General features: G+C 39.5%; 2 protein-coding genes across 4 annotated transcripts; one reads left to right on the top strand and one right to left on the bottom strand.

Moving 5' to 3' along the window:
- Positions 1-127401: 127401 nt before the first annotated feature.
- LRR (Leucine-rich repeat) lies at positions 127402-935521 on the top strand. Of its 3 annotated transcripts, none has more exons than XM_067142208.2 (30): positions 127402-127663; positions 143686-143783; positions 173285-173335; positions 249870-249929; positions 267346-267476; positions 291824-291998; positions 326736-326809; positions 374049-374213; positions 421240-421334; positions 442548-442735; positions 472971-473048; positions 550152-550333; positions 550416-550567; positions 600933-601075; positions 623588-623703; positions 623973-624110; positions 624185-624350; positions 624441-624593; positions 667887-668179; positions 668264-668351; positions 677187-677333; positions 828448-828586; positions 860009-860240; positions 860318-860634; positions 860710-860873; positions 860965-861127; positions 909444-909548; positions 909629-909724; positions 909838-909939; positions 934593-935521. In XM_067142208.2, exons 1-30 carry the CDS (start codon positions 127627-127629, stop codon positions 934613-934615), a joined length of 4071 nt encoding a protein of 1356 aa, XP_066998309.2. In that variant the 5' UTR covers positions 127402-127626; the 3' UTR covers positions 934616-935521. The 3 variants fall into 3 exon arrangements, with proteins under 3 accessions (XP_066998309.2, XP_066998308.2, XP_066998307.2); XM_067142207.2 differs by having other exon boundaries at positions 909629-909733; XM_067142206.2 differs by having other exon boundaries at positions 909629-909754.
- Positions 833139-833756, bottom strand: LOC137498634 (craniofacial development protein 2-like; the record flags this gene model as incomplete). Its single annotated transcript, XM_068226507.1, has 1 exon — positions 833139-833756. A coding segment is annotated over exon 1 (618 nt), but the record flags the coding sequence as incomplete, so codon positions are not given.
- Positions 935522-1067188: the final 131667 nt, after the last annotated feature.

Genomic DNA, 1067188 nt, shown 5'->3' with positions numbered 1-1067188 from the left:
GAAAGACTGCCATGCCTTACGTTTCTTGGTGTTAAAAACTAGCTTTGTTTTTTCTATATGATTACGTAATTGGAAGTAATGATGTTGTGTCATAGATTGACGATATTGTTTAAATAATTGTTTTCTCTTATTAATGAGGTCATGGCATTCTTTATCCCACCATTTTATTTCGTACTCCGGGGGAGGGCTCATTACCTTAAGAGGTCTGCACGGATGGAACATATTTAAATAATGAGTTAAATAGGGAATCAAGGTTGAAAAGGTGATAGATGTACCGCGTTCGTGTTGTAGAATATGTTTGATATATGCTTGAAAAGTTCGAATATTGAAATTTTTATAGGAACGTACATTACTTACGACTGAAGTGGCATTATAGCTGGAGGTTGTTGGGTTATTACCATAGGTTATGATGATTGGAAAGTGGTCATTGGTGTAAGTGTCTGATAATGTGTGCCAAGTGGTAATAGGAGCCATGTTTGTACGGCATAACGTAAGGTCCACAGCACTTGGTGGGGATCCAGGTGGTGTAAAACGTGTTGGTAAGCCATCATTTAAAATAAAAAGGTCATGATGATTTGACATAACAAGTAAATTTGATCCCTTTATCGTGTCCGTTGTACACCCCCACTCGGTGTGGTGACAATTGAAGTCGCCGACAATGAAAAGGTGCTGGAATTGTGCAAATTGATCGAAAAATGGTGACCATTGACTTTGAGTAACATAAATTTGCGGGGGACAGTATATATTCATAAAATAAATATTACGGTGTACTATCCCTACCGCATACGTGTGTGGAATAATATATTGCAAAGTTAGCGGTATATAACTTAATGTCGTTTGTACACATGTGGCTACACCATCGAAACCATTACCATCATGGCGGAGAACCTGATAACCTTTGAATCGGAAGGAAAAAGGTAGTTGAAACCACGCTTCCTGCAAAAATAAAATGTTAGCCTGCGATTCATTTATTAAAAATTGTAATTCATGTTTCTTAGAAGTGACACTTCGACAGTTCCATTGTTATAATCTAATCAAAAAGAATGTTCATTATATGATCCCTTAGTTGGTATAGTATATGATGGAGCTGTGGCTCATGGCTCATATTTTGGAGTAACATTATTATAAGTCGCTGGATTTCCTGATGAAGGCGTTCCTTCGTAGGGGTATAATTTATGGCTTGGGGGGCCACGGAAATTTGCTGCCCACTTTGTTGTGACAAACTTGGTGGATGTGAGACTTGCTCAGATGGTATCATCGTACTCGATGATGGGATAGGGTTTACTGGGGCAGGATGCTCATTTCGAAGTATGGCCATGTATCCTTGCTTATCATAGCCGGGTTCAGGTGTGGGAAGGGGTGATTGTATAATAACTTGGGTAAACTTTCGTTTACGGGGGTTTGTTGTCGGTGGAGGTTGAGGATTCGTTGGTAAAGGGGGGAATTGATTTTCCTGTTGTTCAGAATAATAAACTGGAAGTGCTGTTCTAGCTTTAGCTTCCGGAAAGGACAGGTATTCTGTGCTCATTAGCCGTTTAATTTTAACCTGATATTTGTGTTCAGGACAGTTCGGAGATCCCGTAATGTGATTCTTCTTACAATAGACACATTGCATGAATTGCTCGGTACAAGCATTGGTTTCGTGCTGCTGGGAACATTTGCCACAACGTGCATTTTTTGCCTGACATTGCCGTATCGTGTGCCCATAACTCTGGCATTTGCGACAGCGGATAGGTGAAAAAATAAAGGGTTCTACTTCCATATAAACCTTATATAATGCAACATGAGGTGGGGGCGTTTGAGCGCGGGAGACGATTTTAAGAGAACCTGTAGGGAGATATTGCGTTTCACCAACTTGGACCACTCGACGATTGAGTCTTTGCACACTTTTGACTGGTACTTCAGATTCTAAATACTGGAGTATATCCTCATTAGATAGACCTTTCTCGACTCCGCGGATTATTCCGACACGCAAAACTTGCGATGAAGGGATATATGCTTTGATTTACAAAGTTTCTAGAATGGAGCTGTTTAAAAACCCATTGGCTTGAGCAGCAGTATGGAAAGTAACTTGAATTCTGTTGCGACCTTTACGTTGGATAGATTTAACATTTAACTTTGTTTCATAGAAACGGCGACCAAGAGCCATTGGGTGTAAACTACCTATGTTCTGATCGGTCGTTGATTCCATAAATACAAAATACGGTCCATGGTGAAACCTGTTGTAATATTCCGGAGGAGATACTACTTGTGACACCTCTGGTTGTTCGTTACGTTGTTCATTATTAGAACGTGATGACACGTCCGTATTGAGACGTTTCGGATCATTCCCAGGTGACTGAGATCCTTGCTGGTGCCTCGTATCGATAGACGATTCAGTCATCCATGGGTATTTCAATTTCACGATCCACTAGTAAATTAGTCCCGGACATTGACAATGCCCCCCCACTATCGGCAGCCATAGCTTACCACTCCTTCACCACACATATACTATGCACAAATGATCACCAATGCCGCGCTCAACTGACTCGCACAAACAAAGTAGTGTACCGCACGACAAATAACTACCAACTGATGAAATAGACACACTCGACTGTATTCCACTATATCACTCTCACTGAATACTCCACAAATATGAAGAATCACCCCAATGGAACCAGAAGCATATGAACACGTTCCGCAATACACTACATAGAAATGTATAACACAATATTTGCTCCATCCAAAAACGTATTTATAACTCTGACGATCTCTACAGAAGGATTACATAGCAAACAAGAAACACTGGTTGGAAAAACCTGCTTGAGTCGCATGAGACTACTAATAAATTTCCTACGCGGATTGACATATAGAGGACACTGAAAATGTAGATGATTCGTATCTCCATTACTTGTACCGCACGAGCAGTTTGAATCCTGCGTAAATGGAACCGAAATTTATATTGGGGCGTAAAGGCATGATTAAAATGCAACCTAATGATGTTAGTAATATGTCTTCTGGAATATAATCCTCTCATAAACCATGGTTTTACCGGTATAGATGTTTGTAGATGATAATAAAAGGTTCCTATGACTTGTGCAGTCTGTCTCCATTCATCTTGCCATTCATTACGCGCTGATTGTCTAATTACAACTGCATAATCGGACGAAGGTTTTTTTGCTTTTTTTTGCTAGGGGCTTTACGTCGCACCGACACAGATAGGTCTTATGGCGACGATGGGATGGGAAAGGCCTAGGAGTTGGAAGGAAGCGGCCGTGGCCTTAATTAAGGTACAGCCCCAGCATTTGCCTGGTGTGAAAATGGGAAACCACGGAAAACCATCTTCAGGGCTGCCGATAGTGGGATTCGAACCTACTGTCTCCCGGATGCAAGCTCATAGCCGAGCGCCTCTACGCGCACGGCCAACTCGCCCGGTATCGGACGAAGGAACGATATTATTAGAATTCGGAACAGGGAGGCGAGAAGCTTGTTTTGCAAGGAAATCCGCTTGTTCATTACCCAAAATACACACATGTCCGGGTAACCAGACTAATGTTATATAAATACCGAAATTATCAATCATATAGAGAAGACTTTTAACATTATATGCATACCAGTTATAAGATAGCGCATAGGAGATCAGGGACTGCAACGCGCTCAGCGCATCCGTATATATCGTAACTCGCTTATAGTCATGCCGCTGAACAAAGAGTAAAGCTTGTTGGATAGCGAATAATTCCGCAGTAAAAATCGAACTATCACTAGGTAAACCATATTGTTTCTTGGCATTTATTGAAGGTATACAGAAAGCGGCTCCAACTCCAGTGGTATTCTTGGCCCCATCTGTATATATGTCTACGCTTGGAGAGATACAGGAAAGTATCAACCTTTTAGCGGGCAAATGATCTGACTCCTGTGCACGAATGACGTCAGTATAGCTACTGCGGGTAGGCCAGATTATCTGGGGCCTGTAATGGGGAACAGAATACGGTAAAGTATAGGGCATTAAAGTTACACTTTGCAGTACTGTACCTTGGATTGATTTTAACGTATCAAAGGCATGATATAGAGCAGGCAGTCTTCGCAAACCTTGACGCCGTATGGAATAATACACATGGAGTAGCTGTAATTTCGGAATTAAAGGATGCCTCGTCAGAGAATTTTAAAAAAAATAAATATTGCATAGCGAGCATTTTTCTACGCACATGTAAGGGAGATTCGTAAGATTCCACCAAAAGTGCATTTGTAGGCGTTGATTTCAGAGCTCCTATACATGTGCGTAGTGCTTGATATTGACATGTGTTAAGAGTATTCAAATTCGTACTCGCTGCTAAGTCAAAGATATGTGCTCCATAGTCCAGGATCGATCTTATAATGGACTTGTACAATGATGTTGCCACACACGGGTCCGCTCCCCAGTGTCTACGGGTGACAGCTTTTATTATCTGTATATACTGTTCACTTTTCGAACGTAAGTAGAGAAAATGCTTCTTCCATGTAAGCTTATGATCTATAAATAATGCTAGATATTTATGTTGACTAACTATGGGGATTTCTTAATGATCAAAAGAAATCGGTGATCGATCATAGGTACGATGATGTGTGAAGATCATCGCTCGACATTTAGCGATAGAAAGATGTAATCCATGAGCATCCAACCATGTTATGGCTTCTCTAAGCGTATATATATATATGATATGCTGTCTACAGACCTGTAAATTCTCACGCGTATAATAAATCAAAAAATCATCTGCGTACGCCTGTATACGAGCATATCTGAGAATGACTGTTTCGAAATCCTTCATAAATATAGCAAAAAGAATGCCGCTCAGTATATCTCCCTGAGGCAAACCTGTGCTCACCTGACGTGGTTGTATTGCATATTGTGCTGTTTTAAAGTACAATGTTCGATATGTAAGCAGTTGTCTAAGAATGATAATAACCCCCTCAGGTATTTTAAGAGATGGAAGTTTGTCCCATAGGATATTCAGTGGTACAGAATCATAGGCTCGCTGGACATCTAGAAAAACCGCAATCGTGCTGTGTTTCCTGTGACGAGCTAATAACAAGTCAATAACGAACATATTAAACGCATCATATGAACTACGTCCCATGAAAAAGGCATATTGATATTGCGGCGTTAGACTATAATATTCCAATGCCCATATAATCCTCCGAAGTAAAATCTTTAGAAAGACTTTGCGGATACACGAACCTAACACTATACCGCGGTAATTGTTCGGTTCAGTGGGCAGTCGTCTATTTTTAAGAATAGGAATAAGAAAAATTAATTCCAGGTAGGTAGCGTAATAAAATTCCGAAATATGTCATTATACATCTCTAATAATACTTTCTTAGCTCTAAGTGGTAAAGCATCTGATACGATACATTATCAGGACCGGGAGATGAAGTCGAACAAGATTGGAAAACTGCTTCTAATTCCTGGTGGTCGCACGGCTGTAATAACACGGAAAAACGTGTATCGTGCGTGTCTTGTGGGTGGACATACTGAGATACTACATAATCTGGAGTCTCACGGACAAGAAAATCTGATAACACCTGGCGTGGTATTGTCATGGAAGGGGAATGTTGCGTAACTCTTGTGATCGCCCGGATAGCATTCCACAAAGTTGTGCAAGAAACTTGACGAGTAAGGGAAGATATAAACTCTCGGCAAGCTAAACGACGTTTTGTGTGCAAAATCTTTCGAGTGTGTGCTATATGATGCTTGAGCCGGAAATAATTTTCAGGTGTGGAGTGTTGCCTATGTTGGTGGAACAAACGCTTACGAGTTTGTATCAGTAAATGGCATTCCTCGTCCCATCATTTAACTTTCGGAGGGCGACTATAATTTGGAGTGGGGGTTGCTATTATGGGGTGATGAGGATTAATATAATCTTTTAGAATCTGAAGTAACGATTGATAAGAGAAAAAGTTGTCAGGTATTCGTCGTAAATTATCCTCAATGTATGCGGTATATAATTGTGGTTTAAATCTCCGTAACGAACGAACAGCGTTATTGTCTAATAGATGCGCAGGTGCGGAAATAGGTCGGCCTACATCATATGAAATAGCAATGGGAAAATGATCACTTAAGTAAGTGTCACCTAAAGTGTGCCATGTGGTGATAGACAACATACTTCGCTTACATAAAGTTAGATCCACTGCGCTGGGAGGAGCGGAAGGCGCAGTAAGACGCGTAGGGGAACCGTCATTCAAAATTGCAAGAGAATGCTTGTTTACTGCATTGAGGAAATATTCACCTTGAGGTGTGTCCATACTTCCTCCCCACACCGTATGGTGAATATTATAGTCCCCAAAAATAAAAAAATATGGCTCTGTGGCAAATTGCTGAAAAAATTGAATCCATTTCCTTTCGGTAATGGAAACGTCTGGTGGACAATAAATATTCACAAGCAGGATATGCTTATAATATATTCCTATAACATACTTGGAGGGTATTGCCTGAAGATTCGAATTAAGTCTATATGTCAGGGAAGAGTGAACCAAAAAGGCAACTCCTCCATATCCTGGTCCGTCGTTACGAATAACATTATGATTAGGATACGCGATGCGATACGCAGGGTCAAACCAAGTTTCTCGTATTGCTAAAAAATGCGGTACGATTTCGTGAATCAATTTAAAGAGCTCATGACTTTTATTCATGAGACTCCTAGAGTTCCATTGCGTGATTCTGATCATGGAGCTGTATAAAATTGTAAACCTTGTCCCTTAACTGATATATATATTATGAGCTATTGCTGGGTTATCACCCAATAATTGCACCAATTGTTTGATAGATTGGTAAATGCCACTTTGTATGTGGTCTCGTTGTCTTTGAAACGAAGAAATCGGTTGCGTCATAGAGGCGCTACTAGTGGAGGCAGGCACGTCTGTGGAAGTCGCGATATTCTGGCTAGGGCTATTAGAAAAAGTTGCCACTCGTGAAGTATCCATCTCCATACTAGGGGTAGCTCTAATCAAATTATAATAACCATCCCGATCATATCCCGGGGCGGGCACAGGTTCAGGTGACTGCAAAATTACTTGCGTAAACTTTCTCTTTCGTGGATTCTCCGGTGTAGGAGTCGGTGCCTCCCTGGTTAATGGGGGAAAATTTTGTGAATTGTCATCAGTATTGTATTCAACAGGCTGGACTTTCTTCACAGCGTCCTTGAACGATACGTTATTAGTGCTCATCATCTTTTTAATACTTGCTGCTGATGTGCTGGGCATTCAGGTGCCCCGGTTAAATGGGTTCCCTGACAATGAACGCATTGAAGAAATGTTTCTGTACAATTCGCCCACGCCTTGGACTTGTCGTCCTACGTGTCCATATCTTTGGCATTTTTTACAAATGATAGGGGCAAAAAATATGGTTCAACTTTTAAATGTACCTGATACAGTGACACATACTGAGGAAGTTTCTGTGCCCTGAAGACAACTTTAATAGATCCCGTTGGGACATACTGGTTTCCCTGTTGGCTAACAATCCTACGATTCAAACGTTGAACTGATTTTATAGTTGCCGTAGACTTTAAATGTTGTAATATAGTAGCATCAGTTAGGGTTTTTTCTACTCCCATTATAATACCTACGCGTAATACATTGGAGCTGGGTATGTACGCCCTGAGTTTAAGCTCAGCTAATAAGGGATGCTTCAGTAATGAATTCGCTTGGACGGCATATACAAATTCAAGTTGTACTCTGTTTCTACCCTTTCGTGCCACAGATTTGATTCCCGGGATATTATGCACACAAAAAGTTCTACCCAAGGTCATGGGATGCATATAACCAACATTTTTGATGCGCTTGACTCCACGAAAATAATAAATGGGCCATAATGTGTACTAGGGTAAAATTCCTGTGGCTCAGCCTTCGGAACCTGCTCACCAAGTTCTTTATCCGCACACTTATCTTGCCTATCAGCATTATTCACTTTACCGCTACTTTCACTTATCTTCTGTATCTTGTTCCATTTGAACTGTTTCTTCACGCTCGACTATTAACTTTGAGGGGTCAGGAGCCTCCTCACCCTAACTGCTCGCCGCCATAGCCTACGACTTACACTCACTATCACACTTCAAGGACGTCCACGGTACCTAGTCACAGCGATTACCCACTCGACCACACTCTATCACTGCTAAGAGGGAACTGCACCCGTCCGTTATTGTTGTTCTTGTTCTTGAAGTGGATTTGGGCTCGTCATGTCACCCAGACACAATACTTGATTATATTAGTACTAGTTCTACACTCGCACACAATTCCAATAAAGTAGGACACCAATGCTGTTCGCAATTTTCTCTGATTGATAAGTACTTGAAGATTCTTTTTCTTTTCTTTCTTGATGCTTATGGACTCTTTTACTGTCGTCCAGCCACTATGCGAATAGTAAAACAAATCACACGCAAGGTAGAGTCTCGAAAGCATAGGATAAGTGAAGTTTGCACATATAAATGGAGGGATATAAAACTGATGTCCATGAAATCAGTCTAGGTATTCACAGTTCACACACGAAAAAATCTTGCACTGAGTTCATAATGGAAACCGGAAACATAGCAACCGAAGGTAGATAAGAGAAGTAAGAAGAGGACAAAAACATCAATCACCTGTAAATATGATCGAGCTGTGGACATATCACACAAATTCCCGTTTGAAACGAAAAGTTTTTGAAGGTAGGGTGACAGGTGTAGAGGGTATCTCGCATGAGACTGTTGAATGAGTACAACTATGTGGTAAGGAGGGTGGCCTTGTGGAGTAAGCAAATAAGTAAAAAGGGGAGGGAGACATAGGAAAAAGCACAGGGACACAAAGGTGCTAATCATCACGCCGAAGTGACCCGTCTTGGCGTCTTTTTACTACTCAAACATGACCGGGTCTACAATTGGGATAGACAAACATGTAGGACAGATTTATGAGGGGATAAAAAATAAATAAAGAAATAAATAAATAAAACTAATAGGAGGGTAAACATTGAAGGATTGAAGAAGAAAATGAGATAAATACCGGAGAGTGTAGTGTATAAATAAAAATACTAACCTAAAACAATAACACGTGATGTTTGATCTAGTTGACAAAAGAACAACGCACCGGAAATACGTAAGATAGTGTTTGAAGCACGAGTATTGGGAGTGACAGAAGACGGTAGCTATGTTCAGAAGCGAGCAGGGCAGTAGCAGCAGGAGAAAAGTCTGACGGAAAGCAGAAGAAAAATAAGACCAAAACAAAATGAGTGAATGAACTTACACGCCAGTGAAATAGGTTAGTAAAATAGTCTTGAACGAGGAAGGGTTATAGAACCAATTGAGTATGATCAAGAAATTGATTAGTAACTGCAATGATGTCAGGTGATAGATCAGATAATAGACAAGAAAGACTAGTAGGGAAGGGAATTTTCATTCGTGTCAGACTAGTGAGTAACTTACGACGGGAGGTACCGTAGACAGGACATTGAAAGAAGAGATGGTTACTATCCCTTTGTAAATCACCACACACACAGTTAGGCTGGTTAACTAAATGAAAACGAAACTTGTATTGCGGGGTAAGGGTATGGTTGAAACGTAAGCGAATTATGTTAGTAATATGTCGGCGTGTATATGTGCCCTTGGAAAACCAAGGTTTTGTTGGAATGTATGGTTGCAGTTGATAATAATTAGTGCGTTTATAACGCGCAGATTGATTCTATTCATCTTGCCAGGACCGGTAGGCATTGTCTGTAAGACTAGGATAGAAGTCAAGAGGGGGTATAGCTACTGTGAAGGGGGAGTGGGAAGACGGCTAGCTTCTTTGGCGGCAAAGTCAGCTTGAACATTACCAAGAATGTTGGAATGTCCAGGCATCCATAAAAGTGTGATATATACGCCATTTCTTTCAAGGTGATATAGTAGAGATTTGACAGTATATATATAAGTTAAAGGAGGGGGTAAAAGATGATAAGGCCTGTAAAACACTTTTAGCATCTGTTTGTTTAGATGGTAGTTTTTGGAAAGGAATGTTGTTGTATGTAAATTAAAGCCTGTTGTATGGCGAATAGCTCGGCAGAAAATGTGGAGAAAGTATTCGGGAGGTGAAATCGCTCTACCGTGCTGGAGTCGCTAATAACGAAAGCAGCACCAACTCCTTGAGAATGTTTTGCTCCGTCGGTGTAGATGTCGACACCTCTAACAGAGGGGGTTATGCATAGATTTTTCGACATGGGAAAGGGAACATCAGAAGTAGATGACGATCCTGAGAGTAAAGAATTATGAGAGAAATTAATATTGGGTGTGTAGTGTAAATGGAATGGAATGGAATGGAATGGAGTACATGGGTAGTGTGGGAGTCTTGAGAATCGAGGTGCAGGATCTGTTTAAAGTAATATAAGCACTTTATATAGCTGGAAATCTTCCTGAACGAGGCGGGCATTGTTGATAGTATTCCAGTAATAGCTGTACTTTGGAATTAAAGGAGAAGACGAAAAGGCAAGCCTTTTAAGGAGGCATTTTTGTGCAAGTAGTAGACGTCTAATCACAAGTGGGCATTCACTTGTTTCTACTAGTAATGCGTTAGTAGAAGTAGTTGTAAAAGCTCCAATACAAAGACGTAAGGCATGAAATTGAAGGGTATTAAGCGGTGTAAGAGAGGTGACTGATGCAATGTCTATGATATGAGCGGAGTAATCCAGGAAGAAGCGTATAGTTGCTTTATATAATAAAAGAGCAGTATTGTGGTCTGCGCCCCAACTACGACGGACTACAGTTTTAAGAATTTTAAGAAATCCGTCAGCTTTTTGACATATCGATCTAATATGTCGCTGCCACGTGAGTTTCTGATCGTAGATTATTCCGAGATATTTGTGATGAGTAGTAAGGGAAATACTGTATCCGTCAAAGTAAGTGGAGAGCGATCACAAGAACGTTTGTGAGTAAAAATCATGACTGCACATTTATCAAAGGAAAGCTGAAGTCCATTATCCTGAAACCATGTATGTACTTCGCTCATAACATCGCTCATCAGTTGCCGTGCAATATCAATGTTGTCATGCGATATGTAGAGTACTATATGGCCCGCGTAAATAAGCACCCGGGCATACTGTGAAATGAGATTTTCTAAATCGCTGATATAAATAGCAAATAGGATTCCGCTTAATATATCACCTTGAGGCAAGCCAACAAGCAAAGCGGCTAGATACATGATGATATGAAGATTTAATGATTAATGAGCGATATATGTATAAGTTTTGTAGGATGACAATAACGGCGGGAGGTATGCCTTTCGCAGTCAGTTTTTCCCAGAGAAGGTGGAGTAGGACTGAGTCGTATGCACTTTTGATATGCAGGAATACGGAAAGAGTACTCTGTTTTCGATGTTTGGAGAGGAGCAGGTCTATAGTAAAAATATTGATAGGATCTTGGGTACTTTTTCCTTTAAGGAAGGCATATTCATACTTAGGAATTAACTGATAATACTCTATAATCCATAACAGCTTTTGCAGTAAGATTTTTAACGTCTTACGGATACAGGATCCGAGAACAATACCGCGATAACTTTTCGGATCCGTAGGGGACTTTTTGAGTTTTAGTATGGGTATCAGAAAAAATCATTCCAGTGAGGGGGAATATGTGTACTAAGTAAGACATCGTTGTAAAGAGTAAGAAGCACATTCTCTGCACTCAGAGGTAATAGCCGGAGCATATTATATGTGATATAGACCGGACCTGGGGTGGATTTAGATGCTGAATGAAGGACAGCTGTCAATTCGCTTAATTGAATGGGTTGTGAAAGGCTGGAGTAATGAGGGTGAGAATTATATTGGGGGTAGTTCAAAATGTGGTACAGAATAATCAGGGGTCACAGAATGCAGAAAAGTAAGAATAATATCACGTGGTATGTCTCGTTGTGCTTGATGTTGAGAGGCACGCGACAGCATGCGAATGGCGTTCCATAAATGAAGAGCGGACATGTGTGAATTAAGTGAGGAAATAAACGACCTCCAAGCAGCACGCCGTTTCTGATTGAAGATACGTTTAGTTTTAGCAATGTGATGCTTCAGTCGGAGATAATTATGTTGTGTTAAGGATTGGCGATACGTGCGAAATAAAGTCTTGCGAGTCAGAATCAGTTGGTCACACTCATTATCCCACAAATGGATATATTGGAAAGGTCGGGGGTGGAAGTAACAAATGGTTTAAGGGGATGATAATTATCTAGATACTGATTGAGAAGTGTAAATAGGGACGAGTACTTGATGGCGTGTTCCGAGCTGTGACGTAGATGATATTGAAGATAGGATGTATATGTCTGATCATCGAATGATCGCATGGATCGGACATTGCTGGCGGGTAAAGAAGTGTGATGGGGGTGCACAGGTCTACCAACCCCATACATAAGCCAAATAGGATAATGGTCACTGTTATATGTATCAGGGAGTGTGGACCACGTAATTATGGGAGTCAAAGCTGAGCGACAAAAGGTTAAATCAACCGCACTGGGTGGAGATCCGGGTAAAGTGAGGCGCGTGGGTGAACCATCATTGAGAAGGGTTAGGTCATGCTGTTGTGAAGCTGAGAGGAGATATGAGCCGCGTGGGGTATCGCTGGCGCCACCCCATGCTGTATGATGCAGATTGAAATCTCCGAAGATGAGAATATTTGATAGATGATTGAATTGTTGGAAAAATTGAGACCAATTCGAGCCCGAAATATGAAAGTCAGGAGGACAAAAAAGGTTAATAAGGTGGAGTTGTCGAAAAGAAATGCCGACAATAAAGATATGAGGAATGTAATAATGGATGGGTAATAATTGGTATGACATAGAAAAATGTATTAAAAAGGCAGCCCCTCCATACCCTGGGCCATCATGTCGTACCTGATTATATCCCAAAACTGTAAAAGTTGTTTGCTCGGAAAACCATGTTTCCTGTAACGCAAGAATATGCGCACGGGTTTCGTTAATAATTAATTGAATGTCACTCCTTTTATTATGGACACTACTAGCGTTCCATTGAACTATATTGATCATACAAGGTAAAAATATCGCATAGTCGGTCTCTCAGTTGATAAATAGCATGCTGGATAGAGGGGTGACCACCTACAGCTTGGAGTAGAAGGAAAATAATGTTATGGATATCTTTCTGAAGGTCGGCCTTTTGGCGATAAACGGGATGTTGTGTATGTTCAGAAGGTAGAATGGGGGAATGACATTTGCTGTAGAAGTCGAGGGTTGTGACTGTGGGAGGGATGTGGGGGGAGCAGTGACACTCACAGGTGCATTAAGCGAATTAGGTGGATCTCGATGTATAGCCATATGTGCAGCTCAATCGTACCCCGGTTGGGGTTGAGGTCTTGGTGATTTCGTAATAATCTGAGTAAACTTATGTTTTCTCGGATTTTCAACGGGGGGTGGGAAATGTTCACTAGCGAGTGGTGGGAGATGTTGCGGATGTTGATCAGGGCAATATGTCGGGGGGTGAAACTTTTGATTTTGCTTCAAGGAAAGATATATGCTCAGTGCTCATTATTTTCTTAACAAGTTGTTGATGTTTGTGCTCAGGGCAATGCATCATGTCCTGTTGGATGGTTTCCGTTACAATGTGTACATTTGGTAATCTGTTCGGTACACTTATCTGTGGCATGCTGCAAAGAGCATTTTCCGCAGCGGAACGCCTGTGTCCGACACTGTCGGACAGTGTGGCCATAGCATTGACATTTCTTGCAAATAATGGGATTGAAAATAAAAGGTTCAACATCAAGAAATATACTGTAAAGTGATACATAACGTGGAAGATGTTGCGAGCGGAAGACTACTTTGACCGATCCAGTGGGGATGTATTCAATAACTTCATTGACAACAGCTTTGCGTTGTAAACGCTGGACAGATTTGACTGTATAATCAGATTTTAAATGTTGGAGGATAGACTCCTCAGTCAAGTTCTTATCTACCCCTCGTATAATACCAACACGCAAAATGCTGGAGCTGGGTATATATGCTCGAGCACGAATAGTTTCCAGTAACGCATGACACAGAAATTCATTCGCTTGAACGGCATAATTGAATTCGTCTTGAAGACGATTTCTGCCCTTACGTGTTATGGAATTTACGGGTAAATTCCTGTCATAAAAAGGCGTCCTAAGGTCATAGGGTGAAGTTGTCCGACATTTTTGTCTGCTACGGATTCAACCAAAACAATATATGGTCCAGAATGTTCCCGGGTATACACGTCCGGACTAACCGGAGGTGGTGGCTTTTGACTACTCTGTGTTGCTTGTTTGACAGGTATTGGATCTTGAGTACGCTGATCGTTAGATTGATTATTTACAGAATCATCGTCCATTTCCACTTCAACTTCATTATCAACCGTTAACTGAGAATCGTCTAACAGGTCCTCCCCTCCATTGGAGGCAGCCATCACACGGAACCTTCACAAGAAACGAAGCACGAATTAACACCACACTACCACCAAGTAAACAGCTCACACACTGTACAACCTAATCGGTTCGTAGCACAGCGAAGACTGTACTTGAAGATTGAGTGAAGTAGTTCGTGCAGTTGACTCACAAAATGGTTTCAAAGCACTTGAAATAGTTAAGGAGACGTAGTACCTAGACAAGTGAGAGTGATTAAATTATGTACACAATCCTAGGAGATATAGGAAAATCACAGGGACCCAAGGTATACTAATCTTCACGCTAGAGTAGCCCATCTCAGCGACTTCTACAAAACAAACGAACAAAACCGGGTCAACATATAAGGGATAAGTGGGTGAGGGCGGTGGAACTACTGAAGAGTGAATACATGTGAGGGTGTGGGACGTTGGATAGAGGGAAATGAATATCTGGTCAACGTATATGGGGGACTTAGGGAGCAGAAAGCGTTATTGATATCGTAAACAAAAAACCATGGGGCGTGACAGTGTGATGATATGACGGAAATTAGAGTGTACACGCGATCGGGGTAGGGGGGACAGATGACAATATACGGTAGTGATGACTGGTAAATAAAGTAACGAGTATTTTTAACAAGTACGCGCTTGTAACGGTTACAGCATGTAAAGGTTACAGGAGATATCCAGTTACTGAAATAACTCTAACTCGTTAATACTCGGGTGAACTTGGTTAACACCGACAGTGCGTGGCCGTACTCGCTAGCAGTAACCGCCACTATTAACTAGTATTTTACTCTTAACGCAGAATTTACTGACCAGTATTGAGTTGTAACCATGCATTTATAACGTCAACGTTATGAAGAGGGCAAAGACGAGCTTCATGTGGTCATATTTTTCCGTAATAGATAGCGAGTTCGCGAAATGTTCTATGCGCGGGAAGAAATGCTCTTACAAGTTTTCCATATCAAACTTTAAAAAAAAGCACGTGGAAAGGATTCATCCAACAATTAATTAAAAAACAGCAGTGCCAGCAGTCGAGATAAGTATTTTTTAAGTAAACCAATTTTGTGTTCATACCCTTTAATGTAAGCAGGCAAGGTAAAAGTGGGGCAAGTGCATAAGTGTTCTATAGGTTTTGTATCTCTCTGCCTCTCTGCTCAGTATTGCGGAATCTAATTTAAGATACTCATGCCAGTAAATTAAAGAAAAGAAACTCTTTTCAGGATGAAATACCGCAACCCGTGTCTCTCAAAAACCTATAACAGTTGAAGAAAGATTAGACCATCGAATTATATTATTATTGTTAATTAGTAGTTATTATTATTATTAGTGGACGTGTTTTACGTCGCACCGACACAGGCAGGGGTTATGGCGACAATGGAATAGGGCAGGGCTAGGACAGGGAAGGATGTGACCGTGGCGTTAATTTGTTTGGTGTGAAAATGGGAAAACACGAAAAACCATTTTCAGAAATGCCGACAGTGGGGTTCGAACTCTCAATCTGCCGACTACGTGCCCTAAACCAAGTAGCGATCTCGCTCGGTATATTATTATTATTATTATTATTATTATTATTATTATTATTATTATTATTATTATTATTATTATTATTATTATTATCATTATCTGCTGATATTACCTGCAAATATCGAAACTCTCATTAAGTCCTCTGATGAGTTTGACGCCAGGCAGGGCATACGATCGTTAAACATTGCTATGAATTTTCTCTCACTGCATACCCGACTCTACCGGGCGAGTTAGCCGTAATTGGTTAATTCCACTGGCACGGGGACAGGGTCTATGTGTCGTCTTCATCATCATTTCATCCTCATCACGACGCGCAGGTCGCCTATGGAGTCAATTCAAAAGACGTGATCCTGGCACCCCGGCACTAACAGCCATACGCCATATCATTTAATTAAGTCCTCTGATGATTTTGACGTCGGGAAGGTCATCCGGTCGTAAAATTTGTTACGAAGTTTCATCTCACTTCATACCCGATCAACCGGGCGAGCTGGCCGTATGGTCAGGGGCGCGCAGCTGTGAGCTTGCATCATCCGGAAGATAGTGGGTTCGAACCCCACTGTCGGCAGCCTTGAAAATGATTTTCCGTAGTTTCCCACTTTCACACCAAACAAATGCTGGGGCTGTACCTTAATTAAGGCCACGGACGCTTACCTCCCACTCCTAGCTCTTCCCTATCCCATCGTCGCCGTAAGACCTATCTGTGTCGGTGCGACCTAAAGCCAAATTGTATTGTTTCTCTGAATATTTACTTAAGCTTGTATTTTGCATTCATTTGCGTCTTATATTATTTAGGGTAACATTCTATTGTTTTCTCTTCTTCTTCTTAATCGGTTTACCCTCCAGGGTTGGCTTTTCCCTCGGACTCAGTGAGGGATCCCACCTCTACCGCCTCAAGGACAGTGTCCTGGAGCGTGAGACATTGGGTCGGGTGATACAAATGGGGAGGGTGACCAGTACCTCGCCCAGGCGGCCTCACCTGCTATGCTGAACAGGGGGCTTGCGGGGGGATGGGAAGAGTGGAAGGGATAGACAAGGAAGAGGGAAGGAAGCAGCCGTGGCCTTAAGTTAGGTACCATCCCGGCATTTGCCTGGAGGAGAAGTGGGAACCAAGGAAAACCACTTCCAGGATGGCTGAGGTGGGAATCGAACCTACCTCTATTCAGTTGACCTCCCGAGGCTGAGTAGACCCCGTTCCAGCCCTCGTAGCACTTTTCAAATTTCGTGGCAGAGCCAGGAATCGAACCCGGGCCTCCGGGGGTGGCAGCTAATCACACTAATCACTACACCACAGAGGCGAACTCTATTGTATTTTTTAATTATTGTAATTACCGTATTGTTAAAACATAAAGTTCCTATTCAGCACTTGCCTCAGCTTTTCTCTAAATAGTTGTTTATTGGTTTTATATGCTTTACGTTATATACATACCAATTCAGCGTAAACTTGTTAGATTTTAGTGTTTGGAGCACGGAGAGAGAGTCAGTAAATATACTAGCAGATTGTATGGATGAATTTTTTATGTACAGTAACGTTTGTCGTATGGCAAGGAGTTCTGCAGAAAAAATATAAAAATGTGACGATAAATGAAACAATTCAGCATACTGAGTTTGTTCAAAGTAAAAAGCAGCTCCTACACCACAAAAAATGTTTGGATCCATCAGTATAAAAGTTGGTACATGCATTAGTGGATAAAATACGAACTTTTTAGTATATAGAGGAAAATACGAAAGCCGGTAAGGGAGCATAGCAAAGGATGAATCTTTAGAATAAATAATAGTAGGAGTATATTGAATCCCGTCATATGACACTGAATAGTATGGTAACACATGCCTACGAATAATATTAGTTTTAAGTGGGGAGACAGACTTTAATGCCCAAAGTAAGGCAGGGGCTCAGCAATTTTTGGGAGAGGTGATGGAAATGATTGAACGAGTAGTTGTATTTTGGGTATAAGGTTATTGAAGATCACTAGAAGTCGTTTGAGAAGATACTTAGATGCTAGAAATCTGCGTCGAAGCAGAAGAGGAGGGTCACCAGTTTCTACTAGTAAGGTATTAGTAGGAGTGGTATATAATGCACCAAAAGAAACTCGTAGCGCTTGATTTTGTGTCGTATTGAGGGATTGAAGGGTGGATGGTGATGCAAGATCAATGATCTGTGCACAGTAGTCGAAACGAGCACGGATGGTGGAGCAGTATACTAATTTTGCTGTAACAGGATCAGCTCCCCAGGAACGACGTGTAATAACTTTTAGTAGGTTAATATATGTGGCAGTGCTGTTTCGTAGGTGTTGTATGTGTTGGGAAAAGTGTTTACGATCAAGTATTATGCCAGGATATTTATGATGCGAACGTATGGGAATTTCATATGTATCGAACAGTAAAGGCTCTGAATTATAAACACGCTTCTTAGTAAAAATTAGCGCAGAGCATTTATCAGGAGATAAGGAAACCCCATGAGTGTGTAACCAAGACTGGACTTTAATCAGGAGCTGTGTTATGCATTTCCGAGCAACATCTACATCTTTATGGGAAAAATAGATAACTATGTCGTCAGCATACATAAGATTGGAGGGCAAGTTGCTCAAGGTCGGATAAATATAAAGCAAAGAGTATTCACTGAATATATCACCTTGAGGAATGCCGACAGTAGCTTGACGAGGGGATTGTGTAGTGAGGGGAGGTTTGAAGATGAGAGTGCGATATATTAACAGATGACGTAGAAGAGTTATGAAAGTGGTCGGGATTCCTTTCTGTAATAACACATCCCATAACATATTCAGGGGGACTGAATCAAAGGAACCTCGTATATCTAGGAAGACAGCAATAGTGTGCTGTTTCCTAGATTTAGCTAATAATATGTCAATCATAAGCATATTGATCGCATCTTGAGCATTTCTAAATTTACAGTAAGCATACTGATACTTTGGAAGAAGGGAATAATATTCTAAGTTCCACAGAAACCTTTGGAGCATGATTTTAAGAAATAGTTTGCGCAGACAAGATGGCAAGATTATTCCTCTAATATTGTGAGGGGTGATCATTGGACAACGAGGCTTTGGAACCGGGACTAGGAAAAAAGTGTTCCATTCCGGAGGAGGAGTCGTAGTGGTTAACACAAAATTAAAGTACTGAACAAGCAATTGTAGGGCTTTTATCGGCAATTGTTGTAACATATCATAAGAAATATAATCAGGACCTGGAGTGGATGATTTGCAGGAGTTAAGAATGGACGTGAGCTCTGGGAGAATGATGGGACGAGAAAGGACTGAAGACCGACTAGTGGAAGCAGACATAGCTTGGGTATAAGGTGGAAGTACATAATCCGGAGTGAGGGATGTTAGAAATTCAGTCAGAATATTCGACGTGATTTGAGGGCGTGGGACATGAGTGGAATCCCGAGTGAGAGCACGGATAGCATTCCATAACTGAGATGCAAAAATATGGGTATGGAAGGAGAATATAAAAGTTTTCCAGGCTTGCCGTCTTTTTTGATTGAACATACGTCTGATATGAGCAATATGATGTTTGAGGTGAAAGTAGTGTGAAGGGGTTAAAGTTTTACGATATATTTTGAAAAGTCTCTTGCGTTTGAGGATTAATTGGTGGCATTCAGCGTCTCACCACTTTAATTTAGAGGTACCAGTTGTTATGGAGTTTGATGGTGTTTTAAAAGGATGGTATAGGACCAGATACTGTGTTATGATTTTGAGAATGGATTGATAGGATAATTCTGTTACAGATGATTTCTCTAATTGAGCTACCATGAAGGACTTAAAATACGAAGCATCGAAATGTTTCATGGAACGAATTTGACCGGTGTAATGGTGGTTAAGAGGGTGTTTAGCAATATACCCATGTCCATAAGTAATGATGATAGGAAAGTGATCCCTTGTATGAGTGTCACTTAGTACACTCCACGTGGTTATAGAGGCAAGAGTGTTGCGGCAAAGTGATAAATCGACTGCGCTAGGCAACGAACCAGGAGGAGTGAGCCTGGTAGGGGAACCATCATTAAGAATCAGGAGATTATGTTGATTTACAGCATGTAAGAACTGTGTGCCTTTAGAGGTGTCGAGCGGGGCTCCCCACTGATTATGATTTATATTGACATCTCCCAAAAAAGTAGTTGGGTATCAGATGGAAATTGATTAAAAATTTGAACCATTGTGCGAATGAGATGTAATTATCGGGAGGATTATATAAGTTTATAACATATGTGTTATGATATATAAGGCCCAGGGAATAGGTGTATGTATTGCAGATGTAATGGAGTGTACGGTAACGAATTATGTATCATAAGTGCGACACCATCAAATCCCGGTCCATCGTGGCGTTCAAGAGAATAACCTGGAAAATAAAAGTTAGTGTTATGAGAAAACCAAGTTTCTTGCAGAGCGACTATATGAGGAGATGTTTCGTGCATTAGAATTTTTAATTCGTATTGTTTATTTTGTAGGCTCCTAGCATTCCAATGAAGGATGCGTACTACCATTATTAAAGATAAGGTATAAACTTTCTCGAAGTTGACAAATAACTGGTAAAATATTGGGGTGATCTCCAATTAGTTGTGTTAGCTGCATTAGAAGGTCGAGAACACACTATTAGAACATGTTCTCGCTGTGTTAGTGTGGTACCTGATTGTTGTTGACGCTGTGCGGGTTGCATAGGTATTGTTTGGCTCGATGTTGATGGAGTGGGCTGACTGGGTTGAATGGGGTATTGATGACACAGAGATTGAGGGGGGTGGGAGGATGTATTGGGTTGCACTATCTGGAGATATCCAGCTCTATCATAGCCGGGAGAAGGCTTAGATGGCAAATCGTTGATATTCTCTTGCGTAATTTGCTTTTGCGCGGCATTTCTGGTATTGGAGAAGAATTTTCAGAGGGTTGGGGAGGAAATTGTTGAATGTTACTATAATCAGAATAAGTAAGTGGAAATAGTCGAGCAGAAGCTTCTGAAAAGGAAATGTTATCAGTGCACATTAGTTTTTTAATCTCCATTTGCCTCTGATGAACAGCACAATCAGATGAGCCCGTTTCATGCTCACGATTGCAATGTAGACACAATTTGACATTAGCAAGGCAGTCTGAGGTAGCATGATTCAAATCACAGTTGCGACAACGAAAGTTAGTGGACTGGCAATTGCGTATGGTGAAACCATAACGCTGGCGTTTGGAACAAATAATGGGGTAGAATATAAAGGGATTGACTTCCAACACTACGTGATAGATTGAAACATATTTGGGCAATGTTTAGGAGCAAGAAATAATTTCTACGAAGCCTGTAGGTAGATATACTGCCTGACCATTTTGGAGGTTTTGCGACGTAGGCGATGAACATAATGAACTTTGACGTCACTCTTGAGTAAGGCAAGAATATCTGATTCAGTTAAATCTTTCTCAACACCACGTATAATGCCAACTCGGAAGATATTAGAGTGGGGAATAAAGGCATGTAACTTGTGTATATCAAGGAACTTATTCTGCAAAAATTCATTAGCATGATTAGGAGAGTGAAAGTTTACCTGAATCCGATTACAGCCTTTGTACTGAATGGATTTAACAGGAAAGTTTCTTTCATGGAGTAAACGCCCAATAGCCATAGGGTGCAGGTTGCCAATGTTATTACCATTTTTGGATGAACGAAAAACAATATACGGGCCTGGGTGGTTTAATGGTTATAAATTACATGCAATATTGTTTGGAGGTTTGGCAGGAGGGGGAGGGTTATTATTGCATCGGGTCGAAGTTTGCAACGAAGGGGTATAAGGAGAACTATCAGTCACGTTTGTATCCATTTTCACCTCCTCTTCCCGTACAACATTGCTGTTTGATGCGGGATGAACGTCCCCAGTACCTCCACTATCAGAACTCATGTCACCACTTCACAAATCACACGCAAGCTAGCACTCGAATTCAGGAGTAAGTTTTAGAAACTTCAAGACACGGAACACGAAACCTCGAACACTACCAACCGTACAGTACGATGTCGCAGACTAGACTGCACCCGTCCGTTAGAATAACAATAGACATAGACAGTAGAGATGTGCATCACAATCACGGATTGTTATTTACTCACAGATACCAAGGAGTAGCAATCACAATATGTGATTGATGGAGCAAAATATCTGTGATTTACAATTTTTCCGTCCTGTTCGACGTATAACTGTAGTCCCTGTAGAACATGCATCAAACTGATTTAAAACATATATGTAAGAAAAATATGCCTAATTAGGCAACTGAAATGAACTGGTTTGGAGTAATAGACATTCTTCTTCGTCTTCTTCTTATTATTATTCTTCGTGCTGATGGGGGTTTAGGTTTTTTTGACTATTACCCAGTCACCATATTTAGGGATTATCGTCCCTTTTTTGTTGATAAAAACAGATAGTCCACACGTATCACTTATTATGGAATTGTATTCACTCGCGTACTTGTAATGTTAATGTCAGTACAAATCATTATCTAGAGGTATGTTCAAAGTCGAGACACAGTGGTTAGAGGATGGGGGTTCAAAGAATGTAGGAGTGTAAGACCTGTGATGAATACTAAACAAAAGAAAGTCAGTTGTTTACAACGTTAATTATAATTTAGTATGATCAAGAAACTGGTTTAAGGGTGAAATTATATTGAGTGATGGTTCATATAATAAACAATGAATACTTGCTGGTAAAGGTATGTTCAATTTTATTAACTGCTTAAATAAAATACGTTGAGAGGATGAATATTGAGGGCATTGAAAGAGCAGGAGATTACTATAGCCGTTTGGATGTCCACAAATACAGTATGGGAGGTTAGAAATGTTAAAGCGGTATTTGTATGCAGGCGTTAATGCGTGGTTAAAACGCAATCGTATAATTTTAACGATGTGTCGTCGGGTATAGGAACCGTTTAGATACCACGGTTTCGTTGGAATGTAGCGTTGCAACTGATAAGAGAATTTCCCTTTGGTACTTGCAGTATGTTGCCATAAATTCTGCCAAGATTGCCGAGCATCATGTTTGATAGTTGGAAAATAATCTGTAAGAGGTATTTTTATCTGAAGAGGAACAGATAAGGAATTACTCGCTGCTTTCGCGGCTAAATCAGCTTGATCATTTCCTGGGTTTGCTGAATGTCCTTTTATCCATATTAAATTAATGTAGACGCCGGAATGTTCGAGTTGATATAGTATGGATTTAACCTCATATAAATATCCATTATAGGACTGTGTGGGCTTACTAAGAGCGTGCAGAACACTTTGGGAATCCGTAAAAATGTTTACCTTAGGAAAAGCATGTTGTTGAACATAGAATAATGCTTGTCTAATTGCAAAGAGTTCAGCCTTAAAGATAGTTATATGATTCGGTAAATGATAATGAAAGCTTGTAAGTGTATTGGAATCAAAAAAGGCTGCTCCTACGCCGTGTTGAGACTTCGATCCATCTGTATATATATTTACGTCATTTTCGATTGATGAGATTTTAAGTTTCTTTGCTATTGGCGTAATTAATGCGATACTTTGTGAGGATTGAGACGTTATGGAAGAGGATTGAATAATAATATTAGGTATAAAGTTGAGGGTTTCGTATGGAAAGGAATGTATTGGTAATTGGGATGTTCGTAGTAAAGTGGAGCGAAGCATCTCGGCATATAGAGTAATAGAAATTCTCGTAGCAACGAACTCGAGTGGCAACATTAAAATCTATTATTGTGTGACCACAGCCGACTGGATCCATCTCTGCGCTCCTTATACCTGCTACCCAGATGGTCGCCTGTCACCTAATCGAATCACCACCAATATCCGATAGAGAGCACTCACAAAAAAATACCTACACTTTCGTTCCTTTGTTTTGACCAATGAGGATAGAATAGAATAGAGATGTAACTCAATGATAAAGTTTGGTACCAAGCCACTAGGCGCTAGTAGTTTCAGTCTCTCATAAGAGGTAGCGCCACAGTGCGTATTTTGTGCAATACCTTACTGCTATTATCAACAGACAGCGCGGAGAAGTAGCATCCGGCGCAGTGACGCACATTCGGTATTGCTTACAGCTCCACTCCCCCCCTTCCCAACCCACCCGCCGACGATAATAATGCAGTTCTACTACTTCCATGTCCAATACATTGTAATTCATATATTTTTTCCAAGTACTTACTATGTTGTAAATAATGATCAGATACCCCTAGTTCGTATGCCATACCATCGCCCTCTAGTATACCACTCAGCCTTCCCACTCCGCTCGGCTTGCGTGCTTCTTTGCGAACATCACGTAGGGACTACTTTGGCCGCTGTGGCGCTAGAAGCGTGGACGAGGCCCGCGCTGAAGGCACGTTAGGAACAACAAGAAAGAGGGAGTAAATAATGTGCCGAGTGTCGTTTCTTTATGTAGTTTACTGAGATTGTGTTGAGTTATGATTTTAGTGGAAGTACAGACTATTTATTTCATCATAAGAAGGTATCTATACTGAAATTCATGTCAAGAGCTTAGGAAAAGTATCCTTCCGCATGTGAGCACGTCCCCTGTTCCCCCTTCCCGTCTCCTTTCTCCATCTCCGTCACAACCAGCTTATCATTAATGCCGCGCGTCTATCTGACAAGTACTTCATTCTGAAATAATAAAGCATCAAACGAAATCACTTCCTTTCACATAGCTGTACCTATTTATTCCTTTATTGACCATGTAAAACCTACAGTTTACTGACGAATACCGAGGCAAGAGAAGCAAGGTTTATTTTTATTCCATAATGCAATTTGTGTGAGGCACATGCTCTCGTGCAACGACTCTCAGTGACAGTGGCTGAAAAACTCACCCGTGAGTGGGATTGCAAAATACAATGTTTCCAGGAATGTTGTAAATATTGTAGTCTCGTCATTCGGAAGGTAAAAAAACGAACTCATGATCCCCCCATGACAACATTTCTGCAGGTAGAGGGCGGTTACGAATATAAAGTAAAGTACAAATTATTATTATTATTATTATTTTTATTATTATTATTATTATTATTATTATTATTATGGCGTCTCCGAAAACCGTAAAAGAGTAGTTCGTGGGACGTAAAGCAAATATTATTATTATTATTATTATTATTATTATTATTATTATTATTATTATTATTATTATTATTATTATTATTATTATTATTATTATTATTATTATTATTATTATTATTAACATCGAATACGCCAAGGATCCTATAACCATACCGTGTTAAGGCCCTTCCTGTTTTATTTACGGCGAGTGCATAGTTTGAACTGAGCTGACACATCGAACTTTCGATGGAGACTTGAATTTTCCGTGGAGTTTAAATTCCAAGCGAGCGGCGTAAACACTGTACACAGAAACGCCGGTCAGCTGCGCGGTCTTTTTCACGTCTTCCACAGTCCACAGCGGATTCTAATCTCGTAGGCTACTGTAAACGTTTAAAACAATTTGGTTTAGATTTCCTACTTCATTTTTCTCCACTTTTGTTAGCTTTAATGTATTTCACAGGGGACTCAAGCATCACAGCATCACACACGTCTTGCTCACAGCTGGCAGCCATTATGAATGCTGAATATGCTGTTGCAGCCAGTATTGCCAACAGTTTTCTTGGATCCATCTTCAACGTCTCACATATTATGCGAACACATCAGCAATGGAATGAACTCGAACAAAGCTTACTAAGTACACAGTGCAATAAGATATCAATATCATATTAAATAATTTTTATTTTGCTACATACACCACTGAGAACAATAACTATTCATAGCCATCTACATATGAAATATAAGAGTTGGTAACGAACCCGAATAACATACAACCTGTGATATATTTTTCATATTTATACAAGGTAAAAAATTTTGATTCATCAAGTCAGTTCACCACAATATCTAACGAAACTGAAAAAAGCACCTGACTTCAGAAACAAGTAACAAACCTAGGGAACTATTTGGCGCTGCGGAGGCCTTTTCACCGACCAGAAGTCTGTCTAACATCAAAGGGACCGCTAAGGTCTTAAGTTGACTCTCAGTATAATGGTAGTAATTTATTAAAAGAAGTACCGAAATTACAAAGCATGCTTAAATCTCGCGCACCGTTCGAGTTTCTCTTACCCTTTTAATCTAATTTCTTACTTCACTGAAGGCCATCTTAACATATGTGCTTCTATTAGTTATAGCGTACGATCTTGCCATAGGCTACATTAACTTGGCATATTAATGTCCTATTGCAGGTTTCTATCTGTCAATAGCAATGGTGTATTGCTGCGTGCCTTACTGCACAAGCCGGAGTAGTAAAGTGAAAGGAGTATCATTTCACGAATTTCCCAACCGAACTGACCTCAGAGAACAATGGCTTAAAGCTATATAAAGAGCAGAATTCAGGCCCAATTTAAATTCTAGATCTTCTGTGGTACGTAGCCTTCATTTTCGTGAGTCTGATTATCGACCTGGATTGAAAATTAAGAAACTGCAGGATGCTGCTGTTCCCTCTGTTTTCCCTTCTTATCCATCTTATAAACTCCAACAGATCAAAGCAGAACGTAGACCTATTATAAAACATTCAGTCATTGCCAAAGGTAAGAAACGGAAATATGAATCAACTGAGCCAAGCTGTGACGACAGTAATACTTCAGGTGTTTCCCTGCACGAGTGTCCCGCAAATCATGACTTTCATCGTTCCGTTGATGTCCAGTGCGACATTTTAGACGAGAAACTACTCAAAATAGAAACAAATAAATTGCGACTAAAACTGTGGAGTGCGCGGGCTAAACTTTCACGTCTTGAAAACGAACTGAATAAAACTAATCAGGAGTTGGAGATTTATAACAATAATTATCTTAAAGCCTTGTCACGAATAATTAAAGCAGCCGAGCATGATCCCTCAAATGCCAAGTATTCATTCCTTCTTGAGCAAATAGCGAATTTTGAGAAATGCTCTCCGAGATGGACAAAATCCACGGTAAAACACAGTATAGTTTGGGAATGCATATCGCCCAAAGGTTATAGGTATGCTAGGAAATATATACTAAAGTTGACTTCTAAGAGCACATTGTCCAGGTATTTGGGTGATACTTCATGCGACACAGGAGTTACGAACCTTGTGAACGAGAGAGTAACCTTAGAATCCGACCGTTTGAATGAGGCTGAAAGAGTATATTCTTTGATAGTGGATGAAATGGCAATAAAACAACAATTGCAATATGACAAAAAGCTAGATACTTTCTTTGGTCACAAAAAACCACATCTGTTCCGGATAATACTATATCCGAAATTAAGAACGTCAAGAATGTGTGGGAATCTGAAATTCTCGCCAATAATTTGCTTTGTTTTATGATAGCGGGGTTACGCACTAAGTACAGACTTCCAGCCACGTACTTCATTACCAAACGAATCTCAGGCAAGGAACTATATAATTTGACACTGTCTCTTATCAGAGAGATTGAGGCTTGTGGATCTTGTAATACGTCTAGTTTCCGATAATCATAAGACCAACGTTAATATGATAAGACAACTTTCCAATAGCAAGATTTTGAAGCTACAAATTACTTACCCAAATGACCGAACCGACCTTTATTTCTTGAATTTGACCAATGTTACATTTTAAAGAACGTATGAAACGCATTTTTAGAGAAGGCACAATAAGTGGCTCTCACGTGGAGAATTTCTATGAATTGCAAGCAAGTCAAGTGGTAAAACCTGTTCGCTTTCTGACTCGAAAACATGTAAGCCCAAACAACATAGAAAAAATGAATGTGAAACGAGCGAAGGACATCTTTTCTACACCAACAATAACAGCTCTGGAATAACTCAAAAAACATGCTGGACATCCTAAAGCCCACTTGTTCCAAGACTGCACAGCGACCATATACTTCAGGAAAATGATTCAGAAATAGTTCAATATCAGATGTTAGCAGTCACAACAACGCTACGTTTTGCCCTGACAAGGTCCATTTTTTCAACACAGATGATGACAGGCTTCACTGGCTGGAGAGTGGGTTTCTGGTATATCTTGAGGATGTGAAGGAAGCATACCATGAGCAACGAGCGAGTTTTCTCAGCAATGAAACTTACGAGGCTATTCGGCTAACTACGTGTTCTACAGTTCTCTGTATCCGATACTTATTGTCGTCTGGCTTTCATTTTGTGCTAACTAGAGTACTTAAGAGCGATTTAGCATTTTGAGGAGAACTTCAGGCAACAGTGACATGCTGGATTCAAAGGCTGTAATAGTAATTGCCCTCAACAAAATTTTGAAGATAGGAATTCCTTTGAAACGGCGAAATCAACATACTCGTGAGATGCATGTTATTAGCTGTGTCAAGTCACCTCAATCAGCCCCATCGGAAGTGATCCCTAACTTCCAGGAACAGTGACAGAAATCCTGCAAAATCTTCACAAGCCGCATTGTACGTATACTCACTTTTACAAAATGTATATACTGTTGGTTATTAGATAACAGTATTCTAAATGCTAACCATACTGTTATTATGCAGTAAACTTAATACCCTTATTTCTTTTACAGGTCTGGAGGTAGTGTCTATTAAACTTGCATCGCTTGCTTTCCTCAGTGGTTTCGTTGTGAAGGAAATAAGAGAAGAAATAACTTTTGAATCATGCCGTAGCCTAATTTAACAAGAAAAATGCAGTTCTCCACTAATGGACATAATGTTTAAGCATGATCGATGTAATGTCTTCTTCTATCCATCAGAACGTTTGGTATGGATTATAAACATTGTTAATGATTTCGTGTGTGAAGCTGCAAAATTTGTTAATACAGGAGCTTGTACGACTTTAACTACCGCAGTTCTGCCTGTTTTGAAGTGTTCGGAGGTTTTAAAGTGCGACTCAAATGACAGTTCTAATCCTGCTGGGAAATTAGGTCAGGTAATCTGCAAAACTCTTATCCCGAGTATCATATAAAACATTGGAGATGAAGTGACTGAACGTTTTGAGAGGGTGAAATATTTAAACAGTAAGCCGATCAACAGGAAAATCATAATGTAGGCCTAACAGCTGTGGGGAACTGCGTGCCGCTCGTTCTGACGGGCCACGCTTTCAGCGCTCCGGTGGAGAAAGTGAGTACTTCTTGATGTTCGCATGTATTCTTAAAGTGGAGAGGCTGATGTATAGTAGAAGGCGATGGCCATACTATGTTACTAAGAACATAACCTCACGGCTCAAAGCAGATTTTAACTTCAAATGAATGATTGACACATTAACACAAAGCTGATATTATAACAAATAAGAAATCCCTTTAAAAGCAAGACAGCAGAGCTCACCATATGCAACAATATGCAAGAGAATGGGGTATCACATCAATATCCAAGTATCACATGAAAATAAAAATAAAAGAATTAAATGCACTGAGACAGGAAACATATAGAACTACATTAATAGAACCATTCAGCTTTCAGTCCCTGAGGTGTACTCAAACAGGAAATACAGGATTTCAGGAGGACTGGCGAAGATATATTTCTAATAAACAAGCACAAGGAACAAAGTTTTACAGCACAAGCACATGGGCACTTGGAATTCAAACAACACAAATACTGTAGCATCATGGGAACTATCGCTTAAAATCGATATAAGTTCGAACAAGATTAATCGATTTGGTAAAGTCGGATTCAATGCAATCCAGAGGGTGCTATTCCGTACATGCCAACCGACGACGTTCGGGTCGGCAAGTCACGGAGTATTATAGGTTGCAGGGCCGATAGTTCAGACACCGAGCTATTCTGTACTCTGTCGAACCGGTGCAAGCGAGAGCTGTGTGAAGTCACTCAACTCGGTCGGTAAAGATAGTTTCTTTGGAACACCCCGGTCGAAGGCTAGAATTTTTGACCAATACGAAGTGATGATCTCTTACAGGAGAATGAGTAGAGTTGTTAATGAAACGCATTAAGCGCGGTGGTCTTCAAAACCAGACCGACTCCAATGCTCAGACCGTAATATTAAAAAACATGGTTGCCGAAGTAGCCGGACTGCTGGTATTGGCTAACACGAAATTATCACGTACATATTATACAATCGGCTGTAATTTGACAAGATAAACTTAACATCATAGGGAAAATACCTTTTCACGTATGAAAAGGTTTCGCCAACAAGTACGCACCACATATAATCAACTAGAATCACATATGTTCTACTAGTAAAGAGAATAACAAGCTGATTGTTCAGAAATTTCAATTAGTCAAATAACGTTTTCTCTTAGATTTCACTTCGCTGCATGTGTGAAAAAACTGTTAAAATGGCATTTATAACATGTTTCAAAATAAATTAAGGTGCGAAATTCCTCCATTTATTCGCTCTCATGAGAAATATGAAACAATTTGTTGCCTTAGTTTTGAAGTGGTGGACATTTTCTTATATTAAGCACGCAATGAAATGGAAGTACACCCGAAACAACAATGTTATTAGCTGTACATCCCACTAACTACCTTTTCACTGTTTTCGGAGACGCCGAAGTGACGGAATATAGTCCTGCAGTAGTTTCCTTACGTGCCAGTAAATCTTCCGACTCGTATTTGAGCACCTAAAAATACCAACGGACTGAGCCAGAATCGAAACAGTCAACTTGGGTCAGAAGGCCAGTGCCTTAACCACCTGAACCACTCAGCCTAAATACACCCGAAATGATTATGTTAACTCATTGAACAGCCCTGGTAATGCTAACATAATATTGACATATGGCATAAAAACACTTCACACAATGATAGAAACCTTAGTAATGAAACGTTCAGACACTAAAGATATAATAGGTTTTTACCCATTAAAGAACATGAGTGCAAAAACTCTATTGACTCTAAACATTGATATTTAACCACATGGACGAGGTTCAGTTCCGTGTAGTCTGCTTGATAACAGATAACCACATCATGAATCGGAAGGTGTTGGTAGTGTAAAACCTTGCGTTACAAACCCACCTAATCCCTCCAAGTCACTATTTCTTCTGTGTAACAGTATACAAATTGCTCATTCTCTCACACTTATAAGTTTTGACATACTCCAATATCCACCCAACATTTCCGCAGGCAAGCATGGATCATTGTAAAATACACTTGCATCAAAATCACTCGACACTTTGAAGCACATAGACACTGACAGAATATTACAAATATTGTACCTAAATTAATTTTCAAGGAACACGAATAGGTTCACCGTTACGAATTAGAGAAAAGTCCACCCTAACCTCAGACTAATTCTCAAACACTACAGTTTTGTCATCGACTTCAAAATAATCCCGATATATATTCCTAATCCATTTCCCTCTTAATGTTTTATTCCGTAGAAAACTTAAGAATAGCTGTATGAGACGCATTGCCATAGTTAGACTTAAAATCTGGTTCACAACACGATCAAAACAAACACATTGTCACATTACTGCGTATAATTACAGATCCTAAATGCCCATGGACTCATATAAATGCACTCGAACACTTATATTCTACAAAGAAAGTAACATTTATCGTCAACTTACATGAAATTACACCGACTACATACGATAACAACAAACCAAAACAAAACCACATTTCCAACATGTCCGGCTACTCGAATCGCCATTTTTGAACGATCGAGAGTAGCATTAAGGTCTGAGGATTGGAGTCGGTCTTGTTCAAAACCTCTTTGTTCAAAACCAATTCAGCGCCCACTTGAACGTACCGTACTAGAGCCGTAGGCTTATACATTGTTCTTTAAAGGTTTTTGCTATTGAAATTGATACGTCTTCAAGAAACTATTCGAGGTAAGTATTAATACAATTTTATGAACAGCATAATATTATAGGAATTACTAGAATGTTAGGATTAACAAGAATATTGAATTCTCATTTTAGGCCTATAGGACCACGTGGCGTACAATATTCTTTTTTCTTTAAAATTGTAGTGCTGGATGTGGTATTCTAGTGCTTGATTTTGGTATTTACATGTGTTATATGAGGCAGAATAGAAGAATACCCGTCTTTTATTGGTTTAAAACAGAGCGAAATTTTAACTTACCGATTTGCACATTCAAATGAAACACACTCGCTCAAACACCACGTGCCTTACAATATTTTAGTTTTAATTGTAAGATGTTAGATGTGGTAATCTAGTGCTTGATTTTGGTATTTATTTGTGTTATATGAAGCAGAATAGAAGAATATCCGTACTTTATAGGTTTAAAACAGCGAAACCGATATGCACATTCAAATGAAACAGTCGCTCAAACATACAGCCGTGAATAATTCTGTATTTACTATCACACAACAAAGCGTCGCTCTTAGTTTATACAGACGCATAAGGTTCAGCACTCAAAATCATGTTTTAAATAAATGCATGTACGATGCTCTCGACCGGTACCGAATTTATTGTTGCTGTGTCATAAATTCATATACTGGTTCGATGCTGCTCTCCATGCCTCCCTACCAGTTTCATTTCCTTTCTATATAACTACTACATCCTGGCGAATGAATTAGTGCTATTTGTGAGTGGTACCTTAAATATTCTTCCATTCATTTTTATGTGATTATACCGATACACTATCTTTACTCCACTGTGGGATGGTAACAGTACCGGTATGTAGATATTATAAATTGTAATTGTAATAGGTTTTGGGTACCGGTATCTATAGCTGCTGAGATGGGATTTTGAAAGTCTGTTTTGATGTATATGTGTCGTTTATTGCTGTTGAATTTATTCAAATTTCTGGTACCAGTAATATATTTGTGTTCCTTCTGAGATCATGTAATTATTATTTTATTCTTCAGGTAAACGAACAAGGATAGCTTGCCTAGAAAAATAATAGACTCGGTTATTTAAGAGTAGTGGGAGACTGAATCGATAATGGTTAGGTTCGGTTTTTATAGGAACGAAACGACGCTATAGAGTTAGTTGCAAACTAAGGAGTATGGAGGTGCTTGGTTAATTCAAAGATGTTTGCAAATTGAACACTTAGTCATGACAGTCGACAGTATATTGAAAATATGTGTAATTTTCAGGCCACAATGGTAAGTTTACTGGAAAGAAGTGTAGAATTTCTCTACAATATCTCTTTGTTCACAAGAATGAGATATTAATAAATATTGCAGTATAAACTATGATGAATAAACAATGTAGGATATTACTTTCAGCTTTAAACCTCCAAGAGCTGGAAGAGCTACGGAAATCCAGCTAGAAGAACTGGTGACTTACATGGAGAACCACAATCTTTTCGCTCGTGGAAAATTTCTAGGGAAAGATGGGAAACGAGGCCTAAGTGAAAGGTAGAAGGCTTTAACAGACATACTCAACAGTGTTCCCAGAGGAAGTCAAAGACAGTAAACAGTGGCAAGTTGTACGTTTAATTATATTTATAAGTAATATTTGTGTATTTGTGTTTAATTATTATCTAATAATGTTTTCATGTACAGGTTTGGAGGGATCTTAACTTCTACGAAAGCAGTCAATATCAGGCTCCAGAGAAATACAATAGGAAATAAGCCCATCCCTGCCACACCTCTTACAGCTATTGAGCTAAGGGCGTTGGAAATGATTGGCTTTGTGTATGTGGAGAGATCTGCAAGCCCTGATAGCTTGCCGAAGAAGAGGTAACTATTTACAGTAGACGTAATAACCATTTGTGTATGGTCTTCTTAAAAGAATTTAAATATAGATTGTATTTCAGAGCCTACAGATTCAACTCGAGGCAGGGGATGTGTCAGTCCTACAGGCTCTTCCTCAAACGCATATCTTGAAAGATTTGACGACTCCTACAGTGATATCACTGCAAGTGGTAGATACTGAGATTGGCAAGTATTTCACAAACTGCAATATTGTCCTTATTCTGGTCATTATTTGAAACTTGCAATAATAATAATAATAACAATAAGTGATTTATTTATAGGCAATCATGAAAAGAAGATAGAGGTGCCTCCTGAATTGGAAAATTCAATTGAAGGAGGGGTATGTTTATAAATACCTTCACCACGAACTCCTACTCAAAGCTCAGGGTCACGGCAATATTATAAGTACCAGTATGCTTTAGTTTGATAATAATGAGCACTCAAATGAGAATGAAATTTTATTGAAAATTCACTATGCTATATTCAGTCAGTGACTTCTGTCCGCTTTTACACTTTCGGAGGTGATAGCGCTTGCACAAGTTAGTACACAGGGTAGACCTACAAACACAGTCATCGGCTGGACTGCGGTATGCTTCTGTTCAGAATACTTGTTAGAAACATTATCTTTTGTTTACTTGGATTTAATTAGTCTTATGTTTCAGCAGTGAAGAAACGCAAGACTCCTAGTAGGGAGAGAATTGAAGTTCAGTTGATGGAGGCACGTGAGAAATTTACATTCTTACAGGAAGACAGTAATATAACTCAGATGGTTAAGTTCCATTTACAAGAGTTTTTTTTAAAGAATGAAACAATGCTTTTCAATGTTGACTCAGTTAATGTAACTTAAAAGTTTTCACTTTGTTATACACAAATTACAACACCTAATATACATGTAAAACCATTGGGAGCTTTTTAAAAAATTTCAGGTATGTTATAGTGTTGTAGGTGTTGCAGTTAGTGTTCAGTAGCCTGGAAAAGCCTTTAAGTTATATTTACAAGAGTGCCAAAATAAGCAACAATTCTGAATGTTGGACCGTGCTAAATGAAGGGACGATGATAAATGTGTTAAAGAGGATTATAACTAATGATGTGAAACCGATAATAATAATAATAATAATAATAATAATAATAATAATAATAATAATAATAATAATAATAATAATAATAATAATAATAATAATAATAATAACTGTACCGTTTGGTACACCTCTACGCCGTACTTTTGAGTTTTCCGCCTTAAAGTACTCCCCTACAGCAGAAACTCGGTACTTTAAAAAGTGAATTATCTCAACAGTTTCTCAGAAGATGTCACTGTCTTAATTTCGAACTGCTCATGTTTACTAATTATCAAGAAGTGGGAACATTCTCTGATAGATGTCTCTACCAAAAACTATGATCATGCACCCTGGTGCGAAGGGGTAGAACTTTATTTGAAGAAATTTTGAATTCAGAAGTTTGTTCCTTACTAAATTTCGTTCTTTAATTTGTGGGTTGGCAATATAAATCTTTTCTTTCCGCCAGTTTTGAAGTTATCCAACAATAATTTCTGTTATTTTCAGCCAATTGCGTCTTTCTTCTCCAATTTTGATGTGTAACTATAAGCTACCCAATAAACGACTGTGGGTGTGTCTTAATTATTCATGAAAGGTCTCGAATCTTCCCCGAGAGTATAAAAACTGCTGATTTTCCTCGCTCGTCGCCACTTCAACAACATCTAGCTTAGTGTATGAAAGTATAGCAGGGAGCGGGTAGCGCCTCTTTCTTCGGGCAGCAGCTCTTCAACAAAGGTAATGGCCTTTTAACATTTTTATTTCTTGCTAGCTCAGCAGTTTAACCCTCGGGGAAGGCCCGAAATATTTTCAATGTAACCTACCTGTCTAAAAATGTAACTTAGTGCCGGCTTGTGTAAAATTTTCTTATTACTTTAACGGTAAATCGGGGATAGAGAGTGCTTTACCCTCTCGAGCTCCCCTTCATTTTTGATTTGAGGTGACTACGTTTTCATAACCGATTTTCTACTCTTAATGTATTAAAATTTTCTTATACGAGTCACCTCCCTAGTATGGGAATAGCCCCTGTGTCATCGGCCTAGTGCCTCTTCGGTTTTAAAAAGTGTATTTAGGAGTGCTAATCCACGCCTCCTTTCCTTTTTTCATTTAGGGCCATTTACATTAAACTATTATATTTCTTTTAAGGCCCTGTAGGCTGGGTACGAGATACCCCTGTTTAATTCTTGTAAGTTGTGCCTCGATGGCAAGTGATTGTAAAGCATAGTATTGTCTTTAATAGGCTTGAAAGTTTGAGAGCGGTTCAGCTCTTTCCGGTGTTTTGAAAGGTGCCTCTAGGAGGCTTGACTTTACTAGGTGGGAGCAAGTGCTCCATGTAATTATGGGTGTGGATTTACCAGTTACCTCCATCGGGCGCATCCCATTGGAATTGGGGAAGCTCGCTATCTCTGCCACCAGCAGAGTCAGAGGATAGTAGGGAAATAAAATACCACCGTGGAAAAAACTGGTCCCTTGCCAGGGTTACGGCGAAGACTGGTAAATGACCAGAAGCCAGAAAACATCTTGAGGCTACCTCTAGGGCTAACAACCCTAGTTGAAAAAGGATGGATACCCGTCCAAAACAAAGTCAAGTCAAGAGGCATGATGGCACAACGTTTCAAGAAACATACCCCAGGGGATAAATCTTCGGAAAAATTATTTGCCGTGAACGCCACGTTCGGATTCTGGGGGAGAATCGATATCATGAAAGAGACGAGTCGGTGCGTCTCGGTGTACCCCGAAGAGTCAAAAACTCAGGCCAAAATCCAAAACCTTTCTAGCAACTTTCAACATAAATTCACTTACACAAACTGGCAAGCTGAAAACCCTCACCAAAGTTCTTCACGATAATCAGACATCCATAATGGCCCTACAAGAAACAAGGTACCCAGATGAAGAGATTTTTTAATCCGAAGGCTACCGATTTTTCAAAAGCAATGCGCAAAGGGGAATCCTCAATGGATCTGTGATGCTTGGAACCGCGTTGGCTGTGAGAACCAAGATCCTTAAATCGGTTGCAAATTTCGAACCTGTAAATGACAGATTGTCTGTACTAACAATTAAATACGCGAACAAAACCTACGCCCTAGTTAACGCACATGCTCCTACAAACGATAAGAACAAGTCTGATCCAGACGAAGTTGATAATTTCTGGGACCTACTGGATGAAAAATTAAACAAAATCCCCACACACCATGTCAAGCTTATTTTGGGTGACTTCAATGTCCAACTAGGTCGTGAACAGAAGTACAAGAACTTTATAGGAAATTACCCTGCTCACAAAAGATCCAATCCCAACGGCAAAAGACTAGTGTCCATTTGCGAAAATCACAACCTGCAGGTCATGTCGACCCACTTTCGCCATCTACCCAGAAAGCAAATGACTTGGCGGTCACCCATCCAAACTCTCGGAGAGTTCCAAATATATCACGTTGCAATCTCCAGGAGAAACAGCCCTGAGATTATGAATGTCAAGCTATAAATAAATGCATCAATGTGGCCTCAGATCACTAAATGTCTCCGATCAAATTCAAACCACTTCCTGAAAACACAAGGAAAACAACCAAACAGATCACGCACTTCGACAATGATAAACTTCGGCAAAGGGTCGAGGAGTTCCAGGAGAAGGCTCGACTAAACGACTGTGACTTTAACAACACCAAAAGTCTCCTTGTTGAGGCCGCCAAAGACGTTGCAGGAATCAAGAGAAGCAAAAGACATACCTGGTGGAATGGTACCTGTCAATCTGTCCTCAAAGAAAGACTCATTGCGTGGAAACAGTACTACTCTACGAAATCAGAAAATGATTGGGAAACCTACAAAACCCAACGTGCCCAAGCAGCTAGGGTGTTCAGAACTGAGAAACGTAAATACGAAAAATATCTCATTGAAAAGGTAGAACAAAGCTTTAGGATGAATGAAAGCAGAGAGTACTACAGTGCCTTCAAACGCAAACTCACTTGCTATAAACCACCATCTCTATGCTTTGAGCGAAAAGACGGCACATTGGCGACGTCAAATGAAGATAATTGCAGCATTCTGGCAGAATACTTCGAGAATTTACTTAATTGCTCTAAACCGCAAAGCCCCATTGAGACCAAGGAGCTCTTACTCAGGTACCAAGATTCCAGACCACCCGACAGAGATGAAATCAAGCACCACAATGCCCGTCTCAAAAATAACAAAGCGCCGGGGGAAGACTCAGTAGTAGCAGAACTATGGAAATATGCCCCAGAGGAATCACTTGATATCTTGCAAAAACAAATAGAAGAAATTTGGAACAAGGAGACCATACCTCAAGATTGGAAAATAATGAATAATGTTATTTGCTTTACGTCCCACTAACTACTTTTTAAGGTCTTCTGAGACGCCGAGGTGCCGGAATTTAGTCCCGCAGGAGTTGTTTTACGTGCCAATAAATCTACCGACACGGGGCTGTCGTATTTGAGCACCTTCAAATACCACCGTACTGAGCCAGGATCGAACCTGCCAAGTTGGGGTTAGAAGGCCAGCGCCTTAACCGTCTGAGCCACTCAGCCCGGCTGATTGGAAAATAGCTTTGATTCATCCATTACACAAAAATGCAGCATGAAGAAAATCAACAACTACAGAGGAATATTTTGCTACCCGTTACTTACAAAATTCTATCACTTGCCATCCTGGAGCGTTTGGAAGCACAAGTCAAACATCAAATAGGGTAATACCAAGAAGGGTTCAGAAAAGGTCGCTCAACAGCTGAACAAATCCAAAAGCTCAAAACGATCATCAGCTATTGTACACTAAGGTCCAAGCAGTATAAGTCTGTCTTTGTGGACTTCAAGAAAGCGTACGACTCCATTGACCGTGAAGTCCTGCTAAACATCTTAAATGATTTTGGAGTAGATTTGAAACTGCTGGCATTAATTAGAGCCACCCTGACCGATACAAAATCCAAGGTGAAGTTAAACGGATGTGTCTCGCATTCCTTTGACATCAAAACAGGAGTCCGACAAGGTGATGGGCTATCCCTGATACTCTTCAATTGCGTTCTTGAAAAGATCATTAGAACCTGGCGGGTGAGATTACAGGAAACCAACTACAGTCCATTAAGAATAGGAACCAAATCCAAGGGGATCACAAAAGTCTGCTTAGCATTTGGCGATGATATTGCTGTTCTCCCAAACGACATAGAAACCGCTAGAGCTCAAGTTGAAATTTTACAGGAAATTGCCGAACAAACTGGTCTGCAGAAATGGTTTGAGAAAACAGAAATAATGACTAACATCAAAGAGGCTCCACCAAAACTCCATACAAAATACGGGGACATCACCCAAGGACAAATTCAAATACCTGGGTGAGATCATGATGAAAAATGGACTGGACAAAGAAGCACTTCAGGAGCGAGTACGCAAACTGGACATACCCTACCAAACAAACCGCACAATCTACAACAAAAAATGCCTTTCCCAAAACACCAAGATACGTCAGTATGAAACAGTTCCGAAGCCAGTAGTTCTATATGCAGCCGAAACCCTGTCTCTAAATGCCAACAAAGGACTCCTTGAAGAACTAGAGAAAAAAGCGCAAAATTGTGGGAGGAATCTTGGGATCAAAGTACAGAAATGAAATCCATCAAAAGAGATCCAACGAGGAAGTCTACAGCAAAATAGAGAAAATTACCGACACAATCAGAAAAAGACGGGCACGATTTTATGGTCATCTGAAAAGAATGGACGGATGAAAGTTAACTAAAGAAATCTTTCACTTTTTTGATTCAAACCAAAAAATCACAATTCCCTGGTTTGGAAATACCAAAGAAGACCTGCAAATGCTACATTTCTCAGCTGAAGACGCCCTCAACAGAGATCGCTTCCGCAAGAAAATATTGACGAACGGGCTAATCCGAGACGAGCAACCGAAGAGAAGACACGGTGCCCCTTGGACAGAGGAGCGTAAGCAGGCCCGCTCACAAAGAATGAGGGAAATTTGGGCTCTAAAAAGGCCAAGTTCAGTGTCAAATGCAACAAGACTTAACGTGGTCCTTGATGGCCCCAGGGAATTATATAATAATAATAATAATAATAATAATAATAATAATAATAATAATAATAATAATAATAATAATAATCTAAATTATTGACACCGTAAAAATTTAAACGGAGATGATAATTATATGGTGTCCCGTAACTACCGAAAGACCCGGTTTGTTTATTTTGCTTGAAGGGTGAGAGGAGAACATCGCCCGGTATTCCCACTACATCTCGTGTTATATCATCATGACATTGACCTATTGAGACCAGGTGGTCGAGCTCGGCAGTAATTAGATCATGCGTAAATATTTGTAGAGGCGTGTTCCATTTGGCATGGCATCCGCTGGGTAAATGATAGAATCCGTCCGTGAAATATACTTTCCTTGGATCATCGTAACTTTACTCAACCCGATTGCCGACATCGGGAATTGTAGATATTGTCGGAGGTACTCAATCTAATTTGAATCGGGAAGCCGGCCATAAATTTTATTATCCTCGGGCCTCTCGACATAAAGAAGGCTCGTCCTTGTGGACCATCAGATTATACGGACACTGGTTCGATCCCAATGTGATCATTTAGTGAATCATACCCCGAATTTGTGTTTCTTTTCCAGGATGGATATTATAAGTGTATTGTCACCACTTGCGGTGAAGCAAGTGACCGTATTATTTAATGTGTTGTAAACTCATTGTTTTTCTAAAGTGTATCTAAATTCAGCGCGCCGGATGGCGCAATAAAATGCTCCTTCTGGCATGTATTTTCAAAGGAAACCATTTTCATAATCTTTTTGTTGTAGTTAGATATTATGCCCTTGATAAAATTTAAATGTCACTTCCTAATCCTATCATGAATTCCCTAAATTCATGTTTATGATTGAGCGTACCCCACTTTATATTTCTTTCATGCCCCGTTCATCCCTGTGTTCACTGATGCCTCTACATTTATGATTTTGATGACCTAAAATATGAAACTTCACCCCTGAGATTAACGCTAGTCTGGGACTCAGAGGGTGGACGGGTGCACTACATGCCTACATATGTAGGCCTATTCACACTGTAAATGCATGAAGTTGGCTCACAGTGATATCTTTTTTACAGGTATGTCACAGACATTTCAAACCCAGTGATGTTTTGTGGGAAGTAACTGCTACTGATTCAAAGACAGGGAAAACTTTAACTGCTCCTCTTCCAAGACCACAACTGTCAGAGAATGCAGTCCCCTGTATCTTTCCCAACTGTCCATCATATCTATCTTCAAATTCTGCCAGTTCAAGAGAAGAACCAGACATAAAGAGAAGTAGAATAGAGAGAGAATCAATAAACAGAGCAACTGAAGATAGTATCAAGAGTCATGCCTCATGCACAGACAGAATTTCAGTCCACAATCTAACACAGCTGAAAAGTAGAATAAACATGTTGATCTTATCTGATGGTTGGTGTACTGTGGTGAAGGAAATGCAAGTAATATTTCTGTACATGGATACATTAAAGCAACCACATTGCATAGCATATATAAAAATTGAAGAGGACATGACCTCAAAAGTGTATTCTAAAGGGGTTTTATAGCAATGTACATTTTCTAATGTATACAAAATTACCAACACAAATGAAGTACATTACTTAGTTACAAAATTACATAGCTACATCACAGGGAATGAGTGTAACAGTGTGCAGAAAGATACAACGAATAAGTTAATTTTAGGCCTAGTGGGTGAATTGAACACTGAGGAAGATGACCCCACCATTAATTTAATGAAATCACAGTTAAAACTTTCCTTAGTTCCTAAACACAAAAGAGAGTATGATAATGATTTTCTTGTTATTTGTTCAATCTTCCAACAGATTTCTCCTCATGCCTATAAATTTATGAGACATAGAAGTAATTTAATTTTGCCACATGTTAATACTTGGAAAAGAGTATGTTCGAGTCTGAATGGTAGCCCAATATTAGAACAGAACCCTACATATTTTCTGGAATACATAAAACAGAACGTTCAAGGTTTTCAACAGAATGACATATTTGTAACATTGATGGTAGATGAAATTCACATTAAACGATACATGGACTTCATGGGAGGGAACATTGTAGGTTCATGTGCTAACACTACCAATGTTGCTACATCAGCACATGCATGTATGATCCAGAGCATTTTATCATTAAAGAAGGAAGTAGTTCTTATTCTCCCTATGTCCAAGTTAACAGGTGATGATTTACACAGTATCATATCAAAGGTTATTCTTGGTTTGGAATCTATGGGATTTAATGTTCTGGCTGTTGTAACTGATCATAATGCTCTCAACACCAAAGCAATGTCAAAATTTTCAAATCCACCTCAACTTAAAACTGAGTCTTGTAATCCTAGAAATCCTAGCAATTCTCTTTTTTATCTCATTGACACTGTGCATTTATTTAAATGTATCAGAAATAATTGGCTCAACCAGAAAACTAATGGTTTTGAATTTGTGTATCCTGACTTTGATGATTTTTCTGAAGTTAAAGTTGCATCTTTCAAAGCTATAAAGGACTTGTTTGAGGTTGAAGGAAATGACCGTGTAAAGCACGGGTGTGGTTGGACTGTCAAAGCTCTATGGCCTTCAAGTTTTGAAAGACAAAATATGAAATATGTGTGTCAGTTGTTTAATTATCATGTAGTATATGCTTTACTAGTTGCAGGAGAAAAGAATAATTTAACATCCTATGAGGGCACAGCTGAATTTGTAAAAGTAATCACTACCTGGTGGCATGTTGTTAATGTAAAGACCCCTTTCAAAGGTGTAAGACTTAATGATAAATTTCAACAGCCTCTCACCCTAAAACCTGGTGTTGAACAGAAGGGTTTTTAATGAAGTTTCTACAGTGGTTAGATCACTGCGATAATCTAGGTCTGAAATGTGGCGAATTGTCTAGTCAAACGCACAGGGCTCTTACTTAAACAACTCGCTGCGTTGGAATTCAAGAGGAAAAAATGGGGCAAATATTCATTTATAGGAAGGGGAGTTAGGGATTGGAATAACTTACCAAGGGGGATGTTCAATAAATTTCCAATTTCTTTGCAATCATTTAAGAAAAAGCTAGAAAAACAACAGATAGGGAATCTGCCACCTGGGCGACTGCCATAAATGCAGATCAGTATTGATTGACTGAGTCTGTGCGACATAAAATCAGTAGCAAGAAGGATTTTTAACATTAAAATATTAATCTTACACTGTTCTCTTTCTTCGCAGATGATTAGTGAAGCAGCAGGCTGATGTAGCAATGCTTATGGCCAAGGTTGCACTACAGCAGGCTGAAAATGTACGTCTGCAAAACGAAACAACGGAGAGGCTTATTGGAGTAATTGAAAATCAGTCTATAGTTCTGGAGCGATTCCTGACTGTAATTGAAAAAAATAATAAATATCATGACTAAAGTGATTATTACTATTTCTCCATTATTAGGATCGAGGTTGCACGCAAATGATGTAGACACCTCTGTTTATAATTAGGATCGAGGTTTCATCTTCCAAGCTTGAAATCGAGCAGAGAGAGATCTTACATAACTTCTTGTCATCAGAGGTTACCAAATGACTAAGCATGTAAAAATGTGGTGATAGGTATCTATTAATTTTTTTAATGTTTTACATCTGACTGAGCAGGTCAGGTGGTAGAGCACTGGCCTTTGGAACTCAAGTTGGCAGGATTGATCCTTAATCAGTCCAGTGGTATTTGAAGATTTTTGAATATGCCAGTGTCACATTGTTACGTATTGGCACATAAAAGAATATCTATCGGACAAAATTCCAGCAACTCCGAAACCCTCGAAAGTAGTTGGGTGGACACACAACAAAAAGCATTATTATGAAATTGTGTATAATATACCTTATTATAGTTGGACAATAGAAGTTTATTATAGTTTATCTCTAACCCTAATTGCAGAAGAAATATATAAACTGAAGGTAGTGAGTAATTACCTATCCCTTTGCAATATCTCTCCTGTAAGTAGTTCCAAGGACAGTTTCATCCTGTGTATTTATCCTAACCTAGCTTGTGTCCTTTCATGAATACCCTACTCTTTAAGAAACTGAGTAAAAGTTATGAAGATTCGTTTATTGAGTTACGCTTTATTTGATTGCATAGTAATCACAAAGAATGGATAAAAATACAAAACTACACTAGGTCAACATCTGATAGCATCAGAAGTGAGACTGAACAGATTGTTAGGGCTTCCAAAGTAAGAACGCCGATGAGAGCACTGAACGAGTTGTCCGATACTCTGCATCTCTACACCAGCCTCACACTGCTGAGCTGATTTTGTGCTGGAAGTAGTTGGGGCGGCCGTCTCTAGCCCTAAACATGTTGAGGGAGCACCAAAGATTTGTTTTTAAAATTACAATTCTTTTACGTCGCGCGCGCGCACACGCACACATATGTCTTATGGCAACGAGGGGATAAGAGTGGGAATGAAGCAACCGTGGCCTAAAGCCCCAACATTTGTCTGGTGTGAAAATGGGAAACCACGGAAAACAATTTTCAGGGCTGTCTACAACATAGTTTAAACTCACTATCTCCGGAATGCAAGCTGACAGCTATCTGGCCCAAATTGCGCAGCCACGCGCTCGGTACCAATTCTTTCTTTGGAGACCAAAACCCTTTGGTTTCTTTGCACATCCAATGTACCGGGCGAGTTGGCCGTGCGGTTAGGGGCGCGCAACTGTGAGCTTGCATGCGGGAGATAGTGGGTTCGAATCCCACTGTCGGTAGCCTTGAGGATGGTTTTCCGTGGTTTCCCATTTTCACACCAGGCAAATGCTGGGGCTGCACCTTAATTAAGGCCACGGCCATTTCCTTCCCACTCGTAGGCCCTTTCCTATCCCACTGTTGCCGCAAGACCTATCTGTGTCGGTGGGACGTAAATCAAATTATAAAATATATATATCTTATGTTTTCGTAGATGACTCATCCTTCCAGCTTTGCTTTAATCGATCCCATCCCCATATCTGTTGAATAGAACAGTCCCATCTCTTGGTTTAATCTTTTGATCCAATCTTGAGCTAGACGCTGTCAGAGGTGCATCATTCATGAACTTCCCAAAGATATACCTTCTAGATTATCTACAGCCTCGTTCGTTATTACTTAAATATCTCAATATCAGTTTGGCCCCCCTATGTCGCTACTGAGGAAACGTCAAACTAGTCCAAAATCTTTGGAGTTTTGCAGTTACCGTATAAGAAGTAGGATATGTTTCCTAAGTAATTTAATATTTTAAGCTGTTTTTTTACTGTTTGAAAAATAATTTGAAGCTGATTACTTCATTAGTATATAGTGTACCAGGAAAAGTTCGTGGGTTTAGGGCATGAGAAGGATCTCAGTTAGTGGAAGTTGATTTTGGAGCCGATACAGAGCAGGATAGAACCGCAGGGCGAATAATAGATGGTTATACCTTTTTCAAACAATTTATTAATAATGTTAAATAATTCATCACCCTGCAATATCAATATAGGACTCAAATATTTTGTTGAAATCAAAAATGTTAACGTAAATCTTCTTGAATTCAGTTTGTGAAAATAAATAAATCTCACTGATCCTATAGTTTTTTGTGAAAACACGAAGTGTAAGTTCTTCACCTAAAGTCTTTCCAAGTATTAATTCATGAAATGAACACACACTTATAATTGAAAACTGAAATAAGAATTTAAATTTCTGTTGAAAGTTTCTCAGTTTGTTAGCCTTGTAACATAGAACACTTGAAAATCCTAAGAGTTCTTCTATGTAAAATAAATGTATCATTAAAATAAGAATTTTGAGAAATGATGAAAAACTACGAAATATTGTCACACGCAGCACTGAGTAAACCACTGTTCAAGATTGATAAGAAAGAGTGAGTCAGTTTCTGACTAGTCAATTAATAAAGAAAATTTGGCTTACAAATGTTGATGAGAATCTGGAATATTCCGCGGGGTGCGGACCAAGACTCGAACTCGATGTTCCACGAAGAAACCACGTTGACGTCCCTCGATGGGTACCATAGATGAGATGATGTTGAAGGTGGCTGGATCTTGTAGAATTTCATTAAGATTTCAGCTGCTCGTGGAGGTGATTTTAGCACACGGAACGTTTATTTGGCGCAAGTAGTATTTACAGATGCTATCATTCACTGTTGAACACAGTACAGTTCGTGTGTTAATTTTATGACGTTAAATGAATAATCACAGTCCTTGCTGCATAAAACACTATTTTAAATCGTCACTTGAGAACGTCCATAAATACACAGTTCAAACACTTGAAAAGTTACGTGTAATATTTCTCATTACCGTCTCTGACCACACTCTTTGAATCGTTATCCTAGCAGATAACACTGACTTTCTGGTGGTGATAAAATTATATTACTTTAGAAAAAGTTCTTAGTTTTCACCAAGTTGATCACTATAGTAAGTCATATCCTAATATGACATGTAAATAAAGAAACAGTTCAAGGATGTACTGTATTAGAAAAATGAGTCTTAGAGTAGTTAGAGTTATTGTACACGACAGTTTCTGTTTATTGTGGTAATTTAATATTATGTGAAATTAAATAAGTCCACACGTCATGTTATAGTTTGTGAATGTTCAGTATTTAACTTCGTACTTCAATGATTTCACACGTTTTATACTTCGAAATGTCTGTGAATTATATCGTAGTCGCGGCACGATAAACTAGGTACGGTGCGACGCCTTTTACAAGTACGACGGCGATTGATTATCCCATAATTTCGTCTCCGCGAAACGCGACGGAAAGTACTGTCTTCGAGACTGCACGGACATACTGTACGAGGGTCAGTCTCCCCTCTGTCTCACTCACACACACATACTGCACTGCTCTGCACTGCCAGACTGTACTGCTGAACTGAACTGCCTGTTAGCCTTGACCTAGTGGCATATACATCTGCGCCAGGAGGGGTGGTATTCTAAGTCATGTGACCGAGAGTGCTCGATCTCTTAAACTTTATATTGTTATAACCCAGAAACTACTGGACAGATTGCTATGAAATTTACAGTATTTTACTTTTACGATGTCTGCGACAATTTGGCGTTGGTCCTGTTCAAATCGGTAGAGGCGTTAAAAAGTTCACGAGAGAAAAATTCTTTCGAGAAATATCTCTAGGGGAGGCAAGTTTCAAGCGGTAGGTGACGTCACTTGGCCTCACCTGGTCGGTCGTGGAGTCTGGTACGTACTGGAATGTTCCTTCACTCAGCTGATCGCATGTCGGACGGAAATTGTATGCTGAAATACAGTTTTTTCAATTGATATGTGCTAGGACCTAGGCCTTCCTGGTACAATAGATAACGCAAGTTCTGTACTAAAGATACACTAGGCTTGCAATATTACCACACAATATGGAAATTACAGAAAAATGGGAGCAAGATGTCCAAGACTTCGATCTTTAACTTGAATGCCCTAAGCCTATCAGTAATTCTTGGAAAATGAGATTACAACACATTCATTGAAAAGATATTAGGTTATAGCAGAGTTGTCAAGAGAAGGATAATGCCAAGGAAGTAAGTGAAAATAAAATACCTTATTATCATATGTGTTATAGTATTTTTTATTTAATTTGAAAACCAGGTAATATGAGGGTTGGGTCATGAAATCATGGCAACTGTTCTTCCTCACATTTCCACAGGGCTACTATACAATGATCATGCCTGGGAAAGTATGACACTCATAATACAGGGTCTCTCATATAAACTCAGACCAAACACATGGTGGCCGTGCTCTGCGCTACAGCAGCTGCTACAGCCGAACTTGTGTCACGCGTGGCCGCCCTGCTTTAAGTGTGTATACAATCTTATATGAAATCTTACCTTACAGAAGAGGCTGGAATTGTTGTCCTTCCTGTGTTATACAGGCACTGTATCTGATAACCACATTCTGGCTTACACTAGTGAGTTCTGGCACTGTAATGTTTTTTTTTCATTTCCTCCAATGTGTGAGGATTTGTTCAATACACTTTTTCTTTCAGTTTACCCCATAAATAAACATCACACACAGTTAGATCTGGAGAACGAGGGGAAATAGACCAGCACTGATCCCACTGTCTGAAAACACTTCCGAGATTGTATGAGTAGGAGCTGAATCTTGTGTAAACCACCCATATAAATTTTCTTCTTCCATTAACTGATGGAAGAATGGCTTATAAAAGTCATCTTGGTACCTCTCTGCATTTACCGTTGTCTAAAAGACTAAGGTAAATTATTCATCTTTCACTAACTGCACACCAAACACCAATCTTCCTATCACAATAAGGGACTTCATAAACACCATTAGGATTTTCTGCACACCAATAGCGAGAGAGTTATGATTGTTCACACGACCATTAAGATGAAACCGAAACTTTTACATACGAAAATGCGGCGTTGCAATAATAACCGCCTCACCGTGTTAACAGCTGAGATTCAGACTGGCAACTTGCGCTTGCCAGGTCGAACAAGTGCAGGCTGCTTGCTAGGTCAAGGATTATGCACGCTCCTCCCATGCTGCAGCTGCCGTAGCGCAGAGTACATACGCCGTGAATTTGGCGTGGATTTAAATGAGAGACCCTGTACATGAACAAAGCACGAGATTGCAGTGCATTGGACATTACCACGCACAGGGTGATGGGGCTGCAGTAGAGTCAGGCTCTGTGCATAATGGATGTAACGAGGCAAGAACAATGTTCAAACACTAAACTAGCCATTCATCAGGGCCACAATGCCAAAGAACCCAAGAGCGCTTGTGTAAGCTGTGGGGAATTTTGCCCTTCCATAACAAACCATTGCAAGATGGGTAGCGACATTTCAGCATGGACCTGAAACAAGTAGCAACGTACAATTGTCTAGAAGACCTGTTAGTGTCTGGATTGATGTGTTACATGCAGTTATTACCCAGTGCATGGATGTGGACAGAAAATGGATACTACTTCACTTAGAAGCCAAACCAGGCATTGAAAAATGAACCATCCATAAGAATTTAATGGGAGATATTCATCTGCATAAAACTGCAACACAGTGGGTGCCACGTGCACTCACCGACATGCAAAAGTGAACATGGTATGCCATATACTGTGAACACTTTGTAAGCTACCAGCAGGAAGGCGAGCAAGTGTTGGAGGGAATGGTGATCGTGGATGAATCTAAGCTTAAATGCCAGTCTGCATAATGCCGACATGTAGGATCACCACGAAAGCAAATGTTCTGGCAAAATCTTTCCAACAGTACAGCAACGTACTACTGAAAGTATATAAAATCTAAGATTTGGGATTAGCAACATCTGCCAAAATGATAATATACAGCTCTCTCTGACACATTCTTCCGCAATTTGAATATCGCTCTTTTTGTTTATCAGGATATGAAACACATAATATGAATCTTTCCCCTGTGATCTGTGGCTCACAATGTCAGAGGCGTGATTGTGTGTCACTTTGTTTCACCTGCCACATGGGTGACAGCAACGTGCTACTGAACCCTCCTTCAGAGATGGTTAAGTCGTGGCATTAGGAACAAACGCCTGGATCTTCTCAACAGTGTCATCTGTCTCCATGACAACGCCGGACTACATGCAGTATGAATGAATGAATGAATTTATTGAACTGAACATAACAGGCTTTCGCCCAGTTACAATGTTCCAATAAAATAAACACTCACAGACTATTTATAGCTAGACACTAACTACTTACTACTTAACTACTTCTAAATCTACTTTGTAGCATCCTGCACATGGGCGGATCGCCAGCTCCACATGCAGCACACCACCTAACTAAACTAACTACTTTACTACATGAATATACTACTTAACTACTTCTAAATCTATTTGACTACATGCAGTAGATGCTGAACGGAGACAACTTCAGCGTTGCGGGTGGAAAATGTTGGAACACACACCATACTCACCGGGCCTGTCTCTGTGTGATTCTGACCTCATGCCCAAAGTTAAAAAAACCACTGCATACTTGGCATTAATCACACATTCCATTTGTGTGGAAGATCCTGCATTAATGCAGAGAAAAAAATAGTTGCCATGACTTATGAGCCAACATTGTATAATGAACACAGTTGACATCTTCAGAAAACACTCCACACTTTACAACATCTCAGATAGTGTTTATATTTTTGTTCACAGTCTACTTTATTCCTAGAGATACCCGTTTCCTAATTAATAGATAAAATGTTAATCATTGCAAAAAGATGTCTCGATCAAATACATTTCAATAAGTAAAGCATTTCACAGATAAATAAAGTACCAGCTACTACTGTACACTATTGGAATATTGGTCAATTACATTGTCACTGATATTCCAACATTCTTTTAAAACAGAAATGTCTATATTTATATCATAAGTTTGTCATTACAACAAATTGTAATTTTCATGACTAGTTGTATGAGCAAGAATTATAGATTGTTATAAATTGTCCACTTTGCATTGATTAAGGCTTCAATTAGAAGTCGAAGATTATTTCCTAATTATGAAAGAAAAATGCAAATTCAAAATCATCATCATTCTGGGTGAAGTCTTCAACACCAAAAATGACTGATTTGAGACACTGCTATACAGTGGATAGGGCAATTAATTTGGCATATAAAACTAGTTTGGTGAAGAAATTCATTTATGTGCCATAAATTGAATTTATTACTAGGGCAGAACTTGTTAAGAATAGTGATTTCTGCCTACTTACAAAGTGTAGCTTGTTGTTACAAACATTGTCAGAAAATTAAAACCAATGTATATAAAATCTAAGATTTGGGATTAGCAACATCTGCCAAAATGATAATATACAGCTCTCTCTCTCTTACACATTCTTCCGCAATTTGAATATCGCTCTTTTTGTTTATCCGGATATGAAACACATAATATGAATGTAAGAAGAAAGTATGGGCTAGGTCATTACTTTGATTTCTGACAGCCAATACAGGCAGGCCATTATGTCAAGCGTTTCAGGGCATGAAAAGACAACTGAAGTAAAATTTTACTTCACCGCAGAAAGCTTATGATCAAACCCAACTCGTCCAACTAGGACTAGGAAATGGACAGAACGTTAAAACATAGGCTGTCTGTCAACAGCATAATTTGTCTTGTCATTTTATCATTTACATACATCATTTCAAGGGTACATACCAAATATATATAAAATAATCAGCAGGGCTCTTTACATATAGTAGTACTTCAGGAACTAAAATGTGTCAGATATGACAGCTGAGTGGCAAAGTCATTCGTTTAACACCAAAGTAGCAGCCGCAGTTCGACTTGCGGCCAATGCAAATGGAATTTTTGAAATGAAAAGTCACGATTAGGAGAAAGATAGATTTTATGGTTAAATACTTCATTCCTTTCATCACAACTTGCAATAATTTATACCTCTCAACTACAAGAGTATACCAGGGTGGTATCTGTCATACTACTCCTGGCCTCCTCCCAATCCTAGCCCCAGTTACACAAAAACACATGTACATGGGTACAAACTAACAAAAAATATGGGCTGCTGATGTCTCAATACACTAAAAACAACAATAAAATACAGTTTAACTTCTCACTGATAGTTAGGCAATCAATTGTGTACTTTACTTAATGTCTTCCATAGTGTCTAGTAATAAGGCTTTTCTGTATCCTCTGAGCTACAGCACGCCTTTGATTTGCATTTTCTTCTGCACCAAGCAGAGGCTCTTCGTTTACTCTATGAAAACGACCCTTTTCTTCCACAGCATCAATTTCGTCATTGTCCAAACGATGAGCAATGCTCGTGTCATGGAGTACAGCACATGCATTAGCTATCATCCCAGACATGACAGGGTTATATATTAGCTGTCGATGCTGAGAAGGGCACCGGAACTCTCCCTTCAATACTCCAAAGAGCGGTTCAACAACAGATCTTGCAGCACACAATTCTTCGTTGTACTGGAATCTTGTGTTCCATGTATTTCATTTTTAAAGGGGTCATAAGCCATGGCTCCAGTGCATAACCATCATCACATGCAATATAATAATGCATTTTATTACTTGTGATTTGTAAGAGTCAAAATGGAAAGATTATCAGCCCCATACATTATTATTTTCATTACATGTCCTCTAAGCTCTCCTGTACCTATTGAACACAGAAGTGCACAGTTACCTCTAAGCCACGTGTTGCGTTCACCATAGGTGAAGTTCCTTTCCATCGCTCTTCCTGCAGCCGAATTAGACCAAACGTAAGCATTAATATTCAAAATGTTCAAATCTGGATCGCATATATAGAAGCAAACCTACAATAACATTACTATATATGAATAACAGATTGATGATGATAATAGTGTGAAATGGAATTACAATCGTACTTACGGCTTGCACATCAGTGTATGGCCACCCCTATGATTTACATAGGCTTCTTCATGCTCTTTAGGTGCTATGATTTTCAAATATGTGCTCTCTATAGCACCAACAGTCCCTGGAAATGGCTGCCGAGCATCTCGGTACTTCTGAACCGCAGAATAGCGTTCTTCTGCAGTCATTGGAAAATATACCCACTGTCTCAGAAGCAATTCTTTTATGCTTCTTGTAACAGCATGGACACATCGGCTCACAGATGGCTGACTAACTCCAAGTTCCCATTCTTCACCAACAGCATCCTGATATGAGCCTGTGGCATAAAACCTCAAGGCCGTAAGGACCTGAAAAGATAATCAATCATTCATCACTGAGGTCCAAAAGTCTCTGAATGAAAGGGCAGTACTGGTAAGCTAAAGAAAATTATTTTCATTCATTCATAGAGGTAACAAAAATTAAATAAATAAGAAGACAGCAAAAGATATAGTAGACCTACCTGGGTTTCAGCAGACAGTCCATGGCGTTCCAGAGATAATGTAAGTGAATCTACAAGATCTCTGGCAGCATCTGGACTTAATCTAAAAAGATCAATGAATTCATCATCGTGCAATGAAAATGGGTCAAGGCTATTTCGCCACTCTCTTCTTTCTACTTGCCGTTGAAGTCTTTGTACTCGATGCTCGAGAAGCACGAGATCCAAAGCAAGGTAAGCATTGGCCATATGCTTGAGTTAGAGGACAATATTTATTTACAAGGCCCTCAGTAATTAACCTAACCTCAGAATATACCTACATTTACAAGTTCTAACCCAAAGTATAATTTCCTTACTTAAAAGTTCTAACGTTCGTACAATTACCTAACCTAATTCGTTTAACCCAACTATAAAGTGTAAAATAGCACTACACAATCCTTAATTTTAGCATAAAATACAACTCGTTTTTAAACGACGAAATATCTTTGTAAACGATAATTTCGTTCATCTACCACTCACAAACGCTAATATGGCAAATTGAGTGAGAAGACAAACCACATAGTAAGGTCATTTGTTTAAAATTCATTATGTGTAAAATTATAAAATACAGTGATCACATTCTTCCAATACATCTTTTACAAGATCTTTCTGAAATGCAGAGCACAGGGACTTTATCTGATATGACTTTAGGCGTAATTATATCTACACAGCCGTCGTTAACACACAAACGATGGGTCAACAAGCCGACGGTCACCAATCGATGATATTCGGTCCAAGCAAAAGCTTTCAGGTACTATTATCTGTAAAGAAAGAGTACAGAATAGTGCTCGCCGAACATAGTCGGAAGGTCGAGTAACCAATAGCGAACAATGTCGGTTGGCATGTACGAAATAGCACCCCAGCAATATTATCTCCATAATGATCGACGTTATATGGCTAATTCTTTGTTAGAAGGGCCCACTGATTGAGGTTAGACTTGAAATAGTTCAGTTCGAGACAAACTGCCTTTAATTATTAATATCGCTCATTTCATGCCTACTTGCGTGCCATCTATAGAACCTGTGAACAACTATCTACACGTTATGTATGACCTCCAGAGCCATCTAAGATCAGAGACGGATTCACAGGGTTTTTTGAAAGTTACTTTTTAATTTGCCAGGGTTACTGTTGTGGGTAATATTGTGGCATTAAAATGGAGCTTTCAAAGAAAAGAAGGAAAACATGTGATATATGGACGTTCTATAATATCATTGACGATAACTTCACTCAGAAATATCTCAACGAAGTGGACAGGTTTTATGTTTATTACCTATAAGTAAACACCATCAGCAATGTTTGATTTATGACGATATTATCATATATTATTATTATTATTATTATTATTATTATTATTATTGGATTCCTAAAATGTTCTCGTGTAGCAACACATGAATTTCCATAGCATTGCTATAATTTTTATTCGATTCATGTGAGTAAATACAATAGAATATAACCTCTGAAAATGATGTTATGGCAGTAAATACATTGCCAAAATTATGTTGAAGATAACCACATTACTATTTTCCTAATGTAAATTATGCTTTATTGCACGTTTCTCCTCTTTTTAAGAACATATCCCACTGCTAGTATAAGAACTAGGACTGCCGCTTGCCTTTTCACCGTTGTAAAAACCAAATGCTATCAAACCTTGCCAAATCTTGTCAAACTTTCAGCAATGTTGAACAATCTTTAACAAGATTTGAAAGTTTTCTGTGAAGTATTGAACTGATAGAAAAAGGTGATGGTGTACAAGCATTGTATGTTGTGTAATACGTATAACTAATTTAAATCATGGCCATTATTTTGATTAGCCTATTCAGTATAGCTTAAAAATTACAGTATGAAAATATATATATATCACCTAGAAAAGTAAAAGAAATAAGGCACCCAATTTTACCCACTGTGCTGTTAGTAACTGTTATCAAATCACAGGAAAAAATAACAGATGCTGAAAAGTAGCAATCACAGTTATAACTGTGATTTTAAATGTCTGTTATTCCCATCTCTACCCCATACACGCGAGGACTTTTGGAATACTTACCTGCGCAGACTCTCCTCCGGGAGGTAAATCGGAAGTATGCAATTACCCACACACGCTCAGAATAACTGATTATTTACCGAGGAGGTTGAATACGACGCGCTCAGCTGTTTCCTGTTTAAGATTATGGGCTTCGTATGGTTGAAAAATATATACGGATTGAAATTAATTATATAGTCGGTAGACGATGAGTTGTTATTTGGACGTAATATAGCGCTCTGCACGAAGAAGACGCGCTAAAAAATTTCAGTTTTCATATTTGTAGGTTACCACGTTTACATTTATTGCCGCAACTCTGAGTTAGCGCTTTCGTCGCAAAGTCTCCGGTTGAATTCAAGCAGCGCCAGAATGTCAGAGACTTGCCTGCAGACTTTTTGTCGGCAGACTTATCGGCCATACACACAGAGTCATGTCTGTTTACGCAGAATTACCTCCGACTATGTCTGCGCGTGTATGGGGCCCTTAAGAGGCAGGAGATTTTTCTTTCTTTCTTTCTTTCTTTCTTTCTTTCTTTATTTATTTATTTATTTATTTATTTATTTATTATAGAATGTCCCAGTGAGCTAGTGCCTCAAGGAGGGACTGCCCTTTACAATCACAGCTTGGCAGCTTTAAGTTTCAGTTAACAGATAAGGCATAGGCCTACATATATAACAAAGAATATATTACAATTATTGATTTACATCATAATATCATTATTTTACATGGAAAAAAGAAGGTATTAGAGATAAACTGATCTTAGGTGGAAAAATTGGTACACAGTGGTTATCGATTTATTCTCCAACATATTGTTCAACGAAGTACCTACGTACTTCTTTCTTAAATCCGTACAACTTATTGATTTGTTTTAATTTGGGAGGTAAATTGTTAAAGGCTGCGCTTGCTGAATAAGAAATGCTTTTAACACCATATCTGGTAGTGTTAGTGGAATCTTTGTAAAACTGGTTTGCTGATCTTGTGTTATGGGTGTGAATGCCCTTGCTGTATCGTAGTTCTGTATTAACAGAAATCATATTATTTTTATACCTGAACATAAATAAAGCTTGAGGGTATTTAATCTGGCATTGTACTGGTAATATGTCTGTTTCCTGAAAAACTTCCAGAGATGGTTTTAGTAAATCAAATCCATACATAATTTTTACTCTTGTGGAGTACTTCTAGTCCCTTTATAGCTTCCTGTGTACAATATCCCCATATTATATTCATGTACATAAGGTGTGCATGTATGAGGGAGGTATATATGTTTTTTAAGTGTTGGTTGTTTATTCCATAGTCTTTCAGTCTTTTTAGTACTCCAATTACACTAATAATTTTTTCTTTACATTTAAGATATGATCATTCCAACTTAAGTTATTGTCCAAAGCCAGGCCTAAATATGAAAAGTGCTTTACTCTTTCAATTGGCTCATTGCCAATTTTTACTACATTTCAGGTATTGATAATTTGTGTTGGTTCATGAAATATCATGTATTTTGTTTTTGAGGTGCTTATAACTAGGTTATTTTTGTTCAGCCATGATATTAGTTTGTCCCGATCTTTTTGCATATACTCCATAATCGTTTGTTCCCAACTGCTGTTATAAAATATAAATATATCATCTGCAAACAGAAATATCTTACCAATAAACTCAAGATAACCTATATCATTAATAAATATTAAAACCAGTAATGGTCCCAGCACTGACCCTTGTGGGACACCATCTTTAACATCGTAGATGGGCCCTTTAGTTTCATTGATATTAACATATTGCTTCCTATCAGTTAAGTAATTTTTAAACCACTCAAAGGCTATTCCTCTAATTCCTGCATTTGCTAGTTTATTAAGTAGTAGGGTATGGTTAACTGTGTTAAATGCCTTTCCAAGATCTATGAAAATTCCAGCTGCTATTTTATTACTGTCTAATGCATTCTGTATAAGAGACACTATGTCAAAAGCTACTGAAAGTGTACTATGTTTGGGTAGGAAGCCATACTGAAATTTGAAGAAGAAATTTGTTTTTATTAAGAAATTCAATACTTGTTTTTTTATTACTACTTCAAGTACTTTTGTTAGTGAAGATACTATACATAGTGGTCTGTAATATTACTGGGGTCATATTGTGTTCCTTTCTTAAGAACTGGTACCACTTTTCCAATTTTATATTTATCTGGTATTACTCCTGTTTGCAATGACAAATTAATTATCTCGGTGAGCAAGGGAGCCAGATGATTTATACACCTCTTGAGGAGTATGTTATTTATTCCGTTATCTGTGTAGTTATTCTTGTTGGCTAGAGCTTCTATGATTTGTGTAACTTCCTTAACATCTGTTGGCCTAATGTACACAGAGTTGCAGATCGTATGATTGGATAGCAAAGGTGGGTTACATGGACCAAGATCTTTAACCAAGTTTTCAACTACATTAACGAAAATGTGTTAAAAGCTTTACAAATATCTTGACTAGAAGTACCTATATTGAACATTTTCATACACAAGTTCTATAGCTTTTGGTTTACTATTAGTTCTACCAAGTATCTGGTTCACTGCCTTCCACATTTCTTTATTAGTATCCCCTTTTCTAATTACATGATTATAATATGACCTTTTTAGCAATCTCTTCATTTTAATTATGTCCTTGCAACAACTTGTGTACTCTTCGATTGTTTCAGTTGAAGGGGTTTTAGCTTTAGTTTTTGCCACTGGCGTAGCCAAGGGGGGGCCCACTTGGGCCGGGCCCCCCCAAAATGTTTCCTGAAACTAGAGCGAGGATCAGCCGTTGTTTTACGTACGATACGAACAACTTAAAACTTACGCCGAAATGACGAATTAACGTAGCGACAAAGAATCTACTAGCAGGGCTCAATACGGTCATTCATTATTCTCCATATTTGTACTGCTTGCATGAAAGGATGTCACTTAGGATTGTGATGCGCGGGGATATTTCACTGTAGAGGCCTCAGTATTGGGAATGTGTTGACAAATGCCAAAAGATGAGGAAAGGAGCAATTAGCCAGGGATTACTCAGTAGGGGGCCGGAACGTGACCACCGAGATAACGGGGTCCACAGCCAGAAACAGTTGAACAACATCGTGTCAGCTTTTGCAGATCAGTTCCAGGAAACTGGGGTTGTACCGTGGTTGAAAGATGTGCTGTGTTTAAGTTGCAGCGTTCGGAAGACTGTGACAGGATTGTGATCTGCACGTTAGTTTCTCATTTTGTGCCATATAATAACTTTATTTGTCACTAAGGGCAAAATAATGTGCATCCTCGGTAAGTTATGATTTTTTAAAAATTCTAATAGCAAGACAGATCGCAGATGCGTACCTTAGTTCTATAGGTAGGTCCATATATTTTGTCAAATGCCCGGGGACTGATTGGAACTTCAAATGGCACCATCAAAAGTGCATGTAACTATCTTGTAATTAGCGGACGTGATAACTCAGTTCCAATGGTTCTATCTTCTCATCAAGACGGCCGAGGCTTGAGTCGCAGTCGATGCATGAAACATTTTTAAAATGGGAAGTCACGTTCTATTGATACAGATTCTGCTTAAAACACTAGGTCGCGTGCCTTACCTTTCTTTAGTACTTTTGAGTAATAACCGCATCATTTATGATGGTGTATTTTGAGTATCAACCATTCTTCGTGCTTACCTTGTACCTTAAATGGTGAGTGGATGCAGTGGCGTACCCACGAAATAATATCAGTGGCCAAGTCTAAGCCAGTAGCGTGGACACAACTTTTCCATGGAAGGGGCTGTGAAAAGATGTTTTATTTTGTATTTAGAATTTGCTTTACGTCGCACCGTAGGTATTATAGCAACGATGGGAAAGTAAAGGGTTAGGAGTGGGAAGGAAGCGGCCGTAGCCTTAATTGTATGTTGTATGTTCAGTCTTCAGCCTTAAGGCTGGTTGGATCCTCAACAGCTCCGCCATCAGCTGTCATTAAGGTGTGAAAATGGGAAACCACCGAAAACCATCTTTAGGGCTGCCGACAGTGGGGTTCGAAGCGGATGCAAGCACACAGCTGTACGCCCTTAACCGCACGGCCAACTCGCCCGGTGGATATGAAAAGAAAGCCGGTCCTACCGAGTGCGGTGACGGATCTTCTGTAGATATTGATGGTTTCGATTGTTACCATGTAATTATATCCAACAATCGAAATCATAGCTTCTGTACTCTAAACCGGCTGCATTATTGAAACTGTTCGTAAAATTGATAATATCGTTCTTCGTTTGTGAGGAAGTAGAATCTTTTTATTTTTTCTAAAAAAAAAGAACCACTTTGGAACTACGCCCCGTGAAGGTGACTACCTGCCAGGTCGTAGATATTTCGATCACGGGAGACTCATGGCCAACTCTATTGCACCCACAAACAAGGCTGTATCTTCCCTTTCTTAACTCTGTCAGTGGCGGGCATCGAATGCAGGATGCCTTAAGTCTAATTCTAAAAAAAGGTGACCTAAAAGTAACAAGCCGAACCCGCGGTGTAGGGGTAGTTTGCCTGCCTCTTACCGGAGGCCCCGGGTTCGATTCCCGGCCAGGTCAGGGTTTTTACCTGGATCTGAGGACTGGTTCGAGGTACACTCAGCTCACGAGCTTATAATTGAGGAGCTATGTGACGGTGAGATAACGGCCCTGGTCTAGAAAGCCTAGAATAATGGCGGAGAGGATTCGTCGTGCTGACCACAGGGCACCTCGTAATTTGCAGGACTTCGGGCTGAACAGCGGTCGCTTGGTAGGCGATGGCCCTTCGGGGCTGTTTCGCCATGGAGTTTGGTTTGGAAAAGTGTACAGAGAAGAAAGCGACACCCCTGCAAGGCTCTTTAGCTTCCAGCTAGTTCTTCCGTCGTGCATTTAGGACAGTTGGAAAACGTACGCCTTAATAAATGCTCTTCATAAAACCTGTGTAAACATACTAACGGAATCTATTTATAACAATAATCACAAACGCCTCCTTTTCATATGGTTCAGTTGGTTGAGTCGCTGTCCTTCTGAGTCCGAGTTCGCAGGTTCAAATCCCGACTTTGGTCGGTGGACCTCATAACGGTGTTGAAATGGCAACAGCTTCATGTCGTTGGTTTCTGGCACGTTAATAAAAAATATACATACAAATATTAGCGTCATAAAACTGTAACTTAATGCTACTATATTCTGCACCCCAGGCTTCCGAGGGAAACGAATTAACAATTTGCTATACGTCGCAACGACACTGATAGGCCTTATGGTGACGGTGGGATAGGAAAGGCGTAGGAGTGGGAATGAAGCGGTCGTGGCCTTAATTAACGTACAGCCCCAGCATTTTCCTGGTGTGAAAATGGGAAACCACGGGAAACCATTTTCAGGGCTGCCGACAGAAGGGTTTGAATCCACTGAGTCCCGGATGCAAGCTCACAACTGCGCTGCCCTAACCACTAGGGAAACTAATAGGACAAGGTAAACACTCCCTAGCATATGTTGTGACATATATTTTTCTTTACCAACTAACAAAATATCTATACCCATACCCCTTAAATTCTATATTTACTTATTTTTTTTGCTACCTGCTTTACGTCGCACCGACACAGATAGGTCTTATGGCGACGACGGGACAGGAAAGGGCTAGGAGTGGGAAGGAAGCGGTCGTGGCCTTAATTAAGGTACAGCCCCAGCATTTGCCTGGTGTGAAAATGGGAAACCTCGGAAAACCATTTTCAGGGCTGCCGACAGTGGGGTTCGAACCTACTATCTCCCGAATACTGGATACTGGCCGCGCTTAAGCGACTGCAACTATCGAGCTCGGTACTTATTTATTTATTAGTGCCTTTTTTACAGTGGCGAAGTTAGGGCTCGAGGCCCTCTCGTATACTTAACCACATACTAATCAAAATCTTGAATAAAATACTGAGATACATAAAACAGTTAAACCTACATAAATTAATAGTTTTAAAAATAAATTTAAATACATTACTAACTAAATTAATATTAAAATTAATTAATTTTGAAAAGTGCGGCTGCATGGCTAAATGGTTAGCGAGTTGGCCTTTGGTCACAGGGGTCCTGGATTCGATTCCCAGCAGGGTCGGGAATTTTAACCATCATTGGTTAATTTCGCTGGCACGGGGGCTGGGTGTATGTGTCGTCTTCATCATCATTACATTCTCATCCCGACGCGCAGGTCGCCTACAGGTGTCAAATAAAAATACCTGCACCTGGAGAGCCTAACATGTCCTCGGACACTCCTGGCACTAAAAGTCATACGCCATTTCATTTCAATATTAAAAACTCTTAAAAATGACATCCTCAGGCACGCACACATTCACATGTCAACCATTCAGTCAGCTGTCCTCAGCAGGTAGTCTCGGCAGGTTTAATTTAATTTCGTGTGGCTATTTCTAGCCGAGTGCAGCCCTTGTAAGGCAGATCCTCCGATGAGGGTGGGCGGCATCTGCCATGTGTAGGTAACTGCGTGTTATTGTGGTGGATGATAGTGTTATGTGGTGTGTGTGAGTTGCAGGGATGTTGGGGACAGCACAAATACCCAGCCCCGGGCCACTGGAATTAACCAATGAAGGTTAAAATCCCCGACCCGGCCGGGAATCGAACTCGGGACCCTCTGAACCGAAGGCCAGTACGCTGACCATTCAGCCAACGAGTCAGTCGTCTTGGCAGGTGTCCTTAAATCTTAATAAAGAGCTAGTTTCTCTGACCTGAGCTGACAGGGTATTCCATAATGTGACGCCGATCACCACAAATAATCTATTAATTGTATTTGTGCGGTGCAGTGGAATAGAATGATAGGATCTAGAACGTGTATTTAAGTTGTGAAATGATGATAAAAAGGTGAATTTAGAAGAAATATACAGTGACTGACTTTCAGCTAACCCTCCTAAACACCATCGTTAAAGTGTGTAGCTGCCGACGTTTATCAGGCTTCAGCCATGAGACAGCCTGATAGTATGGGGTGGTATGAACATCGTACCCGATGTTGTAAATAAATCTCAGGCAGGAATTCAGTGCTCGTTGAAGTTTAAGTGTTTCTTCTCTCGTCATATCAACTAATACAACATAACAGTAATCAAGAATAGGGAGAATGAGTGTCTTTATTAGTTTTGCCTTTAGCTCAAATGGAAATATATCCCTCTGCCGTTTAAGAGGGTGAAGCACTCCAAAAGTCTTTTTTACGTATCTCTTTCGTGTGACAAGAACAATCAAGTGTTTCATTCATAATTAAACCAAGATTTTTAACCGGTTTACTGTGGGGAATAATGTTCCCATTCAGTAGGATAGGCGGGATTGCGACATTGTTTGAGCAGCTCAGTAATTTTCGTGGTCCAATTATGATTGCCTGAAATTTTGTGGAGTTTAGTATAAGAGAATTTCGTTGTGCATATATACTGAGTCATCAGAGGTCATTGTTAATATCTTGTCTTGCAGTGTCGATATGTTATTTCCTGTCACGGATGGTATGTCATTGATATAAATACAGAAAAGTAAGGGCCCTGGAATACTGCCCTGCGGGGCACCACTAAGTTTCATTTTCCATTTAGAGGCCTTGTCGTTTACTGTTACACGCTGTTGATGGTTACTCAAATAATAACTAAGAAACTTAAGCGCAGCCAGGTCGAAATTTAGCAGTTCCATTTACTTTATCATAGTCGGAATTTCTATAGTGTCAAAGGTGCTACTGAAGTCAAGAATGATAAGTTTAGTGAGCAGTCGTTTGTCTATAGCGTTTCTTCTTACCTTCAAAAGTGCTGTCGCGGTACTGTGACCCTTCTTAAATCCAAATTGCAAAGGGTCCAAAGGAGCATTTTTATTTAGGTATTCCAGAACTTGCTCATATACTAAACGTTCAAAGGCTTTAGAAAGCGCAGGGAGTATTAACACATGACGAATGTCAGAGAGATTGTGGGTCTAAACTCTTAGGTACCAGTATAATATTCAATATTGTCTGTTTTCCAGACAGTAGGGAAAATTCCGTTTAGTAAACAGTAGTTCAGTATGTGCGTCAGTATAGGCAGGACAGCACCAATAATTTTGTGTATAAAAGTAATAGGATTATCATCTACATGCGTGGCCTTTGATTTAATCGAGTACAAAGCCTTTTTAACCTGGTTTTCTGTGACACTGTGAAATGTGAATGGTGGATTGGCTGGAGGGGACGGCGGTGATTCGGTGCAGTTAATTGGGGTAGGTTGAATATTTATTCTACTAGAGCAATCGTTCAGTTCGTCAAGTAGAATAGAATGTCAGGAGGTGTCTGGCTCTGTTGATGTTTTCCTATTCCCAGAGCTCTAAATTGGTCCCATGCGCGACTGGAATTAAATTTGTTAGCTAAATTCCGGAAATATGCACATTTTTTATTTCTGATTAACTGCTTTGTGCGATTTCTTAAGATGCGGTAAGATTCGAAGTCTGTATCAGCTAAGGTTTGTTTATAATGTCGAAATAACGAGTCACGGTGGGCCATCATTCTCTTGGTTTCAACATCTAGCCATGGAGAAGGGCGAGAAACCTTTATTCGACGTGTATGTGTGTGTTTCTTTGCCGCATTAATCGTATAAAATGTCACATCTTTATAGCTTATCACATGACCATTATTATAATAAAATTACCGTATTTATATCCTGGCTTGGGGACTTGGGTTTGTCCCAACATTTTCCTCTTCATATTCAGACAACATACTACACTACCAAGCACCAAAGAAACACACAACAGTGATTACATCGCTCCATATAGGGTTGGCGTCGGGAAGAGCATCCGGCCGTAAAACAGGGCCAAATTCACATGTGCGACACAGTTCGCACCCGTGACCCCACAGATGTAGGAAAACGGAAGAAGAAGAAGAAGAAGAAGAAGATGATGATGATGATGATGATGATTATTATTATTATTATTACTATTAGCTTCCGGAATCCGCACGAATACACCACTCTTACTTGGATCCAAGGACATTCATTTCCTTTTTAGGTATTCTATACCACCTAAACTCTGGAACTTCGGTCACCTATCAAAATAAATGCCCCCCCCCCCAAACTGAAATCCTGGCTACGCTACTGGTTTTTGCATATAGGATATTTTACCTTTTTACCACTTCTAGGAATTTTTGTGTTACCCATGGCTTATGTGTATCTTTTCGTGGTGGTTTTTGCCCAATATTTGAACTATTTACTCTAAGCACCTCACTAATAAAAGTACAGAGCTGGTCATAGGCTTCATTCACGTCATTATATAGATTTGTACAAGTATTTTTTGTGAAAAAATAATTTAGCTTAGGGTAATTTATTTTCATGTTTGTTTGTACATTTGCGTCACTAATGAATGAAGGGGAGCTCTCTTTAATTTGAGTTCTTACTTCTATAATTAGAATATTATGATCACTAAGGTCACTTATTACATTATATACACAGTAATCCGCAGTGGCAAAGCTTGAGTGCATACGATCAATTAAAGTTGAGGATGTGGGTGTTATTCTTGTTGGTAGCCTTGTATTGCAGGGGTAAAAAGTGTAACAATTCAATATGGATATATAGTTCCTATAAATATTGCTATTTTTTAGAAAATGTACGTTATCGTCTCCTATAAGCAATGAGTTTGATTTTCGGGTATTGCAGAAAACAAGTTCAAGGTCTATCATAACGTTACTAATATTACTCTCCTTTGGGTTGTAATATCAAATTACGTTATATCTCCGGTTTTTGCTAAATACTTCTATTTGGAGAATACTGTGATAACTGTTAATGATCTTAGTGACTTTAGTTGTCCATTTTCTTGATACATACACTGACAGTCCTCCTCCAGTACCCTCTCTAGCTAGATTGTAAGATTCAAAGCTAGGTATGTTTCTTCATCTGATAGCCAATTTTCTGTTATAACTATAATGTCAAGTTCTGTAACCTCATCAATAATAAGCATAATATCCTCAAACTTGTTCCTAACACTTCGTGCATTGATACAGATACATTTAAATTTAGAATTTAGAGCTTGATTCTTAGTTTGTAATTTATAGTTTTCTATAGTACCACACTGGATCTCAACAGAACGTATTATTTCCTTACTGCTATAAATGTCCTGTACCATTTAAAATCAGTATAAATTCGTGTGAATATAGTACCTGCAGCGTTTACTGTCCGAGTTTATTCTCGAGGTGTGCGATCTTTTCTTCGTTGCTGATGAGCATGCTTGGTCCGCCCTTAGCTTCACGGACGTAGACCTTGCAGTCCCTTGTCCATGCGGCAAATAGTTTGCCATTCTGCTTCAGTAGCCTGCACCTTCTTGCAATGTTCTCATTCCTGGGCGAAAGATGATCTTTAATGAATACTTTGCGTGATGGGCAGTTCGGTCCAATATCCTGGATATTCAACACTCTTTTATGTATTCTTGCACTCACTATTTCGTCTTTCTTCCACCTGTTAGTGAATTTCACCACAATTCTTCCAACGTCCCCACCTCTTGATGGCAGACGATGAGCGACGTCAATCTCCTGAATACCCAAGTCAACACCCAATGCCCTGGCTGTTTGTATTACCAAGTCATACATATTTTCTTTGGCCATTTCTCTCATTCCACTGATTAACAAATTGTTCCTGCGGGTGTACTGTTTAAGGTCGTCTGACCCATCTAACGCCTGTTTGGTATAATTGCTTAAACTCGCCAGAGATTTTTCTAATTCAGATGTTCTTTTATTCAACTCACCAGTGAGAGTTTTGAACTTCTCAAACTGGCCATTTATAAATTCTGTCGCTTCCTTAAAAGCACTGAGTTCAACCATGAATAAAGTTTTCATTTCTGTAACAGATAATTGTATCTTCTCGGTAAGCTCCTTAACTACGTCACATTCGCTTAGCTTAGGTGGCGGGTGACAATCGTCACGTTTACATTTCCACACCTTTTCTGGATCACTTCTTACCGCCTCGTAAGCCTTCTTTGACATTCGCGTGCAATCTTTGTGAAAATTACGTCCACAATACCCTTCACAATTAACGAATTCCACACAATGTCTCACTTTTTTACCGCATGGAGCACAAACATTACTAGCCGCTCCCGCCATTTTGTTTACCAAATACTTCTTTTCCTCTGCTTCGTTGTTTTTACTTGGACTCTGCGCAGCGCACTACGTCCAGTCACTGGGTTGCTTTAAACTTCACCAGTCAAAGGAACTGTTACAAAAACGATAGATTAGAGGGTAGTGAGAGACGGAAGTACACACTAGTGTATTAGGAGACGTTGTATAGGAAAGATACATTAGGAATATTCTAGGTGTCTAAACTACAGTTATGAACAAGAGAACAAGTATGCATGTGTTAGTTTACAGGTATTAAGCACAGACACACAGGGTTCTACATCACTACTATAAACAAACATGACCAGATCACAAATAAAGGAGGCAGGATCGTCCAGATTAATTCGGGATATTACACGCATGAGAAAAGTTAGTCAGTAACTCAGCTAAGTGAACTGTCGGATGGTATACTAAACAAGAAATATTGAGAGGAAGTTGAAATCCGAGTGATATTAAGGTGGAAATGAAACGTTGTTGCTGTCCGGGATATTTATCACATTGAAAGAAGATATGATTTATCGTGCCAACATAGTTACCACAATTACACAAGTTGTTATCCTTAATCTTTAAACCATACCGATATTCCGATGTACAGGCATGATTCAAGCGATGTCTGATTAGAGTAGTGATACGACGTCGATTGTACTGTCCTTTTGCGAACCATGGTTTAATAGCAATTGTATTTTGAATATTGTAGAAATGTTTACCTTTAAATTGTACAGATTGGCGCCATTGTTCGTTCCACCTTTCGCGGATAACTTTCTGAGTGTCCATACGTCATTTTGTGGGATTGCAATAGGGATGCGTAAGCCTTGTCCATCAGCAGCCGCGTTAGCCATGACATTGCCTGCTATGCCAGCATGTCCGGGAACCCACTTAAATAAGACGGGAGGATTTTGGATAGTTAGATCATACAATAGTTGTCTTAGGTTTTCCATATACCAATTATCCGCCTTTGTTGGATTTTCTAAGGCTTTAAGAACACTGAGAGAATCGGTACATATGACAGCCTTTTGGATAGTGGATAGTGACGGAATACAAATATTTCCGCTGTGTATGTGGATGACAATTGGAGTAACATGAATTGTTTGGATAATTACAGCAGAGGGGAGTAAAAAGCGGCTCCAACTTCGGATGTGTCTTGATGTGTGGATCCATCAGTATAAAATGGAATATATTGATTATATTGATCTAAAATAATTTTGAATGGCTTAATCGTTATCAGTCTGTTTAAATTCTCGGAAATACTGGTATCGTCGAATATTGTACGTATAATATTCATCATCATCATCACTGGCGCGACAGCCCTTTGTGGGCCTTGGCCTTCTGAACAAGTATTCCCCATTCTTTCCTGTTAAGTGCAGAGTTCCTCCAATCCATGATTCCAATTATCTTTACATTCACTCTCACCCATTCTTCCCACCTTAGCTTTGGTCTGCCAACTTTCCTGATTCCTTCTGGCACTGCATTAAATATCTTCTTTATCATTCTGTCATTAGCACGCAGCACATGTCCTACCCACTCAAACCTTCTGATCTTTATACAGTTAACGATGTTTGGTTTGTTATATAAATTATACAATTCATTATTATATCTTCTTCTGCAGACACCATTTTCTTCCACTGGCCCAAAAAATTGCCTAAAAAGACTTCTTTCAAATATACCGAGCTGTCTTTCATCAGATTTTGAGGGTCTCCAGGTCTCAGCACCATATGTTAATACAGGCTTTACTAAAACTTTATACATCAGGACTTTGGTTTTCCTAAACAGCAGCTTAGAATTCAGATGTTTTCGGAGGCTATGATAACACTTGTTAGCAGACAGTATACGTTTCTGAATTTCAGAACTATCATTGTTCTTGGAATTAACTTCTGATCCAAGTTAGGTAAAGCTACGCACAACATCAAACTTATACGAGCCAATTTCTGTGAATGTAGACCCACTAGGGTAGTCTTTCTTGGTTACGGGCATGCACTTAATTTTTCCTTCATTAATCTGTAAATTCACCTTTCTTGCTGCTTTTTCGAGGCTTTTGGAAGCTTCTTTCTATGCTCTTGGTGTCCTTGCGATTAAATCAATATCATCTGCATATGCCAAAATTTGAACTGATTTATATAAGATGGTTCCACTTGTGTTGATACTCGCATTTTTAACAACTTTCTCCAGAGCTATATTGAACAAAAGGCATGGTAATGAATCTCCTTGCCTAACTCCATTCTTGGTCGTTACAGCATTTGATAACATATTCTGGACCTTAATTTGATTCGGAGTATTTTTCCATGGTAGCTTTCACAATGGCGATCAATTTCTTAGGGATCTCAAACTCTTCCATTGCTACATAGAGATTACTTCTATCAATGCTGTCATAGGCTGATCTGAAGTCAATGAAGAGATGGTGGGTATCAATTCCAAATTCTTTACATTTTTCAAGTATCTGGCGAATTGTGAAGATCTGATCAATAGTAGATCTTCCTTGGCGAAATCCGCATTGATAGTCACCAACCGCATTTTCCACGCAAGGCACCAATCTGCTAAAGAGAATATTGGAAAATATTTTATAAGCAATGGATACTAAGCAGATACCTCTATAGTTAGAACAAATCATGATATCACCTTTCTTATGTATCGGGCAGATGATGCCTACGTTCCATTCATCAGGGATTGTTTCAGCTACCCATATCTTGGCCACTAGTTTGTGAAAGTGTTTAACAAATTCTTTTCCAGCATTTTTCACAAGCTCTGATTGTATTAAATCAATTCCTGGGGTTTTGTTATTCTTTAACTTCTTAATGCCAAACTCAACATCCTCAATAGTAGGTATTGGTACTTCTATGTCTGATTTTCTTGTATTTACAGGAGGTAAGGTTACTTGGTTATCACCTGTACTTTCATTCGACAGTTCATAAAAATATTATGCCCACCTTTCTAGTATTGCTTCCTCACTGCCCAGTATTATGCCATCTTCATCTCTCCACAAACTTTTTCTAGGTTGGAAATACTTACGACTTTTATTTAACTTCTGATAGAAAGCTCACACATCATTCATCCCTTTCAACCGTTCCATTTCTTCTAATTCTTTACTCTCATACTGTCTCTTTTTTCTTGTGCAATCTCTTTTCTTCTCTTCTGGAAGTTCTATACTCTTCCACTGCTTTTCGGACGTGGTTCCTTCGTTGCAGTCTCTTGTATGCTTCATTTTTAAAGTTGTTGCTTGTGCACAATCTTCATCAAACCAATTGTTGTGCCAAACTTTCTCTTCCCTTCCTAAAACTTCATTTGCAGTCCTTAATAGTGCGTCTTTAAGATTCTTCGAAATTTCGTCAATACTCTTACTATTACGCAAATCGGTCAGGGCCTCATTAAGCAAGCTAGCATATCTGAGAGCAGTTTCCGGCTCCATCAGCCGAGCACTGTTCAACCTTCTTGCATTGGATCCATGTACCTTTCTTGCATTAGATATTCGGTTTCTAATAGTTGCTACCACAAGGTAGTGGTCAGAGTCAATATTGGCCCCGTATAACTTCTAACATCCATGATGTTAGAGAAGTGTCTTGCATCTATTAGGAGGTGGTCAATTTGGTTAAGAGTACATCCATCTGGAGACTTCCATGTCATTTTATGTATGTCTTTGTCGTTAAAAGTAGTACTTCCCACTACCAAATGTCTCGAGGATGCAAAATGTATAAGCCTGATTCCATTATCATTAGAAATATCATGTATGCTACATTTTCCAATACAAGGTTTGTATTCGTCTTCTATTCCTATCTTCGCATTCAAATCCCCGAAGATTATTTTATAGTCTGCTCTTGGGAACTCATTATAAATTTCATCCAGTTCATCGTAAAATGAATTTTTATCTTCGTCGCTCTTTTCTTCAGTTGGAGCATGTGCACAGATAATACTCTAATTGAAGAACTTCACTCTAATTCTAAGTCTGCGCAATCTATGCGATTTTGTCCGAAAATCCATGATAAGGTCTTTAGTCCACTTATTGACAATAAAACCAGTACCAAACGTGTGATCCTTCATGTGGCAGCTACAGAATACCACATTATTTTTTCCTCTGTGTCACTCCTTCACCAATCCATCTCACTTCTTGTATAGCAGTAATATCTAGTCGATACTCCTCCAGCTGATCGAACAACTTTCTTAGGTTTCAAGCTTGGTAAATAGTTAAAACATTCCACGAACACATTATCAAATCCTTTACACGTTTGCGAGGTCGTCGTAAAAAGTTTAGGCCGGATATATCTTCTTCAGATTTTGTAATGAGAGTTTTTTTTACAGATAGGGCTGTCAGCCCAACGCCAACCCCCAACAATCCTGGAGGGCCGATGTTTTATTTCGGGGTTGTCTCCCTTAGCTGGTGGGTCTCCATTTTGAAGCGCCGGGAACTCGATTTTCGCCCTTACATGACAGCCGTGTATACGCAGGGTACCCGTTGCCCAGGGGCTTTGTTAGTACACTTCCACCAGCAAGGAGTAAACCCACAGGACCACATACTACTCCTTCGGCCCCCACGTATAATATTTGGTAATTGTATATTCGCCGGAAACATGATATAATACTTAGGGTGAGTTCTTGTTTTAACAACGTTAGGTCGTAAATATGTAAATTGAACATATGCCCACAGGAGTGACGGATATTTCTCTTGTAATACAGTTCCATTTCCATAAAATTCAGATAACTGAAGCTTGGGAAGAATCGGATGATGATATCTGGTCATTTTCTTGAGAAGATATTTAGCAGCTACATATTTGCGTCGCAAATGTAACGGTGGTTCGGAAACTTCAGCTAGTGAAGCATTTGTAGGAGTCGAATTCATGGAACCTGTAATCAGTCTAACAGCTTTATACTGTACTTTGTCTATACTGATAGTCAACTCAAGACTTAAGCGGTCCCTTTGATATTAGCCAGACTTCTAGTCAGAGAAGAGGCTTCCGCAGCGGTAAATAGTTCCTATGTTTGTTGCTGCAGTCAGGAGTTTCCCTCAGTTTGGTTAGATATTCTGGTGAACTGACTTGACCAATTAAAACGTTTTGCGTTGTAAAAATACGGAAAATATTTCACAAGTTGCATGTTATTCGCGTTCGTTACCAATTGTTACATTTCGTACGTAGATGGCTGTGAATAGTTATTGTTCTCGGTGGTGTATGTAGCAAAATAAATAGTTATTTAACATGAGTTATATCTTATTGCATTGTGCATCTTTAAGCCTTGTTCGGGTTCATTCCATTGCTGTTTAGTTCGCATAATTTTTACGGCGTTGAAGATGGATCCAAGAAAACTTTTGGAAGTATTGGCTGCAATAGCATGCTCAATATTCATAATGGCTGCCAGCCGTGAGCAACACATAGGTGAGGCTGTGATGCTTGGGTCACAAGTGAAATACTTTAAAGCTAATAAAAGTGGGGGGAGTGATTAAGTAGGATATCTAAACAAATTGTTATGAATGTTTACAGTAGCCTACGACATGAGAATCCGCTGTCGACAGTGGAAGAAGTGGTAAAAAAACCGCACAGCTGACCAGCGTTTCTACGTACAGTGTTTACACGACTCGCGCGGAATTTAATGGAATTCGTAGTTTTCTTGTGGTACCATATCTTATATGCTGGCCTGTTGTTGTTCATATATGTCGTGAGTGTTTCGGATGGGTCTCCATAAAGTCGCTGAAAATTTAGTTTTAAGAAAGTGTCTAAATTATGTAAACAAGCAATCAAGGCGATAAGGAAAGTGAAACAAAACGTAACTCAGCTAAGCTAAATGCCAGATTTATGTGACAGAAAAGGTTTGTTCATTTGACTGTTCGTCAGTAGGCCTATGTGTCAGCACATTTAGAACTATCCACTCGCCTTTAAGTAAAACAGGAAGGATTTTAACATGGTATGGGCATAGGATCCTTAGCGTATTCGAAATAATAATAATAATAATAATAATAATAATAATAATAATAATAATAATAATAATAATAATAATAATAATTTGTACTTCATATTGTCATGAGGGGATCATGAGTTCGTTTTTGCCTTCCGAATGAAGAGACCACAATATTTACCACATTCCCGGAAACACTGTATTTTGCATCCCAGTCGTAGGTGGGTTTTCAGCTTGTTGAACTGTGAGAAACTGCCACTGACAGTCGTTGCACGAAAGCGGAATCGTATACTGATGTTGTAAGTCCCCATGTGCCTCACAGAAATAGTCAATAAAGGAATGAATAGGTATGGTACGTAATCAAAATACAACTAGGTGAAATGACGTGATTTCTTTTGATGCTTCACTATTTGAGAATGAAGTACTTGTCAGATAGACGCACGACATTAATAATAAGCTGGTTGTGGCGGAGATGGAGAACTGGACGGGAGAGGGGAACAGGGGACGTGTTTATATGGGGAAGGATACTTTTCCTTAGCTCTTGAGTTGACTTTCGGTATAGTCGCTGTTTTTGATCCTCCGAGGCCATACCTATAAACTGACTACCATAGTCAAAAACAGACCTGATAATGTTTTTATATACAGTTAAAATGGTAGCTGGGTCAGCTCCCTAGGTTCTGTTCGTTAAGGATCTTAATACATGTAGTTTTTTTCCGTTTTTCGATATATCTCTGCAATATGATGTTTCCAGGTTAGTTTATTATCGATCGCTCCCCCATGATACTTAACGGTTTGTTTTACGGAGATTTCCTGTTCACCGCATCTAATGGGTGACTTATCATATATACGTTTTAAGGTAAATATGAGAATTGAACTTTAGCAGGTGCTATCTCTAAACCATTTTGTATCGTCCATGTCTGAAGTATTTCTAAAGTCTTCTCTAGAGTAACCCGACATTTTTCTATGGTATTGTGAGTGCAGTAGACTACTATATCATCGGCATATTGCAGTATCCGAGCCGTTTGTACAATTTCTCTTTCAAGATCCGCCGTATACATCATATACATAATTGGACTTAAAATGTCACCTTGTGGAAGCCCAACGGATACAGTACGGCAATTGCTTTCATGGGCGATTTGAGGGAGACATACTCGTCGATGGGTATAGAATTTCCCTATGATATTAATCAACATGGAAGTAAAATCCATATTCCTTAGTTTCTTGAGTAAGATGGGAGCATTAACATTGTCATAAGCACCTTTAATATCTAAAAAGGCAGCCATAACGTGTTGTTTTCTGGATTTTGCTAACAATATATCGACTAATAAAATATTAAAATCATCTGTCGTGCTGCGGTTTTTGAGGAATGCAAATTGGTACTTCGGTAGAAGGTCATAATATTCTAGAGCCCACATTATTCTGTTTAGTAAGATTTTTGAAACAGTTTCCCAATACAAGAACTTAAACAAATTCTTCTGTAACTAGCTGGATTGTAACGTGCTCCCGTATCTCTACAATTCTACGTGTTCGACTGGTCTACTGCCTTTACTAACCTCGGCGTGTGTTCCGTCCGCTCGCCCAGCCGGCTTCTCTGCTTACTACTGCACCCCCTCCGTTTCCTCCCCTCTCCACGCTCTGTGTGCCGTCATCATGCGCTCTGGGCTTTTCTGGACTTTTCCTTTGTAGTATAAATTGGCCTGCTCTCGCCTCGATCGGCGAGAGTACTAGTCAGGCAGCTGTACTTGTTAGTACATCTTCGAAAGAGCATTGTCTGAGCTGAGCACTTCTCAGTGCTCGCTCTTTCTCTTTCAGAGTTTGTTACAGGAGGACCAGGATGGACAACCAGGCGGATACGATGACGACCCAGGAACGGGCGGTGGCGATCGGGCACTTGCTCCGAGATCTCTTCACCGGCATGACACCGACACCGGAGAGCAACACGGAGCCGCAGACGCTGGAACCTGTGCCGGAGACCACGGCACCCGAGCCGGAGCTGCCACAGGAGGACCCGGAGATCGAGGTGGAGACGGAGCCTTACAGGGACGGGTGTGACCCCCCTAACGGCTTCTTCTTCTCCGAAGGCTACACCGACCCGGCGCACGAAGCGCTGCTCGTGTACTACAGGCCGGGGCGCCCTGTAACTTCTGAACGGGGCCTCGTCCTGGACAGAATGCGGCGCCCTCGCCGAGGAGGCAGGATCATCTCGACAACCATGGCCGTCGAGAGCTTCCTACCAGGAGGCCTCATCATGAGGCATCACGACCAGGAGCGGATGCGCGACGCAGAGAGGGAGCTTTCTTCTCTGTTCCAGGTCATCCGTCTACCAGGGAGGGACGGAGTGCCAGGGATGAACACCGGCGCAGTCAGGGCCGCGACGGAGACCAGGGAGACGCCGAGGAGGCTAAGGAATAGGGCGGTTAATACCGACCTAGTCCTGGCCACCCAGCCGGCGACCAGCGACGCCACCACGGAGGTGGGGCATGACGCCCCCTGGCGTCGCGACTGTGCGACTTCTGTGGAGGAGGACGCCCCCTGGCGTTCTGAGGTTGCTGTCCAGGCCCAGCCTGACAGCACGTCTGTCGAGCTGCAGACCTCGATGTGCGCCCCACAGGACAGGGAACGCAGTCAAGCGTTAGCAGCGACCGACGCCGCCGCCGCCAGCCAGGAGAAGGAAGAAGACGGCGACGCAGCGGAACCACCAGCTACCCTGGGGTCACCCCGGCCGGGAGGAGGGCCACCAGGACGAGGCCTCTTCCCCCGCCGAGAAGCAACCCTCGGGAAGGAGAAGAAGAAGAAGACGACGCCGCACCAGGAAGCAGAAGGCGTCGCTGGCTCACCAGGAGAGGACCGCCAAGCCGCAACCCAGGACTGCTCCCAGGACAGCAGTCAACCGAGGAGCCAATCAGGAGAGGACCTCAGCGGGTAGCGGCAGTCAGGTGAGAGTCAAACGTCCCCCTCAGCAGCTCTTGCAGTGTTTCCGCTGTCTGAGGTGGGGCCACCGTCAAGTTAGCTGTGGACTCCAAGTGAAGTGCAACCGCTGTGGTGGTGATCACCACTACACGGCCTGCGCAACACTTAAGGAGGCGCCGGTGTGCGCCAATTGCGCGGGGGGCCACCCGGCTTCCCACCGCAGTTGCCCAGTCTACAGGGCCATGGCGCGGGCAGAGAGGAGGGAGGCCCGGCGCCATGACCCACCCCATTCCAGGAGGCCCCCGCCTCGGCGGGCTTGGCCTCATTCTCCGGGATCGGAGACTGGGTACGAGGTACCCCAAGGAGGTGGAGTCGTGCGGCAGGCCCTAGTGGTACTTGACGCATGGCTCCGCAGCCGGCAAGGACCGCGCTAGTCCCAGCAGTGCCCAGACGGACTGATCCCCAGGCGATGGAATGGCGAGGAATTGGTTTATGTTTTGTGCATGTTACCTGTTCCTAACTAACACAACCTCTGGTCTTTTTCCAGCCCACATCCTTGCATGTGCTATCACAAGATGTCAGGTTTTACATGTAGGCTCTTTCTTCTTTCTGCCTATGTGGTTTTTCCCTGACCCTTCAATACCATACCTTAACACTATCCAACCAACACAAACTTTGCCGTGGTAGCGAGTCTGACTCGGAAACCGGCAGATACTCCTTGTATCACTTCCCACTCTTCCCTGCTATCTCTTTCTTCTTCTTAGAAATAATAGCATGTCGGAGGCCATGTAGATTGAGTCGTTGGTCACGCGGGGGGAGCGGGCTTCGGGGGCCCCCCGAAAAAAAAAAAATCGATCGGCGACAAGGACGAGTTGACTGCAGTAGTGGAAGCACGTACGTGCCTCTCGCTGCGCTTTCTCTCTCCTTTCACCGAGAACTTCGACAGACTACACTACCTGTCCCAACGGGTTACCGCCTCTCGGTACCTAGGGTTAGATAAGGATTCTGTGGCCCAGGGACCCCTGTAACAAGGGATAATCCCGCGTCCACTAGTTCGCTTTCGTATGTCCCAACAGTTACACACACGGGGCCAGGCTTGTTTTTCCAGAAAGAGCAATGTTACGCTTCGTAAAGAGCAATTTGTCGGCAAGCCTGGAACCAATCAGACAAATATCTACGAACTTCAAGAACTTTAAGAAATGACGGAGAGTGAGGAGCTGTCGTAATCACGGCACTCTGACCACTCTACGGCCATCAATACATCAGTGGAGGGCAAAGCGCAGTTATCACAGCGCCGCCCCCCGCCAAATACTCCCACCGGCAATATATTGTTTAGTAATAATATATTGAATATGTCTGCAGGGCGGAATGCTACGAGCGCGCATAGCTTGTCGCTACAGGCCCTCGCTCGGGTCAATGACCCGGCCGAGCGGGAGCTGGAGGTGACACAGCGCCTAGCGTGCTCCGAGAGCAGGAAGCGAAATGTGCAGGAGCTGGGAGCAGGCTTTACCCCTGACTCACAGCAAATAAACCTGACGGGAAACGTTTACCTGACGGGGCGAGCTATGCGCAACTGTGCGTGCACCACCACCACAACCACTACTACTACCACCACCACCACATCTCCGATTACCACCCCGTCAGTACAAGCCAGCTCGCACATACCAGTGCAGCCGCTCCCCAATCGGCCGGCCAGCCACAGGGCTGACCCCCGAAATAAGAGCAGGCGAAGCCTGGAAGCGGAGCTGGAGTGCGTGACGTTGTGCTCGGGCGACCGGGAACCGGGGCTAGCCCCCGATGTGCCGGAACCCGAACACGGGAAAGAACAGTCGTATGGCTCCACTGAGCTAGCGACTGCGTAGCAACACGAACATAAAATGGAGGCTAATCCTCCCCCTAACATGAACCGAACCCTCAAACCCAACCCAGTGTTCAGCCCGTCGGACGCCGGGAAAGCAGGACCCAGTTCCGCCAACCCGAGCGTGAAGACAACAGCGCACAAGGGAAGGAATAAGAGGGAGAAACGGACTCGGCAGATGGCGCCAACTAAAGTCTAACCCCACCCGGGTGAGCGGGAAACTCGGACTCGGAGTCGGACGAGGCCCCACTGGTGATCGACCTTTCAGGCGCATCCCGGGAGGCCGAATCTGAGAGCTCCGAGGGAGAGAGATCCAGCCAGCACGGGGTGACCGAACCCGAGGTCCAGCCACCCAGCCGGGAAACCACGGTGACGGCTTCAGGGAGGCAAAAGGGAGGAAGAGGGGGAAGGGAAAGGGGAAAGGGAAAGTAACTCAGCCCCTGAGCCGCAAGGCCCTGGCAGGCGGGAGAAATAAGCCAAGTACCCGAGTCGATAGTAGCACCGAAACATCTATCGGCTCAACCCAACCCCAGCACTCCACACACAAGAGGCAGACTCGTCAGAGCCCACCTCCACCACCACAACAGAAGAAACAGATCACCCGTAAGGGGTCAACCCCCCACCCCTTACGGTCTACACTACAAACACAAAGACACTCGAAACGGAGCTCCTCAAAAAGCTGCCGCATGAAGAGAGAAAATATTATTTCTCTAGGCCGAGAGTAGACGCACATGAAGCGATCCGGCTACACATGACGAGCTTTGAGAGCTATGAAACCGCTATCGAAGTGCTAAGACGGCTAAATATTAACTTTGTAAGAGTATTGCCCAACAGCACTATGAAGCGGTTCGTAGTGAGGACCCCCGTTAACGGAAGTAATGCGGACGAAATCCAGCTTGCATTGAAAGCACAGGATATCCCCGCATTCTTCGTTGTGCGGATGCGAGCAGGGAACAGGCCAGCCAAGGGTAACCTATTCCTAGTTGCCGTGGCGGACACCCCAGACGCGGACAATCTGCGGAAAATGCAGATGCTCGCGAACATGCTGGTGTCGGTCGAGCCATACCGCCCCCCAGCCACTGGCCCCCAATGTGGAGTGTGTCAGAGGCATGGCCATCCAGGGGCGGCGTGCCGACTGGAGCCCAGATGCCGCAGATGCGCCGCCTCCCACTTGTCCCGCGACTGCCCCCATGGCAACGACCCCACGTACTGTAAGTGCGCTAACTGCGGGGGAAAACACGCGGCCAATTTTAAAGACTGTCCTAGCCGCAAGGACTACGAAGCCGCTCATCAAGGCAAAGGGCCAAAGGGTAATAAGCGTGGCAACCCTAAGGCCCAAGCAGGCCCCTCAGGCACAGGCGCTTCACGCAAAAAGATCCCAGGCCCATCAGGTAAAAAGGACCCTTCAGGTCTCGCAGGCCCGTCAGGCACAAAGGGACAAAAGCAAGGTCCTTCAGACAACCAGCGCCCACCAGGCGGAGGCATTTTAAATTTCAAGCCCGTACGGACGGTAGGTAAACACAACCACGGGCCCTCAGCCCAACCAGCCCCCACCACCGTCCGAGCTAAGACCTCAAACAAGAACAACAAGAAGGCTCAGTCCCAAGTAAACAAACAAAGGCAGGTTAAGTCCACGCTAGCACTTCCCGAGCTGCTAGAAGGCCCACCCCAGGCCAGCTCCACCCCCCCGCAGAGAACCTGCCGATAATCAGACGGCATCCGCACCAACACCTCCCTCGCCCCCCCCTCTCACCACAACAAGTACACAGGAACAGACACAAAAGCCAGCGGGGAACATGGCAGTAAAGGCGTTCAGGGAAAGGATAGAAGAAATCCTGAAAACCTTCTTTCCGAACCTGAACCTCTCGGTAGCCATAACCACTGGGGTTATGATGGCCAACATGCTCCCCTACCCCTGGCTAAGGGACCTGGCTAATGCAATCTCTGAACTCCTAACCCCGGATGGCTGAACAACCCAACGAAGATAATAATAATAATAATAATTGTTCCGAGGTATCTGTGGAACAGCAGAGATGAAAGAAGGTGCGGGGGTGAACAGGTCTCAGGCTACGAAATTAAAGTTAATTTAAAATTTAACCAGGTTATATTTTCTTTGCAAAATCAAGAAATAACAAGCATGGCAGGTACAGAGTAGCAAGACAACAAAGGTACAATCACAGTATTTACAGGATTTGGGCTTCGAGCCCCGAACTCACAATTCTTGAGCAATTAGCCCAGTTTTACCCCAACACAAGTTTCAACAGAGGGGCAGAAAACCCCATTCATACCCAGGAGCACTTGCTCCAAATTACACAGTAAAGCCTCCTTGAGGCGCGCAGAAAACAAAATTTTCAAGAAAGAGCAACTCGCTCTCAAAATTTAAGCCTGTCAAAGGCCACACCAAATTCCACCTTCAAGCTGTCCTCTAAGGACATAAACACAGGGGTAAAATACCCAACCTACTGAGGCCTATTAAGTGAGAAAAGGTTAATTACAAGGCCTCTAAAATACCAATTTGAGAGGAGGCGATCTGCACTCCTAATACATTTGTTTAAAACCTATTTGGCACTAGGCCGTTAATGCAAGGGCTAATCCCATACTAAAGAGGTGACTTTAGAGTGAAACAATTTACATTACGTTAAGGAAGAAACGGTTGAGAAAAAAATAAGTTCACCTCAATGCAATATGAGTGGGAGCTCGAGAGGGTTAAGCACTCTCTATCCCAAATTTTTAGTTTAAAAAGATAGAATTGAAACTAAGTGTCTTTACATTGTAGAGGAAAGTTACATGGTGAAAGGCTTCGGAACTGCCCCGAGAGTTAAACTGCTGAGCTAGCAAGAAAAGAAGTTATTAAACTGCCATTACCTTGTTGTTGTACTGCTGCCCGAAGAAAGAGGCGCTTCCCGCCCCCTGCTATGTACTTTACACACCAAAAGCTGTTACTGAAGTGGCCCAGAGATCCGACAATCAGCAGTTTATATACTCTCGTGGAAAGTTCGAGGCGTTTCAGGAATGAAAACACCCGCCCACAATCATTTTATTGGATAACCAAGAAAACCCCTACACAATATGAAGAAGAAACACATAATTGGTGGAAAATTAATTCAAGAAATTCGGGATTGGCTAAATTCAAAACAAGGGGAAAGAAAGGGTTAATATTGCCAACTTAAACAATGACTGAAAGAAATTTAACAAAGAACAAACTTATGAATTCAAAATTTCTCCAAAAACAGAGTTCTTTCACTTCGCACTAGGGTGCACCATTGTAGTTCTTCAGTAGTGTTCTCTAGAAGAGAATGTTCACACTTCTTACTACAGGAAAAACAAAAATACGTCGAAAACGACCCAGTTCAGAAACTTCAAAATTTCCAAGTAGTGACATCTTCTGAGAAACTTGAAAATTAATACAGTAGATAAAGTTCAGACTTCCTCCAGCAGAGGAGTTTCAACTGGCGCAAAGTTTGAATTAGCGGCGTGGAGGTGTACCGCCCGGTACAATAATAATAATAATAATAATAATAATAATAATAATAATAATAATAATAATAATAATAATAAGAAGAAGAAGAAGAAGAAGAAGAACAATAACACGCAGGAGCTTCGAGTTCTAATATGGAACTGCCAGGGCGTCAGGTCTAGGAAATATGAACTCGAAGCCTTCCTAGCCGCGAACACAATACACGTAGCTCTCCTAACAGAGACCTTCCTCCCTCCGGGGAAGAAGTTCACTATAAGAGGCTACAAAATGCACAGAAGCGATAAGGCTAACAAAGTTGGAGGAGTGGCAGTCCTGGTAAGGAAGGACATCAAGCACATGGAGGTAGACATACCAGAGCTGGTCACGCTGGAGGCATGCGGAATAGCCCTACCAGTGCAAGGAACACTTACAAATGTCATGCGTGTTGCAGATAGATTCTTAGTTTACAATTAAACATTCAGATCTCTGTCACTGGAAGAATATATATGCAAACACAATATTACTTACGTTTTCTTGTCACGAGGGAACCTGAAGAACGAGCGCGCATTCTTCTCTACTTCATAGTTACTGCAGCCAAACACAGCACATACCTTTCCCATAATGTTGAGAGGAGATATCAAGGAATGACACACGCTGCTATTTAACTATGCCAACTCACTGAAAACGCATAAATAACACCAAAAACTTCACACAAAAATACACGTGCTCTTATGACAGAATCAGTAGTTTTCAGGTCTACTCGCTAGAGAGAGCTCCAATGGCTGTCCCTCGATATCTCGCTCTGTGTCGCGTATTGTCTCTACTGTATTTGGTTTAGGTCACGTAGCTATAAGTATGCATTCGAGGATAGCGCGTTCGAACCCCACTGTCGGCAGCCCAGAAGATAGTTTTCCGTGGTTCCTCATTTTTACACCAGACAAATGCTGGGGGCAGTACCTTATGTAAAACCGCAGAAAGCCATTGTATGTGTGTTGCAGAGTTTACAATTAAGCATTGAGTGTTCTAAAAACTGTACGTGTGATAATGCGATCGCTAGCTGCGAGGTTTGGGTCACGTAGCTATCAGCGTACATTCGGGGAGAGCAGGGTCGAACCCCACTGTCGGCAGCCCAGAAAATAGGTTTCCGTGGTTTCTCATTTTCACAACAGGCAAATGTAAGTGGCTGTACCTTATGTAAAACCGCAGAAAGCCATTGTATGTATTTTGCAGATAAATTATTCGTTTACAATTAAACATTCAGTGTTCTAAACATCTGTGCATGTGATAATGCAGTCGCTAGCTGCGCGGTTTGGGTCACGTAGCAATCAGCATGCATTCGGGGATAGCGGCGTCGAACCCCACTGTCGGCAGCCCAGAAGATAGGTTTCCGTGGTTTCCCATTATCACACCATGAAAATGTTTGGGGCTGTACCTTATGTAAACCTGCAGAAATCCATTTTATGCGTGTTGCAGATAGATTCTTAGTTTACAATTAAACATTCAGTGTTCTAAACATCTGTGCGTGTGATAATGCGGGTTTTTACCAGGTAATATCAACATTACAGTAGACAATTAAATGTCTCCAATGTTCAATTCTGTAAGATTGAAATGTTACAATGAAAAATTCAGTGTTCTAAACACAAAACACCTATTGTAAGTGTTGACTGAAAAGGGTGTCGCCTGAGTAGCGTCCGAGCTATTCAGCGTAAAAGATTATTTTTATGTTCGATTTATAGCTAGATTAGATTGTGGTATACACTTTTCTGACGTAAGTAATGACTAAAATCATTTTATAAACAAAGTAAGTTAATATATGAATACATTTCCGATCCCTCTCACAGCTGACGTAAAATCATTTTATCTGTATGGTGGTGGTGATTACTGATTTAAGGGGCAATCACACTTCTATTCCTCTCCCTTTTTATTTTAATTATATAAAACTAGAATCCCGCGAATCCATCTCCTTAACACAATACGGTGTAGAATTAAAGAAGTGCGTCTGTTATCATGTAAACCCTATTTCAAGGGAAGAAAGTTCGAATCCTATGATTCTTTTATTCTGTTACGGTAACTATTGTGTTTGCGATAAGAGAATAGGGTTTGAATCCATGACTTTTAATTATGTTACGGTAACTAAATCAGAGTTCAAAATCTATATCAGTAATACAGATCTTTCTCTGTTGCATAAGTCAGTGTTTCTAATGGAAAGGGATCAAATTTCGAATCCCATGATTTTCTTTATTCTGTTACGGTAACTACCCTGTTTGCGTTAAGAGAACGGGGTTTGAATCCATGTTTTTTTATTCTGTTACGGTAACTAAATCAGAGTTCGAAATCTATAACTGTAATACAGATTTTTCTGTTGCATGTGTCAGAGTTCGAATCCCCCGCATATCCATCTCCTTAACACAATATAGGTAGGAAAAAGATCTTTCATGGTATACCCTGCTAAGTAGACTAAAAGTGTAAAATCATTTTATCCGCATAGTGGTAGTGATTATTGATTTAAGAGGAAGTACAACTGTGCACTTTAAAATCCCATCAATCAAGAAGATACCGCGCGTCCTCCTCCTATCATCCAATCAAGGTAAGTTTTCCTGCTTAGAACGCGATAGGAAATGTTTGCTTTCTTTAAAATCTTTACTGTAAGATAACAACTGTCCTCTGTAACAGTATTGAAGTTGTTAACATGTTTTATCTTGTCGGATGAAGACATACAGCATTTACTTGTCCTACAATCAAATCTATATTTTTGCGTGTGTGCTAATTGCTATCTGTAACAGTTTTGAATATGTCTACATGTTTTGTGTTGTCGGATGGGGACATGCAGCATTTGGTTGTCCTTCATTCAATTCTATATTTTTGCGTGCGTGCTGATTGCAGATATAACTTAAAGAAGTTCGTTTGTTATCATGTATAGCCTGTTTTTTAAAAAAAGAGATTAATGTTCGAAATCCGTATGCATGTATTAAGAGATTTTTCTAATAGAAAGGAACAGAGATCGAATTATGTTCTTTACTGTAAAATAACAACAGTTCTCTGTAAACAAAATTAAAACTGTCATCATGTTTTATCTTGTCGGATGAAGACAATTGCTTATCCTACAATCAATTCTACATTTTTGAGTGTGTACTGATTGCAATCGAAAAGGAAAAATTGAAAAGGGTAAAAAGTATTACCTTCTCCTTGCCGCGTCTTCCTCCTACCGCTCCCTCCTCAATCGAAAATAGTAAAAACTTATGCGACGAGGTGAAAAGAACAAGTGGAAAACGCAACATCATGGTATCCAGTTTCATAACTTACTGTAAGTATATCTGGTAAAAGGTAATATTTCATTAATCCTCTCTTTGCAAACTAGACTAGTAGATCTTCATGAGTTAGCTCTCAATGTCGAAAAGGGCAGCTTGCATTAAAACTAAAATCTTCTCTACAAAAAATAGTGTCTGGAAGGGATCATGTCGAGAAAGGCAGCATGCTATAAATCTATAATTCTCTCTCTAAATGATGTCGGGAGGTAACCATGTCGAGAAAGGCAGATTGCTTTAAAACTATAATCCTCCCTACAAAATGGTGTCAGGAAGGTAACCTGTCGAGACAAGCAGCTTGCTTAATCCTCTCTCCAAAATAGTGTCGGGAAGGAACTATGTCGAGAAGGGCAGCTTGCTTTAAAACTATAAGCCTCTTTCCAAAATGTTGTCGAGAAAGGACCATGTCCAGAAGGGCAGCTTGATTAAAAACTGTGTCAGGAAGGGACCATGTCGAAAAGGGCAGATTGCTTTAAAACTATGTCGGGAAGGGTCATGTCCAGAAGGGCAGCTTGCATGAAAACTATGTCAGGAAGTGTCGTGTCGAGAAGGGCAGCTTTCATTAAAACTATAACGGGAATGGTCTTGTCGGGAAGGGCAGCTTGCATGTAATCTATCTCGTTAAGGGTCTTGTCGTGAAGGGCAGCTTACAAGGAAACTCTGTCGGGAAGGGTCTGTTAAGAAGGGGAGCTTGCCTTAAACTTCTGAGCTTAGACCCCTTCAAGATGGTAACGGGAAAGGGCATGTCGAGAAAGGCATCGTGCCTTAAACTATAGTACTTAGGCCCTTCCAAGATGGTAATGGGAAGGGGCATGCCTTAATCCACTGTAGTTAGGCCCCCTGGCTATGTCCTCATTCAAAAATTTTCGCGGCGTTGCTAAGCCCCGTCAAGATAAACTTAAATTCCGCGCTCCCAGGTAGCAGCAATGATGATAGGTCCTATCAAGATGGTAGCAGTGAGGTTAGCCACGTTCAAAACAAGTGCAAGTGGTTAGAACCTGTCATCTTGTGAGCTGTCAGAAACACGTGGATATTAAAATTCCGCGCACTCTACGTTGTTAGGATGTCAGCAATGAGGTTAGACCCTGTTAAGATAGTAGCAGTGAGGTGAGCCACGTTCACTTCTTCAAAATCCACGCCCACGTGGTAAGGACCTGTCAAGATGGCAACTGTCAAGAGCACGTGGATTTTAAGTTCCACGCTCTACGTGCATATGGTTGCAACAATGAAGTTAGGCCATGTTAAAATGGCAGTACTGAGGTTAACGTTGCTCACTTGTCCGAAAAGTGAGGTTGGGTCCGTCAAGATGACAGCTGTCAAGTTGACAGATTTCGAAAAGCACGTGTCTTTGTTTACATACAATGTAACGTCACAGTCACGTGCTCATGACGTCATGGAGTCAATGACCTTGGCCATTTGCTTATCCTGCTTTCAATTCTATTTTATGTGTGCTAAATGCAATCGAAAAGGAAAAATTGAAGAGGGTAAAAACGCATTACCTTCTTCTCGCCACATCCTCCTCCTCCTACCACTCCCTCCTCAATCGAAAGGAGTAAAATCTTATGCGACGTGGTAAAAAGAAAAAGAGGACAACGCTACACCATGCTTTCCTTTTTAATAACGTAAGTATATCTGGTAAAATTGCCTTTGCTGGCAGGATCTAATGTTTACAGTGCACTATGTCTTCTGGTATGGGCTTGAGTAATTTTGTTACTTTCATTGATCTGTCTCTGCATAATACTTGGCTTTGACAATCTGAAAATGACTGAGGTATGAGGGATGCTAGTAATGCAATTTCTTGTGCAGCCAGTCCCTGCTGTGAATGGTGTAAAAATGTTGCTCATAGGGTCGGTTGGTGCATGCATTTCAGTGGGCTTGGCAGACTGATATGTAATAGCAACTTCTGGCACGGTGAGGAAAGCAACGGGAAACTACCTCACTCCTCATTTCCCTAGTACGCCTCTTCAGTGATGCCTACGCCATCTGTGGCAGCTGATGGCGGAGCTGTTGAGGATCCAACCAGCCTTAGGGCTGAAGACTGAACATACATACACATCTGGTAAAAGGTAATATTTCACTAATCCTCACTTTTCAAGCTGGACTAGGAAATCGTCATGAGTTAGCTCTTTTAATGTCGAGAAGTGCAGCTTGCCTTAAAAGGTTTTGATTAACACATTCATAATTACAGATGAAATTAAAATTATACCAAGTAAATGAAGAAATAGCGTGACTCAATATCTTGTCAATTAAATTAATGTAGTAGAACCAAATAAAATAATTAGTTTGAATTATTTTTAGATCAAGGTAAAAATTCTAGGTTGAGGTACCTCAAAACAACCTGAACTATAACCGTACCAACTTATTACTATTACTATTATCATTGGTGTGTGTACTGTATCTGGAACCTCAGAATTAGAAAAGGCCTTGGTTAACTAGGCAAGGAATGTAGTTAAATATAAATGAATTTTGCTTCTAGAACATGCACAATTAACAGGCAATAAAAACTGACTAGCACAAATAAATCAATAAATAGGATCCACATCAAACTGAATAGCTAGCAGAATAAAGAACATAGTCATCAAGCAACATTCCATTCATTATTAACATTCAAATGGAGTCATCTATTTTTAACAACAAAGAGGGCAGAAAACCAATCTTCATCAAACAAAACCCGTAACCAGGCAACAAGTCGTATTAATAGGCAAGGCAATAAGTACAGAGAGAAAACTAGTCTCACGGCCACTAATAATTTTGAGGTTTCGTTTGCATTGGAGAAGAATGCCTCGAAATTTTGAATTTTTAGGCCTACACTCGCCATGCGATGTCCACATAACACCTTGTATAAATTTTATCCACGAATTAGAAATATAATATAGCCTGATAAGTTTACTATAAGGTATGTTTTAGCGAATTAGGGTTATCATTTTAGCACATTTTAAGGATTCCAAACAGAATAATTTGAATTACAGGTGTAGTTCATCTGCCGTTCGGACGAGCACCGGAACCAGTTCCACACATGATTTTGATTTACAGCATACTAAGCTTTTTTTTTTGCTAGAGGCTTTACGTCGCACCGACACAGATAGGTCTTATGGCGACGATGGGATAGGAAAGGCCTAGGAGTTGGAAGGAAGCGGCCGTGGCCTTAATTAAGGTACAGCCCCAGCATTTGCCTGGTATGAAAATGGGAAACCACGGAAAACCATCTTCAGGGCTGCTGATAGTGGGATTCGAACCTACTATCTCCCGGATGCAAGCTCACAGCCGCGCGCCTCTACGCGCACGGCCAACTCGCCCGGTTTACAGCATACTAAAAGATTACATATATATATATATATATTGAGGTTCAGGCTATCACACTGCTTAATTAGAAATGATAATTAAATAAACTAGGCTACCACACGGTCACGTGAAAATGATTTGCCCAAAAAAGAAATATCCCTAGTAAATCAAAGCGGCTAGTGCCGACTTAAGGCAAACATCCTGAAAAGACGAAACCCACAAGCGTTCCTATCCAGGATCAAACTCCTCCCTTCAAGACATCATTTTCTGACACAAACCAATTTGCTTCCGATTCAGGAACCATCTTGACTTCGACTACAACTATTTGTCTCATTGTCGCAGTTACAACTGACAAATGCGTGGAGTGCCACCAACTGGATTAGTCTTTATTAACGAGGAACGAAAACAGGCTGCGCTGTGATGCACACTACTTTCAATTCATAATGTGACACGAATTTCAAATTACTTGCCAAAGGAGTACAAGTTCCTTAGTAATCTCACATTCTCTCCAAAATGGTGTCGGGAAGGAACTATATAGAGAAGGGCATCTTGATTTAAAACTATAATCCTCTCTTCAAATTGGTATCGGGAAGAGACCATGTCGAGAAGGGCAGCTTGCTTTAAAACTATGTCGGGAATGGTCACGTCGAGAAGGGCAGCTTGCATTGAAACTATGTCGAGAAGGGTCATATCGAGAAAGGCAGCTTGCCTTAAAACTCTGATATTAGAACACTCCAAGGTTGTAACCGGGTGGGGGCATGTCGAGAAGGGCAGCTTGCCTTAATCCACTGTGGTTAGGACCCATGGCTTTAGGATCGCTCAAAAAATTCCGCGGCTGTGCTAAGTCCTGTCAGGATAATTCAAATTCCGCGCTCCCTACATACGTAAGATGGTAGCAGTGGTGTTTGGCGCTGTCAAGATGGCAGCAGTGATCTTTCCATGTTCAAATTAAGTGCAGTGGTTAGGACTTGTCAGCTGTCAAAAAGCACGTCGATTTACATTCCGCGCCCTCCACGTGGTTAAGATGGCAACAGTGAGGTTAGGCACGTTTACTTGTTTAAAATCCATGCCGACGTGGTTAGGACCTGACAAGGTGGCAACTCTCAAAAGCATGTGGATTTTAATTTCCACGCCCCCACATGCATAAGGGGGCATCAATGAGGTTTCGCACTGTTAAGATGGTAGCACTGAGGTTAGCCACGTTCATTTGTTAAAAACCCGCTCCCATGTTGTTTGGAACTGTCATCTTGACAGCTGTCAAAATCACGTGGATTTTAAATTGCGCGCCACCACGTGCATAAAGTGGCAACAATGAGGTTAGGGTCTGTAAAAATGGCAGCACTGAGGTTAGCGATGCTCACTTGTCCGGAGGTTATGGTCTGACAAGATGACAGCTGTCAAAAGGCATGTGGCCACGCACGTGGCTTTGTTTACAAACTATGTGACGACACAATCACGTGGTCATGACTTCATGTGGTCAATTACCTTGGCCTTGGTCAATGATCTCGGGTGCTGACTCAGCAGAAAAATGCTGACGCCAGAGATTTAGAACTCTCCTATCTCTACTACTTATGTAAATATATTTTCATTAAGTACCACTGGTCTTAATGCTTAATGCCAAATTGCAGACAGACAGCTTAGAGGGAATATTTAGTGCCTAGAGGCGATTGAAATTCTTGAGCCTGAAAGAAAGCTCGAAGTGTTAGGTGTATTGAAGATGAGGTCTGCGAAACTTAGTGAATTTTATTTGAAAGACTTTGCCCGTAGTGTCTATAACAATAGCCATGATGGAATTATTGATAATTTATATTCGTTAGAGTCTGCATTAGATGTAGTAGTTCACATCACAGTTCCCCTTGAAACACTGAAAATTTTGGTCTGCATTGCTAGCTACACCAGTTTGCAAGTGATTTGTGTTAAAATGTTACGGGCTTAAAAATGAATTGCCTGCGAATTGTGACAGGGAAAGGGCGATGTATTTCAATCTAATTAACAGAGATGGTTTGAAGTGTCCATCATTGATGGTCACGTCCTAGTGTTGTAACATGTTCAGACTTTTCCACGTGTTAATTAGTGACAGTTGGAAACCAATTCCGTAAGTTACTGATTCAAAGAGAGGCACTGGTAGTTTTAGGATTTCAGTAAGTTGACAGTAGTGTATGTAACCTTGGTGATGAGTGTCAGTGCTGTGTGAAGCTGGAAACAATGATTAAAATGTGCAATAAGGTGTTTCAAATGTTGTTATCGGTGATTATAGTAACGTTGTTGAGGAAAGATGTGTCTCAAAAGAACTTGCGAAGAAACTTCATCTAAAAACTCCAAGAGAAGTGCCTATGGTTCTTTAAATAGAGAAAGAAGGCAAATAGCAAAGTGCACAATGTGTTGAAACTTAGCAGTAAATGATCCACTTCATAAGGTAACGTGTAAGTTTAGTTATACTTCTGTCTCTAATCTTGATGAGTGTCATTGAAAATAACCTGATTTTCTTATAAATACACATTTAATTGTATATTTCAATTAGGACTATGCTGGTGACCGTGCAAGTGGTGAGAATGTTGTTCGACTGTCCTGTGTAATTTGTGTTTTTCTTGTAACATGGTGTGCATTGATGTGGTGTACCAACGAATGTTGGTTTAATGTTGGCATTTTTAAAGTGCACGAGTTGTAGGCTTATGATAGTGGGCCATGTGCTTATTTAAAGTAGTCCTGGTTACTGAATCCCTTATTTACTGAGTATAGTTTGTCATTTCACTGTAAAGGAGGTTTTGTGTGTTTCTTTTAATCTGTTGTGCGTTGTTGTTTTACCAACGAATATCAATACTTACTTTTTGTCATTGTCAAATGTACTGGTGTAGAGTTATATAAGTTGGTCGAATACTTGTTTCGATTTAAGCCGTTTCGTGTTTTCTAACTATAGGAACATGATTTATAGTTCATATACTAATTCTTCTTTATGAAGATTATGAACGTTATGAGCGTTAATTATATTATTAGTATTAATGTGCATCTGCGTTTCACAGGAGACAGTGGCTTAACGTTTCCGCCATGTTGGATTCTGTATTAAGGTCTGACAGTTTGCAGTTGGTCTTGGCTCTACCAAAGAGGGAACGAGACTAGTTCTTGAAGCTGCTTAGCGGATGAAGCAGAAGCATTTGAAACTCCTTCAAGAAAAGAAGAGCAATTTATCCCATCTCAATCAAGGAACATGTAAGAGAAATGGACGACGCACCAAAGAGAATGAGTGCCACGCACTTCTGCATCTTCTTCTCCTTCTTGTTCGTTTGATGATTTCGCTCGCGCCCACTATCCAGCTAAAGTCTTAATGAAAAGGAGGTTTAATGAAAGAAAGAAATGATAATTGTGTTGGATAGACCTCAGAGATAATTAGGAAAATATGCAGGAAATACTTTAAAGATTAAGGAATACAGAGGGCGCTACATTCTTCACGCCAGTGTGAATCACCACGGCGGCTTTCTAAAACAAAACAAACAAGACCGGATCAACATTTAAGGGATACCATATTCAAGATTAATGTTAACCTCCGATGGTAATTGAAGGAGTATCTAGGCTGTCTGTAGCTTGGGATGTAATAAAAGATACGAAGTTTTTCAGGGGAGTGGGAAAACTGAACCTAACATAGGATATAAAATTCGTCTACGGATTGATTCTTGAATAGTACATTGGAATATTATGTGATTTATCATACCAATTTCAAGTCCACAAGGATATATGTTCGTATAGACTAAAGATATGAGCATGGGTACAGGAATCGTCCAGTCTCATACGATTGATACTTGACATTTGTCGATGTGTGATTCTGAAGAAACCAAGGATTTAAAGGGATGGTGCGTAGTAACGTAAATAAATACCGTCATTTATTAGAAGCTATTCTTCTCCAATCACTCTGGCACATATTTCAAATTAAAGATCAACACAATTCCCAGATGTCCGAATACGCAATAGGTAGGGGTAATGAAAGACCGTGTCGATTTGCCCCTAGGTTTGCCAAATAGTCAGCACGGAGATTACCTGGAAAGTTTGAATGTCCTGGTACCGAAATCAATATAGTATTAGCACCAGCCGAATGAATGTCGAAACGAATTCTTCGCAAATTTTGGACATACCTCTTATGTCAGTAGTTAGAATATTCTAGTACTCGCTGTGCACTAAGCGAATCCGTGGCGACAAATGCATGCGTCATATGAGAGTATTCTGTATATAAAAGAGTTTGTCTAATAGCAAAAATTTCCGCAGTGAAGGAGGGAGCTGATGCAGGAAGTGTATGATTATCAAATTGCTTCGATCCATCCGTATAAAGGATAGGGGAAATGTGCTGTACTTTATTATATATCAACTTCTTTTTTCTCATAAGGGGGGACGAAAAGGGGAGTGAAAGATGGTCAGCTGTTTTAGAAAGGAGTAATAAGGAGGGAGTGAAATAATTGGCTCTAAAATAATGAAGAAATTTAGGATGTGTAAAAGGTTGAATGATCGAGGATTTGAGATGCTCAAAAATTTAAATGTGCAAATGACCACAAGAGAGCAGGATATTTGGTAGAAGAGGTATGGAGGTCAAAATAATAACGTTGGAGGATTTGTAACATAGGTACTGTACTCGCTAAAAGCCTGAGTCCCAACCAGCATTTATCTCAGGGGGTGTCACGGTCCGAATCTATAGCAACTAATAAACAATAAAAAATATGAAGATATAAGATCTCCAATTAAATCTATGGGCGCCATCCAATCAGTACTACAGGTTTGAACGTGACACTCGAATCATTAACTGTAAGGCTCATCGTAAAAATACACAAAAATATATTAAATCAGATGAAAGAGAAAAATTGGAAGGCTCCGTCCTAGGAATGGGGAAGGATATTTCAACGGTCACCAAGGGTTTAGTATGCTACAAGAACAAGAACCTGGAACCGTTTTCCTTGCAAATGCTAAAGGAGCATTTGATTTAAGATAAAAAATGTAATACACAACAAAATCCGTTGACACTTATTTTGCCGGTAATTTGGAAAAATCATTCCTGAAAATTTCACATAATAATTTACACTTTTGACCGCCCATCCATTTGGGCGGTGGAACCGTTGATTTCTGAGTGTTTCAAATCGACCCTCATGAACACAATGACCATTGATGGCCATGGACCAATTATCTTTTGGCCAAGTTGCGATATATTCACATGAATTATGTCATCGCCTCCACTCTTATTGAGATGAGACCAACCCTGGGCTGATGACCTTCGATGTTAGGCCCCTTAAAATAACAAGCATCATCATCATCAGCAAACTCTTCCCGGGTTTCTAACCAAGATATGTTAATCGTTAACCGAAGGAAACTACAAAAGGACTCTGACCTAATGGTCCAGATGTAGGGATTTGCCATCACATTACAAATACCAACTTAACATATTATTTACAACAACTTGACATTAATAGGTTATTTCGTCAGCTTACTTCCCTAGTTTCATTCAACATCATCATCCGAAATAATTTTTTATTTTATTATTATTATTATTATTATTATTATTATTATTATTATTATTATTATTATTATTATTAGTGGAAATCATGATTACCGTAATACGTAATCATCATTGATTTAATCTTTCAATTTCTTTTTTTCACCATTATTAATATCATCATCCGGAAAAACTTCTCCTTATTCTTCTTGAAAATATTATTATTATTAGTTTGAAAATTTTATATTTTAATTTCAATGCCCACCATTATTATTCTCAGTAATAATATAATAAATTCTTCTTCTTATTCTTCTTCAAATTATTTTATTATTAGCAATTAATTTCACTTGTTACACGGCAGTTAACTATTATTATGTTTAATGCATAACCCTTTACAATTCCGATTTAGTTTGGCACTTAATCAATCAATTAAGACATGATTTACTTGGATTATTATTATTATTATTTCGAAATTTTATATGTTAATTTCCAGTCTTTAGAATACAGTCACATATGTTAAATCCCAATATGAACCATCAAGCTCCGAATTCACATCGGTCGGGACATAATAAAGGTATTCGAACACGCAAACTTATTTTCGTACTGTCGTTAATTTCTGGGAACCCATGTCCTCGCAAGACAAATCTCAAATCCCATGGCACCTCGCAGTTGGGCAAATACATCCAATCTCTGCAAGTGCTAAATTATTCCTTCCTTTTCATTTTTAAGTCCATTTATTCCACTGGAACCCTTCAAAATATTTAATTCACTAATTAATCTTCGGTGCGTGGACTCCCATGCCACTCATGACACCAGAATCAGCATATTATATCGGCGTAGGTCCCAAGATCCATCTATTTCTTCATCAACATCAGTATAATTAAATTTCATCTCATGCCGGATTTTTGTCCCGCACGACTTCCAACATCAAAATCGGGCTCAAACCACTCTGAGCTTTCAACATAGCGTGACCATCATATACAAGTGCCTCTATCGCTTCTAAATAAATATTTATGATTATTTAAGGGTCCAAAACATTAAATCAACAGTTAATGTAAAATTCAAATTTACTGCCCGAATTAAAGTCTTCCGCGCCACATGTTATCTCCACATTTAAATTACTTTAACTTGCAATCATTCTATCATACTAGGTCCGTGCCCTTATTCACAAAGCATTATTATTAAACACGCATTTACACATTACCCATGTTCATTTATCACTCCGATACTTCTACTGATTATTATATTTCGCTCTACTGGCGAAATTTCGCGGCACAAATAACCATTGATATTTACAGACAATTCAATGGACTTCATTCCGTCCCACAACAATTAAATTTCCTTGGCAACCCTCTACCTCTGGATAATCCTACACCATGCCTTAATATCTATAAAGTTTCCGATAACTGAAAGAAACACATTTGAGCATTTCTAAAATGAATATTAATCTTATCTTTACGTAAAACGTGCTCCTATATAATTACGAACAATTCAAGCACTTGAACAAACAAATCAACCCTAATATACTCTATTAAATAATCAAATTTATTATGAGAGCTTAATCTAATTATGTACATATTAACATTAATTTGTCCCTTTGTCTATCTATCTCTGAATTTATACAATCAAGTTACCATATTGAAAGAATATGATTTCCACCCGCTAACGTTAGCAATCTACAAATTTATATTAATGGATGCTCATCTCAGCCTTGTAGTTTGCTAAACCGGACGAGGAACATCGCCCCATCCGGTTTTAGCACTGCATCCTACTGGTATTCATGCCAGCTTGAAGAGGTAAACCTTGACGCTTTTTAAAATTACACATTTTAAATCTTATAAAAACAAATAACCTTTTGCACTTGGAATATTTTCCACTCTAAATTAAACACATACATTTTTCACTCTTCTCTTTTTATATAGCCCACTTAATGTAAATATACATTGTTCGTTCCTTCCCCGGACACTAGGAACATGGGATACCTCGGTATCACCTTCAACGGCCCGGCGCGCACTCGATTCTCCCGTCTCACGTTCGCGTGGCTGACCAGGTATCAGTAATTGACTGTTCACTTGGTAAACTTACGACGAACGCCCGCGACCGTTCTCACGTAACATACTTCCTACTCTTGATATAGAACCCCACACTCCTATCCGTAGGTTTTGATTTAATGACTTCTGTAAAGAAACGAACTCCTGCTAGTAGAATGTTCAAGACTGTAATACGAACTAATTCACCTCATTTATCACTGTGCTCCGTAACATACTAACACCTCAAACAATATTCCACGAGTGAGTACACACACGTACTGGCGTAGTAACGGCTCCGACAATTCTTCACGAGTTCATCCGCACCCTGGCGTAGTAACGGCTCGAACAATTCTTCACAAGTAACTTATTTCCGTCTCCACGACCATGTATTTATATTCATCTTACACCTCCTCCGAGTTCACGAGAGGTCATCTCAAGGCGCACAGTTCCAGTATCCTCATGCGGCTATTTGCGGCCCTGCCAGTGGCTTAAACTAGGGATCTACCGATGTAATTATGTTATTATGGCCTCTATGTCAGTTCCCAAATAATATCGTTCGCTGGTAATTAATATAATCGTGAATTTAGCTCCTGTATCCAGGGCGAGGGATTTCGCGCCGTTTGTAGCGTCTCTTGCCTGCAGGCAATCAACGAATAGCGTCCATGAATTCTCAGAATTACGTCAGTCAATCTCCCTCAATTAATAACTTTTAGCAATTCTTATTATATGGTTAGGCTTCTAAGTTTCACCTTATCTCGAATTTGTAATCCATTTCCTTCTATAAATTTAATCCGTGGAGTTAACGTTGATAGTGCTTCTTACAATACGAAGTTGTCGGGCCTGCTTCTGCCCGGCTAATTTTACGATTGGTCCAAGCTTACGCGGGACTGAGAAGTTTCATATTTTTTCTTTAAGTGCCAACCATGCGCCCAGCCCCTGTTTGGCTCACTGGAGTTCCTCTGACGCAATTTCTAGGAATCCTTCCCTCGGCCCATACGTTGTTCCAACTATAACTTCGCCCGCGGCTATGACACACGGAAATAACTCTCCCTTTCTCCTTTTCCCCTCGTCACAATTTCTGAGAAAACTAATTCTACTGGCCATTGTATTTCTTAATCTTAGAGGAGACAACAGTCTGTGGCAGGTTTCACAATACCACTCGAACTGGCCCTTACTTACAATATATAAAGTAAGATATTCTTGCTTCCGAATATGAAATATATATTCTTCAATTATTAATTACAATTGAATGACGCCTTATCACACCCCCACCAGGACGCAGTACCTAATAAGGAACGGGACGCTTGTGAAAAAATTGAGTAGGTACTTAGAAAAAATCAGTTTTCTTCTAAAGAAAAGAGGAGGTTCTGAGTATTCCACCAGATTGAGCTATCAGGGGAGGAAGCCAGATGTCCCAATAAAACACTGCCTGCCAAAAAATGTTAAGCACGTAGAAAAAGTGGTCCAATAATATCCCATTTCGGTATACATGCATACCGTTAATGTTTGCGTAAATGAATGCATTCGTGATGGCACCGTCCTGTTGTTATTAAGTTGTTACCAGTCACCTGCTGTGAATCCGACAGTTAAGCAAGACATGCAGAGAGGACTACATACTGTACGAAGCCCCCGCGATACCTCGCAGATGCGTTAGGCAGCGTATCCACCAACTGAAAACTTTTGACCAAGGCCGCATTGTTGGACTGCATGAGGCTCGTTGGTAGTATCGTGCAATTGCCAGGCATGTGGGCCATTCAGGTGTCACAGTGGCCCGATGTTGGACTCAATGTGTACATCACGTTGTGCAGGTTCGAGTCGAGCAAGAAACACAACCTCGAGGGAGGACCGTCGTATAGTGCGCCAAGCATTGCGGGAACCCATAATTTCGGCACCAGGCATCCTCGAGCATGTACTGGAGACTCTACAACACCCCATTAGTTCACGTACAGTGACTCGACGACTCGCATCCACTGAATTGCGAACCTACTGCCCCATGCGTTGGTTACCAGTGACACCAGAGCTGCAACGCCTGCGTTTGCAGTGGTGCCTTGCCCGGGAGGCATGGACGGAGGACGACTGGCATCACATCATGTTCAGTGATGAGTCCTGCTTCTCCATAACATGCGATGCCCATCGTGTGCGTGTTTGACGGCGTCGAGGGCAGAGGGCAGTTCCTGCCCATATTGTGGAAAGACACACAGGCGTAATCCCTGGCATCATGGTGTGGGGATCCTTAGGATATACGTTCAGGTCACCATTAATAATGCTTCGGCTGACTTTGACAGCACAGCGATACGTCGCAGACATTCTGTGTCCGCACGTCCAACACCTTACGGCACAGCACCGTGGGACAGTGTTCCAACAAGATAATGCGCGTCCACACACAGCACGTGTGTCTGTGAACTACCTAAACAAGTTGAGGTCCTCCCGAGGCCAGAAAGATCCCGGACCTCTCCATCATTGAACACGTATGGGATGTCATTGGAAGGGGACTTCGTCCCAGTACGAACTTGCGGGATCTAGTGGGACAGCTGCAACAACTGTGGACAGCATTCCGAACCACATAAGGGCATGCATTGTGGCAAGGGTGAGGTACGATACACTACTCACCTGGCGCCAGCATTCCACCTGTAACTGCCAATGGCCTTGTCTCTTTCATCCCATATTGTAATCAATTCAATAAAGGCGAATGTTCTTTCAGAATACGTAGTTTTCTTTCACTTTCAACCACTACTTCTGGGTGCTTAATTTTTGTCAGACAGTGTAGTCTGATGACTTGAGTTTGAATAGAATCCAGTTTAGCTTCAGTGGAAGTAGATGCCATACCGAGGAATATACAGCCGTAATCCAGAACCCATCTGACAATGTTTTATAGAGCGTAAGCAGGATGGCTGGAACAGTTCCCCAATTTGTTTTGACTTAAGACATAAATACACCCGTTTTAGCGTAGATTTTAGTGGTTACGTGATTAGTGTGAACCTCCCGTAAAAGTTTTCTGTCCATTATAATACCCAAGCATTTAGTCGAATTTTAATCAGCAATATATATATATATATAATATGGGCGGGAGGTTCTCCTTTCTAGAACGAAAAAACAAACTGTTTGGCATTTAGCGGGAGCGACCTTGATATTTTCATTTAGGCAGATGTGTAAGGCTGATAGTGCTAGTCCCATGATCGGGTACATGTTCTTCACAGAAGCATGGGAGGAGTATAAGATAAGGTCATCAGAGAATTGAGAAATCTAGCGTGTAGGGCAATGGCTCGTTCCTGGTACAAATAATAAAAGGATTAGGACTTACAACATCACCTTGTGGAAGTCCTTGCGAAGTTATTTGAAGCTGAATATCTGGATATCTTAAGGTGCAGATAACGATGTATAAGAACATTGTACAAAATAGTGATGAATGAAACTGGAAAGCGATAAAAGATAAGTTTTTGTAGTAGGGTGTGAATGTCGACATTGTCATATGCTCCTTGTATGTCTATAAAAAGGCTAAAACTGACTTCTTAAGACATCGAGCGAGAAGTGAATCTGTTAAAAGAGTATTAATTGTATCAATTGCTGACCGTCCTTTTAGGTTGCTGTCACACTGAACCGATCAAATGACTGCGATCAACCGACTGAAAATTAAACCTACAGAGGACAGTCGTACCAGTCACTCATCATTGATGGTCAGCAATCAACCACGAGAGATGAAGGTCGATTGGCTAGTGAAAACAAGCGTGTCCGTTTTCAGTGGCAGTCGGTTGATAAAGGCGGACGTAGCATTGTGGTCTGTGGATGAAATCGAAACATGAAGTTGCTAGTGTATGAAAATAAAGCGTTGTAAAATCCTAAACTCAATGGATATAGTAGTAGGGAGACTGTGGATTTTGTACGGCATTCTATAGAGTCGGTAATTGGGAATTTATCATCAGCTTTATTATCGTTATGGTTATATTATGAGTAGTGTTATTTCAGATTAATTAGTGCTAAAATGTATTATACGGAATAGACTGGTAAAGAAAGTTACACTAGGAGAAGTATGCCTAGTAATTATTCTTCTCATGACTTAATTGAAGAGAATTTTGTAAAACATAAGCAGTGCTTACCTAATCTCCATTTCGTACCTAATGAAATGAACACCATTGTTGGCTTCAATGACAAATAAGTGTATGCCATGAGTACTACGTGTATATTTTCTTTGTTACAATATTGTAATTCATTGTTTCAGGAAAATATTGTGCCAAAAAAACTGTCAAATTCTCGGGGCAGGGTATCGAACTCGGAGAGATAACATACCCACCTCCCTCCAGGTTCTGCTGTATAGAAAACAAAAAATGGATCTTCCTTGATGCCCTCAACTTTCCAGAACCCTCCATTGCTGGAAGAAGGTACAATTCTCTAATATTTATTTTTAATAGTAGGCCTACAGTGCAGACTAGTGTTCTAGTTGTGAGAGAGTGAGGATAAAATGCAGTGTGTAGGCCATAAGTTCTACTCATCTGGTCATTGATGTATCAGATATAACTGAAACTAATATAATATAATCTAACCTAACAATCATCTTACTGAAATAATTATTGAAACTAATAATGTCTTAAGCAGAAGGTTTGTGTGCAGACTAAAATTTATCTCCAGTTTAGAAGAATTGTGTTAATATGGTGTTAATTTTTTTAGTTCTATAACAAGCACACCTATGGAAGTAGCACTTGGTGTAGGAGAGCCTTCTCACCAATCTGAAATGGAGGAGGCAGCAGTAGCGTAGCCAGGATTTCAGTTTGGGGGGGGGGGCATTCATCCAGAATTTTATTTTGATAGGTGTCCAAACTTCCATAATTTAGGTGGTGTAGAATACCGAAAAAGGAACTGGGTGTCCTTGGATCCAAGTAAGAGTGGTGGATTCGTGTGGATTCCGGAAGCTAATAGTATTTTTCTTCTTCTTCTTCCTCCCTCCCCGCTTTTCCCACATCTGTGGGGTCGCGGGTGCTAACTGTGTCGCACATGTGGATTTGGCCCTGTTTTACGGCCGGATGTCCTTCCCGACGCCAACCCTATATAGAGGGATATAATCAGTGTTGTGTGTTTCTTTGGTGGTTGGTAGGGTAGTATGTTGTCTGAATATTAATATGTTGGGACAAACACCTAGTCCCCAGCCAGAAGAATTAATCAGACGCGATTAAAATCCCCGACCCAGCCGAGAATCGAACCCGGGACCGTCTTAACCGAAGGCCTCAACACTGATCATTCAGCCAATGAGTCGGACTTAGTAAGCTAATATTAATGTATATTATATATAAAATGCTCAATAAAAGTGCATTCGTTAAAACTCCTGGGATGCTTGACTTCTTGGGCGGCAACCCCCGTCCCCCCAACCCGTCCCCCAGCTACCTATGTTACTCCCATCACAACATAACTGCAGCATTTCATATATTCCGAGTACAAGTGAAATGAATGCAAGAATAAACAGTTTGAGTAAGGATGCAATATTCTGGTTTAGAATAAATACGGCAATGTTATTATAATAAAGGCCATGTGATAAGCAACAAAGAAGTGACATTTTATACAAATAATGCGGCAAGGATATACACACACACGCGTCGAATACAGGTTTCTCGTCCTTCTTGTCCATGGCTAGATGATGAAGGCAAGAGAATGATGGCCCGCCGTGACTCGTTATTTCGACATTATAAACAAACCCTAGGTGACACAGACTTCAAATCTTACCGCATCTTAAGAAATCGCACAAAGCAGTTAATTAGAAATTTTAAAAAATGTATATATTTGCGGAATTTAGCTAACAACTTAAATTCTAATCGCGCACGGGACCAGCTTAGAGCTCTGGGAATAGGAAAACATCAACAGAGACAACTCCTGACATTCCACTTGACAAACTGAACGATTACTATAGTAGAATAAATATTCAACCTACCCAAATTAACTGCACCGACTCACCGCCCTCCCCTCCAGCCAGTCCACCATTCACATTTCACAGTGTCACAGAAAATCAGGTTAAAATGCTTTGTACTCGATTAAATCAAAGACTACAGGTGTAGATGATATTCCTATTACTTTTGTACATAACATTATGGGTGCTATCTCGCCTATACTGACGCGCATACTGAACTATTGTTTACTAAACGGAACTTTCCCTACTGTCTGGAAAACAGCCAATATTATATCGGTACCTAAGAGTTCAGACCCACAATCACGCTCTGACTATCGTCCTATGTCCGTACTCTCTGCGCTTTCTAAAGACTTTGAACGTTTAATATACGAGGAAGTTCTGGCAGAGGGATGTATTTCCATTTGAGCTACAGGCCAAACGAATACAGACACTCATTCTCCCTATTCTTGATTATTGTGACGTTGTTTTACTTGACATGACGAGAGAAGAAACACTTAAACTTCAACGAGCACTGAATTCCTGCCTGCGATTTATTTACAATATCGGGTACGATGTTCATATCACCCCATACTATCAGGCTGTCTCATGGTTGATGTCTGATAAACGTCGGCAGCTACACACTTTAACGATGGTGATCAGAGTGGTAGCTGAAAGTCAGCCAATGTATATTTCTTCTAAATTCATCTTTTTATCATCATTTCACAACTTAAATACGCGTTCTAGATTCATTCTTTCTACTTCACTGCACCGCACAAATAAAATTAATAGACAATTTGTGGTGACTGTCGCCAGATTATGTAATTCCCTGCCAGTTCAGGTCAGAGAAACTAGACTTTTTAAATCACGATTTAAGGTCACCTGCCGAGACTACCTGCTGAGGACAGCTGACTGAATGGTTGAAGTATGAATGTGTGCGTTCCTGAAGATTAACCATTTTTAAGAGTTTTTAATATTAAATAGTTCTAATATTAATATAGTAAATGATTTATTTAAATGTATTTTCAATTCTATTAATTTATTTAGTTTTAACTATTTTAAATATCTCAGTATTTTATTTAAGATTCTGATTAGTATGTGGTTAAGTGTACGAGAGGGCCTGTAGCCCTAACTTCGCCACTGTACTGAAGGCACTAATAAATAAATAAATAAATAAATAAATAAATAAATAAATAAATAAATAAATAAATAAATAAATAAATAAATAAATAATGTAAAGCGTATGGGTATAGATATTTTGTTAGTTGGTAAAGAAAAACACGCGTTACAACATATGCTATGAAGGGTTTACCTTGTCCTATTAGTTTCCAGCGCGGTTAGGGCCACGCAGCTGTGAGCTTGCATCCGGGAGATAGTGGATTCGAACCCCACTGTCGGCAGCCCTGAAAATGTTTTCCCGTGGTTTCCAATTTTCATACCAGGCAAATGCTGGAGCTGTACCTTAATTAAGGCCACGGCCACTTCCTTCCCACTCCTAAGCCTTTCCTATCCCACCGTCGCCATAAGACCTATCTGTGTCGGTGCGACGTAAAGTAAATTGTTAATTACTTTCCTCGCAAGCCTGGGATACCGAATATAGTAGTATATAGTAGTATAGTAGTAGTTTTGTGACGCTAATATTCGTATGTATAATTTGTATTAACGTGTCAGAAATCAACGACACTGAGCTGCTGCCATTTCAACACCGTTTTAAGGGTTACCGATCCAAGCCGGGATATGAACCTGTGAACTAGGACTCAGAAGGACAGAGACACAACCAACTGAGCCACATGAAAAGAAGGCGTTTGTGATTATTGCTATAAATAGATGCAGTTAGTATTTTTACAAAGGTTTTATGAGGAGCATTTATTAAGACGTACGTTTTACAACTGTCCTAAATGCACGAGGCCGGACAGAAGAACTAGCTGGAAGCTAAGGAACCTTGCAGGGGTGTCGCTTCCTTCTCTGTTCACTTTTCCAAACCGAACTCCATGACGTAACAGGCCCGAAGCGCCATCGCCTACCAAACGACGGCTGTTCAGCCCGGAGGCCTGCAGATTACGAGGTGTCGTGTGGTCAGCACGACGAATCCTCTCCACCGTTATTCTTGGCTTTCTAGACCGGGGCCACCATCTCACCGTCAGCTAGCTCCTCAATTATAAACACGTGGGCTGAGTGTACCTCGAACCAGCCCTCAGATCCAGGTAAAAGTCCTTGACCTGGCCGGGAATCGAACCCGGGGCCTCCGGTAAGAGGCAGGCACGCTACCCCTACACCGTGGGGCCGGCTGGTTACTTTTAGATCTCCTTATTTTCGAATTTGTCTTCAGGCATTGTGCATTCGATTCCCGGCACTGACAGAGTTAAGAAAGGCATGGGATCGGGAGGATACAACCTTGTTTTTGAGTGCAGTAGAGTTTTCCTTGCGTCTTCCGTAATCAAAATATCTACGGCCTGGAAGGTAGTCGCCTTCACGGAGTGTAGTACTAACGTGGTTCCTTTTTTAATAAGACAAATTAAATAAAGATTCTACTTCCTCACAAACGAAGAACGATATTATCAGTTTTACGAACAGTTTCAATAATGCAGCCGGTGCATGTTAAGAGTACAGAAGCTATGATTGTACATGGTAACAATCAAAACCAACAATATCTACTAAAGATCTGTCACCACACTCGGTAGGACCAGCTTTCTTTTTATATCCACCGGGCGAGTTGACCGTGCGGTTAGGGGCGCACAGCTGTGAGCTTGCATCCGGAAGATAGTGGGTTCAAACACCACTATCGGCAGCCCTAAAGATGGTTTTCTGTGGTTTCCCACTTTCACACCAGGAAAATGCTGGGCTGTACCTTAATTAAGGCCACGGCCGCTTCTTCCCACTCTCAGCCCTTTCCTTTCCCATCGTCGCGATAAGACCTACGGTGCGACGTAAAGTAAATTCTAAAAAAATGAAAAAAAATTCACACCCCCTTCCAAGGAAACGTTGTATCCACACTACTGGCCTGGACTTACACCCCACCCACTGAAATTATTTTCTGGGTACGCCACTGCATCCACTCACCATTTAAGGTACAAGGTAAGTCCGAAGAATGGTTGGATACTCAAAATGCGTCACCATAAATGATGCGGTTCTGGCTCAAAAGTGTAAGGAAACGTAAGGGACGGGATCTGTGTTTTAAGTAGAATCCGTATCAATAGAACGTGACTTCCCATTTTAAAAATGTTTCATGTATCGACTGCGAATTCAAGCCTGGGCCGTCCTGATGAGAAGATAGAACCATTGGAACTGAGTTATCACGCCCGCCAATTACAAAATAGTTACCCGCACTTTTGATGGTGCCATTTGAGGTTCCAATCAGTCCCCGCGCATTTGACAAAATATATAGGCCTACCCATCGAACTTAGGCACGACTCCGCGATTGTCTTGCTATTTTAAAAGTAAAAAAATCTTTTTCATAACTTACCGAGGATGCACATGGTGTTGGCTTCTCAGTGATAGAACGGTCCCTCTTCAAAAAAACTTACTTATATGGCACAAAATGAGGAACTAACGTGCAACTCACAATCCTGTCACAGTCTTCCCAGCGCTGCAATTTAAACACAGCACATCTCTCAACCACGGTACAACCCGAGGATCCCTAGGATATTGTTGTTTCCTGGAACCGATATGCAAAAGCTGACACGATGTTGTAAGCTTGCAACTGTTTCTGGACGTGGCCCCCCGTTATGTCGATGGTCACGTTCCGGCCCCCTACTGAGTAATCCATTGCTAATTGCCCCTTTCTTCATGTCTTGACATTTGTCAACACACGGTTACATTCTCAATACTGAGGCCTCTACAGGGAAATATCCCCGCGCATCACAGTCCTAAGTGTCTTTCTTTCATTCAAGCAGTACAAATATGGAGAATTGTGTATGGTCCTATTGAGCCCTGCTAGTAGATTCTTGTCGCTACGTTAACTTAACATTTCGGCGTACGTTTTTAAGTTGTTCGTACCGTACGTAAAACAACTGCTGCTCCTCGCTCTAGTTTCAGGAAATATTTTGGGGGGGGGGCCCGGCCCCACTGGCCCCCCCCCTTGGCTACGCCAGTGGGAGGCAGTAATAGAGTTTGTGCTGGAGGGGTGTAACTCCTGCAGTTCAGATATTACTGATGGGACTTATACTTCCAGTCCAGTGACCTCTCCTTCTACAAAAAGCTCTGCCAGCAGTTACAAAAACCAAATGTGAAAGTGATAGTGATGTGTTAAATAAATACTTAGAAAAGAAACTGAACCCTGAAAGAAAACATCATCGATATAATTTTTTTAGATTATCTCTATGATGACATTGAAAGGCTGAGTGACTTAGGTCAAAGGGTTTTAAGAGTTAAATTTCAGGAAATGTTGTACAAGATATTAGATCAAGAAAGATACCAATAAAATGTATGTCCTTGAGAAATGTTCTACCGAGCTCGATAGCTGCAGTCGCTTAAGTGCGGCCAGTATCCAGTAATCGGGAGACAGTGGGTTCGAACCCCACTGTCGGCAGCCCTGAAGATGGTTTTCCGTGTTTCCCATTTTCACACCAGGCAAATGCTGGGGCTGCACCTTAATTAAGGCCACGGCCGCTTCCTTCCCATTCCTAGGCCTTTCCCATCCCATCGTCGCCATAAGACATATCTGTGTCGGTGCGACGTAAAGCAAAAAAAGAGAAATGTTCTACTTTTTAAATTAAATCTGTTATCCTTGTACTTACGTATCAACATTTATTGGAATCCTCAGTATGCATATTAACACTTGATGTTAAAGTAGCCTTAACTCAATTTTTATTAATTATGAGGCAATGGCATTATTACAATATATTAATGTGCATATTTTATGTGGTAGAACATGTATATTAACAAAAAAGGAGTATTTTGAAATACTGTTAGTGGGTCCTTTCTGTGTGTATGTAGTAAGCAGTTGCACAGTACAGGTGGTCTGAAACCAGACTGGTGTATTGATAGTTTTTTTCCAGGAGCTGACTTCTTCATTACACAATACTGTTGATCACAGCTGTAAGCTCATTTCATTAAGTTTGTACAGCACAGGTGTTCTGAAACCAGACTGGTGTATTGATATTTTTGCCAGGAGCTGACTGCATTCTTACAGAATACTGTTGATCACAACTGCAAGCTCATTGCATTAGGTTTACTGCAAGTATATATTCAATGTTGCTTGCTATACTACCATCCTGGAAGAATACACATCCTACATACCTACTTGAAATTATCTACCTTATCTAGTTTTGTATTCCCAAACTGGCATTCAAATCTTTTTAGGTGTCTTCCCTGCTGCCATCACTTTAGTCTTGAAAAGACTAATTTTTTTGTCATGCTCATTGTTCCCTTTTTCAAGTTGCAAGATATTAGATTGCATGGTTTCAGTAGACCAAGTTGTCTGCATAGGACAAACTGCTTACTACAATTCTATCCACAGTAACTGAATCTCTCCCTGCCACTTTATACTTTTGTAACTTAGCCTCTATTTCCTTATTCTAAGTACCATACTCTCCTGCCATTCATCACATCTGTTTGCACTAGCAATCATTCTCACTACTGTCATATTCATTACTTATAACTTAGGCCTACTGAGGGCATCAAGGTAGACCCATTATTTTCTTTTTTGTGCTGTAGATCCATGTAAACAATGAAAAACAAAGGTGAAATATTCTGTTGTTATTATTTTGACAGATGTTTCACCAGACTTTTGTAGATTTTGATCTACAAAATAAAAGACTGCATTTTATGTGATGTGATATTAAGGGGATATGTTGGCAGAAAACGTATTTATTAAAAGTATATTTCTGACAATTACATGCTTGTAATAAACGATTGACTGGATTAATTACCCTACATGTTAATCCGAGACCTTAAAGAGCCATGCACCCTACTCTGTCAAACATTATGTTATATAATCAGTATTTACAAACATATTTGACAGGCATTGTAAAACATAGCAAACTGAAATGATTTACCATCTGAGCAACAGCCCTAAATAACATTTTGCTGTAGATGGCCATAGTATTTAGTTGTTGGAAAGGCATACTCTTCACTTTTGAAGTAAAGGCAAGGAGCTTGTTATTAGTGCCTATTATTGTTTTGCGGTATTTGGTACTCATTTTAGGTGAAATTGAAGGCAAAAATTTTCATTTTCCTTCAACTGATTCATAACAAAATTATTTCAGGATGGATATGCTTGGTAGTATTTACATCAGTAAAAAAGATGCATATGAACGATACAAAAAGGCAAAATCAATATTGAGGTAAGAAAGAGAGTCCTACCAGTGCTTTGTGGAAAAACTTGTCACTGTACCAAGGACTTTATCACTAACTTAGATGGAAGTGCAGGATTTAGATTAATAGGTTCATTATTGCCAAGCAATGGCGTATGTTGTGATCAAGACGTGGGCTACCACTAGAATTAGGTTACCCCTTTTCGATGGTTGGTTTAGTGAACATCAAGCCTTAAGCGTTTTCAGCTGCAGCCAATAACCAACGGAGAAGCCTGCTGTGTTGTGAAGGTTGCTCCACAAGTTACTGCCCTGGCCTCTCCTACTTCCAATGCTCAACCCCTGATCAGTGGATATGGTAGCCTAAGGTTCAGCAAATTGATTTGTTGATTGATGCTTGTTGTTTAAAGGGGTCTAACATCTAGGTCATTGGCCCCCAATGGTACGAAATGAGATGAAATGAAATGAAAAATTAAAAATCCCAAATCCTCCACTGACCACAATTCAAAACGTGAGGACGAAGAATGGATGGATGGATGGATGGATGGATGGATGGATGGATGGATGGATGGATGGATGGATGGATGTGAATTTAAAACGATCAGTGGAACCGACCCACAGTGCCTCACATGCACAGAAGCTGGCGTAAAACAATAGTATTACTGACCAAGGGACTGCTTCTATAGCACGATACTGAATCGATGATGCTCGTAGTCGAAAGGAGTCCAAAATCCAAGTCAGCGGTCCCTCACAATGGTACTTATCGCTAGAAGAGTAGAATCATGGTATTTGTCATGTTGCGGTACTAATCAAGAGTAGCGTAGACTCGCGGTGTTCCATACATTTTGGTACTACTCACAGGTAATGAAATTCGCACATTGCGGCGCCATTGACAGGCAACGCAAACCTATGGTGTTTATCACCTAAGTGTACTAACCACAGGGACTCGTACTATCCCGTGGTGTTACTCATATAGTGGGTACTAATCATAGGCAAGCCAAAACCATGGGTTCCGTCATCCCATGGTGTCGCTCATGTAGTGCTACTAATCACAAACCTATTTGGTACCTAACATAGTGGTACTAAGCGCAAGGAAAAGCGACCCATTGTGTTCCCCGCGTGGTGGTACTAATCACAAGGAGTTTCATGGTTCCCTTGGTCGATCCTTTTTGGCGCCTCTCACGACAGGCAGGTGATACCGTGGGTGTATTCTTCGTCTGCGTCCCCCGCCCACAGAGGGTTGTGTATTTGGTCCGCGAGAGGTATTTTATTTCCCTGAAGTCCACGGGCAAGCCGGTTTGAACCCCCGTATCCGCCACCTGGGACGGACCACGTGGGAGTATCACCTCTCCCCCTGCTACGTCAGCGTAGTGTGTTCGTGTGGTTTAGCAAATTAAAATCCGGCTTTGTGGCTAAATGGATAGAATGCTTGCCTTTGGTCCGATGGAGCCGGAGCAATTTGCAGAATCAACCGCCTCATGCTGTTAATTCCCCTGGTTTGGGTACTGGTTGTTTATGACGTCTTCGCCATTCATTTTTTCGTCATTAGGTCACCACCAAGCCTATATTGATGCCATGCACCATTATTATTATTATTATTATTATTATTATTATTATTATTATTATTATTATTATTATTATTATTATTATTATTATTATTATTATTATTATTAAATACAATTGCTCAATTTTACAGCGATTGTACCCATCGTTCACTGGTTAATTAGCTTCCTCAGGAGATCAGTGGTGGTGTCTGACCCATGATCACGGGTTCGATTCCAACCAACAAAAGGGAACCTGAAATATTGCATTCCATTTCTGCAAATCTACCTCTATAAAGATAACTACATTGCTCCTATAACAGCAGCCCTGCAGTGTCATCCTACAAGGATGTGGAAGTAAACGGAAGTGAAACACAGTACCCTGTTATCTATGAGGTGAGGAAATATATACGATGAGTAACGCATAATTGATAGTTAGCAGTGGCGATCTGACGGACCGAAGCCTAGCACACCTATCTCCCCCGGACTACGCTCCTATCCGATATACAGCAGCAACCAGCATGCTGTGAGTAGAGGGGAGAGGGACGAGAGCCTGGGCTGCGATATCAGTCTCCGATGCCTATTTACAGGATTGTAATGAAACTTGACACACTATTTCTCAATTAGGAAATGTAAATTTTGACTGGAAGCATTTCTTGATCTCTCTATTATTTTGGTAGTTAGGGTCTCACCAAGTGGTATGAAGACGAAGAAGAAAAGAAAATTTAAAAGCTGTCAAACTCTATCCAATATACACCTACCATGAGCCACTGTTGTGAGGCTTTTGTGCAATTTGTCACCCCCCCCCCCCCGCTTTGGGCCGGTAACATTAATTTAAAGCACATATAAATCAAAGTAATAAATTTGAAGGTACATATGTCAACAGATAAGACAACAATTATAACATCGCAAGTTTCGAAAACACACACATGGCAAGAAGAAAAAATAAGCAGGATTACCAACATGACAACTAGAGAAAGGATGTGGGAAAGCGGACTGAGGTCCCTAAGAGGATGTAATCTTACATGACGTTGTAGGGAAAAAGACGTGCGAGCGGTTAGCCTTCAGTCTGCATTTACTAACAATTAAGGAAGGTCTAACATAGGTGAATAACAGGAATTTAAAATAAAGTAACATGATCAATAAAGAAAAACAAAGGGGAAACGAACCACGAGGTTTCTACCTATGGTTCTTCAAAAAAACAGAATTTTATATTACTAGATCATCTCGACAAGAATCTGTCCAGCGACAGATAACATTTAAGAAAATGAGATCAACATCTGCAATTAAAATTTACAAGGAAAATTTAACAGGGGATATAAAATCAGATCCAACAATTTTACAAGGAAAATAGAAAAGGAGATGTACAGAATATTATATTTTATTTACAAGAAAAATTGATATAGAAATTTAAAATTTAAAATTCTTAACCATGACCTGATCTCCGAACTTTAAATTGGTGGGCCTCCGTCCAAGATCATATCTTTCTCTAACATTTTCATGAGAAGCCTTAAGGTTCCTTTCAGCCATCTTCCACAGGTTTCTGATATTATCAGGCTCTATTGTCTCCGGCAATATATCATTAAGCGACCAAAGATTAGACAACGGCGTGTTGGGAACAAATTAGAACATGAGAGAGGCGGGAGTAGCCTTGTGGGACTCATGAACAGCCGAATTTAGAGCAAAGAATAACCAATGCAGAAGTATCCCATCTGGAATGATCTTCATGATGAAAAGCTATCAAAGCAGGCAGAGATGGTTGGGAGTAATAAGCGGAAGCAGTTACATGGAATATAGGCAGGTCAAAACAAAATTTTCGGAATAAATTAGAGGTGAAAGCTTTTGAATTATCAGAAACTATATATTGACAAGGACCAAAAGAAGCAAAGATCGTATTGAGACAAGAAATGGTAAGTAGTATAATTGGATGGTTCTGCCGCCACCGCCACCGCGGGCTCCCAGAGGCCACCTCCACCGCCACCGCACTGGGGGGCCTCCCAGGGGCCTCCTCCACAGCCACCGCAGCCAGAGGCCTCCCAGAGGTCTCCTCCACCACCCGCGGGAAATTTGAATTTGTAAACAAAGCCACGTGCTTTTTGACAGCTATCATCGACAACAACGCATCGCTAACCTCAGTACTGCCATCTTGACGGGCCTAAACCTCAGTAGTACCAACTTAACCTAACTAGCGCGAGGTAAACAAATCCACGTGTTTTTTGACAGCCACGTGCTTTTTGTTGAAATGTGGTGGCGGCAAATTCCACGTGCTCTTGTTTGGAAACAAAGCTATGTGCTTTTTTGACAGCTGACATCCGCCATCTTTAATCTATAGAGCACAGTGCTGCCCTCTTTAGCTACTTACCTTTGAAATGTGGTATGTCACAGCTGTCATCCGCAGTGCTGCCATCTTAACGGGTCAAAACCTTAGTGCTACCAACTTAACCTTACTAGCGCGAGATTTGAATCGGTAAACAAATCCACGTGTTTTTTTGACAGCTGTCATCCACCATCTTTAATCCATAGAGCACAGTGGTGCCCTCTTTAGCTACTTACCTTTGAAATGTGGTGGCGGATAATTTGAAAAATGCTTTATGATAGCAGCCATCTTTAATCCAGAGAGCACCGTGCTGCCCTCTTTAGCTAGATACCTGTGGTGGCAGGCAATTCCACGTGACAGCAGCCATCTTTAATCAAGAGGGCACCGTGATGCCCTCTTTGTGGCGGTGGCAAATTCCACGTGCTTTACAAACTCACGTGCTTTTTTCTGACAGCTGTCACCCGCCATCTTGCATCACAAACCTCAGTGCTGCGCTCTTTAGCTAGTTACCTTTGAAATGTGGTGGCGGCAATTTGAAAAATTCTATGTGCTCTTGTTTGGAAACAAAGCCACGTTCTTTTTGACAGCTGTCATCCACCATCTTTAATCAATAGAGCACTGTGCTGCTATCATGCGGGCAATTTCGTCAGCTGTCATCCGCCATCTTTAATCCACAGAGCACCGTGCTGACCTCTATGCAGTAGCGGGCAATTTGAAAAGTTCTGTTAGCTGTCATCCGCCATCTTTAATCAAGAGAGCACCGTGCTGCTATCTTTAGCTAGATACCTTTGAAATGTGGTGGCGGCAAATTCTATGTGCTCTTGTTTAGTAAACAAAGCCACGTGCTTTTTTGACAGCTGTCATCCACCATCTTTAATCAATAGAGCACTGTGCTGCTATCATGCGGACAATTTCGTCAGCTGTCATCCGCCATCTTTAATCTACAGAGCACCGTGCTGCTCTCTGTAGTAGCGGGCAATTTGAAAAGTTCTTTTAGCTGTTATCCGCCATCATTAATCAAGAGAGAACCGTGCTGCCATCTTTAGCTAGATACCTTTGAAATGTGGTGGCGGAAAATTCCACGTGCTCTTGTTTAGTAAACAAACTCACGCGCTTTTTGTCAGCTGTCATCCGCCATCTTACATCGCAAACCTCAGTGCTACACTCTTTAGTTGAAAAATGGTGGCGGATAATTTAAAAAGAAAAATTCTACAGCAGCCATCTCTCGACGCTAATTGCACAAGATGGTGGCTATACATGACTCCTTCAAGGTGCTTATGTAAGATGATCGCTATACATAGTTTCTTATGAGACTCCCTTGGGATGCTTGCGCAAGATGGCGGTTATACAAGGCTCCTTATGAGACACCCTAGGGATGCTTGCGCAAGATGGTGGTTGCTCTTATGAGGCGGCTTAAGGATCCTTGCACAAGATGGCTAGAGACGCCCCCCCTAAGGATGCTTGCGCAAGATGGCGGACGGAAGATGGCGGCTATACATAGCTCCTTATGAGACAGCCTAGGGGGTGCTCGCACAAGATGGCGGCTACTCTTATGAAGAAAGCTAGCTTAGAGGCTACTGCGCAAGATAACGGTTGCTGTTATGCATGCGGTGGAGAGCAAATTGAAATTCTATGTGCTTAATCAACAGAGCACCCTGCTACCCTCTTTAGCTGAAATGTGGTGGTGGATAATTTGAAAAATTATTTTGACAGGTGTCATCTTTAAACAATGACGACTATACATAGGCTGTTAAGACCTTATCACTCCCCTCATCCTCCTTCTCTACCTCCGCCTCTTATGTCAAGGCATAGCTTTATATCGAACAAGTTTAAACCTTCATCGCGAAGGCAAGCGTGTGCAGCGATAACATTATTGTACATGTTTAGACTTGCGAAACATAAGAAGAGTAGAATCAAACGCTGTACTCGATACAACATGTGATCAGAACATTGATTGATGTGTTCAGAACACAAAATAAGTGATCAAGACTAGAATCGAATACTGTACTCGATGTCGTTAAATTCAACATGTGATTAAAACATTGTTTGGTGTGTTCAGAACACTACATAAGTAGAATCGAACGCTGTACTTAATACAACATGTTGGGGGATACCTTTGTTCTAAGAAGATCAGATTGAAACATAACAAGACTAGAATTGAACACTGCACTCGATGTCGCTAACCTTAACATGTGATCAGAACATTGATTGATGTGTTCAGATCACTAAACAAGTAGAACCGAACACTGTACAACATGTTAGGGGATACCTTTGTTCTAAGAAAATTAGATTGAAACATAACAAGACTAGAATCGAACACTACACTCGATGTCGTTAACCTTAACATGTGATCCGATCCAACATGTTAGGGGATACCTTTGTTCTAAGAAAATAAGATTGAAACATAGCAAGACTAGAATCGAACACTGTAAGAACATTGTTTGATGTGTTCAGAGCAAAAGTACAACTTCAATGATTTACCTAGTGTAAAAATCAAAAACACACACTCTGCACATATTGCATAGCTATCTCGCCTATCACTTGCCTAGTACGAAAATCAAAAACACACTGTGCACATATCGCATAGCTAACTCGGCAACACTTCAAATGATTTGCTTAGTGCGAAAATAAAAAAATCTATACCGCGTAGCTAACTCGTTCAGCGCACTGCTAAGACGCTTAGTAATTGCAAATACACTGATATATGTCATGCGAAAATCAAGAAAGCACATTGCGTAGCCAACTCGCTCGGTCACTCGCTTAGTAATTGCAACACGACTAGAACACTGATACACGTTACTCTTTTTTTCCGAAACATACACACACGCACACGGGTAAGAATGTTGTGAGATACTACATATTTACATTTTTTTAAAAAAATAGGGGGGATGAAAGATCATAAATTATATGTACACATGTTGTCTCCTCCAAGTCGTAAGACGAAATAGACGCAGTACTGCGAGTTTCCGCTATAGCTGGCGAACGGAAGTAGCATGATATCTCAGCAAAAAAAAATTACGCGTGAGCTTGCATACATGCAAGTCAGACACAATGATGGATACCGCGATTCAAATCCAGGCAACTTATGCCGTCAGGAAGGGCGTCCGGCGAGCATCTAGCTGTAAATCTCCGATTCTCATGTTAGAAAGGGCAAATTGTTGTAAAACATTCTTAATCCCAGTTCTTTGACGTCAGGAAGGGCAACCGGTCGAAAACAATAGTGTAAGATGTAAGAGGCTAGATACTGCCAGTTTTGCGTCAGGAAGGGCAACTAGTCTTGTAACAAATTCTTGCGATTTAAAATCTTAGTTTTGCGTCAGGAAGGGCATCCGGCTGTAAAACCATAGTTCGTGATACATCGATTTAAAACCTAAGAAGTGCATCTAGCTGTAAAACCCCGATTCTCGTGTTAAAAAGAGCATCTAGTTGTAAAACAGATTCTTAATCCCAGTTCTTTGACGTCAGGAAGGGCAACCGGTCGAAAACAATAGTGTATGATGTAAGAGGCTAGATACTGCCAGTTTTGCGTCAGGAAGGGCAACTAGTCTTAAAACAAATTCTTGCGATTTAAAATCTTAGTTCTGGGTCAGGAAGGGCATCCGGCTGTAAAACAATAGTTCGTGATACAGCGATTTAAAATCTTAGTTCCTGCACTAAGAAGAGCATCTAGCTGTAAATCCCCGATTCTCGTGTTAGAAAGAGTAACTAGTTGTAAAACAGATCCTTAATCCTAGTTCTCTGAAGTCAGGAAGGGCAACCGGTCGAAAACAATAGTGTATGATGTAAGAGGCTAGATACTGCCAGTTTTGCGTCAGGAAGGCAACTAGTCTTAAAACAAATTCTGGCGATTTAAAATCTTACTTTTGTGTCAGGAAGGGCATCCGGCTGTAAAACAATAGTTCGTGATACAGCGATTTAAAATCTTAGTTCCTGCACTAAGAAGAGCATCTAGCTGTAAAACCCCGATTCTCGTGTTAGAAAGTGCAACTAGTTGTAAAACAGATTCTTAATCCCAGTTCTTTGACGTTAGGAAGGGCAACCGGTCGAAAACAATAGTGTATGATGTAAGAGGCTAGATACTGCTAGTTTTGTGTCAGGAAGGGCAACCAGTCGTAAAACAGATTATTGTGATTTAAAATCTCGCGCCTGGAAGAGCAACCGGCCGTACCGTGAAAGTATAGTGTATGATGTACGAGGCTAGATACTGCTTTTTAAAATATAAGAAGAACATCTAGCTGTAAAACCCCGATTCTCGTGTTAGAAAGGGCAACTAGTTGTAAAACAGATTCTTAATCCCTTTGACGTTAGGAAGGGCAACCGGTCGAAAACAATAGTGTATGATCTAAGAGGCTAGATACTGCCAGTTTTGCGTCAGGAAGGGTAACCAGTCGTAAAACAGATACTTGTGATTTAAAATCTCGCGTCAGGAAGGGCAACCGGCCATACCGTGAAACAGTAGTGTATGATGTATGAGGCTAGATACTGCTTTGAGCATCTAGCTGTAAAACCCCGATTCTCTTGTTAAAAAGAGCAACTAGTTGTAAAACAGATTCTTAATCCCAGTTCTTTGACGTCAGAAAGGGCAACCGGTCGTAAACAATAGTGTATGATGTAAGAGGCTAGATACTGCTATTTAAAATCCTAGAAGGGCATTCAGTTGTAAAACAGATTATTGTGATTTAAAATCTCACGTCAGGAAGGGCAACCGACCGTAAAACAATAGTGTATGATGTAAGAGGCTAGATACTGCTATTTAAAATCCTAGAAGGGCATCCTGTTGTAAAACAGATTCTTGTGATTTAAAATCTCGCGTCAGGAAGGGCAACCGGCCGTAAAACAGATACTTGCTTTTTAAAATCTCATGTTATGGAAGGGGTACTCGGCTGTAAAACATATTTTTTATCCCGGTCCTGTTACGTTAGGAACTACATCTAGCTGTAAAACAGGAGCTCCAAACATTTACAGTGTTAAGCTTTAGTAGCATGCTATGGGTTACATTTTTTGTTCTACCGCATAGAACACTATCTTTGAAGTTGTATCGGCGCCGTCATTCAGAGCGAGGTACGGAATGCATGTGTTGACTGAAATTGTACACGCATCTTCCGGCTGCACTAACCTTGAACGGGGACACTGCATGCTGATAAGCCACTTGAAACTCACGGAACGTCTTCTTAGCTGTGTGTAGAATTTAGCTCGTGTAAGTTCCTAACATAAAATATTATGATTGTACGGAGAGGTTAAAACACTGTACCAGCATATAGCCTACCCCTATCGAAAGAGCCTACACGGCGCCGGCATGTAGGCTTCTCCTGTTGAAGGAGCCTGTACAAGGTTTAACACCCGCCATCAACAGCCCTTACTTAATACTGGCTTTTTTGCACACCCTCGAAACTGCCTAAGAATGTAATATACTACCGTATGTCGAGGGTGAAACTCGGTGCCAGCACATAGCCTACTCCTACCGAAGAAGCCTGCACAAGGCTTAACGCCTCCATCCGACAGATGAATCACCCTCAACATCTTGTACTCACAATCAGTTTCGGGGAAGCCTGCACAAGGTTTAACTCCCCCATCAACAGCCCTTACTTAATGCTGGCTTTTTGCACACCCCGCCTCTTAGATCATACACCATAGTTTTACGACCGGTTACCCTTCCTGACTAGGATTTTAAATCGCAGTATACGCGACAAATCAGTTGTAGCGGGTTTTATAACTAGATATCCCGGTACCGGCACATTGCCTACTCCTACCGAAGAAGCCTGCACAAGGCTTATCACCTCCATCCGACAAATGAATCACCCTCAACACTCTTGTACCCGCAATCATTTTCGAAGGAGTCTGCGCAAGGTTTAACGTCCACTTCTTGCGCTAGATTGTGCTGCTATCTTAGCATAACCTGTACGCATGAACTTAAAGTACTCGGAATAGCCTTGTTTCAAAGCGTGTACACATTACCTAATGATTTTGCATGAAACAACTATCATACTAAACTTTTTCCACTAGATTGTGCATCGACTATCGTACTAGACTTCTTCCGCTAGAGCATGTAGCAATCGCTTTTGTGTATCCCTAACCCATGTGCACGAACTTAAAGCACAAAGAAGAGCTATGTTCCAAAGCGTGTACGCATCACCTATCGATAATGTATGTATCGAATATCGTACTAAACTTCTCCTGCCAGAGCGTACGACTATCGCTTGTGTGTGCATGAACTTAAAGCATAAAGAATAGTTATGTGTAAAAAAATCTTGTGAACATAGCAGAATGTTTACTACGTAGGTGTAGACATTGAACTTTGCATGCTGAGGCAGCATACTACGTGACCGTGACGTCACGACCACGTGCTCTTGTTTGGTAAACATAGCCACGTGCTTTTTTGACAGCTGTCTTCTTGACGAACCCTAACCTCACTTTGAAGGACAATAGAGCGTCGCTAACCTCACTGCTGCTATCTTTACGGCGGTAAACCTCAAGGCTGCCACCTTATGCATGTTATAGCGCGGAATTTAAAATCCAACAACGGAACATTGTTAACCTCACTCTTGTCATCTTTACGGCAGTAAACCTCAAGGCTGCCACCTTATGCATGTTGTAGCGCGGAATTTATAATCCAACAACAGAACATTGCTAAACTCTCTGCTATCATCTTGAAAAGTTCAGTGTTCCAAACACTAGTTCGAAAAACGTAATTCATTGCACCTCGGGGATTTTATTAGGTAAGACGTAACCCCTAGGTTCCATTCCTTGTTCTGATCATGAAACCATTTACAAATAAAGATTTATTTTCTACACTTAACAAAGTACAAGCATTCCTGCTGATAGCGATCGATGAGGTTGTTGCTCCTTTAGACCTTTAGCCCTTTAGCCCTTTTGCCCATTAGCCCTTTTGCCCATTAGCCCCTTAGCCTATTAACGCTACAAGGAATGTGCGGTAAACTATTCTTCTTAGAACAAAGGTATCCCCTAACATGTTCTAAACACATGTTGTATCGAGTACAGTGTTCGGTTCTACTTATTTAGTGTTCTAAACACTTCCATCAATGTTCCGATCACATGATAAAGTTAACGGCATAGAGTGCAGTTTTCGATTCCAGCCTTGTTACGTTTCTTCTGTGATTTGCAAGTCTAAACATGCTTAATGACGTCATCACTGCAGCACGTGCTTACTCTAGCTATTCCGATGCAGGTTTAAACTTGTTCGATAGAGCTATGCCTTGACATAAGAGGAGGCCTTAACAGCTTAAGAAAAAGCACGTCGAATTTTTCAAATTGCCCGCCACCACATTTCAAAGTTATGAGGTTTAGTGCTGTAAAAATACCTGCACGATGCAAAGCTAGCTTTCTTCATCAGAGCAGCCACCATCTTGTGTGAGCACCTCTAGGCCGTATCATAAGCAGCTGTGTATAGTCATCGTCTTGTCGCTGCTACCTCCCGCAAGCACCCCTAGGGAGTCTCATAAGAGCAGCAAGCGCTCTTAAGCTGTCTCATAAGAAGCTATGTATAGCCACCATTTTGTAGAAATAGATAGCTGCCAATGCCAAAGGGCCTAATTGGGAATAGAACCGTCGATCTCATCATTAGACTATGTTTTTCTCGTTCCTGATACTGCAAACCACGTATCAGGTAGAAAATTTTGTCCGTTTTCGAGATATTTAACATTTTGCATTTAAGCCCCAAAAGTAATGAATCGAACCTGCACGGTACGTTATACTCTCTACTATAGCTAGATTTGATCATGTTACGAAGACTTTTCAGTACAAGCTAAAACAGAGCTAATGCCAAAGTGCCTAAGTAGGAACCGAACCGTTGATAGACTATGTTTTTCTTGTTCCTCATTCTGCGAACCGAGGTATTCGGCAGAAAAATTTTGTCCGTTTTGCTCTACGGTGCACCGTTTTCGAGATATTTAACATTTTGCATTTAAGCCCCAAATTCAATGAATCGAACTAGCACGACACGTTAGCCTCTAAGCTAGCTTTCTTCATAAGAGCAGCAGCCATCTTGCGCAATCACCCTTAAGGCGTCTCATAAGTAGTCGTGTATAGCCGCCATCTTGCGTCCGCCATCTTGCGCAAGAATCCTTAGGGTTGGCGTCTCTAGCCATCTTGTGCAAGGATCCTTAAGCCGCCTCATAAGAGCAACCACCATCTTGCGCAAGCATCCCTAGGGTGTCTCATAAGGAGCCTTGTATAACCGCCATCTTGCGCAAGCATCCCAAGGGAGTCTCATAAGAAACTATGTATAGCGATCATCTTACATAAGCACCTTTAAGGAGTCATGTATACCCACCATCTTGTGAAATTAGCGTCGAGAGATGGCTGCTGTAGAATTTTTCTTTTTAAATTATCCGCCACCATTTTTCAACTAAAGAGTGTAGCACTGAGGTTTGCGATGTAAGATGGCGGATGACAGCTGACAAAAAGCGCGTGAGTTTGTTTACTAAACAAGAGCACGTGGAATTTGCCGCCACCACATTTCAAAGGTATCTAGCTAAAGATGGCAGCACAGTGCTCTCTTGATTAAAGATGGCGGATGACAGCTAACAGAACTTTTCAAATTGCCCGCTACTACAGAGGGCAGCACGGTGCTCTGTAGATTAAATATGGCGGATGACAGCTGACGAAATTGTCCGCATGATAGCAGCACAGTGCTCTATTGATTAAAGATGGTGGATGACAGCTGTCAAGAAAGCACGTGGCTTTGTTTACTAAATAAGAGCACATAGAATTTTTCAAATTGCCGCCAGCACATTTCAAACGTAACTAGCTAAAGAGCGCAGCACTGAGGTTTGTGATGCAAGATGCCGGATGACAGCTGTCAGAAAAAAGCACGTGAGTTTGTAAGGCACGTGGAATTTGCCACCGCCACAAAGAGGGCAGCACGGTGCCTTCTTGATTAAAGATGGCTGCTGTCACGTGGAATTGCCTGCCACCACAGGTATCTAGCTAAAGAGGGCAGCACGGTGCTCTCTGGATTAAAGATGGCTGCTATCAAAAAGCATTTTTCAAATTATCCACCACCACATTTCAAAGGTAAGTAGCTAAAGAGGGCACCACTGTGCTCAATGGATTAAAGATGGTGGATGACAGCTGTCAAAAAAGCACGTGGATTTGTTTACCAATTCAAATCTCGCGCTAGTAAGGTTAAGTTGGTAGCACTAAGGTTTAGGCCCGTTAAGATGGCAGCACTGCGGATGACAGCTGTGACATACCACATTTCAAAGGTAAGTAGCTAAAGAGGGCAGCACTGTGCTCTATAGATTAAAGATGGCGGATGTCAGCTGTCAAAAAAGCACATAGCTTTGTTTCCAAACAAGAGCACGTGGAATTTGCCGCCAACACATTTCAAACTAAAGAGGGCAGCACTGTGCTCTGTTGATTAAAGATGGCGGATGACGGCTGTCAAAAAGCGCGTGAGTTTGTTTCCAAACAAGAGCACGTAGAATTTTTCAAATTGCCGCCACCACATAGAGGGCAGCATGGTGCTCTCTTGATTAAAGATGGCTGCTGTCATGTGGAATTGCCTGCCACCACATTTCAAAGGTATCTAGCTAAAGAGGGCAGCACGGTGCTCAAAGATGGCTGCTGTCAAAAAGCATTTTTCAAATTATCCGCCACCACATTTCAAAGGTAAGTAGCTAAAGAGGGCAGCACTGTGCTCTATAGATTAAAGATGGCGGATGACAGCTGTCAAAAAAGCACGTGGATTTGTTTATCTCACGCTAGTGAGGTTAAGTTGGTAGCACTAAGGTTTAGGCCTGCCAAGATGGTAGCACTGCGGATGACAGGTGACGAATTTACAGCTACTGCGATAAGGAGGGCAGCACAGTGCTCTGTAGTTTAAAGATGGCGGATGATAGCTGTCAAAAAGCACGTGGCTTTGTTTATCTCGCGCGTGTGATGTTAAGTTGGTACTACTGAGGTTTAGGCCCGTCAAGATGGCAGTACTGAGGTTAGCGATGCGTTGTTGTCTGTCAAAAAGCACGTGGCTTCAAAAAACACGTGGCTTTGTTTACCTCGCGCTAGTTAGGTTAAGTTGGTACCACTGAGGTTTAGGCCCGTCAAGATGGCAGCAGTGAGGTTAGCGATGTGTTGTTGTCGATGACAGCTGTCAAAAAGCACGTGGCTTTGTTTACAAATTCAAATTTCCCGCGGGTGGTGGAGGAGACCTCTGGGAGGCCTCTGGCTGTGGTGGTGGTGGAGGAGGCCTCTGGGAGGCCTCTGGCTGTGTTGGTGGTGGAGGAGGCCTCTGGGAGCCGGTGGGGGTGGTGGCCGCAGAACTGTCCAATTATACTACTATGGTAGACTGAGCGGTAGCCAGCTTAGTCGGAAATAACCATTAAAATCTAGTAAAGCCATCTACACATACAAGAAGAGATTTATTCCCGTTCCCCCTTGATTGAAAAAGTATCCGACGTAGTCTATGAACAAACGCTCCATGGGGCGAGATGCCTGATGTGATGACAATAGTCCCAGTTTAGTCGAAAATGTGGACTTAGTTAGCATGCAAGATTTTCATGCTTTAACCATTTCTCTGATTTCGCCGTCCATGCTCTTCCATATAAACATCCCTGTGATTTTTTCTCTTGTTTTGAAGATGAATAAATGCCCCCCTAATGGTGTCTCATGATAGTATTTGAAGATCATAGGTACAAGCATAGCTGGAACAACTACTTTTATCTTCTGATCTTACCTCGAAGGGCAACACAAAACACCGTTCCTCAACACATAAGGGACAACATGTTCCCCAGAAGCACCGGATCTTCTCGTTGTTATTACTCGATAGCACGAAATAACATAGGGACATCAGTCAAAACAGCCTTAATACTAGAAGGTATGGGCGAGGGAAGAGAAGAACTATCTTCCGGTTCACTGGTTTCAACATCATCGTCATTAGAAAACATGCGACTTAGGCCATCTGCGACTACATTTCCTGATCCTCTAATGTGTCGTACGTCAAATTGAAAGGCAGAAATTCTAATAGCCCAATGGGCGATTCGTCCAATACGACGAGGCTTAGCTAAGACCCAACTTAAAGCTTGATTTTCTGTCTCTAATTAAAATTTGACATGCTCCTGATAGAGGCTGAATTTTTTCAGGACAGACAGGAATGCCAAAATGCCAAACATTCTAATTCATAGATGGAGTTCTTGGCTTCTTAAGCCGATAAAGTCCTAGACGCATAGGCGATAGGCCGCCCTCCGAATTTCGTTTCCTGAAGAAGGACAATAGCAACCGCAGATGAAGAGGCATCAGTTTGGACTATGAATTTCTTAGAGAAATCAGGCATGGCTAATACTGGGTAGTTACAAGGAGCTAATATAACATCTTCAAACGGAGCTTGCTGCGATGGTCCCCATTCGAATTTGACGCCCTATTTGCGAAGTTAGGAATAAATTTCCTGAAGAAATTCACCTTGCCTATGAACCTAGCGATTACCTTAATGTCCTCGGGAGGCTTGAAGTCGCGAACAGCCTACGTTCTGGAATGGTCTGTAGAAATGTCTTTATTGGCGTAGTTAAGGCTACCTTAGATAATTTGACAGTCAACCCAGCCTTACGAAGTCAATTGAGGACTTCCTTCAGGTGATATAAGTGCTCTTAGAAGGTCTGTGAAAACGAAACGGCATCATCGAGATAATGATAAAGGTATTCAAGCTTGATGTCGGAGAAGACCCTATCCAGCAGTCTAGTAAGGACAGCCACGCCCGTGGTGAGCACGAAAGGCACGCGGTTGTATTCATACAAATTCTAATCAGTGGCGAAAGCCATCAGGTGTTTTAATTCTTCTGCCAGAGGTACCTGATGACATGCCTGGTTGAGATCTAAGATGGTAAAGAACTTAGCCTTGCAAAACCAAGAAAAACGAGAGTGAAGATCAGGAAGGGGCACAGATTGTAACATAAACTTACGGTTCAAAGCACTGTAATAAATCACAAGCCTAAAACAATCTTGGGGTTTCGGTATTAGAAAAATGGGCGGTGAATACGCCGACTTGGAAGGTCGAATAATACCATCCTTCAACATCTGATCGACGATTTCTTTATGAGCCTTCATTTTAGGAGGAGATAACCTATAAGGAGGAAACCTAACTGTGATAGAATCGGACAGTTCAATCTTGTACTCAATAAGGTCAGTGACGCCAAGGGTATCTGAAAATAGGTCAGGAAAAGACTGACAAAACTATTGAATACTCTCAGCCCGGTCCCAAGGTAGATGCCTAAGATCTAACGACATCTCACTCTGGGTAGGCGAAATCGATGCAAATGACACAGAATTACACTTCAAAAGAGGAATATTGCATTTAATAGCAAACTCGAATGGCACGACTTGCTCTGAAGGTCGAGCACCAGACTCGAATGAGACATAAAATCGGCCCACAATATTACGCTGCAAGACAATTGTTTAGCTACAAATAACTTAATTTTCGAAGTGAATTATGAAATACGAACTTTCGCAAGGATGAAGCCTAAAATTTATAACGGTGACGAGTTTGCCGAAACACATTTAATAGAAAACAAGCAATGGTCCGAAAATTTACAGCAAGCGTTTAATTTAAGATGCCACTTCTCGGAAATAATAGCGCGAATGTTTCGTTATTGCCTTCCTTTTTTAAGATACAGCACAAATCCAGGAGTTCCGGGAGCAATTTTAAGGCGTTCCCTAGGGCCTTCAAATCATAAATTAGAGGAAGTCACTTCCTTGAAAGATTCGTTGCCTAATCTAACAGGGACTGAGCCTCTGGAATGAGAACATTGTGACTCAACCGATGATACTTGTCACTTCCTATCGCCTGGGATAGTGGAGGGATCACCAGAAGTTGAACAAGACGGTGTGCTGTTAAGTGAAGTACAACGCTTGGCTAGATGGGAAAATGACTCCCACTTGAAACAACTTTGGGACGAACCTGCTCAATTCTTAGATCTACTAGATTTTATCAAGGGGCATTTATTTCTAAGGTGTTCCGTTGATCCACACGTAAAACACTTGCGTATGGGAAAGGTTCGGCGATGTTGTGCCCGAGAACTGTTAGATGACGGAGGGGGCTCCCTGGCGACTCTTAAAGTGTCAGCGTACCTCACCCTTTCGGCTGACACTGCCATTGCCTCGAGTTCCAAGAAAGTTTGGAGTCGAGCGGTGAAACATAGGTATGACCTATAGGGTGGAGAGTTTCCCTCTACCATGGTTTCTACTATTTGATCTTCTGGAAAATGAAGAGCGAGTACCCTAGTATAAAACTTTATATCTTGGATAAAGTCGGCAAGGTTCTCGTCCAACCTCTGTACTCTGAAGTAGTACTTCTGGATTAAGGATGACAATGCTCTAGCTGGAATAAAATTAGCCAGTAGATGGGCATGGAAATCCTCTATCGAATATCTATCGGCTATTGCTTTCACTATTTTGTCCGAGAGGACACCTACCGAATAGGGGTAAGTTATTTGCAGTATTTGAGAGTGAGAGAGAGCAAATACTAAGGCATGGTCTTCATATTCGACTAAAATTTGGAAATGCCCTAAGCAATATGGCTAAGGTGTGGGGCAAGCTGCTTAAAAGGGGCAACATAATGGGAGGCGGCACTGGATGTTGAGAAGGTTCAAACACTGCATTACTCATAAAGAACGGTTGAAGTTGTCTGAGATGATCCGACACTTGTTCCGGTGGGGCAGATGTTTGTTGAGTAGCCACCGATTTCCTACTTTCTGTAGCCCTGCCAGAGTCTCTTCATATGTTCTTTCGATTTTCTCATCAACCGCTGAGCTAGTAGGCATATAGACTTGCACTATTGTGGTGGGCATTGGTTTAGTGTCTATCTTGACGACAATAATTCTTTCAATATGCTGGTCGCAGTACCTTACCCGTTGCCATATTTTCTTAATCATTATTAAACCAACTCCTGCATTTCCTCTGTTTGATTCTGTGTTGATAATTCGGTAGTCGCCTGACAAAGAATCCTGTTCTTCCTGCCAACGTACTTCACTTATACCAACTATATTTGAATTTAGTCTATCCATCTCCCTTTTCAGGTTCTCTAATCTACCACAGCGATTCAACTTATGACATTTATCGCTCCGACTCGCAGAATGTCAGTATTCATCTTCCTGATGATCGCCCCCTCTCATGTAGTCTCCGCTCGGTGTTCCGAATGGGGGACTGGTTTACCTCCGGAATATTTTACCCGGTAGTTGCAAGGGCGGCGGTCTGGATGATTGACTGATATGGCCTTGTAATAATACTCAACATGGCTTAGCTGTGTTGATACTGCTACACGGCTGAAAGCAACGGGAGACTACAGCCGTAACTAACTCCCGAGGACATGCAGCTCTCTCTGTATGAATGATGGCTTCCTTGCGGGTAAAATATTCCGGAGGTAAACTAGTCCCCCATTCGGATCTCCGGGTGGGCACTACACGAGAGGGGGCGATCATCAGGAAGATGGATACTGACATTCTGCGAGTCGGAGCGTGGAATGTTAGAAGTTTGAATCGTTGTGGTAGATTAGAGAATCTGAAAATGGAGATGGATAGACTAAAGTTAGATGTAGTTGATATAAGTGAAGTACGTTGGCAGGAAGAACAGGATTTTTCGTCAGGCGACTACCGAATTATCAACACGAAATCAAACAGGGAAAATACAGGAGTTGGTTTAATAATGAATAAGAAAATAGGGCAGCGGGTAAGCTACTACGACCAGCATAGTGATAGAATTATTGTCGTCAAGATAGACACCAAACCAATGCCCACAACAATAGTGCAGGTCTATATGCCTACTATTTCAGCGGATGATGAGGAAATCGAAAGAATACGTGAAGAGATAGAAGATTTAATACAATATGTAAAAGGTGACGAGAATCTAATTTTACTGGGAGACTGGAAGGCAGTGGTAGGCCAAGGAAGAGAAGGTAATACATTAGGAGAATTTGGATTGGGCCAAAGGAACGAAAGAGGAACTCGGCTGGTCGAATTCTGCACTGATCATAATTTAGTCCTTGCCAATACTTGGTTCAAACACCACAAACGACGGCTTTATACGTGGACGAGACCTGGGGACACTGGAAGGTATCAAATAAACTTCATTATGATTAGGCAGAGATTCAGAAACCAGGTGTTGGTTTGCAAAACTTTCCCAGGAGCAGACGTGGACTCTGACCACAACTTGTTGGTCATGAAATGCCATCTGAAGTTGAAGAAATTGAAGAAAGGAAAGAATGCAAAAAGATGGGATCTAGACAAGTTGAAAGAAAAGAGTGTGAGGGATTGTTTCAAGGAACGTGTTGCACAAGGGCTAAACGAAAAGGCTGAAGGAAACACAATACAGGAAGAGGGAATAGTCATGAAAAGTGAAGGCAGTAGGGCTGCTGAAGAGATGTTAGGAAGGAAGGAAAGATCAGCTAAGAATCAGTGGATAATTCAGGAGATACTAGACCTGATTGATGAACGACGAAAATACAAGAATGCTAGAAATGAAGAGGGGAGAAAGGAATACAGGCGATTAAAGAATCAAGTGAATAGAAAGTGCAAGGTAGCCAAGGAAGAATGGCTGAAGGAGAAGTGCAAGGATGTCGAATGTTGTATGGTCCTGGGAAAGGTATTTGCTGCATACAGGGAAATCAAGGAAACCTTTGGAGAAAGGAAATCTAGGTGTATGAATATTAAGAGCTCAGATGGGAAGCCACTTCTAGGGAAAGAAGAAAAAGCAGAAAGAGGGCAAGAACATATCCAACAGTTGTATGAAGGTAAAGATGTAGATAATTTGGTTCTGGAACAAGAAAAGTCCGTTGATGCTGATGAAATGGGAGACCCAATTATGAGGTCAGAGTTTGACAGAGCTGTGAGAGATCTAAATGGGAACAAGGCACCTAGAATTGATGATATTCCCTCTGAATTACTGACTGCCTTAGGATAAAACAGCATGGCAAGGCTAGTTTATTTAGTGTGCAAGATGTATGAGACAGGAGAAGTCCCATCCGATTTTTGGCAGAATGTTGTTATACGTATTCCAAAGAAAGCCGGTGCTGACAGGTGTGAAAACTACCGCACCATTAGTTTAGTATCTCACGCCTGACTTTACGGCTGATCTTAGAGGATCGAATCAAGAACGACAGCCCACGTACATGGCATTCATAGATTTAGAAAAGGAATTCGATAATGTTGATTGGGCCAAGGTATTTACGATTCCGAAGCTGATTGGGATCACATACCGAGAACGAAGAATTATCTACAATCTGTATAAAAATCAGTCTCCAGTGATAAGAATCGAGGGCTATGAAAAAGAAGCAGCAATCCAGAAAGGCGTGAGGCAAGGTTGTAGTTTGTCCCTCGTCCTTTTCAATGTATACATAGAACAGGCAGTAAAGAAAATCAAAGGGGAATTTGGAAAAGGAATCACAATTCAAGGAGAGGAAATCAAAACCTTGAGATTTGTCGATTATATTGTTATTTTATCTGAGACTGCAGAAGATGTCGAGTAGCTGCTGAATGGTATGGACGAAGTCTTGGGTAAGGAGTACAAGATGAAAATAAATAAGTCCAAAACAAAAGTAATGGAGTGCAGTCGAACGAAGGCAGGTGATGCAGGAAATATTAGATTAGGAAATGAAGTCTTAAAGGAAGTAGATGAATATTGTTACTTGGGGATTAAAATAACTAACGATGGCAGAAGTAAGGAGGACATAAAATGCAGACTAGCACAAGCAAGGCAGAGCTTTCTTAAGAAAAGAAATTTGCTCACTTCAAACATTGATATAGGAATTAGAAAGATGTTTTTGAACATTTTCGAGTGGAGAGTGGCATTGTAAGGAGGAGGAACATGCACGATAACTAGCTCAGAAAGAAAAAGAATAGAAGCTTTTGAAATGTGGTGTTACAGAAGAATGCTGAAGGTGAGTTGGATAGATCGAATCGCGAATGAAGAGATACTGAATCGAATTGGTGAGAGGAGATCGATTTGGCTAAATTTGACAAGAAGAAGGGATAGAATTCTAGGACACATCTTAAGACACCCATGACTTGTGCAGTTGGTTTTTGAAGGAAGTGTAGGTGGTAAAAACGGTAGGGGTAGACCAAGGTATGAATACGACAAGCAGATTAGAGCAGATGTAGGATGCAGTAGTTACGTAGAAATGAATAGGTTAGCACAGGAGGGGTGGCATGGCGACCTGCACCAAACCAGTCTATGAACTGATGACTCAAACAACAACAAATCAGTCAGTCATCCAGACTGCCGCCCCTGCAACTTCCGAACGGCTGCTACTTCCCATTCGATGAACCATTCCTTAGTCTGATCTCTCAACAGATACTCAGCCGATATGGTTGCACCTGCGACTCGGCTATCTGCTTCATTGGGACACTCAAGCCTCCCCACCCACATGGTTCGCACGGGAGGCATAATATCTCATACGGTGAAAGTGAATGAGAATTACAGTAAATGATCGGGAGAGAACTTTCATGTAGGTAACTTTTGTTTCAGATAAAACAGATGTTTTCGGGGACATTTGAAAATTTGTGAAAAATAATATACGGTAATCGTGAAAATGTATGTTATTTTTCCTTACACGGTAAAATGCACGAAACGTAAAAGATAGGGAATTATATGCTAAACAACTTTCGTTATGTAGGCCCTACAGGTTTTCGATACGGCGAATATTTACTGCCTTTGCCTCAATAAAATTACTAACCCATTTTGTTATTATTGTTACCATTATAATGCAATGAGACAACTCCACTCGTTGCTGGGAACGTCTTTTAACGTGCTAAATTCTGAGCTGAAAACAATCAATTATTGACCAATTTCAGTTTAAAACCCTTTCTCGATCTGTTTCTGCAACCATAAGCATAACAGCATGGCGTAATCGCATGGCTCTTGATGTTGTAAATCGTTGGCCACACTGTACATATATAGTCACTGTCACTGTAATCAGGAACGGCTGTCAGTGGTTATGTTGGGTTTTGAGCCCATCACTTTTCCGAAAACAACAACAACAAAAAATGTTGGGTTGGTGTAGAGGGGTGAAATGAGATGAAATAGGGTTTTGTGTGTAATATTTGTTATGTACCTTGTAGTTATACGTAGGAGAGAAGAAATGTTGAATTTTAGCGTGTGACGAACGTAGACGTAATCTTTATGTCGTTCTTTTACTTGTTGGTACGATGTCCACGAGATCACAACTTACGAAAGATTTGAATGGTATGTAGAATCATTGTACGGTTTCTGTTTTTGTGTTGTTCAGCTGATGCCTTTTGTGCTACACCCATCTCCTTGAGCTTGATTATATTCCTGTAACTTTTGTAATTCATTTTGATTACTGGATATTATGTTTTTCTTTCTCCGTTTCATTACGCATTTATAACTTCTGCCTGGAAATTCTGGCTAATATCCCGAGAGCTTGTGGGTTATTGCTAATTACTTGTCCAGTTCTTGATTATAGGTTATGTTAACCGTGGACTGTGCTTGATAGGCGTGTGTGAGGAGGAATGTTCTTGCTATTATTATTGGATGATATCGTATCTTACTTCCTTTACTAGGCCAGTTGAGTTCATGATTTGTATGTCTTCGGCTAGGCTTATGTTGGAAAGAATTGTGTTATCTGAAACATCATGATTCCCTTGAGATACACCGTGCTGAGTAACTGAAATGGATTGAGTGCTGGCCTTCTGAGTTCAAGCCGTTGGGTTCGATCCCGGCTCAGCCCGGTGGTATGTAAAGGTGCTTAAATACGCCATCCTTGTGCTAGATTTACTGGTACGTTAAATAATTCCTTCCGGACAAAATTCCGTCTTGTTGGCGTCTCTGAAAACTGTAAAACTAGATAGTGGGTCTTAAAACCAATAATGTTATTTTCATGTTAGATTTGCGTTTGTAATGTTATGTTGTTTATAGAGATATGTTCCTGGAGTTGTGCAGATTTCACACACACAAAAAAGCTAGATATTAGAATTGCTTCATTTACTTTTGTCAAATGAATGGTGGTTTGAATTAACAAGCTGACCTTTATTGGTTAGTAGTATGTCTTTCATAGTCTGCTTTGTTCTGCTCTCACCCATTTATAATGTTTCATGCAAACTGACTCATAAGATTTTGGGAATAACTCTGTTTTACACTCTTTTGGATTTCATTGGAAATACTCTCCTACAACAATTTTTAGATGAATAAACTTACTATCTAACCCTCTGCTGACCTTAGCAATCAAGTTGGTTGCATGATACGGGCCGCATAATTGTGGATTTGAACCCCTCTGTTGACGACCTGAAGACGGATTTCTGTTTTCACTTCAAGCAAATGCTAGGTTGTAGTTTAATCAAGGCCACAGCCACGCTATTCCCAGTCGTAGCTTTTCCTGTTCTGTTGCTGAAAACATATTTGAATTGGTGTAATGTTGAACCACTATCAATAAATACAGGGTGAAGCCGAACTCCTCCGACTAACTTTTGGAGGTTGTTGAGGGATACCTTCTGAGTATATTGGTATAATGGATCCGTGGTCTCTGGTGGCTTATTACATAGTAATTGCATTTTGTTTGATTTGTTGCCCCAGTTAGCTTTGTACCTTCATTGCTCTGAAAATAATAAATTTGTCCCACCTGAGTTCTTTAACGTGCCAGAAGCCAACGATGCTGTGATCATACCTTTAGGGGAACAGTTCTCCAATTGTACCATACCTTACTGTATAGCACACTTTCATAACAGATTGTGTACATGGTTAATCTGAGGGTTGCATTACTCTGTTTTGTTGTTGTTGTTGTTGTACGTTTTGGTTACTGCACGTTGCAGGCTTTTTTGCTGTTCTGAAGGTGTTTCCACAGAAACAAGGATGACTGGGGTAACAAAATGAATAAATCATAATTACATTTTTACTCTTAACAAACCACCGGAGACCACGGGTCCCTTATATCAATATACTCGGAAGGTATCCCCGAACAACTTCCAAACGATAATCGGTGGTGTTCGGGTTCACCCTGAATATATATTTTGATAGTGATTTAACATTGCACTAATACCTACATCAAAGGTTTTCGTGATGCAAAGATGGGAAAGGGCTAGGATTGGGAAGGTAGCGGCCGTGGCCTTAATTAAAGTGCAGTTCCGGTATTTGCCTGGTGTGAAAGTGGGGAACTATGGAAAACCATCTTCTGCGCTGCCGATGGTGGCAGTCAAACCCTTCAGAAGGGAAGAAAATAAATGAAAAGGTCAGCCGTTATGTCAAACCAAACCCCATGGCGCAACAGCCTTTGCAGGGTCTTGGCCTACCAAGCAATCGCTGCACAGCCCGAAGGCCTGCAGATTACGAGATGACGTGTAGTCAGCACGACGAACCCTCTCGACCGTTAATCTTGGCATTCAAGACTGGGGCCGCTAGCTCACCGTCAGATAGCTCCTCAATTGTAATCACACAGGCTGAGTGGACCCTCGAACCAGCCCTCAGATCCAGGTAAAAATCCATGGCCTGGCGGGGAATCGAACCCGGGGCTTCCGGGTGAGAGGCAGGCACGCTACCTCTACACCACGGGACCGGCTATTATTATGTCAAGATTTACAGAAATAATACAGTAATTCAATAGTATATTTAACGTCCCTTCAGCTGCAGGTAGTCACACGAGGCACCAAAGAACCATAGATTCTTTAACACAAGATCTACTGCCATAGTAGTGCTCTTACATGAGTTTGAATGTACCAGGGTCACTGCTAGAGGCGAGTATACACAAATTACCTCAGGGAAAACATGTCAAGTGCACTCCTGGCCTCACCAAGTCCTCTGGTTTGGGGACTGGATGTTTGAATTACAAGTCTCTGCACTACCAATATGTAGGAAACGGTTAATAGTGAATACATCCCTCCACAGGAAGGGCACGCGGATATGAAATGGTTCATATGTACATCAAGTTACAACCACAGTAAATTGGGAAAAATGTCACGAATAATAAATTCATATGATCAGATTGGCAGTTCGGAGATTTTGGGCGACGGCTTCATGAGGCGATGAAGTGTTCATGAGCATTTTTCAATATATTACAGTTGTAAGTAGGTAGGCAATTCAGTGGCCTTAAGGTAGAAAGTTTGAATTAACGAGCCATGTGGAATAAGTTGCTGAATAATAATGATAAGAATTGGGTGATGTCTTTTTTAAAACAACGGGATTACCAGCTCCTGTGTATCTGTAGCCCTGCCCCTGGGAATGTTGATAGGGGAATGTAGATCATAGGAGGCTATACAGGATATTCTTCTCTTGTAGGCCTATGCTACATTAATGCTTGACATATAAAGGTCTTTGAGATTGAATCTAGAAACATGTTCTTACATTTGCAGAACTGCACTTACTCTTAAAACAATAACCCACCACTACAACTCACACCAGCTACTTTGACACAAATAAACCTTTCGCAATATAAGGTAGATGCACGTATGTCTGACCATGCACCTGTAGCTGACAGCCTAATTTAAGATATAAAAAAATAAGGACATCTCTACTCATACTTAATTTTGCATCAGTTTGTAGTTTAAATATTTCTCTTTTGAAGAAAAAAAATGAGTTGGCAGTATTTAGATTATGCTCTAAATCAGTGTGTCCTTTGTATGGAAGGGAGCATCAGCAAACAAAGTTTATTTATTTATTTATTTATTTATTTATTTATTCACAAAGCACAAGATACAGCTACACTGAGCAAATTTCACTTGCACTGTCAACAGACTGTTTAACAAATGTAAACTTTCATAATAAAATATAACAAACATAACAAAATATAACAAGATCAGGTACACAGCCTACTAATAACAGTTGTCCAAATCGAAAACGATGAGAATGTCCATGTTCATAGCCAATTCATCGTGGGTCAAGATGGCGGTATAATTCCTTCACATCAACTTATCTTTAAGAGACTATTTACACACATCTCGAATACACTTTTATTTGATGCTATATTAAGCTCTTGTCTCCTATTAATATTGTTAAAGAGTGTTGGGAGGCGGATTAGGAAAGATCGTTGAAGTATTGTGTGCTGAGTGTGGGGAATGTGGAGAAGGTCTTTGGTTCTGGTGGAGTGGGAAGGAACATGGAGAGAGAAGAGTGAGACAAGATGTTCCGAGCTGTAATGCTCCTTTAAGATCCCGTGAAGGAAACTCAGGTCAGCTACCTGTCGCCTGATCTGCTGCGTAGACAGATTTCTGAGCTTGGGGTTGCTGTTCCTTACAATTGCAGCAAAGATGGACACTGCTCTGTCTAACTGCTTAGTATTGGATGGGGAGGCTGTTGTCCAAATAGGAGAGCAGTAGTTTAAGAGAGGTTGAATGATCATGAGGAAGAAGCGACGATGAGTAATGGGGTCAGAAATTTCTGTGAAGCGGTAGAGAATGCGTAGTAATTTCATAGCCTTGGTTGTATATGTTTCTATATGGGTCTTAAATTGTAATTTGTATTGAATATTACACCTAGGTCACGCTGTTGCGTAACCATGGTGATGGGCTTGTCGAGTAGGTAATATGATGTCGGTAGAGGAGATTTACGTAGTGTTATGGTCATGTGGCTGCATTTTTGTGGATTGGGGATAAGTTTCCAAGTATGGCACCAGTTCGAGAGGGCATTAAGTGAGGACTGTAGCAGAGCTGCATGTGCTGGATTCCTGATCTCCTTAAATATCTTGCAGTCGTCAGCAAAGAGTAGGGTATTCGCTGTTTCGTTGAGTTCGGATGGCAGATCGTGCATAAACAAAGAAAACAGCAAGGGGCCAAGAGTACTGCCTTGTGGGGCACCGGAGGTGACTGGTAACCATGAGGATGAAGTGCCTGATATTACCACTCTCTGCCAACAGTTATGTAGGAAGCCAGCAAGAAGGTTCAGAAGACTGCCATGTATATTAAATAATTCGGAGAGTTTATGGAGCAACAGAGTATGGTCTACAGAATCAAAAGCTTTCAAAATGTCTACGTAGCAGATATCCAGCTGTGATTTAGCTGCAATGGCGTGTGATGCAAAGCTATGCAGAGTGGGCAGGTTTGTTAGACAAGAGCCACCTGGTAGAAAACCATGCTGCTTGGTTGAGATATACGGCAAAGTGAATGAGAGGAGACGCTGGTGTATAATTTTTTCAAAGATAAAGGACAGTGTGGGGAGAATAGAAATTGGTCGGTAAGATGAAACATTAAATTTGTTGCCTGATTTGAGAAGTGGAACAATATTTGCCTGTTTCCAGGTAACAGGAAAATAGCTTGCGGCAAAACATCTGTTAAATAATTTAGAGAGAGGGACGCAAAGAGTGCTGGCAGTATTTTTTAGGAAAAGAGGACCTATAGTGTCGGCACCGGTAGCTTTGTTGGTACGAAGTGTTTGAGGTTTTCACTTGGTGTGGTAGTTATGCTTGATAGGGTTCTGTTTGAAGCTGTACCAACGGGAGGGAGCGGTTGGTTTTGTAAGGGAGGGGAGAAGTTGGAGAAGAAATACCTGTTGAACAGTTCATTGCGATCGGTGCCGTCTGCTGTTGCATCGTTGTGGTTCACGCTGACAGGAATCCGCTCCGTCCTTCTCCGTGTGTTGATGAGACTCCAGTAGCGCTTGGGATTGCTGTGGACGTTTTCAGTGACAATGTCTACGCGTGTTTTGTAGTCTCTTCTGACCATAAACCTCGCGTGGCAGCGGATCTTAACGAAGGTATTGTGAGTGTGTGGATTAGGGAAGTCTTTCCACAGACGCCAAGCTATCTTCTTATTAAAAAGTATCAGTCTGGTCTCTTGTGATATCCAGTGTTGATATTTGCTGGTAGTAGCCCGTTGTGCAGGTACGAAGTCTTTAATTGCAGCTTGCAGCCAGTCGTACAGCAGGTCAAGAGCCAATTCGATATCAGCTATTTCGAGCAGACTCCAGGGAAGGCATTCCAGGGCACGACACATTGCAGGCCAGTCGGCACGGCGCCAGATGTAGGTAGGGCGGTAAGATGTCCTGCTGTGAGGCTTTGAGGAGGGGTGGGGAAGGAGGAATGTAGCATCGAGAGACTGGTGGTCGCACAGGAAAAGGTTTCTGCCTGGGGTTTTTGTTTTGAGTTCTAATGAGGAAAGTATGAAGTCCAGGGTGTTGGGTCCACAGGTTGGGTACGTATTAAACTGTTTCAGTCCGAGGCTATTAATTAAACTGTCTATAAAGTATATGTCACAGTTGTTAGCTGACTGTCCGGTAGTTGGAGAAGACCACTTTATAGACAGGCTAAAGTCGCCCATTAAAATTACTTCACCATGAGGGAGAGCTGCAATGACTGAGTCCAGGCACTGTTCAGGGTCACAGAATGGGCTATTTGGTGGTCTGTAGTAACATCCCACAAGTACAGGGTGTCGAGGAAAGAGTAGCTCCACCCACACTAACTCACAGTTCCGTTCGAGATCTGTCCTTCGTTTACATGGTAACGCACTGTTCACTGCTAGCATCACTCCACCCCCTAGAGTAGCGCGATCACAACGGAATATGCTGTAATTAGCATTGAGTGGTAGTTCACTGTCACTAGCCCAAGAGAGCCATGTTTCAGTAAGTCCGATCGCGTCAACTTCTCTTAAGTCTGGCAGGGATAGTTCACAATCATAGAGCTTATTGTTTAGGCTTTGCACATTCTGACAATAGATGTTTATGTCTGTTTTCATTTCACAAGTGGTGGGACCGAGGTTTAAGTGGACATCTCCAGCCAGTAGTCGGAGGCAAAGCAAGCCCCTAATCGCTGAGCGACCAGGTCTAGGCTTGTTCAGCTCAGAGCTAGTAGGGAGGCGCCTATAAGTCTGGAAAATGGCGCATCCAGTCAGAGAGAACGCCGGAATGTAGTAGTTTCTCTCTGCTAGTAGCCATGCAAAAGGAGGACTCACTTTTTCACTTGCATACACCGATTCCTTAACTCGAATAGACCCATGCAGAGAACCGTAAAAGCGCAACAACTCTGATTATTACCACACAAACAACACAAACTGCAGCAGCACTAAGCTTGCATGTGTCTACTTTAGCCGCCATCTTGACTCAACCTTAGCACCTTAGAACATTAGCATTTTTCATAAGGAGGTTAGTGCAAGTAAATGAGGTACTATATTTTGTCTGTTGGGTTCTGAAAGTTAAATCAATGTTTGATAGTATGTCTAATCAATTTGTATGAATTCTGTATGGTGGCTGTGGTGAAAATTATAAATTATCACAAATTTTCCCATATCCATATGGTCCAATTACTGTTTCCTTTCCTTGTCTTTCATTTCCCACCTGTGCATTTAAGTCTCCCGTTATAATCACTTCCGCATCAGTTATCTCCTTTTCTAGTTTCTCCAGGATTTCTTTGTTATTCTCTGTAATAAAACCAGTCTTTAAAAAGGGGGAAGGAAAAAGTTTGTTAAAACTATAGATGAATAACACTGTTGTCACATGTGGCAAAAATACTAGAAAGTATATTAGAGAGGAAAGTGAGAAGAAAGGTAGAGGCAGAGTTGCAAGGGGAAGAGCATGGCTTTAGAAGTGGAAGATCTACAGTAGTCACAATATTCAGCATGTGCAATTAATGGAAGAAATTGGGAATATTGGAAGGATCTGGTCATGATATTCATAGATCTAACCAAGGCATATGATAGTGTTCCCAGGCAGAAGGTTTGGGAAACCATGGTCAAAAGGAGACTGATTACACAAAATTTAGAAATGGAACAAGCAGTGTACAACGAATGCATCAGCAGCATACAGACTCCAGGTGGAAAGACTGAATGGTTTAGAAGTGAAACTGGACTCAGACAGGGGAGTGTGCTGTCACCTATTGTGTTTCTATTGGTTACAGACAAAATTGTAAAGGAGACAAAGGAAGCATATGGGAATAGGGAGATGAAGTTACTTACTATTTGCAGATGATATTGTAGTTTGGGGAATGAACAGCAAAGAAGTACAAGAACCAACTTGATGCACTGAACGAGAAAATTAAAAAGTATGTATGAAAATCAGCGCAGATAAAAGCAAGATGGTGGTCACATCAACAGGTAAAAAAACCTTGTCAAAATTGCTGGTCAAAGCCTTCACATTGTTCATCTTTTCAAATTCCTTGGGAGTGAATTAATGCAGAATGCAAGGCTGGACATAGAGATCATCAAGACGGTAAGAAACCTTTTACTGGACCAATGAAGTGTAATGTATTATGATCCCATATTGATTTTCACGGCTGAGAGCTGAACAATGGCAAGTGGAGATGAGAGTAGAATTCAAGGCAGCAAAATGAAATACCAAAGGAGTACGGTAGGAAAGACAGGTTGAGAAATGAATATGTTAGAAATGAAGTCTGAATAGATAACCTACTTAGAGAATTGGTAGGAATAAACTAAGATGGTTTGGACATGTAAAGAAGAGGGATGAGAAAATGAAAACCTACAACCTGTTTTCCAGTCTTTGACCGGGTCAGGGATGTAATGAGTGTAACATATATAGGCTATTATTACAATGGGTTCGCCACACCCAAGGTGATTTATTAATGAATGATAAATGCTATGAAATGATAATGGAGAGTGTTGCTGGAATGAAATATGACAGGGAAAACCAGAGTACCCTGAGAAAAACCTGTCCCGCCTCCGCTTTGTCCAGCACAAATCTCACATGGAGTGACCGGGATTTGAACCACGGCATCCAGCGGTGAGAGGCCGACGCACTGCCGCCTGAGCCACGGAGGTTTTTAGAGGGATGAGAAAAATACCAAAACAGATGATGGAAATGATGTTCGAGGGAAAGAGAGGGAGACCTGCTTCTTCTCTTCATGGGGCCTCTAAATATTAGTTCCTGATTAGCGTCGACTTCTAAGATCTTTTGCTACCATGTTTTTCCTTCATTCCCACCCAGATATACCTGCTCCCTTCACAAAGCTGCAGGTTGTTCTTATTGGATCTTCTTGAATTTTTTCTCTCTCTTTACCTGGTAGTCCTAGAGTGGAGAGTCTGATTCTACCCAGCGCCTCACATTCAAAAGTCTGTTTTCAGCTAATTCCTCTGCTTCATTGCATTTCCTACATATTTTGTCTCTTATTACTCCAATTCTATGTAGGTGTTTTTTCAGATGGCAGTGTCCTGTCAACAGTCCTACTACCCATCTTATATTTTCTCTGCTGAGTTTCAACAGTTCTTTAGTATGCTTCTTGTTTGGTCCTTTTATCAGTTCCTTTGCAGGCCTGCATCCTGGAGTATTTTTCCAGTTCTCCATTTGTTTCATTTGTACCCATTTTCCTATGTAGTGTAGGGCTTGTCCATAGAAAATCCTGCATACAGGTTCTGGGCCTACAGAATGTGTTTCTGCCCCTTTCCTGGCCAGTTTATCTGCCTTTTCGTTTCCTTCTATACCTGCATGTCCTGGTACCCATATTATTTTGACAATGTTGTACTTTGAGAGCTTCAGGAGAAGTGAATGGCAATACCGGGCAATTCTGGATATTATCTGGACTGCTTCTAGTGCCTTATAGGTCGCTTGGCTGTCCGTAAAAATGAAAATGTTATTCCTATATTCCTATAGTTCATTTTCAAATTTTCTTCAAGTCATGTTGTGATAGCTATCACTTCTGCTTAAAAGACTGTAGTGTGTTTGCCCAGGCTCATCTGGATTGATCTCTCAGGTATTCCCCCGTTCATCCCTCCTCCTGTGCCATCTCCAGTCTTTGAGCCATCAGTCCACCACACTGTATTTTCTTTTTCAGTATTCCATTGGTTGATATCCCAGTCGTCTTTTTTTATTATCTGGGTCTCAAACGGTTTTTCAGAGTTGTACTTTGGTATCATATGATCAGAAGGCATGTGTAGAACTTCCTCTGTTATTACTCTGTTAATTTTACAGTGTCTTAGATTGGGTCTTTGTGCATTCCAGCACTCTGTTTGTGCCAATCTATATGAATTCATTCTAGCCTGTCCTTTTATGAAATTGCATAGTGATGGGAGGTCTAGTAAAGATTTCAAGGCTTCTGTTGGCGTAGTTCTCGTAGCCCCAGTTATGGCTATGCATGCCATTCTCTGTAGGCTATCCAGTGTACTACTGACTTTTCCTTGGTTTACTTTCTGTCACCAGATGATTGCCGCATAGGCCATCAATGGCCTAATGATCATTGTATATATCCACATTACCATTGATGGTCCTAGGCCCCATGTCTTCCCTACAGCTCTTTTACATTGAAAGTTAGAAACCTCATTTTGTTCCATATTGAACTGGGTTTACAGTAAAATGAAAATATTAAAGGTCCACCTTTTAACATTTTCTTTTTACTGGGCTCTTTTACATGCATAGAGCAAGTTCTTGGCCTGGGTTATGTTCCTTTCTATATGTGGATTCCAGGTTAGATTTTTATCTAACACTACACCTAGGTGCAGTGCCTGTTCTTCCATATATGTATCTTGCCCAAAGGAATCTCTTTCCCTGTAATTTCCTCCTCCTTGTAAAAGGGACCAGAGTTATCTTGTTTGGGTTGACTGATAGTTGTTCTTTCCGACACCAGTTCTCCACAAGCTTAAGTGATCTTTGCATGAGGTCCTGGATAACACTCATCACCTTACCTCGTACCACAATCACTAGTTCATCTGCATATCCTTGTGTATAAAAACCTAGTTCGTTGAGCATAACTATGATTTTGTTCACCACAAAGTTCCACAGCAGAGGAGAGACGAGAAAGAACTCCTCCCTGAGCACAGCCTTGGGTGGCCCTAACCGTCTGCGTTTCTTCAAACAGGGTTGCTTTTTTCTTCCTTCCGTCTAACGTGGATTTAATCCATTTGATGACGGTTTTACTAACCTTGCTCTTGTGACGTAAATTTGTGGTTTGTAGTTATTGTTGATTGTGATTGATTGGACATGATATAAAAATAATAAGTCTTATGGTCGATTACACTTACTCACAATTATGTACTCAGATAAGTAAAAATTGAAATAACAGTTTAGAATAGAAATATACTCCAAAATTGAGACACCAGTCTGACTAGTGTAGTTGGCACAGGCGATATGGGTAAAGAACTGCAGTTTGGCGATGTAAACAGTAAAGACCATGGACACTTTTACAATGTGAGTGCCCAGCATTTAACAAGATGATTCATTAATAGGAGACTGATCAAGTTATGTTTCAAAATCCAAATTGCAGCTAGTGGGCAGAGTTTTGCGCGAAACGTTTTGCTGACACCTTTCCAGATGTCTTACGTGGTAAGTACAAATTGGCAAGAAAAAGGGAATGGTGAAAGGACTATCAGGAACACACAGCCACTCAGATTAGCACAACATTTTTATATTACAAATAACAATAAATAAATATGGTTACATAGGCAAGCTTTAGTGTACAAGTTGATTTTTACAAAGTAGACGATGAGATTTAATTGAAACCAAGAAACTAGAAATTTTAACACCATTAAAAGGAGCAAATTTGTAATAGCATAGATTCAATCAGGAAGAGAAGTGAACATTTTTACAAAATTTAATACGCAGGACTAATGAATAAGGTTAGATCCTGCAAATCACGACTAGATTATAATATGACTAACGCCTTATTAAAAAAACAGCACTATGTGTAGAAATATATATAAAACCACGAAGGCCACTGTACAATAAGAAAGCCACCAGGGTCACCTAGAAAGAGAAAAAAGGAGCAATAGGGGAGAAAAAAGAAATCAAAGGGCTGGCAAGGGGATGGGTAAATAAGATTTTCAGCCTGCATAAAAGTTTCCAGAAAGTAGTTAAGCCATGCACACAATTAGACATACACACTGTTCCAAAACAACAAGAATCACACGATTATCTCTTGAAGCGTCTGTACACGAAGTAAGCCTAGTGGCAATAATGGGTTGAAAATTACAAATCAAGTTCAGATGAACATAGACGTAGATAATTTTAGTTGTAATACTGCGAATTCAGCCTGGAAGGCATAATGGAAGAGAATAATAGTTCCTTATTTAGGAGTTGAAAGCACAATACGATTAATTTTTGCTCACCCAGCCAGCCGTCGAAAGTGCAGATGTGATGTTGCAGTTAAAATAAGATATCGCATACGGGCCAGCCGTAATGCGACTGCGAACGCCTCCCTCCACACAGTTTGTCACTGGATGTCTGACTGCCTGTTCGAGGCCAGGGCAGGCATTTATAGTGGAAGATAGCAGAGTCCAGAATGTACGAGAAATAGACGTGATGTACACATGCAGCGGAAGAGGGGAGGGGACGAAGGGAGAGCATTAGTAGATTGCTTAGCGGGCTGGATAAGCAGTCGAAGCACACGCTGTAGTGAGAGCAAGCCAGAGAAGTTGACAGATGGTAAAAGTAGAAATCTTGAAGTAATAAATACGTAGGGGAGCACGTTACACTCTTTTCCAATACTTTGATCATAGAGTTATAGGTTGTATTGCTGAAGGGTCCTTCTATATCTAGAAATGCTGCCAGTGCAGTTTCTTTATATTCTAGGCTTTCCTCTAGTTTACAAACAAAACTGGTGGAGTGCTACTTCAGTGGATCTGCCAGGTCTATATGCAAACTGATTTTCATGTAATGTTGAGTTCATTTGCACCGTTCTTCTGATATATTTATCCAGAATTTTCTCCATTGCTTTCAGCATGGAGGAGGTTAAACATAATGGTCTGTATGCTTTGGCTTTGCCCTTCCAGGCTTAGGTATGAATACTGCTTTAGCTTCAGACCATGATTTTGGCACGTACCCTAAAGCTAGACTAGCTCTGAAAAGGTCTGTCAGGGCATTGACGAGTATCTCCTGTTCTTCCTGTAGGAGTATCGGAAGTATCTCATCTCTCCCTGGAGCCTTTATAGGATGCAACATGTTGATTGCCCATTTTACATGGTTATGTTTTATTATTCTGTTGGTACAGTTCCAGTCTGTTCTTCGAGCACCGGTCTCTGTTCCAACCGTTTCCTCTGTCATCTTCTTAGCCTCAGGAAAGTGACACGCAATTAGTATCTCCAGCATGTCCCTCCCCGCCTGAGTAAATGACCCATCTGGTTTCTCCGATGTCCCCACTTGATTTATATGGGTTGCTTTCAGAACCTTCTGGAGCCTTGCTGTTTCAGTGTGTGATTCCCTTTTCTCACAGAACAGTCTCCTAGATTCTTTTTGCTTTCCGTATCTCTAGGTTATACTCAGTGAGTTTCCTATGATATACGTCCCACATACCATTTCTGGATGATATTTTATACAACATCCTAACCTCTTTTTTAATTTTGGCTAGTTTGTTGTTCCACCACCTTTTTTTATTTTTTGGTGTTTTTTCTTTTCTTTGAAAGGAGAGTTTTCATGGAATGATTTTATAATGGCCTCTTCAAATAGTTCCACTGCCTCATCCAATTCATTCTGTCCTCTCACGTTAGTTGGAATTTTTTGTAAAGCCTCCCTAGAACTTCTCTGTATATCTCCCAGTGTGTTCTTTTTTGGGTTTTTTGGGTCTCTATACATCTCAATCCCACATAGTCTCGCATCTATTGCAAATTGGATGTGCTGGTGGTCTGCCAATGATGGTTCCTCCAGCACCTTCCAATCTTTAATAAAGTTTGCAATATGCGTAGTGCTTAGTGTAATTTCTATTACCTTCCTACAACTTTTTTTAATAAATGTAGGCTTGTTTCCTAGGTAGTATCATCAACTCAGTTCCAATAATAAACTCTAGTAAGGACTCGTCTCTTGCATTGCAGTTCGTGCTGCCCCATGCTGTGTGGTGTGAATTTGATTCTGCTCCAAGGACTAGGTGTTCGCCTTTCCTCTTTGCATTGCAAATTAGGTTCTGAACTTCTTCTGATGGGGGCAGGTTAGTTGACTCATATGGGAGGTATGCAGAGTCTATGGTTATTTCTCTGGGTCCCCCCAATTTCAAAGTTTAATCTTGGCCATGGTTAAGTCCTGTGGACAGTGTTCCTGCAACATAAGACATTTTAATTTCCTGTTCACAAGAAGACATGTTCTGTGTATTTCTGATGTTGTATCGTACATCAGCTTACCTCCAGATTCCGCCAGTCCTACTACTCTGCCCTTGACCACCCATGGCTCTTAAATAAGGGCCACGTCAATAGCCTCGGATTTGAACTTCCTGGCGAAATCGGCCACATCTGCCTTTTTATGCTGAAGATTGGCCTGAAGGACCTTCAGCTCCATCTTTTTCAACATTGGGTTTCTTTCTTCCTCTGATGACTTGAAACTTGATCTGCTCAAGTCTGAGCTTAGCCTTAAGACTTCTCTTTTTGAGCTCTTCAAAGTCTCTTTCACCAAGGCCTAAAACGACTGTCCTTCCTGTCTTGTCGATTGAGGTGGCATTCAGCACACTCCACTCTTGTGTTGGAAGTTTGGTATCGTGCTGATTGATTCTGACAGCAGTCTGCTCTACTGGAGCTTCTGTTGCCATTTCTTGTTTTGAGTCGGCGACAGCCTGTCCAGTTGGGACTTCTGTCTCCATTTTTTAAATCTTGGGCTTGCTCCCGGATCTGCTCTACTGGAGCTTCCTTGGCTTCCGTTGATGTCGAAATTTTTGTAATTGGTTTTTTATAAGCATCCATATTTCAGTCAATCAGGGTTTTTGCCCCTTCTAGAGTCCTGAGCGTCGTTCTCACCGTCTGTGGTGAGGCAGACAGCCAGACATTGTCCCCCCGCAACTCAGGCTCTCCGTAGCAGAGACCGCGTCCCTTAGTCGTCCATCCAGCGGTCCGCCCCTAGCCCGAACCTAGCCAGTTTTGTTCCACCTTCAGTATGCCTACGCACGTGGTCTCCACTTGGCATTATCATGACTGTCTTCACAGCCATGACTTTCCCCCTAGGTTGGGATCGCCCCTTTCCCAACCCGCGGCTCGTCCAGGCGACGTAGAGCGAAGTGATGTGTTAGTTCCAGCACCCCGCCTCACTTCACCTGAACCACCGTATCACCCATGTGGAGGAACCATGGATGCCTCTCTAGCAATTGTGGGCTAGTAACAAGAGGGAGACCTAGAAGAAGGTGGATCGAGTCAATAAAGCGGGTTGTAAGAAGAAATCTGGAAGAGGAATAATGGAATGAGAGAGAAAGGTGGAGAAGTGCCAAAAATGCCCCGATCCGACAGGAGCTGGAGGAGGAGGATGATGGAGAGACCTTGTCTATGCGAAGGTGTGTCCATTATCTTCATCCTTTTGTATCCCTCTTTATCCTTTATCTCTCTTCTTTGTATTGTTCCCTTTTTGATCCTAATTGTTTCTTTGTTTCCTCGTCTTTTCCCATTTATCTGCAGTTGGCGTTTGTTGTTGATTTGGCCTAGTATCTTACTGCCAACCCTATGTGGAGGAAGGTATTCACTAATGCATGATTCTGTGTGTAGAGGAAGATATGTATTAAGACACACCCAAACATATTTATCCAAAATGTGTTCCTGTAATGTACAGTATACATGTTTCTCTACCCATAAGTAGATGATTACTATTGTTATATGTCTTTTCAGGAGAGTTTAATCCTGATGTAAACATGGTATGTCCACGCCTCCGCCAAAGGAAGAGTTGTGATTCGCTGAGCGTGTAGTACCGACCTCCACCCCGTCAACATCTCGTGTTCGGACGTACAGGGCTGCGCATCGCATACGATAATAGTGCGAAGATCCGAACTTCTGGATAAATGACTAAACCTGGATTCAGTTCACTTAGTTTATTGAACATATTCACAATGCACTGCCTTTGGTCACTTTTGAGCGGTTTTCCTCTTTTGTGCTTCACTACACACGATGGTCCTACCTCTTGCTTCATTTCGCTCACTATGAATACCGACACTGACTGCTGCTGCAAGATGCAACACCTTCTCTCCATGCTGTACAGCTTGGTACTTTCCCCCACTACGTGAAGACTTCCTGTATTACACCACGCCTTGTGCCTTCATTTCTCGTTATTTAATCAGTATTTTATATATTAAAAAACATACATATACTGGTATATATGACAACCATTTGATTACGAACTCTTCCAAACACTCAAAATGTAATAAACTAAAATAAAATAAATGCCACGTACTACTTTCCTTCGAGCTCGCATACAGTCGAGTGAGTGCGACGGTTGCTTCTCCAATCAACTACGTGTATGTCCACGTGCAAAGGCAACATGCTCCACCTATTTGTTTACATCAGGATTAAATTCTCGTGAAAGGACATATAGTTGATGTTATTCTAGATAATCACCAATATCTATTGTTATCTTCTTTGTGTTAAATTACCACTTGTAATAAGAATTTATGAAGGTATGCTTTTCAGTCATCAACTTTATTTTCTTTATTGCAGAAAGTGTGAAATCATTATTAGGAAAGCATGTCAAGATATTGCTCAAGAATGTCGTCAGGTTGGAAACAAAGGGTGACAAGACGGAGAATCGTGTACTGGTGAGTTTGTAACTACATGAGAGAAAATATTCTTTGACATATAGATTGTTTAGGTTATATAATGAGAATTGAATGGATCGTGTGCAGTGAATTTCATACTGAAAAGGCAAGTGCTGAAATGGTTCCACCTATTCAATACATTTATTATGTAAGAATTAATGTAATTCTTACATAACTAGATGGATAGCGTATTTGAGACTCTTAATACAACCTGTCCATTTCACTTGTGAGTTTTTTATTTATTTTATTGACCTCCATTAGCTTAATAGAATGTACTTAATTTCTATTTTCCTCTCTCTGATGCTATTCCAGAAAGTCCAGAGTGTAGATGGCTCCAGGTATGACTGACTTTCTGATCCAGTTTATAAAGTAGAAGATCAGATAACTTTAGAAATTAATTCACTCAAAAAATTTCTGTAATAAATATATTGATTGACTGAGCAGGAGGTGGAGAGCATTCCACTACACTTTCATAGCTTGTGCTGAGCAATCAAGACTAATTGTCCACTCAGTATGACCTGTAATGACTGTTGTAATGTCTAGTGCTCCATGCTATGAAATTGCATGTTTATTTTCTTCTTTTATCATGGTGTTATTCATTGAAATTGTGTCCTTTACTATAAGGTAATACATGATATTGATTCTACTGTAACCCTTTGTGTTCGTATGTTGTGTTGATCTGTTCAGTGCAATATCAAGTCTAAAAAGTAGCAGATAGAATTTTCCTGTCAGTATGAGCAGCTACTCTTCTCAAGATTACATCAGATATGATATAGGGGTGACGAGCAAGCCTGCCTTTTATCTCGTGACCGTGGGTTTGATCCCTGGTCAGGACAATGATCTGAGGTCTGGTCCTAGATGTCCACTTGGCTTGTGAGAGAACAATAGTGGAGTTACCCATCAGAGCCAAGAAGAATGGCTGAGAGGATTCATTGTAATCTACATGCCTTCATTCTGAGCAGCAGTCCCTCGTTTACTCAAAGACCATTGGGGCTCTAGCATCATGAGGTTTGGGATTTTTTTTTTTAGTAGCCTAACGAATGTAGTAATAGACAGAGCAGAGTAGGACAAAACCTTGTCATTGAGGTGCTGTACATAGAGAAGCATAAAACAACATTATATAAAGTATTCTATTTCGGTGTCAGAGATTTTTAGCCTGAATAGTTGGTGTAATGTGGTGGCGGGTAGAAAATACACAAAAATTAAATTTTATGACTGAGATTTATTTACTGCTAATTCTTCCACACTAAACATACACACAAGTACACCAGTTTGCGCTCTGTCTACTGTATCTGTCACACTGGTTGTTTACTTTTACCACTTACAGACTAACACAATCACTCTACCTATACAGTACACATTACATACCATTCCACTACTGGCTCTTATATTCTAGGCCAGTTCTGCAATTATACTCGTTGACACTAACTTTCAAATGTGACAGAAAACTGTGAACTCCACTGTGACCTGGCACAAGAAATTTGTGTTTGATTTACTCAAACAATCCGCAATCAATCATATATAGTCATAGCCCCATTAGTGCAAAATTCTTGTTCCGACTAACACATGAGTCACTATACAATGCACAGTAAGGTTCCTTTTACCGACCCTTTCCTCAATCAATGACGTAGCTTTCAACAAACGTTAATAACTTGTGATTTCATCTGCACCTCTGGAAGCAACAGTCTCAGGGCAAACACATGACTGCAGTATCATTGTTGTACATGTGAATGTCAAAGTTGTAAGTCCACAGTTGTCGTTGATAAAACACACCAAGCTCGATAGCTGAAGTGTAGCCAGTATCCATTATTTGGGAGATAGTGGGTTCGAACCCCACTGTTGGCAGCTCTGAAGATGGTTTTCCGTGGTTTCCAATTTTCACACCAGGCAAATGCTGGGGCTGTACCTTAATTAAGGCCACAGCCTATTCCTTCCCACTCTTAGCCCTTTCCTGTCCCATCATTGCCATAAGACCTATCTGTGTTGGTGCGACGTGAAGCAACTTGCAAAAAAAAAGATTGAACACACATTTGATTGACAAGTGAGGAGTTGGAAGTGCTTGCTGTAAGTCCATTGTAATAACTAACGTATCACTGTCTGTAGCTTTACTTGCTAGTTTGTCTCTTTTCAGAGACTCATAAGCTGCTTCATCTTTCCGCAAATGCACTTTATGTTCTGGAGGTTTTGGGTGTCCTTGCTGTGCCTCATCACACAGTTTACAGGTATCTGTTGAGGGGAGATTATATCCAATGTTAAATTTAGCACTGAAGATATCACAAAAATATGCTCCTTCACTGACTCTTCATTATCGGTTTCATACTTCTCCAGATACAGTTTGTAGAGCTGTGATATGGAGTATACAGCAGATGTTATGATTTATTGTGAAGTGTACCTGGGGAAACTCTATATTTTCTTTCTCACGACGCCCTTTCTTTCTTCAGATATAGCATGAGGTCTGTTTTTATAGTGGCCACGCTTGTCCGTAGGGGGGCGTGTTCAAACCCTTTCCTGAAGAATCATCTGCATTTAGGTTACCTTTAATCATAAAAAGGAAGCAAATAACAATATATATTAACATTAGGCCGAAACATAAATATTTTGCGCGTTATAAAACTAAAGTATTATTTACATACCTCTTACAACACTCAGAATTTTGCTGGATATGCTGTCCTGCATAACTGAAATTTACAACCAGTTTTTGGATCCTTGACATAGTACTTGTAAGTTGCATTCAATTGTTAAAAAATCAGGGTGTAACCTATCTTTCTTGTATGCTTTTCTGCAGTTATGTTTTTCTATAAGGCCAAATAGATATTTGCATTTTGCATATTATAGGTAGGTAACTTGTAAGTTGAAAAATATACTTTCTTTACTTTCTTGCAAAAGTGTGCTGTATACACAGTATGTTGTTTGGCAGCACTGTTCAATATTTACCAGGCATTTACCAGGAGTAACTTTCCCAGATACCAAAACATACTCTTCTCCACGGTTTTGTAGAATTTTCTTCTTTGTTTTACTCTACTTGTGCACATTTCTTTTCCACTCCTTAGACTTTGAAACATTACCATAAGAATGAGAAGAGGGAGGCATTTTGCTGCCTTCTGTAGATGAGAGAGAGAGATGCTTCGCATTGCTGCAGCAACATACGGTCTCGTGGCAGGAGTTGGGATGGGCCTTTACTCCATTCGCGCGAGGGAAAGTTCAAAACATAATGTTGCAAAGAATATGTCAAACACCACCTAATGAGTAAAGATTGGAGTTCGAGCTTGTGAACATTGACTGCAGCTGGCTCACGGATACCAATGCTGTACAGAACTGACATTCGGCTGTTGGTTCGGATGGGCCCTTATTCCACTGAGCCCCTCAATTGTAACTTGACAATCAACCCTATTAACATTTGCCCACCCTCTGTGGGTGGGGGGGCGCAGATGAAGAATACACCCACGGTATCTCCTGCCTGTCGTAAGAGGCAACTAAAAGGGGCGACCAAGAGATGATTGAATTAGAACCATGAAATTACTTGTGATTAGTATCATGCGGGGAAAGCCATGGGTCGCCTTTACTTACGAGTAGTACCACTATGTTAGGTACACAATAGGTTTGTAATTAGTAGCAGCAGAGAATGGTTCACTGAGTTTCCAGTAACTGTGATTTCTACCACTATATGCGGAACATCACAGGCTTACGTTGCCTGCGATTTGTACCATTAGGTGAAAAACACCACAGGTCTGGGCGTTGCCCGGGATTTCTACCCACTATGTGAGGAACACCATGGGATAGTAATGGAGTCCCTGGGATTAGTACAGCTATGTGAGGTGCACCATGGGTTTTTGTTGCCTACGAGTGGTGCCATTATGTGAGAAACACCATAGGTCTGTGTTACCTGTATGATGTACAACACTGTTTGGAACACCGTGAGTTTACGCTACCTTTGTATAGTAAGATAGGAAAATTAAAAGGGTCCACCTTTTCAATACAAATAAATGTTATAAGTTTATTTACAACATATATTTACACTTGGAACTAGTTTCGACGCTGTTTGGCGTCATCTTCAGCCAAAATGTGGGAAATAGGCATAGGCGTAAGCATGGAGACATTTACATTATACAAGATGTTAAATCAGTGTGATTAAATACGAGACATGAAATAGTGAATTACAATGTCAGTTTACAAAGTGGTCATAAAGGGCGAGTCAAAATTGTATAAACAAGAGTTAGGGCTCAAAAACATAATCACTTAAAAAACATATAAACCGCAACAAAACACGCGGAAGTTCGTGATGAAATTGGCATTGGAGATTCAAATTATTTCAGACACTCTTCCATTGAATGTTGCCTGCCGCGAGTGTAGTACAAAACATAGGTTAGATTTCAACAAACACAATCGTCTCAAAAATGCACATAACATTTTAAAAATATTTTAGGGTTGAGATGAAATTTGGCATTTGGGGATTGAAATCACTTATTCACTAAGCATCAGTTCAAAACCAGCTGTGAAGGGTGAGACAAAATTGCACAAGCGTGAGTTTAGACTCGATAAATGCAAAACCTAAAACACATGCAACACACTCGAAACTGTAGGTTCGCGATGAATTTGGCACGTAAAGGTCTGCGTTCACTCATTCATTGAATGTCACTGGTGCGAGTGTAGTTCAAATACGAGTTCGGATTTAACAGAATCAAGCCTCTTAAAATTGCACATGACATCTGAATCTCTGGTGCGAGATAAACTTGGCAGTAAAGGTTCGAATTTGTAGATATTCAGTAATGCCACTTCAAAACAGTCCATGAAGGGTGAAACACAAGCTATAATTCACACGAGTTGGGACTCATTATACTAATTTCAAATACATATAACATATTCAAATTTTTCGTATGTACAAGGTGAAGTTGGCAGTTAAAGAATTAAAATTTGTAGACACTTCTTCGTCAGATGCCATATAGGTCAAGCACAGCATAAGTATGAGACAGGGCTCAACATATCCAAACTTGTACAAATGCATATAACATAACTAAATCCAAGTGTGAGATGAACATGGTAGTTAAAGAATCACATTTGTTGAGGGTGTAGTAAACATATTCAGCTCGACAAGAATACAAATTCAAATTATGTAAGATGTTCCTCCGAGAGCTTAGAGGTTGACTGTGCTAATATTTGTGGTCTATTGTTGCAACGTTACGTGTAGGATGGGGGCAGTTTCTATGATGTTCACGGTTCATTGCCCTAAGGCGGTAAAGCTATGGCGCGAGATGAAGAGGAACAGAGTACGGTGGATAGTTTAGGTTGGGGGAACGGCCATTGTTGGATTAGGAGGGGTAGGGGAGGAGGAGTGGAAGGAGGGGGACTATGGAGGGTGATGCGATGAAAGTGTGTGGCGTGAAAAAGTATTGTGCATAATGTGAAAGACAGATCTGTTTTTCGGAATATTAATATTTTTGAAAAATTCAATGAGAAAGTCGAACAGGATCTTTGGTTTCTCTGCGATATGATTTAAGTTTAGGTTTGGATTGAAATATTGATCTAAATGAATATAGCAGTTTTCAGTGACGTCTAGTAAAGAACCTTTGTTTAGAATTCCTAATACCTCAAGATCTTGATCTATTTCAGTAAAGTTGTGCTTAAATTATTTTATATGTAGGCCGACCGTGGAAAAACGAATGTGCTTCATGGCATTGACATGTTCTGCATATCTGATTTTAAAACTGCGTCCTGTTAGACCTAGGTAAGAGCTATTGCAGTCTTGGCAAGAAAACCTATATACACCTGATTTTGAAAAAGGACTACTTTTATTTATTGATGAAGAGTTATGTAGGATATCTGTGCTTCTGTTGTTAGTACGAAAGGCTATTTTAACGTTGTGTTTTTCAAAAACGTTAGTGACGTAAATTTCTTTATTAAAGGTAAATGTAGAAAATGTGGCAGTGCTATTATTGTCTTTTATTAGGGTGGTTTTTGGGCGGTGTCTGAATTTATTGATTATTCTTTCAATAAAGGTTTCACTATATCCATTAAATTTTGCTAGAGAGCGAATGGTGTTCAGTTCTTTATTTAAGTTTTTTCTGGACATCGTAATCTTGAATGCTTGATCTACTAAGCTATTATATGTAGCCGCTTTATGTGTTTGAGGATGTAGTGAGTCATTTCTTATAGTAATGGCCGTTTGAGTGGGCTTTTTATAAATACTATATGTCAATGAAGAGGGGTGCCTAATGATTGTTAGGTCTAGAAAGTTGGAGTTGTTTATCTCTGATTCTAAGGTAAATTTAATGTTATGATCAATGTTGTTACGGAGTTATCCGTGGAAGGCAGAGGTGAAAGAAGGTGCGGGCTGGAATGGGTCTAACTACAAGTCCTAAAGATGAATTTTAAAATTTAAATAAAGGTTATATTTTCAACAGATAACAACATTTAACAATTTTCACTAAGTGAAATAACAAAGAACAATCAGGTACAATGCAACTTTACAAATTCTGGGCTACGAGCCCCAAAGTCTGAGCTCTCAGCTCACAACCACAAATTACCAAAGGGCAGAAAACCCCTCATTACATGGAGCACTTGCTCCCAACTTCACATCTCAAGCCTCTCTAAGGCATTTTTACCACAACACCATAAAGAGCTGACCCTCTCTCGATCTTTCGAGCCTATAAGGCAATAACAGACTATTAGACAACCTGCCATCAAGGCATAACTTATAAAGAAACAGGGGTATCTCATACCCAATCTACTGGGCCTTAGTGGGCAAATACTAGGTTAATTTAAATGGCCCAAAATGCAAAAGGGATGGAGGCGTGAATTTGCACTCCTAAATACGTTTTAAAACCTAAGTGGCGCTCGGCCGATTACATAGGGGCTAATCCCAAGCTAGGGAGGTGACTCGTATAAGAAAACTTTAATACATTAAGGAAGAGAAGAAACGGTTATGAAAACGTAGTCACCTCAACTTCAAAATGAAGGGGAGCTTGAGAGGGTAAGGCACTCTCTATCCCCGCTTTACAGTTAAAGAGATTAGTAGTTTTTACATAGACAAAAATGGGATTTACATTTTAAAAAGGTTGGTTACATATTAAAGGTTTCGAACCTTCCCCGCGAGTTAAACTGCTGAGGTAGCAAAGAGGAAAGAAAGATGTTAATCGGCCATTACCTTGTTGAAGAGCTGCTGCCCGAAGAAAGAGGCGCTACCCGCTCCCTGCTATGCTTCTATACACTAAGCAAGATGTTGTTGAAGTGGCCTGGAGACAAGAAAATCAGCAGTGTTTATACCCTCGCGGAAAGTTCGAGACCTTTCATGAATGTTTAAGACCCGCCCACAAAGTTTTATTGGCTAACAGCAAAAAGTAATACACAAAGCAACACCTCATCGGTGGGAAATTAATTACAGAAATTTAGGATTGGTTAAATTCAAAACAGGCTGAAAGGAAGCTTAATATTGCCAACCCTCAAATAAAAGAACAAAATTTAGTAAAGACAAAACTTATGAATACAAAATTTCTCCAAGAAAGTTCATTCCTTCGCACCAGAGTGCATAATCATAGTTTTTAGTAGAGACATATGTTAGAGAATGTCCACACTTCTTGATCAACAAAAGCAAATCAAAAACACCTAGAGATATCTTCTGATAAACAGGAGAGTTGATTCAGTTGTTACAGTTCAGGGTTTCTCCTGTAGAGGAGTTTCAATTGGCGCAAGATTTGAACTTGCATCGTAGAGGTGTACCACCCGGTACAGACCCCCCCCCCCCCAAAAGTCTATCCAAGGGGTGACACAAAATAATGTTAAAAAAAATTCCAAAACAAAAGTCCAAGTTTGTTGCTGATTAGTTGAAGAAGGATTCAGAAGAGATACAACTTTTCAGTAGTCGGAGGCCTCTTAAGTTGTTTGATATAGATGGGTGGGACTCGTCTAAGTCCAGCTTTAAAGTTTCTTTGTTGTAGTAGAATTGCGAGACCAAAAACATTAATTCATGGGGGTAATATTTTTCTAAGTCCACCAAAGGTTGATTTGATGCAAAAATGTATTAATTGCAGATATAGAGTGTCCATGTAACTGTTGAAGTATATTAGCTGCCGATTAGTTTTGACGGCCAGACCATTCGCCGCTGCCTGTATCCAGTGGAGGCTGCTCGGACCCCTCAAGTACCCTGAGATACCTCTCTCCCGCACTATGAGAGGAGTAGTCATGAAGCACGCCGCAAATGCAAGGTTTGTTTACAGTCCAGAGATAAGCTGGCGAATGGTGCTCCGCACATCAGCCTGTGTCGGGAGCAAGACTCCGGCACGGCGTACTCAAGAAGACATCACGGTAGTGGGGTGGGCCCTTACCCCACCACAGTGGGGGTAAGGCGCCGCACGGCTGCAGGGCGCTGAAACAGTAAAATCTTGGCGGCAGAATTGTTGTTGGAATAAATGCTTTAGGGTACACTCTTGGTGGTGAGGCTGAGGGGCCAGCAGCGTGGAGACTTTTATTTATTTATTATTTTTTCTTTTTTAAATGCCACTGGTATGATTTAGCAGGAGACGGGAGCTTGGTAATGGCCTTACAGGAAAGGGCAGCAGAATAACTCACGGGTAAGGCTTTACATCAAATATTGATTACCATAACAATTAAACAATATTGGGGCAGAAGGCCTCTAAAAAAAAAACAAAAAAAAACCAGAATATAACCTTTACGCCACTGCAACACATAGATGACAAAGTTAACAATGACCCTACAGGGGTTTAATTTGAGATATATGTACCCTAAAGATCCTCTCAGTGACTAGATTGCTCACTAACAATGTGACCGGCGTAAGAAAATCTAAAATAATGCACGGCCCATGAAATCTAGGGGCAAGCTTGCCCGTGGGAAGAAAGTTCTTGACCATAACTTGGTCTCCTACTTTTAAATTGGTGGGCCTCCGTCCACGATCATATCTTTCCCTAACCTTTTCATGAGAAATTTTTAAGTTGGCCTTAGCCTTCTTCCAAAGGTCTCTAATATTATCTGGATCTATTGTCTCTGGTAGAATATCACCAAGAGACCAAAGGTTAGAGAGCGGCGTGTTGGGAACAAACTTAAACATCAAAGAAGCAGGAGTAAACTTATGGGATTCATGAACCGCCGAATTCAAAGTGAAAGCTAACCAATGCAGGGACGTGTCCCACCTGGAGTGATCGTCATGATGGTAGGCAATGAGAGCCGATCTCAGATTACGATTGACCCGTTCAGCCAAAGATGGTTGAGGATAGTCCGCAGAGGTTGTTACATGAGAGATGGATAAATCAAAACAGAATTTACGGAAGAGATTGGAGGTGAAAGCTTTAGTATTGTCAGAAACGATATATTGACATGGGTCAAAGGAAGCAAAGATGGAATTTAAACAAGAAATAGTAGACTGAGCGGTAGCCAGCTTAGTCGGAAATAACCAGGAAAATCTTGTGAAACCATCTACACACACAAAGATGAATTTATTGGCATTCCCCTTTGATTGGGGGAAGGGCCCTACGTAGTCGATGTAAAGACGTTCCATGGGGCACGGCGCTTGATGGGAGGACAGAAGACCTAGCTTGGTGGACATGGTAGGTTTACTTAGCCAACAAGCTTTACAAGCTTTTACTAATTCACGAAATTCGCCGTCCATACCTTTCCAAATGAACATTTCTCTGATCTTTTCTCGAGTTTTAAAGATGCCTAAATGCCCCCCTAATGGGGTCTCGTGATAGTACTTGAAGATCATGGGCACGAGAACAGCTGGAACCACAACTTTCAACTTCTTATCATGCCCCGACGGGCAACATAAAACACCATTCCTCAATACATAAGGGACGACATGTTCCCCAGAAGAAAGGGTTTCCATAATAGGAGCCAGCACTGGATCTTCACATTGATATTTTTCAGTATCCCTAAATAACATGGGAGCATCCGTTAGAATGGTGTTTACACCAGGCGATATGGACTCGGGAAGTGAAGAACTGTCTTCCTGTTCAGAGGTCTCTACATCATTGGCAAACATGCGGCTTAGTCCATCTGCCACAACATTTTCAGTTCCTCTCATGTGCCTAACATCAAACTGGAAGGCAGAAATTCTGATTGCCCACCTGGCTATATGACCAGTACGGCGCGGCCTAGCTAAGACCCAGCTTAATGCTTGGTTATCCGTTTCCAAGTCGAACTTGATGTGTTCCAGATAGAGACGGAACTTCTCTAATGCAAATAAGACAGCCAAACCCTCAAGTTCATAGATGGAATACTTGGCTTCTTGAGCCGATAATGTCCTAGATGCATAGGCGATGGGTCGCCTCCCTAGTGCAGTCTCTTGAAGAAGGACTGCAGCCGACGACGACGTGTCGATTTGGACGATGAATTTCTTCGAAAAATCAGGCATGGCAAGAACAGGGGCATTACACAGAGCTAATTTAAGATCTTCGAAAGCGGCTTGTTGAGAAGGCCCTCCCACTCAAATTTGACGCCTTTCCTATGAAGTAAGTTCAAGGGTGCTGCTCTATTCGCGAAGTTAGGAATAAATTTCCTGAAGAAATTCACCATACCAATGAATCTGGCAATTCCTTTGATGTCCTTAGGAGGTTTGAAATCACAGATGGCCTGTTTTCTAGAATGATCTACAGTGACACCATCGGGCGACACAATGTGCCCTAGAAATGACATGGAAGGTTTAGCGAAAGCCACTTTGAACAGCTTAACTGTTAACCCTGCCTTACGAAGGCGATTAAGGACCTCTTTCAGATGATCAAGGTGTTCTTCAAAGGTCTCAGAAAATACGACATCATCAAGATAATGGTATAGATAAAAATTATAGCTTCAGAACTTTCTCGAAGATTACCATACACAGCTAAAATCAACATAACATAAAAGCAAAGGAACTACACAGAAGATAGAAGAATGGAACCTATTTAACGTGAACTAAAATTTTTTAACAAGTGTCTACCTATACTTACCAAATTTCAATGTGTTAAAACTTTTTAAGTGTTTTATATTATGACCCATATGTTTTAATATGTCCTACATACTCATGTTCTAACTTATTGTAACTTTTTACCTTGACTACTGATATTTTAATTACATGCTACTGTATACATTTCCATCCCCCATTAGACATCCGGATGTCTAATACAATAACAACTTGTGAATTGTCTAATGGCTGGAAACAAATCATGTACTAGCTGATGATGGCCGTTAAAGAGCCGAAACCGGTACTAGTTTAATCTATTTAAAATAAATTGTGTATTGATTGGTGGAAAAACACTTTTCTTATCTATACTTTGAATCTGTCAATACGGAAATGAAATTTATAAATAATAAATAATAAAAATGGTATAGATACTCAAATTTGATGTTGGAGAAGACCCTGTCTAGCAGTCTCGTAAGCACGGCTGCTCTCGTGGGGAGCCCGAAAGGTACACGGTTGTACTCATACAAGTTCCAATCCGTGGCAAATGCTGTAAGATGTTTAGATTCTTCCGCCAGAGGTATCTGGTTATAAGCCTGATTGAGGTCTAAGATGGTGAAGAATTTAGCCTTTCAAAACCATGAAAAACAAGAGTGAAGGTCTGGAAGGGGCACAGATTGTAACACCACCTTCTGATTGAGAGCCCTATAATCAATCACAGGCCTGAAGCCACCTTGGGGTTTCGGAACAAGGAAAATAGGCGATGAATACACCGACTTAGAGGGCCGAATAATACCATCTTTCAACATCTGATCTATGATCTCTTTCAGAGCCTTCATTTTAGGTGGAGATAATCTATAAGGAGGAAACCGAACAGGGATCGAATCCATAACCTCAATCTTGTATTCGATAAGGTCAGTAACACCAAGAGTATGAGAGAAAACATCTGGAAACGACTGACACAACTTAAGAATACTCTCTGCCTGCTCCTCAGGTAGATGTCTAAGGTCTAGCAACATCTCATCCTGGGTAGGCAAAACGGATGAACATGATACAGAACTACATTTAAGTAAGGGGATTTTGAAATTACTAGCAAATTTGAAAGTGCACGACTTGCTCTGAAGGTCGAGCAGTAGACCAGTGTGCGACATGAAATCCGCTCCCAATATAATGGGGCAAGACAAGTGTTTAGACACAAACAGTTTAACTTTCCAAGTAAATTTAGCAATTCTAATTTTGGCATACAGAAAACCTAAAACTTCTAACGGGGAATTATTAGCCGAAATGCATTGAACCGAAGACGAACAAAAATCAGGAAGTTTACAAACAGATTTTAATTTAGAGTACCACTCGGCCGAAATAATGGAACAAACACTGCCTGAGTCTAAAAGAGCAGTTACAGGCTCATTATTTACTTCAATTTTGAGAAATGGGACGGGTGCGGGAGTATCCGCCGCAATCTTAAGACTTTCTTTGGGACCTTCAAAAGATAAATTGGAAGACAGAGTTTTTCCTGAGATTTCGGCAGGTTTACTTGGGGCTGAGCCTCGGAAAGATGAGTTAGTCGACTCAGCCGGAGCCACAAGTCACTTTTGATTGTTGGTGGAAGTTGCACCCGAAGTTGAGCAGGAGGGAGTGCTATTCGAATTCGGGCAATTTTTGGCAATATGGGAGGAAGCGCCGCATTTAAATCAGCCTTGGGATGACCCTGCTCCATTCCTTGTCCCACTAGATTTGATCAACGGACACTTGTTCCGAAGATGTTCAGGCGACCCGCAAGCATAACATTTACGGGGTGTGGCGGTTCGGCGAGGAGGAGGCCAAGGATTACTTAAAGAAGGAGGGGGCTCCCTCGCCACACATAGTGTGTCGGCATATCTAACCCCTTCGGCTGAGACAGCCATAGCTTCCAACTCGGCAAAAGTTTGCGGATGTGATGCAAAACACAAGTAAGACCTATAAGATGGGGAAATTCCTTCCACAATAGCCTGTACGATTTGATCTTCTGGAAAATGGAGGGCAAATACTCTGGTGTAGAATTTGATGTCTTGGATGAAGTCTGCAAGATTTTCATCCAGCCGCTGTACTCGGTAATAGTACTTCTGAATTAGTGATGACCTAGCTCGAGCCGGAATAAAATTAGCTAACAGTTGGGCGTGGAAGTCTTCTATGGATGATTGTTCAGCAATTGCCCTAACTATCTTGTCTGAGAGGACACGAATGGAATAAGGGTAAATAATTTGAAGGATTTGACATGGAGAAAGAGAAAAAACAAGAGCATGATCCTGTAACTCAACGAAAAATCTTAGAAAGGCAATAACATCACTGGTGGAATTGATGGAGAACTTAGAAATACCTCTGAGCAACATTGCTAAAGGATGGGGCAAACTGCTGAAGCCAGGTGACATAGTAGGTAGAGGCCTAAGTGGCGGAGAAGCAGATTCAGAAGGTGGATTATTCAACGAGGTACGACGTTCAGATTCATTGTCTAAAGGGGCAGAGGTTTGTTGAGCTCCTACAGATTTCCTATTTTCTTCTCCTTTAGAAGACTCTTAATCGCTAACTACGTTTACCAGAGTGGGTTGGTCGGTTTTGGGGGTTACTGCTCCAGTTAACAATAGGCTAACCTTACTGGACAGTTTAGAAAGGTTATCGAGAAGAGCACTAGCCTCCTTCCCTTGAATGTCATTCAACTTTAGAGACAATAGATCGTTAACTCTATTAGAAAAATGGTACAATCTGGCCTGTACTCTTTTGAGTTGATTTGGGGATGGATCCCCTCCTTCAAAAAAACTAACTAAGGATGCTAGCTCAGTAGTATTGTCAGTGATCGTGGAGAGAGAGTCGTCAATCTCTTTCTCTCCCAAAGTTGGGGTGGTAATCGGCAAATCAAGAGAATCTTTAAGCTTAGAGGTATCGGCTGCAACCGTGCCTCCAGATTGAACATTTCTAATAGCTAATTCATAGATTAATTCCTCCTTGAGCAAATAGCCGGGATGGAGGACATCGCGAGGGCCGGACATGATGACAGACACTTTACAAATTTAGAAAAATCAAAAAATTCCAGCGACGGAGAAAATTGTTAGAGTTCGAATCAAAAGCAATGTTTAGTCGTCAAAAGGGGCTAAATTGAGACCCGTTCAACCACGCTCTGCTACCACTTGTTATGGAGTTATCCGTGGAAGGCAGAGGTGAAAGAAGGTGCAGGCTGGAATGGGTCTAACTACAAGTCCTAAAGATGAATTTTAAAATTTAAATAAAGGTTATATTTTCAACAGATAACAACATTTAACAATTTTCACTATGTGAAATAACAAAGAACAATCAGGTACAATGCAACTTTACAAATTCTGGGCTACGAGCCCCAAAGTCTGAGCTCTCAGCTCACAACCACAAATTACCAAAGGGCAGAAAACCCCTCATTACATGGAGCACTTGCTCCCAACTTCACATCTCAAGCCTCTCTAAGGCACTTTTACCACACCATAAAGAGCTGACCCGCTCTCGATCTTTCGAGCCTATAAGGCATTAACAGACTATTACACAACCTGCCATCAAGGCATAACTTATAAAGAAACAGGGGTATCTCGTACCCAATCTACTGGGCCTTAGTGGGCAAATACTAGGTTAATTTAAATGGCCCAAAACGCAAAAGAGATGGAGGCGTGAATTTGCACTCCTAAATACATGTTTTAAAAACTAAGTGGCGCTCGGCCGATTACACAGGGGCTAATCCCAAGCTAGGGAGGTGACTCGTATAAGAAAACTTTAATACATTAAGGAAGAGAAGAAACGGTTATGAAAACGTAGTCACCTCAACTTCAAAATGAAGGGGAGCTTGAGAGAGTAAGGCACTCTCTATCCCCGCTTTACAGTTAAAGAGATTAGTAGTTTTTACATAGACAAAAATGGGATTTACATTTTAAAAAGGTTGGTTACATATTAAAGGTTTCGAACCTTCCCCGCGAGTTAAACTGCTGAGGTAGCAAAGAGGAAAGAAAGATGTTAATCGGCCATTACCTTGTTGAAGAGATGCTGCCCGAAGAAAGAGGCACTACCCGCCCCCTGCTATGCTTCTATACACTAAGCAAGATGTTGTTGAAGTGGCCCGGAGGCAAGAAAATCAGCAGTTTGTATACCCTCACGGAAAATTCGAGACCTTTCATGAATGATTAAGACCTGCCCACAAAGTTTTATTGGCTAACAGCAAAAAGTAATACATAAAGCGATGAAGAAACACCTTATTGGTAGGAAATTAATTACAGAAATTTAGGATTGGTTAAATTCAAAACAGGCGGAAAGGAAGCTTAATATTGCCAACCCTCAAATAAAAGAACAAAATTTAGTAAAGACAAAACTTATGAATACAAAATTTCTCCAAGAAAGTTCATTCCTTCGCACCAGAGTGCATAATCATAGTTTTTAGTAGAGACATATGTTAGAGAATGTCCACACTTCTTGATCAACAAAAGCAAATCAAAAACACCTAGAGACATCTTCTGATAAACAGGAGAGTTGATTCAGTTGTTACAGTTCAGGGTTTCTCCTGTAGAGGAGTTTCAATTGGCGCAAGATTTGAACTTGCGTCATAGAGGTGTACCGCCCGGTACAAATGTTATTAAGGTTTTTGAAGGTGTATGGAGCGTTCATCTGGTATTATAAATGTGTCATCCACGTACCTAGCCCAGAATTGGATATTGGCAAATTTGATGTTATTGTCGCTGACGGTGTGCTCTAGGAAATCAAGGTAGATCTCTGCTAAAATTCCTGAGGCTGGTGAACCCATTGCCAAACCATCTTGTTTGTAAATAATCTGGACCGTCGTCAAATGTACGGATTGCGCTGGAAACGGGTCCTGGACGGGTAATGACTAAGAATGCAGTCCGACCGCGGGTTCAGTACCGCCAAGGCACCCAAGAAGACACCACGCCGGATCTCCTGAAGGATTTGATCCCTATTAAAAATGCTTATAGGAAAAGATGGCAAAGATTTAGGGACCCAACTGACCGGGTGGAATACCTGGACCTAGTCCGGGAAGTACAAAATCTATTGCTGGAAATAAGGATTGAAAAATGGGAGGAAACGTGCCGTAATCTATTAGAAAACGAGTCAGATTGCGAATTTTGGCGGTTTCTCACAGAAAACGAGCCAGATCGCGAATTTCGGCTGATTATATATCTAAAACAATAAGCATTCAATTATAAATTTCAGTATAATACCGTAGCGAAGCAATGGGTATCTTGCTAGTATTTTAATATGTTAACACTGACACATGGATATTTAATTTTACCATATAATACCACTAAGGTATCTGAGACCCAATTTTATTTGTGTACACTAATTAATCTTCGTCCTCTACCGCACAAGGGACTGGACACAAACGACGGAGTGTCGATTAAATCGCCCGGCGCGCTTGACGATCCCCGACACGGCACGTCCGAATTTGCCTCAATCCGCACTTTTGATGTGTTCATATTGACAGCGGTGTAGCTCAGCTTCCTACTGTACAGGCTCAATTATTCACTATGACTTCCATTTACTGTCCGTCACACAGTTTAGTACACCTGCTTTCACTGTTACTTTAACCCTTTTGCTCTCAGGCTATTTTCACCAGTCAAGCCCAAAACACTCGGACCAGTTTTCATGATTATGCATGTTAAAATGTAAAAAATATACGAAATATATGAAAATTGTTCATGGCATATTTTACTACCAAAACAAATTTGAAATTTGGAAAATATATTACAAAAAATAAAAATCGGTTTTTAAATACGAAAAAGTAATCTGTTCTTTAGTGATATTGTTGATCACTCTTTATGAAAGTAAGAACATTTAATTCTGTATAACATGATGTAATTTTATTTTTGTATTCTTATTTAGTCATGAGTTATAGAATCTGACGTAAAAAACTGTACACATACTCCTGGAGTCTGCATTTATGTTTTGGAGAATATTCTCCTATCATCACTATCTGTAAAATCAAATCACCCTTCTTTTTTATACCGTTGTTCCCACACCTGTGGGGTTGCGGCTGTGAACTGTGTCGTACATGTGGATTTGGCTCCATTTTGTGGCCGGATGCCCTTCGTGACGCCAAATCTATATGAAGGGATTTAATCACTATCGCGTGTTTCTGTGGTGGTTGGTAGTGTAGTGTGTTGGGACAAACACAAACACCCAGTACATGGGTCAGAAGAATTAATCAAAGGCGATTAAAATCCCCGACCCGGCTGGAAATTGAACCCGGGACCCTCTGAACTGAAGGCCTCAACGCTGACCATTCAGCCAATGAGTCGGACTGTAATCTGAATCAGTATCGGCTATAAAGGCACTGTCATCGTCTAAAGCATCTAAATAATCCAAGACTTCGGAATGTAGTCTAGAACTTGGCCCAGCCATCTAAAAAATTAGGCCTAGTGGTGGCACGATAATCTAATAACACGGAATGTTAAACCAAACTTCACTTGAGAACACCGATAACAAACAATAAACTACTATTAAAATGGAAACGATATAACGAAGGAAAATACGTATTTTGAAGCCTAAAGGAGACTATACTCGCAAGCAGAAGACTTATACTCGCCATGCGGTAAACATACGCGGTTTGATAACTTCATTTGTTTCGAACAGATGAACTTAGTGTCTCTATCTCTCGAGGAAAGTGTAAACTAAATTCAAAAGGTACTATTGCTGCCTTTTCCCTGACATCTGGTAGTCCATTAAGGTACTAATACAGCCATCCGAACACAGAGTCGATGGATCGGCACGCTGAGTGTTTTAAGCAATACCACTCGAGCCGATAGATCGCTGAGCGTATAAGAGCAGAGATGCCAACTATTACGATTCAATCGTAATAATTAAGAATTACGCATCATAATTACGCCTTTATGAATCACACACCACAAATTACGATGTTTTTTTAATTTTTAAATTTAAGTTTAAGAAGTGTTCAAAAGGATGCACAAGGAATGCCATTACGCTTGAATTCTCAGAATATTATTTTCCGATTTCTCAGTAATCATTTATACCCCTTTCCTGTCCCTTGTTTAAGAAAATTTCGAGTTTTCACGCTCCGAACGCAGTTGTGTGCTTCCAGTACCGGTAAAATAGGCACCTGTGAAGTGGTATATCGTGCGGAGTTGTTGTCTTAGTTCGTCACATGATCAGACTTCCATGCAAGTATGCAAGCTCTTTTGTCTTCGTTTTGGCGGCAAAGTGGTGACAAACTCCGTTTGCTTTGTTTCATTGTGAATACTTTGTACGCGATTGTTGAAGAAGTATTTATTACTATTTTGGTTGCCAAATTTACATATATTGCTCTACTAGGATATATGCTAATCGTGTGTTACGAAATGCGAAAGGTTTGAAATAATGAAGCGATTTATTGTGCAGAAAATACATGTGATGACGTTTCAGTGACTAGTGACGCCAGTAATAAACCAAAAATAGTTCAAAAATTTAGGGAGGAATACTCAAAAGTAGTGATGGGCAGTCTGAGATGAGGTCTCAAGATTTCTCGAGACTAGCGCAGGCATTATTTCTCGCGAGAAATTTCGAGAAACCTCGAGAGCGTTGTCCCCACAATGTGCGGCGAGCAGCTCGTCGTAGGCCTGCAGGTAGTCGGAGCTGAATGTTGTTTGTTCCGAATATGCAAATAGCCAACCACGGGCCTTCTCATTTTCGTAAATACGTGTCAACAAGCGACTACGGCGTTCATTTATACCGAGGTATATTTTGACGCAGTATAACATAATTATAAAGGATACGCATTCGGGCATTGTATGCACTGGTGGGTACACGAATGAGTGGTTTAAGTACAGAACCTGACGGCTACTGTAGGTACACGTAACTGGATACTAGAGGAGTGCATTATTCGAACTCGAGACGAGGCAATATGCGCCTTGCTGCACATGCAACCACCATTACGCATGAGTGGAATGTGCAATCTAAATTGCTATAGAGTATTCGCGTCATAATTAGGTAGGTACTTCGATATATGACGGTGCAATGTGAACTGTCTTGAATTGTATGCGACAACTTGAAGACCATGTCCGGAACGCAACGTAAGTCGTGGATGTCGGTTATTTTTAAGAGAAGTCACATAGCACAGCCCACTGTGTTGCTTATTCAAAAGAAGTAAAATACATCGGCAGAAATACTTCTGGGATGATCCGGCACTTACAAACGCATATCAATGAAGAGGAATAGTCACAGAACACCTCCGGCCCGGTCTGAATCACAAGAAACTACCCTGCCGACAACGATTGTGAGGCATTCAGGTAGGATTACATCCTAATAACAATTATTAAGAAAGTATACGGGTTATTCAGCTAAAAGTCCACCTGACATAACTCGTGAACAGTTTAAGATACTGGCATTCTGTATTCACTTTCGTTAATGGTAAGGAGCTCAGTTCAACATACAGTGCTTTCGTAGGATTTTGACGAAATTTATCGTCACACACGTTTTCATGTGAGAACTGCTGATGATAACTATCAAGCTTACACTCGTAGTTACTGGGACGTTGCACAGCTCGCAGCACACGAGAATCGGTCTCAAGAGCGTTGCCCATCACCCCTGTTACACGTTCCACTCATGTGTAATGGAGGTTGCGTATGTAGCAAAGCATATCTTCCCCGTCTCAGGTTCGAATAATACACGCCTCTAGTATCCATGTAGGTGTACATCATATCTACAGTTATTCATAAATTATGCATTGTTATTCACCTAAGATGTTCACCCCAAAGAAGTCGTGAACAGTTTAAGATACTGACCTTCTGTTTCCACTTTAGTTAATGGTATTAAGGGGTTCATCGTTGAACATGCAGTACTTTTCCAGGCTTTAGCCAAAATGTATTGGCTCACAAGTTTTCATAAGAGAACGTTATTTCACGCAATAACTGCCAATGATATACTATCAGGTTTACAGTCGTAGTTACTGGTATGTCGCACAGCTTGCGCTACAGGAGAATCGGTCTCGGGATTCTCGCGAGAGGGCAAAGCTATAGAGAAGAGCACTCGCGGTTTAGTAACATGAGCGACTGCTAGGTGGCGCACACCAGTTCACTGTCGCACTAGCAGCGCTGAGAGGGAGCACCGAGAGGAACGACAATGCTGCCAACTGTTGGTTGGGGCGCCCCTAGGTAGGAGGATTTGAGGAAAAGTGAGATTATTGTGAAGTATTTCTTGCATTTTAGAACCTCTGAATGACTTTTTTTTCTTGCCGTGCGCACAGTATGCGCCGCGGCCATAGTTAAGAGCCTCTCGAAGGGAGCCACTGTTCTCATGACAGAGATTGGCCTCGAGATGCAAAAATACCTTAAAGCTAATAAAATAATGCTAGTTGCTTTACATCGCACCGACACAGATAGGTCTTATGGCGACGATGGGACAAGGAAGGGCTAGGAGTAGGAAGGAAGCGGCCGTGGCCTTAATTAAGGTACAGCCCCAGCATTTGCCTGGTGTGAAAATGGGAAACCACGGAAAACCATTTTCAGGGCTGCCGACAGTGGGATTCGAACCTACTATCCCCCAAATACTGGATACTGGCCGCACTTAAGCAACTGCAGCTATCGAGCTCGGTATTAATAAAATAATCTTTATATTTCGCGTCGAGGCCATTTCAAACTTCCCTGGCCGCTTCATAATTATTTTTTTTCTGCAATGGTTGGTAACCCAATTCTCGGCCTCATCCTAGGTGTCGGTGACATCATCCTCTTACTTACATGAACCAATCACCGTTATAAGCAATGGAGTATGGCGTTTAAAACAGTATTTCTTATTACAAAAGTAAAAGTACTTCTAGGGGCGGGCGGGGTTGACTCTGGCGAGCATATTGAACAGATCTCTCTTCCTCGATCATTATAAGGTAAAATTGGAAGCATTTCAAGTAACATTCTATGTAATAATCGTTGAGTTCCCCTCTCTATATTTTTACCCGCAAGAGTCTCGAGCGAGAGCTTTGCCCATCACTACTCGAAAGGATGGCCCTGTTTACTGCGTTCCTCAAAATCTCTTTCACGCGTGTTTTGTAGTGCTAATGGGCGATTTCAATGCGAGAGTTGAGAATAGAACTGAAGGATACGAAAGGGTGATTGGTAAATGTAGGGAAGATGTGGAAGCTAATAGGAGTGGGAAGCGTTTCCTGGACTTCTGTGCTAGTTTTGGTTTAGCAGTTACGAATACATTCTTCAAGCATAAGGCTATTCCCCGCTACACATGGGAGGCTAGGGGTAGCAGATCCATAATAGACTATATCTTAACAGACTTTGAATTCAGGAAATCTGTTAGGAATGTACGAGTTTTTCGTGGATTTTTTGATGATACAGACCGCTATCTGATCTGTAGTGAACTAAGTATCTCTAGGCCTAGGGTAGAGAAAGTGAAATCTGTCTGCAAACAAATAGGGGTAGAAAATCTCCAGGACGAGGAAATTAGACAGAAGTACATGGATATGATTAGTGAGAAGTTTCGAACAGTAGACAGTATATCAAAAACATACCAGATGTAAGGCTTTTCAGGCGTTTGCTCTATTAACCAGCGTTTCGTCTTAGGTCTGACAGTAAGCAGTTTCAGGATATAGAAAGAGAATGGGTGGCATACAGGGATGCTGTAATAGAAACAGCAAGGGAATGCCTAGGAACAACTGTGTGTAAAGATGGGAAAAGGCAAATGTCTTGGTGAAATGATGAAGTGAGAGCAGCTTGTAAACGTAGAAAGGAGGCTTATCAGAAATGGCTCCAAACACGGGCCAAGGCAGACAGGGATTTGTACGTAGATGAAAGAAACAGAGCGAAACAAATAGTTGTTGAATCCAAAAAGAAGTTGGGAAGATTTTGGTAATAACCTGGAAAGGCTAGGTCAAGCAGCAGGGAAACCTTTTTGGACAGTAATAAAAAATCTTAGGAAAGGAGGGAAAAAGGAAATGAACAGTGTTTTGAGTAATTCAGGTGAACTCATAATAGATCCCAAGGAATCACTGGAGAGGTGGAGGGAATATTTTGAACATCTTCTCAATGTAAAAGGAAATCATCCTGATGGTGTTGTGAACAGCCAAGCTCATGGGGAGAAGGAAAATATTGGTGAAATTACATTTGAGGAAGTGGAAAGGATGGTAAATAAACTCCGTTATCGTAAAGCAGCAGGAATAGATAAATTATACCTAAAATGGTGAAGTATAGTGGGAAGGCAGGGATGAAATGGCTTCATAGAGTAGTAAAATTAGCGTGGAGTGTTGGTAAGGTACCTTCAGATTGGACAAAAACAGTAATTGCACCTATCTATAAGAAAGGGAACAGGAAGGATTGCAACAACTATCGAGGTATCTCATTGATTAGTATACCAGGCAAAGTATTCACTGGCATCTTGTAAGGGAGGGTGCAATCAGTCGTTCAGAAGAAGTTGGATGAAAACCAGTGTGGTTTCAGACCACAGAGAGGCTGTGAGGCTCAGATTTTCAGTATGCGCCTGGTAATTGAAAAATGCTACGAGAGGAATAGGCAGTTGTGTTTATATTTCGTAGATCTAGAGAAAGCATATGACAGCGTACTGAGGGAAAAGTTGTTCGCTACACTAGGGGGCTATGGAATTAAAGGTAGATTATTAAAATCAATCAAATGTATTTATGTTGACAATTGGGCTTCAGTGAGAATTGATGGTAGAATGAGTTCTTGGTTCAGGGTACTTACAGGTGTTAGACAAGGCTGTAATCTTTCACCTTTGCTGTTCGTAGTTTACATGGATCATCTGCTGAAAGGTATAAAATGGCAGGGAGGGATTCAGTTAGGTGGAAATGTAGTAAGCAGTTTGGCCTATGCTGACGACTTGGTCCTAATGGCAGATTGTGCCGAAAGCATGCAGTCTAATATCTAGGAACTTGAAAATAGGTGCAATGAGTATGGTATGAAAATTAGCATCTCGAAAACTAAATTGATATCAGTAGGTAAGAAATTCAATATAATTGAATGTCGGATTGGTGATACAAAGGTAGAACAGGTCGATAATTTCAAGTATTTAGGTTGTGTGTTCCACCAGGATGGTAATATAGTAAGTGAGATTGAATCAAGGTGTCGTAAGGCTAATGCAGTGAGCTTGCAGTTGCGATCTGCAGTATTCTGTAAGAAGGAAGTCAGCACTCAGACGAAACTATCTTTACATCGGTCTGTTTTCAGACCAACTTTGCTTTACGGGAACGAAAGTTGGGTGGACTCAGGATATCTTATTCATAAGTTAGAAGTAACATACATGATAGTAGCAAGAATGATTGTTGGTACAAACAGGTGGGAACAATGGCAGGAGGGTACTCAGAATGAGATAAAGGCTAATTTAGGAATGAACTCGATGGATGAAGCTGTACGCATAAACCGGCTTCTGTGGTGGGGTCATGTGAGCCAAATGGAGAAGGATAGGTTACCTAGGAGAATAATGGACTCTGTTATGGAGGGTAAGAAAAGTAGAGGTAGACCAAGACGACGATGGTTAGACTCAGTTTCTAACGATTTAAAGATAAGAGGTATAGAACTAAGTGAGGCTACAACACTAGTTACAAATCGAGGATTGTGGCGATGTTTAGTAAATTCACAAATGAAATGAAATGGCGTATGGCTTTTAGTGCCAAGAGTGTCCGAGGACAGGTTCGGTTTGCCAGATGCAGATCTTTTGATTTGACTCCCTTAGGCGACCTGCGCGTCATGATGGGGATGAAATGATGATGAAGACGACACATACACCCAGCCCTGGTGCCAGCGAAATTAACCAATTAAGGTTAAAATTCCCGACCCTGCCGGGAATCGAACCCGGGACCCCTTTGACCAAAGGCAGCACGCTAACCATTTAGCCATGGAGCCGGACAGTAAATTCACAGAGGCTTGCAGACTGAACGCTGAAAGGCATAACAGCCTATAATGATAATGTATGTATGTATGTATGTATGTATGCTTATTAGCTGTTTAGGATATGTATTGTATTAATTATGATCTGGTAATTTAAATATTAGAACTGTAGTATTAAGGATTGTATATATCGTGCTTTTATCTTTCCATATCTGTTCATGTCTATTTTGCTGTTTATGTATTGAATTTTATCAGAGAAATTGTATATTTTGTTTGCCCTGAAGATGTTAAACGGGCCTAGCCTCTCAGTTCAATACCAATCCCTGCAATGATGAAAGCCCGATATTAGCGTAAAGAAATTGACTGTAATATAATCTAATTGAACTTAATTTTTAGGCAGACTCACCCTAATGGCCGTGTACTTGGCGCAGTGACTGCACAATGAGTGTGTCTGCTCGTGTCATTTGTTGCGCGTCAAAATGCTAAGGAGGGGGAAGTAGGAAAGGCAAGGGAATGTTTCTGGAACGTTGGTGTTGTAGGAGGTGGTCCGGGGGACGTTTTGGATGAAAAGTGTGATACGAAAAACTGTTACGTAAAGTTTGAAAAACAGTAGAATTTTCTGGAATTCTTAGGTTATCAAGTAACATGATCAAGCAGTCGAACAAGACTGGGTTTTTCCAAAATATCATTTAAGTTAAGATTAGCGTTGTAATAATGGTCTAAATGTATGAGACACACTTTTGTAATGTCAAGCCTCGGTCCCTTACCTAGCGTCCCCATGATCTCGAGATCTTGATCTATGTCCGTGAACTTATGTTTATGCTCATGGATATGCTGGCCTACGGCTGAGAATCTGTTATATTTCACAGCGTTGAGGTGTTCAATATACCTGACATTAAAGCTGCGTCCAGTTTGTCCTAGATATCCGCTCCCACAATCTTTGCATTCGAACCTATATACACCAGATTTAGAGTATGGATTGATTTTATTAACGGCTGATGCATTGTGTAAAACTTCTGTACTTTTGTTATCTGTTTTGAAAGCGATCCTAACGTTGCGTTTCTTAAAAATATTTGTAATTCTATAAAGCTCTTTATTGAACGTGAAAGCCGCGATTTCTTTTACTTCTGGTTTATCTTTAGTCAAAGTGGTATGCGGGCGATTTTTAAAACTGCCTATTATGCGCTCTATAAAAGTCCTTTTAAAGCCGTTAGCCTTGGCCATTGACCGAATAATATTCAGTTCCTTATCCAAGTCCCGCTTGGACATTGGTACGCTGAATGCACGATTCACCAAGCTGTTACAGGTCGCGTATTTGTGAGCTTGGGGGTGTATCGAATCATGTCGTATTGTGACTGGAGTCTGTGTAGGCTTTCTGTAAATGCCAAAAGAAAATTAGGAGTGCCTGTTGATCTGTAGGTCCAAATAATTGATGGATTTTTCTATTTCGGATTCCAAAGTGAACTTTATGTGGGTATCTGTAGTGTTGAGATTATTAAGAGTGGTAGAAGCGTCGGTCCTACTTTCATCCAGTATAACAAAGAAATCATCTACGTACCTGGACCAAAATGAATATTCTTGAATTTGTCATTATTGATTATTAGCGTATCTTCTAAAAAGTCTACATAAATTTCTGCCAGAATCCCAGAGGCCGGTGACCCCATTGCAAGGCCATCCTGTTTATATATAATCTGATCAAATGCTAAGTAGTCTAGTTGTTATTAACCAGTAGTTTTAAAATTGCCATAAAATCTTTGATTTCTAATTTGCTTAGATAACTACATTTCTTCAAATTCTTGGCGATGATAGGAAGCAATTTATTAGTTTTGATGTTTGGAAACATGTTTACTATATCAAAGGAATGTGTTCATTGTAACGGATAATGCGACAATAATGCGACAATTGTGAGGCTAGCTATATCGGATGTACTAGAAGAAACTTCTTTATCCGTTACAATGAACACATTAACGCCTTAAAGCATAATCGCTTTTCGTCTATAGCTCAACATAATGAGGTTTATAAGCATAATTTTACAAATATTGAAGACGACATGCAGATTCTAAGTACAAGGGCCATCCGGAAAGTAGTACACGTTAGCGCCGCATGAAGCGCTGACGACTCGGGTAGCCGCTGGGCAAGGTCAGACCGCTTCAGTGGCTTGTCAGCCTGCACTGTGCGAGGTTCCGTGACGCTAGCATTGCCTGTGTTGTGTCTGTGGTCGTTTAAAATGTTTAAACAAATTGAGAACCCCGCCAGTTGTGAAGTGAGGGCCGTGATTAAATTTCTTAATGCACAAAACGTTCGACCTTGTGATATTCATCGCCAATTAACGGAGGTGTATGGAGACAGTGTGATGGACGAGTCGTCTGTTCGGCGCTGGTGTCGCAACTTCAACCTGGGGAGGGGGAATACACACAACGAGGAGCGTTCAGGGAGACCATCTGTCATTACAGACCAACTGCTGAGCGCAGTAGACGAATGCGTGAGGATCGATGGGCGCGTCACAATTGATGAACTCTGTGAACATTTTCGTAATGTGTCTCGAACAATTGTTCATGAAATTGTCAAAGACCATCTGCATTCTTAAAAAATCTGTGTGAGGTGGGTCCCTCGCATGCTTACAGAGGAGCACAAAACCAAGCGTATGGCTGCAGCACTGACGTTTCTGGGATGTTATTCCGGTGAAGGAGACTCTTTCCTGACTCGCATCATTACTGGGGACGAAACATGGGTTTCTTATGTATCACCTGAGAGTAAACGACAGTCAATGGAGTAGCATCATGCTCATTCACCAACCAAACCAAAAAATTCAAGACAGTTCTGTCCACCAGGAAACTCATGGCAACCATTTTCTGGGATCACCCAGGTGTACTGCTGATTGATTTTATGGCCCGTGGAGACACAATTAATGCTAATGCATATTGTGAAACATTAAAGAAATTACGGCGGGCAATACAAAATCTACAGCAAGGTCTATTGTCTACAGGCATCATTCTTCTTCATGACAATGCCAGGCCTCATGCAGCTGCGATTACACAACAACTTTTGCAGCAATTCAAGTAGGAAACCTTCGACCATCCCCCGTATAGCCCGGACTGGAAACCTTCGGATTTTCATCTCTTTACGAAGCTTAAAGATTTTCTGGTGGGAAAAGGATTTGACAGCGATGAAGAATTTAAACGAGCCGTGACTATGTATCTAATACGCTGGCGGCGGAGGACTATGATGCTGGCATACAAAAACTCATCCCACGTTATGACAAATGCCTAAATTTGCTTGGAGATTATGTGGAGAAGTAGTGTAAAGTATGCTCTTTCCAATAAAAATGTGTATATTTGTTAATATTTACTCCTGTCTTTATTGTGCAAACGGGTACCACTTTCCGGATGGCCTTCGTATGATCCCCAAGGGCCCTCTGCTCAATATAATGGAAGAATTTTATATTACTATAGATCAATACGCGAACACAAATTATAACTTAAATGAAATTACAGATAAATCCTCTTTAATTTTAAAAAACACCTACATAAAAATAGTTAAATAACAGAATCCAATACATATCAAGGAACCTCCCGAAGACACGCCCAGCCATAACTTACCTCCCCCAATCACTGCCCTTATTGCACCTCCACTTCCCCTCTCTACCACCTCTGCCTTAACTTCCCCAATCAATACCCCTCATCACCTTCCCCTTCCACTTCTCCTCTCACCGGGCGAGTTGGCCGTGCGCGTAGAGGCGCGCGGCTGTGAGCTTGCATCCGGGAGATAGTAGGTTCGAATCCCACTATCGGCAGCCCTGAAGATGGTTTTCCGTGGTTTCCCATTTTCACACCAGGCAAATGCTGGGGCTGTACCTTAATTAAGGCCACGGCCGCTTCCTTCCAACTCCTAGGCCTTTCCTATCCCATTGTCGCCATAAGACCTATCTGTGTCGGTGCGACGTAAAGCCCCTAGCAAAAAAAAAAAAACTTCTCTCCGTTACCGCAAGTACCAGCCCTAGACGCACACGGAGCAGTGCACGACATGCTCCCTAACTGTACACATTCGACCAGTCAACAGTACTATGTAAGTAAAAACGTATTCCACATGTTCAATAGACATTCCATTGACAAAATACTTATACTTCATTTTCTTCTCTGTTCTCGCAGATTACTGCATGTCTAACAACAAAACTACAAAGAGGGAGCATCTGCACCTACTCAGTATCTTTTAATGAGATTAGTACCAAGGAAACTGTGTGGAAATTGAAGCTCGTGAAATTTTAGTGTGGTTCGCGCTGACCTGAATGCCTTTACAAACTTGACTGTGATTGGTTATTTTATAACCGACATGGGCACCACCTTTGACAGACCAATTCAAAGTACGAGATTTAGCGAAGTAAAATCGCCCTGATCGTAGTTCCGTATGAGATTCGTGCAAGGCATATGTATAGCAGTGTGTTTGTGATTCCAGCCAACAGTTCCAGTATATGCTCTTATTATTATTATTGTCATCATTAATAACCATTTTGTTAAGTTTTTTCTTTTTCTTTTCTTTTTTTTTTTTTAACTTCTAATCTAACCTCATCATGCAAGTCGTGTGGCAATTTACCGACTGCGATTTCTGCGTAATCTATTATCTTCATTTCCGTATTGACGAATTACACAATTAGAAATGGGAAACGATTTCCACCTATCAATACTTATTTATTGCACTTATTATGCTACAGGACCGGTTTCGACCCCTTACATAGGGTCATCTTCAGCTGAACCATACATTCACATCTATGTCACCGAGCTCGATAGCTGCAGTTGCTTAAGTGCGGCCAGTATCCAGTATGATATAGATGTTGATTCCCATAGGGAATCTGAAATATTTGTCCTGAATGAGTAAATTTATAATACCAATATAAATGGTCCGTTATTGGACATTATAAATTTTCCAGCTAACTCATTCTTGGTTGCCAGCGTTTCGCCCTCGTGTGCTAGGGTGGGCTCATCAGTTGGTACCTAGCACACCTACCATACGCTGGCTAGTGCATACCGTGGAGGCCACTGCGTAGGCTAACTGGAGCCACCGGCAGTGCCAATGCACTAAGAGACTTTGTGTCATTATCAAAAATTGATGCCTGCCTGGCCATCAGATGATATAGATGTTGATATCCATAGGGAATCTGAAATATTTGAAATATTTGATGGCCAGGCTTATAATTGTGTACCATTGAAGAGATCTTTATCTACAAATTCATTAGTGGTATACAGTACATTAGCATTGTCTTTGTTATATGCTTGTTCAATTTCATTACACTCAAGCTTATTTCTGAATAACTGGTCTATGGAAATATTGAAGGAAAGTTATTACCATACTTACTCCTCAGAATTGTCACTAAATTATTATATCATCATGATTTCATAAGTTGAACTGATCTGATTTCTCATTTCAGTACTGACAAAATCCTCGGATGAAAAATGATATAGCGAGTCATATTTTTATTCTATAAATTCCTCTTTTGACAATACATGCCAGCACTGTTTCTGTAAAGCCTTCTCTTTAGGAAACTTGTGGTATGAATAGGATTGACCTTGAATTTGGCTCATTGGAAGGTATCAGTAGTTCGATATTGCCTTTTTCTTTGGTAGTTATTTTGTAAATGAAATAATTAAATACTGCTCAAGCGACTCTCAACTGAAGCACAACAAAACAAGTGACCAATGAGTAGCACATTTCATGGATCAGTAGTGTTTCAATACATCCCTACTACATCACATATATTATTATAGTATCTGATTGATTTTTCTTTTGTGTTTCAGGTGTTCTCACCGTGTCGTCTTTTCTTGCTCATGGCTAAGGTTCCGACGCGGGTAAGTTTTGTTGCATTGTTATGTTTACCTACCTGCTGTTGGAATATGGAAATCCTTATCATTTTCCAGATGTTGCCAAATCTTATCATACTAATATTACAGCAGAACAATGAAATTTTCCTTTCTCCCATAAAGAGAGAGTGCTTTTTGATGTGTTAATTTCATATATACTACACTGACTGAGCAAATGTCATGGGATAGCGGAGCACTGATGGGCAGGTGTGTTGTCTGCGCACCATACGCCCCCTGTGCCAGCGGCAGTTGTATAGGAGACCTTGTGAGCAGTGGCTGTGCATGTGACAGGTGTAACATGGAACGTCGTCGTGAGCTGACACCGTTCGAACGGGGTATGGTGGTCGGTGCCCAACAGATGGGAAGTGCGATTTCGGAAGTGGTGCGGGAATTCGGCTTCACACGATCAACCATGTCCAGCGTGTATCGTGAATGGTTGAATGCCGGTGTCACCGTCCACAACAGACAAACGACCGGCCGTCCAGCCACCCTCGATGACCGTGACCGGCGACATCTGAGATGGATTGTCAATAGTGTCAGATGGGCAACTGTGCAGGAAATTACGGCTCAATTCAACACAGGCCAAGCTAGACACGTCTCCCAGTGGACAATCCGTAGGAACATGGGTTCTATGGGGAATAGGAGCCGGCACCGCACACGGGTGCCACTGTTAACCCAACGTCATCGGGCACAATGACGCGCATTTGTCGCCAGTCACCAGGGATGGACACTGGAACAATGGCGGAACGTGATATGGTCGAACGAATCACGATTTCAACTGCACCATGGCGATGTGAGGCACCGTGTATGGCGCACACCACATGAAGCGATGGATCCCGCCTGCCTCGAAGGTGTGGTCCAGGGCGCTGATATCTCTGTTATGGTCTGGGGTGCATTTTCCTGGTATGGAATGAGCCCCCTAGTTGTTCTGGAAGAGACTTTGAATGGTACGTGGTATGTTGAGCTGCTCGGAGACCATGTCCACCCATTTTTGGCCTTCCAGCACCCAGACGGTTCTGTGGTGTTTCAGGATGATAACGTGCCGCCACATCGCTCCCACATCACCCGGGAATGGTTCCAGGAACATGCAGCGGAGGTCCAATGACCGCCATGGCCACCCAGGAGCCCCGATATGAACCCTATCGAGCATATCTGGGATGTCCTGGAATGCAGGCTCCGTGCCATGGATCCTGCACCCACGAACAGACCAGCATTGGCGGCTGCTCTGCAAACGATTTGGTGTCAGCTGTGTCCAGAGGACTACCAGGGACTTGTCGACTCACTTCCACGGCGTTTCACTGAAGTTCGCAGGGCCAGAGGAGACCCCACATGCTATTAGGTGACTATCCCATGACATTTGCTAAGTCAGTGTATTTTCACCTTAACTTTCATAGGAATACTCGCATTTGTTAGTTCAAAGTTGTTCTATTCATAGCAAACAACTGGTGGTAGCTAAGTAAACAGACTCTTATTTTTATTCCTAGATTATCTCCCTTAAACCCCCAAAACCCAAAGCGGAGTTGTTGGGTTCTTGTCTCTTGGGTTCATATTGAGACATGTCGGAAAGTGGCCCATCAATATGCCATATCATGACAGCTATGAAGCACAATGAATTGGGAGAATTATGTAGAAGGCAACTACAACTGTAAAGCACTTTTAGATTTATTTACATTTAATTTAATTAATAAACATTCCTGTTGTATCATGGAAATACAGTAGAAGTCCATTATAGTAGGAATTCAAAACAGTGAAAAATTTACTCGCTCCAGTGGATTGTTGTTATACCTGATTTTTGTTAATGTCGTGTGTGTGTGTGCGCGCGCGCGCGCACAGCGATTGATTTGTTCAAACCATGCATTTTCTCGGGTGATTTCCATACTATGGCTTACTCATTAGTTAATCTTCTAATTCCGGTACCATGTGAACACGTATGCTCAGTTTTAACACGCTATCAGTCACATGGATTTTTCACACCATAGCTCCCATTTTAGATTTTATTTAATTTTTGTTTATGTGAGATGATCAAATGTATTGCACGTTCTTAGGTGTATTATAGGCCGTCTGAATCCAAATTCCCATCATCAACTGAATAATTGCCCGCGGCATCTGCTTCCGACCACATCAGTGTAAATTCTTCCTACATAACTCTGATTCACAAAAGAGAAACATCACTGTATTACTGCTTATTGTCGCCATCTGGGGTGTACCAAGAGGGGGATTCGGAGCCTGCCCCCTTAGGTGGTCCAAGAACAAAGTCTATGCTTCCATCCCCCCAAAATTATTTTCTTGATACGCCCCTGGTCACCATCATTATCATTTTGTAAGGTCAGAAACAGCTAAAATTATGTGCATTTACCTATCACACACAACATGGATCGGAAGCTACAGTCAACGCAACAGTACCATATTGATAAACACTTCGTATTACATTCATAAGGAAAACTAACTAGAAATACATAGCACGTCACAGCACAGGCTAACTTCAACTGACATCAGACTGTGATGCCACCACTCCTGCAATAAATTTTATCTAAGATGCCATGCAAGTGTTTGAAAATTTACTTGTTGACAGCCTAATGACTTCTTGCTACATCTTGGACCAATAACATCGCTGACATAGAGGTCGATGGAAGCATATCTAATACATCAAGGAGGTGTTGGCATAAATACACCAGTTGCTACCAGAAATATACTATTGTTAGATATTGTTATAACAGCGCAAGCGATTGCGGGCTAAACATTGCAGTAGTATCACTCAAGGAGCTTCTATGACAAATGTTTCAATTTCCTTATTCAAACAGTGTCACCTAACTTAACTGTGTACGTACCATGAAAACTTACTTCAAGCCCCGCCTGAGTAATGATAACCTTTTCACTATAAATTAACGTGGAAATAGCCTTTCCAAAATTTAACCAGCTGCAAGAAAATATAAACTAACCTCTGAAACCAGTGATGGCTCTGCAGTATCTTGAGTTGTATCACATTCTTACTGTACTTAATTTCAGTACCTAGTATTAAAATTAAGTGATGGTTTACTTCAGCCTTTATTTCCAACAAGTTAACAACTGCTATCAACCATGTTATTTATGCATTTATTTCAAAAACTTGTTCTTTTGTTTTGTTGCAAATTTTATTTCCAGTAGGCCTTCACCAGTCTACGCGTATTACTAATAAACTCCGATATCACCTTCGAATGATATAGATGTTGATTCCCATAGGGAACCTGAAACATTTGTTCCGAATGAGTAAATTTATAATACCAATATAAATGGTCCCTTATTGGACATTAAAAATTTTCTAGCTAACTCATTCCTGGTTGCCAGCATTTCACCCCCATGTGCTAGGCTGAGCTCATCAGTTGGTACCTAGCACACCTACCAAGACGCATGGCTAGTGCATACCGTGGAGGCCACTGCGTAGGCTAATTGTAGCCACCGGCAGTGCCAATGCACTATGACAGACTTTCTCATTACCAAAGATTGATGCCTGCACTGCTGGTGGCTACAATTAGCCTACGCAGTGGCCTCCATGGTATGCACTAGCCATGCGTCTTGGTAAGTGTGCTAGGTACCAACTGACGAGCCCAGCCTAGACATGGGGGCGAAACGCTGGCAACCAGGAATGAGTTAGCTGGAAAATTTATAATGTCCAATAACGGACCATTTATATTGGTATTATAAATTTACTCATTTGGAACAAATGTTTCAGGTTCCCTATGGGAATCAACATCTATATCATCTGATGGCCAAGCAGGCATCAATCTTTGGTAATGAGACAAAGTCTGTCATAGTGCATTGGCACTGCCGGTGGCTACAATTAGCCTACACAGTGGCCTCCACGGTATGCACTAGCCATGCGTCTTGGTAGGTGTGCTAGGTACCAACTGATGATCCCAGCCTAGCACATGGGGGTGAAACGCTGGCAACCAGGAATGAGTTAGCTGGAAAATTTATAATGTCCAATAACGGACCATTTATATTGGTATTATAAATTTACTCATTTGGAACAAATGTTTCAGGCTCCCTAAGGGAATCAACATCTATATCATCTGATGGCCAAGCAGGCATCAATCTTTGGTAATGAGACAAAGTCTGTCATAGTGCATTGGCACTGCCGGTGGCTACAATTAGCCTACGCAGTGGCCTCCACGGTATGCACTAGCCATGCGCCTTGGTAGGTGTGCTAGGTACCAAGTGATGAGCCCAGCTTAGCACATGGGGGCGAAACGCTGGCAACCAGGAATGAGTTAGCTGGAAAATTTATAATGTCCAATAACGGACCATTTATATTGGTATTATCACCTTCGAATGTCGGTGAGGGAGCGCTCTAGTGCATGTAGCAAGGAAACAGTTCCTAAGATGATTGATCACATTCAATATAATCAAATATCGATAAAGGAAAAAAATAGCGCACGCTTAATCACTCGTAATAACAGATGCATCAGTGATAGGGTTCTCGCTATAACCGAAGGATAATACACAGTTTAATATAGGAATTTCCAAGGGACAAAAGTAGTTTTGCTATACGCTGTAATCGCTTCAGTAGACTTCTGCTGTAACTTAATACCCATCAAGAACCCTAGCAACCACTTGCAGATGCAAAAATGATTGGGTTACTGGTATTACAATATTCTCTTACTTTGTGTGTGTCAGAGAAACACTATAATATTAAATGAACATAATTCCAAGATTCATCCTCTAGTGTAGTTTTATACCGTAATGTGGTGGGTGTGGTAAACAAACACACAACTGGTAGCATTAAAATTCTGTGCCTAAGATTTGTTTCCTGCTAATATTTAGGTTTTGTGTATAGGGACGTTCAGCTTTATTTACACGATATTCAGCGTATAAGAGCAACGACGCCTAACGCGCCTAAAATCGAACTCCCTTAGAACTGAAATGGATTTAAAATGGTGCTAAATGTACTGACATCCCCTGGTGTGAGATCAAGATAAACTGATTGCGATATCTAAATGCCAGTATTCACTACCCATACTTCGACTCCAGGCAAAATTTACAGTGGTAATTATTGCTGAATATCCCGTAAGTGATACAAGTATTAGTGGCTATTCTGCGAATGTGGACTGTTGTTCGGCGCTGGCAGTTACGATACGGTTAGCACCTACAGGCATGGTGTCCGAGAAAAACTGCAAAGAAGTCAGATAATCCCAAAATAAACAAAAAGGACTTTCATAAGTCAGAGAAAACACGTTGCTGCGGTAGAGGTGAAGTCAAGTCAAAAGTAAGACAGCGAAGGGTGACCAATTGCGGACCACACACTTAGACTAAAACACCATATCCGTGAAAACTTGTTACTAACAAGAACTGAGGATCTCGCCAAGGAATAGGAAAGCTATCACGCCTAAAAGGATAACTTTGAACATATACCAAAGCCCCACGAGAAGACAACAAGGATAACAAGATCATCTCACAAAATACCCAAAACACAAACAAGACAACATGCCGTCCAAAACACAGCCTGCAACTAAAAACACAAAACACAAAGGGAGTATCAATAAAATACCACTCTTGGAAAGCTCTGGAGAAGAGGATCCCATAGTCAACATACAAGACCAAGGAAATGATTTTAAGGGTATGTTTGCTGAAATATTATTAGAATTAAGAAATCTGAGAAAACAAAGTGAAGACTTCCAACAAGAAACAAGAGAAGAAATTTTACGCATAAAGAATGAAATCTGAAAAAGGGATGAATACTATGTAAAAGTAAACGATGCCTTAGAACAGAAAATCACCAATGCAAACAACAAAACACAAGAAAAGATAAACACACTAACCAAAAGAATAAATATTGTAGAAGAACGAGAACAACAGAGGGTAAAAAGAGAAAAGAGAAAGAATATAGTGATCAAAAGCAAAGAACTATCTTATGAAGAAGACAGAAAAGATGAATTGAAGGACAAAATCAATAAAATAATAGGCAGAGTAGAAGCAGGAGTGACAGCAAGTAATACATCCTATGTAGGTAAGAGCAAAAACAGTAGAGGGATAGTGAAAGTCAGTTTTGAACATTTTTCTGACAAATTAAAAATTGTCCGAAACAAACGCAGACTAAGGGGTCAAGATATCTACATAGATGATGACCTCACCAGAAATGAGAGAGCAATCCAAGCATCACTCAGACAGAAAGCTAAGGAAGAAAGGGAGAAGGGTAACAATGATGTGAGTGTGGGTTACCAGAAAATAATGCTGAACGGCCAATGGATACACTGGAATGACATGAATAAAAAAAAACGGGGGAAAGTAAAATTGCAAACCTTGGAGCACAAACAGTCAACACGCAACCAGGACGAATTAATACTAGCTACATTGAACATTAGAACCCTAAAAACTGACTACAAGGAACCGGAACTCCAAAATGCACTCAAGAACATAAAATTCGATATACTAGGCCTCAGCGAAGTCAGACAATACGGAGAAGATACAAAGAGAAAGAAAATGGCAATATTTTTAGCTACATAGGGGAAACAAGAGGACAAAAAGACATAGGTTTCATAATTAAAAGCCATTTAAAACAGAATATACAGGAAATAAGAGGAATCTCAGAGAGGATCATGGTATTATCCCTAAAAATAACAAACATCAAAATCACAATAATCCAGGTACACGTACCCACAGAGGCAAGCACAGAAGAAGAGATCGAAGAATTCTACACGCTCCTAGAAGACACACTAACCTGACTACAAAGCACACAGAACATTCGTAATTGGTGACTTCAACAGCAAAGTAGGGAAAAAGGCATATGAAGACGAAGAACGCATGGGACTATATAGATATGGAACGAGAAATGAAAGGGGAGACAGACTCATACAGTTTGCACTAGGACAAAGATTAAAAATTGTAAACATCTTATTCAAGAAACACCAGGAAATTAAATGGACGTGGATCACTCGGAATGGAAAAACCAAAAATGAAATAGACTACATCCTAGCTGATAGCCTAGAAGTTGTAAAAGACATCCAAGTAATCAGTGGTCTAAAATTCAATACAGACCACAAAATGGTCCGACTGAAAATGAGAATAAAGAAGGAAAAGAGGCACTACTTCAGTAAGATGACCCCAAACCCCGAAAGTACCGATCGAACAGAATACACAAAAGCACTACAACACAACCTCCAAGAGCTCAGTCAACAAACAGACCTGAAGGCACAACAATATTATACAGAGCTCGTAAACTGCATATCTCTCTCAGTCAAGCAATCCTCGACACCAGGAAACAGAAGAAGAAATATAATAAAACTAAAGGATAGTACTAAAAGACTGATCGAAGAAAGAGAACGTCTGAAACCACAAGCCAAAGAAAATGAATGTACAAAGCTGGAATATACAAAAATCAATAAACAAACGAAAAGGGAAATCCGAAAAGACATCAGCGACTACAACACGGAAGTAGTCAAAGAAATTGTGGAAAATACAAAATCAATGAAGAAGATTCGGAAGGAATTAACTCCGGACAAACATTGGATACTGGGAGTGAAAGGCAGTAATGGTAAAAGACAAGCCACGAGAGAACAGATAGTGATGCAAGCGTCAGAATTCTACAGGAAATTATATACAAGTAATTCCCAAAATGGCACACATTGTCACAAGATGCCAAAGAGGACATTGAGGAAGAAATACCACACATTCTACCCAGTGAAGTAAGAGCAGCCATAAGGGAAGCAAAGAATGCAAAATCCCCAGGGGAAGATGGAATCTACAATGAATTCCTGAAATGGGGTGAAGAAGACATAACCCCGTTCATGACTACGCTATTTAACAAGATACTCGAATCAGAAGACATACCAAGGGAGTGGAAACAAAGCATCATCATAATTCTGCACAAAAAAAGGAGCCAAAGACGATATAAATAACTACAGATCTATCAACCTAATTGTAAATCTTTACAAACTCTTCATGAAGATCCTAACTAAGAGAGTGGCGAAGACACTAGATGAACAACAACCAGTGACACAAGCAGGATTTAGAACAAATTACAGTACATCAGACCACCTTCAAGCAGTGAATCAACTGATCGAGAAAAAACAAGAATTCAATCTGGATATCTATATAGCATTTGTGGACTACAATAAAGCATTCGACTCCGTGGAACGGGAATACGTTTTAGAAGCACTGAGGAAACAAGGTATCCAGAACAAATACATCAGACTCCTGGATAAACTCTACGAAAGCAGCAAGGCCAGAATAAAAACAGAAAGAGAGAATAGCAACACGAATGTCAGACAGATGTTTGCATGAAGTAGTGATATGATAACTCATCACGGAACACATAGTGGAAGGAGGATATGCACTTGTAATGTATGTCGAGAATTTTAACGGAGGATAAGGTCAAGAAATTGCAAGAAACGTCTACAACATTCGAAGAAGAAGCTATGCAGGAACAAAGAGTGCAAGTTTACGCGTTCACCTAGAAGGAAACTAAACCCTCCCTGGGAAAAAGGTGTACACGTGTCATTAATAATAACAGTGCGTTTTCGCGAATTGTTGATTCAGAAAAACACCATTACCATTGCATTCACTTGGGGGTAAGACTACACAAGTGTACAATATGCGGTTATACTTTATCATAAAACAAACTATAGATTAACCAATATAATAATGCTCTTCAGGACCTGCTCACCTGATGAGCTAAACTGAGCACTATCCCTGCATTGCAGGAGGCCATAGCCCTTAGGGAATTCACATGGTTAATTTATTTATTTATATTTATTTAATATTTGCACGCTACATAGACACACGGGTACACCAGTTAGCACCCTCTCTACTCTAACTAATTCAGTCACACTGGTTGTTCACTGTACCGCTTACAGATTAACACAACCATGCTAGCTACATAGTACACATTATGTACTGTTTCATAACTGTCGCTTATACTCTAGGGCAGTTCCACAATATTATACTTGCTGTACACTATCATAGCCACTTAATTCACAGCTTGGTTACAACACAGTCTCACAATTCTGTACATCGTACACTGTCACAATTCCTTTACTTTTTTGTGACAGAGAAACACCATAGCATTAAAAGAACATAATTCCACAAGACCCACAACAGACTCATTCTCTATCCTTTGCCGATCCCTTGTCCACACTCCTACGCTGCACTGGAGACACAACATTCACTTCTTAGCAGCTGGACATGAGAGACTCAACTCTTTGACATCAGACAGAACAGAACAATAGGCACTCGCTGCACTGCCCTGCTCAACTGACTTTAAACAGGGAGGCCAGCCCCTTGAGATACTTCCCAAAGAAGTCTCCTAGAGTCCTCTCGATTTGAAATGATTATAGAGTTCACTTTCCAGGTCTTTCTCTCACAGTCGGAAGGCCTCCAGTGAGAGGATAGAGTGATGATAGAGAAGGGCTGGCCTTGTGCTCCTGACTCGTTCCTGATTGGTTGCCTGCAGTGTGGGGTCAACATCAAGCAGTAACATTGGTGGTCCTGGGTGGAGCCGTCCCATATCGTTCCTTCCTGAGGTCTTTCAAGAAAATGGAGGGCACCATCACAATACTAATACTTCTTCGTTCACCACTTTTCCCATTATCTTGTGGCTTCGTGGGTGCAAACTCTGCCGCAAATATACTATACATGCTTGTTGTTTAAAGGGGCTTAAGATCTAGGTCATTGGCCCACAAATGGAGACTTGGCGACAACCTTCCTGACACCATCCTTTTATGAAGAGAGGTCCATGATATGATGAGGTGTGTATTGAGGCAACAGCAAACACCCTGTTCCCAAGGCAGACAGTGCTGAAGTCCCTGACGCAGCCTGGAATTCATCTGGTGATCCTCTGAACTGAAGGCCTTGGTGCTCACCATTCAGCAAAGTATCTGGACATTCAGTATTATACTAATCTAAATCCTTAAGTATGGTAGGTAGTTAGCAGGATTCTTGTATTAACAAATTTCTGAGTATCTCTGATGGTAGAGTGCTGGCCTTCTGAGCCCAACTTGCTAGGTTCGATCCTGGCTCAGTCCAGTGGTATTTTAAGGTGTTCTGTAGGTGTCTTTAGATTGACGGGCTTGTTAAAGAACTCCTGTGGGACAAAATTCCTGTACCTTGGCGTCACCAAAAACCGTAAAAGTACTCTAGTGTCCAAAAGTTAAGCATAATCACTAAACGAGGCTGTACCGCCTGGTAGGAATGTCAGGCGGATTGATGAACAAATGGAAACTGAATCACACACCATGTCACACAACTTGTCCAAAAAAACAGTGTCAGAAAGGTTCTGATAGCTAAGGTACACTTTTGACAACAACTAATAAAACTTAGCAATGTCTTCCACAACAAAATATGCTGTTAATAGGGTGTATGGTTACTCCTAATGGCCACACATGCTTCGCAGCGCCGTGGCATGCTCTCTATCAGATGGTCCAAGAGCTCTTGTGGCAGTCGATCCCATTCCTCCGAAAGGGCAATGCGAAGGTCTTGGCGGGTCCTTGGTGGAGGCTGATGGGATGCAATTCGCCTCCCCAATGCATCCCAGGCATGTTCTATAGGATTCAGATCTGCAGACCTCGCTGGCCAGTCCATGCGTTGAATATCTTCCCCAGCCAGGAATTCACCACCAGAGCAGCGCGGTGCGGTTGGGCATTATCATCCATTAAGAGGAAGTCTGGACCAACCGCACCTCTGAAGAGTCGAACATGTGGTCTCAGTACCTCATCCCTGTATCTCCGAGCGTTAACAGTGTTCCTCGGACCACCCGTGATGATGTGCAGGTCCGTACAGAAAGATGATATAATGAATGATATAATAAATGTAATACATTTATTTCACTTCCTATTCAATACAATTCAAAATGTTGACGTTTGAGTTAAAACATTATTAAAATGAGAGTTGGGGCATGTTTCGCCCTTTCCTATGGGGCATCATCAGCCATATCAATACCTCAAATCCTACCAGGTATCTGGTTGAAAATTGTTCTAAAATCTGCTGCAAAATTAAATACATTAAAAAAACTTACAAAACGTATCTTAGCTACTGTCGCCTAAGTGCGGCCAGTATCCAGTATTCGGGAGATATTAGGTTCGAACCCCACTGTCGGCAGCGCTGAAAATGGTTTTCCGTGGTTTCCCATTTTCACACCTTAATATTGGCCACGGCCGCTTCCTTCCCACTCCTAGCCCTTCCCTGTCCCATCGTCGCCATAAGACCTATCTGTGTCGGTGCGACGTAAAGCAACTAGAAAAAAACAAAAACATATCGTTACCTATGTATAAATTTGATCATTCATTAATATTTAGCATCGACCACAGCTCCAGGCCATCAATAATGTTAATTTTACTTATATGATGGCTTTTCTAAGTGATGTTTGTTCAATGTATTATTAGTGTGGTAGATCTTTGTTCAATTTTATACATAGGTAATGGTATGGTTTGTATGTTTCTTAATGTACACAATTTCGCAGCAGATTTTAGAACAATTTTCAACCAGGTACCTGATACGATTTGAGGTATTGATACGGCTGATGATGCCCCATAGGAAAGGGCAAAACATGTCCCAACTCTCATTTTAATAATGTTTTAACTCAAACGTTAACATTTTGAATTGTATTGAATAGGTGGAAGTGAAATAAATATCTTACATTTATTATAAGATACTGTACTTTCAATACGGATTTGTAATGATTTTCATTACTTGTAACATTCAACATGATGCCGCCCCACAACATGATGCCACCATCACCATACTGGTCCCGTTTCACGATGTTCCTGTGGTTCTCTCGGCTACCCAGTTCTCTCCAGATTAATGTGTGATGGGAATCGTTCTGCAAACTGAAGCGGGATTCATCTGGGAAGAGCACATGCCTCCATTCATCCATGGTCCAGTTTCGATGTTGATGGCTCCACAGTAAACGGCCTGTCTCTGTGTTGGAGTAAGCGGGACGCGCACTGCTGGATGTCGGGCAAACAGTCCTGCTGTCCTGAGCCTCCGGTACACAGTTTGCCGGGAAACGGCAACCCCTGAGACGGCTGCAAGCTCCGCCGACAATTGTCTTGCAGATGCACTCTGATTTCGTCAGGTGGTTAAGGCCAGATATTGGTCCTGCTGTGGGGTGGTTACCCTTGGTCGACCTGGTACTGGCCTGCGACTAACATCTCCTGTGTCTCGAAATAGTCTCTAAAGCCTGGAAATGACACTTTGTGGTACGTTCAAGAATACGGCAACTTCGGTCTGTGTCTGGCCTGCTTCAGGTGCTGAGTATTCTACCCTGCAAAATGGGGTCTAAATGGCATCGTTGTGCCATTATGTTGTCACGTTCACCACGAGGCTACACTCAGCACATTATAACAGGGCAAACACGATTGAGGGAGTATGGGGTGCAGGCACTGGCTGTGTTTACCTTGCGGTTCCGCCGCTAGTCATAACAGGGAACACTCCTTTCCTATACAGAGCGAACACGTAAGGTTGGTAGGTGCATATGTTGTGTGCTTTGTGGTCTATTTCCTGTTGCCCTGCTTACTCGTAACTTATGCTTAACTTTTGGACACTAGTGTAAGCTTACCATCATTGTGAGATGTTGCTATCAAATAAAAAATTAGATGTTGGCTTTTCAGGCGTTTGCTCTATTAACCAGCATTTCGTCTTAGGTCTGACACTAGACTCGTCAGAGTGGGATGTGTCAGACCCTACCCACTGATGCTGGGGTGTGTGCAGGTGAAGTTATCAGAAGCCTCTTATGTGGCACAGTCTGATAACTGCATACGGGAGATAAAACTCCACAATGGAATTAATGCCCGCCTAGCAATTCCAATTGGTAATTCTAAATTCCCATGGAGGGAAATAGATATTTTTCCACCAATAGAGCTTATCAAATCAGATAAAAAATTAGATGTTGGCTTTTCAGGCGTTTGCTCTATTAACCAGCATTTCGTCTTAGGTCTGACACTAGACTCGTCAGAGTGGGATGTGTTCACCTGCATACACCCCAGCATCAGTGGGTAGGGTCTGACACATCCCACTCTGACGAGTCTAGTGTCAGACCTAAGACGAAATGCTGGTTAATAGAGCAAACACCTGAAAAGCCAACATCTAATTTTTGATCTGATTTGATAAGCTCTATTGGTGGAAAAATATCTAATTCCCTCCATGGGAATTTAGAATCACCAACTGGAATTGCTAGGCGGGCATTAATTCCATTGTGGAGTTTTATCTCCCGTATGCAGTTATCAGACTGTGCCACATAAGAGGCTTCTGATAAGTTCACCTGCATACACCCCAGCATCAGTGGGTAGGGTCTGACACATCCCACTCTGACGAGTCTAGTGTCAGACCTAAGACGAAATGCTGGTTAATAGAGCAAACGCATGAAAAGCCAACATCTAATTTTTGATCTGATTTGATAAGCTCTATTGGTGGAAAAATATATAATTCCCTCCATGGGAATTTAGAATTACCAGATGTTGCTATGTCAAGATATGTTAGCATCACCTGGGCCGTTGATTGGGTTAGCATCATTTCAGGTGTACTTTACTTTCGTTGGGTGCTGAACATTACAAATTGTACACTACTTCTAAACTAAGGCAACAAGTTATATTTCATAGTTCTCATGAGAGTGAATAAATTGAATTCAAAACATTATAAATATCATTTTAACAGTATTATTATGTTTTCCATCAATCCAGCCAAGTAAAATCTGAGAGAAAATATTTCACTAAGAAAAATCGGCTTGTTGTTCTCCTTTACTGTGACTCTGTACAGCTATTTTAGAAGAATGTATATGATTCTAGTTGATTATCTGCGATGGGTAGTTGTTTGCGTGTGGTGGTGGTGGTGATTGTTGCTGTAAGAGGAAGTACTACTAGGTGACCGTCCTTTCTGAACAAATTACGTGGAAATACAACTGAAAATACATTTAAAACTACTTATTAAATGATGAATTTTTAAAAATAATAATAAAGACTATTGTATTAAGCTGGAAAAGACAATGAAAACGTGAAATTTAGAGCCCCTTGATTAACCCACTCTCACACACAAAGAAAATCACAAAATCAGCAGTATTCACGTTATCGGCTGATGTGAGTTTGAGTGCTTCCTGCACACTGAGGTTCCATCTTAAGCCAGAGAGATTGGCACAGACTGTGAGGAGGTGGGCCATGGTTCAATTCGGCACCACAAGCACACACTGGGAGATCTTCCCTCTTCAGCAGGTAAGAGCGTGTAGTTCTACTACGACCTATTCTCAGCCTACATAAAACTACGACCTCTCTCTCTGAAGGCCGGAAAGAGGATCACACAGCAGATGTCTTCTTAATTGTTCTCAGGTTGTTGGCAGTTCTGATAGTGATTCCCAGGGCGCTAAGAGGGTTCAACATAGCCGAGAACAAGGTATGTTCATGGGTGAAGGTGGTAGAAGTGCCGCTTAATTTTCAGTTTCTTCCCCAAGTTCATTTTCCGCAATCCCAACCTGGCTTGGGAGCCACGCGAAAGTGATTCTGGTGCCAGTATCACACAACCTGGCTGGGTGATGAATCCCCTACACCAGTGAGTGTTGTGGCAAACAGATGTCAATAAAGTGCACAGATCTTATCAAGTATGTACATACCAGAAAGTGGTCTTTTTCATCACCCAGTGCAAACTGCAGACAGAGTTCCTAAGGTGGCAAAAAGCTCCGCAGTATACACGCAACACACATTGGGAAGAGAGATCTTCGTGCTGATATCATCAGAGACGAGAGCATCCTACATTTACCCGAATCTTAGAACCATCCGTAAAGGCATGCTGCGCGGCCGGACCCTGGTGAATTAAGTTCTGGAAATACCTCCGATGAACAGAGGCGTTTACTTTGGGTACATGGAGTAGTTCTGGTTGCAAAATTAGCCATGGAGGTACATTGCTATGGATCCACTCAGGACAACCCCCGATAGCCACATCTAACTCATGACGCAAGGTATCAATTCGAAACCCAATCGGCCTTGCTCCAGAAAAATTATCTAGGAGACTACTCTCCAAATATTACACTATTCCAGCTTTCCAAAGGCACCAGTCAACATTTACATTTAACACCTTTACCTTAATAGAAAGAGCATCAATGCTCTATAAAATTTACACTTAGGAACCTATTTCCAGAAACGTCCAGGCCTATCAAAGGCACAACCTACATTTTACAAATTCAAGCAATATGCTCAAGAGTCTTAACATATTTACATAAAAGGAATGAAATAGAGTTTAACAGGGGTATCGAATACCCATTCTACCAGGCCTTTGTGATAAACAACAGGTTAAAGTTACTGGCCCAAAAATCAAAATGGTGAGGAGGCGGACACTTGCGCTCCTTGAAAATTGAAACGAAAGTTTAAAACCCTATTTGGGCTTATGGCCCGAAGTTACAGAGACTAAGCCTCTGAGGTGACTAGATGGAGAAAATATAATATTTAAGTTACAAAGGTTACAAACAGAAAAAGGTTACAGAATCATATTCCCCTCAAAATCAAGTTGATAGGGAACACGAGAGGGTAGCTCACACTCTATTCCCTGATTTCGTTAAGTTCCTTCTGTTTGTTTGAAATTTACATTTGAAGTTTGGAATTTACATTTTTGGAAATTAAAGTTACATTGTTAAAGATTGGAAACCTTCCCCCGAGCTACCTTTTAAAGACTATCACTTAGTTAAGTCAGAACTGCCATTACCTTGAGCTGATGGACTTCTCGACGATGGACGAGGTACCTCCGCCTCCTTTATAGACACACATTGTGTAGACTGGAATGTTCAATAAGACAACCTGGTTCGAAAATATGCCAGCTTTTATACCTGAGGGGAAAGTTCCAGAAAACTCTGGGCTAAGGCTCGACACACCCCCAGTTTTTATTAGGTAATTAAATAAATACCAGACACTGTTGATTGGCTGGAAAATAAATATATAGAATCTCCTATTAGCCAACATCCTAAGTTGACGGGAAGAGATAGAAGTGTTGTAAACTTCAACACACCAAAACCAAAGAATAACCAACTCAGTTTAGTAAACCTTAAAATACAATATTACTTCACAATTTAAATAGTCAGTCTTCACACCAGAGGGCATAACATAAATTTATAGTGGAGACATCTGTAAGGAAGTGTTTAGACTTGTTCTATTAGTTGTTGCAGTTTTTAGATTTTAGTTGGCATTCTCCAAGGCGCTTCACTTAAATGAACGGGGCGGGTGTACCTTCCGGTACAATTATTATTATTATTATTATTATTATTATTATTATTATTATTATTATTATTATTATTATCATTATTATCATCATCATCATCATCATCATCATCATCTTATGAGGCTTTTAAGAGGTGGACTTGAAATTGAGTGTGACCTGAAAGTGAAATTGGGGTGTTGGAATATGTGAGTTTTATTGTTACTAGCTTCTCAACAAGATGGATGCAGTTCAGATCCGAAAAAATGCATGTAGGATATTAAAGATGCTAAATTACATCCCTGTGGTTCAGAATCACACATGATTGGACATCACATGGTTATGGCCACGAGTTTAACAGTTGCTTTCCTTATTTGGAATTGAAATGATCCGAATTCCTGAATTAGTAAAAATAAGTTTTTCAGTCTCTTGAACACTAGATGCAGATATTTTGGTTTCTAAGAACATCGTTATAGGCTTTCGAATTTCTTTCTTGCATACATATATATGTACAAAATTGTTTGTTCTGCAAACTTGTCGCTTTTTATGAAAAAATTGTCTGAGTGTTAAAATTTGTGCTTAAACAAGATGTAGAATTAATACAGGAAGGAATTTTTCAGATGTGTTTGGTTGTTGAGGTTGTTATGGTTAGCTTTTTTGTAATGTGTATATCTATTGCTTCCTTAATATTTAACGAATTGCTTTTATTTTTGATGTGTAATATTTTAAGACCTATATTCAGTCTGTTAGTCTTGGGAGTTCTCGAAGGCTGAATGAATATTGTCTCTTCCTGCCTTATGCTTTGTCTTAAAAACCATTAAATACTATTCATTTCCCAGTCAAGATATTTTTCAGTTACATGTGAGGAATAAAATCATAATCATCATCGTTGACCAACTCCAGTTTCCCTGGTGTGGTATACGAGCACCTTTAAATTTGTTCGGTCCATGAACCATTCTTCGTTCATAATCCTCTCCCAATCCTGACCTCTGTCCTCTACATCCTTCTTCACTAAATCTGTCCATTTTTCTCTTGGGCTGCCCACTGCTCTCTTTCCCCTTATTTCTCATTCATACTCCTTTCTTACAGACCTGTTGGCACTCATTTTTTTTCACATGACCAAACAACTTCAGTGTTGCCTTTTGGATCTTCTGGAGTAAGGAGTCTTCTAGTCCTATATCTACCGGGCGAGTTGGCCGTGCGCGTAGAGGCGCGCGGCTGTGAGCTTGCATAGATATCAAGGATAATTTAAAACCACCTATTCAATACTTTCCACGTTTAATGTGGTTATTATCTACATGATTTTATGTAGACTTATTTGGTCAGGTACATGTTTCACCCATTATTTTGGGCATCTTCAGCCTGTAAACAACCTTTAGGTCAAGGTTTGGGACCTTTTTAACCAATCTAAACATACCAATATATACACTATATACAACATATACATTATATACAATATATACAAACATAAGTTAATACAGTTAAGTTTTTGGTCCTAATCTATCTAATATGAAAAATGTCCAAAACTAAAATAGATCTTCTTTTCGGTGAAGAGGATTGCATATCGGGGTTTATGTGACCCCTATATCATATTGAGTTCTTGACGTACTGTGTCTGGTGACAGGATGTGTCGTCAACAATAAGCGGAGATTTGAACTGATTGTTGCTTGTAGGTTGGTCAAGATTGAAAATATAAATTTAAATTAAATGTGTTTTAACTTGGCAGTTCTATTCTGGTTAACTTAAAATGTTCAAAAAATAAAAATAAAATGAAACGGATCTTCTTTTTTAAATCATAAGTCTTGAGAAGGGGTGATATTAAAACTGGAGCTTGTTTCACCCACGATTTTCATTTTCATGTTCTTGACGTAACTAATATTTAAATGTGTTGTCATGCACAAATGAGAGTTGTTACTTGTAATGTGAGCTTGCATCCGGGAGATAGTAGGTTCGAATCCCACTATCGGCAGCCCTGAAGATGGTTTTCCGTGGTTTCCCATTTTCACACCAGGCAAATGCTGGGGCTGTACCTTAATTAAGGCCATGGCCACTTCCTTCCAACTCCTAGGCCTTTCCTATCCCATCGTCGCCATAAGACCCATCTGTGTCGGTGAGACGTATAGCCCCTAGCAAAAAAAAAAAAAAAAAAGAAAGTCCTATGTCTTCTCTGACCTTTTCATTCCTGATTTTATCCCTCTGGTCTTCTGGATCATTGTGCGTAAGAACTTCATTTCTGCTGCTTGAAGTTTCGAGTTGACCTTTCTTGTTAATGTAGCAGTTTCCAGGCTGTATGTGAGGAAGGGGTGTAGTATGATTTATACAGCGTCATCTTGGTTTTGAGTGGTATTTGTTTATCCCATAGTAGCTGTCTTACTTGGAGGTAAAAATGTATTGCTTTGCAGATTTGACTGTTTACCTCATATTTAACTAAGTTTGAGGAATAAAATGATGAATAAAATTGTGAATGGACAAGGATGAAATGACTGCATAACATAGTAGATGTAGCCTTGAATTTTGGTAAACCGCGCGAGTTGGCCGTGCGCGTAGAGGCGCGCGGCTGTGAGCTTGCATCCGGGAGATAGTAGGTTCGAATCCCACTATCGGCAGCCCTGAAAATGGTTTTCCGTGGTGTTTTTTTCCATTTTCACACCAGGCAAATGCTGGGGCTGTACCTTAATTAAGGCCACGGCCGCTTCCTTCCAACTCCTAGGCCTTTCCTGTCCCATCATCGCCATAAGACCTATCTGTGTCGGCGCGACGTAAAGCCCTTAGCAAAAAAAAAAAAGAATTTTGATAACGTACCGTTTGACTGGATAAAAGCAAGGTATCCAGGAAATATTTTAAAGAGAGTTTAATCAAAATTATCTGTTTGAAACTAAGATTTCAAATGTTTTAAAGGTGGGCTGAGGGATAGGTAGCAATTTTCAATTATCAGTGTTTGATGGCAGATAGCTGTATTGCGGGCCATGCAGAAATGGTAAGAATGTTTGTGTAACATAGTTTTGATGAGTGATGGCCTGCAAAAAATAAAAAATAAGGATAAGAAATAAAGAAACTGGTCTTGGAATATGGTACATTATGGTCATATGGATACGCAGTAGTATCCAAGACCAAATACACCCTGTATTGATAATTTGACTTGTGTTGAGAACATATGATCCTGATGATTTTGTTCTCAAGATCATTGACAAGTACCATATGCACACATCAAGTTCACCAAGTTCTCGTACGGAACGCATTTAGAACTAACTTACGATCTTTGATATTTGAAACTAGGTTTTATACATCTTCAAACTTTCGTGAACCATACGTCTGTTGTAGCCTGTGGAAATGTATAGTTTTTCTGGATTATTTATCTCGTATATTTGTTTTGTAACGGTATCCTCTGCACATTCCAGTTCCTGGACCCATTATCACTTGGTTCCTATGTGTGCATGTATCTATTCCCTATGGTTTGGATTACACATAAAAGTTAGTTCCCGTTGCTATGATCACAATATTAACAATCATGTGAAACTACAAGCTTGCTTGCAAAATGTGTATCACTCTATATATAATGCTGGCAAACAGGAATCTCCTCTTAATGCTCAGGGTAGGCTATGATCACAATATTAACAATCATGTGAAACTACAAGCTTGCTTGCAAAATGTGTATCACTCTATATATAATGCTGGCAAACAGGAATCTCCTCTTAATGCTCAGGGTATCCTCTAAGTAGATAGATATGATGGCTTCTGCACCAGGCCCTGCTTCTGAGACCCTACCATTGGGTGTTTATACAAAAAAATGCAATATCTACTTGTCAACAATTCCATTAAAAGGAAAAGTTTGAACTGGAATCTTAGAAGGAGTGGGTCTTATGATTGAAACTAGGGACATGACGACAGCCATATTGAAACAATTCTGTAAGCTGTTCAGTTTGGTTAATAGATTTATGAATATGGTGGTGATTGTTGACGACAGTGATTTTTGTTTTAAGTGGTGTAACATATAGGTCATTGGCCCAGACATGGTAGCCTTGGTGGCTGTAAAAAATTTGGTTTTTGTTTCTAACTGCATTACTCTCTATCTTCATTTTAAAGACATGGAAGTATGAAGTGATTTCACTGCACAGTCTTTAGTTAGAAGAAACTGAGTGCCATTTGCTGCTTAATTAAAGTAAAATTTTAATGTTTTCACATGGTAGTTCTAATTAATTTCTGTCACTTCCTTGAAATCTCTAGTCTTTCATTGCTTTATAGAGATTAACTCTGTCTGCTGTGTACTGTCATGTGTAACATATACACCAACATGCCATAAGTCATGGGATAGGCCCTCAGTGACTCGTCATGGTAGCGATTCCACAAGTGGAAAAACTATCCATGGACAGATTAGGACCCGTACCGTGCTTCCTGCTATTTGTAGGTGCAAGGTCTGGGTTGTGAATACTCAGCAGGGTTCATGTGGCTACAGCAGTCGCCAAAACTTTCCAGAACACTCCTTGAACCAGTTTTGGACAACTTGGGTCCATTGCTTGGGTACTTGAAGTGGTCACCAATCAATTTAAAGTAATTGCCACCCTACCATGAGCTCGAAACATTTGAACTAAGTTACATGTTGCTAGTTCTCCATATGCACTCTGGGAGATCTGTTTTCATATCCCACTTATGTTAATGCTGCACTGAGTTGCATTGAATGTGGACGTGGTAACCACCAACAATTCTAGCTAGATTGTAATCTATCAGTTTCATGTCCGTATTGATACTTGGTATTCACAATCACAAAGTATGGGTACCATCCACCTAATCAATACTTCATTATGTCTTGTTACTATGCAGTACCGGTTTAGACCTTCACAGAGGTCATCCCCAGCTGGTCATGAGATCTAAAGCTAACTTAATATATAATCTAAAAACATTACTAAATCTAATGAATGTCACATGATATGAGTGATAATATTAAAATATACAATATATAAAATATACAATAATATGATGTGTCTTCTGGTTTAAAAAACAAGCGTCGATATTCTATGACATGTATATGTTACATAAAATTCTGGTGTACTGTTCATGAGTAATAGATAATTTGGTGAAATACAATTTCAACACTTAAAATGTTTATAGCATTCTTGAGGTACCACTTTGAAGTTTAGTTCATATTGGTGAATTGCTGCATACGTTCATTGGTATGTTTGTGCTAAGCATTCTAGAACATTCTTGGATATGGATGTGATAAAAACTAATAACATACCATCATCATCATCATCATTTCTTCGCTCTAGCTAGCCGGGTGCGGTTGTGTACGAGTCTCCTCCAGTTTTTTCTATCCATCTACAGATGCTGCTCATATATGCGACACCAGTTCACATCTATAATTTCAAGGTCCTTCACTATCTGTTTTTCCCAAACATCACGAGGTCTTCCTCTTGGTCTCTTACCAGGAACATTGTGGTCAAAGTATGTTCGAGGAGTCATGTGAGGGTTCATTCTTTTCATGTGACCATACCATTGCAATCTCTTCACTTCTAGAGTCTTCAGCAAGCTTCTTTCCAATCCAAGCTATTGTCGGATATCCACATTCCTTATTTTATCCATTTTTGTTTTTTGTAGACGAGAACGGAGAAACTTCATTTCTGTTGCCTGAAGACGACTCTTTGTTCGTCCAGTAAGTGTTGCTGCTTCCTGGCCATACGTCAATATAGGTACTAGATATATTTTGTACAAGCTGATCTTGGAAACTAATGGAAATATTTCATCCCAAAGTATTTGACGTACAGCATGATAGAATTTGGAAGCTTTCTGTATTCTGTTACTAATCTCTTGATGTATGGTATTGTCTGATGACAGAACACTACCTAAATACTGGAAGATGTCTACAATATCCATCTCATCATCTCCAATTCTTAGATGAACGGTTGGAGAGTTTCTACTCATCACCAAGCCAACTGTCTTCGTTTTGCTGATTTTGAGACCTAAGGTTGTAAAAGCTTCATGCCACAGATCTAGTCTAGTTTGTACTTCTACTTCTGTCTCACCCCATACCATTACATCATCAGCAAAAACCAGGGCATTAGTTGTTGGATCCTTTCTCTTAACCGCTTTTAAAACTTCATCCATTATGATTATGAAGAGAAGTGGTGAAAGACAATTTCCTTGCTGGACTCCACTCTTCATTTCAAACCTACCTGACCTTCCATCCTGGACCTGGACACAACACTTGGTTTCATCATATAATCGTTGTACTCATGCTATGATGTCATCGGGCACTTTCTTATGTCTCAAACATTCCCATATATGCCTGCGTGGTACATGGTCATATGCTTTCTCGATGTCCAGAAAAATGGTTATAAGTTACCTTTCTCATAGAGCATTCTGGTGGCAAAAATGAGGGCTATAGTTGATCTATGATGTCTAAATCCATGTTGTTCCTCCTGAAGTGTAGGTTCAACATATTTTCTAATCCTATTCTCAAAGATGGATTTGTAGATTTTGAGGCCATGTGACAGCAGAGTTATACCTCTGTAGTCGGTACATTTCTTTCTATCATCTTTTGTTCAACAATGGGATGTTGACTCCTTGCTTCCAGTCATTGGGTATTACATTCTCTTTCCAGATTCTATTTAGTACCCTGTACATCCACCGTTGTCCTACCTCTCCTAGTGCTTTGATCATCTCAACACTTAATTCATCTGATCCAGTTGATGTGTTGTTTTTCAGCTTAGATATTGCTGTCTCTACTTCCAACCATGTCAGATTAGTGGTATTTGTGCTGCCAAAATCATAAGGTTCGTCGTGTAATGGGGTGACATTTTCATAACAGTTCTGCAAAGTTTCAAAGTGCCTTTGGAACTCCTGTAATATTTTGGTCTTATCCTTATTCATCTCACCATTAGGAAGTTCTACAGATTGGATAGATTCATTTTGAGTTCTTCTATACTTAACAATACTGTATAACAGTTTTTTATTTCTATCATGCGTTGTTTTGGTAGCCAGATCTTCCTTGCATTTCAGCTTTTCAGCTACAACCAACTGTTTGACCTGTAATTTTTTCTTTCTGTAAAGTGTCAGCTTCTCCGCTGTTTCATGTTGATCTCTCCGTGTTCTTACTTGCTTGATATAAGGATGTTCTTGCACGGTTTCTGTCATCGATAGCCTTTTTAATATCATTCCACCAGGCAGTTTCTTTAGGTTTTCTTATTTGACTGTGTCGTCCACATACTTTTTCTGCTGTACCAACCACAACCTTCTTTAGACTATCCCATTCTTCATCTACCAGTTTCAGTTCTTCTCTTGGCAACAACCTGCGGTCACCTTCCCTGAATTCTTCCTTTACACTTGGCTCGGTTAGTCGCCAAGTTTTTATTTTTGGGACTCTTTTGTTACAGACTTTGGGAGGTCTTTCCTCTACAATAACTGCAATCAACAATCTATGGTCTCCACCAAGGTCATCGCTTGGAATGACCTTTAACATTATTGACATTTTTGATCTATCAGAATATAATCTATTCTGTACCTATTTTATCATCCCAGGTATATCTTGTGATTTTATGGGAGTCCCTTTTCTTGAACCAAGTGTTAATCAGGTTGTTTCTCATGCATATAATACATTAAAATATGATAAAATGTTCACAGCATTCTTGCGGATACGCTTTGGAGTTATATTAATGTTGGTAAAGCATTATGTATGTTCACAGGCATGTTTCTACCAAGCATTCTAGAATGTTCAACAATGTGTATTGTTTATCTTGTAAGTTCATGTAGTTAAGAATGTTGGATGATTCATATCAAAATATTGTTGTGTGTCATTAGTTTCCTTGGTACTAATCTCGTTAAAAGATATTGAGTAGGTGCAGATGCTCCCTCTTTGTAGTTTTGTTGTTGGACATGCAGTAATCTGCGAGAACAGAGAAGAAAATGAAGTATAAGAATTTTGTCAATGAAATGTCTAATGAACGTGTGGCATAAGTGTTTACTTACATAGTACTGTTGACTGGTCGAATGTGTACAGTTAGGGAGCACGTCGTGCACTGCTCCGTGTGCGTCTAGGGCTGGTACTTGCAGTAACGGAGAGGGGAAGTGGAGGGGGATGAGGGGTATTGATTGGGGAAGGTAAGGTAAAGATGGTAGAGAGGGGAAGTGGAGGTGCAATAGGGGCAGTGATTGGCGGAGGTGAGGTATGGCTGGGCGTGTCTTCGGGAGTTCCCTTGATATGTATTGGATTCTGTTTTTTAACTATTTTTATGTAGGTGTTTTTTTTTTATTAAAGAGGATATTAACTTTATTTGTAATTTCATTTAAGTTATAATTTGGGTTTGCGTATTGATCTATAGTGATGTAAAATTCTTCCGTTATATTGAGCAGAGGGCCTTTGGGGATCATACTTAGAATCTGCATGTCGTTTTCAATATTTGTAGAATTATGCTTATAATCCTCGTTATGTTGACTTATAGATGAAAAGTGATTATGCTTTAAGGCGTTAATGTGTTGGAGTTGGAATTTTAAATTACCCAACACAACAAGGTTTTGGGAATTGGGAATGGAAGTACTGGATTTTATTACTGATTACGTGGCCAAAGACAGAATGTAGGCAAAAAATTATTGCTGTTTATGTTTTTTGCTGCATGGCAATCCCGCCCCGTCTGCACCTGCATGCATACATACTTGAGTAAGCTCATGTGACTAGAAGTGCTGAATTTATGTGAAGCGGAAATTGTAGCTGTGTTTATAGAACTTGTCGGAGTGTGATGTTAGGTTTCTATTAGCTAGTATCCAGGTTGAAACCGTGGTGTTAGGTTCTACATCTTTCATACAGTGTGAAATTTTAAACTTAGCTGTGTTGTTGTTGTGCTTAAACAATGAAGAAGCAGAGACATGTACATATCAATTCCCCGGATTGTTTTTGTTACATCAGCGGAGAATCCACAACTAGTAAACAAAGGAAACCAATTACAAGATTATTGAAAACTGCATATCACCTCTATTTCGGCTCTTCGCATGGTGACTTTTCGCACCACATATAAATTGCATCCGATGCTATGTAAAACTAACTCAGTGGCTTAAAGGGGAGAAACAGCCCATGCCGTTTGGAGTTCTAATGATATGGTACGAACAAGAAAATCATACCAATGACTGTTATTTCTGCATAACCAAAATAACAGGGTTTTCATTAAAAAATAAACAGAAAACTTCATATCCCAATTTGCGTTCAATTATCAGACCAAAATCTTATGGGAATGACTTACCAATGCCAGTAGCTCCTTCAAATTGGCAAGAACGTTCAGAAACAGAGGACAACAAATCAGATAACGGTGTAATAGCATCAACATCTAGCGAGTCATCTTAGTGCTATGGAAGAAAGATATCCACATTTTCCTTCACAAAATGAACTTAATGACTTAGTGCGCAACTTACATCTGTCAAAGCAAGATGCTGAAATCCTGGCTTCAAGACTTCAGGAGTGAAATTTACTGGGAAAGAACATGAAAGTTACCTTTTATCAAAATAGGAATCAAAACCAATTACCATATTTTAGGTGTGATGGTTCACTCTGTGTTTGTTGTGATGTGACTGGCTTGATGTCAAAGCTAAACATTGTGTACAATATTGAAGATTGGGGTTTATTTATAGATTCTTCCAAAATGAGTTTGAAAGCTGTACTACTTCACAATGGCAATGAACTGCCATCTGTTCCTGTGGCCCATGCAGTTGGTATGAAAGAAACACATGAGGGTACGTCACTGATTCTAGAAGCTATTAAATACAAGGAATATAACTGGCGTATTTGTGGTGATTTAAAAGTTATTGGACTTCTCCTAGGATTACAGAGTGGATTCACAAAATTCTGTTGTTTCCTGTACCTGTAGGATAGTCGAGCTATTGAACAACACTGCATAGTCAAAGAGTGGCCCAAGAGAGAAGAATTCGAACCAGGGAAGCAGAATATAAAACTCAGCCTTTGGTGAACCCTTTACATATAAAACTGGGGCTTGTGAAAAACTTCATGAAGGGAATGGACAAAACAGGGGAAGGTTTCAAATACCTGGCAGAACTGTTTCCCAGTATAAGTGCAGCCAAAATAAAAGAAGGAATTTTCATTGGTCCTCAGATAAGACAATTGCTTAAGAATTCACAGTTTGATGCTAAGCTGAATCCTGCTGAACTTGCTGCATGGTTTTCATTAAAAAAAGTGGTGAATGGGTTTCTTGGTAACAAAAATGTACAAAATAGTGATACACTTATCAATGATCTTTTAAATAACTACAGAAACTTAGGATATAGGATGTCATTGAAAATGCATTTTCTACATTCACACTTAGATTTCTTCCCTGAGAATTTGGGTGCAGTTAGCGATGAACAAGGGAAATGTTTTCACAAAGATATGCTACAAAGAGAAAACAGATATCAAGGTAGATGGGACCCTCCATGATGAGCTACTATTGTTGATTTCTTCAGCAGGAAGATCCATCTTTGCATAAAAGAAAATCCCATAGTAAAAGCTTCCCAACTGCTTCAGGGTCCAGTGTCTAAAGGTATGTAGGCCTACTAGTAAATTCTGTGTGCAATGTTTATTTTTTGTATGATAGATGGTTCATGTTTGTGGGTTACAGTAGTCACGTCCTAGTTCGTGAACCATGGGCAACGGCTGAGTGGCCTAGTAAGTGGTCCTGAGAGTCGGGATACCAGTTGCTATGGAATGGGAGTGGGCATCTCGGACATATTCTGAGTCGTGGCCCTCCTTGTGCTCAGGTGTGGCTAGGACTATACAATTCACCGGTGGTCCATAACCCGTTAGAGGAGAGATCCTCACTTGGACTATGTACAAGTAGGGCAGCATCCTGCTTCATGAATTTACCAAGCTCAGAACACTTTAAGCAAGCCTCGGACCTATGGGAGCAATGGAGTCCCACCCCCATTTGACAGGCGAGGGACTCCTTGGAAATAAATTGGCGAACGAAATGGAATTCGATGGGGGAGCTATCAATATTAATGGGGCTTATGGAAGAAAGAAGGTAGAACTGGCTGAGTCAGCAAAGAGGATGCATCTGGATGTGCTAGGAGTAAGTGATATTCGGGTAAGGGGAGATAATGAGGAAGAGATAGGAGATTATAAAGTGTACTTGACGGGTGTTAGAAAGGGAAGGGCAGAGTCTGGGGTAGGGCTCTTTATCAGGAATACCATTAAAAGCAACATAGTTTCTGTTAGGCACGTAAATGAGCGAATGATGTGGGTAGATTTGTCAGTGGGAGGAATTAGGACAAGAATTGTGTCCGTGTATTCACCATGTGAGGGTGCAGATGAGGATGAAATTGACAAGTTTTATGAAGCATTGAGTGACATCGTGGTCAGAGTCAACAGCAAGGATAGAATAGTGCTATTGGGCGATTTCAGTGCAAGAGTTGGGAATAGAACTGAAGGATACGAAAGGGTGATTGGTAAATGTGGGGAAGATATGGAAGCTAATGGGAATGGGAAGTATTTGCTGGACTTCTGTGCTAGTATGGGTTTAGCTGTTACGAATACATTCTTCAAGCATAAGGCTATTCACCGCTACAGATGGGAGGCTAGGGGTACCAGATCCATAATACACTATATCTTAACAGACTTTGAATTCAGGAAATCTGTTAGGAATGTACGAGTTTTTCACGGATTTTTTGATGATACAGACCACTATCTGATCTGTAGTGAACTAAGTATCTCTAGGCCTAGGGTAGAGAAAGTGAAATCTGTCTGCAAACGAATAAGGGTAGAAAATCTCCAGGACAAGGAAATTAGACAGAAGTACATGGATATGATTAGTGAGAAGTTTCGAACAGCTGACAGTAAGCAGGTTCAAGATATAGAAAGTGAATGGGTGGCATACAGGGATGCTGTAGTAGAAACAGCAAGGGAATGCCTAGGAACAACTGTGTGTAAAGATGGGAAAAGGCGAACATCTTGGTGGAATGATGAAGTGAGAGCAGCCTGTAAATGTGAAAAGAAGGCTTATCAGAAATGGCTCCAAACAAGGGCCGAGGCAGACAGGGATTGGTACGTAGATGAAAGAAACAAAGCGAAACAAATAGTTGTTGAATCCAAAAAGAAGTCATGGGAAGATTTTGGTAATAACCTGGAAAGGCTAGGTCAAGCAGCAGGGAAACCTTTCTGGACAGTAATAAAGAATCTTAGGAAGGGAGGGAAAAAGGAAATGAACAGTGTTTTGAGTAATTCAGGTGAACTCATAATACATCCCAGGGAATCACTGGGCGCGCGGCTGTGAGCTTGCATCCGGGAGATAGTAGGTTCGAATCCCACTATCGGCAGCCCTGAAGATGGTTTTCCGTGGTTTCCCATTTTCACACCAGGCAAATGCTGGGGCTGTACCTTAATTAAGGCCATGGCCGCTTCCTTCCAACTCCTAGGCCTTTCCCATCCCATTGTCTCCATAAGACCTATCTGTGTCGGTGCGACGTAAAACCCCTAGCAAAAAAAAAAAAAAAGAAAGGGAATCACTGGAGAGGTGGAGGGAATATTTTGAACATCTTCTCAATGTAAAAGGAATTCATCATGGTGGTGTTGCAAACAGCCAAGCTCATTGGGAGGAGGTAAATGATGTTGGCAAAATTATGCTTGAGGAAGTGGAAAGGACAGTAAGGCTTGCAGACTGAACGCTGAAAGGCATAACAGTCTATAATGATAATGTATGTATGTATGTATGTATGTATGTATGATAGATGAATAAGAACTTTAAATTTCTAAATTTTGTTCGAATCCTGTGAGGTACATCCAACCATATCTGTGATGTAATAAAATTAGGGTATTAGTCAAGACCTACCTCACTAATGAACCATTATTTCTGAGTGTGACACTTTGTTTTGATAAAACAAATTTAATAAAATTAAAAAATTGTAATGAACCTCTAAAATAAAAAAAAAATGACGTTTATAGTAATAACAAAAGGTGATGGGGAAAAAAAATACAAAATCAAAATCAGCATGGCCAAATTACTATAAATCAGGCACTTTCAAGTCATTTCCATAATGCACAAGATGTACTGTACCCCTACATTAAGGTATGGTTTCTTAGCTCATTATTTAGAACTAAAGAGTAAATGTCAGGCACAGATAAGAGAGATCAAGAATACTTTGTGCAAACAGAAGGCTCACGAACTTCAGAGACTATCTGATGCTTGGGAACTGAGGGACTTTTATGCAGGAATCAAAGAGCTGTATGGTCCATTTCGATCTTCATCAGGTACACAGAATTGTGCTGACAACTCCACCTCTCTCAGTGACAGTAATGAAATCTTGGAGCGCTGGATGGAGCACTTCTGCATTCTTTTAAATCCCCCTTCCACTACTGCTGAAGACTTCCTTTGGGTTATGCCTTAACAACCTGAACAACCATGGATTGCAGTACCACCCACTTTCCAAGAATTCAGTGTAGCTCTCAATCAACTGAAACCCAGAAAGGCTCCTGGCCCAGATAACATCCCACTGGAATTAATTCAAGCTGGAGGTCAGTCCTCAAATCGTGAATTTTCACTCTTATCCTCAAAATTTGGGAAACAAGAAGTACCTGGTGACCTAAAGAATGCCACTATAATCACAATCTTCAAGAAAGGAAATTGCAGTGTTTGTGGCAACTACCGTGGTATATCACTTCTATCTATTGTCGGCAAACTTCTTGCAAGAATTGTACTTAACTGCCTCCAGGGTATTTCTGAGAAGTTCCTCCCAGCGTCTCAGTGTGGATTTCAATCCTCCAGAAGCACTATTGATTTGATATTCTGTGTAAGGCAACTCCAGGAAAATGTACAAACAAAATCCACTCTTTTATGACCTGGAAAAGGCCTTTGACTCAGTTCTAAGACCTGCTATGTGGGTGGTGCTGAAACACTTTGGCTGTCCTCAGCATTTTGTTGATCTAATCCAGGCTCTCCATGATGGAATGACTAGTCAGGTTTGCCATCAGAATAAGATCTCTGATGAATTTCCAATCACTCATGGACTAAAACAGGGTTGTGTACTTGCTCCAACACTATTTGCACTGTATGAGGCTGCAATGCTCAATGAATCACCTACAAACAATCCAGGCATTGTTTTGATGGAGGTCTTTTTAACATAGCTCGACTTTGCTCCCGGAGCCTAATTCAGGTTGCAAAGATTACCAAAATGCTGTATGCAGATGATGCTGCGTCACCTGCACTCACACCAGAGAAGTTACAACAGTCGGTTAACTGCTACAAGAATGTATGTGATCAATTTTGTCTCACAATTAACGTTCAAAAGTCTAAGGTCCTAGCACACCCTTCACCGGGCACAACTCTTCCACAATTTAACATCTCCATCTCAGACGCATCATTGGAGCAGGTAGACCACTTCTCATACCTGGGTAGTACCCTATCTGTGCACTGTAACTGTGAAGAGGATGTGGAGAAGAGAATTGGTGCTGCCCGTGCAGCATTTGGGCGACTATTGCACCAGGTCTTCATGAACAAAGATCTGACCGTGAACACGAAGCTTATGGTGTACCAGGCTGTTGTCATCTCAACATTACTGTATGACTGTGAAACTTGGATCCTATACAGACGTGACCTTAAAAAGCTTGAGCGCTTTCACCAACAAAAGCTTTGGTCCATCCTTAGGATCAAGTGGGAAGACCACATCACCAACTTAGCTGTTCTTGGGAAAGCGCATGCTAATAGTATAGAGTTATCCATCATTTGTCATCAGCTTAGATGAATGGTACATATCTGCTGGATGGATAATACAAGACTACCACATCAGATTCTGTTTGGTGAACTTTCTTCTTGCTGAAGATCTTCAACCTGGCGACAGATCACCTCGGGCGCTGTCGAGAAGTTTGAAGGGAAACCGCGCAGTTACGAAGAGGCCACACGACAAGCATGAAAAATCGGGGCAGCTCAACAACGCCCTCCTCCAACAATTCTGTGTAATATGTGTGGTCATTTGTTCCACGCTAAGATTGGACTGTTTAGTCACCGTAAACACATCCCCCGACAGCCTTGAGTTCGGAGTAAAGTGACACGAAGGAAGATTATACTCGAGAACAAGTTAAAGCAGATGATTAAGGTACCTTTGTATGCATCAGAGACTTGGACTTTGACAGTAAGAAATGAGAGTAAAATTCATGGCAGTGAGATGAAGTACCTAAGGAGTATGGTAGGGAGGACAAGGAGAGACAGAGTTAGAAATGTTGAAGTCAGAAAAGAGATAGGGGTAGAAAAACTGGGTGATAGGATGGAGAAGAATAAATTGAGATGGTTTGGACATGTTATGAGGATGGTGGAGGGAGGGATTCCAAGTGATGGAGGCCAGGATATAAGGAAAGAGGGTAAGAAGGAGGCCCAGAGCAAGAGGGATGGACTCTATCAAGAACCGTATAAGAAAAAGAAGACTGGACTGGAATACAGTCACTGAAGAGGAGTGGTGAAAGGAGAGGGAACACCTGGCAGGAGCTGTACAAGGGGAAATGAAAATGAAGAAATGATGAATATCTACCCAATTGAACACAATTTGTATTACACTTTTCAATTTTAATTAGGATTACACGTTTCGCCCTGACATGAGGGACATATTATGGTGTGAGACAGGTATCTCAACATGACTGTCTGGGTACTACAGGGGTCGTTGCCGCTGCCACTGGAACGCCTGTTCCTAGACACACAGTGTACAGACGAATTAACAGGGACGGAAACCTACAATTTGCGTTCCACTGGGCATTGCCCACAGAGGAGCCTGTAATGCTTAGAGTACACAGTATATGGACAACAGAACAGTGGACCCAGGTTCTCTTCACTGACTACTCCAAGTATATTTTCAGGAGTGATTCTTGTCATGTAATCATCTGGTGTGAAACAGGAACCAGATATCTATCTGCTAACATCCTTGAAATGGACCAGTATGGAGGTGGTGTTATGGTGTTACGACATCACAGGTTCACGTACGCCCCTACATGTCTTCAACAGAGGAACTGCAACACGTCTGTTTTACCAGGATGTCAGTCTGCAAAATTACGTCTGCCTTTTTAGGGGTGCAATGGGTTCCATGTTCCTACTGATGGATGACAATGCACAACTGCACTAGGCTGTGATCGTGGAGTACCATGAAACTGAAGACACCAGGCAAATGACCTGGTCTACCTATTCACATGATGTAAACCCCATCAAGCGTGTCTGAAATGCTGTCTGTGGATGTGTCTGAGGTGCATGTGTTCCACCTCCCACCAATCTTCTGAGACAGCAACTGGTGCAAGCATAAGAGGCCATCTCCCAACATCTGCTCGACAACCTGATCCGCAGTACATCAACCCATTGTACTGAATGTATCTATGTGTACGATCATCACATACCACACTGAAACCTGTGTATAGTGAGGCATCACATGTGTGCATTGGTTCTTTCCACATGTTTTATGCAATAAGCAGGGTATGTGGATGTGTTGCTTGCATGTTTTACATCTATCTACGCTACCAATATAAAATAATACCAATATAAAAGGTCCGTCATTGGACATTATATTTCAGGTTCCCTATGGGAATCAACATCTATATCATGTATCTATGCTGTCGGCACTAGTTTATAAAGTCATGCCCCGGGCACCAAAAGCTCCTCTTTATCCTTAATTTTTGAGCTATAATAAAGCTACCTGAAAATGTCAACAATTCTGGAACAGTGAAGCCAGTTTCCTTACTGACAGCTTATTGCTTGGTTGATGAATATCTAGAAAAGTAGAACTTTTATTCCACCCAGTCATGCATGCATTTGCATTTTTATCCAAGTTGTTTCTTGTATTACAGATCTTTTTTTATTATGTCACATAGAAACACAAACTATCATCAAGCTTCATCGGGAAATATTTAATGTATACACTGTATACTGAAAATAGAAATATTTGATGTTCTTTTCCATGAAAATATTATGTTACTGAAAAATAGAGCTTCATTCTTTCCAAATGTGTAGAATGTCATTATGGAAAACAAGCACAAAAATATTTAAGAAATCCATGCAGTAAGGCAATACTTGCTAAGTTACACGATTATTATAGGCCTAAAGTTCTAAAAATTTCTATTCAACATAGCCCAACCTTTAAAATAAACTTAAATTTAAAATATGGACTTTTCTACATATTTTTGATTTCTCAAACTATATGATATTAAAAAAAGACTTGTCTAGGCTAGTTGCTAGATGTTCCACTTGCAGCGCGGGCATCTCTCCGCATCATAACTGTCTTTCGTTGCTAGTTCTGAGATGCTCCACATGCAGCACTCACATTGGTTTGCTTGTGATAAACCCCAGAAGTTGTGTAGGGGAGAAACAGTTGAGGGTATATGGGGCATATCTTTCAACAAATGGGGCTACAGCTTCCCTTTTTTGGTTTGTGGCCAGTGGCAAAAATAAATTTTAGTCACACTGATTTTGTGTCAGCCATTGGCCCACATCATTTAGGATTTGTTATTATTAGTCTGTGTATATACTGGATAGTGACCAAAAATACATTGATTTAACATGTCAGGAGTGTTCAGGAAACAGCCCTTGAAGGGAGCGATTGGCTGTAGTTTATGTCAGAATTCGGCCCACCTTGTAAAGGACCTTTAACTGTACAGTAGTTGGACACATAATATCTCTTTTTGTTTCAGGGAAGATTTCCATTATTTACTTTTTGCTATAATGTCATTTACACTGCAGAGGGTCTTATTAACCATTTGCTCCTCATCTTTTTGTAGTCATGAGCATCTAGGCTAATGTAGATACATGTATTTTACAACCTAAATTATGCAAAGTTTATTTATACTTGCCACATGATTGGAAGTATCCTCATAACTTCCTGAGACTGGCCATTGCTATCACAAGGATTGCTTAAAGCCTGGACGCAAGTCTCTCCCCATCTGCATCCATCCTCTTTTTGAATTCCCCCCCTCCCAATTTGTTTTGTAGAGTTCATCCTGGAAAGATGAAAAATGATTAGAGAATTAGATGAAGTAGTATTTCAGTTTCTCATGTTTTCCAAAGTCCTCTGTATAGTATATCATTTTTTTAAAAATCTGATGTAGTTTATTCTTCATTAAATATAAATCTCTCCTGCCGGGCTGAGTGGCTCAGACAGTTGAGGCGCTGGCCTTCTGACCCTAATTTGGCAAGTTCGATCCTGGCTCAGTCCGGTGGTATTTGAAAGTGCTCAAATACATTAGTCTAGTGTCTGTAGATTTACTGGCACGTAAAAGAACTCCTGCGGGACAAAATACCGGCACCTCTGTGTCTCCGTAAACCGAAAAAGTAGTTAGTGTGACATAAAGCAAATAACATTCTTATTAAATGTAAATCTAATTCAACATTCCAATGATGGCAAAGTGCACAATACATTCAAGCTCATGTACAAGGTGCAGTTATCTTAAAAAGAGTTACGTAATGTTCTGTTATCCGTAGTCATTAATATAAAATAACTTCTACCTTCTTGGACTCAGAGCAAGTTAGTTTTTAACAAATTATCCCAAATAAAAACCTTTTAAATAAATACCGGTACTTATCTCTGGCTTATTTATATTAGTATACAGCTAAAATTTAAATTACTTAACCAACAACATGGTAAAAGTTAAATCTACCTTATCATCTGCAGCCTGTTTCTTTGCTCTTCTTTTGAAATTTTCATAGGCAATTTTCAGCTGCTGTGGAATCCTAGAACATTCGCAGTTGGCTTCATTGAAGTCGGAACCAATTTTCTTCCGAACTGCCTCTTTCTGCGTTGCCCACACAGCATCTGTTTTTTTTCTCTCAATTATATGCACGTATCCCTCAACTGTATTAAGTAAGAGGGCTCTATCATTCAATGAAAAATTTGGCCCTCTTACTTTCTTAGTGGGGATATCACTCATTTTGTTGAAAATTAATTAAATCAAAAGGAACCCTCAAAAACTACCCTTCTTTTTTTAGCTTTCAAAAACATAATCAGGATCAGTTGTTTCCTGATTCACTGCCACTTTGATGTCTCCGCTAGACACCATCCTTAACGAATCACATGGCAGTGGACACAAATTGCGCTGTTGCCAGATTTATTTCTTTGTCAGATTTTCAATCAGTAAATTGGAGAAAGTTAATTGGTAAGGGTAAGGTTATATGCCATCAAGGACTGATTTGATAGACCTTTCTGCAACTGGTTGTAAGTCATTTCCAAAAGTTGGAAATCTGTTGAACACCTCCCTTGATAAATTACTTCAATCCCTCCAATTCCTTTTCTAATAAACAATACTTGCCCCAATTGTCATCTTGAATTCCATCTTTATCTCCATATTATGGACTTTTCTCCTTTTAAAACTCAATTCAACCTTATTCGTCTACTGATGTCATTCATGGCCATCCTCCACTGACAACTCAGAACATGTTGATTATGTTTGAGGGTCCATCTCTTCAATACACAAAATAATCCATTGATTCTTATTTCATTATCCTTTTATTTGCAGATAATGTTTCATCCGATATGTGGACATCATCAGCGGCTATCTACTGACTAAGATTAAAATTTAAACTAAATTAATACAAAGGGTTTTAAGGAGTACTCCTGATGCTTAAGCTATTCTGTCTAGAATACAATGATTAAAACATCTAAGTCAGTAAAACCTAACACTACAACTTCTTGCTTATAACAGTACTTACAAGAGTACACTTATTTAAAGAAACACTTGTAAAAAGGAATCTTGACTTGAATTTGATTTGAAGAGATTAAATATCTTCTGGAGTTCTTTGGATGTCTTGTGGCAGCCCTGAATATGGTTTTCTGTGGTTTCCCACTTTCATACCAGGCAAATGCCGGGGCTGTACCTTAATTAAGGCCACGGTCGCTTCCTTCCAATTCCTAGGCCATTCCTATCCCATCGTCGCCATAAGACCTATCTGTGTCAGTGCGACGTAAAGCAAAAAAAAAAAATGGATGTCTGGTTGTCAATTATTCTTAAAATGGGGCTTAAGGACGATTGTGTCGAATAGGGGACTTTTCAAGTTGTTAAGGCGACACTCCTGAGATAAACAGATATTTTTACCTAATACATGGAATTTCATGAAACTTTGTGGAAATGTCACCTATATAAAAGTAGAGATATCACGAACATTTCTTTCATATATAATTAATCGTTTTTTCCAAAATCATATTTTTATTTTTTTAAAAATTTTTAATTCCATTTTTTCATAAAATTTAAATAACATGTTAATGAAAATGTGTAATTTCGTAGCTAATACTGCTTTAAAAAGCACTACATATTGATTTTTCTGTACATAATTTATATAAGGAGAGAACAGAACTCGCAAGAAAGATTAAACGTACAGTACAAGAATAACAAAACTTACAGTTGTCGGCACTATTGTAGTACCATCAGAAATACCAATACAGTGGAACATTGGATTGCTAGCATAATTCGTTCCGGCAATATGCTTGTAATCCAAAGCGCTCATATATCAAAGCAAATTTTCCCATAAGAAACAATTGAAACGCGGATGATTTGTCCACAATACAAAAATATTTATTCGCATACCATTTCTGAAACAAAATATAACTTAAAACAAATTAAAGTGCACTTTGCCTTACAATAGAATCATTTTTGGTGTGAGGGAGATGAGAGATTACATGAGAAGAGTTACTGTGTAGCACGAATTTCACTAACGGAATCACTGCTATCTGTTGGCTCACTGGAATTGTTTTCTTTTCGTGCAACTTTAACGAGGAACCTGTTCAATGACTTGCTTTTGCCTCTTTTTGAGGATTTCACGAAAATATGACATTGCATTGTCATTGAACTGATTCATTGCTCATACTCCTACAGCCTCATTCGGGTGGTGTTTTTCTACAAAATTTTGCACCATTTCGCACATTTTGTACTTCTCACGAATCTCAGTTGACGCCAGAGATTCTATTGATATTTCCTCCTTCTCTTCCCCGGGCGAGACCTCCTCAATAACCTCCTCCTGTTGTTCGCGATGCAGGTCCATCAGTTCGTTGGTGGTCAGTTCCTGGCTATGTTCTTCCACCAGCTCTTGAATGTCCACGTCATTCACCTGCAGCCCCATAGTCTTCCCTAACGACACAATTTCATCGACCATCGCCGGCTCGTCACCAACAATCCCCTCAAGATCATGTCCAAGAACACATTCACAGCACAGCTTCCCCCAGGAGGAAGTGAGAGTTCTCTTGGTGACTCCATCCCGGGCTTTATCGATGATCTTCAGGCATTTTACGATGGGGAAATGATTTCTCCCAAACTCTTGGTGTGTAAGGTCACTTCGAAGTATCGCTGAAATAGTGCTTTGGTGTATAGCTTCTTGACGTTTGAAATGACTTGCTGATCCATAGGCTGGAGTAGTGGAGTAGTGTTGGGAGGAACAAACTTAACCTTAACGAACTTGAATTCCTCCAGTAAGTCGTCGTCCTCAAGACCTAAAGGCCTGGAGGATAAGCAGAGGCATTGTCCATAAGCAGCAAAACTTTGAGCGGCAGATTATTTTCTGAAAGGTATTTCTTCACTACAGGACCATTCAACAGAGGCCTAGGGGAGGGGAAAACGTAGGCATACGTGACGCTCGTATTGCAAAACCTCACTTGCTTATCAAGTTACAATTTATTTAAAATGATTGCTCGTCTTGCAATACACTCGTACACCAAGTTACTCGCATTCCAAGGTTTCACTGTACAAGCATACAATGTTGCCCAATGACAGACAAGCACCGAAATATTAGTCCGTAACAGGCTTTTGAATTTCATCAAATAAAATATATATATCAGAAATATGTTAGAACTTGCAGCTGGATTCTGCATAAATATATTGGGAGAGGCGGGGGTTGGGGGGGAGGCTGTTAGCCCATATCATGGATGCGTAATTGCAAAGAACAGGCATATTTGATTGAATGGAAACATGACAATGACATCATTACCTAACAAAGCAGTTCACCAGATGCCACACCAATTTCTGCTGTGCGCAGACTGACAAACAAAGCATTATTAAAGTGATAAATTGTTTGAATTCAACAGAATAACTTTGTGACAAGTAAGAGGAAATTCAATCCTTTCAATTCCAGTCATTAAAAATTTTTTGCAAAAATGACCAAAATATCATTTTTTTCCTCCGGAGTGTTGCGTTAATAAGGCCATGTATATTCGTATGAGCGTGGGGGGGGGGGGGGGTACTTGTAGTTCTTTTAAGTCTGTAAAAAAAAAAAAAAACAGTTAATGTAAAAGAAGAAGGATTTTGTGAGTGGAAGAACATTTGATGTTGAAGTGAATTGCACTTGCCCCGTATATTGTTTCCTCCCCGCAGCCGACTCCAGTACTGTCACCTGCCGCCTTACATCTGGTGTAGTATCTATGTGTTGCCGTGGGTTGTGTTTGCTTGTGAGAGGAGAGGGAGCTGAAAGGGGAAGGATGAGAAGTGATTCGTGTGCAAGGAATGGGTTTAGCCTTTCCCGGAATGTTGTCTTTGTTAACTCCAAGCAGATCTGATAAATCGGGAATATTTTCATACAGAGGATTTCTGCTTTCCAAGAGGTTGTTCAAATTATTATTATTATTATTATTATTATTATTATTATTATTATTATTATTATTATTATTATTATTATTATTATTAAAACTTGATCAATAAATATGAACATATTTTCAGATACGTTCATAGTACTACCCTTATATTATGATTCGTACATCCAACAATGACAGGCTGTCTAACATAACACTTTAATAATGAATGTATGTTTAACCATGGAGAATTTTCTGGAGTTAATCCTTCTCATATGCTGTATTGTAGAAGTGATTTCTAACAATTTGGACGGAGCCTTTAATGGCCAAGATGGCTGTCACAGTACAGATTCTTGGGAATGCCCACACTTTTGAAAAACTCAACGAAGAATTTTGATGTGGTTCCTCTTGCTCCAATGAAAAGTCTTACAGCCCTTATACAGCTGATGCTGTATGATTCTTTGAAGTAGCTGATGGCTGGTTCATAGATGGCTCACTTCTTCGTGTCTACCTCTGCTGGCTGACTAGAGTCAACCTCACATCTAGTGGTGGGATCCAGAATATATGCAAAGTCCTTTTCTTAGTCAATTGTGATTATATCTACTCTCTGGTTGCTTCCACTGTCAGCACACATGGCACCTCTTCATGTACCTTGTAAACATTCTGCGCGAACACTGCTGCAATTCTAGGTTTTATTTTGTGGCGAACATTCTTAAGCAAGTCCACCTCCCCCTCTCCCCCCCTTCCCGTGGACATGAATGAAGAACATCAGCTAGGGTTTCATGCTCACTACAGTGGCTGCAGTGGACTCCATCCCTGCTACATTCAGCAAGGGCTCGTACAGGAACCACGCTGTATTGCATTTTCAGCGTGTCTTTCCACTCCGAACCGGAGAGTCCATTTAGGGTGTCAATCCATCCATTAGCCGGTGTGTATTCCTGATAGAGGATGGCTCCTGTACTGTGAGTTCACCGGGCGAATTGGCTGTGCGGTTAGGGTCGCGCACCTGTGAGCTTATATCCGGGAGATAGTGGGTTCGAACCCCACTGTTGGCAGCCCCGAAGATGGTTTTCTGTCGTTTCCCATTTTCGCATCAGGCAAATGCTGGGGCTGTACCTTAATTAAGGCCACGGTCTCTTCCTTCCCAATCCTAGGCCTTTCCTATCCCATCGTCGCCGTAAGACCTATCTGTGTTGGTTCGCCGTTATGCAACGTGTAAAAAAATTTTAAAAAAAGAAAAAATGCTGAGAGTTCTTAATGCACACCATTTGCTATATTATTCACCTTAGCATTTCTTTTTAACTTCCTTGCGCTAAGTTCTTCAAGTTATTGTTTTAAGGATGTCCAAATCTTGCTCAATTGTAGTATATGAGTATATTGCTCATATGTATGCTTATTGCAGAAAATTTTTCGATATTTCTGGCATTCACATGCTCTATATATCTGGTTGTGAAAATTCGTCCTGTCTGTCCAATGTATGTTGCTGTGCACTGATAACACTTAAGTTTGCAAATACCTGAACCAGTAAACTGACCATTTATGGAGTTAACTTTATTGTGGTTAAAGAAGAGATTATGGTTAGTGTTATGAGTCGAAAATGCAACTTAAAAATTCTTTCTCGTGAATAAATTGATTTGCATTATTATATCTAAAGACGAAAATTTTGATTTCTTATGCATTTCAGATATTAGAAAGTTTCTTTCTGCTTATTTTGCCTATGATTTTGTTGACCATGTCAGTACTGAACTTCGCCACCTTTCGTATGTATTGCAGCTCCTTATCTAGCTTTTCATGTGAAGGGAAGTTTAAAGGCCCTGTATATTAGACTGAAGTAGGCCACTCTTCTTTGGCTACCTGGATACAATGAATTATTTCTAATTCTGATTGGTGAAAACGTTAGTTTCCTGTAAATTTTGTAGGCAAACTTATCTTATTCTGGAGTGATTGTGATGTTCAAATAATTGAGGAAGTTGTCCTCCTCATCTTCAACTGTAAATTTAATGACATTATCTAATGAATTGAGATACTGTAAAATATTAGCACTATTATTAGATCTTTGGTCTATTAGGATGAACGTCTCGTTCTCATAGCTTATCCATGTCTCTAGGCCTTCTATTTGATCTATGATTTTTGTGTGTTCTAAATAATCGAGGTAAATATTTGCCAAAATACCTGAGCCACCACAGAACCTTTCTGATGATATATTTTATTATTGAATTGAAAATAATTGTTATTGAGCACGAATTCCAAACTTTTGTAAAATTTCTATTTCCAATTTACTGATATGCCTTTGATTTAACAGATTATCCCTGATAATTTTGATTGTATCCTGTATAGTGATGTTCAAGTACATAAATTTGATATACAAACACACAATGTAAAGGGGAAAAACTGAAATTTCTTAGTTTATTGCAAAAATCTACAGAATTTTTTATGGGTGACTTCTTGTAAAAAATATAGTTTTTATTAAAAAAATTATGTATGAATTGTGACATCCTATGAGCGTAACTGCTTCTAAAATTTATTATTGGTCTAATGGGGACTCCAGTCTTGTGTAATTTTGGCAAAGCAAAAGTTTCTCCATCGCCTCATAAACATGACATCAGCAGCTGATATGCATTTCACTAGATGACACGTCACAGCTCATTGCAAAGCAGAATACAAAACTAGCCAAAACAACGGTCGAGTGTCCACTGCGTGAGTCATGTAAGAGTACAGATCGATTCAACAACCACTGTACTGTTATTTGCACAATACATAAATCTGGGTATACAGTACTGTATAATGTAATTTAAACCTAGGAATTTCATTTTTGTCCGTATTGAGCTGAGAAAGGATGATAGGAAAACGGTCCACTCTTCTCAGAAGAACTCTTAAGGTTTCACTTTACTTTTTCCTGCCTGCTGGCTCTTCAGAAATGTGTGCGCGTGTGTTTTGTATTCAGGAATCATTCAAGACGAATATTTTCGCACTACAAGATGTGTGGTTAAGGTTATTTTTAATATGTATAACTTTCCCCGTTTTCATCTCCTTGTAAGATGTGTATTGTTTAATTTCCTGTTGTGTATGTTTATCAGGAACTCAAAGGAGACTTCATTAGTTAGTCAGATCATAGAAAGAATGATGAACTCTTCTCAGAAGAACTCTTAAGGTTTCACCTTACTTTTCCCTGCCTGCTGGCTCTTTAGAAGTGTGTGCGCGTGCGTTTTGTATTCAGGAATCATTCAAGGCAAATATTTTCGCACTGCAAGTTGTGTGGTTAAGCTTATTTTTAATATGTATAACTTTGCTTTCTCAACGATGCATGTGTTTCTACATTCGTCCCTGTTTTTATCTCCTCGTAAGATGTGTATTATTTAATGTAACACCTTGTGTAAAAAACTGGGTTATATGAAGGAGTTATATCATGTTCAAAATCATGCTTTCACGTCTCTGCACAATATTTAAAATGAAATTTTACCGTTGGTCTTTATAGCTATTGTTGAGAGTGAAGGAGAATTTCCTGTTTTGTATGTTTATCAGGAACTCAAGGGAGACTTCATTAGTTAGTCAGAACATAGAAAAATGAGAACTCTTAAGGTTTCACTTTAGTTTGTCCTGCCTGCTGGCTCTTCAGAAATGTGTGCACATGTGTTTTATATTCAGGAATCATTCAAGAAGAACACTTTCACACTGCAAGATGTGTGGTTAAGGTTATTTTTAATATGTATAACTTTTGTTTTCTCAACGATTCATTTGTCTCTATACTCGTCCCTGTTTTTATCTCCTTGTAAGATGTGTATTGTTTAATGTAACGCCTTGTGTAATATAAATGCCTGCATGCTTGCCTATTCCCACATTTTGGCTGATGATGACGCAAATCAGCGTTGAAACTAGTTCCAAGTACAAATACATGTTATAAATAAACTATAACATTTTTGTATTGAAAAGGTGGACTGTATAATGTAATGTTTACTGTACTGGAATTAATTTATGATTTTCTGCCCTATCTAGGCTTGTGAAGATTCAGCAGTGAATTAACTGTGCTAATTCAAATTTTCACTAATCTGAACCGGTCAAAGTTTGGACTCGTGGGGTTCAACTGTACTTTCTTCCGTTTTGTGCCTGTTTCATACTTGCCATGCTTTATTCTTATTTTTCGCTGCTGCTTTTACCCTCTTATTCCACCATGGGGTCTCTTTTATTTTAAACTCTATTCTGACACAAGCGATCTCTGCACAGCTTACAAATGCCTTCTTGAACATGGCCCGACCCACTTCCACTCTCTCCACTTCAGTTCTGCATGTGTGTTGTTACAATGTATGTTGGAATTTTCCTTTTACTTCCATGTCTTTTAATTTCCATACTGGCATCTCTGAAGACCTTAAAAAGTAGTTAGTGCGACATAAAAGAAATAACATTATTATTATTATTATTATTATTATTATTATTATTATTAATTTCCATACTTTTATTTTCTTCTCTCTTATTTCTTTCATTTTCACTATTTTTTCTACTTCATTTTTGCTACCACTACTCAATGGCCTCCATTAAAGGCTACTTCTGGCAAGCATATTACCTCTAACAACTGTGTACGATTTGCTCTTTCCGCCAAGAAGTAATCAATTACTGTCTTTGTCCTTCCGTTTCTCCATCGTATCCTGTAATGTTTCATCAGTTCTTCCTGAACCACGTACTGCCCATTTTTCATTCCACTTTCTGTCTCCAAAAAATCCAATTACATTCCTTTTCTGTTGCATCCCACCATTGCATTCACTTCCACATCCAGTGTCTCCAGGAATTAGTCTATTTTATCTTCTTTGCATCCAGTTTGTGATGCATACAATTGGATGAAATCCTGTATTCTATTCTCTGTCCTTAACCACCTCGGGATCCATGATGAAATGAAAATGAGTGAAATGTTGAAATATGTCTTTTTGTTTATGAATGACGACAAAAACATATCATGTAAAAAAATAGATCTGTGTCTTACAAAATACCTAACTGGAAGTATCATATGGTCTCATGACTGCATTGCAATTCACAAATGACAGTCCATGTAGCAGCTCCTACCGTTATTAAAACAAAGAAACACTTTTCATGTGGAACACTGTGTGAGGGTAAGTGACTTGCAGCCTGGCAATCTATGTTTAGACTCCAAAAACCATAAAAATAGTTCGTGGGACGTAAAGCAAATAACATTATTATTAATCTACATTTAGGGCAGGTTTTTTTGTTTCTGAGATATATTAAGAGAGAGGTGCATTCCTTTTGATCACTTTGCTGCTTGTTGTGAGATTGGAACTGGATTCTATCGTTCGGTGGCGGGGATGTCAGCAGGTTCTTCTTTTCCTCCTCCTCCATGTTCCTCATCATTATTATCCGATGAACTATCTTGCAAAGTAACCCCTTTAGAATTAATAGGATTTTCTGCCCCGTCAACCCAGAAATGGAATTGTAATCATCTCACCTGCCTCACCGGTGACTTAAACCTTCGGAATCTACTGAGAAAACTGAACTATGGTGTTCACTTCAGTATGTGCTTCATTACAAACTGTATTGTTGTTATTCTTGCCCACAACTACGCCTTAGAACTTTTCGAAACTTGCTTTTCACCTATGGAAAATTCTAGATCTATCTTGAGCTTGTGCTGAGCACTCATCACCCGACGCATTTTTCTCAATGTTTCCAATGACGCACCTACTCCTGATTCGCTCTCCATGTGTCCTGCCTTTGGCTGATGCAGCCTTCTCTATCCTTTATGTTGACCACGAACCTGCTGTGCTGGCGTAGCAGGGGGTGATGTGATACTCCCATGTGGCGCATCCCAGGTGGTGGATAGTGGGTCCTAACCGGCTTGCCGGCGGACTTGAGGGAAATAAAATACCTCTCGCAGACCAAACACAAACCCTCTGTGGGTGGGGGAGGCAGATAAAGAATTCACCCACGGAATCCCCTGCCTGTCGTAAGAGGCGACTAAAAGGGGCGACCAAGGGATGATCCAATTAGAACCATGAAACTACTTGTAATTAGTACCATCATGCAGGAAACACCATGGGTTGCATTTACTTGTGCATAGTACCACTACGTTAGGTACGCAATAGGTTTGTGATTAGTAGCGACAGTGTGTGAATCAGGAGGTGGGTCCTACAGTACCTGTGATTCGTACCCCTATATGAGCGACACCATGGTTCTGCCTTACTTATGCTCACTTCCACTATGTGAGGAATTCCACGGGATAGTAAGAGTCCCTGTGGTTAGCCCACTTATGTGAGGAACGCCATAGGTTTGCGTTGCCTTTATAGGATTGCGTTGCCTGTAAATAGCGCTGCAATGTGCAAAACACCAGAGGTCTGTGTTACGTGTGCACATTACACTACCTATGAATAGTACCATAATGTGTGGAATACCGCGAGTCTCCGCTGCTTTTGATTAGTACCGCAACATTACACAGAGCATGGTTTTACTTTCCTAGCGTTAAATACCATTATAAGGGGCTGATGACCTGGATTTTGGACCCATTTCGACAGTAAGCATAATCTATTCATCATCGTGCTATAGAAGCAGTCCCTTGGTCAGTAATACTATTGTTTTGTGCCAGCTTCTGTGCATGTGAGGCACTGTGGGTCGGATCAATCCGTCCATTCATTCATTCTTCATCCTCATGCTTTGAATTCTGGTCAGTGGAGGATTTTGGACTTTTAAGTTGTCATTTCATTTGATCTCATTTCGTACCATTAGGGGCGGATGACCTTGATGTTAGGCCCCTTTAAGCAATAAACATCAATCAGTCATCCTTTAATTGAGCTTCGAATATGGCTCATCATTCGTTATGTGCATGTGCCATGGAGATAAACTATGCATAATCTGGCTGTTGATTAAGATAAGACACTGTCCAACTGCTTATTACAATTTTCCTTTGGGACTTTTTCTGTACGAGGTCATTATGGATTCGTAGGCTTTTTCTACTTCGATCAGCTCAGCTGATTTTGTTGTTTCTGATCGTGTAGCACCTTCTTCCACTTTCCCAAAATCTCTTAATGTGGACGGGAGGTTCCTTAGCCAGTAACTTGCTCGTACAGTAATCGCACTATTTGATGATTCGGCCTGTTTATTTTGAACTGCTTATTCAGATCTGTTCCTGCATCCTTCATTCATTTATTTAGTGAAGGTATGAATCTTTTGTGAGCTGGGAAAGTGTAAATTGCTTTTGAATTAACGTGGAAGTCTATGCGTAAAATAATGTAATTGCTTTTGAACTTGTGTAGAAATCTGCGCGTAAAATTCATTCGTACATTTTACCGTCGCTGTCTTTACTATGACGTACTGTTTAAAGGACTCTCATTTTTTCTTCACGATATATGATTGTAAAACATAAGTGTTTTACAATGTTAACCTAATTTGTTAATGTATAGTCAAGCTAGACCTTCTGTCTGACACTTTTTGAAAATATGTAACTTCGGAATGTACCTGAACATAACCTAGTCTGAGGTTTTTAATAGTGTTAGGCAAATCTTTCCCTTAGTAGAGAAATTTTATATTTTCATTTGGAACTCCTTACTATTTATGTAATTTCACAATTTTTATTGTTTGTATATTTCACTCTTGCTTCCTAACCTTTTTCTAAGGTTTCATGATTCTAGGTCTTGTATCTGCCCTTTTTTATACTTACATGATAGTTGTTAGGATATTGTAAAAATTCCCCTCCCCTTCTCCTCTTTTTTCACCTTTTACTTTAAATATTACTGCTTATTCGTGTGTACACTATCTAAATTTGTAACCTTACTGTAAAAATGATAGTCGTGAAACCTTCTCTTCTTTGGCACCTGTGCAATTTTATTTGAGACGGCCTGTCTGGAAATTTCTCATCTTCCTTCACTCTTGGGATCTTTATTCTAATTTACTGTTCCTGTTGAACGCTACTTTTCATTTTTATTTGAGATGGGAAATGAAAGTAAATATATTATTTGAATAAACATGAACTTTCGATGCTTTTGCTTCTAGTTGTTTGACCTAGTCAAGACTTAATACAATCATCCACGCCTTGCTTCCTGGGCCAGGTACTTCCCTGCTTGGTTTGCACTGCACTCTGTTTCAGATTGAAAATTGGAAAACTTAGTATACTTGGCAGTAATGTGTTTGTTTATTGCATGATAACTGAGCTGCAGTCGCTTATAGCTTCTCACCTTCTTTATAATCTATTATCACGTTACCACCACAATATCCCATATACACATCACATCGTTACTATTTTGTTAGTGCTATGTACAGTGAGATTGTAACATACCGTATTTACTTGTGTATTTCTTCCACTTTAACAGCCAAAAAAAAGTAGGGGGGGGGTGTCCAATATGCGATAACTTAAAATTTTGTGCCTTGAACAGATGGCTTCTAGGCTATAAGGAGCTATAAATTATACAAGTAAACATTCTACACTATTCCTTAACAAACTTATGAATTTATTTGAGTTACACTGGCTATTTTCATTGGTAGGCTGTATTTCTGAATGTTAAAATGGTGAACACGTCTTTTTAGGCCTACATATTATACCCTTTAGTCATGAACAGTATGGTTCAATATAAAGTAAATACAGTCAGTTTTGTAGACATGACACTGTATAGGCTTTTAGGCTTATGCCGTGTCAAGAAAATAAGGTGAAATTCTTTACCTTTTGCAGAGAATTGTGTTCTGCGTCATCAGAAGAAAATCTTGACTGTCCACAAGAAAGGCTTCTTAAACAATGACTTTTGAAATCAGACATTATAATAGAAGTGGAAATGGTACATTCATTCATCATCAGATGGCTCCTTAGACGTGGCACAGCGCTGACGTTCGAAGCGGAAGCTGAACAAACCATCAGAATCAGCCTAAGGGGTCACATAACATGTGTACGTAACATATGACATTGACAGTTGCATGACATTAACACAAGCCTGGAAAGAAACATCTGGCTATAAGGAACATACGAATTTGGAAAACACTGAGACGAAATAACAATAGTGAAGGGGCCCAACTACCTACGTAAATCCTTAATGGTTGGCAACCAGGTATTACATAATTGATAGCCAGTGTCCCTGTTGAAATTGTTACGATTTCTACGTATTTCCACAGGTTCCCATATAATCCTGGACCTGTAGTGTCTAGTGTGGGTAAGAGCTCGAGCATCTTTGAACATGACATCATGACCCAACGATAGAGCGTGCCCAGCTATTGCCGATTTGTCTGGCTGGTTGAGACGAATATTACGTTCATGTTCCTTGACACGGGTACCAATGGACCGGCATGTTCGGCCGATGTATACCTTACTGCAAGTACAGGGAATTTTGTGTACCCCAGGATGTAAAAGTGGGGACAATTTGTCCTTGGTTTTACTCAGACTGCGAGCAATTTTAGTGGCGGTGCTAAACACGTTTTTTACATTGTGTTAGCGGAGGGCCTTGGCAATTCGATCTGTGGTGTTGTGAATGTAAGGCAAGTGGACAATTCCCTTCAGTTCTTCTGTGAGCTTTGCTTGGTCGTTTCTCTGTGATGCAGTGCTCTATGAATCTGCAAATCACTGTAACCATTGCCCTTGAGTGTGACTTTGAGCGTGTCCATCTCCACCCGGATATTTGATGGCTCACAAATTCGTCTTGCCCTCTTGGCGAGTGTCGTGAGAATGCCTTGTTTTTGTGCTGGATGGTGGTGAGAATCTGCATGAAGATAGCGGTTGACGGTATATTCTAGGAACTGTCCGGTTTCTTTCTTACTAGAACATCCAAGAAAGGAAGGCATCCGTCCGACTCCATCTGCATAGTGAATTTAATTGAATGATGTTGCTGATTTAGGTGGTTTAGAAATAGATGAAGTTTCTCACGACCTTCTGTCCAGACCACAAATGCATCATCAACATATTTCCACCATATCATAGGTTTGACAGGCACCTGTCTGAGTCTGAGTAAAACCAAGGTCTAATTGTCCCCACTTTTACATCCTGGGGTATACGAAATGAATTCAATGGCAAATTCAATTGAATTCGCCATCGACAATAATTATTTCAAATTCCATAACACTGTTTACCAACAACAAGGTCTTCCTATGGGATCTTCTGTTTTAGGTATACTAGCAGAAATCTACATTGATCATTTAGAGCACCAAGAGATAAGGATAATTGAAAACATCTATTTCTGGTGCAGATTTGCAGATGACATTTTTGTTATTGTAGACAATAGATTCACCAATGAGACAAATATATTAGAACTAAATAAAATAGACCCACATATAAAATTGCCAACGGCCGTAGCCTTGTTGAAACACCAGATCCCGTGAGATCTCCGAAGTTAAGCAACATTGGGCGTGGTCAGGAGTTGGATGGGTTGCTACGCGCTGTTGGTGGGGGGTAAGGGAATGGAGGAGCGGAAAGGAACTGGCCACCCTACCGCACGTAAACTCCGGCTCAGGAACACCTCTGCGGAGGTTCGGACCTGCCTTCGGGCAGAATAACCCTTACCTACATATAAAATTCACAATAGAAAAAGAAAATGACTGCACTTTGAATTATTTAGATATATCTGTCACTAGACGCCACGATCACCTGACATATCAAGTATATAGGAAACCCACACAAACCTCCAATACAATTAGAATAGATTCTATCCACCCTAACGCCCACAAAAAAGCAGCCTATTACAGTATGGTACACAGAGCATTCAATATACTGTACCTCTTTCCCAGGAAGAGCTGAAAAAAGAATTAAACATGATTTATGAAATAGCCCATCAAAACGGATTTAATAGAGAAATGGTCAATAAAATCATTCAAAAGATGAAATGTCAAACCAAATCAAGACTAACCAGAGCTAACGACTCCAAGAAGGGTTACGTAGTTTCCACATACAATAATACCCACGTTCATTCTATAACTAATATTTTTTTAAACACAGTCTAAAAATAGCATGTAAAACCATGCATAATAGTGCCAACATTTTGTACAATGCCAAATCCCTTAATGATAATAGTAGATACTGTTGTTCAGGAGTGTATTGAATGAAATACAACAATTGTGAGGCTTGCTATATCAGACGTACTGGAAGAATTTTCTTTATCCGTTACAATAAACACATTAACACCTTAAAACATAATCACTTTTCGTCTATAGCTCAACATAACGAGGATTATAAGCATAATTTTACAAATATTGAAAACGACATGCAGATTCTAAGTATGATCCCCAAGGGCCCTCTACTCAATATAATGGAAGAATTTTACATTAGTGTAGATCAATATGCAAACCCAAATGTTAACTTAAAAATGAAATTACAGATAGAGTTAATATCCTCTTTAAATATCCTGATTTTAAAAAACACCGACATTAAAATAGTTAAGAAAGGGAATCCAATACATGTCAAGGAACCTCCCGAAGACACACCCAGCGCTACTTCACCTTGCCCAATCATTACCCCTATTGCCCCTCCACTCCCCGTCTGTCACCTCTACCTTACCTTCCCCAATCAATACCCCTCATGCCCCTCCACTTCCCCTCTTCGTAACCACAAGTATCAGCCCTAGACGTACATAGAGCAGTGCACGACGTGCTCCCTAACTGTACACATTGACCAGTCAACAGTACTATGTAAGTAAGCACTTATTCCACATGTTCAAAAGACATTCTATTGACAAAACTCTGATACTTCATTTTCTTCTCTGTTTTTGCAGATTACTAGCATGTCCAACAACACAACTACAAGGAGGGAGCATTTGCACCTATTCAATACCTTATAACGAGATTGGTACCAAGGAAATTAATGACACACCACAATATTTCGATGTAAATCATCCAACATTCTCAACTGTATGAATGCACAAGATAAACAATTCACATCATTGAACATTCGAGAATGCTTGGTATAAACATATCTGTGAACGTACCCAATGCTTTACCAACATTAATATAACTCCACAGTGTATCACAAGAATACTGTGAACATTTTATGTTATAGAACATCATATTTTAATTTACTATGTGTTACTAGTTTTTATCACATCCATATCTTGGAATATTCTAGAATGCTTGGTACAAATGCAATGTATGCAACGATTTACTGACATGAATTAAACTCCAAAGTGTACCTCAAGAATGCTATAAACATTTTAAGTGTAAAAATTGTATTTTAACAAATTATCTGTTACTCACTAACAGTACACCAGAAGTTCAAGTAACATATGTATGTCATAAAATATCGATGCTTGTTTTTTAAACCAGAGGACACATAATATTCTTGTATATTTTAACACTTTGAAGACGATGTCACCCCGTGCGGGGTGACGGACCCTCATACACGGTAGTGTGTCCAGGCCTTTCAACTTTAGGCTTTCGCACGAAAATAGCGCTACCATTCGCTGTTGTATTGCATTGCTTCTTCACGTAAGGTGTTCATAGAGTGCAGCGCAGTGCCGTGCCCATTCCTTTCTCAGCACGCTGTGCATTGCGCAACAGACAGTGGAATTTCTCTGACCCCGTATGGGGTGACATACGCAACCATCAGAATTCACGTAAATGCTGTTCGAAATTTCACAGCAATAAAAACTCGCTGCCTATCTGAACTTCAACTCAATGAAGAGACATCAACGAAATCTGTTAGACAACTGCGCGATATACTTGCTGCTAATTCTTGGTTTACCAGAAGGGATGGTTTAACTTGTTCGGAATGGAGGGAGATGTTGAAGATGACCGCGATGGTTGCACCAGTACGTACTCTGCCGGGACGTTCTACCAGCACAGGCCACTGCAGACACTGCAGTGAGTATGAAACCTTACCACATGTGCTGGGGAGTTGCCCTCAAGAAGAACTGCTTAGGATCAAACGCCATAACATCATCAGAAACCTGATTGCTAATGCTCTTCGTCTCAAAAATCTAGAAGTGTACGAAGAAGTCCACTGCATCGCCGAAGGAGGCAGCACTCGCAGGATTGATATTATAGCGATTGACAGACGGAGGAACGAAACAGAAATTATTGATCCTACGGTACGCTTTGAATCTTCAGCCTCTCAGCCGACTGACGTAGACAATGAGAAAAAGGATATCTATAATCCAACCATCCCTTTCTTTCTTGAGTTGTATAACCTTAAAAAAATTACGGTGACTGGACTTTTCTTTGGCGCGAGGGGAACAGTTCCCAAATCTTTCGTCACATGGCGACAAAAATATAAACTAGCGAGAAGTCTACAAGATGAGATAGTCGTCTCACTCATCAAATACTCCGTTTCGATTCTTCGTCACCATTTATATGGAGTTCATGCCATTCAACATGGTTAATTGTAACCTATCATTTTTTAAACATTAATCTTTTTTATCTTCCTTCAAAATTGTTATTGTGTATTATTCTGTGTCTTATGGCAAATCTAGGGTGTCCTGGATCAGACTAAATAAATAAATAAAATTCAATTATTAATGGCAAGGAAAATAATGTGGATTGGAGTTTATTATTGCTTTATTTTTACATACTGGTTGAGATTTAGCACTCAGATGAAATTGTAAACAGGGGCTACGTGTGAATAAAAAATGTTTCTGCAAACCTGAGAATGTTCCCCAGTAATTGTCACTGGCTGGTGATTTGGTTGAATCACCGCCCAATGCAGCACCAGAATCTTTGCTAGTGTCCTCACTACACAAACTACTGTCAAATTCCGACTCGGAAAAGGTGGCATCATGTTGCAAATCCTAAATGGCAAGATCTCTTGATTCAATATTCGAACCCTTTTCAAGTTGCTCTTCTATCTTTATATCGGTAATCATGGTTTACTTAAAACAGAAACACATAACATGAATTAAATTCTTGTCACAAAACTGTAAATTACAAGGAACTCATTGAAAGGCGCGTAAATCAACAGCTCACAACACATAGCTCAGTGTTCCACAACAACAAAGGTAAAAAGGCCGTCGCCCCTAGGGGTGACATGCGCTTTCTGTGTTGCATAGTCAACCTAATAACCATATGTCACCCCAATGGGGGGACACAAAAATAGTAACTTTTAACATAAATTATGTGTTTGATTATCATCTACGAATGAAATTACGAACATCTGTAGCCCATAACAACCTGAAAAATGTATATAGAATGTCAGCAGTTTACCACGAAGAAAGCAACTGTACACGTTGACGCTAAAGTGTTAATATTATCACTCGTATCATGTGACTTTCTTCATTAGATTTAGTAATGTTTTTAAATGATATGTTAACTTTGGGTCTCATGACCAGCTGAAGATGACCTTTGTGAAGGTCAAAACTGGTACTGCATTGTAATAAGACATAATAAAGTATTGATTAGGTGAATGGTACCCATTCTTTGTAATTGTGAATACAAGTATCAATATGGACATGAAACTGATAGCTTATAGGACAGTACTTAGCTGACTGAGCTCGATAGCTGTAGTCGCTTAAGTGCGGCCAGTATCCAGTATTCGGGAGATAGTGGATTCGAACCCCACTCTCGGCAGCCCTGAAGAAGGTTTTCCGTGGTTTCCCATTTTGACACGAGGCAAATGCTGGGTTGTACCTTAATTAAGGCCACGGCTGCTTCCTTCCCACTCCTAGCCCTTTCCTGTCCCTTCATCGCCATAAGACCTATCTGTGTCAGTGTGACGTAAAGCCAATAGCAAAGAAAAAAAATATCCTTAGCCGAGAAAGATCCAGAAGTTAATGACATAGACAGTGAAGGACAGCTGTCACATGTCGCCACGGCAAGAGCAGTTATATGATAAGTATCTGGAAGGATGTTGAATATATGGCAGGAAACGACAAGAGGTTACCATTCTTTCAGTGTACCATACACTGGAACCATACTCTTAACTCTGGTCCACCTCGAGAGACACCAAGACCTTGACGTCAGTGTGAGGGCTTTTGTGCTCGATGATCTTGAGATCTAAGCCAGTTCAGGATTACCCATGCTGGATTGGCCTCAGTGTAGGGCCTGACCTACAAGGTGTCCCCCGAGTTGCCTGAGAGGTGTCTGTGCCCTTTTCCCTTCATTTCTGTGTATTTCTGTTGTACTCTAACCACCATATTTTTAATTTCTTCGACTGTCTAGGCAGCCTCTCTGCTTTGGGTAGAATATATTTCTGAATGAGTGCGCATGTGAGGAGGTTTATCCTCCCCCAATCACAAGTTTTGGATCATGACGGGGTGATGCGTGGTTACTGGGAGAGTAGTCACTAGTGGGCCACCGGGCGACTTCTGGAGTATGCAGCCTTACCTCAGTATGCAGACTCTGCTGGAGGTTGAGTTTTTATTTCCCAAGCTACTCGTGGGTTCTTCTTTTCCTCATGGTGGCACTCTTAAAACAGTATACTCTGATGCTAAGAAGCACCAGAGATACACTCTACTACTTGTGGATTATGAAAGTAACAAACGATTACCTCATTTCCTGGGTGCTTCCAGGGTATGCAAAGAGTTTTCTTGATGAAAATCCTTTCTTAATCAATAATTCAGTTGAAAAAATTGTTTGTGGTGATGTCGACAAGATGCTTAAGCTTCACGATGGATCCGTACTGATCAAGAAATCGACGGCTGAGCATTCTACGTGGCTACTAAAAGCCAAATATTTCGGGAAGGTTGAAGCCCATTGAGAAGCACAAATCCCTTTACTCCTGCAAAGGAGCTATCTTCCACAGGGATTTGACTAAGGCTTCCGATTATGACATGATCAGAAACCTTGCTCGTTGGGGAATGACAGACATGCAGAGTTTAAAAGGGCATGTCGGTGTTAAGCTGTTCAATACGAGCACTTTCATCCTGACCTTCAAAGCCCAGACTCTTCCCGAATGGATGAAGGTTTCAATGTACACCCGTACATTCTGGCCACAATAAAAAAATGGTGTACGGTTTTTAGTGCCGGGAGTGTCGAGGACATGTCTGACTTGCCAGGTGCAGGTCTTTTGATCTGATGGCCGTAGGGGATCTGCATGCCGTGATGAGGATGAAATGATGTAGATGATATATACATGCAGCCCCCATGCCAGTGGAATTAATGAATTATGGTTAAAATTCCAGAACCTGCTGGGAATCGAACCCGGCACCCCTGTGGCCAAAGGCCAGCACGCTAACCATTTAGCCATGCAGGCAGACCCAGACCCAGCCCCAATGAGGTGTTACAATTGCCAGAAATTTGGCCACACCTCATTGCGATGTCAAGGTTCAACAACCTGTGTAATGTGTGTGGGGAAAGGTGAGCATGCTGGTGTCAACTGCACACCACCACCTGTGTGTGTCAACTGTACATTCAGGGAGGGCAGGAAGATACGGAAGATCAAAACTCTGGATAAGCTGTTTTATCCAGATGCCCAGAGAAAGTTAAAGTCCATGGCTGCTCCAGAGTTCTCCATCTCCTTCTCACAAAAGTGTAGATCACACCAGAGTATTTTGTACCTAACATAACACAGCAAGCATCAAAAAGTCTTGGCAACAAACAAGATCAAGTAATCAATGAAACTGGAGTACCCAGGAAGGTCAGCAAGTGCGCCATTGCCGACGTTGCCTGGGAAGGGCAAGAAGGGGAAGCTGCAGCACTCCCCTAAAAAGGTGGAGAAGCACCATCTCATTGCATCCTTGAAGATAACTGGCAAACCATCTGCTGGCTCTCCTCCAAACATTACAGAAACACCAGGCAAGAGCAAGAGGCCCTGACGCCCTGTTGATCGATCCCTTTCTGGCTAACCTAGTTCTCCAAGGAAGACCGCAGCTCATTGTTCCTGATCAGATGGGTCACCATCAGCGGAGTGCTCAGTCAACCTGTCACCCTCTATTGAGGAGACAATGGAGGCTGAACCACTCATCATCACGGATGTTGATGATGTTAAGGACAGCGGTAATTGACTGACAGTTGAATGAATGAAGGACACAGAATTGTCCTAATTTTTTTGCTCTACTCATCCACACAATGAAGCTGTTGCGATGGAATAGCAGTAGTTATACATGTCGCCTAGCTGAGTTACGTCAATTTATACCTGTCAGTGTGGCCACCATAGTCTGTCTTCAGGAATCTCGTTTGAGAACTGACATAACATGATGGTTGTTGTTGTGGTTGTTGTTGTTGTTTGAGCCATCAGTCCGTAGACTGGTTTAATGCAAATCTCCATGCCACCCTATCCTGTGCTAACATTTTCATTTCTACATAATTATTGCATCCTACTTCTGCCCTAATCTGCTTGTCATATTCATACCTTGGTGTACTCCTCCCGTTCTTACCGCCTACACTTCCTTCAAAAACCAACTGAACAAGTCCTAGGTGTCTTAAGATGTGTCCAATCATTCTGTCTCTCTTCTAGTCAAATTTAGCCAAATTGACCTCTCACGAATTTGATTCAGCACTTCTTCATTCATGATTCGATCTACCCATCTCACATTCAGCATTCTTCTGTAACACCACATTTCAAAAGCTTCCATTTTCTCTCTTTTTGAGCTAGTTATCATCCATGTTTCACTTCCATAAAATGCCACGCTCCAGATGAAAGTCTTCAGAAACATCTTTCTAATTCATACATCAATGTTTTGAAGTGAGCAAATTTCTTTTCTTAACTCTCTTGGTGCCAGGCGGTAGTGCAAACATCCGCCCTTTAAATTGCCAGAGCCGATCTGGTCGGCCGTTAATAATCGAGTCGGAAGTTGCCAGAGCCGATTACATCGGCCGGCTTAAAATTCTGTGATGTACGTAATTTTGAGGCAACCTATAGTGAAGTGCATACTTTTGTTACAACCTGTAGTAAAGGGGCTACACGTTATTGTGTGCCTGGCCTTGCTTTGGCAGTTCTAAGAGGGTGTTATACATATCACAAGAGTCGTTTTCTGTGTTTACAAATACCGCTAACAGGTCGGTAAGAGATTGCTCCTTGCAGTGAGTGGATTTGTGACAGGAAAATGGCATGTTATTCACGTGATAATTTTTCAGCAGGTTTTGATGATAATAAATTAATGCAGTATTTAGAGCAGTGCGAAGTTAACGCTGATGATTTATCGGATAGCGATAGGGAATTTAGTTCAGAGAGTAGCGACAAAATTATACCGGACACGTCTGCGGAATCACCGCACCTAAAGAAGAGACATTTAATTGTGTCTAACAGCACTAAAGCTACTCTGAATATGGTGGTAGATGAAACTAGTGATAACGAATATGATGATGATGATGATGTCTCTGGAGAACATTTGCCCCAATGAACCCGACAACATTCCTCAACCTCCTGTCTCCTTCAAGGAAGTTCATGGACCTAAACATGCCCTATCGTCTGATTCTCCGCCCATATCACACTTCAATTTACTTTTCACTTACTCTCTGCTAAACCTTATAGTCACATATTGTCCTCTATCATTACCTAAATGCCGGTCTCTGCGGGCCAAGTGTAGCGTGCCTGCCTCTCACCCGGAGGTCATGGGTTCGATTCCCGCCCAGGTCAAGAATTTTCGCCTGGTCCTGAGGGTTGGTTCGAGGTTCACTCAATCTAAGTGACCCTAAGTGATTCCAGTTGAGGAGATATCTGAGGGTGAGAGGACCCCGGTCTGGAAAACCAAGAATAATTACTGAGAGGATCTGTCTCACTGACCATGATTCACCTAGTAAAGTGCAGGTACTGAACTGAGCAGCGGTCGCTTAGTAGGTCAAAGCAAATCACGGCTTTAGTGCCATACATTTCTTAATTTCGTAAATTCTGTTGTATTGTAAAATTATTTTTCTAATATATACTACAACCGAAAACGAGAAACTACTTTTTCTGAAAACAAAAACTATAATATCAACTACAATTTTTTACTTATTTAATAATTCAGAATTATTTTAATACTGTGTTGTCCGCACGTAGAAAATTTGTTGTCAGTATTTGCCAAACATCGATACATACACGCGAATTTTATCGGTGAGGAAAATTGTCTTGTTTTTATTAGTGACATATGAATTAATTTTTATTTTTTACGTTTTTATTTTTCTCGTTCAAATTAGTTATTCTATAGAATTGTATTTAGAAATACATTATACATAGTTACGTATATTCTTTTGTATCGTAAATTATTTTTTCAAAGTAGATATTGAGAGAGAAGGTGCGAAAATATTTTTCTCTTCCTAAAGTAAACGTTATCGACAACTATAAATCAACAATAAAACGTTTTTGACTCTCTATATCACTCCAAACCAGTTTCTTATTCTACGTAGTCGATATGTAGAAAATTTCATGCCGGTATTTGCTATACACCGGTAGATAAACGCGAATTTTAAAATACATGTATTTCCACTGAAAACGGCCTGGCACTTTACAGTAGTAGAGTGGAGGCGGAGCTCTGGCCTCTTCCAGCTGATGGGGAGCGGCAGACTAGATCGGCTCTTCGCTCCAAGAGGGTTAAGAAAGCTCTTCCTTGCTTGTGATAGTCTGTATTTTATGTCATCCTTGCTTCTGCCATCATCAGTTAATTTACTATCCAAGTAACAATATTCAACTACTTCCTTTAAGACTTCATTTCCTCATATAATATTTCCTGCATCACCTGCCTTCATTTGACTGCACTCCATTACTTTTGTTTTGGACTTATTTTTATCTTGTACTCCTTACCCAAGACTTTGTCCATACCATTCAGCAACTTCTCGATCTTCTGCAGTTGATATAAATGTTGATTCCCATAGGGATTCTGAAATATTTGTACCAAATGAGTAAATTTATAATACCAATATAAATGGTCCCTTATTGGACATTATAAATTGTCCAGCTAACTCATTCCTGATTGCCGAGGTTTTGTCCCCATGTGCTAGGTTGGGCTCATCAGTTGGTACCTAGCACACCTACCAAGACGCATGGCTAGTGCATACCGTGGAGGCCACGTTGTAGGCTACTTGAAGCCGCCGGCAATGCCAATGCACTATGCACTTTGTCTCATTACCAAAAATTGATGCCTGCTTGGCCATCAGATGATATAAATGTTGATTCCCATAGGGAATCTGAAATATTTGTCCCGAACGAGTAAATTTATAATACCAATATAAGTGGTCCGTTATTGGACATTATAAATTGTCCAGCTAACTCATTCCTGATTGCTGGGGTTTTGTCCCCATGTGCTAGGTTGGGCTCATCAGTTAGTACCTAGCACACCTACTTATAGTGCATAGCTAGTGCATACCGTGGAGGCCACTGCAGTCTCACATAAAATAACAATATCGGCAAATCTCAAGGTTTTGATTTCCTCTCCTTGGATTGTGATTCCCTTTCCAAATTCCTCTTTCATTTCCTTTACTCCCTGTTCTATGTAAACATTGAAAAGGAGGGTGGACAGACTGCAGCCTTGCCTGAGTCATTTCTGGATAGCTGCTGCTTTTTCAAAGCCATTGATTCTTATCACTACAGACTGATCTTTATACATATCGTAGATAATTCTTCGTTCTCGGTATCTGATCCCAGTCACCTTCAGAATCTTCAATAGCTTTGTCCAATCAACATTATCGAATGCCTTTTCTAGATCTACGATGCCATGTATGTGGGCTTGTCATTCTTAATTTGATCTTCTGAGATCAGACGTAAAGTCAGGATAGCTTCACGTGTTCCTACATTTCTTCTGACCGAGCTCGATAGCTGCAGTCGCTTAAGTGCGACCAGTATCCAGTATTCGGGAGTTAGTAGGTTCAAACCCCACTGTCGGCAGCCCTGAAAATGGTTTTCCGTGGTTTCCCATTTTCACACCAGGCAAATGCTGGGGCTGTACCTTAATTAAGGCCACGGCCGCTTCCTTCCAACTCCTAGCCCTTCCCTGTCCCATCGTCACCATAAGACCTATCTGTGTCGGTGCGGCGTAAAGCAGCAAAAAAAAAAAAAAAAATTCTTCTGGAGCCAAATTGATCTTCTCCCAACTCAGCTTCAACTTGTCTTTCCATTCTTCTGTAAATAATACGTGTTAAAATTTTGCAGGCGTGAGATACTAAACTAATGGTGCGGTAGTTTTCACACTTGTCAGCATCAACTTTCTTAGGAATAGGTATAACAACATTCTGCTGAAAATCGGATGGCACCACTTCTGTCTCATACATCTTGCACACTAAATGAAATAACCTTGCCATGCTGGTTTCTCCTAAGACAGTCAGTAATTCAGAGGGAATGTCATCAATTCCAGGTGCCTTGTTCCTATTGAGGTCACTCACCGCTCTGTCAAACTCTGACCTCAAAATTGGTTCTCCCATTTCATCAGCATTAACAGCCTCTTCATGTTCCAGAACCAAATTATCTACATCTTTACCTTCATACAACTGTTGGATATGCTCCTGCCATCTTTCTGCTTTGTCTTCTTTCCCTAGAAGTGGCTTTCCATCTGAGCTCTTAATATTCAAGCAGCTAGATTTCCTTTCTCCAAAGGTTTCCTTGATTTTCCTGTATGCAGCATCTACCTTTCCCAGGACCATACAGCCTTCGACATCCTTGCACTTCTCCTTCACCCATTATTCCTTAGCTACCTTGCACTTTCTATCCACTTCATTCTTTAATCGCCTGTATTCTTTTCTGCCCTCTTCATTTCTAGAATTCTTGTATTTTCGTCGTTCATCAATCAGGTCTAGTATCTCCTGAGTTATCCACTGATTCTTAGTTGATCTTTTCTTCCTTCCTAACATTTCTTCAGCAGCCCTACTGACTTCATTTTTCATTACTCTCCACTCTTCCTCTATAGTGTTTCCTTTAGCCTTTTCATTTAGTCCTTGTGCAACACGTTCCTTGAAACAATCCCTCACACTCTTTTCTTTCAATTTGTCTAGATCCCATCTTTTTGCATTCTTTCCTTTCTTCAATTTCTTCAACTTCAGATGGCATTTTATGATCAACAAGTTGTGGTCAGAGTCCACGTCTTCTCCAGGGAAAATTTTGTAATCCAACACCTGGTTTCTGAATCTCTGCCTAATCATATTTGATACCTTCCATTGTCTTCAGATCTCGTCCATGTATACAGCCATCGTTTGTGGTGTTTGAACCAAGTATTGGCAAGGACTAAATTATGACCAATGCAGAATTCAACCAGCCGACTTCCTCTTTCGTTCCTTTGTCCCAATCCAAATTCTACTACTGTATTACCTTCTCTTCCTTGGCGTACCACTGCATTCCAGTCTCCCATCACAATTAGATTCTCATCACCTTTTACATGTTGTATTAAATCTTCTATCTCTTCATATATTCTTTCGATTTTCTCATCTGCTGAGCTAGTTGGCATATAGACCTGTACTATTGTGGTGGGCATTGATTTGGTGTCTATCTGGACGACAATAATTCTTTCAATATACTGTTGCAGTAGCTTATCCATTGCCCTGTTTTCTTATTCATTATTAAACCAACTCCTGCATTTCCCCTGTTTGATTTTTTGTTGATAATTCGGTAGTCGCCTGACAAAAAATCTTGTTCTCCCTGCCAACGTACTTTACTTATACCAACTACATCTAACTTTAGCCTATCCATCTCCCCTTTCAGATTCTCTAACCTACCACAATGATTCAAACTTCTAACATTCCACGTTCTGACTCGCAGAATGTCAGTTTCCATCTTCCTGATGATTGCCCCCTCTCGTGTAGTCTCCACCTGGAGATCCGAATGGGGAACTAGTTAATCTCCAGAATATTTTACCCGGGAGGAAGCCATCATCAGTACATCATTCATACAGAGAGCTGCATGTCCTCGGGAGTTAGTTACGGCTGTCATTTCCTGTTGCTTTCAGCCGTGTAGCAGTATCAACACAGCTAAGCCATGTTGAGTATTATTACAAGGCCGTGTCAGTCATACATCTAGACTGCTTGCCTTGCAACTTCCGAAAGGCTGCTACATCCCTTTCGGTGAACCATTCGTTAGTGTGGTCTCTCAACAGTACCCATCCGATATGTTTGCATCTGCGGCTCAGGTATCTGCTTCATTGGGACGCGCAAGCCTCCCCACCGTGGCAAGGTCACGTGCTTTGCAGGGGAGTATAACATGATTATGAGATGATTTTGTCTCTATTCCAAGGGCCAAGGAGCTGTGAATGACCCAGTGAGTGGGGGTGTCTATACCCTGGTCTGTTCCGACATCTTCAGTGAAGATGTGCCGCTACTAACTGAGTTGGATGCAGTTGCAGTTCATGCTCTGTTGCCTGTAATGACAATACAATCGTAACATGCATAAACTCCAAGACTTGAACACTCAAATGCCTCATCTCTTCCTCTTGTTTAGAGACGTAAATGCCCGTAACACCTCTGGGGTCCTCCGTCATCCTGCACCAGGGGGAGTCTTGTTGAGTGATTGATAACCAGTTTGTTCTTTGTGTGTTCAACAGAGGGGAGTCTACTCACTTCAGTAGGGCACATGGAACATTCTCCCACCTGGATATCACCTAGTGCAGCCATGCGGTAGTTCCCCTGTTACGGTGGCAAGTACATGATGACCTCTGTGATAGTGACCATTTTCCGATATTTCTAACACTCTTGAATCAAATACAGCCTGAATTCCTGGTTACTACGACTGGCAAATTGGCCCGAGTTTACAGAACACGCAGTGATGGCCGAAGAAGTGCTGGGATCTGTTAACGATCAGGTTTCTTTCATTACAATTGGGGTTCTGGCTGCTGCACAGGAGACAGTACTTTCCTCGTCCGGCATCCCTTGCCAGAAGCAAGTTCCATTGTAGACTTGCGAAGTTGCAGCAGGCATACGTGATCGCCGATGGATTTGTAAACATTATCGTTGGAATCCTATAGTGGCTGACTATATTGTGTTCAAGCACCTCCGTGCTAAAGCCTGTTTTTTTATTCGAGAGAGTAAGAAAGTTACTTGGGTAAAGTATGGATCGTCCATGATGGTTCATATAAGTGTGGATCGAATTCTGCCATGTTGTAGGGAGTCCAGAATGTAGGTGAATTAACTATCGGACTATGCGAGGAGTAACGTAACCACGATACCACATGTTAGTTAAAAGAATGGTTTATTCTACATCCCTGTACACGTTCACTCATCTGTTACACAACTTACTACGTCGTAACTCATGTACAAGTATCAGCCAGCTTTTCACATATCCAACAACTGTACATCTATTAAACAACTATTATTCATTGTTAAACCAACTCCTGCATTTCCCCTGTTTGATTTTTTGTTGATAATTTTGTAGTCGCCTACCAGAAATCCTGTGCTTCCTGCCAACGTACTTCACTTATACCAACTACATCTAACTTTTAGTCTATCCACAACGATTCAAACTTCTAACATTCCACGCTCCGACTCGCAGAATGTCAGTATCCATCTTCCTGATGATCGCCTCCTCTACTACTACTACTACTGGAAACTGGTGCCTCCTACTACTGACATATATTAATATAGGTACACAGCCGATCCAAGGAGTCTATACATTCTCACTGATGAAATGCCTCAACCATAGAGTATACGAACATTGACCCTCAACACAGAACACTCCCTCATTGTCCAGAATTTCCAATAATGGAGATATAGTTAAGATTCCTTCAGTTAGTGCAGATCAAATTGCATCGCATTTCGCTGATACATTCAGCTCTGGGAAATATGACCCTGCATTTCTGCCTATCGAGCAGGAAGCATCCCATTTCGTTTACCTCTAGTGCATTGCATGCTTATAACGTGCCTTTTATGGAGTCAGCATTGTGGATGCACTCGCGCTGTCCAGGGACACAGCTTCTGGATCGGACAATATCTGCAGTCAAATGATTAAACATTTGAGTGACAAATGTCTGAAGGATATCCTCACCCTGTTCAACAAAATATGGAGTAAGGGAGTGTTTCCATCTCAGTGGCCTGACGGAATTGTAATACCAGTTCCCAAGCCTGGTAAAGATCCAAAGCTTCTGGATAGTTACAGGCCAACATGCCTTAAGAATGGCCTCTGTAAGCTATTTGAGAGGATGGTGTGGGCCGTGGAAGGGAAGGGTCTCTTAACTAACTACCAGTGTGGATTTGCTCTGATCAGTCTGCCACCGATCATTTATTTATTATGGCTTCTTTCATGTGGCTCTTACACTTAAACACAATACAACAAATAATATTAAGGCTGCCTATTACTAATTATACTACTTATACTATTTCCTAGTTAAGCTTAAGTTACACACCCACACAATATGCAGCTTATTAGCTCATTAATTCAGTCCTCTTTTCTATCTCACACAGACACTTGCACACACACAACTTATCAACTACCCTTATGTTTACATTATATAAAACTAACAGAAACAGTTTTTAATTTTACAATTACCAATCACACGTACACAATACACACCAATACACACTTCAATTGGTAACTCTCAACAGGAAGTCTCCGCAAGATATTTTAAATTTGAGGAAGGAGTCAATGCCCCTGACACTTACTGGCAGGGAATTCCAAAGCCTGGAACTGGTTACAATAAAAGATTTATTATACACAGAAGAGTGGTGAAGAGGAATAGCTAGAGCAGAGCCCGAGCGAGTGTTACGGTTATAGAAGGAAGAGAGGAAGTGAAGTTTAGATGAAATATACTGGGGGGAGTTTCTATGCAGGAGTTTGTGTATTAAGACAAGTATATGATATTCACGTCTCATAACAGGTTTTAACCAGTGCAGTGCTCGATAATAAGGAGTAACATGCACATCATACCTTAGTTTAAAAATGAATCTAAGGCAACAATTCATAATACACTGTAGTTTCCTAGTTTGTTCTTTAGTAGCGTCTACCAAGATTACATCACAGTAGTCAAAGATAGGAAGAATTAGGGTCTGTGTTAATCTTTGCGACATATTTAGTGGTATAATATCTTTATTTAATTTCAGTGGGTGTAGAGTGGCAAACACCTTCTGACTTAATGTTTTTGATATGTTCAGCCCAATTTAGAGTTTGTCATAGTCACCCCAAGATTTCTCACTGTTTTACTGTATGAGATTGTGCTATTATTTATTTGTAGAGGAGGAATGATTGAAGCGTTGATCTTGTGTAGGATCTTCTGGGAACCGACAATGATAGCTTGCGATTTTGATGGATTTATGAGAAGTCTGTTTGCGAGAGAATATTCACCGAGTTTTTTCCTGTCCTCATTTATGCATTTTACTGCGTTTGGTAATTCGTTTAAGCTGCAATGGTAATAAATTTGGAGATCATCAGCATATAGGTGATAATTTCACTTTTTTAGAGAAGATGAAATGTCATTGATATACAATGTAAAAAGGAACGGTCCTAAAATACTACCTTGTGGTGTGAACTTCAGTACTAATGGGTCAAACAAGTAAGATTCCATTTCCTTAATTAGTAGCTGTAAGTCTATTGTATCAAATGCACCACTGAAATCCAGTAATGTTAGTACTGTAACTTGTTGTTCCATAGCTAGTCTGATGTCTTCTGTCACTTTAAGGATAGCCGTGGCAGTGCTGTACCATTTCTTAAAGCCCGATTGTAATGGGTCAAGGAGAGAATAGTTATTTAAATATTTCAATACTTGCTTGTACACCAGTCTTTTCAAAGCCTTAGAAAGTGCTGGAAGAATAGAAACTGGGCGATAGTCAGAGATCAGTTTAGGATCGTTTATCTTGGGCACTGGGATGACATTAGCTTGTTTCTAGAGTGCAGGGAAAGTTCCATTTCTAAGACAGTAATTGTATATATGTGTGATAATCGGGAGGATACCACCTATTATATTATGTATGAAATGCATAGGGATGTAATCTACTCCTACTGCTTTAGATTTAATAGAGTATAGTACTTTTTTAATTTGGTTGCTAGTGACCTCTTGGAATGAAAAGTGAGGACGGTTAAGTGGAGGGATGGCTGGTTGATTCTTATTTAATTCCGCCTGATTGATTGGTTTAAATGCGATTCGTTCTTCAGAGAAATATATAATAAGCTCATCTAGGGAAACAGTTGGTTCTCGTTGCTGTTGTTGGCCTTTTACAATACCAAGTGAGCGTAGTTCTTTCCAGGAATTCCTTGCATTCAGTTTACCTAAAAGACAGTTAAAGTACTTAAATTTCTGATTTCTGATTTGCTTAATTCTGTTCCTAAGTACCTGATAGTTTTCAAAATCGAATTCGTTCCGGGTACATTTGTACCATCGGAACCATGAATCACGGCGAGCCATCAAATTCTTAATTTCGTCATTTAACCATGGGCGGGGGGGCGACTCACTTTCGCTTGTCTTTTGGGAGCGTGTTTGTCGTACAGACTAATAATGAGGGAATTTAGTTTGTCTATTTTTGCGTCAATATCGTCTAATAGTAGAATATCATTCCAGGGTAGGTTGTATTCGTCATACTTCAGGTGATCTAAATTAATATCTCTTATATTCCTACAAGTGGTGAACTTAGGTTTGTATTTGGGTATGCGAAGAGAATAGGATAAATAAACTATTTCGTGTGTTGAGATCGATGGAACAGGAATTTGGCCATGATTTAAGACTTTCTGGGGATTGTTTGTTATGATTCGATCGATTAGTGAGTGTGAAGTGTGATTATTGCTATATATATGGTTGGTAGGATTTAATGGGAGAATCGCAAGGTTACAGGAAAATAGTATATCAAGTAGTTTGTCCTTCTGAACTGATTCTTTCAGTAAGTTTATATTTAAGTCTCTAATAGTACGATATGTTCATAAGTTGGTACTTGTCAGACTGGGGAGTGCCATTCAGGAGGCCTTGCTCTAGAAGGAACACCTAGTCGCCATGTTTTCTGACCTGAAAAAATGACACTGGCTGGTGGTATTCACACTGCATCAGTGGAGATTTCGGGGAAATTTACCGATGATAATTGAGAACTGCATGCCCATCCAGATCTTTCTAGTCTGGGTAGGGAATGCATTTTCCCAATAGTACGCTCAAGAAAATGATGTACTGCAGGGATCTGTACTGAGTGTCATACGGTTCGCAATCTCTATCAACAGCATATGTGCCACTGCTGGGCCCTCAGTCATTCCATCACTGCATGTAGATGATTTAGTTGTATGTTTCAGCTCCAGAAGGATGGCAGTTAATGAGAGACAGCTACAGCAAGCTATTAACAGAGTCAACAGGTGAGCCCTACAACAGGGTTTCGATCCTCAGCGGCTAAAACCTCAGTTGTACACTTCTGACGTCGGATTTTGCATCCTGAACCAGAGATGATAATAATAATGTTGTTTTTACGTCCCACTAACTACCTTTATGTTTTTCGGAGACGCTGAGGTGCCAGGATTTAGTCCCACAGGAGTTCTTGAATGTGTCAGTAAATCTACCGACATGAGGCGGACGTATTTGAGCACCTTCAAATACCACCGGACTGACCCAGGATTGGACCTGCCAAGTTGTGGTCAGAAGGCCAGTGCCTCAACCGTCTGAGTCACTCAGCCTGGCTGAACCAGAGATCAACTTGTGAAACCCTGTCATACCAGCAGTAGACACCTGCAGGTTCCTCATTTTGATAAACGACTAACGTTGCAGACCCACATCCGTCAGTTGAAGATAGCTTTCACAAAGATATTTAACATGCTTAATTTTGCAACGCCACTTCGTGGGTGGCTGACCGTGCGGTGCTGCTACAGTTTTACACTGCTATGATCTTTTCCCGAATCGACTATGGTAATGGGGCTTATGGTTCAGTATCAAGATCCACGCTGAGCCTTTTAGACTGTTCACCATAGCGGATTTAGGCTGCCAGCCGAATCTTTCCGTACTAGCTCCATTCCAAGCCTGCTCGCTGAATTGGGAGTTTCACCTTCATGAATAAAATGGTAGCAGATACTCCATTCATATGCTGACAAAATTCATGAAATGTCCCAACATCCAGGCTGTCAGTGCATCTTTAGTACCCTATACCACCAGAGGTACAAAATTCAGCTGAATGCCACAAGACCAGTAGGGATTCAAACTTATAGCTTGTATTTGTTGTGAATTAGATGTGGCTATCGGCGGTTGTCTTGACCGGACCCGTAGTGAAGTACGTCCATGGCTAGTTCCATGGTCGGATGTATGGCTAGATCTACTCTGTGGATCCAAGATGAACAGTGATGCCTCTGTCCATCGGAGGTATTTCCAGGACTTGGTCCACCAGTATCTGGTGACCCGACATGTCTTCATGGATGGTTGTATGTTCAGGGAAAAAATGGGATGCTCTTTTGTCTCTAATAATATTGGCATGAAGATCTGTAGCGTGTATATTGCAGAGCTCTTCGCCATCTTAGAAACTCTGCCATTTGCACTGGACGATGAAAGAGACAAATTTCTTTTGTGTACCAACTCGTTAAGTTCTCTGCAGTCTATTTGATATCTCTTTTCCACAACATCCACCAGCAGATTCATGACCTTTTAGCCAGGTTGTGTGATGCTGGCACCAGAATCACTTTTGCATGGCTCTCAAGCCATGTTGGGATTGTGGGAAATGTACTTAAGGATCAAGCTGCAAAAGAAAGCAGCACTTTTACCACCTACCTTCTGGGAATTGGAGTTTCTAGATATCCAAACTGCAAAGAAGCTGAGAGCAATTAAGAAGACAACTGCCATGTGGCGGTCCCCTTTCCGACCTTCAGGGTGAGAGGCCCTACTTCTGTGTAGGCTAAGGATAGGTCACATCCTCACAGAGATGGAACGTCGGCCTTCAGAAGACACTCAAACTCGTACTAGCTGATGACAGGAATACTGCTGATCTCGTTATTCGCGTTGCACGTCAGAGTAGTTTAATAAAGAACTTCTAAATTTTAAGTTTTAATTGTCCTTTTTTCATTGTAATCATATGAAAGGAGATGTAACCCTGTTAATATGATTACACTAAGGAAGATCTTTCCTTACATTAACACCTAAATCCTATCTGAAATTACTTGGTAGTCAACAATAACAACTGTGGCCATGTGCGTGTTGCAGTACTATTCACTGAAAACATCAGTTAAGAAACCATGAAACAAATAGGTAGTTCGAATAACTCTTAATCAACATGTAATAAAAATAATACAATTTTTAAACAATTACCGGATTGAATTTAGAAGGTATTCAGTATAATTCTGAAGATCAATATACTCACCAATTTAGTAGCTGGAAGAAAGATCTCCATAGTTTCGTAATCACTGTCAGAATCGTTCGCATTTATTACGATCCATTCAGTGGCATCCTCGACTAACTGGTGTACGCCCCACATTCCTTTTGTCTTGCTGACGTGTTTCACACACATTTTCCGACATTGGGAAGGCCCTAGATTGATCCCTTCAGCAACAGTTTTCTTAATTCCGCAACGGTGAAAGTTTTGTTGTTATACGCCACATGGCCCTTTACTTGGCTCCACAGACTTTCAGCAGGATTCAAAGAACATTGGTATGTGGATAATCCTAACACTTGCCCCCCCCCCCCGGATTGCAATGCAATGTCGTCCTTGCAATATGTACTGTGCCAGTCCTTGATGCACTGTAGGATGGCATTATAGAAGTTCCAACTTTCTTCTGCTTGGCTTGTAAGGGATCCTTTCCCGTCCAAATAATTTTAGTCCCCTTTCTCCATGATTGGTTTGACTGTTTCTCAATTTTAGCCAAATGGTAAGGCATATTGGGCTCGAGTTGAGAAAGAAATTCACATCCGTGAAGTTAGATTCAAAATATTCTCCTTCCACAAAACCTTTCTTATTGCCGATATAAGTCACTGTTTTGTCAAACATTCCCTTCCCCGAAAGATTGTTAAATATTCATTAATATTTTGTGTGGTAATGTGATGGAATGAACGTAGATGAAAATTGAAGTTATGTTAAGTACAAGCAGTGGTTAAGTTTGAAGCGACAACACTAGTTCTATGCCTAATTTGCAAGCCGTCATCCTACTCGGGTAAAAATATTTTGTGTGATAATAAGGTTGGACGAATGGTGAATGAAAATTGAGGTGGTGGTGTTGTACAAGCAGTGATGAAAGTAAACTTAACTTGTGTTCTCATCCTGAGGTGGTGCAGTTCTTTTCAGTCCCCCCCAATCGAGGTGAGCTGCATGTACCATTTCACCCGCATTCCAGCCCTTGTGCCTTTACAAAATTTTTGGCAGTACCAGGAATTGAACCCAAGTCCCCGAGGACGGCAGCTGATAACACTAACTGTTACACTACAGAGGCAGACACAAGCAGTGATGACAGCATGGGATATAAAGCAGCGCCAATAATTGTGGGCCTAGTTATTTATATTTCATTGTCTAAAATGTATGAAAAAGTTTTGTATGATAAGATTTAGTGAACTGTGAATGAAAGCTGAGGTTGTGTATTTAATCCTCCCAGGGGGCAAGTGTAGCAAATACTGAGTCAATTTTGCAGTGGTTGACGACTATATAATATTAACTTGAAATTTTAAAGTTTTTAAAAGCCTCTGAAGACCCTTACAATAGTTAACTAAATCCTGAACACCAAAACAAAGACTGACTACCAACTTCATCAAAAATTCTCTATTACAAAATATTAACAAGAAAGAAACTTGCAGTAAAAAGAGACTCCACTAGTGCGGCAAAAACACGGTCGCATCGTAATACACATGGGTTGCATGTTATTGAAGAGAGCTTGCACTGAAAGTCAAAATTGCTATTTTGTGGTTGGCACTCATGAGATTTTTGAAGTGAAAAGTGAAGCCATTGCTCAGCAAATCTTCTGTTGAAATGGTATGACTTCAACGAAAAATTAGCAGTTGCACTTTCATGTTGAAGCTGCTAGTAGTGTTGAATATCAAAAGGAGCTAAAGGAGCACAGTTACAGGTTACCATTGAGGTGTAATGGAATCAAATTATCCCCAACACCACCTCCCACTTGTTGACTACACGTTTGTTAGGTGAGAGCATATGGCGGATTTCATCTGCCCGTGGCCTGTTATTTGTGTAAAGTTACTGTTCCATCTTAGTTAAATGGTGCTTGATCAGTGGACTGTCAAAAAGAATGATTCTATAGTGCATCCCTGCTGGTACCATTGACAAAACTCAACTCATTGAGGATAATTGTTTGGTTGGGGAGCTTGCGTCCCATGCAGATGAAATAGATGCAGCTGTTTTTTGTGCCACACCTGCCAAACCTGATGGCAAGTTCGAAAGCATCCTCCTCAAACTCAGGTGTGTGGGCACTGTGCACCTGTACTGTGACCTTGCATATCCCCACCTTGCTCAGACACCTGATGTTGAGTCTACTTCTTGTAATTTCTAGAATTAACCCAAATTCGTATAAATACTTGCCACCGGGCCTAACCCGGCAGGTTGAACGAGAGCCTGTTCCCTGGTGGATGTACGAGCAATCTTGGAGAGAGCTGGTTCTCTGCTCCATGGACTGTAATAATTTTCCAGGTGAGACATAGAGAGCAAATAATGTGAGATGTCTTCTTTTATTATCATATTCGTCGTTCCTGACGGAGTTGGGAAGTCGTCGAAGTACAGGCTGGTATCTTTCTTTCTGTGTCAACGAGCTACAGACTTTTGAACGACTCTAGGGGTCACATTCTCATTCAGTGTACTCAAACTGTTCTAACCTTTAATTGATCCTCGTGTGTTTTGGATTCATTGCTTCATATAACAACAAAATTTTCTGGTCGTGTCTCTCGGTTTCTTTCACCTCCTCCATTCCTTAGCCTATCCAATATTTTGTTAAAATTGTTAGTATCAAGCACAGTGTATAGATCCTTAAGATATTTTGTATAAGAATTTAATAACCTTACCTTCTATTTCATAATTTGTATTGCAATTTTTGGTGAATTTCATTGTTGATCATGTTAAATAGGCTTATTTTGCTTACCTTAATAATTTATAAGTACTTATTTATCCTCCAAATATATTCCCCTGGCACATTAGTCCTTGTAAAAATTTCCGGCTATCGTGGCATTTCCGACACTGATGTATGTACATGTAGGGGCCTAGCTCAACTGCTTTGACTAAAGTTGTTTTCCTCACCCGTTTTTGTAATGTAATCACCTAAGTATCTTGCCCTAACATTTTTTGTGAAACATATCTTAAACTCGCATTGGAAATTATTCTTGCAATTGTTTGTTATTCTCGCTGGTTGGAAATGTACACACTGCATTTATTGAAGTAAAAGTAATTGTTGTTACTGAAACTATCACTTCCTTTAACTACATTCTATTGCTATCACTCTCTACATCCCCGGATCCCTCTGGCCTTATTTTACACTGCGTAGCTTGCTACAATAACTGTTTCATTATTATTATTATTATTATTATATATATATATATAATTCGCTGGGGCCATCAGGGACCACGTTAAGTCTTGTTGCATTTGACACTGAACTTGGCCTTCTTTAGAGCCCAAATTTCCCTCATTCTTTGTGAGTGGGCCTGCTTACGCTCCTCTGTCCAAGGGGCACCGTGTCTTCTCTTCGGTTGCTCGTCTTGGTTTAGCCCGTTCGTCAATATTTTCTTGCGGAAGAGATCTCTGTTAAGGGCGTCTTCAGCTGAGATGTAGCATTTGCAGGTCTCCTTTGGTATTTCTAAACCAGGGAATTGTGGTTTTGGGGTTTGAATCAAAAAAGTGAAAGATATCTTTAGTTAACTTTCTTCCGTTCATTCTTTTCAGATGACCGTAAAATCGTGCCCGTCTTTTTCTGATTGTGTCGGTAATTTTCTCTATTTTGCTGTAGACTTCCTTGTTGGATCTCTTTTGATGGATTCCATTTCTGTACTTTGATCCCAAGATTCCTCTCACAATTTTGCATTCTCTTTTCTCCAGTTCTTCAAGGAGTCCTTTGTTGGCATTTAGAGACAGGGTTTCGGCTTCATATAGAACTACTGGCTTCAGAATTGTTTCATAGTGACGTATCTTGGTGTTTTGGGAAAGGCATTTTTTGTTGTAGATTGTGCGGGATGTTTGGTAGGCTATTTCCAGTTTGCGTACTCGCTCCTGAAGTGCTTCTTTGTCCAGTCCATTTTTCATGATGATCTCACCCAGGTATTTGAATTTGTCCTTGGGTGATGTCCCCGTATTTTGTATGGAGTTTTGGTGGAACCTCTTTGATGTTAGTCATTACTTCTGTTTTCTCAAACGATGTCTGCAAACCAGTTTGTTCGGCAATTTCCTTTAAAATTTCAACTTGAGCTCTAGCGGTTTCTATGTCGTTTGAGAGAACAGCAATATCATCGGCAAATGCTGAGCAGTCTGTTGCGATCCTGTTGGATTTGGTTCCTATTCTCAATGGACTGTAGTTGGTTTCCTGTAATATCACCCGCCAGGTTCTGATGATCTTTTCAAGAACACAGTTGAAGAGTATCAGGGATAGCCCATCACCTTGTCGGACTCCTGTTTTGATGTCAAAGGAATGAGAGAGACATCCGTGGAACTTCACCTTGGATTTTGTATCGGTCAGGGTGGCTCTAATTAATGCCAGCAGTTTCAAATCAACTCCAAATTCATTTAAGATGTTTAGCAGGACTTCCCGGTCAATGGAGTTGTACACTTTCTTAAAGTCCACAAAGACAGACACATACTGGTTGGACCTTAGTGTACAATATCTGATGATTGTTTTGAGATTTTGGATCTGTTCAGCTGTTGAGCGACCTTTTCTGAACCCTCTTTGGTATTCACCTATTTGATGTTCGACTTGTGCTTCCAAACGCTCCAGGATGGCAAGTGATAGAATTTTGTAAGTCACGGGTAGCAAAGATATTCCTCTGTAGTTGTTTATTTTCCTCATGCTGCCTTTTTTGTGTAATGGATGGATCAAAGCTATTTTCCAATCTTCGGGTAGGGTCTCCTTGTTCCAAATTTCTTCTATTTGCTTTTGCAAGATATGAAGTGATTCCTCTGGGGCATATTTCCATAGTTCTGCTACTACTGACTCTTCCCCCGGCGCTTTGTTATTTTGGAGACGGGCAATGTGGCGCTTGATTTCATCTCTGTTGGGTGGTCTGGAATCTGGGTACCTGGTCTCAGTGACGCTTTGCGGTTTAGAGCAATTAAGTAAATTCTTGAAGTAATCTGCCAGAATGCTGCAATTTTCTTCATTTGACGTCGCCAGTGTGCCGTGCTTTCGCTCAAAGCGTAGAGATGGTGGTTTATAGCCAGTGAGTTTGTGTTTGAAGGCTCTGTAGTACTCTCCGCTTTCATTCTTCCTAAAGTTTTGTTCTATCTTTTCAATGAGAGATTTTTCGTATTTACGTTTCTCAGTTCTGAACACCCTAGCTGCTTGGGCACGTTGGGTTTTGTAGGTTTCCCAATCATTTTCTGATTTCGTAGAATAGTACTGTTTCCATGCATTGAGTCTTTCTTGGAGGACTGATTCGCAGGTACTATTCCACCAGGCATGCTTTTTGCTTCTCTTGATTTCTGCAACGTCTTTGGCGGCCTCAACAAGGAGACTTTTGGCGTTGTTAAAGTCACAGTCATTTGGTCTAGCCTTCTCCTGGAACTCCTCGACCCTTTGCCGAAGTTTATCATTGTCGAAGCATGTGATCTGTTTGGTTGTCTTCCTTGTGTTTGCGGGAATTGGTTTGAATTTGATAAGAGACATATAATGATCTGAGGCCACATTGATGCCTTTCTTTACCTTGACATTCATAATCTCAGGGCTGTTTCTCCTGGAGATTGCAACATGATCAATTTGGAACTCTCCGAGAGCTTGGACGGGAGAATGCCAAGTCATTTGCTTTCTGGGTAGATGGCGAAAGTGGGTCGAAATGACCTGCAGGTTGTGATTTTCGTAAATGGACAGCAGTCTTTTGCCGTTGGGATCGGTTCTTTCCTATAACTTTCTTATACTTCTGTTCACGACCTAGTTGGGCATTGAAGTCACCCAAAAGAAGTTTGACATGGTGTTTAGGGATTTTGTTTAATTTATCATCCAGTAGGTCCCAGAAATTATCAACTTCGTCTGGATCAGACTTGTTCTTATCGTTTGTAGGAGCATGTGCGTTAACTAGGGCGTAGGTTTTGTTCACGCATTTAATTGTGAGTATAGACAATCCGTCATTCACAGGTTCGAAATTTGCAACCGATTTAAGGATCTTGGTTCTAACAGCAAACGCAGTTCCAAGCATCACAGCTCCATTTAGGATTCCTCTTTGCGCTTTGCTCTTGAAAAATCGGTAGCCTTCGGATTCAAAAATCTCTTCATCTGGGTACCTTGTTTCCTGTAGGGCCATTATGGATATCTGATTTTTGTGAAGAGCTTTGGTGAGGGTTTTCAGCTTGCCAGTTTGTGTAAGTGAATTTATGTTGAAAGTTGCTAGAAAGGTTTTAGATTTTGGCCTGAGTTTTTGACTCTTCGGGGTACACCGAGACGCTCCGACTCGTCTTTTGCATGATGTCGAGTCTCCCCCAGAATCCGAACGAGATTCTTTCACCGTGGCGTTCACGACGAGGGATTTATCCGAAGATTTACCCCCTGGGGTATGTTTCTTGAAATGTTGTGCCATCATGCTTTTTGACTTTGCTCTCGACGGGTACCCATACTTTTACAACTAGGGTTGTTAGCCCTGGAGGTTGCCTCAAGATGTTTTCTGGCTTCTGGTCATTCATTTATCAGTCTTTGCCGTAACCCTGGCAAGGGACCAGTTTTTTTTTTTTTCCACGGTGGTATTTTATTTCCCTACTACCCTCTGACTCTGCTGGCGGCAGAGCCAGTGAGCTTCCCCATTTCCAATGGGACGCGCCCAATGGAGGTAACCGGTAAATCCCCACACGGGTTATTATTATTATTATTATTATTATTATTATTATTGTTGTTGTTGTTGTTGTTATTCTTCTTCTTCTTCTTGATCTCTTAACCTGTTCTCAATTATCGAACTCGGACTTGGTCAACAACACGTAACACACCGATGGCCAGTGTCAGGTCTGTGGACCTAGAAATGAAAATAACCAAAGAGATACTGTGGAGTAAACACACAACACAAGCATCATTTTTTACAAACTTACTTGCAGTGAACCTGTTTTATTCAAGCGGTGATCGGTCGCAGCAAATGCACAACCGAAATTCAGCCTCTGTATACTCTTCCATTTCTTTGCTCTCAGACAACTAACTGAATGCATGATACAGTACAGACCTGGACTGTAGTAGTACGTTTATTTTGGTCTCTTCTATTAACCCTTTAAGTTTGAATATTGTTACACCCCTATAACAAAGATATATTTCAAGTAGACTGTGATCATTGATTTAATTGACACAAATTGCATCTTACCAAGAATGTACCAACACCCTCCCACCCCCTCCCCCCAAAAAAAAACCACCCAACAACATGGTGCAACAGCCCCAAAGTGCCGTGGTCTACCAAGCGACCGCTGCTCAGCCCGAAGGCCTGCAGATTACTAGGTGTCATGTGGTCAGCATGACGGATCCTCTCGGCCGTTATTCTTGGCTTTTCTGACCGGGGCCGCCATTTCACCGTCAGATAGCTCCTCAATTGTATTCACATAGGCTTAGTGGACCTCGGACAATGTACAAATGTTGGTATATTTTGTATACAGTGCATAACATACCAATTTCTCTGTATTTAGAGCTGCAGCTTATGTAATCTCAACTCTACTTCATAGATTTGAAGCTTGGATCCTGTGCTACTGAAACATCAAGAAACTTACTCGCCAACAGTAACATCAAGTAGCAGGACAATGTCTCCTGCCCCATAGTTATTGTGGAAAGCATCATCATTGATCATTGACAATGGTAGGCTTTCTTGGTAAATCCTTTATGATGAACTGTAATCTTGTGCCAGATTACAGTTCACCACTGTGAAGGTGACAGATGTAAATCTCAAACCTGGGGTATATTTTCTTAGGATCACTGGTGTTGAATTCTTTGAACAAGAACATCGTAGAGATCGAAAGACAAGAATCTTAGAGATCGAAAGACAAGAATGCAAGCTTCACCAAACCAAACCATTAGAATAAAACTGGTGATCTGTTTTCAATTGCATTTATACTTTAGTTCAGATATGTTCCTATGTCCTTTTTGTGATTCATGATACTGTGATGCCAAGAATTTAGATATTTTTCATTAATTTAATTTACTAATACAGTTTTCTCTTATGAATCTTTTCAGATTGATTCCCACTTCCATTACTTGGAAATTCAGGCGATTGAAAGCAAAAAACCAAACCAGGTAAGTCTATGCAATCTGCTACAGAAATAATTCAAATACAAATTAACCTGTGATTGAACGTAATCAGTTTATGGGCTAATAAAATAATTCCTGCTGGACTAAATTCTGGCACCGGGAGAGTTGGCCGTGCGGTTAGGGGCGCGCGGCTGTGAGTTTGCATCCGGGAGGTAGTGGGTTCGAGTCCCACTGTTGGTAGCCCTGAAGATGGTTTTCTGTGGTTTCCCGTTTTTGCACCAAGCAAATGCTGGGGCTGTACCTTAATTAAGCCCACGGCCGCTTCCTTCCGACACCTACGCCTTTCCTATCCCATCGTCGCCATAAGTTCTATCTGTGTCAGTGCGATGTAAAGCCACTAGCAAAAAAAAATCTGGCACCTCGGCGTCTCCGAAAACTGTAAAAGTTGAAGTAGATTAGTTAAAGTGGGACTTAATGCAAATAACATTATTATTATTATTATTATTATTATTATTATTATTATTATTATTATTATTATTATCATTATTATTATTATTATTATTATTATTATTATTATTATTATTATTATTATTATTATTATTATTATTATTATTATTATTATTATTATTATTGTACCGCGAGGTGCACCTGCCCCATTCGTTCAAATGAAGTGCCTTGAAGAATGCCATCTTCAGTATAATGATTGCAACAACTAGTGCAAAAAGTTTGGACTTTACAGATGTCTCTACCAAGAAAATCTTGTTATGCCCTCTAGTGTGAAGACGAACTATTAAAATCCTAGAGTAATTTTTTATTTTGAGGTTTACTACACTGAGTTGTTTGTTTTTTGTTTTTTGTGTCTTAAAGTTGTCAACACTTTGATCTCTTTCCGCCAACTTCAAAATTGAACAATAGGAAATTTTGTGTGTGTATTTTCCACCAGTAATTTTCATCTTCTACCTATTTGATTAGCCAATAAGTATTGGGGGTGTGTCGGACCTTAGCCCAGAGCTCTCTAGAACATTTCTCTTGGGTATAAAAGCTGGTACCTTTTCGAGCCACCTTGTCTCATTGATCGTCCAGTTTACTGAGTGTGTGCTAATAGAGGAGGTAATAATATTAACTTTTAAAACTATATTTTTAAATATCTGTAGGTTCGTTGGTATTATACTTACAAAGGCAGATTATCATAAGGAGATTTTAAGAGAAGTTAAAGAGAATTCACAGTAATTTCACTGGATAATTACGGTACTTAACAGTTTTTTGGATTGTTGACGATTGTTGCTACATGCACATGATAGTAGTGTAAATAAATACAGTCAGCTGATGCATTATTCCGATAATTTGTAGTCTTAGTTCCCTGCATACTTTGTACTTTCCACCTTTGTTTATTCATAGAGTTAAAGTTAATAATCAAATTCCTATATCCCAATAATATTGCACTTCCAGCCCCGGCGTTGTTTTGACAGAAATTATAGTAGACAGCCCCTTATTCTCAGCATTTAAGGACACTTTTATTCTCCGTCCCACGTGGTAGGGAAAATAATACTAATCCACCAGTGTGAAAAGTTCATATAACCACACTTCAGCTGAAAATTTTAGTGTAGATACATTGTAGTATAGATACAGTACATTTAGATAGTGCCGTTTCTTGCCTGCTATATTCGTGTGTTATCTTACGTGTGTATCTATTAGAGCGTAGTACTAATAATAATTTGTCTAAGCATTTAGCTTTGTTGGTAATCTTTGAGTATAGTAGTTCTTGCAAATTTCATTTCTGTTTGTGCTTAGTAGTGACATACGGTACCGGTATCGTAATTAGGATACGTCTGAAAGTACTTTAAAAATTACTGTAGTGTACTGTACAGTAGTATACGAGTAATATCCTATTAGAATTTAGTGTGCTTATTTTATTATTATAAAATATTTGACCGGGCAAGTTGGCCGTGCGCGTAGAGGCGCGCGGCTGTGAGCTTGCATCCGGGAGATAGTAGGTTCGAATCCCACTATCGGCAGCCCTGAAAATGGTTGTTCCGTGGTTTCCCATTTTCACACCAGGCAAATGCTGGGGCTGTACCTTAATTAAGGCCACGGCCGCTTCCTTCCAACTCCTAAGCCTTTCCTATCCCATCATCGCCATAAGACCTATCTGTGTCGGTGCAACGTAAAGCCCCTAGCAAAAAAAAATAAAAAATAAAATATTTGTGTAGTACTGGTGTAGTAGAGGTATCCGTAGAAACTCTTACTAAAATTCTGTTGTTGTAATTGGGATAGGCTTAATTGCAGTTCGGAATTGTGTAGTTCTTGTGTATTACTTTCGATATTCAGTAATTAACAGCAGTTTTTATCCTATTAGGGGTTGTAGGATAAAAAATAGAGTACGACTAAGTAGTATTGTAGTGTAGTCGTATATTAATTACCTTATTGTTGTGTGATCTTTGAGTACTATCCCAGACAATATATCCCTCCGTTCATTTATTTTTTGCAAATAAGTTATTTTATTTTTATTTTAATTTTTTTCCGTAAAGAATGGCTAAGGAGCACGAGTGTACAAACTGTGGGTGTGGCGAGGCATTGAGGGGTATGAGGGAGGAGTTGGAGAGTTTGAGGGAGATAATTAGGATTCTCACAGAAGACAGGAAGGAAGATAGGACTCCCTCAAACAATGTACAGGTTACAGTAGGTGTACAAGAGGGGGGGGGGGGAGAAGGAAAGGGGGGAGTTGTAGAAGACAGGTGGTCTGATGTTCTAAGGGGAAGGAGATTGCTGGCTAAGAGCTCTAATCAGGATCAGAATTCAGGACAAGTGTCTGTGCGAAATCGGTACGAGTCACTCCAGTTAGAACAACAGTGGGAAGATGAGGGACAGGGAACTGTTGTTGAGATGTGCGGAAGTAGGAGGAAGGGAAAAGGTAGGAAAGGGAAATGTAGAGTAGAGGATAGGAAAAGACAGGTGGAACAGGGTCATGGGAAGGAGAAAAGGAAGGAGGAAGTAGCTTCTGCAGCTATCAGGAAAGATAGGGCTGACCAGGAGGGGAGGGGATCAAATGAGGTGGGTAGGGTTGAGGCTCTGGTCATGGGGGATTCCATCGTTAGACACATGGGGAAAGTGTGTGGAGGAAAGGGAACCAGGGTAGAATGTTATCCAGGAATCAGGTTGAGGCAGATGTTGAGGAAAGTAGAAGAGAGGGAGGAGGGGAAGCAGAAGCTGGTAGTGTTTCACGTTGGTACCAACTACGTAAGGCAAGCTGATATAAGTACCAACATAGTTGGAGATGTGTGGGATCTGGTAAATGTAGCACGGATGAAGTTTAAGAAAGTGGAGATTATTATTAGTGGAATACTGTGTGGGAGGGATACTGACTGGAGGGTGATTGGGGATTTAAATGAGACTATGGAGTGGGTATGTCGGAAACTGGGAGTGAAATTTCTAGATCCTAATGGGTGGGTAGGAGATAGGGATCTGCGCTCAGATGGCCTTCACTTAAACCGCAGTGGTACGTATAAGTTCGGAAATTTGTTTGGAAGGGTGATAGGGAGGTACATTCAGGAAAACGGAGTGGCCTAGGGAGCGGTGGTAAGGTAACAGGGAACTGGAAATCAAGTAGGGATGACATAAAATTGTTAGTGTTGAACTGTAGAAGTATTGTAAAGAAAGGAATAGAATTAAGTAATTTAATAGATATACAGTGGAACCTGACTTATACGTATATCAAAGGGAAGAGAAACATCTACTTGTAACTGAGAATTACTTAGAAATCAGACTTATACAATACACCACATATTTACTGAAAAACCAATGGAATAGAACTACATGTGTAAATCCTTGCAAATAATAAATACATTTACTAAAAAAAACCAATGGAATAGACCTGCATGGGTAAATCCTTGCAAATAATAAATACATTAAGACAGAAAATATTATTTTGAACTTGGTCCAGCCTTAAAGAAATCAGATAGTTTGGCTTGTTTCACTTTTCTTGCATTTAGAGTGTAAACCTCCTTTTGCAAACTTAGTAAGGAATTCAAAGCATTTTCACTACAACTTTTCGAACTGATGTAACGCCTACACACATCGATTGCATTTAACACTTCACTCAGTTGAGGTGTTTCAAGATTCAAGTCGTTATCTCCATCTCCATCACTGTCACTATCGCTTGTAGCTGGTCGATCACCACCGCGTTGTTGACATACATCAGCAATAATGTCTTCATCCAGTAGTTCTCCACATACAGCCAGATTATCATCGAAATGCACAAAAGTATCGAATTCTACACCCTCCGGTAGCGTTAGCTCATTACCAGACAAAACGACGTCCCTATAATCATCATTAGAGGCAGCCTCTTCTAGTAAGACACCAGCTTTGCGGAAACAGTTGCTGATTGTGGAGGATGACACCTGCTTCCAGGCAGTCGAAATAAAGTCCATAGCTAGTAGCAAATTAATGGAGAGAGGTTCATTTCCTGCATCACTCAGTGTTATCAAATGTTGAACCAGCATTTCTCTATAATGCACTTTGAAATTTGCAATGATGGCCAAATCAAGCAGTTGTAGAACACTGATACAGTTAGGAGGGAAAAATTCCACTCGGACATTCTCCAGAACGATTTGAGGCGGATGTGCTGCACATCAATCCATAAGAAGAAGGATCTTCTTCTGTTTCTTTTTCATTTTAATGTCCAGTTTTTTCAACCACTGTTCCATTAGAAGCATAGTCATCCGAGAATTTCTGTTGGATTCATATTCCGTAGGTTTTGTTTTTGCACCCTTAAAACACCTCGGATTCTTCGATTTTCCTATCACAAGTGGAGGAAGTTTATCAGATCCATCTGCATTGGTGGCGAGAAGTACTGTTACACGAATTTTACTTTTCTTCTCTCCATGGCATGAGTCACCTCTTTCCGCTAATGTTTTACTGGGAAGGAGATTGTAGAATAGGCCGGTCTCATCACAATTGTAGATGTTTGGAGGCTGATCATCGCTTTCGATACCCGGCAGAATCTCTTCTTTCCAGTGTTGCACCACGATGCCGTCCACAGCTTTTGAGTCACCGCAAATTGTTCTCCCTGTGATTCCATGACGATCTTTAAATCCTTGCAACCATCCTGATGAAGCCTTGAAATCAGCAGTGATACTCATCTTTTTAGCTAAATCTGTCGCCTTTGCCTTCAGCATGTCGCCACTAATTGGTAGAGCTGCAGCCCGGTTTTGCTGGAACCATGTGAAAAGTGCTTTCTCCAAATCTACGTACCTTCCTTCTTGCTGACGGCTGCGCTTTGTTGATTTTGAACCCAGTTTTAAGAACTCATCCAAAATTGCGTTTCTTTTACTGATGACTGTACATAGCATTGTATAAGCAATCCCTAAGTCTGAAGCAATTTCACTTTTTGTTTTGTGTGGATTAGCGCCCACTTCTCGCATAAATTTTACTTTTTCATCTAGGGTGTAACTTTTCCTTTTTCTGTTCTCCATGGCTAATCAAAAACAACTGAGTGACAGAACTACTGTTCAACAGTAAACACCACGTACCGGCACCGTGGACATTTTACTTCTATGTTGCTCCCATGAAATAAATTCTCATATTCAAACAAATTGACTGTATTTTCTTTTGTTTCCGCACCGAAATCGCTCACATTCCTTGTAATGTAACTTAATCTTTGGCGGCATTGTGATTATCAAAAAACGACGAAGGTAGAGGAGGAGCGAGATAGAGGGCGAAGAGGACTCGATCGGTTGGCCTTTGTTAAGCCGCCAATAAGTAAGTGTCAATCATGTCACTCGGCGAAACTCTTTGTGTTCTGTTTCAACACCGAAACGAGACCGCTCTACTTCCGCCTTCGCCGACAAAGTGGAAACTTCGTAAATACAGTAGTTTCTGTTAAAAAAGCACATGCTCATTACAATTACGCAAAACTGAGATGTATTTCATTGACAATTACGTATAACAGCGAATTACGTATAAACGGATTACGTATAAATAAGGTTTAAATAACACGCCTTTAAATTAAATTTTGCCGGGACCTAAAGGAAATTACGTACAAGTACGAATTACGCAGAATAGAGTTACGTATAAAGCAGGTTTAACTGTATATTTACCAGATATTGTAATAGGAGTTGAATCATGGCTGAGAAATGATATAATGGATGCAGAAATTTTCTCACGGCACTGGAGTGTGTATCGTAGAGATAGGATAGGTATGGTGGGAGGGGGAGTATTCATTCTGGTGAAAGAAGAATTTGTAAGCTACGAAAAAGTTAAAGATGAGACACATGAAATTCTAGGTGTAAGGCTCATTTCTAAAGATAATAGGCAACTTGATATATTTGGAGTGTACAGACCGGGAAAAAGTAGCACAGACGCGGATTCAGAATTATTTGATAGGATAGTCGGCTATGTGGGAAACGACATGGAAAGAAAGGTGATTGTAGCGGGAGATCTGAACTTGCCAGATGTCAATTGGGAAGGAAATGCGAACGACAGGAAGCATGACCAACAAATGGCAAATAAGTTAATATGGGAAGGACAGCTGATTCAGAAAGTGATGGAACCAACCAGAGGGAAAAATATCCTGGATGTGGTGCTGATAAAACCAGATGAGTTCTATAGGGAAACTGAAATAATAGATGGTATTAGTGATCATGAAGCTGTTTTTGTCGTAGTTAAAATTAAATGTGGTAGAAAGGAAGGTCTTAAAAGTAGGACTGTTAGGCAGTACCATATGGCTGATAAAGCAGGCATGAGGCAGTTTCTAAAAAGTAACTATGATCGGTGGAAAACGGTAAATAAAAATGTAAACAGACTCTGGGATGGGTTTAAAGAAATTGTTGAGGAATGCGAAAACAGGTTTGTACCTTTAAGGGTGGTAAGGAATGGTAAAGACCCACCTTATTATAATAGAGAAATAAAGAGACTAAGAAGGAGGTGCAGACTGGAAAGAAATAAGAGTTAGAAACGGCTATGGAAGTAAGGAGAAATTGGAGAAACTTACTAGAAAATTGAATCTAGCAAAGAAGGCAGCTGAGGATAACATGATGGCAAGCATAATTGGCAGTCATACAAATTTTAGTGAAAAATGGAAGGGTGTGTATAGGTACTTTAAGGCAGAAACAGGTTCCAAGAAGGACATTCCAGGAATAATTAATGAACAAGGGGAGTGTGTATGTGAGGATCTTCAAAAGGCAGAAGTATTCAGTCAGCAGTATGTAAAGATTGTTGGTTAGAAGGATAATGTTGAGATAGAGGAGGAGACTAAGGCCAAAGAAGTATTACAATTTACATATGATAACAATGATATTTACAATAAGATACAAAAGTTGAAAACTAGAAAAGCGGCTGGAATTGATCAGATTTCTGGGGATATACTAAAGACAATGGGTTGGGATATAGTACCATATCTGAAGTACTTATTTGATTATTGTTTGGTCAGGGGAGCTATACCAGATGAATGGAGAGTTGCTATAGTAAGCCCTGTGTATAAAGGGAAGGATGATAGACATAAAGCTGAAAATTACAGGCCAGTAAATTTTGACGTGTATTGTATGTAAGCTTTGGGAAAGCATTCTTTCTGATTATATTAGACATGTTTGTGTGAAATTAATAACTGGTTCGATGGAAGGCAGTTCAGTTTTTGGAAAGGTTATTCCACTGAAGGAGCCTCCGTGGCTCAGACGGCAGCGCGTCGGCCTCTCACCGCTGGATACTGTGGTTCAAATCCCGGTCACTCCATGTGAGATTTTTGCTGGACAAAGCGGAGGCGGGACAGGTTTTTCTCTGGGTACTCTGGTTTTCCCTGTCATCTTTCATTCCAGCAACACTCTCCATTCTCATTTCATAGCATCTATCATTCATTAATAAATCACTTTGGGAGTGGCGACCCCATCGTACTAATAGCCTATATCTGCTTCATTCATTCCATCCCTGACCCGGTCAATGACTGGAAAACAGGTTGTAGGTTTTCATTTTCATTCCACTGAAGCTCAACTTGTAGGATTCCAGCAAGATATAGCAGATATCTTGGATTCTGGAGCTCAAATGGACTATATCGCGATTGACCTGTCTAAAGCATTTGATAGGGTGGATCATGGGAGACTACTGGCAAAAATGAGTGCAGTTGGACTAGACAAAAGAGTGACTGAATGGGTTGCTATATTTCTAGAAAATAGATCTCAGAGAATTAGAGTAGGTGAAGCTTTATCTGACCCTGTTATAATTAAGATGGGAATTCCTCAAGGCAGTATTATCGGACCTTTATGTTTTCTTATATATATAAATGATATGAGTAAAGGAGTGGAATCGGAGGTAAGGCTTTTTGCGGATGATGTTATTCTCAATAGAGTGATAAATAAGTTACAAGATTGTGAGCAACTGCAGCGTGACCTCGAAACTGTTGTAAGATGGACAGCAGACAATGGTATGTTGATAAACAGGGTTAAAAGTCAGGTTGTGAGCTTCACAAATAGGAAAAGTCCTCTCAGTTTTAATTACTACGTTGATGGGGGTGAAGTTCCTTTTGGGGATCATTGTAAGTATCTAGGTGTAAATATAAGGAAAGATCTTCATTGGGGTAATCACATAAATGGGATTGTAAATAAAGGGTACAGATCTCTGCACATGGTTATGAGGGTGTTTAGGGGTTGTAGTAATGATGTAAAGGAGAGGGCATATAAGTCTCTGGTAAGACCCCAACTAGAGTATGGTTCCAGTGTATGGGACCCTCACCAGGATTACCTGATTCAAGGACTGGAAAAAAATCCAAAGAAAAGCAGCTCGATTTGTTCTGGGTGATTTCTGACAGAAAAGTAGCGTTACAAAAATGTTGCAAAGTTTGGGTTGGGAAGAATTGAGAGAAAGAAGAGGAGCTGCTCGACTAAGTGGTATGTTATGTCATAGAAAGAAAGAGATCCACCTTATCAATACTAAATTTAATAATGTTTTTCAAAACAGGACCGGTTTCGACTTATCACAAGTCATCCTCAGCTGTCATTTACATACACATTAGAATACATGTTTTAACAGCTGTATCTTACAAATAAACATGTCATGTTTGATAGACATTAGGTAGTATGTCTAGAAGTGAAATTCTGCTTCTTACATCTAAGTTTAGAGGATCAAGAATATTAAAAAGATATCTATCTTTAACACATTTAAAGAATTATAACACATGATAAAATTTGTTGTTTACACCTGACCTTGAATATAGCATTAACGTTCAAGTTTTACTAGTAATAGTTCTATAAAAGGACTTTCATATTGCGTTCTTTTTAGTCGACTAAATATGCTTAAATGTTGCCGCATGTGCTTATACAGTATATTTTTTATTAGGCTTAGACTTTGTCAAAATGAGTAATGTGAATTCGAAGTTGAAATTACAATAACAAAGTGAAATGCGTTTGAAATAATAGTAAGCTAGGTAATTGTAACCTCTGTTGAATGACTCCTGCAATTATATGCTATTTAAAATACATTTCATACAAAGAAGACATTAGGACACTTCAATATATAAAAGTTGAAATGTATAAGACTATCATATACGTTTTGTGAAATTCATATGAAGTATTGTTCTTTCTTCATGCGTATGTGTCAATTTCAAATGGGGTAGTATACTTTATATAAACTTTGTCAAATTAAATAATGTGAATCTGAATTTGAGATTGCGTTGAGAAATGAAATGCCAGGTAATTAAAACCTGTATTGAATGACCTCTTCAAATATATACTGTGTAAAATACATTAAATGCAACATAAGACAATGGTACATTTCAATATGCAAGTTAAAAGGTAAGAGGCAGTCCTGCAAATTTGTAAGTCTTCATATGAAGTACTGTTCTTCACGTGTACATGCCAAGTTCAAATGGGGCACTATTGGCCACTATTTGCTAAAGTCCAATCACTATAAACTTATATTGTCTTGTTAAATATATAGATTGAAGATGAATGTTCTGCTGGGGTTATGAAAGCTGTTGTTGTAGGGGGTTCTTTTTCGGTCTATGATACTTGCTAACTATTGTCGTGAGATGATTGGGAAGTGTATCGCTTGGCAGCTTGGCGTGTACTATAGTAATTGTACCGGGCGGTACACCTCCACGCCGCTAATTTAAAATTTGCGCCTGTTGAAACTCCTCTGCTGGAGGAAGTCTGAACTTTATATACGCTATTAATTCGCTACCTTCTCAAAAGATGTCACCACGTGGAAAATTTTGAGTTTTTGAACTGTGTCATTTTTTATGTGTTTTTGTTTTGCTTGAAGTAAGAAGTGTGAACTTTCTCTTCTAGAGGACACTACTGAAGATCAACAATAGTGCACCCTAGTGCGAAGCCAAAGAACTATTTTGTTGGAGAAATTTTTATTTCAAATGTTTGTCTTTGCTAAAAAATTTTTCAGTTATTGTTTAAGTTGGCTGTATACCCCTCTCTTTCCCCTTGTTTTGCATTTAACCAATCCCGAATTTCTGTTATTAATTTCTGACCAATCATGGGTATCTTCCCCCAACTTGAATATGTTGCTGTATCCTACCCAATAAAAAGTTTGTGGGAGGGTGTTCTTATTCCCCTAACGCCTAGAACCTTCCGCGAGAGGATATAAACTGCTGATTTTAGGGTCTCCGAGCCACTTCTGTTCCATCTTTCAGTGTATAAAGTACATAGCAGGAGGCGGGAAGCGCCTCTTTCCTCGGCAGCGGTCAGCAACAAGGTAATGGCCGATTAATAACTTTCTTTGCTAGCTCAGCAGTTTAACTCTCGGGGCGGGTTCTAAGCGTTCCACCATGTAACCTTTTCCTAAATGTAACTACTCCTTTCATATATTCTCTTTTAAAGCTACATACGGGGATAGAGAGTGCTAACCCTCTCGAGCTCCCACTCATATTGTTTTGAGGTGAACTTATTTTTCTCAACCTATTCTTCGTTAACATAAAACAAATTGTTCTCTTCTTAAGTCACCTCTTTAGTATGGGATTAGCCCTTGTATTAACGGCCTAGTGCCAAGTAGGTCTTAATCAAAGTGTATTAGGAGTGCAAGTTCGCCTCCTCTCAAATTGTTATTTTAGAGGTCATTTAATTAACCTCCTTTGCATTTAATAGACCTCAGTAGATTGGGTATTTTACCCCTGTGTTTATGTCCGTTGAGGACAACTTGAAGGTGGAGTTTGGTGTGGCCTGGGAGAGGCTTAAATTTGAGAGCGAGTGGCTCTTTTGATAATTGAGTGTTGTATGCCTCGTGGAGGCTTTTCAGTGTAATTTGGAGCTAGGGCTCCTAGGCATGAATGGGGTTTTCTGCCCCTCTGTTGAAACTTGTGTTTGGAGGTAAAACTGCGCTGATTGCCCAAGCATTGTGTTTTCAGGGCTCGAAGCCCAAATCCTGTAAATATTGTAACTACCCTTTGACTTGCTACTTTGTACCTGCCATGCTTGTTATTTCTTTGTTTTTGAAAAGAAAATATAACCTGGTTAAATTTTAATTAATTTTACTTTAGTAGCTTGAGACCCGTTCACCACCCCGCACCTTCTTTCACGCATAACTACCACAAAAATACGGTAACAGTAATAATAATAATAATAATAATAATAATAATAATAATAATAATAATAATAATAATAATAATAATATAGTACACACCAAGCTGCCAAGTGATACCCTTCCCAATCATCTCACGACAATAGTTAGCAAGTATCATAGACCGAAAAAGAACCACCTACAACAACAGCTTTCATAACCCCAGCAGCACATTCATCTTCAATCTGTATATTTAACAAGACAATATGAGTTTATAGTGATTGGACTTTTAGCAAATAGTGGCCAATAGTGCCCCATTTGAACTTGGCATGTACACGTGAAGAACAGTACTTCATATGAAGACTTACAAATTTGCAGGACTGCCTCCTACCTTTTAACTTGCATATTGAAATGTACCATTGTCTTATGTTGCATTTAATGTATTTTACACAGTATATATTTGAAGAGGTCATTCAATACAGGTTTTAATTACCTGGCATTTCATTTCTCAACGCAATCTCAAATTCAGATTCACATTATTTAATTTGACAAAGTTTATATAAAGTATACTACCCCATTTGAAATTGACACATACGCATGAAGAAAGATCAATACTTCATATGAATTTCAGAAAACGTATATGATAGTCTTATACATTTCAACTTTTATATATTGAAGTGTGCTAATGTCTTCTTTGCATGAAATGTATTTTAAATAGCATATAATTGCAGGAGTCATTCGACAGAGGTTACAATTACCTAGCTTACTTTTATTTCAAACGCATTTCACTTTGTTATTGTAATTTCAACTTCGAATTCACATTACTCATTTTGACAAAGTCTAAGCCTAATAAAAAATATACTGTATAAGCACATGCGGCAACATTTAAGCATATTTAGTCGACTAAAAAGAACGCAATATGAAAGTCCTTTTATAGAACTATTACTAGTAAGACTTGAACGTTAATGCTATATTCAAGGTCAGGTGTAAACAACAAATTTTATCATGTGTTATAATTCTTTAAATGTGTTAAAGATAGATATCTTTTTAATATTCTTGATCCTCTAAACTTAGATGTAAGAAGCAGAATTTCACTTCTAGACATACTACCTAATGTCTATCAAACATGACATGTTTATTTGTAAGATACAGCTGTTAAAACATGTATTCTAATGTGTATGTAAATGACAGCTGAGGATGACTTGTGATAAGTCGAAACCGGTCCTGTTTTGAAAAACATTATTAAATTTAGTATTGATAAGGTGGATCTCTTTCTTTCTATGACATACTATAGATATCAATACGGAACATCATGAAATTTATTAATCAAGATAAGTGGTATGTTCTGAGCTGTCAGCAGAGAGATGGCGTGCATTGACATTGGTAGACGAATAAGTTTGAATGGCGTTTATAAAAGTAGGAAAGATCACAATATGAATATAAAGTTGGAATTCAAGAGGACAAACTGGGGCAAATATTCATTTATAGGAAGGGGAGTTAGGGATTGGAATAACTTACCAAGGGAGACGTTCAATAAATTTCCAATTTCTTTGAAATCATTTAGGAAAAGGCTAGGAAAACAACAGATAGGGAATCTGCCACCTGGGCGACCGCCCTAAATGCAGATCAGTATTGATTGATTCATTCTTTCACCTCTGTGATCCACAAAAACATGGTAACCAGTGGTAGCAGTGTGTGGTTGAATGGGTCTAGATAAAGCCCTTTTTGACAGCTACTAATAGAAATCAACATTGAACTCTAAAAATTTTCTTGGTTGCTGGTAATTTTCAGGATTCATTAGATTTTCTATCAACATGTCTGGTCCTCGTGAAATCCTTGGCACAGAGAGTTACAATAATTGAAAATCTTCCACCTTTTTGATACTTTTTATTTGCTTTTTAGCAAATTTTTATTTGTACACAGTACATGTTTCGTTCACACTTGGGAACATCTTCAGCTGTTGTTAAGCTTAGGTGAATCGCTAAGCTTTTGAACACGTTATTTGCAAGTACATTGATTCTCTTAAAGACTACTAGAATACAAATTAAATTAAAATGATGTTAAAACAATTGGGGGTTAATGGGTCAATGAAATGAGACTGGATGATTACATAGTTGGTCAGCTTAAAAACTATTTCTATTCATTGGAATAGTTGTTAAAAGTTTCACTTTGTTACATTAAAAATGTCTGTTTGTCTTCCGGTTAAAAGGTTTTAAAAATGATTGGCTTCATGACACTGTTCAAATTGTTGTTGAATGTTTTTTCTTTCACTTCTTCCAGGTAAGCTGTTATTTATTATGAGCTTGCTTAAAGTGCCCTAAATTGAGTCTAATGCGGAACTTTGAAGCTGATAGCTGGTCAATTTTTGGGAAGGGAGCTTCGTCTCAAGTTCTTGCTGTTGTTAGACTCCATTTCTACTGTGACCCTGGAGAGGGAACGTTTGATGTAGAATTGGAGTCTAACAACCGCAAGTCTAACAGCAGCAACTTCTTCCTGTCCATATACAACTTGTCCTGAACAACATCATCGAGTGTCCATCCTCTGGTAACTAGATCAACCTTGATCATGTCCATCCATCGGGTTTTAGGTCTTTCTGCAGGTCTTAACCCCTCCACCTGTCTTTCCAAACTTATTCTGGCTCTTCTTGTAGGCTCCATCCTCATCACAAGTCTGTACCACGGTAGTCTGGATGTGCCGATTCGGTCTAACAGGGATGTCTTTATTCCGGCTTCTTTCCTCACCTCCTCATTTCTTAACTTGTCTATCTTGGTCTTCTGGATGGTGGATCTAAGAAATTTCATCTCTGATGCTTGCACTCTTGAGGAATCTCTTATTGTGAATGTGCACGCTTCAATACTGGTATGAAATAGCTGTTAAACATCATCAGTTTAGCTGGTTTTGTAATCGTGTCATCCCATAAAAGTGTTCTTACTTGTTGGTAGAATTCTGATCCCTTTTGCACTCTGTTTGTAATTTCCTTTTTGACCAAATTATCACTGGAGATTACACTTCCAAGGTAATGAAAACAAATCCACATACTCTAGCTGGTGGTCTCCTAGTTTTACACTTGCTGTATGCCCTTCTCTGTTGACTGCTGTCACCACTGTCTTGGTCTCCCTGATGTTGAGATTATATTCCTGGAATTGGGATTTCCATACGTTGAGTCTGGTCTGTACTTCCTTTTCTGTTTCACCCCAAATCATGATATCATCAGCAATGGCCACTGCATTCAGTTCACCTAACTCTTCCTTGACGTTCTTCATTATATTGCCCATAACAGTGACGAACAGTAGTGAGGACAGTGCACTTCGTTGATGAACTCCACTCTTGGTCTCACACCATGATGATTGACCTTCCCCAATTTGTATACATCTAGTACAGTCTTTGTACAACATTTGAATTTTTCTTACCAGTCCTTCAGGCACATTTCTTTTCCTCAGGCACTCCCAGATCTTATTACTACACTATCATAGGCCTTTTCTATATCCAGGAATACAATGACCAGGTTCGTACCTTTTTCCCAATACTTTTCCATCAGCATGTGGGTGCTAAAAAATAGATCCATTGTTGATCTGTTACTTCTGAATCCATATTGCTCCTTTGACTGTGGTTCAGTGATGGTTCTCAAATCTCCTTTCCATGATCTTCTCTAGAAATTTTAGCCTGTGAGACAGCAGTGTTATTCCTCTGTAGTTGGTGGATTTCTGCCTGCTGCCTTTCTTAAACAGGGGAATTATAATGCCCTTGTTGCAATCTGCAGATATTTTTTTCTCTGTCCATATGGCATTTGGTACTCTGTGCAGCCAATGTATACCCTGGATGCCTGCTGCCTTTATCATGTCCACATTCACTTCATCTGCACCTGAAGATTTTCCTTTAGGCATAGATTTTAAGGCTGTCTCAGTTTCTGTCCAGGTGACGGGAGGTTCCTCATTGTAGGCTTGGATTTCCAGTTCTGTATTTTGTTCTTGAACTGGTCTCTTCAGTAAGTGATCGAAGTGGTTCTTCAGGACTTCTCTCATGTCACTTTCTGTCCTAATCAGATTTCCATTTTCATCTTCAAGTGCCTTCATGGTATTTATTGGTTTCCTTTTACCTCTGATAACATTATACAGTAGTTTCTTATTGCCTCTGCTGTCTTCCTCCAGTTTCTGAGTGAATATATTCCATGCCTTCATCTTTTCTTCTGTAACTGTTCTTTTAACATCCAGTTTCTTGTTTCAGTATAATTGTTTGAAGTTTCTGATATTTGCCTTGTTTCTAGTAAGATCCAGTTTATTTTTCTCCTGATCCCTTTCTTTCCGCAAGAGATTTCTTTCCTTGATTGCTGCTCTCACTCCTTCATTCCACCACGGTGTTTCCTTCTCCCTTGTTTTCATACTTGTCTTTCCACAAACTTCAGTTGCTTCCTTAACCAATGTGTCCCTTAGTCTGGTCCATTTTGCCTGTCCATTTTTCCTTTCATCTCTTGGTAACAGGGTTTTTATCCGGTTCTGATACTCGTTCTCTTATCTGTTTTCTGGAGTTCCCATACTTTTATTTTTGGCATTTTCCTGTTCTGTACTTTTGGCACATAGAAGTTTCTCAGGTCCGCTACTAATAAACGGTGGTCACTGTCAAGGCTCTCTCTGGGTATTACTCTGACATCTGTTACCATTCTGCTCCTTTCTTCATCTGAGATGACATAATCAATTACAGTCATTTGTAGTCCATCCCAACTGTATCGTGTTTTCTTATGGCTCTGTCTCGAGCCAACTATTTTTCACCACCAACCCATTCCTCATACAGAAGTCAAGGAGAAGTTCACCTTCTCTGTTTCTTCTACCATATCCATGAGGTCCCATTACGTTCTCATATCCTGTTTTATCTGTCCCAATTTGTGCATTCAGATATCCTATAATGATTACTCTCTCTTTACTAATAACTTTTCCCAAATCATCAAGAAACTGGTTCTTATCCTCTTGACAACATTCTGTTTGAGGTGCATTCACCTGTACCAAAGTTAGTTTTTCTTTCCCTAAATGCACAGTCACCTTTATTATTCTCTCACTAACATACTGAATGTCAGCAACTTCCTCTAGATCTTTACTCATGATGAAACCAACACCATTCCTCATGTCTTTGTCATTTCCATGCCTATACAGTGTATACTGTTCTCTTAATTTCTTCATTCCTTACCCTCTCCATTTGGTTTCAATCAGCCCCAGTATCGTTAATTTCCTCCTTTCCATGAGGTCCACTAGTTCTTTCACATTTTCCTGTGAGACTGAGTAAGTTGATGGTCCCAATCTGTGTTAGTCTCCCCTGGGATTTTTGCATTTTTGCAAGACTCTATCATCAGGCCATAAACCATCATCCCTGACATGAGTCTGCTCATGCTGGCGTCTTAATTTAGTTGATAAATGCATTCCGAGGTTCTTATGTGTTTTGAAAGCAACTACAAATAAGCTTTTTTACTGGCTTGCTAGGCCTAGCATAATTGAGGATTTTCTTTCAGGGTTTACTCCCTTAGCCTTTGAGGATCCCTCCTCATCCCACAAGGCAGTGTGTTCCATCTGTACTACCCCTAGAGGAATGGGTTGCCTCCTCCGCCAGCTCCACCATACTAAATCATATTCTCCGCTTTTGCTGCTGTTGAGGTCTTCAATCGTTACCCTGAGTTGGGACCCTTTAGCAGATGTTACACACCGGGTCAGTGTGCTCTGGGACTCACATAGGCAGGGGTGCCACTTCCTGGGCAGGGCTGACTCTAAGAGGGTCCCTACCTGTTACCTGTCAAAATGAAACATGTTTGGGTAGAATAAAATTTCATCTCAGCACATGAAAACTGTATTGAATAGGGGGATATAATAAATGTGTATGTTGATGTATTTAAAAAAAAAAAAAAAAAAAAAAAAAAGAGGGCTTAAGCATGTAAAATTTTTGTTATTGTTTCAAATGTGTTCTGAAGTAGATATGCTTTTGTTTGCAGCTCAGCCTGACTGTTGGAGAGAAGGTTTATTCGTTCCTTACCAACGATGACTCTGGAAGTCATGAGGTGGATGCAATGATTATTGCCCTAGCCACAGCGATTCACAACATTTTTCCTACAGTGTCATTGCAGTAAGTGATGTACTATTCTTTTCATTCTACAGGGTGGTGCACGAATAGTTGACACATTTGAAAGGCAAATATAAAATTCAACTTATGTTCTATGTTGTTCAAATTTAGTGCACACTTTCCCAGTTTCATGGAAATAACTGTAGAGGTGACACTGCTGCTTTGTCTCTGAATGCCTAAATTCCAGTGAGCTTTCTGCCATGGCCAACCACGGCCGACTCTCCATTCAGCAGCGCGCCAAAACAGTTATCTTTTATTGCGAATCGAAAAGAATTACGGTGACACAAATAAAATTTTGAGCTGTATTTCAGACTAGGTGGGCACCAGCAAGTAACACCATCCTTCTCTCATACAGAAACTTTGAAGAACTAGGCAGTGTGAAGGAAGAAAAGCGACAACGTGCACCAGCATTTCGGTTTCCTGAAAACTACGCTGCGCTGAGGGTTGCCATGCAGCGCAGCCCTCACAAGTCAACACGAGGAGCTTCAAGAGAAGGTGGAATATCGCGCCGTTCAGTTCAAAGAATGTTGCACGGTGACCTTCAATTGTACCCATACAAATGACTGTACTACACAAACTAAAAGATCTTCACAGGCAGAAGAGATTGCAGTACGCATTATGGGCTCAATATAAAGATGAAGTACTGTTTAACACTTGGCTCTCTGGTGAAACCTATTTTCATCTCAATGGGGCAGTTAATAAACAAAATGTGCGATTTTGGGCTACAGAAAAACCAGACAAGACCTCAAAGCCGCATGAAAATGCGTGCTCACATTGTGCAGCTCTGCAGTGAAATTCATGAAGACCTGTGCTGCAAAGCCATCAGAAACATGCGTACTCATATCAAAGAGGTTGTTGGCAGCAGTGGAGGCCACATTGAACATGTGATATAGTGAAATGGATTTCCAGGGTCCAAGCTACCTGTGTCTAAAATTTCATTAGTCTTCTGTGAAAAAAAAAAAAGTTGTTATTCTAAAAGTAAATGTGTCAACTATTCGTGCGCCACCCTGAAGATGAGCTTAAACAATATTTTCAAGCAACTGTGAATTGTAATTATAAAAATACTTGTGTAGTAACACTTATTTGTGGGGGGGAATTAATATGGCTGGGCTCAGTAGCCCAGTCCGGTAGTGCACAAATATGTCAGCCTCGTGTTGGTAGATTTACGGGCACATAAAAGAACTCCTGCGTGGCAAAATTCTGACACCTCAGTGTATCCGAAAACTATAAAAATTTAGTTAGTGGGACATAAAAGTCAATAGTATTATTAGCATCGATACGGAAGGCAGCGGTTAATTTTCGATAAGTAAAATGTATTTTGTCAGATTGTTCTCATGGTATTAACAGTGGTGAAAGTGATGGTTCCTATGAGATGGTGGTTGTTATTTGGGTCATCAGTCCATAGACTGGTTTGATGCAGCGCTCTATGCCACCCTATCTCGTGCTAACCTTTTAATTTCTACGTTAACTACTACATCCTACATCTAGTCTAATATGTTTGTCATATTGATATCCTGGTGCACCACTGCCATTTTTACCACCTACCTTCCCTCAAAACTAACTGAACAAGACCTGGGCGTCTTAAGATATGCCCTATCGTCTTGTCTCTTGTTCTCCTCAAATTTTGCCAATGTAAAAAGTTTCAAACAAATTTATTAAAAATCACCATTCCAATACTCTACAATCTTTAAATTTAAGATACAATTGTTTTTACATAATGTTAAAATGGGACATATTTCACTTAAACATAGTAAGCATCTTCAGCCATTTAATCCAGAGTTAAGTCAGGGCCCTGAACCAGGTTCCTCATTAAGATCTATTACTTGTAATATTATAAGGTAGAAAGACGTAAAAATCTAATCTATGGAGATTAAGCAGTGCTGAAATTCAAATAATTAACGTTGTCATAGTATCGTATAAACATGAAATAAAATATTAGTATATGTCTAGGATGGTACAAGTTGACTATATGTAGAATGAACAAGGTCATGAAATTCTAACATTACAATTGGATTGTACAAGTTTATCAATATTAATGAAGCGTGGATTGATTAAAATATTGAAAATTAAATCTTTGAACCTTGATGAAATGAGTCAGGTATGTAGAATTACAGTGGAGTTGTTGGTTAACATCAAGCAGTTATGTAATAAAGTTAAAAGGCACACTGAAAAGCATCAGTGTGTGGAAGTATTGTATCACTTTCTGTGAAATATTCTTTGTAGTGGATTGTAGTCGAAAGATATCTTGCGTAGATTTAACAGTTAGGGTGTTCAACTAAGCCTTAGATGTGGGAAAATTCGCAGTATGACGCGTGTTGAAGACTGAAATGTAAAAGAAACATAAGTGTAAGTTTTAGAAACGCGGAGAAAATATTCTACTTATGAGCGGGAGTTGAACAACGCTTACCCCTTATGTTGACAGAGAGGTGACTAGCCTCGTTGGCTGCTTGAGAAGATCTGGCAGTCGTTATTCTGCTACTTCGTGTGTTGTAGGGATGTGTTTGTAAATCGAAGAATGATTCGAGAGGGGGGGGGGGTTGTCATAGAAAGAAAGAGATCCACCTTATCAATACTAAATTTAATATTGTTATTTAAAACAGGACCGGTTTTGACTTATTACAAGTCATCTTCAGCTGTCATTTACATACACATTAGAATACATGTTCAAACAGTTGTATCTTACAAATAAACATGTCGTGTTTGATAGACATTAGGTAATATGTCTAGAAGTGAAATTCTGCTTCTTACATCTAAGTTTAAAGGATCAAGAATATTAAAAAGATATCTATCTTTAACACATTAAAAAATTACAACACATGATAAAATTTGTTGTTTATACTTGACCTTGAATATAGCATTATCGTTCAAGTTTTACTAATAATAGTTCTTTAAAAGGACTTTTATATTGCATTGTTTTTAGTCGACTAAATATGCTTAAATGTAGCCGCATGTGCTTATACAGATACTTCTTATTAGGCTTAGACTTTGTCAAAATGAGTAATGTGAATTCAAAGTTGAAATTACAATAACAAAGTGAAGTGCATTTGAATTAATAGTGATCTAGGTAATTGTAACCTCTGTTGAATAACTCCTGCAATTATATGCTATTTAAAATACATTTCATGCAAAGAAGACATTAGCACACTTCAATATATAAAAGTTGAAAGGTATAAAACAATCATATACGTTTTTGTGAAATTCATATGAAGTAATGTTCTTTCCTCATGCGTATGTGTCAATTTCAAATGGGGGTAGTATACTTTATATAAACTTTGTCAAATTAAGTAATGTGAAAATGAATTTTGAGACTGCGTTGAGAAATGAAATGCCAGGTAATTAAAACCTGTATTGAATGACCTCTTCAAATATATACTGTGTAAAATACATTAAATTCAACATAAAACAATGGTACATTTCAATATAAGTTAAAAGGTAAGAGGCAGTCCTGCAAATTTGTAAAACTTCATATGAAGTACTGTTCTTCACGTGTACATGCCAAGTTCAAATGGGGCACTATTGGCCACTATTTGCTTAAAGTCCAATCACTATAAATTTATATTGTCTTGTTGAATATACAGATTGAAGATGAATGTGTACATAGTACACGCCAAGCCGCCAAGCGATACACTTCCCAATCATCTCACGACAATAGTTAGCAAGTGTCATAGACCGAAAAAGAACCACCTACAACAACAGCTTTCATAACCCCAGCAGCACATTCATCTTCAATCTGTATATTCAACAAGACAATATAAATTTATAGTGATTGGACTTTAAGCAAATAGTGGCCAATAGTGCCCCATTTAAACTTGGCATGTACACGTGAAGAACAGTACTTCATATGAAGTTTTACAAATTTGCAGGACTGCCTCTTACCTTTTAACTTATATTGAAATGTACCATTGTTTTATGTTGAATTTAATGTATTTTACACAGTATATATTTGAAGAGGTCATTCAATACAGGTTTTAATTACCTGGCATTTCATTTCTCAACGCAGTCTCAAAATTCATTTTCACATTACTTAATTTGACAAAGTTTATATAAAGTATACTACCCCCATTTGAAATTGACACATACGCATGAGGAAAGAACATTACTTCATATGAATTTCACAAAAACGTATATGATTGTTTTATACCTTTCAACTTTTATATATTGAAGTGTGCTAATGTCTTCTTTGCATGAAATGTATTTTAAATAGCATATAATTGCAGGAGTTATTCAACAGAGGTTACAATTACCTAGATCACTATTAATTCAAATGCACTTCACTTTGTTATTGTAATTTCAACTTTGAATTCACATTACTCATTTTGACAAAGTCTAAGCCTAATAAGAAGTATCTGTATAAGCACATGCGGCTACATTTAAGCATATTTAGTCGACTAAAAACAATGCAATGTAAAAGTCCTTTTAAAGAACTATTATTAGTAAAACTTGAACGATAATGCTATATTCAAGGTCAAATATAAACAACAAATTTTATCATGTGTTGTAATTTTTTAATGTGTTAAAGATAGATATCTTTTTAATATTCTTGATCCTTTAAACTTAGATGTAAGAAGCAGAATTTCACTTCTAGACATATTACCTAATGTCTATCAAACACGACATGTTTATTTGTAAGATACAACTGTTTGAACATGTATTCTAATGTGTATGTAAATGACAGCTGAAGATGACTTGTAATAAGTCGAAACCGGTCCTGTTTTAAATAACAATATTAAATTTAGTATTGATAAGGTGGATCTCTTTCTTTCTATGACATACTATAGATATCAATACGGAACATCATGAAATTTATTAATCAGGGGGGGGGGGGTTGTAGGCGGACCCTTGAGAACATTAGGGGCAGATGACCTTTGATGTTAGGCCCGTTAAAACAACAACAACAGAGAACATTAGGGGTAGGCGGAGGGGATGTAACGTGGATAGGTGACATGGGAGCAGCTACTGTTGCGGTAGGGAAATTGTCGACGTGTTTGTATTTAAATATTTTCAAGAAATTATTGGTGTTTATATTAAAGGCAGTGAGTAAAATAGGAATTTGTTCAGTTAATAGACTATTTGTTTCCAGAACATCATTTAGATTACTATTAGTATTATAATGCTGATCCAAAAATTTCGGTGTTTTCTAACTCATTCATCAAGCTACTTTTGTTGACCCACTTTAAAATTTGAAGATCTTGTTCAATCGTAGTGAAAATGTGCCCATTTGAGGCATTGTAGTGTTCCAAGTATCTAGTTTGGAAACTACGCCTGGGGTGCTCTATGTACGAGAAAGTACATTGGGCACATCTGAGTCTATAGATTCTGGAATTTGAAAATTTATTTTGAATTGAGTGTACGGTATTGGAATAAAAAAATATGCTGCGATTCGTGTTACAGGTTCTGTACGCAATTTTGAAGTCGTACTTCTTCAACGGGTTGGGTTAGTAAAGGTAAAGGCAGTGAAACCTTTTTTGGGGGGGGGGGGGGGGTTTCAGGGGTTAATTTTTTGGCAGTTCTTAGTTTGATGTTACCTATAACCTATAATTTTATTAGTCATATCAGATTTGTAGCCGTTAAGTTTAACCAATTTTTTAATATATCTGAATTTTTTTTTCTATTAGCATTTGAAAGTGGAATTTTTAAGGCTCTATGAATTAAACTATAGAAGTTTGCTTGCTTATGAGAATGTGGGTGCAGAGAATCATTCTTTATAGTCAGCGGAGCGGACAAAGGTTTCCTATAAATATGGAATTATTGGATTCGTCCTCCTCAGTGAACTTAATATTATTAATACCAATATAAATGGTCCATTATTGGACATCATAAATTTTCCAGCTAACTCATTCCTGGTTACCAGCGTTTCACCCTCGTGTGCTAGTTTGGGCTTGTCAGTTGGTACCTAGCAACTGGAAAAATTTATAATGTCCAATAACGGACCATTTATATTGGTATTATAAATTTACTCATTCGGGACAAATATTTCAGATTCCCTATGGGAATCAACGTCTATATCATTTGATATATTGTCGAGGTCATTGAGGAACGTTAATATATTATCACTTTTATTTTGATGTTTGTCGATGATGGCGAACGTATCATCCACATATCTCAGCCACAATTGAAGACCATTGATTCTGTTAATTATCTTGTTAGTTTTTAGACATACATACATACATACATACATACATACATACATACATACATACATACATTATCATTATAGACTGTTATGCCTTTCAGCATTCAGTCTGCAAGCCTCTGTGAATTTACTAAACGTCACCACAGTCCTCGATTTGCAACTAGTGTTGTGGCCTCATTTAGTAATTTTTAGATTGTCCATGAAAATATTAGCAAAAATGCCCGAAATCAGGTCACCCATTGCAAGGCCCATTTGATGGTAAAATTTGTTATCAAATCAAATCAAATCAAATCAAATCAAATCAAATCAAATCAAATCAAATCAAATCAAATCAAATCAAATCAAATCAAAATCTCTCTATTTGCAAATGAGGTGTCTACCTCGGTGGCAAATGGTACACTAAAATACATTATTGTCAGGCACTAAATTTTAAATTAACAAGATAAGAAGAAAATGTTTCTAGAATACAATAATATACAATTTACACTAACAATTTTTTCCAATTAATTGAAAGTGGATAGTATGTAAAACAATTTTTTCTTTTAAACAAACAGATCATCCTTGATTAATTTATATTGTTTACAAAATTCTACTTATATCTCCTATACTTACAATCATAGTCAACTCATATACAGTATGTGGAATACTTAAAATAATACTATGCAACTGGTATAAGATTAAAATTTACATTGCATTTATTTACTTTTTTTAAAACCCATTTTGTAACCTAAGTAGCATAATGACCTGCTGCGTCTTAACCAGAGCCCCTTTTGCCACCACTTTTCAGAGTTCCTGAAGGGCCTTCACAGCTACCGTAGTGGTCCCAGGGCCCCCGAAGTCCCCACTGTACTTCACCCCTACAGGCAGTCCCCTACTTTGGCTGTCCAAACTCCATGGACCAGGGGCTGGAATTAATTTTTCCGCACACATTTTTTATTTACAATAACCTGCTCTGGTGGAATGCCCTCTAACATTTCATTTATTTTCCCTGTTGCTGTTTATTCTCTTCTTGAATATCTGTACAGATTTTGGAAAAGGATCAAACACTACCCCTGGTAAACTCTTCCACTCCTTCACGCGCTTCCCAATGAATGAAAATTTACCCCAATCGCTTCTGCTAAATTTCCTTCTAATTTTATACTTGTGGTCAGTTCTGCCGATATAATTATTTTCCAACTGAAGCCTCTCACGGATTTCTCCCCATGCTGCTTCTCTTGTATAGGCTCTATATAATCCTATAAGTCTAGTTTTCTCCCTTCTCTTAAAGTTTCCCACCCATGTTCCTCTAAAATTTCTGATACACTACTCTTTATCCTGAAATCCCCTGTTACAAATCTTGCTGCTTTCCTCTGCACACTATCTATTTCTTTTATTAGGTTTTCTTGGTGAGGTTCCCAAACACTGTTTGCATATTCCAATAATGGACGAACCATACTTAAGTAACTTTTTTCTTTTAATTCTTTGTTGCATCCTTTAAGTAGCCTCATTATGACCTGTAACAATCTGTATGCTTTCCCAACAGTGTCATCAACATGACCCTTCCAGTGTAAATTATTTTCAAATCTCACACCTGAGTATTTGCACTTGCCATCTTTTGGGATAACTACCTCATCCAAAGTATATTCAAATTCAGTTTTAAAGTTCCTGTTTGTAAATGTTGTAACATTTGATTTGCCTCCATTATCCTTCATATTATTTTCTTCAATCCATTGATGGATACTCTCAAGGTCCCTTTGTAATTCTGAACAATCCTCAATGTTATTTATGTCATCTGCATACAATCTTATTTTTGATGTTATATTGTTCCCTAAATCATTTGTGTATATTAAGAAAAGTAATGGCCCGATTATACTACCCTGTGCAATTCCCTTCCAAACTTTCTCTTCCTGTGATATATTATTTCCTACTTTGACTCTCTGAACCTTTGAATTTAGAAATGTTCTTATCCAACGTATAACCCTTACGTCCAGTCCTATTCCCTCCAATTTCTTTAATAATATTCCATGTTCCACTCTATCAAAGGCTTTGGCAAGATCTATGGCTATGCAGTCTAACTGACCTCCTGAATCCAACTGATCTGATATGTCCTGCTGAAATCCCACCAGTTGTGCCTCACAAGAAAATTTCTTTTTAAATCCATACTGGCTCCTCATGAACCAATTTTTATCATCACATATCCCTCTGATGTACTTTGCTATTAAACTCTCCAGTATTTTACAAACTATACTGGTCACGCTGATTGGTCTGTAGTTCTCTGGTTTCCTTTTATCACCCTTTCCTTTATAAATTGGTATTATTATAGATTCCTTCCATTCTTTTGGTATTACATTATTATTTTATGACATAGTCAAAGAGAAATTTTAAATAAAGCACTATGTACCACCCCATTGTCTTTAATACCTCCCCAGTAATTTGATCACTTCCTGCTGCTTTTCCTTGCTGAAGCAGTTGGATTCCTCTGAAAATATCAGTTGGATTCCTCTGAAAATATCTTCATTTGTGAATGAGAAGCTTCTTGTTTCCCTATGTGTCTCTCCCTCTCTATCTTCTGTTACTGTTTCCAACTCCTGATAATCTTCTACTGAATCTCTGAATTCCGTACTAAATAGATTTGCTTTCTCAGTATCTGTTAAATAGTGTTCACCCCCTTCTCCCACCATTGTAGGAATTTGGATTCCTTTTCCTTTTTGATTCATAATATATGAATACAGCTTTTCCCATTTCCCTTTGTGGTCATTACCCTCTTGAAGTATGCCATTCATATATTTCTCTTTTGCTGCCTTTTTCACTCTATTCAGTTCCCTTCAGTTCAGTTTCAATAAATTTCCAATTCCTTTGAAATTGTTTAGGAAAAGGCTAGGAGAGCAACAGATAGGGAATCTGCCACCTGGGCGACTGCCCTAAATGCAGATCAGTATTAATTTATATATTTTTTAATATATATATGAAATGCAAATATAGTTATAAAATGGTAGTTAAAATAAGGAATTTCCTCATTAGCTGTTTTCTAGTTTCTCTATTCTCCCTACCGTCTTTGATTTTCATGTTTACTATTCTGCGTTTTCTTTTTAATTTTCTTATTTCCCTTGTATAATAAACAGGGTCTGAGGTCATTTTACCCTTCTTAACAGGTACAAATCTCTTCTCTCCTTCCCAAATGATTCCTTTAAATTTAGCCCAAAGTGTATCCATATTACTTCACTTATCCAGCAACTGAATTGTGATAAGTCCCAAATTCATCAACTTTAGTTTTTCTGTATAATTTGTTGTCTTGTGTGACCCTCTTACTAAGCATTTTTGGTATGAGTCCTACGTCCATTATTACATTATTACATTATTACATTATTCATTAATGTAAGTTTGTGATATTCATGTTACCTGGCGAGTTGGCCGTGCGCGTAGAGGCGCGCGGCTGTGAGCTTGCATCCGGGAGATAGTAGGTTCGAATCCCACTATCGGCAGCCCTGAAAATGGTTTTCCGTGGTTTCCCATTTTCACACCAGGCAAATGCTGGGGCTGTACCTTAATTAAGGCCACGGCCGCTTCCTTCCAACTCCTAGGCCCTTCCTATCCCATCGTCGCCATAAGACCTATCTGTGTCGGCGCGACGTAAAGCCCTTAGCACACACACGATATTCATGTTCTTGTAAAAGTAAGGACAAATTTTCAATAAATTCTTTAAACCTCGTTGGATTTTAGGGATTGGGTCTTTATTTACTATGGTATGTGTGTTAACAGAAAAGAAGTCTTCAGTTTTTTTGATATAATCATCTTTGTTTCCGCACGTATCCTTCCGAAAGCCACGATCAGATACATGCCGAACATGTGACCGATTTGTTCTAGAAGCTAAGCCAAATCACCAGAATGCTTACAAAGCTAAGCAAGAACTTGAGGTGCACCATCACAAAGCCGAAAAAGCCGCATCGCTGTTAAGAAGTAATGCAATTTTTGCAACTTTACGAGATAGTGATACGTGCACTGTATCCATAGATCTCCAACAGGTAATGTTTGTACCATTCCTTACACATTCAGATATGTTCTATCTAAGGCAACTCTCATGTTACAATTTTGGAGTACATATGCATGACTCTGGTGACACAACGATGTGTATGTGGAATGAGAGTGAAAGTGGCAGGGGAGCCAGTGAAATCGTGTCCTGTTTATTTACATTTTTCAATCAACTACATATCATTACATTGAAGACAAAGATGTGTGTATGGAGTGACAACTGCTCCGCATAAAATATAAACAAAATAATGCTATTCATGTATATGTTCCTTGTTTCTTGTGGTGTGTTTGAATGTATTGACCATAAATATCTCATATCTGGACATAGCTTTCTGGCATGCTATCGAGATTTTGCAACGATCGAAAAGAGAAAGAAGACAGTGAAGTGTTTTATTCCCGATGATCTGATGAAGTTAGTGAGATCATCACGTCATGTAAAGCAATTCAGAATTTTGGAAATGAATGACTCTCACTTTCTGGACTTTTACACAGCAGAAGATAACTTGCTCACCACCAACAAACTGAATATATCAACTGCATCTTGGATCAGAGTAAATGCGCTTGAAGAGTGGACGACATTTAATGTCCTGAAGAAGGGAAAATCTGTTTCAGATTTCCAACATATTGAAGTAAAGCAAGTTGAGAACCGCCAGTGTATTTCAAAGGAGAAGAAAGACCTTTTAAGCATGATTCAGTATTTACCTGAAGAACATAGGAAGTTTTGCTAGGACATTTGTAGTTAAAAGTGTGTAAAATGTCACAAGAAGATATTTGTTACTCTCCTTCCACATTCTCTTGCCATTGTAATATTTTTTTTACATCAGAAGAAAAATGGACTTACCCCTTTCATCATCAAAAGATGAATGGACTTCGCCCTTTTCTAAATTATCATTTTCGTTTTGACACAATGTGCTTACTAGTTGTTCAGTTAAGTCTGTCAACACTTTCATTTTGGTACTTAGCCCCTTTGGAATTTCCAGTCTAATCTGATGTCATTGCATTTATCGAAGGGAAGTTTTGAAATATTGGACTTAATTTCGGCAGTTGTGGTGATATAGTCAACTTGTACCATGCTGGATATATACTAATATTTTATTTCGTGTTTATATGATCCTAACACTTGAGGAAGTGGAAAGGATGGTAAATAAACTCCATTGTCATAAAGCAACAGGAATAGATGGAATTATACCTGAAATGGTGAAGTATAGTGGGAAGGCAGGGATGAAATGGCTTCCTAGAATAATAAGATTAGCATGGAGTGTTAGTAAGGTACCTTTAGATTGGACAAAAGCAGTAATTGCACCTATCTATAAGCAAGGGAACAGGAAGGATTGCAACATCTATCGAGGTATCTCATTGATTAGTTTTCCAGGCAAAGAATTCACAGGCATCGTGGAAGGGAGGATGCGATCAGTCGTTGAGAGGAAGTTAAATGAAAACCAGTGTGGTTTCAGACCACATAGGGGCTGTCAGGATCAGATTTTCAGTATGCGGCAGGTAATTGAAAAATGCTACGAGAGGAATAGGCAGTTGTGTTTATGTTTCGTAGATCTAGAGAAAGCATACGACAGGGTAGTGAGGGAAAAGATGTTCGCCATACTGGGGGACTATGGAATTAAAGGTAGATTATTAAAATCAATCAAAGGCATTTATGTTGACAATTGGGCTTCAGTGAGAATTGATGGTAGAATGAGTTCTTGGTTCAGGGTACTTACAGGGGTTAGACAAGGCTGTAATCTTTTCACCTTTGCTGTTCGTAGTTTACATGGATCATCTGCTGAAAGGTATAAAATGGAAAGGAGGGATTCAGTTAGGTGGAAATGTAGTAAGCAGTTTGGCCTGTGCTGACAACTTGGTCTTAATGGCAGATTGTGCCGAAAGCCTGCAGTCAAATATCTTGGAACTTGAAAATAGGTGCAATGAGTATGGTATGAAAATTAGCCTTTCGAAGACTAAATTGATATCAGTAGGTAAGAAATTCAACAGAATTGAATGTCAGATTGGTGATGCAAAGCTAGAACAGATTGATAATTTCAAGTATTTAGGTTGTGTTTTCTCCCAGGATGGTAATATAGTGAGTGAGATTGAATCACGGTGTAGTAAAGCTAATGCAGTGAGCTCGCAGTTGCGATCAGCAGTATTCTGTAAGAAGGAATTCAGCTCCCAGACGAAACTATCTTTACATCGGTCTGTTTTCAGACCAACTTTGCTTTACGGGAGCGAAGGCTGGGTGGACTCAGGGTATCTTATGAATAAGTTAGAAGTGACAGACCTGAAAGTACCGATAATGATTGCTGGTACAAACAGGTGGGAACAATGACAGGAGAGTACTTTGAATGAGGAGATAAAGGCTAATTTAGGAATGAACTCGATGGATGAAGCTGTATGTATAAACCGGCTTTGATGGTTGGTCATGTGAGGCGAATGGAGGAGGATAGGTTACCTAGTAGAATAATGGACTCTGTTACGGAGGATAAGAGAAGTAGAGGGAGACCAAGACGACAATGGTTAGATTCAGTTTCTAACGATTTAAAGATAAGAGGTATAGAACTAAATGAGACCACAGCATTGGGGTACTTTTATGCTGCAGCTTCGCTGCTGGCACATTGCCAAGCCTCGCTGCTCGATGTTAGGCGATGATGAAACAAACCAATGGATCTCAATCGGTGCTTTTACCCTGGAGCCCGGCTTATAGCTGCGCTGCTGGCTGCTATTCTCGCCACATCCATGGTCTCAAACATGTTTGATTTTCAAGCCTGCCACATTGCCGGCTATCCTGTAACTTGGACTGTGATTGCTTCTTTCAAGGTCACCTGATTTCCCACTCTTCCTGTTTTTGCACTCTACACACATGTTCAGTGATCACTTGCTATCTGAACCTGTTTTTGAACGCAATGCGTCATGCGGATCATCATGAATAGAATAGATTTATTTATCATCAACAGGTTATTTGTCCACTGATTCACCCACCTCATTCAGTGATGTTAGTGCCCTCACAAGCCATGAGTTAGCCCGAGCCACAGTTCTCACTTTAGGCAGATGAAAAATATACCTTTGCCTAGTATTGCGACGAGGAACATGTAATGGAACCAGCTCCAGTAATGTTGAGCAATCCACTCTTTTAGTCAGACACTTATAAAGAAAGAGGGCATTGGCACATCTGCGACTTGAGTGCAATGTCCTCATGCTCATAGTTTCACAAAACGACTCGTAATCGGAAGAAGAGAGAGAAATGCCCAAACCCTTGTAGCTGATCCATTTCATGAATCTTATTTGGACTCTTTCCAAGTTTTGTATTAAATACTGCTGAGAAGGCAGCCACACCTCGCAACAGTATTCTAACGATGGCCTGATTAGAGTGCAAAACAAAGATATTAGAGTTCTAGGAGAAACAAATTCGGCACAATTTCTTTTCAGAAAGCCAAGTAATTTAAACCGTTTCCTAGAAATCTTGTCTAAATGTTTCTCGAAGGAAAGACCGTAGCAGTTTGAAAGTGTCACACCAAGATCATTTATTTCATTCACACGAGCTATTTGTAAATTGCATAAATGGTAAGGGTAATTTACTGGTTCTAACTTGCGAGAAAATGTAATTGCGTTGCATTTTGAATTATTCAAACCAAGCAGCCACTTTTTACACCAGTTACTTAGTACGTTTAAGTCAGACTGTAACAACTTACAGTCCAACTCACTTTTGATTACCTTAAAGATCTTTCGATCGTCAGCATAGAGAAGGCAATTACTGTGTTTTTTAACTGATGTTATATCATTTATGAATATGACAAAAGAGGGCCCAGTAAAGAGCCTTGGGGGACACCGGAAGTAGGGTGGTATATTTTTAGACGTTATAGTACAATATTTATGAAATAATTGTCCAACATTTTACTCTATAGTTTATAAGATTGGAAAGATTCCATATCCATTAATTTTTAAGATTGATATAGGCTGATGATGCCCGTAAGAAAAAGGGTGAAACTTGTACCATTGACTTTTATGTATTATGTATAAACAGACGTGCCAAGTCTCCCGATTTGAGCGGGAGACTCCCGATCTCTGGGTCCGATCTCCCGATTTTCAGAGCAATATCCGTAATTTTCGTATTATTTTAAACTCCCGCGGATTTCCTCGTTCTATCGATATATGGCTGAGTATGGCTGGTTGATAGTTCTAATAATGATACCAGATGGCAGTACGGAGCACAGTGGCCAGTCATGTGCTGCTCTTTTGTCTATAATAGTCATTCTCTTTGCAAGCGAGTCAAGCGAGTAACATTTTCTTTGGAGTAACCTAACCTCAGAAGTAGCTCACCATAGTCGTTCTACCCAGGGCAAGACCTGCAGAAGTGCTCGTGTTGTACCTTAATATTTGTTTTGGCCAAAATGTCAAAAGAGAAATATGATGCAGTGTTTAAAATTGCTTATAGGGAAGAGTTTCCGTGTTTGAGTGAATCCAGAAAGGGACCAACGTTCACATTCTGTACTATATGTAGGTGTGATTTTTCAGTTGTGCATGGTGGGAAATGCGATATACTCAAGCATATGCAAATGAAAAAACATAAGGAGAGTGTCCAGTGTGTAGAAAGAAACCAGAAACTGAACTTTTCATGTAAAAACCAAGATGTAAATCCTGTGACGAATGCCGAGGCGTTATTTACGTCATTTATGGTAGAACATAACCTGCCTGTAAATTGTGCCGATCACGCAGGACCTTTATTTCGCAAAATGTTTCCTGATTCGGAAATCGCTAAACGATATGGGTGTGCTAGAACGAAACAGCGGGTATCATTGCAGAAATGTGCATGGAAGAAAGGGCGAAAATTGTATCACTTTTGCAGGTGAATGCATTTTCTGTTGCTACTGATGGTAGCAATAAAAGCGACTTGAAGATATATCCCATTGTTCTAACATTTTTTAGGCCTGAACTCAATGAAATTCAGAGTTGTCTACTCTCTGTGCCGAATTTAGAGGGGGATGCTACTGGCGCTAACATTGCCAATCTTTTGCTCTCAACTTTTCAGGAATTCTGCATTCCATTAAAAAACTGCCTAGCTCTTGGTGCTGATAATGCTTCAGTAATGGTAGGATTAAAGAATGGTGTGGCAGGATGTTTGAAGCGGGAAAATAGTAACATAATCATCGTAGGCTGCTCTTGTCACCTAATTAATCTTGCTGCCGAGAAGGGTGCGGCGTGCTTGCCCGTAAATGTAGATGAAAGTATAATTGATATATTTTATTATCTGGAAAGAAGTGCAAAGAGGAAAGAAAAGTTTAGAGAATTTCAGACTTTACACAACACAGAGATCAGGAAAATTCTGAAGCATGTGCCTACTCGATGGTTATCACTAAGAAGGTGTTTAGATAGGATTTTGCTTCAGTGGGACCCTTTGATTACATTATTCAGGAGCGAAATTGTGAGTAAGGATTCTCAGATGGGAACTTTGAAGACTTACAAAATTCCTAAGCACAGTTTAAGTGCAGATGTGTCTTGTTTGTCTGAAAAGGTTAAGGATTGTCATAACATTTCACCTCACTCCTCAGTTGAAAGGAAAACCCAGTCATCAGTTTCACTAAAAAAAATGAAACTACTTATGGCACTAAGAGCCATGCATTGTCACGTGAAGAACAACTTTTCATGTTCCTTTCATCAAATTTACATAAATCTGTTCCCCTCAAGTTTTATGGATATCTTTGAGAACCCAAACATAGCTCTTCAGTCAAGTATGCCGTACATCCACGTATTGAGGTCAGTTTTGGAGGAACTATTGAAGAATGTGATGACAAGGTTTGTGAAACCAGACGTTATTAAAAGATCCTTCTCTCTTCTTGATGTATATTATCATACTCCAGCAAATCAAAAGGATGATTGTGATCTGATGATAGGGAACTCTGCGTTTGTTTTAGTGAACACCTTGAAGTCTGAGGAAAAGTGCATATTCTTTAAGTCTGTTAGAAAGTGTTTCTCTTCATCGTGTGGCTACATGGTACACAAATTTCCATTCAAAGATGAAATTTTAATTAATTAATGCAGAATTTGCAAATATTTCTGCTATAAGTAAGGCATCATTTTCTAGCCTTAGTTTTTTCATTAACAAGTGTCCAAACATTTTGACTAGTGAAATGGAATATTTGGATAAAGAAACTGTTATTCTGCACTCCCAGTTCTGTAACATCCAGCTCGAAGAAACAGACCTGGCAAAAGGAAGAATTGATGTTCAATGGGCATTGGTAGGTCAGATGAAATCAGCTGATGGTGTACTTAAATATGACAGACTTTCTAAGGTGATGCTTGCTATTTTATCAATTCCACATAGCAGTGCAGAATGTGAAAGGATTTTTAGCAGAGTCACAAAGACAAAAGCACAGTTCAGATCCTTGCTGTCTGAACAAACTTTGGAGAAACTTTTAACCTTGAAATCAGTTCAGCAAGGCAAGTGCTTTGAGCAAAAATTTAGTTCCAAGTTTCTGAAGAGGGCTAAGTCAGCTACTGGTGTGTTGAACAACAATTAGTCTTAATGGGATCACCATGTTGAAGGATGAGAAGTCACATGTTCTTACAGTTCAGGTATGTCCAGTATTTAGTATTCACATGTAAATGATGAAAAATATATATGGGCAAATAGAATTGTTAATGTATTGAATTATAATGAATTTGTACATGTTCTGCCATCAGTGATGTGTCGGAATACGTCGCGATTCGCTGCGAAATTTCTCCTGATTTTTCTCTTGAAATCTTTCTTGAACACTGGTATGACGTAACCTTTCTTCCACTCACACGGAAAATACCCTGACGAGAATGACATATTTATTATGTCAACTTTGTTCCTTTATTCTTGCTATTTAGGGGACCTCTATCATTACAAGCAGGTGATTTATATGAAGTACCCCGTTTTTCATGGAAAATTCAACAGTTATTCTTTTCAAACTTTAAATTCATTTACCGGGTGAGTTGGCCATGCGGTTAGGGCCACGTAGTTGTGAGCTTGCATCTGGGAGATAATTGGTTTGTACCCCATTGTCGGCAGCCCTGAAGATGGTTTTCCGTGGTTTCCCATTTTCATACCAGGCAAATCCTGGGGCTGTACCTTAATTAAGGGCACGGCCGCTTCCTTCTGACTCCTAGCCTTTTCCAGTCCCATCGTCGCCATAAGACCTATCTGTGACGGTGCGACGTAAAGGAAGTTTTAAAAAAATATGTAAATAATTTTTGTTTAAGAGACCTAACTAAAGTCAAAATGAGATACTCCATAACCCCTTATTTTACATTATTCAAAAGTACACTATTAAATTACGAAATGAAACATTTGTAACTTCATTCTTCAGTGTACAGACAAGAAAGGTGTTCTACCGATCAGTACTTATTTATTGTGAATGGACCGGTTTCATGGCCATCATCAGCTACTACATAACATTTATAGTCATTAGACAAAATTACAAAGATGTTACGTTAGATCATCCGGATGTCCAATGAAGAATGGAAGTAAAATATATTGCAGTATTGTTATGTTAAAATACCTGTGATTAAAGGTGGCGGTGATGGTTACAATAAACTAAAACTTATTGAGTGTACTTGGATATGAGTACATTAAAAATATGAAGACATATAGGCCACAGTATAAAACACTTGAAAAATTTTAACACATTAAAACATAGTATATATTTAAAAAAAGTCTATTAAAATTTGATTTCATGTTGTGTAGCATTCAATCTTCTTGTGGTTCTTGTGCTGGTTTAGTTGTATTAGGGGGTCATCGAGAATGTTCTATGGCTGATATACTTATATTGATGTGTTGTAAGAACTCTTGTCATTAAATTTTTTTTTTTTTGAAAATTGAGTACTGTGCAACAACTATTGATGTACTCCAGTAAGTTTTATATATACTGCGAGACAGGGTTTGGTTTTGGAGTAGTTGGTGGCAACACTTCTCTCGTCTATGCACGTTATGTGGTTGTTATCTGTAAAGATAAGTTAATGCACCGGTAAGTATAGTGTGTGTATGAAGGAATGCCTGGTGTATGTATGAAAATGAAAAGAGTATTTACTATTGTTGTTGTGGAGGATGTGTACCGATATGTTTGGAGACTTGCTGTGTTCTGCTACGAGTACGTCTGGGCTCATGTTAGCTGTGGGGAGGGATGTAGGTAGAGGGGAAGGAGGAGTGGCTATTGTGGAGTTAGGGGCGGGGTTAGGCTTGTGATTCGTCGGTTTGTTAGGACGTGTGTTTATTATTTTGAGATAGTCATTCTTTATTGCAGGAATGGCTTTATCAAAGATGATGCTGGTTTTCTCTGTAATGTCGTTAATGTTTTGAATGGGGTTAGCGTATTGGTCCAGAGAAATATAGAAATCTTCGGTTATGTTGAGCAGGGGGGCCTTAGAGTTTATGTTTAATATCGTCATGTCATTATTGATGTCTGTGAAACTATGCTTAGATTCTTCTACATGTTGGCCTATTGATGAAAAATGGTTGTGTTTTACTGCATTTATGTGTTCATTGTAGCGGATGGTGAAGTTTCTGCCTGTACGTCCAATATAACTTGTGTCACAGTTGTTACATTTGATACGGTAGACACCTGATTGGTTGTATTTGTTATTATTATTATTATTATTATTATTATTATTATTATTATTATTATTATTATTATTATTGACTGTTTTGGTGTTGTGTATAGTGTTGGTGCTGTTGTGTGTGGTTTTGAATGCTATTTTCAGGTTGTGCTTCTTAAAAATATTAGTTATAGTATATATATATATTGGTGTTGTTGAAGGTAAATAGGACATAATCTTTTTTGGGTTTGGCTGTTTTAATTAATTTAGTTTTAGGTTGGGATTTTATTTTGCAAATGATTTTGTTGACCATTTCCTTGCTGTATCCGTTATGTTTGGCTGTATCGTGGATTAATTTTAATTCATTATTTTGATCTTCTATTGTCATTGGGATATTGAAAGCTCTATATATCATGCTATAATAGGCTGCTCTTTTGTGTGTGTTAGGATGAATGGAGTCATTTTTTATGGTATTTAAAGTGTGTGTGGGTTTCCTGTAGATCTTGTAAGATAAGTGGTTGTCGGGTCTGGTTATTGTCAAGTCCAAGTAATTTAAGGTACGGTTATTTTCGGTTTCTTTAGTAAATTTAATTTGGGGGTCTAAAGTGTTAAGTTTGTCTAGTATAGTATCTGCATTAGTGGATCTCTTATCTATAATTACGAAGATATCGTCGACAAATCTGCACCAAAAATATGTTATCTATTTTATTGATTGATGTGTGTTCTAGGTGGTCTATATATGTTTCTGCTAATATTCCAGAAGCAGGAGATCCCTTAGGTAGGCCTTGTTGCTGATATATGGTATCATGAAATCTGAAGTAGTTATTGTTTATGGCGAATTTGAGTAGATTCATGAATTCTTCTATTTCTGAGGTGCTCAAGTTGCTATGGTTTTTTAGGTTAGATTCTATTATTTTGATTGTTTGTTTGATAGGAATGTTAGGGTACATGTTTGTTATATCAAATGAAGCAAGGTATGATGTTGTTCAATCTTTAGTTCTTTGGTTCTGTTGCAAAAATCTATTGAGTTTTGTATTGTTTTATTTGCTAAAAAGGAATAAGCATAGTTTCACAGACATCAATAATGACATGACGATATTAAACATAAACTCTAAGGGCCCCCTCTTCAACATAACCGAAGAGTTCTATATTTCTCTGGACCAATACGCTAACCCCAATCATAACATTAACGACATTACAGAGAAAACCAGCATCATCTTCGATAAAGCCATTCCTGCAATAAAGAATGACTATCTCAAAATAATAAACACACGTCCTAACAAACCGACGAATCACAAGCCTAACCCCGCCCCTACCTCCACAATAGCCACTCCTCCTTCCCCTCTACCTACATCCCTCCCCACAGCTAACATGAGCCCCAGACGTACTTGTAGCAGAACACAGCAAGTCTCCAAACATATCGGTACACATCCTCCACAACAACAATAGTAAATACTCTTTTCATTTTCATACATACACCAGGCATTCCTTCATACACACACTATACTTACCCGTACATTAACTTATCTTTACAGATAACAACCACATAACGTGCATAGACGAGAGAAGTGTTGCCACCAACTACTCCAAAACCAAACCCTGTCTCGCAGTATATATAAAACTTACTGAAGTACATCAATAGTTGAATTGCACAGTACTCAATTAAAAAAAAAAAAAAAAATTAATGACAAGAGTTCTTACAACACATCAATATAAGTATATCAGCCATAGAACATTCTCGATGACCACCTAATACAACTAAACCAGCACAAGAACCTCAAGAAGATTGAATGCTACACAACATGAACTCAAATTTTAATAGACTTTTTTTAAATATATACTATGTTTTAATGTGTTAAAATTTTTCAAGTGTTTTATACTGTGGCCTATATGTCTTAATATGTTTATTGTAACCATCACCACCACCTTTAATCACAGATATTTTAACATAACAATACTGCAATATATTTTACTTCCATTCTTCATTAGACATCCGGATGATCTAACGTAACATCTTTGTAATTTTGTCTAATGACTATTAATGTTATGTAGTAGCTGATGATGGCCATGAAACCGGTCCATTCACATTAAATAAGTATTGATCGGTGGAACACCTTTCTTGTCTGTGCATTGAATCCAATCAATACGGAAAATGAAACTTATAATAACTTTGTTCTTCAATCAAGTCCCGCAGTAGAAATGCACTGAAAAATCCAGGCGAGGCATTTTACACTTTTTATTACACATTCAGTACACCAAATTATTGTATCACAAACAGAACTGTGACTCACTTGTTAAAAAAATCTGAATTTATTCCGCACTTCAAAAGCTTCAGCTGGAGCTGCGTTGTTTCTCCTCGACGGGGTAGCTCTTGAAAGTATGTCTTTGTAGTATAAGTGTTCAGCCCCTCTATATCTATAACCAGTTTTGCAAAATACAAACAGCCTTAACTATCAGTTCTGCTGTTTTGAATTTTCGACTACACCTGAGAGCGGCCAGCAGCGTGCGCGCGGGACTGCTGCAGGGGCTAGAGCGAGCATTCATATGCCAGCAGCAAAGCTGCAGCATAAACGTACCCTTCGTTACAAATAGAGGATTGTGGCGATGTTTAGTAAATTTACAGAGACTTGCAGACTGAACGCTGAAAGACATAACAGTCTATAATGATAATGTATGTATGTATGTATGTATGTATGTATATGATACTACGACAATGTTCATTATCTGAATTTCAGCATACACAAATATAAAGACGGGAATCTTATAAGGTGTCTAAAACATTTCTGTATCACAGTAAAATCACAGTACCGGTTTCGACGTTTTACTCAGGTCATCTTCAGCTGCTTTGTTAAATATATTTAAGTGGCTTTAATCCAGTTTGCATATTTATTTTTTTATTTGAATACAATGAGCCATGAAAACCTACGTTGATTAATTAACCCTCCGTTAGGCGCGCGGGCTACAGGTGTAGACCAGCCATTTTGTTTTCGCCCCCACTCCTAGGCTTGCTGGCCGTAGAGGGTGAGATTATCAGTACCTTCCTTCATCACTCTGCTCTCGGGATTTAGTGTGCTCTGGCACTGCATACTGAAGTTCCCTTTTCACAATCTCGCTTCAAAATCGGTTGGGCTACAACTGTAGCCTGCACGCCTATCCGTGTTATGGCATGATCGCGTTCAAGTGACATCTACTGGTTTTAGTGATGAGTTTCGTATTGTAGAATGGTTGGATGAAGACTGTGAACTAGAATCAGAGGTGGGTGGTGATAGCGATGAAGGGGAGGAGGATCTCGTGACAGAGGAGATCCATAACTCTGACACGGAGAGAATTATAGATGAGGATGCAAATGTGATGGAGGATTCTGACGATATGACTTCTGAAGGAGAGGAACACATGCGAGGCAACATGTTTTACTATAGCAAAGATAATTTTCGATGGAGAAAGGATATTGCTGCTCCCAATCTTCGTACTCGAACACACAATATTGTTATGCACTTTCCAGGGCCGAAGGGGAGTGCTAGAAATGCCCACTAGAGCTTCAATGTTTTGAACTCGTTTTTGATGCTAATATTGTGAAAATCATTACTACCTATACAAACATTTATATTGAGGAGGTGAAAAAGGAATTTGTGCGTGAGATAGCCGCAAGACTTACCGACGAGACTGAAATTCGTGCCTTCATTGGAATTTTATTGCTCACTGGTTGTTGGGGAGTAAACCGAAGAAATGGCTATCAAGTATGGGACAATTCCTGTGGATGTGGAGTGGAATCATGTTATCTTGCTATGTGCGAAAAAAGATTCCATTTTCTCTTGCGTTGCCTTAGGTTTGACAATATATGTCATCACGCACTGCACCAATAATTGGACCGATTTGCACCGATCTGAGAAATATTTGATATGTTCATACAAAATTTTCAACATTAATTTTCACACAGTGAGTACATTATGAGACAACTCCGAGGTTAATCCAGGCCGTAAATCAGAATAAAGTTCCCAGTATGTTTAATAATAATAATGCTATTTGCTTTACGTCCCACTAACTACTTTTACGGTCTTCGGAGACGCCAAGGTGCCGGAATTTGGTCCCGCAGGAGTTCTTTTATGTGCCAGTAAATCTACCGACACGAGGCTGTCGTATTTGAACACCTTCAAATACCACCGGACTGAGCCAGGATCGAACCTGCCAAGTTGGGGTTAGAAGGCCAGCGCCTTAACCATCTGAGCCACTCAGCCCGGCCCAGTATGTTTAAATCACAGAACGCATGCGCTCCAATAGCCACGCCTAATGCCAGGCCCGCCCAATCCAACACCTGTCAAGCAACAACACGGACGCACGATTTGAAACTCACTCCCCCTTCCCCTCCACGCTCCACCCCTCCGTTACAGCATCAATACTACACTAGGAGTAGCAAGCTTAGTCGTTCAGACACAACCGGAACAATTGATCCCAGCTAACGTCGACAAGACAAGCAAGTTCATGTGATAAACACTCACTCTGCAATTATCATATTGGGTTCCACATTCATCATTCTAATTCCCCGTTCATTTCTCTTATCCAGTTAGGGACAACTCATATTCCTCCCAAGATTGAACAATGCACCAAAGGGAAGTTAATCAACAAGAATGACAGAATATTCAAAATATTTTTATCCGATCAACAATAGTTTCCAACATACATGCTTCAACCTTAAAACATAACCATGCTTCTTCCTAAAGGAATATTCAACTGATTCACACCCTAACATGAACGACTTTAACCAAGGTTCCTGTTTTGTAACAATTCTTACGACTCAGGCGACCATAACAGTTGAAGAAACCCCAACTCACGCTGCGATAAATCTCTAGTCAAGAAGAAACCCCAACTCACGCTGTGATTAACCCAATCTACAATTTGGATGTTTAGTCATTAAATAAATTATTTCATTGTTCGTAAATTCTGGCAAAGTTAATGTACATATTGTACATACTGTTCATACTGGACATATTGTAATCTATGTAAAAAGCATAAGACCATTCATTGTATTTAGTATTAAGTTAAGTTTACTATTAAGTTCCAATGTTTATAGTTTTAATTCTTGACCTTATGATTTAGTATTAGGCTGAAGATGCCCATAACTAGGGCAAAACATGTCCCTAACTGGTGTTTTTAATTCATGTAGAATTTAATCACTAAAAAATATATTTGTATTGAAAAAGTGGACACAATAATTTAAATCTTGAAAGTGTTTTACTTACAGTATCCAGTATTTGGGAGATAGTGTGTTCGAACCCCACTGTCGGCAGCCCTGAAGATGGTTTTCCGTGTTTTCCCATTTTCACACCAGGCAAATGCTGGGGCTGTACCTTAATTAAGGCCACGGCGACTTCCTTCCCACTTCCAGCCATCTCCCGCCCCATCGTCGCCATAAGACCTATCTGTGTTGGTGCGCCGTGAAGCAAATTGTAAAAAAAAAAAAAAAAATTATCTCTTGTCATTTGTTGAAGGAACAGCAATGAAAAAAAAAAAAAAAAAAAAAAAAGGGTGAAATGACAGTTTGTTCTCTCTGATCTCAAAAGTGCCAATCTAGTTTGCTCCAGGAAACTTTTGTTAAATTAGCTCTTAAGAACTTTACCAGAAAATATATATATCTCATTAACCATTTAAACTATTTTCCTCGTTTTAGACACATCATTCGGAAAGTTGATGTTCAGCCACCTCGACAAATTCAAGAGCTTCATCGAGAAGAAGCTGGGCGCAGTGGAGATGGGCGAGGACTAGGTCCATGTGGAGGCTTCTCCACGCAGTATGCGTGTATGTGCGATTACCATGGCATGCCATATCGTGAAGAAGTTTCCTGGGTAAGTTCATCTAGGTCTTACTGATATAGCAAAGGAAGTGAAGTACCATATTGGCCTGAATATAGCTTGGCCTTTCATATAAGGTGTATAGGAGAAAAATTAAGTGACTACAACATATTTGAGCACTCCTTTACCTAAAATATTTAAATAAGCCCTGAATTATTTATCGGCATAATCTCCATTAGCCGTGGTGCAGTCATCATTTGTTTATACCTCCTGTTACTTGCATTCTACCTCCAGTACCTTCATTCTAATAACTTTGCCACTTATTGGATAAGCCTGGTTTTGTTTCATATTCAGTAAAAGCCTGTAGTTTTCATTAAATTTTCCTGCCTTTGATCCTTTGAATACTTCTCTTTATATGCCTCCATTCTTATGCCTGTTGCACACTGTCAAATTTTACCTTCAATTCAGTACTTCACAAGAAAAGTGCCAACATTCTTATGCCTATTGTACACCATCAAAATTTTCTTTCACTTCAATACTTCACAAGAAAAGTTGTCAAATCTTGACAAAGGTTTGATAAGATTGGGAAAGATTTGGCAAGGTTTTATAGCAGTTGTGGTTCTTGGACTAGCAGTGAGATATATTCTTTAAAAAGAACAGAAGTGAGCAATATACGATAATTTGTATGGGGAAAATATTAATGTGGTTATCAACATAATTTTTTGCAATTTATTTGCAGAGGTTATATTGTACTCCATTTACTCACATTAATTGAATACAAATTACAGCATTGCAGTGGAAATTCATATCTTAGTACATGAAAACATATTAGGAATGCCATAATAATAATAATAATAATAATAATAATAATAAAACTCATGTCTACGCATTTTGCGAGACCACCACATAAGAAGAAAATGTGGAAATCACCAAACCCATTATTGGGCGAATTCCAGATCGATCACGTCGCAATCTCCAGAAAGAATATGTGTGAGATCCAAAATGTTAGAGTACGGAAGGGAGTTGTCGACTCGGACCACTACCTAACACAAATCAAAGTGAGATTCCAACCCAACAGATGCAGACCTAAACACAAAAGATCTCTAAGATTGATCCAGAATGTCTTCGACAGAACGCCACGACCTTTCTACAAGACATACGAGAGCAGGACCCCAAGGACTGGCCAGGCCTTCGTAAAACACTTCAGACATCAGCCATGAAATTAGGACAGCCTCCAAGGAAACGCAAACATAGGTGGTGGAACACGACCTGTGATAAAGCCGTTGATGAACGGACGAAAGCATGGAATCAGTGGAATGGACATCAAACAACTAAGAGATGGGAGACCTTCCTGAAAGTTCAGAAAATCTCCTCAAAAATTATCTGCAGGGAGAAACGAGCCTATGACAAAAATAGACTCATAGAAATCGAACGAGATTTCCTTAGAAACAACTCCAGGAATTTCTACAAAACCTTCCGTGAGAATTTATCCAGTTATCAACCACCATCTTTATGTTTCCATCGAGCAAATGGAACATTAGAAACGAACATCAAAGAGAACCGCACCATTCTAGCTGACTACTTCCGAGACCTCCTCAGTTGTGATCCTCCAAAGGAAAGACTGAACTTTGAAAAGCCCATGCCCAACCCCGATTCACAACCACCGACAATACAGGAAACAGCAGAAATCATACGATCGCTTAAAAATAATAAAGCTCCTGGAGAGGACGGCATCACTGCGGAGATGTGCAAACTTGGAGATGATCTTGTAAGCAAAATTCATGCAATCCTGTTAGAAATATGGGAAACGGAAATGATTCCACAGGATTGGAAGCGTGCATTAATACACCCATTGCACAAGTAAGGTGACAAGGCAGATCCAAACAACTATAGAGGCATATTTCTACTGCCAATCACATACAAAATTCTTTCCAAAGCTCTCTTGAACCGGTCAGATAAACAGACAGATCACCTGATTGGTGAGTACCAAGCGGGTTTCAGGAAAGGTCGATCATGTGCAGAACAAATATGGAACTTGAAGACGATATTAAGGATTTGCCAAAGTGCCTTTGTGGATTTTAAGAAGGCGTATGACTCTGTGGACAGACAGACAGTATTTGATACTCTAGAAGAACTCAGAGTGGACAAGAAGAACAGAGCACTTATCCAGCAGACCCTCACAAGTATGACCTCTAAAAGTGAAATTCCTTGGAGAAATCTCTGAGCCTTTTGAAATATGTACGGGCGTTCGTCAAGGTGACGGCATCTCCCCTATTCTGTTTAACTTAGTTCTAGACAAAGTTATTAGAGAGTGGGAAAAGGATATCAAGGGTGTGAACATCGGAAATTTGAGAAGCAAGGTCAATGTGAAATGTTTAGCATTTGCTGATGATCTCGCAAACATTACTAAGACCAAGGATGATGAAACAAGGTATGCCATACAGAGACTACACAATATAGCATCAAAGGCAGGCCTCCAGATATCCTACGAGAAAACCAAGTACATGGAAAATCTGCGTCAAAATAGCAAAAGAACTCCGCTAGAGATGGAAAACGGCACAATTTCACAGGTGCCCTCCTTCAAATACCTTGGAGAAATTATACTACCATCAGAATTAGACAGTAGTGCCAATGTAGAAAGAAACACCAAACTACATAAGGCCTACAGACTGACGTGGAATTACTACAACAAAAGAGTCATATCGCGTAATGCAAAATTATGACCCTACAAGACAGTTGTATTGCCGGAAGCTTTATATGCCTCAGAAACCATATGCTTAGGTGGTCACTCTAAAATTACAAAAATTGAAAAGCAGGAGCGGAAAATTCTCAGGAAAATTTATGGTCCTACGACAGAAAATGGAATGTGGATTAAGAGGAGAACAGCGGACCTCTACTCCTTCACCGACAGGTTTACTGATGCCGTATGGAAAAGGCGCCTTAATTTCTATGGCCATATCTACGGAATGAACAGCGACAGACTAACTAAAAGAATATTCAAAGTAATCAACTCAAAAAAGGTCAAAATAAAATGGCTAGAAGAAACTAAGGCAGACCTCCAAGAAATAAATATCACAGACGACATCATGGAAAATCGTGGAGCTTTTAGAACAAAAGTAGCCAATCATAAATTTAGAGAGAAACCCAAAAAGACCACTGGTAGGAAGTGGTCGACAGAACGCAAGATGCAACACAGTGCATTCATGAAGAGATTTTGGGAGGATAAGAAGGCACAAACCATCAAACCAACTAACAAGTTCAAACGTACTCTATGAATGGGCATAACGAATAAATAAAGAAAGAAAGAAAGAAGAATAATAATATTAAGGTAGCAGGTAGGGACCCTCTTCGGAGGCAGCCTGCCCATTGAGTGGCGCCCCTGCCTGTGTGAGTCCCAGAGCACATTGACCCACTGTGTATCATCTGGTAAGGGTCCCAGCTCAGGGTTACGAGTGAAGACCTCAACAGCAGTGAAGGCGGCGAGGAAGATCATTGGTACGACGGAACTGGCGGAAGAGTTATCCTTGCTTTTTGGGATAGTAATAAAAAGCCTGTTTAAAATCCAGGTGCGTCTTAAGTAGTATAAACTTAGCGAATCACCTAAGCAATGTAAACAGTTGAATATGTTCTAAAAAAAGAACGAAACATGTACTATGTATGATTAATTGATTTGCCAAAATGCAAATATAAGTATCAAAAAGGTGGAAGATTTTTTTATTGTTATTAAGTCTTTGTGAGTAGTATCCATCGGCTTCCTGGTCTGTGTCTGACACCTTGTGGGTGCGGTGGCAATACCAAGCTCCAGGAACTAACAATCCATGGTTCTAAGCACCCAGCACTGCTGGATCTCCTTTTACAAGCCAAACATGATTCGTGAGCATAGCAAGAACATTACCCCAGGTAGTATCCAATCCATCCGTCACATTGAGGCGACAACCAGGCTTTCGGATTCTGGGGAGCCTGGACGACCACGAAAACATGGGAGAGAGTCGGGGCTCTCTGGTAAATTGTCCCTCAAAACCCCCGCATACATTGGTACATTCAATATCAACACTTTGTTTGAACCAGAAAAATTACTAAATTTAGTCACAGAACTTGATCGGCAAAAAATTCTTATCCTTGCCCTGTAGGAAACTCGATTTACTGATGATGCCACCTTGGATTATGGAAATTATCGTATATTCAAGAGTAAAACAGACAAAAAGATTCTAAACAGGACCCCTTTATTTGGTATGAACTTCGTAGTAAAAAAAAATATACTGAACTCGATCCAAGAAGTTAACCCCATCAACAATCGCCTAATGACAATGAGGATTCAGTGTGCTAATAAAAAATATACATTAATAGATGCACACACCCCTACAGATATAAACAAGAAGAACCCCCAAAACGTGGATAAATTTTGGAACAAACTTGAAAAGGTAATGTCAAAAATTACCAAGGATGATTTCAAAATTCTCTTAGGCGATATCAGTGCACAAATCGTCCAAGAAAAGGACATAGGAAAACTGTCGGACTCTACCCGGTGCACAAATTTACCAACAAAAATGGTTCAAGACTCATTGAACTATGTCAACAGTGCAACCTTAATATCATGTACACATCCCTCAGGAAGCATCCCAAGAAACAAAAAACCTGGAGGTCCCTCATTGAATCTATTGGCAGATTTCAGATTGATCATGTAGCTATCTCATATCCGCTACAGAAAGAGGTACACGATGTACAAGTGAAAAGAGGAGCAAACATCGAGTCTGATCACTATCTGACAAGAGTTAAAGTAAAATTTACTCCAAGAAAATACCACCCCAAGAAAATCCAGCAACAGAAATTTGACATAAAAAGGATTCCTTTTACCGATCTAAAAGAAGCATGGGAAAATCAGCGAGCGAAAACATGGGAAGAATTGCACACCAAAATCATACAAAAGGCACGAGAAATGGTACCCTTAAATATTAATACAAAACACCCCTGGTGGAACTCAACATGTGACCAAGCCCCAGAGATAAGAAAAACTGCAGAAATACTACAGTAGAACAAAAACCAGAAAACTCAAAAGAATTTTATGAGACCAGAAAACAAGTATCCAAAACCATCAGGCAAGAAAAAAAGAAAGCACCTGAAAGAACAACTGGACTCAGTTGAAGAAAACTTTAGAAGCCACAACACAAGGGATTTCTACAGAATGTTCACAGAAAAAAATTTGAGGATACATTCCGCAGAACTTATGTTTCAAGAAACAAAACAGAAAATTGCCGCTTACTAATAAAGGAAACTACCAAGAACTTGCACGAAACTTCTCAGAACTTCTTAACTGCCCCAAACCCACTGAAAGATTTCTTGAAGAAGCATCCAGTTTCACTCACCCAGAATCACCTCCACCAAACCAGGAAGAAATTCAGAGCCACATTAAACAACTAAAGAACAACTTAACCTCAGGAAGAGACGGGATTGTTGCAGATTTCCTTAAGAATATTGGTCCAAATTCACTCAAAGAACTTGAAGAAATCATACAGAAAATCTGGAAAAACAAAAAACTCTCCGAAGACTCGAAATGTGCCTTGGGAATCCCTCCTTGAAGTCGGCTACAAAATTTTCTCAGCATGCCTGTTGAAAAAAATACAAGAACAACTTGAGCATAAGATTGATGAATATCAGGTTGGGTTCCTCCCTCACAGATCGTGCACTGAACAGATCTGCAACCTCAAAACCGCTCTAAAATTCAGGGCCCTCAGAAACCTCCCAATCATCTGCACCTTTGTAGATTTCAAGAAGGCTTACGATTAAATTGATCACCAATCTCTGTTGAGCATCCTGAAAGAACAGGGACTAGACTCTAAAATGTTAAACTTGACCAAACAGACCCTCACTGACATGAAGTCAAGAGTGAAATTCATGGGAGAAATCTCAAACAAATTCCTGATAAAAACTGGTGTCCGGCAGGGAGATGGATCATCACCCCTCCTCTTCAACCTTGTCCTAGATAAGGTGATGAGGGAATGGGAAAAAGAACTGAAAGCGCAAAATAGCTGGAACCCAGTAAACATTGGGACACAAGAAAACAAGCTTGAAATTTCATGCTTAGCCTTCACAGATGACCTGGCCTTTTTGTCCAGCGATGAAGCCGCAGCAATAATGCAAGTTGAAATTCTCCAAGAATATGCCAGAAAGGTCAGACTTCATATCTCCTTCCAGAAAACTGAATTTTTCTGTTCAAAACTAGACATCCATAGTCTCGATACGAAATACGGACAAATCAACAGAGTTCCTTACTTCAAATACCGGGGCGAAGTCCTCGAACCAACTGGACAAGAAAAAATAGCCCAAAACAACCGTGTCCAAAAACTCAGAAGAGCATATGGGAGAACAAGGGAAATCTACAACAAAAATGTATGCCTCTCCACGTTAAGATTAAACATTACAATACTGTAATCAAACCTGAGGCTTTATATACAAGGGGAACTCTAACACTTCATAAAAAAGGCGAGCTTGAAAATAACCTAAAAGACGAGCGAAAAATTATGAGGAAAATTTTAGGACCAAGACACACGGAAGAAGGGTACCGCCTCCAATCCCGGAAATCCACAGAAAAATGATCTAATATTGCGGCAAACCTCAGGGAAAGAAAACTAAAATTTTATACACATGTTAAGAGGCTTCCAGAAACCAGACTAACCCACCAAATTCTTGAGAGAGTTGATAAACTAAAGAATTTCCCTTGGACCCAACAAACAAAAGCGGACATGAAAAATGCACAAATTCATCCTGAAGAAATTTTAAATCCAAATATATATAGAAATGAATATTGAATTTTCACGACCTCATTGATATCGAAACAGACTTTCAACGTATTAGGTCGTGTTACGTACATGTAGTACGTGTTGAAGAGATGTTAAGTACAGAACAAAAATGGCCAGCCGGACACCAGTGGGATCCGAACCCACAACCTCCCGATTTTGCGTATACTTACGTGATACAGATATGTTTTAGAAGCCATATATCAATAAAGTATTGATTAGGGAGAGGATTTCCATCTTTATAATTGTGTATACTAAGCCATCAATATGGACATGAAACTAATAGATTGTAATACTCTAGCCAACCAGGTAAAGCGAACTGCTTATAAATATCAGAACCTGAAGATCAGGATAACGAGTGTAATTAAAACCATCACTTTTCTAAAGGAATGCCTATCGAATGATTTAACACCGACATTTCTCATAAAATACAATAACAAACACAGGAACACTATCCAAACATGCAACACACAGAAGAGGACTTGTAAAATATGGTTAAGAGAAGAAATCAAATTCCTCTACAGACAAAAACAATATCTCAACACCAAACTTTATGAAACACATCTAGAAGCATCCCATGATTTATCCCAAAGCTACTGGGACAATTTTCAACAAATAACTTAAGAAAAATTCAAAATTAGCAACTCACAAACAGATCACATTAGAAAGAAAGTTAAACGCACTTAGACAGTCACAAAATCAAAGTACACAAAATAAAGCTCCCAACAGAAACATCCCCATTAAACCAAATGAAGACAATACACACATATTTCATCCGCTTATAAAAAACCTAACAGACACTAACTTTGATGAAGAAGAATCCAATATATTGAGCAATGGGCTCAAACACAATTGGGGAAATGCTTCAACCTTTCAAAATACTACTACTGTTATCACAGAAACGGAAAATGATCTATATAAAGTTTCCCACGACCTACGTGACGAAATTAGATATGAAATAAAGAAAAGACCACCACAGTACATTAATAGAATTAGCAACAAAAGTAACCACAGAAATACCATTAACAACACACAATTAAAAAGACTTAAAGACAAAATTAAGCGCAATAACCTACTAACAACAAAAGCAGATAAAGGCAACACTACTGTCATTATTGACAAAAATTAATACATAACAAAAACTAAACAATGTTTCCTAGACAATACTTTTCAAATCAAACACAAAGATCCCACCTCCAGCATCCAAAAAATCTTAAAACATTATTAAAAAACACTCATTTTCTCTTAAATGAGAAAAAATACTTTGTATTTGCGAAAGCTTACCCGAAAATCCATACGGAAAATGTACCCATGAGACTTGTCATAAATTAGAGATCAAGTCCAACTTACAAATGATCACATTTCTTAAAAAACATTACGTATTTTTAGCCAAGAAAACAATACGGAACTCAATAGAATTTTGCAGTATTACAAAAGAACTGAAAATTGAACACCACCACAACCTAGCATCATATGATATAACAAACATTTACCCTAATATACCTACACAGAAAACAATAAAATTAATAGAAACTAATTTTAAAAACCACATCAACCTTAGCATTCTTGAAATATAAGAACATAAATCTACTTGAATTTGCTATTAACAACTATTTCAGATTTCATTACCTCATTTATAAACAACAAGGCCTCCCCATAGGATCCCCAGCATCAGGTATATTAGCAGAGATTTACATAGATTACTTATATTATCAAGAAATTAATAAAATCGACATTTTCTTTTGGTGCAGAGTTGTAGACGACATTTTTGTTATTCTAGACAGTAGATTCACCAATGAAAATAACTTATCTGAACAACTAAGCAGTATAGACCCACTCATAAAATTTACAATGGAAACAGAAAATAACCGCACTGTAAATTACTTAGACATACCTGTTACTAAGCATGAAAATCAATTAACATACAAAATATACAGGAAACCTACACAGACATCCAATACAATAAAAATAGATTCCATTCACCCCAGCGCCCACAAAAGAGCAGCCTACCATAGCATGATATACAGAGCATTCAACAAAAGTTTAAAAAAAAAAAAATTAAACTTGATCCACGAAGTAGCAAAGCAAAACTGATACACCCAAAATATGATCAATAAAATCACCCAAAAAATAAAACACCAACCTAAATCGAAATTAACCAGAGACAACGTATCCAAGAAAGACTATGCACTTTTCACTTTCAATAACACCTATATCCATCTCAAAGATGCAACTTAAAAATAGCCTACAAAACCACACACAATAGTGCCAACATTTTACACAACACTAAATCTGACGATGAGAACAATAAATATAATCATTCAGGAGTAGATCGAATAAAACGTGATAATTGTGAAACCAGTTATGTCAGACGTACCGTAAGGGATTTTCTTATCCATCACAATGAGCACATTAATGCCATAAAACATAACCATTTTTCATCCATAGGGCAACATGTTGAGGACTATAAACATAAATTTACGCATATTGGAAATGATATGCAAATCTTAAGTATGAATCCCAAGGGCCCGTTGCTCAATATATTGAAAGAATTTTACATCAGCATGGACCATTACGCCAATCCAAACTTCAACCTGAATGAAATTACAACCTTTTCAATACAGTTATCCCTTAAAAAAACACTTACCTAAAAAGAGTTAATAAACAAAACCCAATACACATTAAGGAACATCCAGAAGACACGCCTCACTCTGCTCCGTCTCCCCCATAAACCACTTCTCTTGTCCCTACACCCCTTCCCTACTCTGCCTCAAGAACCAGCCCCAGACGTACACGGAGCAGTGCGACATGCTCTCGAACAACACATACCGACAAGCTAAGAACGACACGTAAGTACACACACACTCATTCAACACGTTCAATAGACATTCTTAACTAGCAAAGTGAAACATTTTTTATACTCCGCTTCTCTTTCTGTTTACACAGATCAATTGACATGTCCAGTGGAACACAAATATGAAGAGGGGAGCACTTGCACTTATTAAGCCAGACAGTGAGGCTGACACCACAAAATGAAATAAGATAACATTATGATGTTTTAATGTAAATTAAGTGGCATAATAACAAATACTGTGCATGTGTACTTGTCAAGATCAACAGCTCATACCAGTGAACATACTAGAATATTCTGCAAACTACAATTTACCTGCGTATTTAATGAAATGTTTTATCAACATGGATCAAAATGTTTCTGATGTGCGCTATAAGAATGCTATAGAACAATATTAAGTTATAAGAATATCACAACCACGCCCGGGTGACTGGAGTAGGACGATGATGATGATGATGATGATGATGATGATGGGGATGGGGATGATGAGGATGCTCATAATGATGAACATCACATATCATTATTTTAACGAATCATGTGGTTTTTAGGAATAGATTAAGTGGATTTTTAGACACACCCATTGCAAGTCATGTGAACATCGATGAACATTTTGGACTAAGAGAAAAACACCAAAACACATATTAACACTACAATATTATTATTTGTGTTAAGTTATATTATATTAGTGAATCCAGTGATACTTCGAATTGTACATTATGTTAATATTAGGTTCTATGATCATTTGAAGATGACCTGAATAGGGGTCGAAACCGGTCCTGTATACTAATGTGATACAGATATGTTTTAGAAGCCATATATCAACAGAGTATTGATTAAGTGGAGGATTCCCATCTTTATAATTGTGTATACGATGGGTTCGCTGCCCCCAAAGGCAATTCATAGCTGCTGTCAGCATGTGATGAGGCCGCTGCTAACATGGAATACAGATGCTTTCTGCAGGCACCCCTAACCTGGTAGGTTCCAGTGTCATTTTATACGCAAAGCTCATCACCGCACCTAAGAGAACTCATCGGCCTGAAGCCATTGGTCCTCTTTGGATCACTAATAATGCAAATTTTAGTAGAGGAAGAGATAGAAGTATGGAACCGTTCAATGCTGGTAATATGGAACCGGGTTCCATATTATTTATTTATTTATTTATTTATTTATTAATGTTTTTCTGTACATGGCGGGGCTCAGGCTATGAAGCCTGCTATTATGCCAAACCATATAATTATGCACCTGCATAAACATAATATACTGAACATTATAACTACTTAAAAAATAAGTTAATTATAATTTAAAGTTAATGTGAAATGTAATTTGTATGAAATGTAAAGCATCATAAAAATCATTTTAACATTTTAAAATTAATTTATAATATTTACTATTATTAAAGCTATATCTCGAAAAATATAAACTATAATGTTTCTAACCTTACATTGAAATTTTATTCATTTAACTTAATAATCTAAAATTTAAGGGTACTTCTAAGAGTAAATCAGTCTGAGTGTAGGTAAAATTTCCAGCACATTCTTCTGAATAGCTTTAGGTTGCTTATGTCTCTAATTTCAGCTGGGAGAGAATTCCAGGAACGTATGGTCCCCGGTACAAATGACTTGTTATACGTACTACTGGGATGAGTGGGGATGGATAGCAGGGTTTGTACTGATGACCTTGAGGGTGTTCTGCCTGCGGGAGAGAGGTAGTTGAAATCTATTCTCAGATAATGTGGTTTACCTGTTCGCAGTATTTTGTGAAGAAGAGAAACAGCATGGTATTTACGTCTATCACATAATCTTAACCAGGACAGCTGATGGAGGAATGGGCTGATGTGGGAATGGAGCGGAACATTTAGAATGAATCGATTGCAGGCATTATGCGCCCGTTGAAGTTTAGAACCAAGTGAACAACTTATGTTGTTATAGACTACATCACCATAATCAAATATTGGTAGTATTAGTCCTTGAATGAGCAGTTCCCTGGTTTTGACAGGTAGAAAATCTCTCAGTTTGTATAGTGAGTGTAATGAACCGAATACACGTTGACAAATTTTTGTTACGTGCTCTGACCAACTTAAATACTTATCAAAAATTATTCCAAGGTTCTTAACAGAGTCTTTCAGTGCTATAGGTGTTTCATTGATCTTGACAACCGGTATGTTGATGCTTTCTAACTTGGCATGCGCTTTTCTAGATCCTATTATGATGGCTTGCGATTTTAATGGGTTTACTTTCAGGCAGTGGCTACTAGTCCATTCGTTAATGTTAAATAAGTCTTCGTTTAATTTCATGGTTGCTTCTTGTATGTCATTCGGCTTGGTATGAATAAACAATTAGATATCGTCAGCGTATAAGTGATATTTACAGTTCGTCAGTTGTTCTGATAGGTCATTCATGTATAGGGAGAACAGAAGTGGTGATAACACCCCACCCTGTGCTACCCCCATCTCAGTATTTCGGCATACTCCAGTACATTTTTTTGTAAGTCCATCTGAATGGTGTTCTTTACATTATTATAGATGCCATGAACGTCGCTTCAGACAAAATCGTGTAAAAAAAGGAAGTTATGGGATAAGGAAGAGATGAAAGAGGGTGTTACGGCTGTACGGGAGAAGAAAATGGGACTGAAGAGAGCGACGAAGCAGTTTCCCGTTCCAAAAACAACATTAAGGAGACTGGCCCTCGATACTGTGCTTTCACCTGAGAATGTGGTAGTGAAAAAACTAGGAAGGAAGCCTATCCTTCCAGAGTGTATAGAAAATGAACTTGCAGATTACCTCCTTCTAATGGAAGCCAAATATTATGGATTCACGCGCATGGACGTTCGTAAAATGGCATTCCAGCTAGCAGTCAGAAATGGTGTGAAGAATCTTTTTGGAGGCGAATGTGCAGGCAGAGCCTGGTTTGACCATTTCATGCGTCGTCATTGTGACCAGTTGGCCATCAGGAAACCAACTGGGACGTTGTATGCACGAGCTAAGGGGTTTAGCCGCGAGAGTGTTGCAGTATTTTATGATCTACTAGAGCCGCTGTATAATCATTTTGGATTTTCCCCTGACAGAGTATGGAACGTGGATGAGACTGGGTTGAGCATAGTCCAGATTAAAAGTATATTCCACCAATGATTATCTTTCCCAGAAAGAACATGACTGAAACTCTTAAGAGAGGAGCTCCCCCTGGATCAATTGGGAGGACTCATCTCTCAGTATGGGTACAGGACCAGCTGTTCACAGTTTGGTTTGAACACTTTATTGAGAAGACTGTGCCAACAGAGACGTCTTTGATTTTGCTGATGTTCGGTGGATATTATTCTCATACGAGAATCATTGACATAATCAACATGGCTAGAAGACATCACATCCATCTACTTTCCCAGCTGTATCATACGACCCATAAACTCCAACCTTTGGAGCCTACATTCATGGGTCCCCATAAAACTCACTACAGTGAACACATTCGGCAGCGGATGGTACATCAAGGAAACCTCTTGGACCCTATGACATTGCAGGACTTTTTGGGAAAGCATACCTGCAGTATACAACTGGTGCCATTGCAGTAAATGGCTTTAAGGTAACAGGAATCTGGCCCTTCAATCAAACGATCTTCACTGACTCTGACTTTCTTGCCGCCGAGCAAGAAGCCGAAAGATGAGAACCTCCTCCACCAGACCACGAACCCACCACAGCTGCTCTATCTATGGAACTCGTGCATTCGGATCCTGTTATTTCTGGATGATCACACCACTCCTTACTCAACGAAATACCAGTATCCTCTCTTGCTACAAAATACTGATCCCAGTTTCTCACAGTTTCACCTAGAGATGTCCGTCATGTGCCCATTTCAAGAAAGAAGAAATCAACAAGGGGTAGAAAAGCATGCTCCGCAACCCTTGTAACTGGATCACCGTACAAAACTCATTTAGAGGCCTCAGTTAAGAAAATAAGTGAAAAACAAAATCCAGTAACAACCCGAGTACGTGGACGTTGAGGTAAAGGACAGGGACATGGAGATAAAGGATCTGGACGAGGAAGAAGAGCAGAACAGACTCGACAGGATAAATCCGCAAGTGAGGATTCAGGTGATGAATCTGTAAACTTTCCTTCAGATCACTTTGATTGTTCTTTGGAACTGCCCATCGCCGAGCCTCAACCTGATGAAGTTTGTTTGTTCTGCAATGGTAGATATTCTGATGACAGAAAAGGGGAATTGTGGGTCCAATGTATGATTTGTAAGATGTGGGCTCACAATGATTGTGCTGGAGCTGAAAGAAATACATATGTGTGTGACTTGCCGTTAAAAGGACAACGGTCTTGAGCTCACTATAAATCATTTTTGGCAGTCATCAGTTTATAATTTCTACTGTACTTGTCATCAGAACTCACAATTCTAACAATATTTTATGAATAAATGCCATTTACAAATATTTATGTGTGTTTAATTTGAAGTGTTCCAGATGACACCTTTGGGGTCCATATTACCCACACCGTATGTCTGAAGACGAGTTTGCTGTGTGTTCACAAAAACTTAAATATAAAATTTCTTGTTTGGTATACCAAAGAATTAATTAAGCGATTGGACGTCAATAGATTATGGATACAAAATTCCATACATTTGTATGAATCGATTTGATCGTCTAATATATATGGCTTAAAAACAAAGTGGGGTTCTATATTCCCACCTCTTCCTGTAATATTTGCTTTAGGGTAACATACGAGGATGACGTGTTCGTCATAATAGACAAGAGCATTAATAATGCGACCACTACCTTTTCAAATTTAAATGCACTCAGCCCACATATCAGAGTTACTGTTCGGTCTGTATCCCATCAAACTCTTAACTATTTCGACCTTATTATCACCAGACACCCAGAATCCCTCAGTTGTGGTATTTATAGAAAATCTACCCAAATGATCAGTGCTATTTAGCATAACTGTACATACGCTCAATCTCACAAAAGAGCAGAACATTATACTATGGTCTATCGGGCTTTCAATATTCCTTTTTCTGATAGAGATTTTAAAAAATGTACTAAATACTATTCACATCACTATGGTTAATGGCTATGGCAGACAATTTATGGAAAAAATAATTGATAAAATTAAATACCGCCCCTCAACTGCTTTACCCAGGGAAGAAGTATGTAATACCTCAGTTTTTATTTTCACTTTCAATGATGAAAATATATATCAAAGCTTTAGTATTTTCAAAAAGCATGGCCAAGCAATTCCGTACAGAAGTAATAATAGTACCGCTCTTAATTTTTAAATCAGTATGGTAGGTTCTCAAAATCATGTGTGTACAAATTTCAATGCTATAGTTGTAAAGCCACATATGCAGAACAAAGAGGCAGGAGTTTTAAGACATTATCTGGAGCATGTTAATGGATATAAATATAATAGATTCTCTGCCATGGGCCAACTCTTGGAAGCTAACCTTCTACATATTGACAAGGGTGCCCTATTGAATATTGCTGAAAACTTTTTCATACATTTGGAGCAATATTTTAATCCCAATATACGATGAACATAGACCACATAAAAATTATAACCCTCATCCTCGCAATACTTTCTATTTACCGTTCCAGAAACCTCTCACCCTTTTACATTAGGCTCAAAATACCTATAAAAACTGATTGACTGCATGCCTCGAGTATGTGCGGCAGTCATTAAATTCAAGGGAGGATACTTTGATGAAAGTAAAATATAATTATTCTATTTGTATTATATATGTTTAAGTTTATATAATTATATTTTTGGAGAAATAAATTTTGTTTTGTGTTCATATCTGAAATCCCAGATAACACTCGTGGTGTATTGAAATTAATGAGTGGTAGGGTAGTCTGTTATGGACGTGGTGCCCCTATTCTCCCATGTGTAGTGATGAATAGCTTTATCCTTGAAGAATGTATTTGTAACTGCTCATCTCATTCTAGCACAGAAGTCCAGCAAATGGTTCCCATACCTATTAGCTTCCATATCTTTCCCACATTTACTTATCACCCTTTCGTATCCTTCAGTTCGATTTTGAAATCTCGCATTGAAATCACCCATTAGCATTACCCTATCCTTACTTTTGACCCGGACTATGATGTCACTCAGTGCTTCATAAAACTTGTCAACTTCATCCTCACCTGCACCCTCACATGGTGAGTACACCGAGACAATTCTCGTCCTAATTCCTCCGACTACCAAATCTACCCACATCATTAGCTTATTTACGTGCCTAACAGAAGCTGTGTTGCTTATTCCTGATGAACAGTCCTACCCCACATCTTGCCCTTCCCTTTCTAATACCCATCAAGTACACTTTATTATCTATCTCTTCCTTGTTATCTGACCAGAATATCATTAACTTGTAATACATCCAGACGCATCCTCTTTGCTGGCTCAGCCAGTTCTACATTCTTTCTTTTGTAACCCCCATTAATATTGATAGCTCCCCATTGAATTCCATTTCATTTGCCTTCTTGTTTCCAAGGAGTCCCTCGCCTATCAAATGGGAGTGGGACTCCATTACTCCCATAGGTCCGAAGCTTGCTTAAAAACGTTCTGAGCGTGCTCACTGAAAATTCTGTAAAGTAGAATGCTACCCTTATTTACACATAAGCCAAGTGAGGATCCCTCCCCCGGTGGATTGTATAGTCGTAGCCGTCTGAGTACAAAGAGGACCATGACTCAGAATATGTCCAAGATCCCCACTCCCATTCTATAGCTACTGCTATCCTGACATTCATGACCACTTACTAGGCCACTCAGCCATTGCCCATGGTTCACAAACTAGGACATAACTACAGTAAACTACACCATGAAGCATGGCAACAAGAATCAAGAAGGGAGATGTTAATGGACTTTTGCCAGAGTAACCAACTAATTTTTCCCAACATTCAAGACAGTGTTTCTTCATAAGAGTTTTATGTGAAAAACCAAGGGTGTTCTTGCATTTGCAACTGGCAGCTACCATGTTAACCATGCTGCTTCCCTTCAGCCCCTGTGTGCGCGCGAACCTCGTTGACTTCAGTGTGAGAGTCTTTATTATACACCATTAGGTGCAGCCGGCCGAAGCCAGAATGAGACGTGTGTCTATCGGTAGCTAGTTTTATCTGACACTTAGCAGAAGTAGCATTTTTACAGATGGCAGGAATATTTTTTAGATGGATTATCGAATTATAGAGACCTGTGGAACAATTATTACCAGCAATTTCTCAGCGGTTTCTTGTTGATATTTTGATGCCAATTTTAAGTTAATTTTTATTAAAAACACTGAAATGAGGAATAATTTTGCAGCCTCAAGATAATAGAGCATAACTGCAACCTCATCAAGATGTACATGGAGAAAACAATGCAAATGCACGAACAACAAAATGAAAACAAAACACATTTACTTACCGTTGAGTGCAGGAGCACAAAATGCGAAGCGTGGAGGGCAAAACATGAAGGAGAAAGGGCAGGGCCTTAACATTAACATTTGACAGGTTGCCAGGTCAATATTACTAGCTACTAAATGAGAGACAAGATTAAATTTAAAATAAAGAATTTTGACTTAATAAATTAAATATGAAAATTTAAAAGAAAAATGTATATGCACAGTTAAATATATATTTTCCCTTTACAAACAAAAACGCAATTAAAACTAAAGGGAGAAACACTATTTAATAATGAATTTTAAATTAAGATATAATGAAGCTGATATCAACATAGGCTTCCTCAAATAATCAAATATTGAAAAACTCAAAACAGATATCATTAAATAAAATTGTCAATAACGTTTACTTAAGGTATAGCAAGATTGAAATATAAAATTTTTTTAAAAAAAGGAAAAATTTGGTTGCAACCATAATATTCAAAAGATAAACACTAGATAATTACTACACAGAAATTCATTGAAAAACTTAGTTGGATGATCATCAGTATGCGGGTCCGCCACTACAAATACTGCTTAAAATTGAAATTTGCTACACTACCAAAACAAGTCATTTCAAGTCACATGCAAAGTCACACACAAGGACACACGTACAAAGAAAATAGTGGCTCCAACCGCAAATAAAAATTACACAAATTAACCAAACAAGATTAAATTATAATAAAATAATAGTGGAAAGCAATCCCAATTAAATGAAGTATATCAAGGGAAAAATACTATAAACGTTCCCACTTAATAACAGAACGCAGAAGCACACAACAGAAGCACACAACAGAAGCAACCATTTACCGACGCCAAGCCATCATCCCAGAATAGTCACCAAAGCCCCAAAATTAATACGTGTCCATCAGATAAGATAAGATGAGAAGACACATTACGTAATAATAATTGAAGGCAAGGAACCCCAAACAATGAGTGGTATGTGACAAGAAAACGTTAAGAGAATGGCATATTTTAAGTAAATATCGACCAGCAAATTTCAATTTTTCACAGACTTGACATTTAAAAAAATAATAATAATTTATCCGAGGGGTGATAGTACGAAATTACATTAGCTTTTGTTAAAAAGTTCGCCTACAGCTTAGATAATTTAGAATGAAGGGGGCTTTGGATTACGCTAGGATACGTACATGAGGTGTCATTAATTAAAGTCCCGAACAATGCAAATAACGATCACATCCAAATAATAAGCCATGAAGGCAATAGCAACACAGAAGACAAATACGAACAACGAAGAAAAATTAGGGAGGAAAACCAACACCAAAATAAAATAACAGAATAATAATATAATAATAAACATCATGCTCACTGATACTCAAGAGAATGATATAGGATATTCGAACAGTTCAAAAACACAACCATGGATGACAGAAGATATTCTACAGCTTATGGACCAAAGACGGAAAGTGAAACATGTAAGTAAAGTCCAATACCAAGAACTAAACAGGACAGTGAGGAGGAAGTGTAGGGAAGCAAACGAACTATGGTTCGTGGAGAGATTCAGAGAAATAGAACTTCTCCACGATAAGATCAGTCACTTTTAATGCATGGTCGTACGAGATCTCCGGGATTATTCATAATTTACAGTACTTACTTGAGTGGGGGTATCCAACATAAGAACATAGGTTACACTACAAACTTGCCATGTCGGTAAATGGTTAACACTCACACAAAGTTTTCTTCTTACACTAATGAAATATTTAAGGTTGGAGCACACTGAGAATAATTCAAAAGATCAAGGGCATAGCCCTGACATCCTCGCACTTATCCTGGCGAGTAACTCTCCATTACTAGCACTCTCCGACTACACCAAGATGTCTTTTTACGAGCGCGGCTAAACACAGCCATGTTGAATGCTGGAACACAACAGACTGACTCCTCTCTCACTCAGACAAGGCGGAAGTCAGCAGCTCCCGGCATTCAAAGTTTGCACCGTGCAAACGCACAACACTCGATCAATAATCGAGCGAATCAGATTAATCCAGCAAATATGTAATAATAGGAGATATAGTTTTTGAATTAAATGTGTATGGTAAATTCCACAGTTAGACAACAGTTCCAAACAATGGGCGATAATGTTAGATAACGTCTCGATACACAAGTAGACATGCCATATAAATAAATACTCGTAGATGTTTTCATGTTACAATTCCATTATGCCAAATAAATATTTGTTTACATTTTCACGTTACTATAACTACAGCCATTGTTTGGTGTTAGCGTGAAAAGGATCGCTTAAAAGATCCGGAGTCTACTAGAAAGGTATGCAGTGGCCTGCAGCAAGGACCCTTGAAAGAAGTCAAAGATGAAATTGTGTGTTATGTGGGTGAAACACGCAAGGACAGAATAGCCATTACACGAGTTACGGTACGAATGTGGGCTTGCAAAGTGGCACAACAGAGAGGAAATTATTGGAACTCTCAAAGGCAGTATCAGATGCCTCTGTCGCTCCAGAGACATAACAATCCAGACATCGGAAAGTCTGCAGAGTGTCGTGTGACGTTTGAGCCTTGTCAGGTTGGATCTATAACCTTTCACCTGTCAGGTTATATCCTCTAACAAATTTAATTTGCGAAAAAAAAAGAAAGAAAATAAACACAAACAAGTATCATGTACATTCTATGCACTTGTCTAATCATTTTCATTAAAGTCAAAAATATGGTTATTATTACTGTTACGGGGATACCGTAGTGGACAGAGGTGAAAGAAGGTGCAGGCATGAATGAGTCTATCTACGACAATCAAAAGATTTATTAAAAACTTCAAAATTGGAGTTATATTTATTTTCTCGGTTATCTTTTGGTTTCTTTTCAAAATAACTTTACAGTTCAGGTACAGAAGTTCGTAAGATGGGGTAACAACGGTTAACAATTAATTAAACAATTGCTTAACAACCTTGAGCTTGAAGTTTCATAATTATACATCCTCCAAGAGTGCTGTGGCTCCTTTCAAAAAACAAACATGCAGACGAACCTTTCAATTTCTTTTACTTCACAAAAAGACAGAGTATTCAAAATATATAATATTTCAAGAGCACCTTTTGCTCCAGAAAATTATCCAGGAGTTTACTCTCCCAACATTACAATGTTATGGCCTTCCAAAGGCATCATTCAATATTTACACTAAAAGCTCTACATGAACAGAAAGAGCATCAATGCTCTATAAAATTTACACTTGGGAATCTATTTCCGGAAATTTCCAGGCCTGTCAAAGACTCAACCTACATTTACACATTCCAATAGCATTCACTGTATTAGATACTCAACAGTCTAACCTCTTAACCTAAAAGAATGAAGTTGAATTTTACAGGGATATCAAATGCCCATTCTACCAGGCCTTTGTGGAAAACAAATGGTTAAAGTTACTGGCCCAAATTCAACATGATATGGAGGCAGATACTTGCACTCCTTGAAATTTGCAATTAAAAGATTAAAACCCTATTTGTTCTTCCGGCCTGAAGTTACAGAGGCTAAGCCTATACTACTGAGGTGACTAGATGGAGAATATTTAAGTTACAAAGTTACAGACAGAAAACTGTTACAAAGTCATAGTCACCTCAAAGTCAAGTTGATAGGAAACTCAAGAGGGTATCACAACTCTATTCCTGAATTTCGGCTAAGTTCTTTTGACTTGTTTGAAAGTTACATGTTAGAAAATTAAAGTTACATTAGTAAAGTTTGGAAACCTTCCCCTCGAGCTACCTTTCAAAGACCTATCATTTATATAGGACTGCCATTACCTTGAGCTGCTGGTCTTCTCGATGATGGACGAGGCTCCCTGCCTCCTTTATAACCACACACACTAAACCGGAGTGATGAATAAGACAGCCTGGTCGAAGAATGTGCCAGCTTTTATACCGGAGAGGAATGATCCAGAAAACTCTGGGCTAAGGCCTGACACACCCCCAATTCCCAATACATACAGGATATAAGTAACTGGTGGGAAAATATACAAAATATCCTATTGGTCAGTATTTGAAGTTGGCGGACAGAGATAGAAGGGTTGTAAACTTGAACATACCTAATACAAGGAATAAACAATTCAGTTGAGTAAACTTTAAAATAACAAATTACTTTGCAATCTTAATAGTCTGTCTTCACACCTGGGGGCATTACATAAGTTTTTTGGTAGAGACATCTGTAGAGGAAACTCCAAACTTCTTGTATTTGTAGTTGTAACTTTAGGATGGCAGATAGCGTTCTTTCAGGTGCTTGATTTAAATGAACGGGGTGGGTGTATCTCCCTGTACAGACCTCCCCCCCCCAAAGTCCTTTCTTGTGGTGACCATGTGACTTTTAGGTTGTTTAAAAAAAAAAATTTAAGTTGGATTTTAGTGATAGGAAATATCTTGATCAAAGTTCATGTGTGATCAATCGCGTCGAAAACTAGTCTTGAAGTCTTCTTGCAGCCGTACAAGTGCCAGATGTACAGTTCAGGTTTGACGGCAAGAGCAGCTACTGCAGCTGATACCTGGGTAGGGTCCCTCGGACCCTCCCCCCAGTACCCTCAGATACAGCTCTCCCGCTACCTTGAGAGGGGTAGCCATGGTGATGGTTGCCACAGACCAGATACAGAGATACTGCTCCAAGATGGGTAGGCGGTTCATTTACCGCACCTCAGCCCTCACCGGAAAGGATGGTGCTCCAGAACGCCGTTATGGAGTCTGGGCCAGAGCAGAGTGGGCCCTTACCCCACACCAGCATCACTCGCCAAATGTTGTAACTCGGCTGCAGGTGACAGAGAGGGCACTGACGAGTAAATTTACTTGGCAACAGAGATTGATGGAGAGCGAGAATTTGTTTATTTTTCTGCAGCGTCAGATGAGGTGGTTGGCATTGAGGAAGAGAATGTGAATAGCAGGCTTGGTTTTGGAGGTGGGGAATAAGGTAATGACACCCTGGCCATGGAATAAACGTAAACCTTATTAGAGGGGAAGGTTTGTGCTCAAGTGGAACAATAACAGGTAATACAGGGTGTGACAGAAATACCTGATGAATTTCAGACTTCAATAACTCGGCAACGCAACAAGACATTCACAATTTTGTTGCGCAGTTTAAAAGAGCAGTGTTTGCCATTTATGTCACATACAGTAGATTGGAGTGAAGTAAAGGTCGTATTGGCCACAGTTTACAAACAAGTGTTATTGTCGTGGTGCTCGCAGTCTTGGGCTTGGCCTTGGAGAACATGTGCGTCGTCTCGTCCGGGCTAGTCAGTCAGCCAGCCAGCCAGTCGCTAGCATGGCATGGAGTGGTGAACACCGCGGTTTCGTTATTGGGACTTACTTCAAAATGCCGACTCTCTTACCACAACACAACGTTTTTTTCGCAGACACTTCGGCTTAGGTCGACATATGAAAGTTCCAAGCAGGAACACCATTCTGTTATGGGTGAACAGTTTGAGAAAAACTTGTTTGAGTATGAAAATGAAGCTGCCTGGTAGGCCTCGTAGGGTCCGAACACGAGAGACCGTCCGTGCAGTGAGACGCCGTTACGCAGTCTCCTCAACGTTCGGTGCGTAGGCATTCACGTGCTCTGGGACTCTCGGATCGCACTGTAAGGAGGATTTTACACGCAGACATGAAGTTCAATCCATACAAAATGGTGGGTTTTCAGAAACTCAGTGAATGTGATGGGGCCAATTGCAGACCTTGTTGTGAGACTATCCTGGAAGCTGTAGCAGCTGACACCAATGTCCTGGTAAGTGATGGAACGCACTTTCATTTGGTAGGCTACGTTAATAAACAAAATTTTCAGTACTGGTCCGCAACCAGTCCTCAACAGATCCATGAGCGACCTCTCCACAGCGAGCGTGTTACTGTTTGGTGCGGTGTCGCTGATTTCGAAATTGTAGGCCCTTACTTTTTTGAAGAGGAGGGCAGAACTGTAATAGAAACATCAGATCGTTACGTACAGCTGTTACGTAACTTCCTGGATCCGACACTCACCGACTTAGGGAATCCTAATGTATTATTATGACCTTATGACCTTTCTATGACCTTGTGTGTCTTTACATTGTTTGATTTCTTTGGTATTTACGTTTTAATTTTGCTTTAGGCTGGTGATATTAGGTCAAAACTAGTCCCAAATCATTTATGTAATTTAAACTCTGTATATTTTTTATTGAAAAGGTGGACCGTAATAATACATTAGTTTAACTCTATTATAATTACCTAAACTAAAACAGTCATATACACTATTTACAGCTAAAGTAACAAAGTATAGCCTAATGTGTACATATTTCTGATTTATACAACCTTTCACTTCCTCGTTCATTCTTCCATGCTGCACCCTTCCGTGTCTAGGTGAACCATAGTTATTACTCCAGCTAGTCAGATTTCATCTCAGGGTATCCTCGAATAAGACAAATGTTTGATTTTTCTGTAAATGCAATTTTACGTGGATTCCGAGAAAGATATCCGCACCTTTCGCGACTTTAATCACAGAACGTTTTCATCTAATCGCAAAATTCACAACTTCAACTTCGACCATCATCTTATAACGCAATTCACTTAAGAACTACCTTACATGCTAAGCCTGACTACTATCTATCACTACAAATGATGACTCATTGAATAATTTAAAAAAAAAAAAGTAACATATTTATTAAATTGACAAAATCTCGAAAGAAATGAGAATTGGCCTATATATCATCGTGAACTCATAATTATTACCTCAAAAACAAATATTCTTCTGTAGGAATTAAAATTTAAGTCAGCGCTGGCTTATTCTTAATTATTATAATATCATGAACTCAATATTTCTGAAGTGAAGCCAAGTCTTTCTTAATCATCCTTGAAAAACTAAGTTATTCACTCATGTGCACAAATATAGCACAATTATATCAACATTGATGAAATTCAGGATTCCTCCACATAATTAATACATTTTATAACGTTTAAAAAAATTAATCATAATAATCTGAATTCATTGCTGTCGAATATGATAAAGAAAACAAGGAATCGACTGACGTGCTAAGATACTCGATTCTACTGCCATTTAAATTACAGCTCCTAGTCTATTATTTACTCTTATAGTGTTTCAGTTTAAAAATATAAACGATACTCAACATATAAAATATTCTATTTCCCTACTCTACCTATATAATTCCTCAATCGACATATTATGGTTCAATATGCGCTCAACCGATAAGCTTCTTTTACATATACTATGTGTGCAAGAAATTCAACAAGTATTTGTAATATGATATCTTGGTATTGTGCTATTATGTCGGCTACGTATATAATCTTGCCTCCACGCAATCTATGTTCACTGAGAATATGACACAAAATACATACAGTGAAACTCTGTTAAGAAGTTTTTCAAGGGACTGCAAAAAAAAAAACTTCTTAAGCAGGAAACTTCTTAAAAGGGGTAATGCCCAAAAACTTATTCTGTACTTTGAAATACATGTGAAACACACAGCCAACAGATTTCCTTATTTGTGAACAATACCGAAATAGGCCGATATATAAGAGCTGCTTACAGAAAGCCACAATATAAAAATTCGATTATCATGACAATATTTTTAGAGATAAAGTAAAATAATTGAACATACCATATTATAAATATATTTGATAAGAGAAGGGAACATATTAAGTTATATAAAAACGTTGCAAGGTTTGATTATTTTAGCAGGCAGAACCATGTTCTTCCACACTTCCCTTCCCTGCGAACTTACACTCTCTGCTTCGCAACAAATTGTTTTGTAAGCGAAAACCAAAAACCCCATGGCACTACAGCCCTTGAAAGGCCTTGGCCTACCAAGCGACCGCTGCTCAGCCCGAAGGCCTGCAGATTACGAGGTGCCGTGTGGTCAGCACGACGAATCCTCTCGGCCGTTATTCTTGGCTTTCTAGACCGGGGCCGATATCTCACCGTCAGATAGTTTCTCAATTCTAATCACGTAGGCTGAGTGGACCTCGAACCAGGTCCAGGTTAAAATCCCAGTCCTGGCCGGGAATCGAACCCGGGGCCTCCGTGTAAGAGGCAGGCACGCTACCCCTACACCACGGGGCCGGCTTTGTAAACGATGCCGGCTCGATTTTTAAAGCGTTCCAGCCACCCGCTCGACGCGGTAAAAGGTACCCTTAATTTGCATGAGGCTTTCTCCTGCACAATAGTCCCACTGAAAGGTATGTTTAAACTTCGCTGCTGTTTAAACCATATTAGCAGAACTTGTTCTATTTCATCGTACTTTTCAGATTTAACTTCCTTGCAATTTGCTGAAGTATTCCCTGCAGAAGCAGAGATCTCTTCTTTCTTCGCTATAATATCGTTCAAAGTAGACGGCGGCATCCCCAGCTCCTTTGCCAAAGCAACACGAGAAAGTGTAGATGACGCCACTTTCCTTATAATCTCCACTTTGTCTTTTATTGTTAGTGCCTTTCGCTTGATCTCTTTCCTCTGAGTTGCGCTCATTTTCACTTTTTAAAAAAAGCTTGTACGTTGATATTACAAGTACAAGTAACTTCACCTACTCCTACTCATACTAATTACGACGCTACACTATGCTTGGCAATCCGTAGCTTAGACTTACAAGAAGCAAAGACAAGACGTGTACTAGTTTGTTAGCATGTGCTTTCTATCTTCCTCACACCCCTGACACCTGCTTCAAGGATAACGGTAGCAAATGGGAAATCTAGCAACTTACTCTTAAGAGATTCTTAGAACCTAGGCCTAAATCGCCCCTGCATTCCTACTGGTTGTCACGGCAACGGGCGTAGTTTCTGGCTGTTTCACAAGTACCGCATGGCCAAGCCAGTATTGAGTTTATTTTCCCGCTTCAATCCTCTTCATGCTATAGGTAATGAAGAAAAGAAACACAGGTTCGAAGTTGGTAGAAATTAGTGCATGGAAATGTATCCGGGGTATTACGTGGGAGAGATAAAGGTGCAGTAGCAACGCTAGCACATCTAAACGTAAACAGTTTCTTTCCCCGCGAGAATTTTATTTGATGTCTCCTCATCCTTGTGCTACGTTCTAATAATGCGATGTAATAATTACGAGTGACACGATAATACAATGTTTAGCTCGTATAAAGGTAAAATTAAAAATAACTTTCAATTTTATGCCAACACGTGGTATTGCAATGCCTATGTGTGCCTCCCTCAACACCCAGTTGGCTATCAACATTCGTTCAACTTCGTAAACGATCGGGATCTTTCGGTCGGCTGTTTGGCGGCATGTGTATCAGCTGGCTGCTGGCAAATCGGCTGTTTCCTGCATAGAGTCGCGAAGTTGTTTTTATTCACCTCACTAATAATAGACACGGAAAATCTTATCAGTTTAGTTCAAAAACGTAATTTCCTCTACGGCAAGGCCCACAAGTATTATTGCAACAACGTAAGACAGAATGCCTGGAAGGAAATAAGCAAGGGAATGAAAAATCAGACAGGTTAGATATTCAGTTTTGTGGTAGGTTAACAGTAATGTTGTGGGCAAATGCACTTTACGGTTTTTAATTAATGTTCAGGCCACCTCGATTAATGACTTCACCCTGTCGCGGCCCGCAAATTACTGCATTAAAGTTTTATCAAATCATTCATTGCGTACTTTGTTTCTTACGTAGAATCCCGTTCGATTTTATTCCGCTAGATCAAAGAGAATAAGTAGCGCTAGATGGAACGGTGGAGTGGAAATTTTGACTGATGGGTTCGATTCGATTCCACAAGTCGAGAGTTATCATCTGCTGTCCGTGTTGTCATAGCGTGACGTCATATGGCTGTGGCAGGCCCGCACATGTTCCGTGACACCAGACACACACCGCGAGCGCGCGCACGGTCTAATACAGGGTGCAACTTGCGCGGCGACTGGAGGGTTCTAACCACGGGCTGCTTTGAGCGGACGTTTTCTATCTCAAGGGGCTCTAAAATCTGAACTGTTTAAGCGGGAAATATATTTACAACAGAACACTTTAAACGGGAAAAATATACATATGTCTTAATGCAACTGATCAAGGGACCAAGAATATCATACTTCTTAGGCGGGAAAACTTCTTATGCGGGAACTTCTTAACCGAGTTTCACTGTAAATCTATAATCATCAGTTATAACTACTGCCAAATCACTTTCAACTCTCAACTAAATACATATTTTAGCCATCCATACCTTGCTATAAGTCATCCCTGGGGCACATTCCCTTTCAGTAATTGCATCATTTAACTGCACCAATTCCATCCATATATGTCGTCTATTCATTATACACATGTCTCATTACTTACCATGACGCGCAATATTATATTTAAATCGTATCATTTATAACCTTCACTTAACACATTCTTGACTTTCTCAACATCCATATATAACACGTATAATCTCCTCTATATTATTTAATACTATTGGGACATGACGTTTATTTCGTGCAGTATTCCTTTCTCAATACTCAACTCATTATAAATACGACATATAACCCTACGTTCAGTATCTGTTCTTTAAGTAATATCATAGAGCAAGGAATTACATGACTCTAACACTCCTGAATACGCAGTCCACATATGACGTAATCTAAGTTTGGATGGCTCTATGACACTCATAGATCTATTTATTATTTGGCATTCTTTGAAATCGGCTGTCATATGTCACTTCTTAACTGTATTCTCATTCACCTGGTTGAAATTACTTAATAATACGTACCCATATATCACAAGATATCGTCTTAGTTCTACACTGACTTAACATATTAATAGCATCTTAAATATATCGCACTTCACTTCATTACTTCACTTGCACACTTAATTATCTCATGCTTAGGCTATTCTGTTCTACCGCACATACCATAAATACGTAAATTAGGAATTATATTACTTAATATAAGCACTTAGCTCGTCATTCGACATCTCAGGCCACAGTTGCTCCCTTTCCGTCCGTCATATGGCTGGATCTCTGGCCATGGTTCGACGACTGGTTGGATTCCTCATCTCAATTTGCTCTGGCTAGGCGACCTCCTTCTCTCATCTTGGATAGTCATAACTGCCCGGATCACATCTCCCTCCAGGTTGGTCCATCTCGGTTTTTAGCAGGCCATCATCTTCTTAGAAAAACTGCTGACAATACCAAATATCTCTGAGTAGTACATATTCATTTTGGATTTCTGTTAACTTAATATTCCTCCTGATATATAAATTTTCTAGTTTTCTTTCGTGAGGTCTGCGTAAGATAATTCACGCCTCGTCTTGCTCAAGTATTTGAAATTAAATAATTTTATTTCCTCTTCTAAATACGGAAATTCTGCTATTGTTTTCTCTTCCTGCAGTTCTGGTTTCTGCTCTCGTAGAACAACAGATCTTGTCCTTCAAGACAATCACTATATTTATCTGGACAAAATTTTTGTATTTCTAAGGATTTCTTATATTCTTCACCGTATTTTTTTAACGTTAATACGCTGTCCTCTTCAATATTATTGGTGTTTTAACTCGGTATTTGTGTTAGAATATGAATAATCTTCTTGTTTCTGCAGAGCGATATCAGCTACTTCTTATTCTCTTGAGTTGAAATTTTTAAGTATCGTTTTTCTAATAATCCCTTCGATTCTTCTCGTTTTTTTTTTTTTAAACAATCCAGTTGATTCTACTCTGTCCCATCGCCTTCGTAACATCGTAGTTCCGAATAATTCATGGCCTTCTAATATGCTTAAATGTCAAGACCTTGCTATGTATTCCTATATCTCGGATGGTCTCTACCTTCCGTAGGCGCCATTTTGGAACACGTCCCAGAATTGCAATGGGCACAATGCATTCACATGCATTTTCTCACCGAATATGCTTCCTAACATAACATTTAACTATATTTACATTTCTAAATTTATGTTGGTGGGCGGATCGTTCCAAAGCGAAGAAACCTAGTTTGTAGGACTCAGTTCGCGCAAAGGTGGGTATAAGACACACCCCTTTGCCTCTGCGAATGGAGCTGTAGGATAAGGAGAGTCGAGGGAGTGGTGAAAGGTGAATGGCCCCTCTGAGGAACTTGCGTAAGAAGGTGACGTCGCTTTGTTTACACAAGGAGGCGATTGACGGGAGGGAAGGCAGGCAGCTGTTCTTGTTAATACTAAAGCATGGTCTTGAAATTTGGCTAAATATCGTAGAAATGAAATTACTTCATTAGTTGAGTTAATGGAAAACTTGGATATGCCTTTAAGCAATATGGATTACCTGCTTCCTTAGCATGAAAGCATTAATGGTAACATCATCCTTCAATTTTAGAGGCAATAGGTCCCTAGCCTTATTATAGCAATGAAACAGCTAGCTTGAACTCTTTTGAAGTTGGTTAGCAGAAGGATCACTTACTTCAAAATAACTAACTACAGAAGCTACCTCGGTGGTATTATCAGTGATCGTGGATACCTTCTCCCCAATTACAGCGATACAAATGGGAAGTTCCAAAGATTCCTTAAATTTGGCAATATCTGTCACAACTGTGCTGCCAGATTGGACCTTCCTAATTAGTAGTTCGTAAATCAATTCCTCCTTGTGCAAGTACCCGAACGCAAGGACTTCACGAGGACCAGACATATTGATGGAATTTTGAAAATCTCCAGCAACCAAGAAAATTTTTTGTGTTCGGAGTTGGTTTCTATCATTAACCGTCAAAGGGGGCTTGATCCAGATCCATTCAACAATGTTCTGCTACCACTTGTTATGGGGATACCGTAGTGAACAGAGTTGAAAGAAGGTGCAGGCATGAATGAGTCTATCTACGACAATCAAAAGATTAATTAAAAACTTTAAAATTAGAGTTATATTTATTTTCTCGGTTATCTTTTAGTTTCTTTTCAAAATAACATTACAGTTCAGGTACAGAGGTTCATAAGGTGGGGCAACAACGAATAACAATTAATTAAACAACCTTGAGCTTGAAGCTCCCTAATTATACATCCTCCGAGAGCGCTGCGGCTCCTTTCAGAAAACAGACAAGGAGACAAACCTCCCAAATTATTTTACTTCACAAGGAGACCGAGTATACAAAATAAGTAATATTTAAGAGTTCCTTTTGCTTCACAAAATTATCTAAGAGTTTACTCTCCAAACATTACAATGTTATGGGCTTCCAAAGGCACCATTCAATATTTACACTAAGACCTCTACATGAACAGAAAGAGCATCAATGCTCTATAAAATTTACACTAAGGCCGCGTGCACACCGAACGTGCTTTGCATAGTGTGTCGCGTGTAGCGTGAAATGCTATGCATAGCGCAAGGCGTGCTTGCTGTTCACACCGAAAACTCTACGCTGTGCTCTCAGCTTAGTTTGGTGCGAGGCGTTTTAGGGTGGTCACAAACTAATGCCGTTATCCAAGTACACTAGAAACAGTTTACTGATGGATAACAGTTACCTAAAATTTAAAATAAAAAGAATCGAAAGTGGGTTCATGAATTTAATGAAGAACGAATTAGGTACTTTCAGAGAATTCCATCGTTTGCACAGAGATGCAAGACTTTATCGCGATAAATTTTATGATTACTTAACAATGACAAAAAATACCTTTGACCTTCCAAACCCTGCAGCTGAAATGTGGCGTCAAGTAGCAGAGAAGTATTGGGAGAAATTCAATTTTCCGAATTATCTAGGAGCACCATGCAGCAAACACGTGGAAATTAAATTTCCGGCTAAATCACGCTCTTTATATAATAATTATAAATAGTATTTTGCAATATTGTTACAATTAGCATACACAATTAATCATAGTAACAAAAGTAGAGTAAATGTGTGACAGATATAATTAATAAACATAAATATTTACTTCCAAGCCCACTACTAGCCTGCAGAGTGATATTCTTCATGTTATCACCCTCCATTGGCAAAATTATAAACCGATATGACAGAGTCTGGGAGATTCTATGCACTTTTTCACAAAGTGTCTGGCTACATGGCTAAGCCTTTGGTCACAGAGTCCCGGGCTTGATTCTCGGCAGAGTCGGGAATTGTAATCATAATTAGTAAATTGCATTGGCACGGGGGCTGGGTGTATGTGTGTATTTATAATCATTTCATCCTCATCATGATGCAGGTCATCTACGGGCGTCAATTCAAAAGACCTGCACCTGGCAAGCCGAACTTCTCCTCGGACACTTCCGACACTAAAATCCATACCCAATTTCATCCTGTCACAATGTTAAGCCCAGTTAAGTGTGACAGTAGAAGTAATATTACTGTATATGTTTACTGTAGGAATGCGATACAACTGTTGTAGATACTTAAGTCCACTTATTTTGCAAAACAGTTACATTTTTATAGTTTTTGTGTCATGGGTTCTTCTCTTTGAAACACTGCATGAATAATATCTTCTTCCATGGATTCAGAACCAGCTAGGTAACGCTAAGCAATTAACCAACACTGCGCGTTGTCTGGCGCTTCGCTTAGCTGTAAGATAGGCTTTCAGCGCAGCAGAGCGCGGGCGGTGTGAACACCTGGATTAAGAACAAAGCACTGGTTATGCTTAGCGTGACGCTTAACATTGAGCAACACGCGACACACTATGCGAAGTGCGCTTGGTGTGCACGCGACCTTAGGAATCTATTTCCGGAAACTTCCAGGCCTGTCAAAGACGCAACCTACATTTACAAATTCCAACAGCATTCACTGTATTAGATACTCAACAGTCTAACCTCTTAACCTAAAAGAATGAAGTTGAATTTTACAGGGATATCAAATACCCATTCTACCAGGCCTTTGTGGAAAACAATAGGTTAAAGTTACTGGCCCAAAATCAACATGATATGGAGGCAGATACTTGCACTCCTTGAAATTTGCAATTAAGAGATTAAAACCATATTTGGGCTTCCGGCCCGAAGTTACGAAGGCTAAGCCTATACTACTGAGGTGACTAGATGGAGAATATTTCAGTTACGAAGTTACAGACAGAACACTGTTACAAAGTCATAATCGCCTCAAAATCAAGTTGATAGGGAATTCGAGAGTGTTTCACACTCTCTACTCCCGAATTTCGGCCAAGTTCTTTTGACTTGTTTGAAAGTTACATGTTAGAAAATTAAAGTTACATTAGTAAAGTTTGGAAACCTTCCCCTCGAGCTAGCTTTCAAAGACATATCATTTCTATAGGACTGCCATTACCTTGAGCTGCTGGTCTTCTCGATGATGGACGAGGCTCCCTGCCTCCTTTATAACCACACACACTAAACTGGAGCGATGAATAAGACAATCTGGTCTAAAAATGTGCCAGCTTGTATACCGGAGAGGAAAGATCCAGAAAACTCTGGGCTAAGGCCCGACACACCCCCAATTCCCATCGGGTAATGAAATACATACAAGATTATATTTAATTGGTGGGAAAATGTACAAAATATCCTATTGGTCTATATTTGAAGTTGGCAGTCAGAGATAGAAGTGTTGTAAACTTTAACATACCAAACACAAGGAATAAACATTTCAGTTTAGTAAACCTAAAAATAACAAATTACTTTCAAATCTCAACAGTCCCTCTTCACACCAGAGGGCATAACATAAGTTTTTTGGTAAAGACATCTGTAGAGAAAAGTCCAAACTTCTTGTATTATTAGTTGTAACTTTAGGATGGCAGATAGCGTTCTTTCAGGCGCTTGATTTAAATGAACGGGGCGGGTGTACCTCCCAGTACAGTTACCACTGAGGCAAAGAAGTGTGAGGGGTGAATGGCTGGACAATGTTTTGATAACTGTATCTATTGAAATGAATTTTCTTTCTTTTCTTACCGAGTGATCTTATCAAAACAGCGATAACGAAAGATTTAACAAGAGGGAAATATCAACAAGAAATAACAGTGAAGCTTAGAAGCTCTGTTAATTTACAAACAGGGGAGAAAGGACTCCCATTTCTTACAAGTCTTTTAGTGGGAATCAGACCAATAAAAAAGCAATCCCCATGGCGCAACAGCTCCAAAGGGCCATGGCCTACCAAGCGACCGCTGCTCAGTCCAGAGGCCTACAAATTATGAGGTGTCATGTGGTCAGCACAACAAATCCTCTCTGCTGTTGTTCTTGGTTTCCTTGACTGGGGTTGCCACTCACCGTCAGATAGCTCTCAATTGCAATCACATAGGCCGAGTGGACCTTGAACCAGCCCTCAGATCCAGGTAAAAATCCCTGATCTGGCCAAGAATCAAAACCAGGGCCTCCGGGTGAGAGGCAGGCTCTCTACCCCTACGTTGCGGGGCTGGCAAGTGAGACTAGGTCTTATAAATTAACAAAATTTCTGGTACAGGATAGCCGTTACAAATAAAGCCCCATAGCAAAGGAAAATACAATTTTTACACAGTCCAAAGAAGAATCCATAGCCCCTTGAAGGAAGTTATTAAGAGGGGAATTGAGCCCTCAATATTAAGGTTAATTTTACATCAAAGGTTCTTGAACCCTGTCAACAATTTTACTTATTACACCTACAATTGCCCCTTGTGGGCCAGGAAATTACATTAATGTTCTTGTGTGAAAACATCACTAATTACCTTAAACAGAATACACTTTCTGCTGTTGGAAGGTTAACAAGCTTTTTACACTTCCTACCCTTACACAATAGGGGATCTATATTCGAAAAGAAAAATTGAAGTCCGAAAAGAGGGTAGAAAATATAAGAGGGTTCGAAGCCCATACTGCATGGCCGAGGAAAGAAAACAAGGTTAAATAGAAAGAGGCTGAGAACAAAATATGAAAACGGAAACTGAATTTACTCAAGCAATCCTAGTTCAATGCAAAAGATAATACCTAACAGATCATAGGGCCTGGTGACGCAGTGGATAAGCCATACTACTAAGGAAGAAAAATTGAAGTCTGAAAAGAGGGTAGAAAAATTTAGAAATCAAAAGTTGGTCATCAGAAAGCAAAGTGAATAAGGGAAACGAGGGTACACACTCGTGCGTCCTTACATTTTACAAAATCCCCACAAGGGCTATTAACACTAAGTCCAAGTTTTAACCAAAAGAAAACTCCAAATGAAATTTAAAGTAAATGCATGTCGACCTAACTTTTACATGCTAAAGGAGAATACGTAGATATAGTTAGATTACAGTTCTGCTTTACCTCATGCCAGCCCCCAGCCTTTAATGTAGCACTCACAGTATTTATAGGGAGGCTGGCTGACAGTTCTAGAACAATGATGTAATCCACCCGTCTGATAGGTGGATGATTATATCGTCAAGCAGAATTTTCATTAGTAAATCAGAGTATAAGACAGTGGTGACCACTTCAACAAAAAAGAAAGAAAAAGCACAACCCAAGCCTATCAGGTTATGAACACTTTCAACATGAATATTCTGCATACATTTAATTACAGTACAGAATACAAGGTAGCACCAGAAAATCATCAGTCTAATCAAGATACATTGAACTTCTTTAATATGGTCTTCGACAGATAGCACAACAGTCGGAGGATGTGGCAGAAATTCAAACTCAGGGAGAGGCTTAACTAAAATCTCCTATCTGTGTTGATGCGACGTTAAGCAGATTGAAAAAAAAAAAAAAAAAAATGGCTCAGGTTTTGTGGTGGTTTCTTGTTTTTCCTGCATGTTCTCACCTGGCACTTCATTTCAGAGAATCTGTGTTGACTCATGCTGAGCTATTAGTCTTGTGCTGACTGTATATCATCTCAGTATGTGGTTTTCAAGTTGTATGATGTATCAGTTATGATAGTAAGTTTGTGAAATTTTTTTTTTTTTTTTTTTTTTATCATTTAATAAGCAAAGAAATTTGCTAGAGTTGTTGAATAATTGGATTAAAATGTTTCTGAAACTGTATTTGTTTCCAGGACGTGGATACCATTTACCTATCCCATGACACCCGAGAGTTGTGTCTACGTGACTTTGACCACTTAGACCCCAAGTAAGTGACCTTCTTGTTTATTCTTCCTTCATTCTAACTCCTCATAGTTGCCGTTAGTTTTGTTCCTACCTTTAGATTTTGCTGTCGTACTATCTTATTTTTCACATCTACACTACAAATTCCTAAAAGTATTGTGAAGTGAAAATGTTTGGTGTTAAATGCTTGGATGATTTTAATTGACAGTCTGAGATCCATATTTCTGATCATTTGGTGTATCAGTAGACTGATACTAGGACTGGAGATTTAAGAATTGCATGATAGGCAACTCAGATGAATTGTTTCGTATTTAGATTTAATCGTAATTATCTTAAATATGTCTCTTCCGAGTTATGACATCACCTAGTAACCTGAAGGTCAAGGATCCTGATATAAAAACTGTCCTAAATAAGGAGAATAACCACCCTTGGGATGCTGTAGTTGCTTGAATCTGTTAGGATCACGTGAAGGGGCACCATCTTAAAAACCAAATGGAATCACATATCACATTTTCACTAATTCCTAGTGTCTTAATAAAATGAGAAGTGGTTTGTGGTCACGTAGCAGTCAGAAGGCACAGAGTAGTAAAGGAGGACGACATGTGGGAGATGTTGCATGTTAGAACTCATTTTATACAACTTCGCATAGTTGGGAAACACACAGGAGCAGAACGTACCAGCGTACCCACGAGATACTTTCTAACGTGAAATGTTCAAAATGCCCTCCGTTAACATTGATATGTGCAGTCTAGTCTGTTATATACAGGGTCATCTACAATGGGAAAAAAAAAGAGAGAGAGAGAGAGAGAGAGAGAGAGAGAGAGAGAGAGAGAGAGAGAGAGATATCTCAATCATGAGGCCAGCATAACAATTTAGTGTCTAGCCTCATTTAGCATTTAAATTCAGTATTGAACATTTTAGTACTTCTTGAGACTACATGGTGTTCTTCTAACCTTTTCAAGATTCACCATTTTAAATAACATTTTACTCAGTGATCAATTTTCTGAACTTAATTTTCAACAGGACATTTTCAAGATTACAAATATGAACTTTGTATTATCATTCACGTTTTTAATGTCTTATTCATTTCATAATGCCATTTAACACTTATAGCTCAAGGAGGTCCAATACAGGGTCAAAACGTGTACTATTAGACGAATGTGTAAAGTACTAAAAGGTGGATTTTACCAATATTATTTCTTATTTAAGGACATTTTATTATATTTTAATTGCAAGACAATACAGAACACAATATAAAATGTTCTATGTGTAAGACCAGAACAGTGACAAAAAGATAGAATAAAATCCAAGTAAGTGAAATTGCATTTTTAAGGGGAGTACATACTGCATATGCTGACTATGGTAATTTTTCCATTTTTAGGTATGCTCAGGTTAAAAGTAGTTTGTCCTACAGATTTGAAACTTTGTAGTGTTGTTGTATGAGCTTTGTCCTTTACATTGCTGCCTTTAGTTTTAAGATAAGATGCATAGTTATTTTTTGGGAATCTTTTTCCAAACTTCAAAAATTTGCAGGAAAAATTTGAGGAATAATAATTTTTTCTGGTCTCATATATTAACATATCTAAGATAAGGTGGCAGCTTTATAGAGATAATGTATGGAAGTATCACTGATAATTATTTCAGATTTCTACCTTTTATAGTTTTTTAACTGAGCATATCTACATAAAGAAAAAACAAAAGCAGAGAAAATAAACTTCAAAGCTTAGCTTATATAAATCTTACTTGAGATGTAGTCTAGAACCCTCGTGCTGCATATTCCTCATCCTTATGTTGGCGTTCACTATAATCACCTTTTTATCCTCCATTTTGATCCAATGCACATCTAAAGCTTGAAATGTACTGAGCGCATTCCACCCTGGTTGGATCCCCATCTGTTCTAGTACCTTAATTCTGCCTGCATTTCCCATATTAAATGATAAAACAGCATCATGTACTCCTGATTTTAAGGTTTATTTATCCAACAGAAATAATTTTAGGTACACGGCTCCAAATAACAATGTTAAAGGAGTTGTGTATATTTCGGGTTTTCCCATACAAACATTTCTTAAATATTGCCATTAATGCTTTCACGGCCCGTACTTATAGACATGATATTGTATAGGCTTTTGGGCTTGTGCCGTGTCAAGAAAATAAGGTGAAATTCTTAACGTTTCACAGAAAACTGCTCTGCGTCCTCAGGAGAATTCTCGACTGTCCACAAGAAAGGCTTCTTAAACAATGACACTTTTGAATTTTGAACGTTATAATAGAAGTAGAAGTGGAAATGGTACGTTCATTCACCACCAGATGGCCCCCCAGACGTGGCACAATGCTAGCGTTCGAAGCGGAAGCTGACCGAATCATCACAGACTAAGTGGTTCACATAATGTGTTGGCGTAACATATGACAGGCGCAAGACATAGACATAAGCCTGGAATGAAACATCTGGCGACGAGGAACGTACGAATTTGGAAAACACCGAGATGAAATAACAATAGTGAAGGGGCAAAGAAGGGAACTACCTACATAAATTCTCAATGGCTGGCAACCAGGTATTACTTCATTGATAGCCGGTGTCCCTGTTGAAATTATTAGGATTTCTACGTATTTCCACAGCTTCCCATATAATCCTGGACCTGTAGGGTCTAGTGTGGGTAAGAGCTCGAGCATCTTGGAACATGACATCATGACCCGACGATAGAGCGTGCTCAGCTATTGCCGATTTGTCAGGTTGGTTGAGGCGAATATTACGTTCATGTTCTTTGATACGGGTACCAATGGACCGGCATGTTTGGCCGATGTATACCTTACCTCACATACAGGGAATTTCGTATACCCCAGGATGTAAAAGTGGGGACAATTTGTCCTTGGTTTTACTCAGACTGTGAGTAGTTTTAGTGGCGGTGCCAAATATGGTTTTTATATTGTGTTTCCGGGGGACCTTGGCAATTCGATCTGTGGTGTTGTGAATATAAGGCAAGTAGGCAGTTCCCTTCACTTCTTCCTTCTGTTTGATTTGCTTGGTCGTTTCTCTGGAATGTAGGGCTCCATGAATCTCCAAATCTCCGTAACCATTACCCGTAAATGCAACTTTGAGCGTGTCCATCTCCATCTGGATATGTGATGGCTCACAAATTCGTCTCGCCCTCTTGGCGAGTGTCGTGAGGATGCCTTGCTTTGTGCTGGATGGTGGTGAGAATCTGCTGAAGATAGCGATTTGTGTGGGTAGGCTTACGATAGATGGTATGTCGTAAGGAGCCGTCCGGTTTCTTTCTTACTAGAACACCAAGAAAGTAAGGCATCAGTCCGATTCCATCTCCATAGTGAATTTTATTGACAGATGTTGCTGATTTAGGTGGTCTAGAAATAGATGAAGTTTCTCAGGACCTTCTGTCCAGATCACAAATACATCATCAACATACCTCCACCATATCATAGGCTTGACAGGCGCCGAAGAAGTAGCCTTCTCCTCAAAATGCTTCATAAAGAAATTAGCCTCTACGGGTGAAAGTGGACTTCCCATAGCCACTCCGTCCGTCTGTTCGTAAAAACTCCCACCCCACAAGAAATAGCTGGATGTCATGCAGTGGTAAAATAGCTTAGTAATGTTCCCAGGGAACAGGTGTTCAATGAGAGACATGACTGAGTCAATCGGCACTTTAGTGAACAAGGACTCCACATTGAAACTCACCAAAAGTGCATTAGGTTGACGGGTTATGGTTGATGGCTTGTTGACGAAATACCGAGAATACTTGACGTATCATTCAGTATGTTCTGTGTGTGGCTGAAGCAATTTGCTTAGGTATTTAGCCAGACCATATGTAGGAGAACCTATTGCACTAACAATAGGTCTGAGGGGAACATCTTTTTTTATGGATCTTAGGCAGTCCATATAATCTAGGTGGCACTGCTTCCCCCGGGGACAGATGTTTAGTCTCCTCTTTTGGAATTGAAGATTGCCGTAAGAGTTTCGCAGTGGCATTGGACACACAAGTGGTGGGGTCACGTGAGCTCAGTCTGTAGACGGGCTCTGACAATATAGCCGATATCTTATTTTTATACTCGTCAGTGTCCATAAGCACTGTCGCATTACCCTTATCAGCTGAGAGAATGGTCAGTTCAGAATCATCTCTAAGTTCCTTCAGAGCTCCCCTTTCGCCTCTTGTTAAATTGGGCGCGGGTACAGCAGCGGACCTTATGAGTCTCGCACATTTCTGTCTTAACTCCTCAGCCTCATCCGTAGGTAGTTTGTGGATGGCTGCCTCAACGGAAGTAATTAACTCCTGAGTGGGAATTTTAGAGGGAGCGACAGCAAAATTAAGACCCCTAGCTAGAACTGCCATTTGGTTCTCCTCCAAGGATTTCTTGGAAAGATTGACGACAGTTTTACTAGCATCCGGGTTCGTGTGAGAGACCACCTGTTTCCGAGCTAGACGGAGGAACTTCGATTTCTGTCTGAATGACACCTGGTTGAATTTTTGTTCAGCCTGCATAGCAGTAATGCGATCGAAAGTCAACCACAATTCCCGCAAGAGTGTGTTGCTTAACTCTCGGGAGCCTAATTCCAGTTCCCTACGAGTGTTATGCACTCTCTCAATCACAAAAGCCTTGCTAACGCGTTCATATATTCTCCTGGCTTTCGGTGTATTAACGTGTGCTGCATCATCACACAGTTGGGAATGATGTTATGGTCCCTGCATCTCAGTAGAAAGCACAAAGAATAAAGGAGAATAGACTTCTTTCTCCTTAATTTGCTGAATTTTGAAGCCTCCTTGAAAGTATCCTCCCCATAGAGGTTTTTAATGTTGTCATTAATGCTTTCACGGCCCGTACTTATAGACATGACATTGTATAGGCTTTTGGGCTTGTGCCGTGTCAGTGAACAGGCGAACGGAGTGGTTATGGGAAGTCCACTTGAGGAGGAGGTTATTGCTTTGGTGCCCGTCAAGCCTATGATAATGGTGGACGTATGTTGATGATGTATTTGTGATCTGGACAGAAGGTCCTGAGAAACTTCATCTATTTCTAGACCAGCAACATCCGTCAATAAAATTCACTATGGAGATGGAGTCAGACGGATGCCTTACTTTCTTGGATGTTCTAGTAAGAAAGAAACCGGACGGCTCCTTAGGACATACCATCTATCGTATGCCTACCCACACAAATCGCTATCTTCATGCAGATTCTCACCACCATCCAGCACAAAGCAAGGCATCCTCACGACACTCGCCAAGAGGGCGAGACGAATTTGTGGGCAATCTCATGTCCAGTTGGAGATGGACATGCTCAAAGTCGCGTTTAAGGGTAATGGTTACGGAGATTTGGAGATTCATAGAGCCCTACATCCCAGAGAAATGACCAAGCAAATATCACAGAAGGAAGAAGTGAAGGGAACTGCCTACTTGCCTTACATTCACAACATCACAGATCGAATTGCCAAGGTCCTCCGCAAACACAATATAAAAACCATGTTTGGCACCGCCACTATAATTTCTCACAGTCTGAGTAAAACAAAGGACAAATTGTCCCCATTTTTACATCCTGGGGTATACGAAATTCCCTGTACGTGCGGTAAAGTATACATCGGCCAAACATGCCAGTCCACTGATACCCGTATCAAAGAACATGAATGTAATATTCGTCTCAACCAACCTGACAAATCTGCAATAGCTGAGCACGCTCTGTTGTCAGGTCATGATGTCATGTTCCAAGATGCTTGAGCTCTTACCCACACTAGACACTACAGGTCCAAGATTATACTGGAAGCTGTGGAAATACATAGTAATCCTAACAATTTCAACAGGGACACCGGCTATCAATTAAGTAATACCTGGTTGCCAGCCATTAAGAATTTCAGTAGGTAGTTCCCTTCCCTGCCCCTTCACTATTGCTATTTCGTCTCTGTGTTTTCCAAATTTGTAGGTTCCTAGTCGCCAGATGTTTCTTCCAGGCTTATGTCTATGTCTTACACCTGTCATATGTTACGCAAACACGTTATGTGAACCGCTTAGTGTGATTGTGATAGTTCGGTCAGTTTTCGCTTTGAACACTAGCATTGTGCCATGTCCTAGGGGCCATCTGGTGGTGAATGAACGTACCATTTCCACCTCTACTTCTATTATAATGTTCCAAATTCAAAAGTGTCATTGTTTAAGAAGCCTTTCTCGTGGACAGTCTAGAATTCTTCTGAGGACGCACAGCACAGTTTTCTGCGTAACATTAAGAATTTCACATTATTTTCCTGACACAGCACAAGCCCAAAAGCCTATACAATATCATTTCTTAAATAAATCTGGATGGGTGAAATCCTTATAAATGGGCTTTATCATAAGCATCACTTCTTCAGGAAGTTCATGGCATTTGTAGGTTTCCTTGTCTTTATTATACTTGCACCACCGGGTGAGTTGGCCGTGCGGTTGGAGGCGCTCGGCTGTGAGCTTTCATCTGGGAGTTAGTGGGTTCTAATCCCACTGTCGGCAGCCCTGAAGATGGTTTTCCGTGGTTTCCCATTTTCACACCAGGCAAATGCTGGGGCTGTACCTTTATTAAGGCCACGGCCGCTTCCTTCCAACTCGTAGGCCTTTCCTATCCCACCGTCGCCATAAGACCTATCTGTGTCTTTACTACTTAAAGGCACTAGTAAAAAATACTTGCACCAAGAACTGCATAGACTATGTTGGGACTTTTCATCAGTAGAAATCTTATGAAGAAAAGTTGCCCACACAGCCTCCCTCATTTTCTTCAGGTCACTAACATTCTCTCTTATAGCTTTGCCGTAGTAATTTTGTAGCTGTTCTATTTCAGAAGAAGTGAGTCTGTTTCTTCCCCCAAGTGCTCCACCATCCTGTAATTTCTTCCCTTTCATGTCATGGATTAACCTTTGCATCCTTGAACCTATCCTCTTGTGAACAAGACCTACACATTCTAATTTGATAATTGCTACACTTTCACCAGATGGTTTTTCAGACAGTACTCTGTTGAAGGCTTTACTGTCTCCATTACCCAAAAACTGCACATACCTCACACCCCTTGTAGCAACCGACCTCTTAAAAATCATTGATGAACCCTCACCTTCTATGCGCCCACTAGACCCAGCATAATTTGTCCTACACACATGCTCAGTTTGCGATTTGCATGCATGGTAGTGTTTACTGAGGCACTCAACATCAAATACTTTACCGGTATCCATACTTGTAACAGTAAGCACACCATTCTGACTGGTGTGGCCTCGCTTTTGCCAGCTACCATCAAGAGCAACAGCTATGTCACTAACACCCTCATTTTCTATTACTGCCTCCTGAGTGGCTTCCTTCATGCTATATCCACTGACTTCCTCTGCCTTATTAATAACGTTCATGAACCTGTGGAATCTAGTGGGATCCATAACAGCACACAGCATGTCACCCACTGCTTTGCTCTTACCAATTGAGCTGAGGCCATACACAAATCGAAGGTTCACCTCATGCGCACCATTCACATATTTTGAGGTGGAAAACTCAGTTTCTTCTCCACAGCTTTCACATGAAAGAATCTTCGTGCAAGCAAGGCCCTTATGCAATGAAGCCTTTTCAGACACTGTCACACACTCAACATTTTTACAATATTTACACTGCACAAAAGATTTCTCAGCCGCACACAGGAGCTGAACATCTATAGCCTGGTATCCTACTGAAGTATTCTCAATATTTATACCAGTAAACGCACTACCTGAGTCATATTCTTTATATACACTTTCGGAAGTGGCCAGCTTTCTATGACAGGAACTTGGCGGATTACTACTAGGACTTGTCTAACTGTTGTTTGAGGCTATGGGAGTGGCACTACTCGTAATAGCAACACCTTCAACCTTCAAGCATGTCTTCGTGTTCTTATATTGATTCCCACGGCACTTAGTTCTGCCAATTTTTTTAATCCTCTGCATTTAAAAGTGAACACTCAACGTAACGATATCTCACAATACGCGCCAAACTATTAGAATATAAACAATCACAGCAACATGACACATTGCTGACAGTAGCACCAATAGCTAAGGAACAAATTACCTTCAAAACAAAGCCACATTCACTAATGCACTTGCATTTTCTAGAAAGTTGTCAAAGAGTAAAGTCCAGCATGCAGTCAGAGGAGGGCGTGGCATTTATAAATGGGAGGAGACATGGAATATCCAAATTATGGGCACTTGTAATGCAATTTTGCTGAAATAAAAAACAAAAACGGTGCTTTGTTGTACACATACGAAAGAATACTAAAAGAACATTAAAACTAAATTCGCAAATTTTTGCAGAAAGTGAGGTACGTACTCCCCGAACAAATACAAGAAGGGACAGAGTAGAAAAGGAGGACGTCATGTGGGAAATCGGAGTGGGAAAGCTTTTTGACAGAATGGTTTGGATATGTTAACAGGATGAAAGAGGGAAGGATGCCGAAGCAAATGATGGAAACCCAGATAGGAGGGAGACTCGGACTAAGCTGGTTGAAAGGTATCAAGAATAGTATAATCAGAAGAAACCTGGTTTGGAACACAGTTATAGAGGAACAATGGTGTTCGGATAGAGGAACATGGAAAAGTGTCATAAATATCTCAACCCGGTGGAGGTTGGATGAGGGAAATGGAGGATGACGGTGATGATGATGATGATGACATAATACAATATTATTAAGCGAAAGAGCTACAAGATGAAGTGATAAATTATTCCTAAATGAAGCAGTGCAGAAGCATTATGGTAACATTATTTATTGCAAGAGTTCATTAAAGTAATTGACTTGTTAATGTGAGGGGTGGGCCTGCCTGCCTAGCCAAGTAAAACTTCCTTATGTCTGTTTTAATGTTTCTTTCTTTTAGCTGAAAGTATGCATCATTTATTTGTTGTTTATGTATACAAGTGAAGAAAACACATTCTTACTGAGACAAGTTGTGCTAAACACAAGCAGAAGTTTTTACAGATTTCTCACAAATCAGTGTATATTCCTTTTTCCTGACCAACCAAAACTCTGTTAAATTCATCCTCGTGAAAATGTTCTCAGGAATTCCGTCACACGACAGCTGAATAAGTTCATGCCTCTGTTGTCAGAGATGTCTTCAGAGGTTTCTTCAATGGAGAAGGGATCTCTGATCCAGTATTCTTATTAAAGGTTTTTCTAACCGGCCAAGTTGGCCGTGCGGTTAGGAGCACGCAGCTGTGAGCTCGCATCCGGGCGATAATGGGTTCAAACCCCATTGTCGGCAGCCCTGAAGATGGTTTTCCGTGGTTTCCCATTTTCACACCAGGCATTTTCACCAGGCTGTACCTTAATTAAGGCCATGGCCACTTCCTTCCCATTCCTAGGCCTTTCCTATCCCATCGTCGCCATAGGACCTATCTGTGTCGGTGCAACGTAAAGCAAATAGAAAAAAAAATCTTGAAAATAATTCTTGAAATCTGATATTTGGCTCCCACATTGTTCATTTATATCATTCACTAGTTCAGGATGTACTTGTACTGTGCAATAATTGGAAATGATGGCAGTGTTTCACTTTTTTATTCCTTCCTAATGAAAGGAATGTTTTTTCAGAAGGCCTTTGTTTTTACATGAATTGAGAGAGATGTGGTATGGAGGACTTTTGAAGGCTCTTATTTAATCCATTCAGAATGCAAAATATATCTGCCAAATACGCCAGGTGGCAAAGGCCTAGTTCATCAAGGGAACGGTCCTTTAATTCTGAAGAACTGTCGGAAAGAAAACATTTGCACTTATGAATGAAATTCAAAGAGACAACTTAGAACATGTCCCCTTGAAAGTCATTGCATCTTGTATGAAACGGCACTCTGTCATACTTGTTACTCATCTCTCTACATAAAATAGTGTTGAAATAGTTGCTCTCGGCTATATTAAGAAGTGTAACTTTTTCATTTTGTACAGTCTTCAAATTGACGTCCATTTTCTTTGAGGCTAGATCCTCACAATGAATGCTACAGTGAACAAATCGCTTCAGGGACAACTTCTTTAATTTTTCCAAGGACTCTGCTATATTTGCCCGCAATTGCACGTGCACCATCGGAGAAGTCATCACTACATTTCTATCAGTCTATTGCATTTATCCCTATAAACTGAACCAAACCCCCCCTCCCCAAAAAAACCCACGGCACTTAACGCCCTTGAAAGGGCTCTAGCCTGCCCAGCGACCGCTGCTCAGCCCGAAGGACTGCAGATTACGAGTTACGAGGTGCCGCGTGGTCAGCACGACACAACCTCTCGGCCGTTATTCTGGGCTTTCGAGACCGGGGCCACCATCTCACCGTCAGATAGCTCCTCAATTCTAATCATGTAGGCTGAGTGGACCTCGAACCAGCCCTCAGGTCGAGAGAAGAAAATCCCTGACCTGGCCGGGAATCGAACCCGGGGCCTCCGGGCGAGAGGCAGGCACGCTACCTCTACACCACCGGGCCGGCACAAACTGAACCAGCTTTTTTCAAAAACATCGTTAGATGTAGTTCGATCTGGTAACGGTTCATAAAACAACTCTTCCCTCGCTGAGCTCCCCCCCATCATATCTTACAAATGCGAGAAGCTGTGCCATGTTTGTAATATCAGTGCTCTCATCTAGCTGAATGGAGTAATAATTAACAGTTCCTTATTGTCGGAAGCCACGACTGCAATCCGTCATGATATTATGTTATTAGACTGAGCTACTGATTCGTGTTGTTTGGCTGCTTTTTTCTCCCCCCCAAAAAAGAAGTAACCATGTCTTTAGCTGTTGGCAACAATACAGATTCTCCAATTGTATGAGGTCTACCTGCTTTGGCTATTTTTAAACTTACCTTATACAGGATGCTTGTAAGAACTTGACATTACATCCTGAGAATGAAGCAAATAGCCCCCTGCTTGCAGACAACTCTTGATAATTTCCGTTGAAAAAACTCAGTTGGCTTAAATCCCCATACTTAGTTTGGAAAAGTCTTATAAGGGGATCAGTTTCATGGAATGTTTAAATAGAGGTAGAATTTGACACACTGGGGGATAGGTGCACTTTCTTCTCCTATATACATGAAACCTTATAAATAAGAGATATTATTTTCTTACATATATTTTTTTAACTTTCGGTATTCTGCCCTCCTCCTGTTTGGTGATGAAAGAACCCAGCATTGAAGCACTCCCTCCTAGCATTGAAGTACTGGTAACCAATGCTGAAGAGTTGTCTTGGACAGGAAAAGAATTGTTTTTGGTAGTCGTGGGGTGGTTTTGAAGATGTATTTATTAACAATCTGTCCATTCTACTATGTACGTACTTAAACCTTTTGCTTTCAAGCTCTCAGCTGATAGATGTGTGAAAACTGTCATCCATATTTACCATACTATGCACACACTTCTTATAAAATTACATAGAAGGCACACAAATACAGATATCAACATGTTTGTAAACTTATTATCACTATATTATTTTATATATATATGCATATATAATTCGCTGGGGCCAAGGACCACGTTAAGTCTTGTTGCATTTGACACTGAACTTGGCCTTCTTTAGAGCCCAAATTTCCCTCATTCTTTGTGAGTGGGCCTGCTTCTCTTCGGTTGCTCATTTCGGTTTAGCCCGTTCGTCAATATTTTCTTGCGGAAGAGATCTCTGTTAAGGGCGTCTTCAGCTGAGATATGTAGCATTTGCAGGTCTCCTTTGGTAGTTATAAACCAGGGAATTGTGGTTTTGGGGTTTGAATCAAAAAAGTGAAAGATTTCTTTAGTTAACTTTCTTCCGTCCATTCTTTTCAGATGACCGTAAAATCGTGCCAGTCTTTTTCTGATTGTGTCGGTAATTTTCTCTGTTTTGCTGTAGACTTCCTTGTTGGATCTCTTGATGGATTCCATTTCTGTACTTTGATCCCAAGATTCCTCTCACAATTTTGCATTCTCCAGTTCTTCAAGGAGTCCTTTGTTGGCATTTAGAGACAGGGTTTCAGCTGCATATAGAACTACTGGCTTTAGAACTGTTTCATAGTAACGTATCTTGGTGTTTTGGTTTAGGCATTTTTTGTTGTAGATTGTGCGGGATGTTTGGTAGGCTATTTCCAGTTTGCGTACTCGATCCTGAAGTGCTTCTTTGTCCAGTCCATTTTTCATGATGATCTCACCCAGGTATTTGAATTTGTCCCCGTACTTTGTATGGAGTTTTGGTGGAGCCTCTTTGATGTTAGTCATTACTTCTGTTTTCTCAAACGATATCTGCAAACCAGTTTGTTCGGCAATTTCCTTTAAAATTTCAACTTGAGCTCTAGCGGTTTCTGTGTCGTTTGAGAGAACAGCAATATCGGCAAATGCTAAGCAGTCTGTTGCGATCCCCGTGGATTTGGTTCCTATTCTCAATGAACTGTAGTTGGTTTCCTGTAATCTCACCCGCCAGGTTCTGATGATCTTTTCAAGAACACAGTTGAAGAGTATCGGGGATAGCCCATCACCTTGTTGGACTCCTGTTTTGATGTCAAAGGAATGCGAGAGACATCCGTGGAACTTCACCTTGGATTTTTTATATTATTATTATTATTATTATTATTATTATTATTATTATTATTATTATTATTATTATTATTATTATTATTATTAAGTCACATCTTTAAACCAAAAGGGTTCAATGTTAAGAAAACAAATGTGGAAACAAAGTTATATTTGAAAGTTTTGAAGTCATTTTGGAAAATTGTGTTCACTGCCCAAGTTTATGATTGATGTTACTAACATGGTAAATATCAAGATTTAGTGTGCATTTGCAACACCCCCTAACAATTATGATAAATGACGTTAGGCTAGTTAACGTCATGGGGAAGTGCGCACACAAGAAAAAGGAAAAATAGAGCAAACAGACCAGAACATCTGGTAACAATTCATTGAGCACACAAGGAAACTAGGAAGAGTACTGGAACCCATCCAAATAGAAAAAAAAAAAAAAAAAAAAGAGGTAAGGACCCCAACGAAATGCTAAGGCATAAAACTATAATTGGGTAAATAATATTTACATTAAAGTTAAATTTGAAAAAATCAATAATCTTTGGTAAAATAATAATAATAATAATAATAATAATGGAGAGAAACTTGCAAAGAACAAAAAATAAGTAGCATAATTAATATTTAGTAAATAAATAATTTAAATGTAAATAAACATAGTTCTATAGTAAATGGTATTACCCACCAGCGAATTGTTGCTGGTGGCGCAAATCGGAACTAATGCGCTCCGCCCAGCCACACACCTGCGATAGAAGTGCAGTTGTCGCCAGCAAAACTTCATCGCATGTCGTGTGAGTGAATGATTCATGCTAGGTCGTGCATTGTGCGTTGTAGATTAGTGAACCCATGTACGTAAGTAAGTATATACGTAAGTGAAAACAGTTTATAGACTATATTGTTCGTTGAACAGTGGAGTAGATGTACTTTAACATAATAATAGTACATAGTAGGAATAATAATAATAATAATAATAGTAATAATAATAATAATAATAATAATAATGATAATAATAATGGAAACATCGAAACAGGAAAAGGGGGGAAATGGACTCATTCCGCGGAGAAGAAAACGATATACAATGTCATGCAGTTTTGTAAGCAAGAGAAAAAAGTAATTATACCTCTTCAAAAAGCAATTTTAAGTCCAAAAAAAAACCGTAAGAAATATTTTGAAAGACATTGAAAAGGCGGAGCAAACCGGCGAAAAGGTTACAACACCACGAGGAAAAAAAAAAAAAAAAAAAAAAAAAAAACGGTCTGAAAGAAAAATGATTTCTATTGATGACTTTGATAAATGTCGTATTCGTAGAAAATTCCTAGAGTATTATGAACAAAAGAAATAAATTCCTACACTGCGGAAACTGCTTGTATTTGTGAAACATGAAATACAGTTTAAGGGAGGAAAGGAAACTTTCCGGAAAACTGTAAAGGAAATGGGGTTTTATTTCCGGAAGTGTAAAAATAAATGAAATATCCTCGAGGAAAGGTCAGACATTGTTGCTACTTACGAGCTATAAGAAATAACGCGAAGGGTCCAAATAAACCAGTAGTGTACACGGATGAAACGTGGGTTCATACACACTACATTGTAAAAATATGTTGGCAACATGAAGAAATCGCAGGGGTTACGACGAATCACAGTCCAGGACAATGAGCTATTGTCGTCCATGCGAGAGGGAGCAGATTTAATTTATGACCCAAAATCCAAATCACAAGATTACCATAATGAAATGAATAGCTGCAATAATTATCAGAAATGGGTAGAAGAATTCCAAATATTCCACCTGAGAGCATAGTTGTTATCGATAACGCGCCCTATCATACTGCGCAAGTCAATAAAGCCCCCCCTAATGCATCTCGTAGACTGGCTTACTCAGCATAACATATATTGTGATCCCACTTTGAGACGAGATGAACTTTTGAAACTTACAACACGTAATAAGCCAAAACCGGCATATAGAGTGGATACAATGTTAGAACAAAAGGGGTTTACTGTTTTAAGGCTCCCTCCATACCTTTGTGACCTTAATCCGATTGAACTTGCTTGGAATTTGTTAAAACAAAAGATTGCTGCTAAAAATGTCTCTGCTATTAGCTTAAAGACCCTAAAGGAACTGACCAACACTTCATTACGTGAAATCACTTAACAGGACTGGGCAAAAGCTTGCAAAAAAGTTAGAACAGTTGAGGAAAGTTATTGGTACAGGGATGGGTTAATGGAGGAAACCATAAAAAATATCATCATAAATGTTGGCCTTGACAGTGACTATAGTGATGATGAAAATACAAATGAAAATGAGTGTTGTGACAACACTGAACAAAGTGATATGGATACTGATACTGCAAGTGAACCTGGTATAGACAATAGTGAGACCGACATAGCTGATGAAGAACCTCGTATCTATCCTTTGTGTGCAGGACCATCATTGTCTAGTACAATGTAACTTCAAGCAGGTTAGTGTTACTGTTCACATTGTATGACTGTACATGTGTTCCCCCTCTTGCCTCTCTCCCGTCTGCGGCAGCCATACCGTGGCGAGCTGACGTAATGTATACACAACAGCACCGCTCCATGTCTAGCGGTAACAATTCCCTGGTGGAGTAGTACCATTTTATCAGATAAAAAAGTCCTGGTGCACCAGCCTACCCCAAACATCACAAATTATTAGAATATATATATATATTAAATAGAATTTAAAATTTAATTAAAAGAGGAAAACTGAGTTGGATAGCTAAATAGAGGGCTTTTGATAGAACCCAGTGGAGGATCTTTCCCCGCAATACCCACATAAACGATGGTCCCACAACACATCACATTAAATTTAAAACAGTACACATATACAGACCATAATGTCCACACAAGCTCGCACAGAATCAAAAATATTAACCCGAATAATTCCTACTTTAAATCACAAAAGCCGCAGTAGACTTGGGTAATCAATAAAATGCCTTGTATTAATTAAAAAAATAGAACGAGCCAGTTCAATAAACATAACTGAGTCAAACACACAAACTTCACACAAGATGAAACAATCCATTCTTATATTCACGACGCCACACACAAGTTGATGCTACCGCAGACAAGACAGTAATCAATAATAAACAATTACGTAACTGCCAAGCCACGATGAGATAAGCCACAACAATAGGAAGACTTGAAAAGACCCGAACTTCAGATCGCTCACACTAGGGCTGTCCAAAAACCCCCAATTAAAACCCGTAACGTTACTTAGTTACACTGTTAATTTACTGCCATATTAAAATTAATGCAGGTATACCAATATAATTAGGACAATAATCTTATAAAACACCCACAGTAAAGATGAAAACAAACCATCCAAATCCTAAATATATGCCCCAAAGAAATATTAAAATTTACAAACTCTGACGATAATGATGAAAATAAAATTTTAAAAAACTATGGTAACTAGTGCAAGCATAGTATTAGGTCAAAACACGGCCACGAGAAGACCAAAACACACGAAAGGATGCACGAATCAATAGATGAGAATCACAACAAAAATAAACATGAATACGTGCACAAAACACAGCAACGATGGCAATAATTTTAAAATTAAAAAATAGTAACCGCACACACACACGTCCAGAAAATAGCACAGAGAAACACTCGCAAATATGCAGGGAAACAAATAAATCCAAAAGCAAAACAAATTTTAATCAAGGCAAAGGAGAATTTCAAAAGTTACCTAAGCAACCGTTGCCTTCACCGTTACACATGGCACACACTCGAAGCTTGAACGCCATACCACAAAACTGAGATATAATTTTATGTCACAATAAACACACTAACTAGAATATAACTAACACACAGCAGGAAAATATTAGCAGAAGTAAATCATTAAAGGCATACTAACATTAATGCCATATATGCCTAGGTAACTCGCCCGTCTTTGGCCTAACACTACTACACTCACAAGTAAGAAATAAAATAAAATACTACACATTTACACTCAAATAACTATTATAATAAGAAGGTTAAAAAAAACACAATTCCCTTGCTGGGGTATATACAGTATATCCCCTTTCAGCCTATACCCGAAGTTAGGTCCGTTGTGTTAGGATCCGCTAAGCACTCCATCGCTGCAGCTAGCGTCCGCATTCAAACAGGTCTACCGGTCGACATACACACTCCAAAATAGGCCATTAGTGGCGACATGTCTAGCATAGGTACGCGCTCTGGCGGGCAAGGTCAGTACACAAATTGGAGTTCCAATCGTTGCACACAGATGGCGTAAGCGTACATTGCATGACACAAAACACACGTACTATAAACGAGTAGTTTAATAGCACAAGGCATAAATCACGGAAGATGGGCTGTGCACAGAAGGCACGCAATTTAAAGTCTCATAGACTGTTCGTAGTCCAAATTATATTTTAGTATATTCAGCATTATTATTGCCTCACATTATATCCAAGGATACATTAAAATATGTAAAATGATGTATCACTGAAAAGTCAGCCTCCCCCCCCCCCCCCCCCCGATATCTACATTAACACCACTGTCTGGAGGTGCTGGATTATTATTGTCGTCATCTACACTTTTTGATTCAGGCAAAGAAACATCATCACTTGAATAATTGTCCAGATATTCCGTGATATCTGTGCCTGTCCAAACTTGCCTTCGTTGCTCTGGTTTGCTGTCAGCCAATGAGTCATGATACTTACCTCTCCCGGGCGTGGTAATGATTAGGAAGGATGGGAATGTCGGACTCAGGATTTACTCCTTTTTAGGTTTTATATTTCCCTCCCCTGCGAATCATGTGACCTTGGCGCAGTGGGGAGCCTTGCGTGTCCCAATGAACCAGATAGCCGAGCCGCAGGTGCAGGCATATCGGATGGGTATCCGTTGAGAGACCAGACTAAGGAATGGTTCATCGAAAGGCGGGTAGCAGCCTTTCGGTAGTTGCAAGGGCGGCAGTCTAGATGATTGACTGATACGGCCTTGTAATAATACTCAACATGGCTAATCTCTGTTGATACTGCTACACGGCTGAAAGCAACGGAAAACTAAAGCCGTAACTACTTCCCTAGGGCATGCAGCTCTCTCTGTATGAATGATGTACTGATGATGGCTTCCTCCCGGGTAAAATATTCTGGAGGTAAACTAGTCCCCCATTCGGATCTCCGGGTGGGGATTACACGAGAGGGGGTGATCATCAGGGAGATGGATACTGACATTCTGCGAGTCGGAGCGTGGAATGTTAGAAGTTTGAATCGTTGTGGTAGGTTAGAGAATCTGAAAAGGGAGATGGATAGGCTAAAGTTAGATGTAGTTGATATAAGTGAAGTATGTAGGCAGGAAGAACAGGATTTTTAGTCAGGCGACTACCAAATTATCAACACAAAATCAAACAGGGGAAATGCAGGAGTTGGTTTAATAATGAATAAGAAAACAGGGCAGCGGGTAAGCTACTATGACCAGCGTAGTGAAAGAATTATTGTCATCAAGATAGACACCAAACAAATGCCCACCACAATAGTGCAGGTCTATATGCCTACTAGTTCAGCGGATGATGAGGAAATTGAAAGAATGTATGAAGAGATAGAAGATTTAATACAATATGTAAAGGGTGACGAGAATCTAATTGTGATGGGAGACTGGAAGGCAGTGGTAGACCAAGGAAGAGAAGGTAATACAGTAGGAGAATTTGGATTGGGACAAAGGAACGAAAGAGGAAGTCGGCTGGTTGAGTCCTGCACTGATCATAATTTAGTCCTTGCCAATACTTGGTTCAAACACCACAAACGACGGCTTTATACGTGGACGAGACCTTGAGACACTGGAAGGTATCAAATAGACTTCATTATGATTAGGCAGAGATTCAATAACCAGGTGTTGGATTGCAAAACTTTCCCAGGAGCAGACGTGGATTCTGACCACAATTTGTTGATCATGAAATGCCATCTGAAGTTGAAGAAATTGAAGAAAGGAAAGAATGCACAAAAAGATGGGATCTAGACAAGTTGAAAGAAAAGAGTGTGAGGGATTCTTTTTCAAGGAACATGTTGCACAAGGGGCAAATGAAAAGGCTGAATAAAACACAATAGAGGAAGAGTGGATAGTCATGAAAAATGAAGTCAGTAGGGCTGCTGAAGAAATGTTAGGAAGGAAGAAAAGATCAACTAAGAATCAGTGGATAACCCAGGAGATACTAGACCTGATTGATGAACGACGAAAATACAAGAGAGCTAGAAATGAAGAGGGCATAAAAGAATACGGGCGATTAAAGAATGAAGTGGATAGAAACTGCAAGGTAGCTAAGGAAGAAGGGTTGAAGGAGAAGTGCAAGGATGTCAAAGGTTGTATGTTTTTTTTTTTTTTTCCCTAGTTGCTTTGCGTCGCACCGACACAGATAGGTCTTATGGCGACGATGGGACAGGGAAGGGCTGGGAGTGGGAAGGAAGCGGCCGTGGCCTTAATTAAGGTACAGCCCCAGCATTTGCCTGGTGTGAAAATGGGAAACCACGGAAAACCATCTTCAGGGCTGCCGACAGTGGGGTTCGAACCTACTATCTCCCGAATACTTGATACTGGCTGCACTTAAGCGACTGCAGCTATTGAGCTCGGTGGTTGTATGGTACTGGGAAAGGTAGATGCTGCGTACAGGAATATCAAGGAAACCTTTGGAGAAAGGAAATCTAGCTGCTTGAATATTAGGAGCTCAGATAGAAAGCCACTTCCAGGGAAAGGAGACAAAGCAGAAAGATGGCAGGAGCGTATCCAACAGTTGTATCAAGGTAAAGATGTAGATAATTTGGTTCTGGAACAAGAAGAGGCTGTTGATGCTTATGAAATGGGAGACCCAATTATGTGGTCAGAATTTGACTGAGCTGTGAGTGACCTAAATAGGAACAAGGCACCTGGAATTGATGACATTCCCTCTGATTTACTGAATGCCTTAGAAGAAACCAGCATGGCATTGTTATTTCATTTAGTGTGTAAGATGTATGAGACAGGAGATGTCAAATCCGATAATCGTCAGAATGTTGTTATACCTATTCCCAAGAAAGCCGGTGCTGACAGGTGTGAAAACTACCGCACCATTAGTTTAGTATCTCATGCCTGCAAAATTTTAACACGTATTATTTACAGAAGAATGGAAAAACAGGTTGAAGTTGAGTTGGGAGAAGATCAGTTTGGCTTCAGAAGAAATGTAGGAACACGTGAAGCAATCCTTACTTTACGTCTGATCTTAGAGGATCGAATCAAGAAGGACAAGCCCACGTACATGGCATTTGTAGATCCAGAAAAGGCATTCGATAATGTTGATTGGACCAAGCTATTTAAGATTCTGAAGATGTTAGGGATCAGATACTGAGAACGAAGAATTATCTACAATCTGTATAAAAATCGGTCTGCAGTGATAAGAATCGAGGGCTTTGAAAAAGATGCAGCAATCCAGAAAGGAGTGAGGCAAGGCTGCAGTTTGTCCCCCCTCCTTTTCAATACATAAATGAAACTTATCGATTATGAAGTAAGTGAGGTTTGCAGGGTTCTTCTACTAGCTGATGTACCCGTGCTTCGCTACAGAATTCTACATTGTATACAGAATTCTAGGTTAGGTAGTGTACATGCTGTGATCAAGATTGTATTAAATTGCATAGCCTAGAAACGCGACGGGGAAGTCACCGAACTTTTTTTTCATATGAAAACTGGGTTAGTGAATTTTCATTGTAATGGTAGGCCCGCTTGCCTACCATCAGTCACAATCAGGTTTGGGAATTTTTATTATAATGGCAGACATTCACTCTCCACGTGCCTTTTTATATCCTCAGAAAGACTGTCATAGTGGTTTTTCCCAACTGAAATGAATACACGTCATTACAATGACATCAGTAGGAATGGCGCAACTAAAAGCAATGCTTTCATATGGAATACTCGATCAAGTGAAAAACCACACATTTTCTCACTTTTAACAAACAGTACTGCGCTGTCGATCTTACAGCCGTGATCCATGAAAAGACTTCGTCTTTTATCGGCAGGGGGGCATGTGGTCGAATAGTGCAGAGTCCCAGGGCAAAAACTATGCCGTATTACTAATCTGTTTCCTAGGAGTACCCGATGAGTCGAAAAATCTCAATTCACTACACTGGCGACGGAAAAATCTGACTTGGAGGCAAATTCGTCCTCCAAGCCAGAGGAGAAAACCCCTGTTCACTGCTAATTTGGAATAAAATAAATGTAAAATTTAATAAAAGTGAAGAGGAAGAAGCTTTTGTGAAGAAACGGCTCTTTTCAGGGTTGAATTTTGTGTTATTTAGTGAATTGTGGTGCTATAGTTTGGAATAGGACTAAATTGTAATTCTAGACCAGGTCATCTACTACTACTACTACTACTACTACTACTACTACTACTAAGTGAACCTCTGTCTTAAGTGTGCACACTGCTCATTCAAAACAGCATGTCAGAGTAGGGATCGAATAGCTGGAATACTATGATGAACCAGTGTGTTACTTACCAGCTGTATCAGAAAATGTATGAACCAGAGGAATGACATGGTAAAGAAGAAAGTTTTCTAACTCCCGAGCTATTTCTCGCAAATATTCAGTCAGACTGTTATACTCGTTACGCAGGAGTAATCCCATCTATCGGAGTTGGGTGGCAGCATAAGAGACTAAGAACATCACACACAAACAGCGGCCAATGTAATGTTATTGTTGATCAATGTTCTGCGTTTTTGATATTGTAGGGCTTGACATTTAGTTTTTTTCTGACTCTGAAATCATAGTCGGTACATTAAAACTGAATAAAGCATAAATGATTGGAAATTGTATTCCCTATAACTTTTGCTATGTAGTACTTTTCGATAGGACCAATAACATAGGTATTTAAAAATTAATTTTAGGTGCCTTCCCCTAAACTACAATTTAATCCAGGGTGAATAAAACTGTTTATAGCTTAGACTGTAGTTTCTTATTCCCCGACTCTATATACCAATTTTTATTAAATTCATTTAACCCAGTTTCTCGTGGCTCGGCCTTGATATGGACTTACCAACAAAAATACTAATTCATGAATATCTGTTTTATAACCGGTACAGTAAAAATGTATAAGACATAAATGATCAGACATTTAATTATATATAACTTTAGTTATGTAGTATTTATCGATAGGACCACTAATAATATAATATAAACATTTGTGAATTAAACTTTAGGCCTTCCCGTAAACTACCATTTCACTCAGCGTGAATAAAATGAATTATAGAATAGATTGTAGTAGCTCATCCCCCAACTTTCCATACTGATTTTCATTAAATTCTCTTCTGCCGTTTTCTCACGATGCGTGTACATACATACAGACAGACAGAAATTACGGAAAAGTAACAAGTGCATTTCCTTGTTACTGTGGACAAGACCGATACAGAAATACCATTCTTTTTAAATTCTGAGCAATGTACAGACAAAACTCTTATTTTATATGTATGAATGAAGTTCGTAATGTATCGACCGCACGAATCGGTTTTTTCATCTACCGATATTCAGACACATTTCCCTCCTATGTCACATTGTATTGAATCATTGACAGAAGCATGCTGTGAAAGTAAATAGGTTCTTCTTAAGGGTAGATTCACCTGGTATTCGTTGATTAGCACAATACTTTTCAAGAAACGAGCGTAGATATGCATTACGGTAATCAGTTTATTGCAGCTAAATCGCAGCTGGATATCTGCTACGTAGACATTTCGAAAGCTTTCGATTCTGTAGACCATACTCTGTTGCTCCATAAACTCTCCGAACGATTTAATATACATGGCAGTCTTCTGACCCTTCTTTCTGGCTTCCTACATAACCGTTGGCAGAGAGTGGTAATATCAGGCACTTCATCCTCATGGTTACCAGTCACGTCCAGTGTCCCGCAAGGCAGTACTCTTGGCCCCTTGCTGTTTTCTTTGTTTATGGACGATCTGCCATCCGAACTCAACGAAACAGCCAATACCCTACTCTTTGCTGACGACTGCAAGATATTTAGGGAGATCAGGAATCCAGGAGATGCAGCTCTGCTACAGTCCTCACTTAATGCCCTCTCGAACTGGTGCCGTTCTTGGAAACTTATCCCTAATCCACAAAAATGCAGCCACATGACCATAACACTACGTAAATCTCCTCTACCGACATCATATTACCTACTCGACAAGCCCATCACCGTAGTTACGCAACAGCGTGACCTAGGTGTAATATTTGATACAAAATTACAATTTAAGACCCACATAGAAACATATACAACCAAGGCTATGAAATTACTAGGCATTCTCTATCGCTTCACAGAAATTTCTGACCCCATTGCTCTTCGTCACTTCTTCCTCGCGATCATTCAACCTCTCTTAAACTACTGCTCTCCTATTTGGACAACAGCCTCCCCCTCCAATACTAAGCAGTTAGACAGAGCAGTGTCCTTCTTTGCTGCAGTTGTAAGGAACAGAAACCCCAAGCTCAGAAATCTGTCTATGCAGCAGGTTAATGGCAATTAATATGTCACCGCTGCACATCAGGCGACAGGTAGCTGACCTGAGTTTTCTCCACGGGATCTTAAATGGGCATTACCGCTCGGAACATCTTGTCTCACTCTTCTCTCTCCGTGTTCCTTCCCGCTCCACCAGAACCAAAGACCTTCTCCACATTCCCCACACTCAGCACTCAATACTTCAACGATCTTTCCTAATCCGCCTCCCGACACTCTTTAACAATATTAACAGGAGACAAGAACTCGATATAGCTTCAAATAAAAGTGTATTCGAGAGGTGTGTAAATAGCCTCTTAAAGATAAGTTGATGTGAAGGGATTATACCGCCATCTTGACCCACGACGACTTGACTATGAATATGGACATTCTTACGGTTTTCGATTTGGACAGTTATTAGTAGGCTGTGTACCTGATCTTGTTATATTTTGTTATGTTTGTTATATTTTATTATGAAAGTTTACGTTTGTTAAATAGTCCGTTGGCAGTGCAAGTGAAATTTGCTCAGTGTAGCTGTATCTTGTGCTTCGTGAATAAATAAATAAATAAATAAATAAATAAATAAATAAATAAATAAATAAATAAATAAATCCTGCTGCATACAAAAAGCCTTACAAATATCAGCAGAAAATCTATTAACTTCACGCAGTGTTTTCACGTCTGTTGAAAGTAGCTGTTGCGTATTCTTAGGGTGCTGTCGCACTGGATCGATCGAACGACTGCAGTCAACCGACTAAGGAAACAAGCCTGCAAAGGGCAGTGGCACCGGTCACACAGCAACGATCGTCAGCGATCAACTACGAGCGATGAAGATCGACTGGTTTGTGGAAACAAGCGCGTCTGTTTTTCAGTCACAGTCGTTCGATAATGGTGGACGTAACATTGTTGGTCTGTGGATGAAATCGAAACATTAATTTGCCTAGTGTATGAAAACAGAGTGTTGTATAATCCTAGACTCCCTGGATATGGTAATAGGGAGACCGTGAATTTTGTATGGCATTCTATAGCGTCGAGAATTGGGACGAAAAGTGGTAAGTAATTATTAGATTTATTATGATTATGTTATGAGTGGAGTTATCTTAGATTAATTATTGATAAAATATATTATACGGAATAGATTGGTAAAGAAAGTTACACTAGGAGAAGTAGTAATTATCATTCTTATGACTTATTCTTCTTCTTTTCTTCATGGGACCTCTAAATATTAGTTCCCATGTTTTTCCTTCATTCCCACCTAGATATACCTGCTCCCTTGACCAAGCTGCAGGTTGGTCTTGGATTTTTTCTCTCTATTCACCTGGTAGTCGTAGAGTGGAGAGTCTGATTCTACCCAGCGCCTCACATTTGAATAGTGTGTTCAGCTGATTCCTCTGCTTCATTGCATTTCCTACATATATTGTCTCTTATTACTCCAATTCTGTGTAGGTGTATTTTTTTAGGTGGCAGTGTTCTGTCAACAGTCCTACTACCCATCTTATATTTTCTCTGCTGAGTTTCAACAGTTCTTTAGTATGCTTCTTGTTTGGTCATCAGTTCCTTTGCAAGCCTGTATCCTGGAATAATTTTCCAGTTCTCCATTTGTTTCTTTTGTACCCATTTTCCTGTGTAGTGTCGGGCTTGTCCATAGGAAATCCCGCATACAGGTTCTGGGCCTACAAAATATGTTTCTGCCCCTTTCCTGGCCAGTTAATCTGCCTTTTCATTTCCTTCTATACCTGCATACCCTGGTACCCATATTTATTTGACAATTTTGTACTTTGAGAGCTTCAGGAGAAGTGAATTGCAATACCAGGCAATTCTGGATATTATCTGGACTGCTTCTAGTGCTTTAATGGCCACTTGGCTGTCCGTAAAAATGAAAATGTTCTTATTCCTATAGTTCATTTTCAGATTTTCTTCAAGACATGCTGTGATAGCTATCACTTCTGCTTGAAAGACTGTAGTGTGGTTGCCCAGGCTCATCTGGATTGATCTCCTCAGGTCTTCCCCCGTTGATCCCTCCTCCTGTGCCATCCCTAGTCTTTGAGCCATCAGTCCACCACACTATATCTTCTTTTTTCAATATTCCATTTGTTGATATCCCAGTCTTCTTTATTTATTATCTGGGTCTCAAGTGTTTTTTCAAAGTTGTACTTTATCATTAGACCAGAAGGCATGTGTAGAACTTCCTCTGTTATTATTCTGTTAATTTTAGTGTCCTAGATTGGATCTTTGTGCATTCCAGCACTCTGATTGTGCCAGTCAATATGAACTCATTCTAGCCTGTCCTTTTATGAAATTGCATAGTGATGGGAGGTCTAGTAAAGTATTCAAGGGCCGGGCTGAGTGGCTCAGACGGTTGAGGCGCTGGCCTTCTGACCCCAGCTTGGCAGATTCGATCCTGGCTCAGTCCGGTGGTATTTGAAGGTGCTCAAATACAACAGCCTCCTGTCGGTAGAATTACTGGCACGTAAAAGAACTCCTGCGGGACTAAATTCCGGCACATCGGCGTCCCTGAAAACCGTAAAAGTAGTTAGTGGGACTTAAAGCCAATAAAATTATTATAAAGTGTTTAAGGCTTCTGTCGGCGTAGTTCTCATAGCCCCAGTTATGGCTATGCATGCCATTCCCTGTAGTCTATCGAATCTACTATTGACTTTTCCTTGGCTTACTTTCTTCCACTAGATGATTGCGGCATAGGCCATCAACGGTCTGATGATCATTGTATATATCCATGTTACCTTTGATAGTGTTAGGTTCCATGTCTTCCCGATGGCTCTTTTACATCCATACAGCAAGTTCTTGGCCCGGGTAATGTTCCTTTCTATATGTGGATTCCAGTTTAGATTTTTATGTAAAACTATTCCTAGGTGCAGTGCCTGTTCTTCCCTCTATATATATATATATCTTTCCCAAAGAGCTTCAGTGATCTCTTTCCCTCTAATTTCCTCCTCCTTGTAAAAGGGACCCGAGTTATCTTGTTCGGGTTGACTGATAGTTGTTCTTCTCGACACCAGTTCTCCACAAGGTTAAGTGATCTTTGCATGAGGTCCTGGATAACACTCATCACCTTACCTCGTACCACAATCACTAGGTCATCTGCGTATCCTTGTGTATAAAAACCTTGTTTGTTGAGCATTGCTATGATTTTGTTCACCACGAGGTTCCACAGCAGAGGAGAAAGAACTCCTCCCTGAGCACAGCCTATGGTGGCCCTAACCATCAGCGTTTCTTCAAACAGGGTGTCTTTTATCTTCATTCCGTCTAACATGGATTTAATCCATTTGACGACGGTTTTGCTCACCTTGCTCTTTTCCAATAGAGTTATAGGTTGTATTACTGAAGGCTCCTTCTATATCTAGAAATAATGCCAGTGCAATTTCTTTATATTCTAAGCTTTCCTCTAGTTTACAAACCAACTAGTGGAGTGCTACTTCAGTGGATTTGCCAGGTCTATATGCAAACTGATTTTCGTGTAATGTTGAGTTCATTTGCACCGTTCTTCTGATATATTTATCCAGAATTTTCTCCATTGCTTTCAGCATGAAGGAGGTTAAACATAATGGTCTGTGTTATTTGGCTTGGGCATAACTTGCCCTTCCAGGCTTAGGTATGAATACTGCTTTAGCTTCAGACCATGATTTCAGCACGTACCCTAAAGCTAGACTAGCTCTGAGGGCCGATGACCTTCGATGTTAGGCCCCTTAAAACAACAATCATCATCATCATCACTATTTTACGGACCAGGAACAACCATACAAATTAAGAAAAGGCATAAATAACAGAAAGTATTCCGACATGATTGTTCTTTGATTTCATTAGAGGACCGAAATAAACAATGAATAATTTTTCACCAGGGTATGAAGCAACATCGGCAGAATGGAGGCTGATTTGTGAACTTTGAACAGGCTTACACCGCTGGCAGATATCGCAGCTCTCTAAAATCAAATAAAATAAAATCAAAATCTCTTTATTTGCAAATGAGGTGTCTACCTCGGTGGCAAATGGTACACTAAAATACATTATTGTCAAGCACTAAATATTAAATTAACAAGAGAAGAAAATTTTCCCATAATACCAATTTTATACAATTTATGCTAACAATTTTTTTCTATTAAACACACAGCTCATCCTTAATAAATTTATATTGTTTACAAAATTCTACTTATAATATCTCCTGTACTACTTACAAATATAGTCAACTGATATACAGTATGTGGAATTACTTCAAATGATACTATGCAACTGGTATAAGATTAAAATTTACATTGCATTTATTTACTTTTTTGTTTTTTAACCCATTCTGAAACCTAAGTAGCATAACGACCTGCTGCGTCTTAAGCAGAGCCCCTTTTGCCACAACTTTTCAGAGTTCCTGAAGGGCCGTCACAGCTACCGTAGCGGTCCCAGGGCCCTCGAAGTCCCCACTGTACTTCACCCCTACAGGCAGTCCCCTACTTTGGCTGTCCAAACTCCTTAGACCAGGGGATGGAATTAATTTATTCACACACATTTTTTTATTTACAATAACCTGCACTGGTCGAATGCCCTCTAACACTTCAATTTTTTTCTCTATTGCTGCTTATTCTCTTCTTGAATATCTGTACAGATTTTGGAAAAGGATCAAACACTACCCCTGGTAAACTGTTGCACTCCTTCACACCCTTCCCAATGAATGAAAATTTACCCCAATCGCTTCTGCTAAAATTCCTTCTAATTTGCTGTTTGTGGTCAGTCCTGCCGATATAATTATTTTCCAACTGAAGCCTCTCACGGATATCTCCCCATGCTTCTTCTCTTGTATAGGCTCTATATAATCTTATAAATCTAGTTTTCTCCCTTCTCTTACTTAAAGTTTCCCACCCAAGTTCCTTTAACATTTCTGATACACTAGTCTTTCTCCTGAAATCCCCTGTTACAAATCTTGCTGCTTTCCTCTGCACACTATCTATTTCTTTTATTAGGTATTCTTGGTGAGGATCCCAAACACTGTTTGCATATTCCAATAATGGACGAACCACACTCAAGTAACTTTTTTCTTTTAATTCTTTGTTGCATCCTTTAAGTAGCCTCATTATGACACGTAACGATCTGTATGCTTTCCCACCAATGTCATCAACATGACCCTTCCAGTGCAAATTACTTTCAAATCTCACACCTAAGTATTTGCACTTGCCATCTTTTGGGATAACTACCTCATCCAAAGTATATTCAAATTCATTTTTAAAGCTCCTGTTTGTAAAAGTTGTAACAGTTGATTTGCCTCCATTAACCTTCATATTATTTTCTTCAACCCATTGTTGGATACTTTCAAGGTCCCTTTGTAATTCTGAACAATCCTCAATGTTGTTTATTTCCCTATAAACAATTGTCATCTGCATACAATCTTATTTTTGATGTTATATTATTCCCTAAATCATTTGCGTATATTAAGAAAAGTAACGGACCAATTATTATGTGCAATTCCCTTCCAAACTTTCTCTTCCTGCGATACATTATTTCTTACTTTGACTTTCTGAACCCTTGAATTTAGAAATGTTTCTATCCAACATGTAACCCTTACGTCCAATCCTATTCCCTCGAGTTTCTTTAATATTCCATGTTCCACTCTATTAAAGGCTTTGGAAAGATCTATGGCTATGCAATCTAACTGACCTCCTGAATCCAATTGATCTGATATGTCCTGCTGAAATCCCACCATTTGTGCCTCACAAGAAAATTTCTTTCTAAATCCATACTGGCTCATCATGAACCAATTTTTATCATCATATATCCCTCTGATGTACTTTGATATTAAACTCTCCAGCATTTTACAAACTATACTGGTCAGGCTGATTGGTCTGTAGTTCTCTGGTTTCCTTTTATCACCCTTCCTTTATAAATTGGTATTATTATAAATTCCTTCCATTCCTATGGTATTACACTATTATTTATGACATAGTCAAAGAGATATGTTAAATAAGGCACTATGTACCACCCCATTGTCTTTAATACCTCCCCAGTAATTTGATCACTTCCTGCTGCTTTTCCTTGCTGAAACAGTTGGATTTCTCTGAAAATATCTTCATTTGTGAATGAGAAGCTTCTTGTTTCCTTCTGTGTCTCTCCCTCTCTATCTTCTGTTTCGGTTTCCAATTCCTGACAATCATCTGAATCTCTGAATTCCTTACTAAATAGGTTTGCTCTTTCAGTATCTGTTAAATAGTGTTCATCCCCTTCTCCCACCATTGTAAGAATTTGGATTCCTTTTCGTTTTTGATTCCTGATATATGAATACAGCTTTTTCCATTTCCTTTTGTGGTTATTACCCTCTTGAAGTATGCCATTCATATAATTCCCTTTGGTTCCTTTTTTACTCTATTCAGTTTCCTCATTAGCTGTTTTCTAGTTTCTCTACTCTCCCTACCCTCTTTGATTTTTCCTGTTCACTATTCTACATTTTCTTTTTAATATTCTTATTTCCCTTGTATAATAAACAGGGTCTGAGGTCATTTTACCCTTCTTAACAGGTACAAATCTCTTCCCTCCTTCCCAAATGATTCCTTTACACTTAGCCCAAAGTGTATCCACATTACTCCCTTCACTTATCCAACAACTGAATTGTGATTTAAGGTAAGTCCCAAATTCATCAACTTTAGTTTTTCTGTACAATTTCTTGTCTTGTGTAACCCTCTTATTAAGCCTTTTTGGTACGAGTCCTACATCCATTATTACAGCCTTATGGTCTCTTATTCCTTCAATTACCTCAGTTTTATCAACAATTTCCCATGGTTTAACCAAGAATACATCTAGTAAGTTATTGAGAAGAGTCGGTTCTTGTACTACTTGTGTAAATCCTCTCTCCCAAATTAACTTAATTGCCAGTTTCTGTTCATGGGCTTCACTTGCGGCTCCATTCTATTCAACTTCAGGCAAATTTAGATCTCCCCCAATTATTACCATATCATTATTATTGTTTTTATGAGTATAATCTATTATTTTCTCAAATATTTCCATGTCTCTTTCCTCTCTTCCAGGCCTGTATGTTCCTATAATTCCCACCTCCTTCATATTATCACAAACTAATTTTATCCCTAAAATTTCACCCCTTTCATCGGTAAACCATTCATGTGAACAATAAGTTTCCTTCACCAGAATAAACACCCCCCTCCCTTTTTATCTCTTCAGTCTCTACGATACTGTGTACCCTTCTGGAAATACTTCTCTATTACCCACCCCTTTACGTACTCTAAGAAATCATTTTTGAGGTTAGCCAGAAGTAATCCGGCAAAACTCGTTGCAAGGTTTTATATTGATCTAGATGGGCGCCTAGGTAGGAATCGTGAAAGTAATGCAGCATCATGGATCTTAATTTAAGAGGAACAAAAAATTTTGTCCCTCCTATTCTTGCACTTGCGACGAACCAACAATCCACGTTTGATTAAAAAACGCTTTCACGAATGGACCCATCGGCGATCCCTGTGATCAGTTCAGAACACTCTTTGTCTTCCTTGTGGTGCACAGAAGTATCAGTGAAAGACCAAGGATAATTTTGAAGAATATGGATTCCATCACGGAGGTCGCAGTTTACATTGGACTCCCCATCAGGCGGTTTAAATCCGTTGAACATCCACGACGAATAGTCTGCCATGACATTCTCTTTCCCACGAACGTGCACAACGGTGAATTTATAAGCTTTACAAATGGCTTTCTTAAGCAGATCAAAAGCATGGGTTTGGGCTTCTCCCCAGACAAAACGGCAGTTCTTCTTTCTTTTTAGAAGTATAAGAGAGGCTGAAATCTGAGAATTGTTTTTGATGAAACGACTGTAAAAACCGACCATACCCAGGAATCTCTTCACACCGTGCACATTTTTGTGCTGTGGAAAATCATGAACACATTTAACACTGTCGGGATTAACGGCATTGCCAGAATCAGATATGACATGTCCAAGGAAATACGAACGCTTAGAACAAAGAGACACCTTTTTTGGGTTTATAGTAAACCTGTGCTTGCGTAAACGAGATAGGACCTCTCGGAGATGGTCTAGGTGCGCCTCAGAGGTTGGAGAAAATATAAGATGATCGTCAAGAAAGTTGAACACGTAGGAAAATTTCAGGTCCCGAAGTACCAAATCAAGGATGTGGCTGAGCGCTTCACCACCTATAGGTATGCCCATTGGCTTTTTATTGAATTCAAAAAGTCCAAACGGGGTAGCAAAAGCAGTATAAGGGCGACTTTTAGGGTGTAAGTGGATTTGATAGTATGCTGAATTAAAGTCAAAAACGGTGAAAAATTTAGCTCCATGGAAATGTTGGAAGGTACTTTCAATGGTGGGCTAGGGGGAACTGTCCAAAACAATGTTTTTATCGACCTTCCTATAATCAACAATAAATCTGAATTTACCATCCTTTTTAGGGACAAGGAAGGCAGGACTACTGAAGGGAGTCTGGGACAGACTGACTACCTTCTTATCCAAAAGGTCATTGACGCAATCTTGCATAGTAGACAGTTTAGAAAGGGAACAACCGAAAGGAGGGGATCTGGCAGGGGTATCATCCTTTAATTATTCAATGGAATATGAAAAAAAAAAATCGTGCACCCTAAATCGGCAGTCAGGACATCAGCAAATTCCTCCAATAAACTCTTTTTTTTTTTGCTAGGGGCTTTACGTCGCACCGACACAGATAGGTCTTACGGCGACGATGGGATAGGAAAGGCCTAGGAGTTGGAAGGAAGCGGCCGTGGCCTTAATTAAGGTACAGCCCCAGCATTTGCCTGGTGTAAAAATGGGAAACCACGGAAAACCATCTTCAGGGCTGCCGATAGTGGGGATTTGAACCTACTATCTCCCGGATCCAAGCTCACAGCTGCGCACCTCTACGCGCACGGCCAACTCGCCCGGTAATAAACTCTTTAACATCAAATTCGGATTATTTGTCAAATCACAAGATGCATTGGGTAGTTTGGAATTGGAAACGGAGCAAATGGCAGCCTTCCGAAGGGGCGCTTCAAAAGGGGTAATTTTTGCCAGATTTGAATCGAAAAGCAAAGGTCTGGATGATAAAGTCAACGGATAAACCAGTAGATAACATAAAATCGGTGCCTAAAATGACAGGGACAGATAGATCAGGAACAACATTGAACATCCAGTTCCACGAGAGGTTGGGGAATTTGATATGACATTTAACCCGACCCATAGGACATACTTGACGACCGTCAGCCAACATAAATTGCCCTGAGCCCTCACTATCTTGGAGGTATTTAAAATTCATGCCACTCACAATAGATTGCTTCATGAAAGAATTTCAAGATCTAGTATCTAACAACGCATATTGTATGCGCGATCGACAAAAAATTTTGGCACAGGGCGTGGACGAGGGAAGACTCCAAATCTTTTTACACACATCCTTATCAGGTGCCAATGGTGGACCATCATGCCAGATTTAGTTTCCCTGTTGAGAATTTGCACCTAGAACATACTGAACCCTTTGGTCCATATTGAGGGATACCTGTCGTATCGGGTTCTTCGTCACTTGCTGAGGTAAAGGTAGGGTTCAGTAATTCTAATCTATCTACTGGAATGAAAGGTCTATTTAAAAGATTCCTATTTATTCAGGAAAATTCTGAAACATTCTATGTCAATGGTATCATAGAAGTCAATTGTGTCCACTGGACACCACAATCATTTTTACATAAACGTCAAAACACTGGTGTGAGACTTTAACGTAACTGCCTGACGGGCATTCTTACTAGAAACCATTGTCTCAATTATTAATCATTTAAGAAAGGAAAGTCTGGAAATCCTTAAATTCGGCTTCCACGTGAGACCACATGTACCATCATAGTGATTTGTTATGGTCCAGCCCTCGTAACACGAACTCTGGACTCCGGTTATAATTAAGGCCGTCCAATCGGTGTGTGCCACACAGTGGTTCTACGGCATGGACCCTTAATTGAATCGATGTGACCTGCGTCTATGTCATGGACCGACATCTACTCTTCTAAGTTACTTTAAAGTCATTGTGGATGATGACCGCAAGGAAATGATGCTACAATGGCATATCCCCCTAATCTAAGTCACTGAGGTTGATAACCCCCTGACCATCCAAGTTTCTAGGCTGAAGGCTAAACACAATTAAGTTACATCGGTTGATGACCAAAGTTTCCACTTTACTATCCCCAGCACATTCACTGCTCAATCAATCAAAGTTCAATAATTACAACAATAGCAATGCTCACAAACTTAGTGGCAGTAAAATCCATTTCCTTCGGATATGTCCCCTTAATTGTTACTTTATTTTTTAATATTCCCCAGAAACAAACTAAAATTTCCAGAATGCATCTCCAAGTTATTCGCTTGATTAAAGTTATTTCAAAATGCGGTTTCACTGAATTTAATAATTAAATAAATTTAAATGATTTAACGAAATGTTAACGAACAACAAATTTTATCTCCGCGGACTCTGGTTTCTTCACAAATTTCTACGCAGCTGTGATGTGAATTCAATATTGCGATGTTTATCTGGCTGGAAAAGAATTTGTTACATAATTCATGTCCAGCTATATATCTTGTCTTGTGATCTCACACCTTTTAAAATCTAATCTAGTCCTAACCGTTATTAACACTTGGATATCCTAATAATCTACGTACAAACCAAACAACTCGCCATATAATTACGATGCCATCTCTCGTCATTACCATTTATGAAATTTTGCACACCCCTCACAGACAAACCAATCATCACGACCATCGCTCTATATTTTGGACAACCCTGAATTTGGTTACTCTGTTCCTATACTCAAAGTTCATGGTTTCAAATGTTCATTACGTCCCCAATTACAGTATTTCACAATACTCAGATCATTACCGGCTATGAATTTCAACTAAATCCAGCATTTTAATGTTTCCCTGGCCGAGAATACAGTACAATCTCAACTCCACGCCTGTCCAGTTATTATAGCTGAGGTCTCTCATCCCCCGAGTTCGCTTGGCAGTTACACGAAACACCTGGTTTAATCACAGTTGACTGGCTTCTCAAAAATGCTCCCTTTAAACTCTGCCGACATAATTGAACAAATACGATATTCTAACCAACAAAATGCACAGGTTATGCTTCAAGATGCCCACACTAATTATACGCGTCGCCAATTGATACCGCTATGGATTTCTATGAATTTCTTTCCATTCTCAACATTATAAAATATTCCTCGGGCTATCATGTCCCGGCTTCAATGACAGGACTCTAACCTGATTCGCACATCTCATCTCAACTCATATAAAACATTCCTCGGGCTTCCGTGTCCCGGCTTCAATGTCAGGTCCAACCTGATTCACAAATCTCATATCAACAAAACTAACCTCTGTTTCCCAGCTCCACAATTATCATCGACAAAGAACTGGAATAAAATCCTTACTAGAAATCTCGACGTCTAATATCGCACAATGCATTAATCATGAATAACTTCGCATAAATGATATCGTATTTAATAACTTGATTTTTTATGAACAAAGTGACTGAAACATTCTACTAGATCTTTTTATTGTCAGTCAGACACAGTTTAAAATGAGCTTAGAAAAACGTTTCTCTCCGTGACCAAATTCATCACCCTAGGTTCTCACCCGACAGCGCGCTTCCACTCGATTGAAAATGAGTAACCATGGATTATTATTATTAACGTCAAATTGCAGACAGAAAAAATTTACGTCGAATGAACATCTTAATTTGACATCACAAAATATAGGCAGTACACTCACACGGATGACGATCTACATTGGACGTGATATCACTTCGGAACCCTATTCAATAACTTTTTACAACATTATACGTCACTCGCAAGACTTCAAAATTCTATCTAAGTGGAAAATAAAACAAATGACTCTTTTAGTCGTACTCTCACATTTACAAAACTTAGTAGGGGTGACCACTGCGTCGTATATCCCCATTTAAATACACCTTTAGAAATCACGAGACAAGATATAAGAGGTAGTAAGATGGAAAGTCACCTACCTCATGTCGTCACGCCAGTGTTCGTCATAGGGCTCACCTACGACCCTGGCACTTTATTTAGCCATTTTTACATTCATGGCTTCACAGTTTATTATTATTTTCTTCAGGTTGCCTGGAATAAAGCATAAAAAAAAAAAAGAAAATACCCTTCAATTGTTTGTTGAGCGCACACGATGGACTATAATTGTTTCCGCACACGAATTAATTAATCACATTAGAATTTATTCAATACTTTGACCGTCCTATCTGGTACAATTATTTCACTCAAGAAAACTATCCCCTCATGGACTCAAGACCTAGCCACACTGGCTGAAATCTGCAGTTGAACTCAGTCTACTTTCGTTGTTTGATTTCGCAGAGCAGCTCAACAATTTTTCGTCCGCTTTGTATCACAAATGCCGGAGAAGGAAGGTTCGTCATGGCGTCCCTTCATATTTATAGCGGTTACCCCCTCTCTTCGGATATCTCCCTTTGCCGCCAAGAAAATTTCTATAAATTTTCTGACTTACCTAAACTGTAATTTCAAGAGTTTTGAAAGTGACTACATGCTTGCTACATTTCTGGCGGTAGTGTTCATGGACATTTAAAAATTTTACGGGTTCGATTTGTGAGATGATTGACCCCCTTTGATAGGCTCTATATTTTTTTGACTTGGCTTGGGTCGCCATGTACACGCGCTTTGAAATAGTTCACAAAAATGACTTGAGATTCTTCCGCCGTTGACACATGTGGCTGACGTCACGTACCCCAGAGCGTGGGACCGTAGGTAATCACCCCCTCGTCATGTGTCAAATCCATGCCATCAAGAATCCAACTTTTAAATGATTGTCGATTTTTGCATAATGTTCTTAGGGCACAAAGGTCATGGGTTCAATACATTGTGTGGAACACCATTAAGACCACATTTATAACATTTTAAGGGAGACTTAGACCAACAATACTTACAGACGTGCCCTAATTTCCCGCAATTCCAACATTTTGCTGCACCAGTTTTACTGTCAATAGTTAGAATTTTGGACGGCATTAATACTGCGATGAGTAGGAGAGACGAAGTTCAACCTATGATCGGAACTTCCAGGAGAACGGGTTGAAGAAGGAATCGCACCAAGGGAGATAGCTGTTGACGGTGCATGATAAGTGACGTCGGGGAACGAACAATCAGAAGACGCGGGAGGCGGGCAGTACAATTTATTCTGATAAACGGTTGTCTCATACTCGCGACCCAAACTAATGATTTCTTCCACGCTCTCAAACGGTGATTGTTTTATGTAAAGTTTGTAATTGGGGGCCAGATTCCCATAAAACTGATCAAATACTTCCGATTCGGGGGCCTTGATACACAAACGGTTGAATAGCGTTGTCAATGGGTTCTCCCACTGCTTGAGTTCTTTTGAAAATTTCCTGTTTCAAGCAGTAGTTCATATCGAACAAACCAAATCTCAGTTTTATTTGCCTAGCAAAATCGTTCCAGGATTGGATATTCGCTTTAGCTAATCTGAACCATTTTAATGCTGACCCTTCCAGCATTCCAGGGATCAGGAGATAAGGAGCTACATTCTAAGAACTCATTAATTGTAGAACTATTCCCTTCCCCCCGAAAAATTCAGCTTCCATTCATGGACAATGTCAAAAACCGGGTTAACATTAGGAATACGGTCACTAATTGGTCTAGTAATTTGTGAAGAGTTCACGCGTTTTTCAACAAGGGCATTTTCACCACTGGCAATTGTATCCCTCGATTCAAGACGTCTAGCACTCTCACTACCAGATACGGGAGACATGTTAATTTCATCTAATTCATGAGCCTTCTCTTTCTCTTTGTTGGAGATAACCCCAGCAACAATTTCACTCTCGCTGTTCATATTCAAGACATTATCTCTTTCCATAATTAGAACGAAATTTCAGCAGCAATAGACACGCAAAGGATAGCAGAACTACATAACTCAGTAAGCATATCCAGAATTAAAACCAGGACATGACAGCAACACACGTGGAGATTGGGGGTTAATCAGGAGTGATTTTACATACCCAGAACACATTTTCATTCCCAGCTCTACCTCATCCGAATTTCTTTCGAAGGAGAGAGTTGTTACTTGGAGATATCCCAGTCGAACCGTGCGACTGCTACCATTTGAGCCACACCCCGCATGCACAGAATCCTATTCACCGTGCATAATATAACATAAGCTAAAAACTGAGGCCCGCATTGGGACTGGGAAAGGCCACAAGGTACAAACCTTGAGGTGGAGATGAGCCTCTCGGCAGAAAAATACCAAGAGACTAATTTTCAAAACAAAACGACAATGAAATTCAACAAAATACAAGGAAACTTTTATTGAATTAATAAAATGAAAATTAGGAGAAAGTAAATGGATTTGAAAACAGGGAAAGATAATCGATATGAAAATATACATACATATTCGCTCTTTTACAGAGCTGTAGCAACAGTGTCACTGCGATGGCATACCATAATTCAGAATCGCATTATATTACAGTCAGTTGAACTACATATCAGCGTGCGATTGCATTTGGATTATCCCCACCACAAACACGATACAATTCACACCGTTCATTAAAAGGGGGTATAACTTTCCAACAGCCATTAATTTCACCAACTCAACTTATCCATATATCACACCTCTCTTTTTATTATGCTCACAACAATCTGTCCCCAAAAAAACTCTACTCCCACGCATCAAATAGCAGACTAAAGGAAATCATTATTCCTAGAACTCCCAGAGTAGATTAAAAAGGAGCACGAACACAAACTACCAAAAAACTGTCTAATGATAAGGGCCTAAAGCATGCGCAGTGCATACATGAAAGAAAGATACAACACGTCATAATGCAATATTTTTGTATGAGCTGGTCATAAATCACATACAAAATTTCACATCTTGACGCCATTTCTGATTAGACTGCACCAGGACTGTAATATTGAGGTCCCAAAAAAAAGTTTTTTCTTTTTTGGAAATGAATACAAATTTGGAATGCTTTTCCGTATTATTTTACAATGTAAAATACACGTACAGTAAATTGTAATTATACGTATTCTGCATTCATTTCTAATATTTTGTATATAAATTTTAAACTGTCTTCGAACTTAGGATCAAATAAGAATTTAACTACCATTATTGTCAATACTGTACATATGACGGCCTTGGTTTGAGTGAAAATTCACCAACGTGTTCACTAGTGTAAAATTTTTTAATCAATTTGATATTTTGTTAATGATAAGATCTTGTACATGCTTTTTTAATGTATTCACTCATGCTACATATTTTTATAATTTCCAACCAGACGTCTGGTGGTAGAATTTTGAGGTATTTGATATGACTGATGCCCCACAGAAGGGATGAAACATGTCTCAACTATTTTTAACGATGTTTAACTAATATGTTAACAGCTTGTACTGTATTGGGTTGAGTTATAATAAATTTCTTATATTACTATAATTAACCATGAAGATTGCGATTCGTACAGAGCGAGTGAAGCCTCGCGATGACACAAATAGCAATACAGAGTAGATGAGAGGTAGACGCAAAAGAATAACATGCACGTAGTAATTTGAGGACCATTACATTGAGAATAAACATAACCACACCAAGCACAGAGAATCACGTTTCAAGAGATATCAACAACCATGATAACATAAAGGAAAAGGTTTTTAAACAATATCGTTACCTGAAGTAATATAAACATGCAATGAAAGGAGGCGAATATTAGTAGAAAATCCATTTGAAACGTTTAAAAATATTTCGGTACATTAAAAATTCTGCACCTAGATGCATGGAGTCCATCTTATACCTAATTAAAATCCAACACATATTCCTCAAGTCAAAGAGTTAAGAAGAATACTGTAACAGGAACGCCCGTACTTCAGTATATCGGAGAGCATGAGGAACGACAAGGCGTGTACGGCCCATGCTAAGAGAGTAAGAGAGAAGGGTAGTGAAAGAAAAATTCATGATTAAGTGGATCCTTCAGTTTATTCAATAAATAGGCAAATAATTATGTCACCTTTTATAGCTGAATTGTAGATTTGTCCCTGAGGGCGTGAAGAGGACGTTGTCCCGCGGCGGCTGCGTCGTCTTGCGGTCGGCGTCGGCGTTGTCTTCCGTCGTTGGTGTTTGTATTAGTGTTGATGACTCGAACCAGAGGCAGGAACGGGGAAATGTGGAGCTTCCACATTTGACGTCATGGGGTACTGGTGTGACACTTCCCTATGGCGAAGCACGCCGAAATAGTTCCCACAGCAGCAAGGATAAAGTTAGAGTCACAGTTCGTATTTGGAATAATACGCAAATGAAACAATCTAGGACCTTCCGAGGTGCGGTGATCAAGCACTTCATAAAGAAAATCGAGTACAGTCTCTGCACTGTACTCCACCAGCATAATACATTTGTTGAAATAAATGACAGTCCAAGTTCCAGTACGTCGTGATTTTCAGATTATCACTGGCACTTAAGATCATAATGCAACACAGTTCAACGGATAGACACAATTAATGCAAGAACACAGTTTTAAACGAATTCAAAGCTGGCACAGTTTATGTGAGAACACAGTCTTTAAATGAATTCAAGCTGGCGAGAACACAGTCTTTAAACGAATTCAAAGCTGACACAATTAATGCAAGAACACAGTTTTAAACGAATTCAAAGCTGGCACAGTTTATGTGAGAACACAGTCTTTAAATGAATTCAAGCTGGCGAGAACACAGTCTTTAAACGAATTCAAAGCTGACACAATTAATGCAAGAACACAGTTTTTAAACGAATTCAAAGCTGGCACAGTTTATGTGAGAACACAGTCTTTAAATGAATTCAAGCTGGCGAGAACACAGTCTTTAAACGAATTCAAGGCTGACACAATTAATGCAAGAACACAGTTTTAAACGAATTCAAAGCTGGCACAGTTTATGTGAGAACACAGTCTTTAAATGAATTCAAGCTGGCGAGAACACAGTCTTTAAACGAATTCAGATATACAGCCGGACCGAGAGACGAATTATGTCGCGACGTGCTTACTTGCACACACTCGCTGACTCACGGCTTACTGCCGACTCACTCCACTCTCTGCCTTCAGCACACTGCCGTCGCATACCGCACGCTCTCTTTCTGCTTTACTGCAGGCTCTCTGCTTACATTCTGCCTTACCCCAGGCTGGCGACTCGCTTATATTTCGTTCATGCAGCAATGGAACACGAAGGAACCTTCTGCGTGACGTCGCTTGTCCTTGGCCGGTGTTCTGGAACGTCGCGAACTTGCTCGCAGTTCCCATTATGCCTGTGCGCTCGGCGCAAGTTTTAAATGTTTACGGCCGGGTGTTAGCGAGCTTCTCTTAATAAAAGAATGAAACGTGAATGCTCGTAGGGTGTTACCGTTTCATCTCCCCCCCTGCTCGGGAAAAAGAAAATTGCTGGGCGATTTTCTTTTCGCTCATCTCCTAGTAAAGTATTTCTAAAACTTGAACAGTCTTCTCACTATAGCCAGAGGATTAATGTAAGGTGTGACGCATTTTGATATGATTCCATCATTCTCCATCTGTTTAATGATGACCCGTGCTTCTTCCAAGTACTTCATGGGTATCGGATAAGGCCGTTTCTTATAAGGTGATGTGTCAGTAACATCTAAGTGGTGCTTGAAACCCTTAATGACTCCAGGTTTCTCAGAAAATACATCTGGAAACTTCTTAAAAAGCTCTTGGATTGCCTTTATTACTTTATCATCATCGTAATCTGGGCTTTCAGCTACATTGGCGTAAAGCGTGAAGTTGTAGTGGTCCTCGTTAAACTCATCATCGATAATGGACGCCATCTGGTCCTCTACGGGTCCCACTTCCTCGGGTCGCCCCTCTTCGTGGACGCTTTCTTCGACAGGCGGAGCCTCGCTCATCTTGCCTTCTACTATGCCCACCGGGGTCTCACATTCCGGGTTCTTCACGTCATTATAAGTAACCAACTGTAGCCCTACAGATTCGACGTGGAAAAATGTAATCACATTAGCGGGATAATCAATGATTCCCCCATGTTGAATGAGAAAGTCTGATCCAAGAATTAAGTCAAATTTCATTTGCGTCAAGATCAAAAATAGATGTTGGAACTTAACACCACCAATTTCTAACTCAAGAAACGCCTGGAATTTGCATTTAATAGCTTTGTCAAGAACTATGCCTTTAACCTTAACTTGAGCAACCGGCAAGATGGAGATGTAGGTCGTCTCCTGCGCCACATCTATTAATTTCTGCGAAATTAGTGAGGCTTGCGATCCCGAGTCTACTAGAGAGTGGACAATCATATTGCCTAACTTAATGATAATGATCGGTAAGCCGCGTTGTATCTGAGGCTGTCGTGGTGTTGAATCCTCATATAGTAAATCTGCATCCTCTAAATACCAATGGTTAATGAGTGCGCTACATACTACTTCTCCTCCCTCCGGGTTTTCAGGCAGTCTCTTTATTGCTTCGACAAAGTTTTTTTTTTTGTACCCGTAGCTCTTGGATCCATTTCCGTTCTCTCATTTCTTCTCTGTATCTCTGCCTGGTATTCCAAAGAAGCTGCTCCAGGTAAACCCTCTTCCCTGTTCTTATTCCTTACATATTCCGTAGTCTCTCTCCAACGTTTCTCTAATTCTTCCCGCTGGGAGTTCCTATTATCATTGGGTTGATTAGCTGCCTGCCTCCATGAAGGTCCAGGTTGAAACTTAGCCCTCCCTTCGTAGGGGCGATTCCTAGATCTTCTATACCGAAACGGAATATCTCGGCGAGTTTCTCTTTCTTCTCGCGGTTCTGGATTTACTTGAACTGGAGTTTTCATTTCCGTAAAGTTGGTTGTAGTTTCTTTGGTTCGACCTGCTTTTGCTGCGCTCTGAGTGTGCGCAGTATCGAGTTTCCTCAGGACATCATCGAGCTGCTCCAAGTCCTGGACGTTTGCTGCCACCAATATTTCCTGAACATTTGGTGGAAATTGCAGCGTTATGACCTGAATAAGTTCTTGCTCCGGTAAAGGAGGGTCGAAAAACTGCATCTTTTTAAGCTGAGATATGAGATAATCTGAATATCGCGAGGAATTGACGGACGTGTTATACTTTCTAGAGTATAATTGAAGTTTTATCAGGTGCTGAGCCTCAGCACTCCAAAATCGTCTAAGTAAGGCTTCCTTAAATTCTTCGTAAGTGTTAATACTGAATTTAAAAGCGGTAAACCACATTAACGCCTTGCCTTCTAACAATCGAGATGCTATTCGTAAACGACGGTCGGTCTTAACGTGATTTTCTTGAAAGAATTCTTCGAGGTTGAGGAGAAACTCCTTAGCAGTATACTCCTCTTTCCCCGAAAATTTGGCTGGTTTTTCCTCAGTTATTTTAAAAATTGTGGAAACATTCATGGATTCTCCACTAGTGTTGTGAAGGCTAGATGATGAAACATCCTGTTCGATTTGCGATACTTTGCTGTTGAGAGCTTCTATACCTCCTTGGAGTTCAAGTTTTAGGGTTTTAATTTTCCCCTGTACGGAATTCTCAATTTCCTTGACCTCCTTCTCTATGTCGGTCTTGACTTCTGCTACATCGCGACAGATACGAGTAATCTGCGCGTGAGCATTATCTAACTGAGTCTTGACACGTTTATCGGCCTCCTCTTGCTGACTTTTCAGAAGAGTAATTTCGTTTCCCAACTTCATGAAATTATTTTTAACAGATTCATGAAGTTTGTCTTGAATAGACGCGATTTTAGTTTGTGCAAGAGATAATTGAGCATGGGACTCTTGAAATTCTTCCTTTAAGCTTTCTACTTCTTTAAGGACTTCCTGAGAAGAAGACGGGAAAGCAAGTTTTAAGTCCTCCGCCACTTGTGATTTTATGTCTTGCTTAATGGTTTCTAAGTCACGTGTTAATCTTTCATTTATTTCCGTAAACTTAGAATCCATTCTTTTGTTAGATTCTTTAAATCTTTTTTCAATTTCGGCACCTGCACTATTGAGCCTACGTTCCAAATTATTATTAACTTCTGCAAATTTTTGATCAACAGATTCTGTCAATTTTACAATGTTGGCATCATTAGCTTCCCTTAGTTGAGTGATATTACGATTAGTTGCTTCATTAGCCTCCCTAAGTTGACCTATACTAGCCTTAGTGGCTTCCAGGGTCGCGTTAGATTCTTTAAGTTGAGCTCCTAAAGTATTGTTAGATTCTGCAATCCTACGCCCGAGATTAGTGTTACTTTCCGTAATCCTGTCATTTAGACTGATTTTTAAAGCCTCAATGGCAGCTAGTATATTTTCCATATTAATGTCGTTATTTTCACAAAATGCAGAAAATACAATCATTCACCTCATACGTAAAATCACCATTATTGTCCAATGGTAAAGTTCAAAATTTCACCAACACAAAATATCAAACACTTGCGCATAAAATTAAATATCACCATTATTGTCCAATGGTAAAGTTCAAAATTTCACCAACATAAATATCAAAATTTATATAAGCCTGTGCATGAATATTATGCCTGAAATGTTTTACATAGCAAGAGAAAGAGAAAAATAATCACTTGTGCCATAAACTTGATCAGAGTTCTGTGCCAAAAGTTTAAAATTTCGTCAAAGTCATTGAATTGAACTTCGTAAAATTTTAACATATTCACTGAACTGGAATTAACGTACGTACTATGCACTTTTATTTGAATTGGTAAGTTAAGATATCACTGATTTCAAAGTTAATTTTTATCACTTTACTCTCTTTAATCTGGCCCCAACGTCACGGGTGCCACTATTCACTACCCTCTCTCTGTAACAGGAACGCCCGTACTTCAGTATATCGGAGAGCATGAGGAACGACAAGGCGTGTACGGCCCATGCTAAGAGAGTAAGAGAGAAGGGTAGTGAAAGAAAAATTCATGATTAAGTGGATCCTTCAGTTTATTCAATAAATAGGCAAATAATTATGTCACCTTTTATAGCTGAATTGTAGATTTGTCCCTGAGGGCGTGAAGAGGACGTTGTCCCGCGGCGGCTGCGTCGTCTTGCGGTCGGCGTCGGCGTTGTCTTCCGTCGTTGGTGTTTGTATTAGTGTTGATGACTCGAACCAGAGGCAGGAACGGGGAAATGTGGAGCTTCCACATTTGACGTCATGGGGTACTGGTGTGACACTTCCCTATGGCGAAGCACGCCGAAATAGTTCCCACAGCAGCAAGGATAAAGTTAGAGTCACAGTTCGTATTTGGAATAATACGCAAATGAAACAATCTAGGACCTTCCGAGGTGCGGTGATCAAGCACTTCATAAAGAAAATCGAGTACAGTCTCTGCACTGTACTCCACCAGCATAATACATTTGTTGAAATAAATGACAGTCCAAGTTCCAGTACGTCGTGATTTTCAGATTATCACTGGCACTTAAGATCATAATGCAACACAGTTCAACGGATAGACACAATTAATGCAAGAACACAGTTTTAAACGAATTCAAAGCTGGCACAGTTTATGTGAGAACACAGTCTTTAAATGAATTCAAGCTGGCGAGAACACAGTCTTTAAACGAATTCAAAGCTGACACAATTAATGCAAGAACACAGTTTTAAACGAATTCAAAGCTGGCACAGTTTATGTGAGAACACAGTCTTTAAATGAATTCAAGCTGGCGAGAACACAGTCTTTAAACGAATTCAAAGCTGACACAATTAATGCAAGAACACAGTTTTTAAACGAATTCAAAGCTGGCACAGTTTATGTGAGAACACAGTCTTTAAATGAATTCAAGCTGGCGAGAACACAGTCTTTAAACGAATTCAAGGCTGACACAATTAATGCAAGAACACAGTTTTAAACGAATTCAAAGCTGGCACAGTTTATGTGAGAACACAGTCTTTAAATGAATTCAAGCTGGCGAGAACACAGTCTTTAAACGAATTCAGATATACAGCCGGACCGAGAGACGAATTATGTCGCGACGTGCTTACTTGCACACACTCGCTGACTCACGGCTTACTGCCGACTCACTCCACTCTCTGCCTTCAGCACACTGCCGTCGCATACCGCACACTCTCTTTCTGCTTTACTGCAGGCTCTCTGCTTACATTCTGCCTTACCCCAGGCTGACGACTCGCTTATATTTCGTTCATGCAGCAATGGAACACGAAGGAACCTTCTGCGTGACGTCGCTTGTCCTTGGCCGGTGTTCTGGAACGTCGCGAACTTGCTCGCAGTTCCCATTATGCCTGTGCGCTCGGCGCAAGTTTTAAATGTTTACGGCCGGGTGTTAGCGAGCTTCTCTTAATAAAAGAATGAAACGTGAATGCTCGTAGGGTGTTACCGTTTCAATACATTCTGGTGAAAAGTTACACCATCCGTGACAGAAGACACAAAGACTGCCATCTTTCGTACAATCACGGAAGTTACGGGATCGTCCCTCGTGAAGCAGTAACGAGCCATTTTGGCAAATACACCCATCTCGGGACGAAACCGAACTGACACAAAAATCTAAAATGGTTCAGAGTCCTACCAGACCTTTGTGGAAAAAGTTGTCACTCTGTACCAAGGAGTTACCAATAACTTGGATGGAAGTGCAGGATTTAGATTAATAGGTTTATTATTGCCAAGTGAGCAATTAGATCAGCTTGCCAGTGCAATGTTTGGGGAGATAGTACTTTATGCTTAGTGATCAGGGTAATAAACAAGACCTTGTGTGTAATTTACTTGTAGTTGTGACAAGTATCAGTCTGTTACACTACCAATTTATTCACTAGAACAATATTCCAGAAGCTTTTCCTATAGTTATTAAGCTAGTGTACAGAGCACTAGCGTCACCTGAACTCTAGAAATGTACACATACATGAATACACAGAACCCTAATGAGAATGGAAGAGATGACTATAGACAACCTTTCTGCACAGCCATTTGGTAAAATTAGCTGCTTTTGAAGCTGCAGTAGTTTTCAGTGATATAAATTAAGACAGGATTGTCATTCTTGCAAAGTTTCGATTTGGACCTGGATTCTTTGTACAAAAGACAGTACAGAAATTCAGCAACACATCTTGTCATGAAAGCAAAATGCTACTATTCTGAACATGGCACAATAACAAAGAAGAGGAGAGGCAATAAGAGGTTTGCAGACTATTATGAGGGAAGGAACCCAATATCTCTCGATTACTAGATACTGGCCGCACTTAAGCGACTGGAGCTATTGAGCTTGTGTTTTTTTTTTCTTTTCAGTTTAATCTGGTAAAACACTGAAACAGACAACCAGCAATTAACAGATGAACGCACTTGTTTAAACAAACCTTGGAATGCTACTGTAAGGAGAAAGGAATGTGAGAAGGAAATAGCTGTCATGAAATGGGTCATAATCCGTCTACCTGTTTGTATTGCAACTCTGAAAGCCCTTTCCTTGATCAGGGGAAGGCTTCCTGTGTTGCCAAGGGATGTAAAACATATAGAGTTCATTAGATTTTTCATTTCATTCAGAAATCTTACATAATTGATCACACATAAGTGAAAAATATACCTGTATATGCACTAAGGTTCAAAATATGCATTTGCATATGCGCATATGCATTTTTAAAATATCTGTGGCCTATTCATAAGGCATGACATTTTCAATACTCTTTGTAAAGATCATGTACACTGTAGTCTCTGTCAAACTGAACGACTTGGCCATGTAGTAAGGGTCGTGTAGCTATGAACTTGCATTTTGTCGATGGTGGGTTTGAATACCACTGTTGGCAGTTCTGAAGATTGTTTACTGTGGTTTCCCATTTTGACACCAAGCAAATGCTGGGGCAGTCCATTAATTAAGGCCATGGCTGCTACCTTCAATGCGTTAGTGTGACATTAAACCACTAGCAGAAATTCTGTCAGACAAGAAGCTGTTTCCGTTGAGGTTGTTTTTATGAAGTACTGCTGGTGATTTTAAACTCCGTGAAAGTTTCCATGAAGCACAACACATTGAGTGGGTAGGATGATGTAACAACTTAGTGGCCGTTGGTTTGACAATTCTGAGTGACCTTTCGAGGCCAAAATGATTCCTATTTGATACATATTCTGATTAGTCAGCTCAGAAATTTGCTTTTTTGTTAGTCCATGATCCTCTTGTTTGCATAATAAATATTTCTTCTCTAGTATAACATGAAGTTTTAAGTTTTTTATCCATGTACAAAACTTGTTTGTCATAAGAGTCATGGCTCACGAGTTTTTCTCAGATATTTGTTAATTGTATTGTGTTTGCAGTGCCATTATTAACTTTCATCACCATTCCTAACACTGCTTGTTTAGGTAAATGAGTGAATTGGTCCTAATTTTGTCTTTCTGTTAGTTGGAATTCTCTTTGATCATGCCTTTTCTTATTATTCCAGAGATTTAGTACCTATCATCAGTGCATTGGAGTATAATACATGGTTTACGAAGTTACGAGCATCAAATATAAAACTCACTCATGAGGCACTAGATCGCATCCTCCATGTAGCTCGGAAAACTTTAAGTTTAGAAGAGCTGTATTTGGACAATCTTGGTGTGAAATGGTGAGTGATCTCAGGGTGTAACTTATTGATGTACATAGTAAATGTAAATAGTAATAATATGTAACATACTGCATAATACCAACTTGTGTAATATAACCACTTTTAAGTTAACAAAAACATGTGTAACCTTTCATAATTAAGGCATTTTACATACCTTAGTAGTACTTTCCATTTGAAAAAATGCACCACTTCCCTTTATGTTTAACTGATAGATTAAAAAAAAAATCTAGGTGAAGTCATGCTGCGTCCTTTCGTGAGTTTGCTGACGTGTCAGATTTATAAGAAATAAATTGACAAGACCTTGACCTTTTCAATACAATATATATAGATCAGTTTGTTCAATACGTGTAGGTTGGAATTTTAAAAGTATTGATGTATTGTGTCAATAAATTTTGGAGAGAATAACAGAAAGGAGGATGAGAGGAAAGATGGAAAAAATTTAGAATAGACCAGGATGGATTTCGACAGGGCAGGTGAGCAATAGACCCTATATTTTCCATGAGATTGCTGATGGAAAAACAGTGGAAATATGGAAAAGATCTGATGATGGTATTCCTTGAACTAGAGAAGGCATACAATAGTGTTAATAGAGAAAAGGTGTGGCAAACCCTGGAAAGAAACGGATGTGGAAGGCAATCAAGGGAACTAGTGAAGGCAATGTATAAGAATTGTTCCAGTTTTGTCCAGAATCCAGTGGGGAGAACGGATTGGTTTAGAAACCAAAGTGAACTGAGACAGGGAAGTATAATTTTTCCACGTATGTTTATAATGGTTATGGATGAAATTCCAAAGGAAACAAAGGAAAGGTATGGAGGGGAATTGAAAATATTGCTTGCAGTTGACATAATGATCTGGGGAGTCAACAATACAGAAGTGCAAATCCAACTAGTGGCTTTAAATGAAGATATTGTGAAATATGATACGATAATCAGTGTGGAGAAGAGCAGAACAGTGGTGATGACAAGAGGAGAAAGAGAATTAAAAGGAATTGTTAGTTTCAGGGGACCGGGCGAGTTGGCCGTGCGCGTAGAGGCGCGCGGCTGTAAGCTTGCATCCGGGAGATAGTAGGTTCAAATCCCACTGTCGGCAGCCCTGAAAAAGGTTTTCCGTGGTTTCCCATTTTCACACCAGGCAAATGTTGGGGCTGTACCTTAATTAAGGCCATGGCCGCTTCCTTCCAACTCCTAGGCCTTTCCTATCCCATCGTCGCCATAAGACGACGTAAAGCCCCTAGGAAAAAAAAAAAAAAAAAAAAAAAAAAGTATCAGGGGACAAAACCTTGAGGATGTTGAATACTTCAAATATTTGGGAAGTGAAATAATGAAATTTGCAAGTTTGGATAAGGAGATCAGCAGAAGGGTACCAGTGGGAAATACGTTATATCAGAATGTAAGGAAGCCGGTGTGAAACAGAGAAGTTTCTATGAAATGTAAAGAGGTCATTTACAAGATGAACTATACACCTACATTAACATATGTATCAGAGACTTGGACTTGGACAGGAAGAAATGAGAGTAAAATTCAGGCCAATGAGATGCAAGTTTCTGAGGAGTATGGTAGGGAAGACAAGGAGAGACAGAGTAAGAAATGTTGATTGGAAAAGAGATAGGGGTAGAAAAACAGTGTGATAGGATAGAGAAGAATAAATTGAGATGGTTTGAACATGGTATGAGGATGGAGGAAGGAAGGATACCAAAACAAGTGTTGGAGGCTAAGGTAGAAGGAAAGTGGGCAAGAGGGAGGCCCAGAGCAAGATAGATTGACTCTGTTTTTTGCAGTTTGCTTTATGTCACACCGACACAAATATGTCTTATGGCGACGACGGGATAGGAAATGATGATCATCATATACATACATGTATACATACTGTTACGAATAAAACTCCGTCTGTTTCATTACTTCATTTGTAAGATAGCGGATAGCTCAGTCATAGTGTAAAGTGTGTGTCAAGGCAAACTCGTAAATCTGTAAGATAAACAGCAGCTGGGTGCCATTCGTGATCTTATCTCCATAGTTTTAATAATCACCGTCCAAGACTGACAACAATCATGACGTTACAGGATGTAGTTCAAAAGGTAGAAGATGCAATGCAGCATTTCCGCGCCCAACTCAAGGAGGCGATGAGCAGCGCCAGCCGGGAGAAGAAACTACAGCGGCTGGAGGAGGAGTTCTGTGTGTTTCAAGAGAAAGTGTCTGGTGAACTGAAAGACATAAAAACAGTATTTTTAACATAGAGGAAAAGCTGGATGAGCAAAGTGAATGGATGGATGGATGGATGAAGCGGAACAATATAGCCGCCGAAACGGTCTAATTTTGCATGGCGTCCCATAAGCACCAGGTGAAAACCTGTAAGCTAAAATATTATCAACTATTAAAGAAAAACTAGATGGATATCAAGATTAATATTCAGATATTGAGCGTTGCCATCGCCTAGGTGTTCCGAAGTGAACAACAGCGATGTGGTTGCTACGGGTAAACGCCCTTTGATTATTAAGTTCCTGCGGTACCAGGATCATGACCACATCTGGAGGGCTAAACGTCAGCTAAAAGGCACGCACCTTCTCTTGGCGGAATTTCTCATGGGTACTAGGAAAAACATCTCAAATCGTGCACGTGATCACTTTGGTTTAAATCGTGTCTGGAGCCAGGACGGTCGCGTTGTTGTGCTACGTGACAATGGACGAAAAGTGTTTATTACTACAATGATACAACTTGTTATTTTAATGTAAAACACTAGTGAGCATTGATACGGGCTCATTACTGAGATGACGTTATCGCGTAATGTTGTAGTTTTAAGTAAATGTGCATGTATGTGTGTGAGTGAATGTGATTGTGCCCCTGGAAGTACTTGTGGAGAAAACAAGGTGAGTAGGCATTATTTTTTTCTAGACAATGGCTAGTCACAATACAAGTGTTACTTCTACAGATTGTAGTGACCTTGATGTCAGTGACCCACTCCCACCCCCTCCCCAGTCATTCCTCTCACCCTACCCTTCAACAGCGTCAGCGGGAAACATTCTCAGCGAAAGTCTTGCAAGCTATCGGCGAGCCCTACAGTGTTGTCATATTAACGCGCAATCGCTAATGGCTCACATTGACGAAATACAATCCCTCTTTCATGATAGTAATACCTTGCACTGCATATGCGTAACTGAGACTTGGTTACAACCCTCACTAAACTCAGGCTTTGTTGAATTAAATAACATGACTTTACATCGTCTAGACCGAAGAAAACGTATAGGGGGAGGGTGTGCTATTTACTGTCAGAATGATCTCAAAAGTAAAATAGTGGCTACTTCAGACCAGACAATTCCCAATCGACCAGAGTTTATGTTTGTAGAAGTTTCGGCTAACAATCAAAAAGTACTGATCGGAGTAGATTATAGGGAGTGTGTATGATACTAGTTACAGAGCGCTCTGGCGGAGTTGCGAGAATCAATACAGTGAGAGTACGTTCCGCTGAAGTGAAGACCTGCGTCATAGTTACGGCAAAAATTATCGTAGCATCTTGTCATCACGGTATGAAGTAGTGCTATGGAAGTTGTATTACAATATGGGTTTGAGTACATACACTTCCAAAATAGTCGCAAGTCAACAGTGAATAAAGCGTAACTAGTGGACAGTGGCCAAGTGTTACAGTTCTACGTTCTTTATTATTGGTGGCAAGAAATTTGTTAGCACAAAAGCTACGTAAACAATGCCGCTGATATACAGAAACAGATCTTTAGGAACATTTTTCAAGGTTTTGAAAATGTTCACTCTCTGCATCTTTCAAATGAATTCACACACTTGCTACACTCTGAGTTTGTAACACTGCATCTTCTGTAAATCTCACATTGTGAAGAAAAGGCAGCATACCAAGTAAAGATAGAGGTGACTGTTTTAATACCTGGGAATCCTTTGTCGGCTAACATAACGTCCCCTTCACGCAAAAGATTTAGGAGGGCCTGAATTGTTAACAATAAAAGTATCACTAGTTCTTCCACCATAACAAGGAGAATCAAAACCAATAGTTCCATTTGGGGCCACAGCTAATAAAAATTTAAATATATAACATGATTGCATGTAACATCTCTCATCTATTCTTGCTGGCATTTTTGTGCAATCTATTATAACTCGTGCATCAGGATAAAATGTTTTAAAAATGCGAGGCAAAGTGTTTTGCATGCATAGTTTGCTAGGCCAGAAAATAAGATTAGAAGTGCGTTTCTTGACTACTTCGAGAGCAGTAAAATATATTCGCGCAGCAGTAGTCCGATGTACACCAAATATGACTGCCAAGGTAGCAAAGGTTATACCCAATTTCGTTTTCATTAAAAAGAGTAAACAAACTTCATTATTATTTATATTTATAGACACTTTAGAAACAAAGAATTAAAGTAAAAAATTGAATGTTTTAAATGAAACACTTGTTAAATCCTTCAACTGTGCCTCACTTTTTATGCTCTGGTATCCATGAAATCCTCTGCATATGTTCAGTGGGGTGTTGGGACCACAACTTTTATCCACCTTCTCCGAAATACTTGGAGGTACTGTGCTTGAGTTGCACCGTGTGCCTACATCATTCCCACTAAAAACACAAGTGAATTCGAAAGTCGTTGCTTCATTTTCAAACGTTGTTTGCACCGACTTATGTAGTTCTTCACACTCATTTTCCACAATAAATTCATGAATTTCCTGATTAGAAGACGTATGTATATTTGAGCATTTCATTCGTTTACTCACTCTTTCAAACCGGGATACATCATATTCTCTTTTCGGTTTCTTCCTATAGCTCTCATGAAACTCAGATGGTATATATGATGATGGATGATTTTCAATATTACTTGGCTTTCCTCCAAAAAAATGTTCACTGCAAATGACAGAGCATTTGGTGGGTTCCCATGAAGTTCCATCTGCACTGAAATGCAGGAAAATTATTATTATTATTATTATTATTATTATTATTATTATTATTATTATTATTATTATTATTATTATTATTACAAATATTCGGTGTAGTCAAGACACGTGCACATAGGACATGAATGTAAACATACGAACCTGTTGCAATGCATACTTGAAATGAAATGTACTATTTCAAAGTGTACTTAAATGATCGTGTTCTTGACTTGGCACACCTGGTATGTTTGAAATGTGTGATATGAATTGTGTGATTTACGTCACAAATGAAATTAGGTACTGTACTTACTTTGTTCTTCCCACAGCCGAAATTTACCTTGTGATTATCAAACTTGGCGATGAATGATGAAATAATTCCTGTGGCCTTCATCGGGTTCATATTGTTCCCTTGAAGCCTTATTTTGACTTCATTCATTTTTTTAAAAAATATCTGTAAGGTACGCAAGTTGCTTCAAATTCTCACTTAAAGCAGGATCAGACGTGTCGAGAAACTTAGTAACCGTGTCAAATAATTCGAAGAAACGGCGAAAACAGTTTCCTTTGGAAAGCCACCTCACGGCCGTATGTAGAACCAAGCGTTCGAATTCCTCATCCTTTTCACGGCAAAGTTGTCGGAACAGACGGTCATTGAGGGAATTATCTTTGATATTGGTGACACCTGTAATAACCAGTTGTAGGGTTTCATGCAGGACACAACTTGATTTTTTCGCAGCTAAGTGTTGACGATGAATGACACAGTGAACAGTGATGACCTCTGGCACTTCTCTCTTAACACATTCACGCCCATCATCTGAGCGGCTAGTTAAAGGGCTGGCCCAGCTATTCCAGCTGTTAGTGGCAGAGCAAACAACGAATTCTTTTCACAATAAGTTCTAAACTGAACAAGATATGGAAACAAAATTTTCCACATACCATAATGAAGTCCTCTAGTATCTCTGTAGGGTGTGGTAGGTAATGTCACACTTTCCTGGGTGAATGGGAACACTACACATTTAAAAAAAATAGCGTGTTTCACTAATAATTTTTATTTTTGAAGTACACTTTGCACCTTCTTCAGGGGAACTTGTCTATATTTGAAGGTGGAAACTTTAAGAGAATATGCTCTTTTCTCTTCCCATCTAACCTAAATGATGGATCCTTGGCCGGTGCACTTTTTGGTGGCAAAATTGCAGGACGTTGATTTGGAGCTGATGACGTAGATGGAGCTGAGATTTCGGAGAGAGGTGACTGTAGTTGTATGTAGAGTTCACTTTTTACCTCGTTTGAGAATTGCTTGGTGTTCGTTTAGATCTTTTGGTACACCCCTATTTGACCGTATTGTTCCACATACGGCAGTGTACTGTTCCCGTAATTGTTTCGAGAGTCCAACGCTATTTGTAATAATTGTCCATATAGACAGTATACCCCTGGCCAAGATAATTTTCAAGCAGCTGAAAAATTGTTCTTTGTAAATTCGCATCATTTGCATAATTTATATTGTCCCTACATGCCATGGTTATACTTCAGAACGTGATTATACACACGCTTGTGCAATCATAAACCAACTACGCAGCTAGTTGTGCGAGCGCTAGGCTACCTTCAGAAACAAAACAAAGAAAGTGCATTGGGAGGGAAAATCGTCATGGCCATGTGGTTTATGGTAAGTAGAAGCATTCATAAGGGTATTACTTTCATCTCTCTCGCACATATTTGTGACCAAAATAGATCCCAGCTGCGTAGGAACAGCTCCAGTTCAAGGTTGCGCTTATCCGGGCTAACTCGGATACGGTCCACAGCATGGTCACGCACTATAGGCAATAACTCGGATACGGGCGTGAATGTGTTAAGGTGGGCTAGAAACCTAGCATGAGGACCTGGCATGGCAAGAGCACCGTCTGTTGTGCAAGCGCTCACGTTTGTTAGGGGAATCTCTTTTTCCTTAAAATAATATTGCACCACTTTAAATATAGACGACCCCTTCGTATCAGTGATCAAAGTTCTAGCAAACAACATTTCCTCGGTAATTTCCTTTTGTTCATTGATAAACCTCACATAAGCTAATAAAATTGATTTGTTACCAATCACAGTTGTTTCATCAGTCTGCAAAGCAAATTTATTTTTTCAACAAATTGGTGAGTTTGGATTCAACGTCCGTGGTCATTTCGCCTATTCACCTGAAAACAGTATTGTTGCTTAAAGGAACCAATTGATCTTATTACTAGGGCCCTCACCTAGCATGATTTCAACAATTTTTTGGTAGCCGGTAAAACAAAGAGTTTCGCCAATTGTGTGAGGTTTACCACATTTAGCGATCAATAAAGATACCTCGTAAGAAGCAACAAGACCTTTGTCAAGATCGGTTGATTGTTTTCGAAATAATTCACTCACATTAGACCGTTTATCAGCTTTAGCTTTGAGGTGTTGAAAATAACAAAGTTCTTTACTTACTTTATCATTGAGTACCTTTGATAAATGATATTTAATTCGCGAAGGCTTCATGGCTTCATTACTAGTAAATGTTTCATCGCACAATAGACAATGTGGAAACTGCACATTTTGCTGTGACGGGATAAAATCAAATTTTAAATACTCAGCTGAGTATTGACGACACTTCGTCTTTTTCGAATCCATTGTGCATGAACTTCTACACTTCAAAACAAACGAACAAAACAGAAGAGGCATGCACAAAAACTTATGGCGAGGCACACAGAGGCTGGTTAAGACTGAAGACTTATTTAGGTCAATGGCAAGTGTGTTGTGATGGCAAGTGTTGTTGTGATGGCATGAGTGGGAGGGGTTGAGTCACCAGTCGGCTGTGCTGAGCAACAACAGTTGGGAACTGTGGAGAGGGGTGAGTCCAGTGAAATCCTTGGCTGAGAATAGCCAGTAACTCGTGCTACCCGGTAACTTCTACTGTACAGTACTATGTTACTTTTCCCCCTTTGAATATTCATCGCCCCCCACTTATTTATTGGCCCCCATGATAATCCAAATCGCCCACTTGGAGGCGATCGCCCCCAGGTTGGGAACTATTGGCTTAGACCTAAACATCCTACTACTAAATGCTACTTATCATCAACATACTGTCCGACTCGTTGGCTGAACGGTCAGCGTACTGGCCTTCGGTTCAGAGGGTCCCGGGTTTGATTCCCGGCCGGGTCGGGGATTTCCTTAATTGGTTAATTCCAATGGCACGGGGGCTGGGTGTATGTGTTGTCTTCATCATCATTTCATCCTCATCACGACACGCAGGTCGCCTACGGGAGTCAAATAGAAAGACCTGCACCTGGTGAGCCGAACCCGTCCTGGGATATCCCGGCACTAAAAGCCATATGACATTTCATTTCATCAACATACAGTAAACCGGATGACTCACACTTTGATTGACTTGATCATAACTAACAATCCTCAGAAAATTTAAAATCACGGACAGCTTGCAGTGCCAGGTATTTCTACCCATGATCTAATATATGTCTGCTATTCATTAAAGATGCCAAAATATGAAACTAAATATATAACATGTAGGGATATAAAAAAATCTGGACAAGGAAAGAATACGACACGAAGCATATTATCTGCCATGGTACGATATTTTACACATGGATGATATTGACATAAAAATAAATAAATAATCTGATCTGGTGTTTGCTCACAAGAAAGAGATCCGGGTAACTCGACCACCTTCTCCGTGGTTGACTAGTGAGATTAAATCAGAAATGGCAAAGCGTGACTCATGGTACAGAAGGCTTAAACGAATGGGTAATGCTAATGACTTTGAAAATTACTGCGTTCTCTGCAACAGGGTTAAACAGTTAATCAGAAACAGTAAATATAAACACATTAGTCAAGTATCGAAATGCAAGAACTCGACAGAAATATGGAAACAATTACGAACGATGGGTATAGGTTGAAAGTTATTAAAGCAGGTGCCGAATGTATCCCTTGATGACATAAATTTGCACTTCACGTCGGCCGAATCCACTGTAACAGCAAATAATAATAACAATAATAATAACAATAATAATAATAAAAAATAATTTTCATAACTGTACAAGTAATAATAATAATAATAATAATAATAATAATAATAATAATAATAATAATGTTTCTTCTATGCTAATTCAAGATACATTTGTGTTTAAGGAGGTTGGTATAAATGACGTAAAATGAATTATGTATTTTCTCAGATCAAATGTTGCTGGGCACGATGGCATATCTCTGCCTTTCTACAAATATATCATTGGCGCCATTCTGCCGATCGTAACACATATTTTTAACAAAAGGATGGACCCAGTATTCCTTCAGATTACCGACCAGTTTCTATCCTACCACCCCTCTCCAAAGTGCTGGAACGCCTGGTTCGTGAGCAAATCCTTACGTACTTACATAAGTATGATTTACTCGACTCTTACCAATCAGGCTTTAAGAAAAAACATAGTACCATGACAGGTCTGCTGAAAGTGACAGATGACATTCGATATGCAATGGACAATAAACGAGTGACAATACTTACCCTTTTAGATTTCAGTAGCGCACTTAATACTTTTTTTTTCTTTCTTTATTTCGCACCGACACAGATAGGTCTTATGGGGATGATGGGACAGGAAGGGGCTAGGAGTGGGAAGGAAGCGGCCGTGTCCTTAATTAAGTTACAGCCCCAGCCTTTGCTTGGTGTGAAAATGGGAAACCACAGAAAACCATCTTCAGGGCTGCCGACAGTTGGGTTCGAACCTATTTCCCGAATACTGGATACTGGCCGTACTTAAGTGACTGCAGCTATCAAGCTCGGTGCATTTGATACTGTCGATCCTAGGTTGCTTTTTCCCAAATTACAGTCCTTAAACTGTAGCCGGAAAGTGCTGTAATTTTTCTATTCTTACCTCACAAACTGCCGGCAGTGTGTGGTTGCAAATAATAATAAATCAACATGGCAAACAAAAAATATTGGTGTCCCACAAGGGTCAGTCCTGGGCCCTGTCCTATTCACTTTATATATAAATGATATCACCAGATCAATTAAGCACTGTAAGTACCATCTTTATGCTGATGTTCTACAAATTTATTACCACACTAGAACTGATAATATACAACAAGCAATATGTAATGGAAATGCTGACCTTGAGCAAATTAATGGCTATGCAATTAAAAACAACCTTAAATTAAACCCCCGTAAAATGCAAGCCATTATCATCGATACATCAAAGAATCTTCACATTTTAAAACAAAATTGCATTCCTCCCATAACTTTAAATAATACTGTTATACCTTATTGTGAATCAGTTTCTAACCTTCGATTTATTATAGCTGAATCTCTAAAGTGGTCAACGCAAGTTAAGAATATTTGTAAAAAGGTTTATTGTGGCTTCCACCCCTTAAAATGGTTCAGAAATGTATTCCCTTGATCACTAAATATTCAACTTGTTCAGTCATTATTATTTCCCATTTTTGACTACTGTGATGTAATTTTTACAGATATAACAAATGAATTATGCTTGAACCTACAACGCACTCAAAATGCTTGTCTTAGATATGCTATGGATTTACGGTATGACGCTCAAGTTTCTCCCTACTATACACACTTATCTTGGTTACGACTACACGACAGGCGTAAACTACATTCAAATACTCTTGTGTACCAGGTACTTTCGGAAGACATCCCTGCTTATCTCTCCAGCAATTTTCGTCACCGTGGTTCTTTACATCTCTATGATACTTGCTCAGTGTCCCTCCTAGAAATACCTGTCCACCGAACAAACCACATACCATCGATCATTTACTATCACTGCTTCGGGATGTTGGAATGCTCTTCCCAAAGACATCAAGGATGCTGCATCAAAAAGTATATTTAAATCTCTTACCTGCAGTTCCTCGTTAAGTGCTTCCAGCAAGGTACCTGTATGATTGGAACGAGTGATTTTGTCTGAAAATGATATGAGATTATTGTACAATGAAATAAAATATTGGTTAATATAATAATTTAAATTAAATTAAAAACATCCATACTGTATTTACGAAGTAGAAGTAGCCTAAATATAGCTAGTAGTAACTACAGTATTTAACTTAGACCTAGCATTGCAAGGATACAATTAGTTAAATTTCATTTAATATTTTTATTAAGCTTACTAGTATTTTTACGTTCGTATTTCTTTCATTGTGTATTGAAATGAGTATTTTTTCAAATCTGTATTTCTTTCTTCTTTGCGTGTATATATTCATATTTTTGTCTTAAAAATCAGTGTTATTTGTACTTCATAGTATTTTAAGTTAATCACTGTCATTGTATTAACAAATAATAATATGTGTGTGGTTAAGTGTAAGAAAGGGCCAAGAGCCCTAACTTTGCCACAGAAAATAAATGTGCACACATACACTACCCCCCCCCCCCCGCTCTCTCTCTCTCTCTCTCTCTCCCTCTCTTACTTTCACCTCCCCTAGTCCAGTCACCTCAAACAGCAGTCGTGTGCAGACTGCTGGATCTGAACACAGGGCTGTGGACCACTCAACACATGATGACTGTATATTAAAATTCTACAGTTCATTTATTGATATCCACCTTTTCAATCCATGTGACTAGCATATAATTATTCTACTTACGTTGTTGTACATGTTTCGCTTGTCCTAGCAAGCATCATCAGCCACTCAGTTCTCTAAATTAGTCAAAAAAGCTCTGAACCAGATGTTACATAAGAACTAATTGTTTACAATAATTTATGTATGATTATTTGATACATTTTGTTGGATCACAGTTTATTAACAGTGGATCGTTGAATAGGTTGATTATAACCTAAGATTTTAGAGGGTTGTATATTATTATCTTCCCATCTAATGGGGATAAAATGTAAGTATAACATCAAAACACACCAGTATTGATGCTAAGTTAACAATCAAGATAAATAGGAGCCTTAAGTCTTTGCAATATATACAAGTGTTTCTGTACATTCAACAGATTAAAAGGAGTGTGGATTAACTAAAATCTTTGTATATATGAAAACTTTTCAATAATAACGAGTCTGTTCGATAGTATAAAAGGTAAAAATGTTGGTTGAACAGCAAGTAAGTTCGATTAATGTTGAATGTTTGAGTAAAATCTTGAACATGTGAAGAATTGTTTCATTCTCTCCATATTTGTGGAATCGGGTATACTTATAGTCGTAAAGCTGTGCAGTTTTATCTTCAGTGAGAGTCTAAAGAGGGGAGTTCAACATGAGTCTTGGATGTAAAAGAAACCCTATGTAGCGCCTGTTGAAGTCTGAAAAATAAGACGAAAATATGTGTGAATTGCTGTAGTTTAAAGTTGCTCTGTTTAAATGAATTTGAACTTCTTAACGCTTACCCTTTAGACCGTTGAAGAGATGACCAGCGGCGTTGGCTGTGCGAGAAGGTCTGACAATTGCTTCATTTCTACTCGTGTTGTAGGGGTGTGCCTGTATTGGTAGGGAGTGTGTCATGTAAGGAGGGGTGGGCGGGGCATTGAGGTCGCTGGTGGTATGCAGAGGGGAGGTAGTGTGGCTAGGTAACGGGGATTTAGCTGATGTTGTTGCAGGGGTATTTTTGATGAATCTATAGATAAAAATTTAAAAAAATATTATTGTTAATATTAAGAGATGCCAGTAGTACACGTACCACAACAACGTAAGTAGAAGTAAGTCACAAGGAGTGAAAAGTATTGAAAAGGTGGATATCAATAAATCAATTGTAAAATTTTAATATACTGAAATTGAATACGGCTGATGTAATGAGATTTATCACTAGTAACACGAAGACCATTCGTTGGTTCGATTACACAGACAGTCCAGTAATTCAGTCACATGGAGCGAACAACTAAACAGCTCAACAGTATTCAAAAGCAGGACGAAACTCACAACAGCGAACATTAACACAGATCCATTTATCCTCGCTGACTCACAGTCCACAGAAATACACAAGCACACAGTACTGTCCGGTTGTACAAATCCTGTTCCGTCATCTCCAACCCATCTACTCACTGGTCTCTCCGGCACCACGACGACAGCTCACTCACAGGGACCTTGTATACCTCGATGTTGGGCCACTAGAACATTCAGGATTCGGCTGGAGATCAAATTTTCCTGTTATATCTTCCAGAAATTGCATGGAGAAACTAGGTCAAGGGAGCAACTGAGGAACGGCCGTGGCATGTCCTCGGGTGGGCTGGGAATTTCCCCGACCTGGCTTAGTCATCCCCTTTCAGGTTATACCAAAGGGGCTGCAACAAGGCTGACGGTCGTTTGAGCATGATGCTTGTTGTTTTAAGGCGCATAACATCGAAAGTCATCAGCCCACTTGAGCACGTAACATCACCCCTCTTCGAGAGCTGATTTTCCTGATCAGTTACCTTCTTCATTTGCTCCCCAATCAGTCTAGATTCACCACCTTCATCTTGCTTCTCGGGCTCCATTGTGTGCAATAGATGATGTCATTTATTCTCTTGACAACACGGTAAGGGCCTTCCCATGCCAACTGGAGTTTGGGGGACAAACCTCTCTTCCTTATGGGATTATACAGCCGTACCAGGTCCCCATCCTGATATCCTGTAGCGTCCATTTGTTAGTTGTATCTTGCCTTCATTCTGTCGCTCTCTATTCACAATCTCTTCCAGTCAGTGGCGTGTACATCCTCTAGTTTTCTTGCTAGATTGAGGTAGTACTGACCGGTAGGGGAGGGATGATCGTCAGGTTGACCGAATGCTAAATCCACCGGGACAGTTCTCTCCCTAACAATGTCCTTGCTGGTGTGCATCCAGTGGCCCCGTGAACTGCAGACTGGTACGCTGAGAGGAACGGGAAGACGACAATCCCAGTCTCTCTGATGTTCACTGATGTCTATACGCAGGTGATTCTCAAGGGTCCTATTGAAACATTCCACCATTCCGTCCGATGTAGAGGTGTGGTCGTGAACTCCCGTATACCGAGCATACGCCACATATTTTGGAAGACCGCTGACTCGAAGTTCCGTCCCTCATTGGAATTCAGCTCCAATGGTACGCCCTATCTGCTGACGAACTCGTTCATGAGGGTTTCTGCCAATGTAGTTGCCTTCTGGTTCTAAAGCGCTTGCGCTTCCAGCCACTTCGTGAAATAGTCAGTGACGACTAGTATATAACAATTTCCCATGTCACTGGTAGGCCATATCAATTGCCACTGTCTCGAGGGGTGCGCCCACATGGTACGTCTTCATTCGGCCTTTACATCTCTGCCTTGGTCCCTTGCAGGCAGCAAACTCGTTGCATACAGTGCAGAAGTATTCCATGTCCGTCGGCACCCTACCCAGTAGAAGCTCTCTCGAAACTTTTACAAGGTTTTCTTGATTTCGAAGTGCCCTCTTGAAGCTCCACCATGAACTTCTTTCAGGACTTCTGCTACCATACTGTGTGGGACAACCACATGCTGCCGGAGAGTCTTCCCATCGCTGATTTCCCAGATGCGCTTTAGCAGTCTATCCCTGGTCACCAGCGAGTCGCATTGCAAGCACTAGGACTTAGTTTTGGAGCTGAGGTCACTGATGTTTATTCATCCAGGCCTCGGTACGCGGGCGTTCTGCCACTTGGCATGCAGTCCGATGTCCTTGTCATCCCTCTGCGCATTGATCCAGGCTTCGCAACTCCATCTTCCCTCAAATTCCTTCAGCAGGGAATGTCGTGTTGACCTTCCCTCTTGGAGCACGACTTGCAGTCTTCGGGAAAAGTCCTTTGAGGCAGAGCGTTGACATTAGAATGTAGGTGACCCTTGCGGTGTTCAATCACATAGTTGTACTGCTGCAGTCTCTCCAGCCATCGTGTAGCTGTTCTTCTGCGTTCTTGAAATTTAGAAGCCATCTGAGTGAAGCATGTTCAGTTCTGATAAGGAATTCTTGGCCATACAGGTACTTACGGAAATGCTTGATTGCCTTCTCAGTGGCCAGCAACTCTTTCTGGGTAACGCATTAATTTCTATCCAGTTTGGTGAAGGCCTTATTGAAGTATGCCCCTTCCTGCACTTCGTCGTGCGTGACTTGAGACAGGACGCGCCAATACCACATTCGCTGGCATCCGTGTTGAGCACAAATTTCACCTCAGCTCTGGAATATACCAATAGCGATGCTGTACATAGTGCGTGCTTCAGGTGGTCAAAAGCTTTTTGGCACTCCTCTGTCCTGGTGAACTGTTGGTCATTCTGCGTAAGACGATGCAACGGCTTGGCATTGTTGGCAAATCCCCTTATCCCCTTATCCCCAAATCCGGCTTATAATGGCCCTTGGTACCATATTTCCAACAGCTGACAGGTCTTCATGGTACCCGATGGCTTGAGCGTTGTTCCGTTGCCTCGTTCGCTGGGTTCCATTTGGCTTCATCAAACCTTCCCACTGCTTCGAGGAAATCGGTCAGGGACTTATTGTACTGAGACCTTATTGTACTGAGACCACGGAGTTTCATCCACTTCCAGGGGGCACACCCTAGTTTGAAGTTTCAATGCCTGCTTTGCGGCCTTGAATTACAACGCTTGGCCAAGAGAGTCTCCTAGGGTCTTGTAGTAGCCAAGGCGAAGGGCCTGTTGAGTATCTGGGTCGCGTAAACCATCTGTGAAGGTCTGCCTACCCAGCTGTTTGAGGAACTCTTCTGGTGCTGAAGGGTAGGCCAGGCGAACGAGACGGGCGACATCTGTATTGAATTCCTGGAGTGTCTCCGTACTCTTCTGAGTTCTGGTTCAATGCTGAGTCTTGTATGGCTGTTGTAGGTGGCGATCTCCGTAACGGGCGTCCATATGGGCTACTAACATGGTGTAGTTGTTCTGAGTGCCTTCTGGTAATGCTTGTAGTACTTTGAGGGCTTCACCTCTCAGAGCCATGACGAGGGCTGTAGCTTTGTCCCCTTCACTCCGGTGGTTAGCAGAACAACCCGCCTCGAACTGCTGCAGGTACATACTCCGTGGTACCTTCCCGTGAAACGTTGGTGGTGTCACCTTGGTTAAACTTGGTACTGCAGACGATGGCCCATTCACAAAGGTCCCGTCTCATACGTTATCGCGTAGCTGAGCGACATCTCGCTTCAGGTCCTGGCAAATAGCCTTGAATTTTTTATTTACCGTAGCTATTTTCTTGTCAACTGTCCCTATCTATTCATCAATTTTCTCGTCAATTTCCCGCTGGACCATGTTCATCTTTTCTTCAAGTTCTTTTTTCACTTTAGTTACTTCTGCCTGCAGAATATCCTTTATCTTGTGGTGACCCTGCTCGACCTGTCTCTGTACATTTTGTACCTTCCTCTGGTCTTCTTCCATCTTCTCCATCTTTTTCTGGCCTTCTTCCGTCTCCTTTTGCCCGTCTTTCATCTCTTATTGATAGTCTTGCATCTTCTTTTGATTTTCCTTCATTTTCTCCATCTTCTCCACCATCATATCGAAGAGCACATTTAAATGAACCTCCATTTTCGTTAGGCCTCCAGTTTCGACTGGCATGCAGTAATTAACACATGATGAAGAAAATATTTATGAGTGTGCATTCACTATACACCGACGTTTTGGAATGATACCGATAGCGGTCGAAATCTGCAGTATCTGGACCACTGATTCACGCTGGTCACAATGATGTATCACACACAGTGTTGCCAACGTAGCAGATTTTCCGCTAAATTTGGCAGAATTGGAAGACTGTCGGCGGAGAAATATATCATATAGCAGACAGTGGATATTTGGCGGAATTCTAGATTTATTATAGCGGAAATTAGTGTTTTATCCATTTTACATTTTTTTAAAATTTGTACTCCAGTCTGTCTCCGAGCTATTCCATATTTCTTGTCAGGAGCTAGCAGTCACATGAGGAAAACTATTTGGATTTGATGTTATGAGATCATGGTATCATAAATTTGTAATGAGTGGGGAAAGGTTACTTATCTCTTAGTTGACGAATGAAGATAGATAATGAAACTGTGAGAGAGTAGCATTTATATTAATGCTATGAAGGAAGACCGTTTAATGAACTGGCCGGTTCTGTGTGTGCCCCTCGAGGTAGGATTCGCCTAGTTTGCACCTGGCAATAAAACGCCAGCTCGCAGGCAGGGGGGTTAATCCCAGCGAAACTGACAGATCAGGCGAGTGAAGACATTTAATTTTATTATTATTTATTATTATTGCTAATTTTGATTGCTCATTATTTGAGATCAGATTTCTTGGCGGAATTTTAGCGGATTTTCAGTAATATTTAGCAGATCTTGAAAATATAAGTCTATTCTAACTTCTGATACCACTTTGTTACGAATAAAACTCTGTCTGTTTCATGACTCCAATTTATTTCAGGATGACCAATAAATGCATGCGCACACGCACACAGATAGAGAGTGAGTGAGTTCCTAATAAACTATGAATGGCCACACTTACTAATTACCGTATATTTACAAATTGTTCTTCCTTATGGCGCAGCAGGCAGTCCAGCCCGTTGTTATACCTGCGGATGCTTAATCCTTATTTTCACTTCCCCAAGTCTAGTCACCTCATACAGCAGCTGTGTGCAGACCGCTGGATCTGAACGCAGGGCTAGGGAGGACTTGACACACGATGTCTGTTTGTTGGTTCGACTCCACAGACAGACCAGTAATTCACAGTCACATGCAGCGAAGAACTAAACAGCTTATCAGTATTCAACAGCAGGACGATGCTCACAACAGCGAATACTAACACAGGTCCATTTATCCTCGCACTCACGATAACGGGTTTCCTCACCGACTCACGGCGATCCTCAGTCCACAGAAATACACAAGTACACAGTACTCTTAGGTAGTACACGTCTTCCTTTCTGTCGTCTCCAGCGCACCTACTCACTGGTCTCTCCGACACCACAACTACAGCTCACTCGCAGGGGACTTGTATTTATACCTCGCTGCGGGGCCACTAGAACATTCAGGGTTTGGCTGGAGATCGAACTTTCCTGTCGTATCTTCAAGAAATCGCATGGAGAAACTAGATGAAGCTGGGAAGTTTCCCGAGCTGGCTTAGTCAATACTGAAGGGGCTGCGACAAGGCTGACTGTCTCTTGAACACAAAACAATACATACATCTTCATTGTAGACTCTTATGCCTTTTATTGTTCAGTCTGCAAGCCTATGTGAATTTACTAACCACGGCAGCAATCATCTGTAACTAATTCTGCGGCCTCGTTTAGTTTTAAATCTGAAAAAGAAAACCCACAACCTGTTTTCCAGTCATTGACCGGGTCAGGGGTGTAATGAATGAAGCAGATATAGGTTGTTGGAACGATGGGGTCGCCACTCCCAAAGTGATTTATTAATGAATGATAGATGCAATGAAATGAGAATGGTGAGTGTTGTGGAATGAAAGGTGACAGGGAAAATTGGAGTACCCGGAGAAAAACCTGTCCCGCCTCTGCTTTGTCCAGCACAAATCTCGCATGGTGAGACCGGGATTTGAACCACTGTATCCAGCGCTGAAAGGCTGACGCGCTGCCATTTGAGCCACGGAGGCTCTCTAGTTTTAAATCTATTACCTTTAAATCATTAGAAACTGAGTATAACTCTTATCTTCTTGGTTTCCCTCTACTTCTCTTACCCTTGATAACAGAGTCAATTATTCTCCTAGGTGGCATATCCTGCTCCATTCTCCTCACATGACCCCACTACCAAAGCTAATGCTTATTAAATTTTCACCTAGTTGAATCCCCACCTGCAACTTAATGATCCATGTGAACTATGAACGCAAAATGTGAATAATCATTCTACTATCAATTCTCACTGCAGCCCAATTGTCCATATAGATGCCTTTGATTGATTTTAATAATCAGTGCTCAATCCCGTTGTCCTCAGTACGGCAAAAATCTTTTCCCTCGGTACTCTGTCGTATGCCTTCTCTAGATCCACGAAACAATAACATGACTCTCTATTACTCTTGTTTTTCATTTACCTGGCGCATACTGAAAATCCGATCCTGACAGCCCCTTTGTGGTCTGAATCCACACTGGTTTTCATCCAACTTACTCTTAACCATTGATCTTACCTTCCCTTCCAAAATCCTAGTGAACACCTTGCCTGGTATACTGATCAGTGAGATACCTCGATGGTTGTCGCCAATCCTTCTCATTCCCTTGTTTATATATAGGTGCAAGTTCTGCCTTTGTCCAATCAGAAGGTACCTTACTAACATTCCATGCTAAAAAAGGGGCGACCAACGGATGATCCAATTAGAACCATGAGACTACTTGTAATTAGTACCATTATACAGGGAACACCATGGGTCGCATTTATTGCGCGTACTACCTCTATGTTAGGTATGCAATAGGTTTGTGATTAGTAGCGACAGCGTGTGAATCTGGAGGTGGGTCCTACAGTACCTGTGATTCGTACCCCTGTATGAGCGGCACCATGGGATTAGCGACACTATGGTTCTGCCTTACCTATGCTCAGTTCCCAGACATGCCAACTATTACGATTCAATAGTAATAATTCCGAATTACCCATCACAATTACGCCTTTACGAATCACACACCACAAATTACGATTTTTTGTTGATTTTAAAAAGTAAGTGTATGGAGTGTTCAAAAGAATACACAAGGAATGCCATTACAGCTTGAATTCTCAGAATATTATTTTCAGATTTTTCAGTATAATTTTTTAGCCCTTTTCTGCCCTCATTTAAGAATATTTCAAGTTTTCACGCGCCGAACGCAGTGTGTGCTTCCAGTACAGGAAATATAGGCACCTGTGAAGTGGTATATCTTGCGGAGTTGTTATCTTTGTTCGTCACATGACTTCAATGCAAGTATGAGAGTTCTTTTGTCTTTGTTTTGGCGGCAAAGTGGTGACAAACTCAGTTTCATTGTGGATACTGTGTGTGTGATTGTTGAATAAATATTTATTGCCATTTTGGTTGCCAAAGTTACATATATTGCTCTTCTAGGATGTATGCTAATCATGTGTTACATAATGCGAAATGTTTGAAATAATGAAGCGATTTCTTGTACAGGAAAATAAGTGTGGTGACGGTACCGTGATTAGTGACGCAAGTAATAAACCAAAAATTGTTCAAATTTTTGGGAGGAATACTCGAAAGAACGGCGCTGTTTACTGCGTTCCTCAAAATCTCATTCACACGTGCTTTGTAGTGTATGTAGGCGCGATTTTTCAGGTGCAGATGATGAGGAAAAACAAGACTGAGTTCCGTGCTAATATGAACACCGAACTGTTAAGTGCTCAGTTAGTGCAGAGGATGCACATGATATCAAAAGGAAAAGCATGTCACCAGTGTTCGTTTACCAAACAGCAACTACAAGCTGCTAAAGGAGCAACTACAGTACTCAACAAAAGAAATGATCCTTCAACCTCCAGTCAGATATGTACTGCAGATCACCTGTTCCTTTAGCAGGTAAGAATCATACACTCCCTATATCTACGCCCCCCCCCCCCCCGTGACCGAACGACTGCGTTACGAATTGCCTTTCTTGAAAGTTGGCATCTCTAAGTTCCCACTATGTGAGGAATTCCATGGGATAGTTCGAGTCCCTGTGGTTAGTCCACTTATGTGAGGAATGCCATAGGTTTGCGTTGCCTGTAAATAGCGCTACAGTGTGCGAAACACCATAGGTCTGTGTTACATGTGCGCATTACACTACCTGTGAATAGTACCATAACGTGTGGAATACCGCAAGTCTCTACAACTTTTGATTAGTTACAGCAACATTACACATAGCATGGTTCTACTTTCCTAGCGATAAATACTATTATGAGGGACCCGATTCGACTATAAGCATAATCAATTCAGCATTGTGCTATAGAAGCAGTCCCTTGGTCAGTATTACTATTGTTTTGTGCCAGCTTCTGTGCACGTGAGGCACTGTGGGTCAGATCCACTGATCGTTTTAAATTCATATCCGTCCATCCATTCATTCTTCGTCCTTATGCTTTGAATTCTGGTCAGAGGAGGATTTTGGACTTTTAAGTTGTCACGTAATTTTGTACCATTAGGAGCCAATGACCTCTATGTTAGGCCCCTTTAAACAACAAACATCAATCAACATCATTCCATGCTAATAATGTTACTCAGTGAAGCCATTTCTTCTCCAGCTTCCAAACTATATTTCACCATTTCAGATCTAATTTCACCTATTGCTGCTGGTTTATGACAGTGAAGTTTATTTACCATCCTTTCCACTTCATCAACTGTAATTTCTCCAACATGAATTGTTTCCTCTCCTTGAGCTCAGTTTGTGACGTCACCTTTTACGTTGAGAAGATTTTCAAAATATACCTTTCACCTGTCCAGTGATATCCTGTGATCTATTATGAGTTCACCTGATTTTCCCAAAACACTCATCATTTCCTTTTTGCCATCTCTTCCTAATTAGTGTCCAGAAAGGTTACCCTGCTGCATGACCTAGCCTTGTCAGGTTATTACCAAAATCTTCCCAAGACTTCTCCTTGGATTCAATAACTGTTTGTTTTGCTCTGTTGCTTTCATCTATGTGCATTTCCTTTGCCTGCATCAGCCCTTGTTTTATGGAGAAATCAAAGGAATGGACTACCTCAAGGCAGTGTACTGGCTCATATTCTTTTCAACATCTACACTAATGACCAGCCATTACCAGAAAATACTAAAAGCTTTATCTATGCCGATGACCTTGAACTTACTACTCAAACTGATACCTTTGATGAAGCAGAGATCTCTTTAACTGCTGCATTAGAAGAGCTAGGTACCTATTTTGAGAAAAACCAACTCAAACCAAATCCAGCTAAGACTCAAATCTGTGCGTTCCATCTGTGGCATGCACAGGCCTCTCAGAAACTCAAAGTACTCTGGAAAGGGAACTTACTGGAACACTGCTTTACACCAAAGTACCTGGGAGTTATGGTGGATCGCACATTAACATATAAAAAACATTGCCAAAACTTAAAACAAAAGATAGCTGCTAGAAACAACATTCTATGAAAATTATCAGGAACAAGTTGGGGAACACAACCACAAACAATTAGAACATCAGCTCTAGCTCCATGCTACTCTGCTGGAGAATATGCCTCCCCGGTTTGGTACAGGTAAGCTCATACGAAGCAGGTTGACATCGCTCTAAACGAAAGTTGCAGGATCATTACTGGATGTTTGAAACCTACACCCATTGAGAAGGTCCAACGTTTAGCTGGTATTGTTCCCGGTGAGATTCGTAGGGAGGTAGCAGCTAACAAAGAAAGGCTCCAATCATCTTCTTGAGAAGCACACCCTCTCTATGGATACCACCCAGCCACACAGAGGCTAAACTCTAGAAAAAGTTTTCTCCGCACATCAGTTAACCTTGAGGGGAAAGCAGAGAATGCTAGGGTCAAAATGTGGAAAGAAAGAATCAACCACTTTTCCAACAGGATAGAGCCAAAGGAAAGTCTTCCTTGTGGACACCAGGAGTAGTGAACAGTATGGAAAGCCCTTAACAGACTCCGCACAGAAGTCAGCAGAACAAAAGTAAATTTGCGGAAGTGGGGTTTCTCAAGTGATTCATCACTTTGTGATTGCGGAGAGCAGCAGACGATCCAACATCTATGTCACTGTGTTTTATGTCCTTCAATGTGCACTATGGAAGACTTGACTGCACCCTCCCCCAAGTTATTGACGTCGCCCAATACTGGGCAAGAATTATCTAGCTCTTGAACTGTTGCTTTATCTGTGACTGTATAATAGACCTATATATTTGTATAGTAGGAATATAGATATCATTATTTTTTAATACTGTGACTGTATAATAGACCTGTATATTTGAATAGTAGGAATGTAAATACCATGTTTTTTTTTTTTAAATATCTGTAAGTAAGGTTGATACTTCTGACACGATTTTTTCAACAACAAAATGTCTAGCATTTATAACCCTTCATGGGAACTGTCCATTGATGAAGCTATGGTACTTTGAAGGGGTAGCTTGATTTTCAAGCAGTATATAAAGGGGAAACGTCATAAGCATGGCATAAAATGTTATCCTCTAAATAAATGTGAGGGCCTCACTTTCAAATTTATTGTGTATGCCGGAGCCAACGATCAGTTGTCTGGGAAAGGACACTCTACAGATGTGGTCGTGCATCTTTTGGAGCAACTTCTAATAATGGCCATGCCGTGTTCATGGCGCAGCGTCTGAGCTGCTGTATGGAAACACATACTGTACAGGAACACTCCGAGCTGACCGGAAGCACAACCCTCCAATTGTGAAAACGGCAATACTGCCTAAAGGTGAAACCATCGCTCAGTACGCTGAGGGAATTATGGTGGGGAAATAGAGGGACAAACGAGTGGTACAATACATTTCCTCGCAATTTGAGAACACACTGGTCACTGTCAAAAATAAATGGGGCCAAGAAAAAGAAAAACCTTTGCCAGTAGTGCAATATAATGTACACATGAAAGGGACTGATTGGTGTGACCAACTCAAAAAAAAAAAAAAGGAAAAACCTTTGCTGGTACAAACATTTTATTGTCCTCATCATTCAATTGATGCCTTACATGCCAATGGGGCATCCTTCTTTTTTATCTGCCTCTACCTTCATGTAGGTCGTGGGATATATTATGGTTCGTATAATTTTACACACACTTGGTCCACAGGTGTTGTAATCTTATTCCTAGTAATAGAAACAGGTTTTATATGATATGTTCTACCTTGAGGACAAATATCCCAAAATGGTTTTATACAACTTTTGCCTACAAATAGTGGAATCACTTCTGCCACCCCGTCAAGCAGAACTAGTCAGCACTCCTCTAAGAAAGAACAACTTACATCGGTTGGTGAAAAATGATGAGCAGGGCTCCAAAGGAGGAACCAAACAGAAAAAGTGCAGGGTCTGCTATAAAACAAACTATCAACATTTGTCTGTTCTGGCTGTCCAGATTTGCCGGGTTGGTTGCTTCAAAAAGTACCACAAAGACATGTAAATGGATGAAACAGTGGATGGTGGATGGAGCTGTAAATTATTGTACATAGTAAAAAAACAACATTAATAAAGCTAAATGTGGTTTTTACAGTTTTCCGATTTATAACATGCCTATTCGGTTCATTATGACCCCTGAGGATCACAAGTGACTTGTTCGGCACGTCTTCTTTCTTCCCAATACCTCTTCATTCTCTCACTCCTTCTCTTTCTCTCTGCTTCCGTGATCTGAATCTGGATCCTGGTGTCCGTCCATCTGTGACCTTCCACGAGTTTTCTGTATTTGGACCTATCCGTCCATCTGTGACCTTCCACGAGTTTTCTGTATTTGGACCTATCCTATACTGTCATCAGTGGATATTTTTCCTTTTTTTAGGAAAGGTCTAGGTAAGAGTGGAGAAGCCTTTCAATACTTACGGACTCTCGTTTCCTGCAGTCAGTGATGCTAAATTAAAAGAATGCATATTTGCCAGTCCAGATTAGAAAAGTTATGAACAACAGCATTTTTTGAGGGAAAAAATTAACCCTAAGGAATTACCAGCATGGAAATCATTTATATCTGTCATCAATGCGTTTTTAGGGATTCCTAAGGCAGGAAATTATCACCAGTTAGTAGTGGCGTTACGAAGAAACTACTAAACAGTGGGCTGCCATATGTCAGTAAATATCCACTTCCTACATTCACCTTCTGCTAGTGGCGTTGAGTCGTTTCAGGCTTAGATCAACATCTGCTATTAGTTTCATGTCTGGCTGGAGAGCAAGAAGGCATTTACTGCCCCGTTACATTATTCCACATAATGGTATTTAGCATCAGGTTTCAAATGTGTTAGTCTAATAGGATTTCCTTATATTGGAATGATAAGAACATGGCGGGATTGTTTGACCCACTGTGTTTACATTTGTACAAGAACCTACATATGATAAGTTTGTTCAATAATGCTATCAGCGACGAACAATTTTTATGTCACTTTACCCAGCGGACAGAGGTGATTCAGATGTGAGCACTAAGAAAATGCGGTGATCTCTTTAAAAATTCACCCCCTGTGGGTGGGGGACGCAGACGAAGAATACACCCACGGTATCCCCTGCCTGTCTTAAGGGGCAACCAAGGGATGCTTGTATTAGAACCATGAAACTACTTGTGATTAATACCATCACATGGGGAATCCCCATGGGTAGCCTTTACTTCTGAGTAGTCCCACTATGTTAGGTACACAATTGGTTTGTGATTAGTAGCAGCAAAGAGTGGTTCACTATGGGTTTCCAGTACCCATGATTAGTACCTTTGTGAGAAACACCCTGGGTCTGGGTGTTGCCTGTGATTAGTACCCGCTATATGAGGAACACCACAGGAATACCAACACCCGTGATTAGTACACCTAGGTGAGGGTTTGTGTTGCCTATGAGTGGCACCATTATGTGGAAACACCATAGGTCTGTGTTACCTGTACGACGTATAATACTTGTGAGTAGTACCATAATGTGTGGAACACCGTGAGTCTACACTACTTTTGATTAGTACCGCAACATGACGAATACCATGGTTCTGCTTTACTAGTGATATGTACCATTATGAGGGGCCATTGACCTGGATTTTGGACCCCTTCAGACAAGTATCTTCGATTCAGCAGGATTGTGCTTTAAAAGCAGTCCCTTGGTCAGTAAAACTATTGTTTATGATAGTTTCTGGGTCACATCCACTGATTGTTTTAAATTCATATCCATCCATTCATTCATCAAATTTTTTATTCTGATCAGTGGATGATTTTGAACTTTTAAATTGGCGTTACATTTCATACCATTTGGGGCAGATGACCTAGGTGTTAGGCCCCTTTAAACAAGCTTCACCATCATCATCATCATTTAAAAATTCACTGTTACAAGATTTTAGCTCAGATTATTTTCAAATGTTTACAACAGAGACTCAAAAGAATGTAGTTTACGTTCATTAACTTTATATTTACCTTATAGCGCAGTAATGGAGAAGAGACCTTTCACATTTTATATTGAAAGTGACGTTCTTGTATTTGCCTGGGTTGTTCACAATGCAATGGAAACTAGGGTAATCGTTGCCTAGGGAATTTTGAGCGGAAGAACCGGGAACAATAGTTTGAATTTTCATTTGGCACATAACCCAGGTTAATGTAATGAGACGATTAGTTCATGAGAAAGAGGGCATATACTTTGGCATGTTTTGTCGTTCATTATTTGGTCATGCGCACTATGCCTCCCATTCCCTATATTACGCATCCACTCTCGCTTTTCTCAGTTCAACTGGTGTGGTGCTGTCATAGTCTGATTTATTAAAACTTAGTTATTTCTCTTTCATTCACACTGCACCGTGCCATGCGTCCATGCCACACATTATCATATTTGACAGCAAGTCAAGTAGTCATGAGTCATAAGAGGTTTCAAGGCGTCGAAAGAATTACAGGAATTCTCACAATCTGATGTCAACATTCGTACCAGTGAAGAGATGGCGATGTATACTACAGAAGGTCGTACGCGATCTTTGGGGACGATGTTTGAAGGGTAATTAGTTTATGAAAAGCCATGTCTCCACCAACGATTGTGCTCAATTGGAAAACCAGCATTTCTAGCTATAGCCTGACAACGCAGTTTCCGTTACAGACTATAAATCTCACATTTGATCTGTATTGACGGTTGAACTTTTTAGAAATTGTGTTTAATCATCCTCCTAATCAATACATAATATACATCTAGACAAGTTTCATCCCAAACATAGTGTCATCCTCAGTAAAATATGTAATAATAATAATAATAATGATGATAATAATCTAAAACATTAGACGCATGTTAAAAAAAAAATTTTAATTAAAAATCATGATGATATGAAAATATGGGGTGATGACAGTTATAAAAGTTTTTGTGCTGGAGGTCTTTTTGTTGTAACTTCCTCATTGCCCCTTGATGCAGTTCAAATTTATCTGTACACTGTCAACTCTCAATTATTGTGTTAAGTCAGATACTAACATTATGTGAGTTGCTAGTGAAGTTGAACCGTCTGATTCATAATGTTACGTGGCCCGCTTGACCTTCCCGTGTTTACTGACTGCATGTTATTCTTCATTTAATATGTGTGTGTTTTACAGGCATGTTATATTGTTATACGCTAACTGACAAAAGAATTGAGGCACCCAGGAGGCCACGAACCTCCTACGCTGGCGTAGCAGGAGGAGAGATGATACTCCCACGTGGCGCGTCCCTGGTGGCAGATAGGGGGGTCCAAACCAGCTTGCTGGCGGATTGAGGGAAATAAAATACCTTTCGCGGACCAAACACACAACCCCCTGTGGGTGGGGGTCGCAGACGAAGAATACACTCACGGTATCCTCTGTCTGTCGTAAGAGGCGATTAAAAGGGGCGACCAAGGGATGATTTGATTAGAACCATGAAACTACTTGTTATTAGTACCACCATGCGGGGAACACCATGGGTCACTTTTATTTGTGCGTAGTACCACTATGTTAGGTACCAAATAGGATTTTGATTAGTAGCAATAGAGTACGTTGGCGGCTTCTACAGTACCTGTGATTCGTGCCCCTATATGTGCAACACCATGGGATTAGCGACACCATGGTTCTGCCCTGCCTATGCTTAGTACTCACTATGTGAGGAACACCACAGGATAGTGCGGGTCCACTGTGGTTAGTCCACTTACGTGAGGAACGCCATAAGTTTGCATTGCCAGGATAGGTTTGCGTTGCCTGTAAATAGCGCCGCAGTGTGCGAAACACCATAGGTCTGTGTTATATGTGTGAATTTCATTACCTGTGAGTAGTACCATAATGTGTGTGGAATATCACGAGTCTATGCTTCTTTTGATTAGCACCGCAACATGACAAATAGTTAGGTTCTATTTTCCTAGTGATAAGTACCATTGTGAGGGGCTGATGGCCTGGATTTTGGACCCGTTTCAACTACAAGCATCATCGATTCAGTATTGTGCCTTAGACGCAATCCCTTGGTCAGTAATACTATTATTTAACACTAGTTTCTGGGAGTGTGGGGCATTGTGAGTTGGATCCACTGATTGTTTTAACTTCATATCCATCCATTCGTTCTTTGCCCTCACGTTTTCGAATCTGGTCAGTGGAGGATTCTAGATTTTGAAATTGTCATCACATTTTGTCTCATTTCGTACCATTAGGGGCCAATGTCCTCGATGTTAGGTCCCTTTGAACCACAAGCATCATCATCAGCAGCAGCAGCATCCAGGAGGTGTTATTTCAGTGATTACAAAATAGTCAGATTTGCAAAGAACTTGGCAGTAGAAGCCTAGTTATCAGTATGATGTTGCATCTCCTTTGGCCTGCATGCATTTACTGATTCAGTTGGGAAGAGTGTCATAAAGCCATTATATCCTCCCCTGAGGCAAGCTGGCCCCCAACTGTTGAACTGGTCCTTGATATCCTGGATAATACTGGCACTGGGACGGAGTTGACGTCCGAGCTGGTCCCACATGTTCTATCGGGGACAGATCTGGGGATCTTCCTGGCCACGGGAGTATGTCCACATCACACAGACCATTCATAGACATATGTGCCATGTATGGACGAGCATTGTCCTTTGAAAAATGTCACCACAATACTGTCGCATGACAGGTAACACATGAGGACACAGGATGTCCATGGCATACCGCTGTGCCGTCAATAGTTCCCTCAATCACTACCAGCCATGACCTGAAGTCATACTCGATCATTCACCACACCATAATGCCAGGAGTAACACTGCTGTGCCTCTTCAAAACATTGGAAGAATGTGATCTATCCCTAGGTCGCCTTCATACTCGCAGGCGGTGGCTGTCCAGGGTGGTAATAATCATTTTGTGTGGCTATTTCTAGCCGAGTGCAGCCCTTGTAAGGCAGACCCTCCGTGAGGGTGGGCGGCATCTGCCATGTATAGGTAACTGTGTGTTATTGTGGTGGAGGATAGTGTTGTGTGTGGTGTGTGAGTTGCAGGGATGTTGGGGACAGCACAAACACCCAACCCCCGGGCCATTGTAATTAACCAATGAAGGTTAAAATCCCTGACCCAGCCGGGAATTGAATTGAATTGAACCCGGGACCCTCTGAACGTAAGGGCACTACACTGACCACTCAGCCAACGAGAACTGTGATTCATCGCTGAACACAATGCAATGCCATTCGTCAGCAGTCCATGCTTGCTGGTCACGACACCCCTCCAAATGCACCTGTATTTGTTGTGGTGTTAATGGCAGCCTATGCATGGGAGGCAATTCCCTAGTCCGGCTGCTGCTAGTCTCCGACCAATGGTGCGCGATGACACAGAATATTGCAGGGAGTCTATTTCTTCTTCTCGGATGGCTGGCGCAGATGTGAAGGGTTTACGATGTGCTTGGTGCACGGTATGGTGATCCTTCGTTATAGTGGTCAGACATGCTTGACTGGAACCTTGATAATGAGTATGCCTGCCCTCACATTCCCATGCAGTCCAACATTGGGCCACTGTCACATCCGAATACCCCACAAATCTAGATATTGCATGCTTCGACCAGCTGGCCAAATGGAGGCCCACAATTAGGCCACTTTCAAACTATCTCAGTTACTGATAAGACTGTCTCACATGAGTACGTGGAATCTCCGTGTCCTTCACAGTGATCACACAACATCTGATGCTGTACACACCCCTTATATACCCTACTATGCTAGGTAACAACACTAAACACAAACAACACTAAAGCACTCTGGTGGCCATTCTACCTGTCACGGAGAAGTGCAACTCTGATCATTTACACACCTGCCGGTAATGTGTACATGTAGTGAAATTACATTGACATTCAACCATTTCTTCTGGGAGCTTGAATTTTTTTTGTGTAAGGCAGTGTATATTATATTTTGAACTTGTGTGTTTGACAGACTAAGAAGCTTTGTAAAGTGCTGTCGAAATGTGCATGCATGCTGTCTCCCGGCATGACTTGGGCATTAGTCGACAGGAGTTGGAGTTGTGACACCATTGTGTATGGTTCGGTGTGGGCAGTTATAATATTTTAGATAATTGAGTGTCCCGCCGAGTGTGAAATAAGATCTATGATTCGATTTTTTACAGCAAGCAATGTGTCCCCTGCGGACATTCATCGCCAGATATGTGCGTTGTATGACCCGAATGCAATGAGTGACAGCAAGTTGGAAATTGGGTGAGATTGTTCAAGAATGGGTGGGACGATGTCCATGATGAACTACGATCGGGCCGACCTTCTGCAATCTCAGTTGATTTGGTGCCCACAGTAGACGCAAAAATCCGTGAATACTGGGGGTTTCATGATTTCCAGTTTGTCACTGGAATTTCCACAATTTTTAAGGCCAGTGGTATAAAAATGGTTTCTGATACCTTGCTGTTCAGAAAACTGTGCGCTCAATGGGTTCCGAACTGCGTACTGAGGAGAATACGAACAGGAGAATGCCTTTTGTGCTTTGACCTTTTTTGTTCTAATACAGTGATTATGAAGATCAAAGCTTGGACCACGTTGTTACAGGAGACGAAACATGGTTTTCACATTTGACTCCCAAATCAAAGCAGCAATCAATGGAATGGCGGCACATGTCATCATCTCCAGCCAATGTTAAACCCAAACAGACAATGTCAACATGCAAGATTATGGCCACTGTGTTAATGGACAGACATGGTGTCGTGTAAGTCGACTTCATGCCACAAGGGACAACAATAAACTCAGCTGCGTATTGCATGTGATTGTCATCTGGAGATTTGTTGCTGTATGACATTGCATTACCTCATTCTGTTGCTCAAACTCAAGACTAAACTGATCTTAAGGATTGGTGCAAATGGACCACCCACCATTCATCTGTTCTGTTACCTAAAGCAGTTTCTCTCTGGTCAGCAGTATGACACAGACGAAGAAGTTGGCTTCAGTCATAGGCGGCAGAGTTCTATGATGAGGGTATACAAAAATTGGTGGAAGGCTATGATAAATGTTTAAACAAACATGGCAACTATGTAGAAAATTAGCTTAATGTGTAAGAAGGACATACAGAAAAGTTTTTGCAATATCATTGTTGCTTTTGTTTCTGTTGACAAGCAGACTTTACTTAAAAAATAGCCTTCATATAAAATAACATCAAGTAACACTGGCGGTTTCAAGATTCTACATTCGTATTGCCCTATTTATTCATAATCGGTTCAACTAAGTTTACACCCTTTTACTGTAAAATAGATCCATTTAGATGGCTCATTGTAGAGTTATACATAAGTCATAATTCAATAACTTAATGAAAAGAACAAAAGAAGGCAGAAAAACATTACATATTGTTCAGTTGCGTGAGGAAGGAAGACAATAATAGTGACATGTAGCATGTGACTTAGCATTACATTATGCTTGTTTCCCTTGGTTTCACATTTTCACGCCAGGCAAATACTAGGGCTGTGACATAATTAAAGTTATAATGTCTGTCCTCCCAGTCCTCGATCTTTTATAACCTATCGTCTCCGAAAATCTATATTTGTTAGTTTTGAACATGGCAGAAAATAAAAACATGCAATCCAATATGTTGGAACTTGAATATAAGTGCAGTCGCCAGAGGTTTCAGTCGAATGAATGACAAGTAAGAAATTTTGCATTTAGCAAGATGGATCATTTCTAGTAATTAGGATGTGTATTCTCCTAGCATGGCTGTAAAGTGAGAGAAATTGAATCAGCAATGAGAGGAAAGTTAAAGGACGTGAATTCAGGTACTGTATTATCCTTACATCACTTTATTTTCAGGCCTACTTTGCTGTTTGGGAGCAAAAACCTGGCGGACTCGTGATATCTGGTGGTAACAGACATCAAAGACACGAGAATTATTGCTGGTACAAACAGATGGAAACATTGGCTACAGGGTTTTCATATTTAAGAGGTTAGATATGTAAATGTTAAATTAAACAGTGCATTTGAACAACTTTGGTGGTGGGGTCATGTGAGAAACACAGGGAAAAACTTGAAGATGATGATTGGACTCTTTATTTATTGGTAAGGGTGTGAAAGTAGAAAATTTGCTTTAACAAGTTGATCTTGTGTTTTTACTAACAAAACAATAGTGTTTGGCTCACTTTCTTGATACTGTTCTTTTTTATCTGGTGGCATCAATACTGCTTATGGGCAATTCAGTTTGGACTTGCTTTGCATATTTCCTTGATAGCAAAGTGTTTTATTTTATTCGTGAAATTCAGAAGAAAATCACATTGGAACTTAAGAAATGTGGAATACAGCATTACATTGTGCTTTAAACCAGTACCCATAAAGCATTCACATCCATATTCTGCCTACCTTATCTTCACAATAATGCACCATTGTCCTTATCAAGTCTCTTTACATTGTTTTTCAGAAGCTCAAATGGATGAGAGATAACGAAAGTATACATATTGTAGGAAAATGTTTCTTCAAAGTGAATGAGAGGGGAGGAGGAATACTGAGTGACTTGGCTCTTAGGGTGGGATTGAACCTCATGAAGTTGGTTGACACACCAGGCACCTTAAGTAAGGTAATGGCCCCTTCTTTCTCATTTATAACCCTTTCCCATCGTCACCGAAGGGTCCACCTGAAGTAGTGTGACGTTAATTCACCAGAGAAGAAAAAGTAGTTGCTTTAAATATAAATTAATATCTCCTTGAAATTTAGTGGAAGATATTGATGACTGGAACAGTAGTATGGTTTTTGAGTAACAAGATCAGCTGATAAGCATCATGTATAGCGATGAATCAGGAATGAGGTCACACCAATTATGGAAACACTAATCATAAAATACCTATGTCATTGACCTAGCAAGGGTAAGGGCAAGGGCGTGGTGTTGTGGAAGGTCAATGGACTGGCAAGCCAGTTGGACTTGCACCAATGACACAGCAATGGTTTTTCAACACCTCACATTCTATGCTAGAGTGGAGAGAAAAAAGGACTTCATTGAGATTAGTTCCAGATTTCAAGTTCCTAAGTATTTAAACAAAAATAAACGTAAATGTTTATACATTTCTAAATATTTGAGTGTGAATCTGATTATGTTCTTTCAAGAATTAAACATGTTATTCTATCTTAATTAAGCTCTGTTATACTTTCAGGTAGTTTATACATTTAGTTTTGGCATACTGAAGAGCCTAACAGTTATAAAATATTTTGTATTAGGAATTGGCATTGAATTGTTACAACTTGTAAAGTATATTGTCAGTTTCACTTTCACATTATCTTAAAGTGGAGTGGTTGCTTCCAACAACTGTAAACAGAAACAAAATTAAATGGTGGTTTAAGTTTCATCCTAATTGCCTTTTCGTCCACCCTTCTGAAAATTCATTCCCTATCGTATTGTACTCTGTGCCTTTCCTTGAACAGTCAAATTTCCATGCTCTTGATGGTTTAGTTACTTGTAGGGATGCTGCAAATAATCACTAGTGTTGAGAATTATATGCACTAAAAATTCCAAAATATATGTGCAGCTGCACAGTATAAAATGTCCAGCTTATTCCTCCTGTCTGAAAAAATATTCTTATGTATAGAAAATGTCCTTTCAACAACAAATCAAATCGGGCAATAAGCTAAAGTTGATGTCCAAATCACCATAAAAAAATTAAGGGACTTAGATAGTTTCCCTTACCTTCCTAAGTCCATTTTTCTTTGCAAGGGTGACTCCAATTTTCTTGACGTCATTGCTGTTTTTTCCACTGGCTGCATCTACTCATTTGCTGGCAGCATCAAGCCTAAAGTATTTCAGAAAGCTACATAGTCACGTCCAGAAATATTGGAAACTGTATTCACCACAAGAAAATATGCCATCACACTGTTCCTGTACACCCGTAGAAAGTCCTGAATGGGTAATCAGCTTAAAAACCAGATAGAAAAACAAAACTTATCTCATTGCAGTAAGCCTTGAATATGCTCTTCCTCAGCCAGTAGAGTGTGATGACTCTTAACATCAAAATGTGCACAAATGCACAAATTCTTAATTTACCATGAAACATGTAATTCTTCAGTTAAGATATTAAAAACTTGCATTTGCATGCATTTCTGAACACTGGTGATGAAACACTGAATGCTGTGGGTGATTCAGATAGTTAGCAAACAAATAGTCCTCTCCGATAATTAATTGAATTGTATCAGTGGGAGTGTCTTCAGTCTTTAGAAGCTATTGTTTATTATTAAATACTACTTGACAAACAAATACATGTTAGCAAAATACAGAATATTAGTTCGGATGAAGAGAACCGGACTGAGAGGGTCTCGTACCGCTGTATTCTTAGACATTGCAAAAAGAAAAATGACATTGTTTACAGAAAATAAAAGATGGTTTAAGACGACACAGTAGTAATTGGGAAATGTACGCTATTTTGTCAAGCAGATTAATCATTGCAACTGTTGTAACAATGCACTCTGTTTCTGTTCTTTGTATATTTTGCTAAATATTGAGGTTTGGTAAGTTGTAAATAATATTAGTGGTAATCTGACTGTAGGGGATGTCTGTGAAAAACATGCGAGGAACAGTCTTGTTGTAGATTGTGTTTATTGTGGTAATTTCAGCTGCCCATTGTGGTAATTACCCATATTACAGTACTTAATTCTACAACCTCCATCAGCAGTATTACCTGAACTGACTTCCAAACTTTTATATTACGTGTTCCAAATCTGGCTTAAGTGGGCAATATAATTGTCTCTCTCCCATTGCTGAAACGCTGTACTACCTGCCTCTTGTTTCGTTTTTCACACCATCAACAAAATATGTATCCAATTCCGAGTAAATGCATAGCACAAACAATCATTCCACCTGGTGCAAGTTTGCTACTTCAAACATTGGTGAGACGACAATAATAATAATAATAATAATAATAATAATAATAATAATAATAATAATAATAATATAATAACAATAACCACCACCACCACCAAATTACTACCTATCAGTTCAGAGGGTCCAGTTTCGATTCCCAGCCGGATTGGGGATTTTAATCGCTTCTGTTTAATTATTCTGGTTTGGGGACTGGGTGTTTGTGTCTGTCCCAACACACTGCTCTTCATATTCAAGCAGCACACCACAGTACCAACCAGCCCAGAAACATGCAATAATGATTATATCCCTCCATTTGGGGTAGCATCAGGAAGGGCGTCCGGCCCATAAAACAGGGCCAAATCCACGTGTGATGCAGTTTGCACCCGTGACTTATGGAAAAAGTGGTAGAATAATAATAATAATAATAATAATAATAATAATAATAATGCAGCCATTTTGATTTGATGCTCTTTAGGCTCCCTTGACTGAGTTTATAATTAATTTTGTCTTGTAAGCACCAGGTGTCTTTTTCTTGCCAACATTGTACAAAGCTGAATACCAAGTGGACTTCATTCTGCCCTTCTAAAATCCAACTACCTCCATCGGTTTTGAACTCACAATCTTGGGCACCAGATGCCAGCACTGCCTCTAATCCACTGATTCCTAAGGGGAGCTTAAAACATAAAAGACAAACTCCACGGTACTGCATCTCCAATGGCCTTCCAAGCAACTGCTACTCATTGCGAATGCCTCCGGATTATCAGGTGATGTGGTCGGTACGACGAATCCTCTCAGGCATTATTCTTGGTTTCTAGACCGGGGCCGCTATCTCACTGTCTGATAGCTCCTCCATTGTTCTCACTTATGCTGAGTGGACCTCAATCCAGCCATCAGATTCAGGTAAAAATCCTTGACCTGGCTGGGAAGTGAACCCGGGGCCTCCTGGTAAAAGGCAGGCTTGCTACCCCTAGACCAGAGGGAGCTGTTGGTGAGCTTTGATTCTATCATAGATGCTGATGTGCTTATCCATAATCAGTTTATAGTTCTGATATTCAGTCTGACGATCCTTGATGTTTTCCTCGATATTACGCCATGTTGACATTTTAAGTACATACTGTTTGGTCACCCTTGTTTAGATGAACTGTCACGGGCTTGTGGGCGCCCATTCTTGAAATATCAACTCAACATAGAACTTCAAAGCTTGTCCGTTCACGTCGGTCACGAATGTCTGCACTAATAGACTTCAACAGTCTGTCAAACTATGATTAGGACTGTGTCTTTGTTTTATGAATGGTATTGTATACACAGTTTGCTGCCATTTTAATATTACAGTATTCTTTATCAAGTTGAGAATGGTACCTTCCTAAAGAATACTGTAATAAGGAAGATGAAGAGTGTTTGTCTCTTATTGCGATATCTGTCCAGCATTTTGTGAACATTCCTTTTTTTATTTTTTTTAAAATTTTGCAAGTTGCTTTACGTCACACCGATACAGATAGGTGTTATGGCGACAATGGACAGGAAAGGGCTAGGAGTGGGAAGGAAGCGTCCATGGCCTTAATTAAGGTACAGCCCCAGCATTTGCTGGTGTGAAAATGGGAAACCACGGAAAACCCTGTTCAGGGCTGCCGACAGTGGGGTTAGAACCCACTATCTCCCAAATACTGGCTACTGGCCGCACTTAAGCGACTGCAGCTATCGAGCTCTGTACATTCCTTATTAGTGTAACTTTACTGAATTAGAAAAGAAATATATACGGTAGTGTATATTATGAAAATTAGCCCAACAAGAATAAAAATTTGAAGAAAAAAAATTGAACAGGTTAATAATACAAAATAAAAGCTAAATTAGAGCATAAGGTGCAGTGTGTAGTTCCCAGTCCAATTCTACTCCCATACAGATGTGCCAACTCTCCCAATTTAAGCAGGAGACTCCCGATTTTTCATCGTTCTTCCCGATCTCCCGATCGCCGGGACCAAATGCCTGATATTCAGAGCAGTTTCACGCGTTTCCTCATTCTGTCGATATATGGCTGAGTATGGCCGGTCGATAGTAGTAGTAATAAAAAATGAAATGGCGTATGGCTTTTAGTGCCGGGAGTGTCCTAGGACAAGTTAGGCTCGCCAGATGCAGGTGTTTTTGTTTTGACTCCCGTAGGCGACCTGCGTGTCGTCATGAGGATGAAATGATGATGAAGTTAGAGAAGTATTTCCAAATGGGTATACAGTCTATCGTAGAGACCGAGAAGATAAAATGGAAAGGGGGAGGTGTGTTTATTCTGGTGAAGGAAACTTATTGTTCGCATGAATGGTTTACCGATGAAAGGGATGAAATATTAGGGATAAAATTAGTTTGTGATAATATGAAAGAGGTGGGAATTATAGGAACATATAGGCCTGGAAGAGAGGAAAGAGACATCAAAATATTTGAGAAAATAATAGATTATACTCATAAAAACAATAATAATGATATGTAATAATCGGGGGAGATCTAAACTTGCCTGAAGTTGAATGAAATGGAGCTGCAAGTGAAGCCCATGAACAGAAACTGGCAAATAAGTTAATTTGGGAGGGAGGATATACGCAAGTAGTACAAGAACCGACTCTTCTCAATAACTTACTAAATGTATTCTTGGTTAAACCCTGGGGGGAAATTGTAGATAAAACTGAGGTAATTGAAGGAATAGGTGACCATAAGGCTGTAATAATGGATGTAAGATTGGTACCAAAATGGCTTAATAAGAGGGTCACACTAGACAAGAAATTGTACGGAAAAACTAAAGTGGATAAATTTGGGACTTACCTGAAATCACAGTTCAGTTGCTGGTTAAGTGAAGGGAGTAATGTGGATACACTTTGTGTTAAATTTAAAGGAAACATTTGGGAAGGAGAGAAGAGATTTGTACCTGTTAAGAAGGGTAAAATGACCTCAGACCCTGTTTATTATATAAGGGAAATAAGAAAATTAAAAAGAAAATGTAGAATAGTAAACAGGAAAATCAAAGAGGGTTGGGAGAGTAGGGAAACTAGAAAACAGCTAATGAGGGAACTGAATAGAGTGAAAAAGGAAGCAAAAGAGAATTATATGAATGGCATACTTCAAGAGGGTAATGACCACAAAGGGAAATGGAAAAAGCTGTATTTGAATATCAGGAATCAAAAAGGGAAAGGAATCCAAATTCCTACAATGGTGGGAGAAAGGGGTGAATACTATTTAACAGATACTGAGAAAGCAAATCTATTTAGTAGGGAATTCAGAGATTCAGTAGAAGATTGTTAGGAGTTGGAAACCAAAACAGAAGATAGAGAGGGAGAGACACATTGGGAAAAAAGAAGCTTCTCATTCACAAATGAAGATATTTTCAGAGAAATCCAACTGCTTCAGCAAGGAAAAGTAGCAGGAAATGATAATATTACCGGGGAGGTATTAAAGACAATGGGGTGGTACATAGTGCCTTATTTAAAATTTCTCTTTGACTATGTCATAAATAATAGTGTAATACCAAAGGAATGGAAAGAATCTATAATAATACCAATTTATAAAGGAAAGGGTGATAAAAGGAAACTGGAGAACTACAGACCAATCAGCCTGACCAGTATAGTTTGTAAAATACTGGAGAGTTTAATAGCGAAGTACATCAGAGGCATATGTGATGATAAAAATTGGTTCATGACAAGCCAGTATGGATTTAGAAAGAAATTTTCTTGTGAGGCACAACTGGTGGGATTTCAGCAGGACATATCAAATCAGTTGGATTCAGGAGGCCAGTTAGATTGCATAGCCATAGATCTTTCCAAAGCCTTTGATAGAGTGGAACATGGAATATTATTAAAGAAATTGGAGGGAATAGGATTGGACTTAAGGGTTACACATTGGATAAGAACATTTCTAAATTCAAGGGTTCAGAAAGTCAAAGTAGGAAATAATGTATTGCAGGAAGAGAAAGTTTGGAAGGGAATTGCACAGGGTAGTATAATCGGTCCATTACTTTTCTTAATATACGCAAATGATTTAGGGAATAATATAACATCAAAAATAAGATTGTATGCAGATGACATAATTGTTTATAGGGAAATAAATAACATTGAGGATTGTTCAGAATTACAAAGAGACGTTGAGAGTATCCAACAATGGGTTGAAGAAAATAATATGAAGGTTAATGGAGGCAAATTAACTGTTACAACTTTTACAGACAGGAGTTTTAAAACTGAATTTGAATATACTTTGGATGAGGTAGTTATCCCAAAAGATGGCAAGTGCAAATACTTAGGTGTGAGATTTGAAAGTAATTTGCACTGGAAGGGTCGTGTGGATGACATTGTTGGGAAATCATACAGATTGTTCGTTTACATGTCATAATAAGGCTACTTAAAGAATGCAACAAAGAATTAAAAGAGAAAAGTTACGTAAGTATGGATCTTCCTTTATTGGAATATGCAAACAGTGTTTGGGATCCTCACCAAGAATACCTAATAAAAGAAATAGATAATGTGCAGAGGAAAGCAGCAAGATTTGTAACAGGGGATTTCAGGAGAAAGAGTAGTGTATCAGAAATGTTAAAGGAACTTGGGTGGGAAACTTTAAGTAGGAGAAGGGAGAAAACTAGACTTATATGATTATATAGAGCCTATATGCCTTTGCTGGCGAGATGTAGTGTTTACAGTGCACTATGTCTTCTGGTATGGGCTATATCAAATTTGTTACTTTCATTGACCTGTCTCAGTCTCATCCTTGGCTTCAACAATATGAAAGTGACTGAGGTATGAGTGATGCTAGTAATACCATTCCTTATGCAGCCAGTCCCTGTTATGAATGGTGTGAAACTATCGCTCATAGGGTTGGTTGGTGCATGCATTTCAGTGGGCTTGGCACACTGATATGTAACAGCAACGGCTGGCTCTGTGAGGAAAGCAACGGGAAACTAACTCACTCCTCATTTCCCTAGTATGCCTCTTCAATGACGCCTAGGCTATTTATGACAGCTGTTGGCAGAGCTGCAGAGGATCAAACCAGCCTTTGGGCTGAATACCCAACATACATACATAGAGCCTATACAGGAGAAGAAGCATGGGGAGAAATCCATGAGAGGCTTCAGTTGGAAAATAATTATATCGGCAGGACTGACCACAAGTATAAAATTGGAAGGAATTTTAGCAGAAGCGATTGGGGTAAATTTTCATTGGAAAGGGCGTGAAGGAGTGGAACAGTTTACCAGGGGTAATGTTTGATCCTTTTCCAAAATCTGTACAGATAATCAAAAAGAGAATAAACAGCATGGCATTTGACCAGTGCAAGTTATTGTAAAAAAAAAAAAGTGTGTGTGAATAAATTAATTCCATCCCCTGGTCTAAGGAGTTTGGACAGCCAAAGTAGGGGACTGCCTGTAGGGGTGAAGTACAGTGGGAACTTCAAGGGCCCTGGGACCGCTATGGTAGCTGTGAAGGCCCTTCAGGAACTCTAAAAAGTGGTGGCAAAAGGGGCTCTTGGTTAAGATGCAGCTGGTCGTTATGCTACTTAGGTTCCAAAATGGGTAAAAAATAAGTAAATAAATGCAATGTAAATTTTGATCTTATACCAGTTGTAATTCCACATACTGTATATGAGTTGACTGTGTTTGTAAGTACAGGATATATTACAAGTAGAATTTTGTAAACAGTATAAATTTATTAAGGGTGAGCTGTGTGTTTAATAGAAAAAATTGTTAGCGTAAATTGTATAATATTGTATTGTTGGAAAATTTTCTTCTCTTGTTAATTTAAAATTTAGTGCTTGACAAATGTATTTTAGTATACGATTTGCCACCGAGGTAGACACCTCATTTGCAAAGATTTTGATTTGATTTGATTTGATTTGATTTGATTTGATTTGTTTTGATTTGATTTGATATTCACCCAGCCCCCATGCCAGCGAAATTAACCAATTATGGTTAAAATTCCCGACCCTGCCAGGAATCGATCCCGGGACCCCTGTGACCAAAGGCCAGCACACTAACAATTCAGCCATAGACCTGGACAGTAGTTCTAATAATAACAACCGGATGGCAGTACGGGGCACGGTGGCCATCCGTGTGCTTCTCTTTGGTCTATAATACAGTCAAATACTCAAATAGTTTCATAATAGGAAGTCGAAGTCGTAAGCGAGTAACTTAACCTTAGAAGTAGCATGCTATAAACGTCTATCTGGGGCAATACCTGCATAAGTGCTCGTGTTACGTCACGTAGTAGAGCTTCTTGGTTGTATGTCTTAATATTTGTTTTGGCCAAAATTTCAAAAGAGAAATATGATGCAGTATTTAAAAGTGCTTATAGGGAATAGTTTCCACGTTTCAGTGAATCCAGGAAGGGATCAATGTTCACATTCTGTACTGTATGTAGGTGTGATTTTTCAGTTGCACGCAGCAGGAAGTGCGATATACTCAGACATGTGCAAACAAAAAATAATGAGTGTCCACTGTGTAGAAAGAAACCAGAAACTGAACTTTTCAAGGCAAACACCAGATGTAAATTCTGTGATGAATGCCGAGGCTTTATTTACGTCATTTACCGTAGAATTGTGCCGACCACGTGGGGCCTTCGTTTCGCAAAATGTTTCCTGATTCAGAAATTGCTAAATGATATGGGTGTACCTGAACGAAAACAGCGGCTATCATTACAGAAATATGCATGGAAGAAAGGGCGAAAATTGTATCACATTTGCAGGTGAATGCATTTTCTGTTGCTACTGATGGTGGCAATAAAAGCAACTTGAAACATTTTTTAGTTCTGAACTCAATGAAATTCAGAGTTGTCTACTCTGTGCCTAATTTAGAAGGGGATCCTACTGGAGCTAACATTGCCAATCTTTTGCTCTCAACTTTTCAGGAATTCTGCATTCCATAAAAGAACTGCCTAGCTCTTGGTGCTGAAAATGCTCCAGTAATGGTAGGATTAAAAGAATAGTGTCGCAGGATGTTTGAAGCGAGAAAATAGTAACAATCATCGTAGGTTGCTCTTGTCACCTAATTAATCTTGCTGCAGAGAAGATGGCAGCGTGCCTGCCTGTAAATGTAGATGAAAGTATAATTGAAATATTTTATTATCTGCAAAGGAGTGCAAAGAGGAAAGAAAAGTTCAGAGAATTTCAGACTTTACACAGCACAGAGATCAGGAAAATTCTGAAGCATGTGCCTCCTTGATGGTTATCACTAAGAAGGTGTTTATATGGGATTTTGCTGCAGTGGACCCTTTGGTTACTTTATTCAGGAGCGAAATTGTGAGTAAGGATTCTCAGATGGGAACTTCGAAGACTTACAAAATTCCTAAGCACACTCAAAGTGCAGGCATGTCTTGTTAGTCTGAAAAGGTTAAGTATTGTCATAACATTTCACCACACTCCTCAGTTAAAAGGAAAACCCAGTCATCAGTTTCATGCCCCCCCCAAATGAAACTACTGATGACACTACGAGCCATGCTTTGTTACGTGAAGAAAGACTATTCATGTTCCTTTCATCAAATTTAAATCTTTTTGCATTTTTCTCTCAAGTTTTATGGATATCCTTGAGAATCCAAACGTAGCTCTTCAGTCAATTATGCCGCCCATCCACTTACTGAAGTCAATTTTGGAAGAACTATTGAAGAATGTGATTGCAAGGTTTGTGAACCACACATTATTATGAGCTCCTCCTCTCTCCGTGATGTAGATTATCATACTCGAGCTAATCAAAAGGATGTTTGGATATGCTGTTGAACACTTTGAAATCTGAGGAAAAGTGGATATTCTTTAAGTCTGCTAGAAAGTGTTTCTCTTCATTGTGTGATTACATGTTACACAAATTTCCATTCAAAGATGAAGTTTTAATTAATGCAGAAGTTGCAAATATTTCTGCTATAAGTAAGACATCATTTTCTAGCGTTATCATTAACAAGTTTCTGAACATTCCGACTAGTGAAATGGAACCTTTAGATAAAGAAACTGATATTCTGCACTCCCATTTCTGTAACTTTCAGCTCGAAGAAACAGACCTGGCAAAAGGAAGAATTGATGTTCAGTGGACATTGGTAGGTCAGATGAAATCAGCTAATGGTGGACACTCTAAGGTAATGCTTGCTATTTTATAAATTTCACATTTGAAAGGATTCTTAGCAGTCACAAAGACAAAAACATAGTTCAGATCCTTGCTGTCTAGACAAACTTTGGAGAAGCTTTTAACCTTAACACGTTCCCTACTTTGCGAGTCACATGTGACTTGTACAGCACAAAAATGTGGTGCTGGACAAAAATACACATTTTATTCCTATGTCGCTACGGTGATAACATTGGGTAACAGTACGAAAGCGAGTCACATGTGGTATCTATGTTGTTCTATGGCATATTTGTACGTTTAACAACTGTCTTGCACCATGAGTCACCAATGCCTCGCATTTTTACTGGACGTCCCGCTCAACTGCGGTGGACAGTAGGGGCTATACATTGTTGATCGAGTATTATCGTGCTGTAGGCCTGCTGAAATCTATTGTGATAGCTTGTGAATACCCTTGTCATCGTGTGAGGCAACTACACGATATACAATTGGGCATTTTTTCTGTGCAGCATCACGGTAAGAATGTTATTTAATATACAGATTTCATCATCTTATTCTCAACTATAAGCATGGAAAGCTAAGGAATGTGCGTGAATTGTTTCAGATGAAACGTAGATTAGCAGACTTCCCGCTACCCAAAGAGTGTACCTGTTCGGACTCTTCATAACGAGCCAGGAGATTTCGATTAGAGAAACCATTAGAGGAGTCGGATATTGAGGATCTTTTAGGAGATGAAGATATCCAATTTAGTAATATTGAGGATCCCAATTTTTCATTGTCAGTTTCATTATCTTCACCAGTGTCCTCTGGAACCAACACAGATGTACATGATAGCCTCAGTGAAAATGACAGTGAACACATTAAAACACAATCAGTTAAATCAGACTGCAGTTGGTGTGATATAACCAGGAATGATTTAGGCTTCACTGTTTTTCCTGGGAAAGCAAAAGTTCAGTTACTGTTAGAAGAGGGACAGCCCATTGATATATACTCTCACTTCATGGATGACAGCCTATTAGAAATGATGGTTCAGGAAACCAGCAGGTATGCCAATCAATTTAAACAGTCATAATGAGAAAAGCAAGTCCAGAAGTTTGAAATAAAAGGAAACTAATGTTGAGGGAATGAAACAGTTTCTAGGAATTATCATGTGTATGGGTCTTGTTCCTCATCAACTATTAACTCATACTGGTCTGACTTATATGATGTGCGACTTATTAGATGGGCAATGCCACCGTATCGTTTCCTTCTTCTCTTGAGTTTCTGGCACTTCGCAGACAACGAAGCTAATCAACAACCAGGTGATCGTCTTTATCGAATCCAACCCCTCCTTGATAAATTAAATCAAAATTTTGAGAATGCCTTGACAGTGGGGAACGAAATGTTTATAGATGAAACTATGGTTCCTTGGAGGGGCTGTTTAGTTTTCAGAATGTATTTTCCTAACAAAACTCACAAATATGGAGTTAAGGTGTATGAACTCTGTACGAAAGAAGGCTACACTGTTAGAACGGAGATCTGTGCAGGAAAATCCAGTGAGAGTGAAAGTGGAGTAGGTCATGCTCATTCTGTTCTAACGGAGCTTCTAAGAGGATTCTTAAGTGAAGGACATATCCTCTATGCTGATAATTTCTACACCAGTGTGCCTCTGGCAGAACAACTTCTGAGGAATGAAACATTTGTGTGTGGGACCCTTCGTAGCAATAGACGTGGACTACCAATGATAGTGAAACGGAAAATGAAGAAGGGAGAGGTGGTGGCTAAGATGTGTCAGCACGGCACTCGAGTTATCAAGTGGTTTGACAAGCGACCTGTTCTAATGCTTTCAATACTGCGGAGCCATAGTGACTGTCTGGTAGACTCTGGAAGGAAATGAGACAGTGAACCTGTCAGGAAGCCTCTCTCTGTTCTTGATTACAATGGAGCTAAAAAGGGAGTCGATTTCAGTGATCAAATGTCTTCCTATTATTCAGGTCTACGGAAAGGTTTAAAATGGTACAGGAATGTAGCCCTAGAACTTATCATTGGAATGGTCTTGGTTAATGCTTGGATACTTCACACCATGACGTCTGCGAAAAAAATGCCACTACTGCAATTTAGAGAGAAGGTCGCAGTTGGACCACAGACAGAACCTGTCATCAGTCCTGGGAGGAGACGTGCACACGCTCTCAAAGATGGAAGGACCAGCCAGAAAAGTATGAAGACGATGCGTGGTTTGCTATAAAGCTCAGTGAGAATGTGGCACTTCGAAAGATGTTGACAAGAAAACAAAGCAAGTGACATTGTACTCTGAGGAATGCCCAAACAAACCATTCATGTGCATTGGATGTTTTAATAAGGTTCATAAATGCTGAGCTGGATTGAGAAGTAAACTAATGAAGCAGTGCTTAGAGAAATAAACACCCAGAGACATTTAATAACAATGATAAAAAGGAGAAAAGCGTCAGTTTTTGGTCACATTCTCCGGCATAATGACTTCATAAAGAACTTGTTCGAAGGCAAGGTGATGGGAAAGAAAGGCAGAGGAGAAACCACGGAAGAAGATCATTGAAGAGGTAGTTGACGTGATGGGATGCCAAGGTTATGGAGAGATGAAAAGGATCACAGAGAGAAGAAATCAATGGTTGCAGCGACAAGGCAAAGCCTTTAGATAATGATGATAAATGCTGAAATTGAACTTACTGTGCTCAAAATAAAAACTGCCGTTGTACAATAACAAAATTAGTGAGTTCATGAGTGTAAATAATTTAGGGAATTTCGAGATCAGTGACAAGAAATAGACAATTGAGTTCAAATAGAGAACAGTGTTATTTAAAAAAATATTATTTTAAATTTTATATGCAGTGCCTTTATTATAAAGCAAATATGTTCATTTATTGTTTGTGTAAAAGTACATTATTCTGATGTAAATCAACCTTTATCAACATGCAGAAAGGGATGTTAACGCTCTGTTCCATAGAACTCACGAGAACAACCTGGACATTGTAATCAGAATGCAATGAAATGTCTATGCTTTTACCGTTACGCAGTACTCTATGTAATATCCTAATATTATCGTAAAATTGACGTAAAATGACATTTGAATTTACAGATTCATAGACAATATTTTGTACTTTAAATGTAGACATTTTCATTGAATCATTGGCATCACGATCTATTTTAATCTCATTCATGTATTCAATCACATTTTATAATGAATGATATCACAATGTACATATAGGTTACTCTATTAGTTTTTATTACTTCATAAGAGGGTAATGTTCCAAGACATTCGATAGAAAAGTTTTTAATTATTTTAGGCTGATGACCTAAATTGAGGTTGAAACTAATACCTAGCAACGCGTTATGATATAAGCATAAGCATTGCAAATAATGTATAGTATTGAATAGGTAGAATAAAATATTTAATAACTAATTATATTTATGATCTCAGTTCAATACGGAACCGACAATGAAATTTATAACCTATGACGAGGCTTTGACTGAGAAGAACATGCGATTTGAATTCCTTCAAAGAATCCTAAAAAGCTAGACAATAGTTAGGTAAGTGTGGTGGGTGGGCTTAAAACTTATGACAATAATGTTATTGATAGGGTAGAATGTTTTGAAGTGTACAGTGTGACTGATACTGTTTTACATTCAGCCAAAAGATGGCACTGAACCAGCCCAGCATTCTGCCTTTTACCTGGGGATGCTGTATTTGATTCTTGACCAGTTCAGGTCCACTCAGCCCACATGGGAAGAATTGAGAAGCTATCTGAGGGTGAGATTGAGGCTCCAGTCTAGAACACCAAGTTGTTGTGCTGACCGTGCATCACTTCATAATCTGCAGGTCTTTGGGCTGAGTAGCACTTGCCATAAGAGCTGCAGTGCTATGGGGGCTTTCTGTTTCTTTTTAAGGCGAGATTGACAGCCCTGAAAAATTTTCCTGTAGAAACAGCTGCAAGTTAATGACATTGAGTGTTGCTGTACAACTTCCTTGTCATATCATGCAATTTTAATTAACCATTTCACTTCAGTGATTGGATGTAGGGGCACTGGCAGTTTGTTGTTGCCCATCTGTTCCCAATCTCGACTATTGTGCGTGACAGTTAAAGGTGTTTAAATATGACAACTGTGCTTTATGCTTCCAGCACATTGAAGAACTTATCATCATCATCATCATCATCATCATCATCATTACTAATTTTAATATTATTGGCAGCTTTGATGTAAAGTAATTGTTTTAAAGATCTAACTGGTATACTTAATTAAATTTAGAGAACTGTTTACCCTTTTGAACTCACCCTATTCTGAATAGTCCTTGTACATGTCTAGGAATGAGTGCAAATGTTTTGAATGTCTTCAGTGGTATGAATATGGGTGTCACTCATATTTCTAAATAATATACACAATGCTTCTTTTACAGGGATTTTGCCCATAAGCTTTCCCTTGCTTTGATGGCTAACCAGAACACACCTCTGCACACCTTAGATTTATCCAGCAACATGATTGAGGACAAAGGTGAGATGCCTGTATGGCTCAGTCAGCTCATTCTTGGATGATAAACTGCTTCTGTGGTTTGAGTAATAATGCATGTGTGTTTTTTGTCATCCAATGGAACAAGTTTGGTTGCTCTTTATTAAGGTAGCAAGATTTATTTTTCTCTAGCATAGAACACAAAGGAACTTCAAAAGCCTGGCATTGCGATAAGAAGGAAACATAGTAAGATGAGAGGAGACAAGGATAACCTTCACCATCAGATAAATGGTTCTTGTACATTCATATTTTCAATCCAGCCTCCATCCTCCACTTAGTGTTCAACGATGGGCATCTACGACTTATAAACTTCTCCATAGTGTCAAATACTACAGTATCATTAATCTAGGATGTCTTGAGTCCCATATGCAATTTTGACAAAATTCTGAAAATATTTGGAGAAGTTGGTATGTTCAGAGCCGGCTAACATTACTGCTTTTTTTTCCCTGGGTTTGATTCCTGGCCAGGTTAGGGATTTTTTACTTGCATTTGAAGGCTGGTTCGAGATCCACTCAGCCCACGTGATTAAATTGATGAACTATCTGATGGTGAGACAGCAGCCTTGGTCTAGAAAGCCAAGAATAATGACCGAGAGGATTCATTGTGCCAACCACACAACACCCCGTAATCTGCAGGCCTTTGGGTTGACCAGCAATCTTTTGGTAGGCCATGGCCGTTTGGAACTCTTGCACCATGGGGTTTAGTGTGGTATGTTTGTATGTGCCACATCAGTGCTGACTCAGCTGGTACTGTGCTCTCTTTTGGTACCATCTGTAGGAACAATTAAAAAAAAAAATTGTGTAATCAAGTTCATTTGATATTAAGGCTACAAATTAAGGTCACGGCTGCTTGCGTTGCCGAAAAACTTTGATGTGTTAGTGTGATGTTAAATCACTAGCCAAAAAGCTGCAAATTCTTTTAGAGTTTTATACTTTGCCTTTGTTATTGTTAGCTTTATAAAGGGTTGCTTTAAATCTGTGGGCTTATGACCTACTCTGTGAGCTATTCTTGTTTATTTCATTGGTCAGTCAGTGTAACAATTAATCTGCCATTTGCTAAAAATAGGCTTATTTGTGTGAAGTCTGAAGGGAAATAACGCCTCAGCAGTCTCTTTCCTTCATTTGTGTTCATGAATGGAGCATTTGTTGGACAGAGTTGCACAGAACATCTCCATTGGTATTGTACCAGGAAATGCCCCTTATTATTTGTGAATTTCTTATCACTGAGTCTGTTCAGTAGAGCATGTTATTATTAAAGGGCATGAACGGTAATGGCCTGGTGCGAAGTACAGAGGGAGAGAGGTTCTATCTAAAATGACTAAAGTGTTTCTTGAAAAAATGAATTCATTAATGAAAAGTCAAAATATATTACCTTACAAATGTGTTTGTATCTGCAGCAGCATCTTCCTTGACGATCCTCCAGGCGGCGTCCTCACCATAGCACATTTACATTGACAGCTATACACCATGGCATCACGTTCCAATGGCAGCAGCCTTTTAAGTTCTGGAAGGTCTCACTGCAGGGTTATCATTCACTATTTGCTTTGCGCGAGTGTCCACTTTCATAAGTCCCCCGAATACACCAGGATTAGCACGTGCATAATTATAGAAACATGGCTTGCACTTGTGTGAAATGAAGTAACTTATTGTCACTGGGTTGGTTCAGTTGTCAACCGGAATGTGTGTTTATGAGAAAGAAATGTTTGGACTCGCATTGGAAATAAACTGGTGGCTGCTTTCCACTTAAACAAAATTGTAATATGTTCGAACAGTTGGTGACTTTCCACATAAACTAAAGTTGAATAATGTTAAGAGTTAAATGGAAATTAACACTTTCTGTTTGTATTCAAGTGAAAACGTTCTAATACACACGTCGGCACTGGGAACTGAGTGTTCGATGGAATAATAATTTAACACTGAAATGTTAGTTCAATTTCCTATTAAAATTTTCTACGACCCACATCGGCATTTAAGTTGAATTTTTGAAGTAATATTATCCTACTACTGCACTAGTTTATTATTACAAGTGTCTGTTTGGAAAAGGGAAGTATGATTACTAAATGTCATTCATTTCATGAAGGAATTCAAAGTTATTTCATGTGAAATATTCAAGATTATCACTCATGGAATGATCGAAGTCAAACAGTTTAGAATAAATTCAACTTCGAGAAAAGTTGTAGCACTTCAAACACATGATGATATAAATACAAGTTTGACTCACCACTGAATTTTATAAGGCTGACATAGAGTTCCACTTGAGAAATTTATAAGTCCCGATGTCGCTTGCAAGATTCTAAGTCTTCTTCGCACTCAAAGATAAAGTCTTTACTGTCACTTCTAGAGTTAAAGTCGTACTCGGGCAGAGTTTTGTTCTATGAGGATATTTAACCACGACGTTCCACACAGCGAGTTAGTACAGCCGAACTCCTGGCAATCACTAAGATGTCCAGTGTTTGAGGAGCTGGCTTTTATACAGCCAGAGCGCTGCCGTCGTCCTATGACTGTAATTCATATTATGTGGAATAACTCCAATTTCCCTGGAGGGATATGAATGAAATTGATACATGGAGACGTTCCTGAAACGGACTACATGATGACATTACTGACTTGTGGTTGTCTTCATTATTATAGAAGTTAGTAAGCATCTAGAATGTCTGTGACGAGGTTTGTCCTTGACTGGTCGCTGTGAATCTACACGTCATTGACCAAGGCAGGTTGCCTATCTGCTCCCTGTAATATTTTATAATTATACAAGATTTAACATCCTGAAAAATACTTCATTTATAGACATTCCCGATACAGTATAGGTCATAATTCTCCATAACGTGGAGGTACCATATTCATATGCATAGCTTTCCCACTTTTTTGGGCATTTTTTAAAACCACAAAGTGTGAGGGAGGAGATATTTATGCTTGTTTAAATATCGATCTAAAATACTGATGGAATTCCACCACTTTTACGGTATGGTCCTTCTGCAATCGCTGGCATTGAAATGGCCTCCTTCAAAGAGAAAGATTGTTCCTCTTCACGAATATACAAAGCCATCATCTGCTTGCTTTAAACTGTGAGTTCATCGCCTTAAGACTTATCTGTATCAATGCAAGGTAAAGCAGATTGTGTGGAGAAAAAGAAAAAAAGTGTAAGTTTCCTATAAATGATCACTCTTTTCAGCCCAAAGCCGGACCAGTTCCATCACCGGCTAACCCCGTCATGATATAGATGTTGATTCCCAATAACGGACCTTTCGTATTGGTTTTAACACTGTCATGCCGTTCCGAGCGCGACTAGTTCTCTTTCCGTACTGTTAGTGCAAATGACGTTCAACGTTTGCTGTACTCTTATCATTTCTGATGTGATAGGTAATGATGGTATATCTATAAAATTAATTAAACACATCGTTGGGGCTGTACTGCCAATAACTACTCACATATACTACTACTGCCTGATTAATAGAGTATTCCCTAATGTTTGGAAATTCACACCAGGCAAATTCTGGGGCTGTACCTTAATTAAGGCCACGGCCACTTCCTTCCAACTCCTAGGCCTTTCCTATCCCATTGTCACCATAAGACCTATCTGTGTCGGTGCGACGTAAAGCCCCTAGCAAAAAAATATATATATTTGGAAAGGCGCACTAATAAGGCCAATCCTGAAAAACATTACCTTAGATTCTCCATCAGATTACTGCCCCGTGTCCACCCTCTCACCCCACTCAACAGCACTTGAGCATCAGATTTATGCACAAATCACTGAATACCTTACCCAGATTTCCTTCCTTGCCTTTTTCAATCCGGCTTTAAGAAAGGACATAGTACCATGACAACATTACTGCGAGTTACGGACAGTATCAGACATGCAATAGACCAATGATGTTTGACTGTAGGAACACTACTAGACCTAAACAGTGCCTTTGATACAATTAGCCCTTAGTTACTATTGCTGAGACTTCGTAGCCGCAACTTGAATGGGACTTCTCTTAAATTTTTTACCTCCTAACTTGCTGACTGCCAGCAACAAGTATCAATAGGAACAATACACTCAGGATGGCATGACAAGTCAACAGGTGTCCCGCAGGGGTCCATTTGGACCACATTTATTTGTTGTTAGTGTGAACGACATAGGGGACGCATTGAAATATAGCAAGTACTGCATCTATGCACATGATGTTCAGATTTATTATCACTCATATCCACAAGACATACATGTAGCCATTGATAGAGTAAATTTTGACTTATGATAACTCAGCGACTCTGCCAAAAAATGAACAGCTTTTTAATAAATCCTAACAAAACTCCAATATTTGGTACCAAAAGAAACTTGTTAAAAAGTAGACATGTACCCCCAATTATTTTAAATAATACTGTCGTGTCCTATTGTATGTCTGTATGAAACTTATTACTAGAATCATTCCGTATTGACAGTTTTCACTTTACAAAGGTGAAAGAATGAGTGTATCCTCCTAATTCAATACATCATTTATTCCATCATTAGACGGAGTAATCAAATTCAAACATGTTCCGGCTCGTTTGAGCCATCTTCAGTGGAGAGAGAGAGAGAGAGAGAGAGAGAGAGAGAGAGAGAGAGAGAGAGAGAGAGAGAGAGAGTGTGTGTGTGTGATACAAGCTAGAGAGTGCCAAAAAACATTATGAAGGAACAAATGACAAAACAAAAGAGAGCCTACATCATCATGTGGAGCAGAAAACAACTCATTGTGACAAAATTCAGTGAAACTAGCAAGGTTTGCGGAGGAAGGTGATGCATTTTTGAGTCGGATCGTCACCTGCGACGAAAAATAGGTCCACCACTACACTCCTGAATCCAAACAAGCCAGTAAGGAGTGGTGGAGGAAAGGGGAGGCAGCACCAGTAAAAGTTAAGACTCGATTGTCAGCTGGCAAGGTTTGTTTTTGTTTTTTTTTTTTTTTTTTTTTTTTTTTGATTGGCGAGGCATTTTGCTAATTGATATTTATGCATGAGCAACACACAATCAATGCTGCTTACTACTGCAAGCTGTTGAACAAGGCGAGGGTTGCATATCACCCCAAACGACGAGACCAACTGATACGACAGGTCACCCTCCTCCACAACAATGCGCAGCCCCATACTGCAGCTCTGTCTCCAAGCTACAGGAAATGCACTGGACTAGACTTGATCATCCTCCTTACAGCCCGCACTTGTTGCCCTGCGAATTCCATTTGTTCGGACTGCTTAAAGAAGCTCTAGGAAGGCAACGGTTTGAAGATTACGAGAGTGTGGAAGACTTCGTGCGCAACTGGCTGGTGACATGTCCCTGTTCCTTTTATGATGAGGGCATCAAAAAAGCTGCCCATACGCTGGAACAAATGTATTTCAAAAGCAGGAAACTATATGGAAAACAAATAGTAATTGCCTTGTGTTTTTCAATAAATGAATTTAAATAAAAAGTAAAATCCCGTTTTTTGATCCCCCCTCGTAAAGTAAAATATATGAACATGAATTAAAACAGAACTCAAATAATGGAAAGAAAATTCTCAACCGGCTAGTAAGCATACGTTTCTCCCCACTCAAACATCATTGTCACAAAACCATGAGAGCCGCCCGTATGAGAGAGACAATCTCCAATTATGGAAGATTCGTGAATGGGATTTTTCGCACATGTACCAGTGGATGATGCGTGACAGTCTAGACACTCTTAACAGTCACCACCAACAGGAACCATAACCTCATACAGGGTGTCTACTGATAATGGAAATACTGGAAGTACTGGAATTATACTGGAATATAGTAAGGTACTGGAAATATACTAGAATTTTGAACCATATACTGAAAAAATTATAAAATTTACCAGAACAAATATTACCATTCTTTATAATCTACCCTGGATATTTGCACTCCAAAAGTCCAGGTAATAAGTATAATTGTTTAGGTTGGCAGTGATTTTATTGAAAAGTAATACTTATGTAGTACAGTAGTAACAGTACAGTTACTAGAATAATACCTTGTGATTTTCTCTAATAACCTGGCATCGGGACGTGACACACTCATTGCCCAGCATCTCTCTTGGTGTTGTAGACAATCACTAACTTCCCCTTTTCTACTAATACTGTTTTCAGTTTCCTTTCCCTTTTCCTTCATTCTTCTTTTTTGCAGTACTTCAAGTATAATAACAATGGATGCATTATATTCTATGGTATACTTCAAGTAGCTTATATTATGCATATAATATAATTAATCCATTGTTAATTAATTATATTGGTGTTGCACTATTTTTTCTGAGACAATGAGTAAAATAAGAGGAAAGACTTCTTTCAAGTATGACTGGTCAGACAGAACAAACATTTCAGATTGTAATTGGCTTCAGAGTGTGGAAAGGCAAAAGCCACATCGAAAGAATAAATGCTTCAAGTTCCAGAAAAAAACTGTTTCACATGATACCTGCCAAGAAAGCAACTACAGATTCCGTTCCTGTGAATGCCGCTCCATCAACTACAAACTCTTCTCCAGTGAAAGCTGAACTTTGTGGAAGTGCTAACTTCAGTTGTTAATGATAAGCATACTTGTGCAGTGCCTAGAAGCACTCATAGCAATTTTATTATCAAGGATGAAGTTATTACTGCAGAAATATTGTGGACTATTACTCAAGTTGTGACCCATTCTTCTGCTAGAAGTTTTGGCATTTGTAGTGATCTTCTTAAAATCATGTTTCCTGACAGCAAAATTGCAAAGAAGTTAAAGTTGCACAAGCATAAACTTGGATACCTATTTAGATATGGACTGGGCCCATACTTCCAAAAATAATTTGTGAATTAGGTTAAAGAGTGTCCTTGCTTTTATATTTCTTTTGATAAAAGTTTAAATTCTGTTGCTCAGAAGGGTCAAATGGATATGGCTGTTAGATATTAGAATGGAAACTTGTTCAAACAAGATATCATACCTCTGCATTTTTAGGTCATGCTACTGCTGAGGACCTTCTGATGACATTTTTGCAAAACTTGAAAGACACTGGTTTGGATATGGTTTGGATGTGAAAAAGATGCTGCAAGTATCAATGGACAGGCCTGAAGTTTTTGAAAGATCTAAAGAAGTACTTAGGTGATTCACCTTCAGATCCGGAGCTGTTGGATTTTGGTACCTGCTCCTTGCATATTATTCATGGTGCATATAAAACAGCACACAACTACTCTGATTGGAACATTCACAGATGTTTGCGCTCTCCATATTACTTCTTCAAGGACTTTACAAGTAGATGTGCAGATTACAAATGCATAACAGGATCACATTTCTTTTCTCTTAGTTCTGCTCTGTCAGATGGGTTGGAAACTCAAAAGTTATTTAAGAGCTGTGGAAATGCTGCCACATATTAGGAAGTATGTTGATGCTTTTGAGGAAAAACCTTCTGCATCAGAAAACGTTGGAATTATAAAAAGTTTTGTAAGAAATGATCTGCTCCCAGCACAGTTGGGATTCATGCATTCTGTTTCCTTTGAACTAGAACAGTATCTCTCCAAGTATCAGAGTAATGATCCTCTTTTGCGTTTTATGTTCTCTGATCTGAGTACTATGCTTGAACATCTGTTTGGAAGAATTGTAAAGAATCAGGTTTTTGAGTCAGCAAATACTAGTAAGAAATTTCTCTCGATTGATTTGAAGAAAACAGAACTCCTTAAGCTCTTCCATGCTGTTGACATTGAATTTTCAGCCTCAGCAGTTTTAAAAGGTAAGGGAATAAAAGATGTGAAAGTTCTTCAGTTCTATGGAGACTGCAGAAAATTTCTTGTTGATATTTGTACCAAGATTTTTGTCAAAGTGAAGTATCTCAAGAAGTTTGATCCCAAAACTGATCGATTGGACAATTTTCTTAGCACGGCCTATTTTCAACACAATGGTTCAAAAGAACCGATCCACTTCACACAGAAAGTACTTGTTTTGTTTCATGGCAACGCTACTGTAGAAAGAGGTTTTTCAATAAACAAAGAATGCCTAAGTAGAGAATCTTCATGAAAATAGCTTGATTGCACAGCGTCTGGTGTATGATGCAGCATCTGTAACTGGTGGAGTATTAGCTGTCAGTGTTTCGAAAAAAATGATCCATGCAGCCAAAAGAAAGTTAGCAGCAGAAGAAATAAAACTTATAGAATTGAAGAGACAATGTATTATGCAGAGTGCTAAGGAAGAGACAGAAGAACTGGAGAAAGAGGTGAAATGACTGAAAAAAATACTGTCGTAAGTGTGTAGTGTGCATGCCTTTTGAGTATAAGCAACAGTCATTGTGAATTAATAATTAAATACATATGATAATAATTCACAAATTTGTTATAAAATGTATAAACTGTATAGCGTAGCACACAACTTTCTGTACATTAGATATATTATAAAGCATAAAAACTACTCAATATAGACTAACAAATACAAAGCTCCGCTTTACCCTTACACAAAACAAACCAACAACACGCACATTTTCAACTGAGGAAAGGGCACGAAGATCGGAGCGCCTGAAGAAGTACTGGGAGGACCGCAAAGCCCGAACAATCCCTTCAAAGAGACCTGAACGACGGACTATATAAACGTGATTGATTTCATATACAGTGGATGCCGCTTATTATGATCACTCTGGGACACAGATAATTTGATAACATTAACCGGCTGATAACAGTAGCCGAAAAATAAAAATTGGTAGGTAGCCTATTGTATTTATTCATAACCTACATGCACTGCAATGAAACAGATACCGGCACACAGCACTGCAATACCGTTAACTGTTTTCAGCTATATAAAATAGTCTCTAATCGTTGTTTGCTTCTGGTTGTCTCTCAGAAGTCCATTAATATCTAGCGCCTGTCGCATTTCAGCATTCGTTGGTGTTCGGGAAGTTTCGGTAATATCTTCATCATCAGCATCGCTATCTTCTGCTCCATGTTCTTCACCTCTCATATCTAATTCTGCTGAGGTAACTGCCTCACATATGTCGTCTTTGTCTGTTTTGCATCAGTAATGATTCCCTCATCAATGTTCATCCATTCCTGAAATTCATCTTCCACTAAGTCTTTTGGACAAAGTTCAATATCCTCATCTACTTCTGCCAGCTCTCTTAAAAAATCCCCCATACCAGAAACAGGTCCTTATTGTATGTGCTGAGATATTATCCCATGACATGGCTAGAAGATGCAGGGCATCGAGAAGGCTGGTTGATTTGACAAGGGCATTGGCACTAGGTTTATGTGAGTCTTCTATGTTTTCTAAGATTCTTGTGCGCATTTCATGGCGATAATACGCTTTCATGCTGCGCATGATTCCTTGATCGCATGGTTGAATTAATGAAGTCGTATTTGCTGGTAAGGAAACCACATTGATGTTCTTGAGCTCACAATTCACAATGTGTGCTGCCCAGTTGTCAACCAGCAAAACTATTTTACTGCCCAGCCTATTATTCCACTTCAGTAACCATTCTTTGAACATCAGGGCAGTCATCCATGCATTAGAGTTGGAATGATAGTCCACTGGAAACTTACTGGTGCCTTTAAAGCACCGCGGTTTCTTACTTTTCCCAATCACTAACAGTCTTTTCCTTTCAGCAGCCATACTCGCACAACATAAAACTCTTACTCGTTCCTTGGGGGTTTTACAGCCTTTAGCACTTTCATAATTGAAGAAGTAAGTGTGTTCAGGGAAGGCGCGATAATACTCACATACTTGAGAACGAAATCCTTGAAAACAAATATGATAACATAAACCGAATTCTGAATCACAATAAACGGAAGATTTTCAATGTTTTAGTATTTGTCCGCACCGTACTTCATAAAAGTGATTATACAATACGGTTGATAACATTATCCGTGATTACATTAAATGGTGTCCACTGTATATGTCTTTCTTGTGACATATTATCTAGAACAAGTTTTTACTTAGAACAAGCCTGGTACAGAGTCTATTCAAGAACGGTTTACTTCCACAGTGTGCGTTATGTGATAGTCTTTCTTTGGCTGTGTTTGTTGGATGTGTTAACAAAGTGATCCAAATAGCCAAAAGTGCATTGTCACTTAGAAGCAGTGATGTTAGATAGGACCTTTCAAGTATATTTGGGCCGATGACCTTCGATGTTAGGCCCCTTTAAACAAGTAAGCAAGCATCAAGTATATTTTGTATGAAGCTATATATATACAGTGACTTTTTTTCATTTATATAAAACTGGCAGTTTGTCAACTTTTTGTCTTGTAATTGCTTTAAGAGTCTTAAAAACAATTTTGTATTCATTGGGATTGTACTTTTTTGCCCAAAGCAAGAGTTGTATAAATTTTCTAATTAAAGAGATTTAAAAACAATGGGTGCAGTGGAGGGCTGTGAGGGGAGTTGGGAGCCTTTTAAAAAATGTTAAGAAATTGTTTGTATTTAAAAAAATCAAGGCCATCTGAATATGCAATTGTTGGCAAAAATTACAAACCTGAAATCATGAAGGGTGTAATTCTTCCTTTAAATAAAAAAAATAAAAAAATCATAGCATTAGGTACTGGAAGGTTGCTGATAATTATACTGGAAATATACTGGAATTTTGAAAATGGAACTCGGTAGACACCCTAATAAGAATAATAATATTTGCTACCATTGTGCAACCACATAGTTACACACCAACACAAATTAACGCAGAGAGACATGAAATTAATACCATAAGCACTTTAGGCACAGAAAACTATAACAAACAGGTTAACCAACATGACGGCTAAAGCAGGATAGTTGGGAAGCGGCTGGGAACCATATCCAGGCGGTGAAAGGTATTGGCAATGCTGAAGAAGCGAAATCAAAGGAGATTCTAATTCCATAAGTTTACTTAACAATTTATATTCAAATTAGAGCACAAATAATCAAACAAAATACCTTTAAAAATCGAAAATGGTTATTAAAAATAATTACAATTTACCCCGAGGGTAAAATTTTACTTATTTAGCTTTAGGTCTGAACATCTCACACAACGTTCCACTGTTCATGGCGAAACATTTAAATCACACAATACTGATGAAAGAAAAGGAAAGTAATATTATACAGTCATAGGTATGTACATGTAAGAAAGGGAAAAAACATATAAAATATATACCCTAGTGCTGGGCACCTTTAGGAGGCAACCCCCTCAAAAACACTTCTGAGAAAGGGTGCCCGTCCTAAATGGGAATTCACTAAGATGAAACGGGATAAATGAGACAGTCCCGAGGGGAAATTTACATTTTACGATAAATCGAAAGGCGTTGAATATCTAATTTACAAAATCAAGAAAAGAAATGGGAACTGTCTCTTAACACAACTCTGATATGACTTGCCGGCAGGCTAAGTCATTTTACTGAAATTTTGGCGATTGAAGGAAAAAACGGGAGAGCTCCAGCAAAAGAAATAAAACGGAACACTACATTTGAAGATAACCTCAAAGATGAAAAACAGCTAAGTGCTTACCTGTTGGAGGGGCCAAGAAGACCCGTCCCCTGAAGAAGGCAACCTTTCCCTTCACTGGTCAAACAGCGAAATTGATGCAATATGATGAAACCGGAAACATTCCATCCCAATCTATCGCGTGTGGTATAGGGTGTTTCCTAATTATTACATGTACTTCAATTTTTCACAACCAAAGCATCTTAAAGCCCTGTCAAAATGAAATAATTCCAAAATTCATGCAGAAACAATACAATCACTAAATAAATGCATGATATAAAATTCCCCAGTCTATCACAGAACTCGTTGACAATAAACGACCGCCTCTTTACTATGCATCGCTAGAAGCGACAACCGGTTGTACAGTGCCTGTGTGTTTCTCAAATCTGCAGAATGGCATGGAAACATGTGACACTTCGAATTCTTAGAAAAACCATGGCTACTCAGTGGCAGAGTTTAAACGCGTCTATTGTACTTGACGCTTAGTAAAATTAAGTTTTATAGACAGCAGGAATATTTTCGTGATGGTTAGTCGTATTGTAAAGATAACTTACGTGGAAAAGGTATTGCCAGCAAATTATCAACGGGTTCTAGTCGATATTATGATGCCAGTTTAAGTTAATGGTTATTAAACACTCGGAAATGTAGAATAATATTGTGCAGCCGCAAGAAAATACGGCATAGGCCTAACTAAAGCCAATATTTGGCGTTAGAGTGAAGACAAAGAGCTAAAAAAATGTGTACTCTAAAAAAAAATGCATTCAGTGGTCCGCAACAAGGACGCTTTAAAGAAGTCGAAGATGAAATTGTGAGGTATGTGCACGAAAAAGGCAAGGGCGGAATGGAGCAATAAACTCGTTCCTTGACATTCAACGTCCGCGATTATGCCTATACATCGCTAGCTGCTGAATTTGGCCGAACCCGGCAAGCGAGACGTGCGTGTAGCGGTAGCCGTTTATATCTGACGCTGCGTAAAAGTAACAGTTTTATAGACAGCAAGAATAATTTCCTGATGGATCGTTGTATTGTAGAGACGCATGGAATAGGTATTGCCGGAAAATTTTCAATGGGTTCTCTTCGGTAGTATGATGCCAATGTTAAGTTAATGGTCCTTAAACCTGCGGAAATAAAGAATAATTGTGCAGCTGAAAAAAGAAGAAAAGAAATACGACATGACGAAAGTCAATGTTCGGCGTCTAGAAATAGTCTAAAAATGCATAGGCCTACTGTACAACAAGGCATTCATATAATTTTACAAAGATCCTTTTGAGCCTGATTTAAATTTTTTGAAGGAAAAAGTGTGGTTCATCTTGGATTCGGAGAAATACGGTACTATATTTTTTCAGAATGAAATTAAACATACACTTTCATGTAGTATCGGATTATGAAAAATAACAAACAAGTAAGCTATAGCGTGGATATCATCTGCGAAAATGCAAGTTTTGAACAAACTGATTGCTGTTTCATACCGATTTTAATGTGCATGGGGGGTTTTCCGACTTTTGTACAAAAATCGGATATAACAACAATCCGTTATAGCGAGTAAATTTTTCGCTGTTATGAATTCTCGCTATAACGGACTTCTACTGTAATTAAAAATCACCCACAGAGAAAGTGGCTAACGGTATAGGGAAATCATCAGACCATAAAAAATTGCTGAAAGGGGGAAATATCACCATGCTAGTGCAGGTGGCTCCAAATAGTATACCACTAAAACAGAGGTCACTAAACAACAAATTTGAGGCTAGAGTTACCGTAGCTATGGGTGTAACGAAATAAAATTCAGGAAATCTCAGTGAAGCAACGATCGGAGAAGACAATATCTTGCAGCCAGTGTACATGTGAAGGACGTTGAAGTGATTTGTTTGAATTTTGTTATATTCTATACAGTGAGCTGAAGACAGGGAAGTACCAAACACATCTGCTGTTCTTAGCAAGAATCCAAGAGTAGACCTGGGCATCATATTGGTGTCCTGCAGTGAGAGTTGCTTGTCTCAGACCGAGAGGTATCTCCTACTTAAGAGATTGAGATGAAACCAAGTGAATGGAAATTATAGTTATCTCTACTTAGCAGTTTTTATATTTATTCAGTTTAAACAGAACAACACACACAGACAAAACTTTCAGAAATGATGAATATCATCTCTGCATCATGTACAGTATATTGTCACCCTTCTCAAAATTGCAAAAAAAAGGAATGGACAGACACTACACTCTCGTTATATTAGTAACATAAATGATAAGATCGCATACTTACAGTCTTAATACAGAGAACATTTGATACACATTCAAAATTTATAACTTGTCTGCTGAAACTCATTTTGAGTAATAAATTTGTAAACCATCTGAAAAAGAAAACATCTGTAACAGTATTATATGTGAATAAAATACAACTAGAATGACATGTTTCGTTCCTGAAAGATCATCATCAGATTCTATCAGATCACACTCAAATATTTAGAAAAGTATAAACATTTATGTTTATTTCTGTTCAAATGCTTAGGAACTTGAAATTCGGAATTTATTGTAATGAAGTTCACTTGTATTTCCATCCAAGCATAGAATGTGCTGTGTTTGAAAACAATTGCTGTGTAGTTTAGGCAGACTGAAAAACCTAACAGTTATAAATTAATTGAATCGGTATTGAAAGGAGATGGCTTCAGATATTAAAAAGAATCAAAACCCATACTTTCACACTATTTCATGGCTGAAACCTGATAAATGACAAATGTATCAGATACTGATACAGATATACAGAGTGCTCTCTGAAGACAGATCAGTATACATTTCATCCCAGCTTAAGTATTTGTCCTTTCACAGCAGTAATACCCGCACTGGGTCCTCCCTTTCTATTCCTGTTCACCGATCCTCTGTGTACAACAATTCTTTGTTGTGACGGGTTCTAGACTTTGGAATTCCCTACCTATCAGTGTCAGAAATACCACCTCATTACTTAAATTTAAAGACTGCTTTCCGAGACTACCTAGTGAATGCAGCTGACTAACTTGTATGACTGGATGATTGAATGAATGTGAGTTAGAAAAATGTAATGTATTTTTGTGTAGGTTATTATTTACTATATAATATTATGTACTCAAACTCTGCTCCCAATGATGTATCACTACAGTGGTTAAGTGTAAGAGAGGGCCAAGAGCCCTAACTTTGCCACCAGGAAAGACATAATAAATAAATAAATAAATAAATAAATAAATAAATAAATAAATAAATAAATAAATAAATAAATAAATAAATAATTTCTCTGATTATTGAGATAATAGTAGAGAACAAAGTAGTGTAGGAAAAGTTGAGGTGGAACAATTACTTTGTTTGAAGTGGTTGCTGGAACTAGGCCAATCTGTACATGTTCATTTTCAATATTTTATTTTGGATCACTTATCATAGGCTCCAATATCTGACAGGGTGGTGGAAATCATGACAAAAATATTGCTCATACCAACATTCTGATTATGCTTGTAGTTTAAAGGGGCCTTTTTGTTATGCTTTGGAAGTGTCATTGAAACCAGGGGCTACCATTGCTGCCACTGTCGATTTCTACATAGAGGAATGTTATTTTCAGTATGGTTTCTCTTTAAAGCATCTACATCATAATTGTCAAACACCTGACCACTCCAAGCATATGAGCAAGAGAAAATTGCACATGGGCAATATTCTCTTATCAGTCACTACTGATCTGCATTTAGGGCAGTCGCCCAGGTGGCAGATTCCTTATCTGTTGTTTTCCTAGCCTTTTCTTAAATGATCGCAAAGAAATTGGAAAAATATTGAACATTTCCCTTGGTAAGTTATTCCAATCCCTAACTCCCCGTCCTATAAATGAATATTTGCCCCAGTTTGTCTTCTTGAATTCCAACTTTATCTTCATATTGTGATCTTTCCTACTTTTAAAGACACCACTCAGACTTATTCGTCTACTGATGTCCTCCCATGTAATCTCTCCACTGACAGCTCAGAACATACCACTTAGTCGAGCAGCTCGTCTCCTTTCTCCCAAGTCTTCCCAGCCCAAACTTGTCAACATTTTTGTAACGCTACTCTTTTGTCAGAAATCACCCGGAACAAATTGAGCTGCTTTTCTTTGGATTTTTTCCAGTTCTTGAATCAAGTAATCCTGGTGAGGGTCCCATATACTGGAATCATACTCTAGTTGGGGTCTTACCAGAGACTTATATGCCCTCTCCTTTGCATCCTTACTACAACCCCTAAATACCCTCATAACCATGTGCAGAGATTTATACCCTTTATTAACAATCATATTTATGTGATTACCCCAATGAAGATCTTTCCTTATATTAACACCCAGGTACTTACAATGATCCCCAAAAGGAACTTTCACCCCATCAACACAGTAATTAAAACTGAGAGGACTTTTCCTATTTGTGAAACTCACAACCTGACGTTTAACCCCATTTATCATCATACCATTGCCCACCGTCCATCTCATAACACTATCGAGGTCACAGTGCAGCCGATCACAATCTTGTAACTTATTTATTACTCTGTACAAAATAACATTATCTCCAAACAGCCTTATCTCTGAATCCACTTCTTTACACATATCATTGATATATATAAGAAAACACAAAGGTCCAATAATACTGCCTTGAGGAATTCCTCTCTTAATTATTCAGGGTCAGATAAAGCTTTGCCTACTCTAATTCCCTGAGTTCTATTTTCTAGAAATATAGCCACCCATTCAGTCACTCTTTGTTCTAGTCCAATAGTACTCATTTATGCCAGTAGTCTTCCATGATCTACCCTATCAAATGCCTTAGACAGGTCAATCGCAATACAGTCCATTTGGCCTCCTGAATCCAGGATATCTGCTATATCTTGCTGAAATCCTACAAGCTGAGCTTCAGTGGAATAAACTTTCCTAAACCCAAACTGCCTTCTGTCAAACCAGTTATTAATTTCACAAACATGTCTAATATAATCAGAAAGAATGCTTTCCCAAAGCTTACATGCAATGCATGTCAAACTGACTGGCCTGTAATTTTCAGCTTTATGTCTATCACCCTTTCCTTTATACACAGGGGCTACTATAGCAACTCTCCATTCATTTGGTATAGCTCCTTCAACCAAACAATAACCAAATAAGTATTTCAGATATGGTACTATATCCCAACCTATTGCCTTTAGTATATCCCCAGAAATCTTATCAATTCCAGCTGCTTTTCTAGTTTTCAACTTTTGTATCTTACTGTAAATGTCATTGTTATCATAGGTAAATTTTAATACTTCTTTAGTATTACTCGCATCCCTTATCTGGACCTTATCCGTGTAACCAACAATCTTGACATACTGCTGACTGAATACTTCTGCCTTTTGAAGATCCTCGCATACACACTCCCCTTGTTCATTAATGATTCCAAGAATATCCTTCTTTGAACCTGTTTCTGCCTTTAAGTACCTATACATACCCTTCCATTTTTCACTAAAATTTGTATGACCACCAATTATGCTTGCCATCATGTTATCCTTGGCTGACTTCTTTGCTGGATTCAATTTCCTTGTAAGTTCCTTCAATTTCTCCTTACTTCCATAACAATTTCTAACTCTCTTTCATTCCAACCTGCACTTCCTTCTTAGTCTCTTTATTTCTGTGTTATAATATATAGTGGATCTTTACCATTCCTTACCACCTTTACAGGTACAAACCTATTTTCACTTTCCTCAACAATTGCTTTAAACCCATCCCAGAGTCTTTTTACATTTTTATTTACCATTTTCCAGCAATCATAGTTACTTTTTTAAAACTCCCTTATGTTTGCTTTACCAGCCATATGGTACTGCCTAATAGTCCTAATTTTAATACCTTCCTTTCTTTAACTACGACAAAAACAGCTTTGTGACCACTAATACCATCTATTACTTTGGTTTCTCTATAGAGCTCGTGTGGTTTTATCAGCACCACATCCAAAATATTCTTCCCTCTAGTTGGTTCCATCACTTTCTGAAGCAGGTGCCCTTCCCATATTAACTTATTTGCCATTTGTTTTTCATGCTTCCTGTGCTTCGCATTTCCTTCCCAATTGACATATGGTAAATTGAGATCACCCACTACAATCACGTTCCTTTCCTTATCGTTTCCCACATACCTGATTATCTTACCAAATAATTCTGAATCAGCGTCAGCGCTACTCTTTCCCGGTCTGTACACTCCAAAGACATCAAGTTGCCTACTATCTTTAGAGATGAGCCTTTCACCCAGAATTTCATGTTTTTCATCCTTAACTTTTTCGTAGCTTACAAATTCTTCTTTCACCAGAATGAATACTCCCCCTCCTTCCATTCCTATTCTATCTCTACGATACACACGCAAGTTCTGTGAGAATATTTCTGCATCCGTTATATCATTTCTCAGCCATGATTCAACTCCTATTACAATATCTGGAAGTATATATCTATTAAATTACTTAATTCGATTCCTTTGTTTACAATGCTTCTACAATTGAGCACTAACATTTTTATGTCATCCCTACTTGATTTCCAGTTTCCTGTTAGCTTAACACCGCTCCCTAGGCCACCCTGTTTCCCTGAATGTACCTGCCTATAACCCTTTTAAACAAGTTTCCTAACTTATATGTACCACTGCGGTTTAAGTGAAGGCCATCTGAGTGCAGATCCCTGTCTCCTACCCACCCATTAGGATCTAGAAATCTCACTCCCAGTTTCCCACATACCCACTCCATAGTCTCATTTAAATCCCCAATCACCTTCCAGTCAGTATCCCTCCTACACAGTATTCCACTGATAACGATCTCCGCTTCTTTAAACTTCATCCGTGCTGCATTTACCAGATCCCACACATCTCCAACTATGTTGGTACTTATACCTGCTTGCCTTACGTTGTTAGTACCAACGTGAAACACTACCACCTTCTCCTTCCCCTCCTCCCTCTCTTCGACTTTCCTCAACATCTGCCTCAACCTGATTCCTGGATAACACTCTACCCTGGTTCCCTTTCCTCCACACACTTTCCCCACATGTCTAACGATGGAATCCCCCATGACCAGAGCCTCAACCCTACCCACCTCATTTGAACCCCTCCCCTCCTGGTCAGCCCTATCTTCTCTCACTGCTGCAGAAGCTACTTCCTCCTCCCTTTTCTCCCTCCCATGACCCTGTTCCACCTGTCTTTCTTTCCACTACACTACATTTCCCTTTCCTACCTTTTCCCTTCCTCCTACTTTCACACATATCAGCAACAGTTCCCTGTTCCTCATCTTCCCTCTGCTGTTCTACCTGCAGTGACTCGTACCGATTTCTCACAGACACCTGTCCTGAATTCTGATGCTGAACAATCTGCAATCTCCTTCCCCTTAAAACATTAGACCACTTGTCTTCTACAATTCCCCCATTTCCTTCCCATCCCTCCTTTACACCTACTGTATCCTGTACATTATTTGAGGGAGGCCTACTTTCCTTCCTGTCTTCTGAGAGAATCCTAATTATCTCCCTCAAACTCTCAAACTCCTCCCTCCCTCATACTCTTTAATGCCTGGCCACACCCACAGTTCCTACACTTGCACTGCGTAGCTATTATTTATGGAATAATGAGTAGAAAAGGAAAAATTAAATAACTTATTCTGTGCAAATAAAAATGAAAGAAAAGAAATATTGCCAATAAAAACGAAAGGAAAGAAATATTGTCTAGAATAGTTCACAAGATCACACAACAACAAGGTAATTAACATAAGCTACAGGTACTACTACACTACAATACTACTTAGTGGTACAATTTTTTTTTTTTTTCCAACAACACACTAACAGAATGAAAATTGCTGTTAATTACCGAAAACCGAAAGTAATACACTAGAATTAGGTCTACACAATTCTAAACTGCAGTTAAGTCTACCCTAATTACTGCAACAGAATTCTAATAAGAGAGTTAATACAGATACAACAGATACGATAGATACTACAGATACTATGCTGCACAAATATTTCACAGTAATAGAATAAACACACTAATTTATAATAAGATACCTACTATAATACACTACAATGATTTTAAACTATGTTCAGACGTATCCTAATTATAATACAACAGGTTATTACTAAGCACAAACTGAAATTGAAATTACAATTAAAGTTTGAAATTTGCAAGACTACTCAAAATAATAAGAATAAGCACTCTAATTTCTAATAAGTCACTACAATACACTACAACAGTTTAAAAACTACGTTCAGACGTATCCTAATTACAATAGGTTATTATTAAGCACAAATAGAAATGAAAATGGCAATTAGGCCTAAAGTTTGAAATTCGCAAGAACTACTGTACTCGGGGATTACCAACAAAGTTAAACGCGTAGACAGAAGATTATTTCTTTAGTATTACTTTGTCCTACTATGCTCTAATAGAAATGAAACGTTGCGTTTGATTAAATGCTTAAGTATCGAAGGGATTGCTGTACACAAAGAAAAACATGAATATAACAGGCAAGATATACCTTACCTTCATTACAATTCTCAACTGAAATGTGGTTATGTGATTATTACAGCTGGTGGATTACTATTATTTTCCCTACTCCACGGGACAGAGAATAAGTGTCCTTAATTAGGGCTACTGAAAAATACGAGGTTGTCTACAATAATTTCTCAAAAATATTTCTGTCAAAACTACTACTACTACTACTACTACTACTACTACTACTACTACTACTACTACTACTACTACTACTACTACTACTACTACTACTACTTCTCCAGGGACTTTACTGCGATATATGAACTTTATTATTATTAGCTAACCGCTCATAAATACTGAAAGATCGAGGGAGCGAAATATAAATTACGGATACTTTAACTACCTACTCAGAACTGCAAATGATTGGAATACAAGATCAGCTGATTTTTATTTATATTTACTTGACTACACTATTTTATACACCCTTTGTTCACGACTTAGCCAACAATGCAATATTTTAATATGAAGAGCAACAATAATCAATAACAATACGACTGTTAACTATTACCATGTAATCTCTTTAACTTCTTTTTAAATGGAAGTTTACAGGTGTATTTTGTTTTTTAATGTAGTAAATTATTACCTCCGCGATAGTTTGAACGGATATCTATACAAAATACCGGAGAAGTTTCGACGTAAATTACAATACTATTCCTTATGATAATCTGCCTTTGTAAGTATTATACCAACGAACCTACAGATATTTACAAATATTTTTAAAGTTAATATTATTATCTAAAGTATTTCCTAAACCAAAATTCGAAACAAGGTACACCTAACCTAGAAAACGTAATTTACTGAAGACCAACTGAATTACTTGTTATAAAATTTAAATAAATATCACTACTCCCAATTTCTACCAACAAGCACTAAACACCACTATATGAATAGCACTAAATGAGTCACAAATACACACAATTAAGCTATTTCAGTAGGTTTTAACTACTTTATCATTACAGTAATGCAAGAGCTCTCTCAACAGCCAACCGTTCTCAAGCACATCCAACAATGTGAGTTCACATTGCGGCTAACATCTAGGTCATCAGCCCACACCTACATTCTGGCTTGAACTGAAGTGCAGGGAATATGGCTCAACCGTCAAGTTTATAAAGTAAAAAGAAATGCACTTTTTCCATGTTCATTAAATTTAATAGAGGAAACATCACTTCAGTTCATAGTAGCCCATGTCAGTTTCTTATCTTGACAATATTATTTAAGGTTTTCCGTAGATCTGTCACGAAATACCTTTTGCATATGCTATTCACAATGGCTTGTTGATCTCACAAAAATTAAGTGTTATCTATCTTTTTGCAGGTGCCAACCACCTGAGCAGCCCGTTGGCAAGAGTGCCAAAGGGTCTAAAACACCTGAACCTAGCACATTGTGGCTTGTCTTCCAAGGGTGTGAACCAGTTGGCGCATGCACTCTCGTTGAACAAATGTATGCCCAATACCTTGACATATCTCAATATAAGTGGCAATAACCTTAAAGAGGAAATAAACGTAAGTAAATGAGTAAAAGTAATACACTTATTATATTTTGTTATAAGATAATAATGTTGTGAACTCACCTGGAGCTATGGGATGAGAACGTTCCTAGTTGAGTGCAAAGATGTACGAATGCTATAATTGAGGTGCATTTTTGAAAGCCAATAACTACATCAAATTAGTTTGGAGATATTTAAGGTTTGTTTGTACACCAGAAAGATGGGAGTTACTTTCAATTCATTTCCATATTTCACATGTGAGATTGAACATTTAAAATGCAGAAACGCATTGAAGCAAACTTGTACCTTTCTGTTGTAGACAAATAAGTAAATATCTCAAAATCACTTTTCATGCAATCGTTGGCTTTAGAAGGAATGCTCTAACAAAACTATCATTTAAACTTCCAGATTCATACAGCTGGAGAAAAAGCTCTCCTTTCTCTTTTCAGTTTTGTAACCGCTACTACAGTGGTTACACAAAACAAAGCACTAAACACAGTAAAGGGGGGAAGGTAAGAGCAACTACACAATATCAGAAACCACTACACACTCAGAGAAACATTAGCTGAAATTACACGGATCTCTGCCGACCAAAACATATGTAAATATCAGTAGGGCCAACTAGTGGACAATAAACCAGGAAAATAGAAGCAGGCAGGACCTACCGAGGGCATGGACATGGCTTAGATTGCAGATTCCGAAATAAATCAACCGTGATCCTTAAATTTGAAAAATGTTATTTACAAAAGGATTTTACAAATACATTCCGAACAAAATCCGCCAACTTGCAACTTACGAACTATATTCTCTGTGATACACATAACTTAGAGTTTCTTTGATAATATCTTTGTACAAGTTCAAAATTTCAAACCAACTATACATCTAGTTACAAATTCAGTTGTACAAGGCAATTTTCAGTGAAGTAAATGTACTCTCCAAAACACTAGCATACATCAAGTGACACAGAACTACCAGAGGCAAACCGCAAGATAAATATATTAAATTACAATCTACATATTTAGTGAAACAAGAAATGGGAATGCCTCAAAAACAAACCGGCAAGCCCAGCTGAAAAGCTAAGGCATCATAAATAATTAATTTGACGAATCTAGGTTAGGCTAGGGCAGACTCCTATACGAAATAGCAACCGAACATTATGGAAATTTTAGCCAGAACGGAATTCAAAAGTGCTTACCCGAAGGTGGCCCATCCCGGAAGCGAGGCGTCGCACACGACGCAAAACTTCAGACAGACCAAGACAGACTAAGGCAGACCAGGCCAAGACAAGACAAGACAGACCGAATTATCACGAACACTGCCTCACTCTCTATATTTAGGTAAACCCTGGCCTTGGAGTAGCCAATCAGAATGCACAAGTCCGCCTATCCTCTCCTAGGTTCACCAATCACAATTCCTACTCCCGTCACGAATTTTAAATAACATTCTCGAATACACACGCTCGCAAACCTTCCATTTCCAGAACAGTCAGAAAATATATTCTAGAAGACATAACCAACAAAATACAACACACCCTGCTCAAAAATTCATGTAACATTTCTGGATACTTCCAGTAAGTACAGAACTGCAATCTACTATTTACAAATACCATATGTTACAAATATTACACAGTACAGGTTTGGTCATTACAAGTAAAACATACTACCACACTTTACAAATGAAGTCTTCAATAAACATTTTCCACTTCCACTACATTGTTCACCTGTGACAAGTTTCAACTCAATTAATTTATAACTGTTATAGAAACATTGGTAGTGACGTTTGTAGATCCTAATGGATGGGCAGGAGATAGGGATCTACGCTCAGATGGCTTTCACTTGAACCGCAATGGCACATATCAGTTCAGAGGTTTGTTTGGAAGACTTAGGTACATTCAGGGAAATGGGGTGGTCTAGGGAGCAGTGATAAGGGTACAGGGATCTGGAAGTCAAGTAGAGATGAAGTAGGGATGACTGACTGGGTCAGGGATGTAATGAATGAATCATATATAGGCTATTAGTACGATGGGGTCGCCACTCCCAAAGTGATTTATGAATGACTGAAAGATGCTATGAAATGGGAATGGAGAGTGTTGCTGGAATGAAAGATGACAGGGAAAAGCCGGAGCACCCAGAGAAAAACCTGTTCCGCCTCCACTTTATCCAGCACAAATCTCACAAGGAGTGACCGGAATTTGAACCATGGTATTCAGTGGTGAGAGGCCAACACGCTGCCGTATGAGCCACGGAGGCTATAATTCGTACATAACTACATAATTTATATGTTAACATGCTCAGCTTAATCGTGAATGTTACTAATAACTTCCTCTGGAGATGCTTAGTTCTCTTTCTCGAGATGAATTCCTGATGATTGTCAGCCTTAACTTTGTATTATCACCAGCACTAGATCATACAGAGCTAAAGCCCCTTGCAAATGGGGAGAGTAGTGGCACCCAGTACTGGCGACTAGAAGTGGCAGCCAGTGAAATGGCTAGACAGTAGGCTTACACACGAGGACAATAATGGCTTCCATTTTTATGTTCTAGTGGCAGCCACTAGCCAGTTTTAATGTGGACGTGGTTAATAGTGGAAGTGTTTTTATAGGACGTCATTGTATACTCAGTTGTCAGAGGATGTGTGAGAACATGGAGGGGGTTGATGAAGAGTACGAGGAAGCTGTTGATGAGGCTGTAAGTGATATTGTTCATTGTTTAAGTGAAGAGCTTCAAGAAATATTAACCAAAAGTAGGGCGTGCTGGGTTAAAGAATGGGTGTGTCGTAGAGATCAGCTAGGAGCTTCATCTACAATACTTTGGGAACTTGCCGAAGAAGATCCTCTGGAATACAAGAGAATTATGAGAATGAGTGTGGGGCAATTTAACGAACTGTTTAATTTAATTGAACATAAAATATCAAAAATAGATACGCTAATGAGAAACACAGTTCCTGCCCGTCCAAAACTAAAAGTTGCCTTACGATTTTCAGCTAGTGGTGACAGTTACCAAACTCTAGCAATCTATTTCGAATACCAGCCAACACCATTTCTAGTTTTATGCCAGAAGTACTTACAGCAATAACTTCAGCATTACAAGAATATATGAAGGTAAGATCTCACAAGTTATTGCGTACTAACTTGTTCATTTATAGTATAAGGTAGTAGAAAAATCAAGACTGGGCTGTCTTGTATCATTTCATAATCATTTGCAAAAAAAGTAGCAATTTCTTAGTTTGTTATACTGGTGAGTTCAAAGTAAACATGTGCGGAAATGTGAATATCTTTTAGGAGTTGTCGCTCCAAACAAATTATGCTAACCATAAAAGAGGTGATTAAACCAAAAATATCAATTTTCTGTAGAGCAATTTATTATTAAATTTAACGTTAGTTATAATGCGTTGTAAAGTGCACAAAACAAAATTTGTTTGTCAGGTAATGTTATTTCATTGTAAATTTCTATAAACAAAATCTCCTTTAGCTATAAATTCGTTTGGAATGCTAGAGTCGTCATCAGAATCTTCCACGTAGGACGAGGCTCCATGGTATGCACTAGCCTTGCGTCTTGGGTGGTGTGCTAAGTCCCAACTGACGAGCCTAACTTAGCACACGAGGGCGAAATGCAGGCAACCAAGAATGAGTTAGCTGGAAAATTTATAATGTCCAATAACGGACCATTATATTGGTATTATAAATTTACTCATTCAGGACAAATATTTTAGGTTCCCTATGGGAATCAACATCTACATCATTTGATGGCCAGGCAGGCATCTATTTTTGGAAGTGAGACATAGCTCTCATAGTGCATTGGCACTGCTGGTGGCTTCAGGTAGCCTATGCAGTGGCCTCCATGGTATACACTAGCCTTGCGTCTTGGGTGGTGTGCTAAGTCCCAACTGACGAGCCTAACTTATCACACGAGGGCGAAACGCAGGCAACCAAGAATGAGTTAGCTGGAAAATTTATAATGTCCAATAACGGACCATTATATTGGTACTACAGTGTAATGAATGTGTGATAGGAATCACGCTGAAACTGCAGAGCCATGTGAATATCACTCTGTAGTGGTATGGTTAACACTATTGGGTGCCATATTTGCAGGGTTTGATTCCCGGCACTTCCAAAAATGCAAGATTGGTAGGAGGAATTGTGTGGTGTGACTGAAAAGAGCTGCAGAATTCAAGCAGTTTATTTCAATGCAATATGGTATTTTGTTGTTTCTGCCGTAATGAACTAGAATGGTTGGTTGCCAAGTAAGGGGCAAATGTTTCAATATGTTTAATTATGTGATTATGTATGTAAATTATGATTGTTCGTATTTTGCAGGTTTTTTAATTTTCTTCATCGGTCTTTTGTTGCCGTACACCATCATCATTCTCCTCCTCCTCCTCTCCCCTTATCCAGCTGCTGCTGGCACTTCTCCATCTTCCTTTCTCCTTCCAGCACTTTGTCCCAGTCCAGGTTCTTTCTTCTTGCACTCCTCTGTACGGAATTGAGCCCCCTCACTTTCTTTCCCTCAAACTTCATCTCCATCATCTGTTTTGGTATCCTTTCCTCCTCCATCCTCTTTACATGTCCATACCATCTTAGTTTACTCCTATCATTTCTCTCATTTAGGTTTTCCATTCCAACCTCCTTTCCCACATCTTCGTTTCTCACTCTGTCTTTCCTTGTCTTTTCTATCATAATTCTTAGGCATTTCATTTTACTGGCTTGAATTCTACTTTCCTGTCTACTTGTCATTGTCCAGGTCTCAGCTGCATGAGTTAGTATGGGTGAATAATACATTGTGTACATTATCTCTTTACACTCTGGTGGTGTGCACTGCCTGTTGCACCTCTTGCTAATCTCTATGTCCAGCCTTGTATTCTGCATTCATTCACTCCCAAGATATTTGAAACTGTCAACAATTTGAAGGCTTTAACTAACAATTTTCACAAGGCTTTTTACCTGTTGATATCACCACGGTTTTGCTTTTATCTGCGCTGATGTTCATATCATACTTTTCAATTTTCTCATTCATTGCATCAAGTTGTTCTGGTACTTCTTTGCTGTTCATTCCCCAGACCACAATATCATCTACAAATAGTAAGTGACTTCATCTCCCTATTCCCATATGCTTCCTTTGTCTCCCTTACAATTTCGTCTGTAACCATTAGAAACAGAAGAGATGATAGCACACTCCCCTGTCTTATCCAGTTTCACTTCTAAAGCATTCCGTCTTTTCAACTGGAGTCTGTACGCTGCTGACACAGTTGTTGTATATTGCTTACATCATTATTTACACGGTTTATGTATCCAGTCTCTTTCTGACCATGGTTGCACAAACCTACTCCCTGGGTACACTTTTGTATGCCTTTTGTTATACACTGCTCAAAAAAATTAGAAGGAAAACATTTTAAACACCTGCACTATTTCTTCAGGAATGGTTGAAGTGAAACAGACATTTTATCTGGAAAATGAAACTTTTTTAAAGCTGAAATGTACATATCCTGTTCACTTCTTATCACACATATTGGTGCTATGACCAGAAATTCAACACAGTGTCATAAACCGAATATCCGGTAGGCCCTCCATGTGCCCGTATTCCTGCCTCACATTTTCGAGGCTTGCTCCTGAATAAGGACTTTACAGATAAAAAAGTCATATATTATCCTCCTTTTCAATATTTGTAAAGTGAAAACCATCAAGACTGAATGAGATTTATAACATGCAGTCCTCAACAAGGACCTCTGCAAGTTGTTCAAGAGTCTGAGGTGATAAAGGACAGGCCTGAAGTTGTCTGTTCAGTATATCCCTTAAATGCTCAGTGGGATTGAAGTCAGGACTCAGAGCAGGCCAGTCTAATGTTTGAATCGCGAAGTCCTGCAGAGTTTCCATGGTGGCTGCTTCTGAATGTGCTCCTACATTGTCGTGTTGCAGGATAAACTAGGGACCCATTACAACTGCAATGGGCATAACATGATCCAATACAATCTCGTTGATGTAACTCTGAGTATTAAGTCGACCCCACCATGACTGAGCCGCAGCCAAATCTGTCCATTTCCTGGACTGCTGCTTATTTATAATTTTTACCTCGATGATGATATACATGTGCACATGTTAGGCGAAAGCCGACTCATATGTAAACAATACATTGTGCCAGTGAGACGGCTTCCAGTTCCTATGGTCCTCAGTAAATCGAAGTCTATCTCTCTTGTGCTGAACAGTTAATCGAGGGACCTAATGAGGTTTTCTTGGTCTTAAACCTGCCTCTTGGAGTCTGTTGCGTATTGTTTGGTCACTGACACTACAATCATTTGCTTCTCTTAGATCATTTTGTAGGTCCTGGGCACCTGCAGAACGCCGGTGGAGAGAAAAATTGACCAGTCTTCTCTGGCCGATGTTTTCCATTTTCTTCCTTGCCCTGGTTTTTGTGTGTATGTACCATTTTCACAAAATCATTTCCAAACCCCCCCAACAACAGATGAAGCCACATTAAGCTCTGTAGACACTGCACAAATAGTCAAACCTTCCTACAGTAATATCACTGCCCGAACATGTTCTGCCTCATTCATATACCTCATTTCGACTTATGAAACATACACAAAGAGTATAGAAGACATACTCTTTACTTTCACTAACTAGATGACAGAGTGAGACATTGCTGCTCCATTTCACTCTGAGGCATAGCACGATACATTTAACCAGTTTACAATGGCGAAAAATGAAAGTATCCTCCTATTCAATACATCATATATTCCGTCATTAGACGGAGTAAACAAGTTCAGACATGTTTTGGCTCGTTTGAGCCATCTTCAGTGAAAAAATTAGGGGGGTTGGAATAATTTACATAATATGAGTTGAAAAAATGCTAAAAAACATAATGAAAGCGCAAATGAAAAAACAAACAAAAGAGAGCCTAGACGGAAACAAAATAGCACAAATATACAATATTTACATCAATATGCAGAGCAAAAAACAACTTATTGCAACAAAATTCAGTGAAACAGGAGTTAATTTGAAATAATAATTGATACTAAAAAACTGCGTTAACCTAAGAAACAAGGGAATGAGAAAACAAATGATGCAGATGGAAATGAATAATAGTAGCACATGGTGAGGTTGTGGACCTCATAGTTTACAAATTATTAGTTTATAAAAATGACAAAACAGTTTTGAAATCACTGTCAAAATCCTAGTGGAAACCCATCACATCAAAATGGTTAGGAGGAGAGCGGGAGCAAACATTTTGAGAGAAACCAAGCCTGAATTAACCTGCAGGCGAAAAGCCTGTGATAAGGTCCTCACAACCTCACCATGTGCTACTATTATTCATTTCCATCTGCATCATTTGTTTTCTCATTCCCTTGTTTCTTAGGTTAACGCAGTTTTTTAGTATCAATTATTATTTCAAATTAACTCCTGTTTCACTGAATTTTGTTGCAATAAGTTGTTTTTTGCTCTGCATATTGATGTAAATATTGTATATTTGTGCTATTTTGTTTCCGTCTAGGCTCTCTTTTGTTTGTTTTTTCATTTGCGCTTTCATTATGTTTTTTAGCATTTTTTCAACTCATATTATGTAAATTATTCCAACCCCCCTAATTTTTTCACTGAAGATGGCTCAAACGAGCCGAAACATGTCTGAACTTGTTTACTCCGTCTAATGACGGAATATATGATGTATTGAATAGGAGGATACTTTCATTTTTCGCCATTGTAAAGTGAAAACCGTCAATACGGAATTATTCTAATATCTTGTAATAATAATAAAACATTTAACCAGTGCTTTCCAACGAAATGTGGAAGATTCCTCTCATTCTTAAAACATGTTGGAAGAATAATAGCGACTGTATATATCTTAATCGCGGACTGCTTACATGGTACTTGTGATTAAAGTCTTGTCCCTCTAATTTTCTTGAGCAGTGTATCTATGACTGCCATGACCAGATCCTTTCCATATTGGCTCATGGTGAATATTGGGTCCACTGTAGATATTCCACGTCTAAAGCCACACTGTTCCTCTTGCAACTCTCAGTCTACCTTTCTTCTCATTCTCCTCTCTAATATCCTTTCCAGTATTGAGTGTTTATTCCTCTATATTTATCACGCTTTTTTCTCTCCCCGTTCTTAAGGACTGGTATTATTATTATTATTATTATTATTATTATTATTATTATTATTATTATTATTATTATTATTATTATTATTTATATAATTCGCTGGAGCCATCAAGGACCATGTTAAGTCTTGTTGCATTTGACACTGAACTTGGCCTTTTTTAGAGCCCAAATTTCCCTCATTCTTTGTGAGTGGGCCTGCTTACGCTCCTCTGTCCAAGGAGCACCGTGTCTTCTCTTCGGTTGCTCGTCTCGGTTTAGCCCGTTCGTCAATATGTTCTTGCGGAAGAGATCTCTGTTAAGGGCGTCTTCAGCTGAGATATGTAGCATTTGCAGGTCTTTGGTATTTCTAAACCAGGGAATTGTGTGGTTTTGGGGTTTGAATCAAAAAAGTGAAAGATTTCTTTAGTTAACTTTCTTCCGTCCATTCTTTTCAGATGACCATAAAATCGTGCCCGTCTTTTTCTAAATGTGTCGGTAATTTTCTCTATTTTGCTGTAGACTTCCTTGTTGGATCTCTTTTGATGGATTCCATTTCTGTACTTTGATCCCAAGATTCCTCTCACAATTTTGTGTTCTCTTTTCTCCAGTTCTTCAAGGAGTCCTTTGTTGGCATTTAGAGACAGGGTTTCGGCTGCATATAGAACTACTGGCCTCAGAAGTGTTTCATAGTGACGTATCTTGGTGTTTTGGGAAAGGCATTTTTTGTTGTAGATTGTGCGGGATGTTTGGTAGGCTATTTCCAGTTTGCGTACTCGGTCCTGAAATGCTTCTTTGTCCAGTCCATTTTTCTTGATGATCTCACCCAGGTATTTGAATTTGTCTACTTGGGTGATGTCCCCGTATTTTGTATGGAGTTTTGGTGGAGCCTCTTTGATGTTAGTCATTACTTCTGTTTTCTCAAACGATATCTGCAGACCAGTTTGTTCGGCAATTTCCTTTAAAATTTCAGCGTGAGCTCTAGCGGTTTCTATGTCGTTTGAGAGAACAGCAATATCATCGGCAAATGCTAAGCAGTCTGTTGCGATCTCCTTGGATTTGGTTCCTATTCTCAATGGGCTGTAGTTGGTTTCCTGTAATCTCATAAGTCATCAATCAAGATTCCTGTAATCTCACCTGCCAGGTTCTGATGATCTTTTCAAGAACACAGTTGAAGAGTATCGGGGATAGCCCATCACCTTGTTGGACTCCTGTTTTGATGTCAAAGGAATGCGAGACACATCCGTGGAACTTCACCTTGGATTTTGTATCGGTCAGGGTGGCTCTAATTAATGCCAGCAGTTTCAAATCAACTCCAAATTCATTTAAGATGTTTAGCAGGACTTCCCGGTCAGTGGAGTCGTACGCTTTCTTAAAGTCCACAAAGACAGACACATACTGCTGGACCTTAGTGTACAATACCTGATGATCGTTTTGAGTTTTTGGATTCGTTCAGCTGTTGAGCGACCTTTTCTGAACCCTCTAAAGTTTTGTTCTATCTTTTCAATGAGAGATTTTTCGTATTTACATTTCTCAGTTCTGAACACCCTAGCTGCTTGGACACGTTGGGTTTTGTAGGTTTCCCAATCATTTTCTGATTTCGTAGAGTAGTACTGTTTCCACGCATTGAGTCTTTCTTGGAGGATTGATTCGCAGGTACTATTCCACCAGGCATGCTTTTTGCTTCTCTTGATTTCTGCAACGTCTTTGGCGGCCTCAACAACGAGACTTTCGGCGTTGTTAAAGTCACAGTCATTTGGTCTAGCCGTCTCCTGGAACTCCTTGACCCTTTGCCGAAGTTTATCATTGTCGAAGCGTGTGATCTGTTTGGTTGTCTTCCTTGTGTTTGCAGGAATTGGTTTGAATTTGATAAGAGACATATAATGATCTGAGGCCACATTGATGCCTTTCTTTACCTTGACATTCATAATCTCAGGGCTATTTCTCCTGGAGATTGCAACATGATCAATTTGGAACTCTCCGAGAGCTTGGACGGGAGAATGCCAAGTCATTTGCTTTCTGGGTAGATGGCGAAAGTGGGTCGACATGACCTGCAGGTTGTGATTTTCGCAAATGGACACCAGTCTTTTGCCGTTGGGATTGGTTCTTTTGTGAGCAGGGTAATTTCCTATAATTTTCTTGTACTTCTGTTCACGACCTAGTTGGGCATTGAAGTCACCCAAAAGAAGCTTGACATGGTGTTTGGGGATTTTGTCTAATTTTTCATCCAGTAGGTTCCAGAAATTATCAACTTCGTCTGGATCTGACTTGTTTTTATCGTTTGTAGGAGCATGTGCGTTAACTAGGGCATAGGTTTAATTGCGAGTATAGACAATTTGTCATTCACAGGTTCGAAATTTGCAACCGATTTAAGGATCTTGGTTCTAACAACAAACGCGGTTCCAAGCATCACAGCTCCATTGAGGATTCCTCTTTGCGCTTTGCTCTTAAAAAATCGGTAGCCTTCGGATTAAAAAATCTCTTTATCTGGGTACCTTGTTTCCTGTAGGGCCATTATGGATATCTGATTTTGTGAAGAGCTTTGGTGAGGGTTTTCAGCTTGCCAGTTTGTGTAAGTGAATTTATGTTGAAAGTTGCTGAGTTTTTGACTCTTCGGGGTACACCGAGATGCTCTGACTCGTCTCTTGCATGATGTCGAGTCTCCCCCAGAATCCAAACGAGACTCGTGCACCGTGGTGTTCACGACGAGGGATTTATCCGAAGATTTACCCCCTGGGGTATGTTTCTTGAAATGTTGTGCCATCATGCTTTTTGACTTGACTTCTTCTTCTTCTTCTTCTTCTTCTTCTTCTTCTTCTTCTTCTTCTTCTTCTTCTTCTTCTTCTTCTTCTTCTTCTTCTTCTTCTTCTTCTTCTTCTTCTTCTTCTTATTATTATTATTATTCCCTCTCTGTAGTCTTCTGGCATACGTTTCTGTTCGAACAATCTGTACACCCATTGTAGTCCAACAGGTCCAGCAGCCTTTATCATTTTCACACTAATTTCATCCATCCCTGGTGCCTTCCCCATTTTCATTTTATGGTCTGCTAATTCCACCTCTGCTTTCCAGGTTGTCTGTTGGAACCATGGGGTTCCAATGGTCGTACAGCATACCTCTACTGTTGAGTCATCAAATCATTTTACTACAGTCTCCTCTGCACCATTTCTCACATTCTGCAGTTTATCAAAATACTCCTTCCATCTTCTCTCTATTTCTTTTGGTTGTATTATCAACTCTCCACCTTCCTCTTCATCAGGTTTGTATAAACTTTTCCTTTTCTATTACTTCGTATAATTCCATACAACATTCTTTTACTGCCAGCTCCATCTTTTCCATCTTTTGTGTACATTCTTCCCAAATTTTAGTCTTCCCTTCTCTTACCAATTACTTACATTTCCTTTTTATTATCCAGATAATTTTTGCTTTCGTCCTTTTTTAATGTCCAATTCTTGCTATGTTTTCTTTTCTTTCACTCTCGTCGATGTTCTACCACAAGTACTCTCTGATCCACTTACAAATGATCTTTTGAAGTTGGACCGTACATCTTCCACATTTCCTACTTCAGTAACTGGAATTTGTTGTTTCAGTCTCACTAGAAATCTTCCTGTACATTCTTATCTTTTAATTTCCACATTATTATTTTACTATCTAGTAGCCTCCGTGACTCAGGTGACAGCGCATCGGCTTCTCACCGCTGGGTTCCATGGTTCAAATGCCGGTCACTCCATGTGAGATTTGTGCAGGACAAAGTGGAGGCGGGACAGTTTTTTTTTTTTGGGGTACTCCAGTTTTCACCGTCATCTTTCATTCCAACAACACTCTCCAGTATCATTTCATTTCATCTGTCAGTCATTAATCATTACTCCATAGGAGTGCGACAGGCCTCGTCAGCCGGCACAATTCCCTATCCTCACTGCAAGATGGGGGCTTCATTCATTCCATTCCTGATGCGGTCAGATGACTGGAAAACAGGCTGTAGATTTTCATTTATTTTACTATCTCTTCTCCTTTAATTTTTTCATTTTTCCCACTCATTTTTGCTATGATCTCCATCAAATGCTTCCCGTGGTAAAACTGTCTGCGATTTGTCCTTTCCACCAGAAAGTAATCAATTACTGATTTTATTCTTCTGTCACCGCAGCCATAGTTTGTAATTTTCTGAAACCATGTGTTGCCCACAATCATTCCATTCCTGTAACCAAAGTCTTTCCTTCATTCCTTCTCCCAAATCCATATGGTCCGATTACTTCTTCCTTTCCTTGTCTTTCATTTCCCACCCATGCATTTAAGTCTCCCAATATAATTACTTTTTCCAGTTTCTCTAGGAATTCCTCATTATTATTATTATTATTATTATTATTATTATTATTATTAAATACATTGCAATTGGGAAATATCCCAGTGGCAATGATCACTTACAGTAGTGTGATGATAAAGTTAAAGTATAATTATCCATCAACAACAACAACAACAGTACAGCAAGCAATTCCATGGAAATAAAGTATAACAGAAATACTACTAGTTTAACATTCTAAATTCAGCATCATCATATACAAATTCACACACCATAAGTACACAGTTCAAAAAAATTAGGGGAACATGTTTCATAACATCTGGTATGTGAACGTTAATTTGGTAGATAGGATTCCAATGGTTGTACAGCATTCCTTGAGACCTTACCTACTCAGGGTATGTCAAAAACGAAGTTATACTCCATCTGTAGGCGTAGCCATGCATTAAATTGTCAGGTGACTCCTCAAAATGAAGTGAATAGCGGTGCGTCCGTGTGTCGTCGTGAGGTACACAGACTACATCTTAACGGGGTTCAAGTCGCAATGGCTGTCACTTTGATCCAGGAAGGATGGACTTTCCGTCTTGTTGCTGTGGATCTCAATGTCTCTCTGTTAGTTATCCAAAGCTTGTGGAATTGCTACAGTGAGACAGGTCAGTTCACAAAGAGGGTTATACAAGGTCGTGGATGCATGACAACCCCGCAGGATGACCGATGTCTGACCATTAGTGCATTGCAGCGTTGTTCAGCAACTGTCAGAGAACTGCAACAAGACGTCAGGAGGGTCACTGGAGTCACGGTGTCTGACCAGACAGTAAGGAACAGGTTAAGAGAAGTGTCCTTATGACCCAGACGTCCTGTTCGAGTGCCCCGTTTAACGCAGCAACATCGCGCACTGTACCTTAATTAAGGCCACGACCGCTTCCTTCTACTTCCTAGGCCTTTCCTATCCCATCCTCACCATAAGACGTATCTGTGTCGGTGCGACATCAGTAGCAAAAAAATATATAAAAATAGTATTAATTTACAGTGGGTTGGCTATTGCATTAAAATATGACACCATCACATATAAATTTACACACAATTTACAGAATGCTGGAGCCTATTCTTGAAGCATCTTATATTTTTGGCAAAAAGGCTCTAAGGCAGCTGCAGGTAATGAATTCCAATCATCAATTCCCCAATTTACAAACAAATATTTACCATAGTTAGTTTTCTGCGATCTACCTTTTAGTTACATGGATGATCTGACCTGCCTATGTAACAGGGCTTTTCCAGTAGACTGTTCAACTCTCCCCAAGCTGGCTTATATGTTATACATGGCACATAAACCATGTTAGTTTCCTTCTAGTCCCCAGTGTCTCCCACCCAAGTTTTTTATCATACTTGTCACACTACTTCTAGGATTGTAATAGTTAAACATGAATCTTGCAGCGTTTTGCTGTACCATCTAAAGTTCCTTAACATGTCCTGTTTGGTATGGATCCCATACAGCTGATCCATATTCCAGAACTGGCCTGATGTGATATCATTTACTGATTTTATCCTCCTCTTTGTTCCCTGTCTGTGGTGCAGACAATGTATGAAATCTGCAACCTTATCAAAATGTACACATAACAATGCAAATGCTCAAACAAGAAAATGAAAACACACTCTATTACCTACCATAAGGGCAGTAGCACAAAATACGAAGCGTGGAGGGCAAAAACATGAAGGAAAAAGGGCAGGATCTGTACATTAACGGTTGACAGGTTGCCAGGTCAATACTACTAGCTATTAAATAAGAAGCAAGATTAAATTTAATAAATTTTACTTAATAAATTAAATATGAAAATTAAAAAAAGTGTAAGTACAGTTAAATATATATTTTCTTTTTAAAAACCAAAACGCAATTAAAACTAAAAGGAGAAACTCTATTTTATAATGAATTTTAAATTAAGCTAAAATGAAGTTGATATCAACATAGGCTTCCTCAAATAATCAAATATTGAAAAACTCAAAACAGATATCATTAAATAAAATTGTCAATAACGTTTACTTAAAGTATAGAAAGATTGAAATGTTTAAAAAAAAAAGGAAAACTTTGGTTGCAACCATAATATTTAAACGATAAACACTAGGTAATTACTACACGGAAATTCATTAAAGGAAATTAGTTTGACGATCATCAGTATGCGGGCCCGCGACTATTGAAAATTGAAATTTGCCACACTACCAAAACAATAAGTCACACGCAAAATCACACACAAGGACACATGTACAAAGAAAGTAGTGGCTCCAACCGCAAATAAAATTGCACAAATTAACCAACCAAGATTAAATTATAATAAAATAATAGTGGAAAGCAATCCCAACTAAATGAAGAATATCAAGGGGAAAATACTATAAACTTTCCCACATAATAACAGAACACTAAAGCACACAACAGGAGTAACCATTTACCGACGCCAAGCCATTATCCCATAATAGTCATCAAAGACCCAACAATTTAAAACGTATCCATCAGATAAGATAAAAGGGGATGACACATTACGTAAAAATAACAAAGGCAAGGAACCCCAAACAATGAGTAGTATGTGACAAGAAATCATGAAGAGAATGGCATATATTAAGTTAAATATCGACCAGCAAATTTCAATTTTTCACAGACTTGACATTATTAACACGTTCAGTGCCTGACCGAATTTCATAGGATTGCTGTCTAGTGCCGTGAGCTAATAAGATCGAGTTACTCCCTGGTGCCAAAGCGTTCACAGGCTTAACCAAGCAAATGATCACTGAAATGAGGATGTATTTATGATATATTAGGTTAACTTATTATGTATAACCCCATATGGGGTCGTATTGATCATTAAGAATTGTGCACGTACACGCGCCCCCATATGGGGTCGCACTTATACAGTAGTTCCTGTCCCGACGCTCGGTCATACTTACTTTTTCTTTGCAGGGATGCGTTATATGCTGTTGATTATGAGAGATGTGTTATTAGCTTGTTCATACTGGAGCCGTAAAAAAAGTACGATCCCCGATTTTTGGTCAGGAAATGTTTGTAAATGACTATCTTCAGATTTTAGGTTAGGAAATCTTCATATAAAATGTAGTTATATAAACTGGTTAAAATCACGTGAATTTGGTAAAATAGGATATAAGAGAATAATATTATAAGAATTAGCAATAACTGAATATTGAATGAGTATATAATTTTCTTTGTGTAACTTTAAATTTGAGTAAGAGAACCTAGCAGCGATAATTGTGCAACATGCGAAACCAGTGACTATATCATTGAAGATGGTTATAATTGTTGAACAGCTGGCTTGGAAACCCTGAGTACAGTGGGGAAGTGTATGCTGAAGACTGTAATTCATCGTTGTGAATGAACGTGCGAGATCGCTATTTGCTCTGTAGGCCCTACTGGGTTCAAAATCATTGTAATATGTACTTCGTCTACATCATCGTCCGACTTGTTCGATATATTGTCCATACTAACTGCACTAAGTCTTTTACTGCTTGATTTACTCGTAACGACTTCAAAAAAGAAAGGAAACTCGCAGCACTGCACACATACTTAAACAATCCGTGGGCGAGGTAGACAATGACTTTGTCACCCTACAAAGCACTCTTGACGTACCCATATGAGGTCGCACCAAAACAGGAATTGAGGAATGGAAGGTGGACTATGCACGTACTTAAATAGACGACTAGCAGATGGCAAGAAGAGGCTTTATAGAGCTTCGAAGCACATATGTACTATGCATCCAAATGGGTTTGCACAGTTCACGATTTGGAACGAACGTACGACCCCATATGGGGACGTGTAGTTCAAAACCTTGACTACTCTCATGTACCCAAATGGTGTCGCTTGGCACTCAACATGTTAAAAATAATAATAATAATTTATCCAATAGGTGATATTATGAAATTACATTAGCTTTTGTTAAACGGTTCGCCTACAGCTTAGATAATTTATAATTAAGGGGACTTTGGATTACGCTAGGATACGTACATGAGGTGTTATTAATTAAAGTCCCAAACAATGCAAATAACGATCACATCCAAATAATTAGCCGTGAATGCAATAGCAACACAGTTAGGAGGCAAATTCAAACAACGAAGAAAAATTAGGGAGGAAAATCCACACCAAAATAAATAACAGAAAAATAATAATAGTAAACATCACGGCGATGATAATAATAATAATAATAATAATAATAATAATAATCTCAACGAATGATTAGGCAAATGAAGCACGAACAACAACACAGTAAGTTACAACTCACACAAAATACAACCTCATAGATGCATAACTAGCGATTCCAAATTCCCACACATTTCAGTTACATGCTTATTGTTTTTGTTTCTTTTTTTACTACGGATTCACTCCAAAGCCGATACAAGATCTTGCTTACGAAGGTTTATATGGTGCCATAAGGGTGCGTTTATGATGTTGGTCGAATCCACGTATGGTCGTATAAGATCGCCGGAATTATTTGTAATTTACAGTACTTACTTGAGTTGAGGTATTCAATATAAGAACTCACATTACTATTACAAGAGGCATGTCGGTAAACGGCTAAAACACACACACACACGCACACGCGCGCACGCACGCACACACACACACACAGTTTTCTTCTTACACTAATGAAATATTTATGGTTGGAGCACACTGAGAATAATTCAAAAGATCAACGGCATAGCCCTGACATCCTCGCACTTATCCTGGCGAGTAACACTCCATTACTAGCACTCTCCGACTACACCAAGATGTCTTTTTACAAGCGCGGGTAAACACAGCCATGTTAAATGCTCGAACACAACAGACAGACTCCTCCTCACTCACACAGACAAGGCGGAAGTCACCAGCTCCCAACATTCAAAGTTCGCACCGCGCAAACGCACGGCACTCGATTGATAATCCGACGAATCAGATTAATCCAGCAAATTCGTAATAATAGGGGATATAGTTTTTGAATTAAATGTGCATGGTAAATTCCACAATTAGACAACAGTCCCAAACAATGGGCGATAATGTTAGATAACGTCTCGATACACAAGCAGACATGCCAAATAAATAAATAAATAAATAAATAAATAAATAAATAAATAAATAAATACTCGTAGATGTTTTCATGTTACAATTCCATTATGCCAAATAAATATTTATTGCCATTTTCACGTTACAAAATCCTTCACTTCGTTCCTCATTCTCACAAGGGAAGGGCGCGTACCGGATTTTCACAGATCTTACATAAATTATGCACAAATGTTAAATGAGCTATGAAAAACACCATGGCCAAAACATTTCTTTTGCAAATTAATTTACGCGACTTAGAGAAAGCATTTAAGTTTGCATGTTTGAATTGGCGTGGTTGGCTGTGTAGGACTGCAGTGCGTGTGGGTTAACTCACTGAGGAACTGTGCCACTGATCTTTTTTATACCGCTAATATTTGCATAGCACTTCGCGAAAATAAAGAAGTGGCATTAGGGGAAATAATTTAATTCTTGCATTGATTGTGGGCCAATAAAGGCGATAGAATAAGATTATGGTGAAAATAAAGGTTAATCAGTATAACAAGGTACGTTACGCACGAAAGCAAGTTACTCCTGCTACATTGATGCTCGTGGTAGAAATGTTGAAGAGAGGATAAGGGCATGTGCAACAGAAGTCACCACTGTCAAAACATTATTGCACAGAATGCTCCAAGGCACCCAGATTTTTTACACATACTGGCTTCGGTACCAGGCGTATTGCCACATTGGACGAAAACGAGGAGATGATAGTTGGTGGTATGTCAGAAATTGAATTTTCAAGATGGTGTTTCTCTGCGCCAAAATGATGCCCAAAATCAATAATCAGAGTTAGACATTCTATGTACAGATCCATTCCATACTCTAAACCCGTATACAATCTAGTTGTTGACAGTAAAATGTGGCACCAGGAGGGATCATCATCAGCTGCGCAGTATCTTCATTTGGCATAGGTTTATGTCCAGGAAAGAAATCTAGAATGAGCGAAACTTCACTGGACGCTGTATTTGGCTTAAATACACCATTAAACCATTCATTCACTTGTATAGATCCTATTTTTCCGGATTTAGTGCAACACAACTTTCGACTCTCTTGAAGTGATGCATAAAGGCCCCAATAACTTTGCCTCTGGAGGCAACTGCCAGCATTGTAGAGGGAGTGAGTGAGGGAGTGTGAGAGAGAGAGAGTGTGTGTGCGCGCGCATGTGTGCATGTGTGTGTGCACAACACACTCTGATCGCTGTTACACACGTTTTCGGGGCCATAGGACTCTATAACAGATTTAACTTCTAACGAGTATTTCTGCTGCTGCTGTGGTTTCTACTTCTTTGTTGGCCTTCTTTTTCGTCGTTACAGATGTTATTTTATTCAACACAGTACCATTGCGCTTGGCATACTTTAAATCCCGCTCAGTTTTCTTCATGAGCAGCTTGCATTACCCACTGCTGAATGGTCACATTGTGAATTAATTCATTATTGTGATGGGCAAAATTGATTTTTACTTTTTTCTCTGGCAGTACATGCTATTGCCCTCAATTTGATACATTGTGCGCCACTGTTCTGAACGTGCTTTTTCCACAAATATAATTTTTTTCTTTTTTGCTTTTGACACGATGGAACTTTTGTTTCATTGATGGAAACAAAAGCGGGCCCACTTACCAATTCTCCAGTATTGAACAGCCTTCCTTTTATAGTCAGCTAGCTGATGTACCCGTGCTTCACGACGGAATTCTCAGAAATATAGTCTTTGTGGTTTTCTCAGCTGACATGACATCAGTATGAATGTAGCAATTAAAAGCAATACTATCATATAAAATACTTTCTCAAATGAAAAACTGCACATTTTCTCACCTTTAACGAACAGTACTACAGTGCCGATCTAACAGTCCTAAGGAATGACCATGCCGCAGGCAGCAGCTAACACTCCTCTTACATTATTCCGTCAAATGTGCTCACTGCTCATTCCAATCTGTGCCTCAGATTAGGGATTGAATAGCTGGAATGCTATACAAGTAGTATAAGAAAATTTATGTACCAGAGGAATGGCATGCTAAACAAGAGAGAGATCTAACTGCCCAGCTACTTTCCGCCAATATTCAAACAGGCTGTTATACTTGGTACGCGGCAGTAATCCCATCTGTCAGAGATGAGTGGCAGCAGATGTCACACAGCACATCACAACGAACAATGGTCAATGTAATGTTATTGTTGATCAATTTTATGAGCTTTCTACATTGTAGGCCATTATATTTAGTTTTCTTCCAACTCTGTGATATTAGGACATCTTATAAAATTATTTATAGCGTAGACTGTAGTTCTTTATTCCCTGACTTTACACACCAGTTTTCATTAAATTCTGTGTACCCATTTTCTCGTGACTCAGCACTTACATGGACTTAAAGGGTCAGATAAAGCTTCGCCTACTCTAATTCTCTGAGATCTGTTTTCTAGAAATATAGCAACCCATTCAGTCACTCTTTTGTTTAGTCCAATTGCACTCATTTTTGCCAGTAGTCTCCCATGATCCACCCTATCAAATTCTTCAGACAGGTCATTTGTGATACAGTCCATTTGACCTCCTGAATCAAAGATATCTGCTGTATCTGGCTGGAATCCTACAAGTTTAGAGCTTCAGTGGAATAGCCTTTCCTAAAACTGAACTGCCTTCTATCAAACCAGTTATTAATTTCGCAAACATGTCTAATACAATCAGAAAGAATGCCTTCCCAAAGCTTACATGCAATGCATGTAAAACTTACTGGTCTGTAATTTTTAGCTTTATGTCTATCACCCTTTCCTTTATACCCAGGGGCTACTATAGCAACTCTCCATTCATTTCTTATAGCTCCTTCAACCAAACAATAATCAAATAAGTACTTCAGATATGGTACTATATCCCAACACATTGTCTTTAGTATATCTCCAGAAATCTTATCAATTCCAGCCGCTTTTTGTGTTTTCGACTTTTGTATCTTACAGTAAATGTCATTGTTATATGTAAATTTTAATACTTCTTTAGCATTAGTTTCCTCCTCTATCTGGACATTATCCTTGTAACAAACAATCTTTACATACTGCTGACTGAATACTTCTGCCTTTTGACGATCCTCATGTACACACTCCATTTGTTAATTAATTATTTCTGGAATGTCCTTCTTGGAACCTGTTTCTGCCATTAAATACCTATGCAAACCCTTCCATTTTTCACTAATATTTGTTTGACTGCAAATTATGCTTGCCATCATGTTATCCTTAGCTGCCTTCTTTGCTATGTTTAAATTTCTTAGTAAGTTCCTTCAATTTCTCCTTACTTCCTCAACAATTGCTTTAACCCTCAAATGGTTAAACGACGATGCATCGCCCTTTTTTTACACGTTGTTGTGGTCAACGACGATACATCGACTGTTTTGCAGCTGTTCATTAGACACGCTCTCGTTATGCGTAGTAACACACAAATGTGCTCTAAGTAGTATCATTTTAAACAGCAGATTACAGTCTCTCTTTTTACTCTAGTTGCTAGGTTGTAGACTGCCGTTTAAATGTACTGCACAGCCTTAAAATTCAGTCGTTAGGCTCGCTACCTTAACTGCGCAGTACAATATGGCACCTTGCCGTGTCACGGTGTCGTTCTGTTTTACGTGCTGTTTTTATCAGTGTTTTGCGGAAATGGCGAGTAATTTAGTTTTAAGTCCCAAGAAATTTGGGTTCAAGTCCCATTCGGAAGATGATGTATGAAAATAATGAGTGACGCGAGTGATATGAATGATAATGACAGTGACATTGACAGACATCCTGGAAAGCTGGAACGTTTATGCGTAATCTGTGGACCAACAAAAAAGAGGAAGGACCCGGCATTTGTGCCCTGGTTGTAACTGTGCAGTTCACAGGGGGTGTTACCACAATTTACAGCACTTTTGGAGGCCTGAAAAGAGAGGAAGAAAAAGGAGAGAGCAGTCTAGTTCTGGTAGCTCCTCTGAGTGACTTTGCGGGGGCGTTCTAGTGCTTCTGTATATATGTATATATATCTTTATTTGTGTATATAACATCTAAAGTGTTTATATTTTTTTGAAGTGCATAAAATTGTGTACAATATTGTGATTTGACTTCCTCGGGTAAGTCGAGTATTTTAGTGTCTGGTATGGGCGCAAACATTTTGATATTATCATTTTGGAACACTTTTTTGGAAATTCAGGATGGCTGTAAAGATATAATGAAAGGCACAAAACAAAAATATATTTATTTCAATAGCCTATGATATTATGATTTAATAAAATGTATTACATTGTATGATTTCCTTTTAAAACCTATTTTTAAGAATTTTTAGTGAAAGTATACAAAAATCCTGAAAATCGTGTGACCGTAACAGTCGTTTACATAGACCATTTGAGGGTTAAACCCATCCCAGAGTCTGTTTACATTTTTATTTACCGTTTTCCACCGATCATAGTTACTTTTTAGAAACTGCCTCATGCCTGCTTAATCAGCCATATGGTACTGCCTAATATTCCTACTTTTAAGACCTTCCTTTCTATCATATTTATTTTTAACTATAACAAAAACAGCTTCGTTATCACTAATGCCATCTATTACTTCGGTTTCTCTATAGAGTTCATCTGGTTTTACCAGCACCACATCCAGGATATTTTTCTAGTTGGTGCAATCACTTTCGAATCAGCTGTCCTTCCCATATTAGCTTATTTGCCATTTGTTGGTCATGCTTCCTGTCGTTCGCATTTCATTCCCAATTGACATTTGGTAAATTAAGATCTCCCGCTACAATCACATTCCTTTCCATGTCGTTTCCCATATAGCTGATTATCTTATCAAATAATTCTGAATCTGTGTCAACGCTACTCTTTCCCAGTCTGTACACTCCAAAGACATCAAATTGCCTATTATCTTTAGAAATGAGCCTTACACCTAGAATTTCAGGTTTCTCATCTTTAACTTTTTCGTAGCTTACAAATTCTTCTTTCACCAGAATGAATACTTCCCCTCCCACCATTCCTATCCTATCTCTATGATACACTCTCCAGTTCTGTGAGAAAATTTCTGCATCCATTATATCATTTCTCAGCCATGATTCAACTCCTATTACAATATCTGGTAAATATGTTGTTGTTTGAGTCATGCAGCCCTCCTTGCCACCCTATCTTGTGCTAACCTTTTCATTTCTACGTAACTATTGCATCCTACATTTGCTCTAATCTGCTTGTCATATTCATACCTTGGTCTACCCCTACCGTTCTTACCACCTACACTTCCCTCAGAAACCAACTGAACAAGTCCTGGGTGTCTTAAGATGTGTCGTCTCATTCTATCTCTTTATCTCGTCAAATTTAGCCAAATCGATCTCCTCTCACCAATTCGATTCAGTATCTCTTCATTCGTGATTCGATCTATCCATCTCACCTTCAGCATTCTTCTGTAACACCACATTTCAAAAGCTTCTATTCTCTTTCTTTCTGAGCTAGTTATCGTCCATGTTTCACATCCATACAATGCCACACTCCACACAAAAGTCTTCATAAACATCTTTCTAATTCCTATATCAATGTTTGAAGTGAGCAAATTTCTTTTCTTAAGAAGGCTCTTCCTTGCTTGTGCTAGTCTGCATTTTATATCCTCCTTACTTCTGGCATCGTTAGTTATTTTACTACCCAAGTAACAATATTCATCTACTTCCTTTAAGACTTCATTTAATCTGATATTTCCTGCATCACCTGCCTTCGTTCGACTGCACTCCATTACTTTTGTTTTGGAATTATTTATTTTCATCCTGTACTCCTTACCCAAGACTTCGTCCATACCGTTCAGCATCTTCTCGAGATCTCATGCAGTCTCAGATGAAATAACAATATCATCGGCAAATCTCAATGTTTTGATTTCCTCTCCTTGGATTGTGATTCCCTTTCCAAATTCCTCTTTGATTTCCTTTACTGCCTGTTCTATGTAAACATTGAAAAGGAGGGGGGACAAACTGCACCCTTGCCTCACTCCTTTCTGGATTGTTTCTTGTTTTTCAAAGCCCCAATTCTTATCACTGCAGTCTGATTTTTATGCAGATTGTAGATAATTCTTTGTTCTCGGTATCTGATCGCAATCACTTTCAGAATCTCTAATAGCTTGGTCCAATCAACATTATCGAATGCCTTTTCTAGATCTATGAATGCCATATACGTGGGCTTGTCGTCTTGGTTCGATCCTCTAAGATCAGCCGTAAAGTCAGGATTGCTTCACGTGTTCCTTCATTTCTTCTGAAGCCAAATTGATTTTCTCCCAACTCAGCTTTAACTTGTTTTTTTCATTTTTCTGTAACTAATACGTGTTAAAATTTTGCAGGCATGAGATACTAAACTAATGGTGCGGTAGTTTTCACACCTGTCAGCACCGGCTTTCGTGGGAATAGGTATAACAACATTCTGCCAATTATCGGATTTGACATCTCCTGTCTCATACATCTTACGCACTAAATGGAATAACATTGCCATGCTGGTTTCTCCTAAGGCAGTCAGTATTTCAGAGGGAATGTCATCAATACCAGGTGCCTTGTTCCTATTTAGGTCACTCACAGCTCTGTCAAATTCTGACCTCAAAATTGGGTCTCCCATTTCATAAGCATCAACAGCCTTTTCTTGTTCCAGAACCAAATTATCTACATCTTTACCTTGATACAACTGTTGGATATGTTCCTGCCATCTTTCTGCTTTGTCTTCTTTCTCTAGAAGTGGCTTTCCATCTGAGCTCTTTAATATTCATACACCTAGATTTCCTTTCTCCAAAGGTTTCCTTGATTTTCCTGTATGCAGCATCTACTTTTCCCAGGACCATACAACCTTCGACATCCTTGCACTTCTCCTTCAGCCATTCTTCTTTAACTACCTTGCACATTCTATCCACTTGTTTCTTTAATCACCTGTATTCTGTTCTGCCCTCTTCATTTCTAGCATTCTTGTATTTTTGTCGTTCATCAATCAGGTCTAATATCTCCTGAGTTATGCAGTGATTCTTAGTTGATCTTTTCTTCCTTCCTAACATTTCTTCAGCAGCCCTACTGACTTCATTTTTCATGACTATCCACTCTTCCTCTATTGTGTTTCCTTCAGCCTTTTCATTTAGCCCTTGTGCAACATATTCTTTGAAACAATCCCTCACATTCTTTTCTTTCAACTTGTCTAGATCCCATCTTTTTGCATTCTTTCCTTTATTCAATTTCTTCAACTTCAGATGGCATTTCATGACCAACAAGTTGTGGTCCGAGTCCACGTCTGCTCCTGGGAAAGTTTTGCAATCCAACACCTGGTTTCTGAATCTCTGCCTAATCATAATGGAAGTCTATTTGATACCTTCCAGTGTCTCCAGGTCTCGTCCACATATTCAGCTGTCGTTTGTGGTATTTGAACCAAGTATTGGGAAGGACTAAATTATGATCAGTGCAGAATTCAACCAGCCGACTTCCTCTTTCGTTCCTTTGTCCCAATCCGAATTCTCCTACTGTATTACCTTCTCTTCCTTGATCTACCACTGCCTTCCAGTCTCCCATCACAATTAGATTCTCGTCACCTTTTACGTATTGTATTATATCTCTACCTCTTCATATATTCTTAAGATTTCCTCATCACCCGCTGAACTAGGAGGCATATATACTTGCACTATTGTGGTGGGCATTGGTTTGGTGTCTATCTTGACGACAATAAGTCTTTCACCATGCTGGTCGTTGTAGCTTACCCGCTGATCTATTTTCTTATTCAACTCCTGCATTTCCCCTGTTTGATTTTGTGTTGATAATTCGGTAGTCGCCTGATCAAAAATCCTGTTCTTCCTGCCAACATACTTCACTTATGCCAACTACATCTAACTTTAGTCTATCCATCTCCCTTTTCAGATTCTCTAACCTATCACAACGATTCAAACTTCTAACATTCCACGCTCCGACTTGCAGAATGTCAGTATCCAACTTCCTGATGATCGCCCCCCTCATGTAGTGCCCACCCGGGGATATTTTACCTGGGAGGAAGCCATCATCAGTACATCATTCATACAGAGAGAGCTGCATGTCCTCGGGAGTTAGTTACGGCTGTAGTTTCCTGTTGCTTTCAGCCGTGTAGCAGTATCAACACAGCTAAGCCATGTTGAATATTATTACAAGGCCATTATATCTATTAAATTACTTAATTTCTTTACAATACTTCTCCAGTTCAACACTAACATTTTTATGTCATCCCTACTTGATTTCCAGATCTCTGTACCCTTATCACCGTTCCTTAGACCACCTTGTTTCCCTGAATGTACCTCCCTATTACCCTTCCAAACAAATTTCCTAACTTATACGTACCACTGCGGTTTAAGTGAAGGCCACCTGAGCGCAGATCCCTATCTCCTACCCACCCATTAGGATCTCGAAATTTCATTCCCAGTTTCCCCACATACCCCCTCCATAGTCTCATTTAAATCCCCAATCACCCTCCAGTCAGTATCCCTCCTACACAGTATTTCACTGATAACAATCTCCGCTTCCTTAATCTTCATCCGTGCTGCATTTACCAGATTCCACACATGCCCAACTATGTTGGTACTTATATCAGCTTTCCTTATGTTGTTGGTACCAACGTGAAACACTACCACCTTCTCCTTCCCCTCCTCCATCTCTTCTACGTTCCTCAAGATCTGCCTCAACTTAATTCCAGGACTTTACAAGTATTCCGTTTTCGAGAATATCGCAGTTAAGAAAACGTGCTAAATTTACACAGACGAAGCTTCACGATTACTTCATGAAGCTGTAATGTTTGTAAATGATGTGAAATCACTTATAATAACTCTCTATGAAATACTAACACAGAAATGACTTAGAATAATAAAAATAAAGATATGTATGCTTACTGTATATTTAAGGTGGATGTTCTTTGCCGTTAAAATGTTTGATTATTTTTACAAAGTTGTTTTAATGGACACCTCTCGTAACGGACATTTTTCTTCGGAACCGACGGTGTCCGCAGAAGGAAGGTTCGACTGTATATAACTTTAGTTATGTAGGTTTTTTTTTTTTTTTTGCTAGGGGCTTTACGTCGCACCGACACAGATAGGTCTTATAGCGACGATGGGATAGGAAAGGCCTAGACGTTGGAAGGAAGCGGCCGTGGCCTTAATTAAGGTACAGCCCCAGCATTTGCCTGGTGTGAAAATGGGAAACCACGGAAAACCATCTTCAGGGCTGCCGACAGTGGGATTCGAACCTACTGTCTCCCGGATGCAAGCTCACAGCCGCGCGCCTCTACGCAGTTATGTAGTATTTATCGATAGGACCACTAATAACATAAATATTTGAGAATTAAATTTTCGGCTTTCCCCTAAACTACTATTTCACTGAGCGTGAATGCAGTTATTTATTTCCTAGATTGTAGCAACTTATTCCCCGACTTTACATACCAATTTTAATTAAATTCTCTTGAGGCATTTCCTCGTGATGTGCGTACATACGTATAGACAGACGTACAGAAATAATGGAAAATTAAAAAGTACATTTTCTTGTTACTGTGGACATGACCGATACAGAAATAGCATTATTTTAAAATTCTGAGCAATGTACAGACAAAACTCTTAATTTTATTTACTGTATATGTTTATAAGTCCATCTTAGCATAACCTGGTTGGCTGTCACCTTTTACTGAATATTCATCATCAGAATCATTTGCTTCAAGGTCACATGACGTGATTTGAAGCAAAAATGAGAAATGACATGCTGTCTATTTAAACCTCATCATTTTCGAGGCAGCTTGTAATGACACCTGTAGATATCAGTGAGTAAAAAATTTAAAGACAAGCTTTGAAACAGATGGAAACCAACAAATAACTATCCTCAGTAGCATCCAGCACATCATGTAGAAAGGGCTTAATATCACTTGTTCCATATCTTTCTTCCATCGCAAAAATAACTTTGCCTATATTGATTACCATTATACAAACAATGACTATAAGAATATGGCAGCGTGGCCTCAAGTCAGCCGACGACTATAAGCATATGTTAGCATGGCCTCAAATCAGATGTTGGACAGTGTGTGTTTGCAGGTAGGGTATGGAACAGCGGCCTCTCGCCAAGTGAACCCAGCACGCAGTACAGTACTGTGTAGTTGAGCGCACTAATGCAAACATATGATCCTTAACGCTTTCTGTCGGTCACACGAATTAATTTCCAGAAGAAGTATTTTGGCCTTTGTATTATTTTTGGCCCATTTAATGTGTGTGCAAAATTTATGTAAGATTGGGGATTCCCCGGTGTGCGCCCTTCCCTCGTCAGTGTAATTATTGTTGTCCTGTCACTGATGTACTGTACCGTATCCACATACTCCTCCAGCTGTTTTGAAATTATCAGGTCCACTCCATTTTTAACCTCTTACCAATCACTCCAGTATAGTGTATATCCTTTATTAATTCTTCTTTCTTTTCCCCTTACTTTTAACTTCGCTTAACCCTATAATTTCTATATCCTCTTTCTCCATAAAATTCTCCACTTCTTAATGCTTTTCCTGTCAGGGTCATAAGGCTGATTATTCCCACCTTCATGATGTTGGCTACTGGTCCCCTGTTTTTCACAGTTCCCTCAACACACAAGGAACTGTGTGCCTCTTACCCTAACCTTTTCCTGGGTAACTTCTCAAGGTCCCATATTCATATTTAAGCTCTTATTATGGTGGGGTTGATACTTCCAGAGGCATTTTATACCTACTGCCAGATGTAACTTTAGGCTCCTCCTCAACAGTACACATGCCTTTTGCATCTGCTTCACTGAAGTACAGACATTGCTAATAGAAGAAATTTCCTCCATTTTATATGCTGTTGGGACAGGGGTCCTTTTTCATCTAAACCATTGACTATGTTCTCATTTCTGGTGAATTTATGCATCATTTTCTACTCAAGGGTCTCACCTGGTCGCCAAAGGAAGGACTCTTCCGTTCGTAGCTGTTGGTCCCACCTTTGGGAGCCACGTTTGGTAATACTGTTACATATGATAGCAGGATGATACTGACTTTACAAAGACTGTTGATGTGTCAGAGTTAGGGAAGATGGTAGAAGTGAGACTGTCTTCAGAGAAATGATTTTAATATGTTTGGTTGTATTTTGTAACAAAAAATGCTTCCGAGGTTTAGACACCAATGACGAAAGTGCATGCAATAATTCAGTTAAACAAGCTGTTCAATAGAACAGGAAGTGATTGTTATCCATAGAAGCCAGGGCTTCCCTGGTCAGTTCATTCACAACAGAATCAAGAACGTGTGGCTGAGAAATGAATTCTTTCTCTTCACCAGTCGAAGGCTCAACTTTGCCTATCAATCATGCCAGTGCCACTGTTCAGAACATCATGAGACTAGCTCGAGTTGAGAGGATGGCATTAGAGAGCAAAGCAATGAAGTGGGGAGTTAGAATTTTGTGTTTTCATGAGAAATTTGCTATTTAAGATCAGAAAGATTTAACAGTCCTTATTTGTAATAAGCCTAACTGACCACAGTAGAGTACAGTACTGTATTCTATGTTGTGAAATTCTTTTTTGTAATATTTTAAAAATTGTGCTCTACTGAGTAATGTATGATAAAATGTAAATATGATGAATATTCACAGCTGTGCTACCTAGTGTTTACAGTACAATATGTCTCCAAGTATGTTACTTTCATTGATCTGTCTGACTCAGTCTTATCCTTGGCTTTTACAGTATCAGAGGTGACTGTGGTATGAGTGCTGTTAGTAATGCCATTCTTATACAGTTGATCCCTGCTATATTGCTCATGTGGTCGGTTGGTGCATGCCATTAGCAACTTCTGGCTCACTGACGAAAGCATTGGGAAACTACCTCACTCCTCATTTCCCTACACCTCTTCGGTGATGCCTAGGCCATGGTGGAGCTGTTGAGGACTGAACATTGTCTTTGGTAAAACGTATTATGACACATGTTATGAAAGGAAAATTTGTAGTTCATTCATGATTTTCGACCACAAATTATCAGGAGTGTAGTGTAATACAATTCTTAGTTTTAATAACATTCCTTTCGCCTGCTGCCATTTCTTGATGGATACAGTACTTTTGTATCCATCTCTTGGCACAGGCCAGAGTAAAGTGTAGCTTTCACCTAAGTCCCAGTCTCATCCATGGCTGTGACAATATGGAAGCTGCTTGGGTATGGAAGGTGCTGCGTAATGACATTCAGAGCACGACTAGTGCATCTGAGTGTTATGAAAGGTGTTGCTCATAGGGTCAGTCGTGCTGCAATAGCACTTTCTGACCCAGTGAGGAAAGCAATGGCAAACTACCTCACTCCTCGTCTTGCCTAGCACGCCTCATTTTGGTGCTGCCATTGGTTTTTGCGGTTTCCTTCTAACCACATAACTTTTGGTGGTGCTATTTGAGGATCCAACCAGCCTCTGGGCTGATGACCTAACAGACAGACAATAACATTCCTTATCAAATTTCATGGCACCCTGCAAATGAAAGACCTAGGAATAATATTATTTTAATAAATTAATCACATTTAAGATATCATGATATTTGTAATGTCTTTAGTACTGAGATATCTACATTTTGAAAATACAGGATTGTGCAGAATTTGTATATGATATGCAAAAATTATTTATGTTTTTCTTATTACGGCATTTCATTTGACCTATATCACACAAAATTTTCTGTACCATTAAACATTTGCATACTTGCTGTACATTACTTTTTGTGTAAAGTTCCAGGATGAGGAATCTTCTGAAATCTTTAATATGTTGAATTGTGAGAAAACAAGAACATTTTCTAAAATTGTTTTTCATATTGTGGAGGATGCCAGGTCTGAAATGGCTAGGTAAGTAATAATGTGTGCTGTCTGATTTCAGAATCTCTGCAATTTTCTTGCCCAGCCCAATACAATAACTTATCTGGACATTTCGGGTACCGACACTACTCTGGAATCGGTAAGTCATTCACAGTTTATACTGTTTCTTTACCTGTCCACTTTCCTTTTATTAAAAAAAGATATATAAAAAATAATTAATTGAAGAAACAGTTCGCCAGTCCTGTGGTTGTTTTGTTCAACACATATGCCACTGCCTCTCGCCCAGTATTCTCAGGTTTGACTCCCGGCCAGGTCAGGGAAGGTTCGAGATCCACTCAGCATACGTAAAAGTAGTTGAGGGTCTTCTGACCATAAAGTAGCGGACCCAGTCTTCACACTAACCACTTGTCACCACCTTGGCCTGTGGTACCTATAAAGCAAGTTGGGCAAGTGCTACTCTTGTGGAACTGCTGGGAAACTGTGCTCGTGGGCAGTCTTAGTTCACTTCTGAGTATAGTTTCCTTGCAGTTTGTATCATGTCTGTTATTCTGGGATGTGAATGCATTACTTCAGTTATTGTACTGTATTTACTCTGAACGTCATTCAAAAGAAACTAGTGATTTTGAATTCCACCTTTACTGTACTGTAATTTTTTTAAATTTTTAAATTCCATTTGGAATAACAAAAGGTAATGGGACATGTTTAGTCTCTTTTAGAGACAGTCTCAGCCACATAAAGCAATACAAGGTATCCAGTATTCGGGAGATAGTAGGTTCGACCCCCACTGTCGGCAGCCCTGAAGATGGTTTTACGTGGTTTCCCATTTTCACACCAGGCAAATGCTGGGGCTGTACCTTAATTAAGGCCACGGTCGCTTCCTTCCCACTCCTAGCCCTTTCCTGTCCCATCGTCACCATAAGACCTACCTGTGTCAGTGCTACGTAAAGCAAAAAAAAAAAAAAAAAAGAAGCTAGTCTTGAAAACTATAGTTTGCCAGGCTGAGTGTCTCAGACAGTTGAGATGCTGGCCTTATGACCTCCAACTTGGCAGGTTTGATCCTGGCTCAGTCCAGTGATATATGAAGGTGCTCAGATACGTCAGCCTCATATCGGTAGATTTAGTGGTATGAAAAAGAACTCCTCCAAGACTACACCTTGCAGTCTCCGAAAACTGTAAAAGTATTTTTTATAATTTGCTTTATATCGCACTGACACAGATTTTATGGCAACAATAGGACAGGAAAGGGCTAGGATTTGGAAGAAAGCAGCCACGGCCTTAATTAAGGTACAGCCCCAGCATTTGCCTGCTGTGAAAATGGGGAAACCACGGAAAACAGTCTTTAGGGCTGCCGACAGTGGTGTTGACCCCGGTCTCTCCCAAATGCAGGCTCACACTGTAAAAGCAATTAGTGGTATGTAAAGCCTATAACATTATTATTATTGTTTTTATTATTATTATTATTATTATTATTATTATTATTATTATTATTATTATTATTATTATTATTATTATTATCAAATGTGGTACTGTGGAGACATATGAAATTTAAAGTAACATGTATTCAACATGGTTCATGGTGTGGGTTACTGTAGTCACGTTCTAGTTCGTGAACCATGGGCAACGGCTGTGTGGCCTAGTAAGTGGTCCTGAGAGTCGGGATACCAGTTGCTATGGAATGGGCGTGGGCATCTCGGACATATTCTGAGTCATGGCCCTCCTTGTGCTCAGGCGGCTAGGACTATACAATCCACCGGTGGTACATAACCCGTTAGAGGAGAGATCCCCACTTGGACTAAGTTATGTGTAAGTAGAGTAGCATCCTGCTTCATGAATTTACTGAGCTCAGAACATTTTAAACAAGCCTCAGACCTATGGGAATAACGGAGTCCCACTCCCATTTGACAGGCGAGGGACTCCTTGGAAACAACTTGGCGAATGAAATGGAATTCGTTGGGAGCTATAAATATTAATGGGGCTTAGGGAAGAAAGAAAGTAGAACTGGCTGAGTCAGCAAAGAGGATGCGTATGGATGTGCTTGGAGTAAGTTTTTTTTTTTTTTACTCTTGTCAGAAGCATACTTAATCATACAGTTAAAAAAATACTATTTACTATTTACAAAAATTAACAGACAAAGGAAAATAGACCAAATACACTGGACATCTAGATGGTGTTTTGCCAAAACTGAGCCACACCTAGGGCGTTGTCATCAGCAAGCATTAAATCTTGCTCTGAGCATGAAAATGGGCAGAGAGGACATTGATACATATGGCTCACTGTTTGTTCTTCACCACAGTCGCACTTGCTGTCCTCTGATGTGAAGCCCCATAACTTAAGTGAGGACTTAGCCCTGCCGACACCAGTTCTTAATCGGTTAAGGGACCTCCAAACACTCCAGTCTTCATTGTAGCCAGCCGGAAGTTGTTCACGCGGCTCCATCCATTCTTGTTGCTTAGATTTCCACAAGGAAAGTAATTGGAGTAAGTGATATTTGGGTAAGGGGAGATAACAAGGAAGAGATAGGAGATTATAAAGTGTACTTGATGGGTGTTAGAAAGGGAAGGGCAGAGTATGTCTCCACAGTAGCACATTTGATGATGATGATGATGATGATGATGATGATAATAATAATAATGTTATAGGCTTTACATCCCATTAACTGCTTTTACAGTGCTAATGGGCAATTTCAATGAGAGAGTTGGAAATAGAACTGAAGGATACGAAAGGGTGATTGGTAAATGTGGGGAAGATATGGAAGCTAATGGAAATGGGAAGCGTTTGTTGGACTTCTGCGCTAGTATGGGTCTAGCAGTTACGAATACATTCTTCAAGCATAAGGCTATTCACCGCTACACATGAGAGGCTGGGGTACCAGGTCCATAATAGACTATATCTTAACCGACTTTGAATTCAGGAAATCTGTTAGGAATGTACGAGTTTTCCGGGGAATTTTTTGATGATACTGTACCGGTAAAAAAATCCCGACTCTCAGATTATATTTTAAAGTAAGTAAGAATATAGTTCTCAGGGCTAAAACTGGGTGACTAGTAGCTAGGGCTCGGTACAGGAGGTAGGGTCCTATCTACAAGAAAACTTTGACTCTGACTGAATATGAGTTTATTGATATAAGACATGAAATTACATATCACCTCCAGGTAGATATAAGCTGTCTTCCACATAGTCCTATAATATGGCTCGGATTCTCCAGTTCACCAAGCCGAGCAAGTTGGAACACGTTCCAGAAGATTCCAGGGACTCCGTACAGAAGCAGCTGGACTGTCTGGGTTGGTAGAAGGTAGAGATGCCTCGAACTTTCGAGGCCCAGGTTGAACCCCGATGATCCTGGTGATGTTGCCGATAATCATTTGCTACCTCAGTCCAATGTGACTGAGAGGGTCGATGTCTCCAAGGTCACTCATAGTACTGATAAATCTGAGTTCATAAGAACCTTGGGTGATTAACCTGTTAGCGAAGTCACTGGTTATTATTCGTTAAGACTTTCAAAATTTAACACTCATAAAATGATATGTCTCTGTATATGAGGATTATGAATACTTTCAAAGTTCACCACTAGCAAAGCCCTCATCTCTGAATAAATATTGGCCAAAAAAAAAAACACAAGTCCCTTCTCATGAAACTATGACCAAATTTTAAGTTCACCACTGGCGAAGGTACAAGTCTTTGAATGAACACGGACGAAAAACATAAGTCCATCCACATGAAAATCTGAATAGATTTAAAGTTCATCACTGACAAAATTTATAAAGTTTTGAATCAACACTGACGAATGTACAAGTCTTTGAGAGAACATGTACGAAAAACACAAGTCCATCCACATGAATAAATTTACAGTCTATCACTGGCAAGGTATCCAAGTCTTTGAATAAACACAGGTGAAATCCTAAATTCATGTTTTAAAGACGTTGAATGAAGTTAGAGTTCATCACCAGGAAAGTTTATAAATCTTTGAACCAGTACCGGCAAAATCACAAATTTATGCTTACGGGAACTTTGAGCACATTCAGTGATCATCACTAGCAAAGTTTGTAAATCACTGTTTATTAGAGGAATGAGTCTCTTAACACTCGCAAGTATTGCAGGTTCAATTTATGAAGAATTCGTTCTTTAACATACGTAAGTAATACAAGTCCAATTATGAGTTTAACACACGTAAATAATACAAGTCCATTTCATGAATAATTGGATAAATTCCAGTCTCGAACACCCGTAAATATTGTAAGTTCAATTATGAAGACTTAGAAAATGTTCTTTAACACTCAAAATATTGCAAGTCCACTTGAGAATACTTGGAAGAATTCGTTCTCCCACACTCAAAGAAAATACAAGTTCACTTTATGAATACTTAGAAAATTACAGAGTTCCTCGTCGGGACTGTCACAACACGACGATAGTAGCAGCGAGTGTGTCCACGCTGACTACTCAGCTGTAACTGAGTGAACAGGCTACAGTGGGCCCTCCTTTTATTCGATCTGGGGCGTCTACGTCACAATACGGCTTGACTGCATATCTCCTAAATCCCTTGATGGATTTACTTGAAACTCGAGCATTGCGACGTTCAGGTGATCCCAAACAAGATGACATATCGCTCAAGCCGCTAGCATAATTATTATGGGAGTTACAAAATTTTCTCCGTCGAACAATCTGGAAGATGTGACCTGGAATCTAGAATATACGAGTCCAGGCTGGGAACACGTGGTGTGACAGGCGGGCGGTCTAGCTAGCCCCTGTGGCTACGTCACAGCTCACAGCTGTCCTTCACTCGCTTGCTTGCCCCGCTGACGGTAAACAAACCAGGCGTGCTCAGAACATTACGCGTGATAATTAAATGTCATTTATACTCAAAAAAATACTCATGTACAGGTCATAACCGGTACAATACAGACCACTATCTGATCTGTAGTAAACTAAGTACTGTATCTCTAGGCCTAGGGTAGAGAAAGAGAAATCTGTCTGCAAACGAAAAAGGGTAGAAAACCTCCAGGACAAGGAAATTAGACGGAAGTACACGGATATGATTAGAGAGAAGTTCCGAACAGTAGAGAGTAAGCAGGTTCAGGATATAGAAAGAGAATGGGTGGCATACAGGGATGCTCTAGTAGAAACAGCAAGGGAATGCCTAGGAACAGCTGTTTGTAAAGATGGGAAATGGCAAACGTCTTGGTGGAATGATGAAGTGAGAGCAGCATGTAAACGTGAAAAAGAAGGCTTATCAGAAATGGCTCCAAACAAGGGCTGAGGCAGACAGGGATTTGTACGTAGATGAAAGAAACAGAGCGAAACAAATAGTTGTTGAATCCAAAAAGAGGTCATGGGAAGATTTTGGTAATTACCAGGAAAGGCTAGGTCAAGCAACAGGGAAACCTTTCTGGATAGTATTAAAGAATCTTAGGAAGGGAGGGAAAAAGTAAATGAACAGTGTTTTGAGTAATTCATGTGAACTAATAATAGATCCCAGGGAATCACAGGAGAGGTGGAGGGAATATTTTGAACGTCCTCTCAATGTAAAAGGAAATCATCCTGGTGGTTTTGCAAACAGCCAAGCTCATGGGGAGGAGGAAAATTATGTTGGTGAAATTATGATTGAGGAAGTGGAAGGGATGGCAAATAAACTCCATTGCCATAAGGCAGCAGGAATAGATGAAATGAGACCTGAAATGGTGAAATATAGTGGAAAGGCAGGGATGAAATGGCTTGATAGAGTAGTAAGATTAGCATGGAGTATTAGTAAGGTACCTTCGGAATGGACAAAAGCAGTAATTGTACCTATCTATAAGCAAGGGAACAGAAAGGATTGCAACAACTATCGAGGTATCTCATTGATTAGTATACCAGGCAAAGTATTCACTGCCATCTTGGAAGGGAGGGTGCGATGAGTGGTTGAGAGGAAGTTGGATGAAAACCAGCATGGTTTCAGACCACAGAGGGGTTGTCAGGATCAGATTTTCAGTATGCGCCAGGTAATTGAAAAATGCTACGAGAGGAATAGACAGTTGTGTTTATGTTTCGTAGATGTAGGGAAAACATATGACAGGGTACCGAGGGAAAAGGTGTTCACCATACTGGAGGACTATGGAATTAAAGGTAGATTATTAAAATCAATTAAAGGCATTTATATTGACAATTGGGCTTCAGTGAGAATTAATGGTTGAATGGGTTCTTGGTTCAGGGTACTTACAGGGGTTAGACAAGGCTATAATCTTTCACCTTTGCTGTTCGTAGTTTACATGGATCATCTGCTGAAAGGTATAAAATTAGTAAACAAAACATCCAATTGAAAAGTACAAACATCAAGAAGAAAACAAGCACAATACTTACCGAAGGGCAGTAGCATAAAAAAATATGAAGCGTGGAGGGCAAAGACGAGAATAAAAAGGCCAGGGTCTTACATAACTTTGACAGGTTGCCAGGTAAATATTGCTAGCTACTAAATGACACACCAGATAAATTTAAAATGAAGAAAATTTACTAAGTAAATGTAATTTGAAAATGGTATAAAATAAGAACAATAAAAATATATATTTCTTTTTCCAAAAATTTAAAATGCAATTAAACTAAATGAGAGAAACAGTATTTTAAAATAAGGTTGAAATTAAGATGAAATGAAGCTCACATTAACATAGGCTTCCACCAAAATTAAGGTTTGAAAATTCATTAATAACTCATTACCTTATATACAGAAACATTATAATTATTTAAAAATTGGTTGCAACCGATATGGGGGCCCGCGATATAAAATCTCTTTAAAATTGAAATTTGCTACACTACTAAAATGCTGAATTATAAGACGCACACAAGGACACACGAAAAAGGGAAAAAAAATTAGTGGCTCCAACCGCGAATAAACATTACACCAAAGAAACGAGCTAGATGAAAACAATAAAAGAATAGCGCACAGCAACACCAACAAAATGAAGTATATTAAAGGAAATTTACAATTAACGGTGCGCTCATAAAAATAATTAAAGAACACTGAAGCACCCAACAGGAGCTACCCGTTACCGACGCGAAGCCAAGATCCCATAATAATCCTCAAAGCCACCCAAAACATAGCGTATCTTCAGATTAGATAAGAAGGGATGACATGACGTAATAAAGACCAAAGCAAGGAACCCAAACAAAGGGAGACACGTTATAAGACAACCAAAGAAAACTCCCATATTAAACTTAATTTCGACCAGCAAATTTCAATTTTAAGATTTTAAGTTATTAAAATAATAATAATAATTATTATTATTTATCCAAGAGGTGATAGTACCAGTTTACATTAGCTTTAGTTAATCAATTTACCTGCGGTTTACATACTTTAGAACAGAGGGGGCCCTGGATTCCGCTACGATGCGAATATGAGGTGTCATTAATAAACGCCCGTAACAATGCAATAATAATCACGTACAAATAATCAGCCACTAAGGCAATAGGACAAAATCAGACAGCAAATACAACCAACAGGGAAAAATTAAGGGAGAAAATACGCACCGAAATGAATTACAAAAGAATGAAGGTAATAATAATAATAATAATAATAATAATAATAATAATAATAATAATATTCATCATCATTATGAACATCAAGAAAAACAGTAGGCAAGAATGCACACCGACAAAACCATAAGATAAAATCACTTACACAAAATACCACCTCATAGATGCATAACTAGCGATCTCGAGCTCCCTACATTACATTAATTTTCTTTTTCCAACGGATTCAGTTCAAATATATATCAAATTTTGCTTACAAGGTTACACTATACCAAATGTTACGTTTATGATGTCGGTCATGTCCACAATGAAATTACTCACACTAGTGTCTGAACGAACGGGATCCCTTCAATAAATTATAATTTTCAGTACTTACTTGGAGTTAAGATATCCAACTTACAAGACACTTAAAACTTTTCATACCGATAACGGTTAACTCATAGCACCAAGTTTGCATGTTACATTAAGAAAATATTAAGGTTGGAGCACACTGGATAACTTTCAAAAAATAACAGGGCCTAGCCCTAACATCATCACTTAACCGCCGGAGTCCGGCTCCATTGTAATCGCTTTCCGTTCTTGCCAAGCCGTCCGCTTGGGAGCTTCACACAACACAGCCATCTTGGAGTGTAGCGGCGAGCAGACTACTCCAGACTACTGAGCTCGCACAGAGCTGGAATGTCGCCAGTCCCATAATTCAACGCGTGCACCGCGAAGGTGCGCAGAAGTTACAAATGATAATTTAGCGCATCACATAGTCCAGTCAAATGCCTGACAATAATGGATGAGAAACTTCGAATTAAATTGGTCTGGTAACCTCCACAGTTAGGTAACAGTTCCAACAATGGCCAATAATATAGATAACGGCAGGATACACAAGTCGACATGACAGATGAATAAATAAATACTCTTAGATGCTTTGATGTTATAATACAGTTATGTCTAGTAAATATTAGCTCCCATTTTCACATTACGGTGTTTATGTTTTGTAGATGTAGGGAAAACATATGACAGGGTACCGAGGGAAAAAATGTTCACCATACTGGAGGACTATGGAATTAAAGGTAGATTATTAAAATCAATCAAAGGCATTTATATTGACAATTGGGCTTCAGTGAGAATTAATGGTTGAATGGGTTCTTGGTTCAGGGTACTTACAGCGGTTAGACAAGGCTGTAATCTTTCACCTTTGCTGTTCGTAGTTTACATGGATCATCTGCTGAAAGGTATAAAATGGCAGGGAGGGATTCAGTTAGGTAGAAATTTAGTAAGCAGTCTGGCCTATGCCGACGACTTGGTCCTAATGGCAGATTGTGCCGGACGCCTGCAGTCAAACATCTTGGAACTTGGAAATAGGTGCAATTAGTATAGTATGAAAATTAGCCTTTTGAAGACTAAATTGATGTCAGTAGGTAAGAAATTCAACAGAATTGAATGTCAGATTGGTGATACAAAGCTAGAACATGTCGATAATTTCAAATATTTAGGCTGAGTGTTCTCCCAGGATGATAATATAGTAAGTGAGATTGAATCAACGTGTAGTAAAGCTAAAGCAGTGAGCTCGCAGTTGCGATCAACAGTATTCTGTAAGAAGGAAGTCAGCTCACAGATGAAACTATCATTGCATCGGTCTGTTTTTAGACCAACTTTGCTTTACGGGAGCAAACGCAGGGTGGACTCAGGATATCTTATTTATAAGTTAGAAGTAACAGACATGAAAGTAGCGAGAATGATTGCTAGTACAAACAGGCGGGAACAATGGCAGGAGGGCACTCTGAATGAGGCGATAAAGGCTAATTTAGGAGTGAACTTGATGGATGAAGCTGTACGCATAAACCGGGTTCGGTGGTTGGGTCATGTGAGGCAAATGGAGGAGGATAGGTTACCTAGGAGAATAATGGACTCTGTTATGGAGGGTAAGAGAAGTAGAGGGAGACCAAGACGATGATGGTTAGACTCAGTTTCTAACGATTTAAAGATAAGAGGTATAGAACTAAATGAGGCCACAGCACTAGTTGCAAATAGAAGATTGTGGCAAGGTTTAATAAATTTGCAGGGGATTGCAGACTGAACGCTGAAAGGCATAACAGTCTATGATGATTTTTTTTTTTTTTTTTTTCCTTCAGTTAAAAAGGATTCACACTGTTGAGGTGGTTTTTAACAAGTTGTGTCTTCAATGTTTATAAAATCTGGGGCATCTAGTCTTCAAAAAAGGTTTTTATGGAACAGTGATATGTATGAGACAGACTAGATAAAAATGTTACTCTGTCCTTAAAATAAAAATGCTATGGATTTGTTCCAAAATAATATTAGGGTGCTTTTTTATAATATTGCTGAGTTAAAATATTTACACAACAATTCTAACACATGGTTAGCAAGCTGTGATTTAACATTCTTGTTGTTGAATAAAGTAGTACTTGAATCTGGAGGGGACTTCTCTAAAAAATTGTTGTTACTTAAAGTTGAATTCTTGGATTTGTTTGATTTGGTAATTTCATGCGTTGAAATGAAGAAGTTAACGATTCCATTGATGTTAAAAGGGGGATCTGGAAGGAAAAGAAATAGTAAAGAATTTAAAGAGATCTGAAAGATAATTCAAAATTTGTTTATGCGATTGGAAATAATGCTTGCATCCTAGTACTTACTTCCTAGTAGGTCTTTCTTTGGCGTGGCCAGCTTGCATGTGGCCTTGTTTCGGACTGAGAACAGCTGACCGTCTGCTGGGAGTAGTGAGCATTTGGGTGGAGGTATGACGAGTTTAAGAGGAAAGTGATTGAGTAGAATTTTGAAACTGTTTGTACTTGTTACGGTAGTTCTTATTTTGCTCATTGTGAAAAATGTGTTAATATTCTCCTCAAAAAGGTTATCGAGATGATCTGTTATTTTGTTCAGATTGCTATTTACGTTATTTCTTTGGTCAGTGTGAATAAAAATATTCTTGTAAATGTTTAACAGAATGCCTTTATTAATTATGTGAAGAATGGATAAATCCTGTTCAGTTGTTGGCAGTGATGGTTAAGACCTCACATATATATGGGTGCTCATAGCTGAAAACGTGTTTCATATATATATTATTTTTTTTTCATTGCTGTGTTCCTGACAGCGAGTGAGAAAACTGCATCTGGTCTGACCTATTTAACAGCTTAATACTGTGTGCAACTCAATTTATAAACCCCAAAATTCATAAATTTTATACTGTTGTTATTAATACTATGTGGGTTATCAAATAAGGTAGAATTGTTATTAATTGTTTTAAATACTATATTGAAGTTAAGTTTCTTGAATATATTCATAACTTCATAGATATTTTTATTATTGAAAATAAACATGATATAGTTTTCTTTCTTTTTAGATTCTCTGACAAGGTTAGAAAATTGTTTATTTTAAATTTTATTGATAATTTTGTCAGTGAAATTTCTTTTAAATCCCTTTTTATAGACTATTGTGTAAATCATATTAATTTTTTTTTAAAGGTTCTTGTCGGACAAAGGATATTGACAGTTCTATACATTAAACTGAATTCGGAAGCTAGTGGGTTCAAACCCCACTGTTGGTAGCCCTGAAAATTTTTTTCTGTGGTTTCCCATTTTCACACCAGGGAAATGCTGGGGCTGTACCTTAATTAAGGCCACAGCCGCTTCCTTCCAACTCCTAGGCCTTTCCTGTCCCATCGTCACCATAAGACCTATCTGTGTCAGTGTGACGTAAAGCCAGGAGCAAAAAAAAAAAAAATAATGGTGGTGGGTTTCTAAAGATGTAACAAAGTTAGTTATTTCTGGTTATAGTTATGTCTAGAAATTTCAATGAATTATTGGCTCCAGATTCCATTGTAAATTTACTGAAGGAGTCTATTTTGTTCAATTGATTTAAAAAAGGAGTCACTATTTGTAGTTTGCTGGTCAACTGTTCCAAAAATATCAACATATCTGGCCTGAAAAAAAATCCTTTAATATTATTGAAAATTTTAGTCTATGGTTCACGTTTGTGGGTTACTGTAGTCATGTCCTAGTTCGTGAACCATGGGCAACGGCTGAGTGGCCTAGTAAGTGGTCCTGAGAGTCAGGATACCAGTTGCTATGGAATGGGAGTGGGCATCTTGGACATATTCTGAGTCATGGCCCTCCTTGTGCTCAGGCGGCTAGGACTATACAATTCACCGGTGGTCCATAACCCGTTAGAGGAGAGATCCTCACTTGGACTATGTGCAAGTAGGGTAGCATCCTGTTTCATGAATTTACTGAGCTCAGAACATTTTAAGCAAGCCTCGGACCTATGGGAGTAATGGAGTCCCGCTCCGATTTGACAGGCGAAGGACTCCTTGGAAACAACTTGGCGAACGAAATGGAATTTGATGGGGAGCTATCAATATTAATGGGGCTTATGGAAGAAAGAAGGTAGAACTGGCTGAGTCAGCAAAGAGGATGCATCTGGATGTGCTAGGAGTAAGTGATATTCGGGTAAGGGGAGATATCGAGGAAGAGATAGGAGATTATAAAGTGTACTTGACAGGTGTTAGAAAGGGAAGGGCAGAGTCTGGGGTAGGGCTCTTTTTCAGGAATACCTTTGCACGCAACATAGTTTCTGTTAGGCACGTAAATGAGTGAATGATGTGGGTAGATTTGTCAGTTGGAGGAATTAGGACAAGAATTGTGTCCGTGTATTCACCATGTGAGGGTGCAGATGAGGATGAAGTTGACAAGTTTTATGAAGCATTGAGTGACATTGTGGTCAGGGTCAACAGCAAGGACAGAATAGTGCTAATGGGCGATTTCAATGCGAGAGTTGGGAATAGAACTGAAGGATACAAAATGGTGATTGGTAAATGTGGGGAAGATATGGAAGCTAATGGAAATGGGAAGCGTTTGCTGGACTTCTATGCTAGTATGTGTTTAGCAGTTACGGATACATTCTTCAAGCATAAGGCTATTCACCGCTACACATGGGAGGCTAGGGGTACCAGATCCATAATAGACTATATCTTAACAAACTTTGAATTCAGGAAATCTGTTAGGAATGTACGAGTTTTTTGCGGATTTTTTGATGATGCAGACCACTATCTGATCTGTAGTGAACTAAGTATCTCTATGCCTAGGGTAGAGAAAGTGAAATCTGTCTGCAAACGAATAAGGGTAGAAAATATCAATCAATACTGATCTGCATTTAGGGCAGTCGCCCAGGTGGCAGATTCCCTATCTGTTGCTTTCCTACCCTTTTCCGAAATGATTTCAAAGAAATTGGAAATTTATTGAACATCTCCCTTGTCCAAGATGAGGAAATTAGACAGAAGTACATGGATATGAATACTGAGAAGTTTCGAACAGTAGACAGGGTAGGCCCAAAAATCTTGAATACTTTTTTACAAGTCGTAATACCACGGAAAATTTGCGAATTGGGGAGAAGAAAACGGGGTAAAAAAAGAAACAAAATAGGTTCATTTCTTCCAGTCGTGCATGTGCTCTAAAGTTTGCCGAAATTCGTAAAAATGTATGTTTTTACGATAATTTTCTACCTTGCTTAACTTGTCAATATTTAATTGTAATAGCTCTAGTCGACTCTTACTCGAACCAATAATGATTTAGAAAAAAGAATAGTTCAAATCGGTTAAGGTCTCCCGCTCGCGCAACAGCTGTCAAACATCTAAAAAATTCTCGTGCTCGTCGTAAACCCTGACGCTCCGCCCATCTACCACTCTCGTTCCATGCCGTGCCATTGTTGTGTCAGTCTACACTTATCCCACGTGTTTGATGTGTGTTTCATTCACTCTTCCAATTACTATTGTGGCATTGGCATGTACAGTACTGTATTTCGATGTTTGTTTTGTGTTATGACATTTTTGTGTAACTTCGTGACTTAACGGTGGTATATTATGGCTGTACCTCAGAAACTCATCACAAGACAGGTATTCGATTGCCCTATATTTGCTGCACATAAAGACTTTTCATCAATCCAGCTTCCGACTGGTGAGCACGTGTTTCGGTGTTGTTCACAGGAGAGATACCACTTGGCGCTTAAAGTTAATAATAAGACCATGAGTTTTTCACACGTTGCCAGTACAATAGCTAACAAAATAAGTGATTTGTATCAGAAAGTATCCATACCAACGGTTACAGATAAGAGAATTGTGCAACTTATAAGAGCGTTGCATGATAAATATTACAGCATTCGAAAATCATATACTCGGGATAAGAATAAAGATTCGTTTAAGTAGAAAATGGACAAGTTTAAGCAAAAATGCTCATTGCATTTTGATGCAGCGGCTTGCAAATGCCCCACTGTTGTTAATTGCATTTGTAACAGAACCCTTGATTTATGTAAATGCGATATAACTGTCAACTGTGTGCATAATCAAACAAAATACCTGCTATTGAGCTAAGATTTGTTTACATATTACGAGCACAATGAATAGGAAGAATTGAAGGGTTGATTGTGTCTGAAACAAAGATACGTGTTAAATCATTGAAAAGGAGATCGCGTGACAGCCATTTAACTCTGGATGATGAATCTGAATCTCATCTGAAACCCTCGTGCTCATATTCAAATATAATTATTGTTGAAACTGATGATGTAGACCAATATTGTGGTCGCTATCGCTACCTTTACTAGAAGGAAAACAATTTTAACTTTAGCTTGTTTGATGAAAAGTCTTTAGCTGCAGCAAATATAGGACAATCAAATACCTGTCTTGTGATGAGTTCCTGAGGTACAGCCATGATATACCACAGTTAAGTCACGAAGTTACACAAAAAAATCATAACAAAAAACAAACATCGAAATACAATAGATGCAAAAGCCACAATAGTAACTGGAAGAGCGAATGAAACACACATCAAACACGAGGGATAAGTGCAGAATGACACACAAATGGCATGGCATGGTGGCGAGAGTGGTAGGTGGGCTGAGTGTCAGAGTCTTTGACCCGAGCGAGTTACGACAAGCGCGAGAAATTGTTAGCTTTTTGACGGCTGTTGCGCGAGCGGGAGACCTTAACCAATTTGAACCATTCTTTTTTCCAAATCATTATTGATTGGAGTAAGAGTTGACTAAAGCTATTACCTTTAAATATTGACAAGTTAAGCAAGGTAGAAAATTATCCTAAAAATATACATTTTTCCGAATTTCAGCAAATTTTAGAGCACATGCGCAACCGGAAGAAATGAACCTATTTTGTTTCTTTTCTTACCCCGTTTTATTCTCCCCAATTCGCAACTTTTCTGCGGTATTACGACTTAGAAATAAGAATTCAAGTTTTTTTGACCCACCCTAGTAGACAGTAAGCAGGTTCAGGATATAGAAACTGAATGGGTGGCATACAGGGATGCCGTAGTAGAAACAGCAAGGGAATGCCTAGGAACAACTGTGTGTAAAGATGGGAAAAGGCGAACATCTTGGTGGAATGATGAAGTGAGAGCATCCTGTAAACGTAAAAAGAAGGCTTATCAGAAATGGCTCCAAACAAGGGCCGAGGCAGGCAGGGATTTGTACGTAGATAAAAGAAACAGAGCGAAACAAATAATTGTTGAATCCAAAAAGAAGTCATGGGAAGACTTTGGTAATAACCTGGAAAGGCTAGGTCAAGCAGCAGGGAAACCTTTCTGGACAGTAATAAAGAATCTTAGGAAGGGAGGCGAAAAGGAAATGAACAATGTTTTGAGTAATTCAGGTGAACTCATAATAGATCCCAGGGAATCACTGGAAAGGTGGAGGGAATATTTTGAACATCTTCTCAATGTAAAAGGAAATCATCCTGGTGGTTTTGCAAACAGCGAAGCTCATGGGGAGGAGGAAAATGATGTTAGTGAAATTATGCTTGAGGAAGTGGAAAGGATGGTAAATTAACTCCATTGTCATAAGGCAGCAGGAATAGATGAAATTAGACCTGAAATGGTGAAGTATAGTGGGAAGGCAAGGATGAAATGGCTTCATAGAATAGTACAATTAGCGGGGAATTTTGGTAAGGTACCTTCAGATTGTACAAAAGCAGTAATTGCACTTATCTATAAGCAAGGGAACAGGAAGGATTGCAACAACTATCGAGGTATCTCATTGATTAGTATACTAGGCAAAGTATTCACTGGCATCTTGGAAGGAAGGGTGCGATCAGTGGTGGAGAGGAAGTTGGATGAAAGCCAGCATGGTTTTAGACCACAGGGAGGCTGTCAGGATCAGATTTTCAGTATGCGCCAGGTAATTGAAAAATGCTACGAGAGGAATAAGCAGTTGTGTTTATGTTTCGTAGATGTAGGGAAAGCATATGACAGGGTAACGACGGAAAAGATGTTCACTATACTGGGGGACTATGGAATTAAAGGTAGACTATTAAAATCAATCAAAGGCATTTATGTTGACAATTGGGCTTCAGTGAGAATTGATGGTAGAATTAGTTCTTGGTTCAGGGTACTTACAGGGGTTAGACAAAGCTGTAATCTTTCACCTTTGCTGTTCGTAGTTTACATGGATCATCTGCTGAAAGGTATAAAATGGCAGGAAGGGATTGAGTTAGGTGGAAATGTAGTAAGCAGTTTGGCCTATGCTGACAACTTGGTCTTAATGGCAGACTGTGCCGAAAGCCTGTAGTCTAATATCTTGGAACTTGAAAATAGGTGCATGGAATGAGTATGGTATGAAAATTAGCCTTTCGAAGACTAAATTGATATCAGTAGGTAAAAATTCAACAGAATTGAATGTCAGATTGGTGATACAAAGCTAGAACAGGTCGATAATTTCAAATATTTAGGTTGTGTTTTTTCCCCGGATGGTAATACAGTAAGTGAGATTGAATCAAGGTGTAGTAAAGCTAAAGCAGTGAGCTCGCAGTTGCGATCAACAGTATTCTGTAAAAAGGAAGTCAGCTCCCAGACAAAACTATCTTTACATCCGTCTGTTTTCATACCAACTTTGCTGTACGGGAGCGAAAGCTGTGTGGACTCGGGATATCTTATTCATAAGTTAGAAGTAACAGACATGAAAGTAACAAGAATGATTGCTGGTACAATCAGGTGGGAACAATGGCAGGAGGTTACTCGGAATGAGGAGATGAAGGCGAATTTGGGAATGAACTCGATGGATGAAGCTGTTCGCATAAACCGGCTTCGGTGGTGGGTTCATGTGAGGCGAATGGAGGCGGATAGTTTACCTAGGAGAATAATGGATTCTGCTATGGAGGGTAAGAGAAGTAGAGGGAGACCAAGATGATGATGGTTAGACTCGGTTTCTAACGATTTAAAGATAAGAGGTATAGAACTAAACGAGCCCACAACACTAGTTGCAAATTGAGGATTGTGGCGACGTTTAGTAAGTTCTCAGAGGCTTGCAGACTGAACGCTGAAAGGCATAACAGTCTATAGTGATAATGTATGTATGTATGTATGTATGTATGTATGTATGTATGTATGTATGTATGTATGTATGTATGTATGTTAGTCTTTTCTAAGTTGTTAATATACATTTTAGATAGAATATCCTTTGTGATGTATCTTTGCTGAGGATGTCTCTTAACTTTGTTATTCAGAATGGAATAAATAATTGTAGTATTGTAAGAATGGAATTTCCTCAAGGAACCAAAATACTTCTATTAGTTTGACAAGAAAATAAGTTGTAGGAGAGTGCAAAAAAGAAAAAGTAACAGATTTTTTTAAAGCAGCTTAAAAGGCACCAGGTAAATTAATTATGTATGGTCTGCTGGTAATTTATGTGAATATTTAGTATGTATTGTTGTAGCTTTGACTACATTTTGGCCTTGGTATTATTTTTGGCCCTTTTAATGTGTGTGCAAAATTTATTTGAGTTGGGGATTTCCTGGTGTGCACCCTTCCCTTGTCAGTCTAATTTTTGTTGTGCTGTCACTGATGTATTCTACCATTTCCACATACTCCTCCAGCTGTTTTGAAATTATCAGGCTCACCCCATTTTTAACCTCTTAGTAACCACTCCAGTATAGTGTATATCCTTTCCCCCTCCTTTTAACTTCGCTCAACCCTATGATTTCTGTATCCTCTAAAGTACATGAAATACATACCATACAACCTTAAAATGCAGTGCATCAAACCCTTTTTACAACCAAACTTTAAAGTTCATTAAAATTAGTAGTATGGATTATCTGTTTTCTTAATTAACCGTTCACCCCTTCCCGGCCATTAGAACTGATAATCGAGGTTTTACTGTACTGTTATTTTTAATCTGGTGTTTTTGCAATCTTGAATTGTGAATAAATTTGAATGAAATGACTAGGTGAAACAATTACATTAGTTTTTCAACTTATATAACATAGTCATCAGGACTGGACCATAATGAAATTAATTTCAGTGGACAGAGGAGAAAGTAAAATCTGGGGAATACGAGTAAAATTTAACATTTATATGATATACTTTAAGATAAAATAGATGTGTGGTAAAACATCATTAGATGAGATAGTTGCTCAATGTGATATGATGAAGTCATACTTTGTAGCTATAGCTCAGTAGAAGGTGAGGCATGACATCAAGTTCAAGAAAGCTCACGGAGAAAAAATGTGTGCCAGTTTGACTGGAGCTGAACAGCATAGATCAAATGGAAGTTTGAAATTGCTCGAGAGCTACAGGCTGGATGACATTTTCTACTCAGACAAGACCGGATTGTTTTACCGAGCCACTCCAGTTGGATCGTTAGCCTACAAACGTGAACGGTTTCCTGGTTTAGAGAAAGCCATGGATCCTGTCACAGTACTATAGTGCTGCCATGGAACAGAAGGTGACAAGCAAGAGCTTTTGGTTATTTGTAAGGCTGCAAAGCCACACAGCTTTAAACATCTTCATGTAAGCAATTTGCCGGTTATATATCACACCAACAAGAATGAATGGATGACTGTGGCAGTTTTTTCCAAGTGGTTAGAGGACTGGGATTCTGAACTACAGAGAGATTCCAGAAAAATCTTGCTTCTTATTGACTATGCAACTTTGCACCCCCTTGCTGTTAGATTGAACAACCTTCAAGTTGAGTTCCTACCTCTCATCACAACTGCCCATCGTACAGAATTTGAAAGTCCAGTACCAAAATTTACTGGTGCTGCATATCTTACTTGTTGTCAAAGACAAACTCACAACAGCTATGGCAATGGCAAAGTAGGTCAGTTCTACAGTGACAGTAGTACATGCGATACAATTTGTCACTGATAACTGGCAAGAAGTCACATGCAGAAGGACTCAAAACTGTTTTCTTCATTGATGTGTAAGAACCTCAGCTATGAGTTTCTAATGCAGAAGCCAGTGAAATCCCAGAGGATTTGCAACGCGTAATGACCTGTGAAGGGTTTTCATGCAAATGTTACTTTTAAGAATGCCCGTCTAGCCATAGCCTAAGAATGCCAGCACATAATGAGAAGCATTCGGAGAATCAGAAACAGGAAAATTTGATTAAATTGATGGGCTTGTTACTGGATTAGTGCAGCAGAAATGAAACCGGAGTTAGCAAGTAAGTCACAAGGGTATTAGAATGAAGGCACTGGAGTTGATAGCTCCGGTAACTGAATGTAAGGGAAATCTGAAGTGGTGTGGTTGCACGACTACTGTGTATGCTGATAAATTTGGTTGCTTATCAACGTTGCATAATAAACCTGAGCGAAATGTGCAATATATTAAAATAAAACTTGTGTTCTTAGATTTACTTTAGAGCTTCGTAAATTACCCTCATTATAGAGGAGCTTGAATATGTTGTACATTCGTTATTTAATTTTTCTTGTACATACCTTCAAAAAATTCAGGGTCATTCTTATATGCGAGGCTGTCTTAAGTTTGGGCCAGTACAATATTTTGTAATATGAAATAAACATAGACTGAACTGACAATACAGATCTTAATGGAAAGAGACTCTTTGTTCTTCACTGAACATATTTTTCTGTTATATAGTTATGAGGTCATTAAGATTTATTTTTCATTTAGGCTGCAACATCCATTCTTGATGTTAGTAGAATAGTGCCGTTGCATGTGAATTTCATGTTAAATTGCTAAGCCCCTCTTATGCTGTATATAGTGTAATAAAATAATACTATCCTTATTTTTTCATAGGGTGAAACAATATTTTGTACCTGAAATGAAGTGGCATATGGCTTTTAGTGCCGGGAGTGTCCGATGACAAGTTTGGCTCGCCAGGTGCAGGTATTTTGATTTGACTCCCGTAGGCAACCTGCACGATGTGATGTGGATGAAATGATGATGAAGACGACACATACACCTAATCGATAGTTTCAGTTAATCATATTTATTTAGGGCATTGTAGCCATTTTTATTTTTGGAGTATTAGCCCTTTCGTCCGGCTGCTTGGCTGAATGATCTGCGTCGATTCCTTCGTGGGGTTGGGGATTTTAGTTGCATATGGATAATTCCTCTGTGTTCATACACTCACAACACATTACTCTATGATGCACTCTATGGGGCTGGCATTAGGAAGGGCGTGTCCACATCTGTGATGCAGTTAGGACTCGTGTACCCACCAAAGTGTTAGAAAAGCAGTTGAAGGAGGAGAAAAGGGAGGAGTATTAGCCCATTCACTTCAGATGATGAGACAAGCTTGCCTTCATTTCAGATGACATGGCAGGCCCACCTAGAATGGGGTGTATCATTTCTGCTTGTAGTTTTCCTACCCTGCAAGCACCTTCAATATTGAACATTCTATGAACAGCTAAGGAAAGAGGCTGTTTTATGCTCGTGTATATTATTGCCCTTACCATCATCATGGCTAACTACATCAGTCTTGTTTAACCCTTGACTGGGCGCGCTAATTTCTGTCACACTACCGGGCGTGCGGTTGACTTTGTCAACCCGTTATGTTTTCAGTCGTTTACAGGCTTCCAATTACTTAAACATTTCATTTAACGGCATTTTATCTTTTGTTTCAATGTTTTTCTCCAAGTAAAATTAAAAACTTGTATTAGTGATTAATATGAATGTACTTAAAATGGGTAATTATGAACACTTGGACTAATTCTACATCATTTTTGATAAAACAAATATAAAACATAAAACAAACATTAAAACAAAAAAAAAAACAAAAAATACCGAGCTCGATAGCTGCAGTCGCTTAAGTGCGGCCAGTATCCAGTATTCGGGAGATAGTAGGTTCGAACCTCACTGTCGGCAGCCCTGAAAATGGTTTTCCGTGGTTTCCCATTTTCACACCAGGCAAATGCTGGGGCTGTACCTTAATTAAGGCCACGGCTGCTTCCTTCCCACTCCTAGGCCTTTCCTGTACCATCGTCGCCGTAAGACCTATCTGTTACAAGTAACTATTCTCATTTTGGTTCCGTATTGAAGTTGACGTATGTCTCAAGTATTATTACAATATTATAAGTCCACCTGTTCAATCATATTGTATTGTATTGAACAGGTGGACTTATAATATTGTAATAATACTTGAGACAGACCTATCTGTGTTGGTGCGACGTAAAACAACTAGCAAAAAAAAAAAAAAAAAAATCGATTAATGGCTAAATCACCATGTATATTTTTTCCTCACTATAAAAATTACTAAAGATGAAATAAATATTACAAATGCCATAAACAATAAAGACATTCAATCAAATAAAAAAGTCATAACAAACAACAAACAGTATTGAATAGGTGGAAAAGTTTAGCTTTTGTTTTGCACTATAAGCGCCTCCGTATCAATGGAGATTGTGCAGTGTTATTGAAAGTGTGAATTACATAGCCATTTATTGCAGCGATGTTCAGCAGCATATAAAACACACACAAAAGAAAGGAAATTTTAAAGAAATAAATTTTACTTACATGACCAGGTGCGCGGTTGACATTGTCAATCAGCTTCGTGTTCCAAGAGTTTGCTCGAAATAATTACACACGTATCGCTTCCACTGTTGTCGAAACTTGACCGAACTGAAGGTCAAGAGTGAGAGCGAGGTGGTGAAAGGCTGACAGTTTTAGGTATTACGGCTTCAACTAGCAAGCTGGTTGTCGAAAACAACCAGCGTGCCTGGTCTGGGGTTAAGATTCGGCTAGCCAGTGTGTTTGTAAACATGTTTTGAATTTAAATGTAAGAGTATTACAGGTATGTGAAGATTAAATTTGCTTTGTTCCTTTGTATAAATTAACATTTAATAAATGTGCTACATTTCACATATATTATTTTTATCATTATTGCATTTAAACAATTAATCATGGAGCACCATTCTTATTCAATGATTATTTAAGCACGTTGATGTGTCAGTGAATTAAACACTCGTGTAATGTTCTGCTTATGAGTGGAGAGTAATGAACATGCTACTTTCAGTAATTCTTTTGTTAGAGTGAATGAAGGAATTTAATTTGAATCTACTAAGTCAGTACTCAATATACTGTAAAAAAATAAATGTAACTTTTATTTCACATCATACATGTTCCGAGAATCATAATTCTCTTCTTCATCGAAATAATATCTTTGAAAATCCAATTACTCTATTAGAATGCAAACTTCCTTCATGCAAATGTATTAGCTTTGGATGTTAATCAGATTAAGCAACAAATAACAGGAAGAAAATAATGGAATGAACTTCTTAACAGAGCTATCAAATACAAAAACGAAATTAGCACAGAACAGCAATGAAAGCAATCGGTCAAAAAGAAAACTAAGGCATATTATGAATATTAAGGAGTCAAGAAAACTATCCTTGAAAGGCTCGCTGACACCTAGGAAATTAGTTGAAGGGACCATTAACATCTGGATAATAAGAGGTGAGAAAGAAGCTTGAATTCCTGGAAGTTGTTTTGCCAGATTTGTAGAAGCTTTAAAAGGGGTTCTAAAAAAGAAAAAAGTTTTTTTCAAAGCGTGTTTTGGTAAAGTAATAAGAAAATACAAGAATGAAACAGAAGTGCAAAGTCTCCTCTCTGTGAATAAGAAAAAGAGCTAAAATGACATAATTTGGAATGGAGCATCCTCAAAGAAAAAGCAATTTTAGCATTTTTTTTAGTATGACAGTGTTGTTAAGAACTTTTTTTGAAGATGAAAGGATTTCTATACTCAGCCCAGGAAAGAAAGAAGGAAACTTCAGGAGTATATTCTAGGGCATGTTCGCCACAGATTCTACAAAGAATCCATGCAAAAAATAATAATTTTAAAGTGAAACTAATGGTGTAAATTTGTTGTATAGCAGCTTTCTAAGAATGAAATCTGAATTGTTAAAAACTAGACGCCTGAAAAACAGAAGTACTTCTCGATGCATCTGTCATGCTAATTTTGAGCTTCTTTTAAAAGAAGTGAACTTTCTAGGTTTAATAGATTCTGCCAAAATATCAACATTAATTGAAAATGCATCGTGTGATGTTACAAATCAGTTTTCCCTATATCAGACAAGTCCCAGATGCTGGAAGAAATTTGAAATTAGTCTTCCAGAGGAATCCGATGGTATTAAAACCCTGATGAATGTGGAAGAAGAAGAGTAGAGGTGTTCACAAGTCTGAAAGGACAGACAATGAAAGGAACAGTGACAGGAAAGGACAGTTTTCTGTACTATAAAGCAGCTTATAGAGAAATTGTTTCAAATGATCCCAGCTCTTTTTTGCACAACACTATCAGGCTCTACACCAGGCTAAACAAGGAAAATCAATCGAAGAGAACCTAAATATTAACACAGTTTCTCTGCAGAGTTAAAAAGTTAAAAATAGGATTTAATCCACCTTGTTCAATATGCAATGTTAACAAACTTTAGAATGAATACATAATTATCTAAAACGTAGACATGTTTTGATCCCTTGGCCATCATCAGTACATACAGATTTTTTGGAGCTTTAAAATATAAAAATATAAACGCACTTGTGTGAGAAAGTAAGTCTCTAAAAACATTTTCTCAAGAAAGTTCTTGTGTATCTCTTATTATGATATGTAAACATCGCTAAAATTATCTTTGGTTTATGTTCTTGAGGAATTTAAACACAAAAGTGAGTAGCGGAGGTCTTTTGGACCTTATACGACTCTTAGTCTTAGTATTTTTGTCAATTGCAAACCAAGGTTGATTAGTAGTTGTCAATCTTCTAAGAGTTATAAGTTACTGTTCCATGAGATGGAACCTATAACAAGGGAAAATTCTGTTAAAATTGTGGAGAAACTTGAGATTTGGGTATAAAATTATGAAATAGAGGTCCAATAGAGTGGCATGTGTGATGTGACTGGTGGTGATCCCACCACTGAACGAAAGTTGGAGGGGACGGCATGCTCATAGTGTAGAGGTGGGGAGAGAGGAGGGGAAACAGGGTGGTGGATAAGAGGGAGGAGTTTGGGTTGTAGGAAGCGTGGGATGGCGGGAGGGTGGGGTAACGGATACGGGGTTTGAATTTATGTTTTAAAACTTCTTCTGATACAGTATTAATTTTTTGTGATGTCTTAATTAAAATTATATGTAGTTTTTTTAAAAAGAACTGTGTCACTATACAGTATAGGTTCTCGAGATAGTTTATTAGTTTACTCTTATTAGATTGATGCAAGGTACTCGTGTCTTTCTCTATAGATTGGAAAGTGTGTCCAAATTTGGCCATATGTTGACTCATTGCCGAGAATTCATGGTATTTTATGGCATTAAAATGTTCTTGGTACTTGATCAGAAAGCTTGTTCTAGTCTGTTCAGCGTAACTTGCATCACATTTGGCGCATGGAGATTGTAAACACCTGAATTTAGGAATGTATTGGAAGTGGATTTAAGTGAAGCAGTTATTGCAGTGGAAGTTCCAAATACGGAAGAAAGAACACTAGAAGTAGTGGGAGAAACAATGCAAGCTGAGGTAGTTGAACCTGTTGATAATGGAGTTGAAAATAACCAGAATCAGACTGTAGGAAACGGTACGTCAAGAAAAAGGAAGAGACGTCTTGAAATTTGGAAAAGGAATGCAGCAAAGACTGAAAGGTAAGGGCATAAAAATATTTAAATGAAAACATAACCTCAGCTTTGTGCTATTGTCGGTATCATCTCTGCTTTATGTACTGGTATATTAACTAAACTTTGGACTGTTTCAGATACCAACCCAAAGGATTTCCAAAATTGCCTGCCAGTAAGGTGTAAAGAATTTTCTATGCAAGACATACGGAAAATGCACCACATATTTTACCAAGAAAGAACTCTACAATGGCAGAACAACTACATAGCTCAGCATGTGTCTACCACGTCCCACAAAATAACAACAGATGACTCAAAGTGAAATTTCACATACCAGTTTTATTTACCAGAGAAGAGAGGTGATACTGTCGAAAATGTTACTGTTTGCAAGGTGGCTTTCCTCTCAATTTTACAAATCAAAAAAGACAGAGTTCTTAATTTGTGCCAGAAGGTAAGTTAATGGAATATTGTTAGTAAAGAGAATTTCCTGGCAATTTACAGACGAGATAATGATTATTAATTTGTGCCAACAGATAATGGAAGAAGATGCACAAACGCCAGAGAGGAGAGGAGGCAACAAACGAATGAAATGGTATGAGGGAACAAAGGAGTGTGTCAGAGAACACATTAAGAATTTCGTCCCATTTGAGCGTCACCACTCGCAAGGAAACAAAGGAGATAGGGTGTATTTAAGCAGCGAATTGTCTATAAAGAAGATGTGGACCATGTGTTGCGAAGAGAATCCTGAAAACATTGTCAAGTACGACTATAATCGAAAAATCTTACAACACTGGTTTCGGTGCGTCCTCTGTTGATACATGTTCGACATGCTAATCGTTGGAAAGCCGCATTGAAACAGAAAAACAAAGTGCCGAGAAGGAGTACCTGAAAACCCAGCTCAGAGTCCTCAAAATGAGATGTGAAGTGTTCTACGGAAAGTTAAAAGAAGATAATGGTGAAATAACTCTGAGCTCAGATTGTCAAAAGAACTTAGTGCTGCCTAAGTTGCCAGATCAAGTGGCGTATTATTCCAGACAGATTTACTTGTAAAATTTTACCATCTGCCAGGGCTCCTCGGCATCTCCCCAAAACATCAAGACAGTGACTTCGTATGTCTGGTTAGGAAATCAATATGCCAAAGGATCAAACCAAATAGCGCCGGCAGTTCACCACAAACTGGCCAGCATAAATCTTGATGGTACAAAGAAACTTTGGTTATTCTCTGAAGGATGCGGGGGCCAAAACTAAAACAAGACTATCATCAGCATGCTATCTCACTGATTACTGCTAGAAGCCCCTGCCTGCGTAGAAGAAATACAGTTGTGGTTCACAATAGTGGGCCACTCATTTATTCCACCTGACCGAGTTTTTGGGAATATTGAACGGCAACTTCGTTAGAGAGTGTTATTGAAAATCCTTCAGGATACATCAAGCACATAGTGAAATTTGCGACTGTGGTTCACTTAGGACAAGAAGAATGTCGTGTTGGAGATTGGAAAGCATACGCGGATGGAGTGGTGAAAAATCCCAGTAGTTGGCATTTCCAATTCCAAAAAGCAAAGAAAATCCTGCTCACGTTACACAAAACCAACAAAACTTGTCTGGTCCGAGGGGAGCCGTTCTACAGTTTTGAGGTTGGTGAGGGGAGGAGCATCCTGAAAAAAGGAAAGGATTTTAAAACATATCCTGGTCCCACATCAATTGAAGTAGGTGTTGCACTCAAAGAAGCAAAACTAAAAGACCTTTGACGGCTTTTATAGCTGCACTTTGGCAAAAACTGGCCTGCGAACGACAACCTGAAATTTTTTAGTGATATCTTCCAGGAGCAGGAGGTCATTCACAACAATATCGTCAGTCTTCAAGAAGAAGAAGAAGAAGAAGAAGAAGAAGAGGAAGTACCAACAGATTTTGAGCTGATGGACGATGTCGAGGATGTTCTGACGTAAGTGCCATTTTTCCTTGTTTTGTGCATAACTTTTGTTTTGTACAATTTTTATGTTGTTTATTACTTTGGTTGGTCATTTAATTTTAATTAGACTTTTGTACGTCTTCTATTAAAAATATATAGTTTCCTATTATAACACCTTGAAGCTAAAATATTTCTTTATTCAAAATCTCTCATTTCTATCCAAATTCCATTTGTAATTGCAACAAAATAGCGGGGTTTGCAACCGATGTTTCATTAACGGCTCTTGCCGTGCAAAATTTGCCAACTGCACAATACAAGTGCAAAAACCGCTACGTCATTATTTTACTTTGTTTTGGAACAGAAGACCCAAATGTAGATTTCGAGATTTTAAGCAAATAATAAATTGTTTTGTTGATTTTTACTAGTGAAAATTCAGATATTAGCTAAAATAGTTTTGTCGTAGCAAGTTTTTCATAGTTTCCTTGGTTTCATTTATGATGCACATAGCGGCCTTTGCAAACGGACTACTCATTTATTACATATCGTGACTAGTTTAGGCCTTTGTATTGTGTCATCTTCAACCTTAAAATATAAATGGAAAAGAACGTTACACTATAATCTATTAGCTTCATTATCCATTTTGATGATTCTAGTAATCGCAAATATAAAGGTAGGAACTTTCAATCTAATCAATACATTTATTCCTTATAAGGTACTTTCTTAATTATGAATGACTAATGTTAAATAACAGTGGTGTGTTGTGGTAATAAAATATGTTTGAAAGAGTAGTTTTGAAAGTCTAAAATGTTCACCAGTTCGTTGTGACACTAATCTTGATGTTCACTCATATACTAATTTATTCAAACTAGTGTTGCAATGTTGACACACTTGTTTTAATTTAAAAATGTCTTAATGTTGAGTTAATAAAACATTACGTATGCTAATTGCAAATGACTAATGCTAAAATACAATGATGTGTTGTGATAATAAAATGTGCTTGAAAGAGTAGCTTTGAGAGCTTTTGTTGTTTTAGACCGTAGATTTACAGATGAAAATAACATACTAGAACAGATAAACAGACAGGACCCATACATAAAATTTACAATGGAAACCAAAAGAGATCACTTTTTAAATTACCCAGATATATCTGTCACCATAATCTATAAGTTTCATGTCCGTATTGATTTTTGATATTCACAGATATGATGTTTTGAAGCTTCCAACTAATCAGTACTTTATGTATTGTTATTTTACAGTACCGGTTTCGACCTTTTGAAGGTCATCTTCAGCTGACTAACATAACATGTAATTAAAACATCACTGCTACAATAAGAATGTCACATAGTATAGGTAAGAACATTGTCAATTTGCAAATATTCTTTGTCCGAGCTTAAGCAATCGTCTACGTTAAGTGATATGAGAATTAAAACTTGACATTACTATTATGTACATGGATGATATGTGTTTAAAATACAATGTTCTTAAATTATAAACGTTCACTATTTCACATTAAAACTTATAGCTAGGTTGAATAAAACATTTTGAGGCACAAATAAGTTCATAGGGCATATTGTACTTATGTAACTATATTATATCAAGTGATCAGCCATGTTTGTCTACTGATGGTATAATGGTGTAAGTTGCTTGAAGTAATGTTAACACTTATATTGAAGTCAAGGTTGTTGTATGGTATTTGATGATGTGGAACTTCGTTGATCTATATTTGAATGCTTGCAGTCCATGTTATACTATGTGACATTCTTATTGTATCAGTGATGTTTTAATTACTTGTTATGTTAGTCAGCTGAAGATGACCTTCACAAGGTCGAAACCGGAACTGTAAAATAACAATACATAAATAAAGTATTGATTAGGTGGAAGCTTCAAAACTTTATATCTCTGAATATCAAAAGTCACTACGGACATGAAACTTATAGATTATGACATCGTAGCCAACCAGGCAAAACAAACTGCCTACAAATATCAAAATCTGAAAGTCAAAATAAGAAACGTAATGAAAAGCATCACCTTTCTATAAAAATGTCTATTGAACAACCTAACACCCAAATTCCTCAAAAAATACAGTAATAAACACAGAAACACCAACCAGACTCGTAATACACAGAAAAAGACTAATAAAATTTGGTTGAGAGAAGAAATAAAATTCCTATATAGGAAAAAACACCACCTTAACAATCAACTTTATGGAACACATAAAAAATCTTCATTGGTGATCTGTTGAAAGTTATCCCAGTAACTGTGTATTAAAAAACAGGCTGCGGATGGTGTTTGTCGTCTTAAATGCAATGTTAATGTTTAGAGGGTTTGTTGCTTGGTAGATGCCTGGATTATTGTAAGTAAAAGTGGCAAATTTAGATTTTTTGGGTTTATCAGGGACAAGGTACGTTGCTAGTTTATATTTGATTTTATTAATTATTCGGTTTTTTAATCACAATACATTCAACATAAACAATAGTATTTACTCAAACTCAGGCATATACAGGTTCAAATGCACGCAATGTGAAAAATCATACATTGGGCAAACAGGCCGGAGCTTCCTTACTAGATATCAGGAGCACTATAATGCCAATAGACATAACAAGTTTTCAGCCATGAGTTCTCATATGAAAAATACAGGTCATCATTTCACAACTATCGAACAGGACCTTACAATCATCAAAATAGTAGGCAAAGGAAAATTAATGAATGAATTAGAAAACATTTACATATATCTGGATCAACATTACAACAAAGACCTAAATCTCAATGATCCCGTCGAAATACAAAATCCCTTATACGAGAGTTTACCCAATTTATTACAATCTTTAAATACAAATTTAAATAAAATCCTTAAAAATCTTAAACTAACTTCCAATAAAGATCCCAACTTCCCCTTAAAGGTAACTCCCTCCGTCCCCGCCCCTGCTAATCTTCCACAGCCAACAGCGCGTAAGCTCAACCCTCCGTCCACCTCCTCTTCTCCATTACACCCCTCTCCCTCAATTCCACATCTTCAACAGCCAATAGCGCGCAAGCTCAACGCTCTGCGCATTTCCTTTCCTCCATCACACTCCTCTCCCTCAGTTCCACACAGATACAACACACGACATTCAAATCTTACTCGTTCCGAGACCATACAGACAACCAGTTCATACCACAAAAATCGAGAACGTAAGTAATTGAATACGTATCATTTCGCCTAATTTAACCATTTTTTCCTCTAAACTTCAAATCTTTTTATTCTCTTTTCATTACAGATTCTTCACCATATATCCTTCAATAGTTAATCTATATTCAAAACTACAGCCAACAACAAGTAAGAATGTTCCCATTTAACTATCAGTATACGAGTTAGCAAAGATCTATACGGTAACATTCAATTATGAACTCTTTATCACTCCTTCAACAAAATTACGGAGACCGCGAACTCACTTCGTAAATAACGAGATTAATGGATTAGTGTATCCAACTTTATAATCTACATAGCGCCATACTACAGTTTAATATTACAAGTTTTCAACAAGAAAGTTTCAGTGTCATCTTAAGTGGCTACTAAGGTCCTTTAACCTTCTCTTCAACATGTAAATCAAGTTGCTTCCAGCCGAATTTCACTCGAACTTTGATATGGCAACTTTAGCCATAGACCTTCTTGTTATTATGTGTTTAAGGCCTAGTTTGTCTATTTTATAAAATTATTTTAAAATTACTAGTGTAATATCATACCAACTTCAACCTTTTCTTCGCAAACATTGAAAATGAATTTTCAATTGTAAATTATTATTTAAGAACTCGTAACAATTTCTCACATTGTATAATACTCATTCCAATCTTATATTCTCATTTTTATTTTTTTACCATGACAATCAGGATCCTGATTTTTATCTTTGAGTATGAATGTAAAAAGGCTGATGATGCCCTTTTAAAGGGTGAAACATGTCCCAATTTTAGTTTAATAGAATGTAAGCCCTAACTTTGGAAATTCAGTTGTATTGAATAGGTTGATCCTAATAAATTTTGGTAATATCTTAAACTGATGTACATTTCAGTACAGACCAAATATGAAATTTGTAACATGTAACATAATTAACCATAGATTATTTGATCACTTAGCCAAAGGATTTGCTTTTTTTCTCATAACGATGTGCCTATCATCGATGAGTCCCTATAAACCTCACACAGATGTTTTAGGAGAACCCTACAGTTTAACCTAATCTACAATACTGTACATCCTGAGTGAATCGTTATCTTATCAACTACACACACAACATCAAATAAAAATGGATTTTAACCCTCGTGTGGATTTCATTTACCACACACAATTATTCACAAAGCAATGAATTACAGCACAAATTAAAACAAATCAATACACACAGACCCTTAAGAATATAATGCCATTCCGTTATCGCAAATACACTCTCATGTACACCCTCATTCAACATTAAGCAGATCTCCATTCATGCCGATGAAAATGAAAACCTACAGCCTGTTTTCCAGTCATTGACCGGGTCAGGGATGGAATGAATGAAGCAGAAATAGGCTATTAGTACGATGGAGTCACCACTCCCAAAGTGATTTTATTAATGACTGATAGATGCTATGAAATGAGAATGGAGAGTGTTGCTGGAATGAAAGATGACAGGGAAAACTGGAGTACCCGGAGAAAAACCTGTCCCGCCTCCGCTTTGTCCAGCACAAATTTCACATCCATTCATGCCGATAAAAACTGATAATCATGGCAGAAACTAAACAAACCTACTTCAACCCAACGTTCTTGCAGTTATTTCCTGGTCTAAAATATTTGGTTTTGGAAATCTATAATGTATACTCGTGAGTAGTGCAGTGCTAATATTATCATCACATTGGCCTCTGCAAATCTGACACTCCTTGGGAACCATATAAATACATTTGCGGCCCAGCTGGCATATAACATCAGCTGACAGCGATTACCAATATCACACATCTTCCGCCTTACACACACGGGAATTCAAATACATTCAGTTCGCAGGGCACTCGCCTACACATACACCTGGAGAAGGACGTTCCGTAATAACACATGTGGTCCCAAGGCTTGTCGATGTTCTCATACCATCTTACCTCAATGGCCTCTCTGAAAATCCCTATCTTATTATTTTAATTATCAAATGTGCACTCTCAATAACATTGCCTAATTGCAGATGATGTTGATTTAACTAACAACAACAAAAAAAAAAAAAAAAAAAAAAAACTCTATGCATTTTTCAGTCATCATGCTAACTTCAACCACGCTCAACACTCACAATGATTCTAATTTCCATCTCATATCAACTGCGTACGATAATTCTTGAAATAACCTGCCTTGATCAACTGCACAATCATTACATTTCCTATCCGAGATTAATAAACTAAATAGATTATTATAGCCATAACAATGCATTATTAATCAATTTCTCTAAGCAACGTTGACTCTGAAATACTAATCACATAATAATCACTTCTATATATGAATCGACTCTTTCATCATCATCTGTTTACCCTCCAGGTTCGGTTTTTCCCTCGGACTTAGCAAGGGATCCCACCTCTACCGCCTCAAGGGCAGTGTCCTGGAGCTTCAGACTCTTGGTCGGGGGATACAACTGGGGAGTATGACCAGTACCTCGCCCAGGCGGCCTCACCTGCTATGCTGAACAGGGGCCTTGTGGAGGGATGGGAAGATTGGAAGGGATAGGCAAGGAAGAGGGAAGGAAGCGGCCGTGGCCTTAAGTTAGGTACCATCCCGGCATTCGCCAGGAGGAGAAGTGGGAAACCACGGAAAACCACTTCCAGGATGGCTGAGGTGGGAATCGAACCCACCTCTACTCAGTTGACCTCCCGAGGCTGAGTGGACCCCGTTCCAGCCCTCGTACCACTTTTCAAATTTCGTGGCAGAGCCGGGAATCGAACCCGGGCCTCCGGGGGTGGCACCTAATCACGCTAACCACTACACCACAAAGGCGGCCGACTCTTTCATACTAACATAAATTCAATCATGCGTACTACCCTGTATGCATGCATTACAATCAACATTTTCTACGGCTTGACATTATATTCCATCCCATGTATGTATTTGATTTTATCCCTTGACTCCCATAACATTTAAATATTTATTTCCCTGTATTTACATGTATAATTTATCTCAAGTGGTCCCCATGAATTTAAACTAAACCACCCATGATAACACAAGATGAAATTAAATGAAATGAAACAAAACCACTCACTTTACCTTTCTTTACAAATTCCTATAATTTACTGTACCGTAAATCTTTATAATAATAAAATCCTACTGTCTAATATTTACAAAATAAACGTTCCCTCTAAAACATCTACGTGAGTTTTTACATGCTAAAAGTTTGTTCTACTTGTCCTTCGGCCGTCATCACTCCTCCAGCATAGGGTATCATTCCCTACTGCTTCTACTCCATCATGGTGCCATCGCTGGTTCCCATTGAATCAACTGCTCCATGGATGCTGGGCTGGATCATGATGTCTCCTGTTCTGGATACGACACTGCTACTGTTGCTGTCCCTTGCTTATTTGACCGGACTCTTACTGGTTGCACAAATAACCTGGTAACCTCGTGACAGTCCATAACGTCACTCAGACCTCAATTATTATTTAACCTTTGACTTAAGAATGGCTATCGTGATCTATTTTATCTTAGTGGATTATGTTTCTACCGCTATTTCCTACTGCCACATGCTTCACATGCGAATACCGTTCTCGGATGCCCATCAGAAACTGCCGCACTTCAGTTTAGTTTCTGTAAAGTGACGGTCTTCGATACTTGGACGCACACATCATATGCCCTGCTCATGTCAATCATACCGATATATCCTCTACACCTGTTTACTGCTTCTAATACCTCACGATTACACCGTGTCCCTTCTGAATTCTTTACACGTGCTGTGCGTATACTTTAATGTTGTTTTCATATTTAACTGATTCCCGAATGACACTCTCCGTACAGCATAAAATAAATCTAAGTCTGCTTCTGAAACTCAGTTCGAGAATGAGTTCAAAACTTGATTAAGGCTGAGTCAGTAATTGTCTTCGGCAGGCTCTACGCATGCATAAATTAACACTGCAACTCTTAAGAAATGAGATTGACAATCAGAATTTCAATGTGACTACATTCAGAATGTCTCAGAATACTAACAGAACGTTTCCACTGATACGAACTGAATCTCTCTGTCAATACGAACTGAAAGAATTACTGTCCCCTAAACTCAGGTTCTGTCTTTTTTTTAAATCTCTCAGCCGTTGTTTTCCTAACTTCCCCTCTATCTGGCTTCTATGTGTCCTCCAATCTCGTCCACACTCGTTCTTTTGATCCCATCTTATTTTTTTATTACTCTGGCGATGGTATCCCCATCCTTCTCGAGCTGAAGTCTCCACATTCATTCCGCTTGTACCATATATTTTACAATCCCGTTGTTGACTTACCGCCTCCATCCCACCATGGGGTGTGTGTGTTGAATGGCTTAATTTTTCGCATAGTGCAGTTTTACAATCTTTATCCGGCCCATCTTAAATTTCTTAAAGAAACCCTTCCTGACACAACACTCACTTCAAGAACTCCTTTTTTCTTTTTCTTTTTTCTTTTTTTTCTTTTTTTCTTTTTTCTTTTTTTTTAAATTTCTAAAACATTATCTTCTCGGCTCGAGTGAACCCTGTATTTCTATTGTCTCGACGTTTTGTAAAGAAGTCTTGCCCAAGCCCTAAAGTTTTATAGCCACATTGTCATCTAAGTCCTTGGGTCTCATTACTATCAATTACAGCACATGTCTTTTACAATGATTCTACTCCCATTCCTCAGTATCTATAAATCTGTCTTTTCATGAGTGCACCAGCATGGGCTCATCTACTGCGTAATTTGTTTTTAAAATACCGTGACATGAAATAGAAATGAAAACCTACAACCTGTTTTCCAGTCATTGACCGGGTCAGGGATGTAATGAATGAAACATATATAGGCTGTTAGTACAATGGGGTCGCCACTCCCAAGGTGATTTATTAATGAGTGATAAATGCTATGAAATGATGATGGAGAGTGTTGCTGGAATGAAAGATGAAAGGGAAAACCGGAGTACCTGGAGAAAAACCTGTCCTGCCTCCGCTTTGTCCAGCACAAATCTCACATGGAGTGACCGGGATTTGAACCACGGTATCCAGTGGCGAGAGGCCGACGCGCTGCCATCTGAGCCATGGAGGCTACATGAAATAGAATGGTATTTTAAACAATATCATTCTCCTCTTCTGCATGTCTCTCCAGTGATTCTTTCTGCTTTCTTAAGAATTTCTTTGCCAATAACAGATCTCGACGTTCTTACCTTATTACAAACCATCACTCTCATTTTTGTTCTGTATTGAAAACGGCGATCGCACTTAGTTCATAATAGGAGTACAGTGAAACCTCGGAATGCGAGTAACTTTGTCTATGAGAGTTTTGCAAAACGAGCAAAATTTTTAAATAAATTGCAACTTGATAAGCAAGTGAGGTTCCGCATTACGAGCGTCACGTGTGCCACGCTAGCTCGAAGAGCTACCGTGATGTGTGCCTATGTTTTTCCCTCCCTTCTTGGTTTGTTGAATGGATGAACGAGGTCTTTGGTCCCGTAGTGAAGAAATACCTTTGAGAACATAATCTGCCGCTCAAAGTCTTGATGGTTATGGACAATGCTCCTGCTTATCCTCCAGGCCTTGAGACCTTGAGGACGACTTACTGGAGGAATTCAAGTTCATTAAGGTTAAGTTCTTTCCTCCCAACACTTCTCCAGCCTATGGATCAGGAAGTCATTTCGAACTTCAGTAAGCTATACACCAAAGCACTGTTTCAGCGATGCTTCGAAGTGACCGAAGGAACAAACCTTACCCTCCGAGAGTTTGGGAGAAATCATCTCCCCATCGTGAACTGCCTGAAGATCATCGATAAGGCCTGGGATGGAGTGACCAAGAGAACTTTCACTTCCGCTTGGGGAAAGCTGTGGCCTGACTGTGTTCTTCGACGTAACTTTGAGGGAATTGTTGGTGACAATGAGCTGCCGATTGTCGATGAAATTGTGCCCTTAGGGAGACTGGGGCTGTAGGTGAAGAGCTAGTGGAAGAACATAGCCAGGAACTGACCACGAATGAACTGATGGACCTGCATTCCGAACAACAGGAGGAGGTTATGTAGATATCGTCCAGGGAAGAGGAGGAGAAAAAATCAATGGAATCTCTTACTTCAACTGACATTCGGGAGAAGTGCAAAATGTGGGAAACGGTGAAAAATTTTGTAGGAAAACACCACCCGAATAAGGCTGTAGCAGTTCGAGCGATGAATCAGTTCAATGACAATGCAATGTCACATTTTCGTGAAATCCTCAATAAGAGGCAAAAGCAACAGTCATTGGACAGGTTCCTCGTTAAAGTTGCACCAAATGAAAACCATTCCAGTGAGCCAACAGATAGCTGTAATTCCGTTAGTGAAATTCGTGCTATACAGTAACTCTTCTCATGTCATCTCTCATCTCTCTTACACCAACAATGATTCTATTGTAAGGAAAAGTGCACTTTAATTTGTTTTATGTTAATATTTTGTTTTGGAAATGGTATGCGAATAAATATTTTTGTGTTGTGGGCGAATCATCCGTGTTTCAATTGTTTCTTATGGGAAAACTTGCTTTGATATACGAGCGCTTTGGATTACAAGCATGTTGCCGGAACGAATTATGCTCGCAATCCAAGGTTCCACTGTATATTTATTACCCCACCTGTTCAATACAATTAGTATCACGTTATGTGGTTAATTAAACATAGAAAATCTAAATATTGTGGGGACGTGTTTCACCCTTCCTTTATTGGGCATCTTCAGCCATATTAATTTAATCTTAAAACAAACATTGTTTAGAGGATAATGACATTTATAATTTGTGAAAATTGAACTGTGATTTCGTATGAGATTAATGTTACGGAATAGTAGTTATAAAATATGATGTTGGGACATGACATATTCAATACATGTTAAAATCATCACAAACAAATTTAAAAACTTGTCCAAAAGAAAATGTGTGTCATATAAAATTCTAAACATATAAATAATGCACAGTAGAGTATTCCACCTATTCAGTACTAAGTTGTATTTACAATATTTACGTTACATGGGACTAGTTTCAACCGTACTTGGGGTCATCATCAGCCATATTAAAACATACACAAAATATATGGTGAAATCCTAAAACATGTTTTCTAGCAGTAAGAGTCTTATGAAAAATATAATTTTACAGTATGAAGTGTGGTTGAAATGTTGCAAATGAAAATGAAATATTAGAGTGATGTTGGTGAGTAATAATTAATACAAGTACATTATACATGCTAAGAATTCTGGAACAAAAGTACAAATAAGGTGCTCTGTGTTGTTAAAATTTATAAACTCGTGGAATTCAGTAGGTCCTGGTGATACATAGCGGTTGTAGGCCGGGTGCTATGGCAATAAGAATGAACACAAAGTAAACTGACACATATATAAAAATATACAGTTATGTAGAATGTCTGAGTAACAAAATGTGTAGTTGATGCTCTCTGGAAGAAGAGTCGACTAAACAGTGTATCAGCTTAAGCGGAGAATTTGGCAGTTGGTGTATTGAGGAACCAAATGGAAATTCTAAGTTCCCATGGAGGGAATTAGACATTTTTCCACCAATAGAGCATATAAAAAATCAGATGTATGGCTTTTCAGGCGTTTGCTCTATTACCCAGCGTTTCGTCTTAGGTGTGACACTAGACTCATCAGAGTGGGATGTGTCAAACCCTACCCACTGACGCTGGGGTGTATGCAGGTGATCTTATAAGAAGCCCATTATAAGAGGCACAGTCTGATAACTGCATGGGAACTTAGAATTCCATTCGGAATTGCTAGGCAGGCATGAATTCCATTGTGGAGTTTTATCACCCATATGCAGTTATCAGACTGTGCTTCTTATAATGGGCTTTTGATAAGTTCACCTGCATACACCCTAGCGTCAGTGGGTAGGGTCTGACACATCCCACTCTGATGAGTCTAGTGTCAGACCTAAGACGAAACGCTGGTTAATAGAGCAAATGCCTGAAAAGCCATACATCTAATTTTTGATCTAATTTTTGAGGAACCAAGCCATGTTGATGGGCTGCATGGTTGATTGTTATGCAGAATGTGAAGTTTTTGAATTCTTGTTGGTGGAATTCTCAGTTCATAGCGGGAAACAAATTGGACCTATTAAAATTGAGAAAAACTAGTAAAGAACCTAGTGCATGGGAAAGGAGAAGATTACCACAAAGTGAATGGACACTTACCTCGCGTGTGGTGTGCGTAGCTTAGCTGATAGTGTGCGACTGATGGCGAGAGGGGAAATATGGGCAGGGAGGAGGGCAGGCGCATGCAGGTTGAATAGAGTGGAGGTTGCTTGGGAGGGGATGTTGTCGAGGGGTGTTTGGAAGGGGGGATTTAAGGCGGAGCTGAAGGGTGCGGGAGAAAGGGTAATTGTTTTGGAAAAGTACCTTTAATTAAACTTAGGATTGAGTTCTGGTTGGCTGAATTATTGTTTCTGAGAAAAGTGATAAATAAATCGTAAAGTATGTTGGGTTTCTCTGAGATTTCCTTAAGATTGTAATTGGCGTTAAAATATTGGTCTAGGTGTAGGTAGTAATTTTCCATTATGTTGAGTAAAGGACCCTTATATGCTAATTCAAGGGTGTCCATGTCCTGTTCGATATGGGTAAAGTTATGGTTATAATCTTGCCTGTGTTGGCCGATAGCTGGAAACTTATTGTATTTTATTGTGTTAATGTGCTCATGGTGTCTTATACTGAAGTTTCTTCTGGTTTGCCCCGGTTAGGAATTTTCACAGGTATTGCCTTTGATCCGATAAACTCCTGATTTTAAAAAACTGCTGGTCTTGTTGATATATTTGAAGTATTGTGTAAAACGTTCATGTTTTTATTGTTGGTTTTGAAAGCTATTTTAATGCCTTGTTTCTTGAAGATATTGTTGAACGTGAAGGTGGAAAATGTTACGAGGTTTAGTTAGTTCTTTTTTGAGGGTAGTTTAAGGGCGATGTTTGTGTTTATTGATTATCCTTTCTATAAAATGATTGCTGAAGCCGTTGAATTTTGCAATACCGCGGATAGTATTAAGTTCATTCTTTAGATCTTTCTTGGACATTTTTATGCTATAAGCTCGATGCACTAGGTTATTTGCATGTAGCTCATTTGTGGCATTCGGGGTGTACTGAATCTTGATGAATGTTGGGGGCTGTTTGAGTAGGTTTTCTGAATATTTTATAACAGAAGGAATCTGAGTTTCTAGTGATAGTTAAATCTGTAAAGTTAATTTTTTGATTTGATTCGGATTCTAGTGTGAATTTGATATGAGGATCAATATTGTGAGTCTTAGGAGGGTGGTGGAAGCATTAATTGATTTTTCTTCCATGTTTACGAAAACATCATCAACATATCTGGCCCAGAAGTGAATGTTTTCAAATTCATTGTCAATTTTGGTGTATTCGAGAAAATCTATTTATATTTCTGCCAAGGTGCATGAGGTGGTGATCGCATAGCCAAACCATCCTGTTGGTATATGACATTGTCGAAAGTGAAAAGTTATTGTTGACAATTAGTTTTAATACTGTGATAAAATCTTGTATCTCTAGTTTGCTTAAGTGGCTGTTTTTGTTTAAATTGTTTTTAATTATTGGAATTAATTTTGATACTTGTATGCTGGGGTACATATTGTACCTTTCCAAGGCATCAGTACATGAACCAGTTACCATTGTTCATAAATATGATGTTAGAATGGAGCACCATCGGTGAGCCTCGAACTCGGCCCGGTCGTCGAAGCCTCACCCTCCCCTACTAGACTGATTCGCTAGCCAAGTCGGTATCGCATTTTCGGGTCTGTAGACTGTCCGATGGGGCGGTAAGTTCTTTAGTAATAGTCTCTATAGTAGGGGGAAAAGTTAATTATGAGAGGAATACCATTTCATACTAATGAGAAGAGAGACAATATCTTGTATAACAAATTTTTACTTTACTAGTGAAACACACTTTATTTACATGGGTATGCCATACAACTCTATACATGTAATATTGGAGGTTATCTTGACGTTAAAATGTTCGGTAGTCTCTTTTCTACACTTCATTATACGTTTAAATATTCAAACTCAAGAAGCGTTCCCTCTCGAACTATTTACACCATCTCAGACTTAGAGAGGCGTTTGCTCTCTAATTATTTCACTTTACATTTTACACTGATCACTTTACACACAAATCTATTCAATCAGTATGGACACACCCCGCTGTAAATCTGTTTACCTGCCGAGAATTAATGTATTCAATTTGCATCAAATTATGATATAAGTCTGCTAGAATCGGATGAACTAAAATAGGCAATTTACACTCCCAATCCTTTGAAAGTCGCGTTACAACACTTCCTTAAGTTAAACGTTGCCAAATATGCAGTATAATAAACACGCTCATTTCATTAGGATTTTTATCAACACATATATGAGGACGTTATTTACACAACGTTGCTACCTATGGACAAGCACTTAGCGACTTCAATACCAGACATCATAAACAAAGTATCATAGCACTGCCTGCAACAACTGGGCAAGAATATATACATTTCACACACACACGATGAATCACAGATGGTACAAGCCACCCGCTGTTGGTAACAGTGAACATAAACTTTCACTGTCTCCTGGAACGAACTCAAGATCTTCTGAGACGGGGTATATCTGACCTGGAATTCCCTGCACGCTATAAGTAATTAAGAAAAGAAATCGGGGGGATCCTTCCTTTAATGCTCATTTGGGATCTCTGCGACGTTGGCTCTATTTAAATTAACACACGTAATCTCTGTGCCGAAAGGAAAGAAACTCGCCACTTGTATCTGTTCCATTTCACTGAAGAAAACGCCTTCACTCCCCCGTTTAAAGGGGCTCATAAAACTCCAGCTGTTAGCTGCCTGTGACACACTTTCACAGAGCGGTTCACTAAGCCTTCTCGGACAATGGTTTCACGGCAAATAATCTATTCACTTCTTTCAATAATGGCCACCATGGCATCACAACAAATCTCGGCCCTATATCCGGCCGTACTCAACATATTCACATCGCGATATGCACCTCGCGTATCTTAATGACAGATTCCAAGGGAACTTCACATTTTCATTTCACAATATATATATTATGGCTACAGCCTGTCCAGCCATCTCGTTTCTCCTTTCGGTACTTCGACCACGATGCATATATAATGATGAACTCCTACCACACAGGTCCAAATTACCTTACGCATTCGCGAACTAATTAATTAACGATGTAAGATACCCACTGTCTCGATGTCTTGTTCCAGGTGCCTTAGTTACTAATTAGGAGGGATCTCTACCAGGTGAAGCGCACCAAAAAAAAGTGAATTACTGAAAATCTTGATGACTCGTACATGCTATGGAAAGATAACTGGAGTTATTTTTACAGAATATTTAAGTCCCCTCTACTTGACAGCGCTTCACACTTAATTAAGCCAAGGTCCTTATAATTACGTCATGCATTATCGAACCCTTATACAAGGATGTAAGTAAAATATGGTCGTCCCAAAACCATGATGAAAGTATTCTATAAAAGACCCAAATAAAAATGAAATTATTATTATTATTATCCCTCTGAAACGGCGTGCTTGCAGTCTACGTTACATCTATGTGAAAAATCTACATATTTACAATGGGACACGACCTTCAAAGATATAAATACTTGGAAATGTACTCAGCCTTCTGGATACCACGTTCACAGCTTTACAGGGAGGCAACCATGGTTTACTCGGCTTCCATCACGTCATCAGCGATGCGAAGACCTATGATGACTTCCTGGCAGGTCACACTCATGACAGCGACGTTCCAGACGTCCTCTGCTACCAGGCGAAATTTCGGCAAACAGCTAGATGACTTGTTCACTCCGGTACACAGGCAAAACTCTGGCATTCAGCTGGATGTCGACGTTCTCATAGACATGTAAATGAGGGGAAGTTATCTCATGTGAATGCGTTAGTTTATTACACATCACAATTTGAATATATGGTTGGGTATACTCATTAGCACGAGCATTCCAACACGATGTCGGTAATGTCCCTGAAACCCGACATTAATCCCTTCTCGTTTATCTATTCTTCTTGTAGGCAGCTATTATAGGCCCAGAAATTTCACTAGTTTCCCTAGAAACTACAGTGGTTAGGCCACTAATGTATTAGCATTCTCGTATTTCATGATACTAGTTCAGGCCTGTTCTATTGCACTTAGCCATAAGTCGAGCTCTCAACTGCACTACGGATTACTTTAACGTGGCACTGTCCTCAATTTGGTCGACAATGAGCCGTTCACTGACTTTCTTGGTAATTCACATTTATATCGAGCGCTCGCTCCACACACTTCGCTAAGTACGTCCCTATATATGTTAACAGAGCCGTATTAGCTTAGATACATAGGAGGCTCGATATACGACCTCTTCTACACATGGACATCGGTTATTGCGGTTTCGCACCGTTCCTATTTTATTAATTAGCGGCACACTGTACACGCTAACATCTCGCTCAGATGGTGATTATTTCCACATATATTCACAGACTTTAATAAATCACTGCATTACACTGCTCAAATTACAAGATTATTTCTTCACAAACGACTCACACACAAACCACGACGAAATACTACCGTACTGGCGTTGCACTGAAAATGCACTGGGGTGTCTGCCTCTCAGCTCTTGAATATATAGGCAAGCTACGCGAGAGGCTCGAATGCTGAGGGTGGGGGAAAAATGCAATTTCTTCTCAGAATTCGGTCCGGTAATATGCAACCTAGAGTAACGAACAGGGTATCAAAATGTAGCTCCTGTATTCCCATCTCCACTGAGTGACTGTTTTTGAAATAGCTTCCTAGATTCTCAAGCAATCTCAAAAGCGTCCTTTTGTCTCTGGCGGTGAATGATGACGAGCACAGGGGATTCCTTGTGTTCGCTGGCACGGTTGGGGTCCAACATCTGTTAGTCATTAAGACTGTAAACAAGGGCGCAGTTACCGCTCTGTCAGTTAAGTAGAGAACTTCTCGGTCTCATAATTATGCGTAAAATTCCCTGATTCAAATGAATGTTTGCGCTTAATTATCCATTGGGTATTTAGCGATTTACAAAAATTAACAGAAATAAAACAGCTGAATGCGATAAGTTGGCAGTGGTGAATGAGCGAGGAAAACAGGGTATAATGTTAGTTTTCACGTTGGATATACTCTCTGGGCTCAGCTAGTGACCTAGATTCTCTGTCACGTCATAACGCGTCTCTTTTCATCTCGCTCGCGGTTGGAGTGAGAAAACTTTGAGTACAAGCGCTTTTGCACCGCCTTGCTGCTAATTACCAGCAACTAGAGCTGGGTCGCGCGACTCTGGATACTGCAAATCGAGTCCTGGAGCGGGCAGAAACATTCTAACTTGGGCAGTTTTTATCCCAGAATGACGCGGAAAACAGCATATTTCATCTATTGGATATCATGACATACCATAGGTGACGTTGTGAACGGTCACAATATTTACAATATCAAAAGAGTGGTTCGAGTAATCAGGTTGCATACTGAACATGTTTAGTTTTTCTACTAGCTCTGATGTGTTTTTAATAGACTTTTTGGATAAAAATTGATAGTTTTTCCCTTAAGAAACTTTGGCTGAATTGTGATATTTTGTATAAGTGTTTGGTCTATAGTTGATAATTATTTGAATGGGAACGCCGGCTTTGTGTATATTGGGAAGAGCTTTAGCTGTGCGGAGACCTGGTTTCATATGTATGAGTTTGGATTTTTCCTGTTCAGTGAATAATAATGAAGTGTTTTTAAGAGTTTGTTTAAGTGGTCATTGAATTTTTTGGGTGGGGCTTTTTTTATTATAGAATAGGAGCTATCTGTGAAAAAGTTTTTAGTTTTATTAAAGTATTCATTTTTGTCCATAATTACTGTAGCATTTCATTGCCTTTGTCAGCTTTGGTTCCGATGAGTTCGTTGTCTTTGATTTTCTTTTTCAGGGCGTATATGCACTTTTGTTCAGCTATTTTTTCCCTATTATTGAGGTCATTCGTGGGGTTGGTTAAATTGGAGAGGATGTTGCTCAGTTTCCTTTTTTGATAGGTTTATGACAGGTGGATGAAACTGCTTACAATCAAACATGTTTCCGTTGGAGTTTCTAGTTTGATTGTTATGTAGTTGGGAGTTTTTTAGCCTGTTGAGATTTTTCTCCAAAATTGATTGTTTCTTGGCTAGTTCGTGGAATAATTTATTTTTTACTTGGTGACAGAAAAGTGTCCATTGTGCGTTTGAAAGTAGTTTAGTCGCTGCAAGGTGAGCATCATATAATTTCTGATTCAAAAAATATTTCTTCCTATACAAGAATTTAATTTCGTCTCTTAACCAAATTTTGTTGGGTTTGTTTTGGGTTTTGATGGTTTGGGGTGAAATCCGATGATTCCTTGTATTGCTTTTTAGAAAATTAAGTGTCAAGTTAAGTGATATACATTGTTTTAGGAAATCAACGTCTTTGCATAATTTGGCTATCTTTAATTTTAGGCCTAGATATTGAAAGGCTAACTGTTTTGCCTGGTAAGCTACATCATTAACAGTTATGAACTTCATATTGTTGGCCCTATTGAACTGAGATAACATATAGATAATGCACAGTAGAGCTTTCCACCTATTCAATACTAAGTTGTATTTACAATATTTACATTACATGGGACTACTTTCAACCCTACTAGGGATCATCATCAGCCATATTAAAACATACACAAAATTTATGGCAAAATCCTAAAACATGTTTTCTAGCAGTAAGAGCCTTATGGAAAATACAATTTTACAGTATGAAGTGTGGTTGAAATGTTGCAAATGAAAATGAAATATTATGTGTGATGTAGGTGAGTAATAATTAATACAAGTACATTATACATGCTAAGAATTCTGGAACAGCAGTACAAATAAGGTGCTCTGTGTTGTTAAAATTTATAGACTCATGGAATTCAGTAGGTCCTGGTGATACATAGCGGTAGTGGACCGAGTGCTATGGCAATAAGAATGAAGACATAATAAACTGGCATATATAAAAATCTATAATAAAAAAAAGACCCCACCCAAAAAATTCAAATACTACTTAAACTCTTAAAAACACTTCATTTTTATTCACTGAACAGGAAAAATCCAAACTCATACATATGAACCCAGGTCTCCACACTGCTAAACCTCTTCCCAAAATGCACAAAGCCGGCATTCCCAAGAAAAAACTTTCAATTTTTATCCAAAAAGTCTATTAAAAACACATCAGAGCTAGTAGAAAAACTAAACAAGTTCAGAATGCAACCTGATTACTCGATCCACTCTTTGGATATTGTAAATATGTACCCTAGCATACAAGTATCAAAATTAATTCTGATAATTAAAAACAATTTAAACAAAAACAGCCACTTAAGCAAACTAGAGATAAAGGATTTTATCACAGTTTTAAACTAATTGTCAACAATAACTTTTCACTTTCGACAATGTCATATACCAACAGGATGGTTTGGATATGGGATCACTGGCCTCAGGCATCTTGCCAGAAATATACCTAGATTTCATCGAATACACCAAAATTGACAATAAACTTGAAAACATTCACTTCTGGGCCAGATATGTTGATGATGTTTTCCTAATCATGGACGAAACATCAGTTAACGCTTCCACCACTCTCCTAAGACTCAACAATATTGATCCTCAAATCAAATTCACACTCGAATCCAAATCAAATCAAAAAATTAATTTTCTAGATTTAACTATCACTAGAAACTCAGATTCTTTCAGTTATAAAATATTCAGAAAACCTGCTCAAACAGCCTCCGCTATTTGTTAAGATTCAGTACACCCCCAATGCCACAAACGAGCTACATACAATAACCTAGTTCATCGAGCTTTTAGCATACCTATGTCCAAGAAAGATGTAAAGGATGAACTTAGCACTATCCGCGGTATTGCAAAATTCAACGGCTTCAGCAATCATTTTATGGAAAGGATAATCAATAAACACAAACATCGCCCTAAAACTACCCTCAAAAAAGGAATAACTAAACCTCTAACATTTTCCACCTTCATGTTCAACAATGATATTTACAAGTTAACCAATATCTTCAAGAAACAAGGCATTAAAATAGCTTTCAAAACCAATAATAAAAACATGAACGTTTTACACAATACTTCACAGATCAACAAGACCAGCAGTTTTTTAAAACCAGGAGTTTATCGGATCAAATGAAATACCTGTGAAAAATCCTACATTGGGCAAACTGGAAAAAACTTCAATATATGATACCATGAGCACACTAATGCAATAAAATACAATAAGTTTTCAGCTATCAGCCAACACATCCAAGATTATAATCATAATTTGACCCATATCGAACAGGACATGGACATCCTTGAATTAGCAAATAAAGGTCCTTTACTCAACATAATGGGAAATTACTACATACACCTAGACCAATATCTTAACGCCAATGAAATGTCAGAGAAACCCAACATACTTTACGATTTATTTATCACTTTTCTCAGAAACAGTAATTCAGCCAACCAGAACTCAATACTAAGTTTAATTAAAGGTACTTTTCCAAGACAATTACCCTTTCTCCCGCACCCTTCAGCTACGCCTTAAATCCCCCCTTCCAAACCCCCCACTCAATCCCCTCCCAAGCCACCTCCACTCTACCCAATCTGCTTGCGCCTGCCCTCCTCCCCACCCATATCTCCCCTCCCGTCATCAGCGCACACTATCAGCTAAGCTACGCACACCACAGCGCGAGGTAAGTGTCCATTCACTTTGTGGTAATCTTTTCCTTTTCCGTGACTTGGCTTTTTACTTGTTTTTCTCAATTTTAATAGGTTCAATTTGTTTTCCGCTATGAACTGAGAAGAGGTGAATTCCTCAAGGCAGTATTATTGGACCTTTATGTTTTCTTATATATATCAATGATATGTGTAAAGAAGGGGAATCCACGGCTGTTTGCAGATGATGTTATTCTGTACAGAGTAATAAATAAGTTACAAGATTGTGAGCAGCTGCAGGGTGACCTCGATAGTGTTGTGAGATGGATGGTGGGCAATGATATGTTGAAAAACGGGGTTAAAAGTCAGGTTGTGAGTTTCACAAATAGGAAAAGTCCCCTCAGTTTTAATTACTGCGTTGATAGGGTGAAAGTTCATTTTGGGGATCATTGTAAGTACCTAGGTGTTAATATAAGAAAAGACCTTCAATGGGGTAATCACATAAATATGATTGTTAATAAAAGGTAGAGATCTCTGCACATGGTTATGAGGGTATTTATGGTTTGTGTCTGGTATGGGCTATATCAAATTTGTTACTTTCATTGACCTGTCTCAGTCTCATCCTTGGCTTTGACATTTTGAAAGTGACTGAGGTATGAGTGATGCTAGTAATACCATTCCTTATGCAGCCAGTCCCTGTTATGCGTGGTGTGAAAATATCGCTCATAGGGTCGGTTGCTGCATGCATTTCAGTCGGCTTGGCAGACTGATATGTAATAGCAACGGCTGGCTCGGTGAGGTAAGCAACGGGAAACTACCTCACTCCTCGTTTCCCTAGTACGCCTCTTCAGTGACGCCTAGGCTATTTATGACAGCTGTTGGCGGAGCTGCAGAAGATCAAACCAGACCCCAACTAGAGTATGCTTTCTGTGTATGGGACCCTCACCAGGAATACTTGATTCAAGAACTGGAAAAAATCTAAAGAAAAGCAGCTCGATTTGTTCTGGGTGATTTCCGACAAAAGAGTAACGTTACAAAAATGTTGCAAAGTTTGGGCTGGGAAGATTTGAGAGAAAGGAGACGAGCTGCTCAATTAAATGGTATGTGTCGAGCTGTCAGAGGAGAGATGGCGTGGGAGGACATCAGTAGACGAATAAGTTGGAGTGGTGTCTTTAAAAGTAGGAAAGATCACAATATGAAGATAAAGTTGGAATTCAAGAGGACAAATTGGGGCAAATATTCGTTTATAGGAAGGGGAGTTAGGGATTGGAAGAACTTACCAAGGGAAAGGTTCAATAATTTTCCAATTTCTTTGAAATCACTTAAGAAAAGGCTAGGAAAACAGCAGATAGGGAATCTGTCACCTGGGCGACTGCCCTAAATGCAGATCAGTAGTGATTGATTGATTTTTCCACCAATTAATATCGCCACATGCAGTGTCTACTTTCTTCTCAACAAAAATTTAAAAAACCTCACATTCTGCAAAACAATCAACCATGCAGCCCATCAACACGGCTTCGTTACTCAATACACCAACTGCCAAATTCTCCACTTCAGCTGATACAGTGTTTGGTCGACTTATCTTCCAGAGAGTATCACCTACACATTTTGTTACTCAGACATTGTACATACCTGTATATTTTTGTGTGTGTGTCAGTTTACTTTGTGTTCATTCTTATTCCATAGCACTCTGTCCACAACTGCTATGTATCACCAGGACCTACTGAATTCCGTGAGTCTATAAATTGGCCAAGAGAAAAGGCAAATGTTATAAAATTATCTTCATTAAGTTGATTGATCTAAAATATTGTCTTGATATAACCAATGCAAACAGACGTTGATGTGCTGTTTGAAGCTGCTATTGAGATGAGTATTTCCGAGTATTTGACAAGTAATATTTGATTATCACGTGGAAATGTAGTCGTTGTAGAAGATGTGGAACACCGATGAAAAGAATGTGGTTATACTGCAAAGGAACAAAAAGATGAGTTTGACGTGTGTGTTTAAATCGTACGTTAATGTCCAAGAATTATGTATTATGTAAAGTGGGTACTTACTCTTTTGCTGTATTTATGTCTATCATACAATATTAGCAGTGTTGGTCTGCCTGGAGTTCCTACTTCTCGTGTTGTAACGATGTGATAGAGGAAGAGGGGCATGGTGAGGGGAAGCTGAGGTGGGCAGAGCATTACATGTTGATGTTAATGTGGGAGGGGGATTGTTTGGAGGGGCAAGTGCAGGCTTAGTATTCGGTGAGAAAAGGGGAGTTTTTGATTCAAAGAAGTTAAATATTTGTGGGACTCTGTTCTGCTTTGGATTGACTCTTTTTTAATAGCTTAGGCGTTAACATATATAAGGGACTCTTGACTTCCGTATCATTGTTAAGGTTTTGATCTTTATTAAATGTTTTGTCCAGAGAAATAGATATATTCTCTAATTCATTTAGAAGTTTACCTTTGTTTGTATTCCTGATTATTGTGAGATCCTTTTCTATTGAGGTAAAACGGTGACCAGTTTCCTTCATGTGCGTGCTCATTGCCGAATATTTATTGTGCTTTTCCGCATTGAAGCGTTCCATGTATCTTATAAAGAATCTTCGTCCAGTCTGTCCAACATATGAAATTCCACACTGGGAACGTGTTAACCTGTAGACTCCCGAGCCTGAATATTTATTGTTATTATTGTTGATTTTATTATAATTGAAAAATATATTTTGTGTTGTGTTGGTTTTTCTAAAGGCTATGTTCATATTATAGTTGTTGAAAGTGTTAGCAATTTGCTGGACAACTGGGTTCTATATGTAAAAGTGGTGTATTCAGTTCTTTTAGGTTTGTCTGGTATAAGGTTTGTGGATAACTTGTTTTTAACCTTATGAAGTAAGCGGTTTACCATTTCGATCTTATGAGCATAAATTTTGGCAAGATTCCTTATGTAATTTAATTCTTTTTTTAAGCTTGTAGGGGAGAATGGGATTCATGAAGCTCCATATATTGAACCATAAAAAGATGCCTGTTTCTGAGAACCGGGGTATAGTGAGGAATTATTTATGGTTACGGACGAATGTGTAGGCTTTCTGTGAATCTGAAACTCAAAGGTGTTATTAGTTTGGGTGACCTTTATGTCTAGAAAATTTAAGGAGCCTCTTTTCTTCATCTTCCGTAGTGAAATTTACGTTAGGGTTGATATTATTTAAGCTTTCTAAGACTTCACTGCTATTGGTGACATTCTTATCAATTATTACGATCGTGACATCCACGTACCTCAACCATAAACAAACCCCTTTAATATTAGTTCTGATTTTTGTGTGTTCAATCGTGTCCAGGTAAATATCAGCTAGGATGCCCGAAATTGGGTCACCCATCGTTAGGCCCTTCTGTTTATAAATTTTCTTATTGAAAGTGAAATAGTTGTTGTCCAAAACAAAATTTAATAGTGTCATGAATTCATTGATCTCCATTTTACTGAGGCCACTATGTTTACAGATATTATTACAGATGATGTTGATAGTGTTTCTGGTCGGGATGTTTGAGTACATGTTAATCACGTCAAAGGAGCATATTTTATGATAATCAATAATAATAACAGTAAATATTCAAGCTCAGGAGTCTACAGGTTAACATGTTCCCAGTGTGGAATTTCATACATTGGACAGACTGGACGAAGCTTCTTTATAAGATACATGGAACGCTTCAATGCAGAAAAGCACATTAAATATTTGGCAATGAGCACGCACATGAAGGAAACTGGTCACCGTTTTACTTCACTTTACTTTACAGGTAGCAGGTAGGGACCCTCTTCGGAGGCAGCCCTACCCAGGGAGTGGCGCCCCTGCCTATGTGAGTCCCAGAGCACACTGACCCGGTGTGTAACATCTGGTATGGGTCCCAGCTCAGGGTTACGAGTGAAGACCTCAACGGCATCTACGGCGGAGAAGGTGGACTTCGGTACGGCGGAGATGGCGGAAGGGGCATACCCGTAGCGTCTGTACTCCAGAGGAGCGGCTACGAAAGGCGTCTGTCTCCATGTTAGGGGCGGCCTAATTTTGAACCTGGCAGTAGGTATAAAATGCCTTTGGGTGTGGCGAGCCCATCGTAACAATAGCCTATATGGACAAAGCAAATATGGTGCCTCGGAAAAGGTTAGGGCGTCCCCTGCTAAAAGCGACGCGCAGCTCCTCAGGTGCTGGGGGAACTGTGAAAAATGGGCAACCAGCACCAAACTACATCAAAATTGCAACAGTTAACGTACTGACACTGACGGGAAAGACAGAAGAACTGGTGGACTTCATGATAGAAAAAGATATAGCCATACTTGGACTGTGCGAGACCAAGAAGAGAGGTACAGGGGAGATCCCTCTGAGAGAAGGATACAGGCTGTATTACAGCGGAGGACCTGAAGCAAAAAATGGAGTGGCCATCATACTTAGAAGAGAAATCCAAGAATATCTGGAATATACAAAGTACGTCAGCGATAGGATGATGATGATGAGACTCCAGTTTGAAAATGGCGTGAAAGATCTATTTCAGTTGTATGCCCCACAAACGGGTTGCATAGATGAACATCTAGAGGACTTCTTAGAGGAAGTGGAGAGACAGATAGAAGATAAGGAAGTACTATTGATGGGAGATCTAAATGCACAAGTTGGAATGGAAAGACAAGGAAAGGAAGATGTTGTAGGGCCCTTTGGATATGGAAATGTAAATCCAGAAGGCGAGTTGTTGGTGGATTTTTGCATGAGGAATCAAATGATTGTTGGAAACACCTGGTTTAGGAAGAAGAACAGTCAGAAGATTACAAGGTATGGCTGGGGAGACAGACGAACAAAGACCATGATTGATTATATAATCGTAGAGAAAGAACACCGGAAGAACCTTGTAGATGTAACAGCCATGCCTGAAGAAGCCTTTGGTGGAGATCATAGAGTTGTGATAGGAAAATTGAAAGTTGGAAAGATTGAAAAACCCCAGTTAAGAAGAGAGAAAAGAATTAAAGTATGGAAGTTGAAGGAGGAAAGCGTACAAGAAGAATTTCAAAGGGAAATAATACCCTTGGTACCCAGGACAGAGGTGGGGAATGTTGAAGAGGAATGGAAAAGATTTAAGGAAGCACTAGTTGGATGTGCAGAAAAGGTGTGTGGTAGAACATCAGGAAATGTGAAAGACAAAGAAACACACTGGTGGAATGATAGGGTAAAGATTAAAGTGAAGGAAAAGAAAATGGCATGGAAGGCATGGAAAACATCTAAGACTGAAGAAAGTAGAAGAAAATATGTGGAGGCAAAGAATTTGGCCAAGAAAGTAGTGAAGGAAGAAAAGAGGAAAAGCTGGGCCTTATTCACACAGAAATTGAGAGATGATACGCAGGGCAGCAAGAAATTACTGTATGGTATCTTAAGAAACAAAAAGAGAGATCAAGTAAACACCAGATTTGTGAAGGATGAAGGTGGCATAATTTTAACAAAGCCAGAAGAAATAAGAAATAGATGGAGAGAGTATTTTCAGAAGCTGCTGAACATAAGAACGGATGACAGTCATTCAATGGACGACCAGGAAAGACAATTAGTTGACGAAGAAATGGATAAAGAAATTACAATGAATGAAATTGAAATGGCAGTAAGAAAGATGAAGAATGGAAAAACTGCTGGAATAGATGAAATTTCAGTGGAGATGATAAAGGCAGCTGGAGCTGTAGGCCTGCAGTGGACATATCGGGTTCTCAGGAATGTCTGGGAGAATAAGGAGGTCCCTGAGGATTGGCAAAAAGGAATAATCATCCCAATTTTCAAGAAAGGTGATAAGAAAGTTTTGAAGAACTACGGGGGAATTACTCTAATATCCCATGTTGCTAAGATAATGGAAAGAATACTGGAAAGTAGAATAAGGTTGAGGCTTGAGAAGCAGATACAGGAAAATCAGTTTGGTTTCAGAAGTGGAAGATCAACAATAGAGCCCATTTTCATTATGAGACAAGTAATGGAAAAGCATTGGGAGTACGGGAAGGATATGGTGATGACATTCATTGATATTGAAAAGGCATATGACAGTGTCCCTAGGACGAAAGTTTGGGACAGTCTGGTGCAAAAAGGAATTGGACAGGGATTAATAAAAATGATCATGGCATTGTATAAGGAATGTTGTAGTTGCGTGCAAACACAAGTTGGCAGGACAAGTTGGTTCAAAATAACTAGTGGGCTGAGACAGGGAAGTGTTCTATCACCAATCCTGTTTACAATAGTAATGGATGACATCATGAGAACAGCAAAAGCAGCATATGGAGGAAGAGAAATGAACATGATGTTATTTGCAGATGATATTGTGATTTGGGGAGAAGACGACAGGAAGGTTCAAGAACAGTTGAATGTGGTGAATGGGAAGATTGAAGAATGTGGATTGAAAATAAGTGTAGAAAAGAGTAAAACTCTTGTTATGACGAGAGGGGAGAAAGAAGGGAAAGGTCAGATTAGACTTGCAGACAAGCCCCTGGAAGTAGTGGAAACGTTTAAATACCTGGGGAGTGAATTAATGGAGAATGCTCGACTGGATGCTGAGATTAGTAAAAGGATTCAAGCTGGAAGTTGTTTCTATCATAGTGTAAGAAATATGTTATGGGACAAAGATATGCCAATGGAAGCAAAGGATACTATGTACAAGATGTATTACGTACCCATAACAACTTACGGAGCAGAAACTTGGACAATGACAAAGAAGGATGAGAGTCGAATACAGGCAGCCGAAATGAAATTCTTGAGGAGTATGATACAGAAGAGTAGACGAGACAAAATAAGGAATGAGAAAATCCGGGAAGAAATTGGAGTGGAAAAAATGAATGATAGAATAGAGAAGAGCCGACTAAGATGGTTTGGGCACATAAAGCGAATGAGCGACGAAAGAATGCCAAAAAAGGTGATGGAAATGCAAATCCAAGGAAGGAGAGGCCGTGGACGACCTCGATTGAGATGGAAGGATACCATCCAACGCAGCATTATAGAAAGAAACCTGGACTGGGACACAATGTTGGAGGAGGAGTGGTGGAAAGACCGAAGAAAGTGGAGAGGAACCATATTTGCCCCTACCCGGCTACAGCTGGATAAAGGGAAATGATGATGATGATGATGATGATGATGATGAGAAAAGGATCTCTCAATAATCAGGAATACAAACAAAGGTAAACTTCTAAATGAATTAGAGAATATATATATTTTTCTGCAGAAAACATTTAATAAAGATCGAAACCTTAACGATGATACGGAAGTCAAGAGTCCCTTATATACGTTAACGCCTAAGCTATTAAAAAAAGTCAATCCAGAGCAGATCAGAATCCCATGAATATTTAAATTCTTTGAATCAAAAACTCCCCTTACCTCACCGGATACTAAGCCTGCACTTGCCTCTCCAGAGAATCCCCCACCCACATTAACATCGACATCTAATGCTCCGCTAACCTCCGCTTCCCCTCAGCATGCCCCTCTTCCTCTATCACATCGTTACAACACGAGAAGTAGGAACTCCAGACAGACCAACGCTGCTAATTCAGTAAGATAGACATAAATACGGCAAAAGGGTAAGTACCCACTTTACATAATGTGTAATTCTTGGACATTAACGTATGACTTAAACACACACGTCAACCTCGTCTTATTGTTCCTTTGCAGGATAACCACATTCTTTTCCTCGGTGTTCCAAATCTTCAGAAGGACTACATTTCCACGTGATAATTAAACCTTACTTGTCAAATACTCGGAAATACTCGTCTCAATAGCAGCTTCAAACAGCACATCAACGTCTGTTTGCATTGGTAATTACATTACATTACATTATCATTGTAGAATGTTATACCTTTCAGCGTTCAGTCTGCAAGCCTCTGAGAATTTACTAAACGTTGCAACAATCCTCGATTTGCAACTAGCGTTGTGGCTCATTTAGTTCTATACCTCTTATCTGTAAATCGTTAGAAACCGCGTCTAACAATCATAGTCTTGGTCCCCCTCTACTTCTCTTACCCTCCATAACAGAGTCCATTATTCTCCTAGGTAACCTATTCTCCTCCATTCGCCTCACATGACCCCACCACCGAAGCCGGTTTATGCATACACCTTCATCCATCGAGTTCATTCTGAAATTAGCCTTTATCTCCTCATTCAGAGTACCCTCCTGCCAGTGCTCCCACCTGTTTGTACCAGCAATCATTCTTGCTACTTTCATGTCTGTTACTTCTAACTTACGAATATGATATCCTGAGTTCGCCCAACTTTCGCTCCCATAAAGCAAAGTTGGTCTGAAAACATACCGATGTAAAGATAGTTTCATTTGGGAGCTAACTTCCTTCTTACAGAATACTGCTGATCGCAACTGCGATATCACTGCATTAGCTTTACTACACCTTGATTCAATACCACTTACTATATTATCATCCTGTGAGAACACACAACCTAAATACTTAAATACCTATTCTAGCTTCGTATCACCAATCTGACATGCAATTCTGTTGAATTTCTTACCTACTGACATCATTTTAGTCTTCGACAGGCTAATTTTCATACCATACTCATTGTACCTATTTTCACGTTCTAAGATATTGGACTGCAGGCTTTCAGCACAATCTGCCATTAAGACCAAGTCGTTAGCATAGGCCAAACTGCTTACTACATTTCCACCTAACTGAATCCCTCCCTGCCATTTTATACCTTTCAGCAGATGATCCATGTAAACTACGAACAGCAAAGGTGAAAGATTACAGCCTTGTGTAACCCCTGTAAGTACCCTGAACCAAGAACTCATTCCACCATTCTCACTGAAGCCCAATTGTCAACATAAATGCCTTTGATTGATTTTAATAATCTACCTTTAATTCCATAGTCCCCCAGTATAGTGAACATTTTTTCCCTCGGTACCCTGTCAAATGCTTTCTCTAGATCTACGAAACATGAACACAACTGCCTATTCCTCTCGTAACATTTTTCAGTTACCTGGCGCATACTGAAAATCTGATCCTGACACCCTCTCTGTGGTCTGAAACCTCACTGGTTTTCATCAAACTTCCTCTCAACGTCTGATCGCACCCTCCCTTACAAGATGCCAGTGAATACTTTTCCTGGTATACTAATCAATGAGATACCTCGATAGTTGTTGCAGTCCTTCCTGTTCCCTTGCTTATAGATAGGTGCAATTACTGCTTTTGTCCAATCTGAATGTACCTTACCAACACTCCACGCTAATTTTACTAGTCTATGAAGCCATTTCATCCCTGCCTTCAGACTATACTTCACAATTTCAGGTCAAATTTTATCTATTCCTGCTGGCTTACAAAAATGGAGTTTTTTTTACCATCCTTTCCACTTCCTCAAGCATAATTTCACCAACATCATTTTCCTCCTCCCCATGAGCTTGGCTGTTTGCAACACCACCATGATGATTTCCTTTTACATTGAGAAGATGTTCAAAATATTCCCTCCACCTCTCCAGTGATTCGCTGGGATCTATTATGAGTCCACCTGAATTCCTCAAAACACTGTTCATTACCTTTTTCTGTCCCTTCCTAAGATTCTTTATTACTGTCCAGAAAGGTTTCCCTGCTGCTTGACCTAGCCTTTCCAGGTTATTACCAAAATCTTCCCATGACTTCTTTTTGGATTCAACAACTATTTGTTTCGCTCTGTTTCTTTCATCTACGTACAAATCCCTGTCTGCCTCGGCCCTTGTTTGGAGCCATTTCTGATAAGCCTTCTTTTTACGTTTACAGGCTGCTCTCACTTCATCATTCCACCAAGATGTTCGCCTTTTCCCATCTTTACACACAGTTGTTCCTAGGCATTCCCTTGCTGTTTCTACTACAGCATCCCTGTATGCCACCCATTCACTTTCTATATCCTGGACCTGCTTATTGTCTACTGTTCGAAACTTCTCACTAATCATATCCATGTACTTCTAATTTCCTCATCCTGGAGATTTTCTACCCTTATTCGTTTGCGGACAGATTCCACTTTCTCTACCCTAGGCCTAGAGATACTTAGTTCACTACAGATCAGCTAGTGGTCTGTATCATCAAAAAATCCGCTAAAAACTCGTACAGTCCTAACAGATTTCCTGAATTCAAAGTCTGTTAAGATATAGTCTATTATGGATCTGGTACCCCTAGCCTCCCATGTGTAGCGGTGAATAGCCTTATGCTTGAAGAATGTATTCGTAACAACAGCTAAACCCATACTAGCACAGAAGTCCAGCAAACGCTTCCCATTCCCATCATCTTCCATATCTTCCTCGCATTTACCAATCACCCTTTCGTATCCTTCAGTTCTATTCCCAACTCTCGCATTGAAATCGCCCATTAGCACTATTCTATCCTTGCTCTTGACCCTGACCACGATGTCACTCAATGCTTCATAAAACTTGTCAACTTCATCCTCATCTGCACCCTCACATGGTGAATACACGGACACATTTCTCGTCCTAATTCCTCCAATTGACAAATCTACCCACATCATTCGCTCATTAACGTTTCTAACAGAAACGATGTTGCGTGCAATGGTATTCTTGATAAAGAGCCCTACCCCAGACTCTGCCCTTCCCTTTCTAACACCTGTCAAGTACACTTTATAATCTCCTATCTCTCTCATTATCTTCCCTTACCCGAATATCACTTATTCCTAGCACATCCATATGCATCCTCTTTGCTGACTCAGCCAGTTCTACCTTCTTTCTTCCATAAGCCCTATTAATATTGATAGCTCCCCATCGAATTCCATTTCGTTCGCCAAGTTGTTTCCAAGGAGTCCCTCTCCTGTCAAATGGGTGTGGGACTCTATTACTCTCATAGGTCTGAGGCTTGCTTAAAATGTTCTGAGCTCTGTAAATTCATGAAGCAGGATGCTACCCTACTTGCATTGGTTATATCAGGATAATATCTTAGATCAATCAACTTAATGAAGATAATTTTATAACATTCGCCTTATCTCTTGGCCAATTTTTAGGGCTGGAACTCTAAATATGAACAAAATTTACCTCAAGTTTTCAACCATTCTAGTCTATTGAAATCTTATATTTACAACTGCGCCAGCAAGTATATGCTGAATATTCTTACGAAGAGGATCCACTTCAGTACCAGACATGTGCTGTTTTTAGAATTTTATATGACACAAATTTTCTTTTGGAAAAAATTTTAAATTTGTTTACAATGATGTTAACATGTATTGTATATGTCATGTCCCAACATCATATTTTATAACTACTATTCTGTAACATTAATCTCATAAGAAATCACAGTTCAATTTTCACAAATTACAAATGCTATTGTCCTCTAAACAGTGTATGTTTTAAGATTAAATTAATATGGCTGATGATGCCTAATAACCCTTTCAGACCTGAAAGAAAACTGGCGGTGTGAAGTTTTCTTTGTATGTCAAAAACTGACTAAAATGCTCTTAAATACACATATGTTTAGTTTATTCTACAAAATAAAAATTAACATCTGAAAAAAAAAAAGCACCCGCACAATTGTGCGTGTCAGGACTTACTTCATTACTTACAAAAAAGAAAAATTACCTCAAAGCATGTGAATATACATATGCATGATCAAATGTTCTATTTTCCAGTGTGGAATAATTTAAAACAATTAAATCTTCGTTCAAACGCAAGTAAACGTTATATTTTCTACATTGAGGATGAGTTTTGCTATTACTGCCCTTTTGGCTGCAGCAGCTTGTCGTCAAACCTGAAAGAAATCTGGAGGTGTCAAAACGTCAAAAACTTACTAAAATGCTCTCAAATACATGTTTTTACAGTTTATTTTACAAAATAAGAACTATCGGCTGAAAAACAGAGCCCACACAATTGTGCGTGTCAGGACTTCATTCACTACTGGCAAAAAATAAAAAATAAAAAAAATTCATCTCAATACATGTGAATATGCACATGTTCATGATCAAATGTCCTATTTTACAGTGTTGAACGATTTTAAACAGTTAAAATCTTATACATTACATTTCTCATGTAGAGTACGAGATTTCTTTCTCAGTCCTTTTTGCGACAGCACCCAGCACTCCTGCATGCGTTGGCTGTAAGGAAACCTAGTCCGCACATATGTGCGTATCAACATTCAAAACCTCATGGTATTACGTACGATGTTGAAAGTACACAATTTACGTTTGCTACACAATCTACACATTTCATAGATTATATTCTGATATTCAGTAAAGCTTCTGGATTAATATGAATGCAATAAATAAATACCTACTTTAGGCATTACTGCTTCCCGCCATATTGCTAATGAACTGTATTTTTAAACTCTTCTTCCTGCCCCCTGGTGGTCAAGTACTAAATAAAAACAGCTGAAGTACATGCTATGTGTCCCGCACAAGCACTGCAGTCCGGTCTAGCGCCAAGAAAACGTCAAATAAGCTCAGACATAAATAAAATACGAACCCGCACAATTGTGCGTACACGGTCTGAAAGGGATAAACGAAGGGCAGAACATGTCCCCATAATATTTAGATTTTCTATGTTTAATTAACCACATAACGTGGTACTAATTGTATTGAATAGGTGGGGTAATAAGTATACCCCATTTGTAAACTAAGTGAGTTCTTGCCTCAGCCGTGCATTCTCCCTCAGCTCTAACACTCTTAATTCCTTCCTCCTTTTCAGCAACAATTTCCGTTCTTCGTAATCTCCTTGTGTGTTGGGTAGCTCTTCTTTATCTTCGGTGATATTTTGTAGGGCTCTTTGGTTCATATCTCTCGTAGCGATGTTCTTCCCTTCATGAATACTATCCACCAGCCTGTTGATCACGCAGATTTCACCATCTTCCGCCATTTCGTCTGTCTCTTCAGGTCTTTCTTCTACGGGTCCTCCTTCTTCTTTGTAATACAGCTTCAGGTTTGCGGCATTGTATATCGCCTCTGTGGTCCCGTCCATACTTCCATACTTTGAACCTTGTAAGCGTTGTTATTTAAATTCTCGATTATCTCATAGGGTCCCGCATATAAGTGACAAAACTTCGAGTATATCTTGGCTGCAACGTCAGATGTACTTGGCCTTCTTACCAACACTGTTTCGGAAAGAATACACTAAATAAGAAGTTAGAAGCACTTAAACAACCATCCAAACCAAACCCAAAAACCGAAACTCCGAACACGAACTCTCCTACCTTTCCCAATGAAATCACTGAACACAAATTCCACCCACCCGTAAAAAATCTCACAAATACGTCTTTTAACGAAATGGAAACTGTTATCTTGAGCAAGGGACCCAAGCACAATTGGGTTAACACATCAACTTTCCAGAACATTACAACTACTATCACCGAAATAGAAAACGCCATACAGAAAATCCCACATGAGCTACGAGACAAAGTCAGATATGATATTAAAAAAAAAGGCTCCCACAATATATTGACAAAATTCACAGTAACTCCCAAAATAATAAATCAACCAATAAAGTACACATAAACAAACTCAAAGATAAGATAAAACAGAATAATCTAATAATAACAAAAGCCGATAAGGGCAATACCACAGTTATTATCGACAAAGACCAATACATATTGAAAACCAAAGAATGTTTTCAAGATAACACTTTCCTCATCAAACGTAAAGACCCGACCAATAACATACAAAGGAACCTCAAAACCTTATTAAAAAATACACACTTTCTTTTAACAGAAGTAGAATCCTCTAAACTTAAAGCAATGAATCCTCAAATACCTACTGCTAAAGCTTATCCCAAAATACACAAAGAACATATTCCAATGAGACCTATTATTAACTACAGAGCAAGCCCAACCTATAAACTTTCGCAATTTATTCAACGATTTCTCAAAAAGCACTACGTATTCTTAGCTAATAAAACAGTACGAAACTCAATAGAATTTTGTAATAGGACAAAAGGATTAAAGATTGAACCATATCACAAACTCGCATCATTTGACATAATAAACATGTACCCAAACATTTCCACAAAACGAACAATAGAAATCATTGAATCTAGCCTAAAAAGTCATAGCAATCTAAGCACTTTGGAAATAGAAGAGTTCATTAAATTACTTAATTTTGCCATTAGTAACAACTACTTTAAATTCCATGGTACTATCTATCAGCAACAGGGTTTACCAATGGGATCTCCCGCTTCTGGTATAATTGCCGAAATTTACATAGACTATTTAGAGCACACATTCATCAACAAAATAGACCATATATTTTTTTGGTGTATATTTGTTGATGATATCTTTATCATCCTCGACAATAGGTCCACAAATGAAACTGATATATTAGATAAACTCAATACAATAGATTCCCATATAAAATTTACCATGGAATCCGAAAACAATCACAAACTGAACTACCTGGACATAACGACAACTAGACATGATGACCACCTTTCTTACAGAATATACAGAAAACCCACGCATACCTCAAATACAATTAAAATGGATTCCGTTCACCCCAACATACACAAAAGAGCAGCCTACTATAGCATGATACACAGAGCATTCAATATACCGTTAACAAAAGAAGATCTAAACAAAGAATTACAATTAATTCATGACATAGGTAAAAACAATGGATTCAAGAAAGAAATGGTTAACAAAATCATTCACAAAATAAAATCCCAACCCAAAACCAAACTAACAAAAGTAAAAAAACCCAAGAAAGACTATGCACTATTCACTTTCAATAATGTACACATATACCCCATAACTAACATTTTTAAAAAACATAACCTAAGAATAGCATTCAGAACTACACACAATAGTACCAGCATCATACACAATGTCAGGACAATCAACAGCAACAACAAATACAACCACTCAGGGGTATACCGTATCAAATGTAATAACTGCGAGACCAGCTATATCGGACGTACCGGTAGAAACTTCCTAACCCGATATAACGAACACATAAACGCAGTGAAACACAATCATTTTTCCTCAATAGGACAACATGTCGCAGACATAAACACAGTTTTACAAACATCGATAACGATATGCAAATCCTAAACATAAACCCCAAAGGCCCCCTGCTCAACATAACAGAAGACTTTTACATCACTCTAGATCAGTACACCAATCCAAATTACAACATAAATGAAATCACAGAAAAAACTAACATCATCTTCAATACAGTTATCCCCACCCTAAAAAACCCTTACCTTAAGTTAATCGATAAACAGAACGCAACAAACAACAGAAAAACACCAAACAACACACCCAGCTCCATCCCTACCCCCACAACAACAACTCTCCCTACCCCTCCTTCCCTTCCCCTCACAGCAGCTAGTATAAGCCCAAGAAGAACACGAAGTAGTACATTACAAGCTCGCATGTCAAACACAACTCAGCTACACCAACAACAGTAAGTACATATTCCAATTCACACACATAACCCTTAGACATTCCTCCACACAATATCACTTATAACTCAATCTTATCTTCCACAGATAAACCTAACATCATTGCACAGCTACAAATGGGAAAGGAGCCACTACTTTGAAACCAATGTCATCCAAATTTACGGACGCCAAAAAGACAACATGAATTGGTTCTAATAAAAGGGCAACACACACAGCAGAACTGAACTTATTTTACTTGAATTTCATCCATACATTTGGCACCTTTTTAAAATTGAAAGTGTTTTATCTCACATACGCACAGGAAGACAAAACTTTTATCCATGCAATTTTACAAACTCCAAGAATAGCAGCTGAAGTGTACAACTGTGAATAAGACTTAAATACAGAAGTTAGTCGATGTATTAACCACCAAGCAAGAACGAATGTTCATATGCATGAAGTGTTTTTATATATTGTTTTTAATCTTGTACATATATATAAGTTAGTTTAGGAAAAGACGTGTTTTATACACTAGTTTTAAGACCTTCAACATTTTAGACATACAGGTGCAATATTGTACAGAATGACATATACGCCAGTTCACGCTAAGACGTGCCCCATTTGTATGTAACTAAATGTACATCATCATCATATGGCATTCCTTCAACACCACAATCTTAATCAAAGCTTCATTATATAAATATGTATGTATGGTTCAGCTGAAGATGACCTTGAATATGAGGTCGAAACCGGTCCTGTAGTTTAATATATACAATAAATAAGTATTGATTGGTGGAAATCCTCTCCTATTTTTAATTGTGCAGTGATAAGAATCGAGGGCTTTGAAAAAGAAGCAGCAATCCAGAAAGAAGTGAGGCAAGGCTGCAGTTTATCCCCTCTCCTTTTCAATGTTTACATAGAACAGGCAGTAAAGGAAATCAAAGAGAAATTTGGAAAGGGAATCACAGTCCAAGGAGAGGAAATCAAAACCTTGAGATTTGCCGATGATATTATTTTATCTGAGTCTGCAGAAGATCTCGAGAAGTTGCTGAAGGGTATGGATGAAGTCTTGGGTAAGGAGTACAAGATGAAAATAAATAAGTCCAAAACAAAAGTAATGGAGTGCAGTCGAACGAAGGCAGGTGATGTAGGAAATATTAGATTAGGAAATGAAGTCTTAAAGGAAGTAGATGAATATTGTTACTTGGGTAGTAAAATAACTAACGATGGCAGAAGTAAGGAGGTCATAAAATGCAGACTAGCACAAGCAAGGAAGAGCTTTCTTAAGAAAAGAAATTTGCTCACTTCAAACATTGATATCGGAATTAGAAAGTTGTTTTTGAAGACTTTCGTGTGGAGCGTGGCATTGTATGGAAGTGAAACATGGACGATAACTAGCTCAGAAGGAAAGAGAATAGAAGCTTTTGAAATGTGGTGTTACAGAAGAATGCTGAAGGTGAGATGGATAGATCGAATAACGAATGAAGAGATACTGAATCGAATTGGTGAGAGGAGATCGATTTGGCTAAATTTGACGAAAAGAAGAGATAGAATGATAGGACACATCTTAAGACACCCAGGACTTGTTCAGTTGGTTTTTGAAGGGAGTGTAGGTGGTAAGAACGGTAGGGGTAGACCAAGGTATGAATATGACAAGCAGATTAGAGCAGATGTAGGATGCAATAGTTACGTAGAAATGAAAAGGTTAGCACAGGATAGAGTGGCATGGAGAGCTGCATCCAACCAGTCTATGGACTGATGACTCAAACAACAACATGACTGAATGTAGCCTCAGGTATGTATATTTTCAGGAATGCCTGCTCCTTACATGTCACAGTATGCACTCTTAACTGATGCCAGGCATAATTATAAATGTATGACTGAAAGTAGCCCCACCTGTGTATATTTCCAGGAATGCCTGCTCCTTACATGTCACAACCTTATCAGGCATTACTCCTTTGACTTTTACTCTGGAGGTAGGCATGTTTGGAACTTTGCATTGTGTCTTTAATTTGCTTATTAATCCCTGCGATACCACGCTGATAGATGAGCCAGTATCAGTTAAACAGTACACATCATTTTCGTTCATTTGGGCACAAATTAGAGGCAATTCCCGACTTATTATCTTTCTTTCATTTGTACAATAATTTACTAATGCCTCCGGTGGCACTATCCATGACTCTATCTGCGCAACAATGCAGCTGTCTTCTCCACCTGACATTTGCCGTTCACAGCCTATGTCCATCTGTTTCTCAAGTGATTTTTTTTTTTAGTGGCTGAGGTTTGAATCTCCTCGCATTCGGATTTAGCTCCCTTTCTCGAGTTTGTCGTCTCTTCCTCTGTCTTTCTAGACTCTCAGCCCCTTCTTTGTTTCGGTCATTATTCGACCCGCAAATGGTGCCTATCCACTTCTCACTTACCCGCTGTTTCTTTCCAATTCATCGAAATATCTCTCCGACTCTTGGTATCTTTCCTCCATGTTCTCGCGGTAATTGTGCGGCTCATAATCTTCTCGTCTCTCTTGGTGCTGCATTCTATTTGTCGGGTACCTCTGGGTTTGATACGGATATCTTCTATCTGTTTGCCTTCTTTCATTTCTCCCACGGTCTTGAGCTTTTCCATGCGCTTGACCCTGGTGTCCTTCCCATGTTCTCTGCGGTCTTGCGTATATCGTTCGGCATATTGGCTGATATCGGGGCCTCCAGTTTCTCCTTTCGTCTCGATACTATTAGTACCTTGTTAGCGCGCCTCAGGCTTCTTATCCTGTTCCGTCGCCTTGATCGTGTTTACTTGGTATTTGGGTGTCTCACTACTCTCTGTGGCAGATGGCTCGTAGTCATGTCCAATTGCCTTAGAATATTTTCTGCCTCGACTAACGATCGGATATTCGCGGCCACCATTATCTGCTGGAATTCCACGGGTAACTGCTTTTCTATAGCACTTATTAGCTCCTCCTCTGGCGGTGCGTGGTCTAATTCCTTTAGTCTCTGTAGCTGAGCCACGAAAAAATCTGCGTATCGGCTTGGCGAGTTTGTGGAGTACTTGCACGAGTATAATTCCAAGCGAAGAGACTGTTGCGTCGCTGTACTCCAATAACGCTTCAAAAAAGTTGTTTTAAACTCCTCGTAATTGTAGCAACTATAACGAAAGGTGTTAATCATTGGCTCACTCGTCCGTCTAGCAGTTTCTCTATTGTTTTGAGTCTCCGTTCTACGGGAATTCAATTTTCAAGCATGTAATCCTCATCTTCATGGATGAAAGATTTTGGCGTCCATGAGTCATTTCCTGTGAACTTCCGTGGCTTATCATCGCTTGTCCGGATAATATTTACTATTGGCGTCAACATTTGCGCGCTCCATCCTGGATTTATACCTTCTCATTATTGTCTATACTGCTATGGTTGGGTAGCGTCTCGTCAGTAATTATTCCTGTCTTGCACCTGTCATTTCTAGGCTCGGGTGCTCTTCTCCGGACCACCTTTTGAGCAGACTAAAGTGGAAGTGACGTCATTGTCTCGTCACACTCGCCGTGGTTGCCAAATGAGCCGGCGCGCGATTCAAAGTTGTATTTCACCACTGTAATACAGCACAGCTCACGGATTGAACCTCGAATGAATTTAAAATAATTAATACATTAACGTATGCGTGTTAGAATCCCATACAGTTTTTTAACAGCTTACATTTCTAAACAATTAATTTACTGAATTACATTTTAAATGTGCAAATCTACAATCTGTTTTCCAGTCAATGACCGGGTCAGGGATGGAATAAATGAAGCCCCATCTTGCGGCGAGGACAGGAATTGAGCCGGCTGCCGAAGTCTCTTTCACTCGTCTGGGGCAATGATTAATGACTGACAGATTAAATTAAATGATACTGGAGAGTGATGCTGGAATGAAGGATGACAGGGAAAACCGGAGTACCCGGAGAAAAACCTGTCCCGCCTCTGTTTTGTCCAGCACAAGTCTCACATGGAGTGACCGGGATTTGAACCACGTAACCCAGCGTTGAGAGGCCGACGCGCTGTCACGTGAGCCACGGAGGCTTTCACAGTTTTAATGTACTAACTACAATTGCACAGTACCATCCCGCCATTTGCCTGGAGTGGAAGTGTTAAACCATGGAAAACCACTTCGAGGATGGCTGAGGTGGGAATCGAACCCACCTCTACTCAGTTGACCTCCCGAGGCTGAGTGGACCCCGTTCCAGCCCTCGTACCATTTTTCAAGTTTCGTGGCAGAGCCGGGAATCGAACCCGGATCTCTGGGGGTGGCACTACACCACAGATGCGGACTATAAAAATATTATTACATATTATTATTATTATTATTATTATTATTATTATTATTAATATACAATATATATATAATATTTTATTATTTATTATTCACTATTATTATCATCTAAATATATGGCCTGATTTCTGATTGAAATGAGTTGCTACTCACAAGCGATTTATGATAAAGGGAGAGAAGTGAGGATTATATATGGGCCTACTCATACTGGAATTAACTTTGAACTGACAGATGAAGTTGGGGATCCAGGCAAAAACCTGTCCCACCCCCGCTTTGTCCAGTACAATTTCAATAAATTAGTTATTACAAATATATTTTTATAAAAATATTATTATTATTATTATTATTATTATTATTATTATTATTATTATTATTATTATTATTATTATTATTATTATTATTATTTTCATGCAGGAGGTTTCTGTGTCAGCTTACCTTGTGCCACAGTAATTAATCTGTGTCACTATCGAGTGGCTGCATACCCAAGTTGGAATCAGAACCGGGGTCAGCACACGAGGTAAACTAATCCCGCCATCAATACTATTCGCTCGGAAATGCTTATAAACAGACAGAATCATTTTCTCACGCCGGAAGTAAAAATCTTGCGTTTCTTCTTCATCTGATAACAGTCTGGTGAATTTTTGTTCGGATCCATTGCACAATAATATCCAATAACGAGTTAGAGGAAACCTACAAACGTACAAGAGACTACAAGAATTATGAATTAGCACACAATACGCACATACACTGTTTTTGTAAAAGCGAAGCACACTGATAAAATTCTCTCACTGATTTTTTAAACAGACTGTGATTGAAACTGCACCCACGTGCTCAGGACATCCACTGAGTGAGTAAGTATGGCAGCTCCGCATTGACTGCACCATTGCCAAAACTCGCTCTGAGTAGCGCTGCCCCTGTCGCCCGCTCCATCCCCTGGTCTATACACTCACTTCCGCTTTAGTCTGCTCAAAAGGTGGTCCGGAGAATAGGAAACAGATCTGATGTGTTTGTGGTTTGGTGTACATAATCGAACTTTCGTCCCCTACTCTTGACTGATTTCCCTTTGCAGGTTTGGTTTCATGTTAGCTTGTGTCCCTAAATCTCTCTTCACTTCTTGAACGTGTGTCCCCTGGACTTAGACTCGGTTTTCCATTTTCTGGTACCGGTCTAGCCAATTTGATACCCCCTCTGCCAACTTGCGACCGTTCTTATTTATCTCTTCATTTCCAGAGTATATTTTATCTATTAACTCCTTATGAAGGATGCCCATTTCGCTTCATACTTTGGTCTTTCCTACCTTTACCTCTTCCATGATGATTTTGCAGATTTCTATTCTATTCTTTTTTTTTTTTTTTTTGTCTGACCTTGTCCTGTTTTATCAGTTCGGCGTGTATATCAGCCTTTATTTCCCCCCTCTATTCGGTGTTTTCACTCTGAGCTCTCTCCAAGTTCTCTGTAAATTCCGTCTTTACGTGACTAATACGCTTCGTCATCTCATTCATTATTGCCGTGCGTGAATCTTGTACCTCTTTCTTAAGATTGTTAACCTCATCCTTTACCGAATTTAACTCGTCATGCAAGGTTCCTATACTATCGCTCATTTTGTTAACCTCAGCTCGTGTTTCACTTCCTTCTATGCGCATTTCATCGTGACATTTATTGAACTGTTCCTTTATCTGTTCCTTTAATTCCGCGACCTGCTCACTCACTTCTTTTCTACCTTCATCGCATATACTCGTTATGTTGTCTATTTGCAACTTCATCTGGTTCTGAAATTGTCCAGTCAACTCCCTGATCTCTTTCAATGTTGCCATTTTATTTAATATAAATACCGCTATTTACTTTACGCTTTCGGTTCTATGACCTCATCGATTATATTATTAAAGTGATAAATACGACTCATGTTCGTGCACCTTCCTGTTCAGCTTATTTAAATTTTGCAATTGAACTTTATATTATTAACATCAATATTCTAACGCCAAACAACCTTTTGAAGCTAGGTCCTGCAAAGCTGACAGCTATTCCACTAATTTACATAAGTTCCTCCTGTTGCCATTTTACCCTATCATCTGAATTATTCTCGCAAACACTGTCCGTCATACCTATCCCGAGTGCCAACCAATTAGTTGCCATACCCCAAATTTCCGTATTATGCCGCTTGTGGGAATCGAACACGTGTTCTTACCTAATGAGGTATCTGCCACACATACCAGCCTTCCGATCAGGGATATTAAATATTATTCTAACTTCTTGGCGACTGCTACTATATCCTGATATCCATGATACGTAGGTGCTTTGAAAAGTTCTCGGAATGTACTAGAATTAAGTATCTTACCTCGGTGGAGCTGCTTTTATTTTTCAACATAGTCTTCCTGTAGACTAATGCACTTGGTCCAGCGATTTTCCATGCCTTTTTCCCATGTCGAAAATGACATTCCTCCAGGTCTGCAAAATACCTCTCCAATTCGGCTGTCAGTTCTTCCTTTGTAGAAAATCTCCGTCCACCGAGGACAATTTTCAGCTTGGGGAATAGATGAAAGTCTGATGGTGCCAAATCAGGTGAATAAGGTGGATGTGGCAACAATTCGTACCCCAGTTCATGAAGTTTTGCCATGGTAATAACACTTGTGTACGGCGGAGCGTTGTCCTGATGAAAGATGACTTTTTCCTTGCCAAACTAGGCCTTGTTTCGCGTACCTTTTCCTGTAGTTGGTCTAGGATGTTTGCATAGTATTGCCCTGTAATTGGTTGGCCAGTAGGAAGATAATCTATCAGCAGAATGCCTTTTGCATCCCAGAAAACTGAGGCCATGACCTTTCCGGCCCAACGCTCTGCCTTTGCTTTCTTTGGTGGTGGTGAATCAGCATGTTTCCACTGCTTTGACTGCTGTTTTGTCTCTGGGGTATAGTAGTGGACCCAAGTTTCACCTGTAGTCACAAACCGGCACAAAAAATCTTGTTGGTTGCACTGAAAACGGGCCAGACTTTGTTCGGACATTTCCAATCTGGTGCGTTTATTGTCCAATGTCAAGAGCTGCGGCACCCATCTTGTGGATAATTTTTTCATACCCAATTCTTCGGTTAAAATATTATATACCCGTTCAGAAGACATCCCTACAGCTTCAGCAATCTCCCGCACTTTCAGTCGACGATCCTCCATGACCATTTTATGCACTTTTGCGATAAATTCTGGGTCGTAACACTTTTTGGCCGTCCACTACGCAGATTATCATCCAAGCTCTTCCGACCAAATTTAAACTCGCTGGTCCTTTTGGCAAAAGTTGAAAATGAAGGAGCAGGGTCCCCCAGTGTGTTCTGAAAGTCTGCATGAATTTCCTTTGCTTTCATACCTTTCTTTACAAAGTATTTAATCACTGCTCGAATCTCAGTTTTTTTCAATTCTCACAAATCACTACGCGGGAACAACAACAAAGAGTCGTCACTACCACACTCCTGCAGCTAGAGCACTGACGCACCACGTGTTCACTCACAAAGGATGTGTGATTATTGTGCGGGAACCTCGTTGCTCTAGCACTGACATCTAGCGGTGATTCCGAGAACTTTTCAAACCGTCCTCGTACATTAAATTGTTCTAACTTCCTCTAACTATCCATAAAATTTAACATCTCCTTTCTGAGTCACTCCACGTAATCTCAAGAATAGACCTTTTTGACATCATCTCCTATCAGCCTAACTCGTGTCTGCTCGTATTTTTATCTGCTTAACTTCGAAGTGCCATGTTGCTATTTATCATGGATATTCTAATATTTACACATCAGGGGCATCCCTAAATTAACACCACCAAATAATATGGCTCTCCTTAATTTTGACATGCCACTCACTGATCATATCCCACATACAGTCACCATGTGTCTCCCACATACAGTCACCATGTGTCTTATTTCCCTGACCCCTTTTAACCTTATGTAGATTTTAAGTGGCTCTTTCTAGTGTCCAAATCGGACTTATTTACACTAATACCAATATAAATGGTCCGTTATTGGACATTGTAAATTTTTCAGCTAACTCATTCCTGGTTGCCACCGTTTTGTGCCCCCGTGTTCTAGGTTGGGCTCATCAGTTGGTACCTAGCACACGTACCAAGACGCATGGCTAGTGCATACCGTGGAGGCCACTGCATAAGCTAAAGCTAAATAGAGCCACCGGGGATGCCAATGCACTATGAGAGACTGTCTCACTACCAGAAATTGAAGCCTGCTTGGCCATCAGATGATATAGATGTTGAGTCGCATAGGGAATCTGAAATATTTGTCCCAAATGAGTAAATTTATAATACCAATATAAATGGTCCGATAGTGGACATTATACATTTTCCAGCTAACTCATTCCTGGTTGCCAGTGTTTTTCCCCCGTGTTCTAGGTTGGGCTCATCAGTTGGTACCTAGCACACCTACCAAGACGCATCGCGAGTGCATACCGTAGAGGCCACTGCATCAGCTAATTAGAGCCACCGGCAGTGCCAGTGCACTATGAGAGACTGTCTCACTACCAAAAATTGATGCCTACTTGGCCATCAGATGATATAGATGTTGAGTCCCATAGGGAATCTGAAATATTTGTCCCGAATCAGTAAATTTATAATACCAATATAAATGGTCTGATATTGGACATTATACATTTTCCAGCTAACTCATTCCTGGTTGCCACCGTTTTGCCCCCGTGTTCTAGGTTGGGCTCATCAGTTGGTACCTAGCACACCTACCAAGACACATGGCTAGTGCATACCGTGGAGTCCACTGCATAAGCTAAATAGAGCCACCGGCAGTGCCAGTGCACTATGAGAGACTGTCTCACTACCAAAAATTGATGCCTGCTTCGCCATCACCTAGAACCCATTAGCTTATATTTAGCTTACCTTTTTGTTAGGATTATTGATATATCTAGGTGTATGAAGCACGAAAGTTTTTGATACTTTAGGAAATAGTTTAAATCTATTCGATATAATGAAGGTAAATAATTACATGATTTACTCTATCACAGTAATCCTTTTTATCAGGCACTTCATTGTAAAAAAAACCTTTATGTACGAATGATAAGGATTGGTGCAGGGTAGTAGCTAGTGTTATAATGGTTAATAAAAAGGAGGACAATCCCTGCGGGGTAATTTTTTTTTGAAAAAGTGTGCATTTTCTGCATTTTTGGTCGTCATCAAATTTTGAGGTTCAGGGAAAAAAATATTAAAATAGATGTAGTTGATATAAATTAGCAACAATTTAAAATTTAAGACCAATTTTACATTAGTTGATCATTTTTAGTAAGACATTTTGGTCAGTTACAATAGTTATATGTATATATACATATATATAGGCCTATACATTTATTCATTACATATAGAAAAGGTACATTAATTAATAATAACTTATTGATACAAAAAATCCTGATAATGTTAATAACAAATATACACGAGAGAGAAAAAGAGGATCTTTTACATATTTCTGGCATTGTAGGGGGTATATATCTACTTATATATTAAATATAGATTTATATATTAATAAATGTTTATATAATATATATCTGAGATATAGGGATAAATATAAAATAACCTATATTCATTATCTATTTAGTTTCTAACAATACATTAAAGTATTTATTATTATATATACCTTTATAGTAAATCTACCTATTTAAGTATATATTTCAAGAATTATACATTAAAAAAAGTATACTATGATTATTATTCTAATTAAATATTTATTACGTGGCCTGCAGAGTTTTTTGAGGGAGTGAATAAAATTGTTCTCAGGTAACTGTAATTGAGCTCAATTACATTTATTTTGACTTTTCCCACTACTGTTTCTCTGTATGTAGATTTTAGTGAAAATTATGCATTAAAGTATTCATATGAAGTATCACATTTTGGAGCATCACAAAAACAACTAGGAGTTCATATCAGTACCTTCTACAGAACAAATTGTCTTGTAGAACCAGTTCACCACCACACCTTCTGAACTCTCTCTGAATGTACTAGACATAAACAGCTACAATCTAACCCTGCAATAGAGGAATGGGAAAAATGTTTTTAATTTTTTCACTAAGATACCAGCCGAATATGGATTCAATAGGGTAATTTGGAATTAGTTTAAGGCAGGACACAGTAAAAGTGTGTGGAATGCTGTGGGCAGTCTCATGAAAGCCAAAGCAGACAAATATGCAATTCATGGAAAAGATGTATATATATGAAAATTATCAAGGAATCTTTTCATTATATGAACTGCACGAAACCTTTCTATGCACAAATTAAAGCATCAATTATTTTTGTCCAATATAATTGATTCTGTGAGAATCTCTGTACCAGATGTGGGCAGAGGTGAGAATCACAAAAAATAAATATATTTTTTAAGAATAAAAATGTATTTGATGTGTGGCTTTCTGAACTTTTCTGCAGATCACAAGATACCTAAAGACATAATATAGGCTTTTGGGGGGGTAGTTTATGCCGTGTCAAGAAAATAAGGTGAAATTCTTTAAGTTTCACAGGTGACATTGCTCTGCTTCTTCAGAAGACAATCTCTGCTGTTCAAGAGGAAGACTTTTCCAAGTGGTATATTCATTCATCACCAGATGGCTCACTGTACGTGGTACAGCGCTAGCATTCGACGCGGAAGCTGGCGGCACCTTCAGAATCAGTCTGGGAGGGGGGCATGACAGGTGTACATTATGAAACATTATGATACAAGCCTGGGATGAAACATCTCGTGATGAGGAACGTACAAATTTGTTAAACACCACAACAAAATAACAGTAGTGAAAGGACAGGGAAAAGAACTAACTACGTAAATCCTTAATGGCTGGCAACCACGTATTTCTTAATTGATAGCCAGTGTCCATGTTGGAATTGTTAGGATTTCTATGTATTTCCACAACTTTCCATATAATCATAGACCTGTGGTGCCTAGTCTGTACATCACTGTAACCATTACCCTTGAACGTGACTTTGAGTGTGTCCATCTCCTCCTGGATATTTGATGGCTCACAAATTTTTCTTGCCCTCTTAGCGAGTGTCGTAAGAATGCCTCGTTTTTGTGCTGGATGGTGGCGAGAATCTTCATGAAGGTAGCGATTTGTGTGAGTAGGCTTATGATAGATGGTATGTCCTAATGAGCCGCCCAGTTTCTGTCTTACTAGAACATCCAATAAAGGAAGGCATCTGTTCGACTCTATCTCCACAGTGAATTTAATTTAAGGATGTTTCTGATTTAAGTGGTTTAGAAACAGATGAAGTTTCTCAAGACCTTCTGTCCAGACCACAAATATATCAACATACCTCCACCAAATCATAGGTTTGACAGGCGTTGAAGCTGCTCCTCGAAATGCTCCATGAAGGAATTAGCCATTAGCGGCGAGAGCGGATTTCCCATAGCAACCCTGTCCGTCTGTTGATAAAAATTCCCACCCCACAAGAAATAGCTCGAAGTCATGCAATGGTGAAATAGCTTAGGAATGTCCGCAGGGAACACATGTACAATGAGAGACATGACCGAGTCAATCGGCACTTTAGTGAACAAGAACTCTACTTCTAAAGTCACCAAAAGTGCATTAAGTTGAAGGGTTATGGTTGACAACTTGTTGACGAAATACAGTGTGTCCCTAACGTATGATTCAGTACGTCCTATATGTGGCTGAAGAAACTTGCTTAGGTTTAGCCAAAGCTTACATAGGAGAACCTAGCCCTAATAGTTGGTCTGAGGGGAACATCATCTTTATGGATCTTCGGAAGTCTGTATAATCTAGGTGGCACTGCATCCCCCAGGGACAGATGTTTAGCCTCCTGTTTTGAAATTGAGGAATGCCTTAAGAGCTTCATGGTGGTGCTGGACACAGCAGTGGTAGGGTCACATGAGCTCAGTCTACAGACAGGCTGTGACAACATAGCAGAGACCTTGTCCTTACACTCGTCAGTGCTCAATACCACCGTCACATTACCCTTATCAGCTGAGAAAATGGTCAGTTCAGAATCATCTTTAAGTTTCTTCAGAGCTCTCCTTTCGCCTCTTCTCATATTGGGGGTGGGTACAACAGCAGACCTTGAGAGTCTCGCACATTTCTGTTGTACTTCCTCGGCCTCATCCATTGATAGTTTGTGAATGGCTGCCTCAACAGAAGTAATGAACTCCTTGGTGGGAATTTTAGAGGGAGCGACAGAGAAATTTAAGGTTCCTATTTTTATTCCTTTTAAATAAGATTGAAATGTGCAATCTATCTGAAATCATCTCCGTTACCTGAGTGCAGATAATATAGCTGTAGGCCCACCTTCGGCTCCCCGAAGATGATTTTCCATGGTTTCTCATACTCGTGCCTTGGCTACTACCTTCTTGTTCCAAGCATCGTCGTTAAACTGTTGACAAATTCCTTAATTATATACTTTAAATATGCCAGAATACCTGACAGTTACATACTCAATCTCTGAAGAAAAAAAAAAAATCATCACCCAATCAAACAGTGCCTTACATTGGAACACATCTGTTTCACTATGTTTGCTCTTCTGAAAATGTGACCCTTTGTGCGGAAAAGACCCAAAATCAGCAATGGAACTTGTACAGAAGAGCTGAACACAAGTGGCTGGGGTGTAAAAATTGCATTTTGTATGTTTTGACTTGTTGCACTACTTGTGGGTCTTGCTAGCAAGCTAAGTTACACAGCAGTTACAATCTTCACCACTCAGTGTCATGTAAACTTTGTACAATTTGTAAGAAAATTAGTGAAAGCTGTAATTGTGTTTTTCAAGATACAGTATTCTTAATACCAGCAGTCACAGTAATTAATATCTTCTGAAGTATTGCACCTAGAATCATAAACTTTTCTTTTCCTTTTAATGCTCAGTATCTTATGCCAATTTTACAACCACAAAAATCTCAAAAATGAAAAATCCTACTTCAAATCCCTTTCCACGCAACATGTATCAAATGAGCACTGCCTGATGCTGTGCTATGTGTATATATACTATCTGTTTCTTGTGGCAATAGTTATTACAAGCAAATATAAGTATCGTCGCCATAAGACCTATCTGTGTCGGTGCGACGTAAAGCCCCTAGCAAAAAAAAAAAAAAAAAAAAAAAAAAAAAAATAAAAAAAAAAAAAAAAAAAAATATATAAGTGAATGACCTAAAATGGACTGCCAGGGTTGTTGTTAATTCAGTAGCAGCACATGGACTTCAAAATAATTATTACTGAGTGAGTTGGCTGTGCAGATAGGGGCATGGAGCTGTGATCTTGCATTCGGGAGATAGTGGATTTTCCATGGTTTCCCATTTTCACACCAGGCAAAGGCTGGTGCTGTACCTTAATTAAGGCCACGGCCACTTCCTTCCAACTCCTAGGCATTTCCTATCCCATCATCACCATAAAACCTATCTGTGTTGGTGCGACGTAAAGCAAATTCTAAAAAATAAAAAAATAAAATAGAAACATGTCTAATACAATGCAGAGTTAAGGTGGATAAGTTGTGGCTTGTGGTTGCTTGGATTTAAATTATGTGATAAACTCCAACAATCCAGTCATGCTAACATCCATGATAACATCAGTTATCAGATTATTTATTTGAAGGCATTCTGTACATTTTATTTGGTAGATACATTTACATTGTAATTATACTTTAATCTTCTCGCCATTTAGAGGCTAGCTTGTGATGAAACTCCCTCACCGTTTAGAGACTAGCTGTTATCATAGGATGCCGGATAAGATTTAGATACTAGTTTCAGAAATTCAGTAATTTAATTACATAATGCAACAACAATGATTTTGCACAGTGTTGTATTGTTGTGTGACTTTCCCTTTTCACTGAATTTCTGAAAATAGTATAGTAAAATTTAACAGGGAAAGTCCCACAAGACTGCAAAATTAAGCAATAAATGTCTTGAATTATGTAAATATATTACGTTTTGCTGAATGAATAACAGGAATGATACTTGTTTTAAAATGGAAATATTGTCATTTACATACAAGGAATTGTAAATCATAGCTTGTACGCTTAAAACCTGTATCTTTGTAAGTTGTGACACAAAAGTTATAATGTGCCCGTTTTCTAGGAATGCATAGATATAAGAAAAATAAAACTGACTCTTTATATCGAGTGCAGTATAAATCAAACCGGAATATCGTGAAAATGTTGGTTTTCTGGCCTTACATGAAAACCTACAACCTGTCCTCCAGTCACTGACTGGGTCAGGGATGTAATGAATGAACCATTTATAGGCTATTACTACAATGGGGTCGCCACTCCCAAGTGATCTATGAATGACTGATACATGCTATGAAATGATAGTGGAGGGTGTTGCTGGAGTGAAAAATGACAGGGAAAACTGGAATACCCGGAGAAAAACCTGTCCCGTCTCCGCTTTGTCCAGCACAGATCTCACGTGGAGTGTCTGGGATTTGAACAACGGTATCCAGCGGTGAGAGGCCAATGCTCTGCCGTCTGAGCCACAGAGGCTTTCTTTCTGGACTTATAATGTTTTTATAAGTACTATACGGTACCGAAATCGACATTTCACTGAGTAGTGGAGGAGTGCTTCGTAGTCACTGCTCCGCATCCCTCTCAAGGGTGTTTCGCTCTCTTGCTATGTAAGCTGCCCACATTTACATAATGCCAGCCCGGCCAAACTGGTCTAATGGGTCAACAAATCTACACAGTTCATTAGGCTACCATGTGCATGCTATACCTTGCTTGCTTGGCACATCTCAAGCATACTGATGTCATGCTTGGCTTATACTTCCAAATTAGCGTCACCTTCACCAGAGGCCAACCACTTCAGCAGTGGCTGTAACTAAATATATAGTGCTCCATGTGCAAAAACCAGTGGGTATGGCCAGTCATTGCATTTCCCTTCTCCCATCCAGCTCTTCCTTCTGTTCACTGCACTTGGCACATTTCTCCCTCAGCATTCATGCCAGCTTGTTGTTGAGTCGTCGTGTATCCAATGTATCTTTCTACAATACGCTGCTTTTTTATTTCATTACTGGTATTATAATGGAATCTACATCTTGATTGAAATCCTTTCGAGGTAAGCCGTTACGAGGATAGACTCGTGAAATAGTATATAATGCCACAACTTATTAAAAAAGAATGGTAAAAATTAAAATATACTGATGTAAAATCAAGCAGTGAAGCAAGTGATTTTGCAGATATTACATGTAAATGGGTAGCTGTCCCACAAGTTGCTTTGCTGTGCAGACATATGATTGGGGTTCTACAATTCACTATCCAGTCCTTTGCCAAAATGTCAGGAGCAGCTGACAGCCAGCATTCAACAAATAATGGTGCAGGATGCAACAATCACTGGTGCTCATAGAGGGATTGCACTTGTCCATGTCTCCTGTACAAACCACATTCTTTCCTCTAGATTAATATCTTGGTTCATTTTGTTCTCAGCGCTGAAATTACTGCTGGGCTGGCTGCTTGTACTCATAATTGATATCTATTGAAGGGATATTTAATTGCTTAGTGCCTCTTTTCTCCAGTTCCCAATTTGAAATATTTCTCATTATTTTTATAACTCATTTTGTCTTTAGAAATTTTAACTTTGCTTCCCTTCCAGATCTTTGGAGCATTGTTACGAGGTTGTGCCACAAATTTGGTGCATTTAAATGTATCTCGCAATGCATTCAGCACTAAAAAAACGAAGGAAGTTCCACCATCATTCAAACAATTTTTTACGAGTACTTTAAGTTTAAAACACCTCAACATGTCAGTGTGCAAACTTCCATTGGAAGCTCTCAAGTAAGTTCAAAGTCTTAACTTTTTAATATATTAAATGGATTACCTGGATGTAATTTTCAATGTATTGTTTTCTGTTGAATAGAAACTTGCTTCTTGGTCTGGCATGTAATGAGTCGACAGCTGATCTGGAGCTGGATATGAGCTGTAATAACTTGGGTGCTCAAGGTGCACATGTTTTAGAATCGTGTATCCATGGTGTTCGTTGTCTTGGGAGCCTGGACATCAGTGAGAACAGTATGTGTTTAACATTATCATCATAGAAAACTTCCTATTATTGTGTAATATTTATTAACCCTAGAATTGCTGCAAGTTTATCAAGTGCTGCCCTTCTTCATATTATGGCTGAAAGACTCTTCTCTATAATTAAGGTAAAAGTAACAAAAATATTCTAATCATATGAAAAGTTCATAAAATTAATTTTTATGTAGCCTGACACTTCTGAGATTTTGTTAACAAATTTAACAAATTCAGGACAATTTAGGAAAATTTATAATGTCCAGTAATGGAGCAACAGTATTGGTATCTTGGACATTGTCTACATCATGCATGTCCAAGGACCCGTTAGCCACAGAACATAATACTGCATTCAGTAAACAAAAGCAGAATTCTGTAATGATACCATGTTTGATTTTATTCGTATATTATGTAGGACTAATACACTTAACCGTGATAGCAAAAACACTACAAATGCACGAGTGTTAGGAGTTACATTAATACAGAATTACAAAGCGTCGGGATAATATTGCAGAGTCGTAATAGTAGCAGGGGTGGTGCGACCTTGAAGTTATTTGTAGCTGGTGCGTTTCTTGGCAAAAAAGCAGAAAACCATGACTGATTATTTTCAGAAACAGTAAAGTTAGCTAGCCTGAATATTTTGCTTTGCCTTATTAGTTTCACCGAAACTAATTGTGCTAAGTGCTTCTTTTACTGCAATGTATTGTGTGAGTTAATAAAAAACAATACAGTAGTATCATTTATTATCATTTTTACTGTACTTTCAGTAGTGCGCCTGTTCTATTTTTAAACTTTTGCAGGTTAACCGCGATCAAATCAATCAAAATCTCTTTATTTGCAAATGAGGTGTCTACCTCGGTGGCAAATGGTACACTAAAATACATTATTGTCAAGCACTAAATATTAAATTAACAAGAGAAGAAAATCTTCCTATAATACAATATTATACAATTTACGTTAACAATTTTTTCTATTAAACACACAGCTCATCCTTAATAAATTTATATTGTTTACAAAATTCTTCTTATAATATCTCCTGTACTACTTACAAATTTAGTCAACTGATATACTGTATGTGGAATTACTTCAAATGATTCTATACAACTGGTATAAGATTAAACTTTACATTGCATTTATTTACTTTTTTTTTACCCACTCTGGAACCTAAGTAACATAACGACCTTCTGCGTCTTAACCAGAGCCCCTTTTGCCACCACTTTTCAGAGTTCCTGAAAGGCCTTCACAGCTACTGTAGCGGTCTCAGGGCCCTCAAAGTCCCCACTGTACTTCACCCCTACAGACAGTCCCCTACTTTGGCTATCCAAACTCCTTAGACCAGGGGAAGGAATTAATTTATTCACACACATTTTTTTATTTACAATAACCTGCGCTGGTCGAATGCCCTCTAACACTTCATTTACTTTCTCTGTTGCTGTTTATTCTCTTCTTGAATATCTGTACAGATTTTGGAAAAGGATCAAACACTACCCCTGCTAAACTGTTCCACTCCTTCACACCCTTCCCAATGAATGAAAATTTACCCCAATCGCTTCTGCTAAAATTCCTTCTAATTTTATATTTGTGGTCTGTCCTGCCGATATAATTATTTTCCAACTGAAGCCTCTGACGGATATCTCCCCATGCTGCTTCTCTTGTATAGGCTCTATATAATCCTATAAGTCTAGTTTTCTCCCTTCTCTTACTTAAAGTTTCCCACCCAAGTTCTTTCAACATTTCTGATACACTAATCTTTCTCCTGAAATCCCCTGTTACAAATCTTGCTGCTCTCCTCTGCACACTATCTATTTCTTTTATTAGGTATTCCCAAACACTGTTTGCATATTCCAATAATGGACGAACCATACTTAAGTTACTTTTTTCTTTTAATTCTTTATTGCATCCTTTAAGTAGCCTCAATATGACATGTTTGGTTTCCCAACAATGTCGTCAACATGACCCTTCCAGTGCAAATTACTTTCAAATCTCACACCTAAGTATTTGCACTTGCCATCTTTTGGGATAACTACCTCATCCAAAGTATATTCAAATTCAGTTTTAAAGCTCCTGTTTGTAAAAGTTGTAACAGTTGATTTGCCTCCATTAACCTTCACATTATTTTCTTCAACCCATTGTTGGATACTTTCAAGGTCCCTTTGTAATTCTGAACAATCCTCAATGTTATTTATTTCCCTATAAACAATTATGTCATCTGCATACAATCTTATTTTTTATGTTATATTGTTCCCTAAATCATTTGTGTATATTAAAAAAAGTAATGGACCGTTTATACTACCCTGTGCAATTCCCTTCCAAACTTTCTCTTCCTGACTACATTATTTTTTACTTTGACTTTCTGAACCCTTGAATTTAGAAATGTTTTTATCCAACGTGTAACCCTTACGTCCAATCCTATTCCCTCCAATTTCTTTAATAATATTCCATGTTCCACTCTATCAAAGGCTTTGGAAAGATCTATGGCTATGCAATCTAACTGACCTCCTGAATCCAATTGATCTTATATGTCCTGCTGAAATCCCACCAGTTGTGCCTCACAAGAAAATTTCTTTCTAAATCCATACTGGCTCCTCATGAACCAATTTTTATCATCACATATCCCTCTGATGTACTTTGATATTAAACTCTCCAGTATTTTACAAACTATACTGGTCAGGCTGATTGGTCTGTAGTTCTCTGGTTTCTTTTTATCACCCTTTCCTTTATAAATTGGTATTATTATAGATTCCTTCCATTTCTTTGGTATTACACTATTATTTATGACATAGTCAAAGACAAATTTTAAATAAGGCACTATCTACCACCCCATTGTCTTTAATACCTCCCCAGTACTTTGATCACTTCCTGCTGCTTTTCCTTGCTGAAGCAGTTGGATTTCTCTGAAAATATCGTCATTTGTGAATGAAAAGCTTCTTGTTTCCCTCTGTGTCTCTCCCTCTCTATCTTCTGTTTCGGTTTCCGACTCTTGACAATCATCTACTGAATCTCTGAACTCTCTACTAAATAGGTTTGCTTTTTCAGTATCTGTTAAATAGTGTTGACCCCCTTCTCCCACCATTGTAGGAATTTGGATTCCTTTTCCTTTTTGATTCCTGATATATGAATACAGCTCTTTTCCATTTCCCTTTGTGGTCATTACCCTCTTGAAGTATGCCATTCATATAATTCTCTTTTGCTTCCTTTTTCACTCTATTCAGTTTCCTCATTAGCTGTTTGCTAGTTTCTCTACTCTCCCTACCCTCTTTGATTTTCCTGTTTACTATTCTACATTTTCTTTTTAATTTTCTTATTTCCCTTGTATAATAAACAGGGTCTGAGGTCATTTTACCCTTCTTAACAGGTACAAATCTCTTCTCTCCTTCCCAAATGATTCCTTTAAATTTAGGCCAAAGTGTATCCACATTACTCCCTTCACTTATCCAACAACTGAATTGTGATTTAAGGTAAGTCCCAAATTCATCAACTTTAGTTTTTCTGTACAATTTCTTGTCTTGTGTAACCCTCTTATTAAGCCTTTTTGGTACAAGTCCTACATCCATTATTACAGCCTTATGGTCTCCTATTCCTTCAATTACCTCAGTTTTATCAACAATTTCCCATGGTTTAACCAAGAATACATCTAGTAAGTTATTGAGACGAGTCGGTTCTTGTACTTATCCGGGAAGCCTTAACCCTACATTATCCCGGTTAATCGAGAATTAAGTGTATTTACTTTCTTTGAAATTTTCAATTCATTTACATAAAGATACTTTATAAATGCTCAGAAATTATAAAACAATGTGACACTTGGCTAATAATTGCAACGGTCTGGATCTTATTGCTGTTGTTGGATGAATGGGTTGGACTTCCAAAGACCAAGCGTTTTACAAGCATATTCGCTCGAACCAGAGATCCTCCTCTACATCAACTCTGTTTCTGTTCTTCGTTTTCATTTGTGTGGGAGCAGAAAAGTTATGCTCACACAGGTATGTTATCATGAGAGGCTTTTAACTCGGTATTTACTTTCTAGAAATTGTAGGGTATAGGGGATGTCATGGACCCAAAAGTCGATCAGAGACGTGTAGTTGTGATACATTCATGGAACTTCCTGGATATAAACACGCCACTCTATCTGGTTCTCCACACATATCATACTTCAATTTATTTATTTGTTTTTTTGCTAGTGGCTTTTCGTCGCACCGACACAGATAGGTTTGATATACTAACAATTTGTTGGTTGTTTTGATCCACCTTTTCAATACAGATTACAGTTTGTGTTGCTAAGTTGTAATGTTACAACACTAATTTACTGGGATATGTTTCGCTTTTATTCACAAGCATCATCAGCCTATGCAATTGCCTCAAGGTTTGTCATATTTGGATTGTTGTTGCAAATTTCATTACATTGAATATAAATCTAATTTCAGTGATAACAATATTTAAAACACAAGAATAATATACCTACACATTAAAAATTATGACAATATGATTTGCTATGTTAAAATGGAGTAACTCTTAATTCTAAAACACATTGACGTCCAAAACACAGTTTTTACAATTTGAAAATAGCAAACGCCCCGCCCAACATCTCTTCCCCTCAACCCCCTACCCGCCCTTCACAACAGCTCTTTCATACGTACAACACAAGGAGTAGAGCCACAACAGACAATAGTCACAGTAACGCAATAAGGTCCACTATAGCAGACAAAGGGGTAAGTGATAATGCAACATCAACAATCACATTACAAGCACAACACACACACAATATTACTTAAGTTCATTTCCATTTGTTCCAGATGCTTCTTCCATTCTATAAATCGAAAGAAACATAATCAGATACTCAAAATTTGGATTGAAGCCCCTTTTAACCATAACTTACATCAAAACAATCAACTTCCAACGGAGAGTCTGGTCGCTACAAACAAGAATTAAATATGTCAATACTTCCTCTGATCAAATTGCCAAACTGCAGCAGCAAGTCTCATCAAATCTAGAAGCCATTTTCCAGCGAACCCAAGACTTCAATTCTAGATTATCATCATGACTAATCACGCATAATGCAAAATTACAGTCTTTTTAAATAACATTATTTAGAGAGCACAATTCTTAACTAAAATTCTCAATACTGAAATGTTATCTAGAAACCAACGTACTTCAGAAACTATGGCTCATATATATTAACATCCAATATTTATATTTATGACTCAATTTTTAATGCCAAATTATAGTTGAATCAATTTTATTTTAACATTGTAAACAATTTTTAGCCAAATTTTCAAATTGTAAAAACTGTGTTTTGGACGTCAATGTGTTTTAGAATTAAGAGTTACTCCATTTTAACATTGTAAATCATATTGTCATAATTTTTAATGTGTATATTATTCTTGTGTTTTAAATATTGTTATCACTGAAATTAGATTTATATTCAATGTAATGAAATGTGTAACAACAATCCAAATATGACAAACCTTGAGGCAATTGTATAGGCTGATGATGCTTGTGAATAAAAGCGAAACATTTCCCGGTAAATTAGTGTTATAACATTACAACTTAGCAACACAAACTGTAATTTGTATTGAAAAGGTGGATCAAAACAACCAACAAATTGTTAGTATATCATAGCATAGTTCAATACGGGTCTAATAATGAGATTAGTTACATGTAACAGATAGGTCTTACGATGACGATGGCATAGGAAAGGGCTAGGAGTTGGAAGTGGTCGTGGCCTTAATTAAGGTAGAGAACCAGCATTTGCCTGGTGTGGAAATGGGAAACCATGGAAAGCCATCTTCAGGGCTGCTGACAGTGGGATCTCCCAGATGCAAGCTCACAGCTGTGGACCCCTAACCGCACGGCCAACTCGGCTGGTCAATTTATTTTTCACTTTGTCTCTACCAACATACTTTGGCTAGTTGATCTTCCTCGAGGGAGGGCATTTCATGTTCAATTTCAAAGAAGGGTTTTTTGATGCACAAGATTTTTTCAACCAGACGCGGAAAATATGGTCTGAGTGTGGATACTAGCAATTCTCAATTATATCACTTAACTGCCTAATAGCATTCCTGCTTTTTCCACTGCTAACTTGTACCATCTATTGGGCAAGTATGTATGTATGTATGTATGTATGTATGTATGTATGTATGTATGTATGTATGTATGTATGTATGTATGTTATACAGCAGTGAATACATAGTTCCTAAATGCAATATAATGGTCTATCCTATCCCATTGTCGCCATAAGACCTATCTGTGTCGGTGCGACATAAAGCCACTATTTAAAGTTAAAAACTTCATGATTGTTCCGTATTGAATAGAGAAATAAGAAGATGTACAATATTATAGGGAAGGATCCACCTTTCAATACTCCGTAGTAAGTTGAACTAAAAAGTAGTTACAACCTGTTTATTGGGACCGGTTTCAACACATTTCAAGTGTCATCATCAGCCAGTTAGCGAAGATCTTAAAACAACTAGTACATTGAATACAGGCAAAAAATTAACATTGTATCATATCGTAGCAATTCAGTTAAAGTTCAAAACACAATAATCACAGTCAAGAGTGCTGACCGCAGTTAGGGAATGGTTGGTCTACATCATACTTCCTTAACTTTATCTTTTTTTCCTGTATTGTGCTTGAGGTCATTATGACAATCAGCACAAACTGCATTTTCATCTGTTTCAAAACGAAAGAAAAAAGTACTCTACAGCCACCGCAATTGGTAATTGGTGCCATTTGACGACTGACTATGTAACATTCTTTACAAATTTAGACACTCTCTCTCTGAAACAAATTTTTGTGTAGAGGAAAGTGTGTTATTTCTAAATATTCCAAAAGTTATTACAATTATTGCTTTCCCTAGCATTGAAAAGAATGTCAAAAACCATTTCAAATCCCGAGATTTCTGGAGGGTAGCACATTCAGATATAGCCATCTCCAATGTGTTGTTTATTGAAATTTACAAAATATTCTATATGTTTACATAATGTACAGAAAATTCAGAATGATACTTGAATTTATACTGAAATGAAAGAAGAGAAGTGAAAAATGTTGTTAACAAGTGGAGTTAAAATGACAAAAAAGAGGTATTAACTGTATTCAGAGGGAAATATCACACCTCTCAGGCTGAAACCCGCTTTGAAATTCCAATGATAGAAGGGATCCTACATCTGCTCTAATCTGCTTGTCATATTCATAACTTAGTCTACCTGTACCATTCTTACCACCTACTTTTCCTTCAAAAACCAACTGAACAAGTCCTGGGGTCTTAAGATATGTCCTATCATTCTATCTCTTCTTCTCGTCATATTTAGCCAAATCGATCTCCTCTCACCAATCTCATTCAGTATTTCTTCATTCATGATTCGATCTATCCATCTCACTTTCAGCATTATAAGGCCACATCCAAAAGAAGAAAAATAGCTGTCAATTTAAACTGTAGGGTACCAATGGCAGCTCTGTATGCTTTTCAGATGCACATTCCTGCTTCAAATGGCGTAGATCATGAAGTTTGATTATGCTGCACAAGATAATGTGAAGTGACCAATATTGAATGGTAAAACACAAATTCGCTTTGCAGCCTGTGTAATGTACACTCAGTGGCCAAAAGTCATGGGAAGACACCAAATGTGATGTTAATAACGTGTTGCTCTTCTGCGAGCCCTCAAAACAACAAAAATATGGCAAGGCATCGACTGTACAAGTTGTAATACCAATATAAATGGTCCGTTATTGGACATTATATATTTTCCAACTAACTCATTCCTGGTTGCCTGCGTTTTGCCCTAGTGTGCCAAGTTCGGCTCATCAGTTGGTAAATACCACACCCACCAAGATGCATGGTTAGTGCATACCGTGGAGGCTACTGTGTAAGCTACTTGGAGCCACCGGCAGTGCCAATGCACTATGCCTGGCCATCAGATGATATAGAATGTTGATTTTCAGAGGGAAACTGAAATATTTGTCCCGAATGAGTAAATTTATAATACCAATATAAATGGTCCGTTATTGGACATTATCAATTTTCCAGCTAACTCATTCCTGGTTGCCAGCATTTTGCCCCAGTGTGCTAAGTTGGGCTCATCAGTTGGTAAATAGTACACCCACTACGCCCTTCCTGCGTCCATGTCGGTCAACGTTAAAGATTCCCAGCCAGCATCTCAGGGTGTCTTGAATTTTGATTAGATTTTACGTGGGATCCAAAAGAGGTATGATGCACTGATTACCACATTTATCTATTTCGGTCTTCCTGATGGACGCCTCCATCCGACACATCAAGGCAGTGATAAACCAACTCGAAAATACAATACCTTACTTCTAACATTCCTACTTCTACTGTCACTTCATAAATAATACATCAAATTATCCATTTTACTTTTTACTATTTAGTGAAAGGATAAAAAGAATTGGAAGAGATGAATAATATTTACAACTTGAGTTCCAAAATGATTAGTTACTGCTGAACAGCTGATTTGTCATATTCATGCGGTACGATCCTGCTTTACTGTTCACTTGCTCCACATCATTGATTGAAATGGGTTAGATTTTCTCTTTACACCCTCTTATGAATGAAAATTCTTGACTTACAATCTACACTTGACAATATATTATTCTAAGTTGATTTCTGTACTCTTGGTCTATACCATTAACTGAAGATTGAAGTCCAATATATCATATCTTGCAAACAATTTCATCATTCAACATCACAAGTTTGTCATCTAATTGAGTTATTGCATTCTTAAACTGATCAATCTGAAATTATTTGAATTAATCTGAATTTTTATCTGTACTTTAACGTGATATAATTTGAATTTTAACTGAATTTTATTATGATTTCTGTTATTTATTGAGGTTTCGGAATATTCAGTAAGTTTCTTGAATATGCAGCCAACATTCGCTGTTACTAACCTACCGTTCATGTTGTTGTTTGAGTCATCAGTCCATAGACTGGTTTGATGCATCTTTCCATGCCACCCTATCCTCTGCTAACCTTTTCATTTCTACGTAACTATTGCATCCTACATCTGCTCTAATCTGCTTGTCATATTCATAACTTAGTCTACCCGTACCGTTCTTACCACCTACACTTCCTTCAAAAACCAACTGAACAAGTCCTGGGGTCTTAAGATGTGTCCTATCATTCTATCTCTTCTTCTCGTCATATTTAGCCAAATCGATCTCCTCTCACCAATTTGATTCAGTATTTCTTCCTTTTATGATTCGATCTAGCCATCTCACTTTCAGCATTCTTCTGTAACACCACACTTCAAAAGCTTCTATTCTCATACTTTCTGAGCTAGTTTTCGTCCATGTTTCACTTCCATACAATGCCACGCTCCACACAAAAGTTTTCAAAAACATCTTTCTAATTCCTATATCAATGTTTGAAGTGAGCAAATTTCTTTTCTTAAGAATGTTTTTCCTTGCTTGTGCTAGTCTGCATTTTATGTCCTCCTTACTCCTGCCATTGTTAGTTATTTTACTACCCAAGTAACAATATTCATCTACTTCCTTTAAGACTTCAATTCCCAATCTAATATTTCCTGCATCCCCTGCCTTCATTCGACTGCATTCCATTACTTTTGTTTTGGACTTATTTATTTTCATCTTTTACTCCTTACCCAAGACTTCGTCCATACCATTCACCAGCTTCTCGAGATCTTCTGCAGTCTCAGATAAAACAACAATATCATCGGCAAATCTCAAGGTTTTGATTTCCTCTCCTTGGATTGTGATTCCCTTTCCAAATTCCTCTTTGAATTCCTTTACTGCCTATTCTATTGAAAAGGAGAGGGGATAAACTGCAGCCTTGCCTCACTCCTTTCTGGATTGCTGCTTCTTTTTCAAAGGCCTCGATTCTTATCACTGCAGACTGATTTTTATACAGATTGTAGATAATTCTTCGTTCTCAGAATCTGATCCCAATCACCTTCAGAATCTTAAATAGCTTGGTCAATCAACATTATCAAATGCCTTTTGTAGATCTATGGATGCCAAGTGCGTGGGCTTGTCCTTCTTGATTCAATCCTCTAAGATCAGACGTAAAGTCAAGATTGCTTCACGTAGCACTGCAGAATCTGCATGTTCCTGCATTTCTTCTGAAGCCAAATTGATCTTCTCCCAACTCGAATTCAACTTGTTTTTCCACTGTGCTGTAAATAATACATGGTAACATTTTCAGGCATGGGATACTAAATTAATGGTGCGGTAGTTTTCACACCTGTCAGCACTGGCTTTCTTGGGATTAGGTATAACAACATACTGCCAAAAATAGGATGGGACATCACCTGTCTTGTACATTTTACACACTAAATGGAATAGCCTTGCCATGCTGGTTTCTTCTAAGGCAGTCAGTAATTTAGAGGGAATATCACCAATTCCAGGTGCCTTCTTCTTATTTAGGTCACTCACAGCTCTGTCAAAATCTGACCTCAAAATTGCGTCTCCCATTTCATCAACATCAACAGCCTCTGTTTGTTCCAGAACCAAATTATCTACATCTTTACCTTGATCCAACTGCTGGATATGTTCCTGCCATCTTTCTGCTTTGTCTTCTTTTCCTAGAAGTGGCTTTCCATCTGAGCTCTTAATATTCATACACCTAGATTTCCTTTCCCAAAAGGTTTCCTTGATTATCCTGTATGGAGCATCTACCTTTCCTAAGACCATACAACCTTCGACATCCTTGCAGTTCTCCTTCAGCCATTCTTCGTTAGCTACCTTGCACTTTCTATCCACTTCATTCTTTAATCGCTTGTATTCTTTTCTTCCCTCCTCATTTCTAGCATTCTTGTATTTTCATCTCTCATTGATCAGGTCTAGTACCTCCTGAGTTATCCACTGTTTCTTAGTTGATCTTTTCTTCCTTCCTAACATTTCTTCAGCAGCCCTACTGACTTGATTTTTCATGACTATCCACACTTCCTCTATTGTGTTTCCTTCAGCCTTTTCATTTAGTCCTTGTGCAACATGTTCCTTGAAACAATCCCCCAGATTCTTTTCTTTCAACTTGTTTAGATCCCACCTTTTTGCATTCTTTCCTTTCTTCAAATTCTTCAACTTCAGATGGCATTTCATGACCTAGTTTTGGTCAGAGTCCACGTCTGCTCCTGGGAAAGTTTTGCAATCCAACACCTGGTTTCTGTATCTCTGCCTAATCATAATGTAGTCTATTTGATACCTTCCAGTGTCTCCAGGTCTCGTCCACGTTACAGCCATTGTTTGTAGTGTTTGAACCATGTGTTGGCAAGGACTAAATTATGATCAGTGCAGAATTCAACCAGCCGAATTCCTCTTTCGTTCCTTTATCCCAATCCGAATTCTCCTACTGTATTACCTTCTCTTCCTTGGCCTACCACTGCCTTCTATTCTCCCATCATAATTAGATTCTTGTCACCTTTTACATATTGTATTGTAACTATTTGATGACTACCAATAAATAAAATCATGAATAAAAATATATAAATAAATAAAATTACTCAAAAACGTAATAAAATTAATAAACATAATTAATCGAAATGTCCGTAGTATGGGCGCCAGAGTTCACCAGAATGGATCCCTCGAATTTAGATAGAGCATGATAATTCTTTATATCCCAGGGTGTGTATATAATGCTGCATACTGGTACATCTGTTTCAGGCCTTACCTAACCTACTGAAAATGACTAAATAGGTAGGAACTGCACCTAGGTTCATCAATCATTCCACTGGTTATAAAATATCTAACTATATTCTCAATAAAATCCGTGCATGAGCACCTCATCAACACACTAAAATACATTTATAATTAGGGCTGGGATTTTTATGTAGTATCAAGTGGTATAATATGAACATAAATATGTAACAAAAAGCACCAAAATATGTAGCAGAACATGTAGAATGAGCAAAATATGTAATATCATATAATTCATATAAACTTACCATTTTGTCAGTTACAACACACTAAACACGCTTTATATTACATTTTGCAGCACTGAACAATTAAGTATTTTTCAATGTTCTTTGGAGTCATATTATATGAATATATCACACACATATTCAATATAAACTTATTATTTTCAACACTCAAAGCACGTTCATTCCTTAAATTTTGTAGCACAGTGAACTATTAAGTATTTTTCGATGATCTCTGGGGTCATGGAAAGGCCTGTGTCACTTAGGATGTTCTTATATGCAGACAAAGATCTTTTAACATGACAGGATATAACTGGGGAAAATTTTAGGAGAGGAATTTTCACTGGAGAAATGTCCTCGGGAGGATCAACGTCATCTCCATTTAGAATTCGGCACACACTGTGAAATGTTGAATAACCAGGATTTCTCTTCAACACTTTTTGCAATTTACTCAATACACTTGCACCAGTTTCCCCATGCACAGCACTTAGTTTTTCAATAGCATTCTCTATGATGGCAATAGAATCTTGCAGTGGCAGTCCTGATGTTTCTAGACGTTTGATGGTTTCTGGAAGCCAGCAGAAGTTGCCCCTGATGTAGGTGATTGAGGAGACCACTTTGGAGTCGCTAAAGGCAGTTTGTGATTCACTAATAGATACAGCATTTTCAGGATCAAAAGAATCTACCACAGTCTTTATAGCATCTAGATGCTCACTATAGAATTTAACTGCTTCTATCCATCTCCCCCACCTCGTTAACACTGATTCCGGCCGCAGTAGTATCTCTGGCAATTGCTGTTTGTAAGATAGCACTCATTGTGGAGCTTTTAGAAAAACCTTTTTTTGTTGCTGAAATTAATCTATTCACTTCTGGAAACTTAGCTCTAATATCTTTGGCAACACGTTGCAGTCCATGAGCCAAGCATGTAAAATGGAGCATATTGGGATAAAACACCTTCAAAGCAGTTGCAGCCTTAAGCGTATATGCTGCAGCATCAGAATACATCACTAATACCTTTTCCTCTTTCATCTCAGTCAGCCACAGAGCTCTTAATCCATCATTCACAAATCTTGCAATAGTTGAGTGATTTGTATAGTCTAGCTCTTTACAGTAGATCGAACATGGTTTTGAGACGCTGTCAGGTTGTAGCTTCCCCACCACAAGATTTGCAATAAGTCTACCCTTAGCATCTGTTGTTTCATCAACAGCAACGCATATGAAAGAATTTCCTATATGCTGTCGTATGGTGTGCATTACCTCATCGTAGCAGACTTGAAGATAATTCTTGCATAGTGTTGATTGGTTAGGAACATGTTGCTTGCAGTATTTTTCCAGAAAAAGATATGAATTCAGGCAGTTCAAGTTTTTTTTTTTGCTAGTCTTTACGTCGCACCGACACAGATAGGTCTTATGGCGACGATGTGACAGGAAAGAGCTAGGAGTGGGAAGGAAGCGGCCGTGGCCTTAATTAAGGTACAGCCCCAGCATTTGCCTGGTGTGAAAATGGGAAACCACGGAAAACCATTTTTCAGGGCTGCTGACAGTGGGGTTCGAACCTACTATCTCCCGAATACTGGATACTGGCCGCACTTAAGCGACTGCAGCTATCGAGCTCGGTAACTTCAAGTTTATACCATGGAATATTGGCTGCAATCATTGCACTGCATAAGTCTTTATAAAAAGGGTTACTTGAAGGTGAAGGCTGCATCGTTGTTAAAAGGATTTGTTTCTTTTGTAGACCTAACTGTTGGTTTTTTCTATGCAGAGCACTTCGTGCATGTTGCTCAAGCTGGGATTTCATGGAACATGCAATATGTTTGTTGCATGCTTGGCAAATCACTACTTTGGCATCAGTTGCAAAAGACTCGTCAACTGCAATCCAGGATTTTAACTTTGAAGCCGGCCAGGACGCTACTGTTGCCATATTGACTCTAGAGGAAACTGATGTTCATGTTTTTCAGCTGTTCAAAAGAAACTAAAACCTAATTGAGACATTTCAAAGGAAGACAGCTCTAACAACAGATTTGGAAATTCCTAAGTACATAACAAAGAGATCACAGAAATGCGCTTAGAAAAATATTCCTGGAAACTCCAACATGAAAGTGGCTAGTTGGAAAGCAATTAACTCTAAAAGGGATGAAAGATTTAAGACTGGCACATGTAAAGTAACCGTTATCCTGCAGCTAATTGGAACCTTTAGAATAACCTCTTTTGCAAGGGTCTCTACCTGCACCTATCATCCTATCAAATACCTGTCTGACTTGAATAAAATATAGCTGTATGTGTGCCGATTAATCCTATCATAATCCAGAATCATGACATTTATTTCCACTATAGAGGTTATCAGATGATTATAGTTCATTATCATAGGTCTATTTAAGGTTGAATATGCTGCAATCATAGCGGTATACATCTTCTCGACGACAAAAATATTACTATGCCATCTCTGAGAAGAGTGATCGTATCTGGTATCAGCTAGCATCTAAAATATTCCATTTCTTCTTATAACCAACGATATATACATATACTTCCATATATTTCACATTTCCTTATATTCTTTATACAGCTTTATCACTTAATACATCATATACTACACCGCATATGGTCCCTCGATCTGCACGCATAACATTTCGTACCTTGAACCTCAATAGAAGTATGTGAGGAATAATACATGGAATTACTAGGAGGTAGGGGAGGTGGATAGTTAACATGGCATGATTCGTCACCATACTTAACGTCTTCGGCGAAGGAACATGCCTCCTCCAACTCGGCAAAATTAGTGGGAGTTCTAGATAACGACAAGAAGGATCTGTACTGTGGAGCAATTCCCTTAAGAATTCTGACCACCATTTCATCTTCAGAGAAAACAGTTTTGAAAACTTCACAATAAAACTTGAGGTCAAGAACATACGCTAACAAACTCTCATGAATAAATTGAGTCATAAAAATGCTTAGGACTTAAACTCTGTAATGCAAGAGACAGAATAAATTTAGATAACGTTGGTTCATGAAATTCAGTTATACTTTGATTGCTACTGACAGCGTTAGAAATTTCTTTCTTTAATATTCGCTTTCCGTAAGGAAATAGAACCCTAATGATACCTACGGCATCCATAGAGAATACATTGGCAGATTCTGTCAGTTCCACTAAAAAGCGCATAAATCTAATAGCTTCATCAATAGTTTACCGAAAATATTTTTACATTTTTGAACAACTCTTTAATAGAATTAGGAGTAGCATTAGGTTTAGCTAACAAGCCTTCCAAAACAGGAGCAAGAGCGCAGCAATGAGATGTCTCATTACGCGACAACTCGGGGGAAACAGTAGCGTTATTCAATTCATGACTGTCATTTTCATCTTTTCTAGATCCATCACTTAAAGAAAGTTCATTGACATTTTTAATACTCTTGATTATAACAAGATCAACAGGAAGATTAATTTCCAATGTTAACAAAGAGGTACACTGTGCAAGCATTTCAGGTTGGGGTGACAGTGATATTAAATCCTGAATCCTGTTAATGTAGTGGCTAGTTCTGGAATTTTATCTTTTTTACTTGATACGCCGAAGGTTCCATATCTCTTAATTCATTGACAACAGTAGAAATTTCTGATAAAGCATTTCCAATACGTTGTGCTGACTCACACAACTTGCAGGTTATATTACCTGGATTAACTGGGCATTCAAGGGCAGCTAAATGAAGGGCAACATCACCCGCAATAGACCCAGATGTCCCCACTTCCCGCACTTTCAACTCGTACAGCAATTCATTATTTCGTAGCATACGTGTGTGCAAGACATTCCGGGTAGACATTTTGATATGAAACAGAAATGAAAAAACTCAATAGAATACAAGATAATTGTGCCTTTCACCTTACACTTCAATTACAGCACTTTATTGTTGATCAGTATATTGATCTAGACCAACCGACCCATTAATTAATTCCAAGGAGCAGAAACAATAATAATGAGCATGAAAATAGGAGGATAGGTTACCGAGGAGAATGGCCGCTAGCTGCTAGTCGCACGCAAACATTCTCTCGCAAAAATTGTAAATTGCAGGTGACATAGTGCTTGAAGTGAGAAATACGTTGTTAGATTCGTGCTGAAGTTAAACGTGATTGAAGTGATAAAGACGTTATTACATTCATGCTGAAATTCAACGTGTGCAATTAAGTAAACTATCAGTGTTCTACTACTAAGTTGTCATAATGGCTCCTAAGAAGCTTCCCCAAACCAGCCCGCCGCATGGCCCCAGCATACAAGAACTCGTTAAGCAGGCTGTAGCCGAACAGTTACAGCCCCTAATGTTGCAGCTCTAGGAACTATGAGCGGAATACAAGGAAACTGTCAGACTATTACAAGATCAGCTTCAGGCTAAGGACAGGGAACTTGTGGAAATCAAAAGTGACTAAAAACAAGCAGGATGAACTGGAGCAATACCAGCGGTGGCAAAGTATCCGTATTTTCGGTATTCAGGAAAAGGAAGGGGAAGATCCCGATGTCATCGCAATAAGTATCGCAAGAGATCTTGGTGTCGACCTTGACCTTCGGGACATTGACAGGAGCCATCGCATTGGAAGACGACTGGGCGCGAAGCCATGACCTCTGATAGTGAAATTCGTTTCCTACCGTAAGTGAAGTGAAATCTTCCACAAGAAAAGAGGACTTAAGGGAACGGCAGTCACAGTAAGAGAGGATCTGACTGCATCAAGTCTCGCAGTCCTTAAGGAGGCAATTTCGAGGTTTGGTGTACGCCAGGTATGGAGCATTGATGGACTAATTAATATAAAAATAGGATCAAATAAGTGTAAAGTGTGCACTATGGAACAGTTAAAACAGTGATATGCAGGAGAAATGGTCACAACGTTTTGTAACTTTCTATCGTAGTTTAATTTTACTGTTATCCTTGTAGTATATTTTAATTTTAATTTTAATTTTTAACTTTAACTCTCTATTAGAACGTAATTAGTAATATAGCTTACTTTTGCTTGCCGTAGTGGTAGATCGGTATTAGTAGCAGTAGACTTGGTTCAGTGCCTTATTTTTGTCATGTTTATTTCCACATACATTATTCACACATTGCCATTATCGTATTGATCGCTGTAAATTGTTATTTCCATTCCCATTATTGTCATAATCATCTCCAACATTACTGAGAACAACGTAAGTTACAGTCCCCCTGATAACGAACTTCAGACAAATGAACAGGCTCCCCTCTCCCTTGCAAACATTCCTCAAAACCTTTCACTTACTCCACCCTCCCCCAGTGTCGCTGGAACCAGCTGTGCAGGCAAAACACACCTATTGTCATCTGAGCTTTCTTGCCATTCCCAGTCGACAAGGGACATCGTTAACCACCAGCTTGCTCCGTACAGTAATGCTTTAAAGATTTGCCATATAAATGCAAATGGACGAAATAAAACCCCTATTTATGCCTCCCAGTTTCCGCGCAATATTAATCTCTGAATCTTGGATAAAACCACACCATGCAATAGAAAGACTGCAGCTGGCGGGTTATACATTTCTTAGATCCGACAGATTAAGTAAGCCCTCCGGGGGTACTGCCGCATATGTTATGACCAGCTTACGCCCTAAAATAATCTGTAGGTCTCGAGGTCCGTACGAGCGAAAACCTGAGTTCATGTTCCTGAAAATAACAGTGAGTGAAGTAAAATGTCTTCTGGGTGTAGTATGTAAGCCACCGAAAGCGGGTTTTTTATGCGATCTAGAGACTCAAATACAAGATTTAGTCACTGATTACTCAAATATAATTATAATGGGCGACTTCACCATAAACCTTCTTGAACCTAACTCTCCTCAGACAACCCAACTTTTAACTTCCTTTAAAGCTTGCAATTTAACGTTTCTCCCTCTCAACGCTACACATCACACACTTTAATTGATCTCATTGCCGCTAACCAACCTGAATTAGTTCTTCATCACAGTCAAATTAGTGTCCCAGGCATATCGCGACATGATGCTATATTTATGGCCTATTCTATTAAAAGTCCCAAGTTCAAACCGAAAATAATTTCATATAGAGATCTATGAAGAATTGATAAGAATAAACTTTTACAAGACGCAGTTGCAGTACCATGGCATGACATATTTAAACTTAGACATAAATGACAAAGTGACTCTCTTCAATCAACATATGATTGAACTGTACGATAGGCATGCCCCTGAAAAGACGGCTCGAGTTACGCGGAAGCCAGCTCCCTGGCTCTCAGATGAGATTAGAGCACTAGAGGGTGAACGGGATGCTGCTTATAGACGAGTTAAGAAACATTGCACTCCTGACAATCTACTGAACTATAAGAGACTGAGAAATGCTACGACCCAACAGATTAGAAATGCGAAACTACGACACGCTCACAGTTTAATTCAACCAAATGTTTCAACAGCTGTATTGTGGAAATCCATAAAGATCTTTGGAATTACCAAAGGACGAGACGACAACGAAAAAAAATACCCTTGGAAAAACTGAACGATTATTTTTCATCTAACTGCACATTAAATGCAGCCCTGAAACAGGAAGTTATAGACGGAAATTATGCAAAGACGCGAACAGATAGAGAAAACTATTTCTGTCCAACAGCCCACTCACAAGTCAGGTTTGCTATACATCGGATAACATCAACGGCAAAAGGAAATGGCAGTATAGGAATAGAGATGATAAAAATTATTCTGGATGTGATATTACCTGCACTAATTAACATATTTAACTCTTCCCTTGTAGACAGCACATTTCCCAAAATATGGAAAGTGGGCATTATACGTCCTCTAAAAAAAGTAGCTTCCCCTTCTGAACCATCTGACTACAGAGCCATCTGCATACTTTCTGCTTTATCCAAAGCGCTAGAGTTCATCGCTCATAGACAAATAACAGACTACATCACGACTTATAACTTACTTGACCCACTATAATCTGGTTTTCGTCAAGCACACAGTACTACAACGGCACTACTGAAGGTCACAGAAGACATCCGAGAGAGGCTATGGACAACAAAGAAGTGACGGTTTTAAAACTCCTAGACTTGAGCAAACCTTTTGACTCTGTTGACATTGACATTTTGCTCTCGAAATTGTATTCCCTCTATTTCTCGGACAGTGCCTTCCTTTGGTTTCATTCCTACCTGTATGGCCGTCAGCAGTGTGTTACAGATAGAATAAACAAATGATCTTAGCGGTCTGTGTAGTGTGGTGTGCCCCAAGGATCGGTGATAGGACCCCTTCTTTTTTCTATTTACATTAATGATATCTCCCAAACCCTAACGCACTGCAAATACCATATTAATGCTGATGTACAAATGTACCTCTATACATCTCCAAATCTAATATTTTCGGCCATAGACAAAATCAATCAGGATCTAACATCGTATTCTTCTTGGTCTTTGAGATGTGGTCTGAGGTTAAACCCAGCAAAAACGCAAGTCATCATCCTTGGATACCTCAAACTACTCACGAATTTCAATCGACCAGAGATTCCATCTATAAGGTTGTGTAATTCTGACATACCATTCATGTCATCAGTAATAGTCCTAGGCATTACTTTCGATGATGACATGTCATGGAAAACGCATATTACGAACATCACTCAGAAAACATTCTCTGCATTGCACATGCTACGTGCGTATAAATACTTATATCCTGAAAAACTAAAAAAAATTATCGTAGAAGCTCTGGTTTTCCCTCATTTCGACTATTGTCACGCGATTGATAGAGACTTTCGGGGCAAGTTTTTGAGCAGATTACAACGTGGTCAAAATGCAGTTTGTGAGATATGTCTGTAACCTACGGTACTATGACCACGTAACTCCTTCATATAACCACCTATCTTGACCCAGACTAGAAATCAGTCGCTCTGTGCATACTCTATGCAATCTCCATAAAATCCTTCATATTTCACAGCCATTTTACCTTACTTCATATTTCAAATACGTATCTTATCACAGTCTTAACACCAGATCTGCTAATAATTCCATCCTTGCTTTATCTACCCATAGAACTGCCATCTAGGATAAATCATTCACAGTAATTGTCTGCCGTGAGTGGAACCTCCTTACCGAAAGTATCAGGGGGTTAAGCTCTATTCGCACTTTCAAGGAAGCACTTTGGAGACATTTTATGCACCAGTAAGGATCATGTGTAAACTTGAAGCTGCTACTTACAACCATTCTATTGTTATGGATATCTTGTAGAGAGTCTAAAATTACCTGATTTGGTTTTAAAATCAAATTTTAGGCACTGCTCTTTTTATTTTACATGTAGGATATTAGTTTTAAGAATTTATCATTTTATTATATCTGATTTATTTCATCCTAATATAATCTCACCATCCTTGTATTATTATTAATTTACTTTGTATTAGATCTAGTTATTGTAAGTAATACAATGTAATATATGTATATTTAAGTTCCTGGTTAGATGGAAGAGAAGGCCTGAAGGCCTTAATCTTGCCAGGTAAAATAAAATATTACTAAACTAAACTAAACTAATGGACTCTGTTGTGGAGGGTAAGAGAAGTAGAGGGATACCAAGACGACGATGGTGACCCGTTACGTAGTCAAAACACAACTACTATGATAACGGCAGTAAAAAGGAAAACTAGCAGTGCGAGAAATGAGTTAGTGCATAAAGAGAAAAAGGAAGCGTAATCAGACACCCTCAAACATCCCCAAAATAAACAAGAAGGGAAACTTACCTGAAATGATGGAAAGGTGTCTCAGTAAACCCGTGGATGAATAATAACAGTACCTGGTATCAAAATACTAACCTTTTAAAAGAATAACAACATATCTTTTCTTGAAAGAAAAATAAATAGGATTTATTTTATAAATAATATAAATTGAAATGGTAACAGGGAAAAACGTCCACCCAGGAAAAGTTTAAAAAGAAACAAATAGAAAATTAAGTTAAATTAAAACTCTAAAACTTAAGTTAATATTACAAATCATGGTCGGCCTACGAAAAGGGAAAAAAAAATGAACTAAGCATAACTTAAAACTAATCTTGGAGGCCTCAACATACCAGAGGAATAGGTTAAATAAAATAATTATTTGTTTTTTATTATTCTTTAAATATTGCTTCCGTAACCACGGAGTTCTTACCAACAGGAATGGCTACCGGCAGTCCAGATTAATCATCACAACGACTGCCACTCAAACAGGGAGAATAAGAAGCCAAATAAAAACAATAATGGCTCATTTACGAACTCAGAATTTCATAAGAACAAGGGAAATCATCAAATAAAATAGAATCATCACACAAGATAGCTAGACTCCGAGAAGGAAGCATCATCAATCTCCCCATCAATAATAATCATTTCAAAATCAACAACCCAACAACTATCAATTACCATGGCAATGCACACACGCCATGAACCAAGCCATTACCAAAATTACAACAGTAACAATGACACCAACAACTAAAGGTTAAGGCACAAATTTACACGAAAAATCAAAGAATGAACCAAGAAAATAAAATTAAGACAGAGAAAAATTAAATAAAATTACCGTCCTCTTGGTTAGAACTCAAATGGTTCAAAACTTTACCTAATGGGGTGATTTGGTAGCAAACATAATTAAAAAGTTTGATATCTATTCAATGTTTTCTTATATAATTTAGATCATAGTTCAGCTTCGCCCCAGGTCAATATCACAATAAGCGAGCTCGATAGCTGCAGTCGCATAAGTGCGGCCAGTATCCAGTCTTCGGGAGATAGTGTGTTCGAATCCCACTGTCGGCTGCCCTGAAGATGGTATTCCGTGGTTTTCCCACTTTCACACCAGGCAAATGCTGGGGCTGTACCTTAATTAAGGCCACGGCTGCTTCCTTCCCAGTCCTAGCCCTTTCCTGTTCTATTGTCACCGTACGACTTATCTGTGTCGATGCGATGTAAAGCCAAAGGCAAAAAAAAATCACAATACTTTCAGTACACGATCAATACCATGAACACTTCTATTACAACGAACCCGAATAATATTTAGAATACATTTTTTTAAGCGGAGAGGAGGAGACCGAAAGCAATATAGAGTCCCACACACCAAAATAGATCCATACCAAAAGGAGTTCCATTTCACGAAGGGACGGAAGAAATTCCGGTGCTTGAGATGATGCCACAGCGCCATTTTAATACTCGCATAGATGATGAGATCTTAAAGAAAATTAGAAATCCATACTGTCTGGGGACGTTCCCATGATGAAGCAGAACACCAAAACAATACTGAGGGCGAGAGAGAGAGCCCTCTCTCCAATACTACTTAGCCGTAATCCATCTCACAGGCTAGAAACTGCTCCTGCACAAGACACGAGGTACCGTGACGATGCATCTTCTTCTATTCACAATACCTTAATGGCCGCTCTCGCGCTTGGCAATGATGAGCGAGAAAGAGCTTCCACCACCGAGAGCTCTAATTGGTTAGGGGGCAGAGCATTGCAGCACGAATTCTCAGTAGAGAGAGCAGCACAAACAAGGTACTTTACTTTCCGTGAGTTCAAACCAAGACTGTGAGCGCAATACTCAGATAGTAGTGTATTAAATAAAGCTTGAAGTAGAAAGGAAAAGAAAGGAAGATAGTTTCAGGAAAATCAAGGTTATAAGACACAAATTTCAATGGCGATTTGCCCAGAACTAAAACGTTAGGGGGGGAAGACGAATAATTATGACACCTCGGTGTCAGTCTCCCTCCCCGAAGCTCAGCTTATCCATATATATATATCCATGGTACAGTGGTCTGAAATAAACTAAATTTTTATCATTGTCCAAATCAAAATGTCCACAAGTACTAAGTCCAAACTCCGAAGTATCGAGCATGTAAAGCTGTTTGGTATCAGTGGTAGTTTAAGTTCTAGTACCATATTTAGATCATGTCCAACATCATTACTTATAGTAAACACAGAGTTCGCCAATTTTCACCACATTTTCAGTTCCCATAACATCCATTTATGGATTACACACCACAGTACTTTATAGCAAATGGAGCTTCACAAAACACTCTAGGTTCGAAGAAGTTAGTAGTACATAGTCTAATTCAAATCATATCTTCAAACTTAGTTGATACCCAATTTAGTTTTTGTATTTTGTTTGCAATAGTATACACGGTGATGATTACTCACCGAAGATTATCTCTACCGTAGAGTTCACGAAAGATTATACACAATGCATTCGCAGTAGTTCTTTCTTCCAATTAATTCTAGGTAGCAATTTCTCTCGGCTGTACATTCAACATTAAACATTGAAATTGGCATTTCATTAGAAGTACTAGTTTTCGGGTTTCTAGTTTAAGAAATGCAGCCTCTTGTTTCATCTCCAAATTAAATAAATATAACCACAAAATGAAGACCGCAAAAGAGCAAAGAAGAGAAACATAGAAATATAGTCTAAATTGGTGAGCACCTTCCATTGGATAACTAAGATCCTAAAATCGGTTTAAATTTAAAATTTAAGTTACCATCGATTGAGCCAGGGCCAGAGCATACCATATAAGAACATAGGTTTGCCTACTGTGCAGTTACAAGAGCAAACTGCAAACGCATAAATAACGCATAAGTATACCACCAACACAGAATGGAGAACAATTAAAATAAGTGCACACGTCCAAAGTATTTAAGAAAATAGTAATTTTGACACCAGTTTCAATCAGCAATGCAATAATCAGGTTCAGATTCACCACACAACGGAAGTCCATAACCAGTTAGCATCAACCACAGTGCCAAAGAATCACGAACCCCAAGATAACACAGTGCTCCGCAGAAAGCTTAACTAGGTAACACGTAAACTCAAGGCATACATCACACGTACATTCAATACCAGGTCAAGACCAACTACAACACGATGAAGATAGCATAACCCAACCTTGATCAAGAGATACTATTTCCTGACCAGAACATATTACATTAGCAGACATTCAGAAAGTAGACTTAATTTCAAATTTTTAGAACAAAGGCGTTGCAAAACTATAGCTCGGTGAACAATTAATCTCTACAAATTACCCAAAATCTTATCGGAGGTATCAATTAAAATGACACCTCGGTGTCAGTCTCCCTCCCCAAAGCTCAGCTTATCCATATACATATCCATGGTACAGTGGTCTGAAATAAACTAAATTTTTATCATTGTCCAAATCAAAATGTCCACAAGTACCGAATCCAAAAGCATAAATAACGCATAAATATACCCAACAACACAGAATGGAGAACAATTAAAATAAGTGCACACGTCCAAAGGATTTTAAAAAAATAGTAATTTTGACGCCAGTTTCAATCATGCAACATGCAAGTCCATGCAACATTTACTGGCTCCATATTCCAGATCACAATACATCACCTAATTGAACAAGAAAAATGAGAAGAAATAGTACTTCAGTTAAACAATCTCACACACCTACTACAAGTTTTAGGAAAATTAAAATATCCTAGGGTTAGAGGTAAAGATATTCAAGACAAGGATAACGTTGGCAGTTACAGTAGGATACCTCAAATTCAATGAAATGGTGTGGTGCGCTTAAGGTTTGTCATCAACAACCGAACTAGCAACAACAATACCAAGCCAAGAATAATACTAGGATGGAGAAGAATAAATACATAATGACTCCTTCATTAACACCGTAGGAATAACGGAATAGAAAATGGATTAAAGAAATTCAGGAGGGAAAACCAATCCGAAGTCACATAACCTCCAACTTCATTGAATTAACAACAGCATGCCTTCACACAGGACACCCGATTTAATAAGAAAAGGGGATATAATCCACCTCAAACCAGATGACCATGAGGAAATTCAGAGGAATGACCTACTCAACATAATCTACCGGTTGCCTATTCGAGGCCTCGGTGATTAACCGGTTAAGCAATGTGTGACATCCGCAGATTCACAATGTCGCTATACCGCTAAACAGGTACCTTCTCCATTCTTCCAGGGGACTAGGTAAATAAAATATAAATGGCAGGACGTTAGAAAATGCTCAGAGACCATGCAGCATAAAGGAACACAACAAGTGGATCCCATAATCCATCAGTTGGGCGACTTTGGTACCGCCTAGGGATTACTAGTTAGTCCCATACCTAATCCATAACCCCATAGAACGGTAAGATGACAAACAACCCTGTCGACAGACGGTAAGTTTCCACTGAAGAACAGAAAACGTCATAGAATGACAGGTAAACATTAACTGAGCTTCACAAGGGTTACAGATCGAACACAAGGAAAAATTGGATCAATAGGTAATACAGGGTGACAAGAAGTGAAGTAATCAGGACACACCAAACTAACAAGTTACATTAAACCAGTTAAAATTATTCCATCCGAGCGACAGACCCATGCGAAAATTTATTCCCAAATCTACAAAGGCACAAGGTACAATCAAAGGCAACACACACTGCCCACCTGACATGCCATAACAATCCAATTACACAACACCTTAATAACCATACAACCATGACAAACTTCAACAGACATGCACCAGCCCCAACAGGGATAAAGGACATTACAACCCTCAATGTCATGCTGCAAAATCATCATGCACACCCCAAAATATAACCCCAACAATAAATACATGGTACCAATATCATCATCCAACACCGACCTATAACCAAATCCTATTGGGTCAAAAGGAAATCTTCCTCAGGTTAAGGTCCACACTAGCACAACACCAAAGCACAAGAATGGTAGATTCGGTAGGGGGACTGATGGACTCCACAACTCAAAATGGTATAAAATAAGACAAGAATAGGTTAACAAACTTTTACAACATAAGAATTCCATGGACATGATCACTACACCAGAGCACAACCCTAACTATACAGGAACCTAAAAGTCACCAAAAATATCCACACATGAACCAGAACTAACACAAGAAGGTTACCAGAATAAACTTTTCAGAAATGGCAAGTTAAGTTAATAAAAGCAAGACAGAAAATTCGTTAGGCAGAAACTTGAGGGAGGCCACACACTTGGCGACTCCACAACAACCTGGTGACAAGTTAAATTAATTAGAGGGTACGGGATCCATTAGAAATTGAGACCTACCAGCAACCAATAGACAGGGCAGATAACTAGTAAAGACCTGAATAGGTCCAGACACAAGGCCAACAAGTCACCCACACAGTTACCGGCTGACAAAATTCAACAATAACCAATACCTTCCCAACAACCCCACGTGACATGAATGACCTGGGTGAAATGACTCGAGTGACTGCCCTGCAACTCACGAACCCACACCAACTGTGAGACAAGGTAAAAATAGAATACTATTCATGCCATAGGTAACCACCAGCTTCACAATCGGCACAGGCTAGCCACAGTGAAGCACAAACACGAGCGCATCACCAACGACAGGTCCTAGATCACCAGAATAATTCGCCTACAGGAGATATAATTTTCAATACTGTGTCAAGATATCACACCAATCAATAATATGATCGACCCACAAGTTACCGCAGAATGATTAATAAATTAAAATAATTCAGAAATAGTTACAAGCCAAAGGTTACTAATACATGACTTTCCACATCAAAACCATAACTTGGTTAAGTAATTTACAACAGTTAGGTTTCAATAAATGCAGGAGAACCAGAACAGGCATGAGAATTATGCCACTTAGGCCAAAAGTAGGTACCAGCCACACATAATCACAGACGTCACAGGTAAAATGATCACAGGCCAACCACATAAAACCATGACCAATCAAAATAAACGGTATTAGGTAATAACGATGGTAGGGGGAAATAAATCACAATAGAGGTCGGCACTATACCACTCATACACGATGGTCATGCTTATAGTTAGGTTAAGTAAAGATACGGTTCACATGCCAGATACAACACAGCAGAACAATATTAGAAACAGTAGGTTCCTATCTAATATGTTGGTACGTACATGACTCAAGTACATATGCCAGGAAATAATAATAATAACAATAATAATTATGTTAAGTGTGAGAACTGAATTATAAGGCCAGGACCAATAATACACTAAAGTGTTCTCAGAGCACCAACAGTCACACGTAATCACACCATAAACAAAAATCCAAATGCACTTCGCACGAAAGATAATTACCACATAAACTCACCAAGTAGAAATAAAAATTAATGCACACCGAACTAGTAGATAGGATGCACACGCAGTTATTGAAAATATCAAAACAGATAAGCCACACGAAACATGGAGAGCACACTGTAATCCGTAGTATGCTCATGACCCAAAGCTAATCGATTTGTGTCCAAATATAAATACCTACCACAATTTCAAGATTTACAATAATACACCACAATCCTGAATACCAGAAAACATTCAGTACTCACCAATTTATAAAGAAACAAGAGAGGAAAGATACAGGGCACCTGAGAAGCAGAAAACAAGGAGACAGCTCACACCGGAACATATCAGCTGGTAAGAGGGCTACCAACTGCACAGACATAACTCGAAAGCACACCAAAACAGCACGAAGCGGACAAGCATGGAACTCCACGTTGACATTCACATGGAACAAGAGTTATTCGATATAAACAAGACTAATGCATTTCTTTTACAATAGTTTTTGTTTTACACCATTTTACCCCACTGTTCTTCCTTCAATCAGTTAGTACCTGATACCAGACAGTAAACAAAAGATCAAGGGAGGATACAATCAACCTACGGGTAGATACGAGCAAATGGTACACGAATCAAATAACCACACAGCTCTGCCTACCACTTTACTGACCCGTTACGTAGTCAAAACACCACAACAACTACGATAACGGCAGTAAAAAGGAAAACTAGCAGTACGAGAAATGAGCTAATTCATAAAGAGAAACAGGAAGCGTAATCAGACACCCTCAAACATCACCAAAATAAACAAGAAGGGAAACTTACCTGAAATGATGGAAGGGTGACTCAGTAAACCCGTGGATGAATAATAACAGTACCTGGTATGAAAATACTAACCTTTTAAAAGAATAACAACATATCTTTTCTTGAAAGAAAAATAAATAGGATTTATTTTATAAATAATATAAATTGAAATGGTAACAGGGAAAAACGTCCACCCAGAAAAAGTTTAAAAAGAAACAAATAGAAAATTAAGTTAAAACTCTTAAACGTAAGTTAATATTACAAATCATGATCGACTAACAAAAAAGAAAAGGAAAATGAACTAAGCATAACTTAAAACTAATATCTTGGAGGTCTCAACATACCAGAGGAATAGGTTAAATAAAATAATTATTTGTTTCTTCTTCTTATTCTTTAAATATTGCTTCCGTAACCACGGAGTTCTCACCAACAGGGACGGCTACCAGCAGTCCAGATTAATCATCACAATGACTACCACTCAAACAGGGAGAATAAGAAGCCAAATAAAAAAAAATAATGGCTCATTTAATTTATTTTCCGGGTTGAACCGTGTTGTACTTGTACGCATATCACGTACAGTTTGCCGACGTTTCGAATACATTGCAGTATTCTTTGTCAAGGCAACTGAAATACCCCTACTCGATCCGAGGTAATCAGTCTCCCAGGCAGAAATTACACTGCTAGAGTGGCCCGGTGATAATGACACGCACAGACTACACTCGGAAAATAGAACATTTACTCACCGATTCTACATACAGGAAAATTAGGAACCCTACCAACCGCATTAAGAACAAACTCCACACAGTAGTAAAAAATTCCAGTATCCCAGCCGAAATACAGAAGAAACTGATATCCTCGGACCCGATACCTCCAAAATTATATGGCCTGCCAAAAATCCACAAAGAAGGCATACCGCTGCGACCTATCGTGAGCGCTATAGGCTCTCCCACGCACAAGATCGCCCGTTACCTAGCTGGACTACTTCAGCCACATACAGGAAACACTGAAACCTACGTGAAGGACTCCCGACATTTCATCCAGCTCCTTAAGAACCAATCAATTGAAAGTACGGACCTATTAGTAAGCTTTGACGTCACGTCACTTTTCACCAAGGTGCCGCTAACAGAAGTATTTCCGCTATTAGATCAGAAACTTCCAGAAGACCTGTCAACACTAGCTAAACAATGCCTTAGCGCCACGTATTTCTATTTCAACGGGGAGTTCTACGAACAGACAGAAGGGGCCGCGATGGGGTCGCCACTCTCTCCAATAATAGCAAACATGTATATGGAACACTTCGAACAGAAAGCCTTAGCTACATCTGCCCTGAAACCGAAATGTTTTCTCCGTTTTGTGGACGACACTTTTATAATCTGGCCTCACGGGAGCAATAACCTACAGCTATTTCTCGACCATCTCAACTCCATACACGTAAATATTCAGTTCACCATGGAAATAGAAGTAGACGGGAAACTACCGTTCCTGGATGTGCTAGTAATACGTAACCGCAATGGGACGCTGAGTCACGCAGTATACAGGAAACCCACTCACACAGACAGGTACCTACACGCCTCGTCTCACCATCACCCATCACAAAAGCAGGCTGTCCTAACATCACTAGTGAACAGGGCCATAGCGATATCTGACGCAGAGCACCTCGAGGAAGAAAAAGAACACCTCACGGAAACCCTTAGAAAAAATGGCTACTCGCTCAATAACATCCGACGAGTCCTTAAAAAATCAGAAGAGAAGAAAGAAAAGACCGCCGCAGGAGAAAACAACGGGAAAGAAGAACTGACCCGCCAGAAAACAGCGATACTGCCATACATTAAAAACACTACAGACAGGATTGGCAAGATACTGGACAAATACAACATAAAAACCATCTATAAACCTCACCGTAAGCTAGCCCATTATCTACCACCAGTAAAAGACACAATAGAATTACAGGCCCCTGGAGTGTATCACATTGAATGTAGCTGCGGAGCTTGTTATGTAGGTGAGACAAAACGTCTGATCTCCACCCGCCTAAAAGAACATATCCGTCACACCAAGAACCAAAACACAGATATTTCAGCAGTAGCCAAGCATTCCTACGAAACCAGGCACGGAATATCATTTGACAAGACCAAGATCCTAGCAGCTATCCCTTGGAATCTGGAAAGGAAAATCCGCGAGGCTATCGAAATCAAGAAACATCCGAATAACATAAATTTAGAAGAAGGATACAAAATCAGTAATTCTTGGATGCCCATCATTCATAGTTTAAGACATACAGACCACAACATAAACACACGGGCCACAACCCCATTACATAACAGCGCGGGCAAGCCCCCACTACCTGGCTGTGACATAAACTTTCCAGAAGCCTCGCGAGACAGCCAGGGCTTACGTCAGCCAGATAGGCTAGGATATAAAAGGCCAAGATCAAGGCCACTCTAGCAGTTTAATTTCTGCCTGGGAGACTGATTACCTCGGATCGAGTAGGGGTATTTCAGTCGCCTTGACAAAGAATACTGCAATGTATTCGAAACGTCGGCAAACTATACGTGATATGCGTACAAGTACAACACGGTTCAACCCGGAAAATAAATTAAATAATTCTTCACACCGTGGAAGCTTCACTTCTAAAATAATGGCTCATTTACGAACTCAGAATTTCATAAGAACAAGGGAAATCATCAAATAAAATAGAATCATCACACAAGATAGCTAGACTCCGAGAAGGAAGCATCATCAATCTCCCCATCAATAATAATCATCTCAAAATCAACAACCCAACAATTACCAATTACCATGGCAACGTACACACGCCATGAACCAAGCCATTACCGAAATTACAACAGTAACAATGGCACCAACAATGAAAGAGTAAGGCACAAATTTACACGAAAAATCAAAGAATGAACCAAGAAAATAAAATTAAGACAGAGAAAAGTTAAATAAAATTACCATCCTCTTGGTTAGAACTCAAATGGTTCAAAACTTTACCTAGTGGGGTGATTTGGTAGCAAACATAATTAAAAATAGTTCGATATCCATTCAATTTTTTCTTTTATAATTTAGATCATAATCCAGCTTCACCCCAGATCCATTTGACGAAGGGACAGAAGAAATTCCAGAGCTTGAGATGACGCTACAGCGCCATTTTAGTACTCAAATCAAATCAAATCAAAATCTCTTTATTTGCAAATGAGGTGTCTACCTCGGTGGCAAATGGTACACTAAAATACATTATTGTCAAGCACTAAATATTAAATTAACAAGAGAAGAAAATTTTTCCTATAATACAATATTATACAATTTACGCTAACAATGTTTTCTATTAAACACACAGCTCATCCTTAATAAATTTATATTGTTTACAAAATTCTAATTGTAATATCTCCTGTACTACTTACAAATATAGTCAACTGATATACAGTATGTGGAATTGCTTCAAATGATACTATAAAACTGCATGTAGATGGTGAGATCTTAAAGAAAATTAGAAATTCATACTGTCTGGAGACGTTCCCATGGTGAAGCAGAACACCAAAACAATACTGAGGGCGAGAGAGAGAGCCCTCTCTCTAATATTACTTAGCCATAATCCATCTCACAGGCTGGAAACTGCTCCTGCTCGAGACACGAGGTACCGTGACGATGCATCTTCTTCAATTCACAATACCTTAATGGCCGCTCTCGCGCTCGGCAATGATGAGCGAGAAAGAGCTTCCACCTCCGAGAGCTCTAATTGGTTAGGGGGCGGAGCATCGCAGTACAAATTCTCAGTAGAGAGAGCAGCACAAACAAGGTACTTTACTTTCCATGAGTTCAAACCAAGACTGTGAGCGCAATACTCAGATAGTAGTGTATTAAATAAAGCTTGAAGTAGAAAGGAAAAGAAAGGAAGATAGTTTGAGGAAAATCAAGGTTATAAGACACAAATTTCAATGACGATTTGCCCAGAACTAAAACGTTAGGGGGAGGAGACAAATAAATATGACACCTCGGTGTCAATAGTTAGACTCGGTTTCTAACGATTTAAAGATAAGAGGTATAGAACTAAATGAGTCCACAGCATTAGTTGCAAATAGAAGGTTGTGGCGATGTTTAGTAAATTCAGAGGTTTGCAGACTGAACGCTGAAAGGCATCACAGTCTTTAATGATTATGTATGTATGTATGTATGTATGTATGTATGTATGTATGAATGAAAATACAGTGGTAATAGTAACAAGGCCTCTGATATCAAACACAGTAGCCAGGTAATCGTAGCAAAAAACCACGCGGCTAGACACCACAACACTACCGCGTATCTTCAAGTACTCACAGCAACATTTTTTACACGACCAGGGACCAATCAACATAAAGCAATAAACACAACCACCACACTTACCATAACAGTCCCCTACGAAATTCGTGTTTTAAAATGTGGAAAGGTGTACGCCGGAGGCGACGAACCATCAAAATCTAAAACCAATATACTGATCAAATAACAAGACCAAGCTTTAGGGAACCAACTTTAATTAATTGAAAGGAATTAAGTATTTGTGCAGATTTGCTCCCACAAGAAGGATGGAAACCAAACTCAAATAAATTAATCGCAGAACAAGAAAATCTTAGTTAAAATGAAAGTAACATAAATTATTTTACATACGGGTACCCCTTCAAGTAACAATAACCTGTAATGAAATTAGATCTATATCATCTCTTGATATACCACCATTTAATCAGGGGAGAACATTTTTTAATAAAAATAATAAATCGATGAATTTCTGAAAACTTGATTGCATTCTATGAGTGAAAACAGTTTCTTATGAACTATATTTAGTTGTAAGAAAAGAAAAGTAGGCATTATGTATCACTAAAATTAGTTCTACAAATAAGGAACGTCAGAAATGCAAATCAGAATAAGTACTGAAGTTGTAGAAAATGAGTTAATACTCGTGGGGAAAACTCATTAAATATCCAAATCATAAACGTGAATGCATGGACATTCGCTCAACTCCAAGGCAAGCCATCACATTTCCTAGTTAATTCACACAACACCAAACGATGAACGTCAAGAATTAATGCAACCAAGAGAACGCACGTCATATGTCAAATAACAAGGGTACATGCCCACTAATAGTTAAGAAATGAAACCATGGCAACAAAGTCACATGACCAGAAAGAAAAATGGCTTCCATAACCAAATAAGTTAGTCAAAAGAAACAGTTCCAACTCCCTAAACTTACGATTCAGTACGTGGTATTTTAGCAGATGAAATAATAATTAAGGAACTAGTGAATTACCGCAATCCACCATATACATGAAATAGGGAAACCTTTCCTAAATCCTAAGTACATGAGTAACACTTGTCTTAATGACATCGTACAATGAGTGAGCTTTAATACATCATTTAGCACGTTGAACAATTTGAAAAGGTCAGCAGACCTAAATATTGGTCGAGTAATTACTTTCGAAAAACCCCAAACTTTACAAAGTCATGGTGACTAAGAACACAATTACATTACCGCTTTAAAAAAAAAAAAAATCCCTTTCTTAAGATCAGACGAATTCACAAGCAAATTTAGGTGCACATAGAGGCCATGATTTAGTCACAGTTCCATATTAGGCTCGTACTCATTCTTCACGTTAGCACGGGGTCCCAGGAGAGGAAAGAAACAACTTACTTACATTCTTGCAGGAGACAAATTCAAGATAAATAAAATCGAAATTGCCTGGCCTTTGGCCTGATGGCGAATATTTCACCCGTGGTCGTGTTCCATCCTCCTTCCTTCCATCTGGATTTACTGAATTAGATTAGACGTTGATCAATAGTAGCAAGGATTGGACTTTTTCCAATAGTGATTGCGGAATAACAACTGAAAACAGAGTGATTATCGTACAGAATTCAAGTTGACGAACGACTAGAAATAGTTCTATCTCCGCTGCCAGGTGGCAGCACATCATGACAAACGAGCTCAATAAACCAGCGCTAATGGCGTATAAGAGAACTACCAGGCATTCACTGGCTAACATAAGTTTCATAACATGTAGATTAGGTCCACAAGTCCAAATTACGGATGATAATTCACGCAGATGCAGATTCCAATTATACTGGATACTCAAATACACACCATTATGGCAAGATACGCCATAAGACTTGGGCAGAATCCTCCCTGAGATAAGTTGGAGCCGGTATAATAGAATTCTTGCGAGAATTTTACCTGAAATTGATCAAAGCGATGTACTATGGTAGTTCCCACATACACTACGATCGCCTTTCTTGAAGACGGTGATGATGGTAGCATTCTTCAAGTCGTCAGGTACTTCTCGAGTTTCCCAAATCAAGAGGATGAGTGTGAAAAGTCTAGTCTTCAAGGGTACACCTCCATTTTGTATCAGTTCCAGAGGGATGTTATCAGGACCAGGAGCCTTAGTTTCAGGTGATTGAATGCTTTGGTGAAATCTACATATGTGGGTGGAACTGCCATCCATGGTTATTGGGGCTGCTGAGGACTATACGAAGAAAGTCCTCAGCGACATTGGAGACACGATTCAGAAGCAGAGAGAAATGTTCCTTCCAACGCTCTAAAATTTCTTCATTATCAGTTAAAATGATGGAGTTGTCAGCAGTCTTCAATAACCCCGATGAAGATTGAATTGGACCATGCATCTCCTTTATGCCAGCATAGAAGTTTTGTAGGTCATGGGCATCAGATAGTCTTTGCAGTTCTTCAGCTTTTTGTTGCCACCAGTTATTCTTGATTTCTTAATTTGTGCCTGACATTTTCCTTTAAGTTCCAAGAAACGTGATTTTTGTTTACATTGGAAGACAGATTTTGAAGATAGGATAGATGGGCTTCCCATTTGGCATTTATCAGATATTTAATTTCTTCATTATTTTCATCAAACCATTTCTGTAGCAATGGATTCAATTTGAAGTTTAGAAGTATTGAATTTCTTTCTGGGCAGTTTGTGGATGGATCTTTTTGGTTTGCAACGGATTGAAAATCTCAACCGGCAAAAAAGGAGCTTATGATCTGTCCAGCAGTCATCGATGTTTCTTGCAAGCCTTGTAACAAAGACATATTTCTTTATCACATTGCCTGGTGATGATATAGTCTAGGATGTGCCAGTGCTTTGAGCGAGGATGCATCCAAGTGCTCTTGTAGCGATTAGGCAGGTGGACCTGAGTATTACTAATAAAGAGTTCATGTTCAGCACATAAACCAAGGAGCAGTAGACCATTGGCATTACAGTTGCCAAGTCCATGATTTCCCATCACAATGCCCCATAATTGGTGATCTTTACCAACTTTGGTGTTGAAATCGCGAAGTAGTAAGTGTTTGTCTCTTGGTGGTACTTTGGTGATGGTAGTGCTCAGCAGGTTGTAGACTTTGTCTTTAGCTTCTACATCAGCATCCACGGTGGGAACATACGCAGAGACGAATGTCATAGATTTGGCTCCAGAAAATGGGATTCGAAGATTCGTAATTCTTTCACTGACAGCGGTTGGAGTTGGCTGATGATCATTCATCAATGTGGTCTTCACAGCGAATCCAGCACCTGAATGCGGTGTTCTCCCTCATCTTTTCCCTTCCAGAAGATTGTGTAGTCTGAGCTGAACTCTGGCTGGACAGTCTGGTTTCACTTAAGGCAGCAATATCAATGTTCATTCGTTCAAGCTCATGGGTGACAAGCTCTGTTCTCCTCTCAGGTCTGTTATTGTCTTGAAAATCAAGTATGGTTTGAACATTCCTGGTTCCTATAATCAAAGTTTTGGTAATCTTTCCTTTTCAACCGCATAAGAGGTGGCCCAATGGATGTGGCCTCCCAACCGGCTGAGAGTGTGACTACCGATGTTTAATCCATATTTTCTAGGGCCTTCCCCATTCAGGGTGGGCAGTGGTGATCCAAAATGGGCCTGCCCAAACTTAGATGCAGGACCGAATTCCTGAGTAGTCACGGGGTCTCAGAAAGATGACCATCACGCATGCTGCCAACGTGCAGGTCCGAACTAGAGGCTTCCAGTTTCACCCGAAAACTTGCCTCCACCATCCTTATCCCATCGCCATTGGACTTGAGTTGAAGGGTGTGACAGCAGGAAAAAGTACCACAACCGGGATTTTGTTTAAGGTGGATCGCAGCTTACAAGGAAGTGACCCACACACTATGATCTCGGAACTATAGCCTGTGGCAAAAATGAAATGTGACACGCAGGTTCTAGTACCACAACAGCAACAGACGACTCAAAATACCATTGACTTGTGCCTTCACAACCAGTCCGTCTGGCATGACCTCATCTGCCTCCACGACCGATGAGAACCCCGCAAAAAAGAGGTTCCTCTGTCCATTTTGCCATTGGGTCAAAGACACAGATGATGGGTTACAGTGTCATTTCCTACACTGAGGTTACCATCACCCTGCCCAGAGGGACTCATCCGCCCGAAACTGTTGGCCCCTATGGGGTTTAGAGTTATTTACCACCGCTCGACACTCAGTTGAGCTATTGCATCTGTAAAGAGACTTAAAAAAGCCAATATTTTAATTATTACTTTAAGTCGTACAATCCTCTCTCGAAAAAATACAATCTTTTTGGGGTTATTGTACGATCTTCACCATCTCAAAAGTTTTCAATGCTGCAAACAAGTCAAAATCCAAAAGAGAAAGAAATTCCAGCTTATTCAGTGGAACCATTGTATCAAGTACTTCATAATACAGTCTCAGTAGGATTTCTGTTTAGCAGTTTCCGCAATACCAGTTTGCTGCATTTTAACTTCAATTTCATTTGATGAAACTTATGAACGTTCGTCTGTGCACTGCATCCAAAACAAATAAAATTAATCACATTTGTCATTCGGAAATCTTTTTAAATCATCAGCCTTGAGAGCACAATATTTTATGTCATTAATTTTAGTTAAATGTAAAAAAAGGCTTTTCAGTCTGTCAAACACACAGCAAATATAATGTAAATCATAACACTATAAACATACCTGTAAAAAAACACACTAACATACAAAGAATTTTACAGGTATGTTTATAGTGTTATGATTTACATTATATTTGCTGTGTGTTTGACAGACTGAAAAGCCTTTTTTACATTTAACTAAGTCAACACTGAAAAACATGGCTTCATTCTTAACACATTCATTTTAGTTTGTAAAATGTGTAACAAGATTTCTGCTTGGCCTCTAAAAGGCAGCTCATGCTTCATCAGTAAACAAACAGCATCTATTTGTCAAGGTTTGCTTTAATATTTTCATTAGTTTTGTCTCTTAATTTTGAAGGCAAGGCTTAGGGATTCCTCTATTCTAGTGCTACTGAACTTCAGTAAAGCTATTTTGGACCATGGTCTGCAGACTGTTCATGTCGTTTCCTTAGTACATAAAAACTATTAACATCACAAACTCCCTTTGTTGTCTAAACATTTGGGTCTGTTGGCAATAAAAGGCCCAGCAATACAAGGAACATGGCTTCCTCAATAACACAGCCGCATTCATTGTTAATCATAACTGAATCTCCCTTTAGCAACAACAAAGCCACTGCAGGCACAAGACACGCTCATAACAATCACCACTTAACACTGTAAGCAATTACTTTTAAGTTAGCCTCTCGACTGCAGCAAGCACGAGAGCCTAGATGCCAGCGTAGTCAGCTCAGAGTAGTGTTTCTGGGTGCATCGTGTGCGCAAGCGCGCCCCGACTGAATTCAAGCTCCTCATGTTTGCCTCAGAGAAACGACAAACAGAACGCACAGTTGGTATATTTTCATCATAAAGATGTTGATTGCCATAGGGAACCTGAAATATTTGTTCCGAATGAGTAAATTTATAATACCAGTATAGTTGGTCCGTTATTGGACATTATAAATTCTCCAACTAACTCATTCCTTGTTGCCAGCGTTTCGCCCCAGTGTGCCAAGTTGTTCTCATCAGTTGGTAAATAGCACACCCACAGGTGGCTCTGCCGCTTGAGCCACTGAGGCTCAGCCTAATCTATATTATATGAAATTTTCACGTATTTTACTCTGCACCGATGGTCTGGCTAGTCCAGTCCACTACGCATACCTGCTAACCCTGCTGATTTACCTGGAAGCTTTCCGGTTTTTTAACTCTTCTTCCAATTTTCCGATTTATGTTTTTTCCTTCCTATTTTTAACCAAAGTAACCTCCAGTACGCTCAATACTCTTCCCTAGGATAAATGTTTATGTGCTAGTGTAATTTATGCAACCTCATATGCAAGTGCATTTATTTGATGCTTTATTTGCCGGCCTTCACGTATCGTGTTTCCCGCTCACTGCAACAGCTTGTGTGCTTTACAGCTCGGGATTCGGGACAGCAATATATACCAGCAAGAGAGGCTATCGACTCCGTTAACAGGGATGAAAGAATAAGTTTGTTATTGTGTGGTTCGCACCCTGTTAACATCGTTCCTGTGCGTACTTTTGTTGGAATTGTAGGCCACATGATTTTTTCTTGCGATTCTGTCCTTTTCCCCCTGTTGAAGTCATATGTTAATAATATATGAGACATATTGTTTTATTTTGTATGTGGTAGTTTCGTGTACTTCAGTGCATTTGTGTTCATACTTATTTCATATTTTTAATGACTTGAATGTATTTCAGAGAGTTGTGTTGGTGACAGTTTCTGGCATTTTCTCTTCATGTTATGGCCACAAAATATAACAATTATCTCCAAGATTAGTCCGGCCCTGCGTTGTAGAGGCCAACACATCTGCCTGTCACCCGGCGGCCCTGGGTTCGATTCCTGTCCAGGTCAGGGTTTTTTAATTGTAATGATTAATATCCCTGGCCTGGGGACTGGGTGTCTGTGATGTCCTTAATCTTCCTTTCCTCACACACAGCATTCCACACTACTGTCATTCCAATTACATGCAAGTTCACACAATATGGTGCCAGTAGGGGCAAAAGATCTACAAATAGCAAAGAAAAAAACTCCATGATTCCTATAAAATTAAATTTCTGTTCATGTTACTGTCTAATAAAAGAAACTATTATGCATTTTATTCCATGTGCCGGTGTGATATACATTCGTATGTATCATAATGAGAATGATTAGGTACATTTCCTTGTAACTATCTTTGTTTTCTTAGTTTAAGATTTTGAATTTAATGGTCAATTCGCATTGTAATTGTAGGTATTTATGCCTTTTATCTTGTCCTTTATTCACTGAGACCGTGGTGCAATATACGTGATGAAATCCAAGAATTAAAAAATCTTCCTATTTTTTATTTCTAAAAGTTGGCAGGTATGAGTTCGGTAATAGAGTAGACCATACACCCAGTGAGTTTGTGCCAAGTGTTAGGCGGCGAGAAAAAACTCTACCCTCTAAGAGATCAACGACTTTGGGCAGATGAGTTCTCTTAGGTGGAGTGATGGTACCCTCAGTGTAGGATGTGACACTGGAGCCCATCAGGCAACGTCTGTCCTCAGGTTAGGGGCAGCTGCAGGAGGCATCTGTACTCCATTTTAGGAGGAGCCTTGTCACCTGCGGGCAGCAGCTCTCTATGGAAGTGGCGAACTCATCGTAATGCAAGCCTGAAATGAGTTCAAGTAGGTTGAGGACCCGGAAAATGCTAGGGTGTCCCCTTTAGGTTCTGGAGGACCTGTGAGAAGTGGTCAACTGTACCATATTTTATCCGAATTGGGACAGTCAGCATCCTAATCCTGACAGACAAGACCAAAGAGCTGATATAGTTCATGAAGGAGAAGGACATAGCCATCCTCGGTCTTTGTGAAACAAAATGGAGAGTAAGAGGGGAAAGAACCTTGAAGGAAGGGTATAGGCTGTTTTATAATCGAGGACAGGATGCAGTAAACAGAGTAGGAATGATCATTAGAAAGGATGTCCTGGAATATGTGGAGGAACTCAAGAAGATCAATGACAGAATGATCATATCAAGGATACAGTTTGAGACAGAAACACAAGATCTGTTAAAGCTATCAAAATTGTATAACTTACATGAAAATGGAAATAATAGAACACTTGAAATGAAATTCCTGAAGAGAAAACAAGGAGTGAAAAATGAAGATGTACAAAAAGAGCTAAATGTGCAAAAACTAAATGACAAAGTGGATCAGAACAAATTGAGGTGGTTTGGACATGTCAAGACAAGCACTGGAAAGATAGATGACAGGAAAGAGAGGATGAGGAAGACCTAGATTACGATGGATGTACTCTGTGAAGAACAGCATAGGACAACGAAACCTGGACTGGAGCATAGCGTTGCATGAGGAATGGTGGAGAGATAGGACGAAGCGGAGTGGAACCATATTTGCCTACGCTAGCTGGAAGAGGCTAAGTAGTGGTGGTCATGGTGGTGGTGGTGATACCCTAACAAATTCCAGCTACTGCTCACACCAGCTTTAACCCTAGAAGTACTAAGGTGTGGCACAAAGTATCAAAAAACAGGTTTTTCTTCTACAATTTCTTGTAAGTGCGAAGGAGAAGTGAAAAAAAAAAATTATTGCTCCTTAGTGTTAAACCTTCAACTTTTTGTTATATTAGTGTATATTTTCCCCAATTAACCTTTTAAATTGATTTCTGAGCTTTGGTCACAAAATGCTACGCCTTAGTAATCGATGGTACCACACACGAAAATTATCCATTTCTGCAGTATCCCTTATTATTTATTTTCATTCTTATGCTACAGTGTGTCTGCTGTTCAATAATACCTTATAATTCACATGCTTCCCTTGTTTTAAGAGTTCAGTTATTGTTGTGAGAGCTGTTGATTGACAGTGGCATATTTGAAAAGGGATGATAGTTTGAGTGACAGCAGTATTGAGAGAGAAATGGAGCGTTTGGATGTGAGCACGGGTGGCCCAGATTGGTTACGCAGTAGATGTTAGTTTTCAGTCGTCCTGCTCGTGACGTCATCACAGGAGCACCGTGACTGTGTAGCATACAACCGCACGTGTATCTCATGTCGTTGTTTATATATGTCTGTCTTACAAAGAAAGGATTTCCACGTGATAACTATACGTAATTTCTTTCCGTATATTGCTGTTGGTTTATATAGTGGCCTACTGTATATTGCGTAGTGTGTGTGTCATAGTTCGTTTCTGTGAGATCTCTGTTAAGTTGCCGTGTTTCGTGCAGTGAGGTGCACTTATTTTCTTTTCGTTAGTTGCGTGAACAGTGTAATAGTAGCTGGAGTCAAATTTATTTGTTCATTGTACAGTATCATTGCGATGGAAAACTGTGCCGTTAATGATTCACCGACCGAGCTCGATAGCTGCAGTCGCTTAAGTGCGGCCAGTATCCAGTATTCGGAAGATAGTGGGTTCAAATCCCACTGTTGGCAGCCCTGAAGATGGTTTTCCGTGGTTTCCCATTTTCACACCAGGCAAATGCTGGGGCTGTACCTTAATTAAGGCTACGGACGCTTCCTTCCCATTCCTAGGCCTTTCCTGTCCCATCGTCACCATAAGACCTATCTGTGTCGCTGCGACGTAAAGCAACTAACAAAAAAAAAATGATTCACTGCAATCTACAGCGACACCTGATTGTTCAGCAGAGGGATTCCGGTACCTCGCCGACCGTGAAAGAAAATATGACAGGTCAATGCGAAGTCCCACTGGGGAAATGCTTTCCATTTCTTCTGGTACAGCCCCTGTGGGATGGATAGAAATGTTATCTCGGGGAGGTCTACTCGTTCCATCGTTAGAGTGGTAAACCAAATAAAGGAATTTGAGGTAATTTTCAGGGACACTCACGGACGAGCTGAACTGTGACGCATACCTAATATTATACGCAAAGTGTGTCAAATAATTAGCAGTAAATTCCCCGCTGTACCACCAGAAATATTAAAAATGTATGTTAGAACGAGAATATTTATGTGCATACGACAAATGAACATTCGGACAAGAGCTGAAAAATCCATAGCAGCTCATCGGCGAAAGGCACGACAGTGGATTTCATCTTCAAAAGCAACCACTCGATGACATCTAATCTCACAGGTAGAACTGTGTTCTAATGAAGTGTTTTTTCTGTTCTTTCTTATTGTTTAATTTTTAAAAAGTAGACTATCTATGCGGAGCCTCCGTGGCTCAGACGGCAGCGCGTCGGCTTCTCACCACTGGATACCGTGGTTCAAACCTTGGTCACTCCATGTGAGATTTGTGCCGGTCAAAGTGGAGGCGGGACAGGTTTTTCTCCGGGTACTCCGGTTTTCCCCGTCATCCTTCATTCCAGCAACACTCTCCATTACCATTTCATAGCATTTATCAGTCATTAATAAATCACTTTGGGAGTGGCGACCCCATTGTAATAATAGCCTATATATGGTTCATTCATTACATCTCTAACCCGGTCAAAGACTGGAAAACAGGTTGTAGGTTTTCCAGGACTATCTATGCATGGTTTCGAATATGAACTTACTTCTACTGCTGTTATAATATGTGTTAAGCTTTAAACTCGATACCTGCGGAAGTGAGTCAGTATATCGTATGTTAACATACGGTAGTTCCATCACGGAATTTCTACTGTAAAGATTTAATATGACAAAGATTTCATATCTCTAAATATTTATGTTTACAGATTTGAAAGCGCGTGACCTTCTCAAACTAGAGGAACATGGAAATGTTTCAAGCGTTGCTCAGTGTGCCGTCACGTTATATTTACGCCTTATTCGTAATGGAAATAATGAAAAGTTACTATGCTGTACTCTTTTTCAATCTTATAACAGCAGTAATCTTTATGTCTGGTCTGCAATTAGTTCTGAGAAACTGTAAAGTTTGCTGATATTATGAGATTCCTAGTGATTTGCGCGCTCTGGGCTCGGCTGCTTTGCTCCTACTGTGACGTCATTTCGTTAACCAATAGCAGCTCGGCTCGCGTTGGGCCCAACCTTTAGTAGTGTTTAAGAACCTTGGATGTGAGTGATGGTGAGGTTTCCAAAATAAGTGAAGCTGAAGATGGGACTGAGAATATGGAAGATATTCGAGAAAGAAACGAAGAGAATGAGGTTTACCTTGGGTGAAGATCAGGATGTAGATGAAACTAGAGCTATATCAAATCAAACCATTGATGCAGAAACTTTCATTGCAACTACTGCAAGAATTCAAAGAATCTATTGCAGTAAACCACAGATACATCATACTGTATAGGCTTTTGGGCTTATACTGTGTCATGAAAATAAGGTGAAATTCTTTACGTTTCTCAAAGAACTGTGCTCTGCGTCTTCAGAAGGAAATCTTTACTGTCCACGAGAAAGGCTTGTTAAACAATGACTTTTGAAATTTAGACGTTATAATAGAAGTGGAAATGGTACGTTCATTCATCACCAGATGGCTCCCCGGACGTGGCACAGCACTAGTGTTCGAAGCGGAAGCTGACCGAACAATCAGAATCAGTCTGAGGGGGTCATATAACATGTGTACGTAACATATGCCATTGACAGGTGTATGACATAGACACAAGCCTGGAATGAAACATCTGGCGATGAGGAATGTACGAATTTGGAAAACACCAAGAAGAAATAACAATAGTTAAGGGGCAGGGAAGGGAACTACCTACGTAAAACCTTAATGACTGGCAACCAGGTATTACTTAATTGATATACAGTGTCCCTGTTGAAATTGTTAGGATTTCTATGTATTTGCACAGCTTTCCATATAATCCTGGACCTGTAGTGTCTAGTGTGGGTAGGAGCTCGAGCATCTTGGAACATGACATCATGGCCCGACGATAGAGCGTGCTCAGCTATTGCTGATTTGTCTGGCTGGTTGAGACGAATATTATGTTCATGTTCCTTGGTACGGGTACCGATAGACCGGTATGTTTGGCCGATGTATACCTTATTGCAAGTGCAGGGAATTTCGTATACCCCAGAATGTAAAAGTGGGGACAATTTATCCTTGGTTTTACTCAGACTCTGAGCAATTTTAGTGGCAGTGCCAAACGCGGTTTTAATATTGCTTTTGCCAGGAGGACCTTGGCAATTCGATCTGTGGTGTTGTGAATGTAAGGCAAGTAGGCAGTTCCCTTCATTTCTTCCTTCTGTGAGCTTTGCTTGGTCGTTTCATTAGGATGCAGGGCTCTATGAATCTGCAAATTGCTGTAACCATTACCCTTGAACATGACTTTGAGCATCTCCATCTCCAGTTGAAAATAACAGCGATGAAGACCATATTGTGCCAGATAGGGAGGGTATTAGTAATGATGAGAGAATTAAGAAATTGAATTTTGATTTAGGAGTGAAAAGTGATGTTTTGAAATTTATGATTGATACAAGGTACGTCTAAAAATAAAATTTTCATTTACTTTGAAGCTGTTGAAAATATATACATGTCCACCCAAATTGTGGTTTTTGGTGTGGGTTCCTTTAGTAGCATCCTTGTTCATGAACCATGGGCAATGGCTGAGTGGCCTAGTAATTAGTCCTCGGAATCAGAATACCATTTGCTATGGAATGCGAGTGGGCATCTCAGATATATTCTAAATCATGCCCCCCCTTGTGCTCTGGCAGCTAGGACTACACAATCCACCGTGGTCCCTAACCCGTTAGAGAAGACATCCTTGCTTGGACCATGTGTGAGTAAGGGTAGAATCCTGCTTCACAGAATTTTCACCAAGCACACTCAGAACATTTTAAATAAGCCTTGGACTTGTGGGAGTAATGGAGTCCCACTTCCATTTGACAGGCGAGGGTCCCCTTGGAAACAACTTGGCGAACAAAGTGGGGTTTGATGGGGAGCTATCAATATTGTTACGAATAAAACTCTGTCTGTTTCATTACTCAAATAAATTAGAGTATGACCTAATAAATGCACACACAATTCTAACCAGTTATGAATGGCCAAACTTACTAATTACAAGTCTATTCACAAGTCCCTCTTGTTATGGCACAGTAGGAGGTCCAGCCTGTTCCTTTTTCTGGAATGCTAATCCTTACTTATCGAGCTCGATAGCTGCAATCGCTGAAGTGCAGCCAGTATCCAGTATTCGGGAGATAGTGGGTTCGAACCCCACTGTTGGCAGCCCTGAAGGTGGTTTTCCATGGTTTCCCATTTTCACACCAGGCATTTGCTGGGGCTGTACCTTAATTAAGGCCACAGCCACTTCCTTCCCAGTCCTAGCCCTTTCCTGTCCCATTGTCGCCGTAAGATCTATCTGTGTCAGTACGACATAAAGCCAATAGCAAAAATCCTTACTTTCACTTTCCCCAATTCCAGTCACCTCCTACAGCTGCTGTGCATATACCGCTGGATTTGATCACAGTGCCACTGGCTACACAACACACACATATTCATTGGTTCTATTCCAAAGACAGTCCAGTACTTTAGTACTTTACACAGTCACATGCAGTGAACAACTAAACAACTCAACAATTCCTGCTACTGCTCACACCAGCTGTAACAAAGTAAGGAGTGAGAAATGAAGACATACAAAAAAGAGCTAAATGACAAAGTGGATCAGAACAGATTGAGATGGTTTGGACACGTCAAGACAAGCACTGGAAAGATAGATGACAGGAAGGAGAGGATAAGGAAGACCAAGATTACGATGGATGTACTCTGTGAAGAACAGCATAGGACAACGGAAGCTGGACTGGAATGCAGCATTGCATGAGGAATGGTGGAGAGACAGGATGAAGCGGTGAGAAACCATATTTGTCTGTGTTAGGCTAGGTTAAGCAGCAAGGAAACCTTTCTGGACAGTAATAAAGGATCTTTGGAAGGGAGGAAAAACGGAAATGAATAGTGCTTTTGTTAAATCATGTGAACTTATAATAGATCCCAGGGCATCACTGGAATGGAGGACGATACAACAGTGAACATTAGCACAGGTCCATTTATCCTCATCCTCATGCTCATGATAGCAGGTTTCTTCGGTGGTTCACTGCGACCCTCAGTCCACAGAATTACACGAACACACAATACAGTCTTCCACTCTGTTGTTTCCAGTCCACGCACTCACTGGTCTCTCCGACACCACAACAGTTCCTGGTTCAGACCTCGGTGGGACACTAGTGACAGCCAACACCTCTGTCGCCCTCAGCCCACTCACCGAACCCTAACATACCGAGTCTCGCACCTACTCCACCTCAGACCCCAACTGTCGTTCCGAGTCCAGTACTGACTGACTGTCCACGGCTAGCCTCCCTTTTTATAGTTCAAGTGATTTAAGTGAGAAATTTCGTGATGTAACTAGAGGCAGAACATTCCCGTTGAATCTCCAAGAAACTTGCAGGTAAGCCGGCTGACGAGGTCAATACACGGAAAGGCCGGTCCCACTCTACAAGCAGGCTGGGAGATCCCAGGTCGTCTGAGTCACCAGCCCCTTCCTGGAAGTAACGAAAGGGGCTTCCACTGGGCTGGCATGTAACAATATGAATGGGGCTTATGAAAGAGAGAAAGTAGAACTGGCCGAGTCTACAAAGTGGATGTGTTAAGAGTTAATGATATTTGGGTAAGGGGAGATCAGGAGAAGGAGATATGAGATTAAAGAGTGCACTGAACAGGTGTTGAAAAGGGTAGGGCAAAATGTTGGGTAGGACTGTTCATCAGGAATACTATGGGATGCAACATAGTTTCTGCTAGGCAGGTGTATAAGCGAATAATGTGGGTAGATTTGGCAGTTGGAGGAATTAGATCTAGAATTGTCCCAGTGTATTCACCATGTGACAGTGCAGATGAGGATAAAGTTGATAAGTTTTATGCTGCATTGAGTGGCATTGTAGTCAGGGTCAACAGCAAGGATATGATTGTGCCAATGGGCGATTTCAATCTGAGATAATGGGCGATTTCAATTTGAGAGTTGGAAATCGAACTGAAGGATAGAAAAGGGTGATTGGTAAATGTGGAGAAAATATGGAAGCTAATAAGAATGGGAAGTGTTTACTGGACTTCTGTGCTAGTAGGGAATTAGCACTTAAGAATACACTATTAAAGCATAAAGCTGCATCGAAGAAACTACAGGTAAGCTGGTCGACGAGAACAAGACACGGAAATGCCGGTCCAACTCTACAAGCCGGCTGGGAGATTCCAGGTCGTCTCAGTCACCAGCCCCTTCCTGGAAGTACCGAAAGGGGCTACCACTGGGCTGCCACATAATAATATGAATGGAGCTTATGAAAGAAAGAAAGAAAGAAAGAAAGAAAGTAGAACTGGCTGAGCCTGTTAAGCGCTATGCTGCTACACATGGTAGGATAGGGGAACCAGATCCATGATAGACTATAACATAGTCTACTTTGAATTCAGGAAAACTGTTAGAAATGTGCAGGTATTCTGGTGATTGATGATATAGACCACTATCTGATCTGTAGTGAACTAAGTACCTCTAGGCTTAGGATGTAGGAAGTAATATGTGTCAGTGGACAAATGACAAATAAGGGTAGAAATTCTCTAGGATGAGGAAATTAGAAAGAAATGCATGGATATGATTAGTGAGAAGTTCCAAACATTGGACAGTAAGCAGGTTCAGGATATGGAAAGAGAATGAGTGGCATACATGGATGCTATAGTAGAAACAGCAAAGGAATGCCTAGGAACAACTGTGTGTAAAGACGGGAGAAAGTGAGCATCTTGGTGGAATGATGAAGTGAGAGCAGCTTGTAAACGTAAAAGGAAGGTATATCGGAAATGACAGGGTGAACAAATAGTTGTTGAATCCAAAAATAAGTTTAAGGAAGATTTTGGTAAAAACCTGCAAAAGCTAGGTTAAGCAGCAAGGAAATCTTTCTGGACAGTAATAAAAGATCTTTGGAAGGGAGGAAAAAAAGGAAAAGAATAGTGTTTTTGGTAAATCAGATGAACTTTAAATAGATCCCAGGGCATCACTGAATGGTGGAAGGAATGTATTGAAAATATCAACATAAAAGGAAATCTTTCTTGTAACATCGTGAACAATTAAGGTCATGGGGAGAAGGACAATGATATTTGTGAAAATATGCGCAAAGTGGAAAGGATGGTAAATAAACTCCATTGTTATAAAGCAGCAGGAATAGATGAAATTAGACCTGAAATGGTGAAGTATAGTGGGTAGGCAGAAATACAGTGACATCATACAGGAATAAGATTACCATGGAGTTTTAGTAAGGTACCTTCTGATTGGACAAAAGCAGTAATTGTTCCTGTCTATAAGCAAAGGAAGAGGGAGTATTGCAACAAGTGTCGAGGTATCTCATTGATCAGTATACCAGGCATCTTGTGCTTGAGAGGAAGTTTGTTACAGACTGCAGAGGTGTGGTCAGGATCCGAATTTCAGTATGTGCCAGGTAACTGAAAAATTCTACAAGAGGAATAGACAGTTATGTTTTGTAGATCTAGAGAAAGCATATGATAGAGTATCAAGGAAAAATATGTTTGCCATACTGGGGGACTATGGGATTAAGTGTAGATTATTAAAATCAATTAAAGGCATTTATGTTGACAATTGGGCTGCAGTGAGAATTGACAGAATGAGTGCTTGGCTCAAGGTACTTACAGGGGTTAGACAAGGTTAGACAACACCTTTGTTGTTCATAGTTTACATGAATCATCTGCTAAAGGGTATTAAGGTGCAGGGACAGATTAAGTTAGGTGAAAATGTAGGAAGTAGTCTGGCCTATGCTGATGACTTTGTCTTTATGGCAGGTAGTGTCAAAAGCCTGGAACTTGTGTGTAATGAGTATGGTATGATGATTAGCCTTTCTAAGACTAAATTATTGTCAGTAAGTAAGAAATCCAAGAGAACTGAATGTCAGATTGGGATACAAAGCTGGAACAGGTAGATAATTTCAAGTATTTAGGATGTGTGTTCTCCCAGGATGGTAGTATTATAAGTGAAATTGAATCAAGGTTCAGTAAAGCTAATGCAGGGAGCTCACAGTTGCGATTAACAGTATTCTGTAAGAAGGAAGTCGGTTCACGGACAAAACTATCTTTACATCGATTTGTTTTCAGACCAACTTTGTTTTACAGGAGTGAAAGGTGGGTGGACTAAGGATATATAAGCCAGAAGTAACAGACATAGAAGTAGTGGGAATGATAGCTGGTATAATAATTTCGTGTGGCTATTTCTAGCCGAGTGCAGCCCTTCTAAGGCAGACCCTCCGATGAGGGTGGGCGGCATCTGCCATGTGTAGGTAACTGCGTGTTATTGTGGTGGAGGATAGTGTTATGTGTGGTGTGTGAGTTGCAGGGATGTTGGGGACAGCACAAACACCCAACCTCCGGGCCATTGGAATTAACCAATTAAGGTTAAAATCCCCGGCCCGGCCGGGTCCCTGAACCGAAGGTCAGCACGCTGACCATTCAGCCAGTGAGTCGGACGATAGCTGGTATGAAGAGTTGGGAACAATGGCTGGAGGGTACTTGGAATGAGGAGATAAAGGTTAAGTTGGGAATGAACTCGATGGATAAAGCTGTATGCATAAACCAGCTTCAGTGGTGGGGTCATGTGGGGCGAATGGAGGAGGATAGGTTACCTAGGAGTATAATGGACTCTGTTATGGAGGGTACGAGGAGTAGAGGGAGACGAAGACAACGATGGTTACACTCAGTTTCTAACGATTTAAAGACAAGAGATAAAGAACCAAACGAGGCCAGGGAATTAGTTACAAATAGATGATTGGTGGTGGTGAATAGTAAATTTACAAAGGCTTGCTGACTAAACGCTGAATAGCATAACGGTTTATAGTGATGATGTATGTGTGTATGTATCCAAACTGTACTAGTAAACAGAGGAATCGTTTTAGTGCTGTAATACTGGATAACAAGAAAAGTAAGTGCTCTTGACTTCAGAGATGCTTTAATAAAATGTTATCTAGAAGAGTTCCATAGGCTTGCATCTGACCTCTTGCACATCTTTCAATTGGTTGAGCAAAGAAATTTTACTCCACCTAAGGATTTTTGAAATTTTTATGTGGTTTGCTGTGACTTAAAATACTTAACCCACTTTTTAATATTCTAGTAGTACATTATTCAAATCGAACTGGTACATTGAATCGCTGAGCAAGCTGGCCTGCAGATTCTGTTTGATAAAACAAAAATACGGACTAACATCAAAGACGCACCACCACAACTCCGGATAAAATACGGGGACATCAGCCAAGTAGAAAAAAATATGTGCCTGGGTGAGATCAACATGAAGAATGGACTCAACAAGGAACCACTTTGGGAATGAATATGCAATCTTGGAGTAATCTAGCGAATGTCATGGACGATGTACAACAAAATTGCCTTTACAAAAACTGGAGATAAAAGTGCGCAGAATCATTAGAGGAATCATGGGATCCAAACAATTACAAGAATGACATCCACCAAAAAAAAAAATTCCAACAAGGAAGTCTATAGCAAAATACAGAAAATTACAGACACAATCTGCAAAATACTGCCACCATTTTACAGTCAACTCAAACAAATGGATGGAAACAGGTTGACCACACAGATCTTTCACTTTATTGTTTCAAAACCCATAATCACAATGCCCTGTTTTAGAAACAACTATCAAGACTTCCAAATGCTACAAATCAAACTCGAAGATGCCTTTGACAGAGATCTTTTCCAAAAAAAGGATAGTAGTGAGAAATACTGCAGCAAAAGAGTTAAACATGTCACTTCTCTGCACTGATCTAAAAGAGATTTTGTGAGCTATTTGCTGATGTATTTCTCTTTGTAACTCTTAATAGCTGGGATTGATAGATAATGTTTCCTTTCATTTTTGACAGATATGGATGCTGATCTTGCTTCTGTAGTGACAGCTGTTAGCAAGAACAAATCTATCCGGCACCTGAGTATGGGACGAAACCTTGGAAGCACCAAAGCAAAACATGTAGCGGCTGTCATGGATGCTGTGGTGCAAATGATACAGGCAAGGACCTTTGGAACCTCAATAAATTATTTGCATGCAGACCCAGAAAACCTATTAATTTTTTAGAAAGTTTAGTGTCTTATCATCATCATGTCTAACTCGTTGGCTGAATGGTCAACATACTGGCCTTCAGTTCAGAGGGTCCTGGGTTCGGTTCCCGGCTGGGTCAGGGATTTTAACCTTCATTGGTTAATTCCATTGGCCTGGGGGCTGGGTGTTTGTGTTGTCTCCAACATCCCTGCAACTCACCCACCACACATAACACTATCCTCCACCACAATTACACAATTACCTACACATGGCAGATGGTGCCTACCTCATCTGAGGGTCTGCCTTACAAGGGCTGCACTCGGCTAGAAATGGCCACACAAAATTATCATAATCATCATCATCATCATCATCATCATCACCACCACCACCATCATGAACACCACAGTCATCATATGTTAGTAGCACCTTTCCATTTTCCATTATTACTGCTCTTCAGCTGTGTTCATAGAGTCCAATGGTTTGTGTTGTGAATTACTTTAGTCATGTCCTTATTCGTGAATGGCTGAGTGTCCTAGGAAATGGTGCTGAGAGTTGGGATACTAGTTGCTAAGAAATGGGAGTGGGCATCTTGGAAATATTTTGAGCCATGGCCCTCATTGTGCTCAGGTGGTTAGGACTAAAAAATCCAACGGTGGTCCCTAACCTGTTAGAGAAAACATCCTCACTTGGACTATGTGTAAGCAAGTGTAGAATCCTGCTTCAAAGAATTTTCACCAAGCACGCTCAGAACATTTTAAACAAGCCTCAGTCCCATTTCACAGGTGAGGGACTTCTTCGAAACAACTGGGAGAACAAAGTGGAATTTGACAGATAGCTGTCAATGTTAATGGGGCTTATGGGAAAAAGAAAGAAAGAAAGTAGAACTGGCTGATTCAGCAAAGAGGATGCCTCTGGATTTGTTAAGAGTTAATGATATTCGGGTAAGGAGAGATAGCGAAGAAGAGATAAGAGATTATAAATTTGACTTGGCGGTGTTAAAAAAGGGAAGGGCTGTTCATCAGGATTACTATTGCACGCAACATAGTTTCTGCTAGGCACGTAAATGAGCAGATGATGTGGGTGAATTTAGCATTTGGAGGAATTAGGACGAGAATTGTCCCTGAGTATTCACCATGTGAGGGTGCAGATGAGGATGAAGTTTACAAGTTTTATGCTGCATTGAGTGACATCGTAATCAGGGTCAACAGCAAGGATAGAATAGTGCTAATGGGCGATTTCAATGTGAGACTTGGAAATCGAACTGAAGGATGCAAAAGGGTGATTGGCAAACATGGGGAATATATGGAAGCTGATAAGAGTGAGAAGAATTTGCTGGACTTCCATACTAGTATGGGTTTACCAGTTACGAATACACTCTTCAATCACAAGGCTATTCACTGCTACACGTGGGAGGGTCGGGGTACCAGATACATAATAGACTATATCAAGGCCGACTTTGAATTCAGGAAATCTATTAGGAATCTGCGGGTATTCTGTGGAATTTGTGATGATACAGACCTCTTCCTGATCTGTAGTGAACTAACTCTAGGCCAGGGATAGGGAAAGTGAAATGTGTCTGCCAATGAATACGCATAGAAAATCTTCAGGACGAGGAAATTATACTGAAGTACATGGATTATTAAAAAATTCCAAACAGTGGTAGGCAGGTTCAGGATATAGAAAGAGACTGGGTGACACACAGGGATGCCGTAGTAGCAACAGCAAGGGAATGCCTAGGAACAGCTGTGTGTAAAGATGAGAAAAAGCAAACATCTTGGTGGAATAATGAAGTGAGAGCAGCTTTTATATGTAAAAAGAAGGAGTATCAGAAATGGTTCCAAACCGGACTTATGCAGAAAGGGAATTGTCCATAGAGGAATGAAACAGAGCGAAACAAATAGTTGTTAAATCTATGAAGAATTCTAGGGGAGATTTTGGTAATAACATTGAAAGGCTAGGTCAAGCAGTGCGGAAACCTTTCTTGACTGTGATAAAGGATCTTAGGAAGGGAGGGATGAAGCAAATGAACAGTGGTTTGGGTAAATCAAGTGAACTCTTGTTACTGGGAGAGGTGGAAAGAATATATTGAAAATTTTTCTGGTGATGTCGCAAAGAACTATGCTCTTGGGGAGGAAGACAATGATGTTGGTAAAATTAGGCTTGAGGAATTGGAAATTTTAAAGCAGCAGGAATAGATAAAATTAGACCTGAAATGGTGAAGTGTAGTGGAAAGGCCAGGGTGAAATGGCTTCATAGAGTAATTAGGGTAGCATGGAGTGTTAGTAAGGCACCTTCAGATTGTACAAAAGTAGTAATTATACCTATGTATAAGCAAGGGAATAGGAAGGATTGCAACAACTATCGATGTATCTCATTCATCACTATAGTAAGCAAGGTGTTCACTGGCAACTTGGAAGGGAGGGTGCCATGAGTGGTTGAGAGGAAGTTTTATGAAAACCAGTGTGGTTTCATACCACAGAGGGGCTGTCAGAATCTAACTTCCAGTGAGCACCAGGTAATTGTAAAATGCTATGAGAGGAGTAGACAGTTATTATCAAAATCAAAAGCATTTGTGCTGGCGATTGGGCTGCAGTGCGAATTGATTGTAGAATGAGTTCTTGGTTCAAGATACTTAATGGGGTTAGACAAGGCTGTTATCTTTCACCTTTGTTGTTCATAGCTTACATGGATCATCACTTGAAAGGTATTAAGTGGCAGGGAGAGATTCAGTATGGTGAAAATGTAGTACGCAGTGTGGCCTAAGCTGGCGACCTGGGCTTAGTAGCAGATTGTCCCGAAAACCTGCAGTCTAATATCTTGGAACTTGAATATAGGTGAAATAAATATTGTACGAAAATTCGCCTTTCTAAAACTAAATTGATATTAGTGGGTAAGAAATCCAAGAGAATTGAATGTCAGATTGTGGGCACAAAGCTGGAACAGGTAGATAATTTCAAGTATTTAGGATGTGTGTTCTCCCAGAATGGTAGTATAGTAATTGAGATTGAATCAAGGTGCAATTCAGCTAATGCAATCACACGCAGTTGCTATCAACAGTATTCTGTTAGAAGAAAGTCTGCTCTCGGACAAAACTATCATAACAGCAGTCTATTTTCAGACCATCTTTGCTTTACGTGAGTGAAAGATGGATGGGCTCAGGATATCTTATTCATAAGTTAGAAGTAACAGACATGAAAGTATTGAGAATGATTGCTGGTAGAAACATGTTGGAACTATGGCAGGAGGGTACTCAGAATGAAGAAATATAAAGTTAGGAATGAACTCAATGGGTGAAGCTGTACACTTAAACCGGCTTCGGTGGTGAGGGCATGTGAAGGGAATGGAGGAGGATAGGTTACCTAGGAGAATAATGGGCTCTGCTTTGGATGGTAAGAGGAGTAGTAGGAGACCAAGACTATGGTGGTTAGACTCAGTTTCTAATGATTTGAAGACAAGAGATACAGAACTAGATGAAGCCACAGTATTAGCTACAAATAGAGGTTGTTGCAGTGATGAGTAAATTCCCACAGGCTTTCTGACTGAAAGCTGAAAGGCTTAACAGTCTATAATGAAGATGTATGTTTGATAGAGTCCAAACGCCTTGGTCTGGGTCTCCCTCCTACTCTTCCTCCTTCAGTCTTAATTGCTTTTGTATCCTTAACTCTCCATCCTTTTAACATGATCAGATCATCTCTGTTTGTTTCTCTCCATTCTGTCAGAAAACTATTTGACACCAATTTCCTTCCTGACATCCTCATTTGTTACCCTGTCCTTTCTTGTCTTTGCAAACACACTGCTTAAATGTTCATCTCTGGGAATCTTATGATGTGTCCTATAATTCTGTCCCTTCTTCCCATCAAATTTAGCCAAGTCGGTTTCCTCTCACCAGTTCAATTCTGTATCTCTTCCTTCGTGATTCGATTTACCCATCTCACCTTTGGTATCGTTCTGTAATACCATATTTCAAAACCTTCTATTCTCTTTCTTCCTGAGCTAGTTATCATCCATGTTTCACATCTATACAATGCCATGCTCAAGGCAAAGTCTTCCAGAAACATCTTCCTAATCCCTATATCAATATTCGAAGTGAGCAAATTTCGTTTCCTAAGAAAAACCTTCCTTGCTTGTGCTAGTTCGCATTTTATGTCCTCCTTACTTCTGCCATCGTTAGCTATTTTACTACCCAAGTAACAGTATTCATCTACTCCCTTTAAGACTTCATTTCCTAATCTAATTTTTGCTGCATCACCTGACTTTGTTCGACTGCAATCAATTACTTTTGTTTTTGACTTATATATATTTTCATCTTATATTCCACCCCCCCTAGACTGTCCATACCATTCAGCAATTTCTCCAGATCTTCTGCAGACTCAGGTAAAATTACATTATCATTGGCATATGTCATGCTTTTGATTTCCTTTACTGCCTGTTCTATATAAGCATTGAAAAGGAAGGGTGAACAAACTGTAGCCTTGCTTCTCCCCTTTCTGGATTGTTACTTCTGGTTTTTATACAAATTGTAGATAATTCTTCTTTCTCATTATCTGATTCCGATCACCTTCAGGATCTCGTGTAGCTTGGTCCAGTCCACATTTTTGAATGCTTTTTCTAGATCTCTGAAGGTCATGTATGCGGGCTTGTCTTTCTTCGTTCAGTTCTTTAAGAACAGACGTAAAATCAGGATTTCTTCATGTGTTGCTACATTTCTTCTGAAGCAAAACTGATCTTCAAACTCAGCTTCAACTTGTCTTTTCATTCTTGTGTAAATAAGCACTAGCTTTCTTGCAAATAGGTATAACATCGGGCGAGTTGGCCATGCGGTCAGGGGCACGTGGCTGTGAGCTTGCATCTGGGAGATAGTGGGTTTGAATTCCATTGTCGGCAGCCCTGAAGATGGTTTTCCATGGTTTCCCATTTTCACACCAGGCAAATGCTGGGGCTGTACCTTAATTAAGGCCACGGATGCTTCCTTCCAACTCCTAGGCCTTTCCTATCCTATCGTCACCATAAGACCTATCTGTGTCGGTGCGACGTAAAGCAACTAGCAAAACAAAAAACAAAAAAAAAAAAACAGATATAGGTATAACAACATTCCGCCGAAAATCGGATGCCACTTCTCCTGTATCATACATCATACACACAAAATAAAATAACTTTGCCATGTTGGTTTCTCCTAAGGCAGTCAGTAATTCTCAGGTTACATCATCAATTCCAGGTGCCTTGTTACTATTTAGTTCTCTCAATGCTTCATTGAATTTTGACCTCAAAATTGGGTCTCCCATTTCATCAGCATGAACAGCCTCTTCTCGTAGAACCATATCACCCACTTAATTACCTTGATACAACTGTTGTGTACACGTTTCTGCTATCTCTTTGCCTTGTCTTCTTTCCGTAGAACTGATTTCCATCTGAGCTCTTAGTATTGATACAGCTGGTTTTCCTTTCCCCAAGGTTTCTTTCATTTTCCTGTATGCAGCATCTACCTTTCCTCGGACAATACAACCTTCAACATCCTTGCACTTCTCTTTCAGCCATTCTTCCTTAGCTGTCCTGCAGTTTCTATCACTTCATTTTTTAATCGCCTATATTCTTTTTTGCCGGCCTATATTTTTTCCTTGCATTCTTTTATTTTGTCGTTCACCAGTCAGGTCTAATATCTCCTCAGTTATCCATTGATTCTTAGTTGATCTTTACTTTCTTCAGCAGCTCTACTGACTTCATTCTTCATGACTGTCAATCCTCCTCTGCTGTTTCCTTCAACCTTTTCATGTAGTCCGTGTGCAACGTGCTCATTAAAACAATCCCTCACTCTCTTTTCTTTCAACTTGTCTAGATCCCATCTCCTTGCTTTCCTTTCTTTCTTCAATTTCTTTAACTTTGGATGGCACTTCTTGATAAACAATTCTGGTCAGAGTTCATGTCTGCTCCTGGGAAAGTCTTGCAATTGAACACCCGGTTTCTGAATCTCTGCCTAATCATAATTAAGTCCATTTGCTACCTTCCAGTGTTTCCAGGTCTCATCCATGTACAGCCAAAAAGGTGGTGTGATATTCTTGGTCCCTTGATCGGTTGCATTAAGATATATGTATATTTTTCCGGGTTAAACAATTCAGATTTCGGATCCCCTTGAGATAGAAGATGTCCGCTCAAAGCAGCTCATGGTTGGAACCCTGCAGTCTCCACGCAAGTTGCACCCTGTGTTAGACTGTTTGCGCACTTGTCTGGTATCACGGAGCCCGTGTGGGCTTGCCAAGACCATACGACATCACGCTGTGACAACACAAATACCAGATGCTCACTCTCACCTTTTGGAATTGAATCGAACCCATCATTACATGTAACTATTCTCATGTTTAGACCCGTATTGAAATTTGCTATAATTTGCACACAATTTTTTTATTTTTTATTTTTCTATTCCACCTATTCAATACAATTGATTTTGTGTTGTTAGAAATTCATATTTGCATCCGGGAGATAGTAGGTTCGAATCCCACTATCGGCAGCCCTGAAAATGGTTTTCCGTGGTTTCCCATTTTTGCACCAGGCAAATGCTGGGGCTGTACCTTAATTAAGGCCACGGCCGCTTCCTTCCAACTCCTAGGCCTTTCCTATCCCATCGTCGCCATAAGACCTATCTGTGTCGGTGCGACGTAAAGCCCCTAGCAAAAAAAAAAAAATCATATTACTACAACACTACATTAAAAGGGACATGTTTCACTCGGTTTTGAGCATCCTCAGCCTTTGTAACGTATCTCAAGGTTAAGAACTCTCATTGTTAATTTGCTTATAACTAATTTGTACTTAATTATTATCCTAGAAACTAAGTGGTAAAATACATGAACATAGGCATTTGTGAACACAATGGACAGTTTAACAATTTAAAATGACAGTGCTAAAATTGGGATATGCATTGATTCTAATAACACTGATGTCCAAAAACACAGTAATATCTTCACAATAATGAGATTTAGGCATGCTTCTGTAATTTATTAGTTGTAAACGGTAAAATGCAACTTATTGGTAGTTTTCTCAAACTGGTCTTGATTTGATGAGCTGATTTTACATTGGAAGCAGTTTGTTTTTATGACAGCTTGGTCAAGAGGAACGTCAATCTGAGAATCGTGAAATGTTGATATGTTTTCCTTGTTCGCAATATTTAAATGGTGGTGCATCTGTAATGAAGGACATTACGTGATAATGTTGTGTGTTATCGTGCTTTCACAGTGGTCATATTGGTATGCGTCACTTACCCCTTAGACTGCTACTACAATGCCTCGCGGTGCTTGTTACATTACAGTGACTGCTTGCTTTCGTGTTTCTACTTCTTGTGTTATACATATTAAGAAGCATTTGTGAAAGGCGAATAGGGGACTTAGGGGAAGAAACAGTAGGTGGGGCGTTAAACTTTGGCATATCGTGTGGCGAAGAGTCTTTATGCATTGTCAAGGTGGGAGTAGGGGAGGAAACGGTAGGCGGGGCATTTGACCTTGGCGTATTGTGTGGAGGGGAGTCTTTATGCGTTATCAGAGTAGTAATTGTGTCTATTTTTGTGGTGGGAGTTTTCAGATTAAATGTCTTAAAGAATTTACTATTATCTGATGTGAAACTTTGTAGTAATATTGGCAATTGCTCTATTAACGGACTTTTTATTTCGATCACACCAATCAGGTTTTTTTCCTTATTAAAATATTGGTCTAAATGAATATAAATATTCTCAAACTCAGTCATTAACTTCCCTTTTTCAATCCTTGTGATTATTTTGAGGTCTGTGTCTATTGTGGTATATTGATTGCCGGTTTCTTTCATGTGGTTACTCATTGCGGAATGTTTGTTATGCTTTAAAGCATTTAAGTGTTCTATGTACCTGGTAAGAAAGCTGTGGCCAGTTTGGCCATCGTACGAAAAATTGCATTGTGTGCATGATAGTCTGTATATTCCAGAACCTTGACATTTGTTATTATTGGAGTTTACTATGTTGTGATTAAAGAATAAGTGTTTGTTGGTGTTGTGTGTCTTGAAAGCTATTTGTATATTCCGTTTTTTTCAATGGGTTAGATATTTGATGAATCGCTGGACTGGTGTAAGTAAAAGTTGCGTATTTTGATTTTTTAGGCTTTTCCAAGGTAAGATTTTTGGCTAATTTGAGTTTTACTTTATTGATGATTTGATTTACCATCTCTATTTTATATCCATTGACTAGTGCTAGTTCTTTTATGAAATTTAGTTCCTTCATTAAATTCGCGGGTGAAGGGTATTTGAAAGCTCTGTAGACCATGCTTAAAAAGGTTGCCTGTTTGTGGGATTTCGGGTGAAGCGAATCATTTTTTATTGTTACTGAAGTATGTGTCAGCTTTCTGAATATTTGAAAATCGTCTTTAGAATTTGTGCGTGTTACGTTCATCATCAATCAATCACTACTGTTCTGCATTTAGGGCAGTCGCCCAGGTGGCAGATTCCCTATCTGTTGTTTTCCTAGCCTTTTCTTAAATGATTGCAAAGAAATTGGAAATTTATTGAACATCTCCCTTGGTAAGTTATTCCAATCCCTAATTCCCCTTCCTATAAACGAATATTTGCCCCAATTTGTCGTCTTGAATTCCAACTTTATCTTCATGTTGTGATCTTTCCTACTTTTAAAGACACCATCCAAACTTATTCGTCTACTGATGTCCTCGCTCGCCATCTCTCCACTGACAGCTCGGAACATACCACTTATTCGAGCAGCTCGTCTCCTTTCTACCAAGTCTTCCCAGCCCAAACTTTGCAACATTTTTGTAACGCTACTCTTTTGTTGGGAATCACCCAGAACAAATCGAGCTGCTTTTCTTTGGATTGTTTCCAGTTGCTGAATCAAGTAATCCTGGTAAGGGTCCCATACACTGGAACCATACTCAAGTTGAGGTCTCACCAGAGACAAATATGCTCTCTCCTTTACATCCTTACTACAACCCCTAAATACTCTCATATCCATGTGCAGAGATCTGTACCCTTTATTTACAATCATATTTATGTGATTACCCCAATGATGATCTTTTCTTATATTTATACCTAGGTATTTACCATGATCCCCAAAGGGAACTTTCACCCCATCAACGCAGTAATTAAAAGTGAGAGGACTTTTCCTATTTGTGAAACTCACAACCTGACTTTTATCCCCATTTATCATCATACCATTGCCTTCTGTCCATCTCACAACATTATCGAGGTCATTTTGCAGTTGCTCACAATCTTGTTATTTATTACTCTGTACAGAATAACATCATCTGCGAAAAGCCTTATCTCTAATTCCACTTCTTTACACATATCATTGATATATATAAGAAAACATAAAGGTCCAATAACGTCCAGGAAGTTTAATGAACTGTCTTTTTCATCTTCTTTAGTGAATTTTATGTAATGGTCAATATTATTTAAAAAATCTAAGAATTTTTCGCTGTTATATTTCCGGTTATCTATTATTACGAACGTGTCGTCCACAAATCTTAGCCAAAGGCAGAGCCCTTGTATATTAGCTTTAATTTTTCTATGTTCCATGTTGTCCATGTAAATATCGGCCAATATCCCCGAGCTGGGGTCACCCATAGCCAAACTCAACTGGTGGTAAATTTTGTTATTAATTGTGAAATAGTTGTTATTTAACACAAATTTAAGTAATTTAATAAATTCATCTATCTCGAGCTTACTTAAGTTGCTGTACTTGGAGAGGTTTGAATTAATAATTTCCACAGTGCCGTTAATATGGATGTTTGAATACACATTAGTAATATCAAATGAGCTCATCCTATGGTGGGGTTGTAAGTTGAACTTCGTTAGTTTTTCGCAGAATTCTATTGAACTTGAGAATTTTAGCCAAATCTCATTATTGTGAAGATATTACTGTGTTTTTGGACGTCAGTGTTATTAGAATCAATGTATATTCCAATTTTAGCACTGTCATTTTAAATTGTTAAACTGTCCATTGTGTTTACAAATGCCTATGTTCACGTATTTTACCACTTAGTTTTTAGAATCATAATTAAGTACAAATTAGTTATAAGCAAATTAACAATGAGATAAGTTGCAAAGGCTGAGGATGCTCGAAACCGAGCGAAACATGTCCCGTTTTAATGTAGTGTTGTAGTAATATGAATTTCTAACAACACAAAATCAATTGTATTGAATAGGTGGAATAGAAAAATAAAAAATAAAAATTTGTATGCAAATTATCGAACCCATCAGTCAAAATTTCCACTCCACCGCTCACATCTAGCGGAATAGAATCAAACTGGATTCTGCGCAGAAACATAAAGCACGCAATGAATGGTTTGATAAAACTTTAATGCAGTAAGTTGTGTGCCGCGACAGTTTGAAGTCATTAATCGAGGTGGCCTCAACATTAATTAAAAACCATAAATGAATTAAAGGCCAGAGTAAAAATTCTGACAATACCCATTTCAAGATTAAAAGTTTGTGGAATTGTACCCAACGAAACTACTATTTGCAAAGAACAAGCCTTATTAGATCTAGAAATAAGAAATTCAACAGTATCACATCCTTGCGTTATCCTACTGCGCATGGAATATAACTTCATTTTCGGAGCTGACTTTTTAGGAACTTACAATGCTGTGATTGACATGGGCTCAAATACTTTAATTTTTCGGATGGAAGATCAAAATGAAAATTTGCAATTAAATCAAGCCGAGGAAGATTTTGGCGAAGAGCAGATATGGACAACAGTTGTGGATGAAGGAAAGGAAGTGCATGATTTCCCTGCAAATTGGATTTCAAATTGTAAAGAACTTAAAGCAAATTTTGAAATTATGTTATCTAATTTAGAAGAGGATGTTGAAGAAGCAAAATTTAATCAATTATTACCTACCGAAGTAGCAGAATCACCAGTAGATGATGAGCAACGCGGAAAGCTATGGGAAATACTAGTTAAACATAAGACTGTTTTTGGTTCAAAACCCGGTAGAATACCAAATTTTGAGTATAAGATTGTAGTAAATAACTGGGAACCTTTTAAACAATGCCCATATCCTGTACTGGAAAAGCTTTTTCCTCAGGTGAAAGAAATTATTGAGGCAATGGAAAAGAACGGCATTATAACTAAAGCATCTAGTCCGTTCCTTAATCCAATATTGGCCGTACCAAAGGCAAATGGAACTATTAGAGTGTGTCTTGGTGCACACGCCATTAATAAATGCTTAGTCCCAGAGTATGTGCAGGCTCCACCGATTTAAGATTTATTGAAGTAATTTGGAGGAATGGAGTATTTTGGAACCGTAGATCTGACGTCATCATTTCATCACATTGTTTTAGATCCTAGCACAAGTATGCTGACTGGTTTTATGATTGAACATCAGGCATATATTTTCCAGAGATTACATGTTGGTTTGGCTAATTCAAGTTCAGTGTTGATCAGAGTTTTAAAGAATAATGTAAGTCCAGCAGTCAAAGAATTTACAGTCAAATATATAGACGATATCATATTTTGCTCTAAAACATTAGAATAACACTTGAAGAAGATTGATTTGTTACTTGAACATTTGAATAGCAGTAATTGTAAAGTGAACCTTGAAAAATCTCACTTGCGGCACAGAAGTACTGTGTTTCTTGGCCATGTCATTGACGGAGAAGGGATTAGGCCAAATCCTGTCAAAATTTTAGCAGTACAAAATTTTTCAAAGCCAACTCGAATCAATTAGGATATCCACAATATGACAGGCAGTTTATTATCCAGACATATACGTCGACCGTAGGAGTTGGAGCTATTTTATACCAGGAAATATCAGAAAAGGACCAGAAGACGACGTATCTTGCATTTATGAGCAGAAAACTCAGGTCTCATGAGTTGAAATAGACGACAACGGAATTAGAGATGCTATCCATTGTCGTAGCTCTAACTCAATGGTGTAAATGCCAACATGGCGACTACTGTGTGTGATTCGATGATATCCGTAGTGAATAATGGTGTAAGGTGCAGTTAAAAATGTGGCAAATGCAGAAGAATAGTTAAAAATGGGATTCTGTGCCGTAAGTGTGATGAATGGTACCATTTTCGTTGTGCAAATATTGTAAATGGGACTGATATTGAAGAAAGTGTGTTGGTGTGCCCCGAGTGTAAACAAACAATAGTGAGGCAGAACAACAAGAAAGAGAGACTTATGAAACTATACTTAAGATTTTGGGAGCGCTACGACAAGACTTATGTGCTCTGAAACTTGAAAATGAAAGCTTAAAGGACAGAATAAAGAAACTGGAAGATACGGAAGACATTGGAGAAGAAAGATTACCGTTGACGGAAGTGACGCGTAGCCATTTTAGGCCTAATGTTAAACTTGTGCGAGAAACTAAGTACAACATAAAACCGGGAATAAACTCTTTGCAGTGCCAAAATAGATTTCAGTCATTGCAACAAGTTCCTTAAGAAGACATATCAAGTTTTCTGAATAATTTTAAATCCAGTGGAGGTAACCTACAGAAGAAGAAAACCAACCGAAAATCAAGATCGCCAAAAATTCATCTCTCCGCAGACAGTCAAGGGCGGGGTATGGCAGAAGGCATCAAGGATGAGCTGCAGAATCCAGAAACTGAGGTTTTAGGACTAATAAAACCAGGTGCCAAAACTGAAGACGTCCTTTCAAGTTGTGATCCTGTGTTAGAGAAGGACAATTATGTGGTGATTGTGAGTGGTACAAATGACATTGCTGCAAATGAAGGTGAGGAACTAATTACGACCCTCAGAGGTAAGATTTCCAAATTACCTGACTCAGAAGTAATTGTAGTTAATGTGCCACCCAGATATGACCTTTTAGAGGACTTGTGTGTGAACAAATCTGTACATGATGTAAATATAAAAATCAAGAGATTATATAAGGATTTTAGAAATGTCTATGTAGTAGATACTTTAGGTCTTGGCAGGCAAATGTTCACTAGGTTGGGTTACATCTGAATGGTAATGGAAAAGCAACTCTCTGTAGACAAATTGCTACAATTATCAACAAAGATTTCAAAACTAATCTGCACTTCAGAAAACCCATACCACTAAACTGGCACTTACAGGGAAACTCACCAGAAAACCCAGATCCTTAAATCAAGATCTATGTACAAGGATCTGGGTTCCACGGAAGTTCTCAACTCATGAGTCAAATGTTACCCAATTGCAAGAGTCAAGTTTTAGGGAGGAAGGGGTTCTGAGATTGCTCTTGGTAAACTGTCAGAGTGTAGTAAATAAGCAATTAAAATTCGGTACATTGATGGAATCTTATGAGACTGATGTGGTGATAGGAGTGGAATTGTTGTTGAGAGAAGGGGTGGCTAATAGAGAAGTATTTCCAGAGGGGTATACAGCCTATCGTAGAGACCAAGGAGATAAAATGGGAGGGGGGTGTTTATTCTGGTGAAGGAAACTTATTGTTCACATGAATGGTTTATTGATGAAAGGGATGAAATATTAGGGATAAAATTAGTTTGTGATAATATGAAGGAGGTGGGAATTATAGGAACATATAGGCCTGGAAGAGAGTAAAGAGGTGTGGAAATATTTGAGAAAATAATAGATTATACTCATAAAAACAATAATAATGATGTGGTAATAATTGGGGAAGATCTAAACTTGCCTGAAGTTGAATGGAATGGAACTGCAAGTGAAGCCCATGAACAGAAACTGGCAAATAAGTTAATTTGGGAGGGAGGATTTACACTAGTAGTACAAGAACCAACTCGTCTCAATAATTTGCTAGATATATTCTTGGTTAAACCATGGGAAATTGTAGATAAAACTGAGGTAATATAAGGAATAGGTGACCATAAGGCTGTAATAATGGATGTAGGACTTGTACCAAAAATGCTTAATAAGAGGGTATGTGAGGGTCACACAAGACAAGATATTATACAGAAAAACTAAAGTTGATGAATTTGGGACTTACCTTAAATCACAATTCAGTTGTTGGATAAGTGAAGGGAGTAATGTGGATACACTTTGGGCTAAATTTAAAGGAATCATTTAGGAAGGAGAGAAGGGATGTGTACCTGTTAAGAAGGGTAAAATGACCTCAGACCCTGTTTATTATACAAGGGAAATAAGGAAATTAAAAAGAAAATGTAGAATAGTAAACAGGAAAATCAAAGAGGGTAGGGAGAATAGAGAAACCAGAAAACAGCTAATGAGAGAACTGAATAGAGTGAAAAAGGAAGCAAAAGAGAATTATATGAATGGCATACTTCAAGAGGGTAATGACCACAAAGGGAAATGGAAAAAACTGTATTCATATATTAGGAATCAAAAAGGGAAAGGAATCCAAATTCCTACAATGGTGGGAGAAGGGGCTGAACACTATTTAACAGATACTGAGAAAGCAAATCTATTCAGTAGGGAATTCAGAGATTCAATAAAAGATTGTCAGAGTTGGAAACCGTAACAGAAGATAGAAAGGGAGAGACGCATAGGGAAACAAGAAGCTTCTCATTCACAAATGAAGATATTTTCAGAGAAATCCAACTGCTTCAGCAAGGAAAAGCAGCAGGAAATGATAAAATTACTGGGGAGGTATTAAAGACAATGGGGTGGTGCATAGTGCCTCATTTAAAATTTCTCTTTGACTATGTTGTAAATAATAGTGTAATACCAAAGGAATGGAAGGAATCTATAATAATACCAATTTATAAAAGAAAGGGTGATAAAAGGAAACAAGAGAACTACAGACCTACCGGGCGAGTTGGCCGTGCGCGTAGAGGCGCGCGGCTGTGAGCTTGCATCCGGGAGATAGTAGGTTCGAATCCCACTATCGGCAGCCCTGAAAATGGTTTTCCGTGGTTTCCCATTTTCACACCAGGCAAATGCTGGGGCTGTACCTTAATTAAGGCCACGGCCGTTTCCTTCCAACTCCTAGGCCTTTCCTACCCCATCGTCGCCATAAGACCTATCTGTGTCGGTGCGACGTAAAGCCCCTAGCAAAAAAAAAAAAAAAAAAAAAAAAAAAAAAAAAAAAAAAAAAACTACAGACCAATCAGCCTGACCAGTATAGTTTGTAAAATACTGGAGCATTCAATAGCAAAGTACATCAGAGGGATATGTGATGATAAAAATTGGTTCATGAGGAGCCAGTATGGATGTAGAAAGAAATTTTCTTGTGAGGCAGAACTGGTGGGACTTCAGCAGGTTATATCAGATCAGTTAGATTCAGGAGGCCAGTTAGATTGCATAGCCATAGATCTTTCCAAACCCTTTGATGGAGTGGAACATTGAATATTATTAAAGAAATTGGAGGGAATAGGATTGGACGTAAGGGTTATATGTTGGATAAAAACATTTCTAAATTCAAGGGTTCAGAAAGTCAAAGTAGGAAATAATATACACAGGAAGAGAAAGTTTGGAAGGGAATTGCACAGGGTAGTATAATCAGTCCGTTACTTTTCTTAATATACGCAAATGATTTAGGGAACAATATAACATCAAAGATACGATTGAATGCAGATGACATGATTGTTTATAGGGAAATAAATAACATTGAGGATTGTTCAGAATTACAAAGGGACCTTGAGAGTATCCAACAATGGGTTGAAGAAAATAATATGGATGGACATTCAATGCTTCTAATTTAAAACTTTATTACCCACCTGTTCAGATACGTATTTATGAAGCACAAGAAGATGATGACCTAGGAGGTGATGATGATGATGATGATGATGATAACATTGACGAAGGAGATGACCCAGCAGAAGAAGATGTGGATCAAGAAGATGAAGAAGCAGCCACAGAGAATGTAAATATGGCAAATTTGGAAGATATAGACCCATTACCAGCAGAAATTCGTCATGAATGCAAGTTCCAAGCTCTTTTGGAAATATTTTATGAAGCTCGGAAAGAGAAGGAGAGGTTGCTAGCTCATCGTGAACTATTATTATCAGAACAAGAAACAGAATTGGAGCCACAGTAGTGAACCATGAGAAAAAATTAGAGAAAAAATACGTGGTCACATATATTTTCAAATCGAAAATTCTAAATTCCCATGGCGGGAATTAGATATTTTTCACCAATAGAGCATGTCAAAAATGTCAAAACAGATCAGATGTAAGGCTTTTCAGGCGTTTGCTCTATTAACCAGCATTTCGTCTTATGCCCCAAGAGTAAAATATATATTATTATGTAATGCTTTGGACTTATTGCAAGTAGGGAGCTCTGGTGTAATAAGGAAGTTGCGTAATGCAAGATCTCGGCAGCGTGTGGCATTAAAAATAACTTATGTTCCATAGTAACAGCAAGCAGTTGGTATATTTCACATGAGTCAATCGGGGAATTTACGAGATTGTTTGAGAGCGGCAGATTCGAAAGAGACCAATCACAAGCTTGGAAGCGAAATTGCCCAATGAAGGGATATACAGAACAAACGAATACAGACCTATCAACTTTTGATTTTTACAGTGCTGCACCATCAATGATTTAATTAGGCAATCTGTTATTAAGCCATACTCCACGTTTTTGATATGAAATAGAAGTAAATAATGTATTTAAAACTACTTGTAGACAGAAACAGTACTTAATTTTTGATTTAATTTAGTAATGAATATATTTTCATTGAGTCAGCTCTTTCTACCAAGTATGCGGCTGAGCAATTGCGTCATTTATCAGTGGAGATCCCCGAAGTATTACTAATACAGGAAGTTTGGTGAATGCGTGCGGCTAGAGGAAATGGGACAGGCGCTTTGCTCTGAAGTTGTAGACCATGCGGATCCGAATTTCTTATACTAAGCCTATGTTGAATGGTGGTAACATTAAGAGTGACGATTTTTATCAACCAAGTAGTCATATTTGTATTGTGAAATGTGAGACGTTATTTTACGAGTAATATGCATTATCTAAGTGCAAGTGATATTATTTAATCATGGTAGTGTACAGTACAATTTACAAAGCAATTACCTTTGCTATATATATAAAATTATGTATTATGTTGCAGTATGCCAGAGTGCGGTTTTGGCACGGGATTGTTAATAACTAAGATGGTATTTATTATCGATATCTCCAAACCCGTGCATGCAGTTTGCATTCGTTTAGTGCAAAAGCCGTAGTCGGTACACGTTATCGCGAAGACCGTGTGCGAATCGTTTATCGTTCGGAATAAATTAATGGTGTGTGCGGAGCACCATATTTCAAAGACGGCGATAGAAGAAGCAAAGACCAACAGTGTATCTTGTAATGCCATGCAGAGTGTTGCAATGATAGTGTAATTTACACAGACGTAGCGGCCTAGGGACCATGAAGAAAGCCGAGACGACACCAGTTAAGTTTAACTTAAATTACAGGCATGCTTAGATAGAGGAATTAGGCTAGTTCGATCCTGATGTAGTTTAATTGTAAATGTCAGTCTCTTTGTGGCTGTGGTATGTTTTATTTTTATAAAGTAATGGTATGTTTCAGGGAAAATGCATGTTCGAATGCTGAAGTTTTCTTAGTATTATTTTTCCTTTTTATTAGATGGGAAAGAGGGAAATTATTAGGTGTAGATAAGGATATATATATGTCATGAGGTTACTGTGTATTCCAATTTGTGTTATGAGATGTAGACTCTTTCATTAAGGAGGCTGCACAGCCTTAAGTTTGTTTGGGAATAAATTTTAGCAGGAAATAGTTTGTTTTAAAGCATGGCAGATGTAACCAGCTCGAAAGTGCATCGTTGAATTAGTGTCCTTTAGATAGGCAAAGAGAATCGGCTAATTGTGATTGAGTTGAGATACTACGAGGGAAAGGCAAGATTAGCCTAATAAACTGAGATTCATATAAATGTGTGTTAAGATAGGATGGAAATGCCTGCTAATTAATATAAGGGGAAAATATAATGGTTTAGCTGCATTGTGAGGGAAAGGCTTGATTTGCCTAGAGTGTTCATTAATACTATGAGAGTCGAACTCTTGTACTTCGAGGTGCTAAGCCAGATGTGCCGTGTGTCATATATAGTAGCTGTGTTAAATTTATATGTGTAATTAAGGCCGTAGTAATGTGTATTGTAAATGTAGCAAAGGCTTTTCAGTCTGTCAAACACATAGCAAATACAATGTAAATTAAAACACTAAAAGCATATCTGTAAAACACACACTAACATACAAAGAATGACATGTTTCGTTCTACAAGAACAAACTCAGATTCTATCAAATCACTTAAAATAAGCTTATATATGTGCAGTATTGTTTACGTAGTGTAAACTTGTCAATGATAGAGAGATAAGTGATAACATGAAACAGTAATGACAAAAAATAAAAAATAAATTATATACAATTATAATATAGTGAAAAACTTACATATTTATCTAGACTGCCGATGTTAAGTCTGTTGTCACCAAACACTATTTCAGGACTGTGGTCATGGAAAGTTTGTGGTGAGCCACGCTGTGCGTGGAGAGGGGAGGGCAGGACAGGGAGGGGCCTAGTAGATCGATGTGGATCTCTCCTATTGGATGATAAAATCGGGTAGACTATAGAGTGGAGAGGGGGGGGGAGAGATGTAGGGCGGAGCGGCTGGAGCGCTGTGGAACTTTCCATCAACATTGGAGGGGGGGGGAGAGATGTTATTGACCTATTTCATGTTAATTGTACCTGTATGTAATATGGATGAATGTAATTATTATAATTTTTTATTATTTATAATAGGTGAATGAAGTACGGAACGGTATTATTATTATTATTATTATTATTATTATTATTATTATTATTATTATTATTATTATTATTATGAAAAAAGCAATTCACCTTCCGTCAACATGCGTTATTATTATTATTATTATTATTATTATTATTATTATTATTATTATTATTATTATTATTATTATTATTTACGATAGAATCAATTTAAGGAGTAGGTGTTGTCAGATATTATGCGAGTAGAGCAAATAGGGGGGAATTATTTAATGTGTATTATTATTATTATTATTATTATTATTATTATTATTATTATTATTATTATTTACGATAGAAGCAATTTAAGGAGTAGGTGTTGTTAGATATTATGTGAGTAGAGCGAACAGGGGGGAATTATTTAAATGTGTATGCTCATTCAGGTTATTGGCATTAGTATTTTTTGCGATGTAAATTTCTATTGCTTCTTTTATATTCAAAGATTTACTTTTATTTTCGAAGTGTAAAATTTTTAGATCAGTGTTGATGTCTGTGAAATGGTGTGAACAGTCGTAGATGTGCTCCCCGAAGGCTGAATGCCGATTATATCTGATCGCGTTTTTGTGTTCTTTGTATCTTGTATGGAAATTACGTTTTGTTTGACCTATGTATGTGGCGTTGCAGTTAGGTTCTTGGCACTTGAGTTCATACACTCCTGACTTTGAGAAAGGGTCCTTTTTGTTTAAGTTGCACCTGCTGAAGTGTCTCTGTAGTGTGTTATTCGTTCGAAAAGCTACTTTTAAACCTTGTTTCTTGAAAATGTTAGCTACTTTGTATGTGTTATTGTTAACATAGTTGAGAACCACGTAGTTTTCTTTGTCGTGTGTGGTGCTTTCCCGGCGACTTTTCTTATGTTTATTTAAAAGTTTATCCACTGTGCCTGGAGGATGGTTGTTTTCTTTCGCGATTTGTTTAATTATTTGCATTTCTTCATTGAAATCTGTTGTGCTCATTGGTATGGAAATAGCTCTATGTATCATTGTATTCAGTCCTGCTATTTTGTGTGTGTATGGGTGGTTCGAGTTGTTGTCAATAGTGTGTGACGTCTGAGTGGGCTTTCTGTATACCTTGTAAGATAGGTTGTCATTATTCCTGTTGATTGTGATGTCTAAATTGTTTATTTTCTTGTTATTTTCTGGTTCCATTGTGAAGCTGATGGATTTGTGTAAAGAATTTAGAGTGTTTAATAACTGGTCTGCATTAGTGACATTATCATATATGCATATGACGTCATCCACAAATCTGCTCCAATGTAAGCATGAAGTTGAGCTCAAGGCCTGTTGTTTGTATAATGAACAGAGCAGTGATTTGTGGCGTTAATATGTGTTCCGCTAGATATTGGAATTTCAGGCAGGAATTAAGAATCCAATTAGCTGCTGTCTTCTCTTGCGAAGCAGGCTGTCTCATAGCTGGAGAATTAGTAGTGTCAGAAGATTTATGATACGATGTGAAGGTGAACGCCCATCAACATGTGTAGCTGAGCCAGGATTCTTGTTTTTTTATAAGGAGTAGTTAAGCATCTCATAAATTGTATTTCAGATATGCGGATACATAGTGATAATTTTATTAATTTTTTTTGCATGATATTTACAGGTTTCTTTGAAGTGTGTTATTTATTTTGATTTGTGTCATATATGTTCTTGATGTTCATGTCATTGTCATCGTTGTTAATGACTTGCTTATTATATGTGAGTCCGTAGCTCACTTTACTGGGGAGTCTGCTTTCTAGCCGTCCAACTTGAAACAGAACAGTCTGTTTGTGAAATCAGTGTAGACTTAAGTTAGGGTCTCGTGGAACAGTGATTGTTTACAAGTGTTGCACATATAACTTGTAATATGGATCGGATCTAGTATAATTCTCTTGTATCACAGTATGTCCTATGAATAGTAGTTGAATGATATCCGTCAGGATTTATTAAGATAAATTTAACTGCGTCGACTTGAAGTGAAGTGTGTATTTTCCCTAGATTTATTTGTAAATATTTCAATATTAATACGGGATATTACCCGTCTTTTCATGTCATGTATTAATTATTTGTTAAAAATGTGCACGACACTTATTGGAAATTTGGCAGTTGTTTGAGCCAATTTTAAATTATTTTACTTATTAATTTGTTTATTTTGCGAATTTTCAATAATGTTCTTAGACAGTAAATCTATTTTACCCCCTATTTTGAATTTTATTTACACAATTATGTTTCTGTTTCCCATTCACATACCTATGGCATATTTATCCTGAGATTTTTTATTTATTTTAGCCCTGATCTTATTTTTGCGAACCGAACACACAGTTCTCCGATGGCGCCGGTAGACTAAGACGGGAATGGTATAGTAATAATTGCAAATTGCTTCAAGAAAGCAGGCTTCGGTGGTGGTACCAACAGCATTGTTATGGAAGTTCATGATGAAGAGCTGGAAATTTATACAGGGGAAGATGGAGATTATCAGTAGTTACGACGACTTCACTGCCATTGATGATATGGTTATCACTTGTAAGGAGCAGACTATCGATAAGATCTACAAGGAAATTCAGGCAGGGGATGAGAAGATTGAAGAAGAAAGGGAGGTGACGGAGGAAGATAATCCCCGAAGACCATCTTGCAGTGAGGCAAGCATCTGTCTTGAAAAACTGAGGCATTTTATGGAAGGTTCAGCCAGTGTCCCTCAGAACACATGGAAGGCAATGTGGGAAATGGAGAGGTTTATACTTGAAGAAAACAATAAAAACCTGAAACAGTCAACCCTGGACAATTTCTTTTCCAAGTAGGAGCCTAGACTTTCGTGCTTGGAAATGTATTTAATGCCTACTGCAGTACAGAATTTACATAATGTACAGTTACCATCTACTGTTTTAGTGTTCTTAGTATTTCTTCTTATCTCTTGTGCAAGGTTTTATATAATGTATTCCCTTCTCTTTTCAAGTATTATTATAATACCGTATGTTCTATTATTTTACTTTATCTCCAAAAATACATGTCATGTTAATCAATTTTTTATATTGTAGCTTTCTTTTAGCAGCTCTTATATATCGGCCTAATTTGGTATTGTTCACAAACAAAGAAACCTGTTGGCTGCTGTGTGTTTCACATGTATTTCAAAGTATAGAATAAGTTTTTGGGCCTCTTTCAATAAGTTTCCTGCTTAAGAAGTTAATTTTTTGTGGTCCCTTGAAAAACTTCTTAACAAAGTTTCTTTGTAATTGAAATGCAAGCAACGAAATACAGTTGGACCTACTGTTTTACAATGGAGTTGGAGAGTTTGCTTGCTACCAACCCCCTCTTTGCTCTCTGAGAGCTTGTGCTGAATTTAGCCCTTCCTTCTTTTTAGGGGATTCCCTGGTTTGCTCCTTTGTATCTCCCTGTCCTGCTATGAGGATGGCTTGGTCGATGCTTCTTAATGCTGCACACTTCAAAATATCGCGAATTTACTCCAGGACAATGAAATATACTTTCTCAAATATCTTTTAGTCCTTGCTTATTGACCCTGTCGGGTACAGTACAGAACAAGATTCAGTATTATTGTATTATTAGGTTCAGTCTATAATACTGATTTTTTTCAGCTCTACAGTGCTGTTCGTTACAGTGTGTAACAGCACCACATAATTAGTGGTTTTTTTTAATTAATGACTGCAGACTTGGTCAAGTTACTTATGTAATTTTGTACTTATTGTCTTACCTAAAGTATATTTCTTGTTACATTATAGATCAGACAATTTATCACATTCTGAACACTGTTTCTCTTTGTACTTCAGTAGTCGTATCATGCGTTGTGATGAACAGTAGTGGTATGTTGGAATGAAAAGAAGGTAAACACGATGTTTTGGTAATGTTGCAGGAAGAAGACTGTGTGCTTCAGTCTTTGGCAATTCCTGACTCCAAACTTAAGTCAGATCTTTACAATCTCATAAATGCATTGGGCAGCAATCATTGTCTCCAGACTATTGATATCAGGTATTGTTGTCAGAGATCTTTGGACCTAATATTGTTTTCTAATTTGTTATTTTATCTTAATAGTTAATGTATAACTGAAAGGTTTTTCACTCAGTCGAATGCCGGTTAATTAAAATTACTTGAGAAAGTAATTTAAAAACGAATTATACCTGAAAAGGACATCATTTAATTTTTATTTATAATTTGTTAAAAAGTGTTTTCGTATTCAGGTATTTAACATGTATTATTTTCATCAAAAGTGAAAACCAATGGCTTCCACCATTTTCCAGTGGTAACCTGATGGGTGATGCTGGTGCACGGCTCTTGGCTAAAGCATTGCAGATCAACTCGAAGCTCCGCACCATTGTTTATGATCGCAATGGGGTTACTCTTCAGGGCTATTGCGATCTGGCTTATGCACTTGAGAGGTAACTCAAATTTCAATTCTTATGATATCGTATCTAAGTTTGATTAAATATTTTAATACCATATTCGCTTTCAGCAATTACACTGTTCGCTACATGCCATTTCCTGTGCACGATGTTGTGCCGTGCATGAAAGCATCGGCTGAACGAACGGAGAGTTTGATGAGAAAAATTCAAGACTTGTTGCACCGTAATGTATCCCCAAAGAAATATAGCAATGGCCAGGCTTTCAGGCTACAGCAGGTTTGTTGCATCTTATCATCGAGTGCTTGAGTGGTTTATTTGTTTGAGTGATTTATTTTAAACACTACTTTGTAATCTTTTCTTGTGTAGGGATTTTTATTGAGTTCTACACAACAAATGGTAGATCGGCTTGTGGTACAGACCCAAGATACAATTCGAAGTCTTGCTCAAGAGTCCATGGAAAACAACAATGACATCAACCATGCTACAGGACTTATCCATGATGCCGACAATTCAAAACAGGTAGAACTAACGAAGAAAGTATTTTGAAATAATTTGGTTTATTGAATAATATTTATCATACTTACACAAAAACAAATTGAGAAAATATTGACTTGAAATTTCATTTGGAATTGCACTTTCATGTTTGAAAATTAATAATACAAATTAATAATACAAATGTTGTTTCTAATTGATTTCTTGCAACATATCCATGACACCTATTATAAATTTATTGTAGACCCAACCCCACATATAAAATAGCACAATTTGCACATAAATTCCTGAAAAAAATACTATTATTTTAAGGCTAACAAAACCATTAAAAACCCAATAGCATTTTGCAACAACACAAAATCTTCAAAGATCTATTCTTATCATAATATAGCATCATATAACATCAAGGATATGTACCTAAGTATACTAACAAAAGATACTATTTCACTAATAGAGAACAATCTTAAATCACAGGGTCATCTTAGTAGAAACGAGATAGATGTTTCTTGAGTAGAGGGTGATTCTTAACTCTCTTCTCTCTAGAAATTAAGTTTTATTGTGTGGGCCAATCCACAATGCTGTAATGTTTATCTTTTGCCTGGGTGTCCCAGTTGCAAACAAAGCAACAAAATTTGGTAAACACAGTCTGCATGCCTAACAGTATACCAATCATTTTGAGGTCTCTGCATATCTGTCAACCACAATTTTAATAGTTTATCACTTTCAATATAGTATCCATATTTTCATGTTTCCTTTATGGTGAAAGAATAGGCAAGGGGTACTTGAGACCTGTGTAGAATCTCTTTTAAAGGTTTTCTCTATGATGTGGAAGGTTGTTGTAGAATATTTTATTTGTACATTTTTTTTTGGAAAATTTAATTTGTAAATCTTTTTTAGGAATATTCACTGTTGTGGAATGTTGTGGTAGAATGTTCTATTCATATTCCATTTAGCTACCTAACCTGTATGGTGTAAAATATTTTGTAGTATGTTTTATTTGTATTCTCTTTATCTACTTAAGTAACTGCTGGAACAGTCCAGAAAAGGTTGTGACGCGGACTTTTAGAACAGTGTGTGTTGGTTCCTGTCAGTTGTGGATTTTAGAAATATGTCCTTACTAATTCTGGAAAATGGAAAGCTCGCGATTAGTGTCTGTATTATGTTCGAGAACATTGTATAAACATCGCGACTGGATAAAGAGTTGTGATTGGAGAATCTGGGTGACGATAGCAAACTCCTGCATTCTGATTGGTCACTCGATAATCGGACCAAGGCCAGTCTTCCCTTCATAAGTGAGTGAGGCAGTATTTCGTGATCTTTCGTTCTCTCGTGTGTCCAACTGTTTTGACGCATGTCAGCATGTCCTCGCTCCCAGGATGGGCTACCTTGGGGTAAGCACGGTTAATTTCAGTCCCGTTTAAATTTGCATTTATGTTATCACATAGGAGTTTGCCTTAGTCGCCACTTTATTGCTCAGAGGTTTTGAAAGCATGTTTCGTTCACTCTGAATTATATTTGCATCTTATGTGCCTTGTTACCTTCAGTATCGTATTGTAGAACTTAGGTTATGCTAAGATGTTTCTGGTTAACTTCTTGGCCTAAAGGAACACTCTTGTCAAACGACGTCTAATCTTGTATTCGCAAATTATGAGACTGCATCGTTTAGATATATGTATTTTTTTCGAAACTCACCTTGTAATGTTCATTTTGAGAATAATATTTTGAAAACGACACATCACTGTTGATTTTTCTGTAAACCCACAACCTTCACATTTCTATGGCCCTTGGTAGGATCCCAGTCCCCGTTCCACGTTCCTTGTTCATAGTCGTCAAGTTGTTTAACCTGATATTTGTTGATGTGTATTTGGCACAGTTCATCGGATGTTTATTGCGTGTCTAGGGTTTAAGGTACCATGTAATTTGATTTATTTTCCTCCCTTTTAATTGTGTATCATGTAACCGCTGAAGTATCGATTACATATTGGTAGGAGAAGCAAGTGATTGGTTGCGGATGAAAGGAAAGTGAACGGTGATCATGCCTAACCTGAAACAGGGTAAAGTTTGAAATTCGTAAATTGCTTTGAAATTTGGTTTCTACCCATCAAGATGGCTCTTACTGTTCCTAATCCTTTGCACTTGAAAAAGTCAGATCTAATTTATGAACTTCGTATCCACAAATCGAATTCTACAGGCAATGTCAGAGATAACATTAGCCTGTTGAAACAGTCCCTTGATCTACCTGTAACCATTCCCGAGTTAACTACAGACAAGTTGCGTGAGTCTTTGGCTGTGGTTGAAGATAAATTGGCAGAATTTAAGGCCATTCTTGTGCCTTTTGGTGCTTCTAAGCCCTCGTGTGGCCAATTGGCGCGGGTTAAGGCACACTTATCACATTACCTGGACAGAATTAGTGATTTGTTGTCCCTACAATTGCCGACAAACGTGCGGCAGGTGTGTGAATCCCTATTAGTACAGTTTTCAAGAATATCGGACAGAATTATTGGCTTGCTTGAAGGGAAGGAGTTGAATAACACTAGTTCTGAGGTTCAAGTGTCTACCCTCTCTGGATCGTGTGAAAGTGTTAATTCTTGTTTCGCATCTGCAGCTTCTCGAGTGTCTACTGTAGCAACTAGTGCTAGTGTTTTTCAGGAGTCTGATGTGAGTAATGGTTGCCTGGGATCTTGTGCTTCATTGTCAAGAGCTAGGACACCTGTAAGTGATTCATATAATGTATCTTCTTTGCATGTTGGTATCTCTACTAATTTTCCTGTAGTAACTGTTAATTCTGCCCTGGCTCAGTGTCTACCCTCTATTGTTACACAACCTGGTTCTTATGCAATGGTGCAAAACCGTCTCCCTCTCTTAGCGCCACCGGTATCAAGTGCTCTTTTAGGTTGCATTACCCCTACGCAAGTGGTTAATGCCCCGATGGTCTCTCAGATTAGCGAGAACCTTTCACAGATGAGATTATCTGTGCCTGTAACGTTGCAGGCTGACGGTAGTCCTAACCTAACCTTCTGTACTCCATCCTTTTTGCAAGAGCACCCGAATCAAGGGTACAATGCCACTGTGACCCCTCAGGTCCACTCTAAGCCTTCCCAGGCACCTCCTGCACCTGCTTTCCCTCAGATTTTTCTCTAACCTACCTCACTCATTGACTACTGTGTTTAAGGGAACCTCTAAATTTTCGGCTAACTCCGTTGATGAGGTTATTTCTTTCCTTCGGTTCTTAATTGAGTTCAAGGATCAGGCAATAGTGTACAATCTCAGTAATGACCACGTGTTTCAAATCCTGTACCCCCATTTATCTGGAGCTCTTTCTGAGCATATCGTCAGGGCCATTTCCGAAAGATGGGCTGTAGATCAATTTCATGCACATGTGCTTGAATTTTTCATTCCGTCTCGTGCCTTGTCTTCATTAGTGCAGAAACATTATTTCAGAGTGCAGCATTTCAACGAGTCATCTGAATATGTTCAAGATATTAAGCTCCAGGCTAGGATTTTCCGGCTCGACTTTTTTGAGGTCCAAATGGTTGCCAACTTTATTGAAGGTCTTGCCCCGAACTACAGATCATATCTGGCTCTTTCACCGCAACTAGCAACGTTCGCTCAGTTGGAAGCCATCTCAGTTTCTGCAGAGGGTGTTCGGTACGCCGACTAGTTACGCCTTGCATTAGCACCCCCTCCTATGAGCATGCCCTCTCCTCAGGATACTAAAACTGCCCCTTCACCTGCTTCCAACTCACGTAATCCTCGTTCATGTTTCAATTGTGGCTCCTCTGCTCATCTCAAGTGGGACTGTCCTAAGGTTGGGGCCTTAGGCAATGCAAAATCTGCCATGGGTACAGGCTCTTCCACCAATACTTCTTGCCGTAACTGTGGGTTTACTAGGCATTTCTCTAGGCAGTGCCCACATAATACTTCAGGCTCTGGACCTCCAGGCAATAGTAACTCTAGATTACTAACCTCCAGTTCCGATGGCAAAACCCAAAGTATGGCTTCTTGTTTGGTCTGTCATAACTGTACTGAGGAGGACGGTTTACTTAATTCTGAGGCTAATGATTGGTCCAACACTTATCAGCATAGAAACCATTATGGGTTGTAGGAGATATAGTTTGTGTGATCAGAGTCTGTCTAATGTTACTCTTCATGGCTGCTTTCGCCTTGTGACTGGCAGTATCTGCATGCTGCTGAAGGTAGCATTTTTTTCTCATGTGAAATCTAAAACACAATAAAGTGATGTCAATTAGAGACTAAGATAAGGAATAGAAAAGGTGAGCTATTGAATAAAATTTGTAATTTTGAACTATTTAAATTAAGCCATTATTACTCTAAAGTTAATTAAGAACAAGAACACTACAGTCCTCAAAGGGCCTTGGTTTTCAATAACAGTTGCTGCCTAGCTCATGGCCTGCAGATATTGGGTGGCATGTGGTCAGCACGATACATCCCTCAACCGTATTGCTTTGCCTCCGTGACCCCTGCCCACTGTAGCTTCTCAATTGTCCTCACAATGCTGGGTCAACAACGTTCCAGACCTCATAGATTTCTAAATTACTGCCGGTACTGGAAATCGAACCCAGGTTGCCTCAACTAGGTCTCTACAATTAATTAGAGGAGCCAGTATCAAAACCTTAGTTTTAGATTAATATGACATTTAAGATATATGCACATACCTGTTTATTGCAGTACTGGCAGAAAATAATCTTGCCATCGAAAGTCATCCCTGGAAATTATACTAACCATTGTTGTATAAGCACACTCTTAGTTGATTTTGTTTTAGGCATGATGAACTATATTCACTTAAACAGATGTTCTTTCATTGGCGACTTGACACAGTATGTACCTTCTTACTACCTGCTCCTTGTTCTTCCTAAATAATCCTCCCCCTCACCCCGTCACTCGACACAGTACGTTCTTTACTACCTGTTCGTTGTTCTTCTGAGCTAATCCTCCACCCCCACCCTTCACTCAGCATTCATTTGGTGACAGTTGTCTGGGAAGAGCACATTTCTGTGAAAAACCCACCCTCTGCTGTTCTACTCATTCCAGGGATGTCCATTGTGTGATTGTAAACATTACAGAAGTTGAATTTTATTTTAAATTTAGAAAATAGGCAATTTTAGGCATTAAAATAGGCTCTAAAGGTCGAAATAGGCATTTTAGGGCACTATAAAACTCTATTAATATAAGGGATTTATCATGAAATGTCAACATATTTTTAAAAAATCATGTTATTTTGTAAGGAACGAAATAGGCATTTGCCTTAAAATCCCAGGTCTGCTCATTACTAATAGGAAACAATAAATAAGTGTCTGTGATTGTTGGCATTTCTGGTATGACATCTTAACACCATCTTGTAATAAATTCCACCCTTGAGGATGACAACCAAATAATTCTGCTTGAACGTTAGGAATGTTGAGGTCTTGGTTGGGATTGGGAAATAAAGTGAAGTATATTTGGATCAGGAAAATTTGGCTAGTGCCTGGAGAACCACGGCGTGGTTCTGTTTCATCCACTGTCCATTCTTTTAGGAGGCTTAAGAATTAGTGTAAAATCCTGACTCGTAGGCTCCTTGGCCGAAGGAACATCAGGATAAAATATAGAATATTTTGATTTAGAATAATATTGCACTACGTTTGTTAAACAGATGTAATAATCCGTAGTATGACCTTTCTATTCTGTACATATTACAGGGTTTCCAATGGGCATTGATTTGCGAGTGCCATTACATCAACCATGGAAAGTTTGTGAACAATTACTACGACTCTTAACTGATGCCCAGTTTTTCCCCTCGTCTATTTCACTTCCAAAATACAACTCGTATGTTGTTTTCACTATATGACCCGCAAACATAACAAAAGTGTTCAGATTATTGACACATTTGTGTGACATGATGAGCTCATTGAGTTACAATATAAAATATAGAATATTTTGATTTAGGACTATATCGCACTACGTTTGTTAAGTAGATGTAATAATCCGTAGTATGACCTTTCTATTCTGTACATATTACATATTTGTAACAAAAATGATGATGAATGTTGTTACCGTTTTGTTAAAATACAACTTAAACTTCACTTCACTATACGCAATATTATATTCACAATTTCACAAATATACGAAAACATAAAAGACAGCTATTCACTACCTGCACAGTGATCGGAAAGGAAGTAAAGACTTGACTAACCCACAAAAGAACAATTTTTAACAGGGAAACAGGTAATTACTCTACAGCCAGGTGTTTCCTTCACAAAATGTTATGTGCCAGTCATAAACATACAAGGACACTGAAACGTTCTTGTCCATTTACTAGGAACCAACCACTAAGCTGGATGCGGAGCGGATGCGGAGACCTGAAAACATAAAACTATAAATGTGGGTGTTCTGCAAACAATTTAGGTGATACAGGAAAATGGATATGATATTCATTATCAGCACATCTGATTACATAAAGATCACATAGTTTTATTTAACCCTATGTGTTATGCCCACCTATAGACGGTCTGACGCGGCCGGTCCACGCACTGCTACGCCCGTCTGTAGACAGTTTGCGAGAATTTCAATTTTTTTGAGTTTCCCGGTTCACTCTCGAGTGCCAATTTGATCTCTGACATGTTCTGCCATCTGTGGGGCATTATGTAGAACTAATTGATCACAGATTATAGCTTACAGAGCTTTTTGTAGATGTCTGGAGTTCATCTGTGATGTAAACAAACATGGCGGGACAACAATCTAGTTGCTCTTGCAGCGATTTTATTTCGGATCAAAGAATCTTTGAGTTATTATTCACAGCAGAAAGTGATTATGGAGATGATGATTTTAATGAATTATTGAGCAATTTTGAAATTGAGAGTGATATAGAGAATGCCGAAAATATTATATGAGAGAGAGAAACAGAGCCTCCTTCTAAATGAAAGAAGAAAAACATGGTGAGTTCAAAAGCTATTTTATCACTATTTTAATGTCGGACGAATTACTTTTCTCCACCAGACTTTCAAGTAACTGTAAGAGATTCTGAGGGCCAAATAGTGTTTGATGACAACCTGAAAATCAATGATTTTTTAAAAAACCTTTGTGCCTGTGGAGTTGGTGCAGATAGTTGAACAAGTCTGCATCACAAACAACCAGTAAAAAACATTTAACTATCACCACATTCCAGGTTTAGAAAGTATTTTAAAATATCAACTTATGTACTACTACGAAGTTACATGTATTAGTTGCCTACAGATATTGGGAAGTAATATTATTTTGGGCTCTTTACTCTCATAGGATATAAACTTAACGAATTATTGAGTGATTTTGAATGTATAAAGATAACGTACGCCTGGGCACAAAAGTGTAATTTTGTTTTCTCTCAAAATAATATTAAACATAAGTGTAGGATTTTCCATTTGCATTTATATTTATAAATAAGCTACATTTATAAACATTTTAAGCTAATCACCCCACTGATAAGTTACAAATTGAGGCTTCTACAATTTTTTTTTATGTACGAATGGAAAATCTCAGCACTGAGGTACCAAACAGTCAACTGGTAACTCGGCACTTTGAAGGTTAAGAGAGTCTCATTGTTTATCAGTGTAATCTCGCCAACAAAGATCATGTGCATACAAGCGTAGTGTACAGGATACAGGAATTTTTTTGTCTTTCGACGACTTTAGTTATGGACATGACAGGTTCAATCAAAACATCACTTCTTCTGTTTAGGTGTTCAGAATCTCAAACCAGCAGAGTACTTCATTTAAAAGTGTCTTAGTAATAGATCTGATTGTTGTTGTTTGAGTCATCAGTCCATAGACTGGTTTGATGCAGCCCTCCATGCCACCCTATCCTGTGCTAACCTTTTCATTTCTACGTAACTATTGCATCCTACATCTGCTCTAATCTGTTTGTCATATTCATACCTTGGTCTACCCCTACCGTTCTTGCCACCTACACTTCCTTCAAAAACCAACTGAACAAGTCCTGGGTGTCTTAAGATGTGTCCTATCATTCTATCTCTTCTTCTCGTCAAATTTAGCCAATTACATGTAATAAATATCATTTTTGGTCCGTATTGATGATGTAGATTGAAATAATAACATTAAGTTATTTATTAGACCACCTAATCAATACAAAATCGTCTTGGATGATTTACACTATTAGCTAACAAATTTATGTAAATCATCCAAGACGATTTTGTATTGATTAGGTGGTCTAATAAATAACTTAATGTTATTATTTCAAATTTAGCCAAATCGATCTCCTCTCACCAATTCGATTCAGTATCTCTTCATTCGTGATTCGATCTATCCATCTCACCTTCAGCATTCTTCTATAACACCACATTTCAAAAGCTTCTATTCTCTTTCTTTCTGAGCTAGTTATCGTCCATGTTTCACTTCCATACAATGCCACGCTCCACACAAAAGTCTTCAAAAACATCTTTCTAATTCCGATATCAATGTTTGAAGTGAGCAAATTTCTTTTCTTAAGAAAGCTCTTCCTTGCTTGTGCTAGTCTGCATTTTATGTCCTCCTTACTTCTGCCATCGTTGGTTATTTTACTACCCAAGTAACAATATTCATCTACTTCCTTTAAGACTTCGTTTCCTAATCTAATATTTCCTATATCACCTGCCTTCGTTCGACTGCACTCCATTACTTTTGTTTTGGACTTATTTATTTTCATCTTGTACTCCTTACCTAAGACTTCATCCATACCATTCAGCAACTTCTTGAGATCTTCTGCAGTCTCAGATAAAATAACAATATCATCGGCAAATCTCAAGGTTTTGATTTCCTCTCCTTGGACTGTGATTCCATTTCCAAATTTCTCTTTGATTTCCTTTACTGCCTGTTCTATGTAAACATTGAAAAGGAGAGAGGACAAACTGCAGCCTTGCCTCACTCCTTTCTGGATTGCTGCTTCTTTTTCAAAGCCCTCGATTCTTATCACTGCAGACTGATTTTTATACAGGTTGTACATAATTCTTCGTTCTCGGTATCTGATCCCAATCATCTTCAGAATCATAAATAGCCTGGTCCAATCAACATTATCGAATGCCTTTTCTAGAGGTCGATTGATGTAAGGTCCATATTTTTAGTAAGTATATTGGTAAAATATGGATCTCTTATGGATGAAATTATTAGAAGTATATAAACAAGTATATAAACAATATAGTCAACATACAACACTAAAGTTCCCAATTTTATGTAACAGCATTTAACTTCAACCAGTCTTTGTACTTTGTTTGTCAGCAATCTCAAAACTATCAGAATATGTCTTTCTTGTGTGAAATTTCCAAATATTTAAGGGGTAATATAAAGGCAGGTTATATTATACAAAGTTGTACCATCTGCATCTTTTCCATTCATGCAGGCAATAGGCACGGTATTTCGTGTAGCACTTCAAGACCCATTGTAACTATCACAAAGTTTACATTTTTGTTGGATGGTGGGGGGAATTTGTAATAAGTATTTTTTAAAACTGTATTACTGTTGTTTCAGTTACCCTGTTGTAAGTAGGATGTGTTTAAGTGCAGTTGAGAATTGTAGTATCAGTCACCACTGATCTACATTTAGGGCAGTTGCACAGGCGGCAGATTCCGTATCTGTTGTTTACCTAGTCTTTTTGTAGCGTTACTGTTATGTCAAGGGAATTATTATCATCGTCGTCATCATCATCATCATCGCCATAAGTGATATTCCCCTCCAAATTTTAAATGGAACATGTTAACAATGCACTATTGACCGTTAACCAGTTATTGGATGTCATTATAAATTCAGTGTACTGTTGCCATTGGACAATTCACAGTATTCGTATGTAGTGCTATGTTGTGATTGGTCACCATTCAACTGTCTTGCATTGCCCCTGAACGGACTAACTTGTGAACTTGACTTGCTGCGCGTTGGTCAAGCATATTAAATCAATAAAAGTATACTTCCACCTGCTTGATACTGTATATATTTGCTTTAAGCAAATTAATTATTTGTTGAACATGTTTCATTCCTTGCTAACATCTTCAGCTACATAACATAACATTACAGAGAATTGTTTTCTTAAAAAACCATCTTAAAATAGTACTTTTGTTATGCTTAAAATAAAACTAATTTAAATAAAGATAATAATTAAAACATGTGGAGAGGGTTGAGTGGGGCAGTTAAATTACTTATGATTACTTATGTTCTAATCCAATTTAAAACAGTTTCCTATTCACTCAAATGCTGTAGATGTTAAAAATTTGTTACTGGAGAATATGTAGAGAGAAGAGGCAAGAAAGTCCACAAACGTAAACAAGGCCCACCATGTGGTTGTGAAAATAAGCGTTATGAATGTTTCAGTGAAGAACAACATGGAACAGTGTTCAAGAAGTTTTGGAATTTGTGTGGCTTTAGTTTACAAAATGCATATATTAGTCAGTGTGTGAAAGTAAACTAGTGAAGAAAAGATATGGTTCAGGTGGAAATGAGAGCAGGAGACAACCCACCTGTGAGTATTATATTTCTGTACATGGTAGTGATAAGAGTTTGCAAACAGGCATTCATATCTTTGCTTGGAATCAGTAATGGTAGTCTTTTGAGGGTAGTTTCAAAGAAACAGGCGAAGGGAACACCAAAACTAGATGGTCGTGGGAGATATGTAAATAGACTAACGTTAAGTTATAAGTAGGTTCCCCACCTTCCAATACTTATCAGTTTCTATATATTGGAAGGTGGGAACCTACTTATAACTTAACCTTGGTTGTGTTGAGCCAATAGGGATAAAATATGAGATTTATAAGATGTAAATAGACCCAATGAATAGTGAATGGGTGGAACATTTTACAATAGTCTGGTATCTCAAAATAGAACTAAAGAAGATGAAAATATACAACATATTGTGGAGGATGATAGTCAAGACATGTTTGATATTCCTGATTATGTGTAGTACTGTGTAATCATGAGAAAAAAAAAAAAAAATACAAGACTGTAAAAGTTTGCTAGCAGTGATAAATGTATAATCTTAATATTTTACTTGCAACAGAACCACTTTGTGTACTGTGTAGTACTTTAAATTCATATTAAAACTTGTAAAAGAACTACTGTATTTACTCATGTATTAGCCCCCCCCTTGGGTTTTTGAGACAAGGAAAATGAAAAAAATAAATCTCGCATACGAGACCCCCAACGTAATTCGTCAGAGAAGAAGCTTCGAAGTAGGTACAAGTCTTATTGCAGCTCTGATGACATCGCACAAATTTGTGAATAGTTTCGTCCATACGACCCATGCAGTGAAAACACGTGTCAAAGTCATGCGGTAAATCTGTGTTTCGTAGTTAAGAAATGTCCGCCTCCATAGCATAGGCCTACTGCAGCTCTGATGACGTCGCACAAATAGGTGAATAGTTTTGTGTCTAACGCGCGCATTGCAAGCATGCGTCAGTCATGTTATACGTCTGTGTTTTGTAGTTAAGAATGTCCACCAGCGTAATGATTAGCACAATTAACAGCTGTTCGCGGGAATCTGAGGTCAATTCCTGGTACCATAATGCTAGAGATTTACGAATGGCAGGAAGGTTGATATGCGGTAAAAATGGTACATATAACTCCCCTCCACTGCGAGCATGTCTAAAAAGAGTTGCACCACCTCGGGGGTCAGGAGACGAGTTTACTTTTGTTAAGAAATATTCATGATTGTTGCTATTAATATATCAGGTGAGATCATTAACAATGTGATCGTTTAGTATTTCGTTACTTGGGCCAATATAGGTATTTTTTGGAGAGAAGTAAGTTTGAAATGTGATAAAAACTACCCAATCATAACAATCGTTTTTACTTGCCAACATACCTAACAAATAATAATAAAAATGTTTTTATGTCCCCATGTACTTTTAAACAATTATTGGAGACGCCAATCAAAACATACTTGGCCTACCAAGCGACCGCACCTCAGCCCAAAGGCCTGCAGATTACGAGGGGTCGTGTGGTCTGCACGAAGAATCCTCTCTCAGCCGTTATTCTCGGCTTTCTAATCACGTAGGCTGAGTGGAAGTCAAACCTGCCCTCAAATCCAGGTAAAAATCACTGACCTGGTCGGGAATCGAACCCAGGTTCTCCGGGTAAGAGGCAGGCATGCTACCCCTATACCATGTGCCGGCACTTACTGTGTATAGATGATATAGATGTTAATTCCCATAGGGAATCTGAAATGTTTGTTCCGAATGAGTAATGGTCGAATGGCCAAGTAGGCATCAATTTTTGGTAATGAGACAAAAGTCTCGCATAGTGCACTGGCACTGCCGGTGGCTACAATTAGCCTACACAGTGGCCTCCACGGTATGCGCTAGCCAGCGTCTTGGTAGGTGTGCTAGGTACCAACTGATGAGCCCAGCCTAGCACACGGGGGCGAAACGCTGGCAACCAGGAATGAGTTGGCTGGAAAATTTATAATGTCCAATAACGGACCCTTTATATTGGTATTACTTACTGGACATGCATTTATTAAAAAAATTGAGACAGCAAAAGTACAAAATTAAACATTATGATAATAAAACGCACTACCACTACACCTGTAAATATCTATAAATGCGGCAAACTTTTCTATTATTATTATTTTTGTTCTTTTCGTCGTGGAACTTTTGGCACTATCAGGGTGATAGCATACCTAACCTAAACAATGCAGTCTCTCTTATCTCATTTACAGCTGTTTAGGTAAATCCTGATGTGATAAATGTAAAGTACAAGCATGAAATATATTTAATAGTAAGGGTCTGGCTTTCAACAGCCGCAGTTATAAAAAGAATGCTTCCAGTCACTGTGTATTACATTTGGAAGTGCAACTCGTAATATACGCTAGTTATCAGTTAGTGGCTTGGTGCGCTTTCTACAGCACAGCTTTATTCGGAGTGGCTTCTGCTACACATACACCAACTGGGAACATCAGAGACCATCTCCAGAAACCATTTGGAAATTGATCACGGCCGATTGGATTCCTCGCTGCGCTCCTTGTACCAGCCTTGACAATAGCTTGTGAAGCCCAGCATAAAGCTGTAATTGGAAAGTTTCTCCAAGATGCTGCTGGAGCGCTGGCCACCTAAGTCACTGACAGCAAGCTGTATACTGCAAATTACCACATTTCCTGTTAATTTATATTGTTCTGCTGTCATAAGTGTTGGTAATGTGTTCGTAATGAGGTGTTTGTTGGCTTGTTATTGAGAGTTGATAGTTGTGCGCTAATTAGTTTGTTTTTAATTGTGTAGTGATTTGGTTTTTTAAATTGTGTTTACAAATCTTGGAATATGTGATATTGTTGTGCGCCTTTTTGTACTTTGAATAGAAATTTTCTGCAAACAAGAAAAAATGTAATGAGTGGCTCAAAGTGATTTCTTGCCGTAACTTTATCCTAAACAAGAATTCTAATTTATGTGCTAATTTGTTTTTTAAATTGTGTAGTGTAGTGATTCATTTTTCTTTTAAATGTGTTTTGAAATATTCAAACATGTATTCTCGTGTGTCGTTTTGTACTTCAAACAGGAAAAAGAACAAAGGGACACCATCATTTCACAAATTCCGTGTAGATCAGGACAAAACTAAGGAGTGGCTCAAAGCAATTTTTCGCGATAACTTTGTCCCTAAAATTAATTCTGCTTTTTCTGCTGTCTGTAGCCTTCATTTTGAAGAACATGATTGTTCATTTGATAACCATTTATCGTACTAAAGAAAGGTTCTGTACCGTCAGTGTTCCATAACTATCCTAGTTATAAGGTGACTAGTACCAAGAGTCTTAGAAGAAAATTACTAGAACTGCACCATCCTCACCCAAGAAATGCTAAGGAGTTTACTGTAAGCTGCTTAATATCTTAAAAATCCTGATGCAAGCTGTTCAACAGCTAATGACGAAGTACAGGCAGTTTTTCAAATGTCAGTTTCACTGTAGAACAACTAGCATGAAGTGAAGATATGGCTGAAGAAGAAATGACATTTCATGCTCAAGAATGACTGAAACACAGAAGTTCATATTATAGCTCCCTACAACCCCCCTTGAATTAGCACTTTCATATTAGTTTTACATTTCTATTTTCAGGTATTTATTACCCCTAAATTTTCTTTCATTGAACAATCCTTTAGGCAGAGTCACATTTGCCACCTGACAACAACACATTTTTATCCAAGATAATCCGAACTTTATCATTTAAACACTGACAAGTAGGAGCCATAGTTGTTATGACAGGAAGGCCAATGTATGAAGCTAAGTGTTACCTGTGCAATGAACAGTTTACCAAGTATGTACTCAAAATACTTTTATCTCACTGAATTTTTATTTACAATTCTAGTGCAGGGTATGAATGAAATGTAATCTGAAACTGTATGTGTATTGTACCAGGAAATGACTATGGGGCTAGAGCATGGGAAGGATCTAAAGTAGTGTTCGGTTACTTATTGGAGCAGGTACAGAGATGGATAGTTTCGCAGGGCGAATAATAGATGGTAAAATCTTTTTGACAATATTTATTAAAAATGTTCATGAAAATCACCCTGCAGTTCAATCGTCAAACTTAAATTTTCAAAAATGCAAAATAAAATATCGATGCTGTTGTATTCTGAGACATCCACTTGATTAGAAATGTCCAAAATAAATATAACATTTTAGAGATCGTAAACACCCTGCAGTTCATCTAGGATGGATTTAAGTACCAAAATAGCACTTTGCACATTGAATTTCATTAAGTCCAATACTTGTGATGTAAACCTACAGTTTTTCTAATATTTTTGAACATAATATTAACACACACTTCCATGAATAAGTTGATAGTTCAAATAAAAAATATTTGATCACTTGCTGTATACTCCTACAGTTCATCTAAGTTGAAAATAAAATAGTGCACTTGCAAACCCTAGAGTTCATCTACGTGAAATTACTTCAAGTTATAAAAGATTTTAAAGATGAATTTACAGTTCAAAAACAAGACATGAAAGTCTTCTTAAATTATTAGGAATAGCAAGCTGAAATTCACACGAAGCACTTTTCTGTTGTTGGATGGAGCACTATGATTAACTGAGTGCTTTGTTAAAAGTCAGTTAGTGTAATTACTCACTCAAAATATAAGAAAATCGCCTGGAATCTGCTTATAATGGTTGGTGAAGAACTGTCCTGTGGCTTGGTGACTGAAACATTCTGCAGTGTGCAGCCAAGGCTCGAACTCAGCACCAACAGCGTGACACGTCCGTTCAATGAAGATACCACGTTATTATCCCTCGTCGACATCCCTCGATGTGTACCGTGATTGAAGAAACCACGTTAATCCCACGCTGGCAACGACGTTCAACGCAGCAGAATCTCTCAACACTTTGCCAAGATTTCCGATGTTCTTTTGAAGATAATTTCGTAACACGGAAAGTTCAATTGGCACCAAATAATGGACTATATAGCTCTCAATTATCATTAAGTTTAGTTTGATACACTGGCACAAGTCTCAATGCACAGTTTGTATTCTCACGTTGGTTTTACGGTGTTGAATACGTGACTTAGAATATCACAGTCTATGCTACCATATGATTCGTAAGTCTGGTTAATGAAGTAATGACTTCCAATCGTTTTCAAAATGGAAAACACAGTTTTTCACACACACAGTTTATGGAATAAGGATTTAACACTGTTACAGTTCATAATAGTCACTGATTATGTCTTAGGTTCGACCATAGAATAATCATCACAGTCCATCACTTGAAAAAATGTCATTTACAACAGTCTCTGGAATAACACTGTTCATAGATTAAGATGATTTTATGACTGAATTTGCTTAACACGAGTCCGTACGACTTAATATTGCCATAAAAAGTTCTTTATATTCAGTTAGTTTCTCGTAGTAGTGATCAAAAGTTGGAGAAAATGCACAAAAAAATAGTCACATTTAGCCCTGTTATTGGTTGAATGTTTAGTGGAATAGAATCTCACACAGTTCACAATTGTACTAGTATAGGAGAAATGTGTCTCAGAATCATTGAAATGGTTACAAATTAGAAGTTTAGTTATCTCACGCAATGTCTTAGAATACTGTCACAGTCGATGACAGTCTATTTCAATTACATGAAATTGACAAAGTCCACAATATCGTTAACTGGTAAATGAAATACTTGAGTCTCCAATTACACTTCAATTCACAATTTCTATGGTAACTTCACTCGGTTAACACACTCCTAAATATTATACAATGACAATTTAGTCGGAGAAAATTTTATAACATACTATTCGTCATGACACTGTAGAAAGTTTACTTGCGACGTCTTTGCATAATTTCAAAGTGCGGCGGAGCATACTGTCGTTCTGTCATAATCGTAGAACACACACTGGCTACAACCTCAGTTCGTTGACCTATTTATCTCCGGCTGTGAGCAGCGCTCTGGGTCAGGTGATGAAGGGGTGATAACACTTCCCAAACTTCCCAAACCACTGGACGGATTAATCTCAAATTTGCAGGGATGCACTTTTAAAATATGGGCTACAATTTAGTGTTGGCTCATATTTGTTGATCCAGTTGTTGAGAAGCTTAAAAATGGTTTCGAGAGAATTCTAAGGAGAGGTAAGCTACAGGCAGTGCTGACGTCACTTCACCTTGCTCCACTCATGCGGTCTCCCGCACGCAGTGCAGTGAGAACAAGAACATTCTCTTGCACAGCTGTTTGTGCATTGTAACTTAGCCATTCGTTCATGAATAAAGATTTATAACTTGTATGTGCCAAGGCCTATGCCTTCCTGGTACAGTATTGAAATTAAAATCTAAACCTGTTTGAGTAAAAATATTTGTTATCCGTACACCAAATATGTAAGTAGAAAAAAAAATTAGACTTTTGATGTTTTAATCATGCCCTCTTCCTGACAGTAGCACTTGAAGAATTTTAAAACTCTAAATAAACAATGACTCTTAATCTCAAGATTAACATCAGAAGACAAAAAAGTATTGTGCTAAGTTCTGCTATGTATCTAAATGCTATCCTTAATAAAAGTGATTACTATTATTCCTCACAGTTAAGGAATGTCAGTTTGACTACTCCATCTCTCTGTAGTTTCATTTCACAGCACTGTTTTGGCAAATATCAACTTAAGTAACCTTTTAGGATTGATGATTTTAACAGTATTAACCTTAGTAACATTCTCCATAACTCTAAATTACGATAAATCGGCAATCAAAGTCAATATCTCTTCCATAGAGGCGTATGTATTTCTACCGCAAAAACTTAGGTCGCCAGTGCCGCGTGTAGAGCTATGAAACTACTCCGATTACAGTGAGTGGACCCAAATACAGTAGAAACAATACGTGGCACTTCCGGATTTAGCCTTGTTAAAATGGGAGACAAGTCGCAAGTGGCGCTCCTAGTGGCTTGACCTGAAAATTCGAGCTAAATCCAAATATCAATGCAAATGTATATACGGAAATGGATAGATAAATTTACGTCTAGAAAGTGTTACTAAGATATTAACTTCAAAGTTGTTAAAGCAATTCTGGATAAATGAATGAAGAATTATTATTAATTATTTAAAGACTGAAATTAGACATATAATTAAGATGTGAAATGGACTGCTGTGAAAGGGCTTGATCTATTATTTATGCATTACTTTTTTACCTTTAGAATTCCTTCCTGAACGTTCATGGCTAGATTTTCTTTTTTTCTCATTTAAAAGCATTGTATCATCATGTTAAAAATCTTGTCAACAAAAACACATTCCTTCAATGAATGTACATTTTACGTACATACATACGTACATTATCATTATAGCCTGTTATGCTTTTCAGCGTTCAGTCTGCAAGCCTATGTGAATTTACTAAATGTCGCCACAATCCTCAGTTTGCAACTACGGTTGTGGCCTCATTTAGTTCTATACCTCTTATCTTTAAATAATTAGAAACTGAGTCTAACCATTGTCATTTTGGTATACCTCTACTTCTCTTACCCTCCATAACAGAGTCCATTATTCTCCTAGGTAACCTATCCTCCTCCATTCGCCTCACATGACCCACCACCGAAGCCAGTTTTGCATACAGCTTCATCCATCAAGTTCATTCCTAAATTAGCCTTTATCTCCTCATTCCAAGTATCCTCCTGCCATTGTTACCACCTGTTTATACCAGCAATCATTCTTGCTACTTTCATGTCTGTTACTTCTAACTTATGAATAAGCTATCCTGAGTCCATCCAACTTTCGCTCCCGTAAAGCAAAGTTGGTCTGAAAACAGACCAATGTAAAGATGGTTTCGTCTGGGTGCTGACTTCCTTCTTACAGAATACTGTTGATCGCAACTGCGAGCTCACTGTATTAGCTTTACGACACCTTGATTCAATCTCACTTACTATGTTACCATCCTGGGAGAACACACAACCTAAATACTTGAAATTATCGACCTGTTCTACCTTTGTATCACCAATCTGACATTCAGTTCTGTTGAATTTCTTACCTACTGACATCCATTTAGTCTTCAAGAGGCTAATTTTCATACCATACTCATTACACCTATTCTCAAGTTCCAGGATATTAGACTGCAGGCTTTCGACACAATCTGTCATTAAGACCAAGTCGTCAGCATAGGCCAGACTGCTTACTACATTTCCACCTAACTGAATCCCTCCCTGCAGTTTTATACATTTCAGCAGATGATCCATGTAAACTACGAACAGAAAATGTGAAAGATTACAGCCTTGTCTAACCCCTGTAAGTACCCTGAACCAAGAACTCATTCTACCATCAATTCTTACTGAGGCCCAATTGTCAACATAAATGCCTTTGATTGATTTTAATAATCTACATTTAATTCCATATTCCTCCAATATAGCGAACATCTTTTCCCTCGATACCCTGTCATATGCTTTCTCTAGATCTACGAAACATAAACACAACTGCCTATTCTTCTCGTAGAATTTTTCAATTACCTGGCGCATACTGAAAATCTGATCCTGACACCCTCTCTGTGGTCTGAAACCACACTGGTTTTCATCCAACTTCCTCTCAACGACTGATCGCACCCTCCCTTCCAAGATGCCAGAGAATACTTTGCCTGGTATACTAATCAATGAGATACCTCGATAGTAGTTGCAATCCTTCCTGTTCCCTTGCTTATAGATAGGTGCAATTACTGCTTTTGTCCAATCTGAAGGTACCTTACCAACACTCCATGCTAATCTTACTACTCTATGAAGCCATTTCATCCCTGCCTTCCCACTATACTTCACCATTTCAGGTCTAATTTCATCTACCCCTGCTGCTTTATGACAATGGTGTTTATTTACCATACTTTCCACTTCTTCAAGTGTAATTTCACCAACATCATTTTCCTCCTACGCATGAGCTTGGCTGTTCGCAACACCACCAGGATGATTTCCTTTTACATTGAGAAGATGTTCAAAATATTCCCTCCAACTCTCCAGTGATTCCCTGGGATCTGTTACGAGTTCACCTGAATGATTCAAAACACTGTTCATTTCCTTTTTCCCTCCCTTCCTAAGATTCTTTATTACAGTCCAGAAAGGTTTCCCTGCTGCTTGACCTAACCTTTCCAGGTTATTACCAAAATCTTCCCACGACTTCTTTTTGGATTCAACAACTGTTTTGCTGTCTTTCTTTCATCTATGTACAAATCTCTGCCTGCCTCGGCCCTTGTTTGGAGCCATTTCTGATAAGCCTTCTTTTTACGTTTACAGGATGCTCTCACTTCATCATTCCACCAAGATGTTTGCCTTTTCCTATTTTTACACACAGTTGTTCCTAGGAATTCCCTTGCTGTTTCTACTACAGTATCCCTGTATGCCACCCATTCACTTCCTGAACCTGCTTATTGTCTACTGTTCGAAACTTCTCACTAATCGTATCCATGTACTTCTGTCTAATTTCCTCGTCCTGGAGATTTTCTACCCTTATTCGTTTGCATGCAAATTTCACTTTCTCTGCCTTAGGCCTAGAGATACTTGTTCACTACAGATCAGATAGTGGTCTATATCATCGATAAATCCCCAGAAAACTCGTACATTCCTGACAGATTTCCTGAATTTGAGGTGTGTTAAGATTATGGATCTGGTACCCCCAGGCCTCCCATGTGTAGCGGTGAGTAGCCTTATGTTTGAAGAATGTATTTGTAACTGCTAAACCCATACTAGCACAGAAGTCCAGCAAACGCTTCCCATTTTCATTAGCTTCCATATCTTCCTCACATTTACCAATCACCCTTTCGTATCCTTCAGTTCTATTCCCAACTGTCACATTGAAATCGCCCATAAGCACTATTGTATCCTTGCTGTTGACCCTGACCACAATGTCACTCATTGCTTCATAAATTTATCAACTTCATCCTCATCTGCACCCTTAGATGCTGAATACACGGACACAATTCTTGTCCTAATTCCTCCAACTGACAAATCTACCCACATCATTCGGTCATATACGTGCCTAACAGACACTATGTTGCGTGCAATGGTATTCCTGATAATGAACCCTACCCCATACTCTGCCCTTCCCTTTCTAACACCCGTCAAGTACACTTTCTAATCTCCTCTCTCTTCCTTGTTATCTCCCCTTTCCCGAATATCACTTACTCCTGGCACATCCAGATGCATCCTCTTTGCTGAATCAACCAGTTCTACTTTCTTTCTTCCATAAGCCCATTAATATTGATAGCTCCCCATCGAATTCCATTTCATTCGCCAATTTGTTTCCAAGGAGTCCCTCGCCTGTCAAATGGGAGTGGGACTCCGTTACTCCCATAGTTCCACGGCTTGCTTAAAATGTTCTGAGCTCGGTAAATTCATGAAGCAGGATGCTACCCTACTTGCACATATTCCAAGTGAGGATCTCTCCTCTAACGGGTTATAGACCACCGGTGAATTGTATAGTCCTAGCCGCCTGAGCACAAGGAGGGCCATGACTCAAAATATGTCCGAGATGCCTACTCTCATTCCATAGCAACTGGTATCCCGACTCTCAGGACCACTTACTAGGCCACTCAGCCGTTGCCCATGGTTCACGAACTAGGACGTGACTACAGTAACCCACACTATGAACCATATTTACATTTAAGAGCTGAACAATTTTCCTTTTAACTTGAAACCTACTAACAGAAAGAAAATCTATAAATTTAGCCTCAAAAACATTCAAACTTTCTCTATAAGCAATACTTGCCATAATGCCATTACATTAGGGTAAAGCATATTTTCATCATCATATTGTTTCAACAAAATATGTACATTTCTTAAATCACCCATATTTTCTTTAGTGCTTGACAACGCATTACGACATTCCAAATGGGGTAACTTGGAAGACAACCAGCCACACTCATATGCAAATGTAATTTCCTGAATTAAATCAAACCCACAGATCACACCTACAACAACACATTGGTATTGAAGGTTAACTGCTGCACTAGAAAATAAAATATGCATATTATATTTTAAGCCATTTAAAATATGGGTCAAGTAGTTCAGAAGATTATGAAGTACTATAAAAATCTCTTTGTCACTGGAAGAATATATATGCAAACACAATACTACTTACATTTTCTTGTCACAAGGGAAATGGGAGAAAGACCGCGCATTCTTCTCTACTTCATAGTTACTGCAGCCAAACACAACACATACCTTTCCCCTCATGTTGATAGGAGATGTCAAGGAATGACACATGCTACTATTTAATTATGTCAACTCACTGAAAACGCATAAATAACAGCAAAAACTTCACACACAAATACATGTGCTCTTATGTCAGAATCAGTCGTTCTCAGGTCAATCCGCTAGAGGGAGCTCTAATTGCTGTCCCTCGATATCTCACTGAGTGTCGCGTATTGTCTCTACTGTATTTGGTGGACTTGATTGTCAAGGCTGGTAAGGAGCTAGCTGGAGCAACGCATCAAGTCGGCCGTGGAATAGATTCACACTGTTTGGACACTATAGTCGGGAACAAAACTATTTTTTAAAAGGTTAAAAAAGATGGAACCTTGAATGTTCTCAATCGCAGCTCATGGCTGATGAGATAGCAGTGAAGATGACGTCACTTAGAATGAGGATACCCTGGTAGCAGTTGGTGGTGTAAGGTGATAATTCTAATGAAAGCAGTGATCAGGTTTACTGTGTAGTAGGCCTGCTGCTCTACTGTCAGAGACAAATGACTGGCCATTAAGTTATTTTGTATCAATATTGCATAATATGATAATACGATACCCTTATCCCTTTTCTCTACGGGGTCAAGTATGAAGCGAGACGAATCTTTGTAGTGATTTTTTACGACCGCATGCCCTTCCCGACGTCAACCTCATCAGAGTAATTAATGAGATGAAACGAATGACGTGATATGAATAACTAATACTGACTGTATTTTTTTAAATTTTTTTATTTATTTCATTTCAATATAGGCACCTGAGCCAAGGCTCTTCTTGGTGCAATACAAATAAATGACAATGGCAGCTATATTCACAATTTGATTACAAAATAAAATACAGTAAGTATATAATTTAACATGGTGTAAGAGATAAGATAGGACAAAGCTTCCTAACCATAATTACCATACTACTTCAGGTATTTAGTTAAATTACTTTTGAAGATAGATAAAGTTGGTAACATTTTTATATTTTTTGGAAGCGAGTTATACATAGTTATAGAAAAATGCCAAAGAGAGTTTTGACCATAACTAGTGGAATGAATCTGATTGTAGTGAATATTATAAATAATTCTTGTTTCATAATTATGAATCTGTGAATTGGTAATTACTGATGTGTTTGAGCGGACTAATTTGTTTTGAATTTTATAGATCATAATTATAGAAGCCTTTATGCGGAGGTTTGGAAGTGATAATATATTACAATATTTATACAGATCTTTAGTCGGTGTCAGAATGGGCAGTTTGAAAATTATTTTTAGTGCTCTCTTCCTAAGGACCTCTACCTTTCCAAATAATTCTTTATTACAGCATGCCCAGACATGTATCATATAAGAGATGTGGCTTTCAATAAGAGCATAGTAAATACCCTTCAACAACCCACGAGAAAACTTATATCGCAATCTACTGAAGATACCAATCACAGGGATAATTTTATTACAGATAGTCTCCACGTGATTACTCCACGACAGATTTTCATCTATAATCAGTCCTAAGAATTTAGTACTGTGCACTTTCATTACTCTTTGATTGAAGAAAAGCAGATTTTTATCCAAATTTAATACATATAAAGGTTTGTGAAAATTTATGTAGTTTGTTTTTGTTAGATTGATAGTTAATCGGTTGGAATTAAGCCATGTTTCAAGTAATCGAATATCCTGCTGCATATTTTGTTCAAGTTCATGATTGCTAGAGCCTGTATAAAAAATTATTAGTGTCATCAGCAAAAATGGATAGTCTTCCATTTAATTTAAGGTTACCAATATCATTAATGAAGATAAGAAACAATAAAGGCCCAAGCACAGAACCCTGAGGCACACCAATTGAGATCACCTTCACAGTACTCTGATTATTATTACATGTAACAAACTGCTCCCTATTAGAGAGGTAATCAACAAACCAATCCAATGCAATGCCTCTAATGCCTGCTGCTTCTAATTTATGTAATAAAATTTTATGATCAACTGTGTCAAAAGCCTTTTTAAGATCTATAAATAAACCAGCTGCTAACATACCTGAGGCTAAAGCTTGTTGTAGTTTAATAATAATATCCTCAATAGCATTACTGGTACTCGAGTGTGGTAGGAAACCATACTGAAATTGATAAAAATATTTATTATTTAACAAAAAATCTAATAATCTTTTTTTAACCACTTGTTCTAAAATCTTAGATAAAGGAGGTAGTACGGAGATTGGTCTGTAATTACTTACATCAAATTTATCCATGCCTTTATAGATTGGTACAACTCTGGCGATTTTAAGTTTGGCTGGTACTTTACCCTCTGATAGAGATTTGTTAACTAATTTTGTGATGTGAGGTATAATAAATTTGGAGAGTCTCTTTACAAGAATATTACTAATACCAAAACAGTCAACACTACAACTGTTTTTAAGATTATTAATTATTTGTTCAATTTCATTTTCATTAGTAGGGGTTAAAAATAAGGAATTAGATGGGCCAGGCTCAAGGTGAGGGTATTTACACTGAGGAATTTTCATAGCTAAAGACAGACCCATATCAGTGAAATAGTTATTAAATATAGTAGAAATTTGACTAGAATCAGTCACCAACTTATCATTTACTTTCAGTTGTATTTCTTCATTGTTACTGTTATTAGTTGTTAGAATATTATTAATAACTTTCCACTGATTATTTGTGCTGTTTAACTTATAGATATAATGATTATTTTCTAGATCTCTTTTCATTCTAGTAACCCTGTTACGTATGTCTTTATAGTCTTGTATTAACTGCTGTGAAACATAGCCACATCCCATACTAAATCTCATCTGTTGTCTTTTAATTTTATAATATAATTTATTTTTTTGTTTGATTAAATTTAACAGCTCTGAAGTAAACCATGGGCAAAAGGGTCTAACTTTCTTATTTAGATTAGGACTTTCAGTTTTAACTAAAGCAGTACTTTCTTTAAAATATGTCATTAATTTATTTGTTATGATATCCGAGCTATCCTCTTCATTTATAGTTAATGGCGTTTGAGACATGTATTTTTCCATAGATGGGACATGGTATTTTGTAGGTTGAATTACATAATTTCTTTGTGTATTCATTTTGGGTGTAATATTAATATCCAAGATTAATAAATTGTGATCACTCAGATCATTTATTATGTTATATATTTTATATTTGCAGACTATGTTTATGTAAAAATGATCTATAAGTGTACTAGTTGTCAATGAAATTCTAGTAGGAAAGACAGTGTTACATGAACTCTGATTATAACACCCACAGAGATTCTGAAGCTCAGTAGATATATGACTATTTTCTAATTTATTTATATTAAAGTCACCAACAGTAATACAAAATGTTTTACCACTTTTATTCCAAATATCTTCTAAACATTTTAGAAAATTTTGGAAAATTTGGTATGAGGGTTATATACTGCTACTAAGTGAATGTCATTCACAAAACCCTTTATCTCGATTAATAATATACTATATGAACTGGCATTACTGTTAATAGATAATAATACATTAGCCTTATATGGTTCCTTTATATAAATGGCAATTCCACCACCCCTATTATGTGATCTAGAGCAAAAGAGACCATCATATCCATTTAGATTAAAATATTTTTCTTCCTCAGGGGAAACCCATGTTTCAACAATTACAATGATTTCCGGATATTGTGCTTCCTGTATTGTATAAAGTAAATTACTCCACTTATTACGAATAATTTGGGAGTTGATGTACAGAATTCTAATTCCATCTTTGTTAGTAAGCTCCTGTAGTTCACTTAGTTGGAATTCAGAACCTTCCATAAAAAATAATGTTGATTTTTCATGTGTCTACAAGTAAATAGCCTACCTAAGTCCTAAGGGGAAGAGAGAGCTAAGACATCATCTATGTTTTTGATATGTATAATGCTGGAAGTATCATTTCTCCTTACAAAAATTCTCCCATCCCTTGACCACACATACTTGAAGCCTTTCGCTCTAAGGTCTTTAGCTCTCTTAAGAAGACCTTTAGATTTAGCTGTTAGGTGGTCATTGATGTAAATAGTATGGTTAGTGGCATTAATATTAAGTGCAGTGGATGAAAGTTGCCTAACATTTTTCTTTGCAACCATAAGTTCATGCTTCTTCCATCTATTCACGAACTTAACCACAATAGGTCTAGGCAGAGATTTATTGGATGTTGGAATTCTATGAGCAATGTCAATGTCTGTTTATTTTATCTGTAGGTCTAAAAGTTGGGATCGCCATTTATTGTCTTTTTACATTTAGAAATACTGCCTTCCGATGAAAATAGCGAGTATAACTCAAATACATTCATAAGTTTGTTGAGGAATAGTGTAGAATGTTTACATGTACAATTTATAGCTCTTTGTAGCCTAGAAGTCATGTGTTCACTGCACAAAATTAGAGCTTTTCACATATTGGACCTCCCTTTACTTCTTTTGGCTGTAAAAGTTAAAAAAAAAAAAAAAAAAAAACTATTACTGAAGTAAATACGGTATTAGGATGAAAATATGATTGATTACATTTATTCAGTTAACTTTTTTTCTTCTTTCTCATGTACGAACAAATGTCCGCGCAACAAGGAAATGTGTTACAGGCTCCTCATAAAAATTGCAATATATCTATAACATTGTGGTTAAGTTAACCCAACATCATGCAATACACCACTACAAAAAAAGTGGGACTTCAAAATTCCGAGAAAAAACTGCAATTGCTGTTTCCCTATTTTCTTAAGTGGCTTAGACCACTGTTGCCCTGACCCCCTCAATTCATCAATACAAAAACATTAGAATCATTAAAATCAAATAATTTTCTCAGTTCTTAACTTCTCCAGTAAATCATTCAATTTATTTTGTTTACAAAATTCTACTTATAATATCTCCTATACTTACATAGTCAACTCATGTACAGTATGTGGAATTACTTCAAATAATACTATGCAGCTGGTATAAGATTAAAATTTACATTGCATTTATTTACTTTTTTTTTTTTTTTTTTTTACCCATTTTGGAACCTAAGTAGTATAACGACCTGCTGCGTCTTAACCAGAGGCCCCTTTTGCCACCACTTTTCAGAGTTCCTGAAGGGCCTTCACAGCTACCGTAGCGGTCCCAGGACCCTTTAGGCCCCACTGTAGTTCACCCCTACAGACAGGCCCCTACTTTGGCTGTCCAAACTCCATGGGCCAGGGGATGGAATTTTTTTTTAACACACATTTTTTATTTACAATAACCTGCACTGGTCGAATGTCCTCTATTATTTCATTTATTTTCCCTGTTGCTGTTTATCCTCTTCTTGTAAAGTGGGGTGACTTTGAACATTTTAAAATTATTTTTGTAAATAAAACCAAAACTTCTCAAGATATTGACAATATATTTTTTGAGAAGTTTCAAGAGGTGTTACTGAATGTGACAAAGCAAACTATATGTTTTTATCCCCCCCCCCCACTTAAAAAAAAAAATATATATATTTTTGGCTGTTCAATTTCACCCCATGGTTCGGGGTCACTTTGAACATACATTTGTCTACTCTGTGGAAGTCATACCATGTACTGGTCAATGACACCCCTATCATATGAAAGAGCATAGTATTTTGTATATAAATGTAGTTTTGAAAGTAACTTATTTTAAAAATTTGAGTATTATTTATGAGTTTTCTTTAACGACCTCAAATCTTTTCATACAATTATGGATAAATTTTGCTAATAATGGAAATGAGTGCTAACCTACTTATGAAATAAGAAAATTATATAAAAACAGGCCTTTTGAAAACAAATTGAATGACTTTAATCATAACAAACCATCAGCCATCACTGAACAGCTGATCTGTCAGTGTCAAAGGACATCGGAACTGCTGTTCAAAGCTTGGTTCAAAGTCGCCCCTTAAAAGACAAGTCTTCATATTTTATTTTTTTACGTCACCAAAGAATAAATATAAAATGTTTTGCTTTCTGTAAATGTCCATTTAAGATATTTACCTTGCCCACAAAGACTCGTTTTGAATTCTGAAACATAAAATACTTCTAATATTAGGCAAATGTATTTGAGGTTAGAAAAAAGAACGACATTTCCAGAATGTATTTTATTTTCTGGAGTTGGTATACTACGTTATTTCATATCGACTGTTAAATCATCTGAAAGTATCGATTATTGGCGATTTTTAATGCTTGTAACTACAGTTATTTATCTACACAGTAGAGTGCAGCATTAAATTTAGAAAAACGCTAAATTACTGTTCAAAGTCACCTCGCCGTTCAAAGTCACCCCACTTTACGGTACCTGTACAGATTTTGGAAAAGGATCAAACAGTACCCCTGGTAAACTGTTCCACTCCTTCACGCCCTTCCCAATGAATGAAAATTTTGCCCCTGTCGCTTCTGCTAAAATTCCTTCTAATTTTATACTTGTGGTCAGTTCTGCCAATATAATTATTTTCCAACTGAAGCCTCTCACGGATTTCTCCCCATGCTGCTTCTCCTGTATAGGCTCTATATAATCCTATAAGTCTAGTTTTCTCCTTTCTCTTACTTAAAGTTTCCCACCCAAGTTCCTCTAACATTTCTGATACACTACTGTTTCTCCTGAAATCCCCTGTTACAAATCTTGCTGCTTTTCTCTGCACACTATCTATTTCTTTTATTAGGTATTCTTGGTGAGGATCCCAAACACTGTTTGCATATTCCAATAATGGATGAACCATACTTAAGTAACTCTTTTCTTTTAATTCTTTGTTGCATCCTTTAAGTAGCCTCATTATGACATGTAATGATCTGTATGCTTTCCCAACAATGTCATCAACATGACCCTTCCAGTGCAAATTACTTTCAAATCTCACACCTAAGTATTTGCACTTGCCATCTTTTGGGATAACTACCTCATCCAAATTATATTCAAATTCAGTTCTAAAGCTCCTGTTTGTAAATGTTGTAACAGTTGATTTGCCTCCATTAACCTTCATATTATTTTCTTCAACCCACTGTTGGATACTTTCAAGGTCCCTTTGTAATTCTGAACAATCCTCAATGTTATTTATTTCCCTATAATCAATTATATCATCTGCATACAATCTTATTTTTGATGTTATATTGTTCCCTAAATCATTTGTGTATATTAAGAAAAGTAATGGACCGATTATACTACCCTGTGCGATTCCCTTCCAAACTTTCTCTTCCTGTGATATATTATTTCCTACTTTGACTTTCTGAACCCTTGAATTTAGAAATGTTCTTATCCAACGTATAACCCTTACGTCCAATCCTATTCCCTCCAATTTCTTTAATAATATTCCATGTTCCACTCTATCAAAGGCTTTGGAAAGATCTATGGCTATGCAATCTAACTGGCCTCCTGAATCCAACCGATCTGATATGTCCTGCTGAAATCCCACCAGTTGCGCCTAACAAGAAAATTTCTTTCTAAATTCATACTGGCTCCCCATGAACCAATTTTTATCATTACATATCCCTCTGATGTACTTTGCTATTAAATTCTCCAGTATTTTACAAACTATACTGGTCAGGCTGATTGGTCTGTAGTTCTCTGGTTTCCATTTATCACCCTTTCCTTTATAAATTGGTATTATTATAGATTCCTTCCATTCTTTTGGTATTACACTATTATTTATGACATAGTCAAAGAGAAATTTTAAATAAGGCACTATGTACCACCCCATTGTCTTTAATACCTCCCCAGTAATTTTATCATTTCCTGCTGCTTTTCCTTGCTGAAGAAGTTGGATTTCTCTAAAAATATCTTCATTTGTGAATGAGAAGCTTCTTGTTTCCCTATGCGTCTCTCCCTCTCTATCTTCTGTTACTGTTTCCAAGTCCTGACAGTCTTCTACTGAATCTCTGAATTCCCTAATAATTAGATTTGCTTTCTCAGTATCTGTTGAATAGTGTTCACCGCCTTCTCCCACCATTGTAGGAATTTGGATTCCTTTCCCTTTTTGATTCCTAATATATAAATACATCTTTTTCCATTTCCCTTTGTGATCATTACCCTCTTGAAGTATGCCATTCATATATTTCTCTTTTGCTTCCTTTTTCACTCTATTCAGTTCCCTCATTAGCTGTTTTCTAGTTTCTTTATTCTCCCTACCCTCTTTGATTTTCCTGTTTACTATTCTACATTTTCTTTTTAATTTCCTTATTTCCCTTGTATAATAAACAGGGTCTGAGGTCATTTTACCCTTCTTAACAGGTACAAATCTCTTCTCTTCTTCCTAAATGATTCCTTTAAATTTAGCCCAAAGTGTATCCACATTACTCCCTTCACTTATCCAACAACTGAATTGTGATTTAAGGTAAGTCCCAAATTCATCAACTTTTGTGTTTCTGTATAATTTCTTGTCTTGTGTGACCCTCTTATTAAGCATTTTTGGTACAAGTCCTACATCCATTATTACAGCCTTATGGTCACTTATTCCTTCTATTACCTCAGTTTTATCAGCAATTTCCCATGGTTTAACCAAGAATACATCTAGCAAGTTGTTGAGACGAGTCGGTTCTTGTACTACTTGTGTAAATCCTCCATCCCAAATTAACTTATTTGCCAGTTTCTGTTCATGGGCTTCACTTGCAGCTCCATTCCATTCAACTTCAGGCAAGTTTAGATCTCCCCCAATTATTACCATATCATTATTATTGTTTTTATGAGTATAATCTATTATTTTCTCAAATATTTCCATGTCTCTTTCCTCTCTTCCAGGCCTATATGTTCCTATAATTCCCACCTCCTTCATATTATCACAAACTAATTTTATCCCTAATATTTCATCCCTTTCATCGGTAAACCATTCATGTGAACAAGTTTCCTTCACCAGAGTAAACACCCCCTCACTCTTTTTATCTCTTCGGTCTCTACGATTGACTGTATACCCTTCTGGAAATACTTCTCTATTACCCACCCCTTCTCTCAACCATGATTCTACTCCTATCACCACATCAGTCTCATAGGATTCCATCAATGTACTGAATTTTATTTGTTTATTGACTACACTCTGACAGTTTACCAAGAGCAATCTCAGACCCCCTTCCTCCCTAAAACTTGACTGTTGTAATTGGGTAACATTTGACTCATGAGTTGAGAACGTCCCTTGAACCCAGATCTTTGTACATAGATCTTGATTTTTTTTTTTTTTTTTTTTTTTTTTTTTACATGCACTACATGCACACTGGCACACTCCCAGAGGCGCTGATCTTTGATCAGAATACAGAATATTTTGTACTTGATCATAACTGTGCTAGTTTGCGATGCTGCTCTATTGTCTACGCTGTTATATTAATAGAACAAAAACAAAAAAACAGAATATTCAGCTTACAGTTTAAAGGGTGCACTAAATGCGGAACAAAATGGGAAAAAGACCTAATTGTCCAGGCAACCTTACATTAGTAGGAAATAGCTACTACTTGTCTTAAATGAACTGACATGTATTGTTTAACCTTTTAATCATATTCGAAGTAAAGAGGGGAGGAAATGCTACCATGTACTATGAACTATGAACAGTGCAAAATTCAGGCATGGTGTTCATGGAAAAACCACACCTTCCGCTTCCACCCTAATTTTTGCAGCTGTAGGCATCAGAGAATAGCTCACAGTTCCATACACTTCTTCATCCCGGCCTTTTCTTTAATTTTGTATTGGGGTCAACAGTTGGTGTGGATTTGGCCCAGTTTTATGGGCAGACTCCTTTCCTGATGCCAGCCCTAGGTAGGGGAATATATTCTGTTGTGGTTGGTTGTGTGATGTGTTGTACGTAGGTGAAGAGGAGTATGTTAAGATGAACACAAATGCTCAGTTCCCCAGCCAAGGAATTAATGACATGCTGTTAAAATCCCTGGTCTAGCCAGGAATCGAGCCCAGGATGCTCTAAATCATAGGCTAGTATGCTAATCATTCAGGCTAACTTACTTCAGCTTCTCCCAGGTGTTTCTGGGCTCACTGGAACTATCTAGGCTCATTTTAGTCTTGGCTGGGGGGTTAAGGCCGGATTATATAATTCCTAAAGCCACGTGATTTGGGGATGAAAATCTGAACCCAGGGTCAATCGGGATTCAAACCTCAGACTTCAATCAGTTTCCTCTCAACAGCTCGATCATCTCTCTCTTCATTTGTGATTTGATGTACCCATCTCGCCTTCAGGATTCTTCTGTAATGCCACATTTCAAAAGCTTCTCTTCTCTTTATTTCAGAGTTGGTTATAGTCCACATCTGGCTTCCATGCAGTGCCATGCTCCAGACAAAAGTCATCGAAAACACCTTTCTAATTCCTATAACATTGTTTGAAGTGAGTAAATTTCTTTTCATAAGTAGGGCCTTCCTTGCCTGTGCTAGTCTACATTTTATGTCTTCTTTACTTTTGCCATCATTAGTATTCTATGATCCAAGTAACAATATTCATCACTTCCTTTAAGACTTCATTTCCTAATCTAATATCTTCTGTATCATTTGACTTTGTTTGATGGCACTCCATTACTTTAGTCTTGAAATAATGTATTTTCACCTTGTACTCCTTCTCCAAGACTTTGTTTGGAGCATTCAGCAATTTCTCCAGATCTTCTGCAAACTCAGACATAATTTCTCAAAATAGTATGGTAACATACCAGAATGTCCCAAACAGACAAATTTCTCCAAACTATTTACTGAGTAACAAGACACCTGTGTCTTACCATTGTCTTACCAATTTTCTAGTCCTCCACACATCCACAAATAGTGTTTAATTTACCCGAGTCACAGCTATTTGTAAGGTCTGCAAATCCTAATTTATGAGTTACAGGTATTCGTCGATTCTCATGTTATCTTTAATTTGTACGACAAAAAAAATCATAAATCTTATGTTTGGATTTTTTTTTTTTTTTGTCATTTCAGAACCTGTTTGTGGCTTAAAAAATTTCGAAGCAGTCAGACATGTGCAAAGCCACAAGGCATTTATCGCATTCGTATCGCTTTTCTCAATTTTACTGTCGCCCACCACTTCCACTACGTACTTCACAATCTGACATTTCTGAGTCTCACTCTTTCACTCTCACTTCATCCCCTGTGGGTGAGGGACTCCGACAAAGGATACACCCGTGGTATCCCCTGTTTGTTGTAAGTGGTGACTAAAACAGGCAACCAAGGGATGATGGAATTGGAGCCATGAGTTTACTTGTTTTTAGCACTATTACGTGAGGAACATCATGGGCCGACGTCACTTGCGATCAGTTCCATTATGTGAGGAACACCATGGATCTGGGCATTGCCTGTGATGAATACCATCGTGAGCATCCCACCGAGGCTGGGGAGTGGCTGTGTGGCTGCACAGACTAACGTCCACACAGGAGAATATGCCATGCGCTGCACTAGATTGTGTTGGTTCCCCTGTATTCAGAATGGGTCTGCATCACCTATGAGTAGTACTACTGTATGGGGAACACCATGGATCTACGTTACCTGTGAAGAGTACCACCATTACATGTAACAAACTTTAACAGCTTCATTTCTAATAATAATAAAATAAAAAAAAAATAATAATAATCCCGTATTGACTATATATCAAACAGTGAATATTTAAGATAAACTTAATATTATAAACAAGTGGTCCACCTGTTCAATACAATATATAATTTATTATGTTTAGTACAAGTTTCGTCCCCTAAAGGACATCATCAGCTATAATTAATTAACATTAATATATTAGAATACAAAATAGATATTATTAAAATTGGAAAGACACCTTAAAAAAAGCATTGGTGTATGGTAAGACATTTAAAATAAAATCTTAGCAAATTTTGTTAAAATTGTAAGTCATATGATCGATAAAAACAGTTGAATTGTCCATAAAACTCTTGATAATCTTCTTGGGAATAACAGTTGTGCTTTATAAAATATTAAATGATCACTGTTGTGAATAGCACTCTTGATTGATGTTGTTTAAAGGGACCTAACACTAGGTAATCGGCTCTTTATGATACATAATGAAGTGCAATGATATGATTATCAAAATTCTAAAATCCTCCCACTGACTAGAATTCAAATATCGTAATTTATAAGCTTCATATCCGTATTGATAGTTCACACAAATGCAAAGAGGAGACGAACTCCACCTAATCCATACTTGTTTATTTTTATTATTATTTTTATTTAAAATACAGGACCGGTTTTGACCCTAATGGGTCATCCTCAGCTGAACATACATATACATATAACATATCATACAATTGCAAACATTACCATATTTAGAAAGGAATATCATGTGACGGTAACATGTCAGGTTGTACTCATGAGTAGGGCATTCATCAAATTGCTCATCTTAAAAAAGTGAATATTCCTAAACTTAAAACTAACTTACGAGCGTACATAAAATGAAAACAACATGTGCGTAAAACACTTTCATGCTTGTGAATGTTCGAGTTTATGACTTGCACTGTTTCTTAGTTCTTCAGTTTGACTAAACTTAAAACTAACTTATAAGTATTCATAAAATAAAAACATGTGCGTAAAACATTTTTATGCTTGTGAATGTTCGAGTTTCTTGCACTAATTGAGGCTTTCACGGCCGGCGTTACAAATCAAGTCAGTGTTTTCCGGGCTTGTAGGCCGTGGTCCAGGAGCAAGTGAATGTCCCGATGTTTCACCGAAGACTGCGTTCGGCATTGTCGAGGGTTCCAACTGACTACGATAGCAGCGAAGCTCACAGTGGAATGAAGTGCTGTTGTAATTCCACCTATTTATATAGTGCAGGATACGGTGCGCTGCTCGCCTATTGGCCGCTATGGTGGGGGCGGTCGCTGATTGGCTGTTCTTTGGCCAATGGTTGAAGCGTTAGGGAGCCAGAAAACCACCAGAAGACACACCCAACTCCACCCCTACCCCCTCAAACAGCCAGTCCTCCCGCCCCTCCGCCCCTTCCCTTCACAGCAAACGGCATTAGCCCAAGACTTACACAAAGTAGTATACAACGTGCTCCCAAACCACATACAACCTCATGACCACAATAGCAGTAAGTACACGTATAGATTCTCTCACATGTCCTAAGACATTCCTTCAACATATTAGTACCACGCACATCGTACTTTTATCTTTCGCAGACAATTCTTACAATATCACACAACTACAAGAAAGAAGGAGCCTCCACTCCGGTTTAATGTAACACATCATCATCTTAATATGGCAAAGGACATTCTGACTCATGTTTTAATGTATTCAACTGGATTTTATATATGACAAGCTGCTAGCCTCAACTGAATCCACACTACGTCTATATTTTGCCTTTTTTTTTTTTTTGCTAGCGGCTTTACGTCGCACCGACACAGATAGGTCTTATGACGACGATGGGATAGGAAAGGCCTAGGAGTTGGAAGGAAGCGGCCGTGGCCTTAATTAAGGTACAGCCCCAGCATTTGCCTGGTGTGAAAATGGGAAACCACGGAAAACCATCTTCAGGGCTGCCGATAGTGGGATTCGAACCTACTATCTCCCGGATGCAAGCTCACAGCCGCGCGCCTCTACGCGCACGGCCAACTCGCCCGGTATATTTTGCCTTTTAGAGATGCAAAGTGTTCTTATCCTTTGTGCACATACGTGACAAAATATTTTTTTAAATGAGGTATTGGTATTTTAAATGTAACTCATATTACAATTCAAGCCATTGAATTTTTAATATAATGCACAGTTGTGGACAACTAGACTTAATGATAACACTCAAACTGAAGAATTAAGAAACAGTGCAAGTCTTAAACTCGAACATTCACAAGCATGAAAGTGCTTTACGCATATGTTGTTTTCATTTTATGTACACTCATAAGTTAGTTATAAGTTTAGGAATATTCACTTTTCTCAGATGCGCAATTTGACGAATGCCCTACTCATGAGTACAACCTGATATGTTACCGTCACATGATATTCCTTTCTAAATATGGTAAGGTTTCCAATTGTACAATGTGTTATATGTATATTCAGCTGAGGATGACCCACTAGAGTCGAAACCGGTCCTGTATTTTTAATAATAATAATAATAATAATAATAATAATAATAATAATAATAATAATAAACAAGAATGGATTAGGTGGAGTTCGTCTCCTCTTTGCATTTGTGTGAACTATCAATACGGATATGAAGCTTATAAATTACGATACTGTAGCCAACCAGGCAAAACAGAGCGCTTATAGATACCAAAACTTGAAGACCAAATTAATGAATACAATTAAGAGCGTTGCCTTTCTGAAGGAATGTCTAATCAAAGATTTAACACCTAAATTTCTCAGGAAGTTCAATAACAAACACAGAAATACTAGTCAAACACGCAACACACTAAAAAGAACAAATAAGATTTGGTTAAAGGAGGAAATTAAATTCCTATACCGTAAAAAAAAAAAAAAAAAAAAAAAAAAAAAAACCAACATTTGAATAATGAATTGTACCAAGCACACCTAAAAGCATCCTACGAGCTACCACACAGCTACTGGGACCACTTCCAACAGATATCCAAAGAAAAATTAGAAAACTTAGTGATTCTCAAACAAAACACACTGAATAGGAAACTAGAAGCACTAAAACCAAAACCGCAAACCAAGATTCCGAAAATGAATCCCTCCACTCATCCTAACGACGTTAATGAACACACATTCCATCCACCTATTAAAAATCTAACAGAAACGGAATTCGATGAAACGGAAACTGTCATTTTGAGCAAAGGACCCAAACATAACTGGGGAAATACATCACAGAAACCGAAAACGCTATACAAAAAATCCCATTCGATTTACGCGACGAAGCCAGATACGAAATCAAAAAAAGACTTCCACAATATATGAATAGAATTCACGATAATATTAAAAACTCAAGGACAAGATTAAACAGAACAATCTACTCGTAACTAAAGCCGACTAAGGTAATACTACTGTTATCATCGACAAGGACGAATATATAACAAAAACTGAAGAATGTTTTCAAGATAGTACCTTTCATATCAAACGTAAAGATCCAACTACTGATATACAAGAAATTTCAAAGCATTACTAAAAAATACACATTTTTTTAACGGAAGAAGAATCTGCGAAACTTATCGTAATGAATCCGCAAGTACCGACCTCGAAAGCTTACCCCAAAATACGTAAAGAACACATACCAATGAGACCCATCATAAATTATAGATCAAGTCCGACCTATAAACTTTCACAATTTAGTCAGAAATTCCTTAAGAAACACTACGTATTCTTAGCCATAAAAACAGTACGGAATACAATAGAATTTTACAATATTATGAAATAACTAAAGATTGAACAATACCATAACCTTGCATCATTTGACATAATAGATATGTACCCTAACATACCTACACAGAAAACCATAAAAATAATTGAATGCAATTTAAAAAAACTAAAGTAATTTAAGCACCTTGGAAATAGAAGAGATTATAAAACTACTCGAATTTGCCATCAGTAACAATTATTTCAAGTTCCACGATACTATTTATCAACAGCAAGGCCTACCGATAGGATCTCCAGCCTCAGGCATACTTGCCGAAATCTACATAGATCATTTGGAGCATCAATCAATAAAATAGATAACATATTTTTCTGATGCTGATTTGTTGATGACATTTTTGTTATCATCGATAATAGATTTACCAATGAAACCAACATATTGAACCAATTGAATACAATAGACCCACACATAAAATTCACTTAAGAAATAGAAAACAACTGTACCCTAAACTATTTAGACATATCCGTAACCAGACATGAAAATCACCTATCTTACAGAATATATAGAAACCCACACACACCTCTAACACAATTAAAATGAATTCTACTCATCCTAATATACACAAAAGAGCAGCATACTATAGCATGATACATAGAGCAGTTAGCATACCGTTAACAAAAGAAGAATTAAATAAAGAATTATGACTAATTCATGAAATAGCCAAACACAATGGGTATAAGAAAGAAATGATTAACAGAATTATTCATAAAATAAAATTTCAATCCAAATCAAAATTAACAAAAACAGAAAAATCCAAGAAATATGACGTATTATTCACCTTCAATAATACGCATATATATCCCATAACCAACATTTTCAAAAAATACAACCTAAAAATAGCATACAAAACTATACAGAACAGTGCCAATATCATACACAATGCTAAAACAATCAACAGCAATAATAAATACAACCATTCAGGGGTATATCGGATAAAATGCAAAAACTGTGACACCAGCTACATTGGACGTACTGACAGGAACTTTCAAATCCGTTATAATGAACACCTAAATGCCATAAAACACAATCATTTTTCCTCCATAGGCCAACACATTGAAGATTATAAATACAAATTCACAAATATCAAAAATGACATGCAAATTTTGAATATAAACACCAAGGGCCTCTTGCTCAACATACTGAATCCACACTACGTCTATAATTTGCCTTTTAGAGATGCAAAGTGTTCTTATCCTTTGTGCACGTATGTGACAAAATATTTTTTTAAATGAGATATTGGTATTTTAAATGTAACTCATATTACAATTCAAGCCATTAAATTTTTAATATAATGCACAGTTATGGACAACCAGACTTAATGATAACACTCAAACTGAAGAATTAAGAAATAGTGCAAGGAACTTGAACATTCACAAGCATGAAAGTGTTTTATGCATATGTTCTTTTCATTTTATGTAGTTTTAAGTTTAGGAATATTCCCTTTTCTCAGATGTGCAATTTGACTAATGCCCTACTCATGCGTACAACCTGACATGGTACCGTTGCATGATATTCCTTTCTAAATATGGTAATGTTGCAGGTTATAAATATCATTCCGTACTGACGGTTATCACTTTACAAAAGAAAATTTTTAAAAATCCTCCTTATCAATACAAATCAACTCATCTGTTAGATGAAGCAAAGTCTAAACATGTTTCAGCCTAATCTCAAGGCCATCCTCAGTAGCAGAACAGTAATTACATAATACACAAACAAATTTAAAATCGTATTGAAGTGACAATGATCATGATTAGTGAATTAAAAAACATATTGAGGTATAAAGTACTCTCGTCTAATAGATCATTCTTGAATTGTCAATTAAAACTGCTGACTGTTAAAATGAAGACACTGTGCTGAGGAGTATAGAGAGACCGTCAATACTATGGATTAAAACATGTGTAACATCTGTAATGAGAAAAAGGAAATATGAGTGGATGAAAAACAAGATAAAAAATAATGTACGAAAAGAAAACTCATATAACTTACTTGTAACAAAAGTTGTCATCTCAAATGGAGATGACCTTGTCAGTCTCAAGTCACATTGCCTGTGTGTGGCTTACTGTGTATCTGTGTTGATGTGGTTGGGAGGGGGAGGGGCAAGGAGGGAGGGACGATGTGAATCACGGAAGGAGTGTGTTGATGGAAGGGGGGGGTCTTGTTCTAGAATGTTGGTAGTGAAACTCGTTTTTACTACTGAATTGTTCACAGATGAGCGGGACAAAGGTTTCCAATAAAATATTTTTCTTTTCATTGATTTCATTCAAGTTGTGTACGGGATTGTTATATTGGTCGATATCTATATAAATATTCTGTAGTATATTAAGTAAAGGACCTTTCTGTTCGTAATGCAGGATCTTTAAATCTTGATCAATTGTTATGTATTTATGATTTTTCTCTCTACAATGTTCGCTCATGGCTGAGTAGAGATTATACTTTAGGGCATTGAGGTGTTCGGAGTATCTTACATTGAAGCTGCGGCCAGTTTGTCCAATATAGGTTGAAAGACATGATTGGCATTTTAATTTGTATATCCCAGAGTACTGGTATCCGGTACTGGTAAACCCAATAAAGAACAAGTCACCAACATATGCAATCTCAAAAAGAAAATTAAGGATAACGCTTTAATAGTAACTAAAGCAGATAAAGGTAATGCTACTGTAGTTATGAAGAAAAGTGACTACGTAAATAAAGCACAATCCTTCTTTACTAACAATAACTTTAACGTAATAAAAAAAAGATCCCACTAATAGAATACAAAGAGAACTGAAAGCTTTAATTAAGAACATTTTATTCTTGTTTAATGACCTAGAAAAATCAAAATTGATCATCCTGAATCCCAAGTTACCTACGGCGAAAGCGTTACCGAAGATTCACAAGGCGGATGTCCCCATAAGGCCCGTCATTAACTTCAGAAGTGGTCCGACGTACTAAATATCCCAATATATTCACAATTTTCTTAAAGCACATTATTTCTTTCAAGCTAACACATCAGTTAAAAATTACCATGAATTCTGCAATAGAATAAAAAAAATCTCACGTTACCGAAACATTACACCCTTCACTCCGTGGACATATTCAATATGTACGCGAATGTACCCGTCAATTAAACCATCGAAATAGTAAAAAACAATCTTTCCAAATTCAGTAAATTGACCGTAGGGGAGATAGAAGAGTTTGTTCAGATCCTCAAGTTCACATTAAATAATGGGTTCTTCACTTTTAACACCATCATATATCAACAGAAGGGTCTTCCTATGGGGTCACCGGCCTCGGGAATCCTCACTGATATTTACGTAGATTTCCTTGAATACACTCACATTATAGGTAAAATTAATGGGATCAAACATTGGACTCGGTATGTGGATGATACTTTTATTATCCTGAATTCTCACATTACTGATAACAACACTGTTCTTGAATTACTTAATAATCTGGATCCACACATAAAGTTCACGATAGAATCTGAGAACAATAATTCCCTTAATTATCTCAATTTAACTATTACCCACAATCAGAACAAAACCCTTTCTTTTAATATTTACAGGAAGCCCATCACACAGTAAACACAATCCACCAAACTTCTCTACACCCAGGGACACGGAAGAAGGCAGCTTACAATAGTATGATTTTCAGAGCTCTCAATGTTCCGTTATCCCGTAAGAATTTTAGAAAGGAAATCAACACCATTTATGCAATAGCCGAAGGTAATAGTTTCAGTAAAGCTTTCGTGAACAGAATTCTCAATAAATTTAAAAGTAAAACCAAGACCACCTTAGAAAAAGAATCTTCCCCTAAAGAGAAGTTCACCACATTTACCTTTAATAATAATAATAACATATATCCTATTTCAAACATCTTTAAAAAACACAAGTTACTGGTCGAGTTGGCCGTGCACGTAGAGGCGCGCGGCTGTGAGCTTGCATCCGGGAGATAGTAGGTTCGAATCCCACTATCGGCAGCCCTGAAGATGGTTTTCCATGGTTTCCCATTTTCACACCAGGCAAATGCTGGGGCTGTACCTTAATTAAGGCCACGGCCGCTTCCTTCCAACTCCTAGGCCTTTCCTACCCCATCGTCGCCATAAGACCTATCTGTGTCAGTGCAACGTAAAGCCCCTAGCAAAAAACAAAAAACAAAAAAAACCACAAGTTAAAAGTAGCTTTCAAGACCGTTCACACCAATGCGAAAACGTTTTTTAATTCTTATACTATCAACAGCCACCAAAAATATTCAAACTCTGGGATATACAAATTAAAATGCCAATCATGTCTTTCAACCTATATTGGGCAAACAGGCCGCAGCTTCAATGTAAGATACTCCGAACACTCAATGCCCTAAAGTATAATCGCTACTCAGCCATGAGCGAACATTGTAGAGAGAAAAATCATAAATACACAACAATTGATCAAGATTTAAAGATCCTGCATTACGAACAGAAAGGTCCTTTACTTAATATACTGGAGAATATTTATATAGGTATCGACCAAATAACAATCCCGTGCACAACTTGAATGAAATCAATGAAAAGAAAAATATTTTATTGGAAACCTTTGTCCCGCTCATCTGTGAACAATTCAGTAGTAAAAACGAATTTCACTACCAACATTCTAGAACAAGACCCGCCCTTCCATCAACACACTCCTTCCGTGATTCACATCGTCCCTCCCTCCTTGCCCCTCCCCCTCCCAACCACATCAACACAGATACACAGTAAGCCACACACAGGCAATGTGACTTGAGACTGACAAGGTCATCTCCATTTGAGATGACAACTTTTGTTACAAGTAAGTTATATGAGTTTTCTTTTCGTACATTATTTTTTATCTTGTTTTTCATCCACTCATATTTCCTTTTTCTCATTACAGATGTTAGACACGTTTTAACCCATAGTATTCTCGGTCTCACTACACTCCTCAGCACAGTGTCTTCATTTTAACAGTCAGCAGTTTTAATTGACAATTCAAGAATGATCTATTAGACGAGAGGACTTTATACCTCAATATGTTTTTTAATTCACTAATCATGATCATTGTCACTTCAATACGATTTTAAATTTGTTTGTGTATTACGTAATTACTGTTCTGCTACTGAGGATGGCCTTGAGATTAGGCTGAAACATGTTTAGACTTTGCTTCATCTAACAGATGAGTTGATTTGTATTGATAAGGAGGATTTTTAAATATTTTCTTTTGTAAAGAAATATGGTAATGTTTGCAATTGTACGATGTGTTATATGTATATGTATGTTCAGCTGAGGATGACCCGTTAGGGTCGAAACCAGTCCTGTATTTTTAATAATAATAATTATAAACAAGTATTGATTAGTTGGAGTTCCTCTCCTCTTTGCATTTGTAGAATTCAAATAGATGATGATAAAGAATAATTATGAACTTGAAACAATCGGTGGATCCGATCCGCAATGCCCTACCTTCCCTAAGTTAAAACAATCGTATAAAGAGAACAAGCGACTGCTTCCAAAGCAAAGGGGTCCAAAATCCTGGTCACCGGCCCCTCGTAATGGCACTAGTTACTGGTAAAGTGGACTCGTGGTGTTCCTTCCTGTAGTGGTACTAATCACAGGTAATGTAGACTGATGGTGTTCGTCACATAGTGGATCTAATCACAGGTAATATAGATGTATGGTATGTTGCATATTATGGTACCACTCACTGGTAGCACAGACCCACCTCATATAATGGTACTACTCACAAACAACGCAGACCCATGGTGTTCCTCACTTAGTGGGGTACTAATCACGGGCTACGTTTACTCATGGTGTTCCTCACATAGTGGTACAAATTGTAGGCAATGTAGACCCACGGTGCATCAAATATTATGGTACCACCCACAGGTAACACAGACCCAGGGTGTTCTTCACATGGTGGAACTAATATCAAATAGTGAATATTTAAGATAAACTTTAATTCTTCTGGCCAGAATTTCAGAAATATTACCACTTGATAACAGCTGCTTCCTACATGATTACATGACATGATTACTACTACTGGGGTTCGATGGAGACAGGTTCATCTGGGACCACAATCAATGTTGAATAGAATGTGAATCAGTCAAGATAATCAAACACAATTTTTCTCATGAGAAAGATGAATTCTTCCTCTTTTGAATGGTGTGCAGCACGTAATGCCGTCTCTTGGCAGAACACAGAAATATGTGCTCAAATCTGACCAAGCTTCACACGGCTCTTATACATTGTGTTCCACGTGCTATTACACAGCTGCGAGCTGTGAGTGTATGCCATTGGATAAAACAAATATTAAAAAATAAATGAATCTTCAGGAAAGAAACAGTGTGTATACATAAACTAGTGAAGAAAATGCTAAGGTGGTACAACAGTGTTTGTGAAAAACATTGTAACACAGTGTATTCCATTGGTAATATGAATTTTTTGTTGAATGGTTTTCTCATTTGTTTGAGAACCACTAATAATATTATAAATTACTTCTTAAGTCTCTTTCCCCTCTCTATTTCTGTTGTTTAGTTACTACCACGGTTGCAAGAAGTTGTGCAGCGCCGAGATGATGGAGATAATCCTATTGACATAAAGCTCCGTCAAGTGTCAGAGGAGCTACACGGCGTTGTTGTGTCTTACCTTGGTGCTGCATTGGATGGGATGATGAAGTGTGCTGAAGATCAGTGTCCCCATGTTCTGGCTGATGCTCGGGTCCAGGCAGAGATACGTAAAATGTGCCGCGAGAAGAATTATTTGCCTGCTGAATTTGTGCATTCTTGTGTTGTGGAGCAGGCTGGCACTGATATCATCAATAAGGTGAAGTAAGTATTTTGTTTGTGTGATTAATGCTTGTGTTGGGTAGTCTGTCCCTGAAGATGGCCCATTATTTGTTATTGTGTTTACAGCGAACTTAATCTCGCTGTAGCGGCCCACGTTTCTGATCGCATCACGGATGAGGTGATAGAGTCTCTCTCAAAGTGTTACAAAACATTGGTGAGTATAATCTTCATTGTGCTAGACTAATTCTCATATACTTAGACTATTTACTTTTTTATTTATGATGGTAATGATGATGCTTATGCTTGTTGTTTAACCTTTTAAGTGCTGCGTTACCAGCTGAGTTCTTTCATTCGTGTGTAAGAAAATTGTACAAGGCTCTATTTTTAACTTATCAGTGGGGTGATTAGCTTAAAATGTTTACAGATGTTGGTTCTTTATAAACCTAGATGGAAAAAGAAAATCCTACACTTATGTTCAATATTATTTTGAAAGAAAACAAACTTACACTTTTTGTGCCCACGCGTACACCATCTTTATACAAAGTAAAGAGCCCAAAATAAAATTATTTCCTAAAACCTGTAGGCAACTAATACATGTAACTCCTTACAAGTTCGGTACGTAAGTTGATATTTTAAAATACTTTCTAACCCTGGAATGTGCTCACAGCTCAATGTTTTCCACTAGTTGTTTGTGATTCAGTACACATTTGTTTCATCAACAACCAACTGCACCAACGCCACTGACAGAATAGTTTTAAAAAAGTGAATGATTTTGGGGTTGTTTGAAAGTCTGGTGCTGAAAAGTCATCCATCCGCCACAAAAATAGTGATGAAATAGCTATTGAACTCGCTGTGTTTTTCTTACTGCATTTAGGAGGAGGTTCTGTTTCTTTCTCACTTACAATATTCTCAGCACACTCTGTATCACTCTCACTTTCAAAATCGCTTAACAATTCATTAAAATCACCATCTTCATCATCACTTTCCACTGTAGTCAATAACTGAAAGATTCTTTGATCAGAAATAACATTGCTGCGAGAGCAACTAGCCTGTTGTTCTGCCATGCTTGTTTACATCACATGAGCTCCACAGACGTCTACAGAAAGCTCTGTAAGTTACTTCCCGAAGCTATTAGTCATGATCAATTAGTTCTAAATAATGCCCAACAGATGGCAGAACATGCCATAGATGGAATCGGCATTCGAGAGTGAAGCGAGAAACTAAAAAAAAATTAAAAGTTCCCGTGCACCGTCTATAGACGGGCGTAGCAGTGATGGACCGGCCTCGTCAGCCCATCTATAGGTGGGGCCTGACATGTAGGTCATCAGCCCCTAACTTGTTTATTGAGGTTATAAAGGAATGATAAGTACGGCATATAGAAAACAAAGTCGGTGCACTTACTATGCACTGGCAACAGATCATGTTCTTGTCGCTACAGCTACGATGCATGACAGAATGGATGAGGCAAATGTAATTTAAAGGCTCTTCAGTGTGTCGAACACACAGGTTAAATAGGTTTATCCTCTGTTTAATAATGTGTGTTTGACAGACTGAAGAGCTTTGCAAGTGATGATACTATACTGTAGGATGCTAATTAGTTTATTAATAATATCACCTATTAAGCACATTAAATTTTTGAACAATTAGGAATTTATCATTATTACCACATAAATGTGAGACATGTTTTGCCTTTCATAGAACGCATCATCAGTCACTGTACCTCCTCAAGGTTAAATCAGGTACCTGATTTATATTTAAATTATAATTAATAAGAATTAATATTGACACATTTACTGTAGGAGAAGTCTAATGAGAAAAACAATGTTCGGTATTAATATGAATAACAACATATCAGCCATTGGCTGTTGATTGCTAGTTATTTAAGGCACGTAACAGTGTCCCACAGCAGTAGTCCGACATTTCTAAGAATGTAGTGTCAAAGTTTCATGTCGGACCGTGATGATTTGGCTGATTTTCTTTATATTGCTTCATTTCCCACTTAATTTTACTTTTCTTTTCTAAACATTCACTTACATACATACATTATCATTATAGACTGTTATGCCTTTCAGCATTCAGTCTGCAAGCCTGTGTGAATTTACTAAACGTCGCCACAATACTCTATTTGCAACTAGTGCTGTGGCCTCATTTAGTTCCATACCTTTTATCTTTAAATCGTTAGAAACTGAGTCTAACCATCGTCATCTTGGTCTACCTCTACTTTTCTTACCCTCCTTACCCTCCATAAGAGAGTCCATTATTCTCCTAGGTAACCTATCCTCCTCCATTCGCCTCACATGACCGACCATCAAAGCCGGTTTATACATACAGCTTCATCCATCGAGTTCATTCCTAAATTAGCCTTTATCTCCTCATTCCAAGTACTCTCCTGCCATTGTTCCCACCTGATTGTACTAGCAATCATTCTCGCTACTTTCATGTCTTTTACTTCTAACTTATGAATAAGATATCCTGAGTCCACCCAGCTTTCGCTCCCGTAAAGCAAAGTTGGTCTGAAAACAGACCGATGTAAAGATAGTTTCGTCTGGGTGCTGACTTCCTTCTTACAGAATACTGTTGATCACAACTGCGAGCTCACTGCTTTACCTTTACTACACCTTGATTCAATCTCACTTAATATATTACCATCCTGGGAGAACACACAGCCTAAATACTTGAAATTATCGACCTGTTCTAGCTTTGTATCACCAATCTGACCTTCAATTCTGTTGAATTTCTTATCTACTGACATCAGTTTAATCTTTGAGAGGCTAGTTTTCATACCATACTCAGTACACCTATTTTCAAGTTGCAAGATATTAGACTGCAGGCTTTCGGCACAATCTGTCATTAAGACCAAGTCGTCAGCATAGGCCAGACTGCTTACTACATTTCCACCTAACTGAATCCCTCTCTGCAATTTTATACGTTTCAGCAGATGATCATGTTAACTACGATCAGCAAATGTGAAAGATTACAGCCTTGTCTAACCCCTGTAAGTACCCTGAACCAAGAACTCATTCTACTATCAATTCTTACTGAGGCCCAATTGTCAACATAAATGCCTTTGATTGATTTTAATAATTTACATTTAATTCCATAGTCCCCCAATATAGGGAACATCTTTTCCCTCGGTACCCTGTCATATGCTTTCTCTAGATCTACGAAACATAAACACAACTGCCTATTCCTCTCGTAGCATTTTTTAATTACCTGGCGCATACTGAATATCTGATCCTGACACCCTCTCTGTGGTCTGAAACCACACTGGTTATCATCCAACTTCCTCTCAACGACTGATCGCACCCTCCCTTCCAAGATGCCAGAGAATACTTTGCCTGGTATACTAATCAATGAGATACCTCGATAGTAGTTGCAATCCTTCCTGTTCCCTTGCTTATAGATAGGTGCAATTACTGCTTTTGTCCAATCTGAAGGTACCTTACCAACACTCCATGCTAATCTTACTACTCTATGAAGCCATTTCATCCCTGCCTTCCCACTGTACTTCACCATTTCAGGTCTAATTTCATCTATTCCTGCTGCTTTATGACAATGGAATTTATTTACCATCCTTTCCACTTCCTCAAGCATAATTTTATCTACATCATTTTCCTCTTCCCCATGAGCTTGGCTATTCGCAACACCACCAGAAAGATTTCCCTTTACGTTGAGATGATGTTCAAAATATCCCCTCCACCTCTCCAGTGATTCCCTGAGATCTGTTATTAGTTCACCTAAATTACTCAAAACACTGTTCATTTTCTTTTTCCCTCCTTTCCTAAGAGTCTTTATTACTGTCCAGAAAGGTTTCCTTGCTGTTTGACCAAGCATTTCCAGGTTACTACCAAAATCTTCCCACAACTTCTTTTTGGATTCAACAACTATTTGTTTCACTCTGTTTCTTTCATCTACGTACAAATCCCTGTCTGCCTCGGCCCCTGTTTGGAGCCATCTCTGATAAGCCTTATTTTTAAGTTTACAAGCTGCTCTCACTTCATCATTCCACCAAGATGTTTGCCTTTTCCCATCTTTACACACAGTTGTTCCTTGCTGTTTCTACTACAGTATCCCTGTATGCCACCCATTCACTTTCTATATCCTGGACCTGCTTACTGTCTACTGTTCGAAACTTCTCACTAATCATATCCATGTACTTCTGTCTAATTTCCTTATCCTTTAGATCTTCTACCCTTATTTGTTTGCAGACAGATTTCACTTTCTCTACCCTAGGCTTAGGGATACTTAGTTCACTACAGATCACATAGTGGTCTGTATCATCGAAAAATCCACGGAAAACTTGTACGGTACATGGAAAATTCTAAATCCCCATTGAGGGAATTAGATATTTTTCACCAATAGAGCATGTCAAAAAATGTCAAAAACATATCAGATGTAAGGCTTTTCAGGCGTTTGCTCTATTAACCAGCGTTTCGTCTTAGGTCTGACACTAGACTCATCAGAGTGGGATGTGTCAGACCCTACCCACTGACGCTGGGGTGTATGCAGGTGAACTTATCAGAAGCCCTTATAAGAGGCACAGTCTGGTAACTGCATCGGGAGATAAATCTCCACAATGGAATTATTGCCCGCCTAGCAATTCCGAATGGAAAATTCTACATACACCCCAGCGTCAGTGGGTAGGGTCTGACACATCCCACTCTGATGAGTCTATTGTCGGACTTAAGACGAAACGCTGGTTAATAGAGCAAATGCCTGAAAAGCCTTACATCTGATATGTTTTTGACAAACTTGTACATTGCTAATAGATTTCCTGAATTTGAGGTCAGTTAAGATATAGTCTATGATGGATCGGGTACCCCTATCCTATGCTTGAAGAATGTATTCGTAACTGCTAAACCCATACTAGCACAGAAGTCCAGCTAACGCTTCCCATTCCCATTAGCTTCCATATCTTCCCTACATTTCCAATCACCCTTTCGTATCCTTCAGTTCTATTTCCAGCTCTTGCATTGAAATCGGCCATTAGCGCTATTCTATCCTTGCTGTTGACCCTGACCACATGTCACTCAGTGCTTCATAAAACTTGTCAACTTTGTCCTCATCTGCACCTTCACATGGTGAATACACTGAGACAGTTCTCGTCCTAATTCCTCCAACTGCCAAGTCTACCCACATCATTCGCTTATTTACATGCCTAACAGAAACTGTGTTGCGTGCAGTGGTATTCCTGATAAACTCTCATAGGTCCGAGGCTTGCTTAAAATGTTCTGAGCTCGGTAAATTCATGAAGCAGGATGGTAACCTACTTACACAATCATAGTCCAAGTGAGGATCTCTCCTCTAACGGGTTATGGATCACCGGTAGATTGTATAGTCCTAGCCGCCTGAGCACAAGAAGTGCCATGACTCAGAATATGTCCGAGATGCCCACTCCCATTCCATAGCAACTGGTATCCCGACTCTCAGGACCACTTACTAGACTACTCAGCCGTTGTCCTTGATTCATGAACTAGGACGTGACTACAGTAACCCACACCATGAACGGAATACGAAATAATTTGAGAGATCACTCCACCATGTCAGAGAACCACAGATTCATAAATACCACAGAAATGGCAGTTTGCATTCTCTTAGCAATGGTTGGATCTATGACCAAAGACATCTGTCATATATGGACTATCTCTTCAGCACCAACAGTAATGCAAGATAAAGACATCATAAGAAATAAGTGTCATATTAACCTCATTATTTACATCATAGTGTAATGTTTTGTATTAAGACTACGATTTTCTTGAAAGATAAAGTGACAAATAAGTGTTGGATGCATGTTTAGTTTTAATGGACTCATGTGTAACCACAGCATATTTTATCTGTATTTCAAGACATGCCAGTAGTATTATATTAGGTGTTGGTGTTTGCAAGTTGCTTCTAATGTTCTTTTATATTTATATTTTAAGATTGAAGATAACCCAATACAAGGGTTGAAACTAGTCCCGATATGTAATAAATAATATTAACTTTTTTCTTTTTGCTAGTTGCTTTACGTCGCACTGACATAGATAGGTCTTATGATGACGATGGGACAGGAAAGGCCTAGGAATGGGAAGGAAGCGGCCATGGCCTTAATTAAAGTACAGCCCCAACATTTGCCTGGTGTGAAAATGGGAAACTACGGAAAACCATCTTCAGGGCTGTCGAGTGGGGTTCGAACCCACTATCTCCCGAATGCGAGCTCACAGCTGCGCGCTCCTAACTGCACGGCCCGGTATTAACATATTATATACAGTGTTGAATAGTGGAATTTCTCATCTTTGTTGATAGTGATTTATCATCTATATGGACCAAAATGAAATTAATTTCATATGATCCCTTAAGTATTTCAAAAAGAGCTTGATTTTCTGCAGCGTATTTCAGATAATAATACAGTAGCTGCTATTCATTCTGAGACCAAACAGAGTAATTAGATCTGGATGTGCCGCTCTTCTGAGCTAGATTTTGTTAATGCAGTGTCTAATTAAGCAAAACAGGCGGTTTATCTTGTAGTACATTGTTAATAAGCCTGCATTCCTTTATCCAAACGGCATGAAGTTGAATTCATATATGCCAAACGGGATGATACAGATTTTTATTTTTATTTTGTTGTGCCAGTAGGATCCGATAGAAAGCCTGCGGGAGGTCCATCTTGGAAAGAATTCTCCTTGCCTTGGAGGACGTGTTTGACATAATTTACTGGAAGGGTCAGATTGTTAAGGTGGTGATAAATCTCCACAGACACGCCCTTGACCATTACATTTTGTGACCATGTGCAGAGGACCATCCCACTGAGATTTAGAAGATTGAATGATAATGTGATTGTATTGCATTGAAAGTCCTGTTTAGCAGGACTGTTTATATCAATCAAATCTGTGGGGTTTGCAGAAAACTGGAGGTTCACTGGATGTTGTAATGTAATACTGCACAACATGTTTAACTCCTGCTCAGGAAATTTCTCCAAAATTTTGTAAAACTTGCTGGTGGTATGGAGAGAATCCACTGCCTTATCCGCATCAACGATTGTGTCATTCCCTACAACATTTAACTCACTGCTGTTATCGAGGAGCCTTTTTCTTTTGAGATGAACCACAAGTTCAAAATGATGCAGAAATTCGGCATCTAATATGCCTTTTGAGGTATTTGTTATAATGAAGTGCCACTCAAAACTGCATTTTAAACCGAAGTCAGTATTTAGTATCTTTGAGCCATAGGTTCGGATTTCTGATCCATATGCTACATAGAGTTTGAGTTTAGTTTACGTTGCTCTCCGCTAGGAACATCGGCTCCAAATTATGATGATAGTGATATTGGTGGTCTTGAGTGGACCATTCAGCCGCTTACGTGTTTGCCCTTACTAGTTTTCTAATCCTGCCAAGCACTAAGGGAGAGCAATTTTTCAGGTCGATAATTTGCATGAAAAGAAAAGTGGTAATAATTATACCTCCCATTCCTCTCATGCCTTTGTCTACTATGACATCATACGATTGGCCATTTGTGCCATCTTACCATCTTATCAACCTGTTCATCAGAAATTGTTTAAATACATTGAATATAACTGGTCAGTTTATCTAGCCATAAAGTTTATACATTAGCCCTTGAATAACCTTTGATTTTACGCAGACACAGGCTGGGTTTTAAGTCACTCGGCTCTAGTTCGCTGACCAATGGCTTTATCTGACTGTAACTTCTTCACGATAATTAAACATTGAAATGGATAAATTGTAACTAGAATATAATATAACTGACAAATTCGGTACCACATGCAAAAGATTTACGGGAATAAATGACTCTGTAGGCATCGGTCATTAGGCCGATGGGGTTCCAAATCTTCTTCCATTACCTTACCTGCTCCTATTGAACCCTGAAAAAATGAATCTGGGTAGCATGCCAAGTTTTTCTTTACTCCACCAGTAATAAGATTTCCCGTAAGTTTCACTGTGAAGTTACTCCATAAACAAACAACAATAATCATCCATTCATTCTTCATGACATTTATTATTTTATTTTGGTTAGTGGATGAATTTGAATTTTTTGTTGTTTCATTTCGTACCATTAGGGGCCGATGACCTCGATGTTAGGCCCCTTTAAACAACAAGCATCATCATCATGATCATCATCATCAAACCTTTAGGAGAGCTTCTGATCGTCTTAGGGCTGAAGGTGGAATATTGCTGAGAACAGGAAGCCGTAGTGTGTTCATGCATCAAAAGTTTTAATGTGGATCGCAAGAATGCCATGGAACAATTCTAAGTTTAAGAACAATGTACCTGACAAATTAATTGTTACTTATGAGTAGAATAGTGGAATTTTAAGTCACAAATGCAGTTCACGTGAACTTCGATCGTTTTAAACACTACAACTCCATTATTCATATCATGACATTCTTTACTAGCTCTAGCATGTTTTATACTTATAGTTATGTTAATATTAGATAATACGGTATGATATATTAATGCAGTTAAGTAGCATAAGAACTGAGGAGTGCACGTCCCAAGACCAACAATCCATACTGATGAAAATACTAGAACATTTGCATAAACTCACCTGTATATTTACATAATGTTTTATCAACTCAGATCAAAAGTTTTAATGTGGACCGCAAGAACGCTATGAACATTTCCAAGTTTAAGAACTTTGTATTTTAATTAATTATATGTTATTTATGTGTAGAATAGTGAAGTTTTAAGTTTCTAATGCAGGTCATGTCAACTTCGACGATTATTCTTCATATCATATGACATTATTTATTAGATTTAGTGATGTTTTATAATTATATGTTACGTTAACATTAGATTATATGACCAGCTGAGGATGACCTCAGAGGAGGTCAAAACCGGTCCTGTATATTAATAAGATAAAAAAAATTATTGATTAGGTGGAAAGCTCCCATCTTTTTAATTGTGTACAGTATGAACCTTATTGTTCATACAATGAAACCTACATAAACCATTGATAGATCATCAAATTTCTTGTTTGAAAATTAGTTGATATTCTGTGTATTTTTATTTAACTGTATATATTCTTGATTGTTTATGGTGATTGTAATTAATAGCTTGGTGATGCAAGTAAGAAGCGCTCATCTACACCAGATGTACTCCGGACACGATCACGGGTCAGTTCAGATTCATCACGCAATGATCCAAGTGAGAGCTATTCTATGGCCGATACCCTGAGTCAACAGTCAGATCAGTCTCCCATGGTAAGTTTATCGAGTGCATTACCTGATATTACGTCCTTGGATTTTGGCAAAGCTAAGGGCTGCTTTCACCAGACATGCTGGCTGATTCTAAAGCACACTGAAATTGTGAAGTCAACTAATGTCACGTTTGTTTTCAACCAGCTGTGTAATAAGGTTAGGCACTTTCTTCATTGGCTTAAAATCCTAGTGTTGTTGGATGATATTTAAAGTACCAAAATGCAAGAGAACCATGTAGGTAGATTTCCTGGCATGTTAAAGAACATGTATCCAAGGTGAAGGTTCTGAATACTGTTGTTTCTTAACCCGCCGTTGGTCGAGCCTAACGGATGAACGCGGATGGTCGAGGGTGAGCGCGGCGCTCACCTATCGTGTTTGGTAAGGTTTCCTTAACTTTTGTAGACTATTTTTACTTTTTATATTCTTTGGGGAGGTTATTTTTCACTCTATTTTTAAGCCGCAGATCGCTTTTTTCTTACAATTTGTTTTTTTTTTTTTTGCTAGGGGCTTTACGTCGCACCGACACAGATAGGTCTTATGGCGACGATGGGATGGGAAAGGCCTAGGAGTTGGAAGGAAGCGGCCGTGGCCTTAATTAAGGTGCAGCCCCAGCATTTGCCTGGTGTGAAAATGGGAAACCACGGAAAACCATCTTCAGGGCTGCCGATAGTGGGATTCGAACCTACTATCTCCCGGATGCAAGCTCACAGCCGCGCGCCTCTACGCGCACGGCCAACTCGCCCGGTTACAATTTGTTTAACATTGCACCGACACAGATACGTCTTATGGCGTCGATGGGATATGAAAGGTCTAGGAGTGGGAAGGAAGCGGCCCTAGCCTTAATTGAGGTACAGCCCCAGCATTTACCTGGTGTGAAAATGTGAAACCATGGAAAACCATCTCCAGGGTTGCCGATAGTGGGGCTCGAACCCGTTATCTCCCAGATGCAAGCTCACGGCTGCGTGCCTCTAACCGCACGGCCAACTCGCCCAGTAGATCGGTTTTTAGATCGTTATATGAGGCTCTTTTGTCTGTATGAGATCTAGACCCAAGGTTTTCAGGAATTTTCCTCTTGAAAGCTTTTTCCAGTATTGCAGTTCAGCCGGGCTGAGTGGCTCAGACGGTTAAGGCGCTGGCCTTCTAACCCCAACTTGGCAGGTTCGATCCTGGCTCAGTCCGGTGGTATTTGAAGGTGCTCAAATATGACAGCCTCATGTCGGTAGATTTACTGGCACGTATAAGAACTCCAGCGGGACTAAATTCCGGCACCTCGGCGTCTCCGAAGACTGAAAAAGTAGTTAGTGAGACGTAAAGCAAATAACATTAATTATTATTGCAGTTCATAATGATTTGTGAATTAATTCCACCAATGAAATATTTCAGGTACAGTTGCGTCATTTGCCCAAAAATCTAACATGCTTATCTAGGAAATTTCATCACCCCAGCCAGAAAAAGCAGTCCCATAAAGGCTTTAATTTCTTCTAGATTATGTCAATCACGTCTGATATACGCATGTACTTTACTCTAATTTTGTCTTCCGTACATTCGTATGGTAGGTTATTTCTTCAAGAACCGACACTGGTAAAAAAAGGTTCCATACTTCGGTAATCGTCTCTGAATTCCGGGCTTTCCCTGTCACTTCTGGAAGGTGAATTACGATGCTTCCCCTTGGTCTGCATCTGTGCAGATTTGGTATGTGGATTATCGACTGTGTTGTCTTGTCATGGTCATGTAATAAGGCCCAAAACTTAATGGAAATTCCTTCCTCTTCATTTTCTTCAGCATATTATTCATATTGTGGTCAGTATTTCCAACCTCATCTACCTTGGAAAATCATCAGAAGATCTGTTACCGTCTAGAAACATATTCTCTTCATGGTCAGGTTCCCCTTCAAGCCAATTGGCCATTTGAAAATCATCATTCACAATGTAAAAAATAAACTACACATAAAAATGTAACTATAACTGGATATTCAAAGTTAAAAACTTCATGATTGTTCCGTATTGAATAGAGAAATAAGAAGATGTACAATATTATAGGGAAGGATCCACCTTTCAATACTCCGTAGTAAAAAGTAGTTACAACCTGTTTATTGGGACCGGTTTCAACACATTTCAAGTGTCATCATCAGCCAATTAGCGAAGATCTTAAAACAACTAATATATTGAACACAGGCAAAATATTAACATTGTATCAAATTGTAGCAATTGCAACATCACCTCACAAAGCCATCTCATTGGCTAACTTCAGAACAATGGCGTGAGGTGAGTATGACCAATCCTCTAACACACATGTTGTTTCTGACCACCCTCTATATTCCGTTGTGGTAATCCGCATCACACACGAGTGTTCAGAACTGGAATATTATTTTTAAGCCCCTTCCCTTTTCCCTATTTAATGTGTGCTAAAATATTTTATTTTAAACAAATGTCCAACTTTCAGGATAACCATCGCCTTTTGGTGTGCATTACATGCCTTTCCACTCCAGCTGAGAGCGCCTATGTTGAACTAGTGTACAATTTCTCTACTACTTGCTCCTCAGTTCTAGTAGGATGTCGGTTGCTCAGTCAGTTAGCTGGCAAGTAGTTTACACACGCAGAATTTTCGTACTCACCAGAGTCGCGTTGTGAACTTTAACACGCTCAAACCGTTTGGTTACTTGTGAAGCAACGTTTTTCAATGTTTCTTGCGTGGTTCTTGTCCGAAGAGGCAATTTAGGGCAGGACACAATTCAACTTCAGGAAGAATGCGCCGTGTTACAATTTTGCATGTCCTAGCAAATTTGATCTTCATATCTTCAACAACAAACTTTAAAAGTGTGTTCAGTATTTACACTAATATTCAGTTGGATGGTACAGCTTATCGTAATGTCCTTCTTGTAAATTAAGTCCATTAAATGGAGGCTATAGGTCTGTTTGCTGACCAACCAACAGCAGAACTTGTGGTCGACTTCCTTCCATACTTGCAACACAAAAACTCTCAAATATATCTCAGTGTTGCCAATTCCATTGTTACATATGCAAGATCTAGAAATACATGGTTACCGTCGGAGGAACTCTATTCATTCACTTATGGCAATGATGTACTATTAAAATGTACAATGGTAAAGCGATTGCCCACAGTTATATTAAAATTTAAACCCAATCGTTAATTAGGATTTCTGACAACAATAATATGCCAAATTTAAGCAGAATTTGAAGCAAAGCTTAACAAACATGTCCAAACAATAATAATATTATCCTTTTAATTGTAAAGCTGCATAACCCTTTGGAGAAATAAATTGCCAGATAATCCACCGTTTTTTGCAGTTTTCTGACCAATGTAGTGACAACTTGTTGTAATTTAAAATTTGGTCCAATAGGAATGAGGTCTTCGAGTTTTCAGTATTGTGTTCATTGGTGTCCATTATTGTTTCTAAATTAGTATGATACTGACTGTTGAACTCATCATCTTTGTTTTCTCTATTTCCAAATCAACCTACAGCTTCTATATTTTGTGATTGGCATGCCACAATTTGTCTCAAAATTTATACTCCGTGGTAAAACTTATTATTATTATTATTATTATTATTATTATTATTATTATTATTATGCAGTTACATTAGAAAATACATCAAAACTGTCTGACTTCATCCCCTTTGATGGTACATCCACAGTTAGGAGAAAGTATTTGAGCACTTTTGAATTCCACTGGACTGAGCGGGAATCAAACCTGCCAGTTTGGGCTCAGGAAACTCAGCCTGGCATCACATTCTCAATATAAATTATCACAATAAGATACCCAAGCAAAACTAACTTGTTATCTTCACAATTTGTGACTTGTGAGAACTCAGGAGTCTCACCTTGGTGTATGAGAGACATGCTCGTCACAAAATATATTCTTATATGAAGAGATCTGGGCTGGGTTGTCGGTTGTAAAAAATACATAAGATTTTCTTCATTGACTCTTTTGATGTATGGGAGATTACACCATATTACTGGAAGTGCTTTAGTTTTGCATAATCAAGTTGCTCTATAAACTCTGCAACAATCCTAATGTAAACGATAGTGCCAGTGTATTCCGTAGCCCAACAGTTCTTAAACAAATAGGACACATTACTCCCACTGAGTGTAGCTGTGTTTAGTGTATGTCATATGGGACAGACTAATGCCAGGTACTGACATCCCGACAGTTTCATGTGTAAACAACATGGTGTCCAACTCTCCTAGGTTATTCTGAACGAGATCTTGTATCGAGCCAGAAAATAAAATCCTTCTTTTGCATTATCAGCATTCTGTAGATGCTGCACTTCATTTATTGTATATGGGCAAAGTTTTCTTTTTTTCATTTCCCTTTGGCATGTTGAGTAACAGTATTCTCTTCCCTGGAACCATCAACATAGACTTCTTTGGTGATTGTTGTAATCTGTTACATTATTATAATCAGTGTTTCCCACATTCATTCAGAAGCGAGCCTGCCCTTCCAGTTTCTGGATAAGGGAGCTGTCGCCCTGTAAAGAAGGTTTAAGAGATAAGATCCTGTGACTCATTTGAGTATTTTATTGGTTCATGGCTTGAAAGAAATCCATACCGTTTATGCTGATATTTACTATTTCATTAGTAGATTTGTGGGTTAGAATCACCCTGTGTCTAAGAATAGAATAGAATATTCAAGAGAGATAGCACTCATTTTGAAAAATTTTTAAGGATATATCTTTAGGATTAATATTTTTGTTCTGTAAAGTCAAGTGTAGACTATAACTGTGAGTTGCTTTAGTCTTTTGAAAACTAATTCAGGATAAAATTAATTTAGATAACACCTGAAAAAGAAAACATTAACAGATTATACCTGAACAAGGTGCTATTAAATGAAATGTTGACAAATAATGAAGACCCTCACAGTTATAGATCGACTAAGAAGAAATGGCTTCCACTGTTTAAAAAGAAACATATTTTTAATCAAAAGCACTAAATTTTTGTATTAAAATAAATTAAATTAAGCTATATCATTTACAGGCATAATCTGTTACTAAACACTATCTTTTTCATGTATTTTATCATTTTACTTCACCTGCATTAATTTTGATGGACTGAAAAACCTCGCATTTATAGGTTTGCATTGTTTTAAGGGGCGACCCATGTCCGGAAATTCATGCATAGGGTACTCGGGGGCATTAGAGTTTGTTTATGACTTCCCAATAGTTGGTAACCCATTAGCCATAAAAAAAAAAAGAGGTGGATAGACTAACTACGCCTGCTTTCCTGCTCACGATCAGCATCCACTCCACAGTCCATTTGCATCCTATTTGGGTTCTTTGTGGTGTGTTCCACTATGTTAAGATATGTACTAGTTGACAACTATGGAAATCGTCATAAAAATTAAAGCCTTTTTATTTTTTAGTTTTGATGGCTATGGTACAATTTATTGAGTTAAATTACATTCTATATCAGCACAATATGTCTAACTCATTTAATCAAACTAGCTTTCAGAACTTTTATTCCATCGTCAGTCGATCTAATTAAAAATGTAAAATGTTTATAGTGGCACATTGGTGTGTTGTCAAGATTTTAAAATTTTGATGAGGACAATTACATGCAAAACAAAATAAACAGAGATACAAATGAAGGAAGTTAAAATAAAATGTCTACTTCAAAAGATACTGTTACAACTTACCTTGCAACAGGACATATTGCCTCAGTTGTTGCTCAGGTACCTCTGTGCTGCACGTGACCTTACATCATTCCAGTGTTGTGAATAAGAACAATTTAAAGCAATGCAATATAATTAATATTTAGGTTTCGCCAAACACATTTACAGCAATAACCACAGCTGTCAAGATATTGAAAGGATATGAAACTAATCTCCAAAGGTAATTAAGGGTTAGAGTCCTACATCTATGAGAATATTTCTAATGTAGAAAAAGGAACTGGACAAAATCTTTGCTGACAGTATCTTATTCACAACCTTGAACTTGATTCAGACATTTTATTTTAACTTCCTTCACTTGTATCCCTGTTTACTGTATAATCCCGAATACCACCCGCCACCAAATAAGACCCGCACCCTAAATTTGAGACGGTAAAAAACAGGGGGAAAAAAATAATCAAATAACTTACATACCTATTTAATTTTATACAAATATACCACAAATATAAATTCCAACAGCTTACAATTCATAAAATCATCACAAAAATCATAAATAAAATCGGTCTGATACTTGTTGTGTACTCGCATATCAAACACATCTCAGCCACACCAACAACTGTAAATATAACATCACTGCACAGCTACAAATGGGAAAGGAGCCACTACTTTGAACCCAATGTCACTCAAATTTTATGAACGTCACAGGACAACATGATTTGATTTTAACATAAGGCAACACACACAGCAGAGCTGAACATATTTTAGCCTAATTTTATCCATACGTCTGGCACCATTTTAAAATTGGAAAGTGTTTTATTCTATGTACATACATGAAGACAAAATCTTTTACTTATACGATTTTACAAGCAAACCATATCATTTAAACTCCAGGAACAGCAGCTGAGTGTACAACTGTGTAAATAAGACTTGGAACACGGGAGTCAGCCGATGAATTGAACATCAAGCAAGACACGAACGTTCATGTGCATGAAGTGCTCCTATATATTATATTCATCTTGTACATATATATATAAGTTAGTTTTAAGTAGAGATGTGTTTTATCAACTAATTTTAAGACCTTAAACATACTATTTTAGACATACAATGCATTGTTGTACATAGTGACATATATGTCAGTTCACGTTACGACATGCCCCATTTGGATGTGACCTAATGTTTTTTATCGTATGGCATTCCTTTGACAATACAATCTTAATCATAGCTTCATCACATAGATATGTATGCATGGTTCAGCTGAAGATGACCTTATGTAAAGGGTCAAAACCGGTCCTGTAGCATAATAAGTGCAATAAACAAGTATTGATAGGTGGAAATCCTTTCCTATTTCTAATTGGGCAAGCCTTTCGGAAGTGTTTTTCTTTTCAGAACCACGTATGGAGGGAGTTTGGTTCCATCCGCTAATACGCACAACATTACCGTGCGTCGTTGTTTTTTGTTTTTTTTTTTTTGCTAGGGGCTTTACGTCGCACCGACACAGATAGGTCTTATGGCGACGATGGGGCAGGAAAGGCCTAGGAGTTGGAAGGAAGCGGCCGTGGCCTTAATTAAGGTACAGCCCCAGCATTTGCCTGGTGTGAAAATGGGAAACCACGGAAAACCATTTTCAGGGCTGCCGATAGTGGGATTCGAACCTACTATCTCCCGGATGCAAGCTCACAGCCGCGCGCCTCTACGCGCACGGCCAACGCGCCCGGTCGTCGTTGTTTTTCATTACCACCTGTTCTGATGGTTACACTTTTAGAACCCTTTGTATCCACTGTATTTTCCAACGGCATTTCAAAATAGACAGGTGTCTGGTCAGCATTCCCAATTTGCAACAGCAAATAAGAATTTTGCTTCCTCAAATGAATAATGTGACGCTGAAAGGCCATTAACTTTTCTTTATATGCCCCAGGGAGACGTGAAATAGACGTACGTCTCCGAATGCACAATCCTTTTCTCCGATAAAAGTTGCGGATCCATCCGCGACTTGCAGTAAAACCCTGTGTTTTGAGTTTTTTGAGATCTCTAATGCTTTCAATTGACATATTTCACTAGAAACACCATATCGTAACTCACGTTTTTCTATCACAAATTGGTGAGTCGTTCTTCAATTTCTGGAAACGCTGCACTCTGCCTGCGGAACACTCTGCGATCGCCGTTACTTTTTAGAAGTTTCTTCTTCTTCTTCCACCAATCACGAATACACAATTCATGAACATTGTACTTTCTGCCAACAGCACGATTTCCGTATATTTCAGCTTTGCTTACAACTTTAAGTTTCTCACGCACAGTAAATGACCACAGATGCCGTTTTGAATCCATCGCTTACTATCGAGACAGCACTTTCACGGGACAGATACGGAACTCAAGTGTGAACGAGGTAGACTTCTGTAACCAACAGTCTCGACTCTCCCAAAGTACGATATCCCGCGAGATCAGCTATTCGTGCACCCAACATGCCAGCAACGCTTGCAAAACAAATGACGATCGAGCATCCGCAGCAGCGGCTTTCATATTTACTGCATATTTACCCATATTCTTTGATTTACCATATTCGTTACCTTACATTTCGCGTTTACATGCCGCTGAAACTTGTTGTTGTTAGTGTTGTTGTTAGTCGTTCAGTCGCTTTCGACTCCCCGTGACCCCATAGACCAAAGTGCGCCATTTCTTCCTGTTGTATACTATTTTCCAAAGTCTTTCTAAATTGAGAGCTGTGGCTTTCTTGATGCCATCAATCCACCACATCCGTTGTCGCCCTCTTCTCCTGTTACCATTAGTCTTCCCCAGCATTAAGGTCTTTTCCAGTGAATCATGTTTTCACATAATATGACCGAAGTACTTTAGTTTTTGTGTGAGTATTTGACCTTCCAGTCAGCAGCCTGGGTTGATTTCCTGTAATATGGACTTATTAGATCTCCACTGAAACTGTATAAAGGAAAAATCAATCTTGTTTTCTAGAACACAAACACAATAAGACCTGAATGCCCGCTTACATGTGGTATATTGAGTACGGTAACCGTATTCAAATCTATTTCAATACTCCATGTATACGTAGTAAATATTTACGAGAATGAACGGCTTGAAGATTTAGATTTAGAAGATTTAGAACCAATATTTTGGGGAAAAAAGTGCAGGTGGTATTCGGGATCGTACAGTATTGTGTTTTGCAGTGTAATTGTTCTCAGTAACATTTTAAGATCTTGACAACACACCAATGTGGATTTTAGCATATTATAAAAATTTTAAATTGGATCCACTGAGGGCTGGTTTTGGACTAACAGAGCTAGATATATTGTGCTGCTGTAGATTGTATTTCCAGATATTAGAATAATTCTGTATTGACGGTTTTAACTTTACAAAGGAAATTTAATATGTCCTATTCCATACATATCTCCATCATTAGATGGAGTAAAATAGTCAAACATGTTTTAACTCATTTGAGTCCTCTTCAGTGAAATAAAGGGTAAAGATTTTACATAATTGATGCTAAAAAATGTGTTAAAACATAATGAAGAAAAGAATGAAAACAAGTGAGATATGGCAGAATTAAAACAATTCAATATATACACATTTCCAACATTGGATGGAGTAGTAATCAACTCATTTGCGCCAACTTAGTGCTTTTAATTAAAAGCACTAAAGTTTTGTAATTAAGTAAATGAAATTATTTTAATATTAAATTAAAAAAGGATCAGTTTGCTGTCCTGTTGTCGGTATTTTGAATCACCCTGTATAATTTCCTGATTCATGATTTTGGAATAATTTAGGGGAAATAATTTATTTAAATATTTGGAGATTGCATAGTTTATATGCCATATGTATGTCCAATATTATCGTGTATAGTCACTGAAGTTGGCTCAAACGAGTTGATTATTACTCCATCTAATGATGAAGATGTGTATATATTGAATTGTTTTAATTCTGTCATGTCTCACTTGTTTTCGTTCTTTTCTTCATTATTTTTTAACAAATTTTTTAGCATCAATTATATTTTAAAACTTTATGCTTTTTTTCAATGAAGATTACTCAAATGAGTTGAAACATGTTTGACTATTATTACTCCATCCAATGATGAAGATATGTATGTATTGACTAGGATATATTAAATTTCGTTTGTCAAGTAAAATAGATTGTATTTTAAATCAATAAATTGTATAACTATGGACATGACCGATATGGTCAAAGGTCGGTGTATGAGACTCTTAGATCATTGAAGGAGGACTATCACATGAATCCATGCAGTGACTGAGGTACTGAGTAAGCAACCATACACCAGTCTAGGCTCTGCAATCTAATTGGAGGTCGATAGTTTGAGCCCCTTTTGTTATGTAATACTGTATATGATGTGATGCTCTTGTTGATTTGATGGAGGTCTCTCAACAAAACGTGGGACCCTTGCCAATCACATAACTGAAGCGTTGTCATATTTGATGCCCCATGGGAACCAAACAAAGCTTTTCTGGACATTTCTCTGTTGTACAGGACAGCATATTCTTTATTAAAAGCAGTAAATTTTTTGTATTAAAGTAAATGAAATTATTTTAATATTAATTTGAAAAGGACCAGTTTACTGTCCTGTTGTCAGTATCTTGAATCACCCTGTATAATTTCCTGATTCATGGTTTTGGAATAATTAAGGGGAGATAATTTATTTAAATTGTGGGAGATCGCATAGTCCAATATTATCGTATATAGTAGCTCAAAAAAGAGGAGGATTATTGTTTGTTTTTTGGATTTAATATTTTATCAGATTTGATTTCAATTATTATCAAAATATAATTCACCTCCCACTTATATGAAAACCCTTTGGATACCAACAACAAAAATGATATCTGTAGGTTGATTTGTGTGTACTTGTGAGGAACTTACACAATGCAATGTGCTGTACATAGTTCTGTTTTCTGATTTTATGGATATCAGTGAAAATAATTTAATATTGCTCTTAGGTTTGGCAAGTATTCAAGGTGAGAATTCTAGTGTCAAAAGCTTTATATCTTCCCTTTACATCTGTTTGGTTAATATATTTATGAATACTTATATTATTGCTTGCTTGGACAGGATTGGTTATCAGTTAAATGCAAGATATGTGACAGTGGTACACTTCAAATGATCCATATACATTTTCTTCAGTCCTTGTGTTTTTGATAAATATAACATCACCCATAAGATCTGTTTAATTTTTCTTTTCCTCAGTTTACAACATTTTACACATGCCATAAATGCACAATTTGAAATCAATGTGCATTCACAAATCAGAATAAAGCAAAATAAAATTGTTTATTCATACAGATTTCAATTTACTATCTCAGTAATAGGAAATAAAGATCTGGTATGAATGAGACAAACCACAACAGTTTTATATATATTTGGAAGTATCCATCAGTGTAAACCATTTTTGCATAACCCACAAGGTAGGTGATGCTTTAATGTAGTCATTAGTTGGTTTGTGTTTAAAAAGAATATAAACCTGGGTAAAAATATTTTAAAATAGGAATACATGTATGAAAACAGAATTTTCCTCACATCCTGTTCATGTTATTTGCAGTTACTGTCAAACTTTGGATTGTAGTTAATGCAGTGTATTTTAAACCATACTGTAAGTTATTTACTAGAAACTAATATATTGCTGTTTCTGTTCTTGATATCATTTCATTCGCTTCATAGAAATTGGAATACTTAAACCTTGTAAGTACTCTATAAAACTTGTTTTACATTCATCATATCACTAACTGGATGTGCCATGTGTGTGAAACGATGCATGGTTTTGATTTGTAATTTTTAAAATGATGTAATATTTGAGGATTGGTCATGATTTTATCTGCATGAATATGGTATGAATTGCAGAACTCCCTGCATGTGTTATGAGTGTATTGTTAATATGGTTTTTGCAACCTCTCTTGGTCCTCCATTCCATTTATGCTTGCTGTCTCCCCTTCCTATTCTTCATTGACCTATTGCTTTCTTTTGTTTGTTCTTGAATGCCACAGCTATGTGAAGATGGTACATAATGAAGAAATACGAAGATTGTGATTGTAAAGTAATTGGCGTATTTCAGAATTTCATTAGTAGGTAGTATCTCCTAAAGTTTGTTTTCATTCAATACACTTGTCAGAAATGTTTGCATCATCTAGGACTAAAGAGTCCCTGACTCTCTACAGAAAAATGAGAGAGACTACAGAGGTACCATATCAGCATTGTTTATTGCCCAACAAAACAACAAATGATAGCCTCTACAACAATACAGCTTTGAATTCTTAATTTGAGTTACTGAATACAGCATTCACCAGTACCTTTAATACCAGGTAACACGACCCCCTCGGATTGATGCATGCCGGAATTTGCCTTGGTATATTATCCTCTAGTTCATCAAGGTCCAAACTTCGATTTGTTCTGGGTGATTTCCGACAAAAGAGTAGCGTTACAAAAATGTTGCAAAGTTTGGGTTGGGAAGACTTGGGGGGGGGGAGGAGCTGCTCGACTTCATTGTATGAAAATTCTTCAAAATTTATAAGCATATAAATGAAAATCAATATTTATTAACTTCAAGAACCAACGGCCTTTACCCTTGCTCAACTTTCCTCAAGTTTTTAACAACACACCATCTGACAATGAAATGGAATGTGCTTTCTGATTTTTATTTTTTTGTAATATCTTGCCCTTGCTGGGAGGACCTAGTGTTTACGGTGCACTATGTCTTCTGGTATGGGCTAGAGTAATTTTGTTACTTTCATTGTCTTATACTTGGCTTGGACAATATCAAAGTGACTGAGGTATGAGCAATGCTAGTAATGTTATTCCTCCTGCAGCCAGTCCCTGCTATGAATGGTGTTAAAATGTTGCTCATAGGGTCAGTTGGTGCATGCATTTCAGTGGGCTTGCCACACTGATACGTAATAGCAACTTCTGGCTTAGTGAGGAAAGCAACGAGAAACTACCTCACTCCTCATTTCCCTAGTACGCCTTTTCAGTGATGCCTAGGCCATCTATGACAGCTGATAGCAGAGCTGTTGAGGATCCAACCAGCCTTAGGGCTGAAGACTGAACATACACACATTGTGATATCTTTTAATATCAAGAACCAACCACCTATGTCATAATCCTCATATAATTGTCATGTTTTTAGACTCAAATATAAACACAAATAGTATACTACATTTTATATTGAAATAGTTGTTTAACAATCTCTAATCCAATTTAAAAGACATAGTTTTTAACAGCATTCATAAGTCATTTCCAATCAGGTCCTGATCTATTCCTAAGGTAAAAAATATGGCTGGTGATGCCTACTATTGATAGGCGAAACATTAAAAAATTCCACGTGCTTCATAAACCAAATAAATACATTCGTTCGATCATTCCACACCAGTTTATGAAGTAGAGCTTTTCAGTGAATGCTTACACGAAGCATTGGAAAACGTACTCGCCTTAGATGACTCTGTACAAGATCTGCTCGACGTCGTAGAATACAATGCAGATACAGTAGCATGTGAAGAGTACACAGACATAAGCAAATGAGCTATTAGATAGGCAAACCATCTTCTGGAGCAGAGTCAAGTTGGAAATAGCACGAATGTCACCACCCAACCTTCTACAAATCCAACAGCTCACAACACTGTCCCAGAAGTCAGGTTACCAACGATAAAACTACAATATTTTGCGGAAAAAATTGAAGAAAGGTCCTGGTTTTGGGAACGGTTTGAGGTGTCCGTGGACATAAATCCATTATTCTCTGCCATAAATAAACACGTCTTCCTGCGCGGATACTTGGAAGGAGAACCAAAGTTGCTAGTTGACAGGATAGCCAGTATCTAAAGCAGATTCTGATATCATGCTACGGGGATAAAAATAGAATTATCCAGTCTCATCTAGATTTCTTAGAAAATCTTGAGGTCGCAGCTTCAGAGAGCCCAGAAACACTGAACAGTACATACATCGAATGCCACAGGCTAATTGAAGCCTTGCGAGCATTAGGAGAGCACGTGGATTTATTCGGAAGGATATTCGCTCCTAAGCTACTGCCTGCCTTTCCAGAAGACATCCGTCGCTGTTGGCTCATTCACAGGGAACCTTTAGAGGTTAAAGTAATTCCTTAATGAAAAGGTCAAAGGGGCTGTCAATGCTCAAAAAAATTATGAGGAGATATTTCTCCTGCAGCACCTCACATACGTACAGCCACTGCTGTTCAGGTGAACACAAAAGCAAACAATACACCGAGAAGAAGCAAGCAAGAAATGTCACCATTCTGTGTATGTTGTGAAAATGAAGGCACTGAGGACAAGATTGTCAACAAATACAAGACTCCAATGTTGGAACTAATGAACTCAAGACAGCAAAACGTTGTTTCCTGTGTCTCAGGAAATTTCACAATAAGAATCTGTGTTTCAAATGAGGAAAGGCATTCTGCAACCAGTGTAAGGGTTTCCATCATGTACCTATCTGCACTAAGGCGGACACCCTCTGTACATACATATATACATACATACATACATACATACATACATACATAATCATTATAGACTGTTATGCCTTTTTAGCGTTCAGTCTGCAAGCCTCTGTGAATTTACTAAACATCGCCACAATCCTCGATTTGCAACTAGTGTTGTGGCCTCATTTAGTTCTATACCTATTATCTTTAAATCGGTAGAAACTGAGTCTAACCATCGTTGTCTTGGTCTCCCTCTACTTCTCTTATCCTCCATAGCAGAGTCCATTATTCTCCTAGGTAACCTATCCTCCTCCATTCGCCTCACATGACCCCACCACCAAAGCCTGTTTATGCGTACAGCTTCATCCATCGAGTTCATTCCTAAATTAGCCTTTATCTCCTCATTCTGAGTACCCTCCTGCCATTGTTCCCACCTGGTTGTACTGGCAATCATTGTTGCTACTTTCATGTCTGTTACTTCTAACTTATGAATAAGATTTCCTGGGTCCACCCAACAAGTTGGTCTGAAAACAGACCGATGTAAAGATAGTTTCGTCTGCGAGCTGACTTTCTTCTTACAGAATACTGTTGATCACAACTGTGAGCTCACTGCATTAGATTTACGACACCTTGATTCAATCTCACTTACTATATTACCACCCTTGGAGAACATACAACCTAATACTTGAAATTATCGACCTGTTCTAGCTTTTTATCACCAATCTGACATTCAATTCTGTTGAATTTCTTACCTACTGACATCAATTTAGTCTTCGAGAGGCTAATTTTCATACCATACTCATTGCACCTATTTTCAAGTTCCAAGATATTAGACTCCAGGCTATCGGCACAGTCTGCCATTAAGACCAAGTCGTCAGCGTAGGCCAAACTGCTTACTATATTTCCACCTAACTGAATACCTCCCTGCCATTTTATACCTCTCGGCAGATGATCCATGTAAACTACGAACTGCAAAGGTCAAAGATTACAGCCTTGTCTAACCCCTGTAAGTACTCTGAACCAATCAATAAACAGAACACGACACGCGACAGTGAAACATCAAACTACAAACCTAGCTCCACCCCTACCCCCACAACAGCAACTCTCCCTACCCCTCCTTTCGTACCCCTCCTTCCCTTCCCCTCACAGCAGCTAATATGAGCCCAAGAAGAACACGAAGTAGTACACAACAAGCTCACATATCAATCACAACTCAGTCACATCAATAACAGTAAGGACATATTCATATTAGCACACTCAACACTTAGACATTCCTCCAACATAAAATATCACTCACAGCTCAGTCTTATCTTGCACAGATAATATAACATCACTGCCGAGCTACAAATGGGAAAGGAGCCACTACTTTGAACCCAACGCCACTCAAATTTTACGGACGTCATAGGACAACACGATTCGATTTTAACAAAGCTACAAGATTGAACACACAGCAGAGCTGAATATACGTATTTTAACCTAATTCTATCCATATGTCTGGCACTCTTTTGTAAAATTGGAAAGTGTTTTATTCTATGTATATACATGAAGACAAACTTTTTTATACATACAATGTGACAATTTTACAAGCAAATTATATTATTTAAACTCCAGAGATAGCAACCAAGTATACAATTATGTAAATAAGGCTTGAACACAGAAATCAGCCGATGAACTGAACTGAACAACAAGACACGAACGTGCATGAAGTATTCCTACATATATTGTATTTATCTTTCGTATGTATAAGTTAGTTTTAAGCAGAGGTGTGTTTTATAAACTAATTTTAAGACCTAAAGCATATCATTATAGACATACAACTGCATTGTCGCACATAGTGACATGCACGCCAGTTCCCGTTTCTACATGCCCCATTTGGATGTGACCAAATGTTTATTATCATATGGCATTCCCTAGACAATGTAATCTTAATCATAGCTTCATGATATGCATTGTTCAGCTGAAGATGTAGTGGGTCGAAACCAGTACTGTAGCTTAATAAGTGCAATAAATAAGTATTGATAGGTGGAAATCCTTACCTGTTTCTAATTGCATTGTACCACTTAGCACAATGAATTACACAATTACCCCAAGTGACAGCACGAATGCTCTGACCATACTTTTAGAAAGGTACAGATCAGAGTTGTGGAAACATGTGCGTCCAAACAAACATCAATTAAGGAAAAAAAAAAAAAAAAACAAGTACTCACCATTAAGTAAACCAGTGACACCAGAGAGGTGGATAAAATGGAGACCTAGTCATCATCTTAAAATGTTTACCCACTTTCAAAAAAAAAAACAAAACTAAAAATGACCTCTTACTTGGAAACAAGGATAAATTTAATAATAGACCTTCAGAATCTTACAATATAATTAAAATAATCCTCGCTGGAAATAAACCAAGAAAAACTTAGTGCTCAAAGGTTTTAAAGAAAAAAATTACGGTCGACCGTTTCATTAGAAATTAATTGAATAAAATAATTAATTAACTAATGAATTAATGAAGACTACATGCAATTCTGAACACATCTTCAACCTTCCAATATCCTTCAGAAACAATGTTCACTTATTGTCTTCAAAACTGAAATGTTATTTGGAGTATATTCCAAGGAGTTCCTACAAGGAAGGGTGAAATATCACGATCAAGTTTCAAGAAAAGTTCATCCCAAAATAACTTGTCAGTCAATGAAGATATTTTAAATGTGACAACATTATAATGTATTGAACAGGTTGAATAGAATAAAAACTTTGTTATTACAAATAACACATTTCAATACGGATTAAAACATGAGATTAGTTACTTGTAGGAAAGCATACCAACAGGGAGAGAAAAAAAGCCAAATAAAAGTAAAGAAAAACAGGTTAAACCACCCACAATACTAAATTCATAACAGGAACATCAATTCATTTCCACCAACATCCATAAACAATCAGCATCACCAACCATCAACATTAGCATTCCCTGGGCAACGAAAACACGCTAGGTCAGTTGAGGGAAAGGGCCAATCACAGGCCACCAATCAACAATAGGCAAATACATATTAAGAGACAAAAGGAAAACAGGACACCAAAAAACCATGAAAATACTAAGCAAATTAATTTTAAAATTTAATAAAGATGAAAGAAAGAAGTAAAATTTGAAGTGGAATACGAATGTACACCCCACACCCTTGTAGCAACTCGCTTGGTTAGTAACCTTGCCAAAACATTGCATTAACCCCTACCTATCAGGCCTAGAAGGCCACAACCAGACATTAAGTATTAAGTTTACAATTTACAAGAATAAGAATTAATATTAATTTACAATAGATGCAAGTCCCTAGTGAACAAAGGTGGTTAACATGTAATTTCTTTTTTCATAACTGGAAAAATGTTCGAAAACCACAAGGCTAAAGTACTGAATTTAGATGACGCAAAGCTTCATTATGTCCTGGTACGCACTTCACTTTTTGAAATATTCAGTTCACCACATGGAATCAGTAAAAGGAGAATTGGAAAAACACTTACAGTGTACCATCTTGCCGTAGTCGAGAAGTAGCTTCAGCCTCATATGCTTACTTACGTATGGCAGAGGAAATCTTTAGAAGGCACTTAAAATTTCCAGGCAAGGAAGATGAAATTATGATAAAATTCAAAGAAAAACCTTCAAAGTTCACGAGGGCATAAGCCCTATCTAAGTAACTTCACTCTGGGTCCATCTTATTTCCACCATCCATCCCACCAAGCAGAGAAGCACGCCGCCCTTCCATCTCTCTTCACTCTCAGAACGATAATGGCGACTACCCAGAAGCCTGGGAGTCAGTCAGTACCCGCAATGATCAGGTGCGCATACACGCCCAGTGAGGGGGGTGGGGGGCGAGTGGCGAGGTAGTTCATACCGACAACACTAGAATGCAAGAGAATACAGGAAAAGGCACCGTCTTGCCATACACCACAGATGGGCATATTAATAACCTTTTAAGCCTGCGGAAGTTCATGTTTATAAGTATTGAAAACCAATAGCTATGCAGCCAGTCCTAAAATAGTTACGGAGAAGGTATAAATTATTAAACTGGTAATAGTCTCCCTCCCCGAAGCTCCACATATACAGCATATGATAACTTTTCGTAAGGAGGTGCTCTTGAAGCAAGCTAAGTTTTTGGTGGAATAGTCCGAATAAGGAAATGACCACCAATCACAAGTCCCAGTCTATGCACCACCAGCAGGATGAATCCAACAGTCATCAAGGACCAAAACATAATTATATGAATTGAGTAAAAGAAACAATTGAGTGTGTTTAAATGACACTAGATGTTCAGTCACTTTCAATCGTTAAGGAGTCCCATGCACCGAACTGGTGCTACACACAAGTCGCAGGTAAATTTATTAATGTTCTAGATCAAAGGTGACACTCATCCTCCAGATCACTTGCTAAGTTTCAATTCAAATAATCAAGTCCTGCAAGTTCATATGCATCATCTGATCAAAGATTATGTTACCTTGTGGTACACACACACAATTAGAACAACTTCTTAAATGTTCACTGGTAGAACATTAGACCAACTTAGTCTTAACTGCCGCGATCACATACCTAAACGGAGATTAGTACAAGTTAGACCATCATGTTAGTATTGTTTAACGGACTTGCGTTGGTTAAGAAACGTCTTCATTTGGTTTCCACTTTATTATTACCAGAATGGCAACAACAAATTAAAAAGAAAAACACCCAGAAGGGGAAGGAACAAATAGAGGAAAACGAAATTGGTGAGCATGTAACCAGATCACAAAATACAACAGGTGAATTCTTAACATAATCTTAAACTAGATTAACATGACCTAAGACTACAGTATGGCATTGGATAAAACTACTAGTTAAAGCAAAGGGAGTTCAGGATTACAATAGAATACAATAATTACTTAAACAACTCTTGACCAGGTACAAGGATATATATTACCATAAATATATCATGCTAAAATTAAATATATCGCCAGAAATTTTATGCACACCATATAAGGAAAACGATTAACTTGAAAATTAAAGATAGTCATTTCCGTAAATTAGTTTTCTATACACATTACCAACCCTATCAGAATGCCACATAATAATGGCACCACCTACAAACTGAAAACAGGAAGCTACCGTTGCATAGACATAATACTTTAAACATACACCATACACAGAAATAAATTAAGCTTAGGAATGAAAATACTAACAGAATACAAAAAACAGCAAGTAGGGTAAGTTCAATAAGCCCAGGCATCAACTAAGTAAGAACACGTTGCAGACCATAACACCTGATCCAGCAATACATGATAACAAAACTGCAAGGAACACATCCATTAATGAACACAGCCACACCATTAGTACCCTACCCACAGATGCCGAATCGTTTCCAGAATAGAAATACTAAGAGAACACCAATCCACACAAAAATTACAAAATATCCAGACGTTGACCAAGGGAGAACGTGTTGCAAAGCAATAACACATTACACAGTAATACAAGTTAATTTAAATTACAACCTCCTCTCTTTTTTTGTAATTAGCGGAGTAGAACCACTAATCAGTGAGCCAGTAAATACATTTTTGAACCCTTTAAATACACGACCAAAATCTAGAAATAAATTTTGCAATTAATCAGTTTAACGCTACGTATACACTCCATGCATAAGCCAACTAAACAAGAAATAGGATCAGATGTAGTTTCACTCACAAATAAGAGAAGCACCAAGAAATTTTATTTAAGATAAAGATCAAAATCCATGGGTTACTGTAAATAATTAGTCAAGACAAGAAGAATATAGTAGCTGCAGTTGGAGACTTCATCAGATGGTGTGTACGCGTATAGTTGGTCATCAGCAACGAGCTGTCAGCAACACCAAGCCAAGAATAATATTAGGATAGAAGAACTCATAATAACACAATCATTAACACCATGGTGGAACAGGACAGGAAATGGCAGAAAGAAATGCAGAAGTGTCACCCAATCTTAAATCATATTCCTCACAACTTCACCGAATTTTCAAACATATACATCAACAATGGAATAGCCAATTAAATTAAAGGTTCAGTAAAACACCTCGATTAAGCAGTCAATTTGGAAATGTAGGAACAGAGACCTGACAAGTTCCCTACCGGTTATCCACAAGAGATCTCGGACAAATCCAGACTAGAAATAAATGATATCCGCAGACTCACACTGTAGCCACACAGCCACAGGTACCGCACGAAATATATATGGAACAAGGTAAATAAAATATAAATGGTAGCTCACGAACCAGTTCGATGGAAAACTCTCAAAATAACTGAGAAGAAGGAGAAAACCCCACTAAACGACGCTTTCATCAAATAGTGGGAGGCTTCCGTGCCACCTATGAAGCACTAGTTAATCCCATACTCAACAGGATGACAAAACCAATAGCAATGGATACTAACACTCCAGAGAGAGAAAGGGCCAATAGGCTGGCAGGTTAATCCAAAATGAACTTTATAGTACAGGATAAATACATGATGTCTGATTACCAGGGTATACAGAGAATAAAAACAAAACGAACAGACCAGGTCACACAGGAACCACAAATTACATGCAAGCCGAGAAGGTACTTCTAAAATGAGTTGTAGACACATGCCAGGGGTTATTTCCCAATCTGCAGGGACACAAGGGTATATTAAAGGCAACACCGCCCACACCGAAGCATCATAGCAAATAACTTATATCACACGATAACAATACAACCATAGTGAACCTGATTGGACATGCGTTAGCCAAAAGGGGGAAAGGAGCACTAACTACCCTCAACGACATGCCGTGAAGCCATTATACCACCTCACAATGTAAGCAAAAACCAAATCACAGTACCGTTTACCACATTAATAACTCAGGACCAAAACCAATACTTACTGGGTTCGAAAGGAGATCGCGCTCCTCAGGTTGAGGATCCATTAGTGCAATTTGTGCAAAAATAACACCACAATAACAAGTAGACGAGGTAGGATGACATGGATACTATAACTCAATAGAATAACATACTACAAGAATAACACACCACCGAGCTCGATAGCTGCAGTCGCTTAATTGCGGCCAGTATCCAGTAATCGGGAGATAGTGGGTTCGAGCCCCACTGTCGGCAGCCCTGAAGATGGTTTTCCATGGTTTACCATTTTCACACCAGGCAAATGCCGGGGCTGTACCTTAATTAAGGTCACAGCCGCTTCCTTCCAATTCCTAGGCCTTTCCTCTCCCATCGTCACCATAAGACATATCTGTGTCGGTGCGACGTAAAGCAAAAAAAAAATAATAATACACCAAATTAGAGGTCAAAACCCGGCGAGTAAAGAGTGCAGAATTAATACCACATGCAAGCGAAAAAATACAATAAGAAACCACCTACTTAACCACTACTACCAGGAAGGAAAACCCAGATGCAAATTTGCAAAAGGTAGACAGGGCAGGATATTACTCACCCGAAAATCAACAGGACAAGAATTACTAGCAATAGATTACTCAGCTAAGGGGTAATTCATAACCGATTACAGAAATGACCCAAAGGAGGGCATTAGAGCAATCAGAAGTTAGGAAATCATACCACCAGAAGTTGGAGATCGAAAGCAGTGAAGACGGTTAAGTCCATGCCCTAGAGGCAAACAGTTGACCACCACCAACTACGATTGACAGAGTTCCGCAATAGCCATCATCCACAGGCAAAATCAAAACTTAACAAACAGGACCTAACACTGGGTGTTATCCAGTTCCTAGTCAACCTACCCAAACAAAAGTAACCTAAAAGATAATTTGGTTCGTTTAATGCACACCTAACAACACCACAACCAGAATAGACAGCAGTTACATCACCTAAATAGAGTTGGATAACAAGAACTAGGCTCAAAAAAACTAGAACAGTTAAAGATAAATATAGGTTAGGACAGCTTGACAGTTTTCATACCAATTAACAAATTACCTACAATTTTCCAAAATGACTACAAGACCAAGGCAACTACAGCACAAGGGCCAACAAATTTATGATCAAAATTTTGCAATCATCAATGATCAGTATATAATCAATATATGATGCACTCAGACTAAAGGAGCAGTGAGATATTGACAATTAAATAATTAGGCACCAATAGCGCAAGTGAAAGTATACACACTCCCCACAAACCACAATCACATTTTAAAAATGCAATGGTAACAAGTACACTGTAGTAAGTTACTTCACAGTCATATACAAGATTCACCGGAGACATGAATGTAGAAGTTTTGGTGCAGAAAGACTTAACATGTGGTAATCAATTCACACCCTACTAAACAACCTTTTTTTTTTTTTTTTTTGAACAAAAAAGGTGGAAAGGTTAAGAAGCAATGCCCAGAACACCCCAAGACAAAATACTATACTTGGAAAAATTTACTATATTAAATTCACACCCAACCAGAATAGTTACATAATAATCTAAAGGTAATCAAACATATTTGTTCCCTGAAATGTAGCTCTCATCCGCAGATCCAAACACACATTAACCTGATTTTAATTGGGATAGATGAACCCATCTAATCCTCTTGGCGACGGGGTCCTCGCCAGCACTGACACTGGAGACAAAAACTAAAATAGTACAGGGGCCTTTATACCTAGGAGCAAGTTTAGCAGAAAATTTGTTAATGGCTTTACTAATGGGATAGGATCTGACAAAAACTTAAATCACCAACCTTCAACCTAGGTGACTTTCTACCCTTGTTATACTTATCTCTGCTTCTCTCATAGGATACAGACAGTTTCTTCTTGGCTTCATCCCAGATTTTCTGAACATCATTGGGTTTAGACAGGTCGGGAAGAAGATCATCAATACCAACTACGTTAGACATAGGAGAATACGGGGTGTAACGGAACATAAGTTACATGGGGGTTTTACCATGAGATTCATGTGTGGCAGAATTGAAGGAATGGGCCAACCAGTGTAGGCAAGAATCCCACTTGGATTGGTTATTGTGATGATATGCAATTAGGGCAGATTTTAGGTTCCTGTTCATTCTCTCGGTGTAAGATGGGGTTGGATAGTATGAAGTAGTGGTAACATGGGAAATGCTCAACTCAAATAGGGACTTCTTAAAAAAGTGGCTAGTGAATGCACTGGCATTGTCAGAAACCAGAAACTTGGGACGATCAAAGGATGCAAAGATATAATTAAGGCAACTTATAGACGTATGAGACGTAGATCTAGTGGAAATAATCCAGGGAAACACAGAGAATGGATCAATACTAACAAAGATATGAGTGTTTGTTTCCCAAGGTAGAGCGAAGGAGCGGACCTACAAAATCGATGAATAACCTATCCATCGGGCGAGAGGTTTGTGAAGATGATAAACCCACACGATTGTTCAGGTTAGGTTTACTGATAGCACAAGTTTTACAGGACTTAAACATGTTTTGGATATCGCCATCCATCCTTTTTCATATGAAGAATTGTCTAATTTTCTGCCTAGTTATAAAGGTGCCTAAGTGACCACCAATGGGACAAGAGTGATAGTACTTGAAAATTGGCACTAGGACCTTGGGAACAACAATTTTGAAATTAGCATCATTTCAACCTATACAACATAGGACACCCTTCACCAGAGAATAAGGTTTTACAACCATTCCGTCACTAATTTTGTTGACGACTTCTTTCAACGCAGGATCAGCTTTTTGATGATCGCCAAACTCATGGTTTAACAAGGGCAGATCTAAAAGAATGGCACCCACTCTAAAAACATTAGTTTCATCAGTTTCTTCAACTTCAGATTTTACATCAAGACCAAAGCTTCCGGCAAACATTTTTCTTAAGCTGTCAGCGATGACATACTCCAGACCTCTGATATGCTTAACTTGAAAACTAAAAGCGGAGATCCTAAGTGCCCATCTAGTGATTCTGCCTGTTCTTTTGGGTCCGTTCAAGACCCACGAGAGAGCCTGATTATCTGTTTCAAGGTCGAAATTTACATGTTCAATGAAGGGTCTGAATTTCTCAAGTGCAAATAGCACTGGCAAGCATTCCAACTCATAGATGGAGTACTTACTCTCCAGATTATTGAGGATCCTAGACACACAGGCAATGGGTTTACGACCATCCTCATGTTCCTGCAAGAGAACACCAGCAACGGGTTTTCCTGAGGCATCAGTTTGTACAATGAAACGTTTACTGAAGTCTGGTATGGCCAACACAGGAGCATTTGATAAGGCAAGTTTCAGGGTTTCAAAGGCTTCTTGCTGGGAGGGGCCCCAGGTGAACTTGACATCCTTACACCTCAGATAGTTAAGAAGTGCAGCTATCTCAGCAAAATTTGGGATAAATTTGCGGAAGAGTTCACCATGCCCACAAAGCGAGCAACACCTTTCACATCCTGAGGTGGTTGGAATTCCCTGATAGCCTGGGTCCTGGAATGATCAACGGAGACTCCATCGGGTGACATGATGTGCCCAAGAAAGGACATACTCGGCTTGGCGAAGGTTACCTTGGATAGTTTCACAGTGAGACCAGCCTTTCTCAAATGCTCCGGGACTTCCCTGACATGATCCATGTGTTCTTTCAAAGGTGTTCAAGAAGATCACCAGGTCATCGAGGTGATTGAAAACAAATTTAAACTTGATATCCCCGAGAATAGAATTCAGTAATCTAGTTAAAACAGGTGCTCCACAAGATAGACCGAATGGCAAACGGAGGAACTCATAAAGATTCCAGTCTGTGATGAACTCGGTCAGGGGAATAGCAGGTTTAGAAAGCAGAATCTGATAATAGGCTTGATTGAGATCTAACACAGTGAAAAACCTGGCTCCGGAGAACCACCCAAAATAAGTATGTAAATCTGGCAAGGGAATAGATTGCAAGATAATCTTCCGGTTCAGGGATCTGTATTATTGTTTATAGGTTTCATTTTCCGTATTGATTGCCAGATGTCTAATGGGAATAAAATATATTGCAGTAGTGTGAGGTTAAAATATCTGTCAACAAAAGTGGTGGTGAAGGTTACAATAAACTAAAACCTATTGAGTGTACATTGGACATGAGTACATTAAACACAATAAAACATATAGACCACAGTATAAAACACTTAAAAAATTAAACACATTAAAATATGGTATATATGTTAAAATGCTTATTAAAATTTGAGTTCGTGTTGCGTGGATTTCATATATGATATTTTATTTCCATCCCCATTAGACATCCGGATGATCTAACATAACAACATCTTTGTGATTTTGTCTAATGGCTGTAATATAATTATATACTAGCTGATGATGGCCATGAAAGGCCGAAACCGGTACTAATATAAATCCATTTACAATAAATAAGTATTGATCGGCGGAACACATTTCTTGTCTATACATCAGGGATCTGTAATCGATAGTGGCATGGTATCCTCCAGAGGGTTTAGGGACCAGAAAAACTGGAGATGCATAAGGAGAAGTAGACAGTCTGATGACCCCATCGGCAAGCATCTGGTAGATAATCCTTTTGAGTTCTAACATTCGAGGAGGTGAAAGTCGATAAGGAGGGGATCTAACAGGTTGATTGTCAGATAGTTCAGTCTCGTACTCCAATACATCCATCAAACCTAACTTGTTGGTGAACACCTCTGGAAATTGATGGCACAAGTTACAGACTTGATTAACTTGTTGATAGTCCAAATGATCAGGATCCAACTGATCTATTTCATTGTTCTACCGTGGTAGCGACCTACGTACACAAGAAAGTCTGAAGGTGCCTGATGGGGCATCGACAATATCAAATTTACAATTTGTGGAAAATTTAAAGTAGAATTTTCTAGCCCGGAGGTAAAACTAATCCGGTCCTTGACAAGAAGTCAGTGCCCAAAATCATGCTACAAGTTAGCTTCAGAGTTACCAAGCAATGAACCTTCCAAGTAAAATTACCAACACGCAATTTCACATCAACAGATCCTAAAATTTCCATATTATCCTTATTAGCCGTGACACATGCAACTTTGACTTTCTGCAACTCAGGCAGTTTACAAGCGGACCTGATTTCATCATACCAACTGGCATCAATTAACGTGACAACGCTACCCGAGTGAATTAAAGTGACAATCGGTTCATTATTCAGCTCAGCTCGCGGAAGTGCTTTTAGACTCAACCAAAGTGGAGATTTTATTACATTCCTGCGGACAAATAACTCTTTCAGAATCTACAGAGAATTCAGGGGCAAGAGATTCACTAGGTTTACTATTAACCTTTAGTCATTGATTGCGTTTTTGGAAAGATGTTGGGCAGTTATTCTTAAGATGCTGCCTCGACCCACACAAATAACAGCAAGGAGCAGTACTATGCTCCACCGAGGGGCAAGGTGATCACGTGACCCACATTGTAACGTGTTTTTTTTTTAATTTCCACTATCCCTAGATTGAGGCGAAACTGGGTTCACAGGAGGAGGATGGTAGATAGGTCTGGCTGCGTCCCTGTGCTTCAAGTCTTCAGCAAAGGTACAAGCAGCCTCTAATTCCACAAAATTAGTCGGACTGTTCGTGTGGTAGAGGTAGAATCGGTAGGCAGGAGAAATACCTTTCGGATTACGAGCCACCATTTCTTCTTCTGGCACCGAAATTCGAAATACCTTGCAATAAAACCTCAAATCTAAGATATAGCTTAAGAGATTTTCATTGAGCAGTTGAGTCCTAAAACAATATTGAGGAATCAAACTTTGCAAAGCCAACGAAGGGATAAATTTCGATAATACAAGCTCATGAAATTCCGTAATCTTTAAATTCTTTGAAATAGCTTCAGAAATTTCACGTTTCAAGATCCCCTCACAATGGGAGAACAGGGCATGGAAAATACCCAATTACCAGACTCGGTCATTTCTACCAGGAACTTCAGAAACCTGGTACTTTCTTCAATTGAATTGACTGAAATTTTTTTAACTCCGTTGAAAAGGTCCTTTAATGAGCAGTGAGAAGGAGTAGAATTTAAACGGGTTAACATATTCTCTAAAACTGGGGAGGCTGCACAACATCAACCTTGATAATTAGGGGAGGCATCAGTATGATTAGTAGCATTACTAGAGGGAGGAAAAGAGCAGCTTCCCCTTTCAACAACCGATAAGTTCTCCATATCCTTACTTGCCAACATTATGTCTAGTTCAGCAGAAATGCTAGAAGCAATGGTCAACAGTTTAGTAAACTCGGAAATAAAGCTAGGTTCAAGACTCATAGTAATTAAATCTTGGATGCAACCTAAATAATGCCATACCCTAGACTTAAGTCTGTTAATCTGCCCCTTAGTGCGGGAGGTTTCAGTGATTTCCTCTCTGATTATTTCTATGTAAGTTAAGGCATCAGCAATAAAATTCAACGACTCACCAAAGTTGTCTACTTTGACAAAATCGAGATTTATAGGACCCTGGACATGCGAGGTCAACAAAGCGCACTCCACGACTGTGTTAGCAGGTTTGATGCCCCGGATAGTTAGTTCATATACTTAACTCGGCCTTCCGGAGCTGGTATGGAAACAGAACCGCCCTCGACATTGTTGTGATACATGAAACAATAAGTTAGCACATTAATCCAAATAAAAGCATTCCTTTCGCAGGGAGATACTTTACATGGTTCAATTCTTACTTTCTTTGAATCCCTGAACAAGTCAAAATTACACAACCACCAGGTTTTTAAAGGGACACAGCAATCAACCCACTGGTAGTCAGCACAAACACAATAGATAACAGTTTTAAAGAAAGGGATATTAAAGCATATAGCACACAGTTAGCTTCGAGCACCAGGAAAACAAATGAATAAACCAGAGCTCTGCTAACACTGACTGTACTACTTAGCGCAATTAATTACACAATTACCCCAAGTGACAGCACGAATGCTCTGACCATACTTTAAAAAAAGTACAGATCAGAGTTGTGGAAACGTGTGCGTCCAAACAAACACCAAGTAAGGAAGAAAAAAATAAAAAAACAATTACTCACCATTAAGTAAACCGGTGACACCAGAGGGGTGGATAAAATGGAGACCTAGTCATCATCTTAAAATGTTTACCCACTTTCAAAAAAACTAAAAACGACCTCCTACTTGGAAACAAAGAGAAATTTAATAATAGACCTTAAGAAGCTTACAATTTAATTAAAATAATCCTCGCTGGAAATAAACAAAGAAAAATTTAGTGCTCAAAGATTTTAAAGAAAAACTTACAGTCGACCGTTTCATTAGAAATTAATTTAATTAATTAATTAATTAATTAATTAATGAAGACTACACGCAATTCTGAACACTTCTTCAACCTTACGATATACTTTAAATACCAACAGATTTCATGGCAACTTTCATATCACCATCGTATACCTTGTTAGGCTCAGACACAATGTTCACTTAATTGCCTTTTATAAAAAAAAAACTGAAATGTTATTTGGAGTACATTCCAAGGAGTTCCTACAAGGAAGGGTGGAATATCACGATCAAGTTTCAAGAAAAGTTTACCCCAAAATAATAATAATAATAATAATAATAATAATAATAATAATAATAATAATAATAATAAAAAACAGGTCCGCGACACGGGGTAGGAAAACATGCCAACAGGGAGAGAAAAAAAAGCTTAATATAATTAAAATAGAACAGGTTAAACCACCCACAATACTAAATTCATAACAGGAACATCAATTCATTTCCACCAACATCCATAAACAATCAGCATCACCAATCATCAACATTAGCATTCCCATGGCAATGAAAACACGCTAGGTCAGTTAAGGGAAAGGGCCAATCACAGGCCACCAATCAACAATAGGCAAATACATATTAAGAGACAAAAGGAAAACAGGATGCCAAAAAAACATGAAAATACTAGGCAAATTCATTTTAAAATTTAATAAAAAAGAAAGAAATGAAGTAAAATTTGAAATGGAATATGAACGTACACCCCACACCCTTGTAGCAACTCACTTGGTTAGTAACCTTGCTGAAACATTGCATTAACCCCTACCTATCAGGCCTAGAAGGCCACAACCAAACATTAAGTATTAAATTTACAATTTCCAAGAATAAGAATTAATATTAATTTACAGTAGATGCAAGTCCCTAGTGAACAAAGGTGGTTAACATATAATTTCTTTTTTTCATAACCGGAAAAATGTTCAAAAACCACAAGGCTAAAGTACTGAATTTAGATGACGCAAAGCTTCATTATGTCCCAGTACGCACTTTACTTTTCGAAATATTCAGTTCACCACATGGAATCAGTAAAAGGAGAATTGGAAAAACACTTACAGTGTACCATCTTGCCGTAGTCGAGAAGTAGCTTCAGCCTCATATGCTTACTTACGTATGGCAGAGGAAATCCTTAGAAGGCACTTAAAATTTCCAGGCGAGGAAGATGAAATTATGATAAAATTCAAAGAAAACCTTCAAAGTTCACGAGGGCATAAGCCCTATCTAAGTAACTTCACCCTTGGTCCATCTTAATTCCACAATCCATCCCGCCAAGCAGAGAAGCACGCCGCCCTTCCATCTCTCTTCAGTCTCAGAACGATAAGGGTGACTACCCTGAAGCCTGCGAGTCAGTCCATAGCCGCATTGATCACGTGCGCACACGCTCAGCGGAGGGGGGGCCGAGTGGCAAGGTAGTTCATACCGATGACCCTAGAATGGAGGAGAATACAGGAAAAGGCACCGTCTGTCCATACACCACATTAATAACCTTTTAAGCGTACGGAAGTTCATGTTTATAAGTATTGAATACCATGGTATCTGTGACCATGAATTACTTGATGAATAACGTAGTGGCAAACCACTTTAAGACAAGAATTTCAATAGCCATGCAGCCAGTCCTAAAATATTTACGGAGAGGGTATAAATTATTACACTGGTAGTAACGTCTCATTTGAAATGATGGGATTTTCTACTAATGCTCGTATTTCAGTTGGTGTTTTCGACAGTTACAACACCTATGCACCACAACTGATGCCACAGCACGATATAATGGTCCTGGCTTCACTCAAAAACTCAGAACTACCAAGGCAAAAGCAAACTTCCAATAGAAGTTCTCATGGGCGTAGACAACCGCTGGAAGATAGTGACTATGAAACAGTCAATGATAGTATCTCTTACTCCTGTTCTATTGCCTACCATATTTGGATACGTCGTTAGCAGAAGCAGATGCAGCGTTACAGTCAAGCAGATAATGGTCCATCATATTTTATTTGCTGTAGATGAAATCTCCTATGACAGTGTACGTCAATTTTGGGAGTTGGAAGCCATTGACATTAACCCATTGCCGTGCAGATATTTCCCTTGAGAAATGTACCTTGGAATGCGGTTATTTTTCCTACGTTTTATGTTATGGATGCTAAAATGGTTACAAACGCATACTGCATCAAACTAACAACATTTTGGGTTAGAGTTTAACTTACTGCAATTAACTGAAGTCTTTTTAAGGAATGGTACACTTGGAAACTTCCATCCACATGGAAGGGAACTTTACATTTGTTGCACTCGAAGCAAGATTCCTTCCGGATTCGACGCTCAAAACATACTTTACATCTCCTTGATGGGGCTGATTTACTTGCTGTAGGATCAATCATTTCAGGAAAATGACCCCTGTGCCTTCTCTGTAGTCTCATTGGTGTGATACCTTGAGATGGACGTCCTCTAGTGGCGTAATCAGAAAGGGTGACATCTTCCAGAATTTTATTTTCATAGGCATTGGTTTCCTTGCAAATTCCCTCTCAAAAAAAGTGTCAGTAAGGAACTGACTCACAACGTCATATTCTGTAGCATTATCACCCAGACGCCTCATGACGACTATAGTATTTAGCTCCCCAACATCTGCACACGCATTGCCTTTCGGAACATTACTGGCCAAACTCCATTTTCAATTGTTTGATGTGGTGAAGTTATGTACGAAGTTATCTTTATCCTCACTATCACATTCACGAGCGGAGTCACAGTTCTCAGACGCACTATCACTGCTAAAACAACTATCAGATAATTCCGAGTTATCTTCATCACCACTGTGTGTTCAGTCTTCAGCCCTAAGGCTGGTTGGATCCTCAACAGCTCTGCCATCAGCTGTCATAGATGGCCTAGGCATCACTGAAGAGGCGTACTAGGGAAATGAAGAGTGAGGTAGTTTCCCATTGCTTTCCTCACCGGGCCAGAGTTGCTATTACATATCAGCCTACCAAGCCCACTGAAATGCATGCTTCATCTGACCCTATGAGCAACATTTTCACACCATTCATAGCAGGGACTGGCTGTAGAAGGAATGGCCTTACTAGCATCGCTCATACTTCAGTCACTTTCATATTGTCAAAGCCAAAGATAAGATGGAGACAGATCAATGGAAGTAACAAAATTGCTCTAGCACATACCAGAAGACATAGCACACTGTAAACACTAGGTCCTGCCAGCAAAGGCATCACCACTATCATGAAGAAATTACAGAATTCCTCCTCGTGATGTTGCACATCTTGCTCCGTGGTAGCATTCATTTCATGAACAAGATGACCAAATTTAGAAACAAAATAAACATTGACAAAATGGCCTTCAGATAATAAAATTGACATGTAAACACACTAGAACTATCCAGGAACGTAATAATTCTAAAGTACATCAGAAGAAATCGGTAGTCAGACAGACATATTTCCAACTTGAGTACACGGCGACAGTTAGGCTCGCCCTTGCATGTTAATGAAAGCGGAACTCTTGATGGCTGTACCCGTCATTGTAGTGGAATGGGTTAAGCAACATCAAAGGTGAGCACTGTCACCCAAGGATCATGCCATTTTTCAAGATTTCCATAACACTTTCCGTAAAGAAGATGGGAGGAGAGTTGTCTCATTGCCTAGGAAGGAGGACGTTCTCTTTTCCACCAACTTCACCGCAGCAGAAAGGTAATTCTCATCTTTAGAAAATAGACTACAAGGGAATGTTGAGCTGAAGTCCATTTACTATAAACACATGTTAGATTATATATAAATAGAGGCTTCCCCTCACAACAACTGTTCTGGACATGTGTTTTACCTTTCCCACCACATTGTGAAGAAATCCAATGCAAATAGCACAAAATACAGTCATTTTCGACGTATCCTCCCATGGAATAGACTCTCCATCACTGAATGACAGTCTGGAAATGGGCCCTAAGCTGTTACCTGAAATTGTAGAGACTTTGTTAAGATTTAGAAAACGCCATGCGATGGCCAACAAGCATTCCTACAATTAACACTCAACGAGGATGATGGAGATCTTATGATATTTCTATGGTATTGTGCCAAGCGGAGGGAGGACAGAACCTATGGCACATCAAACGAGCTGATATCCTATCGCTTTAAACACCTGCCCTTTGGATTGACATCTAGTCCATTCCTCCTGTTGGCTACTATAAAGGAAATGGCTACAATGAATCGGGACAGATGTACAGTTGCATCAGATTTAGTTTAAAAATCTATGTTTATGGATGACTTCACTGCAAGTGTTCATGATAATCGCTATATAGGAACTTGCCACACTGTTACAATGGATTAAACTCCCACTCTCCAAGTTGGTGATCAACTTGGAGCCATTAAAGATGTTATGGTGCAAGAAAAAACTGGAGGAGAAAGAGTGACGGTCGTTCTGGGAGTAGACTTGAATACTGCTGAAGATTGTCTCTTCACCAATAAGGAGAAGATTGCTAGTGATCTCATGAACAAACCAGGAACAGAGTCTTTGTGCCACCGCCCAGTTCTACGATCCTCTTGGACTTTTTGCACCTGTAGGAATTGTTGCTAAATTAATCCTTCAGGATATCTGACTCAGAGGTTTAATTTGGGAGGAGTTACTACCTCTGGATATAGCAAAGAATTAACATTCTTGCATTAGCAAACTTCACTTCCTGTCATCTGTACACATCCCTAGATGGATCCGCGTGGGGCTGACAAATCATGAATCACATGTGCACTTAATCTGTGATGCCTCTGAGAGGGCATATGGAGCAGTTATTTATGTGAGGTAACGCGGGACTATACCAACCCTGCTTGCATAGTTTGCAGCATAAACAGACTAGCACCAGTGAAGAAGATGACTCTTCCAAAATTAGAGCTGCTCACCGCACTTATAGGCACACACCTCCTGCGCTACTTTTGTGAGGAAACAGGTTTTGACCTCAACACGGCCACTCTGTAGAGCAACTCTACAGTGTCGTTGGGATGGATAAAAAACAACGGAGACAAATGGGAGACCTTCGTTGCCAATCGTGTCATGGAGATAATTAGCCGCACAACTCCCAGTCAGTGGTGACACTGTCCCGGAGGCCAAAATCCTGCTGATTATCTCACGCGAGGGCTAGACGCAGACTGGCTACCGTCCTTAGACATATGGTGGTGTGGTCCCTGCTGGCTTACCCACAGCGACATCTGGCCACCTGACATAACAACGGAACACCTGCCTCTGCCATAGATCAGAAAGTTTCCAAATGTGTTCATGATTATCACAACCAAACCCGTATTAGATTTATTACGGTTCAGTGCCTGATGGAAACTACTACATAATTCGAAACTGCCCGAATATTTTGGATCAAAAATGTCCAGCAAGAAAAAATTCCTGCCGAAGTAAGCACTTTGCCGTGAGGTGCACAGCTACTCAGTGCATCTAAGCTTGAATGCTTCAACCCCCTCATGTACCAAGGTATAATCCTACTAGGCAGAATATTCAATGTGCAGAGTTGACCAACAAACAGAAACACCCAGTTATACTACATTGTGAACACCACTTCACAAAACTGCTAATTAGACATACCCATGTACGACTTCATCACTTAGGAGTTTGCATCATAGTAGGAGATCTACAACAAGAATACTGTATTCTCCAAGCTAGGCGAACAATTAAGAAAGTACTCCATGCCTACCATGCAAGAAAGCACGAAACACTCGCTTTAGCGAGATAGTGTCTCCCCTACCACTTGATCACGTACAACCTACATAGCCATTTTCTGCAACAGGTGTGGACTTCGCTTGCTTCATTTATGTTAAATGGGTCAGAGATATCAATAAATTGTACATAGTTCTGTTCACTTAAGCCTCCACTCATGTACTCCACCTAGAACTATCCACCAATATGTCAACAGATAAATTTCTGATCGCTTTGCAAAGATTCAGCAGCCGACACCATATACTTGTACAATGCGCGCACTTTCTCTCCAGCGAATAAAGAACTCATGGTCCTCAGAAACGTTTCAGCAGATCCTAGTATGCGTCGCTACTGTGCTCACCAAGGAGTCCATTGGAAATTCATCGTGCCACGGGCGGCTTGGTGGGGAGGATTCTGGGAGACGCGCACTTTCTCTCCAGCGAATAAAGAACTCATGGTCCTCAGAAACGTTTCAGCAGATCCTAGTATGCGTCACTACTGTGCTCACCAAGGAGTCCATTGGAAATTCATCGTGCCACGGGCGGCTTGGTGGGGAGGATTCTGGGAGAGGATGTTCGGTTCTACCAAACGATACCTGCAGAAGGTTCTAGATCGCTTGCAGCAGTACGAGGAAGGCCTGTACACAACAGTTGTTGGCATGGAAGCCGCCCTTAACAGTAGATCGATCACCAAGGACACAAATACTGGCGACGTTCTGACCCCCTCTCACTTCCTAGTGTGAAAAAGGTTAATAGTCATCCCGTCTGGAGTAGAAGCTACTATAAGGAAAAATTTGACATTGAAATTTCAAAACTCTGTAATTGTGAGTCGGAATTTCAGACAAGACAGCAAGTTCTTCAAGATTTCTGGAAACGTTGGAAGGCAGAGTATCTTCTCCAGCTGCGAAGCTACCATGAGATGAAAAGACCACACAATCAACAGGGTTCACCAAGGATCAGAGACGTTGCACTGCTCCAGGAGGACTCTAGATCAGGACACATACGGAAACGAGTGAGAGTAGAGGAGTTACTTGCAGGGAGACACGGAAATATCCGAACAAACATCCTACGCCAGCCAGATGGCTCCAGAATGAGTTGACCGGTGCAGCTGGTCGTTCCTCTGGAAATTGACCAGGGTGGAGAGGAGATGTGATGGACACTAGATGATGCCACGTGTTATCTAGCGGTTGTTGTAACGATATGTGTGCGTGTTTTTAAGAGTCCAGGAATTGTTAATAAAAGGATTAGGTTGTAATAAACACGGTGTTGTTATTCCATATGGCGTCTATAAACAGCCTTTCTTAATTTATGTTTTGGTAACACGGCGGCCACTCTAGTTGAGCGATATCATGATCATGAAGGAAGTCATTAATGAGAACCATACCGTGGATGCACATATTGTCATCCATGAAGATAAATACTCCTTCAAAGTGCTGGTGTCACGATGGGTCGGAGAATCGTAATGAATGATTTTCATTCCGTGCTGATATAGACAATACCTTAAAACAATTGGAATAGATGCTCCACTTAATCAGCACTTCAATATACAAGTAGAAATATTTTTTTCTTATTGTTATACCAGTTTTGGTACCTGTGGTACCATCTTCAGTAACAGACGTGAGAAAATATTAATGAATAAATTAGCACAAATGTTAAAAAATCCTTAAAACGACCTAAATAGACAAATACATTAAAAATCCATGTATCCAAAAAAAAAAGCATGGTGGCATTGCGTTCAGGGTTTTTCTGAGCTTAAATTTGAAAGCAGTTGTAAACCTGTGCAAGGCTAGTCGCCAACAATTTCGTTCTCTGATTTTTGTACCACAACACTTTGACCACTCTTCCTGGCATACCATGGTTATGTGTACGTGTTCACCTGTCGACATTGCACGTCGTCCATCCTTGACGCACACTACAATGCTTAGAACGCACATCTAATGCTTTCACACTAGTTCTACAACTTCAACTGAAATACTGCCACCCATTTGAGCATGGCTTTCTGCTTGTGGGCTGGGTTACATGCAGTTGTAAGTATTGTGATTGTGTCCACCATTTTATGCAAAAACCTTGGGGAGGAGCAAGATGGGTCAGCTCCAGTTGGAAGCTGCTGACGTCCCTAGTTAGATATTGACTTAAACTGATCAGCCAGAACATTACGACCACCTACCTACTATAGATATAAACCTGTCTAGGCGATAGCACCATCACCTGACGAGAAATGACTGCTAGTTAGACACACACACGGTGCACGTAGTATCAGTGAGCGTGTTGTCCGTGTGTAGAATGGGGAGGGCGCACGATCTATCTGAGTTCTACCAAGAGCAGATTGTAATGACCCGGAGGCTTGCACGAGCATTTCGAAAGCTGCAGGACTTGGCGGGTGTTTGAGGAGCGCTGTGGTGAGTGTCTTCAACAATTAGTGAAACCAAGGTGAAATCACATCCAAACATCGAGGTGTTGGGCAGCCACTCTTCATTACAGATACTGGATGTCGTAGGCTGGGCAGACTGGTAAAACAGGACAGGCGGCGGACTGTGTCGGAACTAACATCAGACTTTAATGCTGGGGAGAGTACAAGTGTGTCTGAACACACAGTGCACCGAACACTCCTAAGGATGAACCTCCGCAGCCGACAATCCATGCAGGTGCCAATGTTATCAACATGTCATCAGAAAATAAGACTGAAGCGGTCACATGACCATTGTCACTGGACGTTGGAGCTGTGGCAGAGTGTTGATGAATCCCGATACCTTCTTCATCATGCTGATGGGAGGGTGCGAATCCGTCGTCTTCCAGGGAAATATACTATATAGCATACAAGATTGGCTATAATAAAGAATTTGTAAACAGGATTATAAATAAAGTTAAAAATAAGCCTATGACTACGTTAGAAAAAGAACAAAAAGAAAAGAATGAGAAATTTGCAGTATTTACGTATAATAACAGTAAAATATATAGTATTACGAATTTATTCAAAAGATGTAATTTAAGAATCGGTTTTAGCACTAAAAACACGAACTCGAAATTATTTTATAACACTCATATCGTTAATAATTGTACCGGGTGGGGGTGGTACACCTCAACTCCACACGTTTAAGAGAAGCGCCTTAAGGAACCCTATCTATCAAACAAAACTTTAAACGACTAATGCTTGAAGTTGGGACATTGACCAGAAGATATCGCCATTGAATTATTAAGTAATGTGTTATTTTGAAGTTGCCTAAACTGACTGGATTTATTTGTTTTGTTTTGGTTTACGTCAAAAAGTTTGAACTTTTCCCCATAGATGTCATCACAAAAAAGCTGAGGTAATGCACTCTTGTGCACGAATTAGTGATTTAAAGAAGTTATGTGTTCATAGGTTTTCATAACTAAACTAACTTTCATTTGTTTCAACATTTCAAGGTTTGCAACACTTCTTTCTCGTTCTGCCAGCTTTTGAATCTGGCCAGTCATAAATTTTCTGTAATTGTTTTCAGCCAATTATAGGCTTCTTGTACCTTTTGAATTTGCCAATAAAAATGAGAGGATGTACTTGGATTTAGTTCAGAACCCTCTCAAACCATCCCCTCGGGTAAGCTACAACTTTCCAGCTACCTTGTCTTTGATCGCTGAATTTGTGTGTGTGTGTGTGGGTTAAGACAGGAGGCGGGGAGCCTCGTTCTTCAACAGGCAGAAGAGCAGCCCAGGTAATGGCCACCAGTTTTATATCTCTGTGGTTACCTCCGCAGACTTACACAAGGGTAAGATTCTAATTTCTAACTATGTAATCACTTGTTTTCTAAAATTTAAACTTTATTTCGGCTAATGTAAAATTTCATAAAGACTTAAATTGTAAATCGGTGATAGAGAGTGTGTTACCCTCTCGAGTTCCCCTTCAATTTATCTTGAGGTGACTACGATTTTTGCAACCATTTTTTTCCTGTAAATTACCTAGTAACTTGTTTTTCTAGTCAGCTCATCGGGCCACAAGCCCAAGTAGGGTTTTAAAACAGAGTTTTCAAGGAGCGCGAGTGTACGCCTCCATATATTTTGTGTTCGGGCCAGTGATTTCACCTGTTTTTCTTTTCCACGAAGGCCCATTAGTTTGGGTAATACAGGTAGATACCCCTGTGTGCAAATTGTAAATTGTAAGTTCGGCCTAGAGAGGCCAGAAATTTGTAAGATTTTTGGTGTAATGTTGCCTTGAGTAGGCTGTACGAAATTGGGAGCCAGTCTCCTTTGTTGAATTCGGAGAGATTGTAAATTCTTTCTGGTTTTTGTGTAATATTGAGGGGTGCCTCTGGAAGGTTGTAAATATGTATCGGTTAGAGCAAGGTGATATGTCTTGGGAGATTTCTCTCCTTATCTGTGTAAACACTACATTGGCGACATTGCCAATTTGTAAATTAGGGGCTTGAAGCCCAAAGGTGTTAAATTCCCTATTCCGGGGTTTTCTATTCTGGTATCAAAATTGTCATTGTATCTGATAGATTGGTTTTCCTTCACTATGAGAAGACTTTGTTAAGTTTTGAGATTTGAAAAGAAATATAACCTTTATTTAAAGTTTCAAGTCAATTTTGCTATAGTAGATGGACACATTCAGCCCGCACCTTCTTTCACCTCTCTGCAGTCCACAGAAAGACGGTAACAAGTGGTAGCAGAGCGTGGTTGAATGGGTCTAGATTGAACTCTTTTGATGGCTAAAAGGTGGATCCGCGTCGAACTCTAAGAATTTTCTCGATTGCTGGGAATTTTTAAAAATTATTAATATTTCTATCAACGTGTTGGGTCCTCGCGAAGTCCTCGCTCCCAGGTACTTGCTCAAGATGGAATTGATCTATGAGTTACTCATTAGAAAGGTCCAGTCTGGAGGCACGGTTGTGGCAGATATTGCCAAGCTCAAAGAGTCATTGGAATTTCCTATTTCCATCCCAGTCTTTGGGGAAAAAGAAATTGATGAGGCTCTATCCACTATCACAGACAATACCACCAAGCTGGCATCTGTATTTAGTTTTTTTGAAGTGAGCTATCCATCTGCTAACCAACTTAAGAGAGTACAGGCTAGACTGTTTCATTTCTATAACAGGGCTAGGGACCTATTGTCTCTCAAATTAAAAGAGAATCATGCTTTGGAGGGTAGTAATCTGGTTGAACATCTTTCAGATATGTTTAATAGAGTTTGTCAGTTGTTGACTGGGGCAGCTGCTCCCAAAACCGACCAAGTCCCTTTAATAAACTTGGCTACTGAGGAGGATTCTTGTAAAGCTGTAGAAAGTGGGAAATCTGTGGCAACTCAACAAACTTCTGCCCCATTGGAAACTGAGTCTGGTCATCCTAAACAAATTTCACCTTTCTTTTTGAATAATGCTTTGTCAGAGACCTCTCAGCATTCTATGCCGTCACCAATTATGTCACCTGGTTTCAGTAGTGTGCCTCATCCATTGACTATGTTGCTGAAGGGCATTTCAAAATTTTCAGTCAACTCAACTAATGAAGTAATTTTTTTCCTAAGGTTCTTGGTGGAATTTCAAGACCATGCGTTAGTGTTGTCCCTATCGCATTCTCAAGTACTTCAAATTAGGTATCCATATTCCGTAGGCATCCTCTCGGACAAAATAGTTAAAGCCATAGCTGATCGCTCATCCATAGAATACTTCCACGCCCACCTCTTGGCAAACTTTATTCTGGCTAGACCAATGTCATCTTTGATACAAAAGTTTTAGTTCAGAATACAGCGATTGGATGAGAATCTTGCAGACTTTATCCAAGACATTAAATTTTGCACCAGGACTTTATCCAAGACATTAAATTTTGCACCAGGGTGTTCTCCCTTCATTTTTCTGAAGAACAAATAGTGAAAACTATTGCCAAAGGTATCTCTCCACCCTATAGGTCTTAACCTATGTTTCACGTCCAGTCCTCAGACCTTTTCAGAGTTGCGAAGGAGCCCCTTCCGTCTTCTAACAGTTCTTGGCCTCCACCTTGCCGAACTTTCGCCACCCGCAACTGTTATGCTTGTGGTTCAATGGAACATCTTCGCAATAAATGGCCATTGATAAAATCGAGTGGGACAAAGAATGGAGCAGAGTCATCTCAAGGTTGCTTTAAATGCAGTTCGTTTACTCACCTCGCCAAGAATTGCACTAATGTCAATAGCACCATTTCCTGCTCAACTTCTGGTGCGACCTCCGCTAATTCTGATAATAGGAAATGGCTAGTGTTATCGGTTGAGTCAGTATGTTCACCTTCCCAAGGCTCAGCCCCTGTTGAACCCAGTAAAAGTTCTGGTAAGGGTAAAGTTTCTTCTAATTTATCGTTTGAAGGCCCCAGTGAATGCCTCAGTATTGCAGCAGAGACACCCGCATTGGTGCCATTCCTTAAAATTGAAATAGATAATGTACCCGTCACAGCTCTATTAGACTCAGGGAGTTGCGTGTTCCATAATTTCGGAAGAATGGTACTGTGGCTACTCCAACCACTACTCTTATACCTTCATATCTTCCACACAATATAAATAACATTTGTTTGAGCGCCAGTTGCTTTTTTAAGAAAAACAACAAAATTCGGTAGAGCATACCTCTTATATCAATTATCTCAAGGCGTGAGGTGATAAACTCACATATTTGGCAATATACAGGGATATGGATCAGGAAAATATTAAATTACTGTTGCATTTCCACAATTGAGGATTGTACATGGAACTGGAATCACTTATTATAATTAAAATAAAACTGAGTTTATGACTATAATTTACGTCACAATGAACAATCATTGACGTCTTTTAATTTAACAAAAGAAATATATCGTGAGATTTGCGGTACTAATAAAAGGAAATTTTAATCTAAAAAAAAAAAAGCTATTGGCATGAACTTGAAGTGAGATGTGATATCGTCGCTGATTACATTCTTCTTCATGTTATGAATGCATAACATGTCTGATGCTTTAATTACCTGATGTCTGCATTCACCGCTGTTGAACTTGAAATTCTTGGGAAAACCTCTGAGCTGAAGTCGGGAGCCGTCTGCTGTTATCTTCTTATATAACAAGGAGTTGGCCTACATACCATGTACGCGTGTAGGGAGCTCCAATGTAATTACGTCCACTCAATATATAATAAGAAATTTGAAAATATTATTGAAACATCTTGTGAAGTCCATCCTCACAAGAAGATGATGTTTCTTTATCAGCATAGTACCCGTCTCTGCTCGGATACCACCACCACTTGTAGACCTCCTCGATGATTACAAGACCTCTTGAAAACACAACTCTTAGCTCTGACCATCACACTAAGACCACTTCTTCCATTTGATACATCTGACTGTTACATATGATCTGCACAATATGATCTGAATACTATGAACTGAGTAGATATGAACTGAGTACTATGAACTGAATAAGAACAGAATACCTCTCCCCACCGTCGCCTTGACTTATATAACCTCGCGATGACGACTCCTCTCCCTACTCACTGTCCATCCCTTCCACTTCAACATACAGTAGCTGGCGAATACTGACACTTGGTCGCAATCACGTGCCCACGCACTGATGTCATCAGTCAAGTGTTGTCTAAGCGTACCCAAGCAGCTTGAGAATGACTAAACTGAATGCGTCACCGGAAAATCTACTTGCACAGTTAAACATAGCCTCGATTGCAAAATACTATGCCAGCTCATCCAGCCAGAGTTACAAGCCACAGCATGACAATATGAAACCAACAAATCTCACTTACTACAATACAGAATAATTACAAATAAATTTCACTTAACCTATGATTAAATACAATAATATACGTGATACCTAATTATTACAGTCTAAATGATGAGAAACAGAATATATAAAATCTAATGAATCGGGTTAATAATAATAATAATAATAATAATAATAAATACTGAATGGAATCTGTAACCCTGTTGTACGGTTACAGTACTCTAAATTTAAAACTATTTGTAAGTTTCCGGATTATAGTTCCTCTTCTGTTAAATGCATTTCGGCTAACTCATCTCCTATTAAATGTTGAACATTAAAATGAAAATAATCACTTGTAATAACTCATCTCCATTAGAAATTTTAGGTTTCATTTTTGCTAAAGTTCTTATTTCAACATTTACCTGGAAATGAAGTTATTTGTGGCTAAACACTTGTCTTGCCCTGTAATATTGGGACCGATTTCGTGTCTTCTAAGCGATCTTGTGCTTGACATTCAGAGCAAGTGGTGGCCCTTCAAATTTGCTAATAATTGTAAGATTGTTTTTTGTTATGTTTGTTATATTTTATTATGAAAGTTTATGTTTGTTTGGCTAAACACTTGTCTTGCCCTGTAATATTGGGACCGATTTCGTGTCTTCTAGCGATCTTGTGCTTGACATTCAGAGCAAGTCGTGGCCCTTCAAATTTGCTAATAATTGTAAGATTGTTTTTTGTTATGTTTGTTATATTTTATTATGAAAGTTTATGTTTGTTAAATAGTCTGTTGACAGTGCAAGTGAAATTTGCTCAGTGTAGCTGTATCTTGTGCTTCATGAATAAATAAATAAATAAATAAATAAATAAATTCCCCTTTTGAAGTATAATTCTGTGTCATGTTCATCTGTTTCACCTACCCGGGGCGAGATGTTGTAAGACCTTAGACATCTACCGGAGGAGCAGGCTGAAAGTATTCGTAAGTTGTGTCAGTCCTTTCCTGATGTATTTTCTGATACTCTTGGTGTTATGACTGTATCGAATATAAGATTGAGGTTATGGATTCGACCTTATCGAATATAAGATTGAGGTTACGGATTCGATTCCAGTTAGGTTTCCACCTTATAGACTGTCCCCACCTAAAATGAAGGTTCTTCAGGAAATAATTGATCAGATGTTAAAGGATGGAATAATTCGACCTTCTAAGTCGGCGTATTCATCGCCCATTTCTCTTGTGCCAAAAGCCCAGCGTGGCTTCAGGCCTGTGATTTATTACAAGTCTTTGAACCGTAAGGTGGTGTTACAATCTGTGCCCCTTCCTGATCTTCACTCTTCTTTTTCATGGTTTTGTAAAGCCAAGTTCTTTACCATTCTTAACCTTAATCAGGCGTACAACCAGATACCTCTAGCTGAAGAATCGAAACATCCAACAGCTTTTGCCACGGATTGGAAGTTGTATGAGTACAACCGCATGCCTTTCGGGCTCCCTACGGGGGCAGCTGTTCTTACTAGACTGCTAGATAGGGTCTTCTCGGACATCAAATTTAAATACCTTTATCACTACCTCGATGATGTTGTCATATTCTCAGAGACCTTTGAAGAACACCTATATCATCTAAAGGAAGTACTCAATCGCCTTCATAAGGCTGGGTTCACTGTGAAGTTATCCAAGGTAGCTTTTGCTAAAGCTGCCATGTTGTTCTTAGGGCTTATTGTGTCGCCCGATGGTGTTTCCATCGATCATTCCAGAAGACAGGCTATCTGGGATTTCAAACCTCCTAAGGACATTATAGGCTTATAGGTTTATAGGCTTGGTGGAATTTCTTCAGGTGATTTATTCCTTATTTCGCCAACAGAGTGCGCCCTTGAACTCACTCCGCAGGAAAGGCGTCAAATTTGAATGGGGGCCGTCTCAGCAAGCCGCTTTTGAAGATCTGAAATTAGCTCTTTGTAACGCCCCTGTATTAGCAATGCGAGATTTCTCGAAGAAATTCATTGTCCAAACAGACGCCTCGTCATCGGTGGTTGCTGCTGTCCTTCTTCAGGAAACAGAACGCAGAAGGTGACCTATCGCCTATGCTTCTAGGACCTTATCGGCTCAAGAGGCCAAATATTCCATCTTTGAACTTGAGGGTTTGGCAGGCTTGTTTGCACTAGAGAAGTTCCGACTCTATTTGGAACGTGTCAAATTTGACCTAGAAACGGATAACCAAGCCTTAAGTTGGGTATTAGCTAAGCCCCGTCGTACTGGTCGTATAGCCCGCTCGGCCATCAGGATTTCTGCTTTCCAATTTGATGCGAGGCATAGTAGAGGATCCAAAAATGTAGTCACGGATGGACTAAGCCGCATGTTTTCTCATGAAGTGGAGACGACTGAACAGGAAGATAGTTCTTCTCTTCCCACGCCCGTACCTTCGGGTATTAATACTATTCTGATGGATGCCCCTATGTTATTTCGGGATATTGAGAAATATCAACGTGAAGATCCAGTGCTGGCTCCTATAATGGGAACCCTTTCTTCTGGGGAACATGTCGTCCCGTATGTGTTGAGAAACAGGGTTTTGTGTTGCCCTTCGAGGCACGATCGAGATGAAAGTAGTGATTCCAGCTGTGCTTGTGCCTATGATCTTTAAGTACTATCATGAGACCCCATTAGGAGGGGCATTTAGGCATCTTCAAAACTCGGGAAAAGATCTGAGATATGTTCATTTGGAAAGGTATGGACGGTGAAATCAGAGAATTGGTAAAAGCTTGTAAATCTTGCTTACTTAGTAAACCCACCTTGTCCATTAAGCTAGGTCTATTGTCATCTCATCAAGCGTCTCGCCCCATGGAACGTCTATATATAGACTACGTCGGACCTTTCCCACAATTCAAGGGGAACGGAAATAAATTTATTCTGGTATGTGTATACGGCTTCACTGGATTTTCTTGGTTATTTTCAACTAAGCTGGCAACCATGCAGTCTACAATATCTTGTTTGAATACTATTTTTGCTTCTTTTGGTCCTTGTCAGTATATAGTTTCTGATAATGCTAAGGCATTTACATCTAACTTATTCCACAAATTCTGTTTTGACCTGTCTATCTCACACGTAACCACTTCAGCTTATTACCCTCAACCATCTCTGGCTGAGCAAGTCAATCGTAATCACCATTCTGCCTTAATTGTATTTCATCATGAAGATCACTCCAGATGGGATACATCCCTGCATTGGTTAGCTTTTGCTCTAAATTTGCCAGTTCATGAGTCACACAAGTTCACTCCAGCATCTTTCATGTTTAAGTTTATTCTTAACACGCCACTCTCTAATCTTTGGTCACTTAATGATATATTACCAGAGACAATAGATCCCAATAATATTAGAGATCTATGGAAGAAGGCTAAAACCATTCTTAACGTTTCCCATGAAAATGTTAGAGAAAGATATGATCATGGATTGGGGGCCACCAATTTAAAAGTTGGAGATCAGGTCATGATTAAAAATTTTGTTCCTGCAGGCAAGCTTGCCCCCAGATTCCATGGGCCGTGTATCATTTTAGATTTTTTTAACACCGGTTACATTATTGGTCAGTAACCCAGCCACGGGGAGGATATTTAGGGTTCACCTCTCTCAGGTGAAAGCAGTGTACATCCATTGCTGTTTTCCATTAGCCACTAAATTTTGGCAGGAGTCGAAGGTTATCTTTCTTTTAAGAAGCACCGTCCGTCTTAAAACGCATTTAGGGGCTATAAGGTGGCCTTCTGCCCCTATTATAATAAGTAGGTATTATGTTTACTGCTGTAAAACCTTCCCCTCTGGGAGATTTCCTGTTAGCCAGTACCTGGTGGCCATTAGCTTGCCCCGTCTCCTTAATCCACACATTGCTGACACACACTATCCATCAGTGCCGCCCTCCTTCATACCACTTGCAAAAAGCAAATAAAGATTGTACTCTCATGCTCCAGCAAAACAATTTCTGTCGCCCAGATACTTATTGTTTCAGTACCCTCTCGCCGTCGGTGGCCGTGTCTCAACATCTGGCGAGTGATACCGGAGTGGGGTACGGGCCCACTCCACTGTAGTGAAGCCGCCTCCTGAATGTCGCGCAGGAGCTCAATCTTTCCGGCAAGGGCTGAGGTGCGGTAATACTACCGACAACCCTTCGGGGGGACTGCATATCTACATCTGATCTGCGGCGACCATCACCACGACTATCCCTCTCATAGTAGCGGGAGAGGTGTATCTGAGGGTAGTTGCGGAGTCCGAGGGACCTCACCTGGGCATCGGCAGCGGCGGCCAGTCTTGCCATCAAACCTAATCGGCATATCATAGACTTCTACAATGACATGAAGACTTCCTAGTTTCACAACCTTTTTTTTCTTTCCGAAAAGAGACTTTCAGCCACATATTTCTCATCTATAAAATTTCAATGTGAAAATTTTCTGCATTCAAATTTTTTTTGTGTCACCCAAGGAAGGACCTTTGTGGGGGGGGGGGGGGAGAAGCTCTGTACCGGGTGGTACACCTCAACTCCGCACATTTAAAAGAAGCAGGAAGTTGGGACATTGACCAGAAGATGTCACCATTGAATTATTGAGTAATGTGTTATTTTGAAGTTGCCTAAACTGACTGGATTTACTTGTTTTGTTTTGGTTTTCGTCAAGAAATTTGAACTTTTCTCCATAGATGTCATCACAAAAAAACTGAGATAGTGCACTTTGGTGCAAGAATTAGTAATTTAAAGAAGTTTTTTGTTTATAGGTTTTCACAACTAAACTAACTTTCATTTATTTCTATATTTCAAGGTTTGCAACACCTCTTTCTCATTCCGCCAGCTTTTGAATCTCGCCAATCACAAATTTTCTGTAATTATTTTTCAGCCAATTATAGGCTTCCTGTACCCTTTGAATTTGCCAATAAAAATGAGACGGTGTGTCAGGATTTAGTCCAGAACCCTCTCAAACCATCCCCTCGGGTATATAAGGTGCAGCTTTCCCGCTACCTTGTCTTTAATCGCCGAATTTCTATGTGTGTGTGGGTTAAGACAGGAGGCGGGGAGCCTCGTTCTTTGGCAGGCAGAACAGCAGACCAGGTAATGGCCACCAGTTCTATATCTCTGTAGTTACCTCTGCAGACTTACACGAGGGCAAGGTTCTAATTTCTAACTATGTAACCACCTCTTTTCTAAAATGTAAGCTTTCTTTTGGCTAATGTAAAATTTCATAAAGACTTAAATTGTAAATCGGGGATAGAGAGTGCGTAACCCTCTTAAGTTCCCCTACAATTTATCTTGAGGTGACTACGATTTTTTGTAACCATTTTTCTCCTGTAAATTACCAAGTAACTTGTTTTTCTAGACACCTCAGTGGTATGGGATTATCCTCTGCATCATCGGGCCACAAGCCCAAGTAGGGTTTTAAAACTGAGTTTCAAGGAGTGCAAGTGTATGCCTCCATACATTTTGTGTTCAGGCCAGTAATTTAACCTGTTTTTCTTTTCCACGAAGGCCCAGTAGTTTGGGTAATACAGGTAGATACCCCTGTGTACAAATTGTAAATTGTAAGTTGGGCCTAAAGAGGCCAGAAATTTGGAAGATTTTTGGTGTAATGTTGCCTTGAGTAGGCTGTACGAAATTGGGAGCCAGTCTCTTTTGTTGGATTTGGAGAGATTGTAAATTCTTTCTGGTTTTTGTGTAATATTGAGGAGTGCCTCTGGAAGGCTGTAAATGTGTATCGGTTGGAGCAAGGAGCTCTGTCTTGGGAGATTTCTCTCTTTATCTTTGTAAACGCTATATTGGCGACATTGCTAATTTGTGAATTAGGGGCTTGAAGCCCAAAGGTGTTAAATTTCCTATTCCGGGGTTTTCTATTCTGGTATCAAAATTGTCATTGTATTTGATACATTGGTGTACCTTCACTATGTGAAGACTTTGTTAAGTTTTGACGTTTGAAAAGAAATATAACCTTTATTTAAAGTTTGAAGTTAATCTTTGATATAGTAGATAGATCCATTCAGCCCGCACCTTCTTTCACCTCTCTGCAATCCACAAAAAGACGGTAATAATAATAATAATAATAATAATAATAATAATAATAAATTCCAAAATTCGGGTGTTTACAAACTGAAATGTGTTAGTTGTTTAAAAACTTATATTGGACAAACAGGAAGAAACTTCAATGCAAGATATCCGGAATACACCAGAGCCAAGAAATACTCGGACATGAACGAACACATAACAGACTCCAATCACATGTTTACAAACATAGACAATGACCTTAAAATGCTGAAAACTGTAATTAAAGGCCATTTATTGATCATACAGTATATGAAGAAATTTACATTTATCTAGACCAAATGAACAATCCAACAAATAATATCAATGAGCTTTCTGAGAACTATAACATTTTATGTGAAGAACTAATAAAAGCAAGAGTTGGGAAGAAACGTCAGATCCACACTCACCGGTTAGCGTAGGAACTACCAGTACTTGGTTTTAAAGCAGATACACAGTTGCCTCAGTAGAAGTGAGTCCTCCGAATGTCAGGGCCAATATTAAGGAGTAAGTAATACGATTATATTACGTTATATTCATTTCATCTTCCATTTCTCGTTACGTACACTTAGTTTTTCATTTTATTCCAGTTAAAATAATATCCATTACTACAAAGAACTTTACCACTACGGCCCCGAGTTGACTTTAAATTTTTAAACATTCCATATATACTATCTAAGGAATGCATATCAAAGATCTAACAAATCTTTCATCAAGAGATATAAAGCAAGTGTGCTATTCACAACAATTGATCATTAAAGATTTCATAAAGCACAACTGTTATTTCCAAAGATTATTATCACGAGTGTAATGGACAATTCAACTGTTTTTTATCGATCATATGACTTACAATTTTAACAAAATTTCTAAGATCTTATTTTGAATGTCGTAACCATACATCAATATTTTAATGTGTCTTTCCCATTTTAATAATATCTATTTTGTATTCTGATATATTAATGTTAGTTTATTATAGCTGATGATGTCCCTTAGGGGATGAAACATGTACTAAATATAATAAAGTATATATTGTATTGAATAGGCGGACCACTTTGTTGTAATATGTAAGTATATCTTGAATATTCACTACTTGCGTCAGAGCTCATCGACCCCCTCCCCATAATTTACGGGAAAGGTGACTTGTGTGTGCAGATATGGTGCCATCTTCCTCCAGCGATCTACCAAGGCCTCAATACTTCCATGCCAAGTCGCGTTGCTGCTGTTATCCTTGCCAAATTTAGACATACCGGCTATTAGGGAGGTGGTCATAATATTCTGGCTGATGAGTGTACATGGCCAGCCACTCTCTGTTATCACTCGGTTACCCAGCTGGAGGCCTCCGACAGCACTAGAGAGAACTCTGTGGAAGTCTGTTTTCGGCAAGTATCTCAAGGGATAAAGATGATAATATCCAATAACGGACCAACTATATTTGTATTATTAAGTATCTCAAGCGGACGGACTTCCTATTTAAGACGTACCTGACAAAGTCTGTGGGGGACACGGTCGAGTGAGTTAATGAGTGAGTTCCGTACAGAGTGGAGTGTCAGTAGCAAATGTTTTAGATGTGAAGTGTGATTCTGTACTTTTCTGTCATCAATGTCATCATGTTGTGTGAACAAGAATCTACAAATATTTTTGGAGTGTTTGGCCGGTGAGCGAGTGACTGGTGTTGTGTGGCAGATAGTACAATGTGCAATATTGGGAATATATTGGCAATATTGCATAGCTGCAAACTGTGCAATTGTGTTAATTTTTAAGTGACAGTGTGCACAATCTGTAAAACCAGTGTGACTTAGTTGGTGTGAGCAAACTGTGAGTTTGTGTGTGTATGTGTAATGTGTAAGAGTTAGTAGTCATAGAGTTAAAAACACTACTAGTTGTGTGTTCATCCCATCACGTTACAGTAAGTTTTCAAACTTTGTATGACTAGGCCAAGAGAGCAACACAGTTAAAGGATTTGTGATATCGGCCATCTCTTTTCAGTTTTGACTCAGTCAATTTGTAACTGTTAAGTGTTTCTGTCTGTAAAACATAACGTTGAGTAATTAATTTATGAACTACCTGAAAAAGAAACCACATGGTAACAGTATTATACTTGAAAAAGGAACAACTTAATTATTGTAGAATGATGTTTCATTCTTGAAAGAACATCATCAAATTCTATCAAATCACATGCAGATATTTAGAAAAGTATAAACATTTATGTTTGTTTCTGTTTAATTACTTAGGAACTCGAAATCTTGCACTTAGCTTAGTGAAGTCCTGCTGAGTCAAAACTGAAAAGACATGGTGTCTGCAAATTATTCAGCTAGTTTCTCAAATTAAAAAGGAAAAAGAAAGGGCATTATATGCTACAGTGGAGAGATAAGAGCACTTCATTGACATAAATTCCAGATTTCAAGTTCTAAGTATTTGAACAGAAATAAACATAAATATTTATACTTTACTAAATATTTGAGTGTGATTTGATAGAATCTGATGGTATTCTTTCAAGAACGAATTCATTCTATTTTAGTTAAGTTGTTCCTTTTTCAAGTATAAAACTGTTACCATGCGTTTTCTTTTTCAGATAGTGTATACATTTAGTTTTGACAGACAGAAAAACAGTTACTTTAAATGAGACACAGGAGTGATGCAAAACATTTTTTGATATGTGCAGTATACATTGGTCATTTACTGTAAGGTGTTGTCCCTGTACTACATCAGTCGGTGAGCGCTGAGAAGTTTGTCTATTATTTGCAATATAATGTATCAGAAGGATAAATAATGGGGAAATAAGTGAAAATGCATGGTTCAATAAAATCTCAAATTTATTGAAAATAACATCAGCCTTGCTATCTGAGAGTATGAGCATTGCCTCTAATTTATATATATATATATTTTTTTTTATAAAATCCAAAAAGGAAAAGCTAAATTACAGTTTGATTCAGCAAACAAATAGGGTGGTATACAAAAATTAATTCCAACTCTGTGCTGATCAATAAAAATTCAGATATCAAAGTTACATATAAAATTACGAAAAGTGATGTGCTCAAAAAAGAAGAAATTCTCGAGTTGAACCTGTTAAATATCATCACATTAAAATTAAATGCAAAAGCAATCATCTTGTGATTTGAAAAAAATGAACATTAAATGTTGAGGTTAACATTAGTTATTAAATCTTTATGGTAATTAATAAAGCCCTTATTTGAGCCAAACAAAAATATTATTGACCTCTCTTAATAAAAATTACTCCTCTTGAAAAAACAATTAATTGATCCTGTTTTCTCAATTCTCTCCTAACATGACAATGCTGGACCAAAAATAATAACAGTGATATAGAACACTCAACAAAAATATAAACAGTCATCTCTAACATGGATGTTAAAAATTCGGTACACAAAAATAACAACTTAAAAGAAACATACCATGACAAATATGACAGAAAGTATTTCACAAAATGACAGTCCACAAAAATATTAAAGAATGAGGTCAAGCAAGCATTCTGCGTTGTGTTCGTAAGTTCCATAATCCATTATTTCCAGGTTAATTCCTGGGAGCAAAGGCGGCCGGGCGTAGAGCTAACCTCATTACCCCATCAAATGATGAGGTTACCGTTGGTGGAAGCTTTTACCTTCCACCCCTCCAAGGGCCTTAATGGCCTGTATAGAGATGACTTTGGTGTAATCCATAATTGTGAAGTTACATCCCAAATCATTTAAAAATCATGTCATATTTGGAAATAACTTACTCTGAAAAACATAATCTTAAGTCCACACACTGATAATTCCACGCTACTCTTCAATGCATAGTGGATTGTGACTGTATGAAATGTGGTCATTGCTTCAGGCTATCAACCTGACCCACGTAGTTGTAAAATATACAGACTGTATGAAATGTGGTCATTGCTTCAGGCTATGTACCTGACCCATGTAGTTGTAAAATATACAGACCGTATGAAATGTGGTCATTGCTTCAGGCTATCAACCTGACCCATGTAGTTGTAAAATATACCGACTGTATGAAATGTGGTAATTGCTTCAGGCTATGTACCTGAATAGTAGTCTTATTCAGATATCAACATGGTGAAAAAATAGTGAAACACATGATGATGAACAAGGTCCAGCTCAATAGAAAATATGTTTATAAATTGCAATCCCTAAAATAAATCTACCTCACTTGAGAAGGCAATATTCTATCTGTCACATCATGTAACTAATCATCAGAGTGCATGGCGTATTAAATATCATTAGTCAATAAAATGCTCAAAACACACGAAGAATGCTAAATATTCTCGCTAAACATATATTTATGCTCATCAAAAATTGACTCAACAATTACAAAAAAAAAAAAAAAAAAAAAATACTATATCACTGATAGCATATATCCCCAAATCACAAAACCCTGGGAACATGCACATAAATAGACAATTATATCATTGAGCTCTGCACTCTTTTACTCATTGATAATTAAATATGCTAATTGATGCAGGGTGTAAATTTGATCATTATTAATTTAATATTACCTTCCGAGGGTCAAGAGTTAAGAGAGTTCTTGGTGGGATTAACTTCTGTTCAAATTTCACCATGAGGTAACATGATTTCAAGAATATACTACACAATTCTACCCACCAAAAGCAATGTTCAATGTTTCATTGAAATGAATATCACACAGTGTTATTTTAGGATTATTTTTTGATGCAGGCACTTGATAACTTTAGGTCTCATTACTGGCAAGGTCATAGAAGTAGAAAATCCACAGCCTGTTTCCAGTCATTCGACCAGGTCAGGTATGGAATGAAGCCCACATCTGGTGGCATGGATAGGAATTGTGCAGGCTGCCGAAGCCTTTCACACTCCTCTGGGGCAATGATTAATGCCTGACGGACTAAATGAAATGATATTGTAGGGAGATAACAGGGAAAACTGGAGTACCCAGAGAAAAACCTGTCCCGCCTCCACTATGTCAACACCACTGTAACAGCTCGGCTCCAATTTTAATATTGTAGGTGTAAAACAGCTCAGGTCCAAGTTTAATATTTTAATTGTACATGTATAGGGTATATTTATTAGAACTGTTCATTTTAGATTGATACCAATGGCAATGTCACACGTAACAAAATTCAGCTAGTGGACTTTAGATACACTAATTATAGTATTATAGACTGAGAGATATGAACCCCTGACCTTACTGATGAAGGATGAAAATGGAAAGCTGTCTCATAACAATAAAGACAATGCAGAAATTCTGGCTAAATATCTCAACAAACTTTTAAATTGTGAGGAACCTACAGAACTCCTTCATTTGGACACCAACACCCCGATAAAAACACCACTAGAAAACATCAATCCCCCCACAATAAAGGAAGTCCAATGCTCTGAATAAATCAAAAAACTACAAAGCGCCAGGAGAAGATCAGACCTTTGCAGAAATCTGGAAATAAGCAGGAACATCAGCGAAAGTTGCCCTCCATCAACAACTTGTCTCTATCTGGATTAAAGAAGAACTACCAGAACACTGGACAACAGCCCTCATTCACCCACTTCACAAAAAAAGGAGACAAAACCGACCCTAATAACTACAGGGGAATCTCGCTTCTAGACATAACATACAAAATATTTTCAATAATCATCCTTAATAGGATAATTTTACAACTTGAGAAAGAACTAGGAGAATATCAGGGAGGTTTCAGACCCTGGAGGAGCTTTCCTGATCAGATTGAGAGTCTTAAGTTGATAATGGACTATAACAGGAGAAGAAACAGAGATATGTTGATAACATTTGTAGATTTCAAAAAAGCTTATGATTGCATCCATAGAGAATCTCTGTTTAAAATTTTAAGGCACCTTGGACTACACCCCAAATTAATAAATATGACAAAGTTGACTCTCACCAACGCCAAATCAAAAGTGAAGTTTAGGGGTGAAACATCAGAGACATTTGAAATTAAAACTGGACTACGTTAGGGAGATGGGCTCTCACCACCATTATTTAACTGTGCTCTAGAAATGGTAATGAGGGAATGGTTTAGGAAATGTCCTCCAAAAATAGAGATTGGCCAAAAAATCAAAACAAATTGCCTGGGTTTCACCGACGATTTAGCATTACTAGCAGTGGACTTAAAAGAAGCAAAAATCCAGATATCAGAACTTCAAAACATTGCAAATAAAATTGGCCTCAAAATATCATTTGAAAAAAAAAAAAAAAAAACAGAAATTATGCCCCAAAAACCAACACAACTAAAAGAAGTTACCATAAATGGTAATAAAATCAAAATAGTAACTCAATTTAAATATCTTGGAGAAGTAGTAACACATAACCTAAATGATAAAAAATCTCAATCCAAACAAGAACAAATAGATTAGCTAAAGCACAAAAATTAACATGGGATATCTACAAAAAGAAATGTCTATCAATAAATACAAAAATAAAACACTACAACACAGTTATAAAACTGGAAGCTACATATGCAGCAGAAACACTTTTTTACCTGAATAAACAATCAAAGACTGACAGACTTCAGAAAATTGAAAGGAGGATTGGAAGAACCTGCATCAACAAAAAATACCAGTAAGATGGACAGTGGCGATTAATATCTAACAAAGTCAAATACAAAGAGCTAGAACCCATTACAGATATTATGCGTAAGAGGAGACTGGGATTCTTTGGACATATCATGAGGATACAAGATTTGAGACTTCTGAAACAATTAGTACAACACAATCTTGTCTCAAAAAATACCACAACAGGATGTAAATAGATCAGAGAAGAAGTAAGAGAGGATGTGAAGGAAATAGGCCTTACAACAGAAGACACCACAAATAAAATAAAATTGAATACAAAACTCAAAAATACAAACCTCCGCTTTACCCTTACACAAAACAAACCGACAACACTCATATTTTCAACTGAGGAAAGGGCACGAAGATCGGAGCATATGGAGAAGTACTGGGAGAACCGCAAAGCCCGAACAATCCCTTCAAAAAGACCTAAACGACGGACTGACTAAAGTGATCCTATGTGGTCATAAAAGAAGAAGAAGAGGACTGAGAGATTTTTGCCTCTTTTGTAAAATAATTTGTAATATGTACATAATATTTTTAGTGTTAATTTGATTGTATTTGCACTATATGTTGTCATGTGTGAAGATGACACATAATGGGGTCGAAACCGGTTACGTTGTATATGTGATGGTATTGAATAGGCGGACCTTCATTTGAATTTCTTATTAATGTAAAATATGTAAACTATACCTTCTTCTGAGCACACTGTTGAAAATGGCTACTCATTAAGCATCAGTCAGCATTGATCTGCATTTCGGGCAGTCGCCCAGGTGGCAGATTTCCTATCTGTTGTTTTTGTAGTATTTTCTTAAATGATTGCAAAGAATTTGGAAATTTATTGAATATGTCCGTTGGTAAATTATTCCAATCCCTAACTCCCATACCTATAAATGAATATTTGCCCAATTGTTCTCTTGAATTCCAACTCTATCTTCATATTGTGATCTTTCCTACTTTTAAAAACACCAGATGCTTAATGACGAATAATTGGACACCAAGAAAATTAAACTAAAGAAAATCCAATAATTTACAATAAATAATAGATGTAAATCTTAAATTTTATTGTACTTTGTGAATACATCTGGCATTGTTGCCACAGTGGGGATGACTTGCTATACTGATGTCGTGACATCCTAATCAACTGGTTCTTCTTAGCCATCCATTGTGTTGATATTGATAAAGTCCATTGTCCAGTGAACATCCTGAACATCCAGTGTTGGAAATTCATTGAAGTCTTCCGTTCGATGTCAGGTGTCAGTATTTCCCCCTTCTTGTGTGACATTGGAAATCCTCCAAGATATCCATAACTTGAACAGATGAATAAGAATGTGCTTATTTTCAGTGATAGAGCATGCTATCACCGACATGTGTACATACTTTGCAAGTGCACCACAACTCAGGATCAATGATAGTAAGATTACTGTTGAGAGTCAGATTATTAATAGGGACGAACAAGATGTTATGGTATGCTTTTATACCCTCTCGCAGAGAATCAGCACAGAAATAAGTCCTTGTATGAACCATTGTATCGGATCACTTTTAGGATTTCAATCCAATATCACTTGAAGTAACGTAACCTAACCCCATGGCACTACAGCTGTGAAGGGCCTCAGCCTACCAAGCGGCCACTGCTCAGCCCGAAGACCTGCAGATTACAAGGTGTCATGTGGGCAGCACGATGAATCCTCTTGGCTGTTATTCTTGGCTTTCTAGACCAGGGCCGCTATCTCACCATCAGCTAGCTCCTCAATTCTAATCACGTAGGCTGAGTGGACCTCGAACCATCCCTCAGATCCAGGTAGAAATCCCTGACCTGGCCGATAATCGAACCCAGGGCCACCGGGTAAGAGGCAGGCATGCTACCTCTACACCACAGGGCCGACTCACATGAAATAACTGTTTAATAATGAAAATATTAATTTAGAAAATGTGCAGATAATTTCAATTATAATTATATCATAGAATTTCACACATTATTAATGTTATAAGTACCTAAGAGTTGTAAGACACTGTAGCACGTGGATACTACCATTTTGGTGTCAAGACAAAATTAAAATAGGCCACTTCAGTTTAACTCTGGTAGAAATATCACACAGGCAACCAGGTATTAATTTTAAAACATTTGCTTCGTTATTAGGGTGAAGGTTGTGTTCCTATATAAAGAACGCTGGTGATGAACTTTCCAGGGCATAGTGAGACATTCTTCATCCAGTTATAGCTGCAGGGATGTATCATTCAAATTTTTCCTTGCTGCAGATTAGGATATGTGACTGTGTTGAAGAGCTTCCATACTTTAAGTATGAATCTCGCACGTTTCTTCCCCTAGTTCAAAGTTATTTGTGAGAATACACTAATCAATGTGCAATCCATATAACATCTTTTTCAGTTCCTCCTCGAATTGTGTGAGAAGTTCACTCTCCCTTTATGTGTTTTCTGCTGCCTGAATTACACCTATAAATCGCCCCAGGAGCCAATATGTTTTTCTCTTCTTTCTTTTAGTTGGAAAGTAGTAGATTGTAGTTTTAACATTACATGTACACATGAAAAATCATCATCGGCACTGAAAAACAATTGATGTCATTGAAGTGTGTGTTATTAATATGCATATTTACATTGCATTGTAACAAATGATGCTACATTGTTATGTAATAATAATTCAAACCAAGAATAGCCTTCAGTAACTGTATTTTGATGTAGTAGCGAGTATTATTGTAGTCGTTCACATCATCTGTAGCAAGACTCTTAAGTAAAGTGCTGGATTTTCAGGGCACTGCAAACAATAATAAATGGAATAAGTTTTTTCATAGCACATTTTATATCACTTTCTCATTGATCTGCCTTTTGCATTTACTTTTTGTTTAGCTGGAAGGTTGTTTGTTACAATGAAATTTTCTCTTCGCATAGCCTGCATTGATAAGTAAAATTCTTTCAAGAATAAAATTTACTGTGCCCACCTATTCAATACAATTATATTCAGTAGTGATTAAATCCTTTTCCGAGGCACCATATCTGCTTTGTCCATATAGGCTATTGTTACGATGGGCTCGCCACACCCAAAGGTATTTTATACCTACTGCCAGGTTCAAAATTAGGCCGCCCCTAACATGGAGACAGACGCCTTTCGTAGCCGCTCCTCTGGAGTACAGACGCTACGGGAATGCCCCTTCCGCCATCTCCGCCGTACCGAAGTTCACCTTCTCCGCCGTAGATGCCGTTGAGGTCTTCACTCGTAACCCTGAGTTGGGACCCATACCAGATGTTACACACCGGGTCAGTGTGCTCTGGGACTCACATAGGCAGGGGCGCCACTCCCAGGGTAGGGCTGCCTCCGAAGAGGGTCCCTACCTGCTACCTACAACACAAGTTGGCAGGACAAGTTGGTTCAAAATAACTAGTGGGCTGAGACAGGGAAGTGTTCTATCACCAATCCTGTTTACAATAGTAATGGATGATATCATGAGAACAGCAAAAGCAGCATATGGAGGAAGAGAAATGAACATGATGTTATTTGCAGATGATATTGTGATTTGGGGAGAAGACGACAGGAAGGTTCAAGAACAGTTGAATGTGGATTGAAAATAAGTGTAGAAAAGAGTAAAACTCTTGTTATGACTAGGGGGGGAGAAAGAAGGGAAAGGTCAGACTAGACTTGCAGACAAGCCCCTGGAAGTAGTGGAAACGTTTAAATACCTGGGGAGTGAATTAATGGAGAATGCTCGACTGGATGCTGAGATTAGTAAAAGGATTCAAGCTGGAAGTTGTTTCTATCATAGTGTAAGAAATATGTTATGGGACAAAGATGTGCAATGGAAGCAAAGATACTATGTACAAGATGTATTACGTACCCATAACAACTTACGGAGCAGAAACTTGGACAATGACAAAGAAGGATGAGAGTCGAATACAGGCAGCCGAAATGAAATTCTTGAAGAGTATGATACAATATTTAAAAATTAAGAGGGTTCCTCCTATTCAATACAAAGATATTTATTAATGTGAAAGAATCACATATCGTTCAAATGACGTACTAGTTTCGGCACCAGATATGTGCCATCAACATCCACAAAGTCAAATCAGGCAAACACAATAAAACCCTAAAACAACTTTATACACACTATAACATCTGCATGGATGAATATGAAATATGACTTTAAAACAACTATAAAAACACACTATAACATTTGCACAGATGAATATAAAATAAAATATGCTAGATGAAGTTGCATTCCATTTTAAAATCCGTTAAAATGATAACTTCGTTGTTGTATACCCATGGCGGTTTGTCCAGCTTATATATAACTTTAGTTTTCTAAAACTGTTAAATTATGCTGTGAGGTTTATTGTCATATGAAGTTGACACTATGTGTGTTCTGTAGTTTGGTTCTGGAAAATAAACGTAAACATGAACTTGGTAAGATCCAAAGAATTAATTCCCACTTCAATATGGGTTGAGGAACCTGGGAAAGAAATTAGAAGTCAAATTAGGCAAAAGATCGGAAGGAAAGATCAAAAAGAAAAGTCTAGAAAAAACAGAGAATACTAGAAACGAACTCACCTTGAGCAGCCTGAGTGATCGGAGGACAGAGCTGGACTGATGGATGCGATTATAAGGTTAAGGGGCGAGGCGTAAGGGAGGAGAGGGGAGGGGTAGAGGCAGAGCAACTGTCACGGAGCTAAGGTGGAGCGGAAGGATGTGGTAGTGGGGGTAAATGATGTGGCTATGTACTGCGTATGGTTTGAAAGATCGAATTGTTTTTAGGTGGTCTAATATTTTTTAGCCATTTAATTAAGAGACCATAAAGAATATTAGTTTTCTCGGAAATTTCATTTAAATTATAGTTAGGGTTGAAATATTGATCGCAATGAATGAAACAATTTTCGACGATGTTCATAATTGGCCCTTTGTTTGCTATTTGAAGTATTTCAAAATCATGTTCTATATCAGTAAACTTATGATTAGAGTCGTGAATGTGTTGGCCTATAGCAGAAAGACGCGTTGACGTGCTCTGAATATCTGGTTATGAAGTTGCGTCCTGTTTGTCCCACGTAGGAGGTGCTGCAGTCGATACACTTGAATCTATAGATTCCAGATTTGGAAAATCTGTTAGAGGTGTTGACTGATGTTGAATTTTATTTTATATAAAGAGAAAATATAAAATTGCGCAATTTGTTCAATGATTTTTAACTAAGAACTATCAATTTCTCTCTAAAAAAATCCATCAAGAACACTACTGAACTAGTTGAAAAAATGAAGTCATTTAATGTACAACCCAACCATACCCTTCATTCTTTCGACATAGTAAATATGTATCCAAGCATACCCACAACCAAACTTTTCTCCATTATTAAAGATAACTTTAACAAACAGAGCTCTCTCAGCAAATTAGAAATACAAGATTTTATTTCTCTTCTGAAACTGGTCATCAACAATAATTTCTTTAAATTCGATGAAACCATCTATCAACAAAATGGACTGGCTATGGGATCACCTGCTTCGGGAATTCTAGCGGACATTTATTTAGATTTTCTGGAATATACAAAAATAAATAGCAATACTTTTCCAAACATCCTCATGTGGGCCAGATATGTTGACGACACATTTGTTATAATGGATGAAGAAATCAAGAATGCGACCTCTACCCTGCAAGAACTAAACAATATTGACCCCCACATCAAATTTACACTTGAGTCTGAAAATAATAAAGTAATTAATTTTCTGGATTTAACTATCCTCAGAAATCCATTTGCTCTTTCATATAGAATTTTCAGAAAACAGACACAAACTGCCAATACTGTTCGTCAAGATTCCCTACACCCTCAAACACACAAACGTGCAGCATATAATAGCATGGTTCATCGTGCATTCACGATACCTATGTCTAAAGAAGACCTCAATAGCGAACTCAACACTATAAGAGCAATCGCCAAATTCAACGGTTACAGCAGATCATTTATAGAAAAGATAATCAATAAATTTAGACACCGGCCCAAGACTACTCTCACTAAAGAAAAACCTATAACTAACATTTCATCTACTTTTACATTCAACAACGGTATCCAGCAAATCACCAACGTTTTTCGAAAACATAACGTAAAAATCTTCTTCAGAACTAATAATAGGACCTCAGAAATTATACATAATTCAACATCAGTCAACACCTCTAACAGATTTTCCAAATCTGGAATCTATAGATTCAAGTGTATCGACTGCAGCGCCGCCTATGTGGGACAAACAGGACACAACTTCATAACCAGATATTCAGAGCTCGTCAACGCGGTAAGATATAACAAGTTTTCTGCTATAGGCCAACACATTCACGACTCTAATCATAAGTTTACTGATATAGAACATGATTTTGAAATACTTCAAATAGCAAACAAAGGGCCAATTATGAACATCGTCGAAAATTGTTTCATTCATTGCGATCAATATTTCAACCCTAACTATAATTTAAATGAAATTTCCGAGAAAACTAATATTCTTTATGATCTCTTAATTAAATGGCTAAGAAATATTAGACCACCTAAAAACAATTCGATCTTTCAAACCATACGCAGTACATAGCCACATCATTTACCCCCACTACCACATCCTTCCGCTCCACCTTAGCTCCGTGACAGTTGCTCCGCCTCTACCCCTCCCCTCTCCTCCCTTACGCCTCGCCCCTTAACCTTATAATCGCATCCATCAGTCCAGCTCTGTCCGCCGATCACTCAGGCTGCTCAAGGTGAGTTCGTTTCTAGTATTCTCTGTTTTTTCTAGACTTTTCTTTTTGATCTTTCCTTCCGATCTTTTGCCTAATTTGACTTCTAATTTCTTTCCCAGGTTCCTCAACCCATATTGAAGTGGGATTTAATTCTTTGGATCTTACCAAGTTCATGTTTACGTTTATTTTCCGGAACCAAACTACAGAACACACATAGTGTCAACTTCATATGACAATAAACCTCACAGCATAATTTAACAGTTTTAGAAAACTAAAGTTATATATAAGCTGGACAAACTGCCATGGGTATACATCAACGGAGTTATCATTTTAACGGATTTTAAAATGGAATGCAACTTCATCTACCATATTTTATTTTATATTCGTCTGTGCAAATGTTATAGTGTGTTTTTAAAGTTGTTTTAAAGTCATATTTCATATTCATCCATGCAGATGTTATAGTGTGTATAAAGTTGTTTTAGGGTTTCTGGTGCCGAAACTAGTACCTCATTTGAACGATATGTGATTCTTTCACATTAATAAATATCTTTGTATTGAATAGGAGGAACCCTCTTAATTTTTAAATATTGTAATCCCACTTCAATACGGATCATGAAATTTCTAAATATTAATGAGTATGATACAGAAGAGTAGACGAGACAAAATAAGGAATGAGAAAATCCGGGAAGAAATTGGAGTGGAAAAAATGAATGATAGAATAGAGAAGAGCCGACTAAGATGGTTTGGGCACATAAAGCGAATGAGCGACGAAAGAATGCCAAAAAAGGTGATGGAAATGCAAATCCAAGGGAGGAGAGGCCGTGGACGACCACGAATGAGATGGAAGGATAACGTCCAACGCAGCATTATAGAAAGAAACCTGGACTGGGACACAGTGTTGGAGGAAGAGTGGTGGAAAGACCGAAGAAAGTGGAGAGGAACCATATTTGCCCCTACCCGGCTACAGCTGGATAAAGGGAAATGATGATGATGATGAGTGATTAAATCCTACATGAATTACAAACACTAATTAGGAACATGTTTCACCCTAGTTTTGGGCATCTTCAGCCTAATAATAATCTTAAGGTCAAGTCTTTAAATCTATTAAACGTTAAAACTTAAAAGTAAATAGAATGGTCTTATGCTAAAAAATTTGTAACCTGCATTGACTGGCATCATTTGGAAGATATGTACTCTAATTTCCTTATACCGGCAAATTGTTTTCCTTTCACAAGGATAATGTGCAAGCATTTTGTCTTGCCGATCAGCTCCAGACATCAGAAGATTATACTCTGGTATTTCTTTTCCTTTGTTTGAGCTCTCTTGTTCACAGTGTCTTCAAATTCTGTGGAAATGAAGAGAACATCTCTCTTATCCTTCCACCTTACAACATTGTGAGCAACTGCAAAATGGCCTTGATAATGTTGTGAGATGGAGAGTAGGCAATGGTATAATGATAAACAAGGTTAAAAGTCAGGTTGTGAGTTTCACGAATAGAAAAAGTCCTTTCAGTTTTAATTACTGCATTGATGGGGGTGAAAGTTCCTTTTGGGGATCATTGTAACTACCTAGGTGTTAATATAAGGAAAGATCTTCATTGGTGTAATCATGTAAATATGATTGTAAATAAAGGGTACAGATCTCTACACATGGTTATGAGGGTATTTAGGGGTTGTAGTAAGGATGTAAAGGAGTGGGCAAGTAATTCACTGGTAAGACCCCAACTACAGTTTAGTTTCAGTGTATGGGACCCTCACCAGGATTACTTGATTCCTGGAAAAAATCCAAAGAAAAGCAGCTCGATTTGTTCTGGGTGATTTCTAACAAAAGAGTAGCATTACAAAAATGTTGCAAAGTTGGACTGGGAAGACTCGGGAGAAAGGAGACGAGCTGCTCGACTAAGTAGTATGTTATAAGTTATTATTCTCATAATTGATCTGTATTGAAAGCGACTTTATATTAAGTATATTACAGGAATATTTATTGAACCACCTATTCAATACATTCCATGTTATATCTTAAGCTAGTAATTAAGCATTGTTATTCACAAACCTAATTACAAGTAATAAATTTCATTATTGATCCGCATTGAATTTCTATATAATATTGAAATATTCCATTTATTTTATAAAAGTTTCCACCTAATCAATACATATGTTATATGTTGTGAATAATAATGCTTAAGTCCTAGCATAAGATATAACACATATATTGAATAGGTGGAACCTTTTTTTAAATAAATTGAATATTTCAGTGTTATAAGTGGTATGTTCCGAGCTATCAGTGGAGAGATGGCATGGAATGACATCAGTAGACGATGTCTTTAAAAGTAGGAAAGATCACAATATGAAGATAAAGCTGGAATTCAAGAGGACAAATTGGGTCAAATATTCATTTGTGCGACAAGAAGGGGATTTAGGGATTGGAATAACTTACCAAGGGAGATGTTCATTAAATTTCCAATTTCTTTGCAATCATTTAAATTTTTTTGCTAGGGGCTTTACGTTGCACCGACACAGATAGGTCTTATGGCGACGATGGGATAGGAAAGGCCTAGGAGTTGGAAGGAAGCGGCCGTGGCCTTAATTAAGGTACAGCCCCAGCATTTGCCTGGTGTGAAAATGGGAAACCACGGAAAACCATCTTAAGGGCTGCCGATAGTGGGATTCGAACCTACTATCTCCCGGATGCAAGCTCACAGCCGCACGCCTCTACGCGCACGGCCAACTCGCCCGGTATTTAAGAAAAGGCTAGGAAAACAACAGATAGGGAATCTGCCACCTGGGCGACTGTCGTAAATGCAGATCAGTAGTGATTGATTGACCTTCAGTATGCTAGGATGTGTATTCACCTGTTCGAAGTTGGCCATGCTGTTAGGGCCATGCCGCTGTGAGCTTGCATTCGAATCTCACCATCGGCAGCTGTGAAGATAGTTTTCTATGGTTTCCTATTTTCACATTGTTTTCCATCCTTTCATCGCCAAAAACCTTTGATGTGTTAGTGCGATGTTAAACAGATTAAAAAAAAGTTCGTCACTTCTTTAGGATTACATTTGCAATCACATGGAATGTTCCAGTACAGTAGGTGTTGGCATTCAGCAACTCTATGGCTAAGTCGTAGCTATTGTAGAAATTATCCATGAAGAGCGAGCGTCCTACATTTAGCTTACCCTCCATTAACTTCAGTACAACATTAGCGGCATGTCCCTTACCACTCTTATCATCTACTTGACCTGCGTACACCATAACATGCATTATCGTACCATTAGGTTTGGTTAACATGTACAACTTGATGCCATGTTTGTGCCTTTTCCCTTGTATGTACTGTTGGAACACTAATCTTCCTGTATACAAAGCCGTAGATTCATGAAGTGAAAGATTCTTCCTAGGGTAATACACATTATCTATTAGTGGTGGTGCTGAAAATTTCTAACAAGGGTCCATCAAGTTTTTTACCAGTCTACGACACATGTGCATCAGGCAGCAGCCAACATGTTAAAAGTTGCTCTCTCTCCCTCTTGGTGTGGTCATAGTTTGATGCTGATGGATTATGCTTACTTCCGCTGGATTTCTGTTGACTGAATTGTTGGTAGTCCAGATTCTCAGTTCCTGTACTATCCAAATTCATATTATGGCCATTAATAGCTTGTTTCCATTTGTCCCTATTTTCTATTATTTTATTTTATTTTGAATTATCGTACACTATCCTGATGTCTCTGTTCACTGTTTTCTTGGTAGCTCTGATCGTTTCTTGATTGGTTCCTTCATCTGTCATACAGAATATTTCTTCTTTGTGTACCCCTAGGTTTATCTTGTATATTTCACTGTACATTGTGGTGCTTCTGTTTTACCCAGGCTGATCGTAATAGCATCCTCGATGTTCTTCACATTTATGAGATGACCACTATCTTCTTTCATTATACTTATGTTTGAGGTCTGTAGAAATTCTTTGTTCCAAATGCAGAGATCAATATTGTTAACTGTTGTAGAATTTATTGTATTAATTTGAAGGTTATTTGGCCTCACATTTCTTGGATGTGTATGGCTTGTGGTGTGATCCTCTTGGTATAGTATGGCTTCTGGTTGCAATAAAATTAGGAGCAATTAGAATACATTGCACATCCAATGGTAATTGTTTTTCTATTGCCTGAATTAATTCCATGTCAGATGGCTGTGTGTAGAGTTCTATCGTGCAATGTAATTGCATTGCAAAATAATCAACATATCAGCTGGGGAGCACGGTTGCAGCATACATTCTGGAATATAAGTCTAATCTGAGGTCTACCGCACCTTCATACTCCGATATTTCTGTTGAAATACTGTCCTTAACAGCAACAATCCTCAGAGGAAAAAGAAAACCACCAAGCACGCCCACTTACACACCCGGCAGATGACAATAGGTAATTACAGGAGACAAAGACACAATAGGTAATGCCTACGTAGGAGAAGGCAAAAGGCGGAAAATAACGGTCAACAATGTAAAAGGCATGAAGCAAAGAATGTAAGCATATTAAGGCCCACCAGGAACCCATGGCAACTCTTAATTCACTTACAATCATCCTAACTAATACCCATACTTAGGATGAAATAAATTACTCTGCGTGTACCAAGGGCAATAACCAAAAAAGGGACGTAAAGAAAATTTCAATGTTAAAACGAAGTAAAAGGAAATACTTGAAACCAGAGGTTATTATTAAAGAACATGATTTGAAAGTAATGAAAACAGAATTAAATAATGACAAGGATTTCTGTGGCTTTATTGATCTCTGCACACGGCTGTTCAACAGTGGTCACAATGCAGACAAATAAATAGGGCCATAATGCCTAAATGCTCCAACATAAATCTCCAAACAAGGAAAAATATATAGGAGATAAGGGGAACTTATTACACACATAAGTGAACACCTATTATATGAGAAAAGACTTTAAACATGTGTAATAAGACATTTAGGATATGAAATTAATTACTCCACAATGGGTAAAAATGAATTATTGTCGCGGCCACCAAATTAGGAGGGTGAAGAAAACTGCTCTGTCGTCAGATATCGGAATGGCGAACCGACAGATGGTTGAGAGTCGCTTACCTCCGAGCATGGATTGGCAACGCTGATCATGCAGTGCTGTCTAGCTTAAGCCCACCTGCTACAGGCCACCTCACCTGAGTCATTCCCTGTCATGCAGCTGTTGAGCTTGCAGTGAATGTGAATTGATTTGGGCTCAAGTCAAGAGAGAAGTCAGCGAGGAACAAGACATTCAAAATAAAGGACGTAGAAAATCTCACGTCAGAAGCCGTCGAGCGTGTGACTGCTGCAGATTGGGAAAAGTGCTTCAGTCACGCAGAAAATCTTCAAACAGACGATTGGGCCAAGGAAATAGTAAATGGAGACATTCATCATCAATGTAAATGACGACTTGACAGATAGTGAGATGAGTGATGACAGTGACTAAGAAGACTGCCTTGAAGCTAGAAACTGATTCTTAATTCATTGTAAATTAATGTAAACCTATTCTTTAAAGTAGTTCTTTTTCTATATTACTCAGTACAATATACAGTATTCAAATATTTAAAGTTACAATGTAATAAAACTGATACAGATTAATATGTAATCTGAAAGTATTTACGCGGCGTCCTGCAGCCTGGGCTGGCGCGCGCGCCCCGAACTGCCGTAGCTAGCGACGTTTACATGATCGCTTTCTGGGCCATTTTCCGAGAAAATTACAAGAAATATGTTTCAGATAAAAATATAAAATATAAGTCAGGCGATTTTTTTTACATTTTTCCTGCAGAAAAAATTTTATTTGCTGAAAAAATAAAAACTTGGCCACTTACTGAAATTTTCAATACACGATTCTACGGATTTAAATTTACTCGTTCAAGATTTGATTTTTAATAATTATTTAAAGTGGTTTATATGGAAAATAGTTATACCACTGAAATCAGCAGTCTTTTCTGAAGCTTGTAGTATAATTTGTTTTGAAGCATTGTATGAAGTAACATCAGGAACTTGAGAGAGAACAACTTGCCTTGCGCTCCAAAATTTTGTGTTCAGTTAGATATTTCCTTGCCAGATACTAAATAACCTTGGCAACAGCGTAATTTCTCTGACCCGCCTAATTCGGTGGCCACGACAATAGGTGAAAATCATTATTATTCTAACATAAAATTTAATTTAACTCGACACAGAATAAAGGGAATACAATTTCAGAGCAGTTTCTTCCTAATCAAACCAAAAGAAAATAATGCTGGGATAAGAGAGCCTGCACTTCCTGTTTCCATCATAAACACAGGTCGATCCTTAAATTATCTTGGCTGATAAAACTGTCATGAATGTCCCTTTTTAAATCATAACATATTAATTGTAAGGAGATATTAAATCAACATTAGTTTATATAAATTTAATGTGCAGCAACTGTACACAAAATTTAACAGTGGTTGGCGTGGCTTGGAAATGTTGTTTGAGTCATCAGTCCATAGACTTGTTTTATGCAGCTCTTCATGCCACCCTATCCTGTGCTGACCTTTTAATTTCTATTTAACTATTGCATCCTACATCTGCTCTAATCTGCCTGTCATATTCATACCTTGGTCTACCCCTACCGTTCTTACAACTTGCATTTCCTTCAGAAACCAACTGAACAAGTCCTGGGTGTCTTAAGATGTGTCCTATCATTCTATCTCTTCTTCTCGTAAAATTTAGCCAAATCAATCTTCTCTTGCCAATTCGATTCAGTATCTCTTCATTCGTGGTCCGATCTATCCATCTCATCTTCAGCATTCTTCTGTAACATCACATTTCAGAAGCTTCTATTCTCTTTCTTTCTGAGCTAGTTATCGTCCATGTTTCACTTCCATGCAATGCCACGCTCCACACAAAAGTCTTCAAAAACATCCTTCTAATTCCTATATCAATGTTTGAATTGAGCAAATTTCTTTTTGTAAGAAAGCTTTTCCTTGTTTGTGCCAATCTGCATTTTTTGTCTTCCTTACTTCTGCCATCGTTAGTTATTTTACTACCCAAGTAACAATATTCATCTACTTCCTTTAAGACTTCATTTCCTAATCTAATATTTCCTGCATCACCTGTCTGTGTTCAACTGCACTCCATTACTTTTGTTTTGGATTTATTTATTTTCATCTTGTACTCCTTACCCAAGACTTCGTCCATACCATTCAGCAGCTTCTCAAGATCTTCTGCAGTCTCAGATGAAATAACAATATCATCGGCAAATCTCAAGGTTTTGATTTCCTCTCCTTGGATTGTGATTCCCTTTCCAAATTCCTCTTTGAATTCCTTTACTGCCTGTAGAAAAGGAGGGGGGACAAACTGCAGCCTTGCCTCACTCCTTTCTGGATTGCTGCTTCTTTTTCAAAGCCCTCGATTCTTATTACTGCAGACTGATTTTTTTACAGATTGCAGATAATTCTTCGTTCTCGGGATCTGATCCCAATCACCTTCAGAATCTTAAATAGCTTGGTCCAATGAACTTTATCGAATGCCTTTTCTGGATCTACGAATGCCATGTAGGTGGGCTTGTCCTTCTTGATTCGATCCTCTAAGATCAGATGTAAAGTCAGGATTGCTTCACGTGTTCCTACATTTCTTCTGAAGCCAAATTGATCTTCTCCCAACTCAGCTTCAACTTGTTTTTCCATTCTTCTGTAAATAATACATGTTAAAATTTTGCAGGCGTGAGATACTAAACTAATGGTGCAGTAGTTTTCGCAGCTGTCAGCACCGGCTTTCTTGGGAATAGGTATAACAACATTCTGATGAAAATTGGATGAGACTTCTCCTGTCTCATACATCTTACACACTAAATGGAATAACCTTGCCATGCTGGTTTCTCCTAAAGCAGTCAGTAATTCAGAGGGAATGTCATCAATTCTAGGTGCCTTGTTCCTATTTAGGTCGCTGACAGCTCTGTAAAACTCTGAGAACAAAATTGGGTCTCCCATTTCATCAGCATCAACAGCCTCTTCTTATTCCAGAACCAAATTATCTACATCTTTACCTTGATACAACTGTTGGATATGCTCCTGCCATCTTTCTGCTTTGTCTTCTTTCCCTAGAGGTGGCTTTCCATCTGAGCTCTTAATATTCATACACCTAGATTTCCTTTCTCCAGAGGTTTCCTTGATTTTCCTGTATGCAGCATCTCCCTTTCTGAGAACCATACAACCTTCGACATCCTTGCACTTCTTCCTTAGCTATCTTGCACTTTCTATCCACTTCATTCTTTAATCGTCTGTATTCTTTTCTGCCCTCTTCATTTCTAGCATTCTTATATTTTCGTCGTTCATCAATCAGGTCTAGTATCTCCTGAGTTATCCACTGATTCTTGGAAATGTTAAGTCTTCAAATACAGTCTCATATTGAATAATGCACTCAATCTGGCAAAAAGTAATTCTTTATGTACCAAAGTACTTTTAACATTAAAAATCTTCATACAGGAACATTAGTATTATTACTTACGTAGCCCATGTTTTACTCACATCGTAAGTTTATTATAAGTTCAGACCTTACCCATAGGTGATTATATATTCTCATAAACCAAAATGAATCCATGTTTAGGAGATAAAAAGTTGGGAGAAGAAAGTAGTTTGCTCCATCCTGTACCACACTAGTGAAGCACGAGTACTCCAGTCTTAATTTTAAATCCAGTGGAGAGCCCCATCGCTAGGCGCTCTGAAAACACGTCCACTCACCACCAAGATCAGGCAGCAAAAGACGCCAAGTCTCTTCAGAGTAGATTCACAAAGCATGCTGACTGACACTACCAGCGCACTCACGTAAGCTTGGTTCCATAGTTTTAACACGTGGAGCTAGATAGCGTTGGCATGTACTTCAAGCAATGTAGTTAGACTATGGAATGTTCTCTGGCGCATGTGAACTTTATAAATACTATCAAACCAAACCCCATGGCGCAACAGCCCCGAAGGGCCTTGGTCTACCAAGTGACCACTGCTCAGCCCGATGGACTGCAGATTATGAGGTGTCGTGTGGTCAGCATGATGACTCCTCTCGGCCATTATTCTTTTCTTTCTAGACCGTTATAAATACTACAGGTGACCATATTAGAGTTCAAGGATATCGAAGGGTAGAATGATAAACAGTCACTCATACGAAACAAATTTCAGCGCAATTAAGCTTCTTTAAGTCCAAAATTTTAAAGTTCTTCATAATTGTTATGCATCAAGTTTAAGAAGAAGAGTAGGACAGATTAGATCAGGGAAGATTTAATGCCATATTCATAGATGTGCCTAAAATACACTAAACATATTCTGCCTATAAGAGGTTTCCAATAACTGCACAACATTCAGTTGCTGCAAAATTTTCTTTTTGTGTGCGCTTTTTGAAAATAAACATTGTTTTTAGTGTGACAATATAGTAGCTAAACTTAAGTTTAATTTTTCTTCCCCTAAAGCAGGGCTAACACTTTTGTAAGTGAACTGTTAATATAAAGCTTACATATGAGAAATATGACATGCGTCTTTTCTTCTTTTAACTTCCTAACTTTAAAACCATTCAAGAGAAACTCATATCTGTTGCAAGTGTTTGGATTTTCAGCTGAAGACATCAGTGCATGAATACAACTTGTCTAATAACTGCAGCAAAATTAATTCTGCATGTAATGAATTAATACCACATTAAGGCCCGGTTTCATCAACCACTGTTAAAAATCCGCTAATGGAGTGTTAGTTAACAGCTTAATTATATTAACCATGATAACTGTCTTAGGTCTGTATTGACTTAAAATGAAATAATACATATTTATTTAAACACTTCGTTCCACCTTGTCACTACTATTAACAGTGTACTGTTATTAAAAGCTGTACATGTTTCGAGAAATTTAAACTGTTCTCTTCTTCAGCGGCATAAAATTACCAAACATACTCTTGGACTTGTTACACCATTATAATCCCAAACTCTTAACTTGACACATTAAATTAATTTTTAACATCTAATATAACTTCTGAAATGTTTTGTTTAAATGATTTAAAACATTAAATGTATGTGACCTTCTTAAACACAAATATCAATTCAAATCGTAGATTATCATTAACAGTACAAAATATATAAGAAAAATTTGCTGGATGAGTGGCAGCAAGGTCATACTTGTTTTGGTTTGGACAGCAGATTAAAGTGATACTATATGCGACAAGAGAAGGATAGTTGTATCTGGCTTGCGAGTTGTCCATGTCAATAAAGGTCAAAGGTCCTGTTTTGTTTTTCGAGTATTTGACAAGCAGCTATATCAAAATCAAGAAAGATTGAGAAGAACGATGAAGTAAATGAATTGGCTGAAACAGTAAGAGCAGCTAATAATTAAAGTTTTCCGATGCATCAGTCTAAAATTTTATACAGATACAGTCTCTTTTAGCAAATTTTTCATTAAATGTTTTTGTACTGTTAACGATAATCTAAAATTTGAATTGATGTTTGTATTTTATAAGGTGATACGTTTAATGTTTGAAATCATTTAACCAAAACATTTCAACATTTAGTATAGGTGTTTAAAATGATTTGAATATATCAAGTTAAGAATTAGGGATTATAGTGATGTCACCAGTTCAAGAGTATATTTGGTAATTTTACGCTGCTGAAGAAGAGAACAGTTAAAGTTTTTTGAAACGTGTATGGTTTTTAATGACAATAAACTGTTAATAGTACTGACAAGGTGGAACAAAGCGTTTAAATAAATGAATGTATGATTAGTTAACACCTTGTTACGATTTTAAAAGTGGTGTTATGGAAATCTCGTTTCACAGAACAGTATAATGAAATCTTTAACTAACGTGGCATTAATGTTACTTATCAAGTCAGCAGTGTATAGCCTTAGCATTATTGAGCTCATCTGAACGGTGCTGATCATAATGTTATTCATTTGTCACCATTCTTGTGTATGCTTTTTGCGTGGGATAGGAGATTCCATTTGAAATTCATCTTATTTCGTGATAGGAGGAGATAGTAAATTAGACTACGCACAGAAGGAAAATAAGCATAGTGGAAGGTGACAGGGGAAAAAATCTTCGGGGCAGTAATTTTACTTCACTGGAGAAAAATATCAGTTTCAGTTTACTTTCGAAAATACGGGAGCTTTATAGAATTTAAAAAGATGGATGTACATTCCCCCCACTCACCAAAAAGAAAAAAGCGGTATGGAATTATAAATGAATTCAGTAGTCACTTGAATGTGACCACGAGGTCAGCAAAACAAATAAAATACTGTTGAGAATGAAACTATATCTGTTTCATTACTCTAATTTATTTCATTATGACCTAATAAATGCACATACAGGTGTATAAACACACACAATTCTAACCAGTTGTGAATGGTTACACTTACTAATTACAAGTCTATTCACAAGTCCCTCTTCCTACGGCACAGTAGGAGGTCCAGACCGTTCCTTTACGTGGGACGCCAATCCTTACTTTCACTTTCCCCAAGTCCAGTCACCTCCTGCAGCCGCTGTGCGTAGACCGTTGGATTTGAACACTGTTCCACTGAAACAGCGAACATTAACACAGGTCCATTTACCCTCAGACGTCTGTGGGAGACTGGCGACAGCCAGCACCTCTGTCGCCCTCAGCCCTGCCACCAAACCCCAACACACTAAGTCCAACATTGACTCCGTGTCCAACGCTGACTCCAAGTCCAACACTGATTGACTGTCCGCAGCTAGCCTCCCTTTTTATAGCTCGCGTGATTTGAGCCCAAAATTTCGTGATGTCACGAGAGGCAGAACATTCCTGTTGAATCTCCGAGAAACTTGCAGGTAGGCTGGCCGATGAGAACAATACACGGAAAGGCCGGCCCCACCCCACAATCTGGCTGGGAGATTCCAGGTCATGTGAGTCACCAGCCCCTTCGTGGAAGTACCGAAAGGGGCTACCACAGGGCTGGCACATAACATTGCCCTTTTCGAGAGTTGATCATCCTGATCAGTAACTTTCCCAGCTGTTCTTCGGTGTGGCGCACATCGGTCTAGATGTACCACCTTTATCTTGCACATTGGCCTCCGTCGAACACTGTACATAACGTTATTTAATTCCCACAGAATATGGTGTCTTTCCATGTCCTCTTGAGAGACCAACCTTTCTTCCTTATGGGGTTATGTAGCCATCCTAGGCTGTCATCATGATTTCCGATGGTGTCCCCTCATCACCCGTACCACGCCTTCACTCGATCACTCTCTGTGCGCATACTCTCTCGGACAGCAGTGTTTACATCCTCTGGTCTCCTTCTCATATCCAGGCAGTACCTGTCAGTCGAGGCAGGTTGATCCTCAGACAGGCCGAACTCTAGATCCGTCGGAAGGCACTGCTCTCTTTCACATGGCATCCTCACTGGAGTAGATCTCGTGGCCTTGTGCACTGCGGACTGATAAGCCAGGGGGACCAAGGGAAGGTGACGATCCCCGTCCCTCTGCATTTCCAACCATGCGTCACGGCTCCAGTTTCCTTTGAACCCCACGGTGATCACTCGGCAGGAAACTTCGTGCTCGGCCTCCCTTCTGGAACAGAACTCACAGTCTTCTGAACAAGGTCTACGGGACAGAGCGTCGACCTCGTGTATACCCTCGTCGACATTTCTCTGTCTGTCACCCATCTTCTTCTGGCCGTCCCCTGTCTTCTTCTGGTCGTCCTCCATCTTATTCTAGTCATCTTCAGTCTTTTTTCAGCTGTCTTCGTGCATCTTCTGGCTGTCTTCTGTCCTTTTCTGGTCCACGATCCTACTACGCTGGCGTAGCAGGGGGAGAGGTGATACTCCCACGTGGCGAATCCCAGGTGGCGGATAGGGGGTTCCTAACTGCTTGCCGGCAGACTTGAGGGAAATAAAATACCTCTCGCAGACCAAACACACAACCCCCTGTGGGTGGGGGATGCAGACGAAGAATACAACCATGGTATCCCCTGCCTGTCATAAGAAGCGACTAAAAGGGGCGACCAAGGGATGATCCAGTTAGAACCATGAAACTACATGTAATTAGTACCATCACGCAGGGACACCATGGGTCGCATTTACTTGCGTGTAGAACCACTATGTTAGGTACGCAATAGGTTTGTGATTAGTAACGACAATGTGTGAATCAGGAAATGGGTCCTACAGTACCTGTGATTCGTACCCCTATATGAGCGACACCATGGTTCTGCCGTACCTATGCTCAGTTCCCACTATATGAGGAATTCCACGAGATAGTACGAGTCCCTGTGGTTAGTCTACTTATGTGAGGAACGCCATAGGTTTGCGTTGCCTGTAAATAGCGCCGCGATGTGCGAAACACCATAGGTCTGTTTTACATGTGCACATTACACTACCTGTGAATAGTACAATAATGTGTGGAATACCACGGGTCTCTGCTACTTTGGATTAGTACTGTAACATTACACATAGCATGGCTCTACTTCCCTAGTGATCAATACCATTATGAGGGGCCGATGACGTGGATTTTGGACCCGTTTTGACTATAAGCATAATCGATTCAGCATCTTGCTGTAGAAGCAGTCCCTTGGTTGGTAATACTATTGTTTTGTGCCAGCTTCTGTACATGTGAGGCACTGTGGGTCGGATTCACTGATCGTTTTAAATTCATATCCATCCATTCATTCTTTGTCCTCACGCTTTGATTTCTGGTCAGTGGAGGATTTTGAACTTTTAAGTTGTCATTTCATTTCGTCTCATTTCGTACTATTAGGGGCCGATGACCTCGATGTTAGGCCCCTTTAAACGTAAATCAATCAATCAATCTTTTCTGGTCATCTCCCATCTTCTGACCATCTGTCGTCTTCTCCTGGTGGTCTTCCGTCTCCTGGCCGTCTTCTTCCTTCTTCTGTCTTCCCTTGGTCATCGTCTTCCAACTTCTTCTGACCATCTTTTATTTCCTTTATCATCCTCTTCTGGCTTTCAACTATCCTCTCCTGGCTTTCATCCATCTTCTTATAGCCTTCTTCCAACTTCTCCCTCATCATTTTCTGGCCTTCTTCCGTCTTCTTTTGCCCGTCTTTCATCTGATTTATAGTCTTCCATCTTCTCCTCCATCTTCTTTTGATGTTCTTCCATCTTCTTCATCATCATATTGAAGAGCGCATTTTACTATGCTCCATTTTCATGTTTCCTCTGGTCTCAACTGGCATGCAGCAATTAACAAAAGAATTTTTTTTTTTTTGAATTTATATGAGTGTGCATTCTCTATACATCGATGTTCTGGAATATTCCCGATGGCAGTCGAAACCTGCAGTACTTGGTCCGCTGATTCATGCTGATTACAATGATGAATCACACATGGTGTCTATTCTAACTTCTGACAACATTTTGTTCTGAATAAAACTCCATCTGTTTCATTACTGTAATTTATTTCAGTAAAATGAAATGGCGTATGGCTTTTAGTGCCGGGAGTGTCCGAGGACATGTTCGGCTCGCCAGGTGCAGGTCTTTCGATTTGACACCCGTAGGTGACCTGCGCGTCGAGATGAGGATGAAATGATGATGAAAACGACACATACACCCAGCCCCAGTGCCAGTGAAATTAACCAATGATGGTTAAAATTCCCGACACTGCCGGGAATCGAACCCGGGACTCCTGTGACCAAAGGCCAGCACGCTAACCATTTAGCTATGGAGCCGGACATTTATTTCAGTATGACCTAATAAATGCACATACAGATGTATAAACACACACAATTCCAACCAGGTGTGAATGGCCACACTTACTAATTACAAGTCTATTTATAAGTCTCTCTTCCTATGGCACAGTAGAAGGTCCAGGCAGTTCCTTCACCTGGGACGCTAATCCTTACTTTCACTTTCCCCAAATCCTGTCACCTCCTGCAGCCGCTGTGCATAGACCGCTGGATTTGAACACTGTTCCACTGGAACAGCGAAAATTAACACAGGTCCATTTATCCTCGCGCTCACAATAGCGGGTTTCCTCGCTGGATCACGGCGATCCTCAGTCCACAGAAATACACAGGCACACAGTACAGTCTTCCGTTCTGTCATCTCCAGTTGACACACACTTTGGTCTTTCCAACACCAAAACAACAGCTCCTTGTTCAGACCTCGGTGGGACACTGGTAACAGCCAACACCTCTGTCGCCCTCAGCCCAGCCACCGAACCCCAACACACCGAGTGTCACACGGAGTCCAACGCTGGCTGACTGTCCGCGGCTAGCCTCTCTTTTTATAGCTTGAGTTATTTGAGCCAGAAATTTTGCACGATGTCACTAGAGGCAGAACATTCCTGTTGAATATTCAAGACACTCGCAGGTAAGCCCGCTGACGAGAACAATACACGGAAAGGCTGGCCCCACCCCACAAGCCGGCTGGGAGATTCCAGGTCATCTGAGTCACCAGCCCCATCCTGGAGGTACCGAAAGGGCCTGGCACGTAACAGTACCTATATGACAACCTAAAAGGAATTGAAAAAAACCCACCAAGGTTATAGAAAGGACAATTTGGAGCAGTCCAAGACAGGATCTGATACATTTATTCTGGCATTTAAATTGATGACTTTGAAGATTATTGCATTAATCGGTGACAAAGTTGAGGCTCTTCATAATGATGTTGACTGTGGTGCAGAACATCATGGCAAGCCCCCATTATTTCTTTATAATATGGCATTGAGAAATATCATTATATGAAATTATAACTTCGGCTTTAAAGCATTCTTGTTATTGTGTGAAATATCTCTTTAGTATTACCGTTAGGAGATTTTTAATCTGGAAATTTTTAAGCTGAATTTTATTAACTGGACAGATCAATCACATTATTAATTAGGACTACCATGTTATACAGGAAGGCTGCATGTGATTATGATCTCTCTTCGAATTTATATTTCAGCACAAATGTTTCTTACGTACGAATAAGTTAATGGAATATTAGTTTATGTACGTATCTCTCTTCTACAATTTACAACACTGGTATCTCCCGTAATAATATGAATAACCCCATTACATAATGTCTCACTGTAATCAGCAAATGCTGTATTGGAGACAGGTGAATTTCATCCTGTGGGGTATTCTAACTTCTCTTCTATCTCTCTGAGTACTTTCCTCATGACAGGTGTAGATAATCTGTACCACTCCAAAAACATTTCTGTGAGTTCAGCTATGTCATTACTTCCCATGAAACTTCCTGTCTCTTAGCATTTTGAAGGTAATTTAAATAGAGCATCTAAACACCAAACACAAAATCCCTTCCATCCATTTTCATTTAACACAGTGTTAAACAGCTTAATGGGACGAGAGTGCTATGTTAAATTAACGGAGAGTTTAATGGTGTGTTAGCATTAATGAAGATTGATGAAACAGCCATTCTGTTAACAATCCTGTCAAAGCAGTTCAATGTGATATTAAAACCTTAATGGAGTTTGATGAAACCGGCCCTAAGGAATCCGAGCATGCTGTGTCTCGTGTTGTTTTCTCATATACCTTTCTACAGTCAAGTTAGCTTCCCTGTTTGCTTGTAACATTTACAACATAGTGCTGTACAAAATCGAAGCTGAAACATAAAAGCAAGCAAAAGCATAGAATACCAGGTGTATGCATAAGGTTTTGCCAGTTTTTGTGGTGAAGAAAACTCATAATTTTCTAGGGAAATTCATTTCTTGTTTATTCAAAATATTGGCCATTGGCTTCTACAAACTTCGCCTATCTTTCAGGTAAGTTATGAATATCATGCAAGAAAAACTTCTTGTCTTTTGCGGCAAACCATTCATTGAGCCATTTTCCAACTTCCTCGAAATTGCTGAGGTGCTGCCCTGCGAGTGTGTGCCCCATTGATGCGAAGAGGTGATAGTCAGATGGCGCCAGGTCGGGGAAGTACGGCGGGTGCGGAAGGATGTCCCATCCAACCGATTTCAAGGTTTCTTTCACTGGTTTTGCTGTGTGAGACGGTGCATTGTCGTGTAACAAAATCAGTTTGCCATGTCTTCTGGCCCATTCTGGTCATCTTTTGAGCAATGCATGATTTAAATTTATCATTTGTTGGTAATAGCGTTGTGCATTAACGGTTTCGCTGGGCTCCAAGAGTTCATAATACATAATTCCACTCTTGTCCCACCAGAGGCACAGCATGGTCTTCTTGCTGAAGCAATTTGGACTTTGGTGTGCTAATCGATGGAGCATGTGCACCATATGTTTCTACCAGCAAATGATGACTTTCCACAGCCTTTTTTTTTTTTTTAATGAAATAAGAAAAGCAATGTGTGCCACAAATGTTCTTTCTCAGCCACAAACATCAACATAATCACTGAACGATACAACACAGACACTAGTGCTTGGTGGACTCAACTTGTATGTGTTGGTAGGTTAATGTCAGACGAACAAACTGATGTACTGTATGTGTCAAATTCATGCGCTGCGTACTGTTTGCTGGTGCCATCTCTTAGTGAAACCGGTAAAGACTTACGCATTCACTTGGTATTTCATTAGTAAAGTTAGATCCCTAGAGAAAGTAATGAAAATTCATATGAATTGTTCCAGGGAATGTGCCTTTGTAAATCTTGCGAATCCTTCTGGTAAACAGGTACTTCAATAACCAGTTAAAAGAAATTCTGCTTGTGAGCTATTTGAACTGGATATAGGCCTGACGGCCCCAGAATTTTCTTGTTGTGCCCTTGGTTTAATAGTCTCTGAAATCTTGATAAATTGATCAAGATATCATTGTACGTGGGTATATACATACTGCTGCATGTTATGTGTTAAGGTTTAACCTCTGAAACTCTGGACATGTTTGCATACATCACAAGAAGGATGGGGAAATTACCAACTAAATGCATTTATGACACTATTTTGACAAAAATAAAAATGTGTTTCCTCTCCACTATCTGTAAGTTTCAAACTGGGAAAAAGGTAATCTTCCTTCAGTTAATTTTAAATTTTGATTGATATACAGAGTAAAAAGCCTTTGTGGCTCAGACAGTAGTGCATTGGTCTCTCACCGCTGGATACCGTGGTTCAAATCCCGGTCATTCCATGTGAGATTTGTGCTTGCCAAAGCAGAGGCGGGACAGGTTTTTCTGTGGGTACTCTAGTTTTCTCTGTCATCTTTCATTCCAGCAGCACACTCCATTATCATTTCATAGCATTTATCAGTCATTCATAAATCACCTTGGGAGTGGCAACCCCATTGTACTGGAAAACAGGTTGTAGGTTTTCATTTTCATACAGAGTAAAGTAGTAATGCTGAATGTGATTGCCTCTTTTGAATCTACACAACATTTATATAGAAACTGTTCCAGAGGTCCACTTTCCTCACGATATTTGTTAATGTTGTATAGCAAGAATCAAATACATTGTAGTAATCTACTTGTTAATTTAATCCATGTTCAACATAATTGTTCAACAGTTTTTGTTAATCTTGCCATGTGGCACAGTGCTAGGGGTAATATTAAATTGTTGTTCATCATTTTTATTAACATAATTGTTTAACAATTTTCAGTTAAAATCTTTAATCATGCTTAATATCAAAATAATAAATAATCTTTCATTGTACTATGTTCCATGTTCAACACAATTGTTCAACAGTTTTTGTTTAATCTTGCCATGTGGCACAGTGCTAGGGATAATATTAAAATGTTGTTCATCATTTTTATTAACATAATTGTTTAACAATTTTCAGTTATAATCTTTAATCATGCTTAGTATCAAAATAATAAATAATCTTTCATTGTACTATGTATCATAGCGTTCAGAATCAGCATAATACTAGAAGAATTTTTAAATTCCTAAGTTATGCAGTGCTTGGGATTAACATAACTGTTGAACAGTTTTCAGGTTAACATAATAGATGATGAACAGTTTTCAAATACAATCTTTGTATTAAAATTTTAGCCTGCTGAGTTGTCGCAAGATTTCTGAAGTTTAGAGGTAAGGAATTGAGTGTGACTCTCAGTTCTTGTTTTCCATATGAATTAACAAATGAAGGAATGTTTTAATTGGTTTTCCTCTGTATGTCTTATATTAAAGTTGTGCAGAGGGATGCATAGCTATTGTACATTTTCTTATTAGTGAATATGCCCTTAAGTAGTTCAAGAAATCCTTCTGCATACCACTCAGTATTTTAAGTATTCCCATTTTCATTCCCTATATGGTAAGGCATAACTGTCTATTCTGAAGATGTTTGGTAATATCATTGTATAGCCATTTCAAGGAGCACAATAATCAATGGATGTAGTCCTTTGTATGGATTGAACTGGGATCTGCACTAGTCGGAGATCAAAATAACTTTTTTCTCATCATTCCAGAACAAAGCTGATAATGCACCCAGACCACAAATAGCTGGGCTAATTCAAACTCTCTGCTTTGGTTGAGGATGACTAGGAATTGTTACTGCCATGCTCGCACTGGCACAGCTTCTTCCCCCACTCTTGTTGCCTTCGTGATCTCCTTCAGTTGTGTTATGAAGTAAGAAGTAAGAAGCAAGTTTTTCTTTGGATTCTCCACTCTGAATTCCATTTTTTCATAGCCATGATGGATAAATTCCTTGCTTTTTGAGTTATTGCACAGTAATTATGGAGCAGTGTCTATTACTAACACCAATGAAGAAAGATGATTAGCCACAAACTTTTCTTGGATTCACATTTCTTATTCATCCTATTTATTTGCCTATGATAATCATAAGAATACCAGACTGTTCATACTGTTTTGTTACTTGTCTGTCATCATGCTTCTTTCTCTTTCTTCCCTACGTCACCTCCAGTTGGATAGCCAAGGGCAGTTCGGAAAATAAAGAACATTTGCTCGTACATACTAGGTTCTTACAGCAGGTCTCACATGAGCTGTATAGGGAGCGTGAAAACAAACAGTCTTACGTTCTGGTGGCAACTCTGGCACTGGTTGATGTGACAGCTGCAGTAAAGGCAGATGTTCTGAAATTTTTCTGGTGGACACAGATATGTCTTATGGCGACGATGGGATAGGAAAGGCCTGGGAAGTGGAAGGAAGCGGCCGTGGCCTTAATTAAGGTACAGCCCCGGCATTTGCCTGGTGTGAAAATGGGAAACCATGGAAAACCATCTTCAGGGCTGCCGACAGTGGGGCTCGAACCCACTATCTCCCGATTACTGGATACTGGCCATACTTAAGCGACTGCAGCTATCAAGCTCGGTAGACCTGAAATGGTGAAGTGTATTGGGAAGGCAGGGATGAAATGGCTTCATAGAGTAATAAGATTAGCATGGGGTGTTGGTAAAGTACCTTCAGATTGGACAAAAGCAGTAATAGCACCTACCTATAAGCAAGGGAACAGGAAGGATTGCAACAACTATCGAGGTACCTTGTTGATTAGTATACAAGTCATCTTGGAAGGGAGGGTGCGATCAGTGGTTGAAAGGAAGTTGGATGAAAACCAGTGTGGTTTCAGACCACTGAGAGACTGTAAGGATCAGATTTTTCAGTATGAAACAGGTATTTGAAAAATAATAATAATAATAATAATAATAATAATAATAATAATAATAATAATAATAATAATAATAATAATAATAATAATTTCGTGTGGCTATTTCTAGCCGAGTGCAGCCCTTGTAAGGCAGACCCTCCGATGAGGGTGGGTGGCATCTGCCATGTGTAGGTAACTGCATGTTATTATGGTGGAGGATAGTGTTATGTGTGGTGTGTGAGTTGCAGGGATGTTGAGGACAGCACAAACACCCAGCCCCCGGGCCATTGGAATTAACCAATGAAGGTTAAAATCCCCGTCCCAGCTGGGAATCGAACCCGGGACCCTCTGAACGGAAGGCCAGTATGCTGACCATTCAGGCAACGAGTCGGACATTTGAAAAATATTATGAGAGGAATGGACAGTTGTGTTTATGTTTCGTAGATCTAGAGAAAGCATATGGCTGGGTATCGCGGGAAAATATATTCGCCATACTGGTTGCTATGGAATTAAGGGTAGATCATTAAAATGAATCAAAGACATTTATGTTGACAATTGGGTTGTAGTGAGAATTGATAGCGGAATGAGTTCTTGGTTCAGGGTGCTTAGAGGGGTTAGACAAGATTGTTTGCTGTTTGTAGTTAACATGGATCATCTGCTGAAAAGTATAAAGTGGCAGGGTGGGATTCAGTTAAATAGAAATATATATTAAGCAGTCTGGTGTATGCTGACGACTTGGTCTTAATGGCAGATTGTGCCGAAAGCCTGCAGTCTGAACTTGGAACTTGAAAATAGGTGCAATGAGTATGATATGAAATTTAACCTCCCAAAGACTAAATTGATTTCAGTTGGTAAGAAATTACAGAGAATTGAATGTCAGATTGGTGATACAAAGCTGGAACTAGTATATAATTTTAAGTATTTAGGTTTTTCTTCAGAACTAATAATAGGACTTCAGAAATCATACATAATTCAACATCAACACCTCTAACAAATTTTCTAAATCTGGAATCTATAGATTCAAGTGTATCGACTGCAGCGCCTCCTAAGTGGGACAAACAGGACACAACTTCATAACCAGATATTCAGAGCACGTCAACGCAGTAAGATATAACAAGTTTTCTGCTATAGGCCAACACATTCACGACTCCAATCATAAGTTTACTGATATAGAACATGATTTTGAGATACTTCAAATAGCAATCAAAGGGCCAATTATGAACATTGTCGAAAATTGTTTCATCCTTTGCGATCAATATTTCAACCCTAACTATAATTTAAATGGAATTTCCGAGAAATCTAATATTCTTTATGATCTCTTAATTAAATGGTTAAGAAATATTAGACCACCTAAAAGCAACTCGATCTTTCAAACCATACGCAGTATACATCCACATCACTTACCTCCATTACCACATCCTTCCGCTCCACCCTAGCTCCGTGACAGTTGCTCTGCCTCTACCCCTCCTCTCCTCTCCCTTCCACCTCGCCCCTTAACTTTATGCTTGCATCCATCAGTCCAGTTCTGTCTGCCAATCACTCAGGCTGCTCAAGGTGAGTTCATTTCTAGTATTCTCTCAGTTTTCTAGACTTTTCTTTTTAATCTTTATTTCCGATCTTTTGCCTAATTCGACTTTTAATTTCTTCTCCAGGTTTCAAAACCCATATTGAAGTGGAAATTAATTCTTTGGATTTAATCAAGTTCCATGTTTATGTTTATTTTTCGGAACCAAACTACAGAACACACATAGTGTCAACTTCATACGACATTAAACTGCGCAGCATAACTTAACAGTTTACAAAAACTAAAGACATATACAAGCTGGACAAACCGCCATGGGTATACAACAACAGAGTCATTGTCATTTCAACGGATTTTAAACTGAAATGCAACATTATCATGTACCATATTTTATTTCATATTCATCTGTGCAAGTGTTATAGTGTGTTTTAAAGTTGTTTTAAAGTTATAGTTCATATTCATCCACGCAGGTGTTATAGTGTATTTAAAGTTGTTTTGAGGTTATATTGTGTTTGCCCGATTTGACTTGTTGGCTGATGATGGCACATAGTTTGGTGCCAAAATTAGTACCTCATGTGAATGACATGTGATTCATTCACGTTAATAAATATCTTTGTATTGAATAGGAGGAACCCTCTTAATTTCAATTATTGTACCTAGGAGAATAATGGACTCTGTTATGGAGGGTAAGAGAAGTATAGGGAGACCAAGATGACGATGATTAAATTCAGTTTCTAACGATTTAAAGGTAAGAGGTATAGAACTAAAGGAGACCACAGGACTAGTTGCAAATAGAGTATTGTGGCGACGTATAGTAAATTTACAGAGGCTTCCAGACTGAACGCAGAAAGGCATAACGGTCTATAATGATGTATTTATGTATGTATATATTTAATCATAAATCTTCAGTTGTTTCCTCTGTGAAGTTCAAGTAGTTACGAGCTCCTTTGGTTTTTGCCTTTGTAGGAGTGTAGTTGTAGATGAATGAAGACACAGTGCAGCGATTAGCTTACAGCTTTCTGAATGGCCTGCCTTGCATTCGCATTCTCTACTGAACAAATTTCCTGAGGACTTGATCTGTAAATAACATAGTGCATAATTAGTATCAGCATTAAATTTTTTATACAATTATGCTATGTTATAAAGATAAAATCAGAGTAATATAATACAATTATAAGCAAGATTACTTTGAGTTTTTCAGCGTATGTTCTCTTTTTAATGCTTGCCTCCCTCAAGCATCGCACACTTCTTTTACGTTGTTTATATGGTTGCTGCTTGCAACATCTGAATTAGCTTCGATCCCAGTTTATTTGTCGAAATCCTACACACACAGCAGTTAAAGTCATTCTGCAATTCTACTGTTAGTTAGTGCTCCTGCTAGGAGCGGCACAGTGCGAAATTGACCCATTCACATGCTCCCTATAGAGTGTGACGTACCAAGCTCGATAGCTGCAGTCGCTTAAGTGCGACCAGTATCCAGTATTCGGGAGATAGTAGGTTCGAACCCCACTATCGGCAGCCCTGAAAATGGTTTTCCGTGGTTTCCCATTTTCACACCAGGCAAATGCTGGGGCTCTACCTTTATTAAGGCCACGGCCGCATCCTTCCCACTCCTAGCTATTTCCTGTCCCATCGTCGCCATAAGACCTATCCGTGTCTGTGCAACGTAAAGCAACTACAAAAAAAAATGCCAGTTTAGTGATGAGTCGAAATCCTGAAGCATTCCACCTGCGAATGCAAAATGAAGAAGTAGACATTATCAATAACTTCAAATACTTAGGGAGCTTCGTTTCTTCTGACAATACCATGAACCAAGAAATAGGCAATAGAATACAAGCTGCATCAAAATTCTACCACTCCGTTCGTCAATTACTCTGGGATGACTAATTTCCCCAACCTTGCAAGTTCACGCTGTACAAAACATATCTTGTACCAATTCTAACATACGGACTGGAAGCAGCAACATTGACTAGATCTACACGAAGTCGCCTACAGGCCACTGAAATGAAGTTCCTTCGGTCATGTCTCCAAAAGACAAGTAGAAACAACAACAACTTGGATTGGACAGGAGCCTGTTGGCAACCATAGAATTAAGCAGATTTCGATGGTATGGACATATGAGAAGGATGACTCCAATTAGGACCCCAATAGCATACAATGAAAGGAATGTTGTTGGTAACGAGACCCAAAGGGAGGCTTCATGACAGCTAGAGAAAGCAAATTTTCAAAGACAGCTGTGGATGGACAGGACGAATTGCAAGAGGCTCATAAATATCCGCACCCGGCTTGCTGGAGCGGAAAATATATGATGATGATGATTGAATGTTCTGTATTGATGGTATAAATAAATAAATAAATAAATAAATAAATAAATAAATAAATAAATAAAGAAGGAAAGAGAGATTGGTGGATGTTCCTCCTAATCAATACAATTTATATTTGGTACCTTCAGATTTGTGATCCACACATCCATTCTCACTGTCAGTTTGCGTCCTCCAAAATTACCAGAAGGATTGAGGAGTATTGGTATGGGTCTAGGAGCTGGATGAACTCCTCTTCAAGATCTTGTTAGAAACTTGCCTATTGGCTAGCAGATATCTTCAAGTTTTGTTGGGGCACTGCCTGGTGCTGCTGCTACCTTACGAGCAGGTTTAGGTCTTGGAAACTCTGGAGCTGCTCTTCAAGCTAGTTTGGCTGGTGTTGGTGGCCTAGGTGCTGGTGCACCAGTTGGTAGTGGGGGTGGGGATATTGGTGTGGGAGATAGTTTAGGTGCTTTGGCAGCATTTGGTGGCCCGGGATTAGGAGTTGGTCTATGATCTGCAGCCCCTGGCCTAGGTCAGGTAATTTGAAGGTTGTGCTGGTGATCTCGGAGGTCGAAATCCGTTTGGCGGAGGTTTAGGAGTAAATTCTAGCCTTTTCCTTGTCGGTGGTGCAGGTGTGGGTTATTGAGGTGGTTCACAGGCACCTGGTATGGTTGGTGGATCATATGGTGGTAGCAGCGGTTGAGATTTTGACGTTGCTGCTCTTGGAGGTAGTGTTGGGGGTGGCAACTATGGTTCAGAAGTAGGAGAAAGAGATTTCCGAGGAGCTCCCGGAGATAGTTCAGGTTTTTCAAATGGTCCTGGTCATGGAGGAATGGGAGGTCTTGGTGGAGTGCCTGGATCTGACCGAGCTGATGCCATAATGGTTAAAAATCTGCCACCGTCAACCACATGGCAAATGCTCAAAGACAAATTCCAAGAAATTGGAGATGTTGAATTTGCTGAAATCTAAGGGAAGGACATTGACCTGGTGTGTAACATCTGGTAAAGGGTCCCAGCTCAGGGTAACAAGTGAAGACCTCAATGGTAGCAAAAGCGGAGAATATGATTTGGTACGGTGGAGCTGGCGGAGGAGGCAACCCGTTCCTCTGGGGGTAGTACAGATGGTATGGCTTTAAAGTACTGGGACACCCTCTCCCCAGGGGACAAAAATATGGAGGGCCCTAACACAGGGTAATGTGCCCAACGGAAAAACAGGCGGAAGAGGATCCATTTCCAATGTCATGGTTTCCCAACGCCTGTGGAGGCGGAAGAGGATAAAGCCAGACGGACTGTCTATAACGGCACTGCTCAACTAATTCGGAGTCTGTGGCAGTCCGTTACACTTTTGGAGCTTGCTATTGCCTGTCTCATACTACATGTGCCGCGGTGAAAGGTTCTGCAAGTTGAGGTCCATCTTAAACAAAGTTATGCTTATGGCATTTTCTCCTGCTGCTCCTACAGAGTCCAACGGTAATGGGATAAGGATGGTGGAAGCAGATTTAGGGTGAAATTGGAAGCTTCTAGTCTGGACCTGCACGTTGGCGGCAGATGTGTGACGGTCGCCTTTCCTGAGTCTTAGTGGCTACTCAGGAATTCGGTCCTGCATCTGTGTCTGGGCAGGCCTATTTAAGATTGCCACTGCCCACCCCGAATGGGAAAGGCCCTAGAAAATGTGGGCTAAACATTAGTAGCCACATCCAGATATCCCGGCTGGGGAACCGCACCCAGAGGGACACCCCAACTTTGCGGTCGTAAACATGAGAGAACTTTGATTATAGGATCGTGGAATATCAGAACTTTACTAGACAGTAATACCAGGCCTGAAAGATGAACGGCTCTTGTCACTCATGAGCTAGCAAGACTTAACATCGACGTTGCCGCATTAAGTGAAACAAGATTACTGAATGAGGGAAATCTTACTGAATCTAGTTCAGGCTATACCATCTACTGGAAAGTGAAAAATGAAGGTGAACATAGAATTCATGGTGCTGGATTTGTAGTGAAAACTAAACTGGTAAACATCCTTAGGTTAAGACCTACTGCACTCTATGGAGATGAATTCATCACTCTCATCTATACTTTGGACAGCTCTGAATATTCTAAGACTCAGTTCTACTAACAAATGAACACAATACTTTCCAAAGTGCCCACCATGGATAAATTATTACTACTTGCTGACTTCAATGCTAGAGTGGATAGAGATAATCGGCTATGGGGTAATGTCATGGGCAATCAAGGCATAGGAAACTGCAATCCAAATGGATTACTTCTTCTTGGTCTCTGTGCTGACCATGAACTCATCACCAACACACAATTCCGTGTACTAACCAGATACAAGGCTACATGGATGCACCCACGTTCAGAACACTGGCACCTCATTGATTACATCATAACCCGACAACATGACAAGAAAGACGTCCTCTTCACAAAGACAGCTAGAAACATTCATGACTGTTGGACGGATCATAGACTTCTTATCAGCCGACTCAGAATTTTGGTGCGCCAGATACCACACACTTGTTTCACAAACACTTCAAGGAAGAAATTTGATACGTCCAAACTTCAAAATGAAACCGTTGCTAAAGAATTCCAAAATGCCACAAAAGAGCAACTGACTTCCAATCCAATGAATACCAAGGATGTGGAGGAGGAATGGGCCACACTTAAAACTGTCATCGAAGATTCGGCAGAAAAAACAATTGGCTATGAGAAAAGGAAGAGAAATGACTGGTTTGATGATAATAATGAAATCATCCTGAAACTAATTAGTAAAAAAAGGGAAGCCTACTTATCCCTTACACAAGACCCTTCCTCTGTACTGAAGAAAGCTTGTTTCCAAGAGCTTAAGATGAAATGTCAGGTTGATATAAGACAGATGAAAAATGAATGGTGGCAACAGAAAGCCAAGGAACTCCAGACTTTGTCCATTACCAGAGACCTTCGGAATTTCTACGAAAAACTAAAGGAAATTTTTAGGCCCTCTTGATCTTCATCAGGTGGGCTGAAAGCCATTGACAATGACACACATATTAAGACGCTGGAAGGAACACCTCAGCCTACTTTTGAATTAAAGCTCAACTGCTGCTGAAGACTTCCTCCAACATGTGCCACAACATCCTCTGCAACTGTGGATGGCAGTCCAACCAACCTCCATGAATTGACCAAAGCCCTCAAAAGTAGGAAACCAAGAACATCTCCCTGACCAGATAACATCCCTGTAGAACTTATTCGAAGTGGAGGACTATCTTTGAAGACCAGGATTTTCTCCCTAATTCTAGTAATTTGGGAAACCCAGAAGGTGCCTGCCGACATGAAAAATGCCACCATAGTAACCATTTTCAAAAAAGGTGATCGAGGTGTCTGTGGCAATTATCGTGGCATTTCCCTCCTATCTATAGCAGCAAAAGTTCTGGCAAGGATTTTGTTGAACCGTCTTCACACTGTCTCCAAAATGGTACTCCCTGAGTCTCAGTCTGGGTTTTGGGCCTCAGGAGGTACCGTTGACATGATCTTTTGTGCCAGACAAATCCAAGAGAAATGCAAAGAAAGAAAGTCCCGCTTCTTTTGGTATTTTATGATCTAGAAAAGGCCTTTGATTCTGTTCCTAGAGAAGCTATGTGGATGGTATTACGGCGCTTTGGCTGTCCTGACCGTATTTTAGGCTTAATCCAGGCTCTTCATGATGGAATGGTTGGACGAGTTCTTCACCAGAATGAGCCATCAGAAGAATTTCCTATCAAAAATGCGCTTAAGCAAGGCTGTGTGCTTGCCCCCACTCTTTTCACCCTGTACTTGGCAGCCATGCTTCACGAGACTTCTACTATCGACCATGTGGGTGTGGAAATTAAGTTTTGGTATGATGGCGGACTGTTCAACCAAACCAGGCTCTGTTCTCAGAGATTGACTCATAATACTCAGATAATGGATCTTCAATATGCTAATGACAATGCAACACCTGCCCGTACACCTGAGGAGCTTCAAACATCCATCAACTGTTTAAGGAAGCTTATGAATGGTTTGGTCTGACCATCAACACCCACAAGACTAAGGTACTTGCGCAGCCGGCACCAGCCGGTACTGTCCCTGAACTAAATGTCACCATAGCAGGAACACCTCTTGAACAAGTAGACCAATTCACCTACCTTGGTAGTATTCTAACGACACACTACAACTCAGAAAAGGATGTGGAAAATAGAATACGTTCTGCCCATGCAACTTACGGCCGCCTCTCCCACCAAGGTTTTTTGAATAAGGATCTCAAATTATATACTAAACTGATGGTGTACCGAGTCTAGTCATAACAACATCACTATATGGATGTGAAACCTAGACACTTTATCATTGTGTCATAAAGGAACTGGAACGCTTCCATCGGCAGAAACTTAGATCCATCATGAAGATCAAATGAGATGACTATATAAGTAATGTGGCAATTCCTGACAAGACGCATATGAACAGCATAGAAGCCTTCATCATCACTCATCGGCTTAGATGGGTTGGTCACATCCAGCGTATGAATGATAGCAGACTGCCTAAATAACTTCTCTACGATGAGACTGGTAATGCAAAAGGCCTCAAGGTGCTCCTTTGAAATGTTATAAAGACCAGCTTAAGAAGACTATGAATAGCACCAACATAAATGCTAACAGCTGGGCAACAACTGCACAAAACCGTGTTATCTGGTGCAAAACTACTGCAGAAGGTGTCTGAGTTTTTGAGCAGGCACGTCACAGACAAGAAATTGAAACACATGAAAAGCGGAAACTACGTCAGATCGAACCATGTCCTCCACCCACCTTTAGATGTGACATGTGTGGCCGCATGTTTCATGCAAAGATTGGCTTGATCAGTCATCAGCGACATCTCCACAGAACCAACTGACTTTAAGAGGAACTGCAGGAGAAAAACGTATTCTTGGAAACGAGTAGCAGCCGACGCCGTTATTTGGTACACAGTACTATTTAATATTTAATTTAATATTTATATTAATATTTGTTCAATCTGCTTTACATTGCATCAGCACAGATAGGTCTTATGGCGATTTTGGGATAGGAAAGGCTAGGAGTGGGAAGGAAGTGGCCATGGCCTTAAGTAAGCATTTGGCTGGTGCGATAATGGGAAACAACGAAAAACAATCTTCAGGTCTGCAGACAGTGGGGTTCGAACCCACTATCTCCAGAATGCCATCTCACAGCTGCGTGCCCCTAACCACATGGCCAGCTTGCTTGGTTCTCTGGTTATAACAAATGCTTAAATGTCCAAGGACAAGAATGTATTGAGTTTCTTTAATATTATAATAATACAGTAAAAATGTTCAATGTTGTAACAAATGTACTTCCACTCCCCTCATCTGCCTAGGGTAGACTACATCGCGTCATGCCAGGCCAGGTAGTCGGTGTTTCCTGTAACTTTCTGCTTGTTGTGCTCGGGTGACATCACTGGTTATCGTGGAAATTAACTTATAGTCTATTTGTTTTTGTTCATATTTGAAATTGTTCTGGGAAACAATTTTGGAACGTCTATTGAGCATTAGTGGATTGACAAATTCTAAAGTTAAAATGGGGTGTGAAATGTGCTTTATTGATGTGTGGCTTAATTTAGTAGAGAAATATTTAGTTGTGTATGATCATAGGAAGCAACAAAGCATTCCGAATAATTATACTAGAAAGTTTCACAAAGCAACCAAATACCAAAACTCAGTGCTCATTACTGGAAACCATTCAGAGCAAAATAAAAATCATTCAGGAAGTAGTGGGTTTGAACCCCACTGTCATCAGCCTTGAAGATGGTTTTCCACGGTTCCCCATTTTCACATCAGGTAAAGGCTGTAGCTAAACTTACGACACTGTCACTTTCTTATCACTTCATTAATTCAAGGTGTTTGGGACAATTGGACTTTGATGATTATTTCAAAATCCCATACTTCAGTCGTGAATCTCCCATTTTTTAACCATATAACAAATACTGGGGCACTGTTAAAAACAATAAAACACCTGCATGAAGCAGTATGAACAACTCTGTTTCAACAATGCATTAGGTAACAAATAACTGCAAGTAAGAAGATTAGGATAAGTTTGTTACCATATGTCACTTGCAGGTGTTATGTATTCATAACTTGATGGAAGGGTAGAAGTTGACAACAGAGGTGAAAATTGTAAACTTTTATTAAGATCAAATTCAGAACACCATGAGTGCTTCTGCAATTCCCATCTTGAGTGCATTTACAATAGTTGTTTTAGGTTTTTGAAGTGTGCAAAGATATTTTCCATGAATCATTTTCATAAAATAACAATAATCTACATACTTGCATCATATGTCTTCATTGTAGATGGTTATGTGTTGCTGCATTCAGTCTGTAAGCCTCTGTGAATTAACTAAAACAGTTGTAATTGAGCTAATGAAGTGAGAGGTAGTATTGTGAATGCTGAGTGAGAAGAATGGGTATTGCTGTGCAACAGTATCGGGTGCCCATAGGTCGATGGGATGGGCATACAGCAAGTGAGAAGATGCACCTGCAACAAACTGCATTATAGACAGCAACAGTTGTGGTGATTCTTCTTGTAATAGGAGGTGTAGGAGTTGCTCCTGGACCACTAGGAGCAATGAGTTGGGAAGACAGAAAAAATTAGGGAAATGATGTGAGAGGCCTGTCGAGCTGAACAAATTCATGAGCAGAACAACAAAATGAGATAAATAAAAGACTCTGTAAAAGAAGAGCTTAAATTTATAATAGAAAAGGTGGTGGAAAAGTCTGGTGAAGTAGAATTACTGAAGGCTAAAATAAACGGGTTGGAACAAGAGTAGAGACAAGTCAAGTGGCAACAGAAAATGATCATCCAGGAAGCAAAGAGAAAAAAATGACATAATGAGTAAAGTGTTGGACATAATAAATAACAGTATAAAGGTAAACTGAAGGGAAGAGGACATTGATGACGTACACAGGCTTGGGAGATTTGAAAGAAAAAGACCAATAAAAGTTAAGTTGGTCTTGGCTTTGAAGGCAAACAAAGTCATCCTAAATGCTAGGAACGTAAAACGAGAAAGGGTTTGTGTCAGAAGAGATATGGATAAAGAGACCAACACACAACAGAAATCGTACGATTCCATTTAGGAAAAGCTAAGAATTCCATATTCATAAATATGAGTAAAAGCTTTTATCTTAGTTTAAAGCTACGTAAACCGAGATAACAGTTAAGTTTGAATTCACCAACAACATTATCTCGGATAACGCTTATAATCTCGGTTTAAAATTTTACCGGAGATTGGTTGACTGGTAAAATGGGAAATCTAATATAATAGCCTTCCAAGATGGCAGCTCGTAGGCAGCTGGAATATCTAATTGAAAGATAAAACCACAGTGACGAGCAATATGATCAAGATTATGCAATTAATAAACATCCTAGATAGATAAAAGAACATGCGACATATTTCCAGGACTACGACGACTCTAATTTTCAGAGACATTTTAGGTTTCTAAAGATTCTGAACATAACTTGGAATTCCCAACACATAGGTAGGTAAGCCTAAAATGAATTCTCGCTTATAGCTTATATCTTGTACGGTGCAGGACTGTGTGAATTTTTAATGAAGAATTAAGGTATACTGCCTTATTTCTTGAGTGATGTACAATGTGTAGGCTATAATTTGTTTTCTTATTTCCTTTCTTAATGCTTTCTGCCACCAAGTTCAGTAACAATTCACTCTCTTGGAAAGTCATATTACGGTTCTTTCTTCCTTTCTACTCAGTAATTAAGCGTAAGGAATTTCATGTTTTTATCCGTATTGAACTGAGATTACAATTAAATAAGCTTATAGTAGGTTCCACCTTTTCAATACATTTACAATGTTATCTGATATTTACAACATTAATTATTACAAATTACAGGACATGTTTCGGTGTACAATTTTTAACACCATCATCAGCTGCATGAAAAGTGTATAGAAACTTGGCGGTCAAAACAATGAACAGCATGTTATCATACTTAACTCCTTATATACAGGCAATAGAATGAAGTTATAATTAAATTTAACTTCTTATTATGCTAGGTTAAAACTAATTTGTGTAACAAGGAGATTCTTGCATGTCAAAATATAAAATATAAAATTCTTCATTTGGTATATGAATGGTCTTCGGTTCCTTAATGTCTATAATATTATACACTTGTAACATTGGTTTCACATGCGATCCTAAATTAGAGGATTGAAGTTGAATGCAGCCCGTTTGACATTAAGATATTATTTTTTTATATATGTTATTTTGTTGAATTAAAAGTTCGTTGCATATAAAAGAATTCTTAAGTTGTTGAGTAATAGAATCAGGCAATCAAATAATATCTTAGGTTTTTCCGAGATTTCATTCAAATTAAGGTTGGCATTATAATATTGATCTAGATGTATTAAACATGCTTCCGTAATGTTAAGCCTCTGTCCTTTAGCCAGTGTTTCCATGATCTCAAGGTCTTCATTTATATCTGTAAATTTATGTTTATACTCATGGATATGCTGGCCTACTGCTGAGAATCTACGATATTTTACAACATTGAGGTGTTTGTGATATCTGACATTAAAGCTACGCCCAGTTTGCCCAATGTATCCGCTTCCACAGTCTCTACATTCGAATCTATATACGCCTGATTTAGAATAGGGGTCGACTTTATTAACAATTGAAGCATTATGTAGAGCTGCTGCACTTCTATTATCTGTCCTAAATGCAATCTTAATGTTACGTTTTTTGAAAATACACTGACTGACAGAGCAAATGCAACACCAAGAAGGAGTGGTCAGAACTTTATGCCAATTGCAGGGTAGACTGACGTCACTGAGGTATGCTCATGATGTGAAATGCGCCGCTGTGCTGCGCACATAGCGAACGATAAATGGGACACGGCGTTGGCGAATGGCCCACTTCGTACCGTGATTTCTCAGCCGACAGTCATTGTAGAACGTGTTGTCGTGTGCCACAGGACACGTGTATAGCTAAGAATGCCAGGCCGCCGTCAACGGAGGCATTTCCAGCAGACAGACGACTTTACGAGGGGTATGGTGATCGGGCTGAGAAGGGCAGGTTGGTCGCTTCGTCAAATCACAGCCGGTACCCATAGGGATGTGTCCACGGTGCAGCGCCTGTGGCGAAGATGGTTGGCGCAGGGACATGTGGCACGTGCAAGGGGTCCAGGCGCAGCCCGAGTGACGTCAGCACGCGAGGATCAGCGCATCCGCCGCCAAGCGGTGGCAGCCCCGCACGCCATGTCAACCGCCATTCTTCAGCATGTGCAAGACACCCTGGCTGTTCCAATATCGACCAGAACAATTTCCCGTCGATTGGTTGAAGGAGGCCTGCACTCCTGGCGTCCGCTCAGAAGACTACCATTGACTCCACAGCATAGACGTGCGCGCCTGGCATGGTGCCGGGCTAGAGCGACTTGGATGAGGGAATGGCGGAACGTCGTGTTCTCCGATGAGTCACGCTTCTGTTCTGTCAGTGATAGTCACCGCAGACGAGTGTGGCGTCGGCGTGGAGAAAGGTCAAATCCGGCAGTAACTGTGGAGCGCCCTACTGCTAGACAATGCGGCATCACGGTTTGGGGCGCTATTGCGTATGATTCCACGTCACCTCTAGTGCGTATTCAAGGCACGTTAAATGCCCACCGCTACGTGCAGCATGTGCTGCAGCCGGTGGCACTCCCGTACCTTCAGGGGCTGCCCAATGCTCTGTTTCAGCGGGATAATGCCCGCCCACACACTGCTCGCATCTCCCAACAGGCTCTAAAAGGTGTACAGATGCTTCTGTGGCCAGCGTACTCTCCGGATCTCTCACCAATCGAACACGTGTGGGATCTCATTGGACGCCGTTTGCAAACTCTGCCCCAGCCTCGTACGGACGTCCAACTGTGGCAAATGGTTGACAGAGAATGGAGAACCATCCCTCAGGACACCATCCGCACTCTTATTGACTCTGTACCTCGACGTGTTTCTGCGTGCATCGCCGCTCGCGGTGGTCCTACATCCTACTGAGTCTATGCCGTGCGCATTGTGTAACCTGCATATCGGTTTGAAATAAACATCAATTATTCGTCCGTGCCGTCTCTGTTTTTTCCCCAACTTTCATCCCTTTCGAACCACTCCTTCTTGGTGTTGCATTTGCTCTGTCAGTCAGTGTATTTGTGATTCTATACAAGTCTTTATTATATGTGAAAGTTGCGATTTCCTTTGCTTGTGTTCTCTCTTTCATCAGGTTTGTATGAGGGGGATATTTGAATTTGCTTATTATTCGTTCTATAAAATTTCCTTTAAAACCGTTAGCTTTAACCATAGCTCGAATGATGTTCAATTCCTTGTCCAAATTTCATTTGGACATTGGTATGCTAAAAGCGCGATTCACTAAGCTGTTATAGGTTGCGGATTTGTGAGTTAAGGGGTGGGTTGAATCATTTCTTATTGTAACTGAAGTTTGTGTGGGTTTTCTGTAAATACTAAAAGAAAATGAAGAGACGTGTCTATTAATCTTTAGGTCCAAATAATTAATAGATTTTTCTATTTCAGATTCTAAAGTAAATTTTATATCCGTATCTATAGTGTTAAGATTATTAAGAGTTATAGATGTGTTGATTATGCATTCATCTAGGATAACAAATACATCGTCTACAAACCTAGACCAGAATAGAACATTCTTGAATTTTTCATTATTAATTATTTGTGTGTCCTCTAAATAATCTATATAAATTTCGGCCAAAATTCCTGAGGCTGGAGACCCCATTGCAAGGCCATTCTGTTTATATATAACCTGGTCGAAAATAAAATAGTTATTATTAATCAGCAATTTTAAAACCGCCATGTATTTATCGATTTCTAGCTTGCTTAAGTGACTATATTTTCTCAGATTATTGGCAATGATGGGAAGCAATTTATTGGTTTTGATGTTGGGGAAACATATTTACTATATCAAAAGAATGGGTAGTGTGGTAGTCCTGAAGTCGGAATTTAATTCTTTAGTGAAATCTATGGAATTCTTTATGGATTTATTTGCAATGAATCTGTAATGTTGTTTAAGGAATTTTTGTATATACTGCGCTAATTTGTAAAGGGGGCTAGGTCTGTAATTAATAATTGGCCCAATGGGGACACCGGCTTTGTGGATTTTTGGCATCGCTTTAGCGGTGGGAAGGCTGGGGTTCGTGCTAATTAATTTCTGCTTTTCGTATTCGTTAAAGAGGAAGGAAGATGTTTTCAATGTTTGTTTCAATTGCTTCTGTAAAAGTAGGGTCTTTCTTGATAATAGAAAAAGAATCATCGTTGAAGTTTTTTTGTTTTTCGGATGTAATCATCTTTATGCATAATGACAGTTACATTGCCCTTATCAACCTTAGTGACAATAAGCTCTTCGTTATTTATTTTCTTTTTAATTTCCAGTATTTGTTTCCTATCCTTGAAAGAATCTTTGGGAATGACTAAATTATTATTATTATTATTATTATTATTATTATTATTATTATTATTATTATTATTATTATTATTATTATTATTATAAATACTGATATATAACCTCAACCAATTGCACAACTAATTTAATTAAATCTCTCATGGGTCTGTTAGTACTGTCAGCTGCTCTGAAAAGTAACCATGTGAACTCTAAAGAATTATTTGACTCTAGTTTAAGTGGATCACGCTATGTATCTTGTATATCAAAAGACCGTTTTGACTTTCTTATAAACAGTCTTAGATTTGACGACAAGACAACCAGACCTTTGCGTCGTGAACATGATAAGTTTGCACCTATACGTGAGCTTTGGGATCAGTTTGTTTCAGCCTGCACTCGTAACTATATTCCAGGAGGTTTCTTGACAGTCGATGAACAGCTGATAGCATTTTGAGGCCGCTGTCCATTTCACATGTATATGCCCAAAAAGCCCAATAAATATGGGATAAAAATCATTTTGTTATGTGATGTTAAAACGAAGTACATGCTCAATTCGATCCCATATCTTGTTAAAGGTACTAATCCAACAAACCTCCCTTTGGCCATGTATTTCGTGAATGAAATAACCCGGCCAATACATGGATCAAACAGAAATATTACGACCGACAATTGGTTCACCTCAATTCATCTGGCTGATTCTCTGCATTGCGACCATAACCTGACAATCAATGGAACGAGAAAAGACAAGCCACAGATGAAAACAGTCAAAGGAAGAAAGCTTGGGTCCTCCATGTTTTGTTATGATGGTGTAAAAACAATGGTATCCTATAAAGGAAAACCAAACAAGAGTGTAATCCTCCTTTCTAAATGCCATGAAGTAGGAACAATAGCAGCCAGTGGGAAACCAGATATGGCGGAAGACTACAATGGGACTAAAGGTGCCGTCAACACTTTCGATGAAATGTCAACATTGATGTCCTCTTCAAGAAAAACGAAAAGATGGCCAATGTGTATCTTTTATAGTATGATTAATACATCACCTGCCAATGGATACATTATTTATGTGCATAAGATGGTTCGAAAAGGCCAAAAACCACTTTCAAGGCAAGAGTTTGCAAAGGATATATCCGAAATGCTAATAGCTCCAAAGCTGCAAGAGAGACTTCAGACACCAACTTTGAGGCACAGCCTGAAGAGGACCATCGCTGAAATTCTTGGAAAAGATGGCATTCCTGAAGAGCCTCAATCTGGTACTGCTGAAGGAAGAAAAATTTGTGCATTTTGTCCATCAATGAAAAGAAGAATGACCGGATTCTTTTGTAAGACATGCCGAAGGCACATTTGTCTTGATCACCAGGCAAAACAGTGCATTGAATATGCCTATTGAAGAAAAACTGACCAAAGTGTATTGTCATCACTAAGTGTGGTAGTTTTAAGTATAATATTCTGTATTTTGTGTAAACTGTTGGGTTTATGCTTATTAAAGTGCTCTTCTTTTCGGTAGTCTGACAGACGAAAGTTTTTGATTCTAAGGTTAAAATGTATGTTTGGAATTTCAGCTTCTATCAAAGTAAAAGATGGTGTAGGACTGGGGGGAGGTAAATAATTTCAAAATTAGGTCTTAAACATGGGTGTAAACTGTCATCTATATTATTTTCTTGTTCTTTAACAATATCTTTTAATCAAAAAGCTTTAAGAAAGGGGCGTCCCCATGTTTAGAGAATCAAGATATTCGAGGCTGAATCTTTACAGGCCGGGCTGAGTGGCTCAGACGGTTAAGGCGCTGGCCCTCTAACCCCAACTTGGCAGGTTCGATCCTGGCTCAGTCCGGTGGTATTTGAAGGTGATCAAATACGACAGCCTCGTGTCGGTAGATTTACTGGCACGTTAAAGAACTCCTGCGGGACTAAATTCTGGCACCTTGGCATCTCCGAAGACCTTAAAAAGTAGTTAGTGGGACGTAAAACAAATAACATTATTATTATTATTATTATTATTGAGTCTTTACAGATATTGTGAAATAAGTACTTACTGTAGGTATTAGTTGAGATTAAAAACATTGGGGGGGGGGGGGGTTGAAATTTTAGGCATAGCATATCAGCCTCAAATGAAATATAATGAGGGCTACTGGGTGGATGGGGTAAAGAAGTTGCTACAAGATGTAGGAGGGGGTTGCTACTGGGAGAAAAAAAATCATCAGGGGATGACAGGAGATTGTGTAAGAAGGTTGTTCAAAGAGTGAAAGATATAAAGGCAAATAATAAGGATAGGATGTAATGGCAAGAGAACACTAATAGAATTTTGCAAAATAAGTAAAAATATGACAAGAAAGATGCAATTGTTAGCAAAAAAGGAAACGAGAGGAATAATTTGGTGGTTAGTAGCATTTAAAAAAAAAAAAAAGTATTTTATGTAATAAACAAATAGAAGTGCCACATCTGCTGAAGGACTGTAAAGAAACAGGGAAGCCAGGCTGAGTGGCTCAGATGGTTGGCCCTCTGACCCCAACTTGGCAGATTCTATCCTGGCTCAGTCCGGTGGTATTTCAAGCGGCTCATATTTGTCAGCCTCATGTTGGTAGATTTATTGGCATGTTAAAGAACTCCTGCAGGGCTAAATTCCGGCACTTTGGTGTCTCTGAAATACTGTAAAAGTAGTTAGTGGGATGTAAAGCCAGTAACATTATTAATAACATTGTTATTATAAATGAAACATATTAATGTAAAAGAGATGGGTAAAATTGAAAACGAACCTGAACTTTACACACTTGCTAAGCTCTTAAACAGCGAATGGAGGAATCCAGGAAGAACAGCAAAATTATGTAAAATTATCAGAGGAATATGGGGAAAGAAATGTAAAGAAGGTGAAAAAAGAGAAAATTACATTTAGTAAGGAATAGGTATCCTGGACTAGATGATGTTGTTTGGGTCATTAGTCCATAGACTGATTTGATGCTACTCTCCATGCCACCCTATTCTGTGCTAAACTTTTCATTTCTATGTAACTACTACATCCTACATGTATTCTAATCTGTTCATCATATTCATACCATAGTCTACCCCTACCATTTTTACTGCCTTCACTTCCCTCAAAAACTAACTGAACAAGACGTGGATGTCTTAAGATCTGCTCTATCATTCTGACTCTCCTTCTGGTCAAATTTTGCCAAATCATTCTCCCCTCACTAATTTGATTCATTATCTCTTTATTTGTGATTCGATCCACCAATGTCACCTTCAGCATTCTTCTGTAACACCACATTTCAAAAGCTTCTATTCTCTTTCTTTCTTTCTCAGCTAGTTATCGTCCATGTTTCACTGTCATACAATGCCATGCTTCAGGTGAAAGTCTTCAAAAACATCTTTCTAAGTACTGTGTCCATACCATTCAGCAGTTCCTCCAGATCTTCTGTAGACTCAGAAAGAATAACAGGGTTTTGATTTCCTCTCCTTGGATTGTGATTCCATTACTAAATTCCTCCTTGATTTCATTATTGCCTTTTGCCTTTTGTGTAAACATTGAAAAGGAGGGGACAAACTGCAGCCTTGCCTCGCTCCTTTCTGGATTGCTGCTTCTTTTTCTCAGCCTTCGATTCTTATCACTGCAGACTGATTTTTATCTGATTCCGGCCACCTTCACTGTTCTTTCTTTGATAATGAAAGATCATTTGCGTAATTGTAAGCCTGAAATGGTTCACAAGATCACATACATTTCTTATAAAAGTTATGTTCACTTATTTACAATAATATTTCTGGCAATTATAATCAAATTGTAAGACGATGATGATAAAAATATTAATATAATAATAATAATAATAATAATAATAATAATAATAATAATAATAATAATGTTACTGGCTCTATGTCGCACTACGTACTTTTATGGTTTTTGGAGACACCGAGGTGCCAGAATTTACTTCCACAGGAGTTGTATTACGTGCCAGTAAATCTACCAACACAAGGCTGACGTATTTCAGCACCTTCAAATACCAACCGACTGAGCCAAGATCAAACTTGCTAACTGGGGGTTAAAGAAGGTCAGCGCCTCAACCATCTGAGCCACTCAACCCGGCAGGTAAGACATTAGTCTTGAAAATGGCAGAATAAATAAGTCTTACATAACTGTGATAATATGGATTATTTATTGCAGATGTGTAAAAAACATTTCCCGTATGCGGTTATCAGACTGTGCCTCTTATAAGAGCTTCTGATAAGTTCACGTGCATACACCCCAGCGTCAGTGGGTAGGATCTGACACATCCCACTCTGATGAGTCTAGTATCTGTCCTAAGACAAAACACTGGTTAATAGAGCAAACGCCTGAAAAGCCTTACATCTGATGTGTTTTTTGACATTTATGAGCTGCAGCTGCGCAAAATCGCATCACGGTGGGTACCGCATGCACTGACGGAAGTTCAAAGGTGGGTGCACTATGCAATATGCTCCGACCACCTTGCACACTGGCAACAGGACAGTGATCAATTCTTGTCACGAATAATCGCCATCGATGAATTTTGGGCCAGGGCAAATGATCCAGAACTGAAATGTCAGTCCGCAGAGTGGCGACATGCTGGATCACCAAGGAGGCAGAAGGTCCGTCAGAATCCTTCCCCAGGCAAATTGATGGTGATCATGTCGTATGACATCAGGGGTGTCATTGTTTGCCACTTTGTTCCACATGAGGCAGAGTGTGTAGGGCAGCTACTGCGACGTTGGGGATGGGAAGAATTGGAACACCCACCGTACTCTCCCGACATTTCGCCCTGTGACTTTGCTCTAATTCAAAAGATTAAGGAACCACTATGTGGTAGGTGGTTTGCAACACGAGAGGACATTGCTAATGCTGTGCACCAACAGGTGACTCGATTCACACATGGTGCAGCAAATGCTGAGGCAGATGTTATTCAGCGCCTCCCACATCGTTGGCAGCGTGTGGTGTCAGTAGCAGGGGACTACTTTGAGGGTCTTAAGGTCCAGGTTTGTCATGTCAACTTTGTGTACTGTGTTGTCATTCTTTTGCACCGGGAAGGCCATATTGCCCTGTATACTACCATAATAAATCAGTGTGTTATGATATTTCAGTCCTATTCATTGTCCACACATGTAGTTAACACCTTGCCCTTTCGTCTGTATACATCACATTTTCCAACTGGACTGGTATCTTCAAGAAAGAATAAAAATTGTTGCCATGACTTTTGCCCCAACCTTCGTAATTTAGGAATAATATCAGAAAGGTCCTTCTTCTACAGTGAGAGGACAGAGCGATGACAGAGAAGGCTAGCCTTGCATTCCTCACTGGTTGCCTGCATGGTCATATATTTACTTAGTGACATGGACTGCTCAGGCAGGACCAAGCTAGTTCACCTCTCCCGAGACCCTGACAGAGTGTAGCAAATAAAATGACAGACATACAGTCACATTGCCACCTCCTTCTATCCCGCTGATGACAATTCATGGGTCCTTGCATGGCGACTGAAGCTCCAGTGACTTTCCCCTCATCTGCACCCCAGTCTGCTTCCAGGGTCTTTGTGTCTTTGTAGCCCACTGGCATGACACACATTAGTGGCTTATACTTCCCGAACTGAGTCCTGCTGGATATTCTCTGATACTGCTGTGTCGAATTTGGTGTCCGCAACTTCATGGCGCGACAAGCTTCCTGGTCAAGTAGGATTCTCGTTCAGTGGTCATTGGTTCGGGCTCCATGAGCATGCTGTCTCCTTATGGTTTCCCTAGAAGCGCCATCGTCATCAGTGACTCCACACTGGGGCCATGGTCAGAGCTATGTTGAGGATATTATTCCCTTCCAAGCATCGTCCCATTCCAGATCTCAACCTTGCTGAACCTGTTAGTGAAGGTGTCGGGTGCCTTGTACTTAATGTGATAATGGGGTGGCCCGTTCAAAGCCATGTGGGCCAGTCAATCAACTTTGGCGTTTCATCAACATGCTTGCTCCTCACCCATAGGTGGACACGGTAGGTGGCTGTCAGCTGGTGCTCACTATAGCTTCCGTTAAGTATTCCCACAATTTCTTCATAGGTGGCATCCAGCCAGAGGCTGTGTAGTACCTCCACTGGCTGTTCGTGTAGTCTGGCGATCAGGGGTACAGCACTCTCCTCTGATGTTAAAATGTTGTGCTCAGAGACGGTGTCAAACTGAGTCTAGAATATTCTCCACAAAATGGTCCCTTTGTAATGTGGGGGTTAACGACGCTGGAGCCACCATCACGGCCATTATCCTTACATGCAGAGCACATGCTTCCTCCCTCAGGTCTTAGACTCTGCAACTTGTATTAGACTGTTTCCCATCCAGTTTATTGTCCTCCATGACGTCCCTCTTCAACTTCGCTCTAAGAGAGCGCACTTCTTGTACTAACTTAAAAAAAAAAGACTATTTTATCACGTGAGCAAGAACTGTTTGAATGCTGACAAATACTACAGATGTAGAGTTTGTAATGAAACTCCAGAAAAAAGATATTCTGAAGATTGATCATATTTCCTGTAACTCACTCAGTGATAGCACATATCGAGCTTCCATAAACCGTCCGTTCTCCGTAAGACTCTCCTGACTGAGTGAGTTGGCTGTGTGGTTACGGGCACGCAGCTGTGAGCCTGCATTTGGGAGATGGTGGGTTCGAGCTGCAAATGCTTGGGCTGTACGTTAATTAAGGCCACGGCTTCTTCCTTCCCATTCCTAGCCCTTTTCTGTCCCATCGTCACCACAAGACCTATCTGTGTCGATGTGATACAAAGACTCTTCTGAGCAGCTGTCTAAATATTTTCTCCTAGCTCTGCCTAGGGTTATCACATGTCCCGGATTGCAGTCATTTGTTCTGGCTTCATGCACTGGGGTGCCTAAAGAAATCCTGATTTTATGCTAACGTTCACCAAAGATAAGAGGCTGCAAATTTTTAGAACATTAGTTGGGAACAATGTAGATGTGTCAGTTTTTTCTTCTGTAATGGAATTCGTTCTCCATCTGCCTGGAAGTAATATTTCGGTTTCATTTCCACACTCTTTCACGTTGTTCTTCTTGAGACTTCCCCTCCCCCAAGACCTAGATTTCAACAAATTTAATGTAGCAGACCTACTCAGGGCCATCTCAGTACCTTATAGGTTTGCTCAGATAACCAGGTCAATCTCAAAAAACTGTGATGGCATTACTGTTTGAAGCAGACTTTGTCTGGTGTAAGTATGAGATACTCCTTTATTTCTTCTGTTAACCAGAGGTGTTTTTATATGGGTTTTTTTAACACATCTGCAATAAATAATCCATATTATCACAGTTATGTAAGACTTATTTATTCTGCCATTTTCAAGACTAATGTCTTACCTGCCGGATTGAGTGGCTCAGATGGTTGAGGCGCTGACCTTCTGACCCCCAGTTAGCAAGTTTGATCTTGGCTCAGTTGGTTGGTATTTGAAGGTGCTGAAATACGTCAGCCTTGTGTTGGTAGATTTACTGGCACGTAATACAACTCCTGTGGAAGTAACTTCTGGCACCTCGGTGTCCCCAAAAACCATAAAAGTACGTAGTGCAACATAGAGCCAGTAACAACATCATCATCATCATTATTATTATTATTATTATTATTATTATTATTATTATTATTTAATGGTATTAATATTGTTATCATCATCATCTTACAATTTGATTAGAATTGCCATAAATATTATTGTAAATAAGTGAACATTTGGTTTGTTATATTCATTTTTTACATTAATTAAGCTAGTTCATGCACTAAGTGAAAATGTCAGTTTACAATTCTTGGATTATTTCCAGGTCCTATTCATGTAAGGAAGTTCCTGCAAACAAAGTTAAGCCAGCATAAGCTCATAGCCTAGAATGGAATATCAAAATTCCTGGTGGGGATGGGACAGGCAGTTACATTCCAGTGTATCCATTACACTGTAGTATTAGGTTGGAGTATATGATATAAAAGTAATATAGTACATGCAGGTCAGCTTTTGGGAGGAGCAGTTGCTATACCTGCTGCCCCTTAAAGCCGCTAGCCACACCTTAACGTGTATATAAAAAGCAGTACTGTTTTTCCATCTCACTATCTTCAATCTCACTCTTTATTCAAAAGCTCGTCATTCAAATTCTTAAAATGTTCCAATAAAAACTTTTGCAATGATTCATGTACTACTACTTTGAAACCTTCATTTGTACAGATAGCTAGATAGGTCTGTGTATTCCTAGACATACAGTTAAACAGATAGTACAGGATTAGGAAGGCAGCAACCATGGCATTAATGAAGGTACAGCCCCAGCATTATCCTGATGAGAAAATGGTAAACCACTGGAAACCATCTTCAGGGCTGCTGACAGAGTGGTTCAAACCCACCATCTGCCAAATGCAAACTAACATCTACAGGATGCAGCCAGCTCGCTATGTGCTTCTGGTATACCATTGAAAAGACTGGAAGTATGCAGGTAACAACTGTGAAGTTGCTTTCCAGCTTTCTTTCTCTATATCACTTATTTTCTTTTGTGCTAGTTAAAAAATTATGATAGTCGGGCTGAGTACATCAAGCAGCAGAGCGTTGGCCTCCGGAGCTCAAGCTGGCAGGTTCGAACCTGGCTCAGTCTGGTGGCCAGCTTCATGTTGGTAGATTTAACAACGCGCAAATCAACTCCTGCCAGTCAAAATTTGTGGACCTCCATATCACCAAAAACCATAAAATTTGTTAGTGTTGCCACCTCCAGTAGTTATCTGGTATGAATTCGCTACTCTCAGGTTGTACACAGTAATATAACGGACTGAAGTGATCACAAGAAAACAGAATAACTAAGCAACAACAACAAAATATAAAATGAAACACACAAAATTACCACCCTCACTCAAAGAACAGTGTACTGGAACACGTGCTGAAAACCACCCCATTAATAAAAAAAGAAAGGTAGTGGAAATCCAGAATGCCAGGATGTGATAACTAACAAATGAAACACCTGTATAAAAGAAGAAAAAATCATAGTACAGAACCACCATATCAAATTGGAGTGGTAAAACATCAAATTAGCAATAATTCCAAGGTAATGTCCCAGAAACAATTAAATGTTAAGGCACCAAGGCCAGGCATGCCCACATACACTACCGGTCAAAAGTTTTCGATCACCTGTCACAACTATGGATTTGTGGTTAAAACAGAGGTGTAATTTTAAATAATCTATCATAGCCCTGTTTTGATAATAATACAAGCATAAACATGTAAAGATGGAACGACTCTGTTATGTTTTTGACTGGTTCTCCGCATGGAGGGTCGCTGATGAGTAACCACAACAATACTGACGTGTCTTTACCCAAGACGTGTCCACTCGAATAGGCCTCATTTCTTCAGCTGTCTGTGTAGCAAGCAGTTCATATTAGTTTTCAGTATACTGTGTATAGCTAGCAGTGTGTTTGTGTATCTGATCAGGTGCATACCATATTACCTCCAAATGGGACGGAAGCAGGAGATTGGAACTGAAAAACGTGCTGTAATTGCAGCTCTGCATCACGAAGGGTATTCTAGTAGGACAATAGCAACAAAAGTTGGCGTAGCCCAATCTACAGTGGAGTATACATTGCAGTGGTTCAAGCAAACCGGTGCCAATGCAAGTGTTTTGCGATCTGGAAGAGCATGTGTAACATCATACAGTGAAGATCAGTTCATATGTGTACAGAGTAAATGTCAGAGGACTCGTACGGCACCTGAAATTCACGAGGAAGTCAATAATATGCAAGCTACTCCAATCTCTGTCTCAACAGTGCAACGCCGTCTTCGTGAACGAGGTTTAAAGGGGTGCATAGCAGCCAAAAAACCTTTATGTTGGACACAAAATAAGGTGATAAGAATGCAATGGGCACAGCAACATAAAAACTGGAGCATGCAGCAATGGTCCAAGGTGTTATTCACGGATGAATCGAAGTTAGAAGTATTCGGGAGCCATCGTTGAATGTTTGTTCTTTGACTTCGTGCAGAACGTGTGAAGAGTCAGTGTGTGACACCTGCGCTGAAGCATGGTGGAGGGTCGGTTATGGTGTGGGGATGTTTTGCGGGTGATAAAGTCGGCGATCTAGAGTGAATTAATGGAACATTAAAGAAGGAAGGATATCACAGGATACTAATCAACAATGCAGTTACATCTGGCAAGAGGCTTACTGGTCGTGGGTTTGTTCTGCAGCAGGACAATGACCCCAAACATTCTTCTAAATTGTGTAGAGAGTATGTCAGTAGAAAAGAGAAATGTGGAGAACTGTAAAATATGATTTGGCCAAGTCAGTCACCAGATTTAAATCCCATTGAACTGTTCTGGGATGAACTTGACAGGGAGGTCCGAAAACTGAGATCAACTAATGTTGAAGAGCTATGGAATAATTTACAGAGCTGTTGGACTGCAATATCTACACAAACACTACAAAATCTTATTTCCGGAATGCCAAGAGTTTGTGCAGCTGTTCGGAGAGCAAATTGTGGTTACTTTGAAGAGACTAAAATATAAACCATATTGTATTCTACTTAATGATAGAGAGAGAAAATATATATTTTGTTGGTCTATTTCGTTTTTACGATGTGTTTGTACATTGTAATAAAGTATCTAGTGTTGTACATAGGTGATCAAAAACTTTTGACCGGTAGTGTAAATAAAATGAACGAACAACAGTACTCGAAAAACACATCTATCCACATACTGCAGAAGAACAGTAGGTACATTACAGGAGACCAAGGCACAATACAAAATCCTCACATTATGGACAACAAAAGAAGATGGAAGTACCAGGCGAGTTGGCCGTGCGGTTAGGGACGCGCAGCTCTCAGCTTGTATCCAGGAGGCAGTGGGTTCGAACTCCACTGTCGGCAGCCATGAAGATGGTTTTTCATTGTTTCCCATTTTCACACTAGAAAAATGCTGAGGCTGTACCTTAATTAAGGCCACGGTCGCTTCCTTCCCACCCCTAGCCGTTTCCTATCCCATCGTTGCCATAAGAGCTATCTGTGTCAGTGTGATGTAAAGCAAACATGGAAAACAAAAAAAAACAAAAAGAAGGAAGTAAGGGGTAACAATGCATAAAATATCAAACCATAAATCCCAGCCAAACAAGTCCCACCAGAAAACCACAGCAAGTCTTAATTCAGTTACATAACTAACTCATCCCAAGAGGACATAATTTAAGGAAATCCATTACTGCACCATAATAAAAATGATGAAATGGATGTAAGGAAAATATAAGATTCATATTGAAAATTACAGGTGATGCAGAAAACCTGATTTGAAAACATTACGGAATAGAACGTAACATGAAATAATGCAAAAACTTCAAAAATAGGACATAATGCCCAAAAAGAAAAATTAAATGAACTCAAACTAATTCCATTACGTGTGAACTTCATTATCTCAACGATCAAATACAGTAAAATACAATAAAATACAATACAGGTCTCAGCAATATGAGTAGTAAGGTAAGTTGAATATGTGATGAAATACCTTAAGAGTTGAAATTTATATTAGTCTTTTAAACCTCACTTCCATAATTAGTTAAAATAAACATTACATATCACCAGCTTAGAATGTTAAGTCAAACACCACAAAGAAGGTAAGGTTAGAAACATGTTGCATACTACTCGCATAACAGCGAGCCTCACACATCACTGTAGTACATGATTTAACACACCAAAAAAAGCATTGCCTTTCATTAATAGGCAAATATTTCTATAGGTATGGCATCGCAGTGTTGGCATACATTGCTTGGAGTTGCCAATGGTGTAACACAGTAACCAGAAGGTAACATAGATTAATAAAACCAAAGATTCACAAAAGGTTCATAACCATATGAATATTTCCTGGAAGATGATGAAATAGTTCTGTACTTACATAATGATGATTTAGAAAGAAGAAAATACAAGCAGGTTTCAGGTTAAATTCCACATGTTATGAAATGTAAGTATTCACAGTTAATCCGTATATACGGGTTTTAAGATTATATCGAGTGGAACACAGACGTAGGTTTATTTGTTCCAGTTCCGTATGGATGAACGAAGTCTGGCATTCTTTTCATCTTGCAGCTTGGGCAGCGTGCCACCTAACACGTCTTATGCTACCGGCACCAGAGACAAACACCGATACAGTGAGGAGGGGAAATACGATAGAGCGGGCAGAAACAGAGGGCACCTCGTCAAGTACAATGTCACAGTTTTAATGTTCGCGGCTAGATGGTGTTCCAGTTCACCTGTTTAAAAAACTATGTCACTCATGGTTAAGACGAGACAGTTTATTTGTGCACCAGTCCAGTGTTATCACTGTGACACAATTCCAAATATGCATGTAAGATACCAAAACCATGTCCATAATGAAATCAAAATCATAGAACTTATTAATACTTTCATATGCAAGTACGTAAGCATACGAAAATCGTCATAATGTCCATAAAGTACACAGTGAACATAAATGACACAAGGCCATTCCACTGACACAAATTTCGAGTTTGTTTAGCTTTCTGTTAAGATCCAAAAGATTAAAATTCTTCCCAATTGTTACACGTCATTGGGGCATTAAACCAATATTATTATTATTATTATTATTATTATTATTATTATTATTATTATTATTATTATTATTATTATTATGCGTGAATGGTCCCTTTCGGAGCACACAAAGCTTTATTTATGATTTCGTTTCGGAAGATCCAGGATGCTTTCATCTGTTCACTAAAGATCCTATTCCTTTCTTCCATCCCTTGCTACCTGCTCTTTTTGGCACTTCATTCTCTGGAGTAAATTCCCACTTGTCAATTTTCTTTCTATATATATTTTGAAATATCTTCAGGTTGAATTTGTGCATTCTTCTTGTCTGCTTTTGTTTGTTGGGTCCAAGGGAAATTCTTCAGTTTATCAACTCTTTCAAGAACTTGGTGGGTTGGTCTGGTTTCTGGAAGCCTCTTAACATGTCCATAAAGTTTTAACCTTCATTTCCTGAGGTCTGCCGCAATATTAGATCATTTTTCTGTGGATTTCCGGGTTCGGAGGTGGTACCCTTCTTCCATGTGTCTTGGTCCCCAAATTTTCCTCATGATTTTTCGCTCTTCTTTTAGGAAGCGCCCTTGTTATGAAGCATTAGTTTCCCCTGCATATAAAGCCTCAGGTTTGATTACAGTATTGTAATGTTTAATCTTAACATGGAGAGGCATACATTTTTTGTTGTACATTTCTCTTGTTCTCCCATATGCTCTTCTGAGTTTTCAGAAACGGTTGTTTTGGGCTATTTTTTCTTGTCCGGTTAGTTCGAAAATTTCGCCCAGGTATTTGAAGTGAGTGACTCTGTTGATTTGTCCATATTTTGTATTGAGACTATGGATGTCTAGTTTTGAACAGAAAAATTCAGTTTTCTGGAAAGAGATATGAAGACCGACCTTTCTGCCACATTCTTCGAGAATTTCAACTTGCTTTATCGCTAAGACTAAGCACGGAATTTCAAGCTTGTTTTTTACTGTCCCAATGTTTACTGGGTTCCAGCTATTTTGTGCTTTCAGTTCTTTTTCCCATTCCCTCATCACCTTACCTAGGACGAGGTTGAAGAGGAGGGGTGACAATCCATCTCCTTGCCGGACACCAGTTTTTATCAGGAATTCGTCTGAGATTTCTCCCATGAATTTCACTCTTGACTTAGTGTCAGTGAGGGTCTGTTTTCTCAAGTTTAGTGTTTTGGAGTCTAGTCCTTGTTCTTTCAGGATGCTGAACAGACATTGACAATCAGTTGAAATATACAAAGGTACAGATGATTGGAAGGTTTCTGAGGGCCCTGAATTTTAGAGCGGTTTAGAGGTTGAAGATCTATTCAGTGAGGGCGGAACCCAGCTTGATATTCACCAATATTAGGTTCGAGTTGTTCTGGTATTCCTTTCAACAAAACAAAAACCAAACCAAACCCCATGGCACTACAGCCCTTGAAGGGCCTTGGCCTATCAAGCGACCGCTGCTCACCCCAATGGCCTGCAGATTATGAGATGTCGTGTGGTCAGCACAACGAATCCCCTTGGCCGTTATTCTTGGATTTCTAGACCGGGGCTGCTATCTCACCATCAGATAGCTCCTCAATTTTAATCACGTAGGCTGAGTGGACCTCGAACCAGCCCTCAGGTCCAGGTAAAAATCCCTGGAATCGAACCCAGGGCCTCCGGGTAAGAGGCAAGCACGCTACCTCTACACCACGGGGCCGGCATTCCTTTCAACAGGCATGTGAACATTTTTTAGCAGACTTCAGGGAGGGAGATTCCCCTATAGGTGATGACATCAGTTTTATCTCCTTTTTTGCGAAGTGGGTGAATTAAGGCACATTTCCGGTCTTCAGGGAGTTTTTCATTTTTCTAAATTTTCTGTATGATTTCTGTAAGTTCTTTGAGTGAATTTGGACCAAGATTCTTAAGGAATTCTGCAACAATCCCCTCTCTTGCTGAGGTTCTGTTGTTCTTTAGTCGTTTGGTGGAGGTGATTCTGGGTGAGTGAAACTAGATGCTTCTTCAAGAAATCATTCAGTTAAAAAGTTCTGAGAAGTACTGTGCAAGTTCTTGGCACATTTCTTTATTAGTAAGCGCCAATTTTCCGTCTTGTTTTCTGAAACATAAGTTCTGCGGAATGTGTCCTCGGATTTTTTTCTGTGAACGTTCTGTAGAAATCCCTTGTGTAGTCATTTCTAAAGTTTTCTTCAATTGAGTCCAGTTGTTCTTTTAGGTGCTTTCTTTTTTCTTGCCTGATAGTTTTGGATACTTGTTTTCTGGTCTCATAAATTTCTTGTTGCGTTTTCTGGGTTTTTCTACTGTTTCATTTCTGAAATGCAGATTTTCTTATCTCTAGGTCTTGATCGCATGTTGAGTTCCACCAAGGGTGTTTTGTATTCCTTTTTAAGGGTGCCATTTCTCGTGCCTTCTGTATAATTTTGGTGTGGAATTCTTCCCATGTTTTCGCTGGTTGATTTGCCCATGCTTCTTTTAGATCTGTAACAGGAATCTTTTTTATGTCAAATTTCTGTTGTTGGATTTTCTTGGAGTAAATTTTACTTTAACTAGTGTCGGTTAGTGATCAGAGTCGTTGTTTGCTCCTCTTCTCACTCGTACATCGTGTACCTCTTTCTGTAGCGGATATGAGATAGCTACATGATCAATCTGAAATTCGCCAATGGATTCAATGGGGGACCATAGTATATAAACTTCATGGTTTTGATCTGTATTGAATTGTGACCACAATAATAATTATTACATTAATGTACAGTAGAGTCTCGTTAATCCGAACTAATTGGGACCGGAGTCTGTTCGGATTACGAAATTTTCGGATTAACCGGAAAATATTTTCTAATAATAATGTTATTGTTTTTACGCCCCGATAACTACTTTTACGGTTTCCGGAGACGCCTAGGTGCCGGGATTTTCTCCCGCAGGAGTTCTTTTACGTGCCAATAAATCTACTTACACGAGGCTGACGTATTTGAGCATCTTCAAATACAACCTGATTGAGCCAGGATTGAACCTGCCAAGTTGGGATCAGAAGGCAAGCGCCTCAACAGTCTGAGGAAAATAGTTTCTACAATACAGTACAGTACATACCGTAATTTGAAATGTCCATTCTTTAGCAGTTGCATTAATAAAATACTGTATAAAATTACAGTAGGGTCGTTAAGAACCCGTAGAGAAGGAAACGACAATGAAAATGACATTAGCGAGTGGATGGAAGCTGACTGTTATCAATTACAAACAGACCAAGAAATTGTTGCTATGGTGGAGAAAGAATCTGGAGTTGATGAGCAACAGAGTGACGACGAAGAAGACCACAATGAACAACTAGTGCCACAATCAGATGCTGCGGCCGCGTTAGAACTTGCTGTACGCTACCTCAAGCAACACTCCGCTGCTACGCCCACTGATGTGATGTTTATGAGACGCTGGTTTAACACTGCGTCTTCGAGTAGGTTCCAATCACTACGACAAAAAAACTAACATACTTTGTAAAGATAAACGACCAGTGATTGATGGTTTACGATGTGTAATTATGTTTACATTAAGTTATTGTAGTAAAATATGACTAATAAAATGCAAGTAAATCTCCATTCTATAATATGTTCTTTCGTTTTAATAAGGAGAATTTTTTAAAAATATTGAATATTTCAGTTCGGATTAACCGGACTTTTGGATTAACGGGGTTCGGATTAACGGGACTCTAGTGTAGTTTGGTCCACCTGTTTATACTATATTATGCAATATTATTGAATTACATTACTAAACTAGGGACTAATTTTGGCCTTGGCTGGCCATCTTCAGCCTTAATGTAATACATCTAATAACTAAACAAATGTACAAACACACAATTGACATAAAAACAAATGTACAAAAATACAATTGACATTAAAATCTGGGAAGAGCTATGTGTAAAATTTGAAAAATGAGAAATGAGGCTCTATATTCTTAGCATCTGGAGTAATGCTCATCATTCACTCTTTCTTGCATTAATATTCATAGAATTATTAGTTCCATCACTGCTAATCATTACAATTTCAATTGCAAAACGGGAACTGGTAAATGTTGATTCTGTAGTCAGATCATCAGTCACCAAATCTACTTTAGTGGTGTTAGCGGTATGCAAGCCACAGGATGCCACTGTAAATAAACACCAGCTGACGCAGAACTGCTAGATGGTGTTTCCACATTGACCTACATAAATAAAATTAAATGTTCCTGTAGTGCTTGTTAAAATCATGCTGAAATGCTGTTGGACATTGTCAGGACGGCACATGAAGGTACGGTTAAAACTAACACATTCTTAATTTGTGGCTGGCATAAATTCACAATTCATTGCGGTGTCCATGAAGTTAACCTGAATAAATGATAGATAAAACTAATGAATATATATATATATATATATATATAGAGAGAGAGAGAGAGAGAGAGAGAGAGTTTTTTAAATCCAGGTTTTTTGTTTCTTGGGATGCTTTCTGAGGGATATGGACATGACTTTAAGGTTGCCCTGTTGACATAGTTCAATAAGTCTTGAACCATTTTTATTGGTAAATTTGTGCGCCGGGTAGAGTCCAACAGTTTTCCTGTGTTCCTTTTCTCGATTTGTGCATTGAAATCGCCCAAGAAGAATTTGACATCATCCTTTGGAATTTTTGACATTACCTTTTCAGGTTTGTTCCAAAAATTTGTCCACATTTTGGGGGTTCTTCTTGTTGTCCATATTTGTAGGGGCATGTGCATTATTCATTAATGTATATTTTTTATTGGCACACTGAATGGTCATTAGGTGATTGTTGATGGAATTAACTTTTTGGATCTTTTGGTCTGTTTTACTCTTGAATACATGATAATTTCCATAATCCAAGGTGGCACCATCAGTAAATCAAGTTTCCTACAGGGCAAGGATAAGAATTTTTTGCCAATCAAGTTCTGTGACTAAATTTAGTAATTTTCCTGGTTGAATCAGTGTTGATATTGAGTGTACCAATGTATGTGGGGGGTTTTGTGGGACAGTTTACCAGAGAACTCTGACTCTCTCCCATGTTTTCGTGGTCGTCCAGGCACTCCAGTATCCGGAAGCCTGGTTGCCGTCTCAGTACGACGGGTGGATTGGGTACCACCTGGGGTAATGTTGTTACTACGCTCACGAATCATGTTTGGCTTGTAATAGGAGATCCAGCAGTGCTGGATGTTTAGAACCAGGGATTGTTAGTTCCTGGAGCTTGGTATTGCCGCCGCACCCACAAGGTGTCAGACGCGGACCAGGAAGCTGGATACCACTCATACGTACCTGGATTTAAAACCGGCTTTTTATTACTATCCCTAAAAGCAAGGATGCCTCTTCCGTCAGTTCTGTCGTACCAATGATCTTCATCTCCGCCTTCACTGCATTTGAGGTCTTCACTCGTAACCCTGAGCTGAGATCCTTAGCAGATGATACACACCGAGTTATTGTGCTCTGGGATTCACATAGGCAGGGACGCCCTGTGCAGGGCTGCCTCCGAAGAGGGTCCCTACCTGTCTTCTTCTTCTTCTTCTTCTTCTTCTTCTTCTTCTTCTTCTTCTTCTTCTTCTTCTTACATCATATGTACATGGGTGAGAGAATATTGTTTTCAAGTTATATCTGTTTATCACACTTTTGTCAATATCCCCCCTATAACTTGAAACAATTACCACACTGTGTCACACTTTCTTGGTCCTCACCATTTAACTACGCACAGACTACCTCAGTCACACAGCCCTCCTGTTGGCGCTGTCGTAGTCCACAGTTCGCAGCCCGGCAGTTCCATCGGGGACCACTACCTTCTCATGGTAGGTCCGCTGGGGCCGGTCGATGGTGTCTTCGTTCCTGGTGATGGTGATCCACAGGTCCTTGCGTGGCATTCGAAGCTCTGCTGGCTTTCCCCTCGTTTGTACCTTTGTGTTCTGTCTGGTGGCACCCTCGTTTGGTGGTTGTCGGTTCGGACCCCATTGGTTCTCCGTCTCTTGGAGGGGGTCCCTCTGGCTGTGTCATTGCCATTGCTGCCTCCATCTCCTGGGACATCGTCTGAGCCTCCCCATAGTTCTGCTCCACGCTGAACATCCTCCCTGGACAGTTCACGGTGGCATGGAGCTTACTGCGGCTGTCGAGCATCTCGCTCTTGGTGTCATACTGGTACATCCCATTCACCGTCGCGTTGTCTGGTTGTTCAGCATCGAATACCCACGGCATTCCGTTGGTGCGCTCTGTCCTCTACTGCAGCTGGACTCGGTAGTCGGTTCTCGGTTGGTGGGCACTGCCGTGCCCACCAAATTCTCCTACAACTTCCTCACAGGTCGAACAGGACTGCGGGCTGCATCGTACTTCCATCTCCTGCCCACGAAGTCCAGCGATCGGGTATTTGACTCCCTCTTCTGACGTCAATCCTGTCTTGAACTGGGCCCCGATTTTCTCCTCGAGTTTTCCAAACAGGGCCCTGATGTTCTCCTCGAGTTTTCCAAATTGGGTCTCGATGTTTTTAGCCAAGGACATTAACTGTCTAAACATCACCACGGTCCTCTGGTCGTTCTTCATTTTCGAGTCCATTAAATTCTAATAATCCTGTCGCTGTCGCCAGTTAACGTATCCACAAAGACGCACACGAGATGCTGTCTGTTGGTACAATTATTTTATTGACATGTATTTACATATTAACATGCACATAACCTTAATCACAGTATCACAAACAAAACACTTCACTCCGAGAACATCAACAAAGCTGCCATTTTTGTAACCTTTTTCAGGATTACACAGCATCAAAAATTTAAACATAATAATAATAATAATAATAATAATAATAATAATAATAATAATAATAATAGTAATAATAATAATAGTAATAAACACTATTAAGAAAAATGATGACTTTGAGATTAGATCAAATAAAATCGAACACCCACGCACGATAAGTACTGGAAAACATCAGAATATAACTACCAGGTTAGCCAACATGACAACTAAAGGAACGGGGATGGGAAGCGGTTGGGACCCCACCCAGGCCGTGAGAAGGCCGGGAAAACAAAATTAACGGTGACTCCCATTAAATATTACGTTTACTGAAATGATAACTGGAAAATAACATCACAAAAGGTGCCATCAATGACGCAAGTTAAGGTTAACACAGCAAATTTAGAGAGATGCATAATACCAAGAGTACAAGTTTCACAGCAGTGAGTTTACAACTGTATACAAAAATAATTTAACCAAATACGTTTAAAAGAAGGAACGCACGTTAACAAATCACACCTACATGTTAAGATATAAAAAAGGAACAGAAAGAGTTGTAATTATTAAAATCTTAACTCCAAGCTCGATGAGGTAGCTGCCTTCTCTAAAACACATCAGAATAAGGAGCTTATCCTGAACGGGAGTACGCTGAGATGAAACAGCTCTACTAGAGGCAAACCCAAGGGAAATTTAAAATTTACATATTTTCCACAATTAAAACAAAAGAAAAGGAGAATAATATTTTACATAATTACTACACAGTTAATAAAGCCAAAAGGAAAAGGGGAATGCCTCTAAAACCAAATGGGTATGACTAGCCGCAAAGACTAAGTCATTTGAAATTAAAATTGGCAAATGGAAGAAATCCCAGGCAAATTCCGGAGGGTAAAGAAAATTTAAATTAAGAAAATACATTTGAAAGTTAAAATCCAAAAGATGAACTAAATAGTGCTTACCTTGGAGGGCCGGGTGACCCATCAGATGGAAGAGACAACTTCTCCCTTCGCAGGCCCAACCACAAAGACAACGGGAACAAGCTTGGCTCTGCTCAAGTGGCCAGCAGCCGGAAGAGATGAAATAAAGAAATAACCAGTTAGCACACCCGCATATCTTATATTTTATTTTGGCCAATGAGAGCCCAGAGAATTTAGTGAGAAAATACCATTCCTAGCTTCGAGAAATTTCCATTCTGATGCAACCAGAAACTAACCAGAAGCATTTTGCCAAACCTGGCACGTGCGACTACACCGTGCCCCAAAAGTTATAAAGACAGTACAGAAAAAATGATCTACACCTAATAAAATTGAAGAAAACAAACAATCCCAAAAAATTGTTAACATTTTTCCCTTAAAATACACATACAAAGAAAAACAAACAAATAACCTTAACACATTTTACATATACAGTCAATCTTGAGGGTAAAACCACATTTTTTTTTTTTTTACACACAGTCACTTTTGATGGTAAAAACAATTCACACATTTTACAACTATAACTATTTCCATCCGTGAGAAAAAACGCTCAACTGAGCGCAACCTATTACATGTCAAAACAAAACAATACAACTTTAATCTCCCTTCTCCGTTGTGTGTTCGCCAGTCATACAATAACGTTGCACACCCAGGGTATGTTACGGTACATCACATTATGTTTACAGTACATGCCTGGTGTCCGTTCTGTGGCTGGAATCAAGGCCGGGAAGCAGCTTGCGCCTCAATATATCCTTGCCCGACTTCACGCCTTCTGATGTGGCAGCAAAACCGCGCATGCTGTTCTTATTTATATCTCAAAAAGTAATTGTCCGATTTTGAAAATACTTACATATTTGAACTTGTACGCAGTTGATCTTTTAGGCCAGCTGTATGAATTTGTGCCGTTCCATTTAAAAATATGGAGTTAGTATCAATATCTCGGTTATTAATCACCCCATGAGACTAAGTAGCACGTTATTTTACAAGGCCCTGGGTACCATGTACGAATATGAAAACAGAATGCCGATATCATTAACGGTTTAGAAGTTATCTCTGCATAACATGTTAGGTGAATAACCCTGTATATATTGTCCTCTTCCAGTTTCGCTCAGCCGGCTGCACGAGAATCCCACGGGTGTTAAGTTCGCAGAGCCAAAGTTGCTATATCGGGACATTATCTTTTAATAATTTATATTCGGACGGCACTGGTGACAGGATAGGTGACAGCTGGCACAATAAAATACACCAACAAAACAACAAACATTTTTTAACAACAGAGAAAATTCTGGACATCATTTTCAAGCAAAACCTTTGAGTTCAATTCTCTGAATGTAAAGGGAAAAAAATATTTACAAGTAGATGCTTCCTGAACTTTCCTCGGATTTTTACATTTTAAATCAAAATTATATTTATTTATCATCGGTTACTCCACTTCAGGTATCTGTGTATGTTGTATGTTTAGTCCTCAGCCCGAAGGCTGGTTTTATCCTCAACAGCTCTGCCATCAGCTGTCTTAGATGGCCTAGGCATCACTGAAGAGGCGTACTAGGGAAATGAGGAGTGAGGTAGTTTCCTGTTGCTTTCCTCTCAGGTATCGATGGTGAATCGAAATAACTGTAAAATCAAAATTTCAATCTTAGTGAAAGTTTGTAATATTCAATTAACAATATTGCATTTAATTAAATCCATTTGTTTCCCATGACACGTTACTCCTGTGAAATTGAGCACCCTACCTTCAGAGTAGATCATTTAACCATGTAGAGTACCATATCAATCTTCTCATTATTATTTATTTTTAGTTATATCCTTTAGAATTTAGAATAATTTTTAATTCATGTCCTAAATCATGCCTATACTATTGTACATTTACACAACGTTTTGATTTAAAATCTGCAATTTTAATTTTGTGAGGCTATTTCTAGCTGGGTGCAGCCCTTGTAAGGCAGACCCTCCGATGAGGGTGGGCCGCATGTGCCATGTGTAGGTAACTGCGCGTGTTCTTGTGGTAGAGGACCGTGTTATGTGTGGTGTCTGAGTTGCAGGGATGTTAGGGACAGCTAAACACCCAGCCCCCGAGCCATGGGAATTGACCAATGAAGGTTAAAATGCCCGACCCGAACCAGGGACTTTCTGAACCGAAGGCCAGTATGCTGACCATCCAGCCAACGAGTCAGACAAATCTGCAATAATTTAAATGCTGTAGGCTTTATAAGTTTCTTAATTATGTTTCTTTCAAGTCATAAGTTACCATCTCTTGTTCATAACTAATTATGGGCAACATTTACTCCTATTCTCAACTTATGTCACAATTTAAACCTACTCTTTGTATTATTCAATTTTATTTATGAGACTTTTATTCTGCTCACAGTAATAACTCAACTGGGATTGTGATTATTATATCCCTATAGCTCAATTTCTTTGCAACACTTTACACATGAATCATTTGTCAGATTTTTACATTTCGGATTCCTGATTTTCAGATTCTTACATTTCCTTCAGATTCCTACATATTTCAGATTCCTACTTTTTTTCCCTCAGATTCTAATTTATCGGATTCTTACAATTCTTTCCAGATTCTTTATTTACAGATTCCTTGGTTTATTCCCTCTTTCCTGAGATCTCTCTTGATTGTATTCAATTAGTTAATCATCAATAAATTTTACATTTACAAGATTAAACCCTTAGTTTCAAATATAGAACATAACTGTCACAAAACAAAGGTCCTGAGTTTGATAATAATCAGAATCTCTCGCTACGTGAATACGCACAGAGTTCTGAAAATCCACATGAATAAACACAAAATTAAAGTTCACGGATCCAAATATACATCACAACCATACAATCACCTCAAAATTTATGGAAATAATTTATTGCTGTATGGGTTTTATTATTATTATTAGTTTTATTATTATATCACCAGCCCTCAGATTTTGTAGATGACCTTACAATGATGACACACACGACTCATAGCAATGAATAGAGGCACAGAATAAGACTACAAATGATCACGAACTGACAAAACTGATCAACCACAGCCACCTAAAATCAAGGATAAATTCTGATAACACATACTTAAACGCATGAAACCAAATCCTAAATCATAGCAAGCACATCTTTAATTTGTTGTTGAGTTTAATTTAATCATATTATTATTATTATTATTATTATTATTATTATTATTATTATTATTACTACTAATGACCAACGTGTACCCTAGTAGTCACCATGTAGTTATAATTCACTCAAACTAGCCCATCATGCACCACATTCGCTGTATGAATTCAATTCCACATCATCACAGTCGAATTGGGCATTTTCGGCATTTCAACAATTACTTCAACAAAATTTATATATCAACAGCATGTTTAATTATCTCGTCCTAAATCTTTAGTTCTATTTCCGTGATTATTATTCTCAATCTCATAAAATATTCTGAAGAAATAAATAACCCATGGCTGCCAAGGAATGAAATAAATTTTACGATCAGATGTTAATAGTCAAAATACGTCTCAATTTCTATAAATATTCCAATTTAAATCATCGCTTTAATTCGACTACTGAATGTATTATGATTGTTATTCTTATTGTTAATAGAATACTTTGTCATTATTGTTATTAATATTACTATTATCATGGCCTCATTATACCCGTAACAAACTTTGAAGATCCTTATTATTAATAGAATACTTTGTCATTATTGTTATTAATTTTACTATTATCATGGCGTCATTATACCTGTGACAATCTTTGAAGATCATAAGTAACACACATATACCACTAATGAACTAGCAACACACATGCTCTACTTAACCAACACCAAATTGGAAGAAAATTCAAATCTAACTAATAGTAGAGTAATTAGTCTAGAATACAATCTTATGAAAATCTACAGAAAAGAAAAAATATGGTTTAGTGGGTACTCATGTTTTCGATGCAGACAGATTCAGCTGGAATGTGTAGACATGAACACAGGTCTCCTCTCTGGATTATGTTGGGTCGTACAAGTTCATTGTTCTGGCTCACACAGTTACAGCTTAGAAGTACATGGTGTCTGCACAGTCAGGCAATATGAAGTTGCAGTGATAATTCCTTGAAATTCTTGTGGAGATCCTCCCTCGCCGGTCCATGACTGATGATCTTGCTCTTGTAGATAGGCTGAAACTGAGATTCAAATTAGAGGTTTGATCCACTTGTATTACATTACCAAGTTGTGCACTATCATACTTGTCTAACACTTGATACAAAGATGTACAACAGTTGATGCCCCCTTTTCCTCTGGTACCATAAAATAATGTCCAATACATCTAACTCCTCGTTAATCACTTGATGAAATGTCCTACAGTTGCGTACTGCACGCTGTAAACTCCTCATAATCGTCTCTCGACTCGCCCTCTACAATAATAATTATTAAATTAATGTCGTAATGGTTCACCTTTTCAATACTATAATATGCAATATTTTTGAATGACATTACTGTAGTAATCTTTGTCTTATGTTTCACAAGTTCACTCGTTAGATAATAATTTCTTCCTGACGACTTGAAATGTTCCAAGTGTACTTCAGAACCAAGTAATCCACACTAAATTGTGGAATGAAATCAAATTCAAAGTCAAAATACGAACTTGTTGGTACATTTACAGACCAAGTATATAAGATTCGGTAATTGTATTTGAAGTTTCCAGGCGTTTCCTTCCCGTCAAAGTTGTATCATTTAGACTCCAACAAAAGAAAAATGTGTTCTCTTGGCATCTTCTCTCTTCTTCAGAAAATACCAGAAGAAGACTATGACTGTTCCTGACAAGACGAGAAAAAGAATAAATCTATTCGCTCTCTCACACTGTACTAACACTTCACCTCTCGACCAACGAACAAGTAAAGTAATATAGTCTCCCGATTAGAGTTTCTATTGGTCGAGATTTCAGTTTAAATGTGATTTGTCCCCTCCTGCGAGAGTCCAGAAATTTGTCGTCCCTTCTCCAAAGTTCTCTTGCATGATGAGTACACCGCTGTGACATACCTCATGTGTCCTTGACCGTTTAACCCAGTTCCGACTCACATTGCTCTCAACGGGATGGCCTGGCTATCAGCTGATAACTGGTCCAAGCATATGCATGAAATTTACGCAAATTAAACCAAATCTCAATTTTTTCCCATAAGGTACCATTTGGACAGGTACATTTTATATTTATATACATATATATGATATGAGTAAAGAAGTGGAATCAGAGATAAGGCGTTTTGCGGATATAAGTTACAAGATTGTGAGAAACTGCAAAATGACCTCAATAATGCTGTGAGATGGACAGTAGGCAGTGGTATGATGATAAACGGGGTTACAAGTCACGTTGTCAGATTCACAAATAGGAAAAATCCTCTCAGTTTTAATTACTGCATTGATAGGGTGGAAGTTCTTTTTTGGGAATCATTGTAAGTACCTAAGTGTTAATATAAGGAAAGATCTTCATTGGCTTAATCACATAAATGGGTTTGTATGCAAAGGGTACAGATCTCTGCACATGGTTATAAGGGTATTTAGGGGTTGTAGTAAGGATGTAAAGGAGAGGGCATATAAGTCTCTGGTATGAGCCCAACTAGAGTATGATTCCAATGCATGAGACCCTCAGCAGGTTTGTTTGATTCAATAACTGGAAAAAATCCAAAGAAAAGCAGCTCAGTTTGTTCCAGGTGATTTCTGACAAAAGAGTAGTGTTACAAAAATGTTGCAAAGTTTGGGCTGGGAAGACTTAAGGAAAAAGGAGATTAGACGAGCTGCTTGACTAAGTAGTATGTTTCGAGGTGTCAGTGGAGAGATGGCGTGGAATGACGTTAGGGGACGAATAACTTTGAGTGGTGTCTTTTTAAAAGTAGGAAAGATCAGAATATGAAGATAAAGTTGGAATTCAAGAGGACAAATTGGGGCAAATATTCATTTATAGGAAGGGGAGTTAGGGATTGGAATAACTTACCAAGGGAGATGTTCAATAAATTTCCAATTTCTTTGCAATCATTATCTGCCATCTGGGCGACTGCCCTAAATGCAGATCAGTAGTGATTGATTGATCGATCGATCGATCGATTGATTGATTCATTGATTCATTGATTGTGGTGGCGACGACGATGATGATACAAAACTGTCAAAACCCTAACTCATTTAATTTCTTCAGTAGGTGCAGAGTCAAAGTTACCTATGTTTTCACCAGGCGAGTTGGCTGTGCGGTTAGGGGCGTGAAACAGTGATCTTGCATCCGGGAGATAGTAGGTTCAAGGCCCGTGTCTTCAGCCCTGATGATGGTTGTCTGTGCTTTCCCATTTTCACACCAGACAAATGCTGGGGCTGTACCTTAATTAAGGCCATGGCCGCTTCCTTCCCACTCCTAGGCCAACTCGGTGCAACATGAAAACAAACAATAAAAATTTAAATTAAAAGACCCCTACGTTTTCCATTATTAGATTAATACTATACCAGTTATTTAAATTAAATGACATTTGTTGCTTTGCTGATAGTTAAATTTTCCCTTGGGATAGCTTGTTTTCCTAAAAACTGTTCTTCTATTGGAAATGAAAACACTTGCACTTTTGGTTCTGATTGGGAATTTCCTTTACATCCAGACATGCAACATCTGTATGGCATTTTGTTGGATACAGTACTAACACAAATTCAAACCATAAAAACCAAACCAAACCCCATGGCACAATAGCCCGAAAGAGCCATGGCCTACCAAGCGATCGCTGCTTAGCCCGAAGGTCTGTGGATTATGAGGTGTCGTGTGGTCAGCACGACAAATCCTCTCGGCTGTTGTTCTTGACTTCCTAGACCGGGGCCGCCATCTCACCATCTGATTGCTCCTCAATTGAGGAGTGGAAATGAAAAGCGACGTTAGTGCTGGAAATGTAATTTTGAGGTTTTTGTTAAGACATGAGTCTGCGTGTTGTGGTAATCCTTCTGGAAATGATTCATGTACCAGAAACATTTAAATTCGTTCCAAACACGATACACAAATAGCCTTAGCATTTCGAGCAGACACTAGTGCCAGTTAACATTGACTGGAGAGTGACACAAGTGCCTAGGCAGGTCCAGTCCTCAATGTGTATAGTGCCGCAGCTCGGACCGCATTACATCGTACTAGCCAGTGTTATTGTGTGACACGTTATTACATTGTGTGTGTGTAATGCAGATGAACTGTCATGGAACATCATCTCAGAAGGTTTACAGATCAACAATAAACAAAGTGCATAAGGAGAAACGTACCGTTGGTAAACCTTACACAACATCTACAGGTCGTGAGATTCCCGGCAAGAAAGTGCCATTAGAACAACTTACATGTAAGTGTAAATATGCTTGTAAGACGTTACTGCGCGAGTACAGGGAGTGTCTGTTCACCCAGTTCTACACTTTGGGTGAAAATTAGCAAGGTACATATGTTTTAAATAGACTGGAACTGGTGAATGTAAATAGAAGACGACACGGACTATACAACCTCCGTCAGACAGTAAGAGACAAGTAACAGTGTGCTACAGTGTCCCTAACGGAAGAGGTGTGCATGTGAAAGTGTGCAGGTAAACGTACAAGGACATTTTTGCTGTGGCAAATCGGCAGCTTTGGACATTTCAAGAAAAGAAAAAAGAAAGTTTAAAACCTTTATATTTTATGAAGACGGAAGGGGGAAAAGTGAAGGCTCAAACAGGCATAAGGTTAAGTTCACCACAAATGACAGGGATCTGGTAAAAAACCATATAAATTCCTTTCCCCGAGAATGCAGTTATTACGGTAGGAAGAATTCACAGAAAGAATATCTCAGTCTGAATTTAAGTTACCACCAAATGTTTACTGCGTTCAGTGAAAAGTATCCAGAAAATAAGGTGGCATACAAATACTATTGCGGCGTCTTCAAAACCGATTTTAAGACACTCCCCACTGCTAAACCCAGAACAGACACTTGCCAGCGTATTGACAAGCTGCAGGCCGCTATGAAAGCCACGTCTTCAGAGTTGGAACGACATAAGGCCAACAGTGAACTACACCTAGATGTAGAGTGAGGAGATAAAACACAAACACTTATGAAAAATGATATCTGTGATTCTGAGTTACCTACCAGTAGTACCTGCACAGTGAGTATGGATATTCAACGGGTTCTGTTTGTTCCGACCCTCGCGCATTCCAGTATGTTTTACTCACGACACCTAGCTTGCTATAATCATGTTTACATGATTCAGGTACCGATGACAGTTTCATGTGTTTATGGGATAAAGGGAGGGGGTAATGAAATATCATCTTGTTTATTCAAAGTGATGATGTCCGGATGTACAAACAAACAAAATGTTGTTATATGGTGTGACAACTGCGCATCACAAAACAAAAACAGGATGATGATAATGACACTCATTTATTTAGTTGCTAAAGACCGTTTTGATACTATTGATTTAAAATTCTTAGTGTCTGGACATAGTTTCATGACATGTGACAGGGACTTCAGACTTGTTGAGAAAAGGAAACGAGTAATGAAAGCCATGATCCCAGATGAGCTAGAGGCCGTTATTAAGTCCGCAAGACCAAAAAAAGGCATTCAAGGTAGTTAAAATGGGTAAAGATGATTGGTTTGACTTTGGAGCTCTCGCCAACGAGTACATTAATACTACCAAGCTGCAACTCAGTAGAGCTTCACACATTAGAGTGAGTAAGTGACACCCTAAAGTAATACATGTCAGAACGTCATTCTATAGTTATTGTAGTGTCCTACAATATGTTTAAGAAAGAACGTAAATGTGGGGGCTTCCTCCACCATTACAGCTTCCCCGTGTGTAGAAGCATCATCATATCAGTGCAGAGAAGAAGAAGGATCTGCTGGCACTCTGTGACTACTTAGATGTAAAAAGTATAAAGATTGCTATCGTCAGCTTTGTCGAGAAGAAACCGTGTGTTCATAACCATGTACAGTGTAACAGTCATATGCTAATATTATCCACTTTATAAAACATCCTGCACGTATTGTACGTTTTGTTTCATAACAATGATTACAGTGTTCTTTAACATGTTCTATGCTGTGTAGGATAGGTACTTGGTGTGTCGTTCAGTTACGAAATGTGCACAATCATAAAACTTAACTAGAAATGTGTCATTTGTTTACCCTTTTCACGTTAGATAGTATGTAGGCTTACATCGAAATGTATGAGAAATAAAATGTGATGAATACATACATATACCAATCAATAAAATGTTCCTAAATGCACTGAGTACGTTCCAAAACAGAATGATAGGTCATTCATTATTGTGTTGCATAACGATCTGTAAAATGTCACAGGTGCCAGCAGAGGGAAATGGAGAACAATGTAAGTGCCATATTCTTGACAGCAATCGTTTTGTCCGTATTTCACCACTGGGTACATTCTGGCACATAGGTCGTTTTCCATTTCCACTCCTTAATTGTAATCGCGTAGGCTGAGTGGACCTCGAGCCAGTCCTTAGGTCCAGGTAAAAATCCTTGATCTGGCCAGGAATCGATCCCAGGGCCTCCGGGTAAGAAGGAGACATGCTACCCCTACATTGCGGGGCCGGAAAAATTCATACTATGCATCACATAAATAATATGAAAAACAACTCATTACTACCATATTTTTATTCTCAGTCTTCTACAGTAGTCCCACTGTAAAACATTCACTTATTCAAATGCTCTGCCTAATGCTCCACTTGGCGGTCATTGTAATTACTTTTATAAGTTAAGAACTTCATGTTTTATCCATATTGACCTTAATCAGGAGAATAGGTATTGGGTTATCCACCTTTCAATACACTATAAATAAAATGAAAGGGATTTTAGATCTTTCACTATTTTAATTGACCGGTTTCTACACAGCCAGGAGGCATTTTCTTTATTTTCATTATAAGGCCTGTGGTGTCAGGTTGGGATCAGTTATCCGGAAGGCTGTCCGATGTGCATCGTTTGAGTAACATATACAGAAAAATGTATAATAGCAGAAAAATGTGCTCCCTGGTGATCATACGAGGTCCATCCGGAAAGTAGTATCCGTTAGCGCCGCATGAAGCGCTGACGAATCGGATAGCCGCTGGGCAAGGTCAGACCACATCTGCTTGCTCTGTGCGAGGTTGCGTGACGCTAGCATTGCCTGTGTTGTGTCTGTGATCATTTAAAATGTTTAAACAAACTGAGAACCCCACCAGTTGTGAAGTGAGGGCCGTGATTAAATTTCTTAATGCACGAAACGTTCGACCTTGTGATATTCATCGCCAATTAACGGAGGTGTATGGAGACAATGCGATGGACGAGTCGTCTGTTCAGTGCTGGTGTCACAGCTTCAACCTGGGGAGGGGTAATACACACGATGAGGAGTGTTCAGGGAGACCATCTGTCATTACAGACCAACTGCTGAGCGCAGTAGACGAATGCGTGAGAAACGATCGGCGCGTCACAATTGATGAACTCTGTGAACATTTTCCTAATTTGTCTCAAACAATTGTTCATGAAATTGTCAAAGACCATCTGCATTATTCAAAAATCTGTGCAAGGTGGGTCCCTCGCATGCTTAAAGCGGAGCACAAAACCAAGCATATGGCTGCAGCACTGACGTTTCTGGGACATTATTTCGATGAAGGAGATTCTTTCCTGACTCGCATCATTACTGGGACAAAACATGGGTTTGTTATGCATCACCTGAGAGTAAACGGCAGTCAATGGAATGGCATCATGCTCATTCACCATCCAAACCAAAAAAATTCAAGACAGTTCTGTCCACCAGGAAACTCATGGCAACCGTTTTCTGGGATCGCCGAGGTGTACTGCTCATTGATTTTATGGCCCGTGGGAACACAAATAATGCTAATGTGTATTGTGAAACATTAAATAATTACGGCGGGCAATATAAAATCAACGGCGAGGTCTATTGTCTACATTTAAAGATATGTTTCCGTATCGAATTGAGATTAACGATAAGATATCTATTAGGTTCAACCTTTTCAATACTAATTAGGTACGTACGCTCAATACGTGTCAGACATGGTGTGAATAGTCAGTTACAGATTGTGTCCTTGCTTATTTATTGTGATCTTTTTATGGCTGATGATGATATTATATATGTCAAAACGGTCCCAAAGTGAATAAAAGGTATTTGTAACATAAACACGTACCTAATTAGTATTGAAAAATGGTTGAACCTAATAGATATCTTATCGTTCTATTGTCTACAGGTGTCATTCTCCTTCATGACAATGCCAGGCCTCATGCAGCTGCGATAACACAACAACTTTTGCAGCAATTCAAGTGGGAAACCTTCGACCATTCCCCATATAGCCCGGACTTGGCCCCTTCGGATTTTCATCTCTTTACGAAGCTTAAAGACTTTCTGGTGGGAAAAAGATTTGACAGTGATGAAGAACTTAAACGAGCCGTGACTATGTATCTCAATACGCTGGCGGCGGAGGACTATGACACTGGAATAAAAAGACTCATCCCACGTTATGACAAATGCCTAAATTTGCTTGGAGATTATGTGGAGAAGTAGTGTAAAGTATGCTCTTTCCAATAAAAATGTGTATATTTGTTAATATTTACTCCTGTGTCTTTATTGCACAAACGGGTACCACTTTCTGGATGGCCTTCGTACTATTAATGATGTCATGCGAAATGTCACAGAACTACGTAATGAATCAGTAGTAGAATTCAAATATGCTAACCATTAGTTTAGTATTAACTAGGTAAGAGCACGTGTTTGGACATCTGTAACCCTACCCCTGGGTACAGCTTTGTCTAGAACCATACTCTAATTTGGGGTTTTACCAGTGACTTGCATGTCCTTTCTTTTATATCCTTACTGCCCTCCCACTCCCCCCCCGCTAAATACTCTCATAATCATATGAAGAGTTCTGTAACATTTATTTACATATTGTAATGTTATAGGTTACCTTACTGGAGATATTTCCTAGGTACTTACCATGATCTCTGTATTCGTATCTTTCAGCAGTTACACGATACACCATTAAAAGGGAGGAAAATAAATCAAATTCCACGGTACTTTAAACCCTAGACACGCAATAAACATCAGATGAACTGCGCCGCACACACACACACAAACAAATATCAGGTTGGACAACTTGACTATAAACAAGGAACGTGGAACGGGGCTGGAATATCTACCAAAGGCCATAGAAATGCGATGGTTGCGGGTTTCCAGAAAAATCAGCGGTGATCTCTTGTTTTCAAAATATTATTTTCCGAAATCAACATTACAAGGTAACTTCCGAAAATATTTATGTATCCACAAAATGCAGATACACAATTTACGAATACAAGATTAGATGTTGTTTGATGAGAGCTTTGCTGTTAGACCAAGAAGTTGACCAAATATATCTTAGCATAAAATAAGTTCTACAATGTGATTTTGGGGGTAAGAAGACACACAAGATACAAATTCAGGCTTAAAAGAAAGTAAACGTACCTTCTAAGGCATCTGAGGAATAGAGTGGCGAGTAGGGCAAACTCCTATGTGATAACACCAACGAAACATTAAATGTAAATTAAATTGGAACAGAAATCGACCATGCTTACCCCAAGGTAGCCCATCCTGGGAGCGAAGATACGCCGATGTGCGTCAAAATGTCAGGATTGACGAGAGAACCAAAGACCACGAAATCCTGCCTCGCTCCCCTAAAAAGAGAAGTCTGGCCTTGGTGCGATTACTGAGTGACCAATCAGAGCACAGGAGCTTGCCTATCGCCACCCAGATTCCACAATCACAACTCTTTATCCAGTCGCGATATTTATACAATATTCTGGGACATATACAGACACTAATCGCGAACTTTCCATTTTTCAGAATTAGTAAGGACATATTTCTAGAATCCACAACCGACAGGAGTTAACACGCCCTGTTCTAAAAGTCCGTGTCACAACCTTTTCTGGACAGTTCTAGTAGTTACTTTAGTAGATAAAGGGAATACAAATAAAACATACTACAAAATATTTTACAACATACATATTAGGTAGCTAAATGGAATGCGAATAAAATATTCTACCACAGCACTCCACATCGTATAGTTAGTATACCAAGAAATGGTTTACAAGTAAAATATTCTACAACAATTTCCACATCATAGAGATTCTATACAGGTCTCAATATTCCTCCCCCAAAAATCGAGCTATGCTCGACAATTAACATAAGATTACTGGGGGGGTTGATCACTTCTGGAAGCTTGCACACCATAGCATAGATTCGTAAACATACATAATGGTATACACAACTATAGTTCTCAGAAAGTTCAACAGTCATCCCACTAACAACATTGATTTTCTTCAAGTTGAACTTCCAACAATAAAAACAAACTGTCACTACACCAAAAGTCCTTTCGATATAGTGCAAAATGCATTTGCCAATATAGGAAAAGGGAGGAAGTCTTCCGTAACAAGCGCAGGTTAGCAGGCACTGGAATCACTATCAGGGAGGACCTGACTGCGGCTCGCACTCTCATATTAAAGGCGGCTGTAGATAAATTTGGAGTGAGAAATGTCTGGACCATACAGGGACGCATTGTTGTAAAAAGAGGGGAAACCAGACACAACATAACAAGAATGGATGAACTGAACGCTCTCAAATAAATGAGCAATACCATAGTGTAGTATCTCGCCCATTCTTCTGTGAAATAGCTTTCTAGTTCCTCAACTATTTCTTCATTTGTAACAAATTCGTAAAATAGTCGTATAGCATTCACCAGTTCTACCCACACGTACAAACTCTTTCTCTTCTACTTATTTCTGAAATTCTCGCCGGCAGGTGCACTTAAAGCCTGGAGCACAGCACCTTAGCTAAACGCTACTCTAGACTAACTCTTCAACTGTATGTTAGTGTAATTTTATTAGTATCCTTATTTAATTATTATTATTATTATTATTATTATTATTATTATTATTATTATTATTATTATTATTATTACTTATTTTTCTATTGAAATGTTCAAACATATGCTATGTGAATTTAATTATCTGCGTGTGTCTGTCAGTGTGTGTGTGCTATCAGTGTTTGTTCCAGGAATGAGTCACCTACTCTTTAAACATGTCAGCAGCTGGTGTCCTTAAAACTACTGTTACGGTAAATGAGGCATTCCTGAGTGTCATTGATCCGAGTGTATTCCAAGACGAAAATAACCCTCGTGTACCTTCACCAACTGTCCCCAACCCTCAGCCTACTGAACTGTTATTGAAACAATCTCTGTCTCAGTTCTCGCGAAGTCTACAGTGTTGCCATATCAATTCTCTCTCACTCCTCAGTCACATAGATGAAGTTCGTTCGATAATATCAACCTGTAAAATGCATATTGTGTGTATTACTGAAACCTGGTTATCCGATAAAATTAGCTCTAACCTTGTAAATCTAGAAGGATATACTCTCTATCGGCATGATCGCACTACCAGACGTGGTGGAGGTGTAGCAGTTTATTGTAGAGATGATATTAAATGTAGAATAATTATCAGATCATCATCTGGCATCACTCCACATACAGAATATATGTTTGCTGAGACCATAATTAACCGTCAAAAAGTATTGGTAGGAGTTGTCTATAAACCACCAAATGTTACTAATATCTCTGACCTTGAATCTGACCTTCTCAAACTAGTACCAACCTACGAGCATATACTACTTCTTGGTGACCTTAACTCAAATATCTTAGCGCCGACTGGCAAATCAGAACGAATCAGCAACCTACTTACCTCCGTCGACATGACGATCTTACCGCTTGATGCAACGAATCATGTTCATACACTTAAATACACAAGCCATACTAGAATTGACCTCCTAGTTACGAATAACCCGCATAAAGTTCTGAAGTACGGTCAATTTCCTGTACCTGGCATATCAACTCATGACTTAATTTACCTGTGCTACTCTCTACGTGTACCAAAATACAGAGCTAAATACATTAGTTATAGGGATCTGAAAAATATCGATCTACAACAACTCCAAAATGATGCGTACAGTTTACCTTGGGAAGATATAAAGCAGGTGCAGGACACAGACATGAAAGTGAGAAGATTTGACTCTCTACTCGTAGGACTATATGACAAACATGCTCCAGTTAGGCAAGCTAGAGTCACTCGCTTGCCTGCACCTTGGTTAACAAGCGATATAAAAGCAACAATGGCTCGCCGTGATGCAATGTTCCGCCGATACAAGGAAACAAATAATGAATTAGATTTCGAACAGTATCATCTTTTACGTAACAGAACAAAGCAATTAATTTGCAATAGCAAATTTAATCACATTAAAAATGTAACACGGAACTTAAATGCACGTGAAACCTGGAACGAACTTCGAGCTATGGGTGTTGGAAAATGCAAAGAGCCACATATGCCAACTATATCTCTCGATATACTTAACTCTCACTTCGTAACTAACCCAATAAAGGAATCTCAACCTCAAAATCATATCAATCTAAATAAAATAATCAGTGACCTTACAGAAAACGAAAATAATTTCTCTTTTCACTCTGTCAGTGTAAATGATGTAAAGCGTATTTTAAATTCAGTTAAGTCACAAGCTAAAGGAGCAGATAACATCCCAATAGGCTTTATAAAAAATATTATTGGCGCGGTCCTACCAATTATTACCCACATTGTAAACCACTGTCTCACCACAGGGACGTTTCCAACTGCATGGAAGGATGCTCTAGTAACCCCAATATTAAAGCATACCGGTACCACAGCAAATGCGCCATCTGATTACCGGCCTATTTCGATTCTTCCCCCTCTCTCGAAAGTTCTTGAACGAGTTGTACATGAGCAGCTAGTAGAATTCTTAACCAGACATTCTCTTTTTGACCCATTGCAATCTGGCTTCAGAAAGGGACACAGTACTATGACTGCACTTCTTCGGGTAACAGATGACATAAGACTAGCAATGGACAAACGGCAGGTGACAATACTGACACTCCTTGACTTTAGTAGTGCGTTCAACACGGTAAATATAGACATACTATTATCCAAGCTACGCTCTCTGCATATCGGCCCGATAGCCCTTAATTTTTTTAAGTCGTACCTTACAAATCGTCGCCAGTGCGTAGTGGTAAGCAATCAAAGATCCCAATGGGCTGTAAAATCATCCAGTCTCCCTCAAGGGTCTGTTCTAGGGCCCTTACTGTTCGTCTTGCATATTAATGACATATCTTCCACACTTCAGTATTGCAACTACCACTTATATGCTGATGATATGCAGATATACAAACACACCACTACAAACAATTTACATGAAACAGTTCAGCACATTAATTCGGATATTGAAAGGCTTACCGCCTATGCTAAAAACAACCACTTACTCCTAAATCCTCGTAAAACACAAAGTATTATCATAGGAAACTCTAAATTATTACATGTAATAAGCAATATCAATCCTCCTCCAATCATAATCAATGACATTGCTGTACCGTACCTTAAAAATGTAACTAATCTTGGAATCTCCATCAATGAGAATCTGACCTGGAATGAACACGTAACAAATGTATGTAGAAAGGTTCATGCAGCTCTATATCCCCTGAAACGTCACAAGAATTCTTTTCCTCAAAAACTTAAATTAAAATTAATCCAAGCACTAGTATTCCCAATTTTAGACTACTGTGATACAGTACTAGTCAATCTAAATGCTGAACAAGCTTTGAGACTTCAGCGAGCACAATACTCATGCATACGATATACCTTCCAACTGCGACATGACACTCATGTTACACCATATTTCAAAACATTGGAATGGCTACGCATAAATGAACGAAGGAATTATCACCTAATGACACTTGTTTACCAAGTGCTCTCGACGAACACTCCTACTTACCTCTCTTCTAATTTTCGTTTCCTTTCCTCATTCCATGAAATTAGTACCCGTTCTGGTTCCTTACTTGAAATTCCACTAAGTCGAACGAATTCCTACAATCATTCTTTTTTAGTTACCGCGTCGAGACTCTGGAATACACTCCCAATGGACATTCGGCACCTTACTTCCTCTCATAAATTCAAATCTGCCTGCAGAAAGGTTTTCCTGGTAACATAAAACTGAGTTTTGTAAGTCATTGTGTGTATGTTGTGTGAATGGGTTTTCTTCATTTATTATTATTATTATTATTATTATTATTATTATTAGTAATTATCACATTAATTGCTGTACTGATATGTAGGCCTAACTTACCGGTAGTCTTAGAATTATCTGTCTGTAGTATTATTTCTTTTTAGAATTTCTATGTCTTACTTTTATGTTTACATTTTTAAATTCTGTTTATAGTGGTTAAGTGTAAGAGAGGGCCGTGAGCCTTAACTCCGCCACAAATGTAAGTCAGGAATAAATAAAATGCTTTGGCCATCTTAACTCTGTCCACAGAAAGGATGTACACTCTTTCCTTCTGCTAAATGTCAGTAATTCAGAGTCCTCTCACTTTATGTAAGAAAGCGTCCAATGCCTCCTTCCTAGTAAGGTTTCGGAATAAGTCGATCTTACACCATTTTTCACACCAATCATAGGATCGAAGTTGCGCAACTAGGCCACAGGTTCTTGCTGATGATGTGGCTGCCGACACGGCCGTTTGCCAACAGCCTCCATTCAAGTTCAGTCCAAACCAGGTCGCTAGGTAAGTTGCAGTGCAGCCCAGCTGTATCTTGAACCAAATGAACAGATGGGTGAGGCGCAGTCTAGCCAGACTCCCTCCATTGGGACATTTTGCCACAGGATTATGGTGCCGGATGGAAGCGCCCAAGGTATACAATGTGCCTCTCAACTTGGCACGTTAGGTTGCCGTCAGATGACGTTGGTCACTGCAGCCACTGAAATATAAACCAACACGCAGCAGACGGGGGATAACTTGAGGCAAGACTACCCTGCCAGACTACAAGATCTTGGAGAAAAACAGTTTTCAAGGAGGGTTAGAGTTCTTTCTTTAATTCACTGACTAGCATACGGTCACCCCACAGGTGGCTCAATGAATTTCATGTAGAGACCCCCTCCCACGCCAGGGACATTAGGGCTCCTAGCCCCGGGGTAAGCACTATCAAATCAAATCAAAATCTCTTTATTTGCAAATGAGGTGTCTACCTCGGTGGCAAATGGTACACTAAAATACATTATTGTCAAGCACTAAATATTAAATTAACAAGAGAAGAAAATTTTTCCTATAATACAATATTATACAATTTACGCTAACAATGTTTTCTATTAAACACACAGCTCATCCTTAATAAATTTATATTGTTTACAAAATTCTAATTATAATATCTCCTGTACTACTTACAAATATAGTCGACTGATATACAGTATGTGGAATTGCTTCAAATGATACTATAAAACTGGTATAACATTAATATTTACATTGCATTTATTTATTTACGATTTTTTTTTTTTACCCGTTCTGGATCCTAAGTAGCATAACGACCTGCTGCGTCTTAATCAGAGCCCCTTTTGCCACTACTTTTCAGAGTTCCTGAAGGGCCTTCACAGCTACCGTAGCGGTCCCAGGGCCCTCGAAGTCCCCACTGTACTTCACCCCTACAGGCAGTCCCCTACTTTGGCTGTCCAAACTCCTTAGACCAGGGGATGGAATTAATTTATTCACACACATTTTTTTTTTTTATTTACAATAACCTGCACCGGTCAAATGCCCTCTAACACTTCATTTATTTTCTCTGTTGCTGTTTATTCTCTTCTTGAATATCTGTACAGATTTTGGAAAAGGATCAAACACTACCCCTGGTAAACTGTTCCACTCCTTCACACCCTTCCCAATGAATGAAAATTTACCCCAATCGCTTCTGCTAAAATTCCTTCTAATTTTATATTTGTGGTCAGTCCTGCCGATATAATTATTTTCCAACTGAAGCCTCTCACGGATATCTCCCCATGCTTCTTCTCCTGTATAGGCTCTATATAATCCTGTAAGTCTAGTTTTCTCCCTTCTCTTACTTAAAGTTTCCCACCCAAGTTCCTTTAACATTTCTGATACACTACTCTTTCTCCTGAAATCCCCTGTTACAAATCTTGCTGCTTTCCTCTGCACACTATCTATTTCTTTTATTAGGTATTCTTGGTGAGGATCCCAAACACTGTTTGCATATTCCAATAATGGACGAACCATACTCAAGTAACTTTTTTCTTTTAATTCTTTGTTGCATCCTTTAAGTAGCCTCATTATGACATGTAATGATCTGTATGCTTTCCCAACAATGTCATCAATATGACCCTTCCAGTGCAAATTACTTTCAAATCTCACACCTAAGTATTTGCACTTGCCATCTTTTGGGATAACTACCTCATCCAAAGTATATTCAAATTCAGTTTTAAAGCTCCTGTTTGTAAAAGTTGTAACAGTTGATTTGCCTCCATTAACCTTCATATTATTTTCTTCAACCCATTGTTGGATACTTTCAAGGTCCCTTTGTAATTCTGAACAATCCTCAATGTTGTTTATTTCTCTATAAACAATTATGTCATCTGCATACAATCTTATTTTTGATGTTATATTGTTCCCTAAATCATTTGCGTATATTAAGAAAAGTAACGGACCGATTATACTACCCTGTGCAATTCCCTTCCAAACTTTCTTTTCCTGCGATACATTATTTCCTACTTTGACTTTCTGAACCCTTGAATTTAGAAATGCTTTTATCCAACGTGTAACCCTTACGTCCAATCCTATTCCCTCCAATTTCTTTAATAATATTCCATGTTCCACTCTATCAAAGGCTTTGGAAAGATCTATGGCTATGCAATCTAACTGACCTGAATCCAACTGATCTGATATGTCCTGCTGAAATCCCACCAGTTGTGCCTCACAAGAAAATTTCTTTCTAAATCCATACTGGCTCCTCATGAACCAATTTTTATCATCACATATCCCTCTGATGTACTTCGATATTAAACTCTCCAGAATTTTACAAACTATACTGGTCAGGCTGATTGGTCTGTAGTTCTCTGGTTTCCTTTTATCACCCTTTCCTTTATAAATTGGTATTATTATAGATTCCTTCCATTCCTTTGGTATTACACTATTATTTATGACATAGTCAAAGAGAAACTTTAAATAAGGCACTATGTACCACCCCATTGTCTTTAATACCTCCCCAGTAATTTGATCACTTCCTGCAGCTTTTCCTTGCTGAAGCAGTTGGATTTCTCTGAAAATATCTTCGTTTGTGAATGAGAAGCTTCTTGTTTCCCTCTGTCTCTCTCCCTCTCTATCTTCTGTTTTGGTTTCCAACTCTTGACAATCATCTACTGAATCTCTAAATTCCCTACTAAATAGGTTTGCTTTCTCAGTATCTGTTAAATAGTGTTCACCCCCTTCTCCCACCATTGTAGGAATTTGGACTCCTTTTCCTTTTTGATTCCTGATATATGAATACAGCTTTTTCCATTTCCCTTTGTGGTCATTACCCTCTTGAAGTATGCCATTCATATAATTCTCTTTTGCTTCCTTTTTCACTCTATTCAGTTCCCTCATTAGCTGTTTTCTAGTTTCTCTACTCTCCCTACCCTCTTTGATTTTCCTGTTTACTATTCTACATTTTCTTTTTAATTTTCTTATTTCCCTTGTATAATAAACAGGGTCTGAGGTCATTTTACCCTTCTTAACAGGTACAAATCTCTTCTCTCCTTCCCAAATAATTCCTTTAAATTTAGCCCAAAGTGTATCCACGTTACTCCCTTCACTTATCCAACAACTGAATTGTGATTTAAGGTAAGTCCCAAATTCATCAACTTTAGTATTTCTGTAAAATTTCTTGTCTTGTGTAACCCTTTTATTAAGCCTTTTTGGTACGAGTCCTACATCCATTATTACAGCCTTATGGTCTCCTATTCCTTCAATTACCTCAGTTTTATCAACAATTTCCCATGGTTTAACCAAGAATACATCTAGTAAGTTATTGAGACGAGTCGGTTCTTGTACTACTTGTGTAAATCCTCCCTCCCAAATTAACTTATTTGCCAGTTTCTGTTCATGGGCTTCACTTGCAGCTCCTTTCCATTCAACTTCAGGCAAATTTAGATCTCCCCCAATTATTACCATATCATTATTATTGTTTTTATGAGTATAATCTATTATTTTTTCAAAGATTTCCATGTCTCTTTCCTCTCTTCCAGGCCTGTATGTTCCTATAATTCCCACCTCCTTCATATTATCGCAAACTAATTTTATCCCTAATATTTCATCCCTTTCATCGGTAAACCATTCATGTGAACAGTAATTTTCCTTCACTAGAATAAACACCCCCCCTCCCTTTTTATCTCCTCGGTCTCTACGATAGACTGTGTACCCTTCTGGAAATACTTCTCTATTACCCACCCCTTCTTTCAACCACGATTCCACTCCTATCACCACATCAGTCTCATAAGATTCCATCAATGTACCGAATTTTAATTGTTTATTTACTACACTTTGACAGTTTACCAAGAGCAATCTCAGACCCCCTTCCTCCCTAAAACTTGACTGTTGCAATTGGGTAACTTGAAATTCCTTACTATCCTGAGTTTCTTTTTCTAGTTGACTGAGCCAGCTTGAAGTACAGCTGGCTCTTTCTACTAGTTTTCCTGGTCAGTATTATAATTCAAGGGAGTTGCCTGTTTTACAGTACATATCTTAAGATTAATAAAATCTAGAACAATATTTGCTATCTTTTGTTTACCTGAATTGTTTAGATGGAGGCCATGTTTTGTATAACAGTATCTCTCAAAACTGCTGCATTCAATAACCTGAGTATTCCGAAAATGTTTACAAATTTTAACAATATCTGTATTGACCTTGTCCACTTCAATGTTCACACACGAGTCTCTACTCAAATCATGCCTGTGGGGCACGTTCACTACAAAAACGTTAGTGTGGGTCAGCTTCCCTAGTGTATGTTTAAGTTGTGATCTTACATTCTTGGCGTCGTCGCGAGCTACGTCGTTCTATCCACTATTCATACATTTTAGAGAAGATTACGGTGGGGGATGAAAGGAAACTTCAGGAGTTAACCCTAAAACCGAACTGTTAGGGGAATAAATTCCAATCAGTGACCCTAACCTAAAACCTACCTAACTAAACCCATTACACTAAGGGAGATAAATGCTTGAGGATACCTAATGTATTTTCCACACAATTATAGTCATGACTAATTAACACAAATTACTTATGATTAGGGTATAGATATAACTACTACTTGCTGGCCCGCATCTAAAATCTTACAACTACCTTACAATAAAACTTATCATTACCTTTGATTTGGGCACTCTTTGCGAAAAGGATGGAGTACAGAAGGTTAGGTTAGGACTACCGTTAGCCTGCAACGTTACAGGCACAGATAATCTCGTCTGTGAAAGGTTCTCGCTAATCTGAGAGACCATCGGGGCATTAACCACTTGTGTAGGTGTAATGCAACCTACAAGGGCACTTGATACCAGTGGCATGGTTTTGCACCATTGCATAAGAACCAGGTTGTGTAACAATAGAGGGCAGACACTGAGCCACGGCAGAATTACCAGTTACCACAGGAAAATTAATAGAGGTACCGACATGCAAAGAAGATACATTATATGAATCACTTGCAGGGGTCCTAGCTCTTGACAATGAAGCAGAAGATCCCAGGCAAGCAATACTCACATCAGACTCCTGAATAACACTAGCACCAGTTGCTACAGTACACACTTGAGAAGCTGCAGATGCGGAACCAGAGTTAACACTTTCACACGATCCAGAGAGGGTAGACACTTGAACCTCAGAACTTGTGTTAGTCAACTCATTCCCTTCAAGCAAGCCAATGATTTTGTCCGATATTCTTGAAAACTGTACTAGCAAGGATTCACACACCTGCCGCTCATCTGCCGGCAATTTGAGAGACAACAAATCCCTAATTCTGTCCAGGTAATGTGATAACTGCGCGTTAACCCGCACTTATTGGCCATGCGAGGGCTCAGAAGCCCCAAAAGACACAAGAATGGCATTAAATTCCACCAATTTATCTTTAACCATGGCCAAAGACTCACGCAACTCGTCCGTAGTTAACTCGGGAATGGTTACAAGTAAATTAAGCGACTGTTTCAATAGGCTAGTGTCGTCTCTGACATTGCCTGTAGAATTCAGTTTGCGGATACGAACTTCGTAACTTTCTCCATTGCATCCTGGTATAAGCCGTTCCACTATAGTTAAAGGCCAGTTGATTCTTTTGAGGTTGTCTGCTCCAATAAGAACAACTTCTCCTACAAATAATTGGCGACTCATCTTTTGGGCAGTTAATGCCATTGACCTAAATATTCTCTCCTAAATCGCTGACGAAGACTATTTCTTTTCCTCTGACGATTTCTGTTCCGTCAGTTAAGATTATCAGAATCCACCACATCACAGTCAGGTACATCCTTTTCTTTCATATAAAAAAAAAAACAACATATTAGGCGAGATAGGGGCTAGGTCAGCAGTATCTTCTAACATGTATGTGAGCGATCCAACTTTTCATATGATAGCAAAGCTCTACCAAGAGTTTTCCTTAGCGGCTGTTTCAGAAGCCTTATTAGGTGCTCCTATCATGCTCCCCACCACACTGCTGTGGGAGGATTGAATCGCCAGTCAATCTGATGAGCATTGCTGTAATTGGAAATCTTGTTCCAGTCCAATTGACTGAAGACATTGCATTGTGTCTCCCAACAGAATTTCCACAGTTGTCTGTGTATAGAATTGAAGGTCTACTGCGGCGAGCTACACTAGTGTCCAAAAGTTAAGCATAAGTTATGAGTAAGCAGGGCAACAGGAAATAGATCGCAAATCGCATGACATGTGCACATACCAACCTTACGTGTTCACTCTGTATAGGAAGGAGTGTTCCCTGCTTTGACTAGCGGCATAACCGCAAGGTAAACACAGCCAGTGCCTGCACCCCATATTCTCTCAGTTGTGTTTGCCCTGTTACAGCGTGCGGAGTATAGCCTCGTGGTGAACGTGACAACATAATGGCACGACGATGCCATTTGGACCTCGTTGTTTCAGGGTAGAATACTCGGCCGCCTGGAAGCGGGCCAGACACAGACCGAAGTTGCCGTATCCTTGAATGTGCGACAAAGTGTCATTTCCAGGCTTTGGAGACAATTTCGAGATACAGGAGATGTTCGTGCAGCAACATGTGGTCGCGCATTGTCCTGCTGAAATGGGGTGTCGTGCAGAAAGGGTATGACTATGGAACGCAGGATGTCCTTCACGTAGATCAAACTGGTCGCAGTGCCCTGGACACGCACCAACTGTAATTTGTGGTTGTACCCAATAGCATCTCACACCATAAGGCCTTGAGTTGGTGCTGTATGTCTTGTGCGAATGCAGTCATTGTGATGCCTTTTCCCCTGTCTGCGGTGAACCAAAATGCGGCAATCATTTTCAAGCAAACAGACTCTAGATTCGTCCAAAAACACCACATGCTGCCATATCTGTCCCCAGTGATGATGTTCCATACACCATTGCCGTCCAGCATGTTTATGCACATTAGTCAAAGGTAGACGGAGAAGTGGACGAAGCGCCGGTAACCCAGACCATAATAAACGGCGGCGAACTGTCACTCCTGATAGTGACAATGTTCCACTGTTGTGCCAAAGCCGAGGAGGACGCAGAACTGTCCTGCAATGCCATTCGGATGAGGTGTCAAGCTTCTCGGAGGGAGAGGAGTGGTCTGGGTGGTGCAACCAGGCTCACCTTGTCGTGTTCTATGGCCTTTTGTGAACCATTCTGTACACACCTGTTGCACTGCTGTCACAATTCGTCCCACACGAGCAGCAATTTCCCGGATGGATGCATCATGTTCTCTCATGCCAATAATGCACCCTCTTTCAAACTCACTCATTTGATGGTGCGGTTCTTGCATACGTCTGCGAGGCTTCCTGCACGTCTGCTCAAGTCACACAGAGAGAGCCGCAGGCACATTTTACCAGACGGTGGTGGTGCACCGAGATATCGATGTGGACCTTGAACCTAAGGGCCGACAAATGCTAATCATTTCTTCAGAACATACTAATGCACTTGTTCTGTGAAAATGAACTTCCACTATCTCCCGAATGCAAGCTGATAGCTACATGACCCAAACTGCGTAGCCACTTGATCGGTCCCTGTAAATCAATGAAAATTGTATTCGTTATCGGAACTAAGATGCACCAACATTTACCGTGGGTACAAAATATTCAATTGAAATAAAATATAGAAAATAATACCTCTTATTCCATATTCATCTCAACATTTTTTGTTCAAGCGGTGTCACTGTGCTGCTGGATATTTTAAAAAAACTTTATAGCACATACTTGAACTTAGCAGTGTTCTTATATCAGCTTGTCTTTTAACAAGGGTGACATTCCAATGGATTTAAATACCCGCACTGTAATTGTACTCTAAAGGAAGTTATTCTAAAACAAGTAACGTAACCTCAGATGAGATACAATAAGTGTCAGGTATTCAGCTTTGAGACTCAAGCTACGTGTTTCATCACAATGCCACACACACATTTACACAAGCAATATCATGCACCCCATTCAGAGCACAATACACTTTTCTATGCAAAATATGACCTTAAACAACTAAAATGACCAAAATATGACAAAAACAAAAAAAGTAAAATATGCATTTGTATGTCCTATAAAATAAGGCTAAATATGCTAAATTCCAACAAATAGCCAAAATGGAAGACAGAGCAGAAATGTAATTTCACAGTAGTTGTTCAGTGTTCAGTTACATAATCAGGTGCTTAAATCCCCCCCATATCACGATGCAATATCCGGGAGGATCCTCTCTCAATGTAGTAACACCACGGCACCTTTAGTGAACTCTCTTGTGGTTATATGGGACTTTTTGTTGAAACTCAGTATGTGATATCTCCTGTAAATTTGTGAAATGATCTTTCTAATTAAATTTAATTAAAATATATGTTGTGTTCACTGCCATATCAAGTGTAAAGGAATTTGTTGGGGTCTTTCAGTGATGTATCATGCCACTGAAAATGAAAATGAAAACCTACAACCTGTTTTCCAGTCATTGGCCGGGTCAGGAATGAAATTAATGAATCATATATTAGTACGATGGGGTCGCCACTCCCAAAGTGATTTTATTAATGACTGATAGATGCTATGAAATGAGAATGGAGAGTGTTGCTGGAATGAAATACGACAGGGAAAACCGGAGTACGCGGAGAAAAACCTGACCCGCCTCTGCTTTGTCCAGCACAAATCTCACATGGAGTGACCGGGATTTGAACTACGGTATCCAGCGGTGAGAGGCCGACGTGCTGCCATCTGAGCCATGGAGGCTCTGTCATGCCACTACATGTTGTAAATGTATCTGTGTGGTGTTCCATGAATGGGTTAAGGATAAATGTAAATGTATTAGGATAAGTAGATTACAAAGCTGACTAGAGAACTGGTATGAATTAAATAAGAATGTAATACTGCAGTGTGAAAATATTAAACTTTAAGGAATCATTGTTTCTAAGGATTTGAAGTGGAACCTGCAGACGGAGGAGGCAAGCCAAGGCAAAATGCGATGACAATTGTGGGATTTCTTTGCAGGTACCTCAAAGGCTGCAAATCAGGGGCCCTACAAACAGCTTATCTCAGTATGGTGAGACTCATATTAATTTATTGTTTAACCAAGCTCGATAGCTGCAGTCGCTTACGTGCGGCCAGTATCCAGTATTCGGGAGATAGTGGCTTCGAACCCCACTCTCGGCAGCCCTGAAGATGGTTTTCCGTGGTTTCCCATTTTCACACCATGTAAATGCTGGCTGGGGCTGTACCTTAATTAAGGCCACGGCCACTTCCAACTCCTAGCCCTTTCCTGTCCCATTGTCACCATAAAACCTATCTGTGTTGGTGCGACGTAAAGCCAATAGCAAATCAGAGAATACATCCATCAATGATCTGCACGTTCCCTATCGATTGTTTACCTAGCTTTTTCTTAAACTTTTTCAAAGAACTTGGAAATTTATCAAACATTTCTCGTGATAGTTTATTCCTATCCCTTACTCCTCACCCTGTTGTTGTTCGAGTCATCAGTCCATAGACTGGTTTGATGCAGCCGTCCATGTCACCCTATCCTGTGCTAACCTTTTCATTTCTACATAATTGCTGCATCGTACATCTGCTGTAATCTGCTTGTCATATTCACACCTTGATCCACCCCTATTGCTCTTACTGCCTACACTTCCCTCAAAAACCAACTGAACAAGCCCTGTAAGTCTTAAGATGTGTCCTGTCATTCTATCTCTTCTTCTCGTCAAATTTAGTCAAATCGATCTCCTGTCACCGGTTTGATTCAGTATCTCTTCATTCATGATTCGATCTATCAATCTCACCTTCAGCGTTCTTCTGTAACACCATATTTCAAAAGCTTCTATTCTTTTTCTTTCTGAGCTACTTATCGTCCATGTTTCACTTCCATACAGTGCCACGCTGCTCATCCTATAAATGAATATTTGCCCCAATTAGTCTTCTTCTCTATCTTCATATTATGATTTTTCCAACTTTTCCTACAGGAAGTACAATACAGAGCTGGTCTTGAACTCCCAGTAAAAATGAAGACACCTGTTATTTGGCATTCACCATTGTTTTGGATGAAATGGATATTGGCCTCTACCTTATAAGCGGCTTCAGGCGTGATCAATCCTGTTTGAAGTGTTACTACTCCATGTTTGCTATAATATGTGATTTCTCTTGCCTGACTCCCATATCTATACAAGAGTGAGATTTAATTGTTTCTACATTCAAAAGAATATAATCATCATTTTTTGTTATGTATGAACATTCTTATTAACTGACTGATAGCAATGAGTTTGATTATTACACTGCCAGTTCTGTGTTGTACCTTATGTTTTTAACCTCTGGCAACACAATTACGGTTTTTTTTTTTTTCTTTTTTTTTTTTTTTTTTTCCCACTTAGCCATGATGAACACACTTATATATTTTCACTCTTGTTTTATGTTTGAACATTCTGATTGACTGACTGGTAGCAATGATATCCTAATGATTTTAATTATTTCACTACCAGCTCTGTATTGTACTTTCTGTTTTTAACCTCTGTTTCAACACTATTGTGTGTTTTTCTCTTAGCCGGGTTGTAACATTCTATATTTTTTTTCACACTACTTTTAAGCCTATTTGATTTTCTAAATATAAATGTTGATTCTTAGGGTACCATGTATTTTAAGGACACTAGGTTCGAGGCCCTGACCTAACTTTAGGCTAAGATTTATTTCGGCTGATGATGCTTACGACAGTTAAGCGAAACATGTCCCATCTTACAATGCCTGTTGTAACGTTTATATCCTAAATATAAGGAAAGATAAGTATTGGAAAGGTGGTGTTAACTATTATTCTTATTTTAATGTTCATAAGTGGTATATTCCGTGCTGTCAGTGGAGAGATGGCGTGGGAGGATATCAGCAGACGAATAAGTTTGAGTGGTGTCTTTAAAAGTTTTTTTTTTTTTTTTTTTTTGTTATTTGCTTTACGTCGCACCGACACAGATAGGTCTTACGGCGACGATGGGGCAGGAAGGGGCTAGGAGTGGGAAGGAAGCGGCCGTGGCCTTAATTAAGGTACAGCCCCAGCATTTGCCTGGTGTGAAAATGGGAAACCATGGAAAACCATCTTCAGGGCTGCCGACAGTGAGGTTCGAACCCACGATCTCCCGAATACTGGATACTGGCCGCACTTAAGCGACTGCAGCTATCGAGCTCGGTGTCTTTAAAAGTAGGAAAGATCACAAGATGAAGATAAATTTGGAATTCAAGAGGACAAATTGGGGCAAATATTTGTTTATAGGAATGGGAGTTACGGATTGGAATAACTTACCAAGGGAAATGTTCAATAATTATCCAATTTTTTTTTTGCGATCATTTAAGAAAAGGCTAAGAAAACAACAGATAGGGAATCTGCCACCTGGGTGATTGTCCTAAATGCAGATCAGTAGTGATTGATTGAAAGAGTGGGTTAATTGAGACACCTTATAGGTCGGCCTGTTTCTAAAGTTTATGATTGGTCTTGTGTATGAATCTCTGGTGCAGCTCTAGCCGTAGATAATTTGGGGTTCATTATAATTGGGTGGGAGCGTTCTTGATTGATAAGTAAGAAGCTAGAATTTTTTAAAGGGTTTTGAATTCTACTGGGTTAGATCCTTTTTTATTGGGATGAATCCATTGCCCTTCAAGAAGTTTCCAGTTTTTTTTTATGTAATCATCTTTATTCATTATAACAGTAACATTGCCCTTATCGGCTTTCATGATAATCAAGTTGTTGTCTAAAATCTTGTGTTTTAGAGATTTCATTTTTAAAATCTTCTGTTTTAGAGATTTTAGTTCAGTATATTGTGTTCAACTATTATTTGGATGTGTAGTGTATTTAAGTACATTCTTTAGTTGTTGTTTTTTTTTTAATGTCAATTTTAACTTTTTCTTGGATATCTACAGGTAAAATGGCTTTGTTTGTTTCTGCTAAGTTTCTGATCATGTCTTTACCGTTGGTTAGTGGCCAATTATGTTTACGACCTTTTTTTCAATATTGATTCTTCATTTTCATTGAACTGAAAATTTGAAAGATTGTCGAGTGGAGGATGGAAGACATGATTTGATTTTGATTCTTTGTGTTCAATGTTGGGGGCATTATTCTGTTTTGTTGCAGACAGTTCAGTTAGTTTATCTAATGTATTTCAAAGCAAAGCAAAGTCACCTCCGTACAGGCCATGAAGGCCCTTGGAGGAGTGGAAGGTAAAGGCTTCCACCATTGTTAACCTCGGCACATGATGGGATAGAGTGGTTAGCTGTACGCCCGGCCGCCTTTACCCCCAGGAATTAAGCTGGTACTCATTTTTGGTGTAGGCTGAGTGAACCTCAGGGCCATATGCACCTCCGGAAGTGGAAATCTCGTTTCTTAAATTTTACGACTTCCTGATGGGGATTCGAACCCACGTCCTTCCGGGCGAACCGAGCACACCTTTACCGCCTTGGCCAGGCAGCCCTTAATGTATTTTGTAGCTCTTAGTATATTAACATCCACAACATCAACCTTGGTCTGATTTAAATATTATAAAACCAACAGCCACATAAGAGTCAAAAAATTCCATTATAACTACTAAAACTAAGAACTTCACAGCAATATTTATAATAATGATGAGAAATAAACAAGGAATTTTCCATAAAAAGACATCCCAATGAGAGGACATAACTCTTAAAAATAAGCTTTACACAAATGTTTTGATATTTGAATTGTTTTATAACACTAGGGGACCCGTGCAAGAAATCTTGCATGTTCATAAAGTATGTGGTGGAGTAGCCCCCTGCTGAACTAAGGAATACACAAATCAGTACAATATCAGACACCACTTAATGTAATCTTTGATTTTTCAACATAACGGAAGAAAATGCATGTGCATTATTATACTGACAAATTTTCCTCGAGTAATTATTGGTTTTACTGTCATTCTTAACCGATAATTACAGCATATTATAATGACATGAAACAGGCATCTCAGTGGCCACAATGTGAAGTGGACAGCAATGATGGCCCTTATTTTCCTACAGAAACAGTATTTGCAAATTGCACACTTCATAACATTTTTTAAATTCATTTTTTAAAAGAAATCATTGATATTTATGAAATGAGAATGCAATTCTTTTTTTTTTTCTATTTTGTTGTACGTCGCACCGACACAGATATGTCTTATGGCGACGATGGGAGATGGCCTTAATTAAGGTACAGCCCCGGCATTTGCCTGGTGTGAAAATGGGAAACCACGGAAAACCATGGAAAACCATCTTCAGGGCTGCCGACAGTGGGGCTCGAACCCACTATCTCCCGATTACTGGATACTAGCCGCATTTAAGCGACTGCAGCTATCGAGCTCGGTAGAATGCAATTTGTCCCTGCTAATGTCTATTCTCTTTCTTTTAAATGTGTTAAATGTGTTAATTTTAGAGTTAACAAGATTGTGTATTGAATAAGGTTGGTAAAAATCCTATATTTTAATTGTAATTTGTCAGTACAGACCAAGGATGATTTTTATCATATGTAATGTACCACATAGTCAAGCATCTTGTCTCCTTTCTTCCAAGTCTTCCCAGCCCAAAGTTTACAACATTTTCGTAACACTACTGGTTTCCAACAATGATACAAAAGTTTATTGAGATCCACCTATTCAATACACATTGGGTTCTTAAAAATTAAGATTTACATCTTGTCATTCTAATTTAACGGGACATGTTTCACCCATTGTATGAGCATCATCAGCCATAATCTCATGCCTGAGATTACATGTTTCACCCATTGTATGAGCATCATCAGCCATAATCTCATGCCTGAGATTACGGCTGATGATACCCATACAATGGGCGAAACATGTCCCGTTAAATTAGAATGACAAGATGTAAATCTTAATTTTTAAGAACCCAATGTGTATTGAATAGGTGGATCTCAATACACTTTTGTATCGTTGTTGAATTAATGTACATTTCAATACATGAGATTTGTAACATGTAACTACTGGTTTGTCGGAAATCACCAGAACAAATCGTACTATTTTCCTTTGAATTTCTTCCAGTTCTTGTATCAAGTAGTCCTTTAAAAGGAGAAAAATAAAACTTTGATTTCCACCTATTCAATACATTAAAAGCAATTATAAAATTAGGATCTCATCCTTATTTTATTGCTTAATTGTTAAAACATAGGAAATGTTTCGTTCATATTTTGAACATCTTCAGCTATAAATATTCTTAAAAGATTAAATTGGTAACATTGTTCTAGAACTTACACTTATGGTTTGCCGTTAACAAACTTATCCATTTAAAAAAAATTTAAAAACCTTTTAAATATAAAGTTTGTAAATTACATCATCTTATTGAAAATAATATGACTATTTGTTAAGTTTGAAACGTTAAAACGTTATTCTAATATTTAAAATACAATGCCATTAGTTAGTCTCTGTATAAATACATTTACAATCTGTGAAATTGCTGAATGTCTTAAAATTATTTGTTGTATACACATTAAAACATTTTGTTACAACTGGCATAAACTTTTTCACATGTTGTACCATATGGAAATGAAATCTTAATACACTCTCAAAACAGCTGAGTTTAGGTGTGAATATTATTCTTTTCGTCCATAAAATGACAAAACTGGTGTGCACTGTTGATTATAGGTTATGAATTTTGTCCTACTTTAAATATTTAACATAAAATTTTTCGAATTCACAAATTGTTTATAGTCTTAACCAACCAGTGCAATCCTACAGACATAAGCAAGGACTCAGTCAAATGGTGACAGTCAAGCTTTGATGATGGGCAAGTGGTAATTTCATCCAAATTTACGTAAGTAAGTCTGTTGACATAAATAAATAAATAAATAAATAAATAAATAAATAAATAAATAAATAAATAAATAAATAATAATAATAAATTTCCTTGAAAATGCTGTACAAGTAGGAAGATATGATCCCATCATTTCCCTTATTTGAACAAAGTGTCCTATTATTCATGTGGTACTGATGTTAGCTTAGATGGCTATGGAATATGGCAAGGGTTGATGCTCTCTTCCCACTACCACGGTTGCAGAAGAGGTGTTCGGTTCAATCCAAGGGCGTACAACCAAGCAACATGTGTCAGAAAGTCTGCTGGCCTTTTAAAGAACGTCTTTCCTTGTCACTGTGCACATACTCTGGTATCTTTTAAAACAGATAGTACCGAACTCGATAGCAGTTGCTTAAGTGCAGCCAGTATCCCATATTCAGGAGATAATGGGTTCGAACCCCACTGTCGGCAGCCCTGAAGATGGATTTCCATGATTTACCATTTTTACACCAGGCAAAAGCTGGGGCTGCACGTTATTTTAAGACCATGGCCGCTTCCTTCCCACTCCTAAGCCTTTCTTATCCTGTAGTCGCCATAAGGCCTATCTGTATTGGTGTGACGTAAAACAACCTGTAGGAAAAAAAAGAGAACGAAAAAGAAGAGTGGATGTTATAGACGAGCAGTATGGATGCTGCCTCCTTGCCAAGTTGGCTGCTGTCCTAATTCCAGGCAATGCATGTAGAATTTTTAAAATGAAGAATCACATTCCTTTGGGTTGAATACCATATACAACTCGAGGTCCCGTGACTACAGTCATGATATTAAAGGTTCGGTTTGATATGGATTGCATTTGAAAGGGTCTTAAACATGCAGCATTTTTTCATTTTGTTTTCCAGTTCTTGGGTGGGTTCATTCACTAGGATTCTGCCCTAGATGAATTATGTAACAGTATTGGGATATTCAAAATGGGGAGAAGTGAATAAGTGAAGTGATTACCAAGCTCAGAGTGCAGATATTTGATATAAAGTGGCTTGGTTTTGAACTTTGTTGATCATAGTTCTTGAATTGAGCTCACTGGATCTTACAGAGCTTTACTGACTTCTGCCACATAATTTAACATAAGAAACTTCATCTTGATTTGCCCGTATTCAACTGAGATTACAAATACTTATAAAATCTTACAGGTTCCACCTTTTTCAATACAAAAACAATGTCGTTAGATATTTTACAACATGTTTTACAATTAATGTTTTGACCTACAAGTTGTTAACTTGTAGTTACCTGGGGTAATTTTTAACTTAACACAATTTAACACAAGATATTAAGGAGTTATTTGTATGAATATGATGTTGTCTATTTTATGTGCATTGCCAAGTTTCTCTTTATTGTCATGCAGCTGATGATAGCGCCATAATTAGCACCAAAATTAGTACTGCAATTAAAGATATGTTGTACAACATCTGACAACATTGTTTTTGTATTGAAAAAGGTGGAACCTGTAAGATTTTATAAGTATTTGTAGTCACATGTTCACATTTAAAAATAAAAATAAATCGCATTCCTGAGAAAGTTTCTGTTGGCAAGTACCAGTGTAATGCTGAATGGATAGAAGAGTTTTAATGTTTGTTGGAGATCCAGTTATGGAATATTGAAAATAGATTTAATTTAAAAGACTGTACTAATTTTTTTTTTTTTTTTACATTTTGTGATTGCATTACTTGTACTAACCATTTTCAGGAAACTTCTTATGCACTGCTTCAAAACTTTTGAGAGACTGACATATCATTGTACAGAGTCATGGAGCTAGAAAAATAAATGAAGCCTCCTTCGACAAAAATGTGTACTGGGTAAATGTGAGGTCATCTTCTCCACCTTGAGCACACAAGTCTTTAGTCATGTCTCTAGCATTATTTTCTAATTTTTTAGATATGTATGTAGTGTTCTTGCAAATGTTATGTAGATTAATAAATTCCTGCCCCAAAAAATAATGCATTAAACATTTTCAAAATTCTGTTCATATTTCTTCCAGTAGTTCTGTAGTTAGATGTTTGTCTCTTTTTGTTTTGTACATCAATTTTACCATCTTGATAACTGTAAAAGCAGTTTCTGATGAAGAATGATTCATTCTCGTTGCAGGCTACTCCTCATTTATCCACCAAGCGTAAAAGTCTACATGGACGTAAGCTTCGACCAAAATCGGTAGTGGATAGTGTGGATGGACTTTCCGCTGATGATATTCCTGATTTATTGCCTTCATTACCTAAATCTGCTGAAGGTATGTCCTCCCAAAACAATTACAAGTCACAATTGAAGCTATTTATGATGAAGTATTTGTAGATGTGATGGTTGTGTGTTGTAGAATCATATGGTGAGTACTAAACTAATTATTAGGAATGTTTTATCTGAGTAACCTTTCTATAAAAAATTTCACCTAAACATTCAGATATGAACAACACTTCAAAAATGTTAGTTAAGTAGCATTTTCCTGTTTGCTGATTTTGATTGTTAATGTATTTTTGTTTAAAGTGTGCCTACTATTAATAAATGTTATTTGCTTTACATCCCACTAACTACTTTTTTACGGTTTTTGGAGATACCGAGGTGCCAGAATTTAGTCCCAAGTAAATCTACCAACATGAGTCTGACGTATTTGGGAACCTTCAAATACCACCGGAGTGAGCCAGAATCGAGCCTGCCAAGTTGGGGTCAGAAGGCCTGCGCCTCAACCGTCTGAGCCACTCAGCCCGACAAAAGTATGCCATGTCACTCAACAATCCATGATACAGTGACCGCCAAACAAGAGTTTGCGGCAAACATAAATGAGGCACGCATAGCATTTGAAACGGTTTCAGCGGCAAACTCAAATGAGGCACGCATAGCAATTGAAACAGTTTTAAAACTGTGGCATTTTTTTCATTTTGTTTTCCGATGCCTGGGTGGGTTCATACACTAGGATACTGTCCAAGATGAATTACTGTATGTAACAGTATTGGGATATTCAAAATGGAGAGAAGCAAATAAGTGAAGTGATTATTAAGCTAAGAATGCAGACATTTGATATAGAGTGGCTTAGTTTTGAACTTTGTTGATCATAGTTCTTGAAATTAACTTACTGAGCTTACCCCAGAACTCTAACGGTCCTTCCCGCTGGAGACAGCGACTGACTGTTCTCTTGAGCAAGGAGGAATTGGCAACAGCCTCATTACAAGTAATACAGCCTCATTATCATCAACAGCACGAAAGAAATCAAGAGCAGGCATTGATACTCTATTTCTTACCTTAATATCATAGCAGCTGCTATGGTAGTAAGATGGTAGTCTTCTTCAAAGTTTTTCAAGTCTTTTGCAATGAAGTAAAGAAAATCCAGGATTAAAACTTCAAATGATGACGGATCCTTGCCAGAATCCATAAGGAATAAGGCTCTTCATATAAAGTGACTTAAAGGGCACACCTAAATCCATAGGCCACAGCTTGTTTGTGCAGTTACGAGGCAGAAATTCTAACTGCACATTACTCAAATAAACATATATGGGATGTGCAGGACAATGGTGCGGTGGATGATGATCTTTCTATTTTGTGCACCCATTTTTTCATCCAGAGCAGCCAACTGCTGTCAAAAAAAATCTGACGTCAGCCAAGTTTTACGGTTGCCATCAAAGGCAGTTGGTAATGATAGCAATGCTCGAAGCAGCGAGGCTTTGTTTAGGCTTCCCTTTCACAAAGCGGTGGAGGAGATTTTCAGAGCCATCAGCATTGGCTCCCAACATCATTGTGAGCTCCATTTTCCTGTGTTTCCCACCATGGTGTCAATGCTGAAAAAAGTGTGAACTGAACGATTCAGAAATTAACCACTTCCTCCCCGCTGGCCCTGTTGGATGCACTGTGATGGCTGTGTGCTTGTGCTCAACTGATAACTACATAACCATGAAGGCTGTAACGGAGCTTGTATTAGAATTCATACCATGCATCTTAATGATTTTAAATATTTATTAAAAAGGATGCAGTGCTTTTCTGAAATTTCATTCAGATTTTGTATTGAATTGAATCTTTGATCAAAAGTGAGTAAAAGTATTTTCGCGCGCGGCTGTGAGCTTGCATCCGGGAGATAGTAGGTTCGAATCCCACTATCGGCAGCCCTGAAAATGGTTTTCCGTGGTTTCCCATTTTCACACCAGGCAAATGCTGGGGCTGTACCTTAATTAAGGCCACGGCCGCTTCCTTCACATTCCTAGCCCTTTCCTGTCCCATCGTCGCCATAAGACCTATCTGTGTCGGTGCGACGTAAAGCCCCTAGCAAAAAAAAAAAAAAAAAGTATTTTCATACATACATACATACATACATACATACATACATACATACGTACATACATCGTGATTACAGAGCGTTATGCCTTTCAGCGTTGAGTCTGCAAGCCTCTGTAAATTTACTAAATGCTGCCACAATCCTCTATTTGGAACTCATGCTGTGGCCTCATTTAATTCCATACCTCTTATCTTTAAATCATTAGAAACTGAGTCTAACCATCGTCGTTTTGGTCTTCCTCTACTTAGGTAAGAGTCCATTATTCTCCCAGGTAACCTATCCTCCTCCATTCGCCTCACATGACTCCACCACCGAAGCCAGTTTATTAGTAAAGCTTCATCCATTGAGTTCATTCCTAACTTAGCCTTTATCTCCTCATTCTGAGTACCCTCCTGCCATTATTCCCACCTGTTTGACCAGCAATTATTCTTGCTACTTTCATGTCTGTTACTTCTAACTTATGAATAAGATCTCCTGAGTCCATCCAGCTTTTGCTCACATAAAGCATACCGGGCGAGTTGGCCGTGCGCGTAGAGGCACGCGGCTGTGAGCTTGCATCCGGGAGATAGTAGGTTCGAATCCCACTATCGGCAGCCCTGAAGATGGTTTTCCGTGGTTTCCCATTTTCTTACCAGACAAATGCTGGGGCTGTACCTTAATTAAGGCCACGGCCGCTTCCTTCCCTACCTAGCCCTTTCCTGTCCCATCGTCGCCATAAGACCTATCTGTGTCGGTGCGACGTAAAAAACAACTAGCAAAAAAAAAAAAAACTACTAGCACATAAAGCATAGTTAGTCTGAAAACAGACCGATGTAAAGATAGTTTTGTCTGGGAGCTAACTTCCTTATTACAGAATACTGATCGCAACTGTGAGCTCACTGCATTAGCTTTACTGCACCTTGATTCAATCTCACTTACTATATTACCATCTTGGGAGAACTTGACATTATCTACCTGTTCCAGCTTTGTATCACCAATCTGACATTCAGTGCTGTTGAATTTCTTACCTACTGATATCAATTTAGTCTTCGAAACGCTGATTTTAATACCATACTCATTGCACCTATTTTCGAATTCCAAGATATTAGCCTTCAGGCTTTTGGCACAATCTGCCATTAAGACCAAGTGTCAGCCTAGGACAGACTGCTTACTACATTTGCACCTAACTGAATCCCTCCCTGCCACTTTATACCTTTCAGCAGATGATCCATGTAAACTACGAACAACAAAGGTGAAATATTACAGCCTTGTCTAACCCCTGTAAATACCCTGAACCAAGACCTCATTCTACCATCAACTTTCACTGCAGCCCAATTGTCAACATAAATACCTTTGATTGATTTAATAATCTACCCTTGATCACATAGTCCCCTAATATGGTGAACATCTTGTCCCTCGGTATCCTGTCATATGAAATCTTTAGATCTACAAAACATAAACACAGCTGTCTATTCCTCTCGTAGCATTTTTCAGTTACCTGCTGCATACTGAAAATTTGATCCTGACAGCCCCTCTGTTGTCTGAAACCACACTGGTTTTCTACCTCCTGTCAACCACAGATCGCACCCTCTCTCTCAAGATGCCAGTGAATACTTAGCATGGTATACTAATGAACGAGATACCTCAATAGTTATTGCAATCCTTCCTTTTTCCTTGTTCATAGATAGGTGCAATTACTGTTTTTGTCCAATCTGAAGGTACCTTACCAACACTCCATGCTAATCTTATTACTCTATGAAGCACTTTTATTGCTGCCTTCCCACTATACTTCACCATTTCAAGCCTAATTTCATCTATCCCTGCTGCTTTATGACAATGGAGTTTATTTACAATCTTTCCGCTTCATCAAGCGTAATTTCAACAGCATCATTTTCCTCCTCCCAACGACCTTCGTTGTTCATGACACCACCATGAAGATTTCCTTTTATGATAAGATTTTCAAAATATTCCCTCCACCTGTCTAATGATTCCCTGGGATCGGTTATGAGTTTACCTGAATTACCCAAAACACTGTTCATTTCTTTTTTCCTTCCCTTCCTAAGATTCCTTATTACTGTGCAGAAAGGTTTCCCTGCTGTTTGAGCTAGCCTTTCAAGGTTATTACCAAAATCTTCCCACAACTTATTTCTGGATTCAACAACTATTTGTTTTGCTCTGTTTCTTTCATCTACGTACAAATCCCTGTCTGCCTCGGCCCTTGTTTGGAGCCATTTCTGATAAGCCTTCTTTTTATGTTTACAAGCTGCTCTCACTTATTCATTCCACCAAGATGTTAGCTTTTTCCCATCTTTACACACAGTTATTCCTAGGCATTCCCTTGCTGCTTCAATACAGCATCTCTGTATGCCACCCATTCTCTTTCAATATCCTGAACCTGCTTACTGTCCACTGTTCGAAACTTCTCACTCATTATATCCATGTACTTCTGTCTAATTTCCTCGTGCTGGAGATTTTCTACCCTTATTCGTTTGCAAACATATTTCACTTTCTCTATCCTAGGCCTAGGGATACTTAGTTCACTACAGATCAGATTGTGGTCTGTTTCATCGAAAAATCCCTGAAAAACTGGTACATTCCTAACAGATATCCTGAATTCGAAGCTGGTTATGATGTAGTCCATTATGGATATGGTACCTCTACCCTCCCATGCGTAGTGGTGAATAGCCTTATGCTTGAAGAATGTATTCATAAAGTCCAGCAAACGCTTCCCATTCCTATTAGCTTCCATACCTTCCCCGCATTTACCAATCATCCTTTCGTATCCCTCAGTTCTATTTCCAACTCTCACATTGAAATCACCCATTAGCACTACCCTATCCTTGCTGTTGACCCTGCCTATGATGTCACTCAATGCTTCATAAAACTTGTCAAATTCATCCTCATATGCACCCTCACATGATGAATACACGGAGAGAATTCTAGTCCTAATTCCACCAACTGCCAAATCTACGCACATCGTTCGCTCGTTTACGTGCCTGACAGAAACTATGTTGCGTTCAATAGTATTCCTGATGAACAGCCCTACCCCAGACTCTGCTCTTCCCATTTTAACACCCGTCAAGTACACTTTATAATCTCCTATCTCTTCCTCGTTATCTCCCCTTAACCGAATATCACTTCCTTCTACCACATCCAAATGCATCCTCTTTGCTGACTCATCGAGTTCTACTTTCTTTCTTACATAAGCCCCATTAATATTGATAGCTCCCCATCGAATTCCATTTCGTTCGCCAAGTTGTTTCCAAGGAGTTCCCTCACCTGTCAAATGTGAGTGGGACTCTGTTACTGCCATAGGTCTGAGGCTTGCTTAAAATATTCTGAGCTCGGTAAATTCATGAAGCAGGATGCTACCCTGCCTACACATAGTCCAAGTGAGGATCTTTCTAATGGGTTAGGGACCACTGGTGGATTATGTATTCCTAGCCACCTGAGCACAAGGAGGACCATGACTCAAAATATGTCCGAGATGCCCACTCCCATTCCGTAGCAACTGGTATTCTGACTCTCAGGACCACATACTAGGCCACTCAGCCGTTGCCCATGGTTCACAAACTAGGACATGACTCCTGTAACCCACACCATGAGCCAGAATATTTTCATAAATTTTTAAAAGAATGCCTTTGTTTTCAATGTGTAAAAGGCTGAGATCCTAACGTAAGGACGAGAAAGAATGGAAAAAAAATCTGTCATGTGGGCGCTTGTGGCAAAAAAATCTATTATATCTTTTTTGGCATTAAGGCGTTCTTAGTATCTGGTAGCGAAACGTCTGTGTTTTCAAACCATGCCATTATACGATTTTTCCAGAACATCATTCACTTTCATTTATAAGAGTTGTTTCCCACATATACAACTTGTCCACCACGTGTACATCATAACTTCACACAATAATTGACAAAACTCCTGCACTATTAATAATCAGGTAAATGTAAAGACATTTATCGTGACCTACCTGTCCTGGGAGACGTTCTTGTGGCTGGTCACCTAATGTACTGCCGAGCAGTCCTGTACTCTGTCCCGGAACTCCAAAATAACAACTCAAAATATGAAATGCTGCTCTTTATTATATACAAAATACAATATTGTGCCCTATTGGACTCTAAAGTTCCGGCCAGGCGAAAGCCGGTCACGAACCCAGAGTACAGTAGTGAAAGAACTCTCACAGACGTGAGCTGGTGCACATAGTCTTACCTGAACACATTCCTCTTCACTCAGCCGGATAAGCGCTCTTCTCAGGGATAACATGGGATAAATGGGCAACATAAAGATAAACACTAGGATATGTGCCTACTCAGGTAAGAATTCGCAAAATTAAATGAAATCAAATATCTACCAGAAAACATCGCTGCATTCAAAGTTTAACAAATAGGGATTTATTACATAAACTTGAGTTATTTACAAATCAGATAGCTTTCAAAATGCTTGGTCAAGATAATGCTGAGCCGATGACAACCAGTTCACTGCCTTCACGAAAACCGCTGTGCTGTAACAAGCATGTTACAATAGTGTAAGTAACGAAGTCTCGAAAGATGGATATCTGCTGAAATACACATCAAACAGTGATTCCCATAAAATTTACTATGCCTCGCGCCGTCGAACCCCGGTGCTAACGAATATCAATACAGAATGTACAGTGACCTGACTCGGTCACGAACCCTAGTCCCATGAAGAGTAAGGCGTATAAGAATCATATGCAAACAATATAAAAAGGACACAACCCACATATCCACGGGTGACAATATCAAACGGGCCAGTGTTAAAAATTATCGTAGAACAACTAGGACATAAAAAAAATCTCTTCCTGCTTTCACAACATCAATGTCCTCCTCCCCTTCGCACACTTGACAAACTGCAGACGACATTAACCAATTCTCAAGACTGTGACGTCCGGCGCAGCACCCTCACCCCTGCAACCACTTCACCAGCGACAGTCCACATAATTGATGAGCTCAGCTGACTGCCAGAAAAAACATCTCGCCTCTCCAAATACCTCACGTAACCTGGCTGCTAAAAAGTACTCTTTTAAATACACCTGGGCGATCTGCCCTCATCTCAATATCACCAGCGATATAACTCATCTTATTTCCACCTCCCATGGGCTCAACCTTGATACGACAAAGACACAAATCAATATGCGATAAACACATGGCCCTAATCAGGCATCTCTCATGCAGCCAATACACTCTCAAACTGTGCCGGGCTTTCTCATCTCAAATACATACGGTCAGCTATCTGCATAATGCTCATATCTCTCAAATATTCAGACTTGCTCGCCCTGTCAGTGATGCTGGGTGAATTACGGGTTCCATGCTGGTCTCAACTATACGTATCTACGTCTGCAGAAACAAATGCCTAAATGCGATATAATAAAAAGTGCCTGTCTGTAAGACTCACCTACCATGACCAAAGGAGTTCGATCTGACCCAAAAAAAAACACATGTACGTAAATTAAAACAATCGAAATGAAATATAAACACGCTAACAAGGAATCTACAAAATATCATCTACCCTAATGTACGGGGTTCGAGCTTGAGGCCTAGCTCTTAATTACAAGGAAAAGTTTCCTACCATAACTAATCTGTTGACTGACGGCCCCCCATATTCCTATCTACATTTAAATGACATGCTTGAAACAGAATTGGAAAGCTCCGACCTTATGTTATCGATGACATGACGGAGCGGCCCTCCCTGTGGACCACTGAATTTACCACATCATGATAGACTGCGGCGCTGGCATCAGATACTGTTGACCGCTTGGAGACATTCTTTCTTGTGTGGCTCCTTCGTACAGCTCCCTAGGTAGTTGGAAGATGTCCCCTTCGGCGTCGCGCTGATCAGGTGCTCCCCACGTTCCTGGATCGATGCCCGTTGTCGTGTTGGCTTCAGCTCCTGGTTGTGGCTTCCTCGCAATGATGATGTCAAACACTCGTTCTGACTTGATGCTGGGGTAATTCCTCGCAGATACAGCGGTACTCGTAGTATGTGCAGCTCGAAGACAAAGCGTTGTTCTCAGTACCAACACGCAGTATGACGACTCGTTCAAGCGGTCTTCTTGTCCAAGAATGAGACTGATATGCCAGGCGGCCTTATTTTTATAATCCAGTTTTAGCGTCATCACGCCGCTTGGTCACGTGCAATATACGCGCGCCCGCGAAGTTTTTCCCACACAAAGTACATCATGAGCTCTAATTAACGAATGCATTTATGAATGCAGCCCTAATGCATATCAAAATTAAGCAGAAATTATGCATGTTGCAATTCTTGTCTCAAATCCAATGCAACTCTTCCGTAACCCAAGATATTAATTTAATTCTTTCTTCCCTCCTCATATAAGTTTTGCCGGGATCTGGGAAGCGTCCCCAATCTTCATCAAGAGGCTTGGCTTGGGACATAACTCCTTTTAATGAGGTTCTGGAGATTTCTCATAATGACGCTGTAGCTCACTTCACACAAGAACGCGTCTTCTGGACTCCTTTATGAAATATACTGTAAGACACTGGCTTCGTGGGTGGCCTTGTGTGATACTAATATCCAATACTAAAATTAATACAATTGTCCCATGAACCGTATGGTTCAATATATACTGATTATTACTATAATGTCCTTACAGCTTTCCCACTGCTCTCTAACTCTCCATGCATTTCAAGCCCTCACTTGCAGAATTTTACTTCTGCCTGCCAGTTTACTGCCAAAAAATCATCTGATACTATCTTGATTCTGTGTTTTTTTATCCACCCACAGTAAATGAGAGATCAGTCCCTTCCCTAGGGGCTTTGTGTTTGTCTGAACCATCTGCCCTGCTGAGTGCTTCTCTCTAGTGGTCCTCTGAGCAATGAAGTCTCTATCTCTTACGTTGCTGTCTTGACAGAAAATCCCTGCACTGGGAGTACTGCCTATGATCCTATTGTCAGCCGAAGTCACTTGCAGTTGTACTGTCTACTTAAACATGGTCCGTCAGTAACAAACATCCGTCCTCATAAACATGCTTAGCAAGCTCCCTGCATGGCTAAGACCATTTCTTATTTTAGTTATACTGGAATATTTTCTTTCATTGTTAAATTCATAAAATATAATCGCATTTCATTACAATGTCAATCTCATTACAATTTAATATTGCTGTACTTGGTGGTTCCTTCCCTGGCCGCCCTTTCTGTCTCGATACTCTGGTATCAATTTGGCTGCCTATTATCTGGCAGTCCTCTGGTTCGACCCTTAGGGACATCTGCAGACAAGACACATTTTAGTGTATTTACATTATATAACAGTGTATTGTAATAGTACTGCATTTCAGGGAGGCGTTGTCCAGCATATAGTTACTCAGTGTTTTTAAGACTGTAGAGGGGTTTTGAAGATTCCCCTGCTCAGTTTGAAATACAGTGTTATTTTAATTATGTGCAATCTAATATCGCAATCCGTGTATATATGTCCCGCAGAGGAACGAAACATGTACTACATTTTTAATATGACTTATATTTTTTTAGTATGTCTTGTTAACTTGGTGATCCAGTATATCACAATTTGTATTGAAAACATGGTTTTAATACATCTCTTAATGAGTGAATGGTCAACGTCTATATGAACTTTAACACAAATTTTTGTAATATGACATAGACATGATCAAAAGAAAATGATCTATATGTCCATCATGCACAGGTTGTAGCACCCCTGGGAGAAGTTAACATAAGCGACGGGATCTGTTACATTTAAGCTTTTCACTGTTGAAAGCTTATAGAGAAAAAATTCAACATTTTTAAGCCCTCTCAGCACTGAACAGCTAGGTGATTTAAAAGGGCTAACCTGAAGTCTGGCTCAAATATCTAAGACCGTCTGTTTATAATCCCTTTTTTGTTTAAGATGGACCTGCTGTGCAGCACTTTTTAAACAAAGCACTTTCTGGAAATCTTTTGCAATTAATGTTTCTTTTTTCTCTTCTTTAAGTCACACTGACACAGATAGGTCTTATGGCAACAGTGAAATAGGAAAGGCCTAGGAGTGGGAAGGCAGCGGCCGTGGCCCTAATTAAGGTACATTTGCCTGGTGTGAAAATGGGAAACCATAGAAAACCATTTTCAAGGCTGCCGACAGTGGGGTTCGAACCCCACATCTCCCAGCACTGTCAACTCGCCCAGTAAATGCTTGTTGCTCAGTGGTGTACTCATACTTAACAGTGCTGGATAATTGTTACTGTGCACTTTATAATGATAATCACCGAACACACGAAGTAAATCACATGTTTCGCTAGCGCAAATACAGTAAAATCTCACTAATTCATAGTCGTTGGGATGCAAAAAATGGAATTCAGATTACACAATTTCAAATTAATAGCTACGAACTCATCATTCAGAAATGCCGACCCTTGCCACATCCCAGAATGATCACTTTGATTCACAGTTTAAACCGTACAAATGCTGTGGAAAAAACTATTTCCAAAATGGATCCACCAAGGTGCACCTATCAGATCTTGCACTTGGGTAACTCACTGGCAAACATAACCTCATGCACGAAAAGAAAGAAACACAATTCAAAGGTGAGAAGAAATCTATGCATGAAGTACAGTAATCCAACAAATAATGCAATAATACTGTCCAATTGGAAGCATATATTTTAACAAAACAAACAAGAAAACAAACTTTTAAAACCCAAATATATATTTAACATAGATGACAAGAATAAGTACAGAACTAAAAGGACATGAAAACCTACAACCTGTCAGTGACCGGGTCAGGGATGGAATGAAAGAAACCCCCCATCTTGTGGTGATGATAGGGACTGTGCTGGCTGCTGAAGCCTGTCACATTCTTCTGGGGCAATGATTAATGACTGACTGATGAAATGAAATGATATTGGAGAGTGTTGCTGGAATAAAAGATGACAGAGAAAACTGCAGTACCCAGAGAAAAACCTGTCCCACCTCCACTTGGTCCTGCACAAATTTCACATGGAGTGACCGGGATTTGAACCACAGAACCCAGCGGTGAGAGGCTGACGCGCTGTCGCCTGAGCCATGGGGGCTTGTTACTAAAAGGGTTGACATCTGAGGTCACACTTAAAAGAGGGATGTAAATTCATTAACATTATCATTGAGGTCACACATCTGTGAAGTATGTTAGACAGAACACAGAGTGCTGTACCACAAGCTGTCAAAAATTGCTTACGCTGAAATATGTAAAATGTGCACTTGTGATTTACGTCTTTTTAGTGTCGCTTTCGTGAGATGCTCCAAGAAGTAGTAGATATTAGTGCACAGTATGGAAGAGTAAATGGGGATGATATACACACAAAGGCCGCTGAAATAGGTGCGAAGATGCTCATTTGTTTGATCCTAAATGGGCAATGAAAAGACTTGTATTAGTGACATCCATTTTCCCAGACAGTAGAAGAAACTAGAGAAAATATCAGAGCAGAAATCAAAGACAAGCTCATCGAACTGGAAATAGAACCTGAACTTACACAACATCTGTTTCTCGTCCGATCGAGGATCAAATATCTTGAAGGTCCTTGAACCTCACCTCGTGTAAGCAAATTATTATCTCGCCGACACAGATAGGTTTATGGCGACGATGGGAGAGGAAAGTGCTAGGAGTGGGAAGGAAGTGGCCGTGGCCTTAATTAAGGTACAGCCCCAGCATTTGCCTTGTGTGAAAATTGGAAACCACGGGAAACCATCTTCAGGACTGCCGACAGTGGAGCTCGAACCCACTATCTCTCGAATACAAGCTAACAGCTGCGTGACCCTAACTGCACGACTAACTTATTTGGTCAAATTATTTTTAAAAGTGCATTTATTCTATATCATTTTTATTTTTTACCCCAAGGCATAATTTAATTTATGTTCGGTCTAGTGTACAAGAATAAAAATACATAGCATATATATTTAAACATTTGCAATGGAAAACAATATACAGTGGAACCTCGGATTGCGAGTAACTTGGTCTACGAGTGTTTTGCAAGACGAGCAAACATTTTAAATAAATTGTAACTTGATAAGCGAGTGCGGTTTCGCAATACGAGCGTCACGTGTACGTACGTTTCCACCTCCCCTGTGCCTTTGTTTTCCCCTCCCCCTGCCCCTCTCTTTCCTGGAAAAGTGTGTGTAATCATTTCCCGCGCTGGACTTCAGTTGGCGTGCCTGGCTCGCATAGTCAACACCGTACGAGTGTACATGTTTTGTGTCTGTAATTAGTGATATAACTGTTCCGCAACGATGGGCCCTGTGAATGAAAAGAAGGCTAAAAAGGAATTCAGTCAGACGAAGGAGATGATTACAATGGAATTTAAGAAGGAAATGATCGAAAAACACCAATAAGGTATGCGAGTGGCTGATATTGCGAGATTTTATAACAAGTCTACGTCTCCGACAGGAGGAGGTTATGGAGATCTCTTTCGAGGATGAGGAGGAGGAAAAGTCAATGGAATCACTCACTTCAACTGAGATGCCCTCACTCCAACAATGATTCTATTGTAAGGTAAAATGCAGTTTAATTGTTTTATGTTATATTTTGTTTTAGAAATGTTATGCGAATAAATGTTTTTGTGGGCTGGTGTTGTGGACGAATCATCCGAGCTTCAATAGTTTCTTATGGGAAAATTTGCTTTGATATATGAGCGATTTGGATTACGAGCATGTTGACGGAACGAATTATGCTCGCAATCCAAGGTTCCACTGTATAAGAAAATGAATTAAATAAACAGAAGGAACACAATTTATTATTTTATTTTGTTCAGAATTCTATTTCATATATATTTTATTTGAATATAATTTTAAAATGATATTTATATTTAATGTTGTGTATAAGATAAATTACGTATTTAACTTTCCTCGATTCACTGTCTATAATACGAAGATGGCACCAAGTAGAAATAAGTAATAAAAATACCAACCAGGACAAACGTAAATGGTATGGTATTAGTTTGTCGCTTAGGAATAAAATGCCAAATGATTGCCTGTTGTTTCCTGTGTTTGTCCTTCCTGCAAGCATAGTTCACTCCTCAAGACAGTTTCAAGCATTTCCAGTGTTCTGTACAGTTCCTTTGCATGTACTGGTACGTTTCGGAGATCTTTGCCTCAGTTCCTATGCATGTATTGGTACGTTTCAGAGATTTTTCTCTGTTTCTATGCACGTATTGGTACGTTTCAGAGATTTTTGCCTCAGTTATTATGCACGTGCATCTACAATCACTTCTAAAATGCAATATATGGTGACACATGTCATTCTGCTTCTGATATTCTTTGACACAGACTGAACAATGTTTTTTCATTTCTATGGTTGTGTCATTGACTAATCTCAAGTATCGTGTTTTGTAAACAATAATGACGGGTTGATAAAAATTATAGCAGTATATTAGAGAATGGTTTTTTTTTGTCAGAAAACAGTAGTGGAAATGTGGATAGTGATGCTAGGAAACTAATATTTCATCTTTTGTAAAACACAGAAACACCAAATGTGTTGCAAGATGTTTAGGCATACAGAATTGAGTTTCAAGAAACGTGAAAGGGTCCAGTTCCAGAAGTTTGGAAACTAGTCCTTAAAAGGTTCATATTTCTGTATCGTATAGAATGGAAACTAAAATATCACGTAAAACAAAATCTTGCTTGCTAATAATTGGCTAGTGTACAAGAATAAGTAATAAAAAGACATAAAACACAAACAAGGAAACTGCCAGATTCCTGTTCAGAATCACTCATTCTGCCATGCTGTTGACAGCCTGTGTAACAGCGATATTCTTGATGTCTTAACTGATTATTCTATCAAGTTTCATCGTAATCGATGCCTTCAATATACCACGTTCCATTTAAAACAGCAGAAACAAATTTTTTTTAGAACCTAAATATTATTTTACAGCAGGATATCTATTACTATTAAGTTTACGATGACTTTTTTTAAAAATCATCCTACCAGTTCCATGACAATCGCTTTTGTCCCCTCCCCAAATAGTTCCCATGTGAGTAGCAATCCAAGGAGGGACATTGTTTTGTACTCAAAATTCAGCGAGTCAATGAACAACAGTCAGTGGAGAACTCATTATTCAGTTAGCAAGTGTACCTTACATAAAATTGACGAATTGTTTTATGTGTACCAGTGGATCATCGACACAACAAAACTGGTGTTCTGGATTAGGTCTGTTATAATTTACCAAGTGTTCATTCTGTAGGTACACAATATTCACTGTATTAATGATGCACTTTCTCTTCTTCAACACATCACAAATTAAGAAGAATTATGGCTAAAGCAATAGAGAATAAAACAATCGCAATTGCTTCGTCACATTCCCCAACAGTTGCAAGTATCATCGATTCAGTATCGTGGTATAGAAGCAGTTCCTTGGTCAGTAATACTATTGTTATTCGCCAGCTTCTGTGCATGTCGGGCACTGTGGGTTGGTTCCACTGATCGTTTTAAATTCATATCCATCCATTCATTCTTCGTCCTCACGTTTTGAATTCCGGTCAGTGGAGGATTTTGGGCTTTTAGTTTGTCATTTAATTTTGGCTCTTTTCGTACCATTAGGGGCCGATGACCTAGATGTTTGGCCCCTTTAGATAACAAGCAGCAGCAAGTCATGTGTTTGTCCATGGTAATGCTGAGATTCATCACTTGTGATACAAAAAAAAATCTGGAACATTCTGAAGGATTACCCCAGGCAAAGGACGTTTACTTATTCCTGTCATTTGATTTTGATGGCCAAGGAGGATTACTTGTGACTTTGTAGGATTCAATTTCAGGCCATGCACGGCAGGCCAGTCACTAACAGCCTGTAAGTCAATGTAAGGTAGTGTAGGGCAGTGTTATCGGACCTTTATGTTTTCTTATATATATAAATGATATGAGTAAAGGAGTGGAATCGGAGGTAAGGCTTTTTGCGGATGATGTTATTCTCTATAGAGTGATAAATAAGTTACAAGATTGTCAGCAACTGCAACGTGACCTCGAAAATATTGTGAGATGGACAGCAGACAATGGTATGTTGATAAACGGGGCTAAAAGTCAGGTTGTGAGTTTCACAAATAGGAAAAGTCCTCTCAGTTTTAATTACTGCGTTGATGGGGTGAAAGTTCCTTTTGGGGATCATTGTAAGTATCTAGGTGTTAATATAAGGAAAGATCTTCACTGGGGTAATCACATAAATGGGATTGTAAATAAAGGGTACCGATCTCTGCACATGGTTATGAGGGTGTTTAGGGGTTGTAGTAAGGATGTAAAGGAGAGTGCATATAAGTCTCTGGTAAGACCCCAACTAGAGTATGGTTCCAGTGTATGGGACCCTCACCAGGATTACCTGATTCAAGAACTGGAAAAAATCCAAAGAAAAGCAGCTCGATTTGTTCTGGGTGATTTCCGACAAAAGAGTAGCGTTACAAAAATGTTGCAATGTTTGGGTTGGGAACAATTGAGAGAAAGAAGAAGAGCTGCTCGACTAAGTGGTATGTTCCGAGCTGTCAGAGGAGAGATGGCGTGGAATGACATTAGTAGACGAATAGGTTTGAATGGCGTCTATAAAAGTAGGAAAGATCACAATATGAAGATAAAGTTGGAATTCAAGAGGACAAACTGGGGCAAATATTCATTTATAGGAAGGGGAGTTAGGGATTGGAATAACTTACCAAGGGAGATGTTCAATAAATTTCCAATTTCTTTGAAATCATTTCGGATAAGGCTAGGAAAGCAACAGATAGGGAATCTGCCACCTGGGCGACTGCCCTAAATGCAGATCAGTATTGATTGATTGATTGATTGATTGATTAGATGGTAACATCCAATCCTTATAATTGTGTTTAGTAAGTCGATATTTTCCTGAAGGTTTCGGTGCTATAGAGTCTGTGGAGAGGAGAAGACTGTTAGCGTACATATGGTGTATGCAATGTCTTAAATTCAATGACATGTCATTCACAAAGTGTGCAAAAAGAAGAGGTCCAAGTACAGAGGTTTGAGGGACTCCTCTGTTCGCGTGGCGCCACGAGGAAACAATTCCATTAGTACCTTTCACACATTGTTGATGTCTTTGAACATAGGAAAGCACCCAAGCAATCGTACCCTGAGAAAAATGCAGAGCCTTCAGTTGCTTCTGTTGCTTGTTGAGCGTCCTCAGTCACCTTGAGTGAGGCTGTAGTTGTACTTTGTCCTTGTTGGAAACCAGACTAGAAAAAATTAAGATGATGTTAATGACATTGTTGAGAAAGGATACAGATCATTACATGTCATAATGTGGCTACTTACAGGATGCAACAAAGAATTAAAAGAGAAATTTTACTTAAGTATGGTTTGCCCATTATTAGCATATGCAAACAGTGTTTGGGATCCTCACCAGGAATACTTAATAAAAGAAATAAATGGTGTGCAGAGGAAAGCAGCATAATTTGTAACAGGGGATTTCAGGAGAAAAAGTAGTGTATCAGAAATGTTAGAGAAACTTGGGTGGAAAGCTTTAAGTAAGAGAGAGGAGAAAACTAGACTTATAGGATTATATAGAGCCTCTACAGGAGAGGAAGCATGGGGGGGAATCCTTGTGAGGCTTCAGTTAGAAAATAATTATATCGGCAGGGCTGATCACAAGTATAAAATTAGACGGGATTTTAGCTGAAACGATTGGGGTAAATTTTCATTCATTGAGAAGAGCGTGGAGGAGTGGAACAGTTTACTTGGGGAAGTGTTGATCCTTTTCCAAAATCTGTACAGATATTCAAGAAAAGAATAAGCTGCAAGAGAGAAAAGAAATTTTGGATGGCATTCGACCTGTGTAGCTTATTGAAAATAAAGAATTTTTGTGAGTAAATTAATTTCATCCCTTTGTCTGTGGAGTTCGGACAGCTGAAGTAGGGGACTGGCTGTAGGGGTGGAGTACATTGGGGACTACGAGGGCCCTGGGACCGCTACGGTATCTTTGAAGGCCTTTCAGGAATTGTGAAAAGCAGTGGCAAAAGGGGCTCTGGTTAAGACACAGCAGGTCGTTATGCACATTATGTACCAAAATGTTATTTTTAAAAAGCGGTGTAAATTTAAATTGTATAGCAATATTTCATAGTATTTTTTTGAAGTGATTCCACGTACTGTATATGAGTTGATTATGTGTGTAAGTACAGAAGGTATTATGAGTAGAATTTTCCAAATAATATAAATTTATTAAGGATGAGCTGTGTGTTTAATGAAAAAATTGTTAATGTAAATTGTATAATATATTTTAGGAAAATTTCTTCATTTCTTTTTCATATAAAATTTAGTTGTTGAGAACAATGTATTTTTGTGTATAATTTGCCACCAATGTAGACACCTCATTTGCAAATAAAGTATTCTGATTTTTTTAAAATTTTGATTGTGTTTGAAGGTACTCAGACATTTGTGTATGGACTATATATTCTAAGATTTTAAGATAAAGCTGATAAAATACAGAGTGGACGATAGTGTCCCTCCTCCAAAGGTGTTTGAATTTTTGGAAGAGGTAACACAACAGCCTTCTTCCAGAGTGGAGTATAGAAGAGAGAAATTGACTGTATGAGTTAAGGTTGGTAATATAAAATCAAGAGTTAGTTTGACCATATCAGTCCCAATGTGTCCAACTCGTTGGCTGAATGGTCAGCGTACTGGCCTTCGGTTCAGAGGGTCCCGGGTTCGATTCCCGGCAGGGTCAGGGATTTTAACCTTCATTGGTTAATTCCAATGGCCCGGGGGCTGGGTGTTTGTGCTGTCCTCAACATCCCTGCAACTCACACACCACACATAACACTATCCTCCACCACAATTACACGCAGTTACCTCACATAGCTGATGCCGCCCACCCTCATCGGAGGGTCTGCCTTACAAGAGCTGCACTCGGCTAGAAATAGCCACACAGAATTTAATTAAAGTCCCAATGTCATCAATTCCTTCACTTTCGTGTTTATCATAAAGACTGCTTTCCTGACTTGGAGGGGTGTTACGTGACTGAAATAGAATTCATCTCTCTCAGGGGTGGGGAGGGTATTGTAATGGTTCATAAGTCTCTTTGTCGTCAGGCCGTTCTGTGGAGGAATTGTCAATAAAATACTCGTTAAGAGTCTCGAGAAGTACTGTAATTTCGTCTCTGTTCTTCCTCTTTGTAAGTCTATTTCCACAATGTTATTGCTGTTCTACCATAAGGCATACTTAAACTGTAAACATGATGCAGTTTAGCATTTGGTATTTGTTGTGTTATCTTATTCTGTAACTTCCTATATTCATCAAACTTTTGGGTCATTTTTGTATTGTCTGTGGACGCAGTCTCTTTGTTTCATTAGTTGTCTAATTTCATCATCCTCGCTCTTCCTCTTTCGTGCATGCTTGTCAAATAGTTCAGTTAATTTACTGTTAAAGAAGGTGACTTTGTCATCTAGTTTGTTATATTACAAGTAGTGAACTTTATTTTGGTTCCGTATTGACTTCCAATATCTAGGATAAAATCAGTCCAACCTAAGCGAGCTACAGGAGCGGACGTGCTGGGTCGAGTGTGCCGGTAGAACGGGAGTGGAGTGTGAGCGGTGAATGCAAGAGGAAAGTGGAAAGTGAAGAGGAACATGATTGGTGTGGAACAGTATCGAGTAATTATTGGAAGATGGCAGGAGAGATGGAAGAAGGAAACAGCCAAAAGAGAGGAAGGTAAAATGGAACTGGGAATGAAGGGTGACTGGATGTTGGTGGCAGCAGTGGTTATGGTTCTGTTAGTTATAAGAGGCGTGGAAGTTAACCCTGGGCCGATTTCCAGCGGCAACATGAGCTGGGAAGATGTGGAAGTCATAAGGAGGGTGGTAAAGGAGGTTGTGGAAGAAGTTTGCCCATTTGAACAGATTAAAAATATGATACAGGAGCAAGGGAAGGAGGTCGAAAATATGAGACAATGGATCCACGAAAAAAAAAAAACAGACGAAACAATGACCAAAGTCGGGAATAATAAGGGAGAAATTGTGTTACTCAGAGAGAAAATAAGAAATATGGAAGAGGAGATGTTGAAGCTGAAGATAGAAATAGAATACAGTAGTCAGGAATGCAGGAAGAAATGCTTATTTGTATATGGGGTACCAGAAGAAAAGGGAGAGGACAAAGTGGGAACAATTTATCAAGTTGTGGACGTCATCCATAACAAAATGAAAATTAACTTCAGCGAAGTAGATATAGATGACACGGAAAGGATAGGTAAAGCGCATGGTAACAGGCCTATAAAAGTAAAGCCACGTTCATGGCTGAAATAGTGATAAGAAACACGGGGAACCTCCAGAGTGAAAAAATCTTGATGAAGAGAGACATTGATAGGGAAGAGAACAAGAATCTGAAAATCCTAAAGAAACATTTAGTGAAGGCCAGACTTCAAGGATTAAGAGCGCACATTAGGGGGCAGCAATTAGTGGTAACTAATGGCACATGGGTCAGATTTTGAAAGTGATGAAATTACGGGCATTAGAGGAGGGCCTGATGCAGGAAGCAGCGATGGCGAAGAGAGTGGAAGAAAGAAAGGCATTAGAAAGCAGTGCTGGAGAAGACGGACATGGTGAAAAGGAAAGATCAAATGGAAGCAGTGAGCTGTGTGATCTTAGTATGGCGTCGAGATTGGAGAAAATCAGAGAGTCTGTTGTGAAAGGAATCAGTGAAATGCTGAGGAAGAGAAAAGCACAAGAAATGGCAAGTGGACACAGGCATAGTGAAAATAATGGTTTGAGGGAAGAAGCAGAAGTAAGAGGAATTATGATTAAAGGGAGAAGCATGAGTTTAAACAAACTATGGAGTAAGAAAGGTAAAAGTGATGAAGGCATAGTAACGAGAAGTAAAAAGTCAAGTAGTATTAGTATGTAAGCTAGGTAATAATGAAAGGTGATACGAGGAGGTTGTAGAGTATGTTTGTTAATTATATGCGAGCTAAGATTGAGGAAGTCATTTAATTGTAATTTAATGTGGAGTTTGGATTGGTGTAATTGGATTTTTATTCATAAGGGGTCAATTTGGTGATATGTGAGAGTGATTATGGTAAGTGGTGGAGTGTGTATGTTAGTTGTATAAGAGGAAGTAAATTAATGGTGGAAATGTATTGTTATTTATAAGAGGTAGATTTGTTGGTGTAGTTAAGATGAGAGTGATTAAATTATAGATATGGTATGGTAATTATTGAAGGAGTAAGAAGTGGTGGTATTATTTAATGTGCAGGATGATTAAGAGTTGGTGTTGGTGGAGCATTAAGAATGATGATATTTAAGGGAAGGCGAGAAGGATTTAGTTGGAAGGTAAGTGGGGTATGGATGGTAAAGAGCTGAAGGTGGAGAGATTTGGTGATATATATGATTATTGATGCTTGTTTTTGAAGAGTAGAAGTTAAAAGATTATGTCATAGTGAGTAACGAGAGGTAATGCGAAAGTTGAAAGTTTGAAATAATGGAGTGATTGCAAATAAGGAAAGATGGTTCGGTTTGTTAACCCACTCCCGCCCATAGCATAGTAATGCGTAGCGCGAAAGCTTAGGACCTCCCGCCCATAGCATAGTAAAGCGTACTTGTACTTCTAGTCGCATGTATGAGCCATCTATCGGCCGATAGACAAATATAACTTACTGTTACTAGCATGTGCACTTCCTAGAGAACAAAGATATTAGTTTTCTTCTTTTAAAGCCTTAGCAGGCATATTAGAACACGAAATACGGAAGGCAGTGACATATTGTAAACAAACATGTCAACGCTTAATTCGCGTGAAAATATTTTATGCGATAACGACATTGAACGTTTGGTGAACGATAATTCTGACTGTGAAACTGTTAGTAGTGGCTTAAATGAACTCAGTGAAGTGGAAAGTGAAAATGAAAGTGACGATATTTCAGGAAATGACGACGTGCACATGCGTGATGACATAGATTGTAGGCCTAACTTTCAGTGGATAAATACATTGTCTTACGTCGAACCGGCGGACTTTACTGAAGAGGTAGGACCTTGCCATTCTCTTCCTGTGGGTAGTACAGCATTAGAATATTTCTCCCTTATATTTGATGAAAACATTTTTGATTTAATTGCCCAGAAAACGAATGAGCATGCTGCTTACATGTCTGCATTATCATAATGATGGCTGAAAATAATTGCTTTAACTCTGGGGAAAACATGCATTTTAATATGGGCGGGAAAGGGTTAAGAAAGAGGAAGTTATAGAGGCTGTGATATTATAATTAAGTATATGTGAACGGTAATAGAGTAAGAAGTTAGATGAAATGAAATGGCATATGGCTTTTAGTGCCGGGAGTGTCCAAGGACAAGTTCGGCTTGCCAGATGCAGGTCTTTCAAATTGGCGCCTGTAGGCGACCTGCGTGTCATGATGAGGAAGAAATGATGATGAAGATGACACGCCCAGTCCCCGTGCCAGCAAAATTAACCAATTATGCTTAAAATTCCTGACACTACCAGGAATCAAACCCGGGACTCCTGTGACCAAAGGCCAGCACACTTACCATTTAGCCATGGAGCCAGACAGAAGTTAGATAATGATGGCATAGTGAGTAATAGTGATGATGATTAAGTTATTTAATGTGGAGTTTGGGTCATTGCGGCTTGGAAGTGTTTCCGGTTTGCTAAGAGTAATAGATGTATTTAAATAAGAAGTGGAGTTTGGGCTAAGAGTGATTGGAGTTGTGTTTTTGAATTGTACAAGAGGGAGCAAGTTAATGGTGGAATTGTATTGTTAAAAAAACCGAGTGTGAGAACGAAAAAGTTATTAGGTTGAAATAAAAGTTAATAAGAAGAGTCGAAAGCATTACTCACTTCGTCTTTCCTCCAGCCCTGTGCTTGTGCAGTTCAAGTTGGGTCGGTGTTGACCTTCGCACTGACTGGGAACTGGTTTGAGATTGTGTTGACTAGGGGAAACGGGGCGTGAGGGGAGGGAGAGCGAGTATAAGAGTGGGAGGAGGACGGACCTGTATTGTGTGTTGCGGCAGACTTAATTGTACTTTGCTTCAAATCTTTTTCGATACTGTGTCAACCAGGATGTTAGTTCTTTTTTCATGAATTTCATTAAGATTAATGATGGGATTAGATTTTTAATCGAGGTTTATATAATCAATTTTTAGAATGTTTAATGAATCCCTTTTTAGTTATATGGTAAATCCTTATCTATGGTGGAGAATGTGTCACAGTAATATTTCATGCATTCACTCATAGCAGAAAATCTCCTGTATTTAGCTGCATTAAAATGTTCTTTGTAGCTGACGAGAGAATTTCTCCCAGTCTGTTTGATGTAACTAGCGTCCCACTAGTTACACTTCAACTTGTAGACTCCTGATTGCAAATGTTTATTGAATTGTTAAGTGTGTTTGTTTATTTAAAAAATGTAAGTAGTGTTGTTAGTCCTAAAAGCAATGTTGAGGTTCTGTTTTTTAAATTTTTTGAGATGTTGGTACAGATTATTACTTTTGAAAGTGAAGGTGACAAAGTCAGTCTTCCCTTTCTTTTTCTTTTTTTTTTTAAAGTGTGGTGGTGGGTTTATTTTTTATCTTATTAAGAATTCTGTCAACGAAATTGCTTTTAAGCCCATTAAGGTGTGGTAGAGTATGGATGGTGTTAATTTCTATCTTATAAGCTTTCTTGGGCATAGGGATGTTCACTATTTTCACTTGCATTGACCAATGTATCACTGATGGTACAACGCTCCTTAATAAGCTAAATACTTGTGACCCTTACATAAAATTTACAGTTGAATTGAAACAGATAGATCTTTAAATTTTCTAAATCTTAAAATTAGGTGAAGTGACAACCATCCAAATTTTGAAATCTTTAGAAAATCTACGAAGACAGCTAACATGATTAGACAGGCTTCGCTGCACCACGCGTCTCACAAAAATGCTCTTTTCATAGTATGACATACAGAACCTTGAACATCCCCATACCGGGCGAGGTGGCCATGCGGTTAGGAGTGCACAGCTGTGAGCTCGCATCCGGGAGATAGTGGGTTCGAACCCCACTGTTGGCAGCCCTGAAGATGGTTTTCCATGTTTTCCCATTTTCACACCAGGCAAATGCTGGGGTTGTACCTTAATAAAGGCCACGGCCGCTTCCTTCCCATTCCTAGGCCTTTCCCGTCTGGTGTCGCCGTAAGACCTGTCTGTGTCGGTGCGATGTAAAGCAAAAGAGCAAAAAATAGAACATCCCGATGTCCAAGAAAGCTAAAAAGAAATTAACACCTTCCATACTCTAGCATACCATAATAGGTTTAAAAGCAATTTCATTGACAGAATTCATAATAAGATAAAAAATAAACCCACCACCACACTTTAAAAAAGAAAAGAGGGGAAGAGTGATTTTGTCACCTTCACTTTAAAAAGGAATAATCCGTACCAACATATCAAAAATTTAAAACACAGAACCTCAACATCCCTTTTAGGACTAATAACACTACTTACAACATTTTATTAGAATACAAACACTCTCAACAATTCAATAAACATTTGCAATCAGGGGTCTACAAGTTGAAGTGTAACCAGTGGGACGCTAGTTACATCGGACAGACTGGGAGGGGGCCGATGACCTTTGATGTTAGACCACTTAAAACAACAAGCAAGCATCATCATCACACTGGGAGGAATTCTCTCAACCACTACAAAGAACATTTAATGCAGCTAAATACAGGAGATTTTTTCTGTGACACATTCTCCACCATAGATAAGGATTGGATATCCTACATAATTAAAAAGGGAACTTCATTAAACTTTCAAAAGGAATATCTGTACTAACATCTCAAAAATTTAAAAAACAGAACCTCAACATCCCTCAACATAAACCTCAATTAAAAATCTAATCCCATCATTAATCGTAATGAAATTCATGAAAGAAAACTAACATCCTGGTTGTCACAATAATAGAAAAATATCTGAAGCAATCAATTAAGTCTGCCGCAACATGCAATACAGGTCCATCCTCCTCCCACTCTTATACTCACTCTCCCTCCCGTCACGCTCGTTTCCCCTAGCCAACACAATCTAAAAGCAGTCCCCAGTCAGTGTGAAAGTCAACACCGACCCAACTTCAACTACACAAGCACAGGGCTGGAGGAAAGACGAAGTGGGTAATGTTTTCGACTCTTCTTATTAACTTTTATTTCAACCTCATCACCTTTTCATTCTCACACTAGGCTTTTTGGTCACTTTTAGATCCTGGTTACATTTTTATTCTCCGTGAAGAAATTTACAGAGCTCAAAACTTCACTCCATTCTAAAAGTGTGGCAAACAGATAGCATTTCACCATCGTCATAATTTTAAATATTCCTCCAGCCAATCAATAGTTGTGGCAAACATGGTTGGACCCACACCCATTCCAACTATGTAGATTCATCGTACAATAAGACTGAAATAATGAACATTCCTAAATATGGATTTTTAGTGCAATTGCTGATTGTATTTTACCTCATTTAAGTTTTTTATGCATCACTGTTTTATACATGATTTTCATCCTTGTATATTTTAAGCTTAAGGTGATCTGCAGGTACGGTCGAAACAAGTCCTACTACGTAGTGTTTTAGACAGACCATTTATTAAATGGCAATAATTTGTTTTGAAGGGGTGGACGTAATGCATATAAATTCTTTTTAAGAATTTTATCCCAGATATTTTGTTATAGTTTGTGTACCGGAAGGTACACCTCAACTCCGCACATTTAAAAGAAGCACCTCAAGGAACTCTATCAGACTAAACTTGAAACAGCTAGTGCATGAAGTTGGGACGTAGACCAGAACATGTCACCACTGAATAATTGAGTAATGTCTTATTTTGAAGTTGCCTAAACTGACTGCATTTATTTGTTTTGTTTTGGTTTACGTCAAGAAGTTTGAACTTTTCTCCATAGATGTCATTACAAAAAGCTGAGGTAATGCACTCTGGAGCAAGGTAGAAGAATTAGTTATTTAAAGAAGTTTTGTGTTTATAGGTTTTTCACAACTAAACTAACTTTCATTTATTTCAATATTTCAGGGTTTGCAACACTTCCTTCTCATTCCGCCAGCTTTTGAATCTGGCCAATCTGAAATTTTCTGTAATTATTTTTCAGCCAATAATAGGCTTCTTGTACCTTTTGGATTATCCAATAAAAATGAGAGGGTGTGTCCGGATTTAGTCCAGAACCTTCTCAAAACATCCCCTCGGGTATATAAGCTGCGGCTTTTCAAGCTACCTTGTCTTATAGATTGCCAAATTTCCGAGAGTGTGTGTGTTAAGACAGGAGGCGGGGCGTGTCATTCTTCTGCAGGCATTACACCAGCCCAGGTAATGGCCGCCAATTTTCTATCTTTGTAGCTATCTCCGCCAATTTATACAAGGGGAAGGTTCTAAGCTTTAACTATGTAACCGTTTTTTTAAAATGTAAACTCCTTCCTTTTCATGTAAAATTTCATAAAGTCTTAAACTGTAAATCGGGGATAGAGAGTGCGTTACCCTCTCGAGTTCCTCTTCAATTTATCTTGAGGTGACTACGATTTTGTAACTGTTTCTTTTCCTGAAATGCACTAAATTAACCTTTCATTCTAGTCACCTCAGTAGCTTGGGATTTGCCTCTGTGTCATCGGGCCGCGAGCCCAATTAGGGTTTTATTCTTGGTTTTCTAGGAGCGCAAGTGTACGCCTCCATACATTTTGTGTTTGAGCCAGTCATTTAACCTGTTCTTTCCACGAAGGCCCAGTAGTTTGGGTAATAGATACCCCTGTGTACAAAAATTGTAATTTGTAGGTTGGACCTAGAGAGGCCAGAAATTGTAAGATTTTTTTGTAAATGTTGCCTTGAGTATTCTGTAAGAAATCGGGAGCCAGCCTCCTTTATTGAATTCGGAGAGCTTGTAAACTCTTTCTGATTTTTGTGTGATACTAGTGGTGCCATTGGAAGGCCGTAATTGTAACGGCTGGAGCAAAGTGCTCTGGTAAACACTACATTGGTGACATTGTAAATTTGTAAATTAGGGGCTTGAAGCCCAAAAGTGTTAAATTCCCTATTCCGGGGTTTTCTATTTTTGTATCAAAATTGTCATTGTACCTGCTACACTGTTGTTAAGTTTGATTTTCTGAAAGGAAATTTAACCTTTATTTAAAGTTTTAAATTAGTTTTTGATATCGTAGTTAGAGCCATTCAAGCCCGCACCTTCTTTCACCTCTCTCAGTTCCACGGATAACTCCGTAACAGTTTATGTCGTGCCAGGATATTTTGTGTGCGTCTTTGAAGAATCTATATTTATATTCTTCAATCGTTGATAGGTAGTAAATTTCTGGGAGCATTCTGGTGGCTGGAGGTTGTATGAGGCATATATTGCATCATGTGTAGAAATACCAGGTACAGATGTTTAACCAACATTTGAACTCTAAGTTGCTGATAACTATAAGATCTAATATTGTGTGCTAATGAGATGTGTCGTGAGTCAGAGGAAGAAGCAAGATGTCCATATTATATGCTTGAAACGTTTTGAGTCATGTGGTTTCGGAAGAAGTTACGTTAGTCATGTCCGTAGTAAAGTCTCCGTCGGGCCGAGTGGCTCAGACGGTTGAGGCGCTGGCCTTCTGATCCCAACTTGGCAGGTTCAATCCTGGTTCAGTCCGGTGATATTTGAAGGTGCTCAAATACGTCAGCCTTGTGTCGGTACATTTACTGGCACGTAAAAGAGCTCCTGCGGGACTAAATTCAGGCACCTCGGCGTCTCCAAAAACCGTTAAAAGTAGTTAGTGGGACGTAAAGATAATAACATTATTGTTAGTAAAGTCTCCCTTAATTATTGTGTGAGGGTAGTCTTGCAGTAGTTTAGTTAAGTCAGCTTGAAGATCTTCTAAGTTTCCTGTATTTGGAGGTTTGTAAACTACTCCTACAAGGGCTTTAATCCTGTTTGCTGTCATTTCTACAAGCATGTATTCCGGTTTCCTCTCGTACCTGCCTGGTTTTATCCTGGTTAAGAAATACCCGCAAACCCTTCCTCACTATTTGTATGATTATTTCTCAGAAGCAAGTAGCCTTCAAGATGACAAAGAATACGGGCTCTTATCTGCTAACCATGACTGAGATACTAGCAGGGCATGGAAAACAACTGGGGTGAATATTTCTGTAAGCTCATCCATTCGGTTGGCTGCTAATAAGCTTTGCCCATTTATATATCAGTCGTGCAGGGCTCTGGGATGTTGCGAGACAAAATTCTTAAGAATAATTGTGGTACATTGGCCAGGGTTTGTGCTACAGGATGGGTGGGGGTTGGGGGTGGGGGAGTGGGAGTAGCAGAAGGACATGAGAGGATAGCTGGTCTGGTGGTTGTTGAAATCGACTAGTGACGCCAGAGAAATGTACATTGTCACTTGTAACTGTAATCAACTTGGAAGAATGTAAATCACCAAAAATAAATTCAACTCCTAGGAGGAAATTATCGTTAACTGAAGTACAGGGGTGCAGATAAGGAATCAGCTGTACATAAAATTAGCTATTATTTGTAAAGTACAGTACAACTAAATTAGGGGTGTAGAGTCTATAATTAATTAATGAAGTATAAAGTAGGTAAAGTATTGAAACTATTTAAAAATAAAAGTTGTTACATTAATAATTAATCACAAAAAATAAGAACAAATACACATATTTAGTTAAATTAAAGTCAGAAGGTAATTCAATTTTAAAAATGGAATGTTACGAATAGGGAAGATACGTAAAAACACAGTAATATTGAAATAGCAATGTTACGGTCGAGAATAGTGGGCAAAGGAGTTTCTTAACTATGGGAAATAATGTTAACTTTATATTTACAATGTGATATGTTCCCTACATGTTGCTCAGATTTTGTTGCCTTTTAGTTTGTGAATGATGACTGTGCAGTCCTTGGTCTACATGTTACGCAGTCCATGGAGCTCCACTGCTGTGCGAAGGATGCTCAACCAGCATGTTGTCCAGACTTTCCTGGGCGGTGATCCCACTCCCTTTTAGTTTCCTCTTGTTATGGAACGGTCTGCTGCGGTCTCTTTTTCAAAACAAATGTAACTAATATCGGGCAAGATTCCTGCCCTAGGGGCCGATGACTTTCGATGTTAGGCCCCTTAAAACAACAAGCATCATCATCATTATCGATTTCTGCCCTGTTATCGGACCAACTCAGCGGCTGCGTGAAATATCAGCTAATTGAATGTCTGCTCCTATTTTTCATGCAACATCCATTATAAGGTGGTCAGTGTCTTCCCATTCAGTCTCAGGCACACCAAATGCTTGCTGATTGCCTCTCCTGTGGTATTGCTCGAGGTCATCAATCCAAGGGACAATTTCTTCTTTAGAAGATGTATTTAGCTCCTTCAAGCTTTGCCGCAGTGGTTCAGTTGCACTGGCCTTTGCACTTACTTGTTTCCTGAGCTCCTCGTTAAGAGTCTTAAATTTGGACAGTGCCTCCTCCATTCTATTTAAAACTTTTCAATGCTGGCTGCAACCGCGTCGGCTGGCACCCTCACAACGTCAGTCTCCTGTAGTATGTACTGAATGGTGTCCTCCATATCAATGATGGCAGCACTTCCTCTGGGTTTGGATGCAGGCATGACACTACTTCTCAAAACAATCACTTAATTTAAATATAATGATAAAACTGCATCTTTTTCATATAGATCCTGGCTCAGTCTGGTGGTATTTGAAGGTATGTCAGCCTCGTGTCGGTAGATTTACTGACATGTAAAAGAACTCCTGCGGAACTAAATTCCGGCACTTCTGCATCTCTGAAAACTGTCAAAGTAGTTAGTGGGATGTAAAGCAAATGACATTTACCTTTTTTGTATGTGGTACTTAGCTACCAGTTAAGCACTCTTCACACACGGAACACAAGCACAGTTTCAATTCACACTTCACTGTTTTACACCTTCGTAGTGCATTTCCAATTCAGGTTATGAAGTCTGTTTATTGAAAGGGGTATTGTGTGAATTACCAGAAGATGGTTACAGCTGAATTACCAACCAAGCTAGGCAATAGATGCCAGCAGTATGTTTATGTAATTAACATCCAATGTACATCACATTTTCTATAAATGGACCGAGATGCAGTGAGTCAGTATATACAGATAACATACAACAACAAATTTGAAGAATATGAATGAAGATGATGTGCATAGACACACAAGTGTTATAATATTGTCATTGGTTTTGCGTTCCATTAATAACATTTACAGTCTTTGGAGATGCCGAAGTGGCCAGAGTTCATTTACATGTTGATAAATCTGTCGACAAATGGCTGGTGTAGTGGAATACCGTCAACCTGCCGACTTACGCTCCATAGTTTGTGCTACTCAGGCTAGTACTAGCACAAGTGTGCACCCCATTGTCTGTTCATCATCCACTGTTATAGTTGAAGGAAGGAATTGATTGTGAAATCTCTGTTATTGTTAAAATGACAGATTGTAGTGAAGAATAGGAAAATAAACTCTTGTTTCTCTTTGTCATTAACTCAGTTTGGAAAAATTATCCAGAGAACTTTGAACCACTGAGTGAGTTGGCCATGCGGTTAGGGGCGTGCAGCTGTGAGCTTGCGTTTGGTATATAATGGGTTTGAGCCTCACGATCAGCAACGTGAAGGTTGTTTTCCATGGTTTCCCATACTTTATTTAAGGACATGGCCACTTTCCTAGTCCTAGCCCTTTCCTGTCCCATCATCGCCATAAAACCTATCTATATCAGTGCAACGTAAAGCAACTTGAAAAAAATAAATAAAACGTAAATAAATTAGGGCCATGGTGTTGAGTTAAGGCTTCAAAATTGGTTTTGTTAGACTTATTTGTTCGCACTTCATGTACAAGTTGATAAAATTACATTTCATTATACTTACCAAAATGGAGAAAAATAGAAATAAATATACATACATACATTATCATTATGGACTGTTATGCCTTTCAGCGTTCAGTCTGCAAGCCTCCGAGAAATTACTAAACGTTGCCACAATCCTCAATTTGTAACTAGTGTTGTGTCCTCATTTAGTTCTATACCTCTTATCTTTAAATCGTTAGAAACCGAGTCTAACCATCGTCGTCTTGGTCTCCCTCTACTTCTATTACCCTCCATAGCAGAGTCCATTATTCTCCTAGGTAACCTTTCCTCCTCCATTCGCCTCACATGACCCCACCACTGAAGCCGGTTTATGCATACAGCTTCATCCATCGAGTCCATTCCTAAATTAGCCTTTATCTCCTCATTCCGAGTATCCTCCTGCCATTGTTCCCACCTGTTTGTACCAGCAATCATTCTTGCTACTTTCATGTCTGTTACTTCTAACTTATGAATAATATATCCTGAGTCCACCCAGCTTTCGCTCCCATAAAGCAAAATTGGTCTGAAAACAGACCGATGTAAAGACAGTTTCGTCTGGGAGCTGACTTCCTTCTTACAGAATACTGTTGATCGCAACTGCAAGCTCACTGCATTAGCTTTACTACACCTTGATTCAATCTCACTTACTGTATTACCATCCTGGGAGAACACACAACCTAAATACTTGAAATTATCAACCTGTTCTAGCTTTGTATCACCAATCTGACATTCAATTCTGTTGAATTTCTTATCTACTGACATCAATTTAGTCTTCGAGAGGCTAATTTTCATACCATACTTATTGCACCTATTTTCAAGTTCCAAGATATTAGACTGCAGGCTTTCGGCACAGTCTGCCATTAAGACGAAGTCGTCAGCATAGGCCAAACTGCTTACTACATTTCCACCTAAGTGAATCCCTCTCTGCCATGTTATACCTTTCAGCAGATGATCCATGTAAACTACGAACAGCAAAGGTGAAAGATTACAGCCTTGTCTAACCCCTGTAAGTACCCTGAACCAAGAACTCATTCTACCATCAATTCTCACTGAAGCCCAATTGTCAACATAAATGCCTTTCATTGATTCATATCAATGAGAAAATCTTTCTTTAGAGTTGAACATTGGAGCTTGTTGCTTCTTGGGAGGTGATGGTGCAAGATGAAAATAGAAACAGCTCTTGTCAGGTTTAATTTTTTACTCACAAAACTGTTCAAGAGTGATTGGATATCGTTCCCTTCAACTTGTTCTGCTTCATCTGCTGTAATTTTTGTTTCTGTGATCTTCGGAAATATTTTTTTTAAATATCTAGTGCTGTCGTATGGCTCGGTTGTCACAATCAAAATATCCCGAATGTAATGCACAGTAATCAGTTTGTGTTTCTTGTATGGACATTGGAGACCTAGAAAGTGACCTGCCAGACACTACACTCAGCAAGAGAATCAATTAAAGTGAGACACTTTCTTAGGCTTCTAGTTGACCACACCAAGGTTGACATGACAGTAAACAATATGAAAAGGTGGGATGAATCAAAGGCACAGGACAAGTGTACTTTCATGTTTGAAGTGATGGGTGATTGGGATAACTTTTCCTTAGAGAATCATGATACAAGGAAACTTTTTGATTTCTTTTTGTATTTCCTCTCCTTGCAGAATCTTTGGACTCTGTAGCGGAATTACCCTCTGTTGGAGGTCAACAGTTGCAACATTTGGTAAAAGGAAGACCTAGGAGAGCCAAAACTCGTGCACCTTCTCGGCCCATGCTGCGTCCAACAGAAATTATTGAGAATGTCCAAGATCTGGGAGAAGGATTGGATACATTTTTTCGACCGAGTTCTGTGACACCAACGGGCACACCATTAGTTTCTCCCACCTCAGATGATAGGTTGGTGGTGTGATGTTACAGTTGATGATAGCTCCAGAAATTCAGTGATATTTTCTATGCTTTCTGTTTGTCTACAGCTCACATACATTCCCATCTGATAGTAGTCCAAATTATGCACCTAGTACCAGAGATGAATGGAAGGTTGTAAGACCAGCAACAGGAAAATGTGGCACTGAAGAAGGCAATGGGAACAGCAGTCTTAAAGAAAGATATGGACGCAGTTCTCCTCTGTTGAGGGGAATGTCTGGTCTACTGGAGCCTGCTCCTCGCTCCCGTTCAAGTGATAATCTGGAGAAGTATTCCCCTCTTGTTGGCAGACGTTCACAAGGAGACTCTCCGCTTACAGCGTCACCCTTAGCACGTCGTGTTGCTGGTCAAGAAGGTTCTGTAGAGGGTAAGTGTCAACCTCCAGTTGCCTTCCCAACTGCTCCTAGTAGTCGCAAATAATGACAAGACTGATTACTTCTAGGAGTCCAGTTTCCAGAAGAGGATAGTGGTTGCAGCAATGTATATGAAGATATCAGTGGAGACAAAACTGGAGGAGTACCAAAGATTAAACTGGGTTCTGGTAATACTGTTCTTGCTGGAATGAAAGCTCGTCAAGAGAAGAGGACATTGAATCCTCTTCGACAGGTTTACTAGCATTTTTTTGTTTATATGTTAACCATTGACAGTGATGGACAAGATGTACAGTATAATCTGTGTGTGTGTTTGTGGTTTGTAGGAGGGTGAGCCAGAATCTTCTCCAACAGTTCGTCTGCGTAGCACGGGTTTTGGAGATTCTCTACGTTCAACAACTAATGGATTTCCTAAGGGTAGTCCAGATACACCCAAGTCACCCATTTTAAAATCTGTAGCTAAAGAAGCTGGCCTGAGGTCTGATGTTGGTAAGTTGTCATTTCAACTTTTAATTTTAACATATCATGTTCTCACTTATGTAATGTACTGTATATGAAATGATAGTGGTGACTTCTTGTTATTTCTTTGCATTAATTACAACAGTGTGTCCTGCTCCTTGGCTGCATGGTGAATGTAATGAACTTCTGCTAGTTTGATTCCCAGCCAGCTTGGGGGCTGATTTTAATACACATCTTTATTTACATACAAACCATCACAGAAACACTGAATAGTGAATACCGTATTTAGTCGTGTATTAGACCCCTCACTTATTAGAACCCCCTTGGCTTTTTGAGACAAAGAAAATGAAAAATATCTTGCATACAAGACCCCCCAACGTAATTCGTCAGAGAAGAACGATTCCGCTTCGAAGAGGCTGCAAGCCTGATGTAGCTCTGAAGACATCACACAAATTTGTGAATAGTTTTGTCCGTATGACTACGCAATGAAAACACATGTCGAAGTCATGCGGTACATCTGTGTTTCGTAGTTAAGAAATATCTGCTTCTGTAGCGTAGGCCTACTGCAGCTCTGATGACGTCGCACAAATAGGTGAATAGTTTCGTGTCCGACCCGTGCATTGCAAGAACACATTAGTCATGTATATATGTCTGTGTTTTGTAGTTAAGAATGTACGCCAGCGTAGTGGTTAGCACAATTAGCTGCCATTCTTGGGAGCCTGAGTTCGATTCCCGGTACCATGTTGCCCAAGATTTACAAATGTTAGGAAGGTTAATTTGTGGTAAAAATGGTACATGCAACTCCCTTCCACTGGGGGCCTGTGTAAAAAAAGAACTGCACCACCTCGGAATGACAAAACGAGTTTACCTTAGTTAAGAAATATTCGCGGTTGTTGCTATTAATATAGGCAGGCGAGATCATTAATAAAGTGATCGTTTAATATCTTGTAACTCAGGCCAATATAGGGGTTTTTTGGGAGAGAAGTAGGTTTAAAACGTGATAAAGACAAACCAGTCACAATTGTTTTACTCGCCAGCGTACCTAACAAATATTAATAATAATAATAATATTGATTTTTTATGTCCCCACTTACTATCAGCGATATTCGGAGACGTCAAACAAAACATACTAGGGTATGCATTAATAAAAAATGGGAGACAACGAACGTACAGAATTAAACATTATGATAATAAAAAGCATTAAAATTACCGGCACACCTGCAGGTATACATAAATGCAGCAAACTTTCCTGTTATTTATTTTTATTCTTTCAGTCGTGTCGTGGAACTTTTGGCACTATCCAGGCGATACCATACCTAACTTAAAGAATGTGGTCTCTCTCATCTCATTTAACTTACAGCTGTTTAGGTAAATCCTGATGTTCCACGAACCTACTACGCTGCCGTAGCAGGGGGAGAGGTGATACTCCCATGTGGCGCATCCCAGGTATTGGATAGGGGGATCCTAACCGGCTTACCGGCGGACTTGAGGGAAATAAAATACCTCTCGCGGACCAAACACACTACCCCCTGCGGGTGGGGGACGCACTTGTAGAATACACCCGTGGTATTCCCTGCCTGTCGTAAGAGGCTACTAAAAGGAGCCCAAGGGGCTCTCAACTTGGGAGTGTGGATTGGCGACCACGGGGCCCTTAGCTGAGTCTTGGCATTGCTTCCACTTACTTGTGCCAGGCTCCTCACTTTTGTCTATCCTATCTGACCTCCCTTGATCAACTCTTCTTATTTTCCGATCCTGAATGTATTAGAGCATTCGAGGCCTAGGGAGTCTTTCATTTTCACGCCCTTCGTGGCCCTTGCCTTTCTTCGTCCATTACTTCATTTTTCGAAGTGATGGTTCCCTTCTTTCTTCTTTTTTCTGTCTCTTTACCCCTTGTGGGTGGGGGACGCAGATGAATAATACACCCACGGTAACCCCTGCCTGTCGTCGAGAGGCGACTAAAAGGGGCAACCAAGGGATGATTGAATTAGAACCATGAAACTACTTTTGATTCGTACCATCATGCGGGGAAGACCATGGGTTGCCTATACTTGCGAGTAGTACCACTAAATTAGGTACAAAATAGGTTTGTGATTAGTAGCAGTAAAGAGGCTGGCCTGGGGGTTTCCAGTACCCATGCGTCGTACCCATGTGAGCAACACCACGGGTCTGGGCGTAGCCTGTGAGTTGTACCGCTATATGAGCGGCACCGTGGGTCTGCGTTGCCTGTGATTAGTACCCACTGCGTGAGGAACACTACGGGATAGTGCGAGTCCTTGTGGTTAGTACACCTAGGTGAGGAACCTAATCGGTTTGCGTTGGCTATGAGTGGCGCCATTGTGTGAGAAACGCCATAGGTCTGCGTTCCCTGTACGAAGTGCAATACTTGTGAGTAGTACCATCTTGTGTGGAACACCGTGAGTCTTCGCTACTTTTGATTAGTACCCCAACATGACAAATACCATGGTTCTACTTTACTCGCGACATGTACCATTCTGTGGGGCCTTCGACGTGGATTTTGCACCCCTTTAGACATCAAGCATCATTGTGCTTTATAAGTGGTCCCTTTGTCAGTAATACTATTATTTGCGATCTTTTTTGAGTCTGATCCATTGTTTTTTTGTTGAGTTCATGTCCATCCATTCATTCTTCATGACATTTTTTATTTTATTTTGGTCACTGGATGAATTTGAACTTTTTGTTATTTCATTTCGTACCATTAGAGGCTGATGACCTTGATGTTAGGCCCCTTTAAACAACAAGCATCATCATCATCAATCCTGATGTTATAAATGTAGAGAACAAGAATGAAATATACTTAAAAATAAGGGTCAGGCTTTCAACAGCCGCAGTTATCAAAAGAATGCTTCCAGTCACTATGTATTACATTCGGAAATACAACTAGTAACATACGGTAGTTATCAGCTGGTTGTTTTACATGCTTTCAACAACACGGCTTTATTCAGGAGTGGCTTCTGCTACACATACACCAGCTGGAAATATCAGAGAACATCTCTGGAAGCCATTTGGGAACAGCTTTGCACAGTTTGCACTCTATAGTCGGGAACAAAACTATTTTTAAAAGGTTCAAAAAGATGGGACCTCGAATGTTCTCAGTCTCGATTGCAGTGCATTGCTGACAAGATGGCAGTGAAGTTGATGTCATCTGGAATGATGACATGCCGGAAGCAGGGAAGTTAGCAGCGCAAGACAATTAAAATGAAAACAGTGATCAGGTTTCTGTGTAGTAGGCCTACTGCTCAACTGACAGAGACAAATGACTGGCCATTGAATTCTTTTGTATCAGTATTGCATAATATGATAATAAAATACCCTTATCCCTTTTCTCTACAGGGTCGAGTTTGAAGCAAGACGAATCTTCGTAGCGAGTTTTTACGACCGTATGACCTTCCTGAGGTTGACCTCATCAGAGGAATTAATGACATTAAACGAATTACGTGATAGATAGATAGATAGATAGATAGATAGATAAAGAATGGGTGAGCCCTGCCGTCGCAGGGCTCCACACATAGGTCTGTGAAGACCCTTTGCATCCCTTAAATGGGTTTGCCTAGTCCAGCCCTAGTGCTCCTAAGAGGATACCAGTGTCCGGATGTTGGCATTCCTGATGTCCTCCAGGCTCACAAAATGTGAGCCAAGATATCGATGTCTAGTGCTTGCAAGAGCCTCGCACTGACACAACACATGCGCGGAGGTCTCTTCCTCCCTACCACATCTTCTACACATTGGATCCTGGCTCATTTCATAATGTGTAGGTGTCTCTGTAAGGTATTGTGGCCTGTCAACAGTCCAACTACCATTTTCATTCTGGTCCTATTCAAATTTATCAGGACCTTTTTATAACTTTGGCTAGGCCCTTTGATAAGTTCACGTGCCTGCCTTGCTATGGTTAGCCTCTTCCAAATGTCTAAGTGAGACTGGTTTGTCTACTGGGATATTACCAGTTTCACGCTTCGGAGTGACACTCCTAGGAAGGGCTCTGGTCCTATGAAAGGACCTTTTGAGCCTTGTTTCGCTAGTTTGTCAGCTTCTTCATTTCCACTGATAGCTGTGTGCCCAGGGACCCATAATAGGGTAACTGAGCTAAGTTCATACAGCTGACCTAACATCCTTTGGCATTCCCATACCATTTTTGATGTTGTTCTAACTGTGCATAGTGCTTTTAATGCTGCCTGGCTATCACTGCAAATGGTGATGCATCTTCTATGTCCAGGCATGCTCTATATATATACAGCACAGGCCAGTATTGCATATACTTCGGCCTGTAAAACAGTAGCATATTTACCCATGGGAAGGGAGAGCCTTGTCTTAGGCCCCCAGACCCCAGCGCCTATGCCCGTCTGTGTCTGCGAGCCATCTGTGTACCATGTACAGGCCCCAGACCTAAGACGGGCCCCAGCATCCGCGGCCCACTCCTCCCTTGTGGGTATCACCACTGTGAACTTATAATTCAGATTAAAAGTAGGCTTCATCAGGTCCCCGATCATCATTGTCATAGGGCAGGTCTGGTGAAGCCTTGTAGGAATAGAAGCATGTCCTCTATTCGGATTCTTGAAGGACCATCCTCCGAGTGACCAGAGGTGGTAAGCACTCATTCCCGCTATATCCTTAACATATAAATGTAAGTGGGGAAGACCTAGAATGGCCTCCATTGCACATAATGGTGTGGTATCCAGTGCCCCTGTTATTTCTAGACACGCAAGTCTTTGGACACTGTTTAACTTGGTGGTCACAGTTTTACTCTCCGAACCTGGCCACCAGACTAATGATGCAAAGATAATCGAGGGCTGTACAATAGAAATATAGAGCCACTGGACCACCTTAGGTCCTAGGCCTCAAGTCATCCCGACGGCCCTGCGACAGGCCCACATAATCTTGCGAGCCTTATCCACCTTATGGTCTGTATGTTTCTTCCAACTCAGTCTTGCCTCAAGAATTACCCCTAGGTACTTAACTAAGGTTGTCTTAACTAATTTTTTCCCAAATAGGAAAGGCTCTGATGGTCCGTCTAGCCTCCTCCTCCTCCTGGTAAATACCACGAGCTCCGTCTTGTCGGGATTAAAGATAAAAATTTCATTGTTTCGTATTGAAAAGTATCACAGTTAAAATTGAAATAATAAATAAAGAGGTTCAACCTATTCAGTACCAGGAATCGAACCTCTTTATTTATTATTTCAATTTTAATTGTCGGGATTAACCAACAAGTCCATGTCGTGGCACCATCTTTCCACCCTATGTAGGGAGCTTTGTACGAGTTCTGAAACCGTACTGGGGAAATTTTCCACCGCCATCAGGCTAATGTCATCTGCATAGCCTTGGGCATAAGTTCCTCCAACATTTAACCTGGTAAGTAGTTCATCCACTACCAGACACCATAATGTTGGTGATAATACTCCTCCCTGTGGACACCCCTTGTCTATATTAGCTCTCAACATTACTGCGTTGAGGGTAAACAGAACTTGATGGCCCTGCAGTGAGGCCATAATCCCTTTTATGAGCATCCTGCTCACTCCTCTTCTCTGCAGACTAAGTTCTATGGAGCCCAAAGATGTGTAGTTAAAGGCCCCTTCTATATCTAGGAATACTACCATAGCAAGTTGTTGCTGATCCAAGGCACTCTCCAGCCTAGAAACTAGCTGGTGTAGTGCTGTCTCAACCAACTTCCCTGGTTGGTATGCATGTTGATGAGGATGCAGGGGACAGTCTCTTAATACTTTCTCCCGGATATGTCTATCCACCAGTCTTACCAAAGTCTTAAGAAGAAAAGACGTTAGACTAATGGGTCTATAATCCTTAGGTCTAGTATATGAAGACCTTCCGGGTTTAGGTATATACACTACCTTCGCCTGATACCACAAAGAGTACACGTACCCCATAGTGAGACAGGCTCTAAAAATTCTGACCAGGTATGGTATAAGGACTGCACCCACTTCCTGAAGAAGTGCTGGGAAGATCCCATCCATTCCTGGGCTTTTATAAGGAGCAAAAGATTCTAATACCCACTTCACCCTTATTGGGGTAACAATCTCTGCGGCTTCCTTCCAGCCACTTCTATCGGGTCTGAAGGATCCACTCGATTCTACTTCACTATTTGTGACTACTGAACCTGGAAAGTGGGCATCAAGCAATAAGCTCAGGGTCTCCCCCTCGGTGGATGTATATCCACTCGAAGGTGACTCCAATGAGCCCAGCCTTGCCCTTCCATCCAAGGTTAGAATTTTATGAAGCCTTGCCGCTTCATGTTGACTCTCAGTGGAGTCACAAAACTGTCTCCAAGATTTCCTAGAAGCCTTTTTGACTTCTGACTTGTACTTTCTTTGTGACTCTTTATAAGAATCTAGACTTTCTTGATCCTGAAGTTCCCTGTATTTATTCCAGAGCCTTTGTGTGTTTCTCCTCAGGTGTTCAAGATAACTGTTCCACTTGCAGCTTCCTGTTACTCTTTTTGCCTTAACAACTGGGCAGATTAATTCATAAGAGGTAACTAGTGTCTGTGTGAGAAAGCTCACACTGAGCTCCAGCTCTTCTTTGTTCTTAATTATATTTGAGGGTCCTCCTTCCAGTCCCCTCCTCACGTCCTCCATAAAAGACGTCCAATTGGTTCGTCTCGGGTTTCTGTAAGATGGGATCTCGAAGGAGCCCTCTATATGAAACACAATGTGTCTATGATCTGACAAGGAAGGCTCCAACGAAACTTTCCAGTCTTTAAATTCCTGTATGATTCCCATGGAACCCAGGGTAAGATCTATGATCTCCTCACTCCTATTATTGATGAAGGTAGGGGTATCACCTATGTTCATGATCTCAAGATCAGTTGTACATAGAAATTCTATGAAATGCTCTCCCCTTCGGTTTGTGTATTTACTTCCCCAAATGCTGTGATGAGCATTGGCGTCACAACCTACTATGAGGTTAAGTCCTTGTTTCATACAGTATATCACCAGTCTCTTGAACTCCTCCAGCGTGGGTGGAGATTCAGAGTCTCCTGGGAAATATGCAGAACAGACAATCAGGTCTCTTGGCTGTCCGCCCTCTTCATATCTCACTAGAACTGCTACAAGGTCTGTAGTAATGAAGCCCGGTATAGCCCAAGTGTTATGATCCTTAACTAGTATACATGCTCTAGGTTTCTCCTCCGCTACTCCACTAAATAGAGTGAAGCCTGCACATTTTTGTCCCATGATATGCCCCTGTCTAAGCCAGGGTTCTTGTATCAGGGCGACCGAAAACCTGCCTTTCTGGATACTTCTTATAAGTACCCTAGAGGCCGCTATACAGTGTTGTACGTTTGGTTGTATGGAAGTAATCATTCCTTACTTTCATGCAATACTTTACCTTATGCGGTCTCCGGAACGTGCAGCTCCACCTCCCGCGATGAATCCTGAGGCTTGGCTGGCCCCGGCTCCTGTCCAGGCCCCCGCTCTTCGCACCTGCTAGTCACAGTGTTGTCTGTGGTGGGGTTGGTTCTCTGCTTGTCGCGTTTGCCCTCCACCAGGGTGAAGGTAGCAACATGCACCCTGCAGAAGATCATCTTCCCCACCACTTTTTCCACATCTCTGGGAGTCCATGCTGACCTCAAGTCGGGCACCTCTCTTCTCCTCCTTGCGGTCGTAGACTCTCCAGCTGTTGGGATTTAAGCCATGGTTCTGGTGTGCCATTCTTCCCAAAAGGACGTTGTTGTCCTTTGGTTGTCCTGGTATCCAGACCATGACTCTCTTATAGGAAAGGAGTTTATCCATGCCCACAATTGTGAGCCTGGCTCCTTCCCACAGTTGCATGTCTGTAACAAGACTAGAAAGCCATGCTACAGTCTCATCATTCTCTGCAATAATGATGGCCGCACCTCTCGACAGATAGCAGTCCAGAATCTGAGGCTTAATGGGCCCCTGCTCCGGAAGCTCATCTATCAGATTGGTAATAGGCTCTTCCACAGACTCCACTTGTTTCTCAGTTAGCTGCTGGTCAGGATATCGTACAGGCACTATGGCTGTCCTGATCCCAGCTTTAGCTATCCTGGCATACTCCACCTTGGGTTTTTTGTGGGCCTGCCGATCTTCTTCTGGGGTTGCCCCCGACAGAAGTCATTTCCCCATTGGCGTTTTGGTGGGTGGAGTCCTCTGTGCCCTAGAGCAGTGCCCTTTCAGGGTCCCGCCTCTTGTGCCCATTGGATCCCCCCACAGTCATCGCTGTCGTGGCAGTAGAAGGCCTCTCAGCTCCAGGAGTTAGGCCCTCTTTGGCCTGCTCCCAGGCCTTTAAAGCCTTCTTATACCTCCTCTTCTCAGCGCCGGAGCACTGCTTCTTCTTCTGGACTAGAAGATTGCCCACCTCTAGAGTGAGCTCTCTTACTGTCGAGGGTCCCCATCGGTTATTGTTGAACGGGTGTTTCTCTCGGAGGCCCCAGAGGAGCTCTCCGGTTTTTGGGTGGCTACGGTACTCATGTAGGTCCCACGAGTAGCTAGGGAAATATAATGTCCGTCCAGGCAGAGCCCCGCATACCCGGGTGAGGCTACTTACTTCGAGAGGGCGCCAAGTATCTCGAAGGCTCCGTTCAAGACACATCTCCCATGTGCCATGCACCCCATCGACACGGGTCGCATTAAAGCTTAGGGCTGGGTAGTGCTGTAGCTTCCTCCTCCTTGTATACCGAATGGTTACCCAATAGGGCTCCATTCGGCATCGCAAGAAAGGAGCTACTAGTCCCCCTCACCACGCAGAGGATCTTCAATTGAAGAGGGTAACCGAGGTTATCCCCCTACAATTGTAGAAGCACACACAAGGGGGGAATGGCGTGATATGAGTAACTAAAAGGGATTATATTTACTTCATATGTAGGCCTAAAAGTCGTGTTAACCATTTATTGACTTTTTACATTTAGAAGGACTGCCTTCCACCAAAAATAGCCAGTATAACTCAAATACAGTCATAGGTTTGATAATGAACAGGGTAGAATATTTACATGTACAATTTATATCTCTTTATAGCCTAGAAGTCATGTGTTCATTGCATAAAATTTGAGGTTATCACATATTGGATCCTCCTTTACTTTTTTTTACTGTAAAAGTGGGGGAAAAAAGGGGTCTAATATGCAAGTAAATGCGGTATGTCCCTCCGCAAAAATAGGCTAAATCTATACAAAGTGCTGACCCCATGTAGTAGTAGTAGTAGTAGTAGTAGTAGTAGTAGTAGTAGTAGTAGTAGAAGTATTTATTCATTCATCATGTCGTTTACATATTTACAGGACTCTGTTTTATATATACATAACTCTTCTAATAACATTATTACTTGAGAAATATTAATCTTATAACTAAACCACATATATTACAGAAGTAGTAGTATTATTATCAACATATTAATACTTAAAGTAAATTGAATTTCTAACTATCTCTTGCACACATTAAATAAATTATTATTATTATTATTATTATTATTATTATTATTATTATACAAAATCACACCAACCTCAACAGTGTCGAGTAGATATCAGTAAAATACCACATAAGGTGAAACCTTGTGTGTGGTAATTTAGAATATTAATTACATAGTGAGAAATATATTTTAAATGATGCCTGAAATACGAGTATGGGTATGAGTGAATGACGGATATGATCAACAGCACATGGTGGAGCATTGAATAGAAATTGGATATGGTGATGTGATATTCTCATTTAGTTATTTCTTCCATAACAGTTTTATTATCCCTGACAAAGGATTTAAGACACTTCAGACTCATTTTCTGACCTAATAAAGTAGTTTGTAAAGAACCGGGAAGGACATTAAAGAATTTTGGAATGAAGTACAAGAAATTGCGCTTTGTTATGCTAAGTTTGGGTTTGTATAACATACAACGGTGGTTCATCTTACTGCGTGTTGAATATTCATGTTTAATGTTCTCAATTATATTTTTGTTTTTGTTAATATATTTGTATATTTCAAGGGCATAGAGCTGTTTTACATTAAATATATTTGCTTCAGCATATAATTGACTACTTGGGTATAATCTTCCTTTCTGGTACATTATTCGTAATATAAGGTTTTGAACAACGTGTATTTTATTGATTACATTTTTGTAGGCTCCTCCCCATGCCAAAATTCCGTAGCTAAGAATAGACTGAACTAAAGCGTAATAAACCTCTCTTAACAATTTTATACTGGATATGTATTTTAAATTATGAAATATATAAACAGTTCTTCTGATTTTCTTTCTTAAATCGGTAATGTGACTTTTCCATTTCATGTTCGAATCAATTAATAATCCCAAATACTTAACATTATTTACTTTATAAATTTTGTAGCAGTTACAATTAAATTTACAGTTGATGTTGTGTACAATTAATTCATTAAAATCGTTTCGTGTATCTGTTACAGAAAAATTCATAAATTTTGTCTTTTTAATGTTTAGAAATAATTCATTATTATCTAACCATGCTTTAACTTTAAGCATTGCTCGAGTTGCTCTCTGTCTGACGAGATTCCAGCTATCACCCTCAACATAAATGACTGTATCATCTGCATATGTTACGACGTGCGTATGTTCGGCATTTGCTATTGTTTTCTCTAGATCATTAATAAATAGAATAAACAATAAAGGACCTAATACTGTGCCTTGTGGGACACCCTTTATTATCCTCATTGGTGTGCTTAGATGTTGATTAATTTTGACATACTGTACTCGATCTGTCAAGTAACTCTCAAGCAAATCCAACACATTACCCCTAAAGCCGTACTTTTCCAATTTCTGGAGGAGCAAGCGGTGTGACACACTATCGAAAGCCTTTTCAAGATCAAGAAATATCCCTGTGGAGAGCAGAGAAGAATTAAGATTTTCGTATATTCTATTTGTTAAGGCGGATATAGCATCAGTCGTTCCGAGATTTTTAATGAATCCAAACTGTCTGGGCGAAAGTATTTGGTGTTTTTCTAAAAATTGGTAAATATTGTTCTTTAAGCATTTCTCGAATATTTTTGATATTGTTGTAGTTATCGAAATGGGTCTGTAATTTCTAATGTCACTAATATTTCCAGACTTGTGAAGAGGTTTTACTATTGTTGTTTTAAGCTGTTTTGGAAAGTAATCTAAGGTGAAGGAATCATTGATAATATTCAGCAACGGTTCCTTTAATGACTCTATATTTTCTTTAATAATTCGAGTCGAAATATAGTCTATTCCTACAGCTTTGTTTTCATGTACTTCACTCAAACATCTCTTCAGATCGTATTCTGTTACCGGTGCAAGGAAGCAAGTATGAGGGTTGCGAGCGATATTTAATGTGGAGTCGGAAATCTGTCTGTGATGCTTTGCTTTCTCAGTGGTTTCGATAATGAAATAATTGTTAAATTTATTAGAAATATTTATGTCATCTTTCCAGATTTCACCTTTATATCTGATTTCCTTGATCTCTTCTTTTCTAACTGACCTTTGTGTTATTTCATTGACTATGCCCCAGACCTTACCCCGGTTATTTGAATTGCAATTGATCAGATTCCTATAGTACTCAGTTTTCGTTTTCATAATTAGATCATTTAGTTTGTTCCTATATTTCCTGTACTGTTCTTTAATTTCCAAGTTATCCTTATTTTTTTAATATTGTTGATAAAGTCGGTCTCTTGTGTGAATAGATTTTACCAAACCGTAAGAAATCCATTCTGTTCTTTTGACCTCCTTTGATTTCAATTTAACAGTGGACAGGCTCATGCAGCTTTTAATTGTATTGACGAATTTATCAAGTTTGATATCTAAATCACTGCTGTTTAAGATGTCTCCCCAATTTATTTTACTTAAATGATTTTTAAGCTCAAAATGATCTATTTTAAAACAGTTACATCGAAAATTTTGTGTATTATTAGGGACCGAGGCATTTTGAATGTTGAGACTTACTATTATAGGATAATGATCTGAAATTTTACTTTGAGAGATGATAGACAGAATGTCGTCATTTCTCAACCTACTTTTAATCAAAGCATGATCAATACAGGATTTACTTGTACCAGATACTCTAGTAGGATTGTTTATTAAGGACTGAAAATTTCTTTCTTGTACCATGTTGAGATATTCGTCACAGTCGTGTTCATTTAAAAGGTCTATATTTGTGTCCCCTATTATCAGTTCGGTTTCAACATGGCATCTATCTTGGATATAATGATCTAACGCACTGAGAAACCGCTGTTTGTGATATTCATGTGACCGATATACTCCTGTAATAGCTACTTTCTTGTTGACATAGTTAATTACTACTCTGAGAAATTTAAAGTCATCGTACTCAATAATTTCCATTTCGTGCTCCAAACCATTTTTTACCATTAATACAACACCATCACATTTGTTAACTGAACCCTCATTGTAATAAGATTTATACAAGGCATGGTTACTTATATTTACATTACTCAGTGACCAACTTTCTGTTAAAATTACGACATCAAACCTATGATCATATGCTTTCAAAACAACGTCTAAAATGTTCTTATTTTTCCTTATGCTTCTAATATTAGTATGAAAAATTTGTAATGTACTTTTCCCTTCCGCATGCTTCTGCAATCTACTCGTGCAATCTTTGATGCCCCTTCTCGTCTCTGAAAGAGGTTGGTATGTTACATAATCATCTTCTAGACCTATTCTGACTATTTACAGGAAAAGGTTAAAGTCAGCTGTTAGTTATTACTAAGAAGGAAGTTACTGTAAGTACGTAGTTTGTACAGAGGGTTGGGACAAGGTCAGTGTCCAGTGGGGTACCGTAATTAACGAGCTAGTGAAGGTCAAGCAGGTAGACTACAGCCGTTCAGCCAAGCAGGGTGGAATGCAAGAGCAGTGAAGGGGAGAGAGAGAGAGAGAGAGAGAGAGGGAGAGAGAGAGATAGCGAGAGGGAGATGTGTCCTAGAAGAGGAAACAAAACTTAATACAAAGGGTTACCAACTTATGGGTTAGTAAACTAAACACAGGTTAGATATGAGTAAGCTCATGGAATGTCACTCATCTGCGTAGCGCGGTGCATGCTGCCATCAGCGGTCTTAAACAGGATAACTCCATCACTGGTCCAGACATTTCTGACGCCGAACTTGGAGATAGCCGCCTTCAGAACCGTCAGTCTGGCAGACGTAAGGTCCCCCCGGATCGTGACACGAGATCCTTTTAAATGCCTTTTCTTTGCGAATATCTCCTTCCTGCTGCGATAACTTGTCATCTTCACGATAATAGGCCGGGGTTTATTACCAATTTTAAGCCCGACTCTGTGGCTCCTGTCAATATCAGTCAATTTTATGTCGGCACCAATGTCACGTGCAACATTTAATACTAAATTGTCCGTGTCCTCATTCGACTCTTCGGGAATGCCAAATATGCGGAGGTTATTTCTACGCTGATATTGTTCCAAATTATCATAATTTGACTTCACTTCCGCTTTAAGTTCTGCGAGTTCCTTGTCTCTCTTGGCAATCTGATTCTTTAGGTCCTCACATGCATTTATATTGAACTGAACAGATTCCTTTAGTCTCTTTAGTAGTAGTAGTAGTAGTAGTAGTATTATCATCTATTGATTTTCCAGTCTTTATCAGCCCTAGTACAAATAAGGGCTGGTTCTACTATCTGCTGGTAAAGTGGATGGCAGCTGCCCGGGGGGTAAACTACCTGGGCGTATAAATCAGCTGGTACTTTGCCTTGTGTGCAACCACCTCCACGCAAGCTCTGGGTAGCTACCCGGAGCTAGACACTATTATACGGAGTTGGCAAGACTGATTTTCAGCAACTTCTCGTTTTTGAGTGTGGTGCTATCTGTCGTGAAATATATGAAGCTCATTTCGATTGCCTTATTTTCCTGTGCTTGCATCTGCTGATTATCACCAAAAAGCCTAACAAGGGGAGTCTTAAGAGTTATGGACAACGGTTTATGTCAAACTTTCGTGATTTTAATCTATGAGCTTCAAAATCAATACCTAATTGGAATTAAAATCTCGAGATTACATTTTCTTATGCCAGTTATAACCTGTCATGTAAGGCAGTGTTTTTGGAAAGATTGGTCAAGTCTCTGGCTCCATAATAGAGGTATGCAGGTTTTCATCATCTTTCTAATTTACATAAAAAAAATTATTTTCGTTCCCTGCCGGTGTTCTTAACTCATTTTTACGCGCTTCTATATACGTATATACACCCAAATCTTCCTTACGGACTTATTGCCTTTGAGCATTCTATCTGCAGGCTTCTGTGAATTGATTGTCTCCACGATGCTCTATTCGCAACTAGCTCTGTGACCTTGTTCAGTTCCACATGCATCCATTTATGAATAATGCATTTCATTCTAATGTTTAACTTTATGAAGATAATGTTGGAAGGTACTGTTAAAGAACTAATTGGGGTAAATATCCATTCACAGGAAGAGGAATTCTGGTATGGAATAGTTTCCAATTTCTACAAAATCGTTTACAAGAAGACTATGTAAACAACTGATAGGGAATCTGCTACCTGGGCAACAGTCCTATATGCTATATTAATCATAACACCACTTTCTATAAGTAGTACACATATTAAGCATTTTCCTAGTAGGCATAATATTATTAATAATATTAATAATTAAACATGGTTCATGTTTGTGGGTTACTGTAGTCACGTCCTAGTTCGTGAACCATGGGCAACAGCTGGGTGGCCTAATAAGTGGTCCTGAGAGTCGGGATACCAGTTGCTATGGAATGGGAGTGGGCATCTCAGACATATTCTGAGTCATGGCCCTCCTTGTGCTCAGGCGGCTAGGACTATACAATTCACCGGTGGTCCATAAACCGTTAGAGGAGAGATCCTCACTTGGAGTGTGCAAGTAGGGTAGCATACTGCTTCACGAATTTACCAAGCTCAGAACATTTTAAGCAAGCCTCGGACCTATGGGAGTAATGGAGTCCCACTCCCATTTGACAGATGAGGGACTCCTTGGAAACAACGTAGCGAACAAAATGGAATTCGATGGGGAGCTATCAATATTAATGGGGCTTATGGAAGAAAGGAGGTAGAACTAGCTGAGTCAGCAAAGAGGATGCATCCAGATGTGCTAGGAGTAAGTGATATTCGGGTAAGGGGAGATAATGAGGAAGAGATAGGAGATTATAAAGTGTACTTGACGGGTGTTAGAAAGGGAAGGGCAGAGTCTGGGGTAGGGCTTTTATCAGGAATACAATTGCATGCAACATAGTTTCTGTTAGGCACGTAAATGAGTGAATGATGTGGGTAGATTTGTCAGTTGGAGGAATTAGGGCAAGAATTGTGTCCGTGTATTCACCATGTGAGGGTGCAGATGAGGATGAAGTTGACAAGTTTTATGAAGCATTGAGTGACATCGTGGTCAGGGTCAACAGCAAGGATAGAATAGTGCTAATGGGCGATTTCAATGCGAGAGTTGGGAATAGAACTGACGGATACGAAAGGGTGATTGGTAAATGTGCGGAAGATATGGAAGCTAATGGGAATGGGAAGCGTTTGCTGGACTTCTGTGCTAGTATGGGTTTAGCTGTTACGAATACATTCTTCAAGCATAAGGCTATTCACCGCTACACATGGGAGGCTAGGGGTACCAGATCCATAATAGACTATATCTTAACAGACTTAGAATTCAGGAAATCTGTTAGTAATGTATGAGTTTTTTGCGGATTTTTCGACGATACAGACCACCATCTGATCTGTAGTGAACTAAGTATCTCTAAGCCTAGGGTAGAGAAAGTGAAATCTGTCTGCAAACGAATAAGGGTAGAAAATCTCCAGGACAAGGAAATTAGAAGTACATGGATATGATTAGTGAGAAGTTTCGAACAGTAGACAGTAACCAGGTTCAGGATATAGAAAGTGAATGGGTGGCATACAGGGATGCAGTAGTAGAAACAGCAAGGGAATGCCTAGGAACAACTGTGTGTAAAGACGGGAAAAGACGAACATCTTGGTGGAATGATGAAGTGAGAGCAGCCTGTAAACGTAAAAAGAAGGCTTATCAGAAATGGCTCCAAACAATGGCCAAAGCAGACAGGGATTTATTTATACGTAGATGAAAGAAACAGAGCGAAACAAATAGTTGTTGAATCCAAAAAGAAGTCATGGGAAGATTTTGGTAATAACCTGGAAAAGCTAGGTCAAGCAGCGGGGAAACCTTTCTGGGCAGTAATAAAGAATCTTTGGAAGGGAGGGAAAAAGGAAATGAACAGTGTTTTGAGTAATTTCAGGTGAACTCATAATAGATCCCAGGGAATCACTGGAGAGGTGGAGGGAATATTTCGAACATCTTCTCAATGTAAAAGGAAATCATCCTGGTGGTGTTGCAAACAGCCAAGCTCATGGGGAGGAGGAAAATGATGTTGGTGAAATTATGCTTGAGGAAGTGGAAAGGGTGGTAAATCAACTCCGTTGTCATAAGTTAGAAGGAATAGATGAAATTAGACCTGAAATGGTGAAGTATAGTGGGAAGGCAGGGATGAAATGGCTTCATAGAGTAGTAAAATGAATGTGCAGTGTTGGTAAGGCACCTTCAGATTGGACAAAAGCTGTAATTGCACCTATCTATAAGCAAAGGAACCGGAAGGATTGCAACAACTATCGAGGTATCTCATTGATTAGTATACCAGGCAAAGTATTCACTGGCATCTTGGAAGGGAGGGTGCAATCAGTCGTTGAGAGGAAGTTGGATGAAAACCAGTGTGGTTTCAGACCACAGAGAGGCTATCAGGATCAGATTTTCAGTATGCGCCAGGTAATTGAAAAATGCAACTAGAGGAATAGGCAGTTATATTTATGTTTCGTAGATCTAGGAGAAAGCATATGACAGGGTACCGAAGGAAAAGATGTTCACTATACTGGGGGTCAATGGAATTAAAAGTAGATTATTAAAATCAGTCAAAGGCATTTATGTTGACAATCGGGCTTCAGTGAGAATTTATGGTAGAATGAGTTCTTGGTTCAGGGTACTTACAGGGGTTAGACAAGGCTGTAATCTTTCACCTTTGCTGTTCGTAGTTTACGTGGATCATCTGCTGAAAGGTATAAAATGGCAGGGAGGGATTCGGTTAGGTGGAAATGTAGTAAGAAGTTTGGCCTATGCTGACGACTTCGTCTTAATGGCAGACTGTGCCAAAAGCCTGCAGTTTAATATCTTGGAACTTGAAAATAGGTGCAATGTGTATGGTATGAAAATTAGCCTCTCGAAGACTAAATTGATGTCAGTAGGTAAGAAATTCAACAGAATTGAATGTCAGATTGGTGATACAAAGCTAGAACAGGTCGATAATTTCAAGTATTTAGGTTTGTGTTCTCCCAGGATGGTAATATATTAAGTGAGATTGAATCAAGGTGTCGTAAAGCTAATGCAGTGAGCTCGCAGTTGCGATCAACAGTATTCTGTAAGAAGGAAGTGAGCTCCCAGACGAAACTATCTTTACATCAGTCTGTTTTCAGACCAACTTTGCTTTACAGGAGCGAAAACTGGGTGGACTCAGGATATATTATTCATAAGTTAGAAGTAACAGACATGAACGTGGCAAGAATGATTGCTGGTACAAACATGTGGGAACAGGAGGGTACTCAGAATGAGGAGATAAAGGCTAATTTAGGAATGAACTCGATGGATGAAGCTGTACTCTTAAACCGGCTTTGGTGGTGGGGTCATGTGAGGCGAATGGAGGAGGATAGATTACGTAGGTGAATAATGGACTCTGCTATGGAGGTTAAGAGAAGTAGAGGGAGACCAAGACGACGATGCTTAGACTCTGTTTCTAACGATTTAAAGATAAGAGGTATCGAACTAAATGAGGCCACATCACTAATTGCAAATCGAGGATTGTAGCGACGTTTAGTAAATGCCCAGGGGCTCGCAGACTGAACGCTGAAAGGCATAACAGTCTATAATGATAATATATGTAGTGTATGTATGTATGTAAACAATTCAGTGAAATATATTATTAACAAAAGAACATATGAAAAGAGTCATACAGATTAATAAAACACTAATAATAAAATTAAAAAAGATTCGTCATAATGAAAACTCAGACTTGCACATCTCGTAATTTGAAGTGAGCGTGTTAGTGATTACGCTACGAGATAGCTTCAGGTGGTTGGGATACATACACTAACTTATAGCTGGTGTCTGAAAACTAAAAAAGTAGAAAATTAAAGCCAATTTGAAATGATTTCCAAATAGGTTTTGATTTTATATCCTTTTAGAGTTTCTTTCAAAAGCTGGTGTGACTGTTGCAACTCAAGGGAAGCATTAATGTTCAAAATCCTGCAATACAATATCGATCACTGTTACAGTATCATGGTTTTTTCTGTATACTAAGCTAATTTAAGTTGTATGTCACCAGAAATCCAGCTAATAATGTTCAATTCTCAAAACTTGCCCGGCAGGTAAAGTCTTATCGGGCCCTCGAAGTGGCTGATAAATTACATGCCGGGTAACTATGATTTATGCTGCCGATAGCGCTACCTGCGAGGGGTCGAACGGAAACATCCTTTTACATGGAGGGCAAGTTACGCGCTACTTTACCAGTAGGTGGTAGAACCGGCCCTGAGAGACCATCACAGGTACTATGTTATCTTACTTTTATCTCCCTACCACTCTTCATCCATCTATCATAATGTGGGTCTTCCTCTTTCCTTTACTTAAAATTCTGTTGTTTTAACGTTGAGTTAAGTTTCTTAACAATGGTTACAGAAAAAGAAAATTTTAAGACACATTTTGTGTTTGGGTAGAACGCGATTATGTTTAATGTGTCATTTAACAGACCTGTTAAAAAAAAATCTGAAGCATAGTTTTCATGAAACAGCTCTTCGAATCAAGTCAAAATTTGTGCTAAATATGACATGACACGCATACATCATGCTGAGTTGTAGAGAATAATAAATTTAATAATGGAAAAGAAGGGTTTGATTAGGATTTGGCCGAAACGTGCAAACGTAAGAGTTGGAATGAGAAAAGTGATTGAAATTTTTTTCAAATTTCTATACAATACTTTCCCGCCTTGTCAATACTTTATAAGTTAAAAACATTTTCCTGTATTGAACTGAGATTCACAATTAGAATTAAGGAAGGTTAAACCTTTTCAATACAAAACATGTTGTATAAGATGTTCACAACATATTATTTATTATATTATTAGAACCGGTTTCGATGCTTATTGCGTCATCATCAGCTACAAAAATCACACATGGGCAAAGTATATATCATAAAAATTACATAAATGACTCTTGCATGGCTAAATACAAATGATGGACTGCTTTTCTCCTGAAAGGCTAGAAGAAAATGAGTAAAATATATGATGATGTGATGTGACACATAAAAGCATAGTGGTTTGATGAGTGAGTATTGTGCATAAAATTGGTCTGATGCTTTGAACATAAAAGTCTGAATGTGATAATAAAATGATGTAGTAAAAACGATGTAGTAAAATTGTCCACTCTTCTGTTTATTGTTCAATTAAGACACACTGGCGTCTCCGAAGACCTTAAAAAAGTAGTTAGTGGGACGTAAAACAAATAACATTATTATTATTATAATTAAGACACATAAGTCCAGATCCAATGTTATATGAGGTTGGCAAGACCAACAAAAAGATTTTGTCAAGGCCGGGACACCTGATGTTAAGTGATTGAATAAGGTTGATCTTCAGATTAGTCTCAGCTCAACAAGGGTGATGAATCTTAAAAGAAAGGAAAGAAAAACTGAGTTAGTGAAATGAAAATCTAAATGGAGTCGCTGCCAAGGAAGATAGGATATGAGACTCACCTTGTTCAGCGTACTGTGTGTGTAGTGTGGGAAGAGTTGTGGACAAGTGAGATGGGTGTGACTGAGTAGCGAAGGTAGAGTGAGAGGGGTGGAAAGGGGAGGGGGGAAGGGGGAGAGGAGAGGGGAAGGAAGGCGGAGTTTAAGGCGGATCAGGAGGGCGGAGTTTTAGTGGTGTGGGACGTAAAAGAGTGCTGTGGAGAGCGTGAAAGATCGATTTTCCTCCTGTGGTTTTTATACCTCTAAAGACTTCGATTAGGAAGTCGAAAAGGATATTAGATTTTTCTGAAATTTCGTTAAGATTTAAGTTAGGATTAAAAAATTGGGCTAGGTGAATGAAACAGTTCTCCGTAATGTCGAGTAAAGAGCCTTTATGCTTTTGAGAATTTCTAGGTCTTGTTCTATGGTAGTAAAATTATGCTTTAAGTCATGTATGTGTTGGCCTATTGCAGAAAATCTATTATATCTGATGGCATTGACGTGTTCTAAGTATCTAACTTTGAAGCTACGCCCGATCTGTCCGATGCACGAGGAAAAACAGTTTTTGCATTGAAAACGGTAAACACCTGACTTTGCGTAAATGTCGGATCTGTTAATTGATTTGGAATTGTGAATTATATCTATGTTTCTATTGCTGGTTCTGTACGAAATTTTAATATTATGTTTCTTGAAAACGTTAGTTACACTGTGTATGTTTTCGTTAAAGGTGAAGGTGGCGAATAGGGCAGGGTTAGGTCTTTCTTTGGTTAATGTTGTCTTTAGTCTATGTTTACATTTGTTAATGATGCGTTCTATGTATGAGGTGTTATAACCGTTAAATTTAGCAATGGCACGAATGGTGTTCAATTCCTTCTTTAGGTTTTCCTTGGATAACGGTATTTTTAGTGCACGGTCTGCCATACTATTGTAAGTGGCGCATTTATGTGCGTGTGGATGTGTGGAGTCTTTTCTGATAGTAGTCGCTGTTTGGGTTGGTTTTCTGTAGATATTGTATTCTAAAGAAGAAGGAAGTCTCTTAATTGTAAGATCTAAAAAGTTGATTGAGTTATTGGACTCTGGATTCTAATGTGAATTTTATACTAGAATCTATCTTGTTTAAGTTATTAAGGGTGGTAGCTGCATTAACCGTTCTGTCATCTAGAATAACCAGAGTATCATCGACATATCTAGACCAGAAGTGTATATTTGAAAAAAATGTTGTTGGTATTAATTGCAGTGTCTTCTAGGAAATCTATGTAAATTTCGGCCAAAATTCCTGAGGCCGGCGACCCCATAGCTAGTCCATCTTGTTGGTAAATACATTTGTCAAATGCGAAATAGTTGTTATGTATTACGAGTTTTAGGACCCGCATGAAGTCTTGGATCTCTAGTTTACTTAGCCCACTATATGTTTTTAGGTTTTTTTTGTATAATGGGAAGGAGTTTTTTGGTGATGATGCAGGGGTATATGTTATTAATATCGAATGAGTGAAGGGTGTGAAATGGTTGTATTTCAAATTTATTCAGCACGCTGAACAAGGTGAGTCTCATATCCTATCTTCCTTGGCAGCGACTCCATTTAGATTTTCATTTCACTAACTCAGTTTTTCTTTCCTTTCTTTTAAGATTCTTCACCCTTGTTGAGCTGAGACTAATTTGAAGATCAACCTTATTCAATTGCTTAACATCAGGTGTCCCGGCCTTGACAAAATCTTTTTGTTGGTCTTGCCAACCTCATATAACATTGGACCTGGACTTATGTGTCTTAATTGAACAACAACAGAAGAGTGGACAATTTTACTACATCGTTTTTACTACATCGTTTTATTATCACATTCAGACTTTTATGTTCAAAGCATCAGACCAATTTTATGCACAATACTCACTCATCAAACCACTATGCTTTTATGTGTCACATCACATCATCATATATTTTACTCATTTTCTTCTAGCCTTTAAGGAGAAAAGCAGTCCATCATTTGTATTTAGCCATGCAAGAGTCATTTATGTAATTTTTATGATATGTACTTTGCCCATGTGTGATTTTTGTAGCTGATGATGACGCAATAAGCGTCGAAACCGGTTCTAATAATATAATAAATAATATGTTGTGAACATCTTATACAACACGTTTTGTATTGAAAAGGTTGAACCTTCCTTAATTCTAATTGTTGTCAATACTTTGCATATTTTATTATACCTAATTCCCGTACATGTTTCGAGAGCCAATTACTCTCTTCCTTAGCGGTGCCAAAACATCAATAATCTTTGGACTTGGTACATTGTAACAGATTTACTTATCAACACAACAGTTATATATAAAAATCTTGAAACTGTTAAAATATTTCTTTGTGTTTCAACTTACTTACTTATTATGTCAATTTATTACAGACTTTAAATAGTAATTTTCAAATCATAAAATGGATATCTATTAAATTAGTCAACTATATGCTAAAATGTTAATCTGCTCTGCCCTTTGAACTTACGTCCTTATTTATATCTATAAAGAACTAAAATGTTTCTTTGTGTCTAACAAGGGAACATCCACAATGGTGAAGTCGCCGATCGCGATGAAACTTAGCAAACACATTGAGGTACATGTAAAAACAATGCCAGCATCAATTTTAGGCGCCAACATTCATTAGCGCGTTAACTAAGGGGCCTAAAAGTTGCGACATTTCATGTTCCGCGCGATCAGCGATGAATACCTGCTGGCCAATGCTAAGCCGGCACACACACACTTCCCGTCTGGAGACACACCCTCTGCACCGCCTTTTACCCTCCAAGTGGTTCTCCCCGGCACGTTCCCCTCCCTTCTCCTCGCGCTTGCCGGCTGCTTGGCTGTGGAACCGGACCGGCGCTATATTTTGCTTCTTTACGTACTATAATTATTGAAATCCTTTAAATCACGTTCCGTTTCACACATAATGATAATAAATAACCTAAACGTATTTACTCATATTTTATGCAAATGTTGCTAATTCCGATGGGTTGTCAATTCGTGGGTACAACCCCGAGTTAAGCACCATCGGGCGTGGACAAACGTGGTAAAAGGTACCGCGTCCGACCTAGGCTTAAATTATTATTTACGTCTGAAACACCTTGAAGCTGTCGGTAGTGTCATTTAGAGTGGACATATATATGAAATTTATTAAAATAAATCACCCACCTTGAAACAACGTTAAATACCGGTATCCTTTTATTTAAAGAAATTACGTGCCCGGGTAGAGGATCTCAATGAATGTAATGAGATGTTGTACCTCGGGATATCAAAATATGGTTACAGGTCCAGACCTTCCTTTCATGTCCACTCCCCTACCCCCATTTTGTGTATGCTATCAGTTGTGTCATAACGAAACAAAATCGCGAACAACAGCAATTACAAACTCCGAGTTAGAAACTGCTGGTATTTCCCGTATTACGTACTCTGGTATAAGGAATCTAGATAGAATGTTTTTATTTGTGCTTGTATAGAACGATGTATTTATGTTTTGCAGTGAAAGGCACAACACATTTCAATTGCAGCCATGGTTGTCGAACATAAATCAATTAAATGCATAGACAACTTTGATATGAGTATGACATGGAATGATTGACGTAATAAGCAAAGTCTTTAAAAAGAAATAAAGATGTGCATTTATATATGCAGTAGATATACCGTAATCACAGGCAGAGCTGTAGTCCTACTTACTCGTACTTTTGCGATATAGCTGACAGAGGTCTATGTATTCAACAAGTAGCCATATTCAAGTATCACACTACAGTCTTCTGGGTACAATGGCAGTTACATACGTAAAAGTGTACATGGCTATTGTACGAACTGGTACAACAACAAAAAATTACAAGGCAACACAATAAATGACTCCATATACATTACATCGGGCAAACTCCCCGTCAATACTAGTAAGCAATTTATGGTCTATTCGACACATTACAAAATAGTGAAAAGACTACTGAAACAAAACACAATTAACAACAGGCACCATACTTTTCTCAAGGGACGTATGCTTTACAATAGTGGTGTTCCTCGTAGAAGTGTGTGACGCACAAGTCCTTTGTACACCACGCACATTTGACAAAACCAGTATTCGGGCACAAAGAACATAGCAAGCCTACACTGTCAAAGGAATACACTACCGGGTGTTCGAATTGTCCAGAATGATCATCAAGGTACCCACTGCGGTACCACGAGTACTTCCACATGCTTGTGAATCGAGGAGATGTCAGCTGGAAATGTAACAGTGATTGCAACTTTACGATGGTGTTACGGTGATGCAGCACGATGCCGGTATTCATAAGTCGCAGCCCGGAATATATTCGTCTGGTGTATGTTTTCCAAATCCGAAACCCATATACGTCAAATGGCTGACAAACGGCTGTAGCGCCGGCTGGAATCTTCATAACTTCAACTTCCGTGCCATGAACAAGTGCATTGTGGCCAGAGAAAGAATCTAACAATAAAATATTTTGTCCATCGGGTAAACTTTGTTTCAAGATGTCATTATACCAGCTCTGAACTTCTGCTTTGCCCATCTTTCCAGACGTGGTGCACACGACATGAATATTTTCGTGTGAAAATATTCGTTTCCTAACAAGGCAACCAAAAACGTCATTTCTTTCCTTTAAAACGATTAGCAACGGGGAGAGTAGCTCACCTTCTGCTGACATGGTAGGCATAATCGTGTAGTTGTGCGTAGTAGAGGGAATTGATTGGACCACCGTGCTAATCGACTTTTCTCCTCGGCGCGCTAATGTTCTGCCGGTGTACATTTCCAAATTAAAGCCGCTTTGGTCGCTGTTAAAAACCTGTGATGGGCTGTGTAACTGTATTTTTTCTTTTACGATTTCCACAAACATTTGGGCTTCCACCATAATGTCACTTTCCCTATCAAGTTTTCTCGTTGTTACGACAGAAATTTTTCGGGATGTGATCCCAAATTTCTTTTTGAAGTCGTACACCCAGCGTGTGGACGCTTTAAAGTCATGGATCCCGCGAGAGCGGGCACTTTGCATTGCCCAATGTTTGATTGTGGCGTCATGAATGGTGGACGTACGGTACTCCGCGTCACAGTTTTTCTTGCAATCCATCGCAATAAGACCAAATTAGTCTTGGAGAGAGCCTCCATCATCCACAACTTTTTTCCAGGCGGAGAGCTGTGACAGACTATGCAAACGACGGAAGTGCTTTTGCACAGTTGTAAATTTAAGATTTTTCTGTTTTCCACTTCTCCAGAAGTTGACTGCTCTTGTTTTATACTGTAAGTCTACGGTGTCCGCCGAACTGGCACTGTCTTGGCTTTGTCCCGGTTCTGGCTCGCTGTATTCAATATCCTTTTCGGTTTCCTCCGACTGATCAGACTTGTACGTCAAACTTGTAACGTCCTCCAAATAGAGACTGTCACCTTCAAGACAGCAACTTATAAGCTCTGAAAAAAATAAAACAAATAACTAAAATAAATGTTGTTATGTGTATATGTATTGACAGGAACAACGGAGAACACAACTGTTCGTTTAAAAACAACGAGAGTGTTATCGGTAATGAAATGAAAAGTCGTATGGCTTTTAGTGCCGGGATAACCCAGGACGGGTTCGGCTCGCCAAGTGCAGGTCTTTCTATTTGACACACGTAGGCGACCTGCGCTTCGTGATGAGGATGAAATGATGATGAAGACAACACATACACCCAGCTCCCGTGCCGTAGAAATCAACCAATTAAGGTTACAATCCCCGACCCGGCCGGGAATCGAACCCGGGACCCTCTGAACCGAAGGCCAGTACGCCGACCGTTCAGCCAGCGAGTCGGACAGAGTTATCGGTCTCAACATATCATAAACCTACAATTTCACATGCAGCGCAAAAGACCACGCTTCAATCTACGTTATTACGGCCTATGTCCGCAGTGTGACATCTCCCCGTGAGTGTCAAAACCTATTTGACAATAGTTGACTGCTTAACTTTCATCCTCAATCGCGTCATAAAGCTGCAGCTCCCGAAAGTTAAGCGGACCTTCTTCACCGTGACTTCCGTGCTTTGCTTGAAGATGAAAAATAATTTCTGACACGCTCAGTGACATTGCCCTTAAGGACACGTCGGAAACGTTTTCATAAATATTTCATAAAATGTAAACTGCCTATACAATGTGGAAATTCCAAGGGAGAGGTATGAGGAAGGCTGATAGCTTACGCAGTGTAGCACAGGTTCTGTTCGACAGCTAAGCAGACGGCAGCGCGGGGAGAGGGAAACGAGTGGTGCTGAACCAGGCGGGGTCGGAGGGGAGGAGGAGCAGAGGCGTGGCACAAAGCAGTGTTCCGGCTAAGCATTGGTCAGGAGGAATTCATCGCTGTTCGCGCGGAACTTGAAATGTCGCAACTTTTAGGCCCCTTAGTTAACGCGCTAATGAATGTTGGCGCCTAAAATTGATGCTGGCATTGTTTTTACATGTATCTCAATGTGTTTGCTAAGTTTCATCGCGGTCGGCGACTTCACCATTGTGGATGTTCCCTTGTAAGTTTATGGTTACTTTGTCATTAATAAAAACACTTGAAATAGATTTTTTTCTTTTTTTTTATAAATAAATAACACCTATTAAGTCAGTCACTATGTTGAACTTAAAATATTTCTGCTCTCTTCTTGAAACTCTTTTTCTTTTCCTTAAGTCCTAAAAAAGAAAAACATATTTAAATTTTTAATCTGTAATTCCATTATCTTATTTATTCCAATAATTGTTCCTTAACTTACTGCTATATTTCTGAGACCTCTCATATAATTCGGAAATTCCTCCTCTTAATCATGTCCAACCATGTCTGCCATCTTAACCATCTTTAAAATAAACCACCAACAAATCAACTTTAGTGACATTTTTGCAAAAAGACAACTTAGATGACTGGGGAATTTATTTTAATTACTTCAGTTTCAACTAAATTTTCCACAAATTCAAATGGCATAACACTGGTCTGAACCAAACAATATGTACTTGCTTACTGTCAATGACCTTACGGGGCGAGCTACTACTATGCTGCCGGTTATGTAATGATCTTGCTAGTCCTTTAAATAAACAAACAACAAACCTGCTTTAGCAACATATTTTATGAAAAAAACGACAACTCAGATGATTACTTACTTCAATCTCAAATTGTTACTAAATTTATTCATGAACAAAATATTATTACACTAGTCTGAATCAAATCGATGTGTTCTTGCTCTTTGCTTGCTGTCAATGACCTTACGAAGCGCACTGCTACTTGTTGCTATGCTGCCGGTTACGTGATGTAGGGGAGAGAGGGGGAATGCCAATGACCGGAACTATTTTTTTTCAGCTCTCTCTTTCTCTCCTTCTTCCTTATATGATTGTATGCTAATCTGTACGTCGCATTTTCTTCATTCAGTGGTTCATTTAAATTATTGTCATTATTGCTTCTCTGGTCAATATATATACTTATTTTCTCTCGTGCGTCCATTAATTTTCCTTTCGTTCTTGTGTGCAGTATTTCCATATCTTTATCTATTTCCATAAAGTTATGATTGTATTCTTCAACGTGTTCACCCATTGCCGAGAACCTTTTGTGTCTTACTACATTCGCGTGCTCCTTGTATCTCGTCTCCAAACTCCTCCCTGATTGTCCAATATATTTCTTTCCACAACTTTGGCACTTGATGCAATATACTCCTGATTTATTGAACCTACTGGACCTATTTACCTATTTCAATTCACATAAGGTAAATAGTTGTGTAAGTGAAGAAAGAACTTTAGTGGTGTGGTCAATGGATGTACGGGACAGATCAGTAACTGGAAAACTATTGTTTTGAATGAATATCTGCTGAACTTGAAGTACTTCACATCTGTGGAGAAAAAATTTTGAATCACGGGCCATATCTTTTTGCCTTGTGATCGAGATTTTACATTAATTGAGTGAAACAAGAAGAACCACTTCGTGTACGAATCGTTTGAAGGGGTCCAGGTAATAGCAACTGCAAGACCATCAACTCTTTTTTGCTTTGCTACATGCAGCAAGATGATTTCATTGATCTGAGCACTATTGAAAAAGAAATCCGCAAATATCCAAAATAAGAGACTACGTTTGGGTGAAGATATCCTCAGACTCTCCAACGGTACTTCACTGTTGCAAGAGCTATAGTTATGGCTTGGTACTATGCAAATTTAGCATTACTTTCTAGAGGTAAAAGCAACGTCTCTAAGTTCTCCTACCCAGACTGTATGAAGACCCATGGCCTGTATCTGCTAGACATGTCTATACATTCCTGAAAAATATTGAGATTTTTATGAGAACCAAAAGACAAAGTGAAGTGACAATGTAATACTTATTTGTTATTGCAAAATATTCTTGCAACAATATTTCTGGTGTTCCATGAATTCTGTTAAACAGTGGGAAGATCTAATGAGTAATGTGAATTAGAAGTAGGTTTTCTGTTTCATTCTTTTTATACAGAATAAAAACTGTACATGATATTGAAAGCTATAAATATTTTATATGTACTACTTCTGTTACAGTTACAACCTTTTTGCACTATGTCCAACAGTCATCTCTTATATCTTGATTTTAAAATCGCACATTGTCAAAAAATGTATGCATTAATAAGTAGTGAACTCATTTACTGTAATTGTCATTGGCAGAATAAGCATTTACAAACAATTAACTTGTTTATTTTATTTTCTTCTGTCCCGAAAAATTTGCATTTTGAGGATTACAGTGTTTTTGCCGGCAGGTATTCAGTTACGAAACAAGACAGTCCAGCAAAGTGCATGCATTATGCATAACAAAAAGGAACACAGCAACAGATGGTCATCCCACTAAATTTTCAGAAGCTACATTGTTCAAATGTTTGGCCTCAAATCCGGATTCAATTTTCCTAGACCTATTAGTTTAGTTTAGTAGTTTATTGCACCTCACAGGTTTCCACCCAATACATGGTTCAAATTCGGAATAGCCTAAGCCAGTTACAGGATGCAAAAGGACAGTACATTAGAATTTAGTAAACGACATAAAATAAGAAACCAGCAAAATGAAATAAAATGAGACTAAAATAAAATAAAAGACAATCGGACAAATACTCCTTAGACATGCCATGAAGCCCGTCGGATACGCCGGAAACGTGACCCCCAAAGTGAGGGTCACCACAGCAGCCATCCTCGGTCTCTTCATGCCACGTCCAACTTCTCCCCTGAATATTTCTATTGTCTTCCAGAATATGCTATTTAAATAAAGTATAGTTAAAAGGCATATAATGAAATGGCCCACGGTCAACTCGCTTCCGGAGAGCCGTTAGCCCTGGCAAAAGGCAAACACATAATTAAAAATAAAATTAGAATACCACATATGCAAGCTATAAAAAGAGCTACACCTTCCACCTGACCGGCCTCGCCGACGCGGCACATTCTATCACAGCTATTGTCATAACTCCTGACCTAGTTACTCTGCTGATCCAGCCCCCACGAACACTTTAACTATCTCCTCGTCAAAACGATGTCATCATTCTTTGCCAACCGAACCATTAAATTTGCTTAACAACCACACAAATAATCTATAATCACCATCAAACTTTCCAATCTCATGCCACCAACTCCAACTTTTATACTTCGCCACTTACGGACACCTACCTCCAGCTCCACCTCATAACATTCCATTCTCATCCCTCTCAACACTTAAATTCTGCCATTACGTGTACCACCACTTCTCCATTATCTACCAAAAACTCCATTCAACTCCACAATCTTTCACTTACACACTACATCCCAATTACTATACCTATCATACCAACACACATATCAATTACATCAGCAATAAACACACTTCACTACCTACCAAAAACTACTAATTTCACTATACAAACACCAACTCCATCCCTTACTCATACATTTCAATTACAGCATCAGCGATAAATAAGCACACTTCATTACCTACCAAAAACTACCACCATCACCGAAACAATTCTCTTACTTCTTGCTAACTTTATTAGCGTTTTTATTTTTTGTAGTAGTACCCTCATTATTTTCTCCTGTTTCCCACAAGTCTCTTAGTCTTCTACTTCTTACGAGGGCTATTTTTTTTTCAAGGTCCGATTGGTCACGAAATGAAACAGCAGTACAAATTTGACACTTTTCTATTAGTAACACTTACTGATACATCACAGCTATTTTTCAACATAGTCGCCTCGCAGATTGAGACATTTGTCGTAGCGTGGTACCAACTTGTCAATGCCCTCTTGATAGAACGTCGCCGCCTGCGCCTGTAACCATCTTTGTACGCCGGTCTGCAGCGCCTCGTCGGTGTCAAAACGCTGTCCTCCTAGCCAGCGTTTCATGTGAGCAAAGAGGTGAAAATCTGATGGAGCCAGGTCTGGACTGTATGCTGGGTGATCGAAAACGTCCCACTGGAAACGTGCAGGAGGTTCGTGGTGGCAGCTGCAGTGTGCGGCCGAGCATTGTCATGGAGGACGACAATGCCTGATGACAACATCCCTCTCCGCTTATTCTGAATTGCCCGTCGTAGACGTTGAATAGTCGCACAGTATGCAGCTGCAGTGATGGTGGAACCACGTTCCATGAATTCCACCAACAGAACTCCTTTCCGGTCCCAGAACACAGTAGCCATACACTTTCTGTTGGAGAATGTTCGCTTGAATTTCTTTGGCTTACTCGGGGAGTGCGAATGCATCCACTGTTTGGATTGCTTTTTTGTTTCTTCCATTTCAGAATGAACCCATGTCTCGTCCCCTGTGACAATTTTGTTCAAAAAATCCAGTCCTTTATCATGGTAGCGCTGGAGAAACGCTAAAGCGGCGCCCATTCGCTGTGTTTTGTGACGGTCAGACAGCATCTTCGGAATCCATCTCGCACAAAGTTTGCGGTACTGAAGTGTCTCACTCACAATTGTGTAGAGAGCTGACCTGGAAATTTCAGGAAACAAAGCACTCAACACAGAAATTGTGAACCGACGATTTTCTCTAATTGCCTGATCCACACGCTGAACAAGATCATCGGTTGACACACGCTTCCTTCCCTGGCCGCCTGCATCATGGACGTCTGTACGCCCTGCTGTAAAGTTCCTGCACCATTGTTGCACTTTGCTGTCGCTCATGCACATTTCACCATACACACGACTTATTCGGCGATGAATTTCGGCTGCATTGCACCCCTCAGCCTGAAGAAATCGAATTACACCGCGCACTTCACACTTGGCGGGCGAAGCGATCGTTGTAGCCATGTTTACGAGCGCGCTGCACGTTGACTACTGACGGGACTGAGGTGGGGCGCATAACGGTCATTTCAGAGACGTTGCGCAACACATCTGCGCAGAGGTTCATCATATATTCGCGGGCGTTTGACTGTCGCGACCGATCGGACCTTGAAAAAAAAAATAGCCCTCGTAAATTTCTGCTCCACCCTTCGTTCCAGCTCCGCTCTACTCTCTTCCAGGTTGCCTCCGAGCATTCCCTTTCCTTCTGAGCTGCCATTTCTTCATTGTTTCCACTCTGCTGACTTCCTTTGATTCTAGCTGTGACTGTGTCTGTGACCCTAGGCCTACCTTCTCCCGCCCCATTATCCTCTGCTCCTTCCTTATCGGTGTTTATGTTCGCATTTTCACTTGGCACCTCTCCTTCGCACAGCACATTGTTTCTTTTGATATTAACATTACTACCTTCCCCCTCTTCTCTCATATCACTATCTTTCACTTGCCTATCTTCCCTACTAATCGCTACAGTCCTCTCTGTTTCTTCGTCTTGTTTTATCTTCATTTCTAGGTGCATCAATCTATTCACAGACCAGATTCTACTCCAGTTGTTGCTTGACACCACTAGTTCTTGTCCTCTGATAGTTGCTCTCAGCCCTTGATGTTTAGCTCGTATTATGTGTTTTCTAAGTAGTCTTTCGTTCCTGATCGCCTCCATTCCCACATCCCTCTTGATCCATATTATTTTCCCTCTGCATGTTACTCGCATTGCCAACCACAATATCAGTCATCAGCGTAGAAAACAGTTGTACTTTGATAGGCCTGTTGCCTCTAAATCTTCCCACTCTCTGCACATCGTCTATGTCCACTTCACTAAAATTAACTTTCATTTTCCCCTGAATTAAGTCCACTACTTTATAGGTTGTAAGCACTTTGTCCTCTCTCATCTCCTTAGGCACACCATATATAAATAGGCACTTCTTCCTGTGATATAAAGTGTTGGCTTCCACTTCTGCTTTCAGTTTCAGCGTCTCCTCTTCTAATCGTCCTATTTTCTTCCTTAATGCTGCAACTTCTTCGGCATTTTTCCTCACTTGAGATGTTGTGTCGTCTGCTCTTTCTCGGAACCATCCCTTCATTTTTTCAAACTCCCTCGTTTGTTCTTGAATCATATTTTTGAGTTGCTCAAAGGGGCAGACTTCTACAACCACCTCTTTTACAACTCTTCTAATTGCTTCCATGTCTTCCCAGCTCATATTTCCACTAGATGTCGGGCCTGGGTTCAGCTCGACCCCTCCAATCCACAGCAATATTATAATCACTGCCACTGATAGCATTAATTCTCCTTTAATTTCCATTTCCATTTTATACCCTCCTGATTTCACTTCTTTCTTCCCTGCCATCCTTCTTTAATCGCCCTGTATTGTTCCATACCAATCATTGTCGGTAAACTCCTCAGTACCTTCCTGCACTCAACACCTGCACTCCCTTCTCCCACTCCGGGGACCCTCCACTCAATACGTCTGCACTCGTCAGTGGCTTAGGCTGTACTGACCTAGACCTATTACTATACAGTATAAGAAACTGTCTGACGTCATGGACCTCCTTCCCTGTACACCTGCAGTGCATCATGGATATTACCTATTTATCTCTGTCTCAAGACAAAGCCACAGAGCAGGTTGTCAAACCTGAATTAATTGAAGGTAGTTTCTTGGACAATACCGAGAGCAACTTGGATTGTTATGAGTAGGGCTCGGATTTTTAGGTGGCATAAACCTTCACTTTAGTTTTGTTGTATTCTTAAAAAAGGTTATTTTAGGTTCTGCCTTCAGGATCAATACAGGCAGAAATAATTTTCTGTTTCCATAGTTCTGTAAAATTTATTTACGTACTTATTTCACAAAAGTTTACATTGCCATATTCATAAAAAAACACAGAGCACTTTACAGTTTCTTTTGTAAGTTATTTTTTGGCATTGCAGTAAATAACAATATACATACCCAAATTGTCTGGTGTAAATGATTTCCTGTTGTCACGTTACACATTCTTACAAAGTATATGACGAAAAAATTCTATCACCGGAACATGATGTCATTGGAGCATAGTACATAGATGCTAATGCAGCAGGTTGTAGGGATAATTTTCCTGAATACTTTTCTGCCTGTCATACTGAATTGATGACTTTCATATCTTCAAAACCAGGATTGCGTTGAATTTCTGCAGCTTCAGAGAACATGCCATTGCAATTGTAGAATAGCTTCTTGTATAAAATAAAAATGTGTCTTAATATATGCTAGGCAAGCGGCGAGGGTCAGGCACTCGAGCGATTTCTTGGCCTTGGCGATGCAGGAAGCTTCTCTTTCATCCAAGTCATTAACGACATTTTTAATTCCTTCTGGTAAATAGCAGCTTTCCCCAGCGGGTAAGTATCAGCTCAGGTGGAAGAGGTGTTGCCGGTAGTTTGTATACCACACTGTTCACGTCAATGAAGTTGCTTCTAATCTCCTCTGCAAGGCGGTGCAGGCCATGGGCCAAGCATGTAATGTGTAGACTCAGGTAGACTGTAGAACCTGCCCTGCCTTCAACATGTAGGCAGCACTGTTCATCACTAACAAAAGGAAATTACTATCTTGATTCTCCGCTGGCCACAATATGCGTAAAGCATCCCTTACTGCGCAGTTTATTGTGCTGTTGTTAGCTTGTTCTATTTCTTTACAGAGAATTAGATGAGGGTTACCTGGTTCATTTTGATCCAGCTTACCTACTACCACACTCACAATGAAGCAACCACAATTGTCAGTTGTTTCATCGACAGAACACCAAATATAGTGATCGCCTATATCTTCTCTTATTTCATCTAATGTCTTCTGGTAAACAGGATCCACATAATTCTTCCTTAAAGTGGATTCATTAGGTATACTGCGGCCGCTGATGTCTCCCAAGAATGTTTTCATGGTCAGCTTTTTTTTTTGTTTTTGAAATGCTATTTGTTCGGGGCGTCGACCTATATAGAGATCTTTTGCCCCTACTTGCACCATGAGATATGAGCCTCTGTGTAATTGGAATGGAGGAAGTGTAGAGTGTTGAATGTGAGGAAAGGAATGTTAAGGACAACAAAAACTCCAGTCCACTGGCCAGGGACATTAATCATTTACAATTAAAAACCCCTGACCCAACCGGGAATCGAACCCGGGGCCGCCGGGTGACAGGCGGACGCGTTGCCCCCTACACCGCGGGGCCGGACTGTGGTCAGGTTACTTAGCACATTCAATGAGACGTTTGCAGACACCAACGTCTGACATAGGCGAAAGTTGAAGTTATCTTCCGGCCAGCCAATTGTGGAAGAAATAAACGTTTGCTTACTGTTGCTGCTGGACTTATTTCTCCTCGCTACAGTAGCCATGTGAGCAGCTGCAGATTTATGCTGCTCAAGATGGGATTTCTGCTCACATTTAATCTGAAATGGAGAATCCAAATCCTAATTACTCTTCAGTAAGCGAGCTAGGGTATTGCAATGCAGGTTTTAGGTCAGTTACAAGAAACGTACTTCTTTGGAGCATGCCTGACAGAAGACTACTCAACCAACCATAGTGAAGTGTGCATCTATAGCAATCCATTTTCTCAATAAGTGCGATTTAGGCATTGTTTCGCTATACAACAATTACGGTTAGAAAATACTGCAGGAACCATTCACCACACACTCTGCGGACGACTGGAGGCAGAACTGTTTACTGTTTACATTCCTCCTGACATTCTATTAGGTGCATCAAGCAGCCACCAGATGTCACATGTGTAGTGGGAAGCATGGGACATGCTGCATTTAACGGTAGTAACCTGAACTATCTCCCTCCTACTGCTTGTAATCGCATTGTAATTTTACATTGCATTTTAATGGGTAAATAACATTCTTTATTTGAAGAAGGTAAAACAGCTATTTAGGTCATTTTAGGTGTCAACCCCTCATTTAGGTTTTTTAAGGTGCAGTGAAATTCACATGTTCTGCTCCAGGAAGTGTGAAACAAATAAATATATTGAAATTTGTGAATTAAATAGCAAGCAAAATAATAGGTTAAAACCTAAAAATCCAGGCCCTAGTGATCAGTGAAGCCACAAAATTACGTGTATTCTTTGTACTTATTATTGTTTAGCACTATTTACAGTAGTTACAAATGTTCTATTTCTAAATTTCTCTCCTTTACCGAAAACCATAGAATTGTGTACTTTTTTGGGCTTAGGATCGTATTCAAGAACAAGACTTTGAGGCTAAGTTGACTTTGTATCCACCAAAGTCACCATTTTTCCATTCATATTCAAGACAATGGCAGACATTCTAAACAAAATCCAGTTTGTGCAAGATTTTGAACATGTCCAGGAGATTGTCTGAGTCCATATACTCTTCGTCAAGTTGTGCGAGATGTGCAAAACCTGATTGAGTTCTACAGGGATAGTGAATTCAAAATTAGGTCCAGATTCTATAAATGAACTATGTTAGACATCTTCATGATGTTTGAAGGTGCACAAATGATGGAATATCATCCAATACAACTGCTAATTGCTTTAAGGTATTATGCCATTGTTGGATGCGCTAGCGAGTGGTTGGCTGTTACAAGAGCTGTGTATTATCTTGGTGATAAAGTAGTTAATAGTTGTAGAAATTTAGCACATTTTGTGTGTGTGTGATACATTTAGTTCCACAAATATTGGTGTTTAGTGTTTGTTTGTAGTAATCTGCGATTAGTGGTATTTATTTACAATTTTCATACTGAATAGTTCCGTAGGCGTTCGCTAGATTACAACCTGTAATTTAGGACTGCTTGAAAGAAGAAATATATCTTTCTATTTAATATTATTATTAAAATATCAGTAGCTTTGTTGATAAAATACTTACAAAGACGGGATATTAAAAAGAGTCGTAACTTCGGCAGCGGTTATAGTCTACTAGTGCAGGCATTTGACAGGGTATTTCAAATAGCAGTTCAACGGTTCCACCTATCATGAAGGTAATAACTTCTTTAAATAACACAACACTGTTGTAAATTTTGTTTAAAGAATGGATTTCAACAGAATATACAGTACTTCACTGGCGAAATATTAAGCAGTCGTATTGTTATTCATTATTGTTGCTCTTTGTGTTCAAATGTTGGCATTGTTGGCTACAGTCATGAACAAAGGGTGTAGTGTATTAAGAAAATATAAGTAAAAATCAGCTGATTCTTGTATTCCAATCATTTGTAGTTCTGAGTAGGCAGTTAAAGTATCCGTAATTTATATTTCACACTCTTTATCTTTCAGTATTTATGAGCGGTTAGCTAATAATCAAGTTCCTACATCCCAATAATTGCCATTCAAGTCCCTGGCATAGTTTAGACAGAAATACTTTTGAGAAATTATTGTAAACAACCTCGTATTTTTCAGCATTTAAGGACACTTTTATTCTCCGTCCCGCAGAGTAGAGAAAATAATAGTAATCCACCATCTGTAATAATCACATAACCACATTTCAGTTGAGAATTGTAGTGCAGATACAGTATATTAGATATTAGATAATATCTAGTATCCCTCAAACAATGTACAGGATACAGTAGATGTAAAAGAGGGATGGGAAGGAAAGGGGGGAATTGTAGAAGACAGGTGGTCTAATGTTTTAAGGGGAAGGAGATTGCAGGCAAAGGGCTACATTCGGGATCAGAATTCAGGACAGCTGTCTGTGAGAAATCGGTACGAGTCACTGCAGGTGGAACAACCGAGGGAAGATGAGGAACAGGGAACTGTTGCTGAGAAGTGTGGAAGTAGGAGAAAGGAAAAAGTTAGGAAAGGGAAATGTGAAGTAGTGGATAGGAAAAGACAGGTGGAACAGGGTCATGGGATGAAGAAAAGGGAGAAGGAAGTAGCTTCTGCAGCTGTCAGGAAAGATAGGACTGACCAGGAGGGGAGGGAATCAAATGAGGTGGGTAGGGTTGAGGCTGTGGTCATGGGGCATTCCATTGTTAGACATGTCGGGAAAGTGTGTGGAGGAAAGGGTACTGGGGTGGAGTGATATCCAGGAATTAGGTTAGGGCAGATGTTGAGGAAAGTAGAAGAGAAGGAGGAGGGAAAGGAGAAGGTGGTAGGTAATGTTTCACGTTGGTACTAACAACGTAAGACAAGCAGGTATAAGTTTCAACATAGTTGGAGATGTGTGGGACCTGGTAAATGCAGCACGGGTGGGGGATGTGTGGGACCTGGTAAATGCAGCATGGGTGAAGTTTAACCCTTTCAGACCTGAAAGAAAACTGGAGGTGTGAATTTTTGTTTGTACGTCAAGAACTGACTAAAATGCTCCTCAATACACATATTAATAGTTTATTTTACAAAATAAAAACTAACATCCGAAAAACAGGACCCACACAATTGTGCGTATCAAAATTCAAAACCTCGTATCACATACGATGGTGTAGCTTCAAAATTTACGTTCACTAACCAATGTACACACTTCATTGAATATATTCCGGTATTCAGTAAAGCTTCTAGATTAATATAAACGCAGTAAATAAATACTTACTTTCGGCACTACTGCTTCCTGCCATCTCGCCGATCAACTGTGCTTTTTAAACTCTTCTTCCTTCGCCCTGACGGTCAAGCGCATACTAAAATCAATTGAAATACACGCCACGTGTCCTGCACAATCACTGCAGTCCGGTGTAGCGCCGAAAAAACATCAAATACAGTCAGGGATAACTAAAATACGAACCCGCACAATTGTGCGTACTCGGTCTGAAAGGGTTAAGGAAGCAGAGATTATCAGTAGAATACTGTGCAGGAGGATACTGACTGGAAGGTGACCAGTATAGTTTGTAAAATCCTGAAGAGTTTAATAGCAAAGTACATCAGAGGGATACGTGATGATAAAAAGTGAGGAGCCAGTATGGATTTAGAAAGATATTTTCTTGTGAGGCACAACTGGTGGGTTTTCAGCAGGACATATCAGATCAATTGGATTCAGAAGATTGCATAGCCATAGATCTTTCCAAAGCCTTTGATAGAGTGGAACATGGAATATTATTGAAGAAATTGGAGGGAATAGGATTGGACGTAAGGGTTACACGTTGGACAAAAATATTTCTAAATTCAAGGGTTCAGAAAGTCAAAGTAGGAAATAATGTATCGCAGGAAGAGAAAGTTTGGAAGGGAATTGCACAGGTTAGTATAATCAGCCCGTTACTTTTCTTAATATACGTAAATGATTTAGGGAATAATATAACATCAAAAATAAGATTGTATGCAGATGACATAATTGTTTATAGCGAAATAAATACCATTCAGGATTGTTCAGAATTACAAAGGGACCTTGAGAGTATCCAACAATGGGTAAAAAAGAATAATATGAAGGTTAATGGAGGCAAATCAACTGTTACAACATTTACAAACAGGAGTTTTAAAACTGAATTTGAATATACTTTGGATGAGGTAGTTATCCCAAAAGATGGCAAGTGCAAATACTTAGGTGTGAGATTTGAAAGTAATTTGCACTGGAAGGGTCATATTGATGACATTGTTGGGAAAGTCATTATGAGGCTACTTAAAAGATGCAACACAGAATTAAAAGAGAAAAGTTACTTAAGTATGGTTCGTCCATTATTGGAATATGCACACAGTGTTTGGGATCCTCACCAAGAATACCTAATAAAAGAAATAGATAGTGTGCAGAGGAAAGCAGCAAGATTTGTAACAGGGAATTTCAGGAGAAAGAGTAGTGTATCAGAAATGTTAAAGGAACTAGGGTGGGAAACTTTAAGTAAGAGAAGGGAGAAAACTAGACTTATAGGATTATATAGAGCCTATACAGGAGAAGCAGCATGGGGAGCAGTGGCGGTTCGTGACATTTTACTCTGGCAGGGCTGTGCCGTCAGCTCCCCCCCTCCCCCTTCACCGGCCCAGTTTTCACTGGCCAGCACCACGATAATTGTAGATGAAATATAATAATAATAATAATAATAATAATAATCATCTGATGACACTGGCTAAATACTGTAGGTATCTTCTTCTGAGGCAGAACGATCATGTAGCGAAAATCAGATAATATCGCAAAGAGGAAAAAAGTAGAAACTTAAAGCATCGCAAATCCGGAAGCATTACAGTCTACATACCCTTAAAACATCAACAATAAACATATACTTATGTTCACAAAACCACTAAATTCATGACTCGATATACTTTTCAGGTTGAGGTTCAAAAAGCATAGGCTAATATATTACAACACATGTAGGGAAGATAAGTGAAGTGTGAAGACAGCAGAGTGAACACCACTAACAAGAAAACTCAACAACTGAATCTGAGAAACAATTCTAGTAGATTACGAAATGTCAGTCAATTGTTATTATAAGTATAAAGTTTGTACTTTGATGATGATGATGATGACGATGATGATGATAATGATAATGACGGGATGAATATACACATGAAAATAATACAGGAAAGTAGGTAACGATACCTTAGCTGACTTGCTTGTATACAAAATCCATTCTCCTCTCCTTCTGCTCTGTGCCCAAAAGCCCTTCATGCACGAACCACCACTGATGGGGAGATATCCTTGAGAGGCTTTAGTTGGAAAATAATTATATCGGCAGGACTGACCACAAATATAAAATTAGAAGGAATTTTAGCAGAAGCAATTGGGGTAAATTTTCATTCATTGGGAAGGATGTGAAGGAGTGGAACAGTTTACCAGGGGTAGTATTTGATCCTTTTCCAAAATCTGTATAGATATTCAAGAAGAGAATAAACAGCAACAGAGAAAATAAATGAAATGTTAGAGGGTATTCGACCAGTGCAGGTTAATGTAAATAAAAAATGTGTGTGAATAAATTAATTCCATCCCCTGGTCTAAGGAGTTTGGACAGCCAAAGTAGGGGACTGCCTGTAGGGGTGAAGTTCAGTGGGGACTTCGAGGGCCCTGGGACCGCTACGGTAGCTGTGAAGGCCCTTCAGGAACTCTGAAAAGTGGTGGCAAAAGGGGTTCTGGTTACAGGTCGTAATGCTACTTAGGTTCCAGAATGGGTAAAAAAAAGTAAATAAATGCAATGTAAATTTTAATCTTATACAAGTTGTATAGTATCATTTGAAGTAATTCCACATACTGTATATCAGTTGACTATATTTGTAAGTAGTACAGGAGATATTATAAGTAGAATTTTGTAAATAATATAAATTTATTAAGGACTAGCTGATGTACCCGTGCTTCGCTACGGGATTCTCAGAAAGACTGACTTGGTGGTTAGCAGGAGTGACAAAAATCTCTCTTCCTGTATGGTCTGAGGTATGAAAAGAAATACTGTAGAAGAAAATAATTAGGAGCACTATCATCAGTGTATATTGTTATATTTTTACTGATTTGTCAAGAATAATACAACCCCCCCCATGGTGCAACAGCCCCGAAGGGCCATGGCCTACCAAGCGACCGCTGCTCAGCCCAAAGGCCTGCAGATTACGAGGTGTCATGTGGTCAGCACAACGAATGCTCTCAGCCGTTAATCTTGGCTTTCTAGACCGGGGCTACCATCTCACCGTCAGATGGCTCCTGAGCCGATACCTGCACCAGTATCCCGGTAAAGAGGACAAGAGGGAAATAACACGGGAAATGTGGGGAAACGAGTACACTAAATAACACGAGGTCCGGCGATCGCGACAGGGTAAGGCCATAACATATAAGCCTCGAACTGGAGATCAGTCCCTTAATAATTGTAATGATACCAAAGGACTAACACTACTATGAATCAAATGCAAATTAGCATACAGATCTCAAGTTTATTGAAAAGTAAATTGAGGAGAGAAATAAATAAATGAAACATGCGAAGAAAGACGTTGAACGGAAAATGTTAAAAGGAAATACATACATAGTGAGCATAAACATCCAAGTTTGACAGCGCTGGGCCAATCTTGAAGAGTGAGGATGTTGTTACGCAAGATCATACACTTTTATCACCAAGGAAAGATACAAGTTCGTCCACTCATTACGGGCGGACATCTAATTTCTATCACGTAAATTTTTTTCACCATTAAATGTTTAAACTTTTTCTCAGCCAGGCTTCACACCAAATCATAAACGGTAATAGAGCTCAAATTAAAAAAAAATTCAGTTCCACAATACTCAATTCCTTCTCACTTTATATATATATATATCTAAGAAACGCCCACACGGTTGATGTTCATTTGCTTATCTCTTTTCTCTTAGTTAATTATACTTTTCATTAGACGACCCATCAGAACGGGGAAAAAAAATTGCGTCAAAACGGACGAGGGGCCGAGCAAATTAGTTATAAACCTCCATGGCTGAAAGCCACGAGATTGCACAAGTATCGCAAAGGAAAAGAAAAAAGGAAATGGGAAATGAGAAATAAAATGACGGCCATAGGAATAAAAAATAAATCAAATACAGGCCCAGTCAGGTATGAGCACGAAGGAAATGGCAATACAGAGACATCACATGAATTAATAAGGGCAAAATATACATAATATAGTGCGGCTTCTGCTTTGTCCAATCCATATATATAACCCTTACGCACACACAACCAACCACCAAAACATAATAATAAATATGTGGCGTAAGGCCACCAGTCCGTCAAAGGGTAATTTCACTTATAACGGTTTGATCAACTGCCTTGATATAAAAGACGCCAGTATTTCGTAGGAACGAGAAGCATTGAACACAATGTTCATGCGATAGGCGAACTAAGACACACTAGGTGTACAAAGTCACAATTCGTACAGATCCAATATTACAGGTTCTGACACGAATGACAAACACTCATGAATTAAATGTAGAGAGGCACATAAATACGAAGCACTAGGACCGTACATCAGATAGGCAGATAACACGCCTGACACGTGCGCTCAAGGACAGAACAGGGTAAAGTGTGAAGTAAAAATGCACGTACCTGAGAAATATAAAAGAACAATAAAATGGTTAGATAAGGATACTCACAGTGTAAATTTGCTAAAAACCTTCTGATAGGTCAGAAAAGTGGTCTCGTTTAGTGTGGAGTACATCTTGTTGTTCCTCATCAAGATCCCATTAAAAAAACGACGAGTAACCATCATTGCCCAATTTCGACAGGAAGCATGGCCTGGAAATTAAAGATGGCGTAGCACTGCCATCTAACGACAATACGCAGAAATATTTAGCTTTGTAGAGTGACTGAATTAAGCATGAGACAGATATACAGGTTCGAGTATGAACCAGAACACAAGTAATGCATAACGTGCCATGAAAAAGGGTGCACTCCTCAATTGTAATCGTGGGCTGAGTGTAACTCGAACCAGCCCTCAGATCCAGGTAAAAAATCCCTGACCTGCCCGGGAACTGAACGTGGGGCCTCCAAGTAAGAGAGAGGCACGCTACCCTCACACCGCGGGGCCAGTGGGAGTAATATAACTACGTAAATGGTATGTTAAGGTGTCTGTTTCTACTACGCCTATGCAGCTGTCAGGGCTAAGTAAGAAAAAAAAAAGAAAAAAAAAGAGAATAACAGATAATTACCAAAGATGATGTTTTGGAGAACAGTTACTTAATAAAACAAGAACAAACATAGATTCTTACCTCAGATATCGTGTACTTCTTGAAACAACAAATTTTACCTAGGATTTCATTTCAAAAATACACGGTCATTGTGTTGCACAGTATATCACCAAAGAGTATGTGCAACATGTGCCCATCAAATAATAATAATAATAATAATAATAATAATAATAATAATAGATAACTGCAGTCAGTGCGATGTGAAGGAATTGTCTCTCTCTATTTTTTAAGTTTACCCCTTTTTTTTTGCTAGTGGCTTTACATCACACCGACACAGATAGGTCTTACGGTGATGATGGGATAGGAAAGGCCTAGGAGTTGGAAGGAAGTGGCCGTGACCTTATTTAAGGTACAGCACCAGCATTTGCCTAGTGTGAAAATGGGAAACCACAGAAAACCATCTTCTGTGCTGCCGACAGTGGGATTCGAACCCACTATCTCCCGGATGCAAGTTCACAGCCGCGTGCCCCTGACCGCACGGCCAACTCGCCCGGTTTTTGAAATTTATCATTGCCTTGCCACCTTATTTTTATTGTAGCCTAATGTACTGTTATATTTCCAGCTGTTGCATAGTTTTGTATGCAATGATTTTTCTTCTATATCCCAAAGAACAAATGGTATCTTCAGAAGATTTTGTACCTCCCTATTCCAAAATGATATTCCTAATACGGTAAATTTTGATGGGATATCATTCTTCTTCTTCTTCTTCTTCTTCTTCTTCTTCTTCTTCTTCTTCTTCTTCTTCTTCTTCTTCTTCTTCTTCTTCATGGGGCCTCTTAAGTAATTAGTTGCTACCACATTTTTCTTTCATTCCCACCTAGATATACCTGCTTCCTTCACAAAGCTGCAGGTTGTTCTTATTGGGTCTTCTTGGATTTTTTTCTCTCTTCACCTGGTAGTCCTAGAGTGGAGAGTCTGATTCTACCCAGTGCCTCACATTCAAAAAGTATGTGTTCAGCTGATTCCTCTGCTTCATTTGCATTTCCTACATATATTGTCTCTCATTACTCCAATTCTATGTAGGTGGTTTTTTAGATGGCAATGTCCTGTCAACAGTCCTACTACCCATCTTATATTTTCTCTGCTGAGTTTCAAAAGTTCTTTAGTATGCTTCTTGTTTGGTCCTTTTATCAGTTCCTTTGCAAGCCTGCATCCTGGAGTATTTTTCCAGTTCTCCATTTGTTTGTTTTATACCCATTTTCCTATGTAGTGTCGGGCTTGTCCATAGGAATTCCCTGATACAGGTTCTGGGCCTACAAAATATGTTTCTGCCCCTTTCCTGGCCAGTTTATCTGCCATTTCATTTTTCCTTCTATACCTGCTTGCCGTGGTATCCATATTATTTTGAGAATGTTGTACTTTGAGAGCTTCAGGAGAAGTGAGTAGCAATACCGGACAATTCTGGATATTATCTGGACTGCCTCTAGTGCCTAAATGGCCGCTTGGCTGTCCGTAAAAATGAAAATGTTCTTATTCCTATAGTTCATTTTCAGATTTTCTTGAAGACATGTTGTGATAGCTGTCATTTCAGCTTGAAAGACTGTAGTGTGTCTGCCCAGGCTCATCTGGATTGATCTCCTCAGGTCTTCCCCCGTTGATCCCTCCTCCTGTGCCATCACTGTCTTTGAGCCATCAGTCCATCACACTATATATTCTTTTTATGTATTCCATTTGTTGATAACCCAGCCTTCTTTTTTTATTATCTGGGTCTCAAATGGTTTTTCAAAAGTTGTACTTTGGTATCATATGATCAGAAGGCATGAACTTCCTCTGTTATTACTCTGTTAATTTTACAGTGTCCTAGATTGGGTCTTTGTGCATTCCAGCACTCTGATTGTGCCAATCTATATGAACTCATTCTAGCCTGTCCTTTTGTGAAACTGCATAGTAATGGGAGGTCTAGTAAAGTATTCAAGGCTTCTGTCAGCGTAGTTCTCATAGCTCCAGGTATGGCTATGCGTGCCATTCTCTGTAGGCTATCCAATCTACTGCCGACTTTCCCTTGAATTACTGTCTTCCACCAGATGATTGCAGCATAGGCCATCATTGTGTATATCCACATTACCATTGATGGTCTTAGGCCCCATGTCTTCCCAACGACTCTTTTACATGCATACAGCAAGTTCTTGGCCCATGTTATGTTCCTTTCTGTATGTGGATTCCAGGTTAGATTTTTATCTAACACTACTCTTAAGTGCAGTGCCTGTTCTTCCGTATATATATATATATATATATCTTGCCCAAAGAGCTTTAGTGATCTCTTTTCCTCTAATTTTCTCCTTCTTGTAAAAGGGACCAGAGTTATCTTGTTCGGGTTGACTGATATTTGTTCTTTCCGACACCAGTTCTCCTCAAGGTTAAGTGATCTTTGCATGAGGTCCTGGATAACACTCATCACCTTACCTCGTACCACAATCACTAAGTCATCTGTGTATCCTTGTGTATAAAAACCCTGTTCGTTGAGCACAGCTATGATTTTGTTCAACACGAGGTTCCACAGCAAAGGCGGAAGAACTCCTCCCTGTGCACACCCTCGGGTGGCCCTAACCGTCAGCGTTTCTTCAAACAGGGTTGCTTTTATCGTCCTTACGTCTAACATGGATTTAATCCATTTGATGAGGGTTTTACTCACCTTGCTCTTTTCTAATGACTTGACCATAGAGTCATAGTTTGTATTGCTGTATCTATAAATGCCGCCAGTACTGCAATTTCTTTATATTCTAGGCTTTCCTTTAGTTTACAATCAAATTGGTGTAGTGCTACTTCAGTGGATCTGCCAGGTCTATATGCAAACTTATATTCATGTAACGTTGAGTTCAGTTGCACCGTTCTTCTGATATATTTGTCCAAAATTTTCTCCATTGCTTTCAGCATGGAGGAGGTTAAGCTTAATGGTCTGTATGCTTTGGCTTGGACATACTTTGCCCTTCCAGGCTTAGGTATGAATACCGCTTTAGCGTCAGACCATGATTTCAGCACGTACCCTGAAGCTGGACTAGCTCTGAAAAGGTCCGTCAGGGCATTGACCAGTATCTCCTGTCCTTCCTGTAGGAGTATCTCATCTGGCCCCGGAGCCTTTATAGGATGAAACATGTCGATTACCCATTTTACATGGTTGTTTTTTATTATTCTGTTGGCACAGATCCAGTCTGTTCTTCAAGTTCCGGTCTCTGTTCCGACTGTCTCTTCTTCATCTCCTCAGCCTCAGGAAAGTGACACGCCATTAGTATCTCCAGTGTGTCCCTCCCTGCCTGAGTAAATGACCCATCTGGTTTCTCCAGTGTCCCCACTTGATTTATATGGGTTGCTTTCAGAACCTTCTGGAGCCTTGCTGTTTCAGTGTGTGATTCCACTTTCTCACAGAACAGTCTCCAAGATTTTCTTTTTGCTTTCCGTATCTCCAGGTTATACTCAGTGAGTTTCCTATGATATACATCCCACATACCATTTCTAGATGATATTCTGTACAACAGCCTAAACTCTTTTTTTTCATTTTGGCTAGTTTGTTGTTCCACCACCTTTTTTGGTGTTTTCCTTTTCTTTGAGAGGACAGTTGTCATGGAATGAGTCTATAATGGCCTCTTCTATTAGTTCCTCTGCCTCATCCAATTCTTTCTGTCCTCCCACGTTAGTTGGAATTTTTTATACAATCTTCCCTAGAACTTCTCTGTATCTATCCCAGTTAGTTCTTTTTGGGTCTCTTTACATCTCAATCCCACATAGTCTCGGATCTATTGCAAATTGGATGTGCTGGTGGTCTGCCAACAATTTTTATTTTTAAATATAGGCTTGTTTCTGAGGTTTAGTATATTCAGCTAGTTCCAATAATAAACTCTAGTAAAGACTCACCTCTTGCATTGCAGTTTGTGCTGTCCCATTCTATGTGGTGTGAATTTGCATCTGCTCCAAGGACTAGATGTTCGCCTTTCCTGTTTGCATTGCAAATTAGGTTCTCAACTTTTTCTGATGGGGTCATATTAGTTAAGTCATATGGGAGGTATGCATAGCCTATGGTTATTTCTCTGGGTCCCTCCCAATTTCCAAGTTTAACTTTGGCCACGGGTAAGTCCGATGAACAGTGTTCCTGCAACATAAGACATTTTAGTTTCCTGTTCACAAGAAAACATGTTCTGGGTATTTCCGATGTATCGTACATCAGCCTACCTCCAGATTCCGCCAGTGTTGCTGCTCTGTCCTTGACTACCGAAGGCTCTTGAATAAGGGCCACGTCAATAGCCTCGGACTTTTAACTTCCTAGCGAAATTGGCCACAGCTGCTTCTTTATGCTGAAGATTGGCCTGAACGACCTTCAGCACCATCTTTATCAACGTTGGGTTTAGTTTTTTCCCTGATGACCTGAAACTTGATCTGCCCAAGTCCGAGCTTAGCCTTAAGGCTTCTTTTTTTTTGAGCTCTTCAAGTGTTAACCAAGGGTTAAAACGACTGTCCTTCCTGTCATGTCGATTGAAGTGGCATTCAGCACTCTCCACTCTTGCGTTAGAAGTTTGGTATCGTGCTGATTGATTCTGACAAGAACATCCTCCACTTTCAACTTGTCAAAGGGAGGTGGGAACTTGATGATGACTTTGGACATGTTCAGCACCTTTTTTGCATCCACCACCTCTAGTGTCTCCCCTTTCCATGGGTTACAATTTGATACTGTCTGTTCCAGCCAACTTTTCGTTTCTGGATTTGCACAGTTCAGTACCATAGCTCCACTGTTCAACCTTGTTGACTCAAGGAAGCCTGGCAGACATCCATCTGACAGCGGCTTCATTTGTGCTATCAGAGCAGATGACAATTCAGTCATGTCTTCCTCCTTGAGTTTTCCATCTGAAAAGGTCTTAGGTATTATTGCAACGTTAACTGAGGATAGTCTTTCCGTAAAGGACATGATTTTTTCTTCCTTCTGTTTCTTGGAGGGTGGTTTTGTAGCCGAACTTGATTGCGTGCTTTCTTCCGACCTCGGCCTTTTGGGCGTAGTCATTGGCATACCGTAGCGTCTCACCGATCCCTGTTCCATGGCTTCTTCTCAACCCAAGTCCCAGCCGCTATCTTGGCTTCTTTCCTCGCCTTCTTCTTTTCCTTGTAGTAGACACTTTTGCGAGGTGGTCTATCTATATTCATCCTATTTAGTTTCAATGCCGATTTCTTCAGGTCTTTCTCACTGAAATCTTCTCTTTCCTTTTGTTCAGAAGTCTGCTTTCCTGTTGCTTCCATTTCTTCTTCAGATTTGGATTCACCCTGCCCTAAAGGGACTTCTGTCTCCATATTCTCCTCTTGGGCCTGCCGCTGGACCTGCTCTTCTGGAGCTTTCATAGCTTCCCTTGGTATTTGTTTAGTTGGTTCACTTGCAATGTCCATGTTTCCATATGACGTAGGGTTTTTGCCCCTTCTAAGATCCTGAGCAGCGTTTTCACCATCCATGATGAAGCATTCCGCCAGACATTGTCCTCCCGCAACTCAGGCTCTCCGTAGCAGGCGCCACACTCCTCAGCCGCCCATCGCGTAGTCCGCCCCTGGCCCGAACCCGACCAGGTTTGTTCCACCTTCAGTTGGCCTACTCACGTGGTTCCCACTTGGTATTACCATGACGGAGTTCACAGCCATGGAATCCCCCTAGGGTGGGTTCGTCCCGTTCCCAACCCACAGCTCGTTCAGGCTACATAGGGCAATGTGATGTGTTGGTTCCAGCACACCGCATTGAGCTTTCACCTCAATCACCAGCACCAACTTCACCTGAACCACCGTATCACCCATGCGGAAGTAACATGGATGCCTCTCTAACATGTGTGGGCGAGGTTTCCACTTCCAAGCCTTGGCTTGGTCTAGTAACAATATGGGATATTCTATTAAATTATTTGATATTTTAGGTGCATGTTGTGGTAACAAGCAGTGTGGTGCCAAAGGGAAGCCGCCCCCTCCCATCGCACCCAAGCCTCGACCTTGGTCCATGGTGGGCAGTGATCGGAAATCAGGTTTGTAATCTGAATACTTTGTCTTTTATAATACTTGGCATCTTGGAACTCTCAGTTATGTTTTCCATTTCTTTGTGTAGGTGACTTCACTCTCCTGAGTGATGGTTCAAGTACAAATACATCGGCTGCCAATACTCCTGATTCTGGTGACGCGCTTGATGAATCCACTGACTCAGGTGTGGCAAGTATGGGTTCAGGTTCTGCAGGTTTGTGTTTATGTAGCTATTAAGTAGGTTATCTAAGTGTGCAACAATCTTGTTTGTTAAATGGCCTCTCCATGAAATTCTAGGACCAGGGCGTTCCGTACGAGAGTTAGCTGCTAGCCTCAACAAACATGGTGGTTCATGTGATTCAGATATCAAAAAGAAGGGAAGCACCCATGGAGATTCTGGTTAGTATGCTTGTCAGATTTGAACTGTATGATACTGTAACTTGTGGTGACGTCATGTGCTCCACTACTAGATACCTTGAAATATCAAAGGAACAAAGTTTAAAGTATCAGGAACTACCACTTGTTTATGTCTAGTACTCTGTTGTCAGGTACAGTAGTGCACTAAATCTATGACTGCAGTGGTTCCTTCCACTCTAATGTTGTTAATCCCTGACTGGTCAACACATGTGACATTCTGAATTCACTCTATTGTTTTTGCCTTCGTAGCACTCACAAATTCTTCTAAAAAATTAATATATCTTTTTGGTAATGTGAGACTCGTGTGATAACTCTACTCGCTGTTTGTCGTGCTGTTCTCTGCCCTCTGCATCAGAGTCCTGCAGAGAGGCCCAGCCCATGAGCTGCTTCGGCAGTAGGCTGCAATGTGCTTTGAAAGGCTCGAACATAAGAAGCCCATGACGTCATCGGACGGGCCGGTCTGGGCCAGCTCTCTGTCATTCGTATGCAGTGAGCCAAGGACAGCGCTGTAGTAGTTCTATGGGCTGACTGCTTCAACGTGTACAGTTTACTGTGTGTCAGCGGAGTGCGTTGCATTACGGTCGAGTGGAGCCGATCAAATTTGCTATGGTTTTCAGTTTGACTTCTCCGTCTATCCTGTTATCGAAAATGAATATGGACTGTAGTTCTAAAAGAAAAGAAACAGTGGAAAAAATCATGAAGTAAAAAAAAAAAAAGAAGAAACAAACGAACTAAAACCTGCACAATACAAGACTTCTGAACCAGATCCTAAACTTAAAAGTCATATTTGGTTGGTATTCAAGCCTGCAGTTGACGGTGATGGGAATGACGTTAATTTTGTGTGCTGTACGATCTGCGCTGAACTTCATGTACACACTAGCAGTTACCCGTGGCTTCTCGCGTGGATTTTGTAATTTGATAAAAGTAATCGTTCCTCGATACTGTACTAAGACATTATCTGAAAATCCCTGAAGTATAAAATCTGACTGAAAAATTGAGTTTCATTTACCCCAGAAACTCTTTGAAAACCAAGTGTGTGGTATTGCCTTTTGGGGCTGAGATGACCATGTGACATAGAACTGTACACGTGAGAACGTCTTCTTTCAAGTAAAAAAAAAAAAGATTTCTTTATTTTTAAAAGAGATCACAATAACATATTTCCACATCTGTAACATCTTCAGGTTTTGAGATACAAGTATCCGCGTAAAACGAATTCAACCTCTTTATCAGACCTTCCTCCAACCCCACCTACGTGGATTTTATGAAAACAAAAAGAGTGACATGTTTCTTTATTTTTAAAGGTCATTCAAAGTACCAAGTTCCATGTCTGTAATATGTAAAGTTTTTGACATACACTGTAGATATACCGGTACTCATTTTAAAAGTTCATCGGCTTTTTAATTCTTTTCAGTCCCTTAAGTGGTTTTTCCGAAAACAAAACAAAGTACGTGCTTATTGATAAAGGAACTGCCAAATACCAATTATCACGACTGTAACATCTTCAGTTCTTGGGATATTTGTATCCTCATGAAAAGAATTCAACACGTATTTCAATGCCGCCCACCCCCCTCCGAAGTTAATTTTACCCTCCAAAATGAGCGTTTTTTATTTTTAAAGGTGATTTCAAATACCCATTTTCACGTCTGCAACATCTTTAGGTTTTTTAGATGTAAGTATCCTCATACAAACAATTCAACTAATATTTCAGTCCTTTCATCCAAAACCAAAAGAATACGTATTTCTTTCTTCTTAAAGGAGACTCTAAATACCAATTTTTACGTCTGTAACAACTTCAGTTTTTAAGATATCAGTACCCTAATAAAATGAATTCAACCCCCTTTTCAGTCCCTTTTACAACCCCCCCATGTTAAGTGGTTTTTCAAAAACAAAATAGTACCTTTTTTATCTTTAAAATATTAAAAATATCAATTTTCACATCTGTAACGTGTTAAGTGTTTGAGATATACTGTAGATGTGCTCATCTTAAGAATTCACGCCAGCCCACATTTCAGTCCTTCCCCCCTCCCCCCCCCCCACCTTAAGTGTTTTTTCCGAAAACAAAATTATACATGTCTCTTTATTTTTATAAGAGATTATAAATACCACTTCACGTCTGTAACATGTTAAGTTTTTGAGATATATTGTACATATGCTCAGGGATTATGTGTACAAATTTTGGTTGGCAGCTATGCCCATACGTACACGCATAATCTCGCTACTGTAGAATCCTGGAGCTGGCGTTGCCATGGTTACGGCGGTTCATTTCCTTATCCGATTCCGAGAGCAGGGGTAGTGTGGGGCCAATATCTCCATAACGGTCGGTTTTAGGGCCCATAGGGCTTAACGAGATTTGTTCTTTGGGTCAAGGGGCTTAAAATGAGCTTAGTCTCCTCCTTTCATGACAAATTCGATATTTCGCCTATATTAGCCTATTATTTTTATATCTCCCCCGTCGCCCCCACCTCGAATTGTTTTGAAAATAAAATACAGCCCATGTGTCTCAGGGATAATGTATATTTACATTAGTAAAAGGATTTTTAGAATCGATCCAGTCGTTTCTGAGATTACCCTCCAGATATACACAAACTAACAAAATTCGCGCTCTCTCTTTGAAAAAAAAATATGAAATGGTGTATGGCTTTTAGTACCGGGAGTGTCGGAGGACAAGTTCGGCTCGCCAGATGCAGGTCTTTTGATTTGACTCCCGTAGGCGACCTGCGCGTCATGATGAGGATGAATTGATGATGAAGACGACACATACACCCAGCCCTGGTGCCAGCGAAATTAACCAATTAAAATTAAAATTCCCGACCCTGCCGGGAATCGAACCCGGGACCCCTGTGGCCAAAGGCCATTATGCTAACCATTTAGCCAAGGAGCCGGACGCTCTCTCTTTATTATATTAGTATAGATTAAAGGAGTCGGACTGATTTTGCCTTTTTATGATTAGATAAAAAACTTACGATGAACGAGGTTTGCTTGAATGACGAGCATTCTAATGTTTCCGTGTCATCAGACTCCACGACTATGCTGCAACCTGCCAAAGTAATGAAGTTTTCTTCGTGGACTGACGTTCATGATGCTCCTATTCCAACAGATGAGCTGGAAAGATATTTAAAGCAAAATTGTGGAATGGAAGAAGATGGATATAGCGTCCTATTGGAGAACAAGTGGACAAAACTATTCAAAATTTCACCAGATCACTAAGAAAGTAATATGTATGCAAGCATCAAGTTCAGATTCAGAGAAAAATTTCAGTTCAGCGGGCTTCATTCTCTTCTACAACCAGACAATTGCTGATGCTCTTCTTTTCATTCCACCACATTAACAATGACCAATAAACTATGCACACTAAGTAAGTAAAAGCTGTTCAGGTTTGTTTTTGTTGTTGGCATATTGCATGTCATCTTGCTTTGTATTTTATTTTGAGGTAAATGCGAATGTAGTCCTACGAATATGCTTCGTGTTATTTAGATTCATTTTCAGTTAACTTGATGTCAACTGCAAACAAATATTAATTTATAATAAAGTTTCTGTTTGATTTCAATTATTATTATTATTATTATTATTATTATTATTATTATTATTATTATTATTATTATTATTATTATTATTATTACAGTGCTGCAGAAATCTCTACCATTTAATTTCCAAATGCGATTAGCCTACTTTAAAATATGTTATTAGCGTACGGGAATTCGTAGAGTGAATGATCCAAACAGTAGTGTGACGTGAACATTTCGTTGTGCACAGCGCACATGTTATTGTGGAGAAGTACTCGAGGTTATTCTACTGAGCCCGCCCAGTGCGGTGGGCTGTATGAGCCCAGTGCTGTGGGCCAGTACGCTGCTGCGTCAGAAGAGAACGGCACTGCACGGGCTGGGCTGCCGGAACCCGTGGGTTTGAAGTACTGCGCGGTTGGTCTGGCTGCAGGACTCTGCTCTGCATTGCCCTTTTTAAGTGCAATTATATTTTCAGTAAATCATACACATCGATTGGGCCAAGTAGCACGTGCAACCTCGAGCCCAGAAAACCAGCAATTTTCCATCTAAGCCACTCAGCCAGACTCTAAAATATCAATTTGTGGAAAATACAACTCGCATCATCCTCCTCCCTTGCATTTTTCCACTGATGAAAGGTTTGCTTTCCAAATTGATGTAGTCTGATTCTTCAGTGATTTTCAGATCGGTGTCTTGCCACTGTTGCTTCGGGCTTACACATGGACATTTTCCTCTTGAGTTTGTGGGCGACTGTCAGAATATATGCATGCTTCCTCGCGGTTACAGCCCCCGTATGTTGTTGCATGTGCAGTCACTGAGGACCATTCTGATAAACAGTTACATCCCCAGTCAGTTCTTTGTAATTTTTACTTAAGTATACATTCATTTACAAAATGGAAAAAAATCCACACCATGAAGGAATCATGGGAGTGTAATGAAGGTTGCCACACAGTAATGTTCCATTTGAATTTAATGCTGATTGCTTGCACGGAAGTGCTACTGGGGGTGTACATGTCCCATTCAAATAAGGCCTTGGTAGCAATGTGAGCCACACAGGACATGCTGCATTCCTGACGGCACATTCGACAGGCTTTTGAAGTTGAATTTGAAAGAGGCTGCATCATTTGACTAAGAGAGGCAGGTTGGTCATTTTGGTGCAGTGCTCGCCACTTGAACCATACTGCAGTATTGTTGAAGGCAGTGGAAACGTGAGGTAAACGTGTTGAGAAGGCTTGGGTCGATCATGGCAGACCACATGCTATTCATTGTGTAACAGGCTGTGCTTTCCACTGGCATCATTGCATACCATCCAAAGACTTCAAAGACTTGTCATGGCAGTTACGGATATGCCTTTGTCCACCAGTACCATATCCAGGTGGCGAGCAAAGCAGGATCTGTCATTACAGCATCCCTTACAACCTGAGCATCGCCAAGCACTTTTTGAACTTCTGCCAGGAAAAGGCAGCATGGCAGCTTGGAGATTGCAAGTAACCAGCTTCATTTTCCGTATCAAACTCTATTCACAGAGTGTTACAATAATTGAAAATCTTCCACCTTTTTGATACTTTTTATTTGCTTTTTAGCAAATTTTTATTTGTAAACAGTACATGTTTAGCTAGTTTAATGGTGTGTCACACCATTACTATACTAGACGTAAAGCAGCATCAAACGTTCCCCCTCCAGGGTCACAGTAGAATTGGAGTCTAACAACAGCAAGAAATTGAGACGAAGACTTTTTCCAAAAATTGACCAGCAATCAGCTTAAAAGTTCCGCATTAGACTCAATTTAGGGCACTTTAAGCAAGCTCGTAATAAATAACAGCTTACATGGAAGGAGTGAAAGAAAAAGCATTCAACAACAATTTGCACAGTGTCATGAAGCCAATCATTTTTAAAACCTTTTAACCGGAAGACAAACAGACATTTTTAATGTAACAAAATGAAACTTTTAACAACTATTCCAATGAATAGATATAGTTTTTAAGCTGACCAACTATGTAATCATCCAGTCTCACTTCATTAACCCATTAACCCCCACATTGTTTTAACATCATTTTAATTTAATTTGTATTCTAGTAGTCTTTAAGAGAATCAATGTACTTGCAAATAACGTGTTCAAAAACTTAGCGATTCACCTAAGCTTAACAACAGCTGAAGATGTTCCCAAGTGAGAACGAAACATTTACTGTTTACAAATAAAAATTTGCTAAAAAGTAAATAAAAAGTATCAAAAAGGTGGAAGATTTTCAATTATTGTAACTCTCTGTGAGCTTGGAGATTGGCGACGAGTTGTGTTCATTGACAAACCGTAGTTCTATCTGTATATAGATGACCCCCAAATTCAAGTGTAGGGACGTCCTGGCCAGCACAGGTGATCCATGTTTCATTGCAGAGTGGCACTCCGCCATAATGAGAGGTGTCATGGTGTGGGGTGCCATTTCCTATAATTCCTGCTCACCTCTGGTAGTGACTGAAGGAACCCTGACAGTGCAGTGCAGTACAGGAAATTCAATGACTGTATGTGGTTTTTTTGTTTTATCCTTCCTGGTGCATCTGGGTTAACCCCATTTTCCAGCAGGGCAGTATGCAGCATCGCACAGCTCTGATATCTCTGGCCTGCATTCAAGATGTTAACATACTTCCTTGCCCAACAAAGGTCTTCAGACCTCCTCTTGCCCATCGAGAATATTTGGGACCAGTTTCGACGGCAACTTTGGCCGGCAGCAACTAGGGGGAAATTGGATGATCTGTTGCACCAGTTGTGACAGGTTCATCCTCAGAACATCATCCAATGTCTTTATGCCTCCATGCCTGACCATGACACCGGGTGGTCATACTGTGTACTAAGTGCATCCTGAAAATGTTTGTTACCTGCAATAAGTGCTTGGTGGTGTACAATATTTTCTTCACTGTTATCACGTAGGTGCACCTATGATGGCTCCATTATGGTGCATTTTTCTGTTTTTGCAGTGAGTATAAAAGGGCTTCTGCAGATCATTTTCACGTCCAAGTCATTAGTTATCAATATAAATTACCATTGCCAATGTTACCGTGGTTCCGTGGCTCACAGAAGAATAGGATGTGCCTGGGTTATACAGTATGGCTGGAAAGGGAATTATGTATAGCAAATATTTACTTTAACAAAATCTTCTTTCTTTCCTCTATCAGGTACAAAATTAATTGGGAGAACTCCAGCCGTTGACTTACGTATGAAAGAGCATAATTGCTCCCGACAAGGAATAGTAGAGGCTAGCCTGAGTGAAGCAATCAGTTGATAACTTACAATTTCAATTAAACTTCGTAACCCCTAGGGTGACCCCACTTTATAATGTTCATACACTGGTAGCCCCATGGTGGGCTATCCTTTACAAAGTTCCACAATCAGTTTAAGTACTGTTCCTCAAGGGTACCTAAACGTAGACATGGTTACCCGAATAAAGATAACGAATATACAGGGGCATAATTGCCCATACTACAAGGCCTAAATAATAAAAAGGAAAGGTTACACAAAACAGGCCAATAACAAAAGGCTAGGTGGCGAAACACCAGCACTCCTTATTGAACATTCTGGAAGAGACGAGAAACTAAGTGACACAGAGGTTAATCCCATATTAACCCTTTTGCTCTCAGGCTATTTTCTCCAGTCAAGCCCAAAACACTCAGGCCATTTTTCATGATAATGCATGTTAAAATGTAAAAAACTGCCATATAAAGAAATCCCCAGATACAAAATTGAAAAAAATCACAATAGTACACTATTTAATATCGCTTTAGGAAAAAAATATCCCAAAATTGTTCATGGCATATTTTACTAAAAAATAAATTTTAAAATTTGAAAATATATTACAAAAAATAAAAATCGGTTTTCAAATACTAAAAAAGTAATCTGTTCTTTAGTGATATTGTTGTTCAGTCATTCTGAAAATAAGAGCATTTAATTCTGTATAACATGATATAATTTGGTTTTTTGTATTCTTATTTAGTCATGAGTTATAGCACATGATGTAAAGAAGTCAGCATTTTTGTGTTTTGGAAAACATTCTCCTATCATCCCTACCTGTAAAATCTGAATCATTTTCTTCTTTATGTACAGCTTTTCCCACACCTGTGAAGTCGCGGGTGCGAACTGTGTCGCACAAGTGGATTTGGCTCTGTTTTATGACTGGTTGCCCTTGCTGACACTAACCCTATATGGAGGGATGTAATCACTATTGCGTGTTTACGTGGTGGTTTGTAGTGTAGTGTGTTGTCTGCATATGAAGAAGAAAGTGTTGGGACAAACACAAACACCCAGTCCCCAGGTCAGAAGAATTAATAAAAGACAATTAAAATCCCCGACCTGGCCGCGAATCAAACCCGGGCCTTCTGAACCGAAGGCCTCAACGCTGACCATTCAGCCAATGAGTCGGACTGAAATCCGAATCACTATTGGCTATAAAGTCACTGTCATCGTCTAAAGCATCTAAATAATCCAAAACATCGGAATTATTTAGCCTAGAACTTGGCCCAGCCATTTACAAAAATTAGGCCTACTCGTGGCATGAAACTCTAATAACACGAAATGTTAAACTAAAATTCACTTGAGAACACCGGTAAATGTAGGATATAAACAAAATATAATAAACAATAATCTATTATTGAAATGGAAACAATAAAACAAAGGAAAACACGTATTTTGAAGCTTAAATGAGACTGTACTCGCAAGCAGCACACTTCAACTCACCATGCGGTAAACATATGTGGTTTGATAACTTCAATTGTTCCAAACTGGTGAGCTTAGTGTCTCTATCTCTCAAGAAAAGTGTAAACTAAATCCAAAAGCTACTATTGCTCTCTTTTCCTGACATCTGGGAGCCCATTAGGGTACTAATACAGCCATCTGAACACAAAGCCTATAGATCGGCACGCTGAGTGTTTTAAGCAATACCACTTGAGCCGATAGATTGGCTCGCTGAGCGTATAAGAGTTAAAACAGGTGACTAAGGTGGGGGGGATTTAAAAACTGAGACAAGATTTCTAACATTTAGAGGTTGAAAACTTTAGTCACCCAGCTCAGAAGTAGAAAGGGAGAGATCTGAGAGTCAGCACTCGTGCTCCTATACATTAAATATTTTCCCAGTAGGGAATATAAAGAGAGTCCAAAGACCTACATTTCAGCCCAGAGAGAAAGATTACATATTAGATATTAAGAAAACTGCTGAGACCTTCCCCTAGAAATACACACCAGCAAAATCACATGTTTAGGTAAATTCTGCCATTACCTTTTAGTGATGGATCTTCCTCAAGCCGGCCTCACCCTGTCTCCTGGCCCATTCTAGCCTCCATCATGTCACAATCTCAAACACCACAACAAATCAGACAGGACGGCCTAAAGTGCCCTCCTTAAATACTTCCGTAGGGAAAGTTCTAGATTAAATTAAAATACAGAGCGCTGATAGGCTAAATTTCCATACCCCCCAGGTTTGATTGGCTAGATTTCAATAGAGGAGGAACCAGATGATGCATTAACTACTTTCATACATTTAAAAAAAAAATCATCAGAATAAAGGTTTAACAACTACAACAACAAAAATATCTTCAGCAATTAGTTTGTGTTTAGCCATTAGAGGTCTGTAGCATACCAACAATCGAAGAAGGGGGCAATCAAACGACAGGCAGCCCAACACCGCAACCCAGGTCTTCAATTAAATTAAAATACACAACCACCAAAGAGATAAGTGGCGCGTCCGAGCCCTAAATCACGCCAACTACTGAGGGAAGGGTCTCAATAAAAACACAAACACAGGATAGGGAAGCAATGGAATCTGGTTAAAACCAATAAGTCGATGACCATAACAGAGGGTGGAAGGAGTTCAAGATTAGAGCAATTCATCACACTTAAGGACCAAATTTTAATACTATTTAAGAAATTCAAGAAGTAGGGTGGGTGGTTCAATATAAATATGTAAAACAAATTGAAATCAATTAAATTTTAAAAGAAAAATTAATGACAAGGCTCATTTTCAAAAAGAACTACCACACCAAGCGTGGTCACCAAGCTAGAATGTCTATATCCTCAACCAATTAATAAGGCACAATAAGATTTTCTAAAAGAAACTAACTTGAGTTGACATTTAAATTTGAACCTCAAAATAAAATACTGTTCCAGCTCGTTTTATACCTTAGGTGCACCTTCCTGGGTATGCGTGTTCCGTCCATTTACAATTTATCAATTTGTTATTAAACAATTAAAAGCCAACAGGCATAACTACCATAAATAATTACATGGTTCGAGATACTTCAATGAACCCGGAAGCATTTTAAATGAAAACATCTATCCGCGTCCCCAAACAGAAGGATAATGTTGTGAAGTAGCATAAGGGTAGGCAAAAATTTGAATAAGAAAAGAGTCCGAGGCAAATTTAAAAAAAAATAATTGAAAGAAAACAATCAAATGGTAACACAATAATATTAAAGAAATAAACACTCATCCCGTGACCCAGTTCATCACACCAATGGCATAAGTTCACCACACAACAAGGAGCGTCAGAACATCTCAAGTATTGATACAACACTGACCTACACCGCAACAATGCGCGCTAATCAAACCGCTATCAAGATGACAAACGACGGAAGCATACCACAACAATGCAATAAAACGGAGGCAGCTTCAGAAATAGTAGCCATCAATCAAAATTTAAAGGAAGGAAAATTTAATAATAATAATAATAATAATTGCAAATGAAGAAATTGAATTAATAAAAGAAAATGGAATTAAATTCACCTGGGTGTATAATTTACAAACGTTACATAAATTAAATATTCAGTGTCCTTTATGAGGCTAATTATACATACAGACTATACACATTGTAAAACAGTTACCTTGTTTCTTTTCTTTCCACCGGGAGAAATTTTAAATTAATAACCTCAAATACAGCAAATAAATTTATCACAGCTCCTGTAAAGAGCAGATCATTTGAAACCACATGGTTCTCGTGACGTAGAAGTACGTCCCTTCAATGGAAATTATTGACTCGCCCAAATATAACATAACATGTTGGGCATGATCAAAACCTGCGGAATTAAAATAATTTCAACCACAAAAACGTTCACTTGATATGCTTTCATATGGTCGGAAGGTGAATGGATCTTCAGTACAAAACATAATATAATTAATACTACATGCCAAGCTGACATATTGAATGCGTATAGCAGCAACTTGAACGAAGTGACGCCGTACAATCTGGCCGAAATAGTTTATATAACATATAAGGTTGGACTTACCAAGGTGCTATGCAGTTTCACAAAGTAAATATTTTACAACTTAAAACCGTGGTGACATTATTTCCATGTATTACGGCATGCTCCGATGGCGAAGAGAACGTCACATTAAACTTCACTATTAAAAGAAAAACAGCACACAAATAATCTTCTTTCGAGCACCCACCACTAAAAGAAATTGAATTCTCGACGAAGTCACACATTAGGGTGGTTTGAAGATATACACGGACCGCTTGCTGGCCATTGCAACAGGAGGCCACTGCCAGGACATGTTGTCGGGAGCGAAGCTGGCACACAACAACAACAGTTGCAGCGGCTTATACCAGGGCCTGCTGCGGAAAACAGTTGAAAGTCAGTTGGCGAGCCCACCAATACCAATTTCATAACAACAAAGTTCCACTAAATATCCAATGGTGAGGAAAAAGCCCACCGTTATTTTACAATTTACTCCAATAACGACTTTAAATGCATAACAATTAGATATCGCTGTGTTGCCTTACATGGGGCAAAGTTAAATAATAGCTTCCATTCTTGTTTTCTTTTAAATTCCACACGAACAGGTTTCAGTTGTAGCGGTAATTCCATATAGTCCCCATAACTATACGGCTACAGGTCGCAAAGCCATCTATCCATTGGAGAAGAAAGTTTTAGAAGTTTTTAAAAGTTCGTGTTCACTGACATAGATGGCCATAGAGAAGGTGCCGGGGAAGGTGTATGCCTGGTACATACATCAATCACTTCAAATTAAGGATAATCATAAAGTAGAATAGGAGAATATCATTACGGCATCAAGTCTCTATGGGCTGTTTCAAGTCCTGGCAGGGTTGGAGAGGTGGTGGTATATATCATATATGCTCGCATATAACTCGCACTTTTTTTGACAAAAAATAAGTGTGAATATTTTCAGTGCATGATGTATGTGGAGATTTGTGTGCAGAAGATTGTATTCCCAAAGAAAATTTAAAATTTGCCTTAGGCTATTGAAACAAGACAACTGGCATACTTTACCCTATTCATTGTCTCTGCCTTCAGTCTCCGAGCTTATTACATTACATTATCTTTATTGCCAACCATATTACATGCACCATCGGTATACGGTAATAAAGAAAGAGGTTGACCCACTACTGTCAGACTCATTGGCTGAATGGTCAGCGTACTGGCCTTCAGCTCAGAGGGTCCCGGGTTCAATTCCTGGGCAGGTCGGGGATTTTAACCTTAATTGGTTAATTCCAATGGCTCGGGGGCTGGGTGTGAGTGGCATATTCAGCATTTGAAATCATCCTAGGAAGGGCCCTCGTCTTCACAGACATGCAGGTCGCCTAATAGGCTGTCAATATAATGGTCAATATGATGGCCAGGCAGGCATCTATTTTTGGAAATGAGACATAGCTCTCATAGTGCATTGGCACTGCTGGTGGCTTCAAATAGCCTATGCAGTGGCCTCCACGGTATGCACTAGCCTTGCGTCTTGGGTGGTGTGCTAAGTCCCAACTGACGAGCCTAACTTAGCACACGAGGGCGAAACGCAGGCAACCAAGAATGAGTTAGCTGGAAAATTTATAATGTCCAATAACGGACCATTATATTGGTATTATAAATTCACTCATTCGGGACAAAAAAAAAAATTTAAAAAAAAATTTAGGTTCCCTATGGGAATCAACATCTACATCATAATAGGCTGTCTACGAGAAAAAGACTCACACCAGGCCTCTCCAGAGGCCATATGCCATTATTATTATTATTATTATTATTATTATTATTATTATTATTATTATTATTATTATTATTATTATTATTATTATTACCCACTACTTAACTCCACTAAGTCTATAACTAATTATCTACTAATCTACTATGCAGCATCTCTCACATGAGCGGATAGCCAACTCCACATGTAAGACGCCACCACTACAACTAACTAAACTAATGATTTAACTACATGCTACTCTATTCTAAACTGACTGGTTGTGGCATCACCCCTGATGAGGGACAGTCCATCCTTCCCAATGATGCCACAACCGGCCCTGCATTGTGAAGCCGGAAAACCGCATCCTCAGATACCTCTAATGCTATCAATGCTATTCCTCATCAGTCCTTATGTAATAGGCTGCATGTGAGCAGAAACCAGCCGTACACGTGGCCCGCCACAACTCTCTTCTCCAGCCAAGATGGAAACTGTACTCAGCTTATTTCACTGTCACATTGACAGCGTGTTTCCTCTCACCTACTCTCACTCCCCGTGCAGATGTTCTAACTCATCACTCCTTGGGATAGGTCAGATCTATCCCTCCCTCTAACTACTTATGTCATACACTCCATCATCTCGCATGAACTATTTCGCCCTGGGTGGATAGCCAGTCCCTTTAGCAAGACGCTGACTCTACATGCAACAAAACTAACTACACACCCAGACTCCTGCTTTTTCCTACACAGAGTCCATCCTTCAAATCTCATTATCTGTTACTCTCATCACGATATTCTACATAAACTTAAACACACACACAAAAAAATCAGTTCATCATTCCAATCTCTACTCTGTTCACTGTTTCTTTTTGTAGTTCTTCCCACACTCTCTCTCTCTTCATTTTTACACTTATTGCCTTTATCTTATTACTACTTGTTACGAACTTTTGTTCTTGTATTTCACATCAGTTCTATAATTTTTTATAACTCTTCTCTTAATACATATACCTTAACAATATATAATACATTACCCTTGTAACTACAATCCACTAGTTATCTTCTCATCACTATATTCCCCTAGACTTACACTGCACACATACAAGCAATCCATCCTTCGCATCTCATTCTCCCTTACTCTCGTCACTATATTCTACATAGACTTCCCCTACATACATACAAACAATTCATCATTCAATCTCCCACTCTGTTTACTCTTTCTTTTCATAGTTTTCCTCTCCACTGTCTTTCTCTCTTCATTTTTACACTATTGCTTTTATCCTATTACTACTTATTACAAACTTTTGTTCTTACATTCCACCTCAGTTCTATAATCTTTCATAACTCAATCAATTTTACCTATCTCTCTCAGCTTTCAACTCCCTTATCTCCTTCCTTAATCCCTCACTTTCTTTATAAATCTTGTCCTAACCACATTTAAAAATTTTGAAATATTTGTTCCTCTCTCCCACTCTCTTCACAACCAGGATGTCATCTTATAAGCTTTATCTAACTTCTCCACTTCCTTCTTATTAAACAATTTCCTTTTCATCTCATCTAAAGCTTTGCAGTGGTTAATATATGTAAATCCAGCCACCTGTCCCCACACAATACACACCTATCTGTATTTTCCCTTCCTACCCACCCTCTACTTCTCGGTACACCTAACACCCACCATTACAAGCCTCTCTTTGCTCTTCTCCCCTCAAAATCTGTTTGTGGGTTAGTTACTTCATTCAGTCTCTATTTCTACATTCCATTATTAAACTCTGCCTCTCTATATCTAATATTCTCACCTTTATCTTTTTCCATATCCATTCTTTCCTCTCCCCCCATGTAACACTCCCATACTCCCCCAAACCAAGTTTTGCAATCTTTTCTTATAGTTATTCACCCATTATCCTTCATTCCCCATGCTTTTCTGAAATCTATAAGCTTCCTGTAATAATTCCCCTCCCTGCACTTCCTTCAATCTTATCCAGTACTTTACCACCCTCTTTACCGTTTCCACCTCCATAGACTCTTTGCAAACTAATCTAGCCCCTGCATTTGCCGTGCAGTTTGGTAGTCCCATCATGATTTTACTGAATTTCGCCACTCCTTGGTTTAATTCTACCCTATCCTCTTCCAGTCCCCATACTTCCAACCCAAATAACATTTTACTCTTAACCAGTGATTGAAACACCAGTTTCTGGATTTTTGTATTTTATATCTGGGAATTTATTTTCTAATACCCTTACCGCTGCAAGTGTTCCTGTTCCCATTAATGTGGCCCTCCTACAGTGTTCTTTCCATGACACCTTATTACTTATTATTACTCCTAAATATTCTATTTTTTCTACTGGTATAATTTCCTCATGATCTACCTTCCAGACTTTCTTTTCTTTCCTATCTGTCCTGTTCCTACATACCATTATTTGTGTCTTTCTCACGTTTTCTCTAAGAGACCATCTTCTGGTATAATCTACTACCTCATCTAACCTTCTTTGTAAATCCCTTGCCTTCAATGCTAGAATCAACAAATCATCTGCGAACAGCAAACCCGGCACTTCCCTCTTCCCTATCCATGGACATTGCCATCTCTCCCCTCCATGGCCCTCTAATATATTATTTATAAATAATACGTAGGTGGTTTGAAAAGTTCTCGGAATGTACTAGAATTAAGTATCTTACCTTGGTGGAACTGCTTTTATTTTTTCAACATAGTCTACCTGTAGACTAATGCATTTGGTCCAGCGATGTTCCAATACCTTGATCCCATCTCGAAAATGAGATTCCTCCAGGCCTGCAAAATACCTCTCCAGTTCATTTCTCAGTTCCTCCCTTGTAGAAAATCTCCATCCACCGAGGAAAATTTTCAGCTTGGGGAATAGATGAAAGTCTGATGGTGCCAAATCAGGTGAATAAGGTGGATGTGGCAACAATTCGTACCTCAGTTCATGAAGTTTTGCCATGGCAATAACACTTGTGTGCGGCGGAGCGTTGTCCTGATGAAAGATGACCTTTTTCCTTTTCAAACCAGGCCTTGTTTCGCGTATCTTTTCCTGTAGTTGGTCTAGGAGGTTTGCATAGTATTGCCCTGTAATTGTTTGACCAGTAGGAAGATAATCTATCAGCAGAATGCCTTTTGCATCCCAGAAAACTGAAGCCATGACCTTTCCAGCAGAACGCACTGCCTTTGCTTTCTTTGGTGGTGGTGAATCAGCATGTTTCCACTGCTTTGACTGCTGTTTTGTCTCTGGGGTATAGTAGTGGACCCAAGTTTCATCTGTAGTCACAAACTGGAGCAAAAAATCTTGTTGGTTGCACTGAAAACGGGCTTGATGCAAGATATTATGAAGAACAGCTGTAGCAATTATCACAGGAAATACACAATCTAATGTTAAATTCATTCCCAAATCAAGAACTGGGAATCTTCGCTTCCATACACCAAGTGTTCTTTCTATCGCATTTCTTGTACTTATTTGTGATTCATTGTAAAGATTCTCTTCAGGTGTTCGAACTGCGTCCAGTGGAGGCATTAAATGTGGTCTACAGGGGTAACCTGCATCTACCAGCAATACTGAATCTCTGTAGATACCTTGCTCAAATCTGGCTCGTTGTACACAATTATTAAAAATAGTGCTGTCATGACTACTGCCTGGCCATCTAGCTACAATGTTGGAAAATTCCATGTTAGAATTACATATTCCTTGCACATTTAATGAGAAGTACGTTTTTCTGTTTCGAAAGAGCTCTGCTTCATTACCACCAGGGGATCGTATACGGATGTGAGTACAGTCCATTGCCCCTATCACCTTCGGAAACCTGGCGATATTGTAAAAGTTAATCTGTGTTCGATGTATAGACTGAGGTGTTTGAGGAAGATTAATATAGCGGGGTCGTAAAGCTGCTATGGCTGCGCTGACTCGAAGTACAATTCGAGATGCCGTAGACTGGCTCACCCCAGCATAATCTGCCACACTGAGCTGACCACTCCCAGTAGCGTAATATCTTAAAGTAAGCAGCAGCTGATTTATGGGTGAAACAGCTTGATTCAGGATCTTTCTAAATCAATTTATGTATCTACAACTTGCATCATAAGATCTTCAAGTACCGGTACCACTTTAACAAGAACCTCAGTTACTATGTTCAATCCATCTCTCAATATAACGTAAACAAACACACCAAGTACAAGCTGATATATAGAACTTTCAATGGACAATTTGACTGTCAACATCAACATGCAGTGACAAATTAATTCATCTGTTTTTGTTTGCATTGAACATTTTAATATAAATCTTCTTTCTCAAGTCCAAGTTGAAGCCCCATTCGAATTTTGTATATAATTTTATTGTGCATATTTTATGCGGAACAACACATGACTAAATGTTTATTCACTTTTTCAATGTGCCAAACATGGCTACATGCCTTCAAAAATGAACCGGCCAGTCATCAGTTAAAATATTATAGACTTAAGCCAATAATCACACTCTACTACAATTTTATATTACAAGAACAGAATTTCTTTTAACAAGTTAATCCTTTTAATTAAAAATATTAAGGTGTACACCTATAGAAATACGACTTTTTTATCTCACTGACCACCAATCCATATATGTAAATACTATTTTAACCATATCATGTATATAACTACTATTGCAATCTTAACATAAGAGTCATGATCAATGTAATTTGTCTTTGTATAATTGTTCTTGGCTGATGATGGCAGAGAATCTGTCGAAACCGGTACCAAATATACAAAAATTGTGATATTTTAACAGAAATGTAAAACTTTCACACAATATATAGTATTGAAAAGGTGGAACTTATCATCCTTTCTTTGATGTAAATCTTGATTCAATACAGAACCTAAGTATGAAATTCTTAACGTTAAAACCAGCACCATTGTTGCGCGTAGGCAAGTGTGCGGGATTTCTGGTGATACGAATGACATACTTCCGTGCATTTTGACCTTATTATAGAGGTGAACAATTTGACGGTCAATCTCATTCCTGTTGTTGATTTCAAATGTGTTTACATTTTTATTTTTATGCCAGGAGAGTCTACTGTAATCTAAGAACGTTCTCCGAAGGAAAAGATGGCTGTTGAAAACGAACCCAGGAAAGATTAAAAATGATCGGTTTATGATCAGAATAAGTAGATCGAAAATCTACAGCCTGTTTCCAGTCATTCGGCAGGGTCAGGAATGGAATGAATAAAGCCCCATCTGGCGGTGACAATAGGAATTGTGCTGGCTGCCGGAGCACTCCTCTGGGGCAATGATCCATTAATGACAAGTGAAATGAAATGTTGGACAGTGTTGCTGGAATGAATGATGACAGGGTAAACCGGAATATCCGGATAAAAACCTGTCCCGCCTCCGTTTTGTCCAGCACAAATGTCACATGGAGTGAGCGGGATTTGAACCACGGAACCCAGCTGTCAGAGGCCGGCGCGCTTCCACCTGAGCAACGGAGGCTCCTTATAAGTACATTATGAACAGTAAAATCAATTGGTCTCACCTCCTTTTACACCCCACCGCCATTAAGTTTATTTAACCCTCCCCCCCTCCACAAAAAATTAACAGAAGGCGTGTTTCTTTATGTTTAGAGGAGATTTCAAACACCAGTGTTCACTTCTATTACCTTCAGTTTTGAGATATAAGTATCCCCATAGAAATAATTCACTTTTTTAACATCTTTTCACACTCCTACCCCCCGCCCCCTCAAGTGAATTTTCCGGCAAAAATTACTTGTTTCTTTAATAGTAAAGGATCTTCTAAATACCAATTATCACGACTCTAACTTCTTCATTTTTTGATTTATGTGTCCTCATGAAGGGAATTCAATTCCTTTTCACTCCCACCCCCCAAGATTGTTCCCCCCCACCAAAACGCGTTTTTCTTTGTTTTTAAAGGAGATCCAAATACCAATTTTCACGTCTGTAACAACTTTAGTTTTTATTAGATGTATGTATTCTCATACAATTAAGTCAATTTTTCAATTCTTTCACCCCTCCCCCCAATTCATTGGATTTTCCGAGTATAGCTGTTTCTTTACTTTCAAAGCAGATTCCAAATATCAAATTTCACGTCTGTAACATCTTTATTTTTGAGATATCAGTAGCCTAATTAAAATAATTCAACACCATTTTCAGTCACTTTTACCCCCACCTCTCTCTCTCTACCCAAGTGGTATTTCCGAAAACTAAAAATACACGTTTCTTTATTTTTAATAGAGATAAAAAATACCATTTTTCACTTCTGTAACGTGTTAATTTTTTGAAATATACTGTAGAAATTCTCATTTCAAAATTTCACCCGTTTTTAGTTCCCATTGAGTGGAATTTCCAAAAACAAATCGCCTATGTTTCTTTACATTTACAGGAGATTCCAAATACCCATTTTTTACATCTGTAACATTTTACGTTGCTCAGATATTCTGTAGATATAGTCTTTCAAAAAATTCACCCTAACTTGCCACTCCTGTTTAACCGCCATTAATTGGATTTTCCAAAAAGAAATACGTGTTTCTTTATTGTTAAAGGAGATCCCATATACAAATTTTCAGTTCTGTAATATCTTCAGTTTGTGAGATATATGTATCCTCATTAAAGGCGTTCAAGCCATTATTCACCCTTTTCCACCCTTCCTATTGGGATTTTCCGAAAACAAAAAGTACGTGTTTCTTTATTTTTAAAGGAGATTCTAAATACCAATTTTTACATCTATAAACTTTCAAAGTTTTGAGATATAGATACACTCATTTTAAAAATTCACCCACTTTTCACCCCCCATTAATTGGATTTTCCAAAAACAAAAATTACCTGTTTCTTTATTTTTGAAGGAGATCCCAAACACCAATTTTCAGGTCTGTAATATCTTCAGGTTCTGAAATATAAGTAGCCTCATTAAAGGCATTCAAATAATTTTTCACCCCTTTTCACCCCACCTAATGGGATTTTCCGAAAACAAAAATATACGTGTTTCTTTATTTTTAAGGAATATTCTAAATACCAATTTTTACATCTGTAAACTTTAAAAGTTTTGAGATATAGATGCACTCATTTTAAAATTCACCCCCCCCCCCCTGTTCAGCCTCCCATTAATTGGATTTTACAGAAACAAAAAATTATGTGTTTCTTTATTTTTAAAATAGATCAAAAGTACCAATTTTCAGGTCTGTAATATCTTCCGTTTCTGAGATATAAGTACCGGTATCCTGTTTAAAGGCATTCAACCCATTTTTCACCTTTTTTTCACCCCTCCTATTAGGATTTTCTGAAAACAAAAAAATACATGTTTCCTTATTTTTTAATAAGATTCTAAATACCAATTTTTACCTCTGTAAACTTTTAAAGTTTTGAGATATAGATACACTCATTTTAAAATTTCACCCCCCTTTTCACCCTCTTAGCGATGGAATATCCAAAAATCCTCTCTTGGCAAGCACCTACATCTTAATATAATGTATCCCCAAAATTTCATTTCTTTATGTCCAGTAGTTTGGGCTCGGTGATGATGAATCAGTCAGTCAGTCAGGACAAGTTATGTTATATATATAGATTGGTTCCAAATGTTTAACAATGACAAGACCTGGATCTTGACCTTAAGATTGACAATAGGCTGAAGATGCCCAAAAACAGGGCGAAACATGTACCTATGTAGTGTATACAAATTACTTGGAATTTAATCACCACAAATGGTGATTTGTATTGAATAGGTGGCTACAATCAATTTTATTCTAATAGAATCTTAATTATTGTTATCTTCAATACGGAACAAACATGAGATTAGTTATTTGGAATCCAGTGCCATCCGTATACCTAATTCCACAATGTAGTCGGCATTTCGTTTTTGTCTCTGTATATTTGGTATCTGGAGTGAAGTGAGGCAGGCTCTGACGGTATGCCTTGAACTTACTCTGTTCTACATTAACTGGCAACCAAGCCTTGTCTCCTGGCTTCACACAACCGTGCATTACCACTTCAAATGTTTAAATCACACAATCTTACAAAGTAGCTTGGGTCACTGCAACTGCTATCATCACTCCATTCATTTTAGGCATCTCTACTTTCATCAAAGTTCATCTCTACATTCACTTTTAAATCACATGCAGCGTGTACACAACCCAAGTAAATGCATAGAACCAAAGCTGCTTTATAAGGTGACAACACTGCAATTTGTAAATATCTTCAATGCGAGTTATTATTTACCAGAGACCAGACCTGGAAAAAAAAGAAAAAACTTCATTATAAGCTGTGAGGTTGTGTTATACACATTGCCTAGAACACGACAAAAATATGCGAGTCAGTTTGATACACATGGCCAACTGATATAAACCATGGCACAGAAAGTGTTAAAATCCAGAAAGTTATTATCTGGGTAACTTTTATGACTACTGACCTTTATTTTTTCAGCCTTTCATTTATATTAAGGTATAAAATGACCACTTACTCATTACTACAAATTATAATCATAGATTATTTAATTAACATTATTTTATTTGTGTATATGTTTTTGCTCAATTTAGCTGTCATCAGCACTGGAAAGGCATTATAAATATTGAGTGTAATCTTGTGGTAATTATTAGCTCCAAGCACTGCAATCTTTTTGTTTGAAGAACATAATCTTGTTGACGTTATCTTGTGTGTAGTCAGTATGAGATTTGAAAAGATGTCTAGAAATTGTTCTTCAAAGTAATCGGTAGATGATGTCTGGGAAAAAAATATAGTCAATATATTGAAATCAAATGCCTTTGCTGGTGAGATGTAGTGTTTACAGTGCACTATGTCTTCTGGTATGGGCTATATCAAATTTGTTACTTTCATCTACCTGTCTCAGTCTCATCCTTGGCTTTGACAATATGAAAGTGACTGAGGTATGAGTGATGCTAGTAATACCATTGCTTATGCAGCCAGTCCCTGTTATGAATGGTGTGAAAATATCGCTCATAGGGTCGGTTGGTGCATGCATTTCAGTGGGCTTGGCAGACTGATGTGTAATAGCAACGGCTGGCTCGGCGAGGAAAGCAACGGGAAACTACCTCACTCCTCATTTCCCTAGTACGCTTCGTCAGTGACGCCTAGGCTATTTATGACAGCTGTTGGTGTAGCTGCAGAGGATCAAACCAGCCTTCGGGCTGAATACCCAACATACAACATACATTGAAATCAAATTATTCTATGTATGTCACGGTTATATGGGGATTTATTATGTATTAAATGTCTACTCACCTCGCGGGCCAGTGGAGTGTTGTATAGTAAAATGTGTGTATGTTGATACTCAGGACTGACTGACTGACTGGAGCGGAATGCACAGAGCTGGCAGAGCGTCTCTGGAGGGAAAGGGAGGCAGGTATGGTAGGAGGAGTCACGAGATGTTGTTGGGGTTAATGTAGGAAGAAGTGGGAAGATGAGTAACGGGTTGACAGAGATGCCAACTATTACAATTCAATCGTAATAATTATGAATTACCAATCACAATTACGCCTTTACGAATCACACACCACAAATTACGATATTTTGTTGATTTTTAAATCTAAGTGTATGAAGTGTAGAAGCAGAATCCAATCTCTCTCTTAATTATCTCAACTTAACAATTGAGGAGCTAGATGCAATAACAGCGTAAGTCTACTTACGCTGTTATTGCATGAATACTGTTTTCAGATTTCCTGTTCCCTTCACTACAACCCAGTCCAGGTCTTAGTTCGCTAGGATGCCGCTAAAAATCAGGAGCTCACTAAAAACTGTACCATGCGCTATGCTGTTATTGCATGATGCATGCTTCACGGGTGGCACATTCAGCTGCCGCCAGTTCTCTGGCTGGAGAAGATGTACCGAGTTGAAGAGAAGGTTTTTTGGCGTCACATTTAATAGAAGACTAGGTATCAGCACTTTGACCTATGTTTCTAAGAATGCACTCTGCTAAAAAAGCAACAGATTCATGATACAAAAGTTTGTGTGACTTTATTACCATAATGGTGTTGTTATCAGACTCACAGCCCTACACACTTAACTATGTGCCATTTACCTTCTTAAAGAGGAATGATAGCTTTCTCAGTTTTAATGATTTGAGGCTACATGATGTAAGAAAGTATGGCATAAAAGTAGACAAAAGGGTTGATGTTATTTCACTAATGAAATACTTAAAAACTGAAAATGTTGAGTGGTATGTGAAAGTCATGTCTGTGTGTAATGATTCCCTAGAGTCTGCTAATGCAGCATGTGAAGATGAATCATCCTGATTTTGATCAGTGATGCATTTGAGTATTTCAAACAAGTAAGACACAATGCCTAAATCCTAATTATATACTTTGTGATCTGTTTTTTTGTTCCTTTTCTTTTCTTTTAGGTTTAGAGAATCATTTTGTAAATAAAATAAGAATAAAAGTTGTTCAGAAAGGAATGTTACTAATTTTATAACATTTCAACTAATTGGTGGGGAGTGGGGGGGGGGGGGGGCAATTATCGTAACCTAATACCATAGTTGGAGAGAGCACTGTAACAAAATTCTCTTGACCCAAAAAGAATGAAAAGGGTGAATGTTAAATAAAGAATAAACTTAATGGTTTTACTTTTCTTAGTTGACAATTTTTCTTTTTAGGAATTTGTTCTTAATTATGGTAAGTTTAGACATTTTGGAGAACTGAGGTGGGATAAACTGCCACTTTTGTTCCTCTATAGTGGGTGATCATGCTTTCCTAACTCCCTGATCAATCTTCATGCAGTAACGTATAAAAGGAAATTTTAAATAACTCTGCCTTTCTTATTAGCTAACAGATCAATAAAATTATTTGGGAAATACATTTCCTTGCTCTTTTAAATGTCCTTAAATGAAATTCAGGTTGATTCCTAATATTACATTTAACTCAGAACATTTATAAACTTCAAGCTTCTGTTTCTCAAAATAACGTGTCTATTTACGCTGTTATTGCATCCAACTCCTCAATTAGTAGATGCAATGGCAACCTCATTTGTGAAATTTATGTCAAACCCACACAAATGACTTCCTATTAACTGAAAGTTAATTTAAGAACTATGACTGATCTTGATGTTTTTAACACATTTTACTATTTTTATGTTAAAGCAGGTACATATTATATGTTTAAAGTGCCAATTTAGGTGGATTGATTGATTGATTGATTGATTGATTGATTGATTGATTGATTGATTGATTGATTGATTGATTGATTGATTGATTGATTGATCAACACAAACTTCAATGACCGAGCTCGATAGCTGCAGTCGCTTAAGTGCGGCCAGTATCCAGTATTTGGGAGATAGTAGGTTCGAACCCCACTGTCGGCAGTCCTGAAAATGGTTTTCCGTGGTTTCCCATTTTCACACCAGGCAAATGCTGGGGCTGTACCTTAATTAAGGCCACGGCCGCTTCCTTCCCACTCCTAGCCCTTTCCTGCCCCATCGTCGCCATAAGACCTATCTGTGCCGGTGCGATGTAAAACAACTAGAAAAAAAAAAACTTCAATGTGATCAGGAATTCATTAATTTATTGAATGCTAAGATTACTATATTTGCATAAATTATTTTGTACTAAGTTAATAGTTTCTTTATCGGTATAATTGTATAAGTTACATATTAATAATATCTAAGGTGTGGAAGTGTTGTAAGATTACATTTTTGTTATTTTTACAGAAATCAATGCAGTTATTAGTAGTTATTTTATTATGAAATTTATAATGTTTATTTAGAAAAGTGTGAATGAAGCATGACAATTTATATGTGGGGCTGTTTTTGAAATTAATGATTGGACTAGCAGGTATTATTGATCATATTTATTTTGGGTGCTGTTCTAGCTGCAGGTAGTCTTGTGCTCATATTAACCAGCTGTGAACGCTCTCATTCATTTAATAAAGAAAGTAGAATTTTTCAAGAGTTGCTTCAGTTTTTTTGTTTTTTTTGGTGGGATATTTTTGTATTATCAATAAGTTGTCATTGGAAATGGAGATTGCCCTAGAGCACAGTGGTGTCACATCAGAACAGCTTTAGTCTCTCGTTCAATGAATTTCCAATTTTGTGCTTGAAGGTATAGTGGTAAATAGTACTTTTTGTTTAAGTTGTTATTTGTCTTTTGAAGTTTGCATTATGATATTTCAGTAGGTTCTGCAGAGATTTTCAGACTCAAAATTATGGGAAAAAAATGACTGGACATGATACATGGTGCTTTGTTGAGTGACTGTACTGCATCTGTTATAGGGACTACCGGAGAACTTGGGTGATGGACTGCAGAGACCTTCCTGCCACTAGCATACGTACTCCCTACCGGACGGTAGGATATTTCTGTGTGCCAGACACCAGTAATCGCAAAAATCTGCGATAATTGGATGGGAATATAAAATGTATATGACTGTGCATATGTTGGCAATGAGCAGATGTGGACTCTGACTGTAAATAATGGATTTTAATACTGAAAATCAGCTTTTAGGCAGGCTGATTGCCATTGACTGGTGGAAGTACCCTCAGATAAAGTATTTTAAATTAGGTTATTTTAATTGTGATGTTATTAATGTACATTTTGATTTCTCTTAGTATTATAAATAGTATTATTGAAGACTAAGATGTTTGAGACCTTGATTATAAAATATGAAAAACATAAATAATATAATCATATTCATTTCAAATATATTTTATACATATACATGTATATAGATTTTGAACATTCATTTGAGAAAGATATTCATATTCATTATATGAAGGATACACTTTAAATCATCTGTGGCTGCCAAATATGTTTAATCTAATATTGATTCTATTATAATTTTTAGTATTGTTAGTCCATGTTATATTGTTAGTTCAATTGCACTGATGACATATTGCAGATTTTAGTTGCCATGGACCATGCTGGTTTTGGTTTCCAAACTGTTTTTATATTCAAGAAGAAATCATGAGTGGGGATATTTGTCTTGTGTTGTATTGTGACACTTGGAATATTGAAAGAGTGTGTGAGTTCTGTTGAACCTTGGGCTCTTACGTACATACTGTTGCCTGTTAAAAGGGGCAAATATATCAGAAATATCAGATGAACTACACTACAGTTTCTATCCATTATTGTACTCTAGAGAAACTCAAGTTACTTCAGAGTGTAGGTTTTAATTGGAAGGAATAAAATTTCACTTGATATACTGGACGAGTCATCTGCCCCTTATTTTTCTTGATGTTAGGCCACCCTTCTAATGCCTGGAGCATGAATACCAATACATAAGTTCTAGAGAAAATTGACAAGTCATTACTGATGATTGCTGACGTAAGTTTAGTTATATCTCTTTTCTCATTGAAAACTACATCAAAATTATTTATATCATAATTTCCCATTGATATTTCACTATTTTTATATTAACCTTGACTTATATAAGTGTTCTCACAGCAAAAAATGTCCTAAACCATTTGAAACAGAAAATAATCTGAATTTGGCCAAATATGGACTTATGTTCCACTTTTCTGGTAATCACGTAGTCCTTTGCCTAAGCCTGATAGTGTACCTACCAACACACTGTGGATGTACCTTGCAGAGAAAAATAGTCTCTAGCAAGAGGCAACAACAAGGTAAATAGGTTACGCCAAGCATTCAGGTTGAACAGGATATGAAAGTAACACTGAAAATGATGATACAGAGATAAAAACAGGTATGAGTTGGCAAAATAGAAGCAGATGTACTTTGTGTGTAGTTTCTCTAAGAAGCATAAGAGTTGTCAGTGTGGGCCCATGGAATAGTGTGAAGTGCTGGTATATTCACTCTTCATTTGGGGGTTTGAATGGCACCAGAGAAAAATGTTTTTATTCTCACCCAGTGCGAGGTTCAGACACCAGGCTGCTTGTGCCACATTCGATGTATAGAACATAGCTGTCCTAAAATATAGATGTTTACTGCTGTGAATCAGTTGGTACATCAGTTGGTATATTGGGCCAGTTGTGCTGGTCATTCAACATGCTCCTTACCTACACCTACAGTAAAGTAAGAGCAAACGCATAACAAGCACAACATGTGTACCACAAGAGATTCCCACACTGATAGCAACCAACTGTAAATATATTTAGTAGTGTACATCTGTTTAGAGAGGCACCAGTGATGTCCAGTGATACCGCTGAGCTTGTTTTGGACGGTAAAATATTCACAAGTACTTGGGCAGTAGCACAACAGGCCAACATCAGCCAGTTGACTGTCGTGTGGATCCTGCATGTCAGTTGCTTTTACCCCTATCAACTGAAGCTACGTCAGGAGCAGCACAGATGTGATTTCAAAGCTTGGGGTGATTTATTTGCGTGGATAGTAGGGCAAGTGGCAAGTAACCACATGTTTGTCTCGAAAATCTTGTTTTCGGATGAGTTACAATTTCATAAGTATGGCATCGTGAATTATCATAGCATGCACTACTAGGGAGTTGATAATCCTGGGTAAGGGAACCAGCATTTCAGGTGCAGTGTTGTATATTGTGTGGCTACCTAATTGGCCCACATATCTTTGAAAGCTATTTGACAGTAGTCTGCTTCGTACAGTTTCTCTACTCTTGTTAGAGGAATGCACTCCTAGGTGAGCATGAACAATGTTGTATCAATACAACAGATCTCCGTCGAACATATCGGCCCCAGTCAATGTGTAGAAAGTGCTGAACTCCTTCCTGTGGGGCCATTTGAAACAAGTAGTTATGCTCAGTAGCCGGAAGATCCTGAAAGTCATTGAAATCCCATTACAGCAGCCTGGAAATCCATAACGCCTATCATGCTCCAACAAACCTGAATGTCAGTTCAGTGGCATGCTGGTCAAATGTTCATTAGCCTTCCGTTGGCCAAGGGGTGAGCTTTAATTCTCTGTTATGAAATTAAATGCAGGTAAACTTTTGAATCACCGTATACAGCCAAAATTGGTTGGATAGTTATTGTGGGGACCGAAAAAAAAGTCATAAAGAGGAAACGTGCTAAAAAAATGAAAAATTCCGCTATTGAATTTAAAGTTAGGTTTGAATGTAAAAGATAATTATGATAAAGACAAAGGAACAAGTGTTTACAATGATAATTAATTGAATAAAGAAATAATACATTTAAAGATCACCAATATACTAAAACATAAAGGAAAAACGTTCCTAGAAACGGGAAGTATACACATCAGTATTTGCATAAAAAATTTAAATGGACAAAAATTTTTAAGAATTTTATTAAGAATGTTTAAAGATACACAGAGTAAATTCCAAATCATCACTTGCTTGTAAGAAACATATCAAATGTAGACTGCTCCTTCTTTCGTTCCAAATTACACACAAGAGTATCGAGTTTGGTAACATAATCCATTATGCTGTCATCCGCGACAAAACTTGACACATAACGTCGCACTATGTCTGTAGCTTCTACTGTTGCCAAATGCATTGTACTATCATTCAACACAATGTAAAATATTTGACATTTATTTAGTGAAGACCGGTTTCGACTCCCTTGGAGTCATCATCGGTTCTTGTAGATAATTAAATCAATGGGAATCTGATAATCATCATGGGGATTGCCTACATACATCTCCATAAGTTGACAGAAAATCATGACAAAATTATACACACAATGGCAATTGCCTAAAATACTTATCAATAGGTTATTTATTTATTTATTGATGTCTTTATTTGTGGCGAAGTTAGGGCTCTTGGCCCTCTCTTACACTTAACCACATTATGCGGCTTAATACTGAATCCAAACTTAATATTCAAACTTAACACAGTGTATATAATATAATAGTAATATAACTTAATAAACTCTAAAACTAAAAGATTACATCCTAAGTCTAAATTTAGAAAAATAAATTCAATATTAACTACTCTAGGTGGAAATCATAAAATATAACAGTAATTTATGTAAACTTTTGGGAACTATTTACTCCAGACATTCACTCTCACATTCACACATAACTACATGATATAGCCTACGTATTCAAGAGGAAATCTTTAGACTGTCTTTTGAAGGTAATTAGTGAGGAACAATTTCTAATTTCAGGGGGTAAAGCATTCCATATTCTAGCGCCCGACACAAGGAAAGAATTACTGAAGGCAGATGTATGATGTGGAGGTATTGCAATTGTTGACCCAGATCGCGTGTCACGGTCATGAAAGGAGGATAGAAAACGGAAATTACTGGAGAGATATTCAGGTATATTTTCGGTCAAGAGTCGATAGATAAGGGTTGATACATGGTGATTCCTCTGCTGCTCTACTTTTAACCAAGAAAGTTGTGCATAAAAAGGGGATACATGCGAGGCAAAATTCAATGAAAAAATAAATCTAATGCAGGAGTTTAAAGCTCTCTGCAATTTCCTATTTTGTTCACTGGTAGCATCCAGCAACACAACATCACAATAGTTAAAAATTGGAAATGTTTGAACCAGTTCTATTTTGAAGTTGAGAGGTAATACGGTCTGGTGAATCTTAAGGGGATGAAGTGATGAGTGAACTTTCCTGCATACGTTAGTGACATGCTCATCCCAGTTTAAAGTTTCATTTATAGTGACTCCAAGGCTTTTTACTGATTTACAGAATGGGATACCAACGCCATTTAGTTGAATGACTGGAATTTGTAGACTGTGTAGATGGGCAAGCAGTTTTCTCTGGCCTAGTATAATAGCTTGTGTTTTCGTTGGGTTGATGGAGAGAGAATTCTCAGCTGCATAACAGCTGATCTGTTCTAAGTTTCGGTTCATAACAAATTATGTACACAATGTCATGAAACACTTGGCACTTTAAGAAACATCTTAAACCACTATGCGTAAGTACAGTAGGCCTAATTTATGTACATGGTTACACATTTCACTTACAAACGTAAAATTAAGCACCGATTCGTCGGCTGTATACATAAGTTCAGTAAGCCTAATTTATGTATGTTGTTATACAGTTAACTTATGAACTTAAAGTTAAACACCAACACATCAGATAAGGTACTGTTGCATGATTCAAACAACTTCAGTATGGACTAACCTGGGACTGAAGCTCCCTGTAGCCCTAAGCTGACATGCTACTGCGCTATTAACCCGGGGCCATGAAATAAAGTTCTCTAACAAATCCTTACCCAGGCTAGTTGTCGCTGGCATGTCATGCGCGCAACTTGGATGGGAACGCTAATTTTAATTCCTTATGGTGGTAGTTACGAACATACTAAAGAGTGACATATATGTGCTATCCATGTATTTAAGAGGACGTGGACTGAGACTTTGGAATAATGGCGTAATAACCAGGGAAGCACGCTAGAGAGGGAGGTCTTTATCGGTTTCAAATGTAGCTGACTCTTAGGATTTCAGGAATTGAACAACTGCGGTAGTATGGGGCATTGTTGACTTCAGCAGCAGTAAGACATCTTTTTGTTCAGCAGTGCAATAAGAATGAGCACTGCGCTCACCCTTGACAAGCATTGTCTCCATATGTCTACATTGTCCATGATGTTGTTATGTTTTACTATTCATTCTTGAGAATTGGTTGGTAAACAATGGCTCAGGACGACAGTGGTTCAGGGGAGAGTCCAGTGATGATGCTGTAGAACCTCCGTTATCCTAAACACTTTTAACCAAAATAACGTTTAACCTAAACGGTCATTTTTTTTGTTAAATTACAAAAACGAATTAAAGAAACATAATTTCTTATATTATTCCGTATGTAAGTTGTGTCTCAAGCAAATAGAATCCCTTTGTTTGAATTGGAAAGCGAGTGAGAAAATGAAAGTCCCCACCCTACCATGAACCCTTTACACAAGGAGGATGAGTAACAAATTTGACCTTGACTGCTGCCGCACGTGCCAACACAGATCACATTGGATCTCTCCTTTGTTGACATCTGTTGGGCGGCAGCACCGTATCTGTCCATGCGGTGGTCATCAATTATTAAAGTAAAGTTTTTTATTGTGCGTCATATCAACCAAGTGGAAATGGATCATGATAACTAGAGCCTGGGTTGCCATCCACTATCAAATCTCAAAATATGCATGCATTAATGCACTATAATATGGCAAAATGTGCACAATAAACTAAAAAATATGCACTTTCAAAATTCAGTTCCTTTTGAAACTTTGTACAACTACTACTGTAATTTCTCAAAATTGTTTTGATGTAAGCTCATCCATTTATCTGTCAGCACATTCTTAAGCACAGAAAATAATCTTTCTACGCCACAAGAAGTGACAGGTACATACTTACATGAAGACATTTGGGACAAAGTGAGTTCAAATTGTACATCTCTTGCATTTTCACTATAATGAGTCTTTTATAAGGTTGACGAATTCAAAATCAGGATTTCAACGGATCACTTTGTTCTACCTATCTCTAGCCGCCGCAGTTACTTCTCCATGCAATAACTGCAGACACATTTGAATGTCCTCAATAACTGTTAACGATTGCCTGCTGCGATATCAAAGACATGTGATGAGTAAGAGTTTGGGTAGGAAATTCCAGGACAACAACAGAAGAGGGTTTAGTGCAAAACTAAGGTTTGTAAGTCGCTATCTCATTAACGCGGCGTCGCAAAAGGGCTATACAAGTTTTGTTTTTTATGTCTAACATAGGCAAAAAAATGAGCCATCGATGAGTAATGCGCAATTTATGGTTCAATTTATAGCGATGTATAACTGGAACACCTTATTCGTAAGAATTACAGAGATCGATGTAGGACCTTCCGGATTACGTCAATGCTTACTCAAGCAACAGATAAGAAAGTGCTTGATACATTGGATTATAGAACCTCTATCATATGTACTAACTTTGGTTGTCTTATAGGATGCCAGGAATACATTCTTTCTGTCTCTCAGTAATAGACATGCTGTAAAACGTGGAAAAATGGTCCTGAATTCTGGAAACCATCATTCATAAAAAGCACTATCATGCAAATTAACATCAATGCGTCAAAGTCAGAAGAAAAGTCATTATGCAATATAAACGTCCAAATATTCGCTATTAAATCATAAATCTTCAAAATATGCATTATGCATGAATTTTCTCGTAGAAGGCCAAAACATGCAAACATGCGGGGAAAAAGAATGGTTATTTGGAATCGTTAAGCCACTAAATGAATATTTGCGAAGTTTGAGAACTGTAACCAGCTTATATAAAAACATACAATTGCATGGAAATCCGGGCTCTAGTGATAATAATGGAAAAGAGTTAGAAGCAGTTAAAAGAATTTAAAATGGTGTGATTTTGCATACCATGGCAGCCGATTTTGGTGTTGGTGTTTCCATAGTTTCTGACTGGGTGAAAATGAAAAATAGGTTTGAAGAGTGTGCATCAAAAATGCCAAACAAGAAAACCCTGAAGACCTGTGAGAATTATCAAATAAATGAGGCCGTGTTTTTCTGAGAAGGTCTTTAGACTTTATAAAAGAGACTCAACAATGGGGACAAATTCATCTCTAAACCATTATGTGAACAAGGCCGTGTACATCCAGGAACTTTGATGGATTTGGTAAAAGACAGGAAGAGCATATGCCAAAATATCTTTCAAACCCCTGGGATTTTAGATTTTCCTATGCACTTGGGCTGCCGTCAGTGAGTTCCAGAAGCATTACTGCAGAGCAGAACTGTCACTCTTTGCTTATTCATTTTGTGCCCATAAGCACTCTTTACATTTCCTGAAGCAAGTGATTTTTTTTTAGTAACATTTTAAAATTCAAACCCGTCTCATGCAAATTGAAAATCTGATCTTTACTGTATCCTTGCAGAAATTTATCCATTTTGGTTTTTAAAATGTCTGTAGCATCAACATCGCAGATAACATTTCTGCACAAACAGTTACTTGTGCACGCCGTACCTATATTTCCACTTTTCTAGCCACCCTTCACTGGCTTCAAACCCTCCTAAGCTCATCGGAAAACATCTTGGCTTTTTCTTGAATAACTGGTCCTGATAATGTAACTGCCTTCTCTCTCTGTTGCATGAACCATCAAAAAGCAGTGTTGTTAATCGATAAGCACCTACACACCCACAGAGTCTGCAGAATGGTGATATTATTCAGTTTTTACCTGCAAATGTTACAAGTCTGATCCAGCCCCTAGACCCAGGTGTAATAGACTACTTCAAAAGGCACTATCGATCATTATTTCTTAGATACATGTTGCAAGAGACAAACTAATCAAAAAGTGTTCCTGAAATCCTGAAAAGCATCAACATGAAAAATGTGGTATACTGATGTTCTCAATCCTGAAGAAAAAATAAAGTGGTAAACTCTGGGAAAATGTTGTAATAAACGTTTTTACAGCATTTTAATTGAGGATGACACTAAGAAAGACAGGAACCTTGCAGACCTAACTGTACGAATATCAGGATATGAAGAGGTCAATAAAGGTGAAATAAGTGAATGGGTAAATGGTGATAGCTCAGAACTTTATTTCAATAACCAAGACATGAATCACATGACAAAGAAGCAGCAGCAGACAACGATGAAGATGATGTAGCAGAAAACACCAGCCATGACATCACATGGTAAGAGTTTTAAATACAGTATGGGTTGGTAAAATTAGTCTGCATAGAATATGAGTTTTCTCACAAAGTATTTTTATATCTTCAGGTAACATTACGATTTGTCGAAAGATGTGACATAGCAAAGCCTTCTGACTTTCTACTAATGAAACAGTGGCATGACATAGCGGCTAGGAAATGACAGGGGAAAAAAAAAAACGAAAAGAAAATAGAAAACTTTTTCAGAAAAAAAATAGTAGGGCTTACGGTATATTTACAGTACAGGCACTATCGAATAGAGTTTTGTTTTGTAAATACAGTTGAGTAGTTCAGGTTTCTAGTATTAAAATACTTTGTCAACAATAACAATGTACTATATGTAACCTATTGTCTTCATTTACTTTCATCTAAACCTTAAAAACAAAAAATTTCTAACCTCTAAAAATGACATTTTTATCCAAAACCCCCTTCCTCCCTCTCCCTCTGATTAACAGAGGTTCTACTGTATTCCCAATATAAAAAAAAGGATCTTGATGAATCAGAGAATTGAGATTTACAGCAGTCTGTGAGTAGTGGTCACATTGCTTTGTGGAATGGCCATACTCCTCCCCAAAGGAAGTCTAAGAAGAGAGCAAAATACATCATATAAGGGTTAATTATTCTCTTTAAAGAGATGCCTTTTTCCAACTGTTCATATCTGTAGCAAATGCCATGTTGTACATTGATGATGGCAACTCAATAAAAGTAACCATGTGAACATAATTTCTGTCAGAGGTATTTTGCTTGTATATTAAACACACTGTTTATTGTACTGCTTTTATTTATATCCTGTAGTAGAATTCTGTTTGCGACATCTCAATATTACTTTTGGTCGTGTACCTTTTATGAAGTTTTTATCTTATTTTTATCTGAAACTTTGTGTTTTTTAGGTTCCAAATTATAAGAAATTTTCTGTTGTAAGTTATGTTTTGAAAGTTAACAGTACAGTTTAAATAAATTTTCAACATAATAAACATATGAGAGAACAGAAACAACCAAACCCAATATTATGTAATAGTAAGTTCAATAAAGGTTGCAAAGATGCTGAATGCATGAGCGCGGCATTAAGAAAAGTATCTCAGCCATTGAAAGGTTAATGAAGTAGGCTGCTTGTTCGAACACTTACTTTGGTAGCAAACTGGTGCTCAGTTGCCTGACCTTTCCATCTTCGTGCAGCCTTGCTTATTTTAAACGGCCCTTTTTGGGGGCCACATAAGCATCCAGTCATGGAACAAGCATGTGCGACACAATGTAGCCATTATCTTGATTACTTTTGTGGTAGACGGGAAGAGAAGGCCTGATTGCATTTAACTCTACCAAAATAAATTTAAAAAACAACCCTACAATATTAGGTGAGATAGATAAATAAAAACTCAAAACATTCCTACCGGGGATTTGACCTGGACCCACGTATATTAACAGCTCACATGATCCATGCCAGTTTCAACTGAGCCAACCATACACATGGTGCATAGTCGGTGGATGTTAGTTTCTCCAGTACACTGTATGTGGACATAATGCACACTTACACATCGGCAAAAGTTTTGTTTTCTGTAGCAGTGGGTTGTTGCATCCAGTCAGGAGCAATATTATTCCACAATCCATGGTGTGAGACTTTCAAGCCACTAGAGAGTGTGTGTAGAATGTCTGTAAAATGCATGTGGCTTAAAACTAAAAAAAAATAAGGGGCAGCACACTTGCATACTATAGAATCTCATGGGCATGAGTAAAAGGACAAATAGAAAGAAAAACTGATGTGTCACACAGATCTGATGGGAATGTGTATGTAATAGGTGTAATTTAAAGAATTAAACCCTAATTTCCTTCTTAGACTACTTTCACTACTGCGTGATAGCTGAGTGTGGCATAGTTGCTGGGATTTTTGAAATAACGTGTCACATGTGGCAGTGACCACGTAAAAGTAATAGGCTTTAATTCAGTGGAGTTCTTGCAGATCTGTACGCAGCTGAAACTATAAAAGGAATATCACTGCACAAGCGTATTAAAACCACATTTTGTGCACTGTTACAGAAATTGTTCTTCAAACATTTTGTCATCACTAAAGGCATAGTTCTTCGGGTAGATTTTTGAAAATTACTGTGATCTAACCGTGTCATAAAGGTTCCAAATAGACGTCAAACCTGCAGTAGTAAAAGCTTGTGGTTGCCTCTCAGCTTCATTTATTACCCAGTAGTTTTTTTACTCAATTTTGGATTAGCATGCAATATTTATTTAATTAAAACATGTTTGTGGGAAGTAGGCTATGGAGAAAACGTTCCCTCCAATTGAAGGATTGTTCGGCTCATTCTTTCAACAATTAGCTGTTATCACTCTTCTGCTCATGCAGTACAGTCTCGTTAATCCAAACTAGTTGGGACTGGAGTCTGTTCGGATTACAAAATTTTTGGATTAACTGGTAAATATTTTCTAATAATAATGTTATTGTTTTTACGTCTCACTAACTACTTTTGCGGTTTTCGGAGACGCCTAGGTGCTGGGATTTTCTTCCATAGGAGTTCTTTTATTTGCTAGTAAATCTACTTATACGAGGCTGACGCCTCAACCGTCTCAGGTAAATAGTTTCTACAATACAGTACAGTACAACTAGTGTCATGTTCAGATGCCGCGGCCGCCTTAGAACTTGCCGTACGTTATGTCGAGCAACATTCCGCTGCTATGCCCACTAATGTGATGTTTATCAGACGCTGGTTTAATACTGCATCTTCGAGTAGGTTCCAAAACGTAAATGAAACTAACAGAATTTGTAAAGTTAAACGACCAGTCATTGATGGATTATGATGTGTAATTATGTTTACATTAAGTTGTTCTAGTAAAATATGACTATTAAAATGCAAGTAAATCTTCATTGTGTAATATGTTCTTTCATTTAAAAAAAAAAAAATTCAGTTCGGATTAACTGGACTTTCGGATTAACGGGGTTTGGATTAATGGGACTCTAGTGTATTTTATGATCAAAAATGCAAGAGATCCTATGGATTATCATTTTCTTTCTATCATGTTAATTGTATATAACTTCCTTCAGAACTTTAAACCCGTGATAGTAATACAGAACCGTCTTCTGAGAGTTGTAATTTCAATTTACTAGAATTGGAAACAAGTTTTGTACTTTAATGTGATTTTTTTGTGCCCCCCCCCCAAGTAACATTAATCTTCTGTAGAGAAAATGAAAAGAGAGTTATAAATTGTGGTTTACAGTTCCAGTTTCCTGGGTACTGTTTATAGCCTCTTCCACACTCTTCTATTCATAAATGTGCACTTCTTCATGACATCATCCAGTATCCTTCCCTTAGCTGCAATGTCAGTCTTGACTGTATCTATCTAGCAGGTTCTAGGTCTAGGTATATTTTGTTATACAAGATGATTTTCGGAATTACAATAGCAAAGAAGAACCCATTATATCTAAGAGATTGTGGAGGATAAAGAACATTATCAACCTGACAAGTCGGACATGATAATTGCTGGTATTGAATTAGCACTTGTGTGTGATGTTAATGATTTACAGCAGAAACTGTAGTCTATCCGTCCTGCCAACCTCAAAGTAATACAGACTACTTGATATGTGGAAAGCCAAATTATTCTCATAAATTTACACATTGCTAGTGCCAACTGGAGGAGACACTCTGATGTATCAGTGACTGAAGAGACTGAAATAGTAAAAGCACAAAAGCATATTGTCAGCCAAATGGTAAAAGTGAGCTGTGGTTATTACAGGGTCTTACAGCAGCAACAGCACTCTAACCTTAGAAAGTTAGCTGAAGATGCCGAGGAAGACCCCGATATCTGAAGATACTGAAATATGTTTACCTTGGCATTAGTTCAATGTTTGATTTAATTGAAGATCTAAATATGTTTTGTGAAGGAACAACGGATCTATAATAACTGGGTAATGAAGGTGATTTTTGGGTGTGTGCTGAGTTAGACTAATAGTAAAGCAGACGGACAAAAAGTTGGAATTGTGCATTTTTCCATGTGATACCGTAATTAGTTGGAGGAAAGAAACATTTGTGACAAAGAAAAAGAGAAGGAAATAAGAAAAGCTAACATTACAGAGCAGATGAATCTGTTGTAATGCAAAGTTATTTTATTTGTTTGCAGATGAAAAAGGTCTAAGTGGACGGGTAAATGACGGATTTACATCCTGTAAATAATTTTCCAAAAGTTTGAAATGTAAACTTTGAGATGGTAAACAATAAAATATATGTTAACATGAACATTTTTCTCTTTATCATGGCAAATGCAAAACACAGTTCACTCTCTCACTCTCTGGCACAATTAGAAAGATTTGCTAGAAAAATCAAAACACAGCCCATAATGTTCTTGATCTGATATCTGAAAATAAGACTTAGTTTTGCAAGAATGTAAGTGTAGCCCAGTTTGCTATAACCTGACCAAGTGTACATATAGTGGTAAATATGAGGGTCATTTAATAAGTCATGGCAACTGAATAATATCTGCCGATAAATCAGCAGTGCCACTTTATGTATTTGAAGGCCACTGAAATGTGCTTCTATTATCGTCGCCATAAGACCTATCTGTGTCGGTGCGACGTAAAACAACTAGCAAAAAAAAAAAAAAATGTGCTTCCCAATGTTAGCACCAAATTGGGTCCAGGCACAGGAACTATTGGCAAGGGGCAATTGAAAGATAAGTGAATAGAATCATTGCTTTATTGTGCACAGAAATTTCATGCATTTGCAAGTCCTGTTGTGAAATTCAGAACACTGTCAGCAGAGATCGCCTGTCTTCTGTTGAACAATTTTCGATAACGGCCACTGACATCGCTGACTGAAAGGGTCTGGGACATCACTCTGCACCTGTGTTTGAAAGTCTCAACAGTTTGTTACGTCAAAGCTTCTCTTAGCTCCGCACGATGATGACTTGCATTTTTGCCTTGGAGAACCGCAATTTTCAACTTCAGCAATGGTAGAACCTCATTTTTTCTTAAGCATTGTCAACTACCCATCGGTGCAAACAGACACCATCTGTTGGTTGCAATCAGTATTGTGCAACACAGGTTTTCAAACATATATTCTTGACTTACTGTGTTCCTTCAGAGATGTAATGCAGTTGTAATGACCTCCGTATGTACTGAGATTTTAAAATTCTCAGTATCGGCCAACCAATTGACATGAATTGAAACACGTTTACTTAGTTTCAATGGAAGGAAAATTAAGTCGATGTGGACACATTTGTTAGTTGTGGGAATATTTCTAGCCATTTACTTTGTGTATTGCGAGCATTTATAAGTAGAAAATGTTCATATTATCTTCTAATTAAATGTTCATTTTATACATTTCAGTTCTTAATTTAAATTACCAGTTAATACAGCAATAACTCTGATTTGTAATTATATCTAGACTGAAGATGATGACAAATTTACTAGATATACTAGAGAAGCTTACCTCTGTATGTAGGAGATACCAAACAGCTCAACCAGAAAATTATAAATAATTTTATTTTGAAATAAATCATATATAACAACAACTGTGAAACTTTTCTGATACCACTTGAACAAGCTGCTTATACCACCACAATCAGTGTTCCTAGTGCACCTAATTGCCAGATTAACATCTTTTTTAAGATATAAGTCTTCTTCTTCTTTTCGTCATGGGGCCTCTAAATATTAGTTCCTAATTAGCGTCGACCTCTAAGATCTTTTTCTACCATGTTTTTCCTTCACTCCCACCTAGATATACCTGCTCCCTTCACAAAGCTGCTGGTTGTTCTTATTGGGTCGTCTTGGATTTTTTCTCTCTCTTCACCTGGTAGTCCTAGAGCGGAGAAGTCTGATTCTACCCAGCACCTCACATTCGAAAAGTATGTGTTCAGCTGATTCCTCTGTTTCATTGCATTTTCTACATATATTGTCTCTTATTACTCCAATTCTATGTAGGTGTTTTCTCAGATGGCAGTGTCCTGTCAACAGTCCTGCTACCCATCTTATATTTATTTATTTATTTAAATATTTATTTATTTATTTATTTATTTATTTATTTATTTATTTATTTATTTATTTATTTATTTATTTATTTATTTATTTATTTATTGTCTTGTCTTGTCTTGTCTTGTCTTGTCTTGTCTTGTCTTGTCTTGTCTTGTCTTGTCTTGTCTTGTCTTGTCTTGTCTTGTTTTATCTGGCGGGACTCAGGCTATGAAGCCTGCTATTCTGTCCGACCATACATACACTTACGTGAAGAGTTAAATATACACTAAATTACCTACATTTTAATATCTTAAGGTATCAATTACATGTTTTAATTAACCTAATAACTTAGCTATGATCTAATCCTACTATGTTATGAATAATCATCATTATTTATTAACCAGGTTTGACACAGTTTCTTAAAGCGGAGGTAGTTTGACATGCTCCTAATTTCAGCAGGTAGGGAATTCCAAATTCGGCTGGCGGCGATTACAAATGATCTACTGTAGCCAGTTGAGCGGTGAATGGGAATGCTTAGTACTGAGCTGGATGATGATCTGGTAGGAATACTAGAAGGTGATGCTAGTTAATGGAATTGTGTAGCAAGGTATTCAGGAGTGTTAAGGTTTAGTATACGATGTAACAGGGAAACAGTGTGTAAATTTCATTGCTGTCTTAAGCATAGCCATGGAAGTCTATCAAATGCGGGAGAAATATGGCTAAACCTTGGTATATCTGAAATAAATCGAACACATGCATTATGTGCCTTTTGGAGCTTGATGGAAAGTGAGGCGTTCAGGTTACTGTATACTGCGTCACAGTAGTCGAATATTGGCATTACCATACTTTTGATAAGCAGTTTTCTTACATTTTGGAGGAGTAAATCTCTGAGTTTCTTAAGGGTATATAAGGAATAAAACACTTGCTGACATATACCTATTACATGATCGTTCCAACTAAGGTTTTTATCCATTATCATCCCTAAGTTTTTATCTGTGTCTTTGAATTGTAATTGAGTGCCTCTTAATGTTACCGAGTGGGTACGCACATCTGTAAGGCGTGTGTGGGTTTTTTTAGTAGCTAAAAGAATACACTGCAATTTTTGGGCATTGATTTTTAGGGCATGGTCATCGGTCCACTTACATATTCTTTCTAGGTCGTCATTCATATTATTTATTGCAGTCGGTAAGTCACGAGGATGTGCATGCATATATATTTGTATATCGTCTGCGTACACATGATTTTGACAATGTTTAATTACTTGTGTTAGTCCTGAAATGAAGATCGAAAATAGGAGTGGTGCTAGCACTGACCCCTGTTGTATTCCAGTCTCTACAGATTGCCATGAAGAGAAATTTTCACCTGTTGATACACACTGCCAGTGATCAGAGAGATAGGAATACATCCAGGATAGTGTGCTTTGTGAGAAATTAAGAGCACATAATTTTGCTATTAGTATGTCCGTGTCAATGCAGTCGAAGGCCTTACTAAAGTCTAGGAGAGTTAAAACAGTAACTTCTTCTTTATCCATGGCAACTCCTATGTCGTTTGTAACTTTAAGTAGTGCAGTAGTTGTACTGTGATTGCTTCTAAAACCAGACTGGTATTTGTCAAGAAGTATATTGTTATTTAAATATGCGGTTATTTGTCTGTGAACTATTTTCCCCAAAATTTTGGAAAGAAATGGTAAAATGCAAATGGATCAAAAGTCTTTGGGTTCCACGGGATTGTTGGTCTTTGGGAGTGGACAAACAATTGCACATTTCCAAACGGAAGGGAATATGCTGGTTATCAGTGAGGTATTAATGATGTGGGTTAGAGTTGGTAGGATTATGTCTTGAGTTTTTTAACAGTAACTGTGGAACAATCTCGTCACATCCTGTCGCAGTTGTCTTCATTGATCGTGCAATTTATCTCACTTCTGCAGGAGTGATGAGTGAAAAATATAACTATTCTCCTCCATTGTTAGTATTGTCATTGTGTAGAATTTGTTAATCGTCTGTTCTTTTGTTGTCTTGTCAATGTTAACGGGTCTTGTAGCAAAGTATTGGTTTAAATCATCCAATGGTAGTTTAATGTCAGCAGTATGTATGTATATTAATTCCACCTATGCCCACATTTTTTAATGGTTTTCCAGATTGTTGTCATGTTCCGGGTTAGCAAAACGTTCTGTGAGTGTCTTATTTTAGCATTCCTTACAGCCTGTTACGAAGGGTCTTGTACAGGTCAAAATCATTTGGTACTTGGCTAGTTTTAAATTTCTGAAAGCTTTGTCTCTCTCTGTCATTAAGTCTCGTATTTCCTGAGTCATCCATGGAGCCGCAGGGCATGTTACGTAAGCAGTGCGTTTTGGCACGTGTTTATTGAGAAAAGCTAGCAGGTGTGTGATTAAGAATTCCACTTTATCATCTATATTATCTAAAATATGGACATTATGCCAAAGGTATGCTTGCAGCGTCTTCTAATAGGGCTTCGTTATTTATACTTTTTAGGTCTCGGAATGTAATAAATTTAGGTCTGTACTAGGGGTATTTAAGTGAATAAGCTAAATAAATTAGGTCGTGATTGTATAGTCCACAAGCAGACATTTGCCCGTGGGCGAGTACCCTGTCAGGGTTGTTCGTCACAGTTAAGTCCAGTAATGTATGTGACGTGGCTGTGTGATGTGTTGCGTTAATTGGCAAAATCGTCATGTTTCAAGATTTAAATATGTTGATTAGTTGTTTAGTCTCAGTCATTTTGTCATTAAGGATGTCAATATTGAGGTCTCCTAGTAATAAAACATGCTCATACCTGGGTAAGAGGTCTAGTAGGATGTCCTCAAGGTCGGTAAGCACTTTTCACCTAAGCCTGCATCCTGGAGTATTTTTCCAGTTCTCCATTTGTTTCTTTTGTACGCATTTTCCTATGTTTTGTCGAGCTTGTCCATAGGAAATCCCACATACAGGTTCTGGACCTACAAAATATGTTTGTGCCCCTTTCCTGGCCAGTTTATCTGCCTTTTCATTTCCTTCTATACCTGCATGCCCTGGTACTCATATTATTTTGACAATGTTGCTCTTCGAGAGCTTCGGGAGAAGTGAATGGCAATACCTGACAATTCTGGATATTATCCGGACTGCTTATAATGCCTTAATGGCCGCTTGGCTGTCCGTAAAAATGAAAATGTTCTTATTCCTATAGTTCATTTTCAGATTATCTTCAAGACATGTTGTGATAGCTATCACTTCAGCTTGAATGACTGTAGTGTGTCTGCCCAGGCTCATCTGGATTGATCTCTCAGGTCTTCCCCCGTTGATCCCTACTGTGCCATCCACAGTCTCTGAGCCATCAGTCCACCACACTATATCTTCTTTTTCAGTATTCCATTTCTTGATATCCCAGTCTTCTTTTTTTATTATCTGGGTCTCAAACGGTTTTTCAAAGTTGTACTTTGGTATCATATGATTAGAAGGCATGTGTAGAACTTCCCCTGTTCTTACTCTGTTAATTTTACAGTGTCCTAGATTGGGTCTTTGTGCATTCCAGCACTCTGATTGTATCAATCTATATGAGCTTGTCCTTTTATGAAATTACATAGTGATGAGAGGTCTAGTCAAGTATTCAAGGCTTCTGTTGCCGTAGTTCTCATAGCCCCAGGTATGGCTATGGATGCCATTTTCTGTAGGCTATCCAATCTACTTCTGACTTTTCCTTGACTTACTTTCTTCCACCAGATGATTGCAGCATAGGCCACCAACGGTCTAATGATCATTGTGTATATCCACATTACCATTGATGGTCTTAGACCCCATGTCTTCCCAATGGCTCTTTTACATGCATAAAGATGTAAGTCAGTACTGAACAAAAATTGAAATTCATTTGTTGTAAAGATGAACACCTAATCTGTGCATATGCCAGCATGAACAACATGGGAAAATATTAGTTTTTCCATCCTTGGAACCTTGCCTGCCCGGACCAAGCTCAGACTCACAGTCTGAAGTGAAAGAAGCTAGCTCGACCGTTTGTGTGGAAGCTGCATGTTCACAGGCATGTCTGAAAAGTACATGGAACTTGGATATGACTAAAATTATAGATTTTAACTCTTACTATTTTCTTGAAACTGTTCAGCTTGTCTTCTCGTAGTCCAGAAGGCAAGGCGTTACTACTTGGCTAAAATATATGATTTTTCAATTTATTTAAATTGATGTTAATTGGAGTTAAGCGCATATCTTCTATTATCAGGGAATATATACTCATAACCTCTTCCTCAAATGCATAGAAACTGTTATGCTTAATTAAATTTGTCGGTAGATGTGAGATCCATGTTTAAAATATAGCATATTTCTATTTGATCAATTATATTCTTCTCAATAGTGTGTATTGCAAGAGCCCATGAGATTTTATGTATCATATTGTTTTTATTAAATCAAATATTCATCACACATTTCTATCCAGTGTTCCACCCCTCCACATTCTAGTCGCATGGAGTAAGCAGACTTGTTTGTTATGTATTGTTAAGTTAGATGCAATTGAACAAGAATGTCTTCTTTTGTACATTATTTTACTTTTGGATTGCATTGATATTTCCCTCCATAGTTAGACAAAACGAGGTGTACTTCTGGTCCCATGTTACTGATTCTTGGAAAGAAATATGGACTGGCATTCTTGGTACATTTTATTTTGCAAATTGTTTTTCTCTGTTACTGTAAACTGCATTATTGTTATTGATAGATTTGTACAAAATTAGATGTTCATATGATTGTGTAATGATCCATTCGTCCCGTTGTTGAAGAAGGAGTGCACGAGCCATCTCGTTTAATTGTACTCTCATTCTGTTGTAGTTTTTAGACTTATTCTATATGATATTGTGATAGCAGACATGTCATGAATATGTTAATGAACTTGCATTTTTTATTTTCACAAAATGGAATTGGTTAAAAACATGTTAATATTACTGTTTAAATGTAGAGAACAAAACAAGTCTTGTTGGGGTGACAATCTGTTATTCCATTTTGGCTTTACTTCACTTAATAGTTAAACTAGTTCATGGGAGAAATTGCTTGGAAAATGTAGGTAACAGTGTTGTGAAGTCATTACTATTCGCCATTGTCATGTGAGAACAACGTAAATAACTTCCTATTAAATTAAGCCTTGTAAATTGCAAATTATTTATTTAATTACTTTGTTACCTTTATTACTTACTCTTTTTAAAATATTCCTGTCCATGTCTACTGTTTAAATTTAACCCAGATTGTTATTTCCATTACTAAAATGTCTAGAACATTCTGTAGAACACAAGTAGAAGGTCCAGATGATAAGGAGATAACATTTCCTTCAATCCACTGTTGTTTTCTTGTCTACGTGTCATCACTGTCTACTTTGAATGTAGATGATTATATTTTCAGTCTTTACCGAGATCGATAGCTACAGTCGCTTAATTGCAGCCAGTATACAGGAGATAATGGGTTCGAACCCCCACTGTCAGCAGTCCTGAAGATGGTTTTCCGTGTTTTGCTGAGGCTGTACCTTAATTAAGGCCATGGCCACTTCCTTTCCCACTTCTAGCCCTTTTCTATCCCATTGTCGCCATAAGACCTATCTGTGTCGATGCGACCTAAAGCAACTTGTAAAAAGGAAACAAAAAAGAAACTTTCAGTCTTGCTCTATTCTTGTCTGATATGTCCAGAGAGGAAACCTTCCTGTAAATTAACTGCATGACCACTCTTCTAAGTAATTTCATATACATTTTAATGGGGAGGGAAAAATAGGTGCTATAGATTGCTCCATTATATGCTAAATGTACTCTGCCAATATGAAGGATAATTGTATAGTCCTTTCAGTATTATCCAGTGGAATAAAAGACAAGGGTAAAATTTCTTGCATTCGTTGTTTCTGTACTTGTTAAGTGTCATATTATTAGCCTTCTCATAATCCTAAGCTGAAAGATAAAACTAAAATTGACAGTCTTTTAATATTTTGTCATATTGAGCAGCATTCAGATTCAAACATTAAAATTCAATCATAACTGTTGGGTGGTTCCAATCTGCAAGCTGGCTGAGTATCGGTTTGTGAAAACTCTTTGTTTTTTGGGTGGTTAAAGCGCACAGGGTGCACGATGGACCATTCCATGCACTATGATGACTTGCATGAACTGGGAAGGAACTGTATAAAAGCATGATGATACACAAAGATACTACAACTTTGCTGTGAAAAATCTTATTCATTTTCATGATTTTACTTAGAATCAAGTTGTATGGAAGTATTTCAAGGTCTTCTTATCTCTCATATTCACTCATCTTCAGTTCTGTTGTATAGTCCTTTCAGTATTATCCAGTGGGATAAAAGACAAGGGTAAAATTTCTTGCATTCATTGTTTCTGTGCTTGTTTCTCCATCTGGTATAACCTGCAGTTGATTCTAGCTTCATACCTGCTTGTCCTGGTATAATTGGAAAGTTTTCAAGATCTGTCAACAGGACATTTGTAATGGAAAGAAACAATGACAGGTCAGAGTGGGAGGACAAGAACAAATATGGTTTATTATTTTCAACTCTTTCTGTTCCCTCTTCCCATACTGTCTGTCTATTCCTTTTGATGTATATCATTTGTTAAGTCCAATACTTTTATTAATCATGTTCACATGATGATGTACTAATATAATTTCTTAAGTGTACCTTCAACAGATCTTATTGGCCAGTTTTTAGCCATTTCCATGTTGTAAAAGTCAGACACCTGACTGGCTGTGAAAATCCTAATTTACTTTATTCTTTCCTTCTTGTACACAGTGTGCATATTGAACTATGGTAGCAGTCATATTATCGTTGGGATCACATGCTATTTTTTTCAGTTACATCCCTACTGATCTACAGTACTTCATTTTGGAGGGTTTTTAGATTATTTTAGAAATCTTTCCTATAATAATGAATTACTCCATGATTGTTATTTGATTTCTGTTGAGTAAGGTTTCAGTGATTTATGTATGTGCTTGTGCACATTGTGTGCAAGAGAGTTATTTTATAGTGCATCTGTTAGTGACTTAGAATTCCTGTAACAAAGTAAGCTAGAAACTAAAGATGTAGCCACTTTCATTTAAGATATGTCCATGCAGTTGAGTAATTCAGTCTGCTTCCACAGGTGCTTCATTACAGCCTGATGTAAATGGCTGATTTCATATGGTATTGTGAAATCATGTCTAGATAACCAAAGTTATTCTCTCTCATAAAATTATTTTACATTAAGTGATGAGATTTTGATGGAGTGGGTAATAAATAAATAAATAAATAAATAAATAAATAAATAAAAATGTATCTACTTATTCTGAAAAATGACTTATTTCTGTTGACATTTCTCAAAATCTCACTGCGTTTTAGGGTGTAACTGACAGGCTTAGATAAAACAAATGGCTCAATTTCCATACCTTTTTTATTAAAAGTCTTGTTTTACTTCATCTATTTAGCTTTAGGCTGAACACCAGCCACTAAATGTACTGCAGGCACTCTTGATTATTACATTCCTGTGTGACTAGTAATGTTATATGAATCAATAAACAAAGATTTTCTATGATATTTCATTATGGTGACTGACTGCTTGTTTAAAAGTTTTGTTCTCTCCCTCAACGAATTCACACCCCGAACCACAAAGAAAGCTGCGTGTTGAACTGCTTATTAATTTCAAAAATCTGATAATTTATATGAAATTACATTTGCATCAAGTGAAATTCATAATTATGCAGTTGATTATCTCTTAATTACCTAAATAAATAGCATATTACTGCAAAATGCTAGTCCTAGCCTTGTTGTTTTGATAAAAGAACATTATATAATCTTGTGCACGTTAACTATAACTGTATGGTATGTTTCATTGTTCAGTTCAAGGACATCAGCATTGTTCCCTTCATTACTATTTAAGTAAATTGGTAAATTATTGAATGCTGATCAGTGATCATATGGATTCGTGTTAAGGGAATAGTGATATTATTTTTGCGAATTACAGCAGTAAAGTAAATTTAAGGGATTGCCTGATATTGCTTGAGAAATGTGTTACAGTAGTAGCATTCAGCAGAGTTACTTTGCTAAAGAATGGGACTTAATCCATCTGATGGGGGAGACCAATGTTTCGTGCTAATACAGGTATTGTGATAAGGATAGTCTTGTAAAACTAAAATAATGATGATAAATCCTTTAGAAGGTATCTGTAAAGGAAATAGATTATACACTGCACCACAAATATATGCAGAACTAGTAAAAATGAACAAGAAGACAGTAAAAAGGAGACTTTCAGAAGATAGTATGGCAGTAAGGGAACCATTGCTAAAGAAAAAACTCCAATTGGTTTACAAAACATTAACACTAGTAGAAAATACTTTTTATAGATGTTCACGATAGTTGGAAGAGGATGTGCGTGGAAATGATAAAAGCAGCAGGATCCACTGGTCTACAATGACCCCATAGGCTATTTAGATGTATTTGGAAATGACTGGAGTAAAGGAATAATAATATCTATATTTAAGAAGGGGGACAAAATTATATGTGATAATTGGAGTCTGGAAGTAAGGCAAAATGCCTTTTTTCATCTGGGTGGATATAATCAAAGGGTCAAGTGGAGATAAACATGTTTCCTCGCATTTGAGAACGGTAGGTCCAGTTATTGTTTTGCCTTCTTTGCCTGTTTCAACTTTCATTGCCTATTTGAAAGCTTAATGACTTTTCTTGTTGCTCTTTTTTTTTAAAATTGTTATGGATTTTTCTGCTGTTATTTACATATTACAATTAATCATTGAAAATAAAATATAAATTCATTGTACTCTATTATTATTATTATTATTAATAATAGACACTTACCTGAGAAATGGCTTTGTTTGTAATACAGTCATAAACTGTTGCCAACTATCAGACGCATGCACACATTAAAATTTACGTTCGTAGTAGCAATCATCAGAGTTACCAACTACTTATGTGTTGTTTGCACAATGTTTTCAAACTGTTGGAAACCGCTGGAACACTTTCTGATGCTGACGGAAACTCTTTCAGTTAGCAAGTCAGAATATGCGTGTGCATACCCCGTGCCATTTTTATAAGCTATACATTTTATTTTTGTTCAGTACTGAAGTGCAATTAAAAGTAAATGATATTATATTACTTGATATATTGTATCAAATACAGTAGAGACAATACGCGACACTTATGGATTTAGCCTTGTTAAAATGGGAGAAAAGTCGTGCTAAATTCAAATATCAATGGAAATGCATATACGAAAATGGATAAATAAATTACATCTAGAAAGAAAGTATTATTGAGATATTAACTTCGAAGTTGTTAAAGCAATTCTGGATAAATGAATGAAGAATTATTTAAAAGATTATTATTTAAAGACTGAAATTAGACATGTAAACAAGATGTGAAATGGACTGGTGTGAAATGGGTTGATCTGTCATTTATGCATTTCTTTTTTGCTTTTGCATTTCTGCCTGAACTTTTACGGCTAGATTTGTCTTTTTTCTCATTTAAAAAACATTGTATCATCACATTAAGACACTTGTCCAAAAAATATCGGCACATTCCTTACACACATGGTGCAATGAATGAACATTTAAAAGCTGGACAATTTTCCTCTTAACATGAAGCCTACTAACAGAAAGAAAATCTATAAAATCCCGGCTTTAATTTTTTTTTTTTTTTTTTTGCTAGTTGCTTTATGTCGCACCGACACAGATAGGTCTTGTGGCGACGATGGGACAGGGAAGGGCTAGGAGTGGGAAGGAAGCGGCCGTGGCCTTAATTAAGGTACAGCCCCAGCATTTGCCTGGTGTGAAAATGGGAAACCACGGAAAACCATTTTCAGGGCTGCCGACAGTGGGGTTCGAACCTACTATCTCCCGAATACTGGATACTGGCCGCACTTAAGCGACTGCAGCTATCGAGCTCAGTGTGGAGCTTTGATCTGAGAAGAGGGATAAAAGAAAGAAAATTATGAAAATGTTGTCAATAGTGATGCTTTCAGGAATACTTACGTACAATCAGAGTAAAAATGTAACAAACCCTGGGCTGTATAGTCAAGGATTTTTAAAGTCGCTGGCCTGAAAATGATCTGAACAGATCTTATAATTCTTATATAAGCGTAACGTCCCTTCTTTCTTGTACACCTTATCCAAATCACTTCTGTGACATTTCAAAACCCACAGATCACACCTACAACAACACATCGGTATTGAAGGTTAACTGCTGCACTATATAATAAAATATGCGTATTATATTTTAAGCCAGTTAAAATATGGGTTGAGCAGGTCAGAAGATTATGAAGTACTATAAAAATCTCTTTGTCACTGGAAGAATATATATGCAAACACAATATTACTTACATTTTCTTGTCACGAGGGAAGCGAAAGAAAGACTGGACATTCTTCTCTACATCATAGTTACCACAGCCAAACACAGCACATACCTTTCCCCTCATGTTGAGAGGAGATATCAAGGAATGACTCCCACTACTATTTAATTATGTCAACTTACTGAAAACGCATAAATAACACCAAAAACTTCACACACAAATACACATGCTATTATGACAGAATCAGTAGTTCTCAGGTCTACCTGCTAGAGAGAGTTCTAATACCTGTCCCTCGATATCTCGCTGAGTGTCGCGTATTGTCTCTACTGTATTTGATTGTATTGAAAAGCTGGACCCTCTTGTCAATATATTTCTTACCCAGTGCCATCTATGATGTTTCATAGCTGACCTGAGAATTACTCCACAGCTGTGATTAGTTGCTGAAGTAACCTACAAGATAAGTAAACTTTACCAAGTATAAAAATATAACCCCACTTCTGTATTTATGTCTAAGTATATATACTGTATATACTAGCAAGATACCCGTGCTTCGCTACGGTATTATACTGAAATTTAGAATTGAATGTTTCTTGATTTATACATAATCCGCCGAAATTCGCGGTCTGACTCGTTTTCTGAGAGAATCCGTCAAAATTCTTGATCTGACTCGTTTTCTGAGAGAATCCGCTAAAATTCGTGATCTGGCTCGTTTTCTAATAGATTACGGCAAGTTTCCTCCCTTTTTTCAATCTTTCATTCCAGCAATCGATTTCGTACTTCCCGGGCTAGGTCCAGGTATTCCACCCGGTCAGTTGGGTCCCTAAATCTCTGCCATCTTTTCCTATAAGCATATTTAATATGGATCAAATCCTTCAGGAGATCCAGCGTGGTGTCGTATTGGGTGCCTTGGCGATACTGAACCCGCGGCCGGACTGCATTCTTAGTCATTACCCGTCCCGGACCCGTTTCCAGCGCGGTCCGCTCATTTGACGACGGTCCAGAACATTATTATTATTATTATTATTATTATTATTATTATTATTATTATTATTATTATTATTATTATAGATGTTCTGGACCCCACAGTAAGATGCAAGACTGCTACTTGGCGGTAAATTACATCTGCTGCCATTGTCATTCTTGACAATGTGAAATCAATCAATCAATACTGATCTGCATTTAGGGCAGTCGCCCAGGTGGCAGATTCCCTATCTGTTGCTTTCCTAGCCTTTTCCGAAATGATTTCAAAGAAATTGGAAATTTATTGAACATCTCCCTTGGTAAGTTATTCCAATCCCTAACTCCCCTTCCTATAAATGAATATTTGCCCCAGTTTGTCCTCTTGAATTTCAACTTTATCTTCATATTGTGATCTTTCCTACTTTTATAGACGCCATTCAAACCTATTTGTCTACTAATGTCATTCCACGCCATCTCTCCGCTGACAGCTCGGAACATACCACTTAATTGAAATAATAACATTAAGTTATTTATTAGACCACCTAATCAATACAAAATCGTCTTGGATGATTTACATAAATTTGTTAGCTAATAGTGGTACATGTTTCGCCTTCCCTGAAGGCATCATCAGCCATAGTCTTAACCTTAAATTAAAAATAAGCGTCTAAATAACATGTAGTAATGAAATGAATTTTAAAATCTTGAAGAGATTTGAAGTAAAATAACATTAAAAATAACAATGATGGTTTGAAAATACAATGTGATGAGATACAATAGTGGAAGTATTAACAAAATTAACATTAGAAGGCTGCTAAAATAAGTACAATGGATAAAACAACAGATTGTTATACAACAAGTAGTAAGATTGCATAAAAGTAAAGTTGATAGTCTGGCGGTTATAATTAGATGATGGCGAAAAATCTTATATAATCAAAGTAAAGAAGAGAGAATAAAAGTCAAAGGTAGTCGAGAGATCCGAAGTTAATCATGATCTTGAAGATAAAAGACGAAAGTCAGATGCATATGGAGAAGTTGTAGAACACGTTGAGGATATGAAGTTGGTGAATAGAAGTTGAAGAACAGTTTCAAATAGGATCACTATGGACCATCTCAAAATTTTTGAAGTGATGTTCAAATGTTGCAAATTGTGAGCTTGCAGATATTCAAGTTGAAAAAGCATATAAAAGTGGAATCTGTAAATGGAAGCAAGAAACGTAGAGTTAATTGTGTGAAAAGATATTTGAAAAATATTGAAGTAGAATCGTATGCACTTACCATTTGACGGTGACAAAGATAGCTTGCAATATTATGAGTTAGAAGTATTTGCAACAGTAGACTTCTTGCTACGTGTGTTATAACTGTAGTTTTGTGCTGGAGGGGGATCTGTTTGCGTTGACGTAACTATTGGAGGGGGGCTGCTATTGATGGGAGGGAAGGAAGAGAGTGTATTACATGTAACATACCACTTAGTCGAGCAGCTCTTCTTCTTTCTCTCAATTCTTCCCAACCCAAACATTGCAACATGTTTGTAACGCTACTCTTTTGTCGGAAATCACCCAGAACAAATCGAGCTGCTTTTCTTTGGATTTTTTCCAGTTCTTGAATCAGGTAATCCTGGTGAGGGTCCCATACACTGGAACCATACTCTAGTTGGGGTCTTACCAGAGACTTATATGCACTCTCCTTTACATCCTTACTACAACCCCTAAACACCCTCATAACCATGTGCAGAGATCGGTACCCTTTATTTACAATCCCATTTATGTGATTACCCCAGTGAAGATCTTTCCTTATATTAACACCTAGATACTTACAATGATCCCCAAAAGGAACTTTCACCCCATCAACGCAGTAACTAAAACTGAGAGGACTTTTCCTATTTGTGAAACTCACAACCTGACTTTTAGCCCCGTGTATCAAGGCTGCTGTCCATCTCACAATATTTTCGAGGTCACGTTGCAGTTGCTCACAATCTTGTAACTTATTTATCACTCTATAGAGAATAACATCATCCGCAAAAAGCCTTACCTCCGATTCCACTCCTTTACTCATATCATTTATATATATAAGAAAACATAAAGGTCCGATAACACTGCCCTGAGGAACTCCCCTCTCAACTATTACAGGGTCAGACAAAGTTTCACCTACTCTAACTCTCTGAGTTCTATTTTCTAGAAAGAGAGCCACCCATTCAGTCACTCTTTTTTCTAGTCCAATTTCACTCATTTTTGCAAGTAGTCTCCCATGATCTACCCTGTCAAATGACTTAGATAAGTCAATCGCAATACAGTCCAATTGACTTCCTGAATCCAGGATATCTGCTATATCTTGCTGGAATCCTACAAGTTGAGCTTCAGTGGAATAACCTTTCCTAAAACCGAATTGCCTTCTATCGAACCAGTTATTAATTTCACAAACATGTCTAATATAATCAGAAAGAATGCCTTCCCAAAGCTTACATACAATGCATGTCAAACTTACTGGCCTGTAATTTTCAGCTTTATGTCTATCACCCTTTCCTTTATACACAGGGGCTACTATAGCAACCCTCCATTCATCTGGTATAGCTCCTTCGGCCAAACAATAATCAAATAAGTACTTCAGATATGGTACTATATCCCAACCCATTGTCTTAAGTATATCCCCAGAAATCCGATCAATTCCAGCCGCTTTTCTAGTTTTCAACTTTTGTATCTTATTGTAAATGTCATTGTTATCATATGTAAATTTTATTACTTCTTTGGCCTTAGTCTCTTCCTCTATCTCGACATTATCCTTGTAACCAACAATCTTTACATACTGCTGACTGAATACTTCTGCCTTTTGAAGATCCTCACATACACACTCCCCTTGTTCATTAATTATTCCTGGAATGTCCTTCTTGGAACCTGTTTCTGCCTTAAAATACCTATACATACCCTTCCATTTTTCACTAAAATTTGTATGACTGCCAATTATGCTTGCCATCATGTTATCCTTAGCTGCCTTCTTTGCTAGATTCAATTTTCTAGTAAGTTCCTTCAATTTCTCCTTACTTCCACAGCCATTTCTAACTCTATTTCTTTCCAGTCTGCACCTCCTTCTTAGTCTCTCTATTTCTCTATTATAATAAGGTGGGTCTTTACCATTCCTTACCACCCTTAAAGGTACAAACCTGTTTTCGCATTCCTCAACAATTTCTTTAAACCCATCCCAGAGTCTGTTTACATTTTTATTTACTGTTTTCCACCGATCATAGTTACTTTTTAGAAACTGCCTCATACCTGCTTTATCAGCCATATGGTACTGCCTAACAGTCCTACTTTTAAGACCTTCCTTTCTATCACATTTATTTTTAACTACCACAAAAACAGCTTCATGGTCACTAATACCATCTATTACTTCAGTTTCCCTATAGAGCTCATCTGGTTTTATCAGAACCACATCCAAAATATTTTTCCCTCTGGTTGGTTCCATCCCTTTCTGAATCAGCTGTCCTTCCCATATCAACTTATTTGCCATTTGTTGGTTATGCTTCCTGTCGTTCGCATTTCCTTCCCAATTGACATCTGGCAAATTCAGATCTCCCGCTACAATCACATTTCTTTCCATGTCATTTCCCACATAGCTGACTATCCTATCAAATAATTCCGAATCCGCATCAGTGCTACCCTTTCCCGATCTGTACACTCCAAATATATCAAGTTGCCTATTATCTTTAGAAATGAGCCTTACACCTAGAATTTCATGTGTCTCATCTTTAACTTTTTCGTAGCTTACAAATTCTTCTTTCACCAGAATGAAAACTCCCCCTCCCACCTTTCCTATCCTATCTCTACGATACACACTCCAGTGCCGTGAGAAAATTTCTGCATCCATTATATCATTTCTCAGCCATGATTCAACTCCTATTACAATATCTGGTAAATATATATCTATTAAATTACTTAATTCTATTCCTTTCTTTACAATACTTCTACAGTTCAACACTAACAATTTTATGTCATTCCTACTTGATTTCCAGTTCCCTGTTCCCTTATCACCGCTCCCTAGGCCATCCCGTTTCCCTGAATGTACCTCCCTGTTACCCTTCCAAACAAATTTCCTAACTTATACGTACCACTCCAGTTTAAATGAAGACCATCCGAGCGCAGATCCCTATCTCCTACCCACCCATTAGGATCTAGAAATTTCACTCCCAGTTTCCCACATACCCACTCCATAGTCTCATTTAAATCCCCAATCACCCTCCAGTCAGTATCCCTCCTACACAGTATTCCACTAATAACAATCTCCGCTTTCTTAAACTTCACCCGTGCTGCATTTACCAGATCCCACACATCTCCAACTATGTTGGTACTTATATCAGCTTGCCTTACGTTGTTGGTACCAACGTGAAACACTACCACCTTCTCCTTCCCCTCCTCCCTCTCTTCTACTTTCCTCAACATCTGCCTCAACCTAATTCCTGGATAACATTCTACCCTGGTTCCCTTTCCTCCACACACTTTCCCCACGTGTCTAACGATGGAATCCCCCATGACCAGAGCCTCAACCCTACCCACCTCATTTGATCCCCTCCCCTCCTGGTCAGCCCTATCTTTCCTGATAGCTGCAGAAGCTACTTCCTCCTCCCTTTTCTCCTTCCCATGACCCTGTTCCACCTGTCTTTTCCTATCCTCTACTCTACATTTCCCTTTCCTACCTTTTCCCTTCCTCCTACTTCCACGCATCTCAGCACCATTGTCACGCGTAGGCAAGTGTGCGGGATTTCTGGCCATACGAATGACATACTTCTGTACATTATTGAACTTATTAGAGAGGTGAAAATTTCAACGTTCAGTCTCATTCCTATCGTTTATTTCAAATGTGTTTAAATTATTATTTATATGTCAGCGGAATCTACTGTAATCTAAGAACGTTCTCCGAGGGAAAAGATGGCTCTTGAAAACGATCCCAGGAGAGAATAAAAATGATCGTTTTATGATCAAGATAAGTACATCGAAAATCTACAGCCTGTTTCCAGTCATTCGACAGGGTCAGGAATGGAATGAATAAAGCCTCCATCTAGCGGCGACAATAGGAATTGTGCCAGCTGCCGAAGCACTCCCCTGGGGCAATGATCGATGAATGACAAATGAAATTAAATATTGGACACTGTTGCTGGAATGAATGATGACAGGGAAAACCGTAGTAAACGGAGAAAAAATCCTGTCCCACCTCCGTTTTGTCCAGCACGAATGTCACATGGAGTGACCAGGATTTTAACCACGGAACCCAGCTGTGAGAGGCCAGCGTGCTGCCGCCTGAGTAACGGAGGCTCCTTACGAATACATAATGAACAGTAAAATCAATTGGTCTCACCTCCTTTTACACCGCACCGCCGTTAAGTTTACCCCCCCCCCCCCAAAAAAAAAATTAAAAGAAAGCTTGTTTCTTTATGTTTAAAGGAGATTCCAAACACCGATGTTCACGTCTATTACCTTCAGTTTTGAGAGTAAAATAATTGTTCCGGCAAAAAATACTTGTTTCGTTAATAGTAAAGGATCTTCTAAATACCAATTATCACGACTGTAACTTCTTCAGTTTTTTTATTTATGTGTCCTCATGAAAGGAATTCAACTCCTTTTCACTCCTGTCCCCCAAGATGATTGCCTCCCCCAAAAACGGGCTTTTCTTTATTTTTAAAGGAGATCCAAATACCAATTTCCACGTCTGTGGGCCCTAACAGCTTTAGTTTTTATTACATGTAAGTATTCTCATACAATTAAGTCATTTAATTTTTCAATTCTTTCACCTCCCCCCACCATTCATTGGATTTTCCGAGAATACGTGTTTCTTTACTTTTAAAGCAGATTCCCAATATCAAATTTCACGTCTGTAACATCTTCATTTTTGAGATAACAGTAGCCTAATTAAAAGAATTCAACACCATTTTCAGTCACTTTTACCCCCACTCCACCCAAGTGGTATTTCCAAAAACTAAAAATACACGTTTTAAAAATACAATTTTTCACTTGTGTAACACGTTAAGTTTTTTTAGATATACTGTAGAAATTCTCATTTTAAAATGTCACCCCCTTTTTAGTTCCCCCAGCCAACGGCTGTAGCCGTGTTGAAACACCGGATCCCGTGAGATCTCCGAAGTTCAGCAACATTGGGTGTGGTCAGGAGTTGGATGGGTTGCCACGCGCTGTTGGGGGGGGGTAAGGGAATGGAGGAGCGGAAAGGAACTGGCCACCCTACCGCACGTAAATTCCGGCTCAGGAACACCTCTGCGGAGGTTCGGACCTGCCTTCGGGCAGAATAACCCTTACCTACCTTTAGTTCCCCTTAAGAGGGATTTCCAAAACAAAATCACCTACATTTCTTTACATTTACAGTAGATTCCAAATACCACTTTTTACGTCTGTAACATTCTACGTTTCTCAGATATCCTGTAGATATAGTCTTTCAAAAAATTCACCCCAATATGTCACCCCTGTTTAACCGCCATTAATTGGATTTTCCAAGAACAAAAAAATACATGTTTCTTCGTTTTTAAAGGAGATTCTAAATATCAATTTTTACATGTGCAAACTTTTAAAGTTTTGAGATATAGATGCACTCATTTTAAAAATCTCTTCTTTTCACCCCCTCCCAACTACTTGGACTTTCCAAAAGCAAAAATATGTTTCTTTATTTTTAAAAGAGATCCCAAATACCAATTTTCAGGTCTGTAAATTTTCAGTTTCTGAGATTTAAGTATCCTCATTAAAGGCATTCAACCACTTTTTCACTCCTCCTATTGGGATTTTCCAAAAATAATAAATAAATATTTCTTTGTTTTTAAAGGAGATTCTAAATACCAATTTTTACATCTATAAACTTTAAAAGTTTTGTGATATAGATACACTCATTTTAAAATTTCACCCCCTTTTCCCCCATTAACTGGAGTTTCCAAAAACAAAAAATACGTGTTTCTTTATTTTTAAAGGTGATCCCAAACACCAATTTTCAGGTCTGTAATATCTTCAGTTTCTGAGATATAAGTCCCGGTATCCTGATTAAAGGCATTCAACCCTTTTTCACCCTTTTTCACCCGTCCTATTGGGATTTTCTGAAAACAAAAAAAAATACGTGTTTCCTTATTTTTAAAGAAGATTCTAAATATCAATTTTCACATTTGTAAACTTTTAAAGTTTTGAGATATAGATACACTCACTTTAAAATTTCACCCCCCTTTTCACCCCCTTAGGGATGGAATATCCAAAAATCCTCCCTTAGCGAGCACCTACTTCTTAATATAAATGTATCCCCAAAATTTCATTTCATTATGTCCAGTAGTATTGGCTCGGCGATGATGAATCAGTCAGTCAGTCAGTCAGTCAGTCAGGACAAGCTACTTTATATATATAGATATTCAGACTTTAAACTGATACTATCTAGTCATTTACGTTGTCATCGTACTGTGTTCATTCATTTTTAACGTCAAGTTACGAATAAAATCCTAATTAATTTCTGAAGCTCACAGAATACAAAACGCTTCAAAACAGCAGACGTTTCCAACCAATTCCATTTGTAGTGGAAATTAGCTCGTCATGTTTCAGACTAGTTTGTCTTTAGGAGATCTCTGACGTTCTCTTCATATGAGGCTGGAATGATACCAAAGTTAGCAAAGATCTTAATTCATTTCACACAGGTTAGACTGTAGCACCAGAGCACGAAGTTCAGGATAACGCACCAGAGCACACAGGTGAGACTGATACATAGAACACATCCGGGATGCGGAGTCACCAGAGCACAGCCGAGGCCGATGCACGAGTGCACACAGGATAGGCTGATGCACAAGAGAACACAGGTGAATCTGATGCATAAGAGCACGGCATACAGATGTGGCTGATACACCTGAACACACTGGGGAGGCTGATACACCAGATCACAATGGGGAGGCTGATACACCACAGCCACGAACCTGCTATGCAGGCGTAGCAGGGGGGGAGGTGATACTCCCACGTGGCGCGTCCCAGGTGGCTGATAGGGAGTCCTAACCAGCTTGCCGGCGGACTTGAGGGAAATAAAATACCTCTCGCGGACCAAACACACTACCCCCTGCGGGTGGGGGACGCATATGTAGAATACACCTGCGGTATCCCCTGCCTGTCGTAAGAGGTGACTACAAGGGGCGAACAAGGGATGATTGAATTAGAACCATGAAACTATTCTTGGTTCGTACCATCATGCGGGGAACACCATGGGTTGCATGTACTTGAAAGTAGTACCACTAAATTGGTACGAAATAGGTTTGTGATTAGCTGCAGTAAAAAGCCTGGCCTGGTGGATTCCAGTACCCGTGCGTTGTACCCATGTGGGCAACACCGCGGGTCTGGGCGTAGCCTGTGAGTTGCACCGCTATATGAGCGGCACCGTGGGTCAGCGTTGCCTGTGATTGGTACCCACTATGTGAGGAACACCACGGGAATACCGGCGTCCGTGACTAGTACACCTAGGTGAGGAACCTTACCGGTTTGTGTTGGCTATGAGTGGCGCCATTGTGTGAGAAACACCATAGGTCTGCGTTCCCAGTACGAATTGCATTACTTGTGAGTAGTACCATCTTGTGTGGACCACCGTGAGTCTTCGCTACTTTTGATCAGTACCCCAAAATGACAAATACCATGGTTCTACTTTACTCGCGACATGTACCATTCTGTGGGGCCTTAGATGTGAATTTACCACCCCTTCCTACATCAAGCATCATTGGGCTTTATAAATGGTCCCTTGGTCAATAATACTCTAATTAACTACCTTCTTTTTGAGTCTGATCCACTGATTTTGTTTGTTTGTTTGTTTGTTTTTGTTTTTCTGTAGGGTTCATGTCCATCCATTCATTCATGACATTTTTTATTTTATTTTGGTCAGTGGATGAATTGAATTTTTTGTTATTTCATTTCGTACCATTAGGGGCCGATGACCTCGATGTTAGGCCCCTTTAGACAACAAGCATAAGCATCATCATCATCATCATCATCATCATCATCACGATACACCACAGCACACTGGTGAGGCTGATTCACCAGGGCATGCAGAGGAGGCTAATAAACCAGAGCAAAAGGGTGAGCCTTATGGAGTATGGTGGACAGGTGAGCCTCATGCACCAGTGCATACTGGGGAGGCTGATGCAATACTTCACACAGGTGAGGCTGATGCAATACTTCACACAGGTGAGGCTGATGGAACAGTGTATACTACAGAGTCTGATGAACCACAGCACACAATAGTGGCTGATAAACCAGCGCACACTGGGGAGCCTGATACACCCGAGTACATTGGGGAGGTTGAATCACAAGGGAAGTCTGGCTGGCTTGATGTACCGGACCACACTGTGGAGGCTGAAGCAGCAGAACACACTGGGGAGACTGATCAACCGAAGCATACTGGGGAGGCTGATGCACCAGACCACACTAGGGAGAATTTTTCACTAAGGCACACTGGAGAGGATGATGCACCAAAGCACACTGCTTAATCTGATGGATCAAGACACACTGGGGAGGCTGATACACCAGTGTACATAGCTGAGGCTGATACAACAGCACACACTGGAGAACCTCCTTCACCAGGGCACACTGGGGTTTTGTTGCACAGAACCACACTGGGAATTCTTATGCACTGGACCACACTGGGGAGGCTGATGCAGCAGAGCACACTGGGGAAGCTGATCAAACGGAGCACACTGGGAATGCTGATGCACCAGACCACACTAGGGAGGACTTTTCACCAAGGCACACTGGAGAGGCTGATGCACCACAGCACACTGCTTAATCTGACGCATCAGGATACACTGGGGAAGCTTATACACCAGTGTACGTAGCTGAGGCTGATACACCAGCGCACACTGGACAGCCTGATACACCAGAGCACATTGGGGAGGTTGATAACAAGGGAACTCTGGCTGGCTTGATGCAACGGACAACACTGGGAGGCTGATGCAGCACATCACACACTGGGGAGGCTGTTCAACCAGAGCACACTGGGGAGGCTGATGCACCGCACCACACTGGGAATGCTGATGCACCAGACCACAGTAGGGAGGATTCTTCACCAAGGCACACTGGAAAGGCTGCTGCACCACAGCACACTGCTTAATCTGATTCATCAGGACGCACTGGGGAGGCTGATACACCAGTGTACATAGCTGAGGCTGATACAACAGCGCACACTGGAGAACCTTCTTCACCAGGGCACACTGGGGTTTTGTTGCACAGAACCACACTGGGAATTCTTATGATGCACTGGACCACACTGGGGAGGCTGATGCAGCAGAGCACACTGGGGAAGCTGATCAAACGGAGCACACTGGGAATGCTGACGCACCAGATCACACTACGGAGGCACACTGGAAAGGCTGATTCACCACAGCACACTGCTTAATCTGATGCATCAGGACGCACTGGGGAGGCTGATACAGCAGTGTACATAGCTGAGGCTGATACAATAGTGCACATCGGAGAGCCTGTTTCACCAGGGCACACTGGGGTTTTGTTGCACAGAAGTACACTGGGAATTCTAATGCATCAGACCACACTGGGGAGGCTGATGCACAAGAGCACACAAGTGATGCTGGTATACCAGAGTTCACTGGGAAAGCCGATGCAGCAGAGCTCACTCTGGTGGCAGGTAGAGAAGCGCACAATGGGGAACCCTATACAGCTTGGATGCTGCTAGGTGGTCTATAAATATTTTGCAGGCGTAATTAGAGCTTTCGGTCTCCTGAGAAATCAAGCAGCTTGGAAGTTGCTTGGAGTTCAGAATTGGATTTGAGGTGTAATTAGAGCATTCTTTCTTGTGTGGGATCCAGCAACTTGGAGGCTGCTTGGGCCCGTAATGAGTCTCGAGTTGTAATTAGAGGATTCGGTCTCTTGTGAGATCCAACAGCCTGGAGGCTGCTTGTTGGTCTATAAACTGTTTCCAGGTGTAAGTAGTGCATTCAGTCTCCAGAGAGGTCCAGCAGCTTGGAAGTTACCTTGAGGTCCAGAATGTGGTTCGAGGTTCAACTTGAGTATTCCGTCTTCCGTGAGATTCAGCAGCTGGAGGAAGCTTGGTGTTCTAGAAGGAGATTCCAGGATTCAATAACCCAGTCGGCCTCCGGAGAGTTCCAGCATGTTGGAGGCTGCTTGATGGTCTAGAAATATGCTCGAGGAGTAACTAGAGCATTCGGTCTCCAGAAAGATCCAACAGGTTTGAAGCTGCTTAGGGGAATCTCTGCGATAAATTTACTGACGCCTTTACCGAGTTAGGTTTATGTAATGTTTTGGCGTACAATATTCAAGTCATGTAACATAAGTATTCGCTCTCCTCTCTATCGGCTGTCACCTACCAGGTTGGTTATCGTCTTGTTGACTATCGTACGTTGAACCGGGAAGAAGGCCCTCAATCGGATACACATCCCTCCGTAATTCTCGTTTTGATAATGCCAAAATTTCACCACCTTTCTCCTGATAAACGCATATTACCTGATACGTCCTGCCGAGGAATCCAAGCACTTGACTACTTTTGCTATTGGATGGTACTTGAGTAGCCAATGAGAACTGAGAATCCTCGTAGTTTCTCAGCTGACAGTGGGTCACAGTCAGATGTGGTGACAAGCCCTAAGAATTGTCGTTTGTATCTCAGCTGACTAGATAATAGCCAATAGAAGGAGACAAGCTACGAGAATTCGCGTAGTTACTCAGAAGACAATAAGTGGGAACCAAGAGACGATGACAGGCATCGATAATTCTCGTCATTTTTCCACTCATGCTCAACATCAGTTCATAAAATTCCAATTTAAATTATCCACAAGAACTTTTGAAGAGTGCAAAGGTACCGTTCGGATTATGTATATGTGCTGCGGTCTTTACTCGGTTAGTGCGTAATGTTTTAGCTGACGGTAAATTCAAGTAGCTTGGAGGCTGCTGGGCGGACTAGAAAGGGGCTCGAGGTGTAACTAGAGCATTCGGTCTCCAGGAAGATCCAGAAGCGTGGAGGCTGCTTGTTGGTCCTGAAAGTGGCTAGAGGAGTAACTAGAGCATTCAGTCTACAGAGAGATCCAGTACCTTGCAGACTGCTTTTGGTCTAGAAACTTGCTTGGGGTGTAGAAGCAGCATTCGTTCTGCAAAGATATCGAAATGGTTGGATGGTTGTTGGTGGCTCGAGGTGCATGTATAGCATTCGCTCTGTAAGGATATCCAGCAGCATCCTTGGTGGTCCAGCAAAAGATTCGTGGTGCAACTAGAGCTTTCGGTTGCCCGAGAGATCCAGCTGCTTGGAGGCTACTTGTGGTCTAGAGAGTATCTACAGATTAGAGCCGAGCACACGCTCGCCTGAGACTTCCAGCAACTTGGAGGCTACTTGGGTGTCCAGAATGTGGCTCGAGGTGTAACTAAAGGATTCGGTCTCCTGTGAGACCACACTGGTGAGGCTGATACACAGGGCACACTGGGGAGACTGTAGTGGCTGTATACTACGGAGTCTGCTGAACCACAGCACACTGTAGTGGCTGATAAACCAGTGCACACTGGGGAGCATGATACACCAGTGCACATTGGGGAGGTTGAATCACAAGGGAACTCTGGCTTGCTTGATGCACCGGACCACACTGGGGAGGCTGATGCAGCAGAGCACACTGAGGAGGCTGATCAACCTGATCACACTGGGGAGGATGGTGCACCGGACCACACTAGGGAGGATTTTTCACCAAGGCACACTGGAGAGGCTGATGCACCACAGCACACTGCTTAATCTGTTGCATCAGGACACATTGGGGAGGCTGATACACCAGTGTACATAGCTGAGGCTGATACAACAGCGCACACTGCAGAGCCAGTTTCACCAGCGCACACTGGGGTTTTGTTGCACAGAAGCACACTGGGAATTCTTATGCACCAGACCACATTGGGGAGGCTGATTAACAAGGGCACACTGGGAATTCTAATGCATCAGACCACACTGGGGAGGCTGATGCACAAGAGCACACAAGTGATGCTGGTATACCAGAGTTCACTGGGAAAGCCGATGCAGCAGAGCTCACTCTGGAGGCAGGTAAACAAACGCAGAATGGGGAAGCCTATACAGCTTGGATGCTGCTGGGTGGTCTATAAATATTCTCCAGGTGTAATTAGATCTTTCGTTCTCCTGAGAAATAAAGCAGCTTGGAGTTCAGAATTGGATTCGAGGTGTAATTAGGGCATTCGTTCTCGTGTGGGATACATCAACTTGGAGGCTGCTTGGGTCCTGAATGAGTCTCGAGTTGTACTTAGAGCATTCGGTATCCTGTGAGATCCAGCAGCCTGGAGGCTGCTTGTTGGTCCATAAACTGTTTCCAGGTGTAGGTAGTGCGTTCGGTGTCCAGAGAGGTCCTCAAACATGGATGTGCCTCGAGGTAAAACTAGAGCATACGGTCTCCTGTGAGATACAGCAACTCGGTGGCTGCATGGTGGTCTATAAGTTGTCTCAAGGTGGACGTCCCCCGGAATACCTGGTGCTTTGAATCTCCTTGGTTCTCAGGAAAGTGGCTCGAGGTATACCACTCGGTATCCACGGAAATCGAGCAGCTTGGAGGCTGTTTGGTCTTCTAGAATGTGGCTCGAGGTGTAACCTGAGTATTCATTCCCCTGTGAGATCCAACATCCTGGGGGCTGCTTGTTGGTCTATAAATTGTTTTCAGTTGTAAGTAGTGCGTTCGGTCTCCAGAGAGGTCCTCAAGTTTGGATATGCCTCGAGGTAAAACTAGAGCATACGGTCGCCTGTGAGATACAGCAGCGCGGTGGCTGCGTGGTGGTCTATAAATTGTCTAGAGTTGTAAGTAGAATTGTGCCGTCTTAAGTGTACCAGGTGCGTGGAAACTGCTTGGTGCGCAGGAATGTGGCACCAAGTGTAAGTAGAGCACTCGGTCTCGAGAGAGATCCAGCAGCTCGAGGGCTGTTTGGTGGTCTATAATGTTGCTCCAGCTGTATCTTGAAATTACTTCGGCAAATTGTTACAGCAGCATGGGGGCTGCTTGTTTTATTAGGATATGAACCGAGGTGTGACTACAGCTTTCGAGCTCGTGAGAGTTTCGGCAGCTTAATAGCTGCTTGGCGTTCTACACACTAGCTCGTGGTTTAACTAGAGCATTCCGTCTAAAGAGAGGTCCAGCAGCTTGGAAGTTTCTTTGGCGTCCAAGAATGTGGATCGCGGTTCAACTTGAGTATTACGTCTCCTGTGAGATCCAGCAGCTTGGAGGAAGCTTGGTGGTCTAAAAGGAGATTCCAGGATTCAATAACCCACTCGGCCTCCGGAGAGATCTAACAGCTTGGAGGTTGCTTCTTGGCCTAGGAAGTGGCCCGAGATGTAACTAGTGCATTCGGTCTCCAGGAAGATCCAGAACTTTGGAGGATGCTTGTTGGTCCAGAAAGTGGATAGAGGAGTACCTAAACCATTCGGCCTCCAGAGAGATCCAGCACCATGCAGACTGTTTGTGGTCTCCAAACTTGCTCGAGGTGTCGAATGAGCATTCGGTCGCCCGAGATATCCAAAAGTTTGGCGGGTTGCTGGTGGCTCGAGGCGCATTTATAGCAGTTTCTCTGTAGGGATATCCAGCGGCATCCTTGGTGGTCCATTAAAAGATTCGTGGTGCAGCTAGAGCTTTTCTTCCCGAGAGATCCGCTGCTTGGAGGCTACTTCTGGTCTAGAGAGTATCTACAGCTTAGGGCAGAGCACTCGGTCGCCTCAGACGTCCAACAACTTTGAAGCTGCTTGGGTGTCCAGAATGTTTTCCAGAGGTGTATCTAAAACATTCGGTCTCCTGTGAGACCACACTGCTGAGGCTGATACACAGTGCACGAAGGGGAGGCTGATAAACCAGGGCACAAGTGAGAGGCTGATGCGGTAGGAAGTTCAGGATAACACACCAGGGCACACAGGTGAGACTGATACATGGGACACATACAGGAGGCGGAGGCACCAGTGCACAGCCGAGGCTGATGCACGAGTCCATACAGGTGAGGCTAATGCACAAGAGAATACACGTGAATTTTATGCATAAGAGCACGGCACACAGATGTGACTGATACCCTTTAACACACTGGGGAAGCTGAGGTACAAGCCACACGTGTGGGGCTGATACACCACCGCACACTGTGGAAACTGCTGCACCAGATCACAGTGGGGCGGCTGATACACCAGGGAACACTGGTGGGGCTGATTAACCAGGGCATGCAGAGGAGGCTAATAAACCAGAGCCTTATGCAGTATGGTAGACAGGTGAGGCTCATTCACCAGTGCACACTGGGGAGCCTGATACACCAGAGCACACAGGGGAGGTTGCATAACAACGGAACTCTGGCTGGATTGATGCACCGGACCACACTGGGTGGCTGATGCAGCAGAGCACACTGGGGAGGCTGTTCAACCGGAGCACACTGGGTATGAAGATGCACCAGACCACACTAGGGAGGACTTTTCACCAAGACATACTGGAGAGACTGATGCACCACAGCACACTGCTTAATCTGATGCATCAGGATACATTGGGGAGGTTGATACACCTGTGTACATGTTTGAGGCTGTTACACCAGCGCACACTGGAGAGCCTGTTTCACCAGGGCACACTGGGAATTCTTATGCACCAGACCACACTGGGGGGCTGATTCACCACGGAAAACTGGGAAGGGTGAGTGTGTTTGAAAGGCACTTGAACGCAGAGATCTGTAGTGTTGTTGAAAGGCACATGAACGCAGAGGTCTGTAGCGTGTTTGGAAGGCACATGAAGGCAGTGATCTGTAGTATGTTTGAAAGTCACATGAACGCGGAAACCAGTAGTGTGTTTGAAAGGCACATGAACGCAGAGACATGTAGTTTGTTTAAAAGGCATATGAACAAAGAGTTCTGTGGTGTATTTGAAAGGCGCATAAGCACAAAGACCTGTACAGTTTTGGAAATGAACATGAACGCGGAAAACTGTAGTGTGTTTGAAAGGCACATGAACGCAGAGATGTGCGGTGTGTTTGAAAGGCATGTGATCGTATAATTCTGTAGCGTGTTTGGAAAGCACATGAGCAGAGCTACCTGTAGTGTGCTTGAAAGGCATGTGAACGCAGGGATCTGTAATGTGTTTGACAGGCAGATGAACGCAGAGACCTGTAGTGTGTTTGAAAGGCATGTGATCGCAGAGTTCTGTAGCGTGTTTGGAAAGCATATGAGCAGAGCTACCTGTAGTGTGCTTGAAAGGCATGTGATCGCAGAGTTCTGTAGCGTGTTTGGAAAGCATATGAGCAGAGCTACCTGTAGTGTGCTTGAAAGGCATGTGAACGCAGGGATCTGTAATGTGTTTGACAGGCAGATGAACGCAGAGACTTGTACTGTGTTGGAAAGGTGCATGAGCACCAGGTACTGTAGTGTGTTTGAAAGCACATGAACGCAGAGATCTGTAGTGTGTTTGAAAGGCATGTGATCGCAGAGTTCTGTAGCGTGTTTGGAAAGCATATGAGCAGAGCTACCTGTAGTGTGCTTGAAAGGCATGTGAACGCAAGGATCTGTAATGTGTTTGACAGGCAGATGAACGCAGAGACCTGTACTGTGTTGGAAAGGCGCTTGAGCACAAAGACCTGTACTGTGTTGGAAAGGAGCATGAGCACCAGGACCTGTAGTGTGTTTGAAAGCACATGAACGCAGAGGCCTCTAGTGTGTTTAAAAGGCGCATGGACACGGAGATTTTTAGTGTGTTTGGAAGGCAAATGAACGTAGAGATCTGCAGTGTTTTTGAAAGGCACATGAACGCAGACATCTGTCGTGTGTCTGAAAGGCGCATGAGCACAAAGACATTCACAGTGTTGGAATGGCACATGAACTCAGACACATGTAGTTTGTTTGAAAGGCATTTGGACGAAGAGTTCTGTGGTGTGTTTGAAAGGCGCATAAGCACAAAGACCTGTACAGTTTTGGAAATGAACATGAACGCGGAAAACTGTAGTGTGTTTGAAAGGCACATGAACGCAGAGATCTGCAGTGTGTTTGAAAGGCACGTGATCGCAGAGTTCTGTTGCGTGTTTGGAAAGCACATGAGCAGAGCTACCTGTAGTGTGCTTGAAAGGCATGTGAACGCAGGGATCTGTAATGTGTTTGATAGGCAGATGATCGCAGAGACCTGTACTGTGTTGGAAAGGCGCTTGAGCACAATGACCTGTAGTGTGTTGGAAAGGCGCATGAGCACAAAGACCTGTACTGTGTTGGAAAGGCGCACGGACGCAGAGATCTGTAGTGTTTTCGAAGGCGCATGAACGCAAATATCTGGAGTATGTTTGTTAGTCACATGAAAGCAGAGATCTATAGTCGGTTGGAAAGGGTCATTATCACGAAGACCATTACTGTGTTGAAAAAGCACATGAACGCACAGGCCTGTACTGTGTTGGAAAGGCCCATGAACGCAAGGACCTGTAGTGTGTTTGAAAGGCACTTGAACGCGGAGATCTGTAGTGTGTTTGAAAGGCACATGAGCAGAAAGACCTGTAATGTGTTTGAATGGCATGTGAACCCAGAGACCTGTTCTGTGTTTGAAGGGCACGTGAACGCAGAGTTAAGTAGTGTGTTAGAAAGGCATATGGACGCAGAGATCTGTAGTGCGTTTGAAAGCACATGAACGCAGACGTCTGTCCTGTGTTTGAAAGGCGATGAGAACAAAGACCTGTACTGTGTTGGTAAGGTGCATTTACGCCGAGATAGATCTTTACTGTGTTTGAAAGGCACGAACGCAGATGCCTGTGGTTTGTTTGAAAGGCACATGGACGCAGAGACCTATAGTTTGTTTGACTGACACATGAACGCAGGGACCTGTAGTGTGTTTGAAAGGCACTTGAACGCCGAGATCTGTAGTGTGTTTGAAAGGCACATGAGCGCAGAGATCTGTAGTGTGTATGAAAGGCGCATGAGCACAAAGACATTTACAGTGTTGGATAGGCACATGAACACAGAGAACTGTAGTGTGTTTGAAAGGCACATGAACGCAGAGACCTGTAGTGTGTTTGAAAGGCACATGAACGCAGAGACCTGTAGTGTGTTTGAAAGGCATATGAACGCAGAGATCTGTATTGTGTTTGAAAGTTATTAGAACGCAGAGATCTGCAGTGTGTTTGAAACGCGAATGATCCCAAATACCTGTACTGTGTTGGAAAGGAGAATGAACGTGGAGATCTGTAGTGTGTTGGAAAGGCGCATGAGCACAGATACATGTAGAGTGTTTGAAAGTCATATGAACGCAGAGACATCAGGCATCTTGGAGGTTGCTTCTTGGTCTAGGAAGTGGCTCGAGGTGTAACTAGTGCATTCGGTCTCCAGGAAAATCCAGAACTTTGTAGGATGCTTGTTGGTCCAGAAAGTGGATAGAGGAGTACGTACACCATTGGGTCTCCAGAGAGATCCAGCACCATGCAGACTGTTTGTGGTCTCCAAACTTGCTCGAGGTGTCGAATCAGCATTCGGTCGGCCGAGATATCCAAAAGGTTGGCGGGTTGCTAGTGGCTCGAGGTGCATTTATAGCAGTTTCTCTGTAGGGATATCAAGCAGCATCCTTGGTGGTCCATTAAAAGATTCGTGGTGCAGCTAGAGCTTTCTTTTCCCCGAGAGATCCGCTGCTTGGAGGCTACTTCTGGTCTAGAGAGTATCTACAGCTTTGGGCAGAGCACTCGGTCGCCTCAGACGTCCAGCAACTTTGACGCTGCATGGGTGTCCAGAATGTTTTCTCGAGGTGTATCTAAAACATTCGGTCTATTGTGAGACCACACTGGTGAGGCTGATACATAGGGCACGCTGGGGAGGCTGATAAACCAGGACACAGGTGTGAGGCTGCTGCGGCAGGAAGTACAGGATAACGCACCAGAGCACACTGGTGAGACTGATACATAGGACACATACGGGAGGCGGAGGCACCAGTGCACAGCCGAGGCTGATGCACGAGTCCATACGTGAATTTGATGCATAAGAGCACGGCACACAGATGTGGTTGATACCCCTGAACACACTGGGGAAGCTGAGGTACAAGCCACTCTTGTGGGGGTGATACACCACCGCACACTGTGGAAACTGCTGCACCAGATCACAATGGGGCGGCTGATACACCAGGGAACACTGGTGAGGCTGATTAACCAGGGCATGCAGAGGAGGCTAATAAACCAGAGCCTTATGCAGTATGGTAGACAGGTGAGGCTCATTCACCAGTGCACACTGGGGAGCCTGATGCACCAGAGCACATTGAGGAGATTGCATAACAAGGGAACTCTGGCTGGCTTGATGCACCGGACCACACTGGGAGGCTGATGCAGCAGAGCACACTGGGGAGGCTGTTCAACCGGAGCACACTCTGTATGAAGATGGACCAGACCACACTAGGGAGGACTTTTCACCAAGACATACTGGAGAGACTGTTGCACCACAGCACACTGCTTAATCTGATGCATCAGGATACATTGGGGAGGTTGATACACCTGTGTACATATTTGAGGCTGTTACACCAGCGCACACTGGAGAGCCTGTTTCACCAGGGCACACTGGGAATTCTTATGCACCAGACGACACTGGAGGGCTGATTCACCACGGAAAACTGGGAAGGGTGAGTGTGTTTGAAAGGCACTTGAACGCAGAAATCTGTAGTGTGGTTGAAAGGCACATGAACGCAGAGGTCTGTAGCGTGTTTGGAAGGGACATGAAAGCAGTGATCTGTAGTATGTTTTAAAGTCACATGAACGCGGAAACCAGTAGTTTGTTTGAAAGACACATGAACGCAGAGACCTTTAGTTTGGATGAAAGCCACATGAACGCAGAGACATGTAGTTTGTTTGAAAGGCATATAAACAAAGAATTCTGTACTGTGTTTGAAAGGCGCATAAACACAAAGACCTGTACAGTTTTGGAAATGAACATGAACGCGGAAAACTGTAGTGTGTTTGAAAGGACCATGAACACAGAGATTTGCAGTGTGATTGAAAGGCATGTCATCGCAGAGTTCTGTAGCGTGTTTGGAAAGCACATGAGCAGAGCTACCTGTAGTGAACTTGAAAGGCATGTGAACGCAGGGATCTGTAATATGTTTGACAGGCAGATGAACGCAGAGACCTGTACTGTGTTGGAAAGGAGCATGAGCACAAGGACCTGTAGTGTGTTTGAAAGCACATGAATGCAGAGACCTGTACTGTTTTGGAAAAGAGCTTGAGCACAAACACCTGTACTGTGTTCAAAAGGCACATAAACGCAGATACCAGTACAGTGTTGGAAAGGCGCAAGAGCACAGAGACTTGTAGAGTATTGAAAAGGCACATGGACCAAGAGACCTGTACTGTGTTGGAAAGGCACATGAACGCAGAGACCTGTAGTGTGTTTGAAAGGCACATGAACGCAGAGATCTGTAGTGTGTTTGAAAGTCACATGAACAAAGAGATCTGTAGTGTGTTTGAAAGGAATATGAACGCAGAGATATGTCGTGTGTTTGAAAGGCGCATGAGCTCAAAGACCTGTACTGTGTTGGAAAGGCCCATGTACGCAGAGATCTGTACTGTGTTTGAAATGAACATGAGCACAAACACCTGTAGTGTGTTTGAAAGCCTCATGAACGCAGAGACCTGTAGTGTGTTTGAAAGGCATATGAACGCAGAGATCTGTAGAGTGTTTGAAAGTAACGTGAGCGCAGAGATCAGTAGTGCGTTTGAAAGGCACGTGAACGCAGGAACCTGTACTGCGTTGGAAAGGCGCATTAGCTTAATGTCCTGTACTGTGCTGAAAAGGCACACGAACGCAGAGACCTGTAGTGTGTTTGAAATGCCCGTGAACGCAGAGATCTGTACTGAGTTGGAAAGACGCACGAGCACAGAGATGTGTACTGTGTTTGAAAGGCACATGAATGCAGAGATGTAGTGAGTTTGAATTGCACATGAACGCAGAGATATGTAGTGAGCTTGAAAGGCATATGAACGCAGAGATCTGTAATGTGCTCGAAAGGCACATAAACGCAGAGACCTGTACTGTGTTGAAAAGCACGTGAACGCAGAGACATGTACTGTGTTGGAGGGGCGCATGAGCACAAAGTCCTATACTTTGAAAAGGCACTTGAACCCCGAGATCTGAAGTGTGTTTGAAAGGCACATGAATGCAGAGATCTGTAGTGTGTTTGAAAGGCACATGAACGCAAGGACCTGCAGAGTGTTTGAAAGGCACATGGACGCAGAGGTCTGTAATCGTTTGAAAGGAGCATAAACGCAGAGATATTATTTTGTTTGAAAGGCACATGAACGCAGAGTTCTGGAGTGTGTCTCAAAGGCACATGAATGCAGAGATCTGAAGTGTGTTTGAAAGGCACATCAACACAGAGATCTGTAGTGTTTTGGAAAGGTTCATGAGCACAGCGGTCTGCAGCGTGTTTGAAAGGCGCATCAACGCAGAAATCTGTAGTGTGTTTGGAAGGTACATGAACGAAGAGATCTGTTCTGTGTTGGAAAGGCGCATGAGGACAGAGATCTGTAGTGTGTGTGAAATGCGCATGAGCACAGGGACCTGGTAGTGTGTTTGAAAGACGCAAGTGCACAGAGAACTTTTGTGTGCTTGAAAGGCACATGATCGCAGAGATATGTAGTGTGTTTGAAAGGCACATGGACACAAGGTCCTGCAGAGTGTTTGAAAGGCATATGGACGCAGAAGTCTGTAATATGTTTGAAAGGCGCATGAGCACAAAGACCTGTACTGTGTTGGAAAGGCACATGATCGCAGAGATCTGAAGTGTGTTTGAAAGGCACATCAACACAGTGATCTGTACTGTTTTGGAAAGGTTCATGAGCACAACGATCTGCAGCGTGTTTGAAAGGCGCATTAACGCAGAAATCTGTAGTGTGTTTGAAAGGTACATGAACGAAGAGCTCTGTACTGTGGTGGAAAGGCGCATGAGCACAGAGATCTGTAGTGTGTTAGAAGTGCGCATGAGCACAGGGACCTGGTAGTGTGGTTGAAAGACACGTGAGCGCAGAGATCTGTAGTGTGTTAGAAGTGCGCATGAGCACAGGGACCTGGTAGTGTGGTTGAAAGACATGTGAGCGCAGAGATCTGTAGTGTGTTAGAAGTGCGCATGAGCACAGGGACCTGGTAGTGTGGTTGAAAGACACGTGAGCGCAGAGATCTGTAGTGTGTTAGAAGTGCGCATGAGCACAGGGACCTGGTAGTGTGGTTGAAAGACATGTGAGCGCAGAGATCTGTACTCTGTTGGAAAGGCGCAGAGCACAGAATCCTGTAGTGTGTTTGAAAAGCGCATGAACGCAGATATATATGTAGTGTGTTGTAAATGCGCATGAGCACAAAGACCTGTACTGAGTTGGAAAGGCGCATGCGCACAAAAACCTGTAGTGTGTTGGAAAGGCGCATGAGCACAATGACCTGTACTGTGTTGGAAAGGCTATTGAGCACAAAGACCTGTGGTGTGTTTGGAAGGCACGTGAACGCGGAGATCTGAAGTATGTTTGAAAGACATATGAACGCAGAGATCTGTAGTGTGTTTGAAAGGCGCATGAACTCAAACACCTGTACTGTGTTGGAAAGGCGCACGGACGCAGAGATCTGTAGTGTGTTTGAAAGGCATATGGAAGCAGGGCTATATAGTGTGCTTGAAAGGCACATGAAAGAAAAGCCCTGTAATAGGTTTGATAGGCGAATGCCCACAGAGCCCTGTAGTGTGTTTGAAGGGCACATGAACGCGGAAATCTGTAGTTTGTCTGTAAGGAGCATGAACGCAGAGTTCTGTAGTGTGTTGATTGGTACATGAACGCAGAGGCGTATGTGCACAAAGGGCTGTAATGTGTTGAAAAGGCACATGAATGCAGAGGCCTGTACTGTGGTTGAAAGGCGCATGAACGCACAGACCTGTAGTGTGTTTGAAAGGCACACGAACGCAGAGAACTGTAGTGTGTTTGAATGCCACGTGAAAGGAGAAATCTGTAGTGTGTGTGACAGGCACTTGAACGCAGAGTCCTGTAGGTTGCTTGAAAGGCACATGAACGCATAGACCTGTAGTGTGTTTTGAAAGGCACATGGACGCAGAGACCTGTAGTTTATTTGAAAGGCACATGAACAAAGAGATCTGTACTGTGTTTGAAAGAAACATGAAACTTGCCATCTGTAGTGTTTTTGAGAGGCACGTGAACGCAGAGTCCTGTTGCGTGTTTGAAAGGCACATGAACGCAGACACCTGTAGTGTGTTGAAAGGCACATGAACGCAGACATCTGTAGTGTGTTGAAAGGCACATGAACGCAGAGACATGTAGTGTGTTTGAAAGGCACATGAACGCTGAGACCTTTAGTGTGTGTGAAAGGCATATGAACGCACAAAGCTGTAGTGTGTTTGAAAGGCACTTGAACGCAGAGATCTGTAGCGTGTTTGAAAGGCACACGAAGGCAGTTATCTGTAGTATGTTTGAAAGGCACATGAACGCAGAGACCACTAGTTTGTTTGAAAGGCACATAAACGCAGGGACCTGTAGTTTGTTTGAAAGGCACTTGAACGCAGAGATGTAGTTTGTCTAAAAAGGCGTCAGACGAAGAGTTCTCTAGTGTGTTTGAAAAGCGCATGTGCACACAGACCTGTACATTTTTGGAAATGAACATGAACGCGGAGAACTGTAGTGTTTTTGAAAGGCAAATTAATGCAGAGACCTGTAGTTTGTTAGAAATACCCATGAACGCAGAGATCTGTAGTGTGCTTTTAAGGCATATGAACGCAGATTTCTCTATTGTGTTTGAAATTCACATGATCGCAGAGTCCTGTAGTGTGTTGGAAATGCACATGAACGCAGAGATCTGTAGCGAGTTTGAAAGGCTCATGAACGCATAAATTTGTAATGTGCTTGAGAGCCTTATGAACGCAGAGATCTGTAATGTGTTTGAAAGGCACATGAACGTAGAGATTTGTAGCGTGTTTAAAAGGCACATGAGCACAGATTCCTTTAGAGTGCTTGAAAGGCATATAAAATGCAGAGATTTGTAGTGTGTTTGAAAGGCACATGAACGCAAAGTCCTGTACTGTGTTGAAAAGGCACATGAACGCAGAGATCTGTAGTGTGTATGAAAGGCGCATGAGCACAAAGATATTTACAGTGTTGGAAAGGCACATGAACGCAGAGACCTGTAGTGTGTTTGAAAGGCACATGAACGCAGAGATCTGTAGTGCGTTTGAAAGCACATGAACGCGGAGATCTGTCGTGTGTTTGAAACGCGATGAGTACAAAGACCTGTACTGTGTTGGTGAGGTGCATGTACGCAGAGATCTGTACAGTGTTTGAAAATCATATGAACGTAGAGTTCTGTAGTGTGTATGAATGACACATGAACGCAGAGGTCTGCATTGTGTTAGAAAGGCACTTGTACGCAGTGTTCTGCAGTATGTTTGAAAAACATAGGAACGCAGAGGCCTGTAGTTTGTTTGAAAGGCACATGGACGCAGAGACCTATAGTTTGTTTGAGTGACACATGAACGCAGGGAGCTGTAGTGTGTTTGAAAGGCACTTGAACGCGGAGATCTGTAATGTGTTTGAAAGGCACATGAGCATAAAGACCTGTAATGTGTTTGAATGGAATGTGAACACAGAGACCTGTTGTGTTATTGAAAAGCACGTGAACGCAGAGTTCAGTAGTGTGTTTGAAAGGCACATGAACGCAGAGTTCTGTATCGTGTTTGCAATGCCCGTGAACGCAGAGATCTGTAGTGTGTTTGAAAGGCTCATGAACGCAGAGACCAGTAATGTGTTGAAAAAGCTCATGAACGCAGAGGCATGTACTTTGTTGGAGGGGCGCATGAGCACAAAGTCCTATACTGTGTTGAAAAGGCATATGATAGCAGGGACCTGTAGTGTGTTGGAAAGGCAAATGAACTCAGAGATGTGTAGTGTGCTTGAAAGGCACATGAACGCAACGTCCTGTAGTGAGCTTGAAAGGCATATGAACGCAGAGATCTGTAATGTGCTTGAAAGGAACATGAACGCAGAGACCTGTAATGTGTTGAAAAGGCTCATGAACGCAGAGACATGTACTGTGTTGGAGGGGCGCATGAGCACAAAGTACTATACTGTGTTGAAAAGGCACATGAACGCAGAGTCCTGTAGTGTGTTGGAAAGGCAAATGAGCTCAGAGATCTGTACTGTGTTTTAAAGGCGCATGAGCACAAAAACCTGTACTCTGTTGGAAAGGCGCATGAGGACAAGAACCTGCAGTGTGTTGGAAAGGCGCATGAGCACAAATACATGTAGTGTGTTTGAAAGGCACGTGAACGCGGAGATCTGAAGTATGTTTGAAAGACATATGAACGCAGAGATATGTTGTGTGTTTGCAAGGCGCATGAGGACAAAGACCTGTACTGTGTTGGAAGGGCGCTGAGTGTTTTTGTAATGTTTTTGAAAGGCACATGAACGCATAGACCTGTACACCTTTGGAAAGGATCATGAGCACAGAGACTTGTACTGTGTTGAAAAGGCACATGATGGCAGAGATATGTAGTGTGTTTGAAAGGCTCATGGACGCAAGATCCTGCAGAGTGTTTGAAAGGCACTTGGACGCAGAAGTCTGTAATGTGTTTGAAAGGAACATGGTCGCAGAGATATGTAGTGTGTTTGAAAGGCACATGATCGCAGAGATATGTAGTGTGTTTGAAAGCCACATGGACACAAGGACCTGCAGAGTGTTTGAAAGGAGCATGAACGCAGAGATGTGTAGTGTGTTTGAAACGCACATGAACGCAGAGATCTGAAGTGTGTTTGAAAGCCACATCCACATGGAGATCTGTACTGTTTTTTAAAGGTTCATGAGCACAGAGATCTACAGTGTGTTTGAAAGGCGCATGAAGGCAGAGATCTGTAGTGTGTTTGAAATGCGCATGAGCACAGAGAACTGGTAGTGTTTGAAAGGCACATGAACGCAGATATCTGTACTGTTTGGAAAGGCGCAGACCACATAATCCTGTAGTGTGTTTGAAAAGCGCATGATGGCAGATATCTGTAGTGTGTTGGAAATGTGCATGAGCACAAAGACCTGTAATGTGTTGGAAAGGCGCATGAGCACAGAGACCTGTACTGTGTTGGAAAGGCGCATGAGCACAAAGACCTGTAGTGTGTTTGAATAGCACGTGAACGCGGAGATCTGTCGTGTGATTGAAAGGCTCATGAAATCAGAGATCTGTAGTGTGTTTGACAGCCATACGAACGTAAAGACCTGTAGTTTGTTTGAAAGGCATATGAACGCCGAGGCCTGTAATGTGTTTGAAAGGCACATGAACTCAGAGATCTGTAGTGCGTTTGAAAGGCTCATAAATGCAGAGATCGGTAGTGTGTTTGAAAGGCGCATGAGCACAAACACCTGTAGTGTGTTGGAAAGGCGCACGGACGCTGAGATCTGTAGTGTATTCGAAAGGCGCATGAACGCAAATATGTGTAGTATGTTTGATTATCACATGAAAAATAGAGATCTATAGTCGGTTGGAAAGGGTCATTAGCACGAAGACCTGTACTGTGTTGAAAAGGCACATGAACGCACAGGCCTGTACTGTGTTGGAAATGCGCATGAATGCAGAGACCTGTATTGTGTTTGAAAGGCACATGAACGCAGAGATCTGTAGTGTGATTGAAAGGCACATGAAATCAGAGATCTGTAGTGTGTTTGACAGGCATACGAACGTAGAGACCTGTAGTTTGTTTGAAAGGCATATGAACGCCGAGGCCTGTAATGTGTTTGAAAGGCACATGAACTCAGAGATCTGTAGTGTGTTTGAAAGGCACATGAAAGCAGGGATATATAGTGTGTTTGAAAGGCACATGAAAGTAGAGGCCTGTAGTGTGTTTGAAAGGCAGGTGAGCGCAGAGACCTGTAGCTTGTGCGAAAGGCGCACGAACGCAGATGTCAGTAGTGTGTTCGAAAGGCGCAAAAACGCAGAGATCGGTAGCGTGTTTGAAAGGCACATGAGAACAGAGGTCTGTAATGCGTTGGAAAGGAGCATGAGCACAAAGACATTTACAGTGTTGGAAAGGCACATGAACGCAGAGATCTATAGTATGATTGAATGACACATGAACGCAGGGACCTGTAGTGTGTTTGATAGGCACTTGAACGCGGAGATCTGTAGTGTGTCTGAAAGGCACATGAACGCAGAGCTCTGTAGTGTGTATGAAAGGCGCATGAGCACAAAGACATTTACAGTGTTGGAAAGGCACATGAACGCAGAGACCTGCAGTGTGTTTGAAAGGCACATGAACGCAGAGATCTGTCGTGTGTTTGAAACGGGATGAGTACAAAGACCTGTACTGTGTTGGTGAGGTGCATGTACGCAGAGATCTGTACAGTGTTTGAAAGGCACATGAACGTAGAGATCTGTAGTGTGTATGAATTGCACATGAACGCAGAGGTCTGTATTGTGTTTCAAAGGCACATGTACGCAGTGTTCTGCAGTATGTTTGAAAAACATATGAACGCAGAGGCCTGTAGTTTGTTTGATTGACACATGAACTCAGGGACCTGTAGTGTGTTTGAAAGGCACTTGAACGCGAAGATCTATATTGTGTTTGACAGGCACATGAGTAGTATAATAGGACAGTTCTGCGGCCTCCTCCTCCGGCGAAAAATTTGAATTTTGGCGGGAAATTTTAATTTTGGTGGGAAATTTTAATTTTGTCGCGAGATTTGAATTTGTAAACAAAGCCACGTGCTTTTTGACAGCTGTCGACAACAACGCATCGCTAACCTCACTGCTGCCATCTTGACGGGCGTAAACCTCAGTAGTACCAACTTAACCTAACTAGCGCGAGATTTGAATAGGTAAACAAATCCACGTGTTTTTTGACAGCCACGTGCTTTTTCACAGACAACAACGTATCGCAAACCTCAGTGCAGCCACCTTGACGGGCCTAAACCTCAGTGCTACCAACTTAACCTCACTAGCGCGAGATTTGAATTTGTAAACAAATCCACGTGCTTTTTGACAGCTGTCATCCGCCATCTTAAAACTACAGAGCACCGTGCTGCCCTCTTTATCGCAGTAGCTGTAAATTCGTCACCTGTCATCGGCAGTGCTGCCATCTTGGCGGGTCTAAACCTTAGTGCTACCAACTTAACCTCACTAGCGCGAGATTTGAATCGGTAAAGAAATCCAGGTGCTTCTTGACAGCCACGTGCTTTTTTGACAGCTATTATCGACAACAACGTATCGCAAACCTCAGTACTACTATCTTGACGGGCGTAAACCTTAGTGGTACCAACTTAACCTAACTACCGCGAGATTTGAATCGGTAAACAATTCTACATGCTTTTTTGACAGCTGTCATCCGCCATCTTTAATCAAGAGAGCAACGTGCTAAACTCTTTAGTTGAAATGTGGTGGCAGACAATTTGAGAAGCCGCACTCTTGCGGGCAATTTCGTCAGCTGTCATCCGCCATCTTTAATAAAGAGAGCGCAGTGCCGCACTCTTTATTTGAAATGTGGTGGCAGCAAATTCTACATTCGCCATCTTTAATCTACAGAGCGCCGCGCTGCACTCTGTGGTGACGGACAATTTGAAAAGCTGCCAAGAGAGCATCGTGTTGGCATCTTTATTCTTTGACATGTGGTGGAGGCAAATTTCACATCCGCCATCTGAGAGCACCGTGCTGCGCTCTTGATCGTAGTAGCGGACAATTTAAAAAGAAGCGATTAAGAATGTAATCGAACACTGTACTCGATACAGCATATGATCAGAACATCGATTTGTTCTAAGAGAAAACAAGAGTACAGTTTTGAACGGCTTGCGTATGATAGCGATTGTTATAACCTCCTTTTTCTACTCTGTTAAGGCATAGCTTTATCGAACATGCAACGCGATCTTACACATAAGACAGCACACGTATCGCGTACCTGCAAGTTTAGACTTGAACACATAATACTGTTTATAGTTCGTCGTCGTTGAACACTGCATTGCATGACTAGAATCGAGCACTGTTTAGAAAGAAAAAAATTATCTTCTCAACATACTAACTAAGCTGCTCTTCCTCCTCTATCAAGCTACATCTCTATCGAACGTGCATTGCGAAAGCAAGAGTGTGCAAGTTTAGACTTGAACACATACTACCGTTCAAAAACATATATACATACTAGAGTTCGATGTTGTTGAACACTGCATTGTAAGACTAGAATCAAACACTGTTTAGAAAAAGAAAAATATTCTCTTCTCAACATACTTACCGAAGTAGACAATAACATACTTACGAATCTGCTCAACACATTTTTTCTTGCTCTTCTTCTTTGAGTAATAAACAAAACTCTATCTTGCAAATAAGGAGCGGGAAGAAGGTAATACCTAATCTAAAATAAAAGAATATGCCAATTCTACATTATTTATTTACATCTTGTATGTACAAGTTTTATCTCAAATCATTTTACCGTAGTGATGTTTACATACTTCTATCCTCGACGCAATTCTTGAATGTACAAGTTTAAACTTGCCGTACTACGCTCTCAGCGTACCTCTCCCTATCTTTATACAATATGTACAGTGAAATGTGATGTAAGACAGCTTAACGTATATATTACAAAGTACACACCTCTAGCATAATGTTCTTCACACACACACACACACACACACACACACACACACATGCATCTGCTTTATGTAAAGTAGTACCTATCAATACTACTATGCCCCCAGGCTAGAGTGTTGGTAGAATTTGGAATGACAAACCGTTTGCAATCAACATTATTAAGGGCTACCTTACTAATTAAACGAGTGTACAACTGGTGCTTCTTGCTTCTAATGACAGTCATTTGCTTATGCAAAATAGGTGGATTACTTTTAATGCAATTGTTATAGTTTTCAAAACTTAGCTGATTCTGAACGACATTCTTTTTAACCCCCTTCAATATCTTTATTTGTAGTTCATTTAAGAGTTTTATGCAATATGACTTGGATTTATACCTACAAATGAATCGATAATATTTCCAGCACATTCATCTTTCATTTTACCTAGAACCTTTTTGTTCACTAGCGGCAGATGATATTGATTATTTGCAGGATAGTTACTAGTATCAAACCTACCCAAGTCTGGCTTTATATCATTGTAATAGTTACCAGTTTTGATTTGATAAATAAACGAATCGGTATCTGTGCAGAGCAATTGCGCATTATGCGCGTACTTCTTCATCATATAATCGTAATGGAATTCATACATGAGTGTTTTAGCCAATTCAAGTACTGCAAAGCCGACGTAGGTAGGTTTGTCGTACTTAACCTTAACACGATTCATCTGTATAATAACTAAATTCTCATGTATGATGGTAAGCTGTGGAAATTTGGTTTACTTATTAAATAGTTAGCACCATACCTTTTCTTAATATTTTCCCAGTTTGTAATCAATTTTGCATCAACGCGTTTGTCAACATTTTCCATAGTCTTACCAAACACACTGTTATTCGTGAGCTTGTAGAAATCTTTCTCAAACTCGTTAACTGCATTTGTTCTTAAATTATAATTCAGATCGATATATGGCTTTAGCCACGGTGACTGATTAAATTCTAGTACGCGATGAATTTTGGATAATTTCAAACCATGCTGCAAACACTGTTTTAAATTGCGGTAATGAATGATATACTTGGATTTATCACACAAATTAGCAATTAGCATTTTCGTCATTGATGCGATGTACGGGGACTTCATATTTTCAGGGCAGAACGGTAAGTCATTATGAGAAGTGTGTAACTCTTTAGGATACTGTAAGTCAACTTCGAGGAAATAGCCTTTATCAGCTTCATCGCCTAGGGCGTGTAGCTGTAAAGCATAAATTTCGCACTGCGTTAGCCAGCGGAAACCACTCACCGGTAGATGCTGACTCATTGCCCATCCGTACTGATTGTTAGCATCGAGATAAACAATATACTGAGATTCCTGACTAGAATCGAAACTCGGCATGTACTTATTATTTGCCTTAGAATACCGCCCACTGCACTGACTTATACCGCCTCGAATAGACGATTTTATAAAGTGCACCGTATCAATATCGGTTAGCAGTTCCAAATTCACCTGCGTGTATTTTAACATCGCATCCCAACTTAACCTAGGCGCTGTAAAATACTGACATGGGTCAAGGCTGTAGGTTTTCTTGCAAACACAGCGAAAATTTTCAAAAACATCAGCTAACAGAAGTACATCCGTTTTTAAATATAAGTCTGAGTATTCACCCAGCGTTTGAATGTGGAACTGCTCCCAGATATGTTGTTCATGTAAATAGTCATCATCACAAATATCTGCTGAATTCAGCGAGCTGTAAAAGGATTGTTTCGATGGTAAAGCACGTTCTTCGAGGCGTTCTAAGCAGTCAAGATATTCATAACAAAAAACACCCTTACGCCGAAGTAAATTAAACTGCGCTTCTTCAGGAAACGCGTTGAATTTCCGTAAATTGTTCTGGCTGTAAATGACTAGAAAGTTTATCGAGGCTACTCGCCATAAAGCGAAACGAGTCAAGGAATCTCAGTTTTATAGAATGCCCTGCATCTACTTTTACAGACTTTGTAAACGCAGTGTACCGCTCTTTATTCTGAGGGATTATATCTACTTTTTCATCTGAAGCTCCAAATTGTGAAATGATGAAATGTGAGTCGTAACCAGATAAGTTATGAAAAATTACAGGGATAAATTCTGGAACTCTGTACTTAAGATTACAGCTATTATGAGCGGCGCATCTGTAAAAACCAGTTAAATGATCATGGTCAAAAACTTTAGGGTCATTTTCGGAAAATTCCCCATCACAAATTCTACACTTTGTAGCACGTTCATGATCATTTAACTGAATTTCGGTGAGTGTTTTCATAGGAATATTACTATGTAGAATACGACCAAGACGTACTGCATCATTTTCAAGTCTTTCTAAAAATACTTTAGCAGCATCAGGTCCTCGATATAGCTCTAACTTGTTAAGCGTACTATCAGAACTACACTTGATGTAATACGCGAAGCTATACGGGACATGCATGTGCGTAGTATTAGTGAAAGAGTTGTCAGGATTAGGTGAGCATGTGCTGCATGGCGTGAGGATGGCTTCAAAGTCTGCATAAATCACGAATGGTAGCCACATCTGCTTGTCATAATTTGTAAATTTTAAAACATTATTGCCCGTAGTAGGTATCTCTGTATATACATGATTGCAGTCATTCTTGGAATGGTTCGTTAACTGATCTTCAGTTTTAAAATACTGCAAGCATCTATCACATAGCCACTTTTTACCATCATGTTTTGACAACTGACTACCAACAAATCTACTCAGATTTTTAATCCAGCAAAAGTAGCTATTCTCACTGTTTTCGGTATGGAGTAAGTTAACATGAGTACTCTTCTTATGACATGTATAATACAGAGGGCCTACTACAGCCTTTTCTCTACACTATACACATTAATGCTAATGTTATTTAGTTCTTCAAAGCGCTTAATATCTTTTAACTGCACAGGAAATTCTATACTAACGAAATTTAGCTGCGTTGAATAGTGTGGATACGATGATGTTCTCTTAGCTACGTCTGATTTAGCAGGATTTAAAGCCGACATCACCGCCCATGCAAAACATGCTTCGTCATTGTTTTGGATGTTTACAACAGCTTTTCTTTGCTGAATCCATGTCGGCAGCTCGATGTGCGAAGATCCTCGCATAGGATTGTACTTATTGATGTTAACTTCTAGATACATTATTTCAACTAAAGCCCACCCTGATTCCTTTTCCTGAAATTCCTCGCTCTTAGTTGAAATAATGTTCGAGACATCCCTAAATACATCACCAAAATTAGTTGACTGACTTATGACGAAATTTTTCGTATTAAATGATTTAATGTCCTTTATTTCCGATTCATCCGTGCTTTTAATGTACAAGGCGAAAAGTTCAAAATTAACTTTAAATAAATTTTGATTGGACAAAGTTTTAGCGAGAAGCTGTTGTACATCCGGTTGAACACAATTTAAAAGGTTTGAAGTGCTCTGAAACTTTTGACTGGCACGAATTCTACAACTAAAAATCCTGCTTTTAAATGCAGTATTAATTTCCTCGATGTTTGCATTACAGCCACTTCTACTAGCATTATTTTTATGCTCATTACTGCGTAAGTGCCCCTGAAAATGCGAAGATGGCACATCAGTGTTACAGTGCTCGCAGTGAATAGTTTGAAGTTCATGATTTTTTCTAGGTTTTCTACTACTAGTACTTTCTACAGCTACATCCGTTTTTTAAGCTTTTCTCCTATAACCTGAGGGTTATAGTTGCAAGTAGATACCTGATGCGCTTCTACTAAGTGAGCCTCCTATCGCTCTACGTTAGCGAAATACACACCACAAACTTTACATAAAGCAGATGTTATGCTAGGGTGTTTTGATTTCATATGGCGCATGAAGTTATCTCGCCTTGTAAACGTTACATTGCATTCCTCACAGCAGGGGAATATCTGAAAAGAGAACAACCAATAGAGATTAGGCGAAAGTTGCTATGTTTGAAAGAAACCAAGTTTCAACCTATACAAGTCAGACATTGCTGAAAGTTTGAAATTATAAGATTAACCTCTTCTACAGCATGTGGATTAAAGAGAACAACTATTTATCAACTATTTATCAATAGACTAAAGTTATGATGTTCGGAAGAAACCAAGTTTCAACGTATAGAGGTCGGACATTGCTGTGAGTTTGAAATTATAAGATTAACCTCTTCTATAGCATGAGGATTGAAGAGAACAACTATTTATCAATAGACTAAAGTTACGATGTTCGGAAGAAACCAAGTTTCAACCTATAGAAGTCAGACATGGCTGTGAGTTTGAAATTATAAGATTAACCTCTTCTACAGCATGCTGATTGAAGAGAATAACTATTTATCATTAGACTAAAGTTACGATGTTCGGAAGAAACCAAGTTTCAACCTATTGAGGTCGGACATTGCTGAAAGTTTGAAATTATAAGATTAACCTCTTCTACAGCATGCTGATTGAAGAGAATAACTATTTATCATTAGACTAAAGTTACGATGTTCGGAGGAAACCAAGTTTGAACCTATTGAGGTCGGACATAGCTGAAAGTTTGAAATTATAAGATTAACCTCTTCTACAGCATGCTGATTGAAGAGAATAACTATTTATCATTAGACTAAAGTTACGATGTTCGGAAGAAACCAAGTTTCAACCTATTGAGGTCGGACATTGCTGAAAGTTTGAAATTATAAGATTAACCTCTTCTACAGCATGCTGATTGAAGAGAATAACTATTTATCATTATACTAAAGTTACGATGTTCGGAGGAAACCAAGTTTGAACCTATTGAGGTCGGACATAGCTGAAAGTTTGAAATTATAAGATTAACCTCTTCTACAGCATGCTGATTGAAGAGAATAACTATTTATCATTAGACTAAAGTTACGATGTTCGGAAGAAACCAAGTTTCAACCTATTGAGGTCAGACATTGCTGTAAGTTTGAAATTATAAGATTAACCTCTTCTATAGCGCGCGGATTGAAGAAAACAACTATTTATCAATAGACTAAATATATGATGTTCGGAAGAAACCAAGTTTCAACCTATAGAGGTCAGACACTGCTGTAAGTTTGAAATTACAAGATTAACCTCTTCTATAGCATGAGGATTGAAGAGAACAACTATGTATCAATAGACTAAAGTTGCAATGCTCGGAAGAAACCAAGTTTCAACCTATAGAGAACAGACATTGCTGTGAGTTTGAAATTATAAGATTAATCTCTTATATAGCGTGCGGATTGAAGAAAACAACTATTTATCAATAGAGATTAGACTAAAGTTGCGATAGAAACAGTTCGAAACATACCTTAAAATGTACGCGCTGCAAACTGTTACTCAGATGAATAAAATGCGTGCGTTCAAGCCTGAAACTCGAGCGATAATATTCTGGTCGTACCTAAAAAGAACAAACATATATGAATGTAGTGTAGGGTACGTCAGCTAGCCTATCTATCTTTACAACTCAAAGTTCCAAACATACCTTAAAATGTTCGCGCTGCAGACTGTTACTCGGATGAATAAAATGCGTACTTTCAAGCCTGTAACTCGAATGATAATATTCTAGTTGTACCTAAAAAGAAAAGAAAATATATGAATGTAGATGTTTATTACCAAGCGTAGAAGTTGCTTTGCAAACAGTAACTAACAGTTCAGGCTTACCTTAAGTTGAAGGCTGAAGAATAATATTCACAGCAGACAGTACTTAGACGGGGGATGTGCACGTAATAAACACACACACACACAGAACTGTGAGCGCTTCACGCAGACTGCAGCGAGTAAATATGCTGCTTGTTACCAAGCGGATGTGAAAGTCGCTGACAACTGCAGTACAGTTGGAACTAAATGTTTATGCAACAAGAGCTCTCCTGAGTGCCTTACGCTGAGTTCTGCAGGCTGACGTGTTTAAGCCGGGATCGAACCTTCTGTTGATGCCGAGGTGTCTGAATTTAAGAGTTCTTCAGTGGATCGAGCCTTAGAAAGTTAGCGCGCGATCCTCGACCTCTGGACTTAAACGGGAGGGTACTAAGCTAAGCAAGAAGCCGAGTGTACAATTCCAGTCACCGCATGCATTCCTCACCTCGCTCTAACTACACAGGTACAACTTCAAAGACAGTGTTCTAAGCAGCGAAACAAAAATGTAATTTGGTGTGAGCATATAGCCTGTTCCTAAAGCTTAACACTGTAAATGTTTGGAGCTCCTGTTTTACAGCTAGATGTGGTTCCTAACGTAACAGGGCTGGGATTAAAAACATGTTTTACAGCCGAGTGCCCCTCCTGATGCAAGAGTTTAAATCGCAAGAATCTGTTTTACGGCCGATTGCCCTTCCTGAGGCTGAAAGACCAGGATTTAGCCAGTTACCCTTCCTGATGTAACAAGCCTAGGATTTATTTTTAGACTGCACTTGGCTAGAAATAGCCACACGAAATTATTATATAGAAAGAGAATTGCCGGCTCCTACGGTTTAGTTTAGTGTGCTTGCCTCTCACCCGGCAGTCTCGGGTTCGATTCTCTTAGAACGAACGTGCACCCCAACACATCAATCAATGTTCTGATCATATGTTGTATCAAGTACAGTGTTCGATTATACTCTTAATCACTTCTTTTGTAATATAATCTTCAAGTATTCGATGAAGCTATACCTTAACAGAGCAGGGAAAAGGAGGTTATAACAATCGCTATCTTACGCAAGCCGTTCAGAACTGTAGTCTTTTCTTCTCGTAGAACAAAGGTATTCCTTGACATGTTCTTTTAAATTGTCCGCTACTACGATCAAGAGCGCAGCACGGTGCTCTCAGATGGCGGATGTGGAATTTGCCTCCACCACATGTCAAAGAATAAAGATGCCAACACGATGCTCTCTTGGCAGCTTTTCAAATTGTCCGTCACCACAGAGTGCAGCGCGGCGCTCTGTAGGTGAAGGATGGCGAATGTAGAATTTGCTGCCACCACATTTCAACTAAAGAGTGCGGCACTGCGCTCTCTTTATTAAAGATGGCGGATGACAGCTGACGAAATTGCCCGCAAGAGTGCGGCTTCTCAAATTGTCTGCCACCACATTTCAACTAAAGAGTTTAGCACGGTGCTCTCTGGATTAAAGATGGCGGATGACAGCTGACGCAAGAGGGTAGCACGGTATTCTGTAGTTTAAAGATGGCAGATGACAGCTGCCAGAAAAATGCACGTGAGTTTGTAAAGCACGTGGAATTTACCGCCACCACAAAGAGGGCAGCACGTTGCTCTCTTGATTAAAGATGGCGGATGACAGCTGTCAAAAAAGCATGTAGATTTGTTTACCGATTCAAATCTCGCGCTAGTTAGGTTAAGTTGGTACCACTAAGGTTTACGCCCGTCAAGATGGTAGTACTGAGGTTTGCGATACGTTGTTGTCGATGATAGCTGTCAAAAAAGCACGTGGCTGTCAAGAAGCACCTGGATTTCTTTACCGATACAAATCTCGCGCTAGTGAGGTTAAGTGTGTAGCACTAAGATTTAGACCCGCCAAGATGGCAGCACTGCCGATGACAGGTGACGAATTTACAGCTACTGCGATAAAGAGGGCAGCACGGTGCTCTGTAGTTTAAAGATGGCGGATGACAGCTGTCAAAAAGCACGTGGATTTGTTTACAAATTCAAATCTCGCGCTAGTGAGGTTAAGTTGGTAGCACTGAGGTTTATTCCCGTTAAGATGGCTGCACTGAGGTTTGCGATACGTTGTTGTCTGTCAAAAAGCATGTGGCTGTCAAAAACACGTGGATTTGTTTACCTATTCAAATCTCGCGCTAGTTATGTTAAGTTGGTACTACTGAGGTTTACGCCCGTCAAGATGGCAGCAGTGAGGTTAGCGATGCGTTGTTGTCGATGACAGCTGTCAAAAAGCACGTTGCTTTGTTTACAAATTCAAATCTCGCGCCAAAATTCTAATTTCCCGCCAAAATTCAAATTTCCCGCCAAAATTCAAAATTCCCGCTGGAGGAGGAGGCCGCAGAACTGTCCTATTATACTACTCACATGAACGCAGAGTACTGTAGTGTGTTTGAAACGCCAATGAGCCCAAATATCGGTACTGTGTATGAAAGGCACGTGAACGCTGAGATCTGTAATGAGTTTGAAAGGCACATGAACGCAGAGGTCTGGAGTGTGTTTGTAAGGCACATGAACGTAGTGTTCTGCAGTATGTTTGAAAGACACATGAATGCACAGACCGGTAGTTTGTTTGAAAGGCACATGAACGCCTAGACATGTAGTGTGTTTGAAAAGCACATGAACGCAGAGATATATAGTTTTTTTTGATATAACAAGAACGATGGTATCATGGGTCAGGTTTAAATACATTAAAAACCCATTAATGTCATAAAAACGCCACTCCCATCTGCGTGGGATCCATGTTTATGTTCCACACACATAACAATGCAAAGATTCGTTCCAAAGAGATAAAACAACAGTCTCGCCGAAAGAGTGATCTTCCGTGCTCATGACGGAGGGAGCTGCCCTCTCTGGTACAATCATGGAAACAGTTAACTCAATCGAGATGAGGCTGATACAAACCCTTTGCAATACGGGAAACATTATTTTTATGAACATATCATTTTAGCATGGCTCATGTGTCACACAATTTCACTCCAGCATCTCTCATGTTTATGTTTGTCCCTAACACGCCGCTCTCTAATCTTTGGTCACTTAATCACGTATTACCAAAGACAATAGATCCAGATAATATTAGAGATCTATGGAAGAAATCTAAAAGCAACCTAAAAATATCCCGTGAAAAGGTTAGAGAAAGATATGATCGTGGTCGGGGACCCATCAATATAAAAGTCGGAGATCAAGTCCTGGTTAAAAAATTTGTTCCTGCGGGCAAGCTTGCCCCCAGATTCAATGGACCATCCTTCATTCTAGATTTTCTTACTCCAGTTACATTATTGGTCAGTAACCCAGCAACGGAGAGGATATTTATGGTTCACCTCTCTCAGATGAAACCAGTGTAAATTCATTGCTGCTTTCCATTAGCCACTCAATTTTGGCAGGAGTCGAAGGTTACACTGGTCAACAATGATTTTGTTAAATGTATAATGTATGGTGATTCTTATGTACTTTTGTGTGCTGATTACGAATATGAAACTAGAAACTTCCCATCACCCACAGTTTTTTTTGTTATTTCAAATCTTTGTTTTCATATTTACGGGTTAGCATGCTACCATTAACAAAGATTAATAAACTATTATAATTGTTGGTTTATCATACTCTTACTATATTTTTTTACTTTTTATTCTCTTAGGAATGTACATTTCCATATTATTCATTGTTGCCACAACAATTAGAAACTTTAAAACATTGCAGTTGTCAGTTGAATTAGAGATTTCTTTCATGCGACTGTCTGCATAGAGTTGTGCTTCCAAAGTCTATTGAAAGGAGATAGTTTGTGTTCAATATACAGTAGTGTTTTATTTTATTGTGTGAAAAATGCCTCGCAACTGTAAAAATAAACCAGATAGTTTCTGTAATATATGTGGCGAGTTAACCCTTAAAGCGCAGAGGCGAAGTGTTACTACTTTAATTAAGGAAGCTTATGAGTTGTATTTTGATTGCAAGATGGATCTGAATCAGAATTGGGGCCCTAACATATGTTGTGCTTCATGTGTAACTCTACTGACTGGATGGATGAAGGGGACTCGCCATATGCCTTTTGGAATTCCGATGCAGTGGAGGGAACCTACGGATCATTTGTCCGATTGCTATTTTTGTGTGACTAATATCTCTGGTATATCTTCAAAGTCAAAACATACAGTTGTATATCCGTCTCTGAAATCAGCAACCAGACCGATTCTATATGGTCCAGGGCTTCCTATACGTTCACCACCAGATAGATCGTTGATGCATGGAGATGAAGAAGTTGATGTTGGGGAGTAGGAAATCGTTCCTTAAGGCTTACTGAATGTGGCAGCCGGTAAGATGGTAACTATGAGTGACGAAGGAGGAAGGAAGGAGAAGAGAGATCAAAAAGACTAAATAATGTGGTTGAACAATTCCTGTGGTTGTTAAATAAATTTAATGTAATGATGTAAGTGGTAGCTATAAAGTCGTATGTGTTGTGAAGTGTAAATATTTTTATCGAGGATTGGAATAGTTATATTAATGAAAAATATATAAATGCAGAAGTACAGTTATAATTTAGTGTCTTGAAGCGTAGTTACGTACTCTTATCTATTTTTCCGTTTTAGTGGGTATCAGATAAGACCTAACAACAAAATATCCGATTTCCCGTGTACGTACACATCCTGAGAAGAGAACTATTATTATTTTTATTTAAATGGAGGCATCCATTAACCTGGTGTTTCGGAACAATTATTGTTATTAATGATAAAGTCAATAGGCAAGGTGACACTGTACGTGGAACGGTATCAGGCATTAATTGATTATTATAAAATATTACACAACAAAATAAATAAAATTTGAAGGAAGCTACAAAATATTCTGTAAGCAGGCTGAAAAGTACACAAAGAATCACTGGGAAGTTACCAGTGCTAGGGACGTGCGTTTTTCGCGTTTGCGATAACACCGACTTTAAAAAAATATTCCCTAATTAGCTACATACACATAAAGTTGTTAACAATTATATTCTAAAATTATTCAGATTTATTTGGTGAAATAAAACGAAATGAGGCAGAAACGCGAATATGTCAACTTTATAAAATGTATATGCATAATAATGCAAATTAACGGTGATTGCCTTTTTATAAAGGATTTGCCATCGCCAGAATAGACTATTGTCTCCATCACAGTTTTACAAGGTCAACTTGTTCTCCCACTTCATCGACTTGACTCATACGCGTGCGTTAAGAGGCTGGTTTCTTACTGTGCTATGCCCAAGGGGAGAGTCAGGGCAAAGGAAAGGGCTCTTGAATTTTAAAATGGCGGACTGAATGCATGGCATTCAAAAACCATAATGTGTCATTACCATAACTATACGATATCTTGGGATAGAAAAGATACGTGGACCAAGCATGTGCGAAGTGAGAAATACCAACGAGTAAAGAGATCATCTGCAGCCAGTAACATAGTACTGTACAGTGTCATTTTGGTGCAAACAAAAGAGTTATGGCAAGGGATAATTTTTCCAAGAGAATTACGGAGTCTTTTCCTAAAGCGAATATACCACTGGAGAAATTGGAGCATCATTCATTGAAGGTACGGACTGAAAGCGGATGGAAACGTCGGAGCAACATAGAAGTTTACCAGAAGGGGGAAAGAATCTCAGAGACCATGAAGAAAAGGAGGCTTTCGTTTCTTGGACATCTGTTTAGAATGAAAGCAAACAGACGTGCCAAACAGATGTTTGATTACTTCTGTAGAAAAAAGACCACTACAGCATGGATTAAGGAAACGAAGAAGGGTATGGAAAGTTTAAGCATCTTGGAAGACCAGCTGTTACAAAGGAATACGTTTAGGAACACACTGAAGAATTTGGAAGGTGTTCAAGCAGCAGGAAGAACTAGGAAGACCGGAAGAGCCTGGAGAGATGAACAACGGAAGCAGGCAAGCGAACGCATGAAGGAGTATTGGACATAGAGGAAACTCCACACGAAGGGAAAGAAATGTTGTAGCTCGATCCTTAATGGTCCATTCGCTTGTAAAAGAAATTGAAAGTAGGTGAGCAAATTGCTCAGACACGAACCATATAAATGAGAAAACCTTATCCCTGAATAAGTTTTACACGAAAGAAGAGCTCATAATTCTGAAGCCTTTACACCCAAATGACCTCGGTAGGAGGTAATAAATTAGTATTGCAAAATTATGGGTGTAAAAAAAACCACCACGGATCTAATAGGGTGAAGCCCCAAGTACCACAAGCATAGTACCTTATACACAGTTATACTTTAGTCCATCCTTTAGAAACATAACCAATTCCCAGTAACACCGAGAAAAGGAGCCAAAGCCCCTCACATATGTCACGGGTCTAAACGCAATCCAGTAGTTCATCAGGCCTATGAGGTCATAACACAGAAAAGGGTACATACCCCTAAACTTACGGCAAGTACACTCGTTACTTCGAGAAAAAGGATCAAGCGATCCAAAATACTGGAGCGGAATGCCTAGAGTAAACAGAAATGTAACACGAAAAATTAAACAAACACTCAAGCTCATAAGTCTAGTTTTCTGCTGTACCTTTAATTGCTGGCGCTGTATTCGGTCAGTAAGTCCGCCAGCACCCCTGCCATTCTTCTCCCGAGGGGAGAAATCCAAGCCGTAACACACTCAGCCCTCCACTCAAGAAACAGCCAGTCTGTATGGGGGCCTAGCGATACTTCTCCCACTGGCTCAAAGTTACTCGAGAAGACGGATACAATTGGTGGAGAAAGGTAAACAAGTATAGTTACCAGACGGAAATAAACCTTGAAACAGCAATTTTCTCCCAGATATGTCGCTAGAGACATCTAGTCAAATATTCACTACCGGTAGTTGATACCCCTGTGAATTATTTTTTAAAATTTTAAATTGTGCCTAGAGAGGCCAGATATTGTAAGGGGTTGTGAAAGTTTGCCCTGAGCGAACTGTAAGAGATTTGTTTAAGTTGGAGAGCATGTAATTAAGATCTTTTCTTTGTTTTCTATATTCAGTTGCATATTGAGATGCGCCTCTGGAAAGCTGTAAAGTTGTTGGAGCAAATTGCTCTTAAATTGGAAGATTCTGATTCTTATCTACACATTCTACACCTTCTTTCACCTCTGCGATCCACCAAAACATGGTAACAATTTTAATGATCCATTTAACACTTAATTTTTAAAAAAATCTCTATTTTATAAGAGATATCAAGTCAGAAGAGATATTATAATCACATAATCGGAATAAAAATTAGTCTGAAACATTGAGATTCACGACACATAATTTGAAAGTTTAGTGAGTAGTCAATCATTTAAATATCTGATTTTTTGTTCCAAAACATAGAAATTACAGACATACAGTGACCGACGACATCAGACAAGCAATGGACGAGAGACAAGTGACTATACTCACACTACCCGGCTTCAGCAGTGCATGGGGCACGATCAGTATCCAGATATTTTAAAAAACTTGATTCGTTTTTCGTTACTGAAGCTTCAAAATTTTCTGCTCTTACCTTACAGATTGTAAGCAACGTGTTATTACTTACAATATTTCTTCACAGTGGCGGGTTAGGAAGGCTGGAGCACCGCACGGTTCTGTCCTTAGTTCTCTCCTGTTTAACCTCTATATTAATGATATATCCTCTAATATAAAGTATAATAGTTATCACCTTTTTGCCGATGACCTCCAAATTCACTGCCACGTTAATATAAAAGATACATCGAACGGAATATGAGATATTAACACCGACCTTCAACAAAGTGTGTACGCCAGTAAAGACTCTCTCCTCCTCAACCCTAAAAATCTGAAACAATTATAATCGGTTCTCAGAAATTATTAAACATCTTGTATAAAAATTATACCATTCCTCCGGTGACATTAAACAAAACTGTAATCCCGGTCAGTAAGGAAGTGAAGAACATCGATATGACCTGACTAAAACTCTTGACTGGTCTGCACATGTAAGAAATGCATGTAAAAAGAAGTACGCGACACCAAACCATCTGAAACGTCATAAGGACATTTTGCCACAAGACGAACGTCACCAAACTTTTATACTACCAATACTTGAGTATTGCGACATTGTCCTCGTTGATGCGACCCGTGAACAAACTACGAAACATCAACGAACACAGCTCGTTCCTGCCAGAAACATGAAAGGTGACGGAAGTCTCACATACGTTGATTTATCGAACTCTGAAGGAAAATCTACCCAAATACATTTCTTCAAAATTCCATTTATTACCCTCATCCTATAATATTGTAATCCTCCAATCAACCACTCTTCAATGTGTAATAGATCCTTCGTTGAGGCTGGGTTACCACTTTGGAATTCACTTCCAGCTGCTGTCAGGAATTCTAACACATTATCAAAATTTAACCCTTCGGTACTCGGGTATAGAATGTTGCGTAAGGATTCGAGTGGGGTGCCACACATCCCATTATGTAAATTAGTGTTATCTTCATACAAATGTATGTTTTTATATTATATTCATTTAGGCACATACTACATTACAATGGCAATATTTTGTGAGGAGAACCCATTTGTCTTTCCACGTTACATAGTGAAAACTAAATATATTCCATTACATACTGAAAACTTGTACATAAAAATAGTTACTTTTTATTTCTTCTTATCACAGGTAATATGAGCAACATAACACACAACATAATGAAATATAAGGCATTATGACGGCAACATATTATCATGGTTACACAAATTAATCACTTTCCTTCGAACATTAATCAGATAGTAGCAGCCTTACTCTCACTCACTTTCACTAGCACAAGTTCTACAAACTGGGATGAGATGCTCCTTACAAGTAATTCTCATTCACACTTTTCACATTAAATCTTGGACTTCCTGTCCCTAGAGACATTTTTTCAGTTTTTCTTTCAGACCCTGTGACATATGTTTGACCTTTGCTCTTTCTTCCATGAAGGGCTTGACAATTTCTATCCCAAGATTTTGCAGATATTTTCGCATCTTCGTGTTGTCTTTTGAATACTTTCATAAATAATCTTCGAGGTAATTCTATGTACATTCATCGGGGTGAAGGACACTTTATGTGGCCATCGTCTACCGTTTCTGCTGATATCACATTTAGAACACAGAAAGTCTACAACATCCACTCCCCGCCCCCTTTGTGAGGTTTTATTCCCCTGTGCTGGCATCAATTGTTGCACCATGGTGCATTGTGGAAAGCAACAGTCGGAAGGTCAGTCTCATCACCACTACTACCAGCTTCTTCTAGGTCGTCATTCAATTCCTGGATCATTCGCCGGACTCGGTCTTGTTCAGCATCATATGACATCTGACGTAAAATTAATTTACTGTAAATAATTGCTAAACTTAACGTACGGAATACGAAACGCAAGACTGATATAATATACATCATTTACAACTTAAAAACTATATAAACAACGTACCGGTAAAATATTTCTTTAGTTACGAGACGACTCGGGATAGAGTTTGACGCGTCTCACAGGAATGCTGACGGTTACGGTCTAATCAACTTCCTTCTAACTCAACTTGAGTCATGAAGGGTTAAAACTGCATGCAGAGATTATCTGTTGAATACCGCTGATTGTTTTGTGTGAAAAGTGACATATGATTGTGGGGGGGGGGGGTAGGCTAGAAGCATTGTCATTTTGCTGTACGGCTGAAGAACACTCTTGTTCTTATAATTAGTATTAGGTTATTATTATATTATTATAGAGTAAGTGTACATAATATTTAGCTTTTAACTCATGTACATAAATCACTGTTTGTGGCCATGCTTGTATTTCCGTTACTTTATTATGTATTGTGTTTTGTTTATATATTGCTTATATTTTCAGTTTGAATGTAAATTTCATTATAACTTTTTCTCATTCTTTCTTACTTTTATGCTCCGGATATCTTTCTATCATATTTTCATTTGTTGAAATTTTCTTTCATTCTTCTTTATATGTTCTCCATAAGTTTTATTTAACTTAGTTATCCTTGATTTTATAGTAGAATGGTCCGTCTCTTTCCTATGTGCATTATCTTGAAATTTAGGTGGTTAAGTGTAAGAGAGGGCCACGAGCTTAACTTCGCCGCTACTTAACTCAAATAAATAAAAATTAAAAAATATATTCACTTCCAACGAATAGAACTACTTCACACATACCGCAAAAATAGCCAACACACTTAATAGATTGAATGTGGAAAGATACTGAGAATTACACAAAACTAATAGGACGACTATTGAAAGCAAGATCATTTTAAGTTCTTCTGAAATATGAATTTGATGCTATGAAACTGGGCTGGAAAACTGCTCATGATGCGTCCACCTTAAAGTCTGGCGCTCCCGTGCTGGCACATTACGGCGCTGAATTCCCTCGTTAGATATACCAAGTTGAATGTAGAGGTTCCTCTTTTTCGAAGCTTCTCGGTGCGATGATGCATGTAAAGTACGTTGGTTGGCTCTCCGCATACTGAAGCTGAAACTTCACATTAAAATTCGCTTTGACCAGATATACCTTAACTTATGCCATCAAATTGTCCCTATCTCCAGCTTCCATTTAAACTAATGATTATTTTCATCTTGTAGCAAGAAATTCGATTTGTAATTAACACGACCGTACGAAGTTTCTAGACGTCAGATAAGACCAGGCACGTCGTAGGATTGGTGCTCGTACCTCGGCAACTGTGCTTGCCACATCATGAAGGAAGCTCGTGCCAACAAAATCCCGTTGATTCCTCAAGTTAAATGTAGAATATATTCTCGTAGAATACGGTAACGTAGAGAACAAGTGAGTAATTCACATATCTTTTATGTCCTTTCAACACCGAAATTGGGATTAATTAATATCCAATAGTAAAATTTCTTCTGCTGTTCGAAATATGTCCTTCGTTCGACACTCGAATAGTAGACATTTCAGAAATACGCTGGGCGGTCATGCTCAACCACGGGTCACATGGTATTGCCTCGACCAATGACAAATATTACAGTGTCCCCGCTGACAAGCGCTACAGCTGTTCAGCGAGACACTGTGACGCCGGCACGGTGATTCCCTAACTAATCCGTAATAATGACCAAGTATACGGGTACAATATGTATTTACTCTCCGATTAATGGTGTCATTGTAAATAAGTATGTACCCATAACAAATGCAAATACGATAAAATCCACACATCATTGGTTGTCTCTCAATAAGTGAGCGGGTGTTGTCTAGATACCGGTACTCGCGTAGCGAATGAGGAGGCTACCTGTCGCTCGGGAGGCCAATCCTGTAAACAGGGCCAGTCAGTTAACTAGAAGGTGGCAAGGCTGGGGATTTATTAGTTCAATCCTAGAAGTAGTGTGACAGGAGAGATGATTATGTGTCATGTACAAAGCCGATATGATTTTTTTTTTTGGAAAGTTGAACGGGTAATTAGAAAATTCATTCATGTTATGTAAAAAATAGTGACTTCTCCCAAAAATATAAGTTGCTTCATAATATTGTGTAAATTTCTATGTAATTATGATGTAAATACAATGTTAAAACAGTATTGCTTTGTACACAGTAATTCGTAGTGATAGGGTGTATAAAATATTTCACTTATCTCTGAATATGTACGTGACTTTGAAATATCTATGCTACACTACTTGAAAGTAATTTTTAATTGTCATAATTCTCCCTCTCTTGTTATCTTGCAACTTCTTCCCTCGAATCCTTGTAACTGCTCTCGTTATTATGTACCTACTCTCGTTATCTTGCAACAACTTCTCTTGTTTACTTTGTAACTTATCTCGTTATCTTGTAACGGCTTCTATCGTTATATTGTAACTTATCCTCTCGATGCCTTGTAACTTGTAACGCCTAGTTATTTTTGTAATTCTTTTGTAATTCTTTCCGTATAATTTTTGTCGTTACATGTTTTGATGTGCAAATGATGTTTTATTAATTTCACTGATACACCATTGCAAACAACCATTGCTACTGGGAAATCTCCGGTTTTCAATACTCTGTTAGTATTATTATTATTATTATTATTATTATTATTATTATTATTATTATTATATTATATTATATTATATTATATTATATTATATTATATTATATTATATTATATATTATAATTAATTATTATTATTAATATCTATTTCATATTATATATTATATTATATTATATTATATTATATTATATTATATTATATTATATTATATTATATTATATTATATTATATTATATTATATTATTATATAATAATAATTAGTCAGATAGTAGCAGCCTTAACCTCACTCACTTTCACTAGCACAAGTTCTACAAACTGGGATGAGGTGCTCCTTACAAGTAATTCACGTTCACACTTTTCACATTAAATCTTGGACTTCTTGTCCTTAGAGACATTTTTTCAGTTTTTCTTTCAGACTCTGTGACATATGTTTGACCTTTGCTCTTTCTTCCATTAATAATAATAATAATAATAATAATAATAATAATAATAATAATAATAATAATAATAATAATAATAATAATAATAATAATAATAATAGTTGTGACAAGTACGGCCTATCCCTGAGCTTAGGCAAACATCTGCTGATAGAGATAAATCACGGAGACAATGTGTACTGGTCTATGACTATTTAATTCACTGGTATATCACAACATGTCAGTACTTTTGTAGTACTTTTCTGTATTGTTTCTAAGCTGCCGCTACTGTAATTTTCAACCAATCAGACTACTGACTAATTACGTCGTTTTCCAGTGACAGGGCCCATCGAGCCAGTTCCTTGAGACGTCTGTAGAAAGCTGACAAAGTCGTCGCGACGTGTGGCTATTGGCATCTCCCGCCATTCACTTCAGTGCACTGACTAACAGAACGTGTTGATTTACTTCCAATTTACAACATGAAAGTTCAAAATGCCCGGTCTAGAAAGCCAAGAATAACGAAAGAGAGGATTCATCATGCTGACCACATGACACCTCGTAATCTGTAGGCCTTCGGGCTGAGGTGCGGACGCTTCGTAGGCCAACACCCTTCAAGAGCTGTAGTGCCACGGGGCTTGGTTTGGTTTGGTTAAGTTCAAAATAATGTAGTTTGGTGTGTGGAAATGCGTCATGCTTGTATGTTACCCAGTTGTAAGAGCAATTACGCCCCTGCAATTAAAGCAGAAGGCTATGTAAGGTCTTCCCAATTTCATAAGGTGTAATACGTCGAGAAGAATGGGTTCGCGCTATTCCACGACCCTACTGGGAACCAAATAAAAGACCGATTGTCTGTACGTAACATTTTTCATGCTCAGATTTTCTTCTTTATCTGTTTACCCTCCAGGGTCGGTTTTTCCTTCGGACTCAGCGGGGGATCCCACCTCTAATCACACTAACCACTACACCACAGAGGTGGAGTCAGACTTTATTACCGTACAAAAATACAGAGATGAGGATGGCAAACAGCGCGAATGTGTTCTTAAATCCCCCGTTTTAAATGACAAAAATGTGTCCGGGCTTGCCATCTTCTCTTAGTAAGGTAAGTGTAAACAGGAGAGAGGAATAGAAGTGCAAAAGTGAACGGAAGTCCAGAAGAGGATGAGAAATGGAGAACTGAAGAGGAAAATAAAATTGCTTCCTTTGAACAATTTTCATAGCATATGCATTCGAAAATTATTTCTAATTCACCGGTGTGGTTTGTACATAGAACTGAAAGTGTTTGTATATTGTGTAAATTACATATTTTAACATATGTACCCACGGTTAGTAATAGTAGTACAATAAATATTGATCTTAAAATTGAGATTCATGAAAAGGTGGAATGATACCAAATGAAAACGTACTAATTAGTGACGAACTTATTTTAAGAAATTCTGTTGTGAATTAATGGAGTCAGAGGTGGAACTTAATGTTATTGTTAAGACTCAGTTATTCGGTTTAACAGACAGTTTCCTCCAAAAGATAAAGTCTCTTATACTCGACGATGAAGATGATAATTCTGAGACAATATTTAGAAAGCTCAACAACATATTGCTATCCAGTATTCGGGAGATAGTGGGTTCAAACCCCACTGTCAGCAGCCCTGAAGATTGCTTTCCGTGGTTTCCTATTTTCATACCAGGTACCATAATTAAGACCACGGCCGCTTCCTTCCCACTCCTAGCCCTTTCCTATCCCATCGTCATCATAAGACCTACCTGTGTCGTTGCGACGTAAAACAACTTTTCTGAAAACATATTGCATCACAGGTCTTCAACGATTTTTAAAAATAACAAGGTACAAACGGTTTTGAGAACATTTCTAATTTACATGAATCTGCAAAATGTTGGATGAATGATATTTATGACATTGCCCCATCCAGGACATCAGCAAAAGTTATCTTCTGCTTTGTCTACATCCCCTAACAAGGAGGCAGAATGCAGCGTGCGCTTGCGCATCAGCCTCCCAGTTGTGGTCTGCTGCATCAGCCTCAGCAGTGTCTCTGGAGTAGTTTCTGCGATATGTACACTGGCGCATCAGCCTCAGTGGTGTGCTCTATTGAGCCTCCCTACATCGTGTGCTCCCGTGCACCAGCCTCCCCAGAGTGCTCTGGTGGATATGGCTCCGCAGTGTGCTTGTGTGAATTCTCCCCCTCTGTGCACACTAGTGCATCAACTTCACCGTTGTGGTCCGCTGCATCTACCTCACCAGTGTCTTTGGTATACAGTCCAAACAGTGGACTCTGGTGCATCAGCCTCACCGGTGTGCTCTATCGAGCCTTTCTCCCTCGTGTGTTCTGTGCACCAGCCTCCCCAGTGTGTTCTGGTGGATACGGATCCACATTGTGCTCGTGTGAAATCGCCCCCTCTGTGTACTCTTGTGCATCAGCCTCATCGGTGTGCTCTGGTGTACCAGCCACCCTAGTTCGCTCCTGTGTATCGGCCTCCATAGTGTGGTCTGCCGTACCAGCATCCACGTTGCCATCTAGTGCACAAGGCACCACAGTGTGTTCTGGTGTAATAGTGTCACCGGTCTGCCATGGTGTATCCACTTAGAGAGTGTGGTCTGTTCTGTCCGCAATACCACTCTGCCCTGGTGAATCAGCCTCCCAGTGAGCCCCGGTGTGTTCGTCTGTAACAGACTCCCCACTTTGCCGAGGTGCATGTGCCTCACCAGTGTGCTCGTGTTGATCAGCCTCCCCAGTGTACCCTTGTGCATCAGCCTCACCGTTGTGGTCCGCTGAATCAGCCTCACCAGTATCTAGCGTGTACAGCCCCCTCTGTGTCCTCTGGTGTATCATCCACCCCAGTCTGACCTTGTGTATCGGCCTCCCCAGTGTCCTCAGGTATATTAGCCTCCGCAGTGGGCTCTGGTGCAGCAGATACCTCTGTGTGCGCTCGTGCATCAGCCTCCCTGTTGAGAAGTGCTGCATCAGACTCAGCAGTGTCTCTGGTGTACTTTCTGCGCAATATATGCAATGGAGCATCAGCCTCAGGGGTTTGTTCTATTGAGCCTCCCTCCGTCGTGTGCTTTCGTGCACCAGCGTCCCCAGTGTGCTCTGGTGGATATGGCTCCGCAGTGTGCTCGTGTGAATTCGCCCCCTCTGTGCACACTTGTGCATCAGCCTCACCGTTGTTGTCCGCTGCATCAGCCTCACCAGTTTCTTTGGTGTACAGCCCCAGCAGTAGGCTCTGGTGATCAACCTCACCGGTGTGCACTATTAAGCGTACCTCCCTCGTGTGCTCCCGTGAACCAGCATCCCCTGTGTGCACTGGTGGCTACGGCTCCACAGTGTGCTCGTGTGAAATCGCTCCCTCTGTGTGCTCTGGTGCATAAGCCTCAACGTGTTCTCTGGTGTATCATCCACCCCAGTTTGATCTCGTGCATCGGCCTGAACAGTATGCTCCGTTGAATTAGCCTCCGCAGTGGGCTCTGGTGCAGCAGACATCCCTGTGTGCGCTTGTGCATCAGCCTCTCTGTTGTGGTCTGCTGAATCAGCCTCAGCAGTGACTCTAGTGTACTTTATGCGATATGTACCCTGGCGCATCACCCTCAGCGGTGTGCTCTATTGAACCTCCCTACATCGTGTGCTCCCGTGCACCAGCCTCCCCAGAGTGCTCTGGAGGATATGGCTCCGCAGTGTGCTCGTGTGAATTAACCCCCTCTGTGCACACTTGTGCATCAGCTTCACCGTTGCGCTCCGCTGCATCAGCTTCAAGGGTGTCTCTGTTGTACGTCCCCAGCAGTGGACACTGGTGCATCAGAATCACCGGTGTGCTCTATTGAGCCTCCCTACATCGGGTGCACCCTTGTACCAGCCTCTCCAGAGTGCTCTGGTGGATATGGCTCCGCAGTGTGCTCGTGTGAATTCACTCCCTCTGTGCACACTTGTGCATCAGCTTCACCGTTGCGCTCCGCTGCATCAGCTTCAAGGGTGTCTCTGTTGTACGTCCCCAGCAGTGGACACTGGTGCATCAGAATCACCGGTGTGCTCTATTGAGCCTCCCTACATCGGGTGCACCCTTGTACCATCCTCCCCAGTGTGCTCTGGTGTATACGGCTCCACATTGTGCTCGTGTGAATTCGCCCCCTCTGTGTACTCTGGTGCATCAGCCTCACCGGTGTCCTCTGGTGCACCAGCCACCCCAGTTTGCTCCTGTGTATCGGCCTCCATTGTGTGGTCTGCCGTATCAGCATCCACGTTGCCATCTAGTGCACAAGGCACCACAGTGTGTTCTGGTGTAATAGTGTCACCGGTCTACCCTGGTGTATCTACTTAGAGAGTGTGGTCTGCTCAGTCCGCAATACCACTCTGCCCTGGTGAATCAGCCTCCCCAGTGAGCCCCGGTGCATCAGACCGCCGGTGTGTTCTTGTGTATCAGAATCGCCACTGTCCAGAGGTGCATTTTACTCACCAGTGTGCTCGTGCGGATCAGCCTCCCCTGTGTACACTTATGCATCATCCTCACCAGTATCTAGCGTGTTCAGCCCCCGCTGTGTCCTCTGGTGGACCATCCACCCCAGTCTGACCTTGTGTATCGGCATCCCCAGTGTTCTCAGATGAATTAGCCTCCGCATTGGGCTCTGGTGGCCCAGACACCCCTGTGTGCGCTTGTGCATCAGCCTCTCTGTTGTGGTCTGCTGCATCAGCCTCAGCAGTGTCTCTGGTGAACTTTCTGCGATATGTACCCAGGTGCATTAGCCTCATCGGTGTGCTCTATTGAGCTTCCGTACATCGTGTGCTCCCGTGCACCAGCCTCCCCAGAGTGCTGTGGTGGATATGGCTCCGCAGTGTGCTCGTGTGAATTCACCCCCTCTGTGCACACTTGTACATCAGCCTCCCTGTTGTGGTCTGCTGCATCACCCTCAGCAGTGTCTCTGGTCTACTTCCTGCGCTAGGAACCCTGTTGCATCATCCTCACCGGTGTGCTCTCTTGAGCCTCCCTCCCTCGTGTGCTCCCGTGTACCAGCCTCCCCAGTGTGCTCCGTTGGATAGGTTCCGCAGTGTGCTTGTGTGAATTCGCCTATCTGTGTCCTCTGGTGCATCAGCCGAACCGCTGTGCTCTGGTGAACCAGCCACCCCAGTTTGCTCCTGTGTATCGGACTCCATAGTGTGGCCTGCCGTATCAGCATGCACGTTGCCATCTAGTGCACAAGGCATCAGTGTGTTCTGGTGTAATAGTGTCACCGGTCTGCCCTGGTGTATATATTAAGAGAGTGTGGTCTTCTCCGTCCCCAGTACCACTCTACACCGGTGAATAAGCCCCCATAGTGAGCCCCGGTGCATCTGCCCCCCGGTGTGCAATTGTGTATCAGATTCTCCGCTGTGCAGAGGTGCATTGGCTTCACCAGCGTGCTCCTGTGGATCAGCTTCCCATGTGTACCTTGTGCACCAGCCTCACCTTGTGGTCCACTGAATCAGCCTCACCAGTGTCCCCCGTGTACAGCCTGCGCTAAGTACTCTGGCGCATCAACCTCTCCGTGTGCCCTTGTGTACCATCCACCCCAGTTTAAAATTGTGTATCGGCCTCAAGTGTGTGCTCCGGTGAATTAGCCTCCGCAGTTGGCTCTGGTGCAGCAGACACCCGTGTTTGCACTTGTGCATCAGCCTCCTTCTTGTGGTCTGCTGCATGAGCCACAGCAGTGTCTCTGGTGTACTTTCTGCGATATGTACCCTGGCGCATCAGCCTCAGCGGTGTGCTCTATTGAGCATAATTACATCGTGTGCTCCCGTGCACCAGCTTCGCCAGAGTGCTCTGGTGGATATGGCTCCGCAGTGTGCTCGTGTGAATTCACAACCTCTGTGCACACTTGTACATCAGCCTCACCGATGTGGTCCGCTGAATCAGCCTCACCAGTGTCTAGCGTGACAACCCCCGCAGTGTACTCTGGTGCATCAGCATACCGTCTGCTCTAGTGTACCATCCACCAAAGATTGATCTTGTGCATCGGCCTCAACAGTGGGCTCCGGTGAATTAGCCTCCACAGTGGGCTCTGGTGCAGCACACACCCCTATGTGCGCTTGTGCATCAGCCACCCTGTTGTGGTCTGCTGCATCAGCCTAGGCGGTGTCTCTGGTGTACTTTCTGCGCTATGTACCCTGGCGCACCACCCTCACCGGTGTGCCCTATTCAGCCTCTCTCCCTCGTGTGCTCCTGTGCACGAGCCCCCCCCCAGTGTGCCCTGGCGAATACGGATCCGCAGAGTACTCGTGTGAAATCGCCTACTCTGTGTACTCTCGTGCATCAACATCGCCCGTGTGCTCTGGTGTACCAGCCACCCCTATTTGCACCGGCGTATCGGCTCCATAGTGTGGTCTGCGTTATCAGCATCCATGTTGCCATCTAGTACACAATGCTCCACAGTGTGTTCTGGTGTAATTGTGTCACCGGTCTGCCCCTTGTGTATCCACTTAGAGAGTGTGGTCTGCTCAGTCCGCAATACCACTCCGGCCTGGTGAATCGGCCTCTCCAGTGACCCCTGGTGCATCAGCCCCCCGGTGTGCTCTTGTGTATCAGACCCCACGCTGCGCAGGGTTGCATTCGCCTCACCAGTGTGCTCGTGTGGATCAGCCTGTCACGTGTACCCCTGTGCATCACCTTTACCCTTGTGGTCCGCTGCATCAGTATCACCAGTTTCTCTGGTGTACAGCCCCAGCAGTGGACTCTGGAGCACCAGCCTCAGAGGTGTGCTCTATTGAGCCTCCGTCCCTCGTGTGCTCCCGTGACCAGCCACCCCAGTGTGTTCTGGTGGATACGGCTCCACAGTGTGCTCGTGTGAAATCGCCCCCTCTGTGTAATCTGGCGCATCAGCCTCACCGATGTGCTCTGGTGTACCAGTCACCCCAGTTTGCTCCTGTGTATCGGCCTCCATAGTGTGCTCTGCCGTATCAGCATTCACGTTGCCATCTAGTGCACAAAGCACCGCAGTATGTTCTAGTATAATAGTGTCGCACGTCTGCCCTGGTGTATCTACATAGAGAGCGTGCTCTGCTCTGTCCGCAATACCACTCTGCCCTGGTGAATCAGCCCCCCAAGTGAGCCCCGGTGCATCAGCCCCCCTTTGTGCTCTTGTGTATCAGACTCCCCGTTGTGAAGAGGTGCATTGGCCTCACCTGTGTAGTAGTGTGATTCAGCCTCCCATGTGTACTCTTATGCATCAGCCTCATCGTTTTTGTCCGCTTAATCAGCCTCACCAGTGTCACCCGTGCGCACTCCCCGCGTTGTACACTTGTGCATCTGCCTCACCGTGTGCTCCCGTTTGCCAGAAAACCCAGTATGCTCCTGCGTATCGGCCTCCATAGTGTGGTCTGCCGTATCAACACCCACGTTGCTATCTAGTGCACAAGGCACCACAGTGTGGTCTGCTCTCTCCCCGGTAGCACTCTACCCTGGTGAATAAGCACCCCAGTGACCGCTGGTGCATCAGCCCCCCAGTGTGCTCTTGTGTATCAGACCCCACGCTGTGCAGAGGTGCATTGGCCTCACCAGTGTGCTCGTGTGGATATGGCTCCGCGGTGTGCTCGTGTGAATTCACCACCTGTGTGTACACTTGTGCATAAGATTCACGTTTGTTGTCCGCTGAATCAGCCTCACCAGTGTCTCCCTTGTACAACCACAGCTGTGTACACTGGTGCATTGGCCTCACCGTGTGCCCTGGTGTACCATCCACCATAGTTTGATCTTGTGTATAGGCCGCAGCAGTGTGCTCCGGTGAATTAGCCTCCGCACTGGGATCTGGTACAGCAGACATCCTTGTGTGCGCTTGTGCTTCAGCCTCCCTGTTGTGGTCTGCTGCATCAGACACAGCAGTGTCCCTGGTGCACTTTCGGCGATATGTACACTGGCGCATCAGCCTCAGCGGTGTGCTCTATTGAGCCTCCTTACATCGGGTGCACTCGTGTACCAGCCTCCCGAGGATGCCCTGGTGGATATGGTTCCGCAGAGGGCTCGTGTGAATTCGCCCCCTCTGTGTACTCTTGTGCATCAGCCTCACCGTTGGTGGTCCGCTGCATCAGCATCACCAATGTCTTTGGTGTACAGCCCAAACAGTGGACTCTGGTGCATCAGCCTCCCAGTGTGCTCCTGTGTATCGGCCTCCATGGTGTGGTCTGCCGTATCTGCATCCACGTTGCCATCTAGTGCACAAGGCTCCACAGTGTGTTCTGGTGTAATGAGTCACCGGTCTGCCCTGGTGTATCTACTTAGAGAGTGTGGTCATCTCTGTCCGCAATACCAATCTGCCGTGGCGAATCAGCCTCCCAGTGAGACCCGGTGTGTTCTTGTGTATGAGACTCCACACTGTGCCGAGGTGCATGTGCATCACCAGTGTGCTCGTGTTGATCTGCCTCCCCAGTGTACCCTTGTGCATCAGCCTCACCGTTGCTGTCCGCTGCATCTGCCTCACCAGTGTGTTGGGTGTACAGCCCCAGCAGTGGGCTCTGGTGTATCAGCCTCACCGGTGTGCTCTATTGAGCGTTCCTCCCTCATGTGCTCCCGTGAACCAGCATCCCCTGTGTGCACTGGTGGATACTGCTCCACAGTGTGCTCGTATGAAATCGCTCACTCTGTGTACTCTGGTGCATCAGCCTCACCGTGTGCTCTGGTGTACCATCCACCCCAGTTTGATCTTGTGCATCGGCCTCATCAGAGTGTTCCGGTGAATTAGCCTCCACAGTGGCCTCTGGTACAGCAGACACCCTTGTGTGCGCTTGTGTATCAGCCTCCCTGTTGTGGTCCGCTGCATCACTCTCAGCAGTATCTCTGGTGTACTTTCTGCGCTATGAACCCTGGCGCATCAGCCACCCTAGTTTGCTCCTGTGTATCGGCCTCCATTGTGTGGTCTGCCGTATCAGCATCCACGTTGCCATCTAGTGCGCAAGGCACCACAGTGTGTTCTGGTGTAATGAGTCACCGGTCTGCCCTGGTGTATCTACTTAGAGAGTGTGGCCTGCTTTGTCCGCAATGCCACTCTGTCCTGGTGAATCAGCCTCCCCAGTGAGCCCCGGTGCATCAGACGCCCGGTGTGTTCTTGTGTATCAGAATCGCCACTGTGCAAAGGTGCATTGGCCTCACCAGTGTGCTCGTGAGGATCAGCCTCCCCTGTGTACACTTATGCATCAGCCACACCTTCATGGTCCGCTGAAACAGCCTCACCAGTGTTTCCCGTGTACAGCCCCCGCTGTGTACTCTGGCGTAAAAGCCTCAGTGTGTGCTCATGTGTACCATCCACCCCAGGGTGAAGTTGTGTATCGGCCTCGACAGTGTGCTCCGGTGAATTAGCCTCCGCTGTGGGCTCTGGTGCAGCATCCCTGTGTGCGCTTTTGCATCAGCCTCCCTGTTGTGGTCTGCTGCATCAGCCTTATCAGTGACTCTAGTGTACTTTCTGCGATATGTACCCTTGCGCATCAGCCTCAGCGGTGTGCTCTATTGAGCCGAACTACATTGTGTGCTCCCGTGCACCAGGCTCCCCAGAGTGCTCTGGTGGATATGGCTCCGCAGTGTGCTCGTTTGATTTCACCCCCTCTGTGCACACTTGTGCATCAGCTTCACCGTTGCGGTCCGCTGCAGCAGCCTCACCAGTGTCTCTGTTGTACAGTCCCAGCAGTGGACGCTGGTGCACCAGAATCACAGGTGTGCTCCATTGAGCTTCCCTACATCGGGTGCACCCTTGTACCAGCCTCCCCAGAGTGCTCTGGAGGATATGGTTCCGCAGTGTGCTCGTGTGAATTCGCCCCGTCTGTGTACTCTGGTGCATCAGCCCCACTGGTGTGCTCTGGTGTACCAGCCACCCCAGTTTGCTCCTGTGTATCGGCCTCCATAGTGTGGTCTGTCGTATCAGCATCCACGTTTTATGTAGCGCACAAGGCACCACAGTGTGTTCTGGTGTAATAGTGTAACCGGTTTTCCCTGGTGTATCTACTTAGAGAGTGTGGTCTGCTCTGTCCTCAGTACCACTCTGCTCTGGTGAATCAGCCTCCCCAGTGAGCCCCGGTGCACCAGAACCCGGTGTGTTTTTGTGTATCATACTCCCCACTGTGCAGAGGTGCATGTGCCTCACCAGTGTGATCGTGTAGATCAGCCTCCCCAGTGTACCCTTGTGCATCAGCCTCACCGATGTGGTCCGCTGAATCAGCGTCACCAGTACCTAGGGTGTTCATTCCATGCTGTGTCCTCTGGTGTACCATCCACCCCAGTCTAACCTGTGTATCGGCATCCCCAGTGTTCTCAAGTGAATTAGCCTCCGCATTGGCTCTGTTGGCGCAGACATCCCTGTGTGCGCTTGTGCATCAGCCTCCCAGTTGTGGTCTGTTGCATCAGCCTCAGCGGTGTGCTCTATTGAGGCTCCCTACATCGTGTGCTCCCGTGCACCAGCCTCCCCAGAGTGCTCTGGTGGATATGGCTCCGCAGTGTGCTCGTGTGAATTCACCTCCTCTGTGCACACTTGTGCATCAGCCTCACCGTTGTGGCCCGCTGCATCAGCCTCACCAGTGTCTCTGGTGTACAGCCCCAGCAGTGGACGCTGGAGCATCAGCCTCACCGGTGTGCTCTGGTGTACCAGCCACCCCAGTTAATCCTGTGTATCGGCCTCCATAGTGTGGTCCGCCGTATCAGCATTCACGTTTGCATCTAGTGCGCAATGCACCACAGTGTGTTCGGGTGTAATGGTGTGACCGGTCTGCCCTGGTGTATCTACATAGAGAGTGTGGCCTGCTCTGTCCGCAATTCCACTCCGCCCTTGTGAATCAGCCTCCCCATTGAGCAACTGTGCATCAGCCCCCCGGTGTGAACTTGTGGATCAGAACCCTTCTTTACAAAGGTGAATTGGCTTCAACAGATTTCCCTGGTGAATTAGCCTCCGCAGTGGGCTCTGGTACAGCAGACATCCCTGTGTGCGCTTGTGCATCAGCCTCCCTGCTGTGGTCTGCTGCATCAGCCACAGCAGTGTCTCTGGTGTACTTTCTGCGCAATATACAATGGAGCATCAGCCTCACGGGTGTGCTCTATTGAGCCTCCCTCCGTCGTGTGCTCCCGTGCACCAGCCTCCCCAGTGTGCTCTGGTGGATATGGCTCCACAGTGTGCTCGTGTGAATTCGCCCCCTCTGTGCACACTAGTGCATCAGCCTCACCGGTGTGATCCGCCGCATCAGCCTCACCAATATCTTTGGTGTACAGCCCCAGCAGTGACTCTGGTGCATCAGCCTGACCGGTGTGCTCTGGTGTACCAGGCACCCCAGTTTGCTCCTTTGTATCGGCCTCCATAGTGTGGTCTGCCGTTTCAGCTTCCACGTTGCCATCTAATGCACATGGAGTGTTCTTCACCACTTCAGATTTTAACAAATAATAACAAGTCATATTAGGTAAAGGACCAGGAAAGCCAAGATATAGATACACTTTAACAATCTGGGCCTCAACCATTAATTTTTACCATGCCTGAGCACTCAGCTCACAACCACATATTACTAAAGGGCAGAAATCCCCTAATTCCATGGAGCACTTGCTTTCACCTAGCAATGTCAAGCCTCCTTGAGGCACATTTACCACAAATAAAAGAGCTGACCCGCTCTCAATGTTCTGAACCTATCAAAGGCCTTAACGGACTTTACTATTAACTGCCCTCAAGGCACACTTACGAAGAAATAGGGGTATCTTGTACGCAACCTAATGGGCCTTAGTCGAAAAATAATAATTTAAGTTAATGGCCCAAAATGCAAAACAGAAAGGAGGCGTGAATCTGCACTCGTACATGAAACTTCTGAAATCCTAAGAGGCACTAGGCCGATGAAACAGGGGCTATTCCCAAATTATGGAGGTGACTAGTATACAGAATTAATTTAGCACTCTAAGGAAGAGTAGAAGAACTGTTGGGAATGCACTTCGAAAACGATAAAACACGGGTACAATTCCACAATAATCGAACACATTTATTTTAATACACATATATACATGGAAGCCATCTTGCGAACAACAAAAATGATACCAAACTAAAACTTGAAGTGTGTTTCTTTGCTTATTTCAAAGCTCTCGTAAACAAATCTCAAGAGTAACAAGAATCAAAGAGGTTACACTAACTGATCTCACACAACATCCTCCCACCTAAGTCAAATGAGTGTTAACATGAATTGACTTACAACCTTTATGCACAAATTGCCACTTTCGTAAAATAGGCCTGAAACAATTACAAAATGATGAAATTCAATAACATAAACACAAATAAATATGTTAATTGACACATATCACAAATTTAACTTTTCTGGCTTGTGAATCAATCGTCCTAGACGAGTTATTTTCACTGTCTGCTTTGAAACTTGAGGACCATCTTCAGCAGGAGTAGAAGTGTCACGTGTTCCGGCCTCGTGATTATCCTTTATATTTTCCTCACTTGGAACACAGTCTTTCCTTAGGTGGTTTCGTATTTCCTGGGTATCCTCAGGTGGTTGAAACTCGAGTTCTAGTGGGTATATTCTTTGAACTGGCCTTATAAGCTCGCCTGAAGCAGTGATGACACGAACTACTCTAACATTACCATCCTTTCCCTTAACAAGCTCGACAACTCGTCCCAATGGCCAATCCATTCTTCTAGTGTCATCATTGCCAACCAAAACAATTTCTCCCAGTTTGAGATCATGTGGCTTATACTTGCTGGCGAATAACTTCAACTGACCTAAATACTCAGTACGAAATCTTTCTCTAAGATTCTTTTTCAACTGAAGGCGATACTGCAGTCTTTTCCGAAGATCAGTTGCTTCGAACAGGTCATACGCAGGTACTCCTACTTCTTCTATGTCGTGTAGAAACATGTTTGGAGTTAAAGCAGCCAGATCTGATGGGTTGTCAGACAAATAGGTTAATGGCCGAGAATTTATAACGGTTTCGCAGTCACAGAGGATTGTCTGCATCTCTTCATAGTTGACAGATGATCGACCAAGCACTTGACGGAGAAGAGTTTTGAGCATTCCTACTAGTCGTTCCCACCAACCTCCCCACCATGGCGAAGCTGGAGGATTAAAACGCCAATCTATCTTCCGCGCTGAACTGTATTGTGAGATTGCATTCCAGTCCAGTTTGTGACAGAAGTTCTTAAACCCAACAAAATTTGTTCCCTGGTCACTGTAGACAATGACAGGTCTTCCTTGTTTGCTGCAGAAACGTCTGAAAGCTTGTAGAAAGCTATCTGTTGATAACGAAGATACCAGTTCCAATCGAACTGCACGGTAAACTCCACAAGTGAATAAGCAAACCCATGCCTTCTTCGAGGTTCCATCATAGGCTTTGATGTAGAGAGGACCAGCAAAATCAACTCCAGTAACTTCAAAAATTCTTGCGTCACGCACTCTACTCTCAGGTAAAGGTGAAGGATGAGCTGCCAACCTCTTTGAACTATGACGTTTACAAATCATGCAGGAGTTAATAACAGCTCTAATTGTTTGTCTACCTCCTAGAATCCAATACTGTTGCCTCAGAATTGACAAAAGCATCTGCGTACCAGCATGACAGTTGCTAAGATGGGCGTCCATAATCAGTCGCTGAACGACTGGGTGATCAGCCTTTGGGAGCACAATGGGATGACAAAAGTCCCTGACATCATCCCGGTTTGATATCTTGGTCATCAAACGAATCAATCCCTGTTCGTCAACAAATGGAAGTAAGCTCTTCAGTTTGGAATTGAAAACATCTATGAACACTTCCTCCTGCACCCACCGTAAAATCTTCCTTTCTGCCGTGACAAATTCCTCACTTGTCAGGTCACAATGTATGCGTTGAGCTTTGCTGATGCGACAGTTGTTCAGAAAGCGGAACATCCAGCCTACCATCCTTACAATTTTCTTGTACTGAGAAGAGTGTTGGTAATACCAATCTTTACCGATGTCTTCTGAATTACTTGATATCAATGAAACGACATTCTTCCTTCTCTCCGAATTTATCTCTTCCTCATTATAAGAAAAGTCAGTTTGTGGCCAGCAGTCTGGATTTTCTCTCAACCAACCAGGGCCTTCCCACCAACGGCATTGTATCAACTTCTTCACAGAACATCCGCGTGATGGAAGATCTGATGGGTTTTCTTTTCCAGGAACATGTCGCCATTCACAACCAACTGACAGTTCTCGTATCTCTTTAATCCGGTTCATGACAAAAGCATCCCATGCTTCACTTCTCTGAATCCAAGCGAGAACAGTTGCAGCATCTGTCCAAAAAATTGCCTTAATATCGGGAATACAATAATCCTTTACAATCGATGCATATAATCTCGTTGCTATTGAAGCTGCAAAAATTTCTAACCTGGGAATGGTCAATCCCTTGCCTGATTTTCCAGTTGGTGCAACTCTTGACTTGGCAGCCACCAAGTGAACACTCACTTCACCCCCTTGCTCAACACGCAGGAATACAGCTGCTGCATATGATGTCTGACAGGCATCTGAAAAAATGTGAAGTGTCCAGGAGTCGTCTGGGCTGTTGCAGTTAGACAACCAACGAGGAATCTTGACTTGAGCTAAAAGAGGAACTTCTTCAAGCCAACTCAAGAATTTCATTTTGATCTCTTCATTGACTTCTTCATCCCATGTCAAACCTTCTCTCCAAGTCTGTTGAAGCAACAATTTTGGTATTAATGCTACACTACATGTGACACCCACCGGATCAAAAATTCTATGGGCAGCACTCAAAATAACTTTCTTTGTTATTTTCTCGAAGCTAATCGAAAGAAGGTTATCTATGTTGATTGCTAGGGAATCGTCGGACTTGTTCCATAGGAGTCCTAACACATTGGTAGGTCCGGAAACATCATTACTTCCGGTCAACTCCCACCCTCGAAGACAAAATTGCCGTTCCCTCATGACACCTGAAGCTACATCAATAAACTGTTTAGCTTGTTCTTCATCGTCCAAACTGGCAAGGCAATTATCAACATAGAAGCTATGGGTAAGAAGTTCCACAAATGACTTGGGCCATGGTGACTTCCCTTCCTCACACAGTACTAATGTATTTTCAAGGTGAAGTTTGATGCATGATTCTAATAGAAAAGGACTTGGAGCGACTCCAAATACAACACGACAATGTCTGTATGTCTTGAGACTTCCATTTCTGTCTAACCACAAGAATCTCAAAAAATTTCTGTCTCTCTCACGAATGCTGATCTGGAGAAAAGCTCTTCTTATGTCTCCAACAACTCCCACCTTCTTCAGTCGGAAACGAGCTAACACGGAAGGTATTTTCTCAATTAAATTAGGGCCTTTCTCAAGACATTGATTGAGGCTGGGCTGTTTATCTTCTTTAGACGAGGCATCGAACACGGGGCGCACTGGTGTTGTTGATCCAGGTTTCACAACGTGACGATGAGGCAAATAGTGGCAATGAACATCCATTTCCTGAGGAGGCACTTCTTCTATCACCCCTTCCCTCAGCCAATCATCTAGTACTTCCTGATAAGCATCATAGTAACCTTCAGTCTTCAATCTCTTAACAGTAGACATCAGTCTCTTCAGTGATAATTGGTAATTACCAGGCAGTGGAAGATGGTTCTCAACCCATGGGAGGTGAACTTCAAACCGCTCTTCTTCATTGACTGATACTGTATCAAGGAAATGTTGCTGTGTAGTAGACTCAATCTCAGATCTGCTGCTTTTCTCAGATGGATCGCTAATCCCTAAAGTGTCTAGAGTCCACAAATCTGTGATGGTGGCTTCTCTTGTTAGCATAGCAGTCACCACCATAGCCATACCTTCTTCATTCCTATGTTCTGAAGGTACTTTGCCCATTAAAATCCATCCCAAACGAGTTTCCATGGCCACTAGTCCAGTACTTAGTATCTTGTGGCCTCCTGTAAACAATTTGCCTGCAACATCAGCTCCAATTAATATTTCTATTGGTCCATAAGATTCGATGTCACTCAAAACAATGTTCTGACTACTTAGTTCTTCAATCCAAGGACCTTGCTGTACTGAAGGTATGGCACCACAAATTCTTGTTTGGTCTAATGCTTCAAAGTGACAGTTGTAGCTACCATCCAGACTAGAGAGATAAATAGTGTACACACAATGATGGTATACTCCAGTGGTTGTACCTCCAAATAGCGAGTGTTGGATATTTTCCTGTCTGCCAGTTTGATATCCCATTTCCGTGGCTGTACTCTTCAAAATGTAGGAACGTTGTGATGCTGAATCAATTAATGCTCTTACAGTCCGCTCAACTCCTTGGCCCCGAACCTTGACAACTTGTGTTTGCATCAGCACCCCACAATGGTTCGACAAACTAGCTAAAGCTTCATCTTTCTGGACTTGCGCACTAGAAGCCATCTTGTCTCCTGTTGAGTTTGGTCTCTCTACGGCTGAGTCTACCTGGGTTTGTGGCAACTTATCACACATAAGCACAAAGTGTCCTCGACTACAAATGATGCACCTAGGCCTATTTCTACATTTCTTCGCTGGATGTCCGACCTTGAGACAAGAAAAACAGCATCTTTTAGTCTCAAGTGCAAGACGACGTTCTTGCAAAGTCATCTTCTGGGCCTTAATACAGTCTTGAGACTTGTGATTAGACGAACAAAAGACACACCCTGCTGTTTCTCTACCAGATGCAGTAAGGAGACCTGCTGCTGTGGGAATGTTCTCATTCGGATTAGTGGTGTAATTCAAGCTCTTTTCCTTCTTCTTTGGACCTCCCTTGACAGCTACCGAAGACAAAACACCAAACCCTGACATAGCCAAAGTAATCTTCTGTTCCTGTTCTACTTCACATCTAAGAAATTGCATCAAACTGTCTAAACTATTCTTGGAATTCACACTCTGGTCACCGACACTAGCCCCCCCCCCCTGGTTCAACAGCTGAATTTGAAGAAGACTGGCCAATGAGCGCGATTGAAGAAGTTCTCTCCCAAGTTCTTAGAATGTCCTCAGGCAAACATGACTCTACTAGTGGTAAAAGCATGGAATTACACTTGTCTGTTGTGACACCTAAGGTTCCTAGGGCTCCTATATGGCTCTGAAGCTTATCATAGAGGGATGATAAACACACCTTATTAGGGCTCACAGCATTCTGTAAGATTAAACTTAACAACTCCCTAATGTACACTTCTACCAGCAAATCATCCTTCCCATAGCGTGCTTTGAGACTTGATATTGCTTTACAGTAATTTTCTCCGTTAGCAGGAAAACTCTCAACTAAATCTCTTGCTCTGGATCCAGAAGTGGTGGCCTGTATGAGGTATTGGAATTTATCACTAGGGTCTAAAAGAGGGTCCTCATCAATTTTCTTAAATTGTGACCAGAAAGGAAGCCAATCTTTTAGTTCACCTCCGAACTTTTTCAATTCCAATAAAGGCAGTTTGTATGAACGCTTAACTTGGAGTGACAAGTTAGAATTAACTGATACTGCAGTAGCTTCTGAGTTCCGGTCTTCATTTAATAATTTCGTAACAACAGTCTTAATCTTATAAAATCTGAACTTATACTCGTCAGCCATACTGATTTCTTTGTCTAACTCGTCATCCCTAACCTCCACGTTCTCAATCATATTAGTGAAGATAAGAGTATCCATACCTGTTAATTCATGAAATTTTGTTTCTAATAGATCCATATGTGCACTAATATTTTCCATATCTTCCTCCGGCATCTGTAGTAACGCGTCGAGCTCATTGTAGATCTTGGTTATTGATCGCCGTAATACCGCTCTTGATTTCTTTGTCACAGCTATATTCAATTCCATGCTTGAAATACTACGTATGAAACTGTTTATATGATTATATAACTGTCTAATGTCCTGTCACGGTCGCCAAATGTTGGGAATGCACTTCGAAAACGATAAAACACGGGTACAATTCCACAATAATCGAACACATTTATTTTAATACACATATATACATGGAAGCCATCTTGCGAACAACAAAAATGATACCAAACTAAAACTTGAAGTGTGTTTCTTTGCTTATTTCAAAGCTCTCGTAAACAAATCTCAAGAGTAACAAGAATCAAAGAGGTTACACTAACTGATCTCACACAACAAGAACAGTTACGAAAACGTAGTCACCTCAAATTCAAAATGTAGGGGAGCTCGAGAATATAAAGCACTCTCTATCACCGATTTACAGTTAATGATATATGAAGTTTTACATAATAAAGGTTTTGGGACCTTCCCCGCGGGTTAAACTGCAGAGCTAGCAAGAAATGAAGATGGTAAGTGGCCATTACCTTGTTGAAGAGCTGCTACCGGATGAAAGAGGCGCTTCCTGCCTCCTGCTACTCTTCCATACACAATGCTAGATGTTGTTCGAGTGGCCGAGAGACAAGAAAACGAGCAGTTTTTATACCCTCGTGGAAGATTCGAGACCTTTCATGATTAATCAAGCCACACCCTCTTCCTTCATTGGTCCGTCTTGAAAATACAATCAAAGTCGAAGAATAAATACATGATTGGTCAAGAACTAACTACAGAAATTCTGGAATGGCTCAATTCAAAACTGGTGGAAAGAAAAGATTAATATTGCCAACCCACAAATGAAAAAACGAAATTTAGTAAAGAGGAAACTTATAAATAAAAAATTTCTTCAAGAAGTTCCATATCTTCGCACCAGGGTGCATGATCATAGTTTTATTACAGAGACATCTATTAGAGAATGTCCACACATCTTGATCTATAGAAAACAAAACAAGTTGAACTCCACCCAGTACTGACAACTTCGTAATCACAAAATTTACGGTAGTGACATCTTCTGAGAAATCTTATGAGTTGATACAGTTGTTAAAGTTCAGAGTTTCTCCTGTAGAGGAGTACTATAGGGCGGAAAATTCAAATGTGCGGCGTAGAGGTGTACCAGCCGGTACATGGTCCGCCGTATCAGTATCCACGTTTGCATCGTGTGCACAAGGCACTATAGTGTGTTCGGGTGTAATAATGTCACCGGTCTGCCTTGGTGTATCTAATTACAGAGTGTGGTCTGCTCTGTCCGCAATACCACTCCGTCCTGGTAAATCGGCCTTCCCAGTGAGCCCCGGTGCATCAGGCCCCCGGTCTGCATTTGTGTATCAGATCCCCCTTTGCAAAGTTGCATTGACTTCAACAGTGTGATCCGGTGAATTGACCTCCGCAGTGGGCTCTGGTGCAGCAGACATCCCTATGTGCGCTTGTGCATCAGCTTCCCTGTTATGGTCTGCTGCATCAGCATCAGCAGTGTCTCTGCTGTACTTTCTGCGCAATATGAAATGGAGCATCAGCCTCAGGGTTGTGCTCTATTGAGCCTCCCTCCGTCGTGTGCTCACGTTCACCAGCCTCCCTAGCGTGCTCTGGTGTATATGGCTACGCAGTGTGCTCGTGTGACTTCGTCTCCTCTGTGCACAATTATGCATCAGCCTCACCGTTGTGATCCGCTTCATCAGCCTCACCAGTGTCTTTGGTATACAGCCCGAGCAGTGATTCTGGTGCATCAGCCTCACCGGTGTGCTCTGGTGTACAGATGTGCACATTAATGGTGTCCCGACATAAACAATAAACACTGCCCCACTCCAGTACTGAAAAGAAGGGGAGAGAGTGGAGGGGTAGTTCTGAGGGCCAATCTAGTACAAAACATGGGGGAAGGGAATGAAGGGATAGTGTCGTAGGCACAATGACTCACCTTCTCGCTTAACGCATTGCTGCATGAACTGCATGCAGACACCCCGCTACAAGACTTCGTTGTGATCGAAATAAGCACAATGGCGGATGTATTGAAGTACAGCATTAGGTTACCTACTCGTCCGGCCCAGCGGTGTACGGGGCAACGCGTCCGGCCGCCCCGGGTTCGATTTCCAGCGGGGTCAGGGTTTTTTAGTTGTAAATGATTATATCCCTGGCCTGGGGACTGCATGTTTGTGTCGTCCTTAACGTTTCTCACATTCAACACTCAACACTTCCGCAATTCCAATTACATGCAGGTTTATATATTGGGCAAGTAGGGGCAAAAGAGCTCTATAGGTTGACGCCCCGAACATCTAGCACTTTAACACAAAAATATAAAAAAGTAACCTACACTCTTAATTACAGTATTAAGTAAAGGGAGTTTTTAACCGAAAAGTGTTTTGTACTAGTTAGGAATATGTTGTAGCTGCGTTATATCGGGTCTACAAATCCTTTTTCACCTCGTTCTTGCCGTATTTCTATCCATTTCCAAACTGTCTTAAGACTGCATGGTATTGCTTGTGCTATTGCTTGGGGGACCATGTGAGCCTCCCACATGCCAATAATACGACCTCGAATCTCCTGTGATAGGATAGGAGCCATCTTACTAAAATGTTACAGTATAACGCCGGAATACACACATTGTGTATTCAGCACTACCTGTTCACTCCCTTCCCCTCCTTTCATTACTGGAGTGGTCTTCAACAATATCCATTTACTCTCTCCCCTACTTTTCAGTACTGGAGTGGGGAGTGTTGATTGTTTATGTCGGGACACCATTAATGTGCGTGCGTGTACCAGACACCCCAGTTTGCTCCTGTGTATCGGCCTCCATAGTGTGGTCTGCCGTATCAGCATTCGCGTTGCCATCTAGTGCACAAGCCACCACAGTGTGTTCTGGTATAATAGTGTCGCACGTCTGCCCTGGTACATCTACATGGAGAGTGTGGTCTGCTCTGTCCGCAGTACCACTCTGCCCTGGTGAATCAGCCTACCCAGTGAGCCCCGGTGCATCAGACCCCCGATATGCTCTTGTGTATCAGACTCCCCACTGTGCAGAGGTGCATTGGCCTCACCAGTCTGCTCGTGTCGATCAGCCTCCTATGTGTACCCTTGTGCATTAGCCTCACCTTTGTGGTCCGCTGAATAAGCTCACCAATATCTCCCGTGTACAACCACCGCTGTGTACTCTGGTACAACAACCTCACCGTGTGCTCTGGAGTACCATCCACCCCAGTTTGACTTTGTGTATCTGCCTCAACAGTGTGCTCCGGTGTATTAGCCTCCGCAGTGGGCTCTGGTGCAGCAGACATCCCTGTGTGCGCTTGTAAATCAGCCTCACCGTGGTGTGTCCGCTGCATCAGCCTCACCATTGTTTTTGGTTTACAGCCCAAACAGTGGACCCTCAGCCTCACCCGTATGCTCTATCGAGCCTCCCTCCCTCGTGTGCTCCGTGCACCAGCTCCCCAGTGTGCTTTGATGGATACGGCTCCACATTGTGCTCGTGTGAAAACGCTCCTAGCCTCCCCAGTGAGCCCCGGTGCATCAGCCCCCCAGTGGGCTTTTCTGTATTAGACACCAGGGCAGACCGGTGACACTATTACACCAGAACACACTGTTGTGCCTTATGCACTACATGGCAACGGGGATGCTGATACGGCAGACCACACTATGGAGTCCGATACACAGGAGCAAACTGGGGTGGCTGGTACACAAGAGCACACTGGTTCGGCTGATGCAACCGTGTACACAGAGGGGGCGATTTCACACGAGCACACTGCGGAGCCTATCCAACAGAGCAAAATGGGGAGGATGGTGCATGGGAGCACACGAGGGAGGGAGGCTCAATAGAGAACACCGGTCAGGCTGATGCACCAGAGTCCACATCTGGGGCTGTACACCAGAGACACAAATGAGACTATGGAGTGGGTATGTGGGAAACTGGGAGTGAAATTTCTAGATCCTAATGGGTGGGTAGGAGATAGGGATCTGCGCTCGGATGGCCTTCATTTAAACCGCAGTGGTACGTATAAGTTAGGAAATTTGTTTGGAAGGGTAATAGGGAGGTACATTCAGGGAAACGGGATGGCCTAGGGAGCGGTGATAAGGGAACAGGGAACTGGAAATCAAGTAGGGATGACATAAAATTATTAGTGTTGAACTGTAGAAGTATTGTAAAGAAAGGAATAGAATTAAGTAATTTAATAGATATATATTTACCAGATATTGTAATAGGAGTTGAATCATGGCTGAGAAATGATATAATGGATGCAGAAATTTTCTCACGGCACTGGAGTGTGTATCGTAGAGATAGGATAGGAAAGGTGGGAGGGGGAGTTTTCATTCTGGTGAAAGAAGAATTTGTAAGCTACGAAAAAGTTAAAGATGAGACACATGAAATTCTAGGTGTAAGGCTCATTTCTAAAGATAATAGGCAACTTGATATATTTGGAGTGTACAGATCGGGAAAGGGTAGCACTGATCCGGATTCGGAATTATTTGATAGGATAGTCAGCTATGTGGGAAACGACATGGAAAGAAATGTGATTGTAGCGGGAGATCTGAATTTGCCAGATGTCAATTGGGAAGGAAATGCGAACGACAGGAAGCATGACCAACAAATGGCAAATAAGTTAATATGGGAAGGACAGCTGATTCAGAAAGTGATGGAACCAACCAGAGGGAAAAATATTTTGGATGTGGTGCTGATAAAACCAGATGAGCTCTATAGGGAAACTGAAGTAATAGATAGTATTAGTGATCATGAAGCTGTTTTTGTGGTAGTTAAAAATAAATGTGATAGAAAGGAAGGTCTTAAAAGTAGGACTGTTAGGCAGTACCATATGGCTGATAAAGCAGGTATGAGACAGTTTCTAAAAAGTAACTATGATCGGTGGAAAACGGTAAATAAAAATGTAAACAGACTCTGGGATGGGTTTAAAGAAATTGTTGAGGAATGCGAAAACAGGTTTGTACCTTTAAGGGTGGTAAGGAATGGTAAAGACCCACCTTATTATAATAGAGAAATAAAGAGACTAAGAAGGAGGTGCAGACTGGAAAGAAATAGAGTTAGAAATGGCTGTGGGAGTAAGGAGAAATTGAAGGAACTTACTAGAAAATTGAATCTAGCAAAGAAGGCAGCTAAGGATAACATGATGGCAAGCATAATAGGCAGTCATACAAATTTTAGTGAAAAATGGAAGAGTGTGTACAGGTACTTTAAGGCAGAAACAGGTTCCAAGAAGGACATTCCAGGAATAATTAATGAACAAGGGGAGTGTGTATGTGAGGATCTTCAAAAGGCAGAAGTATTCAGTCAGCAGTATGTAAAGATTGTTGGTTACAAGGATAATGTCGAGATAGAGGAAGAGACTAAGGCCAAAGAAGTAATAAAATTTACATATGATAACAATGACATTTACAATAAGATACAAAAGTTGAAAACTAGAAAAGCGGCTGGAATTGATAAGATTTCTGGGGATATACTAAAGACAATGGGTTGGGATATAGTACCATATCTGAAGTACTTATTTGATTATTGTTTGGTTGGAGGAGCTATACCAGATGAATGGAGAGTTGCTGTAGTTGCCCCTGTGTATAAAGGAAAGGGTGATAGACATAAAGCTGAAAATTACAGGCCAGTAAGTTTGACATGCATTGTATGTAAGCTTTGGGAAGGCATTCTTTCTGATTATATTAGACATGTTTGTGAAATTAATAACTGGTTCGATAGAAGGCAATTCGGTTTTAGGAAAGGTTATTCCACTGAAGCTCAACTTGTAGGATTCCAGCAAGATATAGCAGATATCTTGGATTCTGGAGGTCAAATGGACTGTATCGCGATTGACATGTCTAAAGCATTTGATAGGGTGGATCATAGGAGACTACTGGCAAAATGAGTGAAATTGGACTAGACAAAAGAGTGACTGAATGGGTTGCTATATTTCTAGAAAATAGATCTCAGAGAGTTAGAGTAGGTGAAGCTTTGTCTGACCCTGTAATAGTTGAGAGGGGAGTTCCTCAGGGCAGTGTTATCGGACCTTTATGTTTTCTTATATATATAAATGATATGAGTAAAGGAGTGGAATCGGAGGTAAGGCTTTTTGCGGATGATGTTATTCTCTATAGAGTGATAAATAAGTTACAAGATTGTGAGCAACTGCAACGTGACCTTGAAAATATTGTGAGATGGACAGCAGGCAATGGTATGTTGATACACGGGGCTAAAAGTTAGGTTGTGAGTTTCACAAATAGAAAAAGTCCTCTCAGTTTTAATTACTGCGTTGATGGGGTGAAAGTTCCTGTTGGGGATCATTGTAAGTATCTAGGTGTTAATATAAGGCAAGATCTTCACTGGGGTAATCACATAAATGGGATTGTAAATAAAGGGTACCGATCTCTGCACATGGTTATGAGGGTGTTTAGGGGTTGTAATAAGGATGCAAAGGAGAGTGCATATAAGTCTCTGGTAAGACCCCAACTAGAGTATGGTTCCAGTGTATGGGACCCTCACCAGGATTACCTGATTCAAGAACTGGAAAAAATCCAAAGAAAAGCAGCTCGATTTGTTCTGGGTGATTTCCGACAAAAGAGTAGCGTTACAAAAATATTGCAATGTTTGGGTTGGGAAGAATTGAGAGAAAGAAGAAGAGCTGCTCGACTAAGTGGTATGTTCCGAGCTGTCAGCGGAGAGATGGCGTGGAATGACATTAGTAGACGAATAAGTTTGAATGGCGTCTATAAAAGTAGGAAAGATCACAATATGAAGATAAAGTTGGAATTCAAGAGGACAAACTGGGGCAAATATTCATTTATAGGAAGGGGAGTTAGGGATTGGAATAACTTACCAAGGGAGATGTTCAATAATTTCCAATTTCTTTGAAATCATTTCGGAAAAGGCTAGGAAAGCAACAGATAGGGAATCTGCCACCTGGGCGACTGCCCTAAATGCAGATCAGTATTGATTAATGATGATTGATTGACACTGGTGACGCGGATGCAGCGGACCACAACGGTGAGGCTGATGCACAAGTGTACACAGAGGGGGCGAATCCACACGAGCAAAGTGCGGAGCCATATCCACAGAGTCACTGCTGATCCCGATGCAGCAGACGACAACAGGGAGGCTGATGCACAAGCGCACACAGGGGTGTCTGCTGCACCACAGCCCACTGCAGACGCTAATTCATCGGAGCACACTGTTGAGGCAGATACACAAGGTCAAACTGGGCTGGATGGTACTCCAGAGCACACGGTGATGCTTATGCACATGAGTACACAGCGAGGGCTGCACATGGGAGACACTGGTGAAGCTGATTCAGCGGATCACAAGGGTGAGTGTGAAGCTTAAGGGTACACGTGGTAGGCTGACCCACACGAGCACATTGTCAGGCCAATGCACCTCTGCACAGCGGAGGGACTGATATACAAGCGCACACCGGGGCGGGGGGGCGAATTCACACGAGCACACAGCGGAGCCGTCTAGACTAGAGCACTATGCGGAGGCTGGTGCAAGGGGGCACACGAGGGACAGGCTGATGCGCCAGAGTACACAGCGCAGGAAGTACAACAGAGACACTGCTGAGGCTGATGCAGTATAAAAAAAACGGGGAGGCTGATGAACAAGCCCACACAGGGGTGTCTGCTGCACCAGAACCCACTGCGGAGTGAGGCTAATTCACCTGAGCATACTGGGGAGGCCGATACATAGGATCAAACTCGGGTTGATGGTACACCAGAGCACACAGCGGGGCTTTACGCGCTAGAAACTGGTGAGGCTGATTCAGCGGACCACAAAGGTGAGGCTGATGCACAAGGGTACACATGGGAGGCTGATCCACACGAGCACACTGGTGAAGCCAATGCACCTCTGCACAGTGAGGAGTCTGATACACAAGACCACACCGGGGGTCTCATGCACGGGGGCTCACTGGGGAGGTTGATTCACCAGGGCGGAGTGGTATTGCGGACAGAGCAGACCACACTCTCGAACTAGATACACCAGGGCAGACCGTTCACACTATTACACCCGAACACACTGTGGTGCCTTATGCACTTGATGCAAACGTGAAAGCTGATACGGTGGACCACACTATGGAAGCCGATTCAAAGGAGCAAACTGGGGTGGCTGGTACACCAGAGCAAACCGGTGAGGTTGATGCACCAGAGTACACAGAGGGGGCGATTTCACACGAGCACACTGCAGAGCCGTATCCACCAGAGCACCTGGGGTGGCTGGTGCACGGGAGCACACGAGGGAGAGAGGCTCAATAGAGCACAAAGCGCAGAAAGTACACCAGAGACACTGCTGAGGCTGATGCAGCACAGCACACACGGAGGCTGAAACACATGCGCGAACAGGGGTGGCTGCTACACCAGAGCCCACTGCGGAGGGCAATTCACCTGAGCACACTGGGGAGGCCGATACACAAGATCAGACTAAGGTAGATGGTACACCAGACCACACAGCGGGGGCTGTACACGCTAGAAACTGGTGAGGCTGATTCAGCGGACCACAACGGTGAGGCTGATGCACAAGGGTACACTGGTGAGGACAATGCATCTCTGCACAATGGGGAGTCTGATACACAAGAACACACCGGGGGTCTCATGCACCGGGGCTCACTGGGGAGGTTGATTCACCAGGGGGAGTGGTATTGCGGAAAGAGCAGACCACACTCTCGAAGTAGATACACCAGGGCAGACCGGTCACACTATTACACCCGAACACACTGTGGTGCCTTGTACACTAGATGCAAACGTGAAAGCTGATACGGCGGACCACACTATGGAAGCCGATACAGAGGAGCAAACTGGGGTGTCTGGTACACCAGAGCACACCGATGAGGCTGATGCACTAGAATGCACAGAGGGGGCGATTCCACACGAGCACACTGTGGAGCAGTATCCACCAGACATACTGTGGAAGCTGGAGCACGGGAGCACACGAGGGAGGGAGGCTCGATAGAGCACACCGGTGAGGCTGATGATCCCAGAGTCACTGCTGGGGCTGTACACCAAAGACACTGGTGAGGCTGATTCAGCGGATCCCAAGGGTGAGGCTGATGCCCAATTGAACACAGAGGGGGTGAATTCACACGAGCACACTGCGAAGCCATATCCTCCAGAGCACACTGAGGACGCTGGTGCATGGGAGCAAACGACGGAGGGAAGCTCAATAGAGCTCACCCTTGAGGCTGATGCTCTATTGTATATTGCGCAGAAAGTATACCACAGACACTTCTGAGGCCGATGCAGCCGACCACAACAGGGAGGCTGATGCACAAGCGCACACTGTGATGTCTGCTGCACCAGAGCCCACTGCGGAGGCTAACACACCGGAGCACACTCTTGAAGTCAATGCACTTTTGCAAATAGGGGATCTGATACACAAGTGCACACCGGGGTGCTGATACACCGGGGCTCACTGGGCAGGCTGATTCACCAGGGTGGAATGGTATTGGGGACAGAGCAGACCGCACTCTGGAAGTAGATATGTCAAAGCAGACAGGTGACACTATTACACTCGAACACACTGTGGTGCCTTGTTCATTAGTTGAAAAAGTGGATGCTGATAGGGCGGGCCACTCTATGGAGGACGATACACAGGCGGAAAATGGGGTGTCTGCTACACCAGAGCCCACCGGTTAGTCTGATGTACCAGAGTACACAGAGGGGGCGAATTCACTCGAGCACACTGCGGAGCCGTTTAGACCAAAGCATACTGCGGAGGCTGGTGACGGGGGCACACGAGGGTAAGGCGATGCGCCAGAGTACACAGCGCAGAAAGTACACTAGAGACACTGTTGCGGCTGATGCTGCATACCAAAACAGAGAGGCTGATGGACAAGCGCACACAGGGATGTCTGCTGGACCAGAGCCCACTGTGGAAGCTAATTCACCTGAGCACACTGGAGAGGCCGATATACAAGATCAGACTGGGGTGGATGGTACACCGGAGCACACAGTGGGGGATGTAAACTCTAGAAACTGGTGAGTCTGATTCAGCGGACCACAACGGTGAGGCTGTTGCACAAGGGTACACATGGGAGGCTGATCCACACGAGGATACTGGTGAGGCCAAAGAACCTCTGCACTGTGGGGAGTCTGATACACAAGAACACACCGGGGGTCTTATGCACCAGGCCTCACAGGGGAGGCTGGTTCACAAGGGCAGAATGGTATTGCGGACAGAGTAGACCATACTCTCCAAGTAGAGACTCCAGGGCTGACGGGTGACACTATTACACCAGAATACACTGTGGTGCCTTGTGCACTAGATGGCAACGTGAATGCTGATGCGGCAGACCCCAAAATGGTGGCGGATAGAGCGGAGCAAACTGGGGTGGCTAGTACACCAGAGCACACCGGTTAGGCTGATGCACCAGAGTACACAGAGGGGGCGATTTCACACGAGCACACTGAGAGCCGTATCCACCTGAGCACACTGGGGAGGCTGATTCACCAGAGTCCACAGCTGGGGACGTACACCGGAGACACTGGTGACGCTGGTGCAGCGGACTACAACGGTGAGGCTGATGCACAAGTGTACAGAGAGGGGGCGAATTCACACGAGCACACTGCGGAGCCATATCCACCTGAGCACACTGGGGAGGCTGGTGCACGGGAGCACACGACGGAGGGAGCCTCAATAGAGCACATAGCGCAGAAAGTACACCTGAGACACTGCTGAGGCTGATGCCGCAGACCACAACAGGGAGGCTGATGCACAGCGCACACAGGGATGTCTGCTGCACCAGAGCGCACTGCGGAGGACACTGTTGAAGTCAATGCACCTTTGCAATGAGGGGGTCTGGTACACAGGTGCACACCGGGGGGCTGATGCACCGAGGCTCAATGGGGAGGCTGATTCACCAGGGCGGAGTGGTATTGCGGACGGAGCAGACCACACTCTGGAAGTAGATACACCAACGCCTACCGGTGACACTATTTCACCCGAACACACTCTGGTGCCTTGTGCACTAGATGCAAACGTGGATGCTGATACGGCGGACCATTTACCGGCTGGTATACCTCTACGACGCACATTTGAATTTTCCGCCTTAAAGTATTCCTCTACAGGAGAAACTGTGAATTTTAACAACTGTCTCAACTCATACGTTTTCACACAAGATATCACTACCGTACAGTATGTGATTACGAAGTTGTCAGTAATGGGTGGAGTTCACCTTGCTTTGTTTCCTATTGATCAAGAAGTGTGGACATTCTCTGATAAATGTATCTATAGTAAAACTATGATCATGCACCCTGGTGCGAAGTTATGGAACTTTTTGAAGAAATTTTAATTCATAAGTTTTTTCTTTACTAAATTTCGTTTTTTCATTTGTTGGTTGGCAATATTAATCTTTTCTTTCCACCAGTTTTGAATTGAGCCAATCCAGAATTTCTGTAGTTTAGTTTTGACCAATCGTGTATTTCTTCTTCTACTTTGAGTGTATTTTCAAGACGGACCAAAAACGAAAGAGGTGTGGCTTGATTTTTCATGAAAAGTCACGAATCTTCCACGAGATTATAAAAGCTGCTGGTTTTCATGTGTCTCCGCCACTCGAACAACATCTAGCATAGTGTATGGAAGTGTTGCAGGAGGCAGGAAGCGCCTCTTTTATCCGGTAGCAGCTCTTCAACAAGTTAATGGCCACTTAACATCTTTATTTCTTGCTAGCTCAGCAGTTTAACCCGCGGGGAAGGTCTGGAACCTTTATTATGTAACCTATCTTAAAACATGTAAATTGCCGTCACTTTTGTAAAACTTCATGTATCATTAACTCTAAATCGGGGATAGAGAATGCTTTACCCTCTCGAGCTTCCCTTTATTTTGAATTTGAGGTGACTACGTTTTCGTAACCGTTCTTCTACTCTTCCTTGGCGTGTTAAATTTAATCTGTATACGAGTCACGTCCATAATTTGAGAATAGCCCCTGTTTCATCTTCCTAGTGTCTGTTAGGTTTTAAGAAGTTTCATGTAAGAATGCAGATTCACGCCTCCATTCGGTTTTGCATTATTATTACCTATTATTTTTCGACTAAGGCCCATTAGGTTGGGTACAAAATACCCCTGTTTCTTTGTAAGTGTGCCTTGAGGGCAGTTAATAGTAAAGTCCGTTGCGGCCTTTGATAGGCTCAGAACATTGAGAGCAGGTCAGCTCTTTTATTTGTTGTTAATGTGCCTCTAGGAGGCGTGACATTGCAGCGTGGGAGCGAGTGCTCCATGTAATTAGGGGATTTCTGCACTTTAGTAACATGTGGTTGTGAGCTGAGTGCTCAGAAATGGTAAAAATTATTGCTTGTGGCCCAGATTGTTAAAGTGTATCTAAAGCTTGGCTTTCCTGGTCTTGTACCTGATTTGACTTCTTATTATTTGTTAAAACCTGAAGTGGTGAAGGACACACCCTGTGGACTAGATGGCAACGTAGATGCTGATACGGCAGACCACACTATGGAGGCCGATACAAAGGAGCAAACTGGAGTGACTGGTACACAAGTGCAAACCGGTGAGGCTGATGCACAAGAATACACAGAGGGGGCGATTTCACAAGAGCACACTGTGGAACCGTATCCACCAGAGCACACTGTGAAAGCTGGAGCACGGGAGCACACGAGGGCGGGAGGCTCAATAGAGCACACCGGTGAGGCTGATGCACCAGAGTCACTGCTGGGACTGTACTCCAAAGACACTGGTGAGGCTGATGCGGCGGATCACAACGGTGAGGCTGATGCACAAGTTTAGAGAGAGGGGGCGAATTCACACGGCACACTGCGGAGCCATGTCCACCAGAGCACACTGGGGAGGCTGGTGCACGGGAGCACACGACGGAAGTAGCCTCTATAGAGCACATAGCGCAGAAAGTACACCTGAGACACTGCTGAGGCTTATGCAGCAGACCACAATAGAGGTAGCTGCTGCACCAGAGCGCACTGCGGAGGCTAATTACCCTGAGCACACTGGGGAGGCCGATACACAAAATCAGACTGGGGTAGATGGTACACCAGACCACACAGCGGAGGCTGTAAACGCTAGAAACTGATGAGTCTGATTCAGTGGACCACAACTGTGAGGCTGATGCACAAGTGTAAACATGGTGGGCTGCTCCACCAGAGTACACTGGTGAGGACAATGCACCTCTGCACAATGGGGAATCTGATATACAGGAACACATCGGGCGTCACTGTACAAGCTGGAGCGCGGGAGCACACGTGGGAGGGAGGCTCAATTGAGCACACCGGTGAAGTGAAGCATTGGATGCTTTTGTCATGAACCGGATTAAAGAGATACGAGAACTGTCAGTTGGTTGCGAGTGGCGACATGTTCCTGGAAAAGAAAACCCATCAGATCTTCCATCACGTGGATGATCTGTGAAGAAGTTGATACAATGCCGTTGGTGGGAAGGCCCTGGTTGGTTGAGAGAAAATCCAGACTGTTGGCCACAAACTGACTTTTCTTATAATGAGGAAGAGATAAATTCGGAGAGAAGGAGGGATGTCGTTTCACTGATACCAAGTAATTCAGAAGACATCGGTAAAGATTGGTATTACCAACACTCTTCTCAGTACAAGAAAATTGTAAGGATGGTAGGCTGGATGTTGCGCTTTCTGACCAACTGTCGCATCAGCAAAGCTCAACGCATACATCGTGACCTGACAAGTGAGGAATTTGTCACGGCAGAAAGGAAGATTTTACGGTGGGTGCAGGAGGAAGTGTTCATAGATGTTTTCAATTCCAAACTAAAGAGCTTACTTCCGTTTGTTGACGAACAGGGATTGATTCGTTTGATGACCAAGATATCAAACCGGGATGATGTCAGGGACTTTTGTCATCCCATTGTGCTCCCAAAGGCTGATCACCCAGTCGTTCAGCGACTGATTATGGACGCCCATCTTAGCAACTGTCATGCTGGTACGCAGATGCTTTTGTCAATTCTGAGGCAACAGTATTAGATTCTAGGAGGTAGACAAACAATTAGAGCTGTTATTAACTCCTGCATGATTTGTAAACGTCATAGTTCAAAGAAGTTGGCAGCTCATCCTTCACCTTTACCTGAGAGTAGAGTGCGTGACGCAAGAATTTTTGAAGTTACTGGAGTTGATTTTGCTGGTCCTCTCTACATCAAAGCCTATGATGGAACCTCGAAGAAGGCATGGGTTTGCTTATTCACTTGCGGAGTTTATCGCGCAGTTCGATTGGAACTGGTGTTTTCGTTATCAACAGATAGCTTTCTACAAGCTTTCAGACGTTTCTGCAGCAAACAAGGAAGACCTGTCATTGTCTACAGTGATCAGGGAACAAATTTTTTGGGTTTAAGAACTTCTGTCACAAACTGGACTGGAATGCAATCTCACAATACAGTTCAGCGCGGAAGATAGATTGGCGTTTTAATCCTCCAGCTTCGCCATGGTGGGGAGGTTGGTGGGAACGACTAGTAGGAATGCTCAAAACTCTTCTCCGTCGAGTGCTTGGTCGATCATCTGTCAACTATGAAGAGATGCAGACAATCCTCTGTGACTGCGAAACCGTCATAAATTCTCGGCCATTAACCTATTTGTCTGACAACCCATCAGATCTGGCTGCTCTAACTCCAAGCATGTTTCTACACGACATAGAAGAAGTACCTGAGTATGACCTGTTCGAAGCAACTGATCTTCGGAAAAGACTGCAGTATCGCCTTCAGTTGAAAAAGAATCTTAGAGAAAGATTTCGTAGTGAGTATTTAGGTCAGTTGAAGTTATTCGCCAGCAAGGATAAGCCACATGATCTCAAACTGGGAGAAATTGTTCTGGTTGGCAATGATGACACTAGAAGAATGGATTGGCCATTGGGCCGAGTTGTCGAGCTTGTTAAGGGAAAGGATGGCAATGTTAGAGTAGTTCGTGTTGGCTTATAAGGCCAGTTCAAAGAATATACCCACTAGAACTCGAGTTTCAACCACCTGAGGATACCCAGGAAATCCGAAACCACCCAAGGAAAGACTTTGTTCCAAGTGAGGAAAATATAAAGGATAATCACGAGGCCAGAGCATGTGACTCTTCTACTCCTCCTGAAGATGGTCCTCAAGTTTCAAAGCAGACAGTGAAAATAACTCGTCTAGGACGATTGATTCACAAGCCAGAAAAGTTAAATTTGTGATATGTGTCAATTAACATATTTATTTGTGTTTATATTATTGAATTTTATCATTTTGTAATTGTTTCAGGACTATTTTTATGAAAGTGGCAATTTGTGCATAAAGAGTGTAAGTCAATTCATGTTAACATTCATTTGACTTAGATGGGAGGATGTTGTGTGAGATCAGTTAGTGTAACCTCTTTGATTCTTGTTACTCCTGAGATTTGTTTTCGAGAGCTTTGAAATAAGCAAAGAAACACACTTCAAGTTTAGTTTTGGGATCTTTTTGTTGTTCGCAAGATGGCTTCCATGTATATATGTGTATTAAAATAAATGTGTTCGATTATTGTGGAATTGTACCCGTGTTTTATCGTTTTCAAAGTGCATTCCCAACACTCCGCGTCAAGCTGAGGAGCGCCCGCAACATGGCGGTACGCGCATGGACATGTCTTCCCCAGTCACACGCTTCTGCGCAGCCAGCGGTGTGGGACCTTGGTATTCCATTCATTTTTAATACAGCGCATGTTGGTGACCCTGGTTATAATGCAGCTGACTAACTTACAAGTTGCCATCTGCTGAGTTTTAAAATATTTGTAAAATGCTTGTGACGTCAATTTCCAGTGATCTGCTAAATAATAAATTCCGCCACACATGCGCAATGGTGAAAATTCGATCTTAATATTTGGATATTAATTCCCGGTCTCACTCTAACAACCTATGGTGTCAGGTATGACATCAGTTTACAAGAACGCAGTATTTTTGCACCTTAACACGTTCCTAGTACCTTAAATGAATTTGTCTGATAACATTTAATAACTCGTAGAAGTGAGTCGGGGCTGGTCTGCTTCTTTACCGTAACCTCTATTTGTAGATCGATGCATAATACAGCGCATGATACAAATAACGCACGAATTGTGTCTAGAAGTTACAGCACCAGCTATCTGTCCGGTACACCCGTTAATAACATACCTCATCGCTAAGTGGACGAATCCACACACACTGACACCCTATAATGTGCTTTAATTTCACCACATTCTGAAACGGATTCTGACGTGATGCGTTCACCATGTCATTATCCAGGGCTGGTGTTGGAACTCGCCACAATCCACTAACGGCGCGTCTAGTGGAATTTTCTGTTTCGCGATTCAGCTGAATCCTTCTTCTAGCTGTCCTGACAGAAACCACATAGCGCTCTAGAGCCCCGGACGCCGTAATGAGATCCTCTTCTATAAATGCTATTCAATGCTCGCTCGTGGAAGGACTATTGTGGTGGTGAGGCATTGTGTTAGAATTATATCTGCGGCAGGCTCGATATTGAATTAATACCCTTCTGTAAACGCTCGCGAATATTCGGTTTAGTTCGTTCGAGTAACGATACACTCCAGCGCCCTACAGTCCCGTAGGGTCACGGTGATTTCGTGGATAAGATTCACTTGCTGTACGGCACACATGTGTTCGAATCCCAAGCTGGACCTGTTTATTTTAAAATTAAAGATTGTCCATTTTGTAGCGCACTGTTTTTAGTCACTGCTGCGCTCATCCTGAACAAACTTAATCTCTCACTCCCAAATGTTGTGCATTTGTGTGAAACAGTGCAACTATAATTTTATATTTATATTTGAGCTTCATCCTGTCGCATGTGGAAAAGAAATTCGGTCCAGGGATGGTTCGCCGTACAGGTTCAAATCAATCTTATAGAGTGGTTTCCTTGCGGATCTCAGCCAGTCGGAAACTTGTGAGGTGAGGCAAAGCTCGTAATGTGGGAGAACTGGCCGGACACCGTCACAGGATCCCAAGAGGACCTTCGCACTCTAGGCGCCTGATGTTTTGGAAGAGGTTGCTGGGAGCGAAACAATGTATTGCTCGTCTCATGCCTTCCTTTCTTCACAGACTTCAAGCGGTAATCGAAGTAGAAGACCATTAAACAAGTTACTAGGCAAGCTCGCCCGGTGGCTCGGATTCTACGTGAAAACCAATGTTACGTTTGCTATAAAAATACCGTCACCAGTTGTTAACTCACTACGGTGAGGTACCGTATTCTTATTCCATTAGGGGTCTGTTAACCAATTGCTCCACGGCATCGTGCGTCGGCTAGCAATGCCTAATATAATAATTACGCAAAACACACACAACAGAAGGTCAAAACTGGAATTCGAACATCAAGTTACAAGTACACTAACTGATACTATAATACCATTTTACAGGCTGAGCTGTTATTCCACTGCCCATCCCACATATGAATCAACATACTTACAGTAAAATTCAGCAATCCTCATTATCTGTCTACTGCTTTCACAGGCGAGGCCGTTTATGTAACGAGGAAATGACATGTTTCGTGCGTTAGCGATGAAAGAAAAGGGTAGCGAATACTGCGTGGATTCGAACCACTGAAATTCATATCCTATCATCACTCATATACAGCGCCTGTACCAACTATCTTCATAGATTACACCAAGGCGTTCGACAGAATCAATAGAAGTTTGATCATGAAACCAGGCACCTACTGGAAAGGAGAAGAGAAATAAAAATTAGGACTAACCATGACAGGATAGAATATTCTGAGCTTTGTAAAGATTTATGGAAGAGAATGAAATCCGATTTAAATAAATTTAATGAGAACATTTTAGGAGACACTCTGGAAGAGAAGGCAAGTTTGAAAACAGTTAAATGAATGTTCACAATCAGTGAGAAGCAAATAATAGCAGTAGATGGAGACAACAGCCAACTCTCTGACAAGGTTGAAATATGAGACTTCATTAGAAATTTATATGTTAAATTATACACCAGAAACACTGAAAGCGGGGCAATGTCTAAACTAGAGGGGGTGACTGAAGTCTCTGAAGTACTTCCTTCTGAAGTACAACATGCAATTGACTGCATAAATAAGCAAACTGCCGCTGGTCATGATGGACTTTTGGTTGATATTTTGAAGATTACTGCTGAGAAAACTATAATTTTCTTAGCTAAACTCTTTACTTCCTGCTTACACATAGCATCAATCCTACCATCCTGAAACAGAGCAAAAATGATTCTGCTGCATAAAAAGGGGTGTATTCACAATTTTATGAACTACCGTCCTATCAGTCTGCTTTCTTTTTGTGCTAGGTATTTACCAAGATTTTGACAAATCGAATGTTTTACCATTGATTCAGTTCAGCCAGTTGATCAAGCTGGTTGATCAAGATTGTGAGCAACTGCAACGTGACCTCGAAAATGTTGTGAGATGAACAGCAGGCAATGGTATGTTGATAAACGGGGTTAAAAGTCAGGTTGTGAGTTTCACAAATAGGAAATGTCCTCTCAGTTTTAATTACTGCGTTGATGGGGTGAAAGTTCCTTTTGGGGATCATTGTACATATCTAGGTGTTAATATAAGGAAAGATCTTCATTGGGGTAATCACATAAATGGGATTGTAAATAAAGGGTACAGATCTCTGCACATGGTTATGAGGGTATTTAGGGGTTGTAGTAAGGATGTAAAGGAGAGTGCATATAAGTCTCTGGTAAGACCCCAACTAGAGTATGGTTCCAGTGTATGGGACCCTCACCAGGATTACTTGATTCAAGAACTGGAAAAAATCCAAAGAAAAGCAGCTCCATTTGTTCTGGGTGATTTCCGACAAAAGAGTAGCGTTACAAAAATGTTGCAAAGTTTGGGTTGGGAAGAATTGAGAGAAAGAAGAAGAGCTGCTCGACTAAGTGGTATGTTCCGAGCTGTCAGCGGAGAGATTGCATGGAATGACATTAGTAGACGAATAAGTTTGAATGGCGTTTATAAAAGTAGGAAAGATCATAATATGAAGATAAAGTTGGAATTCAAGAGGACAAACTGGGGCAAATATTCATTTATAGGAAGGGGAGTTAGGGATTGGAATAACTTACCAAGGGAGATGTTCAAATAAATTTCCAATTTCTTTGAAATCATTTAGGAAAAGGCTAGGAAAGCAACAGATAGGGAATCTGCCACCTGGGCAACTGCCCTAAATGCAGATCAGTATTGATTGATTGATTGATTGATCCCTGGTTTCTGCTGTGGATTTGACACAACTGACCACATCCTTACCCTTAAGGAAGTTATTAACAGGAAAAAACATCAAATGCCTCTCTGCTTAGCCTTTGTTGATTTTGAAAAGGCACTTAGTTTTGTCAGTCATGTAGCTTGATACATGCATTAACTGAGCATTGAATACAAACAGCGTACATCAAAGATGTTAACTTATGTAACCCCTTCAGCATTTGTAGATGTCTACAGAGCAGCAGAGGGGGTTCCCCATTGAAAGAGGTGTGAAGCAAGGTGATCCTACATCACAACCGTTTCTGAAATGCTATGTCAAAAGTGAATTGGCACAAAAGAGGAATCCGAATCAATGGAAAAAAGTTGAATAACATTAGATTTGTGTATGACATTGCACTACTGGCTGATGCCACTGACTGTCTCGACATGCCAAGAAGTGGGCCTGGCCATAAACCTTTCAAAACTGAAAATTATGGGTAACAGATGGCTCCCAGCCACAGATGTACACATTGAAAACATCCTGCTAGAACATCTCAGTGAATACAGTACATCAGTCTTGGTTAATTTGTCACCACGAAGGGGGATCTAAGACCAGAAAATTATCGCTGCATCAAGCTTGACTGAAAAACATATGTGAGGTACTCAGATGTCTTAAAATAAAAAAGAGAATATTTTTTGGCCAGTGTACCCTGTACTACCGTATGGGTATGAGACTTGGACACTGAATAAATTTGTCAAACAAAGGGTTTAGAACAGCTCAAAGAGGCATGGAAAAATCAATGCTGCATTTCCTGCAAGGATAGATAAAGAATGTGGATAACATATGCTCAGTTACTAAGGTTACTGACATCATTCAAAGGTGGCAATGTTAAAATGGCAGTGGGCTAGACATGTAGCTCTTAGAAAGGAGTGTGGAAGGACAAAACTTGTTCTTAAGTAGAGCCCTGAAGAATATCAGAAGCCAAGAGGAAGTCCACCAGTCCAATGGGACAAGGACTTCTGGAGAGCTAATCGAGTATATCAACAGAAAACAGCCCAAGACAGTAGCACCTGGAAAGAACTATTACATACTTAATTATCTTGTTCACAGACTTTAGGAGGCCACATCATTGTAATGATTGAATTGGTTGGCAATGAATGAATGTCATTTTAGGCCAGGTTCCTCCATGTAAGTCTGTTAGTATGGTGTGATTGTATTAGAGTGTCTTTGCTGGTGAGATGCAGTGTTCGCAGTGCACTGTCTCTTGCAGCATAGGTTACATCAAGTTTGTTACTTTCATTGACCTGTCTCAATCTCATCCTTTGATTGGCAATATGAATGCAACTGATATATGAGCATTGCTAGTAAAGCCTGTCCTTAATCATCCTGTCCTGAGTATAAGTGGTGTGAAAATGTCACTCATAGGGTTGGTTGATGTGTGCATTTCAGTGTGCTTGGAATACTGTTATGTAATAGCAACTTCTGACTCCACAGGAAACTACCTCACTATTCATTTCCCTAGTATGCCTCTTCAATGGTGGCTAGGCTATCTGTGAGAGTAGATGTAGAGCTGTCGAGGATCAAACCAACCTTCGGGCTGAATACGGTAATGGAAGTAAAAACCCAAAAAAGTTGTAGTTTATTCTCAACTGGCTATCACCTAAGGTAGGTAATACAAAGGTTGCCCTCCTTCATTTTGCCTGGGATTCAATATTTAGCCAAAAGATGTCAGCATCACCTGGTGCATGGTGCCTAAAAACTTTATATATCAAACAAGCAGTACCTCCTTGGATGATACATTGTTTTGATGGTACATTGTGATTAAAGCAATTACTGATACACCAGTCAAATGATAAATTCTTACTACTGAAGAATTTCTTCATTAATGTGAACTTAATTATCTGGAACACTTTAAAAATGGTTGGCAGTAACATTTATAAAATGTCAACTGGTTGGTATCTTGTCATTTTGAGCCTTCAGATTAAATACTTTTGCTTAAAAATAAATATTCCTTAAGTTGATGAAATTTCTGTAACCCACCCTACTTACTGACATGACGTGGACCAACAACAAAAGTAGGAATATTAGGCAGTACCATATGCTGATAAGACAGGCTTGAGGGAGTTTTAAAAATTAGAGTTGTGAATAGTTGTGGAAGCAATAAGAAATTGAAGAAACTTACTCAGAAACTGCATCAAGGTAAGAATAACATGATGGCAAGCATAATTGGCAGTCATATGAATTTAGGGAAAAACTGAAGGGTATGTAAGGCAGAAATGGATTCCAAGAAGGTCATTCCATGAATCATTAATGAACAAGGGGAGTGTATGTTTGAGAATTCACAGAAGTCAGAATTATTTCATCACTTTGGGGTCATTGACCTTCAATGTTAGGCCCCTTTAAATAACAAGCATCATCATTATTTCATCATTAGTATGCAAGGAATGTTGGATATAAGGATAATGTTGAGGTGGAGGAGGTGGTGCAAATAAAGTACTGACATTTACCTAAGATAACTAGGCCTATGGTATTTTCAGTGAGATAGAACAGCTGAAAACTAGAAAAACTGCTGGAATTGGGAAGATTTTGGAGGATACCAACAACAGAACAACATGTCAAACTGTAGTTGTATGTTACCATCTCTTGTATGAATTTAAAGTAAACAAGACCACTAGGAGAGGATGTGAAGGTTATTAGTCCATAAAGTACAAGTTGAGTTTTGGCTAAGTATTTAGATATTTGCACACTTGTCATTTCTTGTACAACATTGAGGTTTTATTAAATAATTACCACAGTACATAATACCATACTTCAAAGGAACATACAAAAACTATTAACACAGTCCTAAATTTTAACATCACTGAAGGTACCGGTACTGTTTGTAGTTACATGCTCTTTCTGAGATTAATCAATATCAGATTTGAGTGTATCAATATAGATTTTCACTTCATGTTCAAAGCAATAATTGGTCTGAACACCAATACAAATACATAATAAACTGACAATACACTGTTTCATATTTATGTTCACATACACACATATCTGATCATATTAGGGCAAATAGAATTGCAAAAGAATTTAAATATGATGAATAATATTTGCTATATTCTTCATCAATTAATTTCAATAGAGTTAATTTTTATTTAATCTTTCTGTACATTATATTCTAGGAAAGAGAAAAATGCATACAGTACTTTAAGAAGCACTGTAATTGAGTACATGGAGGGAGTAACAACTAAGATCCCAAAAGTACAATACTGAGAAAAGCATGATGAATATTTTAGAAAATATAATTCAGAACTTTTATTGAGAACATATATGATCAAAATAATATGTCTGTATGATTAATAAAGTGTATTATTCTACTCTGAAGCTTGTTTACTTAATGAATAAGTTAAATAATCACATTCGTGATTTCTGAAGTCATTCATACATGAATAAATATGTTATTTAATTTCTAAAGTGAATGTAAAAAAATTATCAATGAAATTTATTTTAAATAAGTTACTGAGAAGAACATTGTTAAGATTTTAAAGGAAATAATGAACTATGTTAAAGATACTCGTACATGACAATAAAACACATTTGCTCTCAAAATAAATGGTCAAAAATTTAGATACCAAGTATAATTAATTGTAAATCTGGTGCATTTCTTCTACAGTCACTTACAGATTTTTAAGTACATATAAAATGTTCATACATTTTTCTAACTTGGATTCTCCACCATTATTTTCATGTTTAAGCAACTTGTAATACTGTAGATTGCTGTAATTAGACAAACTTCATACGCCTAATATTTTTTGATGCTACTGTTGACTGTGGGATGGACTCTTTATTTTAATATGTAAGATTTAAGAAGGGTTTTGGTCAGATAACTGATCAATGATGTCAATAGTCAACAAATAACAGTTTATTCTAATCTCATCAGATGAAATATCATATGGCTTTTAGTGCCAGGGGTGTCCAAGGACATGATCGCCTTGCCAGGTGCAGGTCTTTTGATTTGACTCCTGTAGACGACCTGCGTGTTATTTATCATTATAAGGCAGGATGTACAGGATTAAGATATGTATATACATCTTGTTTCACAGGAGTTCCAGAACATCTGAAGTTAGTCGTGCTCACTAAATAAATGATCTTGTACTTCCAGCATAGACTTAAATACTTATGTCCAGTTTCATCAATGGTCATCTCAAACTAATATTCATTGAGAAAACACAAAAGATATGGGGAATTTGGAATTCACTGATAGGGCTAATGTCTTATACCCATGTCTTCAACTGTATTACATTTATTTCTTTGCTAAATCTTGGTTGTTAATTAGACAAAGTAATTTAACACATTAGAAAGGCCCCTTAAACAATTCTTGCATTGCTTCAGATAATTAAAATAATATGTCTTTATGGTTAATAAAATATTTTATTCTACTCTAAAGCTTGTTTACTCAATGAACAAGTTAAATGATCAAATTCATGCTTTCTGAAGTCATTAATCCATGAACAAATATGTTATTTAGTATCTAAAGTAAAAATAAAAATTAGTCAATGAAGTTTATGCCTTATAATGATAAATAATCTAATGGGATTAGAATATAATGTTATATTCAATATAATCCTTTTATCTTGCATGGAAAATTTTGTGAAGCTTCCTGCATAATCATTTTAAGGTAATTAGAAATTATTTGTTTAACTAATTCAGCTTTAAAGTGAGAAATTGATGATTTCACTGCTGGTAGTATCCATTGAAGGTACGCTGGACCATCTATCCTCATATAAACATCCTCCAAATCTGTCACTATTATACTGTTGGGGGTCATATGGCATTCGAATTCAGTACCTATGCTCATAATCAAGGAGATAGTCATATTGGCATTCTTAATGCTAAAAGAGATACCTGCATGTCCTTTCCAGATGTAAAATTGAATTTCCATCCTCCTATAACCAAATTTTAAAACACCAAACTGAGCTTCAAAATAGAAAATATAAGTAGTTTTCTCCTTAAGGATGGCCAGTGATGAGCTCCTTTTGAATGACTTCATACCCCTAATCCAACCATGTGTAATTTGAAGTTTTATACCTTTATGAGTATAATCTAAATTAGGAAATCCTCTTTTGTTAGAGACTTGTTTAGCAGTAGTAATGAAGGAATCAATAACCTCAATAAAATGCACAAAAGAGAGATTGTAATTTGCAGCCTCTCTCTTTACAATATGAGAAGTGATCTTTTGAAGCATTCTTCCTGTTGCATTACCATGATATTCACCAGCATTGTTGAATATAATTTTTTCTCCAGATTTATTTTCCTTTACCTCAGGATTGTATATCTGAATGCTTGATTGTTGATTATGAACAGAATTTCCAAGGTGACAGTTTTGATTAGAGCAAACTATATAGTGGCTGCAGTTAGGACTTTCTGACTGCCAGTTGTACCTCACAAAGCCGAAGTTCACTGATATAGTGAAATTAAACTTCAGTGAACACTGTAAAGCAATAGTGATAAAGATGAGCAAGATCATTATCCAAACAGCTTTTCCCATTGTATACTCTGAAAAAGAATACAAAACATCATTAGAAAAAAGCAAAGTACAGATGACCAAATTGCAGATATAAGAAATAATTCAGTCTGGAAAGCTTGAAGGTTCATTTCTCAGAAAAATAAATTCATAATAAATGTATATAGTAATATGTTTCTTTTTTAAAGGTACACATTGACTGGAATGGCCACAAGAATCAGTGTAAAAAGCATATCTATGGCTGAGAATAATAGTGTGACAAAGTGCCGTATTGGACTGCACCGCGCACAACAGATTAGGGACACTGTTGCTCTGGGGGTATCAACGATTACCATTCGCAACCATCTCCGTGAAGCAGGGCTACAATCCTGCATGGCATTAGGGCATCTTCCACTCATGCTCCACCATCGTGCAACCCATCTCGAGTGATGTTGTGATAGGCACTTATGGAAGGACGAATGGAGATATGTCATCTTCAGTGATGAGAGTCTCTTCTGCCTTGGTACCAATGATGGTTGTATGAGTGTGTGGCATTTTGCAGGTGAACACAAACATCTGGAGTGTATACGACAGAGGCACACAGCGCCAACAACTGGCATCATGCTGAGGGGAGCCCCATCCTAAACTGGCCGCTCTCCTCTGGTGATCGTTGAGGGAATATTGAATAGTGCATCCAAATCATCATTAAACCCGTCGTTCTACCGTTTACGCACCAACAAGGCAATGTGTTTTCCAGCAGGACAATGCGTGTCCATATGTATCCTGTGCCACCCAACATGGTCTACAAGGTGTACGTCAAATACCCTGGCCTGCACGATCCCCAGATCTGTCCCCAATTGAGGATGTTTGGGACTGGATGAAACATCATCTTGTGCGGTCGGCACAAATGGCAAAAATTATGGCCTAACTGAACGTCATCTTGTGCGGTCGGCACAAATGGCAAAAATTATGGCCTAACTGAGGCACCAGGTGGAGATTGTAAGGCAGGCCATTCCTCCAGACTACAATCGTCACCTCTACAATCGTCTGCGTGGGAGAATTGCAGCCTGCTTTGCTGCAAAGAGATGTTATACAGGGTACTAAAGCTGATAATCTGCACACCCTGTCAACTGTACTCAGATGCATATGGCTCTGTCGTTGTGAATGTGTGTTGTATACATCCGCAAGAGTGTGTCAATAAAAGTTCCCTCTGTTGGGTCAATTAATTCGTGGTGTTCTTTTCTCATTTTCCTGAAGTGTGGATTGAAGGCTGAGATGGTCTGTATATACAGAATAAGTTATGGAAGAAAGAAGGACAAAGTAAAGAGATGAAAGGAATGTCCAGATTACAGTGCATGGACCGCAGGTATCTGAAATTCAGATAGAATTTAATAAATATTACATTCGTATTTATTATATTAGTGGACCTACTGGATCACATTTTAAAGTTAATCCTGATGTCCTAAACATGTTATTAACAAAGGTCTGTCTAAGATTCTCAATGAAATAACTGAGAATAATACAGAGAATAATATAACAGCAACAAGCATCCTAGTACCTTCATCTGCCCCTCAACACAATTTTGTGGTAGGGAAATGAGTGTCTACCTCTCTCGTATTCCTCTCAGTGACTAGGGGAAAATGAAAATCTGTCTCTGATATCATCAATCATCATTATCATCATTATTGTCATTGTCGTCGTCATCATCATCATCATCATCATCATCATCATCATCGTTTAACCATCTCCACTCGCCCGAGTGCAGTACAAGAGCATTCTCTGTCTTTGTCCATCCAAGTACATTTATTCCTTCTCAACTTGGTGCCATTCTCCTTCTTTTCCTTCCAGATCCTGCTTTACTTGACTGATCCACCATTTCCTTGGTCTGCCTCTAGGTCTTTTACCTTCCAGTTCATTTTCTAGCCACTTTCTTGCTGTTCTCATTTGATCCATCCTTTTACATGGCCATACCATTTAATTTCATTGATTAATCATTATTATAAGTATTGAATGTAATTCAGCTTGTGGATTTCAAAAAATAATTCTGCAAATCAAGAAAAAATGGAAAAGAAACCAGAAAGCTTGCAGTTTTACATGTCTATTGATGTATTGACCATAGTCACATGACCTCCAGTTTTACAAAGTTTGTTTAATTAATATGATTTGATGCTATTATGAACTGCTGGATTGGCCCTTTATTTTTAAAACTTTAGTATTATCAAGGTGTTTTCTTATCCGACAAAGGGTCCAATCCCAAACTGCCATAGTTTGCTATCTACAGTACCTGTAAACACATTGCCCGAAACACTTACATAATACTTGAAATCTTGTCCATTCCTTTATGTTAAGCTTAGTGTGATTACATCATTCATCCAATCAGGAGGTACTTTACCCCTATCTCATTGTATTTTAGCAATCTATGATGAATTTTTTCCTCACCATTTCTGGCCAAATAATGTGTACAGTACTTCTTTGTTTCATGAAACTGTTCTTTAATTATTATTACCTTTATTTTGTCTTACTTCCACTGAATTCTGTATTCTGAAACATTATCAAAAGGATATTTGATACTGAGTAGTTGATCAATAGAATATTCCCTCCTTGTGTCCATTGTCTCTTAGGATGAACTGATATCAGTTATGCAAGTCTCTGTTCTTTTTTCTTTTAAGAGGGAACATGAAAGATGGACACCATAGAAATTTCATTTTCACTGAGGCGTCCATGGTTCAAATCCCAACTAATATACAGTATGTGGGTTTGATATAAAAAATTATGTCCCTATGGTTCAGTCACTTTGTAAAACTGGAGGTCATATGACTATGGTCAATACATCAATAGACATGTAAAACTGCAAGCTTTCTGGTTTCTTTTCCATTTTTTCTTGATTTGCAGAATTATTTTTTGAAATCCTCAAACTGACTTACATTCAATACTTATAATAATGATTAATCAATTAAATTAACAGTTTGAATCTAGTTTTGCAGTCAAAAGGTAACTTCAGAGTAGGTTGGTAGTAATGGGCATATGACATCTAGTGTTACTGTCCAGAGAGTCTGTTCAAAGTTCTCCAACAACAAGAAAAATTCTGTATTGGAAGTTGTTACCTTCCTTTGTCAATCTTTATTACACTCCTACTAAGTTTTCCTACTCCCTGACCTATCAATTACTAGTTACTACCATTTCTATCAGTTTACTTTAGGACTCTACCATTATTCTTTTTTCCGATTATTTTCCTCCAAGTATTGTCCACCATATAAAGTCAGTGGCGTATGCTGCGATCAAGATTGCCCCAGAGGAGTGCGACAAGCTTTGGCAGCCAGCAAAATTTCTATCTTCACTACAGGATGGTGGCTTCTTTCATTCCGTTCCTGACGAGGTCAAATGACTGGAAACAGGCTGAGGATTTTAATTTTTAATTTTCCACTTTTCATCTATCTGTAAAGAAACCTCAAATTCCTGTCTACAAACATACTAGCAGAAAGTGAAATTTAAACACCAAGAATGAGTTGTGCTAGATAAACAAATTTTAGGAGGCTTGTTTGCACATCTGAAACATGACACCTATTCAATTTTGCATGGCTGTCAAAGAATAGTGGTGTTAGTAGCACCACTATTGTCTTGCAAAGCACATGGATGTTGGTCATCATCCAGTGTTGATCTTGTGAGGTCGGTGATTCAAGCATGCATTTTAGGAGACAAAGAAGGCAGTATCAGCAGCTTACTTTGAACAAGGCTATGTAATAGGGCTACGAGAAGGTGGAAATTCTTCCCACAATATTGCAGAAAGACTCGGCAAGGATGTATCCTCAGTACATCCATGTTGGCAACAATGGTTATGGGAAGAAAATGCCTTCAGAAGCCCAGGGTCTGGTCTCACATGGTACACTACTGAGAGGGAATACCACGATAATCACAGCATGGATCTGGTAGAGCATACTGCATCTGCAGCAGCCAGTGGACCTTCAGTTAACACCAGCATGACACAGCAAACTATAATAAAGAGATTAATTGAGGGACATCTCCGAGCCACACGTCCAGTAGCATTCATGCCACTAACTCCGAAACACTGCCATCTGTGATATCAGTGGTGTCAAGCTAGAGCTTATTGGAGGGCAGTGTGGAGGTCTGTTGTGTTCTCAGATGAGAGCCATTTCTATTTTAGTGCCAGTGATTGCCGTAGCTGATAAGAGAGAGGCCAGATGAATGCTTGGAACCAAGCTGTCTACGGCATTGACACACTGGATATGTAGCATGAGTTATGGTCTGGGGAGTGATTTCCTTTGACAACACGAGCACTGTTGTCAGTATCCCAAGAACATTGACAACAGATTTGTACGTCAGACGGGTGAATGAATCAATTATGCTGCCATTCACTCACAGTTATCCATGGGGACTCATTCACATACCACTGCTGTCACCCAATGTGCTCTACAGAGTGTCCGCTAGTTGCCTTGTCCAGACATTTTGCCCATTGAGCACATATGGGATATTATGGGATTGCAAATTCAGCACATCAAATACCAGCAATTACCATTGCTAATTTGACTGACCAAGTGCAGCTAGCATGAAATTCCATCCTACAAAATGCCATACAGCACCTGTACAATACAATGCATTTATATTCCTGCAGTCAAAATAATGTGGTGTCTACAAAGGTTAGTCTATTAATGTACCACCATATCACAGATCTTCTTGCACGTATTTGAACCTGTGATTTGGAAATTTAAGAAATAAATGTTATCTAGTCAATTAACCAACCTAAATTGCATTCCTCTTATTCTTGTTGTTTGGATTTAATTTTCTACAAGTAGGCCTATACATGAAGTTTTCTACAGTTAAGACTGTAGATGACATTGCCAAAAAGTACCACATATAAATATATGTGAAGGGATATGAACATGAAAAGGAACACTTAATAGGATAAACACAATGGCAGGTCTGTGTGGGGAGAAGGGAACAATAGATAAAGGAGACGAGGACAAACATAAAAACATGAGAGGACAAGGACAATCTCTAGATCTTCATATGAAGAGATGTTTGCAGTTATCAGCTAAAATTGTTGGAATTTCCACACAATCTTTATAGCTTTCTTGGTTCAGACAGTCAGCTATATTATAATATGCCAAAACTGGCTATGAATTAAAGAATACTGTACACTACAGAAAGCTGAATATGATTTTGATTAAAGTCAAAACTTGAGTATGCCAACGTGAACTGGAGTAATTTGTTGTCAAAACTGCATCTAAAACCCATCAGTACTGCATCTGTTAGGAATTCATTTACGAAATTTCAAGTAATATAATTAAAATTTGTGTTCTCATTCTGATGTGGTGCAACTCTTTTCAGGCTCATGCCCAGTGGAGGTGAGATTACAGTACCTCCCTCCACCACATGCCAGATTTCTTTATCATCAGGTAGTAGTGCTAACTATTACCCTACAGAGGTGGAAATTTAAGTAATGGAATTTAAGTGTCAATTTAATAAATAAATGAATGAGTGAGTTTGTGGGAAACTGGGAGTGAGATTTGCACATCATAATGAGTGGATGAGAGATAGGGATCAGTGCTCAGATGCCCTTCAGTTGAACCCCAATGCTACCTGTGAGTTACAAGGTTTGTTTAGAAGAGCTATTGGGAGGTACACTCATCAAAATGGGGGTAGATTAGGGAGCAATGATGATAATATAGGAAGATAGGAGCCCATTAACATTGACAAAAATTTGTTAGTGTAAAACTGTAGAAGTATTTAAAGAAAGTAACAGAATTAAGCAATTCAATATATATACACTGCCTGCCAAAATGTTGAAGCACACAGAAGAAATGGTTGGATATCAATGTGACTTTGTACACATATACACCATTGGTGAGTATGTAAATTATTAGAGTTGCAATTCTCTGGGACAGGTAGAACGGCTTCCAGAGTGCATTAGTATTATTCATGTTTAGTGTTGTTACCAGGCCTGGTAGGATATATAAGCGGCATGAACAGCATCAGGTGTTGAGTGATCACTATGAAGGACACAGAGATGCTGGGTACACATTGACAACAGCATTATCAGCACCTGACTGTGTTTAAAAGTGTCATTATGGGTCTCCATTATGGTCGGCTGGTCAAGTTGAGCAATATCATGATTTGTGGGGTATTTGGATGTGGCCTGCTTTTACTGCATTGGAGCGTGAGGGCAGGCATACTCATTGTCAAGGTTCTGGTCAACCACGTCTGACCACCACAAGGGAGGATCAATGTATTATGCTCCAAGCACATTATTACCCCTGCACCTGCCATCTGGAAACAAGTAATGGACTCGCTGCAATATCCCACATCATCCTGCACCATTGGTCAGAGACTAGCAACAGCCAGAGTAGGGAATTACCATTCTATATGTAGGTTGCTATTAACACTACAGCACAAACAGCTGCATTTGGAGTGGTGCCATGACTGGGAAGTATGAACTGCTGATGAATGGCACTGCATTGCGTTCAGCAATGAATCACAGTTCTTCACTAGCCTGTATGACCATCGCCTGCAAGTAGGGCAGTAATCTGGGGAGAAGTCCAAATCTTTCAATACTTTGAAGGGGCACAGTGCTGTTACTCCTAGCATCATTGTATGGGTAGCCATCAGGTATGACTTCAGATCATGGTTGGTAGTGATTGAGGGAACTCTGATTGATGGCACAAAGGTACTTCATGAACATCCTGCATCCTCACATGTTACCTCCCATCTAACAGTACGGTTGTGCCAATTTTAACAGGACAGTGTTCATCCACACACACATGGCACATGTCTCTATGAACTGTCTGCATGATGTTGCGGTACTCTCATGGCCAGCAACATTCCCAGATCTGTCCCAGATAGAAAATGTGTGGGACCAGCTCGGACGTCAACTCCGTCCCAGTGCCAGTATCTGGGATATTAAGGACCAGTTAAAACAATTGTGGGCCAGCTTGCCTCAGGAGAAGATAGGATCATTGGGTTTATGGCACCCTTTCCAGCTGAATCAGGGCGTGCATCCTGGCCAGAAGGGCTGCAAAATCTTACTGATAAGTGGCCCATATGGCCAAGTTCTTTGTGAATTTCACTCAATTTTGTTATCACTGAAATAACATCACATACATTCTCAACAAGTGGAGTTTCATTTTGTTTCCTTCTTCCCTTCCAGGTGCTTCAATTCTTTAGTCAGGCAGTGTACATTTATCTGATTCACAGATAAGTTGAATCACAGCTAAGAAGTGATGTTATAGATTAAGAAATATTCTCATGGAATTGGAGCATTCATTGTAGACATAGGATGTAAACAGCAAGAGAGGAAATATTCATACTGGTGAAAGAGGCATTTGTAAGCTACAGGAAATTTAAGGATGAGAAACATAAAATTCTATGTGTAAGGCTCATTTCTAAATATAACAGGCAACTTCCTGATTCTGGGGGGTACAGACCTGGAAAGGGTGGCACTGATGCTGATGAGCAATTATCTGATAAGATAATCATCTATATGCGGAATAACAGAGGAAGGAATGTTATTCTAGCAGGTGATTTAAGTTACCAAAGGTTATTTGGAAAGTTAATCCACATGACAGAAGGCATACTGAAATTAATCTGTAAAAAACAACAGAATTAGGAACTGACAGAACCTAATGGAGGGAAAAATTTTTGAGTTCTATAGAGAAACATATATGATAGGTGGTGTAAGTGATAACAAATCTGTTTTTATTATACTTAAACATAAATGCAATAGAAAGCAAGGCTTTAAGACTAAGACTTGGACAACACCATATAGTTGATAAGAGAGGAAATAGGGCGAGAAGATTTTAGATAGAAAATCTTAAATTAAAAATTAAACTGAGTATGGGACTGGTTTAAAATTATTGTTAAGGAGTGAAAAAAATTGATATGCACCTTTAATGGTGTTAAGGAATGGGAAAGACTCACTATATTATAACAGACAAATCAAGAAATTAAGGAGGAGTTGCAAGTTAAGAATAAATAAATTTAGGGTTAGTTATGGAAGTAAGGAGATATTTAAGGGACTTACCAGGATACTGAATTTAGCAATAAAGTCAGTTATGAATAACATGATGGAATACATAATTACCAATCATATGAATTTTAGGGAAAAATGCAAGGGCATGTACAGGTATTTTAAGGCAGAAACAGGTTCCAGGAAGCACATTCCAGGGGTCATTAATGAACACACCGAATGTATATGTGGGGGCCTTCAGAAGGGAGTAATATTCAGTTAGCAGTACATAGAGATAGTTGGACATAAGGAAAATATCCAGAGATGGTTATAAACACTTGTGAAGTACTGAAATTTCAATATAATAATAAAGTTATTTTTAAAAAAGATAAAAAGTTTCTAAGCCAGAAAAGCAGCTGGGATTATTGTGATTTCCGGGGATGTACTAAAGACATTGGGTCGGGATATTATGCCATATCTAAAATATTTATTTGATTAATTTTTGCAAGAATGAGCTATACAAATGAATGGAGAGTTGCTATAGTTGCCCAGTGTATAAGGGAAACCATGATAAACACACACTGTATAATTACAGTCCAGTTGGCTTGACATGTGTTGCACATTAGTTCTGAGAAAGCATTCTTACTGATTGTATTAGATATGATACCGGGCCATGAAAGCATTAATGACAACTGTATTAGACATGTTTGCAAATTTAATAACTAGTTTGATAGAAGGCAGTTCGGGTTTCAGAAATGATATTCCAGGAGTCTCAACTTGCTGGATTCCAGGAAGATATCATAGATTCAGTAGCTCAAATGGACTGTATCACTATTTACCTATTCGCGGCTTTTGATTGGGTAAATCGTTGGAGATTGCAGATACAAATGAATAAACAAAAGAGTGGTTGAATGTGTGGCTAAACTTCTAGAAAATAGAACTCTAAGAATTAAAGTAAGCAAAATGTTTTCTGATCCTGTAATGGTTTAGAGTGGGGTCCTGCTGGGCAGTATTTCTTCTATATAAATGATATGAGTAAAGAAGGTATTGGAATCACAGATAAGGCTTTTTGCAGATGATATTCTGCATATAAGTTAAGGGATAGTGTGTGACTGCAAAAAGACCTTGGCAATGTTCTGAGATGGATGGTAGAGAATGGCACGATGTCAAAAGGGCTGAAATGTTGGGTTGTGAGTTTCACCAATAAAGTTGGGCTGTAAGTTTCACCAATAGAAGTTCCCTCAGTTTTAATTACTGTGTTGATGGGGTGTACATACATCACATGGATCACTGTAAGTAGATAGATTTTAATATGAGGAAAAGTATTCATTGGGATAATCACACTAACAAGGTTGTAAATAAAGATTACAGATCTCTTAATAGGGTTTAGAAAGTATTTAGGATTGTAGTAAAGTTGAAAAGGAGAGGGCATATATATAGGATTCTAATTAGATTATGGTTCTAATTGTATGAGACCCAGACCACCATTAGAGGTTCATGGGGAGCAGTGAGACACATTCTTTCTAAAATAAAAAAGTATGCAAATTTTATTTTCTGAAAAATGTTTGTACATAATAACAAATCGTTATACTTTATTTAGTGAAATCACCTTCAAAATATAAAATCTATTGTATGGTTAGTTATGTATGCATAGAAATGTCACAAAGTGCAGCTTGTCTCAGTGTTCCCCATAGGTGGGGCACATTGAGACATGGATTGGGGATCAGTGAGACAAACTAGTAATATTAGGTTTACTGGATATTTATAAGGCTAAAATCAATTTCAAATCTGTAACAAGAGTGTTGCCTTTTTGTGCCACCAAAGTGTTGTGGATTTGGTAGGATAATTTTAATATCACTGACAGGAACTGAAGAAATATCTGGCACATTTGGAAGAACAAGTTTTCCTGTCACTTTTGAACTCTTTCTCAGAAATCTCACTTCCACGTCATCTTCGTCATCTTTTGCTTTGCGACAATTCTGATTAAGTACAGATTTCTTTTGCCATTTTGGAATTCACTCAGTACATATCACGAATAACAGGATCCATGTCCAGTTCTTAAAAACCTGATGGATCCACCTGTAGATCCAATGAATCATCTGAAATGTCAAACACCACCATCTCATCAGCTAATTCTTCTTCAGAACTGTCATCATAAATGAAAAGGTTCTTCCTTGCAGCCTTGGTTTGACAGAAATAGATTCCTTTGGCTTCTGCCATGTTTTGGACAAATACCTTGCCTGTATGATGTCCTTTTCAGGTGTGTCTGTTGGAATCATACTTCTACCCCGCTTCCTTCCCTTTTGTGTGATTTTTTCATTTCATTTGCTTTGGAATAGACTCTTATGTCCTCAGGTGTAACAAATGAACTTGTTGATTGTTGTAGATCCCTGCATGGACTAGTCAGGACTTATTGAAGATCACTGTTGGAATGAGGTGAGGACGAACATGAATTTGCAGTAGATGTAGAAGGTACTGCAGCTTGCTGGGGCCTGTCAGTAACAGAGCTTGGAAGGAAGTCTATGTGAATATATTTCTATCAAATGGAAAAATTCCACATTTGTTGAATGCTGCCATGATACTTGATAACATGAGGGCTTTTTGGTGTGTGATACCCACACAAGAAGCAATTTCATATATTGTCATTGATTTCTGTGGATGATGCATTAACCAAGCATCAATGGCAGCATCATAAGTAAGATTAAATGGCCTGAAAGTGCCAACATCCATTGGCTGTAGTTTGTTGGTTGAGTGTGGCGGAACTCTCAGAATTTTGACACCATTATCCTTAGACAAATTTAGTACATTAATGGAGAGATGACTCTTATGACTGTCAAATATTAGAGAGTGATTTTCCTTCGAGCCAGCAGAGTGCTTTATGAAATGTTTCATCGCATCATAAAACAGCTCGTCATTCATCCATCTAGACAGAGATGCTAGGCGCAGACTTCCAGTGAGTGCGCCATTCAGCATGTGCTCTTTAAAATGTACCCTTGAAGAAACTAAAACGAGTGGAAGACTATTCCCTGCAGTACTCACTATGCAACATGTTGTCACCAATACCTCCTGTTCAGCACTTGTGACTTTAGACAGTTGTTTCATGCCCTTTTCAGCAATAATTTTTGCATATTGCATCTGTCTGGTTGTTGTACTGGTTTCATCTAAGTTAAAGATCCGTGTTCCATCACCAAATTTGGGACATCTGATAGGAACATTTTTCAGTTTGCCATAAAACACTTTCACAATGTGCTGGTTGAATGCTGTTGTCCTTGATAGGCTACAGCCTTCAGGTGTTCTCATTGATAGTGATGGATGCAGTTTATGAAATCCAGACATCCAATCTATTCCAGCACATTTGTTGAGATTCCATGTCTCTGGCATTCTTTTGTCATACCTTGAAGCTACTTCATAGGCAAGTTTCCTACATTCTACTTGAAGCAGGCCATAAAACATTTTGGCACATGTCATTAGGTATGAAACCGGGAATAATTTCTCTTCATCAGTGAACACCTCATTGAGACAATAATTTGGACTCATATGAACTAGTTCATTAGGTGACACCTTCTGCTTCTTTACATAATACATCTCTGTCTGGAATGCCACATTCAATTCTTTTGCCATAGATCGAATGCTGCATCCACTTATCACCAAAGAAACTGCTTTTCTCATGCTTTCATCACTACATGTCCCTATCTGGGTCTTTCTTTTATGAGTTTGTGGCATGTTTCTGAAACAATAAATAAACAGAACCAAAATTATTGCTTGTTTTGTTGAAGTACGATATAAGCTTTGCATAGTTTGTCATTGGGGAATAGTGGGACACATGCATCTAACTGTTCCCCATGTGCATTTAAAAGAAATAATGTTGCATTACACCAGTAAACATTTAATAATACAGCTATATTAATATATCACAATATAACTAAATATATAGTAAAATATATGCACTCACTTGAAATGTCTGGAAGTGGATACTCAAGACCATGTACCGTCAGAAAGTTCACTGCATAAAATTACTTTTGCCACCAAAACAAAGACCTTCAACTGTAATTCAACTTCAGGTTGTCCAACTTCAAATCAAAAATTACCGAGTGGTAGGATCTTAGTTCAGCATCACACTACAACAGCACTAGCATGTCATCTCTATAACAGACAGAGATAATTACGATGACTCACTGCTCGCCATGTCTTACTGCTCCCCATGCTCCTTTACATGGTACAATTACCAGAAAACATCAAAGGGAAATCAGCACAATTTATTCTGAGTGATTTGTGACATAAGAGTTGGGATGTAAAAGTGTTGCAATATTTGGGCTGGGAAGAGTTGGAAATGAGGAGACATGCTGCTCAAGTTAGTGGGATGTTCTAAGCTCTCAGTGGAGAAATGACATGGAATGCATTAGTAAACAAATAAGCTTGAGTGGAGCTTTTAAAGATAGGAGAAATCACAATATGAAGATAAAACTGAAATTCATCCATAAAAATTAGGCCAAATATTCATTTATAGGAAGAGGAATTAGTGATTGAAAGAATTTATATAAGAAAATGTTTGATAAATTTCCAAGTTGTTTGAAATCAATTTAAGAATGACTTAGGTAAACAATTAATACAGTATCTGCCACCTGGGCAACAGTTCAAAGTACAGATCAATATTGATTCTTTGATCTAATTTGAAATTAGGTAAGGTTGAAAGTGTGCAAGGATAACAATGACAGAAATGTGCTGACATTATGATTGATAGTTTTCCTAAGAGTAGATGGCAAGAACTTCCAGGATGTGGAAGTGTATTAGTTTCTGTTTAGGGCTTCTGTTCTACACATATGCAGGTCATGGCTATGAGTAAAGGACATACACTGGGCAGTAAAATATATTTTTAAGTAATGGCAGGTTCTGTCTCCAAGTATGTGATGGTGGTCTACTTATGTAATATAGGCTGTTCTTTGTGAAATGTTTGATAACTTCCCTGGTTGATGTGATCACCAGACCTCTTTCTCACTCAGTATATGAGACATGTTCACTTTACATGTTCTGTCAGATACTCTTGGAAGTGTCATGGTATTATGTCACGTGGTCATTATTAGGGAAGTTGGTAGTATTATGAAATGGTTGTTGTATTAGAAAATAACTGAATTTGTAAAAGAAGTTGCTGCAGTACTCAGAGACCACAGTAATTATTACTGCTGGGCCAATGACCTTCGATGTTGGACCCCTTAAAACAACAAGCATCATCCTCATCAATTATTACTGCTGGGTACTTTTCTCATCACTGGTGGCAGGTTTTGTTAGTATCACCTCGTATATGGATGTGAGTAGGAGGAATCAAAAGATTTTTCAAGGTTCCATTTATTCTCCTGACCTTTAGAATGAGTATGCTAATCAGTGTAGTAATATGGTTGAACTTCAGAGAGATTTGTTTAACAATTTGGAATTATTTTTCTTTACTTTGGAAAATGGTGATGGGTGGTACCATGAAACAGAGTGTTCCATATTTTACACACGTACATAGTTACACTGAGTGGCCAAAAGTCATGGGAAGACACTGAATGTGATGTTAATAACGAGTTGCTCCTCTGCAAGTCCTCAAAAAAGCAGCAATATGGCAAGGCATTGACCCTACAAGGTGTTGGAATTGTTCTGGAGGGATCTGGATCCACGTGTCTTGCACTGCTACCCACAATTGGTCTTGTGTAGTTAGTGCGTGGTTCATAGAGTGTACACCGGCATCGACAGGATCCCACAAATGCTAGAATGGATTAAAATCGGAGGGTGGGATGTCTGATGGGCCAATCCATGATCGTAACATCACTGGAGTGCTCTTCCAACCACTGGCATGCCACCACAGAGTGATGACATGGTGCACTGTCCTGTTGAAAAATGGTATCTCAATGAGGCTACTCTAGGGCCATAAAAGGATTCAGCAGATCTGAAAGTATATCCACATAACGTGTACCTGTCAGTGCTCCCTGCAGCCGGACAATGGGGCTTAATTGCGACCATGAGAATGCCACCAAGACTAGAACTGAGCCACCCCCCATCTGGACATAAACTTGTTGACACGTAAGATTCATAGCTTCACAGGGCATACACCAAACTCTCACGCACCCATCACCTCGATGCAACTGGAACCAGGATTCTTTGGACCGTACCATATGCCACCACTGTTCCATGGTCCACCGCTGATATTCACGGGCCCACGCACGTTATTGAGCTCTGTGTCGAGGTGTCAGCAAGGGACATGAGTTGGTTGTCGGCTTGTGAAGCCTATGCAGTTCAGTTGCTTCCTTACCATCCTGGTAGAAATGGGTTCCTGACTCTCAAAATTCAACTGGGCAGTGGTCTGACTCACAGTAGCCTGTCGAACGCCCAGTAAGATTCTGCAGAGATGAGATGATGTCCATTCATTAAACACCTGTGGTCTACCCATGCAGCAGTTTATGTGGGTGATAACATTCTCTCTGCAATATTGAAGATCCACACTCGACACTCCTGATCTCGGGAACCCGAATTTGCGTGTAATCTCCGCAATGCTATGACCCATGTCCCATGTGTTGATGATCATCCCACATTCAAAGTCGGTTAACTCACAACATATTGCCATCTTCACAACACAGGGGTCTGTGACAGACTTCTCAGCTATGCCACAGCTAGCTGGAACACTCAAGGGTCATACATAGAACATTTTCTAATGGGGCATCACTTCCCGTTACATTTGGCCACTCACTGTACATGTTCATTATAAAATGTTACGCCTTTCAGTGTTCAGTCCACAAGCCTCTCAAATTTTTAAAATGCCTCCATAATCCTCTATTTGTAATGGTCTTAGTTAGTATCATACCCCTTGTCTTTGAATAATTGGAAACTGAGTCTAAAAATCATCATCTTGTTCTTCCCTTCTTCTCATACCCTCCATGACCAAGTCCATTATTCTCCTAAGTAACCTATCCTCATCCATTTGCCTCATATGATCCAGCCAACAAAGCTGGTTTATCCATAAAACTTCATCAACCAAGTTCATTCCTAAATTAGCCTCTATCTCCTCATTCTGAGAAATCTCATGCCATTGTTCCCACTTGTTTGTACCAGCGATCATTCTCACTACTTTCATGTCTTTTACTTCTGACTTATGAATTAGATATCCCGAGTCCATCCAGCTTTCATTCCCATAAAGCAATGTTGGTCTGTTTTCAAACCAGTGTAAAGATATTTTTTTCCATGAGCTGACTTCTTTCTTACAGAATACTGTTGACTGCAACTGTAAACTAACTGCAATAGCTTTGCTGCACCCTGATTCAATCTCACTTACTCTATGACTACCCTGGGAGATTATACATCTTAAATAATTGAAATGATCTGCCTGTTTCAGTTTTGTATTCCAAACCTTTTATTTCTTTCCCACTGATATCACATTCGTCTTGGAAAGGCTAATTTTCATATCATATTCATTGCACCTATTTTCAGGTTCCATCACATTAGACTGCAGGCTTTCAGCACAATTTGCCATTAGATCAACCCATTGCCATAGGCCAAATTGCTTACTAAATTTCCATCCAACTGAATCCCTTCTTTCCACTTTATATCCTTTAGTAGATGACCCATATAACCTATGAACTTATAAAGTGAAGGAATGCAGCCTTATCTAAATGCTGTAAATACACTGAACCAAGAACTCATTCTACCATCAATTCTCATGGCAACCAAATTATGAACAGAAATGCCTTTGAGAGATTTTAATAATATACCCTTAATCCCATAATCCTCCTGTATGGCTAACATATTTTCCTTTGGTACTTTGTCAAATGCCTCCTCTAGACCTATAAAACATAACTGTCTATTCCTCTCATAGTTTCTTCAGTTACCAGACAAATACTGAATTTTCTGATCCAGACAGCATCTCTGTGGTCTGAAACCACACTGGCCCTCATCTAACTTTCAATCACTGATCACACCCTCCCTTCCAAAATGCCAGCAAACTCTTGGTCTGATATAGTGATCAGTGAAGTACTGGTACCTCAATAGTTGTTGTTCCCTTCCTTATAGATAGTTGCAATTACTGCTTTTGTCCAATCAGAGGATACCTTACTAACATTCCATGGTAATCTTATTACAGTATTCTATGAAGCCATTTCATTGCTGCCTTCCCACAATATTTCACTACCTCAGGCCTAATCTGAATAGGAATAGATAAATCACAAATAGATTTGGACCACAGACCACAGAGATGCTTTCTGGATCAGAATTTCAGTATGTGCCTGGTAACTGAAAGAACTATGAGAGGAATAGACAAGTATGTTTTGTAGTTCTAGAGAAGACATTCACCTGATTTATCTATCCCTACTGCTTTATGAAAATAGAGTTTATTTACCATCTTTTTCACATCCTCAAGCATATTCACTCACATCATTGTCATTCTCTCTATGAGCATGGTTGTTCACAACATCAACAAAAGGACTCCCTTTTATATAGAGAAAATTTTCAAAATATTCTTTCCACCTGTCCAGTGATTCCCTGGGATCTACTATGAGTCATAAAAATCATTGCTATCCGTATTGAAGATACTGAATGTAGGATGCTAAAAGGTTAGTTTTTTCCACCTATTCAATACATATAAATTTTATAAATTAGGAATTTATTATTGATTCCACTTGAGACATGTTTTGCCCTTCATTGAGGGCATCATCAGTCAAAATATCACCTCAAGGTAAAAAATCAGGTAACTGGTTAGTAGTTGACAGTACAAATTAATGCATATTATTAATACAATTACAAAAATTAAGTATGGGAAATAGTTGTACAAAAGTGATGGTTGAACATATAGGATTATAGATGAAAAGTCAGTACCAATGCCTAAAATTAACATAGTAGAGTTCTCCCTTAATTGTTTTAATGTAAATATTTTTTAACTTTTTACTTCCCTATGATTGCGTCAACTGTTTCTCCAGAGCACCACTGCCGAACTCTACTATGTTAATTTTAGGCATTGGTGCTGACTTTTCATCTATAATCCTATATGTTCAACCATCACTTTTGTACAACTATTTCCCATACTTAATTTTTGTAATTGTATTAATAATATGCATTAATTTGTACTGTCAACTACTAACCAGTTACCTGATTTTTTACCTTGAGGTGATATTTTGACTGATGATGCCCTCAATGAAGGGCGAAACATGTCTCAAGTGGAATCAATAATAAATTCCTAATTTATAAAATTTATATGTATTGAATAGGGGGAAAAACTAACCTTTTAGCATCCTACATCTACTATGAGCTCGCATGATTTACCCAAAGCACTATTAGTTTGCTTTTTTCCTTCCCTTTCTAAGGTTCTTTATTACCTATCCTGAAAGGTTTCCCTACCACTTGACAGAACCTTTGCAAGTTGTTTCTGAAATCA

Source organism: Anabrus simplex, chromosome 2 (assembly GCF_040414725.1).
Source record: "Anabrus simplex isolate iqAnaSimp1 chromosome 2, ASM4041472v1, whole genome shotgun sequence".
NCBI lineage: Eukaryota > Metazoa > Arthropoda > Insecta > Orthoptera > Tettigoniidae > Anabrus > Anabrus simplex.
This window is presented reverse-complemented; position numbering and strand designations above follow the sequence as displayed.

Coding starts and splice junctions, on each gene's coding strand:
- LRR (XM_067142206.2), top strand. CDS start 127,627: ATGTCCACGAGATCACAACTTACGAAAGATTTGAATG. Junction 601,076..623,587: donor CTGTGGTGCAAATGATACAG/GCAAGGACCTTT, acceptor GTAATGTTGCAG/GAAGAAGACTGTGTGCTTCA. Junction 861,128..909,443: donor TGGCCTGAGGTCTGATGTTG/GTAAGTTGTCAT, acceptor TTGATATTTTAG/GTGCATGTTGTGGTAACAAG.